At 39.5% G+C, this 1,109,871-nt stretch overlaps 4 protein-coding genes and 2 long non-coding RNA genes across 20 annotated transcripts; 2 read left to right on the plus strand and 4 right to left on the minus strand.

Moving 5' to 3' along the window:
• The first annotated feature begins 99,061 nt into the window (after nt 1–99,061).
• MAGI2 (membrane associated guanylate kinase, WW and PDZ domain containing 2) lies at nt 99,062–922,135 on the plus strand. 4 transcript variants are annotated; one of them, XM_068400695.1, is made up of 22 exons: nt 99,082–99,455; nt 364,652–364,768; nt 596,958–597,077; nt 652,446–652,661; nt 662,635–662,848; nt 674,549–674,628; nt 751,896–751,953; nt 759,029–759,150; nt 760,613–760,795; nt 792,897–793,532; nt 822,418–822,449; nt 828,142–828,331; nt 844,514–844,605; nt 851,783–851,975; nt 852,965–853,051; nt 855,066–855,314; nt 867,364–867,549; nt 871,855–872,029; nt 874,231–874,471; nt 876,186–876,329; nt 899,032–899,170; nt 919,180–922,135. In XM_068400695.1, exons 1-22 carry the CDS (start codon nt 99,155–99,157, stop codon nt 919,977–919,979), a joined length of 4,575 nt encoding a protein of 1,524 aa, XP_068256796.1. In that variant the 5' UTR covers nt 99,082–99,154; the 3' UTR covers nt 919,980–922,135. The 4 variants fall into 4 exon arrangements, with proteins under 4 accessions (XP_068256793.1, XP_068256794.1, XP_068256795.1 ...); XM_068400692.1 differs by lacking the exon at nt 852,965–853,051 and having other exon boundaries at nt 99,062–99,455; XM_068400693.1 differs by lacking the exon at nt 852,965–853,051 and having other exon boundaries at nt 99,062–99,455; nt 828,142–828,325.
• LOC137663452 (uncharacterized) lies at nt 901,827–914,141 on the minus strand. Its single transcript, XR_011048186.1, has 5 exons — nt 914,060–914,141; nt 912,360–912,451; nt 911,551–911,751; nt 908,256–908,430; nt 901,827–901,891 (listed from the first exon to the last, which is right to left on the minus strand). It is a non-coding gene; the product is annotated as an uncharacterized lncRNA (long non-coding RNA).
• LOC137663453 (uncharacterized) lies at nt 904,282–906,122 on the minus strand. The gene is made up of 2 exons (XR_011048187.1): nt 905,911–906,122; nt 904,282–905,336 (listed from the first exon to the last, which is right to left on the minus strand). It is a non-coding gene; the product is annotated as an uncharacterized lncRNA (long non-coding RNA).
• A 24,180-nt stretch (nt 922,136–946,315) lies between the features above and the next one.
• PHTF2 (putative homeodomain transcription factor 2) lies at nt 946,316–1,023,139 on the minus strand. 7 transcript variants are annotated; one of them, XM_068400409.1, is made up of 20 exons: nt 1,016,145–1,016,232; nt 1,015,048–1,015,257; nt 1,006,901–1,006,977; nt 991,443–991,499; nt 991,029–991,040; nt 987,516–987,585; nt 985,573–985,731; nt 980,324–980,489; nt 979,477–979,641; nt 972,698–972,899; nt 970,254–970,412; nt 966,852–967,070; nt 964,403–964,531; nt 962,963–963,235; nt 961,759–961,890; nt 959,194–959,280; nt 958,036–958,191; nt 953,279–953,374; nt 949,275–949,400; nt 946,316–948,493 (listed from the first exon to the last, which is right to left on the minus strand). In XM_068400409.1, the coding sequence occupies exons 3-20, from the start codon at nt 1,006,943–1,006,945 to the stop codon at nt 948,473–948,475; spliced, it is 2,274 nt and encodes a 757-aa protein (XP_068256510.1). In that variant the 5' UTR covers nt 1,006,946–1,006,977; nt 1,015,048–1,015,257; nt 1,016,145–1,016,232; the 3' UTR covers nt 946,316–948,472. The 7 variants fall into 7 exon arrangements, with proteins under 7 accessions (XP_068256510.1, XP_068256511.1, XP_068256509.1 ...); XM_068400410.1 differs by having other exon boundaries at nt 1,015,048–1,015,153; nt 1,016,145–1,016,201; XM_068400408.1 differs by lacking the exons at nt 1,015,048–1,015,257; nt 1,016,145–1,016,232 and adding an exon at nt 1,023,051–1,023,139.
• Nucleotides 1,022,906–1,028,463, plus strand: TMEM60 (transmembrane protein 60). 3 transcript variants are annotated; one of them, XM_068400418.1, is made up of 2 exons: nt 1,022,906–1,023,133; nt 1,027,802–1,028,463. In XM_068400418.1, the coding sequence occupies exon 2, from the start codon at nt 1,027,844–1,027,846 to the stop codon at nt 1,028,246–1,028,248; it is 405 nt and encodes a 134-aa protein (XP_068256519.1). In that variant the 5' UTR covers nt 1,022,906–1,023,133; nt 1,027,802–1,027,843; the 3' UTR covers nt 1,028,249–1,028,463. The 3 variants fall into 3 exon arrangements, with proteins under 3 accessions (XP_068256519.1, XP_068256516.1, XP_068256518.1); XM_068400415.1 differs by lacking the exon at nt 1,022,906–1,023,133 and adding an exon at nt 1,023,648–1,023,892; XM_068400417.1 differs by lacking the exon at nt 1,022,906–1,023,133 and adding an exon at nt 1,023,648–1,023,842.
• A 5,748-nt stretch (nt 1,028,464–1,034,211) lies between these two features.
• On the minus strand, nt 1,034,212–1,088,388 carry RSBN1L (round spermatid basic protein 1 like). 4 transcript variants are annotated; one of them, XM_068401649.1, is made up of 9 exons: nt 1,087,733–1,088,388; nt 1,075,130–1,075,243; nt 1,060,330–1,060,593; nt 1,059,947–1,060,011; nt 1,047,694–1,047,831; nt 1,047,356–1,047,498; nt 1,043,624–1,043,791; nt 1,038,780–1,038,888; nt 1,034,212–1,038,683 (listed from the first exon to the last, which is right to left on the minus strand). In XM_068401649.1, exons 1-9 carry the CDS (start codon nt 1,088,367–1,088,369, stop codon nt 1,038,027–1,038,029), a joined length of 2,295 nt encoding a protein of 764 aa, XP_068257750.1. In that variant the 5' UTR covers nt 1,088,370–1,088,388; the 3' UTR covers nt 1,034,212–1,038,026. The 4 variants fall into 4 exon arrangements, with proteins under 4 accessions (XP_068257750.1, XP_068257746.1, XP_068257749.1 ...); XM_068401645.1 differs by having other exon boundaries at nt 1,059,947–1,060,593; XM_068401648.1 differs by lacking the exon at nt 1,075,130–1,075,243 and having other exon boundaries at nt 1,059,947–1,060,590.
• Nucleotides 1,088,389–1,109,871: the final 21,483 nt, after the last annotated feature.

The raw sequence follows: 1,109,871 nt of genomic DNA on the forward strand, positions 1-1,109,871 counted from the left end.
TTTTCCTTCCTCACAGCATGAAGATTGATCCAGGAGATACTGGGGAGAAAAGGAAGGAAGGATATTCTTCTTCACCAAACTGTTTACCTATTGCCAAAATACCAAATTTCATCTATTCCTCAGTGTATAATAGATTCCTATTTATACTGTGATTCCTTAACATTTGAAGAAAGATATTATGTTGTTATAACAACCCAAATCTCCACCCTTAAAATCTGTGAAAGAGGGTAAAAAGTGTCATCCTGGATTCAGTCAGGAATTCAGCAAATTCACTTTCTAAAATAAAATAAAAACTTCATTCTCATACTTAATTTTTCAGAATATGACTTATTCTTTGAGCTCTGTCGGGAATAGGGATAACAGTAGTTCAGTAGATGAAAATAAATTATTCTCTGATTGTATGATTAGTTTGTAGCCACATAAGTCACTTGACTTTCCTGGTAGTCATGTTCTGAAGCCTCCTTACACAGTTTTGCTAGCTCCCACCTTGTGTACATTAGACCCAGCTCCAAGTAGAACAGCAGAATGGAAAGAATATTGTGTTATTCAGATACTTCACGTCCTTATTCCAAAAATTACTTTCACAACAGGCAAGCCCATGAGAGCTCATTAATGCAAAGCCTGACTCTCAACTCTGTCTGTCAGCTTAATGCCACTGAGTCCACGGAGTTACTCCAGAGCAAAATTGATGTAACAGAGTGAAGAGAAAGCCCCTTCTCATTGCCCACATCTTGTCTCTTTTAATAAAAAAGTATACATTTCTTCTATATTCCTGTAATAAATTTATATTTGCTGGGAATGAGATGGGATTTATAATATGAGTGCATTATTATTCTTTCTCCTGATTGTTTTTTCCCTAACACAAGTTAAGCTGAAATTGAATACTTAACTGTTATGTTTCAATTGTAGAAACTGAAACACACTTTTCATCTTTGATGCTTGGCTGGGAAGGGGTCCCAGAATCATGACCCTCTCCCAGCATTAGTGAAGATAGTCCAGAGCCATTTTTGCAAACTGTGGCAGTGGTATCCTTTATTGGCCATTCAGATCACTTTATGTGAGCACCTGTAATAGTTCTGCTCCCACTAGGCAGTGGTCAATTGGTGTAAACTGAGTTTAAGCAGAACCCAGTTCTGTTTCTGGCACAGGCAAGTTGTGGAAGCAGGATGCATTTCTTCTCAAAGGGATCTCAGAATTCTCCTTACTTCTCATTCCACACTAGAGTCAGTTTGGTTGTATTTGTGTGGAAATACCAAAGCAGTCTTGAAGAAACAGGTAGGCTATGGTCTCAGTGCTTGCCTTTTCTCAGTTCTCTGGAGTATCTGCTGGCAAGAAATGGTAAAAAACGGAGATCCCCTGGTTTTATTTATTGTCAATGTTTATGTTAACTCAGTTGTTTTAGCAGATTGCAACAGCTGTGAAACCCCACCACAGAGATGTTCCTGGAATAATTATCTCCTGCTGCAGTCTAATCAGAGTAGAGAATGTGACTGGGTCAAGTCTTTGGAGTTTGTTAAGATGAGATCCACGTGATGATAAATAATGTATGTGTCTAATGTGTTGCAACAAGATGTAAAAGAAAATTAATTCCAGAGGCAGTTTTTATTATTCTGGAGTCTGTAACCTGTCATCTTCACTGTGAGTCAAATGCCAAATTACAGCTAAAATCCTGTTCTTCAAATGAAATCCTTTAGTCATGCTAATTTTAATTTTAAATTTAATTGTTTGCATTTTACAACTCTTACTATTAACCTGGAACCCAGTGCTACCTCCTAAATTTTAAGACACATGAAAAGCTATTTTCCTATTCTAGTACTGCAGATGCAAATCATGATGCCATAGCTTTACCTCAAGTGATTCTCAGGAAGGCCACGGTTAATGAACTGAGGAGGAAATTGGGGCTATTGGGAAGGCCTGTAGGAAGCAGAAGACTTGGGGCAGGAAGGATCCAGAGACTTTTGGTAGATACAGTATATAGGCTACAAAGCCATAGAAAACTAGGTTTCTTCAGTTCTACTAGAACAGTTTGTTTCTACAGGAAAATATAGCCATGTAAAAAAGCAATAAACTCCCAACTATTGCTCAGGTTCAACAAGCCATCAGTGGAGACTTATGCTGCTTTGAACTAGAAGCATGCACAGCTACTGTGTCTGAGACCTGGGGACAGTAACTTCCTGCCAGCTTTAACACTATCTAGCTCAAGTGCTCCTCTTATAACGCAACTTTTGGATCTGATCCTGAGCTCCTAATGCTTAAGCTTCAAAATTACTTCAAGGCACTTCACCAGCCAAAAACACTAAAGGATTCACTTTCCCCTTAAAGAAATTACTTTGGAGTGAAATATGACTTTTTTCGCAGCATGAATCAATTCTAAACACTATTTTATTAGAGGAAATGAAACATACAGGTGGAGCTGCAATGGGAGTTTTAAATTGGCAAAATTAATCAAACGCTAAATTTGACAGGTCAGTAGAGTTAATATAACTAGACTTTCAGAAAGTGCCCACTAGTGAATATTGTGCAAGACTGTTACTTTCCAAATGCGAGAAAAAAACCAAACCATTTAGACACCATTTGCTACCTGCCATATCCCCTTGCACCCAAAGAGGTTACAGTAGTGCATTCTGTAACAAGCAACTGCACATGCACAAATGGCATAGGTTAATCTTTTGTTCTAAAACTTCACTAGCTCCAGGTAGACCTCTGTCTGGAGCAACTGCAAAAGTGGGTTTAGATGACCTTGATGTATATACCACCAAATACAGAGATAATCATCTGAGAATATCTATCTAAATCTAAACCACTAAAACTAAGTGCTTTATGTTCAGCTGAAATTTGTTGAACATATTTGCAAACTAGCTTGGCTAATATCTAATTTTAACAGCAGAAGTTCTGTAATTTGTTCAGTATTCAGCAGCTCAGCTTTCAGACACCCTTTTCCCATTAACATAGATATAAGATGCATAGACCAGCTTATGAGAAGGCAAGTTATCTGGAGAGGGAAAAATAGCTGGTATCATAGCAGACAGTACAAGTATTGATCTGGCAGCTGATAGTTTTGAATTTCTAACAGGACATTTCTAATAACCTAAATTAGAAACAGCTGAAAATACTTACCAGAGAAATGAAAACATAGGAAGAGAAGACAAGGACAATATTCACCGAATCATTCAGAACATGAAATGAATGAAAGCTAAGAGTGCACATAAAGTTAAATGGGAGAGATGACAGGAACCTTTCATTGAGGTGAATGTAAGAATTATTTTTATATCTACTCTACAGTATTTTTTGAGATAATCCTCAACTTTATGACTGATATTAGGTTGTCCTGGGATTTAGTAGTTACTAAACTGATAAAATGAGCAGTAAAAAGTATTGCTTTAAAAACTCATTCCCTTGGTGAGGGACATTCCTATCACAGAACCAGCAAAGGAGATTATACCATTTGCTCATGCATGCCATTCTGAAAATACAGAATCACAGAGAATCACAGAATGTTTGGGGTTGGAAAGGACCTCTGGAGATCACCTAGTCCAACCCCCTGCCAAAGCAAGTTCACCCAGAGCACGTTGCACAGGGTCGCGTCTAGGCGGGTTTTGAATGTCTCCAGAGAAGGAGACTCCACAACCTCCCTGGGCAGCCTGTTCCAGTGGTCTGTCACCCTCAAAGTAAAGAAGTTTTTTCTCATATTTAGACGGAACTTCCCGTGTTTCACTTTATGCCCATTGCCCCTGTTCTGTCACTGTGAAAATACAGTATACTCATTTTCACTCAAAGCCAACTGCGTATGTAAAATACATGTGATATCTTGAGTTCCTGGACTGGACAAATTGCTCAAAGCTGGGAAGGTTGAAGATGCCTAAATCAAAAACTCTGATTGAAGGAAATCTTTCATGTTGACCACCCACTATAGGAGCACATAAGTAAACATGTACCTGTCCTTCTTACTCTTAAGGTTCCCAGGCACCTGAATTTCTGTTTTTATGCATGTCCAGGGACACATCAGTGCCAGAATCCAGGTGCCAGCCTCCCACCCAGATGGGAGCAGGACTGGAGGCTCAATGTATCATTACCCAAGTTCCCCAAGGGACTCTGACAAGATTTTGTTTCTCTAAAATTGTACCTCCAGCTGCTTCCTTTTAAAATAGACCTGGAGGAGTCATTTGCCTCTAGAGCCCTGTTTTGGAAGTGGGGCACCAGGGTCTGCAGTCAGGGGTGGGAGCGTTCCCCACTCTTCCAGATGATGCTGTTCAGCAAATAATTCAAAACATTTGGCTATAGTGGAAGCACAGGGAACATAACTCTGTAGCACAGCAATTACTACAGTCCCATGGGATATCAGGAATTACAGAACTGATATAGTTACCTAGCAGGCTTTCCCTAGGTCCAAGTGGGTTTAGAGGATCTCGCATTTCCAGCCATAGGCCTTCCTTATTCTTGGTAAATGGCCTAACATTACTGAAGAAATGTCACCAGGGGCTGGTGTGCTCAGGGGCCAAATATTTCATCAAGGGCTACTATGTATCTGGAAATCCACACGTGTCCAGAGCTCATGTGTAGTGCTATTAGCAAAATGTGTTTTTTGGAAAACATCTGGCTCACTAATCCTCTGCGACAATCACAATGTACAACAGGTCTGACATTTACTGTGCAGTGACTCTGCATTCACTGTATAGTAGACCCAAGGGCTTATCGTTTAATAGGTTTGTGTATTTGCTTAGATAGGTGTCTTCATTTCAACAGTGTGAATACCCCTCTGTGTCTCCAACTTTCATATGGAAAGAGCTTCACAAAGCAAGAGCTATTTTTGGTGCTTTGGGTAAAATAATACGTACATCTCAGGATAACTGAGATGCTAGTTGCTGTAATCACAAAATAATAATAAATTAATATAGCCTAAGAATCAAAACTTATTTGAGGATGATATGCAGGCATACATTTCTCTTATAGGTTAGAATTACCTATATTTGTACTGCATGCATTTCCAGAATTAGCATAAGATCTTAAAGACAATATAGACTAGAGCCAGAAGAAAAAAGAAGAAACCTGTGTGTTGCTGTTTTCCATATCATGTAATTCTATATCAATGAATTCCTTAAAACATAAATTGCAACAAACCCCCCTGCTGTTCTCATTGTAGCTTGCATATGCAGTAAACTGTATACGAGTCATAAAATACTTCTTGATTCAAGGGTCTAATGTTTTGGTATTTAGAAGTGGACATTTTCTGGGAGTAATGTTGCAGGACATTGCTACACTAAAATATGAACCACTTTTATGAGGTTACACTACAGATCATTTGGATCTTTTTGTAAAACTCTCCCAGCAAATGCTTCCTATCATATTGATTTTTGAAGAATACTTGAGATTCTCATGCTCTCATCATGGCTTATTAACATACAGTAATTCAAAAATACATCTATTTTTGGACATATTTTCTATCAATATTAATTAATTCCTGACTATGCTAGAATGACTGAGACAGAAGATAGTTTTATTTTGCCTTTTGCTGGGAATCTTGCTCACAAACTTTGAACTACATATGTGTGTTTTCATGAAAAGAAAAAAAAATCAAAATTCTTCTGGGTTTCTAGGCTCAAAACTTGAGAAGAAAAATGAAGGTGTGGAATTCATATTTTTAAAAGCAGAGGTGAGAGAGGAAGGATGGCAGAAAAATCATTTATGTATGTAAATGCTGTCAGTCATTCTTCTGTGCATCAAAAAAGGGTACAAATAGGCAAGGTGAAAGGAACATTGGGAAACAGAAGATTTTAACAATCACTTGTGAACAGGGAGATCATTCCATTCTGTGCCCTTAAATACTGTTCTTCACAAAACGCTGTAATACTCGGTCCTCATTAGAAATGTGCTGTCAGCAACTGCCTGAAGGCTTTTGCCCTTCAAGTTGTGGAAATTGAAAGTACAGCAGACATAATATAGCCCCTCATGTTTGACAGTTTGGAGCATACTGGATGCATACATTTTTAACAGCCAACACAGAAAAATGGTAAATTTCTTAAAGAATTCGCTTGTGTACAGTGTATTCACTGATCACAACTGCTACATTCGTGATGAAGGACATACTCTTCTAAGGAATAATCTTGAAATGAAGGTTTAAACAGAAAATATAAAAGGAACCACTACAGATGATCTAATTCAGTACCTTGTGTTGTTCATGAATGAGTCCTTATTTGATGCGTTTTTAAGAGCCTGTAGAGATTTTGCAGCCTTCTTCTATGACCTTAAATAGATCACTTTCACAATGATTAGAAAGTGTTTCCCAATATTTAATTTACATTATTCTGTGCCAAAAGTTAATTCACTTTCCTACTTACTTCAGGCATGTAGAAAAACAGCTTATTCTCCTCTATTTGACAAATTATAATGCCATTATTATGATTTCCCCTTTATATCTTTCTTAGACCAAACAAAACCAACCCCTTTATGAGTTTGGTTTTTATAGTTCTAATATTACTTTAATTACTGCTCTGGATAATAATGAGTCTCCTTATCAAATGTTATCATTAGTAATGGTGAGGCTATTATTTTTGTCTCACTTACATTCCCTTTTCTAATGCATGGAAGATAAATGTTTATTTGACATCTAAATACTGAAAGAAGTATAGTGTTTCCAGATGGCCAGAATAAAACTGTTCAACTACCAAAAAAACTTTCTATTACAATTTTAGTAGGATTGCTGGTTATTGTAATTGATTTGTAAGAAGTCCCTTGGCAACTCCATCACTGGTTTTACCATCTGAAAATATTTTGGTTTACAGGTGACCTGCAGCACAAGTGACATGTTAGAGTGCCATGCTTAGAAAAAGATTTTGTTTATCTTATGGCATGGAAAGAAAAGCATCTATCCATCAGTATCCTACTCACAAATAATGTAGATTTCTCATCACTTTTGTAACTCTGATTCAAACTAAATATTTAATAAAGGTCTTTAAAATTAGACATAGCCAACATCGAGAAATTGTTCATTCTAGTGCAGGTCAAGCCCAGGAGACACAGCTTGAACTACCTCATCCTTCTTCAACATGTGGCAATGCTCAAAAAAACCCCAAACCCTGGAAAAGCCTCTTGCACACTACATCCTGCAAAGAAATAATAAAAGAAGAAAAAAAACAAACAAACAAACAAAAAGCTTTGCCTATAACTGCTTATTTTGTCTGAACAATATCATATCAACCCATCCTCTATAGCAGGGGTTGGACTTGACCATAGAGGACCAGATCACCTTGTTATCCATTGTTTACAAATGTAGCACCCAACATCCTGCCAGCATGAATTTGTGCTAGTGCACAATTGTCTATTGCTGTTGCTTCTGGTGTCATCAATGTCTTAAAAGCAATATGAGAGATTTAAATTCAGAGTGGGTTAGAAAAATCTGCCTGTTGGTCACCATTTTAAATTGCTCATATCTACTGAGCTTTAAAAAACTGACAGAAATCTGATGGAGGAAAGAAGCAGATCAAGTCACAAAGTTTCTGTGGACAATGTCACTCATGAGTTGAGAGTTTTAGCAACAGTTGACTTGTAGATCACTGTTCCCTTGGATTTTTCACAGGGAATGAAAAGTTCTCAAATCCTTCTGAGGATAGTCGCTCTTTTGATTTGAATGTACAGTGCCTGATCCTAAAAGGAATATAATTTACTAATTGGAAAATTAAGGGTAAGAGGATGAGAATACTTGCATTCTTAGACTGAATTAGTTCTGTCCAGAAAAACATCCAGTGAGAAATGATCTCCTGATAAGGGAAGGGACAGCTTATTGATTCATTCTTACTGTCATCACTCACGTTGAAGGAAGGCTTTCCCTCACTTTCCAATGGTTAGAGAGGCCCAGGGAGAGAACTTGTGCAATTATTTACTGCTACTATTCATGGGATTCTCATCTTCTTAAAAAAAAAAAAGAGAGATTCAAGTTCAAAGTGGAACATAAATACCATGATGTCATCAGTGGATTAAATTGTTATAGTCAGTTCAGCATTAAAGAGATTCTCAGAGGTGGACTTAAATTGAACACAGAGCACTCTCCAGTCAGAAACACCTTCTTCCACAAAAGCAACATTTACAGGGCAGACAGTTAGGGGAAAAGAAAAGATATTGTGGTTAGTATATTAAGCAATGGTGGGACTTGTGTTCAAGCATGCAAATAGTGAAACCCACCAACCCACCTACCCCAGACAAATAAAGCCAATTTCACATCCCAGAGAGAAGGTAGCTTCATCCTGCCAATATCGAATAGTTAGCAACAAAATTGCATACGCATGAAAAATAACATGATTCTATTTAATAATTTTAGGTTAATTTCTTACAGTATTCTAAATTTAAAATGGGAGAAGAAAGTATTTTATGTTAATTCCTACATGTCAGTCAACAGTAGAAGAAATCTTATGATCGTGTGAAAAAGATATTTACAAATGTTTCCATTTTGCCATTTTAAATTAGATTTGTGAATATCTGATGGATTTTTGTATTTAATAGATATCATAGAGAGGCTTCCATTATATTATAAAGAAAAATACTTTCCTTTAGGGTTTATACCACCATTTGCTGTATATTCACTATTTTGAGATAGCATTTTCTATGACTTTAATCAGACAATGTAATTCAGTCTTTTCAATCTATATAATGGCATTCAAAATCCCAACAAACTTTAAGGACAAAATGATATACAGCCTCCAGGGAAAACAAGTTTACTTTATATGCCTTTAATATATGCTTTTACATGCCAGCTTCTTTACTATGACTAAGTCTGAAGAAATTTTGCCTGTCATCTCATACACTGAGAGGGTGGAAGGATGGTCTTTTCAAAGGCTTCGATGTGTATTAGGGTGAAATTGTCTTCAAACTTTTTCTCCAGAGTCCCAAAGAAAATCTATTGTACTGATCAAATCAATTAGTTGACAGATACATGTACAGTGCCTTTCAAGCACAAGTACTGTGCTTCTGGTAAGAATTCCTAGGAGAAATTTTATGCCTCGTGTTACAGAAGAAATAAGACTACATGATCATTATGACATAATCTGTACATAAAATTTATGAATCTGTGAGTGTACCCCGAAAGTAGTATTCAGAGAAATTAAAATAAGCATGTGGACTAAAGCAAGGCAAAAATTCATAAAGTGAATATGGTTTAGGTTTGGGGTTTTTTTCCTGGAAAATACTATTACCTTCTTTCTCCAGAAACAATTATTTGTGGTTTTCTTAAAATAAATAACTCCCCTATCCTTTGTTGGTTGAACAACAGGATTTTCAGCATTTGCTGGAAAGAAAATAGAAAAATTGAAAATATATGATGGAGCAGAAGTCAGAAGGTCCCTTGAAATTTATTGACAGTGATGACTGCCAAAAATTTTTCAGAAAAAGTTATAATGCCATAAAAGATAAGTGGGACAAGAAGCACTGGTGTGGATTTTCACTTTAGCTTGAAAACTAACAACAAAATTATTCAAAATTTGACTTGAGAAAAATGTGAACAAAATAATCTGGAAATGTATTAAATAGTGGAATTCAGTAGAAAAATCTGGTCATTTTGAAATCATGAAGTGTTCAAGTATCAGCCTGTGAATACATCTGATCTGGAAAAGACTGAATTAGTGATGGAGCAGAGAGGAAACGTTAAATCTAAAGGTCATAATTTGGGGTCATAAGAGAGGTGTTGTAGAATCTATTCTAAATTTAAGTGCAAAAATATTTCCTAGTAGGTATAACGTAAAAATACAATACAGAGTTATTACAAATTAATTCAGAGCTGGTCATATGGCCAACCTTGACTGAACTGTGCAAACCCAGCTGGAGTGATGCAGAAGAACTAGCCAATACCAAATGTTTACATCATCTGAATTAACTGCAAATATGCTGTACTGTAAAAATAAAGTGACAAATTGGAAAAAGAAGTGTATTGGACTTGAGACTCTAAACAAGCTTCTATGGAGTGCAGTTTTTTACTGAAGCGTAGCTATAAAGATTATTTCATTGGTTGGACAGCTGCAAACAGATATTTCCTGTAATATATGAAAGAACTTGATTTAGGATGGTACTTCAGAACCAAATGCTCCTAAAAAGGCTGGATAAAACCCAGAATGAAGACCCTCAAAAGGGGTGCAAAGGTCCAGGGACATAAGTACAATGCTTAAACTTGACTTCAGCATCAATAGGTCACTGGAAACCTTGACAATTCTGCTACCATGTTGTGCTTTAAGGCCACACTAAATTTCCCTGTAAGTAAATTGCTACACAAAGGAGCCTGTAGCTGAAAGGCAATCACTTCAAAAACATAAGGCAAAGCAAAAGGAAGGAGACTAGAAATAATGCACAGCTGACCAAGGTCTTTAAAAAAATTGATAGTAAAATAAATTCTATTTTCCGTTCATCACTACATTTTCTAGAAATCATCAGTTATGTTAACATCAAATAAAATGCAAGAAATAATCTTCACAGGATGCAGATGACAGCAAGTAAATTTTGCAAATATAGGTTTGCACACATAAGAATAATATGAACTAAATTTAACAAGTGTGTAAGGCAATGAATAGCCTGTATGCTTTGCTTCTATTGCTGTGTGCTCTCATCTTTAAGCTGGCGTTTATCCTTTTTCTGGAGTTCTCCCAGGTATGACTCTTCTTTGTTTTATTTGAATTAATGGATCCTGTGATGCTGTGAAAAAAGACTCTTGGCTAATTCTGTAGTGGAACACAGAGTAGAAGAATAAGCAACGGTAGTTCCATTTCAAAGGATTTTGATGTCGAAGATAAATAAATGAAAAAAAGAAAAAAAAACCAACAAAACCAAAAAACTAGTTAGAAAGAAGGAATTCAGATCATTCAGCCTGGAACTGCTCAAAGTCAAAGGTGCTAAGACTGTCCAAGAGAATAATCCTGTAGGAAAGAATTCCACATCTAACAGAGTCTACAAAAATAGAATAATGTTTTATTGAAACAAATGATTGACAGAGTAGTTATCAAAGGTTCATTGTGAAAATGAAAGGGTTTATTGCATGGGGTTCTGAAAAAGTCTATTGGGGATTGAAACTAATTGATATTTTCAAGAATGACTTGAATGATGGAATTAAGTATATTATTTCTTACATTTGCTAATGACACCGTCCTGGATGGAACTGTAAGTATGTTCGCCAAGAATTCAATTATTCTTGATAATTCAGGAGATTACCTGAAGAAGATAGCTTAAGGACAGCATAACTCTGTCCTACAAAACAGGAATAAGAGTAAAATAGTAAATATAGGGCAGGAGTAACAACTACAAAAATATAGGAAGGGAACAACTGATTAGGGAGTAGGTCTGCAGGGGTATATGGCTTAGAGAGGATTACAAACTGAACCTGAATCAACCAAGAGTTGTTGTTGCAAAAAAGACAAATACCATTTCGGACCTACAAGCAGGAATACAGTTTCCAAAGTACTTGAAGCAATACCCCAGAGGCCTCAGCTGATGGATATTCTTGGGCTCAGGCATGGTAAGAATCCGTTGGACAGAGTCTGGAGAAAAGTAATGAGACAAATCTGTAGTCATGCACACAGATTCATCCTGGGAAAAACAATGGGTCTGGCTGGCCAGAGGAAGAGACAGCTGAAGGGCACCTCAATAATTACTCAAAATTGCAAGAGGTTGCTGTAAAGAGGAAGGAAACAATCTATTAATCATGTTTTTGGTGAAAGATGCAAGCAGTGATCAGCTTAAATTAAAATGAGAAACATTAAAATTAAACAGCAGAAAGTATTTTGATGGAAAACATAGTGAAATCCTGGACCTGAGGAACTAGGATAACCTCTGTAACTGGTGATGTTTAAGAACAGGTTAGACAAACATGTCACAGTGGTCTTGATTTGGGACAGGAAGATGAACTAAATGACCTCTCAAGGTCCCTTTCAGCACTGTGATTCTATATTTAAGGTGTTAGAAGAAAAGTGATACTGTGATAAACGGAGATTTGTCTAAGGGAAAGCTCAGGGAAATCATGAAAAGGATTATGGGACATAAGAACTAATAAAAAGACAGAACTGGTTTTATCCATATAAATATAAGGACACAGAGGAAAAAAGAAATAGGGTGTAATATAAGAAAAAAAAATAGATTTTTAAAATAATATTGAACAGATACGTCAAATAAATTCTGGAAAAGTCATTGAAAATCTAAGTAAGAACAGGATGGCAAATTTTTCATCTGAGGTGGAAGTAAAAAGATCTAGCATTTTAGGATGACTGGGCAATCTCTACTGCATAATAAATAAAAAAAAAAACTGGGCAAAATTCATGATAAAGTATAAAATATTTTTGAGAAAATGTAAATGTTGGAAGTGCATCTTTATGAATAAAGAAAATAGAAACCATATGCCACAGGAAAAAGAGATATCAATAGCTACAAAATCACTTTTTCTGACCTTAATATTACACAAGACTTTAGAACAAATTTTTGGAAGAAAAAATAATTGAAAATATGCAGATAAATAAAAAATGGAATACAACATAATCTGCATTAACCAAACAACAGATTGTCCGAGGCTTGCTTGTTATCTCAGTAAGAAACTATTTTTATAGGAAAATTTAAATATAGTAGGTCTTTTTTTCTATTTGCTCTTCAAACACGGTGCTTTATGGAAAACAGTTGGTAAAGCCTGACTGCGTGGGAATTAGTAAATGAATTCTGATAGGAAAAGGAAATTACTTATGGAAAATGACACTTGGTCATGCCTGAGGGAGAAATACCAATCTGGATAGAGGTTACCATTCTCTACCATTGATCTTTTAAAATGTTTTTCAACAACCTAAGCACTAAAGATAGTGGTATGCTGCTGAAATGGGAGATGGTCGGCATAGAGAAGGACTGGGATATCACAGGGAAAGAGCAGACAGCCATGGCTCCTGAATAGTAGAAACAGGATGAAATCCGAGAGTACAGCATACAGCACAATGTATTTAGGGAGAATAAACATAAATTTGCAATGTAAATTAATAGAGAATGAAATAAAGAACATCAGCCTTGTAGATGATAAAAAATGGTTCTCCCACCCCTCTGTCCTCTTAGTTCATAAGTTATGCTCAAAACTGCCACTTGGTTTTCCTTATTTTTAGGAAGTCTAGTAAAAAGCCTCACACCAGTATACCTCTGGCCAAGCAGCTGGAGGAACTCAACTCAGAGGCTGCAGAAAGCCCTAGGACAGAGAGTACTGGCTCCTGTTGAATATAAGATACCTGATATGGCATAGTATTACACAACAGTAACTTGGCTATGTAGCTCTCCCATGCCCTTGCCATGCCTTTGCCATGCCCTTGCCATGCCCTTACCATGCCCTAAGGTTTCTGACATATATCTGTTCTGATTACTACACACATAGTTTAGAAAACCATGAGCCTAAGCATCCCAGTTTAATTACCAGTAACCTGTTGCTCCTAATTCCTCTTGGCACTTACTCAGGTATGTTAATTTTATCAGTGTCTGTACAGCTTCCTTTTGTAGGTCGACATAATTATCTGTACAGCCTCACCTCTCCATCTTTAAGTCTTAACATTTGACGTGGGTACTCAGTTGTGTCTAATTAGGCCCATCTCTACAGCAAAGAGAAGGATCTGGCCCATCCAACCTATCTTGGGAACACTGCTATGTGACCACAAGAGGTTTCCCAGTCCAAGGACATACATGCTGTCTCTTGGGGAAAAATAATAAATCCCTGATGCCATCGTAAAATAAGTAAGACATCAAGTGAAACTCTATGTGTAGTTCTCAATGCCTGTATTCAAGAAAGACCAAGTGCAGACATAGGTTACTAAGCTTATTTGCTATTATGATGCTAGTGTGTCTGCTTTAGCATTTAGTTCAGATCAGGAGCGCACTTCTCTAGCTAATCTCATCACCCTCATTTACTGTGCTTGGGTTCACTTCCCGGAGGCTCTCAGAGCATACAAGCAAGAATATTTTCAAACAAAAGTGAGCAATACCCAACTAGTGTTTGTATTGGTGTGTTCAGCCCATGGGAGCCCATGGGAGCAGATCAGAGGCTGCATGAAGTGAAGCCAGAGAGGCAGACACATCTAACATGCACTGGTACTCTAACAGCAGTGTTACGGAGTGGAAGTGCCTCACTATGTACATGCTATTTTGCCTCTGAAAGGTCATGTTGAAGCTGGCAATGGTGAGAAGTCACAATGCAGCCCAGCACACCTAATACAGGTCAAACCCCTTGGGGTCAGGCGCCTGCCCAGATGTGTGCAGTCCATGTTGGGGGTGCCACGGGAGGCCTGCTTGGGCTTGGTGGCACAGAAAAGGAGCAGGGCATCTCCTTGGGGAATGACCTCCAAGCAGGGGAGCATTAAGGTGACTGAGCTGCTGACTAGGTGCTGGGCTGAGGTTAAGCTAACTGAACAGGATGTGAGAAACTGCTGAACAAGACATGAGAAAAATATTGGGTTTAACAAATAACAATGTGAGAAGCTGACAAAAGTAAAAGCACGGTGAGGAATAGCTAGATTTTAAAAAGGGATAAGGAGGAGGTATGTGAGAAACAGACTTGGGTCTATTAGACAATTGGTGGGAGAATAAGGGGGACCTTCAGGAAGCAGAGACTCGCAAGACCACCAGTGCCCAAGAAACATAATAATATTATGTAAGGTTGCAAACTCATTACCTGGGTAAATATCAGAAACACTAAATATGAGTACAGGTGCAGCAAAAGTGGGAGCACGGGGGGAAAAGTAACTAGGGGCAGGTTTACGTTGGATGGAATAAGGATGGTAAATGGGAAGAACAGTGAGACAAAAAAGGGACAGGAAAGAATAGACAGAAAATGCTGACAGAAAATAAAATGAAACTAGACAGAAATAATTTTTTGTTTTCTTTTTCTTCTGAAGAAACAGAAGAAGGAGATTTGTCAATTGCTTTGTGACAGAAGAAGAGGCAAAATTTTGAATCTACAAAACTTTGATGCTATCCTTTCAAGAGCCCAGGTGAAATCTATCTGTGTAGCTCTGGTGCAACATCCTGACATAAACATTAGAAAAGTGAAAGGCTGACCCAGGGAGAAAAAATGGCAGAAGGAACTGTAGAACTGAGAGTAAATAAAAGAAAATTGTTCACTTCCCAAAGGGTTCCAACAGCCCTGAAGCTATGCAAATCAGTGCCTTCCTAACCTGAAGTAATCTAAAGCAGTCATGCACCTGCCCTTGCTTAAACTGTAAAACCAATACAACCTTGCAAGAAACTACTGCATGCTATAATAAGCAAGATCATTCAACTGCAGCCCCGTAACTGAAGTAATTAAAGACTTATGTATTCAAAAAAGAGCTGTGTGCCAACTTAATCAAATTTGGGAGAAGAGTATGATCTGGATGAGCCCCACCTTTATAATCATTATAAAACACTTGTCTCTCAGACTTAGGAACAGCTAATATATTTTTGCTTAGCATGACAAGCTATCTGTCTCTGCAATAGTGGTGATTTACAGTGGCTAATCAGAAAGAGAAAGAAGCGTTACTCACACATCTCCTTGCTGTTTCAAAGAACCTGATAAGGACAGAATTCATATCAGGACAGGATCCTAATCCAAATGGGTCCATTCATCACCAAACTGATTCACTGAACCCTAACAGTCCAAATGGACACTAAAGTAAGAAATTAAATTGAATTCTGATATTCTTATATCAATAAAATTTATTAATGCGTGTTTTCCAGCACAGGAGAACTTGAAATTCCCAAATTATCTGCAATAACATTTACATTTTAAATGCCTAAATTGTGGCCACTGAACAATTTCCAGTTATTCTGGAGACATCCATTCAAGACAAAGCCAAGTTCAACAGTCTAGCAGAGGAAACAGGGGAAAAGATATATATATTCTTTTGTTACTTATTTTAGCATTTAACAATTTCCAGATTAAGGCATTCATGAATGATGATGGTGGGGATAGAGTATAGTAGAGTAGGGCAGTATAGTAGATTAGAATAGAATAGAGTAGAACAGAACAGAAAAACGTATGCCCTTGTCAAAATATTCAGGTTGCACAAATGAAGCCAATTAGGAACTCAACTGAAAAGATCTTCTTTCCCAGGCAGAGGGAATTCTTTCTACGCATATGGCTTTATGTTTTCAACAGCTAGAGAAAATGAATATACATTTCTAAAGAAAGTAGTAGCAATGATTGTAGCTAAGTATGAAAGGTCTCTTGTTTTGTGAATCATCCATATTTTTAAGTGCTCACAATTATATGTTGAAAAATCCCATTTTCTGAAATTGTGCCCTAATTTGCTCTCAACCCGGAGAGAAGTGTTTTTAGACCCTTAAGCAAAATTGGTTGAGCTTACTATAAACGTTTCAAATATGTAGGCACAGTTTGCTGATGTAATTTAGTAGAATGGTCTCCACAGCAAGAAAAAAAACTTGAAGTATGTGTCTTGGCTTTTCTGCAGCTTTTACTGAGATATATGAAAAAATGATAGCAACAACTTGAAAAGTTATGAATTTTTAAACATGCAATTTCATACAGGCTTCCTAGATTCCTGAAAAGAACATATGGATGATGGACTTATTTTGTCCTTGTATATCTAGAAGAAGATATATACACACTAGGGGTTTGCCATGGGTTGTGAAGGCATCAACATTAGTGGTAACTCCCAGTTACTATATATGAATTATACAGATTTTTGGAGCAACATTTACATACTATTTGTTTAAAATTAATTGTGACATTTGAAGCACCACTGATACAGCTGCAATGCATAAAAGGAGAGAGATGAGTCAGTTCTGTTAAAAGATGCTAAAAGATTCTAGGAGTGAATTTCTGTGTCATCTACTGAAACCAACAGTAAAACTTCTGTTCCCTTTAGTGGCACAGGCCCATGCAGTTTTTATCATTTTTGCCTGCAGTTCCCTCCCAATCTGCCTCACAAGTCATGCAGATTTGGAAGGGAATTGTGATTCACCAGTATTCTGCAAAAAGGCAGAAGTGTTACACCTTCTGCAGTAACACCTCTAGGTGGATTTGTTTCTACATAGGTAAGTACAAGAGGAAGAAGAATGACAGTAAATTGATCTTCTGTTGCTCACACAAAAGGTGAGAATTGTTGTGAATGTGAGAACTCCAGATGGGTATTGAGAACACTCGTTCAACTGATGTTACACAGCAAGCAACACTGGATAATGATGTTGCAGATACCTTTATATAAAACCCTCTATGTTAAAACCCTCTATATAAAACCCTCTATGTTAAACAATGATGAGAATAAATGCAGCCTCACTTAGAGGCAGCACTCCATTCTTTAGCAGCAGAGGGGATGACAGACCACTTAACACAGCATAGCATAGGAATGAGCTGTGCAAGTGCACCGATGTATGCCTGTAGCCTGTACAACACGCAAATGTCTTGTGACAGTTTTTGTAAGTAGATCTTTTTTTTTGCATAGTAGGCCCCCTATTTAACATAATTTTCAGATTAATATTGCCATCAACACAAACAGAATCTCCAAAATGTTCTAGAGTGTGCACAATGCATTTACAAACTCAAATAGAAAAGTCACACTGAAGTAGAATATTTGCAACAAAACCATGAAATTAAAGAACAAGGAGGTCTCTCTCATGTGGTGGGCATGCCACAGAGGAAGAGTCCGGCTCAAGAATTAGGGAAATGGGATTGGCCAGAAAAGACGGCTAATGATAGGAAAAGGGATGAAGACATTGCAGAAATAGAACTAGGAAGTAAGCCTGCCTTTAAAATCAAGAGCTGTAATTTTTAGTAGCTGCTGGACACTTTCACTCCCTTTGAATTTGGTAGGAGTTTCAGATGGTTTGCTTTACTGATAGCTAGGAGATCTTTGAGTAACTTTCACTAGATTACTGAATTGCGTGTGAAGTCACTGGCAATGACTAACGAGGTGGATGATATAGCCTCTATTCCTAGTATAGCAAGAGAGCAGTAAGAAGTGGTTTAAGTATGCTTGGGTCAGCAAGGTGAATCTCAACTAGATGAGTGCTGTGATGGATGAGCTAAGATGAAGGTTTTAGCAGAGGAGGTATCAGGAAACAGCAGTCATGGATAATGCCATGGTGTTTGTAATAGGATGATAGCAGACTTAGGGAGGCAATAGGCTCAACATACAGTTGACAACACTAGAATAAAATTTCCAGCAATCCTCCCCCATCAGAGAGAGATGTCTGGCTCAGGTAAGGATGTCATAGTGCAGCTACCTTCTCAGTGACTGTTAATGCTGCTCAGCTGCTCAGTGACTCCAGACTAATACAACGGTCTCCAGCCACGCATTTGTCACCAAAGTTGTTCCACGAGTCTAAATGCCAAAACAGTCTCAGTTGGAGTTCTTAAACACAGGCAGTATCATTTATCAGACGGAACAGAACCTCACCCGTTGCTCATGCAGGAAATTGAGGGTCTCTCTTCAGCCTTTGCAGCATAATGAATATAGGTGATGAGTTTCTGGTAGCTGTACATGGAGAACTCCTCTCGAGCTTTTGTGTCTCAGCGTACGTCCTAATTTGATAATTTAAATGGTCAAATTACAGGCTCTTTTAAACACAGAGGACCTCATTTTATTACCGCTGGCATTATTTTGTCTCATAGGTAGCTCAGTGGATTTCAACTCTGTTTTCATTTAACTGCAGGAAGAATTGGACTTCAGTATGTAGAAGGCAGGATAAAATCTCACTGCAGTGCTGCTTTCCCCTACAGAATTACAGACTCAGAGTAAAAGATGTATCCCTGGCAGGGAAAAGGCAGTCTGCAATGAACATAGATTCATAAATTTGAAGGCCAAAAAAAGATTATTATGATCATTTATGCCTTCCTGCGTAGTTCAGGTTACAGAATTTCCCACAAGTGATTCCAGTGTCAAATTCAATAATTTACAGCTGAACTAGAGTACATACCCTGAGAATGATGAGAGTTTTTCCATAATAATGATGCAGTTTAGCCCAGTGTGCTCTGCAACACTATACAGCAACTGCCTTGCTAGAAAAGCATTGAGAAAATACAAATAACCTCACACTTTAAAAAACTTTGTTTTAAAATATTTTTCAGCATTCTTCCGTATCTTATTTTGAATATAGTTAGACTGAACTTGGTTTTCGAAAGCAAATACATTGCTGCAGCATTCACTGAGCTCTGCTACTTGAGTTATTCATTGACAATTTGTGCAAGTATCACCTCCGACAAACAGGAGACCTAACACATAGCTGGCACAACACAGATACTCTTCTAAGTAAGGGTATATTTGCAATGAACAGTTTTCATGACCTAATTCCTTCTTTGCCTTCTGCTCCGTATTACCCTTTTGTCAGACGTAGTTACCTGTACTTGTGATCACTGTGCACCTAGGTACAGGAATGTTTGAACATGCGAGAGAGATCTCAGGCAGTTTCCTGTGGGTGTTCAGTATACCTGCCTTTAACTGTGTCAGGGTTAGTGTGGCATCCAAAAACTATTTGTTTGGTGCAAGGAGCTTGCAGTCATTCAGCTAACATTCTTCTTAACAGATCTGTCCAAATGGAGGCTGTAAAAGAGAATTCCATCTTAATGCTATTTCAAGGCAATGAGTCTCAGCTCTCAGCTGATGCAGAATTGGTTTAATTCACTAAAGTCAAGGAAGCTGCAAGAAAATCCATTGTAAGCAGATGGGGATAAAGTCATCTTCAGAAACTCCTGAAATGTCAATGCTACCTGGAAAAGGCTTATTGCCTAGCTCCTATGGCAAGAGCATTTTTCATCTGAGCTCCAGCAAGCTGCTTCCATAGCATGCAGCCACCATGGAAAACATGAAGAAGAAGGGAACTGATGGACTCCATAGCGTCTCTTCTACCCTAGAATAACCATGCAGCAATTAGAAGTCCACTCCTAGTTCAGTGCATAATTACTATTATATTTCTTTTGGAAATGACTGACTTTTATCAGCCCTGATAGCTCCTCCCCTGGAAAAGGTCAGGGTCTCCCCAGGGAAGTACTGCTCACAGCCTGTGAGAGATTGCCTGGGAGTCATACCCTTTTGTCAGCTGACCTTTAAATACAATAATGTCAGTTTGTTAACAAGAAAGTTTCATTTGTTAAAGTCCTTGGTGTTAGTCTGACATGACTTGCCATTTAAAACATTTATCTGATTTTTTCCTACCCTGTGATCTCATGATAATGCTATAGTGTTAATCTTTGAGGTCACATACTAGGCAGGTTCCCTCTCTTGCCCATATTTGCAAGTTTAATATAAATACTTTTCTCTGTCATTAAACTGCTTTTAAGGAAGTTCAGACATAAGTTCAAAGAAATATCATACAATTTCCAAAAACTTTTACACCAGGGGGGTTGGGAATGCTCCTTCTGTTTCTCTCTGTCCCTCATTGGCAATCTTGGGAAGCTTGGGGAAAGTTTTTGATTGACTACATGGGTCTCATTAAATCAGTGCTCTGTTCTGCAAAATGAATAGCATACTCACCCTCTCTGTACTAAAGGGGCAAATACTGAGCATTTAATTAAAGACAACAAGAGTGCAAAACTGTTTTCCAGCCTAGAGTTCAGCTGAAGTATAGTTGGGTGAATGTGAATCATCCAACATTGCAGCATAAATTCAGACACAGTTTCCTGAACTCCTAGGCTGCTTCTGGTGCTGCCTGTATTCCGAATTACAGGCACGATATTAGGCCTTTTGGTGAGCACATACATTAGTGGAAGAAAGTAAAGAATTTTCTGTCAGACTACTCGGGGACATCATTTTGCTTGTCACGCTCTTATATAAACAGAATGTCAGGCTCTTACAGGTCCTCTCCTAGGAGTTACTCAAGTAGTTTACAGACTACAGGTAGTAGGTTCAATGTAAATCTTCCCTAGAAACTAGTCGAGTCCCAGCGGCACAGCCCTTCTTCTCAGGTTGCCTATATAGACAATCTATCAAAATGCACGGGATGCCTTTCTGCCTACACAACAGATTTGCTTCCAAAGAAAACTGAGGAAAATGTATACGCTGGTAACTGCCACATGGGGACTAAGGCTTTGGGACATGATGCAGAGCACACCTGCCTCCAGCATGGACACATCCATGAAGAAAAGAAACAATGGGGCCACCCAGGCTGACTGCCTATTAGCACTTGAAACTCAACTTTCTCCAGACATCTCATATGGATTGTAAGATCCCAGTGCCTTAGTCCTGCGAGTGAGAACAAGGGGAGAGGAAAAGAGCAATGTACCATCAGAGTCTGAGACCTGTTTAGAGTCAGGACACTGAGTAGACAAAATAAGACTGAATATCCCTTACCTCACACTACAAAAGCCAAATTAAAAAAAAAAAAAAAAAAGAGAAAAAAAAAATCCAAGCCACAGTCCAAACTAATCTTTCCAAACCAAGGGAAAATATTCTTCCAAACTCTGAAAATCACCTTGATCATGAACGTGTGATTGCTTTACACTCACAGCACATCTAAGGACATGAATTCCCTGCAACTCACTAGAGCACTGACAGAGCTGTTCTGATGATCAGCCTCCAGCTGTGTCCCATAAGCAAAGCTTCAGATGAAGATGCACACACACACACAAACCTCAGATTATTTTCCTACCTCTGCTTGATATATCTTCCCCTTAATGTAATTTTGAAGTTCACATTATCCCTTTTAGTCACAGCACTGCAGACAGCTCATGTTAAGGTAATTATCTGTGATGACCCTGAAGTCCTTCTCGGAATCTAATGTACCTGTCATGCTCATTACCATAATATCTGAGTCTCCATAGTATCAAGGCATCTGAGTCAGTCATGTCAGTCTGCAAAGCACAGCCTGGAGAGCAGCAGAGAAGAAAAACAGATGAAGATAAAGATTCAAGAGCAAAAGCGTAGGATTTTTAAATTTTAGAAGCTATTTAGGAGATCAAAAGGGCAATGTAAATTTTCAGTAATAAAACAAAGAAGTATTAGTAACAACGTTTCATTGGAAATACTAATGCAGAAATCACTTTTCAAAACAGAGCACAAAACTGCATTGCAGGAACTGACACGAAATCTTTTTTACTAAGAACAAATATCTTGAACAGAAGCAAATTGCAATAGAAGACTAATGCCACTGTCACATACACTGCCTAAACCAGGAGTAATTTCATTGAAAACCATGCAGTTACATGTGTGTAAGAGTGCTATAAGAGCAGAATAAAGCTCAAAGTAAGGGAAATTCAGCTCTATGAGTATTTCCGTGTTGCAGTGGACTGTCACATAAAAATAATGCACATTACCCAGCATGGCCTCCATCAAATTGTATTTTCACTATACTCTTACAGATCTTTCCTTGGTTATATGTTTCTTGCTGGTTAGTCGCTAACTGACCTCCTTTAACAAATGACACATGTTTCCTAACATCTATAGTTTTGCAGCACTGATAGAGGAAGTATCAGTCACACATTTTCTCTGTTGAATTACGCATCTCCTATTTGTGACTGTATTGTGGGAACAGTCATGCTGGAACAACAGTGCCTCGGGGTGGGAATCACCTCACCTCACTTTACATGTCTACATCTAAGGCAGTCAAACTCAACTCTCATAGCAAATTACAGGCATTTCTGTATTAGGTCATAAATGGCATCTACTTTAAGTGTAGATGAGTCATGATCTAAAAGTGCCTATTTCTCTTTACTGGCTGCAAAGGGAGCCAGGAGCGACTAGATCAAATATAGCCTTCTACAATAGACAGCTACACAGAGTCAGCTGAATATCACCCCCGCAGTTTATAATTTTGACAAATCACACACACGTTTTAAACCCAATTTGTTCAGTGAAGCATTCTTTTAACAGAGCTTTTGGCAACTAATATGCACTCTAGAAAATAGGTCTTTCTGTATAAACCTTCCCTGCCAACACACATGCAGGGAAGTCTGTGCCACTGTGTCGGGCTATGTCTCACTTAGACAAGCACTTTGCCAATTACCAAAGGACAGCAGTCCGAAATTGTATAGCTGCCTCCTAATTACATATTAGTCCTCTGTGGCCTGGCCTATAGTAAAGCACTTTAATGAAGAGATGGAAAATAAAAAAGTTTTCATGAATACTATTTGGAAATCAGACTCTTCTTGCTACAGATGTCAGGTTATTCCAGAAAGCCCGTGTGCTCTGTGGGATGTGTTGTCATATATTGCCTAACTGCATGCAGTTAAGTGGTGTTCTCATTCACCTTGTGCTCTTTTCTTCCAATTGCCACTTCAGGTACCAAACCAGACATGATGAGCTAAGGCACAGCAGTGCAGATGCCTAGAGTCACATACCTGCTTCAAGCCAATCTGGTACATGGTAGTTCTAGTCTGCAAGCCATCTAATCAGTGTAGGGCATGAAGGGCATTGGCTAGGACGCCTTCTCTCTTTCATTTTCATTCCCATCATAACAGTAACATGCTGACTTCTCAAGGGATATGCTTTTCTTGCAAACAAAAAGAAAATAAATTTATATCCCAGATGATGAAGAAACAACTCTAAATAGAAAACTCCAGGTAGAAACTCCAGGCAAAATAGCTCACCTAGAGAGGCTGTGGAGTCTCCGTCTTTGTAGATATTAAAAAGCTGTCTGGACAAGGTCCTGGGCAGCTGGCTCTAGGTGGCCCTGCTTGAGCAGTGGTTTGGACAAGATGACTCCCAGAGGCCCCTTCCAACATCAAACATTCTGAGATTCTGTGAAAACTCCCACAAACCAGCTGTCAGGAAGGCTGGTCAGTAGGAAATGGAGTTGATGCATTTGTACCTGTGCCTGCAAAAGCAACTTGTCGAACAACCTTTAAATACACAGTGAGGAAGGGTATCGCTGCTGCTGCTGCTGTTAGAGATTCTTGTTCAGGTATCCAGGTAGAAACAGAGCCGTAGATTTAATCTCTGCCATGTGAAGTAATTGGAATGTCCTATGTCCCTCTCTAGTCATGGCTCCCTTCAGTAGCTACTTCACAGCAAGGAGCCAATTTCTGCTGTGCGGTTTCAAATATAACAGATCTATCCATGTTACTGCATAATGGCAGCTTTTATTTTTATTGATTTTAAGATGGTTCTTACATACCAGATGTTGGCGTTACTCTTACTTCAATCTGCTCATAAACAGTTGTAGGAAATCACAGTTGTTTGCAAATTAACCAGTCTAGAGAAAAATCATGTGCAATAATAAAGTTCATAAGATGCCAGCACACAGCAGGGCCATATTTTCAAGGTGCTGAAACTGCACAAAAAACAAAGGACTTTTTTTTTTTTCCACAAATATACATACAAACTAATTTTACTCTCTTCACATGAAACATTTAAAAAATACATGGCTCACCATGTTTTGGGTGTTTGTCTGTATTTCAGATTGGCTTAGATGTGAAAATCAAGATCTGCCAAACAAAAACCAAGATCTGAATGCCAAGCAAGGCATCTTGATGAACAACTACGTTTTTAAAATTTCAATTATTTTGCAAATAGAAGCAGTGAGTCTCACTCATGATTCACCAGCTCACAAGAAATACTGAGTTTCCAAAGAGAAAACAACAGTTTTGGAGTTTAGTCCTCATCTTACATCTTTAGCTTACAGTCCTAGAACCCCACGGCTGAACCATTTATACTACCTTACACTGATTATATTTTGTACCTTCTAGAGCTACTGTAGTTTCAGTATTGAACAACACCATCTTATACCCTTGGTAGTATTTTTTTTAATATTGCCATGCACTGTTTTAGGAAGGACAGTCTGCAGATGCAGAGTTTTCAAGACAGTATTCTCTTTCTTTGGTATTTTGTTAGTTGTTACAATGAAAGAAACACTGAAGTTTGTGTTTAATGTCAAAACATTGTGTTTAATGCCAGTCCCAGAGAATGATGTACATAACAGCCTCGTTTTATTTTCTGCATACAGATTGCTTAGAACATTTTCTAAATCTTTCTTTTGGGGGGAATACATATGGAAAATTCTTATGTGACACTGAATTTTCTTGGAGTTTTAAGAATTGATATGAGATGAGAAATTGCCCTTTTAAAATATTTTGTTTTTCCAGAAATTGACTTTAAGGACATCTTTTAAAATTCAGATGATGTAAGATTGTAATTTTTTTTTCCTATCCCCAAAAGACTTAAAAGTAATTCTGATCATTAAAGAAAAGCATATAAAGCCAAAGAAATTATTTTCCCAGTTGTTACTTTATAAACATAAACCTCATATATTTACTGTGGCAGTTACTGTACAATACTTGTTCACATTTTGTAGCTTTGGTATTAAGGAAACACAATAAGAAGTGAGGTGCGTTAAACCACATGTAGATACAGAACAGCTTTGGAAGTCACCTTTGCATTCATGTGGAGAAGAAATGACGGGCAAGCTCAGCCAAAAGGGAAACAATTTCCCAGTTTACTCTATGACATGTCAAATGATGAGTATCATCCCTATGGGAAAGTGGCACACAGAAACAGTATCAGCAACATGAAAGCTTCAGAGAGAGAATTTGAGCCCCCAAGACCTGGAAGGTTGAATTAGAGGAACTGAGAGAAAATCATTCAACAGCACTTTCAGGGACATGTAGGAGCCACCTAGTCTTCGAACAGGCATAAGTCCTACCTAAAAAGCAAACTGAGAGGTGGAGCTGTTCATTAAGGAGAAGTTCAGAAATACCATAGAAGCTGGAAAAAAGTAAAAAAAAAGATCCCAGTGACAGGTTTTCTCCATTAAATAATATCAATGCAGCATCCAGCACTAAGGGTGCTCCTCTGAAATCAGGAACCCAAACTGGAAGGAGGGGAAAGGCTGGTAGGAGCAGAAGAGGTAATAATCAGGAAAAAGACAGAGGCGTTTGCTAGCTCAAAGATGATTACATAATTACTTCCTTTTCGCTCATCACAAACATGGTAGACAACATAAGGAACCTGAATCACCTACAACCCCAACAGGACAAGGCAAAGGAGAGGAAAATGATTAGTGAGAAGACGAAGAGAGGAAATGGCTCCAGATTCATTGTGAATAGAGGTGATCTGAATGTGAGAGATGAACCATAACAAAACAAACCAGCTGGCATCTAAGATCAAGAAGGTTGTGAAGGAGCTTTTAAAACATGATGGTGGGGAAGTTTTTAAAGGAAACTGAGAAGCAATGGGTTAAGAAAGAAGGTCCCAGTATGTACAAAATACTCGATAAAATATAAAAAAACTGAGAAAAGGAGTAAATAAATAGTTCTTACAGATCAGGCATGTCAGCAGTGGATTCTGTAAGGATCTGTTCTGGGACCTATCTTGATTAATATATTCATAAATGACCTAGAAAAGAGAGTAATTGATGATAAGGTTTGCTGATGGTACAAAGTTATTAAATGATGAGACCCAACTGTAAAGTGTTGCAGAAGAACTATCAAGACTGATTGGGCAATAAAATGTCAGATGAAATTTAGAGTAGACAAATGTAAAGTGATACCCATGTGGATAACCAGTTGTAGCTTCAGACAAAGTGGTTTATTCTGAGCTGGCTTTTACTTCTTGGGAGTGAGAACCGGGGGTATGATAGCTAGTTCTATGAAAATACCAGGTCTGGGCTCAGAAGAGGTTTAAAAAAAAAATAAAAAGAAATAAAGCACATATTAGAAACATGTTGGACAATCAATAGAGAACAAAGAAGAAAGCACCTCTTTACTGCTGTATAAATTCACAACTCACACATGCTGTGCCCTTCAGTTTGAAAAATGTATGATGTGAAAGGTGCGACAGAGATCTACAAAATCATGATGATCATGGAGAAGGAAAGGGATGGACTGCTCAACAATAATTCAATTAATAAAAAATATTGAGTCTTCATCAATTCTCAACATAAATAACAAAACTAGAGGCCATAAAATGAAGCAACACACTTGGACCTGTATTGTAAGAAGGGGACAACCAGTGAGAGAATGTTTTCAAACTTGCATACCTGAAATTAAGCACCTGAGAATTCAGCAGACATTGAAGATATCCTTCAGTACAATAGTACTTCACACGTGCCACAGAATTTAAACAATGATACAAGGGATTGGACACTTTGGCCAAATCAATTTTGGAATCAATGCCTGCCCAGCTGGAAGTCTTATCAATAGGATATGAGATCTATTTTGCTTAACTTCAGATGTTTACAGTGTGTCTATATGTGAGTTAGTTGTCTGGACTTCTTTTACAGTCAATAGAAAAATATTTTCAACATGCTACACAGATGATTATTTTAGACATGTACAAGATGGGTTGTGACCAAAATGCCTGGTTGCTTCCAGTGACCATAAAAGGAGTTTAGATAATTATCTCAGATACAGAAAGCTACACTACAGTCATCTCAAATTTAGGTGAGATGTCTCCTACCACAGATGCTCATGTGTTGAAGAGAACTATTTTTCTTACCTGAACACACCTATAATTTTACAAGACCGTCACATACTTGACTGATTCTACAGATGAAGCCCACTGCCTACTGCAGGATCTCCTTCATTCTTCTAACCCCCAACATACACATTCACTTTCTACTCCTTCCCACTACTGTTGCTTTTGTCTCTTTGGTTGTGCATTTCAATTTCTTTTTCTAACTACAGTTCTATCCCCTGTGACTGTCCACTCTTCCACAAATAAGTAGCTGTCTTGCCTTTCCCTTTACTACAACTGATCTCCTCCCTTGCTTTCCATGCCTAGACTAGGTGCTACTCCTGTACCTTCGTGTCCCATCAGTCACCTTATATCTTATAACAAGGTCCCACATTCCCTTTCCAATGGCTTCTGTGAGATAAGGTAGGCTATATAACGTAAAATGAACAACACAGGTTTTCTTTGATCATCTCGCATTCTGGCAAAATTCCTAAAATATTGTCAGCTGATTATGCAAATCCAGTGAAGAGGCTGCTTTTCAAGGAATGAGGTAGCTATTGAATAGAATAACTTTTAAATTGTACCATAAAAGCATAGCCAGTGATTATTTACATAGACAAAGAGCCATTTTATAAGATGCATATTCTCAAATGTAAATGAAATACTTTTTCCTTCAAAAAAAATTTACATTCTGACTCTTTAATGGCCACTTAACATAATTTACATTCAATGAAGCAGTGCAAGTTTTCCATCACAGTTTAAACAAAATCAGAGCATGAAGAGCTAGGATTTATTGGTTAAAAAACTAAAATCATAGTCTGTTGAAGTTGCTAAGCTAATTCTTGACAACAGTTGTGTTTCATGAAGGTGCACAAGAGTATTTTTCATCTCAGTTTATTTGACTAATTTAGTTTAATGCTAAGCTGAAGCAAAGCTGTGAGATCCAGAGTGCGCTGAAAAAGGAGGAAACCTCATTTTCCAGTTTCAGTTTGTTAGTAATGATGAGGTGTGAAATGATGAGACTTACTCAAAGAACAGGGTAAGCAAAAATAATCAATTGTCTAGTGATGGTTAATAGTGTCTTCACTTAATACATTAATCATTTTTGCATTAAAGCTTCTTTTGAGGAATCTTTTTTTGCAATTGTTGTAGTTTTATTTCCCCAATAAACAATGTCAAAAACCTGGTTTTGTTCACTTTTAAGTGAGTGTCAATTAAACTGAATTTCCATTTAAATGCAACTTCACACAAATAATAATTAAAAAGACAAATTATCCACTAAATAATGAATTCACTATTCATTGATTTCCAGTATAATAAAACTGTAAGTACTAAGAAGAACAATAAATGCATGTAGTTTTATAACAGATTAGACAAATATGTAGCAGACACACATCTTTTACTAAGCAAATAGCTTCATTAAATTTATCGAATTATATCAGCTAATTACAACAGACTTTATTTTGCAGAATATCTTAGGAAAAAGGATAAACATTATTTAAATTACTGCGTGTTGATTTAATTATACTTAAAATCACTACGATTTAAGTCACGCATCTTGGTGCATGTATTGTACATATGCTCTGTTTTTATATGCAGGAAGTGACATCTAATTTGGAAAAGTTTGAAATCTACTCCTGTTCCATTGCTAGCTGTTGAAGATTTACATTTGCAAGTCTGATATTATTCTATTGTCTGTGTTTTGGAGAAGTCTGTTCTAAATTAATGTAAATTACAAGCATTGCTTGCTTAATCTGCTGGTGAAAGATCTTCGTTAAGAAATCTGAGTACAAATAGCATTTCCACAGTTGTTGTAGATGTGGCTAAGGCATCTGCATAGGAAAGACACACAGGAGTAAGTACGTCTGCATTTTTGAACGTTTGCAAGTGACAGCGTTATTTGCAAATAACGTGAAAATAGAAGTTTCATAGTACAGCTACAGGATGTAAAATGGTGGCAAATTATGAACTACTGAACTACAACAGTTAGTTAGCTACAGAAACTTAACACTTTATGCGATTGTACTGTGCCTCCATACTCTTCATGATTGTCACCTAGGATAAATCAAGATCTATGATGCTGAATTTTAACACACAGGAGAAAGCCAAGGTTAATTTCTAAAAGGCATTATGCATAGAAATAGTGCACTTGAAAATTCTCAAAATAAAGCAGGAAAGTTCACAATATAAACCCCAGAGAAAATTGAGTTGGCATTGATTTATTAAAAGAAATGTATTTAGAAAACCTCTTTTGACCTAATTTACCTTAGCCTCAGTAATCAGTCCTTGTGGAGCTGGCTACAATAGTGAAATGCAAATATGTACGGAGTAAGCAGCCTGTTCACACTGCATCAGAGGATGCTAGAGTGAGGGAGACTAATGTAGCAACCAAAAATGCTGCACTACCTGCCAAGCAAATCCAAAGAAGATATGACACTGACAAAGCAACAAACACAAGCCAAATAATTCCCCCCCTGCCTGTTCATATTTATCACAGGGAAAATACTTTTTTCTGAAATACTTCTTAAATTCAAATGCAAATACCCACATAGTACTTGGCAGGTAGCATAACTGTAGAACAAACTAATTTGAAGATATTAAAAACAATAGCCACGCATATGGTTAGTTTTTCAGAGGACATGATTTGTTGTAACTATTGAAACCTTTTGAGAGTCACAGAAGTGCATAGTAGTTACTTTTAAAGATAGATCATGAAGGATATAAATGGCAAACTATATATGAAATTGCACATTACCTTGGAATGACACACTAAATTGGAAGAACACAGATGATTCAAAGAAGAGTAAAACTTCCATGCTTTCTCTGCTCTGGTCGTTACAAAAAAAAAGTTATTTTTTAACAGACATAACTAAAATATTTTTTCAAGGAAATCAGAATACAAGTCAGACTAAGAAAAACAGTTTACAGAATACTTACCTGACATAGATGTATTCAAGTAGGCATGACTAGATGTAATTCATCCTTGGATGATTAAGGAAATAATAGACAAAATAAGCTCTGATTACTATCTTTAAGAAGTTGTGACAAAGAGATAATATCTTGAGGACTGGAAAAGAACTACCAAATTCTCTGTCTCCAAACTAATGTGGAGAAAAGAGAGCTAAGCGAAATACAGATCTAATCAGCCTAGTTTCAAATATTGAAATATACTGGAAAACTTATTAAAGGCTCAATTGGTGAATATCTGAAAGATAATTAGATAATAAACAACAACCAACATATTTTTGTCAAGAAAATTAATATGAAACCACTCCAGTTTCATTAAATAGCTTATTAGATAAGAACAAAAGAAAAATATGTGATATAGCTTGATTTTAATAAGGTTTCTGACATTATCTAGCATGATGTTCCTTAATGTAATGAAATAAGAATAAGAAGTAATAACTCCAAGATGAGTGAATAATTGGTTAAAAATTGGATTTCAAATTCACTTTTACGTATGGTCAGCTCCTAAAATACTATGCACAGTCTTAAGCAAGTCTGATATGTGTTTCATTCTAATCAGAAATACATATTTAAATAGGAGGCTGGGCACATAATGTGCTGCTTAGTTGGCCTAGAAATTTCAAACGTTTTACTGAAATCCCAGCAGATGATATGCACTATATTTTCTCTTTCTAGAAAATTAGGCACCTCTTAGGTGAAATATGGCAAATTAGTTTGGACTGATCCGATTTCATAAAACAATATTGCATTTAATCCCATTCTCCATTTATCTCCATGTCTTAATTATTCTTCTCTTCCAAATTTGTTCAAAAGCTTTTCATTATACCTAGGTCAAACTGGCAGATTTCTGGTTTTCAGGGTTACATTTTTCCTTCTCTCAGATATCATTACTATAATGCTGTTCTCGCTGCTGTACCATCCCCAGTTTGACAGATTCAATAAAATTTCTCGCTGCCAACTTTGAAACTTTATGTACTAGTTCTTTCCAGTATTATGCAATGCACATTATTCTTTCCCTCCAGACTGAGCATAGGAACTTTGCTTCCACCTAAAATGGACAGGCACATTCATCACTTGTTTTCTGAAAACTGAGGGGAGGTGACGGATGCTGGTGCCAACCTTCCCTTCGAGGCCATGCTTCTCCTACCAGCCTGTTCTTAAACTGGTCCAGACATGAACTCAGCCCACACTGAGCAGTAACCAGGCTTCCTTTTATTCAAGGAGTTTGTCAAGATCCCTGTCAATGGCTCCTTGCAGGCTGAACAACCACTGACATGCAGCTCTCCAGAAAGTGGAAGTTCAGCTGGAGGCTGTGGCCTCCAGCTCCACTTACAACTAAGCATCTATGAGTATGCTCAAGTTGTTAACCCTTGGACTGCTTTGGTTAATCAGGCCTCTCGTTACTATGCATTTCAGTCCAGTTTCCCGTATCTGGTCTCTATCAGAAATGATCCTTCTCTGTCTTATGGGTTGCCCTAAGTTACTACATTGACAATCACTTACAGTTAGTTAGAGCCAAACCAACACCTGGTATTTCTCTCTCTTCTACAGAAATTTTATCTTAATGGATCCTATCCTGGAAGCCTATTGCAGACTCTTAGTATTGCCATCCCCAAAGCGATTTGAACCAGAAAAATTCTGTTTTACCTGTGTTAAAATTTATCCCTCCAGTGATTAATATGCAAAACTACCTATCAAGTGTATCTTTATTCCTTTCTTTCCCGAATAGTTCTTACTCTGTGTCTTAGACAATCTTCTTTCCTGCTATATTTCTGACACCCCTGTAATATCCCCTTTCACTTCATTCACCTGCAATGTTTTGTTTTGCTGTATTCCATTAGTGTGTGTGTCAGTGTCTTTTCTCTGTATATGTCCAGGCTGGTAGCTAGATAAACAATCTTTCGCTGTTTATATTCCTCACAGCACTCCAGAACAGTGCTTTCATTTTTGTTTTCTGTTGTCCTTCTTTCCTTTCTTGTAGGACTATTTCCTTTCTTGCCTTGTTCAGCTCTGTCTGATCCTAATCTCTCCTTCATTTGTAAAATGCTTCACTTCTATTTTTTCCTTTCTTCATCCGTTCCATGATTCTGGGTTTCATTTGTACCCATTATGCCTCTTGGGTTAGTCTTCAGCCCAATATGTACCCAGTTAGAATGTATTCTAGGTGGTGCTCATCTGTTCAGCACTCATGGATAACACAGCCTGTGGGTTGTTTCATTTGCTCTTCTTTGTTCTTTCTGCATCATCTTCATTTATAATATACATTACTGCACTTACCTCTTTTAGCAATTCCAAAATATTTTGACTTCCCTCACTTAAAATATAACTTATCAAAGATTTCCTGCCAAAACACGGTTCATATATAATATTGAGAGCATTCTCCCTTCTAAAACCTCTGTTAACATTTTGGAAGTTTTCTTCAAGAAAAATCACGCTGATTATGCAATACTTACTGTTCTCTGCTGCTTGAGCCCTGCAATCCTAGAATTAACTTTTTCTATAATACCTAGCTGCTTAGTTAATCAAGCATAAATTTTATTCTACTGAATAAAGCAAGTTGAAATTTTCCCGGTTACTGATGTGCCTGATTTACTATTACTTCCCTCTCCATGCATACTAGAGCATGGATTGTACTAATTCTAATGCCTAATTGTAACACAGCATATCACTAGTAATTTTTGCATGTAGTTCTACAGCACTGATAGCACATATTTTTCATTGTCATCAGAGCTAGACAGATTTTTAATCCCCCTTGCATATTTTTAACAGGAATTTATTGGAAAGTTGAAATAATATTGCTTGATATGTACAGGTATAATAATTCTTTTATTGTTTGTTTTCAAAGCAGCAGTCACAGAAAATAATAGATCCTGTTTTCAAACATAGAATCACAGAATCACAGAATCAACCAGGTTGGAAGAGACCTCTGGGATCATCAAGTCCAACCATTGCCCTGACACCACCATGTCAACTAGACCATGGCACTAAGTGCCATGTCCAGTCTTTTCTTAAACACATCCAGAGATGGTGACTCCACCACCTCCCTGGGCAGCCCATTCCAATGTCTAATGACCCTTTCTGAGAAGAAATGCTTCCTAACGTCCAACCTGAACCTCTCCTGGCGAAGCCTGAGGCTGTGTCCTCTTGTCCTATCACTAGTTGCCTGGGAGAAGAGGCCGACTCCCACTTCACTACAACCTCCCTTCAGGTAGTTGTAGACTGCAATAAGGTCACCTCGGAGCCTGCTCTTCTCCAGGCTAAACAACCCCAGCTCCCTCAGCCGTTCCTCATAGGTCAGACCCTCCAGACCCTTCACCAGCTTGGTCACCCTCCTCTGGACTCGCTCCAACACCTCAACATCTTTCTTGAAGTGCGGGGCCCAGAACTGGACACAGTACTCAAGGTGTGGCCTCACCAGTGCCGAGTACAGAGGGATGATCACTCCCCTAGACCGGCTGGCTACACTATTCTTAATAGAGGTCAGGATGCCATTGGCCTTCTTGGCCACCTGGGCACACTGCTGGCTCATGTTTAGCCGGCTGTCGATCAGCACCCCCAGGTCTCTTTCTGCCTGGCCACTTTCTAACCCCTCTTCCCCCAGCCTGTAGCGCTGCATGGGGTTGTTGTGGCCGAAGTGTAAGACCCGGCACTTGTTCTTGTTGAACCTCATGCCGTTGGTCTCGGCCCATCTATCTAACCTGTCCAGGTCCCTCTGTAGGGCCTTCCTACCCTCCAGCAGATCTACACTCCCACCCAGATTGGTGTCATCTGCAAACTTACGGAGGGTGCACTCAATCCCTACGTCTAGATCATCTATAAAGATATTGAACAGCACCGGCCCAATGATCTATGCTTTTAGGGCTGGGGACCAAAATCCCATTTGAATTATACCAAAGACCCAGTAATTTTCTATGAGTCTTTAATAGCCAAGGTCTTGTCCCCACAATGGATATAGGTGCTGAACATGGATTTAGACAGGATTTAAGAGCACAGCTTCAAATCCATGATCTTCAGAATTCTGCACTTAAATGCTGCCTAACTCTGCAATTGTCAAAGCTCCGTAATGCCTCAGGTTTTAATTTTTAAGTTCCCAAGCACATGAAGCTCTGCCACTGCTCATTTCAAGGACAACATCTTTCTTGACAAATTTGACCTCCTTGCTGCCTAATATATGCCAATACACCAGATGGACCACAAGACTGGTAATACTTACTGGTGTCTGCTTGTGACCTCCATGCTAAAAGGGAGAAGATTACTTTCTCTAAGAACGTACAGATAAAAAGGCCAGGTTATCACAGAACACTGCATCTCAATTGATGGGTGCAGACTCTTGGAATTTCTATTACAGATGGCCATTTCCTAATTCCAAGCTTGTTACACACCTGTATAGAAGAATCCTATGTAGGACTTTATTTTGACAGAGAGAAATAATTGAACTTCAACTTAAGAAACTGTTGAAACAAGGCATGGTTCTGTCATACTTTGTGCAAACTGCCAAAATCCAACCAAGTCACCTGGGCTAACATAAGCATTAAAAAATTCTAGTAGGTGAAATAAAATTTTATCAAATGTTAAGGCTCTATCTGCCTTACCAGGCTGCTTACACCAAGTCAGGATATACTCTGTTCTGTCAAAAGTAGGATGTTGTACAGTCAGGAATAAATCCAGAGGAGGTGGGTTGATAGCTAAGGCTTTCACCCGGAAAGGCGGAAACCTATGAATCCACTCCACAAACCTTCTCTAACTTTTAATCCAGTGAATGTATGATGTCAAGTATATGAACAGTCCAAGGAGTAGAGCCTAGATCAAGCCTGGAATAACTCATATTGGGAAACCCAGAATGATTGCACTAAATAATGTGTAATACAACACCACTAGCCAAATGAAGAAGAAAAACTGTCTTCAAAATGGAAAATGCAAGCCTTCCATAGCCTCTTCGGTCATATCTGTCTTGTCTTTATGTCAAAGCCAAGGCCCAACTCATTAGCAGTGGAACGCACCAGAATGAAACAGCTAGTACCTGATCCCAGTGCCTGAAGCAGGCTACTCCCAGAAGCGGGACAGTCATATACCATGGCATTGAAAACTGACTTGTCCTCAAAGCAGAAGGGCATACCAAAACAACTACCAGGATTTCAACACAGCAGTTTTAGGCATAGAAAATGGAAATGCTAATGCACTTCAGATAACTACAAAATATGTTACTCCTACTCTGCATATGAGTGTTGAGGTATATTTATTCCACATTGGACTGGAAGGGCAGAAGGGAACATAAGTAAGTAATAACTCTTGTTGCTACTCTATGTGAGACATTTGAGAAGATAAGATTTATGTTCATCTCTGTTTTTTCAAATAGTCAAAAGAATTGTAGAAATGAAGTCTAGAGACAGTCATGCTTACTGTTGCCTAGAATATATTAGGCAACCTGCAGTCTGCAGTGTGTAAAGGAATCAAAGGGAAGGTACAGGGAAGGTATATAATCTCTCTGTGTGGGTTTATGAAGTGGCACAGACATAACTCTTGTTCAACTTCCTTGATTTATTTCTTCATTCTCTCCTCTTTTCTCTAACTTCTCTCCCCTTTTTTTCTCTTCTTCAAGATACCATACTTCGAAACAAAGTTTTGGAGATAATAGCATTGTATAGTGCAGGATGGCTCTTCAGAAATTCTCCAGTTTGGACCTGGTTCATGGGATGCTGTTGTGCTCTCAGAGAATCACAGAAACACAGAATGGTTGGGGTTGGAAGGGACCTACGGAGATCATCTAGTCCAACGCCTGCCAAAGCAAGTTCACCTAGAGCACAATGCACAAGGTCACATCCAGCGGGTTTTGAATATCTCCAGAGAAGGAGACTCCACAACCTCCATGGGTAGCCTGTTCCAGTGCTCTGTCAACCTCAAAGTAAAGAAGTTTTTCCTCATATTTATGTGGAACCTACTGTGTTCCAGCTTGCACCCGTTGCTCCTTGTCCTGTCACTGAGCACCACTGAGAAGAGTCTGGCCCCATCCTCTTGACACCTGCCCCTAAGATATTTGTAAGTATTGATAAGATCCCCCCTCAGTCTTCTCTTCTCCAGGATAAACAGACCCAGCTTCCTCAGCCTGTCCTTGTAAGAGAGATGCTCCAGTCCTCTGATCATCTCTGTAGCCCTCCGCTGGACTCTCTCCAGTAGTTCCTTGTCTTTGTTGAACTGGGGAGCCCAGAACTGGACACAGTACTCCAGATGTGGCCTCACTAGGGCAGTGTAGAGTGGGAGGATAACTTCCCTCGACCTGCTGGCCGCACTCTTCCTAATGCACCCCAAGATACCATTGGCCTTCTTGGCCACAAGGGCACATTGTTGTCTTATGGTGAAGTTGTTGTCCACCAGAACTCCCAGGTCCTTCTCCGTAGAGCTGCTTCCCAGCAGGTCAAGCCCTAACCTGTTCTGGTGCATGGGGTTATTCCTCCCAAGGTGCAGGACTCTACACTTGCCTTTGCTGAACTTCATGATGTTCCTCTCCACCCAGCTCTCTGGCCTGTCCATTTCTCGCTGAATGGCAGCACAGCCTTCTGGTGTACTGGCCACTCCTCCCACTTTTGTGTCATTAGCAAACATGCTGAGGGTACACACTGTCCCTTCATCCAGGTCATTGATGAATAAGTTAAACAGGACTGGACCCAGTACTGAACCCTGGGGAACAACGTTAGCTACAGGCCTTCAACTAGATTCTGCACCGCAGATCACAACCCTCTGAGTTCTGCCATTCAGCCTGTTCTCAACTGAACCCTGCGTAACAACGCTAGCTACAGGCCTCCAACTAGATTCTGCACTGCAGATCACAACCCTCTGAGCTCCGCCATTCAGCCAGTTCTCAACAAACCTCATTGTCCACTCATCTAACCCGCACTTCTTGAGCTTTCCTATGAGGATGTTGTGGGAGACAGTGTCAAAAGCCTTGCTGAAGTCAAGGTAGATAACATCCACTGCTCTCCCCTCATCTACCCAGCTGGTCATGTCCTCATAGAAGGCCATCAGATTGGTCAAGCATGATTTCCCCTTGGTGAATCCATGTTGACTACTCCTGATAACCTTCTTTTCCTTCACATGCTTAGAGATGACATCCAGAATGAGCTGTTCCAGAAGGCAGAGAGCAAGTTGCAGGGGCAGAAAATGTTGCATCTTCCTGGCCCTACAAGTAACAGCAAGTTAGACAGGAGCAATCATTGTTAACCAACTATGTGATCGCCTTCAAGGATGCATTGGGTGAAAGGACTAATGTGATTCTCTGATATATAAGGAGAAAATACTGGATTTGTGTAGAGATATTATATCAGTGGTTTAGCAGCAGTACCTATGTCTATTCCTGCCACATAGGACTGAAGAAGAACTAAAGAATGGGGAGGATGATTGAAGGATTGGAAAACATTGCCTGCAATGAAATCTTCAAAGATCTGAATCCATTTAGTTTAAAAAAAAATGGTGATTTGATTATGGGCTATAAATTCTAATTTGGGTAACAATCTGATTGTAGCTGGCTCATCAGCCTTGTAGATAAAGATAAAAGAAGACCCAGTGACTGCAAATTGAAGCAAGGAGATTTCAGATTCAGAAATAAAAACAGGTGAGTATTTTAAGAAGAGGGATAATTAACCACTGAGATAACCTAACAAGATTTTTGTTAGGTATATTGTTAGGTATATTGTTAGGTTGTTGGGTTTTATTTGCTTTTTTTCCTTTCTTTGACAAAAGGAATATTTAATTCAGGAAAATTTATTCAGTAAAGCCTTACAGCATGTATTATTCAAGAGTTTAGAATAGGTGATAGTGATGATGATGATAATAATATAGAGCTAACATCTATTCCGAGTGGAAGCTCGAGTTTATTTAATCCACAAGTATTTTGCCACAGGCTTGATTTCATTGTTGCTTTTGATTATACTTAAAATTCTTTCACCACACCAAATTTACTGGTAAAATAAACATACACAAACCCTAACTGAAGCGAAATATGTTATTTATGAAATAATTAAAAGGAAAGGAGGAAGCATTCGCTGAATATGGTTGAAATCCTGCCATTGGTTACTCCATTTTCAGAGCAGTGTAACACAACTGTGCCAGGGCAACTGCCCATGGCCGAAGCTCATAAAGGGATCTGGTCAAAGTCAGCACTCCAAGAATAAAAGTTTGTTGGAGTTGTTTTAAAGCCAAATTTCCGTGCATCTGCCTACAGTACACCATCACAAATAGTTAAACTGGCACAACTGAAAACACAGCTGATTGTGCCAAGACAGCATGATAAATAGTCAAATCTGGCTTTGACAGAGGGGAACAGGAACTTTCAAAGCCAGCTTCACCAGCAAAAAATGCATCCCACGTAACTATCTCCTAAAGCAGGATACTGGACAGACGACGACAATACAGGTACATTGTCCCTTCGTTGCCAGGGTTGTTAAAACAGTAGATTTTTTTAATGCAGTGTGTTTGAAATGTGCTCCTTGTGTTTGTTAATGAAAGAATGAGAACTGAAGTGCTTTTACCACAGGACAGTTTTGATCCAAACTGGAACCCTGCATTACAATTGCTAATAGCTATACTTCACATTTCCAGTCTCTAAAGGAAATAATAGACAGTCTTAATGTCATTCTTCTTTTTGAAGTTCAGCCTCTCCCATACGCTGTACATTACACCCAGCAGCCATCACGGAGGGAGAGCAGGACTGTGTTTTTCTTAGTGTTTAAGACTCAGTGGGCTGCTGACTCAGAATCACCTTGCTTGGAGATGTGCTTTCCTCACACATTAGTCCTTTGCTTAGACCACTAGAGCCATTTAAAGAATATTTGATTCTCTACATGGCAGCATGAGTTTTGAGCAATATTCCCGTAGCACTTAACACTGTGGTTCAAAATAGTATCCATATACAGCTATATCTTAAAAAGATAATTTATTTTTAGCATAAAGCATTTTTTAATGCCCATATTTCATATTGCATTTGTCTTTGGTTTGTGCTGTGGAGAAACCCTAGTTAATGCAAAGTTCATCCAACATTTTTTTTTAGCATTTTTGAACTGACGTGCTATTTTTAGACAAGATTAGTTATTCCCTCATCTAGCTACTATATTTTGATCTGCTGCTAACAGGCCTCAAGCCAGCTTTAATATGTCATGTCCTGAAAAAAAGAGGAGAGAAACAGTAGAAAGGAGACATAGCTATGTATTTATATCTGCACAACACATACAGGGTAAAGAAACTAATCTAAAAACGCCCATAAGCTTCCAGATAGATAGTGTGGTAGCCAAAAAGCCATCGTCAACAGCTTCTTGTTAAGCTTTAGGTGGAGTATCACAGCAGTTTATGAACCTGCCAGAACAAGCAGTCCCATCATTGCCCTTGACCCTGGTGAATTACTCCAACTACCTCATCTGTGATCACCCAAGCTTTTGTAACTGAGCTGGAGGCAAGGTCAGGGACTCAATTCAACTGAGTCCCTCATGTTGGTGGGATCAGTTGGATTAGGTCCCTGCTTTACTTGGCTGGGCAACTGCTGGTGCTGTCACAAGAGAGTGAGAACATGCATCTCAGAGGGAGAGAGCTTTGAAAGAAGCTGTTCAAGCTGCCTGGTCAATGAATTCACACCTTTTCCATGTGTATTTAATGCTTTTCTACTAAAAAATTATGACATATTCAGTCTGTATGAGCTGATGCAGAATCACTAGCACCCGCATTATTACAGAGCATCTACTAGGTTTTATAACAGACAGATTTAAAAACAAGCTGGTTTTAACAGATAGATAGTCTTAGATTTAATACCAAACTGCTGTGGAAAATTTCTCTTTCTGGTTTTAACAGTCCCTAACCCAGCAGCTTCTCCGTTCACTCCCTCCTCACCACTGTAACCCCGTAGCCCTGCAATACAGTATTGCCATTGCTGAGTTAGAGGCTATAAGGACTGAGGCTTGCCAGGTCTGCTCTGCCTGAACTTTTCTTCACCTGCCTGCAGCAATAAGGTGTCTATGGCTAATTTGTTCTGCTTTTGCTTATCTTTCTGTGGTACAGCCATGGTTTTATATAGATAGCTGTAATGAGCAGATATTCTGTGTAGAATGAGATATTTACAACTCTAACACAATGTTGTCATGTAGAGAAATACAAGCCTGCTACAATAGCAGAGACCTTGAGAAGTGGAGAGGTAGGATGCAGCATACAAGAGTGCAGGTCTGGGATGATAAGAGATAGGGCACAGGCTGGCACTGGGGTGCCCACAGCTATAAACCACTCACCAGCAGGCAAAGTAATGCAGATCTGGATCTGGACAATGCTGGTTTTAATGGTAACAAAGAGAAGAAAACAGTAGTATCTAACAAAGTGCACTATGGATAGTAAGGTTGGATATAATATGGAGCTGCAGAACAATGAACAAAGGGAAAAGTGCAAATGTGTGTTAGTAAATGTATAAAAAATGGTAGACTAAGGAGAAAGAAAACAGCAACATTAACATTGGATTCTTCTCAGCAAAGGAGTCGCTGAAGAGGCTGATTGATAGCTTACGGTCTTATGCTCTCCAGGAGAAATGTAAGGGTGAGCTTTCCCCAAGAAAAGCACAGAAAACTAAGAACTGTGTGTTAACATTTTAATTGTATTATTATTATTATTGAGACTTTTTCTGTATAGAAATACTCTAATTGCATTATTACTCTATTTTTAATGTAACAAATAGATCCAGAGTAATAATGATACTTGAATAAGACTGTTAAGATTTCCATTATACTAACAATAAAGTATTGGCTTTACATATATGTAGTGTGCTTCCTCTTTGCCCATAAACAAAAATTTTGAGTGCAACCCACCTTCTCCTCAGTTGCACTTGTTTACAAGTTTGTGAACAGCAACTGCTCTGTGAACAGGGCAGTGACCCTGGTGATGGAGTAGAGGCACAGTCAAAATAAGCCTGAAAGAAAACCCAGAAAACCCAGCAATCATCCAACCAAAACTATTTGTTTGTTCCTGGTTATCAGCTCCTGATCTGGTCCACCACATGCTCCATGAAAGTTATGCTGTCATAACGAAGGGTGGTACAGGAACAGAGCAAGCAGAGATGGGCACTGCTTAAATCAACTCTGTTACCAATGGAACCACAGCCAAAGGTGCTGCTCTGGCTTCGGAAAAGAGCTGAGAAGACTTAACAGTCCCAGGTGCTCCAGTAAAATGTTGACAATAAGATGTATGCAATTTAGTTATATTATTTGTGAAATAATATCTTTTTATCTCTTTTCTTTTTAAATGAGAGACTATCCATAATGAAAACCAAAATGATTCGGTTAGATTTTGCATATGTAAAACAACCACAAGTAACAAAGATCAAACCTGGAGGCACAAATATTGGAGACACCTATAAAACTACATAATCAGCTTTCAAATCAACATGCATATATTAAGCAATTAACAGCTAACAATTACTAATTTAAAATTTCTATCCATATTTGTTTTGTATGAAAGACAGCTCTCAGTTTGACTGTGTAACCTGTGAAACACCAAAGGGGCCATGGATCATTGTGGTCTCTCAGAATGAGGGGAGATCACTGTATCATGAGAGAAATCATGTTGCATAGCTGAGATCGGGACATGATATAGAGATATAAGGGTCATTAATGGTTTTACATATCTGGGAGGAGGAAGATGCTTAAATTGCTTTGATATTGAATAACCTCTTGTTATAGGAGAAGCATTTTCAACATGAAAACATCACCAGGAAAAAAAATATGGGTTTTAATGAACTTCTTCAGATTTCCATCTTTTTACAAAATAAAGACTAACAAAATTACAGACTTTTTCCTTATTTTTTTTGAACCAGATTTTTTCAATTATTTAGAGAAATTGCTTTTGTAATTTTTTAAGACTAAAAAAAATTGTAAAATTGTCTATCATATATTTTTATTATATTTCTACATGAAATATTCTTGACATTTTTCAATACCTTCTCTTTGGTAAACATTCCAGAATTAGCTTTTTGAGGAAAGAAAGAACAGAGCTTTATGAACTGCATGAGCTCTCTGAACAGCTTGATTAAGTCTGTTATGACTGAGATGAGTAAATCATTATTTTACAAATTGATGTTTATTGTTTCTGAAATATCCATAAATTTTTCTCAAATAAAAATAAATAAAGTACTTTGTAAAGTTCATATAATTCCTTCCAGACTGTAATTTGCACCATCTTCTCTTTGGATTGCAGAACTTCACATTGGTTTCTTCATCTGTTTTTCAAGATCAACATAAGGACATGGAGCTGTTGGAGTGAGTCCAGAGGAGGGCCAGGAAGATGATGAGAGGGCTGGAGCACCTCTCCTGAGACGACAGGCTGAGAGAGTTGGGGCTGTTCAGCCTGGAGAAGAGAAGGCTCCGGGGAAACCTCATAGCAGCCTTCCAATACCTGAAGGGGGCCTACAGGAAAGCAGGAGAGGGGCTTTTTACAAGGGCAAGTAGTGATAGAACGAGGGGGAATGGTTTTAAACTGAAAGAGGGTAGGTTTACATTAGATATTAGGAAGAAATTCTTGACTGTGAGGGTGGTGAGATACTGGAACAAGTTGCCCAGAGAAGCTGTGGATACCCCCTTCCTGGCAGTGTTTAAGGCCAGGCTGGATGAGGCTTTGAGCAACGTGGTCTAGAGGAAAGGTGTCCCTGCCTGTGACAGGGGGGTTGGAACTAGATGATCTTTAAGGTCCCTTCCAACCCAAACCATTCTATGATTCTATGATCCTCCTTGACTAGTAGAAAATGTTTCTTATGTTCGTCTTAAACTCTTCATTATGCTATTGCTTGCAAAGTATTCTTGACTCCAGCTCAACTAGGTAACTAAAAAAAACCCCTCAGTTTAAGCATGTGAAATGTCTCATTGAACACAATTCTTCAGTGTTGATCAGTACTTAAAAGCTTGGGTGAATTTGGCCTTAGAAAATGTTTCTTCTCTCAGAGTAGCTCAAACAATACTTCTCTCAGCAAATTATGTCCTCATCACTCATTAATCTACTCCTGGTCCCCTTCAAAGAGGTGAATGGTACCTTTTGATTCAGAACTAGATCTCAGTACTTGGACTTCAAAACCTGCTCATCTGAAGAAGTAATTAATGCCTATGTCATGAAATGGGATATTTATTATCAGGTTTAAGATGTTTCATTAGGGGTATAGCATGTTCCAAGGACTAATAAAATATAATAGTCACTGTAACATTGAGCACTGTAATGTCCTAATGTTTATGTTCTTTGGCTCCTTATCCTCAAAGAAATTCAAAGTGGTGCCAATAAGAATTGTATCAGCAAAGGGCCACCTAAACGTAATAGGACGCACAGGAGACAGGGGTATCTCATAAATTCCATCTGACCCCAGAGCACCTTACAAGTTCCTTACTTGGATAGCTAACTCAGCTCCAACCAGAGCTACTCTCTACTTGGTACTAACAGACATGTGTCTGCAGTCCCCCTTCAGTACGGAGTCAATGAAGCACCTGAATCAAAAATTGTTAGACTTGAGAGAGCACATGCTGTCCTAGCTCTGATGTGATAAGAGCCAGGTCTAATTCCACCCACACCATGAGAGGACTCACATCTGCAAGCTCTGTCTCTTATGAGAACAACCAGAATTCAAGACTGCAAATAGTCTGAAGTGGGGAACAAATTCTGCTCTACCTGTTGAAACTGTAACAGATCGTATCTTTCTGTTTGTGAGATTTACCAACTCTAACTTGACTTTCGGATACAAGGAAAGGAAAGGTTTCTCCCAGGATTAAATTGATCACATCAATGAATTCCATTTAGCTGGAGCATGAGTAACGCTTGATGGGGGATCCACATGCCAGCTCAAGCGTCTCCTCTGCAATACCCTTCTCTGCAGCTCCCACGTGCCTGTTTGTTTGTCTTCAACCCCACCTTCACTTTTTAGGGTAATCCTTCTTTCAGGGTTTCAGACTGGAATAAACCTTAAATCTCCATGAGTATAATCTAGCTATCTGTCCCAGACATAATTTCTGTCTTTTCTTCTAAAAAGAATGGACATTACTTGTTGGATTCAAAAGCAATTACTTTCCTGCATGTATCTATTTATCTATCTGAAACTGCTGCCAAGAGCTGCGCTTATTCCTTTCCTTAACTCTTGACCCATCCTGTCTTTAGAAGATGTTATGACATTTGGCAGCATCCCTGTCATGTAACATGGCTCATAACCATTTCTTCATTTTAGATGATCATTTTAGCTCTCTTAAAGCCAGCAAACACAATCAGAAAGAGAACTTTTACAAATTCAAAACTCCTTTCAAGCAGAATTTTATCATTTGGGGAAATAAAGTTGTAGTACATTTAAGGTTTTACAACTGCATAGCTGAGATATTGATAAAATGTGACTGCTTTTAAGCACAATTTAAGCACACAATTATTGATTTGGCATCCCTGGATCATAGAAAAGTAGTACAGGTCCTACCCTAGGACATTGTCTTTAAATTCTGTACAGAGTCAGATGGCATATAGGTCTGGAAATAGCAGGTATTAAAATTATAAATGAGATATTTACACATGAAGTGTAATGTCTCAGTACCACAAGAATAAGAATACTGATTTCCTTTTTGTGCTGAGGACTAACAAACTGTAATAATTCTAAGAAAGTTCCTAAACATTTTCAGTGATCACATGTGAACACTGTCAAATGTAGTTCGTCTTTCATTGAAAGGATAATCTTACTTTTAAAAGTTTTAAGACGAGATTATGAGCCACAAATAGCTATCTATCTATGAATTAGCATTGGAAGATCTACCTTCTTTAATCTGCTCAACATAATGAAAACCTTTCGATTTCCACTGAAAAGTGTTTCAGCAACTTTTAAACCAGTCTCTGATAATAGTCATTTTATATCACTACTAAAATATGGGTTTAATATGGTACATTCTTCACAAGCCAAAATCTGCATTCACATATTTGCATCACTCCTGTAATTGCTATGGATGGTCACTAATACTTAAGGCTATCGTTAAAACCACTAATTTTAATGACACGGCTTATAGGTTTATAGGCTATAAATTAGCTCTTCCTCTTCCTCAAGTGTCTAATCAAATCGAATCCTAAAAGACTAGCTGTATCTGCATTTCCTGAATTCCTTTAATGCTATGATAATTTGAAACTATTATGATATCAAATACTATTTTGCACTTCTGTAACTCCTTGTATATAAACACTGCAGTGCACTGCAGAAAAAAAAATGTTGTACTTGAAAATGACCCATTATTGCCCATCATTACTCATCATTATTGGAGAAACTTCAGTCATATCAGTAAAAAGATCAAATGTGTCTGTCTAAAATCAGATGCATGAAGTATAATTTTCAAATATGATTTCTAACTCCATGTAAAGGTGAGGTTTAAATTCTCAAGGTTGCTGAACAACTGTAGCTTAAATTATACTTTTTTCATTTTTTCTGAAAAATCAAGATGAAAAGCATGAACATTTTCATGTAAGTGACATCCTGAAGATCACCAGGGAATGTAATGGCATTAATAGTACAAACCAGATATTCCCAATTCCATTTTTGCCATCAGCTATCATGAATTTTGACAGGTACTGCATTCATTTTTTCAATGTTACTTTTCCAGAATGTATCTTCATGCTCTTTAAGGCTTCTTATCCAAGAATATTTCTGATCTGGAATCATAAAAGTTGATAACTTTTTTGTATGAATTTGTTTTTGTCCCTTATTTTAAAATAGTCTTTCAGATCTTCAGAATACATCTTTCATCAACAAACTGCAAACCTCAGTGAATGCACAAAGCCAATTTATTTTCTTTGTAACTGCCCTTTTAGCATAGAAAATATAATTGATATTAACATTGAATCACTCACCCTGTAGCAGTACTTTTAAAAGCCCCAAGAGCCATATTGGTAACTTCATGTTCTGATAGTTAACATCAATTACTGTTCAATCGACCACAGAAAATAAGGATCTTGACACACCTTCATGCAGAAGATGAACAAAAGCCTCCCTCAACATATTATTCATAGGTATAGTGTCTATTTTTATTAGGAACCCTGGAACATGATGCAATTACAGACGAAGAATGGACCATTGACTGCAATGGTAACACTTCCTGTATCATGATGCTCTTCACAAATTTGCCACCAAAGTTAAATACTCTAGACTGGGATAGGTTCATTTACAACAGCAGCAGATGCATTGTGCTTTGACTTTTCAGCTGTTCACAAGCAATGGCATAAAAGCCACATTTTGCTGTTTGTGAGTAGCTCCTAGCTTGTGTGGATGAACTGTTGCTATTTTTTCACCTGATGTGGTTTCTTTGCACAGTGCAGAACAAAATCCAAAGCCCATGGGAGATATTTTTCTTTATAACTTCCCATTATCAGTAGTGAACATTAACAAATCTCTTGTCCAGGTTATTAAAAGAAAGTCAGGAGCTACATAACCATGGAAACACAACTTCCAACCCCCTCAAGCACACGACTGCTCCAAGCCATGACAGGCGAAGCCCTAGCAGCAGGAGGGCCTGATCTGCTGACAATCTAGGAATTAAATTTTGTTCAAACTTATATTCATTGGAGTTTTCATCATGGAATTTGGCTTTTCAAAGGAAAAAACAAACACCTAAAAGGAGAAAGCTTTTTTTTCCATTAACTTGAATGAGCTTTATGTGTTTTTACTACTACTTTTAATTTGTGTGTTATGATAGCACCCCGGGACCTGATCACAGATCTGTTTTGTTTTAGGCATTTGCACAAACATACAGAGAGAGACAGTTCTGGTCCTCAGGAACTTACATGGCTTACAAATAAAATAGACCAAGTACGTGGACAGAAAAAAGGTCCTTGTTTGACCACGTCTTTAAACACATAAGATCAATCATACCATCAGAAAATCAAGTTACTTTAATGAGTCAATGCCTAACTGATCCTAAGGATACAGAGAAAATCTGTGCTGGAGTCAAAAGTTGAATCTACTTTTCCCATGTACCACTGTTGCCTCAGCAACAAAACCCTACCGTCTTCCTAATAGAGATGAGCATCTCCTGTGCTGCTGATCAGGTGCTTTTCACAAGAACAGATTTCACTACAAATTTAAAAACTGCCACTATCACACTCTTTTCACTCCTCCATAAGGGAAGACTACAACTAAAGATCTTCACAAATGTCTCAGAAACAGCTGCTGTCTTTGCGTGCCAGGTACTCAGGATGGTGACAGAAAACGTGTTGAAACACTGTGTTATTTCAACACTTCCTCTGTTGTTAAACCTGCCATTTCAACATTTTGCTCCTTGGGAAGTTCAGCTTTCACCAGGCATTGTTATTCCTCACAGACCACGCTGTGAAAGGCTATTTCCAGAATGCAGGCATCTTCAATACCCAAAACTAAAGAGAGAATTTTGTTTAGGAATAGCTTCAAAGTTTTTTGCTCCTGATGAAGCTATTCCTAATGTACTCAACACAGCAAAATTAGCCTTGTATTCAAAGAGCTCCCTAGTCCTAGCACGTCCCAAGCTTTGGGAAGGACTGCACCATACAGCTCTGCTGCTGGGATCACCGACTGGAGCTGCCCAGTGCACTCGCACTGCTTGGGGAGGCAGGACCTCCAGAGGCAAGCTCAGACCACAACACAAGTCAATGGCACTATCAGAAACCCCAGTCTTTTTTTTCCTTCTAAACACACCTTCAGCATTGTTTCCAAGCACAGATTGCACAGTATGCATATTATTTATTAAATAATCTTCAAGGACACGTGCAAAGTTTCTCCTTGGGGAAAGAAAAGAACTGCACACAATGGCAGATAATCATGTTGTTTACAGCACTTTCAAAAGGCTTTAGCAGTACAGTGGTGAGATCCATATGCAAACCACAGCAGAATATTGACACTGTTGTTTTAAACAGAAACATCTCAGCAGTACCCAACCACTCCAGCATGAGTGCTCCCAGCAGGCTTCTGCAAAGGAGGTGATTTTGAGGATTGCGAGATACCATTTCCTGAGTCCTTATCTGCTTTCTGTGCTGTCAGGAGAGAAATGCAGAGATCCAGCTTGATGGTTACATGACTGTCTCGTCATCAGGGTCCTGTAAGGGGATGTCCTCCTTGAAATCTGGTTAAGGCTTTGCTTCCTGGGATGTACACATACATATGAGCTTGCTGGTCACATCCCTTCCAAGCAGAATCCCGCTCGCCCACAGAAGTTCCTAACATAAGTATTGTCTCACTGAAATGGTAAACATTTAGCTCTGGGGGCAGCCCATGATGCCTAAAATATCTGCCTCAGACTTCTGTGCTCTCACTAGTGCTGCTGAAAACCTGCAGAGGGAAAGTCACTTGGCCTAAAGTGATGTGCCCATGCAGAGCACAAGAAATCAGTAACAAATGTCAAGGTGGTTCATCCACTTGGCATCCGGAGTACTCAGCCCTCTTCTAAGAACCTAATGGACCAGGACTGCTGCTCTGTCTCTTTTGCATTTTAGTCCAGTAATTAAAGCAGTGGCTCAAGAAACACAGAAAATCCTGAATCCACAGCACTAAATATTATTCCAGCAGCACAGATAGTCTCTTGCATCAGCTTGCTTTGTCCCCCTCCTGTTAAAGCCAAACCACTGCCCATCAAGAAAGCAGAACCCAAATGTCTAGAAGGAGACCAGGCAACTGAGTACCTGCTCTTCCTGTTTGAATAGATTTGCTGAAAACAGGAATTCTGTTCATGTAACAAAATCTGACTTCAGCTCCATAAGTATAATGAAAGCCTTGTATCATAAATGGCAGCTCTATGGCAGATCTAATGCAGTGTGAGTTGCTCAGCTCTCATGTAACTGTGAGCTTCCCCACCACTGCAGACAGACTTGCTCTGGTGTCAGTGCTAGCAGAACATGCCGTTCCCATGTCAGCCAGCTGAAGAAATGCCCTGGACACGCCACGCTGCCAGTTGGAGTGCAAGAACACTTTCCTCTCATAAAATTAAAATGTCAGATTTAAACAAATATAGCCATAGCATTGTTGGGAAACCTGTCCAAAATGAGCAGATGTCATTACATCCATCTGCAGGAATACTGTGCCAGCCAGGTACGGAAAGGTTTCTGCTCACCACCATTACTGAGCAAGTGAGTGTAATGAGAGGGAGAAGAGCAAGAACATTGTGGTCCCAGGTGTTATGCATCAGGCACTGAAAACATGGCTTCACATGTGCAAGGGCAATTTCATTGAGTGTCACCACATCTGGTAACTGTAACACATTCAGTGCCATTCTTTTTTTTTTTTTAACCTCATCAACTGACTGATGCCATTTTAGCCACTGCTTGTTGTTCTACCTCATCTCAAAATGTCTGCTGGGTCCTACATTTGTTGAACTATTTAGAGGTTGATGAAGGAAATCTATTCTTCAAAGCAGTCACCTTGCTTTTTCTTTATCATGCTGCATAAGCCTTTAACTTCTGTTGACTATTAGTGCTAAGCCAGGTAGGTACCCATTCTTTAATTAAGTTCATCCCAGCAAACAGTCACAGAAAGCTGCCAGAGTTTGCACAACAGAAACGAAATGTGAAATATCCTCAAGGTTCCATGAAGCATGTGCACAGACCCCAAGTTCTTGGTGGACAACTTTTAATTATTAAACTGTTTTGTTAAAAACCTAAAAAGGCAGTGGGGGGTGGGGGGAGCATCATTACTAGTTGCAGTGCTGCCCATTTTAACGTTGGCACTTTCTCTGGGAATTTTGCCAGAGATGGGTGCTCATCTGGCTACAAAGCACTCTCAGGCAGGATATGGGAGCTCATCTCACTCCTACTACTCCATGCCAGTGAACAACTACACTTAGGCATCCAGGGAACATTTAGGCTAAACAGAAGAGCATGTTATGATTATAAGCACTTATGGGGGCAATATTCTTGGAGAACAGACAGACTAGGTTGCTGTTGACTCTTTGAGGAATTTTAAATGTCCTTAATCTAAATTTAGGCAAGATTTAAGTAGACTAAACTTCATTAAAACTAAGCCTTTAAGGAGAAAAACCCATTATAAAGATTATTTCCTTTATACTCAAAGCCCTATTGTCTGGATAGGAACAACAGATACCAGAGAATTTATCTTTGAAAAAAAGAACTGTAGGAAAACCTGTCTCTCAGTCATGCTCCTTTATCTTCACAGCCATGTTACGTACATTTTCACTTGTCAACTCTAACTGCCTGTGTATTTTGGCATGATCCTTGAAATACCTTATTTAATTTGTTAGACCTTACATTTACAAGACTTCAGAATTAACCACATCATTTGAGTCACAGTGTTGTCAGAGCTTAACTTGGCCAGTATCAGTATATGTTTGGCATCGACACAGTCTGAATTCAGAAATGTCTTATAATCTCAAAAGTAAATTATTTACATGCATGCGTGCTCATATGTCCATCATACTAATTAATAAAGCTCGGCATCTCAGAAGACTAATTGACTTCTATTTATAAAAGCAATGTTTATGTGTCTTAATATATACATTAGCTTATCTATATACAACAAAATCTTTGTTCTCAGCCTGTTGGCACCTGTTTAACTGTTTCTATCTTCATCCTGAGTGCTGCTAACTCATGAAGCTGGTCCAAAAGCCATACATACAAGGACTGATCTTTTTCTACTGTATAGGAGTTACTAATATGTGGTAATACATCAGATATCTGACCTGATCACACAGGCAGCAATTCTAGTCCCAAAGAGGTTCCTCCTTTTCCTTTTTTATTTCCTATACACCATAGGACTACACAAGAAGTTAAAAGAGGACATATATGAGTGCCCAAATGAAACCAGATGCAGTCGTTGCCATCCTTCTCTGTTTCTGTGCTGGGCCAATGATGTTCCTGTTACTCCCAATGGGAGTGCTGGGTTCTGGTGTTCATTAGGGATGACTCTGTCACTGACACACAGAGTGGCCCTCCAGAAGAACCAAGCAGACCTCACTGGGGTCTTGCTGGTCACAGTGATGTACCCAAACCTCCACCAATCTCATAGAATCATAGAATCATTTTGGTTGGAAAGGACCTTTAAGATCATCAAGTCCAACCATTAACCTAACACTACCAAGTCCACCACTAAACCATACCCCTAAGCACCACATCTCATGGTGGGCATGGCTATGTTTATGGCATGTTAAAAGCAGCCTAACTGAAAGACATTTAAAAGAAGCAGAACTTTAAATGAATTTCTATTGATGAGCAGAAATTGGAAAGTATATAATACATCCCTTTTTTTTCAAGTCATTTAGTCACAAAGGTGTCTATGTCATTCCCATGGAGAGACTCAGTGTCAAGGAGGAGGAAGAAAATGCAATAATGGATCTGAAGAAACAAATGAAATGCTGGGTGTGAAGAATTATCTCTGTATTGCAGTCCAGCGCTCCTCCAATTCTGAAGATAGCTGGGCAGGTGATGTGCTATAGCTATCGCACATAAATTAGCACAGCTGAAGTGTGCTTCATCAGTCAGGAGATCGTAGTTCCTGGTTATGAGTATGGGAATAGTGAGAGTTGGCAGCTCAGATCCCACTTATTTCCCTGTGGCTAGGACTATGGCATCCTGATACACCAGGAGGATAAGAGGACATTGTTATTAGCATATGCCTTACTGTGTTACCTACAGCTGCGGATCAATGCCCTTAGTGTGCTTCGTGCATGATGAATACACAAAGATTGAAAACAAAACCAAAACACTTTCAGAATGTGCTTATGCTTAACAGATTTCCAGGCAGACAGACAAAAGACGTACTTGTCCTCCCTTGAAATATTGGTTATATGCTCATTTAATTACCATGTAATCATTTTTTAATGGGAATCAGAAATTTGGTTTTGTTCCTAATTCACTGAAATAATTTCTGCTACTACTGATCTAGACAAACAGAAGAACCAAACCCCAAACACATAGTGCTGATTGGTGTCCATTTTTTAGCATTTTTTCTACTCAAACACAATTAGTGTCTCCATATACAAAAATTTTATGACCATGAGATAATTCTTGTCATCACTGCATCAGGTCTTTACTATGATGTCTATATTCTTCATAGTATTTAGTATCAAATACTCAATTATCAGCCTCCAAAGTTTTTTACAGTATGCCCTGCCAATAACAATTAAGATGATATTGACTTCTGAATCAGTGAATATCCAGATTTACTGACCTAAGAGTTAAATATTAACTGAGGAGATGACAAGGTCAATATTCTCCTAGAGCAACAATAGATCTTGATGTTCTTCACAATAAAAAAGATGCACCTAATCCCACGAGTACTGAAATCCATTGCCCAGGTCTCCAACCTTTCTGCTAGGAAAATAAAGGATGTTCATGGCAGAGGGAAACCTTTGTTATAAGTGAGAATAAAGAGGGAAAGGTACAGTCAGCCAGCCCAGAGCCCATTTTCCATTATGTTCTTTAAAGTAAGCTATCTGTTGTTCTAAAATACACCAGGAAAGGTTTCAATCTCTAACCAGCACAACATGGAGAGAACAGTTGGGTGCTTTCCTCAGCTGCAGAGGTTACTCTTCCAGATTCATATGCTTTGCCTATGACTCTTCATCCAAATTTAAGTGAAGCCACAGAGAGAATTAGATTTCTGTCTTACACCAATAAAAAGCATTTGCTTTGCAGATAGTCAGAAAATTTGAAGTTGACCTAAGTTAGATACTAGCATTTATATTTCAGTCATCTGAATTATCTGCATGTGTAGTCTCAATAAGACTTCATTATTCCCCAGCTGCAACTCTTTCAGACTCAATAGGGTTTACTCTGTGGTGAAACAACATTCAAATCAGCAACAAGAGATGCAATTTAGGGCCTGAGTGACTCACATAGTCACTCAACAGATCAGAAGGCAGAGTAGGAACCAAATCAGCATGATTTCCACTCTCATGGATGGAATACTTACCCACCAGTCTGTCTAAGATAAAGGTTAAAAAATAATCTGTGAAATTATAAGGTGTCCAGTAAAAGACTTTACCATACATCGAGTTTAACTCAGCCAATTTCAGAATTAGAAGGCTACATTTCATTTTGTTAAGACAAAACAGCACTAAAGCAGCTGCTTGCTTAGTTACTGTTATGAGATCGAAATGATCAACACAATTCCACTGCGAGAAGCAAAGTCATTAACGTATCTTTATTTGATTGATTAAGCATGGTAAATAGATACTTCCACAGGTAAACCGATTGTACCATGTTAAGCATCAGGCTCTAAGAAAGTGGCAAAATGATCCTACATGACTTGTGCTTGAGGAGCAAATGACCTCTGGAAAATCCTGACCCAATCAACTTTAGTGCATACACGGAAAGCTCTGTGTTTTGTATGGATGCAAGGATGAATCACATAAGGATAGAAGGATAAATAGTGCACGTTAGAATGTCAGGGTGGGAAATCACATTGCAAGAATTGGAAATGTACATTCAAAAAGCTGTGTGTACATACTTTAGTAACTTTTATGAGTTTTTATGTAGGCCCAATAAGACGCAAGGCAAATTCTTCTAATTTAACTTTTCACACACATATAGCTTGTACAATACATGATAGGATTAAACCTCTCATTAACAAGCTTTTTGTTTTGTTTTGTTTTCATTAATCCATTATTTCTCCATACAACTTCTTTGGAATAAGGGCTATGAAATAAATTCAGATAAACAGAGTTCTTGACCAGAGGGGTGTTTACAACCTACATGTCAAAGTGCATGATCCAATATCGGTTAAAGGAATTTTCAAATACTTATTTGTACTGCTGCGTTTTCTGTTGTGTACATAAGATGTTAAGAAACCATCTCATCATTTATTTTTACACTGTTTGACACTAACCATGGGGGAAAAAAGTGAGGATTTTTTTTTCTTATTTGCTCACTCTAGCTTCTGATATTTAAATGCAAATCACCTACGGTTAGCAGGATTGTTATTCTTATCTCCCTGAACCTTGTCTTTCTTGTCTCTCTCATTTGTTCTGCTTTAATATATGTGAACTGCCTTTTTTAATTCCTACAGGGAAGTTCCCACAGGTCTGTTCTAAGAGGTACAGTGGTAAATCTTTTCTTCTTTCAGCTGGGAGAGCCACTCATTTACATTTCAGTTCTCATGCTGCTGGAAATTGTGAAAAATAATAAGAAGATTTGTTTATATATCACTGTTTCTCTAAAGTTCAAACCATTATAATAAGAAAATCCTATCCAGTATTCATAGAGAAAAATGTCAAACAGAACATATGGACATATCAGGTATTCAGGTGACTGAATCTCAAACAATATTGTACTAGGGGACGGGGACAAAAGCAATTTTGTAGTTAAATATTTCAGATAATTTAGAAAATGAACAGCAGGTAAAGGTCTCTTATTCACAGCTTTGGTTTTTGGTTTTTTTTTTTCTGAAATCCAAAATTGTAAGACTGTGACTGAGCAGAGAGATAGTGCAGTGAAAATTGTTTGGCTCACTTTTTGAGTGTATTGCCATAACTGAATCCCAATTTCCAGCTAAGTAGATTTTATTGAAAAACTGACATTTCTGAACATTTGCAAGATGGAAAATAAGCTAGCAATAACATGCACAAAGGAATGAGCCTGATGATAGATGCTTACGTGTATGCCCAGATTGCTTTATAAAAAGTTTAAGAAAATGGTAAAGAAAACTAAAAGGATGATTCTTCTCATTACAGACAACACAAATTTAGGGAACAAACACTGGTCTTTAACTGTTTTTTGCAGTTTTTATTCTTTTAATGGAATTTAGTGTTTGGGGAAAATGCTAAATCAGCAAAAATTTTCTACACCTAGAAAAATGAAAACAGCCATAAAGCAGCTTTTAGTGCACAGCACTATAAATGCCTTTCTGTGGTGACCTAAGGGAACTACCCCGAGACCTTCCTTCTCAGGTTTTGGACAGTGTGATGTGGCTTTCCACAAGGTAGCCCTGCTTGAGCAGGATGGTTGGACCAGGTGACCTCCAGAGGCCCCTTCAAACCTCAACCATTCTGTGATTCTGTGAAAGTGGCTAAATGTGTTGGTAACCTTCTGAGAAGGGTACCTGTCCACTGTAAACTTCTCTGAGCCTATTAGGCTTTGTTCTTATGGATGACAAATCTGTCAAGAGACGGTAACAAATTTCACTCCCTCATGACCCCACATGGGTCAGGGCAATCCCAAGCACAAATACAGGCTGGGCGGAGAATGGATTGAGAGCAGCCCTAAGGAGAAGGACTTGGCGGTGATGGTTGACGAGAATCAAAACACAAACTGGCAATGTGCACTTGTAGCCCAGAAGGCCAGCCGTATCCTGGGCTGCATCAAAAGAGGCATGGCTGGCAGGTCAAGGGAGGTGATTCTGCCCCTTTACTCCGCTCTCATGAGAATCCACCTGGAATACTGCATTCAGCTCTGGGGTCTCCAACATGAGAAGGACATGGAGCTGTTGGAGCGAGTCCAGATGAGGGCCACGGAGATGATCAGTGGGCTGGAGCATCTCTCCTATGAAGACAGGCTGAGAGAGTTGGGGCTGTTCAGCCTGGAGGAGAGAAGGCTCTGGGGAGACCTCATAGCAGCCTTCCAGTACCTGAAGGGGGCCTACAGGAAAGTGGGAGAGGGACTTTTTACAAGGGCAAGTAGTGATAGAACGAGGGGGAATGGTTTTAAACTGAAAGAGGGTAGATTTAGATTAGATATTAGGAAGAAATTCTTTTCTGTGAGGGTGGTGAGACACTGGAACAGGTTGCCCAGAGAAGCTGTGGATGTCCCCTCCCTGGCAGTGTTCAAGGCCAGGTTGGATGAGACTTTGAGCAACGTGGTCTAGTGGAAGGTGTCCCTGACCATGGCAGGGGGGTTGGAACTAGGTGATCTTTAAGGTCTCTTCCAACCCAAACCATTCTATGATTCTGTGATTCTATGGTTCTACGGTTCTATGACCTGTCAGGTTCAGACCTCAGTACAGGGAAGTCATTTAAGCACATGAGTAGCTTCAGTATGTAAGCAGTGCCATTTGTGTTTTGCCCCAGGCCTCAGCCTTGTCCTGAGTTTCCTCCAAGCTGATCCTCAGCTCCAGCAGAAGCTGCTGCAGCTCTGCACAGGCACTGGCCATTTTGGGGGTAGTCAAGTACCAGGGCTGAGTGCCCCTCACTTCTTCCAATTATATTTTCAGTCTGTTTCCTTTCTTTTGATATTTATCATTGCTTAACCTGTAATACATTTCTAAGCAGGTATTCCCTTCATTGTAGTGCTCTAAGTCCACTCCGGAGAGCTTCATTCTCTACTCCTACTCCAGTCTTACTGCACATAAAGCCACTGAAATCCTTGCAGCTAAGCAGAATGGTGACCCCTGGACTCTGAACTGGGTTTTTTTTCATATCATCAGCTTGTATGGGGTTAGTCTTTGTAAGGCAAACATTTCTGCCTATGGCCATGATAAATCCTCAAATGCTATTTAAAATCCTTCCGTTGACTTCTTTCTCCTATAGGTTCAGGGATAAATGCTTCAGCCTCGTTCTTCTGACAAATATATTTCATTTAGAAATGAAAAAGGAAATTTGAGAGTGCATTACCATTTAATCTTTGTGTAGGGATTAATAACTCAGTACTAGGATTAGCAAGAGAGCTAAGGGAGATGTCACCTTCTCCCCAACAGGAGAAGCCGAGCATTTCCCTGTGACACAGGGTGCCCCTTCCGCACACAGCTTGGCTCAGTTCAGCCTGGGAAAAACAGTCCAGGAACAGACTGTGGTTCTTAGATCTTAATTCTGCCTCCTGTGTCAGTAGTAAGACCTGGAAGTTCCTTTGTAGTCTGGAAATGTTGATACAAACCCAGTCCTCTGTGGCCAGGATTTTCTGCATTTCTCCATTTTTTGCTGTTTTAAAACCAGAATATCTTCACTGACTCCTGTAACATTGCATCTGATTTGCAAATGAAATAACTCAGAAAAAATAGTCCTTACTTTTAGCCACACTGGAAGAATTGTCAGTTAATTCCTTTTTTACAGAATAAAGTTATACTTCAGACCTTAGTTTTGCTCTTGGTTAAATAAGCATGCTTTGAACAAATAAACACTAGACAACCCAAAATCTAATACTTTCCAGGCATTGCCCAATTGCTAATTTATTCTTTACATAATGAAGAGCTGGGTGGCAGACAAATGATTATTTCACTATTTCTCTGAGGAAAAATGTCTTATGAAGCATGCTGGAGCATTCCTTAGCTAGGAAAGAAGTCCTCAACTGGGCTTGGATAAAACCAGAATCTGACAATCAAAAGACAATGCTTCATAAAATTTCTACAATAATTTTTTTCCCCAGAAAAGTACTTAGAAGGAAGTTATAACCTTCCCTTTCCGAAACTGCCCCAAATCCAACTGCATGAAAAATTTTTAATAATGTGGAGCAGGTAAAAAGCCAGAAGTTTAACACCTCCACTGTAAGTTTTGTTTTAATGCCAATCTATTTTCCCAGGAATTTGTTCAGATGATGTAGCAATTGGCAACAGTACAAAACATGTAAATGGACGGGTCAGATTGCTTATCGGCCATGCTCAGGTTCTAGATGACCTTTTCTCAATGCCAATGATGTTGACTTTAATCCTATTAGATATTTCTGTTGTGCTGAAGTGGTAATAGGTCACTGCTGAACTGCACAGACAGTTTGTGTGGGGGAAAGGTTTCCCATCTGTTTTCAATATATTTATTATAGATAGATGGGCAGTGATTGTGTTCAGATCAGATTTAAGTTTCAGATGAGGCTTCAAAGTTTAGACCTGAGTTATATAGGTTTAGTTTTGATGATGGCCAAATTCTTCAGGCTTACCTTGTAAGATCTCTGCCATCCCAAATTGGTAAAATTTTGTTCTCATGATGTTCTTCCCATGTGTAAAGTAGAACCACGTGAATGTATTTTTTTGGAGCCCATTATCATTCAAGCACTTCACATTTACTTGTTTTCTTCAGTGATCTAAAATATGGATTAGATTTTCATTCATATGTTAATATTGTGCCAGCTTCTTTGAAGATCAGCTCTAATCTTTCATCCATTTATGTCCTTATGTGAGCTTTCCGTGAGAAAATAAATGCCTCGCTAGTCAAGTACATATTAAAATACAATGCTAATAAAAGTGAACTATTGAACTGAAATATGCAGCTCTCAGATGTTTTCTTCTTTTGATTTTTTTCCTCTGTAGCACCCTTTCGTGGTCACACCCCATCAATTTAGCTGATATTCTCGAGACTATTAGGGTTCACTGACTGTCTATTACAAAAGAGCCATTTCTAAGAAGACAACATGTACGAGTCAATTTGGTCAAAAAACAAGGAAGATGAGTGCCTCCCTTCTGAAAATTGGCTTAAGACCACAACTTCCTTTAGATGGAAAAAATACAGTATATTGCTCTAAAGACAAATGTTTTTACAGCATTTTAATACATGACAAGCACAAAGGTATTAACCTTTCATGTCCTTTTTTAAGGAAATAATGCTTTTTGAGATCTCCGAAGAGAAGGGTGACTTGAATATTTTACAACCTTTATTCTTTCTATGAATAAAAAGATGAAGTGTAGTGATAGTCTGAAGAAATACTACTGGAGAGTTTATTGGGATCAAATCTCTTTATTGCGATCAATACTAGGTAAAGTTACCAGCGCTCTTACCATTACGTCAGACTGGTGCTGTACTCCCGTAGCAGCAGAGCACACATTTTATGGCCACTGTACTTTACAGGAACCTGTCAACAGTTTAAGAATAGAGGGCATAACAGCAGCTCATTTCTAAGAGCAAATTCTGTTGGGGAAGCAACGCCTACATAGGAAATACAGGATTTAATGAACACAAGAAAGAGTTATCAAATTCCTACTTTGTTGTGCTTTCAACTTTAACTAGAAGCCCAGACACTCAGAGACATTTTTACTATATCTTAACTAATTCCTGTCAAGAATATTCACAAAACAGCTATTTCAAAATGAAGGCTTCATTGTTTCAGTGCGTCTCTTGCTTTACTTTGGGTAAACTGCTTCACAGAATCTTAGTTATTATTTCGTGATATTCAGACAATGTTACACTGTAACCTTGAAATGAAATGGTCAGGTGAAAGGAAAGTCAGAATTTTATATTATTCAAACTATAGATGTTAAAGTCCCAAATAAAAGCAAAATAATCCATTGTGACAAATCTGGGTTTACTTGCCTTTGATATTTTTCATTTTTTCTTCTAGTCTTCTTCCAAAAGGAAACAGAAATCAGAAAGAAAAGAAGAGTGCTACTATGTTGAAGTAGTAATCTTATTAAGTTTTCTCAGTCAGAGCTCATTTTTTCTTAACTTTCCATAATGCCATTCATCTGAATTAATCAACTCACATACAAAATGTGGTTTGTGTTTTAAAAGGGCTTTTTCCCCCATGAGATACAGCTAAGAAATCGGCAATTGAAAACAGATACAGAATGTCTTAGTGGGATGAAGTCGGCTGCCTCAACAAACAAATCAGATTGACACAACAATTAGGCAAGACTCTCAAAGCAGTTGCTGTATCAGATACTTCCCTTATCAACCAAATTGCAACATTTGATTTACATAATTAAATGTAATTCTTCTTGCCACCTGCATAACATGACAAAAAACTGACAATAATTTTTAAAAAGGTTTAAAAATATATTACCCAGAATTGGTGGCTCTCCAGACTAACACAGGTCAAGATCCACTGAGCTGAGGTAAAATACTGAAGGATGTTCCAGGTAAGTAGAAATTGGCACGTGATTCTGGTTGGCTTTATATGCATTTCTTCCACTATTTCTTGAATAAAACATCACAGGGATCATCTACAGTCTATACATGGTCTTGTCAGTAGTTTTCTATATTTTTTTTTCACATCTATAGAAAAACACATTTTTTGCCTGCTACAATACACATCTCTGCTGAGGAATTTAGCTGCAGAACCTAATTGCTATATTATGTTCTCCATCACTCCTATGATACTCCAGGGAGGTAAGAATGAGAAATTTATAACTGCAAAAGGGATCTTTTCACCCCTTTGGGCAGCTATGTCTTGAAATACTTTTAAATGGAACTTCGAGCGTTATTTCTTTAGCAGACAGTCATCTTTATTCTAACCACATCTGGTACTCACCCGTCGCTTGCCAGTCCACCCAAGAATGGTAGCTCTTTTTCACTTTAAAACAATACAAAATGAAACAGTTAAGAGTGGTATCATTAGGTCTTTATTACATCTCAGAGTTAATGATTCAAAATGATACTGAGCTAACTGGAAACATTTTAATTCTGTCAGACCCGTGAGACCTGGGTTGGATCTCATACCAAAATACATCAGAATTAATTTGGGTGAACTCAGCAAGTCCATTGATTCCAGTTGTGTTAGCAACTCAAGAACTTGGTGTTGTATTTCTGAAGACAGCTCCAAACTGAGTTTCATTTTCTGTGAACTTCCATCATGCCACAGCTCTCCCTGAACTGGCTCTATTTCTTGCAAATGATAGAGTCACTCTGGTTCTCAAGCCTTGCAGGTAGAGTAGTTAGAACAAAGCAAAAAATCTTTCCGGTTCAGCACTTGTGAGACTGTTAACATAGCGACAAAAAAAGAGAATGGGATAAATGCTAATTAATCAGCAGAGAAGAATTCATGGTTTCATGCTACTGGAATTCTTTTGTGCTTGTTTGGTTCAAATCTTGGCCACAGGAAAATAACTTCCTAAATACAGAATATGCATTCTGTCCTTGAACTCGTGATGTCTTGCTCCTATTCATTGGACTCCACAGATTCCCTGAGCACATCCACTCTCCAAGATATTGTCCAGCACTCTTCACCAAACCTTCCAAAAAGCCTGCGGATCATCTGAGGCTGCAGAGACACTGACATTTCTGCTAGTTCTTATCATTTTGCTACCTCATCCTTCTAGATTATTTTTGTCTGAGTTGCCCATTTGACTCTTCAGCGCAGATCCATCTCATCTATTTTTAGACTCCTAATATAAGTGAGAGTACTTGTACTCAGGTCCTGTAAAATCAATGGAGAAAGACAAGCAAATCCCAAGAGCCATTCATGGCTTGGGTGAGTTGAGTCTCCCCAGAAGTGCCCATCCTTCTCTTCTGGCTGAATAAAGATGCTACAACAACTGTATTTCTCACAGAGGCTTCTGAGTGAGGTGTGTAAAGTCAGCTGTAACTGCTACGGACATGCAGTCTCACACCCTTAGCTGACTTCGGTTTGCATGGGGCCAATAAAATAGGGCCCTGGTCCTTGAGAGGGTTTTGGTATTATTGTAACATTGTTCATGCTTGCTTCTTTTGGCATACTTTTCTGCATGCCATTTTTGCATTGCCTCCAGCTTGTGGATTAAAAGACAAGCAAGCCCAATGTGTAATACTATATAATCAAAGCAGTGACTAGTCACAGGGAAGAAGACTGGATTCTTTGTTTTGTTTTCCTTCACAAGACTTTTACTTCAATTTTCTTATCAGTATTGTCACAAAGTTTTAAAGTCTGTTTTCTAATGGCTTCTTAGCAGAGCAAGAATTATACTCTAATAGACAGAGCTCTTTCCCATTCAACCTACAAAGCAACCAAAAAGGCCATAGTAAAATGTCTAACTTGAACTCTCTGTGAGGTGAGAAATAGCTTCAAGTAAAGGAGCCATGCACTATGCAGTGCCAGCAAAAATCTTTTTCTTTCATCCATTCCAGATGCACTAGAATTGAGAAGTGGTGGTAGTCAGCCAACCTACACATAGAGAATTGTGCTAGTACCCAACCGAGTCTGGGAAACAAGGATGAGAGAGTAAGGAGGAAATGCCTGTACTATAGAGCAGTACTGGTGCAGTTTTGAAGCCTGAAGGAAAAGAATATCTTGCTTCACATCCCCCAGAACCACCTGCTCCTCCATCCCCCAGCTAAGCTGAGGTGGAGAATGTAAGGCATGAATTCATACCAGAAATGGATGTTATTGTAATCAGATCAAATGGAGACCAAACTCCTGGAACTGATGTCAAACCCATGCATTCAAACCCTGGAAGTCACAGCAGTGACCCCAGGTGAAACTCAATTCCTCTTTAATCCACACATTTTTAATTTTCTGGACAGTCTCTCTCTCCCCCTTCCCATTCCTGCAGTGTCTGAGTGTACTTAGCTAAATTTATCTGTTCTTTCTGTCATTATCATTAGGAAAGATTCTTTTTAATTATCTTTCACTTGACATCATTGTATCCCCAACCAACAATCCCACCTACATACATTCTGTGAAGCCTTGCAATGCCTTCAGACACCAACCATGTTTACATACGCTGCATCTTGTCTCTTCTACTAATAAAGTGCTGTCACCCAACAGGTTTTTGTATGCCATCTGGCATGAACATAACACACAAACTACTTAACCTGAGACTGTCGATAACAGCTATTCTTCAGAATTAGTTAAAACATAATTTAACATTGTGCTTTATACTAAAATTGAGTGGTAACACAGTCCTGACAATACCTCATGGGGTAATATATCCCTCTGGGGTTAGGACTGAGGGGCAAAACATGAGGCCAAAGGACTTTTTGAATATTCTGAGAGTGCTCCTAGCACATTAGAAACACTGAGGTTAGCATGTCGCACTGTGAGCAGGAAATGAAAGGCAAATAAGATGAAAAGGCTCTGCATTAAAAATGCCAGGGGTATAATCTTTCTGACAACAAAGCAAACAGATTCTTGCTTAACAGTACACTTCCATAATAATAATTATTGTTAATATTAGAAAGTTAATTAGCTCTCCACTGTACGTAATAGGTTGCAGTCAGAATATGGTTTAGAAATTGTAACTTATCTGTGGAGGTTTCTCACAGTGGGAACTGCTCACCCAGTTTTGAATCAGTAACATTTTGATGCTGTAAGGCAATTTTGTGCCCTGCTGATGTTTATAATTTCTATAGGCCATCTTCAGACAGTGCTCACCAACTTTAAGCTATTTGTTTACACTACTCTTAAGGGAAGAGCTGCACAAAGGGATGGATTTACAGGGGTATCTGAGCACCTTACAATGCTGAGAAGTACCTACTCATTGGGATTTACAGAAGCATCTGAGCACAGTAGAGTTTATCTATATTCCATTTTTAAGTTCTCTCTCACATACATGAACATATACGTGAACATTAATCTAAGCATTTTATGCTCCAATTCCAATTATGTCATTGACTCAATGTGTGCCTATGAGGAAATAATTTTCTTCCCTGTGCCTCAGCTTCCCTTTTCTATCAGTGGAAGCCTCTAATCTAATAATATATTAAGATAAATAAATTGTACAAAGACATTTGAAAAAGAACACTGCATAAATGCTGAAAAATTTATCATAAAGAACAATTACAGCAAATGCATTTTGAGTATTAAGTCTGAAATATTTATAAGTGTATAGATCTTCAGAGCAAATCCTTTGAGCAAAGCTGTTCCTTTCATTAGAAAGTGCTATGCAAGAAAAATAATAAGATTAAATATTGCTTATGTATATACCACACCATAATAATGTAGCTGCATTGGCTAAAAGCACTAATAACATCACATTAATTATTTTAAAGAGCTAAATTATCTCCCACTATGAGTACCAAAGGTCTCTTAGCTCTAGCTGAGCTAACATGATTCCTCCTCAGTTTAAAATCTGTTCTTTTATGATACATTTTTTGCACTTAATATATATCGCATTCATATGCATGTAAAATGAAAACCAAGAAGAGGAGACATGATAACTATCTCTAAACAGTTGAGGTGCACAAATACCAAGGAGGGAGACAAATCACAATGTAATAACAAGAAGATACAAACAGAATAGTTCAGGCTGATTATGAGAAAAAGAAGTCTTAATGATAAGACCTATTGGACTGTGGAATAGTCTTTTAAGGGAAATAATAGAAACTGCATCTCCAGGGATAGGTACAAGCACACCAGAAAAAAATATGAAATAAAACATTGCAAGAAACAACCCTGATGTGACTTGAGATGAAGCAGATTATTGTAATTGGTTTTATTCATCTTTTATACCTGTGATTCATGGTGGACAAAGGCAAAAAGAAAACACACCACACAAGCATTACAGACTTGCAGTGACAGAATCAGTTTCACAGATTAACATTTGGATGACAGTTTTGCAGACCTTTCGGTCATTCCATGAAAGCATTTATTATTCAGAGTATATATTGATAATAACTGATTATTCGTATTTAAGTTTTCAAGTCTCTATTCCTTCCCTTCATTCCCTCTGAGTTTCATTTAACAAAAAATACAGTAAAGAAAATAATGGAGTCTCTGATATTTATCTCTATAGATCTTGTCAGGATATGATCACTATGGAAATTATGCTGTCAGTGAAGTCCAATTTCCCTTGCACTTTTATCTTTATTGCCATGGATACTTTCATCCTTATAAGCACTAACATACAGAATTGATAGAAGAATGTTTTGAGATATTATGACTTGTGGAAAAAAATACTGTCTTACTCTAAGTCGAGGCCCTTGAGATGAAGGAATACAGCAGTATTTTCTATTGGTAGAAGAGGACATTCAACTCTAGGACAATTAAAAGTTTAGTGGTTAGCCAGACTGAGGCCAGCAGCCATAAATTTAGTCTCTAGAAATGTTAAGGTCACAGATGCCAGGAGGATTTTAGGTCAAGCAGTCTATTCTTCTAGTTTCTTTCCCAAATCTGTATTCTGTTATAAGATAAACTCTTCAGAGAGGAACCTCTGAAGACTCCTTCACCTTCCAAGTCTGCAGACGCTTCAGCAGACAGGGACTTAAAAGAACAAGTGACTGACCTTGAGAAACTTGAAAGTTTTTGTTCTAGGAAGATGGCAAAGCACAACAGAGCATAGTGTGCAGGTATCTTCAGGATGTCATCCATGGCAGAGAACCTGTGATACCCTGAAGACCATAGTAATGCCTGAAAGTTTCCCATCAATGTCTTTGGCTCCAGCGTAGAACCAGATGAAATATTTTAGCTAACCTGACTACTGTACAGAAGAGGAACTGCATATATGATTGTGCATACCATTGTTTCTTATTGTTGAATAACTATGTATACTCTTATCCTCTCCAGGAATACAAAATCTGGCCCATAGCTGAAGCTGGGGCAAATATGATGTCATGGCTCTCAGTGATGACGTTATTTTGATACAAAAGGGATAACCAGTCAAACATGAGGTTTAAGATCTCCTAACCTGTCTTGCTATAAAACTAAAATACATGGCAGAGGCAAGCCAGTCTTGTCTGCTTTCTGCAGCTGAACTCTTGATCATGCCTGTAGTGTAATGTTACCTGCTTTTACTTATCCTCTGCTGCCATAGCAATTTCATTCTACATGCTGATTCCCTTCAAAACGGTAAAGATAAACAGAATAGAGACTTCTTAAATAAAAATTCTCATCTCACTCCTCTACTTAATATGATACATTGCCTTTTAGTATGTAATACATATTTTCACCTCTGATTCCTGGTTCTCAGGTGTATGACATTATGTGCTCACGTACACTCTCCATCACAGCTTCAAGTATATAAGAACCAAAAGTTCTGTTATTTCTGGCTGCTTTATTTCTCACTGCTCATTTTCACTAGCAAGAGAGAAACAATGTGAGCAGTAGAGGGCTAGTTCTTGTAGATAAGTATCTCACATGCCCCTTTTTTTCTGAACAAGCACATTGTATTCCAAGTTCCCACTCAGCATCCCTAGTGACTTTTCAGGGTAGGTGGTAGCACACGCTTTGTCTGCTTCTGAGTTTGGGACACACTGATTGATAGCCATGCATGCCGATCAACTAAGTTGTGGGTACATTTGCTTTTCCCATAGCAGAGGGCAGTAATTTACTCCTTCTCTATTTGGCTGCAAATTTTAATGACCAGTTAGTTCATTATGGGGGTAGAGGGAGGCAGATGAGAGAAGAAAGAGGCAGAAAATCAACTATCACTGTTACTGTTGTTACCAGTTGTATGTGGAGAACATAACTTCAGTCTCTTAGTAAATTGAAAATGGCTCACAATGGTACCTAAAGATTTCTGAAACTATAAAATGACAGATTATTTCACTTTCTATAGTCAGCTACATTTTCTAAATATCAAATACTATAGATACTTGGGATAATGAAGAGAAAGGTTTTTCATTAGCTGATGATTCCAATTAAAATGTAGGATTTAGGGTCATTATAACTTGCTCATATCTGGATGATAAAAGAATCAGCCAAAATCTGGTAAGATCTTTTCAGCAGAGGAATTCTGGAAAGCATCTGAAAACCAGAAGAACAAGTCATGTAAATTCACTGCTTTGGCTAAAGCTTTAAAGAATCCAAATAACACAATTTGCAGACGTCGAGCTTTATTTCAGCATGTAGCTAAAATCCTAAGCTAGAGCTACCTTTAGAGAAAAGTAAAAGCTTCTAAGAAAAATGGATAATCTGGAAGAAGTATCTTTTTCTCTTGAGTTTGAAGAGAAGTGACTCTTGAGCCATTGGAAATATTGTCTTTAAGGGATAAGATTCACAAGTAGCGGTGATACTTATGTTATGTTTAGCCATCTAAAGTTAGGTATCCATTCTAGGCTGGTCATCTAGATTCACTTTGTAGGTGGAGAGAGGTCAGCATTCGTGTCATCCTCCATTATTTGTCTGAGAGGAATGAATTAGCCCTTCAAGGCACCTACCACTTTCCACAGATAGTTTAGAACAGCTAATTTTTAAGTTTCTGAAGTTGACTAGATGACTCCTAACCAGGCTGAGTGGGTTGCTATGCACAATAAAAGATGTGCAGCCAACTAGAATGAGACATGTAAAAATTGGGTGAACTACAGGCACTTTTGTTATTGAGGGGTCGCCACATGCTATTAGGATGTAAGAGGAACCAAGGCGCAGAGCCACTCAAAGGCTTGGCCACCTCAGCATGGCAAAGGCAAAATGTAGGCATTGAATGCAAAACAATGTAAATTCGAAAGCAACAGAAGAGCTGAATGCAGTCCAGGAGACATCTACACTTCAGGGTTGCCTCATTATTCTACCTTACATTTCTCCAGACGCTGGTTTAGTCTGGGCCTATTTTGAACTACCACCAGTCTGCTGAGCACCTCAGCACCTGGCTTCCAGTGTGTCACACTGTGAGCAAGAGATAGGAGCTTATTTATTTTATTCCCTGGGAAACTTGAACAAAACAATCTTCTCAGACTACATCAACACACAATAGCAGGTTGTCCTCTTCAAAAGAAAAAGAGAAATGCAGCAAAGTTGCCAGTATCTTTTTGTCTTTCTCCTCATGGTCATTTATTTATTAGTCTAATAGACAAACCACTCACCTATGAAAGCAGCAAATGAAAGTTCATTTTCTCCTTCTAGTTGAGAGAAGTCTTGAATTTCAAAACATATGTTTTACCAGTCATCTGTGCAGATACAGATTTTTATCAACAGATTTTAAACCATCTATTAGTAAGTATCTATTATTTTAAAGTAGCTGTTAAACTAATTCCATCTTAATAATGTTAATTGCATCCATATAGATCTAATGAACTGTGTTTTCTTACTCGGTGTGTAACTTGGGTGTGTAACTTGTCCTTTGGTTCCATAACAGAAGTTTCAAGGGTCTGATTCTTGAAGATTTCTAAAAAGTAAATTCAGAATACTTGTGAAATGTTGCTGAATCTCAGCATTAGTGTTACACATCCACTGTATAAGATGACACTGGTGCAAAATTCAAGACAATGCAGAATCATAGGCCCCCAGGCCTCAATGTTCATTTCTTATTCTGTGCATTAACATTTCCCCCATCTTTTTTAAGTTTTCAGAATTCAGTAGTATTTTAGATCTGCAGGAGGCTGTGAATAATAATGTGCATTAATAAGGTGCAGAAGACACAAGTTCCTGCTGATTGCATATCCAAGACTGTTGTTAATGACTACATTACTTGCTAAAAAAGTAAACAAATTCCTACTTGGAGAGATCCAAGATATGCCAGTTGCCTAGTTGCTAAAGAATATTAACATTTCATCAAAGAAATGCTCAACTGTGCTGTCATTTTCAAGGGATGAATTTCACAAGTAATGTTTTTTTTGAAAGGATACAAAAACCATTTGAAAGTATGATACATTTTCTAAAGAAGTGTAAGGATTTTATTCCTTTCATTGTCCACACTATTATGGTCTCTAGCACCAAGTCCAACACTAAAATGGCCAAGTAATGAAGCAAACCTTCAGATATAAAATAAACTAAATTTCACCTTTTAGGGCTACAATTGAAACCACCTGCATTTCTTTAACCAACAGCTTAGTCTGATAATCTTATGTGCCTGTTTAGAATTAGAATTCATCTCATATCCCTGAGATGGATCCACATACCTCCAACTGATGCAAACAGGCTGAGTCTTTCCCACTGACTTCAGCTGAGCTTTTCCCATGAGGCTGGACTGTAAAGGGATTAGGCTGCTTCCATGAAGATTCTTATTTAGGTATATGAGCCAAATTCAGCCCTGAAGGAGTTTATTTTTGGAATATGGGAAATGTAAGTAGACAGTTGCATTAATAGCTTTATAGAAAGTTCTGCAACATACAACAATACATTTCATGTTTAGCTTTCTACATAAATAAAAAGCTGTAGAATTCCAGGATCCACCTAACAGAGCCTGACTTATAATTCTGTCTAGGAGATGACTTATTACTGGTTATACAATATATGGCTTCCTCAGCTGCATTGAAGAGAAAGTGCAGGCTCCAATTGTAGAGACATAAATACAATACAGCATTGTTTGGAGACTTCCATACAAAGCCAAATAAGGGCATCCAAATACGAGGTTCCTCTTCCCAAAATCTTTCACAAAAAATAAGAAGCAATAAGTTGCGGGCAATTCCAATAAACAATTTCAGAAGGTATCAGCAGACTGAGGTACCCAGTTGAGGACTGTCTAGCTGCTACATGACTCACCAAGAAAGTTCAGGTAATGGTTGCTCATAGGGTGAGTCTTTTCTGACCAGGGATGATAAGTGCCATAGCTACTACCACGAAATAAGCTGCTCTGTGACAACTATGTCAGAGTAGCTTCTCTATGTGAACATCCATTTTGAGACTTCACTCTTACGGAATAATGTTCATAATGCTAAATTGCTTCAAAACAAATTAAACCATAGTTGATCTTCCAGAATAATTACACTTGTCAGTTTATTCTTTAGTGACAAGGCTGGAGAAGACAATGGAAATGCCTTGAAGAACCGCACCATGTTCTGGGCATGGGTACAGGACCTTTTTCTGAAGGTTATTTTCTTTCTGGCTAATATATGTTGCTCTAGGACAAGGACCTACCTAGATGCAGACACCACACCGAAAGGAGAAAGCTCATCCACACACAGGCATCAGATTTGTACTGATTAAAGTTCCAGCAGAGCTGGGATCAGGCACATGCTATTGGATTATGTGCTGTATTTCCTCATGCATCAAACATTAGGAATGCCCATTTTAAGCATTAGTATTGTAAAATACAGACGGTACAGCCTAGCTTGGGTGTAAGACATCTTCAGCAGTGGTTCAGTTTCTCCATCTGACCACTGGTACCTGAGAAACACACAGTACACAAACATTATTTGCTTAGTATATTTTATCATGCCTGACAGTTTATAAAGTGCTAATGCAATTTCTACTTACATGTATAAGCAACATTATACAGCATTTGTTTATACCATATAGTTAAATTTTACTTTGCATGTGGATAATTTTACTTTGCACAATTGAAAACAATGAGGTACAAAGCAAGTAGTCTGTAAAAACAGTGGGCAAAATGCAAATTAGGAAATATTAGAAATGTCAGTGCAGCATGTGAACACAGTAAAGGGGGCTATTCCTCAAGATATATCTCATTGCTTTTGTCAGAACAGCAGTGTTTGCAATGCTTGCAGAAAGTTATTCTTGATCTTGATGTTGCTAAAACCCATACCTTTATCACAACCTCACAACATTTGGCATTTTTCCTAAATCTTCAGGAAATGTTATTTTTTTCTTTTTCTTTTTATTTTTAAATGGAAATTTCCGACTCCTTACAATGTTACTGAGAAGTTTGAAATGTACAAGCCCAGAAAAGAGACTCAGAAATCCCCCAAACTATCATTATTTTTAATACTCAGATTTTTGATGTGTATCCTATTTGTAGATTTGTGGCACTGGCTTTTATTGTAAACTATAGCAATTTATTATTTAGTTAGTTATGTTTTCATATTTGTTTACCTATATTATTGCATAATTTTAATACTACTTAAGGACCTAAAAAGCTTAAATTTTCAAAAAAAAATACAGAGTAAATCTGGATACAAAACAAGTTTCCAGTTTGCAGTCTTATTTTTCCAGAAAAGTGATTTTGGTTTGAATCAAATGAAGCAGCAAATCAGTACAAACTTCATGCCAAACCAGCAGCTCCCAAAGCACAGCAGCTGCTCCATGAAACCGATTCCCTCGTTAACTTTGCTGCGAAGAGAACTAATAGTGATTTTGTTGCTGAGAAGTTGCTGGGGGCTCCCTACCTCCCTGCCACAAGGGAGTTGCCACAAGTCCAGTTCCACTGGACTCCCCTGGGGACAGCCTCCATGGTCCCCTAGCCTTCTCCTGCTAATTATTTTTATAATTTGACAATGCACTCAAGATCACATAACATACAGGTTTTAACAACAGCTGGATCAGATTAGACACAAAGCTCTGGGAAGCTGTAACAATAATGAGTTTTAAATTTTTTGTTATTAGTGATATTGTTGTATTCATCTTTATGGGAATAATGGCAAAAGTCAATATATTTCTAGTATGGTATAACCGCAAAACGATCCTCTGGACAGAAGCTGACAAAGCAAAGTATGTTCTGGAATCTGAAAATATAGCAAAGTTTTGGGGACATCATCTGTACACAGGTCTGAAAACAGAGGTATCTATCTCTTTCCAATATTATCTCTCAGCAGAGCAAATAAATATTAGAGTTGGATGAGCAGATTGAAAATCTGAGCCTTTCTAAAATCCACACTGGTTTAATCTTCAATACGAATATTTCCATAAAGAGAAGGCACAACAACAGGACAACATCTTCCATTGGAAAGATGGGCCATGAGACATCTAAGTAATTTCTTCCAGTGATCAACTTATGTATTTCGCAACTCATCTGACATTTCACACTGCCTTTCCTCTAAAATATTCTCTTTTTGAGGATCTCATCAGGAGTTGTTTTGGGTACAGTTTCCCCGAGCTGATTAAGCTCTGCTGCTGTACTGGGATACTGCCCTCAGCAGATTTCTCTGGAAACCTGCAGAGAGGAGGATGGAAGCAGGACCAGCTGAGACGTCTGCCTCAGGCTAGGAGAGCTGGATTTGTTTTGTTGGGTGGGTAACACCTGTATAGGACTGGCAGTTAGCAACTGTAATTGGAAACTACACAGTGGGCATGTAGAGCTAGATAGGGCTTAATACCTCCTGTCTGGAAAAGGAAATAGAGCTGTGGAAGCTGAAACTCAGAAACAGTAATAAAAACTTGTCTGTGCTAAATGTTCAATGAATAGTGACACGATTAAAAAAATAATAGTTTTAGACACTTACAAAATGCAGCTTCAAGCACTACAGCTTCCAGAGTGAGGGACCCCACTCTGCTCCCAGCCCTTGAGCAGTCACTGGGTCTGACTAGCAGGACGAGAGGGATAAAGGCAGAGAAAACCCTGGCAATGCACAAAGCAAGCAAACCGAGAAGCCTTTTCAATCCCTTTCATCTTTATTCCTCTGTTCTGACTGTTCTTTATAGCATAGGCACAGAATAAGCAACCCTGAAATTAGGGCTGGACTCCTTAACATGGGCAGTTTTTCATGGTGGGCACTGCAAAGAACTAGTATGTGGCTCATGGAAGACAGACACATTAAAATGAATTAATAACTGCGATGTGCTTGGATGAACAGGGAGAAGCAGTGGTCCATTGGTCCCAAGAAGGATAGGGGAAGGTCATCTTTAAGAAACCAGGCAAACCCTGTGTTAAGGCACTAGACTGGGCAATAGTAGATGTGGTTTCCATTCCCATCTCTGCCTTACTCCTCCTGCCAGAATTTGAACAAGTCTCTAAGTCTTTTTCTGCCTCAGTCCGTAACGGAGTAGTAATATTTTCCTGCCTCACTATGGGACACTGTTATCCAGGTATTGTGCTGATGGGTACAATTGAACAACCTACCATATATTAAAAAGAAAATTTGTTCAGATGGATGGTGACTTTATCACTGGAAAATGTCAAGTGAACGAGGTACACTCATTTTTTTATAGGTTCCTTGTATGTGTTTTGTTATAATAAGAAATAAACCACCACTGTGAGGACCTGAGTCACCTTTGCCCTTATTCTAATTTTTTGCCAGTGTTTTTCCTTGAACACAATACAGATAAATCAGTATAAAAATGGAGTAATACCAGAGCTTTTGTTTTTCTCCCTGGAAGTTGCATTAGCCCTGAAGTCTGAAACAATTATTACCATGTAATTTATTTTCACTTTATTATGTTTCTCTGAAATCAGAATTGGAGTTTGCTGGTTATGCAACAGCTCCCCATATTTATTTCCCTACACAATGAAACTTCAGCCAGGAATACACACAAATTAAGGATTCAAATCTTTCTAAGAAGTTTTTCAAAACTTCCTTTATAGCTAGCTTCTATCAAATCCCATTTGGTTTTATAAGCTGCTGAAAACCGTAATCAGAAACATCTGTGCTTATGGGCTCAAAACAGAGTAACATCTATGTCTTACCTTACTTCCCCGTAAGAATCCCTGAATAATGACAAAATGGCATGCCTTTCCTAATTCAAACATTTGGCCAAACAGTGTTATAATAAATGATGTAAGAAGGGAGATCCTAATAAGAAACATGTGTACAGATTGCTGAAGGCAAGCTCAAAATATGTCAGAGTCTAAGAATTTACCACAAGGAAAAAATTACTGACAAAAATATGTAAAAAATGTTTATGTTCAACGCTGCTTGAAATGCAACATGAAAAAAATGTGTAACAACACCACACAAGTAGACCACAACCCTCTTCTCATACTTACAAAGCTATTGAAGTGTTGGCACAGGGAAGTAAAAATGCCATCCCTCACTAGCAGCTGCTTAGAAATGCATTTACTGTCCGGAGGCACAGGTCTTCCCATGGTGCTTCAAACACAGTGCAGCTGAACCTCATTTCACACAAATGAGAACATTCAGCCTTAGACCACTGGTGCAAGATAGAGAAAGATGATTTTCTCTCCCGTTTTGATTGGAAAACTCAGGTACAGAGAGGTCAAGTCAAAATTGTTCCTCTAATCTGAATGTAATAAAACTTGGGCACCCAATTTCATTTACCTGTTACTTCATCGAAAAATGCTATGCATCTGAATCTTCCATCGCTTTCAGCTAAAGAAAACAGCATGTGGCTTCCTTGGACACCATGTCCAAGATGTCTCACATCAAAGACCCCCAAAATGAGTGTGTGAACTTGAAGGTCATTCATAGCATAAGGAATTTGCCTAAGGATCCTCCTACATTGATCATCCTATTAGCCTGATTCCCTATGCTTTATCACAAGATTTTTTTTCTTTTCTTCCAGGACTTTTTCTTCATCCATCTGTACCAGTCTGAAACGAGTAATAAAAACAAAGAAAAACAGTCTGCTGAAACACGCTGTGTTCTGAAAAGCCGTATCTGGCCCTCACCAGCAGGTAGGGAAGGTGGCCACCAAGACTGTAAGCAGGGATATAAAAAAAATGCTCTCTGAATGTCATGCCTTTAGGCTCCAGGAGGAACAAGCAATGAAAGAAAAACAACAAGGAGATTTGATGTATTCTGGAGAATGAATAATAAAGTTGGACAAGTGAGCAGCACCCTGTCAGCCTCCTGCTAACGAAAGGCTGACTTCTCCAGGAACTGATGCCCTGTGCCTGGCATGTAAGAGGCAAAGGTGCTGAAAGCCTTCAAGGTGTTGTACTTTCTTAAGGACTTGGTCAGATCTAGAAGGAAAATACTTGAAGTATTATGTAGTATTGAGTGGGGATGTCTCTGCTGTAACACATACCTGATTATGAGAGCTCAGGGACTACTGACACTGTATGTCACTGACACTCAAACTAAAATTTTTGCTCCATGCTTGGCTAGGAACTGGATTTTTTTGTTGTTGTTCCTCAGAGCTTTTCAAAGGGTGTTTTAAAAGCTGAAAAGCAACCGTATCAAGGTTTTAGTTGATGTTAATTGTTTCTCCACACATGAAGCTACGTAGTTTGGAGGACAGCTGAGGCTGGCTTTTTAATAACAAACTCTGTTACTCATAAGTACATAAAATATTCTTGTGTTCTACAAAAATAATGCTGATTCTGTTCAAATAAACTCACTGCTGAGATGTTGCAGTGAGCCTCAACATTTTTAGACCATTTGGGCCCCAGGCAATCTGAAGCAGATATATTTATTTTAGCTTATCCCTGGTGTAAACAGAGAAAACCTGAACATCAGGGTAAAGGTCATAATCCCATGGGCAACATCTGCTCTGTTGAATTTTGAGGAATAGTTCTGACTGCATGTGCAATAAAGCTCAACAACTCTGCTCGAGATCTCAATCTTCTCATACCCCTCCAAGTCCCTCAGTCCCAAAATGTTGTAACCTTTAAATTTCACCTGGTGCATTAGACAGGAGCGGGTCAGCTACAAGTGCTGGACAAGGTTCAAACTGTGACTCAGTCTCAGAGTGTCTCAGCTTAAGTAAAAATCTCCAACAAGCTTTCATTACCTCTTATCATCACTCTTTAAATCAGGAAGCAAGAAACTCTACAGACGAAACCATCTACTTTCTTCTTATTTTTGTGCCAAAGAGAAGTTGATGCTCCTCATTTAGTTAAAACACTGCAGACAGAACAGGTATGATCTTTATGCTACATTTTGCCATGTGGATATATGCATCTACAAGCTTATACAGTTTGTCTTAATTTGTTTTCCTTTTATTGTGCTAGAAAGTGAGGAATGGCATTTATTAATTGTTTTACTCATTATTTTCTGCTTTGGCAGGAATCAGAATCCACTTCAAAATGCCAGACGTCTCAGTTACACCTGATCATTATTTATGCCAAATTATTTCATATATTCTAGATAAAGATGAAAAAATCATGTATCAAAAACATTTATTATTGAAAAGTGACTAAAAAGTGAGAAGTACTTATTGTTTCATATCACACAGTTCTTCAAGACTTCAGACCTAAGCAGACCACTATCTCTCAGATCTCTGGGATATTCAGATGTAACACATTGCTGCAGGTCCGTCTCTGTTTTTCTCAGTGTCTGCACTGCTTATCTACAACAGAGTACCGATCTTCTGTTTGCCTGAAGTTGTAATTTATAAATAACAGTTCATAACAAACTGTTCCTGTGTTCTTCTGCTCACAAGAACTGAAATACACATAAAACATAAGTTCTTCGGGGATATTATGCATTGGGCTTGTATCTAGTGAAGCTATTCCAAATCTAACCTAACAAAACATGTAGGTTAAAACCCCAGTAATTTTAACTTTATTTATAGCAAGGCAGCTGTACTAGTCCAAGGCATTTTATTTTTCCAAGTAAGCTTTTGCATAATGGTCTGTCTTTCTTGTTCAAATTATGAAGAGGAAAAAAAAATTGGCAATGTATGAAAGGAAGAAAGCAGACATAAGAAACACATTCCTAACATGGATCCCCAGTGACACAATGAAGACCCTAGTCTGGGAATTTACCAAAATCTGGACATATTTGGAAGAAAAGAAGGAAGTCACTTGGAGAGATCTCTCTCAAAGTCAGAGATATTTTCAGAGGAGCTCTAGATCGCTTTGAAATGTCATACATCAAACCAATTCCCTACTGCAGATCCAGGCTCTGGTGCTGAGCGTATGCAGCCTCCCCTGAGCTATGGTGTTTTACCATTATAACTGAGCTACATCACCTTTCATTATCTAAGCAAGCTGAAGTCATGCCTTTACTCCCACAAACCAATGAAATCAGAGGCACACTGAACATTGTTCTATGCCAGGGTGCATAAGAAGTTCCATTTTGCACAAAATTAGATATTAACCGATAGTAAGCAATTCTTTATAATGCTACACAGAAAGGCTCTATAGGAAGAACACGTGCAATTGTGTTTTCAAGATTAACTCTGTCTCCTGACTGCTGACTGTTTGATTTCTGAAGCTGTGTGATGCATGAACACTAGGCAATTAGGTTATTTAAGATGCAGGCAGATTTAGCCCAACTATGGATATATCTTCCATATATTCTCCCATTACTCACACAGATGACAAAGGGTCACATACTGAGGATGTTGGCATTTTATGAGATCTCAGGATCTGATCTAAAGAATCACACGCAGCTTTTGTATTATCCAAGGTTCCCTGTCACTTGGCCACAGACTCTTGGACCATTGGAAGCAAAGAACCACATCCACAGTCACAACTCTCCATATTGTCAATCATTTTCTTTGCCTTGCAGGTGCAAGTGGTTCACACATCACAGCATGGGAATCATCATACTAAATTACTTGTCAGTTCCTGAAATTATATGACAGCTTAACTAACGCTGGAAGAGACAATATGGGTCACTGGGTCCAGTCCTGCATAGTCTCAGGCAAGCGTGTTGTTGTCACCAAGGCCAGAAAGGTGCACAAGGACGTCCCCTCTATCCTGTGTACCACTACGCACAAAACATCTCACTGTATTTGACTTAAGACCTTTCACTATAAGGAACCAAAAACCTACAAAAATGATCATGTGCAACGGCAGGAGAAATTGAAACTCCCATCAATGGGGTGGGCCCTTGCAATGGCCAGAAAACTGCTGGCATTAAAACTCATATGACCTGTACTTATGCTACCTTAAAGAGACAGAGTTCTCCCTCATTTCTGCAAAGGAAAAACAAAGGACAGACATTTAAATAAGGAAAGGCAGTTCTATACAGCTTAAAGACAATAAATGGTCAGTACTGTGAGAGGTTTTACTGGTCCCTCTACATACTGTTAACATCTTAACAGTAAACCTGAACTACAATTAAGAGACTGAGATAAAATGGAAAAGATAGGCTCAAGGCACAAAGACTTACAGACCTTATAAATGGATTTCTAAATCTCTAAACACTTAACAATTTTTCTCAATTGCGGTGATAACTTTTTATTGGAAGCTATCTTGTGCCGCTTTTATATTTTATCATCGTAGCACTAACACAAGTGCACTTGGGATATATATGGTCATGGATTCAAGCCTGATGTGTGTGTTTGACCCAGCCTTTGCAAAAGAAACTTGGTGTCACACAAGTGCCTGGATTGTTTTTTCCCCCACCAAGGAAAAGGTTGCCAACTTTCCAGAATTCAAAACTTCAGTGGTACTAGGGCATGCCCCCATGATGTTGAAACAGGGATGAGATTAACTTAAAGAATAACCTAATTTACATCTGATAATTTCTATACTGTCCCTCACAGGGCATCACCATGATGTGTGCCTGACACTGGCAGCGCAGCACCACGAGCCACCCGCCAAGCCAGCATCTGATATTTATGCTGCATGAATAAGCACTGAGAGGTCCAGCAGGTCAGTCTGCACCCCCGTGACGTAGCTGGGACTGAGACACCCTGACCAGGGCCCGGAACTCCAAGGAGTCCTGCCGAGTGCGATTTCCTACATGGGTGCGTGCACAGTAACTCTCTTCCTCCTCCTGTGGCCTCAGAGGAGTCGTATACATTGCACTATGTAAGCTCTGCCCCTGCTACCTGGCCCGCGGCGTGAATCTCCCACGCCGGTTTAATCAGAAAAGCAGATGGTCTGAAAGCTCCTCTGCATATTTTCCCAGTCAAATGCCTGTTTAGAGAGTACCCCCCAGCTAGGAAGATGAGCTCATTCAGACCCCAAACCTCCATGTGGATAGCAATGGAGAGCAGAACACCAGGCACATTTGTTTCATTAATAAGTGGTTTTGTGCTGAGAGTTTCAAAGCTGCCCAATGCAAATATCAACCTTGTCAGATCTCTCTGCAAATATATCCCCAAAGAGGAAGAGAATATGACAGTACTCTAGGGACAATATAATAAATATAGGAATAAAAATTACTTAAATAAACAAACAAACAAACAAACCCCCAAAATAACAACAAAACCAAACACCCCCCCTTCCTCAAGCTGGGTAAGGCATAGGTTGCCACCTATCAGTGTTTCCTCTTTGGTCATATTACCACAACCCCAACTTTTACCCTCTAGCAATGGATTTGTCTACTGCATAATTTAGCTGAAAATATGAAATGATATTTCATATGCTTCAGTAGATGTTTAAATATTTTGTTCTTATTTTTCCCTTTGGTTTGTTTAGCATATAAACATTCTCTCTTTAGTGTTATGCATATTTTAGCTCCTCAGACCAAATATAATAAGCTACAGGTCAAGAACAGATTTTCCATAATACTGCTCTGTTTTTAAGCTACTGTGTCTGGTAAATTAGCAAATATATTTGTTACCATAAAATTAAAGTAGCACAGAGAAGAACTGGCCCATGGGTTGATTTAATTCAGGAAAGCAAGAATCAACAAGAACCAAAGTGTCTACTTAACCCATCAGGGAACCGTGCAAATATGACTCAAAAATAATTTGCCCCATGGTGCCTGCCACAGTGAAATACAAAGCCTGTCTCATGTGCACACATTTTAGCTCTTTTCACAGCCACAGCAAGAGGAAGAAGAGTGTTCCCAAGAGCCAAATGCGTGGAGCCTCGCTAGCTGCTGTCGCCAGCTCAGGAGAAGTGAGCACAAGTCTTCTGAGCCAGGCAGAGCAGGAGATGATGAGCATGTGCTGCAAGCAGCCTATGGAGGCAGTGGTCACTATTATACAGGTGTGTGAGGTATCTTTCTACCCGTTCTCTGAATGACTAAATAAATCAGAAAATCCATTATAGGGAAGTACTCACCTTTTGCCTAAATTTTCATGTGGTTTCACTCGTTAGAAATATGAAAGGTGTTATCATAATATGACCAGCCAGCTCTCCATGCATTAGTCATGATTTCTCCAGTGGCCACAACCGCCTGATATGGGGATCAAACCCATTGACATCAGCCTCACTTGAGCATCAAATGTAATAAAGGTGGTAAAACCCAAAAGAAACTACTGTGTTTTTCTGAGGAAGGTACATAGTACTAAACCAAAGAACAATGAAGTTCTCCCACAGTCACGTTGTTAAAGAAATTTCTTTGCTCTAGGTTTCCCACAGCAGAGTCTCAGACACCAATTTCCAGGAAAATAAATTATTTAATTGAATGGTGTGGCGTTAGGAGCAGCTTGAGCTGGGCACCTCCAAGAGGTGCCTTGAGCTGGAGGTGCCTCCAGAAGAAATCCCTGGGCATTTGTATCCTTACAACCTATGCACCTGCTCTTCATATGCTGTTCATGCGCCCTGCATGCAGCTCTTGATCCAATGGTCTGGGGTCCTTTTGTTCCTTATTGGATTCTTGGTCTCCAAGTGGGCCGGGAAACTTCTTATCTACAAGAGTTAGAGCTTCTGCTGACAGCTGTAGCCTCCTTATCTTCCAGTTTGCGCTGGTCCCAGGGACTTCCTTCATGTATCCAAGCAACAGTTCAAGACAGGCTCAAAAGTTCTCAACAGTTCCGGCCCAGGGCTTCAGCAACTTCAACTACCAACGCTAAGCAAGACTATTCAGAAAACAGAATACAGTTAAAAGAATTCAATTAACTAAACTTATTCTACAACAAGGTGTACAAACCTTTCCTGCTTCTCTTCCAGGCCATAAGAGGGTGAACAATCATGAACATCTTTTAATTTTGAAACACATAACACTATGTGTTTAAGGCAAATGGGGAAAAACCCAAACCCAAAGGCAATTCTCATTCTGTGTTTTGAAGCTTTTGGAGGAAAATCAAATCTAACACCATACTCCTAATGAATACAAAAAAAGCTCATTCTTCACAGTTGGCAGGTGGATGTGAGCCATATATTGGACATTTGAGGCTCTTCTAGCTCTCGAGTTAGAACTAGGGCTATCAAAATAAAATGATAGATGGTAAGAGAAGCTTTACAAGATCTGCTCCAAACCCGTCTACATTTTGCATGTAAGTCCCTTTCATCGCAATGTGCTGGGAGAGCAGCAGATCTGAATGCTCTCAATTATTATTGTCAGCTTCAAGTAACTCAGGTGGGATCGATAGCGCAATACTGGCTTAAAAACAGCCCACATGAGAAGGGAACCAGGCCCCAGCAGTAACAAAACAGCTATATTAGAAGAGGATTAGCTGTTTCCATAGAAATGGAAAGGAAATATAGATTCAGTCCCTTCAAATCACAGCTCTGAATGAAGCAGGAGAAACCAAGCTGTTTGTAAAAGTGTCATGTCAAACAGAAATGTCTGGTAGAAGTATAGACTTGCAATGCTTATAATCATAGAATCATAGAATTGTTTTGGTTGGAAAGGACCTTTAAGATCATCAAGTTCAACCATTAACCTAACACTGCCAAGTCAACCACTAAACAATATCCCTAAGCACCACATCTACTCGTCTTTTAAATACCTCCAGGGATGGTGACTCCACCACTTCCCTGGGCAGCCTGTGCCAATGCTTGACAACCCTTTCAGTGAAGAAATTTTTCCTGATATCCAGTCTAAACCTCCTTTGGCACAACTTGAGGCCGTTTCCTCTCGTTCTATCGCTTGTTACCTGGGACAAGAGACCAACACCCACCTCGCTACAAGCTCCTTTCAGGCAGTTGTAGACAGCGTTGTTGTAGACAGTTGTAGACAGTAATGCTAATGTAACTAACATTTATAATATAAAGCCATGCAAAATGCAGGCCCTGGTGTCTCCAGTCTGCCTTGCTTGCTCTTGCTGTAATGGGAAGGAGGAGGACTGGAAGGCAATTACGGATCATTGATTATCTGATAGCTCAGTCCCTGCCCTTGGGCAGAGCAGTGTACAGTGTCCTGACATTTCATGCTTACTGGTACTTACCCTGCCTACGTCCCTTCTCACAGGGGCACCACTCCTCACGCAAACAGCAAGCGGACCCAGTGACAGCAGATGGCACTCCAGAATGCTCAGCATCACCCCAGCTCCTGCTGGTGGGCAGCGGAGGTACGTCCCTCCCGGGGAACCAGAGGTCAGGGCTCATAACTAAATGACTAGAAACACTCCCAAGCAGAAACGTGTGTAGCATGCGGGCAATGCCATCCCCTTTGCAAGCACGAAGCGCTCCCAGTCGCGCCTGCGATGCAGGAAGCCCCCATGCCGCGCACTGCAGCGTCCAGCACACCAGCAGCAGCACTGGTGAGCGCAGCCAGGCTTCCCTCCGCTGGGCTTTAAATACCAAAGGAACCCCGACTGGGTGTGCAAAGCTACAGCAAGCCGCCCAAGCAGAAACTGAAAAGACAATCAAGGAGTGAGTGAGGAGAATAAGCAGCAAATTGTGAGAGCAGGAGACAGCAGAACAGCAATTACTGCAAGGAAGGCTGAAGACAGTTCCTTGTAGCTGGGAAATGATAAAAACGCACTGACAGCCTGAGCAGCGGGAGTGTCCGGCCTTCCAGGAGGGATCCACAGCTCTACTCCTCACTCTTCCAGTTCCATACAGAACAAAAATCAACCAGCAGACACTTTTCTTTCACATTTAACCCTGATCTCAGGTTTTTCATTAGCTTGGGAGAGTACTGGCGACTCCCACATCAGCAAGAATTTCCCGTTTGCTTTCAGAAACGCTGCTCGCCACATTCCTCTGAGCGATGCCTCACCATTTGCGCAGCGTAAACAAGCACACGCATGAGCAACATTTTCTGAAAACACTTTGCAGCAGTGAAAAGAAGACACTCCTCCACATGCCCTGATTTCTAAGCATGAACTTTGACTTCTCTGCTTCTATCAGTACTTCTTAAAGAATTTTTTGTGATAAAATGAAAAGGGAAAAGAGGATAAGAGCAGAAAGAGTAAAATGTAGCTAAAATAACTGTATGACACTTCTTGTGGAAGACAGAAAAGAAAGATATCATTCTATTAAGTATTTTCAAGTAGGCTTTATTTTTAATTTCCACCTCTTGTCCACCATAATTTCATACGGTCTTTTAATTATCTTTGTTCATAACAGCAGGTTCTGGATTCTTACTCTGTATTTCCAGCACTTCATCCTCCACGTCAGCTTACTGTACTTGCAACTGAGTAGAAGATGTTTGCGCTGTTGGTCAGGAATTTGCTGTGTGCCTTTGCTGTTTATTAGGAATGGCTGCTTTCGCTAGGTTGCAACTATTGATGACAATACCAAAAACATGGGAAAAAAATCCTGACATATCCCAAATATTAATTTCATTATTTTAAGAATGAAAACCTGCTCTTGCACAGTATTTCTTTTCAGATTAGGATTTTTGTACAAGTTCTAAGTTGGTGTTCAGATCCTTCAAAACAGTCCTGTATTTTCCTTTCAGCTCAGTCAACCAATATAACAATGGCCTAAACCATCAGTAGACTTGGAGACATCAGTAATTTTAATAACTTTTGCCTAAATATCTCTATATTGAGGTAAATAGAGAGCTAAAACTCTCAAAATATTACTCAGATGAGTTTCATGCAGAGAGCTCTAGGAAGTCATGAAACAGCTGAACATTTTACACCCACATTTTCAACGCTGTGTGTCACAGTGCAATAAGTTGGTTACTATGTCATAAATACCTTATGATTTCTACTGAGTTTGACAGATAAAAAACAGGGAACCATGTTTTTTATCTGAACCATGTATTTCTGAACCATGAACAGAAAAATATGTGGCTACATCAATGCTTAAAAAAAAGAATTACTTGAAAAGCCCAAAGCATTTTTGAAACTAAATGATTAATTCTTGAAAATTCTCGCACATGTAGATACAGACATAAAAAGCTGCAAAAGGACAGAAAACCCTAATCTGACTGGTTATGTTTCCTTTAAGCAACTGCTCATTAAAATGATTTCATGCATGTCCTCCTATCATAAGTGAAAATTAGACTGTTGTAAAAAAAAATGGAGTTTTCTGTCTAGTTGCAAAAAAAGGTTGAAAAATGAACATAATTTCCCCTCCCCTCTCATACCCACCCACACAGTTTTTGTTCATTGAGGATTTCTTTTTTCATTCCTATGCCTCCAGCCCTCCTCCAGGTCTTTTGAACACTGCCCTGATCTGTCTGTGTCCGTGCCATACAAAACTAGCTGGAAAGTACTTGCAGCTACTTCTACATGTGAGTAGTACTGCTAGTCTAACTATGAGCAAGTCTAGGCAGGGTATACTAATACCTTCTTGTGGTCCCCTTTCCAGCTCCATCTCTAGCCCTTGTTGAAAGTTATATACTAGGTTTTCCATCACCTCTTTCCTGCAATCAGCTCTAATAGCAAAGCATACCTACCATTTGGTCCCCAGAATTAAGAAGCTGATAAAAACACCTGTCTCTTACCTAGCAGCTAGCACAGTGTTTGTGCGACAAACAAGAAAAAAGTCTTTTTTCTATCCACAGAACTTTGAGCCTGCCACGTTTCCCATGTTAATGCTTTTAAACACAAAGCTATTTGAAGTTCAGTCCTTCAAACTGTTGCACTGTGCATGACATGCAGAAATAGCCACTCGACGAAACGAAAGAGAGAGATTATCTGTGATACGATACACACATTACAAACACAAAGGTGATCAAATTCCTCCTGGGAAGTCACATAATTTTCAGCCCTTGCTCCAAGTACTATTTAATACTAGCAGTACAATACTGAATGTGTGGTCTCTACCCGAAGCTAGGGCAAAATGTCATGCCTTCTCTCCCTTGAATACCAGTAGTTATTTACTCTTTGTAAAATAAAAACGCTGCATCACAAGAAGTTGAGAAATGTACATACAGTGTCATCAGGCTGCAAAGGGAGTTGAACTCAGATTTTTCACTTCTTGAATGAAGACTAACCATTAGGTGTTGGAAAAATCAGATATAAAACATGGCTTGTGCAGATAAATGTCCCTTCTTACTATTTTAATGGGACATGGGGCATAAGAATGTTGAACAATTTTCATGCTCATATTGAAGACATTAGTGGGTCTGTTTCTTGGGCACCTAGTTCTTCCGATACATCACACAGATATCTAATTATTAACACATAATTTATACATATCCAGGCATATAGCTCTGAGCTTCCCCCGGCTGCTCAAAGTTGACTCCTGTAACACTATAATGCTGCAAGACCCAAGTCCCTCTGAAGTCCTACATCTGAAATAAGTGTAATGTATCTTTGAAAGATGCTCACCCAGGTCTAGTACAAATCAGTCAATTATTCTCTTCTGCATTAAGTTCTAGAAATCAAGGTGATTATTTATAATCCTAAGTAGGGACTTTGGACCCCACTTGTTTTAGTCCTGTTTGAAAAGTTTCACCACAGCCATTTTATCTGCTGTCTGCAGGATCTGGATTCGTTACAATATTTTACAAAGTATATGGTTTTAAATATTTTTTTCCCAATTAAGTTTTCATATTTCTGTGAAAACTTGCTTTCCAAATGATACTTTAAATAAACAATAGCTGAGTTTGGTAGCTGCTCTACAGAAATACAGCATTTGGAGTCTTGCCCACAGTACAGCAGAGTTTTATGGGTATCAAGAAGAGTAGAATTTATATTTATAAAGAATTACATATATGCTTCTTGCAGCTACTAATGTCAATTTCTCTGAATATAACCTGTTTCACCCATTAATTTCAAGATCCAGAGTTCATACACAAACAAGGAGATAAATATATGTCCATACTTCATCCACATTTATATAACTATGAAGGAATATAGCACAATAATAAAGGGATAGTATCTAGTAAGTATAATTTTCAAAGCATTTTACCACTTTTAATGAAACCTGCCTGGACTACTGGTAGGTAGGTTACCATGCTTGCTTTGCAAAGGCAGAGGCTGTGTATAATTTTGGAGCTCCATTTTCCCGCCAGTCACCCCCAGGTGGGAACAGGGTCTTGGGAACACTTGAAAAAAGAGGTGAAAGGAAATGCTTGACCTGCAAAATCTCAACATATTTTTATGCGTCTGTGAGTATTAAGAGAGACGTTGTAGACTTAATATACCTGTGAGTCTTATGTACATGCTCTAACTGAGCCCTGCCTCACCATTGCTCTTTCCAAATTGCTCCTGGGATCTCTCACAGTGCTGTGGTTGCTCCCCAAGTGGACACCCTTTTCCCACTGCAGGTCTCCACCCAGCTCCTGCAGACCAAAGAGTTTCTGAGACAGCCTCGCTAAGCAATGTGATTGAGGGTGCTTGTAGGATCCTCCTGTTTGAGATCTACTAAGCAGGGGAAGATCTCATCTGACGTAACACCAAATGTTCAGAAGGGACTTAAAACCCTATAGTCAAGTGATTCCACCCACCTCGTGTTTGTTGACAGCTCTGTCATTTCTATGAGAAAACCAAAGTGCTTGAGAGGGAAATCTGGATAGGGTGGACCTTGCCAGGTGGACCCAGTTTTTTAGCTGATCATCAAAGAAAGCTCCAGGCACCAAAACCGAATTTAACACCTATTCATTTGAGCAGGAAGAATTAATGCCCAGCACCTTATAGAAATGGTCTGGAAAATTATATTACTCAACACTTCAGAGAAGACAGGAGACACACAGTAAGGAAAGCAGATCCATTTCCTGATGATGTTATCAAGTATCAATCTGCATCTTTCAGTCATCTAATTATCATGTCCTATTAAAAATATTGCACCATATGTCAAAGTACTGATTTGATCATGACTGCATGTACACATTTGTTAGCATGTACACATTTGTTAACAAATCTGTGAAATAATCACAAATGGTTTAAGTATTATACTAACTTGTATTTGGACACAACTGTTATCATTATTCTAAATAATAATTACATTATCGTTTTCTCATTTTTGTGTATATAGATAATTAAAGTGCCCCCCTCGAGAAACAGGATGATTTCTAATTCACTATAAAAAGCTTTTTAGTATGACAGGTATATTAGTATTTCTATGTCAGAAAAAAGTCAAACATGACTGTCATTCAAAGCCAGTTTTAAGTTAATTCCCTGCTCAAATCAGGCCTTGGCTAAATTTACATTAATTTCTTCCAACAAGGGATATCCAAAGAGGCAGGAATCTTCAGGCTGACAGATCTTATTAAATACACCATGTACCGAGAAGAAATAGAAAAGTTTAGCACAAGGAAAAAAATCTGGAAAATCACATTTTCCATCTTTTCTCTTACGTTTCTAACTAAATACTGTCTAACACAGAAAGCAGTGTGTTTTCACTTCCATCTACTACTCCACAAATTATTTTTCTGTTCTGTCATCTAAGTACATCTTGTTTGAGTGCGATAATGCATTAAAATAAACAACATAACAGAGGATGGTATTCTGCAAAGAGCAGTGCACAGGGACAGCATTCTGTCCAACTGATTATTTCCCAAGTATGTGGCCCATAGATTCAGAAACATTTCATTTAAGTTTAAACATTTGAGCATCAGACTTTCATTACTGTGCTAATAAAATGGAATAATGGATTCATAACTCATTGTACTAGTTGAAACTTCATCTGTACTTGTAAAATTTGCGAGGTAAGGTGAACCTGAGAATAACGCTAGGAAATGTAAATACAGAATTATTTTAGAGCTCATCTGAAGGAAATGAGGGAGAGCCTGAGAAAAGTTTGTGAACTCTGTAGATAAAGTATCTTTTAATTTATTTTGTACACCTCGAACATAATTCCAAATTCTCTCTCCTTTTGCTTCTTAAAGGCCATATCAATGTCATTTTCTATGTCAACATAAGTATTTAGGGCACTGATCTTAGAAACACCTGCAGGAATTTTGTACTCCTTTAATGAGTTATCCTCCTAAAGTAAAGAAATTGCTTATTTCTTTAAAGTTCAATGCATATTAAAAAATGTGTGCATTCAGAATCTAAATCCATTTGTATTGTTTTACGTTGCCACAAATCACAGTTTTACAACAGGCTACAGTAATTGTTAATACTTCTGGGAAAATAACATCCAAAACCCGAATGGGAAACAATGAAACAAATCGGAAAAAATGCAGGTTATTTTAAAAAGTATTAACTATACTTTGATTTTACCCAAATATTAGCTCATTGATTAATTTAGAAGAGAAGCTTAAGTTAACAGTTCATAGTTGCAATACTCTTATTTTAACTAAAAAAGGCTGATTAAATTCAATTTACCAACACCAAGATACTGTGATGATAAATGGCTAAATTTCTTTACTAATGTACTCTGGTGTATTAGATACACCAATCCTTTTTTTTTTTAATTTTTATTTGTTAACCCAAATAAGGACATTTAAGGAGGTTTATTCCTATTACAAGAAAATGAGCTGCATGGTCAGGGATGGAGCCACAATGCGGTCCTATAGTTCACTAAGTTTTGATGCTCAGGAGGCAAGACTGCAGAGTACAATATTCGCCCTTCAGTCTTACACACACAGATAATTATTGCGCTCTCTGTGTTAAGTCATCTAGAAGCATGGAACATAAAAAAAAATCCAAGTCCCCAAAAGAGTTTACAAATCTGGATTATAGCCAGACACAACAGTGAGCGAAGTAAGCAGATGGAAGAATAAGGGCTAGGATAAGGAGCAAGTTTTTCCTGGTAAGTAGTAGTCACAGCGTAACACCTGCCTACTACCGTCCTCTGATCACTGCAGAAAGCCAAGTGTTAGTAGTAACAAATACTGTCAAGTGCCACGGTTTTGCAAAAAATGAGTGAGCTCGTAAAGAGTAAGCACTCATAACAGTTAAAATCACTGCTTGAATCATAATTTCTAAAATCTTAAAAAAAAGTCTGATTCAGAATAAAAAAATGTAAGCAGTTGTTACATTCTTTGTCAGATGAAAGTAAAAAATTTATGTAGCCTTCTACATCTCCAGCAATTATCCTAGAAAATCATCCACTTTTCAAATGACAGACTAATCTTATAACTACTCAAAGATAACAAATAAATGTCAAACTAAAGGCAAACTGAAGGATGCACACACATATAGTAAAACACTGAAGTCAAAATAAATCATTAAGAACAGAAATTCAAGTTTAATTTTTAACTCTTTTTCCCACAAGGATTAAAGTGAGTCTGGTAATATTAACACAGACTTTGATTTGATAATTAATGATAACATACATGCTACACAAATCCATTCAATGGAGTTAAATACTATCATATTTACACCAAGAAGAAGGAGTGTAAATGACTTTACTAGCTCTTTTTGGCTGGAATAGACTTGGTATTTCTAAATCACAACATTTACTTGTTTTCCTTAAATGTATAAAAACCAAATCAACCTTGAAAAGGTTCAACTTTGACCTATTTCTTATCATCTTGGTTACTGCTGTCTAAGAAACAAGGTGACTTCTTACTCTTCTGAAATGACAGAAAATGTGTTCTTCAGGAAGTCTTTCTGTAATAAAAACACCGTAAAAAATCTAGTCTAATTCTTTCTTTGCTGTGGATTTAATTTTTTTAAAAATAAACTGGCTAACTTCAGAAGATATTAGTTTAAAAATAAATGTCTTTTAGATTTTGCAACAGTACAATCCAAAAGCAATAACTTTCAGTATTTTTTCATATACAAAAAGGATTTAAAAAAAAAAAATCTGGCTAACTTTATTTATTTTGAAGACAACGCTAAGACTGATGGACTTTAATAGGAGCCAAGGTACAACAGTGTTCGTATCTGTGTTAGGAAGATCAGTGCATACACAAAATCTGCAGGTGGAAACCCATGTATTTTTTGAGAGAAGAGCATCCTGAGGTTACTAAGTACCAAAACTGAAGGAGCGATATTAGGAAAACAGAGAGAAAATTACTTGAGAAAATAATATTGTTAATTCAGTAGGTCACACTGTTTCTTATACCAGTAGTGCAGGGAAATAGCTGCCAGTGCAGCACTCATTTTTTAAGTGCAAGCAGCAAGAGCAGAAGATTTTTCCCACTGACATGTAAAAATGCATTCACGACATTTAAGTCAGACATTAAATGCAGCAGTATGTGGGGCCCACTGAAAATTTGGTTTCACCTACTGAGAACTCCTGTAAAGACATAAAAAAAATAATTCATTATTAGTTTATCTACATAGGATGATGCAACATTTTAGCCTATTTCCAGCACTCGTTTCTAAAGTGTATCACACAAGAGACAAAATCCTGTCAAATGAATAATTTGACATTTTCTCTCGTCACTGGGAGAGATCAGTTCCAATCTGAGACCAGCTGAACTAATACCAGTTGCACCCATTTACTACTCTAGGAATGCCAATATATTAACCCAGTTAATACATTATAATTCATTCAGGGCTCCTAGGTCTGCAAATTAAGACGGATATTAATCTGGGTTTGGAAGAAGTGTCTTAATAGTGCCAATTAATTTTTAAATTGAATTGCATATTAACAGCTTAACCTTCAGGTCAAGAGGTGCTCAGAAGTCAATTTAATATATAAGTCAATGGGACAATTGGTATGAAGAAGTACTACTCAGTCTAGAACTGTTCTCCATCCGTAACAATATTGGTTTTGTACAACTTTACGGCAAAGATGATGTGGTTCAATGAACAGTTATGTCATAAGACTCCAGAGACTTAAGTCCTGTTGACTCTGCTCCTAACACCATCACACAGAATCACTGAATTGCTGAGGTTGGACAGGACCTCTGGAGATCACCTAGTCCAGCCCTGTGCTCAGAGCAGGGTCAAGTAGAGTAGGCTGATGTTAAAGAAAATTGGCAGAGTCCGGGTCTCTAGGTTTGCTGGTTTTATTAACAACTCAGAGTTGGACCACCACCGCAGTGAATGGTACCCGACTCAAATTCACTCTCGGTTTATATAGAAACTAATAATCAATTACATCATAAATTTCTCACGAGCTTCTGTTAATAATCCACTAACTATTTCAATTCCTCTTTCTTCCTTTGTCAAGAGTCCACAAAAGTCCATTCTTTTCCATTGGTACGCTGATCTTTATGTTCTGGTTCTGCTCCGACTCCGGCCGACACCCTGTCCTCGATGTTCTTGCTGTGATCGGCATCCTTAATGTTCTTGCCGTGATCAGCATCCCGTCCTGATCCAGGTTGATCAGAGTCCGGTTCCCACCGCCAGTGTCTCCTAAACATTCAACCTTAAAAACAACTAAAGTTATATTTAGAACCTTATCTATACTAATTTTTATTTCTAAGTGTCCTATATTTCTTTTAAGGTAAAGAAAAGGTTAACCATACATCCCCTTTACTAAAATCATCAAAAGGTAATACTTCTAGGCCTACTCCTACTTAGCTACTCATTAAGCTTTGATTGATGATTTGTTCAGTCATAGGTCAGGATTACACAAGGAGCTTTGAGAACAATATTCATGGATTGTGAAAGCCCACCTGTGTTTATTCAGATAGACTTATATTAATTATTCTATTCACTATTCTATTTCACTCCTATTGATTCTTGTCTCTCTAACTCATAAGAACTTTTTCATTAATCGTGTGGAAATTTCTATAACAGTTGATCAGGGCTGAGTCCTGTTGGGTTTTAAGTGCCTGCAAAGATGGAGACTCCACAGCCTCTCTGCATAACCTGTTCTAGTGTTCAAACACCTTCAACTTCTTATATATGCTCAGAAAGTGATCTTGGAGCTATGTGATCCTGCCTGCTTTTACCCATACTAGCCATGACATCTGGATTACAAACTGTTCAGAGCATAAACCATCTCTTATGATGTAATTGTATAGCACAAAGCTCATAGTGATAGTAGGAGTCCTACGAGAAATGCAAGTAACAGTGTCTGCCTAGAAGATCACTCAATTTGAAGGCTAAAGTGAAAACAAGACACCTCCCAAATCAATATATATCACAACGTCTTGGGGAAGTAATTTGAGTTTTTTTAAAGTTCTTTCTGATGACAGCAGGTCTTTCCCTCTTCCTCTCCACCCTATTAAAAAAACTCATTTAAAAATCTCAACATATGGTGTTAGTCTCTTTATTTACCCGATGATATCTTCATGCTTATTCCATTACCTCATTATTAACTTTGTGGTAAAAAACAATGGAGTGAAGGACATCATGTTGCAGCAGCAGAACTGTGGATTGGAGGTAGCAATTCATACATCATTAGCTGAAAGGGACAAAAGAATAAGTGTTACTGTCTTCAGATACAGCAACAGAGACCCTGGCTACAACAAGAAAGAACAAGACTTGGAAATAAAGAATCCTTATGAGAACAAAAGACCATCATGGTATGAAGATTATGGGAGCTCCAATATTATTTAGGTAGAAAAAAAACAACACGCTTGTCCTTGAAGTATCTCAGATTAATTAAATAATCTGCAGGAAATTTCCAAAATAATCTAATTGCTTATGCAATGTTTCTTTTTTATGTGTGTTTCTAACTACACAGTCAGTTAGTAAGAACCTTTTTCCCTTTGAATAGTGATAAAAAATTCAACACCTATGCCAGTCTAGCAAACACAGTATTTCTTTCATTTCCAGCTACCGTACAACAAGGCAATAACAAAGTACAGTATCCTTTCCTCGCAGCACAAGAAAATACGTTTCCAAAGACAAAATCAGAATAATTTGAATTTTGAAACTTTTGAAACTGCACAATAACGTAATTCAGCCTCCTTGAATGCACTTTTGTTTATCATCTCAATTCCAATGCAAAGCCCATCACGTGCTTTCAAGCATGCGTGCACCAATTCCAGAACTATATAAACAAAACTGCATAAAACCTCGGTGATGAGTTTTTATGAGGACACTATGCATATGCATGGTGGTGTAAATGCCTTTATGTCACATCATGTGGAGCACACACATTCTGGGTGTAGGGCAGAGAGGAGGAGTTATTAGCCTCTAAGTTTACCCTAGTATTCAAGTTTTGGGAGCATTTATATACTGCTCTGGAATGAAGCCCTGGTAATTCAAAAACATTTTTGCCACTAGTCGCAGCGTGATGATACTTTTATCTAAAAACATACATTCATCACTAGATACATCTTTCAATGCAACCAGCTTTTGGAAGCAATCTGAATGTTTCTGCAGTTGTGAAAATCATCCACAGCAAGGAGCTGAGACTACCTGGATCCTGGTCCTCGGCAGCCTCTGACCGGGCAGGGGATGCCTTGTCCCTCCAGCTGTCATGGGGCAGCACAAGTCAGCAACTCTGTTGAATTTAAAAGCTTGGTAAAGCAATGGAAGTAACACGTCATTCTCATCCAACTAAGTTCTCTAAAGTTTCTGGCTTACTAAGGTAAAAAGTTGAGAATTTGGCCAGTTCAGTGCTTCGGCACCACTTGCACTGAAGCGCTAAATTGACTGAGGTGTAAATCTTTCCTACACAGTTTTGCTCATGCTCGGCCTCTGAGCAGTGACAAGCACTGAGTGAGTTTGTGCAGGTATTATTTTACAGCCATTTTCTCTAAACTCCTCACTGCACCGTGCTTTAATATTTATGGAAATGTACCTACAAAACATATAACCTTTTATAAATTTCCATGGTGATGTCTGTGTGAAAATATGCTACTTCTAACTTCAGAAGTATTTGTTAATTTTTATGACAAAAAGTCTTTGTAATCACATTAAGCACAAGAATTTTGACATGGAAAGGTGATTACTCTCCAAGAGATGAGAGACGTGCAAATAAGGTTCTGAGTGGACATGCTGTCACAATTTTACGTGGAACATGAACAATACATCACTAGAATAATATGCTTTCATTCTAAGTTCATAAAATATTCATCTTCTTTCCCAGCTATGCTATGAGATCAATCTCAGCAGCACTGTTAGTTCATACGAAATGTAAAATGAAACTGATTATAGACATGAAAGAGGAAAGCCTCATTTCAGTCTAATCCAAGGGACATGAAAACGCAACAAGGAGAAAAGAACTCAGACAATAGGCCTTTTGTAGCTTATTAATCTACAATATCATCATATAAGAGTGATACCCAAATTTTTATAGATATTTCGATTGTGAAATAAATCACTGAATACTAAATATTACAATGGGAAATGAAGATACTAGAAATTAAAATTCAGTGAAAGATACAGGCTAATCCACATCATTCAATGCAGTAATAGCTTAGTGCCATCCAACGAGGCTTACCAGTGGGTACAGGGTAATTAAAGCTAGCGAGTGCACAAATTGATGCCATGGCGGTGAAGAAGTCATCACTCCAAACCCAGGCAGCTACCCGGGCACTTCGTTTGGTATTTTTCAGAATCCCAGCCACCACAGCCCTGTGTGCTGCGAGGATCTCGGTAGCAAGTAATTCACTGTGTGAGCCTCGCACTTCTCTTCCCACTCGCAGTAACAGATTTTTGTAGGTTTGCTGTCTTCCTAGTGTCAGGCCAAATTTAAAGGATTATTTTCTGACAGGTTACTCTGTGCAGTTTTGTTTCTGTCTTCTTCTGTCTCCTATTACTGGGATGCAATTTAAACTTGCATTTCTGTGGAAAGAGGCCATCATTTGTTTATTTTAACAGCTCTTACCAAATATATTTTGACAGCCTGTCTCCCAGAACTTTGTCCCTCGGGAAGTTTTTGACCTCCAACAAGTTTTCTGTATCTATCTCACCTTAATCAACTAGTGAGCAGCTAGCAAGAGCAGCACAGGAAGTATATCATACCGAGGTTCAATAAGGAAAGGGAGAAAGGAAACTGGAAAAAATAACATTTAAAACAAACACCAATACAGAGATGATCAGGAGAGAACAAAAAGTCTCCTGCAATCTTATAAACTCACTGTATACTATACCATTTAGATGAACTCCTCTCTTTGATTTGTCCTTCACTCCCAAAGGCTGCATTTATTTTTCTGTACAGGCATGAAGACTATTTTCTTAACATCCAGAAGTGATCAGATTTGCCCTCTCCAAGAGCTATTGCCACAGCAGAAATCCTAATGGGTTGAGAAAACTCAGTATTTCCCATTACTTTCCATTCTAACCAGATATATGTTTCACAAAGTTTTGAAGTCTACAATTAAGTAAGAGTTTATTTTGAAGCACTGATGGCCGAAACTATGGAAGGTTTTGGGTTAAGACTAAGGGCATAGGCAATATTTTTGTGAATTTGGATTTAAACATCTGAATTCTGCCCAAGTCCTAGATGAACATATGTCCTGTGCTGGAGCAAGGTTGTAGTGTCAAGAACGTAAGAATAAAGCTGTTGGGGGTAGCTGATATGCTAAATAGAAAATTGCGAGAGAAAAGAGGGATAATGCCCATACTAAAATGGAAAAATAAGAGACGGCAACGTCATGTAGTTAGCATTCAGTCACACAAGAAGCACGTGCCAAAGAAAGAAATTTTAACAACTTCTGAGTTCAAGTCCAATGTTACAAACACAATTACAAGGTAGAGAACTCCATTCCTGTACAAATAATAGTAGGTAATGGATGTTTTTTCTTTTTTTTCCCCTTTGGCACATGCAATACATCATTTTCTACATGATGAATTCACTTATCCAAAAACGTAGCATACTGAAATTACAGACAGAGTTCAGTTACTTTTTTACTGAATCTGCAGTGTTACAGTAGGAAGGATTGCTTTCCAGCTACAAAATACATTTATTTACTGAAGTTTCATGCTTCAGCTTACTCATGTGCCCAACTTTACTCCCAGAAGTACAGTGACTTACTGGCTCCTCTGTTTCCAGGCTCAGATTTAAAGGAATAATAAAAAGCATTTGTGTTGTATTTGGTGAACGTGTTTCATTACGTGCTGTTGTTACTTTTACCCGTAGGAAATCCCTTGTGTTAGATACCTTACATTCACACTCAGGACCAGTTCACGCCCTCCTGGGATGAAACCCAATGGAAGGGGCTGACAGAAAGATCTTGGGAAGTCACAAAGTCCTTCTCAGGCTCTTCAGGGGCCAGGCAGAAAATCTTCAAACTTGCCCCCTCAGCAACACGCTGGCACGCTTGCTCTGTCAGTGACAAGGATAGTCTTGTTTTACATCTACCCATCTATCACCGTAAAAATGAAACAAAGTTATCTGAAAGAGTGTTAGCTGCTGCAAAAGGACCTTATATGAAGTTTAATTTCCTCACAATATATTTTCAAATAGAAGACCAAAGCAAACTATGAATTTCCTTTAGTGTCCTCACTGCCCTAAAGCCTAAGAACATAAACCAGTGATGATATGATGGCAAGACTTTATCCATACACAGTCGACCCAAAACTCTAAAAACTTATACCCACTATAAGAGAATGCTGCAGAGAAATACTGCATCCCTCCGTCATCCTTCAGCTACAATATCCTTCAATCTATCCTGATCTTAACAGGTATGATCTGCCGTTCTATTCACCAACTTCTGTGCCACCAGTTATTTAGCAAGGCATTCACCTATTACCTAGTGTTAATGTCATTTGACTTAAAATGGTAATGGACACTTAAAAAATTCGGATCAATAAATTGCTGCAGACCCCTAAGAAATAGGAAAATAGCACCCACAGGATTCCCTTCCCCCGTCTCCTAGGAATATTTCACATATTAATGAGACATATTTCCTGACATATTTTTTTTAAAAGCTGCACTTTTGGCAGATGTCCTAGTGTTGTACATATATTGTGGTGAACATGAAGTTATTTAGAAATTTACTTCTAATTATCAGACAAATCAACAACTGCAATGCTATACTAGCAGAATGACTATAAACTCTACACTAAGAAATGGTGAACACTGTTAGAGTGGGCTTTAGAAGTGACTGCAGAAACATTTAGGGAACTGAAGATGTTATGTCTTGGAATTCCTCTTTTTAGACATTTGCTTTCTACCCCACTTATGAACTAAAAAGTAAGACAAAATGCAAGGGCAGGGCTACAGTGTGAAACAAACCTACTGACTCTCTTGCTCTCTTTCCTAGTGTCTTAGCCCATTTCTGTCCAGACCAGAGACCCTGCTCCTAGTGGCAGCAGGACACTCCTGATGGTCATTGGAAAAGGAGACCATTACTGTAATCCTTGTCCCACCAGTGAAAACCTCTTAGTACCTTCCAGTCAAAGTACCTTTCCAGTTCCCCTCCCATCTTCAGCTGTCCGTGCTTATGGATCTCTGATTTCCAGTTTTGTGGAGTCTTGGCTTTGTTTTCTTTTTCATTCTTTAATCCCATTTTTGTGAAGCCCCTCACACACAGAGCTTTGCATCACTGGCCAGGACTGCACAGTGAAGCAGAGGAAATGACTTGCACGATACAGACTTCAGTAATTTCTCATTTTCTTCCCCTCTGCATGTGCCTATTCCACCTCTGAGTGCATGAGGATGTTAAACAAGTAATTCTGGGAGAACATGAACTGAAGAACCCTGGTTTCCCACAGACTTATACTGAGGCTGATAATGAGCTGTAATTGAAACTCTTCTCATTACCAAGACATTTATATGGTCTCTCAACCATGTGAATCACTGTTTAGTAAGAGGCAAGTTCATGTTACAGCCTTTGGGACATTTACAGGATCTCTCAGCCCTACCCAGCTGCCTATTTTCATGAAATAACTTAATTATATTTGAGATAGATTTGGGTGAAACTGCCCAACAGCTTCAAAAGTTATTGGAGAAGTAAAGGAGACACAGCCAAGCATGATCACATAAAGGCCTGTTTCCATAGGAACCTAGAGGAAAAACAGCAATACAATTTGTGAAAAATTTCATTGCGGAGTCACTTTAATTGAAATTTTAAAAATATCTGACCAGCTTTAAATCACATGCCATAACACACGCTACATTTCTCCCACCTTCCCCCACTCAGTACCCAGTCTGCAGAGCCCTGCCTTCGCGTATCCTGCTCTCCCGTATCCTGCAGCCACAAAAACTATGCTGCTTAAAGTCAGGAGGTTGCTCTGCCTGTATTTTGTCAATCTCCCCTTCAGATGGAAACTATTTTTTCAGGCAAGGCAAGCTCCTCAGAAAGACATGCCAACTGCTACACTTCACTGCTCGCACACGTGTTCGGCATATGACAGAACTAATTAAAGGGAGAGCCCACAGGAGGAGCGGGTTACAGCATCACCTGCTGAACAAAAAGCATCTGAGGGCTTGGGCAGAGCGAAGCTCGGGAGGTTGGAAATGTCAGTTTTTGGTCCGAAGGTCATTTGGGGTTTAAGGCCAAGGAGCAGACAGCAACATGAGTGAGGCTGGTGAACAGCCCCGTATCCTGGGCTGCATCAAAAGCAGAGTGGCCAGCAACTCAGGGGAGGTGATTCTCCCCCTCTACTCCGCTCTGGTGAGACCTCACCTGGAGTACTGCGTCCAGCTCTGGCACTCCCAACATAAGAAGGACATGGAGCTGTTGGAGAGAGTCCAGAGGAGGGCCACGAAGATGATCAGAGGGCTGGAGCACCCCCCCTATGAAGACAGGCTGAGAGAGTTGGGGCTGTTCAGTCTGGAGAAGGCTCCAGGGAGACCTTCTATCAGCCTTCCAGTACCTGAAGAGGGCAGTAGGAAGTACAGGAAAGCTGGAGAGGGGCTTTTTACAAGGGCAAGTAGTGATAGGACAAGGGGGAATGGCTTTAAACTGAAAGAGGGTAGGTTTACATTAGATATTAGGAAGAAATTCTTTCCTGTGAGGATGGTGAGACACTGGCACAGGTTTCCCAGAGAAGCTGTGGATGCCCCCTCCCTGGCAATGTTCAAGGCTAGGTTGGATGGGGCTTTGAGCAACCTGGTCTAGCGGAAGGTGTCCCTGCCTGTGGCAGGGGGGGTTGGAACTAAATGATCTTTAAGGTCCCTTCCAACCCAACCCAAACCATTCCATGATTCTATGATTCTATGAACATCTGGCAGGTGATGGTAAGTAGATTTTACAGAAAAAAACTGCCATCCCTCTCTTCGTTATACCCTCTTCAGGTACAACACCCATCTGAGCTATTAGCTCCTGTCTCCTGTGGCCGTAGTAACCAGCTTTAAAAAATCATGTCCATGTGCCACTCAATCAACTGAAGCGAGAGACCTCCGAACGGAGGGACACCACTCAGGAAACGTTCATAACATTGAGACCCTCGGAGTGAACGCCTGTCGTTTTGTTTTTCTGGCCACAACCCGAAGCCCGTCTGTCGCTGGGACCTTCCCCGCCATGAGCAGAACCCCTGGCTCACAGCATCCCTCTCCCTCCCCATCTCAGGCTTCCCGAACTCCAGCGCACCATCGATGCGGGTGCCACTGGCTGCACGCCCAGGACGCTGCCGGACCGCCCCGCCGCTGCGGTAGGGCGGGGGGCTCAGCCCGCCCCGGCGGAGGGGGAGGCCGGCCGGGAGGCGCCCGGGGCAGCCGGGGAGACAGCGAGGGGCGGCCGCGGCCGGCGCTGCCCGCGCCATCTTGCGCCCGGGCGCCCCCTCTGGGCCGGGGCCGAGGCCGGGATGGGGGGGGCGGCCCGTCCCGGGGGTCGCCGCTCTCCCCGGCAACCCGCCGGGTGCTTTCCCCCCCCCAGCCCGGGCCGCTCTCCGCCTTCTGCCGGCCGTGCCAGGCAGCCTCTCTCTCGGCCTTCACTACCGGGTCAGGCGAGGCGGGAGCGCCGAGGCAGCGCCCGCCTCGCTCCGGCACCGACACCGACACCCCTCCTTCTCCTCCTCCTCCTCCTCCTCCTCCTCCTCCCCGCGCCGTCCCCTCCCTCCTCCCTCCCCGCTGCCAGTTTCTCTACAACTAGTACATCCAGGCACAGGCAGGGTCCCGGCCGCCGCGGCTGCCATGGATATCAGCTAAAGCCGGCCGGAGAGGGCAGAGAGGCGCCCCCCGACCCAGCTCACGAGCCCCGCGGGGCTGCCGCGCCCTCCCTCCCGCCGGCCGGCAGCAGCGGCGGCCGCTCCCCGCCCGCCCCGAGCCTGCCCCGGAGGAGCCCGGCTGCCCCGGGGAGAGACGGGGGGAGGGAAGGACCACGGAATACAGGGAGGGAGTCGAGCAGAGCATCCCCACGGCAATGTCCAAGGGCTTGAAGAAGAAAAGCCACTGGACGAGCCGAGTCCACGAGATAGTGATCGTGAGGAACCCGGAGGGGCAGCTGGGCTTCGAGCTGAAGGGGGGCGCCGAGAACGGGCAGTTCCCCTACCTGGGGGAGGTGAAGCCCGGCAAGGTGGCCTATGAGGGCGGCAGCAAGTTAGTGCCGGAGGAGCTGCTGCTGGAGGTGAACGAGACCCCCGTGGCCGGGCTCACCATCAGGGATGTGCTGGCCGTGATCAAGCACTGCAAGGACCCCATCCGCCTCAAGTGCGTCAAGCAAGGTAAGGCGGGGACGGGCCCCCCCTCCACCGCCCCCCGGGGGGCCGGGGCAGGTTTAGGGGGGAGCGGGGGGGCAGCAAGTTTGTTGCTGCAGTTTGACTTTCCCCCACTCCTCGCCGGAGCCGCCCCCTCCCCGCCGGCGGGGAGAAGATGCGAGCGGCGCTGCGCGGTGCCCGCAGCCGGGCGAATTAAATGTGCGTCAGTGACAGCGCTTCGCCATGCCGCGGGAGGGGACGGGGGGCGGCAGCGCCGCGGGCAGCACCACCCTCCCCCCCCCCGGCATCCCCCGTCCGCCGGCACCGGCCGCTGCTGCTGCCGCCGCTGCCGGTGGGGCCGGAGGAGCGGCCGGGCCGGGCTGCGGAGCGGGGCTTGCCCTTGGCTCTGCTCCGCTCCGGGCGCCTCGGCTTGCGGGCGGGGGCTTGCAGCTGCGCGTCCCTGGTGCTTTAAGGGCGGCTTTAGCATCTCTGAAGTGTCGTTAGCGGAAAAGTCATTCATCTGATCCCTGCTGAAACGATCGCCTAATCCTGAGGAACGGGGAGCTCGGGAGAAGTGGGAGGGAGAGGCAGGAAGAAACTTCTGGGAGAGAACGGTCTACTTTTGCCTCTCCGCTTTCTCTAATTTATTCTTGAAGTACTGTAATAGGTTAATGCATTTCCACGAAAGTCAGTAGAGAAAAGACGCCACAGATGCTGTTTACATGTTTGTTTCTGCCCTCTTTAAACTATGCTGAGTTGGGCTAACTACAGCTGAACGCTTGTTAGGAGGTTTCTGCTACCCCAGCAGCATTTCTGAAGCACAGGAGCCCTGAGCTGCTCTGGGAACCGAGTGTGTAGGTGCTCCTTGGCCATGGGTGGTGCAGCGGCTGTAGGCGTGTAGCTGGAGGACGCATTTCAGCTGGGGAGTAAGCTCAGCGCTGGAAACTTGGGGGTTTCTGCAGTGGGAAGATTCTTGATGCCGTGCATCAGAGATGTGCTCTGTAACTATAGCCAGCAGCCTTCGCTCAGAGGACATACAGGAGAGTTCCTCTGACATTTGGTATAATTTTGTAATTTAACTTTGTCGTTGTAATTGGCCTTTTATTGTTTAAAGTGGCATTTGTGGTACTTGTGAATGCTTGAAAGATATGCCAATTACAAGTTTATCCAGACATGGCAGAATCAGTAGGAAGAATTTGACTTTCACTCAGGCCTTCAGAATGTACTTTATGATATATTCAGTTATGTGCATAAGGTCAAACCTCTAAATAAAGATATGATTGGGATTTTTCTATTTCTCCTTTTGGGTGAGTTGTGCAATATGTTGTAGATCATATCTTGATAGTCAGGCAATGCAGGGAGACACAATAGTTTATGTGATAAGTGAAGATTAGAAAGGAGTATAATGGATTCTGCCTTGCAGTATAGTGTAATCTCTGGGCACCTGAACTCCAGGAAACCTGCTCTGTAGTTTCCTCTTTTTATCAATAATTTTAGTGTGAGTGGTCTTACTGTGACGGGATTCAAAAAGAAGCAGCAGTGGGAGTGTCAAGAAGACGAGGGTACGTTGTCTGTGAAGTTATTTAAATTCTTACTTTTTTCTTTGCAGAAATCCTGTAGATGCTTTACAGTAATGCCAGTTTAAGGTTACGTTCATTTACTACGTGAAACAGTCTCTATCCCACCTCTTCACTGTTTTTCCAATATTTCTCTTTAAGTCAAAGCAATCACCAGTGATTCATTAATAGTGCACCCTTAATAAAGATATCTGTCTCATACATGAATTAGGGACATTAGTCAGGCTTTTAGTCTGTGGATTGCTGCAAGTTTCTTGAATGAGACATGGAGGATGAATTCTAAATTCTGTCTAGTTTATATTTATCTCTGAGGAGTTTCACTTCAGTATGTTAACACACTACACTTTTGATGCGAGTCCTCAAAAGTGCTGGCCAGATGACTGCGTGTTTGGAGATGACAGTTCTGCATAGATTCTTGGACTGAGAGACTTCCTGGCTGGAATGATCTTTCTTGTGCTCCAGCATCCTTTACTTCACCAAAGGGAGAGGCCTTCTGGATCCAACTTCTTATTTTTAAAAAAAAGGTCAATGGTTTGTGTATTTTACCACCTGACTCCTCCCTCGGTGTAATTCAGCCTGATCTCTGCACCCCTTGGTTACAAAGCACAGACAGCAGGCATCTACATTACAGTAACAAATTACTATTCCCCAACAGTACTTTGCAGCAGTGTGTAGGAGAGAAAAAGCTGGGCAATAAAATAAATCTTTATATGTTTTTGTAACTTTTGTTCTCCTTTTAATTATAAAACATTTTCAGTGTGCTGCAACAAGGTTAATGAGTCCATTATCATTGTTTCCACATAATTTATCAATGATATCTCTGTAGATTAGAATAGCATGACCTTGAATGCACCATGTGACTGTAGCTGCTTCTTCGGTGCTGCCTAGGAATGAAGTCAGAGAGAGAAATGTGGAGGTAGGACACGACTATTTATAATGTGATGCTTAAGAAACTGTGAGTATTTCTCTTGTTTGAAAGTTTTGATAATTCAGCAGTGAAAATTCACTTGTAGATGAAATCAGGGAATGGCTAGTTCAGTTTACAGGAATTAACATAGCTGTTTTGAAGTACAGAAAAGAACAGTGCTTTCATGATTTTTCATTATGTTGTGTTTGATTAAACACCCCTCTCTTCGAAATAATGAAATACTTCATCTTTTATCACATTACGAGGTGAAATACTTCTTTAGAACAAGTCTGATGAAATGTTGCTGGTTTACCTGAGCTGAACATCTTGAGCTAAAAATATTAACTTGGAAAAAACAATCATATAATGTAGGAGTTGCTGTATATCATCAGGAGGTGTAAACATCATGAGAAACTAAGTAGCAGTTCCATGATATGACCCAACATAGAACTCTTCTAAGTATGACACCCAATAAATAAGGATTTAATGTGGAAATTATTAGCTGATTTTGCATGGGGAGACAAGATTGTAATAATAATAATAATAATAATTATTATTATTATTTAATCCTAATTGTAAGAGTTCACAGAGAAGTATTCCTTGAAAACTTATTTCCTGTTTGTTTTTTTTTTGTTAGTTTTCTTCTGTGAGCCACTTATTGTGCTACTGTTGGCAGGATCACAGAGATTCTCTTAAAACACATGGGGTGAAATCTTGGCCCAGATGAGGTCAATGGCAAAGCTGTCCTTGACATCAAATGAAGAAGGCAGGTTCTCCTCTGTAAAGTCCTATGCTTGTTTGAATATATACCCTTTCAATGGGAGAATTTTGTACAGCGGTCGGATTAGTCAGGTATATTTGCAAATGTTACACATTCTGACCTTCTGCTCCTTCTGATGAAGAGAAGAGCCTTACTGTTTCTGAAAGAAATACTTCTGAATTTCAAATGTGTTTGTTTTTACATGCAGAACAGTTTAGATTAAGTACTATCTTCTTCCCACAGATGCACCGATGTGTAGTTGTAAAAGTAGCAATGTGTTAAGGAAAGGCATCCTAATTTGGATAAGTAATCACATGGGGAAGAGTCATGTGAGGAGCAATGTGGTTTCCAGTTCCACTCTCTGTTCATCACTGTTGTCTCAGATCCACAGTATCTTTCTGAAGTAATTCCCGTCGGTAGGTGACACAGGTCCACGATGTGCACAGACTCCAATACAGCTTTGGTTTTAGTTTGAAGGGTTGTAGGACCTTCAAATAAAGATCCTGGTTTATGCAGGACAACTGTCTTGCCCACTCTGTTGTCCTGCATAAACCACGATCTTTATTCTTTGCATAGAGTTACAAACTTCCGGAGATGCACTCAGCAGAATCCCAATGAACCGTCTGAAAACATGGATTGCAGAAATCAGGAGCATAGCAGCAGATTTTGTCCTGGAGCTGCTGCCTGATACGTCTCTTCCTCAAGGAAAATGGTTTGGACATACTGAGTAACCAGGTTGATCTGACTAACTGAGCAATTTAATTTCATTTTAGAAGTATTTAGTTGTATGACCATATGAAACTAGTAGTTGAATTGAGTAACACTGATACTTTATATTGACACTTTCTAATAACTGATTTGACTTTAAGTCATTAGACTCTAAGCTTCAACCCACAACACTTTAGCTCCTTATGTAAAAAGGCATTTAGTACACATAATGTAAGCAGGGCCTTAAAACCAGTTTTACTTTCTCAGTCTAATCGTTTACTTAGGAGTAATTATACGCTAAGAGGTTTTGCTGACTGTAGATAGACTTGAGCATATTTGCAGGTGTTTTCCCAGTCAGGAGAAGATTTGGGCTCTCATTACGATGGGTATAGAGTCGCCCTGTTTGGGCAGACTGCAGGTCCACGTTCCCCACATCCTACTCCTGGTAGTGGTGACAGCGGTTTCCCAGCAAAGAGTGAAGGGACACGACAGTACTGTCCCAGCACCCAGTGAGCTGTGGCTAAGGGATTTAATAGCCTTGTAGTGGTTTTGTTATTTTTTTTTTCTTATTCAGTTCATCCATGAGTTTTGCAATTAAAACCTGTCTTGCAGTTAACTTTTTTTTTTTCCTTAGAAGTCTGTGACAAGCCTTTCAACAGAGAAGTACCGTGATGTTTTGGTTTTCAAAAGTTTTGCCCTGCACATGTAAATACCATGTCAGATAGTTAAAATTTTACTATTTTCCTACAGACTTTTTCATACACATATTCCTATGTGTAGTTATGTTTTTAAGAAATTTCTTTGGTTATTTAAGTTCATCAATAATTCTCTTCTATCTTCATTAAATTACTCTGTGCATACAGACTGTCTTTTTGTGTTTTTTCTTCCTGGGTATCAATATATACTATCTTCCAAGATGTGAATGTTGGGTAAAATTTTCTTCACTAATATAAAGAACAATATTTACATTAGAAAGCTGTATGATTTTCCTGAATAAAAAAAAATCACAAGGGTCTTGCAAAAACCAAACCCAAACAACTATGAAAACCTTCATGGTTGCACTTCTGTTATATAGTGCAAAGATACTCTTTGAAAATAAACTCAACTTCAGACCTACTCCTTTTTCCTAACTTGTGCTCCTTAGAATTTTGCTAACTCTAGAAACTAAATTCAGAATTCTCTTTTTACCGTTACTTTATGTTGTTCTTATGCTTGTCCATCTTAATTTAAAGACCATTGAAACTGACTTTTGACTCATGTAGCCAGTTATTCATTCTGCAGCTCCTCCAGAGAGATTGTGATGTTTCATGTCAGGAACTCTGTGTGTTCACTGGCAGTAGAATTATATTCATCAGTCTTTTTCCTTCCCTGAGAATTACAAATGTGCCATTAAAGGATGGGGCCATGACTTTGTTAGTGCATCATTTCCTTGAAGAAATTAAATAATTGACAGTGCTCTGCTTAGTTTTGTAGAGTCACATATGGTAAAGTTCATCTCATGCTAACACCTGTCCATCTATTGATCCTGTTGACGTCAAAGGAAAGTACTGGGATGAGGGGGTAAAATTGTGTCTGACTTATTTTATTTATCCTATAACCTCACCTGCATTAATTCAGCATTTCATGAAAGATATGGATTCCGAGCTTTCACTTTCAGTTTTCGTGGTTTTCTCCTCGCTCCTCATAGATGAGGAACTCCTTTCATGACATGAAAGAGTTAATAAATTATTCATCTACATTTTTTTTATACAAGAAGTGGTGTATACATGGAAAAAGTGCTCCTTCAGAAGGGATTTATGGGAGGAGGTGGTCATAACTGTGATTTAGAAAGGGTGATGAAGAGCAAAGTGCTTCAGTAGTTGTAGAAGCAGATGTTTCTTGTTCTTCTCTTCCTCATAGTGGTATAAACAAATTAAAAAAAAAATGAAACTTTTTTTGCTGGAGAGCATCAAGGCAAGGGTCGAAGAAGATAGTGCTATTGCTTGACTGTGTTATCATTCTGGAAGTAATTTTTTTTTCTTCCGAACATATAATATGTGTTTATGCCTATATGAGTATACGTATACAACTGTATTTATTTTTTTGGAGAGTTATGGGGAGGACTTTTTATTTATAGGTTGAGAGCGTGTAAGACCTTGTGTAGTATTGCTATACAATAATATCTAATGATATCTATGGGCTACAGTACTAATCTAGAATGTTTTTCATACAAGTTTTGGTGCATAGATACATGATAGTTATAATGAACCAGTTCACTCTGGTGGCCAAGCAATGTGCGGTAGGGCACAGTATTCTGCAGTAGGAAATAAAATGCTCATAAACTTTGCAACAAGATTGACTGGATGCCTACCCAGGCAGGTGCAGTCTATAGCGCAGGGTTTGAAGGTGTTGATTTCAGTAGCAAAGTGCGTGCCTGTCTTTGTTTTTTGTTGCTGAATGTCATTGCAATGCTGGCCTTAACTGAATTTTCTAAAATCACAGGGCCTATGATCCCAGCGGTATCTCTTCAGCACACCTGATTTGTTACACATCAGCTTTCTTTCAACCTCATGGAAATCTACCCAGCAAGAAGGTACAATAGTCTGGCTGGCCATTTGTATAGCTTTCTCACTGTTGGCTGAAGCTGAAGTGGAAGAGCAGACAGAAGCAAGAGAAAAGAAAGAGAGCAAAGGGCTTTAATAAAAAGGAACTTTATCTAGCATTCCTAAACTAAAAATTCTCATTGGTAATTGATAATCTCTAAAATAGTACTTTTCTTACCGTTTAAACATTTTTTTAACATTAGCCTAAAAAGTCTCATTTATTTAAACCTCCTATCCATAATTTGCACTTTTCATTAGAAGCTTAGTTGACAGAAGGCTGTTGTTTGTGTGTATCATCTGCCATATATTGCCTCTTTTTACAGTGTGTGAATGATCTACAAATGCATTTTTTCTGAACTCTCAGTCAGCACATTGCTAGGATCCAGACAGCTTAATCAAAAGGTATGTTGCTGTCAACACGGCACTTCCAGGTGTCTTTTCATTCATATACAGGTCAGGATTAGTAAGATGTTTCACTCTGTTTATCGGCTTCAGTCACTTATCCTGGATGTCTTTGATTATTTCCACAGTGCATGGAGAAAGACAAAGGAAAGTGAGACAGGGAACAAAATCAAGAGAGTAAAATGTGGGAGAGAAAGTCCAAGGAAAAAAAATCAGAGATTATTAAACTAAAATATTACTGGTTTTAGAAATCACATGTTCTGTTCATATTCAAGAGAGACTGTACAGCCCTGAGGAAATTCTCCAGCACAGGGAACGTGCATTTCCTAGGTCTGTCTTAGTTCCTCAAAATATGTTGAAATCTCATGCTGAGCTAAAGCTGGCCCTCTAAAATACCCACAATTGATGCATTCCAATGAAAAAATGATATTCCTTCTTTAGCTGAAATCACTAGTTGTTCTTAATGCATCTATGTTTCTGTCACAAGTTCTCGCCAAAGTAGGGTGAAACAATGGTGCCCCTGAGAAGTGGGCATGTTTGTGTTGGATGACACATTTGTGTAGGATGACTTCCATATGTGTGGGACAGTCCTACAAAAATGGAGATTTACCAGGTACTGTTTAGTTACCATCACGCCAGAACTGCATGCCGAGTCCCTTGCTGCTGAGGCGGCAACTTGACCAACCTGGCTCACTCTCTGCATCCTCCTTCTCTGTTACCAAAATGGTTGTGGTGTCATTGACTTTCAGAAGTAGTGCTGGCCCACAAACACAAAGTAACTTCTGCTTCTTTTTTTTCAGACCTTCAACCTTCGGAAGCAAAGGTTACAGTTCAGGTATTCGAGTCCCTGTGAAAACGGAAGAAAAAAACAAGCATGCATGTGTTTTATGGTTTGCAGAAAAAACAGAGTGGCTATGTCCACTACCAGAAAAAATCCATAGGTGAAATAATGCCTCCTTACATTTCTAGATCACATTTTTCTCACTCTCTTGAATCATCCTTGGTTCAGATCAGTGTGCTTCAAGGACCTCCTGCATAGACCTTTTATTTCGTACAAACTATGGAGCCCTACCTGCCACCAATGTCCTTCTTTCTTGCCTGCTCCCACAGCTTTTCTGCTGCTGAAAAGTTTTTTGCTGGGTAGAAAACTGGCTGAATGGCCAAGCCCAAAGAGTTGTGGTGAATGGAGTTAAATCCAGTTGGTGGCCGGTGACAAGTGGTGTTCCCCAGGGCTCAATATTGGGGCCAGTTCTGTTCAATATCTTTATCAATGACCTGGACGAGGGGATAGAGTGCGCCCTCAGTAAGTTTGCAGACGACACCAAGTTGGGTGGGAGTGTTGATCTGCTTGAGGGTAGGAAGGCTCTGCAGAGGGATTGGGAAAGGCTGGATCGATGGACCGAGGCTAACTGTATGAGGTTCAACAAGGCCAAGTGTCGCGTCCTGCACTTGGGGCACAACAACCCCATGCACCACTACAGGCTTGGGGAAGAGTGACGGGAAGCTGCCTGGTGGAAAAGGACCCTGGGGTGTTGATCGATGGCCGCCTGAACATGAGCCAGCAGTGTGCCCAGGTGGCCAAGAAGGCCAACAGCATCCTGGCTTGTATCAGAAATAGTGTGTCCAGCAGGACTAAGGCAGGGATCATCCCCCTGTACTGGGCACTGGTGAGGCCGCACCTCAAATACTGTGTTCAGTTTTGGGCGCCTCACTACAAGAAAGACATTGAGGTGCTGGAGCGAGTCCAAAGAAGGGCAACGAAGCTGGTGAAGGGTCTAGAGAGCAGGTCTTATGAGGAGTGGCTGAGGGAACTGATGTCTAGTCTGGAGAAAAGGAGGCTCAGAGGAGACCTTATCGCTCTCTACAACTACCTGAAAGGAGGTTGTAGTGAGGTAGGTGTTAGTCTCTTCTCCCAAGTAACAAGTGCTAGCATGAGAGGAAACAGCCTCAAGTTGCACCAGGGGAGGTTTAGATTGGATATCAGGAAAAATTTCTTCACTAAAAGGGTTGTCAAGCATTGGAACAGGCTGCCCAGGGAAGTGGTTGAGTCACCATCCCTGGAGGTATTTAAAAGACGAGTAGATGTAGTGCTTAGGGATATTGTTTAGTGGTTGACTTGGCAGTGCTAGGTTAATGGTTGGACTCGATGATCTTAAAGGTCCTTTTCAACCAAAACAATTCTATGTTTCTATGAAGCGTCTTTGTTCAGGTCTTCCTCTGTCCCTGGAATTCACCTTGACCCTTTCAAGTAGTGTGTCTTTCAGGTCTGGCATTTTCACCAAATAGTTTATTTGCCAGTAAGATATTTCTACCTTCTATGCTTGAGTTTACTTCAGAAAGCATGCAGAAACTTGTTTTGACCCAGATGTTTGGCATTCCATGATTATAGACTGTTCCTGTTCTGATGGGAGCAAGCCTGATTTAACAATCTCTCATTGTCCCTGGTCTGGGAGATACGTGACACAGCCTTGACAACATATGGTAGTGTCTATAGCCAGTGATGGCAGTCATTTCACTGAATTATCCAGAATTATTAAGTTGTTCACCGAGTCTCTGGATTATCACACGGGGGGCGAGGGTTTTCCTTTGGAAGTCTGTTAGGTCAGAGACTGATGGCAAAGTTGAGATCACTCACTATCTGCAGAGTCATAGCGAGTTTGTTTGTCTTTAAAAACTCAGAAGAAATATTGTGTCCACAGCATGCAGAAAAAAAGAAGAAACAAACATAAATAGATTTTATAGTTCTGAGTAGTGCTGATAGATTTGCTATGAATAACAACAACTGGAAAATAACAGTAGGAATGTAATGAGCAAAATTTTCTGCACTGTATACTAGCAAGTAAATTGTGTAGCTGTGATAATGTAACATTAGTATTCCAGAGTGGAAATCCCTCCTGGAAACAGGTACAAGTTGTCCTTTATTACTTACCTATTTAATCTTGGTATCTTCATATCTCACGCTGTCCTTGCATTTGTCAAAATGAAATGTGGAATATGATTTGTTAATGTGCTAGTTTTGGCTGGGGTAGAGTTAATTTTCTTCATAGTAGCTGGTATGGGGTTATGTTTTGGATTTGTGCTGAAAACAGAGTTGATAATACAGGGATGTTTTAGTTACTGCTGAGCAGTGCTTACACAGAGTCAAGGCCTTTTCTTCTTCTCACACCATCCCACCAGCGAGTACGCTGGGGGTGCACAAGAAGTTGGGAGGGGACACAGCTGGGACAGCTGACCCTAACTGACCTAAGGGATATCCCATACGATATGATGTTGTGTTCAGCATATAAAGCCGAGGGAAGAAGAAGGAACGGGGGACATTCAGAGTGATGGCGTTTGTCTTCCCAAGGAACCGTTACACGTGACGGAGCTCTGCTGTCCTGGAGATGGCTGAACACCTGCCTGCCCATGGGAAGGAGTGAATGAATTCGTTGTTTTGCTTTGCTTGTATGTGGCTTTTGCTTTACCTATTAAACTGCCTTTATCTCAACCCACGAGTTTTCTCGCTTTTACTCTAACAATTCTGTCCCTCATCCCATGGCGGGGGAGTGAGCAAGTGGCTGCATGGGGCTTAGTTGCTGGCTGGGGTTAAACTATGGCAGTTAAACTGTACATTTCATGTTTTGTTTTGTTTTTTTAAAATAAAAAAAAATTCTTCCAGCTTTGTTTCCCTCATGGCAATCATGAATTAAACTGCATATTTCTATAAAATATATCTGTTTTATAAAGCCAGACCTAACTTTTGCTATAAAAGCTGAAAGGGAACAAAATTAGGACATCTGTTTCACATGTAAGTTCTTACAGCACACATGTTTTTGTTTGCTTGATTTTAGACTCAGATTGAAAACTGAGGAAGGGTTCTTTTTATAACCCGTATGAGTGATATTGAATAGTTTCTAAAGTGTTAATTCACATGGCTGAATTAACTAATATTAAATGAAATGGCTGTGTTAGTTTCTATTATTTCCTTACTAAGTCCTTCTTTGTGCTAAATCTGCATTAATAAATGTCACGTAAGCCTCTCTTAACGCTTCCAAAATGGTACGTTAGTATAAACAAGGATTAATCCCATTATATTTTAATTCTCTGTCCTTGTATTTTTACAAGAACAGCGTTTTATATTTCAAAGTGTTGCAGAGTCCTGTTGCGAACTGAATAAGCTAACAGGGCACCTAGGTGCTCCCGTGATGGACGTGCAGTCCTTGTCGGGTGGGAATGGCAGCAGCTGCTTAATTCTTGTAGCAGACTGGGACAGGAGGTGAACGCTTCTTCAATTTAAAGTGTCGTGGGTTTTGGTTAGGTAAAGTGTAATTAGCTCCCCAAATCTCCTGCACAGCCACTTCACTGTTGTTTTGCAAAACTCTCTTTGAAACTTGGTTCAGCTGGGATGGTTCCTCTGCACTTGACAGTATTGTGTGTTGTGGTGTGACTCCTGTTCATTGTATTGACAGTGATTGTTTTGCTGGTATTTCTGATTTCTCTTTCCATGTGGGTTTGTTATATCTGCCTGTTGTCTCATGCATAGTCTGAAATGTTTTGGTGAGAGGAACTGCCTTTTTGTTATAGCAACTAGCATGACAATTTCAGTTTGTGAGTCTCTAGTTTCTATGGCAATGTGAGCAAGTATTCACATTAAATTCAGAGTTAGCCATAATGACTTTCTTGGTAATAGTTGTTGGAAATATTCTGTAGCATTTTAACATAGGATCTATAACTCAAATTGACAATATTTCAGTCTTAGTGATAGAAGCTGTGAAGTGGATAAAAGCTGAACAATAGGATTTAAGAGAAAAAAAACAGTTATGGCTAATGTGGAGCTTCTGTTATAGGTAGCTCTGGTCTGTTGTTTTAGGGTCTTTCCATTATAGCTACTGCTGGGGGGGCTCATTCAAAAAACCTTAGCTGTTCTGAATACAGAGAATATATTTTGTGAACAATTTAGTTTTTTCTTTTTATCTGCTCCATTTACTTGTGGACGAGTGTTTTCCCCCTGTAAACTTCTAGAAGAATTACTGGAATTTCTGATAAGCCAGTAAAAAGAGCTTTTTCAACACTCACTCATGCTATTTTTACTGGAAAATTACCAAAAAAATTTCAGGAAAAGAATGCATTGCAGTGCTGGAGGTTTTGTTGGGAAATAAAGTAAAACCAAGATGTTGGGTCTTCTTAGTTAAAATTAAAAATCAGTAACTGAAATATTAATTAAAAGGCCTTCTGGGTTCATATTTATGTTGAGTTTTTATGTTATGCCTGTGGTACACATGTACTGAAATATTCTTCAGAACAGATGAACCCATAAAGTTTAAAAATGTCTTCTTTAAATATGTGTGAAATATTGTAGGGGTTTGCGCACAGTTAATATGACTTGCAGAAGTATAACAGCTGCTTTGCCTTGATAGGGATTCATGTTTGTGTTTTAAGGGTAATAAAATTAATGTTTCTGAATGTAAAAGTTGGAGAAACTGAAGATTTTTTTTTGCGTACCTGAGAAAGCACCTCCTGCACGTGAACAGAGCAGTATCATTTTCTATTAGGAAATGTAGCAGATCCAGTTGGGATCCAATAGTGTTCTTCCAGGCCAATATTAAGTAGATTTCTAGTAAGCAGTAGCCAACTTTCTCACCTCTTGCTGTAGGAACTGGTTGCAGTGAGCTGCAGAATTCCTCCCTCCGTATCTGCGTGCTGTTGGCCAGCAAGTGAGGAGGATGCTGCTGGGAAAGAGATGTGCAGCTGAGACATTAAAGCAGAAGTCTTCGCATGTATCCCTCTGGAAGCTAATATTACTCTTGTTATTAAACAATCTGAATAGCTTCCAGATTCTAAAAACTCTTTACAAAAAGGCTTTATTCAGACTCCCCCCACAGGGAGTTACCCTTGGTGTCCTCACCAACCTCAGTGAATTTCAGTGTGGGAGGGAAGCTGGGATGGCGTAAAACTTCCTCGCGTCTTTGGTCTCCTGATTTAGGCTATGAGATATTGTTCTTAAAAACTCCTAGGAAATTGCCAAGTTTTATAATGGTAGTGATTATATTTTCATCATGTATGCTGTGTTTTTTTTTAATGTTATTAAAAGCCTGTCTAGCTTTTTAGAAAGAAAGGGCCTATCTCAGTAAGTATGGTTTACCAATAGAACTGCCACTGTATTTCTCCAATGCAATTGCTTAGTTTTTTCTTTTTATTCTTTAAAAAAATAATCTCTTAAAACATGAATGTTATTATTAGTGTATCAAGACAACTGAAATCCGATCCCATGGAGACAGGTACTACAAGCTGGCGGTGCCCCAAAGGGTTTATAAAGGCTAATTAGACAGAACGAATAGGTAGGAAGAGACAGAACTGCATTGTGGTGAAATGACTTGCCAAAAATCTCAGATCAATCAATAAGAGAGTGAGGAACCCTGCAATGTAATTTAAAAGTCTATGCAAGCAGTACTGCGTGCAAATAAAGCACACAAACTGCAAAAAAACACCCTCCTGTTCAGTGAGGATTTCTGTTGATTGCTTGAGTAAAATATTTTTGTAGGTATTTATTTTAAATTCCGTGACAAATCCCGTGTAAAGCAGAAGCTTTGTCAATAACGATGAAGCACAAGCATGCAAAGGTCTGTAAGAGGAGAGAGTGGTGGAGTGTTGTCTCCTAAAATAAAATGCCTTTCAGTAAGTGGTAAAGTGTAGGAAACCAAAGTAATATACATTCATATATTTTAATGAGATATTTACGTTTGTTTGCAATGCTAATTGGACACGTAGGTACATCAGCCACACTGTACAATACATTTATTAAAAATTTTCTGGCCTATTAAAGTCACTGCCTGATGAGTGGCAAATTATAAATAATTTATGTGTGTTTTTGGGGGGTGTGGGTTTTTTTTTCCCCTTTTCTTTTTGTTTTAAAAAACTTCGCATTTGTTTTGGAAATAGGAGGAGTCCTAAAAAATGTTACCACAGGCAAAGCTTGGTTTGCCAAGTGACATGTACAAAATACTAATTAAAAACCCAGTGGGAACCTCTCACTTTTCACAATGCTTGGGGACTTCAGATCAGCTTTGGTGGATGGTGGCATCTTTCAGAGCCCTGATGTTGCCATCTTTTGACCCAGATTGGGTGGGGTTATTGGCAGAATCCTAGATTTTGCCCAACTTGCAAAAAGTTAGGGCTAGGGTTTAGAGTTGTCAGATGACATCCCTCCAAATTACTGAGGAATAACGGAGAAGTGAGGCTGTCCTGATGTTATGAGGACATCTGGTAATCCCAGGCAGGGCTCCATTAAGGCCATTTCAGTTGCAGTTACACCAAAGGTTATACTTTGTGGCTCTCTGCTTTTGTCCCTCTGTGGAGAGCTGTTGGTCCCTCTTTGTGCTTCCACCTCCTTCTCTTTGGCATCGGTTTCTCATTTCTCACTGGAAACGCTTCCCTCCCGCTCCCTTTGGAGAGGCTGGCGTGAAGGAAAGGGTGGTGGGACTCCCTAGCACTTGCCCAGTGTGAGGAATGTCTGCCTGAGCTGCTGGGGTACGTTTCACTGTGATGGTCCTCTGGAAGGTCTCCACGTCCTCCTCTTTCAGTGCCTGGGGCCTGTGCAGAGTTAGAGTTGATCAGTGAGAGAGCAGAGTAGGATTTTGCCTTGTACGAGCAACAAGACTTAGGTCTTGCCAAATCTACCCTCCTTTTTCAGGAGAACGGTGTTGCGTAACATTAAGGATGACATCCAGCTGAGGTTCTGCAGTCCTTTTTTTAATCCCCTTCTATCTACCACAATACTTCTAGGTCCATTAAATAAAACTGGCACAAGCCAGTGCAGCACATTATGAACACCTGAACTGATGAAAAAACTCATGTCTCCTTTTGACAGCCATGTAGTACTGTTTGCTGTATAGCACCCTTCGTTGTGTAGTCAGTCTGATGATAGGACTTTGATCCTGACGTTGATCATGAGCACGCTGTTGTCCTGCATTTACATTATTAATTCATCAAGGCTTTTTACAAGTGCAGTCATTTGTAGGATTAAGGACAAAGGAAACCTTGAAAAGCTGGTGTCTTTGTCCTGAACAAGGGCATCTGGTTCGCAGTGCATGGCAATACTGCACAACGGTTTGGTACAGAACATGTATAATGTTCTGTGCAGCCAATATAACCAGGGAATAGGTGACATGAGCGGGACTTTGGCTCAGGCACCAGAGTTAATAGTCCTTACTACTGTAAAGAAAAGGTCCAAACTGTACTTGATGGAATAGCACTGGGATCATTCCCCTCCTAGGACCGTCACCAGCTCTTCACTGTCCTGAATTCAGCCAGCCTTTGGGCTGTTCAGGCATGCCAGATGTCCTCACGGCAGGAGATGAAAGTACCTGTGTTTGAAGGGTGATGGGGTCATCCTGTGCTGGAGAACACTGAGTTTTTTCTCATGCATGTGTGTGTCTCCCCCTGTCATCAGAAGGATGGGATAGCCAAAGCTGCACAGAGTGCTGGGCCCAACCACATCTCAAAACAGACGAGTGAGTAGTGGATAGCTATCGAGGTGTTAGGGGAGCTGAGCCTTCCCTCTGGGAATGTCGGAAGACATGCTTGCAAGCAGGTAACCAGAATAGGCTCCTAATCTGACTTGGATCAGGTCTGCGCAGTAATCTCCAGTGACCCTTGGTGCAGGACTACGCTTGGGTAGGAATTCCTCAACTAATATGTGAAAGATTTCCTTCTTTATCCTCCGTTTTATTTTTTAAAAGCACAAAATGAAACCAAATTCTAACCCTTCAAAATTTTTTTTTGAAGCAGAATCCTTGTTATCTGACCAGTCTTTCTCAGCTTAGCTATATATTTCTAACTTGAGAGCAAGCACTCCCTGCCACATCGCTGGACATGGGTGATGCACAGCGAGAAGAGTGCCATCTACTCAATCACCAGCTAGTTGCAGCTTTTAAGTTCCTATTTGGAAGCCTTCCTAGCAAGAGCCAACCAGATCTCATCATGTTTATCTTCTAAGATCTAATGGATCACAGAACTAGTGTGGCATTGCTCTAAGTTGAAAGTTTATGCTCATGTTTATTTATGTTTTGCCTGAAAACAGTGTTGTGTGTCACTGCTGACAGGCAATTTCGGATCAAATCCTGGAACAGCCTAGCTCCCGTGTTTCTCTACAGCCTTTCCCCCCTCTGCCCCTTGGGCTGACAGCTACCGATACTGCTGTCTCCTGAAAACAGCCTGCAGTTAGGGAGGGTGGACCTGCAATGCATGGTTTACACAGGAGTTTTTTAGAGGGGCAGCAGAAAAGAGAGGGGAAAAAAGACCCAACCAAGATGATATGGGCTTTGAGCAACTTGGTCTGGTGGAAGGTGTCCCTGCCCATGGCAAGGGGGTTGTAACTAGATGATCTTTAAGGTCCCTTCCAACCCAAACCATTCTATGATTCTGTGATTCACCCAAGTCTGCAAGTCAAGGATCTCTCTTTATATTTTAGATTGATGTTTTTATATTTTTCTGTTACAAGGGGCATATCTGTTGAACTTGCAGTAATGATTTTCTAGATCAAATGGTTAAATCTCATTATAAAGTATAGATGACTTTACAAATATCAGATTTTTTTTCTGATCCTTTTTTCCCCCTTGCTGCTCCAACTCGTACCCTGCAAGGACTGTTTGACTGCTCTGAACACTTTGAATTTTATGTAAAACATAACTTCAAAAGTAAAAGGGACCTGTAGCAGAGGTCCTATAAAGTATTTTACATGTTTGTGTCTTTGTGTAAAAACAAAGAAATCTCTACATTTGGAAAATGAAATAATTTGATTAACAATATTATAGGTCATAAGTTTAGAATTTGGCTTTGAGGGGTTAGAAACTGCAGTTTTCTCAGAGAGTATAAGTTGCAGGTGTTCTGTAGCTTTCAGGGCGAGATAGACATTTCTTAACACCATCTGAGCCAATGGAGCTTCCCATGCTGAGCAGCCCAGCTGCTGGCCTGTCTGGAAGTGGCTGTCATCCCCAGAAAGGCTTCCTGAGCCTGCTGGAGCCTCCTCCTAGTTCCTGTAGGAGCAGGCTGTTTCCAGTGCCATCCCAATATAACGCAATAGCTCCTGACTGCTCCAGCCCAACCATGGTCATAACTGCTCCACCTGGGGTTTTTTATTAGTCAGCTTGGAGCTCTTCCTTCAGCTCATTTTGCTTTGAAAGGAGTTTGTCTGTTAACAATCAGCTGGGGTCATGTTTGCTTGCAAAGCACCTGCAACAACACATAATTTCTGCTTCGCTTATGTCAAACAAGACCACCAAGAATTACATGCCCATGCTGATTTATGCTATACTGGCTGGAATTACATTGGAAATGCATGAATTTCATGTGTCTTGCTGAGCTTTGCTTTATTTTCGTGTGCCAATATCAACTACTCAGGGCAATTTCATATCAGTATTATCAAGTTCACAGTGCAGTGCGGAATATTTTGTGTTTCTCTTGTAGGAGAATTGCCAGTCGACTGTTTGTAGATCTTGCATTTTTGTGTGTTAGAGCTGTGTTTTAAAGGTTTATAATTGAGTTTTGCTTATTAAAGCTGTCTGCAAGCAATGCCTGTAATTTGTTTCTGTCTTAGAACTGTTTATGAAACAAGGAAATTTTGGATTGTCTTGTTTTTCAGAAAGGTTTGCAAAGTACTTCTGTAATTGCTTATTATAAATATAAAGAATAATCTGGCCAGCAAAGTGAGGAAAGAGGAAAAAAAGAGGTAGGAGTGGAAGACAGTGCTGAGTAATTCCATCCAGTTGCTTTACATGCTATGAAGATTTGTCAGTCTGCAGTGCTGGTGCTACTGCATGAGAATTTCCATCTTTTCAGATTACATATCCTAGCATAGGACCCTTGAGTTGTTTTTAAAGGAGGAGAGCATCACATGAGGGAAGTTTCACTGGGAACTGGAGGTGTCCTGCCTTTGGAGCCCTGGCTCCGATGCATGGGAAGGGCTGTGCTACAGCCCAGCCTAGGAGATGGAAGGGGCCTGGAGCTGGTGTGCTAACCCTGACTCCAGGAGGGGAGGAGGGAGGGAGGTTGCTCTCCACAAGGAGATGATTCCAGCCCCTTGTGCTTGTGGAAACCATGGGATATGGAAGGGAGTTGTGCTCTTCGCCCTGGGAGCAGTGCCTCCCTGCCATTCTTGCTGCCCATCTCACAGAATCACAGAATGGTTAGGGTTGGAAGGGACCTCTGGAGATCATCTAGTCCAACCCCTGCCAAAGCAGGTTCACCTAGAGCACATTGCAAAGGGTCGCGTCCAGGTGGGTCTTGAATATCTCCAGAGAAGGAGACTCCACACCCTCTCTGGGCAGCCTGTTCCAGTGGTCTGTCACCCCCCAAAGTAAAGAAGTTTTTCCTCATATTCAGATGGAACTTCCCATGTTTCAGCTGGTGCCTGTTACCCCTTGTCCTCTTGCTGGGCACCACTGAGAATAGTCTGGCCCCATCCTCCTGACACCCACCCCTAACGTATTTGTAAGTGTTGATAAGATCCCCTCTCAGTCTTCTCTTCTCCAGACTAAACAGACCCAGCTTCCTCAGCCTCACCCTCAGCCTCTCCTTGTAAGAGAGATGCTCCAGTCCTCTGATCATCTTTGTAGCCCTCCGCTGAACTCTCTCCAGTAGTTGCTTATCTTTGTTGAATTGGGGAGCCCAGAACTGGACACAGTGCTTCAGGTGTGGCCTCACTAGGGCATTGTAGAGGGGAAGGATAACCTCCCTCAACCCGCTGGCCTTGCTCTTCCTAATGCACCCCATGATACCATTGGCCTTCTTGGCCACAAGGACACATTGTTGTCTTATGGTGAAGTTGTTGTCCACCAGAACTCCCAGGTCTTTCTCCACAGAGCTGCTTTCCAGAAGGTCAACCCCCAGCCTGTACTGGTGCATGGGGTTGTTCCTCCCTAGGTGTGGGACCCTACACTTGCCTTTGTTGAACTTAATTAGGTTGCTCTCCGCCCAGCTCTCCAGCCTGTCCAGGTCTTGATGAATGGCAGCACAGGCTTCAGGTGTACTGGCCACTCCTCCCAGTTTTGCTCCTCTGCAATCTCCAGAGAGGAACTTTGCTTCCCTCCACTCTCCCCTTTCCTCCAACATCCATTCCAGTCCGATTGGCACCTAAACAGGGACAATCTGCCAAGGGCTTCATGCCAGGTATTACAAAGAAGTGCTGCCCTGACCTGGCTCTGTCACATGTACCCGCCCGCTGCTGGGGCCAGCCTTTGGCTTAGCATCAAGCCAGCCACCTTCCTGACCCAAAGGGCTGACCCGCTGATGAGCTCTTGGCTGTGCCTCTTTACCCCCTGCTAGGCTGCATGTCCCATGGGCTTTGGGAGCTGGTCAGAGGCCCGTGCTCTTGGCAGGCTCCTCCGAGGTGCCTTGGGAGCCAGAATCCACATGCGGGTATTAGTTGAAAAGTCTCATCTTAACAGCTCGTTAAAGCTGTTTGTTATCCTTCCTTGTACGACAGATAGTTCAGCTCCGCAAAGGAAATAAGTGTACTTGGTCTAAAAAAAAAGGTACATACCTCCCAATTTTTGTGAATCTGTATAACAAAAACCTTTGGAGAAACTGTATGTTTAATATTTAAGTGGCTAAGTTAAAGTAACATTAAGAATTTGATTTAGACCAACAGAATCAAGGATTTCTGAATAAAACCCCAAATCTGTCTTTTCATTCAAGTTTTGTTAAGCATGTTATGTATGTAAAATATGCTCTTTTTGTGACTGTTTTCTGATTTAGGGTGTGCTTTTTAAGATTTAATTAGCAGGAGAGACTCAGTTTTTCTTTTCTATGTTAAAACAGATCCAGAGAAACTCCCCAATCCTATGTGATGGGTCCTTACTGGTACGCTGGAGTATGTTCAGCATGAATCAGATAAACACTCTGCTGAATCCCAGTCTTCGGTCTTGTGATTTGAAAGGAGTCACATGCATAAGCTCACTGTGTTTCAAAGGTGATGGAGCACTTAGCTCTTTTCACTCTTCTACCCCGTGTTTTAAATATGTGTTTTATTCTATAGCTCACATACCATAATACTCAATATATGAAGTATTATGTTGTTGTTGCTACCCATTGCACTTAATGGACAACAAAAAAACTTCCAGTCCTGAGGAGCTCAGTATTGATAAAGGTACTTCTCAAGGAGTAAAGACATAACCCCCCCAAACAAAAACACCTAAGGGAAAAAAGAACAAATGGAAGGGAATTAAAGATAAAATTTTGAAGTGTTCAGAAGAGGGTTGGGAGACTCCATAATTTAAAACCAATATTAATCCATTACAAGTGATGGTGACGCTTTAAAAACCTGACAGCAGTGTTTAGCTTGTAACTGGTGGAGACTGGGGACATCTCTGCTGCAGCTCATCAGCCACACGGACAGGTGAAGGGAACCAGGGTGGTTCTGCTCGGGGGGTCAGGGTGGACTTGGCAGGGGCCGGCTGCTGCTGGGAGGGGAGAGAGGTGCAGGTGCTGTCTGGGGGCTTTGGTGGTGATGTCTGGGTGGATGGAGGAAGGGTTGGAGGTAGGCTGCATAACCACCCCTTACCATACTAAGACCAGTATATCACTTTTTGAAAGCTCATTTTTATGGTTATTTATAGGAAGCTGCATGTGTAAAGAGGTCTGTATATTATAGTCATGACAAAAGAACAGTGGTTTGTGGTATATCTCATTTGATACAGTGCTGAGATAGGATCATGTCGGTATGGTGTTTGTTACCTGCTTTAAAGTGACAAATCTACAGGTAGTTTCCATATTTTCAGTGAGGTGTTTGAAATGTGTGGTGACGTAGATTTTGAGATATTTAAGTGGATTAGGCAATGAGGAGAGCTCTGCTCTGTCTAGTTCTCTAGAAAAGTTAAATAAATTTCTTAGTCTCTCTGCCTTAGTTCCCCAATGATAATGAAATCCCCAATGATAATAAAATCATATAGAGTATTACACTAATAATAGGTCTGTTCCTCAGAAAGATGTTCTCAGGGTAACTCAATTAATATTGTGGTGCATTTGTCTACAATAGCAAGGGTGGCATACTAATATGACTTAGAGACATGTAATTGCTATTATTCAATATTGACCTGATCTTTGAAAACTAAACTCTGAAAGCTGGATCAGATCTTGTGTAAATAAGAGATAAATTATAATGTTTTTTCTAGTTCAAGGGTGTATTTGTCTTTGTTCATTTTCTCTATATATAATGCACTGGCTCAAGACATTTCACTTTTGAGACGATAATCAAATCAGTGATGTTTTTTACTGTGTCTTCTTTTTTTTTTTAGCTACATGGCAGATATGGGCTTTTCCCTTAGGTGAGAAGTGTCTTTTCTGCTATTATTACTTTTCTGGAGGAATAGTCTCTCATTGCTAGCTGGGAGAGGTAAGGAGGGTGCTCACCGACTGCATTATCCTTCTCCTTTCACCAGGATAGAACGTGTGCTGAAGGTTTTATTTAAGCATTTCTTTAATACCTATGGCCAAATGTTGGACTCTGGGGTAGTTCCAGACAATTTAATTCCTTACTTTCCAACGGAACTGCAGTTGTAGAAGTTAATGTTGTTTGTGATTATTATCTTTGCACTAGATTTTTCTCCTGAGGGTATGTGAACACTTTGGAAGATATCTGGCCAAAAATACATCCCTGTGTTATTCTTCTTCTGTATTTTTTTCATTCTGTGATTTGTCTATTTTATTTCTTTATATAAAGAAGCTACTTTCTGATTTTTATTTCTTTTCCTTTCTGAGCTGTTGCACTTTATTTTCACCCAAATTCATACTTGTGGGCATTCTTCTGTTTGTTGTAGAGGCATCATTGGAAGTGAGGAGAGTTATAAAAATCCTGGTCTCAGAGTCAATACTGAAAGTAACTAGATTTTACTCTTGATCTATGTTTGTTGGATTTTAATTGCCCAAATCCTACAGGCTGGTTGCAATATTTCAGTAAAATTTGGGAGTACTAGGTGCATATAGGATAAGGCACTTCACAACCAAATTTTAAACTTGATTCCAAATGATGGTGGTTTTAAAGAGAAAAAAAGTATGTTACTCCTTTAATCTTTCAGTTTTATGTTAAAGGTATTGAATTTCAGCATTTTTTCTGAAGATATTGATTCTTTTATGCACTTTCAAACTGTTTGGGATTTGTTAGGTAGCTCATTAGGTATACTAGGTTCCAGGATTGGGGTTGTTTATTGTTCTCGGATGTCAGGTAAGATAGGGTGTTGTCTTCTTCTCTTTTGCCTCAAAGAGATTTTTCAAAACTATGGTTAGTTTATTTGGATAGTCTTGAAAGAACAGTTCTTTGAAATGAAAAGAATTCATCTGCGTGAACAAATATAAGATTTAAACAGGCTGAAATATATTCTTTCTATTTGGAGATTTTTTACCTACATTTTGGGGACAAAATCTTCTGTCAGTTAAGACATTGTAAACACTGATTAAATCTGCTGTGGAATTGCTCTGGATTCATGGACAAAACTGAAAACACAATATGCTCCACTTTGTTCTTTGTATTTTAAGGTAACGGGGGCTCTCATTACTCCATTTACAGGGGCAATATCTGAGTTTTCTGAAGATAGGTATTTTTCTAAAAAAAATTTCTTTTATTTATTCCTCAGAATTTAGGTTGAATTCCCTATATAGAGTAAAGAGGACCAAAATACTTGGATTGGATGCATAGCAAACTATTATCCACCAGAACTTTAACTGTCAGGCACTCCATGTTTCTGCTTTATATTTCTGATGTATTATTTATCATAATGTCCAGTATGGGGAGTTGTGGGGGAAGATTTACAGTGAGGATGACTGAACACTGGAACAGGCTGCCCAGAGAGGTTGTGGAGTCTCCTTCTCTGAGACATTCAAAACCCGCCTGGACGCGTTCCTGTGTGATATGGTCTAGGCAATCCTGCTCCGGCAGGGGGATTGGACTAGATGATCTTTCGAGGTCCCTTCCAATCCCTAACATTCTGTGATTCTGTGATTTGTTGTTCAGTCTTCTGAAGCCTGAAAAGCTGAACTTCGATTTGGAGTGATCTTTGATTCCATCTTTCTATGCAACTACAAATATCTTAACCCATCAAATATTCATGTCATTCACATATGAACCAAGAACCAGTATTGTAAGTTTTCATCATCTTTACTTTTGTGCATTTGCTGCCCACAAAACAATTGAGATGCATGATACTATGAAGTCCAGTTGCACTTCCTCAGCTCAAGCTCCTAGCCAGTACATTAATTATAGAAATGTACTTTTATGTTTTTAAACACTATATGGTAAATTACTGTGGCAAACCTGTATTGAGAAGGGATCAGTACAGCACCACAGCTGCCTTAAGAACTGTAAAAGAAAATCAAATTTAGGTGGCTGCATCGCAGTGGCTGAAAAAGCAGATTGTAGGTGAAGCATTTGCTTAAGGTTGGTATCATGATCACGTTATCTGGGAACAAGGCGGTGATGTGTAATTTTTTTGCATTCTGAGCAAAATTCAACTCACTTGTCGGATTTGGATTTTAAAAATCTCCCATCAGCTGAGATGCAGGTAAATAGGTAGATTTTGACAAGCAGCTGTATAAGCCTTGAGAACATTTTTGTAAATTTAATTATAAATTTCTCAGATGAGAGCTTTCTAATATGTTCTAATATAAACCCTTAAGTTTACAGAATCACAGAATCACAGAATGTTAGGGATTGGAAGGGACCTCAAAAGATCATCTAGTCCAATCCCCCTGCCGGAGCAGGATTGCCTAGACCATATCACACAGGAACGCGTCCAGGCAGGTTTTGAATGTCTCCAGAGAAGGAGACTCCACGACCTCTCTGGGCAGCCTGTTCCAGTGTTCAGTTACCCTCACCGTAAAGAAGTTTTTCCTCATATTTCTGTGGAACCTCCTGTGTTCCAGCTTGCACCCATTGCCCCTTGTCCTGTCAAGGGATGTCACTGAGAAGAGCCTGGCTCCATCCTCATGACACTTGCCCTTTACATATTTATAAACATTCATGAGGTCACCCCTCAGTCTCCTCTTCTCTAAGCTAAAGAGACCCAGCTCCCTCAGCCTCTCCTCATAAGGGAGATGTTCCACTCCCTTAATCATCTTCGTGGCTCTGTGCTGGACTCTCTCTAGCAGTTCCCTGTCCTTCTTGAACTGAGGGGCCCAGAACTGGACACAATATTCCAGATGCGGCCTCACCAGGGCAGAGTAGAGGGGGAGGAGAACCTCTCTCGACCTGCTAACCACACCCCTTCTAATACACCCCAGGATGCCATTGGCCTTCTTGGCCACAAGGGCACACTGCTGGCTCATGGTCATCCTGCTGTCCACTAGGACCCCCAGGTCCCTTTCCCCTATGGTGGTCTCCAACAGGTCTGCCCCCAACTTGTACTGGTACATGGGGTTGTTCTTGCCCAGATGCAGGACTCTACACTTGCCCTTGTTATATTTCATTAAATTTCTCCCCGCCCAACTCTCCAGCCTGTCCAGGTCTCTCTGAATGGCTGTGAAGCCTTCCGGCGCATCAGCCACTCCTCCCAGTTTTGTGTCATCAGCGAACTTGCTGACAGTGCACTCTATTCCCTCATCCAAGTCATTAATGAATATATTGAATAGTACTGGTCCCAGGACCGACCCTTGAGGGACTCCGCTAGACACAGGCCTCCAACTGGACTCAGTCCCATTGACCACCACTCTCTGTCTTCTTTCCTTCAGCAAGTTCACAGTCCACCTCACTACCCGATCATCCAGACCACACTTCGTCAGTTTAGGTGCGAGGATGCTGTGGGAGACCGTGTCAAACGCTTTACTGAAACGCTTTACTGTACAGTTTAGCTGTACTAAGAAGCTCTACTACAGGTTAATTCATAGGATAGTTAAAATTACTATCAGATTTACCTAGAATGAAAGACAAATAATTTTTCTATATATAATAAAGAGTAAAGTATGTGATAATTAAGACTTTTACCTAATCAAATTTATCAAAGGCCATTTGAAACTGAAAATATATTTTGACAATCCTACCTGAGATTCACTTAAGAAATGGAGAGTATTTTTAAAATTGTTTTAATAATTTGTTTTTATTAAATGTTGAGCAGTTCTAGTTTTGTTGATGTTAGAATTATGGTACTTGATGTTTTTGGATAGTAAGCCCTGATATCAAAGATCTAGATCCATTTGTTAAAGTGGAGTGCTGAAGTTGAGGTGAAATGGAGATGGTTTTCATAGCTTCTCTGAATCATCATTAATCTCACTAGGAAATATGGACATCTAATGTTTTTTTGAAAATGATATTGCAATTTTCGGCAGCCCAGACCATAGAACATAAGTTTTGAGGTAGAATATTCAGTATTGGGATACTACAGTGTGTAGACCTACAGAAAAGCACATCAAGACTGGGATTTCAAAAGGACATGAGGGAGTAGGAAATCACTGAAATACAATAGTCCTTTGAAGCCTCCTCTAAGAGAATAAGGTTTCAATACTTGGTTAGCACAGGTTGGATTTTGTGGTCTGGGGGACCCTGAGAGAGCTGTGGGGCTGTCGAGTGCTGATGAACACTTGAGACTGAGGCCACGGCCTGTCATGTTTTGAGAATAAATGCAACTTGACCTCAGTCAACATCACAACTGTCTGTTGTTCTCCAGGGTCCCCGTGTATGAACTAAAACTGGTAGGGTTATTAGTGATTCTGTTTTCTGTGCATGATTTAGTTCACTCATTTATTTGTTTAAAAGAGCGATTTTACTCTCTTACCAGTTCATTAGATTTGGTGCTAATTCCACTCAGTAAGACACGGGTCTTCATTTCTGCAGAGCACCTTATTCGGGGGAGGAAACACTGCATCTTATTTCTTTGTTGTGTACACATATAAAATAAGAATTAGTGTTTACAGAAAGAGAAAAGGAAGTGGCCATAAATCTCGAAGATGCTTATGGATTATTTTTTATCTTTGTGGAAGAGACAAGGGACTAGATAATGTGAAGAGGAAGTGAGAATTTGTGGTGTTTTTCTTTTAGTGGGAGTGTCATACATCCCCCATAAATAACTGAGTGACCATGGTGTATTCAAGTCTTTTTGCTCTTGGTAAAACACATCATTGATTTTTCACATCACAAAGATGATTAGAGGACTGGAGCATCTCCCTTAAGAGGAAAGGCTGAGGGAGCTGGGTCTGTTTAGTCTGGAGAAGAGAAGACTGAGAGGGGATCTTATCAACACTTACAAATACGTTAGGGGTGGGTGTCAAGAGGATGGGGTCAGACTCTTCTCAGTGGTGCTCAGTGACAGGACAAGGGGCAACAGGCACAAACTGAAATATGGGAAGTTCCATTTGAATATGAGGAAAAACGTCTTTACTTTGAGGGTGACAGAGCACTGGAACAGGCTGCCCATGGAGGGTGTGGAGTCTCCTTCTCTGGAGATATTCAAAACCCACCTGGACACGACCCTTTGCAATGTGCTCTGGGTGAACCTGCTTTGGCAGGGGGTTGGACTAGATGATCTCCAGAGGTCCCTGCCAACCCCAACCATTCTGTGATTCTGTGATTTTCCCAGGGTAAATGCACTTGAGAAGTGGTAAGTTGGAAGGTACCTGTAATGCAATGCTTACAGAGCAGCAGTGTGAATCACAGAATCACAGAATGTTAGGGATTGGAAGGGACCTCAAAAGATCATCTAGTCCAATCCCCCTGCCGGAGCAGGATTGCCTAGACCATATCACACAGGAACGCGTCCAGGCAGGTTTTGAATGTCTCCAGAGAAGGAGACTCCACGACCTCTCTGGGCAGCCTGTTCCAGTGTTCGGTCACCCTCACCGTAAAGAAGTTTTTCCTCATATTTCTGTGGAACCTCCTGTGTTCCAGCTTGCACCCATTGCCCCTTGTCCTGTCAAGGGATGTCACTGAGAAGAGCCTGGCTCCGTCCTCATGACACTTGCCCTTTACATATTTATAAACATTCATGAGGTCACCCCTCAGTCTCCTCTTCTCTAAGCTAAAGAGACCCAGCTCCCTCAGCCTCTCCTCATAAGGGAGATGGTCCACTCCCTTAATCATCTTCGTGGCTCTGTGCTGGACTCTCTCTAGCAGTTCCCTGTCCTTCTTGAACTGAGGGGCCCAGAACTGGACACAATATTCCAGATGCGGCCTCACCAGGGCAGAGTAGAGGGGGAGGAGAACCTCTCTCGATCTGCTGACCACACCCCTTCTAATACACCCCAGGATGCCATTGGCCTTCTTGGCCACAAGGGCACACTGCTGGCTCATGGTCATCCTGCTGTCCACTAGGACCCCCAGGTCCCTTTCCCCTATGGTGGTCTCCAACAGGTCTGTCCCCAACTTGTACTGGTACATGGGGATGTTCTTGCCCAGATGCAGGACTCTACACTTGCCTTTGTTATATTTCATTAAATTTCTCCCCGCCCAACTCTCCAGCCTGTCCAGGTCTCTCTGAATGGCTGCGCAGCCTTCTGGCGCATCAGCCACTCCTCCCAGTTTTGTGTCATCAGCGAACTTGCTGACAGTGCACTCTATTCCCTCATCCAAGTCATTAATGAATATATTGAATAGAACTGGTCCCAGGACCGACCCTTGAGGGACTCCGCTAGACACAGGCCTCCAACTGGACTCTGTCCCATTGACCACCACTCTCTGGCTTCTTTCCTTCAGCCAGTTCACAATCCACCTCACTACCCGATCATCCAGACCACACTTCGTCAGTTTAGGTGCGAGGATGCTGTGGGAGACTGTGTCAAACGCTTTACTGAAATCGAGGTAGACCACATCCACAGATTTACCGTCATCTATCCACCGGGTTACATCCTCATAAAAGGCTATCAAGTTGGTTAAGCATGACTTCCCCTTGGTGAAGCCATGCTGAGTGCCCCTAATGATCCCCCTATCCTTGATGTGCCTCGAGACAGCATCAAGAACAAGTTGTTCCATCTCCTTTCCGGGGATGGAGGTGAGGCTGACCGGTCTATAGTTACCCGGGTCCTCCTTCTTGCCCTTTTTGAAGACTGGAGTGACATTTGCTTTCCTCCAGTCCTCAGGCACCTCTCCCGTTGCCCACGACTTAGCAAAGATGATGGAGAGTGGCCTAGCAATGACTTCCGCCAGCTCCCTCAGCACCCGCGGGTGCATCCCATCAGGGCCCATGGATTTATGGACGTCCAGATTGCTTAATTGGTCCCTGACCCAGCCCTCATCTACCAAGACAGATTCCTCCTCTATCCTGACTTCTTCTGGGGCCTCAGGGGTCTGGGGCTCCTCAGAACAGCCTCCAGCAGTATAGACAGAGGCAAAGAAGGCATTCAGTAACTCCGCCTTCTTTTTATCCTCTGTCTCCAGGGCCCCCACCTCATTCATTCATCAGTGGGCCTACATTGCCTCTAGTGTTGGCTTTACCTGCAATGTATTTGAAGAAGCCCTTTCTGTTGTCCTTGACCTCTCTTGCAAGGTTTAATTCCAAGGAGGCCTTAGCTTTCCTAGTTGCCTCCCTACATCCTCTGACAACAGACTTATATTCCTCCCAAGTGGCCAGCCCCTCCTTCCATGATCTGTACACCCTCTTCTTCCACTTGAGTTTGCCCAGCAGTTCCCTGTTTAACCATGCAGGTCTCCTGGTACCCTTCCTTGACTTCCTACCTGTTGGGATGCTCTGATCTTGAGCTCGGAAGAAGCAGTCCTTGAATGCTAACCAACTATCTTGAGCCCCCTTACCTTCTAGTACCCTGTCCCATGGGATTTCCCCTAGCAATTGCTTGAAAAGGCCAAAGTTGGCCCTCCTGAAGTCCAGGGTTGTGATTCTGCTAGCTATTCTGTTCCTGCCACATGAGATCCTGAACTCTACCATCTCATGGTCACTACAACCAAGGCTGCCCTCCACCTTCACCTCTTCAACCAGACCCTCCTTGTTAGTGAGGATAAGATCCAGCAGCGCTCCTCTCCTAGTTGGCTCATCCACCATTTGCATCAGAAAGTTATCATCAATGCACTGGAGGAACCTCCTGGACTGAGGATGGCTGGCTGAGTAGGCCTCCCAGCAAATATCAGGGTAGTTGAAATCCCCCATGACAACCAGGCCCTGTAATTGCGAGACTGCTCTCAGCTGCCTGTAGAAGGCCTCATCACCCTCCTCATCCTGATCCGGTGGCCTGTAATAGACACTCACAACAGTATCACCCCTGCCAGCCTGCCCCTTAATTCGTACCCACAAACTCTCAACTCGCTCCTGATCCGCCCCTGGACAGAACTCAATACATTCTAGCTGCTCACTCACATAAAGAGCAACTCCACCACCTCTCCTTAGTGGCCTGTCTTTCCTGAACAGGACATAGCCATCCATGACCACATTCCAGTCATGCGAGGCATCCCACCAAGTCTCTGTAATTACCACTAGATCATAGCCCCCCGACCGAACACGGATTTCTAACTCCTCTTGTTTATTCCCCATGCTGCGTGCATTGGTGTACAGGCATTTCAGGGAGCGAGCTGAGCACACCGATTTCACCCCAGGGGGATGGGAGGCCTCCTGGTCTACCTCAACACTAGAGCGTTGCCCCAGTGGTGCAAGCCCAGCTACTACCCCATCCCCCTTCGAATTTAGTTTAAAGCTCTCCGAATGAGCCCTGCTAATTCCTGTCCCAGAACCCTTTTGCCCCTACGACATAAACCTTTCCCATGTATTATGGTCACGCCTGGTGTCTTATAAAACCAGCCATTATCAAAGAACCCAAAGCCCTGCCTGTAGCACCAGTCTCGTAGCCAGGCATTAATAGAGAGAATCCTACTATTCCATCCCACGTCATCACCTGAAAATGGAAGGAGGGAGGAGAAAACAACTTGTGCCCCAGACTCTTTCACCAACCGTCCTAGGGCCTTGTAGTCTTTCTTCATCCCCCTCAGACTACGGGATGCAGCTTCTTCCCCACCCATCTGGAAGATCAGCAGGGGATAGTAGTCTGTGGCCTTCACCAGGTTGGGGAGTTTCCTGGTGATATCCCTGATTCGGGCTCCAGGCAGGCTGCAGACCTCCCTGTGATGGGGGTCAGCTCTGCATATTGGGCCCTCAGATCCCTTTAGGAAGGAGTCTCCAACCACTAAAACTCTTCTCTTCTTCCTTGTGGAGGAGGTAGCTATACGCCCGTCAGGTTTTTCTGACTGTGGTGGGACCTCTGATATAGGTTGCCTCTCCACCACATCCCCATTGGACCGGCTGTATTCCACTAGGGCTTCATATCTATTGCTCAGAGGCACCTGTGGAGGCAAGGTAGGCAAGGAGGGCACTTGCCTTTTGCCACGGCCATAGACTTGCCTCCACTCACTCCTCTCCTCTAGGTTATTGTTTTCCACCTGAGAGGGGCAGAGTACAGGGGTCCCTCGATCCTGGGAGCTCTCCGGCAGGTGCTCCCATTTTTGTTGCAGGGAGGGCAGAGCCTGGCTCCACCAGTCTATCTCCATTTCAGCCTCCCGAATGCTCCTAAGCCTTTCTACTTCGGCTTGAAGCCCTTCAACCTGGCTTTGCAGCTGTGCCGCTCGGCCGAGCAGATCATCTACCTGCTCACAGCGCACACAGCCCCCTGACACCACAGAGACGCTGTAGCGTTCCCTGCAGCCTGCGACCTGCACCATTGCCTCTTTCCGTGGGAGCTCTGTCTGGGTTCCCACATCCATTTTGGCCTTCTTCCGCCGGGTAGATACCATTGTTCTTTCACTGAGCTGGGAAATGCCTGCTGGTGCCACCCCTGGTTCACAGCTCCTTGGCACCTTCCTCGCCTTGTGCACTGGGAGGGAGTCAGCGCCCTCCCCAACAAGCTACAAACTGCTGCGGCCTCTCCCGCCCTGGGACACGCCCAGTCACAGCTGAGTCTCCCTCTCCCTTCTGGGCAGGGACTAGTCTCTGTCCTCCCGGAGGCTTTTTATCACCCGATCACAGGGGGTGGTGCGTTTAAATCGCTTAAATCGCCCGCGGTGCCTCCGGCTACGCCCCCTCCTCTCCTGATTCGTTGCCAGGAACCTCTGGGTCCGGGGTGGGGAAGCAGCTCGGGGCTGATGCTCGGGGGGGGGCCCAGAGTACGAAAACTGCCCGGTTAAGCCCGATGTCACCCTCGCCCCCGCACTAATCTCAAGTCGCTGCCGCTGCTGTCGCTGCTGCCGCCGCTGTCAAAAGAAAGTATGTGACTTTCTTCATACTGCGAACAGAGTAGCTGGAAAGTTCACCTGGTGGCTTTTGGGGTGTGGATGCTGCTCTGTGGGCATTTGGGATGAAACAGAAAAACATTTTTCATCTAGGTCACTCCCTAGAGGTAAGCGTGTCAGGTATGGATGGTGCCCAGAGTAGCAGGTCCGGGGAGCCCTGGGCTGCATGTGCCGAGTATGGTGGGGAGAATGGTGTCATGGAGGTGTATGTGGCGTACCTTACAGGAACTGTTAACAGTCTTTGTAACACATGTATGGGAAGGTTGCTCAGTCTGTCTCCTGCAGCCGTTAATGTAAAATTTCTGCATGTTCCAGTTACCCTAAGAATTCAAAATCTTTGTGGGACCCTTGTAAAAGAGCAGATTACTAGTCAACATGATAGGGTTGGGAGGTATCAATGGCAGAGAGTATGTGAATTTACTACAGTTTCCAGTAACTTCTACTCACCACAATCTAGGCTACATTTGACCAATGATATAAAAAGATCAGTATTTTTTTGAAGAAACAAAAAGATATATATTGTATTTCTGGCATGACCAGGAACAGTCTGTGAAAATGAAATATGTAAAAGTTGTTGGCATAACCCATGGAGTAGGTTTGTGTTTCAGTGTCTGCTTCCTTTTTGGGGGGGGAAAAATGCGACTGAATTTAAATTAGCTAACTCTATTTTTAATATGAGGTATTTGTGGGGGGAAGACCAAAATTTAGATACTTCAGTAGCACAATAGGATAACACAATGAATTTTTGTCTCCCTGTACTTCAATACTTATTTTATTTTATTTTATTTTATTTTATTTTATTGATCTGATCCAGGCTGTAAGATTCTTTCTTTTGCTTGGTCATAGATGACTCCTCATAAGCTTTATATGCATTAGTATTCACTCAAACACTGTAAAAGCAACAGAGGAGAAAAGTAAAATTACCTTGTTAACTGCAATAAATAAATAGCTAGATTTTAATGCACAAGAATAAAATAGGGAAGTATTGCCAAAGGCCTGTCAAGAATCTAAATTATTACCTGCATTTATAAATCCGTGGTGGAATTTTGCAGGGAGTTCAAACTTCATCTGCAGAATTGTTGCCCAGAAGAATTCTCTTTAACTTTGACAATCTTAAAATTGCTTGAGTTAAAAAAATCTAAATCAGTTTTAAAGGGAGCTTTTTAGAGAGTATGGTTCAAGTGAGTTTCAATAATGAGAACACAGAACCAGAGAATGAATTTATGTCTTGGTTTTGGTGTTTTTGCGCTGAATGGTAAAAGAATAAACTAATCTCCGTTTTTCTATACTCCCGCCTAACCATTGAGGATAAAATTTACCTCATTTACGTGTTGCCTTGATTCACATGTTGTGAAGATGTTTTGTACCGAAGAAAAGCAGATTTGTTCTCTTATTTGTGATGTGCTCAGCATCATGTGACTTAATCACTTTGGGTAGTAACTGGAACAGATAATCCCCTTGGAGCTTAAGGAAGTGCTACAAAATCAGGGTATGATCTTTCAATCCTTGATTACTCGACCAAGGACCATCAGCCCTATTTTTAAATATTGATGCTGAAAGGTGTCAAAGCAGCTGGTAGGATTTTCAGGTCGTTTAGGCACTCAGGAAAACTTTACTTGCCAGCTGCATCTTTATACACTCCCAGACTTTTGTGGATATTCCCTGATGTGTGTTAATATGGGATTATGAATGTGAAGCCTTTATTTTGTTCTAACTTAAATGTTCGTGATTACATGTAAGAATCTGGATTAACCAGTTTTAATTCCTAAATGGATTAAAGAAAAGTGGAGTGGAGCTCCTCTTTTAAAAGCAGATGGAATCCCTTCTTCAGTGGTTTGACCAGGTGTCCTCCCCTCTCTTCAGCTTGTTCGCTGAGGATGTATGGATGCAGGAGAGAGGAGAAAGTTGTTACCCAGCTGGCTTCCAGCTTTTTGATGAGTTGGTTGGAACAGCACTACCCGCTAATGATCACTGATGAGGGTTTGGGGGTATTTTTTTAATTTGTTTGTTTGTTTTTTTCTTTCCCTATCTGGGTATCTCTTACTAAAGGGAGAACGCCTATTTTCTGTTCTGCAGGATTATTGTAGTAGAGTTTGTAGCAGCTGTGATGTTCATGAGTTCACCAACCCCAGCAATGTAGTGGCCCTCTGCAGTGCCTTCCTCCATCCAAACCCTTTTGAGTAAGAGGATGGGTGCACAGGGGGTGGGTTTGGGCTTGCTGGTTTCTCTGCCTCTTCACATGTTGGTCAGACTACGAATCCACCTCAGCTCTTTAGCTAGCTGCGTGTTTTTCTGTCCTGCTCTTCCCCGTGCTACGTCCCACTGCCTTAGGAAGGGACATCTCTTTAATGTTGTATATAAGACCTTTACTTACGTTGTAAAACTCACATTTGAAGAAATGTGGAAATTGGTGGAAGTGCATTCTTAAACTTGGGAACAGGTTGTGTAAAATACTTCTTATGCTGAGATCAAAAGCAAAGGCTGCTGAAGGGAGTGGAGTTTCATGGGTATTGAGCCTCTGTGAGGAACAAAAGTTTATAGTGGCAGATAGCCGTTTCGTTTTTTTTCTAGCAACTGTGGGTAAACTGCATTTTAATTTTGTTTTCTTACCATTTGTGGTAGAAGTATCTGGAACTGTTTGGAGATACCTCCTAATCTAATTATTGCAGAATGCAAATACCTGAACACAAATAAAAAAAGCTATACAGGATTTTTCTTTGCTTAGACTGCTTAACAGCTTATGTTTGAAGAATGATTTCAGCATCTCAGGTCTAGAATGGAATACCAATAACCAGTTCAGACTGAAGAATGATCGTTTCAGTGTCTTTCAGTGAATAGCAGCAGCCTGAAAAATCAAAGCATCTGTGCTGTCTTCCCCATAGGAGCATGTGCAACCTCTGTGCAGTAGTTCGCATGCTAAAATACATACTGCCCAAACGGAGTGAACAGTTTTTTAAGTTGCCTTCATACATATTTATATGAGTGAATGAATTATTAGAGTGTCTCACTTCTCTTTACACTTTGTACTTGAAATTTATGCCTGTGTGATCAGGTACCCATTACACTGACATTTCACTGCTCAGCCACTTTCCCAGAGGATAATTTATTTATTCTTTTTATCTGCTTGTTTATAAAACTAGTATAGAAAGGAGTTTTACATGAGGGAAAATGAGGTTTTGGCTGCAGGGAGGAAATATGGAGCATAAAAGAATAGCTAGAAACCCTGCAGGCTAAGAGGATGCTCTGTTTCATGGTGTTGTTACATCCTTCAGTGGTACATCAATATTATATTATGTTGGAAGCAACCCCTGCAGTTTTGCAGCTAGAGTGTCTTGTGAAGTCTCTGAGTCAGCAGATAATGGAGACAAATTTGGGATCTGAGAGAGTCCTTAAAAGAGACTTCATTCCAATTTTTTTTGCCTTTTTGTAAATTGACATAAAAAATCAACAGAGCTTCCTAAAAATACTTTCTTGGTCTTTCTATATTTGATTCCTTTTGTTCTTATTCAAGTGTTATTTTCGTAACACTTTGTTTCAGTCTGGTCTGTTTAGGTTTTTATACCAGCCTCATCACTATTGTTTCTGAGTGCATTTGAATACTATATAAAATGACATGACATGACAAACATCTGTCACATGTTGCTCTTTCATCCTCTCCCCAGGGAAGAATCATGCCTGCAGTGCTGTATTTTTGTAAGACTTCTGTTGTTGGTTTTGTTTTTTTAAGCTGTATACATGTTGCTGTAAGTTTATGTTAGAGCAGGATGGCTCAAAAGAGAATCCTTTGTACTTGGAGGAGAAGGAGGTGAAGGTTTGGAGTTATCACCTGAACACCTCGCCCATGCATCTGGGAAAGGGTGGCAATACTCAGCCACGTGCTCTCTACTTTCTAAACCTGCTGATATTTTTGTGGGGTTTTCCAAGGCGTGCTAAGAGGTTATTGTGGGAAGGCTAAAACAAAGGACTTGCTTTTGCCTTTGGCTGAGAATGTGGTAAAGGCAGCGGTCGTCCTGGTTTGTCTTTGTGATCCACTTCCAGCTTCTGCGAGACTTCGTCTCTGGGACAAACCACCTGCCCTCGCAAGTGATGGGCAGGGGAGGTCTGCGTGCATGGTCAGGCATCCTGAGCACAGCATCGAAGTACGAGCCTTCACTGCGGTGAACGAATGTTTTACGGGAACAGCTAGTCAAGAAAAGGGAGATAATTGTGACCTTCTGCGTACTGTACAGAACGGAGTATGGCATTATGTCAGGTAGTAGATTGAGACAAATATTCTTGCAATCAGAGTTGCCTGGGTGTCTGTTACAGTGACCAATTTGGTAGGCACCTAAGGCTGCAAAGTGACATTAACTGGCAGAGAGAGAGATCATTGCAAGTGACTTCCCATGCTCTTGAGGCAGCTGGCTGCAAAACCTGCTTGTTCGGTTCTAGCCAAGTGCTCTTGATGAAGTCTTGGAAGACGTGAAAGTGGTTGCTTGAGTCTGGGATGAAGAAGCTGCTGGAGCTGCGATTCTTACCCCCCACCTTAAAAAAATTTACAGAAAATGTATAGTCCACTTTTAACAGAAACAGCTTTTATTTTTCTGACCAATTACACAATTTTAGAGCTACATTTAAATGACTTTCTCATTTCCTTTGCGTGTTTTTTCCAGGGCGGTATAGGATATACTGTAACGATATTAATTTTTGTGTGAAGGTTACTTTTATTCAGTAACACGTTAGGTGATTGTACAGTATTGCGCCTGGGGTTGCAGAGGCGCTGGTTCTGGGCATGTGGATTTATCAGTGAAAGTTCAGCTGAGTCTGGACTTCGTTGGATTGCATCTTGTAGCGTGTCTTATTTTAGGATTCATAGTTTTTTAGCCTAGGGAGGACTATTACCATCACACAATTGACACCACCTGATACTCACTGTATAATTTTAATAGATTTTTTTTTTTTGTTAAGGCTGTAAGTTTTGGGTTTTGTTTGTCTTTGGCTCAAGCTTATCTATTAGAAATATGCACCATCTTGATTTAAGTTCCTTAAGGGACAAGAAATTCAAGATAGGTGAAGTGTTCCACAGTTAGTTATTCAAACTCTTAAAAAAAAGTCTTTATTTCTAGTACATATTTGTACCTTCAGCTTCCAGTTGTGGAACTTTGTTAGGCATTTGACTGAAAATTGAAGAACTCTCTAGTATCAAAAGTATGCTCACACATCTGGAGAGGATGACTAAATTGCTTCTTAACCTATGTGCAAACTACACACCTGAACTTTATTCTGTGATAGCCGTTTTCCAGATCTCCAGTTGTTTCTGTAGCTCCTTTTAAACTCTGTATGATTTATCAACATCTGCTTAAAATACAGACGCCAAAGTCGAACCCAGTATTCTGCTAATGATCATATGAAGTCAACATGCGATGCTAATAACACTTCTGAATATTCACCTTGTTATCCATGCAGTAATCATCGTCACACCAGATCACTGTTTCTTACCCACCAGTTCGTATAACAATATAGCTTCTTATTCTAAGATGCAGAGAACGGTAAGATTTGTGCTCAATTAGACAATAAATCTGCGTGAACGGAGCTGTGAATTGTGAAACTAGACCTCATCTCCTAACTTGCATGCTCCAGAATGTGTGTGTGTATCATACAGAATGACTTTTAAAAGTAACCATTCTGAGAATTATGGTGGGAAAAAAGGCAGAGGTCAAATATCTAGCATTTTTTTACAGTGAAAAAAATAATCCTATATTAACAGGCATATATCTGCATCCAAAAACTTAGAAAACAGAATTACGTCATAACTAAATGATGCCCTTTATCAGTGACCTAGTCATTAGCGGTGACTTAAGCCACTCTTTAGGCATGGGCAATCCTCTGAGATACAGAAGGAAAGGAAGACAAAGTGATGTTAGGAGATTAAATAATTAATGAGTCCACAAGCTTAGGTAGGGCTCCTAATCACAGTTTCCCTGTCACAATTTTGAGAGGTTAGTGAAGCGGTTAGTTTGCCATATTCCACTCAAACGCCACAGCTGGTAGAGAGAAAAAAAATGGCAAGGTCCATCTTCTTCCCAAAAGGACAGGGCTGGTCTGGCCATAACCACTCATCCAAGTGAAGGGAATACAGCTGTCAGACCACTTAGGAAATCCATACTGTAGTTCTTGCGTTAGGCTGGTGATGCCTTGGACTTCAGCCTCAGCAGGTCAAGCTTGGTCTTAGCTTGACAATCCAGGGTGCTTTTCCCTAAGAGAAGTCAATAGCTTGTGCCTGACAGTCTAGGCCAGCTTTGTACAACATACAAGAATATGGCAGATTTTTTAGCCACTAGTATGTGGCCAAGTACATCAAGATCAGATAATATAGAAGGGGATATGAGGGACAATAGTAGTTCAGGGAACAAGTAGGTGGGTCTTCCACTCATGGAGAGTAAGAATGGGCAGGTAAGAGGCATTAAGGTAGGGCTGAAGGGATGAAGAAGGGAAAATGGGGTCAAATGATAGGAGTACTGGGAAGAATATAGTGGGAGGCAGGTGGTGGTGTGGAGACAAATGTGAAGTATAGCAGGGGTTTGCAGAGGGCAAAGGGGATATGTGGACAGAGAGATATCCCACGGAGGGAGGTGGGAAGGTGGTTGGTCAGGGTATAGGATGCAGGGTTGGATACAGGGTATAGTGGCAGGAGACGGGAGTGTGAACCTCAGTGTTGCTAAGCTGGAATCTCTAATGACCTGCTCCTTCATCTGATCTGCACACCACTCCCCTTTGGCTTCATTTGCATGACTTACATACCGAAAGGATGTGAGTTACTGGGAAAAGTTATTTAATCTATAAAAAGCAATTTAAGAAGCAGACTATCAAGAAGGTGCTTGGGGCATGAAGAATGATATAGCAGATAGGAGTACAGTGGCTTAGAAACATAAATAAGAGAAGTTAGTAGCATTATTTCCATTTGTAAAGTTTTTACTAGAGTGCATGTCAGTGTAAGAAGGAACATTTTAATGTCTTATCACAGTAGTACTCTGCACATTTGTTCTACTGAGCAAAGAGAAGACATAAACTATAAATAACTAGGGCTTCCGATGGTGTGGGTTTTTTCCCCTTGACTTTTCAGGTAAGATGCAAAATTGCCTCAGCAGAGCCCAGCTAGAAAGTGGATGATTGTTCTTATTTCCTTGCTTTCTCCTTCTGAAAGGAGTTTGGTACTACTCTGTTTTATTGTCTTTGGTCTTTTGGTCCTTGAGAATGAAGGTTACAGCCCTAAGTACACCATCTGTATTGTGAAGAGAGAGTTAGGAACCTCAGAGAAGATTCCACGACACCCTGCGCGGTGCAGGGTGGGAGATGCCTCTGCTATCCTCAGCATATGCTCCTGCTGCTGAAACCTGCCCCTCTCCTAAATGTGTGATGCAAGTAGAGTCAAGAGGCAGGAGCCACCTCTTTACATAGCTGTTGGGGATACAGGTGGTATGTTCTGCCTTTCAGAAGATACCTAAAGAAGGGTGGCACTTACATATATATGTATGTGTTGTGCATATATATATATATATACACACAGTAGCCTGTGTTATTTATATGTAATAGCCTAAGGACTAGATCCCTTGCCCAGAAAGTGGGAGGTCCAAGTTGCAAATTCTCTTCTCCCTGATGAGATCTAAAACCTCATTTGCTATCATCTTCTAGGTAGATGGCCTCACCCCAGATGCCAGGCTTGCTTGTACAGTTAGAGAACACTCTACATGGTGCTTTGGAAATTACAGGGCTGGGAAGACCTGAATACAGGCTGGTCTGCTTTCTCATTGTATGCTTTTCCTTAGTTTTGCCTTTAAAGAGTGAAGTCTTCGGAGTTAAAATTGTCTTCTACTGCTGTTTATCACATAAAATGGGGGCATCATCCCAGTTGAGATGTTTTAATTCTGAATCATTTTTTCAGGCAGTTAAATAATTTGTTCAGTATATGAACTTATCAAAAGTCTAAACTTAAATGTTTAAGACCATACAACCCACTGTTCTATATATAAATCAACATAAGAAGAATGTTTTACTATACTAAATTGTGCATGGTAGGTGGTTGCTCTTTTGAGATTTGGAGATAGGTCAGAATTTTCTGAACCTAATTTATCATAGATGATGCAGACAGAATTAACATAATATTTATGGGAAACCTAACCTGGGGTTCTTGTCTTTTTTTAATTACTGTTTTTTAGCATATCACCAATTAAGTATCTTGCTGTAATATGTTTAAGATGAAGCTTTTTTTTTAACGTTAGCAAGGACTGCAAAATTTAATTCTGATTACTGAATATTTTTTGCCTTACGCAGTTGAAGTTAAAACATTCAACAATCCTTTTTCCTTTGCGAAATGTCAGAATTACACTCGGCTCCATTCCTCTCGTTCTGTGACTTCCACGCGAACTGAGGTCACGCCACCATTCACTGTGGTGACTTGCTCCCTGATTTTAAGGTCAGATAAAGAGTTACGCAGAACCTTGGCCATCGGTGGCCAAATGTATTAGTAATCTTTCACATTCATCTGGTCTTACATGGGGAGTCATTGCTGAATGAAGCTATGATGAATCATAAGCTGTTGACATTTGATGTGGTCTGGTAGGAACGCTGGGGAACATGCCAGAGTGGTGAATTAGTTTTGATCTATGGCTGATATCTCCTGAATCTGGTAAATAATCAGCCTGGGGCCAGCACATGACTCCTATTAGCATTCCGTACCTGGATTAAGGCTTATAGTAAGTGCGCTGAGCATGCTTTACGTTTGCCATAGTTGGGTTTTTATATAAACAAAGCTCTAGAAATGGCATGAAAGCCACTGTCGTAGGGCAAGAGCTACTGACACGGCTGCTTGGTGAGCTTTTGGGGTGGAGGAATCACTGCCATATTTCAGCACCCAGTTGCACAGTTTACCAGGCATGCCATGCTTATGTAAATAATAAGGTTATAGCAAGTAATTAAGTTCTTACTCCAAAGTTGTAATTACTGTTTAAGCACCAAATTATCCCCATGTGGCGCAAAGAATTATGGATGTGAGCAGTTCTGAATTTTCTTCGTTTTCAGCAACTGGGAGTTCTTTTGTAAGTCTGCCCTATACTGCTTAGCACAGAGGCTTATATTAGGTCAGGTTTTGGAATATAGTGTCTTTCACTGTGGGAAACAAGCAGCATAGAAGGATCTTACAATTTCATGAAAACTGAGGCTTACAGGACAAAGTAATGTTTTATACTGTGTACTGCAAGCTGAAAGACAGCACATGGATAATTGACTGGATGCTGAGATTCAGGTCCAGTTTCATGCCCACATCTTTTTTTGTGGGTAACGTAGCTTTTTTAAAAAAATGAAGTAGCTTAAATGCTCTGCAGACTGAGTTCACACCATACTGATTACAGTCTGTCTACTTAAGACGATAAGCTCCTTAAGATACAGGCTGTTTCTTCACACAGCAGCTACCAATATGGGGCCTTGATCTCAGGGGATTTTCGTGCAAGCAGTGTGGTACAGTCCGTAATGATATCTGAATAGCAGGACTACTTAGTAAAACTCCTTCCTTCCATAACATCATAAAATACTTTTTGCTGGAAGTCTTCTATATATAGAACTGTGAAGTGTTTAAAAATGAGCTCAGAAACTGCCCTGTGTGGGTGTGGAGTGTCCCCATTCATTTTATTTTCGACTGGAATGCACCTGGTTAGTTTAGCCCTGGTTGATTTAGGCTTTTTTTGCTGAGACTGAATCTTTATTTCATAACATATATTCATTTTGAAAAGTTAATATAACCGTTTATTACAGTTTGTAATTCAGTAGTTTATTCTTGACTGTGTATCAGAAGTGACATAAATTATAACAGTGGTAGGATGCTAAAAAGGATGGCTAACTATCTACGCTATTTCTAAAATGCAGTTTTCTAAGTGGCTAATTTATTAGCAGCACTTCAAAGCATTCTTTTTGAAAGAAAAAATAATCTGCTCATGAAGGCTGTCTCCAGCCAAAAATGCCTGTCAAATTTAAATTTGGTATGTCAGTGAATCAAAAGAATATACTCCTAATCTGAACACCCAGCATTTTAGGAAAGTCATGGGAGCTAAGGATGCATATAATATTTAAGAACTGGTCCTTGATTAGAAGGTTTTATATCCAAAGTTTCGCTCATGAATAGACTGCTTTTCTATGAAAGTTAGCTGATGTGGTTTGGTTTTTAACACATGGCAATTTATTAATATGCAATCTTTATCTTACTCTAATATATTTAAAATAATTTTTAAATAAGAAGGACTGTATAGTTTGTTTTAAATCTGTTGGTATTGTTTTAGATATAAAAATAATGAGGCAGATTAAATTAATTTATTTCTACTTAGGCACCCTCTGTGGTTTCTCCTTCAATCAATAAGTCTTACATTGTGCAGTCCGTGTTTAAGCAATCACAGCTGCATGGTTCAGCACCTACCCAGAGCAAAAAGTTCTGTTAATGTTCTGCTCTACAGCATGTATCTCGCCCCTGGATCGCTGGCAAGTGGTTTCTAGTTTTGGGGCAACACGTAGGAAATTTGGTAGATTAAAACCTTGTTCTCACTTTTCTTATCTGTAGGGACCTTTCCTGCTCCCATCAGAGTGAAGAGGAGTCACTCACATAACTTCAGGCAGAGTGTGTTTGGCTGTTCCTAGCTTTTACTTCCTTATTGTATTTTTTTATTTTGGAGAGTAGCAAACAATCTTTACAAACAGTGATCACAGAAAAACCCACATTTTTTAACTCTTCTGGGAAATAGTTAGGTATTTTCATCTGCCAGGTTAAAAAATTGAAATACACTGTTAGACCTAACAGATAAATTTGATATGTCAAGAAAGAGTTCAAATTGCTGAAAAATTAATGGACAGCATCTGTGCCATTGTACTGGTGCCTCTGAGGGGAAAGAGGCTCTAACGGTGAAAGAATTGGCAAAAAATTGGCACTTTTTCTGTGAACGGAAAAAAAAAAAGTGTTTTGTAGTAGTAGAATTGTAGTTTGTGATTATCCAAAGTTATACAAGAGACAGGATTTTCAGGGAGAAATTGTCAGACAATTATTATACCAACTGAAAAAAAAACAAAGTGTTAGCCATGGTTTGGGCACACAGATTCTTCCTCAGGTCTGGTTTATTTTGTATATATATATTTTTTAGCAAGGAAAGCAAAAATGTGAAGTCTGACTGTTCAGTTTCTTCTTTTTTTTTTTTTTGTCTTGCAAAATGAGACCAACCTCATACGCTGTAAAAGGAAAGCCAGCCAGTGTGTGAAGAAAAATGCCCACCCCTTCCTCTGTTGGATTCACATTGCAGAGGGTCTGGACAGTTCTTTTTTTCAACGCTGTGTAAGGCTTGGCAGCTTTTAGTCCCATATAGTGAAACACATTGCAGTATGAAGTCATCCCAAGAGGCATTGTGTTTGTGCTTCAAGAGGCAGGGGTTTATATTCTGTAAAATATGAAGAAAATATTTATCAATTCAAGGTAATGAAAGAGCAGCCAATTAGTTGTTGTGCAAGCTGCCTATGTGGATGGTGTCTGGAGAGAATTCCCACTGCTCTCTCTGCACCTGCATTGCAGTAGTACCTAGACATATAGTTTTTAATTGCTTTCTTCTAAAAATGCTCTTTAGTTACTACAAAAAGCAGGATTCCATGTGATACAGGCAATTGATATAATTTGGTATGAGAGATGTTTTACTCAGGTAAATATAAATAGTGGAAAAATATGACAAAATGAATTATATAAATAAACGAACAAAAAAAATTCCCCAAAATACACTAACAACATAGCATGTGACCAGTCAAATCTAGACATGAAAGAGTCCAGCTGTACAAAACAGAAGTGTCCCTTGTGATAAGAGATGAGCGATGTGTGTTGGGTGTGCTACTGATTTTGAGAACAATCATTCTATTTTTGGACTGTTGTGACCAACTATGGCACAATACCTCTTAGGGAAGGCTACTACAGTACTACCCATTATTGCAGCTATACTTAACATTCTACCAGCACTTGCATGATAAATCTATTTCTAAAGGCTACAACGAGGTGGTAAATGTTCATTCAGCAACAAAGACAGCTGTGATTAGCCATTTAAAAATATTAGAAATAGAAGCAGAAGTTCATGAAAACAGTCTCGGATTCTGGCACTTGTATACAGGAATTCAAAAGGTACAAGCACTGCAGGCATGGGACATGCCTCTTGTGTGGGTCTGTACAGAACATAGAACAATGGCTCTGTCTACCCTGTTCTGCAGGAAAGTTGCAGAGTTGCCTTTAAGACCCAAAATAATTGATTATCCAAACCCTTTGAGCCATTAGCAGTCCCATCTGGAGTGCCATAAGTGATCTCTGAGGACTGAGTAGTTGGTTTGAATGAACAAAGTTGCCTGGAAGAGCCTGTTTTCTGTGAGGCTGAAAGACTATTGGTGTCATCCTCCCCTCCATGTCTTTACATTCTCTTGTTGGTCTTCTTAAAGACCTTGCTTGGCACAAGTCAACAAGTGTCAACTGGTCCCAGAGGACACCTGTGTCTCTTCTTCACATGGGAAGAGTACACCTGGCACCACAACCTTGCCAAAGCCTCACCTGTGTAGTGAACTAATTGCCTGGGAGTATTCTAGTGGATTGGTCACCAGTGCTACATTAAGGCAGAAAAGCTGCAGGAGGTTACAGCATGGTTAAGTACAGCTGCCCTTGCTCATGGATGATAACTGCGTCTACTTTGAGTATAAGGTTTTATAGTGCTCACCTGTCTTGCCATTCAGTTCATGCTTTTATGTCAGTCAGTCTGTGAGGTGAAGAGCAACACTCGGCTCTCTGGTGAGGACAGAAGTGAAACATCTGGTGTGTCCACATAGGTTCAGGCCTTCCCTCACCTCTGGTAAGCTTGGAGTGCACTGAGGCATATGCTAGTTAGGATCGTGCCACCAGTGTGAGGGACCAACCCCTCTCCAGAAACATAGTTAGCTCTTTCTTGGCACGATCCTCATCCTGAAACAGGCACCACTTATGCCTGAAACACTCCAACCTGTAGTCTTTGCCTTGGGACAGCCAGTCCTCCTCTTCCTCCTTCTGCCAGCAGGCCCCAGCTTACAGACAGGACTCAACTATTCATCTTCAGGTCATCACCACCTGACAGCTGGCTATGGGCCCTCTGACTGAATCATACACATGTGCTAGCTGATGTGGAGCAGGGCTTGTTCCAGGCACCCAGCCCAGATCCTGCGGAAGAAAGCTCTTCCTTCCTCCTACTGGAGAGCTAGCCGGATTCAGACACTCGTGAGTCTGTTTTGGGATCTCATGTGTTTGGGAGAGGGAGGATAAGTTGAGTTACCTCTAGATAATTTTAAAGGGAACAGCTCTGAGGCTGTAGTCAGATAAAGCAAGGCCAGGACAAGGACAAGCTGAGATTGAAGAAGAAGAACTGGGAAGAACAGCAGAAGAACTGTGTCTTTTGTGTGATCTGGACCTAGCACCTTACAAGTTTCTTTCCTCAGAGGAAAAGCAGGTTGTTCAGACTGTCTAGAAGAAATGTATCTGCTCAGATGCTGCCTGTGTGAGACAGCAGCAGACATCTCTGGTCAGAACAGTCAGTTGGGAGTGACAGCTTTGTCCCTTGCTTTCTTCACAGAGCATCAGGCAACGTGGCTCAGTGTGATGGATTTTCCTGTGTCCCACTGCCTCTCCAGCAGAAGTCCAGGCTGCAGAGGGCACACCAACCGTGTAACATCCCAGATCTCCTGGCTCCCGTAGGGCTGTACCATTGCCACCAGGCCGTAACAAAGCTCACCAAGAGTGTGGATGAGTAGGAAGCATAGCTGCATCAGGACCCCGTAGGGTGGAGGTTTGGTGCACCTGGGAGCCTCTGAGGTAGAACAACCTGGTGAGGCATAAGGAGTTCCTGGCACTTCTCACTCCAGACATGAGAGCTCGACTGCCAATTTCCGGGGAAACTCCATAACCACCTATTGTGTGGAGACAGCCAGGCGTCCCACACCAAGCAGAGGAACTGTTTACTGCACCTGGTCTGCTGGCTGACTTGTGAGCTTGATTTCTCAGGCATAGGAAGTCCACTCAAATGGCTATGTTGATGGGTGATGCAGCTTTGGAAGGGGCACCTACAAACTCATCGATACCATTAGAGGGGTGTTCATAGCCTTTGGTGGGACAGAATGTCAAAGTATTCTCTCTTCTGTTTATGGTGGGTTTTTTTGTTGCCTTTGACTTTGGCATTTGCAGAAGGAGATGCCCTGTCACAGACTGGTAATTCTAATTAATGTAGGATACATTCTAATGAAATAATCAAGTGGGCAGACTCACAAACGATTATTGTAGGACAGAGAAGACTAGAACTCTTCACATTTTGCTTAGCACATTTCAACAGAAATATGCCGGTACTATACATATACTCATTTTTTATTGTGTTACCCTTGAGAACATGGAATATTTTCTCTTTCTCTCTGTCATCAGCCAGAGGGAAAAAGCCCAAAGAAAGCCCCTTGGTGCATGTAGTTTGTCTGAACTTCAGGCCTTGCTCACTAAGGATGGCCAGTTTCCCAGTGTTGTGTGGCAGGACTGTGCCTGATCTCATCTGGTCCTTCCGGACAAGGGTAGCCTGTATGAAAATTTATGTATGGGGCAATTCTACTTGTGGACTCTGAGTGTGCTGGCTGCAACAAGAACAGCTGTCCCATTTTGAAATGACTTCTCTTTTGCTTATCAGTGTCCCGTTGTGGTAGGTAATCCATGGAGTTAAATATTGGTTGGCTTTCAGGTCTACTCCTTGCCAGCGGCTTTTCTATATAAGGTTAATGCAGTTGCTGTGCACTTGTCAAAACGGAAAAAAAATGTGATAACAAAGTTTTTTTGCACTGCACAGTATGTGACTATTCTCTGTACTCGGTGTCCTTTGGGAAGACTTAATTTTATGACTGCCTCAGCCGTCCTATGGAGTTTAAATGCCACTTGTCCCAGGGTTGGGGGGCAGTTTTGGGATGAACTGTTATTTTTTTACAGAGACAAATGGGGAATTTGGCATGGCCTGGGGGGACCTGACTCCACAGCAAAGCTGCTGTATGAGGAAAGAGGCAAATGTTGGCAAGTGCATGACTGGTATTTTCTGGGCAAACCTGTGGACTTGGCAGGCATCTGGGACATTTGCTACTGCTCCTTATGTTGAGCAGAAAAGCTGCAGGAGGTTACAGCGTGGTTAAGTACAGCTGCCCTTGCTCATGGATGATAACTGCGTCTACTTTGAGTATAAGGTTTTATAGTGCTCACCTGTCTTGCCATTCAGTTCATGCTTTTATGTCAGTCTGTGAGGTGAAGAGCAACACTCAGTTCTCTGGTGAGGACAGAAGTGAAACATCTGGTGTGTCCACATAGGTTCAGGCCTTCCCTCACCTCTGGTAAGCTTGGAGTGCACTGAGGCATATGCTAGTTAGGATCGTGCCACCAGTGTGAGGGACCAACCCCTCTCCAGAAACATAGTTAGCTCTTTCTTGCACGATCCTCATCCTGAAACAGGCACCACTTATGCCTGAAACACTCCAACCTGTAGTCTTTGCCTTGGGACAGCCAGTCCTCCTCTTCCTCCTTCTGCCAGCAGGCCCCAGCTTACAGACAGGACTCAACTATTCATCTTCAGGTCATCACCACCTGACAGCTGGCTATGGGCCCTCTGACTGAATCATACACATGTGCTAGCTGATGTGGAGCAGGGCTTGTTCCAGGCACCCAGCCCAGATCCTGTGGAAGAAAGCTGTTTGATGTTTGTACATCACCATGCAGATTTCTGAAGCCTGAGCATATGATGGGATTATATCCTTTATCATCATAATGATCATGTATTTCCACCAGTAGCATTGAAGGTGAAAATATATCACATTTGGACCCTTGCTCGTTACTGCCTCTCTTGGCTTTGTACATCTTCAGTAGGTAACTATAGTCAGTCCAGCAATGGCCTTGCAAGCCTGACAGATCTGCTGGCAATGTAAGAGTTTAGAAGCCCTTAAAATAAACCCAGTGCCTGTCACTGCAATGCTGATGATTGCACTTTTCAATGTGCCTGGCCCTCCTTGGAGCCATTAGCTCCCTCCTGCTTTTACTGAACCTTGCAAGTATTCACCTGTCATAGCACGATAATGCAGCAAGATCAGTGTGAAGGCAGGAGGGCACCGACAAACTGAGCCCTTCTTGGTGGATAACGTGATTACCTGTGAAACAGGTAGGTGCTAAGAGAGCTGGGTGGAGCGTGTTTGATTGTGGAGCGTCTGGGCATCCTGAAAGTCTCTCCTCTTTGATGTAGTACTGAGATGCAGAGCCCAAGGTCAGTAATGCAGGCACAAGCGAGCAATTATAACCTGCAGCTCTCCCCTAAGGTCCTTGGGAGGTTGTACCTGCCAGCACATTGCAGGTCCAGGCAGTTCACCCCTGGTGTTTCATTGCACTCTCTACAAATTCACGCTTAGTAAGAGTGGTAGAAATTTTAGAGAATTAGGTAGATAGTAGGTTTCATTACCTTTTCTGGAGCAGATTTCTTAAGGCAAGATCAGACAGAGCACGGCCTCGCCTGTGCTTTGAGTACTGAGCAAAACATTCACTCCTCCTGTTGCAGTTGTTCATGGTTCGCATGTCTGGAGGGAATAAATGAACCCCTGTGCTGTCCCTGGAAGGAGAAGGGAATTGTGGATTCTCTCTGGGGATTCGGTGTGCAGTTTACAGTCGTGAGTCTAAGTTTTGAGAATAATTATGATGTGCAGAGGGACAAAATAAAGCCTAAAGAGCTTCAGCTGGGACAGACGGGGCACGTCGGCTTAATGTTTTCAAGGTGTTCAGTTAGACCCAGCTCTTCCAGTTTCTGGTTGAATGCCTTAAACATTACATGATGTTAAATATTTAATACTTGCCTATATATTAAAGACAGGTAGCAGTCAAGTCTTTTCTTCCTTTGAAAGAAAGTGGCTCTGCCTTTTCATCTAGACTGAACACGGTACCTTTGGGGCATAGTGGGTAACCTTAGAGCAAGCTAACAAATTACACACCTATAGGGATGTAAGCATATGAGTCTGAATTATTGCCAGCATAGGCACTAGCTAATTCTGCTGAGGCAGCATGGTGGCGACTTCAGATGTGTGCAGTCTACAGACCTCTAGATGCTGTTTTGGTTTCCTGGTGTAAAGTGAGATGCCTGTGAGATCTCAGGAGGCTGTGTAGTTCAGTAGGGTTTCTGTGGCTTGTTCACTTGGATTTATTAAATCACCTGTCTGTAGAGAGTGGGTAGTAGGACTCCTGTACTTGACAAAGAGAGTTTTGAGGACAGGCTATTAAATTGTTGAGTGTTTATGTAGAGCCTTCCTTAGTAATGCCTTCTTAAATGTAAGAGTGTCCAAATACTTACTTGGTTTTTATAGATGATTATAAAAATATACCTACAGAAAACATTTGTAGGGGGCCAGCTCTGAGATCTTTGTGTAGTGTGGCTGTAGTATCAGACCAATAGTTTCTTTCAGAAGAGAAGGAAAAAATTCTGGGCAAATTTGTACAAGATAATTACCATGAAAATAGCAAAAAATCTTGAGCCTAAATATAGGGGTAGTGATATTTTACAGAGCTAATGACTGTTCTTTACAGCTAATTTTTCTAATTAAAATCTAGACTCAGAAAGGGAAAAAAGGGACAAAACCCAGTCCTGGACACCGGTGCATGCAACCCCAAAACTAACTTGTAGGTTAAAATTCCTACAATCTCATTGGACTCAGTAATACAGTAGTTTGGATCTACTATTTTTCCTTGGATTTTTAAGTGCCCTTTGGAAACTACCTAAATATGGTTCAGATAATTTACTGCAACAGTTCTGATAATTTGCTGGGTAAATAGTCTGTGTCTGGAAATTTCTATACCAGGTAGTTTGCTGCAGCCATCAGGAATTAGGGAGCAAGGAGTTTGCCTCTAGTTTGTAAGAAGTTTATGAACTATAGTTTATAGAGTCTTTATCAGACTCTGTAAATCAGAATGCTTAAAAGCAAGAAAGATTTTCCCTTGTTTTAGATGCCCCAACTAAACCCACCTTAGGCAGCCTCAAGGCACAGCATGAAATGGGAGCTGCCTCAGGTACTGAGTTATATTTACTTTTAAAACACATCCATAAAGAGCCCTATGGAAGATCCTTCATTTGTGCTAAAAAGGAAAAGCTGTCCAAAGTTAAGGCTCTGCGGAGATCTTATCTGGGGTGCACTCAGAGACAAAACTTTAATCTCACTGCTTAGTGGCCCTGGTGCTATCAGGTGCAGAGTGCCTTCAAGTTCCTTTGCTGTCAGTGGGAAGTGGCTTACACCTCTCAAGATGAGGCCTTTGGTCTTTGGTATATGCACACTCATGCTGTCACTATATGTGCAATGGGATGGATGTTTATGGTGGTGCCACAGGACTGACACTGCAGGTGTTCTGGAAATACTCGTGATAGAGGCTGAAGGAGCTTTTGCTTTGCTTACAGGGTAGGAAAAGCTTTAGAGCTTCTCCGGTATTTCCTTTTGAGATATCATACTAATAATTATGGCTTTCTATTTCTTTCTGTGCTTAACATTTTCTAGCTTGCAGCTGAGTCACTGGTGGTAGTTCTCTCTTGGAGACTGGAGACTCCCCCCCTGCCATCTCTTCTTCTCTCAAAGAGGAGAATTCGTAGCCTGCAGTCACCCCAAGTGTTGTGATCCCCCGGCTCCCTTCAGTGCCCCCATTCCCCAGAGCCTCACCTGCTGCAGACCCCATGGGTCTCAACGTGCCCACGCTGCCCTCCCTGGTCAGCAGAGCCCCACCAGCGTCTCCCCTGGTGGGCGCAGGCCCTGCAGCTTGCCCAGGGTACCAGTGCCCAAAAAAGGGACCTGAGGGGTTGGTCACTGTATTGAGTCAATGTTCTCCGCACTAACCTGCTCAAGATTTCTGTTCTAATGTATTTTCCTCTTTGAAAGACTGGTTAGTAAGTATGGCAGTTCCTATTACTAATTCAGTGGCTTTAGACAAATACCAGGCAACTATTGAGACTTTTCTCACGGGAGAGCATACCTGAACACTGAAAAAGATAAATGGCATATTGTTTTCCCCTTTGTTATTTTCTTTACTGGGCATAGTTGTGCATTTTTATAATCACAGAGCCTGCTTTAAATGTATTTTTGTTAAATTTTGAGGGTTTTTTTTAGCGCATTACAAATTCTGTTACTGGAAAGAAGTACATCTGGACTCTAATTAGGATGGTTGTAGTTTTATTGGTTAAGTGTGAATGTCTATATGCAGTGTTTTCATGTGCCTTGAGTTCGAGCAAGTATGTTACTTGCATTAGTGTGTGTATTTCATGGCCTTTCAGAATTAAATGGAGAAGACAGCCTTTCAGGAAGCCTTAATACCTTTCCATATGGATGCAATGCCTTGTTGTTGTGCACATGATGTTTGATTTCTTTTCAGTTATGAAATTTCTTACCTTCTGGTATATGTTCCATTATTCTTTTTCTTTTTTATAAAAGAGCAGAATTAAGCTTATTATATAAAGGGCACAGTTCTTTAACTCATAGTTGTGTAAACTCATAGTTGTGTAAAACTCCCTGCACAAGAGATTTTTTTTTTTTTTTTAATCTGAACAATGGAAAGATGTATTTATAATGCTGTAACTCATTCAGTGGGAGAAGTTGTAAATATAATTATTTTGTAACAGGAGAACAGATTGCTATATGAAATAGGAAAGATTTGCAGGAAGGCCTGTTTCTCCCCTTAGAATAATAATGTAGAACTATAGATTGGTGTAGTATAAGAATTGCAGAATATGAAACAGAATAATAGTATCAATCAGAAATACTTTTTTTGTGTGCTGGGTGTGATTAGCTAGACCTTTTCTGATCTAGAAATTGAATTAGAATTAATAAACGTAAATGGAGTTGTCTGAACTGTAAGGTTAAATTGAAAAACTCACCTCAGGTTTACTGAATCTTAATTCGATTGAGGTCACCTGTTCCCTCTGTCAGGGGATTTGATTTCCTCAACCTTAAAGGACTGGCTGGGGTTCAGATGCTGGGACCCAAAGTAAAATCTAGTGCACTAAAATCCTGAGAGGCTTAAAACCCACTAACCCAAACAGCGATCCAACAAATGTACTTTCCAGGACTGCACAACCTAGTAAGCATCTCCTTTCCTAGCCTGAAAGCTTCCTGGATTCTTGTTATGAGGAGATAAGCGCTTACCTCCTGCCTAGACTGTATTTGCAGCTGGATTTAAGGAGGGAAGCATTTATACCTCAGCTGGGTCCCTTGAGAAGACCCAGACAGTCAAGAATTTAAATGACTCTTTCAGGCTGAATGCCTGTCCACCCTTCCATGCTTTCGAAACACCGCCCAAAACACTCAGCTCCTGTGACACCTAAGGGTAAAGGCTGTATGAAGGCTGATGCCATGATCGATCAGCATTTCTTCTAGTGCGTCCCTAAATATAGCTCTTGATGGAGTGGTATTAGCCAAGAAGGGAATCCCTCACTCGCCATGCTGCTGTTCATGGAGAAGGTTTCACCAGACATGAAATGAGCACAGGCAGTGTTGCCAGAGTCAGGATGAACGTTCAGGGGCAGGTGTTGATCCTTTGTGTTTGAATTGTCCTGTTGAGAGAGTGGGCAATGTGGAGCAGAGCCATTTTTTCCTTTTTCCTGTTATTCAGCAGTATCCTTTAGGATCTGTGCACAATCAGAGCGTTAACGAACCGGTGGACTCAATACTATATTCCCTGTAGCTCTCAACCTGCGGCGATGCACCACACCCTTTCCCCGTAGGAGTCGTCATGTGATAGAGCTTGAAAAAGAGCTACTCTAGGCCAAACATCTTTTCCTTTTTGATGTTGCTAGTCTTGTTATTGATGATTAATCTCTGTGTACAACATACCAAAATCCCCTCATAATTCAGTTGAATTTTGTGTTTTTCTAGTACATCATCTCCTGCAGTATGAATATTCAATTGTTGGTATGACTGTAAGCATTGAACCAGTTTCTGAAGGGATGGAAATAGGCTACAGTGCCTCAGCAGTTCAATACCAGGAATTGTACTTCATCTGTAGTGCCTATATTAATTCAAAATATGCCATCTATAAGTTAGCAAGATGATAGAATCATAGAATGGTTTGGGTTGGAAGGGACCTTAAAGATCATCTAGTTCCAACCCCCCTGCCACAGGCAGGGACACCTTTCCGCTAGACATAAAGCTGTTTTATTTATATTTAACATAAGAAGTGTTATCAATCAGATACATCTCTCCTACAAGACATGGAGAAGAAGAGCTTGCTTTCATCAGGCTGCTTCCAAATGTTCTTAATAAAACTCAGTGACTCCAGCTTTGAGTCTGGTGTCTCATGTATGTAGTGTTAACAAAACCAGCAGGGATCCAGACCACTATTGTTACTTTCGTAGAAAATTAGAAAGGTCTGATTCAGCTGAGCATGTTCTGAAGGTGCTGAGCACCCTTGAATTCCAGGCAGTTTAGTGAACTTGAAAGCACTGAATTAACTAGATTGACCTGGCATGAATTAATCAAGACACCCCATAAGCCATTTAGCAGAGTAAAACTGAGGAGTATTTGAGTGGTCAGATATCACTGTATAAGATAGTGCTCTAACTCTCAACAGGATAGTTATGTGTCTGGGGTAGTACATGATGATTTCTTCCTTGATGGATGAGTAACCTGCAGGATGAAGTAAGTGGTGAAAAAGTTTTTAATTTGAGTCGCTTTTAGAAAACTTATATTTTTTTGGTGAGAAACATGCATTATTTAGTTAATTGCTACTTTTGTCCTTTTTATGGAGACTAATTATAATAGTTTGAAAAGTGTGTTGGAAAGAAATATATATCCTGTTCGTCATTGCCATGTGCACTCTAGCATGGGAAGATGAGTACAAGTACACCTTTTTAGGTCAGAAGCTACTGTGAGAATTCTGCAGCTGTTGGAAGATGATTTGTTTCTGAGAAAACGATGATCTGTACTCACCGAGTCAATGAGAGCTGACTCATGGTTACGTAGCAAATAGCTGCTGCACTTTAAGGTATTATAAGCCCTATAATAGAAATGTCAGACGAATTACGTATGCCTGCACCTTCAGTCACGCCAGTAAAAAACTGCCATTGTAGCTCAAACCCACTTTTATCAATGTGCTGCAGGCACTTGGAGAGAAGCTGTGTCATAGTGGGGTTGAATATAGACAGGGCAGGAGGAGGGCTAGGATACCTTCTGCAATAGATCTTGGGCTTTGGAACTCCATTCCAGAAGAGGTCACAAAGCCCATCTGAATTTAGGAACTGGAGACACATTTTTAACAGAATTATACTCCTATATGTGTTTGACAGTGCATGTGCATGCTAATATACAGCCCAAAGGAACAGGAGAACAGGTTTTTTCTCTTGTGGAAGTCATACTGCTTTATAATTTTTTTCATCATTTATGTATCTGCTTCATCACTGAAAATGTGAGTTAGCATTTGGATGACACGAGCTTTTCACTTAGGTGTAAACACAGACATATGCAGAAGCCTGTGCAGGCTCTGTGTGTCAGAGTATCTCAGACTCCTGCATGCTCCCCCCATATTTCTGCAACTCGTGTATGTTGTTGGGTTTAGGCAGCAGCTCTTGAAGAGCATCTGTGGCTCTGGGTCTACCCAGGACTTCCTTCCAGCTCATCAACCTGCCAGGTAGATACAGAGCATGTGGCCAGATGTGCTTGGAGCATAAAATCCCTAATAGTCCCAAGACACACAGGCGTTAACAGGCAGGAGCCACTTTGTGACTACTCATTTGCAGCTGTATAGGCATAGTCACGGACTTTAAGAGGAAACACTCAGTTTTTGGATTGGTTCCCTGAATTTTCCATCAGTTCCTAAGGAGTTAGAACTGTACCTGCACCAGACAAAGCAATTTGTCTCTTCAGAAGCTTTACTGAGCCACACAGCGGAATAATCTGTAGTACTGGGAAAACCGGGGGAGGCGCGCTCGCAGGTGCTGGGGATCGGTCCGGAGTAAGCTACTTGATCTCAATGTGAGTACGGAAGCTTCTCGTTTATTAACAAAGAAAGCAGTAGTTATATAGACTATGCATATGTTAATCGCGCGCCCCGATCGCACTTGTGATTGGTCCATAGGTTTACATATTCAGAGCCGTGACCGCCCCCTCCCCTCCTGGACGTAGTTTTGCTTCCCGCGAAGCAGGCACCACGAGGTTCTTTGTTCTGCTCCGTGCAAGGGGAGTGCAAGGTCACTAGCTCTGGGCTTAACCCTTGCTCAAAGCCTGGGTTGCTCAGACTGCTCGGTGACTGACACAGGATCGTGCCCCTTCTCACTCAACCAAACCTCTACAATTCCCCCTTCTTGTTTGTGAGCAAGCCAGGCCTGATTCACAAGTTTCATTAACGCTTTCTGCAAACAAGAAAATAAACATGGTAACATTAACAAGATAACTGCAATCACAAGAACTCCTGTAAGAACCATTTTTACCAGTTCCATCACCCATCCGATTTCTCGGGGAGGTGTGGTTTTACTGATCGGCTCGGCACCCAAAGTGGTCCCTGGTCGGTGGCCACGCACATATATCCCCGGCCACTAAGGATCACTGGCACCGGTCCTTTCCACTCCCCTGTAGCAGGTTCCCGATAAATCGCCTGTAACTGAGGTATAATGGTGGTGTTATTAAATTTCAACTGCTGGTGATGTACAACAACCGGTGGTTCTTCTCGGTCCCCTGTTAAACACAGAAAATTCAAAGTAAACAACACTTTATGCAACCGCAATGTTGGATCAGTATCTACCTCCTTCTGTCTCCTTAAATATTCCTTTATGGTTCTATGGGTGCGTTCGATGATCCCTTGACCTGTCGGGGAGTGTGGTATACCAGTAACATGTTTCACTCCCCAGCGTGTTAAAAATACACGAAACTTTTGGCTGGTGTATGCTGGCCCATTATCTGTTTTGATCTGTTCTGGCACCCCCATAACGGCAAAACACGCCAACAAATGTTTACAAACCTGTTGCGCCTTTTCTCCGGACATTGCAGATGCCCAGATTAACCTCGAGAAGGTATCTACTGTGACATGTACATATTTTTGTCTCCCAAACTCTGGAATATGTGTTACATCCATCTGCCATAGCTCAAGTGCTGCCAAGCCCTTCAGGTTTACACCAATACCAATGCCTGGTCCCTGAGCCCCACACCTCGGACATGCTTGAACAATAGATTTTGCTTCATTTTCTGTTATTCCAAATTGTCTCTGTATTCCTTTTGCATTTTGATGGAAATGCTCATGACTTTGTCTAGCTTGTTGAAATTTGTCTAAAGGAGGAATATGGCAAGCAGGGCTAACTAGAGAGTCTGCCACCTGATTGCCCTTCCCCAGACCAAGATCCCATTGATGACTCCGCACATGTATTATGCAACAAGGCGCACTGCGTTGTCGCATAATAGACCGTAATTGCAAGAATAACTGCCCAAGGCGGGGATTTTGTGTGTTTCGGAGCAATGCCTCCTCCAATCGTGGGATGACACCTGCTACGTACATAGAATCTGTGACTATATTTATAGCCCCATCCAGCCAATTTGTTAAGGCCCAGCCTACGGCAGATAGTTCCAGAGTCTGTAAGGTATCATCGGTCTGACCATACAGCATGTGGTGTACCCAATTCCCTTTTTCCTGCCACACACACACCGCTTTGCGCTGTTTCTTTCCCGCATCTGTATAGACCGTTAACCCTTCCACTACTGGTGTTTTCTGTACTTTAGATTTTTCTATCCATTGATTTTTCTGTAATATCTGCCATAATTTACCTTTCAGTTGCTGTGAATGGACTCTTCCTTCGTACCCCAAAAACGCCTCCTGAATGGGTCGAGAATTGCGGAACCACCATTCTAGGTCTACAGCATTAACAGGAATACTAATGTCCGCTGGATCCAGTCCCGTTAATTCTATAATCCTAGATCTACCCTTTCTCACTAGTTCCCCTATGGCTTCTGGTCTAGTCTGTATGCTTGTCTTTGGTTGTACACGAAGAAATACCCATTCCAACACCCAAAAAGCTTCATCTTTATCATGGCATTTGTAGTGGCATTGGTTGTAGCCCTGGGGGAGTTCCCCCTTTTTGTTTTGCCACTGACAAATGACACCACAAACCATATTTTCACTGTTAATTACAAGCAGAGACACAGGTAGTTCACGAATGCGTCGCGACGACCATGCAGTTTGTAATTTGGCGATGATTGACCGCAACACGCTTTGTTGAGTCTCAGACAGCTGTATGGTGTCAGCAGGGTGTGATCGTCGCAGCAGTTCGGTGAGGGGGGCAATCTCGGTGTTCGAGATACCAACGCAGTTACGGACCCACTGAATATCTCCGAGAAGTGTTTGTACATCCCTCAGGTTCTTCAAATCTGTATGTAGCTCCACCTTTTGAGGCCGGATTTGAGCATCTGAAATTGTCCATCCTAAGTATTTCCAGGGATCAGTTCGTTGAATCTTTTCTGGTGCAATCACGAGACCTTTCTCCGCCAACGTTGTTGTTAGTTTGTGGAGACTTTCTTCTGAAAAAGGATCGGCCTGACATAACAAAATATCATCCATATAATGATAGATGATAGTCTGTGGCCATAGCTGGCGCAATGGTTTCAGTGCCCATGCCACATAAAGCTGACATAACGTAGGTGAATTTTTCATGCCCTGCGGTAGAACTACCCATTCATACCTTTGAGCTGGTTCCGCTTTGTTGATAACAGGAACAGAAAAGGCAAACCTCATGGTGTCCTGAGGATGTAAAGATATGGTGAAAAAACAGTCCTTCAAGTCTACAATCAATATATGCCATCCTGCTGGTAACATGTTAGGTGACGGAATACCTGGTTGCAATGCTCCCATTGCTTGCATTTGCTCATTAATTTTCCGTAAATCATGTAATAATCTCCACTTTCCACTTTTCTTAGGGATGACAAAAATGGGTGTATTCCAAGGACTAACTGAGGGTTTGATATGTCCTGCTTTTAACTGTTCCTCCACCAGTCCCTTAGTAATCTGCAGTCGCTCTTCAGTCATAGGCCACTGGTCAACCCACACAGGCTCATCTGATAACCAAGTCAAGGGTGGATTGGGCGACTGCTCTCCAGCGGCCATTATCAAAAATGGGTGCTTGTAAGAACCGCACCAATCTGACTTAAAACATCTCGCCCTATGAGTGCTTCCAAAACCCCAGGCAAGGACAAGACATAAACTTTCAAAGTTACACGCTGTCCCTCTGGAAAGTGTAAGGTCACAGGGTGATGACTAACAGCTGTCATAGAATTCCCGCCAACGCCAGCAATGTGTGAATCAGGTGTTTCTAGTGTCCAGTTACCTGGCCAGACGCGTTGACTGACAATGGTGACGTCGGCACCCGTATCCAACAAGGCCTGTACCTTTATATGAGTGTTGTTCTGAGACATTGTGATTGACATATTTGGTCTGTTGTCCATTCTCGTGGTAAAACATACCGCTGGTCCTGTGGAGCCAAATCCACGATCTCCACGGTAGGTAGTCGTATTAGCACCTTGTTGATAGGCAGAAAGGGGGATTATTTGTCCAACTCGACTACCTTTTGGTACAAACATAGGTGGATTAAGCGTATACATCATAATATATACGATCCCGGTATAGTCTGCATCTATGATTCCTGGAAGTATTATAAGTCCTTTTATACCAGCAGAAGATCGTCCTAACAGAAGTCCTCCCATGGGATCGAAATCCCCACTTAGCGGACCCTGTACATTAGTAGGGACCTTCTGTACTTCTTGACTTCGCAAGGTGACATCTACTGTAATTTCCACGTCGAACCCCAGGCTTCCTCGGGTTGCTGGTTGGTGCTGTTGTAAAAAACCTTTGGTTCGTATGATGGGTTGACTTGTTTCCTCACGCGGCCCCTCTCCGCGCTCCTTTGGAAGTTTCCCTGACACGCCTTAGTTGAATGATTATTCCTCTGGCAGGTATCACACCAGACAGCAGCTCGGCAATCTTTTCTGACATGTCCGTTCTCTCCACATCGATAGCAATTTACTTGAAAGGATTGTCCCGCTCGCGTTGGTCGTCGTGTCCCTTTTTGTTGTACCAGCGCTGCCAAAGGTTGATCCACCTCCTTAACAGCACTTTGCACAGCAGCAGCAACGGTATTGTTAGCTCTCTGCATATCAGCACGTTCGACTCGCTTCACCATTTCTTCCACTCCTGCACCTTTAGGTAAGCTAGCGAGCAACTGTTTAGTTTGTCTGTTTGCGTTGTCAAAAGCCAGGATCTTTAACATCTGCTGCCTGTTATCCTCATCAAGATCAGGATGATTCATTACGGCTTCCCATAGTCTATTAATAAAGTTCTCATATTTTTCCGTAGCTCCTTGAACCACCGATCCGAATGACGGGATCGCGGAGCCAGGCAAGGCTTGGAATGCTTCAAATGCAAGCTGTGCAGATTTTTGTAGTACTACTGCTGGTAACTGTAACTGTGCTTGCACCGTAGAATAAGCTCCTTGTCCTGTGAGAATATCCATAGTAACTCCATGTAAAGGATCATTTGGATCGTTCATTCTCCGCGCAGCTTCACTGGCTGCTCGTTGTGCCCATTCTGAACCCCACAACAGGAACTGAGTAGGTGTCAGCAACAGTTTCATTAAATTTCGGGAGTCATGCGGGCATAAAAGATCCGCAGAAAAAATCCAGGAGACTATATTCCTTGTAGCATCTGATTTTACTCCATACTGGGTAACTGCAGCTTTTGCTTGTTGGAGAATTTTCCAATCATGTGGTTCCCAAGTAGCTACTCCATTCTGTTGTAGCACTGGAAAAGCTCCTACTCCTCCTAGATCTGCAGCTGCACTCCAGTGTCCTTCTAATATGGCATCACGAATCACCCCACTCCACCTCGGTGCCCTAGGTGCAGGTGGAAGCGGAGCATCCCTGGAGTTGTCTTTGTTTTGTAATCCAGGAGCGGATGCTCTTAATTCGGGTCGCTGTACCTTTAAATCCTGCAATTCCCGCAAAACCTGTTGCAGGAGACTCGTGACATCCGTTTCTAGGTTCCCACGGTCAGGTGGTGTGGATCTTGATTGACAGGGCGAGGGCGGAAGGGGCGGGTACTCCGGCGGCGCAGAGGGGATGAGCCCGCCCGCCTCTCCGCCAGCCAGCCGCGCAGCGTCCAGAGGGGCTGACCACCCCTCCCCCTCCTGTTTCCGCTCGCCTTGCCACGCGGTCCCAGGAGCGCCACGTGGTTCTTTGTTCGCAGCCTCCTCCTCTAAATTCTTACCGCGCCATCTCTCCCGGGAGTTCGCTGCTTCTACCGCCGTACGGACCTCAGCCACGGATGGCTTTATGTTTGCCGACATGCCCTTAACCGCCGGTAACCCGAAGAAACGAGCCAGAACCCCAGGTTTCTCTGTTTTAGCGGGGGGGTTGGGCTCCGGCGGCGCCGGCCGCATCTCAGCAGCCGCGCGGGCGACCTCTCCTTCTGCCCTCATATTTTTTAAAGTCTCTATCACGTTTTGCCAGAGTTCACGCACCTCCTTAATTTCTTCTTCCTCGGGGTCCCTCTCAACAGTCTTTTCCCACATAATGTCTCCCACTTCTTTCCATTCCTCCACAGAAAATACAAGCGCTGTGTCTTTAAAATGTCCCCAGCGCTGGCCCAACTTTATCAGCTTAATTAGCTGTTTCTCTGCTGTCTTGCTCCCTCTCTTAGAGAGGATATCTGCAAGCAGCATGACTGCAGCCTCTATTTCCATGGCTGCCCTTTTTCCAGTGTCTGCTCTGCCCTTTTGACCTGAACAGCACCTGAACCCTGGGAGCTGGGTGGCCAACCCTTCCAGTGTCTGTTCTGCCCTATTTGACCCGAACATCACCGCTCCCAGCCGTCTTTTTCCCAACACCTCCTTTTCGCTGCTTACCGCAGTCTCGGAGAGAGCACGCCGAAGGGAACCATCCTCTGCTACCAGTTGTAGTACGGGGAAAACCGGGGGAGGCGCGCTCGTGGGTGCTGGGGATCGGTCCGGAGTAAGCCACTTGATCTCAATGTGAGTATGGAAGCTTCTCGTTTATTAACAAAGAAAGCAGTGGTTATATAGACTATGCATATGTTAATCGCGCGCCCCGATCGCACTTGTGATTGGTCCATAGGTTTACATATTCAGAGCCGTGACCGCCCCCTCCCCTCCCGGACGTAGTTTTGCTTCCCGCGAAGCAGGCACCACGAGGTTCTTTGTTCTGCTCTGTGCAAGGGGAGTGCAAGGTCGCTAGCTCTGGGCTTAACCCTTGCTCAAAGCCTGGGTTGCTCAGACTGCTCGGTGACTGACACAGGATCGTGCCCCTTCTCACTCAACCAAACCTCTACAATAATCTCTGACATATTTTTGTTGAGCTGTGGTTTTTTTTATGGGCAAAGAGATTATAAATTCTTACTAGAAGAAGAATCGTGTAAAAATGGAGATTACGTTGGAGATAGTATGTCCAAAATTCAGCATGCTTGACTATGATAAATTATACTATTTAACATACCAGAAGCTCAGTGAAGCAGTATTTTTAAGAGGATGCCTAGAACTAGTAAGCTGTATAAATTAATGAAAGCATGTAGAAACTGGAGTGTAAAACTCAATTAAAAAAATGAAGGTTTTTTTAAAGAAAAACGAGGATATAGGGTGGCTTATGTATTTAGTCCATGCTTTCCCCCGCAAGACAAATATTTCTGTGAGTGAACAGGAAAATTATCTGATTATGGTCACTTCCATAATTCATTTCAATTTATTCATCATAAAATACGTCAAGAGGAGATGCATTGTTCCCATTGCTTCTAACGTTGGCAGGACTACAAAGGAGACTGCATTTCACATACTGAAGAATGCCACTCTGAGACTAATGTTGAGTCTAATGCTGTTTCACATACTAGAAAAGAGAGCAAAAAGCACTGGTAGTGTTTCCCCACGTAGTTTCAGGTTTTGTTGTTGGAGAGCCTCAGGCAGAAGTCATGCTAGCTATAAAAAATTGGTGACATGGGCTTAGCTCTTTGCATCACAAGCAGCAGAGGTTCTTGACATAATTCTTGTCATCTGCACCAGACATGTCTTCACCAGGTATTAAAAATTAACCTAATCCTGCAGCTGAGTCTCCTGGGAGTTTGTATGCCGTTGGGAGTTCTGCAGTGGCAAAGGAAGAAGAAAAAATCAGGGAAAAACAACAACAACAAGCAACCAGCCTTGACTGAGCAATCAGTTTCTCTTCCTCTAAGACTGGGGGAAACTTTTCAGTTTATTACCAGGACTGGAATTAAAGTCCTTGCAGTAGCAGCTTCAGAGCAGTTCAGCCTGCTGCTCTGAAGACTGTGCTTTATCTTCATCAAAATTCTCTTAGGGTATATGAAGCTCCAGAAGTCTGTCGTGCCCTCAAGACTCTGCAGGTTGGGGGTCCTTACCTTTTACACCTTTCCCCAGAACTCCTCAGACTGGTAGCGACTCTTTACTAGATTTTCTGGTGTCTGGTCTGTATGATGATCATGAATCTGGCTTCTTGCCTCTGAAGCTTTGTCTACAAAACAGAATTTCTCTGTCACCACTATGCCGTTGTCAGTTCACAATGTGTCGTGTAATACAAACCCATTATTACAAACCCTGTAGCTACCAAAATTCCAGAAATGGTTTCATGACTTTTCTTCTGACCAAGGATAGCCATTCTGTCATCCACTGTCGCCACAGCAGTCGCTGCAGCAGTCACAGTGTCATGGCAGCAGCGGTGCTGAACAAAGGTACCACACAGACGCAAAGATGCTGTGGATCTTCCCAGTGCAGTCATCTGTCATCGATGGCTTATCTCCAAAGCAGCACGTGCGGTGCCTGAACAGTGTCTTATCCCGTTCCCACCATCATTTGCAGAACCCAGCTGTGGTGTTACGTGTCTCGTCTCAGCTCCTATTCTTCATTCATCAGCCCTTCTTCCTAGGCTCAACAGAGAGACACAGAGATAGAAGGGAAAATTGTACCAAGAAAGGCAGGGTTTAGTTGGGTCTTTCCTTCTTCTGGGAAGAATTAATCTGGAAAACTCCACAAGGAGACAGCAGAACCTTCAGTGAACACACATACGCAAAGATCACTCCATGTCCTCACTGTCTTTATGAAGTTCAGCAGTTGCCAGTGAACATCTCCCTGACTTGTGAGATCTGAAGACAGATTACACATCTGAGATAAGATAGACAGATGAGATAAAACTCATTAGTAGTTATTGGGTACAAATAAAGGAAGCTTTCCAAGAACTCTGCTCTTTTTCCCATTTTCACCTTTTTTTTTTTCTGGCGTAGCATATACCCAGGGGAATAATGGGTGGAGACAACCTGCCTGGATCAGGATAAGAAGGTACATAGAGTGATAGTTTCCTTTGGAGCTGGGCCTCAGCAGACCATTTTCGTAAATGCTAGCAGAAACTGAACACATAAAGAAAACAGTTAAGATAGAAAACACTGTTAAAGTCCTCAAGAAAATGAGATTACAAGAGTTTAACAGTGAAAATTATAGGAATTAGGACAAAAAGAAAGGAATTAAATTTCTCCCCCCCCCTTTTTTTTTTCTACATCCACAGTTCATATCAGGGCACTCACTTCTTTGCAAGCAGCCTGCAGGAATTGTTGCCTGTGTTGTACCTTCAAACAGTTCAACAATAACAGCACTTGAGTTAGTTTGCCAGTGTGTACAGAGCTCCTCCTGGTTTGGGATTAGGAACTGACAGTCTGGAATTGGCTTTATAGCCTTCACACACCAGGTCTGATTTCAAGGATTTTTCTTGGCTTGTCTTTTTATTTTTTATTTTTATTTTTTAAGGCTAAGAGGCTTTTTTTTTTTTAGGGTTTTTTTTTTTTTTAAACAGAAAGCTACCAGCAATATCTAATCATGTTTCAGCCTTGAGTTTTCAGAATATGAAGTCTACATAGGCATGTGTTAATTGTCACACATCCCTATGGAAGTTTTCTGCCTGTATGTAAATAAAGCACCTCAGTTTTATACACTTAGTCCAAGACCTATGAATTTCAAATTAATAGCATTATTTTCATATAAGCTTGTATATATATTTCTGTTTTTCCCACCTGTAGTGTACTTTCTCTCCTTTCTTAATTTTACTGTTGGTTATTGATTGAATCTCATCCACAGTTTATAAGAACAGAATGGTTCAGCAGGCAGGTTGTAAGCCAGATCTGGACTCAGGATGGTATCAGAAATACCATAATCTTTTCTTTTGTAGCCTCAGAACATTCCCAGATCCTAAGATCCTCGTCCTTCTTGCCTAACATTATCTAACAGTTACTGAGTGAGGGAGACTGGTGACCCATTGCTCCCTCCATTAGTCAGTGGCCATAGATAATAATTTACAGAGGTTGAACCAAGTCAATATGTGGAAATTTTTCTTTTCTTTTCATCATCTTCCTTGTTCTTCTAAATACTCATTTGATAGGAGAGTTCGGGTTTGTCTGAATGAGGGCAGAAAAAAACCCAACAGTCTTTAAAGTTACAAAGCCTGGTGTAGTTTTCTCTTATATTTCCATTATTGCATGTATAATAAAGTGGAAGTTTTAATTAAAACTTTTTTTTTGTAGTTCAGGTGTTCATAATGGCTTTCTCCCATGTATTTTCATTGTTGTCTGAGCAAGTAGTTGAGCAGGTTTCAAAGTTAGCATTCATATGGATTATGTTTTCTATTCTGTGTGGACAAGCCTTTCAGAAATATAGTATCTCAGAGACCTTCCCCTTCCTTTGAATTTAATTAAAATTAACTGGTAGGTTGAAAGGTATTTGAAAAGGCGTGATGGATAATTGGACAAGAACCATGGTTGCTTAGGCTTCATTTCATTAGTGAGGTATATGACAGAATAAAGAGTCCATTCCTGCAGTGCTCAGTAGAATCTACTCTAAATTTGGAAAACATGCATTTTCAATTCTTAATGAAAATTTTGAGCAGTATGAAATTTCTTGGTCATCCTTGCTCCTTGGACACAAGCACAGCAGAAAATGGAAGCTGATGGAGCCGGTTTTACAATGGATGGGGATAAACCAGTTCCAGTAATTCACCCCACCACTCCATGGAACTTGACAATAGTGAAAGACTCAGGTCCATGGGCTTGTGGTTCTCTTGCTTTTGAGACTTTATGGAAAGGAAAGGGAGCTTCCATTTATCTTTTACCGTTTTGTCAAAAACCCCAGAGCAGGAAGGAGCAGGAAGAAGTTATCATCTTACTAACACAGTCAGTATGTTGAAAGCCTCCAAATTTCGGTGCTCTGCATCCCCCAAATCCAGGGCCTTGCACAGGGTTCCCAAGGGAAGTGTTAAAGGAGTCCTCCAAGGTGCATGGGGACTCTAGTGCAAAAGGAAGAGTGAAAGTTTTGTCAATGCCCACTTTAGTTCAGTATTGCACATTGGCATCAGCTGATGTCTAACAAATGCAAAAAAAAAAAGATATTTCTATAATTACTGAACTCAGTTTGGCTGTCGTACTGTATTAATCTAGATAAAAGGAAGTACGCTGAGAACGTTCATCATTATAAGAATGATGATTGCATTAATATAATACATTTCAGCTCAAAGCACTTTGCAAGCTGCAGAGCTTTACAAGCGTAGAAATATAGGCCTCACTAGGATAAAGAAAAATTAATGGTCATGTTACAATGAAGTGCACAGCAGTGGTAAGAATATACAATGCACGGAAATTTCGTACAATCCAAAAAAATCATATAGATCGGAGGTGTGCTTTATGGTCTTTTTGCCATTTAATATCCTGCTTTCAATTTTCTCCCATGTGAAAAAAAACAAATTCCAAAAATGCCTCTGCAAGATTTACCCTCATTTATGGTGAAATTTTTCTCCTCATTGACTTCTTGTTTAATTTTAGCTTTAACAGTGTTTTTCTTCAGCAATCTAGAATTTACTGTTCTTGTTTTTAAGTCATATGAGATTCTCGGTTGCTAACCTAGTGGTATGAGTTTACACTAAGGGAAATCTGGTCCTGTGTACTTAAGGTATATAAAATCCTTGTAATAGTTATTTTTGACACTTTGATCTCTCAGATTCAAAGCCCTGTGAAAAGTCTGACTGCAGTTCTGACACTTTTCTACTGTAACACTGAAAAGAGCACAAGTGTGTTCTGAACTGGAGGAGTTTTCACTGTTCATCCTTTTCTAGACACGCTTGATGTGCTTAAGAAATGAAGTGGTAAACTCCTGCCTTCATTTTGGGGGATTTGTGCAGAGAAATACAAATTTACTGTTAAATTTTGCTGGGAAAAACTATTTGCTATAAAACTATTTTGCTGGGAAAACTTAGAAAATAGAGCACCTGGTACAGAATATAATTGCGAACAGCCATAGGTGACATGATTCTTTTTTATTTTTTATGCTTACCTTACATTATTGGATTTAACCTGACCTGATGTAGTAACTTGTTACATACATGATATAACATATAAAATTAAAACCAGTTCCACTTTGCATTTTGAACAACTGATTATAGTTTACTTGGAAAATGAAATTTGAAAGCAAAGTAGCATGGCATGTTTGTGAAAAAGATAGATAGAAATTATTTATGATTAAAAACCTTTAAATTCTGTTTGCTTTCATCTTTTATTTTATGAAACTCAAGAATGAAGACAATTTACAATACTAAAAAGGATTTTTAAAGGCTGCTTCAATGTGTACATTATTTTCTAATTCGACAGTAGATATTTTGATTTGTAATCTAGAAGACGTTCATTGACTTGAAGGAATTTTGGATTGGACACCTTATGAAATTGTTGCTGTTTGTTAGAAATTTTACATATCATTTAAATCTATGTGAAGAAATATAGCATCATCAGAATGTAGCAATGGAAGCTGGCCAACTACATTGTGTCTGTTTCATCTTGTACTCTATGTCTCAACCTTTTGAGCTCAGTGACCTCTACTTAAAGAGTTTTCATACTCCTCTTGTTAGAGTATTAAAGTAAGAACAAAAAAGGCAGAAATACTAAGTGATAAACCTGTGTAATTTATTAGTGTGTCTGTGTTTCGAAAAGCTAATGCATAATATTCAGCCTTGAAGGGCAGAAGCTTTTTGGAATAAGATTTTCTATTCTTCATATTGGATTTAAATATCTAGCACCTTGCAGTCTCTCTTAATTACCTTTGTGAATCCATAGGGACTCCAGAAAACCTGCAAAGTTCATGAATTGCAACTGTCCAGTATTTGTAAAAATAATATACCACATAGATGGAAAGAATTAAATGTTCAGATGGCTGAGTTACATCTTTGCAACAGAGTCTGCATAAAAGGGTGCAGAAACTGCCAGATACCTACGCTGGTATGCAAAAAGAAGTCAATAAATTGTTCCCAAGAACTGGATCTTAATAAGGATAACAGAGCTTTCTGTTTTATGAGCACATTGTGAAGAAATTGTCCTTTTTTATTGAAACTCAAAAAACTGTGACCCAAGGGTTTACCCAATGACTGTGAGAAATTGTGAAACAGTAGATTTTACACAAATCCAGCCCAAGACTTGTTAAGATTGACTGGATTCTGAAAGCAGAACACAGACTTCAGCTTTGGTTTGGTCCTCCCAGAGTGGTCACCACCTTGTGTGACTGAGCAGCGTAATGTACAGGCAATAAACTACCAAAGAATAATGATGTATAAAAGATGAATAATTTGTTGGGACAATGCAATGTCAGCTGGTAGCACCAGAAAGCATACTGTTGAGAATTTAAATAAAACAATGAAGTCTTAGTACAACATAGCCTCAGTTGGCTTTGTGACATTAAGTATCAGTGGAGAGACAAGAAAGATGAGAAAGAGTGGAAAGAGACTGGATTGCTCTTGCCTCTGTAGATGGGAAAATTATTCAAGATCCAGAGGTGTTTCACCGCATATTGTTCATCACAGCTGCTTGTGGCACATGGTCAGCATTGGGCATCAGTTTATTTCCATACTCATGCCATTTAACATATAGGAGCTGTGACTCCAAGACTGCAAAAAGATTTGCACATATAACTATGCAAATTTTTGATGGGGTTTTCAGGAAGTTTTAGACAGAAAAAAATTATCTTCATGTCCATATTTCCATCTTCTTTCACTTTTCTTTGATCTTGGTGTGGTCTCTCTAGGTGGTGTGGGAAAGGAGCACAGAACCGCGGAGACAACTGCCTTCTCTCTATGCAGTGACACTGTACATGGAGAATCCTTTAAATACAGATGGAAATTGATCCTTCTCCCTTCTAAGCATGCTTACATCAGCTGTATAGATTGTAAAATATGCAGGTCATTGATAAGCACACTAGTAAATTTCCAGCACCAGATTTGAACTTTTATTCAGCAATGGATAATCAGAACAGATAAATATTTCCTTACCTCACTGCAGTGCAAGACAAAGATAGCTAGTATTACACAAAATGAGGACAAAGAGAAGGAACTTTGCCATGTTATGTGGCTGCTCAAATTACTAAGAGGCAAAAGCTCTTTAAAAGAAAGTTATTTTTTCTAGTTTAGGGTCAATAAATATACCCCAAAGAGCCACTTTTCAAGTGATAAATCTCCAGAGCTTAGCATAAAACCTCAAAAAAGGCAATTTATACTGTTGGCTTCAACCATAATTTTCTTTCTTTATGTGCAAATCAGTCTAAGAAGTTTAATACATAATTCATGTATGTGAGCAAATTTATTTATTTTGATGGCATTGAACGATATTGTCTAAATAGAAAAGGATGTGAAAGCATGGCTACTCTGCAGGATCATAAGATAGGATTCATTATCTTCAAATGTATTCTGTATGTTGTCAATGGATGATTTAATATAATGCAGCTCCATTGCCAGCGTTCTTTACGCCACACAAGCTTTAAAAGGCATTATCTGGCTAAAAGACAGGCCTTGTTTAGATCTCTACTTATTATTTAACCTCTGAAAGTGAAGGGAGAAAAAGCCCATGGACTTTAAAGTGTTTTTTTTATATTAAAGAAGAGATTTAAAACGATTAATTTAAAGCTGAGAAATCTTCCATTGGTCATGGGATGTTGAGATGATATATAAAGGGAACGACTTTGTAATTTAAATTTCTACCAACTGTTATTATTTTGCCAGAAACTTTTTCAGCCTACTTCATATAAATTCCTGTCTTCCTCAGTTCACAGTAGACTAATACATGTGTCAGAAATACAAGCAAGTCAAAGACAGATATGTAGATAGAAAAAGGTGATGTTATATATTGTAAACAAAACCACTTTTTAAAAAAAAGCAGTCCAAGTAACTGTTCTGTGGATGTCACAGTAACACCAAAGGATCGGTGATTCAATCTTCATCCATTCCTAGGGCTGCAGCCCCAGTAGTTATCCTGCAGACCTTGAGAGCTCAGACCTCCCAGCATGTGCTGGGCAGTGTGGTGGAGAGGGTCTGAATAGACGTTGTACAAAACACCTTGTGTTTGATAGACAGGAAATCATATTTCTCAAAGTGTTCCCAACTTCTCATTACCAAAGTGGTATACTGATAATCTCATCCACGTTAGGTAGAACTCAACTGCTTAAGTTGTTACAGAAAAATGTATACTGATGGTTCAAGTCAGTTGACACAGGACAAGAAACTCCTTGGATACCAGGTGAGGAAAAGGAGGATTTCAGGGGGATGTTGTTTACTGAAGCCTAGAAAAGGTGCAATTTTTTTGAAGACTCTTGTGGAAGAATTATACAAGGAGGCAAACAGTTGGATTGGCCACATCTTCTGATAACACTTGGCATGATTACAGAAATTTTAATGCTTCCCTAAAATGGTTGCGAAATTCTCAGATTTATTTGGTTGTCCTGTATGAAACATCTGATATGAGGTACATTCATTGCTGTTTCAGAGATTATAAGAACAAGGGCTGTTCATTTATAGGGTTACAATTTTTGTTATGGTCTCATAGTTTTGAGGTATTTCATGCAGAATTTGTCTAAAGTGGTGCTATTTGAGGTTTTTTATTGAAGAAGTTGTTTGCCCACAAAAGATGCGGCATCCTAGAACAGGTCTATTTCTTGCTCAGTGCCAATTCATTGTATCCAGAAGCTGATGTCTGAGCTGAAAATACAGAAGTCAACATTATTTAAGGCTGTTTTGATCTCCATGACATTGTTGGCTGTAACTTCTTATCCCAGTAGTATTGTCATTGAGGGTACGGGAGTGACCTGCTGGAGAATTTCCAAATAGGCTTGTACTTGTGATTCATTATTCATTAAAGGAGACAATCTATACAGTGTTTTTAGGGTACTCTAGTATGATGTGCTGCTTTATTCCTCATCTCTTGTTCTCTTTTCTGATGATTAGAAACAGAGACTGAGTTTTCTGGGATAGAAGGGCAACTTGTCTAAAACAAAAGACAAGAATATGACTTAAAAAAATGAAAGGACTTGTTTTACAATGAGAAGTTAGTGTTATGTAGGATGAGCTTAAGTGACAGAATACAAGCCAAGAGCCATGTCCCCAGTGTGCAGATGCTTACTTACTGCTACTTGCTCCACCTCAACACCAAGGCAATAGCCAGAGGTGGTCCTGGAATGGCATTCTTATTGCCCTTGGATGAAGGGCAGAGCCCCAGAAGGTCATGTTGGCTTCCCCAGGGGAAGAAACCCAGGTGACTCTGAATTGGCAAGGACAGAGGACATGCCTTTTGGACAAATCTCCTGAGAAAATAAACTGGATTATTTATGATGATGATGATTGTTATGTGATGCGAAAAGAATGAGTAGTGAAAAAATATTAATAAACATATTATTAAAGGCAACTGAAATGATAAAGTGAAAGAGATGAAGATATATTTTCTACAATTATTGGTGTTATTCTGATGTCTCTGTTTTGTACTTGAATATCCCTATAATAGACATTTTAGAAAACAGCTAAAGAAGGACATTCCTTTTCTCATACTAAGCATCTCTTAGACAAACAAATGTAATGAGCGATGGGAGTCAGCACTTTATTCACTCTCCAAAATTTAAGAAAGCAAGATACTCAGTTTATTTTTGATTAATCATAAACCCTAGTTGAGAATGATAAATGCATCATTTTCATAGAAATATTTAAGGCTTGTGATCTCTAAGTAGTGAATGATGCTGCTGAATGTTGAATTTGGAATAATACCGACCTCCTTTTCTGAAGTACAGAGCATCTGCGACTTTTAGCAAAGGCCCTTATTTCTTCCTTGCAAAGACTCTAGTTCAACAAGTTACTTATACATGTGCATAGTTTTATGTGTGTGGATACTCTTATTGATTTTAGCTTAAACTTTTAAGCTTCAAAGCTTTGATTTGTTTAATTATGTTACTGAATTAAGGCCAGAGTTGTAAAAAAAAAAAGTCTTGAATTGAGTTCTCAGGGATGCTATAACATTCAATTAAAATTTGTAAATCACTTATTACAGCATCAGTCACTACCCATTGTTAATTTGTACTTTATTTACTGGCAAGCACAGGATAAAAGCCTCTGTACCAGAAGTGGAACATGCTTTGCTTTGCAATGATTCCACTATGTACCAGCCAAGGAGGAAACGAAGATTTGGGTCATTTTTCTGTGGCAGCATTCTCCACCGTCACTAGGACACAGGGCTATCCTACAACCACAATGTTGAGAGAGGGAGATATAAACTATAAAATGAGGGAGAAAGCATTCATAGACTGATAGGGGAGGAAAAGGCAGTTGTAGAAGTGGGACGTGACATGATTTTCTTGGTTGTTTTTTTTTAGGCAAAAAGCTCCCTTGACATTGTTTTACCTGTAATTGTGAATAAACTGTGTATGGGAGGGAGGTAACTCTCTAGAGTCAGGTCTGTAAAGTTAGAGCTTATTTAAGTTAGAGGAGTTACAACAGGGCTTTGGCACATAGGGGTTTAGTTAGTCAGAAATGTCTCCTCTGATGGAAAGCAAGACGAAAACCAACTTGAAAGATATTGTGCCGATTGACGGTCATTGTAATCCTGCTAGTATTTAAAATGGATTTCAGTATTGGTAATGTGACTGCAGTTGGTTCCGCAGCAGATTCCTGGTTCAGCAAACAAAACCTTAGTCTGTGTCACTTTGAAGATAAAATAGTCTCTCTCAGGACATACTGTCAAAAGTCTAATGAGGTGAAGTGCTGAAGCTTTGTCTGGTTCTTTAGTTGTGCTTTGACTTCAGAGTCCTTTGGGTCTTTCTTTATTAATCTAAGGAAATCACACCTTCTGGCTATTTCACAGTGTTTGAATTCCTAAACAAGCCTGGCTGCTAGATTTCTAATCGCAAAGGAGTCCTCTAGATCATATGGATGACATCGGGCAGTATTGCTAATACCTGAAAACGTTCTCCAGATTTAGCTACTAGAGGTGTAGTCAATATTACACAGGCTTATTATGGGAATTTCTTTAGATGCAGAAAAGTCACAATAGCAGTACTTGACTTTTTAGGTCTCAGTCCTCAGTTCTGGGCTTAATCTTCAGTTCTGGGCTTAATCTTCAGTTCTCCATGCTCTTGATCCTATACTAGCAAGGTAGTGAAATTAATGACTGTTGCAAATTAGCTATAGTCACTGAGTTTCTTGGTGTTGAAGTATCATTGCATAGTCTCCACATGGAGACTTCACCTTCCCACATGTAAACTCTAAAACCCTACCTATAGATATGTTGGGTTGAAAAATCCTTACAGGGAGCAAGAGAGCAGGCGATTTTTTTATTAGTTTCTTACTCTATGCCTAGCACAAAGAAGCCTTAATCTCAGTTGTTATTCCAAAATAGCAAGCAAATAATAATAATAGTAAATGCTAATGATTTGTGGGGTCTGGAGAATCATTGTGGGATTATTAGAGGAGTTTTGTATTATTTACTTTATATCACTATGTTGACTAAAAGCTGTGAGAGCCAAGCATGAAGACTTAGTCCTCTTCCTACTGAGTAATTGGTTGGGCTCTTTCATCTGTATTATTTCACTGATGTGCTTGTTGAATGTTGAAGTTACTTAATGCTTTAGGAAGCAATGTTTTTTGTCCAGATCTATTCATCCTAGAAGGCAGAGTTTTCAATTTCCTTCTTTTTACGCTAGTCAGTGCAGAGTAAAAGCAGACTGGGGAAGAATTCAGGAGACTGACAGTACATATTCTCTTGAGATTAATTGTTGTCTCAGGTTGGAGACATTTGACTCAGATTCCTTTATTTTAAAGTCCTTTTCTGTTTTTTTTTTCTTTTAACATTTAAATTATACTGAGTAATTCTACTCTGATAATAGCTTATCTGAAAATAGATGTTATTTCTTCCCACTTTATTAGCAGTGATTCCTGATGTAAAACATTGTGGAGGATGAGAGATTTGCAACACAGTAGGTTATTAGCTGTTGCAGTAGAGGAGCTTGGCAGAAAACCATTCCAATCTACTGATTATTTTATGTTTTGAGTAAAATGAGGTTCATACGTTCAATAAATCTCTAGTTGATCTGAATATTTTTTATCCTTTTCTAAGGGATTTCTTAGGAACACCTTTAAAGGCAATATTTGCAAGATGTGGAAAGAGCCTTCCATTCCCTCCATCCCTGCTCTGTAGCTTTGTTTCCCTAAAGCCACTGTCCCAGCTTTAGGTCCTCCTGGTCCTTGGCTTTGATTTGGTGGACTCTCATCCACTGGCTTATCCTTTTGCTTTCTTCATATCTGCAAAATCTCATAGCTCAAACTTTTCCTGTTTCACTAGTACCTCTTACTCACGTGTCCTGCTGGTCCTAACGGCTCAAGTGCTTGACAAAGCCTGCTAAGAAGTTTAGGTAGGTCAGCAAGATGCAACGAAATGGTGCAGCTTTTCAAGCTTTTAGAAATTTGGAGCAAATCACTCAAGTCAAACTGCAAACCAAAATGTGGTCACAGTGTCGAGCCTTACCTGTCCTACACAAGTAAATCCTAAATCAGTATGGATATTTCTGACAATGCAGACCTTGATGCATGGAGCCATCATGACACACAATATTTCAGATGGATTTGATAGTCTGCACTGAATCACACAGTCCCACAGCTGTTACTGGTACCTAAGCTGACTTAAAGTTTATATGTGTACATCTTTGTGGTCAAGATAGTAGAATAGATGTGTCATGAGGCTGGCAACAGTTTTCCATAAGGGCCATCAGAAAATTGCGGGGAAATGCTGTTTAAGGGAAAGCTCTGTTTTCTGTGACAAAAAATCAATATTTTTCATTGAAAAATCTAATGAAAATGAAACCTTGTATTCTGGGAAAAGATTTGCAGGGCACAAAATTTCTAATAAATTTTCTGAGCTTTATTAAAATATTTATTTGCTTCTCTTTCTTCTATTTCCACTCATTTCTTTCCCATCTCTCCTCATGCCAACTGTGTCACTTATGACCCTCACCATTCCCTTATCATATTCTTTCTTTCAGTTCATTTGTTAGCTCCTCTGACTGTACTGAACACTTTTTATCTCACTCTGTTTTTACATGTTGTCTCCTGCCTCAAAATAAACTCCCCTATTTGTGAAAGATTTACACCATCTCCTATTTTCTCAGTTGTTTCTGAATAATCACTTTTTGCTTAAGATCTTTAGACTTACACCTTTGGCAATAAACACTATTTATTCATTCGTTTATTAGATTCGTATTGTCCCCCAGTAATCCTGCTCTTTACCTTTCCTTTGCACTGTAAATTCCTTTTGTATTGGTTCTCCAAGAATTTATAGGGCATCTGTTGCTCTGACTCTGTGCCTGGCTTTCTGTTAATGGCATTTGAGCTGATTTGGTTAAATCTGTGGCAGTGAACAACTGTATGACCTTCAGACATGCTGTGAAATTGTGGAGTAAACATTCTGTTTTTTCAACAGTTTTCACTAGAATCATCAGAAAATTATATTACTTGTTGTGTAAGGGAGAAATATGCTTGTGGTATTGAACTACAAGTTTTGGACATGAATCTTGATCAAAAAAAAGTTAGTTCCACTTAAATGTCACATTTGTGACCATTTCCCTGCTAAATCAAAGGCTGTTGGTATTGTTCTCGAGAGGAAATATTGCTTATGTAGATCCATTTTTTTTATGACTATGAAAGGCCACAAATATTTCCAGAATGTTGATGACATTTAACACTGTTTAGTTATTCTGCTGCATCATACACTGTGCTGTTATTTTTTGTCTTCTTCCATTCTTCACTTTTTCTTTCTTCAAAGCGGTAGAAAATAAAGTTAATAAATTTTAAAGCTTGGATGTTTGTCTTGTCAGAGTTGAACCAGAGCCTAGACAGGAGAGAACAATTCCCTGACTGAATGATACTCTGTAACTGAGGTGTTGGGAGTAATTTTTTAAAATCGTGCTAAAACAAACACACAACCCCCCTCTGAATTTCTTTTATAGTAACAATATTTCATGAAGCATAGAGCATAAGCCAGAGGCAAAAAATGAGTAATCTCGGAAGAAGACAAGTCTGTGGCTTATTTTGTTTGTTACTTTAGTACCTTACAGGAATGGTTTTGAGAGCTCCATTTCTTTTCCACTATGGAAGATTTACTGTAAAACCACAAAGATGGCTTAGATACTAAAATCACGTATTTTCATTTACTAATATCAGAATTTTCTGCCTTCTGTTACACACTCCTGATTTTTCAGAAGTTGATGTGAAATGAAATGTGCCCAGGTGGCCAAGAAGGCCAATGGCATCCTGGTCTCTACTAAGAATAGTGTAGCCAGCCGGTCTAGGGAAGTGATCGTCCCTCTCTACTCGGCACTGGTGAGGCCGCACCTTGAGTACTGTGTCCAGTTCTGGGCCCCGCACTTCAGGAAAGATGTTGAGGTGTTGGAGTGAGTCCAGAGGAGGGCAACCCAAGCTGGTGAAGGGTCTGGAGGGTATGACCTACGAGGAACGTCTGAGGGAGCTGGGGCTGTTTAGCCTAGAGAAGAGGAGGCTCCGAGGTGACCTTATTGCAGTCTACAACTACCTGAAGGGAGGTTGTGGTGGACTGGGAGTCGGCCTCTTCTCCCAGGCAACTAGCGATAGGACAAGAGGACATAGCCTCAAGCTTTGCCAGGGGAGGTTCAGGTTGGACATTAGGAAACATTTCTTCTCAGAAATGGTCGTTAGACAATGGAATGGGCTGCCCAGGGAGGTGGTGGAGTCACCATCTCTGGATGTGTTTAAGAAAAGACTGGACATGGCACTTAGTGCCATGGTCTAGTTGACATGGTGGTGTCAGGGCAATGGTTGGACTCGATGATCCCTGGGGTCTCTTCCAACCTGATTGATTCTGTGATTCTGTGTGAAATAATTGTTTCACCAGATCTCAGAAATGGTTATGATAAATCCTAAAATAATATTTTGGGCCAAATACTCTCTTGACATTATTTTAATGGAGTTACGCCACAAGGAGAGTACTTATCCTGTTATTACTCCTGCCATTTTGGATATTGAAGGAATGACCAGTAAGTGAAATAATGCCATCTAACTTAAACCAGTGTTAGCCTTATTAATGCAGACTGGTTCTATGGAACTTACTGGCATGATCAATGATTCTCCAAACTTTGCGGCTTACAGATTGTTGCCAGCCCTCTTAATTTCTCCATCTGTACTCTTAGCATTACACAGAAAATATAGTTGCACAGCTCAGCTGCTATCTGGGTATCACAGAACTGGGAGCTGTTGGTGGTTGGGAGAACACACTTTAGAAATCAGAGGGCAGAATATACACTCTTAGGAGCCTGCCGCCATCACTGTGCTAATCAAAGCATTCTTTACCTCAGGCAACGGTTTAGATCCAGAAATCTTGCATTCAATTTATAGAAAACAACCTGTGGAACAAGACTTTAATCATAATATAGAGTGTATTTACCAACCCTCCAATGCAACATATGATTTCTTGTAGACAAATAAGTTACTTCATAGCAAGTCGGTGCATTACCAAAGTTGGCCAAATATGCTTCTGATACTAACTTGTCTGGTAACATCATTAAGGATATCTTTTCCACTCAGATCTTAAAAGTGGAACTTGAAAACTGGAGTAATTAAATAAAACATGTCTTCATTTCTCTAGTGTTAGAAACACAGTGGATGATCCATATGTTTAGCCATAAGGGCCTAGTGCTATTAGAAATGCTATGAGGTGTCTGCAACAGTTTCTCAGGGCTGGCAGGTATCACCCAAGACCTTCAGGAGTCTTCTTGTGCTGAAAGCTGAGGTAGGAAGACTATCCAGGAAGATGACATGAGATACCTGTGTTTACCTTGCGGTGGGGTTCTATCTGGAGGTTAAAACAGCTGACTCTAGGTGTCATATGCACATATGAACTATATGCATAGCCTCCCGTTACAGCAGTTGGAGGTCTGGTCAGAAAGGCTTGATTCAGGTGCCTACATGTAAGTGCACAAGGTAGTTGGAAATGACATAGAATATAGTGTATGGCTTCCAGTTGTTATCCAGAAGCATGCAAGTACTCCATAGTCCCTCAGTCATATCTGCCAGACAGGATGTCTTTAAGAGCATCCAGAGCTAATGCTTAAGCAACCAAGTCCCATCTGGTGAAGTCTATGGACTGTTCAGCTCACTAGAAAGAGTCCATATAGCTCTTCGCTGACTATTTTGATTAGATCACTTGACTATAACAGGACTGTAAACACATAGAACTTGATTTGGTTGACCACACATAGGTAGCTAGAGCCATTGAGTTACCTTGGGATCTCTTGAGACATCAGAGATACCTGTGTGAGCTTACAGATATGACCCATGCCTTCCAGAGTGGTAGCTAAAGGGCAGGTGGACTTAACTGTAGTACATGTAAGTGACACCGGACACATGCATGTAAACCATGGCCTTAGTTCACATGTAGATGTCTAAATTTAGGTGTGTTAATCTGTGAGCTGAATTCAATCCCTGCTGTGCATCTCACTGAAACAGAGAACTATTTTTTAAATGCCATGTATTTTATGTTTCATTTTTCCTTAAAAGGTAATTGAATAACTGTGACTAATGTTAGTTGTGCTGCTAGAAATATTTTCTCTAACAGTAACTATGACGAAGAATATTTATGCCTGCTCTTCTTCATCCAGGACAAGTGTCAGTGAATGAAAGGACATCTCTATCACAGGTGAGAAAGTCAGCATAAACTACCTTGATTGCAAACAGCAACAGACTGAGAAGCTGAATGCCCCACCTCCATAGCATAACTACAACTTACTTTTCCTCATGTGGTATACAAAACTTTATGAAACATTTCCTCTGAACGTTATGCTGAAGATTTTTTTTCCCCAGAAGTGTACAGACTATCCCCATATATTTTGGTAATAAATACCAAGTTTTTTATTTGACCTTTTGAATTTCTCTTGTTTGAATAGTATTTGAGGTTACAAGAATACTAGAAACCTTAACCACTTCACTGAGAAGTTTTTGATGTTCTATCAAGTGTTTGCATGAAGCGGTAGATGCAAATAAGAGAATGGTGTCCCTGTCTGATGTGTGTAACCTCTCTTCATGTGCAGCTTAATAGCCACCAGTGTAGTTCTTCAGAGGACAATAATACATTTCAGTGGCACTTTGATTTTGTATTTGTACATCTGAGCTACCCTTGGAAACTTATGTCCAAAAGGGATTTATTTTTTCCTGACCTTGTTATTGTCTCTAAAATATAAAAAATAAGGAATGGTTTGTAAATCTAGTCTTCTAGACCTGCCTGTACACAAAGTCTTCTTTGAATCATTCTTCACCATTACTTGCTGTCACTTAGCTTATATTTCTGTTTTTCACTGCTGAAATGAATGGAGGTAACGATCTCCCTCACAAAGGCATTGGGAGTATTAATTAGTTCGTGCAGCTCTTGAGCAGCTATTGTAGCTCTTAATGGTTCCTTTGTAAATAGTAAACAGGATTGTTCTCAGTGGCTTATTTAGGGATGTATGATACCTTCATTCAGATGACTTTCTTAACCATAAGAAACTCACACGTTGGGAGCCATTTAGATACCTTAGTTAAAATCTTGTTTTCAGCTGAGTCAGTTGGAGTTCTTCTCCAAACAACATCGATGCCAGGATCTCATCAATTCCCCTGTGAGCCAGGTGCAAAGCTAATATCTGTCTGTACCAATATATTGAAGAGAACTGCAGCAAGACTGCTTTGGTGTTGATAACTCTGTGTTGGGTAACGGAAAGTATTGGGTAATAAGAAAGTATCTGAAAAATACTCAAAAGACTCAAGGAGCGCAGAAAAGTATAGGTGAGGAAATCCTCCTCCTCTAGTGGAGACGTACCCAGCATGAATAAAGATTTGCATTCTTTTTGGCAGACAGTATGCCATGTGATGGTGCTCTTTTGACTCACAGGCAGCTGAAATAGAAATACATGGCAGTTTTAATTGCTCAACACTGCAAGTGATAATTTAAATATTGAGGTCTGTTGTAACACTTTTTAAGGACGTGCTACTCTGAGTGCTTTGGATTTTAGCTGTTTGTGGTGTAGTAGACTAGTTCTCTCTCAAGGAAATAAAAACATCATCAGACTTCTGGTACTTTGAAATATTGGCCACTCTCCAGTAACTGTAATCTTGATGTTCATTTATGTAATACCACAACCCTGATTTGAGGTTTTAATCATTTTAATTAAAGGTATTATTTCAACCTAAACTCACAAATACGGATATAACCAGGAAGTACAGTGTTTTCTTTGACATCAGTGTTACTGTTGAGTTTGCCTTCCTATACACCATTTATCATGTGGAAAAAAAAATGCTATTTTTGTTTATCTATGTTGTTTTTAAACCCAAGGAAATTTGGCTAAGTGAGATATTCCCTGTGGGCATTCTGGGTGGCAAAATGAGTACTTCCTGTGTCTGCAAGGGCAAAGACAGTTCAGTGATGCTACTTACAGAGAGTCAGTCGTTTCCACTAACACTGTTTTCAGTTGGTGAGAGACTGGGACTTTGTAGTGCCTTTTCATAACTCTTCCGATTTCTTAGCCTGAGTTTCCTCTGTTGGCTTTCACACAGGTTACTACTTCTTCGCTGTTACCAATCATTTCAGTTATTGTGCTGTTTGTAAAAGTAAGCTGATTCTGTGTGACCACAGTAAATATCCTGCTCTAAGAGCGAGGTCTTCATCTCCCATTTCAGGCTGGTGGCCTAACAGTCCTTTGTGGTTTCTCGTACTTTTAGTGCACTCTGCTTTTTTGCTTCTGCCCAACATGTCTTTCATTGGGTTGACTGGGCACCCACTTATCTGTCTGTGCTGTTCTTACACATACTTCTGACTCTCCTGGGTCAGACCTGCTGATTGATTCAGCTTATCTTCCTTATTCCTGATCCTTTGACCCTATCTGATTGCACAGTCTGGTTGCCTGCCTATCCTGTTTGGTTATTTTCCATTCCTGGTCCAGGATCATTCAACACCTGGAACACTTTTTATGACTGTGTCCCTTCGCAGTTCAGACTGTTGACTCTGGTGGTTGGGTATGGATGCATACATACCTCTTGCTGTAAAGAGTTTCCTGCTTGGCTTGTCATTCTCTGACTACCAATGCGTCATCTCATCTCTGTGTGGGTCTACAGCAGTGTCCATCATAAGAGGCAGTCTTGGTTCTCTAGCTCATCCACTTTGCTGGTTACAGGAGGAAAAGTGTGGATAGGATCAGATTTTGCTTAAAAAGGCGTAGACAACTTCACTTGGAGATTTGAGAGAAGACACATTGCCCAAATGGATGCTTTACATTTTAGGTAAAATGCTTGAGAGAAGTCACGAATGATATTTATACTAACAGTGGTAAGAGGTTTAGAGCTAACGTGGACCATTTGATCATAGAATCATAGAATCATAGAATGGTTTGGGTTGGAAGGGACCTTAAAGATCACCTAGTTCCAACCCCCCTGCCACAGGCAGGGACACCTTTCCTCTAGACCAGGTTGCTCAAAGCCTCATCCAACCTGGCCAATCATGTTGTATGACCTGCTGGACATCACAAGCCAACTGTATTTTTTCTGGCTTTTCCTGTCTTAATCCTATTTTAAAAAGTAGACTTAAATATTCTACGATTTCATATCTCTTTTTACTGCAATCTCCAGCTAGACTGATTTACAGTAATAGAAACTGGAAAGGATATAAAAAGAAGTATTTTTCATAGTTCATCTTTGTACACTTCTGTGTTTTCTGGAGAACGGAGGTAAATCTTGTCAGTGTTGCCTACACATGCTTTCAAAAAAGATGCTTGGTGTTGAGCACTGAGCTGAAGAAGAATCTATCCAACTGTTTTGTAGCCTGCTGTAGCTATCTTTCTGTAAATAGACATTGATAATAACAGGAAGACTTAAAGTGAACACATTTAAACAGCCTAACTCTACGATGCTTATAATTATTTCGAATTTTCTGCCATGATAGTGGTGCTGGGTGTCTGGTAGCATTTGAAGCCCCAGTTCAAACAAACTTGCTATTGTTTATACCTGCATCGTTTGGTATCCTGGGATTTGGAGGGATCATTTTCACAGAAATTCCTACTGCGTGCTACATCAATTCCCAAACCATATAAAAGTTTGTTATGTCATATCTGATTTCTTTCCATTTTCAAGCTTAAAATTTTAATACTTTTATTTTCCTGTCCTGTCAAAGCACTTTTATCATGAAATCTCATGATATCCTCAGTACCTGGGAACTACAGCATATTTGCTATGTGCCTATTGCTTATTTATGAAACATATGCCCAGTATTTGTCCAACACTCTGGCACACTTCACAGAAGGTAACATGCGGCACCTGTTCTTAGTTAAGGACAATGTTGCTGATTCAATCAGAGACTTATTAAGGATTCCTTTGCTTCATACCCAAAACTCCAGTGCCTGAGGGAAGAAAAGAAATAAACTGAATAACTTTTACTGAAAGCACCGTTTCATTGACAAATGTCTGCCTAGCTGCTATGTTCTCCTCGTTCAGATCCTTCTGTAGGATTTCCCAGCACGTTATGGCGTGTTCACAGAGTTAAGCAGCTGCTAGCATCTATTAGCTGCTTATGAAGCTAATCATAATTTTCTCCTGCTGTACTCTTTTTCACAAGTATTTGTGGTTTTCATTAATTATATCCTATCATATAGTTAATATGATTGTAAAATCATTGTTTTTAATCTTTTTTTCCTGTATGAGTCCACAGTACTTAATATGTATAGATGCATCCATAATTGAAATATATAACTTTTAATAAATTTCCAGCTTGCTGCAAGAGGATTTTATCAGTTCTATCAGAGAGATGCTGATTTCATTTACAGGAAATATTTAGCTATCCATCCCCTCGGGCTATGCAGGAGATGAATACTTTAGATAAGAGAGCAGCCTGCGTGCAAGTAAACTCAGACTTTTTCTCGGCCTTGAGATGACACACAGATCATCCTCTGCCTGAAGAATTCCCATGGACTTGTGGAATTGGGGCTTGCTGTCTCTCCAGTTTTATTTAGGATCTTCTGCTAGTTTTATGGCCTCATTACCCCTTCTGTACCAGCCAGAAATAAAACAATCTGGCCACTGATTTTCCATTAGCAGTCATTTGGAAGTATTTTTTAAAATGTGTATGATTTTCCTAAGATTCTTCAAAGAAATGTAAACTATTCTTAATATTGGTGTTTTCACCACTAAATTGGTAGAGAATGGAGCTTTATTTAGAAAGAAGAATGTTTGCATGCAAAAAAGTATTTACCAGTTACTTGACTGTGGGACCAGCGTGGTATTATATATGAGGAGCATAGAGCGCAATGGAAGTCAATATAAGAAATGTTTAGTCTAAACTGATAGAAACATATGTTCCTTTCTCTACTGGGTTAACCATCATTTTTGAGAATGTGGTTAGGGGGTCTTTGGGGGGTCTTTTGTTCTTATTATGCATTCTTTTTTACATTTGGATTTAAATGTTTCTTAGGTTGCAATTTCTTTCTTTCTAGATTCTTTCCTAGCAATATTTTCCTTACCACAAGGTTAAATAGCCTGCTGTCAATCTGATCCCACAATACCGACTGACTCCATCTGAATTTTCCATATAGAACAATTTTAAGATAAGGTGTTAAATATTAAGTCCACAATAATATTTTTCATTATTGCCTTGAAGTGTCATTGAATTAGATGCAATGAGCAAAGCTGATGAGCAAAGCTGGGGAGGCAGCAGAGAAAAAACTGTTCAAAAAGTCAAAGAATATAGTGTACAAATATGAAGGACAAAGAGTCTGCATCAACCAAGCCTGCCAAGAAGAGATCCTAAGACTAAATGAGTAGCCAATTAGAGCAGTTTGTTCTCACATAAAGACTAAATGCCATATTATACAATTGATCCGCACCTTAAACACTCATTGATTTTACAAGGTGTTTCATCTGTAAAAGGGTGGTAAAAGATAAAGCTTTTAATAAGAATTCATTTGAAGAGGATAAATGAAGGTATAACTGTACTATTTCAAACCACTTAAGATCTGCTTTTTTGGAACAAGTACATTATATTGGCACACACCGTGTCCAGAGCTGGGGTGCCCAGTACAAGAAGGACATGGACTTACTACAGCAAGTCCAGGGAAGGGCCACTGAAACACAGAAGGGCTTGGAGAATCTCTTATATGAGGAGGGGCTGAGGGAGCCGGGACTGTTCAGCCTGGAGAAGAGAAGGGTCTGGTGGATCTTAGCAATGCATGAAGGAAGGATGTAGAGAAGACAGAGCCAGACTGTGCCCAGTGACAGGACAAGAGGCAACGGGCACAGACTGAAACACAGGAAATTCCATTTAAACATCAGATGAAAGACATTTACTGTTAGGGTGGAGAAACACCAGGACAGGTTGCCCAGGGAGGTTGTGGAGTATCCATCCCTGGAGATATGCAAAACCCACCTGGACACAGCCCTGAGCAACCTGCTCTGGCTAACTCTTCTCTGAGCATGGGGCTTGACAAGATGGACTCCAGAGGTGCATGCCAACCTCACCCATGCTCTGATTGTGCAATTCCGTCACACTGGACAGTTTTCTTATTGTCATAATATGTTTTTCAGGAGCTCAGATTTTCTTCAACTTCTGCAAGGCAAGATTACTTTTATGGATTTTTCAGATTTGCATATAACACCTGTTTCATGGTCACATCCATAGATTTTGTGCAAAGAAAAATGTCCATGTTTTTCCCTAGGCTAGGAGGTTCTGAAGGATCATAAAATATTTTAAAAGAAGAAAATACTCTTCAAAGGGAGGAAAACACCAAGAGTTCATTTTGAAAAACAGAGGTGTTCTTGAAACACTGAGTAACATTAGTTCAGGAACATCTGCAGAATGACAGCCTGCATTATTCTGTCCGGGTGCTCAAAAACTTTGAAGAAAGTATTTTTGTAATTATATTTTTTATATTTATTTTACAATTGAGTAAATCGAACCACAGAGAATATAAGGAAACAGTGCAGCAAAGCAGTGGCATACACAGAAATAGAAACCTATCTAAGAGGTCTAATATCTAGACTCTGACATAAGATTCCATTTCATTAATTGCAAATTACATTGTGTTACACAGTAAGTTTTGTAATAAGGAAATTCTGATTATATTAAATCCATCAGAACTTAAAATTAATAACTTGCAGATTAAGTGACATTGTAGAGAAGAACAGGTTTGCTCTTGTTCTGTAAAACAACTGGTTTTGAAGGGACCTAAGAAGGTGAGATCACATCTGCAACTGAAATTCAATGAAAACCAGGATCCTGACTCTCACTAGTGCTTTTGAAAAGTTCACTTTCTATGTCTAACAACACACATTTCTGTAATCTAAGAGAAGAGTAGATGGAAAATAGTGTGAAGAAAATGTTTGCATAAATATGAAGTTGGGCACAGCTGTTCTGAGAAAGCATGGAGCTAAAATAGTATAGGAAATGGAAGCAAGGAATTCTTTTATGTTTAAAATATGAGCCTACATGAGAAGAGATTAATGAGAATAGTTGTGAAAATGAATTAATTTGAATATGAACTATTTCCTTTTTTGGACCCAGTAAGTTATGGTTTCATGAATATTTGTCAAAGTTAATGTTGTGAAGCTGAGCTGTTGCTTTTTCTTAGAGAATAAAACTTGTTGTCTTCCTTTGTATTACATATTCTCTTTTAAAAAATGAAGAGAATGCAATGATTAATATATATACTGCTAAATTCTCAAAAGCTTGATTCAGCTACGGAACAAGAACATTTTGCTTCTTGTGAAAAAGTAATGAACTGTATAAATATAGGAATCAAAGCTTAAAGCTGGCTGAAAATGATGAACGGCTTCTCTCTTTGGAAACTTAATCTTTGTTCAGTTTCATGACTTTCAGATAAGAAGAACCATCAGCTTTTCCACGCTTGCTCATGCAGTATTGGGGGGGGGGGGAGCGGAAAAGAAGGTAGGGACTCTGAGATCGAGGATGCAAGGGCCTGAAGCAGAAAGGCATAAGGCTTTTTTATTGTTATTCTGCTACCCTATTTAACTGCTACAATGAAGGAGCAGGACTATGCAGTTCAAGATAACATCAACATTCACATGCTAAGCACTCATCACCCGTTCTGGGAAGAGCCACAGTGTTCTGGGCTCAAAACATCAACAACCATTCCTTGTTTTCAGCTGTGTTCAGAACTGACCTTCAACACATGTTTACTTCTTTCATGCCTCAAAAGGCCCTGTGAACTGGTCTCGGCTCCTTTATCTTAGAAGCAAGCAAAAACTATTCTCAATGCCGTGTTCCCAGGCAAATCTTCTGCTCCCTAAGTAAAGCACAGCTGTTTGCAGGCTGAGGGTCTTCCACACAGTATCACATCCATTATGGTGCTTACGGTCTTATGGGAAGAACAATGCCTTGTCCAGTTATGAGGTGACACACTTGGAAATGATACAGCTGCTACTGCAGATTTAAAACAAACAAACAAACAGCCCCTCATGGTTTTCAACAGTGAAACAATAAAGCAAAACCTTTGTCGAAGGCAGTTCGCATATGTATAAAAAAATTATAATGATAAGTTTCTAAATTTTAAATGCACAAAAAACCTTAGATATATGCTTAGTCTTGATTTTTAAGAAGCCAGTATAATCATGCATGAATTAAACTTGTAACTTTATTTTATCTGAGATGTGTTTTCTTCTTGGCAAGATATTATTATAAATTAACATTCTGCATTTGGGCAAACTAATAGCAGATTTCCAGGAAAGGATAATTTGCCTTTCCATAAAAAGTTTTCAAACATGGAAGAAAGTTTGTATTCATTTTTAGATTGTCCTCAGCTGTGTTGTTTATTACAGTAGAACACAAGGCACTGAAAATAAAATTCATTAAAAATTTTACAAAATTGAGGACCCGAGAGATGGATAAATGTCTTTCCACAAGTTGCTCATAACTTTTAACCACTTTGGCCATGTTTGATTTGTACATTGTAGAGAGTTTTGACCAGAAACTAGATTGCAGTGGTATTATTTATTATGCAGTATTAGTTTATTTGATTAAAGGATTTATAAAAACATGGATGAATTAACCAGACTGTTTTAATGAAGTAATGAGGTTCCATGTAAAGCAGTACAAAACTTAATGAGTACACACTCGTATTCTAGTTGAAATTGGTAGGTATTTGGGTACACGATAAACATATCTCTGAATACTTGAGATAACACCCATGCTGTAGTTTGGTGAGATCACGCAAGTTGTAGGAATAATAAAATCTTAAAATTATATGTAGAAAGGCAAGAAATTGTTAATATATGTTAGTCCAGTATTTTAAATAGTGCATAGCTCTGATACAGGACATACACCTCAATATGGTGTAAAATCTCAATGCGTGCTTATAATGTGAAACTTTAAACACCTTGACAAAAAAGCCCCTAGCATTATTTAACTCCAAGGAAATTTTGCCATTGTCTTTAATGGATCAAATTTTTTTGCTGTACATTGGTTTCACCTTGAAAACTTGTTTTTAGTGTCATTTATTACTATTTTTTTTTCTGAGGAATGTTCTGACCTATGGAGATGTTTTTGAAAGTTATAATTAGTGCTTCTGCAGTTTCTAATCTTATTAAAGAGAAATTCTTCTTCATATATTGAAATTCTATCATCTTGAGTACTCAAAAATTTGCCTACTCATATAGCTCTAGCGCCATGCAAGATGTAGTGTAGTCTGTAGCACAGCTCATCCATGAGAGGAGGATGGTAGAACACAGGGTGATGGAACTCCTGTGCTCTTGGGAGCACAGGAAGAATATCCAAAAACATCCCAAGTGTTGCTGGAAACGTTTTAGGCAGTTAAACTCAGGGCCCAGGTTGTATATATATTCTACATCTGAATCTCTCTCTCATGCCTTTATTCAGTTAGCATAAAGCAGCTGAGCACAAGGACACAATAGTCTCTTCTAACCATATACCTTACTTGAAATGTTTTCATATATATACACGTATATTTAACTGTAAACAAATGAATAATCCCATGTGGTGCCTTGGTCTTGGTGTACACATGATCTTTTGAGAGATCCTCTCAAAATATCTTTTGAAATATCTGTCATCCTTGGAGATATTAAAAAAACATCTGGACATAGTCCTGAGCAATCTGCTCTAGGTGACCCTGTTTGATGGAGGACAAGATGGCCTCCAGAGATCCCTTCCAACCTGAACCCTGCTGTGATTCTGTGTGATGTTTGCTTATAAGCAAATTATGAACTAATAGGGAATATGCCAGTAGGTGGTGCTCATGAATGTATAGCTTTATTCTCACATCATTAACAATTTTTTTGATATTGAATGTTTACCAGGCTTCCAGTGTATTGTTTATGTGGCTCCTTTAACAGTTGCATAATAAGTGCAGCACATACATAATTATTTGCAAGGTAAGAGCTTAAATGATGTTTTAAGGTTGTCGATGAAACTGGTCCTGCACTAAGCCCCTCAGTTTCCTTCGTGTTAGCATGAGTCCTCCAAAACCAAATTATTTCCACCCTCTTTGAATTCTCCTCTACTGAATGACATTGTTCCTTGGCTCTGGAACTATCCAAAATCAAAGAATTTTGAGCACGTCAGGGAGTTCTGAATGTGAACTACTGGCCTCAGCACTTATATCACTACTAAATTAGGATAATAACATTTACTGTTTTCTCAGGCTGCAGGAACTGACCTCAGAACTGTATTGGACTTGACTGTTGAACAGATGTTGTAATGAGATGATTAAAAATCTGATTTGTTCCATAGAGGAAAGGAACACAAAAAATATTTTATTTACATGAAGGGCATAACCACGTTAAAACAGTTTGATGAAAACATTATATATTTCAGAAAGTTATTATTAAATAGAGTTAAGGCTAGGGCTCATAAAAGACACACGTACAAGCTGGTATGTCAGTGATTGCTACAGACATAATGACCCACTGAAAATGCTGCAGTGAGAACTGGGTGTCTGAGCTCCAGGAAACTGAATGGGGAAAACTGGAAGGAGGCAACTTGAAAAGCTGAGGCTGAGTGAGAAGTCACCACAAATTAGCTGTTAGAGAGTGTACAAGAAGGTTATCTGACCTTCTACTCCATGGCAAGAACTAATCTCTGTCATTTGATCTGGCAGTGGGATGCCTTCATCCATGGAGAGAACAGAGTCTGGAATCTAACCACTTTCAGAGTTTTTTTTGTGGAACAATTGAGCAGAACCTACTGCTGTTATAAGGAAAGAGGAGTAGCATGACAGTACCCGCCTTTTATAGGCTGCCATAAGTGGTGAACACCTCCTGGGAAGCAGGAGAGCTGCCTTCTGCCGCCTCCACTCTCTTGCGTATCTCCCAGGTGGAACTTCAACTACCACATGCAGGCTGGTGCAGGTGGGTGCCTGCTCCCATGAACGCTTTGCTCATCCCAGCAAACACTACCACAGGAACAGGACTGAACTGAGGGAGAAAAACAGAGCCTGACCCTGCAGCCTGGTGCCCCAGCATCCATTGGTGAGTTGTGCAGACACAGGCATTTCACATGAAATAGTCACTGGTTAAAATACAGAAACGATCCTGAGATGAGGCACCGTGGGACAAGACTGCCCATTCTGGGTGATTTCCCTGATTACTCAAGTAAACCCTGCTCCTCCATGCCTTAGCTTCCTGTGCACCACAATACTGGGTTTCCTGCCCACAAAATGCCTCTATTTCAACAGCACAAGGGTGTTTCTTCACCTAGGCTGGCCTGCAGCCTGCCAGTTTGCATGCTCTCGTGGCAAATGTGTCTTTCATTTGCCTCAGGCTAAGGAGGGAGTTCAGTCCAAAGTCATCTTTATCCCAGGAGGGGGTTCTCATGCATAGATCAGAGGCTAGCAGGTTTTTTTCTCAGCTGGTGAAATAATTTCCTTGCGCATTTCCAGACTTGTGACCCTTAACGGAGACCCTGATGCTCTGTGATTTGGGAGATTTCTCATTCTGCCTGAATCCAACACTGAAGAGCATTCTTGACAGGTCTTACAGAGAACTTTAGCATGCCCATTCAGCTGAGGACCCAGTGCAATACAAGGGGAAAAGCATCTGCCTGGTCAACCGAGCAGCTCTTGGCACAGGCAGGGTGCAGCCCAGCAGGGACTTGTAGAAGGAGCAGCTGGTCCTTCTGAGAAAACCAGCCTGGATCGCAGCTCATGTCTTCAGCCCTTTCTGGATCTGACCCATACTTGAATAAAATGCTATAATCTTTTAGCAGCTTCTGGGAGTAAATTCATATTACTAAACGATAGGGAAATGATGGTTTATAAATTATAGACAGAAAAACATACACTACCATTATTTTAGTGTAGCATATGGCAAAAGCTAAATGTTTTATGTTAATGGATATACGTACTGTTTACATTATATTCATATTATTTTGTTGGTACTTAAATACAAAAATATCATTATAAAAGTTTTAGATGTTTTCTACTTGTAAGTTCTTTTCCCACAGCTGGTGGTCTGTTTTGCCAATTTGAATTAAAGGAACGTCATCAGTTGGAAATCTAATCCATTTTAAAAACAGAGTTAGGAGCAGAATAAATTACAACACCTGATAATAACCCCCCTGCCAGTTTTCCTATTTCTTTTTAAGATTTTTTCCTCCACGTCTTCTCTCTCACTGTGCCAGGGTTTGATTGTTCACTCATTGCTGTGAAAGGCAGCATTGCCATCAGCTTTGCTAGGTGCAGGCTCTGAAACTTTAAGGGTGGCTGGAAGGCTCGGAGTGGTCTGCTGTGGGGAGTTGCAGAGCTGTAACCGTGTCACTTGATGGACTGCCTGGAGCTGCTGTGAGGCCACCCCCATACATCTGCATGCACGTGTCAGCGCTGCAAAAGCTGCTCTTGGTAGAGATTTTGGCATTATCTTTAAATCAGCTAGCTCAGTCTCTCCGTGGCAGAGCAAACCTTGGGGCGGGCTGGTTTGATGTGCTTGTGCCCTCAGAGAGCCCAGTGAGCAACCGAAGGAACTGACTACGGAGGGAAATGCTCTCATGAGACCCCACCTGGAGTACTGCATCCAGCTCTGGGGGCCCCAACATCAGAAGGCCATGGACCTATTGGAGCACATCCAGAGGAGGGCCACAAAGATGATCAGAGGGCTGGAGCACCTCTCCTATGAAGAAAGGCTGAGGGAGTTGAGGTTGTTCAGCCTGGAGAAGAGAAGGCTCCGGGGAGACCTTCTAGCAGCCTTCCAGTACCTGAAAGGGCCTACAGGAAAGCGTGAGAGGGGCTTTTTACAAGGGCATGTACTGATAGGATGAGGGGGAACAGTTTTAAACTGAAAGAGGGTAGATTTAGATTAGATATTAGGAAGAAATTCTTTCCTGTGTGGGTGGTGAGACACTGGACCAGGTTGCCCAGAGAAGCTGTGGGTGTTCAAGGCCAGGTTGGATGGAACTTTGAGCAACCTGGTCTAGTGGAAAGGTGTCCCTGCCTGTGGCAGGGGGGTTAGAACTAGATGATCTTTAAGGTCCCTTCCAACACAAACCATTCTATGATTCTATGAAACCAAACAACTGTGCCCAAAGGACCAAAATATGCACAAAGCCTTAAATTAAGGGAAGAGGAGGAACAGAAATAAACATAAATAAACTGATAGCTTTTTTTTTGTGTGCTTACAAAATTTAATTTATAGCACACAGACTCCTGAGTGCATCATATTCCGAGAGGTACCTAGAAAATTTGTGAATGTGAAAGCACTAGCAGCAGATGGAAAGCTGCCACGTTCGGCTTACACAAAGCTCCCTGTCAGTCTGACTCATCCACCCACCTGGTCCACGCTGCCACTGAGGTCAGACTTGACGGGTACTTTGCTTTCTCTGCCTTGTACTGATTCCTGTTCTCATACTGGCACATGGCACACCCTCCCCTGCAGTCCTGCAAGACCACTGCATCGTCCTTCCCTGTCCTGCTCACTTCTCAGCTGGATCTGTCCTAGGATGGCTGAAGTGAATGAGGCCATCTGTAACAGCAAACTACCCAGGCAACTGGGCAGAATCTGGGTAGCTGATAAAATCAGCTGATTTCATTATTATTAGTATAATGGTTTTCCACTGATTACCTATCAGAATACCTCCTCTTCATCCTCCCCTCTCTCTTCACCCACATGCACACATAACCTTTCGGTAGCCAGACCTCCCTCCTATTTAGCATTTTGGAGGTGGGACAGTGGCTGAAACTGCCTGACACTCATTCACAACTCCAGGATTGACAACCACTGCCACAGTGCATCAGCTCAACCATTCATCTCATTCAACATCTTGCAACAACCACTTCCAAATGCTTCACAAAGATGTGTTACTCTCCCTCAGTATGCAAGTTACTCAACTACAAGCCTCAGAGGAGAAATTTCTTTTTAACCCCAGGCATCACAGCATCTAACTTGTTCTTTGGGCATTTTTTTTTCTAGGCCAGAAGGATATTTTTGTTTGTCACATGCATACCTTTTCCTGTTTCATTGATATAAAGGTCTTGGTAAAATGACTTTCAGTTTTTTCCAGATCGTCTCAGGCAGGAAATGTTTTGTGTCTCCTCTGACAATTAATCAGTAAAACCCTGTTCCTGTGATGCATAAAATAAAAGACGCCTTCAGCACTGAAGTAGTGATTAATTTATGCAATGTTTGAATGATTTTCATCAGTTAGCAGATACAATGATTTGATTTTCCTGTATAATGATTTCATCTTAGATATCTCACTTGCCAAAAGAGCCTGACAGATCTGATGTGAATACTTTTTTTTTATTACAGTAAATCACTTTGTATTCAGATTTTTTTGCATTTTGATACTTGCTTACCTTAAAAGATAATTCAAAATAATTATACTTTATTTTCATTTTGAAGTTTTGTTCTTTGAAATGAATCATTGATGAACCTGTTAATTCCCTAATGCAGTTCAGAATCCAGTCTGCTATTTTGAATAAATAGCTGCTTCACAAGGAGCATAAATGCCTTGTTCCACAGTGAGCAGTTCAGTCTGCCTACCATAATTTTGTTTTTTCCCCTATGCATTCAACAGCAGCACTTCTGAAGATCTACAGGATCCAGCCCGCCTCATTTAAATACTCATTACTCTCCTTTGACTGCATGGGTGTTTCAGCACCTTGAGAGACTTAATCAGATTAGGTGCCAGCCACCTTCCCTGAAAATAGAGGGAAACAATAGCAAATATTACAGAAATGCATTTGGCATCCCATCTGCCCAGCCCTTTTCAGCGGTGGGTAGTAGTGTGCCAGCAACCACCTTACGCATTTTAATAAGGATGCTTTTCAAACCATAGAGATCTGTGAACTTTTAGGGAACCCATGAAAAGGAACAAGGAAAAGACACCTAATTCTCAGTAATCTTAAAATCACTATGCAGAGCCCTGCAGTTCTGTATGAATTAAGGTTATACAGTCGTCGCTCCCTGGAACTTGTGTGCATTACATCAGTGTTGCTTAAAAACTCAAACTGGTCCAAGAAGGGAAGCCTAGATCTCCCCTTTTTCACTGACGCTATGTGTCCAAAGTAATAGGCTAAGGCCAGCCTTCCTCCTATGTGCTTTCCCTTACGGCTGCATCACTCACCGCTGGCTGCTTGGGCAGCTGTCTTGCTTCACGGCATGCTCAGGGTAGCCCAGGAACAGCTCTCCAGGGAATATTTGGCAGCATAAAATGCTGTACCAATTTGCAAATGTAGGACTGCCAGCATCATCAAATCATCACGTACTTGAGTGATTAAATTTAAGCACACAAGGATTTTCAGACTAACTGGGGAAGTACCTAATGAATTCAGATTTTTTCTGGAAAGCAGACAGTGGATCATTATCTAGAAATTCAAGTGGACATTACAGGCTCACCTCCCTGCTCAGCTAGAAACCTCCTTTGGTTTTCCGTTTAATAGAAATAGATTTTTGCAAATGGCAGTGTAAGTTTTAAGCTGACATCTGAACTTGACGTATAGGAAGGTCAGAAGATAGTTCAAAGCAAACTTGAGATAATACCTTGATAGAGTTTGCAGCCTACCTACCTTCATTAACACCTTAATTGGGTTGTAAAACAAACACCCTGGCTGATGGTTGGCCTTTCTATTACCATACTTTCTGGGCAGGAGGCTGATCAGGATGCCAGCTGCTGTTCAGAGGTGGTTTCCCCTCTCAGTATGCACAGAGGTGTAGGCGGCTAATTAATTACTCAACCCTGTGTTAGTGGGGTTGGCTAAACAGCTAATTTCTTTGTGGGCTTTATCACTGTCTGGTCCTTCTGACCCTCCATCTCTCCTTCCCTGTGTTGAAGCTGGGGGAGGTAAATGCTTTTGAAATTTTCCAGGTGAAGAGGGAGCAGCCTGGGGCAGATGAAGAGATGCACGTGGATGTCTGTGAAAGAGCAGAGGTTGCAGAGTAGGTTCTTGTGGGGTTGGTAGTGGTGGAGTTAATTTGTGAGCAGTGGGGCTCTAGGAAGAACTTAAGGCTGGAGGGTGTGGAATAGATTAACTTGTATTTTGGAGAGAGGAGATGCAAAACTTGTTCCAGGAGGCACAATGTTTTGGAAAGGTATGTAATTTCATGCAAATTGAAAAATCTTATTTTTTTGTTGTAGTCTACTGTCAGATTAGATTGCTGGCACTTACTGCAATGCTGTTATGTTCATGTTGCTCCTGGGATAGGATCAAATGCTCAAGTAGTTACCCATATATATTTGATGAAATGCATGTAAAAGTTTGCCAAGACTGTCTGAGCATTGCTCTGTTTAGGGAAGTATTAATTGTAATGGGTAAGGTAATAAAAGTTGTCTTTACTGCTGAGTTAAAAACATTATAAATATTGAAACAAAAAAAATCAGAAACATCTCGAAGCTTAGCCAAAAGGGGAATATTCTCTTCTATGTTCCTGTCTTTCATGAAGAGGAAATTTTGTTCCTTTTTCCACGGTAGTCAGGAGACTTCTTGTTCTGGAGACGTATTCGATCTACATCAAGGAGAAATTAAGTCTTGAATAGTTTGTAAATCAGTTATTCCTAGTTGGATTATGAATATATCTAAGTATAATTATTTTAAGGACATGCTTGCAAGTAAATTCAAATTATGTTTTTAACAAAGTGTACAGAATCAATACTAAGGCACAAATGCTGTAATCATTACTTTTCCCTCTTTTTTTTTTTTTTTTTTTTTTTTTGAATAGAGGCAGAAAATTTCTCCCCTAGTAGTAAAAGTAATGGAAGGTTTTGATCTGCAGATGTGTGTATTACAACTGAAGTTGAGCCCTGAGCAGAGAAGGCAGTACATTGAATTCTCCACTCAGTATCTCGTTCTGGAAACTATGTTTATAGAGATTGGTCACAGAATTAAGTAAAGGTCTGATTGTAGTTGAAGGTTCATAACTTTGATTTATAGATTACATGGATTTTAATTAGATCTCATTCAGGAGTGGTACACTTATAAAAAATTCTGTTCTGAGGGTTTTCTGTTTCTATTTCTCTTATCCCTACTGCTGCAAGCTGCTTTTTAATTATTTACCTGAGATCATTGTGCACATCCTGTTGCCTTGTAACTGTTTGGACTCTTCTTCACCAGATAACTCTGCAGGAGTGGCCATGATTCCCTTGATGCTTCGCAGCCAGGGAAATGCCCCTCTCTCCGTTGGGTTGCAGTAGCTGTCATAGAACATGAAAGAGAAGCAGACAGGTCTCTGCCAGTCTTCCAATAAGTAAATTTGATTTGTAATCATATAGAATCTGCACACTTGGAGGTGCTTTTGGTGTCAGAAGAACATTCAAAGAGGACTTCCGTGTCTGATCTGGTCTGTGGTGGGGAAGCAGCAGAAGGTGTAAGTACCTTTTGGTACCGCACTTGGAAGCGCTACCATCAACTTGGAAGCAAATGTGATTATGAATCTGTAATAGTCAAACCCAGTGCATAACATAGTTTCCAAGAAAAGGGTTAGATAGTTGTCATTGGTTTAAGATTTTTTTTACCTGCATTCAGCCTGTACTTCAAGAACTGGAATATAATTAAAAGCATTTCAAAGAACTAAGCATGGTATCTTCTGACACTTTTTTTTTTTTGAGGTTGCTGTTTCTCATTTTTTTTAATAGACCTTTTAATGTGATGTAAAGATTTGACTGGTGAAAAGAGTTTAAATCATTACTTTTGAGTATTGAAGGATGGGCTCGAAAACTCTACAGCTAGTTAAAACTCAAGTCACATTCAAGCCACTCGAGGAGTTGAAGTGTAGTCTGTGTTATATAACTCCAATCATGAAAAGCCCATGAATTCTTAAATATGTACTTTGATACTGCCTGATAGATTGATTTGCTCTACATGGACTTCTTCGCATGCATACACCCATCTCTCCTTAGTAGATCTCTGAGTGTAAAGGGATTTGCCTCGCTGAAGTCAATGCCAGGGAAATCAGACTCCTGGCATGATTCTAGGTTGTAGTAATTCCCTTTTTGCTGAGGCGTAGTGTTAGTCTCTCTGATTTTTCTTTTCTTTTTTTTCTTTTTTTCCCCTTTTTCTTTCTTCGAGGCATTGTATTTTTAATTATATGCAATTTTTGCTTACAGATGGGAAAGACAGTTCTGTTATTGTGGTACATAACAGACTTGGAGAAATCCATCTCCTTTTCATGGCGTTTTTGTGTAATGTATGCTCACAAATTTGTTGTGCTTAAGGAATGGAGAAATTTTTCTTTTATTCACTATCCTTAAATGTTCTTATCCATCTTTGTTCAGTTGTACTAAAAGTTTTTCAGAACCAGAAACAGTTCTTACCTTGTAAAAAAGTCTTATACTGCAAGTGTCCTGATCTTCCTGAGGCCTAAGGATGTTACTATGCAACAAACAAACAAAAAAATAAATATTAATTGCATTGGTCTTCCTGCAAAGCCTGTTCCATAAAGTACCTGTTCACTCTTAAATCTGTTGTTGTGTGACATCTCATAAAGAATTGAGTGTGTTCTTGGGTACATCTCATAAATTATTGGTGTCCTTGTTGAATGTATAATACTCCTTGGATGAGAAACTTATGGTATGAAATACTGTTTCTTTTCTTCCCACAATACATCAGCACTTGAAGAGCGGCATAAACTTCAACATCCCTAAATATCGTGTGGCAATTTAATCCACTGCATTTCCTTACTTCAGAACAGTTTACGTAGAACACAGCACGTTTTAAAAAAAAATTGTAGTATTTGAAACTTTGTTTTGCCAGAGTTGGGGATTCTAGTGTTTCTAGTGCACCCTCAGCAAATTTGCAGATGACACCAAGCTGGGTGGGAGTGTCGATCTGCTGGAGGGTAGGAAGGCCCTACAGAGGGATCTGGACAGGTTAGATAGATGGGCCGAGACCAGTGGCATGAGGTTCAACAAGAACAAGTGCCGGGTCTTACACTTCGGCCACAACAACCCCATGCAGCTCTACAGGCTGGGAGAAGAGTGGTTAGAAAGCGGCCAGGCAGAAAGAGACCTGTGGGTGCTGATCGACAGCCGGCTAAACATGAGCCAGCAGTGTTCCCAGGTGGCCAAGAAGGCCAATGGCATCCTGGCCTCTATTAGGAATAGTGTAGCCAGCCGGTCTAGGGAAGTGATCGTCCCTCTGTACTCGGCACTGGTGAGGCTGCATCTTGAGTACTGTGTTCAGTTCTGGGCCCCGCACTTCAAGAAAGATGTTGAGGTGTTGGAGCGAGTCCAGAGGAGGGCGACCAAGCTGGTGAAGGGTCTGGAGGGTGTGACCTCCGAGGAACGGCTGAGGGAGCTGGGGTTGTTTAGCCTGGAGAAGAGGAGGCTCCGAGGTGACCTTATTGCAGTCTACAACTACCTGAAGGGAGGTTGTAGTGGAGTGGGAGTTGGCCTCTTCTCCTAGGCAACTAGCGATAGAACAAGAGGACACAGCCTCAAGCTTCACCAGGGGAGGTTCAGGTTGGACATTAAGAAGAATTTCTTTTCAGAAAGGGTTATTAGACATTGGAATGGGCTGCCCAGGGAGGTGGTGGAGTCACCATCTCTGGATGTGTTTAAGAAAAGCCTGGACATGGCACTTAGTGCCATGGTCTAGTTGACAGGGTGGTGTCAGGGCAACGGTTGGACTCAATGATCCCTGAGGTCTCTTCCAACCTGGTTGATTCTGTGATTCTGTGATTCTCAAACCACAGTTGCATCTCTTGCTTTACTGCTTCTACATTCTCCATTTTTGATATTCAGTCCTTGATAAGGTCTTTAAATTGCAAGTAAAGTTGAGAGTCGATGATACAAACTACTTAAATAGATACTTAAAAATGGTGAGAATTACCGAAAAATTTTATAAGCAGATTGTTTTTAACTTTGACTCTTCATTGACAATGATTTTTCAGTATAAAGCAGTATAAAGCTGTTTGTTTTGAAGTCATTGGTAGAGCTCCTGGAACATGTGTCCAGTAGTATAATCTTGACTAATGATGAAAAAAAATATTCTTCTCTTTAGAATTTCAAAGTGAAGAAAGTGGCTAGGAGCTGAAATGAAATTGAATGGCAGGGGTCCTCAGTAGCCTTGCTAGTTTTCTCACCAACACCAGGCTTCTGCTGTGGAGGCAGTGTATGGTAGGTCTGACTTTGAGACTTTTAAGGTATGGATTGTAACTATATAAAGCATGCATTTATACAGTTATCTGCAAATAGTTATTTTACCTTCCAGTTGCAATGATGTAAATCTGTATGTTCTACTTACCCAGTGTTTATCCACTAGAACTGGACTAAGAATCAGCAGACTTCTGCATATGAGTCCTAGTCTGCCACCAGTATCCTGGAATCAATGTCCCCATTACAAGAAATTATTTTAGTTATTTAGTTATTCAGTCACCTTTGGATAGGTAGCATATATTTATCATACACAAAGCACCTATGGGAAGTTATAATTTTTGGTAGGTGGCAGGAAAGTTCTAGGGTTGAGTTGCTGTTGCATATTGTGCATCCCATAATGTGGGATCTGAGGAGACTTCCTTTGAGACAGAATAATGAAACAAGGAGGCAAAGATTAACTGGTTCCCAGTCTCCTTCCTTGAACCCATCTCCTTCCTGTGCTGTCTCTGCAGTTCGTGAATCAAATAAACTTCTAAGTCCTCTTTCTAAGCCAAAACTATCCCCTCCCGGGAACTGCTGCTGTATGTAACAGGAACTTGCATATACAGTTGACATACATACAGAGATTTGAGTGTTTGATCACTGAGCATTCAGCTGGGATATTTCTATTGTGAGTAGTTTATAAGATGGAAAGTACCAATTTAAAATTTTCAAGGAAGTGCAAAACTTCCTTATGTCTCAGTGTTTTTGTATGAGTGTGTAACATTAGTCTAGTTGTTGACTCTGAAATATTGATTTAAAATGAAGCGATTCTATTAGAGAAACATATTTCTCCTGGACACACAAGTAATGTTCACTGGATGAACTGGAATAATCTCATGAATGTTGTATCATTGTGTGTTTTAGGGGTAACTGCAGAACTTTCCTGTGAGTCTGAGAACTTTGGTAACCAGGTCAAATGGGCTATTTTTAATTTATTTTTACTTTCATATAGAACATGCTGGTAATGGGTTACAATTTTCAATTAAATTTCTCTTATTGCACTGTAATTCATCTCGTTGGTTGGTTTGGTTTTTTTTGTATTCACTGAATATGTGTATCATATATTATTATAATTATGAAAAGGTAAATAATGGTGTTCCTTAGCAGCAATATAACATCTTATTATTCTGTTTTAAGTTGTGCCAGATGACAAACAACACTACTGTATAGTGCTTATAACACTACAGCAAATAAAACTTTAAGGATAAATAAAAGGGTTCTGTGGAATATGTCAAACAGAATTTACTCCAGTCCTTTAGGAATAACAAATTTGTTCATGATCCTTTAAATAAAGAACTGAAAAACAATAGAAAGGCAAACAATACATGAAATAGGAATGGAGTTTATGCTATGGAAGTAATTAGGTTATTCTGCTCACAAATCAGTTCAAATAAATTCTTTGAACTATTTTTTCCCCACAACAGAAAGTTTATAAAAATGTTAATAAAATAGACTGCATGTATGCAACAGAAAATGGCTGCTTTCTCTGTAGATTTTTGTACTGAAGCAATGATCTAATAACTGGGAAAGACTGACTGAATCTTCTGCACAAACATTACTGCATATCTAACGTAATTCAACTTTTTAAGAAGTCTTCTAAATGTATTTATCTCTTTCAGTACCATTAGACTGGAACACATCTTATTTTGTTTATAAAGTACCATGTACATTTGCAGCATTAAGAGACTTTTATTAGTAATTAGGTCAATAAAATTCCCATCTAAAATCCCTTACATTATCGATGTGACAGATTAACCCACTGAAGAAACCGGATAGACTCATCAGACCAGTAATGCAGAGTCAAAGAAAATCTCTAAAACTGATCAGTAATAGACCCTCGTAGATAGCATAGAAAGCATGCACGGATTGTACTATCAAATAAATCCCAATAGTATATCTTTACTCAAAATAATCTAGACATTCAGATTTATACTTGCCACACACTGTTTCTAGTCTTAAAATTGTTACTTTTCTTGGTTGGACTCGCTTTCACATGTGGAGCTGCCCTATCCCATGTAAAATGATTCAGCTTAGATATACTTTAATGATATAAATGATACGTAGCTCTCTACAACACTTTTTATCCATTATTGTCTAAAAAACTTGCACTTTTTGAGGGCTGAAAATCTTTTTTCTGTAGTGGGTTCCTTAAAAGCCTGTTATGAAACCAGTTGATTCTCTTGCATCTCCCAGAACTTTTCTTTGTATCTAGATAAATACCCTCTGTGTAGCATGGCGAAGCGTTGCCTTCCTCAGTGCTGTTATCGCTGCTCTCAGGGTATTAATTCAGTGCTGTACCCCATGACAGTCTCCTTAATATTTCTCTTGCAAAGCTGTCCTTTCAAGTATTCTTCTAGTTTTAATGAAGTCTCCACCGCTATTGAAAGCATTTACTTGCCAGACAGGGTGAGAAAAGAAAAACAGCTTTTTTTTCTCCTTCTCTTTAAGCTGGCCATAGACTTCCTTCTGAGGTCATGAGGGTCCCAAGTGTATTGTGTGTTCACAGTGCTCAAGTAGGTCTCTTCTGCAATAAAAATTTGGGGCTGTGTTCCCTTGTCAGCCCTTTAATGGTATCAGCTGTGATACTGCTATTAGTATTAGTACACTGTGTGCACTGAGAGACAATTTGGTTGTTGCTAGGTATGCTTCTTGTTTTCCGAGATCATTTTGTTTTGTTTGCTTTTTTTCTTTTTGCCTTCCCCCCACCCCTGAAATAGGCATGTATAATCATGATTTTCTTCCTGAGGCATTACTGTTCCTTTTAAGGATCTTAATATTTGTTTCTGGCAAAGGATTCCCACCTAACTTCTGCTTTATCATCTTTGGCAATTGGTAGAGAAAGCATTATCTGTTGTTGCTTTTATTATCTATCTCTCTTTGTAGTGGTACCATGTCTTAATTTGCTTTCCATATTGCCTTTGTGTGTTTTATAGAAGACACATTTTTATTTGAGAGGCCTCAAGAATGTGTTCACTGAACTTCAATTATTTGATTTAGGGGAGGGCAAAATATTCTAGGATAGTAACAAATTTATCTTTCATTTCATCCTGGAAACAATCCTGAGCTAGCTGTAGAAATACTTAAACACTACAGTGAGGTGACTTATACTGGTTTTTACTTAATGTTTTTGGCATTATTGGAATAAATGCTGATTAAAAAATTTAATTTGTATCTGAATAAGTGAATATTCTAGACTGAAATGGGATGGAGGGGAACTTCTTCAAGGTGAAGAAGATACGTCACTCGGGCTGTGAGGCTGGGTAGTTCTGCTGCAATTAAAATAGTTGTCTGAGCAGGGCAAAGACCAGCGCTTGAGACGTGAAGACAAACTGAGAACAGACTTAGGAGCACAGACTGTGGCTTTAGAGTCACTGCGATAAGAGAGTCTGTGGGTCTTGAAGGCATTGTAGTTTGCACTGTCATAAAGCTTCATTTGGAAGTATGGGCTGCCCCAGTCTTCGTTGCATTCCACGTACATACCATGTATGTACTTTAATAATGAACATGCCTTGAAACCATCACCCTTACCTGATTCAAGCTGCAATAACATGACAGCATGTACACTGTCACGGCTGCTTTACATATGTGGGGTGATTAAGTGGACACAAGGAATTTTTTACTTTTGTTCATTAACATGACACTTAAATGAGGTCCTAACATGTTAAGAGCATGTGGTTAAGATAACGTGTGCATGCTGCAACAGCTTAATTCCAGCTACTCGATTTTTTTGTCATGATGGGCTAAAATGTCAGGTGATCTTTCTAATTTTAAACATTGTACACTTTGGATAATTAGAGGGAGAGAAAGTACTGCTCATGAAACAGAATAGAGAGAGTTAGGTTCTTTACAACTGAAACTTTCAAATAACTTACTACTCTGTGAGACTGACGTGTAGACAACCATTTTCTCTTAGGGAAGCCCACCTTTCTGTGAGTATCGAGGGGAAGCATTCTTTATGCCTTTTAAAAATAAAATAAAATGATTTTTGGAGGATTGAGATTTCAAAATATATTGAACATATCCCTGCCTTGCTGCCTGACTTGACTACATCTTGAGACTTGCTAAAGTCTGTTTTAAAGTCACTTACCCTCGCTTGCAATATTTGCAGAGAGACTGTTGTGTCATAATTCTCATTCCTATCCTTTGTCAAGTCACAACACAGTGCCGGCAATCTGCTTTGCAACCTGTCAGCTCTCCGAGGTTGTCTCTGCTCATGCTGGTTGAACAGATTTTTTTGAGCCACTGTTTTTGGGTGGCTTTTTTCTTTTTATTTAGGAGTAGTATTCCCCTTGATTTCTGCTGTTGCTTTCACTTCCTGCATTTTTTTTTTTTTTTTTTAGCTCCCGAATGTTAATGCACAAAACTGGAATCTGAGAGTCAGAATTCATGTTATTCTGAAGTTCTAGAAAGTCTGGGAGGATTTGTAGTCACTTTCCATTTCATGGAGGATTGGGCTGTATATGTTTTTCATCTTACAAGTATCATGGTACTTACGATAAAAATTTTCATGATCAAAAATGCAATTCTTTGGGAGACTGTGTGGAATAAAATCTATTTCACCTAGACAAACACTTCCAATGCACTTGGAAAGGATTCTTCTCAAAGCTGCCTTTGGTAGTAAAGCTAGGGCTGTCGCTGAGCCTTCAAACAGCTTAAAATTTAATTGTTATGGAGGAAGTAAACAGGAAAAGATGGAAACACATTAATTTGAAATTATTTATCTCTTTTTAGATGAGTGTTTGGTTTGCTTTGTTCTTTTAAAATTTGTTTTCATAACATTCCAGAGACCTCTTGTTTAGTTTCATGTCCTTTGGCATTAGTCAGTCATGGTGCAGGCCTTCTCAAAGGCTTGTGGCAGACTGTGCACCTGTGACGTTTTTTAATTCCAAAAAATTAGCACAACTCTGATCTTTGTATTTGTTGGCTAACCTAAAAGGTACTGAAAGCAACACATGCGTGAAAACATAAGTTAGGTCCCGTTATTTCCTCTTCTTGAAAGTGACATGATACTCACGTGGTAAGTCCCAGACACTGTTGTGAACCACTGGTACTCTGAAGCAGAGTACACAGGTACAACACCAGGAGGTTGAGGGAAAGGTAGGACCTCCTTGGCTGAGTGTTAATTTGCTTTGAATTCTAAATTGAGTTGGACAACTTATGTGCAGCATCCCTGGCAGGCTTTCTTCATGTGAAGTCTCTCTGTAGATGGATCGCTATTAAAACCTCTGAACTAAGGAAATGAAAGAGAAACACTTTTCTAGTTCTGATTTCTAGTAAAGATTTTCTAGAGTTGACTGGCTCTGCACCCAAAACTGCTAATGTAACCTTGAAGCCCTGTGCTTACAAGGGATTTGATAGCTGAGGTGCTGGGAAGTACCGGGATACCTATGATCTTGGTGTCTTCACAACCACTGTCCTCAGCTTTAATATCAGCCACAAGTCTTGCAAGACTGTTCCTTGTCTGTTGGCATCTGATTCAGTGAAGAATAGTCTATAGTTATCTTCAATGAGAGCAGGCTTTTTTCTGAAGATAGTAAAATATTGTAACTTTTTTGTTTCACAGAAATGTTGTAAAACAGTGCTAACTGGGGTTCAGTTTTAGTTTGTAAATACCTTTACGGTTATTACAAGAAGGATTATTTAATACCTGGCTAGTTATTATATAACCTCAGTTTGCAATACCTGTTAATCTACAGCAATACATGCTTGACTTTATTTAAGCAGGAAATATTTTGTTGTTTCACTGTTTTCATTTTCACAGTAGAATAGTGTACTAAAAGCCAGTCCAGATGCACGTGAAGTTCTACTCTAGATCACAGCTTAAATGGTCTCTTGTTGAAACTGAAATGCAAGCTATACATACCAAACTGTCTGATTTCATGTAAGGGTGCAACCAACAGTTGATGAAACTCTACAAATAAAGCCATTCAAGATCAAGGAAACAAAATGGCTAAATGAATAATGTGTAAAGATACTTATATAAGAATGTGACAGTTACAGAAATGTAACTATGAAGATCTCATTCTCCAGGCTTCTTCCATTGCTATTCGCAGGACAGGTGTCAACTTTCCGTTAGGACTGGTCATGAGTCCTGAGCAACTCACTGACAGCCTTTGTTCAATATAGGCTCTTGGAGATCTCCACCAGATTGGTTTCCACTGAAGGGTATGTGGAGACTACCACTCTGTTTTAAAACAGAGCTGAAGGAGTAGGTCATCCTCTTACCTCTCTTTTACTAACATACTAATTCAGGGATCGGAACACTTCTTCAGTACTCGTGTTTCAGGTGGAGAAGATTCAAATGCCTACTTGACTGTTTGTAAAGTAGAGTGGCTTAAGAAGGCGGGAGGGTAGAGGGACACTCCTACTGTATGAAATGTATTCATTTGTCAGAGACTTGTGGAAAAATCAAAGTGAATCAGAAAAAGAGTGATTAAGATAGCAGATAGGTTGTTCACCTGTGACTGGTCAGTCTTAGAGTCCAGTTATATTTCCTACTTCTGATTTTTAGCTACTGGTGCATCTAACTGCCCTTGAGGAGACTGCAAACCCAACCTTCCCATTTTCACCCAGGTGTCCTATGCAGATGGCCACAAACTCAAGCCTAAGCTTGCTGCTTTTTTCATGGCCCAGCAGTTCACAAAGGATACCCACTCTGGAGGAGCACTTGCAACTGAGGGAGTTCCTGGACCAGACCTCTCTATACCACACCATTTGGGTAATGCCCATATAAGAACTATTTGGGTCCCTCAAAATGAGGAAATTATTACATTTGAAGTTAGCTGTAGTACTTGTCCAGGAAATGCTCTGAGAAACTGTTGGATAAAACTGGGGCAACTAGCTATAATTTAAAACAAAATGATGACTTCTGGACTTTCAAGAAAGGAGATTGTTGAGCATCTGGTTTTAGAGAGGTGCTGTTGTATGAAACCTGAGTATAGAAGAGAACGCCTAAGACTTTCTGAAGAATAATATTAAAGGTTCAGCTCTATCCTCTCCCTGTTTGTGCTAACTGAATTAGGTGCCTCCCTGTTCAACCCGTTTTGTCTGTCTTTTCTCCACTTCAGCCCTTGAACATGCTAATGTAAGAAGTTAAGGTGGATCTGATGGATAACCCTTTAGAAGTGCCTGGTTCTCTCCACCAAGAGTAGGTGAACTCAGAATGACCAGCTTTGATTTAGATACCTGAATTTTAGCTTTCTGGAGTTGAAAAAGATTAATCTCATCTTTTGCTACTAAGAGGAAGCCAAGTTGCTTAAATGTCTCGCAGTAAGCAAATGCCCTTTTCTTTTTTTACTTACCAATACAATTCATAGTATTTTTACCCTTCTCAAGGTCTTGTGTGAACCTTACATTATGCTAGTTTAAAGAAAATTAATTGTACTATTAACTTTTGCTTTTCCAGGGCACAGTTGGCCAGAATTATCAACTGCTGTCTAATGGTACTGTTAAATACCATAATTCTAAATACACTTTAGGCCACATAATTTTTTGTTGATGCTTTTTTTTTTTGTGACTTGCTATTTATTATTACCTGATCTGAATAGCTGTTGTACATCTTACTCTAAGTAGTTTAACTAGAGAATAAGGCCAAACAGTTTCTTTCTGATGGATGACCCTGTATTATATGGCTAATAGTGACAAGTGGTTTTCTTAAAAGGATTTGATCAATAAAATTCCCCTGGATTTATGATCCCGTTGTCTTTGTCTCCTTACAAAGTAACAGTTGCTGTTCTTGTAGGCTTGACTGGCATTTGATTTATCAAACTTTCTGCTTTGCCCAGTTGAGACTGTCACTGTAATCCTCTGAGACTTTTAGGACACGAAACTGTAAGATAAGAATCTGTTCATTGTCGGTAATTGGTGTAACGAAGATTTTTTTTTTTTTTTTTTTTTTTTTTTTTTTACAGTGTGAAATACTTCATCAGTCAATTTTAAGGATTCATAGAAACAGAGTTGCAGAAAGGAGCAGTTTGCTTCATAGCATTGGGGTAGACTAGTTGTAGTTAAAAGGAGGGGTTGTGTGAGACAAAATCATAGAATCATTTAGGCTGGAAAAGACCTTTAAGATCATCAAGTCGAACTGTAAACCTAACACTGCCAAGTCCACCACAAACCATGTCCCTAAGCGCCACATCTACTTGTCTTTTAAATATCTCCAGGGATGGAGTCTCCACCACTTCCCTGGGCAGCCTGTTCGAACGCTTGACAACCCTTTCAGTGAAGAAATTTTTCCTGATATCCAATCTAAGCCTCCCCTGGTGCAACTTGAGGCCGTTTCCTCTTGTTCTATTGCTTGTTACTTGGGAGAAGAGAGCAACACACACCTCGCTACGACCTCCTTTCAGGTAGTTGTAGACAGTGACAAGGTCTCCCCTCAGCCTCCTTTTCTCCAGGCTAAACAACCCCAGTTCCCTCAGCTGCTCCTCATAAGACTTGTGGCCTAGACCCTTCGACAGCTTCGTTGCCCTTCTTTGGACTCGCTCCAGCACCTCAATGTCTTTCTTGTAGTGAGGCGCCCAAAACTGAATACAGTGTCTGAGATGCAGCCTCACCAGTGCCGAGTACAGAGGGACAATCACTTCCCTAGTCCTGCTGGCCACACTATTTCTGATACAAGCCAGGATGCTGTTGGCCTTCTTGGCCACCTGGGCATGCTGCTGGGTCATATTCAGCCGGTCATCGATCAACACCCGCAGGTCCTTTTCTGCATCAGGAAGTAGAAGACTAGTGTAGTATTTCCAGCCTCTCTGGAGTTAAACATAGCTGCTGTTGTAGTCTCCTCCAATAATTTCCCAAAATCCTGTTACAGAGGATGAAGATACCAGCTCTGATAAGAGGCAAGTTAACAGCAATGAGGTCCTTCTATAAAAAAAGGAATTTGCCTGGAGCAGCTGCTTTGAGGGGCCCAGTAGCCATCTCTGCTGACTGAGGCAGGGTAGATGTGCACTTGAGGTAAGCTCCAAGAAAAAACAGTTCTTGATGGAGGCCTTGCGGTGCCTCATAAGCTCCTGGAGGCTGCGAAGTAGCTAAGGAAGAACCTTGCCTATCAAATTCTTGCTAGTAGTGACTTTGTTGATGTTGCGCTCTTCTGTTCTGCCTCTGTTTCCACCATTGCAACAGAATGTTTAGTTATAAATTAATCATGTTATTTTATCATTGCTTTCACCATTGGCCCTGGGAATGACAAATCAATACACAGAATCACAAATTTGGACTGTCTTTAATCCCATGTGAGCTGTGCCCAGCCTCTGCAAAATCTCACATGCTTTTTCCCCTTGCTGAAAGGCGTTGCTTGAGCACTAGTTGTCCTAAAAGCTACAGTTTTGAAGAGTAGGCTTATCTTGAAGTTATAACCTTTGTTCCTTTGGCAAGCAAGCAGCAAGTGACTAGGAAAATACATTCCCTATTTGCAGCGACCTAGTCACTTGTTTGTGCTTATCTATCAGTTGACCAAATGGCACTTCATTCCTAATAAGATACTCTGATGTCAACTTCAATACTAATTGGTGATATTTTTTTATTATTTTAAATTTTTTTGTTTCTTAAATTTCAGGTCAGGGAAAGGATTTACTTCAGATCACAACTTGTGTAGAAGTGCTTTGAGGGAAATCTAGCCTACCAAAAAAAGTGTTAAAGGGAAGAAAAGTCTTCCTGTAGAGAGATGAAGGTTAAGGTTTGCCTATTTTATTATCTAACAGCATAGTTCTGTAGCTAGAGATAATCAAATATATGTCAAAACAGTTAGTGCCAGAAAATATACCTTCTCATTACAGTAATCTTGTAGCTCTTGACCAAAAAAAAAATTTGCCAATAGTTCACTTTAAATGAAATTAACTAGTTGCTCTAACTGGCAGAATGCTACTTCATCTTAGTTTTTCTAGTCTGATATCAGGACTTTATAGAATAATGCCTAATTTCTCATAAATGCTAGTCATAAACGTTTTAACATATAAATAATTCATGCAGAGTTCTTTTGTGGGAGTTAGAGGAGTAGAGGAGTTAATATTTATTGGTACAATGTACTAGGAATGCAGCCAGATATCCTCTGATGCAGGCTGTGCTCACTAGCAGTGAATATAAGATCAGCAGCACATGGAGTGAAAGACTGTCAAAGGCAGGACTGTAATTCATAAACAGAGAAGTTGGATTTGTACATTAAAATTGTTACTGTACAACGCTGCACAAAAGACAGCATTAGAGCACTTGCCCTGGGTTTACCCCTACTTAACTAATTGCTCCCTAGATAGCTGCTGCTGTTACGGTTTTAACATACATGGTTATACCTTGGCGTAAATGCCTCCAGTTTTCACTATAATTGAGCACAATAAATCTTTTGCTATCAAAGCTCAACTGAACCTTTTCAGTGGTTTACTAACAATTATTCTCACTGGTCTCTCTCCTAAATTTGGCATATCTTTAACTTAATGTTAGTCTGCAGAGGCCGGAGCTTGTCCAGATCACTTCCGTAAATCTTGCATGTCCTTTTTCCAGAAATATTTTTAAGATCTGTTGCTTTTACCAGGGCAGTAGTGAAGATCAGATAAATGTATTCCATAAGCTTGAAATAAACTCTACTTTTTTTTTAAGAAAAAAAGAGTATTCAACCCAGAGAGGCCCTTGGAAATACAATGATGACCAACATAGATAGAATTTATGCTCTCAATATCTAGCAAAAAATTGCAGTCAAATAGCCTATGGGCTTGGCTAGCAGTCGTAGGAACTGCATATATGAGAAATGGAGTGATTTGGATTTTGACTGTTCCTTCTTATCGGAAAGAGCAGATTCAGTGAGGGGTGATGCTCGGGAAGGATGCCTGTTGCTTGCAAAGTTATAGGCTTGCTTTGCATCTGTGCAAGCAGTTTGCTCAGTAAAAATATATTGAAATTAATAGGAAAGTATAAATCATTGGGATTATCTAATTAGAAAACATAAAACCAACAAGATAATTAGTCAATCTTATTTACAGGGCCTGTTTGACCTTTAATGTAGTCAGTGTGTCTGCAGTGTTGTTCAAATGGCAAGTCGTTCTGTTAGCATGCTTGGGCTTGTTCTTTTGATCCAGGGATTGTGCTACGCAGCACTGCTTATGCTAGAGAGGTGGACTTCATATGAGGAGGAGTCCTTTTTGGTAGACATTTCTTTTATTAATGGGATCACTAAGCAGCACAGACTTGTACATCTGTTGATCTGTGACTTGTACATCAACAGGTCTTGTTGCTTTAAAGAATTCCACTCCTCTACTAGAGCCTGTTTCCTCTCCAAGCAGTGACCTCCAGCAGGATTCATTAATAAGTAGCAATAGCTTTTACAACAAGGGCAACTTACAGAAATATTAGTGTGGTAGCTGTATATAGGGTTATCTAGCCAAGGAGGGCATGTAGCCTTTGTGACTACTGTTGTCCAAAGGAGAGCTCAGAGGCCTTGTAGAAAACTCATTTGTGCTCTCACTATAGGACTTTTGGCTGCTTTTAAGTATGAAATGCTGAAGTTATAGCCCAGTATAGCTGTATTGCCTGTCTCATCAAATGTCCATGGCTCTTCTTTCATTTCTTATTCTTTAGTTTTGTATAGGTACTGTACATTTTTACAGATACTTGATGCCACAGTATCCATGCCGTGCTGTGGCTGCACTGTGTCTTAAATTTCCTTTGTTCCTCTGAACTAACATACCCACATGATCCGTGGCACAGATAACTTTAAACAGCTTTCTTCAATGTCTAGCAAGGCATTCGAAAACATTAAACTATTGTAGTCTATCCTGAAGGCCTTATTATGATGTGATCACTTTCCCTCTTGAACTTTTTTGCTCTACAATTTTAATCCAGTCTCCAAATTTTCGCATTCACTCTATGGGGGTAAATAAGCACATTCAAGTTATATACTTTTTGGTCTACCAGAGCATTCTCATAAGATAGTATGAAGCCAACCACTGTTATGTTTTGTTTCAGTATTTATGAATATTTGTTGCTTAATTAAAGCCCCATCTCTATGAAGCAAATATTGACTGGGAAAAGTTCAGATGTAATGTAAAAGTGATAAGATGCTAGTCCCTGTGATGGTGGGGAAAAACTTGATAATGTGACGATAATATGCACCAAGAGGTGAAAAAGAGAAGATAAAATCCCAGGCCTTTCTTAAAGCCAGCCATGTAATTTTCAGGGTACCAGATGGTGTGGTGAAGCTGGTGAGGTTTGTGTTTGGCATTAAAATGTATTGTAATTTTGCTTCTTCAGGGGTAAAAGAAAATGCAAAGCGTTTTGCAGTACCTTGAATAGAGAACACAATGTGGTGTGAAACTAATTATCCTTGTAACACATGAAACATGTAATTGTCTTGAAAACATACCCTAATAAGCATCATACTCCCCCAGTTTTTCATAGTACTTGCACAGTAACAATCAGTTGCTTTTGACTGTATTGGTGTTATACAAGTCTTAGGGAAAATATTTTAAGTGATGGATAACCAGTATTTGCCAAGCATATAGTACGATTAAAGAGTTTGATAAAAATTCTGGTAGTAGTTTTTAGGAGCATATCACCTAAAATTTAGTTCATTAACTGTATAAACAGTGAAACACTTCAAGTAATACTCTCAAAATACTTTGATCTATTGTATTTATAAGAACGGATACAAAATTAATTTTTTTGTAAAGAAAATTCGTTACATGTCAAACTGATATAACACCCATATTAATTTCATTTGACACTCAAACAGGAATCTATTGGGTTTTTTTGTTTTAATTCTAACAACTTTTTTCAAGCACAACACTCCCCTACAGCATTTAGAAATCTATACTATTTATTTGATTAACACTACTAAAGCCTAGAAAAGTGCTTGTGGCAATGTTGAAAGATACTCTTTTCAAATACTTTCTGATTTTTAACATAAACACAACTTTCAAGGAAATGCTTAAAGGCTTCAGGTCATGCTTAATACTAAGGTTATTCTCAAGTTTTTCTTTTTTCAAGTTTATGGCTAGGGATTGCAAAAGTTTAACTCTGTGGGATTGGGACTTTTTTTTTTTGTATTAATCCTTGAAACTCTTAGGTTGTCAGTTTACTGTTTGAATGGAGCTGGCAAACTTTCAGTGAACATCTTTGCAATATTAGTTTGAATTGCTGACATTAAAAGTCTGTGTATATTTTCTTTCTGAACATTTAGGTTTTCTCTGTGTAGTGGAGGGATTTGAAGTTTATAGCATGGATATGCTTTTTTACTGCGCCTGTATAAATCCACCCACATTTGGCAAAGTTATAAACATTTGAAAAATTGCATTTCACACATTCTTGGTCAAGTCTTATTAGATTTTTTAGCAGCTACATTTCCAAAAGATTACGCATGTATTGGTTGTTTGCCTCTCTCAAACAAGATAGGACTTTCCTTGAAATTGCTGCTCTGAGTTGAGCAGGTCAGACCAGTATAACCAGAGGAACTGAGATCAAGGAATTTGCCTGTCATGTTTTCTGGTGAGCATCCTGTTAAGATTGGTTAGCACATCAATATGAATTAGACATTGAGGATTAAACTTCAGAAGAGATAAGAAATGGGCAGGTGGGTGAGAGTGGTTGTTAGTTAAGTGGTAAGTAAGTTGTGTTTGTCTGCTGAAATAACTTCTGTGCCCTGACCCACTAGGTTGAAGCTGATTGGCACAGCTCAGCATGATTGTTTGAAGTGAAAACACAGGGAAGCAAAGTGAGCATTTAACAAGTAGCTCCTTTGTGACTCGCCTGTTAGCTTAGGGAAGAAAGCCATTTTGTGACTTTAGGATTTATGCTTTTCCCTTTATGCGTCAACATCATTGTACTTTTGGCCATGTACTGTGCGCATTTGAGTAGGTCACCAGTCACAGGTAGCTTCTCTAACTCAAGGCAGAAATTACGTTCCTTCCCCTGCTGTTCTGTGCAGGTTCATCTACACCTTGTGTAGGAGTTGAAGGTATGAACCAAGAATGTCTTTTTTTGACTCATTATCTTCCTTCTGAATGTCAATTGAACAATACCATTCTGGAAGGCAGAATAGTCAAAGTATAGCAATGCCCGATTTCTGCACTAAGTAATGACTTCTTGGCTTTGACAGAAAATTTGTAAAGAAAAATAGGATGACATTGCAGCACTTTAGCAAAAAATTTGATATTGAATTGTGTATTTTTTTTTTTCGTTTTCTAATAGCATTCTTTTGTTTGCTTCAAAGCAAAGGGGAAAGAAAGAGCCATAAATTGCTGAGCTTGTGTACAGGTTTTTATTTCCTTTATCCTGGCCAAGACAAGTAAATCAAGTAAAGATTCAAAACTATATATAACTTTCTATAGTTGCTTTTTTTTTTCTGATTTTAATGTGTTCTTTATTTTTCTTAAAAAAAGTGATTTCTTATAACCATGCAGCTGAATACTTTTGAGATTAATAGAATGTAGAATCAGTTAATGCCCAACAGAAAAGAGACCCAGGGTAGAACTACTAGGCTTCTTCCAGAGCACATGGTGACAGTTTGACCTCGTGTTTAAAAGGAGTAGCTTAGGCCCAATCCAAATTACATTGAACTGGGTGAAAAGTCACTGTACTTTTAACGGGAAAGGAATTGGGCCCTTTATTAGTAACTTTAATATAGTACTGTCTCAAGAGGTTGCATTCTACTGCATTTTATGTTTGAATATGACTGCCTTGCTGCAAATGATCTGGTTATTGCGATTTCAACAGCGGCAGACAATTGAACAGATTACTCTTATGAGTAATGGCATGGAGGAAGGAAGGAAAGTTTATTGCCCACTTGAATTTTTTTGTGGATGAAGAGCTAGAAACACAAAAGTTCAAAGGACAGTTGCATTTCTTAGTTTTAATGCACATTGCTGTGTTCCAGAAACAGGGTGGGGCGTAAAAGGGAGGTATATGTGGGTATGGAAAACGTGTCATGAAATAGCTGTTTCACTTGCAGTTGGAGCTGAGGTGCTGCTGAAGGTCCCAAGAAGGTAGTTTTGAAACCTTGGTATTGAGCATTGTCTGGAGGAAGTGGAACAGAACTTTTCTGTTCATCCTAGTAGGAGAAATGTGGAGTTGTCTCCTTGCTTTTCCCATGGTGCATTTAAGTGCAGAGCAGTGCAGCACAGAGACAGCAGTTCCAAAACTGCAGACAAGGCAATGGTGTCAATACTGGGCTATGGCAGGACTAATTTACACTGGTGGCCCCATCTAAGCTCTGGACTTGGTTTGCTTTGCAGGACATCTAATGCCACAGCTAATATGCTGTCTAAAAACTTTTTTTTTCGTTTTTTTTGGCTTTTTGTTCTGCTCCTCCCTCATACCCTTCAGGAAAGGAGGAGGACATTGGTAAATTATGCCAGCCCAGCTTTCCTCCTGACATGTTAGAATAAATTGGGAATAGTTCCCAGCTCCAGTTGTGGATTCCCATGTTCCTCAGTATAGATGTATGCAGGGTCTAGCTCTCGCCTGAGTGGCTTTTATCTTTCAAATCTAGAGCTGGCTTGTTTGGAGCCAGATTAAATGTATCTGGATGACGCTGGACTGCATGTTGTAGGCAAGGCCCTTCTGAAGCTTACTTGTTTTTTGGCTTACTTATCTTTTATTTTAAAGGCTATGTTCTGCATTTCTGTACAGAAATCAATCCCCAAACACATTTAAAAGTTAGATAATTCATACCTAGATGGTATTCTGACAATTTCATTGCCATGTACGTAGCAATAGAAATACAGCATTGATTAGAAAATCAGAAAATGTTGATTGTTTTTTTTTTAAACAAAGCAAATGTAAAATCTTCTTAAAGTTTACTTTTTCTGTCACTTCATTCATATGTTAGAATATACAGGCATAGGATTGTGAAGTGCTAAAATGATACAAATTAAAATTAGCATTTTTTAAAATTCAGTGCTGACATGAGGTGGCCATGAAGTGAGATAGGAAAACACAAGTTTCTTAAGCTTGTCTAAGTGTCATCTTCTAAACACTTAAGAAAGCAGATAATGTCACAAAGACATTAGTTTTAAATATGGTCCCAGTAATGTACTTAAAAATTGCTTTTCAAATTAAAATATAACAGAGCATCACGTTTAGAGAGTGTGCAATTAACTAGCAATGAAGTGAAGTACTTCTAAAACCTTAAGTTTTGCTGCTGAGGTTTAAATCTCGTCCTATATGTTCAAAGAAGAATATAGGAATATTAACTCTAAAAAACTTCCGAATAAGAACTAGTATGTCAGAATTGGTTTTGGTTGCTTGGGATCAGAAAAACTTTTTATGTGTTGGAGGAAGCAATCTTGTATAGATGCCCTAGGAAACTGGGCATGTGTTGGCCATCCTGTGTACCCGGAAAGGAGTGCTGTAAGGACTTCACATCTTAGGTGCCTGCTCACATGTGGTTTTGGGAAACATTTGTGGATTCTTAGGTGACAAAGGGCATCTTTTCTGTGGGCTGCCAGGAATAACAGTGTAGTTATTCTACGTTCAGTGTGAAAAGCCTTGATGTTTTGCAGCATGTAGCTGGAACATCAAGACTGAGGAGTTACTGACCTGCTCCCTAAGAGCTGCTGGGTGAAGTGTACACAGGAGAGTGAAAGTCTAGTTGTGCCCTTTTATCTTCTTGTTTACACAGTGCTGGTAGGTGGCCTGTCATGGCTGCTACTAGTGACGGGTCATCTTCTGCTCATGAGGAAAATGAACCCTTGGTTTTAAGTTAGTTTAGGCTATTTTGCCTGTGGCTCAAATATGGTCTTCCTCTGACATCTGGTGATCCCTCGTTGAACTTGTTTCAGAGTTTATGGAATCATTTCTGGTTGGATATTTGAATTGACAATTAACTTTGGTCCTAATTATGCAACTTCTAGTTCATTGCAGTACTATGGATCCATTGGTGGGAGGGGCAGGGGTTTTGTTGTTTTTTTTGTTGTTGTTTTTTAAACTTTAGCACTTAATTGAATTTATCATCAAAAGTGCTGGGAAGGGATCTCTTCACAGGAATCCATCCTATCCTCTCTGCAGCCTTTGTTGGGTCACACAGCAGCTTGCTGACTTGAACGCTCTTTTATGTTGTCAAATATAATATATATATATATAAAATCAAAAGAAAGCCTTTAGCATAAAAGGGTTTAAATGTCTAAATTGATGTACTTTAATCTGGACCAATAAATTAATGAGCTAGTCACAAAAAATAAAAATTTACAAAAATCTACTCATTGTATTACCCAACACTCATATACTTTCTTAGGGGAAAAGAACTCTATATTGTGAACCTGTGATAGTATCACCATATGACATTACAGCCAGGTTTCTTGAAGAATGCAGTTCATGTATACTGACTTTTCTTCAAAGGAGTTGCCCTATCGTCATTTACACAAAGCAAATTCCAGTTTCTGAAAGGAGGATAGATTATAAATAAGGAGATGGAATAGGGCTGTGTTATAGTGTGCTAAGTGCTTTCCTCTTACGTTTCTGCAATGCTCGTAGCTGTTTTTTATTGTGACCATTCCCAGCTCTGTTGCTACTTTTCTGCCTGTATCATGGTCTTACACTGTTGGAGCTTAATCAGCTCTGTCCAGATCTCAGTTGGTGCCACACAAGGATCTTGTCTGATACCCACAAAGAACTTGGAGGTTGGGCACGGAAGGGTAAGAGATGCAGACTGCAAAATTGCTAGTTTAGCATCAGTCCAAGCCAGCAGAGGATCTGCCAGGGTCACAAAAGGAGACAGCTGCTGCCCTTTTTGTATTGGGCATTTACTGGTGCATCCATTGGCAGGGTGAAAGGGAGCATTTTGTGGCCCCGTCACCAAATGTTTTGTATCCCTAATTTTCTTAGCAGCTTGCATGGGCTTAAATACTTACATGTATATATATTTATGAATTAGTCACTTGAGGGTTGTTTAACTCCAAATTTTCCTTCAGAGATGTGTAATTTCTGATTTCATTTGCTCAGTCTAACAATGTGCATTAGCTAAAAACACCCTTAATGCTCATGCAGAACACGAGTTTCTTTACAGAGTAATGCCAATGAATCTCCTTGTCAGCTATTCTACTGCTGATCAGTTTATTATTTCAAGCCAAAATTACTCTAGCTTCCAGATAATCATAGACCAGAGTCTAGACTGAATTTCTGCCTTTGTTTCCCTTGCAAGGATTTGTATCTAATGTTTCCAGGTGGGAGAAGTGATGTTCGCAAGAAGTGACTTTGCATGTATATAGTATAAAAGGGCTAAAATAGTTTAGTGTTTATGTTTCCATTAAATACAAAATATGAAAACTCACTGTAGAAAGCAACATTAAATTAGTACAATTACGGATCACTCTAATTGCAGCAAACAACGTTGTTAGTAGTAGTATTTTTACTGAATGGTATGTGCATGACGTAATTTAAAAAAAAGTATTAAAAAAAAAAGTGGGGACATGCACATGCACACTTTTCTTTTTGGGGTGTCAGTAAGAGCAGAAGACGTCTAAGAAAGATACTTTTCTTAGGGCTTTTTTTTTCTTCAAATATCTGGAGGCCTGTTTTCTTCCAGGCCCTGATGGTGGAGAAGGAACACTGGGATTTTTGGTTTTGTTTGTTGGTTGCTTTTTTGTGTTCTGTTTTGTTTTTAAATATAGTAACTGAACCAATATTCATTATAATACCCCTGCCACTTCTGTGACAAAACAAGGCACACAGTTCAGTTACTATATTAATTAATACATTAATTGTATTTTCTGCCTATCCTTCCATCAGAAGAGAAATTGTGATGTTGCTTAGTGATGTGCTCAAACACCTTGCTGAACTGGAATTTTTTTTCTTCTCTACCTATTTTTTCGTGAAACAACGTGATGGAGGCAGTACTTATGGGATATCCAGCATAGATTTTTGAAGAATCTAATAATATTGATCTTTAGCAAATTCAGATGTTTTAAAATTTTAGGTTTAGTTTTGACCTTTCTCAGGTTTCAAAATAAACATAGATTTATACTGTGTACACTAGTGGGTAGATTCTTACGTTCCCTTTCAAATAGATTAAATAGAGAAAAGGGACTTTACTGATGCATAGCTCAGTCACTTGACTCTTGATTATTTTAAATGATGAATCTTAAATAGATACATAGGCATCTTTCCATCATTGGGCCAGATGGGAGTAGCTTTCTCACTTAACAGAATCCAATTTGACTTGAGCATATCTTTCTTTTATTTATTTTAATGTGTTTCACTTCATGTCTCCAAATGTTTTCATTTTTACCCAACTCCATGGGTCAGTTCCAAAATTCGCATGCTACAACCCTTCCTCTCCCCACCTCTACCAGAATGAGCAATCATATTTTATTCGTTATTCTCCCAAGAGGGCTACTTCTGCCAGACTTGTGTTTGTTTTGTTTGCCTGCCAAACTCCAGCAAATGTCTTATGTTTTAAGGATGATGGGCCAGTCTCCACATGAATTCAGATGGTTCTGCAGATTTTTCAGAGGGTTGGGGTTTTTTTGTGGTTTTTTTTTCTTTTGTTTTGAGCCTTTTTTTTTTTAATTTTTACTTGCAGATTTTTTTAGTCTGTAAGACATAGCAGCTAAAATGATCTTCAGCTAAAGAGTGAATTTTGTTCTGTTCTTCCAGAATGGTAAATGTTAAAATTCACTTTAAAGCAATCAGGAATTCAGAGCACTGCACGGCGAGGTCTTTCACTCATTTACGCAAAAAATATCATCTGTCCAGGAATTTGTGGTTTAAACACGGTATTTGCAGCTAGTACGCTTTAACAGCTCTTCACTGTGTTTCCATGTCCTGTTAAAGGCAAAACTTATGTTCACTTGTATTCTACAATCGGTGTAATCCTGAAACCCTCCATGAAAGTTCAATTTCAGTAGTTCACTGCTGACATTTTTATGAAACTCCTCTGGGATATGGATTTTTATGTTACCACTGTGGGTAATGCCTATGTAAATCTGTCTGGGAAAATAAACCAAATTTCATCCACGGCTGAAATTATTATTTTCCCCTGAGCTATTTATCAATTCTATTCCATTCCACAAAATGATAATGATGTGGCTGTCCAGGCTGTCATCTGAGTATTAGAATGTGAGTGGGATATTTTCATACTGTTGAGACCTCAGCCAAAATAAACAGTTATGAAAACTAGTTTGAAATATTTTTGCTTTTTTAACTATTTTTATTTTTAAATATGAATTCAAGCCCTTAGGTTCCATAGTGTTGGCTACTAACTGCCTGTATAGAAGGAGTGGAGGAATGATCATATTCTAATTGTCAACAAATAGGCTGCATTTTCTTCTAAAAATGTAGTGTTGTGCTTTTGTAAGATTCTGTGGTAAATGCAAGTGGTTGTGGGGATGGAAGCAAGGGGTGGGATGGAGGATAGCTCCTTAAACAAGTGTAGTGTGCATGGTCAGAAGTTACCATGGAGAACTCCCATGTTTAGACATGATGCAACTTTGAGGTGATGTAAAGATAAGGGGAAGAGGAGGATGAGAAGGAATTATAAAATAATAAAAGAGTGCCTATTTTCAACTTTGTGAAAGTTCTTAGGTTCAGAAGGGGTTTTACTGCAAGAGGGTGGGAAGAGAAGAATGCAGGAGAAAGCAGAGTTTGTGAGGAAAAGGGCAATTCCAGGTATAGAAAGATGCAAAAAGCATAGGCAGAAATAGTAATTGAGAGAAAATGATGCAAAAGAAACAATTAATGTGCATTTTTCTCTTGAAATCCTTAGTAAAACAAAAGACATGACCAGAGGAAAGGTTCTGGATGTGGCTGATGGTGGCTTATGTGTTACGGTTTTGACAAGATGGTCAAACCAGAATGAGGGCAGCCAACAAGCCTTTACAAATCAATTATCTTTTCCATGTTGCTGAACCCCTTTTTTGTGGGGAACCTTTACAAAGGTCAGAGTGGTCTTTCCAGTCCAAGCTCAAGTCAGCAACATTATCATTAAAAGAAACAGTTCAGTTTATAGGTCTTTAACTCCATTATTTCCTGTACATGTGCCAGCATTATGCTCAGTGAAGAGAACGTTGTTCACCTGATAGTAGAATGGGTGGATGTGTCATAGTCCCGGGAAGGTCATACCCTCACAAGTCCCTGGAGGTTCCATATGTGCCTGGACCAGTTACAAGTTTTGGGAGATGGTGAAGGTTGTGTGGCAGCCCTTCTCCTAAGACACTGCTGTCACTTGTACCATTTCAGGGAATGGCTACGGGTAGGTTCTGAAGAATAACAGGGAATGCTGAGAACGTGTGCTGCTGTCAGTAGTGTTTTTTCTCATTAAAACTCTTGCTCAGTGGCCAGTGAGGCTAGCCAGCTAGGTGAGAAGGAACTCTGTTCATGGAGTATGTTATAAACTGTGGCTTCTCTTCCTCTAGTAGAGGTGTCTGGGAAGGACTATGAAAGGTGTCATGTCCACTGTTGAGCCCAATTAATAACAAATATAGAATCATAGAATCATAGAATGTCAGGGGTTGGAAGGGACCTCTGGAGATCATCGAGTCCAACCCCCCTGTCAGAGCAGGACCAATCTAGGGCAGTTTACACAGGAACGCATCCAGATGGGTCTTGAAAGTCTCCAGAGAAGGAGACTCCACAACCTCTCTGGGGAGCTTGTTCCAGTGCTCTGTAACCCTTACGGTAAAGAAGTTCTTCCTCATGTTGAGGTTGAACTTCCTGTGCTCTAGCTTGCATCCATTGCCCCTTGTCCTATCGCAGGGCACAAGTGAAAAGAGGTTGCACCTTTCCTTTTGACACCCAGCCCTCATATATTTGTACACATTAATCAGATCCCCTCTCAGACTTTTCTCCTCCAGACTAAAAAGCCCCAGGTCTCTCAATCTTTCCTCACAAGGCAGGTGTTCCAGTCCCTTAATCATCCTCGTAGCCCTCCATTGGACTCTCTCCAGTAGATCTCTATCCCTCTTGAACTGGGGAGCCCAGAACTGAACACAGTACTCCAGGTGAGGTCTCACCAGGGTAAAGTAGAGGGGAAAGAGGACCTCCCTCGATCTGCTGGACACACTCTTCTTAATGCAACCCAGGATACCATTGGCCTTCTTGGCCTTGCTTTACTTTTCCATAATTAAGACATTCCAAGTGACTCCCTTCTCCTACCACTCCCTTTCATCTTAGACTTTGCCTGCTTTCTTGATAGTAAATTCAAGGAGAAAACTATTGCTGTTAAACCCAGGCAAAAAACACACACAGACAAATAGAAAAATGAGTAATTTCCACCAGTTTTCCTATTCCTGTCCTGTGAAGTCTTACGTTACAATCTAGTTATCAAAAATGGCAAAGAAGGGAGAAAACAAGAAGACATATAAAATCATTTCCTTGTTATCCAGTTTACAGCCTCATAATAGTGAAGTGAAAAGAGAGATCTGGCATTTGTGAATTACCTGTGGCTTTAGTGCTTTCAGATCTCTTTTATTTTGGAGGCATTTATCCTGATTGAGACTGTTGTCATTTAAGTGAAATAATCTAGGAGAGAAAATCTTTGTGGATGACCTTATAACATCTGGGTTTGTGAATGTTTTGATCTCAAAGTAAAAGTAGCTGACACTTTGCTACCTTGAACTTTGTGCGGTCATTTACAGTCATGAAATGAGACCAGATCATTGTGCTATTATTTTACTCATACTTCAAAAATGTATAGATCATCCATAAGACAGTAAGTAGTGGAACACTTGACCCACTCTTCTTCAGGTAGTAATGATAATGTGCTAATTTAAAGTAAGCGGTATTAGAAATGGCTATTTTGCGTATAATAAGTACATGATTTGAAGTTTACATGTGGTGTACTTCAAACAATGGATTAAGAGCCCCCTGCTCTTCCCTGGTGTGGGTTTTTTTTTGTTTATTTTTGTGGGTTTTCCCCTTGTTTTTTGTTTCTTATAAAAGAAGCAACAACATAATGGTATCAGAGATGTGCAGCAAACATGAACAAAGGAGGGCTGTTATCCTTGATAGGGTCAGTGAGATTTTTAGTTTCTTCTCAGCAAACCCTAGGTAGCTTGAATTAGAATATTTTGGCCAAGTATCCGATTTTAGTATTTTGGTAAGTATTTAATTTTTAAATAAGACTCCCTGATAGACCTTTTGGGCTCCTCACTTTCTTTTTTAAACAGTGTTTATTAATCATTGCTTCTGAAGTGTCTTTTCCAGAGACTTAAATTTTGGACTATGAGAGTCAGTTTTGTTTGTACGTAGGCAGCAGTGTGTAGAGGCTGCTTTGTGGAAATGTTACTCCAAGGTGGCTATTCCTTGAGTATTTGCACCAGGGACAAAGCCAAAAAGATACAAATCTCCAGCATTTCTGACACAAGAAGTTTTAGAGACCAGCATTTTAAGGCCATTGAAATATGACTGCAACAGAGAGAATGGTGATGCCTTCTGTTACCACTATTAGACCAAGCTGAAGAGAGGAAAATGCAAGAGATAAAAGGGGGTGGGGATGGAGAAATCCTGCATCTGCTTACAATAACTTGACTAGGAGACACTGTAAGGTCAGTGAGGAGGACAAGTCACCAAGTTTGAAGATGCAAAATATGTCTTCACTGCCACTTTCTTCATGATGTAGGTAATTGGAGACTTGGAGGTGTTTTACCATCTGCTCTTACCAAAGAGCGGATTTAAAAAGTGGTGCATCAGATAGAGCCTTGATCCTTGAGGGCTTTTCCGGGCTTTGCTGTGTGCCGATTGCCCGTGGCAGCATTTGCCGGATTCCAATGAGTTGTTTGAAGAGATTTTAAACTAGGGGTAACATTAGACCGAGAGATTGAATAGCATCTTTCCCTTCCTAAGGTACACTGGAGTGTGGTGAAACTCTATGGATTTGGAGCACTCTTATAATAGCAGATGATGAGTGAAATTAATTTAAAGACAACCTTTGAGCAAGACTAGGATTTCAGTGAACTACTGCAGAAACAAGAATAAGTCATCTGCAGTTTCATTTGGCTGCATGATGCACAACAGAGATGCTACAAATGGTGTTATTTGGCAAGATTGGTAGTTACATACGAGGATAATAATCAAGACTATTTTTAAGTGCATCATCTGAGCCTGCTACACAAAATTTATAACTGGATAGTACTCCTTAGTGACTGAAGTTTGTACATACCCTATGGGAGGCTGTAAAATATTGCAGATTTTTAATCTAGAAGAAAAAATATTTTAGCAATGAGGAAAGCGAAAGTGTGTCTCACATGTCCTCTCTTGCTATTTTTGTTCTTACTAAAATGGGCTTTACTGGGATGAAGAGATTAAGACTTGTTCACAGGATCAGTTTTGAACCCATCAGTAAATAAATGATTACCTGAGGAGAACATGTCTCTGTGTGTGTGATTATTGTTCTTTAACAAAAAGCCAACTGGCTTCCAGACTTGTAAATAGATGACACCATATTCACACAGACAGGTTTCAGGACATAGAAAGAACAATCAGAAGTCACTGGATGACATGTTTGAGGCAGACTTTTGCAGACGTGCACAGCGTTTGGGTCTGCATGCCAGCTCTCCCATCCTCACAGCAGGAGACTGCTCCAGAACTTGGGCTGCAGCTCTCACGGTACATTGTCCTATTCCTGTCTGGAATAGGGCATTTTCTAGGGCATGTGATGACATATAGAAGAAGCCTTATTTTGGCACACAAGTGTCCACGCACATATAGGCGCATATGTCACACAGAATGTTAGGGATTGGAAGGGACCTCGAAAGATCATCTAGTCCAATCCCCCTGCCGGAGCAGGATTACCTAGATCATATCACACAGGAACGCGTCCAGGCGGGTTTTGAATGTCTCCAGAGAAGGAGACTCCGCAACCTCTCTGGGCAGCCTGTTCCAGTGTTCAGTTACCCTCACCGTAAAGAAGTTTTTCCTCATATTGATGTGGAACCTCCCGTGTTCCAGCTTGCACCCATTGCCCCTTGTCCTGTCAAGGGATGTCACTGAGAAGAGCCTGGCTCCATCCTCATGACACTTGCCCTTTACATATTTATAAACATTAATGAGGTCACCCCTCAGTCTCCTCTTCTCCAAGCTAAAGAGACCCAGCTCCCTCAGCCTCTCCTCATAAGGGAGATGTTCCACTCCCTTAATCATCTTCGTGGCTCTGTGCTGGACTCTCTCTAGCAGTTCCCTGTCCTTCTTGAACTGAGGGGCCCAGAACTGGACACAATATTCCAGATGCGGCCTCACCAGGGCAGAGTAGAGGGGGAGGAGAACCTCTCTTGACCTACTAACCACACCCCTTCTAATATGTGCTGTATGGATACGATTCTAGTATACATAGTTTAAAGACGTCCTGTTTGATGATACAAATATGTAGGGAGCAGTAAGACATTAAATGCATGGCAGGGGAGAAGAGATGAAAAAAAACCAAACCCAACTCTATAGTAATGAATACTTGCTGGAGGGGTCCTGAAGGTCATGGGTTTGATTTTTAAACTCTATAATCCTCAGAAGTGCAACTTTGTTGATTAATATCTGCCTTGATTTACCCTTTTCCAAAAAAAAAAAAAGCAAATATTTTTTTGGTGTTTGTGTTTTGTTTTGTTTTTTTTTTTTTACTTGGTTACTGACTAATATGTCATGGTAGAGGATGTTAGAATGACCATAACTCATTTCCATTGATGGTGGACGTAAGCTGACTACCCTAGTAACAACAGGAAAACATCAGATTTGTAAGAAATTCTCCTTTCACTGCATCCGTATCTGTAAAGGCTGGATTTATTGCTAGGCCTATTTCTGTACCATTCTATAACTGGGTTGGAATAGTTGTCACTGAAGCTTTAATAGACTCACACGTCAGACAAGCAAAAAGGAGAGTGGCAAAAGCTTTTTAATACTTCATCAAAATTTTATTTCTTTGCTTTTAATAAAATCTAGTTAGGGAAATATAGTACTTACGGTGTATTTCTGAATTCTGTAATATAAGGAGAAAAGTCCCCCACGCTTGCATAGCTCTAAACCAAAATGTTGTTCTTTAGACATTTTTTTTTCCTTCCTCTGTTTTGGGTAATATCTTCCTCAATGAATAACAAATATCACCAAACTCCTACAGTCTGTCTCTCCGTACCGCAGTCTCTTCTGCGCCACACTGGATCAAGTGCTTTTGGCTTTTCCAAAATGCACTTTGCACTTGTGAGTGGAGCTGTTGATCGTTCTCTGGCGTTTGCTTTGGCTTTGCAGGGCAGTTTCCCCTGATCCGCGCTGACTGAGCGCATTGGGGCGTGCGTGTCAGGGTACCTGCTGGTCTGTTTTGTCAGGTCTGTCTGAACGGTGCTTCTTTGCCCTTGTCTCATCCTCTCTCTTGGCTGGCGAGAGCACAGGAGCGCGATGTGTTGACAGAGGTCTCCATCTGACATTTCCAGGTGCCCTAGTCAGGCCAAGAGAGCTGCCGTCTCTTTTGCTTCCCACACTTGTCTGATTGCTAGCGCTGGCCCTGGTCCGGTGGATGTGTGCTCAGCTGTTTCCAGTGAAACATGTACGAAATGTTATGTGCATGTGAAGTGCTGGACATGTTTGATATTGTTGTTCCATACCTTAATTCTCCACAGCCCCTGGCCTCCGCCGAGGCAGCGAGCTCAGTCCCGTGTAGCAAAGCCTTCTGGAGAGGGGCTGCGCGTTTCTCCGGGGCTGAGGCATTAACGTGCAGCCGGCTCCTTCCTCGTCTCAGCGGTGTTTCTGATTAACCGCAAGCTGCAACGGTGCTGCTGAGCTCCTCTCTTCTGATGAGTTAAGGTCTACCAATATATAACCTGAAGTTGTTTGGAAGAACTTGGCGTATAAATGTAGAATAAATTTATTTTAAAAATACTTCTTCACGGAAAATTTGAAAGCACTCTATTCTGGATGAGGGATTGCTTTATACTTGCCGTGTCTAACAAGAAATGATGGAGAATGAAGCAATTCTATGGGGATGACTGTAAACAGTCATGATGTTAGTTTACCATTTGTATTTTGCTCACTGAGAAAAGTGTAAATAAGTTTATGGGTTTTTCCTACTTCATGCTAGTGCTCTTTTAAGTTAGCAAAACAGTTCATTATTTGAATGCCCAATACTTCAGAAGATGGTTTTCGTTCAAAGTGTTTACTTTCTTTGAAATTTTGATTGTGGCTAAAGTATATTTGCTTTTAACAAGTTTTGAAAGGCCCAAACTGCTTTCCAAAAATAAATTCTGTGTGTAAGCTTTGTAATGAAATGAAGGTGTCAGTCTGACAGTGTTACCATGGTCTCTACAGTTCTGATCTTGCCCTTTCTCAAGGAAGTTGGGTTGGGAGACAAATATAAAACAAGGCAGGCTGGAGGAGCACAACTGCTTTCAGGAAGAAAATGTGTACTTTTTGTTTGTTTGTTTGTTTGTTTAAGTGCTTCATAATGAAATATTCATGCTTCATGTTATTAGAATTGTAATTAGGTCACATGCTTCTGGAGGGAGAGACTGCCAGGCATGACTGAGCTGTTGGATCTTCCTCAGTGTTGGTCCGTTTTTGTTTTACAGATTTAATTGACTCCAGATTCCCTTTGCGCACTGAATACAAATGTATTGTTAGGTTAAAATCCTGGAGTCCAAATCAGATGTAGCTCCCACTGACTCAATGGGAAATAATTTCTGAGTAAGTGTTGTAGCACTAAACCAACTGAATCTGTTGTACTTTAGTGAAGCAAAACCAGTATTACCTGCTTTCATATTAGAACTACTTAGAAAAACATTATCAGTCTCTCAGTGAAGCAGCATCAGCTTTTCGGATTTTGGCTCCAGTTTTACTTCCTTTGTAGTTGCACAAAAATCCCCGTGGGTAGGGCGGAGTAAAGCTCTATGAAAACTGCGTTTGGGCTTTTTCAGGTTTTCCTCCATATTTCCCAAATACTTCACATAGACATCCTTTATTTTCCTTTATCATCTTCTTTCGTGTTGCCTCATCCCAAGGAAGCCAGGCTGAAGCCAGGGAACGATATCTGGCACGCAAAGCATTTTATGTGGCTCGTGGGAAGACACAGCAGTAGACTGTCGTGAGCACCGATCCTAACTGTGCACCGCGTGAGCAGCAGCGTGCTCTGAACCTGTTACGCAGTGGGAGGTTTGTCTGGCTGAGATAGCAGACACAGGCTAGTCAAAATGTGTAATACTCTTGAATGCAAAGTCACAACGGAGATAACTTATGTCTTGATATGGGAATTTAAAAGTGACTTCTATGCAAGCAGAAAGTTCATATCCTGGCTTATTCCTTTTCACAAGCCTGCAGAAATTCAATAAATGAATGAAAGGCTGTTGAATTTAATGGGAATTGCTGAGAACAATCAAATGAACGTCTTTACTGATGTCAAACACAGATACAGCTTGTCACTGGGTAGATTTCCCCAACATTTGGCAAAAATATGACAATATATTTAGGATATTTCAGGGTTGCATTAATTATACTGTGATAACAAAAACACTAGAGCCTAGTTAAAATTCTTATGTAAATCTTCTTAACTTTTCTTAACTACTTGCTTAAATAAGAGCACAAGCTTGTCATTTAGATGATCACTCAAAGAAATTTCTTTTAAATGTAGTACACAGGAAGGGCTTGAAATGGATTCCTCCATCAGAGTAGCTTTGACTAAAGTACACTCTTATCTTTTGAGCAAAGATGGTTTAGTAAATAAAGTAATTTGAGAATCTTGATTTTGGAGCTATAGTAATCGATGGGTTGCATAACGGATGTTGTTATTTTAATTTCTATGTGCTTTAAGATTTAGTAATTTCCCTGAGGAATTAATTCAGTTTCAGGACTAATGCTGGATTTAACATGTTACGAGAGGATGAGAAGAACCGCTGCTGCTATTGTCACCCTTATAGTTTCAGATGGTTTCTCTAGGTTACTTGTGTAAGGCAGAAGCAGCTTCAGCCTGGCTGTATGAATTAAATTGTGTCTGAGAGCAGGAAAGAGTTAGTTGGTGTCAGGGAGTCACAATAAAACCTTTGCTGCAAGGGCCAGGTCTAGAAGGACAATCCTTAGAAGGTCTCGGGTCTTGGAGAGGAGGAAGCTGGAAGCAAAAATGCTGCTACAGATCTTAAAAACTGAAGTTGCTGTAAGAGAAAAACACACTTCACAGACTTACCAGTGTGTGTTATATTAAACTGAAACAAGTAACTAGGTCCCCTGAGGTAAAAGGGAAATTAAAGGTGATGAGACTTCTTCCCCCCCTCCCCCTGCAATTAAATAAAAGATTTGTGGAACAGGAGTCAGAGCCCATCAAAGCAATTCTGGTGATTGGTTCTAATCTACACGTGCCTTAGACTGATGAATTTAAGCAAATTTCTGTGAAATGAAATTTTAAGAAATCTCCAAATTCCTCCAAAATTTGACATAGTTGTTGTGGCTTGCTTTCCCCTTTTTGGAGGAGGGGAAGAGGAATAAAGATTTTAATGTTATCAAGAATTGGAGATAAAGGATGTAAATTTTTGCTTTAAAAAAAAAAAAAGCTGCTTGAAATCAGTGAAATAAGAGGAGGGAGGAAAAAAAGGAAGGTTGGGAAGAGTCCAAATCCACAAACCGCACAGATGTTCCACATCAGCGAATGTTTTTTGTTGTTGGGTGACATTTTTGATGATGCTCTAAATTATATACTGGGAATAGAAATGATGGATTTCCCACATGAAGGCAGATGGCAACTGCATGATAAAAAGTAAATGTGTAAATAAAGTGATATTGTTCACTCCTGCAGAGAGAGGGTGATAAAGGTCTAGGATAGTGCCAGGTGACCAAAGAGAAATAGTTTAAATGTGTAAATAATTGAAGGATTTCACTCCTTAGCCTTATATTTTTGCTACAGACAAATGTAAGAAGACACATTTTCAAACGTACATCATAGAGGCTGTGACCCACCAGGACTCTCGTGTGTGTGCTTAACTTAACATGAACACCAGTAGTGTTTGCTTAATGGGACTTTTCACATGCTTAAACTTATTAACAGGCTGTAATGTTAGAAAGCAGACGCTCTATTTCCACTCACATTGGTGATAAGGTAAAGAGGGAGAAACCAGCAATGTGTGTACCCCCACAAAATTCAGTGCAAGGACTAACATTTAGCAAATAGCAGAATCTCAGGAGACATAGTCTAAACCGTATAGCTGTATGAGTGCATATGCACATGAAAACATTGTTTGGCAAAGAAATAGAAAAAACAGTACTTTATTTTGACAAATATTAGATCATTCAAGCTACAAAGTTCTGGTCTGTTAAGTAAAATTAACTGTAAAATGTCATCTCTCACTAGCTTTTTTCCATTAAAGAGGACTGTTATATTAACATCAAAAATATATAAAATAAAGTGTGATTGCTTTATCCACTTAATTTTGGCTTGAAGAATAGTAGCTATCTTCTAAAATAGTATTTATGACTTAAAACGTTAACTGGTAATAATTATTGTAGAAAAATTAATCAAAGGAGTTTATTAGGGTTTTGAAGTTTTTTCTTTCAGTGGGGAAAAAAACAAGTCTGGTGACTTTTGAGTTCTTCTGTGAGAGCATACCAGACGTTTCTGCCAAAATAATTTAGAAATAAGAAATAGTTACATTATCATTACAGTATTCAATAAAAACATAAAAATAGTATCGCTGTTACTTAGAAATAAAACAAGGAGAGGATCGCCTGGGAACTTGAGAGTTCATCAAGCTCCTCTCTTATCTGGTGGCAGGATCAATTATACCTACGTACTTCCTGACAGATGTTTATATGGCTCTTCCTTAGAGATTTTCAGTAATGGAAATGCTGTAGTCTTTGTAGCCAGACAGTCCATTCTGATGGCTTTCTTACACCGTGGGGTTTTTTCCAGCTTTCTAACCTGAACCTGCATTTACTGCAGTTCAAGGTCATTTTGTGGAAGAGCAAAGATATTCTTTTATTTGTAGCAGCAACTTCCATGTATTTATTTAAAGAGTTACTATGATCCACCCAAGTCTTCTGTTGGTTAAAAACACTATTCATTCTTCACTTAACATTTAATCCAGGATTATACTGAAATCTAGAAACTGTAGTGTAGGGAATATATCTACACTTACAGTGAGATTGATTTTTTTTTTTTTTTTAATTTTAGTTCTTAATTATAGCTGCTTGTTCTAGCAGATAGTTGTGATGTCACCAGTGACTGTCATGCCAGAATGGGAAGAATAGAAAGCATGTAGAATATTAAGAGTTTTTAACCCTGTGAAGGTTGTGATTGTACTGTTTTAATAGCGTGACATTTCTGTACCGCTCCGAAGTACATATCATACTTTTGTTGCAAGTTTCATGTATGATAACATTGAAACAAAGTAGAGATTGTACTGTTCAAATTTGTGTTAATTTAGGCGATTTTGTTATACAAACAGTGGGAGACATGGGAGATGATTATTTTTTTATTTACATGTAGAATTATAAGGAACCTGTTAAGAGGCTGAAGGGGATTTGATTAAAAGATTGCAGCAAACATTACAATTCATTTGTAATGTATTGCAAGTATTAGGCAGACCTTTCCAGCTTTTACTAATCTTGATTTCATTTCTTTTTTATAATGTTACAATTCTAAAAGCCAGAAAATTTAATGTTCCCTTTTTTTTAAATTCAGAGGAAATTGCAGATTGAAGGTAGATGTACTGAATTCTATCGAATGCATCAAATTTGCATTTGTGCTTGGCTTCTTCATTGGTTTTGTTTTCTTTTCTTTTTCATCTTGGAATAAAAGCAGAATGATCCTAAAAAATTATATTATTGAAATGAGGGACTACAAATAGAGTATAAGATGGGAGCTGAAAGATCTCCAACGATACTGTTTTGCAGAGTATCCCAGGAGGGGCTGTAACAATGGAGACTTGATTAGCTTGAAAATCCATTTATAGTAAAAACAAAATTAAACCAAAACAACAACAACAAAAACCCCTAGCCTGTTCCAAATGGGAAATGTAAAAATGCCAACACATTTGTGATCTGCCAAATGCAGGGCTAGGGGCAGCCGTGAGCTGAACAGAAAAGCAGGGCTGAGGGGGAAGGGCGCTGCCCATGCCACCGTCCCGTGTGCCGTGAAGTATGTGCTCAGCCGGCTCCTGCAGCCTGGCTGCAGCAGATCGCTGACAACCAAAGCCATCCCTCTTCGCAGTCAACACCCTGAACACCAGTTGGGTGTAGACTATACGTTAATACCTCTGATTGCTTTGTGGATTCACTGCAAATCACTCAGTGTTTAAAGCAGTCTTTTTCTGGATGTAAGATGGATTTCTGTTCATTTAGTTCCAAGAGCAGTACAGCCATAAGCAACTTCAGTGCATTCCCCTGACTTTGAGGTCAGCACGTTGGAGTGGGCTGAAATACAAGTTCAGAGATACTCATCAGTTAGATCCAGTAACTTGTTACACACTGTCCCTGTGCTTTCCTCATTCTTAATGTTTTAAAATAAAACGTCATTTTTTTTCCTTCTGCTTCCTTTCCCCTGAAGGCATAAGCCAAGAACAAAAGAAAACATCTACTATAACTTCTGGTCTATGCAAGCTTTGAAAACCTCATGAGCTTCACAGCTGTGGCATTCAGCTTCCTTTTACCTATTTCTCTGTTATACTTATTTTTGTGGTATCTCAGTGGCCATCACTGTTTGCAAACATATTTTTCTCTTCTCTGTGGGGGTGACAGATTCTTCACATGAAGACCTGGACTTGGGTCATTCTTGCACCAAAGTGAACTTGGGGATCATTGCTTTAGGGTGGGAATGGGGATGAACATTAACTTTGTACACATATTAGATGTTGTGGCTCGTAGAGAAAGGAAACTCATTGATCTGAGCGCTGTAAGTGCCTGCTGTACATGTTCTTGAGATGCAGGAAGCAAATTGATCTCTGAACTCAATAGGTCAGCAGTCCATGCAGAGTGTAGGTCATGAGCGATGGTCTTTCCTTTTAGATTAGTGGTGCGTTTACCCAATGCACAGGAGTGTTTTGTCATGGTGAATTTTAAAATCATTATTCCAAAGAATCATATCCTTTCAAGCTTTTCTGTTTGTGGTCATTCTTTTGAGGTCACTTGCGATTTATGTTGGTATATATATATGTATGTATGTAGTAACCCAAATTACAATTTTGTTTCCAGTAAAATGAAAGTATTTGCAAAATTAATGATACGCTTGCTAAATTAATCATAAATTTGTTTTTAATAGTATGAAATTAAAGGTGGGATTCATCTGACCAAATGTAGTCAACTAAAATACACTCTAAAAATATTTGCATATCCCCACACAGTATGAAAGGAACTTGTAGTGATGAGCTAAATATATGTATCCACAATGGAGATTTTAAGGTTGGTTTGTTGTGGGGTATTTTTTGGGGGGTATTGGTGCTGGAGGTTGAGCTTGAGAAACAAAGAATGTATCCTACATCTGGTAATCAGAGCTGAATTCTTGGTGAAATTGTTTTCTTGTGTAAAAGTGTGTATATGTGTATATGTATTTCAGTGTATCTATATTTTTATATATTGAAAAAAAATCTGATGCAACTGTGTGTGCGCATAATTAAGCTTAAGCCTGAATACCACAAGAAAACTAGGAACCTGTAGATGAATATAAGGGTAAAATATAGCATAGGCTTAAACACCAGCAGAGCTGCTGCCATAGACAAACAGTTTCTGCATTGTAAATGTATATCCTGAGCCTAGGTGGTTGTGAAACATTTTAAATGGAGTTATGTGGTAAAAATAATTTCTTCTTTGAAAACAAGAATCTTGCTAGCAGAAATCCAACTTGCAGTTATTAAATTAATACAATTTCAGGAAAGTAATTAAAAATCCAAGTTGCAGTTATTGAATTAATGCAATTTCAGTGAAGTAATTAAAGTTACTGTTTTGGAATTGTATCAAGCCATAGTTTTAGGAAGTATTATCCCAAACGCTTGAATAATTAGCAGATAGTAATGAAACACATGCCAATAAATTAAGTGACTTTCACAAGCAGTATTTTGTAATGGTGACTTATGAAGGAAACCCATAGAATGTAGTCAGGAAAATATAACCATGGATATTAAAAACAACAAAACCCCTAGGTGTTATAATGAATATAGAAATTACTGGTGCCATCTACTGTTGGGAAAATAGAGATGACAGAAAGATCCAAGCTGAGCAGTGGAAGCGAGCATTAGAAAAGAGAAGTCAAATAATTCCTTTCCTTAATATCAAACTGAAGAAAAACGTGATGGGAAGATAATATTATTTTATCATGTTTCTGAGTTCTTACCAATGAAAAAGTTGGAAACAACTGCGACAATATTTGGAACCTGTTTAGGCTTTTTTTAATCCCTCAAACTCTGTGATTGCTCATGGAGGAAAGCCAGGACCGGATACATGTAATTCGGCTATTTGGGGATTGGAGTTTGTCTTGATAACTTTACCCTGTTTTCCTTTAGCTTTTAAATCTAACGGGATCAGTTCTTCAGCTTATACAAACAGGTGTTGTTCAATTAGTGTTAGTGCTGAAATCTCATACTAAAACATGACTGTGAGGAATGCTGTTTGTTTTTTTTTTTACTTGGCAGGAGGAAATTTGCCTCTTCAGCTTCTAAGAAAGCAGATAAATGTTGGAGTAGTTTGAACAGCGTCAGCAACAATAACACAGAGATCAAAAGGATGACTGCAATAGAAATAATTCAAGTTTTTAAGGAAAAAAAACAAGAATAAAGAAGAAAATCTCTCAACATAAGAAAACACTTTAGGAATTTAAGAAATTCAGCTGCTTGGGTTGTTCAAGTGAGCTTGAAGCAGTGATGGAGGCAACCACAAAATGTTTCTGTCTACATGCATGCAGAGAGCTTTTCGGGCTCTCCTGCTGGAGATTTAATCTCTCTCATTATGGTCTGTTTTGGGTGGGGTTTTTTTCCTTTTAAGGTTACACCCTGGTTTCATTGCAATCAATGACAAAGGTCTTGATTACTTCAGCCAGGGTAGGGTTTCGCCCACAAGTTACCCTGAAATATGAAACTTGCTTCCAGGTCCATCTCCTGGGCAGTACGGTGCTCTGAAGCATAAGCTTTCATTCCCTTACAGCATAGTTTTGTAACCATTTAGACAACTTTGTTGATGTGACTAGGATTTAATTTAAAGTTCAGGGTCAAGGAGGTGACCGCTCTGTCAGCAGTCAGATTGAGATATAAATTCAAAGGTCCAGTGTTGTTTCTTCATGCCAGTGGGAGCTTGCCTATAAAGCTGAATGAGAATTTAACCATCACTGGTGAAATAAATGTACCATACAGAAACACACAGGTAATGCATCAGGTTTATTTTAAGAGGACTATAAAGACTTCACTTGATTTCAGGACAAAAACATCAAACGAAATGTGGGCACCAATCTGCTGGAGGGTAGGAAGGCTCTGCAGAGGGATCTGCATAGGCTGGATTGATGGGCCAAGGCCAGTTGTATGAGGTTCAACAAGGCCAAGTGGTCCTGTACTTGGGGCACAACAACCCAATGCAATGCTGCAGGCCTGGGGAAGAGTGGCTGGAAAGCTGCCTGGCGGAAAAGGACATGGGGGTGTTGATCGATGGCCAGCTGAATATGAGCCTGCAATGTACCAAGGTGGCCAAGAAAGCCAACAGCATCCTGGCTTGTATCAGAAATAGTGTGGCCAGCAGGACTAGGGAAGTGATTGTCCCTCTGTACTGGGCACTGGTGAGGCTACATCTCAGATACTGTGTTCAGTTTTGGGCCCCTCACTACAAGGAAGACATTGAGGTGCTGGAGTGAGTCCAAAGAAGGGCAACGAAGCTGGTGAAGGATCTGGAGAGCAAGTCTGAGGAGAGGCTGAGGGAACCGAGGTTGTTTAGTCTGGAGAAAAGGAGGCTGAGAGGAGACCTTATCACTGTCTATCAGCAAAATTTCTTCACAGAAGAGGTTGTCAAGCAGTGGAACAGGCTGCCCAGGGTAGTGGTGGAGTCACCATCCCTGAAGGTATTTAAAAGACGTTTAGATATGGCACTTAGGGACGTGGTTTAGTGGTGAACTTGACAGTGCTAGGTTAATGGTTGGACTTGATGATCTTGAAGGTCCTTTCCAACTTAAATGATTCTATAATTCATACATGGCTTAAATTCAGGATGACTCCGCAGCAAAGCAGAATCCCAAACGTAGTCTGTTCTCTGGGCTCCTTTAGTGGTCCTGGAGGAGCATGAACCAGCTCCGGTTGCTGATCTGGAAAGCTGTGTCTGGAGCTAAGGACCCGCTTGTCGTTTTCTGTTCACTGGCTCCCAGACCTGAGAGATTGTTTGAAATCCCTGCCCATCTCCAAAATGGACAGCAGGAGATCACTGTGGGCTGCAGAGCTCCAAATTGACTGTTGAAGGTAGATATGATGAATGTGGTTAGAAATGGTACAGATGAGCGTGAGGTTCAAGTGTCCTTCAGTGTTTACAGCAGTTGATTGACAAAAGCTTACCACATAAAGCGATTCAAACCAGTGTTGCCAACTGCAAAGCTGTGCGTTACCTTTTCAGGGTGAGGAGCATTGCTCTCCTATTTCTCCAGCTGTCTGTTGAAGTTGGCTGCTACATACCTGAGGGTGTGAGGTCAGGACATTCTGGTGAGGAGGGGAACACCTGTCCTGAAGTCCCCAGACTGCTTATGCATTTTGTATTATACAGCCAGTGGATTACCAACCCCACCACTGCTTTGGAGCTGGGAGTAAAGTCCCTTGTGGTGCTGCTGGCCACCAAGACAAGTCCAGGTGCTCTTGTGTTGTCTCGCAGGGGACTGAATCGGGAGTTTCTGGCTGCAGAGTGGCCCAGTGTCAAGGTGGTGGTGATGCAGCGAGCTGTGCTTGTCTGCCAGCAGAAGCCTGGGTATGTGTAGATGTTGGTACACTTGCAATAAAACCTTCATGATCATCGTCTAATGTATGTAGTACAGACTTACTCTTCTCTTTCTGCCTGAAATGCCAAGCAGATGGGTTTGCCCACTTGCTTACTTGCTATGATGCCATTAGATGCATCAGTGGACAGAATGAAGGGGATTTAGGCAGAAGGGTTCCTGCATATAGGGAGAGGAGGAAATTGGGGAACCGAGAACAGTTACAGCAAGGGAAGTCCAAAATTGCTGGAGAAACTTCTTCTATATGGAAAGCAATGAGATTCAGGGTTCCTTAGATTCACCATGGATTATATTTATAACCCTGCTTCATTTAATGTAGAAATTGGAAGGTATTGAGTGAATCAAGCAGGAAGGTAGAAGGAGAAGGGCTTATCTCGTGTTTGAAGCAGTTCAGTGCTGCTCTGAAGGTCTGGATTATAGCAATACCTGTGCCACAGAATTCCTATATTGTGCTAATCAACTTGTTTAAATATGATTTTTCACAGAAAGGAGAAGCAGGAATCTCATTTACAGGTGTGCTGAACACTCAAAAGTGGCAGAGAAGTGGAATGATTTGGATATGTAGGGCCCAAGTAATGTGAAGAGTTCTAGAAATTATCAGATTATTTTTTTTGCTAACTGGTCCCCAAATCACTAAACACGTACTATTTTAAGCTCTTTCTGTCTTACATTTCTTCATGTGAAAAGTGCAGATAATATGATTCCCTTCCTATAAGGAGTCTTGTGAAAATAAACTAGCATTTGTGATGTTGTTAGATACTATATCAAGGAACACTCAAAAAATTCCCCAAGAAAATGAATCATTCTGTTTGCAGAGCATGTTTGAATGGAGCACACTAAACTAAAGCATATGGTGATGCTCTGAACACCAAGGAGAAAGCCAGATTGTAAGTATCTGTTCATTGAATGAGCATTGCCATCCGTCTTTTGCATTAAAATGGGCAAAGGTCTTGCAGAAGAGTTTGCATATGGTCATACAGTTAAGAATGACATAGCACATACACATGGAAGACTGTCAATTGTGGCATTCTGCAAGTTTTTGAATGTGTATTAAGATATAGCTGCAGTTGCTGTAAGCTGCTGTGGTTTTTTAATGTGTTACGCCCTCTTGCATTTGCAGCCCCATACAGAATCACACAGAATCACAGAATGTTAGGGATTGGAAGGGACCTCGAAAGATCATCTAGTCCAATCCCCCTGCCGGAGCAGGATTGCCTAGACCATATCACACAGGAACGCGTCCAGGCAGGTTTTGAATGTCTCCAGAGAAGGAGACTCCACGACCTCTCTGGGCAGCCTGTTCCAGTGTTCGGTCACCCTCACCGTAAAGAAGTTTTTCCTCATATTTCTGTGGAACCTCCTGTGTTCCAGCTTGCACCCATTGCCCCTTGTCCTGTCAAGGGATGTCACTGAGAAGATCCTGGCTTCATCCTCATGACACTTGCCCTTTACATATTTATAAACATTCATGAGGTCCCCCCTCAGTCTCCTCTTCTCTAAGCTAAAGAGACCCAGCTCCCTCAGCCTCTCCTCATAAGGGAGATGTTCCACTCCCTTAATCATCTTTGTGGCTCTGCGCTGGACTCTCTCTAGCAGTTCGCTGTCCTTCTTGAACTGAGGGGCCCAGAACTGGACACAATATTCCAGATGCGGCCTCACCAGGGCAGAGCAGAGGGGGAGGAGAACCTCTCTTGACCTACTAACCACACCCCTTCTAATACACCCCAGGATGCCATTGGCCTTCTTGGCCACAAGGGCACATTGCTGGCTCATGGTCATCCTGCTGTCCACTAGGACCCCCAGGTCCCTTTCCCCTACGCTGCTCTCCAACAGGTCTGTCCCCAACTTGTACTGGTACATGGGGTTGTTCTTGCCCAGATGCAGGACTCTACACTTGCCCTTGTTATACTTCATTAAATTTCTCCCCGCCCAACTCTCCAGCCTGTCTAGGTCTCTCTGAATGGCTGCGCAGCCTTCCGGTGCGTCAGCCACTCCTCCCAGTTTTGTGTCATCAGCGAACTTGCTGACAGTGCACTCTATTCCCTCATCCAAGTCATTAATGAATATATTGAATAGAACTGGTCCCAGTACCGACCCTTGAGGGACTCCACTAGACACAGGCCTCCAACTGGACTCTGTCCATTTAGTTTGCATATGTTCTATGTTGCGACTCCATTCCAAACACTGTTCTCTGTTAAACTGATGATTCAAGAGTGAATCAGTACATATCAATGTATACAGACTGTGAAATTGTGCCTTAAAATGACTCAAGTAAAACCTAGAAAAAAAATATTCTTATTCTAAATATGTTATCCTTACCCAGGTAATTGATGATCAGAGATACTTTGAGTCTGTGCCAGGAGTACAAATCACTGCATAGATGGCTCTCAACTGTGAAATTGGTCAGCCCATCCAAGGTCTACACTGCTTAAAATATGGAGTATTAAATATATTTTCACCTGTGTGTAAAATCTGAATAACAGTGTTGTGTTATCTTCCTGTGACTTTTCAAGGTTTTCCACAGACTTATTAACTCCCGTTTAGGACTTTGGTAATGCAGATAAAACTACAGGATTTCTCTTTCTGTTCTGTATGCTTTATTTTTTTGTGTACATTGCAACAAAAGCTTTTCGGTGCTGTACGTGTATGGTTGTTTATTTGAATGTTGTTAGCATTAGCTATTGTTCAATATTAGATTAATGCAGCAGCACTGTTGTAAAGCTGTGGTGGTGTAAAGGCGCAGCACTGATCTGCGTGTATGTGTAGGGATGGGCTTCTGCTTTAGTTGCTTTTTTGGTGAGTGTGTTTTGAGGGGGTTTTTTTTTTGGTTGTGGGTTTTTTTTTGTTTGGTTGGTTTTTTTCGTTTTTTGGTGTGTGTTAATGCTTTAGGATTAGTCAGTCTATTGTCTGCCGCAGAAGTACCTGGGGAGATCAGAGAAATTTTGGGAAGGGCATTGTACAGACTCTGAATACTTGTGATTTTTGCCAATATCTTCTCTTTGAAGTAGATGGCTCCTAGCCTGGATTGAAGTCAGAAGTGCTTTCTAACATAGGGATGGGTCAGAGGGAGGAGAAGCCTGTGTGAAGGTTAAAACTTTGGCATGAATCCAGGTTAAAGTCTGCAGTGAAGTACTGTTAAACGAGCAGTACAACTGAAGGTGCAACTCATCCACTGCTAAGCTAATAGCGCTACTTTACCTCTGAGCAAAGCTCAGGTTTACCCTTTCTTTTAAAAACATTTTGAATTGTTTAGTGATTTACGTTTCAGCTGATCCTTGTTGGTAATGAAAAGCCTTAAACATGCAGTATTATCGGACTTCCCTTTTGGTATGTTTCCATACAAACTTCTGCACTTCATTTTCATGATGTGTAAGCCAGACGGGTAGAATTGGAAACTTAAGTCATTTTTACCTTAATTATGTTGAAGGTACTTTGCCAACAGGTACACTAACCAAGTATATTGCAGTAATGTATGAGTTTGCATCAGTTTGTGCATCTAAATTATAGCTTTATTATATTGTAACACTGGTAGAAATCAATTCTAGATTCAGCTCATCTGAGTATCAATACTGTAAATGTATCTCCCTTCTTCCTCTGACCTGAGAAGGTTTCTTAGCAGTCCTGGTGACTGCGTCTGGCTACACATTTAAATAGGAGGCATTTGTCTGAAGTGTGAGAAATTCCTGGAAACTGTCAATGTTAAGTTATTATAGTAGATATGCGTATTTAAAACTTTGGAATTCAGTTAGCGGCAGCCAAAGTCAATGCATGTGCTTTTTCAGTGTAGTTTTCTCAGACGATTTCTATTCTGGTCTAATTTTAGTGGAATAATTTAAAATCAAAATGTCTATGTTTGGTGTTTCATTTTAGTATATTTAATATGTATTTTTAGTGCTCTGCACTTGAGTTTCAGATCCCACCAGAGGATAAAACTTCATAAAATTTCTGGACTTCTGGTTTGGGGAGTCTTTTGTTGTAGAATGCTTCCTTGCTTTTTGTTAAGCAATTTTTCAATCAATAGAAGTCGTTTGTGCTGGTGGGGCAGGGGAGGAAAAGATCAATCTAAGCTTTAAAATATGTTGTTGTTGTTTTTAGTTCAGAGCAAAGTGATTTTAGACTGTATTGTATGCAGACCCCTGGTGAATGAGCTGTTCGTTGCAATGGCCACTTTCCTGTGGACTTGGCTCTTAGTGTATTTTCTAACAGCAACGTGACACTGCCATGAGAAGATTTGTTGGGTTCGGCAATAATTAGCATCACTGGGAGAGGCTTAGCAGAAAGCTCAAGGTCAAACTGTTTCCTTGAGCTGATTTCTTTTTTCTTTTCCTAAAGAGGTGATCCTTGCAAAGAAGGGTTGAGACGTTCCTGGGGTTGAATGTGGGAAGATAGATTTCTTTTGTTTTTCTAGATAATTGGAGACTTTTAATCTCTGAAGTTCTCATCCTGCAGCTTTCATGAGCATTGATTTTCACTGGAAAAAAATCTGGGGGGAGAGAGAAAGCAGAAGAGACTGCCTTACACTTCATTTATGAGAACTTGAGCTAAAATCTCAAACATATCAAAAGAGAAAATATGCTCAGTGGACCTGGTATTTTTTAAGTGTTTGTTTTCCTCAGAAGACCAGCCTGCTACTGGGTAGTTTTAGCAATGTCCAGTCAGCGGAGTCCCAGCCATGAAACAGCAATGACCTTGCCAGTGCAGGGTTATTTCTTGAGCCATTAGTTGAGGACATCTGTTCAGATCCTTCCCTCTCTCTGTGCTCAGGTTAGTGATATCATTTTTTTCCTTCATGAGCTTAATGGTGCATTTTTAAAAGAGAAAATGTAAATGAAGAAAGTAGATAAAAGAGATATCTTTTGGACACCTCATTTTAAAAATATTATTTTAAGTGCGAAGACTGAAATAAAGCATGTTAATCTTTTCTTAGACTCAAGATTTCCTCACTCTTCTCTGACAGAATAATAGTAGAGCTGTTCCCACCATAACTGTCTGCATGGTGTGAAAGAAGGACTGGTCTGGAAAATGTTTTATTCAAAGGTAATTAGAAAACCTTTAGGATTAAAGAACTGAGTAAGAGTTGTTATTTTATGATATTAACTACCCTCTTCACTTTAAAAACTTTCTTCTATAAGTAGCTGTTTCTGGAGTCATCTTGGTAAAGAGGCTGGGCAGTTTTTGCCTTGCTGGTGAGCTCTCATGGAAGCTGTTTTTAGTACGTGTTGCAAGATTTATTTTTTTAAAAGTATTGATGAAAAATAATCAGCTACTGATTTTTTTTTAACAAAATAGAATACTATATTAAAACAGTAAAGTAATAGACAACGTGTGTGTTTCTTATTGGTGAGGTGACCAGAGGAAGGGTCAAATAATCAATCACAGCATCCTATGACATATAACTCTTTAAATTTAGCAGTTGGTTTGGAGCATTCTCACTTGTTGGCAAACAAATGTGTTTGGAAGCAGATCAGGTCATTGCCCCATGCTCTTTTTGGCTAGTAGGAAGCTGTTGCCATTTCTTTTTCACCCGTGGGGGAACTGAAGAAGAGAGAAATCAGATGGTCTCCGTTTTAGATGTGGGCTTGTAGTTCTGGGCTCCCACGTTCAAACATGATATTCTTCATGTGTGGATTACTTACACAAATTCAAAATGTAGTATATAGAAAAACTGCAGCATTTGCTGTCAGGGGGTTCCCTGGGGTCAGGTGTCTGGGAGCTGTGGGTGGAGGTCAGGATCAGGCCTGGTGAGGGGAGCTGGGGTCAGACCCAGCCCAGGGTGGGTGGGCAAGGTTGTGGGAATGGGGATGGGCAAGGATGGTGGTGCGAGGCTTGGTGGGGCCCATGGTCAGGCAGGGCTGGAGACAGCATCCTACAGCCTCACTGGGGCAGGCAGTGATGGCCTCAGGGGCTGGAATGGGGTCCTGGGCTGTGGGCAGGATGCGGGGAGCCTTGGGGCGGGCAGGGGCACTGGGGCCCATGAGAGCGCTCAGGGGCTGACATTTGCAAATTGGCTTCTTAATTTCTGCCAGTGCTAACAGAAATGTAACGTAACGGGCAGTATTAATGCTGGAAAAAACAGAGCCATTGGCTGTCCCAACACTTGCAAACCGTGCACCACAAAAGCTTAAGATGAGATTTAGCAACTGAGGCTGACTCTGTACAACGTCACATCACCTGTTATGGAAATTATGGACAGTAAATGTGCCCACTGGCTTACAAATAAGCACAGTCTTGTAACTGTCTCTTTTCTCTGAAGCAATTATAGACTCTCATAATGTTGTACAGTAACATTTCAGAGAAGAGCAGGCTTTAGAAGACATCTAAATGATCTGTCTCGTGTAGATTATATGGCTGTAGTCTCTTTGGTAGCTCTGGCAACGACTGTGCTGTAGGTGGACTGAGATTTTTCTTTTTGCTGCTCAAGTAATGGAGTGTACAGCTGGATTCCAGCTGTGCTGAGTTTGGGTAGAAGTGGCTTATGTGCTCTTGCTCTCTCAGAAGAGCTGAGTGCTAAGCCTGTTCACTTCAACTTATATTGCAGGTTGAAGAATGTGTTACGGTGCCTTTTCAGGTATGAATGTTTATTTGCAAAAGGTTTAATTGCAACCTTTTGATAATTTTTGCTAGCTCCTTAATCTGTGTATTTGTCTTAATGGCATCATTTTAGTCTATATACATCACTAATTTCTAAACATAGAAAATCTGACTAAAACAACGGCGGGGGGGGGGAATTCTTAATCTAGCCATTTTAAATTAGTACCTGTGCCTATTATGAGCTCCATAGTGTCTCCTAAAACCTGAGATATGGAATTAGTGGAAACATTCTGTCTCACTTTATTGAACTCCTTGATACATCTCATAGACTCAAAGGGCTTGTATTATGAAAAGCCCTGGTTAGTCTCTTCCTTCGTATTGGTGTGCTTAAGTAGAACGCCATCTTGTCTGGTGTTTATTGCACAGAACTGGACATCAGACACACTCTGTGCTTCTTCCTGAGGAAGAGGGAAAACAAACTGGTAGTGTCTGAAATCTTGGTTTAGGAAAGAGTTGACTGGCTCCTCACTGGACTACAAGGCAGAAACTGGCTGGGTGAATTTGATCTGAGAGATGAAATTGTGCTCTGAAGAGCCAGGGCATCCCAGTGCGCTTAATGGAAGTCTGCTTTTTGTCTCTCAGGTTGTCTAACAAAGAAAACAGTCCATAAATTACATTATTGTGCAAAATGTAAAATGAGAGTAGTGAAAATAAACAGACTAGATTAAAAAAAAAATATGTAGTCTAATAGTTCTAACAGAATATCAGCAGCTAGTTTAAAAAGATACTAAAACTGAGCTTTCCACTTCAAAGTGTATTCCAAATATACTTTGTCACTAGTTTGAGTTGCAAAGAGAATAACTTTGATAATGTTATTCTCTTATTGAAATCCTTCTCATCACTGGAGAGATCATCATGCTCGTCACTTGTGCATCTTCATCCAGTGTTCTCTAAAGTATTCTATGTGTCACTCTATAATGTGTCTTTTTCATCTATTTATTTCTTTATCCCATCTTACTCCACTGTATCGTGGCCCTAAACTGTGTGTGTGATAAAGTGTGGCTATTGATTTATTCCTCGTTGCCTCCTTGCTGGCACACTGAATTGATGGGCACAATTTTCTTTTGAATCCTACTGGGAACAGAATTTAAGAACTGCATCATTTGGCTAAAATATTTGAATTACAGAATGGTCATTGGTCTGAGATTTGGCTGTGTGCAGTCCTTTTGCATTGATAGCTCTGATGGGGGGCTGTCCTGCTGTCTGTGAATTCGTTTGGTCTCGTGCTTGTTCAGAGACCATTCACTTATCTTCCCTGTCCGTCGTGGGCTCAAGCCCAGTTTCTCCCTCACGTGGAAGAAAAAAGCAGTTGGGGATGAGTTTGTCGCGTGGAATGGCTCAGGTTCCCTGTTTTTGCCTCAAAATGAAGACAGTGTCAGAGCCCTGCATGCACGAATGGCCCTCAGTGGCCCTGGGCATGCTTACAGGGGACCCCTACCTGCACCCTCAGCTCATGGGCCCAGGGAGATGTTGGCACCCAATGGCTCCTGGCTCACCTGCACTCCTAGAGCAGCTGTGCTCTTGCTGCTCCCTGGCAGGCAGTCGAGTGCCCAAATCCACTTCTCTCATTTTGAGGCAAATGCCCCAAATGGCTTTTGCTTGTTCCCAGAGTTCTCAGCCCTCACTCCTTATGTCCTAAGGAGATTTTATACCTCAAAGAAAACTGTATCAGCTTATAAAAGCCCAAGAAGAAATTAGATGGTGGGCTGGGGGGAAGGTAGCATTTCTTCTGCCTGCTCTGCCTAGTCTTATTGTTCAAGGGCTTTTTGCCCCTGCAGAATCCCTGTCAGCCCTCAGGACGGGGATGTTTTGCTTCACTGAGACCATGTTCTGCTTTATTGCCTGGAGCAGACCTATGCAAAAGCTGCATAACATGGCCAGTGTGGGAGCTACAGACAGTGTTTCTTTCCAGAGGAGTGTGTGTTATGAGCAGGATGATCAACTCTTACAACTCCAGTCTTTGGTGCTGATACTAGGATGAGCATTTCTAGCATGGCAGTGAATGGATCTTAATCTGTGCACAGAACACTATTCTGGTTATTCATCCCTGTAGTTTGTCAGCCTTCAGTGTTTAACACATGCCAGTTCTCGGAAAAGAAATAAATTATTTGTTCCAAGCTTGGGTAATGTAATTTGTTATGCTAATTTTCTTTTTATGAGTTGGTAGATAAAACCACATCACTCCTCTTACCTATTTTTGTTTTGGCTCTGGAAACGTGATATGTACAAGATGTCTTTAAAAATGTAACACATTGAAATAATTGTGCTAGATGGTAATGTGCTGTTGCTGTCTTTCACCTTACAAAGGTGAGGACCACTGAGGAACACACCAACAAAGCATTTATGGGGCTCCAGAAAGCCTTATATGTGTCTTCTGTGCATTGACTGCTGCATCCACATATTAGCTCGTGGCAGACTTGGGCTTTGGTTGGTTGTTGGTTTTTTTTTTTTTTTAAGTCGCTGTTCATAGTGCATGTTTGCTAAGAGATAACACTCTTATCACAGGATGTGGTGGATACTAATTTACAAGGGTTAAAAGGGATATGAGCTGAGGGTCAGGAATTCCCTCAGCTGCAAACTGTTTTGAAATAGTATGCTAGACAAGTACAGCATTACACTATTTTCCCACTGCTATTTTTATATCCAGTTTTGGCACCTATTGGAGTCAGGATCGCGGGCTGGGTGCATTTTTGTAAGAATGTCTGTACAGAGCCAGAGCACTTTTTATGTTATGTTCTTATGATATTCAGGGTAGAGGAATACAATAGGCAAAATGATATTCCCAATTCTGAATAAGTTAAAGTTTTCTACAAAATCATCTCACAGTGAGGCAGGCCTTCTTTCCTATACTATTTGGATTCATTAAAGGTTGAATAGTGTAGCTTTTGTGGAAGCTTAGAGAGCGTTCAAGTACTGTAAAAGTAGGGGACCTTTTGGCCTCAGAGCCATTGGAGAGGTGATTACTGTAATTGAACTGCGCTGGTTCCTTTCAGCATAGCTTGATGCATATAGTGTATATTTTGCTTAATATTTGTATAAAACCTGTAATCTTAAGTAACACATGCTGTTCTTTGGTGCATGAAGGTTTACAGTCTGTTTAAAAGGAACAATTTGGCATACTTCATGGTGGGAGTGATGCAGTGTGAGCAGTGGCAGCAAAGAGAAAGATGGATCAGTATCATCAATCACTGTCATTAGGAAAATGTTGATGAAGACTCTCTCCGTGCTTTATAAACACCCAATGGATCAGCTCCAAAAGCTTCTTATTTAACACTTTTGACTAATAATTTAGATTAGTTATCCAAGTCTAGCTCTTGCTTTTTGCCGAGTCTTTCTGACTTGATGCTGGCAGCAGTGGTTTCACATGGCAAAGAAAGCCAGAAGAAAAAGTAAAAATACCTACTTTGGTCATTCTTCCGTGTGTTGCTGAGTAGCTTTTCATACAACACAGAGTTGCTTTGGCCAGAAGCAGCACACAATGTTATAGCTGTTGGCCCACGTGTGAAAAGATCCCCATTCCCTGCTTTCTTTCCCTAAACAGATTGCTGCCAGTGGGACAGTGAAGAGACGCCTGTGTCCTGACAGCTGTCTTGGCAGTCATTCATCTGGTTGAAAAACTCAACTTTCTGTACTCGAGCTTGAGCATGCAGTCACAGAGTTCAGGGCTGCCTTCCTTCTTCACACCAGGATCCTCAGGAGATCTGTCCTGATATCTCAGTCCTTCAGGGGCAACACTGATCAGAGGGTTTGGGTCTTGATTTCGAACCATTTCCTGACCTTCAGGTGCATCGAAGGGAGTTCAGCAGAAAATTAAGTCCTGTTTGTTGGAAAGCTGAGACATCTGTAGACACCTGGAAATGTCTGAGTTCAGTTTTGCTCATCTTTCCACAAAAGAATCATAGGGACAGATTCCCCAAAGTATATAAAGAGGGCATGTGGTCTAAAAGATAATCTCTGGGCACCATTTTTTCTTACTTTTGCAGTTCAGTAGGAAGGAATTGGTCTTCAGTTCCCCTTCTGCCCTCCCAATGTATGACGTAGACTAAAGAAGAAAGAACAAGACAGATCTAAGCTTATTTCCCAAGAGGTGTGTACTCAGAGATGGTGTTTTGTTTTGTTTTGGTTTGGTTTTATTCTTCAGGGAGAAAAGCCACCTATCTGAATTGGGAGATTAAATGGCAACATTTACATATGCAATTCCTCCGGGCAGAATTTCAAGTACGGTGAATGTATACTTACGAGGACTATGACTATAGCTACCCCAGAGAAGCTATAGCCACCTCTGTTTTTCATGTTACTTGGGAAGCTGGAACAGAAGAAAAAAGGCTTTCTTGCCACTTACGAAAAGCTAAAATAATATCTGATTGTTTCCACAAAGTACCAGTACCACTGTGAATTTCTGTGAATCAGTAGCATGACTGCTTGTGCTGCAGATTACAGATTTTTTTATTCCTGCTTCTCTCTTTCCATGACTAAAGAGAGAAACCTTAATATAGAAAAAGAAGTGGCCTCTTGCTTACAACATATTTACTAGCCTACCCTGCTGTCTGCTCTCTCAGAAACACTCAGTCTTACCTGTATTTTGTGAGGCTACAAAATGTATCAGTCATAGTATCTGTACTCATGTTATACATGACTGTCCAGAAAGGGTTTCTTCCTTGTTTTTAACTTGGAGATGATTGTTCCTTTTGTTTTATTAAACCTAAAGGGTCATGTTAACTCTTCCCAGACTGTAAATCAAAGATGTAACTTCAGCTTCCATGCCTGTACATTAAAAAAAAAACCTCAAAACCAAACTTTTGTCATCCACCTAATACCAATGAAGGTAAAAGCCTGAAACGTCATATAATATTGTGCCCTTGCTTTCAGAAGTTATCCAACATTGGTGCTGAATTTATGATTTCTACTCTTTTTAGATAAAAAACCGAACCACTTCTGCAGGAGTGAGATGCCGACCCAGCTGTATGTTGTGCATAGTCTTCCGCGTCCCCTCTTCCATTGCAGAGGTTTATCCCTGAAAGTGATATATAGGCACTGAAATGAGATGCTGTGGCAAATCCCAGCTCTTAGTGTCAGAGCAGAAAATTTTGCAGAAAGCTTGAGGCTAACCAGAATGAATCATAGTTGTTTGTGAGCCTTTTTCTTTCTGTCAGAATCCACAGAAAGGAATATGTGTTGAGTGGCAAGTCTGAAGCAGTCTCAAAGCAAACCAAGAGGGAGTATCACTTTGCAAGTGGTTTCTGGAATAACTCCAGACTTTAGAGCAAGCTGTATGGCTCCTAACCCACCCTTCCTGGAGTTGGGCCTTGTGATTAGCCAGGAGCTTTCAGTCTGGGAACAGACAGCTGACTATAGCTTCAGACAAAAGGAGGGAAATAGACGTTGTTCAGAGGGGGAAACTTGTGGAGCTGTACAAGAATCTTGCTACAAAATGCCAGTGGAGTAGCATCCATGCAACAGGAATGTTGGATCGTAAAAATGTAGGATCTTTGAGTGTCTTTGAATAAAGCCATGAACAGCAAACCAATATTCCTTCTATAAATAGCTCCAAAAGAAGTGCTGTTGTTACATCTCCACTCACTGTCCACATCTCCTGCGGTACACAGGTTATTTTATTAATTTAGGGCATTAACTTTTCTTTGCCCAATATAAATAATATTCGTTTGATCTGAAAAAATATTTCTAAATAAGCAAAAGTCTCTTCAGGTTATAGAAATATTAAAATCAGTATTTAAAAAAATAGAAGATGGAAATGTGTTTTGCTGATCATCATTCCCTCCAGAGACAGAAAAATAACTATATGTTCTTTTATGCAATATCATGATTTGTGAGAAAAAACAGCCCTGGTGTAGCAAGTGCTGTACTAGGAAGCCTGGATGAAATAGGCAGCTTGCTTTAATAGAAGCTGATCTTGAAAGGATGTTAACTGAAGATAGTCATTAAAGACATGTCTGTGTCAGAAACAAAACTATAGCTCTTAGGGAAACCATCTGGGAATCGTAATTTCATTTACAAGTATGCTTCAGTGAACTGGTGTTCATGTTAATCCTTTCCAGTAATTCCTCCAGTCTGCATCGTATTGCCCTACTGGCAGAAGTCAAGATCCTAAATTTCATCCATTTTTAAAGGATTCACCTATTTAGCTGACAAATGATCCTTAGCCATGTGTTACCAGGAATAGTGAAATGAAATAATTTGGGAACTGGGTATCTAATAGAGAAGGTGTAATGTCCCCTGAATCTCAAAAGACCATTGTCATCTCTCATGAATAACTGCTTTGTTCCCGCTCTGTAGCCAGTGTGCCTGGCAGGCTTTGCATGAAGAAATTGAAAGATACACAATAGCCCATTGCCGCTGAAAAAAACCAGCATCTTTCCTGGGCTAGGCAGCAGTACCAAGGAGGAAACTTGCACCAAGGCTTACAGGGCCAATAGAGTAGAGAAAAACTTGCCCCCAGAGTATCCTCATGTGTTGTATGTCAACTCGATGTCCCTTTTTTTTTTTTTTGTACTTGGTACCAGATATAAAACACGTTGCGGTCTCTTCAAGTGTTGGAACTTAGCTGAACAGGTGATAAATGGTGTCTCACAGACTGGAAAGGTTGCTGCTGTATATCTTCACATAGCTCTCTAGAGCCAGATAAAATACGGGAAGGAAGCAGCAGCAGTAATATTCATGCCTTTATTGCTGAGAAGGCTCTGGCTCGCAGTGCTGATTAGCATGAGAGCAGGATTTCCAACATACTTCTTACTTCATTAGGGAGATTTAAGTTATCAAATTCAGTTCTCAGTTCATAGCAACTCAAAGCAGACACCTGCATGAAACAGTGGTTGCTTTCTTGAACTTTATAGCGAAGCTAACAAACCTGGCTTATTCTCCTGTTGGAGTCAAAGCAAAAATGTGAATATAGTGTGTACTTGGACATCTTGGTCCTATTGCTGCATTAAATGCATTTTTTCTTATGTTCATTAAAATGGTCACTTTAAATAGGCCTATGTTTAGCCTATTAAGGGAAGGGAATCTGCTTAAAAGGTTAGTACATCTCGTTGTAAACCTTGCTGGCAGTGTTACCTGTTTGGATTTATAGCTGATGTGTACATCCTGGTTAAGTAAAGCATTGATTATTATGTTCATTTGTTGAGTTGGAAGCCTTCTTGGATGAGACCCAGAATGATACTTGTACTTTGGAAAAGTTCTCCTAATAGCCGTAACCACAAATTTACTCAGTAAATGTAAAAAATATTTATTTTTCCTTTCAAGCACAAACATTAAGATCATCTTACAAAATGAAAGTGGGGAAATTGTATGTTCTGTAACGAGATCTGCTTGTTAAAATGCCATGGTGTACTGAAAACATGAATATGTGCATTTGCCAAATTATTTATAATGGTCACCTGGTGACAAATTTGAGCAGGTGTCTTTTTCAATGGCCAGAGGTAAATAAGAACATGTAACTCTTAATTCTGAGTGGTCCATATTTAAAGAGTAATTATATTTCACATACTGGAGTGGATGATGCGATGCAAATGCTCTTTTGATAATTCTCCTTGTGTCATTACAGTAAAGAATAGGCAAACTCTGGTTACTTGAAATTATCTCCTTCCACTTTCCCCCCTTCTGTCTCCCCGTTCCGTCTCCCCCTTCCATTTCCACCTTCTTTTCCCCCCATTTTCTTTCTCAACCTAAAGAATATTTCCAGATTTATAAATGTAAATTTCTATCAGAAGTTGTCACTGTGTTAAATTGAAGACCTGTCGTGCCTGTGATCTGTGATAAGAGACACTACAGAAAAAACACCAAGTAGGCATAACTCCTCCGTAATTTAGGAAAGCAGAGTGGAGTTCTGGTTATAAAATTTGTATCATCAAATTAATTTCTAGGGGTGCTTGATATTAGCCGAAGAACATGACAATTATTGTTATGATGGAAAGCTGCCATCCATTATAATGGATCTGCACACATTATTAATGGGCATAGAAAGAAAAAAAAAAAAACAGTAAAAATATATGTAATTTACAGTTGTGGTAGGGTAGGAGTCTTAGTCTGTTATTTTATGAAGCTACAACTGCTAACATAGACTTCCAAGCAGAAAGTATGTAGTACTGTGGATTTGCCAGTGCTATTTGCATGAGAAAAACCATGTTTTTCCCTCAGGGCTTTGGAGGTTTTCTGAAAATTTGGCATTTTTTGTGTGAAAATATTAATGAGCATTAGTAGCTCATTTCCATTCATCTACCTGGGGGAAATGAGACTTTTGCAGTCACACAGTCTCTTAATGCTGCTAGTGAGATGCAGGTGATAACTTCAAAATCAGTTGTCCAACTTAAGCCAGGTTTGACAGAAAAATGAGTTTCCAATGGCTGTGATACTGCAGGCTTTGGGAAAAGGGGGAGTCAAATACAAAGCTTCACTCTGAGCACAGTAATATTAGACATTGGAGAATTCACATGGCAAAGAGCTGGTGTAAATGCCCCATGCTGGAGTGGTACATTTAACAATACTTCTCTTGTACTGATTTTTGTAAATAAAAGTGTAGCAAATGTAGAGGAAAACAAAACAGCCCCATCAGCGACTTCTGTTTTGTTTCTGTCTGGTTCTAGGAAAATTCACACTTGCACAGGGAGCCAGGAACACAGCTGCAAGCAGCATAGTGAAAGGTCTTCTGCGTTGTTTCTTTTGGAACATATCTTTGTTTCTAACATTGATCCTGATGTTTGTAAACTTTACTCCTATTGTTTCTAGATTTTTTGAGGAAAAAAAGGTAAAACTTTTTTTTTTAAAATGCTTATTTGACTTCTAGCTCATGTAATAAATTCAAGCCAAAAGGCATCTTTTACCTTTATGTTGTCTTTAAAAGTTCTTAAAAAGGTGTGCCCACAGCATCTTGGGAGTCTTGTTCCAGCCTGTGGGTAGGTTCATTCCACAGTATGCGCTGATCCCGGCAGACTGTACTGCCCCACCCTCCATATTCCTTGATTCCATCCAACAGGGAAGAAATTCACAGGCAAATGCCACCCCAGAAACGTTCCTGGATTTCACAGCTCTGCCATAGTCTATGAATGCTATCCCTTGAGTTGACCTTCTCCATCATAAGAAGAAAGATGATCTCTCTACCAGTATTTGTCTCAATTCAAATGTGTTTTTTAGTGGCTTACAAATGTATGAAGCCATTTCTTCTTCTTGCAGCTACTGCCATATTCACATCTGTACCTCCCTTAATTGCGTTGTGTGCAGAAATATCTCTTAATAGAATGATCACCATATTTTTCACTGTCACTGCAGTCCCATCCATTAGGAACTTTATCCATCATCTAATTGTATTAACCTTGAGTGATTTCACTAGTTCAGCAGAACACAAAGGAAAAAAGCCTTTACCAGTTCTTCCTCTATTCTTTAAATGTAGAAACAGCTCAAATATATAGGCAAATAAGCACAGAGCCAACCAGTCATATATTGCTACCTAGAGAAATTTTATTGTATTTCAATATTGATTTCTGTTTCATTAGATTGAGATTTACAGTGGACAACAAAAAAATCATATTCTTCTGGGACTGCTGTTGACCTCAACCTGGAACATATTTTCAGAATCTATCACAATGCTCTCATATTAAAAATACTAAACAAGGGAATTTTTACAGCATATATTTCCTTTATAACATGCAAGGCTGGTAAGCCCATGCAGAAAGCAGTACAGTCTCCATCAGCTTCTCTTTCACTTTGAGTGCATTTCTCAGGGTAGAATCAATGACACTTCCAGCTCCACCATCATCTGGCCACTTCAAATGAAAATTCTAAAAGAATTTTAGAAGAAAAGGTCATGAAACCTGCTGGACATAACATGAATCAGTGACTCTTCCTTGCATAAAAAGCAGAAATGCATTATTTGGGGCACAGATTTGGAGAAGAGAATAAAAATTTCATAACGATTAGGGGGGGAGGGGAGTGGTGGTGTCTGTCTTACGTTCCCAGAAGTGTGTTGCATTATGACATAGGTCATCTTAGTCTGGTTTTGAAACTAAATAATCATTTGAGAGAATTCTGTTCCTTTGTGAAAACACATCCTATCTTCAGATTTTGCTGAACACTTTGTAAGCGTTTTTTAAAAAGCTTGTTTTAAAAAACTAAGCAAACCATTAATAGGACTTTTAGAGCCTTAGAGCCTCTATTTAAAGTCTTTAGTTCTTAATTTTACCCAGCTTTGATGTAATTATGGCTGCAAAAATGTTACGTACGAAGCTTCACTTGAACATGAGCGACATCTTTTCTTCCACTGTTCCACTTAAAACCAACAAACATCTAATTCAGCTGTGGCCTGCAAATCCATCAAGAGTGATGCAAGATGTGACTATCGCACAATATTATAGCATACAGAAAGTAATGAATGAAAAATTCCCTTCTCGTACACACAGGTATACCTACACTCGTGTCACAGCTCCAGACCACTTCGCTCCTGGGGTTATAGCAGGAAAATGTTTTGCTATCATCTCTGCCATGCTATAATTGCTGCTGCTCGTTAGATACAATGGGCAAGGACAACAGTAAAAATTCAGGTCTGTTTTAAGTGCTTGGATCTTGTACAGAGATGCTTTTAAGTAACCTGTTATAGTAGTTGCCTATTTTTATTCCAGACACTGTAAATGCTTATGGTGTTTTTCTTTGCAATGTAGCCCTTCCACATCTTCTGCCTTTGCCTTTGCTGGAGAAGATGGGTTTGACTCAAAATGTTTTTCTTTTATTGTTTGCATCTAGTGTTAAGAAAGTAGAACCTTGTATTTGCCATTTAAATAAAGGCACTGAACTGAATAAATAATTGAATTAAAAATGGAGAGTTATCTAGGCATCACATTTGTTGAGTAATTTGCCTTTGCAGTGCCACTATGTATGTATTTCTTTTCTGCCTGATAGTTGATTAATCTGTTTTGACAGCTACTTAATTTATGAGCTAAGATATAGGGCTGAGCATCTATTAGAAAGTATTTCTTGTGAGGCACTTGCCTGAGGCTAGTTTCTTATTTAAATGAAGAGCCCTCTAAAGCACAGCATCTAAGTAAATGTACCTGGGTGTGTTTGAAATATTATGCTTGTCTCTGTTACTAATCTGAGAATGGCATAGAAATGAGACTGCAAATCAGTGTGTGAAAATCAACGTTAATATGGGATTCTTGTTTTCCGCTGTTTTCTTTTGAAGAGGAACTAATTAGTCTTTGTTCTTTCCTCCTTTTATTATCTTTTCTTCTTTTAGGATGCTATTATTTTAGCCATCCCTGTAAGCATCAAAAATGTCAAGTATTCGTAATGTGCTGATTTTAAAAGTTACACTGTTTATGCTATTCTGGCTGAATAGAGATGGGCTGTTGAGTAACACTGGTAGAGCTGAGCACTTGAAAGAAAGAGGAGCCAGCAGCCTCTCCTCTCATCGTCTTTATCCCGAGTAGAGAAATGAAATGAAAAGGCTAAAGTAGTGCTCAAGTGCACAAATGTAACACAAGCGAATGGCACAGCAGCTGAAGGACAACATCGTGGCACACTGAGTCCAACTCCCGGCTGCCTCTTGCATCCAGCCAAGGATGCAAGCATCTTTGCTTCCTTCTCTCAGCGTCTCTCTGTGCAGATACAACTAAACAAAAGGAAGGGTTGCTCCATGGGCCAAGGAGAGATTAAATTATTTTGTATTCTGTTGATGTTCTAACCTCCCTTTGTTGCAAGCATTATTATTATCATTTTGGTGCTCAAAAAGAGGCAGAAATATGTTGATCCCATGCTGGGGAAAAAACCTTCAAGAAAGTGGACTATGTTTTTTTTGTTTGTCATCTGTATTAAATTCTCAGGTACCTGCAATGACTGCGAGACAACAACAGATCTGGTGGGTTGAGATAATGTTGAACAGCTAAGTAGGGGAGAAAAACATGTGATACCTCTGAATTCTCTGTTTATGGAGGATTAATGACCAAAATGTTTAGAGAAAGAAACTGCTTTTTGAAGAAGCTTGGGTTTTTCTATCAATACATTTCCAGTCAAGATAAAAAATAAAAACTGCATGTGGTGAAAAGGTGGAAAGGATGAGGGAAAATGTCTTCCATTCATAACTTACCTGCTAGAAGTAAAAAGATAACCATCCTTGGTAGCTGACCTCTAAGCCTATTTTCAGACTCTATTTTTATTCATCTTTATTTTCTGACAGGTGACAGTTAAAAAGCTACCTTATTTACCACTAAAACATTTTATTCCCTTTCAATTTGCTTTCTAGAGTCTTAAAATGACAAAGCTATTCCTAGTTCTGTCCTTATGGCGTTTAAACAAAATTGAACAAAAAGTCTGAACAGAAGCTGTCTGAACAGAAGCTACAAGAAAGGACAGCCATAAGGAGAAGTGTGTTTGTGTAAAAACTGTTTGAACTATGATATTGCTTTGCATTGCATAACCGAATGCAAGGATTGCATTTAAAGAAAAATGCTACCAGGAGCCACACAGACTGGAGAATAACTGAAAAAAGAAAGGGCAGATGGGGAAAAAACAGCAGAGAATCTAAAAGGTGGATTCTGGTGGGGCCTGTGTGACAACAATGATTCAAAAATGCAAAATGGAGCAGTGTGTGCAGGAGAGGACAAGAACAGAGAGAGTAACAGTCAAGATTAAGGGAACAATGAAAAAATGAAATAAAAGAACAACAGAAAGATGAAGAAGAACCCCAATATAACATTTGAAATAAGACAAAAATGAGCTTTAGCTACATGGGGAATTAAAGCAATAAGGAACTAAAATCCAGAGTTAGGGTAAAGTGGTGTCTTTGGTGGTTGATGCTTAGGAAATGTTAAACATTGTATGTAAGTTTTCTCAAATATAGTGTTAATGTGGTGGCACTAATGTCACTTAACCTTGCAAAAATTGTTGCTTTCAGGGAAGGCACCACAAAAAGCAACTTCCTGGACAACACCAGCAATTTTGAATTTTAATAAATAAAAGGCTAAAAGTTGTTAATGGAAATGCTCTGTTAAGTACTTGCTGGTAAAAATTCCTCTTAAAATGCTGTTTCTAGGATTACATCCCTTGTAGTTTTTTATATATCCCAGAACTGGTAGAGTTCCCACAACTTCCCTCGAGCAATTTTTTCACAGTTTAAGGAAGCTGTGAAGATAGCTTCTGAGGTCAGCTTCAGTCTTTGTCTTTTACTCTGTTAATTGCACATCCATGGGCTAATGTAAAGCAACTCTTTCTGTATTAGCTTTTGTCCCTTATGAAACTGTTTCCAAGTCCCTTCATGAGCTGTTGTTTAGCTGAATTGCATATGTGTATGTGCATATATCTTTTTAGGTGTTTCTTTCACTTCCCAGGTCATCTTGTGGCTCTCCTGTGGTTCTTTTCTGGCCTCTGCAGTTTTTCTTTGTTTCCTCTACACTATGCAAAATTGAGACGCTTGATTTTATGTGGATGCCATGGTGTGTTACTACAATAGAAACAATTACTGCTGTATCTTTAACTGTGTTGTCTCCAACTTGTGATATTTAATGCAAAGGTCAGAATTAAGCACAGGTAATCAAGGTGTGATCTGACTGGGGTTTTTTTTGTTTGTGGCGTTTTGGTGGGGGGATTCAGTTTTGTTTTCCCAGTCTCTGGCACAATGGAAGCATTTCCCGTCTCCAAAATACGTGCTTGGACACTCCTTTAAGGCAGCGCTGCCGCGATGGAGGACACAGCCCCCAGATTTGTTCACATAGGCCTGCAGTGCTTGCAGCCAGATGGACAAGCTGGCAGGATTTCTGCCTCTGCTAGCTTGGTCGTGAGCGATGGTTGTGTTACAGCCTGCCAGTGGATGCTTTAAACATTTGCACGTGGACTATACTCAGGCAGCGGGGTCGGCAAGCCCCAGGGCTGGCTGTGCACTGGGCCCTGACAGACCGTGGGGATAAAAGGGGATGTGTGGGTCCCAGAGCCCTGATCCCAAGGGTCTGGCAGCTCCTCAACTCTCTGCTTCCACGCTAGAGCATATGGACAGGGAGGGCGCAGAGAAGCAGGAATGAGGCAGAAGGCAAGGACAGATCAAGAGCTTAATTAGGTAAATGAATATTTTTAAATTTTTCTTTATAAACTGCAGCCCATACAGTTAAAGGTCTGAGATCCCCTCTGTGCCCCAAGCTAGATGCAGTTTGCTGTGCTGAACTGTTATCATTTAATTACAGGCATGTCCACGATGTGTATCCAAGTAAGATGCTGCAGTCCTCATCCATGGAAAAGAAGTTGGCAGGTAGTTGAAGCAATTCACCGTAAATAAACAGGGATTGTTGGACAGCAAACCTCATTTGTGGACAGCTATCAAATATTCTACTGAGAGAACAATGCAGTAACTAAACCTTAGTTACTGCAGGTTTGCAAGTAATTTTGTTCGGTAAGATTTTTGTATCTTGTCACGAGTTCTGCACTGGACAGAGCGTTGCATGGCTTCCCATGGTGATTTCAGGTTTGGTTTGCATGTCTGTGCAAGTCCCCCCCTAATTCCAGTTTCAGTTCTTGAGTAGTCCAATTGCAGAAACACTCCTTGTTTTCAGTGCAAGTTCAGCTCCAGTCTTGCTGTGGTCTAAAAAGAGGCTAAATTACCACTTCTGTTGATGGAGAAACACAAGTAGGTCATTCCTACCTCAGTAACCTGATTTTGGCTGTACTAGCCCCAGACATAAGATCCGACCTTGTCCTTGGTGGTGGCTGCCACAAGTGTTTAAGAAGGCGTCTGAGGATAGGATAGTCGAGGAGTGATACTTCTCCAGAATACTTTGACAGCTTCCAGCACATCACAACTCATAGATTCCCTAAATTACAGGAGAGGACTTGATATTCAATAGCTGTCAATGAATTTTTCTTCCATAAACTTGTGCAGTCATTTTGTGAACTGAGGTAAGCATTGCACATCCTATGGGAAGGAATAACATAGCTTAACAGCAAGATGTGTAGAGAAATAAGTTCTGTTCCAATCTGTCGTGTGATACCATCTTTTGATGCCTCTTATTCCTTGTATAGGAAGGCAGTGAACAAGCATTACCTATTCACCTGTTCTGTATCATTCCAGATTTCTTAGATTTCTTTCCTGTCCCACTCCAGTTTTATTTTTTCCAGGTTCAAGAGTCCCAGTGTATACAATCTTTGTCCTTTTCTGTAATATTTCCTATTTTGCTTTATTTCAGTTTGAGTTACTGTACCTAATGGGCTCTGTATTCATTCCCCCAGTTCTTCTTAACAGTTGACATGTGTGTTGGGTATCTTTCTCTGAAATCCTAGCCTCAAGATCTCATTCCTCAGTGGTAATGACTGTTTCAGAGCCAACCACAGTATACATTTTTTTTTCCTTACATGCATCACTTCACTTGCATTTATATTTGATTTTGTCTTTCATACCATGCAATGTCTTGAAGTTCTTCTGCAACATTTCAAATTTATTCCATGGAATAGTTTATATTCCCTGCCATAATTGTTACTTCACTGTTAATTCCCTCATTCAGATGGAACTTGCCCCCTTCCTGATTTTTTTTCCTTCTTTGCTGATCCAGCTGTAAATATGCAAGTAAAATTGAGATCTCTCTTCAGTTTTGAACAGGCTTCCTAAAGCCTCATGCAAATTTGACTTGAGCCTGTGGCTAAGCCTTGACAGCTCTAGAGATACCAGCTTTGCTTTCTCCTATCACTGACAGGCTATTCCACCTGCCTGCCAAAGAGAAATTATCTGCCTAAACAAGGCAAGAGAAGATACTACAAAGGCAATTAGCAGGAGAGGTATTAAGGTTAGAAAGGAAGGAAGAAGCAGATACTGCAAACTTACCATCAGAGGTAGAGAGGAATGGGGAAATGGCAGCCAGGATAACAGCAGCTTGGTCAGCTGTGGGTTTTCCTCCACCTTTCACTGCACCAACGGAGATACCAGTTTTTACAGTATGTCTTTGCAAGATTTTGGTTTAGGAGCTCAGAGGCTGCAGGTGCTGTGGCTTTTTCTGCTAGTCTATGATAGCAATAGTTATGTTACAAGGAACAGCAAGTGTTTCTAACAGGTTACTTCAGATTAACTGGTAGTTTATAGATTAGTGCCTGTAAATTTGTTGCTTAATCCCTGATATTTTTAGAGGAAATTTTTATGGGTCTATTAAACATCTTAAATTTGATCTTTTAAAGCCACTTGAAATATATGGCAAATACATTCACTTAACAACATTTTATGTCATGATGATTGCTCTAACTTTTTTCCACTTTCAGACTCTATGTATAGCTTATTAAACACACTTGTGGCAATACAACTCCTAAATATTTTGTCATTCAAGATGCATCTCCCTGATATTAAATTAGTGCTCACGCCCTAGAGGGTTTGTTTTCTCTATTAACAAAATAGTCACAAATGTACTTTTCAAAGAAATATTGCAAGGAGCTCTGCTGGTTACAGCTCGATCACCAAATAGGCATGGTGTGCTGGGAGGAATGGTTTCAAAAAAGAAATGATCCATTTCACTGGAATCAGAAATTTTCATATACCTGTTTCCCATTTACAAAGAGCAACTGAATACTTCAAGCCCAGATATTATTTATGTAGTTTACTTTTCTAAAGGACCATCAGGAAGATTATTTCTCATGAAGTAAAATAACGATTTAAAGCAATGTTTGGTTTAACAGTTAACTTACTGATTAATCATTGAACATTTTAAGTGTTCACTTTCAGAGTCAGATGAAGTCCTGTTGCTTCCAAAAGTAGCCATTAGTATGTAGTCTGCTTTAGCAGCTGTGATTAATTGCGTAGCCTGTGCTTATCTATGAAGTTTTGAATAGCTTAGGTTATATTTGGTCAAATAAAAAAAAATATTTATAAATCAGTAAAGACCCTTATGATTCTGTCCCAAAAGAAGCTAAACACCGTGCTGACTTGGAATATGCAGAGTGTAGTGGATTGACTTAGCTGACAATTTAAGAAGGGACTGTCATCAAGTATAGAAGCTGTACTTTACGTATAATTGAAAGTGTTGTTATCATGGCAAAACAATGTAGAACATATTACATCTCCGCTCAAGTTTTTTCTGTAATCTTAAATGTTTTGTGGCTTGTTTTTTTTTGTTTGTTTGTTTCTTTGTTTTGTTTTTTCTTAAGGTAGTCAAAACCAATTTAATCTGAAAAAGAATGCTTTGTAAATTTGAGAAAATTACCAGGTGAAGACATCCTGTATTCATGTGTGACAAAGCCTTAGGGTCTAGCAGGTCAGGATCCCCTGTTGCTCAAACAGTTCTGATAATCTTTTTCTGTCAAATCCAGGTGGTTCTGTTTAACATTGTTGCTTTCTTCTGTTAGAATATGGGCATTCCTAATTCCCAAGCTCTGCTGGTTACTTTTTTTACCGTTAATCCTGAGAATATGAAAAAACAGAATAACATGACAAGATTGATTGCATGAGTTAATAACCTGAGAAAACTTCAGCAAAGCTTTTAAAATAAAACCTGTTAATTAATCCTATGTGCCTGAATAGATCTAAGAGTATTTGAGCTCCTTGACCAGGGCAGTAGTTTAGCATCCACAGTGGAGTATTTAATAGGATTTGCTTGACGTTTTTGTAGGTTTTCCAGTATTTACAGAATCACAGAATGGTTAAGGGTTGGAAGGGACCTCTGGAGATCATCTAGTCCAACCCCCTGCCAAAGCAGGTTCACCCAGAGCACATTGCAAAGGGTCGCGTCCAGGTGGGTTTTGAATATCTCGAGAGAAGGAGACTCCACAGCCTCCCTGGGCAGCCTGTTCCAGTGGTCTGTCACCCTCAAAGTAAAGAAGTTTTTCCTCATATTCAGATGGAACTTCCCATGTTTCAGTTGGTGCCTGTTACCCCTTGTCCTGTCACTGGGCACCACTGAGAAGAGTCTGGTCCCCTCTTCTTGACACCCACCCCTGAGGTATTTGTAAGTGTTGATAAGATCCCCTCTCAGTCTTCTCTTCTCCAAGCTGAACAGACCCAGCTCTCTCAGGCTATCCTCATAAGAGAGGTGCTCCAGTCCTTTGATCATCTTTGTAGCCCTTTGCTGGACTCTCTCCAGTAATTCCTTATCTGTCTTGAACTGGGGGACCCAGAACTGCACACAGTACTCCAGATGTGGCCTCACCAGGGCCGTGTAGAGGGGCAGGATAACCTCCCTTGACCTGTTGGCCACACTCTTCCTAATGCATCACAGGATACCATTGGCCTTCCTGGCCACAAGGGCACATTGCTGTCTCATGGTGAACTTCTTGTCCACCAGAACACCCAGGTCCTTCTCTGCAGAGCTGCTCTCCAGTAGATCAGCCCCCAGCCTGTACCGGTGCATGGGGTTATTCCTCCCAAGGTGTAGGACTCTACACTTGCCTTTGTTGAACTTCATGAGGTTCCTCTCCACCCAGCTCTCCAGCCTGTCCAGGTCTCGCTGAATGGCAGCACAGCCTTCTGGTGTATCGGCCACTCCTCCCAGTTTTGTGTCATCAGCAAATTTGCTGAGTGTACACTCTGTTCCTTCATCCAGGTCATTGATGAGTAAGTTGAACAGGACCGGGCCCAGTACTGACCCCTAGGGAACACCACTAACCACAGGCCTCCAACTAGACTGAGCACTGCTGATCACAACCCTCTGGGCTCTGTCATTCAGCCAGTTCTCGATCCAGTTCACTGTCCACTCATCTAACCCACACTTCTTGAGCTTTCCTATGAGGATGTTATGGGAGACAGTGTCAAAAGCCTTGCTGAAGTCAAGGTAGACAACATCCACTGCTCTCCCCTCATCAACCCAGCCAGTCATGTCGTCATAGAAGGCCATCAGATTGGTCAAGCATGATTTCCCCTTAGTGAATCCATGTTGACTACTTCTCATGACCTTCTCCACATGCTTAGAGATGGCATCTAGAATGAGCTGCTCCATCACCTTTCCAGGGATGGAGGTGAGGCTGACTGGTCTGTAGTTGCCTGGGTCCTCCTTCTTACCCTTTTTAAAGACTGCAGTGACATTGGCCTTCCTCCAGTCCTCAGGAACCTCTCCTGTTCTCCATGACCTTTCAAAGATGATAGAGAGTGGCTGGGCAATAACATCTGCCAGTTCCCTCAACACTCGTGGGTGCATCCCGTTGGGGCCCATAGATTTATGGGTGTCCAGTTTGTCTAAATGATCTCTAACTGACTTGATCCTCCTAAACCAAGGGAAAGTCTTCCTTTCTCCAGACTTTATCTTATACCTCCAGGGTCTGGGATTCTTGAGGGCTGGCCTTAGTAGTAAAGACTGTGGCAAAGGCGGCATTCAGTAACTCCACCTTCTCTGCATCCTCCATCACCAGGGCACCCTCCTCATTCAGCAGTGGGCCCATGTTTTCCCTAGTCTCCCTTTTGCTGCTGATGTACTTGAAGAAGCCCTTCTTTTTGTCTTTGATGTCCCTTGCCGGATTTAATTCCAAGTGGGCCTTGGCCTTCCTTGTCGCCTCCCTGCATACTCTGACAACCTTCCTGTATTCCTCCCAAGCAGCCTGTCTCTTTTTCCACATTCTGTAGACTTCCTTCTTCCATTTCAGTTTTGTTAGAAGCTCTTTGCTCGTCCATGCAGGTCTCCTGCCCCCTTTGCTTGATTTCTTACTCATAGGGATGCACTGATCTTGAGCTTGGAGGAAGTAATGTCTGAATATTGACCAGCTCTCATGGACCCCCCTGCCCTCTAGAGCCCTAACCCATGGGATACCCCCAAGGAGGTCCTTGAAGAGGCCAAAGGCAGCTCTCCTGAAGTCCAGGGTTGTGGTCCTACTTACTGCCCTGCTTCCTCCACGCAGGATCCTGAACTCCACCATCTCCTGGTCGGTACAACCCAGGCTACCCCCAACTTTCACATCTCCAACCAGACCTTCGTTATTTGTTAACATAAGGTCTAGCAGAGCACCACTCCGCGTTGGCTCCTCCACCACCTGTGTCAAAAAGTTATCGTCAACGCTCTGTAGGAACCTCCTGGACTGTGGGTGCCTAGCTATGTTGTCTTTCCAGCAGATATCGGGCTGATTGAAGTCTCCCATGAGAACTAGGGCCTACGATTGCGAGGCTACTTCCAGCTGTCTGTAGAAGGCCTCATCTACTTCCTCTTCCTGATCAGGTGGCCTGTAGTAAACCCCCACAACAGTGTCATCCATGTTAGCCTGCCCCTTAATTCTTACCCATAGGCTATTTGTTCTTCATCCTTCACTAGGCTCAGCTCGATACATTCCAGTTGCTCTCTCACATAAAGGGCAACTCCATCTCCTCGCCTTGCTGACCTGTCCTTCCTAAAAAGTACGTAGCCGTTTAGTCATTCTTCAAAATGGACTGTATCTATCTTATCCAATGATGCCTTTAAAATTAGTCAGTTCAACTGTACTAACTATATCTTCAGTTTTTAAGGGCCAAAATCCTGCCCTGGTTGCAGCTTCTAAAACCAGAAGTGAACAAATACCTAGTTTTCCTAAGAAAGACTCTTAACTTATCTTTGCTGGGACTGCTGGCAGTGGCCAAGTGTATTACCAGAGTATGCCGTTAAAGACTTATGCACCAGGTGATGTGCAGTGAAGGTACCAAATCCTACAGGTAGCATTTAGCTCCCAGCAGACAGTTCCCAACTGTGCTGCTTTGTGTGTCAACCATAAAACGTGTGTTGTCTTTCTGAAGCCTGACTAAGCAGCTTTGGATATTACAAAGGCTCCGCTGAGTGTTTTAATTTGCATAGATTAGTCTGTCTCCTTTTTATTACATTGACTAATCAGGAGAATTTCTTAGCCCAGACATGTTTATAACCTTGTATGATCATGTTTGGCTACATAGATAAAATATCCTCTCATTTGCCTGAAAATTATTGCAGGAAAACAGTGCTCTTAGAAAGCTAAAACACTAATTTAACAATCCGTCCCTGCCTCTCTACTTTGTGAAGGAGGAAAAAGGTGACAAAGTTTCTCAGGCTCAAAACCAAGTGCAAATACTGAATGTGCATTTGGCGGGGACGGGGTTTGCTGTGGCTGGAGATGGCAGTGCTCAGCAATTGCCCCTTCCCCACGTCGTGCCTGGGGAACAGGGCAGTCCAGGCGGGGAGAAGCAGATGAAACCACTGAGGGAACAGAGAAAGGAAAATACGGAGCAGCAGTTTACTGTAGAGAAAGTCTTGGGAAAACTGAGGACAATTTTTTGGGTGTCTGAAGGCCTGCGGTAGAGTGGCGTTTGTGGCTGGCTGGTCTCTGCAGCTTCTTCTCAGGCTATGTGCTGGCAGGCAGGAGGAAACACCCTGACACTGAGCTGCTTCTCCATGCTCAAAAAATAAACTGTCCTAAGCAGAAAAATAAATAACTGATTTCACATAAAATTTAGTAAAATAATAGATTACTGTCGTTTTATTTTGGGAAACAAAGTTATATAAAAGTGTTACCAAATCTGCAGAAATGCAGCTGTAGTGGTTTACTCACTGAAGTGTACGAATGCCTGATGAAGTCTTAAAGAAACTCTTCACAATTTTTCTAACAGATAGGTAAAAGAATGTATAGCACAAATTCAAGCTTGAATACTCATTTCAAGTTTTCACTGAAATCTCTATTAGCAGATTTAGGCTTTGTTGTTTCATATCAAGTGTTTGATACCTCTATAATGAAAACAGACAACATTGTCTTAGGTTCTGATAATAAGGAGTGAAGCTTAGAAATCAGTTAATAGTCAAAAGAAAGGCAAATTTAAGGATGACACATGTAAACCAGTCTGGCATCTTAGTTTTGTAAGATTTTCATAAAGCATAACAGATAAACTTCCAACGACGACTAACGCAGTTTTGAGAGATGAGGAAATGTCATTTGAAAATGCGTGATTTTTTCATCTTGTTTGGAAAAATGGGGATTTTTTCCTAAATGGATTTTTATGGAGATAGAAATCATCTGTGAGTTTAAGCTGAGCTAAACAAATAATTAAAATACTTTGGAGAAGTGACAACTTTTAAAATGAGGAAATTCACATATCCATGTGAATAGATACGAGAATTTTTTGAAACAGTGATTAAATTTAAAAGGATTTAACCTAAATGCAGCTTAAATACAGCACTTCACTTGCAACTTTCTTTTTTCTGTTATTTCACCAGAAAATGTAAAAGACATCTTCCCAATGAGTGGTGTACTTAGAGCAACTGCCTGAGCAACTAAACAGAGCAACAGTGACTCTCTTAACTGTGCTGGGGAGACGCTTCTGTCACAGCCGCAGCTTATTGGATTTAAGCCCATTACAAACCAGCATTGGCTGCATGCTCCCAGTGCCATCAATTCCAGTTTACTCCCAGTAAACAATTCACTTAGTTTCCTTATACAGTCATCTAAACATTGTTTGAAGCGGAGACAACAGTCAACTGTCTTCATAGATGGATGAATGTGCACTCTGATTTATTCTATTGATTCTGCGAAGTCAGCTGTTTGAATTAAACCAAGGACCATGAACTACAGGCCAAGTGGCTATCGGAGAGCAAGGGAGGGTGGCTGATAATTTCAGAAAGAGACAGGTAGAGTTGTCCTTGTACTTATTCTATCACAGAACCAACAGTCAACATGAAGTGTTTTCGTACTCTCATGTGCAGTCTCATTTTTCACGTGGGCTTGCTACATTTATTTCTTTGCTCTGTCGATCTGTCTGTTACCAGTTCCTTTGCTGACATATTCATGCCTTCTAAATTAAACTATAGGGTCATGGTGCCCTGATTTGTTTCAAATCATCATGTATTTGGAATAACTACAGTGCACTGTAGAAGGGTTAACTGCAGAACTATGGCATCATTTGTTGTTTTCTTCTGCTTTTTCGTCTCTCTTGTCTTTTGATATGGGGTTAAAGAGCTGATTTGGAACAAAAATGCGCATTTTACCAGCCTAGCATCTTTCACTGTACACTTATTACCTGTCGCAGTGGGTTTTCAATGCTAAGTAGGGCATCTTTGCACTCCTGAAGTACAAATGCTTCCATACATATTCTAGATGAGTGGGAAAGTGTATCCACTGTACCATACCAGAACGCCCCTTAATAGCACTGTTAAGAACGGTTTCCTGAAAATGTTTCCTAATAGCTATAGAGATCCATTCTTTACCCTTAGCTTCACCTACATACAAACTCTCTTTGCTGGGACTTGTATGGCATAGTGTCTGATATTATTATTAATACTTATTCAAAAGATGGCATTATGAGAAGCCAAATGTGTAATTTTGTATTCATGACTTTTAACAAAAACCAGTCTATTTTTCTGATCTTACTTTCTCTGTCTGGTATTGTACAGATCATCTGAGGTTGTCTAGAAAACTAATTTGCTGTTAGTTCTTGGTCAGAATAGTAAGTTCTAATTTTGGCTTGGTATGTATGAACCATAGTTTTCATTAATTCTTGTTACTACTTTTTGAGGGAGGTGAGGTAGTGGTTTGTGTCTGGATTTGCTCTGCTTTTTTTTTTTTTTTTTTAGTTTTCTTAGAATATTGTGAATTGTGGAGAACTCTATAATAGTTGATTACATGATAGGATTTTTATTTTTTTAAAAGTATATTTAAATGATAGAAATGAGCACAGCAGTTCAAGAGTGGGGAACTGTCAGTATAGGGTGGTCAGTCAGTGCTGCATTCAAATTCAGACCCGTATTACTAACACAGTCATAACTTAAAAGTGAATTTATTGAAAGTTAGTCACCTGACCATCAGTTTCTGGTAAGAAATAAGTTCTATGAGCACATGCACAGTTTTGCCATTGACCAATCAATAGATATCATCATAAACTTTAGTAAAGTATTTACCAAGAGAGCTTACCCAGGCTTGGAAATCTTCTCTACATGCAATCCTTGCAAGTCATTCCATTTACATCACTTCAGTAAATTGCAGAATCAGGCTCTCAGTTTTCTGTTTCACTTTTATTGCTTTAAATTATGAGCTGTATTATTATACTGTGACAGGTAAATCAGAAAAACTAAGGCAATACCTCTTAGGGTTGTCTTAAGCTGCTTATATTTCAGTTGTTTTGCATAAACCTGGCTTGCTTACTTCTTATTCAGCATAAAATAATGTTTGTATTCCTAGAAGAAAACTTAGAGAGGGCCATAGGAAGTATTTAACAGTTGTTGAATACTGAATGGCTTTTCACAAGTGACTGGTTTTAAATTGAAGTAGTTCGAAATTTCATTGAACTCCACTCCTTTAAGCACTAGCAAAAACGTGATAGCCAAGGCTACCATGACACAGCTATGCTCATCTTAGAAACTACTCCATCTATATGATAGCTTTCTTTACATTCATATTGAAAATTAATCTACAATTGTCAAAATAAATGATAAAATCATCCAAATAAATGACACAACTAGTAAATTAGTTTGACCATGTTTTTTAGTGAGTGATTCAAAAGTCATTTACTTATTATTCACTCATGCAATTACATGATGGCCAGTCAAACCACCTGACTTCAAAAATGACTCATTAAAGCATAGATTTATGTCAAATGTATCTCGGTGAACTGCGTTCCGAAATGTTTTCATTTTAATGTCTCAGTTTCCACAATGCGTAAGAGAGGTTTGCTGTCGTCCACGTGGCTAGAAGCAACATCCGATGAGTCTTTTTTCTTCAGTAGTGCCTTGAATATTTTCAGATCTAACTTGTAGTTCCTTTCCACTTTTGGCCGACTTTACGCGGAGGATGTTGTGACTAAAGTCTTGCAGATGGTCTTTGGGTTTTGTCCCTTTACTGAGTGTAATTTTGCAAAAATGTGTTGTGCAAGCATTCTTCTCCCTTTTTTCCTGTTTTTTTTAATATTAACTTTAATCATGACCATGAATAATTAAGAGCAGGATGTTAGACTAGATTTCCACTTAAAAGGTGTGCCCAGTAATCACGCTGATCTCAGATGATAAAAAAGATTAATTACTGTACTCATCCTGGCTACTGCTGGAGATTCTGCTAGAAGGAACAGCAAAAAAAAAAAAAGTGCAGAGCAGTTAACTGATGTGTATACATTCCACTGCTAGCTCTCTTGCCCCTTTTAATACTTTGGATTGTTACTGTCTTTTCTGAAGCCTTTATGAACACTTGTGAGTATTTAAGCACTTTTGAAAAATTACTTAACAAATATAATCTGTGGCACTCAAATCTATTACAGTCTTTTCTCCTCCCAGATTGTCCGAGACTAATAAATCTCATAGGAAAGAAAATAAAATGGCTATCAGTCTTTCCTCCACAGGTGGGGTATCTTATATGTGGCAGTATTGCGTATAATTTTACCTGGAAATTTAAATTCATAAACAAACATTAATATTGAAAACATCTACAGTGTTTTATCTACCATTTTATGGAGAGTAAAATAGGTGCAAAACATGCCCAGGATTTTGTACAAGACTAATTTTATTTGACTACTTTTTTTCCTTTTACATTGAAACCAAAACCACACACTGATTCTACAGTGGATATAGACTATACATACAAGTGATTAGTGCATTTGAAAATAATGTTTCATACTCATTCATAACTTTTCATACTCGTTTCATAACGTTTCATACATCTCTCAGGACTGAGTGTGTCAGTTTTAGTAGAAACCACTTAGAAATGGTGCAGGAAATGAAGGAAACACTAAGCAATGGCATGGATCGCAGTTCAAGGCTGGCCGACAGCCCGTGCCAAGATGAATTGCTGATGCTGCCCTGGAGGTGTTGGTGGGGCCACAGGGTTTGATGGAGTTGGGGTGATGGTTAACTGCTAGCGTGCATGTGTGCACATGATCCTTGGCAGTCAGTCACTCCTTCATTGCATGGCAAACCCCTGCCTTTCAGCAGGCAGTGGTAGTGGGAAGAGATACAGATGTTTTAGTGACCTGACTGAAATTCTTAGCATTTATGGTAGGTAATTCTCGGCACTGCCTTCCCTCGTCCTTGGGCTGATACTCATACTTTTTGCATTTCTTGGTATTAACATGACACTCCTTTAACTTGGTGTCTTGAATAATGCAGTGGACCCCTTTGGTCTTTGTCCAGATATTTTTATTCATGAAGATAGATCACTATTATTTATTAATTATTAAAGTATGGCAGTTAAGCCCTAACCGAACTCACGGCCCTGTTATGCTGGGCAGTGATTCAGCACAAAACCAGAATGTTGCTCTGCCAAATAGTTTTATAGTTCTTATTTTTCTGTTTTATAAAAGGAGTTAAAGGCAGGGCATGAAGATATATCTTTTCCAATGTCACACAGGAAGACCGTGACAGAATCTGGAATTTAAGACCTTATTAATCTTAGTCCACTGCCTTAACCAGAACAGCATTTTCTTTCCTTACAGTAGTTAATATTATTTACTTAGGGTAGCTAAGCTTTCTTTCTTCGTTGGTAAGGAACACTATTAAACTATGGTATAATAATGCCATAAATCTAAAACAATTAACAGTATATTCACCAGAGCAAAGACTTTGTGTTTTTAATATGTAGAGGATGTAAAGACTATTTATTTTTGCTCTAAAGCAAGAATGTGTGTGAACGTTAAGTGCAAATATTGTATTTGCTCATGTTTTGCATTTCCCCTAAAGGAATGAGCCAATTACTCCTCTCAAACAGAGCGTGACATACTGGAGTAAAAGTTAAGAAAAAATAGGCAAAGTTAAAATGAGTAGTTATGGTAAAAACAAAACAAAAGCTCTCTGTGAATTCAAGAAATTTGAGTTAGACTATAACATGTCAAGAAGAAAATTACAACAGAAATTTTCTGTGATATAAATGATGCTGCTCTGCAAGCAAGGATTATGTAGATCTTTCTACTCCATTAGGTTTCATTCACCTTTAAGTTTATCAGTTTCTCTGAAATCCAAGTGTGGATATACCCTCGTGTAGGTGTCTGAAGAACAATGCTGTGACAGTACAGGAGGAGGGGAAGAAATCTAAGTAAAATAATATTGTCTTTTATTACTTGTAATTTATTTGTAGAGGAGGAATCACAGAATATTAGGGATTGGAAGGGACCTCGAAAGATCATCTAGTCCAGTCCCTCTGACGGAGCAGTATTACCTAGATCATATCACACAGGAACATGTCCAGGCGGGTTTTGAATGTCTCCAGAGAAGGAGACTCCATAACCTCTCTGGGCAGCCTGTTCCAGTGTTCAGTTACCCTCACTGTAAAGAAGTTTTTCCTCATATTTCTGTGGAACCTCCTGTGTTCCAGCTTGCACCCATTGCCCCTTGTCCTGTCAATGGATGTCACTGAGAAGAGCCTGGCTCCATCCTCATGACACTTGCCCTTTACATATTTATAAACATTAATGAGGTCACCCCTCAGTCTCCTCTTCTCCAAGCTAAAGAGACCCAGCTCCCTCAGCCTCTCCTCATAAGGGAGATGTTCCACCCCCTTAATCATCTTCGTGGCTCTGCGCTGGACTCTCTCTGGCAGTTCCCTGTCCTTCTTGAACTGAGGGGCCCAGAACTGGACACAATATTCCAGATGCGGCCTCACCAGGGCAGAGTAGAGGGGGAGGAGAACCTCTCTCGACCTGCTAACCACACCCCTTCTAATACACCCCAGGATGCCATTGGCCTTCTTGGCCATAAGGGCACATTGCTGGCTCATGGTCATCCTGCTGTCCACTAGGACCCCCACGTCCCTTTCCCCTACTCTGGTCTCCGACAGGTCTGTCCCGAACTTGTACTCATGCATGGGGTTGTTCTTGCCCAGATGCAGGACTCTACACTTGCCCTTGTTATATTTCATTAAATTTCTCCCCGCCCAACTCTCCAGCCTGTCTAGGTCTCTCTGAATGGCAGCACAGCCTTCCGTTGTGTCAGCCACTCCTCCCAGTTTGGTGTCATCAGAGAACTTGCTGACAGTGCACCCTCATCCAAGTCGTTAATGAATATATTGAATAGTACTGGTCCCAGTACTGACCCTTGAGGAAGAGGAGATAAATGCTGTTTCTCAGACCTTTAACTTACTATGTTTTGTGAGCATCTGTTTTGCAGAGATCCAAGTTGTGTAAATGCATATGCTCTTAGCAATTAAAATCCAGCCCTCGGCTCTGTAAGGTGATAGTGGATCATTTGGTCCAGTAACGCTCCGTGGCGCAGCTTGTGACCTGGGCTCATGTTGCAGGTCTTCTCTATAAAAAGAGGGATCCTCTTTGCTGGGGCTGGAAGAGAGTTACAATCTTTTTCAGCAGATCGTGGGTTCAGAAGTGCCAAGTTGCAAAAGGTTCAGGCACATAAACTGGTTTAGAGTCTGTGTAGTATTGTAGCCCTGTCCTGAAGGCTCTTGCCAGAGGCCACTGGTATGACAGCTGGAATTCTGTTCCTCCTAAACCTCCCTCATCCAATTGTCTTCTCTCCACTACCACACATGTCTTATGGTATTTGTGACATATTTGATGTTTGTAACTATTATCTTGTGACATATTTCATGTCTTTAATTCTTTATGCTTCCATAGAGGTGTTTGTAGCAAACTAATAACAACTAATAACAAGTTGTTAAGTCGAAAAAAGTCCTGTGGACTGCATTATGAGAAGTGGCCTTGGTTTAATACATGTGGGATTTTTAGCTGATATTAATGGATGTTAATAAGGAAGCTGTGTCTTCTGAATTGCTAGGTTAACTAAGCAGTTAACTGCTTAGTTGCAAATAGCAACTAAATAGTAGCAACTGCATAGAACAGTGGGGAAAAGGCCTTAACTTAGCAAATTTGTAACTGTGTGTTTTGTGAACAGCATTTATAGAATCATAGAATGGTTTGAGTTGGAAGAGACCTTTAGAGGTCAGCTAGTCCAATCACCCTGCATTGAGCAGGGACATCTTTAACTAGATCAGATTGCTCAGAGCCCCACCCAACCTGACATTGAATGTCTCCAGGAGTTTAGAGTCTTTGCAGTTCATTATACCCAAACTTTACTACCTTTACCGAATTTTCAAATCAAAATGTCTGGTATTTAAAGACTAGGACTCCTTGTTTAAGGGTGAGCCATAAAAGTATTTAAACAAAGCTCTGTCAGAATTGTGACTGTAGACAAAAATTTCACACCTCCAGGAAAATCTGTTTTGGAACATTTTTTATGTTCCTGCTAAACTTTGGCTTGTATTTCCAGGTTCATTTTCCTGCTTGTTCTTTACTGGTCAACGTGCAGTGCCCTGTGAAGGGCAGTTGGTCACAGGGCATCCCCAGTAAGAACACCCTTCTGAGGAAACTGAGTAAATGGAGAAAATATATCAAAGGCTCCTTGCTTGCTGTTGGAAAAGAAAACGGGTTGTGAACAAGTGACACCAGGCTAGAAGAACTGGAGGTGTGAGCAGCCACGGCTGGAAAGAGCCTAGGATGTGAGAAGGGGAATACAAGTCACTGCCACAACATCCCTGTGGCTCTGAACATGTAGGAGGGACTTCCTAACACAGGGGTTTTGTGTTCATCTGGGAGCACTTTGTGTATCTAAACCAACTTACATAGTTAGAAGTAATATATGTGCTTTTAGGCACACAACTTTTCCGACTGTGTCTAGTAACAGATTTTACCTCTCCCTGAACACTTGGCTATGTAGTCAAGTTGGTCTCAAGATACTACATTTAATACAACAGTTTGATGTATTTCACTGTATCTGCATATTTATGTGTACAAAGACCTCTGTCTCTTTGGTCCTCTATAAAAATTCTTCTTCAAAAAAACCCTAATTTCATCTTTCTGCCTTTAGTGTTTTCAGCCTGTTTGCTGTTCCATCTTTTTCTCCATCTCCTGTGCTTGTCACTGTGCTGACAGCTGGATCTCTGCGCTGCAGAGGGATGTCTGCACTTGCAGGGAGAAACTGCAAAGGTCTCAAAGAGCACCTTATTGTAGTAAACCAAGGCATCATCAGGAATACCTCTCTCTTCTCAAAACAGAATGGAAACTTGGGAAAAGGAATCTGAAGCTTTAAGAAAGAAATTGTTCAATTCCTACTTCTTGACATAAATTTGACATCTTTTGAGTGGGTTGTAGCCAGGAGCCTGTAATTTTAAAACAAAGCACAAGAAAAACCTTTTTCTTAGTCTTGTTGACTTGAATGGACACGCATCAAAAGTGCATTATGTACAGAGGATTTTAGAGCCTCCTGTTTATGCCTTCCTTTTAACCTGGAAGAAAGAATTAGTGTGAAGAGGGGCCTCCTGAGTGTCAGTGTAAATGAAGGCAGAGTGCAAACTTCAATTTTCACTTGTAGTTGGAAGTGAAATTAAGCATTAACCAAAACTGTCTTTGGGAGATATGAAAACCGTTCATATATTGGAGGTAATGCAAATAAAACAAGTTGTACATGCCAGAACAGGTTTTCCAGAGCAGTGATACAGAGTCCTCTGTATCAGGCCCTGATACTTCTTTGGGGAACTCTTCCTGAATAGTCTGAAAACGTTCACTAATTTTGTGGTCTAAACAGAAGAGGAAAGGCAGTCAGTGACAACAGAGGCTTTTCTTGAAGGAAGCTGTAACAACATCCTGAACAAGACAGATTCTCAGGCAGAACACAAAGATCTTTGAGAGCCATGGTGCTATTGTATCTCCTGATTTGTGGAGGAGTTTTTTTGCCTTCAGTTTAACAAAGAGATGATTAAGGTACAGTAGAGGTTTACAAAAGAATGGATAGAAAGGAAAATGACTCCGTCATAAAAATTGGTACAGAGTCACAGTTTAAAATTATCAGGCATTTAGTAAAAGAAAACAAAGTAAGTACTTCATGCAGTACTTCATGGAGAACTTCAAAATTAAGTTTTGTAGAATTAAATTGTAGAACTTGCTGCCATGGGATGTCGTACATGTCAAGAGCAGAAATGAGCTGCAATGTGATTGGAGAGGTTCATTAAAAGAAACAGAGAGAGACCTATTACCATCTCTCAAATGGAATTTCCAGTTTACAAAGTCCGTAAGCAGTGGGTTGCCAGACTCTGGAAGGTACACTGTGGCAGTTCTGCTCTATACTCACCCTGTTCTTAATTGCCACTGTCAAATAAAAGATGCTGACCCAACAGAGATGTTTTTGTCTGCATCTTCTGTTTGCCTTTGTTGCATTTATGTGTTTTTGGAATTAATCCTAAAAAAAATAGATCTCTGAAGTAGGTAAATATAGATCTTTGTGGGATGGGTTATGAGAAGTAATTTTAAGGATGTCTTTGGTGTTGTTTCAGACTCTTGGTTGCACAGTGTTTCCAGCTTGGGCTCTGTGCTGGTTGCAGTTAAGGCCTCAGAAATCCTTGGGCAGTAACAGCAAATTTAGTACATCTTTGTCTGATTTTGTAGGATAAAAGAGTATATATGAGGCAGTGAAAATAAGCAGCAGATGAGAAGAGGTGAAAGTATCCCAGTAGTGGGATATCTGTTCTCTTTTCGTTTTGGGCTATTCATGAGACAAAGTTGAACTTTTCTGTGGCAAAGACATTCAAAGTGGTCCCTTGAAAGAGCTCATTTTCCTTTGGGCAGTCCATGATGGGAAAACCAAGCTATGGAGGGCACACTGTTGTGCAGATACTGCTACCTTTCCAGCAGCAGTCTCTTCCACCAGATCAGACCAGTTGTTCTGCTAGACAACAGTTGGACACAATCTTCCTTTTGCCAAGTCCAGACACTTCCTTGAACTGTATTATTTTCAGCAGCATCAAACAGAGCATCCTGTTTTACATTTTCTGGCCACAGCATCTTGTGCCTTGATAGCATGTTTGCTTAGAGTTCCAACTGGTTCTTCCTTAGACCGAGACCAAGAGTACACTCAGGTTAATTTGTGAGGCAGACCTTAGCTTTCTGGGATCCTGATGATGAGCTTTTGAATTAGCTGAGCCTGTCAGGAGAGCTGGTGGGTAAGTGGGGATGGATGTTGAGGGAGAAATAAGGGATAACTGAAAGGAAGCGGCTGACCTACGTGCAAGAAATGAGAAGGTTTTTTAACTACAGCTTGCAGTTTATGATCATAGAATGAGGCAGGAGATGGGCTGAAAGAGTTATCTGAATGCATTTGGATGTAAAAATTTAGCACAGGACAAGACAAACTTGTATAGTCTGAGAAGGTTTGTAATGAAGCTGTTCTTACTGGATCTTCCTAAGGCTATTTTCTCACTTGAACCTGTTTGGGTTTTTTTAATGCTTTCTGATTATTCAGTATGTTTTTTCATTTTCTTTTTTTTTGTATAACTCCAGTTCATAGACTCTCTTGGCAGAAATTTTAATGTAATTAAGATGCTTAAATTAGACCATTGAAAAACACAACAGAGTAAGACACTTTCTAAATTAATTTTTCTTAATTTGGTTGGAAAGCATGAGCTCCTGCCAGTTTGGAAAACTAAGTCACTTGTTTGAACAGTTTGGGTAGCTATTCATGTTGAAAAGCATAACTTCTTGTGTCTTTTGGAAGACACTGGCTTTCATTGAATGTGTTGAAATGGAAGGAGGCCTATATAGATTGTAGGAAATTTCTTCCATGAAACTTCCAAAATAAGCATTTAAAGCACTTTTGAAGTAGGTCACGGCATGCCTAAGAAATATATTTTTTGGCAAAACTAAATCAGGGTTTCTTTCCTGTGATTAGTCAGTGAATATGAGAATTTATTACAAAAACACCATGATGTGTGGAGATATATACATATACACTTTACGTGATTATTTGACAGTGACTTCTAGTAAAACAATTATTTTAGTGAAGACCTGTGAGGTCAGGAGGATACGCTATGATGTTTATGATATGTTTTAACTGTGAAACATTAAGGTTTAGGTTCGAATTATAAAAATGCTTTTGATGCAAGCTTTAAGGACAGTTACAGAAAATTAACTGCAAAGAAAACCAAGCTGTCTGTGTAACTTCCCAACAGCTTTTGTAAAGTTGTAAAATTTGCCTTTCCCTTATATTTAACTTTAAGAAAAATCCCAATACCAAACTCACATTCTTTCTTTTCTCCTCAATATTGAATCACTTTCTTTGACAGGGAAGAAAATGCACTTGGGTACTTTGTAATGACTTGGGATGTTCTGTGGCTTCTTCTTATTATGAAGTAAGATGTATGCAGTTCATTACAATAGTTTTTAATAAAATTATTTTATTAATACAAACAAAAATAGAGTTCCAGGTGTACTAACAATGTAATGTAAAACTATTGGTAACTAACTGACTTTATATGTTCTAACTGGCAATGAGAATATTTTCAAAGGACATTTCTTTATAAGGGGTTATTTTGAACTACGCCTGAATGAGCTGTTTGGATACAGATTCCACATGGAAAAATGTTGTACTGAAGCACTGTAATATCACTGAAAGTGTATTTATTTGAGGAAGCATCAAAGTTGGGTCTGAACTCTTACAAAATCAAAATATACTGTATTTCTGCTTTTCAGACATTTGGGTCAGTAGATATACCTTCATGACGCAAAATCATCTGGAAATCTTAACTGAAATGCCTTAGTCAAAATCCAGTACATATTGCTGCATCTTTTATATAAATACTGATACAGATTCTTTTAATAATCATATACTCTGCTTCAGCACTGTAACTGCCTTAAATAGTTGCTTTTCTCCCAGAACAACTTCCATTTTTGAGTTCTCAGAAATTACTTTCATCTATAAACAGTTTAGACATGTAATAAAGTTTTTGAGAGGAGGCTGTACCTCATAAATAAGAAGCCAGTACCTCAATAATGTTTTCATATTTAATAAAACAATTAGATAAACTGAACACTCTGGAAAAAACTAGAATTTTAAATGTCACTTCCCTGCTGATGAGCTGACAAAATTTAACAGCAGACAGTGAAAGTTGTTCTGGAAATAGAACAAACAAACAAGAAAACCCCAAAAACTTTACTCTGCTGGCTACCAGCGAAAGTTATAAGCTTTATTTTTTATTATTTTCCTTCTCAGCAAATGAAGTTATTCTCCAAATTTGAAAGAAATGAAGAGTGATATACTTCAAATGCTTGAGCTAGAGGATAGCTGTCTAGTTCAAATTCTATGTTATAACTTAATGTAATTATTTTTAGCACCAATTTGAATTAATACAGCCTCGATCAGATGACTATGGTACTTAGCACTGTAAGCACAGAGAACCAGGAGTCCTACTATTAAGCAAAGTATGTTTGTTTTTGAAAAATTTTTGATGTTTTTATGTATAGCTGAATTCTTTTGCATATATACAGTTTTAAAAAGAAAAGTTTTATACTGTAACACCCGAAGTTGCAGTCTTTGCTTAGCTAAAACTACTAGTGAAATCAATCACTGAAGTTAGTGCAAGTTTTCACCTGGAAAAGGGCTGCAGGTTTCAGTTCATGATTATTAATGTATTCCAAAATGTCTGTCATTATATCTCCATTATAGCTCCACTGTACTCCGTGGCTCTGATTCTAATCTGACAATAGGGTAAATTAGCCATGAGGTCAATGAAGTTACAGGTACATAAAATATGTGTGTAAAGCCTGTCCTACCATCTCTGAGCTGGGGAGAATCAACCTAGAAATGATCCTTCTCATGACTCAGTTGTGGCGGTACATTTTATGTAAAATGGAAGGAAAGCATTAATGATCAAGGCCTAACATCACCTTGTTCTTGATTCATAGGCCACTGTCAGGACTGCAGTTTACCTTAGGCCACAAGCTGCTGTCAAGGTTTAAAGCTGGGCTGACTATTAAACGGATGACAGACCCTCTCTGTTAACTCATTCCTTCCCCCAGAAGCGGGGAAGGAAAAGAGAAAAGGAAGAAAGACTTAAGGGTTGGAAAGTTAAAACAGTTGTAATAAACAATAACAATTAAAAGAGTATAATAATAAGGGAAATTATTAAATATATACAAAACCAAGATCGAGCTCCCACAATGACGATCATGTCAACCACTGATGCTGCAGGGCAGGCTTCTGGAAGTCCTGGGCTGGACTCAGTGACAGATGGGAACTGGGTTCAGGAGCTCACAGATTGGGATCAAAGACAGGAGAAAATGGACAAAGTCCTCTTGGGATCTGGCTATAGAAGAAGAGAGAGGCACTCTTGTGATCCCCCAGCTTTAAACTGAGAATGACGTGTATGGGATGTAATACCTCGTTGGTCAATTTTGGGTCACCTGCCCTGTCCACTTCTCCCTGCAAGTGCAACCCTTTTACAGCCTTTCACTTGCGGACCATAAGAGACAGCAGTGACCTTTACTTCTATAGGAATAAGTATAAGCAAGAGCCTTTCTGCATACCATTCGTACTGTTACTTTAGTAAGAACTATAAACTTCAAGCATTATGAATCCTAGAAGCGGGCACTGTGTGAAAAACACAGTCAGCTTCAGAAAGTGCAGTTACTTGGAATAAACTTAACTGAAAAGAAAAATCAGTGAAAGGAAAATTGGTTCTTCTGTCCTAGTCCAAACCAGGACAGCTGCAGAACTATATTAGTCGATTAAATCCTTGGAGATGAGAGGAATGCACACACAGCATGACGATAATCTTTCCAACTATGTCTTTGCGCTCTGAAAGTTGAAGAGAGAAATGTTTGAATTTCAAAGCCCCCTAGAGCATGTGGGCCGAAAATTAATGGAAGAATTTCTATTAATTCCTTGGGCCACTTTGGAAACATCAGCCATTGTTTCTATGGAAGCTCGTGTTCATTCAGGAGATCAGTGGGTGTAATGCATATAAGGACATCTGCTGAAACCTGTAGGATTTCATGATTCTAAACTTATACATAAGCTGATACACAGAGGAAAGACTAACAAAATTCATTATTTTAAAAGGAAAAAAAAATGTAAAAAAGTGTTACACTACCTCTTAGATCCTGCTTTTTAAATAAACATGCCCTGCTTTATTTCCAGAACATTAAGAGGTACAAGGAACGTGTATTTAACAAATTATGAAGCAGTAAGCTTTCCTTCTGCAGTTGCTTCACTGTGTAGTCTTATCCCTCATCAAGTTAAAATGTGCTCTGAGTTGTACAGTCAAATATCTGACTGCTTCATTACTAAGATGATCAAGGCTTCTTCTGTGACAGCAGGTGGCAAATTAGTTTTTAACAATCTTGCCCGCTGAAAAAAGTAATTAGTTCTGTGCCTTTTTTAAAGGTTTTGTTTTAAGCTGGTGCTTTTCATGCTGCCTTTGTTACTTTCCAAACTTAATGCTCCTTTAGTTAACTGTAATCCATGATTGCCAGACTGCATGCAGCCGCTTGTTTGGACAACTAGAATGTAATATTTCTCGACTAGATATCCATTAAAAGGGATTTGTCTATCCAAATTTTGTTCTTTATAGGACATAAATAGACATTACAGTTTAATTAAAGGAGAATGCTTGTTGTTCATAACAATGTCCTGTTATTTTAAAAATACATTTTTCCTCAAAGATATTTAAAAATTTAAAAAACAGTCTCTAAACCTCTTTAAGTCAGAGTTCAAGTGTGTATCCAAGACCTTATCAGCAAGAAGCAATCATGCCTAATGGAAATCAAGATGAAGAATAAAGATGTGTTGAATCATCTACTTTGTGACACTGGTCTAATTAGAAATACAGGTAAATACATAACCTTTACCATAGAAGTAAAAAAGAAATTTCTCTGGTTGGAACACATTACTTGCCTAAAGTAAAGGAGATGGAAGTCTGGGGTGTCTAGGTTACTATCTATTTATTCCAATCTAAGCCCTCTTGCAGTTAAATTCTCAGATATGTAACTAGAATTTAATCCTTGGCCAACATCCGAGGAATGACACAGTACAAGAGCTTAGCAAAGTAGAGTTAGCAAAACTTCGAAGCTCTGCTATGTGTATAAACACTGATGGTTTTCAAAATAGGAAAATACTTTTTGTTATTAAAAAAATGCTCAATTTTTGGCAGAAAAAATTCCACCAAATATCAGTTAAGAATTTTTTTATGACCTTAGGTAACTGTAGTTGACATGGCTGGTGTTAAGAAGATCTTTCTGTTATGTACTGCTGACCTCTGTTGGCTCATTTCCACTATATGCTGATGTTCTGGCACTGCTATTTTCTTCCCCTGGGAATTATAAGCATATGTTTGTTTTAACTTAGGGAGTTTTGTAGCAGGATGGCAAAAACTTGAGCACATGTGTTACTTGTCACACATGAGTACACCCATTAAGTGACTTTCCAGTCTCAGGTAAGTCAACAGAAAAGCCATTACGTTGAAGTAGTGATTTGGTAGGGGTTTCTCATGTCTATGAATTTATAAATATGCTTAAATGGTTTTATTGAGGTGGGGCCCTAGATATACTATGCTATAAAAATGAAAATAAACGCCATAGTTGCAGTTTTCCTTTGCCTCTGTTAGTCAAAAACTGCTTTTGTTTTAGAAAGGGTAATTTGGCAAATCATCAGACTGTAACACAGCCTAATTGATTTTGAAGGCACAACATAAAATTTAAATTGGAGAAGATATTTAACTGTGCAAAATATTTTATTGATTCCCTCTTAGAAGTCAATGCTATAATGTTGTTTTCTGAGCATTTGCTCTGATCAATTTTTAAGTCCATTCCTAATACCTTAACACCACCTTTCTGATATTTGTACACAGGTGTATAACTTTATTTGCAATAACATAAATGTCCTGGAACAACTCTTAGCCTAAAGTCACCTGCACTGGCAAATGCAAGTATCAAGGGGTTCTATCTCACACTGACCCCCAGACTATGATTTTTGTAAGGGCAGTCTGCTGATGCCTTTTGGTCTTTGAGAAGTGGACACTGTAACGGAGATTTATTTTCCAAGTTTGCTTTATCAGAGAAGGCCTATGGTTAGCTCTGTAACAATTAACACGGCCCTACGGAGTGCATGCAATGGGCAAAGTGATGCTCAGTGTGCACTTTTTAGATGAAGCCATGGTTTGGAATTATTTTTGAAAGGAATATTTGCTTTAAAAATTAGTTTTTAAAGGCAACTGCAGGATTTTGCTGGTTAGAGTACTGCACTGGAATTTCAGATCTTAGTGACTTCACTGGCAGTTCAAGGAAATTGTCTAAGAAATAAGTTTTACATCATGGTGGTGTGCGTGCAGGTTATAGGGGCAGCCTGTAAGACTATGGTGGTTCTCCGTGCAAACCTTCTGTAATCACTCAAGCCAGTGCGAGCAGGTGTAAGAAGCAGGTTTTAATGGCTACATAAGGTGCAAAATTTCAGAGGATTGGGCCCAAAATAGTTTGAGATTTTCTTCTTTAATTCTCTCCAGGGAGACATAGGGAATAACACTAAGAGGATGAATAATAAGGCTTAGGAAGCGCTTAGGGAATGCTGTATCCCTCTGGGTGAGTTATATGACACAAGCACAAAAAGGTGATTTTTCTTATTCTGTCTTATAGCTGCCAGAAAAAGACCAGGAAGTTTCTAAACCGTTGGGATTCCTTCAGATCTAAAACTACCCCATTGTCATGTAGTCCTAAAACAAGCGAGGCCATCGTTTTGAAAAATAGAGAGGAAACTGCTGTTCTGGCGATTCCCTGCTGTTGGGAAGGAACATTTCAAAGGTCAGTTCCTTTAAAGCCAGCACTTCTTAGACAAAGTCTGTTTCCAGAGAAATGTTTCATAGTTCTTGGCTCTCCTAGCAATCATAACTTTGCTAGTGCTTACTAAGTCAAAAATATCCCATTGCATCAAGCTGGATTTACCTATATCAAAATTCTTTATAGACTGCGATTGTTAGTGCTTTTGCTATATACTGAGGATTTTTCAAGCTGAGTACTCTTAGCCAGTGAAACTCTAGTATTTGGGCTATTTACAGTCAAACTTAAGGTTTAGGCTTTGGGCACGTTCCCGGGGTAATGAGGTAGCAGGGATCAGAAAGATTTGCTGAAGGTGAGGTAGAACGAACGGTCCGGCGAACAAAACATCCATGCAGCAAGTTGAGTCAGGCAGGAAGAGTAGGGACAGCTTTGACCAAGGCAGAGAACAACACTGAAAGAGACCCAGAACTTAGATCCAGACTGACATGAGGATCAAGAGTAAAAATTGAGCAGTACTGTCTCTGTGCTGGGCTGGCTGCCTCTGCTTTGGAAAAGCTACTCCTCAGCAAAGGATGATACCTACATCTCCAGCAATCACTGTGGACACTGTGTAGTGTCTGCCTTTCTGGAGCTTTCAGGAAATAAGTTTGGAATAGGAATGACACCAGATCAGGGGAGATTGTAGTGTTACAGCCTCCGTGAGCACAGCCTGGTGTTCCTCCATTAGAGTGAATGGAGAAGTGCCACCAGATAGTTAAGTCTGGCCCTCTTTTTTTTTAATGGGCTGCATCCTTGACTAACTGGTATCTGCTGATTGAAATTTTCAGGTATTTCAAGTGATCTATTAAACTTTGCATTAATGGCTGGTAATCTCTGTTCACCAAATCACTATGGATGCAGCTAACCATATTTTATCACAGTGATAAAGACTGTCTTGTTTAAACTTACCTCATAATGTATTCCATGGCTGTGCTAGGTGTATGCTAAGGATCTAAACACCATCTTTTCTGAGGGATTTTTTTGAGAGGGAGCTTTATATTATAATTATTCTTATTTTCTAAGAAAAAGTATTTTAAAAAAATGTCGGAGAAATTATTTTCCCCTGGAAATGTTATAAAATCAAAGCAAGAAAACTGCTCTCCCATTTCCTTTTCTTGTTTGAGTAATCAGGCTTGAAAAGCTTGAAATTAATAGAAAATGAGTCTGAAAGATTGTATTTTCACCTCAGACTGGTTTATCCCATTCCCACAAGAATTTTACAGATTAGATTTCTCTGTGTGTCTCTGCGAGTATACAGTTTCATAATGATGATATGAGTACTCCTGTGTTGATTTCAAAATAAAATCAAGCCTGGTACTAGGAGCATCCGATAGGCTGGTACCACTCACTTTACAGGTGGGGAGAAGTCTTTTTCTAAAAGGCTCTGCCATTTCTTACAGTGTTTTTCTGTGGAATGGCAATGAGCATGAGGCATCATGGAGGAACACTACGATACCGCTTTAGAAAGCTCTAATTGTAGTTTTCCTTCAAGCTGACATTGTTGTTCAGTGGTATTCCAGAAGTTTAGAAAAATTACTGTGCATTGACTCTCTGTTAAGTCTTTGACAGGAGTGTTTGATATTTTAATCTTGTAGACAGTGTCACGGTTTAAAGCTGGGCCAGCTATTAACCAGGTGGCAGATGCTCTCTGTTAACCCTCTCCCCCCCACCTAAGGGAAGGGGAAAGGGAAAAGGGAGAGAGACTTATGGGTTGGAAAGTTAAAACAGTTTTAATAAACTATAATAATGAAAAAGAATATAATAACAATAATAATAGAAATAACCAAATATATACAAATATGTACAAAACCAAGATCACGAGCTTAGAAGTCCTCCTCAGGCAGAATTGCTCCCCCCAGTACAGGCAGAGGGGAAAAGGCAGTAGCTCCCCCCAGCACGGGCAGAGGGCAAAATGCAATAGCTCCACTGCCATCACACCTGCAGGCTTTTAACAGGAGATTTGGCAAAGCTGGTACCAATCAGTGGGAGACAGGAGGGCCCCTCCCTCCTGGGCCCCACCTCCAGGAGGCAGTGGGTTAGTGATAAACAGGAAAGTGAGAATGACATGTATGGGATGGAATACCTTGCCGGTCAATCCTGGGTCACCTGCCCCGTCCACTCCTCCCTGCAGGTACAACCCCCTTCAGCTCTTTACATGTAAGCAGTGACCTTGGGTTCTCTAAGACTCTTTGGCCTGGTTTGAGCCAAACCAGGACATTCCACCCCTTATTCCATACCATTCATGTCATACTCAGATCACCAGTACCTTTTCATTTTCAAATATATATATACATATCACTAGTCTATGATTCATCTTTATGCGAAAAGTCCATCAAGTTCATTTGGTTCAGGATTGTGGGTTTCCATCTGGTTAGCAGTCTCTCAGCAGTCTTTCTGGCTAGCAGTCTCTCTTTTGTCATGGTTCGTGCCCACGGGTTGCAGGTTAAAGATGTCAGACTCGAGGAGGTTACTGGACGCCACTTGATGAAGCTAGCTCCGGTCGCATCACCACTGTCTTAACCTAAAAGACACTTATGCAGCAACAACATGCAGTTCAGACTTAAGTAGTCTCACCCAGAATCAGATCACCTTCAGGGACACATCGGACTTCACCATCTTGCAACATCACCCACCAAGTACATCCAGGTCCCTGAGCAAAAGCAATCCCACGAATGGGTTTACCTTTGCCTGTTACAGGAAGAATCCAGACAGTTTTTCCCAATAGATTCCTTTCATGCACCACCGGGACTTTATCTCCTTCTACTGTATGTAGAAGGTCTGACTGAGCAGGGCCAGCTCGATTGATAGATCCCCTGGTGTTAACTAACCAGGTAGCTTGTGCCAGATGTTTATCCCAGTTTTTAAAGGTTCCACCCCCCATTGCTTTCAGGGTAGTTTTTAACAGCCCATTATACCGTTCAATTTTCCCAGAGGCTGGTGCATGATAGGGGATGTGATATACCCATTCAATGCCATGCTCTTTGGCCCAGTTGTCTGTGAGACTGTTTTTGAAATGAGTCCCATTGTCCGACTCAATTCTCTCTGGCGTGCCATGTCGCCACAAGATTTGCTTTTCGAGGCCCAGAATAGTGTTCCGGGCAGTGGCATGGGGCACAGAGTATGTTTCCAACCATCCGGTGGTCGCCTCCACCATGGTAAGCACATAGCGTTTACCCTGGCGGGTTTGAGGGAGTGTGATATAGTCAATTTGCCAGGCCTCCCCATATTTATATTTCAACCACCGCCCCCCATACCACAAAGGTTTTAACCGTTTGGCTTGCTTAATTGCGGCGCATGTTTCACAATCATGGATAACCTGTGCAATAGAGTCCATGGTTAAGTCCACCCCTCGGTCACGAGCCCATCTGTATGTTGCATCTCTCCCTTGATGACCTGAAGTGTCATGAGCCCACCGAGCTAAAAATAGTTCACCTTTGTGTTCCCAGTCCAAATCTATTTGGAACACTTTAGCAGCTTGATCCGCTTGTTGGTTGTTTCGATGTTCCTCAGTTGCCCGACTTTTAGGTACGTGAGCATCTACATGACGTGCCTTCACGACTAGTTTCTCTAGCCGAGCAGCAATATCTTGCCACAATTTAGCAGCCCAAATAGGTTTCCCTTTGCGCTGCCAGTTGCTTTGCTTCCACTGCTTTAACCACCCCCACAAGGCATTTGCCACCATCCATGAGTCAGTATAAAGATACAGCCTTGGCCACTTTTCTCGTTTAGCAATGTCTAAAGCCAGCTGGATGGCTTTTACTTCTGCAAATTGACTTGATTCACCTTGTCCTTCTGTGGCTTCTGTGACTCGTCGTATAGGACTCCATACAGCAGCTTTCCACTTCCGATGCTTTCCTACAAGACGGCAGGATCCATCGGTGAACAGCGCATACTGCTTCTCATCCTCTGGTAGTTCATTATATGGTGGGGCTTCTTCAGCACGTGTCACCTCCTTTTCTGGTGGCATTCCGAAGTCTTTGCCTTCTGGCCAGTCCATGATTACTTCTAAGATTCCTGGGCGATTAGGGTTTCCTATTTGAGCCCTCTGCGTAATTAATGCAATCCATTTACTCCACGTCGCATCAGTTGCATGATGGGTAGTGGGAACCTTACCCTTGAACATCCAGCCTAGTACTGGTAGTCGAGGTGCTAGGAGAAGTTGTGCTTCAGTACCAATTACCTCTGAAGCAGCTCTAACTCCTTCATATGCTGCCAGTATCTCTTTTTCAGTTGGAGTGTAATTGGCCTCGGAGCCCTTGTATCCTCGACTCCAAAATCCTAGGGGTCGACCTCGAGTCTCCCCTGGCACTTTCTGCCAGAGGCTCCAGGTAGGACCATTGTCCCCAGCTGAGGTGTAGAGCACATTTTTAACATCTTGTCCCGTACGGACTGGTCCAAGGGCTACTGCATGCACAATCTCTTGTTTAATCTGTTCAAAAGCCTGTCGTTGTTCAGGGCCCCACTGAAAATCATTCTTCTTTCTGGTCACTTGATAAAGAGGGCGTACAATCTGGCTGTAATCTGGAATATGCATTCTCCAGAAACCCACAACGCCTAAGAAGGCTTGTGTTTCCTTTTTGTTAGTTGGTGCGGACATTGCTGTTATTTTGTTGATCACCTCTATCGGGATCTGGCGACGCCCATCTTGCCATTTAATCCCTAAAAACTGGATCTCCCGGGCAGGTCCCTTGACCTTGCCCCTTTTTATGGCAAAACCAGCTTTCAGAAGAATTTGGATTATTTTCTCCCCTTTGTCAAAAACTTCTGCTGCTGTATCACCCCACACAATGATGTCATCAATGTATTGCAAATGTTCTGGAGCTCCACCCTTTTCTAGTGCAGTCTGGATCAGTCCATGGCAAATAGTAGGACTGTGTTTCCACCCCTGGGGCAGTCGATTCCAGGTGTACTGGATACCTCTCCAGGTAAAAGCAAACTGTGGCCTGCACTTTGGTGCCAAAGGAATAGAGAAAAATGCATTAGCAATGTCTATGGTGGCGTACCACTTGGCTGCCTTTGACTCCAGTTCGTATTGAAGTTCTAGCATGTCTGGCACAGCAGCACTCAACGGTGGCGTAACTTCATTTAGGCCACGATAGTCCACAGTTAATCTCCATTCTCCATCAGACTTTCGCACTGGCCATATAGGACTATTAAAGGGTGAGCGAGTCTTGGTAATCACTCCTTGATTTTCTAATTGTCTAATCAGTTTATGAATGGGGATCAGGGAGTCTCGATTGGTGCGATATTGTCGTCGGTGCACCGTGGTAGTAGCAATTGGCACCTGTTGTTCTTCAACCTTCAGCAACCCCACAACAGAAGGATCTTCTGAGAGGCCAGGCAAGGTAGACAGCTGTTTAATGTCCTCAGTCTCTACAGCTGCTATACCAAAGGCCCATCTGTACCCTTTTGGGTCCTTAAAATACCCTCTCTTGAGGTAGTCTATGCCAAGGATGCACGGAGCATCTGGGCCAGTCACAATGGGGTGCTTTTTCCATTCATTTTTAGTTAGGCTCACTTCGGCCTCCAATACAGATAACACTTGAGATCCTCCTGTTACTCCTGAAATGCTGATAGGTTCTGCCCCTTTATGATCCGATGGCATTAGGGTGCACTGTGCACCAGTGTCTACCAGGGCTCGATACCTTTGTGGTTTTAATGTGCCAGGCCATCGAATCCACACAGTCCAATAAATCCGGTTGTCCCTCTCCTCCACCTGGCTGGAGGCAGGGCCCCCCTAATCAAGAAATGGATTCGTGCTGCTCACAGGGACTGGACCTTCATTTCTCCTATTCACACTTGGGAAAAAGTGATTTGAGGCCCATCTCCCCTGACTGGGGTCCTGCTCACTGGTAACTGGAGCAGCCATCCTCCTAGAAGAATTCTCTCTGGTATTTCTTTTAGCTTGCAACTCACGTACTCGTGCCTGTAGGGTACTGGTAGGTTGTCCATGCCATCTGCTCATATCCTCCCCATAACCACGCAGGGCAAACCACAGGATACCTCGTGATGTGTTCCTTTTCCTTTGAGCTGGTCCTGTAGGAGAACGTTTTCTCTTAACAGCTGCAACGCGCGCCTGTGTAGGTAGAGAGTCAAGTTTATTCTCGATCATGGACAGTTTGTCTGACAGTTGTTTAAATGAGTCCTTGTTCTCCTTAGTCAGTTTTTCCACAGCCGAGATGCGTGCCTGCAGTGGGGAAGAAATACTATCTTCATACTGTCGCATACAGTTAGCCATTTCGCCCACACTAGATCGTGCCATAGCATCTTCTCCCCATACTAATATTGACAATGTATGGGTATATGTCGGTGGAGCATTCTTCACAACCTTCCGGAACATGGATCGGTTGCATTCCACTTCATCAGGATCTACAGGATCTACAATGTCCCGTGGGTGTCTATAAATGATCTCTTGCACAGCCAGTTCTCTAAGGTAGTTAATACCTTTTTCTATAGTGGTCCATTTGCTTAGGTGGCTCATAACATCATCTTTATAGGGATACCTGCTCTTTACAGCTGACAAGAGTCGCCTCCAGAGACTGACAGTATTTGACTTTCTTGCGAGCGCTTTATCAATACCACCATCTCTGGACAGGGATCCCAACTGTCTGGCTTCTCTGCCATCCAATTGCATGCTGTCTGCCCCATTATCCCAGCATCGGAGCAACCAGGTAATAATAGGTTCACTGTCATAACGGCTGAAGTCTTTCCTTATATTTCTCAGGTCCTTCAGGGATAAGGAGTGGTAGGTTATCTCTACGTCCGAGTCCTCTTGTGATAGTTCTGCTTTAGAAGGACCTTTCTTCTGTGATGGGTCTGCTTTAAAAGGACAATCGAGGAAACCCCCATCTGTGTCAGGCCCTAACTCTGCCTGAGAAGGGCCCTCACCTGGGTCATATGATGGCTCTGCCTTAGAAGGCTCTGAGTCATCATCCTTCACTTCACGAGCTGATTTCTTTTGGTATTTCTTCCTGGTTACAGGAGCAATTGGTACAGATTCGATAGATGCTGGAGTCTGAGTAGATGCAGTGGCTGTCTTGGGAGTGCTGAGAGTCTGAGTAGCTGCGGTGGCCATCTTGGGGGGTGTAGCAGCTGTGGTACAGGCTGCCAAGGTGTTAGTGGGTTTAGTGGCTGTAGTGGCAGTACACACTGTAGGATCTGAGGTGGCTGCATAACACCTACAACTGTCCCTGCACCGATATTTAATCTTATCCCACATCAGAAACACATTCAGGACAAACAAAAATAAAAACATGCCACCTAGACAGCACCATCCTAATTTCGCAAAATCTGGTGGTATCAGCTTGGCAGAAAAGGAGAAGGTACTATTTCCCAAAGTAAAACTGGAAGTGTGATCATTAACAGAATCAGCTAAAGGACGCCTGGAGCGTGCAGATGAAGTTGCTGCTACTGATTCGCGATTAAAGCTGCCCATCATTGTGTCATAGAGATAAGAGATCGGAATATTAACTGCCCAGTTTATCACAGCATAAATCAGTATCAAACCCCATACCAAAACAATACATTTCGACCAGCGCCCACTGCTAAACTGCATGTAAACATTCATAAGAAGCAAGCAATAACACAGTGCCCACGGCAGGTAAGGCATCATTGCAATACTCAATTGTGAAAGAAACTCCATAAAAAGATGAGATAACACAGCATTCAAAAATGACATCACCATCTTCACTATCTGTTTTAACTTTCCAAACCCTTGTAAATCTCAAATGAAGAAATCTGATATTCTCTCAGCTGAGCTCTCCGGGTCTCCTCCCACCAGAGCCAGGATTCAACTTATCAGAGCAACCTGTTGGAGCTTCTCTCGAGCCCCACGTTGGGCGCCAATAAATCTGTCACGGTTTAAAGCTGGGCCAGCTATTAACCAGGTGGCAGATGCTCTCTGTTAACCCTCTCCCCCCCACCTAAGGGAAGGGGAAAGGGAAAAGGGAGAGAGACTTATGGGTTGGAAAGTTAAAACAGTTTTAATAAACTATAATAATGAAAAAGAATATAATAACAATAATAATAGAAATAACCAAATATATACAAATATGTACAAAACCAAGATCACGAGCTTAGAAGTCCTCCTCAGGCAGAATTGCTCCCCCCAGTACAGGCAGAGGGGAAAAGGCAGTAGCTCCCCCCAGCACGGGCAGAGGGCAAAATGCAATAGCTCCACTGCCATCACACCTGCAGGCTTTTAACAGGAGATTTGGCAAAGCTGGTACCAATCAGTGGGAGACAGGAGGGCCCCTCCCTCCTGGGCCCCACCTCCAGGAGGCAGTGGGTTAGTGATAAACAGGAAAGTGAGAATGACATGTATGGGATGGAATACCTTGCCGGTCAATCCTGGGTCACCTGCCCCGTCCACTCCTCCCTGCAGGTACAACCCCCTTCAGCTCTTTACATGTAAGCAGTGACCTTGGGTTCTCTAAGACTCTTTGGCCTGGTTTGAGCCAAACCAGGACAGACAGCAATGAGTGAATTGTGTTAACTAGCACTACAGCTACTCTACCTCAGTAGTAGCAAGAATGTTGCTTAAGAAAAATGTCTTTTAGAAGGTATCTTTTATACATTGGATGCATAAATTTGTCCTCATAAAATATTTATAATAGAGGGATTGTGGAACCACTCTATTTGAGATAGATAGGTTTGTAAAGAGGAACGAGCCCTCTGGTATGTGCAGTGAGTAATTAGCCCACTAAGGGCAGAAAGCTCTTTGTGTTTTCATGTACAACTGCCAGGAGCAACATGATTCAAAGTTTAAGGAAAAGTCCACTGAATTCTGCAGGGTTCAGTCTTGCGTATTGGATTAAGTTTTAAGAGCACATATCATAGCAATAGACTCACATGAGGTTAAGAATTTAGAAATTCTGTCCCTCGGAAACCAAAGAAAAATCCAAGTGTCAAATAATACGTCACTCTTTCCTAAGATCATCCCCATCGTTCAGTGTAGCACTAAACAACTCTAACACCGGTGTGGCAAGAGATATGTAACTCCACACTTTCTTCTTCAGATGGACTTGTAATCGAAGAGGTTTCTTGCCAGCATGCCTGTTGCATGTAGGGTACATGTGCCCTGTGAAAAGTTTCAGTGGTCTGCGCATTTGCACTTGGTGTCTGTAGGGGCTGTTTTCCTGGTGCTATGCAGACGGCTACAAGAGTCTGATATTTTCTTGAAAAAGCACTATTGTTCCAGAAATAGATTTAATAGTCGTTTGTTCTCACCACCTACAGAGTGCGTATGCCCTACATTCTGCCAGTTCCTCCTTCTTTCTTCTTCATCTGGTCATGGGTTATTAAGTGATGACTGGGGAGCAGCGAGTGAGACATACAAAAAGCAGTTAATTATCATTAGAAGTGCTGTTGTCAGAAGAACATCCAGCTGACTGGGTAAGAGCATGTCCAAATTCAGTTTGTTTTATTTGTCAGTGCCACCAGACTGAATTTGTGCAAGTGAAATAGTTGATTGATGATAATACTTAGCCCAATGGCCTGCTCTACATTAGAAAAGCTTAAAGTTTCCTATGACTGAAACTTTACTGTATTAGCAATATTTGAAGCCTTAAATAAGAGGCATCGGAGCCACAAGTAGTTTTGATGTCACATGAATTAGACTCCCTGAGAACTCTTGCTTATGTCTGTTGACCACAGGATTTGCTACCTTTGTAATGTATGTGGAATTAACCAGTATGGGTAGGAAAGATTTAATGTTTGAGATACAAAAAAAAAAAAAAAAAAAAGAAGGATGAAACTTGTTACCAGTCATTGGCAAAATAATCCCTTGCTTGTGGATTTTATTTGGCTTGCCAGACCAGGAAATGTAGCCATCTGAGTAGCCAGGGGTGAAGAAATGACTATCCTTATGTCCCTATCGAGTGGCAGCAGAGATGGGAGCAAGGCTGAGATGCTCCCCTGTCTTATTCTATACTAAAAATAAGAAGATCTCCAATATTGAAGACAAACGGCTGATTGCCTATTGCTGTCTTGTTTACTTGTGTATTCCTACCACTGTTAATACCTTTACTGCGGAAGAAATTCACATTTCCCAAACTATACCATTGATTTTAGGTAGGTGAATCAATTTACTGTAACTGTAATTTTCAAGATTGTGTGATTCACACTGTACATAACATAATCCCAAAGAGTCACAATTTTGACTGTTGGAGATAAGACTTGGCAGTGACTTGTAAAAGCTGGAAATCCAGAAGAATTTCTTGTGTGAATTTAAATGCAAAATCTGCAGCTAAACAAAAAGCCCCTGGAAAATGGAATATTTGGGGTATTGTCTTCCCTGGCTAGGAGGAGAATACTGATTATGATATTGTATTTTCTACTTAAGCATTTCTTCTAGTCATGTTTTTCTCTTCTGCATTCCCTTCTGTTAAAAAAAAATCCTTCTGCAGACCTGATAAAGGGGAAAAAAAAAAAAAGGAACGTGTCTGCAGGAGGTTCTGTTTTGACAAAAGCAGATAAAGATAAGCCATGCTGCTGATTCATATCAGTGGTGAACATCTTGGATTAACTGTTATTTAGCAACCTTTGTTTGTTTTAACACAAATGAAGGTATTAGCTACTTACTGCTTAAGTAGCTGTGTTAAGGTAATAATGGTGGACAACTCTTTTAGCAACAGCTTTTACTCTGTTATAAGTGATTCTCAGTTGTTTTTATTGTGCCACATTTTCATTCTTCTTACTATTGTTATATCTGACCAGAAGTTCTGTTGGAGGTATTCTGTACCATGGAATTCTGTTTTGAGAAAATGAAATATTTTGCATGAATATGTTGGATATTTAAAGGGGAAATAAAGCGTCATTGCTTGCTGAAGTTGAAATATTTTGGTTTGGAAAAAAAAGTAAAAATCAAATGGCCTTTGAGTAAGGTTGAAAGGTTTTATTATGACAAAAATAATAATTGCATCAGGCTATTTTATAATAAAAATTCATCTGTGTTATAGAACATAAACAGTCTTTTGAGCCTTATTGAAAAATACAGTTTCAGAAAGACCTTTCTTATATCTTAAAATAAATGTTTCACTCCTACGACAAAGTTGGAACGTTGTGTTAATGGAAAATTACCTTCCTGCTTCCTTATAGTCTCAGGGATTTTAGGTCCTCTACTGAGTCAATGTGTGACCAAGTGTATGCCCTAATTTTTCCAAAACAGGGATGAAATTTTAGGAAATTTCAGGATTTTATTGCAATAGTTGCTGCCTGTTAACAATTAAATAGGAAATTCACTCTGTTGCAACACAATAGGGAGCTTAAGTAGAGCTTTTTCTGTATAGATGCCTATTCTCCTTAATTCACCCCTTGAAGATAAAAGAGCTTTATGTGTCTTGGTGCTGTAATTCATTTTTATTATAACTGCAGTAGAATCGCAGAGAAATAAAACTTGAGAAGTCCAATAGTATAGTGAGTTCTTGATCAATTTTCCCACTGAAGTTCTTTGCTATAACACCAGGTTGCAGTGTTCAAGTTTCAGGTGCTACCCTGCTTAAGCTTCAGGTGACTAGAAAGGAGCACTAAAGAAACTATTCGAAGAAATGTTAAAACTCCTCTTTTTGCCTTACAAACATCAAGAAAATATTTATTTGAGGACTTTGTGTGCAGACAGCAAGCGTTCAGTATTTCTGAGATTTCTCACTCCAGTAGTGCTGTAGGGTATTGGTATTTGCATTGTGGAAGCGCTCCCATGCATTAAGACAAAACTGACCATTGAGAAAAGTGTTATTCTCATCTACAGCACAATCAGCTAAAGCTGTTTGCAAATTATCCAAAACTGAGCAACCATTCAGCTAAAGAAGAAAATAAACTATGAATTAAATCACAGAATCTACAAGTACTTTTAAGCACAGTGAAGTTGTGCTTTTGTGCATGTTGGGGGTTGTCCTCACCCCCAACTCTATCAGCTGATGTAAAGAAGTGCACCCTGTGGCTTTGCTGTACGCTGTGAAGCATCTCTAGAAATATTCTGCTATCACTGTCTCACGTTAGCAGTGGGAGGCAGAGTTACAGATCCTGAGGTAACATGGTCAGGGCTGCCAAGGGTGCTTGCACCTGAGTTGGGAACAGAAATCAGATCACATGCTGTTCCCCATGTAATACCGGTTCTCACCATGCAGAGGATTTGGTCTGACAAACGGTCCGACAGAAAGTTGCCACAGGCCTTCTATGTCCACTTGGTTGGTATTTCTGCATTTCAGTAGATTCTCTGTGATGCAGTTAAATACTCACTGATACTTACTATGACTTAGTACTGCAATGGCAGGTATACTTAGAAGTATGGGAGATGGTTTTTTTTTTTTTCTATCCAGGAACTGTGCGTGAACTAGGAAAAGGGAAGGAAAATGTCTTTTAAGTCACCACTTGATCCCTTCAACAATTATTTGTATCCAGTTTGAGTTTTAAAAAAGTGGCCATTTCCTTGGCAGTTTTCACAAAGACTGGATCAGTTGCAGTGAAAGGCTGTCTATAAAGTGCTTATTCCCACAGAATTTCAGACTTTTATATTGTTTTGAGATAAGAGTAGTTTTGCATATTTGTTTCAACAGGCGTTTCAGCTGTAATAATAATACGTAGCACTTTCCAGCTTCAAAGTGCCTTGATGATAATAAATGATAATCCTACAACACCCCAATGATACAGTGAGTATTTTATTTGCCCAAGGCAATGAGGAGTCACTGTCAGTACTAGGATTAAAGTAAAAAGGAGAAGGATACATATGGAGAGGAATATTTTCAGGAAAACTTTACAACCGTCCTTTATTTCCTGTGAACCTCTCTTTTTCCTTTGCCTTTTCCTAAATGCACATTTTAATACTGAAGTTCTGGAACACTAGAACAAAGCTGAGAGAAGTCCTCAAGTTTGGATTTGTTCATGGACTTCTCACTTTCCACAGCTCATTACAAACAGAGATTTGATACTCCTCCGACTGACGTCAGTATCAGTCTTAACCAACCAGACTCAGGTAAATGTGTCTTTTGGGGAGAGGAGAGTGAAATTTAGTGTTTGAGATTATTTAATATACTGAAAACCGTGTAATATTGCATGCCCTTTAATGAATAAGTCAGGGTGTAAAAGTGAGAAATGAAATGCAATTCAGTTGTCCGTGTCCTGAATTATCAGTTTTTGTTTGTATCTACAGAGGGCAGCAAAGAACTTCAGTTTGAAACCTCTGCGGCAGGTAACCTGCGGTGTCTGGTTTGGCTTTGATACTAGCTTTAAAATAACATCATGAAAGTATTTTCAGAGCGTTCCTCAGTTTTCTGACTCCAAGTATAATGACAGGTGGTATTGGGGGTAGCTTTAAGTTACGAGATAGGATGGTCAGAATTAACAACTTGACCACACGCAAAGGATGTTAGCAAATCAAGACAAAGTCTCATCATCACAATCTAAGCTCAGTTTATCAGTCTCAGTGCCTCCAGGTAGTTTAGGATATTAGAAACAAGATTCTTATTAAACCTCTGGAAACCTATTTGTCATCAAACCCATTGCCCTGAAAGAGCAGTCTGGATGCATACCCACCCCAGACAGACTTAGCGGACATTAAACTGATATTCACTGCTTTCATTACTCATTGAAAGGAAATCCTGCTCCTTCATACACAGATGTTGCCGGAGGCTGATACACTAATGGCAGACATGAGGAGTCTTTTCAAAGAGAAGGAAGGAAGGTGGGCTATGGGATATTTGGAAGGCAAATCCATAAACATCCCAACATTAGAGACAGAAGAGAAAGAAGGTGGGTATGAGTCCACCTTCCAGTGGATTCAGTGGAGCTGACTCCTTTGGAGCAGAGGTGTAAGAGCAGTAGGACATTACACTGAAGTCCAGACTCTTACAACATCTGAACTTTGCCTCATACTGTTTATTATTCCCAGCTGCCTGGCTTAAGTCCAAATTTTGGTCCCAAGTAATGTTAGTGGGAATTTTGCCACTGATTTCACTAAGACTAGCATTTGAGATTAGCAGAAGCATCCTTACTGAATTTCTGGTGTTCCAGTGTGCTCATCTACAGCACTGTTGCAATGTATCATGGTCACAGCCACCTCTGATTACCAGCTTGTACATTTTGTGATGTGTAACTATGCCTGCCAGCCTGAACAAACCGCAGGTTTATACCAGTTGTATTTTTCTCATATTCAGGGACCTAAAAAGGGCTTTATTTTTACTGTAGTGTGCCAGTCATGTACTTTGATTCTTTAGTATAGATGGAACAGACTAAGTGTTGGCCCTGACCTCATACATTGATTTCCATAACATCCATCTTGAAAGCAGGAATTTATATCCACCTCTCAGTGGAAAATCACTGAGAGAGAAGGGTCAGCAGGATGTTATCTATGTATATAAATATCTGATGGGAGGAGTAAAGAAGACAGAGTGAGACTCTGCTCAGTGACAGGGCAACAGGCACAAACTAAAATACAGGAAAATCCATTCATACATAAGAAATAACTTGTTGTTGTCGTTTAAACTGTTGGAGTGGATGAACACTTGACACGGGTAACTCGGAGAGCTTGTGGCATCACCATTCTTGGAGATACCCAAAATCTGGACACGACCCAGAGCAAGCTACTCCAGGTGACCTTGCTTTGAGCTGGGGGGTTGGGTGGAAGAATATCTGGAGGTCCCTGCCAACCTCAACCATTCTGTCATTCCCCACGCAGATCTTCTTGTCATAACCTGCTTGAAAACAATCAATGGTTATGCCAATCCAGTAAAAGCTGCATGAAATATTTATTTAGATATAAAAAATAACGCTTGTTTTAAATTAATTTGTTTCTTTTCCCTAATAATCTCAACAAATTAATACAGTATTCAATAAAAATGTAGTACAGTATGTGTTTAAAAGATGATCTCCTTGTCCTGCTGTCTGATTTGCGTAACGAAGTTTTTTTTCTAATGTCTGCAATACTGTATAAATTCCCTTTAAATATTCCAGTTGATAATCTTCCTCTATCATAAAGTTTTTGGACTTCAAATGTCATTTGAAAGTCCTGAACACAAATAAAATGTGAATCATGATAGAAATCTGCCAAAGATGTAGAGAAAATGGACATGCTTTTTTGTACTGTCTTTGTTTTATAAATGTTGTGACCTTTCGAGTAAGAAATAAAATACAGCTTTTATTGAACTGTGAAAAAGTAATGACTGAATTTGTGATAGTCTTAACTGGACATTCCTGAAAGTCAATGTGTGAAGTTCTTACATCACTCTTACAGCCTCAGTGCTGTTGTGTGAGAGCATTCCTAGTCATGAAACAATACCAAAACCAGTAATTCAAAAAACCCAGAAGCTATGTTGACCATTCAAAGAGTGTCTGGCAGAGCGGAACAAAACCAATTCAGAAACCGTTACACCACGCTGTTTGGCTTGCATCAGAGAAAATTTTCAAGTGAGCTCTTTAGCAATCTCATCTCATATTAATCATTCTTAGATGTTGGGTCTATCATTTGCTAATAATCTCTGCCAAACATTACTTTCTTACTCTTGGCAGCAGCCTTTTGAGAAATTGAAGACTGTTTTCATGTTCTGTCTATTCATAGTCATCATATTTTTAGACTAAACTATCCTGATTGATTGGTTTGGGGTCCCCCCCCATCCTTCTGTTTATTCTATTGCTGCCATGTGGACTCTGTCCAGTGATTTACATCTTTCTTGATGTATGGACATACACCAGTCATACTTTCTGCCAGTCAGCAGAAAGACTGATACAACAATTTAGAGGTGCAGTTTTGAAATAGATGGAAGTTTTTCAAAACAGGCTTTCCTAAGGGCTACTCCCTATTGAGCCTTCTTAACTTAGAAGCTTTTCAAATCTTTGAGGTGGAAATCAGAGCCTGGCCCTTGAGGTGTGCATGCTTATTTGGTAGGGAAGAAAAGCTACTCTTCTGAGTCCCTAAGGAGTTGATGTATTGTATCAGGTACTGACTAATGCTGATCACAGCAGTTCGGTTGTGACAATTTACCTGGGCTGAATGGGCTGAAAGGAGATATGTCTGATGATCTCCTCCTAGTAGGGTGTTTGCCCTTTCTACAACAGCCTGAGATGGTTGATATATTTGAGTGGTGAATGGTGGATCCATTGAAATCCATGGGTCCTTTTGCACTATCAAGCCAGTTGTTTCTCATCCTTAAGAAGATATATAAGGATCTCTCTTCCTCATTACAGTTCATTTTCCTGCTTAGAGTCACTTGTCTCCGTCCCCTGTGATCATCTTGAGTAGCAGCATATTTTTTTTAAAAAGTGTATTTCAAATTTGTCAAGATTTAATTATGCTCTTCAGGGTACTGGAGGTTCCTCCCAGCTTGATGCTCTTCTGAAAATTTACTCTCTATTCTGTTATCCAGATCCTTGCTGCTTCTGACAATTGCTATTTTTAGGTAAGGAAGAGGGGTAATGTTGAATGAAGAATATACATCCATCCATAATTTTCTATGTGTGGAAGGTGTATAGTGATGGAAAACATCTGCTGTCTATGTAGTTGTCCTTTCTTCTTCATCCATATTTCTATCTTAAATGCTTGAATAGTATCACTGTGAGCCTCTTTATTTACATTAAAATCTATTACTGGCAGTGGGAATTTCTAATTTGAAAGGTGGTGTGTAGATCCACAATTATATATGAAATGAATGTTTTTACATGTGTCATCTTGATCCATAGAGCCACAGAAATGCCTATATTGTTGTTGCTTGCTAGGAGAAGAGAAGGCAGGAGAGAATTGCCAGTGAGTGACCCTCTGGGGTGCCTGCAAGGGTTTGTCAGGTTTCTGCAGGGGAAGGGTGTAAGAGAATGGGCAAATCTGCTGCCTCCCTGGGCAGCCAGGTCAGCCTGATCTTACTAGCTCCAGTCCTGAGACAGAAGAGTAAAGAAATTAGATAGTAGAGAGCGAGAAGTAGGTGAAGGATAATAAACCTTAAAAGGAAACCTTCTTTAAACACCAACCTGGGAGCATAATTCAAGCTGTGCATTGTTATGTTGTTAGTTCTATTAATTCTGAAAACAGAACACAAGTCAAGAAATGAGTGGGTTAGGTTTGCTAATAACAGTGGGTTTGTTTGTGTTGAAAGTGGTGTTTAAATTTTAGCTATTCACAGTTCCCCATGTTTGTTTTAGTTTGTTTGAAAATAGCTCAAATTTAATGAGTAGAACACCTGAAATGTGCTTGAAGGAAATCATTATGGAGTGAAACACTGTATTAAGAAAACCAACCCAAACCTTCCTGTGTGCATATTCTTACAATGCAGAATAAAAATTAAGATAAAGGGTCCCAGAAGAAAGAAATTCGGAGGCCTTAGAGAAAGATAACTTTGTATGCTCAGTGTTTTCAGTGAATGCTATTTTTCATGTGACCTCTAGACTCCCTGAAAAAATTGCTTTGACCTTTGTGATGAGCAGGAGGAAAAGAGTATGACCAAGGAACAGCTAAGGAACCACACAGGAACAGACATTAATGAAATAAGCATTGCTTCAATCTCAGATCAAAGCTACTTTTTTTTTTTTTTTTAAACTGCCTTGTTTAATGCTTCATAAAGCACCATTAAATCTCCCTCTAGGCTTTAGGAGTCCTACTTTGTAGGTGATGGATCTGAGGCATTGGTAGGTAGTCAAGGACTTGTGAAAATGAATGTTGTAGGAAAGTTCAGAGGACAGAATATGCCCTGAGGGCAGAACAAGAAAAAGCTGGTCCCTGTCTAAGTTTAGTACCTACAGATTTGGAGCCAACTATGTTTCCTTGGACTTCAAATATATCTCTAGTACCTCTGGTTTGCCAGCACTGTATTCTAGATGGTTCTGCAGGTAGGTGTTTCCTGCAATGTCTTAATTACGTTTTTTTCCTTCTTGATGGGATTCCACAAAAGTCACAAGCATGCATTTTAAAACATAATAGTAAAGGAAAGAAGACAGTCACCAAAGCTTTTCCAGTGACTAATGTTCTGTAAATACTGTCATGATACAGTTAGATTTAGTTTTAATTATTAGACCAGCCTGGAGAAGTGCTGTCAGAGAGCAGTGATAGCCTGTCCATTGCTCGTTTGAGCATAACAAAGGGCTTGCCTTGGAGCAAGTTGCAATGAAGATACAGTATTGTCTGAGTTCATTCTGCCTTTCTTGTTCTCAAGCAGCAGAAATGTAATCTAGAGCTGCAATGGAATTTAATACTAGGGCAGATCCCTGTGAAGTAGTAACTCGTCTATACATTTCTCAAATTAACCATAGTTTTCCATTTTATTGTTTTGATATGATTTTGACCAGTTAGGAAATCGTAATACTGCTCTTATCAGAAATGTTGCTCTCATTGGTCTATTCCCTCCTTTATTTAATGTTTTTAAAATCAGACTTTGTTTTCTTCTGAGAAGTGTCTCATTATATTCAAATCGTCATTGGACCCAATAAAATCTTAGGATTTTTTCCTGTACAGATTTGTTCACATTTTATTATTTTAGGTTTTCAGGGGGTTTGCACATATGGAAATACTGTAAGAACAGAATTGGAATAAGGTGAGTGGGAGTAAATAGCTTACATAAAGCATATCTTATTGTATTGTCTTGCATACAATATGTTGTCTTTTCTTACCCCCTACTACAATAGTTCTGTTTTATAAACCCACTGTTCAGTCTGACTCAGTGTTGCTGCTTTTCAGAAGTAGATGTGTACTAAGATGCTGGTTATTTTTTCTGTTGCAGAGTTGAGACAGATTGCTGCAATTATAATATTCTATTTGTTTGAAGGAAATGGTGATACACGGGAGTAGCTTATGTTGAGACAGATGATTGATATTTGGGGAGAGGAGTTAAAACAACCTGAATAATTCTGCAGACTGAGAGATCAGTAAATAGCCAGGACATGGCATCTGGAGCAGGACTCTATTGCATGAATGTGGACACCTAATGCCATTTTAGATGTCCTGGGATAACTGAGGCATCTGCAGAGGGTACACTGATGTGGCACAGGAGCTACTGGAGACATCTGCTGTTCTGAATGGGCAACTTGATGGCCAGGTGTCCAAGATGCCCCAGATGTCTTCTTTTTGATGGGCAATAAAAAACTGCCTCTGCACTCTTAAGTTAGCACAAGTCTTGCAGTGAGTGGTGGATCTCAGATGCTTTGCTGTCTTTATTTCATTCTCATTCTCCCTGCATTTTACTGCCACTTTTTTTGGGTGGGTTTTGCTTACTTGTTTGTTTCGTGGGGTTTTGTTTGTTTGGTTTTTTCCCCACAGAAGTACGGAACCTCTGGAAGCCGTTTGGAAGGGAATACTTGCAGAACATGTGAAGTTTAGGCTAGTTTTATGCATGTGTTTATATATAGATTATAAAAAGTTTTAGGAGCCTAAATATGGGCTCTTAAATCCACAACTTGAATCTCATGCCCACACCCTCCCTGCGGAGGTGGTGTGCTGTTCTATGCAGGTGATTTCAGCACAGCGAATGTAGCAGTGCACTGCTGCGGCTGTGAGTACCGAGATATCGGGAGAGCCAAACTCATCTCGAGCTCATTGAATTCAGAGGATTATTGTGGCATAAGCTGCATTTACTGTCTAAAGGAGCTATGCTGTATTTCATTCAAGTCTCTTTCAGATGAAATCTTCTTCTCAACGAGGCTTAAGTACATACATTTCAAATGTTTTGCATCAACAACAACAAAAAAAATCCAGAGCTCATTCTCAAGGTCTAGATGAGGAATGAAGGTCATGAAACCACACTACACAATGCCAATTTTCTGCCTTTTGCACTAGAAAGAAGTCATGGAAGTGCTTGTGACTAGTCTGGTGTCCACAACTGGTGCGTAATATCTGGGTGGAAGAACCATTCTGAGTGGATGGGGAAAGGCTGCAAAGCCAGAGGAGACAGATATGCAGAATTATTTTAACTGTACGTTTTGAAGCAATTTGGAAGGTCCTGGGGATTCTGGATGGGAACATAGCAAATATTGGCACTCACTCCTTGCAGAGCACCAGCGTATTCTCACAGTGCGAAGGAGATCTTCATGCAGCTGTTAAAATATTAGAATTTAAAATGTTAATGTGTTTAATTGCAGGAAGTTCGACGAAGGTTGCAAATGTCACGTACAAATTATTTTTCATTATTGCTAGGCAGAACTATCCAACTCATCATTACAGCCATTTTAGTGAGTGTCAGCTCTAAGCCCCTTGAGAGAAGGCAATTCTCATTTTATAAAGGAACAGAATGGCAGAAAGGCTAAAATATTATTGTCCAGAGGATCAGGTGAGAAGAATTTGTTATTTGAGGCTCTGTATACATATGATAAGGGTATGTTCATGAAATGACAAATGATGAAGGTAGCTTCTCCCTCATCTGAGAATCCCTCATCTGACAAATTGTTACTGCGTGTACTCTTCTTGTCATCTGGAAATAAGTAGAAAGATACATTAGCTAATCTGCTTTCATGGCTAAAGGAAGATACAGTATGTTAGTTTAAACCTTAGTGAAACCTTCTGTTCACAGTTGGCTATAAACATATGCACGGTGGCTTGATCTGACAGACAATGGCTTGGTTAATCTCAGTAGCTAGATCATGGGCATTTAGCCCGGCCAGAAAAATACAGCTAACATCATGCTCTTCTGTATGGGGAGCTGAGGAAGCCTGTGGGAGAGCTTGAAGTTCAGCCCCCATCTGTTGATTCCCAGCTGAGGTCTCTGTCCACCAAAGATCTCCTGTAGTCTTCACAATCTGAAAAATCACTAAAAGCTTCAGTAAAGTTTTCAGTTTTCAGCATTAGCAACAGAAATGCCAGGATGTGTTTTTGATGAAGTCTGGAACTCAAAGATCTTGCAGTAAGCTCCGAGAAATGTAATGAAAATCAGAATACATTCTCTAATTAGTAATGTGGTCTTAAAATCTATTTTTATTATTCCTTAAATTTCCTTCCCTTTTAGTCTCATGTATAAGATGATTAGCATGAGCTACCTGATTCTGCTCAAGTAAATATTTTCATATCTGTGAGTGAGATTAAATTACGTCATACGTACTGGAGCTTGTTCCTGTGATGCATATGTGATCAACGGCTTGATGTCCAAGTGGACACCAGTGACGAGTGGCGTTCCTCAGGGGTAGGTACTGGGACTGGCACTGTTCAGCATCTTTGTTGGTGACATGGACAGTGGGATTGAGTGTGCCCTCAGCAAGTTTGCCGACGACACCAAGCTGAGTGGTGTGGTCAACATGCTGGAGGGAAGGGATGCCATCCAGAGGGACCCTGACAGGCTTGGGAGCTGGGCCTGTGCGAACCACATGAAGTTCAACAAGGCCAAGTGCAAGGTCCTGCATGTGGGTCGGGGCAATCCCAAGCACAACTACAGGCTGGGCAGAGAACGGATTGAGAGCAGCCCTGAGGAGAAGGACTTGGGGGTGATGGTTGACGAGAAGCTCAACATGAGCCGGCAATGTGCACTTGCAGCCCAGAAGGCCAACTGTATCCTGGGCTGCATCAAAAGAAGCGCGGCCAGCAGGTCAAGGGAGGTGATTCTGCCACTCTACTCCGCTCTCGTGAGACCCCGCCTAGAGTACTGCATCCAGCTCTGGGGCCTCCAACATGAGAAGGACCTGGAGCTGTTGGAACGAGTCCAGAGGAGAGCCACGAAGATAATCAGGGGGCTGGAGCACATCTCCTATGAAGAAAGGCTGAGAGAGTTGGGGCTCTTCAGCCTGGAGGTGAGAAGGCTCCAGGGAGACCTTCTAGCAGCCTTCCAGTACCTGAAAGGGCCTACAGAAAAGCGTGAGAGGGACTTTTTACAAGGGTGTGTAGTGACAGGATGAGGGGTAATGGTTTTAAACTGAAAGAGGGTAGATTTGGATTAGATGTTAGGAAGAAATTCTTAACTGTGAGAGTGGTGAGACACTGAACAAGGTTGCCCAGAGAATTGTGGATGCCCCGCCCCCCGGCGGTGTTCAAGGCCAGGCTGGATGGGGCTTTGAGCAACGTGGTCTAGTGGAAGGTGTCCCTTCCCATGGCAGGGGAGTTGAAACAAGATGATCTTTTAGGTCCCTTCCAACCCAAACCATTCTATGATTCTGTGATTCTATTTTCTGTGAAGACATTGTCACAGTCTTTCTTCCCAGAAGTTGCAGAGGATTGTTGCAGCTTTTGAAAACCTTATTTTTTTTCAGAGACCTTTTTGCATAATAGGTTAGAAATATAAAGGCAGTTTCATGAGAAAAGCATGTGTGTGCCCTAATGCTAACAGTTTAATCATTTTTTCCCCACTTAGACTTACTTCATTCAGTACTTTAGTCAAGCACCTTTTTAAAAGGCTACCATTTCATTATTTCTGTTTGGATAAGAAAGTAGTATTAAGCGTTTCTTCTTGAGGAAGTGTGGTCTGGATGATCGGGTAGTGAGGTGGATTGTGAACTGGCTGAAGGAAAGAAGCCAGAGAGTAGTGGTCAGCGGGACAGAGTCCAGTTGGAGGTCTGTGTCTAGCGGAGTTCCGCAAGGGTCGGTTCTGGGACCAGTTCTATTCAATATATTCATTAATGACTTGGATGAGGGATTAGAGTGCGCTGTCAGCAAGTTCGCTGATGACACAAAACTGGGAGGAGTGGCTGAGATGCCGGAAGGCTGCGCAGCCATTCAGAGAGACCTGGACAGGCTGGAGAGTTGGGCGGGGAGAAATTTAATGAAATATAACAAGGGCAAGTGTAGAGTCCTGCATCTGGGCAAGAACAACCCCATGTACCAGTACAAGTTGGGGACAGAGCTGTTGGAGAGCAGTGTAGGGGAAAGGGACCTGGGGGTCCTAGTGGACAACAGGATGACCATGAGTCAGCAGTGTGCCCTTGTGGCCAAGAAGGCCAATGGCATCCTGGGGTGTATTAGAAGGGGTGTGGTTAGCAGGTCAAGAGAGGTTCTCCTCCCCCTCTACTCTGCCCTGGTGAGGCCGCATCTGGAGTATTGTGTCCAGTTCTGGGCCCCTCAGTTCAAGAAGGACAGGGAACTGCTAGAGAGAGTCCAGCGCAGAGCCACGAAGATGATTAAGGGGGTGGAACATCTCCCTTCTGAGGAGAGGCTGAGGGAGCTGGGTCTCTTTAGCTTAGAGAAGAGGAGACTGAGGGGTGACCTCATTAATGTTTATAAATATGTAAAGGGCAAGTGTCATGAGGATGGAGCCAGGCTCTTCTCAGTGACATCCCTTGACAGGACAAGGGGCAATGGGTGCAAGCTGGAGCACAGGAGGTTCCACTTAAATTTGAGGAAAAACTTCTTTACTGTAAGGGTGACTGAACACTGGAACAGGCTGCCCAGAGAGGTTGTGGAGTCTCCTTCTCTGGAGACATTCAAAACCCGCCTGGACGCGTTCCTGTGTGATATGGTCTAGGCAATCCTGCCCCGGCAGGGGGATTGGACTAGATGATCTTTCGAGGTCCCTTCCAATCCCTAACATTCTGTGATTCTGTGATTCTGTGATTCTGTGATTCTGTGATTCTGTTTGCAGTAGCTAGCATTTTTTTTTTCATTGCTCACTGCAGTTGTAATAGTAGAAAGCTGGCATCTATCCATGGGTTATCTACAGCTATCTCCTAGTTTCCTTCTATTCATAAAAGTGCTGGGAAAAATGCAAAGAAAATATTCACAGAGATTTGCTCAAATGAAGGTAGAGCATGTACTTTGAGCTCAGCCTTGTCTCTATTGTGATAATGCCATATAAATGTTCTAGTGCAAAAGTTAAACATGGAGGTGTGCCTTCACTCAAGTTCTGGTCTTTAATTATTAATTCTCAGAGAAAATGACCTAGCCTGGACTCCCATTACTCATCCCATTACCTAATCTAAGGTAGAAGATGTGAACCTCACTAGTTAACCTGCATTGAGTTACATGCCAGGAGTAGGCCATGATTCATCAAGTGAGAAGTGCGTTCCCATAATGTAACTTAAACAGGGACCTCAACACTTACCTTGTTTTCATTTAAATTTTAAGGGGCATCATAGACAAAATCCGCATTTGGCATAGCTTGTGGATGTGCAACAAGATGAGTAATAAGAATATTGTCTTCTCTAGCTCCTACTGAAGATTTTGCTGCTTATTGAATGTTTAGCAACAGTCTTTATGGTTTTACAAACATATTATTGGAGCTGATCAGTTCTTGACACAGTTAATCTGGTATCTTTAAATATCAAGTAATTCAGCTGATATATTTTGTAAATGTAAAACAAATCTTTACTATTCCTCATAAAATAGTCAGATATCAGTGCTTCTGGCTGTGGACAAGGACTGCAGAAAACAGAGCAAAATTCTTGCCTGCTTACCTTGACATTAATTCCAAATTAATTACATGCACAGTTTCTCCCTTCCTTTCTCTTTCCTTGTCGTTGTTTTTATCATTATATTGCACCTCCCTTGGCTCTGTAATCCACTGATACATTTCACAGTCCTGATTTTCACATTCCAGCTCTACAATTTTTCCTGTGCCAGTCAGCTTTGTGTTCTCCATAGTCTTTCCTGCTTTCATACATGTTTTTATCTTTCCACATCCCCTTATCTATTCCCTCTCAAATCTCCTTATCCTAGATCCAGAAAATACTCTAACCTTGCTCATGCTTCAATCTCCCCCTTGCTTTGATGATGCCCAGCCCTACATGTATGTCAGATGTTTATCCCTTTCAATTGCTTTTTCGCTGCTACAACTCTTTCTGCCCCACTTTGGTGTGGCATGGTCAGGAAAGCTTGAATGACTAGTAAATACCTATTAGTATCAATGTGAAAGTCCCTTTTTTTGTCACTTTCTGCTCAGTGATCAAACTAATGTGCTGTAAATCACTGCAGGAAGCTGAAGAAAGACTGGCTGTCATGTTTGCTGCAAGAAACGTGCAGTGGTCCTTATTCAGTCCTGGGTCCATAAAAACCTATGAAAAATTCCCATTATCTTTATAGTAGGAGTTAGATCAACTCTGGTATTATTGTTGCCTTCATTCACTAGCTATAGAGTGTGAAAGTTTGCAAGGACACTAAAAGAACATAGATCTTCTGAGCATAATCCTTTAAATAGCCTGAAAATCTCACTGTCAGTACTAGAAGTAATATCCTCTGTTATGTACAGCACACTGTAGTTACAGGTTTATGTGGAGTGGCCTCAGCAAGAGGTCCAACCAAGGATCTCCCAGCCTGCTTCCACAGTTTGGAAAGGTGACTTTACCTGGTACTGAAGTAGTTGTCGCCTCTTACACTCCATTAGTTCATAGACATAAGTGACTATTTAACACACTGATGTGTGTCCTACGTTTTTTGCTGATTTCTTGCTTTACTGTATTAAGTTGAGTCTAGTCTTCTCCAGTTTTGAAGAATTTTTGGTGGGAGAGTGCGCTAAAACTATATATATACCTTACTATCCATCTATCTACACACCTTACTTACAATACCTTATTGTGTTGAACTGAGATGGTCAGTTGGTACAGAGAGTACTTTGCCTTATTTGAGGAAGCGTGCCTTGAGTTTGTCAAATTTGCACTTATTTTGAAGTAAATTAACATGGGGAAGCCACAGAGCTTTCAGGTGGGACTGGATCCTGCCCCATGTTCTGGCAGTCAGGAGCAGATCGAAGGGGAGCATGTAGCTGAAATGTGCCAAGGCTTTGCCTTTCCTGCCTCGCTCCTCCCCAGTCAGCCTTCTCAACAGAGAAGTGATGGTGACTGGGTGAGTACAACAACAAGGAAGGGGAATGTGATTTCCTTTGATGCTTGCAAAAATATTTTTTCTAGCTTCTTAACAGGAATCTCTGTTCTCTTGGAGATGAACAATTTAATGCACATGGGCACCCTTTGCACTTCTGGTTAATATAGTATTGTTTAGATGCTGGGTAGCATGTCCCTTGAATTCAGAGGCTTTACTGACGTAGACATACAAATACCTCATGTCCTGGGATGCCTTTGTAAATGAATTTTGTTTCTTTTTTTTTTTGTCCTATCCTCAGCTGCTGATTTGTGTTATTCAACATCTGTTGCCTTTTATCACAGTGAATTTCAGCAATAGGGAGAGTGATTCCCTTCCGTTTATTTATCATTTTTAGTGTAGTTATGGAAGGAGCAAGACTGAAATGCTGTACAAATACTAAAAAAAAAAACCCAAAAAACAAAACCCAAAAAAACTCCAGCCAAGCAATCAAACCACACTACTGCTGTGTGTAACAATAAGTGAAATATGTTGAGTTTGTGTTTCTTCTTTGGACTGTTTTGATCTGAGGGGTGATAATTCTGAAAAATACTCTTATAAATCCTAATATTTATGGAATTCTAAATTACAAAAATAAGTAATTGGATTTGTAAGACTATTTCACAATTTTGCCACAAAGAGCCAAGACTGCATTGCACTTAATCAGCTTTAGAAAGAAAAGGTGAATTTTGTAGAGAAAAGACCAAACATGACATGAAGGTGTCACATGTCAAATGGATGTTTTAGACGTCCTTCAGTCTTTTGACAAAAGCTGAAATTGAAGAGATTTTTGTTTTTGGATCATTGACATTCAGTGAGTGATTCAGTGAAAGCTTTACCCAACATCTTCTGAAAAGTTACTGACAGGAATATGATCAGATTTGGGTAAGCCAAAACTGAATTAGAGTGCTATGGGACTTCCTCTGGATTTCTTTAGAGAGAAACTAATTTTTTTAACATTCAAGAGAATGGAAATTTTACATTAAGACTTAGAGGTCCCAAAAGGATCAAATAATTAATTATTTAGTAGTAGTCAGGTTATTTCATTAGCATAAAAAGGCTAATGACTCATAGTGTGCATGAGAAAGAAAAGTACACAGGGAAGAGAAGCAAAGGCTACTCTTGTCTCGTGCAAGGGTGAACAGTATTTGGAATATGCCATAAGAATGAACTTCGGAGGTCCTCAGAGAATACGTGAATGGGGAAGGGGTACAGGATGCAGCCTTTGTATTCTAGAGGCCTTAGTCTGTGGGAGTTAAAGGAGTATTCAAGCATGATTAGACTAATTGGGGGGAATTAACTGATTTTTTTTTTTGTAGCCGCTTTCACTTGGAAGGAGCCTGGGGAAGTTGTTATGCTGGAACTGTTCCTTTAGAGAAGCAGAGGATCTGCCTCAAGTCAAGGTGCCAGTAGGCAAGTTATAGAAGAATAAGAGAAGAGGAGGATAAGATAAGAGAGAACATGCTTGCGTTGACTAAAAACAGTCAGGAAACAGGATAAGAATAATGATTTTCATATTAGAGGGTATTCATTGATAGAGTTTTAAAAGAGTTTGTGTTATTCAACCTGGTCATGAATCATCTGCAAAATGATGGTAAAGCTTGCTGATGATAGTAAATTATTCTGTATACCAAAGACAAAAGCCGACTTGAAGAACTACACTGAATAACTGAGAAATTCAATGGCAGAGGACAGGATGTTCAGTATTGAAAAATGTGAAATGATGCAGATGAGAGAGAAACATTCCCTACTTTTGGCTCAGCAGTGAGCACTGGGATAGCATCGTTCTGGTTTCTATGCCTTATAAAACATCTGAGATGCTTTCTTTTTGTTTTATTAATAATTTGGGAGCTGAAGTTACCAGCTGGTGGTTTTCCCTAAAAATAGTTTTAGTGTGAGTGGAGTATGTGCATTTCCTTTCACTGATTTTGTAAAGGTACATTACTAGTGATACGAAATAGCCATAATTTACTCTTGGATACTAGAACTGCACAAAAAGATGAATGGGGCATATACGTACTGTATAGACAGCTTTCCTTTTGTTGCTTTGGGCAACCATATAGTTAAGTGATAATGTTCCTGGAGATTGAGTCTATGAAGCAATAAATGGCTTTTATAGTTGATTAAATGCTGAAGTGCAGCTGGAGCTACAAAAGCCATCTCAAGCAGTTAAGTGTGTTATTACCACTATGGAAAGATAAAAGGAGAACATCATAGAAATATGAAACTTTAAAATTTTGAGGCAGGGGGAAGAACAGAAAGGATAATATTTTCATTAAAAATATTTGCAGGGTAGATGTGAACCAATACTGTTAGTCTATAACGTTTGCATTTTTTAACAAATCCAGATCCATAATATTTAATTAAATGCTGTTAAGATAATCTGTAAAACTTTAAAGATGTGGAGACACTTAAAATCTGAGCTAGTTTAGATCTGAATTGGGCTGCTCATTTCTCAAAATAAGCATTGAGAAAGAAGACTAGTGGATTTTGCAGCAAGAGTAGTTTTGGACAATTCTCTTAAATCAGTGCTAGTTCCACATTACGTCGGGCTTGGAAGCTGGCCTGTTAATTTGTCTTTATAAGTTCTGGCCTCCTAAGGCATCCCCCTCCTCCTGGCAAATATCTTTTATCTCTACAGGAGATTCGGAAGAGAAGGAACTGTAGAAAGAACAGGACTGAGGACTTCCTGCCTCTGCTTCTGGTTAAGCGACACAAGTCCTGCAGGAACTGAATGTATACATTCGTGGTTCAAACCCACAATAGATGTGAGGTTGCAGCTCCTTTTCCCAGGGAATGGATACCAAGCTCCATCAGGCTGGGACTGAAGCGTACGGGCCCTAGCAACTAAGTGGTCATTCCCGCTGTGTAGTCTTGGGCTTCCAGGAAAAAAATCAGGATGGATTATGCCAAAAATTGAATGTCATAAAGTAGTATGCTTTACCTGAAATATCTGAAGTGATTCATTTTCTCACCCTCTCTGACCCAGTGAAAGATGTAAGAATAGTTGTATGACACAAACCAAACCATAATAGTGTTGAAAATTATCAAAAGTGCTCAAAGCGTATGAAATAAATCTTCCCAAGTAATTACTTGAAAATCATATCCTCGCTTTTGAGCCAGCTTTTCAGGGCTGGGCAGGCAAATACATCAGCACCTAAGTGTATGAACTGAATGATGAACACGCTTTCTCTGCCCCAGACCATTTCAGTCATTGGCATTATTTTATCCAGAAAAGGACTTGGGTGAGCACGGGAATACTAGGAGTTTAAAACTGTGGGCATGAACTGGTAGCACCCAGAGGACTGATTTTATGTCATGTTTAGACAGCTATGTCCAGATCTCAGGCTTTATAATCAGAGCCAAACCTGCAGCAGCTACTGTCCAGTGTATCACAGAATCACAGAATCACAGAATGTTAGGGATTGGAAGGGACCTCGAAAGATCATCTAGTCCAGTCCCCCTGCCGGGACAGGATTGCCTAGACCATATCACACAGGAATGCGTCCAGGCGGGTTTTGAATGTCTCCAGAGAAGGAGACTCCACAACCTCTCTGGGCAGCCTGTTCCAGTGTTCAGTCACCCTCACCGTAAAGAACTTTTTCCTCATATTTAAGTGGAACCTCCTGTGTTCCAGCTTGCACCAGCTTGCACCAGCTTGTATGTGTCCCTGAATTCAAGACCTAAAGATGAGTCAACAAACAAATAATGTGCTGAGCAGAGCTGCTTCTTCATGGCTTCTGCATTGCCTGAGATGCTTGGAGGTCTCCAGGGCTACAGCTCCTGAATCATACATTTAGATTAACAGATGTGTCTCTTTTCCACTTATTTTAAGATTCATGAAAAATGGTTCAGTCATGAGGGCCCAATCTATTCCCATTAAGTCAACAGAACTTTTGTCAGTGACTTAAATGAAAGCAGACCTGAGTCTAATACAAAAACATCCTGTCACAAGAAAAGCAAACTGAAAAAGCTCAGTTTAACCGGGCTTGCCTTGGGTATTGTATTGTTTGGATCAGGATGTCTACAAGCAAATGTTTCTTGTTGGTACCATAGCTTTAGCTTTAACTATTCATTGAACTTGAAATATTTTTATTACAAATAACATGGGAAAACAGTTATTTTCACTAGCTCTTGTATATAGATCTGTAATGCATTATGTGACTATAGAAACACAGTCGTTCATGACACCTGTCTTTCTGTAAAGTGGTCCTGATGAACGAAAACTCCCAGGAACTCAAGGCCAATCTTTATTCTGAACTACAGTTTGCTGCATGTCCCTTTTTTCAGCCATTTGTCTAAATTCGTGCCTTGTTACTTCAGAGTATTTTGAATGTGTCTGGGGGGGAAAAGTCTTTATATTGCATTACTTTTTTATGTATAAGTGACAGTATTTATGCCCATGTTGATTTATTTTGCTTTTCTTAAAGGCATGAGTGAAAATCCATACCTGCACTTTTCTCATATAAGTGTATTCTTTTGGTCAGCCCTTGAACAGGTTACGGTTCTTAATTGGAAACTTTAACTTCATCGGGTAATTATGGCAGCACGTATTCACCCAGGTGGGAAGGGTCTCAGGAGGCCATCTGCTCAAAGCAGAAGCAACACTGAATTCAGAGCAGGTTGCTCAGGGCTTTGTCCAAATGGGTCTTGGAAACCTCTGAGGAAGGAGATCTCGCAGCCTCTGGGAAACCTGTTCCAGTGCTTAATTATCCTCACAGTGATTTTATTTTTTTCTTATACCCAGTAGGATCCCTCTCTTTCAAGTTATGCCCATCATCTCTCTTTCTCCTGCATTTCAGTAGAGAGCCTGGGTCTATCTTCTTGGTGACCCTTTTGTTAGGTATTGGCAGGCTGCGGTAGTTACCCCTGAAGCCTTCTCTTCTCTGGGCTAAAAAATCCCGGTCCCTTAGACTGTCTTTGTAGGCACGTGCTTATGGAATTATATATGTTCTGTTACACCTACAGTGTCTTGAGCTGCAAAGCACATAAGTAATTGCATATTCTGCTGTGTTTTTCCTAGGTCAGATAATTTCTAGTATTATTCATTACAAATCTGAATGTCTTTTCAAAGTGGTAACTAAGCAAATGGCTTGTAGCTATTAAAGATTACTCATAGACAATGTCTATCTGAAATTATTTGAACCCGTAACTGAATTTTCAGTCAATAGAGTCCGTTATGATTGTGTATTTATCTCAAAAAATGCTGATGCATACCTTTATACTTTATGTGCTTTAATCCTTAAACATTAAACCATATCTCTGTCTAGGGAACTGTTGTGTTACTTCAGGCTGCTCTCACGTAGACATATTAATGTAGGGTGCATACAAATGCATACTTTATGGAGCAAGACAGGAGTTGAATGTCTGCCTTCTGATACACACAGAGGGATCTTTTCTTGCTTCAGTTGAATGTTGTGCCAGTCCTATGGTCAGCTTCAGAGGCAGCAGATCTACTGATCACATACAAAGGTAGCCTACACGAGACATCATGCTTTTATTACTAGGTAATTACCTACTTCGCCCAAATGAGGCACAAAAGATCTTTCATTACTATATTAGTAACAGAAATCTCACGAGAAAGTCCTGGAGATTTTAGTGTTCAAATAAACTGAGTGTGGTGTCAAGCCAGTGCTTCAACATGCATGAGTTTTGAGATTTCTCAACATGATTTTTTTGAGATTTCTCAACAGGACTCATTCCTGTAGCATCTCTATAAGCTGTTGGGAACTGATGAAATAGTCAAGCTCATGCTATGGGACCCATATTGGAAACTAAATTATATCCCTTTTTTCTCAGTTGCCAATATGTGGATGGGTATTCATAGCTGGTGTATGACTTGGTACCTATTCGCAAGATTTTCATGTTCATTTAAAGAAAGTGTAAACACGGCCATTTACTTGTTTCCTACTTTTATGACTAGTAATTGAAACAAGGTAATGTTTTCACTTTTCAGCAAATGACATAGGCATCCATTGCTGGCATTTCAGTAAATGACATGAAATGCTCCTATTCTAACCCATATTCCACTAGAGTTGCTATGGTTTGCAGGACTTCAAAAACACAGTTACACAGTTTTTACTTTTTTTTTTTTGAGTAGCTAAATTAAAAAAAAAAAAAAGGAGGGAAAAACCCAAACAAAACAAATTATAATGCTTATCTTCCACAAAGATTGACACCTGACTCCTAGCAACATAGGATATTTTTTTTGTTTTGTGTTTCACCCATGGAAGCAACCGTTAGGTAGGTGAAGCTGGTATCGATGAAAGAGCATCTGTGCAAGGTAAATGGGATTTTGTAAGCCACTGCATTTGAAGGAATAGGATCTTTTGGGTTCCTCATTTATGCGAACTGAAGGAGATTGATAGGCATATGAACAAGATATTCCCAGTTGCATGAAATATATATAGACATGCTCCTATATGTGGGAGATGTGATTGAAATTATACAGGTCCTGTACAGTTCTAACACGCAGGTCATATGTTTCTGGTGAAACATATAATTTGCATTTCTGTAAGGAAGTGAAATGCCTGTGAAGTGTAGATTTGTAGCACTTGATGACCTTTGGCAATGCAGTTTATACAGCAAATAATTTTCTGACTTGAGGCATTCATTGAGTCTTTTTTTCTCCTTTATTTTATCCTATGTTCACACGGTAGGTTATTCTGTCATTAGATGGTGTGTTTCTGTCTTGTAAACACAGACGTGTGCAGCGGGCAGGTTAATGACAGTGAGAAATGAGCGGAATCTCACCTGCTCTTGCCAATATTATTGTTATTTATTATTTTTACAGCCACCAATAGTGTGCTACGTACTTGGAAGAACCATTAAAGCAATTTAATTCTTGTAATACTCCAATAACCAGGGAATTTTTTACACACCTATTTACCTTTATGTAGATAATTTTACAACTGCTGCAAGCAGTCACCTAACAGCTCCTTGTGTTAGCATCATGTGTGATATGTAGGGCCCTGGTGTTTTTTTCCCGCTCTCTTGTTCTTTCCATTTCACAAGGGAGGCTGTGATTCTGGCTTGTGTTGTCATGGTGCTTTGTATCTAAGTGTGACAGTGGGTTTGCATTCATTACAATGTAATTTTGTACTCTGCTCATTCTTAATAATGCTTGTATGTATGAAACCTATGGGTGTACCTAGAGAGACCAGCTAATGTCCATGGATGTTCTTATGAGTCCATGCTTGCTTGCTTGAGTTGTACCCTAAGGGAGAGTTTGTTTTAAAGGAGAACCAAGGTGCCTCATTCTTCTTGCTTAGAGTTAGCTCTGGTTCTTTTATAGCCAAATCTCTACATGTCTATTTGCATTTGGAGCTATTGCCAGTTTACTGCAAGGGTTTGCAACCTGAAAAGGTCTGTCGCATCATGCCTTAGCACCTCTGGTTCATGTGTGTGGCTGCTCAATGCTTTAGACATGGTCTAGGTTAGTACTTGTGCTTAGCACATCTCTGTGTACATCCCTGGTGGCATAAATGCAGAAAATTTCTTGCCTACCACACAAGTCAGAATTCAGTGCTCATGTATGATACAATTCCATTGCACTTGGCTTTACCACCCAGATAAATTTGTTTTAGTTTAATTTATATTTTTATATATAATATTTATATGCTATATTTATGTTGTATATCTTATATATTTAATTTTCTTTGTACAATTTTATGCTTGGAACAATCTCATGAACATTTTTCTACATAATTTGTGATAAAGCTTCATCATCATGTTGTTAAATCAAATGAGGATGCTTTTACATATAATATTGAATCATGCACGTTTAAGTCTGTAGCCATCAAGAATGTACAAAACAAATGGACTGTGACCATTTCTTGTCATTCTTAAGCAAACCTAAATCACTTCTCCCTGATTAAATTTTAACTTTTTCTTTCATTTGCATTGACTAGGAATGAACTGGAATGAAAAGCAAATGCTGCTAGGTTTAATAAGAATAGAAGTTATATTGAACATCCAAGTGGAGTGCTGGAAGCACAGCTTGTTAATCAGATTGGGAGTATTATATTTGACATTGTAAATGAGCGCAGTAGCAAAAGACCATTAACTTTAAGTGCTATTTGGAATAGAAGTGTACTATATGTATTTGTATATGAGTTTTTGGAAGCACGTACATACTAGGAGGAAACAAATTTAGACTGCAAAGAATGTGCTTCTGTATTTAAAGGCTAGACAGAATTCATAAGCTATTGAAACCAGCCTGTTAATTTCAGACAGTTCCATTATCTAAAAAAATAAGAAGAGGGAGAAAAAAGGAACTTAGTGAAGCGTAACTGATTCCATTTATGTGGAATCACAGTGATAGAGATTTATTCAAACTGCAGCTCAGGGCAGATTGAAAGTTGTTCTAGAAACAAGTTTGTGTTTTTTAGTTCAGGTTTTTAATGGTGGAGGAGCTATATGAATATTTTTCATTTGAATTAGAGAAAGACTGGGTGTTTGTGAGTGCATGCATCCTCTTGGCATTTGACAGCATTTCCCTGGAGTGGGGATTATAGAAATTTGTTCGAAAAACTCTGTAAGACAGAGACAGTGAATATCCAGTGAGTAGAAAGAGTTTTAGTATCTTTTTATGATAATAAAGATATCTTATAGTACCATTCATAGTAACACATACCAGAGAGCTCTGCAGGTTGAAACACAGATCTGCATACCTGCAGGTTCTTGTTGCAGGCACCTGCCAGCTTGCAGGTGAAATAGAAAATGCTTATTGGTGCTTTGCTACAGCATGCACCTGCATCAGACAGGAAAAGGGAGATTTCTTTTAAGATTACCTGCCCATGTTAAGGTTTGCTGAATTATTATTTTAACATCCAAGTTCTCCTTGGGTCTATCAGACTTGTGTAAAAAATGTTGGGGAGTTGTTTTAATACCTAGATGTCCTACATGGTATCACCTGCTCTTCCATCTTCCTGTTCATGAGAGATTGTTTGGGCCACATGTACGTACATAAAAGCTCTTTCACAGCCCTCAGCAGTGTAGGATCCTTCTTTTGAGCTTGGTTCAGAGATTTAAGTGAGGTGATTGGAGTTAAAAAATGACCCAGGCATGACTGAATTAATGTAGTAAATTAGAAAACTTCTGGCAGTAGTTAATTAATTGATTTGTCCTTAAAATCTTACTGTGGAAACGGGGAGAGCTTTGATACCCGTGTAAAGGAGCTGTGTAGCAGTGGGAGATGCCCAAGAGCTGCTGGCTACAGCTCTGCAGTGATCCAGACGGATGCTGAGACCCAGCCCCACGCCAGTGGCACCAAGCACCACCACTGCCTTCGCAGTCGGGCAAGGTATCGTTTCCCAGAATTAATAACGGCTGTGGGAATGTTCTTCTGCCTTTGGAGGGCAAAGATCTTTCCATAATAAAACATTATTAGCCTTCAGATGAAATGTGAAATTTTTTTGCCATTTCACTTCTGTCAGAAATAGACCAAAAAAACCTGTTGAAATCCATTAAATTAAATCCTTGAATTTAAAAGGTCTTCAGATTAATTTGCTTATTGAAGCTGGCAGAATATCCTTATTCAGGGTTTTTTTATGCCCTGTTCAAACTGCCAGGGCTTAGGAGTTGTTTGCACTTTCAAGTGTAAAGATTGCCCTGAGTGATTTGAAGCTTCAGAAATAAATTGCTACATATTTATTGCTATAAAGATGATCTTCCAAAAATGAATTGATGCTGCTCTGACTTCTGGAGGGTTCAGCACTTCTACTGTAGAAAACCTTCCCAATCAACAGAAGAGGGAAACTGGCAATTCTTTGGTAAGGTTTGTTATTGCTACGTGCAAGCCTGAAGGACAAAGAGGATGTGATCTGCAAGCGTGAATACTCAAGTATTCATGGGGTGGGAAAAAAAAAAATCACTTGGATACTTGGTGTCTAGGAAATGCTTCTGAGCATTATGATTAAAATTCATTTAATTAAAATTAATTTAATTGTAAAACTATGCCTGACATCTTGTTCAGTAAACCAGCCTCTCTACACCTTTAGTAGATCTAATAGTTGGAATTCCTCAACTGAGATTGTAACTGCCCTCTTGTATTTGTTTAAGTTAACTTCATGAAATATAAAAAATGGGATCGCTTAACTGGGGAATAGGTTTTTACTATGTGTCTACCACTCCACTTACAATTTTCTTTTGCCTCTGTTCCCTTGGAGATTCTTTGCAAATAGGGACAGCACAAATGGTGAAAAACAATCCTTTCTCATAAAAATTATTCTTGCCATCCTGTTCTTCCAAGTCTTCAGGAGAGCAGCTTGGATAAGGCAACAGTTATGTGTAATATGTATTTTATATTTTTCTTTAAACAACAATGGCAATAGAGAGTTTAAAATATTAGGAATTTTAGACACTGTGGGTGCTGAACAAAAAAATTCAGAGATTGAACACCAGTCAAAAATGTCTGTAAGATGAATGACTAAAGGGACAGAATCAGGATGTACTGGTCAAGATTGATGGTTTGTTTCACCTTACCTTTTCTAGAGCTGCAACACGGGGCATGTGAAGGCTGAGGTAGAGATAATGAATATGTTTGGAGGAAAATTTTGAGGAAAGTGGATCAAAGCATTAAGTAGCAAACTTTTAAGAAAAAGCAGATCAATTTTACAAATTTCTTTTCATTTTTAAGTAGAAAAATATAGCAGCATTAGACAACTAAAGCCCCTTAATGTTTTTTATTGGATGAATACATTATCTTTGACTGAGAAAACTGATGCATTGTTGATGTGCTAGGCAAAGATTTATGCTCATCAGGATTGTTCCTGATGGATTAAATTTCAGGCTAAAGGTGCCACTGTTTGTGACATATTTTTGTAATGCTTTGAAATGACTGAAATTGCTGCCTTTGGAAAAAGAAAAAAAAACAACCATATTTCCTGTGAATACAAATGTACAACATGTTCCTTCCCCTTCTAGGAGCTAACCTTTGCCTTCTGTTGCAGTTGTTTTCTATGGGTGTGCTGAATTCAGTCACAGTGTGACATGACAGTCACGTTTGTTACATGTGTGACAAAACCAAAAATATATTTTAAAAGGCGGGTTTTTTTAAGACACAATCTAAATGCTTTGAGAGAAATACAAGATACACATATTTCACATCTGTAATTACATATTCAGTGTCTCTGTTAATCATGAAAAAAAACATATGCATTCTGTTAAGGATGTGATCCACTGCTACTGAAGTGGATGGTGAGAGTCCATTAGATTTTAATGGGCTTGGTGCCATTGGCAGTGAGAAAGGATATTCTGGAACTGATAGCCTGGTTGCCTCTTGGTCACTTCAATTTAAACTTCCAAATCAGAGAAGATGAATCACGTAAACCCCATTCGTAATCAGAGACTGTATTTCGCTGCAGTTATTCAGCACAACAGAAGTATACACCATAATTTCATCTCTCCTGTTAAGACTTACAAGCTGTTCCACTACTGCATAACTTATAGAAGTGAAAAAGCCACCAGCTTCTTTTCTTTTCTGAGTTCTGTAATCCACTCTAATCCATTTCAAAGATGTAAGTGATACTGGTGATGTGTGTTTCACAGAGCTCCTTGGGATCAGTCATCTTTCCTGTTGCTAGAAGGTATCTCATTATCTAATAAAATCAGGAAGTTAACATTAACAATTAATATTTTTTGTTAGATCGGATAGCATCATTGGGTTTAAATGACATATTTTAATGTTTCTTTACCATGTCTTTGTATGTGTTGTGCACATATTTTGTACTGAGCAAAATCTTGTTAAAAAAGCAACTCAGTGCGGTGTCAGACCAGCTTACCGCCAACTTGAGACCGAAGTAAAAGAATTAGAAGCATCAGGTGATTTGATTGTACTGAGATTACATCTTTTCAATACTTGTACAGCTTTATAAAAAAATATCTGTTACTACCCAGCTGTGAGGACAAGAGAAGGAAAAAGCTGGTATTAAATATAATACAAGGGACATCTACATACTCCCCAGCTTCTGAGTAAATATTTGAGTTTATAGGGCTTCTTGGGATGGTATCCACAACAATAAAATATAGGACTAAAGCTGTAGAAAATTTTCTACCTTTAATAAAGTCCTTCGGTAAAGCCACTTTCCTACTAGCATTGAACTGTGTTCTTCTCAGTAGAATAGAAATAATTCCAATTGATTAATTGATTAGAAACTGAAGAAATCCTACGTGACATTCAGAGAGTGAAGCTCAAAGACTCTTTCTATTCTGGTTAATAACGTAAAGTCTGTTCTCTGGCCCGTGGAGCAGGTGGCATGGTCTGGCTCACATCCCCATTGCTATACTCTTCCAGTCAGAGACAGTGGCAGTAGCTATACTGCTGGAAACTTGATTAGCCTATCCCTTACACTTCATCCACTGAAAAATCTCTTCAGTTTAGATATGTTTTTCATAAATTAAATCCTTATTTTGGGGCTTCAGAAGATTTTCAAGTCAGTCATCTACACCTCCTGTAGTATTTTGTTTGCAGGCAGCTTTATAGCGGTTTGTACAATTCCCTGTGAGACTTTTCAGTTGAATTTCCATTCTGGTTTACTTTGTAATCCACTTTGTTCCCAAGATGTTAGTCTGCTATTTAAAGATCAGAGCTGTGCGTGTTTTTTCTAAATGTCACCATGAGCTGCATCTAATATTTTTTTATGAATACCCTAGTCATCTCTGAGTGCTTTCTACTGTACGAGGCCCCTGAATAGTTAAACTGAATAAGCTTGGTGCAGGAACTATTGTTGGGCATGCTCTGGTTTTGTACTTATAAATCAATGGCATAAGAAGGCAACACTGGGAAGAAATATGTAAGGAGCTGTTGTGGTCTGTGGGGTCTTCAAGGTGAGAATGACAAGCTGGAATTTCGTACTGTGCTAGAGAAGGTGATGGGGTTTATGACTTCGGCTCCATTCCAACAAAGTACTTAAAGCCAAAGCATAGTCCCATTATGTAAATCTATTTATAGAGGTAGATATATTCCCTTTTGAATAAATGCATGCAACTTATTAGCATTAATAGAATTTATGAGTTATCACTAAGGAGAAAAGGTAGCTATTAGTCTGAACAACAATTGAGGGTTTTTTGGTAATAAAATCTGACCTTTGTCCACAGGAAAAAAAAAATCTGCGTTAGGGTTGTTCACAGGATATCTCTGAGTCAGATTGTCTTGGCACACAGAAAAGAACTTGATGTCTGTTACATTCATGATTCGAGCTGCAGCTTTTAACATATAGCTTGTATAAAAACCCCATAAATGTAAATTAAATTATAATTAATTAAAATCAACAAGAAAATTTAAAGCAGCAACTGCAAGTATGCCTGTTTTGCAAGAATGGAAACCCAGTGATACTCTCCCTTCCACAGTGTATTTTAAGAAAGTATTCTCAAGAATTGTAAGTCATTGATACGTCATTTAGTACAAGATCCTGCAATTATTGGTGAAAGTTCAGAAGATTGATGTCTAGAGGTTCAAATAAGCTTGAGAGATACTTATTCAACAGGCTCTGGGGGGAGTAAAGAGATTATTTGACATAAAGAAGGCGCTACAGGCTACTAAAGTTTAGACAATGTATATGTTTGAATTATGCTAGAAATTAAGTAAGAAGCAGCAAAAGATTTATTGTCTGTGCTCTGGGTCCAGGTGCGCGTGGGTCAGGTTTGGTCTAGTAGTGCCTATTACAGAACTGCTTTTAGTTGCTGAACCTTAATAATTCAGACTTGAACCCTTTGGGAGCTCTGAGTCTGTGGGGAAACAGTGATTGGAATTTGGTGGTCAGCAGTGAAAGCAGGAGAAGTCATGGCAGAAGACACAATGGAAATTGGAAGAATTTCTGCAAGGTAGGGTGAAAGGAAAAGTTCAGCAGAGGTGGAAAAGAAAAGCAGGAACCAAAACAGAGGAAGTGTTGAAGAAGTGAAACTGGAGTAAGGCTGGAAGACTCACAAACCTGGGGTAAGGGATGCAGGGGGCAAGGAAAAGCCAGTGACGATGTGGTAAAATTGTGCGCCACTGATAGGGCAGGCTTACTGCCAGCCCCAAAGCTTGGATCTGTTATTTCTCAGCACTGCTTTGTAATGAAAAATGTTCATCGTCAGAATCAGCTCGATGCTCGGCAATTTAGGCAGAACTGAGTATTTTTGCCCTAAGTAGGAGGAAAAAAATAGCTCTTCTGGCTGCTGCGGTGTGGGGTGGGAGTGGGAGCACCTCCATCAGCTTGCACTGTCCTCTCCTGCGTGCTCAGCCTTGTTGTTGGTGGCAGTTATAGCAGCAAGGCCATCTCCTCAGAACCATGCCATTAAGGAGTGCTGGCAGCATGGACACCTCTTACTGGGACAGTCTGCCACCTTGGACATATACTTATTTCGCCTCTGCCTGAAAATGGCCCTATGTTGTTCCTCTCTGGGTGGTAAGTCCACATAGAAAGAATGTCCTCTTACTGCCAGCCACTAGTCTTTCTGTGTGACCAAACTATCTTAGTCTGGATCATGTCCCAGAATAGGAGCAGAAGAATTTTTCTTTTCATTTTGAACTTTTTTTTTTTTTAAATACAGAAAATTGCTTACAGTTAGCTACCTCGTTCTTTCTTCCTCAATGCCCCTCAATCCCTGTTTTTCTCCACAAAATTTTGTCTCAGTCAGAGCATGGGATAAATGGTGATCACTGAACCAGTAACTACCCAATATTTCTTTTTAACATCAGCCATATGGTAAGTCTGTGATCATGGCCTAACTCGGTCAGGGGCTTAGAGATGTAAAGCTTCTTATGCGTTTGTTAGGCCAGCTGTTTCTTTTGGGAGGCTGAAGATCAAGCACCCATACTGCTGAATTTATCTAAAAAATCTGACTGTGTAAATCTCAAAAAGGGAAGATTTAAAAAAAACTGACTCTAACATGCTGAGACTTCTTACCTAAATAAACTGTCCAAGGCTAGTCAGAAAGTGACATTCCTTCTTTCCCATCCTTCTTGCTGGTTTTCTCCAGTTCTTAATCACAATATCAACCATCCATTTCTTTTACTGTTTAACCCATTTCAGCAATATGTCAGAAGGGAAAACAAGAATATTTCATTTCCAGGTTTATTTTATGCACAGTTCTAAAGTTTCCGTAACAGCTGGTATTAATGCGAGAAATATTTTCTGTCAAACTATTTTAAAATAAACTTTCCAGTACTATCACAAAAGCAATAGCATTATGATTGAAACATTTAATTGTGTATGACACTGCAATTACATGACAGATTTCTAGTAGCTTCTGACTTTGCTGCAGATTATAATCAGATGTGCTTTAAATGCACCTTATCAAATAACACTGTCCTTAGAGCTCTTCAGGACATGAATAAAATTCCTGGTGATGTAGTTGCTGGGAGTGGGGAGGAAAAGGGTAGTGACATAGAAAAATAAGAAGAAAAGCTCATGTTTTTCCAATATACATAATGGCTTTACACTGAGAATAGAACTGGCTAGTGCATCGGCTGCGTGTGTGCGCTCTCTGGTCCCAACCAGAGCCCACCCAGCTCTTGCCTTTGGCTTGCTCCAAAGCTGTCCCGTCAGCCCAGGCACTTGTATTGCTGATCCCGTTCCCAGAGGTGTGTCTCCTGATATTGTAAATTGAAACAATTGGATAGACAGAAATTATGGTCGTCTTTCTAAGCCTTATGTTTGAAAGGGGAAGGGTAGTTGGTTGAGAGGATCTGAGAATGTCTTCTGGAAATGACCTGTCATCAGATGGGTGAAGCACTTCCCCATCTGCAGAAGGGTGGTTGCTTCTGCCTCTCCTCAGCTTAGGAACTGTGGTAGAAACAGAATTTGTCAATCAAAAAGTCCTATTCTTGAGTGCAGAACCACAATTAGGAGTTCTCGAATGGATTCTTCAAGATCAGTGTTGCAGAACCATTCCTGCTGCAGAGCGTGCACACAGGCAAAGAGAAGGAGGAGTTGCAATTCAATAAACAGAGACGCAGTATCTGAACAAATGGAACTACTCCTTATTCTAACTTTCCACAGGATCTCACAAGACCTGCTTCAATAACTGCTGGCAAGTATTGACTTTGGGAACACTAGTCTCACCGCCGGCTTGTTCAGGGTACCAGTGAGTTGCTGTTACGGTGTGTCAATGACTGTAGTTATTTCCCTTTCCACTTCTGCCTGTAGGTTAAGGGCATTTTCCCATGCTCTGTAATTGCCAGCCAAACACCAAAGAATTAACATTGTCCATCTGACAGATTCTGTGATACAGTGTGATTGTTCCCACTAAAATAATCATTCGCTAACCTACCAGTTCTTGCAGGAGGCTTGTTTTATAGTTCAATTCAAACACATTTAAGAAAACAAGAATCTGAGAAGAGACTCTATGGGTTGATATAAGTAAGGCAAAAACATAGTAGATTACACACTGACATTTTCGAAGCTTTAATTTCAGACAACAAATGGCACAGTCATCGAGGCAATCAATTTAGAATGACAGAAAGCATTTAGATAAACACAAAATCATCTACTGTATAAAGACAGGTACAGGATAGGGAAGAGATAAGTTTGCTAATGGAAGGAAACTTAAATTAAAAGCTTACCTATAGAAGAAAACTTAAATAAAAACAGAGTAATGGAAAGGATCTCACCAAATATCTGTTTATAATGCATAATCATTTCAGTTTATTACCGTGAAGACTGGAAAGTGTAAGCCAGGCCTTTTCAGCATCAAGGGCTTCAGGCCAGATCTAGTCTAGCTGGTTGTCAGAAAATGGTGAAAACGCTGTCAATTAGCAAAAAATGTTCTCTGTCCTCTCGCACCACAACAGTGATAATGAGCCCTTTGATTGCCTGGCAGCATCAGCATGAGAGGAGGCAGTCCTACTGATCAGAAAAGGCCCAGGGAAATAAGAAAACCCTGTGAATGGCTTGGAGGGGCTCAGGAGTGGAGGTGTAGCCATGTCTTGACTGAGTGCATATGGAAGAGTGGTGATGTCTGATAGGCTCTGAGGGGAACAGTATGAGCCTGGGGTCTGGAAAAGGAGGGGGAAACTTTATTTTCCTGATTATTTATATAACGGTGATTCAGCTAAGTCATCCCCTCTGTTGAAGGAATGAGGAAAAGGAGGCAGTGGATCCCAGGTAGAGATGAAGGGTTTTTCATTACATGTTTAACGTTTCAGGCAGGTATATGCAATCTGTATCTCGGTTCTGAGATGCAAAGGAGAGTGAGACATTAAGAGAATCAAATCCAGTATCAAGATGTTGCCAAGAATTATTTAGGAACCATAGATGCAGAAGTACAATCTTTTTTGTTTAGGAAAGTGGCTTCATAGGCATTGAATTAAAATCTGATCTTGATTATATAGCTATAAACCACTAACTTCAGTAGTAAGTATAGCTGAGATCTATAAAAATCAGCCGTAAAGCTGAAAACAGAGAGAGGTATTAGGAGTTTGTTGAAGTGGAAAGGGATATGAACAGAGTGTGCGAGAGCCAAACCCTTCATCTGGAGATTCAAACGTGGTTCTGCTCATCACAAAGTTGAGATCCGGCAGTGACAAGATCCTTACAAGAAATTAGACTGTACAAGTGCAAAGATAAGCTGAAGACTCTGGTCACCTTTTGCTTTAAATTGTGGTAAATGGAAAGCAATTTTTCATGATCTTGTTCTCTCAAGTTTTCAGTTTGTTACGTTCAACAATAAAAACTGACATCAGCAGCATAAAGTTTAAAGTAGTGAATTGATTTTTAAGCTTGGACAGCCAAAGGCAAAGTTCTCAGTAACATAAAACTGTTAAGCCACGGGGTTCTGAGTCTGAATGCTACCATAAATCATTGCCACTTGTAGTGCAGTGTGTATAGGACAAATGCAGATCTTGGTAAATGCCTTGCTTCAAATCCCTCTAGCACAAATACATTAAAATCATTCATAGGTACTTAGAGCAGCAGCGTCTGAGTAAAAGGTCTGAATGGGAATGAATTTTCTGCATCTCTACAGGTCATTGTCAGTGAAAATTCCTTATGACAAAAGTGAAAGCAGTTGCTAATAGACATTCAATAGCGAACTGCGCTATTGAATAATGTGAGAAAATAAGACCCAGTCAGTGCGCTGCTTGTAAATGTCAGAAGTACTGCTGTCCCATGGTCACATCTTTGGATGGATGCTTCTTTTAATCGCAAGGTTCTGTGCTGCTCATTGCACCTTTTTGCTGTCCTTCTTGCAGTTTTGTGAAGGTTTTAAGCTTTTGAGAGCTGGGCCTTTTTCTGACGCAGGCATCCTATACCTCATAGCATAATGCTCTTCTCCCTTGCCACAATTGCTGGTACTGCAGTGGTAGGGAATAATAGCGCAGGTTGCATCTGCCTGTTCAGTGCATTTGGAACTTAATAGAAAAATCAAAATATTTTGTTACTTGGAAATTTTAATGAGAGGTTCGCATCAGTGTTTGAGCAATTGTCATTCAAGTAGTTACCGATTTTCTTAAAACTGCCTGAGCTTCTCATAGGGATGGCAGAAGTGAATGTGCTCCTCACCTCTGTCCCCCTCAGGCTATCCTATCGCAGACTTGCTTTTAACCTTGCAGTTTCTTTCACTGTGTAGGCAAACCTACAAGGCCTCTCTTGAGTAATAAGGTTTGAGAAATATAGTATAAAAATATTTTAACAAACAAGCTAAAGAAATGTTAAGCAGTTGGAGAAAAAACAACATCAAAATTAAAACTAGTTCCAGCAGAGGATCAGTGAAATTAAGAGCTTTTAAAATTCATGCATTATTTCCCCACTGAGCATGTGTAGAGTGCAGGTAAATAGTTACAAAGCAAAATGTTGCCATATTAACTTTTTCTCCCTATTTTCAGTTCACACAATCTAAACACTGCACAGGAACACAGATAGTTCCATAAGACAGTTATTCAGCTGGAAGAAACATGAATCTTATATTTAAAGATTGTTCAGTTTGTATTCTGTTACAGATTATTTAGTGCTTTTCATGTACTATAGCTCAAAGTGTTTTACTAAGCAATGAATTATAGTAGAGATGTGCCATGAATGCAGAACTCACCAGAGCTACGGATACAAATGCATTAGAGTAATTTTTTTGTGTCTGAATGCTGTCACTTGCACCTATACAAATGATGGATAGGGATGAGTCCTGTGCAAAATAGATGTTTGCTTTTATGGACTAGCCAGAAAATTTGAATCCAAGAGTAATATTTGCAAACAGGAAAGATGTCTTTGAGATAAAGGTTTTCTTGCCACCCCATGAAAACACAACAGAATACGTGTGAAAAATGCAGGCAGGAAAAATATTAGTAAATATGAAGTAGTATTCTACTTTTTTTTTAAAAAAAATTGTTTTTTATTTCACCAGCAGCTGGAATTCCACGAAGCAATCAGACCCCACATTTTCTCGTGGATTGGAAATGTGCATGGTAGGAGACAGTTCTTCCCAGAAGATCTTGCAGTTTGGATAGATAAGACAGGAAAAGGTTGGTGGTGGCAACTAAAAGATGAGGTTTGATGTTTGAAAGCAAAAGAGTTAGAGTTGTATCACAAATTAATGCTGAGCAGCTGCAGAACAATGCACGTATTTTTAGCCTGTTCAGTCATGAGGTTGTATTAATTTGCTTCATCATCCTTCACTGGAAAGACAGGAGAGACCTTTCACGTGGTGATACTTCCTTGGCTGCTCTGAGATGACTTTGTTCACCATTGTGACTTGACCTTGTTTGAGAATTTGCCTACATCCTCAGTCACGTAGTGATTGGAGTGGTATGTGCAGTCTTTGATATTTGAATCTTGATATTTCTAGTCCTCTTTCCGGTATCTTAAACCCTCTTATCTTCCATGCAAGCCCCTTGTCTTTTATTGTGTTTAATGAGGCTTACAAGAAGATATAGAGTCAGGATGGAATTAGAAAAGATCAGAGAATATTATACCTACTGTGCTAGTTTTCAAAGGTGTTTGCTTTAAGTCTCATCTTTCTGTAGCACAACAGTGTGAAAGCAGCAGTCAATAACTCTGGGAATAAAAAAAAGATATCTTGAAAATGAGGGATTACAATAGAGTGAGTATCTTCAGTCACTTGGTATATTGTTATAGCATTTCTTAATGGATCCCTTGGGCAAAGTGAGTATCTTCACCGCTTACTGCTCTTACTAGTTATCACAGAAAGGAAACTAATCTGAAAATTGTTTCAAATAAGAGAAGCAACATTACACTGCAGCAGCTACAATAGCTTTTTTCTCTCTCTTCCTGTTCTTCCCATTACTTTTATTCAGATGAGTTAGGAGGATCACCAAAGTCAAGTTTTAATAATTTCCAGTACTAATATTTTTTCTTATTCTAGAAGAGCAGAACTCCCATTTTTCTCTGTACTGCAGGCTGATGTGTACAGTATTGTATAAAAAGCACAATTTGATAAATAAAATAATTGGCCTGATATGACATCAGCAGCAGAAAAGCACGAGAACATTGCCTTTTGGAAGAGATGGATTATGGTCTAGGTAGCCCACTTCCCCAGTATCAATTCTTCATGTCACAGAATCACAGAATCAGAGAATGGTTAAGGGTTGGAAGGGACCTCTGGAGATCATCTAGTCCAACCCCCTGCCAAAGCAGGTTCACCTAGAGCATGTTGCACAGGGTCGCGTCCAGGTGGGTTTTGAATATCTCTGGAGAAGGAGACCCCACAACCTCCCTGGGCAGCCTGTTCCAGTGCTCTGTCACCCTCAAAGTAAAGAAGTTCCTCCTCATATTCAGATGTCCTGCTACAGGTAACAGTCCAGTGCCTCATCCTTTGGAGTGGAACGGTCAAATTTACTTTTTGAAGACAGTTTTATTCTGTTTTGTCGTATTTTTCCATCTATGCAGAAAGGTTGTGGGGTACTTTTCCTTCAAGCATTGGGTAAAGTTTGATTTTTCTATGATTATTAGACTGTTATTCACAGTCTCTCTACCCATGGCTCTTGAATTTGAAGCCTGAGGTAAACAGACATTAAACTCTTTATATAAATTCATCTTTATATTCTAAGTAATAGATAATCTATTTAGGTGTGCTCTGAAACTTCGGGGTAAGTGCTCCAAGCAGGTCAAACAGACCAGAGCCATTTCATTCAAAACCTTTCCTGTGTTATTCTCTGCCACCAAGGGAGGTCAGCTCCAATGCCCTACATAATCTCCATGGAAAGTCATTAAAAATACAGTTTTCTCTGTGGTTATGTTCTTTTTTGCTGTGTGGGTTTAATAGTCTCTCTGTTCTTTGTTATGAATTGGTTGGTTCTTGCTACAAGCACAACAGTGCATTATTATTTTTTAAAAAAATCAGTGGCCTGTTAACATGAGGTCTTGGTTCAGTGTAACAGGACAATTTTTTATACTAGAAGATTGGCTATGGGTTAAAATAACAAGATCTGTGTTCTGCCTCTCACTCTCTAACAGCTTCTTCACTGTCCTCGATCAAGTAACTTAGTTTAACTTTCTTCTATGAGAATTGTGGATAATAATGAATACTTTGGTATTTCACAGGGTGCTGGAAAACAAAATTTCTGCTGGATAATCCACAAGGAGAAGGCAGTATGGCAAAAGAAAGATACATTATTAGTCATACTTTAAAAGCAAATGCTATTAAAAATAGCATAAAAATCAAGTGTTTCAGGGAAAGGCACCTTCCAAGTAGCTAATAACGAACAGCATCTATTATAAGCTGTCAGGAGGGGAGAAGAAAAATGTCAAATGTGCCGTGCTTTGTCACAGTTTTCAATGCACATTGTGTATCTGTGTCCCTCGCTGGACTGGCTCCAGTATGCGGATGTCTGTCTCACGCTGGGGAGCGCAAGCCAGGACGTACTGCAGGGCTCCAGCCATAGCCTCGCTGGTGCCAAAGTGGGGTGGGAATCACTTCCCATGGGAAAGTCACATGTAGTGCAGAAACAGCTACTCCCTCCTCCATTTAATCTCTTCCAGAGCTTTGCACATTATTTCTCTCTTTAAAACCACTGAAGAGGTCTCAAACACTTGAAGACTGGAGCTATATTAATTTAACAGTCTTCTGCCCTAAGGATCCTGCAGCGTGGGGAGGACTCCTTACAATTTTCTGTACAGAAGACCCAGGGTCGGATTCTTCGCTGTTAACTGTTATGGACCAGTCTCTCTGTGGAGCAATTTTATTCTTGTTCTTGCAGTTGGTGTTCAGTGCATCTGATGCATTAGTTGACACAGAAATAAAAATGTCTGACTCCTCTTGCATAACTTTTAATATTGTCAAGATTAAAATCTTGCTAACAGAGACCAGACTGTAGTCTGGCATAGCAGGAGGGACAGGGCTATCCACCTCCACCTAGCATTTGTATAGGAAAAACACCTTGAGAAAAGTCACCTATAAAACAAATGAAATTGCTTGGCACTGATAAATACCATGGCAGTTATGTAGAACTTAAAAGTGATAATAAATGGGAAAATGTGAACGTTCATTTACTGAAGTGCGTAAGTATTCTAACCAAAAGAGTGATTAAGACCCTGTTTGTCATTGCTGTAACACATCTCAGTTCGTGGTACAGAACAGCAGGGCAATATTCCAGTATTTGACGTGCTGAGCATAGCATAATGAAATAAAGTCTATCACTTTGCAACTTGTCAAACAACTGTGTAAAATGTGAAACTAATCTGACAGGTTATGTTTTCTTATTCATCATCCAGCACAACTGATTTAAAAACCTGCACATTTATATAAATAAAGCTTTAGTCACCTTAGAAGAATAACAATAGAGCTAAAATTCTTATTTCTCTGGTTATGGTGTGGTTTGGTGAAAAAGTGTTTTCATGGAAGGGGCAGCAATCAGTTCTTAAAGTACATAAGCAATGTCTTATACTTGACTAACATTTAAAGCTGTCTTATGGAATCTTTTTCTTGCCTTGCTCTCAGCCATTTGAACTTTCCTGTTGTCAGTAAAATCTATAAAAAATGACAAGGGGATTCTGGTTTATACACAAGTGAACTTGGAGCTCTTCTAAGACAGTGGTCACAAGCAAAACCTGAACATCTCTGAATTATTATTATTAGTTTCAGAAAGCAGACGTTCAGCTCAACCAGCAAGATTCCAAAAATGGATAAGCATTCCCGCAGTACTGCCAAAATTACCCTCAAGTAACTGCTGTCTAGTATGGGAGATAGATAGGGTGTTTCTGAAGTTTCTTACTTCTTTGCCCGTCGCTATATGTTGCACTGCAAACTGTTTGAATAGATCAGTTGTAGCTGGTGTTTGGCAGTGACTTCTATGCAAACATGATCAGTGCTTCTGTGGTCTTCAGCTAGAGAAACTGCTGAAATATTGCAGTAGGAAAAAACATGGTAAGCGAGTCATTGCTTCACCTTTGAACCACAGCAGGATGTTTTTCCTTAGTCAATAGAATACTGAAGTCTGAATAAAATATTGCTTGGTTTGTGTTTATCTGCATTCATCTATAATGCATTAGCTGTATTTCTATATCATTTAAATTTTATGCACTTTGTGGAGCTGACTTAGAATGATTTTTTTATGTTTTCATGGCATTTATTTTCTTGGGTAAGTATCAGCCAAGGTATTGGTCTGGGAAACAGGTATTCTGTGAATGCCTAAATGAGCATTGCATTGAGGTTTTAGGTCAAATTCTAGATTTTATTATGTATTTGTAAGAAATTACTTTTAAATTAAATATGACATATCCTTCAATTCTCAATAGTTTAGGAGGTGACATCCAGTAGGAAATATATTCAGAGACCTCAGGTACTAGATTTATAATAAAATTGCTTTCCTGATTCCATAGCATACTTTATCAAAGCTTTATGAAAAAGCAGATGTCATGTTTCCTATTCTTTGCGGATTAGCTTTCAGTATTTGGAATTTCTTTTATCTAAATGATCATCTGTAGCAGTCTTGCAACAATTAGTAGATGGCTTCCTGTTTAGAAGCTATATACCAGTTTTACAATTGTGCAGATAATTTTTATGAGGTAGGCTGTAGCTTTCACTGTAGATGACTGAAGGTACTCTTTCAATGAATAAAAATAAAAGCAGTTTCTTAGGCATGCTGTGTTTTCCTTATAATTTTTCAATACATATAATACAGCACTACTATGTTTAAGCCAAAATTTAATTTAAGATTAAAATTCATCATATATTACATCATAAATAATATTTTTCTTTAAATAGAAATAAGAATAACCAAAACCTGTAAGGTAAAAATCTCAGATCCTTTCAGCTGGTGTTAAAATCCCCATTGAGTATGGCGTGCCAGGATTTCACAATCAGCCTTGCTGAGCCTCAGAAATGTGTTCCTTTCTGGCAATGTCAGCTGAGGATGCAGTTAGCCTGGTGTCACTTCGAGTGCTCCTGGAATGCCACTAACAGGCACTGGCAGCGTACTTGCAGGATGTGATGCCTTCTGCCTTCACACCTAGACAAGTGCCGCCAGTGTTTTGTGTAATATGCTGAACATATACTATGAAAGAAAACCCTTCAAATAATAGAACTTTCAAAATCTTTCCCCTGTGTAATATTGGTTGTCCTTCAAAACATACCTAATACATGTTGTTAGTGCTTCTTGGACTCTAACATGGAAGGATTCTTGGATTCTTCTGTGCAGAGGGGTGTGAAGGTGTAAAAACTGATGGATGTTTGACAAGTAGGTTGATATCTTTAATATAGGAGATATGCCAGCAGCAGGAAGGATGTAAGAATGCCTTAATGAAATTTGGAAAATCCAACTATATTGTATTGAAGGGAAAAACAGCAGAGATTTTGCTCTATTGTAAGCTGTTTGTAAGTCACCAGTCACTTACCAAAAGGCCAACCAGGACAAAACCAAGAAACCTCCCTTCAAACAGAAAAAGGAATTTGATGATCTTAAAGGTCCTTTCCAACCAAAATGATTCTATGATTCTATGATACTCTTTTAATTTGTTTTATATTATTAAATATACTTTTCAGATTTTGTATTCATGCTGAAGAAATAAAAATCCATGAGCAGAATATTGCCACTTACAGCTTCTCTTTTCAAAATCACATTTAATTTTCTTGTTGGTTATGTTACTCACTATGACACTTGCAGTCCTTACAACTGTTATGCATCTTTTTTTCATTTTCTGTCTAAAAGAGAGTTTGTTTCTTGTTCTACAGCAAAATTAGGCAGTCACTTCTGAAAAACATGAACAATGCAATCAAAGAGAAAAAAACAGCTCTTTCAAAGACCTGTGTTAGTATCCATGGAAGGCTGTGCAGCACAGACAACTGTAAAATAGTAAGGCTGGGAGAGAGATAATATGAAAAGATTTGTTAAACCAGAGGTGCTGCAGGGTAATGAAAAAGAAAGATTTAAGACTATTTTTGAGGGAAAAATCCTTTAAATCTTAATCCCAGTGTAGAGATGTAAACAGGAAGGCAAACTGTTTACTGAGGTTTTGCTCTACCTCATTAATTATATATATATAAAATCTTAAAAGACTTAATATTCTTGCTATTGCAAGTCACTGCTTCTAATTTAAAATACAATACTTTATCAGGACTGCCTCCCACCCAGAGTTCAGATGTGCCAGTCTCTTACTCAGATAGATGGATACACTGTGGTATACAGGAAATTGTTGGGTCTGAACAATAAACGCAACAGTTTTCCTGCTTGAATCTTGACCTCTTTGAATTTGAAAATAGACGTATAATTCTGCCACTCTTCATTGTAAAGCTGCTTGGACAGTGCAGCAAGAGCCTTTGGACAAAGGCAGCAAGGGCTGGTTAGGCTGCTATGCAACTGGAGAGCTTTTCAGGTTGAGTAAGTGGCAGGCTTTAACAGATGTTACCTGATAACCCTTGTTATCAGCACCGGCTCAAGAGGATGTGCAGGTTGTCACTGACCAAATTGCCAAAGCACTGAGAAAGGGCAAAATACAATTATCCTGACAAAGATCCAGTTCAGCAAACCTCAGGTTAAAGCAGTTACTCTTACGGATGAGTATTTCATTATATGGTATCCAGGTAGGTTGTTGTACAGTGACTTCTTTACAGATTGCAGACTTCTTTATGGATACTCTTTAATATCAGATATGTCAGCTTTGCTTTTTCACAGCTGTGTTCCTGAGTACATACATAAACCCCAGTTTAAACATATGTGGCCAATATAAAATAACGGAGTTGAACTGAGCTACAGGAACAGCCAAATTCCTCCGTTAAAAAGCCACATTGTGAATTTGTCTTTATTTCTGTGGTCACAGCAGTTCAAAAAATAAAGCAATACAAATCCTCCAAACTGTATTATTAAAAGTTTTTATGGCCGTGCTCAGACAATTTGTACTGAATATTACTGATGAAAAAATCTATTGAGCAAGACAGAACACTGTAACTATGATAAGCAATATTTCATGTCCTTTGTAATTAAGAAATGCAGCAAGAAAATATTTCACTTATTTTTCTGTAGTAATGAGAGTAAGATAATTAATTTTTTAATAGAAAAAATTTAAGTAAATGACAGCAAAACAATGCACTTTCTTTACCCCTCAGATATACTTTGTTATAAAAGAAAAGTAACTGTTTCTTTAAAAGTCAAACAAATTGATAGTTACGTTGCCACAATCACAGTATCAGACACATGTTTCGAATATGTAATTTGATAATAAAACAATTATTTGTAAAGGCAAAAGGAGTGGGTAATAATAAATATATAAAAAAGGTATACTTAGAAGGGCAATAGAAAAATAAAAACTAAAAATAATACCATTTTCTTGTTTTCCTTCTCTTTTTAAGCAAAGAATGAGTTAACAGTATCTTTTACTGGGTCCACTTTTGAAATACTTATGCACTTAATACAGTTTGTATAGTTTTAAATCGGCTACCCCATATCCACCCCAAAATGATACTGTTCATAGGCAAGTGAAGACCTTTGCATGACCTGCAACTTACAGCAAACCAAGGAAAATTAGAACAAATAAGGAAGAGAATGGGTAATACTCTGAAGAAAATTGATTCGGTACTGATCACCTCCTCTCAAAAAGAGTGTAACTAAACCAGAGGGGTTTCACAGAAAAGGAATGCATTTGATCAGGGACTTTTAGGAAGAAAGTCTCATATAAAAGTGTGAAAAAAGCTAAGATTGAATTTTTTGTAAAGGGAATTAATAATAAATCTATGTTGGAATTGAAGACCTAATAATGTGAAAAATTATATATTGATCTTCAGAATATTTAATCATAATTGATTTCTACCACACCTCAAGGCTTATAGTAATAACCACTGTTAGAAAAAGATGTCGATCAAATGTAGAGAGTAGATTACCGCACTTATGTATGATACGGGATTCTTGCACCTTTTTCTGAAGCATCTGTTACTGTTAGGAACGTGATACAGAGCCAACTAGAAATGTGTGTAGAAACAGCCTGGAATTTCCTTCTGGTTTTGATAAGCTCAAATCAATCAGTGGCTCACTGCTGTGTCCAAACTAAAACTATCAGTCTGTGAGCAGTTTTCAGTATTTACAGTTTTGCATCCCCTGTTCATAAAAATAAATCTGTTCCGTTGGATAATTTTAGTTTCAGTCTTCCTGATTCATCGCCAAGGAATTCATCTTTTTGTCCTGGAGCCTTAAAATTCCAGAGGATCCCATTAGAAATGAGCTGGATTTTTTTTGTTTAGTAGCTCAATACAAAGTACTTGAAATGTAGCAACGGCTGTGAGTATTTTGAAGACTTTATTACTCTTGACGTTTAAGTTCCTCAGCAGTGGGATCAGCAGGTATTCTGTTTTTAACTTGCATTGTAAAATGCCTCGTGTTTTGTGTTATAGTAGGAAATAATATTAGTGTATTGTTGTTCTCTAGAAAAGAAAAAAAAAAAATGAAACTCTCAACTTTTTGCATTTTGAAGTTGCCATTTTACCCTTGCTCACATGCTGGGGACTACATTGGCAAAGGAGGTGAACAGTTAAGGTCCATCTATCGTCTGCTTGACAGGCCTGGACAGAAAACTGACTTTTGAGGCTTCCAAGCCTTGGAGGCTTATAGCTTGCTTGATCGCACCTACCGACAGCTGTTTCTGAAGTGCATTAGCTCCCTGCTATGTCAGTGGAAACGGGATGGGGGGGCAATTCCAGATCAAAATTCAGGTCTGATTGATCTGCCTGATAAAGTTGCCTATTTCTTTTGTTGACTTTAGAAGCAGTTTATGATAATTATGGTGTGATTAGGTTCACCTAATTTTAGATATCTGCAGGCATTTGTAGAGTGTGGCTTGTGTGGTGTATACTAAGCAGCTGCTTTAGGATGAGATGAATCATGTCTAAAAGTGCTCATTTCTCCCCATTTACTATAAGGGAAGTCTGTGTAACTGCCTCGTAAGTAAATGTCTCCGTTTTCAGTGTAGGAGAATAATTAGGCCACCAGCAATTCTGTGATGAGGGATTTATTCTAAATTCCTTTTGTAAGGGCCGCTCCACTTGGCCTAAACAATTAAGATCCACTAGCTAAAAAGAAAGAACATTAATGACTGTTAACATAAAAAAAAGAAGAAGAATGTGGTTGTCATAGTTAATTAGCCATACCACTGAGGAACACATGAGTTCTGGTTTCAGGAAATGCTGAATGAAAAGGTACAACAAGGACTGTAAGCCAGATCTACCATCACAGATAAATGCCCTAAAACTAAGCCTTGTGCTGAATCTGTCTTTTATTCAGCAAATATTTATGCACAATGGAAAGCAGGAACAATTTAAAGCTGCATGCAACCCTCCCTGGAATACCCTATGGGCTTGCGCTTGGCATACTGTGTTTGTTGAGCTGAACCTGGATGTGTTTGAATCACCTTCTGCAGAAGAGGGATTTGAACACAGGTTCAAATCACAGGCCTCCTAACACATTTCTGAGCACATTTCTTAAAAGCTGAAAGGCAGAGAAGTACCACTAGAACAACAATCACCATTTCCTTCAGCCATGTTTTGAAGGAGAGTATTCATTTCTGGATGGCTTGTGAAAGACAGGGCTCATGCACATAACTGCAAAGGTTGGCCCATGTGCCTCGGAGCCCAGACAAGGTTCCTGTATGTTGCAGAGTACAGGTTGGAGTTTGAGGTTGGGGTTTCCTGTTCCTTACCTTGTGTATTTTCACATGCAGCATATCTGTTGCAAATCCATTTTTTTTTTGTGGCATCCAGCTCTTGTCAGCACTGTCCATACCATCAGCCTCACTCAGTACTGTGGATTCTAAGTGGGAAAAGGGAAAAATCTGTGTGTTCCTTCATTCCTTTACTGCTGAACTTTTCCAGCCATATTCCTATATGACCAGACCTCTTGAACCACAGAGGACATACCTTCTGTCATCTCAGGGAAGCATTTCAATCTCAGCTGAAAGCCTGAAGGTTATTGAAATAAATGGAAATAGAATATACATATGTGAAAATTACTTTTTCAAGGAGCAAAAGACAGCTCAGCATCCGCTCCTTCCTTATATTCTTTTCATTACCTAGTATGCTACCTGTATGAGATCTGGTTCATCTCTCAGGGATATAGTCTACCCTCAAAGTAAGTGAGAGGGTGCTGTATTCTTTAGGATAGTGCTAATGCTGTATCTTGAAAAACAAACAAACAAAAATAATCCCAGGCACTTCCAAGGCACCTTGACCAAACAACGGCATAATTTTACTGGGTTCAATCTAGAATGTGTTTGATAGTAAGACCTTACAATTATATAGAACTTTTCAATTTGAACAATCCATATGTGCTCTGTAAAGAAACAATGAGTTCATGTGCCACCTGAGAACAAGCAGTCGATGAGCAGTGATTGACGCTACATGGGAGAACAGGGAGAGAGTAGGAATCACCTGACCAAAACCAGACTTTTGCTAGGCACTTGAAATAATTCCTTACATATTACTTCTTTCTGATTTTTGACCTTTTTTTAATCTGAATTAATGGACTAATGAAGTAGCACAACAGTTTTAAATGCTGTCACTGTTCTTTTTTTATTAGCCAGTTTGCCATGTGAATGAGTGTACTTTCATAAGCAGACATTACTATTGAATTTTTTAATGCCAATATTTATCATAATAAAAATGTGCATGCTATTGTCACACAAGTGTTAAATTAAATACTTTCATTTCTGAGTGGAATGAACCAAACAACAGTAAGGGAATCCAGGTAGGATCAAGGGTAACACTGAAGATAAGCTAGAAGTTTCAGATTCATCAGTAATTGGATAATGTAAATTTTGAGCTATATTTTTTTAAATTAACAAGCTTCTTTTTGGTTAAAAATGCAGAATTATCCTACTAATTTTTAAATGTATTTTCAAAAGGAATTGCAACCTATCATACTTCAGTGTGTAAAGAATGCAATTACCAATTAGTATGTAAATATGCAATTTAGGCAGACATAAAATCAGGTAATCTCATATCTGTGCTGTCTTTATTGCAGTTTTCTTTGAAGCATCTAGATTAGCTACGGCCAGGAGTGCTTTGGACTAAGTGGACCCCCAAAAGCAAGTCCATTTTTTGATTTCTGAAAGTAATTTTTCTTTATTTTTTTAATTTTTGTTAAATATGAGCTGCAATAAAATGTACACCATAAGAAACAAAAATACCATTCTTTAGAGTGCCTTGATGGAGCTTCTATATAGTTTCTATATAGTCTCCATACAAAAAAAAATAAAAAAGGAAAAGAAATGCATTCTGTCTAGAAGCATTTGTAATTTGTGATCATTTTCTGGTTTTCTCAGAAATCGTTGTAATTATGTAATCATTTGTAATATCTGAATGTATAAACTTCTTTAATTCTTGTTAAATTGGTCATAAGATGCACTTTGTCCCAAGAGAGCATCTTTGCTGGTGTCCTGTTAATAAGTAGCCAAGGGCCAAGCCAGACCTGTAGGTAGCTCTCAGCAGAAGAGCTGAATGGGGTGTCTCCAGATTTCAAGCTGCTCATGTGGGAAAGCTGCATGCCCACGACTGTGTGCACTGGTGGGTCTTCAAGGGCTTCTCTGCCTTCAGCATGATGCTTCCTGACCTTGACACACAACCTCAGCACACAGCACATGCAGGGCTTTATCCTCCTGAAGCTCAAGCATCTCACTTTGCATGATAGAGCACGGAAAAATAGGTCTTCATCAGTTGGCCCTAATTTCAGGCTTCACAGATCCTTGTAACCATAGTTTACAACAAACCATCACTGAACCATCGTATTTTGCTAGCGAGTGTTATGAAGCTGTACAGAAAAAAAGCAATTTTTCTTACTGCTTTGGGACATATTAGGGCAAACATTTTGCTATTTATAACACAGACCATATAACTTACTGAGCTACACTCAAAGATACCATTAGCCGTCTAGGGAGTTTTAACTATGTTAAACTTTATTGTCTTCTGGAAAAGTACTTTTCAAGACTCCCTCTTCTGCACTGAAGAAAAATTACTCTTTTTCACACTAAACGTATTTTATTCCAGTGGAAATTTAGAAAATAAGAAGCTGGTTAAACTTAGCTCTAAATAATGTATGTGTAGTTAAGACCTGAACGTTTGCTGTGTGCAACTATTTATTTTTTCTGTCTAAAGAACAATGACAAAATGTTGACCTGTGATTCAGATTAGAGGACACATGAGTCAACAGCATGCCATGAGAATATCCAGTTGTCAAATCAAATTTATCATTTGTGTTAGCAGACTTGTTAAAGTAGAAATAATTATTTCACATTGGACTTTAGAGAATTAGGTCAAAACTTTATTTACAAAACAGAGAAAAAATAAGCTGCCATTCTATTTTATTATAACATTTAGTTCCCACAGTAGTGTTTGGTCTTACCTGAACTTCTGTCTTGGTGAGGGACACCACTGTTTTCTAAATGAATCTATGAGTATAGAAGAAATTACCAGATTCTTAGGCAAGCAAGTAGCTTCAGAATATGTATAATGTGGAAAGTATAAATATTCTTGTCAGGAATCATCAGAGTTTATTAATGTACATAAATACACAAACATCTGTCAGTTTGGGTGGACTCATTGATAGCAGAAATATATCTGTACTGGTGTTCAAAAATTTCAAAGTGAGTATATTTTTTTTCCCCAGGAGAAGTATGCCTCTCTAAAATGTCTCTTGGAACTTCAGAATAGCTCAGATATGTTCATTCAAGGTTTTGCTCTTCTTTTAGTTCCTGAAACCAAGGCAATAAATTAAACGAACAAACAAATCCCAACAAACAGATAGAGAATTATTAAAATAGACTGAACCCACCATTTTGCACTGCAACTGCAATTGATGGCATGTGGAATAACTGTTACTTCACCATTTAAATGTGGTTTTTCCTAGTATAGATCCAGATGCAAATCCACTTTGTTTCTGGATGACAGCAAAGAGCTGTTCCTGAGGGTCAAAACTCTTCTTGCACAAGTTTTCCTTTTCTGTCGCGGGCTTTGTGCCCCTGCAGTGTGCATGGGGCAGTCAGTGCCCTACAGCAAGCTGCGTGGGCCTTGGTGGTGGCTGGTGAAGAAGGGGGAAGTGAGTTGGTCTTTGCAACAGCCAAACTGATTCCAGTTTATTAGCTTTAATAAACAGTCTTTACAATTGGCTCTTGTACCCATCCCATAAGACTTTTGACTTGGATATAAAGATAAAACTGAAACCATCTCTTGAGAAAAGCTAAAGGACTGCCATCCAGAACTGTGAATAAACTCCTTAGCCAATATCAGCTTTTTTAGCTTTTCTGAGCAGCTGTTTAGTTCTTCAGTAATTACATACCTCTGCGAAAGACTGCGGCTTCAATGTGTGGTAAGGACGAGTGCGAATTCAGTTCATTTACCCTCAATGGCTATTCCACAGCTGAGATACTAAACTATCCCTTGTCTTTGTGTCTCTGTTTAATGTATAATTATGGTTTCTTAATTGCATTTTAATACCACCTGGTTTTTAATTCTACATGCTCCCTCTACATGCACTTTTATTCATGGACAAGATGAATGAATATTCTTATTGTAACATTTTTGCAAATAGGTTATTTTGTTTGCTTTTTAGTTACAAAATTTATTTTAAATGATAAAAAAATGCCTAGATCAATCTTTCATATATGTTGCAGCATTGCCATTAAAAATATCTGATTCAGAAGAAAAAAACACAGATTCCTTCTTTTAAATGGCAGCTCATCTAGTGATTAAAATCATGATTAAAAATTGCAGCTTGAACGTTATCTGCCTCTTCACACTTACTGCTACCCAGAAAGTTCTCAGAAGGTTTTTTAAATCTTAAAAAATGGCTAGAGTCAGTCCTGACTTGATTTCTTGTGAAAATGTCTTGGAAAAAGTCCTCCTCTTGAGGGCTTCATGCTGAATTTTGCCCAGTTATGTTACCAACTTGGGAGTACCCCACAGTACCTTTCTGAGCTTTTCCTGTTCAAAAGGTACAGACTCTTACGCAATACCCATATTTGCCAATTCTTGTTACCTACATATGCAGTGTCTGTGCAGTTTGGTTGACGTTTATTTTAGATAAAGAGTGGACAAAGTGGCTGTTCTGGATGCAAATGGCCCATTGTGTGAGTTCATGGCTCGTTGTGCTAGAATTCAAATGAGACCTTCCCAGCTCTGCACAAACTTTCGAAAATAAAATATTGTCAGAAGCATGTCCTCTGAGGAGGAGTGAGGAATCCTGTCGAGTGGACCTTCCTTTCAGGAAAAATGTTTGATAGAATTTTGAGCAAGCAACAGAACTAGAAACCTTGCCTCTTCATATTAATGATAGGATGATGGTGAGGAATGTCTGTTGGTTTGTGTTGGGAGGCAATTAGTTGTGGAAATGGAGCACTGGAATAGAATTAGCCTGTTGGTAATGTGTTGGGGACAGGGGGAGGAAGTTCACAAACAGGTGGTTGAAGTAGAAAGACTTACAGATGCAACATGAGAAGTTACTGAAAAATCTGCTAGGTCTGTCTTTGTTTTGCAAGAGCAAGCTTGATTAGACTTCTTTAGAATCAGATTCATTGAAGGATTTAGGTACTTGAAGGTTAAGAACAGTAGTCTTGACATTTTAGGCCCCTGATCTCAAGAGGGGAATCTGAAGACAGAGTTGAACAACCAAATTCTCTCCATGAAGTATAAGGAGAGAGAACTAATTCAAGCAGTCGTTATTTTAATCTCTAATGTGTGAAAGATGAAGGAGTGTATTAGGTACACCTGAGCAAGGGATTTTTATTCTCATCTAATTTCCAGATCCAGATGTAGTTTGTTTAGGATCTCAGCCGCCTTCTTCTCAGCCATAGCCACACTGGTCGTGAACCAAATGCATGTGACTGAGAAATTTTCAAACCGTGAAGCAAATGCTTCCGGGCTGAGGGTGTTGCTTTGGGAATCTCAGCTGGGTTTTTTGTGTACCTAAAGTACAACACACTGAAGTATGTTAAATCTTTTTTAATTGGGCTCGAAGCACATAATATGCAGATATAAAGCAAATAAGGACCTGTACACAGTTTACTGTAGTTCTTCAATAGCATGAAATACAGTGTGAGATATATATGTTCTCCTTCTGGTAGCACCAATTAGAAAAAGGGACACCAGGAGAAAGGTCAAGTGATGTTAGCATGAATCAGTCAGATGTAGAATTGATATGGTTTAGCTTCCTTCACAGGAGCCTATTTTTTATGCATTAATGCATAGTCTCACATATTTTTGTCTGACTTGGAAATTCTTTGCAAGTAGTCACTCCTTTTTTGGCAATTTAAGGAAGGTCTTCCATTTATCAGTGGTTTGTGCTTGTGCTTTGGAAATTAAGATTTTTTTTTAGAAAGCATTCAGTTTAAGACGTTTCACATGGTAAATACGTGCTGAAAGAAAGGATTATAATTCAGTTAAAGCACTGGACAGGTCATGCTATAAGGCCATAAATGGTTCAAATCCAAGTCTATGGCTGTTGTGAGTGTTTGACTATTCAGAAAGTAGAAAGCAGCAAATCAGCCAAGGATTTTGGTAAGCCTTCAACAAGTTATTTTCTCTGTGCTGATATGTACAGTAATCTTAATAGGTCTTCCTGATGCAACAGACCATGAACTGAAGTTTATAGTATTATCTTGTACTGTGTCACCTAAAACACCATACTCCTGCCAGAAGCACATTGCAAAAATAGTTTTGCAGTAAAAGACAAAGAACGGTTGTTGAGTCATACATGGGTCACTACGGAAACATTTAAAATAAATGCTACCAGCTAATGGTTGCAGTGCAGGACACCTCAATTTGAAAGTCATTCTTTCTGACAGAAACTTCTGTAGAAAAATAAAAGGGTTTAAGGTTTGCAGAAGAGGTTAGAAGTTAAGGAACTTGAAAGATGACTTACTAGAACTCATACATATTTTATTTCTTTCAATACCTCACTTTCCACCCCTCCAAAACAGCTTCTAATGGATTCTCAAGTGACCTTGAGTCTTTACTCTAGAGACAATTTTTAATATTTTTTTTTGATACGATAAAGTGCATCCATATGTCTGCTTTATTGAATGTTCCTAATGCTCTCTGGAAAATAGCACTTCTGTTGACAGCAATACTTTTTTTGCTTTCAGTTTCTTCAGTCAAACCTCTTGGAAGACTAATCCATATAGATTTAGGATCAAATTCTGATTTTGGTTACACTGCTATATAATGTGGTGTAAGCAGGCTTAACATTTCCACAGATGCCTGAAAAGAATGAATTAACAGGTTCCAATTTCTATGTCACTTCATCACTGTTGTGTCTTAAGTCAGGTGAGGAATCAAAGTGATTCTCAGTACAACACGAGAAAAACTTTAACAGCTTATTCACTTCCCATATGGTATTCAAAAAAAAAATTTAAAATGAGGCTTGGTGGATACTTTGGCAAATTTTTGGTTGATATTTTGGCTAGGAAACTAACTGTACCGTCATGAAATCTGGTCAGGAATTACGCCAAAATGCTGGGGGGAGGAGGAGGAGGGAAGTGTGTTGGAAGGAGTGGGGAGACTGTTGGTAGAAAGTTGGAAGTGGGGAGAACAAAAATTTCACTGTGGGCAGTCTTACTGAGACACTTTGGTTTCTAACTGCTAGTGTCACGTTTTCCTCTGTTAGCCAAGGATAAAATCTTTTTTTCTCTTTCTCCTTACTGATCCCACTTCTCTTTTACCCTGTCTAAAGGCATGTCTACAGCCAGGCCTTGTAACTCACCGTGCATAGCTGCAGTTAGGCTAGCCCAGGCAGTGGAAGTAATACACCACTGTCACAGCACTGTGTTGGGCTCGAGCACATCAGCCTTGCTGGGAAGCAGGACTTTCAAGGTGAGCACAGCTTTGTGCTGCTGTAGCTGCATCGAGCTTCAGTCTCCTTGTGCTCCGCTGTGTGCTGCAGAAGTGCTGGGCAGGACATCTCCTCTCAGTTTAAGCATGTAAAAGTTAGACACATAAATTTCAGCCCCTCTGTTGGCAGGCTGTCCAAAACAGTCATTCTTCCATCTCAGACATCTGTTTCAGGATTGGATGATGGTACCCATCTCACTGTATTAACTGCAGTGGGAGACCAGATGACTAGTTCAGACGGGACGTCTGACTCTTACATAGCTAAAGATGAATCATATTTGTTCTATATTAATATTTAATTTATCCCCAGTAAGTGAAGAATGGAAGATGAGTGGGGCTGCGAGAGTCATGAATCCCTCAGCTTCAGTGGTTTGGGTTGTTTTCAATTTTAATTTTCCTTTTCTGATGGCTGTAGCATTAATTCCTTGACAATTCAAAATGACATCAGGGAGGCCTTTAAGAAGTTAAAAGCTGAAAGAGAATGAAAGCAAGTAGAGTATGACAGCGAAAAAAGGAAGGGGGATAAGGACCTTTGTAAGAATTGCAAATAGCCCGGGTGGTGCCCCGCAGCCACGGAGAGCAGCCAGGCATCGGCCGCCTCTCTGCCTCTGTGGCCTGTTTGAGTTTGTAACTTCAGAAGATTAGACATGGGTATCTTCTTTTGCATCAAAAAATACGTGCCTTCAGTTTTGTAACTGTCCTAAAGGGATTTTGAGAGGAATCTGAAATTTATGCACTCACAGATAATAGAGCCACAAAGAGTTCTGGTTTTAATACAGAAGTGAAAGACGAGAAGTATAGGAAGTGGGGACAAAAACAAATGGATAACAAGTAGAATAAAAGGAATTTGATTTAGTGACATAACGCCTTTTCTCTGCAACTGTCATTCCCCTGTTTTATAAACGTGGTATTTTTATTCAGGATTACGCAGGGCAAGACCTACAATGCTGCCTTACATTAAGGGAAAAGAGTATGGGAAGAAGCAAACTGATTGATGAGATGAAGTGCTAACAGCCTAATACCTCTACTTTTATACAGTTGGATCTATGAGATTGTAAAATAATTGCCTTAAAGAAAACCAAAGATTGTATTTCTGTAAGTATGGTGAAAATCCTATTGGAATGGATCTCCAAGACTTTTCTGAGACTCATCAAAACATTTTAAAAAGTCTTTCTGTAACAACACAACAATTTCCTTTTTGTTAGAGTATAGCATGCTGCAGCTGAAACCTACTGGTGTGAAAACACCATTGAGATATTTTACTACAAAGATGTTCATGTGCAAATCACAGGTTATGAAGCAGAGCAGCAGATTATCTGTGAAATGTGATCCTACCCATTTTCTGTAGGTATGGGTAAAATTAGAATTTCCAAACAGTAAAATTAGCAGTTGCATGGTCCGGAATGCAACTTCATAAACATGCTGGTTTTACAAATTGCTTTTAGATGGTGGTTTCAAATGCAGAGGCTGGTGAATGACCTTCTCAGATAGCACCTCAGCAGGAACTTATTAGACAGCCCAGGAGGTGCGTACTTAAAACTGATTTCGTTCTGTGGACTGGGGGACAGCATTATTCTAATTGATCTTCAGCACATAAAATACATGTAGTTTTTTGACCACCTGATATACAAGAGAAAGAGAACACGGTTTTATTTTAAAAGTGTATGTACTTTACTGGATCCTTTAGCTTTCTGGTGCATCTAACATTTTTAAGGTAGCGTTAATATCGAATAAAGAGCTATATTAGTCTTTTTATAGGCTTTTATCACTTGTTAGCTGTTCATCCTTGCAGAGAAAAGTCATTCGTACTACCGTGAGGTAAGGAAAGTTTCATTGATTTTCAGCATGTCTCTTCTACCTCTAATGCACTCACCAGCAGTGGACATGGCGCCTGTAACAAATCTGGTTCTGTTCCAGGAATTCCTGTATAAACAATTGCTTTCAAAGCCCAACACCAGCGACAGCACTGTAATGTGTGAAATCCTATTTTTAAGAAGCTAGTTAGACATTTCACTGAAGTTCTGAGTTTTTTAATGAAAATATGTTGTAAAGAAATGTTTTGTTTCAAGAAAAGCATCTTCCAAAGTAGTTTTTGAAGGAATATATGACATTGTAATGAATGGAATAATATTAATTAATAGTAATACCATTTCCAATCCAAACTTAGATTGCTTTGAAAATAAAGCCTGTAAAATTTTTAAATAATTAAAGCAAGCAAGCCATATTTACTGCTTTCTGTCTTGAGACTTTTAAATAAAACAGCTGGAAATGAAACTTGGTACCTCCTTTCTTAAGCACACCAGCACTGGAAACACAAATAAAAATTCCTTGTTGAGAAACTGGCTCAAAAAATCAAAAAACCTCTCTCTCTTATACGCTTCTTCTAGCGGAATGATAGTTCATATTTCTTGGAGAAAGGATCAGCCCAAATGCCTTTCTTTAAAATGCAGAAAATAATTTGCAGCAAAGAGCATTTTCTGTAGTATTTGGTTTGGAATGTAAAAATTAACATACCAGCCAGAAAGGGTTGTACCTGTTTATGGAGGCCAAAACAAAATCAATTCATTTTGAAAGCAGTGGGACTTCTGGATGCTGAAGGAAGGTATCTTAAGGCCTTGAGTGATGAAAACTTTTAACTGCAGTGCTTACAAACAAGATAATAAATATACTGTAGGAAAAATCTGCCCAGGTTACAGTATCATTAATTTTACATGTCCTGTTATGACACAGGAGCAATTCAGAAAAGTGACACTTCAGTTGACCAGGTCAGCAGTCTTTTAGATGCAGGAAATCACCAGAGCTCCCATTGCTCCTAGAAGAGTTGTCTTGGTTATGGAAAAGGTGCGAGTGATATACCATACCCATCATTATAAGCATGTGCCATAATTTAGAGCGTGGTCTAGGAAAAGCTGAGAAAGTTTATTGTTACTGTATGTTGAGAGAAATTGATTAAAAAATAAGAATTATCATGCTGGATAATCAGTGATCTGCTTCTGGGGGTGTTGACTGCTATATCTTCCTTTTTTGAGGGACTTAGATTTTCAGAAGAACAGATTTAAACGTTAAATTATATAGAAGAATCACATGTTAAGTAGAATTTCTAATATAATCATGTTATGCAGAGTGCTCTTCTGTCTTCTGTTGTGTGGCAAAAAAGAGTTTGGAATTTTCAAGAAGTATCTTGTGTTTGTTGGAATAATTTTCTCGTTATTTTGTTCATCAGCAATACGTATGTTCCTCTATAAGCATAGGAGGTATTGAACTATCTACAGAGTGCTTTGGGGGGAAAAAACAAAAAAACACCTAACTACAATAACATTTGCCTTAGCAAAAAGACTGGTATAAAGTACATCCCTAGAGTGTAAGATGAATGTTAATGTTAGAAAATTAAGCCTTCAGAAGCAGTGAAATGCCAGTTAAGGTTGAATGAATAGTGTTAACTCTGTCCCTTGTGCACATATATATTCTGATATTCCTTAATGATATGATTGCTTACAGTTTATCACTTACTATTGTATAATGTCACATGTTTGACTTCTGCAGCTTTAGATCTGTATCTGTTATTAGTTATGGCTAATAATAGCAAAACTGTTAAAAATGAAAAGGACCTGATTTTCTGTTGACCTTCCTATTATGTGTACAGTTTAAAGTGAGTAACATTTTAAATGTTTTTTTTGGATGAGAATCATAGTTTTGTACTCATTTTAAATTTGTATAAATGTCTACTAGAAAAGAAGTTGAGGGGTGGGGAATCTCAATGATTAGCATGTCCCAAAACACGCATTTTCCCATAAAATTGCAATGCTTTTTTTTCCTAGATTTAAAAGATTTAAGAAGATACTTTTTCAGTAATAATGAAAAACATGATTCTACTATAGTATCTTTGTGCTGTAAAATACTGAATTTGTTTTACATCATAAACAACTTCACCATTTAGGGATATCAGTACCTATAAACTTTAGGCAAGTAGGTGAAAACTATTGAAATATATGAGTAAATGGACACCAGGTTTTTTAGAGATATTTGTGCAGAAAGGTGCAAGTCCAGTTTTCATAGAGGAAATAATGTTTAAGACTTCATTTTTACTTCTTGCAAACTTTTTTCTGTTTGTTTTATCATCTTTCTTACTTCAGCTTTTCTCCTTCGTTTTTATCTTGCGATGCTGAAGTTTTCTAGGCCTGGATCAATACAAATATATAGGCATCCACATCCTGTTTTAGTGCCTGACTTTGAAATCACAGTAAATACCTTCATCTTTTCAAATAGCTACTTAGAGTACATATTGTACTGGTCACCTGTGCCATTGAACAGCGTGATTGATGCTGTTACTAAATTATTTCCTACTTTGTTGTGTAGTTGTTCAACATTTCCCTTTCCCTAAATAGTTATCTTGCATCTTCTATTTTTCTGAGTCCTTTGACTGCCAGTTGGAAGAGCATTACCATCAAAATCTTTCTTATTGTGATACTGAAACACACTTAAATATACAGCATTCTATAGACAGTGTGAAAAAATAGGGGGATTTTCAGAAGAGCTAAGAGTTAATTTCAGTTGGTTCCTTTAAAAGGCATTAAACTCCCCGTGGTTTCAGCAGTGGTGGAGTCATGGGCGTGCTGTGGCTCTTGGTGAGTCAGTGGGGAGTCTGTATGCAGCTCCGCTTTCTTTTCTTTAGACGTGATGTGGACAACTTAGAAATCAGCTGCAGGGAAAAACATCCACGAGATGTAAAACCAGAAAAATTCAGTCCCTTGGTTTATTCAGCTCAACAATAACAGGACAAAAAAGAAAAAAAGAAAGAAAATAAAGTGGTTTCGTTTGCAATGTACACATTTTTTTTTTCCATGGAGCTATTCCAGGTATTTCATTGTTGCAGGGAAAGAGAGTTACTCTACTCCGAGGACTGGAAACTGAAATCAGAGACATTCAAATTAAAATTAAGGCATAAATTTTTAAGAGTAAAGCTAACTAAATTATCGAAGAAAGAGGGAGATCTCCATCTCTTCTCACCTTCAAGCCTGTAGACCTTTCTGGAAAGTGCTGTAGCAAACATAAATTAATAGGCTTAATACAGGGGTCACTGGCTAAAATAGCATGTCCTGCAGCGTGTCGGAGGTCAGACTAAATGATCTGATGTTTTTTTTTCTGGCCTTGAACATCAAGCATTAATATGTGTAGTCTTAAAATATAACTGCATGTCCCTGTCTATCTTTGGAGCGATTTTTGATCTTTCCAGATCAGATGATAAATCTGACTTCTCCGTGCGATGCTTTTAAATTCCCCACATTTGCAATGCAGAAATTCAGAAAATGGAATTTGCCTTAAAACATAAAATTAAAAAAGAAGTAATACTAAGCCTGTGTCATGCTCAGTTCCATGTTTGCAGACATACAAATTGCTCAGTGACATTTTTCTAACCCAGTCATTGTTTCAGTAGCCTTTGGCAGCCTGGCTACTTTGAATATGAAACTCTGAATAAATTATTTATAATATCCAGTATTTTTCAGTAACATTTTTCTTGTTTGTGGTGTAGTAGTTGGCTGCTATCCCAAAACACATCCTTTTTCCCCTTGTGGTATTATGTTTTGGGCACAAATTAATACATGGATGAATAATAATGATAATAATAAAACTGAAAGTAGCAATAGTATCAAGTATCTCTTCAGGTACTTGTTAGGACAACGATAACCTTTATGTTTTGCCTTTAGAAGAGAAGCAAAACCAAGAGGCATAGCATATATTAGTATGGCATGAAAAGAAGGAATTTATAAAAGCAGGAGAAACCTACTTGCAATGAGAAATTCATTTTATATTATTACCAAATGATTCTAATTTATTAATGGATAGTGATTTATTCCCAGCACCAATTAATCAAATTTATATAATGATTGTAATCTAAATTCTTCTGAACTGTTACTGAAAAAGTCATAAATATAATCAAAACCTGCTTTAGTCACTGCTTTCATCAAAACACTCAGTGAAATATGCACATTATACATGACATCTCCAGAGCTGTTGGATGAGAGATGAAATGTATGGTCATAGCAAAGTTTTATCTTCAGAGTTCAGTGTACCGATGGCAATCAGCAAGAAAGCAAATATAAGTGCATATGCATTAGCATTTCAGTCGAGATCAGGAATGTTCGTCTGAAATAAATATCCCGATGGTCCCTACTTTGTTGCATTTTAGTCCGTCCTGCAGATCAGTCTCACAGGATGCGGACAGGGTTCATTTTAGATGAGGGTAAACCAGGAGGTGACCGGCTATGAGTGGTCACTGAGTCTGTGGGATTAGACTAGAACAAGTACTAAGTGACACCCATAAAGTATGTACAGTCTGGATGTTAGACCAGTCTGCTGCCGTATACCCATTCACAAAAGCATGCAGTATTAGTTGATAAATTTTAGGAGATACTACAGTGCTGGCAGTACCCTCGTATGCTAGCTTTCCTCTTGGTTTTCCTTGATGTGCAGCATTCCCTTTATCGTTGAAATCTCTCCAACCAAAAAAGCTGTTAACTCCAGACATTGGCTATTGCCTTTCTGAATTAGGGCATCTGCCAGCTCTTCTGGTGAATTAGTACATCTTTTATGTGTTCCTTAAGAACAAAAAACAGATACTTTTTTCCTGGTGTCTTTCATCTTGTGCTGATTAGAAAGATACCTGTATCTTTCTTTCTAAGGAGAGACTACTCTACTCAATTTTCTTTGAAATGTCTCTCCTCCATTTGTTTAATTAAAACACCAAAAAACAGAGGTCTTTGTGGAATACCTCTGAATTCACCTCATGAATAGGATCACAGCTTCAACTGAAATCTGTCTTGAAACAGCCAGCCATTTTTTCTGATTGTCCTCTCCAACCAACATTGCACATTTAGAAATTTCTCAAAATGTTTCAGGTTTTTTTGCTGGGACAAATGTGATTTGCACTTCCCTCGCATTCTCAGTTCCTTGGCTCTAAAATTCCCTCTCAGTAGTTCACTATTTTGATGTAGAAAGCTAGTACTGAATCTGGGTTTTGAGTTAAACTGACGTGCCAACACTATTGCAACTTGCCTTAGGTATTTCTGCAAAAATATTTGATTATTAACAGGGGCTCTAAATGGTATTTCTTTTATTATGTTCTTTAATTGCAAGCAAAAGCATTTTTCCCCCTCAGTATTATAGTCTGAAAGTTTTTAGGCTGCTCTGCCTGTACTATACTGATATACACACAGATAGATCTTTCCTGTTTTGTAAGGTATTTCCTTAGCTCTGACAGCTGTTGCATGAAATAGGTATAAGGACATAGATGCATTAGATTCGTGCAGATATATACAGACCCATCTAATACTTGTATGTGCTTGCTTGTTTGGGACATCAAGAGCTTTGGCCCTTCAGGTATTTCTTCCTCTGTGGCAGACTCAGTGTGACTGGCACGCCTGGTGCTTACTCCAGCACTCACCACCTCATGGCAGACTTCAGTTATCACGCTAGAAAGCAAACAGGTATTGAGAGCACCCAAAAAAGAGAGGAGGGTTGGGAAAGGCAAGATGAGAGTGTAATAGGGGAAGAAAAAGGGTAGAAGGAAAGGCTAAAAGGAGACTGGAATTCAAGGTAAAAGGAAAGATATTGAGAAGTAAGGAAAGGCTAAAGAGCAAAAGGAAGAAAAAGAAAGCCACTTTAGACAGGGTCTCTTTATGCATTTCATGCCCTTTAGCAGTGAATTGGATTTTTGTGAACTGAAGTCTCAGATTTAAATTACTCAGGGTAGCTCACTGAGCTAATACTAATGTCAATGCAAATTTTTGTGCAGGATTCTTCATGTGTTAATATGTCCAACATGTTTCAGGCCAAAGAACAACTAACTCCTTACCAGAACTGCTAGTATATGAAAGGTCAATAGGTAGGACATGCTGTCTATTAATATTGATCCTCAAGCCACATGATCTTTTCAGATATCCATGCAGTTTCTCAGAACTTCAAACAGAGTTAAGTCCAATGCAGTCTTTCAATTCTTCTGTCATGTAAACTAACTTACGATTTTGGGGGATCACTTGCAGCTCAAGGATCCTTCAGGAATCAACCTCAACATTCAGATTGAACACTTAGCACGTTTTAGTCTGGAGAGACTCGTGAAACAAAAAAGGTTCTTCCTGAAGTGCAGTGAATTATATGGTTCATTTGTTGCAAGAAATACGCGTAGAAAAGTCATAGTTTCTTCCTGTGTTATCATCCTTCTTTGTCTGTCCTCCTAAAGCAAGAGAGACTTGTAGAGTCCCTAAGTATAACCCTGACACCTTATACTCCCAAACCTGAATGCAGACCCACTCTGGCATAAGCATAATTTGAGTTTATTAGTATAGGATGAGTAAACAATACGACTTGCACACTAGCATTGTTCTGCATATGAGGCCCAAGTCCACCAGTATGTGTCCCAGAAGGCCTCACGGTTGTGTTTCAAAATGGATGTAGGTAAAATAATTAAAGCCAACTGCTGAAGTTCTTCTGTTTCCTTTCAGTCTTTATGTGTGTAGAAGAGAATCCATCAGCTGAACAGAAGTTTTTCTTCACCATAGCTGCATGAGGATCCAAGAATCTGGCCCTTTATTGTTTTAATTTTATTTTTTATTGCAGTCTTGTAGAAACAGAAAAATTGTACTAGCTTTCCGATTTAAAAACATAAATCTGCCTATTATTTCTGCATGCTAGTTTAATGCTGTCAAGCTGGAAAAAAAAAAAAAAGAAAAAAAGTCAAATTAACTGCTAGCTTTTCTTATATGGTGTAAAGCTTACTTTTAGTATATTAGGTCTCTAGCACTAGAAGAAGGAAATGGCATTGGGAAAGTACAGATCTAATCTGTGCAGATCTAATCCATGAGATGTGCATCAAAATCTCAACAGAGAAAGGCAGGTGAAATTACAGGCACATCCTCCTTGACAATAGCCGTATCTGAGGCACCTTCATGGCTTTGTACCATATGCACACTGATACTGACCTTAACATGCACAGATAAAGATGGAAATGTGTAGCTATTAATCCACGCCTCAGTGGCTTGCCAAATTCTTTATTGTCCCATGATTTTAGCCCACTAGTTTTCTCTTTTAATTAAGTAACAACTGTGAAAATGTAATAAATTCTGTATGAAACAACTAAGCATTCTTCTGGCCTCCAGACTATTGATTTCAGTCCAGTAGATCATAGCCATGGGGACAATGTGCCTGAAGGGTAAAAAAGTGAACCTAGAACTCTGTCATCTCATTTTTGTCCCCCATTGTGACACCTTCCTGCTTCTGGGGATGCAGAGTGAGCAATTTCAGTCCAGCTGTAATCCTGTGTTTTGTTCTGTGAATCAGCAAACTGGGGTATTACAGAAGTGCAGCAGCAGTCTCTTCCCCAGAGGTTGAGGGCATCGTGTCTCTGCAGGCAAAGTGCATGATCTTTCTGGAGTACCCACCATCTGCCTGCCTAGACCTCCTGGGAACAGGAGCATTTTCTTTCTTTTTTGAAACATATTATGTAAGCACACATATTTTCACAATGTAATTTTGCATAATGCACAGTGTCTCTTTTGGTCATTTACATTTTCCAGCAGTGCTAATTAAATCAACACAAGGGGACTCAGCTAACCAACTGAGACTGTCCCAGAATATCACAGCTTCTTCGTGCACTGAGCAGCTGGTTCAGCGCTCTGAAGCCAAGTCTGTCTTTCATGCTAAAGTACCATACTACACAAAAGGTACCTTTGATTGCCTAAAGACATTGCTTTATCGGCTGGGCTTAGCAACATACAGTAATTTGGAAGTGCTTACTGAGTAGCACTACAAAGACTTTCATTTTTTTTTGTTTAAAAAATCAAACCTATTTTTATAGCTTTTTGTGAACAAGCTAATTTGAAACTATCTTGTATTTGAGTGCTGGGGATCTGCTATTGTTGACTGATAGAGAGTTCATGCAGCCTGTGTCCCTGCCTAGAAGTGAAGAGCGGTATTGTCACTGCATAGAAAGCACTGTCAGCAGTAAGTACATGGAAATAATTTGCTTGGTCATCTACAAATCTCTGTTGTATTTGGTGTCTAGTTATTTGTTTGCTTGTATTTTATCCTGCCAGCTTCTCTCTGGAACAAGTAGTAAGATTTTCCTTTTTCTATGTGTAAAACAGAGGGACTGTATGAATTGCATGCTAAGTGTGAGTGGTTCAGAGGTAGAATTAGAGAGGTTGTCTGCCCTGCCACGTTGCAGCAGCTGGAGCACTCAGGCTCTGATGGGCACTTTGGTTTTTCCTTTGCCTTGGCAAAGTGCTTGCCAGAGACAGTCTGATAAGCATAACGGCCCAGAGCTAGACGCAGAGCAGTCGTTCTTCTGATCTGAAATGTCCTGGTACCTGTAGCTGAGTGCTTTTATGACAAAAATTGCTGAATTTAATTAACGCATGAGTAAGGCAAAATGACAAGTTGTTCTAGAGACACTGTAGTGATCCCAATGCATGGTGCTGCACAGTGCTATTGAGGCCTCAACAACTTCATTTCAATTTTTCATCTTGAAGTATGACTCAGTCATTTACCAAAATTTACACTGCTTTGATTTTACTTTTACTGTACATATTTGATGCTTGCCTAGTGTGATGGATTGGGTTAGAAAATACTTTGAAGGGGTTTTATATTAAGGTAACAGACACTATCTGCCACGCTGTTGTGCTACAATAGCTAACAAGTTTGTCACGATAAAAGATGCTTCACTGACAAATTAGTACGTTTTTTAACCTTACATGAAAACCAAGCAAACCCCTTGGCTTGTTTGTACCTTCACTTTTCTTTCCAAAACTAAAATTTATTCTTTATGCCAGTCTTTTAATTCTTAGTATTAATTCTTATTATTGTAAGACTACACGAACAAAGATGAGGTTTTAGATGTCTTCAAGAAATAAAATAAGATTACTTATGCCTTGTTACGCAGTCATTTTAAACAGTAAATGCTTATTTCATTATAGATTTTTCTAGCTATATCTAGTTTTTTAAAATATTAGTTTTATAGTGAAATTGTGTACTATTTCCAACTTTTTACATACATTTTATCAGAATTCTTTTTTTTCAACAGTCACTTACATAATATTTAACCATCTTGGATGCCTTGGAGTGAATGGACTCCCCCAGGCAGGGAAAGCAAACTTTTTGGTTAAAGGCTCTAATTCCCAAGCCAGTGTAGAACAAAAACCTGAATAATATATAGCCTTATTAATATGTCTGTTACACTTTCAATGGGATTATCTGTGCAGTCTTGGAAAGCTCTAAATATGATGTCCACTGCTAGTCTAGTTATTTCTTGATTGATTTGTTTGTAAGCCTAATAATGGCCTGTTCAGTTAGTACTGCAACTTCCATTCCAGAGAATCCCAAACACTCCACAGACTTCATCTGCTCTTCTGTCTTGACTGAAATGCAGGTTTCTTAGCATGTAGCATGTATCACCACTTCAACACTATTCTACAAGGACTAAATAGTGCATCCACTGGTCCTGTGGCCTCAACATGCTGAGGCACTTTCCCACACTTGGTTTAGAAAGAAGAGTGTCACTTGCTTGGTTTCCAGCATGACTTTCCATTTGGATTCATGTGCTGAGAAATTTTTCTGTTCGGTTACTGACTGGGCACAACCCTGGTTAACTTGTGTGATAGCTGCAAGACGGTATCGCTACGGACTTCAAGCTGAAAGGATCACACAGAAATGAAACAGAGAGGACCATGTCACTTAATTGTGCTGAGTATTGTGTTGTGTATAAAGCTGGAGGACACCTCGACTTCAGGCTTATTTCCATGTTTTGTGTTGTGTTAATTTCCTGTTACTGAAAAATAGCTGTAAAGCACCTCCCATTTTAATTTTTCTCATCATTTTACTCTTGCTTTGACTTGGTGTGAATGCCATGACACTTAATTCAGGAAAATAGTTTTTTTGGATGAAGAATATGCATTTGATAACTTACATGCAATTCAGTCTCAGAGATCAGCAATAATTTTGTGAACTGCTTTCAAAGTTCAGTTTATCTATTGCAAGTTGAGTTTGCACTTCATAAGTTTCCTGAGTATAAAGTCTGCAAAATGGTGTTCTGCTGTTTATGCAACAAGCTATTAGAAAGCCAGGAAGTAATGTATTATGGTAGTGATTTTTCACGGTACATTATAGGTTCAGACTGAGATGCTGCAAAGACTTTAAAAAACTGGGCTACTATGATTCAGATACCAACCTAAATCATATTTTGTAGCTATTATTAGAACTCATACAATGGTAGCCTCTGTGAGCTTCTTCCCTCATAAATTGTGTGTTACTGGGATTTTTTTACCCAAACTAATCTTTCTCTTTTTACAAAATGTCAGCACACAATTCACAGCCTATTAATATGGCAATATTATTTCCAGAAGTAAGGAGAATAAGTCTCTATCTCAAGCAATTAAAATTGTGCAGCTATGGTTTAAGTAAAGTACCTTTCAAATAATTCAAGTCTGGTAAAACTATGCCATTATTTTGAGCCCGTCTTTCATATTTTATTCTAATACATGTCAAACCTCAAAGTCCCGTCACAGTTGTCTTCCACAAAGATAAAATTAAAAGAGTATTAGAGAACAGAACGTTTATGTCCCTGGTAGATGAACAGTCATATTGCTGTATTCATAGCAAAAGAGTATGAAAGAGAACGGTAACTTTTTCATTAAAGGTGAGGAGCAATTGCTGTCTACTTTTAAGAGGAGCTGGTTTTACCCATTGCAAAGCAAAGGCAGGAGAATCCACAGTAAGACAATTTTGAACATATTCTTGTAAGTTATGCTTTTGCTTGAGTAATACAACTTCTAACAGTTTCTTCTTGAAGACCAACAATCTATCTATGTAGTTTTCAGCACAGGCTTTTAGGAGGAGGCAGCCCAGAGGGGAGCACAGAGAGGACTGTAGAGGCTGTGGATGTGGAGAGCAAAGGTGGCTTTGGGTACAAGTGAGATGTGTGTGGTTGGTTCCTGAGGAATACTGTCTGAACATGCCCTTCTGGCAGGTGTTCTGGGCATTAAAGTTGCTCCACCAGATGACCCCAAGGGAGGTTGCAGAGTTTCAGTGTTAGGTGACTCACCCTTACAGCAGAGAGAATTAACGTGACGCAGTGAGGCATAATTTTTACACAGACGGAATGAATGAGCCCCACATTATCACTGTTCTTATGTATCAGAGATTAATGCTGTATTTGAGCTTTACCAGAGAAGTCAATTTGTAAGTGTGTTTTTTTCTAATTAGGATGTCGGTAAGCAGCACCCAGAGAGAAGCTTTTTTCTAAGTATATACGTGAAACAATATTCTGCTATAGTTTGATTAAAAAATCAACTTCTTACTTCTTTATGACTTTTTTTTTCGCCTTTGGTTAACTTGTCTATTGGACATTTGTGGCTAATGTGTATTTTCCTAGAATTCAAAAGAGCTTCCTGGCAATATATCCAGCCCAAATAACAATATAAAAGTTTTTCTGAAGCTAAAACCAGCCTTATTAGTTCTGCTCAAATGTTTTTAGTATGCTACAATCAATCTCTGGTTAAATTTATTCTATGAGTTTTCATCTTTATGTGCCATCAATTTTCAAAGAGGTTTTGTCTTTAGAAGAATACCAATAAGAGATGTTTTATTTCCCTCTTCCAACTGTTCTTGTTGAAGTCAGTTGGGAACTTTCTATCATTTTCTTTGAGAGCTGTATCTAGGAGTTAGGTCACATAACAAACATTGCCCTTAACAAGTTTCAAGCTCAGTTGTGGTACCCTTTGTCCAAATAAAAGGAGATTTCTATGAGTGGGAGCATCTGAATGCCAGGTAGTGTTTGAGGTAAGACTTCTGTAAATATGTTCAAATTTCAAGAGAAGTCTGTCCTTGCAGATATTGCTGGGCTCTATATGACTGCACAGGCTGAGTATCATTTTTGACCTTCTCACTTTGTAAGTAAATGTAGTACCTCTAAATAGCAAAGCGACAAAATGGTTTTACTGGTTAAATAGAAGGTTTTTGAGCTTAATTTGGGAGTGCCTATCTCAAAGTCAATGTTGCATGCTGCCAGCAGGCTCTGGAAGATGCTGCAGCTGGTTTCACAATGGAAGGCTGTTTCTATAGCCATGAGGACTGGAGATCTACTATTGTAGTACGAGCTGAATTTCAGTAATCTGAGATAAGGTACCAAATGCAGATGTGTTTGGCTCAGCTGACTCTCCTACTGGCACAGTCTCCCCGTATCATTACAAACTACATTTTCGCTTCCAGCACAGTGCACGCTGGGTTCTCATATTTCAAACAGAGGCTTAAGGTTAGCCACAAAACTAAGAACATTAATCCAGGGCATGATATGCTTTCACAGTATTCCAAGGGTCAGCCTACCCCCAGTGATGCTGCTCTCATCTTGTTGCTGTTGCAGGGTTTTCTGTTGATCTAGTCATTACTCATACTGCCCCAGTAGAAGGTACCACAAGGGCAGGTGTAACACAGTGGTTAATTGAACTCAGCTCAGAACAACATCGGTGTGCTCAGCTTGCTCCCTGAAATGCCTGTACACGCAGCATGGGGAATAAACAGGAGGAGTTGGAAATCCGTGTTCGGTCGGGGGGCTATGATCTAGTGGCAATTACAGAGACTTGGTGGGACACCTCACATGACTGGAATGTGGTCATGGATGGCTATGTCCTGTTCAGGAAAGACAGGCCACTAAGGAGAGGTGGTGGAGTTGCTCTTCATGTGAGTGAGCAGCTAGAATGTATTGAGTTCTGTCCAGGGGCGGATCAGGAGCGAGTTGAGAGTTTGTGGGTGCGAATTAAGGGGCAGGCTGGCAGGGGTGATACTGTTGTGAGTGTCTATTACAGGCCACCGGATCAGGATGAGGAGGGTGATGAGGCCTTCTACAGGCAGCTGAGAGCAGTCTCGCAATTACAGGGCCTGGTTGTCATGGGGGATTTCAACTACCCTGATATTTGCTGGGAGGCCTACTCAGCCAGCCATCCCCAGTCCAGGAGGTTCCTCCAGTGCATTGATGATAACTTTCTGATGCAAATGGTGGATGAGCCAACTAGGAGAGGAGCGCTGCTGGATCTTATCCTCACTAACAAGGAGGGTCTGGTTGAAGCGGTGAAGGGTGAGAGCAGCCTTGGTTGTAGGATCTCATGTGGCAGGAACAGAATAGCTAGCAGAATTACAACCCTGGACTTCAGGAGGGCCAACTTTGGCCTTTTCAAGCAATTGCTAGGGGAAATCCCATGGGACAGGGTACTAGAAGGTAAGGGGGCTCAAGATAGTTGGTTAGCATTCAAGGACTGCTTCTTCCGAGCTCAAGATCAGAGCATCCCAGCAGGTAGGAAGTCAAGGAAGGGTACCAGGAGACCTGCATGGTTAAACAGGCAACTGCTGGGCAAACTCAAGTGGAAGAAGAGGGTGTACAGATCATGGAAGGAGGGGCTGGCCACTTGGGAGGAATATAAGTCTGTTGTCAGAGGATGTAGGGAGGCAACTAGGAAAGCTAAGGCCTCCTTGGAATTAAACCTTGCAAGAGAGGTCAAGGACAACAGAAAGGGCTTCTTCAAATACATTGCAGGTAAAGCCAACACTAGAGGCAATGTAGGCCCACTGATGAATGAGGTGGGGGCCCTGGAGACAGAGGATAAAAAGAAGGCGGAGTTACTGAATGCCTTCTTTGCCTCTGTCTATACTGCTGGAGGCTGTCCTGAGGAGTCCCGGACCACTGAGGCCCCAGAAGAAGTCAGGATAGTGGAGGAATCTGTCTTGGTTGATGAGTGCTGGGTCAGGGACCAATTAAGCAACCTGGACGTCCATAAATCCATGGGCCCTGATGGGATGCACCCGCAGGTGCTGAGGGAGCTGACGGAAGTCATTGCTAGGCCACTCTCCATCATCTTTGCTAAGTCGTGGGCAACGGGAGAGGTGCCTGAGGACTGGAGGAAAGCGAATGTCACTCCAGTCTTCAGAAAGGGCAAGAAGGAGGACCCGGGTAACTATAGACCAGTCAGCCTCACCTCCATCCCCGGAAAGGTGATGGAACAACTTGTCCTTGGTGCTGTCTCTAGGCACATCAAGGATAGGGGGATCATTAGGGGCACTCAGCATGGCTTCACCAAGGGGAAGTCATGCTTAACCGACTTGAAAGCCTTTTATGAGGACATAACCCGGTGGACAGATGATGGTAAAGGTGTGGATGTGGTCTATCTCGATTTCAGTAAAGCGTTTGACACTGTCTCCCACAGCATCCTCGCAGCTAAACTGGGGAAGTGTGGTCTGGATGATCGGGTAGTGAGGTGGATTGTGAACTGGCTGAAGGGAAGAAGCCAGAGAGTGGTGGTCAATGGGACAGAGTCCAGTTGGAGGCCTGTGTCTAGCGGAGTCCCTCAAGGGTCGGTCCTGGGACCAGTACTATTCAATATATTCATTAATGACTTGGATGAGGGAATAGAGTGCACTGTCAGCAAGTTCGCTGATGACACAAAACTGGGAGGAGTGGCTGACGCACCGGAAGGCTGCGCAGCCATTCAGAGGGACCTGGACAGGCTAGAGAGTTGGGCGGGGAGAAACTTAATGAAATATAACAAGGGCAAGTGTAGAGTCCTGCATCTGGGCAAGAACAACCCCATGTATGAGTACAAGTTGGGGACAGACCTGTTGGAGACCAGCGTAAGGGAAAGGGACGTGGGGGTCCTAGTGGACAACAGGATGACCATGAGCCAGCAGTGTGCCCTTGTGGCCAAGAAGGCCAATGGCATCCTGGGGTGTATTAGAAGGGGTGTGGTTAGCAAGTCAAGAGAGGTTCTCCTCCCCCTCTACTCTGCCCTGGTGAGGCCGCATCTATTGTGTCCAGTTCTGGGCCCCTCAGTTCAAGAAGGACAGGGAACTGCTAGAGAGAGTCCAGCGCAGAGCCACGAAGATGATTAAGAGGGTGGAACATCTCGCTTATGAGGAGAGGCTGAGGGAGCTGGATCTCTTTAGCTTGGAGAAGAGGAGACTGAGGAGTGACCTCATGAATGTTTATAAATATGTAAAGGGCAAGTGTCATGAGGATGGAGCCAGGCTCTTCTCAGTGACATCCCTTGACAGGACAAGGGGCAATGGGTGCAAGCTGGAACACAGGAGGTTCCACTTAAATATGAGGAAAAACTTCTTTACGGTGAGGGTGACCGAACACTGGAACAGGCTGCTCAGAGAGGTTGTGGAGTCTCCTTCTCTGGAGACATTCAAAACCCGCCTGGACGCATTCCTGTGTGATATGGTCTAGGTAATCCTGCTCCGGCAGGGGGATTGGACTGGATGATCTTTCGAGGTCCCTTCCAGTCCCTAACATTCTGTGAACTCAGGTTGTCCTTAGACAGTGAGGATTCCTCCATTCTCAGCAACAGAGAAAGTGGAAACTCTCCACTGTGAAGATCAAAGAGCGTGCAATCCTCAGCCTGTCTCCTGGTCTGAGGAGAGCAGGTGAAATACATCACCCACAGTGATTAGGGAGTTACATATTTATGCAGAGACATACATGCAAATATGAATGCTCACCATGGAGAAAATTATTCATTGTTTGGAAACGGCCTCAAGTTGTGCCGGGGGAGTTTACTTTGGATATCAGGAAAAATTTCTTCACCGAAAGGCTTATCGAGCATTGGAACAGGCTGTCCAGGGAAGTGGTGGAGTCACCATCCCTGGGGGTATTTAAAAGATGAGTAGATGAGGTGCTTAAAGATATGGTTTTGTGGTGGACTTTGCAGTGTTAAGTTAACGGTTGGACATCGATGATCGATGATTGAAGGTCCTTTCCAATCAAAACGATTCTATGATTCTATGATTCTATTTTGTTGGGTTTTTTTTTAATACAATCTATAGTCTGTATATAGCACCATCCCTACGCAGTTTATCCTGTAAGCTCTGCACTCCTCTATTTTAAAACTTTGAATTTAAAACACTAGGAGGAAGAAATCAAATGTTATATCTAAGGATTGAAGTGTAAGTGTGTGATAAATACAATATACATGTATATTATATAAAATTTAAAAGATCAATAAGCAAAAAGGTTAGTAATGTAATGTAATCCATACACAAAGAGAAAAGGAAAGACTACAAAATAACAGGCTATAAAAGAGAAGGCAATTTCCCCATCAACGAACTAGATCTTAAAATGTTTCTCATCCTATATGGCACATATAAGAACTCCAAGATGTACATTTTTCCAAAGCCTTTAGTCTTGAAATTTGTTTAGATCTTCAGTAAAGAATCATGAAATAGAATTTATTGGAGTAGTCCCACGTATGAAAGAAATTATTTTTCTTCCTGAGGAGTCTAATTTTCTTGCATAATTCCCTCTTGGTTCTCCATCACAATTTATCTTACCACATGTTCCACAGTGATGATAGCTCAGCCTTGATGGTTTGAGACTTTGCAAATAAGTCTAATGGCAGACTTGGCTGAAGGTAGTGATGGAAGGCAGACAGAAGTTCAGAGAAGACCCGCAGAGTTTAATCTAGGCATAGAGAGGCTTTAAAAATAAAATGTGTAATCTTCAGCTGATGACTGGAATGTAATACATGCTGCTTATAATTTACTAAAGTTTTGTTGTACTGTTTTCAGACTACTGTTATAGTGATTACATATTTTACACAGAAACCTGAAGGAAGTTCCAGGGTTGATTATGCCCAATATATGATGATTACTGAAATACCAACATTCATCTTTACACTCCTCTGAGCACTAGATAGGTTTGTTGAGAATAATTTCCCTTAAATAATAGGCTTAGCTGCAGGCTGTATTTTAATAATGAATCCCGATAAAATCCAACTGAGAGTTTTCATTTTACTTGAAATTTTCATATTCTCTCTTAAAAGTGATTTTTTCGTTACTCTTGCCAGTTGAAGAAACTATTGCAGCAAATCATCTCATACTGGTTCAGAAATGTTAAGTGCATGACATCTTTATTAATCAAGTACTAAGACATACTTAATTTGTTTAAAAAGTATTTTGTACTAGAAACACTAGCAATTAATATGAGTAATGGTAATCATCGATTCCTCTTTAATGAATGTTTTGTTAAGGATATCTTTTCGAAGTTTATTACAATAAAATATCACTGGACTTGTGGGGAAAAAAAAAAGTCTAGTGCTCTTCTCCTGAGAGGACCATCTGGGGAAAGAAACTTTAAGAGAAAAGGGGATGTGGCAGTTACTATTTATTTATGTTTAAATCTTTTCACTTACGTTAGGGAGGTCACACTGAGAAGTGTGCGTTGGCAGGAGTGTTTCAGAGCCTTGGCTGACACAGGCTCTCTTTCACAGCTGGGTAGTGCCAGTCCCTCACTGATGCTCAAGCTTGCATTGCTGATTTTTGTGCATATACCAGCCTAGAGCTGTGTGGGTCTGGAGAACAGGACGTATATGCCAGAATGAAAAAATCTTGGAGATTTTTATAGGTAAGTGGGCATGGTGTCAGTGAACTGATGAGGGTGACTGAGAGGGGTTGTATATGGTAAATTCAGGTATTCTGAATTCTTACTGGACCATTAAAAAAAATAATCAGAAATGAGCAATTAAACCATGTACGCAGCTTTTTTTTTATGATGGCTATGATTTTCTTGATATATCCCGGAGAGAGTCACAAAAAAAATTCTTGCAGCCATTTTCATGGGCAAAAGACTTTTTTAAATCTCATTAGTAGAGAAAAAAAACTAATAAATCATATATTCCTGATATCTTGTTTAAAGAATTCAGGCCGTCATTTGGGCTACTGATTGAAAGGTCACTTAGGTCATCTGTGAATGATGAAAGATAAGTTAGCCTAGCATGCTCCAAATTGCATGTCTTCTACTGAAGAGGTGCAGAAGAGACTTGAGCTATTATCAGATGTCCATGGAGGCATACCATAGTATTGATATAAAGCTCCAGGTAGCACCTGTGTAAATATTTGGGGTGAGACTCTCCAGTAGCATAGTTCTACTGAAGCTGGTGAAAGCCTGTTCAGCCAAGGCATTTGACTTTGCCAAATTTTTTATAGATTTTTCATTTACAGTCAGAAGTAGGACCTTGTTGAAAACAAGGGGAGACACAGATGGATGCAAGTAGGGCAGTAGAAGAGGGGAGGTAGTTTATAGTAAAAGTTTATAAGCTTGTCTGCTTTAACAGGGTACAGATCCTAAGATATTTCCTTTATTGTCCTTAGACACAGGTCATATACAGACGCAAATCTAGATGTAAGAGTCTTACTTGCTCATAGATATTTCTAACCAGGAGCAGAAATATCAGGCAAACTGAAATCTTTTAAATTTTAATCCCAGCAAATAAAATATCTAAGGAAAATTATTCTTGGCTGAGATGAAATGGATTATACTGTTAAAAAACAAATAATTGACTGCACCAGGTTTTGAGAAGTCAATTCACTGAAAGGTTATGATACAAGATGAGAAAATACTCATGGGTGAATATTCAAAAATGTTTGTTGAGAAGTTATAACCATAAAAATTGTGTTAAGGGTAAGAAATAAATTATTTAGAGCTAACATTGTGGGAACAACAAGAGGGATGTTCATGTTTCACAAGCAGTCCTTCACTGAAAAATAAAATAGAAGAGTAGACTCCAGCTGCAGCATCAGTGGTTTACCAAATAGGAAGTTACAAAAAACCAGTTACAATATTTAGGGCTAGAGAAAATGATAAACCTTTATCCGTGTCGTTTTCTCAGAAATGGCAATTATCTTCTTCATTTTTTAATCTTTTAATGAGCTACAAACTATTCAATACCATTTTGTATGTGTGTTCTTTATTGTACTTCTTTTCTGATTGGACTTTGCTACTAGTTCATCCAAGTGTATCTAATTTTATAATCTCTGGAATCAAATTAAGTCATGGTTATGAGTTTGCCATCATGACTGGTAGCTGTACCTAAACCAGACATACATTATGCAAGAAATCATTACTGGAAGTATTTAATTCACGTCCTATATTTCCCGGCTAGCAAAGCAATGGGATCCCTTGGAGTGAAATGAAACTGAAACAGAGTACAGGCCTCAGGCCAGAAAAAAGAAAAAAAAAGCCCTGCACGGCTGCAAGCCAGTGCATGCTCCATCACACAGTTGTCAGCCTCCTCCCATGGCAATGGCCGAAGAACAGGTTGAATTATGGTCTCTGGGTTGGGTTTCTAAAGCTTGTGCTGTATAGTACCTCTGACACGCAACAGCCTTTCCTTTTCCTATCATGCACGATGAGCAGGATGTGGCCTTCGTGAGCTCCTTCTCTCTGAGCTCCTCCTTGTGAGCCGCTGTGCAGCTGCGGCGGGGTTGGTGCGACAGGCACCAGCGGTCCAGGAGCATCGTTCTGAGGTCCTCCACTGTGGGCTGGCTGGGAACAATAGAAAACCAGGGAGTTAGGTTCATGGCAGGAATTTTTCAGCATCTCAATGGTTTTCAATGTACTGCGAAAAGAGAAAATAAAGGAAAGTTGAATTTTATATAAACCAAGTCAAGTCACTTGTCTAACTGGGCTGGATGGGACCACTAAATGGTGGAGTATTGTTGCCACCTGTAAAAGCAGTTTCTCTCTGATTGCTTCTTTTTCAATGAACTTATTGACAATGTCACTAGATTTCTTTTTTCCCTCCAAAGTAAACCAAATTAATAGTTTCTGTGTCTTATTTCAGCCTTTTGGAGGACATAGTCCTATATAATTCAGATCTAATTCACTGATGCTAAATCAAGGCTGGTTTACATACTTACGAATCACTGTAGTTTCTTGCAAAAATTCTTGTGGCCCCATACTAGCACACTCAAGATTTTGTTCTGCTTGTACTTTAAAAGGATCAGGCTGCTCAAAAACTCAGGTACTATACCTGGAAAGCACATCTGGAGTCAAGTATGCTTTGACAAGCATCAGGTAAAACAACAAAGCTTTTTAGGGGAGAAAAGCAGAAGAATGACAGTTGGAAGGATGAAATAAAATTATTGCATCTGCTCTTCAGGACTCTCAAACTAATTTATTTTTTACACTTTCCAGGATGTAAAATTCATTGTTCTACCCGATTCAAAAAAAAAAGGTAGCTTATGCCCAAAGAATTGAGAAACATCAGTTAGGTCAGAAAACAGAATGACTTTTGAAGAAGAAAATGTGTCAATTGTACATGTGCTGTCTGTAGTTCATCTGACTGCTCTTCAAAATAGACTTTGCTAATGTTACAGTATATACTCAGATATTAAGAAAAAATTCATATATTTCCCTTGCGCTTGGAAGCTGGTAAGTTTTTTTCCTCTGTACCATGTAGACGTTTTATTTCTATCACAACCTTATGCTTTTGAATCTGTATGTAACAAATACAAGGCTGTAGGTATCTCCTCTTATATTTTTTTGTACTCCAGTTTGGAATACGCAGTTTGCCAAAAATATCAGGTGACTCTCTTTATGAAGTGCTTAGGAGGTTTTAGTGCATTCGTTAACACATGGTGAAGTAAATGGCTGTGTTTGAAGCAAAAGGCTGTAAATAAAAAATGCACTTTGAGGGTCAGAAATCTGTGTAGGTTCCTAAACTTACTTATGTCATAAGTTGAATGATTCAGGTTTATGTCAGTGGGCAGGCTACAGCTGTTGTTCTCGAGCTGGCATTTTCTCAGGCTGCCAGAAAGCATCTGCATCACTGGGCATATTCTGTATATTAGAGCCAGAAGAACAAGAGCTGCAGGACCTTTACTCTCTGCAGCCGATCAGAAAGGACAGCTGATTCCAATCAGGAGCAGAGCGTCTCTCTGCAGCCTCCTCCAGCCCTCACCTCCTCTGAATTCTCATAAGAAATTGGCAGTAGTAAGGATGGTCTGGTCTTCAAACAAAGATCATTGCTAGGAACAGGGTTAATGGTACCAAAGTAGCAGACTAAGTGGCTCAGCTGGGATCCTGGAAAAACAGAGATCTGGATGGAAGTTCTCAGCAGCTGGGAACTGGGCACACAGGTATTTCTTTGTGTCTGTTATGAGGTGGAGTGGTTTTTGTTTTGTTTTTTTTTTCTTCTTTTGGTTATGAAAGTCTGCTGGGTTTTTTGCCTTTAGCTAAAGATGACAGAAATTATTTATAAGCTTTTTATAAACCTGGAACAAAAGGTTTTGGAAGTTACTGACAAAGAGCAGCAATAATAAGATTATAGAATTGTAACTGGCAGATAAATAGGAATAGCTGTAAGGAGAAATACATTTTAATTTATAGCTGTTTGTGCTCTGCAGTGACTTTCAAATAATTAGGTAGGAATGTTATTTGTTCCTTTTTACAGGAAAATCTTTATATAGTCCGAGTCAATAAGACTTTTGGCAGAGGGTTCAATAGCAAATGCCATTTGAAAGAATGTTTTAAGGTTGAATGTGTGAAGCAACAAGTTAGGATTTTATCTGCTTGCAATTTTTCATCTCGGGAATGTATGTCAGAAGTCAGTGTCGTAATGATTTTCTATATTTTTCTTATGTCAGAATATCGGAGAAGGAAGAGATGCAGTTATTTATGGACTTTTTTCCATAATTGTAGATGTGATTCATACTCCAGGTTAAAAGAAATGGAGAGGAACTATATCAGTAAATGTTTATTAATTATGTTGGATTAGATTTATAGGTATGCCTTTAATAGTGGAACATGATACACCAGTCAGTAGCTAAACAATACTTTAAGTTGTTTTGTCCTAAAGTTATAGTAAAAATGGCAAATACAGTTTTTTAACTCTTTTTTTTCCCACATTTGCAGTGGTATGCTGAGATGTTTTATTACTAATGACTTTTCAGTGGTGAAAGTAAAATCTGTACCCTTATTTGCTATAGTATCTTTTCCAGATGTAAGTGCTATTAGAAATAAATAACACAAGGTTATATCATATTTATATGATCATTAAGTACAGCTTCATTTTATTCTGGTTACGCTTGGACTAAAAACACTGAACATTACAGAGATATTTTGAAGGAACATTTCTTGGTTTAATAAGCAGGTGGGAAATTGGTATAAGGTCATGGGAAACATAATACCTAGTGATGTATTATTTAAGTATATATTTAGGTAGCTATGTAATAACAATACGTTCCAGTTTGTGCAGAAAAAAGTTGACGTCTCTGCCTATAATCCTAAATGTATTTTCTGAACTGTACAGATTTATCCAGTTCGTTGTCATTAACTGTTTTAACCTTTGCAGTTATTGATCCTAAGTAATATTATACCAACTGTATGCCTTAACCAGAAAGCTCTTTGTGCTTCTGTCATCCATCGTGACAGAAACATGAAGGAAAATGAGCCACTGAGACTTTACAACAGATTCATTGCTTCCGTCAAAGCAATATATTTTTAAATCATGCTTTCATTTGTCTTTTCCTTGACAGGAGGCATTGTTGATAAGGACCTTCGTCACTACCTCAATTTACGGTTCCAGAAAGGTTCGGTAGACCATGAGCTCCAGCAGATCATAAGAGACAATCTATACCTCCGCACAGTGCCATGTGAGTAGGGTGGAGATGAACAAATCTGTTTTCTTAGTGGCAACAGACTATCTGAATTAATGCTGCTGAGGCCATTTGGAAGGCATGAAGAGGTGGACTGTAGATGAAGCAGTCTTCCTCTAAATAGATTTGTGGTTTGGTTCATGTCTTCCACATTATTACTGAGATACTGAACTGTCTAATGCTGAATTAATTTCTGAAACTGCATGCTGCTTTCAAAGTTGTAGTTCTCATAAACTGTGGCTCTAGAATAATAATATTTTTCTTCTGCAGTTTTAAAAAGCACAAATTTAAAGAAAAAAGCAATTTTCAGGTCTGGTTAAATTGATGTCTAACAGAGAGAGTTTGATCTACCTCGTATTTCACAGTATTATACTTTACATAATAATACCATGGGGTTTAGAATGCAATAGGGCAACAGAGGAAACATATAAACTAGGAAATTTTGTCATTTAGATGCAGCAGGCATGGCAATGAAAGTTTGTATTGTCTTGCATACATGTTCTTCTGTTGTTGCATAATGCTATCTAGATCTGAAATATTCTGAAACCTCTAAAATCATTTTTGTAGCTATTGACACTATTCACTTATTTCTGCAGTAGACATGAAATTAAGCATAGTAACATAAGCTGTGTCTGACTGTCAGGACCGTGCCTTTCAGAACAGATCTACTTGGCTGACAGACAATATATCATTTAAAATGGACTCAAGTTCTATTATTCTACCCTCGTAAAATAACTGCTTAGTAGACAAAAAAATAGAGCTTCTGGTTTTGGCAAAAAAAGGCTGCACCTTTGAACTTGCAGGCTTGACCCTGAAATGATAGACAGAGAAAGGTATACTAAGTAAGGGACTGTGCTATTTATATGGTAATGAGCGGGCGCTCTTTGAAAGCTGTGTTGTTTTGAATGCTACTGTAGGTACGTTACATTAAAGAATGGAGCTTTGAGAAGCTCCGCCAAAAAAAAGGACACTCAAGCATTTCCCTTTTCTTTCGGAAGCTGAAGATAAGTAAATATAAAGTCTTCATTTCAGGAGTTTTATTCATGCCTGATTAGAAAGGAAGATGTAGAAAAACAGTAAAAAATTATTACCTGTATGCAGAAAATCAAAACCGTTACATTTATGTGAGGTTTATGATGAACTTAGGTTTGCCTGAAGTTGCTGAGAAACATCACAGCTGAAGTGCAAATGCAAGTACAAAGATGTTTTGAGATTAAATCCCACCTCTTAGGATGTCTGGCGCGGGGGGTTAGCATAGGAGTGTACTTATTACAGCCCCAGCACATGCTTGTTAATGATGGCAATCCAGATTAAAGAGAAAGAAAGCCCAACAATATTGCAACTACTGCACATGTATAACAGGTAACTGTCTGTCAGCAGTATGGGCACGATGAGTAGTTTTTGGTTTTGTTTTGGTTTTAATCAAGGCAATAATAAAGTGTTCTCATTTGTCGAGTGAAAAACAGTACTCACAGAAGGAAATCTATCATTGAGAAAGTAGTGCTACAACCATAAAGACCACAATTTGGAACCTATAAACACTTAATATTACCTTTCCTTTCTGCTGTAACTTATCCATCTTCTGTGTCATTTTATGCGGTTAGATTCTTAGGTCATTATTCTATTACATATTGAGAAGCTTTACCTAAGTAAGAACCAGGTCTTCAAAAATAGTATAGTGCTGCAGATGACAGCTGCTGAATTGCTAGGTAAGCAGGCATGTTCTTGGATAGAGTGGAAGACTCTCTTCAATAGTGGTAGTAGAAAAAAATATGAAAAAAGTAGTGCCTGAGTGGCATTTTTTCTTTGAAATTTTTTTGAAAATCCTGAGAAAGTAGCCCTCCTGAAACGTGGGTATTTTAAAATAGAGACATCAATGAATGCAGACAGGGTGATATGTGGTAACCTAAAGAAGTTTCCATAATCAGGTAAAAGAAAAGGACATCATCACATAGATTGCAACCCAGATTTCCCATCATCATAATTGAGGAGAATCTTTTTTTAATGCAATTTTATTGTATATCCAGCATTCATATTTAGGAGGAAAAATGTTCTCAACTGTTTTCTTTTTTTCATAGAACTTGACTAATTTTTGAATCATGAACTTACTTTTCAAGGGTGCTGATATTCAAAATTTTCTGCTTTGTGCAGTTATTTTTATTTTGAAGATCTGTACGTAGGCTAGGAGTAATGGTAAGCCATCCAGTGTATTTTACACCTGGTAGGGAGATTTCTTTAGTTTGCAGCAGTAATATTTAACTGACTGTACCAGTGCCCACAAGTTAATTTAATGAGTACAGACTAACCATGTACTTATTACAAATATTGCAATGGATGCCACCACAGCAAAAGCAGCAGTCAATTTGGTCAAATTCTTGTGCAGAAAAATAGAGAAAGCCAACCTCATGCAACATAGACTTTATTTCCAATGACAAGGTTGTAACATAAACAGAAAAAAAAAAAATCTGAAAAATAAGTGGCAACCTTTTCCCTTTAAAAGGCACCTACAATCTTTCCTTGGTTATAGAGGTATAATTGCCAGTGAAACCAGGAGAACCTTTGTAAAAGAGTCCTTGACTTTGAGTTTTTACTATCCTTTGCTTTTTGTTCAGACTGACAGCATTGGCCCTAGCAGTGCCATGGGCATGACCACTGGTTTCTCAGCCTTGCAGACCAGCCTAAGACATCTTTCACTTACGTTAATTGAGTGAGTATTCTCTGTGAAACTAGGAAGCAGGAAACTAAATCCATACCTGTTTTAAATCAGGATAAGCCAAATGTAGTTAGAACAGGTAAGCCAGTATTTATTGGATGAGAATTTGAATTGTACACTACACGAGTGTACCATCCCTGTGTGCACCAAAGGATGGATGGGCCAGAAAAGCATGACATGAGGATAATGGATCAATTCTGCCCTGAGAAACTGGCCCCTGTGGGTGGGATGAATTGGTTGGGTTTGTGATCCTTGCATTTCTCTATTTTTAATAATGCAGTGCCACTTTCTACCAAATTAGAAATGATTGTGTAACCCTAAGAGTCAAATGCTGCCTTCCATAAGTGGTTGCAGTTCTCAGTGCCATATGAAATTGATTTTCATTGCTTTGTCAACAGGAATTACACGCATATATCCCAGGGCAGAACGTGTGACTGTATTGGCAGCAGTCGAGATGCAGACGTTAACTAGCTCAGTCCCCAGACCTGTGTGACAGCAGTAATGAAACTGATACATAAACAAGGAAATGAAGAAAAAGTTCTGTTAATTTGAAGCTGAGTTAGAAAAGCAATAAAGCTTTCAACAGACAAGGTCAAGAAACTGAAACTTTTTTAAAGATACAGTATTGCAAATGATATAAAAGAAAATGTGCACTCTTTAGAAGGAGGACTGGGCAGTGGTCTTCTGTCAGGGCACAGGTCTTGTTTTAATGCAAGCAGGAGGACTGGACTTCAGGTGTTGGGGAACCAAAAGTAATACAGATGAGAAATATGCTGAGCATCTCAGAGGAAAACAAAAAATGACAAAATGCAGTTTTGAGGGAATTAAAAGTTCACAGGTCTCAAAGTTTAGAAGACCTGACTGAAGTTGGTTTCATGCATTTTCTTCCCCCTTGTCTTTTATGGGTTTTTAGCATAATTTTCTTACCCTAAACTTATTCCTGAAGTTATTTCTGAGCGCTAACAATTGAGGTTGTCCTACAATACAGAAAAATAGCCGGGGTAAGAAGTAGTAGTTGTTAAACGCAGGTAAGCAGTAGCTGATGCTCTCTGTCCAAGTCCAGGGATCTGGAGAAAGGCCACGAAACACATCTAGGACTGTGAATACTGTAGGCAGACAACAAATTAGTCATGCTGCACCTTGTGCTTGGTAGTGCTCTCGGCAAGCTGCAGTTGCCATGTGGGCAAGCAGCTTTCCAGTCTTCACTAAGGTGAAAAGAGAGAGCTCTAATTTTGTGTCATAGCAAGAATAAAGCTTTGGGGAGAGTACGTGACAGGAAAGTAGTTTTGGTAGTGACAGTTATGGTCAGACCTGTCTACTTTGATATGTCCTTCCAAGCAATTGCAAATTCCGTTTCTTCAAGAGCTGGCAAAGTAGTGGAACTGTGGTTGAAAATAGAGTCTGTGTGTTTCCTTCCCAGACAGGGAATATGAAATGATAGTGGAAGACATTGTGATTAAACAGCACTGGAAAAAGTCAGACAATGACAAGCTGATTGATAGAAGTAAAAAAATAATCTATTAATATGAAGAGATTCTCATTGATATCCTCTGTGATATAACCTCAGATTGACAGTAGCTCAGGTGAATACTTTATCCCACTGCACTGATTTACACCACTGGAGGATGCAGCCCAGAAGTGCATCCTCCACTGGCCATGTATCAGAAGTGAGAATGTGAAATAATTTAAAAAAACAAAAACACCCAAACAAAACAACACATGGAAAGAAAAAAAATTCATGGGGATGAGGAAGTTTTCTTCCTAGTGTTTGCATTTAGAAAAACAACAATGATGAAAGAATGGAGAGGACTGGGTGTGTGGCTCAGGCTTATTGCACTGGATAATGCAGTACTACTGTTAACACCGAAGACTTGGAGGAAGGATGGTTTATTTAAGACATTTGTCAGCGACATAGGAAAACAGGTTCAGTTTGTGACTCAGCCACATGCTATATGTGAGTGACCACAGGCAAGAAATGCAGTCATTATGTGCAATAGTTCCCCACATACGAAATAGTGATAATAATTCCTTCTTTTGCTTAGTTTGCTTGTTGGCGTTATGATTGCTTTGTGTTAGGTGTGTATAGGTAACACACTGAACTGCAAATATGAAACCTATGCACACGTAATAATATCCTTCCTTTCTGCTGTGATTTCTTATTTTATCCATCTTCTGTGAATAATTAGATTCTTGGGTCATTTTGAGTGCCTTTAAATAACAACAGCCTCATTTTCAAATGTGGTTTTGTTCTATTCTAGTATAACCTGGTCTATGTATAAATATATTTAACCTACATGCTGCAGTATTGTCTGTGTACTGTTGAAGTCTCATGTATTACAAAGTGCTTCTGTTTATCGTCTAGTCCTCTTCCCAGAAAAGAAAGTGTGTGCAGTGATTTTTTTTGTCTTCTTTGCTGGACTTGCTTTTGTTTGTCATATATGGCAGAGGTAAGTGCCATTAGCTTTTTTTTTTTTTTTTTTTTTTTTAAGATACTGAAGTCAATAAAATGTGTTTCTACTTAAAGCAGAAATTGCTGCAGGGTGGTGAGGACACAGCCTCAGGGGAATTCACTCCACACTTTCAGCCCTGGAGAAGTCTCCATCTCTCAAACAGTCAAGGTCTTTCCCTCTGGCAGTGAGGGAATGTATTACATTAGGAGACCATGGTCATTCATAGTCTTCTTCATAGGTACCAATCAGAAGTAAGGCACCTCTGGGTGTGTATATACTGAGTTATGATGAGGCTTTTCTCTCCTGCCCCTCCTCCCGGGGGCTGGATCTAATAGGTATTATCATAGAACAGTAGTTTGTATCAATTCTAATACCTTTTATATTAGTCACTATAACAAGGGATGCCAATATTGAGTAAATACTGAAGGAAATCCTAGTCACATATCCAGGTTTTCATCTGAGGTTTCTGAATTTAAAGGTGAGGAAAGAGTGGCAGAAGTCAAGTGATCAATAAATATATATTGGGTGAGGGTACAGCCCACTCAGAAGCTTTGTGTGTAGTGCTGCTGCTCTGGTTAAGGATGTGAGATCTATTTGACTAATCTATATTTGGACAAACATGAGGCTTTTCAAATTTCATTTTTAAAATACTTCATTCCTCTTCTAAAAAGTATATAGCCAAGAGCATTCAAAGGGGAATGTGTGAAACAGATTTGCCAGTGGTTTCATATTTTTCTTATAAGTTTTTTCAGTGTCAAAAGTATCTTTCAAGAGTGGAAATTTAGTGCACAGCTTTGTTCTTAAAAGAAACAAATTAGAAAGTCCAGATATTGTCAGTTAAAAGATCTGCCAGTTTGATGTCATATGGAACTATTCTGAGGATAAAATAACCTGTGCTTAGCACACCGTACTGCCAAGAGCTGTCCACATCACTGGAAATAATAGTACCTAACTTTAATGACTACTTTATTCTTTCAGACAAGTGTTAGTTATTGCTTAGACTGAACTTTGATGGCTCAGAATAGAGCAATGCTGAGCTCCAGGGAAATGTTCTTGTTGTTGTGTATCTAATGGAGCACACCTCCAAGGTGTACTTAAAGCAGAATCTTTGGCAAGCGTGTTCAGCCTTTTTTGTATCTCAAGCAAAATTAAACCAAATCAGGTCATTATGTGAGATGAGGGCCCCGCTGTGCTATATGCAGCGCAGCCACGTGTACCAGAAGATGATGAGGTCACTGCTTCAAATAACTGACAGCCTAAACAGAAGAGGCAAAGAACAGTCGACAAATAAACCCACAGCACAGACAATCCCGAGTTGACTTGCATAAAGTGGAGTGGTGGTTAAACTAGTGCCCGTGGACCTTGCTTTCTTTTCTACTGCTACATGTAGTATCCCTAATTACCTCCTGGAAATGCACAGTACACTGACCTGTTTCTCTGAAGATGCTGGGAACATCTGGTTATAAGAGACTGGCTCATGCGTCATCACATTGACTTTTCCATGCAATTTTATGGGGTTTTTTTGTCTGTTTCAGAGCATAGTGGTAAAGGTTACCATTGGCACTGCGCTGCCTCTCTGTCAGTGGGCATGAAGCATTGCTCAAGCTCAGAGGGTGTTTGGGCTGCAGGCACTGCATTGTCATCAGTGGGAAGCAGTGGATGAAAAGAAAACCAAGCAAAAAACAAGTGAATTACAATTTTATCTTAACTAGGATCTAGGGTAAACAGATGCCCAAACTTTGTCTACAAATAGCAATGCTGATAGAAAATACTGTACTGTTTGTTAGTTATGAGAGAGAAAACACACATTATTTCTGTTGCTTTTTCTCAGAAATTTCTCAGCTCTACATATTGAGGACATCAATTCTCAGCTACTCAGTGACTAATACATCTGTTTTTAAATACTTATCTTAAAATAACGGGTATCCAAAGAAAATAAATACTCTTCAAGAAGAAGGGATCTTGCACCCAGATCACATTTACGAGAAACAGAGACTGCTAATTCTGCCCTGCACTCCCATTCTTTCCACTCCTTCATTCCCTCTTTTCTACTTCCTTAAATAGTATGCTTTTCTCTCCCATTTTCAAAATCAAATCATCCAAAATAAGTAATTTCTTTTTTTTTTTTTATACTTCAGTGCCAATATAAATTACTTGTATAACAGGTAATCTGATGCACTGCCAACTGGAGAGGTAATATCACTAAAGTATCTAGAAGTTTTTGCAGTGAAAAAAAAGCAGGAAAAAGTTCTGAAATTCCAAACCTGATGTTTTTTGAGCAGTTTTCCTACAAAAGAATATCAACCATCTTCCTTAGGTGATGTTAACCAGCGTGTGATTTAAAGAATAATGTCTCTGGCAAGCAACTTGGGTTGCTAATCATATCTGTCTGTAATTATTTGTATGTGATATAACACATGCGTAATGCCAGATGAGAAGTTTAGTTTCTATATTGGTGCTGATTGCCCCCAAGAATTGATCCATTTTTCATTTAACTTTGAGGAGGCTTTCTAGTGTTGCAAAATGAGTTCTCGAATTCACATGATACCAAAAGGATAAAGGATAGTGACAGTTTTAAATGAATTTTGATGATAGCACTAATCTTATTGATTACTTGAGAACTAGCAGGAAACTAGCGGGGCAATAGCATAAAACTGATAAAGTACCTTGTCTGTGCAGAACAAGAACAGCAAATAATAGAAGAGGCCACAATTAACTTATTTTGCAAGTACAAGTCATAGCTCTTGAGTCGCCTGAGGCAGCTTGAAGTTTGGGTAGAGACTATATCTCTCTATGACAGTAGGCTTTTCCAGCCTGAACGTCTTAGATGTACTATTGACCTTTTTCCTGAAATAAAAAACTATCTTTGAAATCAGGAAAATTACAAATATGATTAACAGAAGTTGCAGCGTTATTGAATGTAAGTATTTCTGATTTCTAAACCATTTTTAATTGACTAAATGGTAGTTTTGAATTGCCTTCTTGATATTAAAAGATTTTAAAATATACCACCTAGATAAACTTAGCCTCCATCTACAGTCAAAAAAAGACAAAAAAATGTATTTTTTTTTCTCGAGGGAAGCTGAGATACTTTACATAAAGGCAGAAGTGCTTGCCAGATTGTATAAGTTTTGTGATAAAGCACGAGTAATGCAATTCACCTGGAAACGTTAGAACTGTTTGGACTGAAGTTGCCTCAGAAAGCTTCTTCATTTTGTAACTTTTCATGTCTTTGGATGACCTTTGGATTTGTTGTCTTTCTTAGTATCATTTAAAGCTTTTTTTTTTTTTTTTTAATCTTCTGTGTCTTCTCTCGGTCTGTAGAAGATACACTGTCAGACACAGTGGATAATCTTTACTTTACCTGGTGATTTTCTTCTGAAATGAACAGTGAACATGAAGCACCAACAGCTGCTCTTAGAAATTCAGAATGACAGCAACAAAAGAAAAACAGACTTGTGTAAAAGAATTGATATTCAGAATTGCATGCCCAAATTAAGCTACTAAATCCATATTTACATCATTGAATAAAAAGGTCCAATATCAATTTTGGCAGGATGTGCTTCTTTTGTTTTTTCTCTTCTGGGGCTTTCGTCTACAGTCACAACAAAAGAAAATCTCTGGTAGTGAGGATGGACTTGCTTGTGAATAGATCATCTGGTGCATATTGATCAATTTATGTGAATTGTTAAGCAGTTGGCCAAGTCTGGATTCACCAAATAAGCAGCTTGCTCGCATCTATGTCTCTCAAATGCACATGCAGTTCAGTAGCCTTCTCACACCAGCTGGAGCCCAGATCCTTGCTGATGTTTGGACACCATGCTCTGCCGCTGCTCCCTTCCTTTAAAAAGGTCACATGTACATTACATTAATGAGATTATACAACTGAGACTACTTTAAAGCTTTTTTTCAAGCTTTGAGATTTTTGTCATGCCCCACCTTTAGAGAACAAGGTACCCCTCGTGTCTTCTGGGTCTTATGAAAAAAGAAAGAATTTCAGACCTTCTGTCCATGGTAAGCCGAGGTCAATGGACTAGTGCCTCTAGTGGCACCGTATCTTAGATTCAGAAGGAGCCTGGTTAGAATAAATCCTTTTGAGGAAAAAAAAAAATACAGAATGAAGATTAAAGAGGTGCTTTTTAACACCTGAAGAGTGAAGAAAGCTTTGGTTTTACCAGTAGGAGTGAGATTAATTTATAATTTATTGGTGGAAAACTGTTACAACAAAAACTTTTCTGCAAGTCCTTTTTATTTTCATTTATCCTGAGGGTACCACTATCCTGTTTTTGTCCCATGACAGTTTTTCACAACTTTATATTTCTCCTGTATCTCCAGGTTTTGATTCTACCCAATGCACTTTTTTTTTCCCAATGTATTACTGTTATTAACACATCATCCTCTTGACTAGCTATCAGTCTAGTATGGATTATTCAAATCATTCTGTCAAATTTATTTCAATGATTGTGAATAGGGAAATGTTCTTACTGGGGAGATGGCAGAAATATATTTTGGTTTAAAAAAAATAATATGATAACGCAGAGGTTCCAGATTGTATTTCAAATGAAAACAGTGATCTGGACTTAAATGCAGAAGATTGTTGTAATTTCAGTTTTAAAATTCTTATCTTCGAATTTTAAAAGGTTGGCTGGACATATATAAAAGGGTCTGGAAAACAATATGCTTTCCAGCGAGAGATTAGATATTTTTAGTACTAAATTGCATAATAATAAATTATATGTGCCATTATTTTATCAATGTATTTCCTTTCTATTTTTGTTGAAAATAATCGTAATATGTGTGATATGTTACTCAGATATTTTTACATCGTTCACAAAAATAGTGGATCGTTTTATATGTAGGAAAGAATGAAATTCATTCTAGGCTGCTGATGGTGCAGTCTCTACCTGCATTCTGGTGGGCTTTTGCTAATGACAAAATGCACACCACCACTCGTTTCAAGTCATCTGTATTTTCTGATTCCCACTTTTGGTTTTAGTTGACTGATAAGCTTTCTTTTTCAACTCATATTGGTACTGACTTGACTGGTTGCTTGACCTGTCATTTGGCATTTGTTAATCTTAGAAGAACACAGAAATGTATTTTTTTTTTTTTTTTTTTCCCCCAAGCTTTAAATCGAAAACACCCTACCCTTTCTTGCAAAAATAGAATCCTTTTTTTTTCCTCCACAGAATAAGTTGTGGAGCACTCCTGGAAAGTTTGATCGCACGTGTGTCAGGAATTATGCTGTAAAGCTTTGTCCTGCTACGATTCTCTCTTGTTTCACAGGAGACTTCATTTTAATTGGCAAATGCACATTGCACTGTACTCCATCTTGAAGAGCTCTTAGAATCCAGGGAATAGCCTGTCATTTAATGACCTTTAATTCATTGAAAAATGTAAACTATGGTGGCATTCAAAATGGTGATTTCACAAGATTTCTTTTCAAAAGCTGTTTTTACACAAGATTTCCTGGTAGTAGTAGCAGCATCTGTAAAAAATCTCTTGTCCCTTTAGAGATGTTCTGCATTGTCTTCCACTAAAATACGTCTAATATTGAGTGATTCTGAGCCTCTGCAAGTTCTGTTTGCTTGTGGAAGATTATCGGCACTACCTATGTTTCCTGACTGGGCTTGCATTGCTGGTGTAGCAGCTCTCTTCCCTTCACTGTTTTGGATACCACATGCAGTGAAGAGCTGGGCTACCGCCTTTTCATTCTATCCATGCAAATCCTCTGTAAATCTGTGTAGCTGTTCTGTTCTGTGCAGTCTCATACAATAAAAAGGCTTTTCCTCATTTGCCCTGCTAGAGGGAGCAACTGGGAAAAGAGGATATCAGGAACGCATTCCTATCAGTGCCATTATACAGTTGTTGACGTTCTCAATTAATAGTTGCCATGTACAAAAGTTAGGTCAAATTGGTGCAACGCACCAAGTTGTGCAAAGCCACAAAAGTTAGCACAACTTGGTGCAAAGCCTCTCAGTCCGCTGTCATTGTGCAGCTTCTCCTGGTTGCCCCATGCTTTGCTCAATTGCAGCTGATGAGGCCCAGCTGCTGCATACTTTATTTCTGTTTTTCATGTCTGAATACAACAATTTGTTTGCAAAAGATGGCAAAATCATTTCATGTGTATGAGCGCAGGTACTCTAAAGCATTATGGGCAGACTGAGGCTCTTCCAGTTACTTTACAGCTTCTGGCAAAGACTTAGTCTTGCACTAATTGGAATGTATTTGGTTATACCAGGTCTGTCACATGCACATTTTATCATTCCTCATTAAGCCCGTGTACCTATATATTTTCAACATCCGTACCTGATCATTCTTATTTTCTTGTTATGAATAGATTTGTATTATTTGAAAAGTGTAAAGCAGAAAATTGTATTTTGTATGTTAATTTCATCTCGTGGTGTTATCTAATCAGAATAACTTAGAATAATATGGCTTGCGATTATATTTTTCAGATAAAATTAAAAAAAATTTAAAAATATTTTTGAACTAGAGGCAACAAAGACAATCTTTGATTAAAGAAGATGATGCTGATACACTACTGAAATTTGGGAGGTGCTAGGGTAAATTAAAAATAAGTTAAAAGCATTCAAATTCTTCCATGGTGTTTGAGTTGTCACATCAAATTTGCTTAGCGGCCAACACTACCAGAATACTGCTGTGAAGGAACTAGTATTGTTGCACCTAAAACAACATCTTGGTAGTATATGCAGCTTACAGTGCCAAGTTTTCATGTGTCTGAACAGAATGAAATAGGAAGTAGTTGCTTGTATGTCAAAACCTGCCATAGATGCCTGAAGTCATAATTCTTATTCACACTCCAGTGACTTTATATTTCCATAGCAATGTAAAGGACCTCAGGGTTAGAACCCTGAGGGACATAGGTAGATTTAGGTAGACTTTTGGTTCTTGTCTAGATCTGTGGTCATTAAAATCCATGTTCTTTTGCCATCTAACTTTACAGAGAGAAAATTCTTAATTGCTGAAGTTTTCATCAGTACAAGTACTTAAGCACCTATAACAGTGGTCTGGGCAGTCATGTCAATGTCGTAGCTCATGTCAGGATTGATTCTATTAAGGCAAACATTCAAGTCCCCTGAGCAGTACGTTTTCTAGATGGTCACGTAAAACAAATCAGGTACCATATAAAGCATGGTAGAAGTCATTGCTTTTGTTTGAAAACATTGCTGGTGGAGAGAAGAGAGAAACACCCCATATTGTTGGATCCATATTACTAAACCTTGGCCGACTCGCCGCTCAGGAAGCTGGTGGTTTGGTGTCTGAGTCCAAGCCTTCAGCAACTGGGCAAGGAAAGGAAGCTTATGACTTGAGACTGTAAGTTTTACACAGGTTGGAGAAGGTGGCTTACACCTAAGCTAATGCTTAAGTGATGGAACTTTGTAAGTCTAGCCCATACAATAGGCAAGGCTCTTTCCCAAATATACCTCAAGGTTTATGTCCTCTAGATAATCTAGTACAGCTATCTATACCTCAAGGACAGGATAAAAATCAGGCTAGTTTCATATTTCTCTCTTTCTCTTCTTTCCTTCTAAGTCCTGTGAGGAGATGGTGAACTGTACAGCTGAGTATTGAGTCATTCTACTATTCAGGGTTTCATTCAAGGAAGATGCGAAATAATGTAGAGTTCCCCATCAACTACCAAAGGGTATGGGGTAGGTTTCTTTCCCCTGTGCATCATGTAGAATAAGGTTAGCTATAATATATATTATCTAGTCTTTAGTTTATCTTTGTGTGCTTCAAAAATAATGATAATTTCCTACAGTGCTTCAAAACTTGCCATGAAATCATCAGTCACTTTTATCTACAGTGCAAATGCATCTGTACTTGTATCAAGATTTGAGCACCAACTCACTACTATTTAAATACACGGTTAAAATTGTACTGACTCAGAAACATGGCAATTAGAGCCAGAAACAATTTAGTAATCTGGATTTTAAAGCTGTCAGAGAATAGTTGTCATTCTGGTTTTGTACTTTATAATGACATGTCCTGGAAGAGAGCGTTGAATTTCGGAGAAAGTCCTTCCTTTCATCATCTTCACAAAAAGAGAGCATTTTATGTCTCCTGTCTTTCCTGTCACTATCCTCAATTTGCATGTCCCAACTCTGATACATGTGGTGGGATTTTGTAGAGATTTTTACTTTTCAGGCTCTTCTGAGTAAGATGCAAGATTATTTCTGGCCTGGATAAGAGCTGCTCATTCTGGACTGGAGAAAAGAAGTGGAAGAAAGGCCAGGATATCTGAGGGATTCTGTGGTGACTGTGCTTCATGCTTCCACTAGCCTCCATTTTTTTCCAGAAAATACTTGAAATCCATGAGGCACTGTGTTTCTAAGAGCTTTTTTTGCCTACTAAGTTGAGCAAATTATCCAAACTCTATGCTTTAAAGAATTTATTCCCATTAAGTAGTTCCTATTTTATTGAAATTCCTTTAAAATTTATGAAAAAGCAGTAAAGTGTAAAAGAAAAGAGGCTTCTGCAAGATGCAATTATACTGTCTCTCTTTGTCCCTCTTTTATTAACTGTGAAGACTTGAGCAACAATAATAAACATATAAAAATGTTAGTTCTTGTATAATCCTCCATTAACATCATAAAAGAGAATTCTGAATAAAGATTAAAGGTTTGGTTTTTAAAAAAAGGTTACAGATTTAAGTTCTCCTACAAAAGAAAGAATCTTAAAAGGTGAGCATAAAGGAAAATGGAAACGAAAAAGTAGAAGGGCTTGTTATAAAAACAAATTTATTTGCTTCTTGTGCCTGATATTTTTTGTCCATCAGACACTGGAGTGGCCTGAAATGCAGACACATCATGGGGGAAACTGAAGTTCAGCTTTGTCCTTTAGCTCAGTACAGACTTTGGAAGTGAGATTGTCATTTTTCAATAAGGGTTTCATGCAGTGAGCAGTGTGCACATATACCAATGTTTTTGTTACACTGTGGCAATGATAAATCTTCTTTTGGTATCTTTAGGTCAAGTGAACCTACTAATGACTTCAAATTTAAAGATTCTAACTGAAATTCTGAAGTAAGGTTGCAGTGTTTTGTACTGAAGGAACAATCCTTAGAGAATTGCCTTTCAAGATCATGAGTAAAGCTCAGTAAAAAGATGTTAAACATTAATGTACCACATGTATCACTTTCATTGTCTAAAACGAAACTCCCCTTATAAATTCCTTACAGCTCTTTAGTCACTGCAACCTTCTAATGGTATTTTACACTGAGTTTGGAAACATGGAGGGGTTGCTAAGGGCATGTGTTTAAATGCATTATGGCCAGAGGCCAGATCATGCTCTTGTAGAAAGGCAGAAGTCTTCCTGACTTGGGCAAGAGCTTCCTGAGGCTCACAGGATTGCTGTTGTTGTTAAGGACATGGTATGGTATGGACTGAAATTTAAAGTACAGTAACTGGTCTTTTACTCTGCTTTGGAAATGTCTGTACTCATAAACTGACAAAGACTAGACAAAAGCTGAATTTTAAGAGGATAATTATGGTCTTGGAGACACAGTAAGCTCTGAGCAAAAAATGCACCTCTTATCCTCCCATCTAGTGACTCGAGTGACCTCCCAGGTCTCAGGGTACATGACACAGGATTAGACCAGATGGCAGTTGTGTGCGAAGCCGTTTGGGTGGTGGAGGCAACAAGTAGATAACTTCTGAAGATAACGTTACACATGATTGTGTAATGCACTGAAAATTTTCTACAGTTTCCTGATTTTTTTAATAATCTGAAAACAGAACATTGTTTTAGACTGAAGAGCACCTTAAATCCAAGGTATGCTGTACATGCAAGGCAGAACAATTTGTGTTTCATTGCATGAAGCCTTTTCTGAAGTGATTCCTATTTGTTTACCCAGTTCTGCTGTGACTGTTCTTAAAAGGAGGAAGAACGCTACCACCTTAGTGTGGCTTAGGCATTGGGGAAAAAAAAAAAAAAAAAAAAGATGCTTGAGTGGTGATTTAACTTACAGAGTGAGAATATAAGCAAAGTTACGTAGGAAATGTACAGAGGCACAGTCATAACTTGGAGCACATTTTTTACTGCTCGAGTGAAATATCATCGTGAACTTTCATTGAATTGAAGTGAGAATTAATTGTTTTCTATGTCCCTGGTAGAATTTTGTTAAATTACTACAGGCCTTAACTTTGTGCATCTTGTAAAATAACGCACAGCTTCCACAGACAATACAGTGATGTTTATAGCAGCTTAATTTTCTTTTCAAACTACAAAGCACTTCACGCTGTTGGCCAGAAGGATTAATAAAGGTGTAAGAATTATGTAGAAATAAGGAAACTGTGAGTAATATGGAAACTAGATGCTCAACCTGATTATTTCAGAAGTCATGCACAGGAGGCTCTGCAGTGCTCCAGTGCTTCCAGTCCACTTCTGTTCTGGTGCAGGATGGTGGCACGAGGTTGAAAATGTCTTTTCTTCCTGTTAGGTACTCCATTGTAGGTGTTAAATATATGCTTATAGAAACTGCTTCTAATTTAGTGCCATAACAACAGAGGAGCTGGAAAGAAGGGGGATTTGCTGGAGAGAGGAACATTTACAGTGGGTTGGTCTGTATTTTGGTTCATACCATGTATGTACATCGTCATGCAGAGCTGCTCTGTTCCCCGTGAGTTGTGTACTGTCCCCGTTCAGACAGTATTGCACAGAACTGCAGTGTGTGGCAGAGAAACATGTTCTGTAGTCTCCCTTCATGCCCCAATTCTCCTTTCATACCCTGAAGAAAGACCACTGAAAATGTGGGAACACTTAAAGAGCAATTTCCTTGGCCAATATGGGGTGGCCCGTGGCAACAACACACAGTCATACCCCTTTCAAGGTGATGGCTGTGTCTGTGCTAGAAAAACCACATAGAGATGAATAGAAAATAGTGACCCTGTAGACTGATGGGAAGGGTTTTCTTTCTCTTCATAGAATCATAGAATCATAGAATCATAGAATGGTTTGGGTTGGAAGTGACCTTAAAGATCATCTAGTTCCAACCCCCCTGCCACAAGCAGGGACACCTTTCCTCTAGACCAGGTTGCTCAAAGCCTCATCCAACCTGGCCTTAAACACTGCCAGGGAGGGAGCAGCCACAACTTATCTGGGCAACCTGTAGCACCCAGGTCTCACCACCCTCACAGTAAAGAATTTCTTCCTAATATTTAATCTAAATCTACCCTCTTTCAGTTTAAAACCATTCCCCCTCATCCTGTCACTACTTGTCCTTGTAAAAAGCCCCTCTCCCTCTTTCCTGTAGGCCCCCTTCAGATACTGGAAGGCTGCTATGAGGTCTCCCCGGAGCCTTCTCTTCTCCAGGCTGAAGAGCCCCAACTCTCTCAGCCTGTCTTCATAGGAGAGGTGCTCCAGCCCTCTGATGATCTTTGTGGCCCTCCTCTAGACTTGCTCCAACAGCTCCATGTCCTTCTTATGTTGTTTATCTCCACTTATAAAAACATATGGCGTAGTTAAATGTTCCATTAGCTTTGTCTCCCCAGCTCCACGAATCTCTCACAGAAGTGTACTTCCAAGCTTATTTTCCAAAGACACGTGCTGCCAAGTTTGAGATGAGAAAACTGTTTCTGAATGATACAGCCCTATTCTCACTTCTGGGAGCTGAAGAATATCACATCATCTTGGCAAATATTATTCCGCAGCTATTCTATCAAAGCAACCATAGTACTTTTAAAATATGTCCTTTAGCACACATGTAGGTTTTTTTGCTTTTTCTTGTTCTGTACAGGATTATTTAAACAATTGGGAGTCAGAGTTCGGGTGATGTTCTCATTGACCTTGGTTAGATTCATGATTCTGGCCAGCTGCTTTGTTAAATCTGGGCCGTATGCTACTCGTCTTTCTGTGTCACTAAAAAGTTTGAACAGAGGAAAACAGCCACAGTCCTATAGCATGGGAGGACTAGCAGTAAAGAGAGTTCAACCTCACCTTGCCATCACTTTCCAGCTCCCCAAATGAGTTCTACAATAGCATAGGGAAGAGCTGAGTGTAGATAATCGGAGTCTACCCTAACTACGTGGGTTCACTCATCAAGGTCAGAAATACATGAACATAACTTGTGTGTTCCTTCTCTGCAGGCAGCACAAGCACCAATATCACTCTGCTAAGAATTTGGGCTTGTTTGCCATCCACAGAGGCGAGGATTTGGTTCTCTGTACTTCACTCTATCCATGAATACAGTTGTGCTGCAATAATGCTGGTGATTGGATATAATACTGCTATTGTGTATTGTTCATATGGAACACTTGAATGATGGGGTAGGATTCTGCAAGATATTTCAGATGAGCAGCACCATAAAAGTAAAAAAAAAAAATATTATTAGAGTTGTTTGGTGATTTGAGGAAACATACTATTTTACATAAATGCAAAGAAAAGGAGCGGGGAACTAAATAAATGACTTCTTAACTTCTTAATTTTCTTTTCAGTTTCATCTCTTTTATTTTTTTCTCCTTTATTGTATTATTCAAATGAAAATCCAGTGCATGACAACTAAAGCATAATGCATTACAATTCTATTTCTTTTTAAAAGGCTGAAATTTCTATTTATCCACTGGTTTTGGAATCTATGTAAATGTTATATTAATTATGATACATGATGTTGCCTATTCATACTGCCTGCATTTATTGTATTCATACGTGTAGAGAGAACGCAAAGCCTACGTGGATTGCAGATGTGAAGGGACCCATACGTTCTTGGTGAGCCTGTGAGATCAAGGTCTAAAGTGTAGTACTCACAAGGACTTTGGTAGAACAGGAGACTTGGAGCGTGTCAAAAGCTGTACCTTACTGATTTAATAGCTGAATTAGGTCTACAGCTAGAACTCTTATCCTTTTTTGGAACTTACTCTGTACTATGAATTTTAAGTTAGTATTCTTAAGAGTTTCCATTATTCTGAATATGTACCAACAACCAATTCTCAGCTGATGTCAATCAGTATAACTTCATTACTGTTGGGGAGTTTTGGAGATTAACACTGTTTTAGGCTTTAACCTTGCTGTGATAGCCAGGAAACATTAAGTTCCACTTCTAAATGATTACTGAATGCTAACAGCTCTCTTGACTTCACTGATAATAGATTGGCAGAAATAGCTCTGATCATTGCTGAGCTAAATATGTTCCTGAAATATCAAAACAATTAAATTGGTAGTTTTGCAGTATTTTTCTATGCTTTATTCTCCGAAATTACAAAAGAAATCAGGTGAAAGTTTAATCATAGAACTGTAAAAGGTTGCAAAAGCAGCAGCTTTGTTGTTTCCTTTAAATAAGGTGGTGTTATTGTCAATTCCATAGTTAAAAAAAAAAATCCTCACCTGCAAGTTCAAATTAAGAAAACTATATTCATTTATTTTTATGTTTTAAAATAATTCACTTTTGCAGGCTAATTTTGCAGCACAGTGAATTGCTGATTGTCATAATTGCTGCCTGGGAAGGGATACCTTTGCCAAGGTCATTTCTGTCACTTCTCATTTTTTTCTTTAATCTTACCTCTGAAAATAGATGTCGTGTGGTAGCTTGAACACTATTATAAGCAATAGCATGCCTGAATGCAGCTGTAATTGAGAATCTACCTAGTCTTCCTTTACAAAATTGGTGCAGGCTTCACTGCTAAACCCAGGTGCGTCAATCTCAATTAAAGGCAGGGTGAGAAACTGCAATTCTGTATGGTCTCATTTTCATAAATGTGATTTTAATTGGGACTATTTTATCCCACATGTGCCTCTGTGAACAGGTGCGGACCAGCAAGACCATGGGCTAGGACTGTTCACATAGGCAAACTGTATTCATTTCCTTGAAAGAACAGTAGATGTTGGAGGGAGACAGTATATTATTATAGGAGGAGGAAGACCATGTTTTGTCTTAGCAATCAGTGATAAACCAAGAGATTATAGGGAGCAAATGTAAGTCATAGGATTCAATTACTTCAGTGATGATTTTTGGACTAGGAATGACTTTTGTAGAGAAGGAATTCAAGCTGTTACAGGGATTTTCACCACAGCACAAGCAAGGTCAAAAGAAACAGGCGTGAGTGAGCCAGGACAACAGTTTGGTAAAGAAGATTTAACTAGGGGCAGAGGCAGGGGAAAAGAATGAAAAAAACAGAAAGAGTTGGCAGTGATGGATGATGAAATGATGGAGAATAGATTCAACCATTGAGATCTGACCTCCTTCTAGAAAGTCAGAAGCTGTGTAAACAGGCTTTTGTCAGTGGAAAGGTTGAATTATACCTTTTAGATGAAAAAGGACATGAGAGGTAGAAAATATGTTGCAGCATGGCTGTTGGAGTCAGCAGGATGAATGTGTCAGGTTGAGAAGCACAGAAAAGAGAAGTGAGAGGAGCAATCCAGGAAGGTGGCTAATGGAGTTGGTCGACGGCTTGGCTGTATATGACAGCAATGAGCAAACAGAGAGGGGGAAGACTGCACTGAACAGTGCAATCAGGAGGAGTAGGGCAGATACAGGACAAAGACTTCAAAACAAAAATAGCAGAGAAGGTGACAGATCACCAGGCTGGACCAATTCAGGGTAGGGATTGTAGGAAAATTAGAAGCCTTGTTGAGAGACGGCAGCTACCCAAACAGTGCCTGACACATGCAGGTATGTTAGAATCATAGAATCATAGAATTGTTTTGGTTGGAAAGGACCTTTAAGATCATTGAGTCCAACTGTTAACGTAACACTGCCAAGTCCACCACTAAACCATGTCCCTAAGCACCACACATACATTTTTAAATACCTGCAGGGATGGTGACTCCACCACTTCCCTGGGCAGCGTGTTCCAATGTTTGACAACCGTTTCGGTGAAGAAATTTTTCCTGATATCCAATCTAAACCTCCCCTGGCGCAACTTGAGGCTGTTTCCTCTCGTCCTATTGCTTGTTACCTGGGAGAAGAAACCAACACCCACCTCGCTACAACCTCCTTTCAGGTAGTTGTAGGGAGCAAGAAGGTCTCCCCTGAGCCTCCTTTTCTCCAGACTAAACAACCCCAGTTCCCTCAGCCACTTCTCACAGGACTTGTGCTCTAGAACCTTCACCAGCTTCATTGCCCTCAATGTCTTTCCTGTAGTGAGGGGCCCAAAACTCAACACAGTATTCAAGGTGCAGCCTCACCAGTGCAGAGTACTGGGAGACAATTAATTCCCTAGTGCTGCTGGCCACACTATTTCTGATACAAGCCAGGATGCTGTTGGCCTTCTTGGCCACCTGGGCACACTGCTGGCTCATATTCAGCCAGCCATCGATCAACACCCCCAGGTCCTTTCCACCAGGCAGCTTTCCAGCCACTCTTCCCCAAGCCTGTAGCTGTGCATGGGGTTGTTGTGCCCCAAGTGCAGGACCCGACAGTTGGCCCTGTTGAACTTCATACAGTTGACCTTGGCCCATCGATCCAACCTGTCGAGATCCCTCTGCAGAGCCTTCCTACACTCAAGCAGATCAACACTCCCACCCAACTTGGTGTTGTCTGTGAACTTACTGAGAGTGCACTTGGTCCCCTTGTCCAGATCATTGATAAAGATATTAAAAGAGAACTGGCCCCAACACTGAGCCCTGGGGAACACCACTTGTGACTGGCTGCCAACTGGATTTGATTTCATTCACCATACGTTTATGTTGATAAACATGAGCTTCCTCTGGAAGGACTGGCTGGATGTGATCTAACAGGGTGATCTGGGACGTTGCAGCACTAGCGTAGGCCTCAGCCAGAGGTGATGCAGCCCTCCTCAGCTGGTGTATGAGGTACGGTGACATACTAACATTGCTCTCCAGGTTTCTGCCCAAACTGCAGGCAGGTTGAGCTAGTGTACATTTGCACTTGTTTATGCTGATTTTCTGCGTGAGAACTAAGAATCAGAGGAGGGTGAGACGAGGCTCTGGGGGCTTGTGATTATGGGTTCAGAAATAGCAGGAGGGTGGGTGGAGGAGGTGAGCATGAGGTTCTGTAAGGCAAATGGAAAAAAGAGGGTGTAATTTTCACAAGACTGATTGAAGTGGCAAACCTGTGGGGAAAATACTGTGTGACAGGATCATTAAAGATTGCATTATAATAGAAATCCAAAAGGAAATTAATTAAAAGAACTGCTAAACTATGACATTTTCTAATTTTTGAGTGCTGTGGTTTACAAGTGTAATAATGTTCCTCTGTCATAACTTACAGAGTAGAGATAGTCATAAAACAATTCTTTTTTTCTTTTTTTTTTTCTTGAAGGAAATAACATTTTTAGGGGGAGTTAAAAAAGAAATTTAGATTTTTATCTTACTTTGTTCGTGCTTTTAGTTCTGGCAACACTAAGTAGTAGTCTGGAAAAAATTTCAAGCTTGTTTTAATGTAAGGTAACTACAGCTCTCAGTAAACATGATCACTGAAACAATTTCTTAGTAGAAAACACAGTATCACTTAAAATATTTTAAAAAAATATTAGTTGGCCTCATGGGGGAGACTTTCTGCACATAGATTTTTTCAAATCTCTTATTAGTTTTATGCAATCATTCTGACATTGGGAGGAAAGAACAATAATAAAATACGTTATGGCAGTTGCAGCTAACAGTATGGAGTGATACACAAAGTAAAAATAAGGAAAGATTCTGAAAAAGTAGAAGCTTGCTTAGAGCATCTCTAGCCCAGTGTTCATAAAAATGAGATTTTGTTGTTTATTTACAGTAGCTGCGTCAAGTTTATGTGAGCCATGAAATAATTAATAAAATGTGAGAGAACTAGCTCATGATCTTTGTGCCAAGCAGGCATTCATGTACCAGCTGGGGAAGCCAGCAGCAATCTTTAGAAAAATGCAGTGGAGCTATGGTGAAGGAAAAGAACAACAATTAATATTTTCTGCTGTTAGTTAATGTAGATTATGCTCTTTTAATCTCAAACATTTCTTCAGGGTTTCTGGTAAAATCGAAATTCATAGTGGGTGATGGGGAAGCTCAGAAATGCATTGCAATGATATGCTGTTTAAAATGAGGACTGTTTTTGTCTAAATGACAGTGTGAACTAAGCTTTCAAGGAGTTTTCTCCACGCAGCAGTACTACGCAGTGTTCCTTACCAAGAAATGTCCATGGACTTTCTTACAGGCAGAGGTGCTCCAATATAGTACTCCAGGTGGGTTCTCATGAGAGCGGAGTAGATGGGGAGAATCACCTCCCTAGACCTGCTGACCATGCTTCTTTTAATGCAGCCCAGGATACGGTTGACCTTCTGGGAGGTGACCGCACATTGCCGGCTCATGTCCAGCTTTTCAACCACCATTACCCCCAAGTCCTTCTCCTCAGGGCTGCTCTCAATCCCTTCATCCCCCAGCCTGTATTCGTACCAGGGGTTGCCCTGACCCAGGTGCAGGAACCTTGCACTTGGCCTTGTTGAACTTCATGTGGTTCACACAGGCCCACTTCTCAAGCTTGTCCAGGTCCCTCTGGATGGCATCCCGTCCTTCAGATGTGTCGACCGCACCACTCAGCTTGGTGTCATCAGCAAGTTTGCTGAGGGTGCACTCAATCCCAATGTCCATGTCATTGATGAAGATATTAAACAGTACTGGTCCCAATACGGACCCCTGAGGGACATCACTTGTCACCAGTCTCCATCTGAACATTGAGCCATTGATCACTACCCTCTGGATGTGACCATCCAACCAATTCCTCATCTGCGGAATAGTCCACTAATCAAATCCATCTCTCTCTAATTTGGAGAGAAGAATGTTGTGGGGGCACTATGTCAAAGGCCTTACAGAAGTCCAGATAGACGACATCCATAGCTCTTCCCTTGTCCACTGATGTAGTCACTCCATCATGGAAGGCCGCTAGGTTGGTCAGGCAGGACTTGCCAGAAGTCCAGTTCTTATCTGTTACTCAATTCTGAGTTAAAGATTTGCAATTAAATTTGATGATTGTAAGTTTATTATGGGCCTTAACACATTTCTACTGCAGCTGAGAGTGTCTCTGATTATTATCCATTAGATTTCTTATTTATAATTTTAAATACGTAAACAGAGGTTGCTAAAACTGTTAACAGTGTTATGGCCTACTGTGTTCATCACCCTGAGAACTGTTTTGTAAAGTATCCAGTTATTGTCACTTGCACATTCAAGCACAACTTCTGTGGACAGGACACAGTCCTGTTTCTTTTTGGTGATCCATGTTGAAAAATGATGCTTATTCTGTAGATAGAAACATCTCCAGTTCAGCTGTGGCACAAAAAGCATTATAGCTAACACAGTTAGTGACTCAGATATCGAGGCCCCCAATTACACATTTTACCATAGACACTTTTATAGGAGAAAGTAACAGTTAAGTAATATGTGAAGTATCATTTCAATGGTGTACCACATATATGTGAATTAAGCTCCAAATATCCGTTGTCAGATAATGTCTCATAGCTTTCCACTCAGTAAACACTGAGTAAACACTCAGTGTTTTGATCAGTAGGGTAAGAAAAATGTCATTCACTTCCACAAAGTGTGCCTTTCATTTTTTCCAGTTTATTTTCTCCTTTGATAATAGAAGATGAGTAGTGTATGACTCAGTTGAACATGAAGAAACCAAAAACAGTTTGAAGGATGCTTTGACAAATAAACACGAAAACAAGTACACATATTTTCACATATTAAAGGGTACACTTTTATTATTTATAGATTTTATTTGAAGATATTCTTTCTGGAAAATTAAGGAGCTATACTAAATCAGTTAATTTGGGAAATTTCATAGCCAGGGGGTTGGAGCTTCTGTAAGATGAAAAAGTAAAACCATCCAGAATTTTCTTCCAGGCAAAAGCAAAAGAAAATCAGAGAAAGATTTAACCTTTAACTACCCTAAAAAAATAGTAGGAGTAAGTGAAGAGTATACAAGGAACAGAGAAGTCATTTATCAGCCAAGAAAGTAAGGTCTGTACTAGAGGTTGGAAAGTAAGTTTGAGAAAATTAAAGATGAATTTAGACCTTCCAGAGAACTAAACAAAATAGTAAATATTTTTGACCACATAAATAGAAATGAAATAAGGAAAGAAGACAAGGGTTTCATTAGGCAGGGGGAGGTAAGGATTAGCTATACTCCAGACTAAAAAAATGTTCAGTAAGGATCATTCAGAACTTAGACGTGGAAGAAGAGTAACTAATGAGAAAGTGTGTGAATTTATGAGGTTTGGGGTTCATTTTTCATTTTGTTTTGGTTTGGTTTTGGTTTTTTTTGGTGTTTTGTTTTGTTTTGTTTTATTTTTTTTTTTAAAAAAAAAAAGCAATTTATTGCATCTGAGATGATAGACACAAAACCAAGAACTTGACTTGGGAAGTAGGGGAGCAGATTAACTCCATATCTGAAGAATTTAAAGATGAAATTGCAAGTTTGACATGAAGGATGTTTAGTGCATTTATAACATCACAAGTAATACTACGAATAGCAAATACAGCTCCTTTTAGGAGTAAAACACCTTTCAGGAAACTATGTATTTACTTGTTCAACTATAGAAAGCAAAACTTTAAAATAATTTTGAAGTGTTGACAAAGCAAAATCATAGAGATGAATGGAAAATGAGATAAAATACAATAAGACTTTTGTAAAGGGTTTAAAATGTCACGCTAATATGATAGTTCTTTGGTGGAATTATTGATTTCATCAGCTGAGGATGTGCGCTGTAGAATTAATCTGTCTGTGATTCACTGGAGAGATGGGAAGGAGTAAAGCTGCCATACTGGAGTTTGGCGAGACCTCATCTGAAATTCCTTATATTGCATGCTTGCGTTCAAGAAATGTAGATTGGAAGAAGCTGCTCAGCAGACCAAAATGCCTGTCTTACTGAAATAACTTAGCTTAATTACTTTAGCAAAGTAAAGATCGATACATAAGAGGGATCTTATTCATCCTCTATAGACAGATTCAGGAATGAATACCAAAATGAAAAAAAAATATTTAATATAAAAGAGGTTAAAGAAATGGATAAAAGCTGAATATGAAACCATTAAGGCCGGAAATTAATGGCACTTTTGAAAACCTGATGGGTTTGGTTTTAAGGGAGCAAAAAGAAACTAATTTTAAATTTATGAAAGAGGCTACTTTGTGTTTTGCCTGAACTTGGCGATAGAAGTAATTTCTTTCTAGCTATTTCTTCCTATACCGTACATGATACAGCCATTCATCTTCAATTATATGTTTGTATGCCACGGTCCCATTGACAGGTCTGGGATACTTCTTGATACGAGTTTAAGGTTTAGTCCAGATTAGCAAAACATTTCAGTATGTGCTTAAGTCCCAGTGAAGTCATGAATTATTGAATTTAATTACTAAAACATAACATCTTTGTGTAAGAAATAATTAAAGAAAGGAACTATGTCATTATTTTGTTCAGACCTGGGAATAGATTATTTCATTGATATTTTAATGCCATAAAGATGGAACTTTAGCTATACGAACTCTGAGGGACAGTTTATTTTTCTATCGATTAGATTTTTATTAGTTTGTTTATTTAATCATAGCGTAAAGGATATCCATGTGCAAAGTTCCATGCAAGCAGTTATTTAAAGACAGTTGTTGATTTAAAAGTATCTTAAGTAAAATAAAAATATAATAAATCTAGTGAATGGAGTGGAGGGCTTGTTGCAGAATGAGCAGGTATTCATAAGCACAAACACCTTTTCTTCCTCACGTCAACTGTTTCTAGTGAAGAAGGGCCTTTAGAGATGAAGATAAAAATGTGTCAATCCAAAACTGAAGGCTAGTTTGTACAACACACTTAGGTACCAAGAAAAAAATGAGTGGTAAGTTAAACCTTCTCTGATACCAGAGGAGAAATTTTGTTTATCCTATTCCCCTCACGCTTCCTCTAGAGTGTGTGTGTGTAAATTAATTTAGAATATAGCTGTACAAATTAATTGTTAATTAAATAACTGTTTTTATGAAAATGAGCTCTACAGAGCAAATAAAACACAACACTTCTACTATTTAATGTTCTCTCATCAGTACAGAAGTGCAAATGGCCACCCACCCAATGCACCAAGTCTGGAGGAAAGAGGCATTTTGCAAAATGGAAGTAGCTTCAAACACAGATTCTGTTAAAACAAATCATGTACGTTAAAAGGAAGGTGGCTGCAGTCATCAAATAAATCACATAAATATGCTCAGACCTCCAAAAGGTCATTTACACAAAGATTGTCATTGCCAAAAAAGGAAAATGTATCAATGATACAGTAGGAGATAAGTGCCTTGATACTTAATAGCATTAAGCTTTTGCTGTTTTCAATAGAAACCTCTTTACCCAGAACCCCAAAAAATAAAGAATATTGAGTGTGATATTGAGTTAGATATTTGTTCCTAGAGTTTCAGATACAGAAGTTTCAACACAGAATTTAAAGCAGTGATTCTCTTTAGGAGTTACTGATAGAGGGACAAAGTATTTTAAGGCCATTTAGATCATTGAACAGCAGTCTTCCATGGACTGTATATAATCCGACATAATTAATTTTCTTGAGTATAGGGAAAGATCACTAGTAAAACTTGTCCATTTCCATCTCTATAATTCTGTTTCTGGTTACTGAAAATTAAAAACCTTATTATATTTATAAAACAATAATTTCTATATTGTTTTATGGTTTTGACCATATTTATATACGTTTCTGCCATCAAAAACACTAATTTATCATCATTCGTACTTTTGAGAAGACTTTTATATTGGCACAAAGTGGCTGCCTACCTCCTCCCTAAGTGCAAAAAAGCAGACCCATCAAGAAAGGGGCTTGGTTGCAGAATTTGTTCACAGGAAATTTTACTCTCTCTCTTATGAGAGAGTGGCAACATTGCTTGTGAATTTCAATTGTGGACGTGAAACCATTCTGCTAAATTTCTGTATCTTTGAATAGTAAGTTTATAAAGGATTGTTGCATCATGGATTTTTACTAAGAAAATCGGTCTAGAAAATCAGCAAAGCCACATCTATTTATGCTTTTATTCTCATTTTAACTTTCTTATTGACTGACTTTTTATGTGTGTGTCTGACTTGAGACTTGAGAATTGCTCAATGATTACAGAACATTTTCAATAATAAAAATAATGTCTTGATTCATGGAAGTCTTTCAAAGGAAAACATTCAAAAATATTCAAAAAGCTATCCAGGGAGCCTTTTAACGGGGTTTAAACTGCATGTGTCTTTCATATAGATTCAGAAAGCTACTCAACGAGTTAGGCAGGAATTTCCAGACTAGTTGGCTCCGTTACGACCCATCAATGGCAGTGACAGCTGCTATCATTGCAGATCTACGTTTGTGCACAGAAAGAGAAGCATAATTTCCCTTCTCACTTTCCAAGCTGGAACTTACATACTATTATCTTCTTATTTCCCTTATGCTCTTATCCCTCTCCCTCACAGACCTTCCTTCATTCCTGCAGGAGCCCAGAGTCATCCCTTCATTGCTTTAAGGAGCATCCAGTCTAAGCCATAGCGTAATCATCTTCATACAGACAGAGCTTAATGTTGTATTCTCCAGCTGGTGCAAGTTTAGGTAATGAAAATTTTGTTCCAGATCACGGAACTGATATGATTGCAAATGTCTAATGAGCAGATTTCCTTGCAAGAATCTCACTTCTATATAAGTGCTAATATATGTGGAATTTATTTATTACCAGCTTTGAACTTGGCATGGATACCATGTTCACAGCCTGTCATCTTAATGTCATTAGCTTTCAATATCAGAAACTACTGGGCCTTTTTTCTTTATATATTACTTACTGCTACAATAATCCTTTCCCCAAACACATCATTTTGGGATTCCAAAACTATCAGTAGACACTGCTTCCTTCGGTACCAAAATATTTCTTTGGTCACATCCCACTAAGTAGTGATGAGAACACTAATGTTGCCCCTTGGTCTCACTTTTACGCAGCAAGGCTGCAAGTCTGCACCACTGTACAGTGTGTTTTTGTTTTGTTTTATTTCTCATTGTATCCCAAACGATGCATTTGATCTGTTTTGACAGCTATCTGGGAAAAAAATGCTCATTTCTTTTCATCGACTATATACATAGGCTAAATAAGCATCTTAGACACAGATGTCTAGATGCATGAAGTTGGAGGGGATGAATTCCACCCCAGTGTAACAATTCTGTTAATTCATCCCTTACATTCATGGTACTAATTTCACTTTTGCTTGGTAAATTTTTCAATTTCTCCTTCAGCAGGTATTTTAAACTCTTTAGCTGTCAAAAAGCCCTTTGACAAAGATAGCTTTTTCAAAAGTTAAAATCTTTTATCCACCAAATTATCAAGGAAACTTATTTCACTTTGATGTATATATGAAGGAAACTGCATTAAAACTGACTCTTCTTCAGGACTTTTTTTCTCTAAGGTGAGCTTGGACAGGCAAAAGAAACCTTCAGCAATGGGATCCCAGCGATGCCTCACTTATAGTGATTTTTGCATCTAACATTTTATAGAAACTCTTTTGTAGATATTATGTAAGTGATCTTCAACTGATTCTAAGTTAATTCAAAGGGGGCTGAAAGAAAACCTTTGGAAAATGAACAGAACTAATTTTTAAAAATTAACAAGTACTGAACTGCATTCAGCACTACCAAATGCAGCCAGAGAGCAGATGGAGGTATTTGTGGCTGATTCCTCAGCAGGTGAACAACTCACCACCACTCCCCCCACGCAAATGAGGTGTAAAAAACTGGAAAATGCTGTCATCAGTAGTGCTGTTGTCCATTTACTCTTATTCCATGGAAAGTGAAACTCTGCCTGCAGTAGCAATTGATGGAATTTGTCTGCTCTGACACACATCCGTTCAAACTCTGTGGTTCATACTTATCCCCTTACCTTAGTTTACATTTCTTCATAGCTCCCAAAATGTGATAAAGTTACAAAGCTCTAAAACCCAAAGTAAACATTCCCTTTAAGTCTGGCTTTTCTGAGGTGTGCTCTTTGCAGACATCCATTTTGGATCTCAGAAAACACCCTATAGCTAAACAGACATTGACAAATTTGTCATATGTAAGCAAAAACCAGTTATCATCCTTTTGCCATAAGGTAGGATGAATAGGGGAAAGAGCTGAGGTAAGTGAAGCATTTTATTGTATGCTAATGAAAGCTTGAGATTGCAAATATTTTCATTATGACTCTGAGACATTTTTTTCCTTTCGTAGTGAAGAGGTCAAGGATCTATCAAGCTACTTCTGGCCAACTGAATCTTTTGTGTTCATACAGTACTCATAACAAGACATTGACACTTCTCAGTGCTTCTGAAATACCACTGTATACAGATGATTATAAAGATAACACTGCCAAAAAATATAATTAGTATAATCCTAATTTAGTTCATGTACATTCTCTGACCTACTGCTGCCATTTTGTTTAAGTCAAATGAAAGGAGAATGCTTGATATAATTTAAATAATCTAAAGTCATGTACAACTGTTTTTTATTAAGTGTTTTCCAGCCTGAATAATGATATGCTTTCTTTGGCATGTCATAATAATGCTGTAGTAGAGTATATACATTATGATTACATGAGTTAGTAACCAAGGAAACAAAATTGATATTGTACCAGTGTCCTCCAGGACATGTATAATTAAGGGCCTGTCAGGTTTTCTGAAAAAGATCTCCAATGCCTTGGGACTTAACAACATCCTTGTAAAATTCTGATGTACAGACTGTAATGTAAGAGGTGAGAGAGCAGGTACTGCATCAACTGTAATGCAGTTGTCGTTGTCTATGATGTTCGTCAGCAAACTATACATACAGTTTTTATATTTGTCAATGCCTTTTTTGATGTCTTCTCAGTATCTCACAGGAAGCAAATGCCTCAAAAATAAAGATTTAATTTAAAATTCAAGCCAGCTATTGCACTGAAATCAGTAACTGTTGAAGATATTGGGCAGCTTCCAGCTGGATAAAGTTGTAGGATTAGAGTTATTTTAGGTGTTGTAGTTTTCTACATTGACATCTTCATTCATCTCACCTAACCTAACTTTAGGTGAAAACCCAGTCCAGTTTCATATGTATGGAACTTGAGTCTCAGTCATATGGGCACCTATTCAAGACATAAGGCAAAGGTGCCTCATGTAGACAAAGATAAATTGTACATCTCTTTGAAGAGCTCCAGAGAAAGATTATATCCACTTGAGTACCTGCACCTAAATTAGTCAGGGAGACGTTTAAAGACATTTACCTCTTTCTATTCACTACCTAGCTCCTTAATGTACTCAGGACAACTGGTTCACTAAGTGCTTAAAATTTAGACAAAGTTGAGATGGCTAAGATTGGCAGATGGGATCCCATACATACCTGTCACAGGGCAAACTTGGTCAGTTCATATAGTTAAACCAAGTCAGGATCAAAGCAGTTAATTTATGAGCAGCATGCAGTTTTCTGGCAATCAGTGAACTATACAGGATCAACCAGTGACCACCTCCAGGAGGTCCCAGACACACACCGATGTGGGTCCCCAGGCACTGTGCCCCACACTGTCACTTCTCTAGTGGGGTGCAGGTTCGCCACTGTGCCACTTGGGGAGGCAGTTCGTGATGCCATGAGGCAACTGCTGGCAGTGACAAACCCGGTTTTAGCTGCTGCTGTCCCCACTCCCAGGTCTCCCCCCAGTGTTACGAATTTCCATGTTTCTTTTACACTTCTTTAAAGCTGATGCCTTCCTTGTTTAGAAAGTCTCCTTATAACTCCCTGTTACCGTTTAATCCAGCTAATGATCATAGAATCGTTTTGGTGGGAAGCGAACTTTGAGATCATCGAGTCCAACCATTAACCCAGCACTGCCAAGTCCACCACTAAACCATGTCCCTAAGCACCACATCTATGTGTCTTTTAAATACCTCCAGGGATAGTGACTCCACCACTTCCCTGGGCATCTTCCTCTAACATAATTTTTGGAAAACACCTGCTTAGATGTTCTTAACAGTCCTGGTTACCCAGGCCATTTTGCCAAGGGTTGGCCATGACAGCACCCCACAGATGCCTCCTTCTTCTCCCATGTTCACTGGGGACAGGTGCTGTGTAGGGAATGGGTCAGATCCTAGGTGAACCAAACAAATTTGGAAACTGAGCCCTGGTGGTAAAGACAGCCTTTGGCATTTCAATATTTGGACTCTGATCTTGAAGAGGACCAGAGCTGATTTCTACATGGTTGTCCAACCCTTTGGATTTGATATATGTGGTTCATCATTTTGATTTTGGATGCAAGCCAGAAATGCACATAGAATTTGCACATTTTTCATGGGAAGTCTTAAAAATTATATATGTCACAGAGGATGCTGCTATTTCTAAACATAGAGTTCTAAAGTTCTGATGTCTTAGTTTTATGGACTCTTGCAGTCTGATTAAATTTTTTTTCCTTTTCTTTTTTTTTTGTCCATACAACAAAAAGAGCTCTGTGACAGCACAGATAAAATAATGACTTAACACTTCCTTCAAATCAAGCAGCCAAAGCTTGACAGCTTCATAGTATTTCTGATAATTTTAAAAGAGCACATACTGTAACTCAGAATTAGTTTGCTGTGAGACACAAATAAAATATTGAGGAAATATGCTCATAATAAAAAATCTTAGAACATCATTTTTCCTTGACTGTCAAACATGGTGATATCGCGTTAATCTATATCACTGGGTAGAGTCAGTAGTAGAAAATAAGTTTGGGTAGTATGCAAAACTTCTCTTGGACTAGGGAATAAATTATCTGACATCACATCTATTTATCAAATGTTCAGGTGCAGAAGACTTCAGAGCACAGAAAAAGAAAACACAGCTTTATCTCAAGATGCTTATTTGTTTAAACAACAACAACAAACTCTGCTTACTTTTCCTAATATTTCCATTATTAAAAATGGAATTCTGGTATGAACTGGATCATGTAATTACTAAACACACAAAACACACAATGGCTAGGTCATCAAGTTATAATTTCCTGAAATGTGTAGAACACCCCCGCCTCTTGCATGAGTGTGAGGCAGGATGCCCACAGAGTTTACTGCAAGTAAGTTTCTGTGATTTCATCAAGAGCTGGCTAAAGATGTATTGTTGTAGAGGCATAGGACAAATACATGTAACATTTGTCCTTTCAAATACAGAAAACAAATACAATGGTCCAATTGCTTCTGTGTTGCCACATATGAAAAATGTTTATACTTTTCACAGGTAAGAGGTTCTACGATTTGGGGACTTTTTGTCAACTTGGATTTAAATACAGCGTTGTTTTCTATAAAAGAACCAGTTTGGTTTTGAGGGCATTTAGGCAATTGGGTCTGCTATGAACTTTTTACTGTTGGCTAACTGGCCATGATGTGAGTTACACATCTGAAATCAAAGACTATTGAGCAGACTCAAAGTCACTTCTCGCATGCAGCAGAGACCAACACAGAACCTGGTGATTGTTATTGCCACACACTATATCATAAAGATGCAGGCACTTTAGTATTTTTCTTGCAGCACGCTCTACAATTGCATGAAAATAGTATGGCACAGCACAAAAATTGTATCATAAAATTGTTCTGAAACCTCCAAGCTGTTGTCATGGCAAAGGAATCTATTGAGAATGCTTTTAATTCAACAGTATTTCAGTGGGCTTTAAAAAATGTGAGTTAGAACCAGCTAAAAAATGTTCGTGAGTGAATTGCAACCTGGTGTTGTATTGTCTCTGTCTTGTCTCTGTGTATTTTAGATTTTGTTTTTCATTATAACCTCAGTACTAGGAGTATGGAAGGGTGTGATCTTTCTGCTTTGTGCATCTGTCAGAGATAATTGCTTGACAAGTTGTAGTATAATAACAGTGAGGAAGGAATCACTCCGTTGTTACCGCCAGTCCTCATATCGTGTGTGAAAAATGTCACCACACTGGGAGGACCTGGTCTTTAGATCTCTGAACCTGAAAGATGTAAAATTACCCCTGTCTGCAATCTTTTACAGCACAACTGAAGCAATCTCAAATTACTTCTGCTTATGATTTCAATTTAGGAGTAATTTCGAAATAATCTCTTTGGAAAAAACTTAACAACATTCACTTTTCTCAGTAATTTTCACTGTTTCCAAGGAAGAAAATAAAAAGATAGGTCATTCATCTGTTCAGTGTGGTGGCTGGCGTCTGTGTGCCAGTGAACAGAGTTAGGGAACAGATTTATTATATGAGCGTTTCAGAATCAGTAATAACACTAATTAGTTTTCTCTTTTCCTGGAGAGAAACCTGAGTAACCCATCTTTGTGTCTGTGAAAGAAAAGTAATTCAAGATCCAACTGCTGGAAATAGAAATTTGAAATATTCAAATTGGAAATAAAATGCTGCCTTCTAACAATGAGGGCAATTTGCCACTGAAAATTTGCTCTTAGAACAGCTGATCGGAGAAAATGGGAAGTTCATCTTTACTTGCAGTCACTAATTGCAGAATCGCAGAATGGCTGAGGCTGGAAGTGACCTGTCAAGGTCATCTGGTCCAATGCTCCTGCTCAAGCAGGGCCATCTAGAACCAGTTGCCTGGACCCATGTCCAGACAGCTTTTGAATGTCTCCAAGGATGGAGACTCCACAACCTCTCTGGGCAACCTGTGCCAGTGCTCAGACATCCTCACAGTAAATAGTTTTTCCTTAAGTTCAGAGGGAACCTCCTGTGTTTCAGTTTGTGCCCATTGCCTGTGGTCCTGTCACTGGGCACGACTGGAAAGAGCCTGACTCTGTCCTCATTGCACCCTCCCTTCAGGTATTTATAGACATTGATGAGATCCCCCTGAGCCTTCTCTTCTCCAGGCTGAACAGTTCCAGCTCTCTCAGCCTTTCCTTACAGGCGAGGCTCCAGTCCCTTCATCATCTTCATGGCCCTTCAATAGACTCTGTCCAGTATGTCCATGTCTCTCTTGTACTGGGGAGTCCAGGACTGGACATGGTACTCCAGGTGTGGCCTCACCAGAGCCGAGCAGTGAGGAAGATCACCTCCCTTGACCTGCTGGCAAAACTTTGCAGCCCAGGATACCCATTCACCTTCTTTGCCACAAGGGCACGTTGCACATGTTCAACTTTGCGTGCACCAGGACCTCCAGGTCCTTTTCTGCCAAGCTACTTTCTGGCTGGGTGTCCCTCAGCATATACTGGTGTGTGGGCTTGTTCCTCTGCACTTCTCTGTTGAACTAGCCATCCACAGAAACTGGAAAGATTTTTAATTTCTTTAGTTACAAGATGATTTTTAATTTCATAATTGGAAAGAATAAATAATTTTCCTTTAAATTAAATTATTTGCTGGGGCTGCATTGTATAGGTTTGTCAATACAATGAGATTATTTGTTCTGGCCTAACATTAAGAAGTGACAAAAATGTGAAATGCCTAACGTGAATCAGCAAGAGTGGCTTGAGTTTCAGAAATATAACTACATTTTAGTACTATTCTGTTTTATTTTTCATTCATGTTCAAAAAAATAGATGAAGTAGATATTGCCAGCTAACCAAATCTGTAAATTTAGTTTATCATTTCATGTTGTGAAGTTCAGAGCACAACAGTAATGACCAAATGGTTAGATATTTCCATGGTTTAAATGGTGGTTAGGTATTAATTGGTTTATTTCTATAATCAAAGTTTTTATAGCAAAAAAGAATTCAAAAATTTAAAGTAGGTTGCAATTTTTTATTATTTGAATTAGTTCTCACAAAATAAATAAATGCTCCTATTATAGTTGACTCGTTTTTCTTTTTTTTTAATTTCAATTTTAATTAAAATTCATCCATCAAGCAGAAATGAAAGATGTGCTACCCTGTCATTTTCTTTTCAAGAAGGGTGAAAGACAGTAAGCAGCAGCTCTCATTCTAAAAGCAAAAGTTGATGATTTCCACCTAGTTTAGAAGTAGTGGGTGTTAGTTTCCTGATTTTTAATATGTAAGAACACATAACCCACCCCAAAGCAGAAGGATGTCAGATTTCCCCATTTTAATAAGAACAGAAATGGTCAGAAATATTCTGGATGTTAATTACTGATGACCCCATTACTGACCTCGAAAGTAATTGCAAGAAAAATAGTATTCTACTTTCCGCTCTGAGCCTTAGCTGAATTGGAACAGAGCTCCTGGCAGAGCGAATTGGCAAGGTTGTGGGGCTTATTTGAAAGAGGAGCTGGATTTTGACAGCAACTGTGGCTCCTCCAGGTCAGAGAAAGATGTCTACTAGCCTTGTAAGAAAGATAATCCTGTCACCAGGAAAGTGAAAAATAAATATGAACTGAATGGGCATCAGGCCAGTTTGAAATTGGATGCAGTAAAAGCAATGAGAGGATAGGTAAATGCTGAAGGAAAAAAGGCAAACATGCAAAATTAGGTTAATCTACTTGAGAGAGAAAGCAACTTAGAAGTGTGAGTAGGGCATGATCTGAGATAACTGCGTGTCAAAGAGTTCTCCCAGTCCTTGTGATACAATGGTACATCTTTTCTTGGCTTTCCATTAGTGTGTCACCTAGACTTGAAACAGAAGAGGTGAGCTAAAATGGATGCACTGGAAGATAGTGATTAAATGAGCATTCCTGCAATGGGTGTAGTGAGCAACCTACATGTGTGACATAACCTTTGACTACAAAGTGAACAGCAGGAACAGATTAAATTGTAAAAGAGCAGTACTAAGCTAAGTGTCTCTTTGTTGTAAAGAAATAGAATGCCTGTGTAGCTGTGCCTATGTGTTTAAAAATCCCAAATCAGAAGGACGCATGCTCCCTAGTACCCCCATTGCACGCTAATCGGAGGAAGGATATCAAGGGTGCCATGTTGCAGGATAGCAAAGAAATTATTGAGTTGAATCATGAACAGTTTCAGTTCTCTGTGTCAGAGCAGTCCTAAGGTAAAAAAGCAATTCTGTGATGCCTTAAGTGACTTAGGACACCTGATTACTAAAGTACACTAGAAGAAAAATTAGTATTGACTTAGTCCTAATAAAAATGCAGGCCTTGGCCCATTAAATAACAATAATTGAGTGTGAGGAATAGTATCCATAAAATAATTAACTTCTCTTTGTGATTAATCCCAAGGAAAACTTCCTTTCTGTTACCTCATTTTTTAAAAATAGGAATGTCAAGGAAATGGGGTAAGAATTAAAAATTATGCTAGAAATGAGAACTCAACTTAGAATTTAGTTAATCATCATGATAGAAATGTCACAAGTGAACAAGCTCCTAAACAAATCGTCAGGAAAGCAAGAACAGAAAAACACCCTTGTGGACAGGAAGACACTGTTTTGAGTGGGGGCACTATTCACTTTCTCGTAATTTAAGAGAACTTAAATAAGCTCTAAGAATGGCTGTACTGAGTCATTTATCGTTTTGAGTTGCTGCCCTTAGAAAAATGTTGAACAAAATGGTTGACAATTCTGAAATGTTAAAATGTCATCTGACATGCTGACATCAGTTTTTGTTCTTGCATTTCTGCAAAGTTATAGCCTACTTGAATAAAAAGGTATGATGAAGTCTTTTACTTGTAATTTCCGGTGTTTCCAGTAGCAGGGCATGGCATTTAATCACATTTTCAAGGCTTCCTGGTCCTTTTTGTCCTCCTCAACTCACAAGTATTACCAAGATGTATACTAATCATTAAAGGGAATCTTCACCTTCATGAAAAATAGAGTGAAGCTTTGTTTAAGGGGAATGGGGTCACAGAAATAGTGATATTATCAAGGGAGAAAATAATCAGGAGCAGTGGATATGAGCACTCTGTGGTGTGGTGGGTAGGGATTCTTTCCAAAAATCCATGGACCCACTCTTTGGTCTGCCCTCAGTGCTACCATGAGGAGAGGTAGCAGTGTCTGTGTCCTCTCCAGATGTACTCATTCAATTTTAGATGCTTTTTGCCCACAGAAAGACATGGTACCCCTCAGAGAATACTTCGCCTTTTTTCTTTTTTTGTGTGCCTAAGACATTTCTAGAGAGCTTTTAACCGCTTGAATTCTGATTTCAACTATCTCTGAGAAAGCCCTATTCAGAAGTGCAATTACATGTGTGGCAACTGTCTCTTCCTTTTCTCAGTAATTCTTCAACAGCTGGCATAACAAAACCTAAAAGCAATGCATACAAACAGCATTTGTTCCAACACTTTTTTTAGGAAAATTGTGTTTAAAGCCACTGTTTTCTATAAATTTATGGAGTATGGAATTGTAGAATGTGACTCTTTTTATATTTTTCGTTTTTAAATGTCTCTTAAGTTCAAGTGTTTCAGTCGCAAAAGTGCTCCCTTGATTACCCTGGTCAGACTTAGCTAGAGAGATGTGAGATGAACGGTTGGTTCCTCCATAGTTAAAGTGAATAGCAGTGCCTTGCCCTTCTCGAGATGAAACGTGGCAGAATACTGATGCCAGCACACAGTTTGCACATCTCCGGCATTTTGTATCCAAATAGTAAAATAAGTTATGCAGGCTGGTGCCTACCATCTTTAAAAAAACACCAGATCCAATGCTACCATAATCACTGTGCATAAAGTAATACAGAAAAAAAACAAGCAGTAAAGAGAAGAATAAAACTTATGAGCAGTTGGAAAAAAAACAGGTTTGTACCAACAATACCTTCATTAAAGCCAATGGAATAACTACAGAGCTTTTTTGAAAGAAAAATAATGGAAAGTCTTAATTCCTAAACTGAAGCCTTCAATAATGTCATTTTTATTTGTTTTTAAACTGAATGTGTTTTTAATAGGCTCCACTAGAAGATTAAATGAACTGTTCCATTAAAAATGTTGTTTTATTAAATGTTTATTTTGGGGTTAGACTGCAATCTGTTAAAAAGAGCAACCCTTCCAAAACTGTCAGAGTAGATCATGTAGGAGTTTGAAAGATGCAGAATATTTACTTAAGAGGAAATGGACTAAGGAATTATTGCTAATTTTAATTAAGTTTTTTCCATACCCAATTGGTCTGCTATATCTGGACATCCTTAGATCTACTTGTTTCCTGCAGAACACATTGCTTCATGACCGCAGTACTTTCTGGTAATTCATTCACAAAGATTGCTTGTCATTTGATCTTTATTAATGCAAAAGAGTAAAGAACAATGTGCGTTTTAGTATGGTTTAAAAAAACCTATTTTGTGAAAAAATAATTATGTGTGATACTGTGTCTTCAGAGTACTTATTACATTCATCATTTCTCTCCTTTTGCTTTTCACAATGTGTGTATTGAATGAAATAGCCTAAAAATTTCTCAGTGATGTATACATGTTCTCCTTTTCCTATACAAGGTAATACGTTGGCCATTTGAGAGGCCAGCTGAGACTATTGAATCACAGAAATTTTAGTTCAAAGTGACTGGCGTAGCCCAAGCTGCACTCAAAGCCAATTTGCTACCTGACCCATGAAGTTTATGTAGGACATGAACTTGCTTAACGTGCCGTCTGACAACCACTAATGGTCTATTTGGGGTAGCTGAGGCTTTCTGCTCTTCTCCATCTCTTCACTTGCATCCAGAAAAACTTTGCATACTGTTCCTTTTTAGAAAATTTCTAAGACCTAAGGAAGAGTTCAATATTCCTGTAAAAAAAGTGAAAAAAGCCCCAATTCTAACAAAAAAAAAAACAACCAAACACACACACACAAAAAAAAACCCCAAACCAAAACCCCTCTGCTAAAGCTGTATTTCAGTCAGGGTAATGATACAATTAACAACAGTCCAAGCTGGGGTGTTGTTTTCGTTGGAGGCTTTTTTTCTGTACGTGTGCGTAGTCTGTAAAAATCCCTAATCCAAAGAGCTACAAAACCACAGGTGCAAGATGATTGTAAGAAGTCTCTGGGTAATTACCTGAGGCATTGTTTTTGTTTTTTCCTATTGTCTTTATTCAATGGCTATAATTAGAATACTTATTTTACAAGAAGCTTTTCATTGAGGTTCCCATTCCGTCTTACATGGCAGGTACCCAGTTTATCTCAATAGATCCTAATTGCCTCCAGTGAGTTGAAGGGAAATAACTTGCCAAAAATACCACCATTCTCTGACCAGGGAACCACTTTAACTCAATGAAGATAAGGCATTTAGAGATAAAGTTCCTTAAAAGAGCCTTAACATTCAGCAGTGACTGACTCCTGCTGGAGAGAAGCCCTTCCTGGAAGCTAAGAAGTTGGTAGATAATCTTGTAGTTCCTCACAGCTTGATTGCAATGAGTTTATTGCCATGACAATCACCAATTATTTTTCCCAAGTGAGATGCTGTTTTGTTATAGTCCAGTACCAGCAGGCAGTGAAGGTCGCTTCAGAGAACAAAGTGGGGCTTCTTGCATAGTTCTTTGGATATAATGCCTTTGATATAATGTCTTTACTCAGATCTTTTCTCTTCCCTCTTCTTCACCACCTTAGGTGGGAAAACTTTGTTTCTTTAAAAGAAATGGTTTTGTCTGAGTGTCCAGAACTTGCACTGGATTATTTTTATTTGAAAAGAACATCTGATTGATAAGAGATAGCAAGACAAAATGGGAGGCCTTTACATCAGAAGAAAACCAATCGGCACAAGGTTTTTTGGGGTAGAAAGAGTGATTCCATGGATACGTTTGTTGTGCAGTAAGTTAGCTTTCACTGTGTCAGTGACAGTATAGCTTTTTGGTTTTCTGTATTTATAGGGATCTGCCTGAAAGACTTTGAAAAGGCCTATCTCCACTTGACTGAATAACTGGACCTGCAAATGCCAGTCTTCCACAGGAGGTTTTACTTTGGGTAAAACAGCTGTGGATCTTGGCAAACACAGACATGAGTCCTCCAAATGGATCAGAATAACCACAGATGTCAGCTTCATAGAAGCTGATACACCAGCATTCCACCTCAGGAAAATTAAAATCCTGTAGTAATAACAACTCATTAAAAATGCCCTTCCATGGAAGGATTTCAGTATTGAGTCTCACAGCCGTCCTGAACCCTGCAGCAAGGTTGTCGTGGGCATTTATTTGTGATCAAACAACTCAGCACCATGAACAAGAGTTTGGCTGTTGATGCTCAGAAAGTGCCTTTGTGGACAGAGCAGCCTTTTCAGCAGCCTCTCTGCGCTCAAGAAAACTAGACACAGCAGAATATCTCTACAGGAGGGTATTTGCATTTGGAGAAACAGCAGTTTCAGTAATGAAAATTTTATTATCCTGATGCAAAGCTAGGTGACATTGATAGTGACCTGATAACACTGAAATACAAGCTTGGTCTTTAAAGCAGAAGTAAATGCAGAACCAATACAAAGAGAAGGTCGATCTGTCCATAGGAAATTAGTTTCCATCTGTGCCATGGATAACAGATTGCCTAAAAACTATGCTAATGTATATAGTGCTTGCACACTACAACGAAGGATCTATGTCTTTAATGACTCCTTAACCGCTTCAGATATATTTTACAGTTTCAAAGAGTTGACGTGTCTGGAAGCAAGTAAAGAACCATCTCTCTCTCCACTTCCTCTCATCCAGCTCTTCACCACTGCTATCCTTCCTAACACATGCTGTGTGTCCAAGAATAATTTCAATGCGCATGATATGCAAAAATTGTTAAAAATGAATAGGGCAATGTTGTCCACAGATCTTGGTTTTACTTAGAGCACTTGTTAGATATTTTCCTTAAGGATGAATCCTGATCCATTTTTTATGGTAATAAGAGATCATGGAACCAATTATGAGGTTAATCCAAACAAGGCATGCAAGAGCTAGGGAGTAACTCTTCATCCCACCAGAGTGAATGTCTATGAGGGCACTTTGGATAATACCTTTTGTCTGCTCTTTCTCTCTGGTTTCACACAAACACAGACACACACACACACACTCTCACATGCATTCCAGCATGCTGGTCACCACTGCCAAGAAATTGAAGGAGGTTATTCCCTTTTAAAAACAAAAATAAGATTATGAGTGGCACTCAGATTTTGTGTGGACCAGTGGACCAGTGACGATTTTGGCGTTCCTAAGTCTAGGTAGGAACCTAGTCTTATCAAAATAGCACAGTAGGGTAAGGCCCAGGAAAGCCTTTGTGGGAAGGAGGACAAGAGCATAACCTAGAAGGGAACTGTTGATCTCCAGTCTGGATAGGTAAGACGCCGGGGCTGACCACGGAGTGTATCTGTCTTTCAGCCTATGTGTAGGCAACCTGTGTGCTGCCCAGGCTGTCCTTTCCTCCATGGGATGTGTTAGATGGCAAGCGTGCTCTGGTGTACCGCCGCTTCTGTGAGGGCTTCTTTCATCTTCTCCTTCTTAGTAGTGAGGGGTTAAAAGTCTTTGAGAAAAAAATAAGGTCAGCTGAAAGGGCCTTTTTATGACTGTACTTCTTGGTTGTACAAAACCTTAAATCAAGCATCTGACTTGGCATGAGAGCTCAGTGCCACTATAATTAACATCTGAGAAATGTATTCATGTTTCCTAAGCAGTTAAGGGTGCAGTTGTAATTTCTTTCCTTTTAGATTTTCGTCAAAAATGCCAGTACCTACCAAAGGGGTGCAGCCTGTAAAAGAAAAAGAAAAAAAAAAAAAGAAGACATCCACAGTGTGAATACTTCCAGGGAGACCATCACTGTCACTCTTAAGCAGGAGAGAGGTTCTGCCATCTGCATATACAGGGTATGAGAATGGAAAAGAGTTTCTAAAAAAAAATAAATCAGTAGAGAGAAAATGAAGAGTTAGATTTGACTATCCAACCAGAATTTGAATACAATTTAATGTTTCATCCTTTTTTCTTTCCTGAGAGGAATCAGTTCAAGTTCTTCATTTCAAACAATGAAATAAAAAGAGCTTTTAGCCTAAGGTAATTACTCATTATCATAATCTTCACAAGAACCTCCTCAGATGGACACGAGTGTACCTGGGGATCTTTAATCAGATTGAATGGATATTTTCCTCGTACTAATTAAAGCTAGGAAGTTTTATGTGAAGCAAATTAGCTAAACCTGGTTGTTCTATGAAATGATAATACAGTACTTTATTAGCACATCTCTATCTAATTGAAACACAGTATATCACGCATCATAATGGTTCTCTAGAAATGCATACCAAAAAAGAATAGCTTTTTGAGGACTGTGAAGTATTGTACTTAATTTAGGAGGTGGAAACTCATGCTGATACTGCAGAAAGCCATGTATCTCCACCTGTTTTGAATGGATTTCAAAAATATTCATGTTTCATACAACGCTAAAAATTCCATTTCATTATTTTTACTCTTTGTGTTTATATTCAACATAGATTTGCCAGGAGAGAGAGGGATTTCAAAGCAGCTGTAATTGCTTCTCCCGCAGTCATTGACATCAAAGGTGATTCATGTACGGGGTGCCACATGTTTTGGGACTGTCTCCGCTGCAGATCGGGAGTGACTGCAATGAAGTTGGGTGTTCGGTGCGGACATTCAATTTCCATTTTTTTCAGAAGTTCCACTACTTAAATGTTTAGGCTAACATACCTAATATAACTGAACTCATATGTATGAAAACTCAGCTTACATGAGCCTCTCTGCTTTTTCTCTGTTCCTTTTTTGCTGTTATCGTGTACAGCAAACATTAGCTTTAGGCAACAGTTTCATTTGAGAAACGTAATCATCAAGATGAATTAAGCATAAGGCATTTTTGTTTTAATGTTAAAATGAGTGTTTCTTTAGAGAACTGTGTGAATTTAAATCCACCTGGAAGGATAGGCATATCTGAACAAAATTAATTCAGCAGATAAGATTAACATTGGTTGTTTAATTCATATCATGCTATACTAATGTTAAGGTCAACCAAAGCCAGACTTCTCGTATTTTGTCAGTACTACTGTAAAACCTTTTCTGCCCTTCATTTTGCATGCTTTGGTATATGAACTTCCTACCGTTATCCTTAATACTACCAAGCATGTTGCACCTTTTTGTTTTTACCACTGTCATGGTATTGGAGGCCCAGGTCAGCAGTTTCACAACACAGGCAGTTGTTTGATGCTGTCATCTGTCTGCCTGTCTTTTCAGTTTTTCTGCTTGTTTAGCTAAAACCTTGCATTTTTTACATTTACAATTGACAAGGAGCAGGAATCCAAGGGTGCAGAATTCTATTGTGCAAGAAGGTACACTGACCTCCTAATGGACAAAAAATGTTCCGTTACGTTTAAACCTGTTTCAGGGACTTTCTGAAATACAAATGAATTTAAGAGGGGCAGACAAGGTTATTCCATACCTTTATTTTTTTTTTTAATTTATAGAAAATCTCAATTACTTAAATTTTCAAGATGAAAACAAAAAGTTTAACTCACATGTAGGTCATTCCATTCTTCTGGGCTATTCATTTTCTTTACAGATCAACTGGATCATTTGGTGTCATCATCTCAATAGCAGATGGCTTGTGTGCAGAATGGGTGCTTTATAGATGGGTTTGCTAAACTGGGACCTGGCCCTTCTCCTATCCTTCCAACCTCATATTTTCATTTTGCTTTATCCTTCCTTACCTCTATTCCATAATATGTTTCAAACACTCCAGCTGTCTCTGTGTTCTGTCACCTCAGCTCGTGAAGGACTGCATACTCATAACACAGGCCAGTCAGCCTTATTTTAATGCATGTGATGACACTGAATAGTCTGTTTGTCTTTGCACCTATTTAAAAACAGATAATACATGCAACTGCCTGGTTACTTTTAAGTATAATTTAATCTTGTGTAAGCTTACTGAATTGACACCACCAAAATACATCAATCCTTAAAAAAACAGTTAAGTCCCTGATGTAGCAGAAGCAGTTGAATGGAGATTTAGCTTAAATCTGTGAGTTGTGCTATTGGCTTTAGTGAAACCACATACTGACACATGGAGAGTATTCTTAAATGGTTTTCAACGATAAAGTCTTAAAAGGGTTATCTTGTAAAAAATGTCTGAATGTGTGTAAGGTATACAGCCACCATGCTATCAACAAGGACTGAATTTAAGATCTTAAAAACGCAAAGCCCAGCATAATATCTTCATTAAATATTCTTAAGAGATGGATTCTCACCTGTGACATAACTAGTCAGGAGAGAATGACTCAGTTGCGGGTACCAGCGTAGCATGATACATTGGCATTCTTTGAACATACAACTCAAATGGATTTGGGAATCTGTTGCAGCATGTATTTAACCCTATAAAATCCAGTTAATACTTCATCTTTGCTAAAACTTCAAAGATTAGGTGTTTCTTTTAAAAGCAAATTCAGTCTGGGGCAAAATATGAATATGTGCAACTCTAGTGATCTATCCTTTCTTCATTAAGACTGTAGGAAATACACAGCCTCATTGATGATGTGCAACTGTTTCCTAGCCAATCTGTAATTTGTATGCAGTTCCTTCTCACCTCCGCTCCTCCACGTAGATACTTGACATTCACACTGTGTGAATGTCCTCCTATGGAGGATTTTGACATGAAAGTACATAAAGCCCTAAAATTAAGCAATGATATTCAAGCTTCCAAAGACCAAGCAGTAGATCTCAACTAGTATATGAAATAGAAGTTGGGCTTAGTTTAGACCTCATTGTGGATTTCAGTGCTGTATGATAAGTTAGCATCAGAATGAAATTAGAAAGGACGTTATGACTGCTTGGCATTTTACAATTTTCCAATAGTTAATATTCAAAGCAGGATATTTCCTTTGTCACAGTTTAGTAAGTGGACTTTTTCTGCTGGTGTGACAGTGGTCCCCATATACCTTTGAAAATTATAAATGTGTTCCTGTATTTCTGTGCTGTGAACATTCAGGTACCAGGTGAAATTCCAAGATTTTTAGTAACTCATCCACCATCTTCAGGCATAATCAACTGTGATTCAGGAAGTGATGAATCCTGCAAAGCTTGCAGGTGGCATCTGGCTCACTTTTTATTGTGAGTTTCAGAAAAACAATTGTCACAATATGTTCTGAAAGTGCATTGCTAGTAAAGATGAAAGAGATGAGTGGTAGCAGAGGATCTGAAACTTTAAACAGCAGCTGCAAAGTACCATGGCCAAGAAATTACTCTTCTTATTAGAATACAGTAAAGGTCTTGACTAGTCCTAATTAAACTTTCAGAGTTCTTTAAGGAAGTCAGTTTTTGAATCCTTCTTCACCTCAATGAATTCTTGTGAAATGACTAAAACCCATATAACTTTCTAAATCGTTGACTAAGCAATTATCTGTGCATATGCAACGTGTATATCGTTGACATTAAAATACTATTTCCATTTCAAATCCTCACATTTCCCTGAGGCTTTCAGATTATGGAATCTTCCTAAGCTTCTATTGTGGAATAAATATGTTCCATGTTCAATACTACTTGTATTGGACACTGCATTATTAGCGAACTGAAAGAAGTATTCCTTCTAAGACAAATGATCAGGGACATCTGTTGCTGTGTGTATGTGGGTTAGTCTTCTGGTTCAATATGTCACCAAGAGAAAGCTTTCCTTTTCACTGTAAGAACTTCAAGCTAGTAGACAGAGTGAGTAAAAGTAACATAAAAGTTTAATTTACTTTGCAAATTCTTAAGGAACAGCTTCAGTAACTCAGCCAGTAGAGGGAAGTCTAATACAGTACATGGCAGGTGACCTGGGATTGCGGAAGAGTAGCATCACAAATACAAGACAAGACAAAAGTAAAATGTATTTATGTCACATATCATGTGTAAAGCAAAGTACCTACCTCTTATGTCCCATTTATTATTTAGCGAGTTCATAGCTGTTGGCTTATTTCCTTTCCTTTCCTTTTCCTTATATCCTGTGGTAACAATTCACATGCAACATCTGCCAAATTTAAGAGATGGATTGCCAATAACAATGTCACAGTTCTAATAGTTCATAAATATTACAGATCATGTACCATTGACCATTTTTTTAAATGTGACCAGAATAAAAAATTAGAATTTTGGATTTATTTTGTGAATCTTGTAAGATGTCACAGTTATGTGACATAATGGCAGATAGCAGTCTCTCTATCTGAATGACTGGCACATGTCCTTTGGAGGAGAGCAGAACAGTTTACAACCCTAAGACATATCAGTCACAAAAAAAAAAACTTGTATGAAACTGCCATTCTATGTGAGGCCCTGAAAAGGAACTCACTCTCTTTTTTTCTTTTTTTTTTTTGACCTTTACTCACCTGAATATAATTTTAGTTGGTGTATCAATGTTTCATTGTTTTTCAGGCTTGATGCCTTCACTCAGTCATCATTCTGTCATTTACTGCTTTCCTTTTTTTGTTGTCCCTAGGGATAAAATATCACCATGTGGGTTGATCACTAAATAGATTTCTTAGAGAAATTGTTTCTTGTTTCTTCTGAACTGTTAGAAGTCAGTGAGTGCATGAAATAGATGTAACATTTCTCTGTGGGAACTTGAACCTAAGATCCTTCCTGAGTCTGTCTTCATCAAATAGCCTTAGTTCTGCTCCTACACTGCCTTGAGACATTTTGTTATTTCTATACATTGAGGTATTCTGTGGGCTTCTATGAAAGAAAAAGAAACATTTAAAAAAATGCAAAACCTGCTGACATCACTGAAGATTTTTTAAAGCTTTTTCAAAATATATGTGCATCGGTTGGTGCATTCAGTATGAAAATCTCACGTGAAAATGTATTGAATAATATGGTTTTAAGGACTATTTATTCTCATAGAAAGGACAAACATCCCTGCACATATGATATGTTAGTATTTCCAGTGGCAGCATTTCAGACTCTGTGCACAGCTGTGAAACAGAGCAGAAGTCTAACCCAGCATCTGCTGTGGACTTGGCAGGTGCCTCGGCCATGACTACTGAAGCACTGTACAGTTGCCTCTGCTCTACTTATATACATTTCTAGAATTAAAGTTGCAGAAGGATTGGTGTATTAGCTAGCTAATATCCCTTTTTCATGAAGAGCCATACAGTACTGTCATTTTCAGATAAACTCAACTTAGCTTTCCGTTATAATTAGGTAGTAGCTTTCTTTTTGAAAGAAAATCATTATGGGTCATGTAGAAATGATTGTTAATAAAAGAAGTTGCAGGGATCTGGGTTTATTTTGGTTACGTACTTACGTAAAGCCTGGTCTTTAATGCCATAAAAGTCAATGCAAAGCTATTCTTTAGCATCTGCAGAACCAAGAGGCAAAAGGTGCAGGTATGCATATTATTTTTACCAATAATACCTTGTAATTGCAGAAGAACATTTGAACCAAATGAAGTATAGATGTGAAACGTAGTCTTTCTCTTCACTCAAATCTTTTGCTGAGTTTGGATGAAGTGGATTCTGCTTCCATAGGAATTAGTCTAAAATGCTAATTCTAAAATGTAGCACAAAACCTAGGAGAAAATGAAGCCATGCATTCCAGAGGTCAGTTCAGGGTGTCCTGAGGATGCCATAGCTAAACCTACCAAAAAATAAGGAGGAGTTAACTTCATGTTTACCCTTTACCTCATGGACACTCAGAATATGTGTTGATTTCCCAGTACAGAAGTAGGTGAGATTTGCAGCTCTGGTTAGTAAAAACCATGCTGTTAACCATTTCTGTTAAGTACCCTGCTATTCTGAATTGTAACCCGAAGAAGATATCTCTGAGGCTCCAGGCTGTGTGCCTGTTCATAAATTCCCTGTGCTTAGTGTTTTGTATTAGCTACCTGTAGAGTATCCTCCTACTCAATGTATCCTGCATTAAATGCGTTAAATGCGTTAAATCTTTCTTTAAATGTGTCTACAATCAAGGGGAAGAAATAGATGCCTCAGTGAGGCTGGAGTCCTTCATCAGAGTTCTTCAGTGGGGTCAGACGCAAGAACATCACTTAGGCTCCCAGAATGATTACACTAATGCCAGATATTTCGTTTCATGTACTACATGTCTAAATTAGGCATAAAGTGGACAGTCAGAATATGACCCTTCTTCAGAAAACTTGTGCCATGACATGTTAGTTTCAGTTTGGGTTTTCTGTTCTCTGATCATTCAGGGTGGCAAAGCAGGATAGCTTGCTTTGTTTAGAAGAAGAGTTTCAAAAATAGAAAACTGTAAATGCGTATTTATCCACCTAAATAATTTGAAAGCACCAGTCTTGACAGATTAGCTCTAGCTGCTGAAGTACAAATGCTAAATGATAATAGTTGTGTAGCCTTGACACACCATGTCTTGTGTGTATTTACTTTTGTTGGTTGTTTCAGGATACTTTTTGCTGATTTTATTCTCTTTGTTTTCTGATCTATGTCTGGAGACAATTAACGAGCACCAAACATTTACATTGCATCTTTTTCATCAAATAAGCAAGTTTGTACTGCAAGAAAAAGACTTCTATCTTGTATTGAATTCAGTGCCTCCTCCAAGATGCTATACACTATCAATTCCAATTGGTATTGACAGAGATAAGAAAACAGTATATAGTGTGCAGGACAACAGGATAAAAACAGAGCAGAAAAGGTGTAAGGACTTATTTTCATTAATTGTTCATAAATTAATTGTTCTTTGTGGGAGGAGTGCTGTAATGATGCAAGATTGCTTGTGTGGCCGAGCGTTTCCCTTTTGTTGGCATTTCCACTAATTGCATAGGGAGCTTTTACATTTTTTGTGGTAAACACTTTTCTGTACATAGAATGCAAGGTGAGTCTGTGCAAATACATCGCCAGTTTATGTTTTAGTTTTCCTGCTCCTGCTGTTGGCATCTAAAATATTTCTCATTTAGCATCTTAGAAATTGAGTTGGATTGTTACTGTGTTACTCTAAGTGACGGAATGGATAATAATTTCCTGAAGTAAATGCAGGGCACATCATACAATATTAAAGGAAATGTGTAGAGGGCCACATGTACAAGACAGGAAGGTAATTTGATCTCTGTTAAATTATTTAGAGCACATTTCCATTTAAGTAGGAACTAATGATAAGCAACCAGGTGAAGCTTTGTACATTGATTTATGGATTTGTATTAAAGATTTCACATGGTTGCTTACAGTTCAGCAAGCTTGCAGGGTCTCTCCTGTATATGGAGCATTTCATATTCTGCATGTTGAAATGAGAGTTGGTGTTTATGTTTCCAGTGCAAACATGTGTGACAGAACAGACACTGAAATAATAGATTTCTTTGGTTATTACTTCTGTGATATACAGCATTAGGATTGGATCTCAGGAATGATGGATTTACTTAATGAATTTTGTCAGTATGTCAATATGCTATATTTGAAGAAAACATTGAGGTGTTTTTAAAATTATTACTATCTTGAGCTGTTTGGAGTGTTACTAATTAATAGATTATATTACACCTAATATGCACTTGATGCCATTGGTACAAACAGTGGGATGGCTGAATCTGATTTACTGGAAAATATGCAGTAGCTTTTTTAAAGCTGCTACTCTTAGCAGGTGATTTGATTTGTCACTGAAGCAGAGACTAAATCCAATGTATTAACCAACATTATAGTTTTATATTCAATATATGATTACTAACTTGAAGGGGTTTTGTTTTCTACATTTATATTTGTAACATAATATTCATGGATGTTCTGCATCAGAAGATAACTGACATGCTGAACAAAGAGGAGGTCCCCAAATGCTTCTCTTTCTGAAGTCTAAAACGAGACAGAAATCTAGTGCTTATCTGGCATGGCATATAAACCTTAGATTGTGGTACATGAATGTGACTGAGCTCATTTCCTGGTTAAGTGACAGTTTGGCCTGTGATCTGCTGACCTCTTAGAGCATTTAGACTGGATGTTCCAACCAGTAGCTCAGAAGCAGCTCTTGGCGTTCAGCATCCATTCCCATCCATGCTTAATCTTCATTTCCCTCTGTGAATACCCCCCTACACAATTTGAGCCAGCAAGATGCACTAAAACTGCAAGATAATTTTGCAGTGCTTATGATGCCTTGAGCAATGTACCTGCTCAAGTAGAAAATCCAAAATGCATATGTGCTCCCTGCAAACCCTTAAATAAATAAAATTTATGGAGCTACCATACACCCATGCATCAGTGGGTCTAGGAGTCTTGCAAGTACCACTGATGGGGAATGCATTAGCATGATGTTCCAGAAGCTCTAGCTGATGTTAAGTATATGTCTTTAACCATTAGTGTAATCTTTTTTTCTTTTCCATTTGAAATGGGATTACTCTTTTGAGTAACAGATGAGAAATAATTTAGTAATCCTTAGCCTCTTCTAACTGGTTCAACCAAGCAGCGTAAAGAGGTGTACAAATTTCCTATATATAAAACAGGAAGAAAAACAGCATTTGATCAATGAATCATGAAGGTCAAAAGAGCATTTGTAAAAATAGCTATTATTCCATTCACTTTATCTGCTTGCCAATCTGCTTGTTTCCAAATGTTTGCTTGGTGAGAGAAGATTATAAATACACAGTGAATTTTCTAGACCTATATGCAAACTATATAGGGGACACTCATGCCTTGACAGAAAGCAAAACTATGAATATAAAATATTTAAAATTTTCATTTCTGAGCTTAAATTTTTATTATGTTCAACCTCAGCATAATGATGTAGTATGGGGGATTTATTTCATTCAATTTTGAGGCCAATCAGCACCCTTACAAGTTCATATACAGGTAGTGCTGTATACAACATCTCTCCCAGGTACTTATATGATCCCATTATCATGTTATCTGGGTACTTCACAATTTTTATTGTGTAAATTTACAGCACTTTTGCAAGGAAGAAACTGTTGTTGGCCTTGTAATTCAATTAGGAACTTAGGTACACCATTAGGAAATGGTTAAGGAAATAATGGTTAGTGGGTCTAGCGTGTTTCAAAGTATTTTTTTCAGTTTTCTGGTGTGTTTTGAATAACTTTTGAGTTTTGCTTTCAAATTCAGATAAAATAGAAATTCTTTTATATCCAGTGTGTCTAGTCTAGCCAGATCGGTAACGCCTAACAAGATTCCTCTCACCTACCTTTGTACATATATAATGCAAATTTTACATTTGAACTAGTTGCTAGACTCCTGTTGTAGCCCTCAGAGAGAAATGGATGTTGAGGGCATGAGTCATATCATCCTATTAACCACACAGGGAGTCTGGATAACTAGCTGAGTTATCTACAGGAGAATGATTAATTAAGATGAATCTCCCTCAAAGCAATTAGATAACTTGACCAAGACGACAAAAGAGCAAAACGCTGAGTTGAAGTAATACACCCCCATTCCTAGGTCTGTGTCCTAAACACCAAAGCATCCTGTCCCTTCGTAGCCTCCATTACATTTTTGTCTCCTGATCTTAATACCTGTGACAGTACAGCCATAGGGTGAAGTTCATCCCACTGAACTTCCAACACCAATGATGTGGCCACCAACACAAGCACTAGTCACTTGAGACTCCACTTTTTGAAAATGTATTGTAGAGATACTTATTCCATTATCAGTCGAGATTAGAGGATTATCTCAAAAGCAAACATTGACATGGTCTCATTGACAAATAGTGTGAGCTTTTGTAACCATGAGGAATTCATTTAAGACGGATCAGATGAAGGCAACCGAGAAACCCAATATTTGAAAAAAAAACCAAACACATTATTTGACATTTCCAAGATAGAGAAAAAATTGAACAGGAAGCCCTTGCCATCATTTTTCTCAGTATTTTATTCGTGATGCTGCTTTTTGTGATTTGGTCACATTCTTTATTCCCAGAACAGGAGTTGCTATGAGGAAGCATTTGTGTATGCATGTTACACACATTGTGATATACTTTGAAACTACATTCCCTTTATTATAAATTTCTTAGATGTCACAAGCTCAATTCTTTACCTGTGGTTGAAGCACTGTCATGAAATAATTGACAACAGGACCTATATTCCTAATGTAATTTTGAAAGAAGTAGAGCTTTGTATACTCTTGACAGATTATCCTGATTTTTCCAGTAAGAGTAGAATCTGTAGCACACAGAGTGTTTGCTGGAGTAGAAGTTTTTGTTTTATTTCATGCTATGTTGTTTGAAAGTAAAACCTATGTAACCCTGATAGGCAGGTAGTTTTTATATTTTTCATGCTCCTGTCTAGTTAGGGAATCTGCTGAAGGTGATGCCAGCTTTTTTTTTTTTTTTTTTGTGGTTTTCTATGGATGATATGTGAAGTTTTGAGACAGGAGATTCTGTTGTAGTTCATGAGGGCCCTGAAGTCAACGAAGGTGATGAATCGTGTGACCAGGAATGTCTCTGAGAAGCCTCTGGTTTGCAGAGATTTACAACTTAGTCAAGGCTAGTCTTGTACAGTGACTCAAAGAATATGTGAATCAACTACGAGATTTTGATTCAAGTATCCTTTTCATTCTTTTGAGCCCTAAAAAGAGCAGAATTCTTTCTCTGCGTCCCATTTCTATCCCTGAGTCTCAGTTCAATGTCTGAGGCTTAGAATTGTTGAAATGTGACCTGCTTTTTTATTTCAGACTATCCTTTCCCCCTCTCCCCTCTGTAAAGAGCATAACAAAGACAGCTCATGAAAGCTGAGGAAATTTTTTTAGAAGTGTGAAAGGGGACAAGGCAGAAAATAGTGATAAGTGGAGTGATTTTCTGCACCTGGGGTTTGCGTTGAGTACTTATTAATCACCAGTACTCTCTTTGCCCTCTGAAGTCAGTGAAACCACTCAGCTGAGTAATAGTGTAAACTTTCAGAAAAACAGATCTCAACAGGACAGACATTATAATGAATTTAGATAAGTTATAGTACCAGTGAGCAGAAATGAATGAGTATTGATTGCAATGAAAACACATAAAAACTAAAGGGAGAATAATGTTAAAAACAACAGAAGAGTTAACATGGAGAGATATGTGATCAGTAATGACCTGCTGTGCCAGTTGGACACCCACAAGGCTATGGGCCCGGATGGGATTCACCCTAGAGTAATGAAGGAACTGGCAAATGAACTTGCCAAACCACTCTCGATTATCTACCGGCAGTCCTGGCTAACTGGAGAAGTTCCAGCTGACTGGAAATTAGCAAACGTAACGCCCATCTACAAGAAGGGTCGGAAGGACGATCCAGGGAACTATAGGCCTGTCAGCCTGACCTCGGTGCCAGGCAAGGTGATGGAACAGATCATCCTGAGTGCCATTACATGGCACATGCAGGACAATCGGGGCATCGGGGCCAGCCAACATGGATTCATGAAAGGCAGGTCCTGCTCGACCAACCTGGTCTCCTTCTATGACCAAGTGACCCGCTTAGTAGATGAGGGCAGGGCTGTGGATGTAGTCTATGTAGACTTCAGTAAGGCATTCGACACTGTCTCCCACAGCATCCTCCTGGACAAACTGGCTGCCCGGGGCTTGGATGGGTGGACTCTTAAATGGGTTAAAAACTGTCTGGATGGCTGAGCCCAAAGAGTGGTGGTGAATGGGGCAAAGTCCAGCTGGCAGCTGGTCACTAGCGGTGTTCCCCAGGGCTCAGTTCTGGGGCCGGTGCTGTTCAATATCTTTATAGATGATCTAGACGTAGGGATTGAGTGCACCCTCAGTAAATTTGCAGATGACACCAAGCTGGGTGGGAGTGTCGATCTGCTGGAGGGTAGGAAGGCCCTACAGAGGGATCTGGACAGGTTAGATAGATGGGCCGAGACCAACAGCATGAGGTTCAACACGAACAAGTGCCGGGTCGTACACTTTGGCCACAACAACCCCATGCAGCTCTACAGGCTGGAAGAAGAGTGGTTAGAAAGCGGCCCGGCGGAAAGAGACCTGGGGGTGCTGATCGACAGCCGGCTAAACATGAGCCAGCAGTGTTCCCAGGTGGCCAAGAAGGCCAATGGCATCCTGACCTCTATTAGGAATAGTGTTGCCAGCTGGTCTAGGGAAGTGATCGTCCCTCTGTACTCAGCACTGGTGAGGCCGCATCTTGAGTACTGTGTCCAGTTCTGGGCCCCGCACTTCAAGAAAGATGTTGAGGTGTTGGAGCGAGTCCAGAGGAGGGCGACCAAGCTGGGGAAGGGTCTGGAGGGTGTGACCTACGAGGAACGGCTGAGGGAGCTGGGGTTGTTTAGCCTGGAGAAGAGGAGGCTCCGAGGTGACCTTATTGCAGTCTACAACTACCTGAAGGGAGGTTGTAGTGAAGTGGGAGTTGGCCTCTTCTCCTAGGCAACTAGTGATAGGACAAGAGGGCACAGCCTCAAGCTTCACCAGGGGAGGTTTAGGTTGGACATCAGGAAGAATTTCTTTACAGAAAGGGTTATTAGACATTGGAATGGGCTGCCCAGGGAGGTGGTGGAGTCACCATCTCTGGATGTGTTTAAGAAAAGACTGGACATGGCACTTAGTGCCATGGTCTAGTTGACAGGGTGGTGTAGGGGCAACGGTTGGACTCGATGATCCCTGAGGTCTCTTCCAACCTGGTTGATTCTGTGATTCTGTGATTAGCACATTTTGAGAATAAGCTTAATGCGCATTATCAAAATCGCTGTTTTCTGAAAATCAAAGAAAAATATGGAATTTGCAAACTGTACTATAATATTCCATAATCAAAGCCTTAAGGATGTCCCTTATTTCTTTTCTTTGTACTTTTTCACGTCACTTGCTGATAAAGACACAGAGTACCTGTGTTTCTAATGAATACAACTGTCAGATTATTGTACAGTTATACAAATAATTTTATGTCTGTGTTATGAAACAAGATGCACACATGTTGAGTGCATATGGGAAAGGGCAAGGCAGAATCCAGAGGTTTGGGCATAGGTAGAAGCTCCAAAATAAGGAGTCAATAGTGCAAATATTTGATAATTTTTTTAAAAAAAAGTTTTACTAGTTGCTAAATATCATACCTATCAGGGACTTGAATTAAGAACTTGAGTCACTATGTGAAACAAGTGCCGAGTGTTGAGGATTCAAGGGAGCTGAAGTATTCAGAGTTTGCTGTACTGCAATACTAGTGAAGCTGCAGCAAACAGAAATTAATATTTTATATGTATAGTATGGGCAGAGGAAGGGAAAAGAAAATGAAAAGTAAACCATGATATAGAAATGACTGTTCCTTCTATTTAGGTCAGGTTCTGTATACTATGGTAAAATTATTGTTTTGACACTTTTTTTTGTACTGAATGTTGGCATTATTGAATAATTTTATTACTTGGCCGAAGAAATAATGTGAAAGGGTCCAGTTCTGAATAAAGTGCAACGATATTAAAATGTTAGTTAGAGCCAAAAGCTGTATTATGGTGATGGAGTAATAACAACATTATTATGAAATATAAAATTTTTGGCTTACATCCCCATAAACACAGGAGTAGCAAGATCAATTTATGATTCAAAGTTAAGAGAATTAGACTTGATCCGGGCAAGTACTGGTCTTGCATCCTCTCCAAGGAGGGCACAATGTGGGATCCTTAGCTTTTCCTAAGGACGCAAACCAGGGCCTTGCACTAGTGGAAACAGGAACAGCTCCAGGTTTTTTTGTTGTTTCTATGGAAACAAACTCCCACTATGTTTACGAGGCAGAGGAAATGCCTTATAATGCCTGAATTAAGGGGACAAAGCACTTCGCAGAACAGGTGAGCTTCCAAAACATCCTAGGAGTCAAGACCTGCAAACCCAGCAGTTGCAAACAAAGCTTAACAAAAGCTCATCTGAGCACTTTGCTAGTTAAATGGAGGAGAAAACAAAAACATCAGCTGCTGCTTTAGGGAGGATGGATCGCTGCTATTATGCCAACTGGTGTTTCAGAGGTTCCTAAATTGTCTTCTGTCTCACACTCAAAACTGCCACATTTGAACACGGAAAAATATTGTTTCACTTCCAGCTAAATGCACTTTAATGGCTTCTAGACAGCCGTAAAGCTGTGCAGCAGGCATAATTCTTCAAACAGGATATAACATCTAGGGTGTTTCTTGATTATCCAACTCAATCTGATTCTCTACAGATTTCCAGTGCCTCACACTTTTGTATAAGATATATTTCTAATAGAATACATTCATTTACCAGCTTGGATATCTTTATGTTATACTGTGAGGATTTATCAGTCCCAATCAGTCTGTATTTTATCAACCTACCCTCTAAACTTCTGTAACAAGAAATGATTTTATTTCATGATCTACATGAACTTGAAGGTCATATTTGGCTTTCTCCAACATTTTTTCAACCCAGCAACTTCAGGAAGTTTGGCTGCAGGTCAGTAATTTGATCTGAAGTGTTAGGCCCAAGTAAAAGGCTGGATGATGGAAATTATGGGGTGTATAAATGCTTTGTAGAAAGTATTTTCTTTCTTAGAATTATTAGAAAAAGCTCATCAGTCAAACCTGTGCATCCACCAGTCACACAGTCTTCACTGATATCCCATGTATACCTAATTTTACCTGCAATGCTACTCAAAAATCTGTACTGATAAAGTAGAATATCATAGAATATGTCAAGTTGCAAAGGACGCATAAGGATCATCATAATTCTAGATATTTGGTATTTTACTTTACCAGTTACATCTCTGTAGTAAATGAATATTTTGGAATGATATCGGGATAAATGTTCTTAAATAGTATCTTCCTGAAACTCATTGCACAAAAACATTTGCACATATGTGCTTCTACTTAGTAATATTAGAGTTAGTAATTCTTGGACCACTGTGCTATCTGCTTCAGTCACTGTGACTTTCTGGTTGCTTTTCTTTCGTTCATATTGTTTATTCCCCCGTCTTAAGTGATTTGATAAACTTCAGTGATTTTAGAGGCTTTCATGAACGATATCGAATGGGTTTATTTTCTGCAATAACTCGGAAGAACACATGGTTGTATGTCTGATGAGGCTCATGCATGTGACAGCAAATATGAAAAACAGGAGATGGACAAGTATCCAAAAGAATGAGGTTAGGATTAACACTGAGTTTTTTTGTTTGATTCATTCAATCAAAGACATTTGTAAGAATCTCTCATGTCAGTTCTTTTTCAAAGTTACCCAGTAATCCCAAAGGCAATGGCATTTTTGTTAGGTTCAAATACAGTTATATTGCTCTCCATTCTAGCTCTCTGACATTTTGATAGTTAAATAGAAAAAACCTATAATCTTAGGCATCATCCTAGGGTCATGCAATTTTGAGAAAATAAGATTGGATAAAAAATTAGGTAGTACTTGTACACATTTTTATTTCTCTCAGCCTTCCATTTCAACTGACAGGTCTTCCTGATGTAGCGTGAATACCCATTCAAAAACAAAATGAGGATTCATTTACTGTGGTGACAGAGAAATCTATTTATACTGACTGTGACGCAAAAGGCAATAAAAGATGAAAAAGGAGGGAAAAAAACCAAACTGGACAACGTGTAGTATTGTCTGATTGCCCTGAAATTTTGTCATCATCTTTTTTGGTGCTGCATATTATGCAGTGCAATTAAATCTTATTAGTTTGCTTTTCTCATTATTTTCTTGAACAGCATTTAATGCCAGGAAAGCTGTTGAACATTGCAAGCTGGAAAAATATATTGGCTACATTTTACTTTCATATATAGCTAGAAGACTATTAGTTTGAAGTGGGTCTTACAAGTGGAAGTAAAAACAGAGTTTATGCCTTCAGTTACTTTGTTAAATTACATGCACAACTACCCCTGGAGTTTTCCTTCCTGATGATGCTGTCTTCATTTTGAACTGCTGTTTTGACATTTGTAAAGTTTTAGCAAATGCTTCAGGAAAAGGTCAGTTTATAGTGACATTTTCCCTTTTCAAAAACCTGTGGAGAGGACACTGAATACAGGTTTACATGATAAGCCATTGTGGATTTAAAAACAAGGCTTTTCTTACTGGGTTTTAGAACACTTGTTTTTCAGTCTTGTTTTGTTTTCAAACTGCTACTCTAACCATTTACTAGAAAGTTCTTTTCATATAACTCAGTTCTGAATGTCTTCTTTGCACAGCGTTGACTACAAAAATATTTCACAGCTTGGGGTTTTTTTGATGCAAGAGTAGAATAATCAGAAAACATAGGACGAGGGTATTAATATTACTGACTTAGATCCAAATGCACTGAAATAGCTCCTGCGAAAGCCTCCCCACGTACCTCAGTTGTTGTGCAGTATTCGATCCTGATCAGCCATGCTGGGGCTATATGTGCAAACATATTTTTTCCCATCCTACCACTGGGTCATTTCCATCTGTCACTCTGTTTTGTAATGGTTTGAAATACACCAAATTAATTAGAAATTGTTCAGTAACATGCATCAATACTTTCTAACACAGTCAGAGCTTCTGTAAATGGTGCCATAGAGTAATTTACTGTTTGGGGGATAAAAGTCAATTAATGAATGAGAATATGTCACCAACCTTTTTTCATGTTTTCAAATAAAGAAAATTCCAGTGCTTTTTCTCTGACGTATTTTATGACAAAATTTATAATTCTTCAAGGAAATTCTCTAAATACTAAAGAAGAAATATTGCACTTTTTCAAAAATATAGATTTATAGAATGAGAAAATACATTGGGGTATGTATTTTTATCTGGATATCAGTAGTTTTTCTGTCCCTGAGAATTCTGTGCCTTGAACTCTCCAGGAATTATGCTGGTGCCCTAGTGAACACAGAATCCGTTTCTATCAAAGCAAGGCCTATGAACTTTAAATAGTTAAGTGCTTAGAGGAAAATTGTAAGAAATTGTTCGATGTTTCTATTGACAAAGTGGTTCTTAGGAAATAAATACCATAGAAAAATGTCCATAAATATATTTTTTTAACTGTGGAATTTACAACACCATAAGTGCTGTATGTTTAATGACTGAAGGAACTGGCCTTTAGTTATTACGTACTATACACTTCTTATACAGCAGTGTGACAGAATATGTAAACTGACCTTTTCTTTGAATGAATTAGAATAGAAATTCTACTGAATTTTCAGGACTGTGTGTATGTAGCTCATTAGAGCTGTCAAATTACCTATGCTCACTGATCCATTGGGATAATACAATAGCAATACTTCATGTGGCCAGATGATAGAAGTCCCATGAGCAAAATGGCTCAGTTGAACTTAGATGAAAAGACTAGTCAGGACATCTCAATGACATATATTTAGTCAAACATTATATAGCCACTGTACCATCAGAAAGCAGAGAGATTTGATTAGACATACTTGGTGAATTTGACGGATGAGGAGGATGAAAGTGCCCACAGCAACATTCTTCATTTCTTGAGATCCAGCAGACATTTATGTGAATGTTCAGTTTTTCTCAGCTTTCTAGTTTTTGACTTTCATAGTTTTAGGGCGGATTTTTTTTCAGCTTCTACATAGCATGTCCTGATTGGTACACTCACAGAAAGTATCTTTGGTTCCATTAAGTAAAAGCAAATATTTCACAAATTGTTTATCTCTGTTTTGGCTGACCTACTTTGTATCACAGAGTGTCACCAAGTGAAATCTATGTTCATGTGTAGTTAATGAGAAGCGCATGATTATTAAGCAGATGTGTTAACTATGCCAGTGAGAATATACTTAGCATATACTCTTCTGAACTGCTGCTGCACCATTACTTTTGATTACTTCACTTACAAAGTAATAATATTCATGGCGGAACACTTCACCAGATCCTAAGCAGAGATAGCATATATATTTATTTCATTAATTGATGCTTTGCTCTAAAGGAAATACATATTTACAAGTTGTTTATAACTTTGTGCCTTCAGCTTTCAATTGCAAAGTCTTGGACTGAAAATTGCAAGAAAACAGAAATGTAGCTGATACGCACTATAGCACTTGAGCATGAACACTATTTCCAACCTTGAATTTTGCTTTTCTTCTTCTAACAAAAAGTTTAATTAACAAACCCACAAGAACATAAAAGAGCTTTCCTTAAAATATTAGCCACATTTACAAAAAGCATGATTTACAAGATTTGTGCCGTTTTGACCTAACTTGATTTAATATTGTTTCATGAGTTTCTCTTGGTAACCTCTTCAACTATTATAATTTATTACCTTTCATGTTTTTGTGTTCAAGCCAAATGAACAGATTGCATTAATTATTTCTTTTCCATACTAATGAAATAATTCCATTAGATATTTGAGAGCTTTTTTTCATTTTTCAGCTCAAAGCAGTGAAACTTTCTAATGTACAGATTAAGCTCTATTAATGAAAATCTCTCTTTTCTTTCCTTCCTTCCTTCTTTCCTGCTTTCTTTCCTTCTTTCTTTCTTTTTCTTTCTTTCCCTTCTTTCCCTTCTTTCTTCATGAAATTTCGGTAGCAGTGAGAAACCTGCCAGCAGAGCAATTGCCCATCTGACCTAGTTCACTCAATCTGAGCAGTAGTCCATCCTGTTTGTAATTGACTGGTGGTTATTTGGGGAATTTAAAGCTCCTGTCTTTTATGGAAGGGACTAATTGAAATTTTTTAGCCTGAATTTCCAGTACCAAAAGGTTTTAGGATAGACTTGACACTCCTAAACATATGTGTAAGCAATGAAATACTAAATGCTGAGAATGCAATTGAGTTTTGATTTGATTTTGCAGTAGTGGTTCAAAACTATGTCCTTACCCGAGGTTTGTGTACCTGCTGAGATTAGAGCATGACTGGCCCTTTTGAAATCATTGAAATTAACTATATGCATAAAGTTAACCACATATGTGTACTTTTGTTGTCTCAGTCTATGCCTTTAATATGAAAAGGAAAAACAGTTTAATGAGGTTTGTAAGCTGCTGAAACAAAAGAGAAGACTTAACTGTGCTCCTTTATGCCACTGCACTTTCTTTAAAGCCTATGATAGTTGTCAGCTGGAGTTACTTGGAAAGCATCATTTTGAGTTTTCAATAGTCTAAGAGAAAAGAAGGTTCATGACAGAAGTAAAAGATATATTCTGTTCAGTAAAACCTGTGTATTTGGAAAGTATTCAGAAAATAGCAGTAAGACTGATTCAAAGTCTAGAAAACCTGCCACAAATCCAAATAATCTGAACATATTTAGTATAACGTAAAAGAAATGAAGAGCTGACTTGATTATGCAAGTAAGTACTTAAGGAAGAGGCACTTACAGAAAGAATAGTTTCTGAGAGCAGAAACTTTTTACTTTAAAAGACAAAGACATAACAAAAGCTGTAGCCGGGGACTGGACATAGATCCAAAGGAAAACTAAGGAGAGTATGTAGCTCTCCAGCTCACTCTGAAGAAGGGCAGTGGATTGTTCAGTTGATTGTTCAGACTCTTTCTAGAGGCTTTTACTGTGTTGAATCGATGTCTGTTGAATGTAATGGTAGTTAAAATACCTAGTTTAAGTGTAGGCACCTGTGTTTAGGTTTCTTAATCCCAAAGTAAATTGTTCCCTTCATGTTTTTCTAAGGAATATTCTCTAGGTCAAGGAGACATACGATTTGCTGTAAGTAATCCTGTATGGGCCATGCTATTGAAAAGGTCAGATTAATCTATCATATAGTCCTGTGAAAGGCATGTATTTTCTTACAACCTGGAGCTTTTATTAATTGGTAGGTGTGCCTACACCAGTAGTAGAAATAATAAAGGATTTTCTAGACACTTTGTCCAATATATCAGCTGAGCTTTCAGGTTGTTCTGTGTATGTCTGTGTGTTTTTCCTAACAACCATACATTTTTGCAGTTATGTTAAAGAAAGGAAAATCATGTTTTATCCTGTAGATAAGTACTGAGCCTTGCACTTGATTCAGACATCTCCAAGTGAGCGTGGAGGGAGGTGCGCTTGTGTGTACTCCACGGGACTGAGAGTACGCAGAGTAACTTTCAGGACTAGCTGGAGCTCCTGAGTGCTGATGATGTAAAGTGAGATGATATAAAAGCCATATGCTGGTCTGGTGCCTCATTTACATTCCTGGATGATGGGGGCCAAGTCAAACACAATAACAATTGGTCTGTAAGCCAATTAGTAGTGTTCAAGATGCCTGCTGTGTTAGAGGTTAGCATCTAGGATACTTCTGAATTAAGACAAGAGTTTCTAAGAGACTTTGGCATAAAATATATATATCATAATTCATATCTACTGTTTTAACTAGAAAAACATGGTTTTTTAAAAAGATTAAAAAGTAATAAAATAATAAAGAAATCATTGCATTTATATATTTTTGCAGTATACAAATGTTAAAGTTCTGTGTGAAAAAGGCAGTGCGTTGATTGATTTCAATATGCCAGGTAATCACAGAATTACATATCTAAACATTTCATAGTGCTTTAGAAATAATGCTGCATATTCTTTCATGTTAATGCAGTGCTATGCCATTTTCACTATCTCTGGATTAAACACAGTATTACTGTCTTCTAGCTAATTTGAAGTAAATTTCAAAATTTTTGTTCATTTATTCCTGTTTGGTCATCCCAGTGTGCACTTACATTATTTACTGTATTAAAAAAATGAAAATTTCTTCCATTTCAGTCACTAGAATAAAACTTACAGCATTCTGTAGAAATTATGGATCATTCTAAAAAGTCAAATTAGGAAAAATATGTATTAAATGTGTTTTCTAAAAGGCTTTAAAATATGTCAGAGGGTAAATGAATGCTAAATTTTACAGTTGGTTAAGAAGTTCACCTATCTTCTTTTTAAATTTCTGAATCATCTCTATCTCTAAGCTTTGTAATCACTTCCAGTGGAGCACTAAATGTTGGTAGTCCATTGGAGCAGTGGTGGATTTTTTCTGCAAAATGCTTGCTTGATCAGCTTTTGATTTATTACTATGTAAAGTGCTTTGAAATACCTTGGTGTGAAAGGAACTTTAAAAAAAAAAAAAGAATTATATTCTGTTCTGTGCAATTCTGTGCGCACATTTCCTAGGATGGAAAATTTGTTGGAAAGATTACAGAGGAGGTCAGACTAGATGATCACAATGGTTCCCTTGGGCCATACAAAAATCTATGACTGAGTAACTAGTAGCAGTTTCTGTGAAGAAGTGAAAAGATAAAAACTATTTTAGTACTGGAAAAGTATTGCATGGGTTTTTTATTTCTAATAAAGTTAGAGAAATTGCAGCTCTCTTTTCACTTATGAGATATCATGTATTAATCTCTTTGAATTTTGTTTATCCTGTTTTAGGAGAGTAAGTGAATCATTTCATCAGTTTTGTGTTACTTCAGTATGTTCCTTCTCATTTGTAAAGAAAATAGAACCATTGTAATGCTCTCTAATCATTTACATAACATGTTTTTACAGCAGGAAGAAAAACATCCTCAAGCAATAACCTCTGCTGTCTATTGTGAAATTACTAGTATTTATTTAGGGTACGAAGTCTGAAAATATAGTAAAAATTCTTATCACATGACATTATGGAGATTAGCAGAAGGTGACAAAAATTTAACTGGATTAAAAATTGAGAAGCGGCAGGCCTATTACTTAGCTGAAGTGTTCAACCATTCTCTCTGATTAGATGTGCACACCCAAGGACCTAGGCCAGGAGTTTAACTTTACAAGAAGGAAGATGGGTATATATATTTTAAATGCTACTTCACAGTGTTGGTTTTGTTGTTCCATTTTGCTATCAGCAAGCTTCTAGGAGTGTTGGTTTAAAACAGTAATATTCCCTGCTAAAAATCAAGGAATTCAACGCTTCCCCCCATTACAGCAATACTAAGTCTAGGTACATTTTGAAAAAGTTAAGGCATATAAACTTGTTCAGCTGTCTAAAGTACATAGAAAACCTGCCATTTCCTTGGCATTCTTTGTGTTTTATACAATAAATAACATGTAAAGCTGAACTGAAAGCTAAGAGCTTGTAATGCTATTGGCAGTACTACTACTGCCCAGCTGAAGAAAGGTAAAAGATATCTAGGACCCTGTAAATCATTTTACTGCAGTGAAAAAGAGTAGCAGTGAGTCTAGGCATACTTCTAGTTTGTTGAGTTTTCTTCAGGTTTGCTCTTGCCCCAGTAGTCCTTCAATACAGGTTCTTGCAAGCCCAAGACAGGTAAATCTTCCATTTCAGGGGTCTCAGTCCAACCTGACTCTCAGACTTTCTTCCTGATGAACTCACTGGAGATGGAGTAGCAAGGCAACAAGTGATCGTCTTTGATGCTTGCAACAGCTCCCTCCAGTAAAGTTTTCTGCACAGCAATGAGGACAGGGAACTTTTCCCCAAAGCTGGACAGAACTATTGGGCCAGGAAAAATAACTAGTCAGATTAAATGCAGTAACTTTTATGACTTGTATGACAGAACCATGCGGTGACACTCACGATGCAATATGATTACAGTATTACAACTTTCAACCCACAGCACATCCTGGAACCATTTCATGCACTCTCTGAGCATGGCGTAAGGCAGTTTGATATAGAGCCACTTGGAGCAGGAATAAAGACTACCCTAAACATGAGAAATTCTAAACATAATTTTGATGTAGAGTAGAAACTTATGCAAAAAGACCACAACTTCATGATAGCCAGAAACAAAAATGAAAGATAGAAGAGGAAAACCCAGATCATTACAATAAATATTTAAGAATTTTCTATATCGAACCAAAGTCATGTTGCTTACTATCATTCTCATGCTATTCAGTCTGTGTTTCCTGTTCTCATAACCTGATGGGAACTAAAGAAAAAAAGATAACAGAAACATTCTGTCAGCTTTGCTTACAGTTAGTAAACCTGTCTTTCACTGACAGAATTTCATCTCGCAAAAGTGAGATCTGTCCCTTTAACTCTGGGAAGATAAGAATTAAAGAATCCTCTTTTTGAGTTTTTGTGTACATGAAAAACTACATGGCCAACAAAAGAGTTCTTTGTGCATGTAGCTGCACAATTTGCAAAAGATACTTTTGTGGTCTCTGACTCCAAAACTGCAAACGTCTGCAGAGAGGATCAGGCCTAAGCCTAAGCATAATACTTGAAAATACGTTTAACTAATTTTAAATAACCATATGCCAGATTTCGTTAGTATTAAGGAGTAGTTAGAAGGCACATTCGTATCTACTGCATGTTTGAAAAGTCTTGTTCCAAATATAATCTTGTTTAGAAACTGACAGGACTTAGCAAACAGTAGTAAAAGCTCATCTACAATGTATGTTTTCTCCTGTAGTCCTGGTTGTTTCTCATGGTGGCTTTGAAGACTCATAAACCCATCCTCCCTTAGCCAAACATAACAAGATAACTTGATCTGAAAACAACTATCTTTCATGCTATTTACCTTTTTCATGCTGCATCCAGAGTACCTTGCAGACTGGTTTGTACGCTAATAAAACCCAGTGGAAGGCATGATTGGGGACCATTAACCTTTAGAACACAAGAAGCTTAAGCTCAAGGAATATTTCTGAGCTGCCTCATAGTGCTTTGAAGCCACTGCCTCCATCCTTCATCTAAATTGCCTGAATTCATTTTCAGGGCTGATAAACTGTCAAGTGAATTATGAGACATAGGCCTTGGGTTAATTTATAGAAATGCTCCTTCACCAATGCTGAGTAAATCCACCTTTCTTTGTTGAGTATACTCGCTTTACCTTCCAGAACTATCTTACTCTGCTCCATTACAAGCTCTGCATTTCAAACTCTACTTTCTTCATTTGTAAAAAACTAATTTCCTAAACAGATTATTATGAGGGACATTTTTCTATCACGTGTTTACACTCCTTCAGATACAGTAGTAGCAATGCAATATGTAAAAAGTTGGTCAAGATGGCTTATTAATTTTTTTAATAAGGTGAGAAAGCCTGTCTCACAATAGTGCCAGGACTTCACCTGTCAAAGATGAGATCAAAGGAATAATTCATCTTTTATCTTCCCTTATTCAAGGGCTAGACAGACTGCAATTTATGCTTATCTGGCTAGCTGAGTTCAGAGGGAATTATAAGAAAGTTCTGTACTAGCCAGTTCCCTTTCACTTTATTATTATTCACTCTTTATTTCCATATATATTCAGTATATATAATATAGAACAGGAAATAGCTTGGCTGTCTCTTTTTAATTAATTATTTTGCATATTTTATAAATGAGGGAGACAAGTATCTCAAGCTGAGATATTTAGATTGTATTCCCATGAAAACTGCTAACAAAAAAAACAATTAATCACTGCCATGTTATATTTACCTTTGGGTACATTAATGTTCATCTTTAAATATTTTTATGATTGGACATTCAATTGTGTTGCCGCTTGTCTGCGGCAAGCTCCGTTCGGTTGCTGGCTGGCCTGAGGCTATCCGCACCCCAGGGCCATTGAGCACTGACACCAATGTGAGGATGCAACAAATGGCGTTTATTTAACTGCGCAACAGCCTTATATAGTCGTCTTGTCCCGTACGAACTTGCACGATAATGACACATCCTGCTCCTTTCGCCACGCCTACCTTCCGTTACAGCCCGAGATTTTCCGGTCGCCGTACCCAAATCTACCTACAAATTGTTTGATGATAACTAGAGTATAAGTTGTCTTACTGAGAGAAAAGTGTGAACATATTTCTTGGGAACGATAGATGTAAGCACATTTTTTATACTATTTTTTTTTTATTTTGCATATATCATTGTAGTCTCTTAGCACTTCAATTTGGGTAAAATCTACTTACACGTCAATCTTTATAGTAGATGCATGATTAGTTCTCAAATCCTGTATCAACAAGATCCTTTTCATGGTTAATGGTTGTAAAGACCTCGCATGTATAGCAATTATAGCATAACGTGCCCCTAGAGAATGCTTAGATTTCTTAGTACTATGTAAGCATCCAAAAATCTAAAAGTCTTTGGGGCTGAACAGTTTTCCAGGCAGTCATAGACTGTAAAAGGGACTGATAGAAAGTATTTCTTGTTCAGAGAAGGGGTACCATGCCTATCACCACATTACTAATAGTTATAGGCTCTGTTTTGGTCACTTTTCTGCCAAGAAATCTCCATTTTTGGTGCCCCTGTTACAATTGTTTTCAAGAATGAAATAAGGCTTAGTTGTAGAGGTTTGGTTGAGTGAGAAGGGGCACGATCCTGTGTCAGTCACTGAGCAGTCTGAGCAACCCAGACTTTGAGCAAGGGTTAAGCCCAGAGCTAGCAACCTTGCACTCCCCTTGCACGGTGCAGAACAAAGAACCCCGTGGTGCCTGCTTCGCGGGAAGCAAAACTACATCCGGGAGGGGGGGCGGTCACGGCTCTGAATATGTAAACCTATGGACCAATCACAAGTGCGATCGGGGCGCGTGATTAACATATGCATAGTCTATATAACCACTGCTTTCTTTGTTAATAAACGAGAAGCTTCCATACTCACATTGAGATCAAGTAGCTTACTCCAGACCGTTCCCCAGCACCTGCGAGCGCGCCTCCCCCGGTTTTTCCCCTTACTACACTTAGTAAATATGCATCCTGTTTACTTCAGTATATCTTACTAAAAAAGCACCACATAGGTATGACATACTGCAAACACTTAATATTTGAAAGCAAAATGCATAGAATGGTAACGTAAACCCAACTGGTACAGCTTCAGAGGTCTGTAAACTTTGTTATATATTTGGCACAAAGAACTGTGAAGTTCTGCAAGGAGAATGAATATTTTTTTTTCCAATTAGAATACTTTGAAGCAAGTTACTTTTTTGTATTGAGTTTTTTCCTGACCTGAATAATTAGGATGGTAATGTGTTCATACTTCAGAAGTGTATTCTGAAACTTAATTCACTCAGCACCATAGACAATTAGTATTGAAATGGTAAGCATTATTTACCAAGGTCCTGAGCTTACAAAGAGAACCATGTGAGAAAAACTTGGAAAGGGCAAAGTCACTGCATGCAAAGGAGGGGTGTGGAAAGAGATGGAGGAAGGGAAAGAGACTGTGGTTTCTTGGCGCCACTTACATCCTGTCCTGGTTTCGTTGGGATTTTGTTTCAGTTTGTGGCCAGCCATGGTGATCAAGGCCCTTAGCAGTTAAATCCAGGGCAGCTGACCCTGTCTGGCCCACAGGTGTATTCTATATCATTAACATCAAGTTCACTATAAAAGAGAGGGCTTGGAGGGGAAGAGGTTGGGCTCTTTTTGCTCTCTTCTCTTTTTCTCCCTTATTCTCATTTCCAACGATTGTGATTCCTGGAGCAACTTGCTAGTGCTCTGTAGATAAGTATAGTTTTGTCTCTTTTGTGTTGTATTTATATTGAATTCTTTATTTCATTAAATCTGTTTAACTTCAACCTACAAGTCTCCCTCCTTTTCCCAATTCCCTTCCTTATTTGGGGAAGGGACATTGGGTGATAGAAAAACTGTTTATTGTTTAGCCCTGGGTGCGGGCTAAATGAGGACACATCCCTACCATGGAAATGGCGGTACTCTTAGGCAGTTCCCACTCCCTGCATTCTGTACACAGAGGTTGTTGGCAGTCCTGCGTTTCTTCACTTTCCTCCCTGAACATCATCAGAACTCTGTTCTGTCCAAACACAGATGCCTTCAGACCTTATTGTAGGGCCTTGATGGCCCCATGGTAGAGACGTTCTCCACAATCATAACACAAAGTTCTTACCCGCAACGTTAGCCAAGAAAGACACACAGCTGCATGTGCATGCAGCAAATCCATCCAGTGCAAACGGTTGTTGTTTTGCATAGTCATGGTCACAGCCTCAGTGAAAGGACTTTCTTCTCTACGTTTTATGTTGCTCTCACTGTATTGCCCAAGCTTAATAAACAGAATATAATAATAAGAATGACCAAATATAAGAGAACTAGGGCTGATCAAACATGCTTATTGTAATAATGCATTTCTTTTCTATTAGTTACCTATGGAAGGTATATTGGAGTTAGAAAGACTAAATTGATTGTGTTTTCTAATTAAGAAGAAAATAAGGGAAAAGGCTGAATATTTATTCCAGAACTGCAGTGTACAGTATTTAAAATGCATGACAAGCTACAGTCTTGCTTCCTAATTACTTAGTCCCTGTCACTTCTCATTAACATGTAAATCATGTTATAAACATAGTAAAGGTGGAGTAAAATATGTCCTGAGGGGAGGGGGCATACTGGAAAATTGCTTTGGGCAGTGTGGTGATGAGAGTGTTTCATTTTCAGCTCATCTGTATTCCACTCCCATGGGAAGCTGCATATATGAGATTTAAAGCAATCATATTTTCTTTGTCCTAGGCTGGAGTGGTTGTTGCACTTAAACAAATCAATCTGCAGGTTTTGAATTATCTACAAGAAAATTCACATGCATAGTCTAAGTTATCAAAAAGATTGAGAATTCATTTATGGAGGAATTGTATTCTTTAAAAAGAAAGAAAAAATTGTTTATGATCTTAGGTGATTGTCCTGAAAATAAGAACATTGTTAATAAGATGGTTTGATTCATAGCAATCCACTAGCAAAAGCCTCTGGGCACCTTACTACTTAAAGATGGATTATACAAAAATAAGACAACATTCAGAACATGCAGAATTAATTATGTTAATTAGTGAAGTTATTTGAAAACTGGAGATATGACTTCCATAAACTCAATTACCATTTAGTATCTTATCTTTAATATTTGTAAGAATAATTGTTTCAAAACTAAGTCATGCAATAACATTAACACTTTTTACTTACTCCAAAGACTCACATGCTGAAAGGCATCCAAGCCTATAATTTTATTGAGAAAATCAGTTTACAGATGTGACTTTGCTCTTAATTTACTTACCTGACACTGACTGAATGATGAATAGAGTAGAACTAGGTTTTCTTGTCAAACAGTACACTCAGAGCTGAGGAAAAACACATACTTTAAAATAAAAAAAAAAAAAAATTGATGCTTTTTCTCTGTTGACAACTACTTTGGAGTCCTTTACCTGAACAAGAAAACTGAATTTGAAAATTTCACGCTCTTCTTGTAGTCAAATTTTACGACACTTCATCAATAAAAATATTTGGCTTAAATATTATGTAGGAATGACTGGGTTATATGTATTGCATTTAGCATTTAGCATAGTTATTTATCTGATTTAGCTCAAATTTCACTGCTCTGGTGAAATGTAGAAAAAAAGGTAACAGAAAGAAAGAAGACAAAGAGGTGGGCACTTAATTGCTTCATTAAAATTAGCCTACAGCACATAATTATACATATTATATACAATCATATTTTACTGTACTTTTTAGCACTTTCCATATGAGTACGGTAACATATTTAAAAAAGAGATATTGGCAAATGATTAGTGGACAGCTGGGACTTTTGGCATGAAGGATGTGTATTTCACACGTCTAGAGGTTACTGAAGCATTTAATATTGAGGAAAGGATGAATTTTCTATCCCATCTTGAGAGAGGGGAAACTTTTTTTTTTTATTCTGTGGAGAAGTATTATCTCATTCACGAGCTTCTGAGGATTTTGATAGCAGCTAGTTTTCCTAAGTCATGCCCCATTATCTGCCATTACATCCACTTACAAGGGATCAGTTGTATCGTTCCACGAAAATGATGTAAGTGCTATAGTTACTTACATACCCCGCACTTCAAGAAAGATGTTGAGGTGTTGGAGCGAGTTCAGAGGAGGGCGGCCAAGCTGGTGAAGGGTCTGGAGGGTCTGACCTCCGAGGAACGGCTGAGGGAGCTGGGGTTGTTTAGCCTGGAGAAGAGGAGGCTTCGAGGTGACCTTATTGCAGTCTACAACTACCTGAAGGGAGGTTGTAGTGAAGTGGGAGTTGGCCTCTTCTCCTGGGCAACTAGCGATAGGACAAGAGGGCACAGCCTCAAGCTTCGCCAGGGGAGGTTCAGGTTGGACATCAGGAAGAATTTCTTTACAGAAAGGGTTATTAGACATTGGAATGGGCTGCCCAGGGAGGTGGTGGAGTCACCATCTCTGGATGTGTTTAAGAAAAAACTGGACATGGCACTTAGTGCCATGGTCTAGTTGACAGGGTGGTGTAGGGGCAACAGTTGGACTCGATGATCCCTGAGGTCTCTTCCAACCTGGTTGATTCTGTGATTCTGTGTTAGCAAAAGTAAAAGTACCAATTTTGAGCTAAGTTTTCCCTGAAGTGATTAGTACAGCTTGCTTGCACCTGAGTCATCTTGTTTCAAGAAGTCTGTACTTCTGGGAAGACATTGTGTTCACATGTTTAGTGTTGCCTTCACAGCCAAAAGATTTGGAGATCCATATTTTAGAGAATTAAAGTTGAAATTTTAGATTCTGCTTATGCAGCATATTTTTAAATTAGATGGCAATTACACTACAATAGCCACTCCTTCAGCTCACTGTGTGGTTTACTGGACGTAAGGGGCTCTCAAACAAAAAGCAGCTAATGGACACATTGAACATTAAGTCAATTTTAAACTTCCTGAGTGAAGACAGATTGAAGAGATTTGAGCAGATGAGAAGGAAGAGAGAAGAGTTTTGGGAAGTGGAGACAGAAAAGGCATGGTTCTCAGAACTACTGTATGCAGGGGCACGTGCTGAAATAAAGTTAGTTTTCATCACATTTTTTGGTAGAAGTGTTAAAAAAAATTCCATTGATTATTACAAGAATGAGTCAAGTTGAATGCAAGAAAAGTACTTTATCTTCAGCTAAAAGTGCTTGCACACAGACTTGCCTCAGCGTACCAGGAGGCAAGTTAAAGTGGGGTTAGTCATCGCACTGGGACGTTATTCCCTGAAGAGAGGGAATTTAGTCCATACCTGAAGCAGGATTCTGGCTGAAGGGTCAGGGTCTGTAATTTAGCAACAAACTGACGATGGCATGGATTTAAAGACACTGGTAAATGTGTGTGCTTGTCACATAGGAGGAAATGTCTTTGCTCACAGTGGTAGGAAGAGGGAGGAGATGGGAAGTGACAAGTTGAGGTTTATCAATGGTTACATAAGGCAGCCCTCAAGGCAGGAGGGGAGATAAGGCTGCCAGGGTCAGCACCCTGGCTGACGGGCAGCTCAGCTGCACTCTCCACCCAGGTATATCAGCAGACCCCACATGGGGCTGACAGGGGATGTGGCCATTGTTCTTCCCATCTGCAAGGGCAGCTGGGTGACAAACCCTGAAGAAGCTGCAAGTCAGTCCCTTTCTGAGCCTCCTGGGGATCTGGGTGGTGAGGGACAGTACCATGTGTACCTTGCTTTTTAGCAAGGGCAGGCTAGCAGAGAAAGGGACTTGGAGAAGCTCATGGCTCGTTCTCTGGCAGTGCCATCCACGAGTCACTCAATGGCACTCCAGCTAGCGAGCAGTTCCCAGATAGGTCAAGCTAAGAGGCCATGTTGATCACCCATTTCCTTATCCCAATAGTTATTTACCTACCACCATAACAGCATTTTTCCCTGCTTTTTTATTGGGTCATAAAAGAGCCTGACTCTAGGAACAGGCACTTCCCACCTTCCCTTTGACCTAGTTGCCTGAAAGCACTTTTGCTCTTCTGCTCCCCAGAGTATTATTCCCCGACCACCAGCCTTGCAGAGCTAATCGGAAGCATTTGCTTCTGATATATATTCCTTGCAATTGTACAAACTCACTCACAGGTTCTGCACAGAGCATCATGCACAGGGCCAGCAGGAATCTGGGACCTGTTGGGAAAATATCAGGAAGGCATTGAAAAGGGGAGTTGCCTTCAAAATAGAAAGGAGAATCTGGAGGAGTTAGCACAGAGGTCCAAGATCCTAAAATGCATCATGCACCAAGCAGGAAAATATAGAGGGAAAAGAAGATTAGCAGCAAAAGCAACCTTCAGGGACCTGCAGTGGGAAAAGACATGATCACAGGATGTGGGTGGGCGTTACAGTGAATAGATGTTCAGTGGTGTTCTACAAACGCTAATTATTTCTGCCTCTATACTTGTCTTCAGTTGTCTATGGGGTTTTTTAGTGGGTTATTTTAAAAAAAAAAAAAATCAAAAGACCAAGTTGTATAAGAAATGTCAACAAAAACTGTTCGTTTCAGATAATGAGAACAAGAGAGGACGTGTTAAGGAAACCAGAAAATGGTCAGTTAAGAATAGTCTCCTGGTAACCAAAAAATTATCTGAAGCACAAAGCAGAAAATGAAAATTGAAGTAGAAGGTGGGGAGGAGCTATGCACTTTGGTTAAATTTTTGCATTTGAATTCTGACCCGTTATTAAAATATTCTGAGCCAGACAGAAAATTGAAGGCAGGCTCGGAACAGTGCTCAATGACAGTGACATTTCCTGACAGAGCAATTCTTTGCATATCAGTTGTACTAATTGTATTCAAACTGACAGCGACAGTTTAACCCATTCACCAGAGGAATCGTCTTGCTGCAAGACCAGTGATCTGTGTTTTCATTTAGATGTCAATCTAGCCTTGTGCTGTACGTTTTAAATATACAATTAGCCTTAAATGATTAATACCAATACGATAAACATCATCTCCCCTTGAAATGTTGCACAACAGAATCTTAAAAAAGCAGCTTGTTTTGCCCGGCAGAAAAACTTAGAAAACTAAGGTTTTTTGCCCTTTTCAAAGCCAGGTTGAATGAAATCACTTCTTGCCTAAGGCAGTTTTCTTTATTTGACCATAAATGAAAATAATTTTGAGCATCAGAAAGTGTTTTGCCTCCACAAATACCCAGAGTACATCATACAGTTGGAACAACTGAAATCCAACTGCTTGTGCCGTTTTCTTCCAGTCTGAGTGGGTTTACATTTTTTACATGAGAGGCAGGAGACCCTATCAGGCTCGAAGACAGGAACATCAGATGAAAATCAGTTGAATACATCCATTCATTGTAGAAATTATTCTGCCCATAGAAAACTTAATCGTGGGTGGAACTGGAGAGAGATGAAAATCCTGTATGACTGGCCAAGCTCAGAGGGTTGGAGCTGCTTTAGGTACGTATTCGATTGTCCTTTGGAAACTGCCAAGCCTTATAAATGCTTCCCAGGCCTGTTTCTCGCTCCTACCACACTGGTAGCTGCTGCAGGAAATATCACAAGAATACATCTTCAGAAATTACACCCTGTCATTGGGTTGTACTGAAGATGATGGGTGCCTGGATAGACTTTTGAAATACAGCTTAAGCAGTCACTAAATACAGTTATGGTGTGGAAAACTCCCAGGTACAGGATAGTTAGTCTGTTCACATAAGATATGGGCTTAATTGCAAAAAGAGGAGAGAACAAGAGAGGTGGGGAGGGCATTGTAGGTAACCTCCAGGACCTGGAAACCTGTGGCTTTTACATATGGCTGGTTTCTGCCTGGTGTAGTTGGCTTGGGTGGTGAATAGGTTATATACTGTGTTAAGAATTACAGGAATGACCCACTCTTAGAAAAGACAAGACAAAGAGAACAAGCAGAAAGTCTGAAGACAATACCAGAAAAAAAAAATTATTAAATGCAAGAGAAAGATGAAAAATTTTATAGATAAATTACAGAAAGAAGGAAAAGATAGATGAAGAAAAATAATGAAGAGAGTTTGGGTTTTGCAGAAAATCAATATAGAAATGTTAGCTTAAAAAAAAATCTAAGAAATTGTTTGACATAGCACAGAAAACTATGGTACCTGACATCTGTCAATGTATTTGGGTTTTATGACCACTTTTGCAGAGCCATGCTGTGAAAACAATATTCACCTGGTAGCCCAAACTCAATTAGTGTGCCATAGATTTTTCTTTAGGTGGAGTTTGATCTCTCTTCCCATGGGCCCTTGAGAAATAAAGGCTGTAGGGCACTCTTAAAGCTTTTAGCTGAGAGACTTCAAAATTTTCTTTTCTGAGAGATGTCGAAAAATTTAAGCTAGGTGAATAACCAGCATTATGGCAAATGACTGTTTAACTGAAAGTAATGGACTTTGATACAATGAAAAGTTCTTTTAGTACACCTTGTGTGCAGGCTCAACATGAACTTGATCAATGTGTTTAACCCAGGTAAGGAATCTGTGCAATACTGTATAGAGTGCAGTGAAGTATCACATTAATGTTTAACTACTGTCTAAAAGTCCTTACAGATATAAAAACAGATATAGTATTAAATGCACGTATTCCTGTGCCAGTCCTAAAATGAAAGACAGATCATTTGAACAGGTTTTATTTCATGTAACTTCAGTCTTCTGAAAGTAAGTTGTCTAATTTCATGCTAGTCACACAGGCTTCCTTTCCAGTAAATGGAATAAATAGGCATAGCTGAAAGATAAATAATCTGGCCTACTTTAGAAGCTATTTTAGGATGAAACGTATTATCTTTTGGAGGTGCTTGTTTCTCTTTGACAACAATGAAGACAACCTGCAGTGACTGGCTCAGAGTAATAGATTTAACTTTTAGACCCCTAAATTATGGCAAATCAGTTTCATCCTTTGTTACATGAAGGAGGGTCAAAGTATAAAACACTATTCTGCTGACAAGTAGTGTTTTCATTTTTTTCAGAAAACACGAGTTGTTGCCTGTTAGTAATTCAGATATGAAGTAATTTAAGAATCATCTGCTTTGTTCTGCCTTTCTTTTCTCACTGTTATCTACAGCTCTTACTGGGCAATGTTTTGAACTCTAATTAGCAGAAATTTATGAAGAGTCTTAATATGATGCATTATTTTTAAAGTACAGGAATATTCTGTGGAGGCTTTATTTTTCCATATTTTATATGCTCCACTGAATAGCATAGTAAAGTTAAAAATATCTTCCAGTATGAATTTTTTAACAAACAAAAAGTCTTTAGATGTTTTTGAAAATTGTATAAAAATAGAACAAAAAAAATCAAATGTAGAACAGCACATAGGAACACAACTTATTTTGATAGATGACTACAGATTGCTTATTTTTTTGCTTTCACCTGATGACTAGTTTTGAGTATGTTAGCAGCAGTTCCCAAAAAGCTGTCCTGACCTTTTGTATCTGTATCTGAGTTGTGTACTTCTCACAGTACCACACTATAGATGATGTTGTGCTCATCTTCTGGACATTTTCCCAGTGTTATGTGGGAGAGCTCTTGTACATGGATCAAAATATGGTATTTCCATAAAATATACACAATGATCTATTTTCTTTTGAATGTTTGGAGCTTGCTGTTGTGAAATGCTTATTGTCATCAGCCAGTTGTTTTAAGTAAATATTTGGGATTCCATCTGAGCAGATCTCTTCCTGTGTGGCAAATGGCCTGGTTACAGACTGCCAATAAGATGCAGTGCAGGGCATATGCAGTTGTGGTTTGAATATATGCAACTGCATATAATTCACTGCAGAAATTGGAAGACCTGCTTTTGTCATTTGCATGTCATCAGTTTGTCTTATGATATTAATCTCATTTTGTACTATTCTGAAATTTCAGATTCTTGCTAAGTAGACTGTTTACTTTTTTATTCTTTTCTTCAGGATTTTATTTTACTGTTTACTGTAAGGGCTTTAAAAATAGGAACCACTCTTAGCTGCACTACTGTAGTGTATCATTGTGATGTTAAAGCTGTCAAGGACACGAAATAGTATCATAACATTTTGACTGAGCACAGGTGAATGTACTGTAGTTTTGAGGTTGTGGTTTGCAAGCCAAGTGTCAGTAGAGGTAACTCGTTAACTACACGGCTTTCAGTGAAAGACTGTATAGTGGATTGGCAGTCATGTAATCTTTATCTATATCCTCACAAGCGTTGTTTTTTGCAGAACGTAGCTTCTCAAAAGGTTGGCTTCTAGGTAAGCAGTCACGTTTATTTTGGGTTCCCAGACTCCAATCTCTTCCTTATTAAAACACCACCACCAAAGTAGGACTCTTACCTTTTCCAATTTAGTTTAAAGTTTCTCAAAGTAGGCTGGGCCATGAGATGAGCCATCTTCTTGGAGAAGTGTTCACAATGTTCAAGTATCCTGGGACTTGCTGGCCTCTTGTACCAGACCCAGTGTAAGCAGAGCACTAGATTTTAATGAGATGTGTTGAGGACCAGATGGATGGGTAAAATGCTGTGCCATATACACTGGAATCTCCAAAGGTAACTGGGGAATCATGAGTGGCTGGTCTGGAGGCAGGGTGTTGCAGCGTGTATATTGGCACAACCTAAATGACAAGTTGGTGCAGTGAAAGCAAGGCATATCAAAGACTGAGAGGCTATTTTCAAAGGGTAGTGTATGCCTGTAAATTTGTCCAAGCCAGATTCCCCATTTCTGTTTTAGATGAGGATAGGAGATGAGGAACAGCTACTTCTCTGTCCTGACAGGAAAAAAAAAGCACAAACCACAACCACCACACACATGCACAAAAAGGCTCTATTAATAAGAAATTACAGTTACTGATCAGAGATGAGTACAACAGTATATTGACCATTTTACTCTGAAGGCAGTCATAGTTTGTGTAGAACACCTAATATTACAATTATTTTGAACTCATGTTTTTAACTTTTTTGTTTTAAACTTGATTTTCTTCTGAAGTTGAACCTGACTTGTATTTAAAATAGATACGTAAATGGAGCACCTCACATAAGAGATGTGTTAATAAGGAGCACATGAACAACTTCAGTTTTCTGCTGTCATTAAGGGTACTGATTAAGAGTGTATCTTTTAAGCCTCTCATTGGATTCTATGTGCAGTCATCTAGGAAAAAGCCAATAGTGTCAAAAAGATGACAGTGAGGAAGTTTCTTGAGAAGTTTTTATGGCTAAAAAGTCAATCTTTTTCTGTAAACCACCATCAATTATATGTAACATCTTCTAGCTTCTGTATTCAACGGTGAAAGCAACTGTGATTTCTTTCTTTCTAAGAAGTGAATTTATACCACGTGTTTTGATGGTATTTTAATGAAGAGGAATGAAAAGGTGATACTTTTGTTCATGAAGTGAAAGGATCTTGTTTGAATCACCACAAGCTTCCTCCAGACTTGATGGGAGTTTGAATAATCTTAGAGACTTTAAGTGAATCAGGAAAGTAGTGTCAATAGAAAAATCTCCAGTTAAAGGTAAAGTATTCTTATGTATATTGCATGATATAGATGTGCAAATATTAGCAGAGCTATTGGAAGGTGGAGAAGCTATCTCAATCATATAGGAAGGAGAAGAGGGTTGAGAATTCTTTTTCAGAAATAAATCTGTCTTTTTGAGAAGATTCCAATAAGGTCATGAACGCTTCACCCATTTAGATAAGTTGAAATCAAATAAATTGAGACAACATATTAACTTTTGGGGCTTTTTAATGTTCTTAAGAAATAAATAGTTGTTTTAAAAAATAAGATACAAAAAGGGTAATAATATTTTCCCCTGTATTTTCAAACTATGATTTATTTTTCTTAAGGACACCTAGAAAAAAATATCATGTGATTTCTAACTTATTTTGTGTAATGAAATTATAATTTTGGTCTTGAATAGACACCATTGAAGATTTTAAGTAATGCTTTTTAAGAAAATCAAATGTGGCTCTGTAAGTCAGATGTTACAATAAGAAAATTGACTCTCGAACACCAACAATAGCTACACCACAGAAGTCTTACTAAATTTTGTCATGATATTATGTGTGATGGGTGTCATGTGTCTAAAATCTTAACACATATCATGAAATGAGTGAAGGATTAAATACACCAAACAAAAATATGTGGCTCTGTGAGCCATCCTTTATATTGGTCCACTAAGGGTGTGAGACTATGGAAGGCAGAACTTTCTAGCATATTTTTTCTCCATCACTCCAAACAATAGCTTTGAACATTGATGTTAAAAGAAATACTGCTTACTTGTGTGAGAAAATTTGTCATTCATAGTCACGAAGAATCTAGTCATCTTTAAAGTGCAGATTGTCAGTTCAGTTTAGTTGGTGTTAAATTTGTGATTGACTGTAGTAAAGACATTGTCATTGAATGGCCATAAAAGAGTTATCCTTCCTATCAGTCTAAGATGGAAAAATGCCTTTGCAGTTTTTTGATTAACTTATTTAGTATTGCATCTAGGAGAAGAATTAAATATATTTCTCATATCTGATTTTGTACTAAGAACTTATTTTTGGACAATTTGATGTATTTATAGGACTCAATATAAAAGGTAGGATACCACTACCAAAAGTGCAAAGCACTAGGGAGATTAAGATGTTTGCAATATACCGGTTTAATCAATATCTCTGAATATGAATTAAAAAATAATGCAAATTACACTGTAGGGAAACCAAATGGCCAACTGTAAGTTTTGGGTGATGTCTCTTATTGCTGGAATGTCAGTGTCAAAATATTGTCAATATATTACAATATTCCATACAAGGAAGTAGTAATGATATACCAACAGTATATCAAAAGTAATCACAACTCCAGCAAACTGTGTTTTGACAAACGAGGTGGGGTTTGGTTTGGATAGAAGCACTAGAAATATCTACTGCAAACCATTAGCTCTGCTAGAAAAAGGAGAAAGAAAAACTATTTCTAAGATGCTTTAAAGTACTATGTATCCAAGTCAAATGAAATATTAATGGTCTAGATATCTACTGGTATAACACAGTCATACAAACATGCATCAAAGGGTTTCCTAAGTTATAAAAGAGCTATCCTTGTGATTGTGGAAACTGAGTTTACATCTGGAAGAAAAGGTGTTCTGAATTGATTCAAAAAAAGATTAAACTCTCTGAGATTGCACTAATAGGAGAGCTCTATACAAGTAACTGTGAAATCAGCAAGGGTGTAAAATAGATTCTGTATTTAAAATAATTCACAAAATTACTGTGTGAGCTAATTGAAGAAAACTAGAGGGAGTTTTATTGCTTGAGGTGTTAAAAATTAGAGTGGATGAGACACTAGGGGGCCTGTTCAAAAACCTTTGAAACCTTTTGAAGTCATCAGAAGCCTGTCCCTTGAATTTCAGCAGTTTTTGAGTCAGGCATAGATAGTTGTGGTAAAGGAATTGCTCTCCATTGTTAGGATAGGCAAGTATATTGCCTGAAAGTGTTTTCCATTTTCTGACTTAAACTTTTCTAAGTGTAGGAGAGTATGAAAACTTACATTTTTTTATCTCCCAGAATGAAATTTGTTGTAAGATGAATAGAAATGAAAGTAGATTTCCCACTTATATGCTATAAGGTTATATATTTCCATATTTCTCAGTATTAATAAAGGATATGAGCTCTGTTCTTTGCTAAAATTCAAGGTCTTTTGCTAGCCAAGGTACACAGAAAGCAGTAAATTTTCCAAGCAGAAAATTACTGCTGAAGAAAATTTAGTAACTGAATTGGGAGTCAATAAGAAATGTAATTTCTCATTATCATCACTAATTAATTACGTTGTAAAGAGGCATGGACTCTAATATGGAACCTAACAGGAAGGAACCATCTATCCCATAAGTTTTTCATTAGGTATTCCAACATTTTAGAATAAAATTTTTAAAACACTTTAAAATGGATGAGTACATTCCATTAGACTTGCATATTCATAACTCAGTTTTTCTTCCAGTAAAGACCAGAAAAGTCCATGTGAAGCATAACTTCTACTCCTGTAAGTCTTGCAAAACTGTGTTATACGTAACTGTATTCAAAATTCACAATTATTTTCCTTGAAGGACTAGACTCCATCAGGCTGTTTGTGCAGATACGTACATATATTTATATTTGCATATGCAGATCCATGCATGTGCTCCCTAAAAAGCCAGCTGGGTGAAATTGCTCTCCCACTCATTAATGTAACACCAGAACTGGATGAAAGTGTTAGCCATGGATTTTGGAGATGTCTGAAATCAGTGTAAATTCTGACCCTGAGCTATGGCATAATGAGTAAGAAAATAAACTGAAGGAGAGCAAAGCCACTAGGCAAACACCAGAGTCTGTACCTGTATAGTGTCCAAGGGGACTGGAGTTTGCTCTATGGAGCTATGCCCATGTGAAATGACAGCAAAAGGAAAGTGGCTGATACCTGCTCACTCAAAATCTCTTCTAAGGTAGAACTGCTACAGACTTCCTAACTATTCCACTTCTGTGTAAATTGTCATTAATTTATCTTTCTGTATCATCAAATTTTATACCTTCTAGGAGTCTAAGAAATAGCATATCCATTTTTACAGTAGTTATAAAGATGGCAATTTGGGATGCCTTAGATAAAACTTAAAGATCAGAGCTAAATTCATAACTTTTTTTTTTTTGGTCATGATTATCCACTCTGCATGCTTACAGCCTCATCCAACTAGACTTTGGTTAGGTTAAAATTTCATTGGTTGAGCACCATTCATCTGTATCTTCTTTAACTAAATCAGCTGTTCATGGTTAATAGGAAAACAATGACCAAATATACATGTCCGTCACTTAGAAAATCAGGTAAAATCCCTAGTACACATGGATTCTGTCACTTGGTATAGAAGCAGGCATAACTTTTTAAAGTAGCTTCAGATTAAAATGGCACTCGTAAAAAAGTACCTATGAGAAGAAATAAATGGACCTTAAAATAGTCCAAAATCTATTTTATACAGTCAACATCTTTTTTCCTCAGAGTTATAAGGAAAAAGACTTTTTAGTTACTGAAGCTTGAGTACACATTTGAAAGTATCTAAAAAATTGCACTTTAAAAAAAGTCCAAGTTGATCCATTGAAATTTACAATTTCTACTCACCCCTGAAGTGGGGGATTTGTGTCTCTAATACTTGAAAAATCCATTCAATGTCTTCCACTGAAGCAAAACCAGGTAAACAAAGAAGTGGAGCTGAAGAGCCAAGACAATGATGTTTTAAAAATATCTGTACACATCATTAAATTGTAACAGTGGAGTTTTTACTGTCTTCATTTAATTATATCCTTATTTCTCAGTGGGGAGTAAACAATAGCTTGCTTTTTTTTTTTTCCCAAAGATTAATGACAATCTGCCCAGTAGTTTGATCTGTTTAATTAGTGTGTTCCACAGACAAGGTATGCAGACAGAAAATACCCCCCAAAACATCTCTCTTCAGTCTCTCTTATAATTTACTTATTCTATAAAGTACTCCTTGGTATAAGAGGCTGTTACAAATTAACAAGAAACAATGTAAATTGATGTGAAATCACTTCAATACAATAAACTTGAAGTTAGTCAGAAAAAAATCCTAATTTTCTGACTATCATGACTAAATACAGAATTAAAAATACTTGCAGGTGTATCATTTGAAATCAACTGAAATATAAATTCTTATTTAGTGATCCCATATTAAAGTATCTGTTTATGTTTTTAGAATGAAGAATGAAATTAAAATGTGAATGCTGTTTATACTTTTTGCAAAGAAAGCTCAACAGTGAATCTTTTGGAATGATAATAATGTAAAAAAGTGGTAGTTAACCCAGCACAACTCTGTAAGAGAGGCCACTCAGTCCTGACAAAACTGGTTGAAAGTCATTCGGAGCATTTGGCTATAAAAAATCCCCAGTGAATAGAACTTGACGTCAGATTTTGTCAGTGTCTTGGTTTATGTAACAAAACCATTGTAGACTAGAGAGAAATGGCATGCTTCACTCAGGAAAAGCTTAGGGCTGGATTCATTAGGAAAAAAGGTACTGTAGGTATTACATAATTTCTCTGCAGATCAGTTACCTGAACGATGGGTTCGTATAATATGTAATTCTTGCAAAAACCTCAAGACTAACAATCCATGGAATGGCAGCATCCAGGCAGAGTTTAGACAAGTGCGTAATTGAGTACTGACATCAAAGAGGGTCTGGGAAATGTCGTGCTCTCTTTGACCATAATAGAAAAGATGACATTATGAACAAGCTGGGTTTGATATAAGTTTCTTATGTCAAAACAAACTAGTAGCCAAAAACTTTCACTAGAGCACAAAGCATCATTGTGATGTTTTCCAATAATGGGAAAGATACAATAGTATTCTGTGATGTGATATATGTTCTCCCTGAATACTGTTTAATTTATTTTCTTTTGGCTATCTATTGATCAGAAGGCTTGAACGAATCTTCAAATAGTATGTTGTACATATTGATAACTAATACTGAGGTCCTCTTTTCTTCCAGTATGTCAGTTCCCTAAAAACTACTGTTCTATTAAAAAAAACCCACAAAACTATTACAAGAACAAAAATAGTAAGTTGGTAGCCACTCTTGGTATCAGAAAGTATTTTTACTTTTAACCAAGGGTTTCTTGAACTCTACAGATAAGGCTTAAATATTTTTTTTTTAATATTTATAGAATATTTTCTTATGCAGAACCCAAAATACTGTGAAAAGATGTAAATCAAGATGCCTTTGGGGACATGTGAACCTGATAATGTAATAAGTCACATAAATTTCCTGAGGTCACACAAAAAGCCAGTGGGAGACTTAGTAATAGACCAGGTGTCTTTGCTCATCATTCTAAACACTTTGCCCCCAAAAACTGATTTTAAATTCATTAAATGTAGGACTTTCCCCAATGCTTTTGACAGAAGATATTTTCTGTGTATATGGGAAAACAATTTCAATGCAATTTATGACTTTCCAGAAGTTTCATGCTTTCTTAATAAGAAATGAAGATTTTTTTCACATCATTGAAAGGCTTAGATCGTATAAGGTCAAAGTTAACATAGTTTGCATATGCCTCTACCAGCAGTTTAAAAGAACTTAAATATTAAACAAGGCTTTTATGATTCATGGACTAACAAATTTTAGTTTTCATTTTTGATAATGCAATTAGTGGTAGCAGAAATGTTAATAACTGGACATTTGAAGAGTGATACTTATTTCAAAGTTCCAGTAAGATTTAAAGATCTATTTTGCTGTTTGCTATCTAAGCATAGAAAATTCCTAACCTGAAAAGCTAATTTCTAATATGCCATATAATAAAATGAGAGTAGTGACTTAGAATATGACATACAAATAAATGTAGAGGTGAACTGAATATCAAATTTCCTCCAGAGCCCACATCTACGAACATGGAAACTTGCTAATCAACCTGAACGATTAGGTTGCATAACTCCCTAAGTTATTTCAAAATTTATTCTCTGTGAGGAAGTTCTCTTTATATATGAAAGAAGTTGCATGGCAAAATCCTTATGAACAGAGGCAGAAGCTTATTGACAGTATGTCTTCGTTTAGTACACACCCAGGGCTAAACAGTAACAGTTTTTCCTCTTACCCCATGTCCTTCCCCAACCAAGGAAGGACATTGGGGAAAAAGAGGGAGACTCATAGGTTAAAATTAAACAGATTTAATAAAATAAAGAAACCAAAATAAATGATAACACAAAACACACAAAAGTATACTTAGTTACAGAATTGCAACAAGTTGTTCTAGGAATACCAGTTGTCAGCAATGAAGGAAAAAAAAATGAAGCAAGGAAAGCAAAAACAGCCCTATCTCTCCCCCAGCAAGCCCTCCCTTTTATAGTGAGCTTGATGTTAATGATACACCTGTGGGCCAGCCAGGGTCAGCTGCCCTGGATTTAACTGCTAAGGGCCTTGATCACCATGGCTGGCCACAAAAGGAAACAAAACCCTAATGAAACCAGGACACAATATAAAACTTATTTTTAATTATGTCACTCTTCGTCCATTCTAAAATCTAAAAGACTGCAAACATAAACATTTGTTTATTGCACCAAAAGTTTTAAATCAATTTTCTCAAAGAAGGTAAGCTTAAATTCAAATTTAACTCTGCAGAAATGTCTACAAGATGTAGAGAAGGAAGGAAATTGAAAATAGTGACATATGCAATACATCTCAGGCATGTAACATTACTCGATGATGCTGCTGGTAGTTTTATGTATTGTTTTTGTATGAGATTTATGCATAGGTTAATAATAATTTCAGATTATATTAAGCGTTTATTTTTGTATTATTTACAGTGGTCCATTGCCATTCACACTTTAATATATAATTGCTTCAATGAAGGAATTTCTGCGTTAACTGAGGGATAACTGAATATTTTGTGAGATTGCAAAAATCATTATTAGTTCCAGCTGACATTTAATAAACAGTCTTAATAAATAAGTTGAGTGAAATTTAGAAAATTAACTCCACGAAGTAAGACTGTCTTGGAGCACATGTAGGTCAGATGCTTCTAACATTCTCCCTTAGCAATATAACGTTATGTGCACAAAGATATTCCTCTAGCATTAAACATTATCTCTCTGAAAATTAGTAGCTGATAAATTAGGTGCTGATAGGGAGCCAACAGAGTGCAGTCAGCTGTGAGTGTGAATATAGCACTATTTGCATTCCTTATAATTCATAAAGAATTACAGGATGCCCACACATCTGAAATGATTAGAATGCATGAACAGTAGATTAAAAATCATAGTGTATTAAATATACAAAATGAAGTGGAAATGAAAATACGTTTTGTCCATTAAAAGAAAGTAATGTTTGTTCAGTATTTCCTAACTGCTCTCTGAATTTCTGTGCCAGCTGTCTTTTCAAGCAAAACAAAGTTTTACCTTTCTCCCAGAAGTTCTCTGCCTTTAGGTTTCCATAGACTTTATTGCCTAGGAATTACATCAGACATTGTTTTGCAAAGCTTAAGTCACACTGGAGCTGTTCCCTGGTTTGTTTCTCCTTTTTTGCAATTGTAACTTTAAGTAGTTTTAATATGAATTTCTAATATTGAAAGGTTATTATTGAAGTTAATGTATCGGTCTTAAAGGGTGGTAGAATGTATCTGAATCCTTATATTCTGCTGAGCAAATATAAATATATCTGTCTTTAAATAACTACAGATAGTAATATATGTTCAATGTTCCAAAAATATGACAAAAGAAGAGAAATGTAATATGCCTGGAAAGATACATACCTGGAAGTTGGTGCAAAACTCACAGGAGTCAAAGAGAGACTGTGCACATTAGTGAATTTTGGATCAGCCCCATGCTCCTGAAATCACAATATATATCCAGAAGTGTGTTACTGCTTTCATTTAACTTGCAATTTTCATGAGCCTTGAGTTTCTCCTTTCTATGAGGACTTTTAAGCTGAAAAAAGTTCATTGCATTTGTTACAGAAATCTAATTGACACAAATATATATATTATTTTTTAAATAAAAAAATACAAGTTCTACAATCAGATGCTTAAATTCTACTAGTCACTTACCCAGATACTTAGAATGGTATATTGTAAATCAGGAATAATTCCACTAAAATCACACTGATTTGGGTGTCTTTGCATGAGTAGACACAATGAATCATCTCTTCCCTCTGCCCGTAATCCTGACCTCTGATCAGCTGTGGTCCAGGTCGCAAAGAGCTACATTAGAGTTCTGAGCCTGAGGTTATATAACTATTTCAAAACCACATAGCTTCTGGATCAGGAGGTTATAGAAACGGTGATTTTGTTTGATTTCACAATTCATTTGTTTGATTTGACAATGTCTGTCATACTCTTTAAGCAGAATTTTTCAAAAACTCTTCCAGGAAAAGTGAACATCAGCAGAGTAAATCACAATAGTTAAGGATTAGGCATACTTAGCTTCTGAGAGACTTAATGGACCTTCATTACATAGTTAGCATGATAGCAGAAGAAATTTGAAGATGGCAGATGAAAAATAAAGAATATTAAAATATATACTTGAATTATCCATATACCTCACTGGACCTAAAGATATTGGAATTGTTCCTACCAAGGACCAAGGTACCATTTCAGGGAGGTTTTTTAATAATTCTGTTCAGTGCACAGGAGCTTTCAAACAGACAATGATGTTAAAGAGATCAAAGACAAAGTAGAGAATAACATGGTGAGTATTCAGTATCATCAGTTTAAATTTCATGTGCTAAATTTTAATCACCTCATTTAAGAAAAATTGAAAGAATTTGAAGAGCAAAGTAAATAGGAGCAGAAGAGACTTTGAAAGGCATGAAGAGAGCTTGAGAAGTCGGAAGCTAACTTGTAGACAAGACAAGTAAGATGTAATAGTAAGATGTAATACATTAGAAGTACTGGTAATGTAATCATGGCCCCTATTGTATCTTTTATCTTTATACCAAACAAAAGGAATAATCACTAAAATTGAAAATAGTCACTAATATTGAATGACAATGTGCTTAATTATTTTCTATTATCCTACCCTTTGCATAATGTTGAATTTGTCTGTGAATAAATTGAGACTCAGAGTTTGAAAGCATTAAAAGAAAAAAATCAATCCACCAAGAGGTACATATGACTATGAAGAATACCCATAGTCATATCAGATAACGCATATCCTTTTTCAGAAGGGATGCAAACCATAGATTTCTGAGTTTAAGGCAAACCATTAACTAATGGCATTTTTTTGCCTATGGGATGATTGTTTCATAATTGTCAACTGAAGAGTTCCTTTCACGTTCATTTGAAGTGTGGGGTGGTGGCCTCTGTCAAAGATGTAATAGTGGATTAGATGGATAATTGGTCTGATTCCTTATGACAGCTCAAATAATTCTGTATAAAAACAAAGTAAAGGGGAAGAAAATCAAGCTTGTACATTTTGCTGAAGATGAAAGCAACTGTCTAGTGTGGTGTTTTTTTCGGGGGGAGGCTAATTCTTGCAAGCATTTCTGCTACACCTGAATAATCCTGAAGTGAGGATTTCTGGACATCATGCCAAAGTGCAATTCATTATAGAAATAGCTGTGCTAATTTAAGTGCTGGAAAAGATATCAAGCTATGTGAGCATGGCCTTTTGCCTGTACTAATACACTCTGCTATCATGCAGGCCTCGTTCACCCAGGCAAAACGCACCAGTAGGTATGGTGATGCTCATTCTGATGCCTGAGCCAGTTTATATTTGACCAGTTAAATATATGTATGTGATATCGTATTCTGCTGTACGTACTTATGCTTGTGGAACAAACATCCAGTAGTGAGTGTGTCAGCCACTTAGACTGGTTATAGACATTTTAAGTATTTTTGGTCCATCAGATTAACAAAGAAGATATAAACAGATGTAGCTACCTTTCAACATCTACGTGATTACCAGATCTGTATAATGAAGTCGTCAGTTCATTAGAGAAATAGCAGGAGCAGTTCTTTTTATTCTGAAGGGTGCTTGAAAGAAAGAAGAGTCCTTTCCTTCCTTCTTGGCTTTCTTTTGGCTTTCAAGTAGAGTATGCATAAACAACCCTGGGTTATATTTAGCAAGCTCAACGATAAGCTTTTCTTCTGTGCAGTCTCTACTGCTTAACAAGTACATCAGGACACAGAGAACATTCTGGTTTTCATCCATGTTCTGTTGCTTTTTGTGTCTGTTTTTGCCTGTTTTGAACCTCTGTGATCACTTGAAGGGCAAAATGCTGATCACAAGATGTAGGGAAGCTTAGAGACAGAAAAAGAGACAATGTTTCTGGAGGGAAAAAGAATCTATGGATAAAAAGGAAAATGCCAAGATTCATTATTCTCAGAACAATGTATCTCTCATATTCTGTAATGACTAATATTTTGTGGATCCAGCAACACTGAGTTCTGCACTCCTCTAGTGTTAGCTTTTGATAGGAGTTGATTATCTACCTTAGACCACTTCTAAAAATCCCAGTATAATTCAGTTAATAAAAGTCTACTATGGAAAAAAAACAGAAAACCAACATTTTCTTGATAAACTGCTTGTCAAGTGGCAAAAGAAGAGGTGTGGGAGCGTAGAAACGTAGGGTCAGATGGTCTTGACCACCCTGGATTTACAGCAGTAGAATTTAGAGCAGCAGTTAGCTCCTAATCTCTAATGCCAAACACATAGTGAGATCTTGAGCAAGTCATAAATTTCTTGGGTGCATTTCTATAGACAGCTATACGATGGCCCTTACAACCCTATGCTTCTTGGGGCCATGGAGGCACCTGGGGCATCTTTAAACCTCATCTAAGCCATGCAAGTCTTCCAGGCTGTCAGACAGGGTCTACTGAATCAGCTCTTCATCGGTCAGGTGACCAGTAACAGTCCTTACTGGGTGACCAGTGAAATCAGAAACACATTAGAAGAATTCTATTGTACTGGATGAATAGCCTAAGTCTGAGAATGGTACATGATATGCACGACTAATGGAGTAAATTTCATGCATTGAGCTTTCCATCTTATTTACGTAATGTCTGCTATTTTTTGCTATCCTAGCACTTTGGTTAGTTATTTATGTTTTATCTTTATCTAGGTAGTGTACCTACAAAGCATAAAATAGTAATGAGTCCTCTAAGCAAGGTAGTAGCATTCTGCTTCACCTGACTCAAGATGTAGCTTCTCTGGAATTATTTTTCTGTACCCAAAATACAGCCAATTCCAAGGAGAAATATATGTACTGATATATAGGGAATATACCAGTGGCTCCCTACAGAGAGGTATTTTGGAGAGGAAAGGACAGTGCTTTAGCCAGAAATCAAGATGGTTTTTTTAGACTTATCAAGGGATTGCTTAATGCACTCATTTGCCAGTGCTTTTATTTTTAGTATTGTCTGACATCAGAGTCCTAGTGATAGAAACAGATCCTCCTGCTGACTTGCCCGTATTCTTCCACGTAGTGCCTGGATTTTTCTGGGAAGCTCTGACCAGGAATTGCAACGGTACAGGAGGCTGCTCAGCTCATACAGTTGAAAGTGGTATGTTCAAATGTCAAGCACTGGGTGAACAACTGATTTCCACAGTTCTGTAATTAAATCCTTTCTCATGCATTTACAGTTCAGCACTGTAGCTGTCCTGGTTTGGCTCAAACCAGGCCAAATAGTCTTAGAGAACCCAAGGTCACTGCTTACGAGTAAAGAGCCGAAGGGGGTTGTACCTGCAGGGAGTAGTGGACGGGGCAGGTGACCCAGGATTGACCAGCAAGGTATTCCATCCCATACATGTCATTCTCACTTTCCTGTTTATCACTAACCCACTGCCTCCTGGAGGTGGGGCCCAGGAGGGAGGGGCCCTCCTGTCTCCCACTGATTGGTACCAGCTTTGCCAAATCTCCAGTTAAAAGCCTGCAGGTGTGATGGCAGTGGAGCTTTTGCATTTTGCCCTCTGCCGGTGCTGGGGGGAGCTACTGCATTTTGCTCTCTGTCTGTGCTGGGGGGAGGTACTGCCTTTTCCCCTCTGCCTGTACTGGGGGGAGCAACTCTGCCTGAGGAGGATTTCCAAGCTCTTGATCTTGGTTTTGTACATATTTGTATATATTTGGTTATTTCTATTATTATTGTTATTATATTCTTTTTCATTATTCTAGTTTATTAAAACTGTTTTAACTTTCCAACCCATAAGTCTCTCTCCCTTTTCCCTTTCCCTTTCCCTTGGGGGGGGGGAGAGGGTTAACAGAGAGCATCTGCCACCTGGTTAATAGCTGGCCCAGCTTTAAACCGTGACAGATTTATTGGCGCCCAACGTGGGGCACGAGAGAAGCTCCAACAGGTTGCTCTGATAAGTTGAATCCTGGCTCTGGTGGGAGGAGACCCAGAGAGCTCAGCTGAGAGAATATCAGATTTCTTCCTTTGAGATTTACAAGGGGTTGGAAAGTTAAAACAGATAGTGAAGATGGTGATGTCATTTTTGAATGCTGTGTTATCTCATCTATTTATGGAGTTTCTTTCACAATTGAGTATTGCAATGATGCCTTACCTGCCGTGGGCACTGTGTTATTGCTTGCTTCTTATGAATGTTTACATGCAGTTTAGCAGTGGGTGCTGGTCGAAATGTATTGTTTTGGTATGGGGTTTGATACTGATTTATGCTGTGATAAACTGGGCAGTTAATATTCCGATCTCTTATCTCTATGACACAATGATGGGCAGCTTTAATTGCGAATCAGTAGCAGCGACTTCATCTGCACGCTCCAGGCGTCCTTTAGCTGATTCTGTTAATGATTACACTTCCAGTTTTACTTTGGGAAATAGTACCTTCTCCTTTTCTGCCAAGCTGATTCCACTAGATTTTGCGAAATTAGGATGGTGCTGTCTAGGTGGCATGTTCTTATTTTTGGTTGTCCTGAATGTGTTTCTGATGTGGGATAAGATTAAATATCGGTGCAGGGACAGTTGTAGGTGTTATGCAGCCACCTCAGATCCTACAGTGTGTACTGCTGCTACAGCCACTCAACCCACTGAAACCTTGGCAGCCTGTACCACAGCTGCTACACCCCCCAAGATGGCCACTGCAGCTACTCAGACTCTCAGCACTCCCAAGACAGCCACTGCATCTACTCAGACTCCAGCATCTATCGAATCTCTGCCAATTGCTCCTGTAACCAGGAAGAAATACCAAAAGAAATCAGCTCGTGAAGTGAAGGATGATGACTCAGAGCCTTCTAAGGCAGAGCCATCATATGACCCAGGTGAGGGCCCTTCTCAGGCAGAGTTAGGGCCTGACACAGATGGGGGTTTCCTCGATCGTCCTTTTAAAGCAGACCCATCACAGAAGAAAGGTCCTTCTAAAGCAGAACTATCACAAGAGGACTCGGACGTAGAGATAACCTACCACTCCTTATCCCTGAAGGACCTGAGAAATATAAGGAAAGACTTCAGCCGTTATGACAGTGAACCTATTATTACCTGGTTGCTCCGATGCTGGGATAATGGGGCAGACAGCATGCAATTAGATGGCAGAGAAGCCAGACAGTTGGGATCCCTGTCCAGAGATGGTGGTATTGATAAAGCGCTCGCAAGAAAGTCAAACACTGTCAGTCTCTGGAGGCGACTCTTGTCAGCTGTAAAGAGCAGGTATCCCTATAAAGATGATGTTATGAGCCACCTAAGCAAATGGACCACTATAGAAAAAGGTATTAACTACCTTAGAGAACTGGCTGTGCAAGAGATCATTTATAGACACCCACGGGACATTGTAGATCCTGTAGATCCTGATGAAGTGGAATGCAACCGATCCATGTTCCGGAAGGTTGTGAAGAATGCTCCACCGACATATACCCATACATTGTCAATATTAGTATGGGGAGAAGATGCTATGGCACATTCTACTGTGGGCGAAATGGCTAACTGTATGCGACAGTATGAAGATAGTATTTCTTCCCCACTGCAGGCACGCATCTCGGCTGTGGAAAAAATGACTAAGGAAAACAAGGACTCATTTAAACAACTGTCAGACAAACTGTCCATGATCGAGAATAAACTTGACTCTCTACCTACACAGGCGTGCGTTGCAGCTGTTAGGAGAAAACGCTCTCCTACAGGACCAGCTCAAAGGAAACAGAACACATCACGAGGTATCCTGTGGTTTGCCCTGCGTGGTTACGGGGAGGATATGAGCAGATGGCATGGACAACCTACCAGTACCCTACAGGCACGAGTACGTGAGTTGCAAGCTAAAAGAAATACCAGAGAGAATTTTTCTAGGAGGATGGCTGCTCCAGTTACCAGTGAGCAGGACCCCAGTCAGGGGAGATGGGCCTCAAATCACTTTTTCCCAAGTGTGAATAGGAGAAATGAAGGTCCAGTCCCTGTGAGCAGCACGAATCCATTTCTTGATTAGGGGGGCCCTGCCTCCAGCCAGGTGGAGGAGAGGGACAACCGGATTTATTGGACTGTGTGGATTCGATGGCCTGGCACATTAAAACCACAAAGGTATCGAGCCCTGGTAGACACTGGTGCACAGTGCACCCTAATGCCATCGGATCATAAAGGGGCAGAATCTATCAGCATTTCAGGAGTAACAGGAGGATCTCAAGTGTTATCTGTATTGGAGGCCGAAGTGAGCCTAACTAAAAATGAATGGAAAAAGCACCCCATTGTGACTGGCCCAGATGCTCCGTGCATCCTTGGCATAGACTACCTCAAGAGAGGGTATTTTAAGGACCCAAAAGGGTACAGATGGGCCTTTGGTATAGCAGCTGTAGAGACTGAGGACATTAAACAGCTGTCTACCTTGCCTGGCCTCTCAGAAGATCCTTCTGTTGTGGGGTTGCTGAAGGTTGAAGAACAACAGGTGCCAATTGCTACTACCACGGTGCACCGACGACAATATCGCACCAATCGAGACTCCCTGATCCCCATTCATAAACTGATTAGACAATTAGAAAATCAAGGAGTGATTACCAAGACTCGCTCACCCTTTAATAGTCCTATATGGCCAGTGCGAAAGTCTGATGGAGAATGGAGATTAACTGTGGACTATCGTGGCCTAAATGAAGTTACGCCACCGCTGAGTGCTGCTGTGCCAGACATGCTAGAACTTCAATACGAACTGGAGTCAAAGGCAGCCAAGTGGTACGCCACCATAGACATTGCTAATGCCTTTTTCTCTATTCCTTTGGCACCAAAGTGCAGGCCACAGTCTGCTTTTACCTGGAGAGGTATCCAGTACACCTGGAATCGACTGCCCCAGGGGTGGAAACACAGTCCTACTATTTGCCATGGACTGATCCAGACTGCACTAGAAAAGGGTGGAGCTCCAGAACATTTGCAATACATTGATGACATCATTGTGTGGGGTGATACAGCAGCAGAAGTTTTTGACAAAGGGGAGAAAATAATCCAAATTCTTCTGAAAGCTGGTTTTGCCATAAAAAGGGGCAAGGTCAAGGGACCTGCCCGGGAGATCCAGTTTTTAGGGATTAAATGGCAAGATGGGCGTCGCCAGATCCCGATAGAGGTGATCAACAAAATAACAGCAATGTCCGCACCAACTAACAAAAAGGAAACACAAGCCTTCTTAGGTGTTGTGGGTTTCTGGAGAATGCATATTCCAGATTACAGCCAGATTGTACGCCCTCTTTATCAAGTGACCAGAAAGAAGAATGATTTTCAGTGGGGCCCTGAACAACGACAGGCTTTTGAACAGATTAAACAAGAGATTGTGCATGCAGTAGCCCTTGGACCAGTCCGTACGGGACAAGATGTTAAAAATGTGCTCTACACCGCAGCTGGGGACAATGGTCCTACCTGGAGCCTCTGGCAGAAAATGCCAGGGGAGACTCGAGGTCGACCCCTAGGATTTTGGAGTCGAGGATACAAGGGCTCCGAGGCCAATTACACTCCAACTGAAAAAGAGATACTGGCAGCATATGAAGGAGTTAGAGCTGCTTCAGAGGTAATTGGTACTGAAGCACAACTTCTCCTAGCACCTCGACTACCAGTACTAGGCTGGATGTTCAAGGGTAAGGTTCCCACTACCCATCATGCAACTGATGCGACGTGGAGTAAATGGATTGCATTAATTACGCAGAGGGCTCGAATAGGAAACCCTAATCGCCCAGGAATCTTAGAAGTAATCATGGACTGGCCAGAAGGCAAAGACTTCGGAATGCCACCAGAAAAGGAGGTGACACGTGCTGAAGAAGCCCCACCATATAATGAACTACCAGAGGATGAGAAGCAGTATGCGCTGTTCACCGATGGATCCTGCCGTCTTGTAGGAAAGCATCGGAAGTGGAAAGCTGCTGTATGGAGTCCTATACGACGAGTCACAGAAGCCACAGAAGGACAAGGTGAATCAAGTCAATTTGCAGAAGTAAAAGCCATCCAGCTGGCTTTAGACATTGCTGAACGAGAAAAGTGGCCAAGGCTGTATCTTTATACTGACTCATGGATGGTGGCAAATGCCTTGTGGGGGTGGTTAAAGCAGTGGAAGCGAAGCAACTGGCAGCGCAAAGGTAAACCTATTTGGGCTGCTAAATTGTGGCGAGATATTGCTGCTCGGCTAGAGAAACTAGTCGTGAAGGCACGTCATGTAGATGCCCACGTACCTAAAAGTCGGGCAACTGAGGAACATCGAAACAACCAACAAGCGGATCAAGCTGCTAAAGTGTTCCAAATAGATTTGGACTGGGAACACAAAGGTGAACTATTTTTAGCTCGGTGGGCTCATGACACTTCAGGTCATCAAGGGAGAGATGCAACATACAGATGGGCTCGTGACCGAGGGGTGGACTTAACCATGGACTCTATTGCACAGGTTATCCATGATTGTGAAACATGCGCCGCAATTAAGCAAGCCAAACGGTTAAAACCTTTGTGGTATGGGGGGCGGTGGTTGAAATATAAATATGGGGAGGCCTGGCAAATTGACTATATCACACTCCCTCAAACCCGCCAGGGTAAACGCTATGTGCTTACCATGGTGGAGGCGACCACCGGATGGTTGGAAACATACTCTGTGCCCCATGCCACTGCCCGGAACACTATTCTGGGCCTCGAAAAGCAAATCTTGTGGCGACATGGCACGCCAGAGAGAATTGAGTCAGACAATGGGACTCATTTCAAAAACAGTCTCACAGACAACTGGGCCAAAGAGCATGGCATTGAATGGGTATATCACATCCCCTATCATGCACCAGCCTCTGGGAAAATTGAACGGTATAATGGGCTGTTAAAAACTACCCTGAAAGCAATGGGGGGTGGAACCTTTAAAAACTGGGATAAACATCTGGCACAAGCTACCTGGTTAGTTAACACCAGGGGATCTATCAATCGAGCTGGCCCTGCTCAGTCAGACCTTCTACATACAGTAGAAGGAGATAAAGTCCCGGTGGTGCATGAAAGGAATCTATTGGGAAAAACTGTCTGGATTCTTCCTGTAACGGGCAAAGGTAAACCCATTCGTGGGATTGCTTTTGCTCAGGGACCTGGATGTACTTGGTGGGTGATGTTGCAAGATGGTGAAGTCCGATGTGTCCCTGAAGGTGATCTGATTCTGGGTGAGACTACTTAATTTTGAACTGTATGTTGTTGCTGCATAAGTGTCTTTTAGGTTAAGACAGTGGTGATGCGACCGGAGCTAGCTTCATCAAGTGGCGTCCAGTAACCTCCTCAAGTCTGACATCTTTAACCTGCAACCCGTGGGCACGAACCATGACAAAAGAGAGACTGCTAGCCAGAAAGACTGCTGAGAGACTGCTAACCAGATGCAAACCCACAATCCTGAACCAAATGAACTTGATGGACTTTTTGCATAAAGATGAATCATAGACTAGTGATATGTATATATATATTTGAAAATGAAAAGGTAGTGGTGATCTGAGTATGACATGAATGGTATGGAATAAGGGGTGGAATGTCCTGGTTTGGCTCAAACCAGGCCAAATAGTCTTAGAGAACCCAAGGTCACTGCTTACGAGTAAAGAGCCGAAGGGGGTTGTACCTGCAGGGAGTAGTGGACGGGGCAGGTGACCCAGGATTGACCAGCAAGGTATTCCATCCCATACATGTCATTCTCACTTTCCTGTTTATCACTAACCCACTGCCTCCTGGAGGTGGGGCCCAGGAGGGAGGGGCCCTCCTGTCTCCCACTGATTGGTACCAGCTTTGCCAAATCTCCAGTTAAAAGCCTGCAGGTGTGATGGCAGTGGAGCTTTTGCATTTTGCCCTCTGCCGGTGCTGGGGGGAGCTACTCTGCCTGAGGAGGATTTCCAAGCTCTTGATCTTGGTTTTGTACATATTTGTATATATTTGGTTATTTCTATTATTATTGTTATTATATTCTTTTTCATTATTCTAGTTTATTAAAACTGTTTTAACTTTCCAACCCATAAGTCTCTCTCCCTTTTCCCTTTCCCTTTCCCTTGGGGGGGGGGAGAGGGTTAACAGAGAGCATCTGCCACCTGGTTAATAGCTGGCCCAGCTTTAAACCGTGACAGTAGCCTTTGTCTCATTTTGTGGTCCCGGGTGTGAGAAGCAGCTGGTTGACTGATCTTGCTTGGGTGACCAGCTGTGCCTGGCACGTATTCAAGGAAGAGAAAATTGCAATGCAAAGGTGTGCTACTTAAGAGAACATACTGTGTCCACAGGTTAGTATCACAGCCTGCCCCATACAGCAACCAGATGACCCTATACTTTTCACACAAATGAATATGTCAAATGTAGTAGTTCCACAGACTCCTCTACGTGTCCTAGTGCAGAGATGGTGCAAGCATCAGATAAGACCCACTGGGGAACTCAAGATTATGTTTAATGCATAGACTGAATTACATACCTATTTTACATACAGATATATACGTACATTTTGTGTCCGAGTCATGCAAGTTGAGATCCATACGTAAATGTTAAAAATCTGGTATTTGCAAATAGAAATTGTTTGACACATAACAGGATGCTGCTCCAGAATGCACTGAGATAATAAAGTCTTAATGTGACAAGATTTAGATTTATCCTAAACAAATGAACTATATTTAATCTTGCAAATGTTAATATGATTGGAAAAGAAAAAAAAAAAAATTTGTGTCAGTGGTTAATAGCCCATTTTTTCAAGTTAAGAAAACACGTATTTCTTGCCTTTTTAGGAGAAGGTACAATTATGGTAAATGCCAGATTCTGTGTTTTTCATTATCCTTGGTTACAAATACTAGTATTAAGGTTGATTCATTCACACTGAACAAATATGATGCTTTATACTATGGACCAAAACACAAAGTAAAGAGTTTCATGTGGCAGACGGGAATGAGTAATCCTGGACAAGCGCAGGCATACCATTAATACAACCTTCAGGCTATGTAGTTTTGTGTTCTCGCTTTTTTAGACGTTCTCTAAAAAAAAAAACCTTCTCAATGATTAAATGCCTCAGTCTGACAATAACTGCATGGACTGGATAAGGAAGCTGGAGAGTATACCTACTTCCAATATATCTCTCCATAATCCGAGCTTTTAGATTTACCTACAGTATATGTGTGCATAGCATTCAAACGTCATTCTTCAATCACCTGCAACAAAAACAGCCTAAAATGTTATTTTTTGGTTTGTTTGTGGTCTTTTTTCACAAGATTACAAGAGTTTTAGCAGTGTTCCAATTTTAGAAAGATCAAGAGAGGTAATTTGAATGTGGAAGAAGGCTCATAGTAGAGAATAATGGAGTAAAGGTAGTTTTGTGATAGGTGGACAAAGAAACCTGAGCTGCTAAAGGAGAAAATGGGCAAAAATGAGCTTGGAAGTAGTAAAGAAGTAATGGATACTGATAGATCATGGGCTTACAAGGTACTGAGAAAAAAAACATGAAGAAGATGAATGATTCTGAAGGAGACAAAATGCATCCAGTGAGACATAGAAAAAGAAACAAAGCAGACTGGTGACAAGGTTGAGCAAGTGGTAAATGGATGAGTTGATCCATGACTGAAACTCAGTCTGGGAGGTGATCCTAAGGAGTTGAAGGGGATGTCATTAAAGCTGCACCGGTTACCCAGTATGAAAAAAAGAGGCTTGAGTAGAGGAAGAGCTCAGTCAGCATTATTTTTCTCTTTATTTTCCTCAGTCTGTGTAAGCTTTGCAATTTTACATGTATCCTATCTATATTAAATTTTTTTTAGGGTCTGAACTTTGGCCATGTCCATAATGTAATAGATAGAGTTGAGGAACTGTTTGATTCATAGCTCTTTTCCTTTGAGTATTCACATATATGAATTTAGATTTATACATCTAGATATGTATTTAAGGAGACTGAAGCCGGTAGGATAAGTTGGTAAGCTGCCTGCAGTTTTCTCTGCTTATATTAAACATGAACATACTTAATGCTAAAGCTGTCATTATCACACGATCAAGGCTGAGGCACCATTGTGGAGCTGTAAGCTCAGGAGCTAATCTTTTCAAGGGCTTAAAGAAATTAGGTGAATAAATCTCATCCTGGAAGAAAGTACCTTTTTTATGTGGATGGATGGGATTTATTCATTGTAGGCAGCCTTCTTCCCATGTGATGAATATAGAGGCAAGGTTGATTTGGCTTCTGATTTTAAAGAAAATGTCCCTGTGTGAAAGAGGGAGGAGGCAATCATGTTAACAAGGTTTGTCCACATGTGTCATCTGGCTACAGGAAAAGACAAACTGACTTGAAAGTGTCTCTCTCCTAGGACTTTACTTCAGAGACTGTCTTTGGAGATGGCTGTAAAGGTGAATTGGACTCTTTTGCAGAGTTTCCGTAGTCCTTACTACTCTCCTCTAGTGTTTTTCCATCTTTTCTCTTTTTCTATATTCCTAGATTATAGAGGGAGGATATAGTTTGAATAATTTCATTTCCAGTTGGCAAGTAGCATACCAGTATAATTAGCCCTATGGTTTTGTCCCAGAAAGAGACAGAAAGGAGCACTTTACTTAACATTTCTTTACAAGCTCCATAGTTAGTATCCTAAAAATAGGCCTGAGGGATACAGCTTGGTCTTACCAAAACCCACCACTCTGAGACTGCTTCCGCCCCTCACTCTCCTGTACCACAGCTGTGACTGACCTCCACGAAGTTTCATCATGCATTCATGTGAGCTCTAACTGCTTTTAATTTTATAAGTAGGAAAAAGAAAGAGATTCAATGAAGCAAGTTACCAAAGGCAATATTTTAAAATACACAGCAGTTTATCCTGCAACGAAAGCCAGTGCCTGACAAATAAAATTACAGCAGCAATAAAAGAGAAGTGTCCCAGTCTACAAAGCTAATGATATCTTTGGTAATTAAGATACAAAACTAATGTAAGCATTGCAGTTTCTAATGTATGGCAGAGCTGGTGGAGTGCTTTTGTCTGTTCTATTTTCTTTCTGAGTGAACAGATAATAGGTTCATGGTTTAAGTTGAGAATAAACTGTATTACAGCATTAAGTCCTTAATTATTTGAACATTTGGAGTACAATTAAATATCTCTAAAAAGTGGTTGTTATTTTAGTTAGCATTCCCTAGTTTTAAATGAAAAACTGAATGACATTTTAAATCTAATTTACTTAAACAGCCAAAACAAATTTTGCTGTGAGCACTTACCAAAGTTAATCTCCACTTGTGCTTTTTATAAATCGTGAAAACCAGCTGGTTTCAATCTCTCTTTTAAACCTTAGTTTCTTTCAGTGGTAGTGAACTGACATCTTTTTGAATAGGTGTTATCTTGAACTACAGTAATTTTTATTCAAAAGCGTACTTGCTGTTGTATGATTAAAAAAAAAGCGTAAAAACCTACCTAAAGCTTTGAGATAACAGAGGATATGGCAGTAATCTTATATTTAGAATGTCTTTTCTGCAAATAGTTGTGCAGACTTTTCAGCTGGAGGTTTGAATGATCAGTAGTCACTTTCAAATAATTAACTCTCACATCTAAACAGTGAGTCCATCTTTTTTCATCCAGTTTCTATTTATTCTGCATTGTCCATCTGGAGTCATAAAAGGAAAAGAAAGAAAATGTTCTGAAATGTGTTCATGGGCATGTATTTGTGATTTTGTATATTTTTGGCATAATAGCCCATTTCAACTTTACCTGATTATAGCAGAGATATCCATCAGCATCTATCTGTAATTTGATTTTATGCTGATCCCATTTCCTACAGGGTTATATTTCAAACTGTGTATGCAGAAAAGCTGTCTGGCAGCAAAGTCCATGGAGCCAAGTAGGGATTTGCTACCAGATAACTTGATCCTTTACTTTCTGCACTTTTTTGAACTTCTTGTCTAACTTTTCTATCATTTACACCCCATAAGACAGTGTGAAAATCATCAGTCATTGCACGACTGTTAGTAAAAAATAAAACTTTTCTGATTGAGGGTTGTATTGGAGCTATATAAATACACACTGTATTTTATTTTTAAAGAACATTGCACTGAATAAAGCCTGAAAGTTGAGGGGGCATATTTTTTATATGTTTAGTGCTGACCAGTTTCCTAGCTGATGGTTGAATTTATTTGAATTTCTTTGAATACAGAAGCAAGACAATATGATAATAATGTATTTCATTTAGACCGAATTGACCATATCTGTAATATCACTTCACCCAAGATAACAGAAATATGCTAACAGAGAGTTTTACCCTACTACATACAAAATTCGACATTTAAATAGCTTCTGAGTTTGAGTATGGAGACCTTAGTCAATTTAGTCTTATGCCAAAGCTATATAGGATGAAAGGAAAAAAAAAAAAAAAAAAGAATTTGAAATTGAAGTCAGGACGCATAAGCAAAATAAATTCCTGCAAAAAATATTAAAACATCTTTTTCAGGCTGAAGACATTGGTTAGAATTGCTTTTTTACCCATGCACAAATATAAATCAGAATAGAATAGTCCTGTCACTGAATTTTGAGTGGACAAGTGTGAATAATGGCTGATTTTCCAAATTTGTCAAAGCGAACCATAGTAGAAAGAGCAGAACATATTCTCAGTGTAAATGGCTATGACAGTCACAAACAGGCACTCTTAAGGTGGTACCCACAGTTGTATTCCACAACCACCTCTTTTTATTTTCTGTTATTTCACGGCTTGAGACACCATCAGGCCAGTTGCTTTCCTTCTCTGCAGGAGCTGCCGCAGTCTGTTTCGCCAGTGCTATGAAGTGTAGTGAGGCTCAGGGTCGCTATGAAATTGAGAGAGAGATGGGTAAAGAGAGGAAAAATTAAATCAAGAGGACAAAAGGGAAAATGGAGCAAAATCTCATGCATGTCAGATAGGATTGTGTTGGTGCCCTGGTACAAATCAGAAATCCTTGTGGCTGTGCTTGTCTAGATGTCCTAGTGCTCAAGGCTCACTAGCAAAGGGCAGAGTTTCTAGACCACAAGAGAGATTCACTGGCCTTTGCCAAGGGATTACCCCAGGAATCCTTAAGTCTTTCTTTTGAAATTAAAAAAAAAAAGAGGGGAAAGGAGAGAGAGACTGGAATTTATTTTATTCTTCCTTAAGCCTCATTTCTGATATCCTTCTTTCAGTGCACAGATTTCTGGTGTTGTTTATTCTGGTTTGTTGGTGAAGATCCTAACAGTGCTTGGATTTCATGGCCTGTCCTTTATGCCTGCGTTCACCTGGAGGTTTGTTGCCTTCTTGTGCCCTTTCAAATCAAAATTCCATCTTACCTATTAGCGAACACTTTATGAGCTTGCTACAGCTGAGATTGCAATTGAGATAGATCTATAGGCCCCAGTTACAACAGTAAGATACAGACACAGTGGATACTGACAAGCTTTCCCATAGAGCTTTGCGACTGTCCATCACTTTCACATCAGTTATTCTCACATAATTCTACACTGGGGATTTTTCTGGCCAGATATTACCTGTTATGTCTATTTGAAAAAGACACAGAATGATACCCCATGGATCACCAGTGATTGGTTTTAGTGTTCGTTTAAGACCTGCTGGTGCAAGATTTGCCATTGTCTTAAATGAGCAGAGGAGGAGGCTGCGTGGTTACGATGCTGTGTACCTCAGAGACAGCTTTAGTACCTGAAAATGCCCTATTCAGGGAAGCTGAGTGGGGACACTTCTCATGTACTCAGTTACCCATACACTGCAATGAAGCCCTCTTTAGAGATACTCCCACAAGAGTGGTTCTGACAGAGGATTTAGACACCTCTTGTATCAGCCACTTCTAAGTTCATTTGAACTTGACATCACCTTTCTTCACTTTATATGGGCAAGCACAGTAATTCTGCAGATGTAAGAGGACAAATAAGAAATTTATTGTTTAAACTGTCTTTTTACTTGGAAGAGTCTTTTTTGACTTTGTGTGTGAAAAGACTGGAAAATATTTTTCCCCAATAGGAGATATCTATCTATCTATCTATCTATCTATCTATCTATCTATCTGTCTATCTATGTTTGACCCATGTGTTTACCTTTCTTCACCTTCTGGTGAATTTCTTTTTTTACTATTGGTTAAGTTGACATAACTGCTACAGACAAGGGTAAATAATGTCATTATTTGTAGGAGTCCCAGAGCAGACCACTTCTGCAGCTGTGGTCTTATTTTTGCTTTTGCATTTCCATTTGTATCCCCTGACATTTGCCTGGAGCTCTACTCTTTTCTGTTATAACCTTTACCTGCAGAGTGCAAAGGAAGGTGAAAAGACCTGTTTCAGATGTATTTACTGCAAGCTCATTGTTTTTAATTGTGATGATCCATTAAAGCTTTAGGTTGAATGGCTCAAAGTTTAGGCAAGTATAGCAGAGCTTTTTCTTTGTAGCATCATTTACATGGGAGGCAAGGATCACAGATCCCCACTGCCTGTGCATGTCTGTGTCTTTGTGTTCCCTCTAAAAACTTTTCAACTTGGTGTATTTTAACTAAATGTGACAGAAGTGGAGGACTCAAATTAATTAAATAATTAGATTTCCACAGATTTATAAATGTTTCAGATGGGCATCAAGGTCAATCAGTCACAAGACACTTCAATAGGAAATCATGTTTTATTAGTTCCAGTGATGTCAGAACTTACTGTTGACTTTCATGTATCATTCAATTACTTTGGTGCTAGAGGATATATAAACACACACTGTAGATTTAGATGAGTGTGCAGTCCATGACCTTTGAACTGTCCAGATTTTCAAACATCTTTAAAAGCAATTGTGATGGTATTTGAGCATCCAGTAAAATGTGAATACTTAACAGGGTTTCACATCTGAAAACCTTGGGTGTTAAGTGGCTAAGCATTTTCAAAAGTCCATGTGTTCCTGTGTATCTTTGCAAGCACAGGTATAATTTGGAGGTAGAATGAGAACATTGTTGTGCTTTGGTAAGTATGAGCATCAAAGATGCCTTTTTGGTCTCAATGATGTGCTCATTTTGAGGACACACTGAAGCTGTGAGTACCAACTTCCTCTCTGACTCCCTGCAAATAAGCATATGGACAAATAAATTTAAAAAAAAATAAAGCTTCAGATTTCTCAGTCAGCTATCTGGATACATCTTTCTTTCCAGAGGTGCATTAGAAATACTTCACAAATAAAGTACAGTAATCAGCTAAAGCTATAAATCTGAGATGGTTGCCTAGGCTTTCCTAATGGTCGGCAGAAAGAAATAGGTGCTACCAGAGGCTAATTCACCTCCCCTAAGATAAATATTAAAGGTAAGTGGAATACATTGCCTTGCGGACATTCCTGTCTCTTTTTGTAAGGCAGTCCAGGTGATTAGCTTAGTTTTGACATCTAGCATTTCTGTTGCTAAAATTAGACAAAATTAGAATAGATTAATCCCTTATGTATTCTGCAAATTGACATCAATTTCTGTTGGATTCCATGTGAAGTAAAGTATTCCTCAATGTAAAACAGGTAAGATCTAGCTCTTAATATTCCTTTAAATTGTCTGTTCTTTTTCATATGAAATTCATTAATAGAGTTTTGTCCTCATATTTAAAACTTAAAAAATGAGGGCCAGTATTCAAAAATGAGTACTTAAGTATAGGTTCTGAATCCTTATCTTTTTCAGAGCCTAAAGCAACTTCAAATCCTCCTTAATCTGATTTGGAGCCCAGAGATTGATCTTGATCTCGCAAGCATTTTCCCTGTTGATTTCCCAGTGTTTGCAGTGGTAGTTTCATTAACTGAGAACTATTTGCCTTGACCAGTCTAATATCATATTCATCACATCTTACAGTCTCTGAAGTATTTATCTTTGTTGTTGATAGACAAACAGTGCCAATTCTGTGTGAAAGTTGAGCTGAAAAATCTTTGCAATTTACTACTTCAGGAATGTTGAAGATTGAAATATATCTGTGTCCTCTGTAAATTTATTCTGAAATTCTGCTAGGCAGAATTCAGTCCTGCATCTGTTTAATCGGTTATATTGTTTGTGAGGAGTTTGTTTTGTTCCCCTAATCCACAACAATGCAATGTGCCCTCTACTGAGAAGTGTGCAGTTCATTGTCTCCATTCATAAAGTACTGTCAGGCTTGACAATGTGGAAGAAATTTACTTTTTAAAAAGTATTAATTTTCCTTTTAAAATCTCTCAGTACAAAAGATCCCAGTATCAATAAGCCTGCAAGAAGCATATATGCTGCTTCTAAATAAAGCTTCTCTTCCAAGCTCTCTTTTTTCTCCCTTTACACACACAGGCACACAAGGGACTCACTCTTGGCAGCTTCTGCCACTGTGTCTCTAAAAACAGACAATAAGCTGTTGTCTTCATTGTAGGCTCTTGATGTCCTATTACACAAATGACAATTCAGGCAAAGAGAGCTTCCAAGCTTGGCAAAGTCTGCAGTCTCCTCTCCTTCTTCCTATTCATTCTCCAGAAGTCTGTTAGAAGCATGAGAAAGGAGGATTGCAGCCTATCTGGAAATGTGAAGCAGCATTCATAGCTGCCACGATGCCACGTGGCAGATCTGCAAAACCACACTGGCCACACTTCAAGGGACAGAGCTATAACCCTCTCAGATGTCCCTTTTTCTCCTCTGCACCATTAATCTTTTGCTCATTATCAAGGAATTTCCAAGGGCTAACATAACCAGTTTCCTTCCAAGATTGATATTTCTGGATGACAGGACAGGAAGGGTCACCTTCAGATTCTGAAAGACAAGATTTCTGCTAAACACGAGGTGGTTCTGCTTTAGTCTTAGAGGTCACTGCAGTATCTTGCAAACTATCAAAAATAGAAATGGGTCCCATATGTGACTGGAAATCTACTTTTCTGGAAAAAAAATAAAGAAAAAAATGTTATTTACCCAATATTTTATTTCCTTTTTTACTATAATTGTAAGAACCAAAATAAATGCATTCTGTTCTTGAAGCATAAATCTATTATGAAAGTATTTTTGTAAATACTGCTAATTCACATTGGCTGAATTTTGTAAGGACAACAATGATCATTTTGAGAGTTGTTTTGACTTTTCTAAAAACGCTTCCAAGACCTACAGAGACATTGCAGATGTGCGAAAGGGATCTGGGTCCTATTCCCCTTTAGTGCAACAACTAGACCATGACCCTGTGAAGCCTTGGTCAGCCCAGCGAAGGATTACACACACAGGGGAAAAAGCATGGGTGCAGTCACTGCCCACTGGGGTCAGTGGAAACCCTGAGCACATTTGCTCTGAAAACCACAGAGAATCACAGTAGAGGTTGGTGCCCAAACCAATGCATCGGGCAGAGGGAGATGTGCTCTGGTGCACTGTTCCCCACAGAGTTGCATCTCTCCTGCTGACACATACTGTTACTGCCTATCAATCCCCAACAATTTACCTTCTCCTAATAGCGTACATCGTGTTTTAAAAGGCGCTTATAGAGGACCGTCAGTGGTGTGTAGAAATATAGCATGCAAGTGTTTCAAGACCAGTTAAACAAGTTGCAAACAGCAGTGCATTTTCAGTCTACCAACTCTGCATGCAGAAATGCCATTTCATTCTTTTGTATGATGCCGTATTGTTGAGAAAACAGCTGCAAATAAACATTACTTTGCAAAAGATGGAGAAGGAGGACATTATCACATTCATTTAAATAAAAAGAATTCAGCACAACTGACAAGGTGGTTGTTTTTTTCTTCCCTGCTTGATGTGGTGTAATAAATCACCCTTGATGTTTCCCCCATTTTATTATCAGTATCTGTGAACAAGCTAGGAGTAAGTTGATTCTTTATGAGCTATGACATTCATCTCGAAAACAAGACTAAAAGTTCAGTCTCCAGAGGAAAGAATTAAAATCATTAGGGAAATATGGAACAGAATGTCTAATCAAATTATTATATTGGATGAAGGAGAACCATGATTTGGCAATGAGGCATTTTGCTTTGTAGTTAGAATTAGCTTGGTAATTATAACAAGTTATGAATTTTGCAATTATTATTTTTTTAGAAATGTATAACTGTCCAAGAGAGTGGATTTCAAAATAACAGTGTTTTCAACATGAGAAAAAATTGTACTAAACTCCAAATTACTAAATAGAGTTAAAGTATACATACACACAAACCATAACTGTAACTCTGCAAGTATGCTTAGTGTGCATTGAAAGCAGAGTATTTATGGGGAAAGCAGGGATATGTGACCTGGAAGGAATATTGAGACACTGTCCAAGGATGCAGAAACAGGGTTAGAAATGTCAGAGCCCACCTGGAGTTGGGTCTGGTGAGAGACATGAAGAGCAACAAGAAGGCTTCTACAGGTACATCACTAGCTGAAACAAAACTAGGGAAAATGTGTTCCTGCTGCTGAACAGTGCAGCGTACCTCGTGATGAAGGATATGGGAAAGGATGAGGTACTCCGTGCCTTCTTTGCCTTGGTCTTTTCTGCTAAGACTGACCTTCAGCAACTCCAGGTTCCTGAGACCAGTAGGAAAGTCTGGAGAAAGGAAGTCTTACCCTCAGTGAAGGAGGATCAGGTAAGGGAACATTTAAACAGATAGGACATACAAAAGGATCTGATGGGATGCACCCACAAGTGCTGAGGGAGCTGACCAATGTCGCTGTGAGGCCACTCCTGGTTATACTTCAAAGGTCGCAGCTGTCAGAAACGTTCCTGAGGACTGGAAGAAAGCCAGTGTTACTCCTCTCTCTAAGAAGGGCAAGGAGGAGGATCCAGGGAACTTCAGGCTAGTCAGCCTCACCTGAGTCCTTGGGAACGTGGTGGAGCGAATAATCTTGGAAGCCATTACTAAATATATTAAGGACAAGAAGGTGATTGGGAATAGTTAGCATGGATTTATGAAGCAGAAATCATGCCTAATTATGCCTTTGTACAATGAAATAAGCAGCTTGGTGGATGAGAGGCGAGCAGGAGATGATGTTTATCTTGACTTTAGTAAGGCTTTCAACACTGTCTCCCATAATATCCTCGTGGACTAACTGATGAAGTATGGGCAGAAAACTGGTTGAACTGCTGGCTCAAAGGATTGTGATAAGCTGCTCAAAGTCCAGCTTTTGAGTTAAATCTGCAATGTGCAGGGTAATAGTGAAGTAAAAAAGCAGGATGTTTAGCAGGATGCTGTGAAATTTATACCATGCTTGTATAGACATGCTGGTGCAATGCAGAATGGATTTATTTTTCGGGTAGATTAAGTAACTAAGTTTAAGTTTAGGGAAGTCATATCTTAAGGAGTGCCTGCACCTTTGTGCTAGCATGGGGACTTGCGTGAGTTGTGAGCAAGTTTGGGAAGTGGATCTGGCCCAGAATAATTCCTGTAAAAGTACCTTGGTCAGTTTTGGGCCAGATCAGCATATTGAACTAGCATAATTAATGGAGGAAGAGAGAGGGCTGGACTAGATGATCTTTAAAGGTCCCTTCCAACCCAAACCATTCTATGATTCTATGGGAAATTTGCTCTACATTGGCATAAACAGCTGTATCTCTCTCGATGTGAGACTGTCGGTATAAATCAAAGAAAAAGATTTCAGGCACAAGCCAGGTATGTGGGCACAACTATACAGCTGCAAATGATAAGATTTTTTCCTGCTGCAAATATATCCTCAATTACCTTTCATTTATTTATAGAGTGATTACCTTTCACTATATAAATCACTTGACACCATACAATAATGTTGAAAGGAATGGCAGTTTAGGCAGTCATACTTCTCACATGGAAACAGGACTGCTTTGAAATGTTCCCATTAGATTGACTTTATGGATATCTGTTGTAAATTTTACCGAGATGAGAAATATTCTCTTTGAAGTAACTAGGTCTATATTGTGTTACAAATGAGGTTAGAAATATTTCAGTATTGATTGTGTGATTAATTAGAATGGTAGCTAGAAGAAAAACCTTTATTAATGTTCAAATGAAGTTGTTCTGTTTTTCTTTTGTTGTTCTTGTTTTCTTTTTGTTGGACAAAGTACTAAGTATGTTAAGGGAAATTGCTCTGGAATGAATCTGCTGATTTAAAAGGGTTAACTGCAATTCTGGGAGAGCACATCTATTTATTTCCTTATCTGTCTTGTATCAAATAAAAATGTCACATGGAAAATATTTTATAACTGTAGTTAAGCTGTTAATTAGAAGACTTCTCAAAAACAATGGATTTTGTGGACAAAATGAAACAAATCTTTGATGGAGGAGAGCAGTTCAGAGCAGCTAGGTATTACTTTTGCTTACAGTTTTTCAAATGTTATGATTTAGAAGTTTCAGATTTTTAAATACATGTTTTTTAAATTTGTGTATGTGTGTTAAAAATATGTATTTTTGAATTTGTGGGTTTTAAGAAAAATACACAAATTTTAATTATAGGAATAAAACTGTTAACAGCACAAAATCTTTTTTTTTTTTTACCTTCTCCACTTAAGTGTGTACCTGCCTAGCACAAGGCAGTATTAAGGCAGTGGTAGTAATAGGCTTAGCTAGTGGTGACTTTTTTGTGAGGAATACTATGTTTCCTGAAAAATGCAGTTTAGGTGTCAAAACTCCATGAGAACCTTTCTTTAACTTCTTAGATGAACTATGGAGAGGGAAGGGAAATGTTTTCTTTCAGCTTTTTTTTAAACTAAATATTGCAGCTTATTTATTCCAAATTATGACATTTAGAAACTTTTGTATAAAAGTGAGATTTTAAGTGGTTAAATACACTGGAGAAAAAAATAGTTTGTTTTGAAGGGGACCTCAGGTGTGATGGGAATGTTATGTGGATGAAAAGGAAAATAGAATTGGATTAATTACAAAAAATAAGCATTCAGAATCCTGCAGGAAACAGGTTTCCAGCATGTACCTGCTTTTGCCATTGTCCTGTAGTAAATTCTGTAAGAAAACTAAGATTGGAGCACAGTCATTTCTACCTGAAATATTCCTCCCAAGTTTAGGTAGCAGGACAGTGTTGTTATGCATTCATTTGTATCCTGGAAATTGATCTTTCTTTGAGTTATGTGACTGGAATTATTTCAATAAAGTGTAGGTCCTTTAAAAAATTGGAAGCCTAACATGAATAGAGTCACTATATTTTAATGTACTATTATTACTGTAAAACTTTTTCTTTAAAGAATGGTAATGTCTGTAAACCTTCTCCATTTATTTTTCTAGTAAAAGTTACTTATAGGGGCAATTTCTACAGTTGTTAACAAAGATGATAGAGCAAAAATTAAATCTTAATTCCTTAATCTCAGTTATTACTCTTAAAATAAAATCATACGGGATAATTCACAGTCATTGCCACCCATGTGGATTGGTAGTATGAGGAGAGTGTGAACTTTATAGAATTGGCATGGAAAGTGAGGTGCCCTTCCACTTCATCAAGCGATCATCTCCTACCAGACAGGAGCCAGTCTGGGGGAACTTTGTGAGGAACCATGCAAACCTGTTGTGCTTCATTCATTTACTGGTGGTAGGGACTACTAGGCACATTTGCAAAAACACCTACTGGCAGTGAATGCTTAATTTTGTTTTTGCAGAACAGTAAGTCTGTGTGTTCAAACCAAATTGAGCATCAAAAGTTCCAGCTAATGTCAGTGGAAAGTGTAACGGCTCAACACTTCACAAACCAGCTAAAAAGACCTTGATCACATAGTAGGTGAGAGTACCTTATTAGTAGACCTCCTGATTTAAAAATACAAGCTAAAACCAAAACACCCGCCTCCTTCCCCCAACGAACCACAGTGCAAGGTTGGGAGTTAAATGTAAGCAGACAGAGTTTAAAGCACTTTATAAGAAAATATTGGAAATTATATGTAAATTCCTACAAAGAATTAGTGCAAAAAAACTTACGCAAAAGGGAAATAATTTCGTTTTGTGAAATATAATAAGAGATACCTTAAAAAATAAATAACTTAGTTATCTCATTAATATTTACATTTCTGCTTTTGAGTATATAATTATTTTAAGCTTCTTACATTAACTAGAAACAGAAGAAAAGGAGTTTTCATTTTTTCATATTACAGAACAGGGACTTATTGCAAATATAAACATAAATAAGGCAGCTGTTCCTGATGGGTTTATTCAGTAACACCCACTACTTATTGCTGACTGTCTACTTGCCATGAAAACTAGGGGCTGCCAAAAGAAAAAAAAAATTTTCTTTTGTGAACAAGAGATGTTCTACAAATATTGAGACTAAGTTCATGCTGTATTGTCTGTGTAGCACATGTATGCATCTAACATCTCTCACCTCTCGTTTGATGCAGACACTGAAAATAACAAACCTTTTATACACAGAGTGAGGAAGAAAGCAAGTGCTGAATCTTCAGACAATAAAATAGCTGAAGAAAATGATGCAGAAAGAGTCAAGCACTAGCCATGAATGTTAATTTTATTACATGTATGACTTCGCTAGAGTTTAGCTAGAGAAATAAATTGCCTCAGGAGATACTTGAAGAGTAAGAAAATCAAGCATTTCTCCTTATTCAGAAATAATGCTATATTGCATATTACACTAGTCTTGAAGCACCAAACCTTTCAGTGAATTCATTGTATTGAAGAGAAAGTGCATGTCCCTGGTATACACATCTGTTTTCACACCACTATTGATGGCATTATCAGATCATCATTAATTAAAGTAGACACTGGGTTTTTCTTTGTGTATCCATCAATGTGCTCAACAAATTATTGCTATAGGCTGTGGCAGTCTGAAGGCAATTTGCCTTAAACTGGGTTGATCTCAAAATCCGTAAAACCGCTTTACGTGGGGGAACTGCCTCTGGAACCGGCATTGCACTGCTTCCCAACTGGTGTGCTTTAGCCGTCAAGTTATAATCAGGCTTTTTTTTTGCTTCTGCTTCTACTGACCTGCCAGCACAGTGACTGCTATGGCAGGAGGTGAACATCATCTTCAATTTACATGACTATCAGAAGTGTGATTTTGGTACTCTCAGCTGGTGACTGGAATGCAGTGATCTTTATTTTCCTTAAGTTTAGCATCTTCTCACACATAAGCTGCTACATTGAATTTTACATCATCATTTCCTAATGGTTGTAATGGATCCTGAAGTTTCCTGATTTAAAATGTTATCATCTATCTCATGTACTAATTGATTTTTCAGTTTTTGTTGCAGTTGGTGGGTAACAGAGCACCTCGAAGGTTGGCTTCCGGTGGCATTTTTCTTCCCAGTTATGGAGGTACTTTTGAAAATCTTATTCCCAATGTTGATGCCATTGGCTTTTCCCTCTTCACAGGCACTGCAAGTCCTCGATCTGTTTGGAAACGTGGCACATGATATTGCTTTCACAATCTTCCTTTCTATCAGATAAACTATTAAATGAAAGAATTTACATTATGGTAACTTCAGCAACTTATTCAATCACTGAATTCTCATCAGTCAGTAATATCATACTGATATCATACCTGAACTGGTTTACTTTACCTCCCAAACTATGATCAGGTGGTCATTCTTACCAGTTCTTGTATTTGTTAACATACTCTGCATCACCTATCCAGCTCTGGATTTACAGAAAGAAACACAGTGATTTATGCTTCTGCTTTAGTCTGCTGCCTTGGAAAGAAAATGAAATGCAGCACTCCTGTCCTTTCTGACCTTTTTTCAGGTTTGGCATATTCACTTTTGCTGAAGTAATTTTCTATGAATGAGCAAACTTTTTTCAAACATCTCGTTTCTTCCTTCCAATCTAAATGTTTTGTTCTGCTCTTCAGGAAACTGATGTGTTTGCATCAAATCTTAGAGGGTAGTTTGTCAGCACTTGAAATAAGAAATATCATACAACAAATTGTCCATACTGTAGTAATGCAGTTACAATATAATGAATGCAGCTTTCATGGCTCTTCTGACTTCGTTAGTGTGTAAGAATATTTTCCATTCATAATTCTCTCCATGACAACTCATAAAATGAACAGTTTGTGCTCATTTTGTGCTAGTACTCATTTTGTTCCTCAGCCATCCAAGACCATCTGCACATTCCTTTTACTCTAAAGATACGTATTTCCATTTCAAATCAACTTGCAGTTTGCTGAATATAGTAACCCAAATACTGTGCTTGAAGACCTTTTAGATAAACTCAAATACTTTAATTCCTTCTTCTAAAATTCCTGGGGACTAGGTACTTCTTCTAACAGGATGCGTATCTCTTGAGTATGTATAGACTAAATTTGTCTGTGATTCAGGAAGCCCACAATGATTTGCAGTTCTCCATCTTAAGTTGAATGTGGTTTAAAGCCCAGATAGTGTGTTTCAATTTGCAGGATGTTATTTATTCTAAATAATCTTTCCCCAAAATCCAGCAGAAGTCGGGAAAAATGAACTCGGAGCTGACTTTCTAAGAGACTAACACTTGGCAAGTTGTTATTATGACAAAACCAATTTTCAAAATTGTCTGCCTTTTTTCTGAGAAAAACTATCTCCTCCTGAGTCTGCCACATGTCCTTCCGTCTGACAGCAGAAAGCAACAATAGTGAGAATGCATCTTTTGCTCTGTTCCCCCAACACATTTTTCGTAGTTTTTATCTCCTTTCAAGTCTACAGTACTTCTGTACTATCTGTCTTTAGGAAAAATTTGTAGGATGAAGCATTTTTAGATAACTTTCATAAAAATAGGATTTTTTTTACTACTTAAATGCTATACATTTTGCTGATTTATTTTTTATTTTGACCAGAACTTTCTCAACCAACCTTTGTCTACATTATGTCTCATGATTTTTTTTGCCTTTTTTTTTTTTTTCTTCAGCTACAACTAAAAAGGTGACTGCAATGATTTAGGAGTGGCCAGGGGCAGGCATGTAAAATCACGTAAAAAGAAGCTAAACACAAGGAGAAAAAAAAAAAATCAAGTAGCATTTATATATTACACTGTTCCATAATGCCCAGGTCAGATTACAACTTAACGAATAAGCATTTCATTCTTCCATGTTCAAGGACTGAGCACATTCTTTCACAAAGAACCAGCAACTCAGCACAGTCCTCCAGCAGCCAGGCTCTCTGCTGATCATTAAGAAACCCCTGCAAGGAGCCTGCAGTCGGGAGATATTAGCCCTCTACATAATCTTCCAAAACTAGAGATCTGTAAAACATCTGCCTTCTTTTTTGTACTTAGAAGTAGTGTAAAGCACAGACACTGACACTATTTAGATTTGAGAAAAAATAAAAATCCATCTCTCTTAGTATCTTAGTAACTCCAGCATCCAGTGATGGTAATGATGGGAATGATTATTACCCTGCCACTGTAGTAATGTAGTCAGGAGTGGAAAAAAAATACTTCCCTTTGCCTAATTGCAGCAGCGTCTCAGCTTTCAACTTTTGCAATAGCTATCGCCACCTAAATCAACTTCAAGTCTTGTATTTTTCTCTTATATTTTAGCACCTAGAAAACTCCACAAAAATTATATTACAGGTTATGGAAAGTAGTCCAACAAATGAATTGAAATATGTACAAGTTCCCTACAGATCTATAAATTTCCCTCTGTTGCCTGTCTCAAAAGCCAACCACCAATGTCTTGACCTATCAAATTCAAACTGTGGGAAGTGAAGAAATATAAAATTAACTTTAGCTCTACCCTTGCTTGTCAGTGGCCTGACATATATATTTTGCATTCTGTTTTTGCAGATAATGTAAAAGAATCATGGAAAAAGCACTTAACCTACTCCACAGAAACACTATATTTTTTTTTCCCTTTACTCACTGTGTCTTTTTACCACTCTGCCCTGTCATGCGCTGCTTTTGGAGGTGGACTGTCATAGATATTCCCAGTGGCTTTTGCAAGCTTCAAAGGTAGAATTGGAGTGAGTTAGACTGAGCTGTCATGTACTGTAGTTCTTTATTTTATGCCTTTCAGAAGATCTAATTTTTCTGAATTGATGCTCCATAAGAGATACTAGCGAGAGTCTTAAAGGTGCATTAACAAAATTTTTTGTCAGAGAATGTGATTTCTTAATGTAGGAGGATATAGATTTATATCTGATTTCTGCCGTGCAGGGGTATTGTCTGAAAACCTGACTAAAACACAGAATCCCCCCTTTCAACAACAACAAACAGCAACAGAAAAAATCCAAACCAAAAACCCCACAAAATAACGCAAAATAAAACAAAACAAAAAAAAAGAGAGACTTTAAAAATGAATTGGGACTGTTGGGTGAGTCAAAGGCAGCACACGTACAAATATCTCACTATGTGTAGAAGGCAAGAAGGACACTTTAGAAAGGTGCTGAGGATGCACTTACCTCTTCAGTGTGACTATTGCCAGAGAAGAATATGTACAAAAGGTTTCATGTTAATGGTAAGGTAAAATTATTGAGGTAAAATAATTTGCTGAACTATTTTGTCCTAATGATAACACAAATGTCGTAATTAAAGCTATCATTTGGCGTAGAAACAAGGAGCCAGTCATGGTTTGTGTCTGCCACACAGTGATAAGCAAAGTAATTTGTAACAGTATGAACAATGGACTTCTAGATTTTGGTGCATAACCTTGACTATCTTCCAGACAAATATCAGAAAAGTGTCCTGAGGCTACAGATTATTACATTTAGGATGATGAGTGTTGGATTCTCGGCACAATTACAAAGTTGTCCCATTTTATCTCAGTTTTGCTTTTTTTAATGATGTGTAATTTACTATACAATGAGGAAAATAAATGCCGCCTTCTTTACACCTGCAGTCTTGCAAATTTCATGTCTTTTCTTATTATTCAAAGAACTGTTGATACAGATGTTATGCTCATAAACATTCACATGCATATAATGTTTGCTACAATGATCCCATGTACTTTATGAGCATAATTAAGCCCCGCAGCACAGTTAAATGGCATTCTGGTTTCATAAATGGGTAAACTGAGGCATTGCAGCCATGACTTGCTTAAAATTACACCAATTTAATGACAACATTAGCAGTGGGAGCTGGGAGCTCTGACTACCATTTGTTTGATCCGAATCATAAGAACATACAGCCTCCATTAACCCAGACTGACTTCAACTACCACCACGCTGCTTTATAACTTTGTATTACAAGTGTTTTGCTTGCATTAAGCAATAATGGTTGTTGACATTTCTATTTCATCATCTACCTCAGTTCCAAGTGCCTCTTTCAGAGGGTTCAGCTTTCCAAAGCCACATCATAAATCCCTTTTTATACACTCACATTTTTCCCTTATTTTTTTTCCATTGAGTTTTACCCTGCTCTACAAAACCTCGTCACTGTGACCCTGTAGTGCACTAAGCACACTTTAAAATTCTCTTTCCTTTCCTGATGATTTGTTTCATTAGTGACATTCTTCAAATCAAATGTACCTAATCTATGGTTCAGTCTACTAACAGGAAATCGGTTCAGTGAACAGGGATTTATATAACAAAAGAAGTGCTCACTTAGGGAGTACTTTTAATACTTTGTTCATTGAAAAAATTGCTAACCTTCAGATTTCTCTGACTTTAATGCTCTGGTGTTTCAGTTTGGATTTAACTGTAAATGAAAGCCTTTGAAAGCCATATAATCCATCGATCTTGTATTTGCTGAAGCACACGTTTCATGGTACATGAACATTTTTATTTCTTTGATTTTTTTTTTTCTCCTGTAGTTATCTCAACTGCGTTACTTCCAGGCATGCTTAATTCTGTTCTCTGTTCTGCTCTGCAATTCTTAACCAAGGTCCAAATGTCTATTTCATTTTTTATTTGTTTAATTTGGGACAGTGATTGTAATCCCAGCATCTGAATTTATTTTTGGGGGGGAACATTCCTCTTTTTTATGCTATCAGTACTTCAGCTGTTGGGGTGTAGAGGCTTAAGTGTTCTGCTTTGAGATGTGGGTATGCAATGATACAGTCCTCTTACTTGATAGATTTGTATTTTTTTATATGCACAGATTTTTAACTATTTCCTGAGACAGGAATTTCCTGTATTTCTGACAGGACTAATTCTTCTAACTCTTAGCTTTCCAGAAGGGTTAATGATGTGAGAAACTATACTAGACTGCAGGTCATTAGATTATCTCATCACCTCTCAAATTAGTTGAACTAACTGCACAGTTCCAAGGAAAGACCAAAATCTACTGTCACCACCACCAGTGTTAGCTTGGCTGGCTTTCAAGATTGTTAATCCATTGGTAATACTCTGGAAAGAAAGAAAGTTGGACTTCAGGGTCAGGGAGTGAAAACAAGAAAAAGCAATTATGCCAAGAGAACTGTGTCTGGAAATTGTGACAGAGCCTAAGGAATTATTGTGCCCTTTTAATATATATACATTTTTTTTCTTAGGGAAGAACAATTCCACAGTGTTATTGATTACACATTATAGGCCCTAAAGTAGCAAGGCCTTTTTACTGAGTTATGTCATGCTTCTTTTATTCTTTCATTTTTAAATCTAGTAAAATAACCTCTGCCCCCCCAAATGCAAATGACCTTGTGCAGCTCAGCTAAGGTGAAATTCATATCAATACATTTTGCAATAGAAGTATGTGTGGTGATCAGGTTTGAATGAAAATAGGGTTCTGAAGACAGGAAATTAAAAGAACCCATCCAGAATATGAACAAGAATTTTATAACACGGTTTTGTACTCTTAGCAGATAGCTGAAGAGCTTTTTTCTTATCTCAGAATCACAGAATCACAGAATGTTAGAGATTGGAAAGGACCTTGAAAGATCATCTAGTCCAATCCCCCTGCTGGAGCAGGATTACCTAGATCGTGTCACACAGGAACACATCCAGGCGGGTTTTGAATGTCTCCAGAGAAGGAGACTCCACAACCTCCCTGGGCAACCTGTTCCAGTGTTCAGTTACCCTCACTGTCAAGAAGTTTTTCCTCATATTTATGTGAAACCTCCTGTGTTCCAACTTGCACCCGTTGCCCCTTGTCCTGTCAATGGATGTCACTGAGAAGAGCCTGGCTTCATCCTCATGACACTTGCCCTTTACATATTTATAAACATTCATGAGGTCACCCCTCAGTCTCCTCTTCTCTAAGCTAAAGAGACCCAGCTCCCTCAGCCTCTCCTCATAAGGGAGATGTTGCACTCCCTTAATCACCTTCGTGGCTCTGCGCTGGACTCTCTCTAGCAGTTCCCTGTCCTTCTTGAACTGCGGGGCCCAGAACTGGACACAATATTCCAGATGCGGCCTCACCAGGGCAGAGTAGAGGGGGAGGAGAACCTCTCTTGACCTGCTAACCACACCCCTTCTAATACACCCCAGGATGCCATTGGCCTTCTTGGCCACAAGGGCACACTGCTGGCTCATGGTCATCCTGCTGTCTACTAGGACCCCCAGGTTCCTTTCCCCTATGCTGCTCTCCAACAGGTCTGCCCCCAACTTGTACTGGTACATGGGGATGTTCTTGCCCAGATGCAGGACTCTACACTTGCGCTTGTTATATTTCATTGAATTTCTCCCTGCCCAACTCTCCAGCCTGTCTAGGTCTCTCTGAATGGCAGCACAGCCTTGTGGTGTGTCAGCCACTCCTCCCAGTTTTGTGTCATCAGCAAACTTGCTGACAGTGCACTCTATTCCCTCATCCAAGTCATTAATGAATATATTGAATAGTACTGGTCCCAGTACTGACCCTTGAGGAACTCCACTAGATACAGGCCTCCAACTGGACTCTGTCCCATTGACCACCACTCTCTGTCTTCTTTCCTTCAGCCAGTTCACAATCCACCTCACTACCCGATCATCCAGACCACACTTGCTCAGTTTAGCTGCGAGGATGCTGTGGGAGACTGTGTCAAAGGCTTTACTGAAATCGAGATAGACCACATCCACAGCTTTACCATCATCTATCCACCGGGTTACATCCTCATAAAAGGCTATCAAGTTGGTTAAGCATGACTTCCCCTTGGTGAAGCCATGTTGACTGCCCCTAATGAACCTCTTATCCTTGTTATGCCTAGAGACAGCACCAAGGACAAGTTGTTCCATTACCTTTCCAGGGATGGAGGTGAGGCTGACCGGTCTATAGTTACCCAGGTCCTCCTTCTTGCCCTTTTTGAAGACTTTTTTAATGATTTGTCTCATGGATTTTCCATTGCAATTCAGTGGGATATAGGTATTCTTTGAAAATTGTAGCCACAGAATCATGAGACAGGTGCCTATCTTCTATACACAGATCCATAATTTTCAAAGAGGAGTCATTGCACTACTTTCAGTCACTATTCCTCAAAGCGATGGTCCAGCTCATCACTCATCTCTGATGTTTCTCTTTGTTCCCTCTGGGATACTTATCTCATGAAATGAGCTGCATAGATGACAGTTTTAACCATGCCTTAAATGGGAGAGAAGTTCCTACCAATATATCCTGCTTGACCTTCTGGAAGAGAGGGCAGAAGCAATCCAGCCATTCATTATCTAGTTTTCAATTCAGAACACACTTTATCGGACTGCAGCCTGGTTTGAAACAAATGAGTTCTCCACATGTCAATCATCTGTTTTTTCTGTTGTGGTGAAATGCCAATAGTATTCAACAGGCTACTCTACTGGCAATAACATCGTTGTATTGATTAAGCAACTCTTCCTTATCTAAGACTACCTGTAAAATAGAATATTTTACTATGATGTGAAAAAGTTCACTAGTAGAAAAAAAATGCCAAAAGCTCAATGTAGCATCTGTAGTACATCCCAGTACTAATGAATAATTATTGTTCTTCGTTCACAGTTAAAAATACCCTTAATATTCTATATATAAAAACCGAGGTTTCAGCTCTCATTTAGGGGTAGCCGTAGATAAGTTACTTGTCCTACTCTTTCACTACAATGAAAAATCCTTCTGTATCATATTTTAATGGAGTAGCAAGCCAGAAAGATTTGCAATACAATATTCTGTTTGTGTGTTGTGCTTGCTAGGCTATAAAGAGTTTTTAGCAACAACACTAAAAAGTTAGCGCTTAAAAATTATTTTATCAAATTTCATGTTGGAAAGCAAGCTAGCATTCAATACTGGAAGGGTTGAATGAATAATGCACTGAATTTTGGTATATGTAACCTTTGTTCACAAGAATTTTTTTTTCAGTGGAGAACAGGTGCAGTGAGGTAAACTGTGACATTAGAAATCTTGACATGTATGTCAAAAATGGGTTTCTCTTCATGTGTGAAGGTATTCCACAGAATAAAGAAAAATGCAGTAGAAGGAAAGGCAAGATTAGGCTCTTGGTGTTGAGTCTGACAACTGGATAAAGGCCTGACACTCTGGAAAATCAGCAGCTGCAGCTACCTACCTACCTTCTGAGGAGGCTGTAAGCTGTGTGCTTTGGATGCCAACCCATACCTGTAAACCAGGTAAAATTTCCAGCTAAAGTATCATTAAAGATTGAGCTTTTAGTATTATTTCTGAGTTTTACATGTAGCAACTGCGACTGTCATGTGTATTTTAACTGTTTCTGATGTTCCCATTGTGTAGGATATGAGACCTAGAAAATCTTAACTCTCTGTAGTTCTGCACTAGGTCTTCTTATTGATACCATTCACTGCCCATTACCAGTCATAACTTTTAGCTCAGATTAGCAGAAAAACAGATAAATAACTATGATTATTTTTTGTAATATGCCAAAAAAAAAGGTAGTCGGTGTTATTTACAGTTCTTTGTATCTTGTATTGCAGCTAAACACTATCACATTTGAAATCACAGATTTCCTTTAAAATCTTTACTTGTCAAGTTTCTTCTGCCAAATGTGGGGCTCCTTAATTCTAGAATCCTTATAGAAAATAACACTTCTCGTGGGTTATAGGTAAGTTGTGACCTCCATCATAGTCAAGTCATCAGAAATGCTTATAGAGAAAACATTTTTATTTGTGCTAGGAAAAAACAAGAGCCATTAGAGATGAAATATTATTTATTAGTAGCATACTGTATCAGATTTTGTTTCCATGTGACATTCACTCTCAGTGCTTATAGAATGAGTGTCATTATTTAGTCTGATTTTGAATTTTGAAGGCTTGGGATCTCGGTAATAATAATGGCACAATGAAGAGCTACTGGCCTTGTAATGGGGATGGCTTACCTTCCTCTTTCACTGCATATGGAAGTAGGACCTATGATTTTGTGGCATTGGGAGATCTTCCCAAGAAGGAGCTTCTTCTTAAGCCCAATGTGCTTTGTAGAGTCTAACATCCACCTCAGACCCATGAAGTTTGTCTTCGGGGACTGACTGGAGCCATACTGACTGTTCTTCATCCACAGTCGCCAGGTTATGTACTGACCTATACATTAGCCCAAATTGAGTTCTGAGTGATCCAGATTAAGGCTATAATTTGTTGATGGTGTTTGAATGTGACTACATTTGTATGTGACTTTGACTTCCTCTTCTTGTCTGGAGGATACATGTCCCTTTTGAAATATGCTGGCTTTACCCTTCAGACGTCCCGCTCTACAATGCCTGATTTTCCTATTGTGTATTGAGAAGTGCTATGACTGGAAGTGGATTTCTGGTAGAAGGTGTCTTGAAGCCAATATAAGCAGTCCTTCACAGCATTTCAACAGTTTGAGGGTTTTCATTTGAGGATTTTTTGTCTGAGTCTTCTGAAGCACATTGCACGGGTGTTTTGTTTGTTGTGAAGGAAGAGAGGCTACTTCTGATTCTTATTCTGATGGGGAGGCCATCGCTGAGGATGCACGCTGAATTCCATGCAGGAGAGCAGACATACAAAAGCCACAGTACTGAAAAAAGAGATGTGAAATATATTTTCAGAACTCTCTGAGCTTTTAAAAAGAAAGAATGCTTCCATCCTGCCAAATCCATAAAACTGGTCTCTTACGAATCTTGTGGTTGAGCTCCAGCGTGAGCTCTTTATTCAGCCTTTCCTTATTTCCCCTACCCCTTTGTATCTGCACAAAACTTGTAAAAGATAGATTGATAGTTTGAAGATGTCAATTGCACTATAAAAATCATTTGAAATTGGCCATTGTGCTCAAGCTTAGTAGGGGAGACTAAAGGACGCACAGACGAATGCATATATGTGTATATATCATACCCACATCCTCCTCTTCTCTCTTCTTCCTTCCCTCTAATAATGCCATCACAGAAACCTAATTTACCTTAAGAAACCAACGTAAAAAATTTCACTCAGTTACACCAATGAATCTGTATTGACTTTTGGGAATCATCCTTGATTTATATCTATCTGAGAGTTAATTAAACTCTGAGCCTTAATGAGATCGTTTAGGTACAGACCCTGCAAGGACATAGCATGTGGCTTTGTACAGGTGAACAGTTCCAGTGAACTGACTGGGATTATTTACCCTTGTAAGTTTTTGCAGAATCAGGTTTTCAGTTATAATTTCAAACTTTAACTGATCTTTCAAGCTTTGAAGAGAATCTGAATTATTCAAATGTGTTTAATACATGAAAGAAGATTAGTAACTACAGCTTGTTATAGCTGTAGTGAATTAATTTATATGATTACAATCATAATTTCTGATTCAGAGTTATTATAAAGTAAGTTCTGTAACAGTACACAGTGTAAAAGAATGCAGTCTATCTGACTCAGATATATATTAAAACAACAAAGCTCTAATGGTTGATACAATACTTCTATTGCATGTTTCATGATGGTATTGTCAGCATTAAATATAAGGCAGCCTTACAAAAAAAAAACCTGCAGTGTTTGAAGAGAGGGAAAACATTTTGTTTCAGACAAATGGGAAAGTCGCTGCAACAGTAAATGTCACTATAAAAGAAAAAGACAATTTGAGGGTGAGGAGAGGAAAGATGGAGCAGTCGTAAGAGACATACAGAAGAAGGGAGGATGATAATTTATGTAAAATGAGAGCGCAAAGGGATGGTTATCTCTGCAGTCCAAGGGCCACTTGCGGAGGGGCGATGGGCGGTGCCGGGGGATGTTGCTCTCCAAGGTGCTGACAGAGAAGAGCTGCGAGCTCGAGCAGAGGAGTAACCAATGGAGGGGTCACTTAAATAGGAAACCTAAAGTGAATGAGACCAAAATTACTAAAGAAATTTAAATATTAGATTAAATTCTTTATAGGAAGCAATAATGTACAATAATTTTATTTATTTATTTATGTATTTATTAGAGTTGGGATTGTTTTTTGTACATCTTGTGCTATTTCACTATGGTTCTTATAGGGAATATGTATGTGTGTGTTTTTTGCATGCTCATGCACAATATTTAGAAAAGAGTTTGATGTGTTCTGCTGACACAAGCTTCCTATTGTCACATTCCTTGTGCATTAGATCTAATCAGTGATATGCTTCCATTCTGCTTTTCATACTGAGTTAATTCCCTCTTCCAGTGGGCAAGCACACCGCAGAGTGTTTCATTTACTTGTCATGGTGAGATCAGGAAATCTATTGTTAATTATTATGGTTTCAATTCCCAACTCAGCTGCCTATGTCAGATGTGCCATTGTGTGTGTATTTGACTATTAATGAGTAGATGGAATATTACTATGTACGCTGTGAATATGAGAGGGTTTTTTATACAAACTCTTCTAGAAAGAAAAAATCAAAATGGTACCAAGAAGTCTGACAGTCTCTTACACAACTATCCAAATTCTATTTAAATACCAAATTAAAATTATCAGTTTTATGTGCCCATATATGAAATAAGTTATCTAATTTTTCAGACTGTTTTAATATGTACATAATATGCAAAGAGATGTCTTTTAAAACAGCATATGAATACAAAGATGGATACTATTAATAATATTAAGTGCGTTTAACAAAAGCATTTGATGTCTTTACAGTTTCAGATCTTAGATAAAAGAGGACTAGGAAGCAGTCAGAAAGACAGGTTTAGAGATTCTTTTTATGTAATTGTTTCACATACCTTAAACAGTTGAAATCTGGGGAGATTCTTTCCAAACTATCCATTTTCTCATATGAACAAACAAAAATATATCTTTTTTTCCCCCCTTGGACAAAGGATAGTTTTGCATAATTCATAAAATGGTATCTTTTCCCAGTTGTAGGGAGGAGACTATCAACCCGTGGGCACAGTCACAGATGCAGAAGGACATTCCAGAACTAGCTTTAAATAAAGTAGGTCACATGCTGTGAACTCAGACGAGGTAGAGCTTTAATTTTTGTAGGCAGTGCCACAAGAGTTGTGTGATTATGCTGCTGTTTAATAAAGAGTATGGCATCTTTGTACAATACTTACTCTCTGGGAACAAGGGGAAGAGGTCTTGTAATAAGAGAAGTGTGCAGAGTGAGTCAATCAAGTGCCATTGGAAGAAGAGGTCCACACTGTGAATATACCAGTAATTGACACCTTGTGGCTACCTCCATTGTAATCCAATTAAATTTTATTGAATTCCAACAGGGGAAAGCGGTAGGGGTGCAGATCCTCACTGCCATACTACCATAGGCCATCCTCCTTACAGGCGCTGGAAACCAATTAAAAACTTACTTATCCAAAATAGCACGCTTAATGAACACACTGTCTGGAGAGGACTATAATTATCTTCTCCTTCTCATCATGGACCTGTACAGGTGTTAGTACAATCTCAGGGAGAAACAGTTGAAGTATCCCAAGAAAGTTAAATTAATATCCTCCAAAAAATAAACCAGACATTTTTATGTGTTTTTTTTCCATCACTTTCTGCCAGTTATGAAGACTACTGTGCTTACATGAAGACATTTCATCTTCTCTGAAACACACACCTCGGAACTGGTTGGCAAATGAGCTGGCAAGAGTTTTTTGTAAAGTTTGGCTGAAAGTTACACATTACATCCCCCAAACCCTTTACAAATTGAACTGTATTGAATTGAACTGAATTGAATTGAATTGAATTGAATTGAATTGAATTGAATTGAATTGAATTGAATTGAACCCTCTACAAATTTTGTATAAGGGAAAGACTGCCATTTCATGGATGGAATGCAATGTGTATGTAGAAATTAACAGCAGCACTGAAGACAGCTTAGATACAAAAGCTAGTTATTTATATATCTTTTTTGAACTATTTTGTGTTACTCTGAGGGATACGTCCTATTTTCCTTTTTTGGGACTGATAGGAATTACCCAGAGTAATGATCATGCATATACACATTGGTGTACACATGTGCATATATGCCAAAGTAAAGAATAAAATCTTTCTCTCTGGTCTAGGTTAGTAGAATGTTTATCCTGGCTCTAGATTCTAACCAGGTTATTGGTATTGAATTCCTGTTTCGCAAAAAGAGCTACGAGATGTTTCAGTGGCTACACGCAGTCCAGCCCCTCGGTTTTATATTGTTAAGAGATTTCCTGTACCACAATCTTCTGAAGCAGCAAATAAGGGTCTGCTGTTGATATCAGTGTTGAATGGAATCTATCCATTCAAATTCCATTTTGCTCAAGCAGTTTCTTTAGTAGTGTCCAAGAGCTGATGTCATTCCTGTATCACTCCCATAAGGAAAAAACATCATGGGTGTTCTGGCAGGCTGGATGGTGAATTTCCTCCTTACTCTCAGAGGTATTTAATTTCTTCTGTTTTTACCTTTCATCTGATCTCTGAAGAAGGGAAAGTTTCCATAATCTCTTCCTGTGGCTTCCCATAATTCGACAAGAAAACACCAGGAGCTCCAAAGGATATTTGTATTAACCTTGCTCATCATCTCTCAGTTCTTTATGTCTGTTTTAAAGTTAAAGAGAATGACTAACTCATTCCACAGAGAGACCTGAATTAAATGCTATCTCTAGCACAGGTCACAGCCCACACATGTCAAATAGCTTATTTATAATGTCACTGGAATAGGACCACATCTCTACCTCAGCCTTCCTTCTTTCTCTTTCCTCCTGGCAATGTTTCTCCTATGAGCACAAAGGACTGTAAGTACTTCCAAAACCCAAACCAAATCTATCCCAAAATTGTTAACCTTAGTGATTATAACTTACAGTATTTCTGAAGGTGCGAGATACTTAAAATACTGCCAGTGCTAATTTTGTAGTGGTTTTCTCCATTGTATAAATTACGTGTGTAACTTGTATGCATTTGATATTTTTCACTCATCAGTAATATTGATGTAAAGGATCTGAAGTTGAGAGTGTTTTGTCTCCTTTAGCATTACTTTTGAAACACAGACTTGCAAATTCTGTATCTAAAGAGTAATGGAAAAGGAAAGCGTTCATGCCTGTTTGCCTCACAGATTCAAAAATACTTCATAAATACACTTACATGACATATCATTTTTCCTACTGACTGGACATAGTTTCATTTTTAAGCATGTACCTTTTTGACTTGCATGTAAGTGAACTGTGAAAAAAATGCAACCTAGTTCTGTGGCTTCTTTTAGGAATAAATTCAGCCTTAAGGCTGTTATGTCTTACAAATAAAATAGGGAGTTTTATTATTACTTTATGTTGATGTATGCATGTTTTTACTGTTTTGAAATTAACATTGCAAATATTGAGACTATTTCTATAACGAAGTAGACCATTAATTTATTTTCGTCATGCCTCGATAATTTGATTATGTATGTGTTGTTGTTCAAATTAAAGCTCTAATTTTTAAAAGAGCATAATTTAAAAACAGTGATTCTGCCAGGAAACTTTCAAATTCCTCTCAAAGGGCTACAGGTGATAAACTTAATGATTAAAAAATACTGTATTTACTTCTTGAGTAAAGTATCAGTTTATGCAGATTTTTATTTTGATAAGTATTACTGCATACAATTTCCAAAACATAATTGTTATCTACATGCTTGAGACAGGTTTTGCTCCATATTTATTATATGGGTTTGGTTAAATATGTATACGTCTGTATATATATATCTGTGTATCTATGTGTATGTATACATATACTCTTTAGATAGAAGATAATCGTCCAGTTTCTTCCAGTGAATTAGTCCTGTACTTATTACTGCATCCATACGTGAATTCAGAACATCTTATTTCTGTCTATTTGTATGGCAGCCCAGGCATTTTAAGAGGCTTTATGGGAAGTCTGAAAGCATTGCTTTATTTCTTAGAAATTAAATGACTGTCTTTTGAGAGTCATAAACCATATTTAGCACGAGATGGGTGACCACAGCATTTCATTGTTGAAAATCTGTAGTGTACTCTGCTTTGCTAAACTGAACATTTTTGGTGGCTGTAATAAGTATGTATAAGATGCGATCCTCTTCCTCATCAAGAAACTCATCACATTCAATGGGAGTCCTGTGCACAGGGTGACACAGCTACGTGCTAGTAGTTGACTTTAGGTTGGAAATTTTGTCAAGCAATCCCATGATTTACGCAGTATTGTAACTGCAGATAAGTAGCTGGCAGGATAATGGCGTCTATTTGCCTTTTCAGCAATGATAGTTTAGGCTTAAGGTTCACTGAAAATAAGTTTTATGTTGACTTTATAGCAATAAAAGACTGTTGCTGATATCCAAGTTAGAAAACACCAATATATATGCAATTCTGTGTTACGAGTTCTGAGTAATTAGAATACAAATTACAGTTTGGCTGTCCCTGCTAGTCTCTTCAGATGATTTTCTCAGCTGATTCTCTTCTATTTGACCCATTCTAGCCAGTATATGTCACTACCCTTCTTTCACTATTGTTGCTTCAGGAGGATGAAAGGAAAAAACTATATTAATAGAGTAACTACATGTGGATATAGAGTCCCAAAAAACTTCAGAATTCCCCTTACATCCAGAAACTTAGATGATCGAGGTGGAATTGTCTTGTCCTTCTGGCTTCTGTTGGCTCCTATGGCCTTCATTGTTGGGATCTTCATAAAGGTGTTCAAGTGTGCAAGGCATTAAATATTTTTCTACAAGGATATGCTTACCTTGGCATGACAAGAGTCACACTTCTGCAATTTTTTCAACATTAAATTAAATGAAATCTAGCACAAGCAAAACTCCAGTGATTTTTTTTTTCTTTTTTTTTTTTTTTTCCCTGGGAAGACTGGTTTGAAATAACTTCATATATTATAGTTATGGGAATTTCACGAGCCCCTTGGAGTCAGTATTGGCTTCTGTCGAAAGCTCATGAACTATGGCAGAAACTTTGGTTATGATAGGAATGATGTGAAGCACTCCTACTACAGCATCACTAACAAGGATGTTAAAAACCTTAAGTCTCTGAAAGTCAGAGCAAGGTAAAGAGAGCTGGTAGTACAGATCTTATACAGATTGCCTAGTAATATGGTGCAGATAATCCATGATATCTTGTATAGCTCTTTTTCTTCAGTATCCTAAAACAAATTCAGGTTGCCCCTTTGTGCACTTATAAAGAGAATTACCGTACATCATAAAAGTGATAGTATGGAAGGCAAAAAGTGGAAATTTGCATTCTGTGTGTAGTGCCAGAGGGACTGAAGTGTGGTCTGTGGGAAGATCTGCAGTTAATATGAGAGGGGTAAGTAGTTATTTAGGATATTGTTGGAAACATTGGGAAGCATTAGAAGTGCCTGTGATGAATGATGGATGGATGAGTAGGGTCTCTGGCTTTGACTCCAGTCTTTTAAGGATATGGTCATAGGAGGGTGGGTTTAGATTTGTTCAGGAATAGGTGTTATATTACATCTACACATTTGAAGTTTCTCAGAAAGACTGATTAAATATGAATACCTACATTACCCTTAGTGCCTAGTTTTGCAAATGTTTCCTGTTTGCCAACGTTTTATAATGAATGCAAAGGAGATATGTTGGGTGAAATTCTGGTCTCATTAAACCTGACAGAAAATTTTTGATGACAGCTAGGGTTTTTGTTGTCTTTGTTTCTGGTAAGATTTGCTTGCAACATATTGTTTGCAAGTAAATCTAACTTTTGCAAAAATATTTGGATATTTCTGAAAACTTGGCAATAACTAGGACTTTCACAGAATCTGGATCTGCAGTTTCATTCTTTCAGTCTTTTAGAGTCTAAACTCCAAAGCCCTGCACAGTATGGTAGCTTTAATCAGGGTAATCCCAGGGAATGGGGCCATTGGATAAGCTACTTCAGAAAGTCAAGTTTACAGGTAATGGCCCTTATGTCAAAGATAATTTGGCTTACAATGCAATAATGTGAATAAAGAACTAATAATTGTTTTCAGTTGGGTATGGTCCATGTGCTGTTGAGATATTAAACATGGCTTCAGCATAAATATTTAAAAAAGATTGTATTGTAAAAATAATACAATTGGGAAGAAGCTGTAAAGGGACTTACAGAACCAGCATAGCATCTATTTTCCAATATGAAAAATAATGATGTTTATTTAGGAATAAGCCCCTACTTTTAAATGTTTAGGAGTGTCATGGTATACAAACTATGTGTGATTATTACCACTGAAAAGTTTAATTACATCTCTTTGCACTGTGCCTGCTTTTGTGGATCGCTAGAGGAGACCTGGAAAGCAGAAGAATGCCTAATGATCTCCTCGGAGCTGTATTTTTCTCCCTGCTTTGTAATGTAAATGGCTAGTTTGAAAACCACCACGGATTCATGCGCTCCATCCCCGAGCATCCTTTCTGTTTTTAACAAGATCACCTGACTGCCACCTAAAGCTGCCTCTTTTACTGAAAAATCTCGGAAGGGGCTGGGTAGGGCTGGGGCCGGGGGCGGCCGGTGGCGGAGCCCAGCGCTCCGGCGGCCGCCGGGGGTGGGGACAGGAGCGGGGGCGCCGGGAGTTGCCGCTGCTTCAGCTCCGGAGAAGAGGGAAAACAAAAGAGCTCAGCTGCTCAGTTTTGTGTTGCTGTGTCTGGTTTAAGCAGAAGATTCTAGACATCCGTGCCCAAAAAATCAAAGCACAGCTGAGACTACATCTACCGGGAAGATGTTTTCTGCCCCCAGAATGGGCTGGATCAGTACAGGTGGTTTGCGGATCATGCGAAGACAGACGGGCTGAGAGCCATGGAAAGGTGGGATAAGACTCTGCCTCTCTTTCTTGCTTTCTCGCCGCAACCCCCCCCCCCCCCCCCCCCCCCCCCCCCCCGCCCCGGTTTGTAAAGCGGTATAGCTGGGACCTGAGACGGGGTCAGTTAAAGAGATTAGATGGGTTTTAATTCCACAAAACAAAATGAAAATTAGAGGCACTACCGTGTTCAGCCAGATGTTGAATCCAAACTTGGGCTAAGTCAGACTTGCTTTGGACAATTCTTGTGTTGCTTTTGATATTGCCTTTGTTTAGAATAGTTCCTGTACAAAACACCATGCTTTAAGATGAACTGCATGCTGCTTTCACAAACTGTCAGATGACTGTTCTGATGCTGTTAGGATTTTGCCAGAGAAACTGCAAACTAAGGCTTTGATTATGATGTTTATGGAAATAAAAAGAGCTGTTGACTTTGAATTTCGTGTGATGCCAGCATGGTTAGAAGTTGAGCTGTGACTGTTGTATATTGTCAGAATCATAACAATGGACAGTTCAAGTAGAGCAAGTTTGAATGGTGTTTCTTCAGCAATTCCAAATGCATTTCACTGTTACAATCTTTGGCTTTTCACTGAAGGCAAGGAATGTGGTTTTGTTGGGGATTTTTTTGAGGAAAAAGCCAACAGAATTTTTGAAAAGGTTGAAAGACAGAAGTAAATTAACATTTCTATTTGAAAGGTTGTTGTTACACCAGCATGCTAAAACATCTAAAACAAATCCCAGCAATTTCTCGTTTCTCTTGCTAGGCAGATGCATTTCTTTTGTTCCTGAAAATTTTTCCCTGCCTTTTTAGAACAAAAGGCATTTGATTTTTTCCTTTTTTTCTAATGGCAGCAAGAGAGTTATATACAAATTAGCAATTTTGTACAGGTTAATGCTCAGCTTCATTCTGAAGTAAACTGCCTTAAGGTATTAGGAGGAAAGGGGGTGGGCAAGCAGAGGGGAGGCTTGACTGATGTCTAAGAAATACTGAGTTCAGATGGATTTAAATCGTATAGAGAAGCATACATTTATCTTAGCTGGATTTCAGCTCCATGTCATGCAATATCTGCAGACCATAGCAGGGAGATTCTTAGCAACCAATAAATCAGATTTGTAATGGGCCTTTAAAATTTGTCTGTAAGGGGTGACTGCCTGGGTCCCCTTTGGCCAAATTAAGATGCAATCTGACAGTACAGTAGCATCTGTGTGCTGACATTTTCTTGTGAACCTAGTGAAAAATGGCTCCATGTCTCTTCTTCAGTCCCCAAAAGACGGTTTCTGAATAGCCATGCATTTTTCCCCTGTATTGTTGTGTGTTCTAATCACCGTTCCCTCTGATAATGTCTGAGTGGCTTGTTTTGCTTTGCTTGCTTTGACTGTTTGACTAGCTGAGGGGCTGTGGTGGGCAGTGGTTGTTTCACGTGAAATCTCATGCCAATGCTACTGCTCACCAAAAAAATAATTAAAAAAAAAATGTTTGTTGCAAATGAGTTGTATAAATATTGCTAATAAAGCAGCTTCTGCCTGTACTGCTGGAATTAGGTAAGTGGGTTGAAAAACATGTGTCTTAGATAATGTGCCACCCACAATACAGGTGAAAAAGAAATGCCAGCCAGTAGTGAGTGCAACTGGCAGGTAAAACTGAAAATCCTAAAAAAAAAAGCACAAGAATAAATTCCTCAAAGGCCAGAAGTACATCTATCGGTAAGTGTGTTTGTTTATCCAAGGGAGAAGTTCACGTTCAGATACTACAAGACCGAGGCGGGGGGGGGGGGGGGGGGGGGGGGGGGGGAGGGTAGGAGGGAGGAAGGCACTTCTTTAGTTGTACTACAAGTGTGCTTGTTGGAAAGAGCCTCGTATCGAACGGCCATTCAGTCTGACACGGCAGCTCTACTTTAACGTTCCTCAGCAGAAGTTGCAGCTCAGGGGTGGGAGAAGCCTCTGTGCATGTGTGGGGTGAGGGCAGGGGAGCGAGGAAGGGGCCCATGTTTCTCTGTAGTGACCTGTGCCAGGTGATTTGTGGGGCGGCAGGGAAGTTCACTCTGGTGGAAACCGCTTCTTTAAATGTTCACTGAGATAAGGTGGCTCCGTAGCACAAAAGTAGGGCAAGTAGGAAGCAGAAGGATGGCTGTGAGAAGTTGTGAGTAGTATGGATCCTCTCCAGAAAATGTGGCTGGTGTTATTTTTGTGGCTGCTTAGTAATGCCTATGGACGCTTTTGAAAAATCCCTGTATTTACTGGACTCCTGTACTTTCTCTCCAATTTAAGGTAATAGTTTCTCTGTATTACAAATATGATTTTCAGCAAGAAAAGAATGATTTTAAAAGCTTCCCTCATAGAAAACAAAGAGTATAAGTATTATGCCATGTACCCATTGCAAGAGGCATTACATTTTAGTTGGTACTTAGAAAGCATGTTGTACTTATAAAACCCCCAAATGTTACTTGCCAGACTTGTTACATCCTTTTTAGATTAATTTTCATGGACCTAAATGCTTTGAGTTATGGTATAAAATTCCACTGCTGCTGGAGAGGAGCAAAAATGAAACTTTACCACCACATGCAGATCCCATTCCTGCTTTTGTACAGGTAGATAATTTGACAGTAGTAAACAGTTTACTTCGTGGAAAGTGACACAATTGCACTGTGGGAATGTGAAAAAGAAAACAAACATCTTGCAAACCATCAGACAAGCAGAAATGTCAATGAGAGATGTTCGAAATAAATAGGGTTAAAATGGTTTGAGTGACAGAAAGATTCCAGATGCTTAATTCACATTGACCGTAGTTATAAAACAAGGGAGTGCAGCTGCAGTTTTACAAGCTAAACCAAATCAGGCAGATTTCCAGATGTATATGTGCATAATCAGAAAGCATGGCAGTGTAATACAGAACAGGAACAAATTAGATTTCAGAACTTAACTGGACACATTTAGAGAAACTGGATTGAAGATTCACAGGCAGAAAAGTTTCTAGAATAAATGAAATGAGCAAACTTAACCCAAATGAAACACACACATCCAACTAGTAGCTTTGTCTATTGAATGTGTGTTTATTAAGTACAACATGGTTTAAAGTGGGCTTTAACAGTGAAAATCTGATTTAAGAAATGAAGCAAGACTTTTGACATTTATTCTCATTACAAAATGACAACCGCCCAGGGACTTTGCTTGCAAATACACATTTTCTCAGGGCACAGCACTGACACATTGGACCTCTGTAAAGGGGGAGGGGAAAACAAAGGTAGAAATAAAATGGTGATGCCTTGAAAATTTCTCACCATCGCTTTCTACAAGCTGCGTAAATACATCCTGTGGTTAAACATAAAGGTCAGGTTCATCATCTTGTCATGATGTAAATAAAAAATAACAAGAATTAAATACATTAATGTATACTAACATTTAAAAAGACTCAGACTCAGAGTATTGAAGTCTGAGAAATTTGTATTTACATTGAAGCAGTCCAAGTAGTGATTGTCAGTGTTCCAGCTGACAGACTCAGCAAACAACCCACCTATTTCCCATTTCAGCAGCAAATGCCTATACAGAAACCATCATGCTCTCACTGCAAAATAAGCTTAAGAACATTAAAGGCCAAATAGTATTTACGGTTGCCCTAATGCAACCAGTTTAAATCAAGTTTGTTGTAAATGATATCACTGTAACAGAGCTGACTGTAGCCCATAGAGTCAAGAAGAGTATGGTCAGCAGAATTTTTTTTTTTTTAAATAAGAACACTCCATCTGTTCCTCTGTCATTGCTTCCACATGTATATAGCATATTCCAGACCCATGTGTCTTCATTTCTAGCACCAGATAAAAATTTCAGAGAGAGATCTGTCTCTTGTCACTGTTGCGACAGTCTTCTCCTGACTATATTATACTGTAGGATAAAGAGGAAGCTGATTTTCATGGTGGCCTTTGGTGTTTACATACAGAGCATACACAAGTATTAGTGACTGTCCATTATTTTGTAGAAAATTAAACATTAACGGTAGGGTTAGCTGAAAACTGTACTGGCTGGGCTTGCTCTTTCTCTGAGAATGGAAGGTTAGGTTGACTTTTTCAGCTGAAGAAAGAAAACCACTCTCATCTGGAAAGATGCAAGATATTTCTAACCTGACCTACCATCTTTTCCCTGTCACCCTTCTAATTTCTTTGCTTTTCTCCTCTCATACTTCATTCCTGACCCTCCACAAACTTCTTTCTTTAACTAAGTATTCTTTGATTTGACCTTCCCAACCATCTGTGACTTTCCCCTCCTGCCCCAGCTCCATGTTCTGGGACAGTGAGATACACTTTCTGCTACCTGGACTTTCTTTGGTCCAGGCAAAGTGAGAATTTGATGCCGAGGAAGTAGGTTGTACAGAGCTGCATAGCCTACAGAACAAGATACTCTTGATCTCATCAGTCTCCCTACTACAAAAAGGAAATTATTTTTCAACCCAACATTAGTCAAATCTACCATAAAGAACTTAGCCAATATCCCCATGGTTAAAACTAACAAAGGAAGCAGTGAGACCTGGTGGCTTTCTCAGGACATTTTGATCATCTGAATCTGTATCCCAAATACCTATATCATCATATGAATGGTCCTAGAGGAGAGTGTGATGGGATTTAGGGCTCAGCTCTTCCTCTGGTGAAATTGGTGCCAAGTTTCACTCTAGAGATGAGACAAGAGAACATTTAGTAGAGAAAAGAAAGCTGATCTTGCAGAGGCGCTCAGCTTAAATACATTTTAGCACCTTCCTGGCAAAGAAAACAAGCAAATAGGATTGCCAGTGGGTGATCACTGAATGTCTAAACCCCCTAACTGTTATGCTTTATAAAAATGTGAACCAAAAAAAAAAGTGCTTGAGAAAAATTCTTTAATCTGAAGATATTAGGATTTAAGTCTTTACGGCCATGACAATCCCCATTAACAGAAATGCTCATAACCCAGAGGTGATGGAATACAAATGGGCATGGATGTGGGAAGCATTACAATAGAGAGCACATCACAATAAAAGCTCTTTTCCTCAGTTATCCTTTCCTTTCCAGTCAAATAAATAAATTGCAGTGATGTACAGTGTGAAATATTATTGCAGCTAGAGTGCTTTTCTGATGACAGAGATGACATAAGTTATAAAAACCTGTCCTAGATAATAGAAAGTAAAGATTGCTGGAACTTAGTAAAGATTTAGGAACTCTCGGGGTCTGGATTGATTCAAGCATACTAATTGGATATGGATTGCTTCACTCCCAACTTGGTCATCTGCTGAGAAACCTGCGCTGACAGGAGCACAGAGCCATGGCACTCTTGTGCTGCACATGCTCTCCATCTGACTCTGCTCCCCAGGTCCTTGCATAAATATTCAGGAACACTCATGAGGCTGGCCAAACTACTTGGAGTGATTGTACCCATCTCTGTGAACCATGACAGCAGAAGCCATGATTGGTCCTGAAGCAGACAGCGATCATACTGAAACATTGGTAAGCAGAGCTTCTGCAGGGACAGGACCTCCAGGGCAGAGTTCCCTTTTGTCCAAGGGATTTTCACCTTCAGAGGTAGCTTCTGGACAGAAACTCCAACAGGTAACTTGACAACACCCTGTAATGCTATGCAGTCAGATACAATCCAGCATTTTTTATTTTATCCAACATTTTTTATTTTAACAATGCTGTAATCTAGCATGTAATCTAAAAACGAGTGAGGAACAGTGCCTTTCTCGCTAATTAAGGTTCCCCATCACATGGCTGGGATCAAGTGCATGTGAAAGTAAAGCTTAAATGTGACACCAGCTTTCTGGCGTACTCTGCAAATCTAGAACATCTGCGGAGGTTTGCAGAAGGCTAAATAAAGGAGCTTGGTCAGTTCATAATTGGTCACTGTCTGTGACTGGGGCAACTGGAAGCACGTGTGCCTCTGTCTTCAGAGCTCTGCACCTCCTGAACGACAGAAGACAACTCTCTTGTCTTGGTGTTTCTTGTTCAGAAGATGCAGTAGAACAAGGTTCTAGGAAACAGAAGTGAGGAGTTTGTGGAAGTGTGGGTATCTTTGCATCATTTGCTTTTATAGTCCTGCACCCCAGAAATCCAGAAATCTTTACGGGATGGGTGGTAGCTATCCCTTAGATACCAGTAAGAGTACTGTGCTGCACAAAAGGAAGGGGTAACTCAAAACTTTCCTGGCTTTTGCGTTGCTCAATTTTAAAGCCTGCAATAACTGAGGGGATAGTCTGTTCCCCTCACCTGCCATTCTGTCATTGCAGCCATCAAATACCCTTGTCAAACCAGCTGCAGTGACGTAACTGACCTAAAACACCTGTCTGTATGTCTGTTGGAAAGTCCTTCTGAAAAAGGAGGAGTGTGCCGATAGGGAGCTCTTTATTGTGTTTTTTTTCTTCTGCAGATTCAGCAGGTGCTATATATTATCCTTTACAACCTTCAGCCATTGGGAGCTAGGACACTGTAATTACGTTCCCTGTCCGTGGAAGTTACTGCCTATTACTGTGTGAAATATGTGCTCTGCTCGGGATTCAAAACTAAACTGAAGAAGCACGTTTGCTGCTGCTTTCATACCAACAGAATAATGGTAGTGTTAATTTACAGTAGTAAATGCTCTCCGCCCCTTATGTGGTGGAACCTGTATAAAAATACTTTGTTGCTGATAAATAAAGAAGTCGAATTCCCAGTGCTGACAGTTCACTTCCACAAATAATTTCTTTTACAAAAAAAAAGTCATAGGGGTTTACACTGGTTCATAAGTGTAAAGGTAAACTGGGAGACTGAGACATAGAAAGTACGTGACCATTTTTATCCAGAGGTAACTTTAAGTCATCTCTGTAGAGATAGTCAGGATCTCACAGCCCTTCCTTACAAGTTGCCTTAATTGCTCATTGCTCTTGAATTTGTATGTGGATTGGTCTTTAAGCACCTGGACCCAGTTCCCACAGTGACTCAGTAGCACAAGAGAAAACAAAAAGTTGGATTTTCTAGCTCCTGCAGCTCCTACTTTTGTGGCCTCATTCACATGAGCATTGCCTTCTGTGAGATTTCACCACTTTCTGACTAGAAAAATGTAGCCTGGTTTTATCTTGCTCTGTTCTCTCCTGAAGTTATTCAGAGGAAGTGAGATATGGTGGGTACCTCGCACACTATTCCATTAGGATAAAGAATGTATGCTGTCTCATTGTGTTTAGAAGAATGTTCCAAAGAAAAGTCTCTATGGCATAGTTGTGATAACAAGCAGGAAAGAAATAAATAAAAGGAGAGACAGCACAAGAAAATGTAGCTGCTCTGGTGTAATCTGCTAGTTCAGCATTACAGTACTGGATACTACTGTGCTTCCTTTGCCAAGACTCGGCGGTAGCCACAGCAGTCCACAGCATAAGACACTGTGTTGCCTATAGCTGCCCTAAAAGCAAAGATAAAGTTTTTGTTGCTATGTACCTGCAGGAGATATTGTACAGGCAGCCCTGGCAGGGGCACAGTGTGCAGTGACAAGCTCTTGAACATTTTCTTCTCGTGTTCATTTCTTCTTCACGCTTTCATTTAAATAGGAAAATCCCACATGTCTCCACGGTCTCTCATGGGACTGACCGTGGCTCATAAGAAATACCGAGATTCTCAGTTTGTCTCTGTTCACATCAAGTGACTGAGGCTGTGAGTGAGTACTGCTAGAAGTGTTGGTGCACCAAACACACCAGCTCAGGCATGGTAGCTCATGAAGGTGGAAGATACCTTCTTACTCTCCTACCAGACGTTATTTTTCATTGTACTGTGTGTTTGATAATCACTTCTGTGTGTATAGTATATTTGAATTCTCCACTGTGATAAGAATATGTGATCTGACATCCTGCTTTCCACACTGGCCAGTAGTGGATACTCTGGGAAAAGTCGATGCACCACGGCAGTATAGGATAACACTTTCCTTTTATACCTTCCAGTTTCCAAGTTGCCAAGATACTATGATGTTTTCCAAGTGATATGACATTCTTCTTTTAAGGCATTAATTGATGTTTATGTGGCCACACAACACAGAAGAAATGTCATTTCCAGTGTTGGTCCTATGGATACATGCACACTGGTGTGTATGTAACCAGACCTCTGCACCTTAGTAGAGGATGACCCAGTCCTGAAGGAAAATCGGTTTGTTATGCCTTCACCTGAGCTTACTGCTGCCTTGGTGATGAGCCGTGTATCTCCAAGCACATCAGACCTTTCTGTCATCATTAGAAAATCTTTAAAACTTTAAAAGTCAAAAGCTTTATGTTTTGGCTACCTCAGCATATAAATCTGTAAATGTGTTTCATTTGTGATAAACACATTTTAATGCATATGAGTCGTGCCCAGCAAAGGCAAAGTACTGTAATACAAAAAAAAAAAAGAAGAAAAAAATAGGAATCAGAAGAAACCCTTTTTTGGGAAGTTATTGTAAAAAGAAAAAATCTATTACATTGCTTGACATAGAATGTGCCTCCTCTGCTGGGGTCATAGTAGTGTTTCTGGAAATCACCTTTTCTATTACAAGAGCGCTTGTCCCTCATTTTTGCAGGCACACCTTTCAAATACCAGTTCATCATATCAGTGTGCATATGATTTTGGTTTGCCTATTTGCTCATCCTTAGAGTTCTCCCACCTTTCCCCAAAGGTGTGAGAGAAGATTGGATTGAAATAGATGCTGATGAACAAATGGGTTTTTGTCTTTGAGTACAGTACAGTTGTCTCTAAGACACAGCCTCTTTTTTTCCTTAGAATTGCTGACTCTCTCTGAAAATGGCTATCCTTGAGTCTTGGCTTGAACCCTTCACACTGAAAGAGAGAATTGGCCGTTGTCTATGAAGGGTTGTGACCAACTATCACTGCACCAGAGAGGTCAATGGCAGAGCGCGTGTTTAACAAGCTGTGAGTGAGTGGCATGGAGGAAGGAGGAGCATGGAGAGGAGCTGAGACCAGAGGGCTTGCCGTAAAGCTCCAAGAAGGAAAAGAAATCCCAAGAATTTACAGAGAAAAGGGAGGGCAACAAAAAAAAACAAAATTAAGAGAACTGAGAAAGAAAAATTAAAATGAGTGAAAGCAGAAACAGGAATCCTCATGTGCATCCTCAAGCTGTCATGGTACAGAATATAAGCCCTACAGCTTTTCCTTCACTTCTCCATGGAAATAAAACAATTATCATGAAACTATTCTATTTCCTTCTTCAGAGAAATTATTTAAAAGCAGTTCCCCATTGTGGGAAGACTTGACATCAAAAACAGTTAGTGTGTCTCACAAGCCCTTCTTTATGGTTAATGTTTAACTCAAATGCCAGAAAGCTGACACCCAGGTGCCACTGTGCTACCTTAAAAGAAATCGATAGTTTTGCCTTATGGGAGCTGAGGGGTAGGGAGAAAAATGTCTTCAAAAAGAAAAGAAAAATAATTGTGAGCTAGACTGTGTCCTTTGATCTGCACATGGAGAGTTAAACCAGTGTTAAACTTTACTTCCCCAGGTGTGAGAGGCTTTCAGGGCAGCGGGGTCCTTCCCTCCCACCCGAGGCACTGCTCCTTTCTTGTTATACTTACTCCATTCCCCTCTCACTCTCAAACATGCATGTCCCTCTCAAACATCCATGTCCCACCACCATGATTTTCCCTCTCCAGAAGAAACCCTAGGGCTGGTGTGTAGTACCAGGCTCCTCTCCATCAGGACTGTTTTGGGAGGGGTCGATGCCAGGGCATTTGCTGTGGCAAAAGGTTGTCGTCAGGTTTTCAGCATCCTGGTGTACCATGGGCTGTCAAGGGAGGAAAGGGTGGGAGGGTGACAATGGGAAGACCCAGTCTTCATGGCCTCCACCTGGCATCCCTACTCAGGAGAAAAGGCAGAGAGGAAACTGTGAGAGAAATGGTTCATAATCCCTGCCACTTTATGGCATATTATTATATGAGAGGAAGAGATAACAGTGTGCTCTTTGATGGAAAGTCACCTTCTAGCACTTTGTCATTCAGGTTCTTTGAAACTCAGCCTGAATGAAACCTGCCTGAATAAAGCTCTAAAACATGTGCTTTATCTTAAAGTCCCTGAAGAACGAGTGTCTTCACTCCTGAAACACATCGAAGCTGTATTATGAGCCAGATTCTGATCTCAGGCACAGATGTGTAAATCTGCTATTGCTCACTCAAAATCAGTGGTGTTATCCTAGCAGTGGAAGAGAGCAGGTTCACCCCTTCCTCCCAAGCAGAGGGATGAATTCGTCCCATGTTGTTGGCACTGTAAACTTCTCCTGACATAGTGCTGGCACTTACTTTCATCCGGATGATTAGAATTAAGCATTGTCTTCCTTTTGCAATTATACTAAATTATGTTAAATCATTATGTTTTCAACCTTCTGTTACACTGTAGAAAACTTGCTTTAGATAAAACTCACTCTTTTATTTTACTTTAAAATTCTTTGCTCAAGAATGGCTCCCAAAACATGAAAATGCATATTAAAAACACACAGATCTAGTTGTCTCTGTAATGCTGCTACCAATTTTTCTCAGTTTTCACAGTTAGAGATGCAATAACTTTCAGGATGGTACAAGGTTTTTTATCAGTTTGGAATAATGACTAAATTGCTGGGTTTCAGGGGAGAGGTGTGGATGGTAGTCAACGAAGAGTCAGTGTTGGAATTTATATTAAAGTGAACGTTTAGGATGGGAACAGGTAAGACTTTAGGGCAAGAAGGGTGAGAAGGAGCCTGTGTGTGAGAAGGCTGATAGCATAGCTCTCAGAAACTGTTTCAGCCAGCACATTGCGGAGGTGCTGACCTGACCATGTCTCACAGATGCGGGAGGCCTCAAAAGAGGCTGACTGAATACTCACAAGAGAGCTGAATAATTTTATTTGCTTAGACACTATCCTTCTGTATCCAAGGTGGTGGTGTGAAACTGAGAGGATATTCCAGGAAATAATCACAAGACTTCGTTTCTAGGACCATTAGTCCTAATCCTCTCATCATCCTTACTTTTTTACAGTAATATCATGCCCTATTTAAAATGAAGTTGCTCCCTCTTTACTAGTCCTTCACAAATAATTCCTTTTTCCCCTCATTAAGATGACTATTAACTTATTATTTATTATTTACAATGCAATAGGACCTACAGATCTTAATCAGTGTCAGCTGTATACATTTATAAAGAGAAATCCAGTGTCCGCCTTAAAGGGGTTGTGAACATGCAGTTCTACATTTGACATGTTCTCTTTCTAGCTGTACAAATGGTTTCTACTGGTCCAGGAATCGAGGGTTCTTAACATAAAAGCAGATTGTTCAAGGGTTATTTCTTAGAAGTATAAACCATGCAGTACTAAAGCATTTAAAAGAACATATCCATCCATAATGGAAAGAGAGACTCTAAGAGGTTCATGTAGAGAATTATAGTTGTCTGCTTATTTTTGCATAATAAGGACCAAACCTGAAGACTTGCTGCATCCTAGGGATAAAAAAATAAATTATTTGACAATTTCTTGTTAATGAGAAGCAAAAGAGTGACCAACCCATCAAAATGACCAGAGTCCTAATACTGTGTCACAGCCTACCTCTCTGCTTTTAATTAAAAAACCTGTACCATTTTTCAGAAATGTATAACTGGAAGAGACCTCTGGGCCATTGAATTCATTCCCCTGACAATCACAGGCAACTGTATCATATAATCTCTTGCATAAGCATATTGGTTTTGCTACACTAAATGTGTGGAGCACCAACTATGTTCTCATCTGTTATCAATGTTTTTCATTGATTTCAGTGCTGTGCTCTATTCACCAATTAACTAGGCATATCACCTTCAGTGACCTGAATACAGACCCTTTGCAGAATAATCTCTCATCCAGCAGCCAGATTTGCTGCTTTATACTCTTCCACCTGTCTAGCTGCATTGTGATCATGTTTTCTCTCTACTGAATTATTTTCCTTTTTATTTGTTGTTTTAAAGTCATAGTAATAATATATTAAGTAACGCGTAATTTTTAGATGGGTCAATCAATACAGGGGAGAATCCTTTCTAATTTATGTTTAAAAAGTAAATTTAATGTAGCAATTATGTTCACAATAGGGGTTGGTTTAACTTTGATTGCCCAAGTACACAGCCAGTTTGTGTCAAACAAATCTACGTTAGTAATGCAAACAAGCATCGTCCTTGGCACTTGAATTAAGGCATGTACCACAGAAGAGAGTAGATTATTAAGCTGTTAAAAATGTTTGATGGTGAGACTGCCATTATGCCAAATACTCTTCTGAACTCTTGGTTCTATCTGTGGTGCTGATGGATCAGTAAAACAACCTTCATGTATAAACATTATTGCTGTATTTACTGTGCTCTCAGTTCTGGAGATAAGACATTTCATTAGGGGTAGCCCCTTAAACTGTGATGTTTGCTGTGTTCTTCATTAAGTCTCACATTATTTTAGCTTAAAAGGAGTTATGTCACAACCCTTTGATCACATCATATTCTTTCATTTTTGTGCTTCCACGTTTCAACATTATCTTAAATTAATCTTCCTGTGACCTTGATGGATCTAGACTTTCATTAAAGAATTTTCTTATAAAATTAATACAAGCCATTCCTTCTACACCATTTTGTTGTAGAGATCTCATAAAGTCTATACTCAACAACTAAAATAAATATTTCATGAGACAATTTGAATAGTCTCTTGAGTATTGGAAAACAGCAATAAAGAAAGAATTTTTGTTTATAGAGCACCCAGCTCTTCCTATTAACAATCATCCTTTGATCTCCTCCTTGAGCTGACAAGATAGGAAGCAAATTGGTAATTTTCAGGGTTTTTTTTCTTTTTTTTTTAAAAAAAAAGGGAGACATTAATTGCAAAAGCATGTTTTACATCAATGTGGGTCTTGCCCAGTTAAAGATCCAGACAGGCAGAAAACAAAAGCTGGATTTCTAACAGCAGTTGAGGCACTGCGCTAACACAATCCTATGGCAAAAAAAATGGTGTTTCGTGTTCTTAAAATTGCAGTTTGTGTCATAAATTGTATAACATAAACTATGCCATGGAGGTGAGGTAGCTTTTGTTTCTTGAATATTTGTTTTATTTGTTTGTTTAAAATAGTGTTACTTGGACCATTAAGAGCTGCTGTGACATCACAGAATGGTTAGGGTTGGAAGGGACCTCTGGAGATCATCTAGTACTATCCCCTGCCAAATCAGGTTCTCCCAGAGCACATTGCAAAGGGCCGCATCCAGGCAGGTTTTGAATATCTCCAGAGAAGGAGACTCCACAACCTCTCTGGGCAGCCTGTTCCAGTGCTCTGTCACCCTCAAAGTAAAGATTTTTTTTTCTCATATTTAGATGGAACTTCCCGTGTTTCAGTTTGTGCCCATAGCCCCTGTCACTGGGCACCACTGAGAAGAGTGGGGCCCCATCCTCTTGACACCCACCCTAAGGTGTTTGTAGGTATTGATAAGATCCCACCTCAGTCTTCTCTTCTCCAGGCTAATTATGTAGAGCAGGTTGGTCATGTAAAACAGGTTGTACACAGCCCTGCAAAGAAGTAGTTCTCCCAATAGCATGTTGCACCCCTCAGCTTCAGAAGAACTATCTTATACGGGCAAAATGGGTGTTAAAGGGGCTCTGTGTGTGTTAATGTTCACAACATTGATGTCCCAGAATGAATTAGTTATTAATTTTGGTTCAGAACAGGTCATAGTAAAGAAATGTGATGAAAAGACAAGAAACCAAAAGATAAGCAACCAAGGATTGTAGACCTACATTTATGAGTGCTGATTCAAAATTAACAGAAATGAAAGAGGTAGCAAATCACTCCAAGAAAAGTGTTAGGACCTATGACACAGCTTGTGGTAAATGGAGAAAGAAAGAAGAAAAATGTTGTGCATTTGTTTAGAAAATAACAAAAGGATTGACATAGTAGGAAGCTGTGTAATTGCTAATGTAAGGATATTATTATTTTTTCCCATTAACCTGATGATGGTGTTAGTACAGAAACCAAATCTGAAAAGAAAATGTTATTGTAAAAACAAAATCTGTAAAGGTCAATAAGCATCAGGAGGAACAATTAGGAACACTTCCTGCTGTTGACAGGCATTTCTAAACAAGCTGAAATCACAAAAATCCCTAAAGACTAACTCAGTAATTTAGAAATTACAAGGGAGGGATACAGTGGCTAGTGCCTTGCACTATACTAACTTTGTGTAATTGCCAAGCCCTTAATGGGGCAGTATATTTGGGTTGCTCAACAGTAAGACCATGTCAACTGAAACAAGGCTTAATCCAAAAAGAGAGTGGGAAGCAAAGGGAGTAACTGGGATGGCTCAGCTCATTCTTATTGTTGTTTTACATAGTGATTCTGCTCTCATTAAAATTCATATAGTTAATGAAAAGAGGAATACTTGGGAGTTTGAGGAAGACACTTTTATTTTAACTGTAATCTACATTAATGTAAAGCTTTCTGTGTTTACACTGTGAAAGTGCTGACACAAGCCGAGCCACTCATAAAGCAAGTTTATTTTTCAAATACATCAAGTACAGAATGCACAAAAGAGCTTACAAAAGAGGGAAGCATATCTCAGACAGACAGAAAAAGATTTCAAAATACATTTTATTAGCCTAGAAAAGATGCTGGTTTTCATATATTTTTTTTTCCCTTAAGGACTTATCCATAGCCTGTGACAGAAATTGTATAACTCTAGAGATACATCTTTTTCAGATTCGTTGGGAAACATCCAATATTCCTGCTAGAACCTCTCATATAACCTTAGCTAGAGGTTCTACTTAAGGCTAAAGCCTCTCATGAAGTATTAAAGCTGTCCCAGCATTTCCCATTTCATTTCTTCAACCACACAGTTGAAGAAATGAAAGTACTAATCCTTTTCAGAATGGCTTTTAGTTCCAGGCAGAGCAGGAGTTCGTGGAGCAGTTGGGCTATCAGATTGCGTCATGCCTGGAAGCCGCATCCCGCATTGCCATGGCAGTGACATACAGCAGTTTCTCCGAGCTGTACCACCTTGATGGAACAGCAGCTCCCAATAGGTGGTATGCACAGGTTGAGCACCGCATCCCGTTTTTGAGTTTTTAGAACCACGTTTGGTAGAGATGGATTGTGGAGTCTGTGTGTGTGTCCTGTGTAGTCATAGCAGTAAAAATTTGAATTAGCATGTATTTACATAGACCCTGTATAACAATAAAACTTTCCATACAAAATAAGTTAGCTATCCTAAGTACATCCAGCTAAATACGGGAATTATACTGATCCAAAATATACCAACATAGACACAGAGATTAATGTTTGTGGTAAAGTTGGGGTTTTTTTTGAGAGATCTTCTGTATTGTCTCCCTCAGAGATGTGACTTGGCTGTGCTCTGTTGGGCTGAGCAAGCTGCTTCTTGGGGGTTTTAAAGGCAAGAACAGCACTGGAGATTGGACTGAGATTGAGACCAGTTCTGGGTTTATTTGGGTTTCTTTTTGATAGTGGTCTAGTCTGTAATTATACCTACGTCTCTAATGCCTTTGATCTTTTGCCCATGAAATACAGACATGGATAATGATGCCAGTCCTTCTATGCAACATGCTTAAAAATTAGAGATGAAGTATGTGAATATGTGTTTTACCAAAGTCACCAGATTTTTACTAGCAATAATAAGAATTATAGCTTCTCATTGGTAAGATTTGTTTGCTCTCTTACATAAATACTGATTAGCTCATTTTTAAGGGCTTGTTGCTGCATGTTCTAGTCGCATCTTATTTTTGTCTGCAGTTTTCATGAGAATGCTGCCACTTTTATCAGGTGCATCGCAAGTTCCATAAATATCCACTTTTGGGTGTGCAAGGGTAGGGAGAAGAGAGCTTACTTATAACAAGATTGCACTCATTTCACATATGTTAACTTTTTCTGCATTATTGGAAAAGATGTGTGAGATGGAAGAAAAGGATTCTGCTTCTTAAATACGCTCATCTTACAAGACTTGCTCTCCATTCATTTTTACTCAGGGTCTCTTTGACTCATGCTAACTTGACACAGAAATCATTGCTCTATAGGGAAGAAAAAACTTCAGCAATGTAACTCTAAAACCGATGAAAGGTTTGTTTAAACACTGGGAAAATAATCAGCTCACCTTAAAATCATCTCTCTTGTTGAGATGAGCACAGTGTTATCTCGCTTTGGGAGAATGAATGGTGCTGATGTGTCTAGTACTTTATGTAACTGCAGATACCATGTATTTGAAAAGCAACACATCAAAGTGATTTAATGCATTAATTGGATAAAAGAAAAAAACAAGTAAGTCTCTAAGTGAAGGAAACTTAATAAAGTTGGCAGATCTTTTGCAAATAGAGAAGTATTCTCTTTGTATTTTACAGGGTTTTTCTGAAAGGGATTTTTTTCTTTGATTTAGCCTTGATTAAGTGTTTCAGGGGTAAAAAATCCAATTATGCCTAAACTCAATGTGTTGAAAATACCCAGAAGAGAACTTAAATCTAGCTGATGTATCTGAATTTATATTCAAAGCGAGAAATTACCTAACATATGTTTGTAAAGCATTGTACCAAGGTGTTAATTTCCTTGAGGCATCTTTCTTCTTTCAAGATATTGCCCTCAAAAATTTAAATCAAAGTAACCAAATCCAGTATCTCAAATGTACTGTTTGCTTTTCAAACTGTCTAGAGTACAAACCGTGTGCTGGATTAGTGGATCGAAATTCACTAGCACCTTTTCCTTGACTCCAATTAACTTGTTTTGTGACCTTGGGGAAAGTCATTGCACATTTTTGTCTATATATCAGTAATACTGCAGATAATGATGCTCATTTAGGGTTATTTTTTTAAAATACATTTATGCTTATAGATACAAATGTGAAGCACTACTATTATTAGCTTTCCAATCTCTTTAAACCCAAAATCTCTAACTTAATGTTACTTTTTATGTTGCATATGAATGCTCTGTTTTCTCTGTGATTATTGGGGTGTTGTTAATGTAGCTGCACCTTACCAAGGTCAAAAGTACAATTTTATGTTTCAGTGGCCTAAGAGTAGAGATACAAACAGTAAGAAACCAGTGAGAGAGTCGCAAGTTTGTGATTTCTCACTCTAAGGACATACTTTGAGCCTTTCATACAAGAAAAGTTATTTTGCCTTTTCCTTGTGAGCTGGAAGATGAACTTCTCTCAAAGCTGAGGAAGATTTAGGACTACACCAGATAAGCTGGCGTATTTTATTGGCAGTACTCATTTGCTTTCTTCATGCTGTGCAAGCTGACACAAATAGGTTGTAAAAAGAGGCAATAATACAATGAGAGATAGTTACAAAGAAAATTGGGGGAAATGTAACCATTTTATTTTCCCCTAAAATGTAATTTAGTTTTTCCAAACTGCAATAAAGCACAGGTCTTTAGGATGGTAAGTAGAGGTATGTATATGTCCCAGCTGGACATTTAACTGGACTGTATATTTGCCAACTGGAGTGACATCGCATCAAAGATCAATTATATCTCATGTGCTAAAATAGTTGGAAAACAACACTCCCTGACAGTGTTTTTAATTTGTACGTATGGTCAAATTTGAGGCAGGGATGAATTATCTGCCCTGTGGATTAACCGTGCAACAGCAAAAGAGACACGGAGGTAGTTCTTCATAAAGCCAAATCATGCCTAGCAAGATTTACCTTAGCTACAGTGCACCATGAATCCAGCCAACTTCTTTCCAGGGCCAGTCCAGAGCTCGATTACTTCTGGAACAGCACTGGCTGACAACACTAGCACCACAATGGACAATGGACAACAGCTGGTGGCTGGTTCCCAGCTAGGTCAGGCTCAGTGCTGCACTGAGAGATGGCTGGTGCATTCATATGTCTGAGCTGGTAAAGGAAAGCAGTTGTGCAAAGCCAGTGTGGGTGGTTTTGCGCCTCCCTCCCAGCCTCAGGTACAACATATCTTCACTAGACTCAAATGTCATGTTACTCCTCAGCCTCAACTGATGCTACCAGTGCACTATATATTTACAGTGGTCTTGTAAATATAGGCACTTCAAAGGCAGTGTACAAAGGATATAGAAAAGACTCTGGGTGCCTTTCCTTTGACATTTTGAGTTGTGGATGAAGCCTTCTCTGCTAAAAGAATTTTTTTATGTGAGATCTGTTCAGCTCTCCGTTTAGCACTGAAAAACAGAAAATATGCTATTTTTTGACTTGGTGTTGGTATCAGTTTTTACACAAAGCTGTAAAGTGGATAAGCTTAAGAATAATTTGAACAGTTATTTCTAGTTTGCTTAATTAGAATTGGGTTAAGTGAGGACAAATCCAGACTGTTAGACTTCAGAGTGACTGCTCCACTTAACCATTAGCCATAGATCACTAGTCCATGTTTCTTATTTCTATAGATACAACAGATTCTCTTGATCATAGGTCGTATTGCTAGGATGTGAGATATGAAAGAGGTACACTAGTGCTTACTCTATTTACCTGTGGGTTTATCAATGCATTTAAAGGTGCATAAAATAAGATACATATGTATAGGCAATGCATAGCAACTCCCTATTGATCTCATTTCTTTATGTTCTGACAAATACATCCTCAATATCTCAGGTAAGGGTCATATAAACAAGCACAAGAGGACCTAATTATGACATAATTGAATACATTTCGGGGGATTAGCTTTATTTGAACCACTATTAACTTCAACCATTCAGCTTTCGTTCTCAAATGATGTTAGTGAACTTTTCAAATGTTAGAGGCCCTTTCATCAGCTTTGCCAGTGACATGCATGTGCTTCTCAAAGGAAATGCATTTTAGTCTGTGGCTTTCTCAACACTTCAGAGAAGTAGAAATTGTGAAATGCATTAGACAGAGTGACTGTTCTCTACTCAACAAAGCCAAGTGCAAGGTCGTGCATGTGGGTTGGGGCAATCTCAAGCACAAATACAGGCTGGGCAGAGAATGGATTGAGAGCAGCCCTGAGGAGAAGGACTTGGGGGTGATGGTTGATGAGAAGCTCAACATGAGCCAGCAATGTGCGCTTGCAGCCCAGAAGGCCAACCGTATCCTGGGCTGCATCAAAAGCAGCGTGGCCAGCAGGTCGAGGGAGCTAATTCTGCCCCTCTACTCCGCTCTCGTGAGACCCCACCTGGAGTACTGTGTTCAGGTCTGGGGCCCCCAACATAAGAAGGACATGGAGCTGTTGGAGCGAGTCCAGAGGAGGGCCACGAAGATGCTCAGAGGGCTGGAGCACCTCTCCTATGAAGACAGGCTGAGCGAGTTGGCACCCTTCAGCCTGGAGAAGAGAAGGCTCCAGGGAGACCTTCTAGCAGCCTTCCAGTACCTGAAGGGGGCGTACAGGAAAGTGGGAGAGGGGCTTTTTACAAGGGCAAGTAGTGACAGGACGAGGGGTAATGGTTTTAAACTGAAAGAGGGTAGATTTAGATTAGATATTAGGAAGAAATTCTTTCCTGTGTGGGTGGTGAGACACTGGAACAGGTTGCCCAGAGAAGTTGTGGCTGCCCCCTCCCTGGCAGTGTTTAAGGCCAGGTTGGATGAGTCTTTGAGCAATGTGGTCTAGAGGAAAGGTGTCCCTGCCTGTGGCAGGGGGGTTGGAACTAGATGATCTTTAAGGTCCCTTCCAACCCAAACCATTCTATGATTCTATGATTCTATGTTTCTATAACTGATATAACTGGGATTTAGTCAATGGAAATGCTACATGGCTGATAAAAGTTTTTGAAATATGTCTGTGATTAAAAGTAGCTAAATGTTGAAATGTTTAAAAGATATCTGTGAACCTGATTCAATAGCATATTTAAATATTGTTCTCAGATGAGGTACATATTTCCCTATGTGATGACTTTACTGACTTCACGTCTTGTATCTATATTAAAATGACATCAGAAGATTCAGTTATAGAGCAGGTTATGTCATCTTTATGTATAGTAGTTTGTCTGTGTAAACTGTATGAAACTGTGTTTCAGGTACTTTAAAGGAACAGCACCACATGAGTTAGAGCATCCCCCCTTCTGAGGGTCTTTGCTAATGCACTGTACGAGGGTGAACCGATGAACTGTTGATTTAATTTCACTTTCCGTGTAACCTCTGATAGCCATTGCATCGTCTTAGAGAGCAGATGAATGAGATCTTTGTGTACTTTTGAAAGCAGATCACAACTGAGAAAATATAATTATGTCCCCCTGGAAATCAGTGGTAAAACTCCATCTGATTTCTGTAGTGTCGGGGCTTACATACTCCTACATGTGCAAAACAGCACCAGCAGAAGCCAGACCATCAGTTAATTTTAGCAATACCCAGAAGCAGTACATGCACGTACCTAACACCTGTTGTCCAGAGAACTCCACTGGCTTTTCCCATCAGGAACCAGGCATGGCTTAGCCTCTGTGAGGTACCTACGTGTTAGTGTTCAGCTACGTGCATGGGGATAAACTGAGGCGTAGAAGTATCCAGAAACACGGAGCAGGCAGGTCAGGGACATGGCTGCACTAGAGTCCCAGATTTCTGTCCTCACCAGGAAACATAAACTTGTTTTAGTTTCTGTACAGCTCAAGTACTGCAACAGAAACCAGGAAAAATGCTGTCTATTCCCACTGATTTTCAAGCCAGCTGCTAACTGAGACATAACACTGACTCTGTAATGCTGGTGTATGTGCCAACTCACACCCATTTACTGTCTATTAGTGTTATTCTTCTTGCTTTAGAAACTAAATCTGGCGTTGCATTTTACAGCTTGGTGAAAGATCCTGTGAGGAACAAAGCACTAGGATGCAGTCAGAAGTGTCTAGTCATTCAGAAGTGTCTAGTCATTAATACCAGCTACCATCTCAGTTCTCAAAAGTACCTGGATTAGTGTTTGGGAGGAGCCTATTTGTTAAGGGAAGGAAAAAGTCTGTTTTAAAAGAGAATGTCTTGGTGGGACGCCTATTAAAATAACAATTGCAGCCTATAGAAACAGCAGTTCTGGACGAACCTTGGCAATGTTTTCTTTGTTTTCTACCCATCCTGTCCAAAAAACTTGTGTAGCTAGTGATGTCTTGAGTTTATTACAGGGACTTTTGCAAGGCTGACAGACCAGAAATTTGAACTTTCCTAAAAACAAACAAGCCTACCCTACAATTTTTTCCCCTGTAAAAATACTGCAGTATTTTTCAAAGACTAGGCATTTTAAAATTGCAGCAAGCAGGGGATTGCTCAAAGCATTGTTCATGAGCCAGAGTGTCCCTTCATTTCTAGGGATGCTTCTTCAAGTTGGGTAGTAATTTCGAATACATCCATACTGCAGAGATAAGTCAGAGTACCGCTTCAGTGTTACCACTAACCAAACATGCACAAAAATCCCTGGTTTCAGTGTGCTGGCACATGACAGAGCCTTGCTGGCTCATCGACAGAGCAATGCTGCTGGGGTGGGATCAGCTCTTGCTGATGGCCATGCTGCGCTACGTGGGGCTGCAGTGGGGGCAAGCAGGTGCTCAGCCTTCCCTCCGACATGCTCCAAACAACTCCCAGACTGACTGTGGGGTCTCTAGTTCCTTGTTTCTGTGTCCTAGTGTGGAAATTTCCTTCAACTTTCATAAATAGTCAATAATTTTTGGCCCAGCTCTGTTCTTGTAATACTGATATACTACTTCTAGAAAACATTTCCATCCTGCAGGCAGCTGTCTGCAAGGCAGCTCCAATATGCTGGTCTGGTCTCGGTGATTAGGGTACTTCTTTCCTCTCTGTTAACTCTGCTAAGTCAGATAGTCAGACGTAGGGATTGAGTGCACCCTCAGCAAATTTGCAGATGACACCAAGCTGGGTGGCAGTGTCGATCTGCTGGAGGGTAGGAAGGCCCTACAGAGGGATCTGGACAGGTTAGATAGATGGGCCGAGACCAACGGCATGAGGTTCAACAAGAACAAGTGCCGGGTCTTACACTTTGGCCACAACAACCCCATGCAGCGCTACAGGCTGGGGGAAGAGTGGTTAGAAAGCGGCCTGGTGGAAAGAGACCTGTGGGTGCTGATCGACAGCTGGCTAAACATGAGCCAGCAGTGTTCCCAGGTGGCCAAGAAGGCCAATGGCATCCTGGCCTCTATTAGGAATAGTGTAGCCAGCCGGTCTAGGGGAGTGATCGTCCCTCTGTACTCGGCACTGGTGAGGCCGCATCTTGAGTACTGTGTTCAGTTCTGGGCCCCGCACTTCAAGAAAGATGTTGAGGTGTTGGAGCGAGTCCAGAGGAGGGCGACCAAGCTGGTGAAGGGTCTGGAGGGTCTGACCTCTGAGGAACGGCTGAGGGAGCTGGGGTTGTTTAGCCTGGAGAAGAGGAGGCTCCAAGGTGACCTTATTGCAGTCTACAACTACCTGAAGGGAGGTTATAGTGAAGTGGGAGTTGGCCTCTTCTCCCAGGCAACTAGCGATAGGACAAGAGGACACAGCCTCAGGCTTCGCCAGGGGAGGTTCAGGTTGGACATCAGGAAGAATTTCTTTTCAGAAAGGGTTATTAGACATTGGAATGGGCTGCCCAGGGAGGTGGTGGAGTCACCATCTCTGGATGTGTTTAAGAAAAAACTGGACATGGCACTTAGTGCCATGGTCTAGTTGACAGGGTGGTGTCAGGGCAACGGTTGGACTCGATGATCCCTGAGGTCTCTTCCAACCTGGTTGATTCTGTGATTCTGTGATAGTCCCACGCTCAGGGATCCACATGAGACCCTGCCACAGTTTGCTGCTGTCCTAAATTAATACTTAAGCCTGACAACATATTTGAGGACCTGTGGCGTAAGAAGATTCAGGCTCCAGAGACAAACCCAAAACTTCCCAGGCATTTTCTCTCCAAAGCTAGCTGAAAAAAAAAACACAACAATTTCTGTATTAACCACCAACTTTGGCAGCACTTTCCCTAGACTGTACTTTTTCTATAGGAAGCTGAACCTTTTCCTGAAGCTCCTGCACCTGATTCAGAGCTGGATCTGGAGTTGACAGTAGCACTCACCAGCTCAACCCACCTGTAAAAAGCTGCTCAGGGAGGAAGAAACTACAAAGATTAGGAGAAAAAAAGGTAGGCAAAGAGAGGCATGTTTCTTAAAAGCAGGATGGTATGAGAGCATGGAAAGGTCAACACTGCCTGTTTAGGGCCAGTCTCTTAATTTAATGCACTGAGGGATGCTTCATGCTGGAGGGGAGGCTTTTCATGCAGTGTTGGTTTACATTCAGCAGAGGGAAGAGGATTACCATCTCCTTTCCAGCAATGTGGAAAGGAGGCCACCATCCCACTCATCTGCAGGCATGTGGAAACGGTGAGGGAAATTAAACTCACGAACAGCTCACACTGTTTTATGTATGCAAGTCAGAGATGATAATAATCAAAGTAAACACTAGCTCCAACACATTGGCTACAGTGGCTCCAACAAACTGCAGGGAGTCTCAAATCAGCACTGAATGGTAGCGTTTTTGCAGGTATTCAAACATTCAAAAGGGACAAATGGCTGAGGAAACAGTTTTGTAGCCCTTGTGAAATCTTTCAGCAATATTTTTGAAAATCTTTGGGAGGTTGGCTTCTGCAGGCTGCCCAGATATGGCTGCAAAAGCACAGTGGGCCATCAACACATTGTGGTTTTATGCCTCAAATCTAGCCTATCTATCTAGCAACTCCAAACTAGTTTCTGAACACAGCAAGCTCTACACTGCCCATCCTTGCTGCTTACTGGTACAGTCTGTCCACAGGATCCATCGGGCTTCATACCGTTTTCAGCCTGTGATCCAATCTTCACACTCTGCTTCATGGCCTCACACACAGAGCACTCCCACAGCTGATGTAGGTATCTTATGGCTGCACAAAAGACTTCACTCTCAAGGTTGTCTATTAATCACCATTTCTGAGCCCTGCAATTCCTGCTGTTGCTCTCCCCTGAATCGTTCCAAGCTAGTCTGAGAAATTTGCTGCTTTTTCTCTTCTCCCCAGAAGTCGCCACCTCCTTCTCATGAGCTGGCAGATGATTGAAACTGATATCAGATTTTTAAAGCATTGAAATAATATTTAGCACTCTAATTATGTTTTTGTAGGTGCTAGTAATAATAATGTAATATTGATTCATCAGATCTCAGGCTGGAAAACTCAGCAAGTCAGCAAGACTGGGAAATGCAAAATAATTTTTAAAGGCACCCTATTCTCCTTATCTGTAATAAAATAAGAACTTAAAAATTGTGATTGTGGAGCAATAGTGAATATTTCCACGCACTCTTCCCTAGATGAAAACTTCAAATAGCAATATATGGATTTGTATATGGCAGAATTATACTAGAGAAATGTGCCAGCCAGGGAAAAAAAAAAAGTGAAAACAAGTCATACTAAGTTAGAATAAAAGGAGAGCTGAGAGAAGTCCCATCCCTTTCGGCCTTATGAGGTGTCCGTGGGTTATAATCATAGAATCATAAAATCGTTTTGGTTGGAAAGGACCTTCAAGATCATCAAGTCCAACTGTTAACCCAGCACTGCCAAGTCCACCACTAAACTGTGTCCCTAAGCACCACATATACATGTCTTTTAAATACCTCCAGGGATGGTGACTCAACCACTTCCCTGGGCAGCCTGTTCCACTGCTTGATAACCCTTTCCATGAAGAAATTTTTCCTGATTTCCAATCTAAACCTTCCCTGGCACAACTTGAGGCCGTTTCGTCTCATCCTATCACTTGTTACTTGGGAGAAGAGACTAACACCCACCTAGCTACAACCTCCTTTCAGGTAGTTGTAGAGAGCGATAAGGTCTCCCCTCAGCCTCCTTTTCTCGAGACTAAACAACCCCAGTTCCCCCAGATACTCCTCATAAGACTTGTGCTCTAGACCATTCACCAGCTTTGTTGCCCTTCTTTGGACTCTCTCCAGCACCTCAATGTCTTTCTTGTAGTGAGGGGCCCAAAAATGAACACAGTATTCAAGGTGCAGCCTCACCAGTGCCCAGTACAGAGGGACGATCACTTCCCTAGTCCTGCTGGCCACACTATTTCTGATATAAGCCAGGATGCTGTTGGCCTTCTTGGCCACCTGGGCACACTGCTGGCTCATGTTCAGCCAGCCATCGACCAACACCCCCAGGTCCTTTTCCACCAGGCAGCAGGATGGTGGGGTAAACTCAGGGATGAACATGCAATGCTGGAGAACACAAGACTGTGGTCTGAATCACTGCCTTGTTGGTTGTATTTCTTTCTTTGGAGTCCTTGCTAGTGTTTAAATTAATTTATTTTTCTCGCTGCTCCTGTGGAATACATTAGCTATTCATAGACATTGAGATCTGTTGGGCAGGAAGGGCAACTGGGCTAGAGGAAATTTGCATTAGCCAGTGTGGTTGAGGGTTCATGTAGGCTCTGCAGCTGAGAATATGACTCTGTTTAGTGAGATACAAATTCCTGAAGCTGCAAAACCTCAGAAATGGTTGGTATTCTTCCCATTGTACACATATCTATTCCCTCTCTGCTGGAGATATTGAAGAAGTCCTTCCACTGAACGTTGTTTGACTACATAAGAGGTGCTTTGGAGATATCATGGATAGCTTAGCTTTGTGTTTCAGACATAATTAAGAGGAAGAGGAGCTGGGGACAAGATCCCCAAAAGGTCACAGACAGAAAGCCCATTGCATCCCTGTTTTAATGGCTGTCAGCTGCATGGGCATGATGAAGAGACACCAAACGTCTGGAGGATCGTGTGAAGCAGCACAGAGGGCATGGGGAGCTCAGATAAATGAGCGCTCCTCACCTGAGGCAGCTCTGTAATTGCCACTGCCAGGCTGAACAGGTCTGGCTGCCTGCGGAGTTGGTATTTCCCGAGCTTGCGTGGTTCTCTCCCTTAATGTTCTCTAATGGATAAATGCCAACACAATGCAGTAGATAAATATGTGCTACCAGTGCTATTGACACTGAAGATCAGGTATTCATACTTAAGGCTTGTTTTCCTCATTTGCTTACTCATTCAACTATAGAAAGAAAAGAAAAGGGGAAAGGTGCAAGAGGCAAAGTGCTCTTTTTGGAGGAATAGCAGCAGTAATAACAAATCAGCCTAGTTATTGAACTGTTCAAACCTGTCAGAAGCTAATCATTTCCTGCTGTTTTTGATAGCAAATTGGGAAGACAGTCTATTGCCCCTTCTAGTCTCTTGTTCTTGAGAGAGCTGATCTCTCTCAGCAGAGAATTTGAGTGATAAAACTCATATAGACTTCAAAAACATCAGATGCAGATGCTGACGGCATCTTAGAGGTGTCATCCTGAAGCTGGGGTGGGCATTGTGTCTATTTAACAGAAAATCATGCAGCCATCTGACGAGCTATAAAGAGTCGCCTCAATTGCCTTTTCCTAGAAAAGGAGCCGCAGTACATAAAATCCGAAAGCTGTTCAGTGGGTTCATCAGGGACCTAACAAGCAGTTTGCAGAAAGATCATGAGCTTGTAGGGCTGATTTTTAAACAGATTTGTGTTTTATTTGTTTTTTCAAGTTCTAGTTACTGCAGGAAACCATTGCTTGACTTTCTTCATGACAGCAAGTACATGCACACAAGCGGCTTTCCTCCCTCACCACCCTGTGCTTTTGTTACTGCAGGCAGCCAGCTAAGTGGGATATGCAAAAATCCTACTGTCTTGTTCTGTGAAGTACTCACAAAGGCAGAATGCTTATACATTTCAACTCACCACTATAGTAAGAATACAGAGCAGACAAAATATGGCTGGGAAAAGCACAATGTGTACATAAACCCCAGTCTAAAACATAACTGCTCAGTCAGATCTTTTGAGAGCAATAACTTCAGCTCGGTATCTCTGGTAACAGCATTCATCTCTGCACACAACTTCTAGCCTGTAGATGAGAATGGGTTTGGATGAATAAATAACTGTTTCTTTCTTTTATACCAGGTACACAAGAACAAGTTTGAATCGAATAATTATAAAGCAAACTCTGCACGCCAGTAGGCTAAAATGAAATAGCATCATTTCAGAAAGGCTACGTCTTGTTGGTAAAAATTACAGAATTCGGCTTCTCTCATTAGACAAAATACTGCAAATGTCAGCATGGATGTGAGGCAGCACCAACAAAAGTTTGGAGGCCTTCAACTTTGGAGTTTTATTTCAGGTTCATACTGAACTAAGAAACTTGCTGAAATTGTGGTCTGAGTTTAAAGGCGGGGAGGGACACAGATGGCTCCTGTAAAGTTGGTTGTTCTCCAGAAGTTTTGTTTCTGTGCTAACTTTACAAACGTAGCTAGGATTTTATAAATAGGTATCATGTAAAATGCAACATGGCCTGTGAAATTTGAGCAACTCTTGGCTTAACCTCTGAAAGACTGATTTGGTTTAGCTAAGCCCTGCCAAGTCAAGAGTTGATTTGAAGGCAATTACCAAGCCATATGTTGTCCTCTTCTTAACACAAACAGAAACCTTTTTATAGAACTATCATGTGCTCCTTCCCAGGAACCCAGCCCAGTCTCATTGGTGGTTATTTCCCCTTTGGCTGTGCCCACCTCTGACGGCAGACCCCAGTGTGCTGTCCGGCTCTGCCACTCTCCTTTCAAGCCTGTTTTGAGTCTTGGCAGGCACGGCAGCCTCCACACGTGTTCAGCTCCCTGGGCAAGATGCCATGTAAGCCATTGCCTGGAGCACAGGGAAAGGGGAAGCAGGAAGGTGTGATCATCAAAGGCAGCAACCACTGCATGTGTCGATACAACATGAGGTCTCAGGGTGCAGTTCACATGCAAAGTATCACAAAGTTATGGTGATGGTTAAGGGGGAAGGCAAACTGGCCTATAGGTTGGAATAACCCAACATGTGAAAATGGCTTTGATTATGCTGTGTGCTGAGCTTTAGGGACCATATATTGCTAGCATCAACTAATAAGAGACATGTCATGATAGCTTTGTGAATACTTCGTGTGTAGGGAGTTCAGTAAACTGTGGGCAAGTCTCAGGAAACAGGCAGTGTGTGTCTCATGCAAAAAAAATCTTTTTTTATCAGGAAACTATTTTGACCAGCTACCTATAACCCAGGAATATCAGATGGAGGGTTACTTCTCAGAAGTGGTTTTGACAACTGTTTTCTCCCAAGTGAAAAAAAACATGCTGAAAATGGTGGCATATGTCATTTGTGCCTGTAGGGATTCATTACAACTCAGCTGACACTTCCTGCCACAGATCCCTTCAGTGGTAAACCAGTTGCTGAGACAGGCAGTAGTAGAAACTCATGGGGCTTACAGGCGTTTGGAAACCTATAGAAATTAGAGACAGAAAGAAAGAAAAGGCATGTAGTCCTTCCCGAGGGAGAAATGCAGTATTGTTCCTCCACTGCTTTGTACAGCTGAGATTTCATTGTTAATTCATTTGCAAAGAGACACATGTGCTTTCCCATGAGGCCAGAAAGAATCCACAAAGCCCCTCAATACATACACCTTTCAAAAAAACCCCATACTACCATGCTACCACAAGACCTCAGCAGAAACACTATGATCTCTAAAGTGTCATGCAAAATTCAAAATTATATTTAGCATAGAAGATTGTTCCACTACAATGTACTTCTAGAAATAACTTGTTGATGGTAAGGATGCAGGTGGGGGACTTGGAGGTCTAGGCTCAGCCTTCAGCATTGCCCGGATTTTCTGCCTGACCAGGAGTAAGTTCCAGTCTTAAGCTTTTCAGTTTTTAAATTGGGATGATGATACTGCTGAATCTCCTGCAAGTGCTTTGCAGCCATGTTATAGGAATGGGCACAAGTTGGGAGCATCTCTTCTTGGTTCCATTCCTATCCCATTCTATCCTATCCTATTCTATCCTATCCTATCCTATCCTATCCTATCCTATCCTATCCTATCCTGTCCTATCCAGTCCAGTTCCACCCCATCCTAATTGCAAGGCCATCCTTCCTTTTCAGATGACTGAATATGTCAATGCACAGTTCACTATCAGTAAGCATTACATGGTCTTTAGCGCTGCAGAAGGTACAATTGCTTTAAACTTATGGTATAAATCCCCTGGGAAGCCTGTGCCATGACTGCCAAAACAGGATTTACAGTGAAGGAGTCATTTGTCTGTCCCAGCACAGAGCCTGGGATGCGAGTTCAAGCTTGCTGCCCACCCTCCCTGTAAATACGCTTCTGGTTGCAAAGGGGGAGGAGATGAAGGCAGGATGTGATGGTAGGCATATCACTCCCTTGAAATGCCTCTAACTCCATGCAAAACTAAAGGCACATTAAGTCTCATGTTATAGGACACATAAGAATACACACTGATGCATGTTAACATGTAAATAACTTATAATGCCAGCTAAATAATTTATTCTAAATATTGCTCTGTATAGTTATGGTGTACTTTTAAATTTCTTCTAGTTTTTGAGAACTTTAAACAACCAATCTTCAATATCTGTTGTCCTACTGATTTTAAGATCAGATGCTTTCCAACATATTTATTATTTTTCAAAGACTGTAAATAATTTCTGTTGGAGAAGTTTTATCATTGAATCTTAAGTTAGGAAAATGCATTTTTTGGTCTATATACTCTAGACAGATGATGAGAGATAGCTGCATAGATATTTAAAGCTAAGAAGGACCATTCTGATCAAGTAGTCAAACTTTAAGCACAGAATTTCACCTGGTATTCCCTAAAGCAGAGGGGATTATTTTTCCTTACTATATTAGCAAACACTATTAGGCCTTAAGAACCTCTAGTAGAATTTGTGCGTATCTTTATGAAAGACTTTGCATCTCAATTTAAAGACTATTTAAAGATGAGGCTTGCTTCCCTGGTGCCAGCCCATCACACTGCTTCAGGCGAGCAGGCAGCAGTGCATTGCGCACGGTAGGATAATTAGCAGAAGATGTGATGATGCTGTCTCTTACGCACCACATCTTTAAATGGAGGAGCCTCTTCTGGAAGCTCAGAACCAGGCAGAGATATGCCCTCTTTTCTTTGTCTCTCTTGCCTGCTTCCTTTCTCTAAAATGTCACTGATATGAAAATGCAATTTTTCTTTGCTCGCTGCACTTGAAATACCCATTGTGTCATAGCCCTGTTGCCACTCCATGCCCTTCACTACCATCCCTCCATCATTCCTCCTGTACAGCTTCCTACAGTCCCTGTAAACCCTCAGCAACAGGGGAAATGTATTCAGGTAATGACAGGGTACTCTGCCACTCCGTGGCCTCGCTGCTGTGCATGGGACCAGAGACAGAACCATGTTTCTGCCCTGCTGATGCTGTGTTAGGCCACATCTGGGTTGCCCGTGGGAGCACGCGGCCCCGAGGACAGGCCGGGGGCACCTCGCAGCAAGGGTTTGCTTAGTGGCAGATGATGAGCTAACCAAGCCTCAGTGATGCTGAATTAGATGTTGGGGCATTTAAAGTAAGGAAGTAAGGTGACACACAGTCATGCCTGGGGGAGGGGAGGGAAAAAAATCACTAAATGATTCCAGATTAGCAAAAGAAATCAGTGAATTAAGTGTGGCTTTAAAACACCACTTTGTATGCTGCACGCAGGAAGCTGCGTCCTGCTCTCCCATCCATTTTATAGTACAGTAATCCCATTGACTTCGCTGTAGTTTTACCTGATTTACACTCATCTCAGATAAACAGAAAGCCCGGTGTCTTTCCAAGTCATCCATCTTTGTTTGTGGAGAACTGCTTGCGAGAGGAACAGCTCAGCCATGCGTAAGGGGAAGTCATAATCTGACTGTAAGATCTGCAGTGGCACGTTGTATTATTAGCTCCTGAGTAGCCTGTTTTATAGCACAAATGAACTGAAACATACCTCCTTTTTTTTTTTCCCCAGCTGTAGAGAAACTACTTTTTAAAGCAGACCAAACAATGTCAATAATCTAGGATACTAGTTTTCCTATTTTGCTCATATTTTCACTGTGTATGAAAACTTGTTCTGTCCTGGTATGTTTTCTGCAGTGAATTTGGGCTGTGCCTGTTAAAATTGGAAAATACATTCCAAAGATGTGAAAAACACTGTTTCCAGAGACCTTGGTTTTATTCCCTTCCCAAGGTCCTAAGGTCGGTTATAGCCTTCACTGCCTGCAAGATATAGTATATAAGTAGTGAGCTCTTTAAGACAGGGGTCTGGTTTTAGTGAATCACATTTTCTCCTTTGGTGTGTTTCTTTTGCTTCCATTTGCAAACATGGGAAGATTGTAAAATTATATATCCTGTGTATGTGGTCTTCTAAATTGATGCTGGTTTAGGATGCACTCAAGAATAATGCTTTTCCTGCTGTACACAGTGAGTGTACAAAGCTGCACAAAATAAAAGAATACAATCACTTTTTTTAGCCTCACCACCCAAGTCGCAGAAGGCAGAGGCAGGGACTGGAAGGATGAAGAACCACCCACTGTCGGAGAAGATCAGGTTCGAGACCATCTAAGGAACCTGAAGGTGCACAAGTTCATGGGACCTGATGAGGTGCATCCACGGGTCCTGAGGTAACTGGCAGATGAAGTTGCTAAGCCGCTATCCATCATTTCTGAGAAGTCGTGGCAGTCTGGTGAAGTTCCCACTGACTGGAAAAGGGGAAACATAACCCGCATCTTCAAGAAGGGGAAAAAGGAAGACCTGAGGAACTACAGGCCAGTCAGTCTCACCTCTGTGCCTGGCAAGATCATGGAGCAGATCCTCCTGGAAACTATACTGAGGCACACGGAAATCAAGGAGGTGATTGGTAACAGCCAATATGGCTTCACCAAGGGCAAATCATGACTGACAAATTTGGTGGCCTTCTATGACGGGGTTACAGCACTGGTGGATAGGGGAAGAGCAACTGATGTCATCTACCTGGACTTGTGCAAAGCATTTGACACTGTCCCACATGACATCCTTGTCTCTAAATTGAAGAGGCATGGACTTGACGGATGGACCACTCGGTGGATAAAGAATTGGCTGGATGGTCGCACTCAAAGAGTTATGGTCAACGGCTCAGTGTCCAAGTGGACACCAGTGACGAGTGGCATTCCTCAGGGGTCAGTATTGGGACCGGTCCTGTTTAACATCTTTGTTGGCGACATGAACAGTGGGATGGAGTGCGCCCTCAGCAAGTTTGCCGACGACACCAAGCTATGCGGTGCAGTTGACATGCTGGAGGGAAGGGATGCCGTCCAGAGGGACCTTGACAAGCTTGAGAGCTGGGCCTGTGTGAACCGCATGAAGTTTCAACAAGGCCAAGTGCAAGGTCCGCATGTGGGTCAGGGCAATCCCAAGCACAAATACAGGCTGGATGGAGAATGGATTGAGAGCAGCCCTGAGGAGAAGGACTTGGGCGTGGTGGTTGACAAGAGCTCAACATGAGCCGGCAGTGCGTGCTTGCAGCCCAGAAGGCCAACCGCATCCTGGGCTGCATCAGAAGAAGCATGGCTAGCAGGTCGAGGGAGGTGATTCTGCCCCCCTACTCCGCTCTCGTGAGACCCCACCTGGAGTACTGCGTTCAGCTCTGGGGCCCCCAACATAAGAAGGACATGGAGCTGTTGGAGCAAGTCCAGAGGAGGACCACGAAGATGATGAGAGGGCTGGAGCACCTCTCCTATGGAGACAGGCTGAGAGAGTTGGGGCTCTTCAGCCTGGAGAAGAGAAGGCTCCAGGGAGACCTCCTAGCAGCCTTCCAGTACCTGAAGGGGGCGTACAGGAAAGTGGGAGAGGGGCTTTTTACAAGGGCAAGTAGTGACAGGACGAGGGGTAATGGTTTTAAACTGAAAGAGGGTAGATTTAGATTAGATATTAGGAAGAAATTCTTTCCTGTGTGGGTGGTGAGACACTGGACCAGGCTGCCCAGAGAAGTTGTGGCTGCCCCCTCCCTGGCAGTGTTTAAGGCCAGGTTGGATGAGTCTTTGAGCAATGTGGTCTAGAGGAAAGGTGTCCCTGCCTGTGGCAGGGGGGTTGGAACTAGATGATCTTTAAGGTCCCTTCCAACCCAAACCATTCTATGATTCTATGATTCTTCTTTATTATGCCAGTGTACTTTAGGTTATGATCGCGTAATGAGCTGAAAAAGGAATTATGTATTTTTTAAATTTTAATTCAAATGAGTTTTCATACATTCACCCTCAGAAAAGTTAGAAAAATATAGAAGTACTCCAGCATCACCTAAGTGGCCTATATAAAGCTTTAGATTTTTTTTTTCTTCACTTGGAAATTTCTGGTTAAAGGGAATGATCTGCATATTGTACACTGTACTTGCACAGCCATTTCCAATTCCTAGGATCAGGAATTTCACAGGTTGCTCCATTCTTGCTGCATAGAGCAAACAGGAATCAGTGTTGATGACGTATTTTTGCTTTCTTTCTCCTGGAGCTTTGAGCTGTGTAACGTATCCTTTCCAGCTTTTACTCCTTGCCACTGACATGGCCCTGCTTCCCCTTGCTGCACACACCAGTACCAGGAGTTTCCCCCTTGCATGTTGAATGCCTGTGGTTTCCTCTGAGCAGTAGTAACCTCCGACTTTTTTTCCTCTACAAGTTGTCCTTTTCCTCATTCTGTACGCACTCAGGGTTCATAACTGACAGTACTCAAAGGCGGTGACTTCTTTGCTTGTCTTACCCATGCCTTGATGCAATTCTTCTACATTATCATCATCATATACATGATGAAATATATATAGCTGTATAGAAAGTTCATAAGAGACTAACTTCAGACTTTATACAGTTAATTTATCCTTATACATTCATTTTTGCATTTCACTCTCTGAAGGTAATTTCATGCTATTGCATGTAGCAGTTTCATTGGAAAGCTCTGCCAACAGTAGTGGTATTTTTGACCAATCAGTGTTATAGATTTAAAGATTGCAACACTACAATGTCAACTCAGTTTTCACAAAGACATTCCTTTCATCAGGAACCTTGGCGAATATCTATAACTTTTGGATTTTGCTTTGTAATTCTTTTTTGTTAGACAATATATGTCAAGCTGTATCCCAGATTAAAGGAACAGAATTAAGCCATGAGGACTGTACGTAAGAACAAATACCCGTCCCTCATGGCCAGTGAGACTATTCCTGGAAGCACAGCTCAGGATTTAGGAGAAGCAACTGGCAGGGTGCCAGTTTGACTCCTGCATCCTGCCATATACTGGCCAGATTTTCCATGCTCTTCAATCTACAAAAAAGAAATCTTAAGATATATTTTATCTGCTTTGGTGGTGATGACTGACTGGGCAGGGCATTCTAAACTGAAGGGCTTTGTGGCTAAGAAAAGGTCATTCTTGTAAATGTAGGCAGGTGTCTCCATACGTATTTGATTTCATAGATTTCGCTGGAGGGTAGCTTAGTCAGAACAGAAAAAAGTGAGACAAGAAATAAAAACATTAACAAGCATATCTGTAATCTTTCTCCACAGGATTCTCTAGAGTCTGTTAAAGGTAAGATTTTATCTGTGGGAAAGGAGCTTCTCCTTCCTCTGCTGTCTGGGAAAGGCTGTGGATGTAGTATACTTGGACTTCAGCAAAGCCTTTGATACTGTCTCCCATGGCATTCTCCTGGATAAGCTGGCAGCCCACAGCTTGGACAGGTACACTCTTCGCTGGGTTAAGAACTGGCTGGATGGCTGGGCCCGGAGAGTGGTGGTGAACGGTACCGCATCCAGTTGGTGTCCAGTCACTAGTGGTGTCCCCCAGGGCTCAGTACTGGGCCCAGTCCTGTTTAATATCTTTATTGGTGATCTGGATGAGGGTATTGAGTGCACCCTCAGTAAATTCGCGGACGACACTTAAGTTGGGTGGGAGTGTTGATCTGCCTGAGGGTAGGAAGGCTCTGCAGAGGGATCTGGAGAGGTTAGATAGATGGGCTGAGACCAGCGGTATGAAGTTCAACAAGGCCAAGTGCCGGGTCCTACACTTTGGCCACAACAACCCTATACAGTGCTGTAGGCTGTGTGAAGAGTGGTTAGAAAGCGGCCCGGTGGAAAAGGACCTGGGGGTATTGGTGGACAGCCATCTGAACATGAGCCAGCAGTGTGCCCAGGTGGCCAAGAAGGCCAACAGCATCCTGGCGTGTATCAGGAATAGTGTGGCCAGCAGGAAGTAATTGTCCCCCTGTACTCAGCAGTGATGAGGCCACACCTCAAGTACTGTGTCCAGTTCTGGGCCCCGCACTTCAAGAAAGGCGTTGAGGTGCTGGAGCTAGTCCAGAGGAGGGCAACAAAGCTGGTGAGGGGTCTAGAGGGTATGTCCTATGAGGAGCGACTGGGGGAACTGGGATTGTTTAGCCTGGAGAAAAGGAGGCTGAGGGGAGACCTTGTCGCTCTTTACAACAACCTGAAAGGAGGTTGTAGCGGGGTGGGGGTCGGCCTCTTCTCCCAGGCAACTAGCAACAGGACTAGAGGACATAGCCTCAAGCTGCAACAGGGGAGTTCAGGTCAGACATTAGGAAAAATTTCTTCACAAAAATGATTATTAGGCATTGGAATGGGCTACCCAGGGAGGTGGTGGAGTCACCATCCCTGGAGGTGTTTAAGAAAAGACTAGATATGGCACTTAGTGCCATGGTCTAGTTGACACAGTGGTGTTAGGTCAAAGGTTGGACTCGATGGTCCTAGAGGTCTCTTCTAACCTAGTTGATTCTGTGATTCTGGTGACCATTGCTTTTGGGTCACTACTGTCTATGGCTAAAGGCAGGAATAAAGAGCGTTATAGTAGTATTACTACTTTTTATAATAGTAAGGGCTGTATAAAGATTACACATGGAAATGTGGGCTATTAGCATGTAGGTAACAGTCAGTGTATCTAAACTGCCTTTTGAAGGGCATCTTAAGGCCATGGTTAAGGCTGGTTGTGCTGTTTATCCAGATAGCCAGGTAGGCCCTTGATGCAAGTACAAGACTATCCTTAGAAAAAATGTGCTTGGGCATCACCAGCAGGAAAATGTGGCATCAGGACACTGTTAGGTGGCTTAGTGTGTTGCCAGAGCACAGTGCCATATGCAGATGGAGAAGTAAATGACATTACAATCCTCTTGCCCTTCTCTTTATACAAGTTCTTGAAAGCACAAGTATTAAAGTCACAACATATGTTCACTGAATGCCACTTTAAGTGCTATTTTTAAAAAGCAACTTGCATTTTTTAATATAAAGAAACCTACTGCGATTTATTTTTAATAAGAAGTCAAAAATTCATGCTTAATCTTTGAGATGCACAGATTATTGTACTGCCTGTGTTCTTTACGCAGTTGTACTTCCTTTTTACTGAGACACTAAAAATAGCCATGGCTGTAATGTATGTCATGAGTCATAAATCAATAAGAATGTTCTGCAGGACAGCTTATTGATTTAGTGCGATTAAAATAAAACACCTATTTTGGACTTCTTGAGTGTATGAAAAGGGTAGCACTTTTGTCAATGGATTTTATTTTGGATGTAGGGTTTGTTCAGTGCTAGTCTGGTTATATTAAAGAAGGATATTCTTTATTTTTCATGTTTGCCTATCTTAAGTAAGGAGATCGGGTAAAGAGGGAGAAGCTAGGCACTGAAGAGAAGTGTTTACTCAAATACATTTTTAAAGAGAATGACTAATAAATTCTTCATTTAAAGTGCAAACATATTTTTTTAAAGTGCAAGGTATCAGTGATAAAAGTATTATTTGTAGTAGTGTTTACAGACTCAGTGTACAACTGAAATGTGACAATATAGATGAGTTTGCAAATGTGTTAATCTAACTTCTTGTTTTGAAAAAAGTGAGAGGAGCCACTGACATCATGTGGAAAACTTGGAAAGTGCCTTGTTAAAAAATAGTTTCCTTTCCAACTTGATAACTTGTTATATCTCTCTCTTTCTGATTCATCCACTGTTAATAGGACAGGGTGAAGAGGGAATAGTAGTCCATAAGATTGCAGCCTTTTAAAGGTGGAAATGGTGTTTCTTGTGCTTAAGGCCATGTCTACCACTAAAGACCATGGAGCAGGGATGACAGGGTTGGATTGAAAGAACTCATGCCAACAAAGTTGTACTGTCTTGTCCACAGACCTGAGAGTCATGGGAGGCAGTTAACAGCAGAATAGATAGTGCTTTGAGGAAGAAAGTGGGCAGAAAGGTACTGAGTGTATCTGTATGTATTATTTGTCTGATCATAATAGCTAACCTCTCATTGTGGACAGGGTCCCCAGCTGTATGGCCAAAACTGTAAATGTAAAAATATGTTCTTTATCTTTTGGGGAGTGGGAAAAAACTTCCCCAATAGTGTCCTCAGTGCCTCTTTTCCATCTGATGATAATGTTTCTGAGAATAAATCTTCCTCCTCACCTAATTTCATGGTGGTGTTTAGACCATCACATTATGTAGAACAGGATTTAATATTACCTTCAGAAAGAGAATATTATTGAATGATAATATGAAGCAAATTAAGTACAGGCAAGCTACAGGAAGGAAGGACACTCCTCCAGAATTAAGCCTGTTTTCACTCAATATTCCTAGACATAAAAGTGTCCCCAGTAATGTACTAAGTGAGGCTAGAAACACAGATACACAGAGAAAATGTCTCAGACACATTGTTGTCTCTAAATAGAGTGGTTTTGAAAGCACGGAAACACAGGTTTCTAGTGGTACAGTGTCTCAAGAAAAATGTTCACCATAGCTGTGATAAATAAAACTTTTGTTCCTTCTCTTTCTGAATGGTATGTTTAACAGATTCATGATGTATCATTCCTTTTCTTGACAAAAACATTTGAGTGGATTTTTGAAAGATATGTTGAGACATTCAATTCAGCTCTGAAAGGAAAAGCTGCATTAAAAATTCTTCGACTTCATTCAACTGTTTCGTCAGTGAAGTGTTTCTGTTTTGCTCCAGTGTACATGATGTGTGCTTTAAAACAAGATTTTCTTACATTTTCTATGTAATTATTTAAATTGCTTCATTATTGAACTCATTTATAATTAAATGCGACCCATTAGGGTCTTCTATGGTGCTGTCATTAGCAAGTCTGAATTGTTTGATACCTTTTATGCAACTTTTGCTTATTATATTCCTATAGTGTCCTATATGTTATTTAGAATCATTATTCTTAAGTTCCTTGAAGAAAGTAATTAATAAAATATAATGTGAAGCACCAAAAATACCCACAGATGTGTTGACCCACTCTCATCATTTCCAGTTTATTTTTCAATAACTTTGGTTCTTAAAGGGAAATCTATTTGTCACAACACAGTATTATTTAAATGAAAATGCTACTTAATGAAGCAACCTGATGACTTTTATGAAGACAAACTGAGAAATAATTTGTCATTTAGGTCCACATTTCACAAGTAGGCCAGCAGAAGCTAATGATGAAAAGTGGTTATACACTTATAATATGCAATCACACATTTAATGGTGCCACACAGATGTTCAGTATCTTATGTGAGATGAGTGAACAATCGCTGTGTAATCTTAAAGTCTAATAAATCCCAACTGATTTCGGTGCTTATTTTTATGCAATGTACCTACTGCTTATTTAATATGAGTTCTAATGGTCTGTTAGTGCTCAGGTGTCTATAGCATAAAATCATCAGTGGTAGTCTCAATAAGCCTGTGATTGAAGGAGCTGTGTGATAAAATAGCATCTTGGATTTTAAGATGTATTTTTGTGTAACAGCTATGCAAGCTCTGATGGACGAATGTTACAACATTGTGACATTCACATTATTTTCAGTGATCCTGTTTTTTTCCCATTTGGGCTCCAGTCCTCCAAATGATGGATATTTGGAAGGACATCTACAACTAATCAGATCCCTATTTAAAGACTTAAGAAGTCCTCACAGGTCCAGAAGCACATCCATTTGTGGCAACTGCAGAACCAGGGCCTTGTTGAACATATCAAGGACTTAAATGAACAAGGTCGTTCTGCCAAGCACTTCTTTTATAAAATATTGTATTTTAACAAACTGAGAATTCTAAAACTGTATACATTTGTGGCACTCAGAGTTGAAGACACTAAGAAGGAGATCATCTTTCGTTTGCTGCACATAATTTTTATTTATAATTGTTTTCGTATATTACCTTCTCTACATTCCCTATTTTTAGCAAGCTGTTTTTTCTAGAATATTACCTGTTGTTGACCTGACCTTCAAAAGATGATCAACTTTTCATTTTTCCAGTAGGTTTTAACTTACATACTGTATTTATAACTCTGCTAAAATACAAATTCAAGGCGAACTGGAGAACGATACCGCAGCAGTTGTCAAGTCCTTGTGGCATTAGAAGCATTTCCTCCATAATCTGCAAGATATGGAAATTCTAATGACCTATATAAGCACTTTAGTAATGCCAACATTAAAGGACTCAGTTTTGTTGGTTATTGTCTGCCCAAGTTTGCCAGACAAGATCTACTTGGAGACCTATTACTTATGTCTCCTTATCACTGCTACGTAGAGAGCTACTCATTGGTCCTTGCGGGTTATTTAAGGAACTTGGGCTTTTATTATAGAAAGCAACTAAAATGTGAGCAGCCAATCAAATCCTATGACTACACAGAGAATTCCATGTGCTATTATGAAAAAATATAGGCTGGATCACTCCAGGGCCTTAACTCTTATACCGTAACTTAATATTTAAGGTATTCTGACTTGTATATTGGAGAAAGTAATATAGCCTCAACTATTTAAAAAAGCACAGTTTTTTCCTTTTCCTACTTCAGCTGAAACAGCATGTTATGACACATTAAGTGACCTTAAAAAGCCTCAGGCAAAGAGTATGAAAGAGGTTCCACTTACCACCAATATTATTTCCATCTAAAAATATCTGGTGGGTAGGGATGGGAGGACACTGACAGTTTTCATGTCAGTTGCATAGGTTAGAATTAGAGGAAGTTTCATATAAGTTTGTGCAGAGGACAGGACACCTCAAAGTGAGCAGTGACGTGAAGTTTCTCTGTGCTCTTTTACCAACTGCCCTTCAACTTTCCTGCAGAAATCCTTTCCCACATCCCCATTACATGCTCTAAACTCCACAGTCCTCTTTCTCAGGTGTCTATAAAGTAAGACTTTGGTGTTTTCTTTTATGTGTTAGCTGCCTGTGTTGGACTGAAAAGGAAGTTTAGCTCCTTTAGTTCCTTGCAGCCCACAACTGCTTTCTCTTCAGCAGCTCTAATCATGACCTGTAGGAGCTTCTCCCTCTCCATTTCTCCTTGGTTTAGGCACACCAATTTTCCAGCGTCCTTCCCCACACAGTGTGCTCTAAGATAGACGTGAAAATAGCAGATACCTGATATTAACGGAGCAGAGTGTATCAGTATACTAAGGAAACCAAGGTAGCCACCCTGCCTCTAAATCCATTAGACACTGTGAATCTTCATCTGGAAACAAGCAGATGTTTGCTTAGACAACACCAAGATTTGACACTTGGAGTGGCTCTGGTCACCGAGTAGCAGGCTGTTGTGTGTTGGTGGCACAACCAGCTGTGGAGCTTCTGTTACACAGATTCCAGCCATCTAAATTCCTCTGAAGCTTTCTGCATATGTGTTGACATGCATAGTTAAGAAGAATCATAACCTTATCCAGATTTTAGATGAACCCTGGGTTTAGGTGGTTCTGGGTTTTAATACATTGTTCTGTATATCAGCCCTGATAGACTACTTCCAAAGATGAACAGATAGTTTCTGTAGCCCAAATAAGTTCTTGGAAGATTGGCATTAAATGTGAAAAACAGTGAAGAAGAAGAAAACTCTTTGACGTGCTATTATTGGAGTTGGACATGGGTATCAAGTTGCTTTTCTTCATACTGAATCTAAAAAAGACATTTGCAAATAAAAGTAGGAAAATTGCAGTAGAAAAATATGCTGGTTTCTGCACATCTGCTTTCACTAGTGACTGATTTCAATAATTAGCAGCAAACGTACAGATCTATATTTGTGCCTTCAGATATCCATGTTTAACCAAGTATTAATTAATTAAAAATGAACGTGATTATTCATGTTGACTTTTGGCAACATTCTCCTTAATATATTGGTACTAAATGAGTAAAATCTGAAATAGGAATGGAAACTCTAAGACTGATTTGTTCTAATTAACTTCATTTTATTATTTTGAAACCACTAGTACCAAAATTTTGAGATATTGGAAAAATTGAGTTTGAGCGATGATAAACACACCTGAAATCAGGACCCAATTTAATTGTCCTGCATACAAGCTGAGGTGTCTGAAAACGTAGGTTTATTTTTAAATACAGTCAAATCTGTTATAAACTGATAAAACTTGCAACTCCTATGTTTTGCCAATCATGCAAAATCAGTAACAATTTTTGAAAATGATGGCTTAAAGTAATTCTTGGAAAATACTTTTTCTTTATGGGATTCTTTTAAGGCTGGCCATTGTATATGCAGTGAGACCTGAGCCTGCTGGCGCTTCATGTCAGTAGCTCAGTGGAGATGAGTGGGATGGCTCAAATGCAGTTTAAGCTTGTCCAAGAGGGGTTTCAAGGAAGGGTTGTTTGCTCCCTCCTGCCAGATTTGTGCATTCCCAGGTCATCCAGCAGCTGATGTTTGATCCAGAGCAGGTACAGAACTGCATTTCTGCTGATCTAGCAACAGCAAGCACTACAGAGTTTATGCTAGTTTTAAGGCTAGTTACACTTGCAGAAAGGTACCTGGGCAACCAGTGCCTGATATGGGAAAAAACATGTTCCATTAGAATTTATCCCATCAAAAACATGTTGACACATTTCAAATGACAATATGTGTTAATACAGGATCAGCACTTTGTGTCTTATGGTTATGGCATTTTTGATTTGGTACTAGGAACCCTAAAGCTGGATTTACTTTATCACTGAACCTCATCTGGGAGTCAGCAGAACCATACACATGGGATTTTTCTATTTGAAAGCCCAGACAAATACACTGATATCTGTTTTTTTCACTTCTTGTAATGCCACCATCTTTTATTTTCTGATAGCTGATGTAAACACATTTACACAGTAAGTAAAGACATTTATAGAAGCTGTATTTATCTTATATTAAACTGAACTCCTATTTATCCAATAGACTAGAATTGTTGCACGTCATTCCAGTCCATTGGATAAGTACATAATTACATACTTAAGAGACAGAGATAAACATATAGTAGAGGTATCAGTGAGGAAGATCTTTAGCTGCTATAAATTGTTACAGATGCCTTTGGAGTACATTTATAGTAGCTTAAGTTTTAATCAATATTGTGCATGTATTTGTGGTCTAGACTGCTCTAATATTTACATTAAATGAACAATAATGCTATTAAGGCAAATACTAAAGAGGAAATTATCTTTAATTTTATTGTGTGAAGAGCAGCTCTTTACCTGTGCTTAATACTATTGATTTTAGTGAGAATATATATGAATTCAATTGCTCTTTTCCTTAAATGTTGGTTAGAACTGGGTTTTAGATGAAACCTAAAGGAGAGCTTGTGTAGGCTGTATGAAAAGCAATTTTTTTTTGTCTCAAATAGTGTTGTAATACTGACAATTTTGAGTTTATACACTTAGAAATTACCCTTCACTCCTCCCTGTGCATATTTATTATACAAAAATAACAGAATTCAACTAATTGTATTCGTTCTCAATAAATTTAAGAGGACTTAGTGAGTCAAATTACTCATGCATAGAATCATAGAATCATTTAGATTGGAAAAGAGCTTTAATATCATAAGAGTCCAAACATAAATCTAACACTGCCAAGTCCACCACTAAACCATGTCCCTAAGCACCACATCTACAAGTCTTGTAGACTTGTGTTCTAGACCCTTCACCAGCTTTGTTGCCCTTCTTTAGACTCACTCCAGCACCTCAATGTCTTTTTTGAAGTGAGGGGCCCAAAACTGAACACTGTACTTGAGGTGCGGCCTCACCAGTGCCCAGTACAGGGGGATGATCACTTCCCTAGTCCTGCTGGCCACACTATTTCTGATACAAGCCAGGATGCTGTTGGCCTTCTTGGCCATCTGGGCACACTGCTGGCTCATGTTCAGCCAGCCATCGATCAGCAGCCCCAGTCCTTTTCCACCGACCACTTTCCAGCCACTCTTCCCCAGGCCTGTAGCGGTGCATGGGGTTGTTGTGCCCCAAGTGCAGGACCTGATACTTGGCCTTGTTGAACCTCATACACTTGGCCTCTGCTCATCGATCCAGCCTGTCGAGATCCCTCTGCAGAGCCTTCCTACCCTCAAGCAGATCAACACTCCTACCCGACTTGGTGTCATCTGCGAACTTACTGAGGGTACACTCGATCCCCTCATCCAGATCGTTGATAAAGTTATTAGAGAACTGACCCCAACACTGAGCCCTGGGGAACACTGCTTGTGACCGGCCGCCAACTGGATTTAACTCCATTCACCACAACTGTTTGAGCCTGGCCATCCAGACAGTTTTTTACCCAGCGAAGCATATGCCTGTCCAAGCCATGAGCAGCCAATATTCTTGAATATGATACTTATTAAACATGAAATCCAACAAAGTTAAAGTAGGCATTGCTGTCCATAGGTGAAATATATCCATGAGCCATAGTCTTGCAAATTCTTGTTCTCCTTCTGGTTTCTTTTTCTGGGATCTTGAGGCAGCTTGTGTTACCTACCATGACATGCAGTTGCTAGAATATGAAATGAGATGAGTTAATGGTATTGCATTATCTCCTGATGACAAATCCATTAGCATATGTCACCGCTCTTACTTATAATTCAAGTCTCTGCTTGTTTGGTGCTCATTGCAAGGTAAAATCTGCAAGGTTTTATATTTCAATTTCTTTACAAATGTTTTGTGCAGCTTTATAAGGCTGAGTGCTGCATTCAAATGAAGGACTAATTTGTGTGTTCTAATGGTTATACATAGATTTGTCATCTTAAATTATTTAAAATCTTGTCAACTGGAATGACCTACAGTATATAATTCATATTTGTTATATTAATTATGAATTGCATGGATTTTTTTACTCTACTAAAATGAAAAATTTAGATAACTTTTCTATACTCTTTTTGAATAATTTGCTTTACAGCAAGTGTATGCAGTGTAAAGAGGCAACTTTTCATTTTGTTTTACTCTGCGTGAAAGATTTGGGATCGCAGAAAGAAGCCTTGGTGGTCCCCGATTTTAATGACCCTCCTGGGACAGAGGGTAAGGCAGGGCAGCACTGCAGAGCATGTGAACAGCATGGCATCCCCTAGGATGGGATGACTTGGATTACGTTGGCCCTTCAATGTGGTGTCACTTATGGAAATTGCTGCTCAAACACAGGGCATCACAGACCTGGGAAGTAGCGCAATGGTTAGCAGACACCTTAACCTGTCTAGCTGCTGGGTTTTAATTCTGTTCTTTACCTCCTGAAGTCAATGCAATAGACATGAAAGATTTGTACTGAGAATTAGGAAAGAGAGATTTGTCTGACTTTGGTGAGGCGAGGGTCCAGCAGGGAGGGAGGGCAGGAAACACGTCCAATGCATAATAGTTGGAAAAAAGCAAAGGGAAGATAAAGTGGAAAAATGAAGACAGAAGAGGATGGATAATTGTCCTGCGTGGAAGCAATAATGAAACACTGATCTTTTGAAGTGAAGATCAGGAATTTGTAAGAAACCATAGGTGGGGAAGAAGTTATTATGGTCAGAGAGTCAGTTAAAGAAGGGGACATAACTGTGACAACTTAGAGCAGGGTATAGTTGCCTTGTCAGAATACCAGTCAGTGAAAATAACTGTATAAAACTGCATTTAAGTTATAAAATAAGTCGGTTGACTAGCAGACTTAACAAACAATACCTTAAAATCAAAAGTCTCTTCATAACAAGATATTTATTTTTTAACTTAACCTGCTTTGGGGTCTACAAATGAAGTAGTATGGCCTATATTCACGCTACCTAGCTTTAAGCATTTGGCTGATACATTAAGTTAGACCAAATACCAAAGTCAGGTAATTAATTGGCATTTAGTAAAGCAGTCATCTTCCAGGAAGTGCCTAAACTCCTTAAAAGTATCCAAGAAATAAAAGTCTTAGCAGGAAGAATTCACCCTCCCTGCATACATGCTTGATTTTTATTGTCTTCATAGGTATTCATATTGTATAAACCTGTGTTTTCATTATATGAATTCTTACAGAGTGTTTCCCATTTTATAAGATTTATTGCTAAAGCTATGGCCCCAGCTATGTTAAATACCTATCAGCAGAGAAGATATTCAGCTAATTTAGCCATCATCAGCTGCCAAATTCCAATTTACACAACTTCAAAATTTAGCACATGCAATTCAAGTTCTTTCCCTCCCCAGTAAAGGCCTTCAGGAGGAGAGAATATGGCAATGGTGACATTTCATTCATTATTATTCACCCCTTGTTCCTTGCATTATTCTTTTATGCTTTTCTTTTTCCCTCTAGTTCTCTTTCTCTCATTTTACAATAGGAACTGATGAGGACTCTCCGTTATAGGGAATCATGGCATAGTTTTTTCAGGGCTGACCATGCAGCGATTAAATTAATTGGCAACTGTTAATGATCTGCCTTTTCTCAGTTGAGTTAAAGCAATCTGCGCTGCTCAAGGTTATTATATAGGGCAAACACAGCATCATAATTGCAAGAGAAAATACAAAAAATGCAGCGTGGCTTTAGACTGCCAACATAAAGAAGGGCAGCTTTCTATGTCTCCACTCTGATATCTTTAAACATTTAAATCTCTCATTGTTTTATTTTGATCTTTGGACCATAGGATTTTTTTTTAACTTGTTCTTTGTAGGTTAAGTTTTCATTAAATTTTCTTGTAAGATTTTCGTCTTACAAGTTCAGGATATTAGCTGCTTAGGAAATAAGTTGTTTTTAGTATTCTACAGATAGAAAATGAGTAATTAGGCTTCCCCAGAAGTACTTAACAAAGGAAGAAAACCCTCACTGCCACCATTTTATGTAAAGGGTGACTAAGGCAAAAAGGTGAATGATTTCCCTGCTGCCTTCATATTTCCAGGCTGGGGCCTCATACACAGGACCTAAGTAACATTTAACTGCCTTAAATTTTGAAAATTTTCTGTAGAAATCTGGTGTTCTTCTAATTCCATGTAAAATAGGTTTATGTACCCTCGGCCTTGCATGGTGCTGAGAAAACTCTTCATTCACTGACTTTGGTAGCTGAGAGCGCTCGACATTTATTAGATGAAATCCTTTCTAATTATAAATGGGGAATGAGTCAGGCTGTTCCAGTCATGATAAATGAACCTGATTAAACATTTTGTGTCAAATATAGCACAGTGGAAAGGAAAGTTAAGAGTAAATGGATTGAAGGGCTGCTTAATTACCGGGAATGGTGCTCATTCACTTCAGGGAGGTTGCACTGTGCAGCAGCATCAACGCTGCAAGGTTAGGAGGAGAACTACAAAAAACATACCAGCTCTGTTCTCCACTGGAAATCAGCCTGGCAGTGTGTGTATTTAGCTTTCTGGCCTCCAGATACCCTCTGAGCTTTGTGTGGTTTTGCTGCACATGCCTCAAACTTTAAAGGTGAACTGAATGACTCCCGGTGAGCTGCTCAGACCTCGGCTGGAGAGTTCATGAATCTTCTGCTAGAATTGCTGATGACGTGCTAGCACAGGCTTCTGAGCAAAAGCCAACTGAGGCAGATAAATAAAAACGGGAATTATTAATAATGGAAAGAATTTTAATCTGTTCTCTATTATGCCATATTTACACTATATTTTAATTGATTCTGAATCTTAAATGTCTGATTTTATTATTGTGGATGGTTATTAAAGCAATTTTTTTTTTCATCTGATGAATTTCTACTTACATTTCCATCTGTGAATGGCTGTTTTATAGCATTTCTCTTGATTAAGAAAGCCATATTGTTTGCTTTTAAGCTTTCCAGGGAGTTCTGATATATACTGGCAAATTAGGGGAAGAGGAAAAGAAAGGATTAGTATGTTTTACTGTTTTGTAGAGATTTAATAAATAGTAGATTTTTCTGTTGCATAGACTAAAATTTATAGAGCTGTTGGAAAATGTTTGCTGTACAGGACTGGAATTTTGATTCCTTGCTGGGATGGTTTGCTGTAAGATTTTTTGCCATAGCTGTATTGTGAGTTCCAATATGCAACATATTTTTAGTATAGCCACCAGGGGAAAACTGCAAAGCTGGCAATTAGCATCTCCCCTGTTTCAGATGAAATATCAATAGCGCAAAAATCTGCACTCCCACAAGGACCTGTCCATGAGCTTGACTCTGCATACGCCATTAAAGTATCGAGGCTATGCAAGGGCTGCAGAATTAAGTATTAAGAATTAAGTAGTGTCAGGATCAGGCATGGGAGAATGCAATGAATATGTGACCTTTGATGTTTAGCCAGTCTCTAGCATTTTCTTGACCTGACTGCTTGAGAAACCACTGAGCTGCATGATGAAGGAGAAAATGCAGTACATGCTGTGCTCCATGATGGCATGCTTTTCAACGAGGCTTGTTTTGGAGAGCAGGTCATACTGCAGAGCAGCCTCCACCAGCAGTGCCATCCTCTAGCCTTTTCTGCCTCCATGTCCTCACATCCCTGCACAGCTCATCGGCAGGCTGGTGGGAGCTCGTAACAGGAGAGGGGCCATACAACTGCATGAACTGCATGGCAAGCCTGGGTGATTCCGAATGAGGAGATGTGTCATAAATACTGCCTGTGTTTTGACAGGACTGGAATATGAGTACAGGAATAATGGTTTTCTTCGCTGATCACTTCTCACCTTCCAACATGAGCTTCGTGGCTCATCTGAATGCATTGAGCCATATATGTTATCTGTGGTCATTAAAACATTCAGTCTTATTTCTAAGGTAGCCACGGTGCTTGTCTCATCTGTCGTGATCACTCCAGGCATCAGTGGAAAACTTCTGTTCCAAAGCACAGCTGCATTTCTCGGAACAAATATAAACTTCTTGTCAAAATTTTATCATGAAAACTAGGATATGGCAAATCTCACTCTAGTTTTCAATTTAAAAAAATGTCTTATTTTTTAGTTCTTTTGGTTTGCATGTGGAGTTCTTGGGGTGTCCAGTAAAAATGTCTCTCTTGTTTATTAAAATCTCACAAACTCAGTAAGCTGAGAACAAATAGGGCTGAAAACATCAAGCGTAGTTTGTACTGCAGAACTAATTCAGTCTTAATTTTGATGAGAAGCAATGTGATACAAAGATACAGAATCTTTGATTGCTTTTTAAAATATTCCATTTCTACCTCCTGAACACATTTTAAGGGCACATTTTTTTTAATGATGCCCATTCCACTAAAGAATTTCAAAGACTTTGTGTACTCCGCAAATTTATCATATAACATAGAAGAATATAATCTTAAAAGGGTATAATATGTACCAGATCAATTAAAGATTGTTCAGGTTACTATAGAATACAACAAAAAAAAAGCTACTTTTTTCCTCCTTGCAGAACAAATTCAAGGATGATGCTTTAAGAGGAATTAAATAATCCAGTTCCCTATCTCTTTGGACATGCATGAATATTTTTATTTCAGAAAATATAAACAATAATCAATAAAGCAAATTTTATATTGTGCTTTTTTCAGAGCTTTATGATTTTAACAGTAATCTTTTTTAAAGTTCTATTCACAAAACATCTTGGATAAGCAGAATGTCTATGTGCTGTGATGTAGACTTTTACACAAGAGGTATTGCCATCACACTCTATTTAACTACTGAATGTGTTATTAAAAACTAATTATTTCTTCTTCATTAGTTTTTGAGGATTTTTAATTTGATTCCATGTGGATAAAGTCACTCAGAGGTTGAAAAATTAAAGGTTACATTTCTTTGTAAATGTAACTCAATCAAGATCTTTTCAGTTCCCTTTGCTGTCTTATAATTTTGTCTAAAACAATGAGAATGATCTTCTATCCGTTGCAGTCCACCGTAATTCAAGACCCTTGATCACCTTTGCCATATGTTTCTCCCATGAAAGCAGCTAGGCAATTCTGAGCTTTTCTTCCCCCACCCCTCTCTGGTTTTGTCTCAGGTTAATGTATTCCTGGATTTAGCTCCTAAATTCTCCAAAAGTGAGAGTTCGTTAATAATAGGTGTGCAGGGCATAATCTTCAGAATGGCCTGGACCGTGATGATAAACTGTGGTGCCATCTGAAAAAAAACAAACAAAAAAGTACATATTTTTATTAATGTCAAGTAACTATTGTTCAAAGACAGGTCAACCTTCCAGTTTATTGGCAGGAGAATATTAATAAAATCATGGACATAAGATTAACAGGCTGTAAAGGAGAAGACTGAGTGAGTTAAGGAAGACAGGTCTTATAAGTGGCAGAGAATGGATCAGGGAGTTAGATACATAGTATAAAATATCATTCTGTAAACACCTGTGGCATAGATTATTCCAGACTAATGAGCATGTCCTTAAAGCAGAGGAAATATTTCAGCTTTGCTCTCATCAAGAGTTTTTTTCAGGTAATTGTGTTGGAAGGCATCATGCTCCTTGAATTCTTGGCTCATCTAAGGACTGAGCAGGAGTTGCTGCAGACACTTATGAAGAATAAAATTTAGTTAGAGGATTAGAAGGATTTTTGTAATTATCAGAGAATGAGGATCTGAAATGAACTTTCAATATAAGGGTCAAGAACTTGTTAGCTTCCATCTGAAGGCTTGATCAGTTGATGTTCAGGGTTATTTGGCATCGTGAACTCCAGCAGCAGGCAACTGGATTTGAGGACTTAAGCAATTCCTCCTAGTCTTCCTTCTCTTCTGGTGAGACTTGGTCTGCCTGAAGGCCTTTTTCTCTTGAACAGACTCTGGAGTCTTTGCATCAGGGAAGATCTAGTAAAACGGTGCTGTCATGATCCTTTTGCCTGTGGCTGCCTAAGAAAGCCTCCCTAGAGGTAGTTACACTGACAATATAAAGCCTCAGGCTATAGGCACGTTTCAGTATAAAAATCCTGCTTACCTCCTGGAGTTATATTTCTGTCACCAAATCAAGAAGAGGCTCTTAATGACTGTGGTTTCTCTCTCTCTCAAGCATGTACCATGACTGATTTTGGACATCTCAAAATCTTCCTGGGTTTCACAATGCTCCTTTATGGTTTTACAGTAGAGGAAATGAAGCAAAGAGATTTTTTTGTAGAATTCAATGCACCGCCCTTTGTCCTGGTAACAAAGGATTTTCACATGGACAAATAAACTGTCTCCAAGAACAGACAGACAGAGTGGCAGAGCTCTCTGCTCTGTGCTAGCTACTACCACAGTAGCTCATTTCAGAGCTCAGGTAACTTTGCAGAGCAGCATTTTTTGGTGGACATAGCTGGAGAGTCCACCTGACTTTCTTGCCCACAGAGGTGGAAGACAACTGACACTGGCTTTTTTGAGTCCTCAAGCCACTGCCTCATTTCAGATTCGTGCCTGTGCTTTGACTATATTGAGGCCACTTTGCAAACATATTCCCTGAAAGCAAAGAAACTGCCAGTAATTACATGCCTGCCTTGGTTAGTGAAAAAATGGTGAAAAGTAACTGAGACTCTGATCAGCTGTGATTGTCAACACCTTGCTCAGTGTTGGCAATCTACTACCAATGCTAAAATGGTCTATAATCTGGCCCTGGCTCAAGAAAATATCACTCTAAACTAGTAGTCTTGACAACAACTATCCTATTTCTAATCTTTTCTACTAAAGTAAAGTAATTGCCTTACTTTTATCCCAAAAACCCAAGAACCTTTTGAATATATTTTAGTTAGACTGATGCATGTTCTTATAACAACTAAGGACAAATATACACACTTTTAGGTCTATCAATCAGCAGAATTCAACCTAATTTGTCAAGAGATGTTGTTAATATGCTTAAAGGACCTGGGAAACAAAGCTAAATTGAGCTGATTCTGTTCTGTCTTCTCAAAGGGATTCTGCAGAAGCTGAGATGAGTGATTGTTTCCTCTTACTAGACATTCTCATTTTGGTGTCCCTCCACTCAGTCCTGTTTGTTTGAAGTTTTTGTGGTAATTGTTGTAATAGTTTTCCCCCTTGAAATAAAAAATGAGCCATTACTACTAGAGAAAGATCTTTCTTCTTAAGCAGTGTTCACCTGAGACTTTGGAACTATGTTTGTTTACCATTTTATATATAAATATCTGTATGAAAGTATGTGTTTATGTGTTTGTGTGTATTATGTGTATGTGTCTGAATAACGGGGTTTTCCTCTGCTTCTCTGTATCAGTCAATGGATGTAACTTTGGATTGTTTTCCTCTTTTCTCCTTAGTTCACATCCCCCTCCACCCTCCCATCCCAATTCCTAACTAATGGTTGCTTCCTCCTAAAAACTTAAAATCCAGTTCTGTCATCATAGCTAAAATATCTCATCATTAAATATTTTGGTTTTGTCTTCACTAATTGAACTATGATTATTTCTGCCCAGTCTATTCAAAATCTGTAACCTTCCTTCCCTCCTGGAATCCCTCCATGGGAAAGCATGGGGAAGGATGGCTTCATTACCTCTTTCTCCCTGCCATGCTCTGTCCTGCTGTTCTAATTTAAGTGTGAAGGCACCATAAAGATCTGTAAATATTCTTAATCATAGACTATTTAGGAATGATGAGATTTAAGCACATCCAAATGTGTTGGAATTTTTTGGGAAATGTCAGCCAAGTTAGGAAACTTGCTATCTGCTGAAAAATGCTGAGGAAGTGGGGAAACTGAGCTTGGACAGGTTTTTTTTTTAATTTAGCAGACATAAATTAAGATGATACCATCTTTTCTTTCTGCCCACAACTTTGGTTATTGTCCCAACAGCAATGGAAGCAAGAACAATATTCCTGTGCTGATTCCTCGACCACTGCTATTCACAGTCCTATGCTTTGTCATAAAGCACCTTAAGCAGAGGTTTATATTAATACCACCCTGTGAATGGCAGTGCCTGAGAAACTGGTGTGTGTTTTACTTCTGATGTGACTATTTTGCCTTGAAAGCACAAAGTTGACTGCAAGTATTGGTATCACCTTCACCCGTGTCTGCTGTTCCAAGATAGACTGTCAGTCTCCAACTGCACTCTTTAAAAGTGAAAAACAGAGTTAAAGGGAAGTTAGGAAGCCTTCAGCTTGGCTTGAATATTTTTACCTAGTTTTATTAGTCCCAGCAGGAACTAATGTGTTGTTCTCCATAAAGGGGCTTTTGGTATATGTGGCCACGCTACCTACGTATCATCAAAAAGATCACGTTACATCTCCATGATGCACAGTATAAATGTCTCCAAGAGTGTTCCCGTGGCTCGCTTTACTATTATGACCAGTAAGAGATTTTATACATAGACTAAGAGGTTTAGATGCTGGGAATTTTCTTTTGTTCATATTTTAATTGTACCATTTATTTTACCAGCCTGGTGTGTCACTGGCAGTGTTCTGCTTCATTACCTTGCCTGGTAAAGTTGAATCACATGCTGAAGGTCTGGTGCTTTATTGTTGCATATGTGTGAACAGCTTTAAATGAATACAAGTACTAAGATTTCACGTAGCTCCTGTTTCCAGAGAAACCAGTTCCCTGTTGTCTGGGCATGTTCAAAGAGGATTGGTCAGTTGTAAACTAAGCATAAACCTTGCTGTGGCTTCACGCTGAGAAAACAAACAAAAAAACAAGTTATGATGGAAAAGCTGATTGTGATTACTAAGTATTAGAGCAAATTCTTTTAGCACTTGGATTGGTAAATGTGTGAGAGGGTGTCTCCAGGGATAAAAGCAGGAGCTGATGGGAATGTTCTCACTTTTTTGAGTTTCTTTGATTAATTCTCCCTTCTTTTTTTCTTTTTTCCTTTTTTCCTTTTTTTCTCCTCCACACTGCTATTTGTATTGGACCAAGGGAAGGGGCATGGGGTGAAGTGAGATATGTCTTGGGAAGTTTAATATTTAGATATTGGTTCTTTTTCCGTCCTTTCAATATGGGAGACATAGCCCTACCTGTTTGGTCTGGCTGCCCACCTGCCAGTGTTCAAACATTATTTTTGACATCTAACTATCTTCATTGAACATTGGTAAAATTAGAAATGGCTTTAAAAGCTGTTCGTTGGGTGAGGAGGGGATAGCAGGCAGATGGCACAAGCCTCACTTCCTTAGGAAACCAGACTAAACACCTTGCACTCACAGGTGGCAGCCCCACAGCAGAAGGACACAGAAACAGAATATTTGCCTGTGGGGTTTTTTTTGCCTTTGGAAGTGAAAAGCTCTTATTTTGACTGGTTGGTCAAAATTGCCAGCTACAATAGGTCTCTTTCCCACTGATGGGAAACTAATATGAGGTTTTCCCTTTGTAGCATTTCCATAGTTATTTGGGCTAAGAAGTGGAATCTCTTTAGGTCTGTCTGTAATGACAGGGTAGCACTGACTGAGCAGAAAATCCATAAGCAGTCATTACAGAATCACAGAATGACTGAGTTTGGAAGGGACTTCTGGAGGTCATGCCATCCAACCCCCCTGCTCAAGCAGGGCCACCCAGGTTGCCCAGGACCATGTCCAGATGGCTCTGAATATCTCCAAGGGTCAAGACCCCACTTCCGTGGGCAGCTTGTGGCAACCAATGCTCAAACATTCTCTGCATGGAGAACTGCAGCATCTGGCTGATCATCCCAGCCCAAACCAGAAGTGTTTTAGGTCTTATTCTGATCTCAGTTAACTGTAAATCTGCTGAAGTTAAGAAAGTGACACTTCGTTTGTACTGGTGTTAGTAAGATCAAAATCTGCCCTGAGGCTCTCGTTCTTACATAGCTGTCTTGCAGGGAAAGATGTGTTCTTTAAGCAGCCAAAATGTTGAATTAGGGGATTTTTGTTTGGGTGTGGTTTGGGTGGTTTGGGTTTTGGGGTGAAAGGGGTGGGTGGGTGGGGGAGCATAGAGGTTGTTATTATTTAGAATATAATATAGCAATAATGTAGCTGGGGGATGTTTCTGGGGTTTTTTTTATAGCAAATATTTCTTTTCCTGATATAAAGAAGTAACATTAGCAACAGGTTTCAAATTCAGGACTACTGTATTCCTGACCTTTTTTTCTTGTACCAGGAAGTATGAGTCACTAAAGAAAAGACTTAAATTAATTAACCTAAATAAGGGTTTATACATTGTTTTCAAGTCACCAGTTATTATTCTTAATTTTGCTGGGAAAAAAGCCTCACAAACCAACAAAAAACAGACTAACCAAAGTAGCTATAATAATTGAGTGGAAACTTTTCTTAGTGGAAAATAAAATAACTCTATTTGGGGAAGCATATTGTTTGGTGATCTGTTTTGATTTTCTAGATAAATGGCCTAGCAATTATGAAATTGTTGTGCTGGTAATCAATTACAGGTACAGACTTTCCTCATGAGAATAATCTGGTGTCCTTGGTGACATTTACAAAGTACGAGGGAGTGCACTGAAAACAAGAGTAACATTTAGTAAAAATTCGAAGATTATTATATGCCAAGTAATACCAATTGTTTGTTTTACTTGGTGTAAGTAGTATCTCAGACCTTGATGCTTCAGGTTTTTGATAACTTCTCAGAAATTTTTTACGAGGTATTTGTTCTGTATCTGGCTACTTTATCAACACTAACTTGCACTTTCAATAGCCTAATTATCCTAAATAAAATGCAGCATGATAGACTTGAACATTTATCTCACTCATACCGCCTTACATGCTGTACTCTGCATGCTTCTGCTATCCACTACTCTGTTAATTCTGCTACTATTTTGCATATTGTTTTCCCCTTATTTTAGCACTCAGCTATTTATCAAGAAGTTTTGCTTTTTATCGATATTCCAAATGATTGCTCCAAGACACGCTGTATTCAGAGGTAGGCATCTTCTGAAAAATGTTTGGGCACTTCCATATTATATATCCAAATGAAAAGAAATGTATTTCTTATTTGTAAGGTACATTGCATTTTAATTCTGTTGTGTTTTTAATAATAGCAATATGCTTTTCAAAGATATTTTAGTAGATCATGCCAAGAATTTGTTATCAGTTTTGTAACACACTTAAATCAGTGATCCTAATGCAGTACTTTTCAGCTATTTTTGGATTTGTTTCTTAAATGTTATCCAGTAAGGCTTTCTGAAGTCTGTTTAAAGTAGATATTATCCCTGTTTTATAAAGGTGGATCCTTGCCAAGTCCACACCATTAATCGGTCCTGTGCCTGGAAACAAATAGCATGCTATTTGCAATTCACATTGCAAAGTTGAATGATGTGAACCCATAGATCCATTTTTATCCCCCTGCGTTTGCACTGTCTGAAACAATGCAAGACATTATGAATATATTTGCTGTATGACAAACCCCCAAAATAAACCTTCGCTGCCCCAAGAAATGCTCCTGAAAACCTGCCATTGCTCAGACTTCCTTATAATCTTTAAAATTTAGATTCTGTACTTCACTTATTTAGAATTAATAATTAAACCACTGCATGATGAACTGGGAAACTGTACCCAAGTCTCTCTGGAAAAGCTGAAGTACTAAATGCAGTAATAGGCACTGGTGCAGTCTGCACAGCGCCTTTGTTTTTGAAAGTGGGAAAAATGGGAACAGGAAGCTTAGTCTCTGATGATCTTTCTAATGGGGTTTAGGACTGGAGTGAGAAGTCTGTATGGGATTGCTACTTCTCCCTAGAAAATTTAGAAGTGATAGACTAAACATTGTCAGGTACATTATTTTCCAGGACCCTTCCCTTCCTTGCAGGTTTCCTTTCATTTGTCTACTTTGTGGATCAGTAAAGCCATAGGATTTCCAAGGGTAGGTTTTGGAACAGAATATTCTCCATGGCTCTGGAGTGGTGGGCAGGAGAACAGGTCCTTGGGGGTTACAGCTCTGAAGGCACTAGGCCCCCTGTCAGATTGCCCCAGGAGAAGGCCTGAAACTGAACCTCTTCCTGGGTGGGCTTTTGTGAAGCATTTTTCAAAAAGACGTCCTGATTCCTGGCACCAAGGTGCTGCTGTTCACCACTGCCTTTCTTCAGGAAGTGCTCCTTGATCCTCCATCGACAGAGCTGGAGGACAGAGCTGGCAATGTACATTCCTCAAGCTGCTGCTTGCACGGCAGTGTGGGAGAAACATCACACCCCAATTCCCTTACAGAAGACCATCATCACGGGGATAATGTTAAAGGCTCTTCAAGAGAGCAGACATGAAATATAACACTTCATGACTATTCTGTGGGAGACTAGCTGTTGCCAATAGACTATGTAAACAGCTGAGCCGGGAGGGAAGTACAGACACAAGCACCTTTCCCTCCTCCATAAACTCCTTTCTCAGCAAATTTACCTGACAAAGATTCAATATAGTTTTAAGATTCTGTATAGTTGTAAGGTTCAGCAGCACTATGAGAACAATGTCATGTTTGGTTTTCACTATACTCTATAATAAGTCCTATCCAATTTAGGAAAGTCTTTTTTTGTTAAGAAACAACTTCTAAAATATCTTTGAAGGACATCTGCAGGTTCAGGATAGCTTTTTGTTGAAACAAGGACACCTTGGAGTCATTTTGACTGGATGGCTTCCTTTCAGGCTGATATACTGTGGGATGTATCATGGGTCAGTGTGACTGCTGAAAATTTAGGGCACAGAAGGCTTTCTGAGCATAACAAAAGCAGCTTATTTGTAGTGACTATTTTTTTAAAAATATGTTCATTGAAAGTGAAGTGGCTGAGTAAGACTGTGATTCAAAACAGTAATTTAGTATGTCCAGTTATAACAGTCCATGTTTTAATGTATTTTGTATGACAAGAATCTAGTGGAATGTCACTACACTACAAATAAAAATAAGATCAAAGTCGAAGTGTCACGTGCTTACTCCTTCAGTTGAAATGAAGTTATCAGCAAGGATAAGTTATCGGTATCAAACAGCAATGTTCACTGACTTCAAGATAGTTTAATAAGAAAACAGTTCTTTTGAGAAAAGAACGAAAAAAGTTAGGTTTCATGTGAAGCCCACGGTACTTTGTAGTCAAAGTCTGTATAATCAATTTCATATTTATTTGTTTATAACATTCTTTGAAAAATACAGTTATTTCAGAAATTGTCTGTTTCCTCCTATGTCACTAGTGTTTAGAGATGCCCATGCATATCAGAATGTTATTATATTGATAGTAATTGCCCTGAAATGTCCATATATTTGAAGAGAAAATTCCTACCTTGTTTTAGGAGACAAAATGAGCAGAGTCAGACAAAAATCAAGAAAAAAACAAGTTAGCTCCATCTTATGTAGAGGTTAATAAACATAATATATGACGTAAACACCACATGTTGTGCCATGATTTATCTATATTATTAATGGAAAAGATCTGTTGTGGACTTTAACTATAATTCCTGTTTACTAAGATTCTTCTTTGCACCTAGAGAATAAGTTTTAAGTTAGACATTTTTCAGTGCCTGCTACTAACCATGCCTTATTTTAAAGAACACTTCATCAGTAGTTCTGCAAAAAATGGTTACTTTTCATACAAAAGTGTACAAATTAGTGATAAACCCATAACTGTTAAATAAGAAATAGATTTGTGACTCTTAACAAATATACACTTTAGTTTTACTATGCTATTTTCTTTGGTACCTCGTTTACCTCTATATAAATGATGTAAAAATGCCATTGAGCTACAGGAAAATAACACTTTACAATGCTGGGGTAAGAAAAACAGCAATGGAAACCTTTTTTTTTCGCCGGTCTGTTAAATCCCTCTGGTTCCTGGAGAAGAAGTTTGAAAGCATTATAAGCAGACGAAAATAAACAGAGTGCTCAGAATTTGTTGCTTCATACCAGGAAATAAGTTTGAGGAAAAAAAAATCATGTAGTTTTCAGGGCCGATTTTAATGTAATATATAAGAAATGGCATCAATAGATAAAGAAATACCAGAAGATGACGGAGTGGACATGGCAAGAAATTACTAACACTGAACGAGATCAGTAGACATAAAAGGACAAGAGTTGCGCAATAGCATGACAGGTCAGAGAAATTATAGAAACCAGGACAGAGAAGATGTTTCTGTTAAAAGCTGTTGCTGGAAGTATAGAGGTCCTGTTTGGTTTATATAAAAAAAAAAAAAAAGCCTACTCTTTTGTAGGCTTTTCTGGTCAGACTGGGACATAGAGCAGAAGCTCTGCCATATAACAGGGGGTATGAAAACTGCAGTAAGTTTGGTCACAATGGAATATTGTAAACATCCAGCTATAGCCTGTCCTTACTAGCAGTAAGTTCCAGTTATACTCCTTTTGTCACCAGATAGACAACAGACCAAGAAGAGGTGATTGTCTTTTGAACTTATTTTCAACAAAGTATTATAGAAGTTGCTATAGAAAACAAACTGAATGTTCATGAGTTTATTCAGTTTAAATTAAATGGAAGAATAAACAAAAATAAGTCTGTAGTTAAAGACTTTAATTTTGAAAAGGGAAGACTAAGAGATTAAGAAAACTAATTAGTGAAGTCAACTGGAGTGAAGACCTAGAGGATTTTAACATAGACAAGACTTGGAATGTAGAGAAGGCTGACCTTGAGTGCATGCAAAACCTATGAACAAATTTTGAAAGGAAGAATAATTAGGGATATAGTGGTTAAATGAAAAATGCATCATGGGTTTACTAAAGTTGATCATGCTAAGGTTGTCTCTCTCTCTTTATAAAATAACTGATTTTCTGCAATAAAAAAATAAAAAGCAAATTACTTTCTACAAACAAAGCTAAATTTAATCTGTTGGGATTTCAGAAAAGCATTTAATATGGTGTCACACAGGAAATTATTAGGTAAACCTTAGAAAATGAGGATTAATAAAAGAATTATGGGGTAGTGGATCATAAAGGAATCTAGTTAAGAATAGCAGGCTTTACTAAAAGTACACTATTGGTCTGAAAGGGATTTTATTAAAAGAACTAACAAGGATCATTATTAGGACAAATTGTATTTAATGATTTCTTTAATGGTGTTACTGCAAAATACAGAAGACAGATGAATTTTCACTACAAAGGATGAATGGAGTATCATAAAAGAGTACAAATAAGACGAAACCTAAGATTATCTGATAAAAAAATCGCATAGCTTTGCACTAAATATTTCTGCTATAATTTAGAGACTCATGAACATGAAATGTTGATGGAGATAAAACAGCATGAACTAATTAAACTGGTGTGACCATGTCTGGAATTTTATGCACAGTGGTGGTAATGAATATTTAAGAAGACAAATTGGAATTATGTTAGGAACAGAGAAGGATATCGTTCTACCAGTTGTATTAAGATATTATTTTATGACAGGGAAGAGAAAGAGCATGATATGAAGAAAAATGTGTTTTGATAAATGATCACTTTGTTCCAAGGTGCAAACACAAAGGTGGTAAAAGAGATGATATACTTTACTGAAAGAGCAATCTTGGCACAAGAGTAAATGGGAATAGATTGGCCATGAACAGATGTTGGCTGGAAATTGGAAGATGTGCCTTATTACTCAAAGGTGTTAGATCAGTTTTTCAGAGGAAAGTTTAAGGCTAAAACCTTAGTTTTAGATGAAGCTGGTAGCCTTATGAAAGTGAAAATAGGACCTGTCTACGGGAAGAGTGGGCTGGATTTGGTAACTCTTTCAGTCATCTCTCTTGCGTTACGTATGCAACTATAAATGCAGATGGACATTGTGTGTCTTGATTGTATGCCTTGCCAGGGTTTTTATCCCAAATTCCTATGAACTTCACAAAACAGAAGCATTACATTATTCCAACCAATATTTATGCATGGTATCTGTATAATGCTTAAGTGTTCAAAGTGTTCTGTTAACACATCTGATGTTCTGACATCCCTACAGGTAGGCATATATTGTTCTTACTTTCCAAAAGACACAAACACATTAGCTTGCTCAAGGTTATATTACAAGCAGGTGGCAAAGATTAAATTGCAGGTCCATCAGACATGGATTGCAATCTTTGGTTATAAACCCTAAACTATTTTTTTTTTTCCCCCCACAAACAGGGTGTGAATGGTTAAGAAAAAGGTTGGCATGAACTCTATTTTCCTAATTAGGAGTTCTTTTGTTCATTCTGTAGCAGCATTACCCAAGCATTGTTCATTGTTATGCTGAGAAGGTAATACTAAAGAGTTTATGGATAGGTAAGCAGGTAATGCTAATTCCAAATAGTAATAAAATTATAGGTATGTAAACCCAAGATGATCTCATTAAAGTAATAAACTCAGAAGGATACTGAAGACCAGATGGAAATCCAAATAGGAAAATCTATAATAGGACATAAGGATGCAAATTACCCAGAGCAGAGTTTTTCCACATTTGAATGTGGAAAAACTCATGTCCTAAAAAGATATATACATAAAATACAATCTGTTAAAGTATTTGTATTGAAATCACGATTTTTAAATAGATGTACTTTGGATGCTTCCAAATCAATGAATATGTATGCAATTGTTACCTTTCATGCAAAGATCCAGTGGAAGATGTCAAACCTTCTACGATATGTGGAATCAAAGTTTCACATTTAACATATCTGCAGTTTTTCAGAGGCTTTGTACCTGTGTACATATATGCACATAAAAGTATATTCACTGAACGGTCCATTTATAGAATATTAAAAGAACTTATGAGTAATTACAGATCAATAGAAGACTTCTTGTTTGGTCAGTATCCATTATTCTCCTTCTGTCAGTATCTATTGAGCTTTGGTAGTAGGAGCCATGCCAGAAGAATTTGAATTTGATCTGGGTGGAGTCTAGGCAGTCAAGTGCAGAAGGAGCCATCATACTTGCTTTAGATATACGTCTGTTGTCCTTATACAGATAATATTGCAGTATTAGAAAAACTGTATACTTTGAAGATTCCGTTATCACTGTCACAGGTCTTGCTTAATTAATATCTTAGGATAACAATCAGAATGTTTCAGTGTAAGTCCTGCTTATCTCTCCCCAAAGACTAGTGTCTTTTGTGTAAGATTTCAAACTTGTGCCCCACAGCCTTGTTCACAGTTCCCCCCAGCAGTCCATTCAGGCTTGGTGGTTTTTATTTGTCTTTTCTGTGGAAAACATGTTTAGAGTGGAAACAGTGGAGACGACTGATAAAGCCTACCAGAGAACAGAATAAGTGGATTAGGATGTCTGCTGTAGGAACAAGTATCGCCTCTGAATCAGTTTCTATCATATATAGACCCTATGTAACAGTAAGGCACAACCAGGTGTTTCTTTGAATTTAACCCTTTGTATCAAAAGAAACAATAAAAAGGTATATGCATCTCCACTTTTAAAGGCAGAGGATCACATGAAATAGGAAATAAACACTATAAAGTGTTATTCATGCACTGGGTAGTGTGCATGGTGTCATTCTGTGGAGTGCTCCAGGGGAGAAAGCAGACATCATTTCTGTTGTGTTTCTTTTTCAAGAAAAGATATTGATTTCTAACAGTGCAGAGACAGTGTTTTACACTCATTTTCAGTTATTAGTATTACTGAAAAATCGAGCATTTAGCAATGGCCTAAGTTCTTGCAATGTGGTAGCACTTGCTCTGACTTTGTTTCCTAGGCACACTGGTTAGCCCAGGCTTGGACATCACCCTCAACAGGACTTTTGCAGCAAAGAAGAATCTATCATGTACGATAGAAATGTCAAGTGTAAATCCTTTTATGCTTCCTTCACTTCTGCTACTTCTTTCCCTCCGTTACCAATTTTAAAGAAGACTCCTGTGGGGGTTTGGCACAAGGCAAAATAGAGCAGCTGGCAATTCCTAACCAGCAGAACGATCCCTGTACTCCTTTCAAATTAATCTTAAATCATTTAAACTACATTGCTTTACAGTAAGGTCATTTGGTTTTCAGTCAGTCTGTAAATCATGATAGCAAATAGGTGTTTTGGAACCAGCTTGCCCTGTTGCTGTAATCTGATCTTGTTCTAGCAATAGGCAGGTGAAGGTGGAGAGCTGGTTCACAGTAAAAAATAATGAGACATCACATCTAGTGTAAAAAAAAAAAAGGCTTGGCAACATATTTCTTAATTGTTTTGAGACTGGAGAGCAAAATGAAGGTTGCAGTGCATACTTGGGGTTACTATTCTGTGTGGCAAATGTTCAAAAGCACCTTTAAGCCTCACCTCAAATTTTAAGTATGAAGTTTCAGACCGCCTCCATCACAAAGCTTACAGTAGACAGAGTGTGTATTTTGGACTAAACACAGCTAACCTTCTTACAGTAGGATTACTTTTAGAAAGCAGCCAGCATGTGACATGGACAGCATTCAATAATGAGCTGCCAGATTCTGACCTCACCCTGGTTTCACTCCAGCAGGAACTCCAGTGGAGTTAGCAGAAGTCAACACTTCGTCCGTCTTTGACTTTCGCATCCTGGATTCTTCTGTTAAACCCCAAGTGATTTTGGATCCTATTCCAGGATCTAAACATAGAAATGTCTAATTTCAAAATGGGGAATTAAGTATAATTAGCAGAAAAACAATTAAAAGCGGTATAGAGTCTGGTTCTTCTGAAAGGATGGGCTGGATAAAAACACTAATATATACAGGTTGACCATTCTAAAAATCCTGCAGCATTAATTTAATGAACTGTGGTGAATAATGGATTCTACTCTGTTATTTCACATGAATCTTTCCACACTATATTCGTGTTCAAATATAAATTTCCTCCAAATTTAAAGTCAAAGAATATGCCAACTAGCACTTCTTTTCCTCAAAATCCTAGGTCCTGTGAGTCAGGGACACATGAATGAATTCTATAGATCATTACTATTCATAATTATAGATTATGAGTAAAGATTGCTAATTCTCCTTGCATAACAAAAATGAAGATTTTGAAATTTCAAAGTCCAAAAGGCAAGTAGAAGGACAGTGGATTTATTTTTAAATCTTATTTTTTAAATCATTTTCATAATTTGTGAACTCTAACTATTTTGTTAGTTGGAATTGATGGTGCCTGAGGAGAGGCAGAGTAGCATCTGATGGCGTGAGGTCCCCAGCTAAGCAAAGTTCTTTGCTTCTCTGTGCAAAACTCACCTTACAGACTCATTTGGGTATTGATCCTCCTAGGAGAGAGAACCACGCCCAAGCGTAAGTCGTGAGAGTTAGTCACTCTGCAGAACTCATAACTGCATTTTAGATGCTTATAGAGTGGGAATTTTTGCCATTATAGCTTTGTGAGTCTTCCAGTGTGGAATACATGGAGTATGAATTCATATTTGCCATCAAGGACATAAGTGAATACTTTAGACCACATATCATGTATTTGCAGAGTTAAACTTCCCTGAGAGCCACTGGTGAGCAGTTCAGAACAGAAGATTAGCCTTACAATGGGGTTTAAATTCTGTTCTTAATCAGTTTCCTTACTCTGTTTCTTTCTCTGTTTACCTTCAGATTCCATTTACAGCGTAGACAAAACTATTTTCTCTTTTTAAAAAAGAAAGAGATCTGGGATAATTGAAATAATTGTTTATGTTGCTTGTAATAGCTCTTGAGAGAGAAGAGATCCATCTGAATATGGTATTAGGATTCATACTTTCTACTTTACTTGCTTCATCACAGTGCTCTTTAACCACTGGTTATATGGAAAGATACTTCTAAACAAAGTCGAGATATTGAAATATATATCTGATTTCACTCTTCTATATCCAGCTTCCCAATTTTGTGTGGCTATTCTGACATCCAAAATGACCAACTCAATTAAGGTCTACAGAGTAGGTCTCTTTTTCCTTTCCACAACTCCCAGCATGATTATCTTCTGTCTTCCCTGACTGAATTGAACAGTAGCAACATGCACAGAACTTTCTCTGACACCTGCTAGGACTGACATTCAAACTTAGTGTGTGACTGGATGTAGCAGAGGTTTAAGGCCATAGTTTCCCAAAGGTTACATGAAATCAGCTTTTCTGGAAAGACATGTACACATTTTTGGGGGGATGGGGTGGAGATCTCCTGCAGTAACTCAGAAAAGCTATATCTTTTAATAAAACTTTCAATATTTCTATGCTATATAAGCTCTCTTTTTACTGTCTAAGGTCAGACTGAAGATGGGCATAAGAACGATGGTTCCTAGAGTGTATACATTCAGTCTGACTTTCTTAAATGATACCACAACTGGATCAGTAATTCTGTGTCTTTCTCCCTTGTCCAAACCACAGTGAAGTCTAATAATTGTGCAGATTTTAGACTACTTAGAATGGCTGACCTTTAAGCCGAAAATTATTCTCAGTCCTATCTAGAGAGGAGATTGCACTTTGCTGTGATAATTAAGAGAACTGGGATATTAAAGTTAGTTTAAAGCATATTCATGGGAATGAAATGCATTAATATTAGAATTTAATCCTGATGCAAGAGTATCATTGAGAATTCTAGTCTCATCTGTGAGGAAGAAATAGATGTCACTCATCAGTACTGCGAACAACGGTCGCTTAAGCTAACCCATTTTCTCTGCATTGCAACAGGCTGGGAACATACATGTGTTCATCTATAGCATGTGATCCAAGCCCTGAGAGTTTTCAGCTGAAAGCTGTTAGTGTCTTAAGATCAGCTAACTCCATTGCTTGAAATCATGAAAGTATAACCTGTCTGATAAATTGCACACAGGTGTATGCTTGTAACCTTGTTACTCGAGGAGAAATTATTGTATTTTGGGAATAAGTAACAGAAGTGAGTATGTAACATCAATTCAATTTTAAAACTAAGTAGCTCAATTAGTTGCTGAAACTTGTAATAGATGTATCTCCTGCTTTTCCCTCAACATGGACAGAAATAACAGAAGTGCTTAACATTGCCATGGAATTGGAAAAAAATCATTTGAAATTATCATAGGGAAATGATGTGGGTGTTTTTGCTTTGTTGTTTTTTAATAGTCTGAAGCATTTTACATATGAGATACTTAAGACATTTCAGACAGGCAATGGCATGTCTTGTCATACATACTTGTTGGATCCTCTGTTGGATCTTTTCAAGCCAATTTGCTCCAAATGTTCATAGACCCACACTTCATTGGTTTGCAAACTAGAAGTGGTCATTTTAATCGTCTGTTGTGACTGAGCGCACTACACAAATCCCAGATTTTCACAAATGATTCTTACTTGAACCTTATAGCTTCTCTAAGTATTACACCCTACTTTTATTTTAAAGGCTTCATATGAGGGAAATCTCCAATATAAAACTTGCTCTCTATGCCCTGGATTCTTGACTATTCACCCCTGAAGTACATTTAAACCTATGCTGCACATTTACTAGCTGACACTAGCTTTTGCCCATTTCAGTTATAACAAATATACTAAGCAAATTTGTCACCAAAATGCCATTAGTGAAGCAATGTTGAAGAGTTGTTCCTTGCAGGAAAAAGTCTGATAAGAGCTTATCGAAAAGATAGAAATTAGTTAGGTGAGGCCAGCTGTCTCCTGTAATACCAGACTATTTAAATTTTCAGTCAAGTGTACTGAAATCAATGTAAAGGTGATAAATCTTTGAATGAAGTTCTGAATTATTATATGAAACCCTGGAGTAAGACCTCATAAGCTTGTATATTTTGAGGGACATGTACCCTGGTTCTGCACAGGCTGGACGGGTCCTGCCTAGGCAATTGCCTCTTATTAGCACGTGGTTGACCTTTCACTATTCCATAATAGAACTGCATCCTTGCCCAGCTCATGGTCCAGGAGGCTGCTCAGTCACCACAGAAGGAACTGCTGGAATGACACGGTCTCAGATGGCAGTAACACCTGACCACATATGTACCCAGGTCTGCAGGCTGAGCAAGAGTTTTTCCCCAAAAATTTGTCTGCTTCCCTCCTTCAGCCCTGCTCCCCCCCAACCTCACCCAGAGCAAACTAATGAAAGAATCAACAACTCACAAAATAAAGTGAAACAAGAAACTGTAAGAAGGGAACAGGACCAGCAGAGGTTCTCTGAGTCTTCTGTAATTTTCCATTTGCAAACAGTTTCACTGTTTTCAGTCCATGATTCTTACGGTTTGAAGATTTTAGTCTACGATTCCTGTGTTTTTCAGCCTGGCTGAGTCAGGCTAAGATAGTACTGCAGCTAAAATAGATATCTCAGCTAAACTAATTAGTCTCAGTAATACTCAGCGATGGTTTATGCATTGGCTTGTTGATTATGAAATTATTCATCCCTGCAATGCACATAGGAGCTGTGTAACTTTCACTCAACTTGTATTCAAAACTTCTTTCAAATGGGTCTTTATAAAACATAAAAATGTTTTTTCAAGTAGCTGATTAGAAACAAATATACAAAAAAGAAAAATTATTTTTTAAAATGTGCTAAGAAAATTATATAACTTTAAAAGGAAGAGAATGCTGTCCTTGAAGATGCAATTAGCATGATCGTAGAAACATGGAAAACCACACAATAATTGGCTTTTTAAAATCTGCAGCTCTTCACCAAATTTAGTCATAGACAGTTCTGCATATAAAAGAAACAAATACATTCTTTAGTACATCTTCTAAAGCTGCCTTGGACTTTGCAGGTCTTACTTTGGCAGTTCTCACACATGCTATCAAGCACAGAGAATAAAGGTGTAGTGGACATTGGAAAAGAGGTTGGAATAGATTTTTCTTTCTTTTTCTCTTTTTCCCTTTCTTCCTGTCTTCCTACCTTCCTGACTTCCTTTCTTTCATTCTTTTCCCCTTTTTCTTCTTTTTCTTTCCTTCTCTCTTTCTTTCCCTCTTTCTCTTTCTGTGTCCTATGGCTTAGTTATGGATAGAAACATTCATTTTTCTTTGAAACTGTAACTGTTTATGAAATCACATGGAATGTTCTTAGCCTAAAAGGAAGAAAAATGCAAAAATATCAACTGAAATATTGGGGGGATTCTGTTTCAAAATTATGCTTATATTTTGGGAAAAAAATCAGATTTTAATCAGGGTTTTTTTAAAATCTTTTATGAGCCTGGAAAGCAAAATGGCGTATTTCACTTTGATTAACAATAAGTGCTTGATCCACACAATGTAAAAATGGAATTTTTTACATATATTTTTCCAATGCATCTATAAAAACTCAGTTCTTTGCACAGCTTTAATCAAAATTCTGACTCTCTCTGCTTCTCATCTTTCCTTTCCTTCCTCCCAGAGAAACGTGCTTCAGGTTTGTTATACGTCAGTTTATCTTTAAATGATTTTGTTGCTGTCTCTGTGTGCTCTGTTGTATTTCCAATTACAAAAAAAATAATTTTTAATCCAAAATCTGGAGGTCACTAATTAGCATATTTGTGTTCCATAATGGAAGAAATAACGTTAACTTGCATAGCATCTAAACTGAGTATAAATGCCTCATTAATCCCAGACATATCAAAGCAAGTATCCGACGATGGATGACAATGTAGAAAAATAGCCCTGGAGAGAAAGACACAGAAAGATTAGGCAGTGTTTATTATCATAAAGCAATTGTTATGTGCTCTATAGACTAAGTGATATAAGGGCACAATGCAAAGTTGTACACGAAGAACAATGTTTTGAAGTAAGGAAAATGTTCTACCGAGCAAAGCATTGTATGTAAATAGTGAGGTTTATTACAGAAATCCTGCCTAAGCTATGCCAAAAGTTGTCCCAGAGCAATGCTCAGCACCTTATTCATTTTTAAAGAAGGAGGCGGTAATCAATACATTAAGACCACAGAAAGCTTCCTTCTAGGACATGGTGTTTCCACTTTGTTGCCATATGTTTTATTGCTCTCTTCTCAGAGGTTCTTCAACAATGCACTGAAAATGCTTTAGGAAGCCTGAGCAGGATGCAAAGTCCAGCTGGACTCAAAGCAGTGGCCTGAAACAAAATTTGTGCAAGCATCAAACGTACAGAAAGCAGCATCCCGTCTGGTGGTAGCAAGCTGCAGGTGATTCGATGTTCAGTTAAATGAATTCAACAAATCAATGGATCATGATTTTACATAATCATGTATAAGTTGGAGATGAAAATTTATTCATTAAAATTCAAAACAAATTATTTGTTAGTGCTATCTATTACAGCATGTCACAGAAGTTTTCATATGTAAACCTAAGGATTTGATATTTTCATTCATTCCAGTTGGATTGAAAAGTCAAAGTTGATGATGTTTTTGTGGGTTTTATTTGGGAATATTTTAATAGTAAATACGTGTTATTAAATACATAAAATAATATTATAATGCTTAAATCAAAGTGAATAATAAGGATGAAACAGTAAAATCCTAATGCCTCATTTCCACACATTTGTTACAATTTTTTAAATTGACATGTTCTGACAATGCACTTTGATTTTAATGAAGCTGTCTTTCCAGTTGAAGAATCTTCTACTGTAGTAATTAAGATTCTCTTAGTTTTCCAGTTAAAGTACTCCAGAGAATTGCTTATTCTTTCGAAGTGTTTCTTTTCAAAGCAAAAAAAAAAAAAAAATCAGTTCTTTCAAAAGGTTTGTCTCTGTTAAATCTAGCTTGGATAAGTAACTCTCTGATGAAATCAGGATCACTTCTTAGTGTCTCTTAGTCAAAAAAAACCCACAACACAATGCAACAAACTATTCTTACCTTTTCAACATCCTTCCATAAATATTATGGGAGCGTGTGAGAAAGGTGAGACTGGTGACAGTTTGTTTTGTGGTTGTTTTTTTTATAGAAAACTGTAAACATCCTCTTAAATCCCTTTTATACTTTATTCAATCATCTGGCTGTAAAACAAGTTGCCGTTCGCATGCTGGTTGCTGTAGCTATGAAAATTAGTGAACTGTAAAATCCTGACTTACAACTTATCCATGTCCCTTGTCTAATGACATTTCTTTAGAAAGAAGAGAAATAGAAATATTGAAAATAGATGAAACTCTGTACCATCTTTTAAACTTAAGAAACCAAATCTTCTTACTTCACTGTTTTAACTCATTTTGTACTATGTTCCCTGAATGAAACTCCCAAGAGACAGTACTAACATTTCCTTTTCACTTTCTAGTATTCTTGAAAAAAAATCACAAAGGAGATTAAAATATTATTTTTCTGCAAATATTAACAGCCATTGCTCTGTCCCAGTGCTAGCTTTGTCCTTTGTGTGAAATTTGATGTATATCATTGGAAGTTTCATTTGAAGGACCATCATTTGGCTTTTAAAAGACTAACCTGCTTATAGGAGAGCATACTAGAGATGCATGAGCTATCTTACAAATTAAAAGATTCTTTTATTCCTGTTATATTTTTGCTTCCACAAAAGAAATATACTGTGTGAGAAGAGACTGCAGTGTGAAATACTCAGATTCTGTTTTATTAGCAAAGCTATCAAAATGACAAATGCCTAAGTGAAAAGGAGAAGATTTAAAAAAAAAAAGGAAGAAAAAGAAAAAAAAGAGACTCTGGCCTCCTGTATAAACGATAGCCTTTGCCTATTACATCATCCCATTTTAATTAAATTTATTACAGCTGTGTGCTCATGGTTTGAGTAAGTGGAATATGTGATGTGATTTTCATTGGCTCTTGTGTCATGCTGAGTTCAGTAATGCGTTAGAGCCTGCCTTGTCCTGCTGCCGCAGGAAACGTTTCCTGTAAAAAAATCAGCCAGTCCAACACAACCCTTCAGAAATATTCCACTGCAACAAATGGCAATGTTTTCTAAATTAGATTGTAGACTTAACCCATCAACAAAGTAACTACTACCTCCTGCCTTTCCCCTCCTTCCCATCATATCTGAGAAATCTCTGCTGAAGTCTGTCCTTTCAGGTCTAGTGCAAAACCTGCTCATCAAGAAGCCAAATTCTCTTTTTATTTCTGCCACAGGCTTCAGACTATTTCTGACTACTCAGATAATGAATAACACTGGGCAGCTCATTTCATCTGTCTGTGTCCTTATATAGCAGTTCTGTGAATAGAAGGAATAGTTCTTAACCCATCTGAATTGAGAGATTTCTGAATAAGGTATGCAGTATGAGCATAATTTTAATGAATGTTACAGATACTCAAAAATAATCTTATATAGTAATGTAATAATATATTTTGCCATATTATAGGTGTTCCTGCATGTACATTGCACCAACAATATCAAGGTGGATTATAGTTAGGGAATTTGAATCTACAATTGAATGATCTGAATTTCTCTTTTCCATCTACTTATAAAAACAAACGAGAGATCTGTTTTAACATTACTATGAAAAATTATCAAGTCTAAATGGATTTTAAACATAAACAGGTAAAAATAGGGGGAAATTAATTTAAATTTGATCCTAAGAAAATGTTCATACCATGTGCAAGATCTTATGGAAACTGAAACCAGCTGATAAACTGTGATTGTCTTTGAGGGATCTGTTATTATTAATATCAGGCGCTCTCTGCATGTCTGTAAAGACTTTTTACAAACTTCTGTTTATATTACATTATGTGTGCAATTTTCCCCACAAGTGGATAGTGAAGCATAAATCATAGAAGTGCAAGTATACACTCACATGTTTAATCTCTTTAAATTATTAGTGGCAAACAAATTTTTGGCAAACACACGCTTACTCTTTGGAGAGAGAATAGACAGTAATTCTCCGGTTGCAGCCTCAGTTAATACAGTATATGGATTTTATTGTCTTGTTATTTTAGGAGTGGGGCGTGACCCTGTATTTCAATCATGCAGCAATAATTAACAAACAAAGAAATAAATAAATAACATTCAAATATTTGTCTGAATCTGTGAGTAATCTAGACTGAGCCATGGTCTGGCATCCTGTCTGGTCAGATGAGATAATTTGAGTTGTCTTTGTGCATGCTGAGTTCAAATTTCCCTTTTGTTTGAAATCAGTAGACTTGCATGGATAGTAAAATCCTGTCTGCTCCCTTAGGACATCCATTATGTTGGGGACTTTAAAAAACAAACAAAAGTAAAGTCTCTGGTTTTGCCAGGTTACTTTATGATTGTGGAGCATATCTCTTTATTTCTTCTTGCTTATTTTAGGAAGAGAGTTCAGTTTTGGTGTCGATGAGCTCTAGACATAGCTGTGCTGTTTGTTGCAGGATTTATAAGAATATATACATGTGTGGAGGATATAGCTTTGAAAATGTTATCCTAATAAATGATTTAAATAAGCCCATGAAATAACATGGAGAGGTGTTTATTCTATAGGCTTCTTATAAAATGCCCATAAATTGAGCACTGAAATGAAATGTAATAATGAGTATAACCTGTTTAAAATAATGTAATATTTTGTGTAGAACTGTTTTCAGTACTATTTTGTCTGACTAATGGTATTTGGATTTTTTTTTTAAATATACTTAAGTCTTTGGTGCCTGATGGTTTGTAATTTTCCTTTGTCTGCATTGCAGGTGGTATAGTATGATATTGTTTGCTTCCAAAAATATAAAATTTAGTAATAGAAATGTCCTACTGTTTGCTTTAGAAAGAGACTCAGTTATGTACAAAACATGATTTGCTGTGACATAGTTTTGGACAAAAAGGTAAATTATGTCTTAAATAAAAGAGAAAATGTGTGCATAAACTATGCACATTTGTGTTGCTCAGCTCTCTGATGTGAAGGATATGTTAGAAATTGTGTATTAAAACTAAGTTACCTATGATGCAATCAGCAATGGCAAATTTTATTTTCAATTACTCTGCTGAGTATTGGGAACCATGTCCTGATCCTGAACTGCTGAAGTCACAACAGCTTTATCACTGACTTCAGTCTATATGGGATAAAGGAGAAAGAAAAGGGTGAAGTAGATAATAAATTAAAAACAAATTACATTAAAAAAAAATTTTGGAAAGTAGGAACTAACAAGGATCGTTATAGATACAGCCGTGTTCACTGAAGGAAAATGTAGAGAAGCATGAAAACTATCTACTAATGTATAGAAAAAGACCATAAAAAGAAGAGCGACCCATTATTTTCCTTAATTAATGAACACACAACTAGAAGCAATGGGCTTAGTCTTCCTTATACAAAGTTAAGCTTAAATAACAAAAATAAACTTTGTCGAGGACAGTTATGCAATGAAATATTCTGCCAATTGAAACTGCAGAATTACTGGAACGGAAGGTATTTAGAGCTGCGAATTGTAATACATATGTAAAAGAAGCTTCATTATGAACAGATATAGTCAGCTTTGAAAATCACAAATATAGAAACACAAATTTAGCCATAGGTGGTAGCTGTAAAAGAGTCCCATAAACTGTAGTAGTGGCTAGTCCAACAGTCCCAGAATCTGGAGTCCTTGTCACGGTGCAAAATGTGCCACGGAGCTGCTGAGTGCTCCGTGCTTTTGCACAAGAGGGATGACAGTTTTTTCTTCCTGTCTTCATTCCAGCTGTTTCACCTAGACACTGTAAGGTGTCTTAAGCATGTAGGAGAAAGAGAAGAACTATAGAAGAATGGAGATGAAAGGTGTGTCTTTACTTGGAGTGTGCGTTTGCACCCACTTTCATTTCCTTAGGTGCTGTGGTCTTAACTTTTCCTGCACGGAAGCAAACACGTAAGCGAGTCCTAGCATTTGGAGCACAACCCTGTATGCTGAGGTCCGAGAGGGATGTTTGTTAAATTCTGGGAGTCCTCCTGCCTGCGTTCTGTTTTGTATGCCCACTGCTGTGCACTTCAGGGAGTTGATCCACAGTCAACCATACCAAAAATACATTTCTCATGAAGGCAGTGAAGAAGATGAAAGTACCTGATTAAGTCACACTGTTACCAACCTTAACTGTCACCTCATAGCTCAAACTGAAGTACTTACTCTTTCAGAAACCTTTTCAAAGATAGTTTCACAAACCTACACATCAACTAGTTCCATAGACAAGTGCTATGGAAATTAGTTCTCCAAACCTTTTGAGACCATATAACCACAGAGTCCAAATTAGGTCACCAGAGTGGCTAGGACAGCAGTTGTGCATAGCAGATGGAGGAGAAGTCAGGCCTTCCCTGGAGGCTTTCTGCCTTTCTTTAACACCCAGCTTGCACCCTGTACATGGCCAGATATGTGGTACTGGTCTCCCTGTTCTGCAATGGTTTATACATGGAGTTTTCTAAATAGGAGAACCTTGGGCTTCCTTGAAAATAAAACTGAAAGATGCACATGCACCTGTTTGGGAAGAAGAAGTGGTTTTGAAGGTTCTTCTTGTCTTGTCTCCCTGTGTGGTCTATAAATGCAGGCTGTAATTAATATAACCTAATCTTGTCAGGTGTTTGCAACCATACATTTCAATCTGTGAAAATCAAGCCTGCCCTGAATCTCAGTGAAAGGCAAAAGCTTTTGAAAACATTGAGTAGAACCCACAGGAGAATTTGCTGCAATTGTTTGAAATATGAAATGTAATTTATATTTAAGGAAAGCAGGATTCATGGACTAAATAGTTTTTATTGGTTTAAACCCAGTGGTTTTATATTAGGAGTCAATTTGGCCCTTTATGTGTTCTCATTTAGAAGCTGTCACAGCTCTTGGATTATTCTTACAAAGCAATAGGTTCCCATAAACTGTGTTAATTTCTTCCATGCCAGACTGTGGATTTCATTTCCTGCCTGTCCAGGAAATAAAAACCTGGTACCTGGTATATAGGTTAAGGCCAACGTACGAAAGCATGAGGCAGCACTTCAGTATATCAAGAAAAATTTCTGACTGTTGATTTATGGTGGGGACTGGCATGATCATTGTTTTCTTCTTTTTAGCAAGTAGATTAAATAGATTTGTAAATTCAACAGAGTCAATAGTAAATAAATGGAAATAGCATAACAGATAAACATCTGAACTTCTGCAAGTCTCTAAAATGACACTAAGCCTGCCAATGTAACTGATGCTTACCAAGCAATCTGAACCAGTGTAAGTGATATTTGTACCTCTTAGAGGCCCCATCGAGGGAGAAGAGACAATGACAGAAATGATACAGCTGAATATGTGCCTACTCACTTAATTTTATGTTGTAAGTGTTCTAAGTATTTCTCTTAGCAGTATCATATTAGCTTTTACTGTGTGGTTATTCTACAGTAACATCAATGTTTTGGAATTATTCATCCTCTGAAGGCTGCGTATAAAGTGTTTGTGTACTGCTATAATTACAGAATGGGTGTTTCAAAATGAGTGTGCGATATTTCTAAAAAGAACTGCACTCATATAGGTGTAAAACAAAACAATACTATTAATAATCTTTCTTGCACGCTATTTCCCAAGATGCTTTACATATTAAAATAGTAAAAACATAAGAATTAAATTATAAAGAAGAGGGAGTAGCAGGAATTAAGTAGAAATGGGGTAGGTAAAGGTGAAGAGTATTTTCAGTTGTGATTTTAAATGAGACAGAGAGTTGCTAAAGTAAAGACATAACAGGAGTCTAATCCAGACAACATGATCTGCAGGGACTTAATTGTCCATCAGTATTTAGAGAGGAATTTTGTATTTTGCCATTTCTTTAGTAAGGTTTGCATAAGTGAATTGACATGCAACACAGATATTTAGAAGCAAGGGAATTGTCATAGTCTATGGATACCTGCAGACTTCTCAAACTGTAAATGTTATTTTATACAATAAAACAGGATGACAGTAGTATCAGTCAGGCTTTTGCCAAAGGCGCACCTTTGGAGCAGTTTCCTAGGTAGAAGTCAGTCAATGATGGGAGTGATAATAGAAAGTGCCAACCTTGTAAATACATGCAGTCGGTCTTGCTATTGTTGTTTTTGCTATCCCATGCTCATCTACCATCTAGCTTGAAATGTTTCTGATTTTGGACTCAGCACATTTTGAGCAGATTTAGAAAATGTCAATGTTTTAAATTTCTCATTTCTGTGGGCTGGAGAATGTACAAGCATGTAGATACATGATCCCTTCAGAAGAAGGGGGTCACAGACAGGAGGTGGAGCAGCGCTGCCTTAAAAATTACAGCAATGATGGTAAATGTCTGCAGAATTGCTCTAAGGGAGAGACAACTTTTTCCTTCTTACACTGTGCTCAAGACCACCATCCTTAAGAGTATGAGTTATTCATGCCTATAAATTGGACCACACCAAAAGGCATATTTATAGCTCCTCTAGCTGGCCATAGACATGGAATCTGAAATTAATCCTCCTTCTCTTCCTGAGTAGATTGAAATATTTTCAGAAATTATTTTTGGAGCAGTCAAAGTCTTTTAAAGTCTCAGGAGAAATATTTCTGCATGGCCAATGCAGAGTGCTTAAATGGAATTGCCTTCAGGGGGATTCACGTATGTTCCAGTTGATTCCGTATTTAAAATCCAACCTGATGAAAGCAGACAATCATGTACGCAGTGGAAAAAGTTCAGAAAAGGACAGCAGGATGTATGTTTTCAGCCAAATCAGAATAAGGAAAGGTTATTATGTGTTACAGGCATATTTTTATAATATACATACTTATATATTCGTGCATGTGCACATGCGCATGTATATTGCAGACAAATCTGTCACGTAAAACTCAGCAATAATATGTAATGTGCAAAAATAGCTATTTCAACAGACCTCGTGGTGTATAGCCAAATGATAATGACTGAAAAATCTGTATAGGTCTTCGCAGAGAGCGATAAAAGTGGTGATGTTCTTCCAGACTTTCACTTTAAATTATCCATAATGAATTAATACACTACTGCAGAGTGAGCAGACAGTGCTGAGTTATCTTGGGGAAAAGACGTATAGTCCAAGTGTTGAGCTTTACTAAAAATTCCTGGAGCTTTCTTCTGGTTGCTCTGTAAAAGCCTGCCCAACGAGAATAGTTACACCCTTTCCACCTTTTGACACTTTATTTAGAAATTGTTAGCCTCTCTTGTGGACATTTAATTTGTCTTCAATATACATCTTTTTCTCTGCTCTCAAACCTCATAGTTAACTGGATTCTGAGCTCATTTTCTCTCCCAACAGATATTCTTGGTGAAAATGATCTATAAAAAAGTGTGTTGAGCCCTGTCAGCCCCAACTTATTTGCACAGTTAGACTTTAGGTGGTACTCGCTTGATCTGTCACACGTAACACGAACAGAGACAATGCATTTCTTAAATGTTGTGTGCAGGCTGGACATCACAGTGTATATAATCATATGAAAAATACTTCTGGGGTAGCAATGGTGTTTTAAGTGATCTGCCTCATAATGTAACACCAGCTCCTATATTCACTACCTCTCACCCTTTATTTCTCTAACACTGCAGGATAGCATGAATATATCAAGAATGGACAGAAGTTTTCTATTATTAAATTTTAGCCTGAATAATTTTTCTATCTATCCTAGCATTTTCATTCTGTGGAAATAAGTACTGAGTTAATAATTTTGCTACTGTTACCAACATAGTATAATGATGAACAAAACTAGAACAGCATAGAATAGAATAGAATAGAATAGAATAGAATAGAATAGAATAGAATAGAATAGAATAGAATAGAATAGAATAGAATAGAATAGACTTTCAGTGGCTTTTTCAGATGTGAGGGTTGTTATATCCTAAACCTTAACTGAAAGCATAACTCTGAGTTTGGTGTGTTCAGAATGTGGGGCAAGATCCCAAAAAAATTTAAAGTTTTGCTATATTTATGCAATAATTACATATTAGTTCCCTGAATCAGTGACTGTTATGGACTAGTGGCATAGAACAATTTATTTTGAAAATAAAACTCTAAAACACAAAAGTCAGAATTTCTGAGAATTGAGTTTTAGATTTTATATCCTGTTCCTCAAACACAGCTGAAATCTGCAGTGGTGGCTCTAGGTGGCACATTCATTGAAGCATCCCCAGTCTGAATGGAAATAGGGACTGAATTATACTTCTACCCACTAAAGGGGCTCCAAGCCAGGTTTAGCAAGGGAGCAAAAAGATGTCTCTGTTGTCATTTGCCATGATATATAAGTGGTATGAATAAACAGAAAACACCTTCAGGGTCAATTGCCATTCTAAGAAGTGTTTTACTAATGCAAATGGCTTAAGAGGATGTCACAGGTCAGCAGTTCAGGTTAATGAGTGAAAGAGACATAGTGAACATACACTGGCTGTACATGGGTGAGTTCATTCCAGTATCTGTTGGATGGACACAGGATATCACATTTGGTGAGACAGACCAAAAAGTTAATGAGAAGAGACTGAATGCTCTTCTTACATGAAGAGTTGGTCCTTTCAATTGTCTTAAAATAAACAAGATTAACAAGCTGGTTTTCATTTTCGCCTCTTTTGGTACATTGCTAACAAGTCTGAAGTCTGGAATATTTCTCATGACACGACATAGAATGGTGTAATAGTACATTTTACTGCATGAAGTTGAAATTATTTTCCTTCATGCTGTCAGCCGAATACAGAAGATTGTATTGCAACTGGTGTAGAAAATTTTTGCAATGAATAGGAAACGGATATTAGGGAAAAAAAATTACTCTTGATAGGAAAAAGCCCAGTATATCAAGGAAGGACACTGGGTAATCAGTTGTACCTCTAAACACAGTACAGGAAATGTTTGTACCTCAGGCATAAGGTGGTATTTTCTTGTTCACCTTTCAAGGTTAAAAAAACTTCCTATACTTTAGCTAACTTCCTCCGAGCACTAGAGTTTAAATGTTTTAGGTAACATTTAAAATAATAACTTCGTTCTTACATTAAATACTGCATTGCTAACACAGTTACATTAGTTGTATTGTTCATATTTTGTATGAACTATTGTTTGCACTGGGACTTCTGTTGTCAACTTTATTTCATTTTCTACTTTCTGTCATTTTTTGCAGTGTTTTGCTTTTAGTTTTATGCTGTGTAGTTTGCATTGTTCCTTTTCTCTGATTACTGTTTTTATTTAACTGTAAAAGTTACAAATAGGGCCTATATGAAATAATTAGGAATCTTAATCTAAGCTTTGGTGAAACATCAGCGTATCTTACGATTCATTAAATTTTTTCCTGCTGTTTATTTTTTGTGTGACAAAACAGTGTGAAGTAAAATCATTCTAGAGCACCTTGGGGAATGCAGCTGCAAACTGTGGTAAGCGAAATGGAAAGGAGGATGAAATTACAAGGCAATTCTCCTTTTTCCGAGTAGAACCTAATTTCCAAGCAGGAGAGAAGTAGTACTCTTTCTGGTAGCCAATCTGTAGAAATCATTCTGTAAATAAATGACATGATAGTAATTTTTACTGGATCAGCCATATTATATTTATTTTACCTCAATACAAAATGTCAGCAAAAATATTATCTCTTCCAGAGACAAAATAGCCATGTATAAGTATTTCATAAAAAAGCACAGTAAGTTGTGCACTTGAAAAGTATCTCTTCATATATTGGATATATTTTTACAACAAAACTGCTGCTTTTTAGAAATTTGTTACAACCAACATAATAATGGGTGGCTCATTCAAAACCTTTTTAATAGAAATGTAGAATTCTCAGTAATGATCTTTTACAAATCTTCTTAAGTTCATCATCAAAGTATCTTGTTAAATAAGCTGCAGAATCAAGGAGTCCATGGAGAATAAAAAGTTAATTTCAAACCTGTTAATTAAAGAAAAGTAAAAAGTGTGTTGCTGGTGGGAAAATGTATGTCTCCTGCACATCTGTACCATCATGGCTTTACAACGTGCAGCTTAAAGAACATGGAGAAGTTACATGTCCCCTCTAGGGCCTTTTCATGCTAATGTGTCATAGAGCCATATGAGGTAAATGTGAATCCAGTCATTAGTTTTCTAAACATAAGCATAAAAGAATTTTATACAAAAAAAGAAATAATAGTATTCCGATCGACCTGTTTATGTTAGTTCTGTATTCCCTGATCAACAAAACTGAATTGTTAGGTCCCAGCACAAGGGAGATGGCTTTACAGGATGAGATTTTAGGTTCATCTCTGTCCTGTTCCTAATTATGAGTATCATATAACGTGTCCCTGCCTCAGAAAACATGTATCTATACACTTGTGTACAACCCATTCTGTTGGTAATCTCTCTTCTGTTAATACCAATTAACAAGGATGAGTTTCTGCAGGGCTCCTGCGGGGCTTTAGAAAAGTGAAGTGCTAAAGATCTTAGGTTTCTTTGTTCTATAAACATTACTATGGTTACTTTTATGTAACATATTTCACTTTTTATTACAGCACTGTATCTGTCAGCAGAAGGCAAATAGACATTGTTTTTCATAAAGTAATAGATCATTCTTTAAAATATAATACATTTCATTTCTTATTTTTCATTCCCAGTGACTGGCTTACCGTAACCAAATTATAATATATTCCTTGGCTCGATTTTTACATCAGATAACATTTTCTTGAATGTCTTCCTGTTTGCTAGCCAGCTGGGGAGAAGAAAGCATAGGTGTAAATGAGCATTCAGGATGGACTTAGGTGCACATGGCGTAGTTAGTGAACTAAGTCTGCTGCATGTTTTGGGAGTTGTGTTAGACACTCTCAAGTATCTAGCTGGAAGGGAATAGTAATGGTCCCTCCTAAATGAAAGTTTTGATTCTAGATTCAAAAGCATAAAACAAATCTCAAGCAAAGCCTGGTGCTGCTGATGGATTTAAACTTCACTTACAAGAAGGTACCACCCTGCCAGGCATTTGTAATTGACTAGGAGCAGCCACTTCTTGCATTGATAAACTTCATTATCACAGGATCATCAAATAATTAGTCTAGAAAGGACCTCTGGAGATCATTTGGTCCAACACTCCACTCGCAGCAGAACCAACTTCAAAGTTATATCTATCTTGGATGATAGATCATTTTGCTCAAGACTGTCAAGCTGACTCCAAGCATCTACAAGAATATAGTCTCTCTGGGTGACCTGTTCCAGTGTTTGATTGCTCCTAATACCATTTTTTTCCTCTCTTAATATCTTTATTGATAGTATTTCTACTGTTTCTGTATATTTGGCATGATTAGGGGAGAGTTTAGGCTGAGGATATTAGTTCCCTTGTCATTCCTGGACATCTCTGTCAAAACCACTTTATTGGCAGATCCAGAAGAGTACACTACCCAAAAATGACTATGCTAATACTTCTGTAGCTAAATACATCTCTAACTACATGCTGGATTCATAGAGTCAGAAGTTCTACAGCCAGAGGGGATCATTATATTCACCTTGGCTGACCTCTTGTGTTACATAAAGGATAGATTTTTTCATTTTTAACGATTAAGACCATTTCCTATGAAAAAAGCCTTAAAGAGATGGAGAATCTGCTACACGATAATAATTCAAATTAGCGTCTATATTAAAAACATGCGCCTTTTTCTAGTCTCAGTGCATGAACACTCAGCTTCTAGCTACTAGATAGATCATGGCACTAGACATTTTATGAGGCACATAATTATTCATTAAACTGAATGTTTGCTTTAAAAATATTTTATAATGGGAGACATCAGTCACTTTTCCATAATGTAAAATTAGAAATATTAATTAAGTCCCTCCACTGTGAGATCCGAGAACATACATGCCCTGCGCCTGCATCTGATTTCATTCATACTCACCTTTACTCTTCTGTCTCCCATCTTCCTGTTATCTGTTTATACACTACTTGCTGTAGCAGAGTCAACATATGAGTTCATTTACTTTACGTGTATTTCTGTAATAGCACAAAATCTTTAGGGACTGGGATCATTTGGATAAAGAATGTATGTATGATTCTTGTGTTTTTCCTGATGGCTAGTACATTTATTTCTAGTATGTAACTCTTTGCATCAGTTTTTCCTGTACCTGTGTTGTCATTACCATTATGAAGACAGTTAGTGAATGTAAGCAAGATTGATGTTTCAGCCTTTGTAACATTTTGACTTTCAACTTTTTCAAGAAAGAGCAATAATAGGAGAACATTTATGGCACTGTTCAGTTTTTCTTTTTAGAAGGACAGTTATAATTGCTATTAAAATGTCTAAAAGTATAAATTTAGGTGAGACTCTCGTCAAAAATTAACACATCTACATAGTCAGGAACATCCAAGGTGAGAGAACCAAAGAATGAACATACATCTACATTGCTATAAAACAAAGCCTTCTGGGGTAGTGCTGCGTGGGGCAGATAATTTGGTGTTGTCTTGTACATTTGTTCTCTATTCCTGTTTCTTCCTACTTTTGGATAGGAATACTTTTGAAAGAGTTTAGGACCTATTATGTTTTACCTTAGGATATTTTCTGTCATTTTTTTTTCTGTTGGGAGAAATGTGTTTTATTTCATTCAGCAAAATATAGTTCTTGTTGAGATGGCTACCATACAAAAACAATTCCTTTTGCAGTACTAATTGCTGTATCTTCCTAACATTTTCTCTGTGAAGTCTGCTGCTTCTGCCAAATGCTTGGACTTGTCTACATTTTAGATAGAGGTCACATTTATGGAGCTCATATTATTCACAGATATTTAAAAAAAAGAAAGACAACCCCTCACAAAAACCTCTACACAAGAATCCATGAAGGATTAACACGTGATATAGTGGTGCTTTGTGATATTAGTGAACTAATTCACCTGCAGTGAATTCCTTGACTTTATTGGATTATAAGATAGATAAAGTAGCAGTCAGATAGAGAGCATTGTTTATTGTATAATTTTAGACTGAAATTAATATTAAAGTATGAGGAAATTGTACTGTGTGATTCATGAGCTTGATTTCAATTACTTGAAAATTTCTGAAGCCATAGGTCAACTTCTTGGATGGTATAAATCAATAAAATTGCTTTAATTTATGCTAGTTGCGGATAAGATTACATATTTTTAGTTTCTTTATAACTGTATTCTTTCCTTCAGATATTTCAGAAGCAAAGCCCCACAGACACACTTCAGAATGTCAGGAACTGTAGAACTGATTCCCATAGGAGTTTTGCATCAGCTGAGCCCATTTAACTAGGTCATTTTTTACTTATAGCTGATCAAAAATCCAACAGGCTATATTGTGCCTTTACCTTCTTACGTAGTGACAGTTTGTGACTTCTTTGAAAAGATAAGAGATGGATGTATAGTTATTTAAAAATTTGGATAAATCACAGAAAAAAATGTGAAAGTGATGCAGAATTTAGATTGTTAATAGATCATTTCAGATAGGAATGTAACATACTCCCTCTAGTGATGAACAGGTCATTTCCAAAATCTTCATAAGATTATAAGATGACTTATTCAAAATATTGTTGACTAGTAAAACTTGGAAGCAATCTTTCACATTCTGGTGGTACATGGCATGCAATATGCTTTATTGCATACATATTTTGAATAATATCTCAACAAGAAGTTGAAATGTTTCATTAGATGTACTTGAATGCAAGATTCCTGGACATATATCACCATCATTAGTTCAATTTTCTGTGAAGATTCTGTAAATCATGGAACATCAGTGGTGAATTAATTTTCTCAGATAAAAATGAATTCATAAAAAGAACAACTGTGAGTTAAATAATAAATAGGCCAATTTGCACTCATAATTCTTGCATCCTTAAATCTTCCTAAAGTGTCATTAAGATTCAATGTTCCTTACACAGAATGACATGCAAGCAATACATACTGCAAAAAATTACATTCAATGGACAGGTAAGAGGTGGGCTTATGCAGTAATTATAGCATTACTTAATTTATAATTATCATCTTTATTAGATGTAATTCAGCCAACCAGTATAATTTAGATACACACATGCATCTACTGCTTTAATAAAAATATGCTTGCTGCCCTTGACAGCTTCAAGCTTTAAACAAATCCAATGTATTGAAAGCTCTACTTGTTCTTCATGCTTTCTTCTTGTGGAGTTCAGCCAACACAAAGCTTTGTTGTTGCTGCCATTGTTTTACTCTACTTTCAGGAAACCATTTACACTAGCTAAAAGAAAAAAGGCCTTGTTTCTAGTCATTTCTCTTCCTCAAGGTTAGCTGATTCACCAACTAGTGTACTTGACTAGGTTTTCAAAACCTAAAAAAGTGTTATTAGATTTAATATTTATTTATTCAGGGATCTTTTTACACTGGAATTCTTTATTAAATTAAATTCTTTGAAGTACATTCTTTGAAACAAACAAAAAAAATACACAAAAAAACAAGCAAACTTCTTAAAAACAAGAAAGCATTAATGAATTGATGAACTTAGTGTTAAACTGTGCAGATTAGAAGTTAAAGTTACAGCTTGATGTGAGATCTAGTTACTTAGTCACAGAAGATATGGTATTTTTGTCAAACAATTGACAAAGACGCTCCACCAGTGGTACACCTATGTTGTCAATGGGTTGATAGTTTTGTCTGGAGGGTTTCTTGAGTTCCATGCCTGTCTGTGGTAAACTAGTACTACGAAGTGGGAGTTGAAGTTGAAATTCAATCTGGTAACCTGTCAGAGAAGGTACATGATTTGAATGTTACTCCATGTGAGTTGGTTCAACAGCTGTACAAAAGAAGTCCTCCTATGCGGCAAACCTGAGGCTTGTTGGTAGACGAGGAGAGAAGTCACTTCCCAAAGCGTAGATGATTCCTACCTTCTGCTGAGCATGGTGGCCCAAGAGTTGACACTTGTAGTATTGATGTGTTGCTGTTCTAGTAAAGACTGCAGCAGTGCCTCATCCTTCCAGAGCTCATTGTTGTTCTCCCCTGGAGAAATAATTGTAACAGCAGTATTAGCTGAGGTTTGGCAAGTCTGCATATAGCAGTGTATCCTGACTAGTATTGAGTGAGCACAGCAGTATTTGTGTTCAAACAGCTTAGTGACAAATGTCGTGTGCCAAAAAAAACACAAGGAAGGAGCCCAAGCCAAAATGCACTGCCTTGTCTTCCTGTTCTCTATCACAACAATACCAGTGGTAGCAAGTCAACCCTGCAGTGTAAATGTAGGGATACCACCTTTGCCTAGAAAGGACCATGATGCTGAAAAGTTGTCCCAAAGGAGACAACTCTCCTCTACACATTCTTCAAGATAAAAACATTTAATTTCATTTTTATTTTTTGTTCTGCTGGATTTTCATCATTGTTTTTTGTGAGTGGAAATATTTCAAGTACATTCATGCTGTATGTCCGGACATTATTAATCTTTGGTCTTAAAAGTGATCTGAGACGTATTTGATTTCTCTGACTTCTCTGAAGTAAATTTTGATTTTCACTGATATTAGTAAAAATTAAGCCAAAATTAAACCTCATAAATTATGCCTAAGTAATGGGTTAGCATTCCTTGGGTTTTGGTGGAGACATATCTTTGAAGTATACTGTCTTGCTTTCATTACTAAAATTGAAATGAGGTTTCTGTTTCAGTTTCACTGAAGAGAAGAAATGCTCAGTTGTTATGTAAATGGCACGAACATACATGACTTATTCTTCGTGACACAGAGAGCTTGTGATTTGCTAGATACAGGACTCTGTATTGATGCTTATGATGTAGTTCTCATTTATTAATGTTTGGGCCCAATCATATTCTTACTTCAGTGAATTACAGGTTTGCTATTGACCATAGGAGTAGAAAGGAGAGGCCTATTATTATTTCACTTACTGACTTTAGGGAAGTCACTTCCAAATTATCAGTTATCAGATTACCAATTGCAAAATATTGTCTCTAATGCCTCCTGTGTTATCTAGAGGCAAAATCACAGTTTAGTGGATTAAAAAAAAGCAACAGAGGAGAGGCAGTAGGGAACAGCTTCTGAAATCACCTCTCAATTCGTATAACCACACTTTTAGTGCAGTTTGAAATGCAGTTTACTGATTAATTTAGTCTTCAGAATTGGTCTAAACTGGATTTTTGTCTTTCTGCTAAGAGCGGGATCATTTACATGGTCAGATGCAGCTAATGTTCTCTCGGTCTTTAACACTTCTCAGATGCTCGTTGCTGATTTGCAGCCACCTTGTAACATTAAACATGTATCAATATATAAGTCTTGAGGTAAGTAATGGGCATCACTGAGAAAAAGTGCTATGTTCTACTCAAGGCCAACACTCAGTGTGCATCCCTTCTTGTGGGTAAATTAAAAAAAGATATGTCTGCTGAGGACATTCTGGGTTATTATGTCAATTCTTACCCTGGTTAGAATTTACTTTCAGATTTTAGAAGCTAATTTATATTCTTGTGGTTTATTGTTGGTATTTATATGCTTTGATTCAGATTCACGTTCTGTTCATAGGCAAAACTTCAAGGGAGCTGTTATCATCTGAGTGTATTGACAACAAGGTCTGTTTGTTGGATTGGGCACTGGCTGGAAATTTGCCACGTTTGTCAGTAGTATAGTTTTCAGATGAGAGTAAGGAGGCTTTCTTAATTTTTGCAGCTCTAGAGATCATTTGAAACACGCACAATTGATTGAAGTTGTCATTCCTAAGCCAGTGGACTAGTTGCCACTATGATGTATTTGAACCCGACTCATCCACAGCTGGATTTCCCAAAAGTATGAACTGTCCCATCCAAGTAGCTGGGGCCATACTTCAGATAAGTGCTTTCTAGAAAAGTGATGTTTGGATAATTTGAGAAATCTCTTGGTGGGCTTGTTGATTATCTGTTGGGAGAAAACACCATGGACCTGAAGGGCCTTGGCTGGATTTATCTAGTGAAAGCCCCTTAGCTGGGGCCTAGTGCAAAAACACTTTAGTTTAGGTTCATCTCACCTAACTTTAAGCACATACTAAGGCTAATAAGCAAGAGGCTACTGATCCTAAATGTCTTCTGAAGTCAATGGAGATGCCAGAAGTGTCAGTCTGACTGAAATCACTCTCTGCTGAACACACAGGAAGACTTGGAAATTTGTTCATACAGCACAGGCCTGCATGGAATTGTATCAGCACACTTGTGAAACCATCAGTGGATATTAGCTGTTCCTTTCAGGAGCTTAAAATCAGGATGGAGCAGCAGAACAGTATTGCATTAGTAAAGAAAAGCATGACAAATCTGCAAAAAATGAAACTTCCCTTTTTTTCCTTTTTTTTCTCTTTTTTTTCCCCTCTCCTTTTCTGGACAAAAAAAAAAAAAAAGGGACCTTGTCCAAGGCAGCTGGGAGAATGGCTAGAGAAACTCAAGTGTAAGTAACAAAGGAAAGTTTTCCTAATATTAGTCAGCATTTCGATGAAAGTACACATAAGCAGACGAGCTTAAGTGGAAGCTGTGAAATCAGTTTACAAGGATGCAGGAATAAGCACTTCTCCCAGATTCTCTACTAGCCTATTTGTGCTTCTAAATGTGGATTTTCACTCTAACATGTGGAATCTATATGCACTTCTGAAACAATACCATTGAAAAATTAACCAGTTTTCTGCTCTAGACAATTCAGGGAGGAAAATCAGGGTGTTTGGTCTAGCATCATTTGAATCAATTGTGTAGAGTTGGATCATACATACATATATATGTTGATTTAACAGAGTTTTTCCCAAACTGTAGATAAAAAAGTCCATGACACCATGTTAGACAATAACACCACAATTCCACCTATGACCAGAATTTTGATTCTCTCGTGAGTGGGGATAAGAACATGCGGGTTTGTTAGCAAAGGCATGGAGGACTACTGTCGGGTTCCGGATTTAAGGTCCACCTCCAAAGCAAATTTAGAAATAAAATGCAGACAGCCCCCCCCCCCCCGCCGTCTGCCCCCCCCCCCAGAGAGAGAGAGGGAGAGAGAGAGACAGAGAGAGAGACCCGCCTAATTAGTCAAAAAGGAGCAAATCTAGAAATAAAATGCAGACAATCCCTGTCCGCCTCCCCTGTTCCCCGAGAGAGAGAGGGAGAGAGAGAGAGACCTGTCTAATTAGTAATTCCAGTGCAGCCCACGTGCGGCGTGCCTGGTTCAATGCAGACAGCCCGCGCGCAGGGCCCGCGAAAATTATAAATAATTCCAGTGCAGCCCACGTGCGGCGTGCCTGGTTCAATGCGAACACCCGGTATGCTTAACCTGCCTGTAGGTAAAGCACCCCCAAAAAATCCTGACCCGAAATATTAAAGATTCGTGATCCTTGAGTTCGGACAAAGCACAACTGAGGCACGGTATCAACAAACTTGGCTCTGACTTTATTAGGTCCAACACTGAGGCAACTCAATATTCAAGGAAAAGAGAGAGAGAGAGGTAAAAAGAAAGAAAGAAACAGAGAAAACAGTTGAAAGAGAAAGAAAAAGAAAATATTCACCACCCTGAGATCCAGCGGCGTCCCGCGGGAAATACTTCCATCCTACTTGGAAGATGGCGGTGAGGGTCCCGCGTGTTCGAGCGATCCAGCCTCTTTTATAGAGTTTTTCGGCAGAGTCATGTGACTGGGAGCCGTCAGTCAACAGTTCGCACCAATCACAGGTCCGAAGGCGGGACATGTCCGGTTCCTGCGCCGTAGGATTGGCCCCTTGCCAGGCTGTCACCGGAGACACGCATCCGGAGGCGGGTGGAGGGCGGGCGCCTAGCTTATTGCGCCATCTTACGTTGCCAGGCTCAGGCATTCCAGGCAGCCGCCATAAGATGTCGCCCGAGCACGTGGTTTACGATTTCTGAGACAATGCTCAAAAGGAAGGGCCAGATTCCCACAACTACCTTTAGCAGTTATCAGAAAGTATTTCACCAAAGGTGAATATAAACACCTACAACTAGTTATTATAACTGTTTGTTATTCCCCTACCCTGAGAAAATGAGCAGCTGTCAACTGTCTCAAGAGATCACAAGAAAAGGGATGAGTCTAAAAGGATAATACACCCAGAACAGTGATTTAAGTCTTCTAGGTCTACTAGATATAATGGGAATAAGAACACACAGAAAAATACAAAGATTATGCTGTATTTGTTTTGTGAAGATATTTTATTTTCAGGAGGAACTGTTCAGCTGGAGAGATTGACCACTGCTCAAATAAGGAGAAGCTGGGCTGGCATGAAGATTTCTAGAACTGTAGTGTCTGAACATGAGTCATACTTCATACATACAGAATGAGCTATTTATCAGGCAATGTATGTATGTCATATACACCACTTTCAGTAAATGACAAGTTATAAATTCATCACAGTTTTTACCACTGTTTAATGCAGTGGCACTTCTACATAGTGGAATGAAGGGACAGCTGTATTAATGGCGTGTGGGTCCAGAAAAAAAATCATATTAGGATTTGAATCAGAGAGATGGTTAGTGTGAACAAGCAATAGTGATACTGTACATAGGTGTACAGAGCTCATGAACAGAACTTTAAAGAAGCAAAAATGCTAAGATGCTTAAATGGAAACAAAGGGCATAATTATAAAAGAAGGAATATTCACATTCTCTGATAGCTGGGGAGCTAGAATCATTGACCCACCCTCTTCAGAGAATTCGGTTTTCTGATACTAATTATTAGAGCTACAAATTCTTAAATAGTAATTAATTACATCCATAAAAATAGAAGTAGTATAATTAGATATGTTTCAATTTTATATAGGTACTTTTAATTTGCTCTGTTATCATCAGCAACAACAGATGCCAGTTCTTGATATCCATTTGGAGCTAAAAGAAGTGAAATTAACTAGCCTCTAGTGACTACTGAATTGAATGTTGCAAGGTTGTTTATTGCAACTCATCGTATCAGAATATGAAGCTTCACTGTATGTGAAAAGCAGCAATTTTAATCAGTCAACCAGAGTAACACTTGCCACTCACCAACAACTTTTCTTTCAGCACTACTGAAGACAAGAATAATATCAAGGTCACACCTGGGACTGAAATCTTTCAGGTTGTTCCAAGCCCTTCCTTATTCAGACATAGCCTTCCACGTAACACATGTTCCTCTGGAATAAGGAAAATGTCCATCAGTTGGAGTGTGTAGTCTTCATGAAATGACCTTCACCAGTGCTGTAGTTCCACCTCAGAAATAATTCCTGTAGGAGATAAGAATAGCAGTGGGCTTCCCCGCATTCAGAATTACGTGACATTTATTTCCTCACCTTCACTGTATTTGACTCCTTTGAATTTAAATCTAAGCTTATTTTTTTTCCTATCTTCAGAAGAAGAATGAATAAGGTTTTTTAAATTTCTTTTAAAAACTAGAAGATGGTCACAATATCTAAATCTGCAGCAGGCACTTTTAAGTTTGTGAGTATGCTATAAAATAATGACTCCTGTATAAATAATTTATTCAACTTGTTACTGAGGAATGTTTGGGGTTTTTTATTAATGTGAGTTAAGCTGAAAATAGTTTTTTTCCTAAAAAAAATGGGAAGAAATCTGTTTCAAATAGTTGGGTTTTTATGTGGTGTCATGTTTTTGGGGAAAATAATTTAATATAAAACTAAGATGGTTTCAAAATAATACATTTCTTTCTGAATAACATAGTAGAAATGTTCCATGATGCATTCATTTATCTGAAAGAAGGAAAATACATTTTCTCTCCCACTGTTTTAAACTGGACTTTTAGCACAGAAAAGTCAAACTTTGTGTTTGCTTGAAATTCACTGCATGAGTTCATAGTTCAATCAAAAGTATATTCCCTATGAGAAACGGTGGATGAAGAAGAGCAGTAGAAAAGTTTTTACCAAGGACTCCACATCATTATTGTGTATATCCTACTTTTGCTGTTTATAGTGGAAAGTAAGAGGAGGAAGGAGGGAACAAGATACTTTTTTACTCTAGAAGCAGACAACAAAACATGTGCTTGCTATGCCAATGTGCCCAAGAGACACAGCATTCTATAGCCTGGAACCTTCACATGAGAAATGTGCTTCTACAAGGATGGAGCAGCGCTGCCGTAGGAAGCAGTCTCTCAGCACGACTTCTTCTGCTCAAAGCCTTCCTGCAGCGTGCAGTGGCATCCCACCATAAGAAATCCTGTCTAGCACTGATGGGATCCCAACTGAGGGAATACGACTCCCTGGGTCTCAGTTCAGCTTTTGCTCTGCTGTCTGGATAGCAGATGGCCACTGAGGATTTCAGCTGTGGATCTGCTGGTGGTGTTGCACACAGCATGACACAGCCACTCATTTATTTCTTTGAACTCTGTTCGTTAAAAATGGGTGTAACATCTGCTGTTACATAAGAGCATTTTTTTGTCACCAAACCAAGGTCTAGTCCAGCTGCCTGGTGAATGGTGCAGAGATTTGGCCGTATATATCAACTTTTGGGATGAAAGCCAAGGAATAAAACCATCAAAACAAAGTATGGGCTGGAAGATAGAGAAAAACCAAGCAACTTGTAACTTTCCTCTACCATTCAGACACCATTCATTGTAGTTTTCCAGAGTACTTTTTGATTCAGAAGAGATGTGCTCTGGATTGGCTCTTGCTCCTGTGCCTTGTTGGATACATATTGTTCAGAGGTATGGCAGAACACAACTATGAAGATTAGAGAGAGAGAATTTTAGACTTGTGTCTGAAGACTGCCCCATTTTAAGTACAGATTAATTTTTTTATTTGCATGTATTAACTAGGTTTTCTATTTTAAGCATAAACTCCCCTCATTTTTCTGTATGTCATCTGCCCTAATCAGTAAATTATTGTTTCATACTATCGATTCATTAATTAACCATTCTATATTATTGACGTAAACTTCCAAAACAGCTGAAGTGAGTTTGGCTTAGGAATACAACTGTGGATGGTTTCTATGGTAGGCTATTCCACAGTCCCTCTTCTAATGCCTCTCAAAGAAAGACTGTAGATTTAAAAAATCCATTTATAAATATTTTCAGAGATTTAGTAGCAACAGCTAACAACTTCACAGATCCTTTTAAAATATACTATTAAATGGACATTAGTGTGGCTTGCTCCCTAAGTTTGAGTGAAATCTCTGAAGTGAATAAGAATATTAGTATTTTTTTCAGTTTAAAAGTTATTATTGCAGGCATTGCAGAATCTTTCAAGGTACACTATGGTCCATATATGATTTAAGCAGGTTCTTCAGTGCTCTGTAGTAACATGTACAAGCTGCCTAAAAAAAAGTCATCCACAACAGTTTATTCATCATGTTAATAAAATCAACTGTTATAAAAGCAGGTTCTGGTGTTGACAGCAGAAGTGTTGTCACTTATTCCAGATGTGGTGTGTTTCCAGGATTTCTGAAAGTATATTAACGTGCAGTGTAAATAGATGTTTTGACATCACAGTTGAAGAAACTATCCCAGATCTCACTTAGTAATATTTCCATTGATGCTCCAATCAGTTGGATCGTCAGTAGGAATAATAGAATTGTTAACCCTGGGCAAAAATTCAGCTGTGATACCTGACTGTTTAGAAGGCCTACACATGCCAACAGACTACTATGCAAGTAGCTCTTTATCTACATCGTCTGTCCTCTTGAAGAGCTGCAAAAAATCAGACATTTCCCAGAAAAGGCTTTGTTCTTCCAAAGACCTTAAGAAACCATGTTCTAGTTAAGCTTTTTTAGTAGCAGAAAGCATTTTGCATGTAATTAGGTGTACCTTTATTTTATTAGTAACATCAAGTTTCTGTCTAGATCTCATTAGCAGAAGACTTATCAATCTGAAGGAATATGTGGAAACATAAATGCTCATGCATACATGATTCTCACCTCAAAATGCCCTAATGCACGGCTTGATTCTTCAGATAGTTCTCCTGTGCACGTATGTTCAGTTTCATGTAAAAACCTGTTGTTTATAGTTGGAATAAAGGTTTATGGAGGTGTAAACAACGTTGTGCAACGGGAATCAAAGCCTAAACTTCCAAATGGGGTAAAGATTTATCATCATGTTTCAGTTTATATCTTTACCTGAAAGAGTGGAAATCGATGAAAGAACAACACTGAATGTCTAAAGCATGTACAAAAAATAATCTTGGACTTTATTAGTTATTTATTAGCTCTACAAGTTCCTAATTAACCAAATTAAAACCCCTGACTTCCTACCAGCACAACCCACCATCCATTTATCATCAGGTTTTCAAATTCCATTCTCAAAAGTTTCTTTAGAGCAGTTCACTTTTTTCTTTCCTGTCTGTTTGGAAAGCTGATTCCGTGTTTTAGTTTTGTAATAAGCATGAAAGAGATTGGGATATATTGCAAGGGTGTTTGCTAAGACATTGACATGTTTTATGAATAAAATCCCAGTGTCTTCTAGAGTTTCGTGGCTGGTACTAATTCTTGCCTTAAAAAAAAACACTTTTGAGGCAATAATGTGGAATCTAGAATAATTCATAACTGGTTTTCCTTCTTTTCATCTTTTCACTTTTTGAGCACTGAAAGTCAGATTCCTTCAGGCGCTTGGTTAACCTCTGCACTTCCAAATGCCAGAATACTCGTAATTTCCCAATTTGGTATTTTCCAGGAACTACGTAGAATATATTTTAAGTGTTTATGATATCTGCATTAGCAACAGCTTTTCTGACTGTTTTTACAAGTATCTTCTGCAATATTCTGTGCCTAACTTGACACAAAGTGTTCATGCTTCTTCGTTATTAGCTTTTATCTCTGAAGTCCATCATTAACATCTTAAAAGGTACTCTTGGGAAAGATAATGAAAAACAGGTGTTTTATTTGCTCAAATGCTGTGCTGGCAATGGAGATATTGTATAGTTGGGCTTAATGCTGGGTAGGAGTTGTTCTTAAAAGAGAGTACTTTGCAAACTTAATGAGGAATTCACCAACAGCAGGAAAGAGACGCAACTCATGCTGCAATTACCAGGCAGGGAGTCTACCTTTGTAAAGGAAACACACAGTATATCAGTGCCTGTCGTAGGATAACAGCACAGAAGTGCAATGATCAAATCCTCGCACAGTGTAATGGATAGCTCTGGATATGTCACAGTTTATTTTAAAGAAAAGTCTTCAGGTATCTGTCTCAGCCTACAGCTCTTGTGCTGCGTTTCTTCTCTGGGTGTCTTGTTGGTTCCAGTGGTCCTCTCATAATTAACCAAATAAATAAAGAGATAAATAACCTTCCTACCAGCAGTCCTCAGATAGCACTACTGTCATTCCCATCTCCCAATTTTACTTTGCTGTTCAGCTCCGATATGACTTAGTTTTTAAAATGCATAAATTACATTTGGGCTGGTTTTATGTGCATTGTACAGTGTCTGTCACATTGCATGAAACCAAAAGAACAAACAGAAGACTCAGGCTGTGTTTAATCAGGAGCTTCTGAATGTGTGTTTAATCTAAAAAAAAATATTTGAAAAGATATACATATCTGGAGCGTAATAATCCTGCTAACCACCAGGCAGGAGCTTATCTAGCTTACCTAATGCATATGTCTCAAGTTTAGAAAAAGTGAAGATCTAAAGAACCACAGGCTGAATGTATATTCTTTCCATAAAGTACATGCTTATCTATTACTATGTGCATTGTAGCTCTCAAATCCAGGAAGTCATTGCCTCTGTTTTACACGATAAAATATAAAATATATTGTCCTAAGAATTATGTGGTATTACAGAACATGGGCATTACAGCCTAAGTAGTCCCTTAAGACTGCTTTTCACAGTCTTCTGTTTTACTTCTTCAGGAAAAACAAAAATGTAACAATGTCATTAATCCCAAAGTATACTAGAAACCCTTAAAAATACAGTTCAGCTTTTTTTTTTTTAAGTTTTTCTTTTGATATGACCCAAATTATTCACCTAATTTCAGTGGACACTGGATTGAGGCATGTAGTTAATCTATTATTTCTGCTAATGTCAGCAGATACTGATGGTGCACAGGTATTGGAAACCTTCCTTTTAATTCACTTGAATTAAACACTCAGAAATGAAACTATTAGTTCTGTGATGAATTATGGCTAAGTGCTTTTCCCTTTCTACTAAAACTTGGTCAGAAAATCCCGGAGACGGTAAAAACACACTCATTCTTCCAAATAGTGTCTGATTTTTCTCTCTGTGTACAGGTAACATTGCAAATAATGCTGCAGTCTCAGAGCTCAGCAACTGCTAAATACCTGGCTTTGCCTCCCTGTAGAGCATTTAGCACCTTTGCTGGTGGTGTTTGAATTTATTAACTTGGAGATCTTCAGGATTTGCCAAAAACCTGCTTATTAATGCAGCTGGAAACTATTACCCCTGAAAAATATTTTCAGGAATCTGGGATTCATTCCTTTCCTTCTGCAATTATTTTTATAGGGATGCATCAGAGAAATTGCTGGTATTGAACTTAGGAAAAAACTTTTCCTCTTCATGACCCTTGGCAAGAAGGGGCTTATGCCATTGTGTCTTATGTTGCTGTTATGAGCAGTATCATAAACACTTGATGCTTCCTGCCTTGTAGTACATCTAAAATCACTTTACTTGAAAATTATGTTTATTATTCTCTTCAGCTGGGAATTCAGTAGATCAAGATGAATGTGGTGTTTCTCTGCTTAATGCAGTTAGTAATTTGACAAGATAGGTATAATTTCCTATACATTTCAGTTCCTTGCAGTAATAGTGTCCCAGAGTAATTTGGCAAACAAACAAAAGAGCTAATTAAACATTGTTGAATTTTTCTAAGGCAAAGTGTATACAAGGTCGTACCAAGGGCTCAGCTGAAGTTTATTAAAGATTAGCAGTCTGTTTCTGCAGGAGGGATCCCTCCAGCTACTGTAATGTATGACAGCCTGGCATACTGCTTTCCACAACAAGCTGTTGTACAGAGCAAAATTACAGAACAAATTTTCAGTAGAATGTCTAATAAAAGGGCTTTATATGTTAAAGATTTTTTTCTCTTTATGTTTTGTTATATTTGGAACAAATAAACACAATAAGGCCCTATTTGCTTCTATACATTTGAAAAATGAATCTAGGAGTAGGTCATTATGCAAAAAGAGCTAGGTTATTACTGTGCCTTTCATTCACACTGTAAGTCATTGTGGCAAAGACACACCTTTGCTTTTGTATTTACCTCATGCAGTAGGAACCAATCTGTGAATTCAAGTGCAAATCAGCTAAATAACTGTGAAGGTGTTTGGATAGTGAAGAGATGTGCTATGTTTGCCCTTAACATGAAATTAAAAAATGTAATAATGTAAATAATTATGATAAGCCTATAAGCTCGGAGCATTGAAACCTGTGCACAACGTCTATGAGTAGGTATTGGACCATGCAGGGACTAAGACCCTTACTTCTACTCTCCTGACCATCAGATAGACTGTGCAGGAGCACTACTCATGCGATATTATCCTCATAATGCTGCCAAGACTGTAAAATACAGATTATTTACTGTGCAAGGATGAAATGTTCTTGAAAATGTGTCTATGGTACTGAGCACAAAACACCTTTCTGAGTCTTTCCTGTCATAGTTCTGGGGTTTTTAACTACCATTCATATTCCTATGCTGACACATAAATAAATTTTTCTCTTTTCTTATCATGCATAACTACATGGAGTTAGCAATAAAAGAAATATTGAGAGAGCACTTTTCCTGCTTTTTCCAGCAGAACTGGACAGAGACTGTGAAGACTCAGTGCTTCTAAGAAGTAGAAATATTTTCAAAGTCAAACTGAGCACCTTGTTCCCAAATAAGCACTAATATGTTATAATTATATACTTGGATGCTGAGATTAAAAAAGAGACATACAAAGTCATAGTTGTTCTCCTACCTGTACAAACTGGTGTGGAGCTTTCCCACCCTGGAGTTCTTCCAGAGTTAATAATTCTATAGTTCTTTACTAATAATGGGAATCTGGACTGAACACTACATGAACTGACCATTTTTTCAATCTGCACTAGCAGTCAACGTAAAACTTCCATGTTAAATGTTACTTACTGTTCCCCAAGCTCATATAAGCAGTATTTCAAAAATAGTTTATTGCTATTACGTTAACACACTCCTTTTCTTATTCATTGTAAAGATTTCTTAGATGTCTAAATTTATACCCTCAGATGCCTTATATTCACTTAAAAGAAAAATGCTCTTTTAAAGGCTATTCATGTAAACAATACCTAATTCCTCTCCAGAAACATATCACCATCATATAACATAACATTGAGCATGGAAAGCCTGCACTGAACTATGATGAATCATCATGTTTCCCCTGTAGAACAGAAGAAGAAACAAGCTGCAAAGGCAAAGGGTCTTTTTTTTTAAAAAAAAAAAAAAAAATCTGCCACATAGCTTGAATATCTCTAAACTGTACCAACTATCCATCTTAAAGTTATAAATCCAGACAAAGTAGTTGGTCAGTGATTGACCTGAATATTGTTTTTGAGAGCAAATTGATGAATTTCAATTCCTTCGATGTTTGGTGAAAATAGGGAAAAGACTATGAAAGTACAACAGATTAATACGTGGCTAAGAGACTGGTGCCATAGGTGGGATTTTGGGTTTGTTGACCACGGGGCGGCTTTCATGGCACCGGGCCTGCTTATGCCGGATGGGGAACAGCTGAGTCAGAAGGGGAAAAGGGTTATGGCCCAGAAGTTGGCAGGGCTGATCAAGAGGTCTTTAAACTAGGTTCGATGGGGGAGGGGGATAAGACCAGGGAAGCCACAAATGAACCTAGGGGTGACAGGCCTGTGTCGGGGGCAAGGCCACTAGCCCAGCTGAAGTGTGTTTACACCAATGCACGCAGTATGTGCAACAAACAGGAAGAGCTAGAAGCCACTGTACAGCAGGAAGGTTATGATGTGGTTACCATCACAGAAACGTGGTGGGATGACTCTCATGACTGGAGTGCAGCTATGGATGGCTATAGGCTCTTTAAGAGGGACAGGCGAAGCAGGAGAGGCGGTGGGGTAGCGCTGTATGTTAGGGAGTGCTTGGACTGTGTTGAAATTGAGGAAGATGGTGAGGATGACAAGGTTGAATGTTTATGGGTGAAGATCAGGGGGAAGGTCGGCAGGGCGGACATTACGGTGGGAGTCTGTTATAGACCACCCAACCAGGATGAGCAGGCGGACGAGGTGTTTTACAAGCGGCTGTCAGAAGCCGCCCGGTCGCCGGCCCTTGTACTCGTGGGCGACTTCAACTTGCCGGATGTCTGCTGGAAATACAACATGGCAGAGAGGAAGCAATCTAGGAGATTCCTCGAATGTGTGGAGAACAACTTCCTCATGCAAGTGGTAAATGAGCCCACTAGAGGAGGGGCCCTGATTGACCTGTTGCTTGTGAACAGAGAAGGACTAATGGGAGATGTGAGGGTCGGTGGCCGTCTTGGGAATAGCGACCACGAAATGTTAGAGTTTTCGATAGTGGGGGAAGTAAGGAGGGGCAAGAGTAGAACTTCTGCCTTAGATTTCCGGCAGGCTGACTTTAGCCTGTTTAAGAGGCTGGTGGACCGAGTCCCTTGGCAATCGGTCCTGGAGGGCAAAGGAGACCAGGAAGGCTGGACATGCTTCAAAAGGGAATTGCTAAATATTCAGGAGGAGGCTGTCCCAGTCTGTAGAAAGACAAGCTGTCGGGGAAAAAGACCGGCCTGGTTAAACAAGGAACTTAGGCTAGAACTTAAGGAAAAAAAGAGAACCTACTTGCTCTGGAAGAAGGGTCGGGTAACTTGGGAGGTCTATAGGGACGTGGCCAGGTCGTGTAGGGAGAAGATTAGAAGGGCCAAAGCTCAATTAGAGCTTGATTTGGCTGCTACAGTCAAAGATAACAAAAAAAGCTTTTACAAATACATCAACAGCAAAAGGAGGGTCAAGGAGAGCCTCCACCACTTGCTGAATGAGGAGGGTAGTGTAGTGTCAGGGGATAAGGAAAAGGCAGAGGTGCTCAATGCCTTCTTTGCCTCGGTCTTTAATGTCAAGACCGGTTGTCCTCAGGAGACTCGGCCCCCAGAGCCTGAAGTTAGGGACGGGGGGCTGTGTGAACCTCCCGTAATCCAGGAGGAGACGGTTAGTGACCTGCTGTGCCAGTTGGACACCCACAAGGCTATGGGCCCGGATGGGATTCACCCCAGAGTAATGAAGGAACTGGCAAACGAACTTGCCAAACCACTCTCGATTATCTACCGGCAGTCCTGGTTAACTGGAGAAGTTCCAGCTGACTGGAAATTAGCAAATGTAACGCCCATCTACAAGAAGGGTTGGAAGGACGATCCAGGGAACTATAGGCCTGTCAGCCTGACCTCGGTGCCAGGCAAGGTGATGGAACAGATCATCCTGAGTGCCATTACATGGCACATTCAGGACAATCGGGGCATCGGGGCCAGCCAACATGGATTCATGAAAGGCAGGTCCTGCTCGACCAACCTGGTCTCCTTCTATGACCAAGTGACCCGCTTAGTAGATGAGGGCAGGGCTGTGGATGTAGTCTATGTAGACTTCAGTAAGGCATTCGACACTGTCTCCCACAGCATCCTCCTAGACAAACTGGCTGCCCGGGGCTTGGATGGGTGGACTCTTCGATGGGTTAAAAACTGGCTGGATGGCCAAGCCCCGAGAGTGGTGGTGAATGGGGCAAAGTCCAGCTGGCGGCCGGTCACTAGCGGTGTTCCCCAGGGCTCAGTTCTGGAGCCGGTGCTGTTCAATATCTTTATAGATGATCTAGACGTAGGGATTGAGTGCACCCTCAGTAAATTTGCAGATGACACCAAGCTGGGTGGCAGTGTCGATCTGCTGGAGGGTAGGAAGGCCCTACAGAGGGATCTGGACAGGTTAGATAGATGGGCCGAGACCAACGGCATGAGGTTCAACAAGAACAAGTGCCGGGTCTTACACTTGGGCCACAACAACCCCATGCAGCTCTACAGGCTGGGGGAAGAGTGGTTAGAAAGCGGCCCGGCAGAAAGAGACCCGGGGGTGCTGATCGACAGCCGGCTAAACATGAGCCAGCAGTGTGCCCAGGTGGCCAAGAAGGCCAATGGCATCCTGGCCTCTATTAGGGATAGTGTAGCCAGCCGGTCTAGGGAAGTGATCGTCCCTCTGTACTCGGCCCTGGTGAGGCCGCATCTTGAGTACTGTGTTCAGTTCTGGGCCCTGCACTTCAAGAAAGATGTTGAGGTGTTGGAGCGAGTCCAGAGGAGGGCGACCAAGCTGGTGAAGGGTCTGGAGAGTCTGTCCTACGAGGAACGGCTGAGGGAGCTGGGGTTGTTTAGCCTGGAGAAGAGGAGGTGACCTTATTGCAGTCTACAACTACCTGAAGGGAGGTTATAGTGAAGTGGGAGTTGGCCTCTTCTCCCGGGCAACTAGCGATAGGACAAGAGGACATAGCCTCAAGCTCCGCCAAGGGAGGTTTAGGTTGGACATTAGGAAGAATTTCTTTTCAGAAAGGGTTATTAGACATTGGAATGGGCTGCCCAGGGAGGTGGTGGAGTCACCATCTCTGGATGTGTTTAAGAAAAGACTGGACATGGCACTTAGTGCCATGGTCTAGTTGACCGGGTGGTGTCAGGGCAACGGTTGGACTCGATGATCCCTGAGGTCTCTTCCAACCTGGTTGATTCTGTGATTCTGTGATTCTGTGAATAATGCAAGCAGTGCTCATGAAATCAAAGAAGGTCAGTATCAGTCCAGATTTTGTAGACCAAGCTCCTGTAATTTCTAAGGCACCTACACGTGTGACAGCACATGCTTATATGGTCTGGTTGTGGTTACTTGGAACTACTCCTTTCGTGTCTTCTGTTCAACAGCAAGAATAGATTGCATTTTTCTTAACTATGCATAGTGCAAATACCCCTTGCTGGTTTTGTTTGTGCAAGATCTAAAAGTATCATATTCTTTCATTGTGAAATTCAAAGATTATTTTTCGTACATTACCATGGTAATAAACTGGTAACTGGGTTCCTGTTTTCATTTTACATTAATAAAAGGCTAAACATTATAAGCAGTAGCAAGTGTGTCCTATTAAACCTTGATGCTGTATAACAAGAGGTGTTGTGTTTCTGTAAAAATATGAGGCTTGAAATTAATCCTTCGTTTTAAGAAGTCTTGAATCACCATAGCTTTTAGGTCTGCTTATCTGTCTATATGAATGTGGGTAAAGACAAAATCTATTAAGAACAGTATCTCTACATTAGTTTAAAAGCAAGGAAAAAGAAAAATTGCCTATAGTCTATAAAGTTCCTATATATAGATCTCAATGTTCAGACATTGATGGGTGTTCAAGATTCTCCAGTAACTGCCTCCAAGTCTGTAAAGCTGCACATTGCAAATGCTATGGTGCTTGCAGAAGGGTATAAAGGATGGCAGAAGTATTAAGAGCAGTAACTTGGTTCCTCCAGAGTGAAGGAGTAAAAGAGACAATAACTATTGATTATTCCATTAGCCAAGGAATTGCTTTAACCATTTGCAAGATCTCAGGTCCTCCGAGCTGAGGGAATGAGAACAGATGCAGGAGGGAGATGGGACTCAGTAAGATTTTATCAAGAGCAATAAAGTTCTAGTGGGGATGGAAACTGCTGTACCTGGGGTAAGAGTCACCCTGAACACATGCAACTAGTGATCATGGTTTGCTCTTTTCTCCATTTTTTGAAGGGAGTAGTTGACACCTGATAGGAGTACAAACCTCAGTATATGATACAATTCAGAGCTCTTGGAGCAGACTCCCTAAGGATTACAAGAAAAGAGGGTGGAACCTTCCATATTACCATTTGAGTGATAGTATTATCTCCCAGCGTTGTAGAACAGGCTTAGCAGGTGTAAGTAGAACTGGCAAAAAAATTTCTAGAAAATCTACTTTTCCTTAAAAATGTTCATTTGTGTAATTTACTCATTACAGTTCAACTTTCAGGAGGAAGGATTCCTCATCTCCATGCTGGAATATCTAGTGAAACCATGGGGTGCAAGAGAAATGGAGAAGGGAAAACATACTGTAGAATTACCAATAGCTATTTAGTCACCTAGGAAAATCAGTGGGAAACAGATTCAGGAAGACTAAATTAAGAAGCTGCTGTGTACAGTAGCACACTGGCGATTCTAAAGTGGAGTTCTGGGTCTTTTGGTTTTGCCACAAAAATCCATTTGTTTCATCTTGAAGCAAAATAGGAACTATTTGAAATCTTGGAGTGGTATAGAACAAGATAGTGATTACAACTGCATCTCTAAATACAGGGCATCTCATGGCTACCTTACACATGGGGATAGGTGATGAGCAATTCGACTGGAGAACAGACAGGATAGAGTTAGGCTGTGTGGATATAAGGATGCAGAATTAGTCTATAATTGGACCATGCATTTCATTTGAAATAGGGGAAGCAGATGAGACAAAATATTCAATTCATGGTGCAGGGCATATGCAAACATTATCATATATGTACTATACCTGAAAGAATCTAAGTCATATAAGGGCAGAGAGGTCAGGTCTTTAGCTTCCAATTTAAGAAAGTGATCCAGAATCTGAAATTTAGTCCACTACACTTTTCTAGGCAAGCTGACCAAAGACCGTGACCAAAGGAGAGAAACACAGGGATAACTGAGTCTGTTGTTGGACCTCCTGAGAGACAGCAGTCATCCCTGCTGCATATGGCTGCTGAATAGTCATGTGTTTAAAACAAACTGCAGTGTATTAACACAATATCATAGAATCATTGAAAATTTGGATTGAGAGGGAGCTTGGTAGGTCGTCTGGTTCAACTTTCCACTCAAAGTAGGGCTTACCTCTGCATTTTATGTATTTTTGTCTGATTGATAAAATTCTGGTAATCCTAGTTTGGCTACATGAAAAAATATTGAAGAAACACTAAGCTAGAGGTACTCATCTAATATGTCAGCTTCTTTCCTGTGCTGTGTCTAGAAATAACATAGCCTTGATTTGCCGAAGTGTTTTATGAGGAAGATACAGTTCCTGTCAATAGCCTTTGTGAGTGAAAAATTCCTCAGGAGAGAGCATGCAGATCAAGCATCTGATGCCTGTCCTGTTAGCAGAGCTCTCAGGAGCTCAGGGGCTTGCCAGAATCCTTGTGCTTCTGCACAGTTCTCACAAAGGGCTGGAGATCTTTGAGGATGCTGCTGCATCCCTGGGGGTCAAATATTCCATGGGGAGAAAATTCAACATATTTATGGACAATCCAAGTGTCTGAGTGTTTTAACCATACCATCCCTGAAACACAGTAGTAATAATCCTAATGAACCCATTTCTGCAAATACGAAATTCCCAGAAATAAACAGCGAAATAAGATGAGTTTTAGTTTTAAATGAGATGAAAAGGGAATTGGAATCAGACAAATGAGGAAAAGTGTCTTAAAGATTTATCAAACATATTCCTGATGTTAGCTACTGAAATATTAGCTTCTCAAGCTCATTCAGTCTTTGCTATATACATTCAGGCTGCCTGTGAGGAGAAAAAGGTGTCTATGACAAGCAGTCCAGATAACCTAACTAAGGCACCATTATGTCTATGTCTCCACTGACAGCAAGGAGTTTGGACAACTCCGAAGGCCATCCAGTGCTTTGGCAAAGTTGAGCACTGGCCAGTAGGAATCACTGAGAGCATGGGAGTCCTGTCATTGTCCCTAAGAGAACTTTGCACTTCTAGTGTGCTCTTCATTGCACAGAAGTCTCCATTAGATCTAGCTGCAGAGTGGATCTAGCTGCAGAGTGGGGTTCAGTATGAGATTAAGACAGCTGCATTTTGGGCAGTGCAAGGGATAATTTTATGCATTAGGGGCAATGAAAGGGATATTTTGTCCTTTGTATATCTGCTAGCTTCACACAGATATCTGAGGCATCCCACAGAGACCTATGTATGGCCAACTGAATTGAGATCTTAGCAGGTAGGCAGCTGAATAGCTCTCTTGCTTCCACCATTGGTGAGATCTCTATTGACTGTAATAGTTTATACACATGGCAGAAATATAGACAATTACACTTAGTTTTCTTAATCTCACGATGAGTCTCACACAAAATTATTCAAGAGGTTTAAATGCAAGTGTCTCAATAATAGACATCAAAAAGTAGATTAAATAGATTTTGTTAGCTAACCTGAAGAGATGTCTGAATCACTACTACATAATATGAGAGTCACGATACAGTGTTTAAGGTGGCGGATTAATAACGGAGGAAAAGGCAGTGTCTTTTGCACAATATCATAATGTTAAACTTTTGTCAAGGAAGTGGATGATCTGGTTTCTAGCCACTTCCCAGTGTCAACAGTCTTGAAGCCAAACCCTGCGAGTGTGATGTAATCACTACAGTATTGATAAAGAATTAATTGATTAAGATGTTTCAAACACTCTGAGACTGAGGAGGACCTAAAACTCTCCCATTTCCAAATGGAGTTTTGAGACTTATTTAGTGGTTTCAGTCAAAGTAGGGATAGTCTGACCACAGTAAACTGGACCATTAGGAAATCAGGTCAAATTCAGATGCTTCCCTGCTAACATCTCAACTTCTGCTAGCTAAGCCGAGTCACTTCTCAGCATGTATGAAATATTGTCTGTCGGCATTTATGGAGATCTGTCATCCAGAGATGACAATAGAGGCAATAACTAAATATAAGCACCTTTGCAGACAGCATGGTTAGCAGGTAATTTGAATCACTCAGTGCCTTAAGCCTAACCATTTGTCAAGTCCACTTATAGCATTGAAACAAGAAACATTAATATAACCCTTACAGTTTTACTTACAGATTTATTATTTTGTGTACTAGATAAATGTTTAAAAGATCATGAAGCAGATTAATTGTAGACAAGACTTACTTTGAAGCCATAGAAAATACACATCAAAGATTTGTGTTACCTCTGAATGCCTGGGATCACTGAGGGTTTTTCTAGTAACGTAAAAAGAATAGCAGTATGATACATTTTCATTAGTGAGATTAAATAATACGTATCCAAATAACATCTGGCATGATCATAGAATCGTAGAATCATAGAATGGTTTGGGTTGGAAGGGACCTTAAAGATCATCTAGTTCCAACGCCACTGCCACAGGCAGCGACACCTTTCCTCTAGACCAGGTTGCATCTGAAACATGTGTCTCATATACCTCTGTCAACTTCAACAAATGCAGCTGTATGGTTTTGAAAGACATCCTCACAAGGAGGATGCGCTATATAATGTGTTGCATAAACGGTTTACTTTGTAAATGTTCCAAAGCTTTCAAAAAGATCATTCTACATTTAGGTCATGTGCTTGACAATGTGTCTTTCATCTTATTAATAGGTACCACAAGACCACATAAGGAGGGGGAAGTCCCTGGTGTGGACTATATTTTCATCACCGTTGAAGATTTTATGGAATTGGAGAAAAGTGGTGCTCTCTTAGAAAGTGGAACATATGAAGGTAAGCACACTTTTACTGCTAAATCTGTCTCATGTTTCCATTATGCTTTTTTCTAATTTGATGGAATTGCACTGGGACATCCCGTTACAAATGTGTCATTGCTACTGTTATCAGAAATTTCTGAAGAGCCGTATGGCAATTATGAAAATATTTTCATATGTAAAAGACAAATGCAGATAGGTTTATTGTAATTTTAGTATATTATACTGGTTAAGAGAAACAGGATAATACATTGCACTTAACAGGAAAGAAACACTAGTACTTTATGCCAAATACTTGAGGAGATTTCCACAAAGTTTCAGCAAACAGCTGCTTTTCTAACATAAGACAAACAAACTTTACAACAGAAATCAGTTGTAAGGCTGACACTTTTCCTTTGCACGTATGATCCTGCAAATACCAATCTATATCAGAGGTTGAAACCTCACTGTTTAAGTAAAACAGGAAGGATTTTCTATGTCATATCTTATTAGTAAAATTATTGAAAAGAACTCATTAATTTTGTAATATGACAGAGGGATAGGAACTGTCCTAATGACTGTATTAGAAAATATCTGTATATGGGGCAAAGAGCCAGCAGCTTACTGCAGAACAGTGCTTCCCAGGAGAACTGATGATTCATCTGATTTTAAACCTTTTCCAAAACACAGCTATCCTGAAAAGTGAAACTACTATAAATGGAAAGGCAGTTACATAGCAGGGCCTTTTAATAAAACAAGAATAATGCTATACTATGTTAAACCAGGTGCTTCTTAGAAATACACAAGTATTTAAGATAACTGAATAATGGATAGGTCTTTTTATTGTAATCTTCAAAATGGCAGAGAACACCCTTTATATGAAAAATATGACCCATACGTATGAGAATACCCGGGTGAGTAGAACCATTTACAGGAAGTAGCCCCATATTTTTACCTTGTAGCAAAAGAAGCAATGAAGACCTTTTTGTCCTGACTTTGTCCCTGTCAAGGAAAGCATATGAAGATAAATAAGAAGCTATTCACCACAAAGAAAATCATTAGCAGTGTTATAAATAGCAGGAAAGAAGGTAATCCTTTCTCACCTAATCGGCACAAAGTACCCATTGGAAAGTAAATAAATTTTCATAAAGAGTTGTATCAATACAGAACTTGTAACAAAGATTTCCATTAAAGAAGGTCAAATAAAGGAAAATATGTTGTCTTTTCCTTTTCTGCTTTTTTTCCCCAGTCTGACACCTAATGGGAGAAGTTACCTAAACATTAATACACCACCACAATTTTACGTTTACCAGAGATTCATTAAATAACAAGCCTTTCTTGGTGTATCTTTTTGTTACCTTAGGTGTTTGAAACTAACATTAAAGGAGCTTAAGTGTAGCACAAGTCTGTCATTGCTTGACCATGTAATTTCATTAGTTTGTAGCAAGTTTGTAGAGATTGAACTGCTCGGTTAAATTAATTCACAGTGCTCTTCTGTCCCTCGAGGGATACTGAGAGGTGTCTTTTAATACTAGCTACAAGAGCTGAGCGGACAGCAAGGTGAAACATTGGTTGGGGAAGTCTTCATAACTCCTTAAACCAGCTGAGGACCTAGCTGAAGAGAAGTCCAACGTCATGGCTATGCAATGTCTGTCACGTCATTCACTGATCACAAATGACAAGTTCACTGAAGCCAACAAGTCAGAAACTAAATGCAAAATAAAATAAACTCAACAGACCAATTTCTGTGTAAATCCTGTCTTTGATTCCCAGGTTTCCCAGCCACCAGATGTGCATTCTGATAAATAATAGATAACATTATTTGTCTACGTATTATGGCAAATAATAGGTAACACGTTAGAAAATATACCTAGTTTACAGACGCTGTTTCTCCTGTTCCCATACAAAGACTTTTGGACATGACCTTACAAAGTTACAGCCCCTGTTTCCTGATTAGTTCCTGATGACTGTAGTACCTTCCTCGGGGAAGGATTTTTGCTAATCATTCCATCACAAGTTTTCATGAGCACATTAAGTCTGCAGTGATTAAGTTTACTGGTGACAATTATACCAACGAGAGCAAAGAAATTTTCAATTCCTCTCACTAAGAGAAGATGATTTTTGAATCCTTCCATAGATCAAGTAACTGATGGGAGCATGCATGTTCTGGGAGATGAATTTTCTGTCCTTATCAGCACTGGTTATCAGGCCTCTGAAACAAATCAGCCTTCTTTTTTAATGGTCCTCAATATTAATAGATTGGTTTCCAGACTTCTTCATTATTTCTTTTTTTTCGGTCTTGAAAAAATCATTCTGTGTTAGTTTCTATAGTTTAGCTGAGTCTGCCTATGCTGATTGTCTAACCACAGCCACTATGTACCAGTTTGTCTCTACCAGAAAAACATTTTAAAGAAGTGATTTCTTATTTAGGTGAGATAAAAAGACAGACTCTGTACATGTGTTGTTTTTCCCCACTTCTTGACTAGAAAGGTTGATTCAGTCAATTTACCTTCTACTGTATGAATTCCAAAGAGAATCAGAAACATCCAGGAGGCCAAGTGAAGAATTACCTGACAGTGAGTGTCTGTATTGTTCATTATAGTATTCAGTACTGTGGGAGGGGGGTTATTTTCTCATAGTAATGAGAAAACCAGTGAAAACAATCAGAAACTGTTTGTTCTTGTGCAAGCAAATAACAGTTGTGATTCCAACCTGGACAGGATACAATCTAAAAGTGAAACCAGTATGTATTAGAAAACTATAGTTCTGTAGTTCTTTTTTTTTTAGTACACATTATTTTTTGAGTTTTAAAATGGATTTTTAAGTTACAAAAGCTTCAGAATTGAAGTTACAAAAGCTTCAGAATTAAGAATAGGATGCTCTGTGACCTCCTTACTACTTAGGCTTTGAATATGCCTTTCTTTGTCTACCACTTTTGTGACAACTGTGAATGACCGTAGCATTCCTAAGTGCTGTAGAAAGCAACACTATGTTCATGATAAAAATTCTACAAATCTCTTTTTTTACCAGTTTTGCAAATATGAAAATATTTCATTTCAGTAGGACCAAGTCCATTACTATTTTGACCTTTTCTATTTATGCCTGTTTGAGCAACTACTGAAAAGACCAAGCCATCTTTACAGATACAAATTATTTTAAAGATATATAATAGTACAATAAACAGTTGCTGCACGTTTTGCAGCTTACCTGTGGTAAAGTTCCATGGCAATCTAGGTGACACTATTAACACAGAACGAGAGAGAGAATACAAGGCTCACTTCCACTGTCACTCAGATTAACAGTCCAAGTCACATTAATTTCAGTGAGATTGTCATTGAGTTCTGAATTTGTAATAAAATTTCACCAACTCATTGCTATTTGGGGCAGGGAGTGTTTGCCTGAAGCACAACAAACTTATTTATTTGAGGTTTTTTTTAATAACAACACAGACAAATCCTAAACGTTTCACTTTGTTTCAGTTTAGCAGAATTCCAGTTCACTGTACTGATTAAAGGAATTCTGATTTGGCCCAGAATAATAACTTCATTGGAGATAAAACTTGTTTCAAACACAGATATTGGGGTAAGGTAAAATAACCACAGTTCTGTATGAGAGGAGGAAGTGTTCCTATGCAAAGTGAAAGCCACCTGCCTCTGTTATGCAGACTCACATAGCACAGGAGGACGTGCCCAGCAAAATAATCCACATTCCTTTTCCAGTTTCTGGAATGGAGTTCATAGATGGTCTTTGCATTGATACAATATGTGCAAATCTATAAAATGCAGAATAACAAAGCTGTGATGAACAGACAAACTGTGTATATGTGTGTGCTGTCTTTTACGTCTTCTCCAATAGGAGGGTTGGCTCATTTTACTGTCATCTCTCTGATATGTCAAAACTTGTATGGAGACTTCATGGATGACTGACTTCAAAGGCTGTTCCCATCTCCTTATTAGATCAGCAAAATTTCTTAGCCAGTGCAGCGTATCAGTAAACTGAAAATGTACTTGAAATGTATCTTGGTTAAGAATGCCAATGCTCATGAACAGAAATGTAACAGCTTCAATATTATTTCCAAAATCCAGATGTGTTAAGGCACACGATTGGAGGTTATGGTAAGACATCATTATGAAGTATTAATAATGTAAGAGTGTAAAAGTAATGCATGCTATGGGTAGAACTGCCTTTTAAAAGTAACATATGCAGTAGTAGTGGCAGAAATAACAAGAATTGTTCAGTGTATAAATACTGTAAGAAAAAGAAATGTGTTTGTTGATAATCTATAAGGACATAAATGCATTTCAAATACACAAAAGCAAGAGGAATTTTAGCAGTGTGGAACTCTGTAAGAAATGTAGACATACAAAAGCTTGTTCATAACTGTTAAAGATGTGGCAAAATTATGAAAATAAGTGAATTCAACCAGTACAGCTATGAATAATGTACTAAACTGAACTCTCTTTTTTCCTATCAAATTTTTGTTTGCGTCAGATCTCCATAACAGTTGTTTTATAAAAGACAACTTATTTGCTATTAATATAAGAATAGTCCTTAATTTATCCCATGAAAAGCAATCATTTTAGTTATTGTGCCATTAATTTTGTCAAAAATCCACTTTTTGCCATTTGTTTGATTGTTTGGAATTATCTCAGATTCATTCACTGGTTAAAATTCAAAGCTCACTGAAGCTATTTAACCACGTACATGATCATGGACTTCCCTTGCCCTCACTGAAGTCTGTGGTAAAATTCCAGCTGGCTTAAATGGAGACAGAATTTCATCCTTTTTTTTTACTGATGGAATACTATTTGGCAGTATTCGGTCGGGGGGCTATGATTCAGTGGCAATTACAGAGACTTGGTGGGATGCCTCGCATGACTGGAATGTGGTCATAGATGGCTATGTCTTGTTCAGGAAAGACAGGCCACTAAGGAGAGGTGGTGGAGTTGCTCTTTATGTGAGTGAGCAGCTAGAATGTATTGAGTTCTGTCCAGGGGCGGATCAGGAGCGAGTTGAGAGTTTGTGGGTGTGAATTAAGGGGCAGGCTGGCAGGGGTGATACTGTTGTGGGTGTCTATTACAGGCCACCGGATCAGGATGAGGAGGGTGATGAGGCCTTCTACAGGCAGCTGAGAGCAGTCTCGCAATTACAGGGCCTGGTTGTTGTGGGGGATTTCAACTACCCTGATATTTGCTGGGAGGCCTACTCAGCCAGCCATCCTCAGTCCAGGAGGTTCCTCCAGTGCATTGATGATAACTTTCTGATGCAAATGGTGGATGAACCAACTAGGAGAGGAGCGCTGCTGGATCTTATCCTCACTAACAAGGAGGGTCTGGTTGAAGAGGTGAAGGTTGAGGGCAGCCTTGGTTGTAGTGACCATGAGATGGTAGAGTTCAGGATCTCATGTGGCAGGAACAGAATAGCTAGCAGAATCACAACCCTGGACTTCAGGAGGGCCAACTTTGGCCTTTTCAAGCAATTGCTAGGGGAAATCCCATGGGACAGGGTACTAGAAGGTAAGGGGGCCCAAGATAGTTGGTTAGCATTCAAGGACTGCTTCTTCCAAGCTCAAGATCAGAGCATCCCAACAGGTAGGAAGTCAAGGAAGGGTACCAGGAGACCTGCATGGTTAAACAGGGAACTGCTGGGCAAACTCAAGTGGAAGAAGAGGGTGTACAGATCATGGAAGGAGGGGCTGGCCACTTGGGAGGAGTATAAGTCTGTTGTCAGAGGATGTAGGGAGGCAACTAGGAAAGCTAAGGCCTCCTTGGAATTAAACCTTGCAAGAGAGGTCAAGGACAACAGAAAGGGCTTCTTCAAATACATTGCAGGTAAAGCCAACACTAGAGGCAATGTAGGCCCACTGATGAATGAGGTGGGGGCCCTGGAGACAGAGGATAAAAAGAAGGTGGAGTTACTGAATGCCTTCTTTGCCTCTGTCTATACTGCTGGAGGCTGTCCTGAGGAGCCCCGGACCCCTGAGGCCCCAGAAGAAGTCAGGATAGAGGAGGAATCTGTCTTGGTAGATGAGGGCTGGGTCAGGGACCAATTAAGCAATCTGGACGTCCATAAATCCATGGGCCCTGATGGGATGCACCCGCGGGTGCTGAGGGAGCTGGCGGAAGTCATTGCTAGGCCACTGTCCATCATCTTTGCTAAGTCGTGGGCAACGGGAGAGGTGCCTGAGGACTGGAGGAAAGCGAATGTCACTCCAGTCTTCAAAAAGGGCAAGAAGGATGAGCCGGGTAACTATAGACCCGTCAGCCTCTCCTCCATCCCCGGAAAGGTGATGGAACAACTTGTTCTTGATGCTGTCTCTAGGCACATCAAGGATAGGGGGATCATTAGGGGCACTCAGCATGGCTTCACCAAGGGGAAGTCATGCTTAACCAACTTGACAGCCTTTTATGAGGACGTAACCCGGTGGATAGATGATGGTAAAGCTGTGGATGTGGTCTATTTCGATTTCAGTAAAGCGTTTGACACTGTCTCCCACAGCATCCTCGCAGCTAAACTGAGGAAGTGTGGTCTGGATGATCGGGTAGTGAGGTGGATTGTGAACTGACTGAAGGAAAGAAGACAGAGAGTGGTGGTCAATGGGACAGAGTCCAGTTGGAGGCCTGTGTCTAGCGGAGTCCCTCAAGGGTCGGTCCTGGGACCAGTACTGTTCAATATATTCATTAATGACTTGGATGAGGGAATAGAGTGCACTGTCAGCAAGTTCGCTGATGACACAAAACTGGGAGGAGTGGCTGACACAACGGAAGGCTGCGCAGCCATTCAGAGAGACCTAGACAGGCTGGAGAGTTGGGTGGGGAGAAACTTAATGAAATATAACAAGGGCAAGTGTAGAGTCCTGCATCTGGGCAAGAACAACCCCATGTACCAGTACAAGTTGGGGACAGACCTGTTGGAGACCAGCGTAGGGGAAAGGGACCTGGGGGTCCTAGGGGACAACAGGATGACCATGAGCCAGCAGTGTGCCCTTGTGGCCAAGAAGGCCAATGGCATCCTGGGGTGTATTAGAAGGGGTGTGGTTAGCAGGTCAAGAGAGGTTCTCCTCCCCCTCTACTCCGCCCTGGTGAGGCCGCATCTGGAATATTGTGTCCAGTTCTGGGCCCCTCAGTTCAAGAAGGACAGGGAACTGCTAGAGAGAGTCCAGCGCAGAGCCACGAAGATGATTAAGGGGGTGGAACATCTCCCTTATGAGGAGATGCTGAGGGAGCTGGGTCTCTTTAGCTTGGAGAAGAGGAGATTGAGGGGTGACCTCATGAATGTTTATAAATATGTAAAGGGCAAGTGTCATGAGGATGGAGCCAGGCTCTTCTCAGTGACATCCCTTGACAGGACAAGGGGCAATGGGTGCAAGCTGGAACACAGGAGGTTCCACAGAAATATGAGGAAAAACTTCTTTACGGTGAGGGTGACCGAACACTGGAACAGGCTGCCCAGAGAGGTTGTGGAGTCTCCTTCTCTGGAGACATTCAAAAGCCGCCTGGACGCGTTCCTGTGTGATATGGTCTAGGCAATCCTGCTCCGGCAGGGGGATTGGACTAGATGATCTTTCGAGGTCCCTTCCAATCCCTAACATTCTGTGATTCTGTGATTCTGTGTGATTCTGTGGCAGAAGGCTGAATGTTAGCTGGAATTTCCTTAATATTCCAGAACTCTAATTATTAAGTCTTTAAAAAAAAAGGTTGAATACATCCCATTGGTAAAACCTTAGTGTTCTGTGTTACTTGTTTATTTGAGGATAAAAAACTTACTTACCATTGTTTTAGGAACAATTTTAACAGGTGAGCTTAATGTTTTAAGTTGTGTCACGATTATGATGAGCTCCCATAGGAAAAAGTGGGTTGAAGCTGAGGTCTTGCTGGTGACTCTTCCCACACACCAGCACATAAGCAACACTGGGAGGTGCTCTGATTCCATTCACCTGCAGAGAGTCCTCGTACCAAGAAGATGTTAAGTTTTGCATAGGCTTTCATTCCATCTCTCAAGCCAAATTTAGCCTAAAGCCTTCTAAACGATCTAAACCCTTCTGTTCAGCTGATGCATTTTCAATTAACATTTCATTTTACTATCTGTAAATTCAAAATACAAATTAAGGACTGCTCCACATAGACAATGGAGTTTTTAATTACTGCATTGTGGTGACAACGGTTTTATAAAGAGGTAGTGTTTAATTCCAGTACTTCTTATTATTCCATGTAAAAAATTGTAAGGAATCCAAAATTCCACCCACTTACTGTATGCAGTGTTCTCTTATGAGCAGGGCATCCCGAGCAATCTGCAGCAGAGGGATACAAAGGAAATGAATCAAAATAAAGATTATAAAATACCACCCTCCTAAGACCTAAACACAGTAGTTAATGAAATATTCTGATTTAAAATGGAAAACAAAGGAATCATGAAGGTAGATGTATATAGATAAAAATAGAAGTAGTCCTTCAAAGCCATGTCTTCTAACAGCAGAAAGTTTTTTCAAGGGCATAGACAAATGAAATGAGATACTTTATAGTAAAGATCACATTCCTGTTGAAAGTGCCTCTCAAAGCAGTAGATCCCATATCAATATGATGTCCACTTCTCACCACCGTACTCAGAGAACATGTAAATGTGGATATATCAACATTTAGGTCAAAAAAATAGGAGAAGAAATCTTAAATACAGTCAGTGACTTCATGATCTGATTGAGTTCTTGTACCTGTTCTATATTAGCACGATTTTATGGGCTTTGTTGTGTTTCCTCCCTTACCCTTGGGGCAGAGGAGAGAGTTGAATCTCATCATTAAATATGAAATGGAAAGAACTAATGATTTTTTTCTTAAAAATAAAGTGGGAAGCATAACCCTCAAAAATGTAAATGCTCAGAAGCTCAAAAATGTAATGCCAGTGGATATATCAAGATGTATAAGGAATCCTGTCTACATTTGTTGATGCATTTTAAGGCATAAAACATCACTTTTACTTCTTTTCTTAAAGTTTATTTACATATTTTGTTGTTTTCTCAGGGGAGTAATAAGGGAGGAATCAAAACTGAATAAATATGATTTTCTTTTTGTATGAAAAACAGCTGTTTTTTAAAACTACTACTACAATATAAAGGGCAATTTTCATAACTTCTGCAGTACCTTTTTAAACTTTCTGAAATGTAGGATTAGTGCGACAGAATGTATCCTTCCTCTCTGTTCTGACTTGGAGGCTGTATAAATGCTGATTATTTTAATAATTCATATTCCTGGTGTGTGGTTGCTTCTATCTTAGGAAATCAGGCCTCTGTCTTAGCTAGAACCCAGAGACAGGAACACTGGTGACATCAAAACATTAACTGTTTTGCGACTGATGCTGCTTGCCTCCTGCTGCCGGGGCTGTCAGGTGAGAGTAGTAGTCCGTAGTCCTTCTGTGGTCCTCTCACTCCTGCAGCTTGGGCTCTTCTCCCTTTTCTGCAACAATGCTTATGGTTAGAGGGTTCCCTCCCCATGTATGTCCCGCAGCAGGTCACCATCCTCCGTACCACACTGGTGACACTGCAACCAAGCTGCTGGGTGGGGAAAGCTTACAGATACTCGAGGCTGCAGGCCATGTCAATAGGCAAATAATATTTTTTCAGAAATATTGAAGATGTGGTCAGTTTTGGCCTACTGCAAGAATGCAAGCAATAAGAAAAGATGACATCCAGGTGTTAATCATAACGTAGCATGATCGGTCTCTACAACTACCTGAAAGGAGGTTGTAGTGAGGTGGGTATCGATCTCTTTTCCCAAGTAGCGAGTGATAGGATGAGAGGAAATGGCCTCAAGTTCTGCCAGGGGAGGTTTAAATTAGGAAAAATGTCTTCACCGAAAGGGTTGTCACGCATTGGAACAGGCTGCCCAGGGAAGTGGTCGAGTAACCATTCCTGGAGGTATTTAAAAGCTGTGTAGATGTGGTGCTTAGGGATATGGTTTAGTGGTGGACTTGACAGTGTGCCATGGTTTAACCCCAGCTGGCAACTAAGCGCCACACAGCGGCTCGCTCACTCCCCCCAGTGGGATGGGGGAGAGAATCGGAAGAGTAAAAGTGCGAAAACTCATGGGCTGAGATAAAGGCAGTTTAATAGGTAAAGCAAAAGCCACACACAAGCAAAGCAAAACAAGGAATTCATTCACTGCTTCCCATCGGCAGGCAGGTGTTCAGCCATCTCCAGGAAAGCAGTCACTCCGAATGTCCTCCCCTTCTTCTTCCCCCAGCTTTATGTGCTGAGCACAGCATCATACGGGATATCCCTTTGGTCAGTTGGGGTCAGCTGTCCCAGCTGTGTCCCCTCCCAACTTCTTGTGCCCCCCCCAGCGTACTCGCTGGTGGGGTGGTGTGAGAAGCAGAGAAGGCCTTGACTCTCTGTAAGCACTGCTCAGCAACAAAAACATCCCTGTATTATCGATGCTGTTTTCGGCACAAATTGAAAACAGTCCCATACCAGCTACTATGAAGAAAATTAGCTCTATCCCAGCCAAAACCAGCACACAGTGTTAGGTTTATGGTTGGACTCAATGATCTTAAAGGTCTTCTCCAACCTAAATGATTCTATGATTCTATTGTTCTATGAAAAAGTGGCACCTGAACCATGTGTATCAGTATAGGCCAAACCCAATCCCACAGGCATCCAGGAAATAGAAGCTCATATGACTATAGTTTTATGTGTGAAATTAGAAGAGGTGGACCATCTGCCTTTAAACAGACAGCATCCTGATGCAAAGATATGATGACTACTTCATCCTGCACACTTCCAGACAAATCAGAGAGATCACTGGCTTCTCCACAGCTTCTAACAGGGTTCAGCTGAAAGAAAACCAACAGTATCATTGCAATTGTCTCTGTCTGCAGGAGCATCTTTCTGCTCACATCCCCACCCAGTAGATGGTTGTTCCAAGGATAGCCCTGGATAGATTTGATCTGTGTGTGGGTTGACTAGGCTGTGATTGGGATGCACTTGATTGATCTGTGATGCAGTCAGCTGCTAGACTGAACTCCCTGCCTGGCCTGTCAGACAGCTCTGCTGCCTAAGTAGATGGTGCTAGGTGGCCAGAGCAGTGTTTCTGACCATCCCAGGGTGCTGGCTGGTGCTCTCCCTGAGTGAATGTGCAGTGCTTCTTTCAGCCAGTTGTGTCAGGCACAAGGTCAGAGACTAGCCACTGTCACACAGGGCTTGGTAGAACCCATAATTTTGCTGGCTAGTGCTGCGTAGCTCAGCAGAAGTGCGCGTGGACATTCAATTAATCTAATCTGTGTTCTGTTGAGATTCTGTGGCTACCACAAGCACCAACTTCTTGTCAGCTCAGGGTTGCTTTAAATTACATCCGCTGGTAATTTTCCTAAGGAAATCAGATGGATGTATGTTCCTCAGGCACACAACAGTTTGCTTATGTCTATTACCAGGATGTAGAGCAGGACCAGGTGCCACAGAGCCCATATTATATGGGTCTGTGTGCTCCAGAAACCCCTTCTGCTCAAACAGGTTCACTGAAACAACTGTCAATGATGTACGTTATTTTATATCAAAACTAGGTCAACACCAAGAGGATCTTGGCTGCAGAGAAATCAAGAAACGACCTTTGCCTTTATGCTTTTTTCTGAGCTGGGTTGACCATGTGTCAGCTCAGTCCAAGACCTGCCCTATACTTTACAATTCTGTGCAGTCACTGCCAGAAAGGTATTAACAAACTGAAATGCCCAGACAAAAGTAGTGCAAATTAACAGGAGAGCTGTAGGGAATAAATTTAGAGAACTCATCAGATAGAGCTTTGTTGAGTAATGATTGAGAAGCTCAGAGAATTTAAAATGTGTGAACTCAATGGATGAATAAAGATAATTCAAAGTTGGGCAAATAAGTAACCAGGGCTAATGTGATGTATCTGGAAAAGATGAACATTTGGATTTAATATTAGAAACAAATTTTCTCATACTTATGTGATTTAAATGTTAGGATAACCTCCAGAGGTGGAGATCCAAGTTTCATCTCTTAGGAAGTTTAAAAGTAGTTATTAGTAGAAATATTCGTGCACTAGTAGAGGGATTAATTAAAGGCTGTAGTACAGTATTGTCTACTTCAGTATAGTATGTATTAATGCTGTCTATGTGACACATCAGGTTTTGATTGTGGGGTTTTTTTTATAAAACAGATCACAACCAGTTAATGTGCGCATTTCAGATACGTTTCTGGCTGATCTTTGACTGCAGTATGTGTTTTGCTGTTTTGGTTTAAATGCAGACACTGCAGTGTGTATTGTGCTGTTTTAGTTTAAATGCAGACTGTATTAGAAAAACACTGTTAAACTCTGTGCAGCGTGAGCTATCAGGCTATAACACTCATAAGGCACATTTGTCTGTAGTTATTACAAAAGATGTTAAAGGCTAACATCTCAAATTACGAATCATAACGACGTGTCATTGCTCTGGAGAAATGTTTAGCTACACTGCTCAGTTAGAGATCTCCATTTTTTCGTATGTTACTGGAAAGACACAGTTTGTTATATCATATCCAGTTTACATGCAATTATCATGTTATTATGTCTTTATGAAGTTTCTCTGGATTTTATATCCTCTTGGATGCTACACATTTGTATTTGTGATATTTCTCATTATTCAGCTTCAGATGAGAAATGATCACCTTCCTGTAGCAAGCAGCATTCTACTAAATACCATAAACTGCAGTCCAAAAAGTGTTTGGGAGGTTCTTCCTAAAGTACACGGAGAAAATCCCCATTGCTACAAGTCTTTCCATTTTGTCAACCTCAGAACTTTTGAAAAATGTCGAAGCAGTTTTATTTCCTAAAGACAAGGTATACTGAAGCTTCCGTAATACTTTCCTGTTAACATCTTCCTATGAATCGAAGGATTATTTTCCTTTCTGAGTGTGTCCTGTTGCCCTTGATGTCCTTCAGCAATTTCAACTCTAGCTGTTCTTTGGCCTTCCTAATTCTGCCCTGTGTATCCAGGAAACATTTTTCTATTTCTCCTTGGTTGCCTGTCTGTGCTTCTGCCTCCCTGACACACCTGCAGTGAGGAGTTCCCTGGGAGCAAAACTGACCCTTAGAGTCTTCCCTTGTTTGCACAATGTTCCATAAAACCAGTATAAGGCTTCTCTGTACTAGCAAGGATTGTATTGTAGTTTCTGTATTTCTGTTCTTTCAGCAGAAATTGCCTTTCAACAAGACGTAAAAATTCCTTTTTATGGCCTTGGGAGGAGTTGTGTTTTTTTGAAATCTCACTTTGATTACTCTATTTCAATAGCGAGGTATTCTTGGACTTTGCAGTACTACATGCAACCCTGGTCATGGCTGCTAGGGTGGACTCCAGACACATAAACAAAAGTGTGCATCCTGCTGCACAAAACAAGGGACTGGGCTGTTTCCTATCAAGATGACCTTAAATTAATGAAGGACGTTAAGAGAAGTAGATTGTGCCAAGTGTGGAATAATGCAGTATAAGTGTGGGAAGAGGGCCTGGATTTGTATGGTTAATTGAAAAGAAAGATTCAGCTACTGACACAGCTTTTTCTTCAATAGTGTTACATTACTTCCCAAGTGAGCTAATTAAAGCAAGATAAAAGACCAACAAAACCCAAGCACTAAAGGAAGTGTTTGTGTTTCAAAGCAAGGCACTTTCTGATTAAAAACAAAACAAAACAAAAAAACCCTAAAGATATTAAAAACAAACAAAACCTTTCAGCTGTAAGGAAATCCATATATTGGGTTTTTGCTGTTTTCATATGTAAGTGTTCTATGTGTTACCTTGTGTAAATGAAAGAATAAATAGATCCACAGGGGTTTTTGGCCAATGGAAGGCTTCCCTTGTATTTCTTGTAAAAGTAACGGAGATACAGTCAGAAATCGAGGTCACATATGCTGGTAGAGAATGAAATATAATAGCCCAGTTGATGACCTACATCTACAGTTATTTTATGTCATGCATACAGAAAAAAAAAAAAGCCAGAAATATAGAATAAGCTTTACAAGATTCTACTGATGCAGAAGAAACCTATGCCACCATAAGGAAAATGCAATATATTCAGTGCCCCAGCACTGAAAGTGGTGCGGGAGAGGTGCCACAGCATCTGCAAAATGAGTGGCTTTTCAGGATTTAGATTTATCCTTCCAGACTCATTTAACTGTAAGTCTAAGCTCCCTCAGTCATCACCAGGAAGAGATAGGATGTGACTTGGCCATAACCACAGCTTGTTGATATCTGACCTAGTTTAGAGCTTCCTTAAGGCTGCTGAAGATCAGAGGAATGTAAAGACAAAAATGTTGCTTTGATCTTAGTTCACCCCCAAATTATGTTGCATAGTGCATCACTGAATTTTGGATTCCAGGAGAAAAATCTACAATAAAAAACAAACGTTTAAGTCCTTCTGAGTTGCATAGTGATGTGCCTGATAAGAATAATGAACTTTCAAATTGGTGATAGGAAATCAAATACTCTTTCTGTCCATGGAAAGACACATTTGCAGGGTCTTCCACAGACGTTGAAGTTGATTGTAGGGGAGTGATACAGTTCTTCTTCCTTTGTGTTCCGTGCATATGAATGCTCTCCCCTAATAAGAATAGAGGTTATAGGATCTTTAAAGGAAAGAACCAAAATGACCTTATTCCTTGTTGCTATTTGTATCTACATGGTGTCAGGCAGCCCCAAGCATAGACCAGGAACCACTGGCTAGGTGCTGCAGAAGCAGAAAAAAAGAGAGCCCTTTCTCTCAGGAATTTACACTTGCAGCATGAGATGAAGGACAATAGATGAAAGCAGTCAGTAAGGAAGGGAAGGACAAGAAGAAAAAAAGAGACAACTATGGCAGAATGCCAAGCCGTGGGTGTCCATGGACCAGCAATTTGATTGCTGTCACGACTGTACATAGGGACACTTACAGAGAGGTATGAAAGAGGTGTGAAAGAGGTAAAGAGAGGTATTGAAGAGGCAATGGACACAAAGAGAAACACAGGTTCCATCTGAAAAAGTGAAAACACCTTTTTACTATGTGGGTGACTGAGCACAGGTTGCCCAGAGAGGCTGTGGAGTCTCCATCCTTGTAGATACTCAAAAGCCATCTGGACATGGTCCTGGGCAACCTGCTGCAGGTGACCCTGCTTGAGCAGGGGGGTTGGATGAGGTGATCTCTGGAGGTCCCTTCCAACCTCAATCATTCTGTGATTCTGTGAAATCATGAAATCGGCGATGTCATAGTGTAGATGTAAACAGCTCTCCGCAAGGGCGTGTCTGAAGCAACAGGGAGATGATACAGAGATTTTGTAAGAGCTGGTGCTAGCAAGAACAGGAAAGGTGAAAGCAAATGCTGAATTGCATGAGGAGCTATGCAGGTGGGAAAGTGGAGATAGTATAGAAAATAAGTGAGGAAGGGAGAAGAGGTGGGTGCTGTGATGAGTAAAAGGGTGCTGGTAAATTAGCCAAGAGTGGCAGACAGGGAAGAGTGTTTAAAAGATAGGCAATACAGTGATGGTTGAATGGCTCTTATGACTGGGAGTCCTCTCACTCTAAGGAGGTGGAAGGTCCCATCACTGGGAAGATCTGGGAACGTTGCAGCTCGCAGCTGCCTTCTTGCCCAGTTTAACAAGAAATATATTAGTTTAATCATATACAAATGAAGAAGCTGAATGATTTCACAGCTTAAAGCTTCACTAGGAGAGTTAATTCCCACCTAAAAATCTTAGAAGCACAGCTTCTGGTATGGAACAATGTTATTGCCAGCATTTTTATCACATTCTGTTAAGGATAATTATATTCAGTCTGGTTCATAATAACCCCAAAAGGGTTATTCTAAAGCAAGCTAGTTTACCTTTTTTATGTTACAGTAGGCTGCACAGGCTGCTTACTATCACAAAATATCCCATTAACAGTTTTCTATGATAAGGTTTTGAAATACTTTTATAGCGAGGCAAGGGGGAAGGTGCAAGTAATTCCTCCTCCCTTGCCCAGTACGTGCAACACCTGTCAGAGACCCCACAGCAGAGGATACAGGCTGTGGAGCAGTTTCTGCACCACTACTGTTTCAAGGAGCTCTTCACTTGCTACAGATGGACAAAGAGTGTGCCAAGGGAAGCAGTATCCTCTTCACCAAGCTGACTCTTGGGATATGTCAGACAGAAGTTTGATTTATGAGTTAGACCTAACCAAAAGCCACTGGCTGTTGTAACTTCATAATTGAGAGTCCTTTGAGAAAAATTACGTCTAACCTCCCTGTGGGGATTTTGGTTGCAAGTAGTTGTGTTGGTAATCCCTAGCACACGTTTCATTGTCATATTTTCCCAGCTGTATTTGGATACTAGTCTGCTGAGCATAAAAGCTCTGCAGCTAAAAGAAATAGAAATAAAACCTTCTGTAGGCTATTGAAATTGTTACTATCTTTGGAAAACCTCTGCTTCTCTGTCTGAGACAGGATAAAAATCTCTTGATCAATGAAAATTCAAATTAAAACTCTGACTGATTCATCTATAAAAAGTATGAAAGGGGACAGATGGTATGTAGATGTGCATTATTATATGCTCAGTGGTGAAATTTAGCTGGAAAGAGAAAGGAAGCAAATCAAAGTGATGGAAATGAAGGAATTCCCCCTGTAAGACTATTTAACAAATTCCTTCATAACTTTACCTGGCAGTGTCTTTGCAGTATCAGCCCCCAGCCTTTGCTACCTCATTGCAACCCGCATGTTGAGGGGTTACTGGCAGCGTCAGGGTGTGTTCTTCTAGCTAATGGAAGAACCTAGAGATGAAGAGAGTACACTTGGTTGATTAGGGTAAAGCAAAGATATTGTTTTGCCATCCATAGAAGGGATGAGGCTGTTGCCTTTTCCTTACTGGGATTATACTTAAGGGTAAGGTAGAAACCTCTAACAGGAACACAGTCAACAGGAGGTGCTTTGTGTCACGAGGAGGCTAAGCTGACTATGGCTTAGTAACCCTCTTGCCTCACTCTTTAGTGCAAGCTTAGAGAAGCAAGGAGAAAGGTATTTTTGAGGGGCTGTGAGGTGAACAGTTGGTGTCATGTCTTCTACATTGAGGCTTAGGTTGAATCACCTGGAGCAGAGCCTGCATCTGTGACTTTCTGGGCTTGAAGCACTCTACATACATTCTGTAAGCTTTTTTGTTTTTATCAGTTACAAGTAATTTACTGCATCCTAAACTGTTTTTCACTCTTGGTATTAGTGATTTTGTCAGTGAAAGTCACATGGGGGAAAAAAGAGTCACTCCAAGAACAAGATTAAAGGATGATGTCTTAGGAAAATCATTCTGGGTTTTGAGTGTTTCATCATTTCCTCATCTTATGTATATAGAGTGTGTGTTTGGAGTGTTTACCTTAATGGCAGGTGGCTTTTACAGAGCCTAATTTTTATGTAATGTCTTCCAGTGTCGACAGCTAGTATGAACTCAAGAGACCCTTTTATTGAAGTGTGGCAATCCGATTAGATAAGTGAGATTCAGGAAGAAACCTGCATTACCTAGACAGTAATTTTTTTGAGACAAGCTTTTCCCCTTAGAAATGCATTGTTATTACAGAATGCTGTTAAGGTATATAAAAATGGGGTAGGGCAGGGCGGGGTGGGGGGGCTTGTTTTGTTGTTTTAATCACAGGTTGCAGTTTCCACTGTTTTCAGCACTGCCAGAACTTTTCAGCTTGTCAGTGAAATCTTTATTCGTAAAAAAGTGTTGGAGAAAGTATAGTGATATATTTTTATAGTGGTCTTCATGCAGCTGAACTGCAATTTACAGAATAATTGCTTTCCTTTGCTACTTTATCTCATTCTTGCCACTCCTCATTCTGAGGGTGCTCAGTAATACAGAATCACAGAATCACAAATACATTGGTTTGTGAGACAGCATTTACTTTGAGAAGTGCCATTCCACATAAGTCATCAAGGCAAAAGAAGATAAAACAAACCAGTTACTTTCAATGTTTTATTTGTGGTTTTTGATTAGGGAGTAAAAGAATTCTCCACAGCACCTCTACTTCATCAGCTGCAAAGGTTACATGATATGTGTTATGAAGACACACAGCATTCAGATACAAATAAATATTGAATACCTGTCTTTCTCACTGAACTTTTTCATTCTGTACATTTTCATTGTGCGAATGAGTCAGGAATTCACCAGGAAAAAGAGCATGTGATTGAGAGGCTATTGACACTACATAACATTAAGTATTTAACTTAATGCACTTAATCACCCCCTAGAGGCATTCAGTTCTCGCTATTCTCTGTATTGAGAATTTTCCTAACTTTGGATGCACTAAATTACAGGGCACTGCTGAAGGAGTTAAGTAGATGAGGTGAACACTCTTATACAGCTAAAGACCTGTTTAAGATCCCAGAAGAGGTCCTTAGCAGAACAGGGACTGTACTCCAGGGATGATGCCTCTTCAAACAGAGGACAGTGAAATGCATCAATGTTTTAGTCTGCTGTGTATAGATACAGACATGAGCTACCATTTTCATCCGTAGCTCTGATGAGCATAAATTCAGAGGAAGCCAGCTTTAAAATTCCCTGGGATTGCAAAAAAAAAGTCTGACAGGTCAGGGTCACATTCCAGGTTTACTCATATCAGTAAACCTGATATTACTCAGTGCCAATCACTTTGACATTAGAGTAGCTATCTGTTGTCTGACAGACAGATTCCCACACTCTGTCTACTCTTCTTATCTGGCACAGACTACAAAACTGTCATCCTCAAGATCACAGACTCACAGAATCATTTAGGGTAGAAGGGGCCTCTTCAGATCATCTAGTGACTAGCTTTGTGCATAAGGAGAGGGCAGTGGATGTTTTCTACCTGTGCTTTAGTAAGACTTTTGACACTGTTTCTGTCAACATCCTCATAGACAAGCTGACAAAATATGGATTAGATAAGTGAACAGTGAGGTGGATTGACAACTGGCTGAACAGCCAGGTCCAGAGTGTTGTGGTCAGTGGTATAAAGTCGAGTTGGAGGCGAGCCACTACTGGTGTACCCCAGGGGTTGATACTGGGGCAAATATTGTTCCTCAAACATCTTCTTTAATGATCTAGACAATGGGACAGTGCACCCTCAGCAAGTTCACAGATGATACAAAAATGGGAGTAGCTGATCCAGCAGATGGTTGTGCTGTCATTCAGATGGATCTGGACAGCCTGGAGAATTAGGCTGAGAGGAAACTCATGAAGTTCAGCAAAAGGAAATGCAAAGTCTTGCACCTGGGGAAGAGTAACCCAATGCACCAGTACATTGTCCGCAGGCAGAGCTCCAGGCATTCCAGCTGCAGTCTCACAAAAAGGTCAACACACTCCCCTTGCCTTCCCAGCTTGTCTTTACAAAAGAGCCTGTGTCCAACGATTGCAGAAATCTAGTTGTGTGAGTTATCGTGTCATGTCTCCATTAGCTCAATGACTGTAACTGCACATGGACTTCTAATTCCTCCTGTTGGTTCCCCATGCTGCATCCATTAGCATCACAGTATTTCACAGAGACACCCAGGCATACTCATTCACAAGAATAGTCTCAAGAGCTTTCCCCGCAAGATTGTTCCATAGGCATTTCCTTCTTTATACACCTATGCTTAAAGTGATTTCACCTCACCATTGTTTTGTTGATTGCTATGTCCTTTCTGTTCCCATCTCCCCTGGCTTTTAGCTTGCCTACCCCATCCACAACTTGCTCACTTGCTTGTTGAGGAATCTCTACCTATCCTGTAATTCCTAGTTTAAAGCTCTCAGTTTGGCCATCCTGTTGGCACACATTATATGCTTTCGGTCCATGCTCTGGCCACAAGAGCCTCCTCCCTCATTCTGCATCATTAGGTTCTTGCTAAGAAATGGATTCCAGCCTTCTGCTGTTGTAAACTTATCAAGTTCTATCTCACAAAAGTAGAATATCTTGTCCTTATTTCATATGGAAATACTGCTCTAGAATATCGCTCCTCTTCTACGTAGAAAATGATCTCTAATTTCTGGCCTTTCTTCCTTATAAGCCCATGCCATTCACTTTTATGTCAGTACTGGATTTTCTTTACATGACTCTTAGTTTTGGTAGCAAATCGAGGGCCTGAACTTAACTGTCCTTTCTTTTTTGAGATACTCTTGGGTATGAATGATATCCAACATAGTTCCCATGTGGGACTGACAGATATTACACATGACCTGTAAGATTTGCACTTTTCTGGAACAGTTTCTGGAGTTTACACACGATAGCCTATAATGTCTGAAATGGCATTAAAAATGATGTTTAAGTACCAATTCATTTTTCATTTCACTCTTACATCACCCCTTACAAATGTAGCACCTTTGTCTTCTGCCTCATCCTTGTTCTGCTAAGCTGAATGAACTATGTTATTTTAGTCTCTTGCTATATAAGGGTCCAAGTAAAACTCTCAAACCGAAGAGAGATCAGGTTAGTATGTCTCTTCTTCAAAGTGTGTTTTAAAGCCCTGCATAGTTTTGAGGTCAGAATAATGAGCTAGTGTGTTCTTGGGTATTTTTCCCTCTTTCCTAAATATTGATGTTTGATTTTCTATATTGTGTTCTTTTCCTGTAAACTCCCCCAAAACTTCATGCTAAATCTTGTCTTTTCTCTGTTGAGCCCATCATGGCTGGAATTGAAGGAAAAGCGAATGAGGTGTTCAGTCCTCTGAAATACATGCTGAAAAACTCAGGGGAGCAAATTTAGGATGTCTTGCTGCTCAGACATGAATGGTTTTTACCAGCACTATCTTCCTTTTTGCTGCTACCATTTTTGTTTTGGCATTGCTCAAAGAGTGCCTGCAAAGTTCGATATTTCAAGTAGCAGGAGTCCAAAAATAAATGCTCTAACCATAATCCTTCTGGGTATAACTAAATCTTGTTTATGTATTTGATTACCCCTGGCTGGCTCACCTTCTGGCAAGGAAAATTCAATATTTTGGTAGGGGGAAAGGGGAATGCTTTAAAACAACTTCCTAAATAATAACAGAAACCAGAGGATAGTTCAGTTAATCATTAGTTTTACCTATCAGAAGTCTGAATATTTATGATAATTTACGTACTTTTCGTTTTTAATCAGTCACTTGAGGAAATGAATACATGAGTGCTTCACAGAATGCTATTTTTTCTCATTTTGCTTAATATGAACAGACTAAAATTAAATGGAATGACAGAAAGGAGAGCTGGTTAAGACTTGTCAGGTCATTGAGGTTGTCTGCCTGCCAGTGAAGCCATGTTGCCTGCGGTATATGAAGGTGCTTTGTTTCAGTCTAATTTTAAATGACTCATACAGTGAAGCTCCTTGCACCACCTCCCTTGGGAGACAGCTCTGTAATCTTAACATCCTAACGGTGAGAAAATGCTTCCTGATACTTGGCTGGAGATTTCCTTTTGCACAGCATCAATCCACTGTTCCTATTTGTATCTACTGAGGCCATTTTAAATAATTTTTCTTTTTAATCTGGGTTTGACCTTCCTAAAAGAGGTAATGATCATGTTCCTCCCTGATTTCTCCCACCCTGCATTGTAATTTGTTCAGTCTAACTGTTACTAAACTATTCCTAAATACTTTCCAAGTATTCCTAGAATCAGTGCATGTATTCTGGTGTTATTTTTTCCTGATATGCTTTTTTTTTTTTTTGACTGAGATGCTTTGAATTCTGGACCTGAGGTGTAAATTATCAACATGTCACTTCACTGCAGCTCTTCCAGTCAGTGCTCACTGTCTTTTCTCCACCAGCTTCACTGCTTTAACACTCTCCTCACTAGCATGTGGACTGGTTTGCAGAATATAACCTGGGACCTCATCACAAAGTGTCACAGGAGGTGAGAACCAAGATGAAAATGTAAATGGAAGGACTGAAAAAAATGAGTTTTTGCAGGTTAAATTAGAGGGAGGATGATGGTATTAAAATTAAATATCTTTGGGAGTAATGGGAAATTGCAGGATGTTTAGTCTGGAAGAAACCGAAATTTTGAGGTACCACAAATTTATGTCGGATGATTAGAAATTAAGTAGATAATATAAGGTTGAAAAAAGTGAATCTGGTCTATTCGTGTTACAGCAGCAAGTAATTTTTTTTCCAGAAAACAAACACACAGAAAGCTATCCCATCTGGCGGCGGTGGGAGAGAGGCCAGTGCTGTCCCCTTGGCCGGGGGCCATCGCGTGCCGGGGACGGCGGGCTCCAGGCTGCCTGGGGGAGCCAGGGCGGGGGGAGAGCCGGGGCGTAACTTCAAAGCGCAGTGCTGCTTGTCCCCCCGGCCTGGCCCGCGGTACGTATTATTTGGGGTTGGACTAGATGATCTCCAGAGGTCCCTTCCAACCCTTAACTGTTCTGCGATTCTGTGATTCTGTGATCTGTGCTTTTTTTCACATTAGAATTCATTTAGAAAATCCTCGTGTTCTGTGGCACAGAGGAAGATCGAGTTAATGGTACTCGGGTCCTCTCGATCTCTTCACCCAGGCCTGCTGCCCAGAAGAATGGGATCTTGCAGCAAGACTGCCTGTCCTCCCCTCCAAAAGGCTGGGAAAAGGGCTCCTTGCCCACAGAGGCAGGCTGGAAGCTTCACACTCCACACTACGCCCTCCTTGTGCCTCCAGTGGGGCTTTGATACCAACTGTAATTACTTATTAATAACTTTGCTTTGTGCCATCAATTTTCCCCTGATATATTGTATTTGTAAGTCAAATCAAATACAACATATGTCCTTTCTCTCTCTTGGCTAGAATTAGTTCATTTTGTCCTTTGCTGATGCTATCTTTTTCTTGCACACCTTCAATGACTTGTGGCTCCTTCTTTGACACATTCTTGTTCTTGTTTTCATTGCAGCAAATATAAGTCATTCCTGGAGGAGCTTATTTTATTAGTTCCTCAGGGGTGATGCTTGATGGTACAAAGTACCCCTTTGCAGTTTTTAAGCTTCCCCCACCTTCTTCCAGCTAAAGGGTTTCAATGGTGCCTTATGAAGAACCATAAGGACTAAATATCTTAAATCCTCAAAGAACTTATTTCTCAAAAGTCAATGTTTTTGCTTTCATGGAAACCGTTTCTTAATAAATGCAATCAATAGCTCATCATTATCTTCACCATATATTCCAGTTCTCACCAGTTCATTGGTCATTTCATACTTTTTAATAAGACATATTTTCTCTTGCTTTTGTTATTATTTATACTTTCCAGACTGCAATTTTCTATCTGTTCTGGTACTTGTGTAATATACTTCGCAATGATATCTTTTCCTCTAGACAACTTATGAGCTTTTTTGAAGATCTGTGTTTAAAATATATTTTTTACACAGCAGATGATACATTCCTGAATAGTCCCACATGAACCATGAGTAACTAACTGAAAATGAGTATCTTTCACCTATAATTGGAGAACAAGGATTGCAATTGCAATGAACTAAGACAGCAGTAAGTTCAGTAAAATAGACATCAATGAGGCTGAGATAATATTGCTTCTGAAACACAGCAATAAAATGAGATTTCAAACATATCTGTGAAAAGGGAACTATATCTGGGCACTTTGTCTCCTGCTGTCCAAGGCAATTCATTTAGGTTCCAGGCAAATCAGACTTGCCCTAGTAGGAAGACATGCTTCTTTTTTTCCCCCAAACAACATAATTTTTTAAATAGCTAAAATGACAAGAGCAGAATGGAAGGCAAACAAGGGAGTAAAGAAAGGAAAGATATAGAAGGGAGAATGTATAGACATAACCTAGAAGGTTCCAAAAAGGTCTAGAGAGGACTTTAAATATTAGAAAAACCTTCTTATAAAAATGAGACAAGATAAAAAAATAGTGTAGCTGAAGGACACGAAACACTTAATTCTGAGATATGCACAATACTTTTGAAAATGCCAGGAGTTTGATTAAACCTTTGGTTGAATATGAGGTAATATTTTGCTATCATTAATCATAATTATGACAAAGTTAATTTTAATTAATTTATATAGTAAAAGCATTAAGGCTTGAATTGTATTAATTGTTTATTGAATTAAAGACTTACACTAAAACAGATTTGCTGATATATTCAAACAAGCAAAACATTCTTGAGAAGATGTAGCTTATGTTAGCAAGAGAGGTTTTGTAAGGACAGAACTCCCACTGGTTCCTTGAATAAGATAAACTATCCCAACACAAGGCATTCTTTGCTAGTATAAATATGTCCAGTCTGGGGCTTTTGCCAATGCAGTTGTGTTAGTTGAGGGGGCTGTGAGGGATATTTTTTCACAGTCCCAATCAAGTTCTTGTGACAAAAATTCTGATTAGTCCTCAGTCATTTCACAGTTAAGGAAAAAACTAAGAAATCTAGGTGATCTTCCTCTGCCTGTTCTGAGGAGGGTAGAGGAGCATCTGCTGTGTTTTGGATAATTAAGAAGAATAGTTCCTGAATATTTTATCATCTAGAGTACAACATCTAAAGCTAGAAAAACTTGTATATTGCCATAATAATTTCATAGTCACTGTTTCTTAATCCAATAAACTGGTTAAAATTCTGGCTAATTAGCTAATTTTCTTTATATACACCATTGTTAAAGAACCAAAGGCTTATTTTTAGAACAATGCATTTTATAAATCTGCAAAGAAAATTAATTTGTGTTAATGAACACAACTGGACAATGGAGTGGACAAGTGGGATTTGGTTCTCAGGAGATTCACAGGAGTCACATTCAGGAGATTTGTATGCATAGTTTAACATTTGAGTCATAAGGTGCAATTGCATCACTAGTATCATAAGGCTTCCCAAGTGTGTCTTGTACTGGCGCAGCTACAGTCATTAATGGAAAGCCTCTTTCTCTAGTCGTCTTATTACTGAGGCAAAGTTGTCACACATCATTTAGCCAATACATTCTATAAAAAATCTTAAAAGAATAATGAGATAATTCAAATTTATTCTGTACATGTTTAAAATATTTATTCCAAAATCAATACTTGCAATTTCACAGTGCCTTACACTTAACGTGCACATTTCAACAAGGAATGGATTGAGTGTTTAGATATCAGATCATGGAGTATATATTTGGTGACCGTATAATGACACTATAAATGTAAAATTTGTAGCATATAAGATAACTTATAGTTTTGAGAAATAAACCTGAATGCAGTCTGTATGAAATAATGTGAAAAATATATGACTAGAAGCATCTTATTGCCAGTAGGAAATGGCTATCATAAGGCTAAGAAAGTAGCTAAACGCAAAAATTACTGATGAGACGGATTTAGATGTTTGGGTTTTGGATAGTATAGCTTTTATTTTCCCATCTTAAAGTCACTTACAAAATCACCATGCTATCCAAATGTAAAGTTATGATGTACTCATCCAGATCAGTTAATGAACCTGGAAAAGCCTAAATCAGAAGATGATGATTTGTGTTCTGTTATTGGTTAAAATTATATTTTCACTGATAGTTATAAAAAGTTATCTTAGTTCATGCTATTTAGTCTGTGGGTTTGAAATAAATGGTGTTAAGAAATGAAAATACAATAAATAATATGACATCTATTTCAGTGGTTATTGCTTTGGGAATTGAAATATCCCTTCACTCTAGTACACTGCTTGCGTGTACCCTTATTTTACTGATCTTCTTGTGGTTTATTCTGTGTTCTGTGTATTTGGATCTCAGTAGATACACCAACAATCAATGTGAATATTTTTGCAGTATTTCCATAAACATGCTGGATTGTCTTCCATTTAGGATTTTGCATATTATGATTCCTCTTATAACCTGGAACACATGACCTCTCTGTTCAAATTAAATCACTAAACATAGCTCAGAATTTTAGTAATCCTTGAAATGAACTCATCCACAAACTAGTTACCCACGCAAAGTGCTCAAGTGTAAACTTGAGAAACTGTAAAATTAAAATAAAGACACATCTTTATAGTCATATTGTTTGGTTTCTTTTAATTCACATGAGTATGGACTATTAGTATAGTGGGGGGGAAAAAGTCTTTCCACAGGTGCTTAGGAGAAAGTATTTACTGTCTACAGCAAACGCTTAATGGGGCACATAAATTTTCTCATATACTTTCATACCCTCAGTTTTTTATTATTACAGGAGCCTGTCAAAACTCAGGATCCTGTATTGGGAGTCACGTCTCTGGTGTTAAGCAGTGTTGTCATCAATTATCTCAGCATTAACTAAAGTAATGATGTAATTTCTGAAGATTTATCTTAACTTTTGAATTCAGTTACTTTAGGTTAAAAATTACCAGCACTTAAGACGGTTGAAAATACCTGTGGCAAAAATCCTAGTAACGCCAAGGTGAGTTACAAGATTTTCTGTTGAATGCTGTTTAAAGTTTGCATTCACTTTAAGGTCTACAGTATTATTTGGGAAACAATTCCCTAGAAAGAAGTAAGCTGTAAGCAGTGTGGCTAAAGTAGATCAGGAATTTTACCTGATTACTCAGAGTATTTATGTATTTATTCAGTTTAATTTTTAATTGAGTCCAGAGAGACCAGCATAAGGGAACTGCTAGAGAGAGTCCAGCGCAGAGCCACGAAGATGATTAAGGGAGTGGAACATCTCCCTTATGAGGAGAGGCTGAGGGAGCTGGGTCTCTTTAGCTTGGAGAAGAGGAGACTGAGGGGTGACCTCATTAATGTTTATAAATATGTAAAGGGCAAGTGTCATGAGGATGGAGCCAGGCTCTTTCAGTGACATCCCTTGACAGGACAAGGGGCAATGGGTGCAAGCTGGAACACAGGAGGTTCCACATAAATATGAGGAAAAACTTCTTTACAGTGAGGGTGACCGAACACTGGAACAGGCTGCCCAGAGAGGTTGTGGAGTCTCCTTCTCTGGAGACATTCAAAAGCCGCCTGGACGCGTTCCTGTGTGATATGGTCTAGGCAATCCTGCCCCGGCAGGGGGATTGGACTAGATGATCTTTCGAGGCCCCTTCCAATCCCTAACATTCTGTGGTTCTGTGGTTCTGTGATTAAATGATCTATATACCTATGATGAAAAAGTGATTGCAAAACATGCTCTCAAATATTTAAAATTTATAAATATCAGCAAGGAAGAGAGGTTATTTAGGATGTTGTGAGCAATATTAGTAGAATAGCCAGATTTAAATTAAAAAGGAAGGATTTCATCTAGCTCTCAGGGTTAATTTCTGACAACAAAACCCTTTGGAGTATAGAGTGTTTTTGAAAAGAAGCAGCAGAAAATTTCACATTTAGGAAATTAAAAGTAAACTAAAGCACAGACTGAGAAAATAATTTTGGGGAATTATTATCCTGACTGTCTCTGGAACCCAGCTTTAAGAACAAAATAAATATTTTCCATCTGTAATTTTGATCAAAAATGCTCATTTTTATTTCTTTATTTTGCAAGACTCAGTGTCATATGGTGAATAAGTTTATTTACATTTTATACAAGATTTGAGCAGCTTTTGATTAGTGTTCTGAATTAAAATTCTTATTTTAAGCTAAAATGAAAAATCACAGCAGAAACTAACATCTGGCTACAAATAACAGAAATTTGTTTTATGTAGGCACTAACCTGCCCTTGTGTCTCTTGTTTCTGTGTTAGCTGCAATTTGTTCTCTTTTAGTTAAAGATTTCAGTAGTACTTGATGTTTTGTTTAGGTTTTATTTTTGTATTTAGCGTAGAGCTTTTGAAGGATATTGGACGTATAGACAAGAATATCAAAGGGCTTTGCTTATCTACCAGATATCCAAGATCACCCACACCATTTCAACCATTGCCAACAGAGCATGTGTCTAGGAAGACTATAGTTTCTAATTATCTATCTTTGCTGGGTATGGTAACAAAACTATTGTCCCTAAAAGATTTTGTGATGCTGACACAAAGGATGGGAGTCAGTTCAGTGCTAAGACACTGATATCTAAGAGTCTGATGTCCCATTGCTGTCAGTTAATGAGATCCAGTTAATTAACCAAGGGGAGCCTGCAGAGGGATTCAGCTGATCAGCCACTAGATGTCAACTTCAGGCTGAACAGAGTCATTCCCCCATCTCCGCAGACAGTGTCAGGCCAGGAAATTTCAGTTGCTTAAACAAAGGCGTTCATTATCATTTGGAAAAAAAGTAGACTGTCTTTGCACTAGCAGGTAGTATGGTAATATAGCAGTAGATCTGTAAAGAGAAATGCACGTGTGCATCCCAGTGCCTGCACTGGGTACATCCTGCAGGTTATACTCTATTCTACTCCTGCAGATTGAGTGCATTTTGATGGCCAAAGGACATCTTCTGTGTTAGTTTCATCAGGAAGGAGTACAGTTTGTGTGCTCTGAGATGGCTTCACATGCACAACGATGCATGGTAAAAAGGAGCAATGGGGCATTGCATCAAATGTGCACTTCTGATCCAAATTCAAATGCTAATGTGTATGCAGACCTTGTGTATCTCACTGGACTTTAAGCTGTTGTTCCAGAATGGTACATGTCTCCTGTAAGTCATGTTTCTAATCTTCCAGTCCTGTGTGAATGTTCAAGGTATCTTACTGAGTCCAAAGATGCAGAGGGCACTTGCACTTGGTCAACTGGATTGTAACCTTGATCTCCACTGTATATCCTGGGAGTTTATACATTAAAGGTAGACACCTAAATTGATGTTGTTATCAATTGCTCAATCCCACCCAATGAAATGGATTGAAGTTACAAAATTCAGTGTCAGCCTCTGCTGTTGTTAGCAATGAACTTTCTATTGCAGAAACTGATTTTTTTTCCCCATTTCTGATATTCCCAGTTGTTTCTAGGTTCACTTCGTGCTCTAGTTTCACATACTTCCTTTTTCATTTATATTCATGTTTGAGTAATGTAATATTTATACATTTGGTCTTGGCATCCAGTGAATGCTAATGATAGTTAGATGTTCTCTCAGTCCCAGAAGAACCAGCAAAGACTTTTGTTAATTACACATTACTTATCACATAAAATCTCAGGCAAGTATTTGGCTGTGTGTCAAATGCCTCTAGCTTGCAATTGTAGAATTAAACTATGGAAGATTCAGGAGTGCTCGTTTTTCTGCTTTATTGTAGACCAATGTTTCCAGTTTCTGTAGTTGGTAACCTTGTGGTCTTTGTTTTATCCAGCATCTAGTAGCCAGACTCTGGAGTGAACTTTGGTAGTTAGTCATGGCTGGAGTTTGAGAGGGTTTCCTTTACACAAATGGTATCATTATTTTGTTCTCTAGACAGATGTTCTTGGAAACAATGCTGAAAAACAGGTTGGTGTAAAAGTAGCTGTGAAGACCACATCCACCACTAGCATCCCCAGTATGGTACATGTTCCCACAGTAATATGAGGAAGAAATAGTCCTCATCATCTCTACTTGCATCAAAGATGCATATGTCTGGACAGGATGAGACATGTTATCAAAGGTGACACTAATCTGTAAGTATAAATGCTGAAAAGGTGGTGTGAATGCTAAATGACAAAAAGAGACTGATAACACTCCATCCAACCAATTACAACTTGTTTTTCTCATTTTGTTTCCCTTATATTTTCTACAACATTCATAGCCGTAGGAAAAATCCATCTGCAGACAGAATGACTATTGTAGGATGAGGTGAAGTGTTAAGAGAAATCCAAAATAGTCAAAACTGAAGTCTGGGTAACAGATCTGGGGAGATTTCAACTGAGGGCAAACAAGGCACAAAATGGTCCAAGCATTCTTCAGAGCATTGGACCCAAATGGCCACTCCATTCTACAGTCCAGTAATTCACTGCTGCTTTTCCCCGTCTCTTGGTGGTATTGAAGGTATAACCTCTTAATCTCCTTTATATTATAGTTATCAGATCAAACTGCTGGTAAAAATTAAGTGTAAGAATATTTTACACACAGCCTGACACAATAAAGTATCTCCTTAAATGGCTCACTGAAAATAATATGAATAATTCCAAATGCGGGTGAATCTGAGTCATCTGATTCACTAGTTTATAAATAGCACAGATACCTTTGCTTGCTTTCATGCTGTCTCTAGCCATTACAGTTCATTAAGATCAGATGCATGTTGCTTTTCTCTGCTATTTGGATTATTCAAGCCATTAAGAAGACACAGGAGTGAGAGAGAAAATCATGAGAGCTTTTGTGTCGATATTGTTGCTAGGGAAACCACTTTCTTTTTATTTCAGTGCATGGGACACTGGTGTCACTTTGAGTCTGACTTGCAGAAAGACAACTTCAGAGGAAGGTATCAGGGATGAAAAACAGAATTAATTAAATCCTCAACTTCTATTGTAAATAGAAAAAGAGTTATACAAGATGCTTCAAAAGCAGCCTGAATGACCTGTGAGTTTAATTTTTTTTTAAATCTGACTAGAATTTTGAAGGGAATGTTAAAGACAACAGATATGAGAGACTTGTGGGTTTCTCCAGACATGTCTTAGGTAATCTCCTATACCTTTTTGTGTACATGCATCATTGTGGTGCATCACCATTTAAGCAGAACAGGGAATATCTGGCTGGAATGACAAGGAATATTTCACTCTCTCCAGAACTGTCCTCCAGGGTCCTCCTCTGCTCACACCTATCTGTACAATCTTGCTTGTACCCTCACATGCCTGTAAGGGTTTCCTGAATTAATCTAATCAGTCTTCAACCATTCTGTCCTTTAATGCCCTTTATAAACTACATTTCTTTTAAGAAAACCTTTGTATGTATTTTGTGAAGAGCAATAATAATGAATTTAGAAACGAAAACCAGAACAAATGCAAATCCAATCTGAAGCTATGAAGTCATATAACACAGGAGAGATTTCACCACTGGTTTCTCTTATGCCATTTAAAGCTCATTTGCCATTCTCATTTTGATCAGATCTTCTTGAGAATTAAACTGTACATAAAAGGAAGTTGAAGCAGCATCAGTAAAATAATTCTAAAAATAATATTTTTTCTTCATTCTTTAAGGGGAGGAAACATTGACAGCAATGAACCACTGCAGCAAAGCAACTTGCATGGTTTTATCACTTTTAGTGCAATGCTTCCAAGCTGCAACATCCCCCCACCTCTCGCTATGAGGAATTGGAGTATTCACACAGTGGCTGGATACATAATGTGCAAAGTGCTCTTTTCAAAGTATGATGCTTGTTAGATTCTGAATTCTCCTTTCTCAACAGAATTTATCTTAACTAAATACTTTTCTTTCTTTTATGGGGATTGGATACAAAAAGGGTGAATTAACATTGATTTTATACCTTAATTGTATTTAAAATAGGAAAGCACTATAACTGCAGTGCAAGAAAAAAACTAGGGGCTGAACTAGATAATACTATGAGGTTTTTCTGTCTCTCATTTGTGATGTTTCATCATTAAAGCACCTGGAAGATGAATGGTACTAAATAAATAATAAGGTTTGAGTGATCCTTTGGAATACTAAAAAGCATAAAACTTCTGAGAGTGAGTGGGGATTGCAATTATTCCTAAATAAAACCAAGTAGGTTCCTAACATCAAAGCTTACTGTCTTCACATTGGTTTCATCTCCTTACATTTCTTCTTTTCGTTGCCCACTCAAAATAAACATGAGAAGTGGAAGCCAGTTTTTCATGGACAAGTATCAGAATCAGGTTACAGTCTGAGACAAATTTACATGCTAAGGCTTTTTCAATTTGTGAAAACTGTAGTTTTTCAGCTACGTTTGTGAATGTGTCATTGACAGAGCGCGTACTCAGCATAATCTATGAAGGTGTCTTCATTAACAAGTCACATTAAATAGATAAAAACCGGACATCAGTGTAGCTTGCAGCAGGTCAAGAGGATTAAATGTCTGATTCTAATCTTTCTTCCACTACAGAACATATTATAGCTGTAACCAAATGTGCAAGTGTGTTATGGCCTGGGTGGGTGTACAACTAGATGAGTGAAAAACAGTTGGATATATTTACGATACAATTTATAAATATATAATTATTTATATAAATAGTTTTAATATTTTTGTTAAAATATTTATTTAAATAAATCATAAACGATAAACAGCTAATTATTTTTGTAGCCTAACTAGGAGCCAAAATATCTAGGAAGTTTCTGTAATGTGGAATGTTGATAAAAGCCTTGATAAGAATATACCCCTTGCTTGAGCATTTGAAAAGGGATTATTAAAGTGAGTGTAAAGAACTATATTTACATCAGTTAAAAGTCAGATTAGTTGAAATTTGACTTTGTGCTTACTTGGTCAAGGTTACACTGTCTCAGTGGTCTGTGAAGCATTCAATATATTGTATATCATTTATTCTTCAGTTACAAAACTGTAGAGGTAGCTAATATCATCTCACGTGTCATTTTTGCTCTAGTAGTTTGTCATGCAGTTGCTGCAATAACAGGATGGAATCCATGCTTTTTTATATGTATGTACACATTTAATTGTTTTCTAAGGTTTTGACGTAGGTCTTCCTGTTACGTAAACTTTTGTATGTCCAACCCTCTGAAGGTTTCTCAGTGGTAATGACTTTTTAGGAAGCAAAATATTTGAAAAAAGTATTTGTCTGTCTGTGTTAGCTTGGCACTCTTAAGCTGAATTAATTTTATTCTCACAGCTCCCTCTGTGCAACACAGCTCCACAGACATCTTTCTTATGCATCAGTAGATATAAAATAGTGTATAAAATTCTTGGTTTTCTATAGAAGCTGATAGGCAAAGGCTATTACTTTCAGTGTGATTTTAACGTGTGTTTAACTGAATCATATGCTATGAAGTCTTAGAAACCAAAACCCAAACATCTGTAAACAGATGCTTTATTGAGTGGAGGGATGGGTGCTAAATGACAGATGACTGATTCAGAGACACCTGCATTAGGTGATCTAAGTAAATGATAATAGGTTGTAAACATAAAGGTTTTTATGACAGAACAATAAGTCTGGGGCACATTTCTACAGGTCATTTTTTTTTCATAATTGGTGGCAGTTAAAAGGTATAAGAGCATAGCAAACCACATTAACTGAATCTGTGCTCTCACTCTGGTGTTAGGGAAGAGACAACATGATTTGAGAGCAGAGGATTAGGCCAGTAGGACCTGGGAGGTGACATCACCTTCATGTATGAAACTGCTTGAAGCTCTCCTGGCTGTCTCTGTGGTGCATGCAGTTCAAACAGAAAGATGACAAGTTGGAGAAGAGTTCATGAGAAACATTAAAGCACTGGAAAACATGATTTATGTGGGATACTCAGACCTGAATCTGTCTGACTTAGCAAAATAAAGCTGAAGGGGTGACTTTGTCATGCTTTGCAAGTACTTCTGCAGTGTCTGTAGAAACAGATATCAGGTAATAGATAGCTCTTCAGTCTCGCAGCCAAAGTGTAACATGATCCCTTGGCTGTAACTTGAACCTGTTCAGATTAGGCATAAAGCACATGTTTTTTAGCAATGGAGGCAATTAATGAGATACCCAGGGTTACTGGTATTAAATTTTTAAGAGTAAGATTGGATTTTTTTCCTAAGAGGCAGGCAACAATTCAAATGGCAATTAATTCAGGGAAGTTCACAGAAGGTTGTGTCCACAAAGGTACCATGCTATTTTACAGTGTGAGATACTGGATATGATCCTCTCTTACCAATTAGTAAGATACCTATAGGGAAGAAGAGAGGTGGCTTGTTTCGGGTTGTGCTAGCTCCTGCAGAATCCTGCTACAAGGAGTACTTCATTGTGTTGGTACATCCCCAACAGCGACAAATGCCAACAGCCTGGACTAGGTCAGAGCTGGAGTCATCCCGTGGCAGGAGTCCTTTTCCCCTCTGAGCGTAGGTCAGACGTTGTGACTTGCCTGGTGCAGTGCTGTTGCATAGCATCACAAGTGAATCTATTTCTGGCATCCTCCGTGTTCACAGCAGATGGAGCCATCTAATAGTTTTGGCATTCCCCATGTGCTGCTGCCGGTGCAGCACTATGGGGCAGGCAGTTTTTGCATGTGAAGAGCTACCCTGAGTATGGTTAGGGACTAGAATGGCTAATGGACATTGCCGGAGGCAATGTGTAAGGTACAGGCATGTCCCATGCTACCACAGCCACGTTTTGGGGATACTGCTGTGTGCCAGGAGCCTGCACAGGTGCGCTTACACTTGGGTCTGATGCAGGCACTCTGCTTGGGTATCACACAGCACATGGGCCATGGCCACGTGAGATTTTGGCTGCTTAGCAACTGCATAATAGGGCTGTCCCAGAAGGACACACCGTCTGTTTAGTCTATAAATGTAAAATGTCCATTTAAAATCTGCATAGTACAACCCAAAGAACATTGGAGCACTCTCTGCTTTTATAATACCAGAGGTATTTGGCATTATCAGTGCAGCACCTTCCCAACACAGTAGCAGTGCCAGAGCTTTCTGATAGACTGTAGCTGTGCAATGCATTGACCTCTTCAACCAGTGAAAAGCTCCCTCTGGTTTTCTTCTTGTCCTTCCTGCCCCATTCCACTCTGCAGAGAGCATCATTGGCCAGGAAATTACTTAATTTGCAGTCAGCTTAAAAAAGTACCAATGTTTTTTAAAATAAAGATACTCCGTTTGTATAGGAAACAACTGTAAGTTGCAAAGTATGCTTGGGCAAAACGGTTCTTTAGAAATATGATTCTTAATCTCCAATGTGTTCTTTTATAATACATTTGCTAAGAATCACAGTATCACAGAATGGTTGGGGTTGGAAGACACCTCTGGAGATCATCTAGTCCAACCCCTGCCAAAGCAGGTTTCCCTAGAGCACGTTGCACAGGGTTGCATCCAGGCAGATTTTGAATACCTCCAGGGAAGGAGACTCCACAGCCTCCCTGGGCAGCCTGTTCCAGTGCTCTGTCACCCTCAAAGTAAAGAAGAACTGGACACAGTACTCAGGTGTGGCCTCACTAGGGCAGTGTAGAGAGGGAGGATAACCTCCCTCCACCTGCTGGCACCCCAGGATACCATTGTCCTTCTTGGCCACAAGGGCACATTGTTGGCTCATGGTGAACTTGTTGTCCACCAGGACTCCCAGGTCCTTCTCTGCAGAGCTGTAATCCAAGTAAGAAAAACAAAATATCATGATGCAAGTATGTGAAATCTTAGGGATAGATTTGCTAAAACAATTTGCATCTGATTATTTGTCTGTTCCTTAAAAAAAGTGTTCTCATTTCAACAATTGTTACTTAAATTGTAATCAGCTGAATGACAAATACCTTCCAGCTTTCCTCATAGAAAACATGTTAACTTTTCAGTTTCATCTAATGAAAAGTTATGTCTGGAGAGGTAAGAAAAAGTAAAATTGCATGTGGCTATTAGTGTGTTTAGCCTGCTATTCAGTTGGTGACTGATGTCTGTGTTGGTAGTAGATAAGTTAAATTTAGCTCAAAAGCTTCCATGAAGAAAGTCCTTATGTAAAAATGTAAATGCAAGGAAAAATATTTTTTAAAGGAATTAGATTCCTTCATTTTTCCTAAAAAATACAGTCAAGTGTTTAATCAGCATGGCAATTTATAAAAAATGTCACTTGGGTGAGAAAAACATCCGCATTCATCGCAATCCATAGTTCACTTTCTTCAAATAAAATCTTTGAATGGATTTTGTCCAGGGATCTCTAACCACTGTTTAAGCAGTTAATTCTGTTTTAAAGCTTTCACTCCCATAAATAGTCTTGCTGTTTAGTGAACAGAGGGACTGACATGTGAGTGGTCAAGTTACCTGTCCCAAACATCATTCTGAGTTACAGGAGGTACTAGCAGAATCAAGCAGTCCTGATTTTTTGCTTTCCCATCTACCCAATACAACTTTTACATCCACGTACTACTGTTCAGGTTTCTGGATTTCCAGTTATTCATTTCTGCAATGTGACCAGTGTACAACATCCTTTGTTTTACAGTCATCTGAAGGACATTTAGTTCTGCATTTAGAAAGCTTTTTTGACTACTAGCCTGAAATGTCTGTATTTAATCCAGACTTGCAAGAAACTAAAGGAGGTTTAGAGATAGAGTACAAAAGAGTCGGATGTCATGATAATACTAGAGCCAGAAGAGACATAATGGGTTAAAAGACACTCACATCCTTAATCTTGCAGTGTTTGAGTTGAATTAATTACATCAATATGACAGCTGGACTTCACTCCTTCATTGGGGCATTGACAGACATCCTCCCCAGCACTGGCTGCCCTGGTGGAGAACCGGCCACCTTGGCTGCTCACTGTCGCTTTCTCCCACCCCTCTCTTTCCCGTAGTTCCCATTTATCTGCTAGCAGAGCAGTTTCTACTTGACAGCCCTCTGATCTGCTTCAGAAAAATCAGCTAGGAGCACTCCTGTGAACCATCAGTAAGGATGATGGTCCACTAACAGGGTGACAATGAGGGATGGGGGTCAGGTGCAACTTCACTAGCCTTGGATTTTGTTCCAAACTTGCAACACTGCTGCAGCCCAAAAGCTATTTTGGGAACTTTACACAAAAATAGGTCTTGCTCAGCAAGGTTAGTGAATATAGTGACAATGACATCTGTAAAAGCAGTAAATGTAGTTCTTCTGGCCAGAAAATGTGTGTAGAAATTCAGCATTTCCAAAGAAAAGCCAATGGCACACAGCAGCAACTTTTAGGATCATTCTGAATGACACTTTTAAAGGGGGACATCCCACTTAAAAATCAAAACCGACAGTAGCTCTGTAAGTTTTTCCTTGCAGCCTGCTCAGTAATCATCTGATCTTGCCTTCTGTCTGAGGATCTCATTCTTGTGCATTCTCCATGTCCATGTCACCTTTGATCTTCTGACACTGTGAACCATTAAAAGCAGGGCTTGCACCATTGACTTACTTTATAGTAGTAACTACATATTCCTTTGATTTACTGTAAATTTTGGTTAGAATATATGTAGTGCCCTAGCAGGGGCAATGTCTGCATCACCTTGTCATTACACTGGTGCTTGTAGTAGCTTCAACCTGGCAAATCTGTAATTCTGTAAACCTTGCTGTTTAGATATACTGGTTTAAGTTCAGCTGTAATAACTGGCCAAAATACCATCAAACTCTTTAGAACAGAGCAGAGTTTGGCACACTTCATAATAAATGATTAATTTTGCAATTGTGGCCTGCCATAATTGTGTTTAGTACAATGTGACCCAAGTTACGGACAAGCTAAGAAGCACTTTCAAAACTCTCTCTCATGTCAGTGCATGAGAAATCTTGCCTGAGCATGACATTACTACCATGTGTGTGTGTAAACGTATGTATATACATGTGCACACATCTGGCTGTATGAGTTGCCATCATTTCTGATGCTAAGAGGAGACATAGGTTGCTCCATAGAGTATTCTTATCTTGTTTGCTAGTTATTGCTTTCTGTAGAGGACTATACACCATGCTTTTGCACACATAATTTGCCCACAAGCTCACGGACCAGCACTAGAGTCCAGAAGGAATTTGTACCTATTAGCCAGCTGAACACTGACTCCCATGTCTAGTCCCAGCCATGTCTAGTCCTTCTTATCCTTCGCTCTTTCAGGGACAGGAGTGAGACCCGTGGGTCTCAGAACCTGCAGCAACAAGGTACTTCAGAGCCTCTGAGAGTATCGAGAACAGCCTTTGCATCCTGCTGCTCTGGCATGTGAAGTAACAGTGTAACTGCAGCCTTATCATTGCACTCTGTCATAAAATGTAGGCTCTTTGCCTTTTACCCCGGAGTCACAGATACGAATTAAAAACAGTACCTTTATAGGCAACTCCTGTTTTGGCTTGGTGGGTACATCCTTTCTTGTCCCATCACTGCTTGTCTGACACCTTTATCTTAGTGATGACTCAAGGGCATATTCTGACACTAATAGCTGTAGCTGTGTATGCCCAGTGCATACACATGCCCAGCAGTTAAAAGCATAGAGTTAAGAAATATTGCTAGGAACTCAACTGGTAAGAATCCAACCTCCTCTGTCATAATGCATCCCGACTCTTAAGAGGAAAAAGCGGCAGTGGCCTTTTGAAAGTTCATAAGGCTTTTCCAGTCTTGGCAAGAATGATAAGGAAAAAGGTTTCCTCCCTTTCCAGTGCATTGGTGTGTTCCTTGTTCTTTCTCCCCACCCCACACTTTTCTTGCTACTTCTGTCTATTTCTGTTCTGATTTCTCCAGGTTCAAATCAGAACCCCTTTGCTTTGAAGCTGAGGTCAGCACTAGGCAAGGCATTGGGCATTACCGTTGCTAAGAGCGGCCCGTCCTCTCCCAGTTGCATGCTTGTGCGTTGACAGGGTCAGAGCATGACTGAAGGGTGAGAGATGCATAAAAGCAGAGAAGGCTTGAAATTAAATAGTCTTTGAAGCTTTTTCTTGACTAGTCTCACTCTGGCATGGACCCCTGCCTTAGGGGGATGATCCAGTGGAATAGCAATGACCTAAAGCTACTGCTCTGCCCACTCAAGCATGCGAGGAGGAGAATTTACCTCAAAAATGACCATATGAGAATATCTAGGCTGCAAATAAATGTTTGTAAAAGATGTGAGTTAACATTAAAAGAATGACGACTTTATTTTTTTTTCTGAGTAAAACTGTTTTTTTCTGAAATAATGAATGCTACACAGAAACAAGAAATGGAAAAATCATGGTGGGTGAGACCTTTATCTCTTCTCTCATTTATTACTAGTGCCAATGGAGTAGCTGTCCTAATTAAAAAGAACTTGCCCTTTCAAACAGAGGAGCTGGATTCTGATCCAAATGGCCTTGTAGAAAAGAAATTGCTGAATGAAGTCATTATTCTAATTAACGTTTATGCTCCTAATGTTAACAAAGTACTTTTAAAAGGAACCAGTAGCATAGATATTCCTCCTTAAATCACCTAATGGTCTGGTGTGGGTACTGATTTTAATTGCCCTTGGGTTATCAATTTAAAGAGATCTACTAGAGGCAATTGCATTGTAGATCAGATATCTCCAGAAAGTCATTAATGAGCTAATGAACGATAGATGTTTGCAGTGATGAATGACACAGCTGATAATGCCTATTTAGCCAAGTGGTGTACTTAAGTGTTCTGTGTTGCGTATGGAAAGAAGTGACAATTCGCCAGTAACTAGGTAATAATGTATTAGCTGTTACTCAGTCTGCTCCATGGTTTTACCTTCCAGTTCCCCCGATTAGCCCAGTCCCCTGTGCTCTACATCCCTAAGCTGTTTTTGTGATTTGTAATTCATAGAACTGTAGTTTGAAGCCCTGCATCTCTGCTTGACATTGTTTATATATTTCTTGTCTCCCTTAGCATAAATCATAATGACAGCTTAATTGGTTTATATTTCTGAAGCAGTTTGAAATATGAAGTGTTGCATAAGTGTTCAAGGTTGTTATTACTTTGTGACTCTTCCCAACCATTTTCTTTCCAGAATGAAAATTAAAGTGAAATTATTTGCCGTTTACAAGAGTAAATATGGTGAATCCTGTCATAAGAAATCACTCAAGGATCACCAAAAAAACCCCATTTATTTCACAGAATTGCACTTTTTAAATGCTTGAACTTTGCATCTCCTTCATAACACAGTAAATCCATTAACTTTGCTGGAAGTATTTGATTTATGCTAATGCAAATGGAGAATCAGATCTGTGATATCTGTGGCTGTGAGAGGCTAGTTTCATGATGGCATCTCGGTGCCAGACAAGGTGATGGAACAGATCATCCTGAGTGCCATTACACGGCACATTCAGGGCAATTGGGGCATCAGGGCCAGCCAACATGGATTCATGACAGGCAGGTCCTGCTTGACCAACCTGATCTCCTTCTATGACAAAGTGACCTGCTTAGTAGATGAGGGCAGGACTGTGGATGTAGTCTATCTAGACTTCAGTAAGGCATTCGACACTGTCTCCCACAGCATCCTCCTAGACAAACTGGCTGCCCAGGGCTTGGATGGGTGGACTCTTCGATGGGTTAAAAACTGGCTGGATGGCCAAACCCAGAGAGTGGTGGTGAATGGGGCAAAGTCCAGCTGGCGGCCGGTCACTAGCGGTGTTCCCCAGGGCTCAGTTCTGGGGCCGGTGCTGTTCAATATCTTTATAGATGATCTAGACGTAGGGATTGAGTGCACCCTCAGTAAATTTGCAGATGACACCAAGCTGGGTGGAGGGTAGGAAGGCCCTACAGAGGGATCTGGTCAGGTTAGATAGATGGGCTGAGACCAACGGCATGAGGTTCAACAAGAACAAGTGCCGGGTCTTACACTTCGGCCACAACAACCCCATGCAGTGCTACAGGCTGGGGGAAGAGTGGTTAGAAAGCGGCCTGGCGGAAAGAGACCTGTGGGTGCTGATCGACAGCTCGCTAAACATGAGCCAGCAGTGTGCCCAGGTGGCCAAGAAGGCCAATGGCATCCTGGCCTCTATTAGGAATAGTGTAGCCAGCCGGTCTAGGGAAGTGATCGTCCCTCTGTACTCAGCACTGGTGAGGCCGCACCTTAAATACAGTGTTCAGTTCTGGGCCCCGCACTTCAAGAAAGATGTTGAGGTGTTGGAGCGAGTCCAGAGGAGGGCGACCAAGCTGGTGAAGGGTCTGGAGGGTGTGACCTATGAGGAACGGCTGAGGGAGCTGGGGTTGTTTAGCCTGGAGAAGAGGAGGCTCCGAGGTGACCTTATTGCAGTCTACAACTACCTGAAGGGAGGCTGTAGCAGAGTGGGAGTCAGCCTCTTCTCCCAGGCTGCTAGTGATATGACAAGAGGACATAGCCTCAAGCTTCGCCAGGGGAGGTTTAGGTTGGACATTAGGAAGAATTTCTTTTCAGAAAGGGTTATTAGACATTGGAACGGGCTGCCCAGGGAGGTGGTGGAGTCACCATCTCTGGAGGTGTTTAAGAAAAGACTGGACATGGCACTTAGTGCCATGGTCTAGTTGACATGGTGGTATCAGGGCAATGGTTGGACTCGATGGTCCCTGAGGTCTCTTCCAACCTGATTGATTCTGTGATTCTGTGATTCTGTGGAACAAAGGTCCTGGAAAAAACAGGTCTTCTGTAAATGTTTTGCTATAATGAAAATACTGGGCCATTTGATACACTTAGAATTTGAAATTATGACTTCTTTATTTTACAGGAGGAACATACATAATTGTACCAGTCATTAAAGCACAGTATTATTACAGATTGGAAGATTCCTTCATTCACAGATGCATATTTTACCAAAAGAATACCAAACTGACTTTTTTATTTCTTTTTCATAGAGCAATGTTTACTGGAGACTAACCCTCTAGCTTTTCTTTAGGACCTGGCCAGCACTTAGCTTTACCAGAGAATTTTTATGAGGTGCAATGTTCAAAAAATAAAGTCACACAGAGACAGATGTTTGCGCATTTAGTTCCCTTTCCTGCTTCCACTGGCTCACAGGGCAGAGTCAAGAGGTATCCATGATAAAGTAGAAAAGTCTTTTACCCCAGAACAGGATTTTAGAATCAGAAATGAAGAAGGCAGGCAAAACAAGGACAGCCAACAAAAAGTAGCCTGGGGCAACACAGTGTGTCAATGAGAAAGAGAGATAAGAAACACTTGGACAGTTGTGCATGTTGGCTTCAATCTGTAATGACTGTGCAGACCACACATCAAAAACATTTGACTGTCCTTGACAGAGAACAAAAAAAGCCCAGATTTTTCAGCTATTGCTATTTTTTTTTCAGTCAAAATTATTTAAACAGTCGACCTGGTGAACAGCAATTTACTCTACCTCTGTTTTTAATTATTTCTCTATCTGCCTTCAGGCAATTATTAGGTGTTATCTTAGAGAGACAAAGAGAAAGCTCTCTTTGTCTTTTAGCAACCATTCTTTCTGCTGTTGATCAGCTGGATCCTCAGCTCTCACTGGTGTAAATTCCATTTGTGTTGTATCTTTCTAGTGTAAATTAGGGCAAAATTTGGACCATCGGCTCCAATAACACTTAATTCAGTCAGCACTGACAGATGCTGCATTTCTGCAGTTCCGTGCATGCAGAGACCTCCATGGCCTTGGGACCAAAGTGTCTATTTGTGCCTAAATTCTGTCATAGTTGAGAAATGAGTAGGAAGCACCTATATCCCACACACTTCCACAGCAGTCCTATCCATGCTCAGAGAATGTGTAATATGAGTTAGACACATGGCAGAATGCCCAGGCTCTCATGGTGGTGATGACACTTTCTTTATAGCCTCGTGGCCACTTTCTTGGTAGCCTCGCAACCAAAGAAAAGAGGCAGTGAAAGGTCAGGGTTTATTTAATGTCTCACCTTGCACTCACAGAGAGTGCCCTAGCTACTGGATGAAGATGACCCTCCATTCCTTCTTTTGGAAAAATGACACTGTGAAGCTTATAAATTGTGGAGCCTGAAGAAGAGCAAGCCAGAAATGGCCTGATTATATGGTTTAGGAATGAGAAGACTCATCATTCGTTAGAGACTCCAGGAATATCCCTTTCCCTACTCTGTTCTTGTACTAACATGTGATAAACTCACCCCAGGAAATATCAATTACATCATTCCCCAATATCTAGGAGTGTGTTTTTAATCCGAATTTTTCTGAATGACTCAAAAATAATTAGTTTGTAAACCTTTTGGTTTTTTCCTCCTGGCTGAAAGTTGTGTTACAACACAGGTAGGTTGTGATTTTATAGGACAAGTTTTTTGGACTGGGGATTGCCTCATCATGCATCTTTATGTAGTAACTGCGTTCTGGAGGAGTTAAAATTCCTTGTTATAGCACAAGAACTCATTGGTAGTAAAATTATGGATTAAAACTCCCATGAGAAAAGTAAAGCTCTGTATCTCTGTCACATCGGGACCAAGGTAGTAGGCCGCAAATTGAGTAAAAAGAGATATCATACTGGCTTTAGAGGAAAATGGGAACATAGAGTGTCCATTAAGTATTCAGTTATTGCTTAGTATTTGGGATTTATAATACCAAATTACCTTAAAAAAACTTACGATTTACATTAATGTGGCAAAATAATAATCTTGTGTTGATGAAAACAGAATTTATGTAGCTTTTTCTCTGTGTTTTTTTCAAAAGTTTCTTTGTTTATTTTCTTTACCTGGAATTACTGGGAGTCTCTGAGAAGTATTTTTATTTATTCTGACAACTTCTTAAGGGAAAAATCAATAGGGAACACCTGATTTATTCACGTTGTGCAAGATGACTATCCAGGACAAACTGCTGATGCCTTTTTAGGCACATAAGGCAAGGATTCCCTACATACCTCTCCAGTTGCCAAGATAACTTTCTCTGGTAGCAGCTTAAATAAATGAATACTAAAACTGATTGACAACAGGGAACTCTTTTTTTCTCAAAAAACAAGTTTGAAGAAAATGTCAGACGAAATTAACAGTCTAGAGTGCCTTCCTGAGGGTTGTCAAGGAAGTTGGAGATGACAGGTTTCCGACTACAACCCAGAGAAAATGCTACTGTGAAATTGTATAAGGTGTCGGTAAATGCAGCTTTTAAAATAAGCCTAAATTCCTGTGAAAAAAAGGAAACACGATACTGATCAAACCAGGAGTGGGGGTATTAATCCAGCATCTTGTCTCAGGCAAAAGACAGATCAGGCAATTCTCAGGACTATAAGACCTCTACAATATGCATTTTTGAGTAAACTTCACCTGGTCCCTGTTCCCTTATGCATAGCATTTTCAGATAGATCTGTAGCAACTATGGATTGATTCAACATGCAGGTAATCTTTCAAAAATTTCTGGTATAGTAACTCTATATTCTTGAAACTCATTCTCATTTTTGTCTCCCAACTTGATCTGAAAAACTTCAGAAATTCTACAGTTTAATTCATTTTGAATGCAGGTTCTTCCTCTCACTGACCTTCAACTTCTCACCTTTAAATTAATGTAAATTTTGTATTTATTTACTTTTATCATATCCTTTCCTTTTTACCATCTTATTACATTTGATTTGCACAACTGAAATACATTTTATTTTTATTACAGCAAGTTCATAATTTTCTTCGCTTTTCTCAGAACATCTTTTATTTCTGTAAATTTTTTCCTTAAAAAAGTGCAAGCCAATACTGTTCCATGATTTGCATTTGTCAGTAATAAATTTCATCTAACGTGGTGCCTTCCCCTACACTTACATTTTTTTCTTTTTTTTAGTCCTTCTGAAGCTTCAGAAGCATCCACTTCTGGGACCCAGACTAAATTAGAGAAAATTTTGTCTAGAAATGCTCTTAGTCTTTTCTCATATTTCCTTTCCAGATCATTTGTAAGGGTGTAAAACCATGTAGCACTACTGTCAAAAGGGAAGGACTCTGCTGCAAGCTATTCTCTAACATGGCAAAGGACTTTTTCTTCTGCAAGAACCTTAGCAATGATGTATAAATTATACAAAATGAGAGTTCAAGGGAAGTAGGCTATCTCATAGTTTGTTAAGCCTAAATCTTTAAATGATGGCAGAAAGCAATAGCATGAATCAGTGTGTTGGGACCTCGGTTATTAAAGGTCTGAATCACGTCATCTATCATTAGCCATCTAAAAGGTGTCTGGACCTTCTTGTAAGGTCAGCAACCAAAAACATGTACACTTCCAGAGGCCAATTCATCCCACCTAAGATCACTACCTCAGGGCAGGTGGGTAGAGAGAGCTGCTTACTTTAGACACCTAACTTCTAAGCAGCAAAAGTGAAATGAGGTAAAAACCTACTCTCTCTTGTCATTTAGGGATCAGACACAATGACAAGTGACTACTCAAGGGCTGAATCCAGACAACAACAGCCAGCACACAACAAAAATGATAGATCTGCCGTGGAAAGAAGTATCTCAGTATCTCTGCTTAGCTGCAGCAAAGATTATACTGTTTAGGAATTGAACCCTGTCTCTTATAGAAAAGTAGAGGTTTCAGATTGTACTATTGCTTTTTAGAAGATGAGGTTAGATAACAGAATTGCTTTAAAATGGGAAAAATACTATAAAATAGTTACTAATGTATTTATCAAGCTGTATTGTTGCACAGTCTTGTTCCAATACCCTGCATTCATACCTCTGTGATTGTCACGGTTTAAAGCTGGGCTGGCTATTAACCAGGTGGCAGATGCTCTCTGTTAACCCTCTCCCCCCCGCTAAGGGAAAGGGAAAAGGGAAAAGGGAGAGAGACTTATGGGTTGGAAAGTTAAAACAGTTTTAATAAACTATAATAATGAAAAAGAGTATAATAACAATAATAATAGAAATAATCAAATATATACAAATATATACAAAACCAAGACTGAGAGCTTGGAAATCCTTCTCAAGCAGAGTTGCTCCCCCCAGCACAGGCAGAGGGGAAAATGCAGTACCTCCCCCCAGCACAGGCAGAGGGGAAAAGGCAGTAGCTCCACCCAGCACGGGCAGAGGGCAAAATGCAATAGCTCCCCTGCCATCACACCTGCAGGCTTTTAACTGGAGAATTGGCAAAGCTGGTACCAATCAGTGGGAGACAGGAGGGCCCCTCCCTCCTGGGCCCCACCTCCAGGAGGCAGTGGGTTAGTGATAAATAGGAAAGTGAGAATGATGTGTGTGGGATGGAATACTTTGTTGGTCAATCTTGGGTCACCTGCCCTGTCTGCTCCCCCCTGCAGCTGCGACCCCCCTTTGGCTCTTCACTCGTAAGCAGTGAGGAATTTAGCAGTGACCTTGGTTTCTCTAAGACTAATGGGCCTGGTTTGGGCCAAACCAGGACATTGATTCTTGCTTGTGAAGTCCAAATTCCCATTTGTATTCATTATTAATTCTTGTCCCTTTTTCCATAATTTTCCTTAAATAAGTAAGAGTAGCCTTTTAAAGAGCTTTATCTAGATTTTTCACTTCTGGTATGCTGCGTTCAGTATAAGATCAGAACATGGAAGTTAAAGGTCACTTCGTATTTGCAGGTGGTTGGGAGATCTGTGATGATGTGCAGTGTGTGCAGCACACTGCTGCATCTGATGAGCAGTCATATCTCTTCTAGGCCATTATCTAAAATTGATTTGTTCTGCTGCTTAGAGAGAAATACAAACTTGAAGAATATTTGGGAGAAACAAGGTCAAAACCTTAATCTTTGAGGAATCTTAAAGCAAGACAGTTCCCTCTCCATAGCCACCTCCACCAGGACTTAACACAGGATGGTTTATAGTTACTTTATCTGAAATGTATTTACACCTTCAACCCATGGGATTCCCAGGTCTGACGGGAGAACTGTTATTTCGCAACTGTGAGAGATTCAGTGCTCAAGAGGGTTGTGTTTGTTCCCAGGGTTTGGTCTTGGTAGGAATTAAAGGGATGATGAAAACAGTTCAGGCAGTATCTGATTCTGTAAAGATGAAATTGTTCTTTCTACTTGCTTCTTGTACTTTCACACAGAATTTTTAGGGAATAGTCTTGCATATGTGCCTAAATTTGTAGATGGGCTACTGCAAATAGCTAAAAGATTAATTAACAAAATCTAAGGAATGCAGAATATTTATAGCATAAAACCACCCTAGTACTTTAAAAAAAAAAAAAGAAAAAAAAAGAATCGTTAAAAGAAAAAGCAAGCTATGTAAAATGGAACAATGGAAGCAGAGATGAAGAAAACTTAGGAGTCTGAACTCTCTGAAATACACTAAAGCATGAAGTGACATCTATGAGGAAAATACATTTTTTTAAATGAGAATTAATTTGTATGCCTTAATTCTGGGGTCTTCCGAATTTCTGAAAATCACAATTGTTTTAGGTCATCCCCTGTGCAGATCTGATATACTCTATCAGTACCTTAAGGTTGCAAAAATTGATTTGCTACTAGGAAATCAAAACAAACTCATACATGATTAAATTTACGGTCTTTCCCAGTCTGTCTGGAAAAGAGAAATTCTTACTGGGGGCAGTTGGGGTCTGATAGTAAAAGAAGAGCAGGTCTGTCATGTTGGAAGGTTTGACAGCGCGTCTGTCTCCATTCCTGTGTTTGTGAATTTAGGAACTTCCTCTGCTATTGCATTCATTGGGGGCCAGAACACTCTTGGGCAAAAATCCACAGCTATAATTAGTGATTTAATTTTAATGTAGATGAATAGACAATCCTGAAGCCAGTTATTAAAATGTCATTAGTTGACACAGAAGTTAGCATATCTGCCTAATGGCTGTTAGCAGAAGCTGCAGAGACCAACCCAAATGAGAATTATGCCTGGGAAAGAGTCATGACAACACAAGGCATCAAAAATCTCCCTGCCTCTGGGAAACAGCTGGACAGCCCCTGCCAGAAAATGCTCGAGTGTTTGTTGGGTATGCACAAGCAGTAACTCTGACCCCTCTATTCTAGCAGAACCTGAGCTCTCCAGAAAATATTCCTTTTGAGTAGCTTTAGCCATAGCTAAAGCCCAGTGCAGTTAGGAAATAGCAAGGGTGAAAAACAGACTTTATAACAAGTAGCCCTGGGGATCTCTGTACCCAACAAGTACGGAATTAGTTCTGTGTATCATGTGTAACTCATTTTTACAGCACTCCCAAAGTAAATAAATTTTAATTTGTGTTTTTAATTCAGATGTTAATGTAACAGCAAGATTCAGAGAACTATGCAATCTGAATTCAAAGGCTTAGAAAAAGAAGGGCAAAGACTTCTCTGGGACCTTCAGTCTCTGGCTGAAAGTAGAGATACTAGCAGCAAAGATCTTAGTAAAAGTATAACTTTGCTTGTACATCTTTCAGAGAACACAAGAGAAGTTAAGAGCTGTTGTTGAAAAACTTAATCACAAATCTGTATTTAATAACTTTTTTTCCTAAATCCTGAGAGATCTGAACTACGACCTTTCCTGGCCTCTTTGCCATCTTAATGACACAGAATCATGAGTAAAAATAATACCAATGTAAATCTAAAATCTGAAAGCTTTAGAACGCTTCATTTTTTGAATTCTTCTTACTTTGGCACCACACTGAGTTCTGCAACTTTTATCCATCAAGCAGAATTGCAAAACCATCATGAAAATGTATGAACCCAAGAACAAAATCTACTCACCCAACCTTGCAGCAATAATCAAAAAAGCCCCAATTATAGTATAGTCACCCGTCAAAATAAATTATTCATTCAGGGTGAGTGGGTGAAAAGAACTTTGCTAGGCTTCCTTTAGGAGGTGGTAATTGTCTTCAATTTTGTTAAAATACATCACTAATTATATTTTAACAATGTCTATGTACTGTTTTCCTCTTTGGGAATTTTATGAGGTGGTTGTAAGAATTTTGAGAGCGGGCTTTTTCAGTTTTAAAATATTCTATACTTGTGTATTTGTACTGCAGAACATGATTCATGACATACAAAAGAATGCTCTAAATGACATGTACAGGTGACCAGAAATGGTAGAATAAAATAATTTCATAAGAAGACACCAATTGATTGGACGTACTTCCACAGCAAAGTGATGTACAGATCTGACAGCACAGTGAAGTGAGAGCATGGTGATGCCATATGGTTGGCTCCTGGAGGTCTGCACAGGGTTTAGAAGGTCCATGGAAGGTTCCTGTCTTCAACATCCATTGCACACAATACCAAATCCTTCAAAGAAGATGTCAGCAACCCATTCACCTGGGCTATGTTGGCCATGAAAACTTAATGCAAAGTTTGAGAGACTACCAACCATATGTGATCTTACCTTGCTGGTTATACTGCCAGTGTGTTGGGCCTGCCCTAAGCAATATCAAAAACACAGGCTTTCTTTCCTACTGTCTTCTGGAGGTTTCCAGAGACCTACACTTAAATTTGCATCCAAAGAATGCTCAACGCATGGACTCCAGACTGCAGCAGAGTTGAGCCTGACATCCCAGGGCTTACAGGCTGTGGGCCACTACAGATGGAGATATTGTTTTTAGATCTCCTTTCATTGTTGCTTCCAAAATCTGGTTTTTTTTTGTTAGTTTTTTACTATCATTTGGATGCTGTTCAGACACCTTTTGTATAGAATAGAGTTATAGAATAGTTTGGGCTGGAAGGGACCTTTAAGGGTCATCTAGTCCAACCTCCTTGCAGTGAGCAGGGATATCATCAATTAGATCAGATTGCTCAGAGCCCAGTCCAACCTGTCCTTGAATATTTCCGGGGACGGGGCATTTGCCACTTCTCTGGGCAATCTGTTCCAGTGTTTCACCACCCTCATTGTAAAAAATTTCTTCTTAAAATTTAGTCTGAATCTACCCTCTTTTAGTTTAAAACCGTTACCCCTTGTCCTACCATAACAGGCCCTGCTAAAAAGTTTATCCCCATCTTTCTTGTAGGCCCCCTTTAAGTACTGAAAGGCCGCAATAAGGTGTCCCCACAGCCTTCTCTTCTCCACGTTGAACAACTCCACCTCTCTCAGCCTTTCTTCACAGAAGAAGTGTTCCATCCCTCTGGTCATTTTTGTGACCCTCCTCTGGACCCGCTCCAACAGGTCCCTGTCTCTCCTATACTGAGGACCCCAGAGCTGGACGCAGTACTGCAGGTGGGGTCTCACCAGAGCGCAGTACCCACATGCAATATCTCCCACATGCAGCACCTTGCACTTAGCCTTGTTGAACCTCCAGGGTTCACATGGTTCCACTTCTCAAGCTTGTCCAGGTCCCCCTGGACGGCATCCTGTCCCTCAGGCGTGTTGACCACACCACACAGCTTGGTGTTATTGGCAAACTTGCTGAGGGTGCACTCGATCCACTGTCTGTGTCATTGATGAAGGTACTAAACAGTACTGGTTCCAATACAGACCCCTGAGGGACCCCTGAGGGACACCACTTGTCACTGATCTCCATCTGGACATTGATTATAAACAGATATAGATTATAAACAGATGCTTCTTGATGCATGCGATAGGCTTCTAGTCATAAACAAATGCAGCTATCATCTTTGAATCAAATAATAAAATCTTTTAATAAAATGCTATATTCACATTTATTCACATTATTATTTTAATTAAAAATTAAGCTAATTTCTGCCTACCTAAAACTGTGTATACCATTGCAATCCATTATTTGTCCATATATATTTGTCTGTGACCTGTTAAAATATCACATGTAACTCTTATTTCCAAACAATTAAACTTCTGAGTACTTTCCCCTTCATTTATTATCACTAGTGAGTGACCACAAAAGCAATATGTAGTGATTTAACATTCATCATAATATTTGCAGTTATTCTAATAACTGAAAAATATGGTTTGTCTTTCATTTCCTAGAGTTGTGGCTGACTCACACAATTTTGACTGATACTTCAGCAATTCAAAGTTGTATAAACAGTGCAGACAGATCAATCTAAATGAGGGTGCTGAATAAGCAGAAGCGGGGGTGTATTTGTAGCTGGATATTGTTTCATCCCACGCTAAAACTAAGTGTCACAAGGAACGTGTATCTTATTCTGGGCTCAGAATCTGAGTCACACCATAGTTGGAAGTATTCATATTAAAAGCTTTTGGCTCTGGCACACCTCTTGTTTTCTATCTGATTGTTCTTTCTTACTATAATTTCCTAAATACTCAGCACCACTTTTAACTTTTCATAATACTTATATTTTTAAACTAGGCTTTTTCATTTCTTAGATGAGATCAGGGGAGCTTCAGGAGATGAGGACTCTCCCAGCAATAACCCCCTTCCTCCACAACTGAACCCTTTCTGGTTCAGGCTGGCCCGTGCCAGGAGCTAATGGAGTACATTCTCCTCCGCAGCCAGGAATGCAGACCTGGTAAAAAGGGCTTCCTCTCCCTTCCCTCTGCAGAAGGATGGAAAGTGGAGATGTCCACTCTGTGCTTCATTTTGGGCTCTTTCCTTGCAGAAGGAGAGGGGAGCTGGGGCGGGGGCTGGTGGTAAAGGTGCTAAGCAAGGCCAGGGAGAGGGAAGTGCGTGTAGGTCAGTCCCTTCAATGTAATGCAAAGTGGAGCTCATCATGGGAGACACATTTATAACTGCGTCCAGTAATTGGGATCACTGGGTGTCGAGCCCATCCGCATAGTGACTGTCAGTACATCTGAGTTTTGTTATTATTTCAGAGTGATGATTCTTCTCCTTCTTTACTGCCACCCAAATGCTTTGTCTTTTTCTGTTCCATAAGGGCTTACCTTTTCTCGGGAAGCAAGTTAGGATCTATTGCTTCATCATCAAACACTTCATCAATAAAATAAGTGTCTTACTACTTCCTGACATAAGTGAGCTCAGGTTAAGAAAAAAACATAACTGCTTTATCCTCCTCATTTTCTCCTTGTTGTGCTTCTTCTGACTTTCTGACTTTCTGATCTGGTCTCTGTCATCAGGGCTAGCCTCCCCAGTGATTTTATCTGACTCCCTCTTTCCAGAATCAGGTAGACCTTTTCATACAGCTTAGTGGCAATAAGGAATACTTGGAAATTGTAACTGTGCTGTGGCTTCCAAGCCGTCTTGGCAGCAGAGTCAAACAGGTTGGGTTAGACCATCTTCAGTGTTCAGCTGCACTCGGGAACAGGCTGGGAGCACTGAGACAATCAGGCACAGCAGCAAGATGGATTAAGCAGTGGTAGTTTTTCTGCAATTAAATACACACTCTGCACTGCCTGTCTGCGTGAAGGCTTTTAGTCAGGTCCAGCGCAAAGAGCTCAGCTTAAGCTCTGCTGGCTTAAACTGACCTCTTGACTTTGTTCTGGGGTGTCAGAGGAGTACGCACACATTTTTTAAGTGCAATGAGGGGGCACCTGAGTAAGAGAGCAGCTGCACTGAGTTGAACCAAGAGAAACTGTAGCCCTGTACTCTGTGTCTACTACTGCGCCTCGGTAGATGTTCAGGTGAAAAATATAAGAGCAGGGAAGGCATGCAGAGATACATTCTGCACTCCACCAATCTGTATTGTGTGGAACTCTTGATTCAGAATTTGTACCTTTACATTCAATAGACTTTCATGGGTTTTTTCTTCTATGACTTTTATAATTGCTTTTTGACTGTATTTATGTTACTGTCAGCATCTGTCAGTGAATGCCACTATTCTTGTACGCTGTGTGAAAAAAACCCACTTCTTTTGCTTGTTTATAGCCTGCTACTTTCATCGGGCATCCTCTTGTTCTCATGTAGTGAGAAGCCAAGCATCCATTCATTTATTTTCTAGGCACTTTCCCAGGGTTCTCCTGATTTTATACATATCTGCCACATCCCCCTTCAGTTGTCCCCTTTCCAAGCTGAAAACTCCAAATCAATTTAAGCAGTTCCAAGCTTTAATTGCCCTTCTTTAGATCCCCCATGTAATTTTTGAGAGGCAAGTACCAGAACAGCAGGCAGTATACAAAAGGGAGGGTACTATGTGGTTTTGTATAGTGCTGTAAAGGTGTTTTCAGTTTTGTGCTCCATTCCTTTTTTTAAATCTCCTAACTGCTGGGTTTTTTGACTGCCAATGAGCATGGGACTTATGTTTTCTTTTAGTAAGCTTTCTTTTTTTTATTAATTTCTTTTTTAAAATTAAACACAATTGAAATTATTTATTTGGTGTGCTTTTTGTACTTATAGGAAGCTGAACTTCAGTAACTTATGATTAGTGTTTCAACAGTAACGTCTTGAACCAGCCCTGTCCTTTGCTCAGGCAAGATGTAAAAGAGCTCTTTTTATCAGAGATTTTCCAAACACCATTGCAACAAAAATTACGGTGTTTAAACATGTAGTCTCTGCATTATGTCTAGATATGACAATTGCTGAGACTTTATTAGTCTCCCATTAGCTCTAATGATAATTTCTAAGACTTAGGCAAGGAATTTCAAGACACTGAGAAACATTTTTTGAAAGAAGATATAGTTTACATTGATTCTAATTTTTTTTAATGGAGCAGTGCTCCTTCACTGAAATGGCTGGGTCTCTCATCCTATATATTTTTTCCTTTGGAACTGTATGGATTCTTTTCATCATTTTTATGATGCACTGATTATGTCAATAGCTGTAGTCCAGTTTCTTATTTTCATTTGCACTGCTTATGCATATATTTGAATTAAGGATGGATAGATGGATAGATAGATAGATAGATAGATAACAAGCAACTAATAATGCAAAACTCACTTTTAAATCAATTGTTACTGGATTGTAAGGCATAGAACATGTTATGTTAGAGGACAGAAGTTTGAAATTATACTGCATTTTCAGTTTAAAACTGGAAGAGTGAAATCCTCTTTGGCTTCTAATCTTAAATGTACATTTTTGTTTCTTATATTTTTATATATGTCATGTTCACAGATTTTTTTTTTGTTATGACTTTTGTCTGTGTCTCCCACCAATGCATACAGTCAGTCGAAGTGAAAAAGTGTTTAATACCTCAAAATAGAATGATCGTGCCCTTCATTTAAAACATCTTATCTTCTATTCAGGATATTAGCATAACTGTTTGCTAATTACTATTGCACTCAATTTTGTGTGACAATGGCAAAACTAAGAACAAAGGAAATAAAGCCAACGTACTGCACTTTCACAGTTTGTATCACACTAGTCCTGTAACACTGGGATTGGTGTGCTGATATTTATGAAATCAGTGGAAATCAGTGCATACTTCACAAGTTTTGTGAGGCTCATGGCATCTGTGGCATTGATTAACTTCCAGACTGGTAAAATGGCTTAGGTCAGGGAGGAATTTTTTAAATTCTGGAATCCTTTTTTCAAAATATGTAATATTTCAGACATGCAATCTCACCATAGAGGTAACATGCTCTGAAGGAAATACAGAAGTAGACTTCCAACTGAGCACTGCCTTCAAGACTGTTGGTTTTCAGGTGCTCTCAAAATACCCTGCACTGTCGGAGCTTGGAAGTTTGATGGTGACCAGATCTGATTTTGACATATTTTGGAGGTACAGTTTTGCGAATGGATCGGTGTAGATTTCCCTTCCCCCCTTAGACCCCAGATCCTGCTCCCCTGCTTTAACCCTGGGAGACAGAGACACGTCCTGCAGACTGTGGGAGGGCAGGTCACAGGCAGCCATCCAAAGGCACAACTCATTGCCCTACTGACATTGGGGCTCTGTGTTAAACCTGCTGCCATCTCATAAAATCAAAAGAAAATCTTCAGAGAGTCAGTTTTTCATTGTACCATCCCTAAGCCCAGAGCGAGTACGAGGGCTGTTTAACACAGTGAATTTTTCTAGGGTATTACAGTCACAGAAATGTCTGTTATGAATATCATTTTGCTAAACCATTGCAAAAAGTTCATAGAGTATTCAGTAGCTGCAAGACTGCTCAATTACTTACCTGTACTGAGGTGGTCGTGTGGCTGAACACTAATTCATTGTAAATACACAGGAATACTAGTACAAGAAATAATTTTTACTCTACCTGAAAAATGCATCTTATGATGGTTTACTGTGCAGTTATAACATATTTCTTTATCTGTGTCACACTCATATGTGGTTAAAATAATTTTTGACAGTTGCTAGTATCATTTGATCATGCAGAAGCCGTAAATTGTGGGATAAGGATTAAAAAATGGTCGTACGATCTACAAATATCTTCAGCAACTTAATATCCTTACATAGGTGCTTTTTTCTTTGGAAAAGTTTCTCAGAGATGGACAGTATTTTTAGTTTCCCATACTAACTGCTGAAAATCTACTTGTAAGGCATCGTATTCATTGCCCTTCAATGCAACTTGCAGAGGAAAAAAGATAGCTCTACATAAATAGCATGTTTTTATCTTTATGTCTTATATTACTCTTTATGTCTGCTTCTATTGCTATTTTTTAATATTCTTTTATTTAATTATTTTTATATTTTTCACCATATTTTTGAAGACACTTTTGAGATATCAGTAAGAAATCAGTTTTGAGACAAGATGTGCTAGAAATGCAAACATACAGATATTGATAGATAAGATCAGACCATAGTCCATCTAATTTAATAATCCTTCTGACAGAAAGTAGGTGATTCAGAACAAGTTGCCAGAATTTCATGAGAGACAAATCGAGGGTAATCTGTCAGCCACCTTAAGTCTTCTCAGAATTCCTTAGTACTTTGAGATAATTTTAAGCCCTAAAGCATAAGGTTTCAGCTTTCTTTGAAAATATATTAGCATTAACTATTACAAATCTGGAGCTCATGAATAGCAAAAATTTGACAAATATGAAAAATGAGATAGTGCAAGCATTACTGGAAACTGCAAATCTCTGAATCATTGAACAATTTTTTACCTCCTAAGCAGGTGAGAGAATTTGGGGAGGGTGTAAGTGACATGACATTGTGAATAACCAGTACTTTTATGGTCCTTTTGATCCTTCAGAAACTCTTGTATTGTGGCGTAAATGTTACAAAACTAATTTGTCCTAACTAACTGTTTGAAATAAGAAAACAGCTCTGGAATGCTGCCTGTTTTTGAGGTATTTGGATGAGAGGAATGTTAACTTACCCTGTTAAAGTTTCAGGAAGTGTTAATATGGTATATACTTGTGAGCATGATTTGATCACTAGTGCAACCATCAAGAAAATTACCATTTCATGAAAGGTGAATATTTAACTTCACAGAAAACATTTTGAACTAACCTTTACATTAGCTGATGAATCAGATCCTACCTCACATAATCCCATTAATCTAAGACAAAAAAAAAGAAGCAGCAGCATATGTATTTCTGCAAATTTATGTTTTATTCCTTTTCTTTTCTTTCCAGACAACTATTACGGCACTCCGAAGCCTCCAGCAGAACCAGCTCCATTGCTGTTAAATGTAACAGATCAGATCCTCCCAGGTGCTACTCCTGGGGCTGAAGGCAAACGTAAAAGGAATAAGTCTGTGAGCAATATGGAGAAGACAGGCATTGAGCCACCGGAGGAAGAAGAGGAAGAAAGACCTGTGGTCAATGGAAATGATGTGACAGTAACACCAGGTCTGTTCTTCCTTCTTACTTTGCAATGCATTTCTGTTATTCACAGAGTCCTCAGTTACCTCCTTCTGCAGTGAGAATATGCATATACAGGTAAGGATGTTCTTGCAAGACTGAAAGCCAGAAATCCCGAATAATAGGATTTCTATGAAGCCTGAAACAAATTACTTAATTTCCATTTTGGGGAGTCGTCTCACTTACCTCAGCTACCACAAAGATATCTGTCTCTGAACTAGTCCCTTTGAACCCTCTTTATAGACCGAATAGAAAAATATCTCCTTTCTAAATACAGTTCATGTGATCTGTTTGAGATTTCTAGGTTACAGTTGATCACAAGTGCCTGTTTCTCTCCTTTGACTATAGAGGGAGTCTAGAGAACTGTAATTTGGTCAAATGAATCCAGTCTCTGTGTTTCAGGTCTCCTTCATTCCAAATGGTGATACTCACAAGAGAGTTCACTACATTATAAAGTGAACTTTTGTAAATTGTTATGAAATCTTAGCAATCTAGTGGAAGATTAAAATTGTCATAATATTAACGAATTTGTGGCTGTAACGATGAAACGTAGCTGGCAATGCTATCAGGAAGGACCCTTTTCAGCAATGTCCCAGAGCCTGCATAAAGCTAATAAAGGTTTTAGATGTCTAGTCCTAAAAGGCAGCTGTTGTTTTACCCCTTGGCTCACAGTTCTTCAGAAAAAACGGGGCTTGAGATACTGACTGGTATTCTGAGTGAGAACACTCCAGCCTTTCCCCAAGCAGGTAATCAGCTTCCCCTTCAACATTTCAGCAAGCCATCATTTTACAGTACTTGATCATTTTTATTCTGAAATCCCATTTAAGAAATGATTTTTTGTTGTTGTTTGAGTAGGAAATTAAAGAATTCAGATTTTTATACCTCTCTGAGAAATAACTCTGTGAATCCTTTTTGGTGAATTTAGAACTTCAGAAACAAATTATTGAAGTAGAAGTCTGTAGTGACAATCATATGGATGAGAAGATAAAATGGAATATTGCAAATTCTCTAAATGTATAGGTTAATGTGAAACAAAAAATCCATTACTTAATCTTCTAAGTGCTGTAAAAACGATTTTCATACTGCAGATTCTATATATACTTTTTTCCTCCTACTGCATTAAAAAATGTATCGTATTGAGTATCTTCCCATCAAGGATGTATTTGCCACAGGCTTTTCTGTAGTTGTTGCCTAACATTGCACGTAAGGGCAAATTCCTGTGCAGAATCCATCACTGTGTACAAGGAGGACGGCAGGGAGAGTGGGGTGAGAGTGGATCTCCTTCTCCCCTCTCGGCTCACCAAAGGTCTGGAGCATTACTCCCTGGCCATTGCCATCACATGCTGTATGAGCCTTGCTCGTCCCTTCCACACAACATTGCATCTGTCAGCAGTGCCCTGACACTTAGTGCCTTTCCTACACAGCTAAGCAGAAAAGGATGAAGCCCAGAAATCCTTACATAAAACATCAGCACTGGCTCTGTTGCCAGGATACTGCACAGTGAAAGAGGCAAAGGAAGGATTTGGTCTCTGATATGTGTTGTAGAAATGATTAGAAAGGTTGTTCGTTGCAGTTATTCAAAATGTGCCACATAACAGACCACTGCTGAGCAGCAATTTCCAGGTCAATATGTTTCAGCTCAAACTGGATCAAGAGACAATGTTTGCCTGCTTTTCTCCTTGTATTGTACACCTATAATTCATTTATCCCAGGCAAATTCTATGTGAATGATGACTAGGCAGCACCCAAGAAACAGTCACTGGAACGTGTTAAAAAACGAAATACATGAGCATCGATGTAAGACAGCCCCCCTCTTCCCCCTCTTTGCCCCCGACAAAGTAATTCCTGTAGGTGTGGCCAGCAGAACAAGCAGCGCTGTGTTGGCTCTCATGGTTTCATAAGCAAGGTTTTGTTATTCAGTTACACTGATTGAGGACTTTGGGGATTGTAGCAGAGCAGCTCTGTACATACATGCTGTGTTGCCTTTGTTGGGTACTGTAGCTCCCACGGACCCTGTTACTGCAGTCATTTTCTCTGAGAGCTGTCAGAGTCTCAGCTACCTCTAAAATGTGTGTGCATTTGTAGTTTGTGTCTTTGAGCAATCAGGAAAACCAGAATATGTTATTTTTTTTTCTTTAAACTCTTCATGGAGGGAGTAATCTATTTTTTATAAAGAAGCAACCAAGGCAGGGTATTTGTTATTTCCAGTTCTTTTAGAATGTGTATTCTATTTTAAACACGTCATTTCTAATGGGAGTCTTTTATTAAATATAGGACTTTTGGGACATTCAAAACGTGGATACATTTTTTATGATGCTCAGCAACTTAATGACTTATTAACTGCCAAAGGTATCAGAGTACTGGCAAGGAAAAGGACTGCTGTAACACCTAGGACTGCTAGGTTGAAATAGTAACAGATCTAAGATGAATCTGAAGAAAATAAATCTGTCTTTATCAGTCCAATAAGTGACATTTCTACTTGCAGAGATCTTTGTGCTTTTGGTCTGATTTTTCAGGCCACTTTTCAGTGCCTGTTGAGATAATCTGTGCATCTGTTGAGCTTTATTAGTAGGAATCAATTTTTTGTGAATTCACTTCCACATACCTTGCTTCATAGGCCATCAGATTTCCCTCGGACAGTTGCATTTGGACACTGGAGATCTTCAACTGTGCTCCATAATTATCTTCTTGCTAATTTGTGCTGTCCAATGTGTTTATTCTTTCTGATTTTTGTCACCTGTCCTCAGCCCAGAACCCAAGAAGAAGACTTCTCACTTCTTCAGGATGAGGCTTTTGGCTGTTTTAGAATGGAGCACTCTCAGTCCTTCATCCTGGATCAAATTCTTTCAGGACACAATAGTATTAAATGGGAGATGGGATTTATCTCATTCAACTTTAGTAGATTATATGCCTAAATGCCTTACTTTATGTTTGAGCTACTTGTCTCTGCTCTCTTTCTATAAAGTAAGGAGAAAGAGGCAATTCCAAAGATAAGAGAGAACAGCTGTTTTAGATATCCATTTTAGGGTATCACCTCTGCAATTCAGCCTACAGATATACAGGAACCAAGATCGCTAAATTTAAATGAGGAATCCTACTGTTTGCTGAGCAGCATATGACAGACACAATTTATATAGCTGTTAAGATGGCCAAGTCTAGAGTTAGCATTGGGTTTCTCACACCTAGTGCAACTGCCCACATTACTGGACTTCTGGCTGCTCTGGGTTGGGTCTCTGCCATTCACTGGTTTGGGTGAAACATCTTGCACCTGAGAAGCTTTCCCTGATGGACACTGCACTGAAATGTGCAATTTCTGCAAAACTGATGGTTTGACAAAAGAAAGAAAAAGACTCTTGGTCAAATTGCAACCTGCTTGTTAGACATTCAGTTTTCACTGCTGTTGCTGTTCGTGTCTGCAGAGAATTAAGTCAGTCTCCTTCACAACCAGCATCATGATTTGACACTGTGTTGGTCATGTCACATTTGCTTCATGCTTCTGACTGATTAAGTGTTTATCATCTGCAAACTCCAGAAGAACCACTCTAATATTGAAAGAATGCTTACGTATGTGCATTATTCTGACATTACTTGAGCAATGGTAAGTTGCACCCAGAGAATGAAAGTTCTGGCAGGCTCAGGTTAATTGAGGGATAAGATATGACATAGAGTTTCAAAATGATCATTCCATGCCTTAGGTTAATAATGAAGCAAAAGGCTAGAGTCCCAATGCTGTCAATCACCAGGCAAGGTGCAGTAGTCCCAGGCAATAGGTTGAGCTTATTCTTTTATTATTACACAGCAAAGACAGCCAGAGGCATGAAAATAACACACACGGCATCCAAGAGCCATGAGATTTTACAAAATACAAAAGTTGGTATCTGTTGATATTTCTGTGTAGATGTGTTCTCTAAACTCAACTTATCACATCTAGGCCATAACCTGTGACCTACAGAATATACCCCATGCTCACCCCATCTCCATGTCTCCTGTTTTCCTTCCCCCACATCAGCTCCTAGTTCTTATTGTTGGTAGTCAGTGGGAACAGTGCCACCATGCAAAGCACCAAAACCCAAGTATGGCTACAGCTCTGCAGGAAAGGGAGCAGCTCCAAGGTTGCAGAGTGATATTTTTCACAAGAAAATAGATGCACGTAGCTCAGCAGACATGAGTTAAACTACACTTGCATCCAACAGTTGTTTGAAATGGATGAGCTGTTTCCTGTGCAAAGTTTAACAAATTAGTTGTTTAGATACAAAAAGGTACAAAGAGCTGCAATATTTTCCTCCAGAGCTGCTAAAACCATTCCATAAATTAATATTTAATAATATTTCCTTTAATTTGTTCTCTGATGATATTGCTTAGGTCATCTGAGTTGGTTCTTTTGGAAGAAAATAATACATTTTTAAACTTTATTGCATGAATAATCTGCAGCATTAAAATAAAGGAATAAAGTAACAAGGTCCTCTTAAATGTTTAGATTGCAAAATTCAAGAGTTAGACTTTAAATAATAGAAACAATTTAAAGTGCAAACAACAGCATTGATGAAGGCTCAAATTCTGAGACTCTCACAACATAACTACCAGTTATTTTTAAAAAAATGGTCACCATATTGTCTAAGAACTGCATAGAGAATATGTAATATCAACCAGTAATATTTTAACTGCTGGTATTTGGAATTGGAGTGCTGCAGAGGTGAACTTACAGTATTTAATGATAAGTAGGTATTTTTACCATACACATTATCTTGTTCTCAAAGCTCTTCGTATTCCACATATGCAATAACTTGCTGATGCTTTACTGGTACCTACTCTGTCACTTCCCAGGACATTCACTCTTGAGATACTGTGCTAAACTGCTTTTGAAAACTGGACCATGTAATCTGTTTTGCAGTGAGATAGCAGCTCTAGTAGGCTATTTCAGCTGATCTAAAGTCAATTGATTGTTTTTTTAGTGACAAAAATACTTCTGGACACATATTATGGTACGATTTTAGGATCTTTTTTTTATATCATATATCGTCTGAAGATAAATATTTGTGCTCACAGTGTCTTACTGTAGTATTTCAAACTTTATTTGTACATTTAAGACATTACTAGTTTTTAACCAGAACTCCTGGTTTTTTATCACATTAAATATTATAGATGAATATATATTAGCAGAAAGAAAACCAATAACGTGAATAGCTACCTTATCTGGAGTATGTGAATGATAGATAAATGTAACAAAAGATAAGATGACACTGTAGGGCTGTATTCCAGATAAGTGTGACTAGGATGCCCTTAATGTTATTAAATGGCATTTGGCAATTCTACCTTAATTGCTTGGGCTTTAGTCATCATGATGTCTTCTCCATTAACAAAGCAAGATATTAAAAGATAATGATCCAGGAATTAATAATTCATTAGATAGGCTTTAAAATAATTACATTTTTAAGTTGTTAAATAAGCATTAGGTTCCTTTTTCCCCCCCGTTATACTTTGATAGCAATCTCTGTCTTAGACAAGCTCAGAATATTTCTTCTAATCCCCAAGGCTTGATTTTCGCATTTTTTCTTCCATCATGATAGCTGGGATTTGTTAATATAGTTAGTGAAAATCAAGAATCTGACTGCATCAGACCTGTTGAAAATAAGATCTTGAGAAAGAACACGTATTACAAATATCATGGTAAAATCCCAAGAAATGTCACCACATCTGTGCTCTATCAGACCAATTGACTGATCATTAGCCATCGTGTGTGATGCACCTGTGCTCCAAATTTATTTGTTCTACTTGCGGACATATGTACCATGTGGCCTTATGTCTTGTCTTCAGTTTAATCTGTACAGAATCCTTCTTGTAGTAGAAATGTGGTCAAGACTGCATGTAGCCTCAGGAATACAACTCACAGTTTTGTCAATGATGCTTGAGACAGATGAGAACTTACTTTTGCTTTGCAGAGCTAAGAACAAAAAACCCAAATAATTTATCAGCAATTACATTGTCCTATTCTCAGGGGAAGTGGAGACCATATATCCTCTCAGCTTTGCAGAAAACTTTTACGTATTTGAAAATGATTCCACTATCCCTCAGTCTTTTCTCCTCAAGACTAAAACCACCTGTTTTTCAGTCTTGCATACTTCCAATCTTTTTCTTTTTTTTTTTCCTGTCCTCTGGACTGTTTCCCATCTTCCTTGACATGAGATTCTCAAAACTGGGCACAGTACTCCTGATTAAACCTTGCTGTAGCTGAAGGTGGAAGGACCTGTACTGCATATGCTCACTCTTCCTGCCTACTGCGATGCTTGTTTTTCTTTTGCAATAGTATTATTATTGACTGAGGGTAATAGTTAAACATCCCTCACACATCCCCATAGCTTCATTATATTTTCACTAGGAATTCTGCCTAGGCATTTGCTCCCCATCTTGTATTTTTACAGCTGATTGTGGCATTTTGCATGAGACAGATGCTATGTATTTTGGGAAGCCAAGGCGGGGGGGATGGGATTTAGGAGTAGTAAATAAGGAGGAGTTGACTTCAGCTTCCCCAGGATCGTACTGCTCTGCTGTGGGATGCAACTAAGCAAAACTTGCATTTGTGTCTCTTGCTAATTCATTTCTTCCACAGACAGATCCACATTTCCAAACAGCATAAAATGATTGTAATACCGCATAGTTCAAGCATGAGTTGAGATTTAGCAGCATGAGCTGCATATGGCTGTAGAGCTATAGACCATCACCCTGTTCAAGACTGGACCTATTTTTTTTTCACAGTATTCTAAAAGGCTGTATGTGTCAGTGTCAAAAGTCTTTTTTTAAGATCATGAAAGCTCTATCTACCATTTCTCCCCAAGGAACAGCACCTGTTACTCTGTCATAAAAAGGAAGATTAGTTTGGCACAATTTCTTCCTGAAAAATCTTGACAATTATTTATCACCTTTGAAAAGCTTACATGTAAGTGGTTTGATTGCTGGTCCCAACGTCCTTCTAGGAATTCAAAATAGAAAGAATTAAAGTTACAGTTTTGTGGGTCTTCCTTTTTTACAAAAAGACATAATGGCCTAATTGAGCAAATTATTTCAAAGGGAAGTTAGGTGCTCAGAAATTAAGAAATTGAGCAAATTATTTCAAAGGGAAGTTAGGTGCTCGGAAATTAAGAAATTGAGCAAATTATTTCAAAGGGAAGTTAGGTGCTCAGAAATTAAGAATGTAAAACTATCTAAAAAATTAAATCAGATACTTTGCTGAAAGCAGGACTGTGTCTGTCTTTTGTAAGTTTCTTTTCTCCATGAAGTCTCAAAGATGTAGCCATTACTAGCTGTGAGTCTGCTTCATTGTTTCCCTCAGTAGCCTAGGTTTCATTTCATCAGGCTCTGCCAACTGAGAATGGCTGCTTTGTCTAAGTTGTACCTGACCTGTTTTCTGCCCACTCTATACCAAGTTCTTTAGCCCTATTGCTGATGTTAATTATGTTAGTAATTTAATCACAGATAATCTTTTTGCAGCAGTGATTGAGGCAAAAAGAGCCCTAACTACCTTGAGTTTTTTATGCGTCATAAAGTATTAGCTTTCCTTCCCACACAGTGGAATAAGTCTGCTTTTGGTCTTCTTCCTATTATTAATGCACTTACAGAAAGTTTTCTTGTCACCTCTAATGTCCCTGACTGTATCCCATTTTCTGGACTGACTGTTCTGCTTTGCTGTTACATGCCCATATTGTTTTTCTGTGTTCATCCTTAACAATTTAATCTAGTTTTCACCTTCTGTACAATTCTATGTCAAGCAGTAGACCATTGAAAAGTCATAGCTTAATCAAAATGATCTCTGATTATACACACTGTTTTTCTTTTTCATTAGAACAATTTGTGCTTGCACTCTTAGTATTGTTTATTTTAATCTTTACCAGTACTCCTGAAGTCCTTTACCCTTACCGCTGCTTGCCATAACATCAAATTAATTAATTCTGTGAGTTTATTAAAATCTAGTTTTTTAAAGACTGTTGTTACTAAATTTTGTTGCTCTTCTTTCATGGTGTCCTAAGCATCACAAATTACATCATTTCACCCAAGTTGTCTTCCACCTCCTACATGTTTCACAAAAATATCTGCATAGTCCTGTGCTCTGGATGCACTGTAAGTTCATTTAAGAAATTGTTATCTTCTTGAACTTCATTGTAGACTACATTGTTGACTTCTTTTAAAAGGGCAAGTTTATATACATTTTTGATGATACAAAACCATACATACTTCCTTCATTCCTTAGCTATCTTTATGAACAAGCTATAGTAGTCTCAATCTAGTCTCTATTATGCCAAATAGGTATAATTTTGATTAAATACTGGTGTACAAGTTCACAGTTTGTTCTCAGTTCTCCTCTGACAATCATTGTGTCCCTATGATTTATATCTGTTGGTGAGCTTATGTCATTAGCCTTAACGTAAGCTAATGTAAAGCCATGCTCACTAGGTCTGAGATTCATCTCCCCTCATTTTAACTGTCTAGAAACTGAGCAACTAGACTGAATTTGGTTTACCTAACTTAACATGTAGAGTCATTTCAGCCATCTGACTAGTTATGATAGTCAGTGGAGATTCAGTCAATATGTTAAAATTGTGAATTTATTTTAGTTGCAGTTCAAAAATGAAACCTGATGTCATTGAAAAAATATGGCCAAAAGTAGTGATCTGCCTACTTTTCCAATGACATCAGGCTTCATTTTGCAACAGAAAAAAAGGATCCAAGGATGAGAGCTTCTGTTGTCCACTGAGGCAACAGGTTCCTGCCACATATTCTCATGAAATAGTTCCTAGGTAGACCATATGACAAAACGCAGCTTACAAACACATACCTAGAGACCATTCAACCAAATTTATTCACCTCCAAGGATGAAGGAATCTCTTTCTTTAGTAGGACAAGTTCTCTCAAGCATCCTCTGTTAGAACTAGTAGCAGTCAAGAAAAGATTGTATTTTCTTCACTGTCAATAGTTGTGTGCATGGAAGCCCACCTGTGTGATACTCATTCATGCAGATGAACGTGTAGACTCCTAAGTGTGAAGGTAAGTGTTCAACAATGTGGATAGGGCACATTTAGACTCCTAATGTTGCACACCTGGTCCCTGTTCAGCTGATCTTTTTTTTGAGGTATCTATCTTTGTGGTTTTGTCTTATGTTTGTGTTCAGCAAATGTTTTAACAAGTATCACTAAGTTGTACTGCACTTGCTTAACTAAAAGTGTGTGGACTGCACTGTGGGAACTGATAGTGGTAGAGATACTATTGGACACCACATTTTTTAATTTCTGACTTTATGGAAAGTAAAATTAATAAAAAGTGAAAGATCAAGTGCAGGAAAAGACATAGAAAATGAAGACTCCTTGCTGAATATGTTCTTGGTTACAGTGAGACACAATCACATAGGATATAGGAATCATTTGGCTCCCACAGATTATATTGGTAATGAAATCACAACCACATTCTGTACAGTTAATATATTGTTATGAGTTGATGGATGTCATATTGATTTCTTTGATGTATGAATATAGGTAAAGCAATTAGTGTATATATCTTTTTAATTGAAAAAGACCTGTTGTCTGTAGTAAAACAGCAGGGTATTTGCTTTATGGGTGTATAGTTTGAAAAGTTAAGACACAAGACAGTAGCACTGCTGGATACGAGGCTGCCTTCTGCTCAGTGCTAACTACTGTTCTGGAAGAACTCCTGGGACAGAACGAGCCAGAACTCTTTGGCTTGTTTCTTAGCTCTTTATTAGTTTCTTGTTTCAGTTTGGTTTTATTGCTTTATTTTCTTTTATTGTGTTCCAGAAAAAATGCATCATTAGAGGCACCCTTGCGTAAACCCAACAGAATTTTTCTCTTTTTTTCAAGACTTGTAGTTCATAGAGTATTGCTTGGAGACTTGCACTCGGTAAATTCTCCATCATTAAATCAGGTATCTAAAACCTGTAATTTTTCTTCTCTTGTAGAATCAAGTGAACATGAAGAGAAGAGTACAGGTGCCTCAGGTGAGGTATCTTCCACCCAACCTTATCCTGCACCAGGATATACTCAGCCTGAAGAAGCAAAGGAGGATATGGATGTAACAAAGCAGACTAAACCTGAAGAGAATGACGACTTGGGCCCACTGCCTGATAACTGGGAAATGGCTTATACAGAAAAGGGAGAAGTCTACTTCATTGAGTGAGTCATATTTTTTTCTCTTTCTAATAGCTATGTCGTATTTAACTGGGCGGGGAAATGGTTTGTATGGTGGAGTGAAGCATTGCACTCCTTCTCATTAAAACAACAGGAATGTTCTGTCAAGGCTCCTGAGAGCTGGTGGCAATCCCTGCATTAATGACTTACATTGAACCATGCTGTCTTTTAAGATAGGTAACTGAACTGTTTAGCACTTTGATGCCAGCAATTAGAGCTGTTGTTTCTTCTGTTGAAAGCAAGGTTTTCTGCCGTTCTGATGTTTAGGGGAGAGTAGCACAATCGCTGGGTTCTTCCTTCTTTATGTGGACAGAGGTGGAGATGATTGATTGAGCTTTTTGCCAGTTTAAGGAAAGAAAGACAGGCAGGCTAAAGACTAGCTAGTGAGCAGTAGAGGGAGGCCATGCTATACTTAGAAATAATAAAAAAAAATGAGTGGACAATAAAGAGAATTAATTATGTGTAGAAAGCTTTTCCTGTTGGTAGGTTATACATACCTGTTGCTACTGTTGCTAATTAACCAACTCGTTGAACAAATGGATATGAAAGTAATGAAGGAACTGGCAAATGAACTTGCCAAACCACTCGCTATTATCTACCAGCAGTCCTGGTTAACTGGAGATGTTCCAGCTGACTGGAAATTAGCAAATGTAATGCCCATCTACAAGAAGGGTCGGAAGGATGATCCAGGGACTATAGGCCTGTCAGCCTGACCTCGGTGCCAGGCAAGGTGATGGAACAGATCATCCTGAGTGCCATTACATGGCACATACAGGACAATCGGGGCATCGGGGCCAGCCAACATGGATTCATGAAAGGCAGGTCCTGCTCGACCAACCTGGTCTCCTTCTATGACCAAGTGACCCGCTTAGTAGATGAGGGCAGGGCTGTGGATGTAGTCTATGTAGACTTCAGTAAGGCATTCGACACTGTCTCCCACAGCATCCTCCTGGACAAACTGGCTGCCCGGGGCTTGGATGGGTGGACTCTTCAATGGGTTAAAAACTGGCTGGATGGCCAAGCCCCGAGAGTGGTGGTGAATGGGGCAAAGTCCAACTGGAGGCCGGTCACTAGCGGTGTTCCCCAGGGCTCAGTTCTGGGGCCGGTGCTGTTCAATATCTTTATAGATGATCTAGACGTAGGGATTGAGTGCACCCTCAGCAAATTTGCAGATGACACCAATCTGGGTGGCAGTGTCGATCTGCTGGAGGGTAGGAAGGCCCTACAGAGGGATCTGGACAGGTTAGATAGATGGGCCGAGACCAATGGCATGAGGTTCAACAAGAACAAGTGCCGGGTCTTACATTTCGGCCACAACAACCCCATGCAGCTCTACAGGCTGGGGGAAGAGTGGTTAGAAAGCGGCCAGGCAGAAAGAGACCTGGGGGTGCTGCTCGACAGCCGGCTAAACATGAGCCAGCAGTGTGCCCAGGTGGCCAAGAAGGCCAATGGCATCCTGGCCTCTATTAGGAATAGTGTAGCCAGCCGGTCTAGGGAAGTGATCGTCCCTCTGTACTCGGCACTGGTGAGGCCACACCTTGAATACAGTGTCCAGTTCTGGGCCCCGCACTTCAAGAAAGATGTTGAGGTGTTGGAGCGAGTCCAGAGGAGGGCGACCAAGCTGGTGAAGGGTCTGGAGGGTGTGACCTACGAGGAACGGCTGAGGGAGCTGGGGTTGTTTAGCCTGGAGAAGAGGAGGCTCCGAGGTGACCTTATTGCAGTCTACAACTACCTGAAGGGAGGTTGGAGCGGAGTGGGAGTTGGCCTCTTCTCCCAGGCAACTAGCGATAGGACAAGAGGACACAGCCTCAAGCTTCGCCAAGGGAGGTTCAGGTTGGATGTTAGGAAGAATTTCTTTACAGAAAGGGTCGTTAGACATTGGAATGGGCTGCCCAGGGAGGTGGTGGAGTCACCATCTCTGGATGTGTTTAAGAAAAGACTGGACATGGCACTTAGTGCCATGGTCTAGTTGGCAGGGTGGTGTCAGGGCAATGGTTGGACTCGATGATCCCAGAGGTCTCTTCCACCCTGATTTATTCTGTGATTCTGTGATTCTGTGAAAGTTCTTTCTTCTCTAAGTGCTGTCACTAATACACGTTACCAGAATAAGAACACAGCAAAGGAGAGTTCATATGAGCTTATGTTCCACAAAAAAAAAAGAGAAAGGAAGAAAAAACATCTTAATCAGCCGAACAGTACTATGAGGTAGCAGCAGCATTTATGTTTGCTTTAAGGAACTGCCGCAAACAATTTGGAGTGTTAGCCGTTATTCTGATTATTAGTAGGTAAAAATAACATTTGGTGGTGCCACTTCTGCTTTAAGTTCCTTATTTCATCTAAAATTTTATGACTATCACATGAAGTGTAAACAAATGATAAGAACAAACTTTGTACGTGTGATTTTTCATGAACACTGGCATGACCAACAATGGCTTCTGGCGTATACAAGGCTGAAAAGAGCAGTAACTATTAAAACATAAGTGTCTTTGCTGAAAAGGGCAAAAATATGCTTATTCTAGAAAAAGAGTAATTATAGTAACTTTGCCCAAGCAAGCAGAGAACTAGGATGACCTCAGGGCTAGCTCAAACCTTTGTTTCCTTCTTACCTCAATTCCAAGATTAATTTTTCTGCACATATTGAATGCTCTGACAGAGAGCAGACTGAATTATGTGGCACTTTTATTTTGCTTATTGTAACAAAAACCTGTGATACGTTTGCGGAGTTGGGGACGGGGTGATGGGTGGATTACTAACACACCAAACTGTGACAGTAGTAAATACTGCAGCAGGTAATTTAATGGAAAATAAATGCATATTTTGTAACAAATACAGTGAATGCAAATAGCCCTGCTGCTCTACAGAGCAGCCATTCCACTCCACAAATTCCTTTGATGTAGTTTACGTCCTTTCCTGGAAATGCTCTGGTTTACACTGCAGTTCCGACAGTGCTCATCATTCACTTCCACTAAATGAATGTTATGTAAAGCAGAGAAATCAATCAGAGGTGCAGACTGGATAGAGAGACTGTTATAAGGGCTCTTTGCCTTTGGGATTATATTCCTGAATAATGTAATTGCAAAAAAAAGTGCAATTACACATCTGTAAAAGTAACAGATTATTTACTAGAATCCTAGCAAAGGAACAACTCTTTGATCATTTGAGTTTTCACATTGCACAGTCTTCACAGGGTTAAGTAGGAATGTAATGCTGTGGGGATGCTGTTAAATTGCCTCTTTGTTTACAAGTCACTTTGGTTAATGGCATGAAGAGACTCCATTTGCTTTCGCAAAAAACAGAAAGATAAAAAGACAACAAAAACCTATTTGTCTAACAACATCTCCCCAAACAGTAGTAAAGATTGTACTAGATTATTAAATAATAGATGAAAAACAAACATTTTTACACCACACCACAATGGGTGAAAAAAAAGTCATACTAGGCAGCATCTTTTATTGCTTTATTTGAGGCTCATGTGAATTGTGCCTTTAAACCCTAAGAACTTCAAGCAGTAAGTGATCTCAAGTTCCAGGTTGTCACAGGTATATTCAAAGGTCTTAGATTTCATGACAGCATTTTCATTCATTCACCTCAAAGTAACCTCTAAAATTTGTACGTGAGCTCATTTATCAAAACTGCCATCAGAAGTAACGTGGCAGATTTACAGTGAGAAAGAGAGTGACTTGGTAATAAGAAAGCTGTCTGTAGACAGTATTATTTATTTGTTAATCATTAATGTCCCAGTTAGCATTTTGTAAAGCACACTGGAAGGAATTTCCTCTTCCTCAAGGTCTAAAAAGAAAAAAAAGTCTTATACTAGGTTCACTGGATGATTCAGAGGGCAGTTGTATTTTAGAGCATGGCTTGGTCTGTTTCTTCCTTTCTTTCCCTTTTTTTGACATAGGTGCATGACCTTATGTTTACCTATATTAGCATTCACAGACAGAACAGGAAGAAATCCCTTCTTACTGCATAATACTTACCACTGTTTTTCAGGAAGAGCTACTTAAGTACATTTCTTGGGCTGTTTCCAGCCTCCCTTACATATGAATCTGAATTCTCAAATACAGGCACACACCACACAAATAGGAGTCCATCTCCTACATTTGATTTCATTGAAAACATATGCTAATGAGAACATGCAATAATTAAAACACCATATATAAATCGGGATATCACCAAAAGAACCTCCAGTCCTTCTCCTTCTTTCCTACTTTAAATAGGGCTGATGAGTGTGACCTATTTTGGTGTACTTAAATAAATTGTAGACATCACTAAGGAAAGGCTAAAATTCCCCGTAGCCTTCAGACCTCACCTTGCCAACTACTCGCAAACCACATAGTAGAGATATGAGTGTTGTGTTGTCCTCAAAAAATCAGCAGATGTTGGCTGTGTTGCGTCCCAGGCAGTTGATGTTTCCTCTGTTGGTCCAGTGCAACGTTGAAAGGAATACAAAAGGACCAAGACTCTAGTGCATTTGCTCTCATGTGCAGTCAGCCTTAAATGTGGCCCTCACCCAACTCTCCAACTCCATCACGTGCACCATGACATTATAGACTCTGCTGTAGAGATGATTACACATTATGATGCTTATTTAGAAAAGGCAGTATTGATTTTGCCTCTCTCCACAGCCCTCTATCCACCTATAGGCAGCAGAGCTTTCTGGAAGGGGTGCGGGGAGAGTAAGACATTAAACTGGGAAGAGCTGCAGTTCGTTAAGCTGAGCTACAACTAAGCCTTGATGAATAGTCTCAAGGACATTACATAGCCCGGAACTAAAGCTGTTTAACTCTATACTGTTCAAAAGCACATATGGTTTCCTTTGCTTATACTATGTTAATAATTGTTTTGTTAGTGGAAAAAACTCTAGAATAAACTCAAACCTCTGTCACACATCTTTAGAGGATTATCTACTTTCATGTGTGGTGATCATTTTTAGGAGAATTTCACCACATGAGGTTTAAAAAACCACTTTCCAGTACACCTCACAGACATTCAGTGTCTTCCTACTTCAACACCTACTTCTCCAAGCAGAATAATCAGCATTGCTTTTTGGACCTGTTGAAATAGCTTTTCTAGTTGTTAAAGCTGCTTTTTTTTATGAGAGCACCATAAAAGACTACAAAACAGCTATAAAATAGGCCTCTGCCAAGGACTCTCCTCTTCACAGTAAAAAACAGCCATTAAGTTTTTGAATACAGATGGTGCTATTTCAGGGGTTACCTGAAAAGAAGTACAGCCACAAATTTGAAAAGTAAAATCCTGACCTAGTTTGTTTCCAAGAATATTGCTACTGAGTTCAATAGGATCAGAATTTCTTCTTAGTAGTTTTTAAGGTAGGAAAGTCTTTTGATTGCAGGAAGAACATGTTTATCCTAACATCTTGCTTGCCTGCAGAATCATGATATATTTAACTGTTCCTGGTTGCTCCATCAGTTCACCATCAGAAAACAGGATATATTAGTTAAGCCTGGCTACACCATTATGTCTGATAACTTTATCTTTTCTACTAGAAGATCCTAAAAGTACTGATGTAGAAGTACACCCTTCTACCTGCTCAAGATTACTTCCGTATCCTGCAGTAATTACCTGATCTCTTATAAGCTAGGTTGGCACTTCTGCGAGTATGTTACATCATCAGTGTATCAGTGCATAATATTGAAATTCACCATGTTTTGATTGTGTGGTTATTTCTGCTACTTTAATTAAGTAGCAATTAAGACGAAGGATTTTTTGCCACATGTTTTAATATTCACTTATGATGGGATTATTCTTTTTGGGACGCAAGCCATCTTGTATCAGTATCACTTTATTGTGTGGACAATTCTGAATCACCAGGGGTCTTGTGAATATGATCGTAGATGTCTGTAATTCTTTTTCCTTGTTTATATGTTGTATTGAATTCATCAGTTTTGGTCGGCATAACAATGATCAGATCTCTGATGCTCTTTGGACTTCAACATGACATACAGTGGGACAGGCAACAGAAAAGAACTCTCTTGGTTTCTTTCTCTTGAGACCACTTCCTTGTCTCATGATGAATTAATTAGGAATGGGGAGATGGTAGAACTGGAAAGAATTTGAGGAATGCTGAATTTTTTTCTTCTCTTGTCTTTTGATGTTATAAAGACATTCTTAGTCTGTACTAGTGATGTATTGTCGCTTACTCTCACTTGCTGTTTTTATCTATGCTGACATCCAGGTCAAACTGCCAGCTCAACTCCTGTTGTCTTTCCTCACTTTCTTGTATCTTTCCTTTCCCCTCAAGGTCTCTGCTGCTCTGCTCTGCAGAATTCCTCTTCCAACACCTTTCCTCTAAAGTTTGTAGTGGTATTATAATTTTTTCTCTTTTGTATTTATTGAACTAGAAGATTCAGCTCACCTGGCTTGCCATATAGCATTGGTATCTAGTATAAATCTGTTATATTGAGGACCATCTTGAACGTGATGTATTCTCAATAAAAACCCAAACAAACCCATATGTGCTGTCCCCAAATACACTGAAGCAGCACGTTGGTAAATATCCATTTTGAAATGCCTTTCACAATAACGTACAAATCACATACCTTGCAATTTAGAACAGGTTTGCAGTGTTTTCAAAGGACATTAAGGCTCTTACTGTCAGTAAGTACTTTCTATATTCCTTTCAAAAATGTTTCAAGAGATTGTCTGAGGGCTTTGTTAGTAAAAGAAACTTTATCTGTCAAAGTGCTTTAAACTGACAGATTGCTAACACAAATCCATTATATTTGAATCTTCAGTAAAAAAATAAACTAATTATAGTAAAAAGATGATACATTGTTAGATAAGAAAAGTCGCACTCCTAACATTTTTTACTTCCTAAAGGTCTGGACGAGTGTCCAGTGAGATTTCCAGAGAGGTTTGGGTCCTGGTACCTGGTTTTAGTGGTGATAATGGGGAACTGGGGAATAAACAGTCTCTGCAAAGTCTTAAAAGCAAAGCTACAAAGAAAAGCTGGAGAAGGACAGAGGGTTGAGTCAGGGTTTCTGGGAAGTGTTCTGAGCTTTCTTTCACTCTGTTTAAACCATCTGAATGTTTTTTTTTTTTCCCCCATGTATTTGAAATTGTCTATAATTGGTACCAGAGAACTCTAATTATAATAAACTATTTCTGCTGGTTGCAAATACTTGGTAAAGAGGAATAATTTAAGTTAGCTCAGCAATAATTATTTTATTGACTTTTGGCTAAAATATTAAGCTCCACTGCTTTACTGAGTGACTTTTTTAAAAATTATTTTACTAATTTGCAATACACTTCAGGCCTATAAGCGGTTTCTATTTTGTATAGCAAGTAACAAATTAGGACGAATTTTAAAATGTTATGCTATTCCCATGCTCCATCTGTTTGAAGCAAAACCAAAGAGATCCTTCATTGACTGCTTTCAAAGTTTCCAAAATTAGGAATTTGCTCTTGATTTTAAGACAGATTCTAAGAAGTGCATGGTTGATTTGCCAGCACTTATCTCTTAGCCCAATCGTCCTAGCTAGTAATAAAGATCACTGAAATTGTGTAAGGATGGAATTTTTACACGTGCCCTTTACTGATGAGGTATGGTTATTGCTGAGTAATGAAGCAGTGGCCAGTGGAAAATGCTGGTGGAGCCACAGCTGTATTTCTAACAGGATGCTTTTGTGGCACTGCTTCACTCTCATTCAGTCAGTGACAAATGCTCCAACTGCCTGTGCGTGTGTTTGTTCCACAACTGCCTCTGCTATTCATCTGCAATTCATTCATAACTAATCTGTAAATTTCCAGCCCCTTTTCCTTCTGGTCTATCTGTAAGACTTCCCCAATGGACACACATGATTAGGCAGGTTATACACTGTACATTTTACAAGGTTTTTAGTGCTTAAGAAGCATTAACATGCACAGCTCATGCAGCAGATATGTGTTAATGGTACTTTCACCATTGGTGTTAATTTGGCCATTTTACTGTTCCATCTGTCTTCTTTCCCATAGCTAAAGCTTTCCTATCAAGGCTTCTTTTAAATTATATTTAAAACTGTTTAGAAGGTAAATATTGTTTCCATTTAGCTTTTACAGATTCTAGTCCCTTGCAGAGCTGAAGAGAGAATAGGCAGGGGAGGAGGCGTCTTTCCTGAGACGTCCCTGCAGCCTGCACGGGGACATTCAGTAAGATGACACCACCGTGCTTTTGTTCTTCTTTTCATTCCCAACATGTCCTATCTGTGTGGGGAAGAATCTGCCTCTCTTTTGTTTCCATGGTTGGCTAACCCTAATTCTGGTCCTTGCTGGAGATAGCTAATAGGAGGTTACTCTGAACAACACTGGGTAGCATGGCACTGGCTGTGGCAAGAGCAGCATCTCTCCAAAACCCACAACTTGAAAGCTGACACAAGGGAGGGTGGAAGAATATCCTGCCAAATAAACCTCCTGTGTAGGACAGAAGGAGACATGTATAAAAAAACACTACACTGTAATCCGGGACAACTTATTTCCCTCTTTTATTGAGAGCAGCACAACAGTAGTCATGTCTGTCCTCATTGTAGGAGTGTTTTTGTGTTGTGTACCTGGTTGCTAAGTTGATCGAAGCAATCAGCACGATGTAGCACTGAAGAGGACATTGATGGTACTATAGAGGTGTTAGAAAACAGGTGGGGTTGATTCTGCCTTCTTTTAAATAGGGCCTGTCTTCAGAGCAGGAAAAGATTTGTTACCCCCACTGGAGCACTTGTCTAGGAGCATGTAAAGTCCCATTGCAAGAAGTAGGATGCATGTTTAGTATAGATAATAGAGAGGAGAGGCAGGGCAAGGGAGCAGGCATAGAGATGCGTAAGGAGGAGAGAGATGATTTTCAAAACGTACTTTGCTCCTTCAGTTAATTGTTAGCAATAAAAATTCTTGTGGATGAGTTTTGCTTTTACTAAGTAGCTGAATGGGTTTGAGAGATGGTAACTAGAAGAGGAGATTGAGTGCTGTAAGAGCTGATCTAGATGACATACCATCTTCATCCTCTGAAATTTCACTGCAGACTGAAGGATCACTCTTCTGTTGGAAAAACTGTTGACTTTTTAATTTGTTTACGGTTTTGTTTAGAATGGCCACAGTGCACAAAACTGGAAGACATCAGTTCTTCTGGGTTTATGGAAGCCACATTTATGCTGAAGGGAAGTGTAACCGTTTGCTTGTTGTTAGTTCTCAGTTTCAGCAAAAACCTTGGAGGATGTAATTCAACTAATTCACATTTTTAAACAAGTAATACTGAATTGGACTTAGTTGCAGCTTGGCACCTGTCTTTACAGGTGCCCAAAAACTCATTTCTCAGGTGTATTCTTGAAATGTCATAGAGGTATTTTCAGGGCTAGTGAACTGGTCTGTTCTGATGTTGTGTGGTGTTGCAAGGAAAACACCGACCAGCTAACTTGCAGCAGAGCTGGTTTCTAGTACTGGCTCTGCCGCTGGCTTGTTTGGTGGCTGTGGACAGTCACTTGATGACTCCATGTTCCCACCTTTAAAACAGGGGTGATGATTTTTATTTCCTTTGTAAAATGCTTTGAGATCTACTTTATACCACAGCAAACATTACTAATAGTAGTCATATATACATTACTCTTTTAAAGCCATAGGGAACTACCTGTGAATCCGACTTAGTCCCTGCAACCAGTGGGGGTCCCTCAAATCATTCAGAGTTAGTAGCTGGGGGAGAGTGGCTGTTCTGCAGACATGCCCACACTCCAGAGGTGTGACTGCAGCTTCCACACATATGCCCAAGCTCGCTCTGAGCTCTGGCACTGCTAACGGGGTACCCATGGTAGTGTGAAGCTCAGTGCGTGCTGCTGGTTGCACCCAAGCGGCTCAGCAGACGCTGGGGTGATGAGCCCATGCTGAGCTCCATCCTGCTGCAGTGACATGGTTGCCAGTATCTCCCCTAGTTAATTTAAAGCTAGCTCAAGTATGTCTGCACAAGCTGCAGTTAGGCTGTGACTGTGGTATAAAAATACACCCTACAGGAGACCACAGGCAGCCAGAGCTTCAGAGAAAGCCTCTTAGTTACATTTGCAACCCAGCACGGGCTGCTAGCATCATTTCAAATTCACCTTACCTTTGGCTTATCATTCTTCGTACTCTGCAAATACAGCCTTGCTCTCAGAGTAGGGGAAGGTTTTGTTTATCCTCTTCACCTGTCATGAATGGTGTTCTAGACAAGGACATGCTTAAAATAGGAATTTAAATGCCTCAATTTTAATTTTAGTTGCCACTTTATCCATACATAACTCTTATCTACCTTTTTTCCCCATCCAAAATGGAGCAACCTGATCTTGTGAAAGGTGTCCCTGCCCGTGGCAGGAGAGTTGGAACTAGGTGATCTTTAAGGTCCCTTCCAACCCAAACCATTCTATTGTTCTATGATTGTATCAAAATGCAGAGGAAGCTTTAACATTAGGACAATAACGCTGAGAAGTAGGTAGTACCACTGTGTTTTTAGAGAGAGAGGGAAATCGAGGCAAAGTTAACTACCATGGACTAAACAGGGGTCAAGGTGGGAGAAGGAACTGGCTCTATGCATTTATTTTTTTCTAGGAGAACTAGTGGTGTTTGGACCACATGAACTGTATGAGTTAATAAGTACCAATTGCATCCTAATCCATTTTTTGCCAGGTCCCCTGTTTTCGTACACCTTATAGTAATGTTTATAAGAGAAGTCTTAAATACACTTTAAAATGACACAGCAAATTAATAATAAACTAAATAATTCAGTCCTATATAAATTGTATGGAACAAGCATCCTCCTAGGATGCATCAGATAAATAAAACATGGGTTAGAAGTGACTCTGAATGATGGTATTATAGGAGAAGCATTTCAAAAAATAAAGGAGTAATGATCAATCCTTTTCTGGTTTATAGTTTTCCTTTCTTAATATATTTAAAGAATTTTGCTCCAAATTCAAATGCTTATGGGAAAGGTATGCATTGAAAAGATCAGATTTTAAGTCTCATTAGCTGTGCTAAGTATCAATTCATTTAGCAAAATATTCTCCCAGAAAATAGTTTGTGCCAGTTCAATGCTATTTGACGGCTGATTCCTCAAAGATCTATTCTGAGTATAGAAAGGAGCCACATGATTCATTCAGCTTGTGCATATCTATTTTATCTTGATAGAAGGATTATATATGGAGAGATAAAGGTTTGTTAAACAAAGTATCATTAATCACTCTGTCCGGAAATGTAGACTTTGCAGGAGAATGCTGTAATTTGCATCACTTTTGCTATGCCTTGCCAGTGCTGCTGGTGAGAAATAACAAACCTGTATTTACGAAAAGGACAGGTATAAGATGAAAATAATTCTATCTGAAAACTGTGAGAATGCTACAGAATCCTGTCGCCTGTACTCGTTCAACGGGAGAACACTGTATTTGTAATAAATTCCTTTTGCTCTGGATGAGTTCTGCATTTTCAATGAGGTTAACTTGGCAACATTCTAGTTGATTTTAATAAAAATAGCTGCTTTGAGGACAGGGAGCTGAGGTTGCCAAATTTACAGCTGCCTTGCACAATTACTCTTACACCTCCTTCAGGGCTACTTAGAACCAGTAAGCAAATTAAGTGTATCGATTGCAATTTTGTTGGACTAACCCTTTTTTCTTAAGGAATAAACTTGATTCCTTTCAGTATGTGTCTGCTCAGAGTGATCTCTTTTCTTTTCAGCCATAACACAAAGACAACATCATGGCTGGATCCACGACTTGCGAAAAAGGCTAAACCTCCAGAAGAGTGCAAAGAAAATGGTAGGTTATTAAGTTTTCGTTGCTGCTCAGAGGGGATTTGCCTTTGTGTGTGTGTGTCTCTCTCAGTTCGTACAAAAATCAGCATTTGGGGGAATGCTGAAAGGTGTTTAATTGCTGCTTTGGTTAGAAGCCATAAGTGATACCAGTTCTCAGTGTGCCATGTGTTTCTGCTTTTTATTCCCCTTTCTGATGCTATCCAAAGCTGAGGATCACAAGTGTGTTTTCTGCCTGTTGTGTGTGTGACTCCGGGACTGACCCTCTCCCTCGTCTCCTACAGAGAACTTTGGTCTGCAGAACAGAATCCCTTTTCAGATTCTGAGCTTTTAATCTACAGGCGATTCAATGCATGAGGGAAACTAGCAGCACCGTGGGAATATGAATATTGTTTGATTTGTATTTAAAGGTACAGTGCTATGCTATTTAGTAGCCGATTTAAACAAAATAGCATCTGATAAAACAGGGTGTGGGAGGGAAAAAAGAGATCACTGTCTGTCAGAGTTCAAGACTGGATTTGGGGGGTACTGCATTGTTAATGGTGTAAAATTTAAAAGCGTAAATGCTGTTGAGGATGCTTAAAGGAGCTGTAGCTGTTGTGCAGGAGAGATGACTGTATTGACAGATTCAGAGATATGAAATAATAGAGATCTTATCGAACTGCCTTATATGCATTCAGTATAATTTCTATTTTTTTCTCTGGTAAAGTTTCAGTCATCAAAATCATGTAATAAAGTCAAAGTAGAAATGTATTGTAATAGCTCTTTTTCTGTGGAGGGATTTTTTCCTGTTTTATAGTCCAGTGTCAGTTCAATTAGCCAGTTAAGAAGTAATGATTTCTAAAGACTGCTACTTATTTTATTATTGTGAGATACAGAGGATTAAATGCATGCATTCTATATGCATTAATTCAAAGCATTTTTAAATATTTTAATGTATTAATAGAATTTCATGTGCTGCATCTGATTTATTTTCAATTTTCCAAAATACATTAATTTGGTCAATGTAAATACTATTAACAGAAAGAAAACTCAGTGCCATTTTGGGCTGATAAAGAGGTCACTGAGAAGTTGCTGGCTATATGAAATGCAGGATCAGTGGTTTGATAAAGAATGTTCTTGGTTTTTTTTGTAAATGGCTTCGTTTTGAAAGATAGCTATATTCCAAAAATCCCTTCCTTATTTCAGAGTAATTCTGACATTCTCTTCTGACATCAGAAATTACATGTCTGAATGATTTTGTGATGCTTATTCTAGCACTGACAACACTAACTCCCAGAGTAAATTCTGTAGCGAATACAACAGAAGTGTGTTACTGAAACAAAACAAGGGCACAGGAGTTTTCTATTATAAATCTCTCACATTACTTATATGAAGCTATATCTTTGCCTGCTCCTTAAGGAATACTAGTGGAAAAAGCAGAAGAAAAATCCACCAATATCTATGGAGTAACATATCACAGAGTTACTTGGAGTAAATGTGTGTTACTTTTTTTTTTCTTTTTTTCTTTTTCTGTCAGTTGTTTGATGCTGAGATCACAATAAGTACTGAAATAGTGAAAAAGAAAACCAAAATATTTAAACAATTTTAAATTAAGATCGGTGCATTAAAGAAACAGCATTATTTTGTAGTTATTTGACTACTGGATTATTGAATTGCTATAGTATGCTGGGTCATGTTCTTTTAAGAGTTGCTCATCTCATTAATGCAAAGTACTCGAACAGAAGCATAAAAGGCTTTAGGGAGAGATCTTCTGTTCTTACAGAGATTGTTCTTGCAACATCCTCTCTTTTCCTAAGCTTATTTGGTTGTTGAAAAGTTGTTGTGGTGTTTTGTGGGTTTTTTTTAATCCAATACCTACAGAAGAAGAGTTTCTTAAAATGTCTAATATGCCTTAAAATTACTGTACCTTGCCATTGAGGTCCAACACCAGGAACTTTGTTATAGCTCACGGGGATTTGGAATTTTTGTTTAGATTTAATGTAAGATCGAGGATTAATTTCACACACATTTCAGCTATGGCTTGGTAGATGTTTTTTATGCCAAACAACTTTTCTGTTACACTTTATGATTTATTCTGGCACATCTTACTCAGCGATACAAAATTTTAGAAAGACATCAGTGTTTAGATAGGAAATGATACTTACCTTGCTGCTTTATCGCTATCTGCGTAATTTGTGTTTTTCATTGACACTCATTTTGTCACATCTGAAACTTGTATTGATTCTCTGAGATACATTGTGATGTCCTTATCACCTAGCAGGTTCTGCCATCAGGTTTTCATTCTGAACAACGCAACTTCCGTGTTCTCCTTTCAGTGAAAATCCTGCCAAATCCTGCTTCTTCATTCTGCCACCAGCACACAGTTTCCAAACCAGACAACGTCCAGGCAGCGTACAATATTTGCGTCCTGATGTTCTGGGCTAGCGATATTGAGGGCCCCCTCTGCTTCAGGCATTTCCTCTCATCACTTTCAGCCCTTCAATACTCCTTTGCCAAATACAATTTCTTCATTTTCTCTGGCTTCTGTATCTGCAAGTCCCAGTGCTTGCTCATTTCTCTTTGCAAAATCTGAACCAACCTTCCAGCACATCCCTCCTCTTGGAAAAATTTTCATATGCCTTTGCCAAGAGAATGACAAGCTCTACCAAGTCAAGTTTTCTTTGCCTCTGTGCTATGAACTCTTTCTGGTTTCCTTTAATGACACCCACTGCTCTAAACCCTTTGTAGGTCAGAAGGTTTTAAGGGCTGATCTTTATTTCTGTCTCTGTCATGGAACTGCTGCGTGAGTTTCAGCAAATTACTTCGACTTTTGCTCTGTCAGATCTACTTAGGGTGGGTCTTTGAAGCAAGAATTGCCTCTTCCTCTCTGTTTGTATGGTGTCTGAGTTTCATAATAGCAATAAGCAGAAATAACTGGCAATTCTTCAGTGAGAACTAGAAATTTTTACACGTTTGTGATTTCCTGCAGAAAAGCTTGACTTCATTAAAAATAATTGTGTTTTCTCTCCTGAAAAGATGAATTAAATATTTGGATTTTCTGAGTTGGAATACTTCTTTTAAATGATTACTTTTTTTTCCCCACATCAAAATTGGTTTACTAATTTTTATCTGTAGAGTGCTACAGAAGTTATAGTTCTGCCCCCTTTGTTTCTGTGAACTAGATTCCCTTGTTGCTACATTTTCTGTAATGTCATATTACATAGCAGACTTACAGGATTTGCATGATTACAGGTATATTATGTGAGTGGTCTACTAACAGACACTGTTCTTTGGGAGAGAATGACAAGTCCCATAAGGCAATAAAAAATGTAGTTTAATATTGAAAGGCAGTTCAGCCTTAATGACATGAAATATCTCAGGTTTTAGAAAGTTCATTTTTGGTTAAGAAATGTAGTAATTACATTTTTCAAATTCTTTAACTCATTTTAGGAAACTTTCCATTCTGGAGAAAAGTGAACGTTTACTCTTTATCCAATTTGGGGATTAAATAGCTGTTGATATTTCCTGGGATCAGATATGTCAAATTTCACTTATTTCATTACTACAAATTTCACTTATTTCATTACTAATCCATCCCAGTCAGCAGTCTCCTTCACTCTTAACCCTCCCTTTCTTTTTATGTCAACCTCCTTTCTCCTGTCTCTTAGTTTTCAAATACAAGTAGGCTTAAGACTATAAATAAAGCTTTGATTTCACCTAGCATTCATCTGTCATCTGTCTTTCCATCTCCTCTACACCCACCAACTTGACTGTTTATTTAGGGTGAGCCGAGTTGCCTTTAAACTTCATTGACTGTGAATATCAGATCTATTTTGACAATTAGAGGGCCTAGATATCTGGTTACCATGTAAACACCTGTACATAGACAGACTACTACATTTAGGTGTATTCATCTTGGACTGAACCCCACCTGTCACATTTTGTTGGGTTATCCTTTTCCCCATTCCTGTAGTCCCAGGCAACACCTTTTGGTGAGCTCACTGACACATACAGATTTAGCACTTTTCTTCATGCCAACGACACATGCATCTAACCGTGTCCTCTTCATCTTTCTCTCCTTGTTTCATGCTACGTATGACATCTCCCGCTGGACTTCTCCCATCTTGAGTCCTCCAACAAATTCTCTTTTGCTAATAGCAGTACTTTCCACCTCCATATACCCTTGCTCTGCCACTTCATGGCATATAGGACTTCTCCCTTTTCTTTTTTACTCAGACAGCAGAGTTCCACCTCAGGGCTTTGCGTGGCACATGCAGTGTGCACATGCAGTCACAAATTCATGAATTCAGCTCCCTTTCCTTCTTGGAGAACACTGTCATCATCTTGATCAATCATCTCTAAGCATTTCAGAATTCTGAAAAAAACCCTGAAAGCTGTAGATTTATTGCTATAACTTAATTTTAAAACATGTCTATTTATATTTTTAATATGCTGCTTGCCAGCAAAAATAAACCAAAACAGAAGACAAATGTTAAATTCAGAATCATAAGGGTGATCGCTGATTAGGCTATCTGTAATCTCAAGGGTAAAACTATCCCAGCAAACCAATAATCTTTCACGTGAGTAAATAAGTCCACTTTTCCTTACTTTTTTTCTGCAACTTTATATGTAGTGCATTTTTAACTAGACACATCCCTTGTGAAACACAGGAGCACCTTTGTTCACTGCATGTTGAGTTTGGAAACCTCTTTAAATGGTGCTGAGATTTAAGAAAAAATATCTTCAGTCCATTTTCCATTGTATTTTATTAGTGCCTTAATGCTGAAAAATGCAGTGCGAGCTGCTCTATAGTTAAGCATATGCATAACTCCATCCAACATTTCAACTTAAAGTAAATCACAAACATTATAAGAAGCATTTTGTCATTGTTTACCTGATTCTTCACTATGCTGTAGTAAGACACATCAATGCTTCATAGTTTTGTGTCATAGATGCATTTGGGCATAGGCATGCTGGTTTTATGGGTAAGGCATTACTTCTTGATTCCCTATACATATTTTCACTGGAAACCAAGTAATGAACTTTTATCTTATATGGATACCATTTACATGTGTCAATGCCTGCTAGCGGCAATGTGTAGCAGATACTCTTTAACAAACAGGTTTTCACTTGATGGAAGTAGCAGTAGAGTGGTAGAGCTTGAAACCAAATTTTTCAGCAGTCTAGGGTACAAAGGGGTGTTGGATTTTTTTGGCTGATTGGAATGAATCCATATCAGAGATTTACATGCTAAACTTGGACAGAGCAGTGCTGTACATGGGTAGAGGAGGACATGGAATGAGGAGGATTGGACAAAGCATTAGCAAGACATCTTGCAACTCCAGATCAAGCCCCTCTTTCTGTTGATTTAATGGATCCCAATGTGAACTGGGAGAGAAGGCTGGCTTTGGGGTTTTGTCTAGTCCTGCATGACCCTGAGCACTGTGTCTCTCAACATGGTATTCTGCTCATTGGTTCCTACAATTTTTTCTCTCAGTGGCTTGTAAAAGGCCTTTCTTTTTCTTTTTTAAATTGTGTCTGCAAACCAGATTGGCTTGTGCAGGCCAGACAAGTAACTGCTGAGCTCAGGGTGTAACATTACCTGATGCAGGGGCAATGTGTTTACCTTTGAGATATTTGTGTCTCAGCTAAATTTAGTTGAAAACTAACAACAGTTTCAGATTTTAAGAGAGGGAAATGGTGAACAGACAGACAGTATGAACCCATAAAGTTAATTTCCCCAGGAAACCAAAGTAGAGATATCATCTTCAGAAAAGTAGGTTTTTTCTTGATCAAAACAAGAACTCCTATAAATTATACAAGTCATGATTGAAATCTAATGCTAAGTGCTAGTTACATTATGTATTAAATGGTACCATTTGTTCCACTATAGTCAAGGGTCTACCAGTATTACTATTTTAAACCTTGTTTCCAGGGAATTATATTTGCTGTTGGAAATATGTCGAGGAGAGTCTCTTTTTCAGACTTTGTACCAGCATAGCTTAATTCTTTTCTTAAAATCCTGGAATGTTGTTGATTATTAAATAGGTCGCCATATAAAATGATGCTTTTATATAGAATGAGACATGACTATATATAAAGAGACCTTTGCTTATTTTATTGGCAGTTCATATGTGTATTTTTTCAGGAAAGCTGTCTTGGAGAGCTTTAGCTTAATGTTAATTTGTAACATATGACTAAGCCACAGGCAAACAAAGGCCACAGAAGTATCTGTCTCTAATACAGTTTTCAGTCCCTGGTTCATGGCAGCCATGCAATTCTCGAAAAATTCATTAGTCTGTGTTATCTTTTATTATTCATGTTGGCCTCAGTTAATAAAAAACAATTGCCAACCACATTGAAAAAACTTTCTGTCTATCCACCTGTCCATCTCACGTGAAATTTCAGAAATATTTAAAGTGGATTTAACTCTTCTTCACTGGAGGTTGGAGTCTAAACGCTAGTTAATATTTTCCATTAAAAATGCAGAACTGTTATGTCTCAATATGGAATGTTAAGTGATTTCAAATGGGAGAGGAAGTGTAGCGCACAATCATGACGACTAGGATATGGCCGAGGAGGTGCTCTCTCTGTGAAGGGAAAAGCAAAGAATTCCCCATCGTAGCTGATGTGGGCGCCTAGCAGGTACCTGCTGCAACATCTAATATGTGGTGACCCAGTGCCTGAAAGGGAATCCAGATTCCCACGTTGGGAATTTATTTGTGGGTAGGGAATCCAGCACAAAATGTCAGGCTAGAAAGTCTACACAGTGAAGATAGCTGAAGACAGAAAAGAGGAAAGGTTAATCACAAGCTTGCGTCTTGAATCTTGATCCCCTCCAGAGCTTAGCAAAATACTCAAAGCTCGGAAGTATCACATCCAAGAGCCAGAGTCTGGCCTCCTCTGCATCCTCTCTTGAGGATGAGGCTTATAAGTGTTTGTCAAAAAAATGTGTGAGGACTTATTTCTTTTACGTTAAAACACACCAACTTTCTCTATTATAGCCTGGAAAAGATACTATCCTGCAAGTGAGAAAAACATGTTGAGTAAGCTCCTCTGCCAGGTGGGGTGCAGAATATAATGTCAGATTAATCAATCCAGAGAGAAAATATGAGAGCAATGTAGAGAATTACATTGTCTCTAGACATTTTAAACAATCTCCTCTGGGATGGTTTGAGTTGCAGTGCCAAGGGCTGTTGTTTTTCATCCCAAGGGCGAGTAAGCAATACTTACAGAGTTCAGCTGAGAGTGCCAGGCACACATGAGTGATTTTGCTGCAAACTTTTGATACTGCTCTGCAAACGCTTTTCAATTCAGACATCAAAACCCTTCCTGTTCCAGGCCTGAGTCACTTCAGAGTAGGGGCTGCCCATCACGCACTCCTGCCTGGTGGCTTTGTGATATGAACAAATGACTGGGAATTAGGGAATGGATTGACAGACTACCAAATTCATTTCCAGTTTTGATTAAATCCAGGTGTTTCCAGATGATAAGAATGTTGCACCTTTAAACCACTCTATTTTGCAGTTTATTAACCCCATTTTTAAGTAGTATTTAATGCCATCAGTTTTGTAATGGAGCTGGCATTACTTTGTAATAATATTGACAACAGTGATTTTTTTCTGTCATTTAAGTACATATTGAACATGCTTTTTTCAGCTTGCATTTTCAATTTTGGTTTAATTAAACAGTAACAGGAAATCTCTTGAACTGTCATAACCTTTTGAAGGGCATTTTGTGCTGGCAACACCAGCTGGACATCAATTGACAAAAAAAACCTCTCAATGCCAAAGTCACAGTGATGATAATAAAAATAAGAAAGGGGGCACCTCATCAGTGTTTCTTCCTGGGAGGTCAGAAGATACTTCTCTGGACAACCTGACTGCAGTGACACAGCTTATAAGAGTAATTCTTCTTCATCCTTGAACGACACTGAGGACAAAATAGCTGTCCACATGTACGTACCTTGGCTGTCTATGACTTGGGGCCAGCCCTGGGAAGCCGACTGGTATCTCCCTGAGGAAACTCTTGGGTTCAGGGAGCACTTCCTTGGAGCACACTTATCAGTGTGACAGATAAGTCCTTTAAGCTGTAACGGACTATTAAGTATTACTTTGCTCTCAGAACTATTACGGTTTCTCACAATCTCAGACATACAAATCCCAGTTGAGTATTAACCTTAGTCTTAAATAGAGTCAGTAATTGCGAGTAGAATAATGAATAAAAGAAAAAATGCCTATTGATTGTTCAGCTAGCACTTGGTTTTCTTGCACTCACTGCTCTCACTGCTCACCCAGATTGTGTGTTTAAATGGGGAGATGCCTGAGACCCACAGGCATCCTATGGCCTGTACAGGTATTGTCAGCTTGACAGTAACTCTTCCAGCAACCTGAGATTTTAAAGGTTGCTAAATGCAGACTGAGGAAGCTACTAACTTGTCCCATGGACCTTGATGAGGAAAATCACAGGCTTTCACTCGAATTAATTCATGATGTTATGAAAACAAATCACTTCAAATTTCAGTGATTTATGAAAGGAGGTCATGTAAACACACCTTGCTTGTGGCTGTGAAACTTATTTGCTTGTAAAATGCTCTGAGATTCTCAGCTGAAAAATTTCATAGAGATATGAAGTATTATTTTTTATATATGGCCCTTTAAGGTTTACATCTTTATTATAACCTAAATACCCAGTGTAAGGAATGCAACGTGTTCATCAGTGATGTAATATATAATGAATGATACATTTTAAAACGGCAATAAAGGTTGCCTGTTATTTTGTAAAACTTTTGCAAATCATAATTAAATTTCAGAATAAAATAAACACATTCACTAGTGGTGGACCCCAAAACAGAGACAGCAAACTGGAGCTAACATGACAGTACAGTTTAAACTACACTGCAACTGGAATATGGTCCAAGGCTACATGACCTCCATGAAATGGCTATGGTAGCTTGTTTCTGCTGGTGCTGCTGGAGCTACTCACATCCAGTTTCTGATAGCATCCCTTTTTCTTTTTGCTGCCAAGTTAACTGGCTAAAAGATTAAGTAGTTTTCAGCTGGAATGTGCCATGAAATTTAGGAAGGGAGGGAGAGAGATTTTTTTAAACTCATCAGGAGAAACAGAGACAGGGTTTTAACAGTTCACATCTTTAGCGAGCTCTCAATTGGACTCAACTCACCACTGAAGTGGTGAATTCTCACCATGAATTCTGCATGAGGCTGACTTTTGCCACTAAAATGGCAAAAGTCATTGTGTGGTATGAGATCAGACGTGGCCTGAAATATTCTTACAAGGACCATTGAGAGGAGTGCTCCGATGAGTGAAATTCTGAAAGAAAATCTTTTCATATAGAAAAGAATTCACAACACCATATTTAGCAAAGATCGTAACGAAGGCCTTGATGCCAGTAAAGAACAAAAGGTTGGAATTCCTTCTGAAATATTATTTAATCATAAGCAGAAATCAGAGTACATGATTTTTAATCCTGTTCTCTCTATAGCCCTAATCCTTCAATCCTTGACTTCTAAATGGCAATGAAGCATGATAGATTTAACAAAGAGGGGCTTGTGGGATTATATTCATTACAATATGTCCAGCTACCTTCATTTTTATTATTTCTCCTCCCTCTGGCTTTTTTATGAAAGCTCTTGTTTTTAACAGAGATCATTAATAAAAAGAATGGCAATCTTCTCCTTTTCAAAAATTAATCTTCATAATGGCCTCATTTTAAATTTCATCGCGAAGGTCAGCAATTTCATTGAATTTGGAAGTTAAAAACAATTTAGTGTTCTTTGATGGAAAGTTTGCCTTGTTGTGCAGACCTGTTGGGTATTTCCTGGCAATCATTTCAAAGCACATTGCTACCAGATAAGAAATATCATGACTTGCTAAAATCTCTAGTAACACTATTCTTCAGATACTTTTAAAGGCAGATTGTAATTTTTTTCAATATTCTTTCATTGTTCTTTGCTTCTAATACAACACACTTACAGACGAGTGAAGATGAATCCAAACTTTTCTGTACCTTTAGCAGCTGAGCTTCACAAATACAGTTACCTCAGGGTTTCTTCTTAGTATTCACTGAATTCCTTATACTTACGACTTCCTGGCTTCCATTTTCTTTTTATTTTTGTAATATACTTTTAAAAAGATATCAGTAATTTTCCTTTTGTGAGATTTGGGCTTTGATTCTAGCCTAAACTCCTCAAAGTGAGCGTTGGAGTCCCTGTTAAATAGAGCTGGAAAATCCTGTCTGAGCACAGATGTCCTGTATTTAAGATTTGACAGGTAACGCAGCACTTTAAAAAGCCACTGTCTTTCATGACTAATACCCTCGCGGATCCAGTGGCAGATAAGCACTGTTTGTGGGAGAGAAAAAAAAAAAATTGTGGTAATCTTTCAAGCTTTTTGAGAAGTGTATCTGCCTGAGTGGGAGGAATGCATAGGTGTTTAGTATGTGGATGGTGGCTGCCGCAGAGCAGTTGGGAAGAACTGCATTTTCAGAATTCATAGTAGAAGGCTTTGGAATAGAATAAGTGGCTATAAAAGGTGGAAAGTATAAAAAACAGAGAAGTGGAGAACATGTTGCAGGCTATATAAAAAGAGATTTGTATTTGTGATGCCTTAAAACATTAGAATTATTTCAGCATAGAAATATAAAGAGGGAAAAATCTCTCTGGATATGAGAAAACCCTGCGCCTAGTAAAGATAGGAGCAAAGGACTGGTGAGGTAAAAGAGCAGGATTCTGGAATCCAGATGGGAAATGTTAGAATTTGTTTCTTTTAAACATCGAATCTTTATATGTAATTAAATTCTACAGAATATAGTCTAATGTTTCATCAAAATAATCATTTCTGATTACACATTCTGATGAAGTGTTGGATCTTTGTTGTCTATGCAACTGTAAAAATGAAAAGGCCATAGAAATGTAGAGACATTCCAGATAAATGTAGTCACTTGCTATAAAGAAACACAAACGAGCCATGCTTACGTATCTACATATGTGCATCTTTCTGTAGCCACGCAGGCCAGATTCAGGTAACTCCTGAAAGTGGGAGGCTGCCCAGGGAACTTCCCTGGACAAAGGAGTAACACTCAGTTCTTCCATTGGATCCTTCTTCATCTGGTGCTTGAAGGAGGGCAAAAAAGCCCTATCTTACTGTCAAAACTATTAACAATAGTGCAAACTATACTAGCAATTTTGTCTGAGAAATTATTTAGTCTAGATAACATCTCACCGTTGATAACCTGCACCTTTCCTGTACTGGCACTGCAGTGATAACATTGTTTGCTCTGCTTGACTCTGGAGATAACTCAGAAGCTACAGCTTCTTTTGTCTGCGTAGTTAAATGTACTGGACATTGGACTTTTTTTTCAGTGTAATTTTGCTCACTTTGACTTTGAAAAACGTGAGAATTGGTTTACTTTTAGAAATTTTGATTTCATCTTTCGGCACTGACACCACCATGACAGACAAATTGCTCTGATAAAAAAGTTCTGCTTTTTTGGGGAGGAGGGAGTAAGGGGTAAGGGAGGGCCGGATTTATTTTTTTAAATTACCGGACATCTTTTTTCCCTTTCAGTCACAGATGGATTTCTCTTATCTGTTTTCTCTTAAATAGTCCATGATTTTCCCTTTTTACAAGAAAAACTTTTGCTTATGGAGTTTATAATTATAGTTTACCTTCTCTATAATGGAACACTTACTTGTGGGAGCATGGTTTTCCCTTATAGAAGAACACAATTCTGCATTTTTTGCTCCTTTAAGAAAATGTCAGTGATCCTGGTTTTCCTGTTACAGAAATAGAAACATTCTATCCACATCTGAAAGTCCTGTTCCTTCTGTCCAAAAAGCATCCAGAATAATTGTGTATCACTTTCGTAATTACACACACTTAGAGATACTATAGAAACCCCTGACAGTTCCATCATGGTCATGTGCAGCTACTGAATCTGAAAGTGTCTGCCACTGCTCTCACAAGATGGAGCTCATGCTTTTCATCCTATGCCTTTTGCTTAACCAACAGTTTATCTTCAAGTTATGTCAGTTTTTTAGAAATTTTCACCATTACAAACAGGGTGAACAAAGTCAGCCTTAGCTATTTTGCAACTGATACATTTTGTGTACTGAGACATTCATCTCTTAAGGGTTTCTGTCTGGAATTAATCCCCTAGTTTCCTCCGTTGGACTAGAAGAATCATTTCATTTCTTTCTGGTTCAGCTGTGGAACTTGGAAAGCTCTGCCATCATTGGTGATTTGGGGGGTAGGCAATTTTGTAGACATTTCAGTCTCATCATTGATTTTTCAGTAGGTTTTATGGGGTCATTAGGCCATTGCAGGTTGTATCCTCATTAGTATTCACTAAAACTGACATTTTTTTCTGGTGGTCTGCATTGTTCAAAGAGACAAATGTTTCCATGTACTTTTCTACCCCTCAGTTCTCTGTGGTTGCTTTCTGGGCCATGATATTTCTGCTTGGGCATTCTGTGCCCCGTCACTTTTTGACTTACCTTGCCTCTTCACAACTCAAAGAATATGCCTATATTTGCAAGCTGTATATTAATACGCAAGACCATGCACTGTTGCTCTGATGAGTACTGAGAAATGGTATGGAAAGACCTTAAATTGTATGGCTTCCCAACTATTAAAAGACACAGTATCTAACAGCTGTTCACTACATAGGGCACTTCCAAAATTGTTTGAACTTTCTGTGTTTTATTCCCTTCATGTCTTTGTTTTTCAAATTCTTGAAGGATTTTATCACCTTTAGTTTCTTCTCTCCATCCTTCTGTTCTCATGCTTCGCTATGATGTCTGGTCTCATAGCACCATATTTGACTTCTACTGAGTAGTTTAGATCATTCATTAAATGTGGGTGTTAATTTTTGAGAAGTTGAATTGTGGCTTTGGACTTTCGTTGGCCTGGTGTAATGATCATGGTAAGTAGAACAATATTGCCTACTTGCTGCTTGCTACACTGCTTGCTAGAATTTGCACGTCACTTTTTTTGTTTAAAAACTTCCTGACTGTAGCTAGAATATACCTATTAACATGTGAATTTCTATAAATAAACTAAGCAGGTAATGCTGGATAGGAAAATATAGTCCTAGTTATCCATTTCAGTAAATGGTATTGCATTAAAATTCCGTTATGCCCTGCTTGAATTCTCTGTTGTTTTGCTGACTGAAATGGAATCTAAACACATGGTTAAAAAGAGAAGAATTTGATGTAGCAAGGAGCGAAAGCAAACAACCTTTTCCCTCTAATCTTAATCCTGCAAGAAGTTGTTAGTTTAAGGAACATTTCCTTTAGTAAAGAACTGAAGTATTTATTCTATCCACACTATCACTAGGTAGGCAAAAGAGGAATTATAATTAATTGTTAAGGATAAAGGAAAGTAATAAACATGCTTTCATCTCTTACTCAAGCATCAGTAAGATTATGAGTGACACTAATACAAGAGAAGAAAGCTGGCAAATCCTGTTATTGCTAATTTTTTTTAGGTTAAGGTCAAAAGAACCCTACAGATCTATTATAATTTTAAAGAAGCCCAAATAAACTCCAAATAAAGTGAAGGGTGACAGAGGACTTCTTCAAAATCCATTGAATGGCTTCTGTTGAAATCCACTGAAGAGCATTGGATTAGGTGGAAAGATATGTCTTCTGCAAGAAGGAGGTTTTGCCTTTTTCTCAGTGTAGGCTCCCATTATTGATTGACTTTAAAGGTTCCTTATTCAGATGAGGAGTGTGCTTTTTGAGATTTTGTTTATGCAACACCAAATATTGTAATTATGTCTTCATGAATATTATTTCCACAGAGAACAATGTGTATTCTGACTGCAGCGCAACCCACATTTAAAATTTGTGTGCAAACAGTGTTTATTCTGGATTGTGTATGCTTCTGTGAGAAATTTTCCATGTCTCACTTCTAATGGCTTTTGAATGACTGTGGTAGCCCTGACAATTCATGGCTGATGGGCAAACTGCATATGTGCTGGCTTTCTTCCTGTGATTACTGGGACACTTAAAAAAACAAAATCAACACCCCACATACATTTCTCTGCCAACCACCATCTTTGACTTACAGTTCTGCTCATGTTTCCTTCATTTGTTTCTGAGATTCACAAAAATGCAATAACTTTTTCTCCCCTTGGAATAATTTTTAGTAATTATCAGATTGGTAGAAAGTCCATCTAGAACATTTAGTGTGTTCAGGTTATTTTTGTTGCTTAGCTCTTAATCTGAGAAAGAGACGTAATGGCGGATTCTTATTCCTTTCCTGGGATAGCAATGTGCCCTGTTATTCTCACAGTAATTAAGTTAGGCATTGTATTACAAATACAGCAGGTTTTGAAAAATCAATGAGAAAACTTTTTAAATGTTTGCCTGGGGGAAAGGTGGAGCTGATATTTGTATAATGTCCTGCTTTGCAAAACAAATACCTGTGTTCCCAAAATGAAAACTTGCATGAAAAAGTTAATTGTGCTTTGTTGCACAATTGTTGCATGTGCAATGTTACACAGAGATAATGAATTTGCACATATTTCAGAGTGCATTTGCAGTTATTAGTGTGGTCAATTTAATGCTTATACTTCGGGCAGTAGTGAGGGCATGCTCATCTCATGTCCTATTGACCTAATCTAGCTGTTTCTACCACTCTAATCACTGTAACTTCTGAGCCACTGGTTCTCTGTTTTGCTATTCTGCTCTCCTTATATATGCAGATCTCCCACTGATGTTGCTATAGGGAGCTGTATAAGGAAAGCAGAATATTGAAATTCATTACTATCATGTGCAACTGAGAGGAGATGTTTGAACTGGGAATATTGCCCTTCAGCTTTTGCTGTTGTACATTGCCTTTCATATGACTCAGTGCCCATCAGCTGAGATTTTCTAGAGATTTGTGCTGAATTTGAGGTTGAAATAGTGCCACCATGGATTTGACCCTTCTGAGAACTGAGTCCCAGCTCTTATTTTTTAAACATTATGTGTGGCCAAATGCGAGTTCAGCTTTGCATATATTCATGTACACAGAATTCTGCAACACCAAGAAAAGCAAGATAAGCTTTTAAACTGGTTGAAAGAATTGTGGATTTCTTTTTGGAGTTTCTCCTTCTATGTAATGTATTCACATCACTGTAAATCTTTTAGTTTAATCCTGGAGATATATTTTCTCCACAAACTTAAAACATTGCCTTTGGGAATTGATCATCAAAGGACTTGAACTAAAAGGATAACTGTGATCAGGTGTTCCTAGGCTGCATAGCTCATACAATGGGGATTTTTGTTGTGCTGTTATGAGAGTCCTTGATGAGAGACACCAAATCCCTTGCTACTGTTAAAATAAGATATGGCTAGCACTAGATTGAAATGAATATGGAATGCCCACCTCAGCTTGCATTTTACAGAATGTTGCTATTGTGATGGGCTTTATCATAGTTTTAAGTTGTATTTTTCTTTGTAAAGTGATTTGGCATAAATAATTTTTTCTTGGAAGATAAGGAAAGATGATTTGTTCAAACATTCAGTACCAGAATAATACACCAGTGTTGTATAAAAGCAAGTCTATACATTGCAGTTCTTTCAGGCATGTTCAGTGTTGGTATTTTTCATGGACTTCAATCAGAACTGGGAAAGTATAATCCTACAAAAAGTTTTATGACATATCTGGATGATGAGCTGTAGAAGTCTTTTTGGTCCAAACTTATGTGTGATATTGACCAGAAAAACTACAGTTATCCATAGTTTTAAAGCTCCTTTTATTCATGGACAAATGAAACATGGTTTTCTTTCTATTTTAACACCTATCCAGGTTGTTTAAAAAAAAAAATACATTATTAAGTTAATTAGAGTTATTTGTTTATACGAGAATGTTAGAATCAGAATTGGAATTAGAATTAGAATTAGAATTAGAATTAGAATTAGAATTAGAATTAGAATCAGAATTTTGGAGTTTTTTATTGTGATTCCATAGCTGAAAGTAAGTTGGATCTTGTGCTGAATAAAGATAAATTCCTACTTTGCACATAGTGAGGAAAAGATAGTAAGAACATAAGGTCTGCTTTACTGTCTCAGAATAGCTCTCTGCCTAACCTGTATCCTGTCTCTAAGTACCGCTCAGAGCAGATGGTTGGGAAAAGACTACAAGAAACAAAGCAGACATAATCTTCTCCCTCTCACACCTTCCTACTTCCTATCTCTCAGTATCTTAAAGAATCTGTGAGCTGGAGGCTGCCTAAGGATCATTGTGCTTAACTATACTTTATAAATGCATCTAATTCCTTTTTAGGGCCATTTAAACTTTCCTCTTTCCCAGCCTCCTGGGGCAATGAGATCCACAGTTCAGTTATGTGTTCTCAGGGTGGGGGGAAACACAAAACAAAACCAAACCAAAAAACCTTTTCTTTGTTGAGTACCCACTTGCTGATATTTTCACTACGTAACCATGGTTTATTTTTACTATGAAAAGTGCTAAATAAACACAGAATCACAGAATCACAGAATGTTAGGGATTGGAAGGGACCTTGAAAGATCATCTAGTCCAATCCCCCTGCCGGAGCAGGATTACCTAGATCATGTCACACAGGAACGCGTCCAGGCGGGTTTTGAATGTCTCCAGAGAAGGAGACTCCACAACCTCTCTGGGCAGCCTGTTCCAGTGTTCGGTCACCCTCACCGTAAAGAAGTTGTTCCTCATATTTATGTGGAACCTCCTGTGTTCCAGCTTGCACGCATTGCCCCTTGTCCTGTCAAGGGATGTCACTGAGAAGAGCCTGGCTCCATCCTCATGACACTTGCCCTTTACATATTTATAAACATTAATGAGGTCACTCCTCAGTCTCCTCTTCTCTAAGCTAAAGAGACCCAGCTCCCTCAGCCTCTCCTCATAAGGGAGATGTTCCACCCCCTTAATCATCTTCGTGGCTCTGCGATGGACTCTCTCTAGCAGTTCCCTGTCCTTCTTGAACTGAGGGGCCCAGAACTGGACACAATACTCCAGATGCGGCCTCACCAGGGCAGAGTAGAGGGGGAGGAGAACCTCTCTTGACCTGCTAACCACACCCCTTCTAATACACCCCAGGATGCCATTGGCCTTCTTGGCCACAAGGGCACATTGCTGGCTCATGGTCATCCTGCTGTCCACTAGGACCCCCAGGTCCCTTTCCCCTACGCTGGTCTCCAACAGGTCTGTCCCCAACTTGTACTGGTACATGGGGTTGTTCTTGCCCAGATGCAGGACTCTACACTTGCCCTTGTTATATTTCATTAAATTTCTCCCCGCCCAACTCTCCAGCCTGTCTAGGTCCCTCTGAATGGCTGCTCAGCCTTGTGGTGTGTCAGCCACTCCTCCCAGTTTGGTGTCATCAGCGAACTTGCTGACAGTGCACTCTATTCCCTCATCCAAGTCATTAATGAATATATTGAATAGTACTGGTCCCAGTACCGACCCTTGAGGGACTCCGCTAGACACAGGCCTCCAACTGGACTCTGTCCCATTGACCACCACTCTCTGGCTTCTTTCCTTCAGCCAGTTCACAATCCACCTCACTACCCGATCATCCAGACCACACTTCCTCAGTTTAGCTGCGAGGATGCTGTGGGAGACCGTGTCAAACGCTTTACTGAAATCAAGATAGACCACATCCACAGCTTTACCATCATCTATCCACCGGGTTACGTCCTCATAAAAGGCTATCAAGTTGGTTAAGCATGACTTCCCCTTGGTGAAGCCATGTTGACTGCCCCTAACGATCCCCCTATCCTTGATGTGCCTAGAGACAGCACCAAGGACAAGTTGTTCCATTACCTTTCCAGGGATGGAGGTGAAGCTGATGGGTCTGTAGTTACTCAGGTCCACCTTCTTGCCCTTTTTGAAGACTGGAGTGACATTCGCTTTCCTCCAGTCCTCAGGCACCTCTCCCGTTGCCCACGACTTAGCAAAGATGATGGAGAGTGGCCTAGCAATGACTTCCGCCAGCTCCCTCAGCACCCGCGGGTGCATCCCATCAGGGCCCATGGATTTATGGACGTCCAGATTGCTTAACTGGTCCCTGACCCATCCCTCATCAACCAAGACAGATTCCTCCTCTATCCTGACTTCTTCTGGGGCCTCAGGGGTCTGGGACTCCTCAGGACAGCCTCCAGCAGTATAGACAGAGGCAAAGAAGGCATTCAGTAACTCCACCTTCTTTTTATCCTCTGTCTCCAGGGCCCCCACCTCATTCATCAGTGGGCCTACATTGCCTCTAGCGTTGGCTTTACCTGCAATGTATTTGAAGAAGCCCTTTCTGTTGTCCTTGACCTCTCTTGCAAGGTTTAATTCCAAGGAGGCCTTAGCTTTCCTAGTTGCCTCCCTACATCCTCTGACAACAGACTTATATTCCTCCCAAGTGGCCAACCCCTCCTTCCATGATCTGTACACTCTCTTCTTCTACTTGAGTTTGCCCAGCAGTTCCCTGTTTAACCATGCAGGTCTCCTGGTACCCTTCCTTGACTTCCTACCTGCTGGGATGCTCTGATCTTGAGCTCGGAAGAAGCAGTCCTTGAATGCTAACCAACTATCTTGGGCCCCCTTACCTTCTAGTACCCTGTCCCATGGGATATCCCCTAGCAATTGCTTGAAAAGGCCAAAGTTGGCCCTCCTGAAGTCCAGGGTTGTGATTTTGCTAGCTATTCTGTTCCTGCCATATGAGATCTTGAAGCCTACCATCTCATGATCACTACCACCAAGGCTGCCCTCAAATAATAATTCCCTTTTCACTTTATCCATATCATTACTAATTTCATATACCATTGTTGTATCCCTTTATGTGCTATCTGTCCAGCAGGAGAATCCTAGTCCACTGAATCTCCTATTTGCAAACGAGCTTTTCCAAGCCTCAGATGGCAGTGGCTGTCCCCCTCTGACCTCTGCTAGTTCTACATGCTTTTCAGGTTGAATGACCAGAACTATACTCAATATTCGAGATGTGAGTGCATTATTGATGGCATAATGGTGTTTTCTGTTTTAGCCTCCGTTCCTTTCCTGAGATTCCTAATGTCCTGTTTGCTTTTTGAATACCGCTGGGCTTAAGCGGGTATCTTGAAGATCTTTTACCTGAGTGGTAATAACTACTTCAGAGCCCATCATTACATATGTATGTGTATGCATGGTTAGGATTATTTTTCCCTATGTGCATTTGTTTGCATTTATGGAGATTAAAATTCATCTGCCATTTTATCACAGTATTATGTGATTGTTCTTCAGCTTCTCACAGGCAGCTTTAATTTGATTATCCTGAATGAGCTTTCAGAGTCTTTAATCAATATCGCAGAATCAGAAAGGTGACTTTAGAATCACAAGATCTTAAGAAGAAAAGTGTGGCAACTTTTATTTACCTTTGTTTTGCTTGATCCTTTAAGATGACTATTTGCATATCCACTAGTGAAATGGACTAAAAACATGCTAAAAAAGACAGAAAGAGAGTCAATACAGTCATCTTGTTTCTGAAATGGAGGCTTTAGGAATGCACGGTAACAGCATCTCAGTTTAATTAGCTGAATTTAATTACTCCACAGAAATGAAACCATCTGGCCCAACTTAGCAATGGAAAAGTGGGATTTTGAAATCCAGAACTGGCCACCATGGGCACTTTGTAACTGTAGGCACCTCCAAAGGATGTTTCATCTCACCCTTAGCTTCTATGCTAAATCAGATGGATTTTCTTCTGACAGCCCTGTCCTCCCAGGCAGCAGTAAAGGGAGTCTGTGGGGATTGACCCTGAGTGAGAATGACACAGGGATGTTTGAAGTAGGTGAGATGCTTTCCACTTCAGTCTTGGCAAGCTCCAGGGAAAGCCTTCCCATTTATGGGTCCTGAGGCATCTAACCAGGGAGGGGAATTGCCAGAAAAATTGGTTTAGTGTGGGGGCTCCCACGAAAGTGGCCTGAAGCAACAGCAACACCAACCTTTACTGTCCTTTTCTTTCACAAGATACAGCAAGCCTCTTGCACTTGTCCTTTATCTCCACTCCCCTGCAACCTCCTGTTGATGCTGTGCTACTGAAGGGCTCTGTAGCACGTGGACAACAGGCAAATTTGTTAGGAAATAGGCTGCTGGCTTCACTTCATTGTTTTGAGAATATTTTCTAGAATCTATTGGGTGTTTTGTTCCTAAAGGCAATACGGTTATGCTGTGATAGAGCTCTGGATTCAGTACCATGTTTGATGGTATTAAGCACTGCAGGTGAAGGGGAAATTTTGTAAAATATTTATAATTTTTAATTTTAAAATAGTTTTCCCAGATATTATCTATTAATCTAAAAACTTTGAAGAATTTTTAATGAAAAGATAAAAATTTGGGGCTAAATTTAAACTAACTTCATACTCTGATATGTTTTGGAACGTAAAGCGTGAATACTGTAGTAATATTGAAAATGTTAAACTGTTCTTCAAGACTAAAAATTTTAGGAATAACAAGAGATAAAACTTGTAGCTTTAGAAATTTTTGCTACTGTGTTATATCTCTAGAGTAAACTTAGCATTGAGAAAAGGAAAAAAATAAAATTTTATATTAAAGGAACCTTTCAAGAAATACTGCTCATGTTTAATTGCAACTTGGTGGCCCAGCACATGGGTTCTTTTGGCTTTTTAGGAGTATATAATATTCACAAATTCAGATTTGTTTGTGATGATAGAAAAGCATCGCACTTTAGGAAAACTCTTCTATAGCTTAGTAAACTGCAGGACACTGCATCTGGGAGTTTCTGAATAATTTATCTGAAGTAATGAGTATCATCATGTGATGCTGTATCAAAGCAACTGCTTGAGTGAAAGCCAGCTGGGTACAGCCGCTGTATATCAAATAGTTGCTTGAGTTGTCTCTCTGGAAAAATTAGAGAACATAATGAGCAAAATTAGAAAACCTGGGGAGCAGCCTCCATGGATACCTATTAGCAAGAAGTAATTTCATTAGTGTGAAATCTATGAAAGTTCGTTATTTACAAAGTTTGCTAGTGTTATGAGAGAAATGCATGTCTACATACACACATCTATTTGTACTACATGGACATACAAATATATAAAGTATGAGATGAGTACAAGGTGTACTTATTTTTCTGTATCAGCTTTATGAGACACTAATAGAGTATTTGTTTGTTCAAAATCTAAAAGGAACTCATTTAATGCCCAACAGAAGCTTTTGGTTTGAGTTTCCCAAAAGGCTTTATATAGTCTCAATAAAAGTAGATGCTTTAAAAACAAGATCCAGGAGAGGCTGACAAAACACATTTGCTAAGGGAAAATGCACAGCTCTATTAAGTATTAGATTGATGCTTTTATGAGGCATGTATATTTAAAGAGCTGTTTGTGCCTACTCTACATGATGCTGACTAGCAATACAGAGCCATGACGTGCAGAGCTCAGAGAGAAGGACAGACCTGCAGAATTTTCAGCAGAGTCAATGGATGCTGCAGCTGGTCTGCATCTCTCAGGATCAAGTCCTGCTCTAAACATTATAACTGCTTTTACTAGGCTGTCTCCTAGTAAATCTAATATCTGAATGGTTTAACAGTTCATTCATTTACGACACCTTTTGGATCCACCATTTAAGACCACAGAACCAATCTGATGATATATTTGTGTCAATGGCTTTTGTAGCTATGGCTAATTGTTTTTTTCTTACAGGCATGAGAGAAGTACTGCTTCATAAGATTGTCATTAGCCTGGGGAAAAAGAGGCCATTGATTAGAGGCATGAATAGAATGGCTTGTAAGCTAAATTACCAGTGGGGGATTACCGAATGGCCAAGGGCACAGCCTGTCTGATCTTAGCAAAACTCTGCATTGCAGTGGGGAACTCCCCAAAGGATGCATTATCTTGTGGTGTTGACCTTAAATCAACATTTGTTGTTTGAAGGAAATAAAACAGGAGGCTTTTATTTTCATAACAGATTTGAAGTGTGCTAATACAATTCAAACCTCAAAATAGTCTATAGCAGTTTAGAGCGACATACATATTTCTTTGACATATTTAGGTACATTTCTGTAGTGTATGAAAGCAAGAAAAGTATTCTATTAAAGTATATGAAATGTGACTATCGCAGCATTATTCTATTACATGGGAAATTGAAAGTGGAGGACTACATAACATTTCTCTAATATTACATACTAACATAAAACAATGACATTCTTAAATTTTAAAAATAACCAGAAAAGTATGGTGTACATCCAGCCAATGCTTTTGTTTATTTTCATGCAAAGATATTTTATAAAAATATGCTTTTCAATCTCATAGTGCCCTTTGACATTAAGAATGTCAAAGTGAAATCCTTAGTTATCCAAATTCAAAGACCTACTGTTATCCTATTTAAATACACTTTGCTAAGAATGTAATATAAACATGAAATGTGTATTGGAATGTTCTTATCGTCTGTTGAATTTAGCTAGGTAATCTTTTTCTAAAGGAATAAATATTAGTAAATTCCCTGACCTTAAATGTGAAATGGTCCCTCGTACATATATGTACAGAGGTGTGCATCATCAGTACATCAGCTTGTTTACAAGTTAATATTGAAAGATAAAACAAAAAACTTCATAAAAACAATTTACAATATTTATGAGCTGAATGAAGCATTTAATTCTTTTCTGTCTTTTTACTTTATATGTCATGAAGGTTAGCTGAGCCAAAATTAAAAGGACAAAACTGATCTCTTTTCCAAAATTTAATCTGACCTACAGATTTTGGAACATCATAGGAATACAGATATTTGTAGCGAGGCCCACATTATTGTGATTTCATAGAATGTCAGATTTTTAATGATTATAATTAAATTGCTAAATCTGTGATGAGAAAACAGAGCTTTCATTTAGCATTGTGAATCTCATCCATTTAACCCCATTAAGAGAGCTTGCATCTGCTAGCCATGAGTAGCACATTCTGGCACCAAAACCTTCACTGAAATCCTCAAGTTCCTTTCTCAAGTCACTAGCCAGCATAGATGGGTAAGGCTCAATAAAGCCTTTTGAGAAAATACCTTAATGGGAGCTTCAACACAAAGCACTCTTCTAACTTCCCTTTTGTGGAAGGTGAGATTGGTAAATTGTTCTGCAACACTTCTGTTAGCGAATGCTATTTACTCTACAGAGAACTGCTGCAGTGGTTGCTGTTTAAGGAGCCTTTACCTGTTTTGTTTTCCTCCTGGATGCCACAAGTATTGTCTGGTACCACTCATTTTGCCCTTAAACTGGATTCTGAGGATGAGAAGTACTCTCTGATTTCCACTCCCTCACCTGGCAAGACAAGGCAAAACAAAGATAGAATTTAGTCTCTGCTGAGTACTGGAATTATTAGTGTTAAAACTGGGCTGAAAATTGAGTTATTTATTATCAATTGGAACGCCATTCTGGAGTTCCACTACAGTTAGCACTGCTCTGCTTTCATTATAAAATCAATTTCCGGGAGATGCCTGTCTCCATTGGTTTAATATATACCAGTTTGAAAGTTGGCACAGAGGTGCTGGTGCTCTTCCAAGGTAGAAGTACTGACTGCTGAAGAGGAGGTGTAGTTAAAATAGGAAAAAGCAATAGATTTTTCATGTTTCAGAGTGGCTGGTGTTCTCCAAGCCTAAAGGACACAGCTCAGCTATTTTTGTACTTAAAAATAAGTCCTCATTCCCACTTTAGCTGTATGGGGGACAGCTCCCATTCCATCCTGGCTGTCTTTCGAGAATTACCTTCTGATTAATCCCAACCATCCGTTTTCTCTCACTTCTCTATTGTCCTTCAATAGGTCTTTTCACAAGGATCTACTCTAGCCTCCAGCTTCAATAACCTTCACTACACCAGTACTGAGGAGGTGGAGGAGCAGAGCTCCTACTGGGATTGTAGATGTGGGCTGCCCGGCTCAAGAGGGACCCATGTTTCCCTGGAGTGATCCATCGTTTTCGGCACTCACTGCAGTGCAGAAGGGAGATGCTGTGCCCAGCTCTAAACAGCCGGGTTTGTGTGCTGCCGGCACGGCCATGCACAGCTCAGCAGGCTTAGCTGCCCTGCGGTAAAAAGGGGATCACCTGTACCCTTCAGATTTCAGACCAGGAAATCCATAGTAACTGAGAACATAAAACTTATTCAACATGGAGAAGTTTATGGCTGCCCTTGCTTACGCTCTGGCAATGTCACTGCAATCATAAGGTTAGAGGAACAACAAGGGCACTACATCTTGCTATTAAAACGTCTGGGTTTGGGCCGTTCTAAGAGGATTTTGCAGCTTTAACAGTTTTATGTGAGTACAGATACTCTTAGTCATGGATTTATTAGGATATTTTTTCTCTTTAAGTCTTATTAGATATATCTTCAGAAATGGGGTTTAAACCTGTCTTTTTGCCGTAGTTTAGCATGTATAAAAAGCCCAGTTCTTCCTCTTGACTAGAGGGTTACTTCAAAAGTTGTTAAACTGTTTATGAGCCTCATAACCTGCCTTTACCTCATTTCTATTCATCCTATTTCCTTTCCCATCTCTCTCCCCCGCCCCAACCTTTGAGTGATCTTAGCACATGCTAAAGACATCAGACTGATAGCTCTGCAGATACAGGCGCTCTCTCTATCAGACTTTAAAGATGTTGTTAATTCAGGAGTAGGCAATGTCAGTCCTAGTTCACAGGTTATCTGTCATGGACTTTACCCAGACCCCTATTTAGGAAGGAAAATCTATACAACATGTTCTTTATCTTCCTCAGTGGTGGCTGATGAAATATTTGCAGATCGACCACTGATGATGAATTAGTAGGTAACAGGTATATGCTAATCTGCATAATGTCATTGTGTCAGAGACTCCATGTTTGCTGGCATTTGGGCTATTAGCCACTTACAGTCATGCTTATTTACTATTTGTACCACATAATACCCCAAATAAACCCACTGTAAGTGCATCACTAAAAATGCAAAACTGAAAGCCCTAAACGCTGAGCTAATTAGAAAAACCCTAGGCAGAATGAGAAAGGAAGGAAATAGTGCATTTTTTTTGCATAATTTATTAAATTCTGCCCTAATTCCCTCCTTTTATAGCAGTTTAACCTTTACATATTTTTCTTTTGCTATGTGTGGTAACATAATCCTGCCTATTTTCTCCTGCGTTTTTCCTTTTTAATAACTTCTGCTTCTTTGGTTTCTTGATTTTTCTTTTATTTATTAAACTCCCCTTTTGTCCCCCTGTGCCTTTTAGTTAGGCCTTTGCCCATCATCACTCTTTCTTTGGAGTTTATCTGAACTCTAAGCCTTTAATTCTGTAGCCTTTCCTTGGGTCTCTGCAGGCAGGTGCCTGTGCCCAGGCACAGACCCAGTGAGGTACAACATATTGGGGATGCCATTAGTCTGCCTTTTATACTTTTGTCTGTATGTAAATTGTTTTGTTCTCTCACCGGTTACTTTTTTCCCCTAGATCCTGTTGTTTTTCTTATCAAATTCCTCAGGCACAGGATGTCTCCACCGGACAGACAGCTTCTGTAGGGGAGGAGGCTGTGTGCTCACGGTGTCGGGCATATAGAGCCGACTTCCACGCAATGGACTGAAGAAAAACCTGAAGGATGCTCTTAACTATGCGGGCTTCCAATTCCATCGTTTGGGTTTAGGTTGTCTAAAACTGACAAAAACATTACCATTGTTTATCAGGCTAGCTGCTCTAACTTCAGTATTATCATCCTCCAAGAAAAGAAAACCTACAGTCTATTTTTGCTCTTGTTCTATCAAGATATATATTAATACACCAGTACTTGAAGATAAACCTTGCGAGCTCCTTTTATTTGTTTAAAGCACCTATTTAAAATCATCACTACAAAAAAGGCACGTATCAGTTCAGAAGTTTTAAATATCAGTTCAGAAATCCACCACCATTTTAGAATCTACTTTTCAGGCACTGAAGGCCAAAATAAAAGCTATCAGCTGCAGAGCAGGTATTATTATAGAAAAATAATAATATAAATATAAATTTATAGCTTCGTAATTCATACAAATTTAAATTTAGAGCTTGGCAATTGGCAAAAGAGAGTCACCTGTTTGGCTGTTGTGTAATGACATGTTCAAAGCTATTAAGCTGTTCATTTAGACGTTTTCTGTTAGGATGTTGATAATGAATACAGTAATCTTTGTGAAAGTTTGCTGTGTGATCTAAGGGGGGAAAAAAGTTATGCCTGTATTATATTTTTGTTTTCAAATTTGCACTTTGCATCAATTTAATTCCATGAGCACCATCATCTTTTACTGGACAGGTTTAGTTTGCTGCCTAGTCCTAACCTTTAGCTAGTCCTGACCATCTAGTCCTACCACGAGCTCATTTCTGTCAGCGGTTTAAAGTCTCTTACGTGAACATCCTTGCAGCTGAAGGAATGGCCTGAGCCCACACATTCTTCTGTGGTTGCAATTGCCAAATACATCTTGTGGCTATTGTCAGACACAGGCTTCGGGGTGACTTAGCAGTAGAAAGCAGCTCCAAAATCTTTGTGGTACTACAAATACCACTATTCAGCAATTTCAATTTTGTAATTGTCACTTAGCCTTGGGTTACTCATTAAGTGATCAGCTTTTACTAACCTCCTCTGAGCTGAGAGGAGAACACTAACTGCAAATTTAGCTGAAGATAAAAACAGGTTAGTTTTATATTTTGGCATTGAAATTTGACTCTAAGTGCTTACACAGCCTTTTTGCATGTTTCTACCACATTATTTTACTTAAGTGGATGAAAGGCAGAGATAAGCAGCTTTCTAAGTTGTTATTCACCTGTTCCTTATGGTGCAATCAGTCCTATTCCCTGCTAAAGATGATGATAGTTAACTTGGTAAACTTTGCATCTATATGGAGGAAACTATCACCCAGCAAAATCGTGTCTGAAGCTGGTGTGCAAGCAAACATCTGACTGCACCTTGAGTTTCTCACCAGAAATGCCCAATACTTTATTCTCTACAGAGTATCTAAAAATACAGCTCAGACCCTCTCTGAGTTGGACATGGTTTAACTTTCCCGAGAGGAAGGACTTCATCAGATAATTGAAAAAGGCATCCTGGCATAAGCAAAGGATTTTATTAAGTGGGCAGACAGTGGATGTTTTGTCTGCTCTGACCTAGACTTGAAGTATAGACCTGTCCTTAAAACTTATGACAGGGAAGTACGAGAGTTTTGAAGAACCAGCTCTTTTGTACCAGCTTCTTTATCACAATGAACCCTAATTCAGTAACTTAGTGTTCATCTGAATGCATATTACAATGCGTAGTCAATCATTTTTCATTTAAGAATTTAACGTCATTTTTCCAGTTTGCCACTTGCAGCTGGCACTTTTGCAATACATTTTATTTTTCAGACATCTTTTAGTGAATCACCAGATAGAGCAGCTGTGACAGCTATCCATTAATTATATCTCTATATTAAAGTCTAATGAAAACATGACTTCCAAGGAAAAGTCTACAATAGTGCCTAAGTAGTGGTAGTTAAACTACCACTATCTAGTAGTTGAATTGTTGGTTGATTAAATATCTAATCAACAACTATACTAACACATAGTTGTATTAACCTCAAATATTATTTATGAACAATTTGCCTTTAGGTTTAAAATGAAGAAAAGCAACAGAGTTTTTATGTCCCAATATTAATTAGTATCACCTTGATGCACATTTGCACTGTGCCAATCACAGGCAATCCAAAATCGTCAACGTGTGCCATGGCCTTTCACTTGATTTGGTCTAAGGCAAGCAGGACTACTGCATTTCAAATGCAGGAAAGTAGAAGCTGTGCTGCCTTATTCTATCATCTACTGCAATTTATAAAAAGTAAAGTGAAAATAATGAATGACTGAGAGTCTAGAGGTCTTTTACGATAGTAAAAGTGAGTGACATGCAAGTTGAAACCAGCTATTTCACTTAATCTAGAAACAGAAATTGAAATCAGAATGCAACACATAAATGCATTCATAATTTTGCATCACAGCTCTCCGTAGTCTTGTGACTCTCCTTTCCCAAATTCCTGATAACAGCAGACTTGTGTTAAGGTCAGATATGAGCAATTTGGAGTCACATTATTAACCTAAAGGCCAGACTCTCCCTGTCAGAGAGTCTGGAGAGACCCCACAAGCTGCAGCTGCTAGAAGGGGACATAAATGAGAGTGTAATTACACAGACACCTACACAAGAGAAGGCTTGGTTGCGGGGGGGAATTCCCAGGAGGATACGTAAAAGCCCAATTCAGTAGGTTTCTGTTAGAAGCTCATTCAAGAGTAGATAGACTGAAGCTTATGCTGGGGAGGAAGACCTGTTTCGTTGACTACCAGAACTTTCTCATCATCTGTTTATATGATTCTGACCTTTTTTTAAATGAAATGGAAACTTTTCAATTTTGTCATTGAAAATAGAGGCAAGTGCTGTCTGCAGGAACCATAGACACACCATTCCTGTCAGCTTTGTGATTTTTCTGTCATTTTTTTCTTTTTGTTACTGCTATGCCATAATGCTGACAGCTTTTATTGTGTTTGAACAAAGCATAGCAAGGAAGTTTCTGTTGAAATGTGATTATTCCTTTCACCAACACAGATGGGGACTGTTCCCACTTACTTTTGATTCTGTAGCTGTGCTCCCAAAACTGTCGCCTTTCACCTTGTTGGTTTTTTTCAGACACTAAATATTTTCTAGGGCCTGGCAACATTCCAGAAAAAGAGCTGCTCTGCTCCTGCTGAAATCATCAGCAGAAGTCCCGTGTAATTCAGCCACAGTGCATTCAGGTGTAGATTTTTGCTTACCACAAATACTGAATATTCCTTTATCTTGTATCCATTTTTTTCCCTATGAGCCACAAAAATGACCTTCACTACAGTTACATTTAGAACCCCTTTCTCTTTAAATGATATCTTTTCTTAGGGCTCAAAAATCCACATCTATGCATTTCCTAGCCTTTTGTTATTCCTACTAGAGGGAAACGGTGGAATTAGTATTGAAGATTTATTGCCACCAAATTTAATACTTTCCAAGAAATAATATGTCTACTAGTTGTTTTAGTGAAAACATAGATGTTTCCAAGCTCAATGATGGTTTTCAGTATGCCTCAAATGGCCTAAAACACTCAACACTCATCCATTATATGGCACCCACAGCATCTCTAGTAAAACGAAAAACGATTTTAAGTCATGAACAGAGAGAGTGGATATGAACCTCACTCTGCGCCTTAACCCAGCTGGATGTGCATGAGCCCATATCTCTGCTCTGTTCTGTGAACTTGAATTTTTCATGAACTGACATGTTACTTTTGCATGGGAAATAGCATCCATAGAGTTTTTGGCAGTCTAAATGGATCCTGCCTGCTTCCTGTATGTGGACTGCAAAGAAAGTCCTAAGATCACAGAATCACAGAATCAACCAGGTTGGAAGAGACCTCATGGATCAGCGAGTCCAACCGTTGCCCCTACACCACCCTGTCAACTAGACCATGGCACTAAGTGCCATGTCCAGTCTTTTCTTAAACACATCCAGAGATGGTGACTCCACCACCTCCCTGGGCAGCCCATTCCAATGTCTAATAACCCTTTCTGTAAAGAAATTCTTCCTGATGTCCAACCTAAACCTCCCCTGGCGAAGCCTGAGGCTGTGCCCTCTTGTCCTATCGCTAGTTGCCCGGGAGAAGAGGCCAACTCCCACTCCGCTCCAGCCTCCCTTCAGGTAGTTGTAGACTGCAATAAGGTCACCTCGGAGCCTCCTCTTCTCCAGGCTAAACAACCCCAGCTCCCTCAGCCGTTCCTCGTAGGTCAGACCCTCCAGACCCTTCACCAGCTTGGTCGCCCTCCTCTGGACTCGCTCCAACACCTCAACATCTTTCTTGAAGTGCGGGGCCCAGAACTGGACACAGTACTCAAGATGCGGCCTCACCAGTGCCGAGTACAGAGGGACGATCACTTCCCTAGACCGGCTGGCTACACTATTCCTAATAGAGGCCAGGATGCCATTGGCCTTCTTGGCCACCTGGGCACACTGCTGGCTCATGTTTAGCCGGCTGTCGATCAGCACCCCCAGGTCTCTTTCTGCCGGGCCGCTTTCTAACCACTCTTCCCCCAGCCTGTAGTGCTGCATGGGGTTGTGGCCGACGTGTAAGACCCGGCACTTGTTCTTGTTGAACCTCATGCCGTTGGTCTCGGCCCATCTATCTAACCTGTCCAGATCCCTCTGTAGGGCCTTCCTACCCTCCAGCAGATCGACACTGCCACCCAGCTTGGTGTCATCTGCAAATTTGCTGAGGGTGCACTCAATCCCTACGTCTAGATCATCTATAAAGATATTGAACAGCACCGGTCCCAGAACTGAGCCCTGGGGAACACCGCTAGTGACCGGCCGCCAGGTGGACTTTGCCCCATTCACCACCACTCTCTGGGCTTGGCCATCCAGCCAGTTTTTAACCCATCGAAGAGTCCACCTATCCAAGCCCCGGGCAGCCAGTTTGTCCAGGAGGATGCTGTGGGAGACAGTGTCGAATGCCTTACTGAAGTCTACATAGACTACATCCACAGCCCTGCCCTCATCTACTAAGCGGGTCACTTTGTCATAGAAGGAGACCAGGTTGGTCGAGCAGGACCTGCCTTTCATGAATCCATGTTGGCTGGCCCCGATGCCCCGATTGTCCTGCATGTGCCATGTAATGGCACTCAGGATGATCTGTTCCATCACCTTGCCTGGCACCGAGGTCAGGCTGACAGGCCTATAGTTCCCTGGATCGTCCTTCCAACCCTTCTTGTAGATGGGCGTTACGTTTGCTAATTTCCAGCCAGCTGGAACTTCTCCAGTTAGCCAGGACTGCCGGTAGATAATAGAGAGTGGTTTGGCAAGTTCGTTTGCCAGTTCCTTCATTACTCTGGGGTGAATCCCATCCGGGCCCATAGCCTTGTGGGTGTCCAACTGGCACAGCAGGTCACTAAACGTCTCCTCCTGGATCATGGGAGGTTCACACAGCCCCCCGTCCCTAACTTCAGGCTCTGGGGGCCGAGTCTCCTGAGGACAACCGGTCTTGACATTAAAGACCGAGGCAAAGAAGGCATTGAGCACCTCTGCCTTTTCCTCATCCCCTGACACTACACTACCCTCCTCATTCAGCAAGTGGTGGAGGCTCTCCTTGACCCTCCTTTTGCTGTTGATGTATTTGTAGAAACTTTTTTTGTTGTCTTTGGCTGTAGCAGCCAAATCAAGCTCTAATTGAGCTTTGGCCCTTCTAATCTTCTCCCTACACGACCTGGCCACGTCCCTATAGACCTCCCAAGTTACCCGACCCTTCTTCCAGAGCAAGTAGGTTCTCTTTTTTTCCGTAAGTTCTAGCCTAAGTTCCTTGTTTAACCAGGCCGGTCTTTTTCCCCGACAGCTTGTCTTTCTACAGACTGGGACAGCCTCCTCCTGAATATTTAGCAATTCCCTTTTGAAGCATGTCCAGCCTTCCTGGTCTCCTTTGCCCTCCAGGACCGATTGCCAAGGGACTCGGTCCACCAGCCTCTTAAACAGGCTAAAGTCAGCCTGCTGGAAATCTAAGGCAGAAGTTCTACTCTTGCCCCTCCTTACTTCCCCCACTATCGAAAACTCTAACATTTCATGGTCGCTACTCCCAAGACGGCCACCGACCCTCACATCTCCCACTAGTCCTTCTCTGTTCACAAGCAACAGGTCAAGCAGGGCCCCTCCTCTAGTGGGCTCATTTACCACTTGCATGAGGAAGTTGTTCTCCACACATTCGAGGAATCTCCTAGATTGCTTCCTTTCTGCCATGTTGTATTTCCAGCAGACATCCGGCAAGTTGAAGTCACCCACGAGTACAAGGGCCGGCGACCGGGCGGCTTCTGACAGCCGCTTGTAAAACGCCTCGTCCGCCTGCTCATCCTGGTTGGGTGGTCTATAACAGACTCCCACCGTAATGTCCGCCCTGCCGACCTTCCCCCTGATCTTCACCCATAAACATTCAACCTTGTCATCCTCACCATCTTCCTCAATTTCAACACAGTCCAAGCACTCCCTAACATACAGCGCTACCCCACCGCCTCTCCTGCTTCGCCTGTCCCTCTTAAAGAGCTTATAGCCATCCATAGTTGCACTCCAGTCATGAGAGTCATCCCACCACGTTTCTGTGATGGCAACCACATCATAACCTTCCTGCTGTACAGTGGCCTCTAGCTCTTCCTGTTTGTTGCACATACTGCGTGCGTTGGTGTAAACACACTTCAGCTGGGCTAGTGGCCTTGCCCCCGACACAGGCCTGTCACCCCTAGGTTCATTTGTGGCTGCCCTGGTCTTATCCCCCTCCCCCATCGAACCTAGTTTAAAGACCTCTTGATCAGCCCTGCCAACTTCTGGGCCATAACCCTTTTCCCCTTCTGATTCAGCTGTTCCCCATCCGGCATAAGCAGGCCCGGTGCCATGAAAGCCGCCCCGTGGTCAACAAACCCAAAATCCCACCTATGGCACCAGTCTCTTAGCCACATATTAATCTGTTGCACTTTCATAGTCTTTTCCCTATTTTCACCAAACACTGAAGGAATTGAAGAGTATATCACCTGCGCACCTACCCCCTTTACCAAACGCCCCAGGGCCCTGAAGTCCCTTTTGATAGCCCTGGGACTTCTCTCTTCAATCTCATCCCTACCCACCTGGAATACTAATAGTGGGTAGTAGTCAGAGGGCCTCACCAGTTGAGGAATCCTCCTGGCAACATCCCTTACCCGAGCCCCTGGGAGGCAGCAGACTTCCCTGTGAGTCGGGTCTGGCCTGCATATGGGGCCCTCCGTTCCCCTTAGCAGGGAGTCGCCTATAATAATTACTTTTCTTTTCTCCTTTTTGGAGCTGGTTGCAACCCTCTTACTTGGTTGCTTCTGTTTACGTAGCCCCATAGAGGATCTTTCACCTAGATTTGTATCTTCCTGACACTCAGGAAGACGATCAAAAATATGGTGGGTTTCTTTCCCTGTCCCTTATCTTAGTAAAGATCAAGGAATCCTGATGGTAATACAGTTGAAAAAATTGATAATGAATACGTCTAAAGTAAGATATAGTACCTTGTACACAAGACACATAATTTCACCCCACTGTTAAGCAAAATGGGATGGAGGAAAATGGGATGGAGGCTTAGATAAACAAAGATGGAGGAGGAAGGAAGGGAATCCAGATAAGCAGAGCACAACAATGGGAGCTGAGGCCTTGGTTTGGGAAATAGATGTATCTATAGACAAGGAGGCATGAAACTTTCCTGTAAAGAGCTGGTTGCAGGGAACTTTTTGTGGCTGTTGCTGCTATGATGACTCCTAAAAACTGGATGTTTAGTGGCAGATGAATGCTAGGAAATTCAATGACAAAAAATAAGCTTATAACTCGGCTGAAGCACCTCTCACCCCAAATATCCAAACACCTGGGAAAAGGAATCAGGGCTGTATATTTTAACTCCCTCCCTTTTAAGCAATGCCCCAATACACCCAAATGCTCACTTTGTGTATGGAATATGACATGAGACTGTCTGATATGCATATGCAGTATACTCCACAAAAAATAATAACTACAAAACTTGCTACCCCTATTTGCCCGTAACCCTGCTGCTAGCACCCTATAGGGAGTTAACCTTCATCTTCTGCTACGGAACAGTATGAACAATTCAAAGTTGACTTTTCAAGGGAGATGTGTACCTTTTTCCTCTGATCCTTGAGAGTTAATCAAAGACACTTGATCCAGCAAGATCATGTCAATATATGCCAACTTGTTCTAAATGACCTCTTGACCAGTTAATACTTTATACTGTATAGTCCCCCAGCACTTAGAATGGCTCTAAGTGCTTCCGTTAGCTTTTGCCACTGTATGAAACACAAACTTCATTGAAACAATCTCCTTTCAGACAGAAACATGGTCATTAGAAGAATATGATTTGTGTCTCATTCACCTCTAATATATAGCCACTAATTCATACCAAAATTATAACTAATACTGATCAAGACAATCACCATAAGATTACATCTGGTAAATACAGTTTCTTGCTACTAGATTTAGGAAAAAATTATACTCATGCATAGCATATTCATATTCTTTCCAGTTGATTTCCTAGAACTTTTAAGTAATCCCTAGACTTCTTTAAGGATTTCTAATATTTAGAATCCTAACTTCTTATATTTCGCCTTTAGATTTAATCTTCATCAAGAAAACTTTGTGTAAGGTACCCCTTCATAGTTTCCTGTACATTCTTTCTCTTACGTGAAACAACATGCAGTCCGTAATAAAAGACAATATTGAAGAGTTACAAAAAGTGTTTCTAAATGGTACACTGTCAATGCTTTTGAAATAAGGAGAGTACCGTTATTCTTAAAATTATTTTCTCTGATTTACCGCTCTTTCTGTTTTTTCTGTCTAAAGTATTACCCCACTCCTCTGTGTAGCTGCTGTTAAACATAAACTATTGTAATTAACATCACAATACATGTTATATAGGCTGTCTGCAGGTGATATATGTCCTTCTACTCTGCAGTCTCAGAACCCCAAATCTAAGCAAGTCGCTAGAGTCGTAGGGGAAAGGCCAGGATCCAGTAGTGCTAAGGAAGATGATGGACAGGAATTTTATAAAGGACAGTTTATTAGTTAAAATGCCCTCTTGTCTTCTTTATATTAACTGTTAATACTTTCTAAAAGAAAATTTAGAGCAAAAACATTGAAGGATTTACTCCAGATGAAATTAAAGTAGACTTCCCACTGTGATTCTTCTAGTGCTCATTTTAGATTTTGAAATTTGAAATCTGCAGAGTCTGCAAAGTAGAAGAAATCACTTTACCTTTATAACTTTTCTATAGATCAGTTCAAGAATGTAGTGATTCAGACTATTAAAGGACTATGAGCATTGATGGCTGAACAATGAATGCTCAGGATTTTTAGCAGCTTGACATATTCATCTTAACTTTTCTTCTACAGAATCATGTAAAAACTTGCAGAAACTTGTTATAGTTCTACTGTCCTGAGCTGTACAGAGAAAGCAGGTAGCCTGTAGTTCTTGCTGTTTGGATTTTCTCTCTGGAGCAGAGCACCTTGGAAATTTCAGTGAACATTGAGTAAGGAGATATTGATAATGCCAGGTGTTTGAATCACATTGTGCATTCTGCTCTAAGCACTGTACACACAATATTAGGTGCTGTAGCCCTGAACTACATGTTTTCTTAAATTATATTTTGTGGACCTAGCTCTCCATGCCTAGGCTTATGGGACATTTAATAACCGATGCTTCTAGGTTAGTTACCCGTCACCACAAAACAGAATTCATTTGGCATTGTGTCCAGCATTAATAACAGCTCTGTTGTATGCAGACATCAAAACCAGAAAGTTTTCCATCTGAACTTTTGCTTTGGATAGGCCTGAATTAATAGATTTTAAGGCACACACAGTGGACTTCTTAGAGAAGAATTCAGTGTGTCTCATACAGTGTATCTGTAACAGTGTATGTGTTAAAAACACTGGAGGTATAATCTTCCTTGAGAAATAAATAACTGGAAATGAAAAACAAATCCTATGTAGTTCTTCTTTGTGATTGTTAATGGTAGATGGTATGCCATGCTATCAGTAACAGAGAAAAAAAGCATTTAAGTCAGTGCATTACAAGCAACTTACTTTTCTGCTTTGGTGAACTTGCTGTATGGTGTCCTGCAGTCTTTATTAATACTCTCCACGAAGGAGATGTGTTATCTGAACTCGTCATTTAGGAGACTAAAACCACAGGTGAGAGAGCAAATAAAAATTACAATTTACACTGAGTCATATATGCCAAAGTTTCTGCATTGTTAGTTGATCCAGTGACTAAATACAGCAATAGAAACCATCTTTTCTCACAAAAATCTTAAATCTAGGTGGATATCTATGCCCATAGAAGCATCATCTGCCTCTCACCTTTGAGGAAATATTACTGATTTACTATTCCAAACAGTGAAAAGTAAACCAAGAAAAAATACTCTGTGAAATTTGAGTTAAAAATGGGTCGAAGAAAAATTATTATGAAATACATACACTTTGTATCAAGGTGTTGTAAAGCTGTTTGGCTGTGCAGCCTTAGGAATCTGTAACATGTCAGGCTGTGATCTGCACTCTTGCCATACAAATAAGGTCAGTGGGGGATTTCTAATATCGGTGCAGAAAGTGGTTCTGATGATTTGTTAGAGGGTACGTGTTTTCCACACACTTCTGACCCGACTGCCCAGCTTAATATTAGGGATACTTTCTGCTGAAATTGTCAGAGATGTGAGACTGGCCATTAAGAGTCCCGTAACATTTATGGCAAGGGTAAAGGCACACCAGTGTACTCAACTCCCATCCATTCCAGCATACAGGCTGAAGTGTTAAGCAGGAAAGAGCTCCATCTCTTATAGCATCTTCAGTACTCCAGTTCCTCACTGAAAATCAGGATTTCTTCAGGACTGGCTGTAAAGAGAGTGGGATAACTGTCTGAGGGATGTCACTAGCTCCTTGACTGTGTTTGGTCCTCATTCCTCCAAACTCCAAGGAGTGAATTTGAAACACCTGAGGAAAGCAGTGCTCTGCCATAAGGATCCACATTTGCTTTTCTGGGCCTCTTCCCATCCTCTCCTATACAGCTTTCTCACCCCAGACTGAAATATTGTTGGCTCAACTATACGCCAATGAGAAAGCTACTTGTGTGTCAGGGGACAACTGAATTCACTCAGCCAACTAGATAAGGTTTTTGGTAATGTTGTTTAGTGTTTTAACAGTCTCTGCAGCTTAGCCACAGCAGGAGACTCTGTCAATGCACAGTAAACAAGAGCTGATTGATTTTGTAATCTCATGAGGGAGGCCTGCCTTCACATTTGACTAAAGCTCTCATTTCTCTTGCTCTAGTAAATCTACAAGCTATAGAACAAACAGCACTCTAGTACTTTGTACGTTTAAAAAAAGAAAATCCATTTCCATCTTCCAAAAGACAGAATCGCAGGTGCAGAAGGTCAGCACAAGTTCCCAGACACTCTGTAGAACCGTGCTCTTTTTTTCTTTTTTTCTTTTTTTTTGGAAACAGCTCAGACAATTTTAGCGTCAGCTCACCTGTGGTATGAACTGCATCTTCCTTAATGCATGAACTTTCCTTTTATACAATTGTATTTGTATGTACAGCGATAAATATTTTTTGTAAAACCAAAAAGCAAGAGGAAAACAGTCTATAGGTGTTAGAGGGTAATGTAAAATTTGTGCTTTTACAATGAAGCCAAGATTTCCATAAATTTTCCTTTGTGTGTTTAGAGCCTTCTCGTATGCCCCTCAAGGCCAATAAAACCATATCGTATGGCATGTGCCAAGGGTTTAGAATGGGAGATCAGTTAAAGGCTGAGGCTTTTGGACATTCAGTATTTTACCTTTCACTCTTGTTTCAGTACTGTCCACCTTTTTAATACCTTGCAATTATCCAATGCTTGGGGGCTTTTAGCAATGCTATATCTTCCTATAACCTACAAATGTATTTTTTCCATTATTTATGGTGAGTTTATAGAAAATTAGAAGTCTTCAAAACACCTACTAAGAATAGATTTTCAAAATTGTAATTCTAGAAAAATGTTTCAGTTTTGTTTTCACATTAAGGGAGCACCTGGTTTATTCCTAAGGAGCTGAGAACAGTCCCAGGACTCACAGCATCGGAGCTCAGGAGCTGGGAGCTCCCAGCCGGGTCCTGAGTCCACAGGCATCCAGGCACACCGGGCAGCTGTGTGAATGCTGCGAGCCTGCACACGTCTTGGAAAGATCTGCTGTGGTGGGAAGACAGTTTTCATAAGCCAGTTTTCTTTAAATTCAATGGACTTCTTTACGGTGAGGGTGACTGAACACTGGAACAGGCTGCCCAGAGAGGTTGTGGAGTCTCCTTCTCTGGAGACATTCAAAACCCGCCTGGACGCGTTCCTGTGTGATATGGTCTAGGCAATCCTGCCCCGGCAGGGGGATTGGACTAGATGATCTTTTGAGGTCCCTTCCAATCCCTAACATTCTGTGATTCTGTGATTCTGTGACTTTACCCCTTGGCAAAATTTAAAAATGGCCATAAACCTCGTTTTGTTCTCCAGGCTGCACCCTGGGCCCTGTGCTGTCTTTTTGCAGTAAAGTCCCAGCCCGGGTTCTGCATACCACCAAGCCCAAGATTAGTTTCGTTTGTAGAATTCAGGTGGAAGATGTGTTTCTGAAAGCTCTTACTAAATTTATACTGCTCTTAAATTTACAGTTGTGTCCAAGACAAATATAATAAAATAACAAAGGGGTTTTTTCAACATTAAACTCCCAAGGTAAGGAAAACCCAACACTTAGGCTGCATTACCAACTCTAGTCCAATCCTTTTTGTGTGAATTTAGATATGTGTTAGTTCTGTGTTTTTATTAAAAAGAATTCCTGGTCTCATTTAGTATAGCAGACACCCAGCACGTAAAATTTTAGGTTAAATGGTTTAAGATTTACAAAATCTTTAAGTAATTAAAGATGATTCTAAAATGTGATGTATTAGCCACCTTAAGCCATCAATAGCTGTGCTGTTCTTTGTGCCATCATCTATTCATCTCACTTCTTTACCCATGGTCTTCCTTCAAAATGAAGTCCTGCTAGCTTAACCTGATCACTGAAGCTGAGCATTACCTTGTTAAATGGCACTAAAATGCAAAGATTCTTTTATATCCGTATATATGTGTATTTCAATATGTCCAGGTTCTTTGAAAGAAAATGAAGTTTCTAACAGTTTTAATATTTTCTCTTAAGTGCTAGCAAGTTTCACTCATTTTACTGACAAGGAAAAATGCTTATCTTGAAGAACAGTGACTAAATATTGCAAGGTATTTTGAAAGGAAGATCATAGACTTTGAGTTAATTGACAGCTAAGTTATGGTCAAAGAAAAGTATTTTTTCTTCAGCATTTAACAAAACTTTCACAGCTGCAGTTGTCTTGAAAGATAATATTAAATTCTTTAAACTTCTAGTCAGCCTGTCAGATTCAAAGCACTAAAATGGTGTTCTAGCAATTGATGTGAAGTTTCTCAGGTACTGTGTTCCCATCTCTTTCTGGTGCCATTGGGATGCACGATATTTTTCAAAACACTTTATTGCACTTTGTCATAAAACTGAGATACCTCTATTAATATTTTCTCTTCATATGCGAATTGCTTCCGTTTTTAGTCTTGCATAGGAAGAAATGGTAATATAAGGAAGCAAATGAAATATTCTGTGAGTAAAATAAAACTTTAATATGTAAATATATAATTACAAAATAAAATCAATTATTTTCTTTTTTTTTCCTTTTGTAGTCAATGTCAGTTTCAAAACTGTACGAGAAGTAAAAAAAAAAAATCAAGCAGTTTTAGGTCCTTAATCTTCAGGTTTTACTCCTCCAGGCTGTCATTAGTCATTGATAGTCTGACTGATGTGAGCTGGACAACTTGCATGATATTCTGAAGTACTGATTTCAAAAAGACAAAATTAGTAACATCTGCAAAATGCTTAGCAAATCTCTGGTATATTGGAAAGGCAACATTTATTTCTTCAGAGTTTTTTTCTGAGCCCTAGAATTGAGGATGCAGGATCCCAAAAGAGGATAATTCCCTTCAGAGATAAGTTCATGTCAGCTTTCCCTTCAGAGAGGTGGATGAATTTTAATTGGGTGCACCTGGGACTTCCCCCAGCCCCCCAGCGAGTCTCTCTGCTGACTTCCCACTCTGGCAAGGTCAAGTCTCCACAGCTGTAGAGTTGCATTTCATCCTTTGAAAAAGTGTCAGTCGAGATTTCATAAATATAGTTTGGGAAAGAGTGTCTCCACCTCCAGATTTACAGCTTTAACAAAGCCACATCAGAAGCACTAATGTAAAACACACCAGATATTGAAATGGAGAAAGGGAGCAAGTTATGCAACCCTTTATCTGTTGAGGTTAGATAGGCCCAAAAAATGTATGCAACTTCCAAAATGACAGAGAAACTTACTTAATCCTTCTTTTTTTTTGGTTCTATACATATCCAGAAAGGGTTAAAAAAGACTTATGAACATGAGATTCCCCTGGGCTTCCCTATCCTGCACTATCCCACTGTCCTGATCCCCTGGGTAACCTCTGTTCCAAGCTTTCCAAGCTCATCAATCACATTCTTCCTGGTTAGAGATATTTGTGCCCATGTCAGTGAATCCAACGGAACCAGAAGCTGTTTCTCTGTCACATGTATTGTATTCCAGATTTGAAAACATTTATTGATTAGCTATGGTCCATAGTCCTTCCCATGGAGCTGTTAGATTTTAAGGGAAAGTTACATTATTGAGCTAAAAAATGTAGATTTGCCTTAGTTTATAACAAAAGCAAAGGACTAGTTTTCTTTGAAAGTAATGCTAGTGAATGTATGGTTCTGGTTACCCCTCAAAAGAAAAAAATCTTCCAAAGTCTATGATCCTGTATAGCAAAAAAGTTTGATCTCATCTCTGTCCTTCAGATAGCCTCGCATCACTCCTCTAATACATTAGTAACCTTCTCCACCCAGATCTCACTGAAACATCAATAATTATCTGCCATGTAGAAACCCAGTACCCCGCAGGAGGCTCATGTCACTTCTGAGAGCATGTCTGAGTGAGGAAGGAAAGCAGAATCATATCTGACTGTTCGCCAAGAACGCAGAGGAAAGCAATATCACCAGCAAGAGCAGGGTGCTTGGTGGAGTGAGGCTGGAGGGCGTGGAGCGGCAGGAGAGGTTGGGTACCTTGCCCTGAACCCAAGCTCAAGCTGAAGGCAAGATCACAATTAGTTCTTTTGCCGTGGTTTTTTTTTTTATTCTTTCAGTTCATAATGTTTTTTAAGAGAAAGATGCCATCAGATGGGAAATGCTGACCCAGAGACAGCCTTTGATAGAAACCCACTAAAGTTATTCCATTACAGAAAAGTCTATGTCTTGGTGATATACATTTTTAATTGGTCAGAGCTGTTGTTTATGGTGTGCCAGACAGTTCCTTTACAATCTTCTGTTCATCATTTAATAAACTATCAGGAAGCAATTATTGGTTTTGTTTAATTTTTGTCAAATTGGCTGCAGTATTCTTTCGTTAAGGATTCAAATGAATTTTAAGTGTTGAATTGTGTACACTGTCCAGTTTTCAACTGGTAAAAGTACATACTAATATAACATGCAGAAGAGGAGTATCTGTTTGCTAAGGGTACCAAGTAGCTTCATTCTTAGGTGATAACTTATTTCTTTTCTCTTTATAAATGAACAGAAAATAACTCATATACTTAAGCATTGTGATATGTCATTAATTGTATGTAGAGGCTGTAACTACTGTTGTGTTCAAATCTATAATTTAAGTGAGGCTTTGCACTCAGTCTGTATGAACATGGGAGACAGATACCGTAATAGTTTGCAATCGACGCACTGGAGTCATTTTGGAATCATCACAGAATCACAGAGTAATATACTTGATCATCTGAGAGTAATATACTTGATCTTGCAACCTTTCCTCCCACATGCAGTCTGATTTCAATCTTACAGTTGCAACAGAGCTATTAGTGTGGCATCATCTCTGATTCCTGAGGGTATGACGAATGAAAGCGTTATATATGGGAAGTAACATTTTGATCTCTCTGCCATAGTAGGATGTTGGAATGGAGAGGGGTCAAAACACATTGCCTGAATCTTGTAGCTGAGATGATGAGGAGTGATCCACACAGGTGCATGAGGGGATGGATGCCAACAGGTTTCCCTATTGCAAGCTGGGGAATTTAAATGTCTTGCCATTGAGTTGCGGTGTCTGAACAGGCACATTTTTGGAAAGGGGGAAATTCCTCAATAACTGATGAGTATAGTCCTTTCCTCCCCTTTGCTTGCTTGGGAGGCACAGTTTAAGGTAAGGACCCTGTTTCTCAGAGGAAGCCAAGATGGTCACCTTATTGCATTTTCTGTCCTGTTCAACAAGAATTTTAGGAGTAGCAGGAGAAGCAAAGCTGGGGTCAAAGATGGGAACAACCATGGGATGGATTTGGTGCGGGACCTAAAGAATACAGTGTAACTGGTGACAGAATAAACTGCTTGGGCAGGAAAAAGGGAAGATGTCAAGTAGTGATTTGTCATACCACCACCACCCTGGTCAGAGCAGGGCTCTCTTGACTGCTCTTACAGTTCTCAGCTGTGATGAAGGGACGCGGGGTGTTTGCGTTTGTCACAAAGGAAAACATCACTCGGGGTAGACCATCCTCTGCCCTCAGGATTCCTCACACCAAGGACTCAGTGCATTGGAAAGGCATAGCAATGCTCCTTACACCTCTCTTAATAATCGCTCAGGCACTTTCTCATCAGGGCCACCAACAGTTCCCAGGAAGGGCCATAGTCAGGTGAAGGCTGGGGGCTGTATGGAGCTCCAGATATATAGACTGAGAATTGCTGAGGTAGTCTGTAAGTCAGGGTGGGAAAACCAAGCTGAGCATGAGGAGTGATGTTGCCACTGAAGTTCCTGAAACTGGGGGTTGTCGGCAGTGGTGTCAGGCCAGCCTCCCTGCAAACCCCATGGCCAGATGGCTGGTGTGGCTTTTCTGAGGTTTGGCAGGTGAAACAAAACTCACCCCCTGCGGATGCCAAAGGCTGTCCTGGGTTTGACTTAGTGACGTCGTGATTCTGCTCTTTGTCAACAAAATAATCTAAACTGACTCTAGAAAAGTAACTGGAAAGGTGGGGGGAGTGAGCATAGATGCTTTAGTGCTTTAGATCTCTCAGCCTCTGATTAAGCGATGTTTCCTTAACAACATTGGAGGGGGTGGTGGGAGGAATTAGCCCCCTCAGATAATATCTGAAGCTTCAAATTGTCTTCCTTTTTCTTGTCAGAGGAAAAAAGTAAATCCCTGCTCCTGCAGAAAAGATATTAGTGTCTCAGGCCTGTGGGGGTGCGGCAGGTCAGGTACTTCTGTAAGGACTCTTGTGCTTTTAAGTGGCTCCAATTATTTTTGAACAACTAAGTAGAGTGCTCATTAAGCATTTCCCTTAAATGAAAATTATGACCTCCAAGGTCATGTTAATTAAGAAGAGCAGTAAGTCAGTGTGACGAGGTTCCGTTAGCTGAAACAGTGGGCCCAATCCTGCATAACACTGTGCTCACAATTAGTCAAGGTTTGTGTTCATCCTTGTAATATCAAGAATTTGTAGGACAGGATTGTTGCACAAATAAAAAATCGCTGCAGGTCAGTTCAATCCGACAGCAGCCACAGGCTCATTATGTGATCATGAGCTGTGTCTGCTTTTAGATAATACTGACCAGAACACTCTGGCTTGCTGTGATCAGGAGCAGCGCCCGTTTAACCTGTTGAGAAGAAAAGTTGACGTATTCCAAGACTTTTACTCACTTTCCAGAGTTTGTCATTTGGACCGGTATGGTGCAAGATCATACGCAGTGATGAAATTTTACAGTTGAATAATCACATAACAACCACAAGTCCCATTAGATGCAGGAGGCTCTATCTGTCAGGCACCCTCCGACTCCGATTAGTACAGCACAGCCCAGGCTGGGGCGTGAATTTCTCCTCTGTGAACCAGTTTAGATGTGCAGAGTCTCACATGTTCTTGCAATACATTCACTAGCTCTCACTTCCCCACAGCTTCTTTCTCAGACTTTTTCAGCACAGCCTCACCACATCCACATGGGAAACTCATCCGGCTGCTGGGTCTGGGATACACAAGGTCCCAGCCCAGGGGAGGGCTGCGGAGATGCTCTGCAGCCCGGGATTCATAGTCATACACAGCCCTGTGCTGCAGTGAGTCCTCCTGGGCAACATCTTGTTGACCAGCTACAGTTGAATACTGTTCCCTTAACACGACATACCTCTGTTATGACCAATACTTGTGTACCCGTATGCCACGTTATCTAACGTTAATTTACAGGAGCCTAGACAATTCACAGGATTTGACACTTGGCATCCCAAACGTTTGAACTTTGGAAAGGTGAAGCATACATGCTGTTACCAGGATGACAAAAGCTTAAAATCAGTAGCCCTCTCAGAGGGTATATAAGATCGTTATAGCTGACAGACCTCTATGAACATGGAGGAAAATCCTCCGAAATAAGGAGAAAACTGCAGAAAATAAGCTTTTAAATTTGGGCCTTAGTTTTGTAAAGGGGTTAAAAGGCTCATTTTGTAAACGCCTGTACACAACTGTACACCCCACTGAAAAACGCCAGAGCTTGGAGCATTCTTGCTCATCCTTGTTTAGAAAACAGTTTTCTTCTTATCGTTAATAAAACTTTGTTAATAGTGGAGGAGTTGTACTGTTTTTAACAAGTTTATATCCTAAGATCCTTACTTTTTCTATTCAAACAGGAGAGTTATTCATTAAAATCTACACATCAAAAAAGAAAAACGCAGAAATTAAAAAGAAGTCTGGAATTTGAGTTAGCAATTTTCCCTATGAAATATTATGATTTTAAGGTGGAATTTTTTGCCTCATGTTACAGGATTGTACCTCTTACCATTGCTTCTAAGTCACATACATGGCTAGCTGCTTTTCTGTATTCAGTATTCAAGGGCATATCTCTGCTGATGTAAACTGTGACAGCTCTGTTGAAGCCAGCAGAGCTCAGACAATATATGCCAGCTAAGATCTGTCCCTTAGTTTTCACCCCCATCTGCTGTGTGACTCAGTCATACCAAGCTGCCGAGCACCTGCTTGCCTGACGTTTTTTTAATGAGTTGAACTCTTCGTGTTGGGTTTGTGTCTCTGCCAGGTTCCAGTTTAATCACATATAATTTTTAGTGTGAAGTTTCACCTTGGGCTTTGAACTTGTAGGCACAGAACAAAAAGTCCTGTTTCTAGAGGAACTTGCATACTACTACTAATAATAATAGCTAGACTACAAGGCAAGTATTTTAATTCATAGGTTATGACATTAACTTTTACGAACAGGAAGGAGGAATTATCCTTGGCAGACAGGAAAAAATGAGGTTGACCCATGTTCTATAATAGTGTATGAAAATTAACGAAAGATTTGTGTAGCTAAGGTAATGAGCACTTATATTTAAATTTATAGCCTGGCCTAATTGTGTACAAGTTTGTGGGAGAAGATGTGCATGTACACTAATGATTAGCGGCTGTCTCTGGAGTTGCCAGTCAAATCCTATAAAGCAGTTCAGTATGTAATAAATCAAACTCAGAGGGCTTGCTTGTAAAATGTTTGGCTAAAAGTATCCTAAGATGCATGAGACCTGCTTTCCCGAGAATCTGATGTTCTTTTTTAACTTTCACATTAGAGACAGTATGTGATATCTGTTTTGCAGTAGACTGAAATATGCTTATTTAAGTAATAAAATTTATTTATTTATCAGGAGGTAAAACTTTCAGTAAGAAAAAAAAAAAGCTGTGACATCCTGGAACCACTAATGTAAGCTTCTGGTGAGCTGTTTCAAAAACATGAATATCCACTTGCAGTGGGATTTCTTAAATTCTTAGTTTGTCCTTAGGAGAAATTATTCTAATTTTTAAAATTCTGGTTTTGGAAAAGCATTGTAAAGGAGAAAATAAATGGACACACAGAGACTTGTTTTCTTAATGTAAATGGTTTGTGAATTCATTAGTTGTTGTAACTAAAAAGTGGCTTTGGAAGCATTTGATTGGTACTAGTATTATTTTTGTGGTTTTGTTCTACCATTTGTCCGGAAATCTGAGTGCTTTATGTATTCTCCCAGTGATTAACAAAATATAATAGATTTTCAATCTGGGATAATATTGAAAGGCAAAACTCCCCTAGTTGTAAATTAGAACATTTTAGTGAAGTATAATGTTAATAAAGAAACATTTTAGAACAGGAAGTGAAAAGAATGTTGCTAATCTCCTGAAATGGCAGGAGAAACTTGGGGTGACAGTTTGTTGTCCCTTTACCAAGGTAGGAGTTTCGCTGAATAACCCACATTCACATTGTCAGAAGAATACAAGTAGCCAGGCTCCACTAGTTGAAATATTATATATAAATTTTGTTTGAAGAAAAAGATTCTGGAATATCATCTCTATAATTCACAAAAGACAGCCGTCAGGAAGCAACTTCAACATGATTATTTAAAATTTTAATACGCAACAAATACTCAGATATAGAACCCTTTAAACTGCATGCCCTGGTTTGTATGTAATTTATTCTGAAAATGAAAGGATGCTTTCCATTGCCTTGTTGCTGTTAAAGACAATCATTTGGGACAGCCTGACAAAAGCATATCAAAGAAGCTCAGGCCCACAATTCTGTCTTCCTTTTTTTTTTTCTCTGCATCCTGCATCCTGCATGCTGCCTTTTCTGTGTTTCAAGTTTTGCTGAGACTGGTAGAGTGTTACTGGTGAATATTCTTTTTGCAGCCTGGGGAAGGGAGAGTCCATCATTGAAAGACTGACGTGGACAATCCACAACATGCTACTAAACCACAGAGTTAACAAACACAGACACAAGAATTTTCTTAGTGGCTATTTCTTGCAATAGAAATTACAGCGTTTCTATAGAAATCTGGGGGGTTTTTAAGTTAGTGGTCTTGCTTTGCAGAATGTTGTACTGTGAGCATAGGCACTCCTGTTGCTGATCAACACTAGCAATGTCAGATGCTTCAGAGAAAAGCACAGGAAACCCAGGAGTGGCAATTACAGATTAATTTGATTTAGAGGAAGTTTCCTCTTAACCTTCATTAGCTTGTGATATGACCTCAATCCGAAGGACATTTTCCTTCAGTTATTATCACAAATAATTATTATACTTATAAATTGCTAAACCTGTTTTAAATCCTGCTGAGTCTCAGTGATACTCTGTGGTGGTGAGTTCCCCAGGTGTTATAAAAAGAATTTATTTCTGTCACTTTTAAATTTACTGCCTTTAAATTTCCTATTTACATGGATAGAAGAAAGATAACCATGTTCAACTTATATTCTGCATATCCATTTGTAACACAACCCCCATTTAAAACAGTTCCGATCCTTTCAACATCCCTTTGTGTAGAATTAATTTGCCTCTACCTTTTTATTGAATACTAATTAAATTCCCAAGTGTGATGGTCTTGTCTATATCTGGCCTGCATTACAGATAGCCCTGGACCACAGGCAGTCTTCCAAGCTGTTTCTACACCCATTGCATTGTGTAGGCAGAAGTGTTTGCCCATTTAGTCTCCTTCAGCACACAGAGTTGGAACAGACAGCTATGAAAGATTTTTCTCTTCTCTACCTGCCAACTGGGCTTTGTGGTGGATCTAGCCCTCATTGATGGGCTTGGGTGTTTCAGGGGCAGGAGTCTGAGGGTGGCTCCCAGTCCAGCTTCTCAGGATATTTCTAGAAATCTTTCCAAAGCCCATAGGAGGAGATAGGAGGCAATGGTGCTGATGGGAGAAAGGATGGAAGCAGGCATCTGCAGGGTAACTGCACTTGCGATAGCTGATGAGTAGTAGCTTGACATGCCACACAGCAGCCAACTGGCAGTGAGTGGTTCCCAAAAGAGCTTATTCCCAGATGAAATGTGATAGTGGATGACATGGCTCTGGGCTCCCAGTTTCATGAATGAGCAGGAGAAAGGCAGGAGTAATGGAATGAGAGGATGAAGACTTTAATACATGCATTCCTGTGACAGGTGATGCCAGGGTCTTCCTAGGATAGACGGTATGCAGTCTAGCCTACCCAAATTGGCAAGTATCACTTCACAGACCAATGGCTTCATTGGAGGCTACTGAAACAGTTGCAGACCTCCTGGTCCTGTCCTTAAGGTTGTTTCTAAGTGTGACAACATCAACAATACTCAAAACCACAAAATGCATCTGAAGCTCCCACTTAGAGCCGTAACATCTGCGCTGCCTCAGAGCAGTCATTTAGAGCATTTCTGAAGGCAAAAGAGATGGGTGGCTGGTGAATTTGATCTTAAACCTTGCCTCACATGTGCTCTTACACTGCATTGTAAGTACAATTAGTGTGGATTTGGGAATATTATATTTTGCATAAGACAGAGATCCTAGTAATTTTTGTTACAGAAAAATCCTATGATGCCTTCACTGAAATTCTGACCAACTTCCAAAGCAAGTAAATATGCCAATGACCACGAGTTCTGTTGCACTGGGGGGTAGCTCATTTCCACGTGCCCAGATAAAATGGCGGGAAAAAGCATCTGGTGTAGAATTTTCTTTGTAGTGATTTTTCCCAAACTTCACAAAGACATAAACTAAAACTATTGCTATAAAGTTCTAAAACCACTAATATTATTGCAGCAGCTCCAGGGAAACTGTGTCATTAGTGCTAGTGAAACTTCTGTAACAACTGTCTATCTTTACACCTATTCAGCTCAGAAGTAAATAGCCGATATCAAGAAGACAATTTTATTAGCTAACTGTACTGTGAAATCACTGTTTCAGCCTATACATATTTCTTCACTATTAGAAAAGAATCTGGAATGGTACGAAGCATTAAAATAATTAATGCCTGTGGCTACTTATAAAATAAAAGTGCTAACTATATTTATATTGTTGGTTGCTTGGTGCTATTTACCTGCTAAACATGTTGCAGAATGAGATTAATTAACAGTATTTCTATTCAGAGGTCAAATCACCTTATGTGTATCTCAGGTAATAGAATTGGTAAAACCTTATTATTTAGCTGTCAGATTTAATTATCAGATGGAATCTCTGAAGAGTTATAATCCACTGTCTACTTTTTACTTTTATTCACCTGTTTCAACTACTCTGTAGTAGTGTGGTGTTTCAAATGGGTTTAAACCTGTTTAAAACCCAATGGCTAATTTTAATATACATATAGAAGTGATCTAATTGTCCAGTTTCTTTTTCTGTCACTGTGCATATAAATATATAGCTATTTCTTTCCTCTTCCAGCTTTCATGACACCATAGTCTGGTCCCTTCAAAGATGTGTACTCTGTCTTCTAGGTACCTTAAAAACTTGTGTCGTTGCTCAGAGTAACATTATTTTCATGTTGCTGTATGTATTAATTCATTTGCTGTAGTATCTTTATGCACCAAGTAATCAAACCAGAAACCACAATGTTAATCTCACTCTCTGCATTCCATTTGAGCTTTTAGGAGAAACAGGATTTTTATAAGTAGATTGCATTTTCTGTGAGTATATCAACTGTGAAAGGTATATTAAAAGAAATCTCATGTATGAAGAAATTGCTGTGTGATAATTGTCTTCCTGAAGCTTATTATACACCTGGAGATAGAACAAAACTTCGGGCTAGATAATGTAATTCAACATATGAACACATACACAAAAAAGAAACTGTTAAAATAATGCTGTTAAAATGGCAGAAACATACTCCTGAAAATCCAAACGCATTAAAATTTGGATTTCTTGTGCAGTTTCAGTTTGGTTCTTTTGTTCGTACAGACTGTGATATTGTCTTTTTGTTACATGGCTATGAGTACTTTTCACTTAGACTCTTATTTCACTGAGTACAGAGGACAGGCTTTTGTATACTCTGGCATGAGTCAAAGCTCTGTAGATCAGACTTGTGGCTGTGGGATGTTTTTGCTTCTTTTGCAAAGTGCTTAATGCAAGGAACTGCAGGAAGAAAAGGCAAAGTGGGCCAGTTTGATCCTTGATTTATCTTGCTGTAGTTGAATGCAGCCCTGAAGAACGGCATTCTTATGCTGCAATTTGATGGTGCTCATTCTTTGGGTGGTAAGTTCAAGGCTCTGGAATCCACCTTATATTTTCAGTTTTGATAATAAAATTTTAATACAACTTTATGTTTTATTGAAAATGAAAAAAAGAAAAAAGGAAACTGAAATATTTCTATCCATAAGGTTCATCTACAGCTTTGCAAAGAGCAGCTTCAATAACAGACTCTTTTCATGTGAGCAAATAGCACGACTGTGCTGGTTTTGGCTGGGATAATCTTCTTCGTAGTAGCTAGTATGGGGCTGTATTTTGGATTTGTGCTGGAAACAGTGTTGATAATACAGGGATGTTTTCGTTACTGCTGAGCAGTGCTTACACAGAGTCAAGGCCTTTTCTGCTTCTCACCTCACCAGCAAGTAGGCTGGGGGGGCACAAGAAGTTGGGGGAGGACACAGCTGGGACAGCTGATCCCAACTGACCAAAGGGATATCCCATACTATATGACGTTGTGCTCAGCATATAAAGCTGGGGGAAGAAAAAGGAAGGGAGGGATGTTCAGAGTGATGGTGTTTGTCTTCCCAAGTAACCATTACGCATGATGGAGCCCTGCTGTCCTGGAGATGGCTGAACACCTGCCTGCCGATGGGAAGCAGTGAATGAATTCCTTGTTTTGCTTTGCTTGTGCGTGGCTTTTGCTTTACTTATTAAACTGTCTTTATGTCAACCCATGATTTTTCTCACTTTTACTCTTCCGATTCTCTCCCCCATCCCACCGCAGGGGGTGAGCGATCAGCTGTGTGGGGCTTAGTTGCCAGCTGGGGTTAAACCATGACAACAACAGATCAGTTGTGGCTGTAGATTGTAGGCTGCTCTATAGGGTCTTCTGTTAGTAAGGGTCTGGGTAGTCTGTTGCACACATGCTCCCAGCAGTCAGGGAATGGTGAAATTCAAGTATTTTGGATTCCATTATCTTGGAAACAACAAGTCTTTACAAAGTCTGATTTTGTCACTTGTCCCGCTGTTATCCCATGCCCAAGGGACAGTGTGTGTGTGGTACGGTTATGTTATGTTGTGATGAGAAGATGCACATTGCTGTCTCACCAGATGTCAGATTTGTGCATGCTCAACAAGGACAGAATCTGGTGAAATTTTACCTGCCCAGGACAACAGCCATGTGCAAAGTGCAGGTTTTGAAAAGTTTAGTGGGGTTTTTTTTTTGAGACTACAAAGGGCCCTATTTGACTTAAAGACATTCTCTTTGTAGGTTTAAGTTCTGTTCCTAAGCAAATATTTTCTTAGAGCATTTCAAAGTCAAGATACATTGATTTTTTTTTTTATCATCATCCCAAACATTTTTCTCTGACCTTGTTCTAGGAAATAGCTGACCATTTTGACTTTAGTTTTCTATCAGAAGTTCCAGCCAGGTAGAAGGACAGTTATCACGGGAGTTTTCTGGCAGCCTGATGACAGGCAGGAATTGTGACCAGCGCTGCCTCTGTGTAAGGTTACTGCTCCCAAACCACTACAGAGCAGCTCCATGGACAACTCATCATCCACAGGCTGGTGTCCCACCCAGGAATGTTCTCCTGTTTGCTTGCAACACTGCCAGAAGAACCACCTAGGTCTGTGCCCGCATTTTAATCATCACAATTGCCACAGAATCATGGGCTAGTTGCTTTAAAATACAGTTGCCATCTGTTTGAGATCTGTTTGAGGGTGAATGTGGCCCTGGTAGGATGGACATATCTCTCTGTATGACAAGTTTCCTGGACAGAGTTTCTCTTTCGCATTGCTTGAGCAGAGAGTAATGCCACAGGAACTGGTTAGATCTGTTTATATCTACCTGACCCAGCTGTAAGCAGGAGGAACCATCCCTGATTTTATTCTTGTAAGATTTATCCTACCTCCCTCCAGAATAACATTATCCAAAACTCCCATTTTATTACTGATGATTTTCTACGTTGCAGTTTCTTTTTCCTATGCTCATCATTTTCTTTGCAAGAACAATTATTTCTTCTTTCTCTCTAGATCCTGAAGTGAAGTGAGTCACACTTCAGGCCTTAAGCATACTTGAGGAAATCCCTCTGAATTTAGTTTAAAGAGACAAACCAGGTAGATTTCTAACTTCTAAGAAATTGTATTATGGAGATGTTAGCATCAGATACCATGGCAGGGTTTTATTTATTTTCTGGCTTATTCTATGTTATTTCATCAAAGAAGTTTAAAACTAATGAGTCAAAAATATTTAAATGAGGTTGTTTTCCAGCATGGCTTTGCATTAAAAAATGACAGCAAAAACTGAAGTGCTGTTTCTAGCTGAGGTTATTTAGGATTTAAAAGATAATGATGCTATGTTGTAACTTTAAATTTAATATATTCTATAGTAAGATAGTACAGACTCAGTCACTGCCTTACTAAGATTTCTTTTCTTCATTTGGATTTGGGTTTGGTTTCTCATTTGTTTTAGAGCAGTTCTTTGCTAACGGCATACGTCTGCAAGAAATAGAAAAAAAAATATGTCAGTGTTAAAAACATAATACTGTGAAAAGGTCCGTTGGATTATGAAATCAGGTCTCATGTGTCTAAAGGTTCAAGAGTGAGGCCTGCAAAGCATTGCATGCCTTTAGATCCCCAAAATCAGATGCATATATATTTAGGTGCCTGCTCTGTTCAGGCTCCAGTCTGGCTGCTCTTCAGTCAGCTCAGCTCAGCTCTTGGGGCTGTGTAACTGCATTACTGGGGCAGTGAGCCCAGCTTAATACACCATGACTTTGATTCAAAAATGTCTATAATTTTCTCTGCATTTTACATCCTACACTAACAGTTCAAGTGCCTGCACAGTTTCAGAAGCCCTTCAAGAAATGAATTTATTATAATACTGTTGTCATAGTTTCATTGGTCACCTGCCATTCTCCAAAATCTCCACTATCTTTTGCTGTTGCTTCATTAAGTCAGTCTGATACTGAAAAGAAGTGAAATACCACATTTATACTATACTTTCAAAGCATCCACCGGGGATTGCTGGTTTTAAGCATTCTGTGACATTATGATCTGATGCCTGTGCACCACAAATAAAACATTTTAATAGTTAAGGATTCTGGATGAAATAAAAAATTTGCCTCAAAGTCATTGCTGTTTATTTCATCATTCAGTGTTTTCAGATATTGATGTGCAAGAGTTTGTTAAACATACTGGATACCCTTGTTCAAAGTTTATATCCAGTACACACGCAATATTTTTTATTTCTACACAGCATTCTAGTATAGCTGCAGTAAATATGTAATAGTATCAATAAAAGATTTATATGCAAGTCAGTATTTCACTGTAAATGATAAAAAGTGAATCATATTATATTTTACAGGGATTTTAGAATGTAACGTAATTGCCATAATAGGCTAGGGAAAGGATACAGAGATAAAGTCAAAGAAACGTGAATAAGTGTAAAGCTCGGTTGAAACATTTCCACAGTAATGATTTTATCTACCATTTTCTGCTTCAAATTAGGATAATGAAAAATACAGATCAGAATTTATCTTTTTTGAAGGTTTTCAGCTGTATTAATGACAGAATCAGCACAATATATGTCTTGCTGTTTTCAAAGTCTGTTATAAAGAATATCATTGGTCATTTCTAGTTTCATCACTTGCTTTTAATTTTCATTTGGACAAGCAGATTCCAGTGTAATAATTTTAGACAATATACAGCAACTAGGGTTGAGAAAATATTGCTATATAGTCAGCAGATGTCTAATAATGCTAGAGAAAATAATTGAACACCTAATTTAGAAGTTACATTTTGCTGCTCGCACAATGGTTATAAGCAGTTTATAATTTTTTATGAAATGAAATGTGCCAAAAAATACTTTTTAAAATATTGTGGTTTAGCACTTAGAAACTCACACTTTCTGTGAGAATGTTTGTTTCTGGCATTGTATTTCAGAGGTCAATTTTGAAATTTTGACATAGCATAAAAATTTACCCATTTTCCAAAAATTTACACAGCATAAAATTTCTGCTCTGTGTCTGGAAAGAATAGCTTTCAAGAACAGTGCCACAAATCACTAAATTGTCATAATTACCTTTCTCCATATATTTTGATTCAACATTCTCATTCATATGGATGTTCCTGACAGCTAACTCCTGTACTGGGAAAAGCAAAGAAAAAGCTGATATGACCATACAAATGACACCTATTTATGTATCCACTTGTTCCAATAAATCCTGAATGTTGTAAGACACTGAACATAAAACAGACATTTTATTAATCACGTCCATCACAATCATCAAAGTCTTGTTGTGGGCAGACGTTTACCCAGTTACAGGTTTAAACACCAGGCCCTTGTGCATCACTGCTTTCTTAATCCCTCCTGCACTTAATCCGTACCATTTTGTATACAGTCAATCAGTAAAAATGCAGCGTATGCGTAAATTTTTAGCCTAGCGAAGATGCTCCTCTTATAGGAAAATATGTAAACTCCAGGTTCCATAAGAAATGAAAGATCAAAAGCAAATGAAAATCTTTGCTTTTTAACAGAGAACACTGGTAAGGAACTTCTGGAAAGTGGGAAATTTGCTTCGAATCTCCTCTGAACATGAAGGCCACGTCCTGATGGGGAGTACTTGCACTCTGCATTTAAATTAAACAAATATTATCCCTTACAAATCTCATCCAGAAAAAAATATCAACAGCCAAATCTATCCCAAATCTCATTCACAATTTCTGAATAGTTATGAAGTAACCAATTTATGATCTCTAGGCAAATTTACTTGTCATTCAGCTCCATTCAGAACAAATATTGTTAAGCTTAAATCCTGTCTTTTTCATATTTTGGTCCCTGGTTATGGATTTTGTGTTCTTATAGCATCATTCCAACTTTCAGTGACAAAATTAATTCCCTGGTAAGTTCTCAATTTACAATACTAATGTCCACATTATTAATTGTAATTAGCATTATCTGATCCATAATCCATGTTTGGCTGAAACTCAAGAGCTAATCCCAAAGCACATTGCTAAGTCAAAAACCTGGGAAACCGGATGAATGGAAAAAAATGGAATTACAACTACTGCATCTGAAGCGCTGCTGAGAATCTTTTGCAAAATTATATTTTACAAAGTGGTCTGCTGAGATTGAGGATGGCTCATGGCTCTTTAATTCATGCTGAGAGATAGTGTAGTCTAGTGGTTCACAGAGAGTCGGGAGTCCTGGACTCTGTACCATGCATTGCCAGTGATTTGATGTGGGACTATGAGAAATTCCATCTTTTTGCGCTTTAATATCCCCATCTGCAAACATAAGCATAATGATATTTGCCTACTTTATTTGAGATTTAAAAACATTGGTGTATTCTGAAGAAAAGACATTTTAAAGCCTCGCTTTTCCCATTAAATAAAATGGGAAAATTTTGCATTTTTTCGGTTGAGCATGGCTGCCTCCTTATATGAGCAAAACATGTTATTAAAGGGAATATTTAAAGAGAATTTTAATAGGAGCAAAGAACATGGGTGCTATTTGTGCCTTTGAAAGTATCCCTATTTTTGCATTCCAGCATTTCTTGTGATAATGATTGCTCCTGTAGGTAAAGCATCTATGGTTTTAGAAAACTAAGTAGCCAATACATACAATTTTGCCAGCTCTAAATGTCATGACTTCATTTCTGATGAAATTCAGTGCAAGCAAATCTCCTTTCCATTGACTTTAATGTGAGTTGGTCCAGGTCCAAGGGATTCAGTACAAGCTGTAGCTACCAATCTCAAAGCAACTTTAATGATGCCACCAGTAATAACAGCTCATGGATAACATTCAAAACCAGGTGCAGTTATTTTTTCAGATTTAATCAGTTAATCTGTTCGTTCTAATATCATGAATCAAAAGCACAGTTTAGGCTACCATATCTAGATACTTCTTAACATAATATTGTTGTATTATGTAGATATTTTGGAGTAATCTGTAAACATATATCACTAGCCATGTGGAAAAGGAAAGCCGAGCACAGTAACCAGATTTAGCACTTCATATGGAAACCATTCTGCAAAGCTGTTGGAGAAATTAGTTATTCAACTACACGTTTGAAAAACAAGTTTTGCTTTGAGCAAGTAATTTAAAGAACAAACATAAAATACCTCAGTAGTGAAGATGATGCTGTAGAGAACTGATTTACCTGAAGTCAGCACTTAAACTCTTGAATATAAGGATCCTTGCAATTCAATAAATGCTGAGTTCTAACTAGAGGCAAATTCAGCCTTAATTGAATAGAAACATATCTGCACATCCTGGAAGTCTCAGAAAAGCAAAAATGTTCAACAGTACAGAAGCTAAAATGCCATCCATCCCATTTTTTATCATTTTCTACATCTGCTTCCATCCCAGCCTGCTGATAAGAATATAGAATAGTTTTCTGGTTTCCTGGTTATAGTAGCTAAAGCTCTTTTCATTACATATCTCAGATAAAAACTTTTACGACATGCTTCCTGTGTTTCTTTATTGTGTTTGCTTAGAACTTTTCCAGAATAAATAATTTTTGATTACTGTGGGTTTTTAGCAAACACTATGTTTTGCCACTACTTGACCTGTTGCTACTATAGCTTTATTATTATTAATTTGTACTGTCACAGAGCATGAAAGACAGCCTTTTCTTGTAGTTATCAGACAAATGAGTATTAGCTGATCTCTGCCCAGAACTTACAATGTCAGAAATATCTTGAGAACTCCAATGCAGTGAACAGAATAAAATCAGCTTTCAAAACATATTGAGGGGATGCCTGACTAGCTCTTAAAGGTCTTGTTCTGCATCAGAAGTAACAGGATAAATTTAGTTTGCATGCAGCTTTGTACTGCCAAGTCTATGGCTAGACTGTTTCTGGGACCCAAGTTACCTCGTTCACACCAATAGTGTAAATGTGTCTGCAATTCTTGGGGCTTACACGCTACGGACTGGGGACAATATTTAGTCCCTTTTGTTCAATGAAAGTTCTGCATATACACCTTAGTTCACAGTGAGAAAAAACAGAGGGCTTGGGTGAACCTGAGAGGAGAATTTAGATGAGAGAATTTAAATTGGCCATTTTGCTTATCTTAATTTTACATTTTTACACTTAATTTTACATTTTACGCTTAATTGTTTTTTTACATTCTGCTCTTTTCTTAAACATCAGAACAGCTGTGTTTAATCAGCTGGAACTGAAATAGGTCAATAAAATGTTACCTGCATGATTAGAGAGGACGTACTGGGTATGTGAGTGTGATTAACAGTCCTATAGCTTAGATTTGAATGAGATGGCATGTGCAATTAAGGATTAAGGGGATATTTTTGTGAAACAGAAAAGCAAATTTCTCTTTGATATGCAACAAATTTCAATTAAAAGTATTTAGATTTAAAAGATCTAGACAGTAAAAGCAGGCAGTCAACAACACATGGGTGTTTTCAGAAGGTGTGTGCCTCCTGAGTAGGCTGTGCATTGAAGCACATATTGGAACCAGAATCAAAGGCTGAAGCTGAAAAGGACAAAAGGAGGAATAAATATAGAGGATAAATTTATTTCACCCATTATATTTTTTTGTGCATTTTACTTTTTTGTACACTTGCATTGTCTTTCTTGTGTCTGTTTCTGTGAAGTTCTTTAAGCATATTTTTCTCCATACTTTTGGCAAATCATAATCCAAGTATCTAGACTACTTAAGATCTTGTAGATGCTGCCAATATATTCTGCCCTAACAGAATAACAGAATGGTTGAGTTTGGAAGGGACCTCTGAACTCCACCATCTCATGTTCGCTGCAGACAAGGCTGCTTTTGATCTTTGCATCCCCAGCAAGTCACTCCTTGTTGGTGAGTGTGATGTCCATCAGACCACCTCTCCTCTGGCTTCACTATCACTTGAGTGAGAAAGTTGTTGATCCACTCCAGGAACCTCTGATGTGTTGTCCCTTCAGCAGATATCGGGGTGGTTGAAGTACCCCATGAGGACCAGGGCCTGCAAATGTGAGGCTGCTCCTATCTTTCTGTAGATGGTCTCATCTACTTGTTCTTCCTGATCAGGCAGCCTATAGCAGACACTGACTACAATGTCACCCTTACCTGTCTTCTCTTTAATCCTCACCCATAAGCTCTCATTTGGCTCCTCATCCATCCCCAGGCAGAGCTCCATGCATTCCAGCTGTTCTCTCACATAAAGGTCAACTCTACCTCCTTGTCTTCCCCAGCCTGTCCTTCCTAAGGAGCCCTCTTTCTCTCACTAGAAAACTGGTTGTTGTCATTCCAGTCAGGTTTTTCACACTGCACACTAGATCAGTTCACACACCTTTGGTTTGCTCTAACATCGTTGCTTTGGTGGAAGGATGCCATACAAATGACCAATATATTATTTGTCTTATGTCTGCTTCAAAAAAAGTACACAATCACACCTTGCTGGGCTGAGAAGCCCACCTACACCATCATCAAGAACCAGCAGTCCTGAGAAAAGCCTCTTTTTGACAAATTTTGTGGAAATCACACTTCTTAAGGTTTCTGATTAATTTCCAACGCTAATTTAGGGTGAATCAACCCAAATTATTAGAGATAGCATGTAAATAATTTTTATTTAAAAAAGAGGGAGAATATTTGTGGGAAGATGTATGAGAATAGAACTGGAGATCTGGAAAAAGTGTCTCTTAACAATGACTGGTTGGAAATTGCAGGGAGAAAAGAGGGAGTAAGGAAGAGCAATAAAAGAAGAAAAGTAACACACGTATAGAGAAAGTGGAATTCCTGGAGACAACTTGTCCACATTCCTACATTCCATAACCATTCACGTTACCCATTATCCTTAGAATCATATAATCATAGAATGGTTTGTGTTTGAAGGGACCTTTAAAGATCATGTAGTCCAACCCTCCTGCCATTGACAGGGGCATCTTTCACTAGATCAGGTTGCTCAAAGCCCCCCTTCTTCATTTCTGCTGAAGTTTGGAATTCCATTGGAGTTTGTAATGTAATTATTAGCATATAGGTAATTATTCCTTCTTCTTCTGAAGATAAAAGAGAAGCTGAAGAATCCAGTAGATCTGTATACTTTGGAAGCAGTAGCTTGAATACAGGGACTTTTCATCTTTTTCATATTTCTAGCTCATTTTTAACATTCCATCCTTGTGCATACGTGAAGTGTTCAGTATTCAGCTGAAGGTTAACGCAGTAAAAGATACTCTTATTCCACACATAGTGAGAACTATAGAAGAGCAAAGCACAGCCTACCTTAATCCTAGATTTCTTTCAAGTAGAAATAAATTCTGATGGGAAAAAGAAATGAGGCTGAAATAAGAAAATCTAGACTTTTATTAAAATACTAAATTAGACAAGTCACATGTTTCATATTGACAAAAAAAAAGGAATTTTGACAGACCAGCATATATAACACTACAGTTTGAGGCTCTGAGGACCACTAGTGTGTGGGCTGGGATTTTTTGCTATATCAGACATAAGAAGCTTACATATTCTTGAGCTATTCAAACTATAGTTCCTGGAAGATTTAATTGTAAGAAAAATAAACTTGGAGCTACAGGTCAAAGATAACATCAAGATCTCTAACGATAATAAATGGAACTAATGAGAGAATCTGTAACAATGGTAATCATGGGAAGAAAGAGTGAAAAAAGAAGAGGAACCTTGAAGGAAAAAATAAAAAAATAATATTTCATATTTTTAATTTAAAACTGTTACCTTACCCATCTTTTAATTCTTTAGTAGATAATTTTTTAGGGAACATATATCTTTGTAGCCTTTTTATATGATAGTGATGGGGTGTTAATGTACTATAATTTGCTTCTGTACTGGAACATATGGCAACACTGTCTGGTTTTGTTATTTTGATCATTTTCATCTTGCATCAACTGCATACAAATGGAGTTACAAGGTATTTTCTTTGGCAAATGTGAAAAATAATCTGTAGATGTTGTCAGTCTACTATATGGTTTGGAATGGACAATGGAAAGGAGACTATCCTCATTGAAAATTACACGTTGTTTTCAAAGTCTGCTTATGCACATTTGTTTCATTTCTATTGTTCATTTTATTAGCTTATATCTCTTTGAAAGGGAATGTGAAATGCTAGACGCAGAACCTTCAGCAAAGATTCCCATTTTCTGGCCTCTAGATAAATCAAAGGTTATCATAAATATCCTTTAAGATTAAAAAAAAAAAAAAGAAAAAGTGATACAGAGGTCAAAACTGACCTCGGGAAAATATTAAGGGCCTTTCTGTGCCATCCTTAATAGATTAAGGTCTTACTTTGAGGGAGAAAGGAGAAGGTTATACATTTTATTCTGCTCTCTTTTCTCTCTTCCAAAAATTTTTTTCTACTTAATAAGATTTGCATTAGACATGAGTCTGAATCACACACTGCAGACGTACACTTTTAGATAGATTAAAAATTGAATTTTGTATCCATATTTGGCATCTCAAGACCATTCATATTGCAGTAATTGAATGAATTTTCCCTTTCTTTAATCCAATATTTTATTCTCACAAGATTGAGTGCTGATGTCCTTGATTTTGTCTTTTGTTATATTTTTTCCTTTTATTGTCAGTATTTAATTGTCCTTAATAATCAATTGTCCTTAATAATCAATTCATCAAAACTTAAAAAGATAAATGGGCAAGCCTACTTATGAGGCAATAGTAATAGTTTCTCTTATGGATTCATTGCCTTCTGACCATTATATTAGCTAAAATAAGACAGAAAAATAGAATCATTCAATAATTTGGGTTGGAAGGGACCTTTAAAGGTCATCTAGTCTAACCCCCCTGCAATGAGCAGTGACACCTTCAACTAGATCAGGTTCCTCATAGCCCTGTCCAACCTGACCTTGAATGTTTCCACGGATGGGGCATCTGCCACCTCTCTGGGCCACCTGCTCTAGTGTTTCACCACCCTCATCATAAAAAATTTCTTCCTTGTATCTAGTCTGAATCCATCCTCTTTTAGTTTAAAACCATTGCCCTTAGTCCCACCACAACAGGCCCTGCTAAAAAGTTCATCCCCATCTTTCTTATAGGCCCCCTTTAAGTACCAAAAGGCTGAAATAAGGTCTCCCTGGAGCCTTCTCTTCTACAGGCTGAACAACTCCAATTCTCTCAGCCTTTCTTCATAGGAGAGGTGTTCCATCCCTCTAATCATTTTTGTGGCCCTCCCCTGGACCCTCCAACAGGTCCATGTCATTCCTGTGCCAAGGGCTCCAGAGCTGGACTCAGTACTCCAGGTGGAGTCTCACCAGAGTGGAGCAGATGGGCAGAATCACCTCCCTTGACCTGCTGGCCACGCTTCTTTTGATGTAGCCCAGGATACGGTTGGCTTTCTGGGCTGTGAGCACACATTGCCAGCTCATATCCAGCTTTTCATTCACAAGTCCTTCTCTGAAGGGCTACTCTCAATCCCTTCATCAGCCAGCCTGTATTGATACCTGGGATTGCCCAGGTGTAGGACCTTGCACTTGGCCTTGTTGAACCTCATGAGGTTCACACAGGCCCACTTCTCAAGCTTGTCCAGGTCCCTCTGGATGGCATCCTGTCCCTCAGGCATGTCAACTGCACCACTCAGCTTTGAGTCATCTGCAAACTTGCTGAGGGTGCACTCAATCTCACTGTCTATGTCATTGATGAAGATATTAAACAGTACTGGTCCCAATATGGACTCCTGATGGACACCGCTGGTCACTGATTTCCATCTGGACATTGAGCTGTTGACCACTACCCTCTGGATGTCACCATCCAACCAATTCCTCATCCACCAAACAGTCCACTGATCACATCCATATCTCTCCAATTTAGAGAGAAGGATGTTGTGGGGGAGCGTGTCAAAGGCCTTACAGAAGTCCAGATAGATGACATCCATAGCTCTTCCCTTGTCCACTGATGTAGTCGCTCCATCATAGAAGGCCACTAGGTTGCTCAGGCAGGACTTACCCTTGGCAAAGCCATGCTGGCTGTCTCAAACCACCTCCCTGTCTTCTATGTGCCTTAGCATAGATCCTAGGAGGATCTGTTCCATGATCTTCCCAGGTGCAGAGATGAGGCTGACAGGTCAGTAGTTCCCAGGGTCCTCCTTTTTACCCTTTTTAAAAATGGGTGCAATGTTTCCCTTTTTCCAGTCACCGGGGACTTCACCTGACTGCCATGACTTTTCAAATATCACAGAGAGTGGCTTGGCAACTACATCAGCCAGTTCCCTCGGGACTCTGGGATGCATCTCGTCAGGTCCCATAGACTTACATATATTCTGGTTCCTCAGGTGGTCATGAATCTGATCTTCTCTTACAGCGGGAGGGACTTTGCTCCCCCGGTCCCTGCCTTGTGGTCCATCTACTCAAGAAGTGTAGGAAGAGACGTTGCCAGTGAAGACTGAGGCAAAAAAGTTGTTGAGTACCCCAGCCTTCTCTTCATCTGTTGTTACCAGTTTGCCAGTCTTGCTCATTGTGGGGTATGCTTTCTTTGACCTTCCTTTTCTGGCTGACTTATCTGTAGAAGTCCTTCTTATTATTCTTTGCATCCCTTGCCAAGTTCAGCTCCAGCCGCGCCTTGGCCTTCCTGACCCCATCCCTACACAACCAGGCAGCATCCCTATACTCTTCCCAGGATACCTGTCCCTGCTTCCACTGCCTGTGCATTTCCTTTTTGCCCTTTAGTTTGACCTGCAGGTCTTGACTCAGCCATGCTGGTCTCTTGCCTTCCTTGCCTGATTTCTTACACCTTTCTAAGATAAGACAGTGGATAATGGACAATTACCATGGGTTAACCTCTGCTTCTTCCCCTGAAGTAGCAAAAATGGTGCAGGTTCTTTGGGAGAGACACAAACTGTGCTGCGGGGCAGAGGCTGCCCTGTTGCCTGTGCAGACCTGAATCCCACCAGGGCTGGGCAGCACGTGGGTGCAAAGACCACACAGGGCCAGAAAGCTATTGCAAGTGGGAGATATAAATTCCTGTGTCCGTGCACAGAAGTGTTCCTACTGTGGCAACTTCCACATGATGTGTGTCTGTATTTTCTCCGTCCTTCTGCCCTGCTAAATATTCCTTCTCCTTCATTCCTGTAAAATTACCCAGATTATCTCAGGTTTGTGTAGTGACATGAAAGAAAGGCTTTGGTTTATTAGTGTAACCTTGACTTGCAGAAAACCTAACAGTATCTGTACCAAAGTTGCATGCTCTGCATTACAATTTGAGCCCTTTATTGAGAGCTTCTCCTCATGAGGGACAAGTGTGATTACACAGAATAGCACAGTCATCAATATACCCACAGCAAAATTTCCAGTCTTTTAAAGATTTTTTTAATGTTTTCTCTTGGAACAAAAATAAATAATCCATTTACTATTAATGGCTAAAAGAACGATTGCAAAAGAAGATGGCAAAACTTTCGTAGGAGTGATAGTTAAAGAGAACAGAGCAGAAACATGAGCAGGGCTGGATATAAGTCCCATCATTCAAGGATAGTTGGAGCTGTGAAATGGTGTTAATTGTTGTCTGGTTGCAGTGAATTACTTTTGCTACAGCGAAGAAGGTGCTGTTGCCTGTCATTTTTAGATCAAAACTGCTTCCAGAGTCCAGATTTTGTTGTGTGAACAGACAGGACTGAGAACTGATTAAGAATTTTTCAAGATTATGGGGACTTTGATACTAATACAATATTGTTCACTACTTTCATTGGCTATTTCAATATGTTTTTCCACTCACTGTCATAAGTAAGTGTGGATGAGGATGCTGGTGATTGATTGCTATGAATAGCTAGTGTCTCGGTTCACTTTATTAAATTATTTCAGAACCTTGGTAACATCTGAATGGCAGAAGTCTGACCTGCAAATCGAACAGTGGCCAGCATTTAGCTCAGGGATACTATTTGACACCAATTGCTTTTAACAGCCCTGTTTCAAAGGGACATGAGGATGACCTTGATGGTTATAGAATTGCAGTTGTTCATGAGTTGTTCCCGTTTTTTTGAGGTAAGCAGATATTGTCATACTTATCGTAAGAGTGCAGGATACTGGAAATCTGAGCAAACAATGATTAAGCATTGTGAACTTCAGACTCTTCAGGACAATATAAAATTGACAGACCTGATACAGCCCATACTTATCCTGTTCACAGTTGTGTCCTAAAACAACTGAGTGGCATTAATTACCTTTATTAAAGGAAGGCAAGGAAATGCAAATATTCTCAGGAGAACCTTAGACTGACATCTAAATGAAACTGAGTTTTAATTTTATAAAATCTTTGTCATGCAAAGCTCTCACTAGTGAATTACATGTTCCTATCACAGTTTTTTTGTGTTTTAAAGGAGCAGCCAGCTCATGATCTTAAAGCCATGTTACACAATCCCCATTCTCTTTTGCACTTGGTACAGATACCCAGACTCATCTTCTGCAAACTCAGAAGTTATAAACACAAAGATTCTCCCTTCTTTAGGCTGTATGGTACAAATTGCATGAGCACTTGTTCCTCTTTTAACTTGCAGAAGATACCATTGTCTTCTATCACTTTCAGGAAACCAAAAGGTATCCTGTTTGTTAGTGATCCAAACAATTTCAAACAAAAAGGGGAAAGGGAGCTAAAACTAAAATTAAAAAAAAAAAAAAAAAAGAAAAATAGAGGAAATAGAACTGGCAAAAGAGATTGACAAGTAAAGGAGGAGAGAATTAAGATATGGGGGGAAATGAGCAATTTCAGGGCCAGTCCGAGCAAGACTTGCCCAGCCATTGTGCCAATCGTAGCAATGTATCTCCCTTCCCTCACTGTCACACTGATACTTTCTCTCACTTGTTTCCACCCATCTTTTGTACACTCCTTGTCCCTTTGCCCTTTCTCATTATCTACTCCTTTTTAAATGATAGAAGAAAAAAAAGAGATTAAGGAGAAAAAAGAAACAGTTGCAAAGCAACAGTATCTTCACTCCTTCCACTTAAATTCCTTTACTGTTAAACAGCATGGATTTTCCTGCAGCACCAGCTGCATTGTGTAATTAGGACTGCAACCGCAAAGTGGAAAACTAATACATTTTTATCATTTCACTGTGTACCAAAAGGCTGGCAGAGGCTGCCTCTGCCACAGGTGTTGCAAGTGCTCAGAGCCAATGGTTTTACGAACATGGCAGTTGCACAACTGACTTTGTCAGTGGAGCAGAGAAAAATATGCACCTAAAATGCATGTAGCATTCTGTTCTCTGCATTTGTAAGACTTTTTATAAAAGATTGGAGGCTTATTTTTTCCCATGATACAGAAATAATCTTACTCTGTGAGAAGAGACCAGTGAACCAGATGTGAACCAAGCCCATGAAGTGCAAGCACCTAATTACATATCAAAGAAGAAAATAGACACTAGTTTAAATCCACAAATCCTGACTACAGCTCAGCACAAAAGGCAAACCTAAGGAAGTGAGCACACATATTCTGTAGGCATATAACATTTTCCTCAAAATAATTAAAGTTCACCAAGGAAAAACATAACTAGCTATTGATTAGTGTGCACAGTAAATGTATCATAAATTACAAAGAAACTTAATTTAGCCTGTTCTACTGCATCTGAAAGTTATGAATGATAATCCCAACATTAAAATTTACAGCAGTACATAGCAAGCATTACAGTTACAATGTCAGGACTGCCTATCAAGAGAGACATAAAATCAAGTCCCTTCCATCTCTGCTTGACTTTAAGACAGCAATTGTAGCCTCTATTCCTGTCCAGCAAAGAAGTCCCAATAAAATTCTCATCCTCTGAGTTCTGCCTGCAGATGTCCAGTAGAGTTTATTAGGTTTTATGAAGACTGCGAATGAATGAAAAGAAATATAACCAGCCACTAAAAGTTGTTCTGTTCTGTGCTTATTTGCTTTTCCCTGGTTATATTAGAACTATACTTAGTTACAGACAATGACCACAAAATCAATCTTAAAAAACCATGTTACCACAGCCTAATTTCTCCAATTCCCCTGCTTGCAATTTCTGCAGTTTATTTGTCTGATATCCTCAGATTCCTTTCTGCTGATTTAGGGACAGCTTTAGTTGAACAGTACTTCTTATATTTTATTTTAGGCCCTCATATATGTAATTTTTGAAGTGACTGAGGCTCTAGTCAGTCAGGTCATGCTACTGCCCTTCTTACTGAGCCTTCTCAACAGGGTATGCTGACTTTGAGGTGACCCAGCCTAAGCACTCAGTCAGAATTGTTCTCATGGGCCTGAAGGAGAAATCCTCAAAAAAATTCATTCAAGTATCACTAAGTCAGTCTGTAAAAGGCATGCCTTTATATGTCTATATCTGATTACATCTAAACTGGCTTACAGAAGAATTGGAAAGGTATAAAATAGACTCAGGCAAAGCTGGGCTGAAATGAGATACTGTAGTGAGAGATCTGTTCAATCTTTGTGTTTGGTGTTCCTGTAGGGTCCCTGTAAGGTTTATTCTGTGCTAACTTTGTGGTAGACCACACATCTTTTGGGATAAGTTGTAGGGGAAGCAGTAGTCTCTTTTTTATTAAGAACTTGTGGTGACCTTGATATTTACAGACCTGAAGAGACTGGAGAACAGTAAAGAGCAGAAGTTAAAAGACTAACAGAAAAAGAGGAGTTGAAATTGAAGATTTGTTTATTATGCCACTGAGTTAGTACAGCTTCAGTTTGGAGACCTCCCTTCAGCCATTAAGTACAATTACAAGTAATTACTTTATTTTAAATAATTAATATAATACCTGTGTGGGAATCAAAACTGTACCAGATGGTACAAAGCAAGAGCATACACTGAGGAAAAGATTACTTTCTATTGGAATAACTCAAATAGATCAATTGCTGATTCCAAAATTATGTATAGAAGTATCGTGAAAGTCAGATACCTCATTTCTCTGGGTTGATGCTTATGATAAAGCCAGCCATATGACTGAGTAACGTGAAAGTCCCCTGACTTATGCAAATAGGCTATTGATGCACATGAATGAAAAAAGTGAGCAGGCATTCTCTTCTGCCATTAAATGTCATAGATATGCTTTTCCTGAGGTAGCCACAGCAGTCTTTTGGTTGTCTTTATAATCTTATTCCCCTCAGAAGTTCTGGGAATGGGAAAGATTTGCGTTTGGATACAGCAGGGAGGTGCTCCTGCCCAGCAGAATTCAGGGGGCTGCATCACTGGTGGAGGCTGGAAGGAAAGTCTCAAGAAGAAGGCAGAGGGAGGAACAAATTCTTTTGGTAAAAAACTACTAGGTTTGGGGAGAATTAGGAATAGACTGCAGCTTGTCTTCGAAAGAGAGCTGGATTTTCTTGGGAGAAGTAAGAGGGTCTTTTCTTTGGGAAAAGAACATGAGGATTTTTGAGATGCTTAACAATAAACAAGACACATGAAGAACCACAACCTGCTCTTTGGTTTTCTCCATCCCTCTGTCCCATCTCCATCCTGTCCCTCTAACACAGTACCCTCTTAGTCCCCTCTCTAGTGTTTGGGTTACTACTCCACCCTTAGTAATGTTTTAGGCTGAGAAGAAAGAGAGAAGTGAAAAAGGGAGTGGAAAATATGTGTGTTGCCACTTTTCATGACATTGCAGAGCGTAAAAATAGAAAAAAATAATGACTACGAACATGAAAGTACTACTTTGACTTCCTTTGTTTTCCTTCTTCCTATAACGTTAGTTACATGCCAACGTTACTGAACTTTAAAACCTGAAAAAAACATGGATAGATCTTAACGTCCTTCTTATTATCCTGTACAGTTAAAGCTCCTGAAGGAAAAGCGACTTAGAAACTTGATTGTTTTGTCATTGTCACAAGCCAATGTATTAATTGGACACTACATTTGCGAAGTGCCCTTACAAATGCAAACAAGAGGTGCGTGGTAGATTAACAAAGGACCACACACCTGTTTGTCATGCACAGTTCCTTTCTGATGCTGTCACAGAACCATACTGAGAGAGAGTTTTGGCAGATGGCATTACAATTCAAATAAAGAAAAATAAGCTTCTGAATTCATAGATATATCCTTGTCATTCAACTGCCAAGGGATTTTTTGACATAATGTTTAAAGTATGGAGTGATTCAGTTTGAGTGTCCTCAGAAATATAACTAATGCATAATGATGAATAAGTTATGACAAGAAGTTTCAGAAAGCAGTTACATGCAACTAAAGCAGTTTTTTAGCTATTGTGCAACAAAGCAAAAATAAAATATGGGACTTTTAAAATTCTCACCCTAGACAAGTCAATGAAGCCACTGAGGAGACAAAACCAGGTTCTAATCTATTTTCACAAGTACAAATCAAGAATTGCTGCCTCAGCAGCTGTAGTGTTAACCTGTATTTTCCACGGTGCAATGTAATCTCCCTCATCAATTGTATTGATTCATCTGTTTCATCAAATGCCATTTAAACAACTAATGTATCTGCATTACATATATCCAGCTACTGTTCAAAACGGTGAAAACATATTATTAAAAAGCATCGTAGTCATAGAAACAGATCATGTAGGGAGTAGCCTGAGGAGAATTCTTCGATCTGATTGAATACAACTTCATTGGCTGCTTGGTAATAAAATGTAAGAAATGTAAGATGTCTTGTGCTTGATCAGAGCACTAGTTTGTTTAATCTGCTCTGAGATTTCCATGCAAGGCCACTGTCTGATGCTTCTGAGGCAGTTGCAGCTCATCACAAATAAGTAATGTACCAATGCAATTTTACAGTCTGGGCAGGATAGCTTTTTATTTGTGGACCACCCACAGATAATCAGTTCATTGTAAGCATACAAAGTAGTTCTTGACTGTTTTTTTTTTTTCATTATCACTATAGATGCTACATTTTCCCATCTCTTTTTATAATATGTCTATCCATTTGCCTTACTGACCTGCCACATAAAATCAAGTAATTGCCATTTGGTGTAATAACAAGGCAGAAAAACAAAAAAAAAAAAAAAGAGAAAGCATTATGCTGTGTGCTTTATTTTGAAACATTGACTTGAGACTCTCAAGGTCCAGTGAGACAAATGAAGTCATGAAACAAATTATTGCTAATGTTGATTTAAATTTTAATTAAACTTTAGCGTTGTTATTTTAAAAATCAGTCAGAAACAAGGTAAAATAACCTGTTTGAGCAGGAAAGACAGTTAGGGGAGATGAAGAAAAGGGGTTGTCCTCTGTGTGGAGGAAGAGCATGGATGTACAGAGGTCTTCTGTGGGATGGATGGGTGGCTGGTGGAGAGTCTGTGGGTCAAGATCAGAGGAGAGGCTGGCAGACAAGACTTGGTGGTGGGTTGTTGTTACAGACCCCTTCACCAGGGTAAGGAAGTGGATGGAGCCTTCTTTAAACAACTCAAGGAAGTCTCTAATCACAGATTCTGGTTTTCATGGGGAACTTTAACCTCCCTGACATCTTCTAGATGGGCAGCAAGGCAGGAGACAAGCAGGCAACAAGATTTCTGGAGGTTTTGGGGGATAACTTCTCGATATGAATCACAGAATCAACCAGGTTGGAAGAGACCTCAGGGATCATCGAGTCCAACCGTTGCCCTGACACCACCCTGTCGACTAGACCATGGCACTAAGTGCCATGTCCAGTCTTTTCTTAAACACCTCCAGAGATGGTGACTCCACCACCTCCCTGGGCAGCCCGTTCCAATGTCTAATAACCCTTTCTGCAAAGAAATTCTTCCTGATGTCCAACCTAAACCTCCCCTGGCTAAGCTTGAGGCTATGTCCTCTTGTCCTATCGCTAGCTGCCCGGGAGAAGAGGCCAACTCCCACTTCACTACAACCTCCCTTCAGGTAGTTGTAGACTGCAATAAGGTCACCTCGGAGCCTCCTCTTCTCCAGGCTAAACAACCCCAGCTCCCTCAGCCGTTCCTCGTAGGTCAGACCCTCCAGACCCTTCACCAGCTTGGTCGCCCTCCTCTGGACTCGCTCCAACACCTCAACATCTTTCTTGAAGTGCGGGGCCCAGAACTGGACACAGTACTCAAGATGCGGCCTCACCAGTGCCGAGTACAGAGGGACGATCACTTCCCTAGACCGGCTGGCTACACTATTCCTAATAGAGGCCAGGATGCCATTGGCCTTCTTGGCCACCTGGGCACACTGTTGGCTCATGTTTAGCTGGCTGTTGATCAGCAGATAATTTGATACAGTCAGTAATGAGGTACAAGTGCTGAAAAGAGGTGAACATCCAAAAGATCAAAAAGAATGTTTCTTTTCCGTCTGTTTTCTTTCAAAGTCTAAAGAATATAGCATTTAAAAAGCTGTGTTAATAAAATCAGTTTCAAAGGCAGAATCTTCCACATTGGAGCTGTACATGGCGTGCAGCAAATCTGCTGAACTTCAGGAATACAAATTGATAATGCGGCACACAGTTGATGTTCTTGGGGCTCCTTTTCCACTGGTAAAATGAGGGTGCCTCTGACAGTCTCTTTTACGTGCATGTCTGAACTTCAAACCAGGCAGCAATGCCGTCACAGCTCCTCCGCATGCGAGTGACCGCTGGGACATGGGCTGAGCTTCTCTGGCAGGTTCGAGGTTCCTCCTGAAGTGACTTCACTTCTATCAGTGCCCACATTAGCTAGTTTAAAGTTAGGAGCTGTGAGGACAAGGGTTTCAGTGACTCTGTTTAGCTGTACCCTTTGTATACTAAAAGTGAGATAATGTGTAATTAACATAGAATTCAGAAAATTATTCCAAACTATTCTTGCAAGGTAAGGAATATAACTCTCTAATTATTCCATGGAAATTTGATGCATTTATATCCAGTCTCCTGGGAAAGAAGCTGTAGCTAAAAAAGGAGATTTTTCCTAGTGGTCTCTATTTCCCCAGCAAGACACAAGTCACTTCAGTGGAAATCGAGAGACCAACAAGCAGCTGGTTTAAGCTTCTCTCTCCCCAAACGTTCTGTAGTATAAACCAAGCACACAGCACAAATAACACAGGAGTAAGGACAGAGAACAAGACAAAAGGATGACATGATTTGATAAAAAAAAAAAAACACGTTTTAATAATAAATGTTTTTCAGTGAGTATTTCTGCTTCCCTTAAATCTGTTATTTCTAAATACACTGAAAACAGGGTTTTGTAGTTTGTTTGGAGTCTTTTAACAGAAACTCTAAGATTTCTTTTGAAAAGGTCCAGGGAGGATACTCAGATCAGCTTCAGCTATTGCCCAGTAAGCTATTGAGAACTGAGTTTTTTATTAAGGCTTTATTAAAAAAAAAACATCTCAGGCACTGCCTACAATAACCTAACTAATTTCTCAATATATAACGTATTTTTCCCCTAATTTCTTTTTAATTGCATTTTTTCATTTTTATCATAATTAATAGCTAAGAAGCCCTTTGTTAACTCTTTTTGATAGTTAAAACTGAGTAATTCAGTTGGTACTTTTTCACTGTATAATGCAAATCTTGATTAGATGTTACACAGTTCTGCATGTCAGAGGGATCAAGTACACCTAATGTGAAAAATATCCCTACTGTTGGCAATATTTCACTTGGTAACAATGCTGGGAGAAAATATTATTGAATTGATATTTAGTAATCTACATTCTGCACAATTAAGGATGTTACATGTCACAATAAGCTGCACAGAAGGAAGAAGATGCATTTATCAGATGTGAATGTTACTTAGACATTTGTTTCCATTGTGCAAGAAGAAATTATGCATAATGTCATTTTATTCATGAGAATAAATTGCACATGAATGGTTTGTGATTACAGACAGAACATAAACAGCCATGACTTTGTGAAATTTGCTGCTATGGGAATGGCAGTTGGAGAACATGAGTTTAATTGAAATTGAGCTTAGATTGTTTTTTTCCGACCTAAATGATCCTATGATTCTGTGATTCTATGGCTTGGCTTGGAGTTGGTACATTCCCTAAGTTTTTCAGCTCTTCCGTGATAGGAAGAGTGAATTTCTTTTTGCTGTGGAGGTGGATTTGTCCATCCTGCCTTTGTTGTTATTTTCGCTGAGACAGTGAACGATTCAACTTCTGATTTTTTTAATCACCTAATTTATTTTCTCCTGCAGCTTTTGATTTGTACACTAGCATAGAGAAGCCTATGTTAGTAATTGCATTTTCCAGCTTAGGCCATGACATTTGAAACATGGCTAAGTGGAGGAACCTGTTGAGGCAGTATAAAGGATTTTACCATAGCAGGTACCTGTTGATTTTTTTGTTGTTTTGGAGCTCCAAGATGTAGTGCAGATGGTGACCTAACAGAAGGTATGTGGATAGTAGGTTAAATACTGACTTTCAGTGAGTAATGTTATCCTCTCTTTTCTTATGGCAATCTATAACAGAAGGTTTCAGGAGCAGCAGCGCAACTACTGTATCTGTTTCATGTATCGGCTGGGCAATGTGGGCACTAACAAGAGCCTTCAAACCAGACGTCTCCAGCCCTCTGCTCCTGAGGGAGCAGCACAGTACGCCGTGAGCAGCATCTGCTCTTTGGCAATCTGCACGCTGTGCTATGGGTATTGCAGGCAACATTTTCTGTGTAAGCTATCCAGTGAAGACCATTGGTTTAGACTTGCAGATAAATATCTGCAAAGATATCTCTTAAAGAAACGGCAACTGCAACTTCATTGCACTGTGGAGCTGCACGGTGTTTTGTAACTTTTAACCCAACTCATTTGATACCCTCTGTAGTAGGTAACTGACTTGAAAAGGCAAAACTGGATTTGAAAGAGAGAAAGAAAAGAAAATAGAGAAAGTGGGAGATAAAACAAGCACAGGCTGTTGAGTGGAAAGGTACAATATTTTTCTGAAAAGTCTCGTATATAGGTTAGAAAAGGATTCCTGACATGTGCCTGGGTGTTAACAAGGCAGGTGAACCAAGCTCATGCTGACTTCCACAGCTTCCACATCCTTATTGACAGCAATTTCAATAACAGCAGGCATTATATTTCTTTTTCTCTCTCATACTACAGCATTTTGTACTATTCAAATATTTTGATTGCAGCCAGTTGAAGAAATATGCTCTCGTCTTTCTTTCCAGCCTGTCAGTAGGGTAGTGACACAATGCTGGTTGTTGTTCTGAAACCTTGGGAGGTTTTTATGACTCTCTTTAACACAGTTAGTACTCCATAAACTTCAGAAAAATTAATCTTTGTGTTTCATAATATGCTTTTTCATGGTGGCACATTGAGATCCAAAATGTACTCCTTCCTCCATCCCAGAGAAGGTTAAGTGGCACCATCAAAAATCTTTCTGAAACACAACAGCTTTCAGAAGGCAGAAGAATAGCATCTGGACCATTAGCATAAGCAGGCTGTGATGAGAAAGCACTACCAATGATTATTAAAGTGACCTGCTTGAGTTCACATTAGTCTTTCCTTTTTTCTTTTCCTTCTTTCTTTCCTTCCTTCCTTCTTTCTTTCTTTCTTTGAAAATACAAGAGCCTTTGTTATCATTGGGCATTTAGCTTAGAAATGCAGCTCCTGCATTTAAAAGCTTACCCAGATGCATACTGAGCAAAGTGTCTGAGTATCAGCTGTGCCTTTTTGATCTTTTTTTTTTTTTGGATGACTACTGCAGTGTTAGCTATATGCTGCTTCTCTGCTAAGAAATAAAGCATGAAATGTGAAAACTGGAGCATATATACACACTATACAGATTATCCAGCACCTTTCCGTCCACTCGTGGTATCAGCATTGCCAAATGCTGCACAATTACTGATTTTTAAATGGTGATTTTACGAATGTTCCTGAACAGACCCTACACTGGATGACAGGAGGAGATCTGTGGGGATGCAATGTCAGGTATTGAAGACTGAAAATAAAGGATAGAATTTCTCTTTTCCTTCTATACAGAGAAATCCTCCTGGAGTCAATAGAATGAAAGATATGAATGATAGAAGTGTTGAGCTCATGAAAATGAAGACTTCATATATAGCATAGTAACGATGAAACCATTGGTTGCAGAAATTACACATGAACTAGCATGCTAGTGCTACCAAAAGAATATCAGAGAATGCTATAATTTATAGCTCCCTTCCCAATTCAAATCATGGTGGCCAAAAGTAATCTCGTATACAAGTGTTTTGTAATAATTCTCTTTTATAAATGTTTACTGTTCACTCTCGTCCCTAATGATCACCACTGGGCACAGTGAAATGAAAAAGAGAAACCGTAATGCCCTCACCCCTAATTTGGCAAATGATTAGCTTCCTATTTTATGAAGCACTGAAGTATTTCTGTCCTGTAATCGTTCATTTCAATAGTGAAAAATGGAATAGATGTCACTATTTAATGTAATGAAAAATAATCACAGTGCTCCTGAAAGCGAATGTAGCAGAAGATTCTTCTAACAGAAGCTCTGTAGTCAACTGCACTCCACTTACCTTATCTGCTATACTTTGCGGGGGAGCACGGGGCTTGGGGTTTGTGCTCTAACAATTCCATTTTGCTGGTCAACACGGAATTTTAATTAAACAGAGCTTACAGGCGGCATCTCAAATAGAAAAAAGAAATTAGAGCATAGCCTTGTATGGAGTTTATATCTGTTATGGTACATGAAGGTAATTTTTTATTTCCTTTCTTCTGAACCCATGACTATTTTATGATGTTAGATAATCAGTGGTTCAATCCATGCATTCAGAAGTGGGTTCTCCATAATATGTCCAATTCATTAAATTTTTACGGACTTGTACACTAGAAAATGGTATTTGCCACTTGCCTTCTCAATAGTTGTGCCAGTTCATAAATACAGTTATGTATCATTACTTTAGGAAAAAAGAGGCCAATAGGTTAATAGTAAATCCTCAAATTATTTCAGATTTTCATAAATATGTAAAATAAAATATGCCCTTTGCATCTATACACTTTAAAGTGTATATATTTACAGAAAGATACCTACTTTTAAATTTGGACAAAATATCTACTTTTTTTTTAATTTTGTAGCTGGAAAAAACTCCATCTACTAATACACTTTGGGAAAGGGCCTATGCACACATTTTTGTGTCTGTGTGTGTGTCTGTCCATGTTTATGTGCATTTTTAAGTATGTACAGATTTTACCGGTACCTGACTTGCTTTTTTCTAAGAGAGTGTAATTTTAGATGGCCAGATATGAAAGCAACATGAAGTTAATTAGGTGAAGAAAACCTTGCAAGTTTACATGAAAACAAAACATACCTACTGTATTTAAACTAATGCTTTGTATTTATTCTATGTCATAGGATGATGTTAAAGCATCATTTTTTCATAGCAGATTGTTAAGAGGAGCCTTATTTGTCATGCATGCACTGGGAATGAAATTTACAGTAAGGGCAATACAGGATTTGTGTATCAGATGATTTCTTTTTGAATATTTATGTATTACTTCCCACAATCTTGTCTCAGGATATACCAGACTTTGTGGGAACCACTGTAGAGTCAACCTCCTAGGGATTTTACTGACGTTCTGGGCAGGTCTGGAAAGAGCAACACCGGGGCTTTCTAATGCTTGGTGACTTGATGATGAGCCAGTGACATGCCCTTGCAACAAAGCAGGCCGACAGCCTCCTGGGCTGCAGTTGGCAGAGCATTGCCAGCAGATTAAGGGAAATGATCCTTCCCCTCTACTCAGCACTGGTGAGACACAGATGGAGTTCTGGATCCAGTTCTCGGCTCCCCAGTACAGGAGAGAGATGGACATACAGGAGAGAGTCTAGTGAAGGGACACTAAATTGATTAAGGGACTAGAACATCTCTCCTATAAGGAAAGGCTGACAGAGCTGGGACTGTTTGGCCTGGAGAAGAGAAGGCTCAGGGGGATTTTATCAGTCTAAATAAATACCTGAAGGGAGGGTGCAAGGAAGACAGAACCAGGCTCTTCTCAGCGTTGCCCAGTGACAGGACCAGAGGCAATGGGCACAAACTGAAATACAGGAAACTGCTTAAGTGTAAGAAAAAAATTCTTCACTCTGTGGATGATCAAACACTTGAAGAAGTTGCCCAGAGAGATATTCAAAAGCTGACTGGAGATGATACTGAGCAACCTGGTCTAAGTGACAATGCTCTGAGCAGAGGGGTTGGGCTAGACAATATCCAGAGGTCTCTTCCAGCCTCAACCATTCTGTGATTCTGTGACCTGCTTGAATACCTTATGCTGCATTTATTCCTATGAAGTGACAATAACAAAATAGCCCTGACAAAAGCAGTTCAGAGTGCGGACTTATGAAGATTTCAAAGCTAAAAATATTGTAAGAATAATAGGAAAAAATGAGTTACAATTTTCATTACCAAAAAAGTAGCATGGAGTTCCTCATCTGCCAATCTCTGGCAGAAGGTTGTATCCTTCGTTGCAGTTTTGGAATGGGCTGAGCAGGAACATCCTCTGAAGGCAGTGTGACATGCAGACCACAGCCATCTAAGCAGGTTCACTCAAGAAAGGATCAGCTATTGCAGAGGCATTTAAATGAGAAGTAACAAGCAGAGATGAAGTCATTTCTTAACACTGGTTTTTAACTCTTCAATCTTGGTATTGCCAGTCAGGCTTTACTTTCCTGTTTGCCTTTCAGATCACATCAATAATTGTCTATTCACATTGTCACTGAAAAAAAAAAAAAAAAAAGCAGCTCAAATTATCCAGCAATACTTCTTTATGGCAAGTTTAATGACTGTGTTCAGTATGAGCTACATCAGTTCTGCTCTGTCTAGTTCAGTACTCATTGCCTCCGAAAAGTTACTTTAAAAGTACAACTGAGTTTAAAAAGGAAAAAAAAATCTGAGATAAGGAGTTCCAGAATCAAATTTCTTTACAGAATCTCAATACCTCTCTGTATGTTGTACCATAGTCTTTAACTGCAGAGAAATCAATACCTGTGTGTGATGGGAATGCTCATCCTTTTGTGAGTCTCCTCCATTAAAGTTATCACATCTGGCACTGAGGTTTTTACTCTGTTCGTGTCAGCTGAGATACTTGTCACACCCATGTGGTGCCTTTTAAACACAAAATGAAGTTCTGTTGGCAGTATAATAATTTTTTAAGCGTTCAATGTGAGTGATAATAAAATATGTATGGATGTACATGAATATATAAGTGACAGTTTGCTTGTACATGAACACAGATTGATTTTCAAGATTATTAATGTATTTAACATTTTAATTGTTAATACTGGAATGTTTTAGGTATCTCTTTCTGCAAAATGTAATTAGTTTTATGGCCAGAAGATGCTATAACATCTGATTTTGGTTTGTACTTCCATGTACTACTATGTACTCCGATGCCCTGATGTATAACTAAGCTTTGGAACAGGATGCCTTTGGTGGCTGTGGAACTGCCATCACAGTGAGACAAATAGTACAAACTTCTCAGGAGCTTTTAGGTATACTTATTGTATTTACATGGCAGGAGGCAAACTCTTTTTTTCGTTCTAGACCAACTTTTCCAGGATTCCTAGCAAAGATAAAAGCCCAAAAAGAAAAGTACTTTTTTTGTGTGTACCTATTTGGGAAAACAGAATTCCCTCACTTCCTCCAGCAATGATGTCATAGAAGATGTGCTACAGTTGTTGGCTGCCACAGCTGCTGGAACAATAAAGTAGTTCAACTAAAATGTGTTGTTCTAGAGACTGAGATCTGTGTTTGCATGCCAATTTTCAAGTTACTACTACTTGTGGCTGCCGTGGTGTATGTTCAAGATTTGGCAATTGCTTTGGTCACTGTATCTAATTTAACTCTCAAGTTATTTCCCTCAACACCCAGCCAAGATCCACAATTTCATTATTAGAAATCTTAGCATTCTGTACTGCATTTACTGAAAGAGATAACTCTTTGTTTTTCAGAGCTTCCATATGGCTGGGAGAAAATTGATGATCCCATTTATGGCACTTATTATGTTGAGTAAGTTCCCAAGTTCAATATTAAGTTGCTGTTAATATGTCATAACCTAATACTAGTATCCTCTGCAGTACTTAGCCTGGCAAGGCACAGGTACAATTACTTGTCATGTTAAACTGAGGGTGTACCAGGAATTCTCAGTCATCAGTACAGCTAACATGTCCAAATATATTCAATGGGTCTCAAATCAGTGAGTGACTCAGGCATTCAGTCATTCTCTTTATCCCGAGTCTGATTTCAAGGTATCATTCCAGCTAATACTTGTACAAAGATCATACTCATTAAAGAAATGTTTTCTTTTCCATCTAAGATTTGGATATACAGTGAGGTAGAGATCTTGTTAATCAATGAATAGAGCAAAGCATAATCATTTTAGCTCAGTTAAAATCCTTTTCTGGGTAGTCCTTCCTTACTGGAAATCAGATATTTACACTGTTCGTACCAGAGGGCAGGTTATTTATGTGCTGCATATAAAATTTTAGGGATGTTGTGTTTTATTTTGTACTTAAAAGTGCAGCTGAAAATAAGAGAATATAAAATTCTATTTTCACAGCACAATCCTTGCTTTCATTTTTTTTCAGATTTTGTTTTAGTCATGAAACAAGAAAAAAAGATTCCTACTCCTCTGTGCAAAGGGTAATAGAAAGCTTTTCTTTGAAGTACTATGTAGAACCTGTTCTGGCCAGTTCTTACATAAAATAAGTAAATCAGAGAGATTATTTTCCCTGCTTTTTAGCTTGACACAGTGAATAGGACTTAAGCAAAGTGAATCTAGATCCAAAATTGTGATACCAGTTCGGAGTGGTCGGTTCTCACTCTGCTCTCTACACAAAGTATATAGCAGAGGAGGCAGAAAGCCATTCCCCATCACTGTGCAGACAGTGCTTGAAAGGTTGAGAAAGATCTGTCCATTAGTTCCTTTTATTAAACAAGAGAGTTCTTTAGAGAAGATGGCCCCTGACCTAAAAAAATCTCAATTTCAAATCCTGCCAGTTAAGCAGTACATTTATTCTAGTTGTTTCATACAAAATAGAAAATTTTAGTTTATGTGTCACATTATTCCCTTGGACTCTCGAATCCGTACCAACATGTTGACTGCAGGATCACTCTGGACAGATACTGGGGCAGCAGCTTTTCCAGACCTCAGGATATGCTACTATTGACATGTACAGGGTAGAGCTGGACAGAAAGCTCAAAAAAACATCTGATTTCTGAGAGTTAGAAGATTAAGATTCCCTTTTCTTTACTGATATAGCAGCAGCAGCTTGTGGATGCCCATGCACCTTCCCTAGCCCTCCTACAAAGCAAACAAACAAATGAAAACAGTGTTTGACCACTGCCCTGCTGACTTCTTCTGTCCCATTCTCCAAATGCACCTGCTCTGCTGCTTTGTCCCTGGCTTGTTCCCTGCCCTCAGGTGAAAGAGCCAGCAGTCCCATCTGCTTTGCTGCTCAGCCTAAATCAGCTTAGTCAGTCCAGATTCAAGCAAAAAGATGAGTAAATTTTTGAAGTCCCTACATAGTGCCATTAAATCACCCTCTGTCTTTATGCCTGAGTTCTTTTATGGTGTCACCAAGTAAGCAGGGGCTGGAGTTCGCATATCTTTTTGTACTTAACCCCCCCTGAAGATTTCTGCACGTGCAATTATGCAGCTGCTGGGTGTGAGTAAGAGCCTTCTGTCCCAGTGGTTTTTAGTGTATTTTTGTGACTAACAGGTGCTGTGCAGTTTCTGTGCATTAATCTCTTATTGAGACCCCACTTGCTTGTTAGTGCAGCCCAAGGCATTCTGGCACTGGTGAGGCGCGCGCGCTTCACTGCAGTCAGAAGAACCAGTATTTGTCTCCATTTCATGTCCATCCACAGGTAAACAGATGCAAGGCACCAGGCCCAGATGTTATTATGCAATTATGTACTTTAAGGCGGTTAGCGCCAAATTTATTAATCCTACCACAGATAAGATTTGTGGAAAGGTACATCAAACCTCTGCAGGCTCAGAGGTTTTTAGAAGTGGAATGGATGTTCACAGGATGGCATTAAAACTGCAGCCACGCTGAGTTCGTAAGGAGTTTTATAGTCAGTAAAATGTATCTGTTCTTTAATTTGCTGTCTGAGCTCAATAAGTTTGAAACAAAGATTGCTTTCCATTTTTCATGCTAAAAAGTGGCAGTCACACCTTCTTTATTACCAGTATTCAACAGATGAGTTCATTTTTAACTAGATAAAATCAGATTACAATAAACTCTCGTAAGTGTGTCATAAAAGTGGGTAAATCATGAAAAGTTAGGTTATAAACTTTCACACATTCAAGTCCAGTCCAACTTTACGTGCAGGTCTTTAAAACTGTCAGTGAAAGAAGGGCTCGTACTCTGCTCACTGAAATACTTGTATCCCATGGGAAGTTTGTAAGGATGAGCAATGAGGCAGACAGACTCAGGTTCACCTTACAAGGGCCAGTCACGCTCAACTCCAATACTCTGACACTAGAGGAAAAGCTAAAAAAGAAACTAAAAACCTCAAAGGTCTTACTAGCAAAGTTGATAAAGACTAATCACAACATATTTGCAAATTCTGTTAAAAAATAAGGTCCCCAGTATAACTTCCTCTCTTAATCATACATGAATGTACGTGTGAGACATTATTAAAATTTTCATTTGCCTTGTTATGCAGGTCCAGGCTTCATTTGTCAGGTGTGGACCCTTGACATAAATGAGAAGTGTTTGCTATATGTGGGTTAACTTTCACGCAGTTTTCTCTTAATTTATAAACTGAGAACTAGCAGCACTTAGCTGTGCAGGGCTATGGAGAGAATGTGGTTATTAGAGTGTGCTGGGTCTTTCAGCATTCTAATTGCCAAAAGATTATTTCCCCCTTTAAGGATGATTAACTACAACACAGAGCTCAATTTCCAGACATGGTCTCCTTAATAAAAGAGCTAAATCAGCCATACAGGTATTTATTTTGAAAAAAACATACCTCCTTGACTTACAATTTCTGACAACATTCTGTTACTGCTCAAATAGAAAAATTTATTTCAGGTCTTTTTGTCATTACAAAACATTAGTAGCTGAAAAACGTGAATGTAAAGAGGAGTTAGGCACTAACAAGTTATGCATCAGAATGTCCATCTTCTAGGCATTCTGATCCTCAGAATTACTTTGGTGGGTTATAGGCAACAATTTCAGAAGTTAGACTCACAAACTACCAAAAAACCTCATACATTAAAGTAGCTAAGAAAAGGAGATAGGCTGAACTCATTCTGCTGATGCACATGCTTGGATGTGCTACCATTTTGGCAGTGCTCAGTATCTTGGCCATCAACTAAAATCTACATACTAGGCATTACTGCCCATAAATCTCCTAAGAATCTGTTTTAGCTGCCTTAAGCACATCTAACGTGAAACTCCATCACCAAAACAACTTAGCCTGGCCACATTCGCTGATGAGACAGCAGAATAGTGCCTGTGTTTTATAGGCTGGCTGGTGGTGACAGTACCTACTCATAACACAAAAGATGCTTCACAGCTAAATGCAGCCCATAAACAAACCCTGCCTCTGAGGGGTTGTCCCCAGTTAGCATACAGCGAGCTAACAGAAGACAGCAGCACCGACTCATCCCTGCAGAGGGAAAATCAGGGTTCCGAGGACCAGAAAGCAAACAAAAGGCAGCATGATTCTTCTGCATAGCCACAATGGCACTAGGAGAAATTGGTTGGATTCTCATTTTTGGATTAGGCTTTTAGATTTAACATGCATTGTATAAAATAAAGGAAGAAAAGTGAAGATAAAATTGCCTGAATTAGGTACTATGAGCAATGAGCAATACAGTTCTGGATCACATCCAAAATCTATTTTAACCACAAAAGCACTTACTTGTAACCATGTCTAAAACTTGCATTTGGCTTGTCTTGTTAAGGCGTAGTAATACCTATTTTGTACACAGTTGAAGTAGCTAGATGAAATGCTAGGATGTCCTTTCAAGGGAACTACTTAGCATAATAACTTCTTTCTCAGGTAAACTCATCAGTAGCAATTTTTCTGATTTAGCCATTAAGCTGTATAGCACTTAAAATGGCACGAAAGGGAGGCGTTTCATGTCTCATCAGTCTAGGAGCATGAATCCAGTGTTACTGACTAATAAAAATGGCTGATTATCAGTATAATTTTCTCTTCTTTGACTCCTTTTGGACACAATATTTAATGCAGTTGTTTGAATTCGTTGGAATTCTCACATTGTGCTTTTGAGACTGCACACTACCATAAAACAGTCAAAATAGGGGAAGAAAGTAGAGCTAAGAATTATTAAGGTTGCACCAACAACTTGAGGTGCTTCAAGTACCTCTGCTAGTCTTCCTCTCTGATCTGTTTGGACAAGAATGTCATTTTCAAGATAGCCATTACTGAAGACTTTTCTTTGTAAATGGACTAAACCACAACTTAAACTTTACCTAGAAACTGTAGAGAGGCAGCGGATAATGGATTCTAGCTGTGATGTCAGTACCACAGGAACTGATGTTCCTTGAGCCATGGACACATCTAATATTAGCTAAAATCCCATCTTTTTTTATAGCACAGAACCACATATAAGTTGTAACTTAGGTCTGCAAGAGGCCTCCTGCAGCACTGAGATATGCCCTGCAATTACAGCATGACACTAACCATAGCTCAAGGTTCTAAATGCGTATCTGTAGTGTGATCTTGGATATCCATTACATCTGCGTAATATGGCACCAATGCTGTGGAAAACCCATGCTCTTCTGGAAGGGCAGCTGAAGACCAGGGCAGGATACTTTAGAGCCTCTAAAATAAGACGTGATCCCTATGTTGAAGCAATTAGTTCAACCCTCTGTGTAGCAACCCTGTTTTTAACCTTATCAAATGCTAACATAAAACAAGCTAGATATTTTACCCTGTATCTGATGTTGGAAACTGTTTTGTAATTTCACACTTCTGCCTGTAAGAAGCCTACAGATTTCAAGTCTGAAATCCTGACATCTTTAATATATTCTAGTATTTACTTCCAAATGTGTTCATAGAATGCAATTATATATCAGAATTAATTCTGCTTGAATAAAAAGCTAAAACTACTTTGGTCTTCTATCATAGAAGACTCTCGCTTCTATGTGAGAAGACTCACTGGTCTTCCTGTAAAATCTTTTCTATGGTTTCGTTTTATTTGGTCATGGGTGACCAGAACTTTAGTATTTCATGTGATGTTTCAACACTGCCTTGTGTAATGGCAGAAGTAGTATTTCCTTTACAATATTGAAATACATCACATGATACGTGGTAGCATGAAAATTACCTTTTTCATGCTTATGTTAGTAGTTCATAATTACCCTATTTAATGCACATAAGTCTTGTCTTTCTCTGTTTTTAACTGGTGAAGTTTGTCTCCCTTCCACCATGCATTCTAGGTTTGCAATAGACTAAGGTGCTGAAGACCCTGACAATTACAGCATGGTCTAACTAGAAAGCAAAAGTCTAGGAAAGGAAAGCCTACAATCTTAAACAGTCTGTCTGAAGAAGGAAAGAAACAAAAAGGACTTTCTCTGTGAAGCATACATTAAAATTTACAAGAAAATTATTAATCAAAATTTTAGAGTACAAGAAGAGTTAGCAGCCACTTGAATGAGTTATAGCCATGTTAACAAAGTAGCAGGTTCAGGATTTATCACATTTACTTCCTCTCATTAAATCAAATATTCTTTTACAAGACTGGAAATCTTTTCGTTGCGTTATCTCTGGCTACTAAATCAGGATTTAGTAATCCTGATTTTCCAAGTGTATTGCACTCCCATAGGACTTGCTGCCTTTCCTGTACCTCACTTCCTAATGGCAATTCCACTTACTTTCTTTGAAGCAGTGGTAGGAACTGAATCCAAAGAGATCAGAAAAGTGCTTAATGTGGCATAAAAGTTTGTTTCAATATAAATTGAAGGTATTCAACCCTTTTTAGGATCTCAGAGTTTCAAAAGTTCCCAGGTCACCTCTCCAACTGCCTAAAGCCCACGATTGGGATTGGATTTTCAGAAGAGCTCAGTACATAGTATCTCAGTGAGAACAAATAAGGAGTGACCTGTTTAAAAACCCACCCTTCTGTACATATGTATTTATTTCCCCAGAACAATTTTTGCAGCACAAGCCCCTTTTCTCACTTGTGATCCTATCGTGCTCCTATCTGGCAGAGTTGTTCAATGCAGCCTACTAAACTGTTTTACCTTCTGCAAAAAACATGTGAAACTTATCACAGGACAAGCTTGTAGGTTTACTCATTGACTGATAAAATGTATGCTTTAAATAATTAAAATCAATAATATGATGAGAGTATGTAGTTAAGATAGTAGTCCTAAACACAATACAGAAAATTAATGGTGTAAAGACAGAGCTATAGACTGACCTGTTGTGGGAAATGTAAAACATCAAGAAAAAAATGTGTACATTAACTTTTCTTATATTTCATATATTTATCTATGTAGTTTTAATCTACCATCTGACTTAGTTTCTGCAACATCTGATTTTTCTGTACAGCTGAGCATATATATACCATAGAATTCAAAAGAAATCATCTTCAGTTTATTTCCTATGTTAGATTGATTTCTAAGCTGAGATCATAAAAGCACTCTGTGTTCTAGGCTTTACCTTTTCTGTAAGTGATTAAGTAATTTCACTTACAGCTAATTGATAATAATGCACAAAACTGGTTCAGATCCTTTGAATCATGCACAGAACAATGCTTGTACTAAAGACATGAAGAAGTGTCGCTGTAGCACGCTTCAGCAGTACTGCTATTTAATATGTAGTCCCGTAGATCAAAACCATTTGTCTGTAGCAGAGTTCAGCCTATTGAAATGATAGGACACTTCCCAGTGCTGTTCATTATGCAATGCGCTAGATTGTGCATTTCTCATTCTCAACAAAATTGTGTGGAGTATAAGGGACATGCTCAGGCCCATCGGGGGTTTGATAATGGTTTTGCTCTCTAACCACACACCCCTAAGTCACATATAGCATCCTACTGTGAAAATTATCATTTTCCCCAGCTGAACTCAGTTTTTAATCAAAACCAAATTTTTTCCAGCCACATAAATAGAAGAACACAATTTGAAAACCCTGTCCTAGAAGCAAAAAGGAAGCTACAGCAGCATAACATGCCCAACGCAGAACTTGGAACAAAGCCTATGCAGGCCCAAGGTTTCCGAGGTACAGTACCGTGTCAGCTGTCTTAGTTAAGATGAAAGATCCTGCTCTTCTGTTTATGTGACAATGATTTTGTCATAGTCTGAATAAAAGACTATTGTTGCCAATTCTCACAATGTTATCACCTATCACCTAGCATTTTTCTCCCCTAAACGTCCAAGCTCCCAGAGCTGCAGAACTCATGAGCCACCTAAAATACTCTAACCTGCAGAGGTGCAGAGAAAGGACAGAAAAGTTGACCCTAGTGTTTCCTAAAGGCTGAGAAACAGAAAGCACAATAAGACCCTCGAAGTAATTTTCTAAATAAAATTGTAAATTCTATTCTTGGGAATATACGACTCTCCCTTGAGCACCTGAGGTTGGCAACACTGAAATAATTAATTGTACTTTCTCTAAATTACCATTAATTGATGTTTGGTGTGTTTCTAAGCTAGCTCATCTAGCAAGCATCAATTAAGTTAAAAGCCTCAAGCACTGTGTTATAGGAGTTTACAGGAATACAGCCTCTTGGTAACGAAAAAATTAATGTGTTTAAAATGAGCTGTATGAGCAGCAAACAATATTGGTAGAGATGAATAAACTGTAACGTAAGGTTATAGCCAGAGAATGAGGCTTGTTCTCCTTTGTAACAGTAGAAAGCTTCTCATCAACCTTACCTAGACCCAAACTCGCCCACCCACGCCCCGCTCCCAAGAGGTCCCGCAGCGTGAATGACCTGTCCCAGTGCTGGCGCGACCCCGCCGGGACGCACAGGCTGCACGGTACGTCCTCTGCTGCCGGCCAGCCAAGCCCCACTGCTGCGGGCGTAGTGAGAGCAGCTGAAGTCACAACCTTTGCACCTTCCTCCCACCCTTCCTCACCACGCAGAGCACGGGAGAGAGGCATGTGGAGCCCCTCGCCACCCACACTGCACACCCAGGCATGCGGAGAGGGGACGCGAAGGTTGCACGGCTGTTATGTGTGTCACTTGTTGGATGCCAAAACCCCACGTGTCTGGAGAGAAAAGCTCACCTAATATTTAGCACTGCTTGTCAACAAATGGAATAAGATATTCAGGGGATATTTGCCGTATTGCAGTTGGGAGGGAAATTATGGAGAAAGTATTACTTTGTAGACAAAGCTGAATTTATAGGTTAGGAAAGAGGTTTTAAAATTACCTCACAGATCATTTTTATTGTTGTAATTATTTTAGCTACACAATATCCACTTCTAAATGTATTTCTAATATGAAAGAATATTTATAACTCCCCACTTATGGCTGATCTGCCATAGATAAGAAATATGTTTTAAGCTTTGTATTAATGCAAGAACTCACAAATATTTTTTCCTGGAATGCCTGCACTCTTTATTTCCTTGGTTTTCATACACTGTCACCTGCTGTCAACCAATGTTGTTATCTGCTGTCCCCACTGTGTTGTGACTAGATCAGGACTTTTGTCTTTCATGTTTGTGTTGACTGATGTAGAAAAACCACTCTTCACTCGTGATGCATCACAGCTGAAGGGGACTTTCCTCAGCACAACACTTAAGAAAAGCAACATGGGTTTTGGATTTACCATCATTGGTGGGGATGAGCCAGATGAGTTTCTCCAGGTGAAGAGTGTAATTCCTGATGGGCCTGCAGCACAAGATGGGAAAATGGAAACAGGTAATTAAGATGGTTCCTCTGTTCTTACATAGACATAGATTTCTGAGTCTCACTCTCTCCATGAATCATATGTTTTCCCATATGATTTTCTGTGTTAGTGTGTAAAACAGTTGCTCTATAAGAAAAGATGAGCTTCTCAGATAAAACTTTCTTGTAATTTTTCTTTCTAATAATGCCAAGTAGCTTATTTTTCCCATTTCACAATCTTTTAAGTGGGAAGAGATCTCTGCATTCTCCTACATAGATATGGGATATGATGTTCTTCGGTTTATAGGCTGTTCACTCAAGGGGAGTCTGTGCATGGAAAGAAAGAGCAACAGGCAGAGAGAGCACAGACTACTGAACGCAAATTTATTTCTTTAGAAAGGATGGTTTTGCAAAATAATCAAAGTCAGGTCTAATCCAACATTGTTCTCATTAGAACCATCAAAACAAGAGTTTTCATTGTGGCATATGGACACGTAGGCATCTGTGGACTACTAATAAAGAATCTGCGAAAACTAACTAAATAAAAGAAACTTCTTCTGAAGAGATCTTAAGATGTGGGCGACCACTGGAAATATTTCCATGTCCACAGATTGATAAAGGTTGCAAACCACGGTCTTAAAGGTTTGCAGGGTCACTTCAGGTCTATGTACGGATTAAACATTGTTGGAGGAAGATGAACTCAGTTTCCAAGCCAGCTGCCATCTCCTGTAGAAGACAATCAGAAAATAATAGAATAATGTCAGTTGACAGGGACCTCCAGTCACCAACCTCCTGCTCAAAGCAGGGCTAACTTTGTGGTTGGATCAAGTTGCTCAGAGCTTCATCCATGGGACTTTAGAAAATGTTATAGGACAGAGATCCCACAGCCTCTGTGGGCTCCTGTCCCAATACTTAACCGCTCTCATGGTGAAGAGTTTTGTTCTGTAGATCCAGTTGGGGTTTCCACTAGTGCAACTGGTTACCAGTGACTATAGTCCTGTGTTCGTGCAGCCCTGTCTGTGTACCATCTCTCCCCAGCAGTCCTTGTTCCTCAGATACTAGTCAGGCTGCACATTGGTACCAGGACATGTGCATAATTTTTCCTTCCTTTTCTCACCAAGACTTTATAGAAGAAATGCTAGTTTGGGATTTATGTTGTCTCTGCAGAAAAACAAGTTCATGGTGGCCAGAATCACTGTGAAGATAAAGAGAATTTCCTAGCCCGTGACAGATCACTGTGGATGGACCACAGCAGCAGAGCAGGATCCTTTTAGTGTGTTACAGTACAGGAGGCAGGCACATAAGCACACACAGGCACAAATAACGTGGGTGGAATAGTCCCAAGTGATTCTTCTGGAAATTTCCTTTCGTCCTTCTTGTATTGTAGCAAAGGAATGATCTGGACTATCATATGTCAGAATAAATCACCCTGAACTCCAGTTTATTCTGTAGGACTCTCCAGGACTTTGCAAGTAGGAAGTGTGAAGGTTGTGAAAAGAATTATTTAAAAAAAAAACAACGCAGTTTGCCTCAAGTCTTGTAACACAGCCGGCATGATGTTTCTGATGCCAAATAGAAAAACAGATAATTTATATAAAGAAGCAAACTTAAGAAAGAATTAGAATATAGATTGTTGGTGTTGGTTTGTAAAACAATTAGTCTAACAGCTTTCTAATTCTCGATTCTTGTTGCCACTTTAACTTAATGCAATTTGGTTCCCAAAAGCAATATTAAATTAGCTGATGAAGTGAACAAAGGATACAACAGACTTCCTGAAGTTCAGGAAATTTTAGTAAAACGAACTTCATTTTTCCAAATGTTTTCATATTACCTAGTACACTGAATGAGAGATTTTCCTTGTTTGTCGTGGTTTAGCATTCTCAGATCCAGCACTCAAATATCGTTACTTGCTAGTCCATCTGAAGTGCGGACTGGTTATTGGTGAACTTGTTCACGTGGGGTTCTTTTATCTGGAAAAGAGAATGTCCTTGCAACTTAAATTTTGATGTTGAAATTGGATATGGGTATCATAATACTACTGATAGGGATTACTGTAGTCATGGATAGTGATGAGAATATAGAGGAAAAATACGTTTTAAATGCATAGAAATAACATTGACTTTTTTCCTGAGGTAGTTAATTCAACTATATTAAGAATGCAAGACAGAAATGTACATTCAAATATATAATCACTCTATAATTATGTGAGCCCAATACGTACAAAATAACATCTCAGAATAAATTCTGGCCTCAAATGTCTTCATTTTTGAGAAGAGTGACAGAGTCCTGATGTAAAGTAATTGGAGAATCTCAAGCTAATGATTGTGGCATCTAACATGGTTTCTGTGAATATTTGAAGTGATTTCTAAATATGATAATGGTAAACTGAAAGAAGGTATTTAAGGTCAGAATATTTATGAAAGCACTGTTCAGCAAAGTGCTTGTGTTTCCTGATAGGCAATCCATTTCACACTTCCTGAAGTAGGATTTCTCTCCCTGTTCAGTCTTTGTACAATCTAATTGTACAAAGCCTTCCAGGTTCCATCAATAGTATTTTGTTCATAAAACAGTTAAAATCTTACTTTAAAAACTATTTGAGATTACATATGTACCTTTTGTTTGTTAGGTAGGCATCATTGGATCATAAATAGAGCTTTTAAAATAGATTTTATTTATTGCTTTGACATGAACTGTGTGTTGTGCAATTTATGTGCACTCCAGCTATGATCGCTGTCGTAGGAGGCTTTGATAAATGATCAAAATATAGTATTGTGGCAGTAGGGCATCATAGTAGAGAGCTTGAAGACAATGGCACTAAGATCTGTGAGGCAACCTGGGTGTAAGGGATAACCACAGGTGCTGGTGCTCCCAGCTCTAATACAACTCTGGAGCCTTTCCCTTTCAAGGCTGATACTTTTTTTTTGGCCAAGTGGTAAACAAAATCATAGTGTTTCAGACCTGCATCAAATATGGGGAAAAAAAGGAAGAAAAGGCACCATATCCTTCATCTTACCTAAACTTGGCCACAGGTTGAAGACACCGATGCTGTACTTTATCCTAGTTGTTAAAGAAACAAGCTCATGGAAAACTACTGTTGTAACTTTGGTTTACTTCTCCACCCAAAATCTAATTTAGGGATCAGATACAAACGCTATTCAAAGAGAATGGTCAATCTATGTAAGATGTTATTGTCACCCTATAACATAATCGCAACACAGTGATTTCACCTGCACGTTTCAAAACTAAACAATTTTGGATTTTGTCCCTTGGAACATGGAAGCAGCTGCCGGTCAGTGACTTGGCATTGCTGTGGTGCTGTGAAACAATTAAAGCAGTGAGGCAAACTGAGTGCACTGAGACACAACAAGAGATATCCGAGGTCCTGGTGATCTAACACCACCACTCAGTGCCCAGTGCTGGGCACTAAGAGGTAGCTATAATTGTCCCAGACCCACAACAAACCTCACAAGCAGACTCAGAGGAACCACATCTCCGTGGATGAGTCAAAAACAGCCAAAATTACATTCCTGATCCCATTTGCCAGATGTTTCAGAATTCCTAAGGGTTATTATGCCCTCGTGAAAATCTAGCATCTGTGAGCTAATGGCTGTTAATAATACTGCAAATGCCTTTCTAGGATATGTTTTAGCATTTGGAGCTCAATCAAGCTGCTGGATATGAACATTACACTCCACAGCATCTCTGTCTACCTCAGGACAGCCTAGGAGCTGATACCACATTCTTTCCCAAGAGGTTACATTGCTTTGTCTTGTCTGAAGCCTCACGCTGCCGATAGAAAACTATCTGCATTTAAGAGGCCCCTGTAATCCCATTAAAATGCTGAGTGAATGTCACTGGTAGAAGACTGCATCTACATGAAAAGATTTTTATACGATGAGTGATTTTGAATGACTGCTGTTCTAAGGCAAACAAAGATTTAGGCCTGCGGCTGTGTCACATAAAATCTCAAGCTACAAAGGCAAAAATTTTCCTACAATTCTCAAGGTTATTCGATGGACTAGATAAACTGAAACACTCCCACATAATCAAGCTCAGGAAAGATTCTCACTCTGCGCATCTCAGCAAGTTCCAGTTTCTTTGGTGAAAATTTCCAGGAAACAGCCCAAAGACATGGTGCGCAAGTGGTTAATTGAGTGTGTTGATGACCCTTCTGACTGATGAATAGCTGTGGACATTGCAGGCTGAACTTTCCAAAAACTTATATACATCGGTGATGAATTGTAATAGCTCAACAGTGTGAATCAAGAAATGGGAGACATGCTTTTTCATTTCATCAGCCAAGCATACACTTGGCCAGCTCCAAGATGCTAAATAATCTGTAAACAATGCAGACTCGGGCTTTTGTAGATGCTGTTTTCTCAGGAATGGTAGCTTCACCATACTAGTTAATCTATTCTAGAGATAAAAATTCATAAATGCAAGGTAAGGTTCAGTGAACAGATATAGATGTCTACAAGACAGATGCCTACACCTACCATATCAGCAGACATCTGCCACTTATAGATGACTGTATTAGGATGAAGCCTAGAGACTAGAGATCTGGAGTCTAGAGATCAGTCCCACTTCTACCACTCAGAATTTCTGCTGCACCTGAGAGATCTCCAAAGGGAATGAGCCAACTGTTAGAAATATTGGAAAGAGTGACCCGTGGCCTTGCTGCTCTCCATGGGCCTACCATCAAGACCCATAACAATCTTCTATACATGATGAAATTTTCAAGAAGCTGAGTTTTCTCTAAATGTAAGCAAATTGGAGAGACTGCACACTTGTTGATCTACAGAGTCATAAATGTTGTTATTTACATGAATATTTACTAAAGTCATTATCAGGTGGTTGATTCTACAGTGTCACTAAGCTTAGGGAATAATTATTAGTCATCATTGATGCATATTTTTGCACAGTAATGCTAATACCTCATAACCTCTGTAAAAAGTAGAGTACTCAAGACAGAGGAATTGGGAACATCTGAAAAAGGATGCATTTTTACAAGTTCAAACAGATCCTTAGTTCTGTTCCCGGTTTGTCCATTGTCGGTTCAGATGAACAAACCATTATCTTACCTAATGCCACATCAGAGGAAATGCAAGCTGTCCAGTTTCAGCAACACCAAAAGAGGTGAACTATATATGCACAAGGAATGCCTTCATTCCAAAGAAACAAATATGTTAAAGTTTTAAAAAATAATGTTTTGGCAGTTGTCTGGGAATGTGAATACTGTCAGAATATCACTAAAGGACTCTGTGTATCATGACCACACACCACTGTACCTATCTTCTTTTTCAAACGGGTGAAGTCTCTCTCATGTGCTATCAGTCAAGATCCATCTGACAATATTCTCTTTTACAATATTTCCTCCCCCTGGTAGCCAACTGTTTACCACAGTTGTCATCTCAAGAGGTTCACTGACCAGGAGCTTAGTGCAGAACTGGTCACACACATATGTAGGACTTCATTTCCACGATAACAGAAGCTGGCTGGAATTTAGTTAGCTCACCTGCCTGACACCACCGCAACCAGTGGCACCAGGAAAACTGGCCTCCCAAAATTAAGGCATGGCATTGAGAACATGAGAGACTGTGGTACTCGTTGGACTGCTGAGGAAGGAGTAACTTTTCATTACCCTTATGCATCTCCAGGCTAAAACACTCTTTTAATATATACCAAAGCCTCAACAAGTGTCAGTCTTGCAGCTGCAAGCTTATGCCACGTGGCAGGTCTGTGAGAGCAGAGCAGCATACATAAAACCAGCTTGTGTTATCAGCCTCCCTGAACACCCTTGCTTTGTCTGGAATCTAGGATGTTTCATCTGAACTGGCAGTGGTCTTTTGTCTCCCCATTTCAGTCTAGCTAAGACCGAAGCTCACTCTTTCGCTTCAGATGTTGCTATTAATCCCATGGAGTTAAGAGAAGGAAAATTAACTGTTTGGAAAGTAGCTAACAGCAACAACGAAAAATATTTCAGGCATCGTGGAGAGCGATAATTTCTCCCACCCATGTTAGGCCAGTTGATGTGGATTTGTGTTATGTTTACTGCTTGTGTTCCTACATCCTCCAGCACAGGAAGCTGAGGAAATGATGCAAAACACAGCAGAAACAGTATATTTGCATCATGTACAACCAAAATCATTGCATTCTGTTCAGCCACAACACCTACAGTTCCTTTCACCGGTGATACTGGTTACATTTTCCTTTTTGTGAGCCAAACCAGGAGTAACTATTTGGTAAAACTTCAATGTAGTTTTCTAGAACCAGTCTTCTTTCATTTCACAATTTAATTTGGCTTTTCAAGGAGAGGAGATTGAGAGGGCATTGAGGCTGGAACTGCAATGTGAACGCTGTGGTCTTTACACCCTACATGAGGATGGAGCTAATAGATGCCCTGCTAGTTCATAGCTGAGACAAATGGACATCTAAGGGCTGGATGTCACTTTGTTTTCTTCGTGCAGTACACAGCATCCTGCTTCAGTCCACTTTATATTTCTCACCATAAAAGCTTGTATGTGTCATATAAGTAATGCCAATACTGTTCAAGAGGTGTATGGGTAAAATTAACCCTGACTTTTGAGAATCTTTCCAAGGTAAACTGATGCAGCATTGCTAGTCCTCACTCCATCCTGAATCTCTGTGTAACCAGAATTCATTAAAGCTCAACTCTTATTTTTTTTTAAAAAGGTGTCTAAATGTGAATCTTAGCTTAAAGTTTACAAGAGAAAAGTTTCTGTTCCCCTAGTTGTAGAGGAAAGCTCTGAAGTATGACCACATTATATGTAGGAGGTTTCAAACAGAAAGCAAAGAAAAAAAATGCCGATTTTACTATTTATTCGATATCATGTATTGAGACTATCACTTTAGCTGGGGGAAAGGATATGACTTGTGATTTTGAATGCTTGATGGTGACAGTAAAAATAATACTTGCATTTTAGGAATATTAATAGCAATGAAGAACTTGGTAGCAGAAAGATCTTCTTTTTCAGTCTTCCCTTCTTTCATATTTTAAAGTAGGCAATTCATTGCACTCTGCATGTAAATAGATAGAAGATAGCAGTTAGATTGCTAGAAACTTTTAGTGCTTGTGCTATTTTTTCTAACATTAATTTTCCATTATATTTTTTGTGTTTCTATTGCTTTCATATAAAATAAACTTGCTCCAGTGGTCACAGTAATATCTGTAAACTTCTTCTTACGATAACCAAAGACCTAGGAGAAGTGTTCACTTCTGTCACAACATTACTAACTAATCTCCATGAGGTTCCTATTTTAGTGTTTTCTGCGTATTTTTATTCTTTTGGTACTCACTAGGTTGTTCGGTAGTCATTGAATGATAACCAGAACAGAGATGAGCCTAGACTAAAAAAATACGTATCCACATTTTGTATACCACACACTGTTACTGTCTACATCCGAGGTCTTCGTGCATCTTGTCAGATTTCTTTGGTTGGCTGGTGTGATATTCAATAACCTGGTGTTCTCCCTGAGGTGTGGGAAATCCATATGTCACTATCTGTTCTGCCTGATATGGAGTTAGAGCTTGAGTCCATGTTGCCTATCTAGCAAGCTACTGAGCATTCATTAAGCACTGCGTACAAATCTTTCCTTTTAAAACCATTCCACTCTGCATAAATATTCCTCGAGGTACAAAGAGAGCTATTGATTCTTTTTAGCCCTGTCATTTGGCTATTCCCTTGAAGTCTTCAATTAAAATTATTTATACAAAGTGGAAAAGCAATTACAGCAGAGCATCTAACTTGGATTTCAAAATGCTTCTGAAAATGGACAGTACGTTCTTTAAGTCATAGGAATAATTAGAAAAAAATTCTTAGGAACTTCTTGTGTTCACCTCACATGCTGTCTCACTCAGGAGATGATTCTGGTTTTGCATTACTAGTACAAATGGGACCCAGTGGTCTCTGACTCCGTATCTTGGTTTTTAGCCCTAAAGTTTGCCGTAACTTAGAAATTTTGGGAGTCTTCTATCTCAGGCTTTAGACTTTGTACCTTATTTGGAGGTGGTACAAAGCATAGATCCCCAAGTACAGTGTCAATAGGGAGGAAAAGGTTGCCTCCAGTGGACAACTGAGACTACCAACATTTGGGGTGCAATTCGGTTGCGTAAACATAGGTGTCCAGTGCCATTAAAAGTGCCAGAGATCCACATAGCCTCCTCCTGCCCTTCCAGGCAGCAGTCTCTTGTAAGTCCCGTGTCATACCTGCAAGTCCCATATGAACATCTCAAATGCCCCAGGCTGTTGTAAATGACATTAGACAACCATTTAGACAACCACATTCCTCCTTCAACGCCTTAAGAGGAGTGTGTTAATAGACTCCTTTGTTTTTCCTTATCATCTATTACAGCAAGCAGTGATTGATTCATTGCTGTAATAATAAGAGCAATGAATTTTCTGACAATTTTAAGGAGATTTGTTTCCCTTAGCCTAATTCAAAGCTTTTACATGTGGTTTTATGAACACTTAAAAGAAACGGTAAAAACTCTTTTAAGCTTAATAGTCTTAATTTTCTCTCATTTAGCCATTCAAACAATAACATTATAAGAAGTCTGATGGTTGAGTTCAGCCATATACTGGTGATTATAAATTCATTTTCATCTCCAGCGCTTATAGTATTTTGGCTCAGATATTATACGTGCCCATAAAGCATATACCAATATTAGGACTGAATAATACATGTAACTTGTTTTCTTTCCTATAGTGACTCTTCTTCAAAAGACTCATTTTTTTCAAGTCTAGATAATACACAGAAATGCAGCAGGAATCTGAAAAGAACAGCAATCCTTCATTTTGCCTTGATAAAATCCATATTTATACACAGGAGACAACACATAGTATGCATGGTTTATGGCGCTTACTTCATTTTGAAAGAAATTCACATTTGTTGACACTATATTTTGATCTATGTCTGTCAGTCCTAAGGATGATAATATGTGCTTGCTACCTGAAACAGTAAAATATTGGACATGTACATACATGAAGTTCTGGGTTATATAAGTGTGCCACTTAGTCTTCTGCAGGACAGAGTATATAAGCAGATCTGCTTATATGTAGTAGTTAATTCTAATGGCTAAGCCATTAAAGCAACTCTTCCAGCACCGACTATAGAAAATTGAACATGTTTGATTAGAGATGGCTGAGGTATGAACATGTCCAGCCATGCCGGATTCCACATGTACAGCACTTACTGTCTTTATATCCAACTGTTTCACCTTTGACCAGATTTTCGCTGCAGTTATGTTTTTATTTAACTCAGAAACCAAAGGTGAAGCAATTTGATGGGAAGAGAGGGCATAATGCAGATACGGTCTATGATAAAGTAAACAATCCTGTCTCTTACAGACAAATGCAACAAAACCATATGCACAAGACATACACACTGTTTAACCTAATCCACCAGTCTAGGTCTCTGCAACAAGAGTAAATGGAGATCTTCTGGTGCTCAAAGGTGCCATAGCTTTAGCAGAGAATGAGATCATACAGAAATCAAAAAAGATGGTAAAGTAAAATATAAAAGAGTAAAGGTGAAATAGCAGAGAGAGTATTTGGAGCACAAGACTATTCAGGTATATGCAACCTCACTTTCCTATTAATTCAAGGTCTGACTCCATGGAAAACATGGCCACAAATGCCAAAAGCATAGACAAGGATACTAAATCTACATCATATATATTGCAGTGTGAAAAATACAAAGGCAGAAGAAATGTTAAATGTTTTTTTCTGTCTACTGTCACATACTAATACACATTTATCCCATTTTACTGTTCATATAGTCATACGCAAAACAAGTGTGTATGACAAGTCTCAGAAGCCCATAAATTCATTCTTCCATCTGAACTCCATCATAGGAAATCTGCAGATTCTGCTATTTGGATATTTAACATAGGCCAGGAGATGATAAATGTATTGTCATAATCCTCACATTTATTAGGACAATTTTTGTAAATTTTGCAAGTTGCCAGTTGAGTAAGCAGTGTGCAATGAACTCAGTGACTGCCAAAAATGCTGCAGTCGCAGAAATAACTTTTCTCCTATCAAATGTAATTAACATCTATCTTGCATGATTTGTCTATTTGTATGAACAGACAAAAATATACGTTGAAAATAAGAGTCATCATCTTCTCATGTACTATTTCATTCACTAAATAATGACATCTTATTTCTTAACAAGAAGAAAGATCTGGGAGCGGGGAGAGAGCATGTTTCTATATAAAGAGGTGACAGGGAAAGTGAGAACTTCATATTGCACTAACGAAATTAATAATCTAGAACTGTACTTTCCAATATCATCAGCCATGCCACCTTTGATTTTCTTTTAATTTTGTTGTTATAGGGCTTTATTATACTGTTCAATTAACAAAACAAAAAGTAAACATTTAGCAGAGTTTCAGATCTTTTTTCATTTTGTATTAAAAATGAATACAAGAATGCATAATCACCTCTGCCTCCATATTTGTGGAATCAAATACAATCTGTAGCTATATTAAAATCTGAGAGAAATTCAGCTCTCCATTTGCCTTTGACTATTCTTTGAGAATAAATTTTAAAGCTAAAATTTAAAGCAAATTTTGAATCCTTTGAAAATTTAAGAATAAATAAAGTAATTACTTTTAAGATACATTTTCTGCTGTATATTTAGAATGGGAAATGTCTTTCTTGACAGTTGGCAAATATTTCACTTGAACAAAATAGTTAATATTCCGGTGCCTAAATTTCCCCATCCAAAAGGAGAAATAGTCATTTTAGAACTTTGTGAATTCCATAATTATTGCAGTTAGCAACTCTCATCATAACTACTAAAAATGTTAGTGAAGAGAAGCCTGATGGAGTTCAGCTTAAGATATTTAGGTAAAATACTGTGTATGTCCATTAAAACAGAAATCTGTGCTTAATCGCATGTAGATCAATTTTTTGTTGGTGCTCTGAATTTCTCATTTGATGCATGGCATAAAGTAAAAATATTCAGAGTTGCATTAGAGATGAAGAAGCATTTCCAAGCATATAAATCATATTCCAGGAGCTTTGTGAACCTTTAACTAATGGGGGTTACAGCGACATTTCATGCAATTTTGTTATGAATTCACTTCTAAAGCATCTTTCACTGTCTGTTGCCGGAATCAGGATATTAGCACGGATGGACCTCTCATCTGACCCTGTTTAGCTGCTCACATCGCCTTTGTAGGAAGAGCAAGGTTTATTCCAGCACTTATGCAACTGCTTCTTTGTAATTGATGATTCTGACATTTTAAAAAATGGCTTGTCTGTTTAAAAACCTGTAATGAAAATTTCTCAGTAACATAAGGAACACTTCAAACAAGTAGGTGGGCATGAAGTTAATCCTGATGAAAACTGAGAAGGCCCTGGAAAATTTCATCCAGCCTTTCCTCCCTCTGCCCCACAAAACTCTTCTCCCCTCCAGCAATCACATAAATGCCATATTGATTCTGAGTCAGTGAACGGAGGTGGAGCTAAAGATGCAATGCTGCTACAGAGGGCTGGAGCACCTCTTCTATGAAAACAGGCTGAGAGAGTTGAGGTTGTTCAGGCTGGAGAAGGGAAGACTCCAGAGAGACCTTCTAGAAGGGGGCCTACAGGAAAGCTGGAGAGGGACTTTTTACAAGGGCATGTAGTGATAGGAGGAAGGGGAACGGTTTTAAACTGAAAGAGGGTAGATTTAGATTAGATATTAGGAAGAAATTCTTTCCTGTGAGGGTTGTGAGACACTGGCACAGGTTGCCCAGAGAAGCTGTGGCTGCCCCCTCCCTGGCAGTGTCCAAGGCCAGGTTGGATGGGGCTTTGAGCTACCTGGTCTCGTGGAAGGTGTCCCTGCCTGTGTCAGGAGGGTTGGAACTAGATGATCTTTAAGGTCCCTTCCAACTCAAACCATTCTATGATTCTATGATTCTACTGTATGCTCTGTGCATGCAGCATCTGGGAGTTGCCTGGGTAGCACTCACTTCTGCTCATCTCCTCTTTCAGTAGATACCACAGGGGAGCAATGCTGTGGCGGCAGAGCCAGGTTCCTCTAAACACCACTCCTCCATCATGCCCAGATAAGCAAGGACTGTGTACAGGACCTAGGCGAATTCTTGGTGACTGGAGCTCAGGAGTTTTGCCAGGTCTCAGCTATTGGTCTTGGGATGACTAGGTGATGGGGGGAGAAAAGGGTCCCCTCTCCAGAGGCTGTGTGCAGGACTGGGAGAAAACTGACTGGACTAGGATTTGCTGGAGCTGAAGATGTGACAATATATTTTTCTTTTTCAGGGAGGCAAGGAGAAAAGGCAGCAATTTTATGCTCAGAGATGGCTGGAGAGTGGGTGTTGATATGCATATGTGTGCATGTAGAAGGAGGTGGGAGAGGGGAGGGCAAGTTACTAAAGAAAAGAAGAGAAGCTCTGCGAGAAAGGTCTGAGAGCAGTGGTGTGAGTATAGATCTTTTAAACACTGGCACTTTCACTCCTTTTGATGTATTGCTTTCTTCTTCAGCTCCTAATGAAGGTAAATTAAAATTCTTTGTATTCAACTAATTTCTTCTGCATTAAAATCAGCATCTTTGTATGCAGTATTTACTGAGACTTTCTTTGCCATACTGAGTATCACCTGTGGTACTGCTGAGGGGAAAATTCAGATAATATTGGACAACTCTTCTTTTCTTGATAGGTCTGTTCCTTGAGAATTTATTCATAGGCTAATAGAGAGTCATGAAGCATGCTGGATTGTGCTGCTGCTCTGTTATTCATGATCTTTTCTATTCCACCTCTACATACACAAAATAACAAGTCTCGATAAGCAAAGGCTATCAGCAGTTGATAATTATTGGCCTGAAATCTTGTCTTTGAACCCTGCAAAGCCATCAGCTTTGCAGAGCTGGCAGGGCTGAGCTGGGTGTGCCTGTAACACAGTGAAGGACTGAAAGAGCATGGGAAAAACTGGTGGTTTCGCGCTGGGGCAATTCAGAGAAAGCAGCAGCAGAAGGAGGTGGGAAACTGGAAAAAAGGAAATTGAGGTAGTAATGGTAACCTGACAGTGCTTTCACGTCTTGTAAGGGAGAGGTGCAGATTATAGTTTAATAGAAACATCATTGTGATTGTATGGGAATGAAAGACACGCCAGATGTGCAGGGTGGCATTAATCATACCACCATCATTGGCGTGTTACTAGGATTATTCCCCTGATACTGGCCAGAGCCTCAGCCAGGGCTCTCAGTACCCATCTTGTTCGATGGAGCCTGGTTGACTTTTTTCCACTGAAACCTCTAGAAAAGTCCGTGCGCAACAAGGTGCCTGGTGGGAGCAGGCAGGTTGTCCTCAGGCAACTGGAGAAGAAAGCATCCAGCCACAGCACAGACACTGCCTCCCATCAGACCTCATCACTGGCATGAGAAATCACCCATGTATTTAATCTTGTTTAATTAATAGATGGGTTGAGGGTAGATTCCTCTGTAAAATTCCATACGAAATTTATGCAACACTGCAGTGCTACACATGGTACCAAAATATTTACTACATTTATGTGTTCATACTTTTTATTTCATTTTAGAAAGTTGCTTTATTTTAGGAGGGTTTTATTCTAACATAGACAAGAAAAGTTAAAAATACTGTCGTTTTCCAGACAGGTTAGAATGGCAGCATTGTTACTCAGAGTTCAAAAAAGCTTTCTGTTTTTATGGTAGATGGTTTTCAGAAATCTGTTTAGTCTGTCTAATTCCAATTATTTTCTGTATATCAGACAGAGTATATTTTTTAGGCCAAATTTGATTGCATCAAAAGAAATGCAGTTGACTATTATATAAGAGATTCAAGTGTTTCTAGTGCAGTTCCTACTTATTTAAAAAATAGTTCTGAATTGTTTTGGGAAATAGGGATAACAATACAAATTGTACTTGAAAATTGTTCATGTCAAAAATGCTACTCCATCCAAGGTGCCGAGCTGATGGATTTTTATTTTAAACTGTACATTGCTGTAAATACTATCTTTCGATAGTTTGTTCAGTTCTGAATGCAGGATTGTGATATTTTCAACATTTCATTTGCTACAAGAATAATGAATTCTGCTTTGCTAGAGCATAATATAGGTAATTTCAAGTCAACTGGAAGTAATATTTGTCAAAAAATGTTGGCAAATCATTTTTTTTTAAAGTTCAGGTAGAAAATAATACGAGCTTAAGAAATCCAGTGAAGAAACAAAACCATAATGTTTCTAATTTTTAGGGTTTTTTTTAATTTAACTATTCCATCAAAATTTCTACAAACTGGCAATTTCTTCTAGCTAGTCCCAACTTAGAAAAAAAATCTCAGAAAACACATAGTTCTTTGTATAACCTCTTTTTACAAGCTATATCTTAACTTTCTGTTTATCAAAGCTCCTAATGATAAGAATTTCCTTAAAGTTTGTAAACAATGTGTATGTTTGTAGTGTATGTATAGGTATAGATATAGTGGTCCAGCATTACTGGAGCTCCGGGCAGTGACACTGGCGTCAGTGCTCCCTGAGGCCGCCCAGCACCCCGAGTCTTTTTACAGCAACATCCTATACAACCATTTTCAAAGGCATAATCTCAGCCAGTTTCACCTCAGTCATCCAATTCTATGTCACACTTCCAAATATATACTTTTTCTAATCACAGTCTGTTAGAGATAATCCATTATAAAACAATGGTATGCATATTATATGTAGCACAGGTATCTGGATGTATCTAAAAGTGTTAAACAGATAGTAATATAAAATCGGTTATAATACTAGCAAATGTTGAATGTGTATCATGAAGTGCTTTTTTTTATATATATATATATGCCTGTGGGTAGGTATACTGAAGGTGTATCTCTGCAAAAATATACATGTGCATGTGTGAATATATATATATTTTTATACATATATATAAAATAAACGTAAAATTGAGTCTCTTTCAGAAAAAAGTGCAGTTGTTTCTAGGAACTAGGGGAGGTAGAGGAACTATAATATTTTTTCATCATATCAAATACTCTTGCAGACATACCACTCAGGGACTCCATGCCTTTTACATGATCACTTTTACAGTGATCAGCCTGGGCCCAGGGATATGGATTTTGACTTTCTTGTGTAGAAATACATCCACATGTAGATGTTAACTCATTTTGCATGTGTGTGTTAGAATTAGGAGCTAATTTTATTTCACTGTGACTTCTGTGTGATCCTTTATCTTGGGCTGACAGAAAAAGCCAAGCTTGCCCTGATTTGGGTCTTCTACCAGGTAAGTGCAGGAGTGACACTAGCCGCATGAATCAACATCAAGACTCTCTCTCTTTCTCCCTCTCTCACACACATAACTGGAATGCAGCTGAGGAGAAGAGCCAGGCCAAGTGCAGGAAAAAGGAGGGACTGGAACAAAGACACTAAAGCAAAGGATAAAATACGAAGTGTTATCTCGATAAAGGCTGTATCAAAATCTGTTTGCACAATGCAAACACATCGAATGCATGTAGACAACCTTTAATCCATCATTTTCCAAATTCAAAAGTTTTCTTTTTGGGTATATAATAGATAGCATAAAAGATACTTGAAACAATCCCTCTCTGAGTCAAGACTGGAAGGGGAAAGTCAGTGTGTTTAGTCAGTGCCTGATAGCCTGCCTATAAATGCCATGAAAGCTGCCCTATCCGGGTGACAGGCAGAGTGGTGCATAATACCTTGTACAGTAGAATTGTGTCTGCTTCAACAGGCTTCAGCAAAATTTTTACCCCTTGCAGTGGCAGCAAGTTCTTCTCTCAAATCTTAGAAATGACGTGGGCTACCAGGACTTCTTTGTGACTTCTGTTTGCGTCTTGCAATAGCAGTTTTTAGGGACGGGCTGTATATCAAACCTACTTCTTCAGAGTAATTTAAATTTCTCATGCACTGCAGCGTTACTATTATATTGCTATCAGTGATGGAATTAGATGTTCCTTTAAATCCTGATTTATCTGGAAAAGAGAGAAATCGCATTAAGCTCATATAATTTTTATTCCTTTTTCTTTCATCTCTTTACATTTCAGTCAATTTGATGCAACAGTATTAATTTGCCATTAGATGAAGGCACACCTCTTATTTTTGTGTTTGAATTAGGCAGCACGTGTGGTTTTTAATTTGGGAGAGTGAAGGATCTGAGGAAATTGTAGAATTCTCACGTAACTAATTTCTCTTTTAATGGCGACAGCTTTTAATCTCTTTCACGTCTTGTTGGTATCTCAGCACATCTGGGTCTTACTTAGGTATTCAAAATCTTTGTCATGCCTCAAGAGCATCCTTCCCAAATGGATTCTATTTGTGCAAGTGAAAAAGAAGAATATATTATCAGTCATCTTAAACAGTCTTGCTTTTGCACATTCTCTTGAACTACAAGAAAATAACCATAGAGAAGTATACTTGTCCTACTTCTTTTCATAGTTGGGGGGAGGATCCTTCAGTAGAAGAAATGTAGAGAGTGGGTAAAAAACAAGTTGGGAAAACATTTGATTGAAATCCAAGGTAGAACCTGACTAGACTCCAGTGGAGGTGAAGGACATCTGTTATGTGCAAACAGTTCTTCCCTGTGCATGCAGAAGACTTGCAATTGGAGCTAAACCTTATCTTTGACATTACTCATTTTAATGATGGTATCATTTTTTGAATACTAGGACACTGTCATTAATAAGTTTGGGGAACATGTTCTTTGTAAGATTATGCAAATCCTAAGGCGAGGACTGTGCAAGTACAGAAGTGCCTTTCAGCTTCTTTGGCCAGTGTGTGGGACAGTAGCCACCGATATCAGAGGGATTTGTCCTACACTTTCTCCACACTGTAATGTTTCTCCCTGCGTTGCTGCTAATATTTGCTTTTTTCTTTATTTCCATGTCACTTAAATGACATTATCAGTTCCACTATGCCCAGCCGTCTTGTGCAAGGCTGGCTTCAAGGGTTCTCTGGTGCTATGGAGCTCTTTCTGAGAGCAACAGCCTAAAGCTGGACATAGAGGCAGACGGTCTCAGCAATATCAGGGTGAAGGCTGTCCTGTGCCTTCAAGCCCAAGTGAACACAGCTGGAGAAAAATATGCCATCTATGGTTACCAGCAACACTGCACCAGAGAAACATCTATGCTTGCAGTTATATAAATTCAGGATTGCCTCAGAATCCAAAACACACTCTTCAGGTCTTAGACTAGATGGACCACTGCTTCTCCTTCTAAATCACTACTATTTTTGAAGCTGGCTGAAGAAGTATGAAGTGTGAAAATATGCATACCTCTGTTTTCCAAAAGTACCTTTTAGATGAGTTCTACTATGAGTGCTTTACAGTATTCAGCATTTAATCCACAGGTCATTGCAATAAATCCTGGAGGACAGTGAAGTCTGAGAAAGAAAATTAATATGGTCCCTGCAAATACCAAAGTTAGTGTCCTCTCTTTTTACCGTCTTTATCATATAACAACATATAAGCACACTGAGAAGCATTTCACATTAGTTATCCCAAGTATATTAAATAATTCATAGAAATAGTGTTAGTAATTGTACTATAGTGACATTAACAGCACGTATCAGACTTTTTCATTGCATAAACCTCCTCCACTGTCCCCAGTTAATCAGAATACTCCTTGCCATGAGAATGCTAGCAGTGCTTTTACCATAGTTCTCTAGTGTGGGATAATATGCATATTTTTGGAATGATAGTGAAAAGACTGTATAGTTTCATTCTCAATGGAAATAAAATGATAGAACTTTTCAAATTTGTTTCTTCCCAGTGTTTAGCTGTAATTGCAGTTATTTATTAACCAGTCCAGTCTTGACAAAATTTTCATCAGTAGTTTACAGTATTCCAGGTTCACTAGACATTAAATACATTGATTGCATTGGTTCATCTTTATGTATGTAAAATTTGTAAAGGCTAAACAATTTTGGGTTTCCTTGCTGAGAAAAGTTAAAGGACTGCCAGTTTGGAAATGCTGTGAGTCATTCTTGTAAATATTCACAGAATCACAGAATGTTAGGGATTGGAAGGGACCTCAAAAGATCATCTAGTCCAGTCCTCCTACCGGAGTAGGATTACCTAGATCATGTCACAGTCACACACGAATGCGTCCAGGCGGGTTTTGAATGTCGCCAGAGAAGAAGACTCCACAACCTCTCTGGGCAGCCTCTTCCAGTGTTCGGTCACCCTCACCGTAAAGAAGTTTTTCCTCATATTGATGTGGAACCTCCTGTGTTTCAGCTTGCACCCATTGCCCCTTGTCCTGCCAATGGATGTCACTGAGAAGAGCCTGGCTCCATCCTTGTGACACTTGCCTTTACATATTTATAAACATTAATGGGGTCACCCCTCAGTCTCCTCTTCTCCAAGCTAAAGAGACCCAGCTCTCTCAGCCTCTCCTCATATTAACTGGGAGCATAATATATAAACTTTCACTAGTATAAAATAAGAAAAAAAAATATTATAATTATATATTGTAATTATAACATTTAGTACATTGTTTTCAATTATTGCAAAAGCTTGTTCTATTTTACAAATTGGTTTGTCCTATGAACAGGTACACATTCTCCCTGCTATATCTGTTGTAAAATCCGTGAAATCAAAACACAGTAAGTCAAACAAACACTGAATTTGTTCGCCCAGCCATGCTTAACTTTACTGGTAGGACAATATTATTTATAGTGATGTCTTCCTTGTTAGTGTCAGCAGCCCCAGATTTAGTTTGAGTGATTCATAAAGACAATTTTGGTTTTCTTTTCATAAACTTGTATCTTCTTGGTTATACTAAATGCAGAAAGAATTAAAACAGGAAAGGAGCCCTGCTTTCATTTTTGTACCTAGAATTGTTCGGGTTTTTTAGTTTACCCTTAGGTGAGTTTCTTCTGATTGTAATCCTGGTTGGAATTAGTGACTGTGTCATTTCACTGTATTTCTAAAAATCACTCATATATACAGTTGACACCTTACTGTGTTTTTTGTCTGGAAATTGCTTTTTGGCAAGGCATGTGTGTGAGCGTTGTGTGCACACAAGCCTGAAAAATTAATAATTTCATACTTGAACTGTTGTATGAAACAAAAAGTACAAAAGCAGTTTTAATACAAATTGCCACACATTTTTAAAACCTTAATTTTTGGAGCAGGATTCATCACTAGACTCTAGGCTTTTTGTGCCTGCCTGAAGCAGGACAGGGCTCTTAGACATGCAGCCACTGAGGATATTTTTAAAGACAGGGAAGAACAAAGCAGCCAGCACGCATCAGTTTCCTTTCTGCTTTCCCTAGCACTCTGCTGCTGGCATTCACATCCCAAATTCCTCCTGCTCCTTCCATTCCTGAATCCCACAGCACACATGCTCATCCATTGCTTATCCTTAGTTATCTCCTGTCTCTAATGTGCTGCATCCCTGCACACATCGTACTTTTACCCTTCCTCATGCACTTCTCATGCAGCAGATAGTTCTTAGAAGGAAGGTTGTGAAATGACTATCCCATTTCCCACCATTTTCACAGGACTAACAAATAAGGGTAAGTTGTGCATGAAATATGCTTGAGATAAATTTTCCATGAATTACCTTCTGTCACTATGGCTACTATCTCCAATCAGATGGGAGACCACAACTTGCCCTCAATTTTTGATGAACGTAGAGCAATACATTCTCATGGTACCACCTACTTTGTCAGGAGCGGGATAGAAATACTGTATGAAAACAAATGACAATAAATGGTAGCCTTTTGAGGAAGAATTAGATATAATGATCATTTTGGGAAGGGCTTTTTAACTACAGGCCACCCATGGAATGATTCACAGTGAGAACATTAGGAGATGGCAGGCATACTGTGAGACTGCTTTGTCAGTCTGAACAAATAGTCTGATACAGGATCACAGTCATTCATAATAACCCATTTTAATTTACTTTTATTCATTAGCTAATTAACAAAATAATAAATTCAAACATCCAGAAAATTAATTATTTTCTAAAGAGGAAGATACAGTGTGTTGTAATATACAACAGAGGGTTAATGTCCTCTATATATAAAATCTGAGGTGTGACCATTGAACAGTAATTGATGTATCCATAATGCAGCTTAGTGTCTTGCAAGGGTTAGGATCCAAGCATTAAGCTGAATCCCTACATTGCACTGGGAAATGATAGAGTATTTACCCTGCAGTGGTGTTATTATTGTTCAAATATTTACTGCAGTGGAAATGAAGTCACAACAAAATTGTGACTCCACAGTGCTATAAACCGTACAAGACTACTGCAAATTCTCATCTCTCTCTCTCAGAAAGCTTGTAAATCAAAACAGAAAATAGGGTAGGTGACGGAGACATACAAGGAGGCAGAATAGCTAGTGAGAGATTGGATAACCCTCATAAAAGGAGAATGAGATTCTTAGCCATGCAGCTATAAGGGTGAAAAGTGACCCTTGCCTGGAGTTCCCTGTGTGTTATAAGGCAGTCTTAAAGAAAGGGCATGGTGGGGCTTTTGTTAACGATTTTGCCTCCTTCATCTCATCAAAAATTATTATGCAAGCTGAATGTTGTAGTTTAGACTCGGTGCAGTATTCAGGAATGGACTGGAAAATAAAGCGTAAATTATTCAGTAGTGAAAGTGTTAAATTGTTTTGCAAAGAATAAAAATACATTGTCCTTGAAAATGAGTGCTTGGCAGTGAAAGAGGCTCTAGAGATATTAAGATAACATTTGCTTGGAAGGAAGGTCAGTTTGATAATACATTACCCTCTATTAACCTGGAAAAATACAGTAAAACTTGAGAGTACCAAAAGGAACTCCACTATTTCTCTTTGCCATACAATTTTAAAGCAAGTAGTATATTTATACATGCCTAAAAAACTATTGAGTAGATCTTTTGGTATAGAAATTGTGCGAGAAGCTGTCTGAAGTAGAGGTATCTCTTATGTTGGTGATTCTGCTATAAAAAAAAAAATAAAATAAAGGTAATACATAAGATAAGCATGTATCAACCTAAAGGCTAAATGGCTTTTATGAAACTCTTAAGTAGAAAATTACTTGTATACTAGCCATACATTTGTATGAGATATTTGTTAATGAATTGGTAATCAAAGATTACTCCATTTTAAATGTATTGAGGTATTCATATGTAGTAGACTATTATTAAAAATCCACTTATTTAACTGGAAATTATTTCACTGTTTTGATACATTTAAATTCTGCTTGATACAAATATAATGCTTCCTGTCTTTAGTTTTGCATAAAAGCATTAAACTGTAGTAATCCAGACTTCTTTCGAAGTATGTGTCTCTATCTCTGGAAGGTGCTGACCCTGTAAATCCAGTTCACTGCTTTCAAGATACGCACATGTAGATGTTCTGAATTTCTGGTTTGGCAAGACAGCAGATGCTGTAATAACTAGGATGAAGCAGTGAATGAGCACACAGTTCATTACAGCTGGCAGGATTAAGGACACAAGATGTTTAGCCAGAATCAGATTCTTCAGCATAAAGTTTGGGAGTGAATTAATAGTGTTAATAGCAGTGTCTGGGATGACAGTAATTGTAAACATTTCTAATGGGAATCATTTTGATGCATATTATAATAATAGATTGAACTTGCTAAACAATACATCATAGCAACATCTTCAGATTTCGTGCCTGGTGTTTGGCTCGACATCCATGGTTTGGCTCTGAAATAAGCACGCTGATTTTCAGAGGTGCTTAGTGCTGGCAGCTCCCTTTGAGCTCAGTCAGCAGAACATGGACCTGAGCAATGAATACACACAAAATCCAGCAACCAAAGTGTTTAGTCTTAGCTTGAAATTAAGTTAATGACCTGACTTATACTGAAATCAGATATGCACCGGTCTCAGAGAGTCATCTGGTGAAGTTCTGCACCTGGATGAGAATTCTTTGTGAGCGTAGCAAGAAAAACAGAGTATTCATCAAACAATGATGAAAAATCATGGTCTTAGTAAATAGATAACAGAGTTAGAAAACTGCCCCAGTTGTGGCAGTAATGCCCACTTCAGTTACAGGGAATGTCCTCAGAAACTGTAATACCTCTAAAATCATAATGAACTTTCAAGTTGTACCTCTCTAGATTTAAAATGGAGACTAATCCTGCTCATCTGTGTTTGCACGTTTTTTTAAGTGTACAACTAACTGCTGTTACTTTCACTAAGTACTAATTTAGTATGTGACTAGTTATTGCTTGTCCTCATGGTGCTAGCATTACTCAAAGAAAGAAAAAAGCTCTATTAACCATTTCAGTTCACGAGTAAAACATGACTGCCTATTTCTAAAAATTCCCAGTTACATATATATTTCAACATATAAAGACATTTGTCTTTGTGCTACAGCCTCTTTGTAAATGCTCCATCTAGTTTGTCACCTCATTCATCTCCCTCTTTCCTTCCCGGCAGTTTATGTCAAGAATTAGCAGTTGCAATGTTGTGCAGTCGACAACGATGCTGCAAATGTCTTCCACTGGGGACAGGTGGCACATTGCCAGGATCCCCAGGCAGGGACAGGGGCTGCTTGGTATTTACATCATGCTTTGCCATACCCTTATGCCTTTAGGCTGCCGGGAGGCTGGCTGGGCTACTTTCCTCCTCCTGGGAGCCATTACCTAGATAAATGTGATGCTCTGCGTACAGAAATAAAATGTTGTGCGTACAAAAGCAAACGCGTTGTAAATTTTGACCTCCTTTTTCTGAAGAAGAAAAGGGTTTCATTTCTACATAAGCCTCTGCACACAGTGACACCTTTCGAAGTGATCCCAAACAGCTAGGCAAACATGGAACACATCTTTTTATCTCGCTCTTCAGATCCACTGATTTTTTGTCACGCAGTTCATTCACACCAGGCATTTCAGGATGCGCAAGTAGCTCCTGCAAGCAAAGCCTCTACAGAACAGGCTTACATAATTTGTAAATAAAAGGCTGCCTTGAAAATTGGACCTTTTCCTTTTATGTGATCTCGCCTCCAAATTACTTATCATCCTTTAAATAATTACTTTTTTGTAAAGTGGTGGTTTTAACGTCCATGCTATGCTTTCATTTGCTTGAAGAAGTGAAAAGCTGTCTAGCTAAGAAGAGAATTTGCCTGCTTTTTGGCACTTTATGAGCAGCATTCATTTAACTGGTTCTTTTGCTATTGCTTTACTTACATTTTTAATCTGCAATGTTTCATGTTTACTGGATCAGCAAATAATCAAGGTCTTTAGATTTTTTTGGAATGTATTTGATTCCTCTTCCCAAAAAAGTTAAATGCCTCTATTTAAATAGCTTTTACCACTATATGCAAAATACAAATAAAATGTAAATAGTTTCTTCTACTAATCCACATCTGCCTGGGTGTAATTACATGATACATGCTGGTTAAGCACAAAAATTTTGAATAGACAGCTTTTTAATTAGGCATGTGCATTGGGTCACAGTAGAATTAAAATGGGTTCTAAAAAATTGCTTGTATAAAAATGGCACCTGCTTACTTAACAGATCTGATTCTTGAGTAAAGTTGCAGACATGTGTCTGTGTCACATCCTTCTGTTGGCCCTTGGACAGGAAGCCAAGTTTGGAGCCAGCGTGCTCAGTCCTTCCAATGATGGGGACAGATATTAACCCAAGTTAACCACTTCTACAATGATGCCTTGTAGAAATACTGTCTTTCAAATGTGACAAACAGCTGATTTACGTCTGTTGCTCAGGTTTCATTAAGACGAACGGTTAAGCCTATCTAATGCAAGTTTGAGTGCCTGAATGCCTAGAAATTAATTTTGATTTCACTTTGTCAGATTTAGTAAATAATAATTTTTGTTACCATGATTTTTTTCCCCTGAACCTCAGTTCCCAGAGTCCAGTGAGGATTTGTGGATAGTGGTTACCTGTCAGCTTTGCAGAGTTTGTCAGCACATGGGTAAAACTTTCTGTACGAGGAGAAAACAGTTCTTCCATGCCAGTCTGAACAGACATATTTTATTGGGCTGCTCAGTGTTCTCACATGTCAGCAAGTGGTCCTGAAATTATTTCTGAGTGAAGAGGCAGCTGAGCATCATGTCTTTCAGCAGCTTTTTTCATTTCACTATGGCTGCCACAGTACTATCTGTGAGATAAAGTTGTAATAAAACTAATAATAAAGTAGTCAATTTTAAATTTAGCTCTTCCAATCAGTAACTGTTGTTATTATATGCATGTACTTCTCCCCAAGTTACCTTCTTGATACGTTTTCGCAGTTACTTTAATGTTCCTTTTTAAAAGAAATAAGTTAGAATTTTCTTGGCAGGTGTTTTAAGTATTTCCATGTTAATATGTAATAGTCATCTTACACTGCAATCTCCTTTAAGAAGTTATTATAATTCAGTTAATTCTTATTTTTTATATACAGCAAAAGGAGGGTCAAGGAGAGCCTCCACCACTTGCTGAATGAGGAGGGTAGTGTAGTGTCAGGGGATGAGGAAAAGGCAGAGGTGCTCAATGCCTTCTTTACCTCGGTCATTAATGTCAGGACTGGTTGTCCTCAGGAGACTCAGCCCCCAGAACCTGAAGTTAGGAATGGGGGGCTGTGTGAACTCCCTGTAATCCAGGAGGAGACGGTTAGTGACCTGCTGTGCCAGTTGGATACCCACAAGGCTATGGGCCCGGATGGGATTCACCCCAGAGTAATGAAGGAACCGGCAAATGAACTTGCCAAACCACTCTCGATTATCTACCGGCAGTCCTGGCTAACTGGAGAAGTTCCAGCTGACTGGAAATGAGCAAATGTAATGCCCATCTACAAGAAGGGCCAGAAGGATGATCCAGGGAACTATAGGCCTGTCAGCCTGACCTTGGTGCCAGGCAAGGTGATGGAACAGATCATCCTGAGTGCCATTACACGGCCCATGCAGGACAATCGGGGCATCGGGGCCAGCCAACATGGATTCATGAAAGGCAGGTCCTGCTCGACCAACCTGGTCTCCTTCTATGACAAAGTGACCCGCTTAGTAGATGAGGGCAGGGCTGTGGATGTAGTCTATGTAGACTTCAGTAAGGCATTCGACACTGTCTCCCACAGCATCCTCCTGGACAAACTGGCTGCCCGGGGCTTGGATAGGTGGACTCTTCGATGGGTTAAAAACTGGCTGGATGGCCAAGCCCAGAGAGTGGTGGTGAATGGGGCAAAGTCCAGCTGGCGGCCAGTCGCTAGCGGTGTTCCCCAGGGCTCAGTTCTGGGGCCAGTGCTGTTCAGTATCTTTATAGATGATCTAGACATAGGGATTGAGTGCACCCTCAGCAAATTTGCAGATGACACCAAGCTGGGTGGGAGTGTCGATCTGCTGGAGGGTAGGAAGGCCCTACAGAGGGATCTGGACAGGTTAGATAGATGGGCCGAGACCAACGGCATGAGGTTCAACAAGAACAAGTGCCGGGTCTTACACGTCGGCCACAACAACCCCATGCAGCACTACAGGCTGGGGGAAGAGTGGTTAGAAAGCGGCCTGGCAGAAAGAGACCTGGGGGTGCTGATGGACAGCCAGCTAAACATGAGCCAACAGTGTGCCCAGGTGGCCAAGAAGGCCAATGGCATCCTGGCCTCTATTAAGAATAGTGTAGCCAGCCGGTCTAGGGAAGTGATCGTCCCTCTGTACTCGGCACTGGTGAGGCCGCGCCTTGAGTACTGTGTTCAGTTCTGGGCCCCACACTTCAAGAAAGATGTTGAGGTGCTGGAGCGAGTCCAGAGGAGGGCGACCAAGCTGGTGAAGGGTCTGGAGGGTATGACCTATGTGGAACGGCTGAGGGAGCTGGGGTTGTTTAGCCTGGAGAAGAGGAGGCTCCGAGGTGACCTTATTGCAGTCTACAACTACCTGAAGGGAAGTTGTGGTGGACTGGGAGTTGGCCTCTTCTCCCAGGCAACTAGCGATAGGACAAGAGGACATAGCCTCAAGCTCCGCCAAGGGAGGTTCAGGTTGGACATTAGGAAGAATTTCTTTTCAGAAAGGGTTATTAGACATTGGAATGGGCTGCCCAGGGAGGTGGTGGAGGCACCATCTCTGGATGTGTTTAAGAAAAGACTGGACATGGCACTTAGTGCCATGGTCTAGTTGACAGGGTGGTGTCAGGGCAATGGTTGGACTCCATGATCCCAGAGGTCTCTTCCAACCTGGTTGATTCTGTGATTCTGTGATTCTGTGATTATGTGCTACTGTTTAACTAAATCATAGAACCATAGAATCATAGAATCATAGAATGGTTTGGGTTGGAAGAGACCTTAAAGATCATCCAGTTCTAACCCCCCTACCATGGGCAGGGACACCTTCCACTAGACCAGGTTGCTCAAAGCCCCATCCAACCTGGCCTTGAACACTGCCAGGGAGGGGGCACCCATAGCTTCTCTGGGCAACCTCAGCACCCTCACATGAACGAATTTCTTCCTAATATCTAATCTAAATCTACCCTCTTTCAGTTTAAAACCATTCCCCTTAATCCTATCACTACATGCCCTTGTAAAAAGTCCCTCTCCCGCTTTCCTGTAGGCCCCCTTCAGGTACTGGAAGGCTGCTAGAAGGTCTCCCCAGAGCCTTCTCTTCTTCAGTCTTAACAGCCCCAACTCTCTCAGCCTGTTTTCATAGGAGAGGTGCTCCAGCCCTCTGTGTGATCCCTCACGCACTAGTTCTCTGTACTTCTGCTAGTAACTCTATGTGCACATATAAAAATATCTCATTTCTAAAGAATCTTCACCTCTTCCATGACTATCAATCACATGCCGTTGTTATTGAAATTACCCCCATGTTTCATATTTCAGTACTGGAGACATGCTAACACCTCTGAATTTATTATTAATAGGCTACAGTGGCAGCAATGTTGCAGCACTTTGCAGAAAGAGAAGACAAGGTCACTGCTGGGAATTGACAGAATTATCTGGTAGTGACAGCAGATAGTGTGGGTGGGCAGGTGCAGGGAAAGCTTCAACAGTAAAGTAATCACATGTTGCTAGTTCTGAAGCTCATGCAAAGTACGCATATGCAGAATCCAGAGTATATGTTTGAGAAATGCAAGTGGGAATAAGTAATGCTGGAGAAGTTAGTAGAGTTTACCTGGGCTATAAATGCAGAAAAAAAAAAATGCAGCCTGAGTCTTGCAGAGCTGGTGCTTCCTGTGCTGACTTGCCAAACCATGGGTTGTTTTTAGCTCCATTGCTATTGGCTTGTGCTGGCTGCAGGGGCATAGCAGAGCTGTCTCTGCCCCCCACCAAATCACAGTGTTCTGTCATATTATCAGCACATGAACACAGATACTCAGAGCTTGATCCAAAACCCATCAGAAAAAATGGAGAGATTTTTACTAAACTTTGAATGTGACCGTGAATTAACAACAATCTAATCTGCATTTTTTCCTCTGCCTTCAGACTTTAAAATTTAAAGAATTCTAAATAATAAGGAGGACAGTCCAGTAGGCAATTCAGTTCACTGAAGCACCATAAAAAATTCCATCCAGGAAACCGAGTGCACAAGAGACAATAATAAGAAGAAATAAAGTGTTTGTGTACAAGTGGTGGGAACATGGGTAAGAAAATGGAGGAATTTACCTACTAGGGCAAGATGTGTTTACAGACATTCTAGGGGTAATAAAAACATAGCAGAAACAATAACTGAAGTCACTGAATAATATACGTTCTTCAGAAAGGAGGGAAATAGAGCTGGTAGCATTACATGAAACATTAGGATAATTTGCAATGAAACGAGTTATGTCCATAAAACAGATTCTGTTTGGATCAAGCACTTCAAGCATGAAAAAAAGTATTTTTTTCAGAATTAATGCTTGCAGAAAATCCCCAGGGTGTCAGATTTAACTCTGCAACGTTATTGTAGAGAGGAATGTAAGAATCTGTCATTAGAGGATATTGAAGCTCACAAATTTCTTCACCAGTCACTAAACCAACAAAAGAAAATGATAGTTTAGATCTGGTTTTTGCTTTGAAATATGTAGATAACAAAATGTAACCTTTAATCAAGCATTCAGGCATTGAGTCCATTAAAGTTACATGACAAAATAAGTAATGGTCAGCAAACTTTAATAAGCAAAACAAGCTAGTTAAAGAAGTGAAATATTCTGGAGCTTCATGGATATTTCTGTGAAGAAGACATCAAATTTCATCAGGTGTAACATACTGTGTTGTATATGACAACAGGGGACTAGGTTCAGCCATCCAGGAAGTCCCCTCCAGACTTATATTCCCAAATTTGTCAGTTACATGCAAGAGCCTTTAGTAAAGCAGAGGTAATTGTAAGACAGTTTGACACATTTGGTCGCTGTCAGTATTCTCTAACATTCTTTGACTCAATGCTGAATTTGGATGTTGGCTGCCAGACAGCAGAATCTATTCTTGTGATGGTGTAGATGTTTGAGATGTAGGACAGGATATTTATTGTCTGCTCTACTGCATATCTATCAAACCTGCCACTTCATCTAGAGAGTCTCATTCAGATGCCTTCTCCATACACCAGCCCTCCTGGTCTCCCTCATTCCTGAACAGTCTCAAGTAAGATCGGGTTGGTAGGGCATGTGTAGAGTTTGCACAGGCTAGTGAGGAAGATGAAATTGGGGAGAGCATCTGATAGTGAAGACGTTGAAGTACAGAGATGTTCAGCCTGGAGAAGAGAAGGCTCAGGAGGATCTTACCAATATATGTAAATACCCAAAGGGAAGGTGCAAAGAAGACGGAACCAGGCTCTTCCCAGTGGTGCTCGGTGATAGGACCAGTCAATGGGCACAAACTGAAACACAGGAGGTTCCATCTCAACATCAGGAAACACTTTCTTACTGTGAGGGTGACCGAGCACTGGAACAGGTTGCCCAGAGAGGTTGTGGAGTCTTCCTTCTTGGAGATATCCAAAAGCCACCTGGACCTGATCCTGAGAAACTGGTTCTATGCAACCCTGCTTGAGCAGGGGAGTTGGACAAGATGGCCTCCAGAGGTCCCTTCCAACCTCAATCATTTTGTGATTCTGTAAGCAAGCTTCAGTCATTTTAGTAGGTTTAATTCTAAAAGCCAAGCAAAGTTTGACGCTTAATATAAATGTTCCGCATAACTTCAAAGATACCCACTCACTATGAAACTGTGATTTCTGGAGGCAGACTATGGCTTGCTCAGAAAACCAGGCAGGAATTATAAAGGGGATCGCTATTATGCTTGTCCATATGCACCCATTATTATTAGAAGCAGCAGGAGAGAACAGTCAGAAAAGATGCGACAGGAATCTTTCAGGGAGTTTTCCTAAAGTAGAGAGGTTTTGAACTTTGCATTAGCATGGCACTGGCTCTGTAATGCTCTTAACGTACCTCTCTCTTCCTACCAAATGCTGGCTATTTCTCTCTGTGTCAGCAATGAGGAACTCTCAGCCTGGCAAATGAGTTAGATTTGGAGAAACTCCTACAGTCCAGAGATATATTTGAAGGATTTCCGAAATTAACCCCTTTTATTCCTCCTTCATGACTCCTGATATGAAACTCTTTTTCTTCCCAGGTTAACACCACTGTAGCTATTTCTTTGAGTTGAACTTAGTAACTCATGCCTTTCTCCCTATCCCTCTTAACCTTCAGCCATATGTTCTCCATATGACAGTACAGCATTATGGGTCCCAAGCATTTCAGCTGTGAGTGAGTTACAACTTCAGAGTGTGCCTAGATTTGCTATTCATGTAACACCTCAGAAACCACAAAGACCTTTAAAAATGTTGATTCAGGAAACTCTGAAGAATTTTCTGCTCTCTTGTGGGGGATAATGCAGGGTCGTTATTTGAAGGAGTTCTTACCTAAGACCTTCTAATGCTCAGTTTTGCCTGTTTAGTCACTGGGGAAAGGGGCTACTTGGCCTATATGTTTCCTGGCTGCACTCCTTGTGCACTACCTAATTTCTTTTCACTGGAGACCTATGTAATGTTATCTAGTTTATCTGATTTTCTGATTTATGAAAAACATATTGTTTTAAGCTTTAGATCATAGCTAATCCTGTACAAATGCATAAAGTGAAGGGGTGAAAACAGACAATTATTTACTTGCCCAGCAGAATAAATGCATTATTCCTTTTACACCCTGCTTAAGTATTGCAAGAGAGAATGAACAGATTGTTCTCCTCCCACCACATATCTGCATTGCCAGCACTCAAGGAAATAAAGATTGTACGGATTAAAAAGTTGCAAGGGTGCTATTAAGGCATAAGCTACTGAAACAAGAGCATGCATTGAAGAGGTCTCAGTTCACCAGTATCAGTCCTATTATGAGCAATGTCAGCCTCACTGCTAATGCGGAAGCCCGGGATGAGAATGCAGGTAAGATCTTTCTATATCAGGGCATGAGCAGATCACAATGAATTGCAGCCATTGCCATGATAATTTTGTACAGTACATTCTTTCTCTCTTTTAAATCATGACTTTTGAAAACTCTTTTACTCTCACCTGCTTGGGACAGAAGCATTGGAGATCTTTCAGCACTGCCTATGAAGTGACCTTACTGCTTTTGCTTATAGTGTCAAATCTATTTGTGATGAACATTTAAGACAGTATTTGCTTCTGTGAATAATATTCACAAACATTTAAACAAAATCCCTTAGCTTTTTTTCCCTAGATGCCCTCTGAAGAAATCTTTCTCTGAATTACAATCTGTGTATATGAAATTAATTGCTGTCAGGCTGTTAGACAGGCTGATCATGTGGGAATTGACCATTTTGCTTTCACGTAGAAACAGCCTTTGCCTTTTGCTGTCACATAGAAGTGGCCCTTGCACTGGCATCTTGATGATGCTCTTTTTTTCCTCAGTTTGCTTGATTAGGTCTTTTGATTGAAGTACTTGAAAGACAAGATTTCATAAATACACTTGAAGCAATTCCACATGAACCACCTCATCCTCCCTAAATCACTCTCATTTTATTGCTGAATTTTGAAATACCATTAAAACACATTATGTTATGATAGGTCAGTTACTGAACAGTGTACCTTGTAGACACCTAACAGTGTTGTCTGTATAAATGATTTCTTCTTCCTAATTAATAGTATGATAATAAGATGATCTTCACTTTGAAAAATACTTTAACTTATGGTGTTCTCTAACCAAACGTCCTTCTTTGTTATAAAGATGCAAACTGTTTTATTAAAGTAGAAGCTGACTGTGGGTCATCAAACTGTTCTGAATATCGTTTGTACTGATTACTCGTTTTTGTTTTAATATGCACCTTAACAGTACCATAAAAAATTATTTATGGCTATAAATATATAGATCCATTCTAACAACAAGAAGGAATTTGAGCTTACTTCTGAGCTTTTCAGTAACAGAAGCTGGTTGGTGCGTGAGCAATATGGAGACACATAAATAGCCTGTTGACTTAAAGCATTCTGCTTTCATATATGCTCTGACTGGTAGCTCTGTACTATACATAAGACAAGATTTGGAGGTAAAGGTAGTACCTTTATTTTCATTTGACCAACTGGTTTAGCTGGAAATATTAAACTGATTTTCAGACATTTGCCTAGATTTTTCTAATAAAAAGCTATTATACCGACAGAATTTGTCCTGTCATTGTCCTTGAACCATCATGGCTACAACAAAATACCACTAAACATCTCTACGATATGCAAGCTACAGTTTAGCTCATGCCTGGAATAGGAAATGACTGTAGTAGTCCTGGATGTCTGATGACATTTAATAGGAAACTGTCAGTATGATGATCAATGCAAAAAGTATTTCCTTATGCACATGTATGCACAGTCTTACATCCCTATTCAGTGATTCTTAAGTCCACAAGTACTTATTATTTCCTTTTTTTTTTTCCCTTTCACTCTTCACTAAACAATGGTATTTCTTGATAACCAACCCTCCAAATAAATAAACTTCCATTGTATCTTATAAAAAAGTAATCTGTGGACTACACTGAAAAGTAGTTAAGAAAAGGTGTATGTCTGGATCCAGCTTAATTCTCCAGCTGTGAGTTTCCACAGAAGAGAAGTAGTACTGTCATTGTCTATTTGTATTACATTTTCTGGCAGACAAACTTTAATTTTTTGTCTCCACTATTTGAGTCTGCATGTTGATCTGACGTATTTTTTTTTTTAGTAGAGTTCTATCTCATAAAAAAAAATGCACTGCATATATAGTAGTGAAGTTGTCTCATATTGTCACTATTTTTTCTTCTCTTTCTAGGTGATGTCATTGTCTATATTAATGAAGTTTGTGTCCTTGGACATACTCACGCAGATGTAGTCAAACTCTTCCAGTCTGTTCCTGTTGGTCAGAGTGTCAACTTGGTGCTATGTCGTGGATACCCTTTGCCCTTTGATCCTGAAGATCCTGCCAACAGCATGGTGCCACCCCTTGCAGTAATGGAGAGGCCTCCGGTAGTGGTAAATGGAAGACATAACTATGAAACTTATTTGGAATACATTTCTAGGACTTCTCAGTCTGTTCCAGACGTAACAGATCGACCACCACACTCCTTGCACTCCATTCCAGCAGATAGTCAGCTTGATAGCACATTCCCACCACCTGCCCATGATGATAATGTATCAATGGCTTCTTCAGGGGCCACCCAAGCTGAACTCATGACCTTAACCATTGTGAAAGGGGCCCAGGGCTTTGGCTTCACTATAGCAGACAGTCCTACAGGACAGAGGGTGAAGCAAATTCTAGACATTCAGGGATGTCCTGGTTTGTGTGAAGGTGACCTCATTGTTGAGATCAACCAGCAGAATGTACAGAACCTGAGCCATGCAGAAGTAGTGGATATACTTAAAGAATGTCCTGTTGGAAGTGAAACTTCTTTGATTATCCATAGAGGAGGTAAGTTTGGAAAGTCTGTACAATTGCGAAAATGTGTGTAAAAGGTTCTAAACCATAAGGCATACATATACTCACTACATCCTTGTGTGCTAGATTGGAAATTAATTTCCATGTTGTGGGAGGTAACACCATTCGTTCTGGAAAAGTGTGTCTGCAATTAAGTATCCTAGGCAAAATCTAACAGTTTGTTGTACATTCCTTTTTGTGTTTTGAGTGTTGATGGTCCCACCTCTGTATTACGGTAAAACTAGAGCAGTTCAGGACCTTTCACCCCATAAGTTTGTATGGTGTCTGCAGCAAACACTTATAGTCCTAAAGTAGTGCTGCAAGCTTTAGCTATAATTGTATATATTGACTCATTAAGGTAGATCAAAATCTGAGGAATCTGTTAGCCCTTTACAAGGTTACTGGTTTTGATAAGCCATTTTGCCTCCTTTTCCTTCACTGTAAAACTATCGTATAACAGTTGTTTTGTTTTTTTCTTGACAGCAAAGATCCATAGTATATTTTTCTCTGTTTTAAAAAAATAGCTTCTAGCAACTTGATTTTTCTGACCAGCCTGACACAGTAAGCCTGAATATACACCACTGGAAAGCGGAGAGTCAAGACTTATCTGTCAGGAAGCAATAACAACAGAAGGTCTTAACACCTTGATGGTGATAAGTAATTTCTTAGCTTTTAATATTTTAGCCAAACAAATTTTCTTCGATATTTTGAGATGAGCATCCATCACAATTTATCATTACCTGAAGTGAATAATGATTTAATTTCTTTAGTTAAAGATCTTTGTTCCTCTAAAGGCACTCATATGTCACTGAATGTATGTTACTCTGTGGTTCAAAAGGAAAAAAAAAGGATTCTATACAAAAATAATAATTACTTTCCTTCTGAAGAGTAGAGGTTGGGAAGTGAAGCTTTAGTGTTCGCATATGCCAAATGTTTGTCATTAGAAAACCTACAAATCCTTAGAACAAGGAATATATTAACATTTTATCAAATTGCAGAGATAATAAACATAAGGTGATGTAAATATCTGTAGTTTCATATAGTCAATAAAGTATTTTTCATATCTATATTTAAAAGAATGATTTATAAGAGACAGAATCTGACTTTTCTTTGGAATGAAACCTAGTTAAGAGTGATAAGTAAAGGCCAGTTGCTGTCACTATAGTATATGAACTTGGAGAAAGTTAATTGTTGCAGAGGTGCTATATTAGTTGGTATTAAATCTGGGTTTATTTAACATCCATTAAGAATCTGGAACAGTGGAGTAAGCAACATTTTTTTCTGAAGGTGCTGACAAATTAGGGACAATTGCGTAGCAAAAAAAAAAAAAGAGTATAAAGGGGATTAGAAGGGTTAATGTAACCCCAAAAGATGGGATTTTATTTTGAAAAATGCAAGCTAATCCCCCTCTAGAGGAAAACAATTCAGAACACCAATCTTCAGAGAGAAGTGGACTGTGAAATCCAGTGTGCTGAACAAGCCTGGGTAATAATAGACAGTAAAATAGATATTTCAGCAATCAGTGCAGGACAGTAGCAAAAAAACCCTGAAGCAGCAACATACTCAAGCCTATGAGGATAATTCCACTCTCTCAAGAGAATTTCTTCTTAGAGCACTGATTCATGACCAAAACAAGTTGATCAACATGATAGTTCAACAAGTTCTAGTACATTAACTGAACTGTGGTTATTTTCTACACATCGCTGTGGCAAATAAGAGGTACTGCACTGAGCTCAACCCTCAATAAAAGCAGTATAAATTTACACCATCATGTCTTTTGTGAGGCCAAACACCGAGGTACAGTTACCCTAACTCAGCTGACGCAAAATACTAGGTCCAAATGCAGTAACATGTTTCTGAGTCTTAACCCTCTGTTGCTGGGGCAGGGGGTGGTTGGTTGCTTTAGAGAATGCAGAGAAGAGAAAGAGAGCATGTTTTGTTCATGGTAAAATAATGACTAAGACTAAAGCAACTGTTTGGAAGCACTACAGAGTAATTAAATTTGATGGGATGATACAGAACAAATGAAAGTTTACTATCAGAAATTTCTGTACATCAGAAATAAGGAATATACCTTAATGCAAGGTTGTTAGTTTCTGAAATTAAAGAAAAAGCTCGTTTGAGTGATTCAAAAGAAGTGAAAAAATACAGTGTATGAGACAAACCTACTCTACCTGAGAGATGACTGAGTCATAGCTTAACAAATATGAGAACTATTTTAAGGTGACAACCTGGGGTTTTTTTCATAAGTTCATAGGAAAAGGGAATCATGTGACCAAATATACATCTATAATGCAGGTAATTATATCTATGCTAGTCGTCATGTCTCCTTTTATAGTCCCTGGGCGGAAATAGGACTTTCTAGGGTGCAGTTCATGTCATTTCAATGTAGATGTTTCAAATAAGCCAGATGTACCTTAAAAGTATATATTCTGCTTGACTGACTGTAAAGGGAATTGAGTCTGGTGATTCAAATGTACTTGTCTATCCTACATGTTAAGAATAGGAAACAGATGATAAGATTTGGTCATGTAAGATAATCTGAACACAAAACAAAATCCTGATATTTAGAGAAACCTGCTATGATTCTAAAATAATTAGTCTGTGACACTGGTGAAGCAAGGCATACTTTCTCGTTACTTATGGAACCGATTTTTATTTTATTATCTCTAATGTGTAATGACACTTGAATAACACCATCCTTTTCCATCATTACCCTATGCATCCTGTCTTTAGCATCTCATTTTTAAGATTAAGACCAAAGTACTATTCCTGCCTGTGGAAGAGGAAGGCTGTGTTTTGCATAAGGTTGTGTGCTGCCTTGTAATGTATTCTATCTCTGATATGAATATGGCCTGACTGCATAGTTCACTGTGGCTAATCCATTTTTGTAAGTGACTTAATTTCTCTCTCTCATCCAGCAATCTTATCTACATTGCAGACAAGAAACAGATTGACATTGGCTGAGCTATATTCTCACTATAGGAAAAAAAGCATCTTATACAGGAAAAAAATGCTCTTGTATGCATGCTACAGCATTTTAAAACCTTAGGATGTCAACAGCCAGAGTATGCAGGGGAAGGAAAGGTCTGCATGTTTCAAAAAGATGGAGAGAATAGCAGTACTCAAATTTAAAGAGGCCACTAAAGAAAACTATCTGAACCAACACCAAACGGAGACTTGTCATGGGGTACGATCCAGCTGGAGGAAGTCCCACTGAATTTGTAGTGTACTCATTTTAAAATTTCTAAAGCAGAAGTAGTAATTTACCTGCTTACTAAAAAAATATCATGGAAATAATATCATTGTATATCTAAGAAAATACTAAGCAGCACTTGTTTAGATGACAACTATGATATTCTATGGCTAGAGATCTTACAATCTTCTTTCTGTTTTTTAGTCAGGTTCTTTGCTAAACACAGATGCACTGCTTAGTTCAGTTTCTTTGCATCTGTTTTTACTGACCAGCCATATAGTTTCCATTGATTACTATAAGCTGACAGAAGTGTTCATACCGGAAAAAAAAAAAATTAAAGGAAAAGATGGTGGAAGAGTGTTGCCTAAAAAAAAAAAAAAAAAAAAAGGGAAAAATTACTAGAAATTGCAGCAGTCTGCATTGAGTATAGGCTGCTGAAATAGTGTAGAAGAGCTCTAAAAAATCAGTCTTTCTGAATGTGGATAAAGCAGAAATTCTGCATTAGTCCAAAACTGAAAAACAGCACCAAGTGGTTGAAGCAGTATGTACCAAATTTATGTAGAACAAAATATTCACTAATTAGGACATCAAAAATTGGTTTTGGTATGTTCTGCTAAATGAGCTATCCAAGTACCTGACATGTGCCATCTCTTTTGGAAAGTGCCTTTGAGATGTATGAACCTGTAGACAGAAGCCCAGCCCCAGAAGTGTTCCTATCTAAAAAAGAAGTAACACATTCAAATGTAGATCCATCCTATGTCTGAAATACTGTTGCTGAGGAAATCTGAAGACAACGCAGGACTGATTCACGAAGCTATGGCAACTCCTAAACAAGTGTTGTGAGTGAAACACTAAAACTAAATGCAAGAAGTGGGAGCCTGGCAAAGTTCCTGTATCAGACAGCTATTTTATAATGGTGGAATCCAAACAGGCTCTGAGGAACTGAGCCTGTTAGTACAAAACGGAGCCAGAGAACTGACGCACTGTCCATGCTGGTTAATTGTTAGCCCACTCCCTCCACGGGACTGGAATAAGCCAGCAATCAGTTTCACCCTGACAGGATATGGGAGATAGCATGGGCCACACGCAATGCACAAAGAGTCAAGATGAGGAGGGATAATTTAACTATGTAGATGTAAACTGTGAGAATAAAAGGATGGCCAAGTATCTTTCTCAGATTTTGTATAAACCCCAGCAGAAGTTTATAACTCCTTAAGACTGCTAACAGATACCAGTACATCACATGAAGCATCAGCAATTTCCAAAACAGACAGAAATTTCACAAAAAACGTCTCAGTATGTTTTAGTGAGTAAGCCTAGCCCCTCAAAATGAGCAGACTTCAGTGGAAGGAACACTACATCCTTGGTGCCCTTTCCATGGACTGATCTCAGATTTACCTCTCTACCACAGAGATTTTTTTTTTTCCAGGCTTGCTGTAAGATACCTTTCAATTCCTCTGGTCAGGAAAGCTCATACTTCTTTTTTTCCAAGTTGTCCTCTCTCTTGGGAAAGCTGCACAAGATAAAGCTGCAGGCCGCACCATCACCCTGCTGATGCTAGTCTGGCCCAGGCAGTTCTGATCTCCTGGTTCCATGACCTCAAGCCCACCACTGAGGTCTCTAGAGCTTTGTCTCTGCTTCTGCAGTTCTTCATTCAAAATATTAAGAGAGTACCTGGTGCAAACTGGAGACCCTGTATCTCATGGCTTGCTCATCCCTAATTCAGGACTTTCTAGTCAACAGTGCTGAGGGTTTGAAGAAATTAAATTGTTAGGAGGATGGTGTAGGTTTTTGATTTGGGACTTATGGAGGTTTTCTATCATCCTACTGTCTCTACTCTTTTACATCACTGAGTCATTGGTGAATTTTTTCCTTCTAGACACTTCCTAAAGGAACCCACTCTTGGTTTAACTGCTTCTTATGGGTACTCTGAATTAATAGCAGTCTGTCCATGCTTACTTTGTTCATGAAGGTATGCTGCTTTCTGTTGTCTCTGACAAGAGATATTGGGAAATACAAGGTCTGATAGCTCTCCTGCTTCCTGCCATACTTCCTCCTCTCCAGACAGTTACTCCAACTGTACATTTGCTCCTGATATCTTTTCTCCCATTTCTTGAGAGTGTTATAATTTTGAGAGGAACTTAGATCCATTTGGCAACATCTGCATTTTTAGCCCTGCTGTATTCTTAAATGGCGCATATATCTCTTGTTTGTGAATTTAAGGGACATTTGATCCCAGAAAGGGAATGTGCATGTGAACCTAGTAGTGGTTCACTACCCCTTTGAAGTGAACCGTGTGAACCATTGATACCTAGAAGTCAATGACATAAACTTCTTCTGTCCAACATGTTGCTAAAACATCCTCTTTCAATCTTCTCTTTCTGATTTACCACACCATTTTGCCTTGCCATCACTCTGTGAAGTGCTCTGTTGTTCCTGGGCCTGTCTGCTTTAAAACCAATGGAAAACAAAGGTTTGTAGCTGACCTTTTTCCTTTCCATCTCAAAATTATAAGCTTTTATATGACATCATAAATTCAACAATTTCCTCGGCATGAGTTCTCTGTAAACGTATCCTTCTCATGCTGGCTTTTGAGTTGTTTCAGTTTTTTGCTCATTTTTGTTGCTGTTCTTAGCTAGTAATCACAGAAATATTTAATGATCAAAAATATTGTGAGTCATGCTACATTGTCCACTTCATTGACTTTGCTGTTAAATGTCATGTTGCCCTTTTACCCACCCCCAGCTTTGCCCATTTGTCCCTTCTTACCTTTCCTACACAGAAAGCGATATTTTGTGCAAGATAGTTTCAAAACAGCCTTGTAAGAGGGGCAGTTGTCTTTCTTCTGTTAATTCCAGAAATAAAATCTCTCAAAGTTTTTTGGAAAACACTGTTACCATGCAAGAAATACTGCTGCTGTATTACCATAACTCCTGGAAGCACTGCTTTCCAGATACATTTTTACAAGGCATGTCTCACCTTACAGAGTATCATATTTTTAGCTGTGAGATATGTACTCTCCTAGTAACCTTCAAATTATTTACATCCTTTTTGTCCTACACATTGAGACTGTTTTATACGTTGGATTAACCTGAAATATTTTTAAGCATCTTGTTGTAATCATCTAGTATAAAATCTATTTTAATAAATATTTTACATGTTACAGCAGGTAAACTAGAAAGTAAGTTACATATATAGCCTAGTTTATGAAGGGATTCGATCTAAATCTTGTTAGTAAGAGAAATAGTAACCTCTCAGTAGCACAGGGAATGACAAATTTGAACAGAGTCATGGCAGGAGACCAGTTATCCTAAAAGTCACACTGAGACTTTCATATCTTTTATTGTATAGGTCTGATTGGCAGTGAAACAGTGTGCAATTGCTTCCATATTTCTGAATAAAAGAAAAAGAAACCGTAGACCTCCTTAATGAATATGGATTCCTGAAAAAATAGACATCAATAATAGTAGCTATTACATTGTATTAATGGAAGTAGTATTAATTGTATTGCATTTCAAAGTGGTAGTGTTATGGTTTTGCTGCTTCTTTCTTCTTAATGTTTGTGCGCTGTGTGGTACATTTGTGGATAATTTTGCAGAGCATTAGATAAATCTTTATTACATATATTGCATAGGAGGTTTTTAATGACTATTAGCAAGCATTTTGTTTCAAAAGTACTTTTGTTATTGGTGAAACTGTTTTCTAATGTAGGCCTATATGGTCTGTATTAAATTTGAACAGTGCTTCTGTTAAAACTCATGGGGACACTTCTCCTAGGGATGTGTGTGCCTAACTCTTGTTGTCATTCAGAGGAGTTAGTCTGCACACTGAAGAAGCAAAAAGAAATGCAAGTGTGTAGACATAGATTCTCATGATTTCATGTCATAAAAGAGGTAACTACCATTGCTCCGATTACTATTTTGCCATTAAATTCTTATGCCCAAGATGACACTACATACAGTAAGCAGTCAGACGTTATCATTATTAGGTCTACACAGAGACTTGCCATGCACCTAGGCTTTATGCAGAGCTGCAGGAATTCTGCCTTCAGGACAGGCAACTGCTTGTCTCTGTTGAGTTCAGGGCACGTTTGTGTCTGGTAGCTGCAGCCCACACCACTGCTAGAAGCCAAGAGCTCTGTTGGCAGCACTGCAGACTGATTTCAGTCTTACTGATATGAGTGAATGAATTAATACTAATTGAAGAACAATTTGTTTGAGAAAACAGACTTTTTGGCTTGCTTACACTGGAACCTGGCCAGGCCAGAGAAGTTTCTCCTCTGTTCTTGCAAGCAGTATTATCAGAAAACTAACCAGGTTGTCTTGGACTGTGTAACTCAGTGAAAAATGGCATCTTTTGAAGCCAAATTCCTCCCAAGCATGGTACATGGGAGAACCTGCTGCAATACTGGGGCATGAAGAAACTAATTTTTTTTCCTAATTGCCCATAGTCTAGGCTCTGAGTGAATCTATCCTTCCTCAGAGGAGATCTGGGAGACCTCAACCTAGGAAGGGAGAACTACAGAGCTGGACTCTAAAGAAGTACCATACAACCTGTGCTTGTGTGCTAAGGCATGTCTAAAGTTTAGTCTCAATGTGTTGAACAATGTTTCTGTTGGTTCAGTATAATGTAATGTCCTATTAAACAACCTTTGTTGGGTTTCCAAATATGTTGTCAAAGTACATTGTGTAGATGTTGTGATGTGATGATTTGTAATATAGTGCGATTATTTTATAGTAATAAAGTAAGCTAATACACTATGAAACAAGTGAGTACATTATCTATTGTGCTACAGACATGAGACACAGCACTGGGGACATGGGAAGGTATGATTTTCAGGCACTTCCTAAACCACTTACAAGAGCCACAAAACTCGCTTGGCTCCTGCAGTGTGCCTATCCTGTAAAAACGCAGAAACTAAATTAGTCTTCTAGATTAGGTATTTATCCCTGTACAATTCTTTAAGCTACTTTCTTTTACTTTCTTAAAAAGGGAAGGAAGGCTTTAACAATGGCTACACTTGCCCTCTATGAGTAAATGCTCAACAACTTTATTTTTTTATAAACCAAGAGGATACAGTTATTAAATACAACACTGACCTTCTCAAGAAGCCGTTGGGTGACTCATAATTCAAACACAGTCAAAACCAACACCAGGATACGTACACCTTTGCTGTGTCATCTTCAGATTACAGTGTAAAAAAGGACATGGAAGCCAAAGCTGTCAGGCACAAACTTTGAAAGTTGACTCCCAAGTGTGTCAAAACAGATTTCTAAAGAAATAAATTGCTTTCCAAAGCCAGATTTGTCATAACTTGGAACAGTATTTCAATGTATAAGAAACATACTGTGCAGCTTTCCTGTTTGGTAAATGAGAAAAATCTTGACTTTTATTTATTTTGTACCTTATATACCATGAGCTAGAAGTAGTCAAGCTTTCTGTGCACACATTCCTAGGGTCACCTTATTTTTAGTGTATATTTCAGTTAGGTGCAAATTATATTTAACGGACCCTTTAGAATTTTTTTTTCTCTAATGTAAGCATTTTTTATTGCATTTCATGTGTTCTAGATAGAGAGCTTCTAAAGATCCTGTGATAATTAGAAAAATGCTCTATGTGCATGAATAAAAGCACAGACTCAAAACCTTTGAATGAGAAAATAATTTAATGATCTTAAAATTAATTTTATCAATTAATTTCCATTTCCACAATGAGTTGTTTTTTTCCCTAGCAGAAAGTTTGCTAATATTTTAAAAGGATGAATTATTATGATGATGATAGCAATAATAATAGTACAGTTTTTCTTAAAGAATAAAAAAATTCATTATGTAATACTTCAGGGATTAGTTAACATCATAGAAAAAGTTTGCTGATTATGGGAAATACTGCAGTATTATCTGCATATATTTTAATAGCTTAACTAAATACATGTATCAATACAAAGTCAACGTCTTTTTCTTACTACCCATGTGAAATAATTTCTGTATTTTAAACTTCTCAATAAATGTGGTTATTTTAGGCTTCTGACCAAGCAGTGCCTCTCCACTGTAATATAAACACTATCATCTCTGAAGTACTGCAGAAGACACCTTAATCTGTTCATTAAGGAAAAAAAGGAATGACCAGTGGAGAAACTTGTTCCTTTTTGTTTTGTAAATATGATCCTAGTGCGATAGTGTATCAGAAGACTCAGCTGCTCTTTTGCATAGCTCTTAATCCTCGTGCTATTTAACATGTAATGTTCTCAGGAATAAGTATCAGGAACTACTAAAAGAAGATGGAGAGATTCTGGCAGCGTAACTTAACTGTGTAACCAAAATGAAGGATGATTACATCAATGGGAGGTCCTAGAGCAGTCCGGAGAGAAATCTGGAGAAAAGAAAAGTCCACAGGGTTTGATCTGTGGCCAGTGAGAGCCAAAAAATGTGGTAGAGCCAAATACAGTCCTCTCCATCCAACTTCTGCCTTTCTTCACTAGCTTTTTCCATGTTTTACCCAGGTCCTTCCTCAGTCTGTATGTTATTGCTTGTCATTCCAGCTCCATTTTCCTTCATTTCAGCAATTCAGAGAAGCTGTCATTCTTGAATGTCAGCCCAGTCTTTTAACTTAGCCTTGCTTTGAGCAAGAGGTTGGACTGGATGAACTCCAACTGTTCCTTCCAATGTAAACACTTATATTATTCTATAGTTCTCCATCTTTCTTGTTCAGGGACCAGAGGTGCTAAAAGAGAGTGTCTCTGACTGAATGCAGTAAATCACCATCTGGATAATTTTAAACTTCTTCCACAGTACTGTGCAACATGCTCTAGGTGAACCTGCTTTGGCAGGGGGTTGAACTAGATGATCTCCAGAGGTCCCTACCAACCCTTAACCATTCTGTGATTCTGTGTGATTCTGTACTTCTCAGAGAGAAAGAGAAGTTATTTAATCTTGTCTCCTTATTACACTGTATTAAATATATATATTTATATAAAACAAATAGATATATTTATTTATATATGAAAGTTCTTTAGAAATCAATGCAAGCAGAAAGAACGAAGACATGCTTTTTGATTTCAGCTTGCCAGATGTGTTCATTGTGATTACATACACAGAAAATTATTCTCACACTATAATTGAAAAATAATGCAGTGTTTATTTATTTATTGTGTAGCATTCCTGAGAGATCTCAATGGCTTGTGGGGTTGGCTCTAAAATAGGAACAGCTAGATAGTCTGATCCAGCTAACATTCACTACATGGACATCAACTACAATGGTTATTTCTACTAAGGTTAATATTAATAAAGCAAGAGGTTTATCTTGTAACTTTTTCATTGTATACCAGACTTTCATCTTTATCAAGCTCTTTATCCTAATAGAAGCACATTAGGATGCATTGTACTAAAAGAAGAACCAGCTATACACAGTTTCAGTCAAAAAGGCCCTTTTTAACCAATCATCTCATGATAATTAATTGTGAGTGTACATTTTTACCTGTCCTTAAAGGCAAAGAAGCTGAAACTACATACTTCAGCCTATCTTCCCAGGCTTGCCTTGCAATACATACAGCCACGTTTACCTCAGCTGTTGTTATCAGGGATCCTGTGTAGACAGCTACAGGTCATCCTTCCTCATCTGAGCTGGGCAGCGAGCAGGGATCCCTGTATGATGAGGAAAACAGGCACCTCTATGGTGCCATTCAGCTACTGTGTATTCAGTATTGGGTGCAGTTTTGGGTGCCTCAACATAAGAAGGACATCAAACTATTAGAGTGTGTCCAGAGGAGCGTAACCAAGATGTTGAAAGGTCTCAAGGGCAAAACTTATGAGGAGCAGCTGAGGTCACTTCGTTTGTTCAGCCTGGAGAAGAGAAGGCTGAGGGGTGACCTCATCGCAGTCTACACCTTCCTCAAGATGGGCAGCAAAGGAGGAGGTACCTGCTGATCTCCTCTCTCTGGTGACCTACAATAGGACACAAGGAAATGGAATGAAGCTGCATTGGGGAAGTTCAGAGGGGACATTAGGAAAAGGTTCTTCACTGAGAGAGTGGTTGGTCAGTGGAACAGGCTAGCCAGGGAAATGGTCACAGCACCAAGTCTGTCAGCGTTCAGGGAGCATCTGGAACAGATGACTAAGCCATCTCTTAGTCATATGGCTTATTTTTAGGTAGTCCTGAGAGGAGCAGGGAGTTGGACTTGATGATCCTTATGGGTCCCTTTCAACTTGAGATATTCTATGGTGCTATACTATGATTCTACTGTAAACATTGAAAGTAGCTGAAATTAATAGTATTCTAAAAAAAGCCTATTCTTCCCTGTTGATTATTAAAGTTTTTTAAAAGCTCACCTACCAAAGCTTCATCTTTAAATTTCTACTCACATTTGGTCAGATGAACCCCAACTTCACTGTAAAAAATGTTTAATTTCTAGTCTACACTAGTCAAAATAGTTGCCCCTGCAGTCAGCGGTGGAAAATAGGCACCTGAAAAGGACAACTTACATCATTTTATTCAGTCATTGCTTAAGCAGCTTGTTCTCTGAGTTTGCCCATCATGCTCCACTAATTACAGAGAAGTTTGACTGGGGACCTTGGCTGAGCTGACCAGCCAGCCAGACAAGGGGGTGTGAGATGAGTCCTGCCCACACACCAGAAGCAAACATAGAACAATTGAAGATATTAAAAAAACCCTGTATTTTGGATCTGTCTCATACACTATTGCAATATCTGGAATCCCATTTATGCTACCATAGAAAGTAATCTGTGTTTCTTTATAAAAGGAAAGTTATAAATGTGGGCTTGCAGAAAATAGATTATTTCAGATTAAATACGTATTAATATCTTTATTAATATTAGAAGTTTGATTATAAAATTTAATTGTTTTTATATCATGGACTTTTGTAAGGCTTTACATGCAACAGCTCCACTTCTTATTTAAAAACGGAAAGAAGTAAAATTAGTACGGCTTACATTGAATTGAAAAATTGGTTAACTGATCTTTTAACGTAATTATAAGTAGGAAATCAGTGAGGGAATTTATTTTTAATGAGCTTCCTCTAGGATAAGTTTTTGGCTTTTGACTATATTACACTTTTTGTGAAGATCCTGTAGAAAACATAAAGTCAATACTGCTAAAGTTTGGAGATGGCAGAGAAAATGGTCCATGTCATTGGACAGATGACACGTTACTGATAAAGAGCTATGTGGAATACTTAATAAATTAAGCATCAGCAAAGAGGAAGCATTTATATGCAGTTGTAAATGAATTCCTGAAACACAGAGCAAAGAATGCAGCCCAAACTTGCCAAAGTGCTTTTGAATCATTGTGGATAATCAGCTGAATATAACATCACAATGAAAAAGGCAAATTCAGCACAATTTCTTAAAATAAAACTTATTGTTTGCATATTTTTCTCAGTAAGATGCCATTGGTAAACTATTTTATTGCATTTATTTTGAATGTTAACAAAATCAATGAGATCCTGTAACAGACCGTTTTCCCCTCCTTAAGTTCATATTTGTTTTTCCATCTTTTTTTCCATTTTCTGCATTTACTTCAAAGTTATTATGTGACACTTTCATATACTATGCAAAGATGAAGCCTCTTGCAGGACTCTTATCTTTAACTAAATTTTCTATTATTGTTAGTAATGACCTGGAATGTGGGATTTCTCTAGGATTTTCCATACAGTTCTTCATTAGCAAAAGTAATGGCTGATCACAATCATCCATGTGCAAAGTAGATGGAAACATGTTTCCTTAATACCCAGCTCCTATAATATGTCTCATTTCCTGTACAGACAACTAAGCATATTATTTCAGAATTTATTTCCTGTGACAAATCTTGCAAGATATTATTATTCATTAAAATCTTGTAGAAATGGAAGAAAAGGACCTGGCTTGGGAAACATGATCTAAAACAGAGCTGAAAGGATAGAAACCAGATAGTGAAGAAGTAGGGATTCAGAGAATATGTTTGGGTCATGTAAATAGTTCTCTAAGGAGTCATGTTGAGGGATGATCCTTTTTTTCAGCAGAGAGGAAGCACAGTCCCTGACCTACAACACTCTGGTTACCAGAGTCTACTAGCTATAAAACTGCTTGAAAGGCATTTATGGTTAACATGAGAATCTATTTACTTAAAACAGCTACAGCCATCCTTGGTGTCAAGTAGATAATAGCAGTCTGATGGAGAGCATCTGTTTGGTTTCTTCCAAGTGTGTATGCTACCTTCCTTCCTCTGAAAAGTACCTGAGTCAGGCAGGTCCTCCTACAGTGAAGACAAATCACTCCTCCCTGAGGTCCTCCTCACGGAGAGACTTTTCCAAAGACTGTGGGATCTGAGCAAGTGGAAGAGGACTCTGAGGGCAGAGAGCTGGAGATTTGCAACCTAATCCAGAAACCTGCTGAGAAGGGCAAGGAGCAGACACATAAGCCTCAGAGGGAATGGGATGAAAATCTCAGGCCTGGCAGGGAGAATACAGAGCTTGTTGTAACTCAAGAAGTCATTGATTTTGCTGGAAACCTGTAATGTAGGGACATAGTAAGCAGGGCAAGCTGTTCAGAAACCCCTTTTGCTTCTATGTTCTCCAGCTAATCACTTTATGTTTTCTCTATTTGAAAAATATATTTTAGTTATATTATAATAAAACCTGGTGTTTTGGGTCTTGGTTTGGTTTTATATATATATATATATTTAAAACACCTTTGGAGCTCTCTGTAAGAAGGAGTCTAGGCAGATCTAGCTTAAATCTTTGGCTAACCTGGGATTCCTTCTCAGGTGGGAAGGAAACACCAAATCAAACCCAGCTACATTGCCACAAAATAACAAGTAATTTATTCACCAACATCCCAGGTTGCCATATTCTGCACAATGCATATCAAAGACTTGAATGCTCGAACTAAGGACTGATGATGCTTCTCCTCCTGAGCTGTAACTCCGACATCATTTCTGTGGCTATTTAAATGTGAGTTAGTAATGAAGAAACAAAATTGCACAGAAATTCTAGGGATTTCAGAGATTTTTACGAAAGGGGAAGGTCCTGTTACACCAGTTTTACAATTTGGGGTGATGAAACACAAAGATAATATGCATCATTGTAATTATGAAGCCAAAAAAAGAGCCTCAAATGGAAATACACTGCTAGCACTTTCCTTTTGCTGTTTAAAACTACAAAGGTTATATTTGGAAATATACACAGATCTCAAAGAATAATAGAAATAAAAAATAAATAATAGTGGTTTAGAATGCAATATAATAAGCAATAAAACATTCATTTTCTGTATTGGAAATAATGTTGCAAATTAAACCCAACAAATTTAGGAAAGAAAAATTAATGCCTCTGAAATTTTGCAGGTGGAGGATCAAACCTAGTCTCTAAAGAGTGAGTATTAATTCTGAAGTATTCACAAGCTTTTTTTTTTTGCTCCCCTATATTGTCTGAGAGATAAAGAGCTGCAGTGTAACAAGATACATATTTTTGTCATTAAATCAAAATGCATCCATTGCAGAGTGCTGGGGTAGAAGATGCAATTCAGTTTCATTTCTAACTCATTCGTACTAGAAAAGGGATGAATAAAAATTCACAACTTGTGTTTGTGCACAGAGGTACCCACTTTTATTCATTAATATGTGATAGCTACTTGCACACTGTTTTTTTCGGTTCTTATTAACAGTAAATAATCTTTACCAGATTAAGGAGAATTACAGATGTTTGTTATGTCTCCCATTTAAGGTCTTTCTCTGTGTAGCAGAACACACTACTTTCAGGACATTCTTCATGGAAAAACTGTTCAATGGAGGATCTGAAGATATTTTTGTTTGCTTTCTGTTGTATATTTGTTAATATTTTCAAATTGCAGCAATAATTTCTGAATTATTAAATTCTGCGTAGCGTAATTTTGTTGAAATAGGATATATGATTTTGTTGAAACTAGAATGGGATTGTAATTGGTTTCCTCTAGCCTATGAAATATTAAGAAATTTAAAACACCTCCTACCAAGATTGAGTCCTAGACTTTTTAAAAATTCTCACCAAAAAGAACATCCACTGAGAAACAGAGCAACTTAGTCTAGAACTGTCGATTGCCTGATAGATCAAAAACTTACTTATGGTATGAAAAACAAAGGCCTGCTTATCATAGGATAAATTACTTCAGGCTCCATGTTATCCGGAACACCTAATATTTAGTGCTTGCTAAATATTAGATCGTCCTGATAAATATTAGATGGTCAGTAGGTATTTTATCTAGAACTTAACTAGAAATTTAATCTGAGATCTGATTTATTTATTTTTTTACCAATTAAATGTTCAATACATTCTGGAAATGCAGCTGCTTTTCACAAAAATGGCTTTAGTAAATCACCATTCACCAGCAAAACTCCCTTTGTCAGAAGAGCACCAACAAACTCTGATTTGAATCAACCTTTTCCTTCCTTTTCGCCTGAAGTAGACCATTTGTTGTTGATCCCTGATCCTGAATTATACTTTTAAACTTATCTCATAAGAGATAAAAATAAAACCCCAAAAAAAGCCAGGGGCGTATTCCCCTATAAACTATTTCCTATCTTAGCTGATTGGGGTTATACACCAGCAAAACTGTATGGGGTAAAGAGCATACAGATCTGCCTTTAGTGTCTTTTTATTTACCTATTCTTTGGGGAACCCCAAGGAAAAAGTATATATCACATCTGATTTGATCACCATCAATGATTAATTGTACTGTTCATCCAGGTCCCTTCAGTCAGCTATGGTCTTCAAGCATAAATTCATAGTTTTTGTTCTGTAATCGTACAGGCATAATGAGGTACATGGCTATTCTGAGGAAGAAGAAGATGTTTTAGAGATCCAAAGGCTACATCCAAGTTTACTTTCTTATGCAGTAAGTTCTGATTTTACAAGAGGGACAAACATGCTGGGTGCCCTAGCAAGTCATTCTAAAAATGCTAATTTTTAAGCTTAGGCCAGCTGTGAGGTCCACAAGGTGCTTCACAGTTGTCAGCACCATAATCTTCTCTATTTAACTTGTCATGTTTATGTACTGTTCCAATTTTCTCAGTATTGAGGGGTTATTTCCATTATGTTAGACATGTCATCTAAATCTCAAGTCTGATATAAATTTATGTTCCTCTGAGAGACAGAGCACTGTCACAGGGAAAAAAAATTACCTATTCACAGTTTTTCTTGCTTTTCCTTGTAATACATTCATTTAATACTTATCACTTCCCAGCTATCTTGTCAGGATCCTTTATCAGCATCATTTTTTAGTATTCTATTCATTAACTTTTTAAAGTACTGCACAGCACTACATGTGACCAGCACACAATCTGAACATCATAAAATTCACATCAATACTGTTCCTCTCTCATTAGACTTAAGGACACAGCCCTTCTTTATGTTAATTGCTCATCTCCGAACCTTCAGGAATTCAGAAAAATGTGACATTTCTCAACCTGTTTTTGCAAGCGAGGTCATCTTGATCGATTTATCACTCTTTGTACTCTTTAGTGTTCTGTACTGCAATAGTATCATGTTCATCAATCATTATTTCTCTCTCATTTTTTTCTTTCAGTCTCCTATGGTCTTATGCTAAATCTTCTGAACTTCATGTCATTTTAACCATTACAATTTAGATCACTACAAAGCTTTTACTAATTCAGCTTTGTTCTTCTTGATAAGTAAGTTGAATACTGAGAATTACCTCCTAACTGGGTGAACATGAAAGCAAAGAGGTTTATCTCTACTAGGTACATGTCAGTGTGGACAGTATCAAATCTTCAGCAGCTCAAAGTGAAGTGAATTACGTAGAGGTTCAGCCAGGGAACTGAGAGTTTAGAAATTCACCGGTGTCTTCACAGTTTTGTTGCTCCTTGGACATTGGCATTCCACTAACATGCCTTCCCAAATACTCCACTTCCCTATACTAAACGATATACTTTTATAGCTAAGACTCAACCATGTAAAACGAATCTTGTGATAAGTTTTGTTTCTCCTGTTAGTCTTTTCTTTCACAGACTCCTACTATTTGTCAACCTTTCCGTTCTACCTGAATGCCTATAACCAGGAATAAACTGATCTGTCAAGCTGGTGTGAAGGAGCAGGAAATTTGAAAGAAATTATTACTTTGAATAACATCTGGATCCAAAGAATCAAATAAGCATGCTATTGCTTATTCCAGCTTCCACCACTGTGGCCAAGTGGCATGATTACCTTTTCATTATGTTGTCATTGAGTGTTTATCATTCCACCATGTGGTATGAAAATGAGACAATTATAGTTAACACACCTGAGCTCCTGACACTTTCCATTGTCACAGAAGAGATTTCAAAGGCAAATCAATAAAATTCAGAACCATGCTGACAGCTTAATGCATATTAAACAAAAAATTCTGAAGTTACTATAATGTAATTTAATAATGACAAAAAGGCAGTCAGGTGAAACCAGCAGGCTCTCTCAGTCTCTGTAATTTAACTTATTTGTTGCTTTATGATGAACTTTTGCCCAGTGCTCCCAAACCTCAGAGAAATCAGGAGGAGTGAGACTCTGAGCTCAGCTCTGAGATCACTAGCAGACATCCAGGACCATCTGAAATGCACCGGGGTATCAAGAAATCTTCACTGGAATGGCAGAGTCAGTGGGAGACTCAAGATTGTCCAGGATGCCAACTGAAGCTCTGAAGTCTCCCATAGATTCTGTGTCATGTCTGACAATCCAGCACAGCTTTCTGAGTAACATAAGATATGGCACCTTTGGTACTAGACCTATGGTGTGCATCTGCATTAAGTTCCTAGTTCACAGACTATGACATCAAAATTTAGTTCTCTGAATATCAGTGTCTAAATTTGGCACATTATGATTGATGGGGACTTCAGTAAACTGCATAAATGTAGACATCCTATACTACTTGAGATGCCCTTGGGTGTTCCACCTCACCTCCCACCTATAGGTCCTTTGTCACAGCTGGCAACACCATGAGGATACACATTCCAACCCAAAAGACACTAGATGGTGATGCAACTGAGCTGATATCTGGAAAACTATTCAGTACAAACAGAGTGCAGACAGTTTTTCAGGTCACTGTGAGGTTGCCATCTCTGTTTGGTTAGCTGAAATCTTTCTAGACTCAGTTCTCAGCTGTTCTACCTCAGCTGCATGGTTCACCACTACTTCCAATGTGCTGTTTTTCTGTCTCCCATTAGAGTGGAGCATTGCATTGCAAGGTCTCCCATTCAGAAATAGTTATGGACACCAAGGGCATTTCCCTACATTTATCTATTTTTATGCTTTTATTAGAGATTTTTCTGATTACTGTTTCAGGGATAGGATTAGCTGGTTTTCAAATCAGGATCAGGAGACAGAGAGGGAAGTCCTGGGAACAAGGAGGGTAAGTCTGTGAGAATTTGGGAACAGGCATCTGAAGAAGGGGATAGCTGAGAGAAAACATGGATGCAATGAAGGAATTTAGAGGAGGAGGAACTGGCAGCACAGATGTCAACACTAAATATCTGGTGACTCCTTTTCATCTATGCCTTAATATGAAGCTTACATATAAGCAAAGGACGTGGGCAACAGGAGAGGTGCCTGAGGACTGGAGGAAAGCGAATGTCACTCCAGTCTTCAAAAAGGGCAAGAAGGAGGACCCGGGTAACTATAGACCGGTCAGCCTCACCTCCATCCCCGGAAAGGTGATGGAACAACTTGTCCTTGGTGCTGTCTCTAGGCACGTCAAGGATAGGGGGATCATTAGGGGCACTCAGCATGGCTTCACCAAGGGGAAGTCATGCTTAACCAACTTGATAGCCTTTTATAAGGACGTAACCCGGAGGACAGATGATGGTAAAGCTGTGGATGTGGTCTATCTCGATTTCAGTAAAGCGTTTGACACGGTCTCCCACAGCATCCTCGCAGCTAAACTGAGGAAGTGTGGTCTGGATGATCGAGTAGTGAGGTGGATTGTGAACTGGCTGAAGGAAAGAAGCAAGAGAGTGGTGGTCAATGGGACAGAGTCCAGCTGGAGACCTGTATCTAGCGGAGTCCCTCAAGGGTCGGTCCTGGGACCAGTACTATTCAATATATTCATTAATGACTTGGATGAGGGAATAGAGTGCACTGTCAGCAAGTTCGCTGATGACACAAAACTGGGAGGAGTGGCTGACACACCGGAAGGCTGCGCAGCCATTCAAAGAGACCTAGACAGGCTGGAGAGTTGGGCGGGGAGAAATTTAATGAAATATAACAAGGGCAAGTGTAGAGTCTTGCATCTGGGCAAGAACAACCCCATGTATGAGTACAAGTTGGGGACAGACCTGTTGGAGACCAGCATAGGGGAAAGGGACCTGGGGGTCCTAGTGGACAGCAGGATGACCATGAGCCAGCAGTGTGCCCTTGTGGCCAAGAAGGCCAATGGCATCCTGGGGTATATTAGAAGGGGTGTGGTTAGCAGGTCGAGAGAGGTTCTCCTCCCCCTCTACTCTGCCCTGGTGAGGCCACATCTGGAATATTGTGTCCAGTTCTGGGCCCCGCAGTTCAAGAAGGACAGGGAACTGCTAGAGAGAGTCCAGCACAGAGCCACGAAGATGATTAAGGGGGTGGAACATCTCCCTTACGAGGAGAGGCTGAGGGAGCTGGGTCTCTTTAGCTTAGAGAAGAGGAGAGTGAGGGGTGACCTCATTAATGTTTATAAATATGTAAAGGGCAAGTGTCATGAGGATGGAGCCAGGCTCTTCTCAGTGACATCCCTTGACAGGACAAGGGGCAATGGGTGCAAGCTGGAACACAGGAGGTTCCACATAAATATGAGGAAAAACTTCTTTACGGTGAGGGTGACCGAACACTGGAACAGGCTGCCCAGAGAGGTTGTGGAGTCTCCTTCTCTGGAGACATTCAAAACCCGCCTGGACGCGTTCCTGTGTGATATGGTCTAGGTAATCCTGCTCCGGCAGGGGGATTGGACTAGATGATCTTTCGAGGTCCCTTCCAATCCCTAACATTCTGTGATTCTGTGTTTTATTATTGAATATTTTCCCCCACGCTTGCTGAAGACTTTTTGTGAATGTATTTTCATGAAAAGGACTTTAGGACACTGTGTACAAACAACTTATGCTCCATCTACATTTTAACAGAAAATATTTGGAACATGCCTTGATATTCATCAAAGTGACATGCCATAATGTAAACTGAGATTAATGTGCTTAGAAAGTCTAAAAGCTTAAATAGGAGCAGATTCTAAACACATGAAAGAGCAGAGACACTGGCATAGTTAGGCAGAATTTCTGACTGTCAGAGCGCTCTGAAAATATGATGTAGTATTCCTGAAAAGTTAGTTTTGAAGCTTAAATTAGGTTTCAGTAAAGCCAGGCTGCATTGTCAGACATGTTCTTAGCGAGCATACAGAGTCTTTATGGCTGTGACAACTCTTGCAGGCCTTTCTAGAAGCAGCAGTCACGAGCTGCCAGGACTCTGAAGACTCAATTTATATTCTAAATTATGTTGCTGATTCAGTGTGTGTGGCATATACCAGTCTTTTCACCTTGCTGTGTCTGCTCCGCTCCAAGGAGAGTTGCGTGCAAAAATATGTTTGCCCAAGACAGTGCATTACTTCCACTGCTAGCTCTTGCAGTATTAGAGCAGTACAGAATAGAGCGTAATCCCTAGCGTGGACATGTGAACTAGCCACACTGATTTTAGCAGCAGTCATTGGACAACACACATGAGCAAAACTGGAAACTTTCCTTCTGCCAAACAAAAAATTCTTTTTCTTGCCTGTACAGAAAATTAACCTTGATCTTTTCAAGGCGTTAGTAGAGTTTACAACCTGTGAGTAAACCTTTGAGATCTCTTTCTCCACTCATCATGTGTTAGTACCTGGGCATGCAGACTTTTGCTTATTGGGTTAGTATTTACATAAAATACATATATTATGGACCTCAGTGAGGAAAATAACAGTTCATCCAGAACAGCTTGCAGTTGCAACTCATAAACCAGGATATGGACCTAAGGCTTTGAACTTTTAGTAGGAACTTCTTTAATAAAAGGCAAGAGACGAGCATCTTCCTCTATTCCATAAGATTTTTTTTTTCTACTCCAGATCAAGTTGTCCCAGTAAAATCTGTTCTGAATTGTATTGTAGCAGCATTTTCTCTATCCTGAGACACAGCTGTCCTTCAGATAATATGGTTTGCTATCAACAAGGAAATAAATGTATAACAGTGTAACACTGTTCTGGTAATAGGTGCCAGAAAAGAGAAGAAAGTTTGTATAAAAGTGTCACCCAATGAGACATTCTATAGGTGTTTACTATCAAACTTTGTCTGTGAAAAATAATCTACTCTTGCTGACCACATACAGAGCTACTTGTTCCAAAAATTTATTTCTCATTTCCAGAAATTGTTGGAGAGACTTTTATTATTTCTCCCAACTCTTGTACATTTAAGCATCCAAAACTGTCACTGACAATGTTGCATTTGCCTCTACACTGTTTTAGCTACGATCCAGGAATTCTCTGCTTCACATCCAGATTAATCAGAAGGAGATGGTATTTAGTTTGTTGTTTTTTTCTAGTTTCATAAATTATTTTAAATCTCTGGCTGATAAGCAATTCACAGAGCTGTAGCAGCCAAGCAAAATAAATAGCTGTATGTCCATTAGAATGTAAATTAACTCATTACTATGCCAGCTTCTGACCTTTTCTGATGCCTGTATTCTTGCTAACAAAGACTCTTCATGAAAGTGAAAACTTAATGGTAGCTTGAGATTCTCTGATGTATTTTAGGGGAAATTCTCATAGACGCAGGTGACCAGTGAGGGTCCCAGCTTGAACAGCAAGTACTTCTATCATTCGTGTCTTTGAATAGCTATTCTTTTTCTAATTATTTGTGAAGATCTGAATATAATTGAAAAAATGTTGCTTAAGAAGACTAGGTCAGTGAAAATTCATAAACTGCACAAAAAAGTGCTCCTATGTATAAAAAGCTGAATATTGATTTAGTACCTGATCTCACAGTCAATTACATTTTTGTATCAGTTCTGTAGACTTCAGTGAAATGAGATCAGGTTTAATTTCCCAAGGTACTTCTCTACCTCCACATCATTTCTGATAAACCTCTCCGTTTCACACTTTATGCTACTCATCAAGAAATCTGGAAGTTTGAAGGGAAGAAATAGACTTGACTCACCATGTCCCCAAGTCTCCTGGAGAACAGATGAGCCACAGAAGGTGCTAGCCCAATGGGGTCTAAGGATCCAGCTAACCTTCCTGTGAACTGTGCCTGCTCTTTGCCTTGCACCTTCATAGAGTGATTATCTGTGGGCAGGAATGTATTCATTCTTTTGGAGTCACTTTTCACAGGTGTAGTAGGCCAGAGAGAGTGAAAAATAGTGCTGATGTGGACTGGAACACTACTTCTGTAGCAATCTCACTTGCGTTGAGATCAGGACCAATGGAATAGTGGAGCATAAAGAAAAATGCCACCACAAGCAACTACTGAGGATCAGTTTGTACCGTTGCGAGTTTCTTTCAGGCAGAACTCTTTAATAACATCTGGGCATATGCATATAGCCCTAAAGAAGACAGACCTATTTCACAGTTTCATTAATGTGAACCTGCATTTGATATAACAACTAATGACTGTAACCAGCCTTCAGCTCCGTGCAGCACAGTGCTACATCAGTTACTTGCCATGCTGCCAGTGTGTAGCCTACTGCAAGGGAAAAGGCACTGGATCTAACCGTGTATAATGTTGTGGGCCTAATCAAACGTGATGGGCCATTCATCTCACTCTGATGTGGGATGTGTTGATTTTTGACCCATTGCATCAGGTGCCATCTCAACCAAAGACCAAATGGATCCTCCACAGCATGGCACCATCACTCTGAAGGACAGCTGACAACACAACTAGCTAACTATGCTTGAAGAGCTAGAGCTCCCTGTCTTCTTACACCTACTCTTTATTTCAAGGTAAATCAACTTTTTATTGTTGCTAGAGTAAGAGCTCAATACTTAAAGCTGTTTGAAAAAGATGGATCTTTGAAAAAAATACTACATGGTAATGATTGATTTTATTAGAAACAGAACTACTTATTGCCGTTCCCTATAAATCATCTGATATTTTAAATATGACATGACCAATTCAAACTTTTTATCACCTGCTTGTTTTCGTAAGTTTTATTTCCATCCATTTTAATTCATTGTTTCATTTTAGATTTTGTTTACTACAGTATATAAATTAATTGGAATCACTTGTTCTCATTGATCAGGATTGTTTTCCTGAAAAGGGGAAAATATCTGAAGAATAATTGAATTAATCCTATATATTTGGTCTATGTACGCAAAAAAAACCCACTGTCTCTCCCACCAGTGTTCTTGGAATTTCAACTGGAGGATGTTTTGCATCTTAATGAGTGAGCCCAATTGTAGCTTGAGTTCTGTGCACCTGATCCAACCAGACTTAGCATAGCTCAACAAGAGGTAAACATACAGATGTAATGTGAATGGTAAGAAACAGTTCCCTTCATCCTCCTAACAGTGTACACCGTGAGTCTGAACTCTCAGAGAAGTTCTCCACTGTCACATCCATTTGAAGTCAATGGGTGTTTGACATCTCTGGAACTGAGGCCCCAGTGTAGGCAACTGATAGACATCTCAGGGATCCCAGTAAGAGAAAGAAAAAGCACAGGAAAAAAAAAATCTACTGTTACAGTAAATTTACACAGTAACTTTTCTAGAAAGGAAAACTTGCTGAAGTGAAGTGTTGTCACATGGACGTTGATAAGATGCCCATGGAGTCAGTTAATGCTCTGGGAGTGCTCATCAGCCATCTGTTCATTGACTTCCGAGCATCTACATGAGAAGGGTCTGTGCAGTGCTTGGGACAGCTTTGCTCAGGAAGCCATATGCAACAAGGCTTTTATAGCACAAAAGAAAACAAGAAGCCCAGCAAAAGCTAATGGGCAAAACACTTCCTGTATCATCAGTGCGACAAGTGATGTGGAGGGAAGTTGACGTGCCCTGAACATTGCTTTGGATTAAAAGACTTTATCTTTGATGCTGTTGAGTTCCTCCCTGCAGCACTACCACGTGCCGTCACTGCGGAAATCAAACTGTTCCCAGGCTTCAGTTTAATTATACGTACACATCTGCCGCAGAGGTGAACATCATTAAAGGTTCTGTAGTTTAGCAATACCTACGTTAGTTACTTGTGATTTTACAAGATCTTAAGAACTTTTCCAGGAATTAATACAAAATAGTAAGAATAGTGGAGACAGAAATGTAGCAAAAAGCATCCACATGGCAGCAGACTAATAACTAAAGGTTGGGTTTGTATTACTGACATTATGGAATATGCCAAATTCAGGCTTTTTACTGAAAAAAGAAAAAGAAACAAATCAGGACTCTATCTTGCAAATGCTCTAAGTTCTGTCTGATAAGCTGCTTTTAGAAAACTGCACTTTCCAACAATAAATACTGGCTGAAGTGTAAGGCATGTGAAATATGTAAGCATATTTTATGACAAAAGCATGCTCAAATTTGTATATAAGAAGGAATAGATACAATGAGTGAGAATGTGATTTGTCTTTTGTTATAGGATATCTTCATCAAAAGGAGAAGTACAGTAAACTGAAGCGGGAAAGTTTTTTTCCCCCAAATACATTTGAATGCAAAATCTGTGTTCTGTTACTGGTGTTTTGTAGTAAAGTTACAACATAAAAACCATCACAGCTCTGATTTCCAGGGAAGCTCATTTTGGAAGGTGGTAAATATAATTTAAAAAGTAAAGTCAAAACTAATTTTTCTAACACAGCTTTATGAGAAAGTGTAATTCTGATTTTTAAAAAGCGTATGGTTGTTACTGTACCTCAGCTTATTTATTTAAAATGAAACAATTAAAATTTCAATAAAGGTGTTGGCCACCAGCTGCTGTACCTTATTACAGTTTAAATGGCCAACACTGAAAAATAAATCATTATATTCTCAGAACTAACTTTGGAGAAGTACATGAGGTTATGTATTTTATCCTCCCATGCTTACGCATTACGTTACATTACACTAGGTGGTGACTATCGTGTTTTCCTGCTAGCATCTGGCTGAGTGGTGGTGGTTGCTCTTTGTAACCCCACTCTCCTTTCCGAAACTAATTCAGACCTGTACTGCTGCCTTTACAAGGAATGTTAACAAAGACTTATTTAAAATAGATTGGAAGATATAGGAGTCTTCAGAAAGTGAGCCACAACTTATGTGGTGAAGTTATTACGCGAAGGGATGGCTGTCAGGCACATGGGTGAGCAGAAAGTCACTCATGGGAAGAACAGGCTGCATGAAGTATTTTTAGGTGGATCTAAGTTGGCTTTTATTATTTCAAATTTTATAAGTGTATGTTAATATGGGGGTGAGGGGTGTTTATATGCGTATGTATATAATATTCTCAGCTGCTCAGGTTTTTATAGAAGACATCACAAGTTGGACAGTAGGGGGTTGGAAGTTTAGGGAGGGAGAGGTGGAAATCTGGAAGTGGGAGAAGGAGATTGTAAGAGCTTATCCAGTATGTGTACGTAGCTAGATGTGGTTGATTAGAAGGTATACTTCTATATACAGTATTCTAATATACAGTATTAGCACTGTAATAATACTCAAGAGAAGTTGAAAGCTGCACTCTGGAGAACAAATTTCAGTCTTACCTCTAAATCTACTGAATTGATGCCAGCCTGCTGGCAGCCACCACTCAGGTGAGGTCCCACTGTCTCTGGTGGGGAATGCTCACGGTATGGAATGAACCAGCACCAGAAAATCAAGGGAAAATGTGGTGCTGTGAAGTGACGTCAAACTAAGTGGAAGTCCACTGCTTCTCATTGCCAGCTGGAGATGTGGCTGCAGAAGGCCAACACTGTTGAGTGTGCACTAAAAACACATTATTAAGATCTATTCTTCAGGTGAGCTTCCAAGCCTTGATTTTCTACGTGTAGAGGATTTGGTCTCTTCCTTATGCAGAACAATATTTAAAGGTGAAAGTTAGAAGGGAGCACACGCAATACACAGGAAAGTGCATTTTGCTTTTATGCTTTTTCATGTGAAGTTTCTGTTACACTTACAATGTACTACATATGCATTATACTTTTGAATTCTTGAATTTGCAGCAATGGTTGCATGTATTTAAATACCAGTGATAATCCTGGGCATGTTTGCCTCACAACGATTCTCCATAATCGTCTCATGTTGAATGACTGATAATACCATATGTTGTCTAAAGGTCAGTTTTGTTTAGGTTGGGAAAAAGGGTGTTTAGTTCGGCTGAGGATACAGATGTTATGTGAGGCAACATTAAAAATGCCATGAAATACATGAAAGATATAAAACAGGGTTTGCTTTATGGAACTAGGCCTTCATCTATTTAGTCTAGCATGTGGGTTTTGACATAGGTGAGAGACCATCTCATCTTACATGAGGTCTTGGTCTAATAGCTGAAATTAAATCTGAAGAACGGATTTCAATATTAGCTCCAGGGTTTATCTGGAGAATCTGGAAAATCTTTAGAGATTTTCACTTCTGACATGCTTTTGTACACATATGGATATCCAGTACTTTTTTAATATCTTGCTTTGGATTTTTTACTTCTGTGGCAACATATATCCGTTAGTTTTCTTAACATAGTTTCATTCTGTGTGAATATTGCCTTTTATTTGTTTTGAGTGTAGATGTTGTCATTTGTATGTTGCAGCCTGTGCCCTTAGCCTCCAACCTAAATATAAGTCTGTGTTCTCCTTGTTTGGGTGAATAATTGAATCTTTTTAATTAAGTTTTTTTTAAAAAAAATCTTCACTTGATATATATGTCTTTATTTATTTGATTTATAAATGCTTATATTTTTAATTGATGGTAAAATTTTCTGCTAACTCCAGCAAAACATATTTTTAGGTGCAGACAGTAAATAAATAGGAAAAATTCACCTTTCAGTTTGACCTGGAGTAATTTTTGCTCACAATAAGTTATGGGAGGTGCACCAGTACCAATGGGGAGAGGGTGTTACCTCTACCAATATTTTCCAAACACAAAATCAGGGTAGTAAGTTGATTTGAGATACCGTTCAGCAAACCTCCTTGTGAGTTTCAAGTCTTATCTTGAGCTCTGAGGGGAAAAATGCTTTTTAACTTTCACTTTTATTAGCTGCACAGAACAAGAGCAGGAAATAAAAAGGTAGCCATCTGCCATCCAAGAAGTTATTAAGTAAGTTTCTACTACAAGATCTTTAATACGGAAGGTGATGTACCAGCCAGATCTAGACAGAATGCCTGTTATCTCAGCTTGAATTTGCAGATGGAAAGAAATCTGTCTACTTGTTATACAGCAGTTTTTATCCAGACACTGGAAAGTCAGTAAACATAAACCTTTCCAGGATTACTTTTCCCAATATACTTTTTGTTTAAAAGCACTATCAGCTTATACATCAGCATTACAAAACAGCCAGTGTTTCTCTGCAAACAGCTCAAGTGCTTTTTCACTCCAAGACTTTTTCAGCCTAAATGAATTAGATATCATGGCAGAAAAAATTACCTCATTATCACAGAATTCTAGGAACCTTAAATACTGTGTATAAATGTAATTCCTATTGTGATTTGTCTGTAGAAAGATACTTTCCCTAGTGTTCTCATGATTTTAATTCTTTTTCTAGTCTCACCTTAGAAAAAGAAATAATGAAGTCAGTAGTACTTTTACAGCTTAATTCATTTTTTGAATGAAAAAGCAGCCTTCCTATTAGATGTCTCAGTTTAAGCTACCTTTCTGTTTCTTACAAAACAAATAAACTCTTTGTTATTAGCTTTTAATCTTACTTAAGAAGGTCCACAGACTTTTTTTTTTTTACCTGCTACTAAACTGAGAATTACTTTTTTAATGAAAGCTATGATGAAAGCTGGTGTTCTAAAAATGTGACCCAATATCCTTTGAAATGCTTCTTTTTATTTAATATTTTCTAAGTTTTGTAACATTGTGCTGCATAAGATAAAAGAACTGTTTACGACGAGTGTTTCAAATTATCTCCTTTTATGAAAAGGACATGTAGTTTTAAACATTTGTAAGCTACAATAATTGAAATTCATGAAAGTCACTAAAGCAAGTCAATAATCAAGGAAAAGGAGATAGCTAGTTGTGTAGAAGAGGTAGTCATGCCTGACCACTTGCTAACTATGACAAAAAAAACAGGGCAGTGACAATACCAGCAACCCTCCCAAGACTTGGCTACCTTATCTAGATTGATGAAACAGCTATTTTTCTCCAGGCTTTTCTTCTAAAAAAATTTCTTGTATTATTAGGTTTTGTTGATGGGATGTTCTGAATTGCTTCTTAAAGGTGCAGCTGTGTTTGACACATCAATACCAGGTCATTTGGTGTCTTATCCAATGTCCACTAAGACATTTGGAAGTCTTTTGTTTATTTCTTTTAATTTCAACCTAATCCCATGCTGTTTGTAAAGTATGGCAATGATCTCAATAGCTCCACTTGCATATATATATATAAAATGCATATATATATATTTGCATATACTTTTTCTTAGAAATTATCCCCTGTGGTTTGTGTTTTCACCCCTTGTGTGTAGAGAATTTTCATATATGTCAATATTATCTGCAGACCTGAGTGAGAATGGGACCATAGACACCACTTAGCCTCCACTCTTTATGCATCAGAAAAAATTGCTAACATTATTTTTTGTTTATTTCAGGTTTCTTTTCTCCATGGAAAACTCCAAAGCCTGTAAGTTCCCTTTCAAAATTATACACATTGAGTTCATAAGATGACTATCATTCAACGCAAATTTCTGTAGACTTTCATCTAACCCTCCTGTTCCCAGCTCATGAGACACCTCTCGGCAGTGCCCCAACTCTAGGTGAGACAGCATCAAGGCTGGCCTAACTAATAAACTCTGCAGATCTGTTGACTTGGAGTCTGCCAGCAGCAGTCTGGAGAAAGGAACATCTCAATGTTGAGTTGGGTGTCAAGAACCAGAAATCCAGTGGCTCAAAAATGAGGGGTCTGGAGGAGAAAGCAGCAGAAGGCCCTAGCAGCGAGGCTAGTCTAGTTGGCCTTCTAGTTGGTGATCTCTTTGAAATGGACAACATGCACTTTTTCTGGTTTACAAGTGGCTTGAGCTTAGCATCCTTAAAGTGGTTGTTATTCTTTCTTGCATTAGTAGATCTAGAGCTGGAAATAGTCACACTTCGAGTGAGAGCTTGGGCTAGATAACTTACTGAGGTGCCTTCTAACCAACATTTCTGTGTTTTTTTGATTTTGACATTAAATTCCAAGGTATGAAGAAGAGCTTCCCTACTGTAAGACTGTAAGCAATGACTGCATTTATTCTGTTGACATCACATTGTGTCATTTTTTGAAGCTGTGACAAAATTCACAGTGTTAAAAGCAATCATAATGTACTATTTTTGGTTGTCTGGTTTGTTTTGTTTTTTTTTAGTTTGGCTTTTTATTTAGATTGTAAAGACCTTAAAGCAGTGATTATTTCTCATCAGAGGTGTGTAGAGGAAAAAAAGAGCCCTGACTCTGCCTGAAGGCTTCTAAGAGTAACAGGAATAATAATAGCAATATTTTTAAAGGATTTATAGCTTTCTTATTGGGGGGGGGCTTATGTTGAATCTGGACAACTTCACATCCTCTCATATTGGATCATGGCATGTTTAATGCATACCAAAGTAATTTTTGTAGCCTGTCAAGTACAAATAGCAATTAATCAGCTGATGCAACTCCATCAGACTGCTTTAGCATGTGATGTTTTTGATGTAAAAGGCTAGAGAATGAATGCAATACATTGGAATAAGTATTGTGTAAGTTTGTTTATTCATCTAAGTAGCAGGAAGTTTGTGAAAATAAATCTAACTATTAAGGGCTAGCTTGCTCTCACCAGTTTAAGGTTCCTGTCTGACTGGGACGTTCATCTTTTAGTCTCAGGTAAAAAGTGATGAAACAGAGAACTTGAAACATACTTGTTAAAGACCCACATTCAAAGAGCTCCGCTGTCAGTGCTCACCCTCTTTACATACATATCAAATATATAAATATCAGCATATTGTTGATGATTGCTGCACAGTTTTGTTGTATAAACAGTATAGTAGTTCATACTCAAGTAGCACTTGCCAATAATCAGAATTTAGAGAAACAATCTGAGCGATGCAGTTTTTTCATGCAATAGTCTGAGGAAACCAGGGCTCACAGAATAATATAACACCATTGTGTGCAGATATTCTTCACAGCTAGTCTATTTTGGGGTAGTCTCAGCAAGAGAGTTTACAAATGACTAACCAGGTTAAGGTAGTGTGCATTCCTCTGTCTGTCACCACTTTAACTAGAGAAATAATCAGACATAAACTTCTAGTGCCCAAGACGTGAAGATTGAAACCAAGTGCCCCTGAAGCACTGAGAGTCTGCAGACAGTCTGAAGCACTAAGGCCAGCACTGGGAGGTTTGGAAGGCTTTCCCAACACCACAGCACAGCCCTGTAGGTGTGTACCAGGAAAGACAAACTGTAGATGGCCCAAAACCAGGTTTCTTTTCTGGTTGGGTGACTACTGCTGCCCCCTCACTTCTCTGGCCACACAGGGGAGAAGCACCCACCATTCTTTAAAGGAAAAAGGGGACTACAGGCCATTGGCTGGAAGAGAAGAGACAAGTAACTCTCCCTGAGGCAGAGGCTCAGGGATGGTGTGCACTGCATCTCAGTGTGCTCAACATCCCAGAGTAACCTACGCTGACAGAAATTTCCTGTGGTTTCTATGTATGCATATAGTATATATATCATACGTAACACAATTTGATTCGTGCAAAATGAACTTGAGCAATGTCAGCAAACCATTACCCAGCTTAAATGTGATCCCCTGCACTCAATACCATGCTTACTCATTTCTAAGAGTGCCTTCATCTGTGAGCTAACATTCACATGGCAAAACACTGTGTGACTATTTAACTAATTGATATGGGCTTGAGAGACATAATTCACCTTGTGTTTATCTGTTTATGTAACTATTTATGTTAGTGGTATTACTGACAAGTAAGAAAATTTTGCTCAGTTTTTAATTTCACACTTGAAGATTCAGAGCTAACCAGCAAGCAAGAATTAGACATATGGGACCCAGTAGGGTTTTGCCAAATGATCTCCAGTTTCTTGTCCTTCCTCCAAGGAAAAGTTTGCTCATCAAAGATAATTGTATTTTCCTTTCTCTTTTTAAAGCCTTCTTTAAATATTTTCATTTTATTCAGTTTCACATTTTGAATGAGGTAAGTGTTCTATTTCTCTGGTATTGTCCATGAAATTAGGAAACTTTCACTTCGAGATAGACAGGGCCCCACATGTCTTTCTGCTTCATAGTGATAAGATAAGTAGTTTAGTTTCACTGACTTGTATTCTTTTTTAGATTCCTCACTGAAAGTAAAACCTAAACATGATTCTCTGTTATTTTCCTTGATCATAAGGAAGTTGTATTAGGCCCAGTTCGCCTTTCCTATTTAGACATAGGGATCAGAATCGGGTTTGTTTCTGGAAACCTTTGAATTTATGCTTCTATGATACAATGATAAACTGTATATATGTTTATATATACCCAAGGCAATTCCTTTAGAGACAGAAGAGCTATCAGAAGTAGTATTGTGATACTCATGTGACTTGCCACATAGGCTAATTTACCCAACACAGAGGATAAATTTATCTTGGTATAAAGGGTACCTGAAGGTACCCTAGGTACTTTCTTGTACCTAAGCTATTTCGATGACAACTCAGGTATCTCCATATGTCACTTTATTGCACAGGATCTACATATCTATAGTGCCTTCTTGTATCACATCCTAGTTGCCGTCTTTTGTATCTGACCCAAAATAAAAATGTCTTTCTTGAACAACATTGGCGAATATTGAATATAGTATTCCATGTCTTCATCATTAGCACTTTATAGCACTAATACTTTCTTTTCTCAACTTAAATATCAAACCTGGTGCATACTAGTGCCTGAAAGTCATCCTATGATTGGCTGAGATGCCTAGATCTTTCTTTCCTTCATCGTTTCTAATGAACCAGCCCGCTTACTGCTGAAACTCTAAAAGAAACAGAGCTTGAATTATAACATTGCTCTGTATAAAGAATGAGGTCCTCAACAACTTAAAATGGCCAATATCCATATTCCGTTTATTTTGAAGTAAGAAGCTAAGAGTGTCAGATCAGCTGGGATGTGCAGAGTGATAGTTACTCAGCATGTTCACCAGGAGGACTCTAAAACATCTGTAGCCCACATATACTTCGTGTGGGAAAAGCCTGATGCTGTTAATCATCAGAATAGAGAGCAAAGCCTGATTAGCCAAACACCTTCTGAAACCGAGGAACTAAAGGCAAATGATAATCACAGAATTTGCTGTAAATCTGCAGTCATCTTTGATAAGGCACTGCTGATACAACACTAGAAGTCAGTGGTATTTAATTACAGTTCAGTTTGTTCCAAGAGTCATTTTCTGTGTAATTAACTGATTTTTGGGTTATGTGTGAGAACACACTGTTCTGGAGGCTTTACCACCCTTTGCTTTAGGAGAGGTCACAGGAAAAGACAAATATTCATTCCCTGGCATAAATATTTCTGTTTTGTTTAACTCAGCCTCTTCGAATATATTTGCTAATGCAATTTAATTAGTAGCTAACTCCTTCAAAAAGAAAGATGCAGATCCCCAAGTCTTCTTTTGAATAGTCTATCATATTACCTCCTTTCTAGCTTAATGTACTTGTGAGACCACTAAGGTCAGTCTTGGAGAAAACATGGATTGAGGTGGCTTTCATACATAGAGAATGTATGCATTTCATACACTGTTGTGTACTTCTGTCCTATAAATGGTCTGGAAGAGTTGAAAAGCTTATCCTGTGCTTGGGAGTTTGGTTGGACAATGCCAATGTAGTTTTTTATATAAGAAAGAAACTGTAAGAAATGAAAAAGTCTCTATCAGACTAATACCCACTTTTTGCTCACCATGTTCTATATTTTATTATTGAACATTCAGCTGTCACTAGATGCTCAAATACCTGCTGTAATAATTTTCCCTTTGTTTTTTGTTTTTTTTTTTTTCTTCAACTGAAACTGTAAAGTCTGCTCACAGCTACAATAATCTACTTCTCCCCGGGGCAGCTAGCTATTTTCATGCATTCTCAAAAGATACAGCATAAGATCATTCAGTTGCAACTCAGTCTGGCCACTTCTTTGTTAAGCACTGCTTTCAGTTATGTTTTTTGATGAATCTGATAATTGTATCGTCACAGACCCACAGATCCCACCTTTAGCAGAATCACTTCCAATAGCTCAGCGCATCCTGTTAGAGGCATTCAACATGCTTCAGGGGGAGAGTTGGGCGGGGAGAAATTTAATGAAATATAACAAGGGCAAGTGTAGAGTCCTGCATCTGGGCAAGAACAACCCCATGTACCAGTACAAGTTGGGGACAGACCTGTTGGAGAGCAGCGTAGGGGGAAGGGACCTGGGGGGTCCTAGTGGACAACAGGATGTCCATGAGCCAGCAATGTGCCCTTGTGGCCAAGAAGGCCAATGGCATCCTGGGGTGTATTAGAAGGGGTGTGGTTAGCAGGTCAAGAGAGGTTCTCCTCCCCCTCTACTCTGCCCTGGTGAGGCCGCATCTGGAATATTGTGTCCAGTTCTGGGCCCCTCAGTTCAAGAAGGACAGGGAACTGCTAGAGAGAGTCCAGCGCAGAGCCACGAAGATGATTAAGGGAGTGGAACATCTCCCTTATGAGGAGAGGCTGAGGGAGCTGGGTCTCTTTAACTTAGAGAAGAGGAGAGTGAGGGGTGACCTCATTAATGTTTATAAATATGTAAAGGGCAAGTGTCATGAGGATGGAGCCAGGCTCTTCTCAGTGACATCCCTTGACAGGACAAGGGGCAATGGGTGCAAGCTGGAACACAGGAGGTTCCTCATAACTATGAGGAAAAACTTCTTTACAGTGAGGGTGACCGAACACTGGAACAGGCTGCCCAGAGAGGTTGTGGAGTCTGCTTCTCTGGAGACATTCAAAACCCGCCTGGACGCGTTCCTGTGTGATATGGTCTAGGTAATCCTGCTCCGACAGGGGGATTGGACTAGATGATCTTTCGAGGTCCCTTCCAATCCCTAACATTCTGTGATTCTGTGATTCTGTAACGCTGGGCCCTAATCCACACGGGATCATATTATCTGAGAAAGATCACATCTTCCCGTGAGCAACAGATTAACAAGTAAATTTAACCAAGTAATTTTATAAACAGCACGACACACACCTTTCATCTCAAGAGGCAGCAAATGGATTTGGTAATTTTGCAAAACACATCTTCAACTGAAATCGCTGTCTTTGGTCTTATTGTGGAAGTCACAGTTTTTGCAAAACTTCATCTTTATTCTCTGTATTTTTTTTTTCTAGATGATGGAACGATGGGAGAATCAAGGTAGCCCTCAAACAAGCCTGTCTGCTCCAGCTGTGCCACAGAATATTCCCTATCCACCTGCTCTTCACAGGAGTTCATTTCCTGATTCAACAGAGGCCTTTGATCCACGAAAACCTGACCCATATGAGCTGTATGAGAAATCAAGAGCTATTTATGAAAGTAGGCGTAAGTGAAAGCCCTGTTCACCCTGCTGACCATTTAATATTTTAAGCTTTTGCCTATGAATGTGTCACTGCTGACGTAATTTTCCTTAATTACCTTTTGTAATTTAAAGTAAGCAACTATAATTCCAGTTAATAGAGGCCATTATAAATTATTCAAAAATTCTGCACTTCTACATTTTCCTAGATCTTGCCTAGATTCTAAAGTTTGACTTTGATAGGGTTTTTTCCTTATATTTTTGCTCTCCTCATTTTGTGTGTTAAATCCTCAGTGAAGAACATTATATCTGCCACCACATTTTGCTGTACTGTTTTTCTTCATAGTTAACCAACAGGAGGATGTGAATTTATCAATACAAAATTGTTTCACTTACTTTCACTTTAAAGTGAAGTTTATTAAAGAAATTTCAGATTTATTTGTTTTTATAAAAATGACTTTCACAAGTTATGACATTGTCCTTAATGGTTAGAAAGAAATCCATAGTACAAATAAGTACTATTTGAAGATCAATACAAAACAATACTGAGCCATCAAGATTCCCATCTTCATTTTATTTTTCATGTTTTTGAGGGTTATACCACATATTTCCATATTTCCAAGAGTAAAAGCAGTTAAACTTATTTACTCCTTATCGTAAAGAAAATTTTAGCTGAAAGTGTTATTCTAAATTGTCCAGAGCTTTTACACTTATTAAGGTCAAAACTTCAAAATAGTTTATTTTTTTACTGAAAGATTTTTCACAGCAGTTATCACTTGTGCATACCACCTTTCTATTCATTTTATAAATTACTTTAACCTATAGACCAAATGACTTTATAAACTACACATAAACTATTACACTGCGTCTGATCGAGATTAGCCCATTAATATTAGTTGGACCCTGAGACGTAGAGATAAACCTAAACTATCATAATCCCTGATCTGGAATGTACAAATTTCTTCAGTGTGCGAAAGGATAGTCTGAAGGTAATATGTTATTGTCCCAAACACTGGGTTGGCGCTGCTCTTACTTGCCTTGGCCATTATAGTTCAGTTACAGCATCATCACCTCCGGTTTGGCTTTCATATTTCCAGTCCCCAGCAAGATGGATAAGCCAGAGGAACACCAGGGTTTGTTTTACATCAACTCTAAGTTAACTCTAATCTAGCCTCTAAATTGTGTCTCAGATTCCTCAGTTCTTTGCCACTGTGGCCAGTGCCACCATCTTCTACCACCCTGGTCCATTTAGAGAAACATCTTTCAGTGGAGATTGTCACCATGAAACTCACTTTCCACAGTCCAGATCTTTTTTTTTTTGAGGTTTTTGTTTGCTTTTTTATTTATTTAATAGGTCCCTGAAATTAAGATCCCAAGTTTAAATCTAAGTACTAAAATAAATTGCTGGCTTTTTTCAACAATACGGAGTATCTTATTCTCCCTAAATATGGATTTGAGAACTTACTTTAGACCCCCTATAAAAAGTATTTGATCTTCAGTTATAAAGTGTTAGGTGTAGGAACTGAGCTTTCCAGTGTATTTACAAACACCATGTAGCCCATGCTGGCTTGTATTTTAATAAAATAAATATTATTTGCTAACATAGCATCTTCATCTGCTCCTGATGATATTCTTGATTGGACAGGGTACTCAAGACAATGTACAGAGGCTATAATTTTTGAAATTTTAAAACTCTTTATAAAGTACAGATCAAGATACAGTGTGGAGCAGGCCAAAAAGGTTTGAAACAAGTAGGACTAGCTTTGAGCAAAGTTTGAAAATAATTTTTAGACATCTCTCCTCTTTCTCTTTCTTTCTCTTTCCCTTGTGCATTAAGGGCTAGAGTGACAAATAAACAAAAAGATTTGCCAGAGCTGAAATGCTATTCCCCAAAGTGCTGGGATTTGGGACTATAAAGAGAAATTAAAGGGAAAAGAAACAATTCCATAGTTAACAAGGGGTTTATCTAGTTCAGCACCTCTACTGAAAACACTTTTGACTTCATATACTGCTTTAAGGAAAGGAAAAACCTTTGCAAATAATTGCCTCCCATATGGGAAGTTTCTAGAGGTGTCATATTTTAGCAAAAATCTGCACTTTCCATTCAGCAGAGTCAGAACCATCTTTTGTGGTTAAAGCCATCAAGCCAAGAGTGGAAAAGCACAGATTACAGACTTCCTGCACTGAAACAAATACCTTTGAAAGACAATTAAGAAAAAGTTATACATGCCATATGTATATATGTGATACATATTTATGCGGCATATTCTTTTGTCTTGGTCTCCAATATGAAGAGTTCTATATATACAGAATTGCCCTAAACATTAATGAAAGCAAATAGGCTCAATTCATGTTTGCCCTTCACAAAATTGTGGGAATATAGATTTGATGTCAGCTACAAAGACTGCCTTACACCCCAAAAGATGACATATTACACCAAAAGATATATTACACCATTCAATAACAGAATGAAGTGAGTCATTATTATGCATGGGTGCCTTCTACGAGTTTTCTGCGTACTTCCTTGACCAACATGAACTCCAGTCTTTTACTGATGATACGATCTACTGTGTTCAGGAGCATATGCTACACCAGGGGAAGAGCTGATACTCATAGGTTGGAGCTATGCTAAAGACTGTGTTTAAACGGTTTCATTGCATTTGAGTTCTGTCCAAGAGGCAACTGGAAATTGTACACAAGCCTTTTTCAGCCAGCTACCTACACAAAATAAGAATTAAAAATCATGAAGCTGTTGGGGTCAAAACAAAAAAGTGAGATGTAAAGCAAGACTGCAGTACCCGCTCCTCCCAGATTTCCAGCAGTGTCCTGATCTTCCAGCTAATCCTGAAAGCTTTAATTTGTTCTCTTCTGATGCTGGTATCCTTTGAACATTTTCTCTAAGCCTTGATTCCACAGTTGCCAACCAGATCTCTTCTGCATTCATTTATATCCCTTGGTCATAAATAACTGCCTTCTAACATCTCTGTTCTCCCTGACATTTTTGTTTCTTGAATGCCATAAGCACACATTTTAGCAAATTCAGTTCATCAAGCCTTTGATTGCTTTTATTCTCTACATGGTGCTAGTGTTTCCTGAAGTGAGAGAAACAACAGGCAGGAAATCCATTACTGAGTCAAGAAATTGTCATCTAAATTGAGTATATAGGAGGGGGTGTTTCAAGATAATACACACTTAGTTTCCTACCATATGGCTGTGTCAGGTTGGTTGTCTTTGGTGTAGACATATTCAAAGTGTACAGGAAAAGTTCAGCTACTTTGAGGTTTTTTTAAGTACTTCTTATCTCTTATACTGAGACTCTGTGACTAAACAGTTCATTTTTGTACTGCTAGACCTCTGAATTTCTACAGATCCTTTTATCAGAGGATCTCACCACAGTCAGCACTCACCAGGACCTCATCAAAGCCTGCTGCTTCCCTATCAGGGAGATGAGTGAGTTACGCATCACAGCGTAGTTCTGAGAGGAGCACAAGCCTCATGACTCAAAACAGAGCAAGAACTAGACCCAAGGAGCCTGATTCACGAGCTTTTGCTCTCGCCACTAGGTATACTCATCCCTACCTAACAATAGCAAGAAAGGGGCTTCAAGCACAAAGTCTCCATGAAAAATGATGGTTTTCATTGTACAGGAATGTTTTTCCACCTTTGGGCATGTGAAGGACCTGCATGTCCCTGTGCGATAGGGAGATTTCAATTTTTAATGATCACATATGAATTACAAAGGACTACTGCTTCTGCGCTGGAAACAGTTTCATAGAGGCAGCTCTACCAATAAAGCTTTGAGACAAATGGCGTGATGCATTAGTGCAGAAGTGGAGTGCAACTCTCTTTTTTAAGTCATAGGTCCTCAGAAAATTGTTTGTCACAAGGTAGTTGTTACCTGTCAGCTATTACCTGTTAGCTGTCACCTGCCTCTGCTGTCACCCATCTACTGCGCTCAATAGCTCCAAGTAGCCAAAAAGGAGCATAAGGTGTTTCCAGACTGAAGATTATTACATCATCCAAAACAGCTGCCTAAAAGTAAAAGAAGGGAAATAGTTTTCTACTTCCTTTCTTTCTCTTTCCTTTCCGGAGCTACGTCTCTCCCTTTGTCTGCTGCTTTTATTTCCCCACCGCCACTTATTTCTTCTCGTTGGTAAAGAGAACCTACCCAGCTTTCCGCTGTTACATTCTTTTGCAAAACTCAGAAATGGAGGGGAAGACCTGCTCAAACAACTGAATTCTTTTTCCTTTTTCCATCCAACTATAAATTTTTGATATCTTAAAGTCAAATCCTTTAACTCCTTTCTCCTTACGAAAACTCTTAGAGTGTAAGTGACAGCATGACTCTGCTGATAACCATGGAAGTTAGGTACAGGAGTTAGAAAATGGAACATCAGATCAGGAATTTCTTATTAATGAAAAAAATTATAAGACCTGATATGCACCAGTTGTTACAGCTGTAACTGGAGCTCCACAGTTGTCATTGGCAGAACTCATTCTCCTGAATTTAACATTTTCTTTATCCTCTCTTATACTTTGTAATGAATGCTGTTTGTTGTAAATACGCAGTTTATAACAAACTTTGTTCAGAGGCCTGTGTAGGGAGATGTTAGTCAAACAGGGGATAAAAAGCTGTTGGGAATCACAATGCTATAATATTTCTCTATTTGGGGTTATATTCCTCTAAAGAAAGCAGTAAAATCAAACTTTCTTTTACAGCAATTAGGTTACATTTGTCCTTCGTTGACTGTAGTAGTCCAAGGCTGGTGATGTGACACAGAAATACCAGTAGGAAGAATGAAATAAGCCCGTGATAAGCTCTCATTAAAAGTGAAATCTGAACAATTACAGTTCCACCTTTTACTGGAAGGACAACGGTTCCTTCCTTCAAAAATCTCCCATGTTATTTTCTCCTCTGACCATGGTATCATGAATTCCCCAAGTTCCTTTTTAATCCAGCATCTGTCTTATGCACTCTATTTTTTTTTTTCTACCAGAGAGTTAGACAAATTGGAAAATAATCAAAAAAAAAAAAAAGTCCACCAACAGCTGTGAAACATGTAAATAGCAAATGTATTATTAGCCTTCATGAAATAAGGGTGTTTTCTTATGCAGACTTATGAATAACTTTCTCTAAGGTTCATAGGCAAGCATTTTCATACATATTCACAGGCTACCTTTCCTCTGAAATACCACGGCAGGTATTCAGCACAGATATTATTTAAAGCATCAGCAATAGGAAAGATTTGTCAGACAGCATTATACTGACTCATAATGTGTAACTTTGAAAATACCATTCTTGCAGAAAAATACTAAGGCCATCAGAGTTTCCTAAATTTGATGCTCATGGAACATAAAAAATATTAGGTGTATAGAACTGAATGCATTCTCACCTGAGGGCGTCTATTGAAAAGTCTACAGATAAGTAGAATTGCCTTGTCAATGTTTGTTGGCTGAAGACATACACAGTTACAGCCTTAAAAATTGAAGGAAATTTTTCACATAATCGTTACTGCAATTTTTTCAGACAGTATTTTCCTGACAAAAATTTTGCATCTAACAATTTTTCTCGTTTTTGCTCATCTCTAGTCTAAAAAATTTCATATTTTGGTTATGGTGCTTTAAAAAAGTATATACATATGTGTGCATACATATATATACATAGCACTATGATAATGTTAAACATATAGTATTCTGAAGTATTACAGGAATATAAAGGGGTTTTTTTTGTATGGGTAAAGGGTTTGGGACTATAAATTCGGAAAATTAGGTTCTAGTTTCAAATCTTCCTTGAGCTCAGTTTGCCGTATCTTTCGATGTTTCTGTTCACCAGTTACTGCTCTTTATATCAGTAAGACATGCCTACCTTCACTTAGTAAATAAAAGAGTATTGGGAAATTGCTAATTATTATGTATTATCATCAAAGTACTCCTTGACTTAGAGTATGAGCAATTGAGTTATAGGAAGGTAATTTCTCAAAGTAATTTCCAGACAGTACAGGTTGTTGTTTTCCTTGCATCTATTGCTACGTCAACCAACAGCATAGAGGAGGTCTAAGAACTTATATTACTAAATGAATGTAACCCTTTTTTTTAATGAGATGATACATAACAAAAAGAGAGGAAATTTAGCAGACTAGTGTCAAACAATTTTGTATTGTTCATCACTGCAGAAAGAGTTACTCACCATGACAAAATGGATTTGGTGATTATAAGAACTGACAGGGAAACCAAAAGCATTTTCAAATGGAATTATGAGAATATCGTCAGCACTGTACTGTGGACGTAAAGTGATTATGATTGCTGGACTGCAAAGTAGGTCCCAAACGACCTATGCTAATACGAAGTGTCAGTTTTACAACTGATGGTGGTATTAAAGATGCAGTATTCCTTTCTCTTAAACAATTTACACTTTACTAAAAGGTATACAAATAGATTTTCATCTGCAAAGTGATAGGATGTACTTAAGAAGTCAAAGTAATAATTTAAGAAAACTGACTTATAAGCACTGGGGAATTGGTCACAGGTGCATGAGACCAATGGGAACTGCATTGCCTGTGTGCTGTTTCAAACTGCTGCTTGCTCAGGTTTGGAAAGCACATTGCAGTGTGAGCATATTCGTTCTTCTCATTTGTAAAACTCCTATTTACCTAAGCACAGCTAGGACTCAGATGCTGAAATATAGATGTGTCCTAGTGCTAGTTTTGTTCCATTTATTTGGCATTCAACCAAGTATGATCCGGAAAATAGCACAGTATGGACAATAAATGTTATCATCTCTATCTTTCATCGGTATAATTCTTCCTCCAGAGAATACCAGTGACTCCATCGATGCAAATAAGAATACCCTTGTGTCATGTTGTAGGTGAACTGTGCTCCTAGGGCTGTATCTTGACAGCGAAGAAGTCTGATATTTTCACCATTGGTTTCAGTTAAGTCAGGATTGTGTCCTAGGTCTTGTTTATTGTTTGTGTTTTCACAAATATTTTGCGCCTTTCAGTTTCAAAACCGTGAGTGTAATTTATTTTAGATTAAACATGAAGCCAGATGTGCAAGCTTTTTACTATTCTATCTTCTAATAGCAAAATTAGCCTTGGCTTTGCATTCATCTGATATGGAAGAAATCTTGATGTATAGCAAGACCCTTTGAAATGCACAGCTCGTTCTGCATCCTTGTTCTCCAGAGCACATAGAGTAGTCCCCATGGCAGAGATTTATTTCAGTTAGAGTTATATACAAGTAGCAGTTCAGAAGGCTTCTTAGTTTTACTTTCCTAATTCTTGTTTCTAGGACAGGTTAACTGAACTAAAAAAAATAATCCAGCAATTATACCAAGTATTTTATGATTTATTCAAGCTCTGCTTTGTAATTATTTCATTCCTATTTCACATAAAAGACTACAACTACTCATGACAATGCAGCCACAGAACGTCAGCCAGAAAGGCTTTATATGGAGAATACACAAACATTATATCAACATTTTAAAGCTTTCTGCACTTTGAATGCCTGTTCATTGTGACAGTGTTGGATACTCTGGTCTCTTTGTCCTTGTCTCTCCAAACATGCCTTGTGCTGCTTCATTTCCTAAGAGGTGGCAGGACGTTTAACATAGTCAAAGTTTAGAACATCCCAAAATGAATTTAATAATGAATAAACAGAAAGTTTCAAATTGCCTTGTGTAAAGGTTAGTTTCCTATAAAAACTAATTGACAGGGTTTTTTATAAAACAGAGCTTGCTAGAGTCTCTCAGTATTTTGGTAAAATTATCAGTTCGATCAATTTGTTCTCAGCAGATACAAGGCACCAGGATGTGCAAAAATGTTGTGCATTCTACTTGAAAGTCCCAGTGGTCCTTCCTCTTCACCTGGAAGTTTCTGTTCTGTAGGGTCTTTGAGCCCAGAACTACGTGAGTTTTGAAAAGAACTACCTATATCTCTGCATTTGACACAGGGATATGTTGCTAATAAAGTCCCTTCTTGTATGTTAAACGTTCTTCACAAATCTTTCCTCTTTTGAAGTTTTCTACTAGCTGCTAAGAGTCTGCCTATCACGAGCCCAGCTATTTAGAGGTTATATTCTATTTTTCAAAGTACCAGTGACAAAATTACAAATATCCTGTACTGCACACAGACCCAGACTGCTGACAGCAGATTCTTCCTAAAATGAACATTGCTTTGCTACATTTACCTAAAATACAGTTCTGCACTTAGGTTTATTTTCCCGGTGATCATACAATTAAGAACTTTAAGGTTTGCTTCAACACCTTCAGCATAGCAAAGTTCCAAGTTTTGTATGTGTGAATTTCTAAACTGAAACGAAAACAAATGCTGGATGTTGAATGGTTGATTATGAGATGATAATTAACACCATGAGATGCTATATGAAGTTCTGCGAGGCAAAGACAAGACATCTATTCGGGAACAAAAGCCAGATCAAACTTAATGAGATTAGCTTTGCAGGAAACTACTTCATTGACAGGCACTTTTACTTGACCACAAACACTAGTTTACAAAAAAGATACTGCTAACTTACGATATGTAGCTATCTTAACATAGCAAGTTGTTTCCTAATTTGTCACAGTTTGAGCATGCTTGTGCTTCTTTCACTTTGCTGCTTGAGGCCAAGGGTGACTGCAAGCAGAAATGGAAACACAGAATGAACCAATCTTACAGCAGCTCAAAAGAGTAATTCTAGCTGGATGATCAACAGAAAAGGCTTTGGTTCTTTCAAACCTAAAAGCTAATTGAGACTATCAAGACAAAATTGCTTTCTGCACATTAAAATCATTCTGTCTCTTTTAAGAATTCCATTAAAATCTTGAAAGGATGTGAGCAGAAAAATCATTTCTCCAAGTTTGCAGTGGAGCAGCGTCAGTTCAAAGGTTCTGTTTTTCAGGAGTTGTGCTGATGGAATAATTTACATTTAGATAGCACCTCTCACCTTGAAGGATCCCAAATCACTTTACGAAATCTGAAGTGTGTGAAGGTATTACCTCCTTTAACCACCAAAATAAAGATGTGCAGCCACGTATAAACTAAAACATCATGGCCCGCATGGAACAACTCCTAACACAACAGGTGAACACAAATAACACAAACACCAAATCCAAAAAGATGTTCCCATCCAGTGGAATCTCTAGACTGCATTTTAGGTAAGCAGGGTAGCAGTCATCTGAATTTGAATAGGTCATGGCTGTCATATAAATACTCTTACCAAGAAAGCCGTAAGATCTTCAGTGGCCTCCATCTCCATTTTGGGGAAAATGTCTTTGCCCTAGAATGTTCAGTATTGACTTAAGTGAACTATGAATTACTCAGCTGCTACCATTACAGTCCATGCTGCCTTTAGGAAGCAGTCCACTGGAATACAGTTGCCTTTAGTCCAAACTCTTCCAAAGTGGGAAGGAGCTGCCCACAGAAGAAATACTGTCTTCTCATTTCTCTCACCACATCCACATATTTCCAGAAGGCTTAGCCAAAATTGCTGACCTCCAGTGCATTCTCTGACTTCTTACTGCCTGGAACTACCTACTTACAGTATTAAATCCAATTAAATCTCAGGAAGATAATATATACTCGTATATTGCATCACTGTCCTACAGATGCTGATGTGACAGACCTTACCCCATTTATACCGTGAAATATTTGTGGTATGATAATCTGGTTTAGAGTCACATGAATGCGTTAGTGCTTTATTTACCTTTTTGTTGTTGGTAGGCCAATGGAAATCACCTCTGGTTTGGGACGTTTTGCAATTCACTCTGGATGCTGCAGAGAGAATAAAACCAAAATTCTTAGTCAGAGCATTTCAAAATCAGCAAAGGAAGTGTGACAGTGAATTCAGCTATGGACTTGTTCCAGGTTCCTCTAATGCCAGCAAAGTAGTTGTATATGAAAACAAATCAGTTATTTGCTGCATTTCATCTAGTGAAATGCAAATACTTTGAAACTACCTGCATGAAAAGTAGGTTAAATGGGTTTACCTCCATCTGCCTTCACATACAACCAGTTGTTATTGGCAACATACATCTTTCTAGCAAAATCTTGCTCTTCTTGATGGTAAAAGACATTTTGCAATTGAATTGAATGAAAGCAGTGGTCAAGTCAACTAAACACGGCCGTTAAACTTTCCCTTTTATTGCTGTAGTTGAATAAGTACAAACATTGTCAATAACTTTTACAGTGTTAAACACATTAACAATTTTATCTTCATCATAACCTATGTTATGTTAAGGAACATTACCACCTTACCATGTGTTTCACTTTGCGTAGAAATGGACAGGGAGGTCTATGTCCAGCAGGAATACCTACATGTACCACCTAGGATGTCAGGAATGAGGGGAGGAGAAAAAAGAAACTGCAATAAAAAGTAGAAATTTCACTTCAGTAATTCAAAACACAGCAGAGAAATTGATGCTGCATATTTAAATAACTTGAGAAATTTATTTCATCTTTAATTCCCCATTTTCCTATTCAGAACAAGTGCTGCCCAGGACTGGTTTTCGAGTGGATTCCTCTGGCAAGTATTCTTCAGCCTTCATTGTTTTGTAAACTGATTGTCCTTCATTTTATGTTTTAGTTATTCTTCTTTCTTTAATCCTTTCTCTAGATAATGGTCAGTCATGACTGCCCAGTCACCATTTTATTTTTCTATGAGCTTTGTGGGGTTATAGAATGCTAACCCTAAATCTTTTTATCATAGATCTGCATTTTGAGCAAGGAAAAGTATTTCTCTTTCCTCAGCCAGTCTTTGTGTATGTTTTACAATGTTTTACATGTGCTTTCATACGTTAGTGTTCACTCTTCATCATAAAAAATGTATCTCTATAGCTCATCCCCAAATCTAAGCTTAAGCAATATTTTGTGTAAAACTGAAATTAATTCTATCTTCATTTACAAAAGAACAGAACTGATGTATTATGCAGACCCACCCATTCCTTGCTCCCATAGGTATATCTTGTTCTGTAAAAACCTAAAAGCAAAAACTTTCAAATATAGAAGCTTTGTTGGGTGTTTGAATCAACATCAGTCTTGTAAGGTGACAATGGACTTGTTTAAAAACCAGCAATATTTCATTTCCCGATATGATCACGTTAAGTGAACAGTTAAAACAGGCTGTTTTGACAATCTCACTAAAGCCTTTTCTAGTCTTACACAGGTCGGACAGAGATCTTAAATTAAATGCAATACTGGACTGGTTTTGCATAACACAGTAGAGTGTCTACATGGAATGACTCTGTTAGCACACCAGTTCTTTTTTTGTTTCTTTTGTTTCACTGATTTTTATACTGAAGTCTTTATTTACCAGCTTTTCCTCTCTATAAATATGAAGAGGAAATGTGTATGTTTTTTAAAAAGCTACTTGCATAGGAGACCAGCAGCCCCATGGCTGTTTTCAAGTTTTTCACATTGGCCTCTTCTCCCGGGCAACTAGCAATAGGACAAGAGGACACAGCCTCAAGCTTCGCCAGGGGAGGTTCAGGTTGGACATTAGGAAGAATTTCTTTTCAGAAAGGGTTATTAGACATTGGAATGGGCTGCCCAGGGAGGTGGTGGAGTCACCATCTCTGGATGTGTTTAAGAAAAGACTGGACATGGCACTTAGTGCCATGGTCTAGTTGACAGGGTGGTGTAAGGGCAACGGTTGGACTCGATGATCCCAGAGGTCTCTTCCAACCTGGTTGATTCTGTGATTCTGTGATTCTGTGATCTGAAACTCAGATAAAAAGTTATTGTCGATTTGTGTCAATCACAATTCGCAATTCACACTATTGATTTATATGGAACAAAAATCTTCATCATCTTCAGCAAAGGCATCCAGATTAATTATTATTTTTATCAGAAAATTTGGGTACACACAGAAAGTCTATAAAATTATTACAACAAAGCTCTTCATCCTTGTTTCAGTTGCAATATAGAAGAGATTTAATTAAAAAAAAATCCATCTCAAAATTTACAGCATCATCCCAAATACTAGATTTATCACTGTAAAAATCACATAGCACTTGTGCAACTTGACTCATACAGAAAATGAATTAATCATCTTCAGGGATATATTTTCATACTTTTAAGAAACAATTGCAGGTACACTTATCAGTGTGTAATTCACCTAGGAATTCAAATGAATACAGTACAGAAATGTAGCTAAGAGTTGATAATCACATCTTCACCTATGAGATCTCACTATTGTTCAGTAACAATCTATTCTGCTACCTTTACATTTAAAGCAAATTCCCCGTCATCCAAGAACCAGAAAGCAGAATTTTTTTTTGTCTTCTAGGCCAAATGATCAGTTAAGAAAGTTTTCCTTTACACAAAAAGAAGAAACAAAATGCTATTAAAAAAGACAATGAAGTTACTAGCAGGCAAATCTAAAGTTCTTTTTGTGATATAAAAATGCATAGAGGCAAGGGAGAACAGGGAACATTTTCATTCTCGCAGAGGATACCCATATTATATGACTTTAAACTGAAACTCTCCTTTCAATGAAACTGGTAGAAGATGGGACATTCAGGTGTATTAAGTTAACTTGAAGGAAAAGCAAACTGTGCAAAAGACTCTACTAATTCAGTCTTGGCTTGACTCCTGTGTCTGCAAACCTATTCATTTATTCTTACTTGGCATGAACCACAAGGTGCTAATCATCTAGCTTACCAAGAGAAAAAAAGGGCACATTTTCCATAATGAAGTCTTATTAACCAACAGTTTGCAGTATATTGCAAGGCACAGGAGTGTCATTTTGCTCTTAGTATAGGTAATTTTCTTTGTGTGATCAACCCAGAATCTTCTCCAGCAAGAAAAAGCAAAATTTAGTTTATCTAACAATGCTTTGTGAGGAAAAAAAGTTTCAGAATCACAGAGTACTGAAGAAATATCAGATTAAATGTAATCACTTATATGGGTAAGAATACTTGATCAATGTACATTCAGGAATATTAAAACTGCTCACACATAACAGCAGGGACTTTTAGTAAATCTACCAAGCATGAGCTCCTGTACTAAAAACACATAGTAGTGAACAACTTACTTGTCTTTAAGAAACAGGAAAAAAGGGATTTCATCACCAGCAAGACATTAGAACATAAAGACTAAAGATACGGAGATAAATTGAGACCTAATGCAAAAGGAGCTTACCAAAAATTGATTGTGTCAGACTAACCTGGTAACTGATTTTTCGCACCAAACAAGCGATGCATGTTTAATCAATCTAGACTTCAACTAGACATTTTACAAAATGCCAGTTAGAATTGAAGCACTTCCATGTTAGCCTGGAGAAGACAATGCTTAGCACAAAATGTAAAGAGCAATGGCTGGAAAGCAGATAAGCAATTCTGCTAAAAGAACCATTTCTGGACTGAAAGGGTAATATTAGTGGAGAGCCTTGCCATAAGTCTTCTGTGTTATTTTCATTAATGACCTAAGCACAAAAACTAAGGGTGGAAATCAGGTCCACATTCAGACATGTAACTTCACGTATCTATGGTGTAGTTGTCTCCAGACCAATGGAGAGCTAGTCTGTGCAGCCAGTGGAGTCATATCATACCAAGCATGAAAGCTGAAGCAACCAGCAACAGCAGTGGAGGAAACGCTCTTAAGTGTACTGGTCAGTCACTGGAGATAGTATGATATTGTTGTGAAAAAGTAAGTAAAATCATGGAGTGCAATCCGTCAGCGAATATTCTGAATGAGACAGGTGACTTAGTGACAAAGGCCACAAACAAGCTCAGGTACCAGTGTCATCTTTGCCTGTGTCTTTACTGGTAAGGTCTGCATGCTGTTTGCTGGCAGAGGCTTGCAATAACAGGGAGCTGGACTAGATGACCCAGGGATTCTTTCCAGTTCCATATTTTGTTTTCATGGTGGGACAGAAAAGAACATTATTTTTTAAAAGCAGTTTTCAGTGACCTGATAAGAGTTGACAGAGGATGGGCTCCATAGACTTGCAGCTCTTTAGGAAGGAAGGCTCTTCTGAGCAAGCGTGGAGGTGTAGTCAGTTTATCCAAAGGCTTCCAAACTGTGTTAGAAGTCATAGAAAAGTATGCCCATATACAGTATTTTTAGCCTAAACCTTTCCATGGTCGATCGGGCTTACCTGTTCCGTTCTAAATGGGTAGAAAAACAGCCTCTTTTTAAAAAAATAGTATCTCTTATTTTCATGTCTGGTGCCAGCATTGGTTTAGATCAGCTTTGTCAATGTATGTGTTTGAGGGATGTTTTCATCTCGGTATGCCAGAGTATGTATTCTTCACATCCTGATATTCTTATACTTTCTTAATGTTTTCCCAGCTGTGCATATTCATTCATGTGTGCAAAAATGAAGGTAGTGCTTTGTTTGTGACAGGCTGCTGGAAGCAGTGTCTTTGAGTGTTAGACCTGGGCTGTAAATGTTGATCCTGCTGTGCCTGTCTACAAAGCCCTCTCACTAGTACTGAGCCCCATCCTTGTTACAGTTAGGCACAGCAAATCAGGTAAAGATAAAGTATCGCTTTCATCTTAAGATTCCTTTGCCTTTTGCAACTTTGAAATAACCTTTGCATTAAGTTAGCATACTGTACATGCACAAACTTAATTTGTTCTTTTTTTCACTGTTGAGACACTTATCAAATAAATTTGAAAAAAAGTCAGGATAATAAGCTGTTAGAATCTGTTTGGGTTTGTCTTCTAAATATGTGAGAAGCAAGTTGGTAGGGAAAGGTAATACTTTTATTTTTCCAGCTGAAATATTTGTTATTCAATCTCACTCACACTGATACACATTGCTGAAACAATGCTCTTTTTAGTCCCAGAGAAGGGGGGAACCCACAAGCATTAATGCACAAGAGCATCACTGTGCTGCTGTCTAGAGAGGATTTTTATTGCACGATCATAGTATAGAGCCACTGCATGTAGTTCTGTGTCTGTCTTTGCAAGACCTGATTAAAACTGAATCAGCTTTAATTCCAGACTAAAGCTGAGATCTGCCCAACTCTGCAGTTTGTGAGGTGTACACTGGTGGCTCTTGGGGGTATCTATAAATCAGAGTCGCTGAAATACTGTGTTTAAGCCATCTGTAGTCCCTTCCCTCCTGAGGAAAGAAGGCACAACTGGAGACACTATGAACAGTTTGCTTAAACAAACCTGCTCCTTCCTTTTTGTCTTTTGGGGTTGGCAACAAGCTGACATTGGCCAAAAGCTGTCACAATTTATAGGCCAGAGTGCAATCTGTACAAAAGACCATTCTTGTTAATCATCATCCTGCTTTGGGTGATGAGCCTAAAGCATCTCTGAATGTTCAGACAAAGCAATAGTCAAAGTAGACGACTTCTTAGTCCTCTAACTGCTTACTGTTCCACTTTATACGATTTGAAATTTTATTCAAAATTTCTCTTTTGTATTTTGAGAGCATCAAGACCCAAAACAATGATCTCTTTCAACTGAAGCTAAAGATGCTTTCATAAGAAACTGACTTTTAAAAAACACTACGTTCCTGAACTGATATATTCCAGGGCAGAATATATGTTTACAGGCAAGTTATGCAGACATATGGAAGCACAATTTTAATCATTCATAAAGCTGTTGAGACTTTAATTGAGTAGCATTAAGGAGTTCAAATTAATGATGTTAGCTTTCAATTTAAACCCTAAGAGTCAGAGGCTTATAATGATAGCTTTTGTCAAAACTCTTTATTGAGGATATTACCTGCAAGTGGAGTACTTAAAAGCTACATTACATAAAAAGGCATACTGGTTTATGTCTGCATGTGGAACTAAAACGACATGTAATGATTATTCATCTTTTCTAAGTCGGACTGATAATTTTTCTATGTATCTTTATCTCCCATTTCAGTTTATTGTCTTTAGGTTTTAACAAACTGCAAGGAAAACATAGATTAAATGCCAGAGGTGGATAAACAGCAGTGTATTATGCAGTCAATTGTAGGAAGAAGGCACCTTTATAACATCTATTTTGAACAGATGTTTCCAGTACCATTCTCCTGTGAATGTGTTCTATCTTGGTTTAGTGTATTCTACATAATCATCCTCCAAGATAACTCCATTTTCAAGTCTCCTCCTTGTCTGTGTACAACACATTGTGTCCCATATGTTTCCACCAGCTCTTACCAGGATGCCATTAGTCATGTGCAATGAACACAAGGTGGGAGGGAAGATGGTGCAAATTCTCAAGACAAAGCCAAAATGCTTTGCTCAGTGGGATTTCTCTTTAAACCAGGTCCCGATTACAAGGAGCTGGATGTTCACCTTCGGAGAATGGAGTCTGGGTTTGGCTTCAGAATCCTGGGAGGAGATGAGCCTGGACAGCCTGTGAGTTATTTCTTCCTGACTTTCCTTTTTATAACTCTAAAATATGTGTAAAGGTCAGAAAAATATTACTACATAGCTGAACCCAAATGAACACCACGTTATGGCTATAAGTAAAATGACTTTTTTATTCATCCACAGAAAAAAACAGGACTCTCAGGTTGTCCACATCTAAAAGATATCACAGTAAATTAAGTTAGAATCAGAAGGAATTAAGTTACAAATAGTGCATTACTCAACTCCTTACTACAGAGTGTGACCTTGCATCTTTTAATCCCGACTTTCCAAAATCGAGTTTAAAGGAAAGATTTTAAAAATCAGATTATGTAAGACTATGCATAACTGTGTAGACAGACTATATATATGCATAAGATTAAAAGATACTGTTGACAATGCAGTTTATTTCCAGAAACACAGAAGGACCCACCAGGGAGTGGTAGTCCATGTTCTAGGTTAGAAGACAATATCATGTGATGCATCAGGCATAAAAATGGTAAATTTATACCATTACAGAATCACAGATTCACAGAAGGGTTTGGATTGGAAGCGACCACAAAGATCATCTAGTTCCACCCTCCCTGCTACAGGCAGGGACACCTTCCACTAGACCAGGTTGCTCAAAGCCCCATCCAACCTGGCCTTGAACACTGCCAGGGAGGGGGCAGCCACAGCTTCTCTGGGCAACCTGTGCCAGTGTCTCACCACCCTCACAGGAAAGAATTTCTTCCTAATCTAAATCTAAATCTGACCTCTTTCAGTTTAAAACCATTCCCCCTCATCCCATCACTCCATGCCCTTGTAAAAAGCCCCTCTCCCACTTTCCTGTAGCCCCTTCAGGTACTGGAAGGCTGCTAGAAGGTCTCCCCGGAGCCTTCTCTTCTCCAGGCTGAAGAGCCCCAGCTGTCTCAGCCTGTCTTCATAGGAGAGGGAGACATCCCCATAACCAAATAACAGGTAACAAAACCAACATAGATTCATTGCAGATGAAATAAAACGTAAAATAAAACATACACACAATTTTTAAAAGAAATGTGTACATATTTTGGTAAGTTAGTGATATATGTAAATACTATAATTTTGAGAGAGCACGCAGAATTAGTACTGCTTCAGAATAACTTTGATAATGTAACTATGGCTTGTCAGCAAGGACTAATCCCAAATTGATAATAATAACATTTTATTATCACAACCTTACACATAGTCTGAGTCCTGTGTTATCACATTTCTGAGATAATGTATAACTAGTTGATAGATTTATATATTCCATATTCAAATTCATACAGACTAATATAGTTGTCATTGAAGCATTAACATTAACCAACACATGGCTCTGAGAAACAAAGAAGCTCCTCTATTTTGAAATTGTCAACATCTGTCAAAGTGCTGATGAATATTAATAGTTTACTGATGCCACCTGTAAAAACAAACGCACTGTATTCTAAAAAAGGTGCTGATTGAAATGCAGAGACCCTATTTTAGAATAAATGTTTTGGAATGGATTTTCAAAGCTAAGTAAGGTGTAGCTGTACAGAAGAACTTCAAAACAACACTGTTTCATGATCTACACTTGCAGTGTGGCTGAAGGCCCTCTGGCATCTAACTTTCTTCCATGGAGCATGTCCCGGTGCAGATAAAACGAGGCCACCAAGCCATCTTCACATTCTCCACCTAAGCATTTTTCCTGTCTTTCCTGGATGGCCCATGCAGTACGGGTTCTCCAAGCTCGCCTACTGGGTGAAACCAAAAAGGAAATTTGTTAGGAGCTAGAGGAACTGTTCCATTTTATCATTTTACCCTGCAAAGAATTGACACTAGTGGAAGATTTGGAAATCTCCCTTTACCTGCTTCAGACAGTAGTGTCCAGTAGCATTTCCCACTTCCCATGAAAGTGTCCCTAGCTACAAGGCTGTTCAGTATTCTGGGAAAGTCTGTCTTGGTGTCTGCTTTAGTGCTTTTCCCATTACAAATGGATAATTAAGTAGTCACAGACTGAGTGTCTGACTGGCTCTGCAGTTTGGAGGTTTACAACATTCTCAGGGGGAAAAGTGCAGTTCAAATGCCTCATCTAAAAGATGATTATTATATAAAATGGAAGATTTCAGCCTAAAGGCCTGCGAGAAAACTGGTTTAGAATATGCAATATCCTAATGGTCAAGAATACATGCCGGAGTTGTGGGAGACCTGAATTTATGTCTCTGCTCAACAGTCCAGTAGAGTGGGAATTTGGAAACAAGTCCTTTCCCTCCCAGCTACATGCATTATGCACTGAACTGTTACAGAGGAAACTGCTCTTTCTAGTTTCTTTTCAGCAAAGGACTGACCTGGCTTTACTGTCCAAAGTCAAAGAGTCATAGCTGGATGCCAAGTGCAGAGATAAACACCTTGCTATTTTTGGAGAGCAGGACCAAAAATGCTGCCTTCTGTGAGCCACTTTCTACAATGCTTCACTGTCCTGCTGAACAATTGCTCTCAGCCTGCACTTAGCCTCAAGGTTGCTACCTCTAGTTCAGGGCTGGCAAATACAAAAGCATTTTTCCCCAGACGTATCAATCTAACAGGCTTTATGTCTCCCCACAAACCATGTCTCAAAGTCCTCAGGAATTAATAAGATCCTAGCTTGAGGCTGAGGATCCTATGAGGCAAAAAGGTGCCTCCTTAGAGTTAGGTGTTGCAGTGCTGAACTTCTCAATTCTCACTCCCTCTGTTGCCCATCTACTTGTTTTCACTGCCCAAATTCATCAATAATAAAGAAACAGATGTACTCCACCTTTCTTAGTTTCCATCTATTTTGTACTCAAAATAAAAGACTTCTTAACTCTCTTTTCTCTCCTCCACTGCTTCCCTGCTGCCCCACGGACAGCCCACCTGCAGCCTCACATTCCTTTCACCTCCGGAAAAGGAGAGGCAGTTTCTGCCTGTCCTCCAAACCCCTGCATTTCCTATGAAACAAGAACTGAGACACTTTGAAATGTTTGTTTCAGCTCTCCTGCTGTGCAGTCAGGTAACACAGAACAAAAGGAAGCTTTCATTGCCTTTTGTCTTTGTGGTTTTGTTTCTAAAGAGGAATATGAATTCTTCAGCATAAAGCAATAAGTTTTTCAAAAAAGCAGAATTCACATAAAGTTTTTTTAGAATGATAATACTGACATTATAGAGGGACTGCAGCTTAGTTTCCTTCTAGTTATATCAGCTACCTGGCACCTTAGAGTGAGAAAGTACTGCTGGACTACTTCGCTTTCCATATTTGTAAGTGTAAAGATGTTTTCCAAAGGAAAACCTTAAATTTATTGAGAAATTTCAAATATCAAGACTGTGGGTTGTGCCAGTTCCAATCACCTCTCCAATCTCATGAGATCGTGCCACCACAGGTATTTATCACATCTCCCAGTACTTGAGGAGTTAGAGATAACCTGACTCTACTACAGTGAATCATAATATCACCAAAAGGTTGCAAATATACATAAACTGGAACTTTACTGAAGTTGCAAATTGCTGTCCCAAAGCGGAAAAGTATTTTGGATACATTTGTGCAGCTCAAACTCAAAATCACAGGAACATATACGTAACTACACTAACAGTTTCACCTTTTCAACACAGATTGTCTGGGATTCTTCTCAAAAGTGCCTGCAAGATATATGTCTATATTCCTTTTATGATCAGTGCCAAGAAACAGACATTTCTAAGACATAACAGATGTCCATAGAGCAAAACGGTAGGATAATGCAGACCACACTTTAGGAGCTCCTATTTTAGGCAATGATTAGAGTTCAGATTATTATCTTGGATTTAGACATCACAGGCACTTATAATTAGGTGAGATGAATCACACCTTTTATGTGTATTACTTTTACTATGTGCCTGTGAAGCTACTGTGTTATATTCAGAGGAACTGAACGCAAAGTCAAATCATTACCAAGAATCACAAAGAAACTCAGTATTAAAACAGATTAACATGTATGAGTTAATAGATCCAGGCTTCAATTCCAGATTATGCTCTGCCACAATCTTCCTAATCCCAGCATTTCTCATGTTTAATCTCAAGCAATAGGTGAAACTTTCCCTTTTCTCTATAACACACTCTTTATTGCCTACGTGTCATCATCCTTTTCCTGACTTAGTCAAAGCGATCTCACGCCAGTATGAAACTGCATTACAGAGGCAATATAATCGTGATAAATATTTACTTAATAATTACTTAATTACTCAAAACTAGAAAGAGTTTTTGCACTTTGCTCTAGATACTGGTGACGAACCATGCTGTGAGCTGCTTTTGTGTTTCTCCAAAGGTTAAAGATGGACAAATTGTTCAATACTTTGGCAGCCAATTATAAAGAAACTGCCAATGCTCAATAAAACCAAAGGAGGAAGGCAGTCCCTACAATCTTCCAAGCTGCAGAGCGTTATCACCCGTCTCTTCCCAAGATAGCCAGGAAAAAAATCTTACTCATATGAGATGCCCAAATGTAAAGGTTTTGAGAATACTTTGTGGAGATCTAGCTAAACGTAGCTTTGGACAGCTTTTTTCCTGTCCAGCAAAGGAGCATAAATACATATTTCATAGTTGGATTTTGCAAAAAGTATTGTCCAAAGCTTTGAGGTATATTCTTTCACTGAAGAACAGAATGGAGAATCTGAAAGAGTCTTTCTGACAACTCAGCCTGACGCTGCTTAACAGGTCCCCAGGAACACCAGAAAGCAAGAAAACGCCGCATCATGTTCTCTCTTTGCTAAGTTTTGAAAGCAAAAGTGAGCCAAAGGGAGGCTAGAAACTGGGAAAAATTCTCCAGGCTCCACATGGGGTTTCATTTAAACAGTCTGCTGGGGTGCTAGCAATTCTGCAGCTAAGACCACAAAAAAACACAAGACCACCTGCATGACTACCACATCCAGCCTTTGAAGTTCATAATGAAAAGCAATACTTGATAGCTTTTATCTTTTATTATTTAAAGCAGATTGTCACACGGCATGTCATATCCATCATTCTGTGCTCACTCTCACACTGAATAAGAGAAAGGAAAATTTGGAACACACTTTGTGAATGCTTTAATATTCTTTCAAAGAAAGCAGGTTTTCTTTGAATCAATCTCAACTGTTCTACCAGTTATTCCACAGGGAAAATATATATGTCTTCTTCTAATAAATTATGTGAATTTATGTGCATAGAAAGTGGAGAAAGTCATTAAAGGTTTTGAACAGATTTTTTTACTAGTTTATATGTGCCATACAAATTACATTTAAATGTCAATTTGGGAAAACATCTGTCCAGAGTAAGCTGACATTTTTCCTCTTTTTCCAGTTTGTTAATCAACCACTACCTGAGCAATTATTCGTTATGAGTAACAACATTTGATATAGCACTTCTTTTTCCCAAAAGAATCCCAAAGCAAACTCTGTGTAGTGGGGCCACTTCCACTACTGACCTCAAGTGTATTACTCCAGGTGCTTAAATCACACAGCAGTGAGGAACCTTTGATAAGAAATATACAGACTAACTAATTTGAAGTCAAAAGGACCTTTATGTGGAATAAATCTGTTTAGATCTTCTGCATAATGTAGCTTATATAAATTCAACACTCCTTATAGATAGATTGTCTTGATTTGAAGGTATCAGGTAGATCATCCTTAGATCACGATTCTCAGGTGTATCACTTCTATGCAGGTAAGAAACATCCTACCTTCTTACCAAAGGCAAGGAAGCATCTTAGTAAGAAATTCTTTCCTGTGAGGGTGGTGAGACACTGGCACAGGTTGCCCAGGGAAGCTGTGGCTGCCCCCTCCCTGGCAGTGTTCAAGGCCGGGTTGGATGCCCAGGGCTTGGATGGGTGGACTCTTAAATGGGTTAAAAACTGGCTGGATGGCCAAGCCCAGAGAGTGGTGGTGAATGGGGCAAAGTCCAGCTGGCAGCCGGTCACTAGCGGTGTTCCCCAGGGCTCAGTTCTGGGGCTGGTGCTGTTCAATATCTTTATAGATGATCTAGACGTAGGGATTGAGTGCACCCTCAGCAAATTTGCAGATGACACCAAGCTGGGTGGGAGTGTCGATCTGCTGGAGGGTAGGAAGGCCCTACAGAGGGATTTGGACAGGTTAGATAGATGGGCCGAGACCAACGGCATGATGTTCAACACGAACAAGTGCCGGGTCTTACACTTGGGCCACAACAACCCCATGCAGCTCTACAGGCTGGGGGAACAGTGGTTAGAAAGCGGCCCGGTGGAAAGAGACCTGGGGGTGCTGATGGACAGCCGGCTAAACATGAGCCAGCAGTGTGCCCAGGTGGCCAAGAAGGCCAATGGCATCCTGGCCTCTATTAGGAATAGTGTAGCCAGCCGGTCTAGGGAAGTGATCGTCCCTCTCTACTCGGCACTGGTGAGGCTGCGCCTTGAGTACTGTGTCCAGTTCTGGGCCCCGCACTTCAAGAAAGATGTTGAGGTGTTGGAGCGAGTCCAGAGGAGGGCGACCTCCTGGTGAAGGGTCTGGAGGGTATGACCTATGTGGAACGTCTGAGGGAGCTGGGGTTGTTTAGCCTGGAGAAGAGGAGGCTCAGAGGTGACCTTATTGCAGTCTACAGCTACCTGAAGGGAGGTTGTAGTGAAGTGGGAGTTGGCCTCTTCTCCCGGGCAACTAGCAATAGGACAAGAGGACACAGCCTCAAGCTTCGCCAGGGGAGGTTCAGGTTGGACATTAGGAAGAATTTCTTTTCAGAAAGGGTTATTAGACATTGGAATGGGCTGCCCAGGGAGGTGGTGGAGTCACCATCTCTGGATGTGTTTAAGAAAAGACTGGACATGGCACTTAGTGCCATGGTCTAGTTGACAGGGTGGTGTAAGGGCAACGGTTGGACTCGATGATCCCAGAGGTCTCTTCCAACCTGGTTGATTCTGTGATTCTGTGATGAGGCTTTGAGCAACCTGGTCTAGTGGAAAGTTGTCCCTGCCTGTAGCAGGGGTGTTGGAACTAGATGATCTTTAAGGTCCCTTCCAACCCAAACCATTCTATGATGCCATGATCTTCAATCATACCCACAGAAAAGGATCACAGCTTTCCAACCAAGACCAATATCCTCATCTGCACTGAATCACTAGCCTAATTTCGAAAGAAAGGGAGAATCACTGCAACATTCATGGCACTAAATTGGACGCTCAGTGTATATATGATGGGATTTTGTTTCTTTGCTGCCTAGATTCTCATCGGAGCCGTAATTGCCATGGGCTCAGCAGACCGTGATGGTCGTCTCCATCCTGGTGATGAGCTGGTGTATGTAGATGGAATTCCAGTGGCCGGCAAAACCCACCGATATGTGATTGATCTTATGCATAATGCTGCTCGAAATGGGCAAGTGAATCTTACTGTGAGGAGAAAGGTGCTACCCACGGGTGAGTGAAGGCTGGGAAAGGTGAAAGGAAAAACATAAGCACAAAGAGATGCTGTTTAAAAAAAAAAAAACGGAGAAAATTAAAATCAAAGTGAATGTTTGTATCATTTTGAAGAAAGAATAATTGTAAATATGTGTCCCCTGTTTCTGTGACAAAAACACTACAGCTGAGTGTTGTTTCCTTCAGAAGTGGAAACAATATTGGCAACCCCAGTTTGGTGATGATGAGTGCTCTGGATTTGTCCCATGCTGTCTTGGTCTGTGCTGTCTCCTCCTGTCCACTTTTGGGACAAAACATTTACCTAAGTTTAAAGCTGTTAAAGCTGACCATCTCAATAAGCAATCAGAGAAGGGCTCAAAGACTGGTAACTGTTTAGGGCAGGAACTCATTTCACTCTTGTATGTGTTGAAAGCCCATTTCTGGTCTCACTGATGTCATGTGGAAATTTCCCCGACTGCAACACAAGCTGGCTGAAAACCTCCTGTGTGGCACAAGCGGCTCCTGGGAACAGGGCCGGATCCTCTCTTCAAACAGGCGCTTTCAGAAAATAAACCTAAAACAATATGAAGAATTTGAAGTAAATTAAACCTTTAGACTAGCTTGGTCTTAATTATTGAAAAACACTGGAACCTGGAAAAACGTGTGGCAGCATCTATTAAAGCTTTAATGGGAGAATTTGCTGCTGTTCCATTGCAACCTTTGCTTACTTGAGGAAAGAAGTTTATTTAAGAACTTCTAAAACATTTGTGGTGAGTACATTTCACTGAGGCATCAGAAATGAGCAAACCACATCCCCAGCCTTGTCCTGTCTTCTGCCTCCCCGTGCCCTAGATCCGCTGTCATTGCCTGCGCTGTTCCCCTTCGCTCCCCTGCCAAAAAGCCGCCCTCCCACTCACCTTCGTCTTCGCAGTCCCCCTCCCACTGCGGCACCGCAGCTCCCTCCCAGCCGCGCTCTTGCAGGACTGACTTTCTTCTGTTACTGACTCCAGAGTCCTCCAGCCAGAAAGGTCCCCCTCCACCCGGCGCGACGCCCCCTCGCAGCTCCCCCAGCGCTAGGAAAATGGCCAATAACCAAGGTAATCCGCCGAGCGCTTGCGATTAGCACCTTTCCCGGGTCAGCCGGCTCTACAGACTGCAGGCAAAATTAGCAAGAGGGTTAGCACAGAGCGGATGCCAGCCTTCGCTGCTGCTTGTTAAATATTAAATAAAAGGGTCTATTAGGCACTCTGGTCTCCTGGCACAGAAAATGAAGCAAGCTGGTAAAACACCTGGAGTTATTCTTGGGCCTTGAGAGTGCCACACTGGGGAGTATAATGTGTAACTCATTAATGTTTAAGCATTTCAGGAGCTGAACAGGATTTTAATTTGGTGTGTTACAACGTAAGCTTTGTGGAAAAAAAATTAAGAAGACTGATGCTGGGCATGACTGAACAGTGCAATACTAATGCATCAGGCCAATTGATTTTGTGTGAATTTCTCACTAGCGTGAATGTATACAACAGAGGGATCTGGGACTTTCCTTACCTGCCTGACAGCTGATGTACGCATCTTAGCCCTGACCTGGAATCACCGTTTTGCACAGATACTTACCCAGATCTGGAACAGAAAGTCACCATTCACAAGCTCTGGAGGACAATTTGATTAGGAAAATGTGGTATTTGGAACAATGCGGATTAATATGCCATTTTTTCACAGGAAGAAGCAAAATGTAATTTTTGTGATGGATATCTATTGCACAGCTGACAATTGAATAGCCATTTAAACTTTTCCTCCTTTATCTTTCTTTTCCTGAACTTAGTGGCATTCAGTTGCATTCATTTATGGCCAAGCCAGCTCTTGGTCATTCTGAGGGGTAAGATAATTTCCTTTCTGTTGCAGCCATACTGACATAAACGGTATTCAGTTTTCTGAAACATGACAGCCAGAAAATGAGATCTCTCTTGTCACTGACTATGGCATTTAGTTGCAGATTTGGTTCAATAACTCTTGGAGATTTTCAATTCTAATGCAGGAATATAATAATTGTTTGTTTTCCTTCCTCTTTATTCTCTCTAATCACTTTATTTCATAGTTGCAGAAGGACTGTTAAAGGACACACCTGACTGAGAAAACAACAGCTTGTCCTTGGATGATGTTTATTTTATTAATATATACACACTGAAGGTCTAATTTGCAAGCTCTCTTCCTAGGATGTATGTGTGTATGCGTAAGCTCTTCACATGTTCAGTAGGATGACTCTGCCACTCTCATCGCTCCAAACAGAAAACATATTGCTTACATTCATCTGAAAGTTCTGTATTAAAACTGTCAATAAATGCTGATTTGTGTAAACAACTTAGATCTGTGAGGAATATAAATCTTTTTTTCCATCTGGAAATGTAACTTTACTGTTTTCAATTGCCAAGATGCTTGTGTGTAATCCCACAAGATTTAACTTGTTCCCTGTTCTTGTTACTGTAAAGCAATAGTGAAGTGTGGATGGACTCCATTTTCACTTCTACCCTTTCCAACTCACCACACAAGAGCATCTTCAGAACCTTTAAATGAGCACTGCTTCTGTCATGACACCCACAGAATACCTATTTGTGATTGCTTTTCATTGTATAACTGCTCTGTTCCATGAACATCTTTTGAGCATGCTAATCAACTTGTAAGAACATTATGCAGCTAATCCTAATTACTCGACGTTAGCTGCCTGCTTAAATTCTTTTAATCCAAACACAAATAATTTTATATTGGATTAGATGGTCACATTTTCCTCTTGATGACAGATCAACCAGCAGAGAAGGGAATGGTGCTTGCTAATGTTTTTGCAATCCAGATATAGCCACTGTTTCTTACTTTCCTTTCCTCTCTTGTACATAGCTTAGCAGTGAGTGTTCATGCTTGCTTTATCTGATTGCCTTTGAATGTTTTGCATAATTGTGTAGATCTCTTTCTCTCTGCATCTATTACAGCTCCTAGTTTAATACTTGCAGTAGTCGGGGCTATAAGCAGTCAACTGTATTCATGTTGCGTTAGCAAATGTAATGTAAGTCACAGAGCCACTGAGCAAGTCAGACTGTAATACTGGTGTGATTTGTGTTGTAGGAGAACCTTGCCCAGAGAATGGCAGAAGCCCAGGCTCGGTGTCTACGCACCACAGTTCTCCAAGAAGTGACTATGCTACTTATGCTAACAGTAATCACGCTGTATCTAGTAGCAATGCTACACCCCCCGAGGGCTTCACTTCCCACAGCCTGCAAACCAGTGACGTTGTGATCCACCGCAAGGAGAATGAAGGCTTTGGGTTTGTTATCATCAGTTCCCTGAACAGGCCTGAATCTGGGTCCACAATAAGTAAGTAAACCACATTTTTCAGCTTATATTTTTCCAAGTGCACCCCAAATTAAAAAAAAAAATAAAACCTGATATCTGCTAATTAATCACTGCAGAGATTAAAACAGAAGGGGCTCTCAAAATTGCTTCCAGGGACACCATTTGTTTGTCTGCTGTGTCTTGGACAAAACCAAAGGTTCTTCTGGCCTCCGAGGCTCAATCCTTCACACGTTCATTTGTCTGTCAGAGTACAACAGGATTCACCCACAAAGTAGATTTTCTCAGTTCCTATATTGCAAAGAGACACTCTGCAGGTAACCATCAGGGTTATGTGAATAAATGATTCTCCCAGATGCAACTGAATTACGCTTTTTTTTTTTTTAAATCAAGATGAAGTTCAGGAACTTGAAATAAAAGCCAAGATCAGAGCAAACCCCATGACAGCAGCTGTCCAGTTAGGGCACTGAAGAAGCAACTGGAAAATGGGAAAACTTGTTAGACAGAGGTGCAGGGAGGTTGTTTTTTTAACCGTCTGGACTATACATAGTATAAAAATTACGACTGAGTACAGGGATACAGTGGCAGGATCTGCCCTTAATGATTATAGTTCCCTTTTGTCCAGAAAACTAATGTTCATTGGATCTCAATTTTATTGCTTTAATATAGGCATCTGTGCCATTTAAGATGTCCTAGGTACATCTCAGCAGAGGTCAGGCAGATGTGACATGGGACCTACAGGTAGTGGCAGCTGCAGGCACAGGGGTGCCCTTGGGTGTTTCAAATGGCATTTAACCACCTGTGAGCTGAGCCCCTTGTAAGGAGGAAGCATAAAAGGCTTTATATTGAGCAACATCCACATCTCCCACCAAATCCATCTGAAATTGTGAATGCTAACCACTACTGAAAAACCAAGATGAGTGAGAACATTTGTCATTTTGCAAGTTGCAGCCTAATGCAGTCCCTCCCCTGCATTCAAAACATGGTTTGAAGGAACTGTTCTTTTGCCCAAAACTGCTTCCTGAGGAAATAAAATAACAATTTCAGCTTTTAGGGCCAAACTCTACTCTTCTAAATTCATAACAGAAAAGCAATTAAGAGAGTACTGGGAAATCCATATCTCACAATAGCAAATGATCTCAGAAAACTTCTTTGCAGTATTTCATGATCACGCACTTGCTAAAAGCGTTGCTTTTCATATTACCTCAGCTGAATTTTAAAATTCCATGATTGCCAGAATTAATATTGTAACAAAACCATGGATAATTAGCCTCTTAGGACTCCAAGTTTTCACTTTATTGAATATAATGGCCAATTGGAAGTTCTTTGCAGAAGATGAGACAGGAAAAAAAATCCATAGAGGACAATGAGATACATACATATTAGTTAGTTAAGTCAGTCATGAATTTTTCAAGAAAATTATTTCACAGGTAGGGTTTGTGGTTGGGGGAGATGGAGAGAGAAAGAAGAGAGGAAGAGAAAGAGAAAATGACCAAGCAACCAAAAGTTCTGTGACTGGAGTATTCTGCAAAGGACAACAGACCCAGGTTCAAGATACTGCTTTGCCTCCTACCCTCCAACATGTTCTTGTGGTACTTTTCTTTCTCACCAAGCAACTACATAGGTAGCCACTGTTGAACTTCAGTTGAAGACCTCCAATAGTAAAAGAAAATGACAGTCTGCTGTGGAAGTGACAAGTGGATTTATTCAAATAATAACTGCATTGAATTTCAGTGATCCCAAAGAGCACCCAAATCCTAAGTTTAGAAGAACAGCAATGAACCAAAAATTACATTTGCTGTAGACAGTGACAGAACAGAGAAGAAAATACCCTTTCTATGTGAATTCTGTTCCAAAAATGTAGTAGAAAAAATAAGATGAAAATGACATAATCTGTCATCAGTAATAAAAACAACCTAAAAATCATTGGCTCTTTGTAGTTTAAGGGAGGTTCATTTTCTTTACTTAGTATTTATTTGGGTGAAGTAATTCAGGCTATATTAACAGGAGTAGAGCCAGTAGATTTAGGGGAAATTATTATCCCCTTTTACTCAGCACTCATTAGGGCCCATCTAGAACACAGCACCCAAGTTTTGAACCCTTCAATACAAGACAAGAAAAAGTTCGGCAGCAGCCACTGAGACCTCCTGAGGTCCCTTCCAGCTTGAATTAACCAAAAATCCTTTGATTAAAATGCACAATAAGGGGTAGAAAGTGTACTAACAGCAGGAAGTATCAACTGGATGTAGGAGGTGTAACATCCAAAATATAGCTTACATCAATATAGAAATACAGATCTGTGTGGCACCATGTCAAGTAGCTTGGTAGTCACTCACTTCTCATAGCAGTAGTATGTTAATTTGGTGAAACGTTGTACTATAGTTCCAGTGTTCCTGCTTCGAGAGCCAGCACACTTGTTGCCAGCTCATGCATCCCCACATGGCACAGAACAGTGCTGTGCAGACATACCCTAAACATACACAGTTAAATGTTAATGGAGTAATTGCAAGGCAATGCTGAAAGAATCAAAATGGGCAAAACAGGTCAGAAAAGGGAATGTCTTGTAGTGCCAGACACTACTAGAAATAGCATAGCCTAAGAAGTTGTCTCACTGGGAGTGTCCTCAGGGCAAAGTGAAGAACAGTTCCTTTGATTTAAGAATGTTTATTTTGATAACTCTATTCCCCTCTCTACTTTCTTGTAAAAGCAAAAGACTTGAGGACTTGGAAGTGTAAGGATCATCATTGCTTTTACTCAAGAAGCCAATTAATCGTGCACTGGAAGTATTTTCCTTGTTCTTGATATCACACTTATAAACTATGTTTTACAATCCGACAATTAAAACAGCTCTTGCTCAGTACAGGAGTGTGAACCTTGTGTCATCAGGCGCTTGTGCTTCAAGCACTGTTAAAATTGAGGTAGTCATTCAAACAGAGTTGCTACTAGCCTAAGAGCTGCAGGTTCATGGGTTTGCTGCTTTGCAGTTGGCCCAAAGCTCAAGGAGTTACACAAAAGCTCACCCTCTGGGTGTTTGCCAGGGGAGTTAAAACCAGCTCTGGCTGTGAAGCTGTAGGACCACCCCATGAAGTCAGAGTAGCAGTGCTCCAGCTGAGCCTCATACCCCTTTTCCACCCTCTCTGATGGGATGTTCACTGCACTGCTCCCATGTAGCCTATTAGGAGTGCTTCACACTCCCTCTGACCTGGAAAAGAGCCACGAAAGGCTCGGGAGCTCTCAGAATTGAGGATGTCATTCCTGTTCCAAGGCTTAAGGTCTTGGTCAACTTTTCTCTCAACATGCTTTGCAAGTGGTCATCATCACTATTGATTTACAGACCTGCCTTTGCCTTGCAGAAATTTTCAAAATGCTAAATGCATTTTTTTACCTTTGGTAGAGGCACAGAGTGAGGCCAGACTACAGCTGTACTTAGGAAATAGGCTATTTTTTCACATTTTGTGATAGGCAGCACTGTAGTAGCTGTCATTTAAATAAAATGCTCTAAGTAGTTGGGAGTCAGCCTTTAGATCTGGATGTAATTTTGACATACTTGTACTTGCTTAAACACCCAATTCTTGTGGCACATTTCCTGTGTTCTATAACGGCAGAAATTTTGTCTCGCCTTTGTCAAAGCATTGCTTGGGATGTTCTCTAATCCAGCACAGGGGATTATCTTGCACCAAACTACAGTTCTGATGTGGGACAGATCAGGAGTGGAACATGAGTCACAAGGATTGAATGAGGAGATTTCACAAGGCAGAGCAGGGGTGTAGACAAGGTTGGCCATGCTTCGAAATTTTATCAGTGAAAGAAGATAAAGCGTATAAAGAAAGAAATGTGTTTAAGTGGTACATCCAGGAGCAAGTCATTTTGGCTAGTGCAGAACCCAGAGGATTTTAGAGGGCGAAGAGATTAAAAAAAGAAAATTCACCTGGCTGGGCTCCTGACCTGTTCTTAATGAAAGGATTAACTTCCACTGCCCCTAAAACATGTTATCATGCTTTCCCCCAGACCCTGTCCCAACATTAAAGGGTGCTTTGGCTTCTCCAGACAGGCCACCTAAATTTGACCTTACTCTGTGCTTTCTTTTGTTATACAGGCTACACATAGGTTATCAAAATTTTGGCATCTCCAGTGGTATTTCTTTAAAGGACTCAGTGTTGCATTCCCAGCTGAATGCCTGGAAGCTACAAACTAGTTTTTCACTTTTAGTTTGGGGTGGAGCTGCACTGCTTTAACCTCATGGCTCTGTGGAGACCTTCCCAGGCAACTGCCTTTGCCCCCCAGATTACAAACATCTTAGTTGTCCTGGTTCAGTGGCAGAGTTAAGTGGCTAAACTAAGCAAACTACAGCCTGTTTCTGAAGTCCTGTCCTGAGGAATACCTTCATGCTTCCCCCAACAAAAATACTTGCAGTACATGGGGTTCTGCAAGGAAGGGCTCCTCCTGGGGCTGTACCCTCCGAGTCCCCAGCATCCTGCAGCAACGTGTGAGGCTATGGAGATGCAGCTGTGCCTGGGGTGGCATTGCCTCACATGACAGTACTGAATGTCACATTACAGCTAAAATACTGAAGCTGAATTAATTAATCTACCCATTGCATTACGTTTAGGATAATACTCAATACTGTGAATCCTCTGTGCTAAAACTCCATTCTTGTGGAGCTTTTTAGGGTATCAAGATAAGTTCACTATCTGCATCCTATGGAAAAGCACTTGCAGCCAACTGGAAATGGCCAAAAGGAGATTGCTGGATGAATTTGTCCCAGAGCTTTATGGAGTACACTTGTCCCTGCCTACTTCCTATCTTCCTGCTGCTTTTATGTTTGGGATGCAGCTTCATCTTGGAGAAGAACTTGTGATCTCCTGTAAATCTCTTAACACTCTAATTTCTGTAGAAAGAAACCATGTGTTGTAAATAGACCTCGTTAACTGGCAACTTCCGGTGAAATTGAAAAATTGGAAATATTTCCATGAATTTTACTGTAGCAGGTACTGTCAATTAGCAGATATAAAGTGTAAACAAACTGAAAATACAGGCATAATCAATAATCAGTTTTTAAAAAATTAAAGGCAGATGACTGTGCATACTTGTTATGATCTTCCTCCTGTTTAGCAAATGTGGAGTTGTAGATTTAATTTCCCCTACACTGCATATGCGAATGACTGCTGGATTTTCAAAACATGATAGAACAGAGTCTAATGAAAGAAGTTGCTCTCATTTCTCAAAACATGCAGTCTTAACTAAAAACCACAAATCCAAGATAAGTCTCTGCTGACTTCAGAAAACAGCATTCTGAAATAAGTCCCATTTAGCCCCAGAGTTTCTTTGAACTCCTTGCAGTTTAGAGATAGAAAACAGCTTATTGATCAATGATAACTGTGTGATCTGAGACAGTTATTTGTGCGGGAATTTCACCCATGCTTCTTCCTGGGTAAGAGGGTGCCTGGAGACACAATTTTCTGTGACCAATCTGCAAATTCTAAAGAAAGCAGAGCTTTGGAAATCAGGATGTCTGTCTACCCCAGCTTGGAGATCTTTGGAACAGAGCAGTGAAAACCCACCTGCAGCATGAGTCCCCTGTCAATACTTGTGACTTGTGGGCCAAGAACCTGGTTTCTCATTTCTACTTGGCTTTGATATTCGAGTTTGAGCTGTTCTTCTGCCTCTTCAGCTACAAATATACACTTCTTAAGCTTGTTTAACTGATATTATGATTTGGAGCTAAAAGAAATTGTTCCATTATTTAGTTTTTCAAATCAATATGTGCAATTAATAATAGTGAAATAACCTTAAGAAGTGAAAGAGATTTTTAATATCACTTAAAATATGTTGCTGCAGTTTGCAAGCATGAAATACTCAATTGGCTATTTGATATTTTTTTAAGAATAAAGCATGGAGGATCTTAATCACATCACTCCCCTCTCTAGATGACTTCTGTCCTCCAACGTGTTCCTGAATAGGTCATTTGAACCTAGTGGTGCTGCTCCTGTGTTTTCAAAGAACAAACCCTGTGAGTTTTCTTAGCACAAACCTGGGAAGGGAATGAAGGTTTTTCTAATGATTCCACAGGGCCCATTTTGCTTTCATGAGAAGCCTGAATGAAAGTACCTAAGTTCCATTAATTTTTTCTTAGATCTTCATATTCCTAAGGTATGTGTACTCCTTCCCACCTATCTTCTTATGCCTGTGCTATGCAGGTAAATATGCTCCATATCAGCACACGATGGGATGCTTCAATTCATAGGTTCATTAACCTTATAAACAAAAGGAATTATTGTCATCTGTAACTACGCAGCATGGCACAGATTTCTATCTTCCAAATGAGTGTCACATAAAATAGCCCATCAATTTCAGGAAAATCTTTTATCTTGATTCAAATATTAGCCCTGATAGAAACTCCACCATACTCAAGCTTCCCGAAATTTTAGGTTATTCAGTAGCAATGAAATTACAGATGTTTACATTTAATATATTCTCCCAATTAAAATCTGATATGCTGGAGCCTGCTGGTTGAATGAAAACTCTTGCACCTTTTGAGAATTGAGGATATAATAAATATTCATGTGATCAGCTGTATAACATTGAAAAGGACAGCTGGCTCAGGAAGGTTCATTTGCTTGGTTTAGTATCAATCTCCGTTAACATTAGAAAAGATTGCAAGAATTTATGTGCCAGAGGGTTTAATAGATAATGTAGAGGTTTGATTTTTTTCCCCTTAACTGATCATTTTTGACATTCAGCTACTATATAGGGGAAAAAACAGGAAAGTTGCTTTCTACAAAATACAGTCTCAACAATTATGACTGGAAGTACTGAATAGATGTAAAAAAATTATTGATGTAAACCAGAAAAGCATTATTTGTTGGTAACATCTTCTTAGAATCAGTTATTTCCAGCATACGGGTCTCCAAAGTGAGGAGAAATCATTTTTATTTCCAAAAAGCAACAGGCTGAGAAATATGCAGTGTTATAAGCAGTTTTCTGTATTCAGCAACTGCTCCGGCTCTGTGTACAGCTAACCCAAGCATATGGACCCTCAGGTGTAAAGCCACAGAATTTACTCTTTCTTTTCTACGACAAGAAGGTGTGGGGAGGATGTTAATTTGCATCATGGAGAGTAAAAGTGGGTGATTTTATCAAAGAAAAATATTAATATGGAGAAAAACATGAATTTGTAGTTATCAGTAAGTTAGTGAAAGCAGACCTTACCCACTTTCTAAATGCAAAAATTTCTTTTAAATCATTTTGTCTCTTAGTTTTTAATTTAAGTTCTCTTTTGATAATGAGCTTAGAGCTGATCATTGCACAATTAACTACCTTCTGGGAAAGCACCAGCTGCTAGTTGTGAGCGCTGGGTCAGTTCGTGTTTCTCACACAAATGCTGTAAATATCTGAGGGAGATTCAGGGGGAGAGGTTAATGGTTTCAAATATCTTAGAAGCTTTGGTACTCTCAGGATTCAAATCTCCATGAAGACACAAATTTTTCATAAAACACACTGCAAAAAATTAGATCCCATCATAAGATCCATTGTTAGGAAATGCTTCTGTGGCATTGCTGTTCACTGCTAGGCTTTTTTGGATCTAGGATTATGACTTCTGACTTGGAAGGATTTTTTTTCTTAATGTAGATATCCATATATATCACTCTTAGGTATCATATTTTGGATGACTTGATAGTATTAGAGAAAAAAAATCTATATATGTGGTTTGAAGGACTGTATGTTTCATATACATATAAACTATATCTCACTAATTTCCCATATTTTCAACAGTTAAAAAAATCTGTATAAATCCCTGTTTACCATAATATTTTTGCCTTGCAGTCTCATCCATTGTGTAGTCTGAGAGAACTAAGAAAGTAATTGTCTTCCAAAGGGGCAGCTTGTTTTCTGTGCTCACTCTTAGTGTGAATAATGGGATTCTTGGGAAAAAAAAAAAAACACAAATCCAAGTGTTTCTGTATAGTCTGCTAATATTAAATGCTGCTCAGGTAGCTGTGTGTTTTGAAATAAGTGGATCGAATTCTCTGCAGAGTCTAATCCAGGCACGTGCTGCCACTGTTCAAAATGTACATATGTTTGGAGAACAGCTTGTGGTGAATTCTTAAAAGAGCTGTGAATAGATTAGTAAAATCTTTTAAGGGCTAGTGGAATCATTTACCACCAGTCAAGTGATCTGGGACTTCCTTTAAAAGGGTATATTAGTAAATACTCTGCTTAGATAAAAATAAAACACTGAAGATACAGTTTAAGTAAAAATATGATGTGCTAACCGCTAATTAGATGCCAGACATGGGAGGTTTCCTCTTGGGAAGAGACCTGGGATGCTGGGAGAGACCAAAGAGCTGAGGAGCTCTGCGCTGTCCCCAGCTGTGACCAGTGGCAGAGACGACAGGCACCTCTTCAGCTTTCACAACCACAGCTTTCTGATCTAATCAGCAGTGGATCCATCCCTGTGAATTTGTCCAATCCCTTTTTGAATGCATTCATTCTTCAGGCCCTCCAGAAAGTTGCCCCACCACCTCTTCTCCAAGCTGCAGATAGTGAGCTCATGGGACTACTCCTTTGAGCAGAGGCTGTTTTCTGCTTCTGACTGCCATGCTGTCTTTCTCTGAGTATTTGCTAGCTCAGTGCTGTGATATTTGAGATGAGGATACTGAAACTATCAGCAATAGTCAGACTTTAGGTGCACAGTAGTAACTAGCAATAGTTTGTTTCATTTGCTATTATTTTTCTAACTTAAAATTCTATTTACTGTTTTACTGACTTTATGTTTTTAGAGAAGTAGGCGCACTTGTTTCAAGATCTCCTGAGTGGTAATAATTGATTTAGGGCTTATCTCTGCTTAAGCTTAGACAGGTTTAGTTTTTCCCCATGTGCATCATCTTGCATTTCTTTTCATGGGATCTTGTCTGCCACTTCACTCAACCCACTCGGTACTGACAGTTTTACAGCTCTTCCACTTCTGTTTTAGATGTCACCGTTCTGAATGATAAAAATTCTCTATTATGGAAATTCTCAGTTAATTTCTACATTTGTTCCTTAACTTTTACCTAATCAATCCCCTGTGAGAGTAACTCCTTCTTATCCCTTCACAGTAAGTATTTCACCACCAAAGGCTCTTAAAAAATTAAAAGTTTTTGAACATATTCTAACATGTTCATATTTTCATGGACAACATACATATCAGATAACCTGCATCCCTTAGAAGCACTCATGCTTGTAAATAAACCCTTAAATAAATCCTCTCCTCCCAAGGCAGCAGCAGAGACCATGGTGGCCAGGATATTGTGGCTTAGGAGACGACTCAGGCAGAGCTCCACTGGGGAGAGCAAGCAGAGACCGGAAACTCCTCGGGGTATTACTGGGAGAGAAGGAACCAGGAGATAAACTTCTCATATTATCTAGAAAAGAATAGAAACCAGCTTCTGCTGAATGGCTCTGAGTTTCATTAGTAATTCACTGGATTTGCCCATAAAACCCTGATATAGCATACCAGTGGTCTCCTTTGCAGATGCTGATAGAGATTCAGATTCCTTCTGCAAAAGCTTTCCACACCCCACTCTGCAGCAAGATCATATGACAACACATGGCACCGATACAACCTCAGAAGAGGAGTATTAAATCCTCAGAAACCAAAGTGCAGTAGAAAAGGTACCTTGACAGACACAAGCTTTGTTCTGAAGGTCACCTACTGTTGATCCTTTCATAGCACAGCAGGATGAAGGGAGTGCAGTGGTACCAAAACATTTAGAGTAGATACCTTTATCGGGAAGGTAAAGGCCATTAGGCTTAAGAGGAAGAAAAAAGGAATACAAAGTTCCTTCTCTTTCTCCCTCCTTTCCCTTTTCTCAGGATTTGGAGCAGAATCAGACTCTTGTGGCTCTCCCACCTCCAGCTTTGATTTTATCAGACATCTCAAACATGCAGACATCTGCTCTATTCACTTGTCAGGTGCAAGAAGTCCAAAAAAATTGTTCTGGCAAATTAATAGGATTTCCCACCCACCCACGCCCCTCACTACTGAAATGATGTCTCTACTTAATTATTTAGGCTAACAAAAACATCTTCTTTAGGATTAGAAATGGCGAGCATGGGAATTTTAACTAGGGCATCTCAACCATAATTCTTCCCCTTCTTTCTTCCTACTAAATTTCTTGCTTTTTCATATAAGGCAGTCTCATTTTCTCATCTGCGCTGATGTGTAGTACAGACATGGTAATTTCAGACAGATCTTGTACTACATGTACCAGAAACAGGCACGTTTTAATCTTAGCTTAAATGATTCTTGGTGATGCTTTAAGAATTGCTTTGATGTGAAATGCTCTGTGTGAATGTAAACTGTTTCAGTGTCAAGTTACTCTTGTACTTGTTTACTTGCTGATCTGCATGCATGGCAGTTATACATCTGCATAGAGGGCAAAATAAATGGAAGTTTTGTACAAAGTGTGACTATTCATATTTAGTATATTTTTAAACATAAAAAGGTTTAGACATTGTGACATAAATTAGATGCTTATTTCCTAAGCAGCAAGACATTTCTGAAGTACAATAGTTGTGTCCATATTACTAAAGCCATAATTTAATTTATATTCTTGCCTGAACTATAGTGGTAAAGAAGCATGCAGTTTGATTATGGCTTGCACTTCAGAGTACTCACTTGTATTTTTAGTTCTCAGAAAATTAATTTTTAACACTGTAAACAACACTTGCGTCTATACTAGAAACAAAAGTCATTTTGAGGTATGTGCATTGTGACTTTGCATGAGATGTGCAATCTGTGTTTGTCACCATCACCTTCAGGGAATGTTTATCAGAGGGCTGAGAAATTTGTTCTGCAGTGTTGGAGTATTCTGAAGACATCTCCTGTTAGAGCTTTGTTTTATGTGAGCGTTGATAGCTTAAACATTTCAAAAAAAAATGTTTAATTAGTATTTTCTTTCACCTTTTCCAAGTTCTCATTAGACATTAGAATTTTAAAGATATGTTATTTTTAGAAAAAGAAAAAGAGCTGTTTTTAAACACCAGTTGCGGGTGGATAGTGAAGCTGAGCAGCTTCGTGCTAAGTTTGCCAAGACTGAAGTGTGGGATTGGTGAGGGATACTCAGATACCATTAGGATATTAATAGAATATATAGTCAGATTTAATTGTGATGAGCATTTTTATGAGTAGTAGGGAGAAAGAAAAACAGCATGGTCTTTGGGGAGCCTAGATAGAGAGAAGAGTCAACTATAGTATACGCATTTAGTCAAAAACCAGAGGAGAATAGGGAAGAAACACTGGGAGAAAGATCAAGAGTAATATTTCAAAAAATCAGTGGAAAATGAGGGAAAAGACAGAACAAGAGAATGGATGGAGTATGCAGAAAGGTGGAGAACCACAGACAAGAGCAAAGGAGAAGCAAAGTTGATCTGTAATATTTTGAGAAGGAGGGGTGTCTATTTGAAGTAGTAAATGTGTCTATCTACTCATAATTAACTGTATATTCATGCTAGCATGTATCTAATTAGAAAGCTGCACATCTCAATAAATCTTCAGTATTATTTCTATTTATCAATTAACATATCTGAATGGAGGAGAAGAACAATTTAGTGAACCCTGAGAATTTTCAGTAAAAACATCTATTTGTATATAAAATAAATCATGTTTTTAGTGCCTCTATTGCAACATACAAATAAAGAAATTCTACAAACTAGGAGGTGGGAGGCAATTTACGACTACTACTTATTGTGCAAATTTATCCCCTTCACTGTTTTAATGCCTTATTGTTCTCCTGATCTGTTTATTATCTTGTTATGTGCCAGGTTTGCAAACTAGCTGAACCATAAACTGATTTTGGACTTCATATGTATATGCCATGTATATATGCACATCTGGATTCTGAATTTTTAGTGAAATCTGTACTGTGTTAATGCAAATGATATTGTATAAGAATTAATATTCCTATATGTTTATACACAAGCTGGTTTTTAATTCATATAGAGCTTTCTTCCAAATGAACTCATTTTCTTTTGCTTGTGAACACCACCACTTGTTGCAGCACGTTAACTGTGACTATTGTTCTTTGTCTAGCTGTACCCCATAAAATAGGGCGGATAATTGATGGAAGTCCTGCGGATCGCTGTGCAAAACTTAAAGTTGGAGACCGGATCTTAGCTGTGAATGGCCAGTCTATTATTAACATGCCTCATGCAGATATTGTGAAGCTAATTAAAGATGCAGGTCTCAGTGTAACTCTTCGCATCATTCCTCAGGAGGGTAAGTCAATGGCCCTTGAAAACAGGAAGAAAATTTTAAGTAGCCTCCAATTAGCTTGAATTACATCACCGCTTGAAAGAACATCTTTTGTTTCTCTTTCTCAGCTGTAACGTACAGCACACCAAAACTGCAGCCTTAGAACTAGCTGGAATAATATCTGAATTCTTTAACAGGTTTCTATTTACGAAAAGGGTATTTAAAGCAAACCTGGAGAAACCTGAGAGCGAGCTGAGTTATGGTGAGTCACTGTTCGAATCATAGAATCATAGAATCGTTTTGGTTGGAAAGGACCTTTAAGATCATCAAGTCCAACCATTAACCCAGCACTGACAAGTCAACCACTAAACCATGTCCCTCAGCACCACATCTACATGTCCTTTAAATACCTCCAGGGATGGTGACTCCACAACTTCCCTGAGCAGCCTGTTCCAATGCTTGATAAGCCTTTCGGTGAAGAATGTTTTCTTAATATCCAGTCTAAACCTCCCCTGGCCCAACTTGAGGCCGTTTACTCTCGTGCTAGCACTTGTTACTTGGGAGAAGATACCGACATCCACCTCGCTACAACCTCCTTTCAGGTAGCTGTAGAGAGCTATAAGGTCTCCCCTGAGCCTCCTTTTCTCCAGACTAAACAACCCCAGTTCCCTCAGCCGCTCCTCATAAGACTTGTTCTCTAGACCCTTCACCAGCTTCGTTGCCCTTCTTTGGACTCTCTCCAGCACCTCAATGTCTTTCTTGTAGTGAGGGGCCCAAAACTGAACACAGTATTCGAGGTGCAGCTTCACGAGTGCCAAGTACAGGGGGATGATCATTTCCCTAGTCCTGCTGGAAGCGCTATTCCTGATACAAGCCAGGATGCTGTTGGCCGTCTTGGCCACCTGGGCACACTGCTGGCTCATATTCAGCCGACCATCAATCAACACCCGCAGGTCCTTTTCCACCAGGCAGCTTTCCAGCCACTCTTCCCCAAGCCTGTAGCATTGCATGGGGTTGTTGTGCCCCAAGTGCAGGACCTGATACTTGGCCTTGTTGAACCTCATACAGTTGGCCTTTGCCCATTGATGCAACCTGTCGAGATCCCTCTGCAGAGTCTTCCTACCCTCCAGCAGATCAACGCTCCCACCCAACTTGGTGTTGTCTGTGAACTTACTGAGGGTGCACTCAATCCCCTTGTCCAGATCATTGATAAAGATATTAAAGAGAATTCTGGCCCCAGTACTGAGCCCTGAGGAACACCACTTGTGACCGACTGCCGACTGAATTTAACTCCATTCACCACAACTCTTTGGGCCTGGCCATCCAGACAGGTTTTTTTACGCAGCAAAGCATACGCCCATCCAAGCCATGAGCAGTCAGTTTCTCCAGGAGAATTCTGTGGGAGATGGTCTCAAAGGCTTTACTAAAGTCTAGGCAGACAATATCCACAACCTTTCCCTCATCCAGTAAGCGGGTCACCTTGTCACAGAAGGAGATCAGGTTCGTCAAGCAGGACCTGCCTTTCATAACCTCATTCTGACTGGGCCTGATCGCCTGGTTGTCCTGTATGTGCCACATGATGGCACTCAGACTGATCTGCTCCATAACCTTCCTCGGCACCGAGGTCAGGCTGATGGGCCTGTAGTTCCTCAGATCCTCCTTCTGGCCCTTTTTGTAGGTGGACGTCACATTTGCTAACCTTCAGTCAACTGGGACCTCCCCGGTTAGCCAGGACTGCTGACAAATGATGGAAAGTGGCTTGATGAGCACTTCCACCACCTCCCTCAGTACCCTTGGGTGGATCCCATCTGGCCCCATAGATTTGTGTGTCTAGATTTGTTTATGTATTTTCGAACAATTGTCTTCTACATGGAAAAGCACCCTACAAGAGAGCCAGGTTTTGAGTTCATTCCCTTATATCCTGCTATAAACCAAACCAAAGTTTGGCTCGCAAGAGACTGCAATGGCTGTCACCAGGCATATTCAGCTACCAGCTACCTGTGACAAAGTAATGTGAAGGAAGAGTTCAGATTTGATAATTTCCTCCATGTATATCACTATAAATGCACAAGGCAGGAAAGAATTGAACCCTAAATTATCTCATTTGTAAGGTGAGGATAAGGGGACAGACTCATTATTCTGTTCATTACTCCCCAGCTAATCAGTGAAGATCATTTGATGTTGGTTTCTTGGGTTTTGGGGTTGATTTCAGGGCTTTTTTTTGTTTAGCAATATGCTGTACTGGTATATGAACTGTACTGTATTGAAGAGACTGTGGCTTTATATCTCAGTAACAAATACCGTTAGAGCTAGGAATGTCACACAGCAAGTAATGTGATTACTTAATGATCCATGCTCCAGTTGGATGACCTTCACCTTCTGCTGCTGCATCCAGCAACGGGACAAGGAAATAGTCTGATACTCGCCATGGACTGCAACTGGGGGAACTTATCTACTTTATTAAAGGAATTCAGTGAAGGGAAAAAACACAAACATACACGAGTTCAGAATTCACACCAAAGAGCTGCAAATCAGTGGTGTATAATCATGGAGGACAGTTTTGCAGGCATCCACAAACAAATGTGATGCTACATAAGTCCATGCAGCTTATTTAGGTCTCCCTTGTACACAGATTAATTCATATTAGCAAATTGCTAATAGTTCATTGTTAGAGATGGGATACCTTAAATTAGAAAGAAAGCGGAGGTGCAGTGCTACAAGATGTTCTCAGATGCTAGTGCTGAGAAATAATTTGTGCCCAAGGCATGGCTTCCCTGTGTGACTGTGTGACACTGGATACCTCATTTGCCTTCTGATATTAGCTTCCCAGCTTATAAAATTTGGAAAAAATCTAATACCTCTGTAATGTACTTTCAGGTGAAAAATACCATATAAATGCAAAGCAGTTTTAGAAGCAGCTTATGATTTGACTAGTTCATCCATAGTTATGAGAGTAATGTAGAAATGAAGGACAATATTCCCAGTCTTTGTCTCTGAAACTTTGCAATACAAAAGAGTCTCACAGATGCAAAATGGGCAATTAAAGCCTTAAGCATAGTGATTATACAGACAAGTATTGCTTATGCCTGCATGAGGGGTGTTTTAAGTGCAAATATACAAGCTTTTTTAACAATTAAGTCTAAATTGAAAATATTTTTAATAAAGTAGCCAAAGTTTTTAAAATAATTGTAAGCATAAATAATATAAGTAGAGAGCCATTAGATATGTGCAGTCATAGGGGACAAACTCACATGCTAAAAAATAAAAAATAAAATCATTCAAAATTCAAACTAGATTCAATATAAAACTAGGCAAGATCTGGATGGTGCATAGCTATTGCTGTTAGGGATGCTCAGCCATATGCATGTCCATACTGGATGCTTTGCACCACACCACACTTGCCTCATTCACTCTATTGCAAGCAGGAATAAAAAAAATATACTGTGTACCTTTGCTGTTGATAATGCATGAGCAATTACTTCTGCAGTGCTCTGTTCCCTTGTGGGTGGAGTCTCTCTCATTTACTCTTAACAGGTAAATGATGAGCAACATAACTGTGCCAGTGTGTCAGGAGAAATACAGTCGATATGAGCTCAGTGCCAAATGTGTCTTCCTCCAAGTGCAGCAGAAAGCCTGAAAGGAGATTGGCATCCTGTATTTGTAACAAGGTCATGAGGCCACATTTCTTACCCCAGCCTCTGTGTCTTTTTGAATTTTACGTTATTTGGAAAGAAGGATTCGGGTTTTCTGCAGTGTTCCTGTGTGAAAACCCTGGTCATTTGGCACAATACATTGAAATAAAACATCAGTTTAGCTGGTTATTCAGAACTGATTGAGATTGGTTTGACTATTCACAGTCCCCAAAGATTTAAAAAATAGGAGACTCTTGTTGAGCTCAAAGACAGCAGGAGGTAACACAGGCACACCAGTGTTTTAGCTTTTGTGACAACAGTTTGTCATCCCATAACACTAGTGAAAGCAATAAAATCGTTCATTCTCTCAAAATGAAAAGTTTTCAAATATCAGCATTTCTAGTCTTTAAAAGAAAACATGAAACACAGAAGCCATTTGCCTTGTTCAATTGGGTTTTAAATAATGGAGGTGTCAACTGGAGTTATAGAAGTGAACAAGATTTCAGATCCCACAGACTATCAGAAGGAGCCCATAAGGTTCAGATGTCTTAAAATCTAATTATAACCAGAGAGTAAAAGCGAGAAAGCATAAATTTTCGAATCTAGCATGTGACCAAAAATTATTATTGTCTACCTTTGCCCTTTGTTAAATGCCGCGCTGCGACAGGTCTTTAATTTCCAGCTTCCCATTGCGCAGAGCTGAACAGCCCAGCCTCGGCCCCCAGCTCGGAGAAGCAGAGCCCCATGGCCCAGCAGCACAGCCCCATGGCCCAGCAGAGTCCCCTGGCACAGCAGAGCCCCGTCGCCCAGCACAGCCCCGTCGCCCAGCCACCACCTCCACAGCCTCTCCAGCTGCAGGGACACGAAAACAGGTAAGAGCGGCTCCTCCATCCTCTGCCTCCTGTGAGGACCATGGGGCGCCCTTGTATTGGGTCGTCATGCTGTTTCTAGTTTCTATGAGCCATCGCTTGTGGAGCTCTGAGAAGCCACGGTCCCATGGTTGCCCTCACAGAGTATGAATTCTGCATGCCAGGATGATCTGTAAGTCTTGTTCAGGTATGAAACACATTATTATGCACAAGGGTCTAGCCAAACTTCCTCAGACGTCCATCAGGATCATATGTTTGCCAAGGAACTACACACTGAAGTATTCCTTGATAATAACTTCATTGATAACATACTTTCTTGTATCACTACAACTTACAAAATGTGGGTATATCAGTATCTAATTGCAAGGTGGCCTTTTTTTTCCATTATCTTGCATATCTTTTTTTTTTTGTCTATTTTTGTCTTTTTTTTTGTTCTAGAGTCAGGAAGGTATTTTTATAACAGGTTTTATCTATTGTGTATCATTTTCCAGCCAATTTCTCATGTGTAATTTATGCATATGCGCTGACAAATTTATCTGTGATGGAAATTAGATAGTAGGAGGATAGAAATTTTGTGACCAGCTGTATTAAAAACTGTATATATAAAAAGCATGCTCAGCCTGTGGGATGACACAACTTTCTGTGATCTCAAATCAACACTATTTAGTCTTTGGATTAATTTTTGGCATGTTAAATGAGGCTGATTACACTGTCTTTATACTAATCTTCAGTAACCAACACACCTCATCAAGACCCTCTTCCCCAAATAGTAGATGCTGGTTACAGAATTGTAACTTTTTGCTTCTGGATGTACTTGAGTGCAGTTGTGATTTAGGCACTCTGCCCTCTGACTTTCCTGGCTTAACAGACATAGGACTTTCACTTGCCCAAAATTATTTTCTCTCCATTAGTCACACTTGGCAAATTTCTTTGCCTTATATTTCATTGAATACTTTTTCCAAAAGTGATCACCTCCTAGAAGACATGTTTCTGACAAGATTCAATGCAAAGCTGTCACAAAAGTCTCTCTGCGCAGTTGTAAGTCAATATTAAATGTCTGTTGAATTGGGAATTTTCAGAAGGGACCAGTAAACTATATTAATTAAAGTTCCAAAAAGAAATTCTGTAATAGTTTTACTGAAAAGCATAAGCTATGACTGGTCATGTCACCATTTACATTTTCAGCAAAAATTACAGTGCCTCCAACTGTAAATAAAAGCATCATCTTCTGGGATACAGCTGTGGTTGTATATTGGGAACCTGCCTAAGGATGACTTTTATTCCAGAAAAGTGTCCATTGTTGCTAGTTCATAAAGCACCATTTTTCACTAGACATTACAACTTGTTTATATAGCCACATACATTGTTTCTGTATCAAAATCAAAATGCTGTAAGATATTTAAAACTCTTAGGACCGCTCACTAGTATTTTTACTTCCAATACTAATGAGGCTCAGCATCACAGTAAGCCTGTTCTCCATCTTTTTACAGCATCATGATACTGAGTAAAGAATGTAAGAGGATTGTATGTATACGTGCGAGTCTTATTATAGATGCCATGTACAGGTTTTAAAAGAACATGTGGCAGTAGGCTATTTTCATCTTCTCAGAAAAGTCAAAGGGAAATAGTTCTGATATTTTTGTGTCTGGTTAGACACTTAGCTAATTAAAGCTAGTGTGTAGGAAGATTTGACATAATGTTAATGTAATTGTACTAATAAAGTAATGAAGTTTTGAAACAGATCTTGAAACATTTTGAAATGTTCAGATTATTTAGATTATCTTTTCAGAGATAAATCAACATGAGTAAAAACAATGCTCTCATTCATTCAAAATGTGGATTATTTTGTAGTGAGTACTGTGGGTGTTTTCACATCCAGTTTTATCTTCTGGGTAGGCAAGATAGGTGGGATCAGGATGATTTTCCTGCTCCTGTCCCTCTGACCGTAATCCTGATCTTACTGATATGAGCTGGAAAATTGCACAGTATGACCCAAGGGAAAATTTCTTATGTCCATGTTTCAAAAGCGCTCACAGTTTTTGGATGCCTCGACTATTTACCCTCGAAAGTTTTGCTTCTCTGTGAAAATTTCTTTTATGCAATTTTGCAGTCAAGCAGTTTGCTTTCAGTCCTCAATATTGCATGTAATGCATATTTTTAATATTTTGCCACTTTCTGAAACTAAGTCATTTTGCCTTTCTCAGTTATAGGTCAGAAGTAAAAGCCAGACAAGATGTGAAGCCTGATATCCGGCAACCTCCATTTACAGACTACAGGCAGTCCTCAACAGACTACCGACAGCCTCCACTGGACTACAGGCATCCGCCGGTGATGGATTATCAGCAGCCACCACCTCTCGACTACAGGCAGCCACCCCTGATAGATTACAGGCAGCACTCGCCCGATACCAGGCAGTACCCTCTGTCAGAGTACAGGCAGCCCCAGGTACAAACTGAAATACTTCCAGTGCTCCTAAACAGAAAGCGTTAGGTCTGTAGGGAGAGATCAGGTATATTGGTAAAGAAGATAATCTTATAGAAGAAAAAGGCACCTTTATTGTTTTTACTCTGAGTTACTATTTCTCTGTAGAGGAAATGACTTCAAAACCATTCATATTAATGAAGAACTATGTGATCTGTCAAATAACACTATATTTATAATTGTGTGACTATATTGTTAAATAAATACTATCTTTAAGGTACTGGAGAGTTAAAATGAAAGTTCTAAAATAAGCTGCCTTTGTATCAACAGAGGAATTTTTTTATTCCTAGGAACATAATACAGTCGTCAAACAGTGGATGTACTTAGGTCAGACTGCATTTCTACAGCATTGTTGAAAATGAAGATTTTATCTAGTCTGAATCAATAAATAACTGAGTAAATAAATAAATGTGAATCATGACTGATAAAATTATGTTCCTGTTGGGAATAGTCTGGATGAGGAGAAACTAGCTTGTGCAACTAGTTTCTTTGACATCAAGCATGATCTTACAAATTCAAAGAAATAAACCTTAGATGAAGAGTTGTCTTACCTTGGACAAGACTCTGCTGATGACCAGTGTTTACTGACAGCTGTGAAGATTTGAGGATTTAGCCCAAAGTTCGGACTTTCAAAAAAATCTCCTTTCTCGTTACATAAAGGCCAAAAAAAAAAACAGGTCAGAAAAAATATTAAATAAGAGAATGTAAGCTTCTGGACACTATATGCTGGAACCATATACAGATGGTTTCTATGTCCACATTTTCAAAGCCAGACACACAAACCGTATCAATGAAAATATCCCAAATTCTTCAATGGGATCCAGAGAACCCTCTGAAAATTTTATGCATTTCAGTATCTAAATTATCCCCATGCACATACCCTATAAGATGCTTCTTAGCATGTAGAGAGATGCTTGGACTGCCTGTTTTGCACCATCTCCAGTTGAATTCTCTAACCAATGGCCTGCACAACCCAAACTTGCTCTCATTTTTGCTCTTGCTCCCATGGCTCTTGCACTCCTGGCTGCCAATGGATCAGAAGCAACAGAGCAAGTTCCCACCCAGACCCCTTTATGGTGCTGGTAGTTAGGGTCCACCAAGGAAAAGCCAGAAAGAGGAATCTGTCTCTGCAGGACATGGAAAGGGTGAAACTCAAATCTCCTACTTCCCACCTCCTCCTCAAGCACTTTTAACTGAAGTGATGAGAGCTGCTGTAGTTTGTGACTCCATGCAGTCCAGCCTGCTGATGATGTTAAGTTCTGCTGGGAATTTAGGCGGTGTCTCTCCTACTAATTTTTGGTTGTGATGATGCTTAAACAAGAACTGCCTGCTACCTCACTTGCCAAATCAGCAGTTCTGCATAGACATAAACACTTACACTCGGGTGCCGTGAAAGTATTGAGGGTGAATGTGGAAACCGTCTAGAGAGTTTTTGGTACCAGGCAACTGCTGGAAGATGCCCTTTCAGGGTGGTTTAGACTTAGGTATTTACATTTTGCTAAAGTCTCTTTCCAGAAATGGCCAAAGTCTGTCAGTGCAGAAGTATACTTTGAAGTTCCCTTTCTTTATATCAATTGGATAGATGCACTTTTGAAGAGGTGTATTTTAAAGTTTTCTTGAATGTATACCATGACATTCATATGGTTAATTGTCTTTCATTTTGTATTTTTCTATCCAGGACTTTGATTATTTCACCGTTGATTTGGAGAAAGGCGCCAAAGGTTTTGGGTTTAGTATTCGAGGAGGAAGGGAGTACAAAATGGATTTGTATGTGTTGAGATTAGCAGAAGATGGACCAGCAATAAGAAATGGAAGGATGAGGGTAAGTAAAAATGCATTATAACAATTTTTTGCAACATTTACAGATATGTTTGGTGATGGAGTCAAAAAGAAAAAATATTTTTCATCTCTGATCAGGTTTTAAGGAACCAATGCCAAATACATCTTATAAACTTGTTCTGTAGGAGTTCAAGAAATTAGGTGCAACATATAGTAGGTCTGTGTAGACTCTTTGTGGAATAAATGTATTACTTCTTGTTGATAATAGCTTTTACTATGTTACACATTTTTTCTCCTTAGTCTTTCGCTCATATCTAAGCAACTTAAAAATCTCTGACAAAAAGTTTGATGTTTCTTTGATAATAATATCAGCATAATTAACAGTTATGTCTCTAATCACAAAAGCAAAGTGATAGCTCTATGACACTTACTGGATAACTATGAACCTAATACCTGGTCTGTTATTTTACTAATTTAACCAAGTTGCCTTCGTAGTGTTTGCTAAGTTTGTTTATTGATATTATTCAATCTTGTTTGTAGGAATCAGTTTTCACTACTTTTCTGCATTGGTCTTAGTGCATTTGAGTCCTGTATTGGTAGAAATCATAATAACACTACATCCAAATACTAAATCTAAAAGCATTCACTTAAGAAATTCCATGATCAAAAAAAATACGTGTTCTGTGTAGGAAAAATAACCTAATCAAAAATAGATGGTTTTAATCTGTCCAGTTGTGCTAAAGAGGAGGTATGAACTCATCAAGGGTTGCTGATACCTTGCAGAATAGTGAGTACACAAAAAGGAGAAGGAAAGAACATAGGTGAAAGACACTACCAAGAGTCAACACTAAAAATTTTTTTATGTATCTAATTAGTACAGCCTTGTTGAACCAATATTTAATTATAAAGATGGGCAATGGATATTTGTACAATCTGTACAATTTTGCAAATGTCATGGTTGTTACACAGATTCTCTTTTATGATCTTAACAATCTCATCAAGTTTGACTTCATACTGAAAGAGCGTTGTCGTCGGTCTAAATATACAATCAGAGACTTTCTGCATATAGCTCAGGAGTTTAATTATGCTTCAAATCACTCTTAACTTGCCCACCTTGTAGAACTGTAGAAGTCTATCAGTCCTCAGTCGTACCATGGAGTGCAAACCCCTGGCACTGGGAACTTGCATAAGGGATCAATGGCATAAGCAGTCCCAGTGACAAGGAAACCAGGGGCGCAAGCAAGCAAGCAACTGGTAACTGAGAAATATTCCCACCATATTTGTCATGTGAAATGTAGGTGAATTCATGCTCCAGGTAGAACTTTTAACTTAAGTATATCTTCTCTGGTGAGTTGTTTTCATTCTTTCTTTTGCTGTAGCACTATCGTAGTCAATTGCTCATAATGAAAAGCCATAAGCAAGATGTACATTAGAAGCCATAATGTGATTAAAGATGGGGAAAAAGTTGTGCTTTTAATAAGCTCTGGAACCACATATTTGGAAACATATGGCTAAGACTACAGAACAACAATAGAACTATGCCTTTGGAGAGGGTTCATTTCAAATAATAACCTGTATTAGGCAGAAAAGTAACCTATTAAAATCTGTGCACAATTTGAACAAACTAGTACCACAGAATAAAGACAGACTATCCGCTCTGTGAATAGCCTAAATATAAAAAGTGTGAAACACAAATACACAGTTTTTTTTCAATTTAAAAAGGAAAAGTCCTGTATCTTGTTATGAAAAATGTTACTATATTTTCTAAAATAACTTATTTTAAAGCTTTTCTGTTGATGTGGCCACAATACACAGCCAAGTGTTATCCTGGCCAGATAGTTGCAACTGGATTTTTTCACCCCTTTAAAAACATCGCTCTTTGGAATCAATTTTACCCTCCAGCCTTGTCACCGAGTCTTGTGTTGTATGCTGCTGTTTAACAGCCATTTTAACCTGACAGTCAGAAATGGGTTTGGAACTTGCAAGACTTCTATCTCCAGTGACCTGTAGCTGATGGACAGCAGAAGCTCAAGAAACAGCTTCTTCAAAACAAAAATAGAAAAAACTTGCTGAAAGGAATAGAGTATATAGGAAGCTGAGCAAAGGAAGCAGAGTTCTGTACCCATATATCCTTTCCTAAGTTTACATCCACTGTTAATAATGCAGGTTCATTACCATTTCTTGGCTGGGGCCGCCAGCCTGCTTGCTGCAGTTCTGTATCTCTCTGTTTCACAGATGCATCTCCATAGCAAAATATGCAAAAAGCTGTCCAGTGCTTCTCGCTTCACATACCATTGTCTTTAAAGATCAGATTCTCTGATTCTAGGCTTTCAGCACTGGGGATACTAAACCATGCTTATGTGGTAGGATCTTATCAGAGCATTTTCCAGCTAATAGTTCTTCTCACAATCTATTAATCTCTGTTGTTTTGCTTCCTCTTTCCTCCTCCTTGAACTGCCTTCTTTGATTTACCTGAAGCCTTACAGAAAAACATGAAGCAGATATAGATAACACAAGGTACAGATCATGCTTATAGAAAGAAATAACGCACATAACTCCACCATTATTCCTACTCACCAAGCCAAGAAAAGAAAAATTAAACCAGATAAGATGTTGAAAAAAACAGATCATATAATGAAACATGTTACCTGTAAAGCATTTAGATGTAATAAGTAAATGTATTACACAAATAACCTTTTGTTGTCAGTCTAGTTATAGCCAGCAAAAGCCCTGATAAAAGCACATTCATATTGATATAAATCTCTCTACTTTACAGAAATAAATAAAAGAATATAAAGTACTTTAAAGTAATAGAGCTACATCTATACTAGTGGGTTTATAAATTTGTATAATTGAAGCAATGCAATCTCTAACTGAAGACAGCTGCAGACAGGCAAGTCAAAGTCTGCATGTTGTACTCTGTTAGTGGATACTGCAAAACCGTAGTGGTGGGGTGAGCCCAATAGCTATATTCCACTTGGACACGTGTTAAAAAATCTGAAAGTCTATCAGCACACATTCAAAAGATTCTGAGGTCTAAATACATGTAAAAGTGTTATGCATTACAGGTGCAGACTATGAATGTAGAGTTCATAGAGGAGTAAAAGCTGAGATTATAGGAAATCAGATGTAAATAGAGAATTGGTGTGGAACTACCTCTTGTAAAAGAAAACAGAGCAGATCCATTACTGAGGAAGGTAAGTATGAAAGGAATACAATAACCAACAATAGGAGCAAAACAAAAAGGCAATGATGAAACAACATGAAGAAAGTGACACCAAAATTGGGGCATCCTTATGACACTTTCAGTTTGATCTTCAGGCTTTTATGAACTCCAGTGAAGCCTGGGAGCTGATGAGAGAACAGACTCACAGAGCAAGCACTGGAAGTGATGGTCTTCCACTGGTGCTGTCAGAACTGTCTGGATTTGAAAAGATTGATGGAAGTGGGAAAAAGGTTTAATGAAGTTTGTTATCACATTGTCATTTCCAGTCAGAAGTCCTGGTCTTCCTTCCCACTGGGAATGGCATGTTAGGCACTTTGTGTTTTTATTGGAAACAAATCCACTTAGGAACACTCTATTTTAGGATTACAAGATCTAAAATAGTCTATAATTGCCCTTCGTGACCGATGGAGCTTTCTACTTTGATTTTCTATGGAATTGTTCTGGGAACCGGAAAGGTGGAAAACTAGTGAGCTGATGTCATACAGAGTTCATCAGTCTCACCAGCATATTGCTCTGCCACTCAAGGATCCCTTTCTGCCAGCCTATACAGACGCTGCATTAGGTCTTAAGGTTTGACAAATTATTCCCGTAAGAACAGTTCTAAAACTTTCACAAGCGTATTACACTGTTCTTAGTCGTGGCACTTCTACATACTTTTATTTGGGCTCATAGACCCTGCTTCTGCAGAAAGCCCAAGCATACATCCTAGTTTAACTCAGATTCATCTGTCACTAGACATGGGAAGGAAATGTCCATCAAAGGACCCAGAAGTCTACAGGAAGAAGTGTTTCTTCACGTGCATCCTCTGCCTTCATGGTTGGTAAACTATTCTCAACCAATGTCGGAGACCCACAGCCGTTATTGTGTAACTTCTCATAAAACCATATGGCATGTCATATACCACAAATAAGTTTGGCAGGATTTTACTACAATTCATGGATAACACATATGGAGATTCCTCGCAGAAGACCTCTGTAGGGGGGAACCTCATTGATGCACTGGAAGTAAATACATATCCCTCTTAATTCTGACAGCTGAGCAGAAAGCAAGCAATGGAGAATTCTGAAAAACCTACAACAGCAAAGGTTTACAGAACTTGAAATATGTGACCCAAAATACTTCCGGTAAACTAAGTGAATTTTCACAAAGAGCAAGATATCTTACAACTTAGGAGTGACGGAGAAAAGTTTCATTAGATCTAAGGAAAAGACTACAAAAGAAAGCATGACTATACAGAACTTTGAATGGTAGATGGACTCACTGAGAGCTCCAAGTTCTAAAAGGAGTACCAGAAATACAAGACTTTGTCCACACCATGGCAAAAAAAGGACTGAATAGGACCGTGTCTGTGCTCTGTGAGACAAAGATGTATTAAAAGAGCCACGAAAAAGGTTTGGAGAATTATTAGTGCCTTTGATACATTATCCCAAACTGGCAGAGGTCTGAGCACATCAGGACTCCATTTCTGAAGTAATCCTAACATCAGGGAAAAAATCTGAAACTAGTTGGTGATGGCAATATTGAAAAATAAAGCTGCAAGGCCTAGTCTCAGAGTAGTGCAAGAATATGACACACACACTATCAGTGACAGTAGTACTGAGTTGAATCAGTCACCAGAGATGAGGGACGTAACACAGCCAATGTGGAGCACAGTCCCCACAGCCTTTGAAGATTCAAACACGACTAGCAACAATTTTACAGGTCTATTTAGGTAAGGCTCACCATAACTCATATTTTATTCTTGTCTCACATTGAGGACAATGCAAAGCTCTGCCTGCAGATCTCTATCCCTTCCTGTCTTAGAGATGTGGAACTACTGCTCTCAGGAGAATTGTTAAGGATGGTCGTAGTGTTTGCTGGACATGTGAGATATGATCAAAAGATCTCTTACTGCCTTGAATGATATCTCCTGCAACAAGCATGTTTATTGAAACCAGCATCAAACAAAGAGCCTGTGGCTGAGGGCTGCAGAGATACAGAGTATCTCGCACAAATAGGTTTAGTGAATGTGAAATTCATGAAGAATGAGGGCGAAATGAGCTTTTTTTATACACAATGTGCATCTGTGTCATTTTGTCACTTTGTGTTACATCCTTTCTTTCACATCTTCCATGAAAGTCATACTTCTCATCTCTGACATTTCTAGTTTCATTGTCTTGTCAACTCATTTTTCTCAGTCCATGTACACCAGTTAGCCCTATCTCTAGCTTCCTCATATATCCTAATACTACATTATTTTTCTCATTCTTTTGTAGATTTTTCTTACATATTTGCAAAACAGACAACTGAAATACAGGCACTGCAGATTTTCTATCTTTCGTGCTTTGCAGTCCTCCTTTAACTCTTCAATCCTGTTTCCTGTTTGTTGCTTTTCCTGCAGTCTGTGCCCCTCTCTTTGTTTCAGTTGTACATTGTTGGAGATAAAAATAGGCACAAGAAACACGAAGCTCCTACAGTGTCAATTATGAGCTTCTGTGTTGTTGCTGCATAGGAATCTGTGTGGCCTTGCTTGATCTGTTCTAACTTGACAAGTGAGCAGCGCAGTGAGAAAACAGTAACCAACCTATGCTGTGGACAGGTTCACGGCATTCTGCAAACTACCAAAATTTGTGTATTCCATCCTTTCCTCTGATAACCAACCTTATTTGTGCTTATTCAGGAAACTTCATCCACCTACATCAAGGGTTATTCCTAGCAAGAAGGGAGAATTCAGTATTCAAGAGCCAAGAATCAAAAAAGGCAGGCAGACAAGAGAGAGTCTGTCTCTGATTTGGAAGGAAACAGAACTAAAGTTTCAAATCATGGAGGGCATAAGTGCTACATTTGAAACTGCTGTCAAAACCCATGTATGAGCACTCAACAGCATTCAAAACCCAGCAATGTGTGCTTGCAGCCCAGAAAGCCAATTGTATCCTGGGCTGCATCAAAAGAAGCATGACCAGCAGGTCAAGGGAGGTGATTCTGTCCCTCTACTCCTCTCTCGTGAGACCCCACCTGGAGTACTGCGTTCAGCTCTGGGGTCCCCAACATTAAGAAGGACATGGAGCTGTTAGAACGAGTCCAGAGGAGGGCCATGAAGATGATCAGAGGGCTGGAGCACCTCTCCTATGAAGACAGGCTGAGAGAGTTGAGGTTGTTCAGCCTGGAGAAGAGAAGGCTCCAGGGAGACCTTCTAGCAGCCTTCCAGTACCTGAAGGGGACCTACAGGAAAGTGGGAGAGGGACTTTTTACAAAGGCATGTAGTGATAGGACAAGGGGGAATGGTTTTAAACTGAAAGAGGGTAGATTTAGATTAGATATTAGGAAGGAATTCTTTGCAGTGAGGGTGGTGAGACACTGGAACAGGTTGCCCAGAGAAGTTGTGGATGCCCCCTCCCTGGCAGTGTTCAAGGCCAGGCTGGATGGGGCTTTGAGCAACCTGGTCTAGTGGAAGGTGTCCCTGTCCATGGCAGGGGGGTTGGAACTGGACGATCTTTAAGGTCCCTTCCAACCAAAACCATTCTATGATTCTATGAAACCAACATTTCCCTCTTTGTAAGTGTCCTAAATACAAGGTCAGGGAACAACTTCTGTTTTTTTCCTTCTGATAACGTGACTTGTACATTTACGTTTGCAATAAGAGGGACAGACTGCCTATGAAACTCAAAACCTGATATTATAGCCTTCTCCTCAGCTGTACAAGACATAATTTTAAGTCCCCTTTGAAAAGCTTAGAGACCAGGCTTCTAAACAGTAGGGTGTCATGTAATAGTTGGCTATTGCTAACTATGTCTCCCAGAAGAAATTAATCGGGATCCAGATCACTTCAGCTATTCTGGGTTCAGCAGAGCTGAAAAGCAGGCAAAGTTTAGAGCACTTTAATTAATTATGTCCCTACAGTGTTTGGAAAGGCTCTTATACCATGCAAAGCAGAAGTCTTTCCCTTTTGTGTTCATCATGGGGTTTTTTTCCCTTTCAGCTTTCTTGATTGCTTGTTGTTGCACAAATTTAGCTTGGTGTTCATCTAGTCACTTTGTCACTGTACCTGTTTTTAGCAGACCTTGATTTCTAGGTTTTTAAAAGATTAAAGTCATCCATTTCCATCAATTAAGGAATCATTCCCTGTCTGAGACTTGAACATAATACAGCTTCCACAGACACTTCTTTTAAGTCCATATCATCATGTGTAAAGTATCATCATTCTTTTTAAAATGTATTTTTAGTAGCTGTTGTCTGGCATCTCAGAGAAGACAAAATGGCTGGGCTGCCACATACACTGTTTTGTGAGATTCCCATTCCACGGCCAAATTTTGTACCAGAAATCACATACAGTTCCTGTAGCTTCACACACAGGTACCTTCTCTTAATCTTCGTGATTCTGCCCTCCACACATTACTGCTGTATTTCTTCAATCCCTCCAGAACAGAGTCTTTGCAGGGTTATGTCAGCTTTTTCTAGAATGGCTTGGTCAGTCATGACCTTCTTACAAACATTCAGGACAATCACTGTATCCAAAAATAAACCAAAGATTGACCAGCGTAATCCTTAATTTTTGCCACAGCAAAGTTTGGGCTCCTATTTTGGATCAGAAAGCAAGCTGAAGACTTCGAGATATACTGCTGAGTAACTTGTGTGAATCTCCAGGTCTTAAAAGGCAGTAAAGTCCTATGCTCAGAACATTGGAGAACTGTGGATACTTCTGTTGGAAAGCCGCTTGCAAGTTCACTGTAGTCACAACAAACATAAATGTGGAAGGAGCAGTGGAAGGTCCTAAGAACCAAAAAGGTCTTCTCCAGGTGGTGTGCTGGGAGCAGTAGGGAGTCAGCTGCTGAGCGCTTCACATGAGTGAGGGCTTGGGAAGGCTGTCAGAAATCCTGCTGAAAAGTTCCTAATATTTAGATATAAAATATTGATGTTATGCCCACACATAAGGGACAGAAGTATACTCTAGGAGCGTACAGTGCTCCACCAGCCTCTGTTTGCCTAAGGTCTTGTGCACACATCTGAAAGACAAATGCCTACAGAGTGATTCATGTCAGTTAAGTAGCCAATCTTTTCTACATAAGTAGCACTTACTCTTAAAACCTGCGGCATACCTGGCTTGCTTTATGCGGTAATATAAATCTTACCTTCATAGTAAGCGTTCAGTGTATGCCAACACTGCCATTACAATGGAACACAAAGATATTCTTAGTCCCATCCATCTATTCTGCGATTTGTGATCCATCTAAACGGTACAGGAAGACGTTAGCTATGCTTTCCCACTGAATTGCATGTCCCTTTGGGGTAATCTCATTCACACACCAATTCCCTACTACATACATCACTGTCCAACCTCACTTGTACTGAGACTAGGTGTGATTGATCTGAACTCTGGGAACTCAACTGGGATACTCGAGCATATGAGCTGTATGCCAGCCTGTGGCAAGAGGAGCTCACTGCCAGGTTAGTGTAATTGGCAGAACTCAAGGAAGAATATATTGACATGCAGACATAAAGCTGATCAACATTCTTGTGTCTGCACAACAAAGAAATGCAAACTGAGGTCCTCGGGGATCCTGAATATATTTTGACAGTATAAAAGCTTAATAAATCAAGAGTGATCTAACCATAGGTGAACTCTTATTCAGCATTTCTCCAAAAAGCTGTGTGTGTTTTTTAGAATTTGTTTGCAGAAAGGTAAAGAGAAAGAATATTCCTCTCACAGATGTAATTAACACCATTCTTGCAGAAGTGTGCTCTATTTGACACATTCAAAGCATCCTTGTAACTCTATGGCTAATAGCAAAATCCTTTAAGCCAGCTGTGGAAAAGAGCAAGTTAATAATCTTACTAAAAATGGTTTAGTATGAAATTTTGAGATGAAAATACTTAGTTGTCAGGCAGACACCATATTTAAATCTGTATTTTATGGAAGATTTATAAAGGTTTTCAGTTCTAAAAAATTAATTAGCCCTAACTTAAAAAAATTAAGAATCAAGAGTGTTAGAAAACCACGAACACACCGAGTGATGCCGCTCTGATAACTGAAACACTTTGTCCAGCAACAGGAATGACAGAGGCAGCCTCTTTTCTGTGTTTTCCCAAACCGCAACAAATAGAAATTGGGAGGGATCACCTACGAAGGTAAAAGGATACAGATATTAGACCCATTCCTATGGCCCACCCAGCCCAGTATCCTCACTCCAACAAGGACAAGTAGAGGATTCTTGGGAAAGCAATACAGGACATGTATGAAATGATTCTTCACTGGTATAACAACATCCAAGCCTCTGGCCATCAGCAGTTTACAGACTTTTTTATCCTAAAATTTTCATATTTTTTAGCCATTTATTTGAATTCGCTCATGCTTTTGACGTTCCAAATACACTATGTCAATGGATTCCAAAGCTAAACGCTTGCATTCTTTGAAAATAGCTCCTTTTTTTGTTTGTAGCAATCTTATGATTGCTTCCTCATTTTCTATGTCGTCCCTTATTCTATTGAACTATATCACATCCACCTTTTTCTCACTGAAGCTTACCAGTCTGTTTCATCTTGCCTCATAAGGGAGCTGTTCTTTACCCCTGACAGCCTCATTGACCTCCTCTGAACCATTTCTCAATCATCTGTCACGTTCCTTTGGAGGTGGAAGTACCAGAACAATCTGCAGTTTTCAAGATATCGGTGCTTCTAAATGACATCATGATGGCTTCTCCTTTATTCTCTATTCTTTCCATAATGGTTAACATTCTGTTTGCTTTTTTGACCGAGCTGACATTTTCAGCAAGCTAACCACAAGGACTATGAGATCTGTCTCTTCAGGTGTAATGGTTAATTTAGAGTGATTTTGTATGTAATTTTCCACATTTTCCAAATTTCCGCTTAGCACTTAGCAGTTAGCACTGCTGAATTTCACCTGCTGTTTTAACACACAGTATTGTGGTATCTTTTTACAGCTTTTAAGTTTAGATTTGACAATCCTGAATGGTATTGTATTGCCTGCAAATCTTATCAACCCAGTCTTCAACCTCTTCACCGTGCCATTTACAAATATGCTGAACAGAATAATGACTATGGTAAGGTCTTTTGATTGTGAAAATTGACCACTTATTTAAAGCATTTTTTTCCTAGAATTTATTCTCTTACCTAAAAGACCCTATTCTTTCTCATTCCTCGGTAAAGCCTTTACTGAAGGCTTTACTGTTAAAAGCTTTCTGAAAATGTCAGTACACTAACCAGATCACATTTATCTATATAGTCACGGAGAGCTCCAGTGACCTGCAATAGATCTGTGAGGAATGGCTTCCCTCTACAGTAGCCACACTGACCCTTCCCCACTATATCATCATTACCCATGTGCCAACTAACCCTCACCATCCTTATTGCTTCCTTCCATCTGCCAAGTTGAACATGAGACTTGCTTGGTTACTTTTCAGACCGTTCTTAAGGACTGGTGTCTCACTTGCCATTTCCCATTCCTCTGCTATTCAGCAATTTACTGCTTTAGGCAGTAGATTACATCCTGTAGCTACTAGTTCAGCAGCTTCATATCCAAATTCCTTTAGAGTTGAGAAAGAAAGCCATCTATTTCTGGTGGTTTCATACCATCCATTTCATCAGTTTGTTACAAAATCTTTGCCTCTGACCCTGCTGTTGGAGTCAGTTCCTCAGACTCACCCCTGTGGTAAGCAGACCCTGTGCAGGAGTTTTGCTGCCCTTCTCTTTAGTGAACATTGATGCAAATAATTCATCTGTTTTCTGCAGTCTTTTCTACCTTGCGCCCGAACTATCTTTTGAGGTCTTGGTTCTCTGACAGGCTCCACACCTCTGGTGTGTCTGAAAGTATATTCTTAGCTCTTACATTTTAGCATTTTTCCTCCTCAAAATCTTTCTGTGGTTTTATGTTTACCTTGTCAGGGTTTATGTTCTTTTCTGGTTTTCTGTTTGGATGCAACTTTGGATGAAGCAGTCTCCATGTCCAGGCTTCCCTGTAGATCAGTGCCAGGCAAGGTGATGGAACAGATCATCCTGAGTGCCATTACATGGCACATGCAGGACAGTCGGGGCATCAGGGCCAGCCAACATGGATTCATGAAAGGCAGGTCCTGCTTGACCAACCTGATCTCCTTCTATGACAAAAAGTGACCCACTTAGTAGATGAGGGCAGGGCTGTGGATGTAGTCTATCTAGACTTCAGTAAGGCATTCAACACTGTTATTAGGAATAGTGTCTATTAGGAATAGTGTAGCCAGCTGGTCTAGGGAAATGATCGTCCCTCTATACTCGGCACTGGTGAGGCCGCACCTTGAATACTGTGTCCAGTTCTGGGCCCCGCACTTCAAGAAAGATGTTGAGGTGTTGGAGCGAGTCCAGAGGAGGGTGACCAAGCTGGTGAAGGGTCTGGAGGGTCTGACCTCCGAGGAACGTCTGAGGGAGCTGGGGTTGTTTAGCCTGGAGAAGAGGAGGCTCCGAGGTGACCTTATTGCAGTCTACAACTACCTGAAGGGAGGTTGTAGCGGAGTGGAAGTTGGCCTCTTCTCCCAGGCAACTAGCGATAGGACAAGAGGACACAGCCTCAAGCTTTGCCAGGGGAGGTTCAGGTTAGACATTAGGAAGCATTTCTTTTCAGAAAGGGTCATTAGACATTGGAATGGGCTGCCCAGGGAGGTGGTAGAGTCACCGTCTCTGGATGTGTTTAAGAAAAGACTGGACATGGCACTTAGTGCTATGGTCTAGTTGACAGGGTGGTGTCAGGGCAACGGTTGGACTCGATGATCCCAGAGGCCTCTTCCAGCCTGACTGATTCTGTGATTCTGTGATCTATAAAATCAGCTTGTCAAATCTTGAGTTTGCTTTGCTTTTGCCTAATGGGAACTGCCTGAGACCATCAAGAAGAGAACAGAAAGTTTTCTTCTTCCTTTTTAACAGTGTCTGCTGGTTCCCATCCATGATTGTAGTGGTGAAGTACATGCTATTAATATTATATTATGCTACACTGAGTCATCCTAACTGTATTTAGAAAAAGTAATGGTATATCAATTAACTCCAGTAGGTTAAAGAATTTTCCTTTTATCTTTGACACCTTTAATTCACATATACATGGACTGTTTTGCTGCAATGCTGCAGTAGGCATCGAGTCTACTGTAGTACCAGAAGTCCACTTTGCTGTCTTGTTAGCCACCCACCACTGCAAACTCCATTTCTCTCTCCTGCACTCCCCACTCTTTTTGTAATAGCACTTCTAATGCTTCTCCCTCTCTCAGGAAAAGGTGAAAAAGTTAAAAGAAAAAGAAGGTAGAGCACCTGCTGAGGAGTGGTGTGAAAGCCATTTCTTGCTCTGCGCCAGCTCAGTCCATGTCCTATGGCCCCTTTCTTCCCGCAGCATGCCCGCAGGAGGCAACAGCAGCTCTCTGCGGGAACAAAGGGCCCAGCATTTCCAGGGGTAAGAAGCCACAGCTGCTTAAACAGCTGGTTGGCCACAGAAAAAAAGAGTTTGTGACTCTAAACCTTCATGGGTGGTTGCTTCAAAAATGGTGTGGGACACGTTATTGCAATTCCTCCAAAGAGAAATGCTATATCTCTTACTGAGACACTGGAGCTCACATACCCAAAATGCACTGGAGAGACTAGAAATACCCCATAGCTTTGCTCAGGCAACACACTCCACCTGGGATTTCCAGGCAGTACAGGTTCTCCACTGTGAGGAAATTTGCACAGCAGATATCCAGCCTGTGCCTAACTCCAGGCAACAATATTAGGTCTTCACAGTACTTGGAAATTCACCAAAATGGATGTTCTGGAGTTGCTATTCAGTCTCCAAGTACAGACAATCTCTCAGCCTTTTGGAATCTTTAACAATAACAACAGCAACAAATAATATGCAAAAAATGTTTCAGTTATAGAAATAGAATGCCCATATAAAAGGAATTAAGTGTAATTAGTCTCTTTCCTGAGGTTTAATTATAAAATGCATTAATAAAATGACAGATAGCAATGCCCCCTGCACAAATCATTTGAGGCTGCTTTTATCATTAGATTTCCTCATTTAACACAGAATGAAAATGTGCATACACAATTAATTTCATTTTGCGCAACCGGGAACTATACACCTGCTTGGAGACTGTTCCTTACACACTGACGGAAGCAAACGTGCACAAGGCTATCATCAGTAGTTTAAAAGTACATTTGAGCAAGGAAAAACATCTTTACTACATTAAAGCTATATGTATTTCCTTCTGATTTAGCCTGCTTCTGAAGTTCTGTTTGTATGTACGGTTGGCTTTTTTTAACAAGACAGGTAATAATTACTGTAAAATATGGCCAGAACAAAGACTGCAGATAAACTCACATCTACTAGATGCACTTTATTCTAATGATTTGGAGAAGCTTTACAATTTTCTTTCTAATTAACCTATCAATAGTGAAGTGACTTAAACATTCCTTAGGAATATTATCTTCTCATTACTGCCAGAAAACATGCTGCCCAATTTTATAGCTCAGTTGTTCTTACACATGGATGAAGCATCTGAATCAACTTGAACTGAAAGAGATTTTTTTAAGAGACATTTCCCATGCACACAAACTACTTTCATAATTACATTTAAATCATTAATATGCAAATTTAAATACATTAAGGGAGGGGAAGCATTCAGTGTTTATTTTGTGCTTGCACATAGTAAGAATATAATAGAGGAGCATTCTCTTTATTAAATGCCATGGGGTCAAGAGGAGAACCAGTGAGTTTGCGTAGGCATTTATCCCAAACAGCATGGAAATTCAGCCAGGGCCACATTCTGTAAGAAGAAAGAAACACAATGGGAAAAAATATGTGTAAAATTGCCAGATTCGTAGCTGAAAAGAGCGTATTTCTTCAGAATAAATACAGCTCAGGCAGTAGCCATGCAAGCTTCCCAGGCTGGCTTGCCAATGCACTTCAAGCTTAAGCTGGTGGGAATGTCTGGAGGGTGCGGAGGTTGATCACTCCAGGTTTGTAGTCTTTGCTGAAGACTGCCAGGAAGGTTACAAATCAGAGCTGATGCCAGTTTGAGGGGTGTCCTGCAATGCAGGGCCTGCCAGCTGGGAGAGGGAAGGGGTCCATCGGTTTGTTCCACATGACTGGCCACCAAACAGCTGCCAGCCTTGCAAAGGGGTGCATTCATTGCAGCTCCGCGCACGGACCCCATGTAACGACACCTTCAAATTAAAGTTTATTCCAAAGAGCCAAAGGCAGTCTGGCTTTGTGAGACTAAAATATCGGATTTCAAGGGCTGTGCTCTCAAACATTTTCCCACCTATTTGTGGATCTAAAACTTGGTGATTAGGATGCATGTGTCCTCTCAGACTGTCATGCAAAAACTGTACCTGAATGGCATGGGAGCTGAAGGTATTATTTTAGGGATGGCTAACTCTCCAGATTTGGGGAATTGTTTTTTCTGTTAATTTCTTGACAAAAATTAAATCCGTAATGTGTAAAATGATAGAGGACCTAAATGCCATGCAAAACGATAATGTTGCTCCATTGAAGTTTATCTTTTAAAATATTCTGGTATGTCATCTGAAAAGCTTTATATCTCCACAGAAGGCAGCTTGCTGGAATGCCTCTTAAAAATAATTATCTGATATTCAAATGTGTCACTTCCCATGAAAGGAGCTAATGCCACAGGGTCATACCCAATAAAAGATTTAGACACTCAGAGCTTGATGCTGCAACACCTATTAGGTGGCTGGTGTTCCGCTAGATGCAGAGGGAAGATTAAATATATCAGAATGATATCCAAGCAGTCTGCAAGGAAAGTATAGAAGGTAACAAGAAAAAGTAACATAAATGTATTGAAAGAAATATGAAGAACAGGAAAAAAAAGGTCCATTGCTTGCTGAGAGTGTGAGGAAGGCTGATATATTCACTGCTTACTTTGTATCAGTCTTCACTGAGATGTTCAGAAGGACCATAATCTTACATCAACTTCAACAAAGCAAATTAGTATAAATCAGAATAAGGAGGAAACTGCTTAAAGGATGCTTAGATTCAAGTCAGCTGAACGTGCTGATGTTCACGTACGCTTAATGACTAAGAGAAAGTAATTTTTAGACTGTTAGTAATTACGTCCAAGAATTCATGGAGGACAAGAAAGTTAGTACCAGACTAGAGAAATGAAAACATATTCCCTATTTTTAAAGACAAATAATAGAGAAAAATTCCTTTAACTTTCATTCTCAGAAATAATCTGTGACAAGTTATCAAAAAGTTGAAAGTCCACCAACGTGTAAATTGTGGAAAGCAAATCTTGTCATACCAGTCTAATTTTCATTTCTTATTTCTGATTTTCATTTTTATTTCTTTGTGGAAAAGGGGGAAGGAGAATGTACGAGGCATCTTCTTTTCACCTTTCAACTCCACCTTGTGTGAAATTCACAGAAAAAGGATGGGGAAATAATAGACTCTAGGTGGAATCACTGTAATGTGGTTACTGAAAATAATCCCTCTCGAAGACTGTCTGAATGGTTTGCTCCTGAATAGCAATTACAAGTGTGAAAATACAAATGTGGTTCTGAGGGGTCTAGGATGAAACCAGCTCAATTGAATAATTTCATTAATAATTGGCGACCTATTGATAAATAATAAAATTTGCTGATGGCAAGATATCACTATTCATTGAGGATTTAAAAGGACTTTGAGGAACTGACTTAGATTTCAAAATGAAAATTTCATACTAAAGGAGTTAATCTGATAAAATTCACTGCGGTGCACTGCACTTGGTTTAGGGCAGAGAAATAAGATTCACAATGTAAAATGGTGGATAACTGTGTAGACAATACTGCTGGGGATAATCTCGGAATCCAAGCTAACCATGAGTCACAAATCTGATGCATTACAAAAGGCAAATGTCTCATTCTGGAATCATTATTAATAAGTGTTTCTCCCCCATGTGAAGAATATTATAATTTTGATCTGTTCTGTCTACCCCTCCACCTTAGTAATATCTCCAGTTTGGAGACTATGGACAGATTTGGAAGGATCCAGAAGAGAATTATAGAGAAATGTCATGTGTGCTATAAAACTGCAGGAATCAACTTTTGATCCTGAAAAGAAAGTAATGAAGGTCCCTTATAATAGGCACTGGGTTCTTTTCAGATCTGTTTCTATGCTAACCATTACCTCTGGCCTCACCTTGGTGCATCTTCAGTATGTGCATATATCTAAGCTCCTCTTAAACAATCACTGGATTTAAAAAAGACAGAAATAGCCCCACAATATCTAAAAATCTATTCCACAATACAAAAGACGACAGAGCAAGCACATTTGAATGCCTGGACAGAGAGAAAGCATACAGCATGGTTTCCTCCCATATCAGACATAAGAGAATGTACATTGGCAAGGGGAAGGAAGGGGAGGTTATAAAGGTTTAACTGCAGAAAGAATAAGAATAGAAATTTGTAACTTATTAGACACATGGGGAATCACTCCTCAGTCAAGGTTTTCTCTTTTGTGTGAATTCCCCAGATATAAGCGTAAAGTCTAATTGCAGCTTTTCTCTTCCTTGTTGCTTTTCTTATCTAATCAGAGCTGGGCTTGTGCTGCAAAGGCAGTATAATTCAGTTATACATCAGTCAGCCACAAGACATAAATGCATGGAACACAATTAACCCGCTGCTCCTGCAATTACTCATTTTACCTCTGGTCTCACACTTTCTGATGTAAATTTCAGAGCATCTAATTTTTTCAAACTTGTTTCTCTCCCCTCCTTCAGTCACATAACCAAGATGCTGGCCTTTTTTAAGCTTTCCCAGGTTATTTGCACGTAAGATTTTATAATAAAAGAGGGAACTATCAAATCAGCTACATGCTGCCTACAAAGAAAAAAAATATTTTAATCCACTGAAATACAGAAAAGGTCACATTAATACAAGATAGTTCCTGCATATTGACCAATGAGAACAGAAAAAGGCAAACAGCAAGGGAAAAATGTGGCATTAACTTAACCTTTTTACATATTAAACTGTATTAAAATCTCTTTCTGTCTTTCTGCTCTGGAGTGCAGAGGATTTTATTTGAAGGACTGTATGTGCGCTGCACAGCTTTCATCAGTACTCATTTTAAAGGCTATTTATCAAGGAGTGTTAAAAACACCACCTTCATTTGATCTAATCTGGCACTTCTTCTCTCAAAACATGCTAACAAGTTCATTTTAAATACCTTCTGCAAAACATGGTCTATCCAGGCAGCATGACACAAAATACGAGCTGTCTTTAAGCCTTCGTAAAATCTAGGTTTACTTTTATAGCATTTCTACCAGGGTTAAATTTTTTCATGGAACAGATCATCCTGAGTGCCATTACATGGCACATGCAGGACAGTCGGGGCATCAGGGCCAGCCAACATGGATTCATGAAAGGCAGGTCCTGCTTGACCAACCTGGTCTCCTTCTATGACAAAGTGACCTGCTTAGTAGATGAGGGCAGGGCTGTGGATGTAGTCTATCTAGACTTCAGTAAGGCATTCGACACTGTCTCCCACAGCATCCTCCTAGACAAACTGACTGCCCGGGGCTTGGATGGGTGGACTCTTCCGTGGGTTAAAAACTTGCTGGATGGCCGAACCCAGAGAGTGGTGGTGAATGGGGCAAAGTCCACCTGGCGGCCGGTCACTAGTGGTGTTCCCCAGGGCTCAGTTCTGGGGCCGGTGCTGTTCAATATCTTTATAGATTACCTAGACGTAGGGATTGAGTGCACCCTCAGTAAATTTGCAGATGACACCAAGCTGGGTGGGAGTGTCGATCTGCTGGAGGGTAGGAAGGCCCTACACAGGGATCTGGACAAGTTAGATAGATGGGCCGAGACCAACGGCATGAGGTTCAACAAGAACAAGTGCCGGGTCTTACACGTCGGCCACAACAACCCTATGCAGCTCTACAGGCTGGGGGAAGAGTGGTTAGAAAGCGGCCCGGTGGAAAGAGACCTGGGGGTGCTGATCGACAGCCAGCTAAACATGAGCCAGCAGTGTGGCAGGTGGCCAAGAAGGCCAATGGCATCCTGGCCTCTATTAAGAATAGTGTAGCCAGCCAGTCTAGGGAAGTGATCGTCCCTCTGTACTCAGCACTGGTGAGGCCACACCTTGAATACAGTGTCCAGTTCTGGGCCCCGCACTTCAAGAAAGATGTTGAGGTGTTGGAGCGAGTTCAGAGGAGGGCGGCCAAGCTGGTGAAGGGTCTGGAGGGTCTGACCTCCGAGGAACGGCTGAGGGAGCTGGGGTTGTTTAGCCTGGAGAAGAGGAGGCTCCGAGGTGACCTTATTGCAGTCTACAACTACCTGAAGGGAGGTTGTGGTGGACTGGGAGTTGGCCTCTTCTCCCAGGCAACTAGCGATAGGACAAGAGGGCACAGCCTCAAGCTTCGCCAGGGGAGGTTCAGGTTAGACATTAGGAAGCATTTCTTCTCAGAAAGGGTCATTAGACATTGGAATGGGCTGCCCAGGGTAGAGTCACCATCTCTGGATGTGTTTAAGAAAAGACTGGACATGGCACTTAGTGCCATGGTCTAGTTGACATGGTGTGTCAGGGCAATGGTTGGACTCGATGATCCCTGAGGTCTCTTCCAACCTGATTGATTCTGTGATTCTGTGATGACATTTAGAAACAGGTTTTCTCAAACTGGTTGAATTTTGTCTGTGTTTGGCCTGACTAGTATCCTTGTGGGGATGCTACAAATCCATCTTTTCTGTGTGTTACTGAAGCGGTAAGAGAGACTATCCATTTTTGCTCTGAGTGTGTGCAGCAACTACATCCTACCAACCACTGCAAAATTCAGGGTGATGCAAACAACCCTGCATGGCCAAACCTGGGGGAGATCTCTCCACGATCCAGAGAGCATCTGCGCTGCGTGTCTATACTGCTGGAGGCTGTCCTGAGGAGCCCCGGATCGCTGAGGCCCCAGAGGAAGTCAGGATAGAGGAGGAGTCTGTCTTGGTTGATGAGGGATGGGTCAGGGACCAATTAAGCAATCTGGATATCCATAAATCCATGGGCCCTGATGGGATGCATCCATGGGTGCTGAGGGAGCTGGCGGAAGTCATTGCTAGGCCACTCTCCATCATCTTTGCTAAGTCGTGGGCAGCAGGAGAGGTGCCTGAGGACTGGAGGAAAGCAAATGTCACTCCAGTCTTCAAAAAGGGCAAGAAGGAGGACCTGGGTAACTACAGACCCATCAGCTTCACCTCCATCCCTGGAAAGGTAATGGAACAACTTGTCCTTGGTGCTGTCTCTAGGCACATCAAGGATAGGAGGATCATTAGGGGCAGTCAACATGGCTTCACCAAGGGGAAGTCATCGTTAACCAACTTGATAGCCTTTTATGAGGACGTAACCCCGTGGATAGATGATGGTAAAGCTGTGGATGTGGTCTGTCTTGATTTCAGTAAAGCCTTTGACACAGTCTCCCACAGCATCCTCGCAGCTAAACTGAGGAAGTGTGGTCTGGATGATCGGGTAGTGAGGTGGATTGTGAACTGGCTGAAGGAAAGAAGACAGAGAGCGGTGGTCAATGGGACAGAGTCCAGCTGGAGACCTGTATCTAGTGGAGTCCCTCAAGGGTCAGTACTGGGACCAGTACTATTCAATATATTCATTAATGACTTGGATGAGGGAATAGAGTGCACTGTCAGCAAGTTCGCTGATGACACCAAACTGGGAGGAGTGGCTGACACACCAGAAGGCAGTGCTGCCATTCAGAGAGACCTAGACAGGCTGGAGAGTTGGGCGGGGAGAAATTTAATGAAATAAAACAAGGGCAAGTGTAGAGTCCTGCATCTGGGCAAGAACAACCCCATGTACCAGTACAAGTTGGGGACAGACCTGTTGGAGAGCAGCGTAGGGGAAAGGGACCTGGGGGTCCTAGTGGACAGCAGGATGACCATGAGCCAGCAATGTGCCCTTGTGGCCAAGAAGGCCAATGGCATCCTGGGGTGTATTAGAAGGGGTGTGGTTAGCAGGTCAAGAGAGGTTCTCCTCCCCCTCTACTCTGCCCTGGTGAGGCCGCATCTGCAATACTGTGTCCAGTTCTGGGCCCCTCAGTTCAAGAAGGACAGGGATCTACTAGAGAGAGTCCAGCGCAGAGCCACGAAGATGATTAAGGGGGTGGAACATCTCCCTTATGAGGAGAGGCTGAGGGAGCTGGGTCTCTTTAGCTTAGAGAAGAGGAGACTGAGGGGTGACCTCATGAATGTTTATAAATTTGTAAAGGGCAAGTGTCACGAGGATGGAGCCAGGCTCTTCTCAGTGACATCCATTGGCAGGACAAGGGTCAACGGGTGCAAGCTGGAACACAGGAGGTTCCACATAAATATGAGGAAAAACTTCTTTACAGTGAGGGTAACTGAACACTGGAACAGGCTGCCCAGAGAGGTTGTGGAGTCTCCTTCTCTGGAGACATTCAAAACCCGCCTGGACGCGTTCCTGTGTGATATGATCTAGGTAATCCTGCTCCGGCAGGCGGATTGGACTAGATGATCTTTCGAGGTCCCTTCCAATCCCTAACATTCTGTGATACTGTGATTCACTGTGGCCTGGAGGTCATCCGAAATGTCTGAAAATGTGTACTGCATGGTGCAGCCAAATGCATTCTTCCTAACAGAGAAAATCCACTAAGGAAGAAATTTGCACAGCAAAAATAAGGCCTTTTTGCCCAAAACAATCCTGATTTTTTTTTTGCCCCACTGCTCAGTCTGCAGCATTTACAAATGTGATAGCAAGGCTGAGAGGTCTTATTTGGATCAAAGGCTTTTTAGTTAAGTAAAGTACTGGCATAGATTGCATACAGGATCCTGGGAGAGTTCTTAAAATAGCCTGCAACTCCTATTGGCAAAGTATAAATTCCTATTGAGAAACTCTGCCACAGTTCTTTTAGTAGCATTCTTTCTGTATCCAGTCAAAAGTAGGGACTAGATAACTTCTTGACATCCCTTCCAGTTTTGTTTGATGCTAGGAGTCTTGTTGACATTTCATATTATGCACATTTATTTGGTAAATACTGTACTGCAAACTCAGGAAGGAAGGAAAGCCGCTGAAGGATTACACTTTCAGTTGACAGAAATACAATAGTAGCAAAGAAAACATACAAAACAGAAAACACTTCAATGTCCAAGGCCAGCAAAGAGTTGGTTTTGTCAAGACGGGCTTGTAAGAGGAAAAGGAAGTGCCCATCATCTTGAAATCTGTATAGGCTCCTTAAAACCCTCCCTAGGATGTATGCAGCACTGTTATTTTAGTGTAGTGGATACACAGCCATAGATGCAGACTGAGGCAGGTCTGATCCTGCTGAGCAGATGTGATCCTCTGGCACTGATAAATGGGTTTGCTGAACCCCCTCACCTGACACCCTCACGCACCCCCTCTTGGCTGCCCATCACCTGGACCCACACCTCCACCAGCGCCAGGAGATCAGCCCTCCTTCTGGGCTTCACTTGGGGCACTCTTCCGATGTGGCTGGGAGACTTCTGCAACTCGGCTGCAAAATGTGAGCTCCAAAGGCTGTGGTGCTGCTAATACAAGGCTCACACATCACCTCACTGTGTTGCTCTGTTAACTGTCTCACCAAATAAGTGTGTGGCTGTGGTATTGCAGCACCAAACAAGCTGTACAGCTGCTGCTTACCACACGTGCCGACCAGGCATAGTAGAAAGCAATCGCTCCCCGGTTCATGGAAAAGGTTTCCAGGGTTGAAAGCCGCCTCTTCTCATGGAGAGAAGAGCAGAACCAGAACATCCCAGAGGAAGGCAAAGCTGGGAGAGAGATCAGGGTGGATGGGAGACACAGACATCAGTGACACATTTTACAGCTGTAGAAACAGAGGCAGAAAAATGATAATGAAGCTAACTCTGACTGGAAAGTTGGCCGTGAGATGATTTGCAGCAATCTGTAATCAGAGCCCTGGAGTCTGCCGCTCTAACTAGTGGGCTCAGCCAGGGGCTGTGTTTGCTCCAAGCAAAAACCTTGTGTGGATAAATAGTTCAAAGCGTGCTCTTGTAAGAACTCCAGCAAATCTGTGTGATCTGTGCCATAGCCACTAACTTTTCTTTGTTTAATACCTTGCTTCATAGCAACTCAATTTGGTGTGAGGCTTTGCTACCAAGATTTGGGTATTCAAATGATGGATCTTTGTATTTGTGCTTTGATCCTCTCTTTTCTCTATGAAAATAGCAAGTTACATGCAGTAAAGTTCTTCTCAAGCCCGTACAACACTACAAGTTAAAGTGTAGCACAGAAAATATTTCCAGTGATTCCAGCAATTAAAAAAAAAACCCTCTTACAAGTAGAAGACATGAGGCAAGTTACAAATGCATTACACTGATTTCAGCAGAAGACGAGCAGCATTTGATACACCACATTCAGAATCCACTTTGGAGGTTATTTAATCTCCCAGTGATATCCCTCCGACAGACAGGAACAAATTTACCTTGATGTGTCTGTCTGTCATTCAAGTAACCTGTGATCCATTGAATATGTCTCTTTCTGAAACACTCATTTTACTGCAATTCTGTCTGACTCAATATTCTTCTTACCTGACAGGTAGGAGATCAAATAATTGAAATCAATGGAGAAAGCACAAGGGACATGACACATGCCAGAGCAATAGAGCTAATCAAGTCTGGTGGCAGGAGAGTGCGACTGTTGTTGAAACGTGGAACAGGCCAGGTCCCAGAATATGGTGGGTTTTCATCTTTACATTCTTTTGTGTGCATGAATCTATAAAAATTAATTATATTGCTTTTGAGTTAAGTAGCAATTGCATATATTTATATATTGTAATGTCCTGGGGCACATTAGGTATGGGCTTAAGTGCTTACCTGAGTAAGCACCTGAGTACAGGTGGACTTATTTGTATGTTTAAGTGCTTCCTTTGCTCAAGGCCATATGTGTGTACATCACTGTCATCTGCTGCCCTCCCAACACAGGCAATGGCTTACAAGTTGTTCATTGGAGGAAGCACTTTGGACTCTTTAGGGGACATCTCTGAGTGTGCTGGGAGTTGCTGATTTGCCCATAAACTGTCATTTTCTTCCTCTGTTGGTACTTCTCTGCACATTTTGAGTCACAGCAGATGATTTTGTTGCCATGCAATTGAGTCGTTCGGGTTTAAAATCAAGGCATTAACAAGAATGTACTTCTTTTTGATAACCTCACCCGTTATATTATCTCTGACAATATACACGGATGATCAAGTAGAAGCCAACTCTGAATAAAAAAGGAGACTTTGCTCATTGTGATAAGAAAGCAGGATCCATTCTTCTCATGTTTTGTTCCAGGGGGACTTCTGGGACTTTTTTGAGTATTTTAAGAAGTGTGAGTCATTTAGACAACATAGAAACCTTGTTTCACTACTGAAATGGCAAGAAGTAAAAATAAATTATCCAAAGGTAATTCAAAGACAAAAAAGCTCTTTTTTTAAATTGAAGTCAGGGCTTACTCTTAAAGAACGGTGTGACAATGTCATACATTTACATAAGTTCTATGATGTGCACAGCTCTGCCTGAAATCTCACAGGAAAAGGGGTTTTTAATGAAAATTCCTTGACTTCCTTATGCTGTGAGGTCCAAAATCGTATTAAACTTTTCTAATGTTGCTTTTGAAGTGCCACCATCATTTCCCACTAGAATCAGAAATTGCAGAAGCATATGAAAATTCAAAGTAATACGTAGGCTCAAGTGTAGATGAGGTCAGTCTTTGTGACCAACATAAATTCATTACCTCTGTTGGAGACACTAAAGTCAGCTCCACTGAAAGTCAGCGCTTTGCCAGCTAGCAGTATACATGGTAATTGCATCCTTCTTCCAAATCTGACTTTCTAAAGATCCCAGTATGGATGGCCCATAAACCCAGGCTTACAGGAGATCCAAAATAAATTTCTATATTTATATAATCATATAAATCTGTACCTTATTCCAGAATCATAAGAAAATGTAAACAGATGTAAAAAAAGTTCAGTGTAAACAGCATTGTTTTGGGAAAACAAATCCCCTGAAAGGTGTAAATGTGCTCACGGCTTCCCTTCCCCAGAAGAACATGAGTAGGAAATACAGATAAACCACTAAAAATCCAGGCACAGTTTATAGTGCTAACACAAAGAAACAAGATGACTTCACAGGACTGTTTAAAGCCATGCTCACCATCTGGAAAGGCATTTGGAATGCTTAGCATTAGTTGTGTAAAAATGCAGCTTACTATTATATTAAAGTTGCTACAGAGAAATGCTGTTTAATCAGATCATTTTCCGTACTGCATCCCCAGCTTACAGCTCCCTACAGGAGAACTAAGTAGCTGTGCTTGAAAGCCATGTTGTCTTACTGCACTGAAATAGCAGTAAAAGCGCTCAGGAATTACTTTGTAATGTACACACAACCTACAGAAAGCATCAGAGCAAAGGACAGCACCCACATGTCTGCAGTTCCTAATATGTGCATTACGCAGGCAAGAGAAATGTTAGTGCTGTGTATAGTCTGCAGGCGGAATGGAAGCAAAATAAGAAGATGCCTGTTGAAATTAACTGAGATATTAAAATCCTCCTTAGGTCATTTCCCAAAGCAATGAGAAATACTCTAAGAACAAACAGAAGGTGTGCATAAAAATCAACAGCAGCCTGCTTAGGAAGTTAAAAACAGAACTTAACAAACAGAAATTTTTAAAACTGGAGGGCATGTCTTGAGAAGGCCAGAATCTCAAGGGTAAGTCATCGTGCTGCAAAGAACGTCTGTCAGAGTATTAATGACAGAGACCGCCAGAAAAGACTGTCCTTTACAAGTAATGGAAAACTGAATGCAGAGAAGATTGTGACAGTCAGTTCGAGGACAAAGTGGTCCTGAGGACAGTAGACAAACTAGTCAATATTTAGTAGTTCTCTCTTCTTCCCACCACAATTGCATGGCTGAGATGTAACAAGACTCATTGGAGCTTTTTTTACTGAAATAATCAGCCCTTTTTTTTTTTTTTTAGCAAGTACATGTCAGAAATATTTCATGTTGTCATCAGGGTCCAGCTCTGGAGACCATCAGTGGGAAATAAGACTTAGTTGAGTATAAAAATGCAAGGCTGGAGGACTGAGCTGCTATCTGGATTGCAATGTGGTATGCAGCGGAAGCTTATGGAGAAATAAAATCAGGGCAAGTGTACCAGGGTCCTTTCCTGGATATTCTCTCTGTCTCTGACAAGCGAAATGGTCAGGGACTTCCCAAGTCAGTTGTAGTAACGCTGTGTTTAAAGACCTTTCCAACAGCAGTGGCATTCAGACTCTCAGCATTAAAAAGAAGGAAGCTTACCTGGAACAACCTGAACCAACCAGCCATAAATGGTCACATAATTGTCTCTAGTCTTCAACTTTTTTATTTTCCTTGTGCCATATAACCAATGCTTTTTAAATTCCAGAGTCATGTTTCTGTTATTACAAAATATAGAGGTATATATTTAAGTGCAAGAAATATCAGTGTTTGAATGATGGTATGATTGACATCAGTAAAAGCAGTTTTAAGGAAAAATCATCAATGGTAAGAAAGTGATCTGTGAAAGAAAAGAATGCGTATTGAAAAGAAGAAAGCACTCAGTGAAGAAACAAAGAACAAGCTCCTGCGAGGACGTAAATCTCCTGAATGAGTTATGTCAGTTCATGCTGCCTGGAAATCTGTCCCTACAAGTATGTCTCAGAAAATCCTGGCTGAGCTGAAGCACTACTTAAAGCTAGGGGAAGAAATAAAGTGTGTTGCAAATGCATCATTTACCTCAACTCCAGCTGCTGATTTTGCTTGAAAACAAATGCCAAAGATCCCAGAGCACTTCAGAGGGAGAAATCCCCTTGTAGCGTGCACGGTACCATCAGAATATATGGGAAGGATCAGGGATATGATTAATGCTCCAAAACAGTATCTGATTTCACAGCAGGGTGCAACAAAAGAAGCTTAGAAAACAGATGTTTTATCACCCAGCATCTCAGAACATGTTTGCTGAGGATAAGGATAGCCGGACGAACTGTGCTTCCACTGAAGGTGAATTATCACAGCTCATCCAAACCCGAAGAACGTCAGCATCATGTTTCATAGGAAATAGTCTGCCAGCCATGTTCTCCAAAGAAGCAAGTCATAGTAAGAAATCATATTACTGTGCAAGAAAGACTAGAAGTACTGCTGGAAACCCTGATCCTGAAACATACTTAATGCCTGGAGAGTCTGGCTGGAGGGAGTGTGAGGTTTCACACATCCCACAGGACACAAAACTCAGAGTCATCACTGTAGCACTGAACCCTTCTCAGACTGGCATTAAATATGATTTGAATAAAATGACAGACCAAGGTTTTTCTTGCAATGGCTGCCTAATTCCCTGTATATGCATCTACCTAAGAAGTTATTCACTTCAGCAGGAGCTACTGGGTGCGCAGCACTTCTGAAAATCTGTCTGCTGACACTGTGGGAGCCTAATTACAGGTGCTCATATTTCTCAGGCCATAGCCACAGCTGTATAAGCACCATCAGAAGGACATCTACATTGTGCAGCCAAGCACTGGGATGGAGAGGCATCCCTAAAGGCAAAATGTGGGAAAACCGTTCACAAAATCCCAAAATAGTAACATTAAAGATTAAGTAAAACTAACAAATTACAGCTTCTCCATCCAGCAATGAGCTCTGCAAGAGGCAAGTTAATTCTAATGACGGATAGGGCCCAGGAAGCTACAGTTTTCTCTGACAACAACGACTGTTTTCTCTAAATATCTGTGGAAGAAGGTCCCTAGGAAAGCCTGGGATGTTTCATTCTCAGTCCCAGCAGTCCTGGCAGCTTGCTTCTTCTGGATTACTGCTCCTAGCATTTCTCGACTGGAGCTTTCATTACTCAAAGTTACATTAGAAGTATCTGAAAGCATGAATCTTATAACCAAATTGCAAACAGGGCGTAAAGGTGGAGGAGGCTAAGGCATGACCAACACTTGTAGGTAGACTCCATCCCTCGGGCAAGGCACGACCTCCTTCCCCAGATGCTTTCTATCTGGCACTGCAGAGGGAGCAGAAACTGAATTTCACCCATGAGGAACATCTAGAAGAAAGCTAATTCGTTTCCCTTCCTGCTTTCACAGCAGGATTTCAAAGCCATACTTTCTATCAAGCTCAGTAGTTTTTCACTTAGTTTTAAGTTGCTTGAGAGGTCCTGCAGAAAGTTGTAGATTTTAGAGACTCCAGCCCATTCACACTGAGATTTTGCAAAATATTTTCATTGCCCTGTCTTGGAAATATGGATCTGTCCCCGAGCATGCTGGGTCAGGGTGTGACACTAACACACACGGAGCTGTGAGAACCAGAATCCATGAGGTCTGGTGAACAAAGAATCTGCGTTTTGGGGCTGGTTGGCACTTGATGGATAGACACAGCAGTGGTTCTTTCCCTCTCTCTTCCCCTTTCTTTGACTTTGTTAAAAGACATGTCCTGGGGTTGCATGGCACATTTTTGGAATCTCTGTTGTTTCACACAATGCTAAATTATGTACTAAACTCACCCCGTGGTTTCACAACATTCAGGTGATTTTACAGAACTAGAGTTCAGATTCATTTTTGGCTATTTAAGGGAAGGGTTCTGTATGTAAAATGTAAAGTTTCAGTATACACAAAAACATTGCTGCTTAGCAGATAAAAGGTGAAATGCATTTAGCAGTAAGTCATTTTTGAAGGGCCTTGAAGAAACTCTCAGCTCATGTGTCAGCACTACCCCACCAACAAAAACAAAAAAATGTCAGCGTTGATACCAATACGAGGATTTTTCATACAAATAAATTGGCACAGTTCGGAAATGCATTAAACCCTTTGCTTTTTATTTGTTATGACTCCTTCAAAAAGCACCTCAAGATGTACTCCACATCCATAGTCCAGGTGAACCTACATCTTGAATATATATACACAGTAGTTTCAGTCATCCACTAATATTTAGACTTACAGATGCTTATTTGCCTTGGCTTTACAGAAATACTTCTTTCCTGTTGCATATAAGCTTTTTACTCAGTTATTCTAAACTTACTAAGAATTCTCTGCTCTAACAATAGTACAATATCTGTATGTCACTGGTTCTGTTAATTCTAATGATTGGTCCTAGGCTGTTCCTCCCCTTCCTTTAGGAATGGTACCTTCCAGTCTCTCCATGTGCATGAAAAGTGACAAGCATGGGTCCCCATATTTCTACTTATTGGGCCACCCTAAAGACACGGTTTGTAAACTCTGCATGTATATTATCTTTTTCTAATACGCTTTTGTTTCTCACAACTGTCAATAGGGTCTTTTCCAACTTTTTCTTACATGCTAGCTTGCTTAATAGTTTCTACAGTATTTGACTTTTCTTTCATGACTGATTATCTTAGATATCAAAACAGCTATGCATTTTGCAAATGTCTTTTAATATCCTAGATAAGCGGTTCTTCATGTTACACTGCTGCTAGTGCAAGAAACACAGCCACAGTTCTGCTATATATCCGCTTTTTCTCATGACAAAAATTTATCCTCTGAATATGACTTTTCAGGTAGAAAATCTTAAATTTTTGGGAACCAAAGCCATAATTTTCCCCTTCTTTATAGTTGTTGGAAAAATATTAGCAATGTGAAGGTGGAAGCTAGATTCTGATCTCAAACAATATTTATGTGCAGCCTCTTGAAGAAATAACTAATGTAAAATTGAAGACTTTTTGGAACATGCTGTAAGGCAATACTCATTTTTTAAACCCAGAGGCTATGCTGAATTTACACATAGCACTTTGCACTTGATTTTGAGCTATTTTCTTCATAAATCAGATCCAACTGCACAGATTGTTGGGATACATCAAATTTGTAATACAGAGTCATGGCCCAGAAATGATACCTGGAAAGCAAAGGAAAAGAAAAACTTATTTTTCCTATTTTTTATTAATCACTGCCATCACAGAAAATGCTGAAGTGTTCAGATGCATTCAGTCTGTCTGCTGTTGACTTCACACAATGTAGTATATTTGCTAAAATTGTAAGGCCAGTCTTACACTATTGAAGTAGACAGATTGGAAATAGAAAGGGAGTTATAGCCAAAGGTATCCCCCTAGCCTTGGAGCTTTGAGCAGCTCCTCTGGTGTGATGCCCACAGAATTCCTCCCCCCAGCACCCGGGCACTAAGCTGTGCTTAAGTTATCGGTGTTGTGCTTGCAAATCCAGGTAATCTAATTGATTGCTTGCATGTGTTTCCAGTTACAGCTTATTTCTAATTTGTGTCTATAAAAAATAATCTTTTGAACACAGACATGCCCCTAGAGTTTGCTAGTGCAGAGCTGGACACATCTAGAGGCCATTTGAAAATTGTACTCATGTAGTTCAAGCGTGTGTGTCACCATCGGAGACCTCCTAGCAACAAAGTTCCTACATTTTGTACAAAACTGAATTGCACCATTCCTTGCAGTCATTCTCACCTTACTTCTGCTTTGTTCTTCGCTAAAAGTAGTTCAGAGAGACAATGAGGTTAACAATCCGAGCTGACATTAGGGCCATTTTGCAAGTCTCAGTTGTCAAGCATAGGAAGTTCAGTGAGCTCCAGTTCCACCACAAGTGTTAAGATATTTATAACCATATCTTTCTACGAATTATCTTTATTTTTTTCTCCTATAGCATAACAGACACAGGAAATAAGTCTTTTTCCCTGAAATAAGTAGAAACATAAATGCTCCATAAATACAGCTATAGTTTTGCACAGTCACTCAGCTGTGAATGGTTCTGATTATTTATTTGGCAGGAAGTGTTAGGACAGAATTTGTTTCCCAGTGAAATATATCCAGAAAATCAAAATCAGTTTAGCTTGGGTCAACACCAAAACCAAAATACTTGATTGATAAAAAAGTAGTATCAGGTCAAATGAAAATATGTGTGTTATAAAATGTTTCCCTTTCAGGTGTTTTTAACAAAAGAGTTTTGAGGGGAAGGATTTCTCTAAAGAGCCAGTTTTGCAATGGGGCTTTTCCCAACCAAAATTGTGGCTGTGCTACCATTCATTAGAGCACTGACCAAGAATGTAAGTCAAATTTCCTGGTGTAGAGCAGATACATTGACCATTCTAGCATGCCTTAGGAAAGGCCCCTACCATAACATCCTGCTGCAGTCTGTAATGAATCTGCATGTCTCCCACAGGTATTGTTGCATTTTGTATAAATAATCACTTATGGAAGATGATCAGCAGGCTTACGTGAAGTTAGATATAGCACAGGAGAGATGCAGGTGTTAGAAAGTGGTTTTGCAAGTACATCCAGATCAAGTGATATGTGCCTGTGCTTTCTTGCTCCATGGGTTTGGTAGCCTTTATTAGTGACCATCGCATTTATATTTGCAAAAATAGATGAAAAATTGGGAGCATATACTGTGTTTTTATTGTTTGAACACAGTTAAATCCTTCAGAAATCTCCAGTCAGCTGCAAACTGCATTTTTCTAGTTCTTTAATTCTGTTAGTGTGTCTGAAGCTTTTTTGTTTGTCTAATAAACGGCTAAAGCATCTTGGCCTGTACCTTCAAGCCAGATACTCCTACCTGTTCAGAGTACTGATCAGATAATCCAATTCATCCTATTTTTAATGCTCATTTTATAAATCTCTAGAGCTGAGGTTGGGTGTTATTCGAAATTTGAACTACCCCATATATCATTCATCTGATGTGAGTGCAAAAATCAATAGTCATTTTGGAAAAGTGCCCTTTCCTTCTGTGACCACCTTGGTGGAACTGCAAACATTCATTCATATTCCTGCTGCATTTCCAATACCACCTTCTTATTTCTAGCAATACCAACTTAATTTCAGGAACCTGTGGTGTGTAAAAAAAAAAAAAAATAAAAAAAAGAACTAACTAAATGAATCAATATACTGGTTAATAAAATTGGTCTAAAACCATCAAGCAATTTGAATATGGGCTCCCAAAGGTTCTAGCTGTTTTATTGCTATGGGTAAAAACTGTTCAAGGACAAAATTGAATATTAAAATTTGCTTTACAAACATGTCTTTAGTATTTAGTAAATATGTAGCAGCTGGCAGGAAAGTAGAACATCCTTCTGTTAAATAACAGTGTATGGGCATGTATATGTGGGCGTGTATAGCTATTTCTGTCTTACAGCAAATTTGTACTTTAAAAGATATGTAGACCTTTTACATAGGTATCTTTTGATATAGAACTAGAAAACACAGTTTTGAAAGAAAGAGGGACACATGGGAACACATTTTAAGTTTTGTGGCAATGTTTTTGAGCTTCCAGGGAAGCGATACCTTTTCCTTACTTTTTAAATGCAAAAATACTGAGTCCTTTCCGTAGTCCTAAACATTGCTTTGGCAATTACACTCCCAATGACTTTGACCAGCCCAGCTGAATTCTCTAACCCGCGCTTCCGCCATCTGTATAACGGGGATAGTAATATTTACTTACCTATCTATCTCATGGGAGTGCTATGGGGATTAATTATTTAATGCTTGAAAAGCACTTTAAAGATTAAAATTCCTAGTCGACTACTCAGTATTATTAAAGCAGAACCTCACTAATCCACATGCATTATAATCCACACTAACATTGGCAGTGTCCCCCCATATTTGAGCAAAGATTTAATAACAAGGCTGTTGAGCAAGTTCTCTTATTACTAAGGCTTAATTATTATAATATAATATTCTGGAGTAGATGTACTAATATAGTGTAAAGTGTAGATAATTACAGCTAAACTACAATGAATAAAACAGATGAACAAACATCATCCCTGGTTTTGTTCGCATTAACTGACAAGCAGACTTACCAGCCAAAGAAGGGAAAAGTCCCACCCACAAATCTTTTCCTAACTTTTATTTGTGGTTTCATATATTTCCATCCAGTTGATGATATTAGAAGATAAGCACCCAAAATACAGGGCCTGAAAGAATGCAGCCATCTCTCTGTTTCCACAGCATCAGTTTTTCCTTTCGTCATGTCATCTAGAGAAATAGGAAAAACAAGAATTCAGTAACACTTGCTTACTGTGTCTTTGTAGTTTGCCGTAGGATTAAGCCCAATATTCTGCTGTTGTGGTGTATCATCCCGTAAAATCCCGCTCCTGCTGCTCGTTTCGTAGTCCGTCTCATTTGCAAGTTTGCAACAGGCCCCCAGTTAATAGAAAGACTGCATCGCTCCAACTTGTTCTTAATTAGAGTTCGCTTCCCTACACGTCTATGATGGCATCCTTGCAATATAGAGCTCCGTATCAAAGGGGACAATATGAAGGCACAAACTGTTATTCCTGTGGCCTGGCCCAATAATTCTCATCATGGAGGCTGTGCAATAACTGCTTCAATGGCCAGACTCCAGGGCATCTAAAAACTGTTCCACATCTCTTCAGGACAGTCAGTTTTCTGCAATGGCATGCATTTCCCCAAAGGAGAGCAGAGCCACTCATCTACATTTTTAAGTGAATAGTGATTTTGAGGGGTCCAACTTTATATTCTTTAGAAAGACTCGGAAACTATTGCGTGTTCTCCTCTGGCTTGACAGGAACAAAAACATTTTGTCTTTGTACCTCCCAACAAAGACTCCATGTCTAAGAATATCAGCTGAACTTCAGATACAATGGCTTTGAACTTTACATGATTTTTTAATTGATCTGTCGTTATCCAGGTGTAAAAAGTCTGGCTTTTTAGCTCACTTGAAAGAATCCATAAACAGTCATCAGCTCTTTTAGGGACAAAAGCATAGCCGTGAAAGTACAAAAAGGTATATAAAAGTACAGGAAGAGGTAACCAAGCTGTATCAGAAAAGCCTTGCCAGCAGCCTGGTGCTATGATACCCAGGAATAAATTAAACTAACAGGGCCTCTTATGACTAGTTGTTTGCATCTGAAATTTGATGAGTCTAAACGGTCACATAGAGAGTGACGTTAAAAAATGTTATTTCAACCATTAGAGATGAGAAGGCAAGCTTTGCCCACACAGGGACTTGCAGCTGGTCCTGCCTCTGCCCTTCTCACTCCGCCATCCCGTGGTGCAATTCCCAGCTGATGCTTTGTGGCCAGACCGCAGGGAGAGGTTAGCAGATCTCATGGCCTCTGTCAGATTTCTTATAGCTTGTCACTCCTAGCTTGGGAAAAAAACATCAGAAAATGAAAGGCATTTTTTTTACTTTGACAATATGAGGTAACTGTCACCCTCCAACTGACACTTAATGAACATGACCATAGAGCATGTTATATTTTGTTGAGCTACAGCAACACGTATGCAACCCAGAATTTTAAACATCTGGGTTTTCTAACAACATGTAGTTTGTGTTTACACATTAAAAGCTGAATATTGCAATGTGACATTCATTTATTCATGCACTTCCATCTCATTATAGAGTTTTCAGAGAAAATTGTCTCAGCATCCAAAAGATATCAGATACCACGATAGCCCCAATAGCAAGCATGGTCCCAGGGTCAGCTCTGCACCTTCAGTGCCCAGCGGCCTCGAGTCTGAAAAGAGTTTGATAACGAGAGACTAAACCAATTCTGCAGCTTCCACCCTAAGCAGGATGGGAATACTTATTCATGAGCTTTGTAAATAAGGATGCATTCGAACCAAGTTATGTGTTTTGCTTAAGATCCTGCTGAGATCTTAAGTGAGAACCACCAACACCCAGCACCTGCCAGAAACAATTTTATAGGGGCATTTCATATACAGTTAAAATGCTCTGAATTCCTCACTTATTAAATAAATTTTATATATTATCTACATACGTTTAATAATGACAGCTGTTTATTGACCAGAGAGCATGTGATGCCTACTGTTAACACCCATTTTAGCTGTGATAATTAATAATTTTAATATTTAAGTTTAATTAAGTGTGTAATATCCAACTCTTAAATTATTCAGTCTCTGCAGAATGTTTTTCATTAATACCACACATTCTATTAACATATTTATGAACACCTTTTACGACTTAATGTGGCTTAATTCTATTAATAAAAACTAATTTTAAAGTCATTATCTTTTTTAATTATACAGTAACTTGCAATGTAGATTTTCCAGCTCCAGCATGGCTGGCGAGAGACTGTTCAGCATGGCTGAAGAGAACTGCTGAGGTTTCTGCAGCTTCTACTCTACTGCCTGACCACACAGAAAAAATAAAACCTTCTTTACTGAAGGGATGAGATTCTTTTGCCTGAGTAGCTCTGATCTGATAGATAGGTGAAATGCTCAACACTTCAAAAGGGTACCAAACCGCCTGAAGGACCTAGTGAATGATAATACGCGGTTACAGCAACATCACTCAAGACTAGCACTTAGGCTGTCCGTAGACTTAACACTGACACAGCAGTGAGGAGCTTGCTGTGGAGGATAAAAGCGTTGTACTGGCTGCATCTTTTCATTTCAGCTGTTCACAATATTAGTGAGTAATCCTGTAACATATATACAGATACATTAACTTGATTCAAGGAAAAATCAAATTTACCAAGTTCACTCAGATTAGTGATCATGATCATTGGTTTAAATATTTAGTGGATAGGACTGTTTACTAGATCCCTATCTATTGCACAGGCTAAAATGGGTCTTGAAATGAGTGATAAACTGTGTGTTCATAATCATCTGGCCTTAAGATTCACAGCCAGAAGACAATTACAGTAAATTAGTAAATTGATTTAATAAATTGATTTGCCTGTTTCAGGTCTGACATACAACCCATTTGTAAGCATGGCACTTGATTGTTTTTCCCTCTCTCATTCTGCACTTTAGGTAGTTTTTTCCTGCATAGAAAAAGTAGCTTTTTTTATTCTTGCTGTTGTAAAAGCAGTGTTAAAATTGTCTCAGTCCTGTTGTAAAGTGTGACTGATGTTAGAAAGAGCCAAATGATGCGGTGCTTAGGCATTATTACAAAATCACACTGAATTGCTTATGGATGTGATTTGTATTTAACGGGTGAACAACAGCAGGGAAACCAGGAGAGGGCTAAAGTTAGATGCAGCATCCCAAGATCATCCAAGTCCTGGAGACAATCCAATCCACTTCCTCTCCAGGACAGAAACCCTGAGTGTTTCTGAATTCATTAGTTATCTCCTGTATTAGCCTGAACGGTCTCAGGCCACTTACCTGCAGTGACCCATGCTTGCTAAAGAGGGCCTGATGTGGGGCGAGGGCTGTAGATCTCCCTGTCCATCCACCCAGCTTTCATCCACAGTCTCCAAAAGAGCTTCCCAGAAGGACCTTCCCAATGTTGGTTGTGTACACGTTCAACAGAAGAGCAGACATCTATTTCCAGAGGTCTTCTGAGACATCTCTCTCTCTCTGACTCTGTAAGGCAATTAAATTATTATCTCAAGTGATTAGGACAGTAAAATACTGGTGTAGCAGTGCCATAATTAAACAAGTAACTCAGGGAAAGGGGTTTACTGAGGATTTATTGGGTATAGTGTAGGATCAGAAACAGTGCAGAATAAGAACAGGAACTCTCCAAGTCAGATCAATCACTTCCCATGTTTCTTTGTTAGCCACCTTTAAAGAATACGTTACATAAAAAACTGAAAAGTGCTTTCATCCATAGCACTTTCTACAGATTAAAGCCAACACAAATCAATGTGTGTGACTTTTTTGTTTCAAGAAAACATTCAGCATTTTTATAAAGGGTTTTATAAATTTTTGCCTCACAATATGTAGTTTTGCCCTCTCTGCACCAAGTTTCAATTTTCCCTTTCTCTCCATTCTCTTAGTTGTCTTAGCTCCAAAAACAAGCAATATCATCTCCTGAGCTTCGGTACATTTGGTCTTCCAAGCACAACTAACAATCTGCTCTTTCTGAAGTGTGTTTCAATAATTCTCAAATTAGATCTCTGAACATGAAAGCACTTTTTCTAACAAACCTCCATGCAGAGTACAGAAATAGTGATGGAAGTGAATTTTACCTGAGCTGAGATCGTTCAAAGTCTCATCAGATGGCACTTGCAAGGACTGTATCTCTGCTGTAAAAATATTTGGGGCATCTTCCGTTTAACATCTAGGTAAAGTATACAATGCAAGATGGGTATAATGAACCCAAAGGAACTAAACTGTTGCTCATCAGTAATTATTAGTAGCATGAAAAGAAGTAGAGCATCAGAGTACAAATGGCACTGGGAAGTGAATAAAGTAGGGAGTAGAGCTGTGCTTCCTGGTGTTGGAATAGGTCAATGACTGAATTTTCTGCATGTAAAATTAAACATTTGAAATTTACAGAGGAGATAAAACTATTCCTCATCTACCCTACATTTACAATCACATCTCTTCAGTTCTGTGGACATCTGCAGAAGCCATGCCACCGATAGTTCCCAGTAGTAGTAGTGCCCCCCTCTTCCGATATTAGACCAGTGATGAAAATAAAAATGCACAATGACTTTGGTGACAGAGAAACTAGGCCTGACATTGTTTCATACTCCAAACATCAGTCTTTCTTAACAAATCATTCTACTTTTCTGAAAATGCCAAGCACAAAATTCAGAAGTAAAAGATGCAGGGACTCAGCTGCCTGTTTGTTTTCCTGTAATCTTTCATGACTTTGTTAACTCACTCTGGTTACCCTGACCAAGCATCCTCCGCCCTTTGCAAAATCAAATGTGCAAAGCCAAAAAAACAAATTACTAGAAAGCAGAAAAATTCCACTCTTAAGCAAAGTTACATTTACAAGCTACTATAAACATTCAGAGTCACCATGAGATTACTGAGTACAAACAGGCAAGCAGTACAATGAATGTGGTTACATTAAGACAGCAAGAAATTAGATTAGGTTTTCATTGCATCAGAAACAAGACCACAATACCAAACAGATCACTTAACTGCATGTGTAGGAAAGGAAAAGTAGTTCATATGCCAAAATACCTGAGTATAACCTGGATTTATTTTTGTAAATTTATATGGCATGTATGTCATTTTTGTACATAGAATCAACATTTTTCACCCATAGCACACTGCCATAATAGCTTAAAAAAAAAAATGTAAAGGCAATGCTAATGATGAAAAGGCTGTCCCACCGGGATGGGCCCATGGTGACTGACCAAATGAAGGACCATATCACAGCAGAAGGTGCCTAAATCCAGAGTTATTGGTGTTGAGGGTTTTGAACATGGACAAGAGCAGTGGAAGGAGAGCCAAGCAAAGTGTAATTTTAAGCCAAGCAAAGTGTAATTTGTGAGAAAACATTTGCATAGCACTATTGAATAATTAACAAGAAGTGCAAGTTTATAGCCAGAAGTATGGGGAGCCTGTAAGGTGAGGGCAGAGCCCATTGCCACTCACTTTCTGGGAGAGGCTAGGGAAAGGGTGGCATATCATGTCATGTTTGCATAAGGTTCACAGCTGGACAGAAGGTAGCAAGAGCTTTTCTAATCATCAAAACCTCAGAGAATCATTTATTTTGGGAAACAAAGGATGCTGTATGTCTGGGTTGTGGAAGCTCCAGGATGAAAGATTAAAATTCTTTAAATATTCTGAAATATCCCTTCTTAGAGAGCGTTAAAGACAAGCTGCAGGAGACCAATGCAATCAGGAACATCACAGGCATGTCAAGCTATAATGAGAAAGAGCCAAATGCATTCCTGGTGTAACACTGCCAACATTAGTGGATACTCACCAGGGGACAATTTGTCCCATTTTCATTATTAGCAGCATCTATAAGAACTGTTTGCCACCTTCTGGCAATACGTAATTTCAGACAAAAAGGGGGAAAAAAAAATAAAGCGCCGCGTTTGTCATTTAATCAAAAACTCTTTGATTCCCTAGGAAAGTAATTCTGGAAAGATACGAAAACAGCTGCTTAGACACTGCAGGAAATGTTTCATTCAGACTTCTAAAAGCGTTCAAAGCTTTAATATATTGTTCAATATTCACATAATTTGGAAATTAAAAAGGCATTGAGATTTTATTGCACTTAAGTAATAAAATGTTATGTCATTTTTACTCTTAACATTACTATTACATGTTAAATAAATATTAGTACTTTATGGTTAATTTTAGCTGATTAAAAAATCCCACATACCTGATAAACTACCAAGCAATTATTTAAAATATTTTGATGCAAAAGGAGAACCTAGTAACAAATCCGAGGTCTTATCTCTCTTGACCTGAGATCTTGGCAGAGCAGATAAGCACAGCAAGAATAGACGTGACAGAGTCTTAGAAGGGCAACCTGTAAAGAAACATAAGCATGAAATTAAATAAACTTAGCAGTAGGCTGAGCTCTTTCCTCTGACTTAGTACCTAGGTAATGCTCACAAAGTCAAACAGGCACACCGCTCTTCTCCATTAGCAGCAAAGACAGGTTTCTTTTGCCAGTCATTCAGACGTGTGCCATCAGGAAGCACCGGATCCAAGTAGAAGACTAGGCTTTAGTTAAGAGAGGAGCAAGTACATACGTGAGAGTAGTACCCTCATTTCCACTCCATTGAACATGTCTAAACTGACACAGCAAAGCAAACAATTCATGTATTTGGCAGTTCTACCTCAAACAAAAAAAATTCTAGACAGAAAACTTCTACTCCTGATATTTTCCCCTTGTCACTCTTCCTCAAAAATGGCTGTGTTCATCTCCTACTTGTCCTCCTACATGCTCAAGTCTTGTGTCTGTGGTGTCTTTTACTCAGTTAGCAATTTACTCCTTGCCTGGGAGTTATGTGAAACAGGTCATAGGTGAGTCATTCTTACACATCCCATGGAGAAGTGCCGCCAACCTGCATACCAGCAGCTTGTGGAAACTAAAAGTCACCCAGAAAACACCTACTAAATTACACCAAATCAAATGCCACCACAGTGACAGATTATAGTGCTGCTCTCAGCTCATTTTTCTTGTCTAAATTAGTAGGTCAACCGACATTTTCTCCCTTCAAAGAAGGCAGGAAGGTAACTATTAGCCTTCAGTGAGATGGAAATTGTTTGAAAAACAATTTCTGCCACAGTAAGGATGATATCCGTCCTGACAAAGTCAGAAAAAAATTTAAAACTACATCGTCCCTAAATCTCTCCAGCAGTTTCAACAGCATGTGATATCCTTCACTTCTGCTTGTAAGTTGTTTGGGCATGAGTAGTTGATGCCCTATTAAACAAATAGTGCCTTCAGTTCCTTCCAAAGGTGAAGGGACAAAAAAGTAAAATCGTTGTTCTGTCTCTGATTTGGTATGTTTGCAAAATGTTTTGAGGTATTTTGGAATAACAGACAGTAGAAGTAAGTGATGTTCACACTTAACACATAGGTTTTATATAAAGCTTAAAAACTGCAGAAAAAATATTTATTCAGAAATATTAATAACTCTCTCCAAAGTGCAGCTATAACCTCAGAATAAGCATAAAGAGAAACCATTAGTTTAGTTGCTCTACAGAATAAAATTTTGCAATTTTCTCCTGTTTATATTTGTTATGGAAAAGCAATCATTTTAGTGCTGGCTGAACAAGTCCAAATGAACCCTTATGGCTTGAACACAGCTCTTTAAAAGGTTTTTCTTTTGAGCAAAAAAATTACGTACATTACTGCACTTTGCTCTACTCTGGTAATTTTGATATTTTCCTACAATGTTCAAACATTAGAGAAAAGTCGATTACAATACCCTCACATCAGTATTCTCATCACTGACCAGTGACGTAATGCAACAATGGCTTGTTGGCATTTATGTCTACCCAGGCTGAGGATGACTTTCTACATAATTTCATTTCATTTGAAAGAAAAAGCAGGTTAGGTTGGGCTTTGGCTGTCTCAGATTGATGGTACTTAAACCTTATAGAAAGTCATTTTGTCAAATTCTTTACTTGCAAGTACTATATTGCCACAGAATATGAATGGTAGTTTTATTTTAGTGCAGCTTTTTCCCCCAGTCACTGGAAATATAGCCTATATAGGTGCCTCCCCAGCAAGGCAGCCAGACACAATATTTTAAACAAACTGCAGCCAGTGGCCCACCTGGGGTTCTCACGTAGCCAAACTTCCCTTTAAGCTGTGGCTACAAGTCGTCTTGCTCAGTTGGCCAAGTTGTCTTTTTCTTAGGCTTTTGTAGGGGAGAAGCAGAAATCCTGTAATGCCCATAATATTGTATGCCCTAGTTTATAGCCATCTATATTTATATATCATTACATGTAACAAATATGTTAATTCACTTTTGTTGAAGTAGGTTCTAACCAGTTACGATTTCTCACTGCCGCATTTGGTGTTTTCCCCCCCCCCTCCAAAAAAAGAAAATAGAAAAAAATTGAAAATTGTTTAGAGGGACAGTCCATTAATCTATTCTCTCGTCTCTAGGGAACAAAACAGCAGGCCACTCATCCCCAGGTCTCCTTCCCTGAATGTCCCTCAAATAACTGGTACAATATTGCCCTTCATGCCTCAGCAGAGCCGCAAGAGGTGTTTGCCACCCTGGTTTTGAATGCTGGCCACCTGGCTTGTCCTGCTGGATGAGAAACAGCTGATTTGAGCATAGTGGCACATTTTGCATGGAGGCAATCTTGTTACCAGAAAGCATCTTGCTGCTCCAGGCCATTTGATGTTTTTACTGGTGTGCAGCTGATACTTCCCCAAGTAACAAGCTATTTATGTAACTTCAGGTGCTCTCAGAGCCTTGCATGAGATCTAGTAATGGCCCACTGCTCTTCACTGCCACTCAGTGAAAAACATCATCTCGTGGAAAACTGGGACAGAAGACAAATACGTAAAGTCAAATATGTTGGTCAGGCCAGCGCTCAGCACCACCTCTACCCTGGGGAGGTGTGACAATGCCATAAGAAGCACAAATTTAATTTTGCAAGGCCCAAGGTGGCTTGTTTAGTGCTAGCTCAGGTACCTCGCTGGTGCACACGGGCAGCTTCGTGCTGCTGGTCAGAGTCCCAGCATCGTTTTAGAGAACAGGGCAAAGTGACTTTGACCCCATGCATGGTCCTTGATTCAAGTGTTAACCAAAATGGGATCCCCTGAATTTCAGATCTAAAAAGAGCTGAGGTGGGGTCTGCGCCTGCCCTGTCAGGCACAGCCTGCAGTCCTGCCCTGGGGGGGCAGCACTGAAGAGCAGAAGTAAAGAAGCCTGTCAAAGCAGATGCTTTTTGTAGGCAAGCTCCTAAGAGCTGATCACTCTATGTGCATGAGCTTTCCTTTTATTTTTTCTTGCTCAAGTGCCAAGCAGGGAGCAGATGGTACATTACTCAGCCTTAACTGGAGGGTAAGCAAGTGTGATTTTTTTTTTTTTTTAATTCAGTTGAGACCCTCATCCCATTTAGATTCCCAGCTCAAAGTCTATTTGTCTTACACAGAACTTGTACTTTCTCCCCCCTCAAATGCTAATCCTCTCCACACATATGCTCATTATGCAAAAGCATATGACAAACACCATCTGGGAAAATAAATAGCTCCTCAGCTAACCGCGCTGCTCCCTCCCTTTACGTCACCCACTTCACTATTGTCTCTCCTATTTTTATCTGCAAGACAGCAATCACTCAATCAAGCTATTAACTTAAAAGTGCCATCTCAGTCAAGCAAGCTGCAGATCCCAGGCTGAGCAGCAAAACCCATTCCATTTTTTGAGATGATGTGCATCTTTACGATAATTTGAAGGCAGCCATAGCACTGAGAAAAATAAGTGTATCTTTTAAAGGACAGTTGATATCACCGAGAGATACTAGTCCTGACCCACAGAAATCCATGCTTGTTTTTCAGCTAGAAGGTTACATTTTCTCCCTCCATGAAATATGCAGCTCTTGCCACAAGTTCCACCTCGTTTCCATGGATCCCTGAGATAGTCCTTCATCTCTGACAGTTTATTGCTCATACTGTTCAGAGACAGGCAATGGTGCTAAAGAGGGAATGACATTAGCCAAGTTCAGTGATTTCTCTAACCTCCATGTAGACAGGTAAGAACAGGAGTCGTGCTGTCACTAGTCATGATTGATTCATTGTCTGCCGGAAAGTTAATCAAAAGAAATGAGGATCGCACATGCAAGAGAAAGGCATCTCAGAATATTCTGTTTTGTACCAGTGGATTAGGAAAATCATCATGATGCAGCAAAGGAGATGTCTATTTAGCTAAATTAAACAGGATCCGCACAATCCAACCATATTGTGTTGTGGCTAAGTAACGAGGAGAAGTTCAAAATGCACAGCCAAGAGTCTCAGCGGCTGATGCTGTGATATAAAGGCAGAGCTTTGTAAGTACCCTGTAAGAATTGTGGGGCCAAAAACACTGCATTATTATATCTGTTTAGAAAAAATATGAGCCAGAATTCAATGATAACCTTATCTGAGCTACAAATTCTTGTCAATTATTATATGCTTGTAGGGACATGTTTAATAGATGGCAGAAAGTCCTTCTCATTTGTCCTCAGAGGCAGCGCTGATATTGCCCAGCTAAGAAATCCATTATATGGCTACAAAAGAGGCAATTTGATTTCATGAGCATGTGCCTTTATTATTTTAAGAATAATTCAACGTAGGCAGAGCAAAGCAGAATCTGTATGAAAAAAGACTGAGGTTTGCAGCATTTGCAGTTACCAGCCCTGTGGTTCTTCCTTCTCCTGGATGGTTTTTTTTTGGGGGGGAGGGAGATTATTTTTGTTTTCCTCCCCATTGACTCCCCTGTGAGTTTCGTCTCATCTAAGACAGAGGAGTTTAAGTTTGGTATGTGGTTTGAGTGTTGATGTTGCTCAGAATACATGTGCCTATGCAATACACACTCTGTGCTTCTGAATACACCCTTAACTCCCTTCTCTTTGTTGTTACAACAGACGAACCAAACTCCTGGAGTGCTCCCTCTGCCACCTCCCCAGGTCTGCCGGAAGTAGCTCTTTCCCTCGATGACATAATTTCACCATTATCTTCATCACACATAGCCCCACCCTCTGACCCTTCTCACCAGATAAGCCCAGAGGCAACATGGGATATCAAGAGGGAACACGATGTAAGGAAACCAAAGGAGCTTTCCGTGAATGGTCACAAAAAGAAAAGGTTAGGAGAACAAAGAGAAAGGTCAGCAAGTCCTAAAAAGGTAGACAGGTCAAAGCATGAAGAGGCTTCTTGGAAAGGATATTCAGAAGGCAAAAATAAGACCACTGATGGTGGCAGGCCCACCTCAGAAAGCAAAGTGGTGGGACACAGCATTATGATCGAGGCTGGCGCAAGAGAGCACGTGTGTGCTGGAACCAGTGATAAACAGTTTGGGAGGCTGAGGAAGCCGGAAAGCAAGAGAGGAGGATCTCTTAGCAAAAAAGAAGATCACAAATCCACAAATACCAGTGAGAAGAAGTTAGCTGCAGCATCCGACCATGTCAAGCTTGATACAGGTGCTACCAAGACGTACAGTAGCAACCGCTGCAGCTCGCCTGGAAGCGATATGGACCACAGCCAGAGGGACCCTGACGGGAAACCCAGCGAGTTCCCCAGGAAGGGACATCTCCACTCCATTGGCACTCGCAGCACCAACACCACAGTTCGAAAGGCAACGGTCTCCCCAGGGCCGTGGAAAATCCCTGGCTCAGATAAGCTACCTAGCGTCCTGAAGTCTGGTACTTCTGCCATGAGCAGATAAGCAAGGGACTGTTGCCCTCTAACTGTTTCAAACTGACGCAGAACATTCTTCTTAGTTTTTGTCTCACATTGGTTTGTTTTAATTTATTTTAACTATCATACATATACACAAAGCATTGAGGAATGAAAACATTAGTGTGTAATTCCACGACAATGTGCACAGTATCTAATAAGTTCAAAAGCATACAGTCAACACGGAGATTTAAAATCGACCCTAAAGTCCCAGTTCCATTTTAGGGACTTTGGCAGCTATGGAAGAAACCAAAACAATATGAAGGACAGTACATCAGAGAAGAATAGTGCAGTGTAGCTTTAGCATTTTTTTCCCACTGCATGAAGGACTTGGATTTCATTCAAACTTTATATCAAGAAACTGGAACAAGTTAGAGCAATCACAAACTGGAACATCGCCTTAAATAAAACTGCACGGAGCAAGCTGAAACCGAGAGAGGATCTTTTCATGGAGCTAAAATGTTGTAAATAAATTGTTCTCGACATATCTAGACAGGGGTTAAAGGGTTTCTTTGAAGCATCGTTTGGAACTGTACACCCATGACATGTCTCCACTGTTAACACTTCAGGATAGTCCATGTGATACCCTGTAGCATAGTTCACTGGGAGCTACGGGAGGAGTGGGGAATCCAGTGGATTAGTTTCTGTGATACCATTTCTACTGCCATTTTTGTGAACAAATCATGTTTCTGTACATCGGAAAGGAGTTAGAGTGGAGTTGTATTTGCAAATTAGTCTCAAAAGCGATTTACTATAGGTTCCCCGAATCCTGCGAGGTAGCACACAAACCAATTGGTCAGGCTCAAAACACAGACACCTGCAAGGCCCTTGCAATGAAAGGAAGAGTGCTACAGAGAAAAAGCTGCAGTTTCCTTAAGGAAAGGCCTTTCCCTCCTGCAGAAAACGAGAGCTTCACTTATCAACAGTGCTATGTTTCATACCCATCTACACTGAGTTAGGACACCCTCACCTTTCATCCCCTCAGTTTGGCAGAGCAGGTGCCTTTCAGGCACACATTAACAATAATTAGACTGGTTTCTGAACTACAGTTGTCGGTGTCCTCATTCAGTAAATTCGATATATTTCCATTTTTAAAATGGTTTCCATTTTATCATTTCTTCCCTACCTCCATTTTTTTTTGGTCTTTTTTTGGTTTTATCTTTCTTGCTTGTCTGTTTTGAATTTCAAGCCTTAAGTGCCAGGTAAACATTCCAGTCTGCCTTCACAGGAAATAACTCCGAGTTCAGTCAATCAGTCATTATCTTGTTTAAAAAGATGCGTGTATGTCTGTGTCAGCGTGCATATGCTTATTTGTCTGTCAAAATTAAAACAAAATCCTGGGCAATAATACATTGGTAATTTCAAAAAAAAAACCATAAAGCTAAGTACTGTCAAAATTTCATATTTAAAAATTATTGTTCTCTAGCAATCTTAGTTCCTCACATGCTCTGCTGGAAAATTAGATTGAGATTGGCTTTGTTCCAAGAAATTAGCACATTACTGTATGTCTCAAACATTGCACTGGACTGAGAAATTTATAGGCATGTTTCTTCCTGTCCAATTATTTGAAAAGCCTCAAGTCAAGGATTTTGCAGCTTTCAAACAATTTTTTTCAGAAAGAAAAATCCATTTATAATTTCTAAAAAAGCACAAGTCCATGTAGCTGTTTGTAAAACTCTTATTTAATGGAAAAAAAAAATCTTTATCCCCTGAACTAGAATCCAATATAATTTGCCATTAATTTATTGAATCTGATTTTGGACAATGCTTCTGTAGTGTAGATGCACGTCCCAGTATCTTATTTTTATGTATAAAGAAAGCAAACAATGAAATCTGACAAACAGTTGAGATTATGCTTGCATAAACTCTAATTTGCACAGTTCACAGCTACTCCTTGTGCAGTAATTGCTTTATGCAGCTGTAATCAATAACCTGTGAAGACAGCACATCATCTAAACCCCATTCCAAATAATATTTCTGTGTAGTGTTAGCTGTGAATTTACCCTGTACAGCTCTATCTCTATAAATATAATTCCATGTATTAATAGTCACAGAAAGGCTGTAAGTGAGCAACTATTTTTATGAAACGCACCACTATGGATAAATTAACTTTTACAGAAATCTTGTTTACTGTATGATATTCTAAACCACTGTCAAATAAAATATATATCCAAAAATCTTTCTTTTTTCAATTGTACATAGTCTGTATTAATTTTGAGTAACAGGCTTCAATGTTTCACTGAGAAAAAAAATCATTTACATGCATATGAGTAGAATTAATTAACTACTGCACTATAAAAAAAGGGAATGCTCCATTTTGATTTCTTGCTCCAAAAAGGGGTACAATTTACGAATAGAATCATAGAACCGTTTTGGTTTGAAAGGATCTTCAAGATCATCAAGTCCAACCATTAACCCAGCACTGCCAAGTCCACCGCTAAACCATGTCCCTAAGCACCATATCTACACATCTTATAAATACCTCCAGGGATGGTGACTCACTCACTTCCCTGGGCAGCCTGTTCCAATGCTTGTCAACCCTTTTGGTGAAGAAATTTTTCCTAATATCCAATCTAAACCTCCTCTGGTGCAACTTGAGGCCATTTCCTCTTGTCCTATTACTTGTTAGTTGGGAGAAGAGACTAACACCTACCTCGCTACAACCTCCTTTCAGGTAGTTGTAGAGAGCAATAAGGTCTCCTCTGAGCCTCCTTTTCTCCAGACTAGACAACCCCAGCTCCCTCAGGTGCTCCTCATAAGACTTGTTCTCCAGACCCTTCACCAGCTTCATTGCCCTCCTCTGGACTCTCTCCAGCACCTCAATGTCTTCCTTGTAGTGAGGGGCCCAAAACTGAACACAGTATTTGAGGTGCGGCCTCACCAGTGCCAAGTACAGGGGGATGATCACTTCCCTAGTCCTGCTGGCCACACTATTTCTGATACAACCCAGGATGCTGTTGGCCTTCTTGGCCACCTGGGCACACTGCTGGCTCATATTCACCCAGCCATCGACCAACACCCCCTGGTCCTTTTCTGCTGGACAGCTTTCCAGCCACTCTTCCCCAGGGCTGTAGCATTGCATGGGGTTGTTGTGCCCCAAGTGCATACACATGTAGGTCACCAAACAAATTCTGTACAAGCAAGTTAAAGTATGAGGCTACACAGATGCAGAGAAATCTCTCCCTTGGTTCAGAAACCCGAACTCTTATTCTCCTTCCAGTCCCAGGAGACACAGGACCAGGGTGGCCAGACTCCCAGCACTGAGAGATGACTTCTGAGCGTATACCATATATACAAAAGGAATCTGGCAGCTCTAACTAGCCCTAGAAAGGTTTGTTTACAAGCTGAGTGAAGGGGGCGTAATTTGATTTCCAGTTTACTTTACAGAAACAATGTCTCAGAAAACATCATAAGGGTGTAAAAATAATGCTATGCCGACAGCCTCTTCTGGGGCCTAATCCATCCCTTGATGAACAGAACAGAAAAATGCTCCTTACCTTCAGTTAGGCAAAATAAATCATCAGTTTACAGACCGTAGGCACTGTAAGATGTGCTGGCTGGAAAACTACCAATATTTTTCACACAAATATGACAATTTTTAAAATAAATATTTCCTCTTTCCTTAAAATAAAATTTTCTTTAAAAAATAATTATTTGCCTTCATACACCCTGAGTCAGTTCCTGCAGAGCCTCGTTTTTCAGAAGATTAATGTTTCACATAAAAAAATTCAACCAGCTGAACTAATAACACCATTTTTCATTACAATAAACCCATAACAAATTTAAAGCGTCTTTAACACACCGAAGATAGTAACTGCTCTTTAAATAGCCACCATTTTCATGGTCAGAATTCTGAGTATGGGCCTGATTCAGACCCAGAGGTATCACAGAGAGGTGTGCTGAAGCCATGCAGGCTCACTAGTACGTTACTCTGCCCAGTCTAACTTTTTCTGTTAATAACATGTCCTTTTTCTTTTAAACATAGTAGTACAGTGTTTGCATTGCATTGCCATTCTTATGACCCCTTTTTATCTATTTTTTCATACCTATGCAATAACATGGGAAACTGGATGTTTATTTTGACGTAGATTCTCTGCTCCAAACTCCAGTGTATCGGTTTAAGTAAGCTTGCCTGCATGTGATCAGCAATGAACATTTGGGGAGGAGTTTTGGTAAAATCTCATAGGCAGATGTTGGTGCAGACCTTTTCTTAATCAGTGTCAAATGTTGGCTCCGGGGTTTGCTCTCTTTCCAGGTATTTCTCTGCTCAGTAGCTTTAGGAAGTGCACACAAGCAGCAGGGCCTGGAAGAGCAGATCTTCAAACAAGTTTAATAAAAAAAGCCAGAAAATTTAACAAGTCCCACAAGGTCTTGCCAAAGATGCCATCTTTTCTTCCAGAAAGCTTCTGGACTGACAGCACTCTTCATTTAGGTACAACAGAACACAGGCTGCACTGGTTTCACTACACCACCCTCCCCTAAACAGAAGGGATATTTGTAGCCATATATCTACCTGCTCTGTGGCCTCGGTCATAAGACTGCCCACAACTTAGCACCACTGTGGATAGCTGTCTGCTAGGAATTGATGCAGAAGTTCAAACATGGCTCCATTTCTTAACTGATATTTTTCATCTCCCGTCTGAACGTGCAGCCAACCACCATTGCCAAGAATTTCTCATCTCCATCAAAGATCAGCTTTAGCCTGATTTGTGCCATCTCTGCTGAATATGAACATCTCATTCTTAGCCACCTCTACATGCCAGGTTCCCTCAGCACCAACATATCTATCGTGAATCTCTCCTCTTCTTTCACATCTCCCCACTGCTTTTGTTCTTAATCCTGACTCTGAGGTAAGTCCTGTGGATTGATTCTTCCATTCTCCATTTTCCCCTTCTGTCCCTCGGAACTTTGTCTTCCTCTTTTTTCCTCTTTCCTTCTGGACCCCTCTCACCAGCTGAAATCATTTGCCACTCTCAACCTCTGCCTTACAGTAACTTACCTTACATTCTCAACGTCTGCCTTACCTCAACCTCTCAGCAGCTCCTCATTACACACCTCTGCTGAGAGGTGTCATGACCAGTTACTGACACTGGCCAAGTCGTTAACATACTCCTGCGTGTCATGTAAACACACAGACATACCCAACACCTTGTATTGAAGCCCAACTCAAACCACCTGGCTTGGCCTCCAAAAACCAGCAGAGGTTACTGATTAGACTTATTAACTCTACATGCAGCCAGTAACTCCCTTTGCAAGTATAAATAATGGTTTTTTCTTCAATGCTTAGAGTTAAATGTCTGTACTGATAATGATCCAAGCATTCAGGCCAGGGTTTGTAGCTGCAACATGCTATGATCTCTACTGGAAGTCTCCAAAATCATTTTACAAAAACAAGGACAGGCAAAGCCACAGGCATATTTCTGTCTTAGCCACTACGCTCTTTTAATACAACACTGCTGCAGCTGAACCATGGGGCCAGAACTGCAGAGGCATAAGTAGAAGAGCACACCTCAGCTAATGAGGATGCTGCCCTCCATGTTTCTCTTTGCTTGGAGGGAAGCTTTGGTGTGAAGAGGAAAAGTTTCTTGATACACTGCCATGGAGCTCAAAGTTAGTGAAGGCTTTGGACTTGCCCAGGGATGACTGATCTCATTAGGGATTTACTTCACAGTTCACTTCTGTAAGTCTCCAAAAGAGTCCTTTCCTTCTTTTGTCCTCTTGACGCCTAGGACATTTTCCATAATTGTTGCTAAAAAGGCCACACAGGCAAGGCAGGCTGCCTACTCTCATGACTAATAGAGGGCCTGGAGACAATTTCCATAGCTGTGTCACACAGGGCTCCCACCCCCACGTCTATTAGACTCAAGGACTCCCAAGGCTGTTTCTCCATCTATCACATCAGAGCTAAACATCACCTTTACCTTCCCAGCTGTCACTGACACAGTGAGCCTTTTTAATTAGCCATTACTCCCAAAGCAAAATCCAGCGCACCATCTGGCCAGAAACACCTGTGCTTCAGGAGGGGCCAGGACTCAAACGTCACCCATGTCCCAAGCCCCTCGCTGGCCAGCCTGTGGGTCCCCTGCTCAGCACCCAGGACTGGCTTCTCCCTTGGAGTAACAGCCTCCCACCACCACCCAAATAAGTATCTACAGGCTTTGTGTAGACCATCACCCTCCCATGGCCAGCACAGGCATGCACAATCTGGTCTCCCTGGTCCCCAAATATTTTTCTTAGCTTTTTAACAGCAATGACGTGATTGCACATTTATCTCCATAGCTGGTACCTAAGCTTAGAGCAATTTTTTTTTAAACATATTGTCAGGACACAGTAACATAAGCAATATCTCTGAATTATAGCCAATCTAAAAATGATGTCCTGTCCTTTCCTGCCTTCAGTGCCTCTATGGCAATAAGTCACTCTGCCAGTTCAATTAATCGATGAGGAGAGTTTTGCTTACAAGGTACAAATAGATCTCTTTTAAACAGCTGAGGGAACACCAGTGCACAAATACCCACAAAGGCCTGTATCACTACCTTCTATTCCCACTCAGGAACTTCCCACTCAGGAACTTCCCAAATATCTGTGTCTGAGATGGGTGGCTGTCCCTCTCAGGGAAAAAACAAACACATGAGGATGCAGACTGATAGAGAAAGCTATTGTTCTTCCATAAATGAACTGCTCTAAGTGTTTTAAAGGTAGGAGATATTTAAACTGAAAAAGTAAGCAAGAAAGGGCGTGGTGAGAAAGAGAAGTGACAGGTCTTTCTGTGATGTGGCTGCTTGCTGACCTGCTCTATTTTTGACTTCTTCAAGCTTAAAAATAAAAAAAAAGATGACCGATCAAACATGACAAATGCTGCAACAAAGCACTGCAAGTTTTGGGGACAGCAAGAAAGGATATTCAGTGATTACACTTCTGAAAAAAAATTCATTAATTTAAGTAAAAGCCCTGGTTAAACACAAGGAGAGGGATGGTGCCAGGGGAGAGGAGAGCACACTGTCCTCTGCCCTCCCTGGCAGCTCCAGGGTGCTGGTGGGCTTTTCCACACAGACTAATCTTTTAGTTTCTCCAGTGGTTGCAAGCCACGTTGAGTGTCCTCAGCAGCGTGCTGGCACTCCAGTGACAGCCCAGCAGCAGCAATTACTTCCCTACAATGTAGGAAGTTCAAGAATCCAACCCCTGTGATGCTTCTGTTTACCTCTGTGCCCCAGGACTGCTGAGTACCATCAAGGGACAGCCTTGTTGCCCACCCAAAGATGCTGTAGATGTGGAAGCAGTGGGAGGAGTCACTAAAACATGAAAGCCAAATCCAGACCTACAGTGAGAGCCCCAGTGCAGCTGCAAGTTGGAAGAAAGGACCTGAGCAGCCGCAGAGCCACAGCTACAGCAGGAGACCTAGCAGGAGCGAGGCCGGGTCACTGGTGTCCTTCTATCCCTCCCCTCTCAGGAAATTGGGGTCGTTGCTGTCACTGAAGCCACCTGCATTTTTACACTGCTTTTCTAACACTCTACAGAAAAATGTAGGTTTTGCTTCCTGGATTGCCCTTTGCTTGAAAGTAGTGAAAAACAACAGGCAACCAAACCAGGCCAAACCACCCTCCCCTGCCATCACCAGGCGGCAGGGCTGCCCATGGCTCTGAAGTTTCTATTCATACATATGTATGAAATTAATGAATTTTGATGTTTGCACTTTCCCAAAGTGATTAAAAACTATGCCAAGAGCTTTAACTAAAGTATTTAAAGAATTGCAGTTCATAAACCATAAAATTGTTCACCCCGTCTCTAAACCAACAAGTATAAAGAGCTACATTTATGTACCTACTTAATTCAGCAAGAAAATCAGACCTTTTCCTGCATAGTCCACAAAGCTCACCATGTACGAAACACCTATTTCAATTAGCACTTCACTCACTCCAGAAGTTTTCAAAAATAAGCCCAGCAGGCAATATGGAGCACTGTAATGTATTAGTACAGAATATTTCAGAGTGCCTCTCAAACCTCCAGCATCATGAACAATAGTGATCGATTACTCTTTTATATCACCCCAGGAAAAATGAATGCGAGCATGTGCTTCCTCCTGAATGACTCCTGACTCCTGTATCCCTAGTACTGCACAGCTTTCCGGGGTGGTTGCTGTTAGAGACATGCCCCAAGTGCCACCATGCCATGGCGGCTGCAGCAGGTCACAAAGCTTTTTGGAGGCACCTTCCCATCCGACTTGCACACCAGCACCGCAGCATCGCCCCTGAACCCAGAAGCACGCAGAGCCGTCCTGCATGGGATCCAGCTGAGAGGGGGTTACCAGCCTGGGCCGTGGGGCTGCAGAACAGCTCTGTGTCCCTGGGCATGTGGCACTAAGTCCTACGTTGTGACACCTCCCAACAACTAACACCTAGCAGCACAAGCCCCCAAACTAGCCTTGTGCCAAGGAGCAAAAGCTTTTTCCCTATTCAAAACAGTTTATCCCCTGATCCTGTTTTGGGGCATCCAGCCCCCTTAACCTGGCTGCTAATTCACTTGCCATACTGATTTATAGCAGGGCACTCTTCCTGAGAGAGGGCAGCTTCAGCAGTGCTCCTGCCCTGACTTCATACCCCAAAATACAAGATAGCCTTCACATTGAACAAAACGGAAAGAGCCCAGCCCCAGGCTCTGCTCATATAGCATCTCTGGAGGATCAGCAACCTCACTGCCTGTGAGCAGCCTCTGCCCAATTCCCCTCTCTCTTCTCTCATCCTGTTCTCTTTATACTGAACGTTTTTCATGCTGGCATACAAATGCAAATGAAGCCTGAATTGATCCCCTCCATACCTTAGGTCCCCTGAGGTTAACAAGTAGGTCTCTACTTCACAGCTTTATAGGTGCATTATGTTCTTTGATTAGCAGCTCCTTCACAGACTAAATGGCTTTGAAATACATTCAGAAGGTTTGATACTAGTGTTTTTAAGACTGATTGTTAAAGTGTTTTGCAAATTACATAGAAATTATTCATATTTCAGCCCCACTTATAAGCACTAGTATCCCTGAGCTTCGTTAGCGACAGCAAAATGCCAGCAAGCACCCCAGCAGTGGGGCTGGAGGTGACAAGGTGACAAGTGCGTTGGGCCTGGGTACCACCAGAGCTCTCTGCTCTTAGTCAGACCTTCCCGCTCAGGTGCCCATGCTCTGCTCTGCAACCTTCATTGCTATCACAGCTGCTGGATACTCCAAAGGGAGTAAATGATGGACCAACCTAGTGACAAATCCCCCCTGATTTCCCCATTCATTTCAGGCATTTTCCTCACACCAGGAGGACCCAGTAAATAACGTACACAGCAGCATATAGCTCTGCCACCATCAGCCCAAGAGCAGGCTTGCCTGCTGTAGGGGCCTGGACCGTGGGAAAGTTATAGAGAGAACATACCAGTACACTGTTATGTAACAGCATGAGATAGCAAGAAAGCATAGGGATGTGGCTTGCTTAAGTTTATAGTAAGTATCCAATTAGAACAGTAGAAGTGGCACGCAGCCAGATTGTGGACAATACTTGTAGCCAATAGTTTAGTGTGTAACCGTTACATAAGAGAGTATGTAGGTTATAAAAGTGTGTGTTAACCAAAATAAAGAAGCTACTAGAGCACCATATTGGTGTGCTGTAGTTCCTTCCTCGCGCGGACCCCAACACCTGCGGCAAACTACACTGGAGAATCAGATGCTGATTTTCACCATCCAGGTCTGGGTTGCCTCCTGGTGACCTGGCCAACATAGAAAAGTGGTTGGGGACCTCTGATCCAGAACTGGCCATGTAAACATTGCAGGCTCAGATGGAATAAATGGGACCCACGAGTCAAAGCAGGGTAGTATGGGCTGATGCTATACAACAGTAGCAATTACTCTCACATCAAGCTACCAAGCACAGGAATATCGGCCGGCATAGCCTGAGGGACAGTAAGGAACTATTACATATTTTTTTATAAAAGATTGTATTGAAGTAATAGATAAAAAAGCACAAAGGCAGTTGTAGCATGTGAAATATGAAGCATGAATTGACCCGTTCATTTTAATGGCATCTCTTACTCCCTTTTCTTGCAGTTAGAGACAGCCTTTGTATGCCAAAAAGCCATGAATGGCCAGAGCTGCTCTGTGGGGAAGAGGGGAAAAGTTAGATGAAGTGGGCTGCTGCTGACGTTGCTTTGTGCTCTTGAACATGCGCAGGCGCCCATACACGCATCCGAAGCAGAGAGACGCAGGCAGCTCTGTTGCTGGTGCTGACTCTTCCTCGCAGCCTCACCGCTGGGAAAGGACAACTCGCACGTGTGATCTTCATGATCACTCCAGCCCACGGCAGGCTTGCTGCCAGGCTGCTTGGGACCACACCACTGGCACACAGGGTAAGCCAGCCATGCTGGCAGGACCCTGCTAAAGCTCTTCTGCTCTGTACACTGAAGTGTTTATAGGCAAGAGGAAATAAACTGTATAATGCAGTGCTGATCCTCTGAGCTTTAGCAGTAAGCGTTAGTAGAAAATGCAAATGTCATATTTTCTACTAAGGTCTTTCAGTAGAAAAGTGATTCACCAGCATAGTAAAAAACATACTTTAAGAGGAAAAAATTTTGTCCTTTAAATCATATATAATACACATAGTTACAGAATTCTTATAATTAGCTAATATCACACCATTGTAATAAATTATTGTAAATTACCTTGTAAGTATGTAACCTTAGGGAACTACCAGATATTTTATGATGTCTAATGGAATCAAGGCATGAAAACACAGAATAAAACTGACACAGAAGAAACTACCAAGTCATAAGAACTCAAATCACAGCAACACAGTTACATAGGCTGACCCTCATCCTAAGTAACCCAATGGGCATAATCCATAAACAGCAAAGAAAACTACAACTACATAAATCTATGAAAATAGGGTTAGAAAATCAAGTTATAAAAAATCACTCAAACTTTGAGTCTTTGGCAGAGAAGAAATATCCTCCCTCAGGCTGGTATCTGTCCGGTATCTGGTCAACCTAACACCAACTAGGGTCAGCTTCACAAGAACAAGACTTTTCAGCCAGGAAGTTCTGTAATTTCTTCTCTGTAATTTCTTTCCTGTGTGATATGGTCTAGGCAATCCTGCTCCGGCAGGGGGATTAGACTAGATGATCTTTCGAGGTCCCTTCCAATCCCTAACATTCTGTGATTCTGTGATTCTGTGTGATTCTCTGTGTGCTCATTATGCAATGACTTTTTTCCAGTTTGAAACTGAATTTTTGACTTTTCTGTTTCTTCCAGCATGACAGTTAACTCTTTTGTAGTGGGTCACAGTCAAGAACTCAAAGGACACATAGCCTTAATCAATATCGGGAATTGGTAATCAATGGATTGCTGTACAGTACAGTCTGTACTGTATAGCAAGGAGCTCTGAAAGCACGAATGTAGGATGGCAGCAGAGGAATTCCCCAAAGGATACATTATAGGAACAGGATGACACTGGGTCCCAAGGTCAAAAACACAAAGCACAAATTACCAATTAGTGGACTCAAAAGGAGTGCAACTCCAAAAGCCGTGAGGAACCTGTTTTTAGGGCACAGCAAAAAACATAATGTGAAATATCCTGCATAGGGTGACATCACAAACAAGCAAGAAGGTACAAAAGACACTTACGGACCCTACAAGAACAGGATCAAAGGAAGAAGAGAGAAAGGAATTGCTCCAGCACCATTTCCCTTGGTTGAGGACTCTACACATGATCAACATTGCTGCATAGCTACAGTGGTTCCTCCATCACCTCTGGCAGAGAAAGAGCTCTGCCCTTGGATTTCCCATTTGCCACATTCTGCCACTGCAGCTCAGAAGTCATCTCTATAAGGTTATCTTTTACTATATCACTGGGTAAAGGAAATCAGGATTCTAAGAGCAATATGTGTGTGTGTGTGCATGCCCTTTCTGCTCCAGCTTTTCCGCATGACAGGATGATGCTGCAATGCTCAGATGTACAACAAGTCATTATGGATTCGAGGCAAGTCCTCACTCCCTGTAAACATTTATACACTATAGATCAAGTGAAACTGAGAATACCCAGTAGCCCAATGGTTAGGAAGATGGATGTTAGTGTCCCAAGTTCAGTCCCTGCTCCAGAGACTAATAGGATATGAATGCAGAGCAGGATTAATCTCATCCAAGTTTAGATATCTACATTACTGTTACTCATTCTAGGCTGTTTACAAAGGAGACCAGTAGGCACCTTTAGAAAGAGATTTGTCCAACACCTTTAAGATGAAATTAATTGTCCTGCAGAAACATCTAAATCTTTCCATTGACTGGAAACACCGTGCAGGTTACTAGCTCCACGTCACGTCTGACATCTCAATTTCTGAAGTCAGGATAGATAAATCCCTACTAAAATGTTCCCAGATGCCTTCAATTTCAGACATGTCCTGAGTGTATCTATAGGATTATGCTGCATTAAGGAGATAGCTCTGGCTGAACCCTCAGGGTTTCCCTGATTATTAGTTATATTATCTGTGTGCAACATTTCCACTCAGTCGCCCATAGTCGATGACGCAGGGACTCAGCCCCATGAGCAGTTAGGAGATAGCTGAGCTCCAGTTCTGATGATCTGGGGTAACCGAGAGGATTGCCACCAGCACTGACAAGGCAGAAAGGTGACCAGGCTCTTCTGAGAATCAGGACCTTCCTACCAGGGAGTCCTGCTGAAACCAAAACTCCCAGTGTCTGCTATTGCCTCCCTGCGCTGCCTGCGTGGCCTCTGCCTGCTCCTGCCCCTGAGTCCTTTGAAGCAGAACACACGTGCAATGCTCAGAAAGTAACACGAAAGTGAGTAACTGTGGATGTCACAGGTTTATAAGACCGAATATTTTGCAGTGCATCTAACTAGCAGGTAATTACTAATGTGTTTGCAAAGGTGTCGTGTTGGTAACTTCAAGTCTCTCTTTCTGAAGTTCACATTTGCATCACAGAACCTGTGTCCTTTTCCCGACGAGATGACGCTGCTTTTCACCGTGATGTGCATTCAGGCGTCTAGAGACAGCAGTTCAGGGTTTGGTGTATAGCTGTTTGATAGATAAAAATGTGTGTTTCTAACACACCACGCACACGGTTTCCCTCAGAGTGCAATCCTGCATGGGTCATCACGGGTCCATCCTTTCAGGTACTTTTGCCTAGAACAAACCCATCAATGCGTCTGTCCCTGACACACAGTCCCCCATCCCAACCTCAGACTTGTTTACCTTTCCTTTTTGCAAACCTCCTGAATTACTTTGTTTGGTCTGCTTTTTTCCTCCATAAATTGTCCTTATGATTTTTTTTTCTGATTTAAAAGGATATCAGATATGTTAAAAATCTAAGCCCAGGTCTCTCAAAGATGTTAAAAATCTAAGCCCAGGTCTCTCAGAGAAATAGGAGCAGGTTCTTACAGAATATGGAGGAAATCAATACCTGGGTACTCCCTTCTTCCTTTGGGGACACAGAAGTATAAATTTTTTCTACCTCATTGCATGCGTGGTATGATTGGTGAGGAACAGAAAATGAAGCAGAACTTTCCTGCCCAAACAGGGCACAGCAAAGAGGATCTATACGTGCACACACACACACGCACACTCACAAAAACACATACCAATAGTCGCACAAGCAGCCCTGCTCAGTCAGAGTTTTGCCAGTAAAGTCTGTGTAGGTATATTCAGCCCTGAAGCTCTCTCATACTGGGATCATTTTGGCTTTCTATCATGAAACCTGAATTTTGCATTTGACATCATTATTTTTATTAGGTTAACCATGTGCTTGTATTTATCTATATCAAATTATTATTCTATTCTCAAGGAAATAAAAGGTGTCCTATATGAAGACAATGAAGTGAGAGTGCTTAGTGAGCACCACCTGTACCATGCCTGAATCCCAAGACACTCTTTAACTTCCTCAGTTTTCCGAAGGACGGTTAGGGGATGGTTAACAAACAAAGTGATTAAAACTGTTATCCCCTTGCAGCATAGCGTGGCATTGGTAGAAGAGTAGGATATTACAGTCGTGATATGCTGAGCATCTTAGTTGAACTGTGTTTGTCTATTCTAGAATTAACCCATCCATGATTTCTCATAAGAAAAAAAGGAGACTGTAGCACTACCAAGCAAAGTCCATAGTTACAATATATTTTCACCATTCACAGCTCAATATGACACTCCGTTGCTACCAAGTAGGTGACACAATGTACAAGTTGGGACACACCGGAGGTAATTTTTTATTTCTTACCTAGGTGATATCTTAAACAGTTGTATTTGTAGCCTAGGGATTTTGAGAATGGGAATTCAAAAGGATTTTTTTTCCTAATCCCTTTTACCAGCTACAGAATTTTTATTTACTTCTAATATTTCCTCCAAGGAAGCAAAACCCCTTTGAATTAAAGTAATGTTAGTCGTCTATTACCTGATAGCACAAAGAGAGAGAGAAATTAAGGACTAACAATATTCTGAAACTAGCATGACCTTAAATTACGGCAGGTTAATAAATCACTTCAAATGTAAATCTCTGTCTGCTTCCACCTTGAGTTCTGAATACCTTTAATCAAGTAGCATAATAGAAATTTTGACAATCAAAGGCTGTAACTGCTGGTGGAGTGGGACTACAAGTTGGAGAGACAGCTGGGACTTAAAGTTTGGGCTGTTCAACAAAAGATGTTTTGGAAATTCAGTCTCTCAGGAACCTGTAAAACCTAACAAAGTGATGGAAGATGTTTCAATATTTAACAAAAGACATTGTAAAGCTTGTAAACCCAGCATGGGTGATGCAGGTGGGAACTCAGACACACCAAGGAGATAGGAAGGGAAGGAAGAGACTTTGGGGTGAGTCACAAGAGCGATGTTCATGAGCACAACTGCATGGGATGAGCTGTGGCAGCATGTGTGCCAGTGGGGCTCTTCTGTAATGCCATTGCCCTGGGAGGAGAATGGCTGACACCACCAGAGTTCAGAGATCTGTGTCCTGCAACACCAGCACATACAGCTTTGTGCAAAGCCAAGACTCATTAACCTTAGAGAACCAATGATAAACGTGAGGTTTCTGTCCTGCTAAGGAACCTGAGGGCAGCCGCAGTAGTAGCATCCTAATGCCACTGTCCCGCAGCAGCTCTTTGAGGAAGCTGAGGCAAAGTTCCAATGTCGTTCCTACGGTTATCTTTAACTTGAACTCAAAAAAGACTGGTATGCATCTGTTTTTTTTAAAAAAACTATCTCTAGTATATAGTATCTATATTGTAGAATGGATTGAGAGCAGCCCTGAGGAGAAGGACTTGGGGGTGATGGTTGATGAGAAGCTCAACATGAGCCAGCAATGTGCGCTTGCAGCCCAGAAAGCCAACTGTATCCTGGGCTGCATCAAAAGCAGCGTGGCCAGCAGGTCAAGGGAGGTGATTCTGCCCCTCTACTCTGCTCTCGTGAGACCCTACCTGCAGTGCTGTGTCCAGCTCTGGGGCCGCCAACATAAGAAGGACATGGAGCTGTTGGAATGAGTTCAGAGGAGGGTCACGAAGATGATGAGAGGGCTGGAGCACCTCTCCTATGAAGAGAGGCTGAGAGAGTTGGGGCTGTTCAGCCTGAAGAGAAGGCTCCGGGGAGACTTTCTAGCAGACTTTTTACAAGGGCAAGTAGTGACAAGATGAGGGGGAATGGTTTTAAACTGAAAGAGGGTAGATTTAGATTAGCTTTTAGCAAGAAATTCTTTGCAGTGAGGGTGGTGAGACACTGGAACAGGTTGCCCAGAGAAGCTGTGGCTGCCCTCTCCCTGGCAGTGTTCAAGGCCAGGTTGGATGGGGCTTTGAGCAACCTGGTCTAGTGGTAAGGTGTCCCTGGCTGTGGCAGGGGAGTTGGAACTAGATGATCTCTAAGGCCCCTTCCAACCCAAACCATTTTATGATTCTATGATTCTATACCAAAGATCTGCAAATGTAAACAAGCAGAGTTTATAAGCCTTACGTGTGAAAATCTGGGAGAAGACAGACATAAAGGCCAATTCAAGAGGGAGAAGAAAATTCAGAGTGGCATTACCTGCTTCACACACCTCCATGCCCACATGGAAGTTGTACTCGGCTGCTAAATTTGAGGTGTTTTCATGTTTTTCTGAGCATGTCCTCATTCATGCATTTAATCTCTAGGCTCTTCCTAGTGAGGTACAAGGCAGCATAAGGCTGACGGGTTTTCTCCCTGGTTATCGATATTACTGCTTACAGTCACAAAACCATCCTCATCTTAGAAACATAATTTGTGGGTAAGCCTGTCCCTCCATGCTTAGGAAGCTTCTAAAGGGGCAAAACCCCTGTATCCTTACAAGAATAGTAAGTTTTATAACACTCTTAATCATATAAATCAGAGAAAACTCCCTATGAAATAAAAATGAAAGTTTGGCTCCACTGAAATCAAACATAAACCTCTGATTTCAGGGCAGACAGAATTTCACAGAACACCTGGAAGAGTAATGAGCTGTTATGGCCTGTTTATTACAGCACAGGGAGAAGCACCCCCCGCCGAGTACTGGGCTACTCGAGCACTTCAAGCCTTTTACAAGGAACATAAAAGCCAGTGACCTGGTGCTGAGTCCCCTGCTTTGGCTCTCTCCAAAATGATAAGTAATTCTTATATATCACAGAAGACTTCAGCACATTCTAGGATGCAAATATCTAGATTTGCTCCATCCAACGCTTGCTGCAGGGGTGCTGAGTGCTGCGGCACCGCTCTGCCCTGCCGCAGGGAAACCCGGACCCCTCCAGGCAGAGCCACTGAGGTAGCTTGGTCATGCATTGCCATGTTACCTCCAAAGCTGAGCTGGCCTGTGAGTCTGCGTAACCAGAGTCACACAGCACTATACTCAGCTAAGAAGCGTGATGCACAGCAGCCATCTCTGATTATCAGTGTAACGTATGCAAGGTGGATCATCTGCAGTCCAGATAACCCATTCACAGAGAACCAAAAGCAGGCTTGCCAAGCTGTCCTTCCCTGCTGCTTCACGTCCCAGCAGAGGTAACATGAAAGACACTTCGGCCATGGTTTTGTTTATCTAGCATTTTGTATTTGATATATAAACCAGAGCACACTAAATGCATATGTGTGTGCATTTGTATGCAGTTACGCATGTTTGAGCCAATTTCTTACAGCGGTTTGCACTGATAAATTATATCTATTGCTGGTCCTTCAGGTTCCTTCTGGTTTTCAGCAGAGGGCCTGGGAAGTTAGCTCAAGGGGAAGGGCTGCTGCTCTTTAAACACTGCGCTCCCCTCTCCAAGAAGTGCAGGTCTCAGGAGGAGGCAGAGCCTGGCTTGCAGGGGATGAGTAATTGCCTTCTGGAAGTGAGCTGCAGCACTCGGCATAGCTGTGCCTTCAAAATGTAGTTTTCAGTCCCCATCTGCAGGCAGGATGGAGCAGAGCAGCTCAGCACCCCAGATGGGCTGGGGGGCACTGGGCTGAGCTGGGGTAGAGCCATGGCACTGCAATGCAGGATGAAGAACAGCCCCGCTGCGCAAATCACAGCAGACAAAATCTCATCTACCGTTCATCGCGTAATCACCTCCCAGCCAACGCTTTAAGGGTCTGGTCTCCTTACGTGGCTGTAAATGGGCAGTTGTTCTGCAGCTCTGCCAGAGAGTCAGGCTGGGGGATAAGTACAGGTCTGCAATACGCATACACGCCTACATTGGTAAAATGGCAGAAAGTAATAATTTTAAAATTAACGAGGAAAAAGCTATACACAGACACACGCCATATCTGTGCACACGGGGCAGAGCAGGGGCGTGGGTGGAGTGCGTAACACCAGGGATGCAGAGAAGAGCAGCGCAAAGCCCTGCGAAAAGTGGGGGACTGCATCGAGTGCTCGGGCTGGCGCCTCGCTCCGGTGACCAAGAGCACCCCCAAACCACAGCAGCTTCCCAAGTCTCACACAGGACTGGAATTTCATGGCAGCTGAAAGAAGAAAGTGAACTACCTGCCCAGACAGCAACATACGTATCAACTGCATAAGCAAAACCAGACCGATTCCCAGATTTCCAGCTCAAGGAAAGGTCTGTACACATGAAGAATTTGGGGAGAGGGGTGTGTGCGGTTGAGCTGCGAGCTCCAAAGCACCTGTATGGTGGCCCACTGCTCCCTCAAACACAACCACCAAGCTCCTGCCTATACCAAAAATTTTGTCTGCTTGATAAATTGGTGCCCAAACCCCAAGGCACGAAAATCTTAGAGGCAAATTTTCCTTGCTCCCTACCTTGAAAAACAGTGATTGAGAAGAAGGTTTTTAGCTTCAGCCCAAGGCAAAAGGGAAGTACAACTCAATCAGTACTTTCAGGTAAGAGAATATTCCCTTTAGCTGAGGAAGCACAAGGAATCAGGAGGTTTTGGTTGAAGTCCACCTTCCAGCTCTTCCTCGTGTTAGGAGGTTCCACCATTACCTAAGCACTCTCCTTCGCTGCTGATGGACAGCTTTCTAATATATGCAATATTACTCAAACTTGTTAGAAGTCATTTAAAAATCCCATCAACCATCAGCAAACTGAAAAGGGGAATATTAACCCCTAATTCCAGCTAGTCAAGAACTGCACTTTCACTAGTTTCTAATGCAAATTAATCTGTAATAAGTTTGTCTTAATTTTTTTTGTGGTGACACAGTCCTTTAATTAATACATTTTTACAGCCAAAGTAATGAGTTTTCTCTATCATATCTGTCCGATAATATATCTTCTAAGAAAATGAGATTAATGATTGTTTTAAAACATTGGCTTCATGATGTTTTTCATTTCATTTATGATATCTGCATAGATAAATCAAAAAAAAACCCGTTTCCATCACCCTCCCAGAATGGGATTAATTTACTATAACGAAAATGGATGGGAGCATCAGAAGTGCTCGCTCCAAATATGCTCACAGTGACTAATACCGTGAATATGAAAAGCTATCTTAACCGATTCTAAGTTGCAGATGGATCTTGGCAGAAAGGAAGTCAGAGGAAATGAATGTAATCGCTGCAAAATATGTAAAAATGACAGAGAGAGGAAAGTCTAGACAATGTAAGATGATTGCCATGCTCTCCAGCTTGGAATGCAAAGCTCGTCTTCTGATTGTTCTGCGGTTTATTCTGCCGAACACACATCGCTCTTCGAACCCATATGGGCAAGTAATTTGCCATATGTTTTAGTACATGGCACGACTACCCGGAGATGTACTACTGCTAATGCTGCAAATAGAAAAAAGCAAGAAATGCCACCCATGTCTCTCTGATACACTATCAAGAGGGTGGAGTATTACAGGGTTGTTTTTAAAACAAATACCAGCCCTCTACGTGGTATCTTCTCCTTCTCCACGCTCGTAGCCATGTGAGATCTCCCTGACTCCCAGAGCCCTGGGACCACGGAAAGAGATCTGGGGTTTGGGTTGATGGCAAGTTGAATATGAGCCAACAGTGTGCTCTGGCAGCCAAAATGGCCAACCCTCTCCTGGGTTGCATTGAGCACAGCATAGCTAGCTGGTCGAGGGAGGTGATTGTCCCACTCTACACTGCACTGGCGTGACCCCACCTTGAGTCCTGCATGCAGTTTTGGGTGCCTCAATATAAGAAGGACATCAAACTGTTAGAGCATGCCCAGAGGAGGGCGACCAGAATGGTGAAAGGCCTCGGGGGCAAGACTTACGAGGAGCGGCTGAGGTCACTTGGTTTGTTCAGCTTGGAGAAGGCTGAGGGATGACCTCATCACAGTCTACACCTTCCTCAAGGCAGAGAGCAGAGGGGGAGGTGCTGATCTCCTCTCTCTAGGGACCAGCGATAGGACACATAGAAATGGAATGAAGCTGCATCAGGAGAAGTTCAGACTGGACATTAGGAAAAGGTTCTTCTCTGAGAGGGTGGTCAGTCACTGGAACAGCTCCCCAGGGAAGCAGTCATGGCACCAAGCCTGTCAGCGTTGAAGGAATGTCTGGATGATGCTTAGTCATATGGTTCAAATTTAGGTAGTCCTGCAAGGAGCAGGGAGTTGGACTCGATGACCCTTATGGGTCCCTTCCAACTTGAGATATTCTATGATTCTGACTCCCCACCATCCAGGTCCAGGAGTGCACGGCAGCCTCCTCAACCTTGCATGCAGAAAAGACACAGGGACAGACAACCCCCTCTCCTCCCACCCTTTGTGAAACATGGGAAGAAACCCTGGGCACCAGGACTTGATGGAAAACACCTGTGCTCCATTCAGCTTGACATCTTTCGTCTCCTACCCCTCTGCCTCCCTACACCACGCAGAGGTTACATGAAGTATGAGTAAAACTGTTCTTTTCTACTATTATTCTCAACAACATCAACTTTCCATCTACTCGGCTTTGAAACAATGAGGCAATGCCATCTTTCTGCAGGGAAAACCTGTTCTCCTCAAGATCCTAGCTAGTAATTCTTGGTCTTGTCCTAAGTCTTTCTTCTCCCCCCATGCACCCAGCACACGCTGCTCTCCTTCCCTATGTCTCAGCAACCCATTTGAGTGCTCCTCCCAGCCACATCACGATTCCTCTCTCTTTTCTCCCAAGTTCGTTCACACATGAACAAGGCATTGATGCATCATAAAACCAACATCTCCTGCAAACCTTAAAAGAAATTTTCAGCTGATGATGGCTAATTCAAAGGAGGGTGTGGAATCTCAAAAATTCTAAATATATTGAAAAAATCTTCATATTATTGAATGGAGCATCTAAATAGCCTGTACAACCTTGTGTACTTACCGCTGTTATGTTTGTCTGATACACCGTTCACCTGAATGGTTGCTAAACTTCAGGGCATCCTGGTTTAAATCAGGCGGTGGACACTCGCGCACAGGGTATCTCTGGTCTTTTGAGTTTGATTATATTGATGTTGGTGAAAACTAGTTGCAAAATCATAGCCACTGAAGTTTTGGGACACTAACACTGTTTGCCTGTAGTCAAACATTCAGTAATTTCCTGCTGCTTAAATCTAACTGACATCTTAAGCCAAAAAGGCAGAACTTCAATGTCCATTCAAGCGAAAATTTTCTACAAACACTCCAACCTGATTGTAATACTAAGATTTTTCCCTCTGCCATGTCCACTGAAAATAGTAGTATCACAGGCATGTTAACTATTATCCCAAAGGCTCTGGAAATGTTTTCTCAAATAATAATTGCATTTGATAAGGAGCATCGCAGGGAATTAACAGTCTTGCAGTCTCACTTGTTGATCTTTGTTGGTTTTTATCTCTTGGTTAACTTTGTATTCTGATCCAATGAAAGTCTTTGCATTTTTAGAACATAGATCTGTGTACGCAAGGAAATCTTCTGTTGCAGAAATAGGCAATTTGTACACATTGCCCCTTGTCTTCTCCATATAGCTCCTTGTGAAGAGAGAGCCTCCATCCTCTTTGTAGCCACCCTTTAAGTACTGGAATACTATGATGAGGTCCTCCTGAGACTTTTCTTCAGAGAGAAGAGACCTAACTCCTTCAGTCTGTCCTCATAGGGCAGGTTCAGATAGTGGTTTGATCATCTTCATGGCCCTCCTTTGGACCCTCTCCAGTCTGCATGTGTCTGAGTGGAAATTTTTTAGCGTTCGATACCACAACCACTATCCAAGCTATATAATCTACATCATTTTCTTCTACTGAAATGAAAGCTATTAGTTTTGCAGAGCTGGGCTCGTATCTTGATGAGTAGAAGTCACAGCTGTTGATAGAAGGAGCTGGTTCAAAAGATCAGATCTGGAGAAAAGAGCATTGCGGTTCTCAGTGTATTCCCCACCTGCGAGCTCCAGGTGTTAAACCTGCATTATCAGTAGTAACTTCAACAAGGCATCAACCTTATCTTTAGTGAAACTAGATTTTTTTTTTTTTAACCACCAGGTCTTGAAGGTTTTTTTCATGTTATTTTCAAGCATTAATAATCTATTTTGCCTTTATTTCAAGAAAGGTTACTGACCCAGTTAAGAGAATTTGAAACAAACAAACTATAAAGATAGCGACAAAACCTGCTATGCTAGTCCCAGCACTGCATCCTTTGGCTGTGCATTATTAAGCCAACACAACGAGCATTTTGAGGAATACCATTATGCTTCTGCATAGAGAAAAAGTTTCTGATTAGCATTTACTTGATACGCTTGGAAAATTAGTTCTCCTTCAGAGAGTTCCAGCAACAAGTGAAACATCTGTTGCTTCCTCCAAGTTACAACAATTAGTTCACAATTATTCTTTTGTGTACTATGAATTTCTAATTTTTTGTTTTTATCTAGAAAGCCAGGATTTGTGGTGCAATTGAAATGCACAGTGCACACACGTGCATGGGAAAGAAGAGTAGCAAATAATGGCAGTCTCTAACTGTGGCGTTATGTCACCTCAAGGCCAAAATTGTTGGCCATCTACTTTCTTTGCATTCACTGTATTAATTCCTCTCTATACACAATGGGAATTAATCCCATTTCAATAGCTTCAGTGGCTCTTATTTATTCCAAGGTTGATGCCAGTGATCACTATTGTGTGTAGCTACACAATATGCTCTCTGCAGCCAAAAAGCCAGTTTCCAGTTCCTACCCCCGTACCCCAGTGCATTGCTTGTGCAGCTGTGTTGGTACCAATGCTCATGGCATAAACACCACTGAAATAAATCGTGTTAAAAGAAAACCACAACTGGGTTGGAGTAGCAAACAGCACAGCAGCAAAAATGTGCAGCTGCACTCAGGAGAGGATGGAATTGCTCAAGGCAGCTTTGCTCAAGGCAGCTTCACGATCAGTGAAAACAAGTCGCAGCACAAACTAGCAAGGGCTGTGAACAGGCAGACCCCTCGACAGCACAGAAGTCACAAGACCGACCAGAGACCCTGTCCCATGGTAACATTCACATTCATAAGGTGAGCGATACATTTGCCTCGTTACATTCAGTGCTGGTTATCTGCTATCAAGAGCGATTACTTTCAAAGGCGATGAACAAAGGAGAGGTGAGAAACGCAGGTTAAATATCGTACTTTGCTCTTCCCGCTGCGCTTGCCTGCACAGTAACTGCAGGAGCGCCGGGGGCCGCAGCCTGTTACAGGAACAGGGCTCCAGTGTCAGCCCCCAGCTGTCATCGTGGAGTTATTTCTGCCACCCACACGGGCCAGATGAATAACTAACTTACCAAATACACTTAGAAGCAGTCTATCTTCACAGCATGGGTTTATCAAAGACCGGAACCAGGACGCCTTGCTGGAGGACAGGGGTAAAATGTCAGTGGTTCCCTCTCTGCAAGCTGGAGATTTTTTTGTACTATTTTTATCTGCCCTGCAAACATGATTTGGCCAGCTAGCGAAGGCCTGCTAGGAGTATCTTTGACTCTGCTGCAAAACTACAGCCCAAAGATAAGATAGGAGACAGGAGGGGGGGATCTATCAATACTTACAAATACCTTAAGGGCGGGTGTCAAGAGGATGGGGCCAGACTCTTCTCAGTGGTGCCCAGCGACAGGACAAGGGGCAACGGGCACAAACTGAAACACACGAAGTTCCATCTGAATATGAGGAAAAACTCAACGTGAGGGTGACAGAGCACTGGAACAGGCTGCCCAGGGAAGGTGTGGAGTCTCCTTCTCTGAAGATATTCAAAACCCACCTGGACACAACCCTGTGCAACATGCTCTAGGGGAACCTGCTTTAGCAGGGGGTTGGACTAGATGATCTCCAGAGGTCCCTTCCAACCTTAACCATTCTGTGATTCTGTGAAAGCCTTGTTTCTGTCACCTCTACCCCTTTTGAGCACAGGGTACCCGATTCCAGCTGCCGGAAGGACACACATGGCAGCACCTGCTCTGCACAGAGGATCTTTGCCAAGCAGGGAGGGCTCTGTGTTTCTGGATAGGTTTTAGAGCTCGATGGCATCACATCTTTACATCTGGCAGCAGCGTGGCCATAAGGGATTTTCAACGTAACAGTCGAAGAACGAAGGCAGCATTACCCCTACAACTCCCTGCAAACAACAGAAGCAGCGTTTCCCCATGAGCTGGTCAAGTTTAGAGCTGATCTGATCCAGCCTTCAAGTTACTCATTTTAGTAATAAAGAAAGAGATCCCTTCAGGTACACCTGCGTGTTACTCTGGCGCTGGCTGTGACTATTTTCAGTGCTGTTGCTACGCCTGCACTGCGCTGTCTCCAGGCTGTGGAGGTGGGCAGCTCACCAGCCGCAGCTCCACAGCTCAGGGGGAGACTTACTGAGTGCTGGCGCAGGATTATGGAATTCGCATTTGGAAATCTTCTTTTCTAAGAGCAAACCAATAAAATTAAAAAAAAAAAAAGAAAATTAAAAAATGTTTTCCTTTCCAGTGGCAGCTGAACTAATTACACAGCTGCGACCACTGAAGGCTTCACTGCAGAACAAAACAGCGAAGTAGGATTAATCTGCCCTAATTTAGGTGGCTAAAAGTTCCACATCTGAGTCTAAATTATCCACACTATTTTCCTTCTACACTCAAGAGAGAAATACCCCAGAGTATCACTAAAATTAGTGTCAAAGATCAACTGAATGAACCCCCCTCTGAAGGTAAATGGGTGTTTCTAGTGACTGCAAAGGAAGCCTTGGGTCAATCCAGCGTCTAACTTTGAGACACGCGAAGGTCAGGTCAAGGAACCCTATGCAAAGCATATGACCACAGCTATGGGTGTGGTGAGCGGGGCGTGCAGAGCTGGTGGAGAGTGACCTTTCAGCAGGGTCAAACCCTTAGCCCTAGGCTGACTGAGCCATCTTTGATCCTCATCAGCACTATTGTAGAGATGGTTTAATGAAACATTAGAGCGCTCCTGGATATGCCAGAGTAAAACGACTGTTTCACCAAAACTCACTGTTTTAGTGCCATCTACCACTTAGGTTCCATTTGTTTAACTGCATTTTTCAATTAGCCGCATAATTCACTTTCCATCCATCCACATGCATGAAAGAGAGCAAAAGTGAAAGATTTCATTTAATTTACAACCACATGTCTAGAGACTTGGGCTTGGATTGTTATATTGTCAGGAGGCAGCCACCTAATCCCCAATAAATTTCATTACCAATAAGACCACACTCAAGGGGCAGGAGCTGTTCGTAAGGGCTAGAAGCAAAAAGTCGTGTGGGTGTGTCTGAACATAAGCACTGTCATTTCTAAACATAAAGACAGAAGTAATAAATGAAATTAAATGAGTAACAAATGAAATAATTTTGGAAGCTTGTCCCTAAGTATCATTTCATTTGCACTTTGTTTTAACTTATGCTGTTCTATTCTGGCATATACCAGGCTGAGGTAACACTGTAACTCTGCAAGAAAAGGGTTACAAAATTATTCTTTTCTTTTTGTAATACATGTACATGGATGGCTCACCGGAGCCTACCAGAGACAGTAGGTTTACAAATAGGTTTGCAATCGTATATTAAGCAAGCAGCACATGGATAAAAAACTGTAAGTAGCCTACTTTTGGACTAAGTTTAGACAGTGAGCAAATGAACACAAGCGTGGAGCGTAACCTGCTGCCCAGTAATCAGTGGTCACGGGGATAGCACTAGCAGAACGTGCTTCAAGTCCAAAGACTAAGCTTTGGAAAAGCCAAAACTAAGCTAATAAAAAAAACGGTGTTTGAGAGCTGTTAATAGAACCGTTTTCTGTTAGAAAATATTTCACTAATCAGTAAACAAACAGATAAAATACATAAGTTATGACACAAATTCTGTCCAAATATTCCATAACATGTTACTGAAACATTTTACTTTGATTTCAGGATGTACTTTAGTTTGCTTGTATTCTGATTTCTACATGGAAGTATATCTTGTGACATAACAAAACAGCCAAAATGGTGATTGAAAGTAATCCCTTAAATCCTGGTGAAATAGAACTGAATTCTGTTTCAATATTTTTCAAATAGAAACAGTTATTTGGAAGCTGCATGTCCAGTAGTCTTAATAAAACGAAACTACTTTGCATAACTAGAAGTGTCTGAAAGTTTGTGTTCTTGCAATAAAGTGCAATTTTGACAACCATCATTTGCATTCCATGTGCAGGATTTCTTTCCCAAATATGCTTTAATTTAAAATAGAATATATGGATTTAAATCAAAACAGGAACACTCAGAAATATGCTGGATATTACTAAAAGATATAGCTCACCGCATTGTTTTTTTTTGTTTTGACCATCAACCATAGACAGCTTTATTCCAAACCTGATCACACTTTCAGTAACAAAACACGTGGCAAAAAATAACAGTTAACACGCAAGATCTGCCATATTTCTACTTGCCTCTTTTCGCATACTGGATTTTCCATATTGAGGGATGAAGAATAAACCTCTCCCATTTTAGACATAATGAGTATACCTAATGGTAGCAAATAAAGGTTTTTATTATTTTTAATTTCATTTCACAAATCTTTTACTCTCCCCAAGCCGTCATTTGTTAGTGCAACAATCCAGCACAGTGCTAGTTGCTGAGGTATACATGGTTAAACTAATTTCACCTTCAACCAAAACCACAATGTTTTCCCTCCCTCCCTTTTTTTAAAAAGGTCATGAAAACGTGTGTATTCACCATTTTACATTTCTAAAAATAATTAAATTCTAGAGTAAAGAATGGTTTTGTAATAGTGACAGACTGCAAAAAGCAATAGCCTTATCTTTTATCACCCATAGAACTCCTGCTGTACTTTTTTTTATTCTTAAAATATATTTTGTGCAAAATTAAGTTCTGTGTAGGTCTGTACCATAATTTGGAAAAAAATGTACAAAATTAATTTTTAAAAACAATCCCAACATCAAACAACAGAGAAAGAAGAAACAGATCAGATGCAGCTGAAGTTTTCACATGAGAAACTAAATACAGTATGTTCTTAAAGCTCCAGTAATACATTCTTTCAAAAACCAGAATGCACTTTGGTCATTATTAAACTTTAGTACAGAGGCAAATAAAATACAAAATGCTTGTTTGTGTTGCTTTATATATAAAAATATTTTTATACCACATAAGTTTAAGATACATTACTTCAAATCTTTCAAGATTCTGAAGATTAGCAAACATAGTGCAATGTCCAGACTCTTGCCACCTAATTACTTGTCATTTTCAATATGAAGCCACTGTTTTAGAAACACAAACTGTAAGAATACTTGCGCCTGGTGATATTAATCCTCCCAAAATAATTTGTATGTGGAAAGTTTGTTCCAAGTCACTCTTGATGCTACAGGGGTTGAAAATCTATTTTTGTCCCGCAGAAGAACCACGAGTCAATATGACTGGTCCATGTGGGAGGCAGGGACAGAAGGCAGAGGGAGAGGTGGGAAACCCCAGGCCAGGCCAGCGCTAGGGAATGGCCCCTGCTGGGGAGGAATGAGAGGAAAGGAGGTTATTTGAAGACACAAATCTGCAGAATACAAGGCTTCATGAGCTCTGCTGCTCACCACAAGAACTTGTTTTCTGTGTTTAACTGTTCTTAAACTTCAATGTGGTATGAATGGCATATACTATAGTGTACAAGAGGAGAGCATCTATCTATCTTATGCTCAGTCATTCATAGCTTTCCTTTCACTAGTAAAATCTTTCGCTTGTTTAAATATTCCACTTCACCATATAATATATACTGCTCCACAGTTCACCATAATATATTCCAATTAATATACATTTATATGCATATATATAAAGTTTCTCATTAAAAGTAACAATAAAAAGTGCACATATTGAGCATGCAGTCAGAGCTGCACAGAACAGACCAGTATTTCAAATAAATACAATATTTAATTTTATCAAAATATCATACAGCATGGTAACCATTTACAATTATTGCTCTAATATAAGTGTTATCAAAGAGCACTTGTTGACTTGTTATATAATACCGTATTAATATCCCAGGATATTTAAACTGCAGCCTATATGAATTCAGATCCTGGAATTATTCAAAATATCAAAAAATTCCCACTTGCTTCTAATAGTAATATAAAATATTTCTGCTACCTGTCATACTGTATTGTCAGTACTTTATTTTTTGTATATATCTCACTTTTCTATTGCAACCAAACATCTGTTGATGTTATGTTGTCCTCATGACTGGTGCAAATGAAATATTCTAAGCAATTTTACCACACTTTCAAAAATCAAATGACTTCCATATAGCTTTACTGTAACTAAAAACGTTCAGCATTGGCTTCAGCTTTAACAACAGATACGGTAATTTAGTGTAATCAATTTCCAGGATTTCAAGTTCTCAGACACAGTTTTTGACCCTTTCCAAATCTGACCCTTTCCAAAACTAAACAAGTAAGTTTGAAAATAAAATATAAATGTCAACCAAAATGAACATAAAACAGTGAGAAGATGAAATAAATACAAAGATTGCACAAGACAGACAGATGTAAACACTTCAATTTTCCAAACGACATCCTTGAAGAGGTTGTAGCATCTGAAATACAGATTCAGTGGCTGCTTTGAGGCAGTTTTGTCTATCAATGAGCTTTTCTATAACACTGTGTTATCTCATCTTCTTCATATATTGTCAAGATTTGATCTTCCAGAGCTGGAAAAGTTAGAGCAGTAAATCAACATTATTTCTCATCTCAGTTTTCTGTTTACCAGAACTGCAATGCCAACACATTTTTTTTTCTTATTGCATTTGCTGTATATTCTATGATACATAAAATAAATTTTACATTTGTTTACTTCTAATAGGAAAAAAATGGGTAGATGTTAGCAAACTCAATGGCCAGTTAAGGGCTTTGTCCTACAACCTTGTGGAAACTAACATGCCTCATAACCTGAATCTTGAAATAGTTTCCCGAGTTTGTAGTTCAGAGGAGGCCAGAGAGTAGGACCTAACAAGACAGTCCTTCAGCCGTGATGACATGACACCGTGTAAGATTGGTCAGGGTCATACTCGCTGCAATACTTTACTGTGGTGCAAGACAAGGATAGCTTGCATCTTTCTGCATCCCTTAAAGAGCTACAAGGTCAACAGTGAGGAATTCGAGACAGAAATCAGATCTGGGATATGAAGAAAAGTTAAATAAGGTCTTGTACTTCTGTGTATGAATTTCTCTGTATTTATGGCTAAGAATTCTTGGTAATTATGTGTCGTAAATGAACTTAGAAAGGGACAAAAATGCAAAAAATGTTTAAAGGGCGGCTTTGACAAATACATCACTATTCTTCTGATATAGCTTAAAATTCATAACCATTTTCAAACAATAAATCTTCTAGTTAATGCAGTTAAGAATTCATTAGGCTACAATGTATGATCCATCCATCATAACATTCTGAACGCCATGGTGAAAAAAAGACAATGCTTATCAAGTAGTTACCTTTAGATTAAATCCAAGCAAGTCACTGATGACACCAGAAACAGCTGACAGGATGACAACTTGGGTGATATTATAAAGCAGTGGATTCATTGTAAGCCCATATAACCTAAAGGGACTGTCCAGTTCCTAATAATGCAAAACAATGACATCGTTAAAAAGCAAAAATGACACAAAAGGGTTTTTGTTCACATATGTACCGAGCAATATTAGATAGTTTAGAAAGTCTTCAAGTCACAGTGGAGTAAAACATTCTCCTATTCTTCTGCAGATAAAAAAAAGCAATGTACAAGAAAATACCCATCACATTAACTGACTGTTGATTGATGGTGTCTAAATAACCCTTCAAAAACTTGGAGGCTACTCATCTACAGCACCTACCAATTTGCTCATGGAGCCAGGAAAATAGAGAGCTAGTTTTCCTGGCACCAAGGTGCCACCGTTTTAGAATTCCATATAATTTTCCAGGAATCACCGTCAGTGTTAGAAGAGCTGATAGACAATGGAACCACAAAAAAACAAGAAAAGATTTTCCAAAGTGACAGAAGGCCACCTCATTACTACGAAAAATTAACAAAAATGTCTTTCCTAATGCAATTCCCTTCCTTTTCCATTAATTTTGAGAATATTTACTGATTAACATAGCCAGAAAAGGAAGATAAGGGAAAAAAATACTAATAACCATTTAACTGCCAATAATTTACTTCTTTTTTTTAATTGGAAGGATCAAAGCATTAGCCAAAATTAATCTCCAACAAAACTTCAACAAAGAGGCTATTTCACCAATTTTCAACTACTGATCTGTGAACAAAGTCACCCAAACTTTTCTGGCCTAGAAATATATCAAATAAAGGAAGAAAAAAAGAGTTTTCAAATATAAGAGTGGATTATATAAAAGTGTAACAACTATCACTGCTTTGGTCATCTATATTTTCTAGCTCAAAATTCATCTTCATCCCTCTCCTGCATTACATCCTGGGCCTTGAACAAGGCCTTATAAACCGTTTTTTAATAAAGAAGAATTTCAGAGCTCTGAATCTTCTTTCAAAAGAGGTGACATAAGAATGAAAAACCTTTTCATTTAGATATAATGCGGTATAAAACTCTGCTGCAAATACAAAAGATACAAAAGACATGATTCTGAGAAGAATAGCAGAGAAATTTTTTAAGGAAAAAGTTTTTATATTTTGGATTCATCTTACTAATTTTGGGAGTAAGAAAATAGTAAGAATATTCAACATAATATAGTCTTCAGTAAAAGCTTAACGATCAAAACCATCCAAAACCAAATTTAAATTGAAAAAAAAAAAAACCCAAAACAACAACTCCCCACACTGGGCATGAAATAAGTAATTGCGTCGATCACTAACTACCAAGAATTCATTTAAAGCTCATAGTAGATGGCTTGGAAATCCCATCTCACTTTTGGGCACGTTCTCACAGTAACTACGTGACTGCCTGGGTCTGGGATTTGTGCCACAAAAGCCAAGTTCCCTGTTGGAAAGGTGATGTCAGCTGATACGTTTCTGGAAAGACTAAAACATGAACACCTTTTTGAAAACACTGAGAAAAGAATGAAAAAAACGGAAGTGGATCAGATCAAGGGTTGATCAGCATCCTGCCACGAACAGCAGCTACTTCTCACCCTACCTACGTTCTCACAGCACACAAACATTTCAGCTCCTGAGATACCCTGAATCTGTTGTGCTTTGTCTAGTCTACTTGTCCAGACTTTCCTTGAACCCAGATAACCTTTCTGCATCCACTGTGTCCTTCGACCAACAGTTGCACAAGTTTGCTACTTGACGCACAGACAATACTTCCCTTCGTTTGTTCCAAAAACAGGTCCTAAAAGCTTTGCAGTCCCTTATTCTTATACCAAGAGATACAGTCAATAGCTGACTTAGCCAGGCTCTCCGTATCGCTGTACCATTACTCCCAAGCTGCTGCTTTGTCAGTTTTGAGTCCTTGCTGTCTCCATCAGTCCTCTCATGGGAAGTGCTGCGTACTTTTTTTGAGACAAGGGGACCACACACGCTGTTAAAGGTGTGCTGGTGGGGAGAATTACTCAGCTGACTAGAAGAAATACTCCATCATCTCAGCTACTAGCTGGCTAGATTAAACAGAGTTTAAGCTTCATTTTAAGAACTGCTCCTTAGCTCACAGGAATCAAAGGGGTAAGTGACCAGAATTCAATGTGTGGTAGAATGAGGCAGCAAGGTCTTAAAGCACCATTACATGCAAAACACCCCACTTGTTTCTCTTAATAGGCTTGAATTTTCCTGACCACAGAGGAAAGGTATAAAGGCAATGAAATATATGGTTCAGGTTTACTGTATGATAATCCAGCCATTCCCTCTACTGAGGGGGATGTCTGCTCATGGAATCAGTATCAGTTGTGCTATACCCAAACGTGGTGGGAGGGGTTTGAGGATTGAAGGAAATTTATCTGAGGGGGAGGAAAATATTTTTACATTTGCCAGCCATTCCTGAGAAACCGTTCTACATGACCACTCTATCTTGGACTAAATCAAGAAGCTGATTCCCTGAAGGAGAAATCAAAATACTGTCGTTACCTTACTTCTGAATCCAAGAATAACAATCAGCAGCATCTCTTTAAGAACTTTACCATAACAGCAGCAGGTATAACAAGATCCAAATACTGAAAGCTGAAGCTAGACAAATTTAATTTAAAAATAGTTTACACATCAATAGAAGTGATTAAGCACTGAAACACCATGCCAAGAGAGGTGGGGAGGCAAGTCATTAATTTGGTTTTTTGTAGTGTTAGGCCTGGCTTCCTCTTTGAAAGCCCACTTCAGTCAATTGTAAGTTATATACTGTTAATTCTAGTGTAAAAACACATAAGGAATACTAGATCTAATTGATTTTACTTGTTCATAAAAGCCAAACCTAAAATATAAAAAGTTTTTCAACTGTTAAATTTATCACTCTTACTTGGCATTCAGGTAACCCTTGCCTACGTTTTGTATTAGGAAAATGGTTAGTCTGAAGGACAATGAGACATTTCTGGAGCAAGAATTAAGCTCCGATACAAACAAAAGAACAAACCAGCTCGCTGCCCAAATTATGACAGATCTGTGAGTTTCAAAGAACAGAAGAACTCAGCAGAGGCAATTTAGGATCAAATATGTCTTCCCAAGAACTTCAACCACTGCTTTGTTTACAATAATAACAACAACTTTAAAAAAGCCCTAAGTATGTCCATGCTCTAGCTCCAGATGAGTGAAAGTAAGATGATTTTTCTTCTGCAGAATTCTAGAAATGGGAAGTAATAAAAAAATAAATGTTCTCTCACCATGAAGAAGTATCTTCTACCTATCAAGTATAGTTAGTTGGCAAACAGGATAACATTGCATAAGCAAAAAACTTTTCTACTAATCAGCAAAATTCCATGAAAAAAAAAATGCCAAATAGTTCAAGGACACAGCTGACTTAAATATTTGAATTACATTAAATGAAATTCATATCTTTAATTCACTTATAAAGGGACCTATGCAAGAATTTCTCTCTCTCTTACAAAAGGATTCTTCTATGGCAGTAAGTAAAGAAGACATCAAGTATAACCTAGTTTTAATTCGAAACGCTAACCACTGACAGTTTTTAAGAGGAACTATTTTTGTGGAAGAATACAACTCCTCCAGTAGGTTATTACTAGAAACAGATACGGAGACTCAAAACAGACAACAAAATGGCATCATTTATTCCCAAGGGTTCATCATCCTGTCCATCCTGAAGTACTTTCTCTCATGCTGCTCATATACTGTTAAAGAATAAAACTTATTGTATATAATAATAATTTGTAATCAACAATGATAGCAACAGACTGTAGTGTATGAACAAGCAGTGTCACCGTGACAGAGTTACAGAGCACATTTAAATCAAAGCATACTGTACTGCCTACAGAAGTAACACAAGTGACTCATTAAGCAATCTATTCTGCTTCTTAGATATATATAATACAGTAATACTATTTTAGTTCTTACCTTCAATAACTTAGTAGCAAGTTTTAAAACATTGTTCACTAATGTCAGTTCCTCCTTCTTATTAGGCTTCTTCTCCATTTTCAAGTACAAGTTTATCTGATTTAAATAAAACACGAGTATCACCACTTATTCAGAATTTAAAGGAATTCATTTGGAAATATTTAATAATAAAATGAAGTGATTACTCAGCAGCCATATGACAGAACAGCAATGATATTTCTGCAAGCGAGCAAATTTTTTGCTTCTCTTTTAATATTTAAGAACAAATACTGGCTCAGAACCACAGGAAAATACAATGTTTTATGACATAACAGAATAGATTTGACACTATTATAGCAACAACTTTAAAGTTTAGTGTAATCTACAAACTAGGCAAGAAAAGCCACCACCTATATAAGGTTTGCATAATTTCTTTTTCCTCCTTCAATAATTGTCTTGACGTTTGTCAATTCATTTCCAGAAGGTTTTATACTAGTATGCAGACCTTACAAGGCTTCACATCCCCAAAGTTATTGAATAGACTGAAATGCTGAAACGCAATTCTGCTGAAGTGTAATTTCTTTCAAAAGATTTTAGTATAATTGAGTACTTCACGAGCACCTTGAGTGCAGAAAATCAATCTTTCCAGTGCCTTGAAATATTTGAAAAATTATTAAAGTCATTATTGTTGTAGAAGAACACTATACTGATCATTTCAACACTTCTGTGATCCAGACTTTTTTAGGTCCTTGTTTCCGAGAAAGTTTAGTTAAGAGTACAAACTAGCTCTCTTTTGGCCTTCTAGCAATTCTGAAACACCAGCTTTCATTCTCAAATGGCCTCTCTTTGATATCCTAGACCACGAAAAGGTTTGTTTTTCTTTTTTATTGCATAACAAAAGCAAATCACAGGAAAAATATCTTGATAAGTTGTGAACTTTTTATTTTAGGATGACAACCTTCAACAAAATAAAAAATGAACAATTTAGCAATATGCTAAAGTAGTCCTTCAGATGACAGAGACCCTTACCAAGCTACAGAAGCGAAGTTGCAAAAAGGAAGTGATACTGTATGATGATATGTATGTTATTGGAATAAGGACCACAGACATCTAAATGAAGTAACTGAATATTATCAGATCGCCCTAAAAAGGTCACTGTAAGTTTCCTACACAAGTTAAAAATCAAAAACTATGCCTAATGTATTCCAAGGCATGTCAAGCTCCCAAACCATCAATTTAATTTTAAAGTAAATTATGCTTTTAGAGACAAAGACATTCCAGTCCTTAAATATAAAATTACTGATTCCAACAATTCAAGTGTTTATAAACAGGAATAAACTAAGAATAAAAGCTCTATTTTGCAACTCTGAAAAAGTGGTAGGTAATAAACCCTAGGAAAGTTCAAATGTCTTTTAACAGTTACTATGATTTCATTAATTTATGAAAAAAAAAAATCAACATTCAATAACAAATTTTGAATCAGGCAGGGAGTTTGAATGAGTATATGCACAGTCATCTACCATACCTATTCTGAGACTTGAAACTGGCAAGATGACAACTTTGATCAGATCATACGTTGTATTTTACCCAACAAGGAACAACTGAGGCACTTAATTTACAAGACCAATTAACCACACTTTCAGAAGGACTTGAAAAAATTACAGGCAAACAGCCCACAGTTAAAAAATCCCTTGATGTAAAATGATGGATCTTTTAGTTTCCCATCATGACTCTTAATCATAAAATTCATAGGTTGAATATAAAGTGCACGGAAGCGGCTGAAACTTTGCCGACAGAAAGTAGAATTTGCAATTTCATCTTATCCGTGAAGCATTTAAATTGAATCTGGAGGTTAGGCTTCTTTGTTCTTTTGAGATTTTTGTTGGGTTTTTTTGTTTGCTTGTTTTAAAGCTTCATTCTCTCCTCAGTAAGCCTAACAACACTAGTGTGCGATTTTCAAGGACACCAATTCAGGTGTGCTTTTTTAGATCAAGTGAGTGTCAGTCAATTGTTTGGGCTTGGCCTCTTCGTGAAAGGCTAAAATGTCTGACTTCCACGAATCTGTCTCAAGAACACTGGCTGACGCACCAGAAGGCTGTGCTGCCATTCAGAGAGACCTAGACAGGCTGGAGAGTTGGGCGGGGAGAAATTTAATGAAATAAAACAAGGGCAAGTGTAGAGTCCTGCATCTGGGCAAGAACAACCCCATGTACCAGTACAAGTTGGGGACAGATCTGTTGGAGAGCAGAGTAGGGGAAAGGGACCTGGGGGTCCTAGTGGACAGCAGGATGACCATGAGCCAGCAGTGTGCCCTTGTGGCCAAGAAGGCCAATGGCATCCTGGGCTGTATTAGAAGGGGTGTGGTTAGCAGGTCAAGAGAGGTTCTCCTCCCCCTCTACTCTGCCCTGGTGAGGCCGCATCTGGAATATTGTGTCCAGTTCTGGGCCCCTCAGTTCAAGAAGGACAGGGAACTGCTAGAGAGAGTCCAGCACAGAGCCACGAAGATGATTAAGGGAGTGGAACATCTCCCTTCTGAGGAGAGGCTGAGGGAGCTGGGTCTCTTTAGCTTGGAGAAGAGGAGACTGAGGGGGGACCTCATTAATGTTTTTAAATATGTAAAGGGCAAGTGTCATGAGGATGGAGCCAGGCTCTTCTCAGTGACATCCATTGACAGGACAAGGGGCAACGGGTGCAAGCTGGAACACAGGAGGTTCCACATAAATATGAGGAAAAACTTCTTTACGGTGAGGGTAGCTGAACACTGGAACAGGCTGCCCAGAGAGGTTGTGGAGTCTCCTTCTCTGGAGACATTCAAAACCCGCCTGGACGTGTTCCTGTGTGACATGATCTAGGCAATCCTGCTCCGGCAGGGGGATTGGACTAGATGATATTTCAAGGTTCCTTCCAATCCCTAACATTCTGTGATTCTGTAACACTGTAAATATGCTGTAGTATTCAGCTAGCATGTGAAACCAGTCCAAAATGAGTTCTACCCAGGGTGACGTGTATCCTTTTTATTTTCTGAGAAACAATTGTGAATTCTATTTTGGTTTTCATTTCATAAAGCTCTCAGGCCTTTTTGAGGGAAATGACTTATAACAGGATAAGCAGGATTCAATACAAAGCTAAATGTCTGATGACATAGCACTTTTTTTTTTAGTTCTGAGGATATAGAAAGAGTGCTCCTTTCAATGTCCATGCCTGCTTAAAATCTTCAAACACTGACTCTCATGAAGAGCATAGTGTAGAAACCTATGAAAGCAAAACTAATGCTTGACATTCTCTCTCTCACCTTGCTCTCTGCATTTTTTCCCAATCCTTATCCCCAACATTTCCCTCCATTTTCATTCCAGAAACAGAGGACAAACTTCACTGGCACAGACCTATGAGGAACGGCTGAGGGAGCTGGGGTTGTTTAGCCTGGAGGAGGCTCCGAGGTGACCTTATTGCAGTCTACAACTACCTGAAGGGAGGTTGTAGTGGAGTGGGAGTCGGCCTCTTCTCCCAGGCAACTAGCGATAGGACAAGAGGACACAGCCTCAAGCTTCACCAGGGGAGGTTCAGGTTGGACATTAGGAAGAATTTCTTTTCAAAAAGGGTCACTAGACATTGGAACGGGCTGCCCAGGGAGGTGGTGGAGTCACCATCTCTGGATGTGTTTAAGAAAAGACTGGACACGGCACTTAGTGCCATGGTCTAGTTGACATGGTGGTGTCAGGGCAATGGTTGGACTCGATGATCCCAGAGGTCTCTTCCAACCTGACTGATTCTGTGATTGGGCTATTCATACTCTGAGGGTCAACAGAACAATGCAAAGCTCTCCCGGCTCAGGAACTCTGAGAGGTCTCACACTGGTGCAAAACACGGCATTCAGGACAAGGTAAACATGCAGTCTGTCTTCTCACTGTCTAGCCTCAACATCTTTAGTAAAGACAGAATGAATTCTCATTGGGCAAAATATGTAAGCAGCCATTTACACCATCTGTCATAAGCTTCACATCCTGACTTCGGGAGTCTTAGTTTTGGAAGACTTTTTTCTCCAACTTGAACACATCTCCTGTAGGAAAACTGTGAAGGTTTCTTGAACTGCCTATTTACTTCGTCCTGAACACTGTGTTTCGCACCAGTGTGAAACCTCTCTGAGCAGAAAGAGATTGCTTCTTATCTAAGACTAATTGAACATGATTAGCTCAGAAAACTATCCGCAGTGCCAGGCAGAGCAGAGAGGGAAGTTCGCAGTACAAACTAGAACATTCCTGGGAAGAAAAGTACGTAGACCCAAAGCCAAGCTTGACAGATGACTGAAAGAAAAAGTTTCCAAGGAGTGTAGAGGAGACTATATGTAATCCACACAACCTAGCAGGTCAAAATTATTGGACTGGAAACAGTGACCCACTTTGTAGAGGGTAAGTTTGTTTTCAAATCTTTTACTCTCCCATTCAACACTTTGAGAGTTCAGGATTCTTTTTCCTGTTTAAAAGCTACTTTTAGTGTTTGTGTACTGTTAGATCTTTAATTATATCAAATGACATATACTGATATCTCTAAGCCCGCTCACTTAAAGAGAAATTGGGATATGGCCATCTCAATGTTCCATACAACTTTTAAACAGTCATACACGTCTCACAGAAATTGAACTTCAGGTTGTAAAGTGTTGTTTCACTACACCATAATTAACTCCCTAATCCAGACTGTTTTAATACATCTAAAATGCATGCCTGAGACCTACCACATGAATGACTTTAGATATAAAAACATAGGTCTATACAAATTCTCACCTGCTCAGTAAGTAATATTGAGGTATTGCTGTACTTTTTACTGGTTTCAGATCCAAGAGTAACAAATCTTAAGAGAAAAAGAGTCAGTGAAATGCACCAAATTACAAGTTCCCAATTGTAGTGACAATCAAGGAAAATCTCATGCATGTGAAGCAGCTGAAAACAAAGAGAAAAAAAAATCAAAATTTAATTCAAAGTAATAATTACATTACAACATAAGAAAACAATTAAATATCTCCCCAACTTCAAGAAAGATTTCCCAGTAATAAGTATATGGATTCTTTTTAGGCATCACAGATTTTTGAATCATAATTTAAAATCAACACTGTGTCAAAGACACAAGGTTTGAGAAAATACATGCTCTGAAAGGCTCAATCAGAATTCAGACATATCTTTTTTTCATATCCCTAAAGCAATAGAAAAAAATACACACGCTAAGACAATTTTAAACTCGTGTTCAAACTTGCAAAGACACTATATGGGATAAAAACAAAATATAGACTCAAATGCACTGAAGAATACAGAAAATTGAATCCAAGCAGAGTTACAGCTAAATTATACTCTTATTAAAATATTTGTAGTTAGCTACCCAGAAAACACATTAGCACTAAGTAGGGAAGAAAGTAGAAAAAAATACAAGCAGAAGCCTTCAGAAGCTTCCCTGTATTCCAAAACAGAAACTCAAGGAAAAAGTTTAAGCAGTAGAAATCATCTTTAAACATAGATTTGCTCACTAGAAGACAGCCCACTAGAGGGCAGGCTCAGATAGCCAACAACCTCATTTCTCACAAAAATAATCAACCAAGGCCAATGTCAACTGTCTTTGCAGAAGTATGTTTTGATGCAAAATGTTAGAAAAAAACCCCATGTTCCAAAATCCACTATGGAAAATGAAAGAGGACACAAATTTAACAAACAGTAATAATACCATGTTAGGAATTATGCTGTCAATAAGTTTCTTTAGCTCTTAAAGAATAATATTCTAAAGCAGATAAAAACGAACAATAGAAAATGGAGCTTAATCTTCTGAAAAGCTGTAACAATTGATTTTTCACTGTGGTCTTTTAACTTAATAGGAATCACCATGCAAAAGGTGTTCAAAATTATTTTAAAATTATTTAAGTCATGGCCGTTTCTATAAAAGTAAGATTTCCTCACCTGCGCACAACAGATGAACACAACTGAGATAGTCAGTAGGAAGGCAGATGAAACTATCACATCGACTGAGCGTTGAGGACCTCGACGCTGAAAATAAAGGATATGCATATATGTGAGTGAAACCCTACCCAATCAGCGTTGATATTTAGCATATCCCGTTAGATTCACACCTTGAACCTATGTTTCATCATGGCTCGTAATCTGGCCATCTAAATTCCAAACACCATTAGATCCTATTAATATCACTACATTTGAATGTCCCTAAAGGCACATGAGATTAATTCAGGTGTTGCATTTGAAGATCACTATGACAAAAGAAAATATTCACCACTTGTTCAGTCAGCTCCTTCACAGTGTGAAGTAACTTTCATTTAGGCAGCATTCCTTGACATAACAAATTCAATACAGCACTGGGCTTTAATCCCAAGTATCAAACCAGTGCTAACAAAAGATTTTTGTACACCAGATCGCAAGAGGATATCAAGATACAATTTCACATGGTTGGTATTTTCCATTACTTGCCTCTTTTTGACACAAAAAAATTGTAGCTGTAAATCATTGTCCCATTGTGGTAGATGTAATAGTATAATTCTCTCCCCCAGAACAAGAAGGAAAACTGGGGAACAAACACACTTGTCTTGAAAGGTGCAACCTCATTGTTTTCAACCATTTTTTTCTTGCTTACTGGTACAATGAAATGTTTCTATCCACTGAGCTTCTTCCTCTTTTTTTTTTAATTAAAGAATTAATCATCCTGTGCTGCACTGAAACACGCGTAAGTTATAAGACATTTATTTCTCAACTTTGTTCTCCAGACATGCTACTAATTGTATAACCATGAGAAGAATGGGAGATGTAAACACGAAAGATATAACCTTGCAACTTGGAGAAAGAGATAGGAAGCTTAACTACCGACAAAAAAAATTAAGTGCAAATTACTACTGCATGTATGCGTGCACTACTTCTATACTGAGCCAGTGTTTTGCTTGTGCGAGACCCAAGATGTGTATATACACATATATAAACAGGTAATATGCAAGTGTATTTTGGACAAATGCTATGCCAGTGTATGCCAGCAGCACCACTGCAAGAAGGCAGCCCTGCTCCTTAGCTGCTTGTCTCCATTCCTTTCCTTGTGCTAGCACAGGCACTACAGAGCTGCCCAGTGAACCAAGTAAAGCAACAGACGGAGGTGAAAATTGTTCTCGACTGGTTATTTTTCAGTTGGGTCAGTTCCCTATGCACCTGCCTCTGACCACTGTCTGATTCCTTTCTTCTTAGCCACATAATTATGCAAGTGTTTCTGGTGGCATAAGAAAAGGTGGACTATACAGATGTGGTTGTGAGGAAAGAAGGCAAGACACACTCTCCACAACAATGCTACCATATGCAGTCTTTAAAGCAACAAAAGTACATTCTATTGTCCAAGTGATGTTATCCTCCTTTCCTCCCACCCAGCAAAACATTACAGACTGCAAGGAAAAAGATACAAGTCTCTCAAATGTAAAGTTTAAAGGGTACCTTTTTTTTCAACCTCCCCAACAGATACTTCCATAAGTATCCATTTGGGTGCCGCAAATAAATCGCTTCAATTCCTCTTAAAACGATGCATCTTTCAAATTTAAGATTGTGCTTTACATTAGAAATTTTGCCTGCTTATAGTTCCTGCTTTGCACACTCCTTAATCTCTACACCGTAACTTATTTATGATTTCATAATCCTTTTCCCACTTCTAAAAACTATTGATAGCAGATTTCATCTAGCCTATCTTAATTGCTGTTGGAAAGACGCATAGATGCAAATAAGGGGATTACCACCACTAACAAGAGATTGTCAGTTGCTGTTCACCAAAAAAATAGTTCTATAGAAACCAAATGGGGAAAAATCTAGCTTCATCTGAGTTGAATTACCTAATGCAGAGAGAAAAATAGGAAAAAAAACTTTGGGCAGGGGGTGGAACGAACGAAAAAGCCAACCCTGAGTTAGATAATATGGATCCTTTCACAGAGAATCATCAAAATGCTCTTGGCTTGAAAAGATCAGTACAGAGATACAAGGAGATTACTCAAATATGAGCTGAACATCCAATAGACGGATCGGAATGTCCTACAGATAATACCTGGGCAGAATTTCTAGCTTCACCTGGCATGTATGCACTCAGCACAAACACACACATAAACTGTCTTGCTTCATAAATTCCTTCTGTGTTGATGACACTGACTGGTCTCTTACAATAAGGTGTTGTCTGTATTATATACAAGTGGTCATTTTTACCCAAAATATTCACCAGAGCAACTTTTCTGCTAGCATTTGTAGGACAAGACTCGCAATTCTGAACACACTCATACTTTACTCCAAGGTAAAAAATAGGCATCTGTGTTCTCATGATCTGGCTGCCTGCAGACACTGCTGGGCCAGCCACTAAAATGAAGCCTTTAGGGGCACATGTGCACCACGAGCAGTAAGTGCACAGTAGGAAAAATTCAGACTAGAATACCAACCTTCTATCAACAGCATATGAGATATTTTATATTAAAGTGGTAGCAAAAATATACATTATTTTACCTTTAGATAGGACCTGAGAGAAAGCCACATTTTTATATTCTGTACTTTCTTTAAGCGGAAGTGAGGAACCTCTGATTTTCTTGCCCTTCTGGCAGATGTCAGATGACCAAAAAGTTTGGCAAAAAGTAGCCTCTGCAGATAAGGAAAAAAATATTACTTTAATTGTTAATTGATTTTCAAGGACACTAAAAAGAAAACAGAAAAAAGGCTTCACTTAATGTCAAAGTACTGTACAATGTATCAGTGTAAATTAAAGTATGTTAATATAGTGCAGAAATAAGAGTAGCATGTTACTAAAAAGAGGAGATACACTAAAAAGTTTTAAAAGTCTACATATTCTAACGAAAAACATAGCTGTACTTTGAGTTCCTTTCTTCAAATTTCAGACAACAGATCTGCTATGCTCTTGAAATTTGGGAGAAAATAAAACCTGCCAATCATTTGCATTAGAGAGTGACTGTATCACAGAAGTTCCTTCCAACAGAAATGATTATTAGAAGCAGACTAATTCTATTCTACTGTATTAAATCACATATTTTGGCTATAATTTGAGAAAAGAAAGTATAAACATGTTTCTTTTGCAGACTAGTAAGTATCTACACTCTGCAGCTAATAAGGGATATTGATACTCTCTTAAAAAGTCTAAATTGCAACAACTAGCAATAGATTAACTGGTGTATTACTTCAGATAGCAGCTCTCATGGTCTCCAGCCATGGGGCTCATCTACCAGCAAAGCAGGCAGGGCTCTTGGCTAGGGTCTGGACTGAACTGTTCTGAGTTAAACTGAAGATTTTGAATGAAACACACTGGTACAACAAACTGGAAACTTAAGAGAGTTCTTTTATTGAAACCCCTTCTCCTTGGGGAAAACTGAGACAAACTGGGACATGACTAAGAGCTGAGTTAATGCATTGAGACAGAAATCTGAAATAAAAGATTAAAAAGTCTTCCCTCAGAAATGCTCTCCAGCAAAAAGAGACCTGTTTAGGTCTCTTGTCTTTAGCTACAGAGACTGTACAGAGACTTCAATCCATTGCAATGAGTCATCTCCTAAACTGTAAGCCCACTGAAGTATTTGTCATCATTGATCTAGGAATCACAGTGCGCTGAAGAAAACAAGTTTAAAATATCCAGAAAGTCAAAAAATGTAAACATTAAACCTTGTTTTGCTTTGGATGAAGCCTCTTGGTTTGCTGTTCGTACCTGTTTATATGTCCTCTCTGCTACACATAGCAGAAAAAAGAAAATCCACACTAGAGACACACGGACCACGAAACTTATGATAACCATTGAAAGAACCAGAATGTCTCCATTTGATCCAAACGCAGTCACACAAAGTTCTGTGGCAGAATGTGTAGCTAGTTGTTCCAAATCTTTAGCTTGGGAAAGTCGAAAGACAAATGGCATTAAACCCAAGATTAAAGATATGACGTTTCCAAAAATCTGATAACCAATTCCTGGTATATAGCTGTTCACCTAAAAGCAAAAGAAAACAAAGTATATTTTTAATTTTGGAATTAATTTGGGATTAAGTCAACAAATAAATTATTAATGTTACTGTCTTGCTATCAGAAAGAATACTTTATAACCTGATAAGTTATATGAAACCTTCAACCAAGCATCTTTATAATTTACTATTAAGAAAAAGGAAGTCCTCAAAGAGCACTTACTGCACAGGAACCAAACATGACAGATCGTTTAAAAACCCAACAACATAACATTGCAGTTATGTGCATATTCTTGTATTAAAAATTCATTCGACACTGAATTAGCAAAGTGAACCATTCAGACTGTGTTGCTTACATCCTGTATGTTGCTCCTATTTGTGTTTTGCTTTTAGGTTGTATGTTTTTTAAAGTAATCAAAGTGCTCACAGTACAGACAGGACTGGAGTTCTGTTGTGCTGGCTATGGCTTTGTTGAGTTTGATTCTACTGTGAATTGCACTCAAAACTGTATCGTCTCCAAGTCAGGTACAGAGACTCTGAACTAAGTTTGTGATACACTGCTTCTTAACAAGTTGGAGATGGTAAGTATCAACTTGTCAGAATTAGTGATAGTTTTCTTAAGCTATGCTAGGATTTTATATTCAACTCTACAAAATGGCTAAGTTGTCTATATTGAAAAAGAGTACGACGTCAACTAAATGCTTTTCCAACTGTCTCCTGAAGAGGAGTACTAGGAAAAAGAAGAGAGAACTAGTGAGACATCCCACTCATCCTCAGATGTTTCTTTCCTAAAGAGGAAAGCCTTCTTTTCCAGTCTTAACTTTAGCATCCAGATACTCAGGTCTGTATATTCCTAACCCAGCATATTAGTTGTTTATCAGAATCAAGAAGGTAAATAAGAATATTCACAGCATATATCGCTTTGGAACAATAAAACAGAGGTTGGCTATGTTAGTAAGCACCTAACAATGCAAACACATTTTATTGTCCCAACACTTTAAGATTTGGTAGCTCTTTTATCTGTTAGTAGCAAGTAAATCAGAGTGATGTAAGCCATGGAACAATAATGTCAATAACAGATACTTTAAAAAAAAATGTAAAAAAAACCCCAAAAAAACATCATAAAACAAGCTTATTTTTGGTAGTGCTTAGACTCTTAAAATACAATATTTGCGTAAAGTAAAAAGAATACTCACTCTGTTCATTATCATACCACTGATTTCAAGCACAGACATATCTGCTTTCTTGCAGTCATTACCCTCCCATACAATTGCACTTATTTTTTCTAGTCCTGGATTTAAACTGTGGATCCAAGGCAAATGACTCTGGGGAAGGCAAGGAATATATTCCATCAGAGATAAAAATCTATACAAATCTCTGTCGTGTCAATATGCCTTTGTCAGCAATATGCTGACAAAAAAAAACGCTTTAGACTAACAAAATATTGTTTTATAGCATTTACTTCTACTATATGTTACTATATGTTAACCACATTCCTCAAAATCATCCACTTTTCCAAGAAATAGCTGTGAGTACAAAGATCTCTCCTTCCCCAAACTTCATTTTCTAACAGTGTTGAGTTACTGTGGTTGAGGATTAATTGGCTTCTTTTTTGCTCAAACATATCAAAGAGAGAGGTATGAAAACAAAGGTCTACTTATAAGCCGTCTTTAATTTTGCCACACGTTTAATAGAATATTTTATTTTTCGGATTATTATCTTTTTCCCCTAACATTCTTGAAAAGTACTCTTCTCAGGTTGAGCCTAAGGCAAACATTTTTTTTTTATTTGCTTTTAAGGATATTTGTGTACTTCACAATCCTTGTTATGGATAAAGGCCCCTCTATACTAACTGTATCTGGCAAGACTCAGAGAGAGCGGTAGGAGTCTTATCAATACATGCTGCTCCAAGAGCCAAGCAATGCCAGCCTAATCTACTGAATGCAGTTATGGTTGAGGCAACTTGACTCTAAACAGAGAGTCAAGTAGAACTGAATGATCTGGAAAAATGTTGAGGCCACAAGTTCTGCTGTGGCCATTTCTTGACTTCCCTCAGCCCTGTCTCACTCCTCTCCCATTCAGGTGATTAAAATTGCTCTCAACTCTGCCTGGTCACCCAGCACTAAATGCATTAAACTACTGGAAGTGGTGGTGTTGGAGGGGACAGTGGGAGGGATGTGATATTATTTTTAAAATTTAATTTATCATTGATTAAAAGTAAAGTTTTTTATTTTATTACTTGCTCTATCAGTACTTATCTGAAATCTTTGTATTCTGCTAAGTACTCGGTTATCTTCCTTTTTTTAGCATTGGATGAAAAAAATTATTTATATTATTAAAACAACACAAATATTAGTTGCAGGACTTTCTTAATCACAGATTTCCAAGGTCTCCCTCTAGAGGGAGTATCAGCACCAGGAGCTGAAATGCAAAAATTCACAATCTACAATGAAACAGAAAAGCACTCAACTGCAGAAAAACAAAGTCAATGCATATAGTGCAATTCAACTCCCTATTGTAAGGCTTCTGTTTTAGTGTTTATATAGAGTGTAAGCAAGAAGAACTAAAAATAAATCAAAAAAGCAAAGACTACACAGGAAATCAAAACTGCTGTCTCTTTGAGGGTTTTTTTGGGGGGGAGGGGTGGGGTTTTTTTAAAATGAACAAATACATCATTTTCCATTCTGGTTATGAGTGAAAAGCCTGTCTTTTGAAATTCTTTTCCTTAGCTAGCATTAACACCATCTCTTGCGTGGCATTCCTTAGTACTGATGATGCACTACCAACACATATGACATGTTTACGCAGGAGAATGTTTCACATTCTTTCCATTTCTTTATTTAAATGGTTCAAATTAGCAATGCAATTAATGTGCACTTTAAAGATAAGACTGGTACTACAAATATAACTGGCACTGTGACATCCGAATGGATTTTATCAACTGAAGACTAATACTTGATTGTTAATGATCAAGTATTAACAATGGATTCTGCCCAACATTAACCCAAGGCAGGCTGCAACTGAAGTGTTGCCCAAACACTAAAATTTTCAGAAATTACTGCCTCTATGTTGCTACAGAATAGTACTAAAGAAGGGAAGTAAAATTATTAACTTAAAGGTAAAAATAAAACTACTATAGCTAAATAGAATTTAGGCATATATAATACACATGTAACATCATATATATACACATTATATATACATATATATAACATTAGATACTATGTTATCTTTCTATTTGCTTTCTTATATATACATTTATATATAAGCAAACAGAAAGACATCTGATGCGTGCTCACAAAAAAGTAATTCCACTAGAGAAAAAAGAAAAAAAAAAAAACCAAAACAGAACCATCTACCACAGAGGAAAGGTAAATCAATCAGTACTTGGCCTAAACTAGAACTAAGATTCAAACAAATATTCTGTAGGCTACTTCAGTATATTGTCATACCTTCTTCAGTTGACAAATTAATGACTGAGTAGCAGAAATCAAATTTTCCTTGTTTTAATTCTATCAAATCACTTTGGCTTTGTTACTTTCATTTAATATAGAGTTCTTTCTCCCATGCCTCCTGCCATATGATAAAGCTGATAATACTGAACTCGTGCGTAGTGTAAAAAAATCAAAAGTGGTGGATACCAACCTGATGAAATGGGTCATCTCTGTATTCTTTCTTCACACATGGATTCACCTGAGGGCTTTCTACATCTGTCTCACTGGTACAGGAAGAGTGGCACTCTGCACAGTGTAAGAGGTCCTCCCACAGCACATCTTCGGTTTCCGATTCTGGCCTCGCGCTCTCAGAGTCTTGTCTGGAGCTTGAACACCGAGAACTGCAGCTAGTACCTGATTTAGGCGTATCCTGAAATCAAAATAGGCTTTGGAATTAATGCAGCTTTTTTATTCTACGTTGTTTCTTGAAAGAACAGTTATAAAGTTCAAATTAGTGAATCGTGTTTATCTGCTTTTTATGTTCCAGTCCATTACCTTTCTCATCAGAAAGAATTACATGTTTATTAAAGGAGTGTCTGAGAGGTTGCGCATTTTTAGACAATGTACAAACAAGTAACGGTCTACGGTCTCTGCTTTGTTGGGGGAGAGTGTCACATAATGAAAAATCAAATCATAGTAACAATTAAAAGGAAATAACTATTTTACAGATTTTCAGAACTCATTAATTTAGACTTTAACAGCAATTATCAAGCCACGGACTCCAACTATGTCTCAAACTTCTGATTTTATAACCTATAAATCAAGCCTCTTTTAAAACACTTTACAGCTTCATTATTTTAGTGAAAATGTGAAAGACAAGTGAGGCTTAAAGCCACATACACCAGACTTAAATTGTAATACAGATGTGGGACTGAGAGTGAGAAAAACATCATTCACAAAGTATTTTAAATTAATTTGACATTTTGATTTTCTGTCTCTAGTTGTTTGAGCTGAAGTACTTTAGCTACTTATTAACTTCTCCATACAGGAAGGAATTCTTTCTTTAGAAACAGCAAGGCCCTGGAGGAAGAAGGGACAGAAACTTCTAGTCATCCAAGACCTGAGGCACTCAAACAGCCTTTCAAGCAAGCAATGTGGACACAATTTAACTGCTTTTAAAAGAAAGCTTGATATGTTCCAGAAGTACATTTCTAAATGTAAGAGCCTGTAATAAAAGAGGAATTGACTCTCAAAGTCCCCTACAAATCACATTCCCCCATTGTTACTACTAACATCCCTTCTCACAGACAGAGAGAGCTTGTTTGAAGACAGTTAAGCATCAGGTGTAGAGAGGAAAAATAAGCAAGAGTATACATAGCTAATGCTAGGTATATGGGTAATCTACATAGTCATACACAAAATTTTAATGATTTTAAACAAACTGTACTTGAGAAGCAAGCATGCCTTATTGGTTCAAATTTTAGCTCTATCTTCGATAAAGAAAGAAAAATATTACGTTTGGGACATGCAAATCTCCCCGTGCATAGATAAGAAACAATGTAATGTTTTCAGAACAAGAATGCAGAGCTTTAAACTACTTTCTACAGTAAGCAGAATCCATTTCCTGCAAGACAGGTAGGTAGTCTCAAAAGCAGTACCATCCTACTCACCGCCATCCTCTGGCAATTTCTGTTCCCTCTTAACAGAAAATTTATTTATTTATACTAGTTTCTCTCAAGAATATACACAATTTTTACACTAAAAAAAACAATTAAGCAATGTTTCAGCAGACTTACTAATTTAATATGATTTGTAATGCATTACTATCTGAAGAAACATTCTTTGTTCTTCCTGAAAATCATGCTTAATGTATTTTATGTAAGCAACTTTGTAAAGAAATATTTTGAAAAAATTCAGTCTGAACTCTTTCCCTTTCTTTTACAAAGTGAGGGATAACATCAATGCAGAAAGAGTCTGAACTACTATTTTTCTTTTAAAAAGCCTTATTATTTATAGAAGGCAATCACTACTGGGTACCATTGAGTCCTGAAGCTAATAAAGTAAGAACATTAAAAAAAGCTTGCTCAAATAACAATTAAGTAAACATGAAGATAAAAGAAAATGTAGGACAGAAGTTGAGAGTATATGCACTGACTTCACTAATTTTTTTTTTTTAAATACAAAGAAAGCTTTCACAGATTTGAAAACTATTGTTTCATTTCCTTTGTAATCATGTGGGGGAGGCGAGTTGGTAAGAACAAAGAAAGGCTTCCTCTTTCACGGCATCAGTCAGATAAGTAAACGGGGAGCAAGTGTAAAATATTACTGCCAAAGCTACACATGGAGCAAATTTAGTCTCTTCAGTTTCTGAAGATATCTACACAGTCTTCCCTAGCTCTGAAGCACTCTAAGCAAGAGAAAATATATTTAAGTTGAAAAAAAAAAATTGACTGTAATCATGTCTTTCTGCTTCCTCTTGTCAAGCGCTACCAGCTGCACAAGTATACAGTCAAGAGACATCTTCTGTAATATGAAACAAACAGTTCCAAGTATTGACCTGTTCACTTATCCTGAACCAAACATGCATAAGGCATTAAACACTCAAATCAATTAGCCTCCTGGATCTTTTTAACCAAAGTCTGTGAGAAATAAATGAAAGAATAGAAGGTTATCCAACAATGTTTTTATCCAATCAACTTCAAGGCTTTGCAATTGTTATCAGAGAAAGCAATATCTGAACCCTTCTAAGGAAACATTTCTTGTACCAAGTAGAAAGCTTAACTCAATTAGGCTCTGCCTGTTAAACCCATCTGTAAGTGGACTTTTATCAGAGCTGAAATGACTCTCTACACTCTTTTCTCATAGCCCTAGGAAAAAATGACAATAGAGTCTTTAAAAAAAAGTTCCTGTTATGCGTCTGTTAAATATGTTAAGTTGCATATAATTTGCAAAAACCAGCATAATTTATTTAAAATTATAAATAAATAAAACCACAGTAACATATCCCTTTCTCTTTCAATGTTTGAGTTCTTATGACTAAGGATTCTGCTAATATGGCATCTATTAGTTGCCCTCTTCTAAGCTATGATGTCACGTCTCCTAAAATTTCAGTATTTTTAAGCATTAACAATTTTAGTGAGATTTCATGACAATATTTTAAATGATTGTTTCAATAAACATGAAGGAATGAAAACTCAGAGGCAGTCAATCAAACTTCTCCACAAGAAGTCTAGTGAATCCAAAATACTAGCTAAATGGAGAGAAACAGCAGCACTAGCATGATGAAAATTTGCATATTGCCAATTATGACTCTTTCTGTAACCAATCAAGTTTCCAGAGGAGATAACTGGTGTCAAAAGATAGCACCAGAGTTGGCCATAACCTGATGCGAGATCTACAGAATACATTTTAGGCTCCTTACAACAAATCAAAAATGGGATGAAGCTCAAATCAACTAAAAAAATATTCCTGTCCTCCACTAGCATGACTTCCAATTAACAGACTCCTAAAATCCAACATAGGAGAAAAAAGGTTTGAGGAAAATAAGTCTATTCAATAAGAAACCAAGAGGTTTTGACAATGTACAGAAAAGAAGCAATGGAAAAGAACATACCTCCAGAGGATAGTGTTTCTTATAATGGTGAGATTTCCTGTTTCGAAGTGTACAATCACTAGAAGTGCGTTCTGCATTGCGACGTAAAGAATATCCAGTTTCAGGCCCTTCCTCACTAGAAACTTCATCTGATAAATTCGTCACAGTCCTGTGAGTATCCTAGTGCAAGAAATATAGTATTAGTAAAACATACACTCGTACTTACTAGGTCTTGTTCTCGACTACTGAAATCTAATTTCTTTCTGCAACATTATTATCTATGCTAAGTCAAATCAGATATTAATCACAGAATCATAGAACGTTAAGGGTTGGAAGGGACCTTTGGAGATGCATTAATTAATGCATTTCTGATTGTCAAAATTAAGTGTTACAGCAAGAACGATAAAACAGAAATTGTAACATCAAAATAAACATTTCTCAGATGATGAAGGGCTAGTTCATATTATACTAAAGAACAATTCTGACATTCTTATTTTAAATGTGATTTTGTCTAAACCGAACCTACTAAGAAAGGCTTAGAGGCAATATATTCAGATGATTTTGAAAAAAAAACCAAACAAAACAAAACAAATGCAAACAAAAAAAAAACCCACCACCAAAATTGTGATAGCAGCCACTATAACACTGTATTATCAACACACACAGCAGACACTATAACACTGAATTATCAACACATACAGTACAAAGTTAACATTTACCTCTTCTTCCAACGATAAAGTGATACAGATTGTACACAGAATACTCAGATCATTGATTTATTCCACTTTCCATTTCCCTGATTTTAAACTAAAGCAGCCCTTACAGTAACACAGAAAAAAGGGCAGCAAAGCATCACTCAGCTGTCAAAAACTTTTTTATATCTTCTCATTTATTATGAGATCACCAGATAGGACCCTGTAAAGTTTCTTTTGGAATCTTCCTGTCATCAATGAAATACTAGCAGGACAAAAATAGTGAAGCTACTCTCTATGAATATAACAAATCGCTTTCAACCCCTGCAACTCAGACATCATTCTCTCTTCCATGATGAGCTCTGTTTTCTGAGATGCTTCAAGGTCAGGCCATTTCACTTTTTTAACAGCTGAGTTGCACAGAGAAAGAGGGACAGGCAGAACAGTCTGCAGTGTCTTATCTACTACCTTTTGCAGTCGCACCGAAATGTATTGATTTGTCTTTGGAGGAAGAGATGAGGAGGAGGAGAGAAGAGAGAAGCCCATTCTAGACTCTGCCAACTTCTCTTTAATGTGTGTACTCACCAAGCAAGTAGTTAAACATAGACAACATCTCATTCATTCTATCAAAGAAACTTAAAACTCTTCAAAATTGCTTTTTCTTAAAAATCCTTGATTTGTTGAATTTCATCAAGAATGCAAAATGCTTGGAACTGATAAAGACAACTGAACCTCAGTTGCTATCACTGCTAAGAAAGCACCTCCTGCACAGCAAGAGTGAAGTGTTTGCCCTGAGATGAACCTTCATCACCTTCATTCTGACTTAGTCATACGGATCTTTAAGGGGTTGTTAAAATAACTTGGCTATGAAATTCACAAAGAATGCCTTTCCTTTATAAAAATGTGTACTTGTAGATTTCCAGTAGAATAACCTTTCCCTCTGATATTATCATGGAAGAACCCTTGCTATGATTGATCATTGATGGTAAATCCTAGTGACACAGAGTAAAGTATATTATATATATATATATATATATATAGTAATGGCAGTCAATATACGTTCAAATGCCAATAATAAGACAGTCAGGAAAAATGTTTTGGAAAAGCTATTCCATAGAACAATAAGATGAAAATAGGATATCCAGGAGAGAATCAGAACCAGCCAAATTAAAAGTTCTGCTTTCTTCCACGACCACTTCTTATGCTTCCATCTCATCCCTATTCCTCACTCCTGCCTACTTCATTGATAGGGAAATCGTGCTTTCCTCATCGTCTACAGAGATCTATCAAAAAAAAAAAAAAAAAAAGAAAAGAAAAGAAAGGAAAAGGAAGATGATTTACAGTCAAATGCTCAGAATGACCTCAAAATTACAAATTGTCAGTAATCCAAAATTTGATCCATTTTAGTATAGAGACAGACCTGTGCCCAGAGTATCAAAGAGGAAAGAAAAGGTAGAGTGTGTTTAGCTGATCTGGAAAAACCCACAGATAAAAGCTAGCACACAAATTTGTGTATTGAAATACAGAATGGTAAAGAATGTTTAGATGTCAGTAAGGATCCTCCTATGAGAAAAAGGAAAAGCTAGAAATATAAGGATGAAATAAGAAGACTTAACATAATGTTTGGCTCCAGGACCCTAAGCATAATTTCATTTTAAAAACATTTTTAAGGATAAAGTAGATAAGAAGGCACCAAAAGCATCATAAAAATACACCTCACATATCATTTGACAAATTAATAATCCTGCTTTGAAAGCAAAGAAGAACACTTACTTTGTGATGACTGTGATTGTTGAAGGCATCCCTCACTGCTGCAGTGCACCACCCTGACTCTTCTGGCTTAATCACCTCACATCGACGTTCATGGGCCTGCATACATTCTTCACTGCTTTTACCTGTCTTTTTCCCATCAAGGGACACGTAGCCATTATCAGTCTCAGTGGATTTATCTATTGAGCTTTTTGCTTTCTTAGATCTATATTTGAAACAAATAGATGTATTAATGATTCTCTCAATTTTTTTTCCCACTCTAAATCCCACTTATCCCTCTCAACCTATGTTTTAGCTTCACTAAGATGACCACAAACTAATAATATTAACATTTGATGCAATATTTGTAAATATTTCATCTTCTAAATAATACCCATTATCCTTTCCTAAAGTTACTACAAAAGAAACTGTCAGTGTCTGAAAGAAAACAGTATCATTAGCTAGTAAAAGAACAGAAAAGGAAACCTGTGTTTTAAAACTAAAACTTCACAGCAACTTTGGCAATAGAAGAACCACAAGCCCTAAATGTAAATAAGAAACTTCTCTATGATATCTTAACCAAAAAAAAAAAAAAGAGGTATGGCAAAAGTTTCTTTAAGTGTTATTAATTCACTGCAAGTATGCCATTTCCTGAAGCTGCAAACAAACACGCTGTTCAGTACTCTGTACACAGATACTTTTTGTTGTTGCTGTTTTAAATACACTCTGCTTATTGACTACGCTACTAAACAGAAGGTAATTTACCCTTTTCCATACTATCCAGTAACACCCCACGTAACATATTTCGATACATCTTACAAACACACTAATTAAGCCTGTTTTCAAATCACAAATTAAGTTTATGAATTATGCTTCAGTATTATTATTCTTAAGACTACTAATATTGATGAATAGTCTTCCATAACATTCTCTAGACGTCAAGGCCCTTATCTAGTCAATAGATGTAGCAGCAAGAATATCTAATGTCAGAAAAAGGCTTTCTCAAAGCAAACATTCGGATGATTACACTTCCCAATTAGAAAGTGCAGTCGATGAAGGAATGAAAAGGAATAGCAGCTTGCTACCTTACCAACAGAGACTAAGTCTTCGCTTAAGCTTCTGTATTCTCAAAGTAACTGACATGGAAAAAATCAGAAAAGCAATTAATATCTTGTATATATTAGATTTTGTTTGTTAGATTCCCAGAACACTTGTGAAAAAATAAAAGTGTTATAAATCAAGTTTCCAGATTTTTTTATTTTTATTAAAAGTAGAACACTGGACATAGGTCATAAAACTATGAAGAATCTGTTCAATTGATCTTGTGCTCCTAGGAGGGAATATGCATTGCCTTTCTCTTTAAGGAGTGAGGCATTCTGTGAGAGCTTGGATTACACAGCAGATTAAGTTCCTCTTAATATGTACATCAAACGAATCGGGAGAATTAGGATAGTCGCCTCACATTCCTCCCAAGATAAGGTTTTCCACATAAACAGAGGAGACCTGAACACAAAAAAATGGCTAGGGAGAGCTGGATAAAAGGGAAAAATCCAAAAAGGAACAATTCATCTGCTGGAATGCAGACAAAATAATGAAGAGAAGAGACAACGTTACTAAAGTGTTTCATCCTCCTTTCCTATCTTTAACCTCATTCCACTTTCCCTCACCCCTTCCTAAACAAAAGCTAACAGAATTTATATCTATATTTCTTTTTAAAAAACAAAAGTAATTGCTGCTCCACTTCTCTTGTTGAAAGCTCTTGTATGAAGCTATAGAACTCACCCTACTATTCCCTGACCTATTCCCAAAATTCTTATCAACTTAATTTCTAAATGAGTACAAAACCAGCAAAAACACGTTCTGTAGTTATTATATATTTGCATGGATTAATTTTTATTATAAGCTTACAAAGGTAAAGAGACAGCAAGATGCTTCAGCATGTGTTTTTGTGGTGGAAAAGCCGTTAGTAAGCCTCCAGTTTGCAGATTTCCAATGTACTAGCGCACACACAGAGTTTTCATTTTCCAGGTCCATTAAGAAGATCATCTAAAACATTATTGAGGCTTTGGACAACAAGGTCAAACTATCAACAGTAAACATGTTAGAATTTTATTTCTGTCCTGTTCCATAATGTCATTGTTTAACTAAGTTAATGAAGATAAGACAACTGAAGAAAGAGAAAGCTTAGCTTATTATTTAATGGAAAAGTTTGCTGTTGCCACTCTCCATCATCTTTGCTAAGTCGTGGGCAACGGGAGAGGTGCCTGAGGACTGGAGGAAAGCGAATGTCGCTCCAGTCTTCAAAAAGGGCAAGAAGGAGGACCCGGGTAACTATAGACCGGTCAGCCTCACCTCCATCCCTGGAAAGGTGATGGAGCAACTTGTTCTTGGTGCTGTCTCTAGGCACATCAAGGATAGGAGGATCATTAGGGGCAGTCAACATGGCTTCACCAAGGGGAAGTCATGCTTAACCAACTTGATAGCCTTTTATGAGGACATAACCCGGTGGATAGATGATGGTAAAGCTGTGGATGTGGTCTATCTTGATTTCAGTAAAGCATTTGACACAGTCTCCCACAGCATCCTCGCAGCTAAACTGAGGAAGTGTGGTCTGGATGATCGGGTAGTGAGGTGGATTGTGAACTGGCTGAAGGAAAGAAGCCAGAGAGTGGTGGTCAATGGGACAGAGTCCAGTTGGAGGCCTGTGTCTAGGGAGTCCCTCAAGGGTCGGTACTGGGACCAGTTCTATTCAATATATTCATTAATGACTTGGATGAGGGATTAGAGTGCGCTGTCAGCAAGTTCGCTGATGACACAAAACTGGGAGGAGTGGCTGACACAACGGAAGGCTGCGCAGCCATTCAGAGAGACCTGGACAGGCTGGAGAGTTGGGTGGGGAGAAATTTAATGAAATATAACAAGGGCAAGTGTAGAGTCCTGCATCTGGGCAAGAACAACCCCATGTACCAGTACAAGTTGGGGACAGACCTGTTGGAGACCAGCGTAGGGGAAAGGGACCTGGGGGTCCTAGTGGACAGCAGGATGACCATGAGCCAGCAATGTGCCCTTGTGGCCAAGAAGGCCAATGGCATCCTGGGGTGTATTAGAAGGGGTGTGGTTAGCAGGTCAAGAGAGGTTCTCCTCCACCTCTACTCTGCCCTGGTGAGGCCGCATCTGGAATATTGTGTCCAGTTCTGGGCCCCTCAGTTCAAGAAGGACAGGGAACTGCTAGAGAGAGTCCAGCGCAGAGCCAACAAGATGATTAAGGGGGTGGAACATCTCCCTTCTGAGGAGAGGCTGAGCGAGCTGGGTCTCTTTAGCTTAGAGAAGAGGAGACTGAGGGGGGACCTCATGAATGTTTATAAATATGTAAAGGGCAAGTGTCATGAGGATGGAGCCAGGCTCTTCTCAGTGACATCCCTTGACAGGACAGGGGGCAATGGGTGCAAGCTGGAACACAGGAGGTTCCACATAAATATGAGGAAAAACTTCTTTACGGTGAGGGTAACTGAACACTGGAACAGGCTGCCCAGAGAGGTTGTGGAGTCTCCTTCTCTGGAGACATTCAAAACCCGCCTGGATGCGTTCCTGTGTGATATGGTCTAGGCAATCCTGCTCCGTCAGGGGGATTGGACTAGATGATCTTTCGAGGTCCCTTCCAATCCCTAACATTCTGTGATTCTGTGATTCTGTTCGACTTCCAGAATAAGGCAAGTATCAGCCTTTCAGTGGCAACTCATTGTAAAATAATAAGTCTCGGTAAGCTCAGTTGTGAGCACTAAGGAAGTAGGCTAATATTAAGTTATCTGCACTAAGCAGAGAGGCCAATTTTTAATGCATTAAATATACTTTTGGCACTTTTAAAAAATTTCTTTTTCGCAGTGCAAAAGGGAATGGAGTTCTCACCACGTACATACATGCACACATCCAGTCAGAGAGACTTACTCCACACGTTACTAAGCTGTACGAGTTGGAGTAACAGGACAACTCTTCCAAGTTTGATTTGAGAAGTTTTTATACATTTCACATGAAACTTGAAAGCTACTAGGAAGAAATAGCCTCAGAAGAATAAGAATAGATAAGAGAAAAAAAGAACATATATATGTATGCATAATTTGTTCAGATAGGATTTCACTACTCAAGCAATGTTTAAGTGCTAAAAATTGCAAGATAAATATTAGTCTGATATCAACTAAGGCTCATTTTGGAAAAGCAGGTAACTTGACTGAAGTCTTTCACTTGTTTCTAATGTGGAAACCAAAGTTATTTTCCGTAAGAATCCCTAAATTTAAGTGTAAGCCTCAAGTCAGAAAAGCATAAATTTGGGCTTAAAGTTAGGCTTTCATGCACTATGCTGTGTTAAAAAAAACAATAACAAACATGAACAATACTTCCCTAGCTGATAGAAACGTATAGTTTCCTAGAATTACTACATATATACATGATTAATCAACTTTTAAAATTTTATGCTATAAGTATTTAAGAGCAAGACAGGACAACTCCATGAATAAACCCAAGGTCTTAAAAAGCTTGAACATATGCAAAAGCTATGTCAAGAATGACTTTCAGTCTTATTCGTGAATTAGCTAGAGAAAAATATTAAGGAAGATTTAAATCAAGTTTCTGGAAGACTAGATTTTCACTGTCAAGTATTCTATTCCCATATATTTTCATTGGGGCTGGTCAAAAAAACTGTCCCCCCGTTCATGCTGCAAAACTTTTGAAGAAGTTACAACTGTAAGATTTCCTTAATTGAAGTAAGGACACACACAGAGAGCTAAGTCCCAAATCAGTACTACACTCTGAATAAATTACCTAATTTGGATATTGCCCTCCTTTCCAGTGAAACTAATAATTAGTATTTTCTAAATTGCCCCTGTGCTGGATTAACATTTAGAATTATATTTCATTAGTCAGACTGAGTTCTGCCATTCAAAAGGGTATTTGTTGAATACACAGTTCCAGATTACCAACAACCTGCGTGTAGGTAAATGGTTTAGGTACACAGGGTCCTGCCCTAAAGCAAATAACATAATTTCTGAGGTTAATTTTGAAAACATGTATTTAAGACCTACATTTAAAACTCCAGAAAATGGTATCTCAAAGCTTAGCATATGTGAAAAACTGCTGTAAATAAACAGTAATGAGACATTCTAATGTGCTTATCTGAAGAGCTTCAAGATATATCTTAAGAAACAGGACAGATGTCACTGTACAGTTCCTTGCACTGCTGTTTCATAAGATTTTCTTCAGCTACATCACCAACTAAAGCAGCCAATGCTCTCCACACTGTGCTCCTGCTTACTCATTCCCAGCCCCACTCTGCCACCCCACTGTGATGACAGAACTGTTTGCATTACCACAGAAAAAATATGAAGAAACTGATCTGCGTGATCTCCTGGGAAAAAAGGTTATTTTTCAGCTGGATGAGTTTCTGATATGGTTTGTATGGCTCCAGACATACAAAAAACTGTGCCTCTGCAATTGAAAAGGCAACAAATGACTAAGGGCTACTTACAGCATTCTCAGCCATTCTGTGCTCTTTATCCTTTGAAGATACTATATATACTAAGTAGTCATCATTGAGGCTTAAAATCTATATATATATACACACTACCTCTCATTAAATGGTTTTAACAAGTCCTTAGAATAAGTCCCACACAGCCCTTCTCAGCTGAAAACACTCTGAGCCCAATACGAGGGAAGGTAAGGAAAAAAATGAATCTTCCAACACTCCTCCTCTTGTTGCAGATCAGTATCTTCTATGAATGGAAAACATTCAAAGTTTACAAGATTACACTCCAAACATACCAGAAAGTAATGCCTACAGACCCAAACAACAGCAGTGGTGTCTGTTACTATGACTCCTAGTTTGTCAAAGATAGCTTAATCTACCCAGGAAAAAGTCAAATGAAGTTTCCTCTCACAATATTTTTAAACATTTTTAAAACTTCTCCAGAGTTTCAACTAGATACTCCCAGAACGTAACATAACATAAGCTTTACCGGTGGTTAAGAGCACATATCACAAGTATGACAGACATGTTAGTGTTGCCATATTTAAGATGCAGCATGCCCAACAAAACATCAATGTAATAACTTGCAGTATCCCTTTTCTCAATTTCATACTATTTTATGAGCATATTTTCTCTTCTTAATAAATGCCAATACACAGAGCTCACAATGCTGTGTGTATAGAGTATCTTGAACACAGACTGCTACAGAATGTCTTTTTAAAAAACTTTTTAATTGCCCAGAGCACTGCACTAGCACATCGAGCACTTACAAAACAGCTCTGGAATGTAACAGGGTTAGATGTTTCTTCCAATAATTATAAAATGTATCTTCGATGTTTATTTATAAACTAAACGCTGTGCCTATCTGAATCCTGAAGGCTTTTCCTTCAGAACAAGTGTGTGATTTGATGGCAGTGACAGAGTTCTATAAGCATTCTCTCAGAGTAATAAGCAGTTAATGTAATAAAGTAAAATTAAAGAGTCAAATTTTCTCATTGGATTAAAATTAAGAAACTGAGTTGGTTCGTTTCTGACAGCCCACACAGAGTCCTCCCACATCAAAATATAATTTAACTAAAAGTTGATTCAATATCTTTTCAAAATTAGTGCATCAGCATTTGCAAAAGTCAAGAAACAACACATCAGTACATGTTCAAATACTGAAATGAGTTTACCATTAAGAACAAAAACTAGATCAACAAAAGTTTAATCATTACATCAATGTTCATTTACTTAGAAAAGGGATAGTGCATCTCTAACACATAGGTAGCCTTGAATAAATACAAACCCTGATAAAAAGAAAGCAGCATGCCAGATATCTCTGAAGACAGCGCCAATACTGCAAGAGGTGCTTGTACCGTAGCTCTGCACTGTTCCCTCCTGTGTGTTATCTGTGGTACTAGAGCCATCTCCTTCCCTATGTACTTCCAAATGTGCTGCTTTCCTTAATTTCCTTCATCAGAAGAGATTAAAATTGGAAGGTAGCTTCGTAAGTGCAATCTACTCGTTCTATAACGTGTTCAGCAGTTTAAGCATGCAAAACCAAGCAAGATTTCAAAATACTTTGCTAAAGCTTTACAATTCAATAAACTCCATTTACTAAAACTAAGCATAAATGCTTATTCATCATCATAACACTTAAACCCCAAATACATTTCATCTCATCATCAGAGGCTTAGACCTGCAAAATTCTCTACTGCAGGTTTTTGCATTTTAATAGGACAATTCACTGTAGCAAACCATACTCAGTGAAGTGCTGGAACACTTAAGTTCTCTGCTTCCGAGAGCATCTCCTTTAATGTGTGTTTCCCACACAGATCATTAGTCAGTATTGCACAGAGTTCTAAAACTAAACTTGCAGTAACATAAATACTGTCGCTCCACCACTATTCATATACAAACTGTTTTGAGGCAAAATGTCAGATTCAATGCATTAAAATTCAAATAAAACAATGCATAAATCAGTCCATCTGTAAAGAGCACCAGTTAAGCACCCATTTTAAAGTTTCAGATAACAGAGCACCAATTTCTCATCTCTTGCAAAGCAGAGACTCTAAACCCCTACATTTTTTCATGCACGTTCTTTAGAACAGTTTAACAATCCTACGTGATAAGTACTTTAACGTAGACTATACCTTCTTCTTTTACCCCCTGTGCTGGGAGATGGCTTAGGAGTTCGTGTTGAAACAATCTGACAATGCACAGTTCCAAGTAGCAACATTAGCCATATTGGCCCAATTACTTCAGTCAGAGGTATATTATGTGGGCTTTGGGCTGTATAGAATAACACTACAGCAGCAACTGGAAAAGAAGGGAAATGAAGTTGAGTTCAATATTTGAAATGTCTGAAATGGCCAACTCGTTATATGGCTTTTGTTAAAAAGAGAAACAGTCCGATGTAATCCTTTACCTGCATTTTAAACCAACTCATGTAATTCTGAGAGAAAGGAATTATAATTGCAATGAAATAGGCAGTAATAGAGATTTAAACAGTTGCCTACTGTCTTAATATCCACCTCGTCTTTTACACTTGTGATATTATAGCTATTGCTCAAAAAAAGGCAGCAGAATGAAGTACGGGGGGTGGGAGAAAGCATTTGGAAAGTTACATCTATCATGAAACAACTTTAAATTAAGGTGAAACTTCAGTAGGAGACAAAAACAAGAAGTAAATGTCATTCTTAAAGATGTGCAAATAAATATAATTCTGTATCACCTATAATGACACAGCACAATCCAACTAGTTAGGTGAGCACAGGAGTCGTCAAACCAGGAGCAGGTTGTCCAGACAGGCTGAAGTCTCTCCATCCTTGGAGATATTCAAACCCTGACTGGACACGGCCCTGAGCAACCTCTTCTAGCTGACCCTGCTTCAAGCAGGGGTTCGGACTAGCCGATCTCCAGAGGCCCCAGCCAACCTCACCTGTGATTCTGTGGAACCATGTCTATTTCAATGCTGTAAGGACCAACAGACATGAGACTAGAAACTCTTTATATTCTCTAGCAGAATGCATTTTAAACTCCATAATCCAGTCAAAGGACAAAATTGCCCATATGGATAGACAGACATGCATAAGTGCAACCCTGTATACATTTCATATACACTTGTGTGTATATTTTCTAGTAATGAGGAAAGATCAAAGACAAACCATGTAAACTATAAGGTAGTCCAGATGAAGTAACCAGGACTCCAACTAGCACTTGTGATTGGAAAAGGGGCAGCTTCCAATTCCACAGGTAACTGTTAATTTTGTAACCCTGTAACTACCTTTTCATACGTAGCCAACACGCATGCAGCTCTTCTTGCTCCTGTACCCAGAGCCCAAACACTTCTGTAACTCAGAAATGTCTTTACAGGCTTCAGGTCAACCTGAACACATTCAAAAGGCACGGGGCAGACAGAAGAGGGAAGTCCTCTCTCTTCTCTGCTTATTGTATGCTCTTGTTGCTCTGCCTCTATGGCTTGAGGTGCTGTGTTCTGTAACACAGCTGAGAGAAGCCATCAAGAAAAAAACCCAGAAACTCCAAGAAACAATTCAGACACAGAACAGGGGAATAATTCTCTGTGCCTAACATCTGTGCATCCCATGAGAACTTGGTTTTGTTCTTGTACCACTGAGAAGTGAAAGTCCCACAACTTAGACCTACTCCTAGTACAAGAAATACATGGTTCAACAGCTTTCACCAGCTCTACACTAAAACTAACTGAAAAAAACACAGCCACATGCAAATTTATGTGCCACATTCAAACACTTAAAATACATCACATGAAGCCACGCCTAACACAGCAGATACCTGGATGCGATGTTTCCCACTAAAAAGATATTAGACATGTTTTTCATGAAATAATCTTTAGCAAGGTAACCAGCACTAGAAACATGACAAATGTACAAAACAATGGAATTATTTTTGATTGTAGTAATCTATTTCTAATTTCCCATCAGTCTTTTTCCTAAATTAAAGCACAGAAGTCTTACATGGAACACATAGGGTACCTTTTATTACTATACATGGACTAAGTTCTTGGCGTATGAGGTTTCTCAGAAAGACAGTATGCATCAATCGGAAGCCCAATTTATTAAAAAATAAACAAAAAAGGTACAGATAGTAAAATGCACAGGTAATATTAGCTCTTTCTAAATGAGCTTATCTGAGTTTCTCACGCATACAATTAGCTTCATAAGGTATAAAGCGTAAACAAGTAGCCATTTTGATTCCTACTGTACAATTTGGACAAACATACACTTCTGAGAGCACAGAGCTCCGCAGATCCATGTGAAACGATTTGCAGGAGTAGGCACAAAATAATTTCAAACTTCACTACAAGATTTCTTCTGCTACTGAAAAAAAATTTAGCAAAGCACAGTGATCTAGAAGATATCATCTTCCAGAAGATACAAATCTGTAGATTACAGATTCCAACCATGAAGCTTCACACAGATTTAAGAAAATGTTACCAATCTCCTGATCTTTTCAGTAGGATGGGAGGGAAATCCAAGAACTTCTTTCAGCACAGTGTGTCAACATGTTGTAGTTCAGATTATCCTAGAATTGCTCCTACCAACAGCTAGGTCTTGGAACAGAATTTCTCACACCACTTTTAATTATTTCTTCACTTATTTATAGTATTTGGACTCATACTTTTCTAAATTACAATGTTTTATTTTGTGAAACAGACACAAATGAAATTATATCATATAGAGCAAAAAGCTGTATCAAAGAAAGCAACTGTACATTTCAAAGACCAACAGCATTTATTTTCATAGTGTTTAAAGTTTTGAAATATTTGTATTACCAAGTTTAAAAACACATACATACATATGTATCACTATTAAAATTTCTTGTTTCATACTTAAGAAATACACAACAGAGATACATACTATAATTTCACACATTTTCCTATTAGAATATAGAAACATTTTTAAAGGAAAAATGAGGTAATGCTATAAACTAAATTGAAAAGGAGTCAGAAGAAGAAGGTTTTACTTCTACCTTAGTTCATCAGCCTGTTCCATGACCTTGGACAGAAAACATTCCTCTGTAGTTCTCTTATCACACATTTTGCTAATCATACTTCATACTGAAGGAAACCAATGCAAATAAAATCTGGAGTTTAAATCTACAGCCAAGGCAAAAACTCTTTTCTGTAGACTTAAATAAATGCTAGCAAGTATCCTGCTACAGCTAATAAATTTCAAAGCAATAATTCTAAGTAATGCAGTTCATAAATGTATAGAAAATACTTCATAATTAAATAAAATCATTTAACTAAACATATATAAACAAAATAAAGTCAGAGCATTTTACAACTGTGCCAGTGAGAATCTCTCGTGATGATAGAAAGTCCGAGCTACAACACGAAATTCAGATTCAGGGCAGAAATATGGCCACTGGAATTTGAAGTGTTTTGTTGTTAAGTTTTCATAATAGATTCTTGATGTTTTGGTGCTGCCTTACCAATTTAGTACGAAGTGAATAACTGAGCACACCTTTTGAGTAAAACACAAGCAAAACTTATATAGAAGTGCTAGAAGGAGAGGCTTGAGGTGGGTTGTTTTAAACAGTTTCCAATAAAAAATTTTGCCAATTTAATTTCACTTATGTGTACATGGTAAATATTTCAATTTATTTCAAAAACCATCAAAAACTCTGCAGTTAATTCAGCACAACTTAAATGACAAGTGTTTCATATAATTGGGATTATAATGTAATATGGAATACTATTCATTTTTTTCCAGTATTTGTTAATTCACAGCCTCAGAAATATCACAAACACTTTGTCACATTACAGACTACATGGATCAGGGAAATTATGCATTCTAATCGTAACTTTAGTAAATCATAGATCCCAAGAAATCTGAGGGGAAAAAAAGTTAATTACAAGATATCTCTGTAATTACTGTCCTAAAAAACTTGCTTGCACTCAGAATCTGCATTGTCTTATTATTTTGCTGCTTTTAGAGTCTTATGAAGGTTCCACAAATTAAGTGTGGGTATATTTTTTAAATAAATTTAAGAACGGGAATGTAAAAAACTACTATAATAGTGTTTCTCAGAACAAGCTATGAACATGGTAACAAATGAACTATAACTTATGTATTTTACTACCTATACTACTATAAATGAGATTAAAATTATTATATGGGATCACTTACCATAGTATACACAATGCTAACGTACACAACAATACTTCTTAAGCACCTATCTCAGAAATGGGGATAAGGAGAAGTTTTGATACAGAACCATATGAATATTTGTCAATATTTCAAGTTTTGGGGCACTGGCCCCGTGAGATTCATTCTAGAGCTGCTAACATCATCACACAATAGGCAGTCATTTTTTTTTTAAACTCCATTTCTTGTTTTAAATACAATTTCCAAACAATAAAGTGATTCACAACTGCAAGGACAGATGGCAAAATTGAAAAAGTAATATCGTATTTTAATTGGATTCCAGTGGGAAACTTATCAGTCATTTAGCTTCTCAGGGTACTTAAATTGCTCCCAACTTTCAGTAACCTTCTGTTCCATTTCTGTTGTACATGCTTCTGATACACTGACTCACTACATTACTTTCTTCCCTTTCTAGTTTTCCTTTTAGATATTACATATAATTAAGAGAAGCACAAAGTCAGATTACTAGAACTCGAGACTGAGCATCCCGAAAGCTGTGAATTGCCTTCTGTTTCTTAACAGTTGCCCAAAAGTCCTTCTATAATCTAGGAAACATAAAATTAAGATGCATAGTCTCCCCATTGCAATGGAAAAAATAGCAGATGCACATAGGACAATAAGCCCCTCATTTGCCAGTCATTCAGGAGCACGGCTGAGGTCTGACTAAAGCATAAGCTAGAAGTTCACTGCCTCTGATGTGACAAAATAACACATGGAAGGACAACTGGAAACTGGTCAAACAGATCACCCTACCAGGCTGCACAAGCTGCACACACCTTGGCAGGTTTGGTCTTGCTTGTTTCTTGGTCAGAGCTCTTGATCTGCTCAAGTACCAGAAAGACCAAAAGCCCAAGACAAAATACACTGGCTAAGCCAAAGGTTTCTTTGATATTGCTCAGTCTTGAACTAAATTAGATAGTCCTGTAAACCTAAATTATATATAGTGATGACGAACTTACATGTGTGCTAAATGCTGAAGAAAGCCTATGAGGAAATTATTCAGTTTTCAGTATGCCCCCTTTAAATATGTAAAAGAAATGTTAACCAAAAGACACATGCTTGGGACTGTGTCATTCCAATATTTCAGAAAATATTTTCTGAAATATTGGAATGAACCTTAACAGCATAGAGTGAACCAAGTCACATACAGCAGCTTCCATATGGTTAAAATAAGGCATTCACTTGAAGCTGATCCTGTAATCCAACTCTACCTTGAAGAAGGTAAAGAACAAGCAGCCAGAAAAAGATGACCTTTGATGTCACTTGTAGCCACCACCTGTAGAAGAACGGAAAGAAAACAACTCTCACGATTCCTTTGCGAGTCAGAGATGTCCAAGGACTTTCAGGTTTTGCTTTAGCAAAAGCAGATCCTGTCAAAAAAAAGAAAAGAAATTTCGATAAATTTCATTGTTATGGCTAATAATAACTTTAGTTATTCGACAGCAGAGTAGTTAAGATAGTTATTTAAAGGAGCAATTATTAAACATAATTATTTGAATAAATCTCGTACTTCCACCATTTCACTATCTCCTCAATCCAAAATTTGCGTAAATTGTTGGTGCCCTCTTGACTGACATTATCAGGAACTTCTACAAACACCTAGATTTTGGAATGTGTGAATAACAAAACATTGCCATTTCTTACTATGTCAAAATTGTTTTAAAATAAATTATTAATAATTATTCTGCTTCACTGAGGTATCAGAAACTCAATATGAAGCAACAGGGAGTCACATGAAAACTCCACATGCCCGTGCAGGCACAGCAGAGCCCCTTCCTAACACAGCAGAGGGATCTAAAACATCAACATCTGGAAATTGCTCCAGCCATGCCATTCAGGAAAATGGAATAAGGTTGAGAAGTACAGAGGAGTATCTGTCCAGCTGAGGACTAGCCCCAGGAGCAGGGAAGCCACCTAAAGTATAATTTGTCTTTTTCTCTCCTTCTACATCTTTTTGCATCTCACTCATTCAAATGTCCTTTCTCTCTCATATCCCTCCATTTCTTTTTCCTCCTGCAAATTCCCACTTCTCTGGCAGCTAGAAAACTGTGTAACATTTACTTAATGGGGGTGTGACTTAAATTATGCCAAGGTTACTGCTTGGAAAGTGCAACTACCACGTGCTGCTACACCATCTCCACCTTGTTTACAAGAACTGGCATTAGTGAGCTCTGTGCTGGCACAGGTAAAACACTGCCGGTACTGGAACTACTTTAATGCCAACGTAGACATCCATGCAGAGCAGTCATTTATATGCTATTCATGTGTATCACTATATTGAAGTGGTCTGCTGCTGTTCCTTAATTCCTACAAACATTTAGTTTTCAGTTCTGTTTCTTTAAAGTTCAAAAGTTATTTGATTTTGTTTTTCTCTCACATTCCCATTTTTAAAAAGTTATATTGTAAGGTGATGTGATAAAAGCTCGTCTGCACACCCGCAGAGGAGCCCAAAGAGACAATGGCAGGAGGGGGAGCCCACATAATAGCCTGCCAGGGTTCTTCTAGACCCACCACTGGAGCCATCAGCCCACCAAAGGCCCATCTGAATTCAAAGAGCATTACCTGGAATGGATTCAGGAGACTGAGCTGGCTGCTGGGCTCATGAAAAAAAATGCTAAATAACATTTTCTCTAGCCTTCACAAGACATGAAGGAAATTAAAGACAAAAATAAATTAAGACTAAATAAAGACTTTTGAAAAGTCTCGTATCATCTGACCTTCTGTTGCTGTTTTATTATTTCAAACAGGCAAGAAATATTCAAGGCCTAGACAATTTTTGCTCTCCAGAAATTTCACCATAACCTTTCCTCTAGATGTCAGAAGATTTGGAAGAAGTGTGAATGCATGGCAACAGGAGATTTCTGAACGAATAACTCCAAAACTTTGATCCGTGACAATACACGTGTTTCTTTTTTTTTTTTCAAAATCTAAATCTATACAACAAAATTTAAATCACGTTTTTAAGCCTTCAGTTTAATCTGGAGGTCATCTTTTCACAATATTTCTTATCTGCCTTCTTTAGAAAGGAGTTACGTAGGGTTGGCTGGTTTTTGGTTTTATTTTTTAACACTTACTAATATGCTCTTGTTACAAGACACAGGATGGCAGTTATTGTTATATTGAGAAATTCAGCTTTTTTTAGCTCAGGACCTACCTCTTACAAGATCAACATCTATGAGGTCTGGTTTCACATGTCCTGTTTTCTTTGGTTTGTTTCTCAAACCCTGAAATAGGCAAAGACTATCAAAATAGATTCATGCAGATGACAGACATTCCGAAAGAAAAAATACCCATGTGGTCAGTAATTGTATTTAACCTACACTGCTATTGAAAATTCAGACAAATATGTCAACTTCCTAGATTGAAAGTACTATAAAATAAACCTTCCAAGGAACAAGGCACAAGAAATGCCTTTTATACACTTTACAATCTGAACAAAACCCAACCAATTACTGACCCATTAGTTAATTTTTCAAACACAGTTAAGCACTGAGCACTCATCTCCCACGGCTCGGGATTACGCAGACAGCATATGCACACACTTGCAAGAATTAGTAATACATTTGTATTAGGTTTTCAGAACTTTTGCAACAAATTACTTTCCTGAATCTCTTTTCTCCTTAGATGTCTAGTTAAACTTCACAAAATTCTTACGTTGCGACTCCTTAATTCCAAAACCAGATAGAAAATCACGCTGTAACACGAGAGCCACTAATCACCAAGTTCCACCGTCAGAAATCCAAATTCTAGAAAAGTATTGAATTTTTCCTAATAGTGAATATAGATTAGCCTATTAAAAATACGAAAAAAAACCCCACATGACAGGAAAGCAGCAGGGAAAATAGCAAGCTTATTCTGTCTTTTAGAAACAGCATCTTCCCTCGCTGAAGGGCCAAACTATCTTGCAAAACTTTCAAGTTTGTTTTTAATGCTAAAATGTGATGCTGTGCTCTCAAGCCTCAGAGACAGCTGTGAGTTCATTCTGATCCCTTTTGATTACACTCTTGGTCACACTGGTCTATAACAATTCCACAGAGTGCAATTCATATAGAGTAAAAAAATAATACTTCAAAAAATATTTTGGGTACAAATGGAACTATGATGGAAGTGGTTTAACTGTTCTCATTCAAAAAGCTGTTAAATTCACTGGTGAACTGTAGATTTCCACCATTGTCATATTTCATCCATGTGTAAAAACATTTATTATTTAAATGCAAACATTAAATTCAGATGAAAGCATAAAACCGAAATTATCAATGAAAGATCAGTGAAATCTGGCAATGTTAATCTTCATAAGAACAATATCAAGCAAATTGTTCAAATAGGTAGAGTGCAGCTCAAAATATTTATCATATCTAAATTCAATTGGATTTATTTTTCATGCTGAAATAAAAATTAAAAAAAAAAAATCAAACTGTTTACAAGGAACTAGATATATAGTCATCACCTGATGTGTCTGTTAGAAAAATAAGAGTTTGCCTGAAACAAGACAAAATTATTACATAGAACTGAAACACGGATAGGACAAAATGTGCTCTGAGGATGACAAATACAGAAAACTGTTTGTATTATAGACTTAAGCACTGCAAAGAGCTTAACGTGCACGATTTTTACAGAACAGCAGTCTTAAAACTGCAGTAATTTTATGTGGAATGAGAAAGCGAGCCCATAATTAGATTTGGAAATTATTATAATTCTAGAACCAGCTACAGATTCTTGTGAAATCTTGCATAAGTGAACCACTCTCTTTCATAAACAGATCTAAAGCTTAAAAAAAAAAATGGTGAATGACATACTAATTTTCAAATGTATTACTGTTTATGGGCCACAAGATTTTTCTTGAAAGTCTAAACAAAGATGTATGTGCCTCTTCGAAGAAATAACCTGCCGGAAACACATCCACAATCCTCGCAAAAATTTACCACTGTGGCTAAAATATTGTTTTCATTTTAAAGAAAGAATTCTGCAAAAATATAAGTCAACAGTGTAACTTGATGCATCTTTCACAGGAAAAGAAGTGGTGACACATTCTTTAAAAATCCCATTGGTCAATTCTCAAATGCTTTCAGTGTCCATGGACTACACTGAATTGGTTCTTCTACTTTTTGCCACAGGCAGTGAAAGAATTCTATTTCTTAAGATTCAATTTCTCCACTCTCTTAATGCATCACAAATATCTGCAACATATGTGGAAACCAGCAGTGTTTGAAACTAAGGTTAATTAAAAAAAAAATATTCATAGTGTTTCATACTGTTCAGGCCCATCCGGTTAGTTCATATAACTTCTATTCAGCCCCAAACACATTTCAGCTAACTAATAGCAAAAATAAAGTTTAAATGAAAATGCTTAAAAATATTTGCTATTATTGTAAAAATTCTTTTGCACTAATTTTAAAAATAATCTTAATAGATTCTGTTAGGTTCTAACTAAACTATAAATTTATAGTATCAGAAACAGATTTTCTACTAAAACATAGTAATATTTTAGATTTTTAGTCAAGTTCATTTGTAAGCAGTACTGTAGTAGCTTTGAGACTAAAGCGCTAACGTGCAATACCTGAATTAGCAGTCTGTTCCAGTGTCACCGTTATTACACTAAACTCAGTCAACACAAGCTCATACAGATACCATTATTAATTTGTTAGTTACTGGACTCCTGAGCCAAACGAGACGCATTTCGAATAAGCACAAGGCATTATTTTAATAATACAAGAACTTCTGTCATAACGGCGATTGGTTTTCACGGTCGTGGGCAGCACCCTGAAAACAAGTAACGCGCTAGGGTCTGCGTTTGAAATTAGTTGTAGGGATCGTCAGGCCCGTTTCGGAAAGCTCCCTCTGCACACCGCAGACAAACGGCCCTGACCCGGCCGCGCCGGCCGCTGCACGCAGCAGCTCAGCCCGAGCCCGCTCCCTCTAACCTCCACCGCCCGGCTCTCCCCAGCCGCCGCTGGCAGGGCACGGCACGGCACGGCACGGCACGGCACGGCACGCGCCAGGGCAGGCGGCCGGCAGGCCGGGTCGCTGCTGGGGGGAGGCGGCTCCCGGGGCGGCCGGGGAGGCGGCGCGGGCCGGGCCGGGCCGTGCCGCTGGCGGGGCTCGCTGCGCGGCCAGCGAGAGGGGGGATTTACAGCGTGTCAAAGATTCAGGCACCGGGTTTAGAAGCACTTCTAAAAATACCGGCAGCTCCGACTGAAAAGTTAATTTGCAGATTTTTGTACAGAAATCGGGGCACTCTGTCCTTCAGGTCAGCCACAGTGTCCGTGCAATGCAAACGAGCCCCCCCCGGCACATTGTGTTCAGCTGTTTTAAGTACGGAGGAGGGGAAAAAAAACCCACCCCCAGAGGGAATCCGAATCAATGTACATTTTGCCAATGTTAAGAATTAGCAATGCCTTGAAACTCATGCAGTAATAGCGTACTTCTTGTGTGCAGTATTCGAAGTAAAAAAAAAAAAAGTTAATTGCAAGAAAATGTTAATTAAATCTAACATCATGGCACATGACACTAATACACAATCCGTAAAACTATCACATATAGGATTGATTTCTTTTTCTCCAAAAGAGTTCAGCAATGTGGCAGACACTGATGGCACTGTTAGTTAAACCAAAATGCAGAGAACGCTGTTAAGCTGCTTGTTCAGAGAAACAAAGCCTGAAGTACTCACCAGTCTAATAAACTGTACAAAACAATGACAGCATCATAAAGGAGGAAAAGTAAACTGCAGGGATAAGGTAACTAACTGAAAGTAAAGAGAGCTCAGATAACTGACATTAGAATACATCACGAAGAAAAGTGAAAGACAGATGTACTAAAACAACTAAGCCCTGGCTTAAGATAACTGAAAAGAAAAAAATGTACTGACATAGGGAACACGCAGCACTTTCAATGCTGCAAAGTTATTAATTATGTAAAATAAATAGAGCATAATATTACATTTGGTTACACTCCAGAAGTCTGGTTTTACTTTACCAGTATTAAATACCACCATATACATTGTAAATCACATCAGCGTACACAACTACAGACAGCACTGCTGATAACTGGCCAAAAACACAATGTTAAAATGCTATATTCTTACCTTTATTTCTCTTTGCTCTACTGATTTTTCCCATATTTGTTGATCATATGCCCCAATCTAAAAAAAAAAAAAAAAACACACAAAAAATCTACATTAGGTTTTAAAAGACATTGATCAAACAAAATCAATCTTCAATAAGACAAGAACAAAGACAGCAGCTTATTTCCTTGGGGAGACTTATTTACGAAGAAATCTTTATCTTCTCCCTTCCATCTTGGCTGGACTGGATCTTGCTAACCTGTAAATGAGTTGCGATGGAGGCAAGAGGCAAGCAGATAGCCTCGCCTCCTCGCAGGACTTGTGCAAGTCAGAGGACGGGGAACAGCAACACCCACACAGGCTTTCAGTTAACTTTAGAGAAAATACCATGCACATCTAGTCGAACTCATACCTTCAATTAATGTATTATTTTTTAAACCATCTCCCTCTGTATTTCCCATTTCATTCTACCCACTTTTACAGCTACATTGACTTTTTAAGGTTGCACGGCAACAAAATACATGGTCAGGCTGGTAATCAACTACATTACAGGCCAGGGAAAACTCAATATCAGGAAACAGCACTTTTCCCACTGAAGCACTGACAAAAAAATGTTTCAAGTAGACCTTATTGCAGTCTACAACTACCTGAAGGGAGGTTGTAGCGGAGTGGGAGTTGGCCTCTTCTCCCGGGCAACTAGCGATAGGACAAGAGGACACAGCCTCAAGCTTCGCCAGGGGAGATTCAGGTTGGACGTTAGGAAGAATTTCTTTTCTGAAAGGGTTATGAGACATTGGAATGGGCTGCCCAGGGAGGTGGTGGAGTCACCATCTCTGGATGTGTTTAAGAAAAGACTGGACATGGCACTTAGTGCCATGGTCTAGTTGACATGGTGGTGTCAGGGCAACGGTTGGACTCGATGATCGCAGAGGTCTCTTCCAATCTGATTGATTCTGTGATTCTGTGACCTCTTCCCAAATTTGTTCACTCTCATTAAGCTGCTAGTCTATTTATTCATGAAACTTTTCTAAAAATCTTAGTTTTGTCTACATGTGAGCAAGTTTTTAGCTAAATAATTGGAATAAAAGGGGATTGTTTTCTCCCAGGCTCTAACCTCACCACAGCATTATAAAAAACTTGGTGTATTTATAAGACCAGAACCATAGAAAGACTAAAGGTTGATCCTGCAAGCACTTATTAAAACCCTAGCACTAAGACCAGTTTTGACGAATTCTATCACTTTAAATAACCATCAATGCAGGTAGCTATAGTCAATTTAAGAAATTACTGTGCATTTGTATATACAAGAAAGCACGTGTATACACAAGAAAGCTACATGATGACTGTCAGATATTTTGAAGAAGGGCAGCCTTAAACTTCAGGAAATTCACATGTAAGACAATGACAAGGACAAGTCAATATATGAGACAATATATCCAGGTTTTGTAAGAAGTTAATCGAAGATCATCCAATTGCTTTGAACTCTGCACAAATAGTATTTATAGATAATGTTCAGTAATGATCTCTCTTACTACGTCATAGATATCTGGAGTTTGAGTCATATCACAAACTTCAAAAGAAGTGAAGTTCCTCTATCACAAGAGGCAAGAGGAACCCCCGTCATTTGGGTGAACCTGCTTAAATTCAATCTTACTGCAAGAGTATGACTTCTTCCAGTTCGCAAACTGCAACAGACATAAAAGGCCCAAGCACGAGAGCACACACCTTAAACCAAAAAACATTGTTCTGACTTGTCTTTCGCTATTTCAGTCTTCAGTGTTAAATTAGAAGATGTTACAAAAATAACACAAAACAAAAAAGGTCACTCAAAGTTCAAAGCATATCTAAAATTGAAAGTGAGAAAAGTGAATCAAACTACTGAACTACCCATTCTCAAATTTAAATAGTATTTCCCATTCGCAAGAGCCAAACACCCAAACAATTTCTATAGTTTGCTACCTTAAAACTCCGAAAAAAAAATCTACTGGTTTTTTTGGTAATAATAATAAATACTTGTAGAGGGGTTTCTGGAGGAGAATGGTCATGTAATGAGCCAGAAGTATGAGAGTATGGAGTGAGGGCCTAGCTGCATGACAAGAGTCATGTAGCTAGTGTCAACAAGCTGACCTTGGAGAGAAGAGATGAGGAAAAACAGCAGTTGAGCAAACAAGAATTGAGGGAGTAGCCGAGGGGAGCCGAACACAGAGGAGAAGAAACAGGAACTGATGGAGCCAATTAAGAAAGGACCAGTGGCAGAGCAGTAACCAATCAACACATCAAAGAAGAGTATGCTTGAAGTGTGGACAGTAATATTAACCAATAGCAATGCACATGCTTACAGCCAGGGAAAGTACAAATGTATAAAAGGGACAGCTTATGCTTAATAAAGTGTCTTCACTTTGATTCACATTGGATTGTGTGGAGTCCTGTTTCTTCGCCTCAAATACTTTGCACCTCTCACTTGGACAAAAATGTAGACTGTGGAAAATAATTAGGGAGTCAGGCACTGTACTGGGCAGAACTAAGCACTTGCTAGAATTAAAGTAATTAAACCAAAGGAAGTTTAAGAGCTAACCCCACCTGGATATCAGCCAGCAATTAAAAAGTCAATATCTTGAATAACCACTCTACCCAGACATTTATATCTAATTGTTCTGACTTTTTCTCTAAATACATTTTAAATGAAATTTCAGGCCTTCCTGTTTTTTATGAAATTTACCGAGAAGGGCGCCGAGTGCAGTTCTTGTGCTGCATAATACGGTGTCCTCCCCTCCTCACTTGCCAAAAAGATTTCTTTCTCCAAAGACAGACGAGGGGACACGAGTCTGTCTCCCTCTCGATTATGCAAGAACCAAATGCGGAAGGAAGCCTTTGTGCCAATAAAGCTGCAAAGCAAACTCTGCATTCCTAATTCCATTCATAGCTGAAACTGGTGTAGAGTTGAAAGAGAGTCTTTAGAAGAGTGTTCTTCTTTTAGACAAACAACAGACCGTTTGTTAAAGGAATTCTGGGAAACACAGATCCCAGAAGACACCTGAGACAAGGAATTTGATGGATTTAAAATTTGACTTAGTTATATTTTCCTACAAACGTTTCTTCTCCCTCAAGGCTAGGTAACAGCTTCTGGCTCCACAAAAAGATAAGAAGGAGGGATTTTGCCATTCACGTTTTTCTTTTAACATTGCCCCACAAAGCAATTTTTCCAGCAGGAGGCAAAATGAGAGAGCCACAACAACTTCAAGGGAGATGTTGTTTTACAACTGTTTTATTAGACTAGTGGGTCTGGCCTATCACCTCTGATCAACTTTTAATTATTAAAATCTGAGCACGGGGCTATTAAGTAAAGGCATAATGTTGCAACCTGAAGAGTTAAAGGGATAATTACAGACAGCAAGTATCATTACCATCTCTCACATTTTTTTTATTTTTTTAATCTACCTAATTTCACCTCTTCCTGTTCTAAGAAAGTTTCAGAAGCTCTTTACATGGCAGGCATACATGGTCCGTATATCATATTTAAACCTGATACTCAATTTCCCTTCTCTCCAGCTGCATAAGCATCCCTCTATACTTCTCTTGCAAGTGTATCAGAAAGAAACACATGCAAACAAAGGCATGTTTGTAACTAGTGTTACTGAAACATGGCAAGTAAAAAACATAGGCATTAATTTTTTTTAACCTTCTGTCAGGAAAACACATTTAGTTTGTGAAACATATCTTGCAGAATTCGTTGAAAAGTGTTTTTCATTAACAAGCTAAATTATAACATATACTGATTACCAGAGATGCTAGACACCTGTATGAATTAAATTCAAGAACTTAATTTCTGAATGAATTCAAGAATGTAAGTTAATACTAGGAAACCTTCCCAGTTTTAAATTACTGAGAGCACCAGTCAACTCCATCTTCAAAGAGTTTTGATTTACAAGTATTTGCATCTAAATTATGTTTCATGTTAAATCTAAATATTAAGTTGTCAAACATTTGCATGTAGGTTCTAGCTCTTGGCTATTCATGCACTTCTTTAAAATTGTACATACCTGCAGGACACTGAAAAGCAGTCTAGCATCTAGCAATGCCTAAGAAATTAAGCTCTAAAGGCAAATAAAATGAAGGAATAACCTTCTAGAGATAAGATCATTCATGCTTCCAACCTGAAGAATTTAAATATACACAAAACTTGATCAAAGCAAGCTTTCCCTCAATATGCAACTGACCCCTGGGCTCCTCCACAGGTGTTCAACCTTCCTGTGCCTGGAACTGTCAGGCCAAAACGAAGGCCCCAATCAAGTACCTAAATACTCCTGAACCCACCAACTCTACCTGAAGTCTCATCCATTATAGCTGTAAGTTCTGCAGTATCTTTCAAAGAAAATTTCAAGTACAAAATACAAGGGTTCAAAAATTGTCCCATTTTTAAGTATACAACAATAAGTAATGCTTCTAAAATCTGTTCAAGACTTAGTGCAAGACTCTGTATAATAGCTTGCACTGATACTTTCAATCCATCAGTCCGGTCTACAACTGGCAATAGACTTTTTTTTAGCAAGCTATACAACACAATATCCCAATTTTAATCTGATTTATCACAGAAGTTCATTCTAATTTAATTACAAAATATCTAATCAAAGAGGATCTGAAATTTGTATTCTATAGCATTTATTTATTTAGTAAGATTCGGCAGAAAATAAATTAACAACAAAAATCTCCCTTGATCTTTTTAAAATTATTTGTTAATTCAAGTTAGATAACGAGCCTATCTGATCATTTTTAAATGTAACTTTCATCACCAAGCATCAACAGCAACACAACCCTGTTGTAACAAACCTGTCAGGAATATGTTACAGATATAAAAAATTGTGGTATAACCTTCCTGTAGCAGAACTAGATAAACTAGCAGATATTATTTTATACACGTTTAGTTTAAATCATGCACCCCAGGCTTCCTCAATGCCAAGATTCTACCCAGTCTATCCAAACCAGTTACCTCTAAAATGTTCAGGTCTCAGGACAGCGTGCCTCAATAAACACTGAGTAAAGAAGGTGAAAGGAATTCTGTTTCTTTATGGATTTGCAGAATTAACAACTATTCTTCAGGCAGCTATTAAAATTTTCAGCATATAAGGAATTACACACAAAGACTGAAAACTCTGCCAGTCTTCTTTCACAATGAAAAATGGGGTTTTAACATCCTAAATTAACTAAGCATAATAAACTTTCAAATAGGTTTTCCAGGGGAAAGAAAAAGTTTCTTCACAAGTAATTATTTGTCAAAAAAAGTATTAACTTGTATGTGACTTGGCATGGGTATTAAGCTACACAGTTACACATTTGACAAAACTAAACTAAACTCATCTGATAAAGCCAGTCCTTTACTGAAAGATTAAATAAATTTGAGATCCTTTTTAAGTGCAGACTCCTCATATGTTTTCTGTTTTTCAGAGAGATGTGCACCTCTTGAAATTACCTAAAATAATTGCACTTACTCCTTCCTAATCAAATACCTCGGAAAGCATTTGATAACATTTCTTTATATACCTAAAATTTATTTGGCACCTGTACAGTTTGGTTTGAAAACGTTAACAGCAATTAGCCTAAGTAAAAAGTTCTGCTACTGAAGACATATTTTATTTCAAATAAAGCTCAGTGCGAAGGGTTTCTGCACTGCATAATATTTCTTCTCAGTGTCTTTCTCATAACAAGCCATATGGGCATCAAGATTGAATTTGAGCTTTGTGAATGACACTGATATTCACTTTAAGCTAATGTAGTGATGGTATCAACGTGTAGCCCAATACTCACAAGGCCTTCTGATTCTAATGGAATCGATCAATATTTCAGGAGACATTTATAATTTATGACCAAGCAGACTAGCGAAGATTATAATCCTAATAATACACAGTATTTCCCACTGGATCTTAAAACTTTAATGTTTATCAATAATGAAACCTGCATGCTAAGCTTTGCTCTTTAAAACCTCTAAACAGTTTTACAAGCAACACCACAATAGTATTACAAATCCAAAAGACATAAGATACAGAACTTGTTGAATAAAAAACAAAGTTGCTTCCTTGGACTGTCTACCAAGGAAATTAAGAGTTTAAAACCTTATTAAAACATTTAGTGTTAAAAATATTAGTTAATGTTTTATTAACTTTTACAGTCCAACATTCTTCAAAAAAACTGTATGATTTTATGTATCAATTTTAATATTTATATCAATGTATAAATAGTTTATACACATGTAATATTATTAATTTTTAAAATATCTTTCAAAATGCTTCATATTTAGTTTATGTTGAACTGTACAGTTTCAGATATTAGACAAATCATTTCTCATTTCCTCAAATCTTGGAACAGTACTATTAAAAGTTATTTTAAACCCCTTTCTATTTTTTACATGAACTGATCCCCACTGCAGCAAAGGCAGTAATTTAGTAGCTCAGCAGTATAATTATCTCTGTTGGAGGTAGATTTCTACTCTTAGGATGATTTTTTTTTCAGGATGCTTTTCATTTTCAAAGGTGGTGGGTTTTTTTCGATTTTGTTTATGGTGGATATGTGGACCGGACAAGCTAAGCTAAGACAAACTTAGCTAATAAACCAGAGATGGAAGTCACTATATAATAGCTGTACAACGCCTGCTAACAGTGAAGAGTTTAGTAACTTTTAGTCAAATGAGGAAGGACAATGAAGGGATTAAAGCTGCATATCCTAAGGTGCAGAGCTTTGGATTTATGACTGCTAAATCTGATCACTAAAAGATTCTGGGATTCCCCTCCCTTCTCCCTGTTTGGCCCCAGAGGGAGAGCTGAAACCAAGTAGTTAGAGTAAAATGAAGCAATTCAAAACTTTAAGAGTTATTTATTCTTAACTGTTTGAATTGCAAATTAATGACCTGCTTGAATTCTGTCAGTAACTGCAACAGCACTGGACTTACAGCCATTTCACTGAACAACAATTTTACCAAAGCTTACTTCAAAATACTGTCCCTTTCAGAGTACAATAATACATAATTAAACATTTCTCAACTATGTATTAATAGTTTTTGTGTATCATTGATTACAGATTAATTCTTGATAACATCAGTCAGCCCTACTTATTGACCTGAGTAATGGTTTACAGTTTTTAACATATCTACTAAAAACACAAAACATCTGTTTTCATGACACAATTAAACATAAAGGAAAATTATATACATAAGAACAGTTAGAAACAGTTTGCAGGTTAAACTAAATGAGAGTACAGGAATAACCAGGCCATTTCCTAGTGACATGAACTGGATGCTAGGGATAACTTCAGGTACCGCTTCTTTGGCTTAAGTGGATTTTAGAGCAAAACCTAAAAAGAAGCACAAACTGAATGAGATTCCATCTCTCTCATTAATTGCAATTAAGCAGAATCCCTTATGATAACATTTACTCATCTTCACATTTCAAACTGAAGTCATCACAGAATCGCACAGGTTGAACCTCTGGGGATCATCTAGCCCAACCTCCTGTGCAAAGCAGGTCCAGTTACAGCAGGTTCCTCAAGGACTTACCCAGTAGAGATCCAAGCATCTCCAAAGACCGGACATTTCGCAGCCTCTCTGGGGTCCTGTCTCAATGCTTGGCAAACCTCACGTTAAACATTTTTATCCTTATAGGTCATCAAAATTTTCAACTTGTGTTTATTGCCTCTCAGACAATCCCTGCGCGCCTCTGGGAACAGCCTGTCTCCATCCTCTCCACGGCCTCCAAAGCAGCAGTTGTGACAGCAGTAAGCTCTCCCCTTTGTCCTCTCTGCTCAAGATTGAGCAAACCAAGATCTCTCAGGCTCTCTGTACATCACATGCTTCAGCCCCATAATAACCTTCGTGGCCCTTCACTGGGCTTGCCAAGGAATGCCAATGCCTTTCTTGTACTGGATAGCCCAAAGCTGGACCCAGCACTCTAGATGCTGTCTCACGTGAGCTGAGCAGAGAGGAAGAATCGGATCCCTTGACCCACTGGCCACACTATTGCTAACACAGCCCAGTTACTCTCCAAGTGTTAAGGAGTTAAGACCTCTGCAACACTTGAAAACCATGCTGACAGCTTCATTATTCAGTATAATTCCCTGAAGATCACTGAAAATCCATAAATTTTACCAGCATTGCAACTAGCATTTTAAAACAGCACCGCCCTTACATCCCTGACCATTTCCACTTCCCACGGCACACCTTCCTTGTGCCAGCGCATACATCTGGGTGGCTGGAAGATCAATCGGATCACTCAGGCAGAGCAAAGAAAATGGTAGGTTATAGTTTCACAAGGCATAATGAAACCATTTAAGAATCAGAGAATCCCTCTCAAGAGAGAAGGATTTCAGCTCTTTACTCCCCTCCCACCCATTAGATAGGTTCAGCTCCTTATAGATTCGCAGTCTTAGTTTTAACTAAGATTAGTTCCCTGACCAAACTCACCAGATAAGTGCATGAAAGTCTGTGGGAAAGCAAAGCAGGCATGGGGGTCAACAGCCAGGCAAAATGCAAGGCTGCTTCGTTCAGCCACAGCACCAGCTTCTCAGTGACCTTTTGCACAAGATGCAGAAACTTGACTTTTGTCTCTCCGAAACAAGGTGCTGAAGGCAATCCCCACTATTTGGGTCAGATGACAACTTGAGTACCCAATCCCAGCACTACATGGAAGGAAACTCTTCTAAATATACTTTTTTTTCTTAGTGCTTTCACAAATAGCCAGCTCCAACACTTGTCAGGTTTTGGCACTTGAAGGCGGACCTTTTTGAACTGATGCAGTTTCAGCATCTGAAGTTTTAGGTAATATAGCCACACAGCCCAACCATTTGGCAAAAACTGGCTTTGGTGACAGAGTCACCAATGTATCACGTGAATTCAGTGTCAAGACAGAAATCAGGTAGTTTCAGGGAATAACATAACTTTTGTTTTATTTTCTCTTTTATTAACTTGACAAGTATAATCTTGGACTAATGAGCTGTAAAACACTGGATATTACAGATCTTAAAGCAATGCAATCAGAACTCTAATTTTGCCCTTTAAAGCCATGAGAGAGAAAAACATCTCATTTGGGACACCCGAAACAGCAGAAAGCTGCATTGGAAAAGTTAACTGATATGCAATCAGGTGCAGGGTTCAGGTTCAATTCATTACATTCCATTCTGCCTTCCCCTACCACGATCCCCAAGAGAAGGAACAACGTAATTCTCTCCTGCAATATTATTACCAAATTTGTATAAAGTTCCCCATTTTAGCAGCAAGGCTTCTGTGAGGATTGAAAATCAGGAAGTTGTTACGGTAAATTTATGTATAGTCTCCAAACTGGAAACCAGATCAAAAATTGCATGTCTACTATTCTCTGTAAAACTTGAAAGTATTATAAGAAATTAATGCAAAAAGCTTACATTACAAGCAATAAAAGCAATATTTTAGATTATTACCGATTTTATTATTTTTAACATCAGTTACTGTTACTAGGGCAATACTTCAAGTATGTGTAACATATCAGTACCAGAAACGTACGCCATCAGATACTGAAATCGTTTAAATAATTGTGGGCTTGTCAGATTTTTTCAGAGGAAACATTATGATGGTTTTCTCTGTAAAATTCCTCAATTACATACAAATCTGAAGCAAGGTCAGTATTCTGCTAAATAAACATAATCCGAAGGATATTAACTAACAAAGCGTATATACGCGAATATTAGCTCGGTAGCTGTCTGGGACCAAAGAAATGAACCAAGAGCAACGCAGACAGCCCTGCCACACTCTTATTGCAAGAACCAGTGCAGCAGAAAGTGTTGAAACCAAGCTAGACAAACCCTGTCTGACACACGAATATTTCAGCATTGCACTCCCCAGTGCACCCAGAAACACAGCAGAGGCTTCATTTATTTTCCTTTCTACAGAGTAAAGCTGCATCTAGCAGGATTTATCTGTTCAGATTTCATGCCTCACAAAAGCACTCGTATCAGCTGGGAAACGCACGCTATCACTGGAACCAGTAAAGCTATGGCCATGCAGTCCTACATCTCAAATAACAAGCTGGTATAATACACCATCTGAAATCGTACCATCCAACTTAAAATAACTAAGAATTGTTTTTGTGTATTTTTGTATTTTTACAAGACAGTAATCAAGAGTTCTGATGCACTAAAAGCAGAGTACATCTATTGCAACAAGAAGAAACAAGTTTACATAATAAAAGGTCTGACCTTTTAAACGATTAAGCACATTACTAAATCATCCCCCTGTGAGGAGCTCAATTTCAGACAATAGTATGAGTCATAGGAGTAAACTTGGTGTTTGGAAAACTTGCCTGAAGTAGGGTTGGAAGAGCTCAATTGCTTAACTTTTTCCATTAAAGAAATACAAAAATGCCTTACTTCTGAGAAACCAACAGACCTTTGAAACTCAGTAGAGACAGACATAAAATAAATACATCCAAAAATACATTAAAATTGAAAACAAAGAAACACATGGAGCAAGTTATCTGTTCAGTATTTCTTACACAGCCTCCACCTACTCACAGAATCACAGAATCACAGAATCACAGAATGTTAGGGATTGGAAGGGACCTCGAAAGATCATCTAGTCCAATCCCCCTGCCAGAGCAGGATTGCCTAGACCATATCACACAGGAACGCGTCCAGGCGGGTTTTGAATGTCTCCAGAGAAGGAGACTCCACAACCTCTCTGGGCAGCCTGTTCCAGTGTTCAGTCACCCTTACAGTAAAGAAGTTTTTCCTCATATTTAAGTGGAACCTCCTGTGCTCCAGCTTGCACCCATTGCCCCTTGTCCTGTCAAGGGATGTCACTGAGAAGAGCCTGGCTCCATCCTCATGACACTTGCCCTTTACATATTTATAAACATTAATGAGGTCACCCCTCAGTCTCCTCTTCTCTAAGCTAAAGAGACCCAGCTCCCATATATTTTTCTTCTTTAGGTATTACTATAAATATCAAAAGTTCTTCATGTTCTTTTTCAGGGCATTCATACACCAATTCATTAATCTGAAAATACCTCCTCAAAATAGCACTTTAATTTTCCTCATTTTATCATATAGGTAAGTCATATCAATTTGATCAATACTCACTGCAACCCCGGTTCTCTCTTGCCCCAGAAACAATGTTTTACTGCCAGAATGTGCTAAGTTTTGATCCCTCCCCACTTTCAATTTCGGTTATGGTTGTGAGGAAACAGAAGATCTAAAAAACAACGTGTGTGGGACAACCTACAATCATAGAATCATTTTGGTTGGAAAGGACCTTTAAGATCATCAAGTTCAACTGTTAACCCAGCACTGCCAAGGGTCAACAACTCTAAAATAAAAATTTAGAACTGAAAACAACCACCAGTTCAGGGAGTTCAGTATTTTGCCGTCATAAGCAATAACATAATAGAAACTTATCAGAAAGGAGAAAAAAATGCCTGGTACCCACTAACCACTAGCATAGCTCTTCCTGTTCCCCCAATTTGAAATCGTTGGTGCAAACAACAAATCCATGGGGAAAAAAATACTGTGCCATTTACAAGATTTAGATAGATAGACAGATAGATAAACAAACAAATACATTCAAGGACACAGGTGAAAGAGCCTAGATGTTCCCAGGAAAGGATCACACACTGCACTACAAAGTTAAAAAACCCCTTGGGGTTATCAGCCTGATCCAGGAGAACCTTTGATAAATGGGACCTAAGAAATAACAATCTAATTAGCATTAACATTTGCATAAGATGCAACATTTCTGCAGTGCAGCCATCTGTCCCAAAATAAGACTGCACTTCCTCATACCGAAAGAAGCAAAGCCTGCTCGTTTGGCAGACTCCAGTCCACATGTGGATTGCAATTAAATTTTGTTCACACCATGGAAAACATTGACATCTGTTTTACGCAAGATTTTATCCCTCCTGAAGATAGCCCAGTTTTTCATGAAGTAACAGGAGTCACCTCATCACAACTTCTTGCCATAAAGGCATCATGTGATTTCTGGCTGAGCAGACCTCTGTAAAAGCCTACAGAGACTTGTAGCAGAAATACTGTGGTTGCTATGAATGAAATAAATGGAACCATGGGTGAAATAATCGGAAAAAATGGCAGAAGAAGGGTTAAAAGAATGAATACTGATAATGAATAATCCTGTTTGGAGCAGTGTCCTGGGAAAAGTAAAACTGAGGAATGGGTTGTTTATATGAAGACCAGAAGGCCTGTCCTCTGTAAGATCACAGCACAGTGACTCATGAGCAAAAGATCCTGCCTTCCTAACATCAGGAGGATGGCGAGTTGGAGCATATCACGTATGGCATTCCTTTTCTGTATGATCGACAGGAAGAGAGACGTGTATTTAAAAAAAAACCAAAAAAAAACAAAACAAAAAAAAACAAAAAAAAACCCAAACAGATAACAAGCGTGAACTTCACTTAAGATTTATGGATATTTCAGACACTTTCTTGCATCAAAGGACCATTTACATATAAAGCTGAATACCATAAAAGATCTGTCCAAACACTAGTTCATCATCACCACTGAAAAACCCTCACAGACGTGATGAGGATCTGATAGCCAGCATCTCTTGCATTGCGCAAAAGAGGTCCTGGACAGACCAAACATGCACACAACTTGGTGCTTGTGTTATCAGTATGACAGTGTGAGTGAATGAAATTTATGAGAGAATGAGCCCTGATGGGATGCACCCGCGGGTGCTGAGGGAGCTGGCGGAAGTCATTGCTAGGCCACTCTCCATCATCTTTGCTAAGTCGTGGGCAACGGGAGAGGTGCCTGAGGACTGGAGGAAAGCGAATGTCACTCCAGTCTTCAAAAAGGGCAAGAAGGAGGACCCGGGTAACTATAGACCGGTCAGCCTCACCTCCATCCCCGGAAAGGTGATGGAACAACTTGTCCTTGGTGCTGTCTCTAGGCACATCAAGGATAGGAGGATCATTAGGGGCACTCAGCATGGCTTCACCAAGGGGAAGTCATGCTTAACCAACTTGATAGCCTTTTATGAGGACGTAACCCGGTGGATAGATGATGGTAAAGCTGTGGATGTGGTCTATCTTGATTTCAGTAAAGCGTCTGACACGGTCTCCCACAGCATCCTCACAGCTAAACTGAGGAAGTGTGGTCTGGATGATCGGGTAGTGAGGTGGATTGTGAACTGGCTGAAGGAAAGAAGCCAGAGAGTGGTGGTCAATGGGACAGAGTCCAGTTGGAGGCCTGTGTCTAGCGGAGTCCCTCAAGGGTCGGTACTGGGACCACTACTATTCAACATATTCATTAATGACTTGGATGAGGGAATAGAGTGCACTGTCAGCAAGTTCGCTGATGACACAAAACTGGGAGGAGTGGCTGACACAACGGAAGGCTGCGCAGCCATTCAGAGAGACCTGGACAGGCTGGAGAGTTGGGCGGGGAGAAATTTAATGAAATATAACAAGGGCAAGTGTAGAGTCCTGCATCTGGGCAAGAACAACCCCATGTATGAGTACAAGTTGGGGACAGACCTGTTGGAGAGCAGCATAGGGGAAAGGGACCTGGGGGCCCTAGTGGACAGCAGGATGACCATGAGCCAGCAGTGTGCCCTTGTGGCCAAGAAGGCCAATGGCATCCTGGGGTGTATTAGAAGGGGTGTGGTCAGCAGGTCAAGAGAGGTTCTCCTCCCCCTCTACTCTGCCCTGGTGAGGCCGCATCTGGAATATTGTGTCCAGTTCTGGGCCCCTCAGTTCAAGAAGGACAGGGAACTGCTAGAGAGAGTCCAGCGCAGAGCCACGAAGATGATTAAGGGAGTGGAACATCTCCCTTATGAGGAGAGGCTGAGGGAGCTGGGTCTCTTTAGCTTGGAGAAGAGGAGACTGAGGGGTGACCTCATTAATGTTTATAAATATGTCATGAGGATGGAGCCAGGCTCTTCTCAGTGACATCCATTGGCAGGACAAGGGGCAATGGGTGCAAGCTGGAACACAGGAGGTTCCACATAAATATGAGGAAAAACTTCTTTACAGTGAGGGTAACTGAACACTGGAACAGGCTGCCCAGAGAGGTTGTGGAGTCTCCTTCTCTGGAGACATTCAAAACCCGCCTGGACGCGTTCCTGTGTGACATGATCTAGGCAATCCTGCTCCGACAGGGGGATTGGACTAGATGATCTTTCGAGGTCCCTTCCAATCCCTAACATTCTGTGATTCTGTAATGAGTGCGAGTGGGTAAAATCAGCATCACCTTCCCCTTCCATAAGATCCTGCACTGAATTTTGTTACACTAAATCTTCTACAAGTCATCCTCCAAATCTCTAAAAAATGGGATTGGACCTGCAATCAAGAAAAGGTTTAAAACCACTGTGTAATTCCACTGATACTTTTACAGAAATACTTTTTGTAAAGCTTGAGTAAGAGAAGGGAGAGAGTACACAGTACAAAACCAAACAAAAAAACCTCATTAAATTCTGAATTATTTTCAATTTTTTAACACGTAATTGAATGTTTGGTATAAATTAAGTCAGCAAAATTCATTTTTCTGCTTTTCCAGCTGTACCTTTCATTCACAGTTGTAAAGGTCTCAGCAAAGCATACCAGTACTGTCTTATTTCTAGAAATTAACTGTTGCTTACTAGAAGTTAACCAGAATTTCTGTTTTGAAAACAGTTGCCATCATTATCCTAAGGACAAGATGCATCCTCTCAAAAAGACAGCCATAGGCTCAAGGAAAACAATAACTCATAGAAACTTACTCAATCATGGAGAGCCAAGAAACAAACAGACAAAAAAATAATCATCACACCTTATTTATATCTTAGTAAAGAAGTACATCACAAAATTTAGCAAATCTTTCAGCTTTTTAAAAGCAATTTAACTGACTAAACCAACTGGCACGCTAATGTCAAGAGGATATGATGATTTGAAATTGTCAAAATAATAAATTAGAAAGAGACATCAATATTTCTATGTGCAAACATGAATCAAAAGATACAGTATCAGGCAATACTGTGACTATGTATCTCCCAATAAGATCTTTTTCCTCTCCCCTCCACCCCCAATTTTTTTTTCTAATTTACTTCCAAGAAGCCCTAGCCTCTCTCTTTTGGGTATGGATTACACAGTTCCTTGTTACTGACAGACAATACATCTAAATTCTTACTTTCTACTTAAATATAAGGATTCATTTATGTGCTATAGAAACAACATTCTCCTGTACATTAATTAACATTCTACTGAGAATGAAAATTTTCTTTCCTTTTTTTTTTCCATAGCATAAGTAGCCAAGGGAGTGAGGAGTTTTCAACAGACCAAAAGCTATTCCACCATTTCATTAGACACAGTCACTAAATATTTATTTACTTTTGGAAGAAAAAATTCAAGCTACTCACTCTCATACAATGCTAACCAATAACGCAGTAGTATTTTATATTTATTATACTTTACACATAAAAGACAATATGCAAACTTTTTTTTTAAAGCCACCATAAAAACAAACAGAAAGCTTACCTTCTTCTGGTACCAAACTATAGCATCAGTTACTTTGGACGCCATTTATTCCACTGAATTCACACAGTCATTTTAGGCTGTCAACAGAAAAAGACAGAACTTTACTTCCACCTTCCCTAAGAAGGGCAACACAGGGAATGTAGAAACACTCCCATTACCTGCAAAGCACTGAACAGCTACATTTACTTTACACCTCGCCTCATTACTATCTTAGTAAGAGTTTGGGTTTTCTCCTCTAACTAAACAAAAAATTACAAATCTGCTGCTACAGGACATCAGAAATCTCAGTTTTGTCCATCCTTCCCAGTAGAACACAGATGGCACAGAGACGGTCTGTTATTGTCTCACGAGAACCTCACAGGAGTTATATTACATGCAGCATTTTTTTTCTTCTGATAAATTAAGCAACCTATAGTCATTACCACAGCACAGTATTCTGAAGTCCAGGAGTAGCTGTGTTACAAAATGCAAGAAAATTTCATATCGACTATTAAGACATTTTTGGAGAAAAAGAAAAATCAGTGCTAGAACTCCACTAATTATAAGATTAATACACTCACGAAAAGAGTAGATTAAAACGAATTCAAAAGGAGAAAAAAAAAAAGGAAGAGTGGTATGCTTGTTTTAATGGCAGCAAATAGCAGTAGTAATAGTTAATCTTGGAAGTCACTGTCATTTGTTTAAATGTAAAAAAACAGAAAACTTTCAGCCTACATAAAACATTCCTGCCTTGAAAATGAATTTTAAGTTTTCTTTCATGTAATCAGTCAGTGAGAGTTAGTTCAGAAAAAAAAGAATAAAGAAAATAAACACAAAAAGCCTTCAGATTTAGAATTATTGTGTTTCTACAAAATTGCATATATTCTCTCGTACTGGACATTCTAAAAAATCAAAGGAAAGTTTAGGTGAGAATTACACAATCTTCTCCAGATATTTTATTATAATATGCATGTTCTTTCAGCTATGAATGTATTATCACTAAAACCAAACTCAAATATTTGACAAATAGATTACTTCAGATATTAACAGATTAATAACAGTTAAATTAGTTTAGTACCTACATTTCAAACTGTTAATTAAGGTAGGAAGCAGCCAGTGCAAGAAAAGAAGGAAGAAGGAATTAAAAAACCTGTTAAAACATTTGCCAATACCCTTAAAAAATATATGTATGCAAACAAATATGCTATACTCAAGCCCAGTTAAAAAAAAGTCAGTGGGGCACACTATACTATATGTGACATTTTAACATTAGTTGGTAAAAGCTTAAGTTTTCAGCTCCACCTCATATTCAGCATCCTTCCTAAGTTTACAAAAAGTTTAAGAATGTTATTTTTATATAACTGCACCAATTATTTAACATGCAAGGAAATTCCTATTTTATTCTGTAAAGCTATAAATTCCTAACAAATTATGCAAAAGGCTTTGAAAAAGTTAGTATAAGTAACCTCAAAATATTAAACAAGTTTTCCAGATGTACTATCTGAATGATTCCAGGATCAAGCATAACTGGTAAAAACCAACACAAGAGGATCTCTTAAAAAAACTTCACACACACAGTTTCACAGAATCGCAGATGGCTGAGGTTGGCAGGCACCTCTGGAGGGTGGCAGTCCAACCCCCTGCTCAAGCAGGGCCATCTAGAACCACTTGCCCAGGCCTGTGTCCAGATGGCTTTTGAGTATCTCCAAGGATGGAGACTCCACAACCTTCCTGAGCAACCTATGCCAGTGCTCAGTCACCCTCACAGTGAAAAGGTGTTTCCTGATGCTCAGAGGGAACCTCCCATGTTTCAGTTTGTGCCTGTTGCCTCTGGTCCTGTCACTGGGCACCACTGGAAAGAGCCTGGCTCTGTCCTCATTGCACCCTCCCTTCAGGTATTTATATATATTGATCAGATCTCCCTGAGCCTTCTCTCCTCCAGTGTGAACAGTCCCAGCTCTCTCAGCCTTTCCTCACAGGAGAGATGCTCCAGTCCCTTCATCATCTCTGTGGCCCTTCATTGGACTCTCTCCAGTATGTCCGTGTCTCTCCTGTACCGGGGAGCCCAGAACTGGACCCAGCACACCATGCCTGGCCTCACCAGTGGCAAGGAGGAGAAATGGTAGTTTAGCCCTCAAACGTCAAATCATGCATCAAGGTTCCTTCCAAGAATGATCCCTCACAGGAAAAAAAAAAAAGATTGAGGGCTATATTTCTAATAAAAATATCACACTTATCATAACATTGTCAATATCAACAATATTGCACATTATATTTCTTCATTAAAAGGAAACAAGAATTATTACTCTGTAGGCAGTTTTTACAGTGAAAGATTAAAGATTATCTTTGTCTTAAAAACAAAGAGAAAGGTAAGACATTTGTTTACAGCATTTGCACAGATAAGAAAGGCAAAGAAAAATAGCACGTCCAACAGATGGGATGTAAACTGAAACTGTGCAATATATTAAAATAAAAGTGTCTTTATGAAATGCCTAAGCATTAGAATAACTTGTGACATTTTATTATACATTGTTCATCACCAAAAATTTCAGCTTTTTTTAAAAAAAAGCAGAGATTAGATTACCTGATCATAGCAGCTGCATGTATGAAAATACTCCCTCTACAAAAGCCCTATCAACACTGCCATCTTCTAAGACATTTCTCAGAAAAGATGACCCTCCAAAAGACTCAGTTCTGCACTGACGCCTCTTTATTCAGTCTTCCCGGACTCGTGTAGGGATGTGCTCGTATTTCACACAGCGCATTACTTTAAAGACACTGTTATTTAGTAAGTTTGAATATGTGTCATATACACTATAGTAACAAAGCTTCAACAAATAGATTGATTTTTATACCAGCTGCTAAGGATTTCTAAGACCCATAATGCCACACGTTTTCATGTTTCACAAAGCTTTTTCAAAAAAAGAGAAACCAAATACCCAAAAGGAACTATATTTAAGATTTCGAACAGTGTAACTCCAATATCCTTTATACAACTTCAGATAAAATGACAAGACAATAGAAAGGAATGTCTCTGAGAGAGCTTAGACAGTCATTAACAAATTTCAGAAATATCAGGACGCTGACTTTTGGTGAGCAAACGAACACTGCAATTTTTCCACTGTTGATAATATTGTGTAAGTCACATCAAATCAGTCAAAGCTGGAAGCCACGACTGTGTCAACATCTGTAATTGTTTCTGACCTAGTTGTTTCTGATAATAGTAGCAGCTTTTCTAAGAGCAACTATCCGTTATCAAGAATTCATTGGCACAAAAAATATAAAAATATTTCTATCACATAAAACATGGAGCCCAGCAGAGACTTTGATATAACTTGGCATATTACATAGACTGGTTACCCTTCTTTCTCACCCATACAAAGCTTAAAATAGGATTTGCTTTGTTGTAAGAAAACCTGTTTAAGTAAACTTAAATTTAAAATCATTTGCCACACTGGCCTACAGACTCAAAGCGACATAAACCCCTTAGCCATACGTAGCCTCCGCACATAACTTGACCTACATCGCCCAGTCACGGCCAAAGCAGTTCCACTGCTCACGAAGGTGCCGATGTAGGAAGGATGCCACACAGGTTTTGATCACACTTGCACCCCTCGCCTTCCCCTCCTTTGTGAACTCATCTTGTAGGATTTTTAACTCCTCATTTCTCTTAAACCAACATCCCCTCTCACATACAATATCCCTTGCTTCCTACCACCATAATTACATGATGAGAAAAAGGTTGAAGAAACTCATTATCAGCAGTAAAGAACTAACCGCTGAACCTGCACAGAAACCTTTCCCTCAACAGCTACATTAACTTGATCTCTCTCTCCAAGGTCAATGATTTTTCAGGAAACCAACACTAACTTATGAATCCAAGATTTCCAACTATATCAAATATGGCTAAAAACTGGACAAGCTATTTTAAAGGCAGCAACCTTTTTTGGTACTAGTTCTCCAATTCACCCAAAACCCCTTTGCCTCGAGGAACAATTACACCACAAAACTATAAACCAAGTATAATGATGTAGTTTTATTATGAGTTACAGAATCACACAGAATGGTTAAAGGTTGGAAGGGACCTCTGGAGATCATCTAGTCCAACCCCCTGCCAAAGCAGGTTCCCCTAGAACACGTTGCACAGGGTTGCATCCAGGAGGGTTCTGAATATCTCCAGAGAAGGAGACTCCACAACCTCCCTGGGCAGCCTGTTACAGTGCTCTGCCACCCTTAAAGTAAAGAAGTTCCTCCTCATATTCAGAAGGAACTTCCCATGTTTCAGCTTGTGCCCATTGCCCCTTGTCCTGTCACTGGGCACCACTGAGAAGAGTCTGGTCCCCTCCTCTTGACACCCACACCTAAGGTATTTGTAAGTGTTGATAAGATCCCCTCTCAGTCCTCTCTTCTCCAAACTGAACAGACCCAGCTCTCTCAGCCTCTCCTCATGAGAGGTGCTCCAGTCCTTTGATCATCTTTGTAGCCCTTTGCTGGACTCTCTCCAGTAATTCCTTATCTTTCTTGAACTGGGGGGCCCAGAACTGCACACAGTACTCCAGATGTGGCCTCACCAGGGCCGTGTAGAAGGACAAGATAACCTCCCTTGACCTGTTGGCCACACTCTTCCTAGTGCACCCCAGGATACCATTGGCCTTCCTGGCCACAAGGGCACATTGCTGGCTCATGGTGAACTTGTTGTCCACCAGAACACCCAGGTCCTTCTCTGCAGCGCTGCTGTCCAGTAGATCAGATGAATTTATTTGATTTCTATCAACAAACCTGTTATTTAGATTACCCATGGTTTTCCTATTTTTAAGGAACTCTCTACATTAAATCCTCCATAGAGTCTATTTTTGTGATGTTTAAAGCATATTTGCATACATATTTGCATACACAAATGCAAAGATGATGCTTACAAAAGTAAATACGACAAAATCATGGGATGGATGTCTCAAAAGACTTTAACAGAGTTTGATGTGCTAAGTAAAAATACCTCTACAAGGAAATATTACATGCTTTCTTCAAGAGACACCCAACAATTTCTGAGCACACTGAAATTAAAGGTGACGAGGTTTGTTTAATTCTTTCTGGAGAGTGTGTCTGCTTGCAGGGGCTGGGATCTATATGTGGTTTGGGTTTTGGGGGGTTTTTTTGGGACAGTATAATGAGTTTGATACACTTGACCTGAAGCTGACTTATCTGGATGAGAAATGGATGGTAACAATTCAAGGCACTTAAGCTGCAGCCCTAGCTCTGACTCTGCATCTGCCCACAGCTCACTGAGCACCTACAGAGAACCAAGTACTGCAACTATTTCAGAACTCTGCATATTCATTACAAGTTAATACGTTATTCAGCTGACAATTTGTATTGATATTGATCCTGAAGTCAGACTGTACAAGCTGGGCTCTAAGGCACATCAGTATCAAATGGGTAGTAAAGTGAAAAAATCAAAACAGCTGGTACACATCCACAAGCACAGCAGAGCACTTGACTCTTCTTCTGCCTTGTTCTCCTCCCATCCTCTCCAGATCTAGCCATTTGTTTCATGTTCTGTGTCCTTTGCACTCAATTGTACAATGTCCTGTGTAGAGCAAATACAGCAAGATTAACTTAATCTTAACTAGTTGGAGACTTAAGAGCAACACAAAAAATACTCCCAACTTCAGAGAGTAGACAGAACATCCAAATATGAAAGCTGGATCGCAACATCTCTGTGACATTCAACAGAGCCGTCCATTACCTTTCCATCAAACTCACAGGTAATACTACGAATAACAAGCGACATTTTTTGATCAAAACTTCATCACTTTCTTAAAACTAAAAAGAGATGACTACCTGGTTTTGGTGATCCCTATTCAGAAGGATTTCTTAGCTATTTCTTTTCCTTTTCAGAGCATAATGATACCCCATTTTAAGTAAGTACACACTCCACCTTGCAATCAAATGAGCAGTTTTTCACAAGCCACAGAAAGCTATATTTTTATGTTTTCAGGTAGTTAAATGCTCATTCAAGCCGTGCAGTGCGCATTGTTTAAGACAGGATTAGATACTGCATTGCAGATTTAAATAAATTCAAAGAAAGTATATTTAAAAATTTTACTCATATGCACTGCGTTTTGGCGACCCAAGTCAAACATAAATGCATACATTTCTAAATGACAGTCTACAGAAATAAAATCTATTCTGAACTCTGACAGAAGTTCAGAATATAACTGTGCTCCTCATAGTGACAAAGGCAAAAACATGACAATTTTTGGAAGAATATACAAGTCTAAGCAGTGTCAACTAGCAAAAGGACATAATTAAAAATACAACACAAGCAAGGAACCATAGGCAACTAGCCGCTCTCCTCGCCTGTAAACACTGTGAATCACTAAGTATTTCAAGGAACCTGTTTCCTTTATAACAATCCTAACCTGAATGGTCAGGATAACATCCAGCTGTTGAGTCAAGACTTGAATGTCCTTCCCAACTCATTATGATCATGGAATGATGAAGTTAGCATGTTCGCTAGACAGCATAAGGAAAAAAACTGCAGAGCTGTGGCATCTGTCTCAAATGTTTTTTCTAAACACCATCGATTTTTATTACCTTCAGAAGAACAACTTCTCTTAGCAGCACATTAAAGGCTGTTTTAAAAAAGTTACTGCATAAACCCATGAGAATATTGGAACTGGGTTTCAACTGCTTTCCACAATAAAACTGATTTACCATTATGTTAGATCCTCCATATTACAGTTTCACAATCACAAGCAGAATTCACTAAGATTTCCTGGTATGAAGAGTAAGAAGATACAGTGAATCAGAACAGCAAAGCCTATGGCCTAAACTAGTAAATCTGTAGCAACATTTGTATCACGCAAACTCACTTAAAAGTAAAGCATTATACCTGCTAATGTACAGCTAGAAAATAACTTTAATGAGGGAAAAAAACCTCACTTTCCAGGTCCAACATCAAAATATAAGTTAACATTATCGTCAAATTGTTGGCATTATTTGATATTTTAAGTTCATTTTAAAAGAGCCCAATAAACAGCTTAGTCACATTAGGCATCTGCTGTTGACTGAAAAGCTGCCTCTGCCATGACGAAACAAACCAATGCAGGTACCAATGTAATGCAGATCCACCACTAAAACTTCCCAGGAGTCATCCTTCCTGCACTCGGATCCATGGGAGTTCTGCCACTGCCACCAAGAACAGGATTAAACCCTTGAAGCAGTGTTTCAAAAAACACATTCTTTTCATGTGCATTACAAATGAACCATTAAATCCACATTTCCTTTTTTAAAAGGAACATCAAATACTATATAATGCACTCAGTGTTCTGCTTAAGTACTTTATCTATGCATCACTGTTCTCAAAACAGCATTTCAGAATTGCAAATTGTACACAAGCAAATTAGAAACTTGTCACTCCCAGGTTCACACCTTTCAGTGGAAGTTTGATCACGTTCCTTTCAGCCAGCCTTAAGAAAAGCAGCCAAAGGGAAGGAAAAAAATAAAACAAAATTAAAAAAACAGACTGTTAACCTAAGGACCATATCAAGCAGCAGCATAAAAAGTACTCTCGCTGCCATGCCAGCCAAGGCTCCCCCAAGTTGTTGCCTTGCAATCCAAGGCCATGGTAGCTCGTAAATAAAAAGTAATTAACATATCTGCTTTCCCCAAAGAACACCAACAACTCTGCTAAATTTGGATACCAGCATTCCTAAGACACTGCTTATGAAAGAGAATCAATTTTCAAACTTTGTTCTTCACTCTATCTCAAAAAAAAAAAAACAAAATACACAAAAAAAAAATCCCCCCCAAACAACTAGTGAAAAAAACATTGCACATGCCTAGATACCTGTTTGGGGAGTTTTGTTGGTTGAGGAGTTTAGCAGGCCAACAACAGCAACAATAAAATATGAACTAGACCCTACACTGGCTGTTGTATCAAGCCCTGTTCTTTATGAACACAGACGTACCAAACGTGATATATCATGACACATACAGACATCTGGCAGCGTGTCCGTACCTGCCTGTGCCTCCCGTAAGACGGCAGTTACTGAAAAACAGATACTTTCTCAGGCCTCTGTATTTTGCCCACAAACCACGGCATCTGACCCCATTTCTGCCACCGCATATTTATTCTTCCTTATAAGCTCATGCCCTTTATCACTTACCATCCCAAGCTGGAAGCTCTCACGGTTGCAGCTGCAGCACAAAGCACGCAGTGAGAACGAGTTTTCAAATTCTGATGGGGAGTAGGTTCGACTTTACCATCTTCACCTCCACAGCAAACACGCCAACATCCGAAGGACAAATTAGCAAGGAAGTATGACAGAAAACAACTGGCTCCCGAGGAATACTTGTTTTGCCAGTGAATTACACAACTGTCCAAAATAGTAGCAAAATGTTGAGTATCAGGATTTCTGAGATTTATTTCGGGTTCTGGGAAAAGAACATTGCGTGCAGTTGTTGCAACTGCTGCAGCCATTTCTGGAATCTCTGCCCTCAGCCTTAAGGTCTGTGCAAATTCCCTAATTTTGTTACTTAACAGGTTTCTGTTCATGGCTCCATTTGAAGTGACATGACACAATTTCATAGTTACCTTACTTGTAAAAATAGGGGGGGAGGACTCTGTACTGAGAAGTCCAGCATTCTACACCTCTCATAACTTACTCCTGAGCCTGCTGCAGTGTTTATTAATTAGCAAAAAGCTCCTAATATTTAAATATATTCTACTGTTTAATGAAGTGGAAAAAATTCAAGCTCTTAAAGGGGACTATAATCAAGTCAATTTTGCCTCTTATCTTCTATAAGAGATGTTAGTTACAAAATTTCCATTAATCCAAATGCAGTAATTGCTGCCAGCATCCTAGACCTACAAGCCAAACATTTCTGAAAATGCTGCATCTTTAAAAAAAAAATAAATAAAACACAGTATACGGTCAATCTCAAGTTTCCATTTCTTGTACTGAATACTACATACATACATATGTCATTAAACATATTTACAATCTTATAATGAGAAATCCCTGAAATATTGCATGTATACATCTGCTCTTAGAACTGTAATAACTTTATAAAGAAATAGAATTTCTATTACTCTGGTTTTCATTTATATACACATTCTTTTAACAAACACTCAGAAAAAACCCCACCCAAAATATAGTGGCCACTTTGAAATAAAATGCTGTGCTCCTTTTCTCCTCCTTGTGACTCTAAACACAACAGTAATTTCCTGCAACAATAAATCTTGCTGACTGAAAATACTGACTTGGTGTTTAGGAAGACGTGTTTATCTGTCACCAGGCAATGCACGGCAGAGCTGTGGCTTCTCGATGAGCAGAGTCAGGAAGTTGAAAACCACTCCTAAATGACCAAGTTTGCATCATGTTCTACAAATAGTTATCCAGCAAGCTTTTGAAGCAGCTGAGGCACGAAGCGGCTGAGCTGTCAGAAAAAGCTGCAGTCTCTTGTAACAGCCACTCTTCTGCAGGAATATAGTAGCAAATGCTGAGCCTTTATTTTTTAAAAAGGCTCTGGAGTGATCCAAGCAAGGAATCGCAGGGTAACAAGCCTTACATGTGTATCTGGCAAGCTCCTCAAAACAATCATTAAAAATAGAACACCATTATACCTGAAAGACTATCTGATAGGGTCTAATCAGCAGTTGCTGCAAAGGAAGATCATGTCTTAGTCTATCAGTATTTCTGAACGTGTCAAACTAACTGATAGATGAGAGCAAGTGAAGAAACATACGTGGACTTTCAAAGAGCCTTTGGAAGGATGTCAAAGACTTCTAAATAGACTGCTGTTTGTGAAACACAAACATTGCCGCAGATCAAAAACCAGCCAGAAAATTGAACAAAATTTTGAGGTCAACATTGTTCATGGCAATAGTTTAATTGGATAATAAAGATTAACAGCAGCAACCAGTCTGAATAAAACGGCCTGTTCGTTGCCCGCTCAGGTGCCCAGGCGCTCTTTGGGTGGCACACAGCTGGTCTGCTGGCTCTTCCGTTCAGTGTCAGGCCAAGGCAAAGTGCACACAAATCCTAGGGAGCCCATCTGCAAACCCCTGTTCTTCTTCGTATAGAAGTGTCCTAATCCCAAAACCAAACTCAGACTAAATCTTCCAAGTTTGCTTTCTCTGTGTTCCTCCAGCGTCCACACACCTGAACACCCTGTAGTGACACGGGCAGACATTCAGGATCTCATTCAGCATACACATGCCCTTGGGCTAGCTAGCTCTTTCCAGAGGTTTGGTGTTAAAGCCACTCAGTCTGAGCGCACCCAGAAATCGTGACTTCCAACTTTTTAAGTACACTAACCATTAGACTTTTACAGGAAAGACGAACACGGACACTCATCACGCCACTGCTTCATCAGGCCCTGACAGCTAATGTTAGCTTGCAAATAAATGGAGATGCCCCACATTCCTGCTCATTCCTGGAGCTCTCAAGAGGTAACTTTCTGCAGAAGAAATCACTCACTCACTAGACATGTAAGGTCCACGCACAGCCAACGGAGAAGGTCAGGGTGGCCTAGCAAGGCTTCACAACTGTTTTAACCAGTCTAGACCAGTACTACCACAGTCCACCCTCCTCCTCAGTCACCAGCTTCCATCCCTCTTTTTACCAGTGTTGGAGCCCATCACACAGGAGACAGCCTCAAGGATCTGACTACCATTACTAAGTAAAAGAGCAGTTTTCATCTGAATTAGCTCCACAGAGCTATGGACCACAGAAGATGAGCACTAACACCACTGCGAGTACTGAGGCAGCTCTGACCAAAGTCAACTTGAACACTCTGGATCTCCACCTGCAAGCCTTCAGAAGTACCATTAACAGAGTTAATCTGGACTAATTAAGACTGTCTCCCCTCTCCTCCTCCCCCTATTTAGACCAGTAGCCTAGAGTTTTTATGAAGTACTGCCTAAGTTAAGTCCTTAAATGGTGTGAACTGAGCCCTGCCCTATTATTCCAAACCTCAAGCTTCTGTAAATAGGTCCAGCAGTGCTCACTATATTTATTTTTACACATCAGAGAAGAAAAGAAAACCCGAAGTAGTAACACCAGATGACAATTCATCTTACATTAGCAAAGCTTAAGAAGATGGCTCAACTTTAACAATGGATAGGCAACATAAACAGAATTTAATATCAATAATGCAAATGATATCTATAAGAGGGGAGGGGGAAGTGAACTACATACACCACACAAAGCTTTAAAATCAGGTATCTCAAATCCAGAAAGGAAGTTTAGCAGCTCAGTGAGGTCTTCCATTCAACGTCCTACAGTCAGAAGAGCACAGAGACACCTGAATAAAAGAGGAATGACAAGGAGAACACTGCAGTACAGCTCTGTTGATCAGTTGTGCTATCTGACCCAAAATGTCTGTATTTTATTTGAAGAAGAATATTTTAAATACTGGGGGAGGGGGAGGTGTTCTGAGAAAGGCTATGGATTATCAACCACTTGAAAGACTCTCCTGTTGAGACAGGCAAATAGGAAACAAAAATAAGGAATTATAAATTAAATAAGACTTTAAGAAATATACAGAAAATACAGTCAAGAAAACAACAGCTTCCAATAATACAAGGAACTTCATTCATTAACGGAGCTTAGAGGATAGCAAAGCCAAACATTTAACAGAGAAATATTATATTACAACACATAATTAGGCTGTTAAACTCAGTACCACAGGAAGTCACTGAAGCCAAGATTTTACTCAGATTCAAAAAGAAAGCAGCTATTTAAACACACAACAATAAGAAAAAAATACAGACACAGCTGAGAGAATCTCAAGCTTCATGACCCAGGATGCAAGAAAACGTCCGAAGAGCTCACCGGGCTGTATTTGGCTGTACAAACTCTACCTAACCTGACCCCACAATGGCCAGTAGCAAATACCAAGGAAAGCGTATGAGCAACCTGGCAAGCATAGAACAAAGTGTCCCTTAAGACAGCTGAACACGAAGAGTGTTTAGCTGCCAGGCTGGCATCTGCCAACCACCTAACCCCCAAAAGCATCTGGCACTGGCCGACTTCCAAAATGTAAGGCTTGCATGACTACATATTTGATGATATATTGCTTCAATTTCTTCTCCCACTTTGCATTTGTATTTTATTTTTTTAAGAACAAGAACGACAAATGTATTTGCAAATAGGAGTTCAGTTCAGTGCTTGGATTCATTCCAGGAAGCCGTCTAGTCTCTCTGGAGTATGTCTACCAAGACCACCTCAAATGAACAAAGAATTAAATACTGAACACTACATGTCTCACTTAAAGAGTATACCCAGCAGAAGTGAATTTGGAAAAAATCCTCTTTACACATGTAAATTAAGAAAGAAGAGAATAGCTCTATGAACTCTCTGATATCCTCTCCTCAATTAAAAAAAAAAACACAAACATAAGCTCTATTTCCAAATTTCTTGATGGGTATCTCTAGATATGTATACATGTTTGCTCTAACTTTGAATCTGGTCCTGCTTTGAGATGGGGTTGGACCAGACGGGTGACTTCCAGTGACCCTCGTCAACCTACATTATTCTATGATTACATGTAGAGCATACCCAAACATTACACAGTAATACATTATAGCCCTAATTACTATTAACTCTTTTCTCCCCTATAGGCAATTTATTAAGCTCTTTGTATTCTCCTTACAAATTTGAATATAATTTCTTCAAGTAGTTAACAGTTTCCTCTGTACCCAGCAAGAAGGACTTTTATGAATAACAGCACACTAAACTCAAGGAAGAAAACATGATATTTAAAGCTTTCAAAGTCTTTTATTTTTCACGCCACTACGTATCTTAGAGTAAGTAGCCGTCAACTGTCCTTGAACAGTCAGAAGGAGAAGTACCTCTGACAAAGGTATTCTAAAAGATTTTTGTTTTGTTTCCTTCATAAAACAAAAAAAAACATTACAGAAAAAACAGGCCTACCTTGTTCCGTGGGCAGAAGCAATTAAGTCTGTCTGCTTTTGCCAGTGTCCCGTGGCTCCCTATTGTCCTTCTCCACCTCACCCAACACATTTTTCCTGCCCCCCACCTGTATTACCAAGTGCCCCAAGTATTTGCCTGGGCCAGCAGCAGTACACACCACGGTGGCTCAGAGCTTAGCATGGAGACTGGCCAGCAGCTGCTCTTTCTGAAGAAAGAAGGGACTCAATTATAACCGCCTTTCTTTGGGTGGGAATATTAATTTGGGTCACTATCTGCCAAAAGTTTTATAAAAATTTGTCACTGCATAGGTACTTAATGTCTTTCAGTTGCCATTAAATTTAGTTTCATCATCTGACTGACTAAAGAGGTTACTCAAACACGAGAAGGCGGACAAAGAAAATAATTGTACAAGCTTTGTGTCCTTAGTAAGCCTAGCTAAAAATTCACATAAACTGTTCAGTGATGAATCCGTAGAGCATGCTGTTTATTATGAAAAGAACTTCCTCACAAGCAAAAAAACACCACCCTGTGACTGTCATCACTCTCACTCACAGATGTCCTGAGAAAAGGAAAAAAAAATTATGTTTTTATTTCTTTAACAAAATTGCTACTATGAACAGGTAGAAAATACGATATTTAGAAAAAGCCTGGGCAGACAGTATATGTAACTCTGGAGAACTGGGAAAGAAATAATGTCCACTGCTTTCCAGTGACCTCTGCCAGCTGTGACTGGAACAGCATTGTTCAACTCTTCCCTGCCTGCTTAACCGCCTCAAAGTTGACTGGAAGACTTTTTAATGCAGCTATGCCTCCCTTCTAATACAACATCAACACTCTGTTTCCTATTTCAGAGCCCACAGGATTTTGAGTTCTCCCAGAATTCACACCAATATTAGGCAGCTATGGATACAGCTGGGGCCAACTTTTTGAGACAAGCTTTGGGAGAAATCCAGTCCTACCAGAATATTTGAAATGCTTCGTGGAGTTCCCAACAACTACTGACAATTTATTTGTATGTCACATTCCATACAATACAAGAGGAAAAAATTCTACTACAAACGTTGAATTAAACTAACTAGGTTTCCAAATTCTTTTCCAGATGACTCAGGCTCATGTTTTATCCTTTATAGTATTTATATTCAGAATAAAAACACACATTGGCAGCAAAACATAGCAACAGAAAATCCAACTGCACAAACATTCCACTTCAAACGGGAATCAGGATCTAAAACACACCAGTTCCAAGTATCGCCCTCAACCTTCACCTGCAGATATGAAAACTGACTGCAAATATTGTAAAGAAGAGCTCTGGGGAAAAAAAAAAAAGCCAAAACTGACAGAAGTATGATGTGCATACATACACCAGTTCATAAACGCCCTACTGGAACAAAAATAAAGACTTCAGAGAGAAGGATTATCCTTTCCATGGAGTCACAAATAGAGAGGCAAATCAAAGATCACCAAAACCCTCAGAACTACAGAAACAGCCAAATACATACAGCTATTTGTAATCCAGAGATTTATTCACAGAACGCATTTAGCCTCTATCCCCAGGAAAACAAAAACGCCTTGTACCAAGAGCTAATGTATGTAACAGAAATATATCCTTCTGCCACTCTAAGTGCAGCTAAAGATACTAGGATTCACTTACTAGGATTAACAGGTTATATCAAGTGATGCACTTCTCATGAAACAGGTACCACCATCTGTTTAACAGCATCAACAGGAAGATATAAGCAGGCAAATTACTGATGACACACTGTGTTTGGTCTCATTACTATTAGAGAACTCGTGTGTCAAAATTGTAAAAGCAGCTGTATTTTCTGTAGAAATGTTTCATCACAAAGAATTTCAGAACATTAATTAAAGTACTTTCAACAAGTCAGGTTTTCTAATTAATTACTTTTTCCAGTTAATTATATGACAGATGGTTAAGACACTGGCAAATTTGGAACAAAATGCAAGACTCAGTAGCATTACTTTTCAAGTGACCAATAACATGTAAAAGTAAAAGACAAAATACAAAGCACAGAGCTTGAGAATACGAACTAAATCTGTCACTGAATCCCATATACCTGAGTCACAAGCACCCAGGGTACAAAAAACAGAAGTAAAAGAAGCTCACACCTGGATAGTTCCAGTACTGCATAATCGGTTTTCCCTGCTGCTCTCTCTTTTGTTTCGATAGAAAAGACAGAAAATAAAGCACTTGCCAGAAAATGAATATGACAAAAGAAATTTTAACTTGCGTGAAGTAGCCTAACATTTAGTTTCCCAAACTGAAAACCAAGGACAACACATAAGCTGTAGACAGGTTGTCATTGGGTTGGGGTGAAAAGGGGAGAAAAGGGGCAAGGAATAGAAAGAAAGCACCAAAGGATGAGGAAAGCGTGTAAAATACAAGAATACAGAAGGAGAGGAGGTCAGAGATGAAGGTGAAGATGCTGAAATTTAGGACCTTTAAAGGAGAAAAAAGTCCCATCACCTGACACAGGCATTAAAGCAGCTCAAGATGCATTAAAGAACTTACCAAGGAAAAGGTGTATTATAGGAGAAGTCACTCTTACGAGTAGGAATAACACGTACGGACACGGCTACCGCCCCAATGAACTCGGCAACGGGAGGCCACCGAGCCCGCTCGCCGAAGGCTCAGGACGGCTCCGGCGGCTGCAGCAGCCGCACCTGATGCGTTACCCGCCGCGGCGGGAAGGGCCCCCCAGCAGCCGCCCTCGGACCCCACCGCCCCGGCGCGAAGGGCCCGGGGGCGCCGCGGCGCGGGCACCCGCGCAAGCTCCCGCCGGAGGGGGACCTCGGCGCCGCGGAGGCCGCGGGCCTCCCGCCCTTCCCCCGGGCACGCTTCCCCCCCGGGGGGGCGGGAGGCCCCCGGCGCGGCGGCGGGCCGGCACGGACCAGCTCCCGGCGCCTGGCCAGGGGTGGGGGGAGCTGCGGCAGACGGCCCCGCCGCGCCCGCGGGGGATGCACGTACCGCCCCGCCGCCTCCCGCCCTCTCACCCCTCACCGAGCGGACGCCCCCGCCTCACCCCGGTCGTGGCTCCTCACCCGAAGCCTCTCCGGCCGCCTCCCCCCGCCCCCGCCGATCCGGTCGGCCCCTTCCCCAGACGCGCAGGGAACTTGGCGCCCCGCTTCTCCCCCTCCCGCCGGGGCGGGGATGGCTCCGCGCCGCCCCCCTCCCCCGCTCCTCCGCTGACCCGGGGGGGTCCCGACCTTACCGGTCGCCCGGTGCCGCGGCGAGGCGGCGGAGCGGGCCGGCGCGCGCCGCAGACAACAGCAGCAGCCAGGGGAGCGCGAGACGGTAAGGAGGCGGCGGGCGCGCGCGAGGCAACAGCTGGGGGGAGGAGGGGGAGGATGAGGCGCGCGCCCAAGCGGCGGCGGCAGCAGCAACAGCGCGCCACCCGCGAGGGCGCGCGCCGCCGAGCCGGGGGCGGGGCCGGGCGCAGGTCGGCAGCCAACAGCGCCCCCTCCTGCGAGGGAGGGGCCGAGGCGTGACTGGCGGCGGCGGTGTCCAATGAGAGAGGGAGGGAGGTGGGGCTGTGCCTGACGGACACCTCCCCGGGGAGAGGCGGGGCCGCTGTGACAGACAGCCTCCTGCACGAATTGGCGGCAAAGACAATAGAACGTGGTGGGCTCAAGGCTCTACCGCCGCCGGCCGAGAGGGGGCTGGCTGATCTTGATGGGCGTCACCACGACGGAGTAGCTGAGGGAGGAGGCGGGGATAAACTTGAGCGACGTCGCCGCTACCCAGTGACAACGGGGCGTGGTAGGACGTGCTTCCCCGCTTCCCAATAGCCAGGCCCGGGGCGGGGGGTGAGGGAGGCTCTCGGTTTCCTGTGGCGCAGCGGGCGGGAAGAGCCCGGCCGACCCCTCACTTGCGCATGTGGCCCCGCGTAGCCGGGCGGGAGGGAGGGGGATGCGCCCAGACCCTGCGCGGGGAGGCGGCGGCGGCGGCGGCAGCGGCAGCAGCAGCAGCGGCAGCAGCAGCAGCGGCAGCAGCAGCAGCAGTAGTGAGTCCGTGCGAGGGCGGCAGCGGCGCAGGGCGGCCCGGGCCCGTGCGGTAGGTGGCGGGGGAGGGAGGGACGGAGCTTCCACCTCAGGTTCCCTTGTCGGGCCCGTCCTCGTTCGGGCAGGCAGGGCCTCCGCCGCAGCTGGGGACGCGGGTCTGTTGGGATAGCCGCGAGGGAAGGGCGACTCGGCCGAGGGAGGGACTGAGGGAGGCGGTGGGCCGGTAAGGAGAGCTGGAGCAGGGATCCGAGGCGGCCTGGGGTCAGCCGGGCTGCACCTCCCTTAGCAAACGGGGGCGAGGAGGGCAGGAGAGAGAGGCGGCCTCCCCCGCCTGCGGGGCGCCGGGCTCGGCCCTGCCCGGCTCGTCCGGCAGCTGCTTGAGCCGCAGCCCCGCGGGGCCGGCCCGGGGCAGGGAGCGCTGGGCCGTCCCCGGCCCCCCCGGGTGCGGCGGGCGGAGGTGGGCGAGGATGGCGGCCGTGCCCGCCCAGGGTGGGTCGGGCCCGTGCCGGGAACGGGCCGTCTCCTTCAGAGCCCCGCGGAGGCTGTTCACTGCCGTCGCAGGCTTTGCTTGGCCCGGCGCCCTGGTTTGCCGGTTTCCTCCTTCTGTTACTCTGAATAGTTTCTTTTTTTTTTTTTTTTCCCAGCCAAATTCAGCACTCGGGAGTCTCAAAGACTCTTAAATTATTGTTTCGCTGAAAAACAGTAAAACAGGCCCTCTGGTTAGGGGGATGTTGTAGTTTGACTTTATTTACACTTTTAAATCTACATAGACCACCTGACCTCAAAAGGCACAATTGCAAGGACAACTTACGAATGCCTAACTTGCATTCGTATCGGACTAGTTTAAATGAGGTTTTAAAATGGGGCTACTGGAATATTTCTTTCTAGGTGTTAAATTACTCATACCTACTGAATCGGTTTTAAAATGCCATTTAATCAAGCTAGAGATCTATTTAATTTGGTTTCAGAATAATATAATTTTCTGAACTTTGTTAGGCAGTGTTCAAGGATTAAGTGTAAATTTATAGATCTGTGTTATTGAGTTGACTGTTATGTGTAAGTTTCCCTCTTTATTTTTTTTCCTTCTAGACAGGATATAATTAGCTATTGTCATATTCTAATTATGTAGATCATCCCACCAAGGTCAGTAATGCTACTTAGATAGGGTTTCTCATTACTCAAAATTTTCACTTCCTACTAATTACATGAGTCCTATAAGGAGTTGAGAGTGGTTTTTATTTTTACACTCTGCCTTTGACACACTGCCTTCAGTGTTTTCACAGAAGAGCTAGTTCAGACTTATACCATATCTGCATCCTTTTTCCAGTGTTAACCATCTTCATGTGATAGCTGGCCTCTAGCTGAGAATCTGTGGATTATCTCTCTTCTTTCCTAATGAGAGATGGTCAAGTGCTCCGTGTGATCAAACCGTTCATTGTTATGTCAGCTGTATCCCCTGCTGTCAGTCTTTAGAATTTGGTATCTTCCTTTATGTGGACTATAGGACCATAAGATGTCAAAAGTACACTTGGATTTTCTTGAGTTTTTATCAAAAAAAAGCTCTAAAATTGAATGGAGCCTTGCAGTCCTGCCCAGTCTTCCAGTTACATCTCTTAATCAGGTCCAAGAAAGGCAGTGTAACATCCTATGCCAAGTTTTCTGCCTGTGCTTTTTAAAATTGTTATGAAGTGGTTCTCAACACTTAGGAAAACTGAAAATATTTTCATCAAGCGAGCAACCTTCAAATTGAGTAGCCCCATCTAATACACCTTCAGTAGCTTTCTATTTCCTCCAGAGACTGTTGATAGCATCTTCTTTGAGTATCTGATAACCTGATACTTCTAACAGTGTTGAATTCCTTTTTTCCTTTCAGGCCCAAGTTTCCAGTCTGTTTGTTTCTTTGGTTTCTGCTTTCTCCAGTTTGCTAATAAGAGTCTCCTTCTTGTAGTATCATCTGTAGCATTCATTTCTAGAACTAGTTTTCAAAAAACGTTCTCATGAAAGAAATGTTGAAACTTCATTTCAGATCGCTACTCTCTTCACTTTAGCCGCAGACTTGCACTTGAGAATATTGGAAATTTTTTCAAAATACTGGAAGTACTTCAGGCAGGCCATGGTAATTGTTCTGTAGTCCTCTGCACCTGCCAGCTGGTTTAGGTATGTTCCTGTAACAAGAAGAGAGCAATGCTATCTAAGCCTCCTCCAATTTTTTCTGTCTGCTTAGCAATTAACTCTTAGGTTAGTGTCAGTGTTAAGCTTCACCCCTTCCCTAAGGAGGGCGTCTTGGTTCCACCCTGCCAGTAAGTGCCTTTCACTAGACCCTTTGGTGATCTGAGCAGAACTGAGACAGCAAAAAGCAAACTACAAAAATCCTATTTTAAACTTCTTTTTTCTAGTTCAGCTCCAGAAACTGGCCTGCTCTGGGTCACACAAGTGTCAGCCCTAACACAGGGGAAGAGATGCACTGACAGAACTCCAATTTAGATTATTTTAGGCCAAACTGGATCTTTTCCTTAAGAGAAATCCCACTACTATCCACTAAATCAAATAAATTGAAACTCAAACCCAGACTGAACAAAAAAGTTGTCTGTTGAACTGTGTATCAGAAGACACAGATTTAAATCGCAGGATAATTTTAGTGGTGTACAAAATTGTTATCCCCAAGCTCTTCAGCCAGCAGCTTTTACTTCCCTCCTGGTTCCGATGCTTATCTGAGCACAGAGTTGGTTCAAGTTGCTAATCTGGGAAAAACTAACCCAGTTAAAAAGAAAAAGGTGCTAATAGATTTCTGTGTGTTCAATGAGTTTAATAAGGCTTAATCGGGTGATCTTGTGAGCATCAGTAGTAACACAGAGGAAGCAGCAGCTTGTGGCCAGGGGCACTGAGGAGGCAGAGGGGAAGCAGGTCTTGTCCTTCCCTCGCAGTGTCTGGTGGTGAGGATTAGATACTTCAGAACACATCATCTCGCTTTCAGTAATTTAATTATTTTTGTAATCTGGAACAAATCAAAGCTCAGTTCTTTATTTCAAGTGAAAGAATATCAGTGTTCTAAAGGGAATTAATTATTTTAAAAATCTGAGATTTTTAGAAATTTGATAAGAAACCTATTTCAGCACTGTTTCACTGGTATATGTTAATTATCCATCTTTGTAGCATGAAATCTTCAGGAAGATCATAGTTCTTCTCACCCCTGCTTTTTACACTTGCAGTGAAAAGCTTCTGGCAGATGCAGAGGTAAAAGCCTTCCAGTTAGGAATATAAAAACTAACTTTTATGACTGTAGTGGCAGATGCACTTGTCCTTGTTTCTCTTTCGTCATGATGACATAGAAATTTAAAGACTACCAAGCCAGTGAACCTGAGTACTGTTCCTGTCAGCCAGTGTCTGCGTACTTTAGATACCTGCCAGAAAGCAAACATGATCCACAGCTTTTAGTAGTTCTAAGACTGCGTGACAGAAAGCAGTAGTAGTGCTTCCTGGATCGTTTCAGGTGCAGCTCCGCAAACTACAGGATCTTTCAGATGGTTTGTTACTTGTGCTTGTTGATTTACATTTTACTGTGATTATTTTGTTATAGAGAGAGAATTGTTAGGTTCATTTTCAGGTGTCAACTATGAGTTCCTCAGTACTGGAGGAAAATGGATCGAAACATATTCTTAGGATACAGAACTCCCTAAGTGAGTTTGACAGCTAGTTTAGGATTAAAGCATAATTTGTTCCACAGAACAAATATAGATTAAGGCAGTTTACACAGCTGACTTAAGGCACTTAAATTGAATTGTGGACAGGACTGAAACAGAGTGCTTCACTGAGGCTGGGAGTCACAAAAGAAATGCTGGGAAGCAGGACATAGGTGAGGTTGGAAGGGAGGGAAAGCAAGAAATGAGTCTCCTTTAAGGAATATGCCTTATGGTTGTGCAGTGACGTCTTTTGATACCTCTCCCCCTTTTTGTTTTGTTAGGTTGTTGCTGACAGTGAAAGACTTCCTCCCAAAGCTGTTTAAATGAGAATGTCCCTGGCACAGAGAGTACTACTGACATGGCTTTTTACGTTACTCTTCCTGATCATGCTGGTGCTAAAGTTGGATGAGAAAGCGCCATGGAACTGGTTCCTCATTTTTATTCCAGTCTGGATATTTGATACTATTCTTCTAGTTATGTTAATTGTAAAAATGGCTGGACGTTGCAAGTCTGGCTTCGACCCTCGCAATGGCTCCCAAAACATCAAGAAAAAAACCTGGTATCTCATTGCAATGCTGCTGAAGTTAGCCTTCTGCCTGGCCCTCTGTGCTAAACTGCAACGGTTTACTACGATGAAACTAGCCTATGTATTTATCCCTTTGTGGGCCTTGCTTATCGGGGGTATGGTTGAACTCGGATATAATATCTTCTATGTACGAAGAGACTAAGCCATAGTGTGTGGTTTTCAACGCTGAGATTGGTACCAAATTACTGGGTTATTATAGTTTTGCCACAAACTTGATCTCTAAATTAGAACACCAAATAAGAAACCAGTCAAGCTGAAGACTTTAAACCAGGCTGAAGACTGAAAGTAGACTTGTTCCATTTTTTATTTTAAAACTGTTATATATGCTCTTGTAAATAAAAGTATTTGTTCAACACAGGCTGTTCTATGATTATTATTGTTACTTCTTACATGGAGAAAGATACAGGCTCTTCACATGCAGGCAGGAGATCTCAAAGGAACCACAAATGATCTACTGCAGAGCACTCAGCACATTGGGTAATCCTTGGAAGGAGGACTTAAGCTTTCTGTTACTTACGCTGTCACTCAAGAAATAATCAGTTAACAGTAATTTCTGTAATGTGCTGAATTTGCTTTAAGAATCGGTCACAATTGATAGCTGCCAAATAAGAGCAAACAAGGAAGAAAGTGACTCAGCATTTTCCTTTTGACAGTGAGAATCCACTTCCACTCTTAAGACTAAAAATAAGCACTTTTTTTTAAGCTGCTGAAACAGACAATAACTAGTGTGCTTACCTAGGGGGAAAAGTTAGTAGCTGAACTGTGCCAGCAGTCCAAGATCCAGAGAAGAGGGAGACCATGGTGAGTACCTGTCCAAGTGAAAAATCACCAGTGCTAGAAGAGACTGAAGCTACAGCATAAGTTCTGTGATGCCTTTGTACCTGCAGGAAGTGGTACGTTAACAAGGAAGCTTTTTTTTAATGCCCTAGTATATTAAATGTCTGGGAGTGAAGCCTTGCTTATGGAGTCCTGGCAAACTCAGATGTAAGTGATCTTGAAATCAAGTAACAAATGCTATGACTGGGACCTCTGGGAAGAGCTGGAGGGTATTTTGTGGACTGAAAGTGCTCTTCCAGGAGCCACAATAACACCAAATTCAAATGTGAGAGTTGTCTAGGACCTTATTAACGTGCGTGCTGAAGGTACAGACCCATGGTATTTAGAGTTCCTAGGTACAAAAGGATGTCTAGTGAATGAAAAGAGCCCAGGAAAAACAGTCTAAGGTAACAGGAGGTGACTAGATCAAAGTGTCTCACAAATAAAATTTTAATTACGTACATTCAGCTGTACTTGTGTTTCCACGTGGAAGTGTTTGGATTTACTCTTGCCGTTCAGTCACAGAGACAGGGGCATTAATACATGGGAACTATATTGTCGGAGACTGCTGAAAGGGCTTGATCAAAGAAAACCACCTGTTCATTCTAAGGCAATGGATCTCAATTCAGAACATCAGGTAACAAATGGTCTTTCTTTAGAAAGAATTTAAGTCACGTTTGCTTCAGAGTGGTTGACTATCCTACCTTACTAAAGGAGGAACAAAATACTTATAACCCCTTTATTATATTAAAAATAATGCATGAACTTTTACTAAGCAAATCCCTGTACTCAGCCTGTTTCTACACATCACATAATTTATGGGGAGGTGAAACTACCACTTAGCAACCTCTTTTCCCTTAGGTGCCTATGAGCAACAGTTCTTTTTGGGAGGTGTACATATGCCCTACTTCACTCTAAAAAACACTTCATGGAAGGATCTTGCTCTGTGTTTGAGAGACTTTTTGCCCACTCACACAAGGTTCCTGAGAAGAACTGGGTTCCTTCACCCTCTTTGTGATTTTTCAAGTTAAAATGGTGCTTGTGAGTAGGGGTAGCTGGGGGGAGAGGGGCAGTGTTCATCTCAGTGCATGCTCTTGGGCCTGCTCAATATCAGAAATGCAAGAGCAAGCACGCACCTACACATGCTATATATAAGTGTAGGTATGTGTGAGTATATATATGGTATAGAGAATATGCTTTATTTGTAGATCCAGTTTGGCCCTCTTAAGCAGTTCTTCAGTTCTGTCAACTGGAAACCAGGGTCACTGAGCTTCCTAGGACACGATACTGCAGGTATGGCCCACAGCAGGCAAGCTAGACCTCGTTCAATTTTTATTGGATGCTTTAAAAATTTATGCAGAAGAAGAAAGAGTGTCTAAAGCCCTACCTCTAATTAAGGTAAACTTTTATGAACCACTTAAACATTGCTACAAATACATAACAAGCATTTAAGCACTTTAGACAAGATGAATACATATATACGCACACACACTCATCGCTGTTTGGTATATTATGGCACCAAGCATAAAATGGAGTACCCAGTCTTTCCCCCTCTGATGATTATCACAGAACAAAAAGCAAAAGAGCCTTGTTCACATGATGCCAAAAAAGTTCATAGTGCTTAGGAGAGCAGAGCAGCTTTCCTCAGTCAAGCTGGTGATGTTAACAGATCGTTACAACTTAATGCTGGAAGAGTAAGAACCAGCCCCATTAGGACTTGGTATGTTATTAGCAAGATGGGCTACAAAGGGTAACTCTGCCCCCTTAAATAAACTCCTTCTATTCCACAGATGTGACAATTATCTGACAGTTTGGCATCTCTAATTAACTAGAATTGAACACAGTTGTCCCAAATCTCTTTTTAATTGCTGCCTCTAATTCAATAGAAAAAGATTTAACAATTTCAGTGTTTTGGTTGTGGGTTTGGCTTTTTTTTTTTTTAAAAAAAAAAAGTTTACAAAGCTTGAAATAAATGACAGGGGTTTTGAAAGCTGAGGCAGACATATCTTTCTGGTGTCCTACAGAAGTCACACCCAAGTTAATTTCCTTTAGCACAAGATGTTTTTAGGACATAGCCATGTGGTAATGCTCAACTTGGTTTGCTGAGATACTTTGGTAAGAGGAGTATCACTTTCCACTTAGTATTTTGTATCAGATTAACTGACCTGAACTGCACTGACACCTTTGTACACAGTGTTGCCTTCTGTGATATCAGAACCTCATTCAAAAGGATTTACGATACAAAGTACACTCTAGCCCACTGTGACCTTTCCAGAAGCTGTTGAAGGAATTAACCTCTATTTGTAATTACCCTGTTCTCAAAGGACTGTTCACAGCTTTGAAATGGAATGAGTTCTCCTGGCACTTAAATTTACAGACCGAACTTCATTAAATAGAACAACATCAGTGAAAAGCAGAGTTGAGGGTGGCAGGGAAAAGGGGAAGTTGATGCTGAGGAGGCTCACACTGACTTGCAACAAATGGGCAGAAGGGAGGATCCAAGTACCCAGCGCACCGGAGAGCACCTCCTCTGTTACCTGCAGCAGCTGATGCAGGGCCTGGAGCAGAAAACTCTGCCTTCAGCAGCTTTGTTTAAAAATGCAATTCAAAAGCTTGCTGTTCTGAAATGAAACTGGAAGTATTGATCTTATACTGATGATATATATTATATAGATACACATGATATATAGTATATGGAGATATATATTCTACATAATTTATTTTTCTTCAAATCATTTATACAAGCTTGAACACTTCAGCATGCATTGTAGTGTCTACTTTTGTCTGATTAAGGAAAATAATGCACACGTGAAAGGTCATGAAACTAAAATTTTCAGTTACCTATTCACACTGCTTTTCTCGATTTGTCACCATTTTAGACTAGCATCCAGTTTTCTGTTCTTTTTATATTTGAAAAATACATTTGTGTGACATACACATCCCCACCTTCAACAAACTTTAACCCGGATGCTCTAAGAACATGTACATGCACCCAAAATGCATTGCTAGGCACGGGTGACAATATTAAAAAATAAGCTAGCACAGGCCTAAGTTATACAACAATTTAAAAGAGGGAAGCAGTATTATTTTCTGACATATATGCACAGTAGTACAGAAACAAAATCCTAGAGTAACCTCATGGAAATTGTCACATTTGCCCACTTTAAAAGTTGGGTGATACCAAGGTATTCATGAAAGTGAAATTTATGAGACTCCCAGAAACTCAGAATTCTAACAACGTTAGGTGTTACCCATTTTAACACCACTATACTTTGGGAACAAATAACATTGCTTTTCAGTAATAAAGCTCTGGAATAACTGCATCCTCAGAAATAAGTTCTTTGAATTTATTAGCATGGAAAGCGTAGCACTATCATGTAACACATCACACTTTTTTAAATTAAGATTAAGGTAAAAGTAACTATGCTGAGTTGGAAAAAAAAAGTGTTTGTATTTTTTCCTTGTACCTTTATTGGTTTAAGGTTTGGATGAAGTTAACTCTCCAGTACAAGCCTTTTAGACCTGAACAGGCCTGGGTATGAACTTGCTGCTGAAAAGCATCAGGCTTTGTGGCCTAAGGCAATTTAAGGAATCGCTGCAGTTGGACCACCAGAGTACTATTCAATATTAATTCAACATTTTCTCCTTGGACTGAAGCTGGATAAAGAGTAGAAAAATCTCCAACTCAGTAATGCTATTTCCTTCGGTCTGCCTTTCCTAACAAAAACAACATCACAAGCTCGCAAATGTAAGAAAAGTCTTCATACAGTGCACACCGACAGCGTAAGAGCAAGAAACAGGGAAGAAATGCAAACCCAAGCTTAGTTTACCTGTGTTAGTTTTTATCTCAAGTGTCCCTTTTGAAGTTTGTAAAGAAAACACTGCTAAAAGGTGTTTTTTAGTCCAAAAATTTCATTTCTGAGACTAACAAAAGCTCTCAGCTGAATCGATCAGACAAGTACCTGAGTGTTACTGCATGCTTAGCAGTCTTGCTTCGCTTTAGCAGTCTTGACCTACATTATTCTTCCACACACAGGTCTCATTCTCAAGGTTTTCTTCTTCTTGAGACACTTCGGGAATAGCTTTCTCAGCTAACTGCCCGATTTTGTCTCAATCCAACAAGATAAAAAAACTGCCATAAAAACCAGAGTCCTTAAAACACGGGCCTAAGCTCTACCAAATGCTGCATTTTCATTCAGGTGGACTGGAAATTAATTGGTAAAAGAAAACGTAGTATCAAAATACCTACTGAGAAATCAAACTTAATAAAAATAGAAGTTTAAACTGCTGTTTTAATCAATGTTTGTATCAGATAATCATAACTGTACATCAAATATTAAAGGACTGTTTAGGACTAATGCCCTCAGCAGTAGGCTCATCTATCAGCATGACCAGAACATGAAAAGATCAGTGTTTAGCTGGCACTCGAGTACAGCACGGCTCCAAAGCAAGGGAAATATTAGCCTCACAGCACAGAGAAAAACAGTGCTTAGAATATAATACACTAGATTTGAAAAGTCAGTACCCCTGATGATTCTAATAGAAACAGCAACCTAGATACTGTGCAGTTAATCACTGCTTCTGAACAGAACACAAAATAATTTGCATTTCTGAGGAAAGTGAAATGAGTGACTGATAGGAATCAGTTTCCTCAATTTTTCCATGTATGCTGCAAATCCAGTGGGATCTGCACAACATACCAGTATCACCTATCATACAGTTTTTAAAGTGCATTTCATCCGTTTGAGAAAGTAATGAAGTATCAGTTGAACACAGCGACTCACAATCAAAGAAAACATTCTCAACAGTGTCACTCAGAGCGAAGCACAGATCAGGGCAAGTTCGTCCTTTCCATTTCCAGCGTGGATACATCCGCAGTAAAACCACTGGTCTGCCTAAAGACAAGGTTCTCTACATACATGACCACTAGAAAAAATGGATAAAGTTACACTCAAGAAGCCTGCTCCAAGTTCTTTTATCTCTTGATCAGAATTAGTGCAGTTTTCATCCCGGCAGGGTCAGGTGGTAGTCTACTATTTCACAGCAGTTTATTTTGCCAACGAGCATGGAGAAAACATGGATTTATTTCAATCAATTCAGCATCCTTATTCACATGCAGCTATTAGCAAACAGCCATTTTGATCACTGAATACCAGTCCTGTGTTTCTTGGAAGACTTATTCAATTCTCCAGCTCTGTCACGTTCAGATCTGTTTCGCAGCATTCTGCTATGGTACGTTTCCGTTTCCTACGTTATTTGCAAAGCCAACTTATTTACCGTGCACATGTATAACTGCTTAAAAATCAATTTTATTTATCACCAAGGAATTCTTTCACAGATGAATACTTAAATCATCACCCTCTGAAATAATACTTTATTTCTAATACTAGATAGAATTAATATTTCAGTTCAAGAAGTATTGAAATATTCACTATAGTAACAAGGAAGAGGAAAATCTGCATGCCAGCAGTACCTGTAATGAAAATGCTGTTTCAGAGTCAATTTGCAGGCATTTGGAGGGCTGGGGGATGACACAACACTGAGTAACACTCGTATGTAACACATGAAGTCAGTTGCCAGTGAAATGCAAAAGATCCAGTAATTTTTAAAAAACAAAAGTATCTACCATCTTGAACGCTATTGGTAGTGACAGTAACAATGCAATTCTCTGCTACCCACAAATATGGTACCAATATCTAGGAAAACATGTCTAAACTTCTGCACATCATGTCATTAACTGGAACACCACTGCAAACGCACAGATGTCAATACCATTGCAGTACAGGCAATAGGCTTCAGCAGATTTTTCCAATCTGCAGAAGAACAAGGGCCAAGAGAGACAATTAAAACACTGGAGATTTCAGCCGAAATAACAACAAGATTTATATATAACTGAAATCCAGGGAGGGGGGAAGCAATAAGCAAAGACTAGTTTCAGTACATCGGAAGGCATGAAAAGATTTATTGCTGAAGCAAAAGTCTGAATATGAAGTTGTACGTGGCAGGAATAAAGGTTATAAGCATAGGGACCACTTGAACCCAAAGCAAGACGTTCGTCATACTAATGAACAATTTGGGAGCTGAAGTTCTCAGAAAAGGTACTCCCCTCCTAAAGAGCAACCGCTTCAAAATACACCACAGGTAGAGGACAAACACTACTTTTTTTTTTTTTTCCCCCCTCAAAAAAAGCAAAGTAAGTATACACTAATGTAGCCAGTCAACGCAGACTGTTTACACCTTTGAATACAAAGGGAGTTCTGACAGCCACTGGAAACCCCAGTATTGTTCATATCCTGCCTGCAAGGAATGCTGTCTAAAAACGAGAATCTAGTCTGTCTCAAAAATAAAGGATGCATACAATTTGCAAAAACTGCCACTTTTTTAATCTCCTAAAATTCTGAAAGTGATAAAAAAAAAAAGGGTTGATGATACAGGCAGTTTAGAAGCAAAATTTCAGAAGGAAGATACACCTGAGCAGAAGAGTTTGAGACCATATCATCTGAGACCACTGAGCAGGTCTTCAAAAGGAAACAAAGCTCTACTCTGAAGTGTAAAGTTGTGTTTGCTGAACCATTTTCAAACTTTTGTTTTCAGTCTGGACAGGGCCTATGATGCAGAAAGTTGTTTGCTGTCAAGGGGGATGTATATACTTTACTACAACTCGACATATTTAAAAAAAAAAATACTTGACCCAGAATGAATGACCAGCATACAGATCACCAGCATACAAATAAGATTTTTTTTTTAAAGGAAACTAAGTAGTTTTGCTTTGTTTTTTAAAAAAGCAGTATCTGGCAAGGCTGGTTTTGAGAAAGCTGGAGCCTTCTGCTAACCCACTTGGAAAGCTGCGTGCTTGGTGCAAACTACAACCTGCAGCTCTGTTCTCCAACGGCTGGCACAGAAAAAGGGAATGGAAGGCTACATAATTGTGTACGGATGTTCATAAAGCCAAAGAGATTACGGGTGGAAGTTTCCAGATAATCTAGAAAACACAAAGGGAGCTGAGACCGCATTTCTACTATCAGGAAGGCTCAAATTCTTACATGAACCAATTAATTTTTCAAATCAGAATCTACTAGATTAATAACTTACCACGTCACACATGAATCATTTCCTCATGGTGTGAGGGAAAAGCAAGATCCCTGAGGCTGCAAAACTGGTAGTAATCTCTTAGCCAGCATTAAAGAAGATAGCAGTAAGACTTCAGGACATATTAGCCACATCCGAGAGATTTCAAGTTTCTATTGCTTCTCTAATACATATTTATGGCTATGCAGGAGTAATGTTTAGCAATTCAAATATTGATTTAATTAATAAATCCTTGACAGAGCTATTTTAGATTTGTTTAAATCAGGGCACTCATCTGTTAAATGGCTGATTTTAGTGCCAGGCATTAAGTACACAGTAACATTTTGAATTTTAACCTATAAGCAAAAAAATGTTTGCAACAAAAGGGCCTCAGGTAGTTAAATTAGACATCACCTGAAAATCACATTGTTCTATTGCTACAAGTGAAGCCAAAGTGATCACTAAGTGCATCAAAAGTTATAAACTGGGTACGTAAGGATGTACAATTTACAGAAAGTTATAGGGAAAAATATAAACAAACAAACGAAGAGATACAGGGGGACTTTGGAAATAACAACAGGCCTAGTATCTTACATTTTAAACACTTAGCTGAAGGACAGGCTGTAGGGCAGTTTACTGCTATTTGTAGCTACCCGAAAAAGAAGTATCATTCAGATGTGTTTGAACTATACAGTAATATGTTACACAAAGAATTAAATAAGTTAAATGACAGAGTTTTTGCCATTACCACATCAGATGCTACCTAGCCTTGAAATCCTCTTCCCTCAGAACACAACCTTAGAGAATTCCAGCGTTCCATAGGCGGGGTGAGAGGAGAACAGTTAACTTGGACACCACTGTTATCTTCTTAATGAAACAACCCTTGCTTCCAAACTGGGACTCATGAGGAATCTTCCTACTAGACACACTGGCAAGTATCTTTATTGCCTGGTGCCATGGGCATAGGGAGCAATTCAAATCCAAATGAATCTCTGTGAATTACAGCTCACTGCTAAAGTAGAGGCCTTTATAGCTTGGTAAGTAACCATTTCAATATTCTTTGATTTAATTTTAGTCAGACAACTGATTTAAGTTGAGGAAGGTGGTTTGGTTTTTTTTTTGTTGTTGTTTTTTTATTTTTTTGATGTGAAATGGAACTGTCTCAACTGCAGCTTGAGCAGGGGAGGAGGTAAGCATAGAAGGGAGTCTGCTCCCTCGCACCAGCTCATCTGGGGAGATGCGCACAGTGGCTGGTAGCGCTCCTGAAGCCCAGTGGGTGTCCAGCTGTTCTCCACAAGAGGGGAAGGTTTGCCTCTCTGTTCCACATTAACACCTGACAGCAGGAGTTTGGGGAGTGCCTTTAGTGAGCAACTGTAACGAATCCTGTGAAGGAAGGACTGATTTTGCGTTCTGACTAATCTCGATTTACAAAGAATGCCTCAGCTCTACCTCAGTTTGCTACAGCTCCTCACCCCACAATGGCGTAAGGGCATCCTATGCATTAGTGCAGGTAGAAACATAACCATTTAGAGAGGCAGTTTAACTGAATTATTTTTTGCAGACCCAAAAATAAAACCAATCTGTTATTATGAACCTTTATTAAGCGGCTCACATTTCAGTATAAATCACACTAAAAAGATTTTTAAAAAAGATATTTACACTACAGTGCTGACACATTTAAAATGAAAAAATTGGTATAAATAAGCTCTATGGAAAAGCCTGGAATCGTCAAAAAGAATTCTGGCTCATCTTACAAAAAATATATATGTTAAATGTCAGCTCTACTCTAAAACCTACAACTCAAAATTATTTAAAGACTTCTTTATGTTAAACCTGCAGTGTTTACAGTGCATCTGGCCCTAAGTGCTTTGATACTTCACAGTTATGGACAGGCACTGAGGAATGTTACAAAGCTACATAACTATTTTCTGTAACAGATGCGAAGGCAAGTCACAAACTTGCCTCACAGAATTTATGAATCTTTACATTATTACATCATTAAGTTTAAAAAAGAATTTAAAACCGTATATACAAATTTAGCACAAAAAATCATCCTCTCTTTGCCCATGCAGTTTTGGATATGATGAACTCTGTTGTCTCGTATCATCTGGATGTATGTGACCTCCAGGGCATAACTTGCCTTGTAAGTCCTTGTTGCCAGGTTCAAATTTAGAATCCATTTCCAACTTCAATCCCGTCAAGTCAACGTGATCCAATCTAGTCTGAACATTCTGGCCCCCGATGTCATTAGGTGTCACTGTCTTTTCAGCAAGATCAACATTCATGGGTTCTTCTTTTATTCGGTGAGATGCAATAGGTTCATGTTTCATCGGCATAAATTCCTGCTGCAGATATTTCGTCTGCAGAGCATCTGAGAATTTGGTGTCTTCGGAGGTATTTTTGCTTATCGTACAAATTCTGCTGTCAGTCTGAAGTCCAATAACCGAAGACTTGGGGTCTGCAGAGGTCCCTGCTTCAACAGTACTTGTATTTTGTGGAAGTTCTTCCTCTGAATGATACAGCTTGAGCCGGATGTGCCAAGCCAAACTGCACACAGCTGAAACCGTTTTGAACTGGTGCACAACATTCCTTGGGATAAAATAAATGTCATTATCGAATAACTGAATTCTGGCATATCGAATGCCTTCCCTTCGCAGTTGATTAAGTTTTGCATCATCAACCCACTGGACACACTGGAGGAAAAAAGGGAGGAAAAAAAAAATAAAGGGTGAAAACTCTGGCTTAGTACTCATAGAGGACACTTGACCAACAGTTCGTAGCATGCTTACCTGTGAGAGTGGAGGCTCATGCAAATCTAGTTGCATTCGCTGAACTACCTCTAAGAAGTCTTCAGCATGAAAACAAATTACATCTTTGGTTATACGAGGCTGCTCAGACCTACAGAAGAATACAAATTGCAGAGTCAAAGGCTGCAACTAACATGCTACGGAGAATTAATAAAATCTGCAAGTAAGGATAAAGCAAATGATTAAAAAAAGCAACAATTCTAGCATAACCCACATTTTGAGGAAAAAAGGTTGACTGAAATGGCTAATTCTCAAAAACACAACCTCAGCAAACTGGTTAAATGAATTAACCACAATTTCTTTACAACTGGCAGTAAAAGCAGCAATGAAAGCTCAACAAAACCCACAGATTTTTATTTTTAATTGACCTCTGTCTGCCTTGATGCTGAAAGACAGATGCCCCAGATAAGCTGGGCTTACTCTGTCAACACTCTAACATGATACACCCATCAGGTACCTCAAAGTATGCAGCAGTCTGACTAGTATTATGGCAAACATTGCTTAGTATCTTTGCCTCAAACACCTTGTTCAGAGTTAGCAGTAAAGCAGAATCTGGATTAAGCTACCACAACACTAGTAAGTGGCAAATACTGGCATCCTCCACAAAACATCCCTTAAAAATACATCCCTACTTGTGCTCACTAGAAAGCTACACAAGAGCAAAATCTGAATTAGGGTTTGTCTCTGTATTCAAACTGTAAAAATTCACCTCTTGTTCCACAACTCCAGTCATGACCTAAATAAAATAAACAAATCTTGTCAGTTTAAAAATCCCAATAAACTGTACATCATTGCCTGCTTCTTAGAACATTAATAACCCCATATATAGAGAGAGATAGATATATATACACATACACATAAATTGATCATCATCTTGCTTTTAAAAAAGAGTGCTTGGACATCCTTCCCCTCACCCCGCTGGGCAGCCTTGCCCAAGCCCCCGCCATCCCCGTGTCAGCCTGGGCCACATGTTCAGATTTACCGGAGCCCGCGGGAGAAGCCGATGCAGCAAAACAGTTTGATATGTTTCAGAATTTATTTAATGGATGTTCAAGCACTCTTTTTTAAAAGCAAGATCATAATCAATTTATATGGATGGTGTTATTAACGTTCTAAGCAGCAGGCAATGATGTACAGCTTATTGGGCTTTTTAAACTGATGTGTTTATTTTCTTTAGGTCATGACCCCAATAAAGCAAAAAATAACCAGTCTGAGGCTATTTTCAGGGGAAATAAATCTGAGATCAACTACCGAAAGTATGCTAGGGAGAGTTTTCAGACCACATATTTTTACTTCCAATTTTACAAAGATTAAAATGTCTCTCTACATTTTGCTCTGCATACTCCTGAAGAGGACTTAAGCACTGAAAGCAAAAAGTTTATAGCAGTGCCATAAAAAAGTATTAGCTACATTAATCTACTTTTTCTAATGCAGTTGTTTTTTTTTCAAGAGTATGTATCTGCATCTAGCGTTAACAATACTTGTAAATGAAGTTAAGAATTAAAATAAATACAAAGAATATTTGCATACTAAAACAACTTCAATCCAAATGTCTTCACAGCAGTGTCTACTCTGTTTTACACATTATACAGGACAAAGTATAGTTAATGATTTTTTTAAATCATTCCTTTTCTCAGTCCTTATATGTATGTGCAACAGTATGCGTTACCAACTCTGTGCTGCAATTCTGTCACAAAACATGACACTCCTTTTGCAAATACAACAGAGAAAAATTATTGCCAGGTAATTTTTAATTCTGCATTGGCAGATTTGATATTTAGCACAACTTTGAGATTATATTTTGTAAAACCTAGAGCTTAGAAGGTGTCACTCCCCCGCAAGCAGAAAAGTAGGAGAATAGTTTAGTTGGATATCCAAAAATACATTAAATCCAAACAGAACTATAAGATGACTTCAGAAAAATCCATTTAAGTCCCTACTACAGCACTGCTAGAACTATTTTTGGCAATATTTTTTTTTCCTTAACCTCATTCTCCAAAAGGGCTGGACTCCTTTTGCTGTAACTTTTCAGAACAGATTCAAGATTACAGGTTTTACCATGAATATTTCTGACCTAATGCATGAAGTCTGGCAATATATAACAAATTCTTATAATCATATAGAGAAGCACTAACAACTTCACACTCTGGAACACAAGAGTTGAAAGCTGCTTGGTGAAGCACAGGGCAGAGGGGTTTAATTTTGCCAACAACGCCATGAAGTGCCTTTTGCTGTCCCTGTAAAAACCCACCCAAATTTCCCACGTAAAAATCTTCAAAGGTTCCATCATTTAAAATTTCACTGGCATTTCGTAAGTTCTAAAGCACACTTGGTGTCACCTACAAAAGTGGCATTAAGCAATCAGCATGACCACACCACCAGCATTTATCAGACTCCAATGCAGTGCAGTCTTTAACAAGGTTTCCTAGCAATAGCCAGAGCTCTTCTACAGTTTGTAAACAGTCACAGAAATTAAAAAAATATCATAATCCAGTAATCTTACAAAACATCTCAAAACAAGAGCCTGTCATATTCGGAAAAGCAAAAATTACTTTTTTGTTCTCCCAAATACTATGTTTTGTTTCCAGTTCTGTCCTCTACCCCCTAAAACTGCTTTTTGCCTTTCAATGGTTCTGTTCCTGTCTTTTCTGAAAGGCCCCAGTTACCCTACCCAATACTAACATTCATGCCTATCAACTACTAAAGAAATCCCACTTTCTTTAAATCTACAGCAACTTCTTGATTACAAAGCTTTTTCCGCTTACCCAACTCATTTTTATACTAACTAAACACAAACTAACAACTCAGTTCAGCAAGTCTAAGAATTGCTTTATTTTCTCCTCACAGGAAACATGAATTTTATAGATGGTATCTCATCATTAAAACACGTACATTTTTACTACCATGGTGCCGTAATCACCCCTGGCATATCTCCATCTTCCAGTTTTGTTCAACTACTCAAACAGATTTAAAAACAAACAAAAAGAAACACATCCAAATTTTTCAAAAACTTCCATGCATGTTGTTTCCTTGAAAATAAAACTACCCACAGCTTACAAATTACAGTAAAGCTAATACCTGAAGTTATTTTAATGTGTTACATTAGTTAATTATGCTTCACTATCATAAGCCCTGATTAGTTCTCTTCATGTAAATACAGTGAAGTGGCTTTTCAAATTATACAAAAAAATGGAAAAGGAGAAATTATCATTGAGGTCAAATCAAGCTTCAAATACAGAATTTTTATTGTGTTGGTTGTGTTATATATTTTCCTTCTCTGCATATGTCAGTCCCGAAATTTTTATTCTGCACTACAAGATACATTTTCAGTCATTACACTGAAGTGAAATGCCAATAGTTACTTTTTTTCCCCCAAAACTGAAGTACTTCCAAGTTTGTTGAGCAGTTTTGCCTATTTTTCAGATCACTTCTTAATCTATGCAATTTTTATTTTGATTAATTCCATTATTTTTTTCAAGTTTAAAATGAGTTTTAATGGAAGTTGAACTCCATTAAACTCCCTCTTCCACAAGTTGCAACATATGAAAGATGATGATGGTTTAGATCTGAAAAGCAAGAAACCTTATTTTTAAAATGTAAATGAACATGTAATGATGTCCAAGGGAGGGAGATCTTGTTATGAACGTATAGGATAAGAATGGCAAGGCTCTGACAGACATTTAAATTACTATCAATTTAAGCATGGGGAGTGGGGTTTTCTTTGGTGGGTTTTTTGGTTGTTTTTTCTTTAGTTTCTTTGATAAAGCTTTGAGTCTCTCTTATATGTGCAAAGTGTAATTTAAAATAATCAGATCTACACAGTATCTCAGCTCTTGCCCTGCTACCACTGCTCAGTCTCAATTCACTCCAGCTTCTCACAATCAGAGCAAGCATGAAGTTTAAGGCTCCAGCTATCATGAACCTGAAGAGGAAGTAAACTGCAAAGCCTCAGAGCCCCAAATACAAACACATTAACATCTGAACAATCCAGTTCTTCCCCAAGGGCAATTATTCTCACTTTATCTCAAAGAACTCACGCACTGTGACACAAATTTGCATCATTTCATCCAAAGGGAATTCACTCTTCTAAATTCTAGGCAGATATAAAGAGCAAAAGGTGTTTTTATTGTTTACATATGCAAAGGTAACCTCCAAAACTAAGGTCATTTTCCCAAACCAAAGTCAGAAAATCCTGAAAAATCTGGGCCAGGAAGCCCGTATGATTATGGGCTTTTTATTTGGCTAAAATGTAAACAGCTTCAAAAGAGAGAACATTCATTTCCTGAATTTCACACGGGAATTCCAAAGACAGACACCAAAGAATATCACACAACCTTCAACAGGATTCTTCCTAGGTGATCTACTGTAAGTAAATCACAGTTATAACAGCCACGACTGAAGCAGAAGCATAAAAACTCTGCTCATCTCCAGATAACACAGATAATTGCCCAGAAGTCTTCACATGCACCTCTGAGGCAGAAACGCAGGTCAGTCCGTAGGCACTACTTAAAGCAAAACAAAATGTAAAGTGTTTTTACATCTAACATGAACTCAGTTACAGTAACTCAATTATAGCTATTAAACTGTCCTTGCAAGGCACCTTTCTAATTTCAACCACACAGCAAAACCATACCCTATCTAGCAGAGGACAAACACATCTAGTGCACAGAGAGAGGGGGTGTGGGGAGAAATTCCAGTATCTACTAAGTCTTCAATAAATCTCTAATACTAGATTAACCTATTCTGTGCTCCTTCTACCAATGACAAACGGAAATTCAGGCAAATATTTTTCAAATGCCCAGGTGAGTAAGTCCATCAACACATACCACTCTCCACAGCGCACAGCCTTCAATACTCCCACAGCAGCTGTAGTCTGTCGTTCAAAACCTTGTCCTATGTGATCGGCATGGGCTCGTGTCCGGTCTTCGAATAGCATTTCACGGGGTTCGCTGGTTCGAGGTAGGTACTGCAAGTTTTTTATTTCATTGGTAGTTCTGTATAAGAAAAATACTATTAGCGATATAGAAATTTCTCTTAATTACCTAATTTCCACCCATAGCCAATAGGATTGTTTTCCTCCCTTCAGTGAGAACTTAAAGAAAAAAAACAGTAACACTTTAGGACAAATTAAAAATGTAGTGAGCTATGCAAAAAATCAGAACACCTATGTAATAAAAAAAAACAACACACCAAAAAAACCCAAACAAAAAAAAAACACAAAAGCCAAAACCAACAACGAGCCCAGGAGCATTATTTAAGCTCCGGCCTGGGCCTTCAGTCCTGGCCTGAACCATGCTGCAGGAGCACTGGTCTTCTCAGCCAGACAGAGATGTCTTGGGCCACAGACTTGCTTCCCAGCTTGACCTCAGGACGGCTTTGTCATGACAGACCTACCTGGCAATCACTGGACCTGATCCTCACTGGCAGACTGACTTCCTGGCTTGACCTCGGACCTGCCCCATCACAACACACTTGCCTGAGGCACCAGAGTCCGGGCTGAATCAGGTCCCCAAAGCCCAGGTCTACTCTACCCGCCTCCCTCAGGCACTGTGAGACTGGGCCCTACCGTAATCAGCCCCTGGCAGAGAACTGCCAGCCTTTGCTGCCTCCTGACTATTAGGTATACATTTCAACTGTCCCTAAAGTCATTTTTCATCACTTGTTTCTATCAAACTGCTGGGAAATGTGTGTATTTAGTTCCATGTTGTAGAACTGGGAATGAGAAGCAGCAAAAGATCATTTCTTCAGGGTTTAATGAAAGTGAAGGAAACACTGCAGAGCAGAAACAGAGCCACAAGACCATTTTGGCCACCTGGAGACAACATTGTGTGCCACATTTTTCCAAGAGCTGTTTATAATCATAACATAGCCAAGGTTGGAAGGGACATCCAGAAACTGTGTAGCCCAACTTCCTCCACTCAGCTACAGCAGTTTGCTCAGGACCATGTCCAGCCAAATTCTGAGGAACTCTGAAGACAAAGACTCCACAAGCTCTCTGGGTAACCTGTTCTAGTGTTCAACCATCCATACAGTAAACTACTATTTTTTTTCCTTATTTTAAATGGAATTTCTTGTAATTCAGTTTTTCCCCTTCACCTCTGGTTGCGTCACTGGGCACTGCTGAAAAAAAGTCCTTCTTACAACCTCCCATCAGACACTTATACACATTGATAATGATCCCACTGAGCCTCCTCTCTTCTCAAGGGTAAATCCCAGTTCTCATGCCCATCTTTCATGTCACCAGACCTGCTCCAGTATGCCTGTCTCTGTCTTGGACTGGCAAGCCCAGAACTGGACATGATACTCCAGATGTGTCTCACCAGTGATGAGCAGAGGGGAAGAACCACCCCCCCTCAACCTGCTCGCAGTGCTCTTCTAATCCTGTCCAGGAGGCTGCTGGCCTGCTTTGCCACAAAGGCACACTGATGGTTTACGGTCAACCTGTCATCCACCAGGACCCCCAAGTCCTCCTTTGTCAGACTGCTCTCCAGCCAGTTGGTCCTCAGCCTGTGCTGGTGCATGGGGTTATTCCTCTCAGGTGCACGGCTTTACACATCTCTTGTTAACTCCATGAGACTTCTGCTGGCCCATTTCTACATCCTCTCAAGGTCCCTCTCACTGGCAGCACAACCCTGTGGTGCATCAACTACTCCTTCCAGTTCTGTATCACCTGCAAACTTGGTGAGGGTGTGCTCTGTCCCATAATGCCAGCCACTAATGGAGATGTTGAACAGCATGGGCACAAGGTATTAATGTCTGGAATACTCCAATAGTGACTGTCCTCCAGCTGGACTTTGTGCTGCCGATCACAATCCTTTGAGCGCAGCAGTTAAGCCACTTCTTGATCCACTTCACTGTCCATGAGTCTAGTTTGTCATTCATTAATTTGTCCATTAGGATGTTATGGGAGACAGGTATCCAGTGTGGAAAGCCTTGCTAAAGTCAAGATAAACACCACCCCTGGCACTCCCCTCATCCTGTAAGCCAGTCATTTTGTTGTAGAATGCTACCAGGTGAATAAGGCATGGTCTCCCCTTTGTAAATCAATGCTAGCTATTCCCAACAATCATCTTACCAATGCTTACAAATACCTTAGGGGTGGGTGTCAAGGGGATGGGGCCAGACTCTTCTCAGTGGTACTCAGTGAGAGGACAAGGGGCAATGGGCGCAAAGTGAAACATGGGAAGTTCCATCTCAATATGAGGAAAAACTTCTTTACTTTGAGGGTGACAGAGCACTGGAACAGGCTGCCCAGGGAGGGTGGGGTGTCTCCTTCTCTGGAGATAGTCAAAACCCACCTGGACATGACTGTGCAACGTGCTCTGGGGGAACCTGCTTTGTCAGGGGCTTGGACTATATGATCTTCAGAGGTCCCTTCCAACCCCAACCATTCTGTGATCTTGTTCTTTATGCTTGAAATGGCGTCCTTCCCAGGATGAAGGTGAGGCTGACCGGCCTGCAGTTCCCCAGGTCCTGCTTCCTACCCTTCTAAATCATTGGAGTGACATTTGCTTTCCTCCAGTCCTCAGGAACCTTTGCCAGTTGTCATGACCTTTCAAAGACAATCAACAGTGGCCTTGCAATCATACTGGCCAGCTCCCATAGCACTTGTGTGTACATCCCATCAGGTCCCATGGGCTTGTGTCTATCTAATCTGTATGTCTAACATGTTCTTTAACCTGATTCTCCTCCACTGAAGCCAAGTAGTCCTCGCTCCAGATTTTCCTTCTGTCTCCAAGACCTGGCATTCCTGAAGGTAAATCTCACCAGTAAAGACAAGAGCAAAGCAGCATTGAGTACCTTGGCCTTTTCCATGTCCTTTGTCTCATTCAGCAGATGCCTTACATTTTCCCTAGTCTTTCTTTTGCTGTCCATATGCCTGTAGAAGTCCTTGTTGCCCTTCACATCCCTTGCCAAATTCAACTCCAGATGGTCGTTGGCTTTAACTGCATCCCCTTCATGGCTGGACAGTCTCTATACCTCTGAGGCTCCTAACCCAGCTTCCACTTCTTGTATGCTCCCTTTTTATGCTTGAATTTTGAACAAGAGAACTCCAAAGACATAATTTCTCATGAAACATAATATTCAGGTTCTGCAGAGGACATCCCTACTCTCAAACTGGTACTTATACCCAGTACCACAGCAAAGCTTAAAGATGTCACTTAGTGTTGGAGGTGTCACCTTTCAGATGAGAGAGAAGCCCTTGTCCCTTAAGGTCTTTAAACATCCACTCACATTTAAGAACAAGGGTATTAATTCCAGTCTCCAGGCATACATCAGTAATTGCATGCCCGTGCATGTTTCCCTGCAGTTTTTACCTTAATTTCCTACTAAAGCTCCAAAAAGGAGTAGCACCTTACTTGGCCAGATAGTAAACAATTTTTTAAAAAATCCACATCCTTACAAGACAAAGCAACTTAAAAGTATACTTTGAGATGAATATTTACAGAAATTCACACTAAGATACAGTTATCAACCAGTAAAAGGTTTGGGATAAAATGAGTTTTTAGAGAAAGAATACTAACCAGATATTTATCAAGCAAAATAATTCAACTTACCTCTTCCTTTTGAAAGGTGACTTTGGCATATCAGCCACAGGGATCATCTGTTCTCCTGGACGTACCCACATAATGGGACCATCATCACTGTCTTTACGACTCTCTAATTTTAAACTAGAAAGTGTTCCCCATGGCAGTGTACACTAATGGGAAATACAAGCCACAATTTTGAAGTGAGTTACTTTAAAACTTTTTAAAAGCAGCCTTTATCTGTCACAATGAAAACATTTATCGACCACTCAATTATCTAAGCAAGTATCACATACTCTCACTTTATTATAACAGTACTAGACAGTATATTGTCCCCCTTCTCCCAACACATTCCCTTCTGTCCTTACTTTTAAGAAGGGTGATTCTTCCAACATATCAAGGAATTCAGGGAAGTAATCCCCCACTTCCTCATCAACTGCTCCAACCAGGCTGATCTGTCTCATTGGGCCAGCTCTATACGTACCATGAGAGTATGTTCTTTTTACCTACAAGTAGAATATGACAGCAAAAGTTATACCGAGTCCACTACCACTCAAAGTCTAAATTCAACAAAGACCTTTAATCTCTATGCTCATGTCTTCTGATTGATATTAGTCCTACAGTCTTCAGCATACTTAAGACTATTACGAAGTCAATTAGGATGAATTCATCACCAAAGACAGAAGTTCTTATTAAAGATACATGACAACTTGTATTTTATTTATTTTAAAGTCTGAGTTTAAAGTTTCAAGAAAATAACATTCCAAAGTAGTAACTGTGAAAAGCTACTAATGTATGTTCTGCTCAATAACTAGTAAATAAGGATTCTTATCTGGATTACTCAAGTCTAGCTGAATTTTTACCTTTTTCGTGTAACAGTTAGGCAGAACCCTGAGTTACAACTAATTGAACTCTAAACATTTCCTCTGCTAATCATCCTCTCCAGTACGGCCTCTGTGTGAGCACATTAACTGGAGCTAATTATCACAGTGAAGACAAGGCTCATAAAGAGTTACTACGGGAAGAGAGAGAATGACAGTTATTCCTTCCTTTTTGCTGTGCTAACACGTCTTGTGCTCCCTTAAAACTTCAAGGGCTGTAACATTCACCTCATGAAAAATCTTTTATTTTGAACTTGAACAGAAGTAGATACTGTTAAAAGGTTTTTTTCATTAAACTGATCTGTCATGTTACATCAACAAAATACTTAGGCAGGAGACTGATAAGGATCACTTCCCCTTAAGCTTCTGATCTCCTATTTAACAGGCTGAAAGACACATGGTATTATTAGATGAAATATGACCGGATCAGAACAGAGGAAAGAGCAGATGGATTACTGCACAAACCAAGTAAGGCTCTTGCACTGCATCTCTAGACATTCTGCATCCAAAGCAAAACAGGAAAAAAAGGTGCAAGGAAAGCAGAATGAAGTACTGCTTAGCTATGGTCCTTACTCAGAGAGACCACTAAAATTCCTAGGAACTACAGCAGTGCAGAGGAGAATTAGCAGCAGTTCCTGAAAACAGGACTAAACCATACAACATGGAACAATACTGTGCCCTTCTGAGAAGCCAGACTGATGTACCCAGATGCATTCCAGAAATGCAGAACCAAATACTCTTCTCCAGATCATCTCAGTCATCATACACACTCAGAAAATGGAGGACTAAAAGTAGGATTTTATAAAATGTCTGAGCTAAAGTAATGGCAAGCCATCACAGCAATACTGGAAAGAGCAGTACTGCTAGACAATCATGTTCCCCAAATCCTTAGTCGTACATTCCTATAGCTTTTTCACACGGACAGCTGGTGATTTTGTCATAAAACATCAGAAAACATTAATTTCTGCTGAATCTGCATCAGCTCAGTCCTCAGCTATATCTACACTGCCACAAAGCATCAGAAGCTCACACAACCAAAGCACTGGGACAAAGAAGGAACAGTCACTTCTCATTACTGACTTACTGGATAGACCAATTCCAAAGTACCCTAAAACCACTTTCTGAAGCTACAGACAGACATAAATCTGTTACAGTTTATTGATAAACCTAACATGCAAAAGGATGTTTCTTCCAGTGGCATAAGCATCTTAGTATTCCACCATTCTAGGCCAGGATATTAAGCTACTGTTCTCATCCACACCCCTGATTAAAGGGAACCATTTTTCTGCTTTTTTCCTTGCTTCCTTCTGCTACCACTACCATTCTCCCAAGTAACAAGCAATAGGACAAGAGAAAATGGCCTCAAGTTGTGCCAGGGGAGATTTAGATCAGATATCAGGAAAAATTTCTTCACCAAAAGGGTTGTCAAGCATTGGAACAGGCTGCCCAGGGAAGTGGTGGAGTCACCTTCCCTGGAGATATTTATAAGACGAGTAGATGTGGTGCTTAGAGACATGATTCAGTGGTAGACATGGCAGTGCTGGGTTAATGGTTGGACTCTATGATCTTAAAGGTCTTTTCCAATCTACATGATTCTATGATTCACATAGCATATGATAAACTAGTTGTGGAACTACTCCAATTGAAAACTCTACAACTTCCCCAAAAAAACACTAACTGAAGTGATGTTAGGAGAGGCTGTGAAGCTTTCAGCTGATCAACTCACCCATCTGGCTTATGTACCACTAAGTGTTGGCTGTGAAGCATAAAGTCAAAATGTTTAAGTGCAACATAATCCTTGCTTAAGGTGGATCAGTTAAGGAATTTCTTATATATTCCCAAAAAAGACCATGTCGCTGAAAGTTAAAAGTGAAAGATCAGCTCAACTTTTTTAAGCATTTGTCCATCCCAATTCACTCTTAGCTCTCCTGATCAGTTACGTTCCCCTCATTCACCAGGTAGAACAGATTCCTTTTCAAGCTTGGGAGAGGTGAAATACCAAAAATAATGCTAAGATAATGTCAAAGTTACAAATGATGAGCGGTTTCTTCTGGGACCACATTCAGAGTCCTATCATTGCAAATACATAGAATTAAATGTTTGAGTGTTTAAGGACTCTGGGGGATTAAGCCCAGGCAGCAGCTAAGTACCTTACAGCCCCTTGCTCACTCACCCCTCCCTCCATGGCTAGAGACATGGGAGAACAGGAAAAGCAAGGAAATGCATGGGTCCAGATAAAGACAGTTTAATAAGTGAAGAGGAAAGTGAAGAAAAGAGAAAAAAACTCCAAGTGGTGTTTTTTACCCTTCACCACCTCCCACAAGCAGATCAATGCCCAGCCAGTCTCCGAGCTATAGCTACCTTCCAGACCAACACCCCCTCCAGCCCCCTCAGTTTTTTATTGCCGAGCATAATGTTATCAGGCATGGAATATCCCTGCAGTCGGTCTGAGTCAGCTGTCCCAGTCATGTCCCCTTCCCAACTTCTTGCCCACCCCAGCCTACTCACCAGGGGGTCCAGAACAGGGAAAAAGAGAAAGCCTCGACACTGTGCAACCGCTGCTCAGCAATAGCCAAAACACTAGTGTGTTATCAACAGTTTTTAGTCACAAATCCAAAACAGAGCCCCATAATAGGCTGCTATGAAGAAAATTAACCTATCCAGACCCAGTATAAACAGAAAATAAATCCATGCTGGTGAAGAAAGGGGAAGATCTGCTCGCTCTTTTTCCCTTCTTTCCTGCTAGCATTAGGTCTTCCAAAGGTGGACAGAGAGCCAGATTAGGGAACCAATCCGATTTTAATCCACAAATTACCTGAAGAATTTATTTTAGAAAATCACATAAATAAGAATTAAATAAAGACATGGGCCATAAAGACTAATGCCTGGCCAGAAAGAACAAGATGGAATCTGGAAGAGGAGGCAGCTGTTGGCAGTGAAAAAGTGACTCCAACCTCATCTCTTCCATGGCCTGGGTTATAGCATCCTAAACTCTAGAGTCAGGTCAGGGGTTATATTTAAATGACACTACCTTAGATTAGGCTCAAGAATCAGAAAAACACATATAAAAAGGTGAGGTCATTCTTAGAGGGAAGAACTAGCTAGCAAACAAAATTAAGACTGCTACTACGTAATAGTGTGAAAACACCAAAAACCTTCCACTGATGTTTGACCAATGACAAAAGTAAAATTAATCGTCTTAAAAGGCAACAACAAAAACAAATACGATCTATGGTATATTAGATAACAGCAAAATTTTCCTTTCCTTTTACTGTCAGTATCCTTTGGCTGGTTTGTTCATAGGAAGAAAAAAAAGATATCTCTAAATATTCCTTAACTCACAAAAATCATGCTGATGATGTACTAAAACCACTACTACTTCATCTAATTCTGTACATTAAATTAGGCACTGACCACAAATCAAATATTATACACCTTTTATAAGGTCATCTTCCTGAATGTAATTTTACACGTTACAGTGTGACTGTGTTTTTAGAATGTTACAAATTTGCTCTAAATAAATAGCTAGAACAATCGGAATCCAGAATAAAAGAAGGAATCAATGACATGCATTTCTCCTGGCACGTGGTCAACACATCATACACAAAAAAAAAAATCACCAATTAAATGCAGTACAATACAATGGACAGGTAAAATAGATAGAAAAATATAACTAAATGAACACAACATAGCCTAACTTCTTTCTTCTCACATAGCTTAAATTTGAAGTATGTCACCTAAAAACACACAAAAGGAGACTGTGTCATTCCTTGCATCAAGGTAATGGAAAATTATGACATTAAAACCATCACTGAATTCAGAACTAGCAAAACTTGAGAATTATCTGCTTCTGACTAGTATGGCATCAACTGATTTTTTAGAGTAACTTAACTTGCTCAGTTTAAAGTAAGGAGTTCTAAAAAGTAAATATTTTGGTATAAACGTCTTTGTGTCTAAAAGAATCTTAAGACTAAATCTGAATGTATACATAATAGTGACAACAATATATTTGAGCTTTATCATCCTACAAATAAGAAACATTTTAGACACTATATGTTAAAGATGTTTCAATTTTCTGTTTGAAAAAGACACAAATTGGAAGGAACAGTCCAGAGAACCCAAGCATTTAAAGAGCTTAATTTAAAAAAATGTAAACTGGGACAAGTCACAACTGAATTCCTGTTTTTAATACAGTAGGGTTTTGGTTTTATTTTTCAGTTGAAGTTCTAACATTTTCCTGCAAGAATTTTAAAGGTTTAAATGTCTTTCAGTTTTTCAGCTTTAAAACCAGCAAGTCTGGAAAAGCAGTCCTCATAGAACCAAAAAAAAAAATCCAAACCCACTGAACCCAAAATAATTTCAAGAAATCCGCAAAGAAAGCCCCAACAAAGACTAAGAAAAACAACAAAAACACTAAATCACCATAAAAATATGCTGGGAGATCAGAGGGAATAGTGGGTTTCCATTTCACTACACAAGTGCACAAGCAATGCACTTATGCATTTGTATCTTAAAACTGAAAACATCCGGCTTCACATTCACTGTTATTCCTCTAAATCTGTTATCTCAAACACTATAGTAATGAAGAGGCAATGTAGCGTTCTTTCTTATTTGGTACATTTTGAAGAAGTGCCCAAATGGTTTTCTGTTCCTTGCCAACTCTTTTCAAATCCTTAAATGCTTACATATATTTTCCATTCCAAACAGGAATCAATACTGAAGCATCAAAGTTCCACTGAACAAACATTCATCAAAATTGCTCTGAGTTTAAAAATACTTGCAAATCTACTTGGCTACTTTTTACTTTTAAGCCACATGTACTTCATACTACTCCCCCTCCTTTTTTTTTTTTTTTTAAAGTCAGGGTTTTGGTATCAGAATAAGATGCCATGACAGCTCTAGCATTACTCAAAGGGGATCTATTATCATTAAAGCTTTAATTTCAACAAACGCACCACTTCCCAATTAGAAGTTTCTGAAAATACAATCCCAAGATTTTTACTGCAGTTCCACCAATGTCCTTTTACCACTGTAGTTTATCACTTCATATGTTTCCCCCTGCAGCTAATCCTCAAATAATATGATGGATGGACAGATATTTTTAAAAGCAAGATGACCTATTATTCTGAATTCTGGTGACACAAGAACAGCAAAGCAGTCAATAAAGAACTAAAAAAAATAATAATTTAAGAATAGCTTCAATTAGATACCTTCATGGAAAATGACGCTGTGAAAGTAAAGTAGCTATTATGTTGTTGTAACTCAGGAAGATCTACGACACTGTTCAGTCTCAGATCCTGTTCAAGCTGACAGTACAGCCTCTACGGTTTTGTTTAGGTCTTTTTTTTCTTAATACAGAATATGTGACCAAAAAAGCAACATACAACTGTAATTTCATATTTATTGGCTGAAACTGTCAAGAAGCAATCTGGAAAGGTAACTATTTTCTAAGGGGAAAACAAAAGAGTGTGTGTTGCAGATTTCTCGTGTCATTCCATGTTAACTGATTCTTTGCCCAATGCTATCCAATAAGTGAAGTATTTTTTTGCATGGAAGACAATAGGCTGCCATGATCTATCAAAAGTCTCTTACATATAGTCTTACAGATTATTTGATTAAAAAAGAACGAGGCAATACATATGCTTTAACAGAGCTAAAATTCAATTTTTCATCACCCATAATAAAAAAAAAAAAAAAGGAGGCAATACTTTGGGGAACTTGTGTAGCAGCAAGCAGTTGCTAAAAACCATTAAATTTTTTTTAATCACTAACCAAACATTTAAAAAGCTTAAAAGCAAGGAGCGAAGACTATTGAAAGCAAAATTCTACTGAAAGCTACTGAAACAACTGACGAGATACATAGTTCCAATATAAAGAATTCTTTACAGAACACAGGAAAATACAATGTATGGAAATAGACACTGTAGTCTTTAATGATAAAAAAATGAAACACTAACCAATTATTTCAGACTTTCTTTAAAGAAAAATATTTTCTGCAACTCCCCTCAAATACTAGAACAAGTATTTTCAAGCAGGATTTCACAAATTAGAAAAGGAGTAAACAGCAAAAGCCTCTCTGCAAAAGATAAAATTTTAGAGCTAAACAAGGAGGAGACAGCAAAGAGAAGATAATATTAAAAAGGGCTAGAAGAGAACTGGAATGAAAAGCTCTGTGTCCAGAACTTTAAGTAAGGACAACCACCCATCTGAAAAGTCACAACACAAACATGAACTATCATTACTATTGCACTTCTTCCTCTAAACTACTTGTGTTATTCTTTACACTATCTGAATATCCAGTGTCCATCACAGTTAAAATAGGCAACATGGAATAAGTTACTTCAGACTGGGGAAAAAAAAAAAAAAAAGTTATTCCTCTGAAGATACAAACTGCCTGCTGTTACGGAATGGGGCTGATGGCGTAGTACCGCACTCATCCTTGAGCTACCCCTGGCATAGTAAAATAATATGATTTGCTAATTCAGCAATAAAACCAATCACTCAGGAGTACATTAAGTTTTCTGCTGGATTAACAAAACAAATCTCTAACTGGCCCACCAGTTAGAGAAGCACCACAGGCTGGCACAAGAACACACAACTGGGAGGAAAGAAGCAAGAAGGACATTCTCTTTTAGCAGCAACATCCGCTAGTTTGGCTCTGACAATCTGTCTAACTGCACACTGAGCAGCGTAAAATACAAGTGACTTTTCCTAAACTGAATAGCTTACCAATGAGTATCCTCACATACCCTACAGTACGAAGGCAGTAAGCGAAAAAGAAACAAAGCTTTAATAAATCAATGAGAACTCAAAACAGCCTCTTCAAAGCTGGAAGAGGATAAACAGACCATCTTAAAGAAATATGTGTCAAAAGAGGCAAGACATAGAAGAGTTAGAGACCATTTAGCCTAGTTTCAACTTCCAGAAAAAAGGTTAGCTAGATACTGCTGTCTTAACCACCTAGAAAATAAGATGGTAAAGGCTAATAAATATGGACATGTCAAAAATAAACCAACCAAGCCAAACCAACCCTTCCTTCTATGACAGGATAGGCTTTTTCAAAGGACCAGTACACACTTTGACATTTGCATTATGTTCTCAAAACTGCTAGAAGAACATGGTCTAGTAACAGCAAACAGTGGGCAGTTTTCATTTGTCTGTGTTCCCATAACTATCAATACGAAAGGACCAATTTTGTGGCATGCAGCAAGGATCTTTCCTCTGAACACAATGTATGCTCATTAAACCTGCAGGTAACACAAAGCTACAAGCCTACTACAGGAAAGGATCAAAACTAACAAGGTCTTTCATAAACTGGAGAACGGGTCTGAATACACAGGATATAATTCAATTTGAATACAAGAACTACACTCATATATACATTAACTCCATAAACAGGAAAAGGGGAGTGACTCACTTAGCAGGAGCTGCTGCTACAGCAGATCACAAACTGCTCTGAAAAAGGCAAGAACAGATAACTAAGAGCAATAATTTACAAGACACTTGAAGCAATCTTATACTCCTTGACAACAATACACCAGGTAAACACCACCCATTTTCAGTACTCTGTTTTAAGAAAAATAAGGATGACTGAAGAGAGCAAAGCGGAGAGCAGTAAGACCGATAAGGGTATAACATGTAACAGTAGACTGAAATAACTCAAATTACTTCATCCAGGGAGTGGGGGGAAAAAGGAGCTGTTAAGCAATCTTCAAATACAGAGAACACTGAAAGAAAAGCATAAACTGTTTACCATGTCCACTAAAGATCAGAATAAAAGGACTGGCAGGAGGATTAAGATAAGAGGACAAACAAGAAAAAAAGATTGTTCAACAGATTTCTTTGGGAAGTGTGGAATCTCCAGCAAACACATCACACAAAACATTTGCCAGATATAGCTTAAAAATTAGTCAATCTTGTCTTGAAGCACAGGAATTGTTGGGTATTGCTCAGCATTTTACTTCACCTGCACTAAGAAGTTGCCTCTGGGACAAGACAGAAGCACAGGAACATCAATCCACTAAGCATGGTTACGGTTAAACATGAAGTATGTGCTTTGGGGTTTCGGCAAGGCAACAAAAATTTAGGCATGCCCAGTATAAGGACACAGTAATGGGTTCAAAATATTAGAGGCATTTGCCTTAACAGCACTAAATACCTTAACTGATGTAAAGCTGCAAGGAGGTAGCAAAAGCTGATTATTTACGTTCTTTGAAATCTTCATGAGCACCTGACAAGTCAGATTCATAGCTCTCGGGTAACTGATGCAGCTGTTGCCATCTACAAAAGTGACGGAACCTACGGAGGTACCTACGGTGGACAGTTTTCCGCCACCAGAAAGAGTGACTTACTGGCTACAGGGATATCCAGACTAATTCCATTTTGCCCGTTTATCGAAATAGATTGACTAAGTCTTACAGACAGTCCACAGAAACAGGGCTGTTCCACTAACCTAAAAAAGTTTAAGAATTAAGGAGTACTTAAACACAGGCCCAAGCCAGGTGATTAAAAACTCCCCAGTTCCTGTCGCTCCCCAAATTTAAAAGCTATTTCTGAGACAGAACCAGTTCCAACACAAACTCCTCTCTCCTGTGCCTGAACTATTCTCACAAGCTCTGCCCACTTCTAATGTCCTAACAAGTAAAACTATATTACTTCTGTCTGACACAGGTATATTGGGAAGCGGACAGGAGTTCATTTTCAACTCTACAATTGTGAAAACTAAGTAAATTACTCAAGAGACTTCCCAGGCAGACTTAGGAGGACTCCAACAGTTTTGATCTCACCAACAGAATTTACTGCGGAATCTGCCTCTTACCACACAACTCAGTGACTTTAAAATATGCATTACTTGAAGCCAAAAAAACTCACCTGCCGCAAAAAAGGAGGTGGATGCTTATTGAGTAGTACGGAAAGAATCGACTTGAGAAATAAAAACTCTGATAAAATACTCAATAATACCTTCCATTTCAGGCTTAGCTCTTCGCTCCTTTTTTATTCTTTTTTAATACATTTTTAGACCTTTTAAAATACTTATGTTTGTCAGACTGATTACGTGTGCTACAAAAGAGTTCTCAAAAACAACCAAAGAACCTCACATACTAACGTCAGCCTAATTTCAGTGTTTTAGTTAAAATTAGCAAAGCAAACCCCAAGTTTCTTAAGGCTAAAGAAGGTTGAGATACTGAAAGCAGACTTGATGAAATGAAGTTCCTACTTACACATCAGAAAATGACCTATGTCTCAACCGAGACTATACAACGACTGCTAGACATTGCTCGGGCAGCTCAGGACAACAGGGAACACAGCAGCACAGGGCTTTTGCAATGCATGAACAGAACACTGTATTTAAAATTTCATTGAAATATACTGCAACAGCACATTAGAATCCCTTTAAGATTCACAAAGAACAACGAGACAGGAGAAGGTTATCAATCTGCACAAAACATAACAAGTTACGCAATCATTTAGTACCTTTTATAAAGGTAGGTGGAGGCAGAAAGGTGAAAAAGAGGTAACTGATATTAACAAATCAGAAATTTACACTCACGAAAAAGATACAGCTGAAGGTTAAAACCACAAAATTCACAACTCTCAGGTTCAAAAAGGTCTTGTCATATCCCTGGAGGATGAGCACTCTGACTATTAGACACTCACACTCCTTCCTAGACATCTTTGATACTGGCCGCAGTCAGAAAGGAGAATACTAGGCTAACAACACCTTTAAAATGTAGCAGATCACCCGAGTAAGACAAAATAAGCAGCCAGAAAAGACAAAAAATAATGCAATAAGGGAAAACAGAATCAATAGCTAGCCAACCAAGATACTGACTTAAATACTCCAGGAAATAGCAATGCTGCACAGAAGACAATATGAATTAAGTCTGGTGTATGCCTGTATGCATTATTTATACACACTACACCCTTTATGTTAGCAAAAATACAGGGAGCCAAGCGTTTTCTGTCAAGCAACTCTGACAAGTGACAAAATGCTATGAAAACTAATTAAAAAACTGAGAGAAAACAAAGGAAAAGAAGATACCAGAACCAAACCTCCAGCCAAGTAAAATATGGGTTAGAAGGCAGACTATGAAGTTGACCATTTGAATGCTATAATAACACAGTTCAGCTTCTTTCATCTACTATATTCGCTCTCTGTTCCTCCTTCACTTACAGACAAATGGGAAATTATGATCTCAAAACCAATGACCATGGGACTGATTTAACTACAGATATTGATGATACCATTGTAATACCAAGCTAATTCATCCTTTCAGTAAAATAATTCCACTATGATTCACAAAAATAAAATTTGGGTTTTTCTTAACTATTCCTTAGGGCAGTACTAGTACACAGCTATGGTTGCAATAATGCTGCCTTGGACTTAAAGAACATACTTACAAGGACAGATCCAGCTTTTTTATATAAAATGACCTAAGACAGAGCAGCTTTAGGTAGCTGCCCATAACATATTCTGTGATTTTTACTATTAAAGTTATGATTCAGTTTACACACAGAAAAAATTAGTGAATATACTTCATAGGATACTCCTATTCTGTAGCAGTGGATGTTTTCTTAACCAGCCAGTGTTCTCTTGCAACAACATTTCAGTTCTGCATATCCTTGTGGATAACAAACACCTGAAGTTTGTCAATAAATGCAAGAGTGTTCCATGCAAATGTTTACGTAGCCAAAGAAAACAAAAGCATGTGTTTCATCAAAAAGATGACAGTCTAACTTACATTTGAGCTCATCATAATTGTCTAAAAAATGAAGATTAAAATAGTTTAAAGGTGTTCCATACAACATCTAAATTCACAAATAGGAAGTTAAACAGGCAAATGTGAGCTAAAGTTGATATAATGAAAAACAGCATTGAGTTTCTTCATAAATTGTTTCAGAATATCTGTATTGGCTTTATGTAATACCCTCATCACCAAGGTGGCAATCTAAAAGTTAGAATTTTTTTCCCCCGGAACTTAAAAGACTTGAAATATAAATAATTTATATGCAACAGTAATGTAACTTCTCCAGCAAGTTAATAAATAGCAGAGGTGGTGTTTAATCAGTAGCTGTTGTTAAGGCAGTATACAGTCATTTCTCTCTGGAAAATTTAAAAAGGGAAAGGAAAGGGAAAAGAGGAAAAAAAAAAAACAAACAAATTCAAAAGCAGTCTGCCATTTTGCCACGTAACTTAACAGCTTCCGAGAGAATACAACCAACTGGGGCGAAACGCAAAGGGATTAAGGATCAAATTAGTAGCTACATTAACCAGCATTAAGTTCTCCTTTAAGAATGGATTTAGAAGCCTCAAACTACAAATGAAATAACACCTGTGTACGGGACAGTTAATTAATGTATAACATTGTTCTAATGTCTTAAAGCATCTCAGTTTCTGAAGAAGTTCATACAGATAAACTGCAGTTCAGATGCCCAGACAGCCGCAGTTAAATCATTCTAAATCTTCATAACTCAGGGTTCGGCTCCAGCTACAGAAACAAATCCAAAGAAACTGACACACACATGCAAACACTTCCCCTCCCCCATAAAATCCAACTTTATGTCTCAGTTAACAGGCTCATCTTTAATATTGCACACCTAACTTAAAGAATTTTCTTGTTTCTAGTCTTATGCGTCATCCACACAGCACAGCTAATAGTAACTGTATGCTAAAAAAACCCATTCACAGTTGTTTGAAACCATTATATGACTTTAGAAAGTAAAATGTATAACCTCTTACCTGAGCATGAAAATTTGACATAGTCGTTGTCTCTATATCTTTCTTTCCCAAAATCTCCATTTTCACTGGCGAATTGGGAAAATTAAATGAAAAGTAGTCTAAAAAGTCAGGTAAATAAGTAGCTGCCCCATGAACAATACCCATTACATAGTAAGCTGCACAGTTTTCATTTTCACTAAAAACCAGACCCACAAACTCTTCTGCAAATCTCTCCATCTCCACAGGAGATAAGTGGGAGAGTTCATTACTGTAGGCATGGATAACTGATGCACCTCCGTTAGGCTGGTGCTCAATATGAATCAGCTGTTTGAACTCCAATGTGTCCAACCTTTTGAGTTTATTTTGAACCCGTGGCTCCTTTAACGAGACAAATGGAAACTCACTGTTCTCTGGTATCTTGGACTCACAGTCCTTCTTGGGATCCATATTTTTCCCATTGAAATCCTTAAGATGATCATCTATGATGCCTTTGGCTTCCTGATCCTCAATATCAGAAACCAATCCTGAGCAGATGGTCTGAATGGATTTGCTGTACATTTTTGGACGCTTCCTCTTCTCGTTCTCTTTATGTTTCTTTTTCTTTTTCTTCTTAACTTTTTTAATCTGTAGCTCTTCTGCATTGGTTTTTGGTTTCTCCTTCCCACCTGCTGAGAGGTAAAAAAGATCTCTTAACTATCTTCACATACAAAATATGTATTTAAAGATCAGGATTTGAAGTTACCAAAACCCTCATGTGGCACACAAAGATCAGAGATGAATACCAAGGGTCACAATGTGTATCTTACTGAAAACGAGCAGTAAGAGACACCTGCCATGCTCACATTATGACTGACAAATAAACTGGGAGGGAGGGGGAGGAAATCACAAAAAAAAAAAAACCAAGTTTCCCAAGGCTGCTTTCATGATGACTCACAACCCTTAATCCTACCCTTTAACTGCTCATCAGCAATTACTATATGAGAAAGTTCAGAGACATTTATATGACAGCTGTCAACAAACATTGCCAAACAAGGGGTTTACAAACGGTCAATGAATATCAACCACCATCAGCAAGCTGTTCACAGGACGCCACTGCCAGAACCTACCTTGTCAGATGGCTTTACATGGTCATTCTTCCAGAATCAAATAAACTTTGTTGAAATACATGCAGAAACATCTAAAATCTGACCCCATACTTAAAAAAAATATTTTAAGCAAAATGAACAAATAAACCCCCCAGAAAAACAACCAAATAAACCCTCCCCCCAAACACCAAACCCTCACAGAAATTAGCTTCAAGTTTATATAATATGCAAGTTGAACGGAAAACAAACTGAAACCAAACTAAAGCCAAAAAGTACTCATTTGGGGATAACACGTTCAAGTGATTCCCAAGGTAAACATTCTCCCTTGTTTTAAAGTGTTTTTCTTTAAGTGCTTTTCAGGGATTTTTTTGCAAGTAGTAAGTGTGGTAGCCAAGAAAAATTTCTGTCACTACACTGCCCTAAGGTCTAGAAGTTGAAATAATTTCACGATTTGATAAATCAAATTACTGCGCATATCACAGCAAAAATTATATTCACAAGCGGTTCAAGATCAGCAGGTTCCAACACAGAAGTTTAGAAGTTTAGTCTTGCAATGAAATACACGATTTCTAAGTCATCTCAAATTCACAAGTTAGCTAGCCAGCCTCTACTACTATGCTGTAGTAGACTATTTTCAGCTTGCAATCCTCAGCCCAAGTAATTCACAAGAGTCCCTAAAAAAAAAAAAAAGAAACGAAAAGATCACAACTGTTGGCGTGTGGAATCACACATTCTTGCTGATAATTAAGAGGTTTGGATATGGCAGGTGCAGAGACACTAGAAAGGAGAACAAGCAATTAAGACACTTGCCTCTGAGCCTCTTGAGGTTTATAACAGCAGCTACATACCTCTGGGATTTCTGAAGGGGAGGCAGGCGAGTTAGTTATCTCTCTAGTTCTATTTTCTCATCTTGTGGAAGTAAGAAGTGCCCTGAGGTCACCCATTTCTTACTTAGCCCAAACAAGGAAGTGGGCTCTAGGATTTCTTAACCTAATCCACACAGTTAAGATCTACAAAGAGTCCCTTCACTCTAAATCAGATTTAACATAGCATACTGTATGAGCACAATTTCCCTTTTAGCTAACCAAGTTCAACTGCCAAAAGGCATGGTATCCTCATGAAAATCTGTCCTTTCATTAAGCTAAATTTAATGTAAAACCACCATTGGCCTCTGCAACAGGACTGCTTCATCTGGTAGGTGCAACATTCACTACTTCTTTGTTAACATCTTCCTACTGCTCACATCCTGGGGTACTGTAATGGTGTCACTACAGCACCAGTTCCATTCGGGGGGGGATGTGGGGTGTGTGGAAACAAAGAAATGGTTTATGACAGTGGGAAGGTCCATATTATAGGCTTAGAAATCTCAATCTAAACCTCAAAAAATGGACTGCAGAACAGAATTTTTTTCATCCTCCTGACTGCAGGAATACACAACTAGAGAGCATCCAAGAGTCTACAGGTGTTTCAAACTCTTAAAAATGCTTTAACTTACCATTTTAAAATTGTTTAACTCTAAACATGAAAATTTGTTGCTGTACTGATGGATATCATAAAGTAGTCAAACATTTACAGATATTACATTAGTTTGAATATAGAAAATACGGAATTACAGCACTGAATGCTGCAGCAAGGCGAGGCAGGGGAAGCAGGGATTACCTGTCAACCCACTTCACTACTTCTCAAATGGAGCTCAGATTTTTGTAGGGACTAGTCACTCAGACCTGGGACTTCATGCATGGCAGGGAAAGGATGGAAACTTCTGTTCACTGGGGTACAATCAGCAGGAATATAAGTGGCAACAAAATACAACAACTTCTAAGTTTAAAAACAAGAAGCTATTTGCTATGGCAAGAGCCAGTATTGCTCTCTCATACTGTAGCTTGTCTATTATCACAAAAGAAAACCTTAAGAAGTCTGAAGATCAGCATCTACACATCCTTGCTGAACATCCAGCTACTAAATTACATTCTATTATTACTAGTTCAGATGTAAAATACTTACATAAAAGACGGGTATGAATCTGTATCTGTGCAAAACTACCTCAAAAATTGTTGACTTCCATTTCTACAGTACGAGAAGGAAGATTGTCTGATTTACCCTTTCAATCTGTCCCATTCCCTGCCTTAGTAAAACTTCTGGGAAGATGTAATCAGACTAACAATCAATTTCATTCCACTTCTCCTGTAATACGTGGTGGCTGGTTTTTTAATCCATCACTTAATGTATTTCACAGATGTAGCTATGCAGAAAAAACAACTAACCCCACTTTTAAGGTTACAAAACTACTGAACTACAGCACAGGCTTTGCAGAGAGGTGGTCGATGCCGCAAGCCTGTCAGCATTTAAGAGGCATTTGGACAAGGCTCTTAAAATGCTTTAACTTTTGGTCAGCCCTGAATTGGTCAGGCAGCTGGACTAGATGATCGTTGTAGGTCCCTTCCAACTGAAATATTCTGTTCTATTCTAATAATCAGTAAACAGCACTCAAAAGAGTAAAGCCATGGTCTCAAAAGCAGTAATACTTTTAAGACATAAACAACAACAAAAAAAAAACCATTCTAACATACGCTATTAAAATCAGAGAGACTGAATGTGTGTCAACTTATGCCAAGTTCACATAAACATATCCAAAAAGGTTTGCACTCAAAAGTGGTTCTAAGAACACGTTTTAGTTAACTTGGTATACACCTACGTAAGTACTCAAAGCCTTCTTAAGAGGGATTACACTAAGACATTTATAAAGTGGAGAACATTCATCATTCTCCGTTTTCACACCATCTCCATGAAACCTTTGGAAGGGGGAAAATAAAGCTCTTAACCACAGTGTAAAAATAATTATTTTTCTGGTATCCAACACAGTCCTCCTTCCAGCGTGAAAAGAAATTGTCTGTTCGGTTTTAAATACAAATATTTTAAAAATATAGACTGGTTTTACTTTTGATCATGGCCTACAAGGGTTATGCCATTTCCACATATATCAAGTATTACAGTTCATCAGTACATGCTTTCCCAGATCATGAGAAGTTGCAAAAATGGTGCGCACAATTTGGAACCAAATAAATACTTGCAAGCAGCTTCTCATCTCTGAACACAACTCTCTTCCACAGAGCTTTTTGGATTTCTGTATACCAACAAGGATAGAACTGAGGCCACTTTTAATTCTGAAACACCTGGAAGCCAAGATAGCAACAATCACTGATACAGCAACAAAAGGCTGTATAACAAAAACACGCCAGAAGATCTACTATGGGAAGTAGCAGAGACCTCTGAACTGCGGCTTGCAACTGGGAAGAGATATAGAAAAATCAAAATGGGGAGTCTTTATCCTTGGGAGACACACTATGAATCCCTTCAAGGGTCTGAGCTACTGATGCCACTGGAGAAGAAAAAAGCCTTACTACACAAAAGTCAGAAGAGAAATGGGATTCCAAATGGAATTTTTTCAAAACATTACTAGAATCAAAGACTTAAAAAAAAATTACATGCCAACAAGACTTAGTTCTCTAAAAGCACTTCAAGCAGAAATTGAAAGATAACATGACTTCAAAAACTGATTAGTTGTTTCGAGCCTTTTTTAAATTCACACAAGCTTATGCTACTGCATACACAAGACAAATTCTATCAAGAACTCTACTTCATTTTCACACCAGCAGCAAGTGATGTACTCAGGAAAAAATATTTTTAGATACTTTGGACACTATTTCACAGAGAAAATGATATTTATATTACAATGTTAAATTGAATATGGAAAGACTGGAAAAATGTCAAATTCATAATTATTTGTTCGGCCTTCAAATGCATATATATGACAAAGCTGAGCAATCTAAGATGGGTAGAGTCCAACTCCCCACTCTCCTCTGCCACTGCTCCTGGCTCACAGTCCTACACCATTCCTGGTACCGACTGATGCTCATCTGACTGTACAGTAAAGTGACTTAACTTAATGGCTCAGCAGAAAACTATTCACTTTGCTGCTAGATCAGTGAACAGAATTGGTTCACGGCACTGTCAGACAGGAAATGGGGCATGGAGACCACCAGTAGCAGGCAATGAGGAGTAGCAGGACTCACCCCTCATCAGGGGCAGCAAACCTCTTGATCTGCTTAGCTACACTGTCCACCACACCTTCATCTGTCCACCCTGAGCACTGAACAAGGCAGAAGTTTTAAGGGTATAAAAAATCCCCCTCCCCTGCCCCCCAACACTACCTTAACACATATACGAGACAGGACCAAGTTCCTAGCAAACTTAAGTTTTCTAACCCAAAAGCTTCAACTTTTAAATTTAACATTAATATTATACAATTTCTCAGCTTGCTTTTCTAAAGGTAACATTCTAGTACATTCACTGTAATATGGATCAGACTATAATTTCTTCCCTCTGTCCTTTATTACAGTGAGTATGTGGGTGATGCTGTACAGTGTCTGTCCCCAATACTGCTTTGACGTCAACCTATGCCCAACTTCAGAATATTTGTGTTCAATTATTTTAGCATACAGCCAAAGCGAGGAACACAAACACGAAATGGAAAACTGATGTCTAGAAGTAGTATTTCTCAGCAAAGCTTGAATAGAATCTCACAGAACGAGAAGGCACATTTCTAGCCTAAGGCTTCCGCTCTGCTGAATTGCAAAGACTCTGAAGTAGGTGTTTAAAGCTGCTCAGAAGTAGCAAAGACTTCAATGGCAAAAAGGAATTAGTTTGCAGAAACACTTGGATTGCTATCAGCAATACCCAGTAACATATTTTCATCTTATTCTTATTTTGCCTTAGCTGTAGAGAGGAGAAGAAACACGCTCATTCAGTCACTCTTCTGCTGCATATATCAAAATACTTCAAAGCAAATCATGCTGCTTCTTCCAAACCCAATAATGCTGCTCTGACACTTGGCTAACAGACACCAAAGAAGAACATCTGCCTTCAATGTCTCTCTCAGGCAGTCGTCAAGTTGCCTCACAGCAGACATACAGAATTTGGTGCAAACATAAGCAAGCAATTCAAAAGGCTAAATAAAGATCCAAACGCTGTAGGACTGAGATACCCAAACTAGCTTTGTTTTAAGCAAGATTTGGCAGCAGCGGTGCAATGCTTGATGCCAGCTAACTTATTTCACCTCCCAAGTAGTTAGTATTGAGGCACGCACTCATAACCCAAAACCTTCAAGACAGGTGTTTCGGAGAGTCTTCACCAGCAATCACAATAAAGGTGTGTACCTACACACATACACATACAACTGCTGGAATCTAATTTCAGCCCAGACAGCAGCTGTTTTGAGGTGCATAACATCTTGTGTCTCTGTGTTCTGAGAAGCACTCAGACAAGCACAGCTACTGAAACACCTATAACCAAAACAAGAAAACTTTTCCCACTGCATGATTCAGAAACACAAGACAGAAGTAAGAATTTTCACTTGTTTTAAAAAAGCCTTTTAGTTAAAGTGGGTCCAAGAACTCCTTTGGCACTCCAAGAACGAGGGATAACAAAAGCAGGGTGTGGGGAGAAAAACCCTCAGCACCCATAGACGTTTACATGGACTTTCCCCTTGATCTGATGTTAAAAAGCAGGCTGAGCTCACACTTCACTGGAGCGTGAAAGACCAAAGAACAGCAAAATTTTACTTTTGCTTCTGCTGCTATTTGGCTAGAAATATCTGCAAGACAACGGAGTTACAAAACTTGCACTTTTTACATAAATTGGAAGAAAGGAAGTCTGCGTTCATTCTGTTCATGCATGCACATACTCGGCAATAACAGAACTACCTCTGAACAACCTTTAACCATCTTCTAGGCAAGTCAGGCCTTACGTACCACAAATACTTCTGCCACTGCATATATCTATATGATAGGTAGACCTTCCAAGGTAACTCAGTAAATTTATTTCTTATGGTGTCACAATATCGCTGTCACTCGCAGCACAGGACCTGTTACTAAGGACTGAGATTCAGAACTGTTTGAACTTTATGCAAGTAAGCCAATGCTCTGTTATTACTAGATGATACGTACTTGTAATTTAAATTGATGCTGGACAGCCTGAACTGTGGTAACTACAGATTCCTTCCAAGTGTGAGTTTTTATAAGAAGAAAACTCAGAAGTTACCTGAAGTTTATTTTACGTTGAGTTTTGTCCATGAGATCATTTGATCTGAAATTTTACACGAGCAGAGGCTACAAAGCTTTTACTTCACTCAGTTGTTTCACCGGGTGCAGTGCTTTTCAACTTTGAGGTCACAGCCCCCAGAATTATTAAGGGAGGAACTTTAGAAGTTTAAAAAAACCCCCACACATTAATAACAACACTGAATTGGTTTTTCCCCCCAGTTTTCTAGCTGACAGCTAGTAGGAGGAAGGGACAAACATTTTTAACTACAGCCAGTAATTAAAGACAGTTTTCACTTCCTCACTTTAGGTGAACTCAGTCACCAACATTTAACAGAGCTGACAAGCACTCGGTATGGAGTAAGAGCACAGAGGAAAGAACATCAATGCAGAGGACCCTAAACAGGGACCACATTTCCTAGATTTTTTTCAACTAAACAGGACTGGAATACAGCATCTTACTCCTTGTTCTATGGCACATGAAAAGTCACAGCAGTATCAACCAGCAGCAGGTATACTACTTGTTCTGCTCTGAGAGATCAACCTGGCCATTCCTGTCATCAGCTACAAAACATTATTTAAGTCTTGGCTTGGTCGTGTACCAACTATCTCCTACGGCAATACTATGAGATGCTCTGTCTGGTACTCTCCAGCAAGGGGACAGGTAAGAAGTAACCTCCAATTAATGATCTTCACCTTCTTCCCACAGTCCCACATGGCCAGACACATGACTCGCATTTTCTCGCATTCTCACTGCAACTCAGACTAAAGCTACTGGCATATTAGAAACTTATGATGACTCAGCTCTGCTAAAGCTCTTCAGGCTGAGTCTTTAAATAGTCAACACAGAAATCCCAGTTCAAACCAGAAGTGTCTCCCTGGATCTTCTAATGAGTTTAAAGTTCATAACCACAAATAACTAAAAACCAGGTCAGAACAGGAGCAGCCAAGACACCATTCACCAACCAGTAAATAAATAAAATATGAAGTCATAGAGAGTACAAGTGTTCTTGAAGACATTGTCACTCACAGTAGCAAAAAAGACCCAAAAAAAACCCAAAAACCAGCACCAACAAAAAAAGCCAACCAGCACAAGAAAAACCGTAAAATGCCTTTTAGATCCTAAAAAGCCCTCAAGTTTGTACCAGCCAGATATTTAAATAATAGGTGACAGAATTTTATATTCTTATTTTAACATAATTTATCATAATGCATTACAAATTTACCTTTATATATTATACAATAAATATAATTTATATAATAATTTGATGAGTTAATGAAAAACATTACGAAATAGTTCAAAAGGATTGGAACAACTGACTTGCTAATAAAGTTAAAACATGCACACGGAATTCTGAACAGACGCAAAATGCACATAGTCACTCCGCAAATAAGAAGAATGAGCAAGATCAACTGCCACAAGTTGAAAAGCTAATAGATCATATTCTGGAAACAAACATAACTTCAAGGTGTCTCAGTACACAGCCCAGGAAACAAACTGACAGCTTTCTTGTTCTGTTTATAGGCTTGAAAGCTTGAATATTAAGTGTCAGAAGAGTCAAGCCTAAAATACATCAAATAATCCTATTTTATGTTGTCTCAGCCCTCCTGGAAGCTGAACAGTCAACAACCACCTCGAAAACAGCTATTCAAGATTTTCAGAAAGCGATGCTTATAGGCATACAAACACAGGATGTGATAAAAGTTGCTACAAGGATGTATGTTGACTTCTACTATGTTTAGCTCATTAGGATAGCTCTTACCCATCAGAGCCATGCAGGAAGATCCTAACATGCCTCCTCTCCTATACCCTTTCCAACAACTGCACTTAACGTGAAAGCTTCGATGGGATGTTGTAAGATAAGCAGAGACTTATGAAGTGATGAATAAAAAATATAAAGCTCTAAAATATTTTCAGTTGATTCTTCTACAACAAACTGTGTGAAAATACAAAGTCTGCAAACAGTCACTGGAGTCTGGTCACTTGAGTTACCACATTAAATATATAGCTAGATAAAATCATAGACTACCTATTTTAGGTATTTTATAAAAGTATTTTAAGAAGCAGCAACCTATTAATCCTTTCATACTTCTAAATCTCTACTCTCCAAATAAATCAACATCCAAAATAAAAACCATAACAGAAACGATTCTATGATTCTAAATCCCACTTAGACTGAAAGGAAGGATAGAAACTTGTGGAAAGGGAAGGTGTAACAGAAGATTTCTGTTCAAAATTATAGGTCTGATTATGAGAGCAAGAATTTGTAACAGGAGTCATGCAGGACACAAAATTTTTGTGCATTTCCACATGTTTGGATCTTAAAATACACCATAGGGTGAGAAAGTGCTGATTTAATCATCTTAATGCAATGAGGCCCTCCACTTCAAGCAGCAAACACACTCCTTTACCAGCACCCTACCATGGAAGAAATTTAAAGACAGCAGAGTAACCCACATAGAACCAGACCACTTTTCCGAACTGACCATCACAGTATTTTAATTAATCTGTGGCATGGAAAGTAGAAGTGAAACCCACTTCACATATACCATACAGTCACAGAGTAGGAAGGAAATATTTTGTGTGCACTCAGCCTAGCAACTTACCTAAAGACATTTACTAGCAATAAGCCAGAGGTAGAAACACTGTTCTCAAAGGAAGAGCTCTTATAAATGTAACAGCATTGTCATTATCTCTGAAGTCTTATCTTTGAATTCCTTGTCTTTGAAATAAAGTAATTAAAAAACCTACAATTATTTCCACAGTCTTCACCATAAAAAAGAAGTTCCAAACAATACATGTGCATATGCCACACACAGCTTAACATAATTTGTACCCACAGCCTTCAGATCAATATTTCAGATCTCTTCCAATCAAAAAGGGGAAAAAAAAAAAAAACACACCAAACATATGGAAACCTTTTAACCTGCATAGATTTTGCAGGCAGCAGTAGAAAAAGACAAGACTTTGGTTTTTTATTGAGGTACCAGAAGTCTTTGTTTCAAGCCTCAGACCCCCACCTCCAGCAACACACAATTCAAAGCTATTACAGCACAGCTCTCCCTCCAGCTGCCACCTGCTGCACCCCAAAGCAGCACGTGCTGACAGTGTCTCACCCTGCCTGGGCAATAGCAGAGACTGCACCAACTCTCCAGCACTGTTGGTTTCTTTTTGGTTCTCAGCAATTTGTGTAGCCAACTGAATGCACCAGCTGAGCAGGAGTAACAGAGGCAGCAGCAACTTTAGGGGTAGAAATGAATCAGTCATGTAAAGGCAGGGGTAGGAACCAAGAGCAAGCAGCAGCGAAGACATCTCCAGAAAACTTGGAAAAGTGATCCACTGGCTAGACAAAAGGTAACCAAATGATTTAATGCATTCTTTCTGAAAAATGTTTGAGGCCCACCAAAACTTAGAAGAGCTCTGCTCTCAGTGATCTCATCGCACATATCCTACCTGTATTTTACATCTGTGTTTCACTCTATACTCATATATTTTAGTGGTAAAAGTTGATAACTTGGTGCACAAGGACTGTGAAGCCAAGTCAGTATTACAAGCAAATCGGTGTGGTGGGTTGTGAGCCCTGCACTCTCAGTTCAGTCTTTCCCATCCCCTCAATGTCCCATCACCTAAAGTGCACCGCACACAAATCCTTCAGCATCTTCCCTAAAGACACAAAGACAAAATGCAGTGGATGGGAAAAAGCATGCAGTATGCCCCAGAGGTAGGTCTCGTCTTAAATATAGCAATTTTATAATTACTTCTCTGCAAAACCCATCTATAAAAAAGGTTCATAAGAACATACAATTAAATGTCATCTCTCCCAGAAGAATTAAAAAAAGCTTTAGAAAACAATTTGTACTTAGATGCTCATACCAGCATGATAAAGACGTTCATTCTCCCTTCTTCCCTGCATTTTGGCATTCCATAAACCAAGGCATTTAATCTTGCAGAAACACCACTAAGAATTTCTCCTACTTCATTTTTAGAAATTGCTGTGCTCTGATACAAATAATGAGAAAAATAAGACTGACTTTTCTTTTTAAAGGGAGAAGACAAATGGGACTGTTTACAAATAAGTCTATTAATCCTTTTTCTTTTGCAGGAACTCCAGTAACTCTCAGCCATGTCACACTGCTGTGAATATTTTTTTGTATGAAACTTTCTGTTTCTAAAAGGTAACTGTTTCATTATGCAGATTTTTTGAAAAGCAAGTTTAAATCACTTATATTTCCTGAGTTTTTAACAATATGCATGTGCAAAGAAGCTTTTTTCCAGGAGCTGAGCTCTTCCTTCCATATAACAGACTGAGAAAAAGCAGCAATTATACAGCCTTACTCTACAGAGAATACATCTGCAAATGCAAAAGGATGACAAAAACACCTTTTTGTTCTAGATGCATAAGAAAAGCCATCAGGCTCCCTGAAAGAGACAAACACATTTCCTTTAGCAGCCTCAGGAACTGCAAAAATACCCTGTTTAAGACTTGCCCTTCTCCAACATGTGCAAGTTCTATCATTGCTTTCTACAGAACGGCAATCCAAGTTTCAGCAGATGAACAGTTTACGTCTCTAAGCTTCCTACTGTAAGTAAACTCTTCTCCATTCAGCTCAAAGCACCAAAATCTGGCTTATGCACCAACTCTCCCTCAAATGGCATCAGTCCCTCAGTACTGACTTCTTCTGTAACTAGCCACCTTTTATCTCAGGCAGCTAGTTTAACTGTCTGAAGGAGCAGAGGTAATAGAGGTAACAGCCTACCTGATTTCAATGAAAGCAAGTCACAAACATAATTACAAAAAAAAAAAAAAACACGAAACACTAAATATTCTCAACATAAGAAGAAAAGCATTCAGCAGATGGTCAGAATAACATACAACAAGATATATATCTAATGCCTAAGCACATGGAGCTGTTGGAGTGAGTCCAGAGGAGGGCGACGAAGATGATCAGAGGGCTGGAGCACCTCTCATATGGAGAGAGGCTGAGAGAGTTGGGGCTGTTCAGCCTGGAGAGGAGAAGGCTCCGGGAAGACCTTCTAGCAGCCTTCCAGTACCTAAGTGGGCCTACAGGAAAGCTGGAGAGGGACTTTTTACAAGGACATGTAGTGATAGGACAAGGGGGAACGGCTTTAAACTGAAAGAGGGTAGATTTAGATTAGATATTAGGAAGAAATTGTTTACTGTGAGGGCGGTGAGACCCTGGACCAGGTTGCCCAGAGAAGCTGTGGATGTCCCCTCCCTGGCAGTGTTCAAGGCCAGGTTGGATGGGACTTTGAGCAACCTGGTCTAGGGGAAGGTGTCCCTGCCTGTGGCAGGGGGTTTGGAACGAGATGATCTTTAAGGTCCCTTCCAACCAAAACCATTCTATGATTCTATGAAGTAAGCTGTCTTTAAGAGACCAGCACTGTAGTCTCTTAAACACAAACACAAAAACAAACCCAACCACAAAACCAAAAACCCAAAGAAAAGGAAAGTAGACTAGTTCCAAACCTTTGTTCCTAAGCCCACACAGTGAATTCTGAGCTCAGAATGAAAGGGCTTGGAGCTTAACTGCTGTTCCACAGGAAGAAGGCAGCCTTAGATGAAGAGTTAGTAATGTCTGAGAAGGTCACAGAGGCACTGACCACTGACACATACAAGAAGTTTCATGTTAAAGCACTTCTGCCTTTGCTCTCTTGCCCTCAGCTCCCAGGACGTAAAGCTCAATCAGCAGAAGGAATCTGGAAAAGTTATACAAATGTCACATCACAAACAAGCACATCCAGTCAAGATTTCTGGAGGCCCACAGAAGACATCCAGAGCTGCTGTTCTCAACAGGATACAAACCCCCTGCAGGGGATCTGTCCGTTCTCAAGAGCTGCTCTCCTGACAGACTCCCTTCCTTCCCTGAAATAGGGGTCAATTTTGCAGGATACTGGCAAACCAAACATAGCCTCTACAACACACTTCCCACCAACATCTTAAAGAAAACATAGAACATGAAACTTGACTGATGACATATTAGATCTCTTAAACAGGGATAAGGCACCTAATACACTTGTAGCACTGCTCTCTGTGAGAATAACCTATCCTGCTGCTCAACTAGCTCAGAACAGCAGAGGTGTTCTAATATAGCCCCTGTGCATATGCTTTTTTATATTAACTTGAAAATAAAGCACCATTCGAGGCCCAATATCCCCATTCAGTATCATTTACTAGATCTGTGTATCAAGACTTGCAGTCTTGCAGCTTCCACCTCATCTGCTGAATGTCAACAGAAATAGGACACAGTAAAAAAAAAAAAAAGGCTGGTATGCAAACAAAACCTGAAGAACAAAACCTGAAGAACTTCACTGTTGAGGCAGTTAAGTGTTGCCCAGTATCTCAACCACCAACTTCCTTTCATGCTCAAAGACAAGCCACATCTGTTCTTTTCACAGGAAGTCACCAGCTTACACATTCCTCATGGTCTGAGCTGATACCTTGAGATCTGATCAACATGGCTTTTAAGCTGTCATAGTTGCTAATACAGTTACTTGGAGCTGTACACAGAGTATAACATGTGATGTAGTAACTACAAGGTTCCATGCCTCTGACTTCATCTGAAGGTGTTAAAGATAATGTTTTGTTTTGGGGGTTCCAGTTTTTTGTTTGCAAATGAAATCCTACAGCAGACAAGATAACAGAAAAATATATCAGGAATTTGTTCCTAACTTAAAAAGCAGAGTCTAAAAATCACAGATTAAAAAAGAATATTTGCTCTACTTAAATAACCAACATCCTCACAGAAAAACTGATGCAGTATGATGTAGATAAGTGAAGAGTGAGGTGGATCAAGAACTAGCTTAACTGCTCTGCTCAGGCTGATCAGTCCCAGCTCTCTCAGCCTTTCCTCATAGGAAAGATGCTCCAATCCTTTCACCATCTTTGGCTGTGTGATGAACTCTCTCCAGTGAGTCCATATCTTTCTTGCACTGGAGAGCCCAGAACTAGACACAGTACTCCAGATGCAGTCTCAGCAGTGCTCAGTAGAGGAGAAGGATGACCTCCCTCAACCTGCTGGCAATGTTCTGCCTAGTGTGGCCCAGGATACTGTTGACCTTTTTTCCATGAAGGTGCACTCCTGGCTCACGGTCCGCTTGTTGTCTGCCAGAGCTCCAAGGTCCTTCTCAGGAAAGCTGCTTCCCAGCTGGTCAGCCCCTAGTATGTACCAGTGCTTGGGGCTATTCTTCACCAGATGCAGTGACAGGGCAAGAGAAAAAGGCTATAAACTGAGATAAAAGAAATTCCTTTTCAACATAAGACGACAACACTTCTACTGCAAGAGTGGTCCAATACTGATACTGGTTGTCCAGATTGTGGAGCCTCCACCCTTGGAGACAGAGAGTCTGATAGTTCTGGGCAACCTGCTCGAGTTGACCCTACTCTGAGCAGCGGCATTGGACTATATCCCTTCCAACCTCAACTATCGTACAATTCTAAGATTCAGTGGATGCACAAGCAAGTGTGAGAACATGATTTTAATTACATTCCATTACAGTAAATGAAGTTGAAGAAATTAGCCAAAATTAAGACTGCCTGCTGCACATAATTTTTTAGTATTTGACAAAGTTCCTGAATTATAACTCCTCAGTTATTCAGTTTTGTGCATTTAATGTTAGATATAAAGTGCGACATGGATTCATTTTTTTTCTCCACAATATATAAAATGATAACCTTCTTCAGTAACTGCAGAGAAGATGTAGGTATCATCAATATTATTTCTTGAATACTGATGGAATATTGTATATTGTATACAATATACCCGAAGTACTGTATGAGCAACATTGTGGTGATATTTTTAATCTCCAGTACCTAACAGTTGACAAAAAAAAAAAAGACAACATTTATAGTTAAGTTTTAATTTGTAACCCTCACACCAATTAATCAGGGAAAACAGCATTTAAGTTAAATGAAAAACATAGCATTAAAGCTCAGCATCCAGCCTAATCACAAAGATTTTCAAGCACTAGAATGAAATACCACGATATAGTTTGAACCTACCTTTCTGCAATAATTTGACCTCTCCATTTTCTTTCTTGATTTCATTCATTATTTTGTGCTTCTTCTTCTCTTTTTGCTTCTTTTCCCTTTCTTTAATTTTGTCTTTGATTTGAGCTGAAATGCAAATATTTTACAATGAAGTAGGAACAGAAAACTAATCGTTGCATGCACGTTCCATATTACTCTTACGTAAGCTCTATTAAGAGGATAAAAGGAGGAGTTACAAGGAAATCCCAGTACTTAGAATATGAAAAGCTAATATTTATCTGTTGCGTAATCCAATCCAAGTTTATTTACCTCAGACAGGTTTTGTTTCTGTTATGTTAGAACTGTATACAACAATTCAGCATGTTAACTGTATACAGTTTACAGATTTTTGCTTACTCCTCCTACCCTCTGCTCTGTAATTGGCTCATTTCTTGAAATTCAAGTTACATGCACTAGATAAGAAATGGGGAAAAAGAGTAAGGTTTGTATTTTCCTGGGTGCACATATACACTAGAAGTCTCACATAACTGTCTCCACATAGTCTAAACTTAAAGGCTTTTGCAAGTAGCTTGGAATGAAGACTTAATTTGTCAGCTGCAAAATCTTTCACATTAAGTTCACAGGCTACACTAATGTATTAATAGCAGTTAGATGTAATTAATAGAGACACACAAGATGTGTCGTATTTGCACAGCAGTTATAATGCACTGGTGCTTCCCTTGCTTACCTACAATCAGCTTACCTGAGCAGTCTCACTATTCATCTACTTTCTTGTCAAGTCACTCCAGGTTTTTAAACCGTTGTCATACAAAAGCAGAGCCTTTAGGCGTGCTTTCTACATGAAAAAATACTAGACCCAGAGGAATTCATAGTTTCAAGGAGTAATCTTTTCAAGCCGAGTTTAGATTCACTTTTGAGGCCAAGCATTTAGAGAAGTCAAATTTGACCAGGCTTAGATGCACTGCAGCCAGTACTTCATGCCTAGTTTCTTGGCCTGTAGCCAAGTACCTGCTCCAAGGGTTTACCGGGCTTTTTAACCTCTGTAGGGAAAGAGGAAATCTCATTTCGAGCTTCTACACAATGTTATGCTTCAGAACGCTTTCTCAATAATACAGCTGAGAGACTATCCTCATGTTTTATTTATGGCACTTGCGTTATAAACCCCATGTGGAAGCAAAGAGAAATCCAATTACTTTCCCTCAAGCATTCACATAAAATAGAAGCAGGAGGTATCTTCACTAGTACCAAATCAGAAATATTCATCAGAACAAAATCAAAGAAAGCCTTCAGTTCTAGAAGGTAATATAGTGTCCCATGACCAAACTATTTATAAAGCATGTTAGTAGTTAAACAAAAGGTGTAAAGGGTCAACAGTCATCCACATAAATGAATACTGTAACAACAGCTCCACAGCATTCATATCTTTCCTTTTAGGAGTTTGCTAGTAAGGCTACAGAACTTGAACCCTAGCAGTCATTAGGATGAAAAATGTATTTTTGGAAGAGCCTAAGAAATAAAATAAAAACCAAAAGAGATGGCAATTGAGATATGTCTGTTGTCTATCCACAGATCGAGATAAACAGTGAGGAGAGAACAAACTATGCTGACACAAAAATAGTAAGGAATAAGACAGCTGTGCTTAAAACTGTCTGGAAGTCTTCGTTCTAAGCAACTGAAAATCACATCCAAGAACAGCCTTCTAACGGTTCAATGAGAAGGGATGACAACGCAGATCCATCTGTACAGCAGACAATAGAATCCAAACAAGTTTTCCTAAGCAACACAAGCCTGTACTTTCTAGGAATACGTTAAGCAGACAGGAATCTTCCTCTCCAGCCTGCTTCTCCCCCAAAAGAAATCCCCAAATTGTAAATCCCCTGCAACTTAAGAGTATAAAGTAGGAAACAAATTACACAACAGCAGTTTAAGTAACACTCTGAAAGCAGACACTCACTCCAGCAAGCAGGCATAACACCAGGCTTGACTGCCTGAATGTCAATTCAGTGCCTTGACCTGCACTGAATGTTCAACTCAGCCAGGATTATAATTACCATGGGAAGACCTAGATTTTATCTCAACATTTGCATACTGTTAAGAGGCACACTTGACTTCTGCTATCACTTACGAATCAAAGACTGAAGAGCATATACAAATGCTGAGCCTTGTTGAAAGGGTAAGAGAAATACTGAAAGAATCCTTTATTGCAGGCTCATGAATAGCATCACAGGCCAATGCATCTTCCAGTTTTGTCAGAAGCAACACATAAGTAAGGGCAGAGAACAAGCTGAAACCTTTTAAAAAGCCTCTAGTTTATTTTCACATCTAGCAGGCAATTAGCAGCGTCAATGGTGAGACATTCCAGACAAAAGAAACAATGGAAGTGTCCTGTGACCTCCTCTAGCAACAGCCACAAGCAAATCATACCCGAAGCAATTGCAAATACAATGTAATCGCAGCTGAGGAAGGTTTGAAATAAATTAAACTTAACTATTTCCCTTTTAGAAATCACAGTACTACAACAAAACCAGTGCACAGCCTGGGGCAAGTAAAGAACAGTTGAGAATCCCCATTTATACGTACAAATTCTCAGGTTTCCTCCCTCAAAGCCCACAGAACAGATAAGCAATAGATAGTAGTGTTCTCCTTAAAAAAGCATACATAAACATTGAAATAAAGGCGAAACATAATATAATAAAAAAATCTATGGCGAAATGAGAGTCATTCCATGGATTAACACTTGGGTCTTAATTCTCAGTTCAAATGTCTTCAGTTTATGAGTAAAAATAAGTATTTTGTAGTCTGGCTGGCAGAACTCAAACATAATTCTCAAACAAAATTCTGCAGATTATTCTCCACGGGATGCAGAGATAAAAATTAACCAAATTGTTTTAAGATTGAGTTTACTATATAATCCATTGCAACTTAGCTATGCTGGCTCTACAAAGTCAGTAAATTTAGAAGCATCCAATAGTCATTACAGTAAATAAACGTGATTAAAATATGCCTATGGCACAGATATCTAACAAGGAAGTGCAAGTGTAATTCTCCAAGTACAATCTCCATACTAGCTGCTGCCACCATATGATGCTGCCCAATAAAGTTGATACAGTTCAATACAGACTTTCCAAAACACCACAGGTCAGTATTTCTCTGAGTGTCTTCTCTAATATAATGTATGAATCCCCTCCAGCCACACATAATTTCAGTCCACAACATGAAAATTCTTCACAAAAATTCCTCTTTAAAACAAATGCCTCCAACATTAAGCAATTTACAACCTATGTGTCGTAGAATAAATAACCAGTAAGTGAGGTTGGCAAGGGAAAACAAGACAAAACTTGTTCTGTTGAACAAATTAAGAAAACTTGGAACACTCTTCTATAGCTTTCTTGAGGTTTATCAGTAACAGCTACAAAACCTTAGGTGTCCACTTCATTTGTAGGGCAACAGCATCTCAAAGTAGTAAAAGGTAGAGAGACGTTTATAGTACTCTTTCCATGTCCACAGAATATTCTGCAATTAGCTTTCACCAATACTAGTCCCAGCAAATTTAAAAAAAAAAAAAAAAAAAAACACCACAAAAAAAAGGCTCGAGCTGCAATAGGGAACAGGATGAAATGAGGCCCCAGGGAAATACCGAAACCCAAATGGTCAGTGATCAGGACAAGAGAACATCAAGTACCAACAGCTATTATGTCCATATGTTGCAGCACTGCAATTGCCACTGGAATAGTTTCAATTTTCACAATGACAAAAAAACCTGAAGCTTCATAAAAGCAATTAACAAATTTAAGTTTCAGATGCTAATGAGGAGATCATTTGAGTTCAAAGTAAGGTGAAGGAGTAATTTGACCCAAACAGGGAAGACAAGTTTTAATAAACAGGTCTTCATTCTAAAAAAACAACATACATAGACATACCAGTGACTAGAAGCTAAAGTCTGACATCCCCAGTCCATAAATGATCATATTACAGTTCCTTTTTCTTGGTAAACAAAGGCACAAGTTAGTCACAGGAACAACTTACCAAATAGTTCTGGTCCATTAGTGGAACTTTTTCCACAAGGGTGTGGGTATTTTGTTTTGGTGTGTATTTGTTTGTTTGGTGGTGGGTTTCGGGTTTTTTTGGGCAGGATTTTTAAAGAAAGTCCTAGTCTAAATAAAAGGTTAATTAAAAAAAAGGAATAGGCACAGCATATGTTCTGCAGGAAATCACAAAACCATTTATAGTAATCCTTTCAAAATTCATCAGCATTATGCAATATTTTTAAGTGAAGCCACCTAAGCATATTTACATTTCAATAACTGTTCTTCCATTTTAGTAGATATTAAAAAAAAAATCCAGCAATATAAACTTCAGTTTTATTTAAGCTGAGTTATTTACTCTTTGCCTTTTAACAAAGTTGCTCTGGTAAGGGATAATCAAAAGATTGGTCAGGTACTGAATATGAGGATTTGTCTAACATTTCATCTGTTTTGTTTTTTTTTTTTTTTGTGGGTGGTTTTTTTATTATTAGATCAAAACAGACAAAAAAATTTGCTCTTATGTCTGCTCGATTTTGAAAAGGAAGAAAATATAAAATCTTTAAAGTTGGTATCCTGATTCTTCAAACAGAAGAAAAAGTCAATCATGATGCCATGAATCACATCTGAAGTGACAGAAAAGAATACTTAATAGCCATATAAGATAACAAAAAAAAGATTCAATGAAATAAGTCTCTCTGGGAAAATACCAGTTCCTCTACCACAGATTTAAACTAACACTTTGTTTTATCAGCAAGTCACTCAGACCAAAATCCTTACCTTAAAATCATCCAAACCCCTAAGCAATGCACTCGCTCTCAACTTGGCCAGAACACAGCTGGATGACTGTCTCTGTTTCTACTCACTGTATTGTACTGAGACAGCCGATAGCGATTTCTCCTTAGCCCAATGCTTACTACTGCTGCAATAGCTTCCTTGTGACATTCAACACCCAAAGAAGTCAGTGGTCCTCAAAACATTATCTTACTGTTCATTTGATGAATTTTAGGGACTAGCTCCAAAGAGCAGACGATATATTTTAGGTCTCTTCACATAAAAACACAATGGAAAATACGGATTAAACAACTACATTAGGGACAATTATGACTAAAACACAGTAATTATTACAAACTTTTCATACATACATACAGACGTTATTGTAGCGTAGCAACCCTTAGAGTCTTCTCACATCATCGCTTATCATACTACGTGCTCTTCCTGTGCACACACAGACTTCCTATTCCTTTATGTACCTCTAAATACACAAAACTAAAAGCCAAAAGTTTGAAGTAATTTGTATCCCAGGGTAAAGACGGAAGAACCTTGTATCTTTTAATGAAGTTTTTCCCCTATCAAAATGCACTTTTGTTTTATATGCTTTTGACAGAGAAATACACTGCTCAGGAAATAACTGGTCACAGACTAAATAGGATTTGTAAATACTCCCTACTAGGGTTACAAAAAAATTCCAAGCACAGTAGGAATCGGCAATGGAAGGTCCAGTAAGAGTTACGCTCGCTCTTTAGCTTTCAGCTCTGCTGCCTAAAGAAAAAAGGTCTCTATTATTATAAAGTTATTTTTCACTCTACTAAATAAGCCAATGTCATGTGCAAACTTTCTAAAATACAGAGTTCTGTAGGAATAAGTATCCCTGTTTGGAGGAAATACAACACGCAAGGAATGAAGAGATTTCTAGATGTCTCATTCAAGTTCACAATATGAATGTCAGCATAAAGTCCATATTCTTCAGTCTTAATGTCATAGAAACAGTACACCCATGAATGAAATGCAGCAATATAAATGCAGTATATTAAAAGAAGTGCTATACACAGACAGGAAGAATTCCATTATGAAGAAGCGTTCCACCTCACCTTCCTAAATGGTATCTGAAGAATGTTTTCACTTTACAGTGAATCCACATGATTAAGTGAATTAATTCAGAGTGATAGGCATACTTCCTCCTCAAATCCAAAAGCTTCTACTTTTTCTGGATGTTGGGTTAAATACATAAATAAAAGAAACTGAATACCTACTGTATTTATAAGGTAAACAGCCATTTACAACTAAAGGCTATAGAAAAAGGTTTTTGTTTCCTAACTAGGTAGATACCTTCTCATAGTGACTGCAGTTGTTTCCTAAGTAGTAAATAAAGGAACACAAATTCATAGACCACACCATTTAGATTTCAGAAATTTAACCAGATCTTTGCCTCTGTTGCAAGATTTCTACAGACAAAAAGCTAAATCGAGTGCGCAGAGAATGAGTCAAGTGGGAAATGCTCTGTAGCGGATTATGTGCAACATTGTTGCTGTCACATTGTGAAATTTGCACCTTGAAGCCAATGCAGGAGCTGGAGCAAGTCCGTTTCAGCACTGAAGGAGATGAGCTTTACAACCCTGTTGGATGCCAAAAACTGCAGCTGCTTTGCATCAGTTTTCCAGATGGTAACCCACATTAGTAGTCAGTCATAGATTATGTTCAAAGTATTCTGCCTCTCTCTACTCCCTTTGATTTAAGGGCTGTCACTGCACATCAGGCAAAATATTTACAAACTACTGCTAACGGACACCATGAATACGGTTAACACCAACAGTACTGTAACCGAAGGGAAAGGGGAGGAGGAGGGGAGTACAAGAACATGAGTCACCGTTCCTTCCATTGGCACTCCCCTCCCTTTATACAAATACCCATAAAAATAAAACCTCAAGAAGCCATGTTTGTCTGGTTAAGCAGATACATGAAGTACATTTAACACCACTGCGTTAACGGTTTTGACACCTGCACTTTTATTAAGTTATACAAGGTACACTGGAGAGCAGGCTTCCTGACTTAATGAACATGAAAAAACCCACACAGTATTTCTGAGACACCCACCCCCAAAAAAAAAAATCATGATAGCTTTCTCATTCCAATAATCAGGAATATTTGGCTGACATCTCTTTCAGTAATTAAAGTTTAAAATCCAAGATATGACTAAAGAAATCCCCTTACCAGGTGAGAACATTTCCCCAAGCCCTCCAGTGAATGGGAAGGAATATGGATCCCTTTCAGAATCAAAACACTTCCAAGAAATTTAAATCTAATCTTTGCAAATCCTCTAATCTTTGCACTTCTAAAGGAGACCTTCTACGTGCAGAACTGAATGAGTCAAGTTTAAGCTCAAGCACTGGGGAGTTGCATCAGAAATCGGTAGTGGAGAACGTGACAGCTGCAAACAAGGCCTCTGCGAGAGGTTTCAGATCTGATGCTTCAGCCTACTGATCTTGTTTCAACTAAAAAAAAAATTATTTATTATTCTACTACCAGAATAAGTTTCTGCTGCATAAATTATACACAGAGCTGGATTCTGGGGTACAGGAAGGGCTTGGTCTGTTCTCCAGCTTAGAAAATGAAATATTTTGTTCTGTCTAGCAAAGCTTCATGGTTATTTCATACAAACGAAAAGGGGACAGGGTCCCTCGGGAGAAAGATACACTCGTCCAAATTCATCTCAACGTTGGATGTTTATGTTAATTCACTATCAGCTCTCAAAACTAAACCGCATATAAATCTCCAACACCCAAAGAAATTTGAGAAGTCCCTCTTCCTCTTGTACACCACAATTAAAACCCTGAACACTTTCTAGACATTGCTGATTACAGTGGGGTATCTAAATAGAAATATATTAAAGAATTCAGAAGAGAGTAATCAAGAGGCTTCACAAGCATGAAAATGACTGAGGAATTTAAGGAGTTTGGTGGGGGCGGAGTGAGTCAAGCCATGCAGTACAGAAAAAAATGCAAAGGAAATAGAAGTAAACAGAAGGAGGAAATGTTTAGCAGAAGAAAAAAAATACAACCTAACTAGCAAGATGCATGGTCCCAGCTCTAAAGAAGGGGAAAAGAAGATCTAAAGCTTTCTCCAACCTACTTCGGTAAGTCAGACTACGAAATGGGCATCCCTCTGTATGCAAACCAAACTTAACAAGCCTGAAAAGTGCAATTTCTTGAAAGGTTAAAATCCAGAAGTGTCATGCAGCTCAAAGCAACAAAGTTAACAGAAGAATCACTGATAAATGCCCACCTGAAATCTGATCTAATCTATCCTTCAAAGACAGCAGGAGAAAGAAAGGGGGAAGAAAAAAAAAAAAAAGACTAGAAATAAAAACCAAGAGCTACAGTACCATGTTTAGCTTTCTTGCTCATACCAGGAACCCTCATCTGCAAGTTAAAAATACCAGTCTCATTTTGTAGTTCCTAGCACACTAAGGTAATCTTATCACGAAATGGATCATTGAAGGAAAAAAAATTAAAGGGAAAGGGAAACTGTACACAGAAACGGCAAGAAAAACAGAAAAGATGGTTCATGCATCCAGATCACACCTCACAGAAAGTCTGTGGACCAAAACAAAAAACTTTGGGCAGGTGTCATCTGATGAAGTGGGGAGTGGCTGAGCTGAGCTTTGCACTGTTAAGAAAACAATTTCCACTATGAACTGCTCGAGCAGAGTATCAGTTAAATGACTAACTGACTTGGTATAGTCATAAACTGGAACGCCAATCATTTCCGTCAGATTTACACCGTGTTTAAAAAAAATAGTTACACAACTTTTAATTCCACTATCAGAATGTATTTGACAAGTGAAATTAAAGCTTATTTTAAGCAGCTTAAACCTCGTATCTGCATGATAAATCATGCATATGGCAAAATGGTCTTCCAGGTTGTCTGCATGCTGGATCATCATCTCAGAAGGGTTCACTCAATCCCATTCACTTAACTGAAACACAAACTGTAAGGCCTAGTTATGACTCTGCAAGTTAAAGGTCTTTCCAATGAATTAAAAGACCAGAAAAATCTGTAAATGAAGACTTGTTCAAGGAAGAAAACGCAAAAATTTAAAAGGGCTTTAAATGCATCACTCATCTTGGCTATAACCAAGCTTAACATCTTCCTATCACTTAGGAAAGAAACGTGCCTCAAAACGAGGCTCTCTTACCTAGTAACCACTATTGCAAGCAAAGGACAAACTTCAGCTCCTATCATCAGCTTTTCTGAATGGTAGGTGAAAAAAACTTCTCAGTTGCCTCCTCAGTGTCAATATCCCTTATCACCATCACAGTAATTAAACTAGAATTAGGAAAATGCTATTGGTACTACTCAAAGTCCTATGAGGACAGTTTTCCCAGTACAGATCTCACATTCATTCACTCCGCATCACTGCACACCCTGATCCCCTGTATTATCTTGTCTACACCACAATCCCAGCAATCTCACGAGACAAATGTTGCCATTCTTCCCTCTGATCCCCCTAGCTTCATTCCTCATTTTCTTCAGTACCAAGGTCTGTGCAGGCCCTCCCTCTCTCTCACCAGGGTAAAGCTTTTTCTTCTAGTGTCATAACTGCTCTACGTAGCAGAGTATACACCCAGCTCACCAGTTAGGAACATGGCTCGTCCCAATTCATGGACACTGGCGTCCTTATCGGCACAAAGTTTAATTGGGAATTCCACTCCATCCCAGGTACCCATGTGCAATGCATCTCCACTTCGGCTGCGAAGAGGAGGATGGAGTTTTTCCATCTTCAGAGCCTCAAAACAATCAAGGAAATCTCACCCATTCCACCTGCTTATCTTTTGATAATTTTGCCTCTTTAGAGACTTCTGCACCTCTAGTCTCATCTGCACAATTTTCTGGCAGGTGCAACACTGATATATGTATCAGTGCTGAATGCTATGAGAGAAAAACAACTGACACTGTCAATTCCATGTTGCTGCTCATTTTCCATTAACACAAAAAGGTTGTCCCACTGCAGACTCCAGGAAAAGGGGGACTGCACTTGCCTGCAATATGCTGATTTTTAGAAAGCATTACCAGCTGCATATATGACAGACTCGTCTCATTACACCTACAGGGGCATGTTTTATTCCTACTTTGCCCCTACATATTCTGTGTGTGCAAGCCTCTCAGCTTTTATTACACAAAATGCTCTAAATTTATGAAAAGATTTTCACGCTCCTATCCTACCCTTCCTCTAACCTTCCTTGCCTTTCCTACAGCACCTACATATGTGTCTTTTGCCCCAAAACAAGATCAGAATCACCTTCCTCTTACACAGCTTTTGCATGCTATTTCCTCCCTCTTTCATGTCAATATCTCAAATTCACTCATTCCACATTCACTCATTCACTGCTGCAACAAGAGTCCCTATGGTATCTTCTTCTAGTCTGACATAATCCCAGCAATCCCAATACACAAGTTCTGCCTGTTCCACCCTCCCACCCTAATATATCATTCTTAGTTTTCCTCTCTACTTAGGATTCTGCATTCCACCCCCCTCCCCGTCATTCTTTTCTCCCGGCATCATAACCGCATTTCTCCTTTCCTCTCTGAAAAGTAAATTATTCACAGGATTAACAGCACAAACCTGTTCTTTAATCTACAGTCAAATACAGAACCACTTTAAAAAGGCTGGCTGCTCTCAGCAGAAGATTCAGTGTATCCCTCACTTTCTTACAGCATTCTCTGCAGAAATAAACAATTTAATGAATATAAAGTTTTTCATTTCTATATGAAAACAGGCCACAAAATTTTAGCTACAGAAACCAAACAGAAATCTGGAGACCTAGATGCCATACAGGCATCATTTGCCTTGGAAAATGTTATTTGTTGCCTGTACTTAGGTTTTCAATAAATAAATGAAAAGTAAAAAGATCTGTTCTGAGCAAACAGCAACTAAAAAGTCAAGTACTTGTGCCTGTCAGCATATAAGTTCTGATAAAACATCCTTTCCAGATGTAAGGTGCAGAATCTCCTCTTTAAAGATGAATCACTGCTTCAGGGAGTGCTCAATGAACAATTATTCAATTGACACCATCAGTGTCATCATTTCTTTTACCAATGTGTAAAAAAAAAACCATTTCATCCTGTTACTGTAACATTGTGCTCAGGGATTTATTAACATGATTGTGTAATACTGGTAGGACACTATGACAATCTGAGTGAATATGGTTATTGTTTCCATAGCTTTGCTAGAAGGATATTGGGTGAGTTTCTTAGCGGCTATCCTTGAAGACAAGAAGGCTTCATCAACATCAAACACATACTGAGTATCATTTCTGTAGACTTTCCCTAAGTCATCTTTTGGACAGAAACAAGAAAAATAACCCTAAAATGAAATAACTGAAAGCACTGAAATGACATACTTAAAGCCCACTTGTACACCAGCAATCGAGATCCCAAGAACCAAATGAATCGTGCAACATGCTGACCAAAAAGAACAAGTAATTTAAAAAAATACTCAAAGGTAAGTGAATCAGAGACCTAAGATATCAGTGGAAAATGCAGTAAGGCAGCTAGACAATGTAATCAATAGACAAAAAGGCATATTGATCTTAATAATTGTTCTCTACAAGCTTGGCTCATCCTTTTAAGTACAGGTATAGACCACAGTCAAAGTCACCCAAGCCTACATAACAGCTATAATTTATCTTTCCTTCGAAAGAAAGGAAACTTGCTTAAACTAGGTAATGGAGTGCATGTTTCAAGTTCTTCCTATTTCAATGTAAATGCAAAAGCATCAACATCTGGTTTAAGGTCACTGGAGACTGGAAAAGCATACACTGGAAACAAAAGCATATATTCTTGTATTGTCTTCATATATTCACGTATTGTTTTTTCCTAAGCATCTACTCTTGATGGCAGTCAGCGAGAATCTAAGCAAGATTCTACCCTAACATCTTGTCTTACCTGGTATGGTCATTTTTGTCCAGCCCCATTAATAAACTAACCCAGCACTCCTCCCTTTCTCCCGAAGGCCTCAAGCATTTCTTGGAAGATTTTAGCCCAGTAATCTTCAGGAAATAAAGCAAACCTGAAGCAACAACTAAGTGACATTTCAGCAGTCTAGGTATCTAAATTTTAACTGCATGCTCTATAGCACTCGATGACTTAGCCTGTAAAAATTAACAGCCTAATAAATGAGATAATTTGAGATTTAATTTTAAAATTGGGGGGTTTTTTGTAACGTGTGGTCTTCTCCATTTTTTCCCACCACAATGACAGAAATTCAGTTTTGTTCGCAGATCTCTAGTAAATTACCAGACACCCTTATTTCCCTAATAGGTAAGAAAACCTAAGGCCTCTGGCAGCTTCTAGCTGACGCCATCGCTAATTCCACACCCCCTTTTTTGACAGGATTGACGGCAGACTAAGCCGCCACTGCCTTCTCCACGAACTTACACAACGCCAGCGGTCTCCTAGCAGGCGGCCCACAAGCCCAGGTACCCCCGGCTCTGTGGAGGGCCGGGTGGAGGGGGCAGGCAGGTAGGGCCCCCGTGAAGCAGCGCTGCCCCGGGCCAGCGTGCCGGGGCGGGGCGGGGGGCAGGCAGCCATTCTAACGGCTGGACCCGAGCATCACAACCATTTCCTGCTCCCTCACGGCAGCTCCGGGCACCTTCACGTACTGCACCGTACCCACCCTGCCCAGCCCGGGCCGGCTGCCCCTTCCAGATCTCCGCCAGCCTTCACCACCCCTCCTCCCAGCCCTCCCTTCCCGCCCCTCAGCCCCTGAGGCTGCGGGCAGGGAGCGATCCCCCGCGGGCCGCCCACCCCTCACCTTTCGGCAGCAGCAGCTTCACCTCTCCGTTCTCCTCCCGGCCTGCCGCGCTCAGGCCCCCGCCGCCATCTCCCACCGCCGCCACCACGGGCAGGGCCCCGTGCTTCCTCCTCTCCTTGTCCCGCTTTTCCTTGGGCCTCTTCGGCTTGGCGCTCCCGCCGCCTGCGCCGGCCGCCCCGCCGCTACCGCAGCCTCCCGCCTCGACGGCCAGAGCCAGGCGGTGCCGGTGGTGGCGGTGCTGGTGTTGCTGGTAGGAAGAGGAGGGGGAGGCGGACGAGGGCAGCAAAACGGCGGGCGACAGCAGCTTCCGGGGCAGTTGAGAAGGGAAAGCGAAGCCCCCCGCGCTCCCGGAGGGGCCAGAGGGGAGCGCGGGGAAGCCCCACGCCGCTGGGTTGCTGTAGCTCGGCACGACCGCTGGCAGCGGCAGCTTGCCGCTCCCGCCGTTGCCGCTGCCACCACCGCCCCCTTCACCGTTGACGCGCTTAGTGCCCTTCAGGCTCCTCTCATCGGCTCCTTTCATCTTCTTGGCGGCTGGCTGGGACCCGCGGGAAACCTTCGCGTCCGGGGCCGGCCTGGCGCCGAACGGCTCTTGCTCGGGCGACGCCGCGCCACGAACGGGGCTCGGCGGCTCCGCCATTTTGGGCTCCTGCTTCTATTTACTCTCGGCTCGCCTTAACCGACAGAACCGGGAGGGGCGGGAGGGCGCCTCCGCCTCCCCCAATGGGAAGGGGAGGCGCCGGAGAGACAGCGGGATGGACCAATCGCAAAGAGAGGAGGGGGCGGGCTCTCAGGGGATTGGGGGCGGCGGGCTCGGATGAGTGCGCAGTCGGAGAGCGGGGGCGAGCGGAGGGAAGGGGAGGGGGCGTTGCTGTCGGTGCGGGCGCAGCGGCTGGGGGACGGGGACGGGGACGGAGACGGAGACGGGGACGGGACCGGGACGTGGGGCCGGTCCCGGTCCCCGTCCCGGTGCTCAGCTCCGGCGGGTGTGGCGGGAAGGGCCCCTCGCGCCGGGGGGGGGCAGGGCAGGCAGCCGCCCCGAGCGATGGCTGGGCCGGGCCGGACCACAGCGGCCGGAGGGGAGAGGCCCGGGCCTGAGGGGCCGCGTCCTGGGGAGCCGCTTCGTCGGAATCCGGGCGGTCAGGCCGTGGCGCGTTCCGGCGGGTCCCGGAGGCGGTAGCCCGCCGGGAGCTGGTTTTCTTGAATTCTTCAGGTTTTGGGGTTCCCCGCTGCCGCCTGGCGCTGCTGGGTGCGGGGAGGGCTGAGGGGAGCCCCGCGGGCTGTGTCCTTGGAAAGGCTTTTGTGTAGAAATAGGGCAAGTTTGGGACAGCGCCTGTCCCGGGAGGCTGCACTGGCGGTGCCCCTGCGGTGATGCAGCCGATCCTCAGGAGACGCTACTGCGGCGCTCGGGATAAGCCTGTCCCGGAGCTGCCAGGGTTTGTTCCCATCGACGCGTTGTGTACAAGGCTGAGGATGCACCGGCGCTGCTGGCTGAACCCCGGTGTTCCACACCCTCCCCAATCATCAGAGAAAGCTTAAGGCCTGGAAGCTCCCATGGGCCTGATGGGAGGAAGGCAAACGCTGCAAAGGTTTGCTGCTGTGTGAGGTGCTGTCCCGGCAGAACAGTACGATGTTAGTCTCTGACACCCGACCACTGCTGCAGCCGAGAGATTGCACTGCTGCTTCCTCCAGAGCAAAAGGCAGCATGGCATATAACGTGGGGTTTATTGCCACAAAGAGCCCCCCCAACCATGCCTTTGGCATCTACAGCTGCCATAGCCGCTGTTCGCGTGCAGACTGGAATTCTCCCAAGACCGAGGGTAGGTGGGAATGGTCACAGCAATAAACAGAAGGTGAGCCCTGGTTTCCTGGAGTGTTTGCATTGCAGGTCTCCTACTCCCGTCACTCCTATCTGCAAGTCTCCTTGTTGCAGTGAAAAGAAGAGAGTAGCTGCCACATCAAATTGCTCTGTGAAGTTTTGTGTATGATATATTAGCAGACAAGGTTTCGAGATTACATTTTTTTTTCTTCACAAACTATTTTCATTTGAGCTGCAACTGATGAGCCTCAGAATAAGCCTGCTCCTAGCACTCTGGCTATCTCCTTCATTTCATTTTTTTGCAAATTGTAAACTAGGATAAATTTGGTTCAATGTTATCTCAACAGCAGTGAAGAATAAATTTTCTATATCCAGACAACTCTGCTTAAAGGATTTTTTCCTCAGATGATTCAAGTTTCACTACTGTGAGAGTATATCCTCAAACTGTATTTCTGGGCATGATGGGGAAAATGGCATCTGCATCAAAGCACAGGAAGAACATTTCACAGTGCGTATTTGAGCAGTAGTCAGCTAACATCCAATCCCAGACTGAAATCCAGGTACAAATCTACCTGTATGTACGTAGAATGACATAACTCAAATAGGCCTGTGAGTACGAAGGCCATCTTCAGCTCCCTCAGAAAGTTGTTACTTGTATCAGTAGGTGACAAAAACCTATGTGTTTTAATACATCTAGAATGAGAAATTTTAGGCACCCTGTGGCACTGTCTCAACCTTGCAGGCTTTACAGCCCTGTACGTCTTCTCTGCTGGCATTGATACCAAATCAACAGTATGTTAAGTTCATTCAGTAACCTGATACACAGATAAGCCACAACTGTATTTTCACACTTTTGGGGGCTTTGAAAAACAGAACAGCATTTCCTGAGGGCTTTGATCTTTAACTAGAGTAAATGCTAGGGCCTGCTTTTGGTCCAAGAAACTTGACCACAACCTCTATGACATGCTGATGTCGCCTAGGAGTGCATCACTTTTCTCCATGCAGCAGGCTTAGCAAGATTTATTTGCTAATTAGGCTAGATAGCTGTCTAAATAGCTGAGTATCTTCAAACAGGCACTTACATTAATGTAGTTAATAATGAAGACAAATCTTCATATTTCTGAACTTCTTATTGGACATGCTGGATGTCTAAAAAACTGCATGGAATCATAATCATAGAATCATAGAATGGTTTGGGCTGGAAGAGACCTTAAAGATCATCTAGTTCCAACCCCCCTGTCACAGGCAGGGACACCTTCCACTAGACCAGGTTGCTCTAAGCCCCATCCAACCTGGCCTTGAACACTGCCAGAGAGGGGGCATCCACAGCTTCTCTGGGCAACCTGTGCCAGTGTCTCACCACCCTCACAGTAAACAATTTCTTCCTAATATCTAATCTAAATCTACCCTCTTTCAGTTTAAAACCGTTCCCCCTCGTCCTATCACTACTTGCCTTTATAAAAAGTCCCTCTCCAGCTTTCCTGTAGGCCCCCTTCAGGTACTGGAAGGCTGCTAGAAGGTCTCCCTGGAGCTTCTTCTCCACGCTGAAGAGCCCAAACTCTCTTAGCCTGTCTTCATAGGAGATGTGCTCCAGCTCTCTGATCATATTCGTGGCCCTTCTCTGGACTCACTCCAACAGCTCCATGTCCTCCTTATGTTGGGGGCCCCAGAGCTGAACACAGCACTGTAGGTGGGGGTCTCACGAGAGTGGAGTAAAGGGGCAGAATCACCTCCCTTGACCTGCTGGCCACGCTGCTTTTGATGCAGCCCAGGATACGGTTGGCCTTCTGGGCTGCAAGCACACATTGCCGGCTCATGTTGAGTTTCTCATCAGCCATCATCCCCAAGTCCTCCTCAGGGCTGCTCTCAACGCATTCTCCACCCAGCCTGTATATAATGCAACATATTAAAGTGAAAATAGATATTACGATAGAACTGGTGGGAGGGGGAGTCACAGCCCAAAACTAGATGTAAAAACTGACATCTAAAAAATTTGCAGCAAACTTTAATAGACAGCTGACAATATGCTACTAAACTTCAGTCAAGCCATTGGTTCCTCTGCTTTTTGCAGTAGTATATTGTGCTTGTAAGCATAAGCCAAGTTTTTATTAGCAAATTCTTTAGAAAATTCAAGTGAAGCAAGATGACAGTACCTATTAGGTGTAATTGTTACTTGCTGGAAAGCAGCGTGACTAATGTTTGGAGGTTTGCTGCTGCTATCTCATACCCATTTGTCAGAAAGGAAAATTATAGGGCGCTTGGAATTCAGAAGCCAGCTCTGTGTTTCAGATCCCACAGCCCTGGTGCCGCGTGGCAGCCAGCCTGGCGGGCACACTACTGGAATAGGTGTTGTCCCCATCAGGTGCTTTGTCACCGATCACACGGATGCATTGAAGTGCTACGCCGTACCTATGGTGAGCACGCATTCCAAAATATTTAAACCAAATTTCAGTGCATCTTCCTTTCTACTTCTTGTTACTTTAATTAAACCTCTGGATGCTGGTGCACACACCACCGACAGACACTTGTGAGCGAGACACAGACAAAATGAGAAACACAGAAAATGCTTCAGAATAACAAATGTCTTTCTTTGAAAAAAAGGAGGTAAATACAAGCAATATCCCTTGCATAAAATACAGGCTAGAATCACAAATTTGTTCTGATGTTAACTGGAAACAGCAGCATATATATGCTTATAATAAAACGATGCAATTTAGAGAAACGCCATCAAAAACATTGCCCCCAAACTATTATCGAGAAACAGAGCAGGGGGTCGTGTCACAGCTCCAGTCCCCCACAGTGACTGCGCAGAGATTTATGAACTCTGAGAGCCTTTGTGGGGATCAGTCCTTGGTGCAGTGACAGCAGCACGGTACAGAATCCATAAACACAGAGACCAGAGAAGCTTATCAGGTTTAGTAGAAGATTTAAATCTGATTATTTAAATGATATCAATGTGCTTTTCTCTATAATTTTATGTGCACTTAGGGAAATCTGTGGCCATTTTCTAGACCATGAAACACCAGAAGAGGCAAAGCCGTACCAGTAAAAATGCCAGGCACCTATCAGTCCGGTATCCAACAGGCGTTAAGGATAAGCTTACCAGAGTATTGGCCTGCTTATTACAAACATGTTGTCACTTTAATTAGAATAATTGTGAAATGCTGATGCAATTGGTTATTAATAAAAACATTTGTTTAAATATCTGTCTTATTTCAGTACCTAAGGAAGCTAAACAAGTTAGTGTATATGCTCACCTAAACTTTGTTACATTTCACACGTCCCCTGTAAAATAAAAAGCTACGTTTAAGTGCTGTACACAGATCGAGTTACATTGTTTTGGCTTTATGCTATTAGCTACCTACCAAAGTGATGCTCTGGAACCTTACTCCAGTGTCCAAATAGAAACACAATTTTCAGAAACGTTATTTAATCTCTGTATAGTTTCAACAGTTCACTTTCCATGCACTTCCTTCCTTGGTTTGGCATCTGTTCAGTTTCTAATTCAAGCATGGAAATAATTGTGCCAAAAGTAAATCGAAAACATTTGGTAACACTTAGACATCTTTATGCTGGTTTTTGTCTGCAAAATTAGCTAAATGTAATTTTTAATGCTATTCATTTTTTCTTACAATTCATTAAAAGCATATTTATTCACCTTCGGAAATGGAGGTGAAAACTAGCTGCCTTATGTGCGTGGAATGTATTTACAAAGGTAGTCTCACCATGTGAAAGTGTGATTTATTTTAGAAAAGCCTCATTTCCCGTAGTCAAAGTTTTCAGAACAACCAGTGGCATATCCAAATTCTTCTGTAATTACCACCAAAACAATTGAACTAAATGAGACAGTCGTGACTAACTTGGTTCATCACTGGGAGCTGCTGACAGCGTGACAAGCTGTGCTGCAAGGGGGTAAGAATTTTGACTCCCCCTGTTGTCCTTCACAAGGGACAGGATCCCCACGCCTAAGCAGCATGGACGTGCAGCCCAGCATCTCTGATGAAAGAGGTGACAAAGCCAGGTTTATGCTAAAAAGCCTTTTTTTTTTCTTCCCAGAAGCAGCTGATGTCTCTTTTCTGACTGCTCAGGGGTAGTGGGTTAGGCATTTGGAAGAGGGGCAGAGCAGACAGCTGCGGCCAGTAATTTTTTTATTACGCTGTTCATCTGCCAAAGCTTTGTAGAAGCCGTCAAAACCACCAAAGGGAGTTTACACTTCAGAGAGGACCTACAATAATTATTTCTTGTTTAATGTCTTTTCAAATAGCTACATATTACTGTTGTAGCAGCTCTTCGGTTTTTATAACTTTTTTTTTCTCACTTGTGTTTAACATGTGAAATGCCTTAGCCCCTATATTTCTTTTTTGAAGTGTAATAACAATCACAGCAATGGAGCAAACTTGGGAAGTATTGATGTACACAATTTCAAATGATATCTTCTTGCCGTTGAAAAGATAATTTGCTTCGCTGTTGTCTTCATAGCATCCAAAAATTTAGACTATTTGAAAGGTCCTTAGGATTCTTCAATACAAAAGAAACATAATGACTAAAACTTGAGTATGGAAGCAAGAGGATGCAAGTCAAGCAAAACCATTTTGGGGGGAGGAGGAAGTGGATAAAAGTCTTACTCCTTTTCTTATTTCAGTAAATATTAATTTAGAAATTAATTTTCTTCAAATGAAGCTGCTGGTTTGCGACTCTGGAGTTTTTACAGATGAACACCCTCCTCACTACCATTTGAGATACCTGATTTCTCTTCTGGTCTGCACAGATCTGTACAGATAGTAACACATGTAGTAATTTTTTTAATTTCCCTTAGAAGCCACTACCATTATAGCTACCTTCACTTCAATTCCTTCAGAGTCTGACCACTCTAGGATGTATTGACCATATCCTATCTGCATATTTAAAAACAATGCAGAGCCTAAAACTTCTTGCAGTGCATATACCACAGCTGCTAGAGCAAGACTGCAGCTGGCCCTGTCCTTGGGGAGCAGGAGGCCATAGGAGAAGGGCGCACTGCAGGGCTGTGCCTGGAAATCACCATCTTTGGTTGGTGCCCCAGCTGCGGGTAACACCAAATGTCATAGGGAGAAGAACCTGCGAATCATTTCCTTTGCTTAAGCAGGCACAAGAATCAGTATCTATTTGCTATGACAAGGAGTTACAGTGGCCACATTTCCAGGAACAAATAAGCTGAACTGTATCTGCCTGGGCTTAAAGTAGCCCCATACCCCATCCTTTCTTTCATATTAGTGTGGAAATTCTACAGAAATCTTGCAACAGGAGAAGGTGGGGGCTTCACAGCTGATGGTGGATCTAGTTTGGTTTTGCCTAAGGGCTTTTTTGGTTTAAGTTTTAATGTAACCTCTGTTATAGCAATGCTGACTAACTCTGTAAATCCTAGTTTTACTGACTGTCCTCATAGCAACATGTCCTTCAATCTAATCATTTGTTTTACTGACCCAGTGAAAATACCAAGATATTTTTGAAAATTAGGATGTATTCACAAATTTTTTTCAAAAGTTGAACATTACTTAGATTTTAGTCAAGCTCTTCCCAATCAGTCTACAGTCAATTACAGTCCCTATTACGTGCAGTCAGTTGCATATGCCTACATAACCTACCACCCCTTCCTCAGTCTTCTTTAAACTGTGAATGGAGATTTTCAAATCTTCACATGTAAAATTCATGCACAGTATAGGACACAGTTCTTCAGTTACCAGTCTCTCTTGTCATATACCCTAAACAGCTCTTCGTTTGTTCCTAAAGTGCAGTCCCTTCAACAATGGGTGACAAAGCTACAAGTTCATAAAATCAGTTTATTTGATACTAAAGACATTTTCCTGCTCCTTCTTACTGTCTCTAACTGCTCCTCAGAGCTCAGCTGAATTTAAACTTTGGTGAGAAAAGCAATAAGGAGAACAGCTACCCCTGAGGAAAACTGATGCTTTAGCTGAGCTTGTTTATAAGAAAGGAATGTACTAGAGAACAAAGAAGAAAAATTATCAAAGTTGCAGGCAGGCAGATACCTCTATTAGAGATAACCAGCTGGGTTTGGACTGTGACTTAGGGGTGAAGGAATATCTTCTGATGGACCTGTGTTTTCAAAGGCCATTGTAGCTGCAATAAAGATGTAAAAATTTGTAGCAGACACTGCCTTTTTTTGCTTGTAAATTAAGTCCTTTGTTCAACTGTAATACAAACACTACCAAAAAACCCTAAACAAACCCTACCTATACATATCATCAGGAGTAGTCAGTATGGATTCACCAAGGGAAAGTTAGGCTTGACTGACTTGATAAACTGGAGAGAGTCCAATGAAGGGCCACAAAGATGATGAAGGGACTGGAGCATCTCTCCTGTGAGGGAAGGCTGAGAGAGTTAGGACTGTTCAGCCTGAAGAAGAAAAGGTTCAGGGGGATCTAGATCAATATAGATAGATACCTGAAGGGAGGGTGCAATGAGGACAGAGACGGGCTCTTTCCAGTAGTGTCCAGTGACAGGACCACAGGCAACAGGCACAAACTGAAACATGGGAGGTTCCCTCTGAACACCAGGAAATACTTTTTCACTGTGAGGGCAACCGAGCACTGGCACAGGTTGCCCAGACAGGTTGTGGAGTCTCCATCCTTGGAGATATTCAAAAGCTGTCTGGACACGGGCCTGGACAACCTGCTCTAGGTGGCCCTGCTTGAGCAGGGGGTTGGACCAGATGACCTCCAGAGGTGCCTGCCAACCTCAGCCACTCTGTGACTCTGTAACATATACACAGGTAGAGCTCGATGGGCAAAAGGGTAATTATCTCTCTGAAAGATGCAAGGTACAGTAATTTGAATTTTGCCAAAATGCATTGTCCATTCTGAGGAAGTATGTGGATTATACTTCATGTCAAATTCAAGTTGGAGTCTGTGCAGCAGCTGAGGTCACGGGGTTACACATAACCTCACGCACTTTCATGCACTGTGTCACAAACAGAGAGGCAAGAGTTGATCCAACTGCTGTCCGGTTATAAACCACACCCAACAGACCTGTTTAAATGGTAGTGTGATTAAGGCAAATTGCATCTTCGTCTTGTTTGGCCTCTGATAGTGTCAAGTAAAAGCAAATGACATCTGAAAGGCTTTATCATGAAGCTTGGGAACATCTTTTCATATGTTCAGCATACGCCAAGGAGAATAAAGCACAATCCAGCAGCTGTCAGCAAGTAAAAGGAAACTGAAGTTTTACTCTAAAGGCGTCTAGACCATAAGAAACTTCATCTTGTTTACTTACAAAGATTTTACAGAGAAACCCCAAATTCTGGGTGTTTGTTGGCAGCTGAAAAGCTGCCATCTCTATCATCCACGTCCAGAACTCTCTGGAGAGAAGGTCTTGCTGTTAGCTTCCCCCCTCCTGATGGTTTTTCTTCTCCGATCCTGAGATGCTGATACTCTAAGCTGTTTCAGAGACAGTTCTTTGGAGTACATTTAGTTCTAGGAAATCCAGGTCCTGTGTCTTAGAGACTGGCACCTTTTTGTAGAGTAGCAGTTTATATCTATAAGTGTGCGTGTATATATATATATATATTAAAAAACCTCAGCTACTTAGAAGTAGCAGCTAATCTTTCACTGCTCACCTCAGCTTCTCACACATATAAACAACATCTATATGGAAAAATGCACAATAAGGACCTTTCTGTCTATTCACAAATTTTATTCCACACTAGAGGCAGCAGCTCTTCATACCAAAGGCCTCGGTGATTCTGGGAAACAGTTAATTCAAGACAAACTGCTGCAAATAAAAACCACATTTGCCATAACGTCCTTGGATTTTCTCAGATGTATCAACGTAACTGGAAGATAATTGTGCCTAAGGTTTCTAGACCATGGGATTAGGAAGCATCTCACAGAGACTGAAGGCTAGAAGTAAACAGAGTATCTGCTGCTTAAACCTAATTAGAACATATTTACATTAAATAAGTCACCCCAAAATGTTTAAGTATATGTACTGGATGGCAGTTAGAGGCTTTGGGATCCATTCAGGATGGAATGAATAACGTTAATCTAAATCTAACACATCATTATCAGCCTTGGATCACTGTCTTGAACATGGGAGGTAACCTGTCTCCTCCTGGCCTGTTTACGTAAAGTCACAGTTGTACTGTACGTTGTTACTTGCATGGTCTTGCCCTGGCTTAGAGGCAGGAATGCTGAGCGTACGTGATGGATAGTCCCAAATTCCAGTAAACGTGTAGAAAGGATCTGTCATGTCACCACAGACTCTGGCCCAGAGGCTGCTCCAAGCGAGCTCCCTCGTGCTGGTTGCTCCTGACGCTTGGAGATAATGGGGAGGGAAGAGGAGGGGAGGGAGATAGAGAAACAGATGGAAAAATCCTTCACACATAAAATGGATCTTAATAACTGAAAGAAGAGACATTGAAAAGTGCTTGCTTGATACATCTACATAATATCGACATAAAAATTGACTCCAGCCAGCCTTCTGAATCATGCAACTGAAGCGTGCAGGGAAATTTACAAGAAGTCCCATACCCCAGTGTCCTCTCTCTGGCTCTTACTGTTACGTATATTTTGGTCTCTAGCAAAGCGGGGATTTGTTTCATTGTTTAAAATATAAATTTAGATACGCACATGATGTGGTCTGTAAGAGCGCCTATACATTTTATGTGTTATCAGGAAGTCCCTAGAACACATCACATGCTCCAGAAGCGGTGAGGAGCGGAGCCCTGAACTGCCAAAACACAAAGCGTTCAGTTTAGTGACAAATGCTGGTCCCTTCTAAAATACTTCCCATGTGATCTTGGGGCTGTGGACAGGCCCAAGAGAAGAGCTGCCGCTCAGGGAGCCAAACCCTTCCTGGAGGCAGGGTTGAGCTGGATCTTGTAGACTAATGTGGAAGATCTATAGGAGAGACCCTTTTGGCTCATGTAAAAATATTTTTGTAGGGTCTGAAAATTTATTTACAAAAAGGGTGGATTTAAAAAAAAAAAAAAATCCACTTCAGTGTTCTTTCCAGCATCACTAAGTATCAATTTGCTGCCTGAGGACACAGAAGGGGAAAGAGCTGCTCAGGAACACTTTCCGGAACTGTTAGGTGTCATGCTAGTTGTAAAGTTTAATAAAGGTTGGTTTACATTATCAAAATAATTATTTGCATTGCTTCCTTCTTATCAGTGGATTACATATCAGCAGACATTTAGATAAATATGTACTCATTACATGGCAACGGTATCATAAAGTGCCACTGTGCAGGTGTCACTCTGAGGTCTCAAAATCCACACGTGACAACAGATTGCTTTCTAAAATTGTCATTCTTCATTTCTCTTCCTCTCCCGCCCACTCCAGCACATTTCAAGGATCAGTTTATCCCTGTTAGGTCCCACCACCAATTTTTCTCCTGCCCTGGGGAATAATCTTTCCCAGTGCCTGATCAGGCAAAACCAAAAAGGCTGGTACACAATTGCATGTTTTGTAGAAACTCAAACCCCACCAATTTGTTTAGAGAATCGTCTTCCTTGTGCTGCATTCCTGTTCCCAGCCACACCTCTTCTGCCCTGCTGAGGATCTTACAAAACTGGGAACCTGCTTAACAAGTTCATTTCAGCCTTTTATTACCCACAGGCAAAGACAGCTTCCTCCTTGTACTTGCTGTAGCACCCAACAGCTCTTCCCACCTCTCTCCTCCCGAGCTACGTGCACCTCATTCTGCCTGACTCTGCCACACTTGCTTCTTACCACGCACCACGCAGAGACCATGACATTTTATGAACGTGTTCGCTATCCAGGCAACTTGCTTCACTTTTGAAGTGCTCACAAATTACTCCCCACAGATCTCATGACCCAAATTATGAGTCATTTTTTTAATTAACTTCTATAAAACCCAATGTACAAGTGCTTTTTCAAAAAAGCCTGATGGTATGGACTGTTCACATCAATGGGAAATGTAACTCTAGATTCCTTACTGGAGTTCATAGTTTTTAATTGTGTCTAATGAAATACAGACCAGAAGCTACTTCACTATTTTTTTAACAAAATTGCCAGCCTTTTACTGCTGGGTTCAGCTGTGTTCAGATATCACAGTGACATGGGGAATTAAGACTATACCAGACCCAACATTTCTTCACTTACAGCAAAATAATGGTGTTCAGTGCATGTCAGAGTGAAATCCTAAAGAGAGAAGTATACTGGGCAGTGCTGATAAAATGTGTAAGTGATATTATAAAGTCAAATATTCACCATAAAGCATATGCAGTGAATGATGAAACTAATTTGGAGATGCAGCAAGTAAAAGGAGAGCAGCTACAGCCAATGGGCACCAAAGAGCTTGCATGTTTCCTCATAAGATTTGTGTCTTTTTGCTGCCAGCTCCTCCAGGCTCACTTGAACAATGAATACACCACTTCACAAAAGTAAAAACAGCAAGAGAGCTAATAAAAATTTGAACAAACGTAGCAAAAGATTTACAAATACTCAGATTCATGAACCTGATTTTTTTTGTCCTTTTGACAGCAGGCCAGAGATGTAGCAGGTGGAGTATGTACTGGGATGGAACCACACACCAGACGTCTTCTGGTGAAGAGTGAGCAGTCAGTAAGCAGAAAAGCTCAGCAGAATCTTTGATGCTCCATGTTTGAACAACGGGATCCTCTTTGAACCAAGTCCTGCTCTTCATTTGACTTGGCAGTCAAGCTCTCCATGGGATTTTGGCCCTACCTACCCAAAAGATCAATTTTCTTACGTGCCTGTGATCTTTTACACTGAGGACTGTAACTCTGTGGATCAAAGTGGGAATTGTAGATGTGAAAGACAACTTCCACTTCACTAGCTGAAATCCACGGAGCTCAGTCGCGCTGCTGAAGCCAGAGCTAACCGCTCTCCTTACGAGAGCCCCAGAACTGCAAACATTTACACGCATGCTTAACTCTGCCGATGAATAGCCTCATTGAGCTCGCTACGGCTGTTTACATGCATAAGTTACTCACGTAACTATTCGCAGGATTTAAGCCAAAATGCAAAACTAATTTCTTGCCTTGGCTTCACCACAGTAAGTTCTTCATACAGACACGCTGTATTTTCAGAGTCAAGTGGTTAAAGAAATCAACTGTTACAGCAACAACTTAATAGATCAAAACAGAAGATGTTTTCAGCTAAGTCTTTTCAAGGAAAGACCACTTACCTCAGAAGTTCAGACTGAGATCTGAGCATACAGGCAAACAAGATTTTATTTACTCACTGTTTTAAGACTGCGAATACTAAGCTTTTGCCATGTACAGACTTAGAGGTGATGAAGTTCAGCATTTGGTACTGATCTTGAGGGTGATGGGGGATACCATGGCATTGCAGCAGAGAAAACAGTATTTTCTACCTCTAGGTGATGGCCCAAGGCTCAACAAACACGTTTTGATTAAGTGCAGACACTGAAATGGTCAGAAAAAGTCAGGTCAGAGAGAGCCTGGCTATTACTGGATGTTACTGAGACCGTTACTAACCACTTTGCAGGCTTTCTAACTATCTTAACAGGCTTAAAATATGCTGAGGGTTCCAGGAGGCCAGTCGGCGCATTGCACTGGCTTGCCCCAGCTACACTGTGTCCTAGTTTCATGCGTTCTTTGCATTTCGCCCCGCTTTTTTACCCCACACAGCATAACCTTCCATGGAAGCCGTTTCAACTCCTCAGGTAACATTTGAAGAGCATTTTGAGATCATGTGAAAGGCCCTTCTTTGGGGAAGGGCTGCAGTAATAGCTGAGATGTTACTTCTCCCTCAAGCATTGAGAAGACTCGTATATGCTTGTGTATTTGCTCAGTTACACAAAGCCTGCATCGTCCAAAGTCCTGAACTCCTTGTTCCTCCTCAAACACCCCTTTTCAAGGTGATTTTCATTTCTAGTCTCTCTCTAGTCCAGTCCTCTCTTGCTTGGTGTTCTCTCTCTGGCTGACTGTGCCAGGGTTATGCTGCAGGCAAGAACTTTATAGTTAGGAGCTCCCCAATGCTGCGAGCAAATCCCAGTTGAGTAGGAAGGCAGCGGGGACTGCCCAGTGCCTAAAGCTCGACTGACTCGGCTGGCTACCAGGACTCAGCCTGCACCTCAAGCATGCTCCCGTACATTCATAGCACCCAACTGTATTTGAGCTTTCACTACCAAATCACACCTATGGTAGCAGCAGCAGCAATAAAACCCCTAGAAGCAGAGTTTGAGCATGGCCTCTTTAGTGCTCCTTTTTGTGCTTGGAGGTAAAAAGATACTCAGAAAGCAAGAAAAGGCTCCGAATCGAAAGAAACAGCGTACCTTAGAGCCAGCAGCTGAGCGAGGCTACTCCTGCCGTTTGGCACAGGGACGTGGCAGAAGCAGTCTACTAAAAAGCTGTGTAACGCAGTTGCAGTGCATCAGGAGCACTAGTCATTTCAGAGGATGTATGAACATGTACTGATCTCACATTCAATGTCAAGTGCGGCATTTAAGACTTTCAGATTGAATTACAACTCTGCTAACAAAGTGGAACCCTGACGATGCCAAACACCTGCCTTTGAGCAAAGCTATGCCCTTATTTCAGCCTGTACCTGCAGAGAACCCGACAATCCAGGAAATTTACTTCTGTACAGCTTATTAGAAAGCTTCAGCTTATGCTTTATCAATTTAGATCATTTTAAAGTGGTTTGCACTTACATTGCTACAAAAAGCCCTCAGATAGTAATCTTGTCTTTGAGCCTGTATACATCAATGTCCTGTCATGTCCATCCACTCTGATTCACATTACCCTTCATTTCAGTCTGAGCCAACTAGGTTCTATATGCGTCAAGAGAGCTAACAGCTGCGATGAATATGTATATAAAGTTGCACATTGTTTGCATGTTGTTGACAGCAAAGATTACAATAAACCTTTGAGAAAGAGTGAGCCAGAGCTTGCACGCACGTATCTTAATGGTAACATCCCAGACAAGGCTCAGAGGTCAAAATCAGTTGCGTTTTTTAGCTCAGCTGGAAGTGTGGGTGAACAGGCTTTTAGCTAGAGGGTTTTTCTTTGTCTAGGTTTGAAAGAGTTTCACTGCAGGTCTACACATATGCCACACTGTTCATCCTCAAAGAAAGGGAAGCAAACTATTCCAATAAGTGTCTTAACACTTCACATGCACAGCTTTAAGGGACAATGTGGAAGGGAGCTTTACACAGAAACAATAACGACAGGTGAGGGGTCCGCTTGTAGAAGCTCAAACACCTGATTCAGCTCCTCAAATTCTCCTTGACTTCTGTCCTCACTTAACTGTAGGGAACCTCTAAGAACACCATTTTCTCCCACTGATTTACCTCTTTCACATCTCACTTTTCTACCATCAAATACATGCATTTTTCATCTTTTCTCCTCAAGTTTCTCTGCTTGCCCTCAATTCCATCCTAACCTTGATCTCCATCTTGCTCTTCTTTTGCCTCACAGTGCACTCTTTAGTGTCTGCATGGGTGTGTGCACATGGGTGAATGCAATGCTTAAGCTTTTTGCCTCTGAAAACATTTAGTATTTGTTTTCATTTTCACTTCCATGCTCACTTCTTGCGTTTGTCTCCTGAAATTTCTTTTTGGACTATGTCCAGTCTGGCTTCTCTCTCAAACCAGTTTCCAAAGGATTTTTTTATTTCAGACACATCAAATGCAGGATCCTTTTCCTTCTCACACTGTCCTGAAAATTCTTCTTCCCATGGCTCATGCTTTTCCTGACTTTTCCTATGTTTTTAACCCTTTCAATGTACTCCTGGAGACTCCTCCCCCAAGCTTTCTAGCAGCGTGGGCACTCTGAGTAGTCCCTAACAAACCCTAGTATCACATATGTGTGCTCTTATAATCCAGTTTTGTCTCCTCCTGTACAAACAAAGATGTTACACAATTTATTTTCTCTCTTTTTACAGACATCTAGCCATCAGCTGAAGCTCCATTTGTCTTAAACAGACCTTTTTCCCCATTTTCCTTCTTCTATCCAGTTTTCTCATCATGGTTGCTGCCACCATCCCAACCATCACTGATGCCTGTTCTTGTCCACCTGGACTTCTCTCCAGGTGCTCTGATTTAGGCTAGTCAGATCTTGCAGGTCTTTCCTGCTGAGCATGTAAGATCTTATCTTCCCAGAGTTCTTGTCCATCTCACATCTCATTTCACCTTCACAAATAAAATGTCTTGCTTATACCCATGAGAGAACAGCTGCCCTCCAGAATTTTGCTAAGTGCATCATTTATCCTCATCTTACCTCTTGCTCTGCTGTTTTCCATCACACTTAACACAACTACTTGTTTTCAGCTTCAGTGTTCTCCACACCCTTACTTTTGCCCTTCATGCTGTTCTAAGACATCAACTTTTGCATGACTGAGCTGTTATGCCAGCCTTCGTGGTCCTCTCCGAGTTTTAAGGCCAACCTTATAATTTCTTCCATTCTGCCCCTCAAGCTTACAAGTATCCTTCAATCCTTCCAAAGCCACTTCACTGTTTAAATTCCTCCTCTAAGGATTTTCCTTGACTGAGGGACAACACAATCTTGTTTAGATTGCATGTGTCATTTTTATTTCCTATCACAGATTACAAGTTCCTTGCACTCCTGTCCATGACTCGGGGCGGGGGCGGCACACCCACATCCTTTTTGCTTTGTACAGCCTCTACCACAACAGGTCATGGTTGGAAGCCTGATAGAGGCTTCAGTGCAGTCCCATAACCCAAGGTGTAATCAACATCATCTGCAATCACCTTGTATGCTTTCTAGGTCCTGTATGAGAAGGGCAAGTATAAAGAAGTGGTATGCAACTGGGGGACAAATTTTTATAGAGAAGATATATCAAGGAGTGGAGACATTCAAAACTCGCGTGGACGCGTTCCTGTGTGACATGATCTAGGTAATCCTGCTCCGGCAGGGGGATTGGACTAGATGATCTTTCGAGGTCCCTTCCAATCCCTAACATTCTGTGATTCTGTGATTAGCTCAAAAGCTACCTCAGCCTGAGGAAATTAGTAACTGACTTGTGCAGGGGTTTAGGGACATCTAAAGCAAGCCTGGCCACCAGCATAGCAGTCAAAAAACTGTTTTCCTTGGAGAGAGGAGCCTAGAAGCCGTCTGCTGGCCAAGGCAAGGTGCCTTCCCTGGGAGGAAGAGTCACGCTCTCCGTGCAGAAGTGCCAAGTCTGGACTGAAGGTGGATTCCTCACCCATATGCCAAATAATTCTCTTGTCACTGCTAAAGTAAATTTACTTAAATACAGTTCTCTCCCCTACTGCAAGACTGCTGGTTTCTAAACATCCAACACTCCTCCACTGTACTCCCCTGATTGCACACTACTGCATTACCGATTTACGAGTAAGGGCAAAGAAACTGCTCTTTAGTACAGCTAAATAAGAAAAAAATGTTTTGCCAGACGTACTTGATGTCACATGGGAGATGAGAAACAGCAGACTATCACCTAACCGAAGTTACATCAGCCCACATTTACATCCTAGCCAAAAGAGAAGCGTGTTCAAAGCAAAAAACAGTTGCTTTATGAAAGTATGCAGCTTTTGATCAGCTGCCTTCCTACTTAGGATTCATATGCAATTTCTCAGCCCACAAGCTCCTGCAAGGCTAAAGAAATTAATTTTTATGTAACCTGATGCCCTGGAAAAACATGAAGATAAGAAAAAAGTCACTGCCCAATCATTTCAGGTATTTACACTTTGTACTTAAACTTTTGTCAGGAGTAGGCTGTCTCTGCTCTCTCCAGTTTAGAGCTGCATGAATGAGAAATAATGGTTTGGGGAAAAAAAATAATAAAATAAATGCTGTTAGGGTACAGAATGTCAATCTTCAGTTTAGCTTGCTTCATAGTATTTCTCTATTGACTTGATGTTATATTACGCACACAATAGGCTGTATTCTCGCCACGACCTAAACATCAATCCCCAAAAAGTCTGAGTCACGTTCCCATACCAATGATAACCTGGTGATCCAGACTATGAGGCCAATGCAAGGAAGTATCGCACGTGGGCCTGTGTGTTTATGGCAAAGTCTGCAAATTAAGATTTGAGCAGAAGAAAGCACTGGCACTTACATCTGCCTGAATCAGAGTTACTAACCTGGCCACAAAGACGCTGTACCAAGGTGGCTAAAAGGAAGAGAACACACAAATGCAGATGCAAGATTTAGTCAAACTAAAATTTGGCACAGCAAAATACCAAACAACTAAAATCAAGACTACTATTAGAAAAAAGGTACCACTCTCATGATAGCCGGAAAACAAGTGAATTAGAAGAAAATGCTGGGTCAAGAGAGAAGGTGGGAGGAACAGAGCTGGAAGCACCCGAGGAAGAACCGACGCCAGCTCCTAGTGCAGTCCGGTGAGCAGCCAGCCAGCAGCGGCACAAACCGAACCTCCGACTGTCCACACTACCAGCCTCTTGGACAAGATGAGAGAGGTACTTTGCTTCATAAGATGGAAAACAAGTGAATTAGAAGAAAATGCTGGGTCAAGAGAGAAGGTGGGAGGAACAGAGCTGGAAGCACCCAAGGAAGAATGACACCAGGGCAGGGGCAGCTCCTGGTGCAGTCCTGTGAGCAGCCAGCCAGCAGCAGCACAAACCGAACCTCTGACTGTCCACACTACCAGCCTCTTGGACAAGATGAGAGGGCTACTTTGCTTCATAAGCTCCTGTTAACAGGGTAAGTAAATCAGGTTAGTATTCAGTCAGGCACTGTATACTTAAGAGGTAAGATTGTTAGCAATTCAGTCTATAGACCTCCTCTCCTATTATGGGAGAGGAAGAAAATACTTTCAGTTAAATATATCAACACAAATACACAGTTACTCAACTAGTCAGACACATTCAGTCTGAATGCAACAAAATCCAGTTATAGCTGAGCATCCATTATTGCCTAAAAGACACTAGTTTGCCTCTGGGTAATACTCACCATGGAAATATTCTGTGTTAAAACTTGAGTTCATCAATTTCAAGTAATTTGCTGTCTTATAAAGCCAGTTTGTATTCAGAACTACTTACTGTGACTTGTTCAAACTTTTTTTTTTTTTTAAGGTTAAAACTGATCTTTAGTACCTCTTGTGTTCCCTCCTGAACACACCTCCTAGGTGGTGGTCTTGGCTTTCTGTCCTTCCCACTCAGAAGTATCATCCAACTACTCTGACTACATCTGAGACACTCTTCTTCCTTTTCCACCTTTACCACTGCTCCCACTGCCTTTGTGATAAGTAACCACTTTCACTCCAGTGTGCTGAAAGGCAGCAAATCAGTTACTAAACTCAAACTACATTTTCAAAGTTCTTTATTCTTTTATTCCCCTGCTTTAAGTACAAATCAGCACAGACAAAAAAAACCAAAAAAGCCTTTACATCTGGGTCGTTATACCTTAGGTTATCCTTGCCAGTGTTGCAAGCTTTTCTCAACCCAGCTGAACATAAGACTTGTTTGCAGTGAGCTCTGGGTGGTCCAAGGTTTATCACCTGCTTAACGCTGATAATCCATTCCCTCCCAGCCAGGAAGTCTGAAGCTTAGCTCTCATTTCTTCTGCGATCTAGTAGTGGAAAGAACATTCTCAGACTGCAAATAATAATAACGAAGAAGCAACTTTTATATTGTTTTTTCCCTGGATGCCATTCATGATCTTCACTTTTTACCAGGTTATTCCCTTGCTTCAACAATCATAATTGTTCTGGCCGACTGTCATCAGAACATCTTAACCATCTTACATTAAGCAGATATGTTAATCAGGAGTTGACTAAATTATGAATGGCTACAGCTGGATTGTGGGTGGCCTACCTGGCACCAGGCCACACAGTCCCAGAAGTGTCCAGGCTACACGGAGCTTCCCTAATCTCAGCTCTGCCTTACAACCATCCTCTCAACCATCCTCCTTACCACCCCTCCTTACAACCATCATCTCAATCCTCAGGTACACTGAAGAGCAGATGCTGTAAGATAGTCATTGCCCAGCTCCTCCTTTGCAACCCAAAGCCGCTGCTCAACTTGGATGAAAGTGGCTTTAATTGCTGCACAACTCTCCTTCCACATCCACCAGGAAACACAGGAGGAGCCACTTGTCACCCACAGTGCAGTATTATCAGGTATGTGAAAAGCACAATGAAATAGATGAGACATTATTGTGTTAAGCGACCTTGAAATAAATCAGCAGGGGTAACATTACTCCATTAGAAACATGGGATTTGTACTTACTATACAGTAAAGCGTAAGTCACCACTTCATACCAAGTGCTGTGTGGCACAGGGAGAGTTACAACCTGAAACACACAGTTTAATCCTCAAATGCAAGTATTTAAGTGTTCAATTGTCAGAAGACTGTTTCAAGACAGTATGATCTACAGCTAAAAGCAACTAATCCAGCAGCATGTGGTTATCACACTGCCCACTCACTGTGTCACACTTGATCTGCATTCATTCTTTTAAAAATCTGTCTCCAAAGAAACCCAGTCCAAGATTTCCATATACAAAAACCCAGACGTTATTCTTTGTGATTTTTCATTGCTCTGCACAGTTCCCAAGTTAGAAACTTCTTTAAGGAAAATTACATGTAAATGCAGCAGGCTTTCCTAACAGATAAATAAGAAATAAAAATGCTGAAGTAATGCTCTAATCACTAAAAAGTAGAAAGCTACCTGCCAAATCAATACAAAACCTAAAATATGCTGCATAATAGAGATGAGCAATGATATTATTAGAAGTCAGCTTTCTTCTGAGACTTGAGTATTTACATTTCTAAAACATGGACAACTCATTCTTCTCCTGATGTGATAATTTACTGCATGATTTGTTCAATATTAACACATTTAGACAATAAATGGATATTAGAAAAATGCTGAAGGAACAAACAAGCCAATGCAGTGGTTATTAATAAGAACAGCTGGGTTGAGTAGTGTTACTGGTTCTTTGGTATAGTGATCAAGTCAATTGTATGCCTGATAAAAGCTGCACTTTAGAGACTGAAGCTGCAAACTGCTTTCAGAAAAAATAACATGGAAGACTGGAGCTAAATGAAAGGAAAGACTATTCCATGACTGATTTCAAAATACATATAAAATGACTTGGTCTAGATCTGTGCTCAAGTGATAATTTCCAAAATAACATACTATTCTAAACCCCTTTAGATTCAATTTCAAATAAACCATGTCAAAGAAATATCTTGCTTTTTGAAGAAGCTGTTAAGACTGGATAACATTTCAAAGTTATGATGTGAAACTATCCAGCATACAGCACCTAAGCCTGCGCTTATCTCTGTACCACCCACAAGTATGGATACAGAAAGTAATGACATTGGGCAGGTTTTGCCTTGCACTTAAAACTGTCAGTTTACCTGAAATAAAATAGGTGAAAATATAAAGCTCAGGTGAAGGTAAACAGGCAACAATGAGTTGTAAAACAGGTCTGTCGAAGGATACAGAAATCCATACAGGACAACTGCAGTATCCTATCGCTAAAGCAAAGGAAGGCTGAGAACTTTCTGTGATGAACTCAGTTTAGAATACTATCCAAATTATGCAAATCTAAGGGAAAAAATATAAACCTGGATGTATTTTAATTAAACATTACCAGATGGCCTGTATGTACCACACAGACTTTTGTCAGCCTTTGCTCTAAGTGAAATTCCAACGTGGAAAGTGGAAAAACTACAATCTGCACAGTTTGTTATTTTCTTGGTAGAGAAATATGGAAAAGATCCTTAAAAAGTACATACAAAACATAGTTGGGAATTTTCTTATTTGTTTCAAAAAGTTACACTGATTTGGACTGTCCAGTGGTAATGACAACCTGTCGTGCATCACAAAACCGCAGGCGGTCCATAAGAGTGAAAGTCTGAGCTAATCATCTTCAGTGCAGGGGAAGGGGAACAAAGTGCAGGCTAACGTTGTTCTGCCAACTGCAAGACATTCCAGCTGTCTGAACTGTTTACAAAGCAGGAATCTAGTTGATATAGGTTATCCCAAATGGCATATATCATTGAATTATTTATTTTTAAATGATTAATTGCAAAACTATATCCATGGGAAGTTAAAGTAAGTATTTATAGTGCGTACAGTTCTTTGAAAGAACTCCCCAGCTAAGCAGTCTGTCATGGGTACCAGGTAATGGTGATTAATCCACAGTCAAAGACAGTAATTGCAACTTATGTACCTTTTGGAAGTTATAGTAGGGCTGCTGTCTGGGCATTAGCTCTCTTTTAGCAGAGAGGCCCTAAAAGTACAAGTAGTAAATTAGATATAATGGTTCCATGGCTAAAGTTCAGATTAATAGATAGTTTCACTACCTAAAATAAACATTTTTGCTCTAAACATTCTTCTTCACTTCCCTGGCATTAT

Source organism: Nyctibius grandis, chromosome 5 (assembly GCF_013368605.1).
Source record: "Nyctibius grandis isolate bNycGra1 chromosome 5, bNycGra1.pri, whole genome shotgun sequence".
In the NCBI taxonomy this organism is placed as follows: Eukaryota; Metazoa; Chordata; class Aves; order Nyctibiiformes; family Nyctibiidae; genus Nyctibius; species Nyctibius grandis.

Excerpts from the sequence above, each read along its gene's own strand:
- PHTF2 (XM_068400408.1), bottom strand. The coding sequence starts at position 1,006,945 with ATGGCGTCCAAAGTAACTGATGCTATAGTTTGGTACCAGAAGAAG. Across the intron at positions 953,375-958,035 it reads CAATATTACTTACTGAGCAG|ATAAACTTGTACTTGAAAAT; the intron begins GTGAGAATTTGT and ends TATTTAAATCAG. Across the intron at positions 948,494-949,274 it reads TGCTTGGATTTAATCTAAAG|CTCTGGAAGATCAAATCTTG; the intron begins GTAACTACTTGA and ends TAACTTTTCCAG.
- TMEM60 (XM_068400418.1), top strand. The coding sequence starts at position 1,027,844 with ATGAGAATGTCCCTGGCACAGAGAGTACTACTGACATGGCTTTTTACG.
- RSBN1L (XM_068401645.1), bottom strand. The coding sequence starts at position 1,088,369 with ATGGCGGAGCCGCCGAGCCCCGTTCGTGGCGCGGCGTCGCCCGAGCAA. Across the intron at positions 1,047,832-1,059,946 it reads TGTCAAATTTTCATGCTCAG|GTAAAAAGAACATACTCTCA; the intron begins GTAAGAGGTTAT and ends TTCTACTTGTAG. Across the intron at positions 1,043,792-1,047,355 it reads TCACCTTTCAAAAGGAAGAG|AACTACCAATGAAATAAAAA; the intron begins GTAAGTTGAATT and ends TTTCTTATACAG.
- MAGI2 (XM_068400695.1), top strand. The coding sequence starts at position 99,155 with ATGTCCAAGGGCTTGAAGAAGAAAAGCCACTGGACGAGCCGAGTCCAC. Across the intron at positions 364,769-596,957 it reads ATACCTCCGCACAGTGCCAT|GTACCACAAGACCACATAAG; the intron begins GTGAGTAGGGTG and ends TCTTATTAATAG. Across the intron at positions 828,332-844,513 it reads AGCTATTTATGAAAGTAGGC|GTCCCGATTACAAGGAGCTG; the intron begins GTAAGTGAAAGC and ends TCTTTAAACCAG.